Consider the following 1,153,433-nt stretch of genomic DNA (forward strand, 5'->3'; position numbering starts at 1 on the left):
GTCATTTTTTACAGAAATGGAATTAATCCAAAGAATTTTTACAAAAAGGTAATTGGCTTAATGGGTCAAATAAGAGAAAATGCGATATTTTAAAAGAAGTAAATACAAGAGGATGGGGAGAGGTAGAGACAGAGGAGGAAAGTTTCTCTGCTCATTAGGACACCGAATGTATTATTAAAATAATGTCATGCAGAGTTTTAAAAATAGGTCACGATGCTTTCACCTTTTTAAAACTTATTAGGACATTAATTTGGATACAGTACATTGACAGAAACAAAATGAAGTCAAACACTGACACAGAATGTAACATAATTGAATAAGTATTGATTTATTTACTATGGCAAATTTGAAATTTAGTTTTTCAATGTATTGTTAAAACCCATAGGGAGGGTGCATAGTAGCTACACACTGCCTCATTAATATGTTGATATAGTCTACTCACTTTTCAGATTTCTATTAAAGGTAAACTTCCCAGTTATTAAATGAAAAGCACTCATATTGTCATACAAACTATTCAATTACTAACAATACCTCACCTCTTCCCTGTAAACTTTCTTCATTCTTTCTCCAAACATGAACCTACCCTGGACCAAAATATATTATTTCCAAGATTAAGAACACTAAGGTGGATGGACCTAGAGTCTGTCATACAGAGTGAACTAAGTCAGAAAGAGAAAAACAAATACTGTATGCTAGCACATATATATGGAATCTAAAAAAAAAAAAAAAAAAAAGGTCATGAAGAACCTAGGGGCAAGACGGGAATAAAGACGCAGACCTACTAGAGAATGGACTTGAGGACACGGGGAGGGGCAAGGGTAAGCTGGGACAAAGTGAGAGAGTGGTAGTGTATATATGGACATATATACACTACCAAATGTAAAATAGATAGCTAGTGAGAAGCAGTGGCATAGCACAGGGAGATCAGCTCGGTGCTTTGTGACCAGCTAGAAGGGTGGGATAGGGAGGGTGGGAGGGAGGGAGATGCAAGAGGGAAGAGATATGGGAATATATGTATATGTATAACTGATTCACTTCATTATAAAGCAGAAACTAACACACAATTGTAAAGCAATTATACTCCAATAAAAACGTTAAAAAAAAAACACTACGCCTAACATCTTTTTTCTTCATCCTGTACTCAGCTCGTATCACACTACTTATATTTAATTTTATGCTGTCTTAAAAACATTCAAAAGTTGTACATTTATCTAAGACCAAGAATCGTATCATCTTTCTAGAGGCTTCCTCAAACACCATGTAGTGCGCTGAATAATACTGAATAACTAAGTCCTGTACAATTGCCAGAAATTGTCCATACTAAATATACATCTCTAAGATTTCTTGGAATTTTTTCTTTTTTATTCCACTGTTTGCTTGTACCTTTAGTAAAACCCTAATATTATTCATTGGAAAATTTGTTCATAATAAATTATGAAATCATCCTTCAAATGAGGTGATGACCTCCTGACTGAAAATACAGGTGATTGAATAGGAAACAAGAGAAGAAAAATTTTATTACAGATACTAGTATTAAAATTAGGAAAATCTATCCTGCCTGTTCAAGCACTTTTGTATTTAATACGGAACTTTTACATAGGTGTGAATATTATGGAAAAGAAGCAAAACACAAATTATGAAATCTATTTCCTTTGAAGTGTGCTTTCATCTAAGAAAGTGGTTGAGAATAAAATACTTTTAAAGTTTGTATCCAGATATTTTTAAAATCAAAGTGCAAAAAGATGGAGAGTTGTTTGTGTTTTACTTGTCACCGCTGGTTGTATGCATTTTTTGTAAACGTCTTTACAAGACTGGTGATCCTACTCTAAGTCAATTTTTAAAAGCTCCAAAAATTTCCCATGAAATATGTTCCATAAGGCCAAAGAACACCAACACTTTAAGTCCCCCACACACCTCCACTTTATCCTCCCCATGGCACTCTGCTAGTTTTCTCCAAGGGCAAAACACCCTCAGTGCTTCACTGCAGCTATTAAATGACTTTCTGTAGCTCTAAAATGTCAGTTCCAGCAAAGCATTAACATCTAAAAGACGCTTCTTCAGTTTCTCAGTTGCTCACGCCTTTCATTCCTGATGCTCTCTAACCCAAAGATTTCTGAACTAACTACCTCTAAAGCACATATTTACTGAAAACAGTTGAAAAGTGAACGTTTAAAAAAAAACAAAAAAAGCCTGTCACCCTCCATAAGAATCTTTGTAGCTTCCCTTTGCTGTGCAGCCCTGACATTTCAGTAATTGCTTCAACCTTAGTGCCACCAGGCTTTGTGCCTTCCCTAGATGAAACATTTACTAGACTCCTTATTTTAGAAGTTCTCGCTTTGATTACTAAGGCACTGTTTCTCCTCTGCCCTGGCCAAGGCTGCTTTTAGCCTGTCAACATGTCTGAATCAAGTTTTTTTCTCAGTGAAAATGGAATACCCATGGTGAAAAGTGGTTTCTTCTTTTCCTGTCTTCTTTTAAGACTCAGTCTGGTGAGCTAAATTTACTTGTGGAAGTTTTTGTTTCTTCTTCTTCTGCTTTTTTCTTTTGTTTCTGTTTTTTTTTTTGGAAGAGGCTGACTGGCATTTTGTAATAACTGCAAAGCTGGTGGAAAAATGTTTATAATAAGTACCTCTGAAAGTTAGTAGCTTCTTTATAAGGTTTGTTGACAATCAAGATTGTTTCAAATTGAAATAAAACACTGTAAGGAATTATAAACACTTAGGGAGGAAATACATCAAAATTAAAGGAAAGAACAAGAAGTCACCCCTATCATCTTTCAGTGCACCAAACACTTTTCAGTGTTTCTGAGTGTTACCTGTTCCCGTGAGAGGTGGTGGCACAAGGAAGGGAGTGGAGAGGACTTAGATGCTGTACATTTCAAGAATAGTAGATTTTCTAGAGCAATCTAATGCAATCATCTAATAATTTTGAGGGTAATAAGAGATGAGATTGAGATACTAGTTAAGCAACTAGTTATCTGATTAAGAGCATGGTTACAAAACCTCTAATGGCAACAGTAATTTAGAAAATTTAAAATTTTGAAAATTACTTGAGTATTTTGTTCATACTCCTTCATACTACTTTATTTTTATTCATGACTATTTTCACATACAATCAGGTAAGCATTCTGCACCAGGCTTCAGGGAAGGAATAAGCACTGTAAAAGAAAGAGGAAACAAGAATAGAAGTCCATTCTTGGGTTTTGAATTTCACAACCTAGGCTACAGACAAATAAGAAGCATTCAAGCTATGAGCAATAGATTTCAGATATCATAAAGAATCTTGGCAAGGTTTCCCTGCCACAAACTCTACTTCTTATTCCTACCCTGTTCTTGACTGTAAGGGGAAGCAGATTGAGGGCTAGTGAGGGTGGAGAAAAGAGCTTAAACTCTAAACTTAGTGATTCAATTTATTTACCAAGCTTATATACTAAGGTGTGAGCCCAGAAATTACTACATGATACTTCTAAGCCAAAGGGGCTTGAGACAGCTTCTCAGAATTACTCCATACCCTGGCATTGCCCAGGATCGGTGGGTCTATTCTTGTGCACTTCAGGGTAGCAAGTGAGTAGTACAGCCATTTCTGCCCTCTTTTGTTACACTTGAGAGGAACAGAAGTGTAGGACAGAAAAGGAATAGATTCCAAGATGGCTTAAGGCCGAAAACAGAGACCACTCAGCTTATACTTTGTGAGTTCCATTGGTTGCCAGTGAGCACAGATAATAAGATAAACCAGGTGTGCCCACCCAAGTTTTGTGCTACCTAGCCCACCTCTTAACCTGAAATCCCAGGAATTAAAGATGAATAAATGGTCAAGGGTAATAATTCTAAAATGTCTTGACTGAGAATCCTCAATCCAGTGAGAGGTGGAGTGAGAAATCATACTAAAATGTAAGTGTTACCAGAAAATAAAGTTATATTTTCCTCTCTGAGTTAGTGAACTAAGACTACATCATCATTTGTTTATACAGTGGCAAGCAAAATTCCTTGGCGTATGTATAATATAGAACCATTACTTCAAATTATGTCTAAAACCAAAACTGAGAGACTGTTCTAAGAACAATCTTAATATCAGAAGAAAAAAACAAAATCTTTATATAATTTTCAGAAGCATAGAGGTAATATATTAGATTCACTGCTAGTCCTAGCCTAACCAAATAGAAGATAATAGCTATTTCCTTTTTTTTTGGCAGATATTTTGAGTTCACAATACATAAAGAAGTCAGAAGTGTTCTCCTTTGTACTAAATCTCCTATTTTTGTTTCCAACTCTATTACGCTGTGGACAAATGCGGCAATAAAGTATTATCGTCATGGTTTTCTATTTCCTCCCTTATCACTGCTTCCTTCTCTTCCTTATTTGTTTTTATTTCTATTGCATTTGTATGTATCATCTTTATTTTACTTCCTGCTCATTCAGTTTCTACATTTCTTTCTTCTCCCTCCTGTCTTCTCATAAATCAACAAGATAAATGTAAAAATATAGCACAGAACAAAATGGATTTAGATACAAGATCACTTATTTTTTGATAAGCTAAATAAACCTTCTCTACTTACATTAATTACTTTAAATAAATAACTACAAATTATTAAAAATTGTTGATAAAAATTTAAAATGAAAGCATGAAGAAATACTCAATCTCATTCATAATTTAAGGACAGCAAGTCAGTGAAAGATATTAATTTTTACATACCAGAATTGCAAAATTTTAACATCAGTGAAATTATTCACTTAAAATAACTTACAATTTTATTTGTAAATTATATATACCTCATTAAAACTGAAAGTTGGCAAGACCTAGTTCAGGTTAAGTAAGGGATGGAGAAATAGACATACACATATTCTTTGGTGGAAGAGTAAATTGATGCAACATTTTTTGGCAATATCTATCCAACTTATGAAAAATGCAGAAATTCCTAAATTCAGCAACTCCAGGTCTAGGAATTTACCTCAAAGATGTATTTTCAAATTAATGACAAGGTATATGAAAAAGGACATCTATTATTATATAGTATTTTATATATTGCAAAACTAAAAACTCCAGTGTCCTCCAGTTGAGCACTGACTGGTTGAATTAAATGCTTGGTGACTTTATAAAGGTGAGATATGTGCTGCTATGAAAAGCTTTCCATAGTTATTATTATGAGAAAAATAATCAAGGTATTATATTTGTATGATGTGATGCCTTTTCTATAAGTACAAAGAATATATGTATGTCTAGGATTGAATAAATAAAAACCTAAATGAAGATAGACATGGAGTTAGATGTTGTTATATAACAATAATTTTTCAGAAAGATATATGAGAATTGGTAATAGCAGTTAACTTTGGTGAAAAAGACAGAGGGCTGGGATGAAGGAGATCAGACTCTAATTTTGTGTTTTTATTAACTATTTGAGCATTCTGTGCATGTGTATGTATCCCTTTTTCCTGTCAAAAGTGGTTGTCTGAGCTGGGACATTAATGCACATTCATATTCATTTTAAACTTTTCTGTATTAAATAAAACCACATAAATGTCATTTTTAAAATGAAAAAATAACCAATTTGTACCTTATGTCTCTCATGCCGTTTGAAGTGTAAGTTTTTAAACAATAGAATCTTTAGTACAATCTCATTTGGGGCCCTGCACTGAAATTAACTTTTTATCGTTTTCAACACTCCTCTTTTTTATCATTCTTCTAGATTCTTTTAATATAAACCATTTTGTACATTCTTCCTGTCCTCATTCTGACCAGGAATTGCCCAGACACACCACATGCATGCCTAGTATTTACATGGAATTACTGTTAGCTAGAACTATTTGCTGTACACTAAAATGTTGGTAATTGATAAATTTTTATGTATCATTCTTCCAAAAGTATTTGCATTTTAAAGACAAAAATGATTAATAACTCATATTGTCTGTTTTGGTAGAATCTCAGATATGATTTATATGTTGAAAAGGTATGTGTGTTTTAGAGGGAATTCCTATTTTCCCTGAAATGGGGTCATATAAGAATGGCATAGTCAGTTTAGGAGTTTCAAACAGGGTCCTTACAGGTCAGAAAAGGGTAAGGTTTTGCTAAAGTACAATAACAAAATGCAAAAATGTCACTGGCTTAATACAATAAAGCTTGTCAAATGAACTCTCTTGACAGTGATGGCAGGAAAGAGTCAGCTGCAGAACTGAGCCAAGATAGTTCCTTGTGTCCATAGACATAACCAACACACTCCTCTCCCACTCACATTTCATTGGCTAACACAGTCACATGGCAAGCCTAACTCTAAAAGGCACGGGAGTGCAATTTTCCTTCCATAATGGGAAGAGAACAGGATATTGGAAACAGTAGAAATGTTTACTAAAATGGTCTTTTATTTAACCTACCAAATTCTATTTCCAAGTATTTGAAAACTAGTAGTAGAAGAAACTTAGCACAAAAATTATCATATTAAAAGACTTTTTAGGCCTATTTGCTTTGCTAAATTATTCCAACTCTTCTCAATCTCTATTACAAACTCTATTTCTAAACTTTTAATTGATTTTTCTTTTTTTCTGAACTCTTCTTTGAAAGCTAGAAGTTAATCCATATAGTAAAGCAAAGATGGAAAATAGAATAGTAATAGGATAGCAAGTATTCAAGGCAGATCCAGATTCAAATCTCAGCTCTAAAATTTATTAGCTGTGTGGTCTTGGACCCATTAATTAATCTCTCAGAATCTGGTTTCCTCAGCTAAAGTTTGGAATGACCTATTACTAGGGTTTTACAAAGGCCAGCTAATGTTTATGAGTTCTTAACCCAGCCTAGTACATAGTAAGTACTCATTAAATGAATTGACTTCAGAGATGGGCACATATATAGGGCAGTGACATTTTTTTTCCCCTTGTTTTCACTGTAAAGAATTCTATGCATAGAGGGGAAGAATGCAAGTTCATTTATGTTATTCATTGAAAATTCGACTTGAGCCCGTGAAGAGATGCTAATTAGTAGCTAAAGTGTTAGGAGTGTATTGTCTTTCTATTAAAAACTGAGCCAATGGCACACAATTTTTAAGTTATGGGTTTGATACAGTTACTACAAAGACAATTCTGATTCTCAGGTGTCTCTTTTTAAAAATTCACTGCTGTGGTTTAATTCTTCAGGTGCACACACCATATTATTAGTAATTGGATTTTAAAACTTCAGTAAAATGGAATATAAAATACAATTCATATAAAGCATCTTTTAACTTCATCTACCATGATATACAAGAAAGATTTTTAAAATAATACATTTATTATTTCAGTATATTCTTATGATCTCAATGTAAGTCCCAAATGCATTGCTATGTTCAATTTTTATATTATAAGATAATCTGGAAGGCAAAGCTAATCTGTATATCTCCAGGCTCACAGTAAAAAGAAAAGGTGTAATTTCTCATGAGTGATGGTTTTACTAGAGACTGCAGTTTTCGTAAAACATCTGGATTACAATAGCTAAAATGGTTTCGATTTTTCTTACATGTAAATATAATACCCATACGTAGCATAACAGGATTTTCAGCTTTTCTTTCTTTTTGTCAGCCCCTGTAGTCACTGAATAAGTCAAGAACTGTTTACATTTTGTTCACTGTTCAGCTTCATTTCCATCTAGTTTAACATGTGTGGTGAATGTAATGTATTCATTTTTCAAGAAAATTCTCTGTTCTTCTGACACCATGCATGATTCAGCAAAACACCCTCAGAGTCAATGATAGCTTTGGTGAACTGCCCTTCTATCTCAGTCTGAATACCATAATAGTCTTACAAAGTAGCTGGCATTTTTTTCTCTTCCATGCCAGTGATCCATTATATAATGTTTCCATACAGCTCATATCTTAAATCACATCTTCTTTTCTAGCATCATCTTCTTTTGGACAGACTTTTTTTTGTGTGTGTGGTACGCGGGCCTCCCACTGCTGTGGCCTCTCCCGTTGCGGAGCACAGGCTCTGGACGCGCAGGCTCAGCGGCCATGGCTCACGGGCCCAGCTGCTCTGCGGCATGTGGGATCCTCCCGGACCGGGCGGGGCACGAACCTGCGTCCCCTGCATCGGCAGGTGGACTCTCAACCACTGCGCCACCAGGGAAGCCCTGGACAGGCTTTTAACATTTACACGTTTGAAGCTCTCTTCCTGCACATTTGACCTTAATCTAATTCCTCTTAAACATCACTTTAACCTACTTCTCAAACAACCAAAGTCATTTAAATTATCAGTGTGGGCTACTGCTGATCCCTCAGTGCTATAAACTGTAATCACACTGGGCAGTGCTTGCTTATACCTAACCTCTTATTGCTACAAATCTTACCCAACTTCAAACTTTTTGTCCTGTGTTCCCAATTTTAATCATATTTCTGGCCTTAAGATTTAGTATAAATCTTTGCTTTTACTAACAGACTCTTATATAAAAGAATCTCTTGCTCTCTCTACTTACAATATCTTCTTGATGCTTACAGAGTCAAGCCCTAACACCAACCACTAGATAAAACCTTATAAGTTAGAGAAATAAGAGAAATAGTTCTGGGTGGGAGGACTACAGGACACACAATTAATGTTTCTTCAGATGTTTTCTTTTTTAATGATATGCCAAAAATATAGACTACTTTTCACCCAAGTTTGAGAGCAAAAAAATACTGTCTACTCATTTGTTGCAGTAGTTTGAGGTCCTATCATGTGCCAAGCAGTGAACTAGGTGCCAGGGATACAGTGATCACTGAGAGACATGATTTCTGCCTCCCAGAAGTTCATAGTTTAATGGGGAAAATGGGTAACTGAACGTAAGACTACAATTCAGTATGATAAAACATATTTGTTGGTGAATATACAAAATGGTCAGATGCATGTTTCCAAAGCACAATCATAGGACCTGAGAGATAATTAGCTGTTAGCTCAGTGAAGTGGCAGTGGTGTGAGCATTCTTGGCAGAGAAAACATCATGTGCAAAGGGACTGAGGATTTTTGTTCATTTGCTTTCAACAAATTGAAGTCTTGTTGCACAAAACATTAGAATCATCCAACAGCCTTAATATTACACTTTTCCATTTTGGAGGGCAGCATATTGGATTGAAAGCAATTGTAGTGTCAGAAACTATAAAGTTGTCACATTAGCTTTGTCACTGGGCAGGTTCAGGAGTGTGGCATGACTTTCTATTGCCACATTTTCCTGATCCTTACCCTGCCATCCCAAATTGTTACAAGAAAATGCACTTACAGACTTCTCAGTGTCACAGAATTAGAATGCACACTTCTGTAGAGAATTGATTAGTTTTCTTTCTAGTTAAGATGTACAGCATGCACTGGATAATGAAGCTTTGGCATGCATGCCAGACAAGAATAAGTAGGTAGTTACCACCCAGAGCGTGGATATCTCTTGGTGACGAGGAAAACTGCCATTTGAAAAGGAGGCTTTCGTTTAGCCAACATATGAAGTAGATATTCTTGATTGTCACAGATCTCAGAAAGAATAAAAATGGGGCACTTTTTTCCCTTGAAAAACCATCTTCAATTTTTTAAAAAAGCCAAAAAACTTAAATCTAAATGGAACAGGATATCAGATGTGACATTTTCTGTTGTCGCAGAATTAGTCAATAGGAGTCAAAGTTGAGACAAGAGGTGACAATTGCTCCAAATTCTACAGAGAATACAAACAATTGGGGTTAGACACTGCTTCTTAAGAATAGAATATGGTAAAAGCGATAGGGTGTCACATTTCCAAGATCCAGTTGCAGAAAGACTCTGGCTTCTGTTTTACTTATTCTCTCTCAATTTTTAGCTTGCTCACTACGAGGAAGGCCAGCTGCCTAGTTGCAAGTTGCCCATGGACAGGCCCTGAGGACAAGGATCTGATATGTGTGGGCAGCAGCCAGTGAGGACTTGAGTCCTGCTGTTATGGGCTGAATCGTGTCCCCTCACCAAATTCATATGTTTTAGCACTGTAACTCCCAAAACCTCAGAATGTGAAAGTATTTGGAGGCAGTGTTTCTCAGAGGTAATTAAGTGAGGTCATTAGCATGGGCTCGGATACAATATGAACCAAGTCCTTATAAAAAGAGGAAATTTGAACACAGCTACAGAGGGAAAAGGATGTGAAGACAAAAATATAAGATAGCCACCTATAAACCAAGGGGAGAGGCCTGGAACAGAGCCTTTCCTCAGAAGGAACCAACCCTACCAACACCCTGTTCTCAGACTTTTAGCCTCCAGAACTGTAAGAAAGTAAAATCTTTTGTTTAAGCCACCCAGTCTTTTATACCTAACAAACTAATACACCTGCCAACAACCATGTGTGTGAGCGTGTCAGTAGATATTTTGAAGCCTGTCAACAGTCAGATGAGTGAGTTTGGAAGAAGGTCCTCCCCCAGACTGAGACTTGAGAAATGGTTGCAGATGTACTGGAAATAGGCAAGCCAGGAAAGGGAATCCAGTGTGTGGTGAAAAATGATGGATGTATTTGGCTGTGGTGTAAAGGTGGAAGTGATTTCATCCAAAGGCATCACGGCTATTTGAGACTGGGGTTTAAGAGTGAGATGACTTCACATTGATAGAAACATCTTTGAATACATTACATACTTGATGCAGAAAATACATAGCAAGAATAAAACTTTGGAAAATAGCATAAACACGGAATAGAGGATTTGGCAGGAAAGCCCAGGAAGGACAAATTCTAGAAGTGAGATGGCTACAAATGTATCTTGAAACCAAGGGGAGATGACCTAATCTTGAGGTTAACAAGACAAAAGAAGAAATAATCCCTGGAGCAAAGGTTTCTGTTTCTTTTCCTAGTTGAGTATATATACCAGAAAAATCTTCTACAACCCTCATTTTCTCTACTTCCCTTCTTTCATCAGTCACCTTCAATGGCTCCTTATTGCTTTGAGGGTGCATTTTACTCACAACCTGGATTTCCACCCCTCCTTCTAGTTGGCCAGGACCAAGACTTATATCTGCCATGTGTACGTCATCTCTCTGCTCTATTTCATCATATCTCCTTATTACTGCCTCCTATATACAGTTTATTATTTCTAATTCCATAACTCAAAAAATTGACATAGGCTATATTTGAGTGTGTGCCATTTGTATTGTTTTCTGTACATTTCTGTGTATGAAATATTTCATTATTTATAAACTAAACCAATGAAAAAAATATTTGGGAGCCATGGGAAATAACTTTTTGTTAAATAGGAATTGTTCATAATTCTACTACCTGTTGGTAACCACTATAAAATGTTGGCCCATATCTTTTCAGTCTTTTTCTATATATATGTCTGTATGTCATTATTTTATTGAGTGTTTATTTATATTGGGATTATGCTTTATAGTGTACTGTAACTTACTGTTATCATGTAAAGTTCATGCTGAAAGTTTTACAAAGCTTTATTTTTCCTAGCATGATTTTTGAAGGCTACATGTTAAAGTTTTGTATGCCCAAGTTTATATAATCAGTCTGCTACTATTGGTTGTGAAAGTGATTTTCCTGTATCATAGAAATGCTTCTTTGAATCACACTCTATCTTTAAGATAAATTTCTAAAAGCGGATAAGCATGTTCTTAAGGAATTTGATTTGTATTGTCAAAGAGTTCTCCAGGAAAGTTGTATATTTAATTTGGGAAGAATTGGCATATTTACAATATACGTGCTTCCTGGCAGAAACATAGTAGATTTCTTCATTGATGTGACTTGGTGTTCTGAGGTAATATTTTACAGACTTTTTTATACAAGTTTTATACAATTTTCCTGTGCGTTTTAAATATTCTTCTTTGAGATAAAATTGTTCTTTCATTTTCTCTCTGCAATCAAAACCCAGGACATTCTTCAGAAAATGAGCACAATATTCTATAATCTATAACTCAGCTTCCTAACCCTTTAATTGTATAGTAGAATGTTTCTCAACTGATAGTTCCTCAAATGACAAAGAGAAGCTATACTACTTCCTACTGCTTGTTCACTCTGCTTTCTTACTTCTGGAATCAAAACTGTAAAACTGAAACCTATTTTGAAAATACTCTTCCAAGGTTAGACAATGGCATTGTTAGTTTTCTTTGTTCTTTTCCACACAAGAAAATTGCCTTCCTGTTTGACATGTTATATATCAAAGGACATTTCACATCTTTGGATATAAGGACTAATAATCTAACCTGGCAAGTGAAATGAAAGAGAGCATTTACTTATATTTTATCCCAACAGTATTTCATGCATCTCCATAAAACCTAAGATGCAAGCAAGATAGAAACACTAGTTAAACAGATGAGTGAATACTCTAGAAATTTGGCAGTTTCAGGATGTAATTTCCTATAGTGTACATAGATTTTCTCTTCTAAGGAAGTTGATCCTATTAATGCTATACTTATTGTGATACCTCTTAGCAGATTACTTTGGATTTTCAGAAGGTGACAGAAATGTCCTTTTTACTATGAAATGTCTGTTTTAGCAGTCAGTATCAAAGTGTTGAGTTCCATCTTGAAGACAGGAAACAAAGATGGGCAGCTTCAATCTTGGAATTTAAAATAACCCATCAAAAAGGACTTTTATTTCTCTTTCTTAAGATCTAAGTTAATAAACTTTTAAATTAAATCTCACCTAAAATTCAAAAAAAATGTTTCTTAAAAATCTTAACATAAAAATATTAGGTGATAATTTAGTGTCCTACCTTTATTTTTTTTAATTCAGAGCATTTCACTGGAATTTTCTTTAAAATTTCTCTCCTTTCAATTTTTTCTCTTTTAGAATTAATTTATCATCAGTTATTCAGAAAGATCTCTAGCACCATAAAAAATAATTTAATATAGCAACGTGCAGCTAAACAGATCTATGCCTAAAATTTTTTAAACCAATGAATGTTAGCTTAGGTTCTCAGAACATATTCTGTTAAGTATATTAGGAAAACTTCACATAAAAGCAATATATCAGAAATTTTTTGAAGCAGAGATAAGACAGATTTAAACAATGATAAGCATAGTAAAAAGATGTGTTATTTCTATTTCTGGTAAAGAAATCTTTCACTTATAGATAAAATAACGCTTTAGCACAGTTCGTTCCATTTTGTTCCTTACCATAGTTTCAAAACACAGGTGACACAAATGAAAAAGAAGGTAAGAAAAGGTTAAACAAGCCTAGCAAGTTTGACTTTTATCTGAGGGTGGCGGTGAGTGGCCTAAATTTGTTTGTTTGAAACTTTCCTCTCTGTGTCAGTTTGCATTCATTTCTCTTTTTAAGAGTCTCACTACTAATATCTTGCAATTGATTGATAGTCTGTTTATAATATTATAATTTATAGACAAAATAATCCTCTTGCATTATTTAAACTGGTTGGAAAATTGGCTGAAAATTGGGTCAACTTGGGGGCAATTATAGCACAGTAGCTAATTTTGTAGAAACCTTCCTCACAAAGGTAGTAGGAAATGCACTCCCTGTTTACCGCCATCAAAGCTGAAGGGATTATTCTCAGTGGAGGAAACAATGAGCCGAATTACCTGACCTTGGACTTGCTGCACACCTGCCAATGATCACAGGAACTACCTGATGAACTCCTGGACCCAAAACAAGAAATATATTCAGAAAAACAAATCCAGTTAGACATCTTTTTTGGCCCATTCATAAAAACCAATCTTTGGAAGTTTTCTTTATGACTTCTACAAAAAATACAATTTCCTCTTGGATTCCACCCAATTTAAGGTTACAACTGATTCCTCAAAGAGAGCCAGTTGTGGATATTCACTATTAGAAAAGATTATTTCACGTTTTTATCACTGGGTCTGTTTCTTTTTTCTAGTTAGTAAAAGGCTACTCTCAATGTCATAAGCTTCTTAAATTCACCTGCTATGTCAAGGATGAAAAACCATGCCCACAGGCAGTCAATTCACAATTATTTACTTAAAATAAACTATCTGTGGTCCATTTTATACCCATAATAGGGTATGTAGGTTGGAGTGCTCTCTTCTAAGCGTGTGCTCTTTCCTCCACCCTTGACTGGCATGCACTGCAGATAAAATTGTACCAGAGTGCAAGGAAGACGAAAGCCCTCTCTTACACTCCGTAGATCAGAGAGTACAAAATTCACTTGAATCCTTTCTTGCACACATGCAACTTTAGTAATGAGGGCATTTCTGTGCAGATGGGGAGTTTATATAGATGATGTGTTTCATGCAGGAAAGAACCCATTACAGTGCACAGCATCAATGTTTTCCACTGTGGCCCATGGTCAGGCAGATTCTGGGATGCCACAGATTAGGAGAATGTGAAGCCAGTTACTGTGGAATAGAGGAGAGAAGACAGGGTAGAGTGGGAAACGTTTTCTCCCAACTACAATGTTAATCTCAAAAAAAGTAATAAAGAAAAGAAAAGAAAAATGTATCTGTGCTGTGATCTGCACTATGCATTATTTAATAAAACACATTATATCTGTCATAACGAACTCCAATGTTTATATTCCGCAAGCAATCTAGTGACACTGAAATTGCTCATATGGAGTAACTAATTGAAGCCCTGGCTTATCAATTGCCGTGGCAAATGATCTTTTACAACAATAAAGATGATCAGTTAAGCATAACAGAAGTTATATCATGAATTTAGTACACTGAAATTTAAAGAAAACATCTTTGGTTGTATAAAATGTTTGAAATTAAATGTATGTTTCCAAATAAGCATAGAAGACATTGCTATAAAATACATTTTTTGGCCAAAATATTCTGTTTCCAATGTAATGAGGTGTCTATTTATAGAATTTTGTATAATATCTCATGAAGGTGAAAGTGGCCTTGTTGCCTCTCAATATTTTCTTTGGTGCCATAAACTTAAAAAAAAAGTTAATGTTGATTCTTTCTCTACTGCCTATTTGGTTACTGAGCCCTTCTATTGTGAACAAAAAATACATTTTATATTTTCAGCAAATAAATATAAATCATTAAAGGAAGTAAATTTCTCTTCCCTTACATGTTTGGTGCAATGAATTAAAAGGTTTATTTTTTACCATTAATTTCATTTTAGTCACATTTTTTCACAAATGGACAGAAATGTTTTAAGCTTTAGTTTTGTATGACCTGTATTATCAAAGGAAGAGTTAATAATGCATTTGATGATCATTAACATGAAAGCTAGCACACGGGCTACAATTAAAGCTTACCTAGTCAGCAGATACAGAAGAGAGGTGAATAGAAGAGAGCCTAATGGCAAGTCTGTTAAGTGTGCCATTGACAGAAGGCTTTAAAAATTTTTTTTAGACAGTAAAAGCATCTAGTATCCAGCTTCAGTCTGAGAGAGAAAAATGTCCAGAAGCATTGCCATTAGGCTATAAATCACTATTGGAAAGAGGTAAGCTGTGTTTCCATAAGTAGTTTAAAAAAAAAAAATGACTTGATGTTGCTCTTGGTCTTTTAAAAAGTGTTAGGTTGTCATCGGACCAAAGGCCGTTTTTGAACCACTCTCTGAACTGACAAAATAGCATTCACTTTACACAGGTTAGAGACGATCAAACTCTCCTAAGAATTAATCACATTGGCTAAACATGTTTAATCTCATGGGGTCCCTCTAGGATGCTTCTTATGACTCTGCTTCCTATTTCACCTCCAGTCGGCAGGGGTAGAGATCAGAGGCTTAATGTGTTTCCCTGAAGAGCCCGGCAACTACATTCTTTTTGGTCACTAGTAGTACATTATAAAAGAATTAAAAACTTCCCCTTACAATCAGAGGTAGAACTTCTGTGGGGTTCAGTTACACCTTTGAAATGAAGTAAAGATAAAATTACAACAAAGGCAAGCAGTGCATAGGCCTGCCGTCTGACCTTACTGAGACCCCTCTCATGTTATTGTTGGCCTATTGAAGTATTCTCGTAAGCATATTAGAAATACACTGATATTTGGCCTAAAAACCAGTGGAAGCACGTGGTGTAGAGTGCCTTCTATACTCTATTGTGTCTTTCTGGAGTAATTCTGACATAGGTTCTACCATCATCTAGCCCCCAGCTACTTGTGGGCCATACCACTGGAATTACCTGGAAGCTTGTTAGAAATGAAGGATCTCAGCCCCTTCCCAGAACTACTGAACCAGTATCTGCATTTTTAAAACATCCCCAGGATATTTGTGTGCACACTGAAATTTTAGAAGCCCTATTCTATGTTTTCCCTATTTGATTTAAATCAATACATAACTTGCTCTATGCTAACCAATAGTTTCTCTTAATCTTACAATTCATGGTTTCCTGTGCTTTTTCTCCTGTTGCCTTTTTACTTTTCACTGGATGCATAGAAAATCACTTAAACTTTTCAGTTTTCAATGAAATTTTGAACAAAGTTTACTGATAATAAATATAACAAGGAGTAGAATAATTAGAGGTAAAACAGAACGTATAAGTGAATTATATATTTTCTGAGTTATTCCTGAGTGTGTGTGTGTGTCACTGTTTAATCTTCTATGTTTTATGTGCACTTATCTCTTAAGATAGATTCAGTGTTTACTACTGATGATGCAGTGGTAGTAAATTGGATTCCAAAATCTTCAAAAATGAACTGGGACTTTAACACAACATAAAAATATCCTGTTAGATTTCATAAAGATATACTTGCAATCAATTAGCTCCTGTTTCCTAGTGAATAGGGAATAATTAAATTTCCAAAAAGACTCCTTTAAGAACCAGTTTTAAGGGGAAAATTCATTACAGTGTTGTTGCGTGGGGAAAGATTCTTTTACCTAAGTTATTATAACAGATGTATTAATTTTCAAATTGGACTTTTTTTTTTTTTTGCGGTACGCGGGCATCTCACTGTTGTGGCTTCTCCCGTTGCGGAGCACAGGCTCCGGACGCGCAGGCTCAGCGGCCATGGCTCACGGGCCCAGCCGCTCCGCAGAATGTGGGATATTCCCAGACCAGGGCAGGAACCCGTGTCCCCTGCATCGGCAGGTGGACTCTCAACCACTGCGCCACCAGGGAAGCCCTCAAATTGGACTCTTTAAAAAGTTATGTTTGGTATCTTTCCATGGTATAGTTAAACCAACAGTTATTTAGAGTTTGCTACCTTTTACTTAAAAAGAGTTAAACTGATTTTTCCACATTTCTATCTGTATAGCACTGAGTGCATTATTGCTGATGTTTTAAAGAGGATATTATAAATGTTTCTGAATAAGCATGTATGTGCATCTGAGAAGTACTGGTAGATTATTTTCACATCATACAGACACCAACTCTGTATTTGTTAACTAGTTCTAACAGGTTTTAATTTTCCAGAATGCAAAATGCCAGCTCATAAGTCTACCCCATCTATTGGATGACTTAAGTGTCCATATGGAGAAAAATGAGGATTATGAATGCCATAAGAAAAGTCAAACACAGTTATAAATAAAGTGAAATCTTGGTGGATATTTTCTGTTAAAAGTCAATATTTATTTTATCAAGTTGTATGTGTTCTTGTTAAATTTAAAACATCAATCTTGCTTCATTTCCCTGAAAGGATTAAAAGGGCAGCTGCGTAAGCCAGAGCTTCTTGGGGCTTCTTAACCTCTTATTTAGGTGGCTCCAGACTCTGCCTACCTCCCCCAGCCTCCCTGACCAGAAAGCCTCCTAGAGTTGCTGGAAATTCCATTCATTTCTCCACACTGAAACCCTGAAAACATTCATATGTGCTAATGAAACAGGGAGGGATGTAAAGGAACTGGACAGACACCCAGGAGTCTCAACAATCGCCAAGCCAAACCTCTTTAAAAACCAATAGTTGTCAAGTAGCTATCCATTGCTTCCTATTCTATTGCACTGCCATTAAGGTAACTGTCCTCAATCATGTTATTGTTCCAAATTACTTACTGTCTATTCCTATGAAGAACATATATTTCCCTATCCCATATCCCTATATCAGGCTTGATTGTATGATTTAGTTTGGCCAATGAAATGTGAGCAGAAGTTGACAAATGCTATTTCCAAACAGAAACCCTCTCTCTTTAGAGGAGATAAGTGCTATCTCTTTTTTCTTGGCCAGGAGAGTGGCGTGTACCTGAATCCTAGAGTGAAGAAATGGAAGAAAGCTACAGCTAACCTATGACTTATGTTGTACATAATGTGAAGGAGAAATAGTAATTTTTTGTTAGGCATTGAAAATTTCAGTTGTTTGTTATGGTAGCATGATCTTGACGAGGCTGACTGATAAAGTGATCAGCTATCCTCTGTCGCTGTCAACTAATTTCTCTTTCCTTTAGTGCTCTCCTCATTCTTCCTCTCGTGTGTTCTCTTTCTCTCTTTTATATATAACATTGTATATTTTTTCATTGTTTTTGCTTATTTATATAGTATCATGTCTTCTCGTATTGTGACTTTAGTTATTTTTAGACTTCTACGTCTTTCCTCTTCTGTTTCTAACATCTGCTACCAACCCTCTAAGACTCTCATTAAAATGCCCAAGAGCATAAGTCATTTTATCATCCTTGTTGAATGGAATTATCATGCCCAGCCGGTTAACTGGCCACTAGTCAGCCTTTATATTGGTATATATAAGGAATCTGTTCTCGCATGGCATTTGCTCTGTGGATATTATTTTGGTATCAATTTCCATGACTGAAAAAATATTGCATAGCTTTAAGTTTTCTTAGAAATAATGAATAGTTATTAGAGTCTCCCTCTTCAAGGCTTTTTAGAAACATTAGCATCTATGGAGGAACTGTATTATATTACCATGGAATTTATTAAGGAAATCCAGAAGTAACCAGAAGCTATAATAAAATTGCTGTGTTATGAGTCCATCTAATCCTTAAGACCACCTTTCAGGTTTACAATTCTTAAAACATCAGTGGATATGGATGCCAATTTCATGAAACATCCCTGAGAATAATACATCCTGAGTTATTTTTGTAACTTAGAGTGTTCATCCTGCAGAGGAGAAATAGCTTCAATGTTCTTTCATTTGTGTTCAATCAATTTTTCGCAAGTTAATATTCCTATGCAGGCCTGTTTCACTTAGTTACAGCAATGCAGAAACCAAAGGTTCAAATACCTCTAGGAAAAGCCCTCAGAAAAACTGTGAAGTTTTTAATGACAACAGAGGGAGAAAGAATGCATTAGAAATAGTACTGGGTCTTGGCCTTAAATGTTTCTGCTATTTTTTTGGGTGTGTGATCTTCACTTCTCTGAATTTCAGTGCTCAAAACCATAACACAAATTAGATTCAGTATTCAGTACAACTAATTGGAGACTCTCATTTTGATGACATCCTATATTCCCCTAATTCAATGTCTACAATTACAGGCTGCCTCTGTAAACTTAGTCTTCCTCAGGACCAATGTTAGCCTATTAGGCCAAACAGTGTCTCACACTTTCACCTTTCTCAAACTCATCTTTCCCCTGTTCCAAATCCAGATGAATATTTTCATTGTCTTATTTAAGAAATTAATTTATTTCATTGTACTAATGCTATGGACTGAACTGTGTCCCCATAAATTTTATACATTAAAGCCCTAACTCCCAGTGTGACAGTGTTTGGAGATAGGGCTTTCTGGAGGTAATCAGAGTTAAATGAGATCATAAAGGTGAGTTATAATATGATAGAATTGGTGGCCTTATAAGAAGAGGAGGAAAAAGAGATTTCTCTCTCCCCATACATACAAAGAAGAGGTCTTGTGAGCACAGCAAGATGGTAACCAATTACAAGCCAAAAAAAGAGGTCTCAGAATGAAACCTACTTTCCTGGCACCTTGATCTTTGGACTTCCCAGCCTCCAGAACTATGAGAAGTTTCTGTTATTTAAGCCACTCAATCTATGGTACTTTGTTACGGCACTCTGAGCTGACTTCGTAATTAATCACTATGTTACCTCCCATCCTCCTAACGCACAACCTGCTGGAATGGAAATGTCAGCTTTTGTCAAAAGCCTCTTTAGACATCCTTAAACCAGTGAAATGGCATAAATAGTAGGCATGGAACATCTGGCTTGGAACATGCAGCCGAATAAAATTAGTGTTAATGTGATGATAATAAAGTGCAGATAAAAGATTCTGCCAACAAGGGGAATGTGTCAGAGGTGACAAGAATTATGTGGAAAACCCTCAATCTGATGATCCTCCTGTTCTCCTTCCTTGGTTTTCAGAAAAGCTAGTGACTAGTTAGAATGGAAAAGGAAGAGTACAGTTATTTCTTTCTTAATTATTTAAAGAAAATGTTTAATTTTTTCCCTCTGGTCTGAAGAAGTTCTGAGTAAACGATGTAGAAATAACTAGAAGAAAAATGTAATTATTTCATGTTAAAATAGGTGACAGAAAAGTATAATGTCAAACCCCATACATTTTTATAATATAAAAGAATGGATCAGAATGACATCTACAGAGAATGAAGCAAATCAGAAAGATATAGTCAAATGAAATATGAACAATTTCACATTTTATTTCTAAGTGAATTGACAGACATAAAAATGTTATAAAATAAAAGAAATAACTTTAATAAGACTTAGAATGCTTGGAACATGAGTGACAGAATTTAAGAAAAAATTAGATATAAAAGAAAATATTATTAGAAACTAAACTAAATTAAACACAAGAACAAATGAACATAAATTTGGAATATAAGTATATATGTAATTATGTAGCATGTATAATATAGCATATGAAATATAATGTGTAATGTATGTGGAATGAAAGAGCAAAAGTAGAAAAATTAAAAATCAGAAAGAAAAGAGGGGTGGGATAGGGAAGGTGGGAGGGAGATGCAAGAGGGAGGAGATATGGGGATATATGTATATGTATAGCTGATTCACTTGGTTATAAAGCAGAGACTAACACACCATTCACTGTAAAGCAATTATACTCCAATAAAGATGTTTAAAAAAAAGAAATGGAAAAGGAAAAAAGGATTAAATTAGGAAGTGGGAGCTATTAATAGGTAAAGAAAAGCCAATATATGCATAACAGAAATCTCCGAAAAAAAAATCAAAGCAAGGGTATAGAATAAATATAGCAAGTAACTTATACTGAAAAGAAAAACTTATATTGTCATTAAACTTTATATCAAAAGAAAATTGAGCAATATAGTAGATACTCAAGAAATGAAAATGTGAGCCACAAATTTTACAGCAAGCACAACTTACTTTCTCACATAAAGGTGACAGACTGTTGTTGACATGTATAAACTCAGGGAAAATTGTTCCCTTTTCTGAGGAATCCATTAGAGGGCAGCCATTCAGAAAATCAAAATGACTAGGAAGACATTGACATAAGAACTAGTGATGAACTGTGAACAGTTATTTGTAGAATTAATTTTAAATGAGAGTTAAAAGGGAGAGACTATAATATCTTCAGACCATCTAGATATAGTACACCTATCCCAAAAATGAGGGGCGGGGAGTATGAATAATATATGCAAAAATATTTTTTGAGAATTATCAGTGGAAGTGGTGATATTAATATTGTTATTATAAAACTTCAGTATATGTAATATGTGGGAAAAATTAGTAATTGTGGAATTTTTCATTTCTAAAATCCCCTGTGTTCTTTAAAACCAAGATTCTGATTCATGGTGAGGAAGAAAACATATTTAGATGTAATACAAATGATTAATTTTAAAATCCTGTAGTACTAAATTTGAAATGGAAGTATGAAATCAAGAGTATTTATCCTGATACATATTATATGCATATATGTAGTATGTACATACATATGTGTATATATGTACATATATACACAAATAGTATGTGTATGTGTGTGTATATACATATGCATACATACATATAAGTATAAATGTATTCATAGCTTTAGCACCAAAAGTCTAGAAACAGTGACCAACTCAGGAATAATTAGAATCTTTAGCACCAAGTATGCAGGTGTAGTCTTGAAATATCTCTTACCATCAAAATACTATGCTTGGAAAAATATCTGATGGCAGATCTGGGGCAGCATATGTACCAGCTAAGCCTAGAACACTTCATTATACCAGTTGGTTATGAAGCTATCAAAGATTACTAGGGTAATGTTTAAAATGACTAAGGTTATGTCAAAAGGAGCAAATTTGAAGAAGCTCCCACTGGCCAAAGATGGACTAATTTCTACTTCAATAAGGATAATAATTGCAATTGATTTAAATTTATAGATAAGCTATCTTTAAAATAGTTAAATAAGGGGAAAGAAACAAGCACATATCTTGTACCACTGACTAACTAAATAATAGATGAAGAGTATCTCTTTTAGTAATACTTCAGCTAAAAAATAAGCAATAAATGATGGAATTGAAATACTATTAATTTGGCAGCTGTTGAATGGCTATACAGTATTTCTTAGAAGGATCATAAAATTATTTTAGTTGCTTTATCAAATACTATGTATTTACAAACATTTATAAAAATATGAAAGATATAAAGAATAGTGATACAGTGAAGACTTGTGTTCTATCCCTCAGTTGAAGAAATATGTTAGTGACTTTGAAATTCTCTATATGTCAGACCTCCCATTCTTTCTCATAGGTTATTTCATAAATCAACTTGGCTACTGTCAAAGTTTCTTGTTCTGTGCTCTTTCCAAGATATATTCCATTGCTTTACATATATTATGTACAGTTATTTTAAAGTCTGTCTAATAATTCCAATATCTAGTCTTGAGATCTTGAGATTATGCTGTCTAGAATTTCCATTTGACCATGGGATCTTGTCTTCTTGTACATTTTGTAATTTTTTTTCCATGGGTCCATAATTTTTGGATCTTTATTTATGAAAATGCAGTTGGAAGCTTAGATTAAAGGTGTCTTTTTTCCTAATGAAAATTTGCATATGCTTTTGATAGATGCCTGGCTAAACTATTAACCTGGAAGCATTTTCAAATGAACTCTCAATTTGAGATTTTTAAGGCTACCCTACAGAGGTGAATTTTCTTATCACTGGCTCTTCAATGTCTACTTAAGAGTACATGGAACAAAGTAAAAATCAATACAAACAGCCAAAAGAGCTATATTTAATATTGTGGGTGGCACTTTAAAATGTGAGTTATAGGGATATTACTATGTTTTTTGTCCTATAATACTGACAACCTTCTTGTGTTTTATATGATATCTCATTTTATCCTCAAACTACTCTAGACAGTTAATATTAGCCACATTCTATAGTTAAAGAAACTAAAGTTCATAGAATTTAGCTAACTTTTTCCCACAACATTATCAGTTTGTGCCTGGTTTTTCTGTCACATTCCATTACTGTAGGACTTGGAGGTGGAATAATTTTTCTCTTTAATTCTCATTACCAATTTCAGCCCATTTCTCTTTTCTGCTCCCTTTTCTTAAAGACAGTCCTTTGGAGTGCCTGATTTCAGACTAGATTTCCTATTAGTTCTCCATTTTGCTGTCATCCAAAGTTTTGAAAGTTCTTCTCTTAATCGTTAAATATCTTAGTACCTAGCCCATTCACTTTCCAACTTTATGCCTATCATTTCCCATGATTTTACCCTCCATTTTATTGATGTGTTCAGTACTTAGCCTCTCCAAAATGTCATATATAAGCACCCTCCTCTGACCACCTCCATGCTCTTTTGAATTCACTTTAGCTTCTTCTCTCCAGCAATTCTTCTGGCTTCACTGAAGCATCCAATCTTTTGACCCAACCTATTATTCACCATCATCTGCCTTATCTTATTCTCAATTTTCTCTTTAACCATGCTAGCTTCCATGATTAGTCACTTTAATCACTCCCTTGTAGAAGCCCTCAACTCCTTTGCCTTTCTCCAATGCTTTCAAAACTTGCCTGGCAAAATGCCAAACCTGATTATGCACATCACTCTCCTTACTCTGTACATGCACCTGAATATCTGAACATGCCTGGAGAGAAAACAGAACCATACTGACCGTTTTGCACTTTAGATTTCTAGTCACTAATCTTCAGTGGGCACTCAGGAGTGCTAAGCAATTCTCTAATTCCCTAGTAAATTTGCTGGTCTACTCATCAAGATGATTCTTTCCTATTTCCCCTCTCTCAAACATCTTAAACCCTCTCATTTTCCTCGAGGACAGTCAGTAACATCTATTCTTGCTTCACTGATAACATAGAAGCCACCGGGAGACAATTCCCTTGTCTTTTTATCATCAAATCTTTCAAACTCCATGCACATGAATCCAATGCTCATTGAACCAGTTAGGATGCTTTTGCTACCAAGCATCAAAATACAGTATTAAAACTGTTTTTTGGGTTTTTTTTAAACATCTTCATTGGAGTATAATTGCTTTACAATGGTGTGTTAGTTTCTACAGTGTAACAAAGAGAATCAGCTAGACATAGATATTATATCCCCATATCTCCTCCCTCTTACATCTCTCTCCCAATCTCCCTATCCCATCCCTCTAGGGAGTCTCAAAGCACCCAGCTGACCTCCCTGTGTTATGCAGTTGCTTCCCACTAGCTATCTATTTTACATTTGGTAGTGTATATATGTCCATGCCACTCTCTCACTTCGTCCCTGCTTACCCTTCCCACTCCCCGTGTCCTCAAGTCCATTCTCTACGTCTGCGTCTTTTTTCGTGTCCTGGCCCTAGGTTCTTCAGGACCTTTTTTTTTTTTTTTTTTTTTTAAGATTCCATCTGTATGTGTTAGCATACGGTATTCATTTTTCTCTTTCTGACTTACTTCACTCTGTATGACAGACTCTGGGTCCATCCACTGAACTACAAATAACTCAATTTCATTTCTTTTTATGGCTGAATAATATTACATTGTATATATGTGCCACATCTTCTTTATCCATTCATCTGTTGATGGACACATAGGTTGCTTCCATGTCCTGGCTATTGTAAATAGTGCTGCAATGAACACTGTGGTACATGACTCTCTCAATTATAGTTTTCTCAGGGTATATGCCCAGTAGTGGTATTGCTGGGTCATATGGTATTCTATTTTTGGTTTATTAAGGAACCTCCATACTGTTCTCCACAGTGGCTGTATCAATTGACATTCCCACCAACAGTGCAAGAGTGTTCCCTTTTCTCCACACCCTCTCCAGCATTTATTGTATGTAGATTTTTTAAAAATTAAAAAAAAAATTTTAACATCTTTATTGGAGTAAAATTGCTTTACACTCGTGTGTTAGTTTCTGCTGTATGACAAAGTGAGCCAGCTATACATATAGATTTTTTGATGATGGTCATTCTGACTGGTGTGAGGTGATACCTCATTGTAGTTTTGATTTGCATTTCTCTAATGATTAATGATGTTGAGCATTCTTTCATGTGTTTGTTGGCAATCTGTATATCCTCTTTAGAGAAGTGTCTATTTAGGTCTTCTGCCCATTTTTGGATTGGGTTGTTTTTTTTTTTTTGATATTGAGCTTCATGAGTGGCTTGTAAATTTTGGAGATTAATCCTTTGTCAGTGCTTCATTTGCAAATATTTTCTCCTATTCTGAGGGTTGTCTTTTCATCTTCTTTATGGTTTCCTTTGCTGTTCAAAAGCTTTTAAGTTTCATTAGGTCCCATTTGTTTATTTTTGTTTTTATTTCCATTTCTCTAGGAGGTGGCTCAAAAAGGATCTTGCTATAATTTATGTCAAAGAGTGTTCTGCCTATGTTTTCCTCTAAGAGTTTGATAGTTTCTGGACTTACATTTAGGTCTTTAATCCATTTTGAGCTTATTTTTGTGTATGGTGTTAGGGAGTGTTCTAGTTTTATTCTTTTACATGTAGCTGTCCAGTTTTCCCAGCATCACTTATTGAAGAGGCTGTATTTTCTCCATTATATATTCTAGCCTCCTTTATCAAAGATAAAGTGATGATATGTGTGTGGATATATCTCTGAGCTTTCTATCCTGTTCCATTGATCTATATTTCTATTTTTGTGCCAGTACCATACTGTCTTGATTACTGTACCTTTGTAGTACAGTCTGAAGTCAGGGAGCCTGAGTCCTCCAGCTCCGTTTTTCGTTCTCAAGATTGCTTTGGCTATTCAGGATCTTTTGTGTTTCCATACAAATTGTTGAAATTTTTTGTTCTAGTTCTGTGAAAAGTGACATTGGTAGTTTGATAGGGATTGCATTGAATCTGTAGATTGCTTTGGGAAGCATAGTCATTTTCACAATGTTGATTCTTCAAATCCAAGGACATGGTATATCTCTCCATCTATTTGTATCCTCTTTAATTTCTTTCATCAGTTTCTTATAGTTTTCTGCATACAAATCTTTTGTCTCTTTAGGTATATTTATTCCTAGGTATTTTATTCGTTTTGTTACAATGGTAAATGGGAGTATTTCCTACATTTCTCTTTCAGATTTTTCATCATTAGTGTATAGGAATGAAAGAGATTTCTGTGCATTAATTTTGTGTCCTGCTACTTTACCAAATTCATTGATTAGCTCTAGAAGTTTCCTGGTAGCATATTTAGATTCTCTATGTTATAGTATCATGACATCTACAAACAGTGACAGTTTTACTTCTCCTTTTCCCATTTGGATTCCTTTTATTTCTTTTTCTTCTCTGATTGCTGTGGCTAAAACTTCCAAAATATGTTGAATTGTAGTGGTGAGAGTGGGCAACCTTGTCTTCTTCCTGATCTTAGTGGAAATGGTTTCTGTTTTTCACTATCAAGAACGATGTTGGCTGTGGGTTTGTCATATATGGCCTTTATTATGTTGAGGTAACTTCCCTCTATGCCAACTTTCTGGAGGGTTTTTATCATAAATCGGGGTTGAATTTTGTCAAAGGCTTTTTCTGCATCAATTGTGATTATCATATGGTTTTTATCCTTTGATTTGTTAATATGGTGTATCACAATAAGTGATTTGCATATATTGAAAAATCCTTGCATTCTTGAGATAAACCCGACTTGATCATGGTGTATGATCCTTTTAATGTGCTGTTAAATTCTGTTTGCTTGCCCTATTTACAATAGCCCGGAGATGGAAACAACCTAAGTGTCCATCATCGGATGAATGGGTAAAGAAGATGTGGCACATATATACAATGGAATATTACTCAGCCATAAAAAGAAACGAAATTGAGCTATTTGTAATGAGGTGGATGGACCTAGAGCCTGTCATACAGAGTGAAGTAAGTCAGAAAGAGAAAGACAAATACTCTATGCTGAAACATATATATGGAATTTAAGGGAAAAAAATGTCATGAAGAACATAGGGGTAAGACAGGAATAAAGACACAGACCTACTAGAGAATGGACTTGAGGATATGGGGAGGGGGAAGGGTAAGCTGTGACAAAGTGAAAGAGAGGCATGGACATATATACACTACCAAACGTAAGGTAGATAGCTAGTGGGAAGCAGCCGCATAGCACAGGGAGATCAGCTCGGTGCTTTGTGACTGCCTGGAGGGGTGGGATAGGGAGGGTGGGAGGGAGACGCAAAAGGGAGGGGATATGGGAACATATGTATATGTATAACTGATTAAATTTGTTATAAAGCAAAATAAATAAATAAATAAATAAAAATAAAAAAAGTTCTGTTTGCTTGTATTTTGTTGAGGATTTTTGCTTCGATGTTCATCAGTGATATTGGCCTGTAGTTTTATTTTTTTGTGACATCCTTGTCTGGTTTTGTTATCAGGGTGATGGTGACCTCGTAGAACGAGTTTAGGAGTGTTCCTCTCTCTGCTATATTTTGGAAGAGTTTGAGAAGGATAGGTGTTAGCTCTTCTCTAAATGTTTGGTAGAATTCGCCCGTGAAGCCATCTGGTTCTGGGCTTGTGTTGTTGGAAGATTTTTAATCACAGTCTCAATTTCATTGCCTGTGATTGGTTTGTTCATATTTTCTATTTCTTCCTGTTTCAGTCTTGGAAGGTTGTGCTTTTCTAAGAATTTGTCCATTTCTTCCAGGTTGTCCAGTTTATTGGCATAGAGTTGCTTGTCGTATTCTCTCATGATCCTCTGTATTTCTGCAGTGTCAGTTGTTACTTATCCTTTTTCATTTCTAATTCTGTTGATTTGAGTCTTCTCCCTTTTTTTCTTGATGAGTGTGGCTAATGGTTTATCAATTTTGTTTATCTTCTCAAAGAACCAGCTTTTAGTTTTATTGATCTTTGCTATCGTTTCCTTCATTTCTTTTTCATTTATTTCTGATCTTTTTGATTTCTTTCCTTCTGCTAACCTTGGGTTTTTTCTGTTCTTCTTTCTCTAATTGCTTTAGGTGTAAGGTTAGGTTGTTTATTTGAGATTTATCTTGTTTCTTGAGGTAGGATTTTATTGCTATAAACTTCCCTCTTAGAACTGGTTTTGCTGAATCCCATAGGTTTTGTGTTAGTGTGTTTTCACTGTCATTTGTTTCTAGTTTTTTTTTTTATTTCCTCTTTGAGTTCTTCAGTGATCTGTTGGTTACTTAGTTGCATAATGTTTAGCCTCCATGTGTTTGTATTTCTTACAGGTGTTTTCCTGTAATTGATATCTAGTCTCATAGTGTTGTGGTCGGAAAAGATACTTGATATGATTTCTATTTTCTTAAATTTACCAAGGCTTGATTTGTGACCCAAGATGTGATCTATCCTGGAGAATGTTCCATGAGCACTTGAGAAGAAAGTGTATTCTGTTGTTTTTGGATGGAATGTCCTATAAATATCAGTTAAGTCCGTCTTGTTTAATGTGTCATTTAAAGTTTGTGTTTCCTTATTTATCTTCATTTTGGACAATCTGTCCATTGGTGAAAGTGGGGTGTTAAAGTCCCCTACTATGATTGTGTTACTGTCGATTTCCCCTTTTATTGCTGTTAGCATTTGCCTTATATATTGAGGTGATCCTATGTTAGGTGCAGAAATATTTACAATTATTATATCTTCTTCTTGGATTGACCCCTTGATCATTATGTAGTGTCCTTCTTTGTCTCTCGTAATAGTGTATTTTAAAGTCTATTTTGTCTGATATGAGAATTGCTACTCCAGTTTTCTTTTGATTTCCATTTGCATGGAATATCTTTTTCCATCCCCTCACTTTCAGTCTGTATGTGTCCCTAAGGCTGAAGTGGGTCTCTTGTAGACATCACGTATATGGGTCTTGTTTTTGTATCCATTCAGCCAGTCTATGTCTTTTGTTTGGAGCCTTTTATCCATTTACATTTAAGGTAATTATCGATATGTATATTCCTCTTACCATTTTCTTAACTGTTTTGAGTGTGTTATTGTGGTCTTTTCCTTCTCTTGTGTTTCATGCTTAGAGAAGTTCCTTTAGCATTTCTGATGAAGCTGGTTTGGTGGTGCTGAATTCTCTTAGCTTTTTCTTGTCTGTAAAAGTTTTAATTTCTCTGTCGAATCTGAATGAGATCTTTGCTGGGTAGAGTAATCTTGGTTGTAGGTTTTTCCCTTTCATCACTTTAAATATGTCCTGCCACCTAAAACTGGTATTAAGGTAGGGTTTTTGATATTTCCTTAAGGAAAACCAGAGATACGTGGTTTCAGGAATGGTTAGTTAAACATCCACCCCTCTACTTATCTACTGGGTCCCATTGCCTCTTGCTTGCTCAAGGATTTTATCCCTCAAATAACCCCCGTTTCTTTTGCATCAGCAATTTCTCCCTTCTAATTAATTATTCCCCTTATCATACAAATATGCTTTAATATTGCTTCGTTGAAAAATTCTTCGTTTTAACCTGAAGATCCCCACCAATTACACCAAAGAAACAAAAATTTTTGAAAGTTGTGTATGATTACAGTCTTCACTTTCTCTTTATTCCCTCTAATGAGATTAAATTATTGGCAATGTACAGTACATTTTATGAACTTTTATCTAATTAAAATTTTTGTATTATTATGGGTTACTCTCATCACAAGTGTTCCGAATGTGTTTCACTAAGTTCCATTGACTTTGTCTTCTTACTTATACCTTTGTTATTTTATAATAGCATCCATTATTTCAATTAATACCAAATAGAAAAGAAAGAGAGCTGGGAAAAGAGAATTGAAGAATAAGGAGAGGATAATGAGTGTATGGAAAAGATCAGCAAAATTCTTGGAAAAGTATAGGAAAGGATGGAGTGAAGGGAAGACATTTTTATATGAGGGACTGTCATGGCCCTGGTCTTTAGAGTCGTGACCTTTTATTAAATCAACGCAGAGTACCATTTACATCTTTGTGGACTGCAGTTTGTCTAGTAAAATGCCTTGCTTATAAATAGGTACAAAGTAGTTATTTGTCCATTTAAAAATTTCAAATTATAGAGTATTTTCAGAAAGACTAAACAAACATCACATGTAATTTGCACAATCACTTGGTGAGGAAAACTGAATAAGAATGACTATCTTTGTTTTATTGTATCTGTGACTTGGGACCAGTCATTTTACCTCTCTGAGCCCTAATTTCATTATCAATAAAATGAGTATAAAAGCCCATATTAATAGAGCTTTAGTGAGGATAGAATTAATTTAGCACCCAGAACATAGCAAGGGTATTTGTGTTATCTGTTAATATTATTATCATTATTATTTTAAAGAAAGGATAACTGATATTCATAAAGGTTAGAATTACCCAACTGGAGAATGATGAATTCTTGATCGTAGTCCAGGTATTTTCATTTTTAAATGATCTTCTGCTTTACCATATCATTGGATTCAGTGGGTATCACTTAGCATGGATTTAAACATATATTTATTTCCAGGCAAATTTTTATTTCCTTTTGGAGATTGATATTTGTCTTCTTTCCAGATAATGAGAATTTAAAAACTGATTAGTTTTGCCTCTGTTCACTGGCTGCTGAGAAGCTGAATCAAATTTAAAATGTAATCATAGCAAATTATCTGTCTTTATTGCCTTTATCTTCATTGCTTTTATCTATGTCTTATCAGTATTCTGATTTTCCCTGGTAATTATTTTTTATATATATTTTCTTATTAGCTGTCCTTCTGAATTTCTTAGAAGAATTACTCACCACTGTTGAACAAATAAATCTCTGCTACTACCATTGTTGGAAATTGCAACGTAACGTTGCCCATGTGAGAAGTAGGTAAATTGCAAGCCAAAGCCTACAATTTGAAACTTCCACCCTTGTGGCTCTTTATTTAGGGCTCATAATTGAAACCATTATTTGTTTTCTCTGTCTGTGATGTCTTAATATGTGCGGAATAGTTCTTCCAATTGTCAGTTACACAAGCCTTTTTTGTTTCTCAGGCTCAGCTGCTCTGGGGGACGACAGTCTTTCTTTTGAAGTGCTCACACCAGGGTTCTTCAAAATTAACACATTTGCCACAGAACCTCTACCTTTTTTCAGTCTCTATCTCTTTCTAAATTGAGATATAATATAAATAGTAAAGTGTATAAAGTACAGTACTCTTAATTATGCAGTTTAAGAATTATTTGCATGTTTACACCTTTTAACCACCACCCAGACAAAGATATAAAGCATTTCCAGCACTCCATGTGATTCCCTTGTGCCTGTCTTGTCTATACCACTTCCCCCAAGAGGTAACCACTATTCTGACATCTATCATCATCAGTTAGTTTTGCCTGTTCTTGAACTTTCTGTATGTGAAGTCATACATACAGTATTAACCTTTTTGTACATCTGGCTTTTTTCTTCCCACTTCACATGTCTATGAGATTCATCCATATTTTTCTTGTGCCTGGTATTTGGCTGGTGTTATTTGTTTGCTTGCTTGCTACACCTAAAAGGCTCTATTTAGCTAATACAACAGATTATTCTATTTTATTGTTATGTCCTATTCCATTGTATGAATATACCTCAATGTATATTTCAATTCTCCTTTTGATAGACATTTGGGTTGTCTCCAGTGTGGGAGTATTATGAGTAAAGCCACTTTGAACACTATATATTGGCTGTAAAACCATCTCCATCTAGGTATTTATATGATGTAGAAGAGGCAAAATTATAGAAACATACATTATTTTACTTTCCTTCATTCCTGGGTTTTTGTTGTGAAACTCTTCGATTCTTTGTAAAAATATGATAAAGATGGAAGTCTTGCAAAGGAAGAGGAAAGGAAACTAAAGGACATAAAATACCAGTTAGAAGCATAGAATGGGAGAACTTCTTTTACTATAAAAAATATTTCTCTACGCAATTTCTTCAGAATCACAAAACTAATAGAAATTTTAGTTTTCTTCACACCATGTTTTACCTTATTACTTTGCACCCACAGCATAATAGAGGGAAGAAAAGGCTTGTTTAGCTGTGGCCATCTCCTACGATTATTTTCCTCCCCAGTCCTAAGTTATATTCCTTTCTCTTTAACGTTGCCCCCTGACTCCTTTGCTTATCTGAGGTAGAGGCAGAGAATACCCAATGGTTTTCCTAATCTGATCTTATCTGGCAAACACTGGCAATTTCTCTATACTGTTTGTACTGCTTTCTCTATGCACAGAAATTGTTCCCTTTCTTGTCTTATATAAATGATGATATCTTATAAGAATGTGACTTTAAAAGATCCTCCAGGTTTTCTTCATCCTTACAAAATTATCTGAACCATTTTACATGCAGACATATAGTTATTGTGTTATCTTATTCAATGATATTGCTGATAGATTAAAATATATTAAAAATTCAAAATGGTTTTCCCCTTCATCTTACCTTTTCTCTTTTTATCTATGTTTCATTTCTTATCAACTTTTTACAGAGATCTGATTTCTTGTTGAGTTCATCATCACATTATCATTCTTTACATACATTAGAGTCTGTATATGAGTTTTGTATTCTTATCTATTTTCTTTACAGGGATTCAAAATCTAAGTTTACAGTTCTCTATTGCAAACCAGTGGAATAATATTACCAAACTGGAGTTAGAAAGAGAGTGAACAAGTGTAACGCTGTTTTTCAGGATTTGGGGGGACTGAAGTATTTATATATTGATAAAACAAACTTAGTATCATGTAATACTGTTACTTAAAATATATTTTAAATATTTATTGGCTATCAAGAAAACTAGAAAAGTGTTCTCAATTTTCCTAAGTCTTAAACCTAAGCAACTTTGAGTAAATTTTGGAATCAGAAAGTAAGAGATCACCCAGACCAATTCCCCTGCCTTAGTCAGCTCAGGCTGCTATAAAAAAATACCAAAGATTGGGTGGATTAAACATAAGAAATTTATTTCTCACTGTTCTGTAAAATGGGAAGTCCAAGATCAAGGTTCCAGTCAGCCAATTCAGTTCCTGGTGAGAGCTCTCTTCTTGGCTTGCAGACAGCTGACTTCTAGCTGTATTCTTACTTGGTCTTTCCTTAGTATATGCACGCAGAAAGAAAGAAAGAGACAGAGACAGAGAGACAGACAGAGGCAAAGAGATGATTTGTTATAAAATCACTAATCCCATCTTGAAAACCCCACAGATTAGGGTTGTTGCTCTAACTTCATATTGTCAATGGGGTCATTCACTTGGTTGCATTCATCTGGAAGCCAGGCTGGGCCTGAAGATTCAAAAAGGCAATTTGGTACTTCTGCACATCATCTCTCTTTCCTTGTGGTGTCTCATCCTTTAGTCTCTACATGGTTCTCTCCCCAGCAAGCTAATCTGTAACTCCCTGTAGCATGGCATCTGCCTTCCAGGAGAGAAGACAGAGCTGCCGGGCATCTTAGAGTCCAGATCCAGAACAGGCACATCATCACTTCTTCCACATTCTATTTATTGAAACAAGTCCCAAGCAGTCTAAATCAAGGAGTGGAGTGGGGGACAATAAAAATAGACTCCATTTCTTGATTAGAGGAGCCACAGTATCTCATCACCAAGGTTGCAAGATAGGATATAATTGTAGCCACCTTTGGAAACATTCAGCCACATCCAGAATGTAATAAAATGGGCCAGGACTACCTCTTCTCCCTTACCCTCTGCCAATCAATGTTCCTGATTGTTTTCACTCCCATGTTCTCTCCACCCAGTTTCAAAGACCTTCTGACTCAGGCTTTATGAATTCTAATCTTGAACACTAATTCTGACCCAACTGAATTTTTTATAATATGTTAATAGACTTTAGTTTTTAGAATGATTTAGGTTCTTGACAAAATTGAGTGGATGGTACAGTGATTTCGCCTGCTCCCATTCATGCATAATCTTCCCCATCAGAGTGATACATTTGTTACAACTGATGAACTTACATTGACACATCATTATGTTTGGACCCAAAGTCTATAGTTCACATTAGGGTTCACTCTTGTTGTTGTACATTCATTGAGTTTGGACAAGTTTATAATGATGTATGTCTACCATTATAGTATCAATTGGTAATCACTTGTATTCTTCTGAAATATAGTTTTGCTCATTCTTTTAACTGCCTGAGGTTGAAAATCCCACCTCACTGAGGGGAGGTAGGGAAGAATTGATCAGTGTTGAAACACCTCTGCTTGTCAGAAAGATTCTCCACAGACTGAACTACAATTCAGTGCCTTATAAATATTATTAATTGTTCTTAGTTTTATATGTAAGCTCTATTTAAGTACTAAAGACCATTACCACACTCCCATCTAAGCTTTTGCTTGCTCTTTGCTAAACACCCCTATCCTCTGTCATTGTTTCCAAACCCTTCACTAGCCTGACCATTGTCTTACCTATAGGCTTCATTTGGCTGATATATCTCTTAATGGGAACACAGTTCATTTGGAGAGTCTGGGCAGTGCAAAATAGAGAGTGTCATCTATGGCCTAGTTCTGGACACTATAAATCTATTGACACTCTTGTCTTTGAGCTTGCGAACAAACAAAAATTCTTAGGTTTTGGTCACAATTTCTGTCCAGTCATCTCTTCCTCATCCTAGAGATAATACATCCATTTTTCTGTGTATAAACTTAAGTGAAGTGTCTGGGGACATTTGAAGAAACTATTGAAAATTTACATTCACCTCACTCAGGTAGAGCCCAACAAAAAATTGAGGTATATACATCTTCAAATAAAACTTCTAAATGAGAAACTCATAATTTTTAATACTGTTAAGATTTACTCCTTCAGACTCATTAATCTCCAAATATACACATTTTGATACTGTTAAGTAATAGCTATAAGCTACTTCATAATGGGGGCAATGCAGATCTGTTTAAGTAAGGTCATTAACTCTGCATGTCTTAAAATAAGAATGGTTCCATTCTTAATAAGTTTTTGCTAAACACAATGGAGCATTTAGAAAAAAATGTTCTCAAATAGTTACTTGTCATAAAATCCTAAGGTAAGGTTTGGTTATAGGTCTCAACTCCTATTATTGTGTTCCATTAAAATGTGCTGAAGGTTTATTCTTTTGTATTAAGAAAAGTATTCACACCTGAGATTCTTTATTCTAATACCCATCCAAGTTTTTAATCCTACACCCTGATATACATTTATTTATTCAGTTAAAATGTCAGTTTCTTCTTTCTATAAAATGACTGTCCATGATAATCCCTCTATTTTCTTCATTCCCTCATTCAACACCTGTGCTAGATGGAAGGCATATACCAGTGGTCCAGGCAGGCAAGTTCCATGCTTCTGTGGAGCTTACATTCTTATGGGAAAAAATAAATAACTAAAAATATGTTATAATTTTAGATATAAGTTCTATAAAGAAATGAAAGAGGGGATGAGAATGAAAAGTAATGCAAAGCAAGGAGAAGTGAATGGAAGGAAGAACTACTTTACAGGCAGTCTGGGAAGGGCTCTCTGAATCTGTGGTGGTATTTGAACAGAGACCTGACTTCTGAGAAGGAGACAGTCTGAGGAGATGTACAGGCGTTCAGGTCAGAGGCACAGAACGTGTGAAGGCCAGAAGTTGGATCAAATTTTGTAAGAAAAGGGGGAGTGATAGGAGCTGAGGTCGGGGAAGTGCGGAAGGACAGTTCATGAAGTGATTTGCATGCCATGCACATATTGTTCAGCTTTTAGTTTTGAATACAGTGGAAACTGTAGGAAAAACTGCTGGTGCCACACTTAGAAGTATTCTTAGATCCATTTATCAGGCTACTTAAAAGGCTGCCATTTTTTAGTAGGATCTACAGCAAGAGACAATTTTGTGATACATTCAGATTGTGGTGCAAGCAGTCTTGCCACTTGATGCACAAGGTCTGGCAAATTCCAGAGTTCTTTAAGTATTTGTGGTAAATAATGGCAACATGTTGAGTCTCAGGCAACCCCCAATAAGAGATTTCAAAGCAGATTCTTCAGGTTCTAGAGCAAGATCAGATATTATACAGAAGAGAAACCTACATTGTTCAAAAAGCATTTCCTGCCATGGTATTGGGCCCTGGTAGAGAAAGTAACTGACCACAGAATATCACCCACCAAGTTATAAGGTCTGGCAGGAACAGCAACAATCCACCATATAAGAGGAGTGCTACATTTGTGATCAGCACTGAGCAGCTGGCTCAGAACCCAGTGACATTGCTTGCACCAGTGACTCTCCCTCAGTATAATTACATACAGAATTTAATAAGGTGTTTATTAAGTCTGTCTGATAGAGGAGGAAAAATCCTGGCTGGATTCAAAGGTGTATTGACCCACACAAAAATTTGTACATGAATGTTCATAGCAGCATTATTTATAGAAGCCAAAAAGTGGGAACAACACAAATGTCATCAACTGATGAATAGAGAAAAACATGTGGTATATCCATAAATGGAATATTATTCAACCATATAAAGAAAGTAGTACTGATACATGATACAATATAGATTAATCTTGAAAATATTATGCCAAGTGAAAGAAGTCAGTTACAAAGGACCACATATTATATGATTCCACTTATATGAAATGTCCAGAGTAGGCAAATCTACAGAGACAGAAAACAGATTAGTGATTGCCCATGGCTGGGGTAGATGGAAGGTTTGGTGGATGATGGGTAGCACTTTTTTGGAAGGAAGGTCATGAAAATGTTCTAAAATAGCAACATTGTGATGATGAATGCACAATTTTGTGCGTATACTAAAAGTCATTGCATTGTATACTTTAAATGGGTGGGTGAATTGTATGGTGCATGCTTTATATCTCAATAAAGCTGTTTTAAAAGAAGATGGATTGGCTTGTTAGCATGCTAAAAGCTTAAAATTGGTTACTGATACATTATAGCTATAGGTAGCGTGGTCCTGAAAGACAGTGATGAGGGGGTAATCCTCCCAATTGGCAGAACTTTGAGCAGGACTCCATCAATTCCGAGGGGAGAGAGAAGTGGTTGAAATTAAGGATATACACAGACTCTTCATCAGTGGCAAATAGTTTGGTTGATTGGTCAGGGACGTGGAAGGAGCAGGCCTTGAAGATACAATGCAGTAAGGTCTGGGAAAGGAGCATGTGGCTAGATCTATAGGAAGGAGCACAAAATGTGTGGATCTTTTTGTGTCACATTAATGACTAGCAGAAACATCCACCGTACTGAAAATCAGTGGATAGAGTGATCATCCCACAGAGATCAGCCAATTTCTGCCCTCAACCACTTCACTGCTTGCACAATGGGCCCAAATTGGAGAGGCTCTGGGAGCAAGGATGGGGAATATATATAGGTCCAAGGCTGACCTAGCTACCGTTGTTGCCAAACATCTAACCAGTCTCAGAAAAAACTCTGAGACCCCATTCTTCCAGGAGATTAACAAGTAACTTGGAACAAGTTGATCACATCAGACCTCTTCCATCTTTAGAGGGGCATCAATTCAACATTATTTAGATGGATACATATTATGAATATGGGTTTACATTTCATGCCAACAGTGCCTCAGCTAGCACCACTCTTCAAGGGTTCCGAGTGTTTGATTTATCAAGATGGGTCTCAGCATAATACAGCCTTGGACCAAGAAATCCACTCTTTTTGAAGGAGGTGTGATAATGGGCATATGACCATGGACCCCACTGCTTCTGCCTTATACCATATCATGGTGAAGCTGAGAGACTGATAGAACACTGGGATGGTGCGATAGGCAGAATTCTAAGATGGGTCCCCAAGAGTTCCATCCCTTGGTGTATACAACACATTTTCTCCCACTTATTCAATCAAGCACTAATCTAGCTTTTCTGTAAAGGGATTTGCTTATGTGATTAATATTCCAAATCAGTTGATCTTAAGATAGCGTGATTATCTGGATGGATCTAGTCACATGAGCCCTTAAATGCACACAGTTTTCTCTGGCTGATGACAGAAGGGGAAGTTAGAGATTCAAAACACCAGAATGATTTGGTGTACTGTTGCTGACTTGAAGATGGAAGGGGCCACTTGGCAAGGAATTCAAACACCCTTGATGAGCTGAATGTAACACCCTGATGGCATCTAGCAAGGACTTTACAGGGGACTTTAGTCCTAAAACCACCAGGAACTGGATTCTGCCAATAACCTGAATGAGCTTGGGAGTGGATTTTTTGTCCCTGAGCCTCCAGATTAGAACTAAGCACAACCAACTCTTCGATTTCAGCCTTGTGATACCCTGAATCCAGCCAAGCTGTACTGAACTTCTGACCTACAGAAGTGAGCTAATAAATGGGAGTTATTTTCAGCCACCAAGTTTGTGGTAATTTGTTACATAGCTATAGAAAACTAATACAGATGGCGTCCTAAAGGTATACCTAGAATGCCAATCTTACGGAGTTGGGACATTTTCTTTCAAGCTGCAGCATATACTTTGAATTATCAGCTATTATATGACGTTGTGTCCCAATAGGTAGAATCATGAGGTCTGGGAACAGAGAGGTGGAATTAAGAGTGGACTATCTAATTGTCACTTTGTACTTTTCATCTCTACAACTTTAGGCTCGTTTGGACTAGAGATCTTGGTTCCAGGCATGACGTGATATGGCCTTCCACCAGGAGATGCAGGTAAGGTTCCAATAAACCTAAAGCTATGGTGGCCACCTGGTCATTTATCGATCCTCACACCAGTAAGTACAGATAAAGAATGGAATCGCTTTACTGGCATGAAGTATTGAGCCTGATTTTCATGAAGAAATATTGATGATCCTATATAATGGAGGCAGACATGATTATGCTCGGAACTCAGGGAACTTATTAGGGCTTCTCTTGTTTTATTTTTGCCCAGTAATAGCCATGATTAGGCAATTACAACAGCTACAGCCTGCCAGATTCAGCCTGACAATTGTACAGTAATGAGAGGTTCAAACTCCTAAAGGTAGAAGGTAATGATGACCCAAAAGGCTGTTCACCTAGTGATTCTCAGCTTGGAGAAGGGGAAAATTTTGTCCTCTTGGGGACATTTGGAAATATCTGGAGACTTTTATGATCACAACTTGGGGGAAGGTGTACTACTGGTATCTGTGGGTTGAGGTCAGGGATGATACCTGACATCCTACGATGTCCAGGGCATTTCCCATAACAAAGAATTATTTGTCCCAAAATGTTAATAGTGCTGAGGTTGAAGTACTCTAACTTAATTCAACATAAATGCTGACCAACGTTAAATGGAATGTAGAAGCAGTGATAGAGGAAGATGATAGATATTAATCTCCACCTTGAGATCAATTTCAGGAATGAACTCGTACCGTTGTATGTCTATATGTATGTAAAGAATACAAGCCATTTTCCTGAGATTAAGTAAGTCATGCATGGATCAGAGTGGTACAAAAGGTGCAGTATCATTTAGCTCTCAGGGTTCCATCCTTGATGGAACTTAACTTTTCTAGGCCCTCAGCCCTGCCTTCCAGTTGTCAGTGTCTATGACTCTTTGCTTGAGTGCTCTCTCTCTCTGTCTCGGTCTCTCCCTCTTGGTCCATGGAGGCTGTTCCACATGAATGAGTGGCAGGCCAGAAATGCTGAGGAATCGATGCCTACGGTCCCCAACCACCATCCCTTGTAGGAACAACCTCAACAAATGTCTAACAGGAACTGACTTCTTTGCTCAGCCAAGTGGGATTACATGAGGCACATGTTCTATGCTGGCTTTTAGAATTCCCTACAGGATTCATCTTCACTTGCTCACAGTGGCAGTTTGCTTAGTAATGCACTGTTTATGGCTTCTTCCCTTTTTCTGTCTTATGTCCCCAGTCTGACTGGTATTCCTTGGGATCAGCTGTCAAATAAATTCTTTGTACTTCATCCCTTACCAAGGTCTGCTTCTGGGGAAACCCAAATTAAGACAAACTTTTGGAGATTTTTAAGCCAGAGAATGATGTCATCTGACTGATATTTTTAAATAGCTACTGTAGCTGTTTCATAACAAATGGGCAATTGGGAGGGTGAGCAATAGTGTAATCAAGAAAAGCAGATAGAAGGCTGTTTCAGTAGTTCAAGAAAAATGATGGGGGCTTGGACCCAGATAGTAGCATTGGATTAGGTTACAGCTGGGTAGATTAGGGAGAGAGCTGGAGACTGAGAAAAATGTGAAAATTTTGGCATGAATAATTAGATGTGTTCTTAAGAAAATGAGGAAAAGGAAGCTGCTGACGCATGGGTGCTGAGGATATAGAACATGGGAGAGGGAATAAAAATTTATTTTTTTTACACATGGTCATTTGGTGAACTTTAACTTCTAAGGTTAGGTGCTGAGTAGACAGTTAAATGTGTGAATCTGGAGCTCTGAGAAGAAGTCAAACAATTAAACTTGAAATAATAAACATATGACTGGCATTTAACCTATTAGTTAACCTAGAAAATAGAATTTGATAGTTGATATCTGACAAATGCTCAGAAAAATGCTTGTATACTACTGAACTTTAGAGAACTAGCAGTTGAAGTCTGAATTTAGAGAAGTCTGAATTCTTTTATTTTGCTATTGTAGAAGAAGTCTCAAGTCTCTCCAAATTTAGTTTTGGGGGTAATGAGGAAACCTATTGGCTCTAAGAATGATGTTCAAGTTCTGAGTAAATATTTCCTTCTTATATGAAAAGAACAGCTATACTTTAGCAGTCAGATTTTATAAATGGCAACTTTAAAAAAATATTTTAAGAAGTAAAACAATCACTAATCATTTCACCATACTGAGATAATAGCTATTAATTTTTTGTATATTATCTAACATCATACCTGAAACATTATTTTGTATTTTGCTTTTAATTTATACTTTGCATGTTTTGAAAGGTTTCCGAGTTTATCAAATGTTTATTTTTAGAACACTAAAACATATCAGTGCAACATATTTCATCACATAGCTCTACTACAATTTACTTATTGTTAGACATTGAGTTTATTTACAATTTTCTATTACTATAATAGAATATACCCTTACCAAGCCTTTGAATACACCTCTGTTCATTTTCTCTGGTTAGATACCTAGAAATGAGAAAGTTATTTAGGGTTGTAGGCACGTCTTGTTATGTATTTTAAGCAGGCTGTGCCAATTTAATACTGCCAGCTGAGTGTGGGAATGTCCTTATTATCGCCTTGGCAATTTCATACAAAATATATATATAAATTTTTCATTTTATCTGCATTTCTCCAATTGCTAAAGAGAATTAATTTTTCATATATTTTTGCCATTTTTATTTCTTCTTTCTCATTACATGTTCAGACACTTTGCTCATTTTTCTAAGGAGAAATGTTTGTATCTATCATTTATTTGTAAAATTTTTCATGACAAGAACTGTGTCTCTTTTTCTGTACAAATTTGCAAAATTGTCCCTATGTACCATCACCCTTTCATTTTTGCATGTAATGACTTTGTTTACAAAATTTGCACATTATATGTAGTCAGTTGAACTCTTCCTTTGAAGATGTCCTTTCTTTGTATATTATTTCCATACTCCAAACAAGTAAATGGTAACCATTATTTTCTTCTATTTTTTAGTGTCCTTATTTTACCTACTTGAAATTTCAATTCAACTGAAAATAAATTTGGTTTCAAGTTTGATATATACAATATAGATATCTTAGATTTCTTCCTAACACCATGTATTGATTAATCATTACAAATTTGAAGATATAACAGAGTCTGTTTCTCAACAGTTTGTTTTATTTAATTAATTTCACTATTTATATTGCGGAGTATTGTTTGGAGTATTGTTTATCATGAATTTTCATGTTCATAATATAAAGTCACTTTTATTATGTTTGTTGATTATCTTTGCCAATTTTTTTAAATTACAGTTGAACTCTAAAATATTTAAGTTACCATGATTCTGCCACCCAAACCATTTATATCTATAAAGGTACTTGGGGAAAATGGACATCTGTTGTACCATTTACTATGTTATTGTCTCTCAAACCCAAACCCACCCTTCTACACCTTGCTTTGTAATGCTGGAGCTCGGGCTCTACAAGCCACATTTCTTCTTTGTGTCAGCTTCTTGGAGGGAGGCTATAAGGCAAGAGAAGGGTCAAGGAACTAGCTCCTTCTTATCTGCTTCCTGTGGGCTCCAGGTATACTTCTGTTCCTGTGAGCATCTCCCTAGCAACACTTCTCGCCTTTGGCAGCAGCAACTGTATTCATTTTGCAGATTTTCCCACCTTCACAGAATCAGCCCAACTATGTCCCCTCAGAGACCTCAGCACCAACTGCCAGTGCCCCCTCCTCAGAGGTCTTTCAGTTCTGTGAGACCTCCACAAACTTCAAAGTATTAATAAATCCAACTTCTTTCCTTTGTTTCCTCAGCCCTAGAAGTGGTATCCTTGTGAATTATAGAGTTCTCTTTTTACCTGAGTGATCTAGTTAGGGGCTTTATACCTTTCTCTTTTAATTGGGTTGATTATTTTCCTGACTGGGCTCTAATAACTGGAACAAAGTATTTCTCCTCTGTATTCGTCAGGGTTTTCCAGAGAAACAGTACCAATAGGATGTATACTTATATATGATTATATACAGTTATGAGATGGGCGAGCCCCGAGATCTGTAGGGTGAGTCAGCAAGCTGAAGACTGAGCAGAGCTGCTGATTTAGTTCCTGTGTGCAGGCTGGCAAGCTCGAGACTCAGGAAGAGCCAGTGTTTCAGTTCAAGTCAATCAGTCAGGAAGAATTCTCTCTTACTCGGGGGAGTATCAGCTTTTCTATTCAGCCCTTCACTGGTTGGACGAGCAGCACGCACGTTAGGGGGGCAATTTGCTTTACTTAGTCTATTTAAATGTTAATCTCATGCAAAGACACCCTCACAAAAACACCCAGAGTAATGTTTGACCAACTATCTGGGCAACCCAATGCCCAGTGAAGTTGACACATAAAATTAACCATCACATACACGTTTATTGACTTAACTTTTAAGTCGTTCAACAGAATTTCATAGTTATATCTATACATTCTATATTATGCATTTCTAGTTAATTATGAAGTATTTTATACTTTGTTGTTTGTATGCAGGGAGTAGCTTTCCAATATACTTTCTAGCAGATTACTGCTGGGAAAAAGAAAAACTTTATTTCCATTTTCATTTTAAGTTTTTTTTTTTTTTCTGAAAAAAGAGAACTATACATTGAGAGGATAATTATGTTTCTAACAGTATATATTAAAAGCCTATGCTAGCATAAATTGAAACTACCTGTTTCATCAATGCTTGAACAACCTGACTGTCTAGGTGAAGGTCTATATCATAATACACATTCACTGGTAAAAAAATGGGGGAGGTTTAGTGGAGACTAGTAAAGGCAGGAAATGTCACAGGAGGCATTACTAAAACACAATTATTTCCAAAAGAAATTCTATTTATAGTGAATTACAAATGTTATTGGTGGATGTGAATTAGGATTAGAATTAGAATTGGTTGTTTGCTAACAGAGTTCAATATGAATAAATGTCATTGTTGATATTGTGTTATAGTTCTTCATTTCAACCAAAGTCAAAATGAGGGGATTAAATTAAACTGAGCCAGAATTTAGATTAAGTAGAAGGACCATTCTCCTACCTAATTGCATTAGAAGGGCCATTTTGTAATATATTTATATAACATATTTGTAATATATTTATTTAGTATGTCTTTCTCTAGAATAGGGATAGGCAAGCTTTCTCTGTGAAGTGTCCCACAGTAAACATTTTAGGCTCTGTGAGCCAGTCAGTCTGTCACAGTTACTCAACCCTGACTCTGTAGTGTGAAAGCAGCCACAGACCATAATAAACAAATAGGCAGAGCTGTGTTCCAACAAAACTTTGTTTACAAAACAGGCAGCAGGCCAGATTTGGGCCCTGGGTTGTAGTGTGCCAACCCCTGCTTTAGAATATTAGAAGAGAGAATGTAAAATCTACTTGCCAGGAAGAAACATTTTGGTTTTTAGCAGCTCTCAAAATATGGTGAGAGTTCAGGGCTTTGTACCACCAAGCTTTCTTTTCCATGTGATACCTTTCTGAGGCTACTACTGGGTATCTGCACCCTGCAGTCTTCCGACTTATCACCCTGAAAAGTGTTGTATGATTTCTAAGTCATGTTACTGATAAAAGTTGTTGAATCTTCCTCCAATGGAATTTTTCTTTTGTTATTTAAACATACTAAAGTTTGTTTGCATTATGATAAATCAGCTATGTTAATATATTGGCCTGCCTATCCTTACTCTCTTGCAAGGGAAATTGCATCACCTGTAGCTTCTTTTAGTTAGGTAGCTATATTTTCGGCTCTAAAGCAGCCCTCACTTTCTGGATCAGGGGCCTGTGGTTTCTTCTAGAGAAGCTCAGTTACGCGCTGGCCACTGTGTTGCGATGTACCTAGTGTGCCAAGATGAGATAAACCAGGAGATGCAAACTGGAAAGCTCCCAGAGGCCAGGCAGATAATATAAAAGACTGAAGGAGGCCAGGGTAACAAGTAGTTCCCTTTCTGCTGCTTAGAGGTTCTCCTCTAAAATAAGTCAGTGCATAAAGACAAAGGTAAAAGGCAAAAGAATTTCAGCTTAGTGTGGGACACAACTGGGAGAAGTGGCACCCTGGACACACAAGCTCTGTCTAGAGGGCTGTAGCTAATCAGCCCCAAGTCATTGGTACTTTGAAAAGAATGTCTAGTGTTGCCAGAATTCTCCCCGCCCCCTTCCTCCAAGGGATAGCAGAAATTAAATTATTTTTCTGGAAGAAGTTTTCAACTTGTAAATGTCGGGATAAAACCCTGTTATGGGGCCAATAATGTGTCAGTTTTAAACAAAACAGATCTGGATGTCTTGAAATAACCCTTGAGCCACAATTTACACCTTCTGTAGTAGAGAGCAAGTTTCTTTTTGGAGAATTTAAATTTGGAAACATAAAGAAGCAGGTAATAGGCTTGTGTAAGAGGCATAAGAGGAGGAAAGAAACTGACAGAAAATGAGACAGAGTTGGAGTCATGGCAAAATGAAATCATCTGTACCTAGAAGACAGGTTGTGCTTAGTAAATATTTGCTTTTCAAATTGAGTAAACAAATCTTCAAGTTAAATATTTGAGCTACCATAAAGTATGAGTAAGCAGAGTAAGTCAATTGGCAATAAGTCAATTGAGAAAAGAGCAGAAAAGACATGCAAAGGAAAATAGAAACTCAAAAGGTGATCATTTACTCTATGAGAGAAAAAGGAAGAGAATGGGGTCACTGGAGTTGCCTCTTTTCATGATGCTTATTCATTCTAGTTCTGGACCTTTACCACGCGTAAGCTTATAATAAAGTCTTCTTACCCTGGGCTAACTTCAGTGGATTTCTTTTCTTTGCAGTTAAAGAATCTTAACCAAGCATATAACATTACTGAGTATACCTGGTTGTTGTAAAATCAGTGAATATAGGATCATGGTGGTTCATCTTATCTGTGGGGTCCAAAGAAAGCCCACAGGCAAAATATGTTCAACTCCTAAACATAGGAATTATTCATCATCCAATGATGTACATTGTTGTCAGTTAATTTAAGATTATAAAAGTCGTTACCTGTCATTCATAGACTCTGATGCAATCTTTGGTGCAAAAATTTCAAAACACATGAATGCTTTGTTATCCAATAAGTGTATACTTCATAATATAAAAGAGAGTATCCAACTATCATATATATTTATATCATTATTTTACTGCTATCATTTCATGTCATATTAAAATATTTTAAATATACATTTCAAAAACAGATTTTAGATTTATGGAAACTGATGCCAAAAACTCAGCCTCTGTACACCAGTGCTGAATCGAATCTGGCAGACAGAATTTTGGGTGAAGTAGAAAAGAATAGCTTTATTGCTTTGACAGGCAAAGGGGGACACAGTGGGCTCCTGCCCTCGAAAACTGTGTGTCCCCACCCGGGGGATTTGGTGAGGAGTTTTATAGCAATAGTTCAAGTGTGGGGTTGCTGTTAAGATTAGGTTGTGTGCAGGGCCTTCACTCCTTTAATTTGCCTTCAGGTAATATCTTGATGAGCTTCTCTTGTTACTTTAATCTGGCCTCAAGTGGTCTTCTCTGGAATGAAGAATGCTGCATCTTCCATTTAGGGGTTTTAGTTCTATAAAGAGCTCAAAAGATATTATTATGTGTATCCCTTGAAGGGGAACCAGGGCCTTGCTCCAAGGCTGCACTATTGTTTCTTGGCTGCTCCTCTCTTATCTCTGCATCCCCTCCCTTCCCTGATTAGCAACTATTTGAATCTGCCCTCTGGAATTCAGGGAAGGTCATGGAGGCTGGAGTCTATTCCCTATAAGAAATGGAGGACATATAAAATCTTCTGTGCCCAGGAGCCCCACAGGGTCCTGCTTGGTTTCAAAACTAACAGATTAGCTCAGATTTTGATGGGTAATGAGGCCACTTGTTCCACGTGACTTGAGGCAATTTGGCTACTCTAAGATTGAATATCAGATTATACTAAGTCCATTTTAGTCGTGCCACTTTTGGAATAGTGAACTTAGCAAGAGCACTAAATTCGCCTTAATGTGCTGAATAAAATAAAGCAATATGGGTTGATTTTTTTCTACCAATCCATGCTTAAGATAATATAATTTTAAAGACTTTAATTTTAGACTTCCATTTCCAGTTGAAAAATTATCAAAAAAATCTGGAGAAAACATGCAGCTTTAGCTATGGCTTTAAAATCTGAATGCAATGAAGGTGAGATAACACAAGAAGAATTTATTGATGTTATAAGAAAAAAAGTATTATAAATTTTTATTTTAATTATGAAACCATCTCATGGTACTTTTGAACTTCAAATCCATGTACCTAACAAATTACTCATAATTTGTAGCTTCATTCGATGCTGACCTTTTCCTGAACTGTTTTGAAATGTACATCTTTATTATTTTTTAAAATTAATAATACAATTAGAAACTGGAAAATCTGGGCCCATGTTAGATGGATTTTCTCTTCTGAATCACCATGAAGACTTTGCATTTTCATGAACTAAAATAAAACTTCAAGACAGGGAGTAAGGAGTAAATAAAACACAATTTTAAAGTTAGTAAATGTACTGAAACAATCATGAAAATCTGGCTCTATAAAGAGTTTAATTTGCCATTAGAAGATGTCTTAGTAATGGTGAGAACATAAAACATTTTTTTCAAAAAGTGGTGGGATAGGAGATGGGGTGAAATGTACTCTTGGTAAGTGACTATGCTTATTTTTCTCTACTGCCAATTAATGTGGTTGGCACGTATAGCTATTGCATGTTCATTTACTTGCATTTTTCTATGTAAATTTGCCTCAATGCACTGAAGAACTTTAATTACAAAAAAGTATATACAAATAAAGTAACAAATAATATAAATCCATTGGCAAGAACATTTCACTGGACTGTTTTGGATACATTGTTTTTCTCAGGGTTTTGAAAATGTTTGGGATTATGTAATTATTATCCTAAAATATCTATTTACATAAATTTACTTTCACAATTAAAACTACATGTTAAGAAACAAAATGGGAATATGTGACATAATGCAATAGTGATTGGCCTTATGAACATACTTGAGGATCAGAACATTCTATGTAATCTGTGTAGTAAATCAATAACTTTTCAGGAAGCAACAATCTGATCGTATTGAGAAGCATAAAACATTTAGTAAAGAACCACAAAGTTCTGAGCTTCCAGTTAAAGACTTTCTGTGTGTATCAAGGTCCAAACAGAAAGAAGATGGAGAATGCAACTGGGTAATTTGAAAAGAGCTTAATAAAGGGAAGAACAGAGGTAAACCACAGGGATAGTCCAATACCCTGAGGCTTGTAGCAGCAGGTTTTAACAGCTATGTTGTGAGGACTGCCTGGCAAACAATATATAAATAAAATATAACCTTAAGCAAACAATAGGGTCAGCCCAGAGTGACCATAGAGGGAGGCGATACAAGGATTATATACATTGACCTCACTCTCTTGCCTCCCTCTAATCTCCTGATAATGTTGCCCATTGGGTGAAGTCAACCAGAAGCCTTTCAGACCACAGTTCAGATTACACAAGAATAGAGAGTGCAACTGAAGAGGTAGATCAAAGGTATTCAACACAGATTCCAATTTCTTATATCTCAGCCTTTGTATGTGTGTAACCTTGGAAAGTTACTTAACCTTTCTAGGTCTGATAATCTTTTAAATACCATCTTTTAAATACCACCCCTTACAGTTCTAAGCTATCATGATTCTCTGAACACAACATTAGAATCAGTTTTGCTTTAATTTGCAAGGTTTTACACTACTTAAAATCTATTTTTAAAATATACTTTAAAATCTCATAACAATTTAAAGGTTTACTTTCAACTACTCCTAATTTTTATATGCCTTTATGACCCTATTACTTACTCTTGTCAATTAACCTAACCTTAAGTACAAAGGGTCTCTAGTAAGAACTTTAGCTATTTAATATTTTTCCTTCCTATAAAGGAATTCTTTTGAGCCTCAAATCATTTCTCCTCTATAATTTATTTTGTTTTATATGTAAAAATTTTCATCACCTTTAAAAAAAAGTAGATATTTAACCTAAAATAATCTATTCCCTTATGATTTTAAAACCCAGAATTCTAGTGTAATTCTAATTTATTGCTAGATACTTTTACTTAGCATGAAAAATTATTTTCAAAGAATATGAATAAGTGACTAATATTGATTAAGCAGTTTGAGTCAAGCAAATATTGTTACACATTTTATACCTATTTTTTCATTTAAACTTACAAAATCCTTATATTATATATGTTATTACATACGTTACTACACATGTTACATATGTTATTACATGTGTTACATATGTTACCACCTATGTAACATATGTTGTTGCACATGTTACATATGTTGCTGCGCATGTTACATATGTTGTTACATATGTTATTACATATGTTGCATATGTTGTTACATATGTATTAATGACTGGTTTAACAGAAGAGGAAATTAGGAGTAAGGATTTTAAATCCTAGGTCACATAAGTAATAAGTGATCAAGCCAGGATTTGAGCGCATATCCATCTTATCCATCTCACTTCCTGAAATACACAACATAGTATTTATACTCTTCTCCAGCTTTCTCTAATAATTTTTACTATACAAGATATGCCTATGTTTCAAGGAAATCACATGAACATCTGTGTTATGGTTAGATTTAAAGTTTAAAGCGGAGCATCTGTAAGTACAGAATTATATTGAGGTCCTTTTTTAGTAAGTGATCTGTGTCTATAACAATGTATTTTTGAGATCTAGAGAGTTCAACACTCAAAGTACACAAAAGATGGTGTTTACAATTTTAACTTTTTTTTTTTTTTTTTTTTTGCGGTATGTGGGCCTCTCCCTGTTGTGGCCTCTCCCGCTGCGGAGCACAGGCTCCGGACACGCAGGCTCAACAGCCACGGCTCACAGGCCACGCCGCTCCGCGGCACGCGGGACCCTCCCAGACCGGGGCACGAACCCGCGTCCCCTGCATCGGCAGGCGGAACCCCAACCACTACGCCACCAGGGAAGCCCCCAATTTTAACTTTTATTGTTGACATATTTCAGGTTTAAGATTTAAGCTTGTTGATCTAAGGGAAAACAAATGAGGCAAGTACAAAAGTCTTAGGGAATGTGTTTTCCTGTACAAAAGAAAGTACAATGCATGTAGAGGAGGAGGGTAGAAGTTTAGAGTGATTATATTTCCAATAATGGTAAAATAGCTTGTTGGTGAGCAACTATACCACTGAGAACAGCGAGAAAAGATGAGAAAACAAAAACAAAACAAAATCTGACTAGCAAGGTAACCAGAATGTGAAGAAAGGGAAATAAATTGAAATGAGCCCGATATTTAATCCCGTTTTCTTTTAAAATTATTTGCCAATTCATGTCATACAGAGGTGAGAGCCCAAGAAGTTAAACAAAAAGAGGCATTTAATGGATAAGTAACTGCACAGATTTTCAGACGTCTCATAACCTGATGAGACAAATATTGAAGAACATAGAGTATCGAAGAGAAGAGGTCCTGGGTAGTACATTTGGGAACCTGAAAATGTCACAACTTGAGAGCAAGAGTGACCTGGAAATACACCAGCTTTCACAAAGGACTGAAAAAAATCTTCAAACTAGCTCAGTCCCCAACTGGATGAAGGTCATCTTTTCTTGCTCAAACTGCTTGCAATAAATCAGAAGTATGTATTTTTTTCTTATGGAAAGAGACTATATCAGTTAGAACATGATTAATTTTTTATTTTTTATGCACAAGGACTGGCATATAATAAAAAATAAAAATATCAACACTGCCAAAAGAAAGGCAAATTATAAAATAAAAATCAGAGGAAAAGGAAAACAAATTACTCCACCACATAATCCAAATATTGGAGTAATCATACATGGACTTTAAAATAACTGAGATTAAAGTGCCCTGGAAAATGTATCACAAAATTGAAAATGTCACCAAGAAACTGGAATATATAAAATGGAATATATTGGACATTCTAGAACTGAAAAATATACAATAGATTTTATTAAGAATTTAATTCATATATAAATATATAATATAAATATATAAATATATAATAGCAAATTAAACACAGCAAAAAAGAAGATAAGTGAACTGGAAAATATGTCAATAGGAACTATCTATACTGAAGCACAGAGAATAAAAAGAATGCAGAGTACGTAAAAAGAGCTTATGAGACATGATAAAAAGATAAAGCATTGGTATTTTGTAGGTTCCAGAATGAGAGAAAGGAGAATGGGCAGAAGCAATATTTGAAGACATAGTGGTGAATATTTTCCAAAATTGGCAATAGATATCATGATGGTTAATTTTATGTGTCAACTTGACTGGGCCATGGAGTGCCGACATTTGGTCAGTCGTTATTCTGGATATGTCTGTGAGGGTTTTCCACCTTTGAATTGGTGGACTGAGTAAAGCAGATTGCTCCCCCTAATATGAGAAGACCTCATCTAATCAACTGAAGGCCTGAATAGAGCAAAAAGTCTTAGTAAGAGGGATCTCCTCCTGCCTAATGGCTTGAGTTGGAGCACTGGTACTTTTTTGGCCTTCAGACTCAGAATGAAACATGAGTTCTTCTTGGTTCTTGAGTTTGCCAGCTTTCAGACTGGAACTTATCCCATCAGCACTCCTGGTTCTCAGGCCTTGAGACTCAGACTGGAACTACACATTGTCTCTCCTGGGTGTTTAGCTTGCCAACTATAACAGATCTTGGGAATTCTCAGCCTCCATAATCACAGCATGAACCAAATTTGTTTTACACACATACGCAATCCTATTTGTCCTGGAGAACACCGACTAATATAGATATTAAGCTATTCAAGAATTTCTTTGAAACTCAAGCAGGATAAATATAAATTATCACACTTCAGTGTACCACTGTCAAACTTTTATAAACCAAACACAAATCTTAAATGCAGCCAGGGTAAAAGTATTATTTTCCAAGAATAAACAACAAGCGAGCTGATTTCTCAACAGAAATAAAGGAGAAAATAAGACAGTAAAATTACACCTTTAGGTGCTGAGAGAAACTGACAGCCTCATAAAATATCCTTCAAGAATAAAAGCAAAGTAAAGGAAAGGCTTTTCCAGACTAACAACAATTTAGAGACTTCTGTATCAGTATATAGGTACTAAAAAATTACTAAAGAAAGTTCTTCAGGCAGAAGCAAAATGATTCAATATAAGAATAAAGAAATAAAGGAAGATGCATGAAAAATGATAAATAAATGGGGAAATCCAAATAGATGTTTTGTAAAACACTGATAATTATTATTTCAGGGGTTTAAATATACATAGAATTCAAATAGAGGATTAGAATACATACAAGGTGGGAGGGAGGTAAAGAGAGAGAAAGTTATCAAAACACTACCATTGTCAGAGAAGAAACAAAAATAGAATGTGTGTTGTAATATATACAGATATTCATCAAGAAAAAAATAAATGCATACTTAAAAAGTGAATGAGATCACAGCAAGATCTTTTCTGACCCACCTCATAGAGTAATGGAAATAAAAACAAAAATAAACAAATGGGACCTAGTGAAACTTAAAAGCTTTTGCACAGCAAAGGCAACCATAAACAAGACAAAAAGACAACACTCAGAATGGGAGAAAATATTTGCAAAAAAATCAATGGACAAAGGATTAATCTCCAAAATATATAAACAGCTCATGCAGCTCAATATCAAAAAAACAAACAACCCGATCAAAAATTGGGCAGAAGACCTAAATAGACATTTCTCCAAAGAAGACATATAGCTGGCCAAGAGTCACATGAAAAGATGCTCACATCACTAGTTATTAGAGAAATGCAAGTCAAAACTACCATGAGGTATCACCCCACACCAGTTAGAATGGGCACCATCAGAAAATCTACAAACAATAAATTCTGGAGAGGGGGTGGAGAAAAGGGAACCCTCTTGCACTGTTGGTGGGAATGTAAATTGATACAGCCACTATGGAGAACAGTATGGAGGTTCTTAAAAACTAAAAATAGAATTACCATATGACCCAGCAATCCCACTACTGGGCATATACCCAGAGAAAACCATAATTCAGGAAGACACATGCACCCCAATGTTCACTGCAGCACTATTTACAATAGCCAGGACATGGAAGCAACTCAAATGTCCATCAACAGAGAGATGGATAAAGAAGATGTGGTACATATATACAATGGAATATTACTCAGCCATAAAAAGGAGTGAAATTGGGTCATTTGTAGAGACGTGGATGGCCCTAGACTATCATACAGAGTGAAGTAAGTAGGAAAGAGAAAAACAAATACCATGTATTAAGGCATATATGTGGAATCTAGAAAAATGGTACAGATGAACCGATTTGCAAGGCAGAAATAGAAACACAGATATAGAGAACAAATGTATGGGCACCAAGGGGGGAAAGGGGGAGGGAGAGGGTGGGGGGTGGGATGAATTGGGAGATTGGGATTGACATATATACACTAATATTTATACAATAGATAACTAATAAGAACATGCTGTATAGGACAGGGAACTCCTGTGCTATACAGCATGGGAGTACACTTCACTGTACAGTAGAAACTAACACAACATTGTAAAACTGTACCCCAATTAAAAGAAAAGTGAATGAGGATTTTCAAAGTGCTGAAAACAGCAATTAATTAAAAAAAAAAGGAAAATGGGGGGAGAAATAGAAAACATTTGTAAGATAGTAGATTTAAGCTTAAGTAGAAATCACATTAATTGCAAATGGTCTAAATAATTTAATGTGAAGATGATAATAGATAATTCTCATAGCAAATTAATTCATGAGTCTAATATAGAAATAAAAATAAACACTTATTATTAAAGAGTTTAACTCAGATTCATGAGTAAACTTGGCATATGTTATAACCAGTTCAAAAGAGAATTCTAAGAACAGGCATATTTATAAATCAGGAATAATAAAATAAATATGTATATACTGGTAAACTTTTTTCCTCAGTATGGGAGGAAAGATAAATCTCCACCAAACCAGACATCATTTGCATATATACACATTTACCAATTTACAAAATAGCTCAAAGATAATGAAAGGCTAGAATTAGATAACCTGGAGAGATGTCCACATTAAAACAATTTTTTTCCAGTAAAGATTTCTAAAATAAATATAGAAACAAAATATAAGTCATGCTGTTTATAAGAGAAACAAATATAAGGATACACGAAAATTGAAAGTAAAAGCATGAAAAAATATATTGCATGTAAAAACTAACCAAAAACCCAGTGTAGTCAAATGATTATCAAAGAATTTAAGAAAACAAGTATTAATATAAATAACATATTTCACAGTGATAAAGGGATCTGTCTACCAGGATAGATTATTTATATTGCAGTTGTAAATTTTAATGCATCTAATACTAACCTCCCTCAAATTATATAGAAAGAATTGACAGATTTGAATAAATAGACAAATCTACAAGCATAACCAAGGATTCTGAATACAAGTCTCTCAGTAACTCATAGAAGCAGACAAAAAAAAAATTATAGAAGATTGGAATAGCATGATTAACAAATATATGTGCTCATTAACACACATACCCAACACACATAATATTGCACCCCAAACCAAAAAAGAGTGATGTAGATATGGAACATATACCAAAGTCCTAAAAAAAATTGAAAAAAATGAAATCATACAGAATGTTTTCTCTGATCATACTGGAAATAAACTAGGAATCAGTAATAGAGATATCATGAAAATTTCCACATATTTAGAAATTAGGCAACATAATTCTAAATAATCCTGGGGTAAAAATGTAATTATAATGAAAATTTGAAAACATTTTGAGCTAAGTGATAATAAAATTAAGATATATATCAAATTAGTGTTATCCAGCTAAAGCAGCGCTTAGAGGAAAATGTGCAGTATGTATTAGGTTTGATTTTCCCAGAAGCTCTCCCTAAGTCAAGGATGTATTGGGAAATGCTCCAGAGAGAAACTGATAAAGGAGTGAGTGAGAAAGCAGGTTGCTGAAATATAAAAAGCCACAAAATATGTGATTTCCTCTAAAAACTCAACCTCAGTCTGATCCTGTGAAGAACTCTAGAGAGAAAATTTCGTCTCAGTGTGAGTCTCCTCTGGAAGCCAGAGAGAAGGCTTCTGGACCTCTGAATCAGTTAGCAATTGACTAGTCTGTTCCAGGAAGGTGTAAACTTCTAGGCACTTCAACCTCTCCAAATAGTCAAGGTGGCTTAAGTATTCCAAAGGGAATTCTTTGAGTATGGTCTCAACTGCAAGCCAGAAACTGAGAGATTTAAAGGCACTGGTAAAAGGTATTTGAGGGAATCTATGTACCATACAAGAGGGATTTAAGCTCCTGGGCACTTATGGATCTTCATGGATGAGGTAGTTTCAGTATCCTGAGGGTAATACTCAGAGAAAGATTATAGCTATCCACGGTCAGCAACAAAGAAGATAGAAACTAGGAGATGGGTATATAACACCGGTAAAATGAATACAAGAGGATTTGAGCAAGGCATTGATGGTGTCCACCAGATACACTTAGGCTGAAAATTAGTCTCTAAGATTCCATCTCAAGAAGTCAGAAAAGTATAAGTAAATTAAATGTGAACAATGTAGGAAGACAAAAATAGTAAATATGAGAATAGAAATTAATGACTAGAAAGCAAATATGAAATAGAGAAAAACAACTAAGCCAAATGTTGTTTCTTGGAAAACACTAGTGAAATTAATCTGGTAATATTACCTATCAAGAAATCTAAAGAAATACAATTTACCAATAACAGGAATTTTAGAAAAGATGAGTATCATTAGAGACCTTACAGGTAATAAAAACATAATATGAGGAAATAATGAAAAACAAAAACCCCTATGCCATAAAAATAAAAATTTAGAGAAATACACAAATTCTTAGGCTAAAAATAAAGTTACCCCAAATGGAAACAATATGAAATAGATAATCTGAAGTTTTCATAGCTATTAAAGTAATCAAATCTATATTTGAAAATCTTCCCAAAGAAATTAATGGCTCAGATGGTTTTATTTGTGACTTCTACAATATATCAAAGAAAGATATTGTACTAATATTATGAAAATTCTTTCAGAGAATAGAAAAATTTATTTTCCAAGGCCAGCAAAATCTTTCTCTCAAAATCTGACAAGGACATTAGAAGAAAGAAAATTACAGGTCACTCTCTCTCATTTATTTAGCTGTAAAAGTATTTAGGGGCTTCCCTGGTGGTGCAGTGGTTGAGAGTCCACCTGCCGATGCAGGGGACACAGGTTCGTGCCCTGGTCCGGGAGATCCCACATGCCGCAGAGCAGCTGGGCCCATGAGCCATGGCCGCTGAGCCTGCGTGTCCGGAGCCTGTGCTCCACAACAGGAGAGGCCACAACAGTGAGAGGCCCACATATCACACACACACACAAAAAAGTATTTAAATACAGTATTAGCAATCAAAACCAATGAAATATGGAAAAATACTATATCAAGATCATGTTGGATATATTCCAGGAGTGTAAGATTGTTTTAATATTCAATTCACTGCACTAAATGAATAAGGTTGTAAAAACTATTGTTATCTCAATGGAAGCAGAAAAAGCACATGAGAAAAGTTAAAATATTCAGGATGAAACTAGGAATAGAAAAAACTACCTTAGCTGAAAAAGAACATCACAAAATTCTACAACAAAAATCATACTAAATAGTGGACTATCTAGAGCTTTCTCTTAGAGAATAGAACAAGACAACAATGTCTGCTCTGAAGTCTCTTACATCAATAATGAACTGAATCCAATATTGTATTCTTGCTTAGCAGTGAAATGAGGCAGGAAAGGGAATAATGATAAAAAGGATTCGAATTCTGCTTCCAGCAAAACGTATGAAAAAACAGTTTTCAGACAGCAATGATTGGGCAATGGAAGATACCGCTCTATCAGAAAGGGGAAAACAACAAGGTGAGTTCTACAATTACCACAGTTTGTGACCTTGAGAATGTAGGGAGGGAAAACCAAGATAGGTCTCAGCAGTCTCCCTGAGTTGAGAGGACAGAACTGGGAGGACAGGGAGGGCAGAGAGGCCAGGCTTGTAGAGTTTGCAAAGCACAAGTCTGGCTAGCTGCACAGAGAACTCCAGAAATCTGTAATGTGCTCTTTAAATAGTCAGCTGAGTACTAATAAGCATATATGTGTAGAACCTACCTGGGGCTGCAAAAGCAGAAAGAACAATCCTTGGAGTTCACACAGGTCTGGGAATGGATTCTGTTCCTATTACTAGGACGCTGGATAGAGGCATCAGAATGGTTTCATCTCTGTAATGGGGAAAAAGCCTAGAATAAAAGCTGTTCTGGTCCTGTCTAACAAATCTCAAAATCTAGCCTCGAAAAATATCAATCTATCGCCAGACAAATTAGCTGTGTTTCAGAACAAAACCCAAGGAAATGTATAGAAATACAAAAATTTCAGCATTCAGTGTCTGTCATCCAAGCAAAAATTACCAGGAAAGAAGCTGGAAAATCTGATACATAATGTGGTGAAAAATCAATCAGTAGAAACAGAAAGAGAGGAGACATGTATGGTAAATAATAGACATGGACGTTAAAAAAAATTTTATAACTATATTCCATATATTTAGATGATGGGGAAAGATTGTGCATGATTAGGAAATGTGAATATGTATTTAAAAAAATAACCAAATCAAATGCCTAGAGGTGAAAAATAAAATTTCTGAGATGAGAAATGCACAGGATAAGAGTAAATGCAGATAAGACATTGTAGAAGAAAATGTAGAACAGTAACAGAAACTAAAATGATACAGGAGATAAAAGACTAAAAAAAACAGTGGAAGAGTATCAGGATCTATGGGACATCTTCAAGTAACCTTGGTGTAACTAGAGATCCCATTGAGGGTGGAAGGAGGTGATAGAGGAAATATTAAGAAATATTTACAGCTTCCCAGTGCCCCAATCCCTCTCAGCACCACCAGATGTGGACGTGCCCCCAGAAAGACAAGATCCAGCCTCATCCACCAGAACATAGACACTAATCCCCTCCACCAGGAAGCCTACACAAGCCACTGAACAAACCTTAGCCACTGGGGGCAGACACTAAAAACAGCAGGAACTACAAACCTGCAGCCTGCAAAAAGGAGACCACAAACACAGTAAGTTAAGCAAAATGGGAAAACAGAGAAACACACAGCAGATAAAGGAGCAAGGTAAAGACCCACCAGACCTAAGAAATGAAGAGGAAATAAGTAGTCTACCTGAAAAAAAATTCAGAATAATGATAGTAAAGATGATCCAAAATCTTGGAAATAGAATAGAGAAAACAAAAGAAACGTTTAACAAGGACCTAGAAGAACTAAAGAGCAGACAAACAATGATGAACAACACAATAAAAGAAATTAAAAATGCTCTAGAAGGAACCAATAGCAGAATAATTGAGGCAGAAGAACAGATAAGTGACCGAGAAGATAAAATAGTGGAAATAACTACTGCAGAGCAGAATAAAGAAAAAAGAGTGAAAAGAATTGAGAACAGTGTCAGAGACCTCTGAGACAATATTAAACACACCAATATTTGAATTATAGGGGTCCCAAAAGAAGAAGAGAAAAAGAAAGGGTCTGAGAAAATATTTGAAGAGATTATAGTTGAAAACTTCCCTAATATCAGTAAGGAAATAGTTAATCAAGTCCAAAAAGCACAGAGAGTCCCATACAGGATAAATGCAAGGAGAAACACTCCAAGACACATATTAATCAAACTATCAAAAATTACATACAAAGAAAAAATATTAAAAGCAGCAAGGGAAAAGCAACAAATAACATACAAGGGAATCCCAATAAGGTTAACAGCTGATCTTTCAGAAGAAACTCTGCAAGCCACAAGGGAGTGACATGACATATTTAAAGTAATGAAGGAGAAAAACCTACAACCAAGATTACTCTACCCAGCAAGGATCTCATTCACATTTGACGGAGAAATTAAAAACTTTACAAACAAGCAAAAGCTAAGAGAATTCAGCACCACCAAACCACCTTCACCAGAAATGCTAAAGGAACTTCTCTAGGCAGGAAACACAAGAGAAGGAAAAGACCTACAATAAAAAACCCAAAACAATTAAGAAAATGGTAATAGGAACATACATATTGATAATTACCTTAAATGTATATGGATTAAATGCTCCAACCAAAAGACATAGACTGGCTGAATACATACAAAAACTATACCCGTATATATGCTGTCTACAAGAGACCCAATACAGACCTAGGGACACATACAGACTGAAAGTGAGGGGATGGGAAAAGATATTCCACACAAATGGAAATCAAAAGAAAACTGGAGTAGCAATTCTCATATCAGACAAAACAGACATTAAAACAAAGACTGTTACCAGAGACAAAGAAGGACACTACATAATGATCAATAAATCAATCCAAGAAGAAGCTATAACAGTTGTAAATATTTATGCACCCAACATAGGAGCACCTCAATACATAAGGCAAATACTAACAGCCATAAAAGGGGAAATCGACAGTAACACAATCATAGTAGGGGACTTTAACACCCCACTTTCACCAATGGACACATCATCCAAAATGAAAATAAATAAGGAAACACAGCTTTAAATGATACATTAAACAAGATGGACTTAATTGATATTTATAGGACATTCCATCCAAAAACAACAGAATACACTTTCTTCTCAAGTGCTCATGGAACATACTCCAGGATACATCATATCTTGGGTCACAAATCAAGCCTTGGTAAATTTAAGAAAATTGAAATTCTATCAAGTATCTTTTCCGACCACAACTCTATGAGACTAGATATCAATTACAGGAAAAAAAATTGTAAAAAATAAAAACACATAGAGGCTAAACAATACATTACTTAATAACCAAGAGATCACTGAAGAAATCAAAGAGGAAATAAAAAAATACCTAGAAACAAATGACAATGAAAACACAATGAACCAAAGCCTATGGGATGCAGCAAAAGCAGTTCTAAGAGGGAAGTTTGTAGCAGTACAATCCCACCTTAAGAAACAAGAAACATCTCAAATAAAAAACCTAACCTTACACCTAGAGCAATTAGAGAAAGAAGAACAAAAAAAACCCCGAAGTTAGCAGAAGAAAGAAATCATAAATATCAGATAAGAAATAAATGAAAAAGAAATGAAGGAAACAATAGCAAAGATCAATAAAACTAAAAGCTGGTTCTTTGAGAATATAAACAAAATTGATAAACCATTAGCCAGACTGATCAAGAAAAAAAGGGAGAAGACTCAAATCAACAGAATTAGAAATGAAAAAGAAGAAGTAACAGCTGACACTGCAGAAATACAAAGGATCATGAGAGATTACTACAAGAAACTCTATGCCAATAAAATGGACAACCTGGAAGATATGGACCAATTCTTAGAAAAGCACAACCTTCTGAGACTGCAGGAGGAAGAAATAGAAAATATAAACAGACCAATTACAAGCACTGAAATTGAAACTGTGATTAAAAAGCTTCCAACAAACAAAAGTCCAGGACCAGATGGCTTCACAAGTGAATGCTATAAAACATTTAGAGAAGAGCTAACAACTATCCTTCTCAAACCTTCCAAAATATAGCAGAGGGAGGAATACTCCCAAACTCATTCTACAAGGCCATCATCACCCTGATACCAAAACCAGACAAGATATCACAAAGAAAGAAAACTACAGGCCAATATCACTGATGAACATAGATGCAAAAATCCTCAACAAACTACTAGCAAACAGAATCCAACACACATTAAAAGGATCATACACCATGATGAAGTGGGAATTATCCCAGGAATGCAAGGACTCTTCAGTATACACAAATCAATCAATGTGATACACCATATTAACAAATTGAAGAATAAAAACCATATGATCATCTCAGTAGATGCAGAAAAAGCTTTCAACAAAATTCAACACTCATTATTGTAAAAACCCTCGAGAGGGCTTCCCTGGTGGCGCAGTGGTTGAGTCCGCCTGCTGATGCAGGGGACATGGGTTTGTGCCCGGTCCAGGAAGATCCCACATGCCGCAGAGCGGCTGGGCCTGTCAGCCATAGCTGCTGACCCTGTACCTCCGGAGCCTGTGCTCCGCAACGGGAGAGGCCACAACAGTGAGAGGCCCGCATACCGCAAAAAACAAACAAACAAACAAACAAAACCCTCGAGAAAGTAGGCATAGAGGGAACTTACCTTGACATAATAAAGGCCATATATGACAAACTCACTGCCAACATCATCCTCAGTGGTGAAAAACTGAAACCATTTCCACTAAGATCGGGAAGAAGGTAAGGTTGCCCACTCTCCCCACAAGTATTCAGCATTGTTTTGGAAATCTCAGCCACAGCAATTAGAGAAGAAAAGGAAATAAAAGGAATCTAAATTGGAAAAGAAGAAGTAAAGCTGTCACTCTTCGCAGATGACATGATACTATACATAGAGAATCCTAAAGATGCTACCAGAAAACTACTAGAGCTAATCAGTGAATTTGGTAAAGTAGCACGATACAAAATTAATGCACAGAAATCTCTTGCATTCCTATACATTAATGATGAAAAATCTGAAAGTGAAATTAAGAAAACACTCCCATTTACCATTGCAACAAAAAGAATAACATACCTAGGAATAAACCTACCTAAGGAGACAAAAGACCTGTATGCAGAAAACTATAAGACACTGATGAAAGAAATTAAAGATGATGCAAACAGATGGAGAGATATACCATGCTCCTGGATTGGAAGAATCAACATTGTGAAAATGACTTTACTACCCAAAGCAATCTACAGATTCAATGCAATCCGTATCAAACTACCACTGGCATTTTTCAAAGAAATAGAACAAAAAATTTCACAATTTGTATGGAAAAACAAAAGACCCCAAATAGCCAAAGCAATCTTGAGGAAAAAAAAAAACAGAGCTGGAGGAATCAGGGTCCCTGACTTCAGACTATACTACAAAGGTACAATAATCAAGACAGTATGGTACTGGCACAAAAACAGAAATATAGATCAATGGAAGAGGATAGGAAGCCCAGAGATAAAACCACACACCTATGGTCACCTTATCTTTGGTAAAGGAGGCAAGAATATACAATGGAGAAAAGACAGCTTCTTCAATAAGTGGTGCTGGGAAAACTGGACAGCTACATGTAAAAGAATGAAATTAGAACACTCCCTAACACCATACACAAGAATAAACTCAAAATGAATTAGAGGGCTTCCCTGGTGGCGCAGTGGTTGAGAGTCTGCCTGCCGATGCAGGGGACGCGGGTTCGTGCCCCGGTCTGGGAGGATCCCACGTGCCGCGGAGCGGCTGGGCCCGTGAGCCATGGCCGCTGAGCCTGCGCGTCCGGAGCCTGTGCTCCGGAACGGGAGAGGCTGCAGCGGTGAGAGGCCCGCGTACCGCAAAAAAAAAAAAAAAAAAAAAACAAACAAACAAAAAAATGAATTAGAGACCTAAATGTAAGGCCAGACACTGTCAAACTCTTAGAGGAAAACATAGGCAGAACACTCTATGACATAAATCATGGCAAGGTCCTTTTTGAGCCACCTCCTAGAGAAATGGAAATAAAAACAAAAGTAAACAAATGGGACCCAATGAAACTTAAAGCTTTTGCACAGCAAAGGAAACCATAAACAAGACAAAAAGACAACCCTCAGAATGGGAGAAAATATTTGCAAATGAAGCCACTGACAAAGGATTAATTTCCAAAATTTACCAGCAGCTCATGCGGCTCAATATCAAAAAAACAAACAACCCAATCCAAAAATGGGCAGAAGACCTAAATAGACATTTCTCCAAAGAAGATATACAGATTGCCAACAAACACGTGTAAGAATGCTCAACATCATTAATCATTAGAGAAATGCAAATCAAAACTACAATGAGATATTATCTCACACTGGTCAGCATGGCCATCATCAAAAGATCTACAAACAATAAATGCTGGAGAGGCTGTGGAGAAAAGGGAAACCTCTTACACTGTTGGTGGGAATGTGCTTTGATACAGCCACTATGGAGAACAGTATGGAGGTTCCTTAAAAAACTACAAATAGAACTACCATATGACCCAGCAATCCCACTACTGGGCATATACCCTGAGAAAACCATAATTCAAAAAGAGTCATGTACCAAAATGTTCATTGCAGCTCTATTTACAATAGCCAGGACATGGAAACAACCTAAGTGTCCATCGACAGGTCAATGGATAAATAAGATGTGGCATATATATACAATGGAATATTACTCAGCCATAAAAAGAAACGAAATTGATTTATTTGTAATGAGGTGGATGAACCTAGAGTCTGTCATACAGAATGTAGTAAGTCAGAAAGGGAAAAAGAAATACTGTATGCTAACACATATATATGGATTCTAAAAAAAAAAAAAAAGGTTCTGAAGAACCTAAGGCTAGGGCAGGAATAAAGACACAGACACAGAGAATGGACTTGAGGACACGGGGAGGGGGAAGGGTAAGGTGTGATGAAGTGAGAGAGTGGCATGGACATATATACACTACCAAATGTAAAACAGATGGCTAGTGGGAAGCAGCTGCATAGCACAGGGAGATTAGCTCTGTGTTTTGTGACCACCTAGATGGGTGGGATAGGGAGGGTGGGAGGGGAGGAGATGTAAGAGGGAAGAGATATGGGGATATATGTATATGTATAGCTGATTCACTTTGTTATAAAGCCGAAACTAACACACCATTGTAAAGCAATTATACTCCAATAAAGATGTTTAAATAATAATAATAAAAGAAAAGAAAAGAAAGAAATATTTACAGATTTACCACCTTTGATGGAAACTCTAAACCTCTAGTTTTAAGAATCTCCACAAGAAAGAAGAAAACTGCACTGTAACTTATCATAGTCAAATTGCTTAAAATAAGTAATAAAATCTCAGAATTACCAAGAGAAAAAAAAAGACACACTACATTTAGAGGGACAAAGAAAAAATTTCAGTGTAATTCTTGTTGAAAATAATTCAAGTCTAAGGTAATGAAGCAATACTTTTGAAATGCTGAGAAAAATGAAACCCCACAATCAGTCTTGAATTCTATATCCTTATCCTCTGTAAGGGAAAATATGTTTTTAAAAATGTAACCAATTAAAGACTTTTAGAGAGAAAGAAAAGCTGACAGAATTAGTTGCCAGCAGATCTCCACTATAGCAAATTATAATGAAACCTCTTTAGGCAGAAGAAAAATGATGCCAGATAAAACCATGTATCTACACAAATGAACGAAGGCACCAAATATGTAACTATATAGATAAATATAAAAGACCATGTTTCTTAGTTTTAATATATTTTTTAAGATGAATAATTTAAAGCAAAAGTGATAACAATGTATTATAAAATTTTCAACATATGAAGAAATAAGATGTATAACATGAATAGCACAAAGGTTGGAAGAAAGAAATAAAGTATACTATTGTAAGGTCTATACTATATGTGACATATAATATTACTTGAAGGCAGACTTTGGTAAGTTAAAGATGTATACTATTAATCTTAAATCATTTGTCAAAATAACAAAGAATTACAGCTAACAATCCAAAAAAGGAGATATAATGTTGTCATAAAATTACTCAATCTAAAAGGAGGCAGAAATAGAAGAAAAAGGAAACAAGTAATTAATACATGCAATAAATAGAAAACAAAGAGCAAGATGATAGATTTAAATCCAACTGTATTAATAGTCACATTAAATGTAAATGATCTAAACACAAAAATTAAAAGGCAGAAATTGCCAGACTGGATAAATTAATTTAAAAAATGACTTAACTATACACTGTTTACAAGAAAGATACTTTAAATATATATCAATACTATGCAAACATTCACGCTGCAGTGGTTATGGTAATATTAGATGAAGTAGGTTACCTAGTCAACAAGGTTTTTGGAATTTCAAAATACATAAAACAAAAATGCAAAGCAATGAAAGGAGAAATAGACATATTTATAAATATTTAAATATATCAACAGTGCTCTTTCTATAAATGATATAAGCAGGACATGGAAAATCAGTACTTATATAAAAAACTTGAAAAACACTATCAACTGAATTGACTTAATTAAAATTTATTGAACAACCCATGCAACAACAGTGGAACACACACTGTAAAATGGTATAAGTACTGAAAAAAAAACTATGGTGATTTTTAAAAACTTTAAACATATAACAGCCATGTAACAGCCATCTAATTCTCAGGTATTTAGTCAAAATAAATAAAAGCATATATCCACAGAAAGACTTGTACACAAATGTTCATAGCAACTTTATTTGTAAGAACCCAAATCTGGGAACAACCAAGTATCCATAAACAGAGAAATGGATAAACAAATTGTGATATATATATGGAATACCCCTCAGCAATGAAAAAGAATGAACTACTGATACATGCAACAACATGGATTAATACCAAAATAATGAGACAAAAAATAATATAAACTGTGTAATTCATTTATATAAAATTCTAGAAAATGCAAACTAATCTATGGTGACATAAAGCAAAATAATGGTTGCCTTAGAAAAGGGAAGGGAGTTGGTGTGAAACTCACGAGGGAGCAATTACAAAAACACATGCAGAAATTTTGTGGGCTGATGGATATGTTCATTATTCATTGTAGTGATAGTTTTAAGGGTGTACACATATGTCAGAATTCATCAAATTGTACACTCTAAGTCTCTGAAGTTCATTATATGTTAATTATACCTCAACAAATCTATAAATGAATACATATTGGAAAGAAAGAAATACAATGGTCATTATTATAAGTAACAGTTAAGGACCTAGAAAATCCAAAAATAACCACAGATAAACTGTTAGAAATATGTTGCTAGATATAAAATTAATATATAAAAAGCAATTGTTTCTAAATTTCAGAAATAATTTTAAAATAAATATAAAAATACAAATTATATTATCAAATAAAGTCAAATTCCTCAGGATGTAATAAAAAATGCACAAAATATTTGCAAAGACAACTACAAATATTATTGAAAGTAAACAAAGGAAACAATAAATGGGAACATATAGCATATTAACAAATAGGAAGAGTCAATATTTTAAAGATTCCTTTTTTTTTTGGCCGTGCCACACAGCATGTGGGATCTTAGTTCCTCAACCAGGGATCAAACCCATGCCCCCCTGCATTGGAAGTGTGGAGTCTTAACCACTGGACTGCCAGGGAAGTCCCTTTTTTTTTTTTTTTAAAGACTCAATTCTTCACAAATTAATATTTGGTTTCAGTATAACTCAAACAAAACCAAGCAGATTTGGAGGGAAAATGGACAGAATCATTCTAAAATGTATGCAGAAATGCAAAGGGCTAAGAATAATCAGGTCAATCCTGAAGAAGAGGAAGAAAAATGGACAACTTCAGGTACAGAAATCAAAACATTATCCTACTACATTAATTCTGACAACGTGATATTACTATGAAATATATCTTGCAATGATATAGACTCTGGAAACAGTTCTACTGTATAAACACTATATTTGTGACAAAGTTAGAGTTTAAGAATGGTGAGAAATAGATTGTTTTCCCAATAAATGGTATTGAATCAATTAAATATCCACATAGGAAGGGTTAATCTTGACCTATATCATATATTAAAAATTAATTCCAGGGGCTTCCCTTGTGGCACAGTGGTTGAGAGTCTGCCTGCCGATGCAGGGGACGTGGGTTCATGCCCTGGTCCAGGAAGATCCCACATGCCGTGGAGCGGCTGGGCCCGTGAGCCATGGCCGCTGAGCCTGCGCTCTGCAACGGGAGAGGCCACAGCAGTGAGAGGCCCGCGTACCGCAAAAAAAAAAAAAAAAAAAATTAATTCCAACATAATATAAATCCAAATGTCAAAGATGAATCAGTAATGCTTCTAGAAATTAACATCAGAGATATCTTCATGATCTAGGAGTGGGGAAAGGATTCTTGAAAAAGACATCTAATGCATTAATCATAAAAAAGATTGAGAGCCCTTAGAACTCAATAATAATAAGAAAAATAATCTGATTAAAAAGTGGGCAAAGGAAAAACAAACAAAAGATGGGCAAAGGACCTGAATAAACATTTCTCCAAAGAAGATTACAAATGCCAATAAACACATGAAAAAATATTCAACATCATTAGCCATCAGAAAAATGAATATCAAGGCCACAGTGAGATACCAGTTCACACCCACTAGGATGGCTATAATCAAAAAGACATAATAACTAGTATTGTCAACGATATGGAGAAATTGTAACCTTCACACACTGCTGGTGGGATTTTAAAATGTTGCAGCTGCTTTGGAAGAGGGTCTGGCAAATCCTCAAAATGTGAAACACAGAGTTACTCTAAGACCCAGCACTTCTACTCCTAGGTATATACTCAAGAAAAATGAAATCCTATGTCCACCCAAAACTCATATATGAGTATTCATAGCGGTATAATTCATAATAGGAAAAAAAATGAAAACAAATTCAAATGTTGAATGAATTAATAAAATGTAATGTATCTATGCAACTGAATACTATTCAGCTTAAAAAAAAATAAAGTACCAATCTGATCTCAGCAGTCATTAGGGAAATCAATTGAAATCCAAATGAGATATATCATGCCAGAATGCATAAAATTTTAAAAGACTAAAAATTTCTTGCCTAGATAAAAATGTGAAGAAACTGGAATTCCCACATACTCTAGTCGGTAGTGTAAATTCATGCAATTACTTTGGAACCATTTTTGGCCGTTTCAAATAAATCTGATATATCCTCTGATTTATCAATTCTTCTCTAAGGAAGAAAGTGTGGCGAATATCAGCCTCCAGAAATGAGTGTATGTGTTTACCAAAGGACATCCATCAGAATTTTCATAGCAATATTATTTGTAATAACCAATGACTAGAATCAAACTAAATGTTTGCCAACTCTAAAGAACAGTATAAATCATAGCATCATACAGAATACTATACTGCATTGATAATTAATGATCTACCAGTACTTTCAACACATGGGCACATTTCATAAACACAAAAATAAGAGAAAGAAACCCTATGTGAAAGAGTGTGTATGATTACTTTATATTAAGGTTAAAAAATAGGTGTTAGAAATCAGGATACTGGATACCTTTGGGAAAGAGGGAAGTAGTGATTCGAGGAGAAACATGATAGAGCTTCTTGGGTTTTAGTGATATGTTGCAACTGTGTTGCATCAAGTTGCAAGAATTGATTGTTAAATTTTTTAATTTTGCAAGCTGGTTGGCATCAATTTGGTACCTTGAAACTGGCCATGCTGGGAGTATTCACATTATGGATGTCGTGTTTTTTCAATGTGCTTTTGTTTTTTGTTTTGTTTTGTTTTGAGGTGGGGCGACTAGTTGTTATATATTTACCAGCATAATACTGGTCCCAGATGTGCTCACTTTGTGAAATTCACAGAGCTATGCACATGTGATTTGTGAACTTTTCTTTATTTATGTTCTACTTCAAAAGATAATTCATATTTCAAATGAGAAAAAAGTGTAAGTCACTATAATTTCAAACAAATATCCTTAGTATAGGTTAATCCTAATCCAGAGAAAGTGGAGCAGGAGAGCTAGGTAGGCAGCTGTGAGAAGCAATGGGGCCAAAGCACTAATATAATCATTGATTTATTCATTTTCACTGCTTAAGTCAAAGATCATGACCTTTTATTTTTATATGTCAGACTGGTGACATAAAAGAATGAAGATAAAGTTTGCATATTTATGCACATAGGAATATTCTGTACCTCCACACAGAAATGTTTTTCTTTTCTATTTTCCTTGAAAATCACATACTTCTTGATATATTTGTAACCTGATTATTAGGATATTGAGCCCTTATATCAGACTGACAAGGTTTGAATATAGCTTTTATATTTTTTAGTTATGTGATCTTGGACAAATTATATAACTCTAGCTTCTAGTTTCCTCATTAGCAAAGTAGTGAAAATAATCATACCCCATCACTTATTCTTTCAAAGAAACTTGTGGAGCAAGGGCTATGGGCCAGGGATGATTCTCAGAGAATGGGATGTAGCAACAAGTAAAATATACAAAGATTCATTATCTAAAATTGTTTCTATTATAAGATGGACACAAAATAAATAAGGTACATAAGTAAAATCTGTATGTAGTGATAGCCATGAAGGAACGTCAACTAGGGAAGGGAAATAGGGGTGTTAGTGGCTTAATATTCAATTACCTGGTTAGTTTTCACAGAGAAGATGACATTTAAGTCAAAACTTAAGATACAACTCTTTGGGGGAAAGGTGTTATAGGCAGAGGGGACAGGACATGCACATTCATGCCTGAATTATTTGAGAAATAGCAAGGAGGCCAGTATGACTGGAGTAGTGAGAAAGTGTCAGAGATATAGGCCACCATAAGGATTCTGAGATGCGGGTGTGTGCAGAGTTTTGAGCAGAATAGTAATGTGACCTAACTTGTGTTTAATGGGATCAGTTCAGCTGCTTTGTTGACAATAGATTCAAGGAAGGCAAGGATGGAAAAAGGAGGCTGTTATAATAATCCACATGAGCAATGACAGCTGCTTAGTCCAGTGAAGTAGCTCCATTTTGCATTTAGCAAAGTAGGTTCAATTTTTCTAGATCTTCTAATTTTTAAGACAAGCCACATATCAAGATTTTTAGTGAAAAATATCCTAATTTTCTAATATTGAATTAATTTGTTTTGTTTTTTTAACACATGAAGACACACAAAACCTATATTGACAGATGTTTTATTAGAATCATTGTGTCGCTGGAATACTGCTTCTAGTCCTCCTCATGACTGCTCTTTGTAGCTAGGTCTATCCTTCATAAACAGGTGAGTCTCCAATCAGGTTCTGGCTTGATGTTTCTCCTTACTTATTCCCTACTTTTTGGTATTGGCTTTCATTTCCAGTACTGAATCTTGAAATATGACACATTATTAGAGAAATATATCCCTTACTAGAAGAAACAAATAGGAAACTTACTAATGTTCTTTTAGCGCCGGAGAGCTATTTTTGGCAATGTTTTTTCTTTGATATTTATCTCAAAATATGAGAGGTTAATAACTGACAGAGGAAGTAGATGAGTAAAACACTATCCAACTATTAATATTAGAAGAAAAAAAGCAACAACATAGATTGGTTCTGAACCACAGATAGTGACTATAAAGTGCAGATTGGGGAACACTTTCTAATGTTATTGACATACCCATCTAAATTTCTATTTAAAAGTGAATATTTATTTTAACATTTAAAAATCATCATTTCAGGGACTTCCCTTGTGGTCCAGTTGTTAAGACTCTGTGTTCCCACTGCAGGGAACACGGGTTCAATTCCTGGTTGGGGGACTAAGATCCTACATGACACACGGTGCGGTCAAAAAAAAAAAATCATTTCAGAAATTTCTAATGGGAGACTTTGCAAAACCTTGTAGTAAATTCTGCAATATTATTCAGTATTAATAGAATAATTGGCTTAAAATTCAGATAGTTCTGTAGCATGGTTTATCATAGTGAAGTTTATAATTTATATGTATAAAATTGGCTCTTCTTTCCTTTGGCACCAATAACAAAAAGTCAGTAGTTAAAAGGTAGATTTAAAAAGTGGGAAAAAGAAGTCCTAGATATCTACTTCTCAATAATGGGTAAATAAATCACACGCAAATACATGAATTTATTCAGGGATTTTCTACTTTCTTCTGAAACTCTGGAAATGGGCTGTCAAAAGGCAAAATATTGTGCTAAAATGAAAGTTATCTTCCATAATTCTTGGTAAAGAAAAGTTCTGAATTTGCAAAATGTTGCAGTTATTATTATCAAAGTGCTTTGAGTCCTGAAAAACAGATCCTACCTCTGTTCTTGTTCCTTCTTAAAAGCTTCCTACATTTTCACACCTTCGCAGTTTTGGACATCTTTGTACTTGCTACAGTTAGCTATACAAACTTCAGGCCAAACTAGGAATATGAGAGAGAGTTACTTGCTTATTTACTTGGTCCTAAATTGGTTGGATTGTATCCTCTTCTTTTATGTGCAAAGTTACAGAGGATTCAGCAGATGGTTGTTGGCAAGATGTTCTTCACAGAGGAGCATTCATTGCCTAATTAGGGGCCATTAAAAAGGTTGATCATGAAGAGACTGTTGGATAAAAAGCCAGTTTTCTCCTGGTATGCAGTGGTTATTGAGGAGAGACAAATATAGGCCTATGTGATGATACATGCTACTTATTGGGCCCTTATTAAGTGGCAGGCACCCAGTTCTGTCTACTAGGACATTTTTATGACCAATGCAGACAAAGCCCGTGGAACTTACATTTTAAAGTGGAATCTGTATGAATATGTCTGCTCAAGTAGAGTTGTGTGTGTGATGCTTGCACATGTGCACTTGTGCAAATGATAGGGGTAGCAATTAAGACTCGGCACTCTTCATAGTACAAATGTTTATTCTGATTCTGGGTTAGAACCATTACTGAGTTTAGAGATTTGAGGAGGGGGGAAAGCAGTGAGAGAATTTCTGATATGTACTCAGTTTTGATCACCTTAGCTCCTATCCCAACATTGTTCCCAAAGCAGGGAGCATGAGATCTAAGATTCACCTTAAGAACCCATTATATTTGAAAATTAATAACAAGAGCATTTAAAATACAGGAAACTTAGAAATAGTATCGCTTCTTGGGTACCTAATATGAGCCAGGTATATATACTGCATCATTTAATTCTTAAAACATCTACTTTGTTATATAGTGCATACTTATTTTACAAAAAAGTGACTACTTCTCAGAAAGGTACATGCCCAAGGTCACATTGTTGCTAAGTGTCAGAACATTTACTCCATGTCTGTTTTGCTTTAAAGTCTACAAACTGATTGTGGCCCTCTGAGCTTGAGAAGAAAGATGATGTATATATGAAAACACATACACATGCAATTTTATATAGGTTGATGAGTAAATATGAGTGTGATTTTTTCATTTACTAATTTCTGTGCTTTGTTTATGATGGAAATGGAAGTGGAAGCACCCCTTTTGAAAAGCTGTTTCTAATATAGTTAACTTTTGCTGTGCTTTCCTTTCTTCAATGGGTTTCTAGAGGCCATGACACTAAGTTTTATATCAATTTTTAAAATCTAGCTACTAGCAGCTCACATGGCTTGTGGATTTGGGGAGAAGGAAGTATTAATTTCAGTTTTTTACTCTGAAAAATTTCATCATTGAGTACTGAAGTATCCTTGAAAATCAATATAACACCTACATGTTACATGGTGTACTTAGTCCCATTCTGTGTTTAATGAGAGGTAACTCTAAAAGCTGATTTTCACATTCAAGAATCTTAGAGGAATTGCACACTTAGAAAGATAACTCTGGGCATTCATAAAATTAAAATTTATAAAAGTTAATTGTACTATAATTCATAGATTCACACACACAGACACACATGTACACACATACATACATACATATATAATGAACGTTTTATTCAGAGAAGCAGCAAAAATATGTCAATCAAATTTATATAGCTGAAAATATGGAAAGATTTTGAGAACTGTTTTGTATATTCTTGGAGCAAAGATACACTTAAAATCTATTTTCTTTACAAACTTGAGTAATTGTTAATGTCTTAGTATATAAATCGTTAAAGGTCAACTCCCTTGTTTATGAAGTTCTTCTTGGAGTCTATTATTATTCTCTTTATGGCTAATAAAATTGATTGCTTTTATATGATACTAGTGATTGTTCCAAGACAACAGTACCTTAAAACATCATTGCAAAGCAGCTGCATAGCACAGGGAGATCAGCTCGGTGCTTTGTGACCACCTAGAAGGGTGGGATAGGGAGGGTGGCAGGGAGACCCAAGAGGGAGGGTATATGGGGATATATGTATACGTATAGCTGATTCACTTTGTTATACAGCAGAAATTAACACAACATTGTAAAGCAATTATACTTTAATAAAGATGTTAAAAAACAAAAAATGAAAAACATCACTGCATACTCTACCCTAACATGTCTTCCTTAATATTGTCTATTAAGTTTAAAATCACGGGGCCTATTGTTTAAATGTTTCATAATTTTTCTTAATCTGTTAAGTTTTAATTCTATACTTGTTATTACAATACCTTACATTTGTAAAATGCTTTCTATTTTTCAAGGAAATATATATATATATACATATATACACATATATATTTCCTCTTTCTATATCATAATATAACTATTACATATTTCTGACTTAATGGATTATTCTGCATTTCAGGCTAATTAATGAAAAATCATAATAACATGTTCACTTTTTATATTAACCTGTAGTATAATATGAACTACTAATCTTTCAAAATAAAGTGAAATATATCTTTATTTAAATTTCATAAATTCTTCACAGTTAATTGTAGTCACCTTTCTTACTAAATGATAGTCATTTTTCTGTCACTTAATGTTGAGACAGTTGCCTCTTCACATAAATTTGGCAACACAAATGGATTTAAAGCGAAACAGATTCTCTCCTTTTATCCAGACTCTAACTGGATATTTAGGCAGATTTCAAGACAAAAAATTTGTGGCACTCTACTGAATACTTTCTACTTCCTGTTCCCTGTTAAACAGTGAATAATTTATGAACTTGACTATTTAAAATTTTCCTGTCCAGTACACATAATTTTTGTTCTGTACATTGTGTAGCAACATAAATAGTTTGCTTTGAATAGGATAGCTGAAGAAAAATGAGGCGAAAAAGAAAACCTCATATGATTCTGGGAATCATTTTTTAATATTTAAAATTAAAAATAGTGGCTTTGATACTTTTCTTTGTTCCTTATATCTGACTTGCACTCTGTAAGATGATAGCTTTTACCTTTGTGCATTGATGGAGTAGAGAGCTATTTTTTGGCTAAAATATTCTGTGGTTGTTACATTAATATGCTGGAGTTATGAGTAAAGCTTCAAATAACTAATTAAAGCACACTGGAAAATTCTTCATTACAAGAGGGTGATGTTTTAAATATAGCTTTAAAATACAGAAATCAATAAAGTTTACCTGCCATGTAGTTGTTTCCAATAAGCATTCATATTCAAATTTTAAATAGAGAGTACTGGATTCTTAGATGTGAAAATAGCTTTGTCAATATAATGGATTATTCCTGACCTTTAACAAGCAAGTGAAATATTATTGAAAGGATGATATAATTTAGTACATATATTTAATGAATACATGGCTAATATATTTAATGAATACATGGCTAATATGTGCCAGGCATTGTACTCAGTGATACAGTCCCTACTTTCCAGGGATTTATCTTCTAAGAAGGGTTACGTCCATATGGTATATATATAAGTGAAAAACTCTGAGGTTTTGGATATGTGATTCCTTCATGTTTTGAACTCTGATGGTACTTAACATTTTACTTCATATTTGCCTTTTGATTTAATGGAGATACAGAGGTTATATGATAGCAAACCCACATTCCCTTAAGTGAATGCCAGTGGTTTTCCACATTGTCCTGCTTTCCGTCTACTTATTTATCTCTATTTATGAATGCTGAATAGTGGCTTAGTTTCTTCCACATTGGCCTACTTACTATCTACTTACTATCCCTGTCAATGTATGTTAAATAATAGCATGGTCAGGCTGGTGTGACTCCTAAGTTAGTTGGGAGACACTCATTTGTCGCTCTCCGTAGTGCTGAAAGATTTTAGTGGGCTAAACATTAGTTGTTTCCACTAATTCTTTGGCACTAATGATTACTGCCCAATCAAGAATTCAAAACAAGGAGAGAAAAAGTCTAGGAAAGGGAAGGAAAGATAAGATAGCATGATAAAGGAAAGGGAAGGAAAAAAGAGAGAAAGGTTTACAGGAAAGGCATAGCTGTTGATTAATAGGTGGTTGGATTGATTTATTCATTAACAACAGAAGTTTACTGTACAACAGGCACCCTGCTTGGAGTGAAGCTACAACAACTCCCTCCACCCCCGCTGCCACCTTATAAACCTATACTTTACCCTGCTGTATCCTACTGTATATTGGAGGAAATAGACATTAATCACACAAATATGGAAAACTAAATTTGCAACTGTGTTAGATGCTAAGAAGGACACAGGTCTTTGTGGATCATGAGATAAACTAGAGCAAATATTAGTGTATCAATATGGAGCTTGGTTAAAAATTAGTTACATTTTCTTCACATTATTAAATTATTATTATAAAAATAATATATCAAGGAAGATAAGATCTACTGAATTGTTTGACTTCCAAATAAAATCTTTAAAAAATACTTTAATGAGGTCTTGCCTCCATGGACTCAACTTTATATTTATGCTTGAAATAGCTATAATATTTCCTAATCATGACATTTTCAATGATGATATAATAGTTGGTCAACATCAAAGGTGAGAAAATTTGTTTGGACAAGTAGGTAAAAAGGAGTTTAAACATTTACTTTTATGACCAAATATTTATATATGTTAAAATAGTATTTAAAATATATCAGCTCTACTTTTATTTCATTAATAGTTGTGATTTTGAATTTTTGTGGCTATAAATGGATTTCAAATATATTCAAAATGATTATCAGAAAAATAAAAATAATTATAAAGCTTGAATTTGAAGAATACCTAAGCATTATTAAAATAGCCAATCTGCAGTTGACATGGCTACCACAAAAAATAGCAAATCAGCTGCATACAGAATAGGATTATCTGTTATTTATGTTGCTGGAGCTTTGGGTCATTAACTGGACCTATGCTCACTAGAAGTTCCTGCCCAACCTCTTTGCTCCCCCATCTGCAGTGGGTCACATTTTGAACTTCATGTGATGTTCCTTTGCTCCTGAAAAAAAAAATCCTCAAACCATTCCGTGAGCCCTTGTCAGTTGTTTGCAGCTGAATGCTGAAGCAGATGTCCAGAAGTAAACACCTCTTTATCTGTGCCACAGGAAGAATTAAACACACGCTTAGATACTGCTTGCTTAGGCCATTATCCAAAGAGCTCTGAACAAGTTTCTTATCATCAGAGGCTGCCTGGCTGTGGACTCTGGCACCTTGAGGCCACCCTACTTGGCAACTCCTGATGGGTGAGGTGATCAATGTATCATGTGATATCTAAAAATCATTTGTGGCAAACTAGTTTGAAAGCTCAGCTCTTGGCCTGTTTCAATTTTCTTCTGAGAATTTGTTACCACCTGCCATAGTTACATACTTGCTTATTTGTTTAGAACATAGCACAACAAAATGTAGCATTCGTGAAAGCAGAGTCATTGTCTTTTTGCTCACTGTTGTAGTCAAGTTGCATGGTCTAAGTATTCCATAGATATTCATTGGATGAAGGACTAGACTCTAAGTTCAATGGGGCTGTCTTTATTCTTTATCTTCAGTACCCACCCCAGTGCTTAGCTCATCGTAGGTACTAAGGATGTAAGTAGGGCCCAGATTATAAAGGTTTTGTAGGACATGGTAGGAATTTTAGACTATTTCTTAAAAGCAATGAAAAGCCACTGAAGTATTATAATTAAGAAGAAGCATTATTAGATTTTCACTTTAGAAAATAAAATTCTTGCTTTCTGGTTCTCTTAATAGAGAAATGTGAGGCATCTCCTTTCTCCTACTCATCCAATCTTAAATTCTCTGAGTTATATAATACATTTTTCCTTCTCCTTCACTGCTAATAATTTGCCCAAACCTGACAATTTAATTTCAGCATATATATGTATGTATATGTAATTTGCCTTCTTGGTTAACCATAGGATGGGCAAGTGTACCTGATAAACTCATATTCATATCTTCAGTATATTCTCCATCTAAGTCACTCTGTGCCTTATAACTGATTAATTGTACAGTGTTGGTCATCCCATTTATGTAAACAAATTCTTGCAGTAACTCCTTATGGATTAAGTATAAATTTTTAGTGTCCTATTTGAAAAAAGTAAAATATAACTTTTTATTATATTTAACACTCATTTACATAAATTATTACATCTAACCTTCTTGTAAGATAAGCAGATGGTTTCTCCTCCCATTTTAAAGAAAAAGAAGGAAAGAAAGAAAGGAAGGAAGGGAGGAAGGAAGGAAGGGAGGGGAAGGGAAGAAGGGAGGAAGCAAAAGGGAAAGAAAATAGCAAATGTTGACAAGGATGTGGAGAAATAGAAACCTTTGTGCACTGTTGGTGGGAATGTGAAATGGTGCAGCTGCTGTGGAAAATGGTATGAAAAGTTAAAGTTAACATAGATAAAAGACCTAGAGATGAGATATTACAGAGTTTATTCACATTTTGCCAATTGTTCCAATGTCCTTTATAGTTATGTGTTTTTTTCCAGTTGAGTATTCAATTCACGTTGTATTACATGTTGCATTTAGTAGTCATGTCTCTTTAATATCCTTTAGTCTGTAACAGTTCTTCAGCCTTTTTTTTTTTAACTTTCATCACAGTGTCATATATGAAAAGTACAGCTGTTTTGTGGAGTTTCTCTCTGTTTAGGTTTGTCTTTTGCTTCCTCATGATTATAGTTGATTATGCTTTTATTTTTTGGTCTGGAATACTAAATAAATTATATTGTGTATTTCTTAGTGCATCACATCGTGAGGCTCATAATGTCACCTGATCCCATTATTGGTGATTTTAATCTTGATCACTTGGTTAAGATAATGTCTACCAGATTTATTGACTATAAGGAATATTTTTTCCTTATAAATTTCCATTGTAATTGAGAAGAAACTATGGATTACAAAAATGGCCTCAGGTACTTCCTTCCCCTTTGTGTGTACATTCTTCTTTGCAATATGATTTTGCAGTTTCTCCCATCAAGACATGGAGTATATTACTTCATCCTTTGAATCTGGGCTTGGCCATGTAACTTCCTTGGGTAAATGTGTGTCAGCAGAGCTATGAAAAATGCTCTACATTGGAGTTTGCACTCCTCTGTTGCTTTTTGGAACAATTCGGAAATTATAGATGTTTATTGTTTTAAGCCACTAAGTTTGGGAATGGTGTGCTATACAGCAAAAGATAATAATTCCCAGGGAGATACTTTGGGAGTACATAATTAACTGCATGTATAACTTTTACCAACTAGTTTTATGATTCTTGCCTTAGTTAAATATTACTACAAAGCTTGCAAAATGCTATTGCTATCTTTTTTAGAGGTGAAGAATGTAAGAATGGGGGCTTATATGTTTTTCAAGGACATATGTCTAATAAGTGGCTCTGCCAGCATTAGAAGCTCAATCTTTTACCTGCTGGTCCATAAGTTTTCTAAATATGCCATACAGAGGTGAGTGATGTGATGACAGAACTCACAAAAGCAAGCAACAGAGAAAAAGACCAGTGTCCTTGGTGTTATGAGTGGCACCCTGTGTCCTCACACATGCACAGAAACCCCTCTGGTAGATGCTCCCTAATTGATGAGAAGATGGGGGAGGGGGGTTGGGCAGGATGGACAGTGTAGGAGGAAACATTAAATATAGTAATTATCATACCAGTTTAGATAATAATTGATTCATGAAAGGATATAAAGATAACATCTCTAAAAATTGCCTTTCATGAATATAATCAAGAATGTCATTGACATACTAGATTAAAATTAATATATATTTGTACAATATGGCTCTTAATATTTTTGGAGTAGGTCTCATATCCTCCCCTACTTTTGCCACATAAACTAAAAAGAGGGAGCTAAGACAACATGAAGTAACCCTGTGAGAGGAGGAAAGGACCCCTATGTTAGCCCCTCTTACAAATAAGAACACTGAAACTATATTAAGTCAAGAACCAAAACTAACCAAGAGCCAAAAGTGAATAAATGGCAAAGCAGAGACTTGAACTCAGCAACCCCAATTTCCTAGAAGAGTCCCACCCACATGGCAGTGGGGGATAGGTCCCAAGTCTCAGAATGCTAATAATACCTCAGTCTTAAATTTGTGCCTTGTTCCATGCACTGTTCTAAAATCCTTACATGTAGTATGTAAGGATTTAGTATCATGGACTCCTCATTTAGTATCATGGACTTTCTATGACACTACACAGTAACTTTACTCTGAAATGCAAGCATTCAGGCGCCTGTGTGTATGTGTGTGTGTGTGGGTGTGTGGTGTCAAAGACCCTATCTTCCTGACTGAGAAAGGAATTCAAAGCCTCGCTTTTTTCTTTACCGCTCCCTAAAAAATTCAAGATCACAAGGAAGCGCTTTGCGTTTCCAAGTCTCTTACAGTGCTTTTGGTGGCAGCAGCTATCGCTAGCCAGAACACTAGGATCCTGGCAGGGTAAACGAACTGTAATGGACAAGAGGTCAAACTCTTGTCTGTCCTTTCTGCTTCAGGGCGCCTAAACCTCAAGTTCCCCGCAGCCTCTCTCCACTGGAGAGCCGACGTGGGGGTGAGGTTGCTAGAGCGTTCTCCGAGGGCCGTCTGCGAGCCCCTGCACCCCCCTCCCCCCGCCAGCACCCCTCTAAGAGGCGCTCTGGTGCACTGGGGCGACACAGTGCACGCAAGCCTGTTTTCTCACGGTGGGGCCCGGGGGCGGCCAGGGGTCGCCGGACGCTCTAGGCGGAAAGGAGCCGACCCCGCAGTTGCAGCTGGGGGCCGTGACTGCCAACTATCGCGGGACTTGTGCACATAGCAGGAGCGGCAGCTCCAGGAGCAGCTGAAGCGCGCTCTGTGCGCACCGCCCCAGCCCGGGGAGGAGCGGGAGCCGGGAGGGAGGAAGGCCGGGGGAGCTGGTTACGTAAATGATACTAGCCCAGTGAGAGGCCTTCAGGCTGGGGCTACGGGAGTGGGAGGAACCACGCGAGGAGGAGGGGCTGGGAGGGAGCGGGCCGGGGTGGGAGGGGGGCGAAGTGACCAGGCGGTGGCGGTGTCTCTGCCGAGGTGACAATGTGGTAGGAGCCCTCGCTTGGTCTCCTGCGCCTCCTTGGCCTCGGCGCCCGCTCTCGCGGAACCCCTCCAGCCAGCCGCAGCGCTATGAGGGCGCCTCTCCGGGGCTGGCCGAGGCCGGAGCCGGCTCGCTTTGCTCGCGGGGAAGTGTGAAGAGAGAGGCGCGGGCGGGAAGCGGGGCTGCGCGCGGCGCTCGCGGGCCGGCGCGGGTTCCAGGTGAGCGCGGGCTCCGCGCGCCCCGCACGCGGCGCGGCCGTCTGGCGCCTGCCGGTCTGGGTCGGAGGCTGAATTCCGTGCGTGGACCGCCGTTCCCTCTTCGCGGGATTCCTGGCCACGATAGCAGGTCTCCATCTCTCTCTTGCTTCCCCTCTCTTCCTCTGATTGTCTGGGGCGAGTCCTCTCTGGGCGGCGCGGAGTGCCCGGGTGGGCGCCGCAAAGTCCCGCAGCGGGTGGCAGGGCTCAGAGCCGAGCGCCCTGGGTCGGTCCCGGGGCGGGGGGGCGCCGGCGAACCCGGTAAGGCGGCCTCCCGGGCTCTCGAAGCGCGCTCTCCCGCTGCTGCAGGTGCCGAGGGAGGACCGCGAGGCGCGGAACTTTCTACCGCCGCCCGCCCTCTACCCTGTTTTCTCCGCTACCCGGCCGAGGTGGGGGAAGCTGGCCACCCTCTGCGCTCCGGTGGCGCTCGGCGCCGGGGCGGCTCGGCCTTCCCGCCCCGGCAACTTTCTCCCACTAGCTGCGGGCGGCCGGGGGCTGCGGTGCGCGGTCGCTTCTACACCGTCCGTCTGACACCGGGGACGCGCTGGGTCTCGGCTGTCTTCCTCGACGGTTGCCTTCCTCTCTCTTTCTGCCTTCCTTTGCCTCTCAGTCTCTCTGTCTGTTACTGATTCCGTTTCTTTCTCTGATTCTTTCTCTGGCTCACCGCACCTGCTCCGGGTCTCACTGTTCCTTTTTCATTCTCTTTCTCCCTGTTTTTCTTGGGATGTCCCCGTGTGCCTGTTATTCTGTCTCTTCCGTTGTCTCACCGTCTTGCCGTATTTTCTCTTTCTGTTTCTGCCTCTCGCTGCCTGTCTCTGTCTCCCTCTCTTATCTCTCCTGCCTGGTCCTCCCGAACACCACCAGCTCCCAGATCCCGAGGCTCCTTGTCCAGGAGAGCACACCCCGGCCCACCTTCTGGGCACCTCCAGGTACAGAGATCTCCAGGTACGGAGACCTCCCTTCTCGGGGCCGGAAGGGACGAGGGGATTGGAAACAGAGCTCTTGTCTGGGCTGTCGTAGAGTCGAGGGGCTGAATGAGGGTCGCGAGGGCCGCCTCCCCTCCCTGGGTCCGAGGGAGCTGCGCTGCCACGAACCCGGGCTCACGGAGGCTGCTGGTTTGGAGAGCGAAAGCTGCGGGCGCCCCTCCCCTTACCCCGTTCTTTGACTAGGATCAGTTGAATTTCCTGGTGGAGAGCCTACATCTCCAACCTTTACAGGCAGCCACAGGAGGAGACAGTGGGCAGATAAACACAGAAGCTTCGGGATCCAGGGAAAACTAACCTGGAAAGGGTGGGAGCTTTCCTGAGGCAAAGGTGTTGCTGACGGAGGAGAGGAGCCCTGGGGATTGCCTGCTTTCCACTGTCGTAACACTCAATCCTTGAGCGGTTTCCCTGGGAGAGAGCGCGGTCACTCCTCCCACAAATACAGCATGAAGATTTTATTTGCAGGGGTAAAGACACTTGGCTGCCCGAGCCCCCTGAAATTTCGAGTATCCTTGGGACCCCCAGATCTTCAGCTTTGTATGAAGGCTGCCTTTGCTCAGGGTTGCCCCCACCACCGTGTGTGTGTGTGTGTGTGTGTGTGTGTGTGTGTGTGTGTTTGCGTTTGCGTTTGCGTTCATGCCCTCTAGTGTTAGAGAAACCTGCTGGTTTGAGACTATTGCAAAGTGAGGTCAACCTATTGGTGACTTACTTTTGATCTCTCATCTTCCCAGATCATTCTCCTTGCCTTCACCCATCCTTTCCTTTTCTTCATCTTGACTTTTCTGTTTCATTACTAATCTTTCCTTTTCCCTGATCTCTGCAAACTCCTCCTCTCCTGCAGAATTAGAACCTGAATATTGAAACCGTTTGAGTGATTTCAGAGGTGGATAGATTTGGAGAATTTTCATTGCCTAAGGTGGGCTTTGAACATAAGAAACGTGCATTTCTCTGCACCATTCACCACAAACCAGGAGTTCACATCTCTTCCTTATGCCCCTGCCCACCTTCAACTCCATTGAGAATTTTCCCTGGCTGCTTTTGCTTGTTTAGTTAAAGGTTTTTAATTCACCATTTCTGTGATGCTCATCCCATTCTAGGGCTTAAGCTGCTTGCTTAAGTAGAGGCACTGTGTCTCAGATAAGATTTGGGGAAGAAGAAAAGAAAGCTTTTCCAAAGGAAACACAGTGCTGCTGGTATAGATTAATTCTGGATCCCAGTGTCCAGAGTGGGACAGGTGCTGTTTCAGATATGCAGACCCTAGCACAATGTAGGAAAACTAGTAAATGCTTGCTGGAAACTTGTTGGTTGATTGATTAGCATGGAGCTAATTATTGGCTTTGAAGTTACCTAGCTATGCTAATAAGCCTACATACAAGAACTTGAATTCTGCCTCTCTTTTTTGTTTCATTTAGTCTTTTATGAATGGGAATTGAAGACTAGTAGAAGGGATGTTGAAACGTGAGTCCTCTGTGTCGTTTTAACTCATTCGCTGCTTGAATTTGCCCCTCTGTGCAAGTGTTTAACTTGACTGATATTCTTTAACAGTCACTGCAGAACTAAAGAAATGAGTTTAAAGGCTCTGATGGGTGGCCTCTCTCAACCTTCTTACCTGAAAGTAAACTAGGGCATGACATCATTTGCGAGTGAATACTTTCCTGTGTTTTTATTTATTTATTTATTTAAATTAATTAATTAATTTATTTTTGGCTGTGTTGGGTCTTCGTTTCTGTGCGAGGGCTTTCTCTAGTTGCGCCAAGCGGGGGCCACTCTTCATCGCGGTGTGTGGGCCTCTCACTATCGCGGCCTCTCTTGTTGCGGAGCACAGACTCCAGACGCGCAGGCTCAGTAGTTGTGGCTCACGGGCCTAGTTGCTCCGCGGCATGTGGGATCTTCCCAGACCAGGACTCGAACCCGTGTCCCCTGCATTGGCTGGCAGATTCTCAACCACTGCACCACCAGGGAAGCCCTTTTCCTGTGGTTTTAACAAGTGAAAAGTTCTCTTTTTTAATATAAAGAACAGATGTATCAGGTTAAAATATTTGGGGGCTATAAACTGATCTTCAAACTGAATCACTTACCTTGAATAATTTATAAGTTTCCTTACTGCTTCAAATATATATGAGAGGTGTGATACTACATGTATATGAGAATTTGCCAAAGTACCTGGAAATGTAATGCCTCCTGATACAATGTACTAGTAGGAATCCCTGTGCTGCAATATTGCTGTTTTGATGATATGTTAGTTACTTCGTAAAATAGTTGGGGATTTACCATGAGTATTGTTCAGGAGCATGTTCAAGGAAATTTTGCTTTAAAAATATGACTTATAAATCAACTCATACTCTACGCAGTTTTTTTTGTATTTAAAAATAGCAAAGACATAGTGAAGGTGGACATGCTGATGTTGGTTCAGTTACGTTCTGATTTCTAACTGATAAGAATATTGAGACACATTTAACTTTCTAACTTAATGTACATAACTTTCAGGTTAAAGTTATGTCAGAGTGAAATACAGTGCTTCCATTTGCCACCTTGATTTTTAGAAGTGGTAGTTGTACTAGGAACATTTCCATGTAATAGAGATTTTGCAGCTTTTTAAAACTGGCATTTTAGGAAGAGGGTGAGAGAACATGAAATAAATGAATATTTTTATTCTTTCTGGTTAGGAAAATGAAGAGGATATTGGTGTTTCTGAATAACAAGAAAAGTATAGAAAATGGCTGAGAGTAAAGTATGAATAAAGTCCCACCATGTGAAATAAATAACAATACTACATCTCTCTGATAAGTGTTTATTGTGCTTTATGAAAATGAACAGATCCTATAGTTTTGTCCTTTAATTTGCCTTATTAAACATCCTATTTTCAAGAGGCACCTTTTGCAATAAACAACAAATTCTGGATTGAGACTTTTAATACATCACCTTTTTAGGCTTATGTCGCCATCAGTAGTAGGAACATGTAGACATCTTAAACCTATTGAGATCTAGCAGGATCACTACTTTGAAATCTGAGTGACCATATGCCTAATTATTCAAGAATTTTAATTAGGCTTTGGTTCTAAATGCTTCCTGTCATCAGAATAAACACATGTGAAACATCAAATCAAAACAAGTATATTTATACTCATATTGACTCTGAAGTCTATTTGATGACATTTCTTAATATCCCCCCTGCCGTCTCCACCAGATACATACTAAGCGGATGTTTGAACACATAAATCACATTTAAAGATCCTGTACCATCTGCTTTGATAAACCATTTACCATTTTAGCAGATTAGACTTCTATTTACAATTTCTATCTTAAAGCACATTGTTTAGTTAAGTATTTCTGCCATTCAGTTACAGGCATACATATTTTTTTTCAGGGTTTAGGTGGTGTTTTTATTTATTTTTTTAAATTAATTTTTATTGGAATATAGTTGCTTTACAACGTTGTGTTAGTTTCTACTGTACAGCAAAGTGAATCAGCTATATATATATACATATATTCCCTCTTTTTTGGATTTCCTTCCCATTTAGGTCACCACAGAGCATGGAATAGAGTTCCCTGTGCTATACAGTAGCTTCTCATTAGTTACCTATTTTATACATAGTATCAATAGTGTATATATGTCAATCCCAATCTCCCAATTCCTCTCACCACCACCCCTTACCCCCTTGGTATGGATACATTTGTTCTCTACGTCTGTGTCTCTACTTCTGCTTTGCAAATAAGATCATCTATACCATTTTTCTAGATTCCACATATATGCATTAATATACGATATTTGTTTCTCTCTTTCTGACTTACTTCACTCTGTATGACAGTCTCTAGGTCCAGCCACATCTCTAAAAATGACCCAATTTCATTCCTTTTTATGGCTGATTAATATTCTGTTGTAAACAGGCATATATATTTTTGAAGAGTCCAGCTTTCCATTGCGAAATTTAGTACTTAGAGAATTCAAAGAAATTTGTGAAAATGAATACACATATTAATTTAGTAGTAGTTGGTCATTCATTGAGGGCATTATAAGCAGTTATCTTTGGGAGCAAAGTATAATCAAATAGGTTTTATTCATTTGATACTTCTTCTTGATTCAGATTTATATCTATTTGTATGTTTTCAAGGTAGTTTATTTATAATAATATGTTTAATTGGTCCAAGATGATTACCAAGAAACAATTACAGGTGTCTAAAGACCTCTGTGTGATTAATATGTATTCTAATGTCCCTTTTAAATACAATAGCTAAAATTCATTTTTCGCTATGAGTTTTGCAATTTTATTTTTTAAAGTATATCTGGGACCTATTTATTTAAGCTGAAATTCTTAATTTTTAAAAGTTACTACTGCAGGTTATTAAGAGATTACTGGGGCCTAACTTTCCTCTGAGGGCCCAGCTTTACTCAACTGTCCACATAATTACAGACCTCATGAACTATCAGGTTCTCTCTTAATGTTTACTATAATTGTCCTCCCTTCCCAATAGACCTAAAGCAAGATGCAAAGTATCAGTTGTTAAAAATTGTTCCATATTAACGGTTAATCCTCCCAACATAGCTTGAGAGGGATGTAGGGAAAGTAGTGACTGTTACCATCATAGGTGTGAACATATTTGTGATTCTATTTTCTATTATGTGAGAAAATTAAACACACTGTCCATATTAAATACTCAGGCTTCTTTCCTGTTTTTTTTCAGGAGCACTTACTGTTAAGATATATGGGAACTGTCCAAGATATATCAGGATTTTTAACATGATGTATAATTAATTGGGACTCTGTTTAGTACATTAAACTACATTGAATTGTCACTTAAATCTTATTTAAGATCTTGTAGAACATTATAGGAAGAGTGTGATTAAATTCTTGGTTGGCACTTTGGTGAACATAATACATGTGCTAAGTAGCCACTGTAAATAGAAGAATTTAAAGCACAGCCTGCACATTCAAAATCATCTAAATTACACCTCAGAGACTCTAGTCAATGTCAACTTAGTCTCTTGCCTAATATTAATTGCCTTGATATTAGAAGCACAGTGCTTTTTTTGATTAAGAAATGAATTTTGACATATGGAGAGGATTATCTTATTGTACATCAGAAGAATAATAACTTAATTTCCTCTTGAGATTTTTGTTATATAATTAGTTTTAGATAGAGAGGATGAGATTTACATGACTATCAAGACCCTCATGCAGTACTGCCATTAGTCTAATGAAAGAAAATTGGGAGTAAATACTTGCAAATAAATATGTGTAAAGTTACAGCCATTTCAACTTGTTTATGAGGGAGTTAAAAATGAAGAGTTACAAACTGATAAAATGACTAAAATTTATTGGATACATACTTTGCACTTGTATTGTGAGTAAGTAAACATCTAATAGCTTGTACTACATTTTATCCTCATAATCGTATGAGCTGTAAGTAGTTATTACTATCCCCATTGTATAAATGAGGAGTCACTTGCTCAAAGTCACACAGCTAATATGTATCATTAGGGCCAGGGATCACATCAGTTCTGTCTCTGAAGCCAGTGCTCGAATAGTTCCCAGTCTGACATTTTCACCGACTAATAAAATTAAAAAACAAAATGAGCATCAACCTCCATGTGAACATTTTCTTTTGCATGGTAAGTATGATTTTCAAAAATCTATTACCACCATCATTTTATAAAAGACTGCACATTGTAACACCAACTAAGGTGGCAGTACTAAATCTCGAAATATAGTTCTTAAAATAGAATAAATTTAGCTTCCTGTGCATTTTTCTACATTGCATTTATTTTTCTAATTTAACAAAGACTGAAGAAAATTTCATCACAGTCTGGTAATTTATTTCACCACATTCTGTAGCCTGCGATTGGGAACACTTCCTCAGTCTGAACCACTAGATATACTGCCTAATCAGTGGATCCCGAGCACCCAAGCAACACAGGCCAGCATGGTTGTGATACTCATGACTTTGTCCTTATAGCTATTCCCTTCTCTTTCTACTTGGAAGTTTGGGCAGTAAGATTTGTACCTAGGAAGGATGATAGCAATTACACTAGCCTCAGTTTATTGCATCAGTGTTTATTGAAAGGATTAGAGAATTGGAGGCAAATTGCTCCTTCGCGGCACTTAACCAAAAATCACTGTCACTAAGATGGTGCCAATCTGTGTCCTTGAATAAAGAATGAATGCTGGGCAAAAGCAAAAGGAGCATGTCTTAAGAACTTATACTGTCCTTCCCTTTAACCAGTATGTTCCAGCCTTTAGGGATCAGTTTGCTCCTTTTTTACGTCTTTGTTTGCCTTGGTGAGGACAAAGCAGTTTTGCTTTAGGTAAGAAAGAAAATTCCAGAGCTTAACTTCTGCTTTTGGAAAACTGGCTGATGCTATTAAATCCCAGGTTGCTTTGGATAGTGACTATTGGGGTCATTGAAGAGGAAAAGGATGCTGATGGAGTGTGTGAGATGTAGTTAAACTGACCTGTGGCATCATATAATGTCACTACTGACAAACCAGTTTGGAAATTGAAATTACCTCAAGAGATTTTTGTTTGTTTGCTTGTTTTAATATAGGTTATCAGATCCTACTGATACAGATTCTCATTTGCCTGGGATGGATCCATAATGATCTATCTTCATAAACATTTTTCCAGATGAGTCTGTTGTACAATGAGGTTACAAGCAACCGAACTACATCTAGTACATTTTTCAGATTTATTTAATTTTTATTTCTTTAACAAAATATAGAAGCTACTATGTTCTGGACATTGTTCTGAGTGCTTTACAGATATTAATTCATTTAATTATAACAACCCTCCAAAGTAGGTTTTATTAGTACCTGTATTTTACAGGCAAGGAAATTGAGACCCATAAAGAGGTTAAGTAAGTTGTCCAGGGTAAGTTGATGAGTGACGGGGTACAGACTATGCTATTTTGATGAAATGATTAAAATGATCTGCTTTGGGCTTCCCTGGTGGCGCAGTGGTTGAGAGTCCGCCTGCCGATGCAGGGGACACGGGTTCGTGCCCCGGTCCGGGAAGATCCCACATGCCGCAGAGCGGCTGGGCCCGTGAGCCATGGCCGCTGGGCCTACGTGTCCTGAGCCTGTGCTCCGCAACGGTAGAGGCCACAACAGTGAGAGGCCCGCATTCCGCAAAAAAAAAAAAAAAAAAAAAAAAAAAATGATCTGCTTTAAGTCACAAAGTATGAAGCAACAGAATTGGAAATGGAACCCATGTTTCTATGTTTTGTTTCCTATTTGAATAAGTTTTGCCTTTGAAAGTGAAGAAGGAAAATCTGACCCAAAATATCAGATTTGTAGAGTTGGAAACAAAAAATATTTACCTTTTAGAAGTCATAGCACCAGATTAAGAAAGAAAACTAATTATGAAAGGGACAATAAAATAAATATGGAAAAATCAGAGTGATTTTCTTCAAGTAGATTCATTCTTGTCTCTTCATAGATGTAGGCCACCCTCCCCCCTCCCCGCCCCAGTCCCCAGTAAAAAAGAAAACAAAAAACAAGTTAACACACAGTGATGCAGACAAAAGAAAAAAAATTAAAATCTGTAAGTAGGATTTCTATATATAGACTTCAATCTATAACTAAGATCTACATCTGTAACTAACCTAATAAGAAATAGCTTATTTTCCTGCAGTACTATTCACAAATTGTTTAAATTACATTAAGAAATACTAATATTTTCATAAATATTAGTATTGGAAAAATCCTCCTGAAACTTCTGGATTTTTTTCTCAAATATGTTTTTTTGTAAGCTTTATACATTATAGAATATCTATATTAATTTTTTTTTTTTTTTTTTTTTTTTTTTTTTTGTGGTACGCGGGCCTCTCACTGTTGTGGCCTCTCCCGTTGCGGAGCACAGGCTCCGGACGCGCAGGCTCAGCAGCCATGGCTCACGGGCCCAGCCGCTCCGCGGCATATGGGATCCTCCCAGACCGGGGCACGAACCCGTATCCCCTGCATCGGCAGGCGGACTCTCAACCACTGCGCCACCAGGGAGGCCCTAGAATATCTATATTAATTTGTAATCACTGTTAATCTGTAAAGAACTAATGTATTAATCTTTGATGAGGTGCATTTTTCTCCTTACTTCTGGGCTTTGGTTGATTTTTAGCAACTTTCTGTTACTTATTTTTGTTTAATACACTCCTGCAGTGTTTAATGACTTTTCTTCAGTCTTAAAAAGATTATTTTAGACTGACTGATACTTGATTAGATTGTGTAAATTATTTGAATTAGATACCCTAGTAATGAGTCACTCTGTTTTTTTTAGAAAATAAAAATCTACTTAAAAACAATTCTGTTTTCAGATTCTATAAGTGAAGTGAGGGTTTATGAGATTACTGACTAGCTGAGTTTTAACACTTAGTACTACAGTCTTTTCTCTTTCTCTCATGGCAAATTCCACCTCTTTCTGAATCCTCAAGACTCATATTTCTTTGATTCTCTTGATAGTTAGTTCAGTCTCAAATGGGACTATACATTCCTCGTCCAGAAAAATATTAGAAACCAGCCTGTGTCTGTTCATGATTCAGATTTCACTCATATCCTATAGATTTTCAGTGGAGCTCTGCATTTTCTTCTCAAGTAAATACTGTGTTTCACCATTTCTCAATACACTTTTTCTTCCATATCTTTTTCCCACTCCTCTTTTCCTTTCTTCCTTCTTCATGATGCTCTCGACTTTCAATTGTCTTTCTTCTGTGGCTTAATACATCCTCATGTAGCAGGCCTGGACTATCTATTAGTCCTCTTGATTCTATATAAAAATATAAATAAAAAAGAGCTCCTGTTCATTTCATCATTTAGTCCCTGAGTAGGTAATAGACAGACTCTCTAGCTCTTGGATCTGCGTCATTTAACCCGAGGATGGGGATTCTAAATTTGCATTTCATTACCTTTGTCTACTTTTAGAATTGTGTACTTGGGCCCTGTGGTCAGTTGGCAGGCCCTGGCTCCAAGGGACCGCTGTATTATTTGAGGGGATGCCAATTTCAGTGGCCACACAGTTCTGACATTCCTTGGTCAGATTTTCCTTATAAAATTTCCAATATATTTCATTATTAACTCTAGACTATTGACTTCATGTCAGAAATTCATTGTGATATTAATTGATAGATTGTGATGGATAATTTTTATAATTTATGTTCCATGGCTCCTACTCCCTGACTTCAGGATAGTATTTTTCCTATGAGTTAAACCTAGAGCATATATTTTGTCACAGATTTTTAAAAGAATTTTATTGTTGTGCACTATGTTGAGATGAATCATAGGTAATTGGATGGTGCAGCTGAATTAACACATTGAATTGCTGGTTATGAGACACTTCATTTGCTGTTGCAGACAACAATAGGCCCATTTTGCTTCTACAATGCACAAATTCTTATTAACTATATAAAATTCTAATTCAAGTGGGATAATATGTATGCATCATTTCCATTCCTTTTGTAGGGAAAAATAACCTCCACAAATATAAGATATTTGCAACTATCTCATTAAATAATTTTGAACTTCAATACATCTTTTTGTTTGAGAACGTTAGTGAGTTATTGCCCACAAAAAGGACATTTCAGAAACACGAAATCAGTAGTCCTTTTTACCCTGTGTACCCTAAGATACATGCAGATGTGCAGTTTGCATTTATTTCAGTACAGAGCCTTGTCTGAATGGTTCTTAACAGCATTGTCACCATCACGACTGTGGTGATGTGCAACAGTATAATAATTACGTTTGTTCTTGGGTTTTCTTCATTTTAGGTGTTTTAAGGGCAGCTTCTCTAGGTCAGTGAAAAGACTTTTAAACAGGCGAGTATTCATTTTACAAGGAAGGATTGAGGCGTACCTTTATCCAAACTTCCTCCTGAAACCTTATTAATTTAAGCATTAAATTAAGTAGTTAAAAAGATATCAAACTGTTACAAATTGGATGGAATGAAGCAAGGCAGAGGAAACTGCCAAAGATGGGGTGAGGAGGGAGCCTTTTGCCCTAAACAAGCACCCAAAGGCTAAGGTTCAACAGTGCCAGGAAAAATAGAGGGCAGAAGTCAGATGCTGGGGCTGAAACAAAATAATCAACATGGATAGAGGGACTAGTCACCCTACTATTCACCAATTCTACTTCCTACGGAAATATCCGTGTAGCAAGATTTTTTCACTGCCTCTCCTGACCATCCCCCTTAATACAGACTAATGAAATTACATGGACTGCTGAGGGACAATAAGCGCAATTAGGAATGCATCTTACAACGGTAGAATAAATTCCCTTTTATTTTGATACTTAGGGTCTTTAAGCCTAATGATCAGCTCCTGGCTTACCCTAAAGCAAAGTCTTCTAAACAACAAGACCCACTGAAGTACAGAGGGCTCAGCCATTTCTGTTCCTTTATTCTTAAATATTAAACAGCAACCAAATATCACCAGACATTTAAGAAATAATTTAAGAAAAAAAATTAACAAAAATATGCAACATGAAAAAAAGACAGAGCCTTGGCTTCAAGATGGCGGAAGCGTAAGATGCGGAGATCACCTTCCTCTCCACAGATATATCAGAAATACATCTACATGTGGAACAACTCCTACAGAACACCTACTGAATGCTGGCAGAAGACTTCAGACTTCCCAAAAGGCAAGAAACTCCCCACGTACCTGGGTAGGGCAAAAGAAAAAAGAAAAAACAGGATGGAACTGGCACCAGTGGGAGGGAGCTGTGAAGGAGGAAAGGTTTCCACACACTAGAAGCCCCTTCGTGGGCAGAGACTGCGGGTGGCGGAAGGGGGGAAGCTTCGGAGCCACGGAGGAGAGTGCAGCAGCAAGGGTACGGAGGGCAAAGCGGAGAGATTCCTGCACGGAGGATCGGTGCCGAGCAGCACTCACCAGCCTGAGAGGCTTGTCTGCTCACCCGCTGGGGCGGGCGGGGAGTGGGAGCTGAGGCTCGGGCTTCAGAGGTCAGACCCGAGGGAGAGGACTGGGGTTGGCTGTGTGAACACAGCCTGAAGGGGTTAGTGCACCATGGCTATCTGGGAGGGAGTCCGGGAAAAGGTCTGGAGCTGCCGAAGAGGCAAGAGACTTTTTCTTCCCTCTTTGTTTCCTGGTGCGCGAGGAGAGGGGTTTAAGAGCACCGCGTAAAGGAGCTCCAGAGACGGGCGCGAGCTGCGACTATCAGCGCGGACCCCAGAGACGGGCGTGGGACGCTAAGGCTGCTGCTGCCGCCACCAAGAAGTCTGTGTGCGAGCACAGGTCACTCTCCACACCTCCCTTCCCGGGAGCCTGTGCAGCCTGCCACTGCCAGGGTCCTGTGATCCAGGGACAACTTCCGCGGGAGAATGCACGCTCGCCTCAGGCTGGTGCAATGTCATGCCGGCCTCTGCCGCCGCAGGCTCACCCCGCATCCATACCTCTCCCTCTCCCCGGCCTGAGTGAGCCAGAGTCCCCGAATCAGCTGCTTCTTTAACCCCGTCCTGCCTGAGCAAAGAACAGACGCCCTCAGGCGACCTACACGCAGAGGCAGGGCGAAATCCAAAGCTGAACCCCGGGACCTGTGTGAACAAAGAAGAGAAAGGGAAATCCCTCCCAGTAGCCTCAGGAGCAGCGGATTAAATCTCCACAATCAACTTGATGTACCCTGCATCTGTGGAATACCTGAGTAGACAACGAATCATCCCAAATTGAGAAGGTGGACTTTGGGAGCAAAGATATATATATATTTTTCCCCTTTTCTCTTTTTGTGAGTGTGCATGTGTATGCTTCTGTGTGATTTTGTCTGTATAGCTTTGCTTTTACCATTTGTCTTAGGGTTCTGTCTGTCCTTTTTTTTTTTTTTTTTACTTAAAAAATATTTTTCTTAATAACTTTTTTATTTTAATAACTTTATTTTATTTTACTTTATTTTAATTATCTTTCTTTCTTTCATTTTTTTCTCCCTTTTATTCTGAGCCGTGTGGATGAAAGGCTCTTGGTGCTCTAGCCAGGCGTCAGGGCTGTGCCTCTGAGGTGGGAGACCCAAGTTCAGGACAATGGTACACAACAGACCTCCCAGTTCAACGTAATATCAAACGGCAAGAATCTCCCAGAGATCTCCATCTCAACGCCAAGACCCAGCTTCAGTCAACTACCAGCAAACTACAATGCAGGACACCCTATGCCAAACAACTAGCAAGACAGGAACACAACCTCATCCATTAGCAGAGGCTGCCTAAAATCATAATAAGGCCACAGACCCCCCAAAACATACCACCAGATGTGGACCTGCCCAACAAAAGACAAGATCCAGCCTCATCCACCAGAACACAGGCACTAGTCCCCTCCACCAGGAAGCCTGCACAACCCAATGAACTAAGCCACTGGGGACAGACACCAAAAACAGTGGGAACTACGAACCTGTAGGCTGCAAAAAGAAGACCCAAAACACAATATGTTAAGCAAAATGAGAAAAAAGAAAAACACAGCAGATGAAGGAGAAAGGCAAACACCCAGCAGACCTAACAAATGAAGAGGAAATAGGCAGTCTACCTGAAAAAGAATTCAGAATAATGATAATAAAGGTGATCCAAAATCTTGGAAATAGACTGGAGAAAATACAAGAAACGTTTAACAAGGACCTAGAAGAACTAAAGAGGAAGCAAACAGTGATGAATAACACAATAAATGAAATTAAAAATTCTCTAGAAGATATCAGTAGCAGAATAACTGAGGCAGAAGAATGGATAAGTGACCTGGAAGATAAAATAGTAGAAATAATACTGCAGAGCAGAATAAAGAGAAAAAAAAATGAAAGAATTGAGGACAGTCTCAGAGACCTATGGGACAACATTAAACACACCAACATTCGAATTATAGGGGTCCCAGAAGAAGAAGAGAAAAAGAAGGGGACTGAGAAAATATTTGAAGAGATTATAGTTGAAAACTTCCCTAATATGGGAAAGGAAATAGTTAATCAAGTCCAGGAAGCACAGAGAGTCCCATACAGGATAAATCCAAGGAGAAACACGCCAAGACACATATTAATCAAACTATCAAAAACTAAATACAAAGAAAAAATATTGAAAGCAGCAAGGGAAAAACAACAAATAACACACAAGGGAATCCGCATAAGGTTAACAGCTGATCTTTCAGCAGAACCTCTGCAAGCCAGAAGGGAGAGGCAGGACATATTTAAAGTGATGAAGAAGAAAAACCCACAACCAAAATTTCTCTACCCAGCGAGGATCTCATTCACATTTGACAGAGAAATGAAAACCTTTACAGACAAGCAAAAGCTAAGAGAATTCAGCATCACCAAAACACAACAACCCAAAACGTATGGGATGCAGAAAAAGCAGTTCTAAGAGGGAAGTTTATAGCTATACAAGCCTACCTTAAGAAACAAGAAACATCTCAAATAAACAGCCTAACCTTACACCTAAAGCAATTAGAGAAAGAAGAACAAAAAAACCCCAAAGTTAGCAGAAGGAAAGAAATAATAAAGATCAGATCAGAAATAAATGAAAAAAAATTGAAGGAAACGATAGCAAAGATCAATAAAACTAAAAGCTGGTTCTTTGAGAAGATAAACAAAATTGATAAACCATTAGCCAGACTCATCAAGAAGAAAAGGGAGAAGACTGAAATCAATAGAATTAGAAATGAAAAAGAAGGAACAACTGACACTGCAGAAATACAAAGGATCATGAGAGATTACTGCAAGCAACTCTATGCCAATAAAATGGACAACCTGGAAGAAATGGACAAATACTGAGAAATGCACCACATTCCGAGACTGAACCAGGAAGAAATACAAAATATGAACAGACCAATTACAAGCACTGAAATTGAAACTGTGATTAAAAAGCTTCCAACAAACAAAAACCCAGGACCAGATGACTTCACAGAAGAATTCTATCAAACATTTAGAGAACAGCTTACACCTATCCTTCTCAAACTCTTCCAAAATATAGCAGAGCGAGGAGCACTCCCAAACTCATTCTATGAGGGCACCATCACCCTGATACCAAAACCAGACAAAGATGTCACAAAGAAAGAAAACTATAGGCCAATATCACTGATGAACGTAGATGCAAAAATCCTCAATGAAATCTAGCAAACAGAATCCAACAGCACACTAAGAGGATCATACACCATGATCAAGTGGGGTTTATCCCAGGAATGCAAGGATCCTTCAATATGTGCAAATCAATCAATGTGATACACCATATTAACAAATTGAAGGAGAAAAACCATATGATCATCTCAATAGATGCAGAGAAAGCTTTCGACAAAATTCAACACCCATTTATGATAAAAAGCCTCCAGAAAGTAGGCATAGAGGGAATGTTCCTGAACATAATAAAGGCCATATATGACAAACCAACAGCCAACATCGTCCTCAGTGGTGAAACACTGAAGCCATTTCCACTAAGATCAGGAAGAAGACAAGGTTGCCCACTCTCACCACTATTATTCAACAGAGTTTTGGAAGTTTTAGCCACAGCAATCAGGGAAGATAAAGATATAAAAGGAATCCAAATGGGAAAAGAAGAAGTAAAACTGTCACTGTTTGCAGATGACATGATATTATACATAGAGAATCCTAAAGATGCTACCAGAAAGCTACTAGAGCTAATCAATGAATTTGGTAATTAGCAGGATACAAAATTAATGCACAGAAATCTCTAGCATACCTACACAGTAATGATAAAAATCTGAAAGTGAAATTAAGAAAACACTCCCATTTACCATTGCAACAAAAATAATAAAATACCTAGGAATAAACCTACCTAAGGAGACAAAAGACCTGTATGCAGAAAATTACCAGACACTGATGAAAGAAATTACAGATGATACAAACAAATGGAGAGATATACCATGTTCTTGGATTGGAAGAATCAGCATTGTGAAAATGACTTTACTACCCAAAGCAATCTACAGATTCAGTGCAACCCCTATCGAACTACCACTGGCATTTTCCACAGAACTAGAACAAAAAATTTCACAAGTTGTATGGAAACACAAAAGACCCCAAATAGCCAAAGCAATCTTGAGAAAGAAAAACGGAGCTAGGGGAATTAGGCTCCCTGACTTCAGACTATACTAGAAAGCTACAGTAATCAAGACAGTATGTTACTGGCACAAAAACAGGAATATCGATTAATTGAACAGGATAGAAATCTCAGAGATAAACCCATGCACATATGGTCACCTTATCTTTGATAAAGGAGGCAAGAATATACAGTAGAGATAAGACAGTCTCTTCAATAAGTGGTGCTGGGAAAACTGGACAGCTACATGTAAAAGAATGAAATTAGAACACTCCCTAACACCATACACAAAAATAAACTCAAAATGGATTAAAGACCTAAATGTAAGGCCAGACACTGTCAAACTCTTAGAGGAAAACATAGGCAGAGCACTCTGTGACGTAAGTCACAGCAAGATCCTTTTTGATCCACCTCCTAGAGAAATGGAAATAAAAACAAAAATAAACACATGGGACCTAATGAAACTTAAAAGCTTTTGCACAGCAAAGGAAACCATAAACGAGACGAAAAGACAACCCTCAGAATGGGATAAAATATTTTCAAATGAAGCAACTGACAAAAGATTAATCTCCAAAATTTACAAGCAGCTCATGCAGGTCAATATCAAAAAAACAAACAACCCAATCCAAAATTGGGCAGAAGACCTAAATAGACATTTCTCCAAAGAAGATAAACAGGTTGCCAACAAACACATGAAAGAATGCTGAACATCATTAATCATTAGAGAAATGGAAATCAAAGCTACAATGTGATATCATCTCAGACCGGTCAGAATGGCCATCATGAAAAAATCTACGAACAATAAATGCTGGAGAGGTGTGGAGAAAAGGGAACCCTCTTGCACTGTTGGTGGGATTGTAAATTGATACAGCCACTATGGAGAACAGTATGGAGGTTCCTTAAAAAACTAAAAATAGAACTACCATACGACCCAGCAATTCCACTACTGGGCATATACCCTGAGAAAACCATAAGTCAAAAAGAGACATGTACCAAAATGTTCATTGCAGCTCTATTTACAACAGCCAGGACATGGAAGCAACCTAAGTGTCCATTGACAGATGAATGTATAAAGAAAATGTGGCACATATATACAATGGAATATTACTTAGCCATAAAAAGAAACAAAATTGAGTTATTTGTAGTGAGTTGGATGGATCTAGAGTCTGTCATACAGAGTGAAGTAAGTCAGAAAGAAAAAAAAATACCATATACTAACACATATATATGGAATCTAAGGAAAAAAAAAAGGTCAAGCAGAACCTAGGGGCAAGACGGGAATGAAGACACAGACCTACTAGAGGATGAACTTGAGGATATGGGGAGGGAGAAGCGTAAGCTGTGACAAAGTGAGAGAGTGGCATGGACATATATACACTACCAAATGTAAAATAGCTAGTGGGAAGCAGCCATATAGCACAGGGAGATCAGCTTGGTGCTTTGTGACCACCTAGAGGGGTGGGATAGGGTGGGTTTGAGGGAGGGAGATGCTAGAGGGAAGAGATATGAGGCTATATGTATATGTATAACTGATTCACTTTGTTATTAAGCAGAAACTAACACACCATTGTAAAGCAATTATACTCCAATAAAGATGTTTAAAAATAAGAAAAAAGAGTGACACCAAGGTAAATGAAAACCAATGACAAAAAATCACCTTGCATGGTACAGATAATTAAAAAAAAAAAATCATAAAAGAGACCAAAAAATTAAAAATTTTAAAGAAATTCAAGAAAATATTACATTCAGAAAACAAGAAGATGATAGGGAAGAGGCACAAAAACTAAACGAGAAAAACCGTTGGAAATTAAAAATTTTCAAATCAGTAGTTTTAAGGAACATTTGTAATTTCAAATAGAGAAAATCTCTCAACAGTGCAAAGAAAAGGAACAAAAAGATGAAGAAGATGAGTCTCTGAATCTCCCTGAAGTGTGACTTCCTGCTAATTGGAGTTCTGATTGTAAGAAAACAAATAAATAGTCAGAACATGTTTTAAAAATTAATAGAATAATTCTCAAATTTATGAAGGAAGATGATTTGCAACTCAAAATTCCAGAGAAAACTAAGAGAAGGAATAATTGACTATATTAATAGGAAGAGTATGGAGAAATGTGGAGTGTGGTATGTGAGGTAATTTAGATAATGTCTAAAATACTCTGGGTCTATTTGTTTGCTCAAAGTATGTTTTACCTTGATTTTTTTTTAAAAAATGTGGTTTCTTTAGGTGTGTCTATACTAAATCTGTACCAGATTTCCACAGATTGCAGTCACTCTCTGTTGAATACCCCTGGTCCATAAAGACATTTGAATTTAAGCTTTTTGTTGTGGAACTAATAAACAAAGGTGATTCCCTCTGAGGAAAGGAACAGGTTGGGGTTCGGGGAGGGGGCTCCACTGTATAAAGAAATATAAATCCTTGGAACTTCTGTTCTAAACACAGTAGCAGTCATCCCTTACAGTATGATAAAGATTATGGGACAATGAGGAGAGAATTGGATTCTAGTCCTAGTAAAACCATTACTAAATTCTGTAGCGTGTCATTTATGTTCTTTGGATCTCTTGTTTCCTCATCTTTGAAATGATGCAACTGGTAAAAAAAAAAAAAATACCTGGTATGACTCTATATTTTAGTGTTTGTTTATTTTGCAAATGTAGGCCTATCATTTTCTTTGAGAATGAAATGAGCTATAAATTTTCTAGGTCTTATTTTCTTATAATTAAAAAAATAACTTTTATTTTTGCTGATGTAAAAATGCAAAGCCTTACCGAATGATTCTCTAGAGGATTTTATCTCCATTCCACCTCTGTTTTCCTGAACATTTTAATAGTACTAAACAATAATTTTAAACAACATTTTGTAGTGGTTTTCAAATAGAGACGGTAAATTTTATAGTCCTCTGCATTATTAAATTATACCAGTTATTCTGATTACCTGATGTGTCTGCAGATTCACAGAGGAATTGATAGATGAAGGATGGCCATTTCAACATTGGACAGATGTGAGGATATTGCCATCTTAGATCGGCAGCTGCTCTGGAAGTTCTCACTGCTTCTTATTATTTGGACTAACACTTTAATTTTGTAGCTAATCAGAAATAGTTGCTTTAAAGATGTTAGCTATTCCTAATGAACGTGAGAACACAGATGGGTCCCATAAGAAATGTCTAACCTGCTGGTTGTTAGATTTCTCTGTGTGTTTTTGTGCATGCATTGTGCTTTAGCATCTTTTAACTATGAATATCAATTCAACAAGCCAAAAGAAAATTGTAATAGCTTTCTATAGATAGAAATAAAGAGATTGACAGAAAGAGAGAGGGACTGAGGCAGAGACAGAGTCAGACAGAGAGGGAGAGGAAGAGAGATAAGGAGGAATGAGGAAGTTTCCCAGTCTCTCCCCACCACCAACTTGGGGTTTGTATACCACAAAAAAGTATTGTGAAAATTGAGAACACAAATTACATATTAAATAATATGTTAAGATCTAGTATTTTTATGATTTGGAAGGGTAGGGGATTCAGAGATGAGAAAAAAGTTAACAATGAGGCATTCTTTAAAGCTGTGGATATCTGGTTTCTGTTGACAGGTTGTGATAATAATCCCTTGGGTCACCTCCTTTTACCATTTACTGAGTGATCTGGTTTTTGGACAGTGACTGGGGGCAGTGAAGACCTGCTCTGTCCTGTTATCTCACCTGGTTTGATGAATCGAGGGTCCATTAAATTTCCTTTTAAATGTGAAGTTCTTGGCAATTAATTAGAACCGTTAGCATATGAACCATCCCTTGATTCTAAGATAAGAAAAATGCCTGGACTCAAGTTTGGAAGAGGCAGTGGAACATGGTTGTGCTAAAGCTACAAGTTTAAGACTATGGTGCCTGCATAAATGCAGTTCAGAATTTCTGAATTATCCAATTACTTAGCAGAATGACAAAGCATAGTTAGATAGCCTCTGTGGGATTTAGTTACTTCATCTTTAAAGTGAGGGTAATAGTAATAGTGGCTAACACTAATACAACCCAGGTTTCTAACTGGTTTTGCGGGTCTCTTTTAAGTGCTTTACATAATATTAGCCCTTTTAATTCTCACAATTCTAAGAGCTAGATGTTTATTTTCATCTACCTAATAATTATAACTGCTTTAATGTGTTGAGGTGACAATGCATGTAATGTACTGATTATTGTGCTTGGCACTTAGCACGTGCTTAACAAATACTAGCTGTTATTAGTGTATCTCCTCTTCCAGGGTTCTCTATGGGCATTTAGTATGGCAGGTGCCTAGTAAATCTGGCCTGCTTAACTGATTTCTGAAATAAAATTCTCAGACCTGGAAGAGTTATTGTGAAGAGTAACTGCAAAATCCAATCCCAGGAGGCAATAAATAAATAACAGTCAAAGATAGGATTGAAGCCAACCAAAATAGAAATACAGTAAAACCATATTAGTGAAATATTTATAAATCTTGTTTAAGAGAGAGGTGAAGGTAAAAGAGGGAAGGCAAAGGAATATCATATCATGATAAATATATCATAGTATTGCACACATTGTACACGGTGCTAAACACTGAAATGCCACTTTGCAGAAAGTGCACCTAGCTTAAAAAAAAGGGTGGTAAGATTCTTCTATTTCCTTTAACTTATAGTTAAAAAATTCTAGTGTCACTGCTGATTTTTGTTAGGTGTTCTTGGCTATGTTGAGAGGTCATCCTCCCCTTTCCCCTTAGTTTTTTGATCAGCTTTTGACTGTTATTTTTTCTTGTCTGATTCTTAGAGAAATTGAAAAGTGAGTGCTTTTTGTGTGTGTGTGAGTATGAAAAATAGTAACAATTTAAAAATGTTTCCAATCCTAGCTTTAGTCCCTTGAGTGAAAAAGATGAAACATTATTATTTTTTGTTCTTTAGAGACACAGTCTTCATTTTTAGAATGTGATGTCTTGTTGTTTTTAGTGATTTTTATAAATGCTTAATTGGAGAAATTCTATTTTTTATGTAGAAGCACACATAATTTGAGATAACAAATTGTAATTGATTTCTCATTTAGAAATATTTGAATTCCAGTTCTCTTTTCTTGTCATATGAGGAGAATATGTTGTTTTGAACACTGATAGTTTGTCAGTTCCTTCACAATAATTTGTACAAATGATAATTGTACATAAATTCATAAACTGCTGGTGGGAATCTAATGATGCATCATGATGTTTTTGATTTATTTCTGAATCATTTGCAGTCTGTTGAAATGTACCAGGACTAATTGTTTAATGTAACCTGTAACTTCCTCAACTCCAAAAACATGTTCAGTAAAATAGAATATTTATTTTTAAAAAATGATGAAGGACTAGCTTATGTTTTGTGAGAGTTTATAAGAAGTGGTTGTATGGGTTATTAAATAGTTTATGTGTTTTATCTGTGTTTAAAAATCCTTTTCATATTAAAAATAATGAAATTAGTTAAATAACCTTTTACTACTTTTCTTATTGTGATCCAAACAGTTTTCTAGAGCTGCCTAAAATAACGTTGGGTCCTTAGCTTACATTTGCCTAGTACTCCAGTTGCCTCCCATTCTGAAGTTTTTTGTTTGAATATTTTTTAAAAGTGATTAAAAAGAAAAGTTTAACTTAAACTTCAACAACCTTTCAAGAAATTTCTACATGAGAAATAATTACAATCAAGTAATAACTCCTGCTGTGTCTGGGAACCATGTATGAGGTTAACCATTTTCAACCAAGGTTACATTAAGTCACAGACAGACAATTGATTTTTTTGTATTGTTGCATCTATCTGCCAAAATACTCCACTTGTAATTATTTTATAGTGTGATAGTCCACCGATAATTAACCTTGTAAACTCACTTTGTGAACAGTTTTCATTTTATTTAAAAGAGCTTTGGAAGTTAGTAGCTCACAAAAATATTCACCATCATTGTAAATATAAAACCAAGGTATAGAAAGATTTAGCATTATCATTGGTTTTGCAGTGTGTTTTTGACTAACACTAAATCAAAGATATATACTCTTTCCTGTCACAGGGCAGGGCTGATGCCCACTGTGTGTGTGTGTCTGTGTGTGCGTGCGTGTGTGTGTGTGTGTGTGTGTGTGCCCACATGCACACGAGCATGCGTGTTCCACAGAGAGCTTCTACTGAAAGTTGAGTTTTTCTTTTTATGGGTTTCCTGGGTATTTATTTATTTATTTTATGGAATATTGATTTACAATATTGTGCTTTAGGTATACAGAAAAGTGATTCAGTTATACATACATATATATACACATACAAAGTATTTTTCAGATTTTTATCCATTGTAGGTTATTATAAGATATTGAATATAGTTATATAGTTATATAAGATATTGAATATAGCTCACTGTGCTATACAGTAAGTCCTTGCTATTTATCTATTTTATATATAGTACTGTGTATCTGTTAATCCCATACTCCTAATTTATCCCCCCCCCACTTCCCCTTTGGTAACCATAAGTTTGTTTTCTATGTCTGTGAGTCTGTTTGTTTTATAAATAAGTTCATTTGTATCATTTTTTTAGATTCCACATATAAGTGATGTCATATAATATTTGTCTTTCTCCGTCTAACTGACTTCACTTAGTATATAATCTCTAGGTCCACGAATGTTGCAACAAATGGCAATATTTCATTCTTTTTTATGGCTGAGTAATATTCCATTGTATATATATATACCACATCGTCTTTATCCATTCCTCAGTTGATGGACACTTAGGTTGCTTCCATGTATTGGCTATTATTGTAAGTAGTGCTGCTGTGAACATTGAAGTGCATGTATCTTTTCCAATTAGAGTTTTCATCTTTTCCAGATATATGCCCAGAAGTGGGATTCCTGGATCATATGGTAGTTCTATTTTTAGTTTTTTAAGGAACCTCCATACTGTTCTCCATAGTGGCTGCACCAATTTACATTCCTGCCAATAGAGTAGGAGGGTTCCCTTTTCTCCACACCCTCTCCAGCATTTATTATTTGTAGACTTTTTGATGATGGCCATTCTGACTTGTGTAAGGTGATACCTCATTGTGGTTTTGATTTGCATTTCTCTAATAATTAGTGATGTTGAGCATCTTTTCATGTGCCTGTTATCTATATGTCTTCTTTGGAGAAATGTTTATTTAGGTCTTCTGCCCATTTTTTGATTGGGTTACTTGTTTTTTTGATATTAAGCATGTGTGAGTGGTTTGTGTATTTTGGAAATTAAGCCCTTGTCGGTAGCATCATTTGCAAATATTTTCTCCCATTCTGTAGGTTGTCTTTTCATTTTGTTTATGGTTTCCTTTGCTGTGCAAAAGCTTATAAGTTGGATTAGGTCCCATTTGTTTATTTTTGCTTTTATTTCTTTTGCCTTGGAAGACGGATCTAAGGAAATATTGCTACTATTTGTGTCAGAGAATGCTTTACCTATGTTCTATTCTAGGATGTTTATGTTGTCATGTCTTATATTTAAGTCTTTAAGCCATTTTGAGTTTATTTTTGTGTATGGTGTAAGGGAGTGTTCTAACTTTATTGGTTTATATGCGGCTGTCCAGCTTTCTCCTGGGTGTTTTTAAGTGTGGCTCTCCATGATCTCTTGGGCACCACTCAAGTTACTTATTTTATGATAATTCAGATTTATTCTTGACTGTTAGCTGTTTTATTAACTTTAGAGTTTGTTTTGACCTTTTGTTGGACCAAATTAAATTTTGGTCTAACTTTTTTAAACTTCCCTATCTAAAACCTTATCTTCATTATAACTTTATTTTCAGGTTTAATTCAATAGTTTTGAGTTTTTAGCCAATCTTCCAGGTTCACACCTTCAATTTATTAGAAAGTTCATGAATTCCTACCTTTTTGCTGATACCCATATATAGAGCTCCCTTTGCAGGGCCAGGTGTGTTTATTGAAATGGCCTGATGCCAACAACATTTCACCACCAACTCTTCATATACCCTTTTACTGTTCTCACTCCTCTTCACAATAACACACCCTAAAACTCCCCCATTTAGTCATTTTTTAGCTGATGTTATTTTCTGTCCATCTATTTTTTTATCATATATGTACTTAGTACTTGCCTAGGAAAAAAAATATGTGATTTTAATAAAGTTGTATGCATCTGTATTTTATTATAAATCTCTAAATACCCATGCATTTTTAATTGGCCAGAGGGCTACATCTCACAATAACTTGATATATAAAATTGTGGGCCAATAAAATGTTGCCACATTTTAATACAGAAGTGCACTTCATCGCTGCATGAAATGATTCCTGTTAAGCAGTCAGTATACATAATCAGTTAATAAATCTGGCTAGTGGTTTTGGGATCTACTTGGTTTAAGACACTATGTAAGCAAGATCAGTAGCTTCCAAAATTTCGTTAAGAGGCACATACTTACAGATGGGTTTTCAACAATGGTTCATGTGCACTGCGTGCAATTACTTAGTGCTTTTGCAATTCTAAAGCCCTGGGGGTCCACGTGGCAAAATCCTATTTTCTTTGGGTCTGCCCTTCTTTCTTTCTGTCAAGTCTCTGCCTTACTGAAGTCTCATACTATTAAAAAGATGACTTTCTCATTCCTGCTTCTGGGAGTATGTCCTCATTTGAGATGAACAACATTTGCAAAAACAGAGCTACATATTTTCATAAGGCCAAGCCATTCTGTCAAGAAAGGGTCTCTTATACCATAAAAAAAATAAATGTCAGGGCTTCCCTGGTGGCGCAGTGGTTGAGAGTCCGCCTGCCGATGCAGGGGACACGGGTTCGTGCCCCGGTCTGGGAGGATCCCACATGCCGCGGAGCGGCTGGGCCCGTGAGCCATGGCCACTGAGCCTGTGCTCCGGAGCCTGTGCTCCGCAAGGGGAGAGGCCACAACAGTGAGAGGCCCGCCTAACCGCAAAAAAAAAAAAAAAAAAAAAAAAAAAAAAAAAAAAAAAATGTCAAATCTTTCCATGTGAACAATATTACAAATTTATTAATAAGGGGCATTAATAAGAGACATATTGTTATCTTGTAGAATGTTTACTTTTTCCTCTCTGTGTTTTTCAGCAAAGGCATTCAGACTGTATTATTCTGGCTGTATTCTATAGGAAAATGTGTACCTTTACCACTGTGCGGGGGCTTCAAGGACAGTGAGCTTCTTCAGTAGCTAAAATTCTCATCTGATGATATGCTTGGCTGATTGCCATCAAGCAAGTCATTCAGAGTACTTTAAGAATTCTGATTTCACACACCGTGTGTCAGTCTCAGGGGTAAAATTCACATTGCACCCCAATTTCAAACTTTTTCATGTGTTACTTTCTCAATCCAGGTTCACACCTTCAAGTCATTAGGAATTTCATGAGTTCCCACCTCCTTGCTGACACCCATATATAGAGCTCCCTAGGCAGGGCCAAGTGGCCCAAGACTAACATCAACAACAACAAAAAGGAAGGAAGGGAAGAAAAGGAGCTTGTATCCCTAGAATGATTCCGTGCTGTGGTTGGCCTGTTCTCCCTCCCTTTAAGCAGCTGCAGTCCTGTGGCTTGTTGTGTGTGCCTCAGACCCCTTCACTGACCTTGGCTTACAGTGCTGTTAAATATGAATAAGGCAAAGCTTTCCTTTTTCCTTCCAGCAAGTCTCAGGAGTGAGATTGTGTCACTGGCATTTATCCTCTGACCCTCAGCTCTGTTTCTCCTTGAAATGGCACTAATCAAGTTATCCCGCTTATTGATGCTCATGAAGCATTTAACATAAGTACATACATGTTTCTTCCTGCAGTTTAATGAATCCTTCCTTTTATCTTCCTAAATTGTAGATGTATATCTACACCCATCTGTCTTTAATAGATTATGAAATGCGAGAAGGCAGTCAAACGTAGTTCTTTTTGTGCTGTACCTAGCAAAATGTCCTACACAATTAAGTCCTTCCTACATGCATTAATTAGATTGCACATGTACAGAGAGGTCCCCTAGGCCTTCCAGAGCTGTAGACGCTACTTTGGAAAATGATGCAGGCCCAAAAGGATTTAGGTCAGTCAAATTTTTATCTGGCTTTCCCAGAAGGATAGTTGAAAATGCCCTTCTACTGTGCTGTATTAATCTCTTCCTTGTGATTTTTTTCCCTCTCACGTTCCATTGTCAGCTCGTCAAAGATTGTGCACTTTCTGTACTTCTTGTCAAACTCATTAGGTATTTGAAATAGCAATGTCTTTGTGATTTTCACCAGAGTGGCCCAAGAGTTCTGCCACCTCTATCATTTTAAAGAATTTGTCTGCAACTTGTTTCCTTTGCAAGGGACATAAGTCACAGAGTTTAAGATTGAAAGGGATCTTGAGGGTGATCCTGTCACCCACCTTCCCTTAGTCAAAGTGGTGCCTAATCTACACCCAAGACTGACATCTTTCTTTAAAATAAAGTTACTCCACATCGTGTAGTCCATTACCTACTCCACACTGCCAATAGGGGGATCTCACTAAATATAATTCTGGGCATGTAACTCCTGGGTGTAAACACCTATGAAAGTTCTACAGGTTAAATTTCAATTTCTTTAGTGTTGATATATCATTCAAAACCCTTCATAGAAATTTATCCCAATGAGCTTTGCAGCCTCACTTCTTATTTGTTACCCTCTCCTAATCTATTTTAAGGATTCACTGAATTATCTCTTTGTTACCTGGACATGGCATAGATATCCATGACTGTTTCTTTGCTCACACTGCTTTGTAGCCTTGAATTACCTATCTTGTCCTTTCAAGGATCAGCTTAAATGCTAACTCTTTTTATAGGATTTCCCCAATCTCCAGGACAGAATTTTTTTCTGTTCCTTTTTCCAGTTCCCACAGTACTTTGTTCTTATTGCTGTTGCTAACTTATACCATGTTATCATGGTTGTGTCTTCCTCTGTCTCCGATTTTAAATTATAATCTTTTTCACAGTGGAGGCATCTCATTCCTCATTGTTCCCCCGAGGCCTACTATAAAGTCCGTAATATAGCTAGTTATTCAATAAATGTCTTGAAAACATTGATTCAGTAGGATAAAGGGCTGTGAATTTAATGATGCTCTATTGAATGAATCTTTGTGACACTCCTCATGTCTGTCTCTAGAATATGATGGGAATATAAAAATATTAGCATAATCTATTCCAAAGATAATCACCACAAATTTATCAAAATAGTGAGTTCAAGAGGGTATTTAAAAAACATTTAATTCCAGCAACAAGCCACAACTTGAAGTCCCTTTCAGCATTTCTGGACAGTGGACCTTCAACTTCTTGAACTCTTCATTTGGCCCTTTCTTAGGGAAGCCCATTGTATTTTGTCATTCTTTACAGTAAGAGGGCTTTTCCTTATGCTGAGCTTAAATACTGTTCCTTGTGACTTTTCTCATTGGTCTTATAGGTCTTAGTTCTGCTTTTTGGGAGCACAGAAAACAAATTTAAGCTATTTTCCACATTGTCAGTTCAGCATTCAGGTTTCTGCTATATTCTGTTTTACAGGCTGAATGGCCCCGAATTCCACTGTGTGTGTGTGTTTATATGTGTACATAAATACACACACACACACACACACATATATATATATATCTCCATGTTTTATACATATATATATATATATATAAAACTTATGTGTTAGTGCACGATCAGCCAGAAAGCAATTGGAAATCATTTTAACTGGATGTAAGATAACTTGCATAGGTAGAGGTGGAGACAGAGACAGAAAAACAGGTTACCATATAAACAATTCACATTCTGGTCAGTATATGTTCATGTATATAATTTTAGATTTTACATAAATAAAGGATGACAAATATTGTGTTATATTTCTAGATTTTAAATTCTAGGATGATCACATTTTCTGGTTATTTTATTGCTATGCAAGAAATTATCCATACATTTAGTGGCTTAAAAATAGCAATTTATTATAATCTCTCATCGTTCTGTGGGTTGACAGAGCTCAGCTGGGAGATCCTCATTTGGAGTCTCTCATGTAGTCGCCATCAGGTGGTGGCTGGGACCGGAGTCATCTAAAGGCCAGATGAACTGGACATCCAGTATGGTTTCTTTACTCACAAGTCTGATGCCTTCTGCTCTTCAAAATGGCCACTGTCTCCAGCAGAGTGACCTGAACTTCTTCCATGGCAGCTGAGGTCTCCAAGAGGCAGAAGACAGAAGATGCGAGTTAAGGGTTACTCCTGGACTGGTACAATGTTGCTTCTATCATATCCTCTTGGTCAAAGGAGTCCTAGGGTCTGCTCAGATTCCAGGAGGTAAAGAAATAGCTTCATCTTGTGATGGGCGAGTGTCAAGCTCACAATGCAGAAAACCATGTAGGATGGGACATGTTGTGGTCGTCTTTGGAAGATACAACCTGCCACACTCTATATTTGGATGGTGTAGTGGAGTTAAGGATGCACTTTCAATCAGTTTTAACTTATTCTCAGAAGAAGTAAGTACAAATGTGTACATTTAAACAGTGGTGTAAAACATGAAGAAAGCACCAAAATTGACCATAAAACATAATAGAAAACTAACTCACATCCTCTACCTAAAGTTCATCACATATTTACACTACATTTCTAATTGGATCTCATGATTTGAAAGGTCCCAGTTCTAAATTTAGGTTCAAAAGAAACTTCACTCAAAAAAAAAAGCTAATATCTAAATAATCTTTAGTTTCTGGAAATTCATTTTTAGTGTGTAATATAATCTCTCCTACTGTTAAAGCAATTTAATTACTTGGAGTCTAACTTTAAAAATAATCCTTCATACAATTAAATATAACTAAACTACTAGGTATTTCCTTTTATGAAATATAAATTTTTCTATTTGAGCCATTTTTAATGTATTGTAATTTCCTAAATGTTAATTATTTCCATTTCTCTCCTCTGAATTCCTTTGAATTTTTTTTCATTTTAAGTATTATTTGACATATGAACCCTAACATTTGCTAATATATTCTGGTCAAATAATCATTAAATCCTTGACAGAGAAACATTTTCTTTATTCTTACCTGCAAATTCTCAAGTAGTTGTATGTATCACTTAGAAATTGTGTCCAGTGTTTGCCCAGAGTGGCCTGAAGAAATTAATGCTTTATTTTTCCCTCACAAAGTATGAAGTCTTGATGTCAGCAGTCCAAGCCTGAGAAGCCTGGCTGTTTAATGTCACTAGGGATCTTGGATTCTTGTAGACATTTTAAGATCTGAAAATAGCTGCCAGAGTTCCAATCATATTGTACATGTTGGGCAGGCAAAGGCCAAAGAGCATAAAGTACATATAGCATCTAAGGCCAGAGAGAATAAATATTGGGGAGGCAACTGGTAGTTCCAGCCATATCACATCAAAAAAATCACATTTTATTAACTTTTTGAGAATTTACTCTTACTGCTTATTTATGCCCCAATTTTGTCTACACTAGTCTCCAGCTCTTTTAATGCTGAAGTTCTGCCTGATTTATAGCTCTGTATTTGGTTCTTACATATGCAGTGTGTTGCTTTTGTTTCCTCTGAGTTTTCAAACTAGTATTCTTTCTTTTTGAATTATAAGATTTTATATATATAAAATGACTGATGACCTTCAAGGACTGTTCGATAATCTTTTTTTTCCCTTTAATTGCTGAACACTTTTATTTGTGCATATCACTTTATTATTTAACTTTACATTGCTGAATTCACTGACTGTAATATTGTTTGTATGGTTTATTTAAAAACCCAAAGATAAATTCCATATTTACTTTCATTCTCCTTTATTTTATGAATTTAATATGCATATATAAATATGTTATTAAAAAGATATCTAATTTTTATATATGCATATTTAATATATGAATTATATATAATATATAAAATGCAGGAGAATGTGTATATATATCTGGATTTTTGTTATTTTAGTTGTCCAAAAACATTGAGCAATGATTCTGATTTGTTTTTTAACTTCTTAATTTTTTTCTTAATTTAAAAACACGTCATTGATTATCTCGTCGGCTATTTTTCTATGATCCCAAAATGTCTCAATGAAAGTAAGACATTTATTTATTTCTACCTGTTTCCTCTAACTTAAAATTTTGATATAGCTTCAAACGTACAGAAAATTGTAATTATTATACTTCAGAACCCTGAATACTCTCTATCCAGATTCGTTAGTTATTTACATTTTACCCCTTGTGCTTTATTATTTCTGCTTGCTCTTTCTCTCTCCATATATATGCATATATATAGATATAGATATGCATTGTATAATTACATAATTATATATACATATACGTATGTATATATGTACATATATTTAATGTTTCCCTGAATCCTTTGAGAATAAGTTACATGCAACATGCTTCTTTACTTGAAGTACTTTAGTGTGTATTTCCTAAGAATAAGGACATTTTCCTATATAACCACAGTACAGTTGTAAAAATTAAGAATATCATTTTTAACAAAATACTATTATGTAACTCACTGTGCATCTAGGATCACATGTACATTTGGTTGTCATGTCTCTTTAAAAATTCCTTCAACCTGGAACATTTCTTCAGTTTTTAATGACTTTGAAGAGTTCAGGCCAGATATTTTTAGACTTTCATCAATTTGGGTTTTCCTGATATTTCCTAATTATTGATTCAGTTTATACATTTTTGGCAGACATATCACAGAAGTGATGTTGTGTCCTTCTCAAGCGCATCATACTTGGAGACTTGTCATGTGTGTTTGTGCCGTTTTGATGATGTTGTCTTCGATCATTTAGTTAAGGTGATCTCTGCCAAGTTTCTCCATTGTTTTCTCCATTGTAATTAGTAAGTGATTTGGGGAAGATAGTTTAAGACTATGGACATATCTTGTTTGTCAACACACTTTCACCCATGAGTGCTGATCCGCAGGTGTTTTCTTGACTAAATCAGTTAACTATAATGTGTGCTTAGTGGTGATATTCTAACTCCAAGGTATATTCTACAGAAGGGAAAAGTTTTCCAATTCTTCCTTATATACTTTCTTTTATTTATATTTTATATTCTGTAATGAAGTTTAATTCTTTATAATTATTTATTCTGATTTTCCAATTGTCCCAGATTTGACTTTTGAGAATTTCTTGAAGCTGGGACCTAAGTCCTTTTGACTTAGCCCCATCATTTTAAAATGCCTTATTCCGTCCCAAGAAAAAACAAATTCAAGTCACCTTGAATTCCGTATACTTTTAAGTCTTCTCCCTGTGTTCACGTTATAATATGTCAGGATAATTTTTCAACATTTTCACAGTTTCAGTGGACTTTCTGAGAGTGAATTTTGTGTCACTCTTAGGACCTCTTTTTTTCTTCTTCTCTCTCCCTCAGTTTCTAGACCCTTTAGATAGATCACTGTAATACATATAGTGGGAGCTTGAAAGATAGCTCTGTTAGAAATTGGTGTTTAATTTTCTGTTTAAAGGTAATCTGACATTTTTATTATCCTCCAACTTCCAGTTATGCCGAAGGCCTAGGATTTGTGTGTTTTTATTTGTTTTTGTTGGCTGTATATTTTACAGTGTGTGTGAAGAGTTTCAGATTTAGGTGGCTGCTATTACCACAATTATCCCAAATTACAGGTCCATACTTTTTAAGCATTCTACAAAACATATTGATATTTAAGTTATTTGCAATATGCCATGATGTAACTAGAATGTGTGGGCTGCATTGCTTTACCTTTAGTGGTCACTGTTCTCTTAATCTAGTTTATTTAATTAAATTAAGGTTTTTTCTTTATCATTATAATTATTTTGTCGAATAGTACACCTATCAACCCAGGAGGTATCTCTCTGAAAGATGTGTCCATTGTAAACGAAAAATCATGATTTGAGATGATTAATGCTTATGACTATGTACCAGTCAACTGTGTTTTTGAGTTTCTCCTTTAGCTTTAAAAATTATCATGGGGCTTCCCTGGTGGCGCAGTGGTTGAGAGTCTGCCTGCAATGCAGGGGACGCGGGTTCCTGCCCCGGTCCGGGAGGATCCCACATGCCGTGGAGCGGCTGGGCCTGCGAGCCATGGCCGCTGAGCCTGCGTGTCTGGAGCCTGTGCTCCGCAGGGGGAGAGGCCACAGCAGTGAGAAGCCCGCATACCGCAAAAACAAAACAAAACAAAACAAAGCAAACAAACAAAAATTATCAAATATAGGGCTTCCCTGGTGGCGTAGTGGTTGAGAGTCTGCCTGCCAATGCAGGGGACACGGGTTCGTGCCCCGGTCCGGGAAGATCCCACATGCCATGGAGCGGCTAGGCCCGTGAGCCATGGCCACTGAGCCTGCACGTCCGGAGCCTGTGCTCCACAATGGGAGAGGCCACAACAGTGAGAGGCCCACGTACCGCAAAAAAAATAAAATAAATAAATCAAATATATATTTAAATACCTGGAAATTCAAGCCCATGAAATTTTAAAATGTATATGTAGGTTAAAATAAGGTAATCAATAACACCTGATTAGGAGAGTATAGTGAAATGTAGTTAGAAGCAGTCACTTCAACTAATGAAATATGCTCTTGGAGGATAATTAATATTATTCTTCCTGTTTCACAGCAAAGAGGTCTGGTTGTAGTTGGTAGGTAAAGGGGTTTTTTGGATCATGAGGAAAACTCCCTGGTGCTTGACTACTGCAGAGTAGAAGACAATTTGCAAAAGTAGGAATTAGATGAGTGCAGGAGGCATGTCCCATGTGAGACTGGCAACCATTTCTCTGCTCTCTGGAAGCTGCAAACCCAGCCTTAAGATATCTTTGCTCTTTCAAAAAAAAAAAAAAAAAAAAAAAAGAAAGAAATTAGAACTCTTATGAGAAATCTCTTGCTTTTGAGTATTTTTTTAACATGCCCCACTTTTGCAACTTCTGCCCTGCATGAGGTGTAGGGACTAGTAGGTGTTGTAGTGGAAGAAACTGGGGTGGAAAAGCTGGCTCTGAGTCCAGGATCACCCCTATTAGCTGTGTCAAATTGGGCAAGTCATGGAATTAGTGTTAACTTCAGTTCTCTTGCCTAAGAGGATGACTATGCTAAAGCATGAAGAAATACACAGATCTGCTAATTGTTATAACTTTATAATTCTACTGAAATTATATATGGACATGAGTTTGTATCTTCTATTAAGCTCTGAGTTTTAAACTTAGAAAAATGAAATTTATAAAAATTCATGATTTCTTAAAAACTTTTTGACTTACTTTTGACCTTTAACTCTAAATTCGCTAACTATCTCTAGTGTCCTCCTTTTGAGAAGCTCTCTGTTGAGGATTAGTAAAATCATTCATTCCTGTACCAGGTAGAGGCCAGTGCCATCCTGTTGTCTTTCACACACTAGAGGAAGATTAATCAATTAGACGTTCGACTCAGAATGCCTGTTCTGCTGTTGAACTGTTGATTTGGTAAGCTAGTATTTCTGCTTAGTCCTATAAACAACTAAATATCTGGGCGGAAATTCTGCTGGTTGCTGAAAACTAATGTCTCTCTAAAGATGCTTGCTACTTCATATTGGCCATAGTGTGTTTAATCTGTCTGAAACAACATGTTGTACTTTGAAGGGTTACTTTAATTATCATTAGGTTGTGTTTTGTTTTGTTTCATTTGAACAGTTCTTTTATAAAAGAGTATACCCAGAAGCATAAAATTCACTTAAACTGAAATATTTTGCACTTTGAAATTACTGTGCTTTCCCTAACACCTCTCCCCTACAACAAACACATTAATTAATGAAATCTGATTAAATAACTTTCTCCTTATAATTGGCCTTCTGAAAAAAAAAAGAAATGAATGTTTGTCTATTTTTGTGAGGTGTGCAAGTGGCATGCCTGCATTTTTCTCAGTACATGGTTTTCAGTTAGAATTGAAACACAGTTACAAAGTGAATTGGTGTAATTCTCTGGATAAATCAAGCAAAATTCTCCTCAGACTCAGTGATCTTCATATATTAGACAAAAGTACATTTGCAAAACTTGAATTATGTAATAACCACCTAAAATCTCCAACTAAAATTTACTTATAAATATCTCATTTTTGAATTGTTTTTATGTTATTCTGGCTTGTTCTGGGGGCCTATGTTTCTTGCATGTATTTTGGAAGCCAATGTGCAGATTCATCTTAAGAGTGTCCTCCTTGACTGATGTGTAGAATGTTTGCATATAGTTGGGAACATTTCTGTTCATCAGCCCATTATAATATACTAGATGTATAATCTATATTTTACAAAAACTCATTTCGGTATGTTAAAATATGTGGTGTCTAAGTGAGTGTTGTTTTGGATTAGTTTTTCTGTGACCTTGGCAAATTGCTTACTCTTTTGCATTTCTTTCTTTTCACAGATGCATTTTGTAGGAGTATTTTGAGGATGAATGTTTGCAAATCATTTTGAAATTGCCAAGTGCCACATACAGTAAGTAATATATATTTTTATTTTTCCACTCAATTGCAGTCATGCTGAATAAATTTGGCAGACAGTCATGAAAGAATACATTTCTATTTACAGTTCTTTATATTTGTGAATACTGAGGAAAAGTGTATATAAAAGATAAAGATTTGAGCTATTTGCTAGTCTGAATTAAGTTGTATAATTTCAAGATTTCTAATGACTGATTTTACATTTGTTCTATGTATATAACTGGTACATAATATTTATCACTTTTTATTTAAGTGAGTTTTCCTTTTAATCATAAGTTGACAAGCATGAAGAAAAATTAGTGTTATTAGCCAGTGTTGCTATGGAAATTTTAAATAGGAGTACAGAATTAAATATTTGGATTTGCTGAGGATTAAGATTTGCTGTGTATCAGGCATTTATATATTTTGTCCTAATTCTCCCCCAAATATTTTTTTTTTTTTTTTTTTTTTTTTGCGGTATGTGGGCCTCGCGCTGTCGTGGCCTCTCCCGTTGCGGAGCACAGGCTCTGGACGCGCAGGCTCAACGGCCATGGCTCACGGGCCCAGCCACTCCGCGGCATGTGGGATCCTCCCGGACCGGGGCACGAACCCGCGTCCCCTGCATCGGCAGGCGGGCTCCCAACCACTGCCCCACCAGGGAAGCCCTCCCCCAAATATTTTAAGATTACTATTTTTATTCCCACTTTTTAAATGAGAAAACTGAGATCCAAGAAGTTTTAATAACTTGCTCAATATCTATTCAAAGTGAAGACCTGGGCTTTGATCAAAACACACAACTTTTCAAAAAATATTACCTTCACCAACAAGTTAGAAAAAGTTAAATTAATTTTATTTACGAGCCTGAATATTTAAATATTTATTTAATATTTAATAAGAATACAAACATGTTCTAATTATTTCTTTGGATTTTTGTTTTGCTTAAGCAGTATCACGGAAATGTTGCAAGTTTTTTTTCTGTATCATCTGTCATGTCATTGCTTCCATTTCAAATGATGTTTTCAATTCCTGACGTTGATGGCTTTGAACTAGTAGGAAATAAGTGAAAATGTGGATTCTGAAAGAAAGTTAATGAATCACCTAAATTATTCTTTGATGAAAAGTGTTTAGAATTAGAGTTCTGAAATTCTCTAAAAGTCATCTTTCATTTATTAAAAAAAGCAAGGGCTCTTATATTATCATTTTAAAGTTGGAAGGAACCATAGAATCATAGAGTCCTAGCCTCCGCATGCTCACATTCTTTGTTTGATGAATTGGGATAATCTGGAAGACAATTCTAAATTAAAATTTCCAAAAAATGTAGGGGCAATGATGGCAGTATTGATGTTTGTACATTGTCTCCCAGTATAACTACTTCAAAAAAAAACAACAAAAAAAAACAGGTGGCATAGTGTAGTGTTTTAAGAATCTTGACTCTGGATTCAGACTTCCTGGGTTTAAATTCTGGATTTATCTCTTTTTAGCTGTGTGACTTTGAATGAATTACTTTAAAATGTCTCTTTAAAATGGGTATAAGATTAGGAACTACTGAATTTGTGGTGAGTTAATACATGTAAACTATAGCACAATTCCATCTACATAGTTAATGCTCGATAAATGTTCATGGTTATTAAATTGGAATTGATTCATTTGGATATTTCAATTCAAGTATGTTTGTTAATAAGCATCATAACTTCATCATCACGTCATATAAAATATACAACAAAGGTACTCAGTGAATACTGTTGATTGACATGCTCAAAAAGAAACTGAACTTCAGCTTTCTTTTTTTTTTTTTTTTTTGTGGTACGCGGGCCTCTCACTGTTGTGGCCTCTCCCGTTGCGGAGCACAGGCTCCGGACGCGCAGGCTCAGCAGCCATGGCTCACAGGCCCAGCCGCTGCGCGGCATGTGGGATCTTCCCGGACCGGGGAACGAACCCGTGTCCCCTGCATTGGCAGGTGGACTCTCAACCACTGCACCACCAGGGAAGCCCCTAAACTTCAGCTTTCTTCATACACAAATCAAGATGCTCTTAGTATACTTTTCCTCCTTTGAACTCTTAGTGGAGAAACAAACTAGTCAGACAATATGTATATCCTATTATGTGGTGATTGCAAATCTAGACGGAAAGTGTGTTTGTGTGCTTTTTGGAGGAAAGGGGGAAATTGTGTGCTTATGGAATCTGAAATGCTTGTTTGGAAGGAAGCCAGGCAAACTTATAGATACAGAATAAAGAGAATTGTTAAAATGATTGCCAAATAATTTGGAGGAAAAATCTCACCCAATGTTTTGTTAAACGATTCATGGAAATTGAAGGGATGTGGGCAAGAAAAAATATATATTAAGTATCGACTCTATTCCATGCACTTTGCATTCAACATCTAAGTTAATGTAAGCAATAATATCATGAGGTAGATATGATATTATCTCAATTTTCATGTGAGGAAAATGCACCACAGAAAGCTTAAATCTATCATTCATGGGAATGAAGCTTGAGGTTTATCTAACTTTCTATTGAAGCATAATTGACATAAACATTGTGTTAGTTTCAGGTGTACAACATGATTCAATATTTGTATATATTGCAAAATGATCAGCACAGTAAGTCTAGTTAACATCTATAACCACATATCCTTATACATTTTTCTTCTTGTGATAAGCACTTTTAACATCTACTCTCTTAGCAACCATCAAATATGCAATACAATATTATTAATTATAGTCACCATGCTGTATGTCACATCCCCATGACTTTTTATTTTATAACTGGAAGTTTGTACTTTTGACCCCCATCACCCATTTCACCCACCCTTCACCCTCTCCTTTGGCAACCACCAATCTGTTCTCTGCATCTGTGAGCTTGGGGTTTTTGTTTGTTTTTAAATTCCACATGTAAATGAGATCATATGGTATTTAGCTTTTTCTGTCTAACTTATTTCACTTAGCGTAATGCCCTCAAGGTCTGTTCATGTTGTTGCAAATGGCAAGCTTCCATTCTTTTTCACGGCTGAATAGTATTCCATTGTGCGTATATATACATCTTCTTTATCCATTTACCTATTAGTGGACATTTAGGTTGTTTCCATATCTTGATCATTGTAAATAATGCTGCAGTGAACATGGGGGCACGTATATCTTTTCAAGTTAGTGTTTTCATTTTCTTCTGATAAATACCTTGAAATGGAATTGCTGGAGCATGTGGTAGTTCTATTTGTAATTTTTTGAGGATCTTCCATACTATTTTCCATAGTGTTTGCACCAATTTATATTCCCACCAACCGTGCACAAAGGTTTCCTTTTCTCCAGATCCTCACCAACATTTGTTATTTCTTGTCTTTTTTGACAATAGCCATTCTAATATGTGTGAGGTAATATCTCATTGCCATTTTGATTTGCATTTCCCTGATGATTAGTGATGTTGAGCATCTTTTATGTGTTTGTTGACCATCTGTATGTCTTCTGTGGAAAAATGTCTAATTTGAATCTTCCACCCATTTTTTTAGAGGTTGATCTAATTCTAAAGCCTCTTTTCTTTATCCTCTTAACCTGATGTTGAGCACTGAAATTCAGTGACTGATCTTTCTTTTATTTGCCTAAAAACCTTACTCTCAAACCTCAGATCATAGATATTAATTCTTTAGTAAATAAGTAGTTGATAATTGAATTTCAACTAAATAAATGACAATTGCTTTATATTAAATGTTGGTAGGACCACTGAGCAACCCAAAACTTATTACCTTGAAAAAAGTGCTGCTTGAGTACAGAAAACTTGAAAAATACCAAAGTTTCTTCCCTAAGGCCAGAGATCATATCTTATGCTTCTATTAATCTTACTTCTTAGAATCTGAAGTGACTGAACACACCTTTTTCTTGCAGTTCTCCAGCCACTTCATGCAATGCTGAGAGGTTTGAAGAGTCCAGCTTGACTTAATCATTCTCCTCCCTAGTCATCATTTTCAGGTGTGTCCAAACTCAGGGACATCCTTAACAACACACCAGCCACACTGATACTTTCCCTTTCACTCTTTGGTGATCTTCATCTTCTTCCATTTCAGTCATCCATCAGTCCCAGTCCCTTTACACATCACTTCTTGAAACAAACCATTAGCAACATTTTACCTCAGGGATATTTTCAAACTTACTAGTATACAAAATATTATTGCTCTAGAAATGAATGGGTCAAGTTTTTGGTTGTTCTCACACTACTCTTGGATTTGAGCCTAAAGGACTTATGGAATTCTTCAACTTTCAATTTCCAGAGTTGATCTCTGAAAGACAAAGCTAGTGATTACATTTATTTCACTCAATTCAATAAATACTTATCACATGCTGCCATAATATGAGAGGCAGTGTGTTGGTTAAGTATGAGAGCAGGTGTGAGGGAGAGACAAAAATGACTTTCAAGAAAATTCTGTCTTAAATTTGAGGAAATAAGATATGCCCAGGCCTAAATAGAGCAGTGGTATTAGGTTATGATATCATCAAAATAGTCTAAACTAGTCAAATTAATAAAGTCATTTCAAATAATTTGAGAAATAATAAGGTTATATAAATGTATACATATATATGAAAAATAAAGCATTAAAAGAGATTTAAGAAAGGAGATACAATTCTAAACTGCATTCATTCAAGGTTTCACCATGGAGATTACATTTGTGCTAGATCTTTATGCAGGTGGAAAATATTAACAGAAAAATCAAGGAAATGACATATCCAGGGTTAGAGGTGAAAAGGTATACTTCACATTCAATGAATGGTCAGTTAATTAGTTTGACAACAATAAGTTTCTTGTCTTGGACTGAAAACAGAAAATGCTGGAAAATAAGGCTGGAGCTAGTTTGTAGGAAATACTGATCATCAGAATAAGAAATTTGAATTTACTAGGCAATTGACAAAACAAAGAGAATATTTTGTAAGGCCAATCCTGTGAATAAAAGTTTCTTATTTGAATATTAATCTGGTGTCTTCACGAAGGATTCCAGTCGTAGTCAACAAGGACAATTTATAGGAAAATGTAGCACTATAAGAATGAACGAATGAAGGTGAGACCTAGGTCATATCAGTGGGAATGGAGAGAAAGGAATAGATGTGGGTGAGATTTTGAAGGCAATAGGTCAGGGAGTAATAATAGTAATTAACACTTGTGTAGCATTTACTATGTACTTGGCTCTGTTTTAAATAATTTACATTTATTATTTAACTTAAGCTTGAAACAACCATGAGCAGTAGACGCTAATGTCATCCCCATTTGCACAATAGAAACTGAGGCAGAATTAACTAAGTAAGTTGTCCCAGGTCAAATAACTAGAAAATAGCAAGGCTGATACTTGAGCCCATTCAGTCAAACTCCAAAGAATCCATAGTTCACCACTACATATCATTCCTCTAAAAAATAACTGAGATTTTCAGGTTTACTGAACTGGAAAATGATGTTACCAATAATCAGAGAAACATATATATATATATATATATATATATATATTTTTTTTTTTTTTTTGAGAGTTTTCCCCTTGTTTAGTTAAGTCTTTGGTAGGGAGAAAACTCTTCTGACCTTTGGGGAAAAATATCCCTATGGTTGGGATGAATCTTCTATACATATTCACTTCTATGCTGGGCAACAGGAATAGTATAATTTATGATATTGATCAATTATAAATGAGGAAAGTAAATATGTCATCTTAATGTGATTTGTCTCCCTTCCTTAGCAGAGCTTACAATGAAATAAGGATAGAGTGCTAAATTAAAGATTTAATATCTTGTATCCATGAAAGATTAGTATTTCAGACTTAGTTTGCCTATTATACTAAACTGTAATTTTGACAAGAGAAGAAAACTAACACCTAGAATAGGGAGTATCTCTCTTTTTCTATATTGGAGACATAGTAGAATGCACTACTTAAGAACGTGGACTCCAGAACCATACTAATGCATGGGTTCAGATCTTAAAATGAGACCTCTGTAGCTGTGTAACATGTAAGCTGTCTCTGCCTCAGTCTCTTCACCTCTGAAATGTGACAGTAATAGTACTATGTCTTCTGAAAATTGTAAAGATCAAATGTACTTACAGTGGCTCCTAACACAGTAAATTCTCAGTAGATGTTAGTTATATTAATTGAACTTTGTCTCATATACAGTTGACCCCTGAACAACATGGGAGGGAAGTTAGGGATGCCCACTCCTGTGGAGTCAAAAGTATGCTTACTGCTATCTCTGCCTTAAAAATAAAGGAATTGATAAATGATTCAACCAAAGGCAGGAAGCTGAAACAGTTTGTATAGAATCAGGACTCAAACACTAGTTCTTTTGATTTTACATACTGTGATCTCTAATGAAACACAAACTCTTCCCCACACTTAGTTAAAGAAAATACAGATACTATATTTATTGAAAAAAATCCATGTATAAGTGGCCCCACATAGCTCAAACCCATGTTGGTTAAGGGTCAACTGTATCATAATTTTTAATTTGTAAAATTTAATTACAGAATTATTGCTATTTTAAACATTTTTTAATGTGAATTTTTATACATTAAGCACACAAAACAATAATTTTTATAAGCAAAGACCCATGCATCCATCATACAGATACAGAAGTAGAACATTTTCTGCATTCCAGAAATGTTGCTTTTTCTTCTCCTAAAGATTAACACCCCCTTCCATCAATTCCCTGACAGATAACATTTTTGTGACTTTTGCAGTAATCATTTCCTTACTTTTCATTATAGTTTTAACCTTTCATTATGTGTCGCTAAATACAAAATTTTAATTTAGCTTGATTTTTGAATTTACGTAGATAATAGTCATATAACATGTATTCTTTTGTGTTTGGTTTCCTTTCCTGAACATGTGTTTCTAAGTTTCATTAATTTTTTTTATGTAGTTCATTAATTCTCATTGCTGTATGGTATTCCATTGTATAAAAATACTACGTAGCATTTATCCACTGTGTTGTTGATGGACATTTGGGCTGTTTCTAGGTTTGGGCAATTATGAATAATGCTACTATGAACATTCTTTTAAATGTTTCTTGCTGTACATGTACATGCATGTCTATTGGATATATACTTGCCAGTGAAATTGCTGTTATATTTTATACAAATTTTCAATTTTAGTAGATACTGCCAGTTTTCCATAGTAGCTATACCACTTACACTCCAGTCAGTAGTATATGAGAATTCGTAACTGCTTCATCCTTACCAATACTTGATTTAATCAGTCCTTTTAATTTTAGCCATTCTGATGAAAGTGTAGTTTACATTTCCTTGTTGAATAAGGCGGTCATGCTATGTGGTTTCATTGCCATATATTTATTATTACTTATAAATTGTCTGTTCAGGTGCTTTTGCTTATTTTTCTATTGTGGTGATTTTTAAAATTGTTAATATACAGAAATTAGTTATATTTGGATTAAGAACCCCCTATAAATTAAATGTTGCAAATACCTTTTCCCTCTCTGTGACTTGCTTTTTCAATTTCTTATTGGAGTTTTTGATGAGGAAAAGTTTTTAAGTTTAATCTTGATTATATTTTTGCCTCTTTGCATTTAGATTATTCCAGTTCAATTGATTTTCATGAATGGTTTGAGGTAGAAGTGAAATCCTATTTTCCTTTCAAATGGGTATCTAGTTGTTACAGAATCATGCTGAAAATGCTTTCCTTTGCCTACTACTCTTTATTGCCAACATTATAAACTAAATGTCCATATGTCTATGTTTTGGGGGCAATTATTCTTTTTAATTGGTCTTTTAGTGTCTTCTTACTACTTATGACACTATTTTAACTATGGCCACTTTTTCATTATTCTTGATATCTATTAAAACACACTCTCTGTCTGACTTACTTCACTCAACATAATACCCTAAAGGTTCATCCATGTTGTCGAAATATATGTGGAATATAAAAAATAAATAGATAAATACATGAACAAACCGAACCAAAGCCAAACACGTGGTTACAGAGAGCAGAGTAGTGGTTACCAGAGGGGAAGAGGTAGAAGGTGAAATGGGGAAAGGGTGTCAGCAGTACGGTGACTTACGGAAACTAAACTTTTTTGGTGGTGAGCACACTGTAGTGTATACAGAAGTCAAAAAACACTACTGGGCACATGAAACATATAATTTTACATACCAATTAAAAAATATTTTCCCACAATATTTTTATTCAAGGAATCTTGACTTTGCCTTATTTCATATAAATTCTAGAATTACTATGTCAAATTTGACAAAAAAAAGTTAGGATTTTAGTTGGGATTACATTCAATCTATTGCTAAATAAATTCTTAAAGAATTGGCATAATTACAATGTTGACTCCTTTAATCTATGAACATATACAAAGTACAGACTTTATATATTTAGGTCTTTTTAATTTCTCTCAATTATATTTTCTGGCTTTCTGCATAGATGTCTTATTGATTGTGGTTAATTTGTTCCTAGAATTTTACACAGCTTAATATTATTATGTATTATGTATTTTTTAAAACTTTATTTTCTTTCTGTTCCTCATATAAAGAAATGTAATTTTTATATTGACCTTTCCTACAGCAGGTTGTAGACTCACTTATTAATTTTAATAGTTTTTGAGTGGATTATTTTGGATTTTCTACATAAAGAACTATGTTGTCAGTGATCAAAGATAATATTATTTAATAGTTTTCAAATTTTATACTTTTACTTTTTTTCATATCTTATTGAATTAGCTAGAATGTTCAGAACAAGGCTGAATGAAAGTGGGAAGAAGAGTGGAAATTCTGTTGTTATTTCCAAATCAAAGGGAATACTGTCACCATTTTGCTATTAAGCATGATGTTTATTGTAATGTATTTTGTAAATACCATACATTAGATTGAGAAATTTATTTTTATTCTGATTTTGTTGGGATTTTTAATCATAACTGGGTTTTGCATTTCATCAAATGCTTCCTCTGTATCTATTGAGATTATCGAATGATTTTTCTTTTTTTCTTTGTTCATCTAACAGTTTATACTGATGGGTGTTTTTTTAAAGCCTTCCAGTTCCAGCAGCAGTGCTGCTGCTTCCTTGTGCTTAGTGTGGGTCCTAGAGAGCCAGAGGATTTTTCTCGGCGTTTGTTCTCTACCCTCCTACACTTGCAAAATGCAGGAAGCCTCGTGTCATATCTTGTACCTCCCCAGGGTAGACTGCTGGTTACTTGGTACTGTGCTCCTGGTGAGAGCAGAAAAGTTCTGGGTTACTTTGCTCCAGTCTTAATCTTACAGTGTCCTGTGCATCTGGGCCTTAGTTGTGTGGCTTTTTCAGTATTCCTACCCATTCCTCTCATCATGCTCACATTCTTCCTTTATTCTGGGGTTATTTGGTGAGAGAAAGTGTCCTGCTCTTCCCCCAGTGGGAACAGATCTCTGCATTGTGTTAGGATGAGATTCTGGGCTCAAGAGAGTTACCTGCTCCTCCAGCAGGGTCTGATGACTTTTGCTTCTACCTCTTTCCAAGAGACTGTGCATCTTTTCCAGGGCCCTTGGGGGAATGAGGGTTTTCTGTCCTAAAAGGCTAAAGTTTGCTTTTTATTAGAGAAGGGTGTGGGGAAGCAGAAAGTGTTTTGTGCCTTTGTGACACCGAAGTGCTCTCTCTGGCTTTCTGCCCTGACCTTAATCTTGCTGCTGAGTTGCCAGGAGATGCCTTAAAAAAAAAAAAAGAGCTTATGAATGAGTGTGTACGCCTTTGTGTCTGCGAGATCCCAGGGTGTCTATACTATTCTGTCAGCCCATTCTGGCCTTTGAGTATTTGTTACCATCTTAGCTGTTTTCTTCTTACCCACTTTCAAAATGAGCACCCATCCCTCTCATGTTCTGCTAAAGGTGAAATCGTTCCTATGTCCTGTCTCTCCTCAGAATGGCTGTTACCCTTTGAAATTTAGGTAATCTCTTGGCCTTGTGACCCCAGCTCTCAGATGAGCTCAAGAAAAGTTATTGCATTATAGATTATCTGGCCCTTACTCATTGTTAGGATAAGAGTGATATTCTGTTGTGGCTTTTCACCTTCTAAGTGGTAGCAAAACTGCAAACTTTTTTTCGTATATATATTTTTTAACCCAGCTTTTTAAGTTTTCCAAAGCAAGATGAGTTTTTTTTTTCTCTATACATTACCTACTCTGCACTTACCAGAGCCAGAACTCTTGAGTCAATACTATTTTTAGTAGTCTTTCCACACAAAGTGAATTGTCGCTATCACAGTTCTGTGAGCAATTGAGGCTCAGTGGGTTATGTATAACAAAATTTCATTGGTTTAAACAAGGTAGAATTCAAGTTTTCTCCTGCATAAAGGAGTTTGGTCATTGGCATGTAGGGCCAATGTGGTACTTTGGTCATCAGGGAATCAAGTTTCTTTATCTAGTTCTGTTCCAACATTTTAGCAGTATGACTTCATCCTCAAGGGTTTTCCAGTGGCTAAGCTGACTCCTGGATCCCAGCCATCATATTTGGTTTCTATGCAGCAAGAATGAAAAAATAGGACACAAGAGGGAGGAGATATGGGGATATACATATATGTATAGCTGATTCACTTTGTTATAAAGCAGAAACTAACACACCATTGTAAAGAAATTTTACTCCAATAAAGATGTTAAAAAAAAAATGCAGTGGCAAAAGGGCATGCTACCAGCTGGTTTAGCCCCGCTCAAAAATATTCCCTGGAAACTTTACCCAGTATTTTCTGCCTGACCATCATTACTCTTTGCTGCAAACAAAGCTATTATGTATAGTGTTTTAGCTGCACACACGACTCCTCTGGATGTGTCCCTAGTAAGGAAGGGGAAGATTAGTATTGAGTAGGTGCTTAGCAGTCTTAGACACAATTAGAGAATGGGGACTACATTTAAGTAATCAGATTTCTGAGGCAGGATGGTGTGGATTAAAATACACAGGTTCTATCATCAAACAGAGGTGGGTTCTGATCTCAGCTTTGCAAATTACTAGCTATGTGACCTTGAGCAAGGTCCTTATCCTAACTGGTCCTACTTGCTCACCTGTAAGAGAGCATGATAGCAACTACTTGAAACATTTTTGTGGGGATTGAATATGATAATACATGCAAAGGGTCTATCACATAGGAGAGGATCAATAAGTGGTATGTTTTATTTCACCCACCTTATATTAACATAAATTCAGTTATTTAAGGGAGGACAGAGTCTATTCATGACTAATACTGATTGAGAGGGAAGAAAGGCAATTTGCATTGTTTCTCTTGCGTAAAGCTTTACCTTTTAGCTGGGATGGAGAGTCTCAATTTCTACCCTTTAAATAGATCAATTATATTCTTTGAACTATACTGAAATATTGCTCAAAATTTAGGTTTATGATAGTAATATGTATGTAATATCAAACCGAGAAACAGGTAAGAGGAGTTCTAGTTTGAATTCTACCACTAGAAGTTATGAAACTTGTGAAAGTCATCAGAACTCGCTGGACCTCAGTTTTGTCAGCTGACAATGAATTAGGTGGACGAGTGGACCTCCACTACCTATTCCACAGCTTTAAAGCACCACAATTCTATACATTTTTATTTGCCCCAGACAGATCTTCTTGTCAAAAGAAATATCCTAAAGACCAGGAAATAAGTGATAAAGACATATTTAGTCAAACTAAAGTTGAATTTTCACAGGAACTGGCTTGGTGGGGAGGTTTTGCCAGTTCTGAAAGAAACAGTAGGTGTTCGTTAAACAACATGGTGTATGTTGGAAAACTGGCTTCAAATTCTGGTTGGGAAGATGCTGGCTTAGATAAGTGTGTCATTTGGGGCAAGTCACTTAAATTCTCTGAACCTTAAATTACTCATTTATAAATTGGGCAATATTTATTAAAGCCATGATGAGCATAAAGAACAACATAAAAGTACTTTTAAAAGCTGTGCAACTTTAGTGCTAAGCTCTTTAGAAGGTCCAATGGGTAAAGTACAGAAAATACCCTCACTCTTTGGTATGGAGATTGTAAGATAAAATTTTATAAATAAACTACAGCAAAATAAAGCTACTAAGGACCAATGTTTTAAAGTTTGTGTTAGATTTTGCCAGTGTATTTTTCTGTCCATGTTATGTTGTAGGAAGTGGTACGTCTAGTTCACCCCAGAGAGGCCAGACCATCAAGGCATGTGTATGACTTGTGTATAAAGTCTCTCCTTGAGGTGAATTTCTAGATGTGATCTTTCTCTCCATCTGAGGCATTCAGCTTGCAATCCAGTGAGGCTGAAACAAAAAGCAAATCATCTGCAGTGTGTGGCTTTTAGGGCTGTCTACTCTCCTCAATTTGTCCAGTCGAAGTGACAGTTAAGGCTCCTTCTCTATAAATAGCAAGTTATTAGTAAAAGCATGGTTGCCATATGGCAAAATAGTCTCTGTTGTTAAACTGATTAAATGCAACAACAGTGTCTGGTCTTTAAGAAGATGTTATGTTCTGTGATAAAAGCCTAGAGATTATTTTTGTTTTAAAACTTATACCAAGTTTATATAGCTTCTGTTTCTATATGTGTATGTGTGTTTATTCATCTTGTCAGCACCTTATAAAACTCTAGAGGTATGCCATATGTATATTAAAGTGTGTAAAGGGCACTAATATTAAGTATACAGATTGATGAATTTTTACATAGTTATGTACTTGTGTTACTTCTACCCAGATCAAGACACAGAACATTTCCAATCCCCAAGAAGTTCCCTTTATATCTCTTCCCCATCAATAACCTTTTGGTTTTTAATATTCTTTAAAATTTTGGCTTTATGATAATGAGCGTATGAAAAGGTAGGAAGTCTTTTGAAGGGCAATCCAACCTCTTTAAAAATTTTGGAAGTATTAATAATAGTTTCAAAAAATAAAAACCTCTAAACAATGATGAATAATGCAATGAACTATAGTAATAATATTGTAAGCAATAAACTTCCTTACACATTCACTGGAATGAAACAGAATTGCAATGTGGAAACCTTATGAAATTCTATCCAAATCTCCCACCTGCGAACCAAAAAATAGAGCCACCACACAGGCTGGTGAGTGTTCCATCGGTCATGTTGCCAGGCAACCTCAGTCAGTATCAGAGACACCCAATTGAGCAGCAGAGAGTCAAACTAGAAGGTATCTTGGAAACAGTAGGGTCCAGGTGAAAAAGAGGGAGGGAGGAGGGAGAGAGAGAGAGAGAGAGAGAGAGAGAGAGAATAGAGTCAGTTGGGCATTTATCCATGTTAGTCACGACCACAATTTCCCCCCCACCCCCAGTAACATGCAGCTAGCTTAGAGCAAATTCTTTGGGTTTCTACTTACTTCACTGTGCTCTCCTCCTTTGCTGTGTCTGTAGGTATGAGTGCAAAAGTTTGGCAAGATGCATCATCATTAATTTTTAGGAAAGAAGGGTGTTACAAGTCATTTTCAGCCCATCCAAATCATGTTTACTAAGAGTTCATTGAGATTTGAATCATACAGTATTCTGTTTGCTTTAGCCATACTTAATTAATCTGATTTTGAAATTGATATACTTTGTTAAAAAAAAAAGAAAAGTACAAAATAAAATACCTACCGCCTGAAGTTAACCCCTTTCATGGAAGGCATAACAGAATAGTGAGGGAGGCATGCCTGAGTCCCTCTGGGCAGGCATCAGAGGTGATATACCCCAGGCCAACAGGGTGAGAATCTGGGATGACAACTTCAGCTGAGCCCTCTACTCTGAGATGCAACTTCTATGTATTTTTCTAGAGAGATATATCTTCCATTCTCCATAATTTGGAATAAAACATTTTCTACTGTCCTGTGCTCTAACCCCACACTGCTCTCCTTTTCTCCTTCTTAAAAGATGCCATACAGAGAAAATAGCATCTGTGAACTTCAAGGTTCCTGCTAATTTACTTCTATCCATAAATCCTTTCATTCTTCCCTTCTGATGTGTCTTCTTCTGTGAGCCAGTGCCATCATGCATGCTCTGGACCTTATACCTGTATGTGTCCTAAGAGCCCTATAACTCAAATGAATATTTTCTTCCTCTTCTGTATCTTCAGTCTTCTCCCTCTCTCCTGATTTCCTTCACATTGGCATTAAACATGTCAACGTATCTTTCTGCTTAAAAACAAATAAACATCTATGCACAAATCCTCCCTTCATTCCAAGTCCACCTTCAGCTATACAGTAACTCTTATCTCTACTCACAATTAAACATTTCCAAGAATTGTTTCCATTCTCTGTCCCAAATCCTCATCCTCCATTCACACCTCAACACACGGAGGCTTGCTTTCCCTGCTTGTCTGAAACTGTTTTTTTCTTACACCACTGAAGTTAGTCCTGGGACTACATATAGACTATACTTCTTTGATCTCTTAGCATGATTTTGTACCATTAATCATGCCCTCTGTTTTACAATATTCCTTCTATTGGAATCTTTAACACTACACTCTCATGATTTTCTCTTCCCTTGATAGACCTCGCCAAATTTCATTTGTGGGCTTAACTTTCTTTTACTTTTTTTTTTTTTTTTTTTTGCGGTACGCGGGCCTCTCACTGTTGTGTCCTCTCCCGTTGCGGAGCACAGGCGCCGGACGCGCAGGCTCAGCGCCCATGGCTCACGGGCCTAGCCGCTCCGCGGCATGTGGGATCTTCCCAGACCGGGGCACGAACTCGTGTCCCCTGCATCGGCAGGAGGACTCTCAACCACTGCATCACCAGGGAAGCCCTTAACTTTCTTTTAAATTGGACTCTATAGGACTCTTTGTGGAAATTTTCATGCCTTTAATTAACATTGGTTTGCTAACTCCCTTATCTTTATCTGTCCTAAAATTCAACTCCTATACTCACCTGCCTTCTGGGCAGTCCTACTTTATGTCTCATAGGTGCCTCAAAATCCTCAAAGTCTACCAGCAAATTTATGAATACCCCTAATTTTTTCTATAATAAACTTAATTAAGATATATAAAGTGATGGAATGCATAAACAACAAAGTAAAAATAATAAAATGGGTACTCTTAATAATGGACCTGCTCTTAGCAGGTCTTTGATTTTATCTGGAAATACTGTATTAAAAGCTCTGAGAGGAAAGATGTCCCAAGCATCTAGCGTAGGGTTGAGAGACTTTAGGTACTTAAATTTGCCAAATAAATGAAATAAATAGCTTATATTTGAAGGAATCTTAAATGCTTCTCTCTTTCTGAGTTGTATTAACAAAATTTTTTGCTCATCATAATATTGATCACAATAGTAGCAATGGCTAAAATGTACTGATTAGTTACTATGTGCCGGTTCCTGATTCTCATTTTATGTGCATACTCTTTCCCATGACCTTTTAAGTAGGGAGAGCTCTTATTGCTATTTTATAAATCTGGGAACAACTGGACTTAGCTGGGCAAATTAACCTCTCCAATATCCCCAAATTAAAGGATGGCAGAGATAGGACTTGAATCAAAGTCTGTCTAATACCCCTAACCATACTACATATGGCTGAATTTTTAGAAAAAACAACACTTTGTATGTTTCTGGCTCTTTCATACAAATATTCATTGTTCTGGTATTTTTTCTATTATTTAGCCTCTTCAGTGTCTTAGTAGTGGCACATGACTACAAGTACAGTCTTTCTTAGGGGGATCATCAGTTGTCATTTTGGTTTTGGTTGGAATAAAGAAAGAACTTAGAATATGCATTCAGGTGCTGGGTAAGAGAAAAGGAGCTTCTGTATAATGGCAAGTGGAGATCATGGAGAAATATTGGGATGGTCAAGAGATATGGTGTTTTCTCCATAGAAGAGGAAGAAAATACAAGAAAGCTGGAAATGAATGGGAAAAATAATTGACATGTGGAAAAAACAACTGACAAATATATCCTGCAAAGCCAATTATAAATTGAAATGAAAAACCCTTGTTCGGTGACTTTTATAACTGGAAAAAGAGGAGAATATGGCAAGGAAATGAGATGAATAAAAAAGGAATATACAAAATATGATGAAGAGTAACATGATTAAATCTGATCAAAGAGAAATGTAATTTAATACAATGAGAGAGTGTGAATAACCAGGAATTAAAATTGGTGTAAAGAAAAAAATCCCATACAACAGTTAATAGGTTTCATTGATTCAGATTGCTGCCTTTGTACCTATCTGCCAGAAATGTGAAGCAAAAAGAAAAATAAAATGTTGATTGCTGTTCTGCTGGGATGGAGCTGAATGGATGTGGGAAATCTGATAATTTTTATATTGATTATGGTTTTTTGCAAGAGAAGACTGATACCAGCATTTTCTTTCTCAGTTTGAACACTGTTTCATTTCACAGAAATTAATAGATAAGAGTTTTTTTTTTTTTTTTTTTTTTTTTGCGGTACGCGGGCCTCTCACTGTTGTGGCCTCTCCCGCTGCAGAGCACAGGCTCCGGACGCGCAGGCTCAGTGGCCATGGCTCACAGGCCCAGCCGCTCCGCAGCATGTGGGATCCTCCCTGATCGGGGCACGAACCCGTGTCCCCTGCATCGGCAGGCGGACTCTCAACCACTGCGCCACCAGGGAAGCCCTGTGAATAACTTTTGACAATCCTTTGGGTCTCTCTATTTGTTATAATTTATCATAACTGTGTATACCTATGTACTCTTTATAAATAATGCTGTCATAGCATTGTCCATGAAGCCTTTTCTTTAGTATGGGGTTTTAACAAGAGAGTTTTGCAGTAGGGAAATTTAGGATTATTTTTAAGAAAGCAGGTCAAAAATCATTTTTATTTTTAATAAACCACATTTCTCCCCAAAAAAGTTTTTACCAATTTACATTTCTACCTGTAAGGACCCATTTTATCCCATCTTTGAGAAAGTATAATTTTCTGAAAAATAATATTTAATTTACAGTTTTTTAATTGGCATAATCCCTAATTAAATGAATTAATAGTTTCCCCAGATGATAGGGGAAATGTAGCCTTGTTTCTCTTGCTTATTCATGTGCTTATATATCATGGTAATCTCTGCTCGATTTTTAAATTTTGTAGAGGCATATTTTTCTCTTTCTCATGTATTTTTGGCAAATATCCTACTTTATAATATTTCTGTGTTTTCTATTGGATTACATACTTCGTTATATTAGATTGCTTTGTATTGATTAACAAGTTACAGTTTTTAGCAATTTCCTATGACAATGTTGCTCTTTTAATAAGAATACGAATGTTAATTCTTGGGGGATATAATAATTTCACTTTACTTTTAATTAATTGGGGGCTAATTTTTCAATATCCTGATTTTTAACTCTTTATTTACTTCTTTCCTCTAATTGCCTGTCTTTTATGGCACTTAATTTATGGTTAATAACTTCACCAGGAAGGTTGCAGAAAAAACTCCGACAAAACTGAAGCTGCAAATCAGACTAATAAGTAAGGATATAGTGGCTTTAATAAAGTGTTTTTTGGTTTTGATTTTTGCTTCTTTTGAGTGGAAGAAGTTGAATATTTTACTTGTTAATAATTTTAAGATTAGTTTTAAGAAAGGTGTGCATTTCTCTCATGTATCAATTATGGTAAAAATTTTACTAAATTAAAATATTCAAGCCGACAAATAAAATTTTATTTACATTTGTGTAATTGTAGGATAGAATATCAGAAAGCAGCTTTATTTAGTCTATTTTACTTTAGGAGTTTTCTGTAACCAAGCCCCTTCTGTATATCCTTTCCTTTGTGCTGCTGGGATCCTTTTGTGCCCTAGAGTTCTGGGCTTTTGTTTGATGATACTTCATTCTCTTTTTATTTCGCACTAATTGCTTGTTGAAACAGAGTGGCTGTGATATAATTTTACAAGCTAATTTAATATTATTCTTCATTATTTTCTACAAATAAACACCCCTGTTTTGAAAAGAATATCTAGACTAGAAATAGCCACATTACCGTGACTATTTCAAAGAAGGAACACTTGTAATTCATTCCTTACATCTTTTGTCATGAAGAATTCAAAATCCTTAAGGCCAGCTAGGAAGTAGGAAGCTGAGGTTAAGATTTTCTAATGGTTTAATGTCTCAGTGGACTCATTTATTTTCTTTTTAATCATGTGATTTATGGCAGAAGATGGCCAGCTTGCTGGTGAACGTCTACTGGGAACTGTCTAAATGCTCTACTGTTGTCTTAAATCTCTGGGTTTTATATCCAGTTGAACACTTTGGATTTCTGTTTGCCTCTCTTGGCAACTATTAATGAACAGGCTTAAACCACTGGTATGTCATGTTATAAAATGAATACTGAGCAGTTATTAAATACCTTAAACAAATGAAAGATGAGCAGTTTTTAGGTTGATACAGTTTTTACAGTGCTTAATTTCATTATTTTTTGAGGGTCATGTATTGCTTTTTACAAGCTTTTTTTTAATGAAGACAATTTCATTATGTTTTAATGAGAATCTATTGCTTGTAGAGTCTCCTTAACATATATTTTAGGCTTTGACATTCACAGTATCTTCATAGAATGGATATTGCTATACCCAAGCATGACTGAAATGACCAGTGTGTAAAAACCTGCCTTGAAAAACGATGTCTGCTATATTCATATTCTCTATAAAGCTTCAGCTTTCTTTCACTCTCTCTATGCCCAATTATTCTATCTGTTGCTGTATTCTCTTAACATTAATAATTATACATTATAACTATCTGTTGTAAAGAGTTCCACATCTTGGAATCACTCCAAATGTTTCGCTTACCTCTTTTCTTATCCCTACTCTGATGCTCTTGTCTATCTCCCCTACTGGATCCTAAATAGGAAGGCAGAGATTGCATCTTTTTATCTGTTTTGTCTTTAGTGCCTAGCAGTAAAAGATTGCTCTTTGTCCGAGAGAAAGACCTCACCTCATTCTTTAAGTTGATCACTGTAAACACAGCCCTGAGAAGTGGCCTGTGTGAAGCATGTTTGGGGCCCTGCATATAGGCATACACAGCGAGAAGTGTAGGAGTGTGAGAGACCCTAAGGAGGAGGGTATCCCAACAATAGCTACCTTTGGGTCCTCCATCATTTTGGCTTCTGGTGAATTTTCACATGAGTCTGCCATTCCATTGAACATCTTGATTAATCTGATAGAGGCTGGGAACGATTCCATTCAATTTTTCTCATACTGTATTTACTTAAGGTTATTATGAGCAAAACTTTAAACAGCAGGATTAGGCAAACCTGCAGTTTTGACTTCAATCATGTCTCCCAGGGTCCTGGACTCAATGGCTGTAAATAAGTCTCAGAGGGCACCAGTAGGTCTTATTTTATGCAGCCCAGATGTAGTCTAAGGCCACCTTATTATCCAGGGGTCTACTGCAAGAGAATTTAGCCCCATTTGCTGATCCTTGGTTGTCATTGCAGTAGGCAATCAAGTACCTCAGTCCCCAGTGGCAAGATAGTCCATAGGCCATTCTGCCCCAGATCCAATCATAAAGTCCAAAGGGACAAGGGTCACTCTAGTTCAATATTTGTTGATAAACTTCATTTGGATCACCATTACATTGATATGGTTAAGCATGTGCCATGTCACTGAAGACTTATTTATAGCCTGGATTGCCATATAGAGCATAACCCAGAGCTTCTCAGACATCAGGAGAAGCAGAGAAAGGGTCTCTTTTTGGTAGCTGCCATTGAGGGCATCAGGCACAGCAGGCTAGTTCAGGTCTGGTCATGCCCATATGAGTGTTTCAGTTTATAGCATATGGATGAGGTGACAAAGAGATAGTAGTTCAGACTGCCAGCTGCGGAAGCTGCTTCACTCGGGCAGGCCATGTGATTATATTGCCAGGTTCTAATGTTGGGGTGACAAAGAGAGTATGAATTGACTGTCCCTCTCCCACCGCTTCCCTCCACCTCTTCGGATACAATTTGTTTTCTCCTCAGATATCAGGGTTGTTAAGCTCCCTCCATAGCCATGACATTTTGTTTGTCCTAGCCTAATAAATATAACATCATCTCTTTTTTTTCAACATCTTTTACTGTGACCCAGACCTTTCATATGGAAGGGTTAAATATGAGTGGGACAAGGGCATTTTTACAAAAATTATAGATACCACCTATGTTGGCTCACATTGTTCATTGTAGTTGGATTCCATTAGCAGTGTACACAACAAAGAGCTTATTATCCTCATGGTCTAGGGTCATGTCAGTCTAACACAAGAATCCAGGTGATGGAGTCAGAATTAAGTTTTAATGCTCCAGGCCTCTTTGTGGCTGCACTGCCCGTTAGAGGTATGCCAACTGGACTGACTTGAGGTTGTTGTTGGGGAGAGAAAAATGCACCATGTTCAGGAATGGACAGGGTGGAATCCATATTTTCAAAAATAATTTTATAAAATCCCCCACCCATTTCATCATGATCATTAATCAGTAGGTGGCCAAGAGAAGATGAACTTTCCTTTGGGAAGGCCAAACTTAGTAAGCCACTATCTTGCTCAGGTGGGTGGACCAGGAGTTGATTAGAAGTTTGGTCAGATATCTTTTTCAGTCAGTTTCTGAGGCGGTCATTCCAAAATTCAGCAAAAACTTTGGTAGAGTTTATGGAAAACCTAATACCTTTACTATTACTCCATCATTGAGTGGCCTTTGCAACAAAAGACACAGCATTGTCAGACTGTAGGCAGTCTGGAAATCAGAAAACCGACCCAGTTTAGTTTCATGGGCCACAGTACTGTTGCCAGAGGTGGCTGATTGGACGAGAACAGCAACAGTGTAACCTGAGACTGGGTAAGATGATGACTTGGGTGCCTGTACCAAACAGAGCCATACTCAAACAGAGCTGTAGGTGGAAATTCTACTCCCACCGTCCCCCCTTAACTTCTGAACCATATTTATACAGGTACATATGAACTTCAGTCTGCTCTGGTGACAACCTACCTCACCTTCACCCTTAATAATATTTTTGTCTTAAAGCAGTTGAAGTCAGGGTAGAGGGGAGCAGAGGTATCAGAAGGCATGGAGGAAGAGAGCAGCTTTATGCTGGTGAACAAGTTATTTTCAGTTTAGAGCACCATTCACCCACAGCTCAACCAAATAAATCTTTAATGTTTTCAGTTTTCATTATTATGATTGCCAAGTTTTGTTTAATTTTCCCCACAGTTTAACCAGACCTTTTACTTCTCGGTCCTTCTTGCATTCATTCATTTAACAGGTGTTTATCAAGCACCTATTTTTTGCCAGAAAATGTTTTTGGTGTCTTAAGTATAGCACAGAGAATAATAGACATAATTCCATAGGGGGAAGCAGGCAATAAATAAATTAACAAGTAATAGTGATATGTATTCCAAATAAACCACATAAGTATATTGCATAGATGGTGGAAGGGCATTATCTCAGATAAGTTGGCCCAGAAAAGAAGGCTCTGGGGATGTTTGACCAGAGATCTGAATAAAGGGTGAAGGGTTGTGCCATTGGATTACTTAGGCGAACAGCGTTCTAGAGGATACTTCAAGCACAAAGATTCTGGAGTGCATTAAGTAAAGGAGAGAGAGTTAGAAGATGAAATCTGAAAGGCAGTCAAGGTCCAGATTTGTTTGTGTTATAGCGAAGTTAGGGATTTGGAATTTACTTTAAATGTGATAAAAAAGCCATTTGTCAATAATGATCAGAACATAGAAGAGATCTGATCAAACTTAAGTTTTAGCATGATCAGACTGCCTTCTGTGTGTAGAATAGATTTCTATGGGGGTGTATTTAAGAAAATAATTGAGTGATCCCACTCCTATGTATATACTTGAGAAACAAATACATATGTCTGTATAAAAACTTGTACATGAATGTTCATCACCAAATTATTCATGATAGCCAAAAAGTGGGAACAACCCAAATAGGGATCAACTGCTACATGGATAAATAAAATGTGGTATATCCACACAATGAAATATTATTTGTCAAGAAAAAGAAATAAAGTACTGGTATATCCTACAACATGGATAAAGTCTTGAAAACATTATGCTAACTGAAGAAGACAGTCACAAAGGACCACATATTGTATGACTTCATTTATATGAAATGTTCAGAATGGGCAAATCTATAGAGACAGAAACTCAATTAGTGGTAACTTAGAGCTGGGGCAATGGGAGGGTTGGAGGGTTATAGCAAAGGGGAGTTGCTTTCTTTCAAGGTAATGAAAGTGTTCTAAAATTGATTGTGGTAATGGATGCACAACTCTGTGACTATACTACAAGCCATTGCATTGTACACCAAATGGGTGAATTTAATAGTATGTGAAATATATCTCAATAAAGATGTTTAAAAAAAAAGAAGTTGAAACAATATGTCAAGTTGGTGATGGTGGCTTGGTTTAGAATGGCAGCAGTGGAATTGGTGAGAAGTGTGTTAAATCTGAAGGTAGAGCCAACAGAATTTGCTGTAAGATCAAATAGGGGATGTGAAAGAAAAGAGTTGCCAGAAAAGAGTACAAAGTATTTTGGCTAAGTTACGTCAAATCCTGCCTAAGGGTTTTATAAGATGATTGAGAATTGACAATTGGACTTGGCCATGACTGTATCCAATATGTTTTCCATATAGTAGAAGGAGCTTAAGCCTGTTGAGTTTAAAAGAGAATGGGAGGATAAGGATATGGGATGTGTAGACAGTGGTTATACATAATTCTTTGCAGAATTTTGCATTACAGGTGAGCAGAGAGCTGGAAGGATCGCTGAAGAGGAATGTGGGTGGGGTCAAATTGGTTTAAGATGATTTTCCATATAGCATCTTTGTATTGATAGAAATGACTCATTCGAGAAGAAAAACTGGTGCAAAAGAGACAAGTGCATCAGTAAAATTCGTGAATGTGTGGGAGCGGAGGGTGTTGTACTCCTAAAAGGATAGTTCCTCCATTGTCACACTTGGACTTGCAGATTTAGGGGTGGCAGTAATAGGAACCAGCAAGTTGATACACTCCATGTGGCAGTATGCAAAATTCTCTTCTGATTGTTTATATCTTCTCTGCTAAATGAATACATGTAGTGATGAGCTGAGAGGAAATAGTATGGAGATGGCAGTCTGAAGGCAAACAAGGTGCAAATGTTATCTGAGGGACAGAGATTGATTTGACTAGAACTATTGCAGGATGGCTGCCAGGCACTGCAAGTCCAGTATGAATTCATAGATTTAAAATGAGAACAGGCAGCATATTTTTGGGGTTTCTTTCTAGTCATGTTCATCTGTTTGCATGTAGGAGTGGTGCAGGGGAAAGTTAAATTTAACCAGTGTATTGGTTTGCTAAGGCTGCCATAACAAAGTATGACAGACTGGGTGACTTAAACAACAGAAATTAATTTTCTCACAGATTTTAGAAGTCCAAAATCAATGTGTCAGTAGAGTTGGTTTCATTCTGAAGCCTCTCTGTGTTGTGTGTAGATGACCACCTTCTCTGTCTTCACATGGCCTTTCCTCTGTGTGTGTCTGTGACCTAATAACCTCTTCTTAGATAGATACCATATTGGATGAGAGCCCGTTTGTATGACCTTATTTTTACTTAATTACCTCTTTAAAGGATCTATCCCCAAAGTCACATTCTAAAATACTGGGGGTTAAGACTTCACTTATGAATCTTTTGGGGGGAGAGAGGAGTACAATTCTACACATAAAACACTGCTGGAGTTTTAAAATTTAAATATATGGAAGTGAGAGAGGGCATATGTAAGAGATATGAAACCTTGTTCTCATACAGCTTACTACTTAAGAAAAAGGGACAAATAATAAACGAATTACAAAAAACATTTTTTTAGTATGCTGGGAGGTGTTAATAGGTACCAAGAGAAAAATAAAGCGAGCTAAGGAAATATAGAGTGATTAAGTCGTGTGCTCTTTTATATAGGTTGGTAGCAAGGCTCTCCGTGTGCTAGAACCTAAGATTTGAAGGAAGTAAGAGCAGGGAGCTATGACCATATCAGTGGGCAGAGAAAACGGACTGGTCACTTGGTAAGAAATGAGATCAGAAAGGTCATAAGTAGAAGCACTCTTTTTTTTTTCTTTTTTTTTTTGCGGTACGCGGGCCTCTCACTGTTGCGGCCTCTCCCGTTGTGGAGCACAGGCTCTGGACGCGCAGGCTTAGCGGCCATGGCTCATGGGCCCAGCCACTCCGTGGCATGTGGGATCCTCCCGGACTGGGGCACGAACCCGTGTCCCCTGCATCGGCAGGCGGACTCTCAACCACTGCGCCACCAGGGAAGCCATAGAAGCACTCTTACCTGATGCAATTGGACTATAATTTCTTTAGTTAATCAAAATGTCATTAAATAAGGGAATCATATAATAGGTACATTAACATTTTGGTTTTGCCTTAAGAAAATGAGCTGTAATTTACATAGAGTGAAATGCACAGATCTTAAGTGTACAGTTCAATGAGTTTTGACAATTGTAAAATCCTGTGTAACCCATACTCCATCAGCAACTACATCTGTTAAATATATTTCTCATAATTAAATATAAAATATATTTGTAATGCTCAAATATTGAATATATTTAACGTTAAATACATTTTCAATTTAATATAAATATACTTTAAATACTGAATATATTTGTCATGCTCATCTTGTCTCCTGACCCCCTAAACATACATACTGAACATATACTGCTTCTAGAAGTATTGGGGAAGAGAATTCTCATTCTTTTTTTCTTGTTCTTTCTATGCTGTTCATGATGATAATATTAATATTGCTACTAATAATAATTAGTGTATATTGAACTCCTCCTATGTGTCAGGCACTGTTATAAGAGCTTTATGTGTATTAATTCATTAGATACTCAGAGTCTTATGAGGTAACATCTACTGTTCATATTTTGTGAATAGAAAAATGGAGGCATAGAATATCTAAGAAACTTGAATTAAGCCTTAAAATTAGTGAGTGTGGGAACCCCGATTCAGGTCATGGCATCGTAACCCTGCAATATATAGTCGTAGGTCTTATGCTTGGTTTCATCCTAATAGTCAAATTTATGAATATTTGAAATTTCCTTAGTTTAAATGCAAGTGAAGTAATTTTTTTTCTTTTTTTCACCATCTTTCCACATGAGGCATTCATTTAACATTATCACTGACTGCTTCTTTGTCTCTTAGTGTATCTTTCCTTGTGGCATGGGTTTTACGGTTTACAGTGGTTTTTATGGTGGACTCTGGTTTAGGCTGCAGATAGATTCCTCTAGCCCACCTGAATTTTAAATCTTCATTCATGTGAAGATCAGACTTTCTGTCAATAAGACCTGTAACTAATTCAGGGTATTTTTTCAAAGCTTACTCACTAGATTTATCAGTCCTTAAACCAAACTGCATAATTGTTCAGTCATCAGCTCTCAGAAGCTCCTGCTTAGCTATTTAAAACATTTAAAGTGCGTTGGGTCCCTGAAAGTTCTGGAAGCACTGCCCACACTCTTACACGAGCTTCATCCTTTGGCAGCCTCAAGTATAGCCTCATAAAACAGATTTAATAAATTTGCACCTATTATGCAGTTTTCTACAAAAGAAAATATTTGGCTACAGATAAAAATATGTCTAATAGCAACTAGAGTATATTCCCCGGGTAAGTGATAACTTCCTAATTAAAAACAAAAATTTCTTTCTTATTTTAAAAACATAGTTACCAAACTCCTAAGCTTTATTTAGATCTTATTTTTTTATATTTGAAATACATTTTTTATAGAATAGTAAAAATGGTGTATATTTTCAAACAAAAATTCTGTAATATCTCAGAATTTCTGGCTAACACCATTATCTAGTGGGCAAGAAGAAAAGGAAAGGCAATATGACTAGCAAGATGGCACTTGAGGACTTCTCTGGTGGTGCAGTGGTTAAGAATACACCTGCCAATGCAGGGGACACGGGTTTGAGCCCTTGTCCGGGAAGATCCCACATGCCGCAGAGCAACTAATCCCGTGCACCACAACTACTGAGCCTGTGCTCTAGATTCCGTGAGCCACAACTACTGAGCCCGTGCTCTAGAGCCCGCGAGCCACAACTAGAGAAAGCCCACGTGCAGCAACGAAGACCCAACGCAGCCAAAAATAAATATAAATAAATAAATTAATTAAAAAAGTAAAAAGATGGCACTTGATAGCTTTCTAACTTCTGTTTCCTATCTAGAGAAATATTTTTAAAGAGGGGAATAACTGTGCTCAAAAGATTTTGAAATGATTAGAAAAGGGGTCGTATTTTTGGATAGAAGAGCCTATAGTTTATGCAAAGTTAGTCATGCCCCACATTGATTTGGCAAGCCAGGGATATTGCAGAACTTGGATTTGGCTTGAGAAACAGAGTAGTGTTTGCAAATAAATAGGGACTTACTGGAATAAAAACATAATACAGATGCTGATTCTCTTAAATAAACCTGGGCCACCAACTGTGCTTATGTTGGTTAGTGTTACTTTGTATATTGTACCATCCTTCTGCTCAATCAGTTTTGTTCTTATGAAGAAGAGTATTGAAACAGTGTACGAGATTACTATTGTACAAGTACCAGCAGATAAAGAATGATAAAATTTAGTATGTTTTAGGTAGAGGTGTTTTCACAGTAGATAGAATTAAAAACTTGAAATATATAAGGAAAGATTGTTTCATAAATAAACAAAAATGTATACAGCAGCTTAGTTTTATCACATAAAATAGTAAAGTCAGAGTTTTCTCAGTGTTAATATCTTGACCTATAGATGTACCAGGGTATGAAATTAGAATAATTTGAATGATGCTTGAAGTGGCAATAAGATGTGATTTTCACTTTCTATTATGGCTAAAGTTTAAATTAAATTCTCAATAAACTCTACTGTTAGGCTCTTATTAGGAAATGACTTATCTTAGACATTTTAATATTTAATATTAAGTGATTTCAGATTTTCTATTATAATAAGATTCTTTATATTTCTTTTTAAAAATGTTCTCATTCTTTATTTTGTTTAAGCCTTACAATTTTGTGAGGTGGATGGGGAAGGAAATATAAGTAAAGAAAATGAAGCACAGAGAGGAAAAATGCCTACCTAAATTCATGTTTCCATTTTATGACAGAGCCAGGGATGGTTCTTTTTATGTCTTTTATTATAGATCTTTATGATAAAAAGATCCTGTAATATATAGATCTTATATAATATATAGATTTTTATTATAGGATATTTTATTTTAAGGTATTCCTTCTAAATCTGGGAATGGCCATCTAGTTACCATCAGTGTTATATATGCTTTTCCATAAGACTTTTTTCTACAACAAACTGAAGGCACCTGTTCCATCTTAGGACCAAAGAAAGACAGAAAATTTAATAGCTTGAATTGTTTCAAATATCATATTCAGTGAAATATACATAAAGTAACAGGAAATATATATATGGGAATCCATCCCTTGTCATCAGGTTTAGAGGTTGAGTTCCAGTGTTTAGTTATAATTTTTACAGAAAAATGAAGTTGAAATGAAATAAAATAATTAGCATGCCATTTTTTCAAGAAAAATAACAAATAAACCTCAAATATCATGCATTCCTTAGATTTGTACATTTTGTATCTTTCTGTTTTAAATATGAGTTGAATAAATGTAAATTTTATGTAGATATTGAAAGTAGAGTCTTTGTTATAATAATTTTTTAAATTGTCACTTCATGTAAACTTTGTTACTAGTCTGGTTAGATTTGTAACAGGCAACAGCATTCGTGTTGCTTTATGATGCAAAGTCAGCTGCCATTAATTTAAAGAACTTCTGCCTCAGCAAATTGTACTTTGATGTTTTTATTTTGAGACAAGTGTTTCTGAAATAGTCCAAGTATCTTTGTATTTAATAGCTGTTCTCCTCAAATATCTGTCAAAACTGTTACTTATCTTATTCACATCAATAAATATATACTTCAGTTTCTATTATTTTAATGTAGCAAATTATATGAGACTTTTATTTTGATATAGTTGCTGTAGAGATAGAAATGAATTAACCAGGTAGTTATTGTTCTATGTAGTGTAAATAAAACAAATATATGTATGGTATTGAATATCTCTCAATAATTGCACACATGTCTTTGTTATGCCTTTAGAATTCTTGCTCTGGTTATTTTAAGTCACTTTATATTAATGTATTATCCTCTGAAATTATTCTCTGATAATTTCTTTGAATGTGTACTGCCCATTCTCAAATGCACATTTGTAGTGGATACTTTCTATGCAGAGCAGATGGACTTTTTAAGTCTAAATAACTGGTGACTTATTCTACGTAATTGCCCTTTTTGAGAATCTGAGAATTTTTTGTGTGTGTTTGTTTTATATCTTAACGTTAATAACTATGTGTTCTGCAGGACAGTTTACAAGTGTTATCGTATTTGGTCCTCATAGCAAATCTTTAAGTTTGGCATTATTATTTTCATTTTATAGATGAGAAAACTGAGGCTTAGGAAGTCTCCCCTACATAGGAAGTAAATAGGCCCAGGCCTATCTATGCATCAAGTCCAGCTCTTAGCCACTGCAATATATAGTAGTCCAGGATGATTTCTAGTTCAGCAGTATTGGCTCCTTGAAAGTGCTGAATCACAGTAAATTTAGAATTGCACTATTTTACAACCTGGTGCTTTACAGAATACCATGAAAGGACTTTAAGAAAAAGGCAATACAACTTGAAGAAATCAAGTAGTTGTCAAGGGCCCAGCAGAGTAGTGGCAGATCTAGGATTAGCTGTTAGAATTTTAGTCACCTGTCTTACAACTTTCATTAATTGGTGTTTTTTTTGTTTGTTTGTTTGTTTTGCGGTACATGGGCCTCTCACTGTTGTGACCTCTCCCGTTGCGGAGCACAGGCTCCGGACGCGCAGGCTCAGCGGCCATGGCTCACGGGCCCAGCCGCTCCGCGGCATATGGGATCTTCCCGGACTGGGGCACGAACCCACGTCCCCTGCATCGGCAGGCAGACTCTCAACCACTGGGCCACCAGGGAAGCCCTATTTGGGCTTTTAATTCTGAACTTGAAGGCCAAGTGCCGATATATATGGGAGCATTAAATAAGTTATATATTTCATGTTATAGCACATTTATGCAAAATAAACTTTTCAATAATTAATTTTTCTTCTTCTTCTTTTTTTTAATACAGTGGGATGCATCCTGCTTTTATCCTGGAGTTCACCCCTGTGGCTTGGATTTATCACAGTTGTATCTGTCTTCGATCTCTGTGTTAACTAGAAATCAAGGAAAGACATGAGGAGGTTTGTTTACTGCAAGGTGGTTCTAGCCACTTCACTGATGTGGGTTCTTGTTGATGTCTTCTTACTCCTGTACTTCAGTGAATGTAACAAATGTGATGACAAGAAGGAGAGGTCCCTGCTACCTGCCCTCAGGGGTAAGTGCTTATGAAGCAAATGTTTCTTTCATAGTGATGAAAATGGTGATGACTCATGACAAAACATGAAATTTCAAAATAGAAGTTTATTGACTCAGAAGTGCATTTGGGCAGAACTATTAATGTACATTTAACCATGGGAAAGCTACTTTACGTTTCTTGGCCTCAGGTGTCTTGTCAGAAGAAGTGAGTTAGCTAACCTCTAAGTTACCTTCTAATTCTAATAATTCCAATGTTTTGTGACTGTAGTGAACATTCAAATTGGACAGAATTTTAAATTTAGGCTTCCAGAAGTATAAGCCTTTAGAGTCCAAGCACATAACATAAAAGAGGAAAACTACTAAAGTGAGATGGTGAGGATTGTAGCAAAATGAGACTACACATGACAGCCCTTGAAACTTCCAAAAGCAATTAAAAAAAAAAAGGCGCAGTGTATTTTTAACAAAACACATGTTGGTGGCCAGATTTAACCTGTGGGCTACCAGGTTGTTGCCCTATGTTAAAGGCAAAAGATAATTTCAAGTGTATTATAAAGTCACTTTAACTCAGTATTCCCTATTTAGGACCCAGTTTCAATGACTAGATAAGAGTGAATGCTAAAGAAACATAATAATTTTTATAAATGGTGATTTATTAAGTAAAGTCATAGAGATTCATTTCCTGAAGTTATACCAAGTAATTTTTCTATGCTTTCTGTTGACTTAAATACCTATTAATATACTTCTAAAATATTCTTAGTAAATGAGTGCTTCTAAAGTACTTAAGCATGCTTGAAATTAGTTTTATTATCATTGAATTAAACATTAAAAAAATCTAGTTTACATTAATTCTCTACTTAGCAAAATGTTTCTTTATAAACATGACAAAAGGTAAACTTTGAGTCCCTGTTGATATGTTCGTACTTTTTGGAAAAGTGATTCTAAATTACTGACTTGAGATTTGCATTTATTTAATGAATGTAATCTGCTTTTAATGTTACAGATATTTTTGAGGTTATTTATTAATCAAACTATGCTAATAAAACGAATTTCATTGATACTATCAGTTGTGTGAGGTTTAGGGAAACAGAGAAAAGCATTTCCAAAAATTAATTTTTGTCGAAAGAGTTTGTTGGACATCTTTAGTTTGCTTTGCAATAATGCTCTGGCCCAATTGGAGAAATTCTGATTCCTCTTTTCAAAATGAGTCTAATTCTCTCACTACAGTTTTTGACTAGTACAAAGAATTGAGAGAAAGTACTTTGGAACTGACAGAACCTAGACCCATTTAGGTAGTTTATATACAATTTTTATGCCTTTAATTAGAATTATTCAAAGAGGAGAACTTTATGAGTCCATCAGTTTTTGATAAATGAATATGGGGATTAATTTGCTGATCTTTGGTTAGGATCCCAGAATAAATCAACCTTTTTTGTTTTTTTGTTAGAACCAGTTGAGCTGCTGCTTGGCTGAAAGTGGAAATGTGTTTTGATGGATCACATCAGTTTAGAATGATCACTTTGTCATTTGTTGAATGGAGACTTCTAGATTGGTCACAAAAAATGTTATAATCTGATTCAGCAAAACTATGACAGCCTTTTCCGGAAGTACCAAAAAAGCAGTTTTGCTGATTTAAGTGCTTAATGCTCAGTTTCAAATCTCAAAATGTAAAATTTAATGATGCAAGGCAAAAATAGTAATTTTTCCATGTACTTAAAATGTAAAATTAAACAATACTCTCTTTATTTTTAAGGGTTATTTAATGTTATACAATAATATTTGTCTTGAAAAAATGAAAATTAGGCTTTATGGTTTTTAATTTCATCTTCTACTGTTACTTATTATTTTAGAATATTACTTTATTTAGGAATTTGTGCCATGTATTTCAAATAATATTTTATTTACAGGTAGGTGATGTTGTGCAAAGTGCACTTAACTGAACTTTTCATGTTCTAGATATGTTAAAAACAGGCTTTTTTGACAAAAAAGTTGATCTTTCCAGACCTTTGTGTCTCCATTATTAAAACAAAGGGCTTGGACTAGGTGTTTTCTAAGATCCCTTCTAGTTCTAAATTTTAAGCAGTTTGTAAATACCCAATATTAGCATCCACTCTGAATTAATTTTTGAGATATGTTCATTCATTCACCAAATCATCAATTATTTAAGTGCCTCTCAAGTTAACAGGTTGTACATCTTAAACTTACACAAAGTTGCATGTCAATTATATCTCAATTAAAAAAAAAAAAGAAGAAGAACATAGTCCAGTAATGGGCAAAGAAAAAAATCCCAAGCATCAGGACCTCTGGCTTCATAGGCGGTATAACAAGATTACCCCACAGTTAAAAGCCCAGCTTTGTTGACCAACCTGGTCCTCACCTCCTCCGCCTTGAATTAGTTGTGTGACTTTTGGCAAATTCCTTAACAAAATCTTGGTGATCAAGACTGTAGAAATTGGCACAAAGGGTAGACAAACTGCACAATGCAACAGAATAGAGACCCTAGAAGTACACACACACAAGTTTGGAACATTCAGTATATGACTGAGGAAGCACTACAGATCAACGGGGGAAAGAAGAGCTCTTTCAATTAATATAGCTGAAAATAAAATGGTAATCCGGGTGGAAAACAGATGAAGCTGGGTGCTTAACTCATGTCATAAACCAAGATGTACTTTGGAAATATTAATGGCACAAGAAAACTTAACTTTTAGCAGAAAAAAAAATAAGCATTTATAAGACCATGAATTAAGGAACAATTCTAAAATACTATACAAAATCATTGACCATAAAAGAAAATATTGATAAATTTGACTATATTAAAATTAAGAAAGTTGATTCACTTAAATATACCTTAAAAAAAGTAAAAAGGGAAGTTACAAACTGTAGAAGATGTTCAAAGAACATGTAACTGAGAGGTTATTGTCAGGTATATATAAATAGCTCCCGTTATTAGTAAGAGAAGCCCACATAGGCCAACAGGAAAAAATGGGCAATAAACATGAATAGATACTTCTTGGAAAGAAAACAAATATAACAAAACAAAAAAAGAACCTTATGAAAAAATATTTAACATTAATTGTGATGAGGGAAATGCAGACCAAGACTATAATGATGTATTTATATTCATTCAATTGGCAAAAATTAAAAAGGCTGATAATACCAGTTGTTAGAGGTGATGCATCTCCACATTTTTATAGTAACTTCAGATAACGGTTTGGCATCATCTCTGAAATCTAAAAAATTCATGGATGACTCAGCACTCCTAGTGGTATGTTTTTCCATATAAACAAATATTTCATAGTGCTACTGTTCATAAAAATGAAAGCTGAAAATAATCCATAGGTCAAAGGAAAAGCTGATGTATGAATAGTGATATAAAATGAAAGAGAATAGTATATTTTAGTCAAAATGAATGAACTACAGCAACCTGTACCAGTATGAATTAATCCTCATGATACAATAGTAAGTACAGAAGTTATATTGATATCTTTCAGAGATGATATATGGCACGGTACAGTTTGAAAAGCTAAAACTAACTAAAAATTTAAAATATACACTTTAGGACTCTACAGAGACATGACAAGACTTTTTTTTTTTTTTTTTTTTTTTTTTTTTTTTTTTTTTGTGCGGTACGCGGCCCTCTCACTGTTGTGGCCTCTCCCGTTGCAGAGCACAGGCTCCGGACGCGCAGGCCCAGCAGCCATGGCTCACGGGCCCAGCTGCTCCGCGGCACGTGGGATCCTCCCGGACCGGGGCACGAACCCGCGTCCCCTGCATCGGCAGGCGGACTCTCAACCACTGCGCCACCAGGGAAGCCCCGACAAGACTTTTTATAAAGCAATAAAGCTAATTATGAACATAGGATTTAGGATGTCGTTTGCATGTGTAGGGGGCAACAGTGGCATGGGGGGTGTGTGAGTACTTTGACTGAATGTGGAGTGTTACTAGGGTCCTAGGTTTGTTTTGGATGTGGGTTTGATGTATCTATTACATAATACAGATAACTAAGCGAGTGAATAAGAGCCACTGAATGGATTTGAAAAAAATGGGAAGCCACTGAAGAGGTTTAAAAGGCAGCAGACATGATCACCTCTGTGTTGTGGAAAGATCACATGTGGAGACTAGATTGGGGAAGAGCCATCTCTTCACGGAGGCAGGGTAGGAAGTTGTGGTAGCCTTTCATGAATTCTGTGTGGGAAGTGAGGCCTGCTTAGAGCAGAGCAGTGCCAGTGAGTTGTGAGAGAAGTGAGTAAAATGAAGAGGCATTTGAGATATTGGGAGCTTGCTTGACTGGCTCTGGCAGGTGGAGGAGATGGAAATGTCAAGGACAGATCTCAGGTTTCTTGCAGGGCATTATTTGATCCAGTTTCCTGAGAGCGGAGATGGAGGAGGAGACATTTTGAGGGTGGATATTGAGTTTATTTTGGACATGTTTAGTTTGAGACACATGTTGGGCAACTGAATGGAACTGTTCAGTAGGAAGTTGACTACATTATTAAACTCTAAGTATCAAACTTAAAAGCCTTCATTATTCTTTCTAAAATGGATTACATTCTTCTCTTCCTTATTAAATGGAGTATATGGGATATAATTAAATCTTTGCTTCTGAGTCAGCATTATCATTTCACACATCAATTATTGAACGATGCTGTAAAAAATGATTATTTTAGGGACTTTCATGGGAGCACAAAGACTTGTTCCAATATTAGATACAGACCCATGAATCCTTTTCCTTTTCCTATTTTCTAGAGGATTGCTTTTGGGTAACATAAGTTCTTGTCAGGGGAGCATGTTAACTCTTTTATGCCACTCTGGGGCCACTTAGAGCTAAAATGCACTGAAGGATATTTCTAACTCCTAACTGGTATGGAGTAGTAAGTGGTGCTGCTCCCAAGTTGGAAGAGTTAGAATAGCTATTTGAGAGAACAGGTATTTAAAAAGACCAGTGCTGCTGCAGTGCACCGACAAACGCTTTGGGGAAATCTGAGGTCATGTGGCCAGTCTGCATGAGCACCATGCATAATGAGTCCTCCTCCACCACCTCCACCCAGGGCCACACGTCCTCAGGCAAGTTAATTTGTCTCTCTGGGCCTCAGTCACCATCTGTAAAACGAAATGGATATGAGTCATGGTTTTAAGTCACGCTCATCTCCAAATGAAGAATTATGTTTCTAGCTATTTTTTCCAATAAAACTATGGAAAATGAACTATTTTCGTATCTGGCTTTTGGTCAGTCCATAGACAATGTGTAGTCTGCTGTGAGAACCGGTGATGTGGAAGTGACATGGGGAGAGGTCTGCTTAGAAACCCCAGAAGAGCCTTCTCATCATCACAGAAGACAAAAGGGATATAAAGTTACGATATTCGAGAAGGGAAGGAACCTGCAATTCTTTAACTGATCTTGAATCTTGAACATATTACACATACTTGGGAAATGAAATAAAATTTACCTTCAAGAAAAGGGGAGGGAGAGGAATATCTAAGAAAGAGTTGTTGCTTGTATATAGACAAAGATAAGTACATTAGCCAATGGTAACAAAAATAATTATAAGCTATGATTGTTCTAAATTATTTATACATGTTAACTTAATTTTCACAAAAAATATGTGAAGTAGACATTCTTATTCTTTTACATATAAAGAAACTGAGGCAGAGTGAGCATATGGGGAAATCACTTCTGTGTTTCTCTTTTGCTCACACACGTAATACTTCTAACACCAGATGTGTGGACTTTTCCCCCACACCAAGCAATTCTCTGCGACGTCAGCTGAGTGTCCTACAATTCTGACACTGCCTATCTGGAGTGAGCATCAGACCCCACAAGTTAAGGGCTCAGTCCCACAAGGATGCCCCCACTTCATACACAGATCGCCGGTCCCAGGTTGTCACCAGTACTTCTGATCAACCAGCTATGACTTGGCGTTTCCTTGACCTCTTCTTGAGTTTGATAATTTGCCAGAATGCTTCACGGAACTCAGGGTAACATTTATTTACATTTACCAGTTTATTATAAAGGATATAATAAAGGATATGTGTGAACAGCCAGATGAAGAGTTACATAGGTTGAGGTCCAGAAAGGTCCCAAGTATAGGAGCTTCTGTGCCCATGGAGTTGGGGTGTATGACCCTCCTGTCATGTAGATGTGTTGACCAACCCAGAAATTCTCTGAACCCTATACTTTTGGGATTTTTATGGAGGTTTCATATAGATATGATCGATCACCAACTCAGTCTCCAGCCCCTCTCCCATTACTGGAGGATGGGAGGTGGAGCTGAATATTCCAAGCATCTAATCATGGCCTGGTCTTTCTGGTGACCAGTCCCATGCAGGAGCTATCCAGGAGCCCACCCAGAGTCACCTCATTAAAACAAAAGATGCTCCTATTAGATGCTCTAATCCCAGGAAATTCCAAGGGATGTAGGAGCTCTGTGTCAGGAACCAGGGTCATGGACCAAACATTAGAACAAAAGATGCTTCTGGTGCTCTTATAACGTAGGACATTACAAGGGTTAGAGTAGCTCTGTGCCAGGAGCTGGATCCAGAGACCAGTACCTCCTATGATTTCACGGTGTGGTTAAGAGGGAGTGCCAGAATTTTAACAACCAATGGAACAGGAGTTGGGTATTACAATGCAAGTTCAGTAAAGGGCTTTGTTATCACTTAATGCCAGTTTGCACTGGAGTTTAAGTGCCATGCTTTCATTCAAATACCAGTATGGAGTACACAGTCGGAAAATGTGAATTGAGTGTCTTGTCTTCATTCTCAGAGACACTAGAGAGACTCAGCCAAAACTCCCTGTCTAGTAGGATGTATAAATCCCAGTCAGGAAAATATTTCCTAGGGACCATTCTGGTTTCAGATCATTTATAAAACAGTATCACCTTATCTGGTATTTTAAGGTTTTGCAAAGTTACTTTCATCCACTTGTATCCCTTAAGACCTCTTCACTGCTGCTATGAATTGGGGGAAATCAAGAAGATGAGTGGAATTGTTGACTGGAATCTCAATGCCATACCTCCATGTTTCCCTTGGTCCTGCCTGGGACACTCCCTGCTTTCTTCTCATAAATATGGGGACACAGGTAGCCTTGCAGGATCTTAGTTTCCCAGCCAGGGATCGAACCTAGGCCCTGGCAGGGAAAGAGCAGAGTCCTAATCACTGGATTGCCAGGGAATTCCCTCTTTTGTTTCTTCTAAATGATCTCCTCGTAACATTAACGCCTAGCCATGTACTTACTTATTAAACAGTAAATGTTTATTGATTTTGTTTGATTAATCTTTAGTGCTTCAGGGGAGAGTTCCTGTGACTAGGTGTGAGAGGAAACCGTAAACTTGTGAATTAAAGTGTTAAAACTAACACCACATTTGGAACTTCCCTGGTGGTGCAGTGGTTAAGAATCCGCCTGCCAACTCAGGGGACACGGGTTTGAGCCCTTGTTTGTGAAGATCCCACATGCCGCGGAGCAAATAAGCCCGTGCACCACAATTACTGACCCTGCACTCTAGAGTTCATGAGCCACAACTACTGTGCCTGCATGCCACAACTACTGAAGCCCACGTGCCTAGAGCCTGTGCTCCACAACAAGAGAAGCCACTGCAATGAGAAGCCCATGCACCACAACGAAGAGTAGCCCCCGCGCGCCGCAACTAGAGAAAGCCCGTGCACAGCAACGAAGACCCAGCACAGCCATTAAATAAATTAATTAATTAATTAAAAAGAAAAAAAAACTAACACCACATTTTTCTTGTTTTTTACAAATATGGCTTTACCTTTTGGGGGGAGGGTAGAAGAGTGTGATTGGTTAAAGTGCACTGTCAGTACTGGAATTGCCCCGCATAAATTATGATGACCACTGGAATTTTCGGTGATAATATTTATAGTCATACAAAAAGTGGGACATATGGACAGTCACCTGGGATTAAAGGCATATATGTCCCAGATAATTTTCAATCAAGTTTATAAATAGTTTTCAAAAGTTAATAGACTTTTTAAAATTTTGACCTTTGATTTTGCTTTTGCCTTTCATAGTTTTATTTACAATTCACTCTGAGCCCTTCTCCAGTCCACATGGACATAGCAATGTCAGGAAGAAAAATAAATTGTAATAATGAACAATTATGAGGTTTACTGTGCCAAGTGCTTTTTATAGATACACTGTTTCGATTAGTTCTCACAGTGGCATTGAGGGTAGGTACTATTATTATTCTCATTTACATATAAGAAACTGAGATCTGAAAAGGTTAATTAAGTTCCCCAATGTTGCAAAACTAAGAAGAGGGAAGAAAGGGCTCACAGCCTAGTTTGTCAGACTTTTGAGCCCACACTTTGAACCACAGTGTTATGCTGTGTCCCTAACTCAGGTGCCTAGACTCCTTTAAGGCAAAATAATCATAACATTTATATAGTATTTATAAAATACGCATATAGGAATATTTCTGGAGGACAAAGAAGGAGGTGGCCACCGATCTTGGATTAAAAAAATGTCTTATTTAATTAGGAGAAAAGTACTCTGGCAGGCTTACCTGTCTGAAAGGTAGGCTTTCAGACTTTAGCAATTTTACATTTATTGAGTTTCTACAGTATACTAATTAATTTAGGTTGCAATTTTCCTCAGCAGTTTCCTTTGGGGCCAAGCCTCTGAAGTCTTACAAAGAATGATTAAAAGCTCTGAACAGTAGTGAAGCACTGTTTTTTCCCAAAACTTTAATAAAAACGATTGATACAATTTTTGCATCCATTTATTCAATGGTACTAGGCTAGGTACTATGAAATATCCAAAGTTTAATCAAATAGAACATCTGTCTTCAGGAATCACACAGTCTACTGGAGACATGACATGTACATTACAAAACAGAAAGTGGTGGCTGCTATAAGAGAGATACCAAGTAAACTGCTGTGAGAGGCCCTGACATATATAAATTATGTGGACATTTGAAAATTGGGAGGAAGCAAGTACCAGGAGGGAATAAATTATCAGGGGAAAGCTATTGGCTTTCCCAAAATGAGGATGTTGGAAATCAGTGAATCAGTTGATTGGGGCAGAGTCAGACTCAAAGGGGATTTCTAGATTTTAGGTTGAAAGTTGGGATAAAGACAGATTTTAACGGACTTTGAGTACTGGGGAAATGAATTTTTAACTTTGTTCTTTAGGAAATGGGGAACCATTGAAGGTTTCTGTTAAAGAAAAGATGTGTTTATCGTCAGATAATGTTTGGAAGGGTAATGCAGGGCTGTTTATTAAATATGCAAGAGAGTAGCACTAATACATTTTTATCTTTATTCAGATAGAGACTCAGATGCTTGAGTTTTATTTATTAATTAAAACCACTTGAATTAGATGGTAACTAAATGGAATATTAATTCATTTAAATTCTTTGCTCTGTAAATTAACTGGTAGAACAAGAAAGTTTTCTGTTTTGTAAAATCAAGTTTAGATAGTGTATAAAAAAGTAACTATTCAAAACCTTTACTTATTTAGTATGAAATAAAATGAGACAGTCCATTCAACAAACATTTGAGTGCTTGATTGTGTCAGAGCTGGGGTTAGAAAAAGAAAGAATCACTCTTACTTTCACATTTAGAGGGGGAGAAAGGAATTCAGAATTGTATGAATGAAATGTCAGCATATCAACGCTGTGCTGTCAGGAGGAGTGAGAATATATGAAATAAAGAGAAAAAACATCAATAAGCCAATATCTGCCTTTTGAGGACAAGATCTAATTGTCAATTCCATAAAGACTAGAGTAGACTGAGCAGAGAATGGAGGACAAAACGTATTACCAAATAGTCCACCAGTAAAATGGAAATGGACAAATTTTATCTCTACCCACTGGAAATCATGGTCACTAAAGGGCTGTGTTGCAGCAGAGACAGCTACTCATCCTGGGTGCTCAATTAATAATTGTTGAATGAATGAAGAATGAATGTACAAGCAGCGTGGCACTTTCTGAGTGTTCTCATGATAATAGAGTATCCAGTATAGATGGATGATTAAGCAACTTGAAATAACTCAGTTATCATGGCAAACAATTTTGTTGTTGTTACTGTTTTCACACATAGTCCAAACGTTTTCTTTTACTTTTCATTGGCTCATGTAGTTTGATTTACAGCCCCAACTGGCAAATGTATAGCCAAGGGACTCTCTTTTTTTCCTTCAGAATGTGTCTTGCATTGCACTGTTATACACTGTCTCTGTGATGCAGGGTGTCTAAGAACACTGCATATTGACACATGGTAGTGCTGTCATTGAAGAGAGCTCTAATGGAGCAGAGCAGGCAGATCAGGTAGGATGTGTGGAATGAACTAATACATAGAAGACCCAGAGGAACATTTACGAAAGTTCGACTGAGGAGTATTGAAAAAGATGTAAGTGTGTGGTAGATTTTATTCATCTGTAAAAAGAAGATGGGAAAATGGAGATGATGGAAAATGAATAAAAGAAAGTAATACTGGACAGGTTTAAAAGTGAAAAAAATCCAATAAAAAAGGAAAATTACCGAGAATAAAGTGATGGAGTTGTAGAACAGGACCCATGGTTAGTCAATAAGTAAGGTTCTATGTAAATATAGCTTTGGGAATGATTGAGGATAGTAGCTAGATAAGAAATACTATTTTTAAATAAGTTTTATTGAGGTATAACATAAGGCTCCCTTTTAAGTGTGCAATTTGATGAGTTTGACAAGTGAATCCCAGGGTTCAACCTCACAAGGATGATCCCCCACTAAAATGTTCCCACATATCCCAAGCAGTCAATCCCTCCACTCTAGCCCCAGACAACCACTGATAGGTCTTTTGTGACTATTTGTTAGTTTTGCCTATTCTAGAAAATCTGACGATGACTATGAATTCTTGTGTGTCTGGTTATTTTTGCTCAGCATATGGGTTTTGAGATTAATCTATGGTGTTGAGTTATCAGAGGTTCTATTGCTGCGCAGTATTCTGTTGTATGTATATATTACAATTTGTTTATCCTTTCACCTGTTGATGGACATTTCCATTCTTTCCATGGCTGTTGTGAATAAAGTTGCTACATTTGTACACAAATCTTTGTTTACATATGTGGACATATGTTTTTACAACTCTTCGGTAAATATCAAGGAGTGGTAGTGCTCAGTCATATGCTAAATATATTTTAATTTTGTAAGATACTGCCAGTCTGTTTTCCCAAGTTGTTAGACTTTGCTATTCCCATCAGCAACATAGGAGGGATTTAGTTACTCACAACCTGGCCAACACTTCCTAGTCAGTGTTTGTAATTTTAACCATTTTTGTGAGTTTGTAATGATATATCATGGTGGTTTTAATTTGCGTGTCATGATAACTAGTGATATTGATTTTTTTTCATGTTTTTTTTTGGCCAGTTTTCTTTTATGAAGTGTTGGTCAGATTATTTTGGCCATTTTGTAATTGGGTTGTTTATGGCTTGCCTTTTAAAAATTTTTAAAAGGTATCTTTCAAAGAGCAGAGATTTTTTATCTTGATGAAGTCCAGTGTATCTTTTTTTCTTCTTTTATTGTTCTTTTGGTATCCTATTTAAGAAATCTCTGCTTACGCCGAGGCCACTCTGTATTTCTTCTAGAAGATTTATGGTTGTAGTTTATAAGATTTGAGTTAATTTCTGTGTATGATGTGAAGAGAGTCAAGGTTATATTTTTCCAAAATAAAAACTCAGCTGTACCAGAAGCATTTGTTTCTTGAAGATAAGAAAGGAAGGGATTTTAGAAATAAGAACAACACTTCACTGTAATATTTCTCAGCATGCATCTATAAGTTTTTCTATTGCTTATATGTATGACTTAGTTATAAATATTTGAGTTTAGTTTCTAGAATTCATTGCATATTATACAGAATTGACATAAAATTTGTTATATAACTTGAAAAGTATCCAACTGTTACTAACCAAATCTTCTTTAGATATTTTAACTTGAAGACAAATGAAAAATCTAATCTAATTTATTATATTAACATAAAAAATACTATTTATTTCTCTGATAATAAAATTAATAAATAATTATTGTAGTAAAATATAAAATACAAATAAAGAGAAGAAAAATAATGTGGAATGCCACCCAGAAATTTCCACATACTAAAATAAAATTTAATATTTAAACTTTTTTGATCAATATAGCATGAACATTTTGTCCTGCATGAGATAGCTTTCAAAACATAGTTTTAATGGGTAATATTTTATCATGTGTATTTATCATAACTTCCAGAATTAACTACCTTTCATTAATTTTCATGTGTACTGCTCCTAATTTTTTTACCACTAAATAATGTTATGAACATTTTTAGGAAGTTGTTTTTAAACAGTTTTAAACATATTGCTGATTATATTCTTAGGCTGTATTCTTGGTTATGGGATTTATTTTTTAAAGGTGTACATATTTTTTAAAGTTTCTTGATAGACATTTTTAGTGACTTCCTGGAAAGGCCACTAATATTCACATCTCATTATCAATATATGAGAATACTTATCTCACCATGTTATTTGTAATTTAATTTAAAACACATTTACTAATTAGAGTACTTTCTAATCACAATTTTAAAAATCATTTTTATGTTTTATTATACTTACATTTTTATGTTTTATTGTATTTACATTAAAATTTTACTATTAAATACTGAACATAAATATATGCTGTCCTCATGTTCAGAGTTTTGAAATGTAAAGATAAATGGGCGAAGGCTTAAAAGATATGGTATATTAGACATTGTAGAATATATTAAGCAATTACAGAATCTGGGTGTTGGTAAAATTCTGCTTCTAACTATGACACATTTGGTGGTACCAGTAAACTCCATAGGGAAAGGAAGATAAATATAAAACTTTGGGCTGTAATTGGAGGAGAGACCTATTCAGGACTAAACTGAGAGGTTCTTGTCTTCACAAATTCTTTGAGTTTTTCTGTGTTTAATTTTTTTCACATTAAATGATTTGATCTGTATGTATTTTATTTTTGTGTAATAATGAGGATATATTTTTTTCAATAATTACTTGTAACATCTTTCCTATCATTTCTGATTTGTAATGTTAAAATTGACATATAGAAAACCTTTATATCTAGCAAGGTCTATATATGGTCTATTTATTTGATTCCGTTGATTCCTTTCCATATGACTAAAAGTGATACGATTTTAAATTGTATTCCAGATTTAAACTATTTTAATTATTTAGCTTTATATTATCTGATGAAACACTTGACAAGTTGCAAACTGCTGTAGTCAGGAAAATGAGTACATTATAGTTCTAATCTTGGCTTTGCTACTTTTTGGGTGTCTCCCTCTCCCTGTATCACTGTGCCTTGATCTATAAAATGAGAGGCTTGGAGCAGACCTACTCTTCTCTGTATCTACACTTTATGATTTTTTTTTTCATGATAAATGAATGGAAAGTATTGTGTTATCACTGAATCTCACCATATTTCTAAATAGCATCAGGCTGTGGAAATGTGCTAGAATATTCATCTAAAAATTATATTTGGCATTACTAGAACCAGTATCCTTAATCTTTTTTGTTTCATACTTTTTGGAAGTACTTTCACATGAGTTTTCTTATAGGTCTGTCTCACTGATTCTATTGAGTTGGTATAATGAGTGGGGATATTGGATATAAAATAGTATAGTGGCAAGAACACCCATCCTGTGGTTGGAAGATTGGACTTTATCATGGCTCTGGCCTTAACTAGAAGTCTTATCCAAACAGAATCTCACTTCCTCCATCTTTTGAGGATAAAATAGATGCACTAAAAAAATGCTTTAGGAATCATAGAAAACTCTACGAAAAGAAATTAGTGCAAAAGACCTCTAATTTACCTGAAGTTAATAGTTCTCAAAACAAAACCTTATTCCTTTAAATAAAAATACTTTACAAATATTGTTATTATTAAAAATCCCTTAGGACTTCCCTGGTGGAGCAGTGGTTAAGAATCCGCCTGCCAATGCAGGGGACACGGGTTCAATCCCTGTTCCAGGAAGATCCCACATGCTGTGGAGCAACTAAGTCCGCGTGCCACAGCTACTGAAGCCGGCATGCCCTAAAGCCCATGCTTCACAACAAGAGAAGCCACCGCAATGAGAAACCTGGGCACCGCAACGAGGAGTAGCCTCCACTCTCTGGAACTAGACAAAGCCCGCACACCGCAACAGAGACCCAACGCAACCAAAAAAAAAAAAAAAAAAATCCCTTAAATATAATACATGACTCCCTCTTTGGGAGATTAATTCTTCTTTCAAGTTACAGTAACACACAATCTTTATTTAAAAAGTGTTTTTTCAATGTAGAAAAATAAGAAAGGATATAAATATACCTATAAGCAAACCACATATAGATTATTATAATTAAAGGTTTGGTTTTTTCTTTATATTTCTAATAGGGATCCTACTTTATTTCATTTTTATATTCTGCTTAAGTCTTTGAATTTATATTTTGGACATTTTCCTGCATCATCAAATATTCCTTAAAACAATTTTACTGGCTGTACAATATTGTATCGCATACATCATAATTTATTTCCCTCTAGCTTTTAAAGGGAGGATAAAAAGTATCAAAGATCTTTATTAGCTCCTCACTTATAACTGTCTTCATTGTTTGCTGCTGTGTAGTATGTTTCTATTATAGTTTTCTCTTTTTCTTTAGTGTAATTGATGAGTTGTAATTTATTTCATTATTAATGTAATAAATTACCCATTTTGGGCATGCCTAATTTACTCATTATTATATGAGATATAAACTGGATCTCAAAAGATAGATTCCTGGAGGTGAGAAATTGTTGTTGAGGAGATTAGCACTCCTATAGAATTAGAAGTTTTGTGTACATAATTAACGTCTTTACCATCATTAGAGCTACTGCTTATTGTCTACTGTATGCCGAGCCTTCCACTCAACGATGTGCTGTATCATTTAGTCTTCAGACATCTTCATGAAGAAGTTAAGAAAAAATTATCTTAATAGAATTTTTTGAACTCACTGTTTTGAATTATTGCTTTTAAATATAAACTACTCCAATCAGTTTCTTGCCACTATGACTTCACCAAAAAGACTTTTTATGAAGACAACTTACTTCCTCCCTCTTACTAAATCCAATGGCCAATTCTCAACTCGTATCTTACTTGACTATGAATAACATCCGAAACACCTTAATCATTCCTATCACCTTGTAATACTTTTGTTACTTGTCTTAGAGGGTATCACACTCTCCTGATTTTCTACCTCATTGACTCTACTTCTCAATCTCCTTTGCAGGTTTCCTCCCTTCATGTCACCTTTTAATGTTGAGGTAGCTCAGAAAATGGGATTGGATTTATCTGTTCTTTATCTATACTCACTTCTTTAGTGATCTCATCCAAACTGATCTCTTTGCTTTATATGCCATCTTATAATTTTACAACTTGAAAATTGATAAATCCAGCTCACACCTTTATCTTAATTTTTAGATATTAACAACCAAGGCTTACTAGATATATTCTTTTGGATTCTGAGACCTCTCAAACTTACTGTGTTTTAAATTGAATTATGAATCTTCCACCAAAGACTTCCCTACTTGCAGTCCTCTCTACCTCAGTTTTTAGCAGTTCTGGCACTCCAGTTGCTTAAGCCAAAAATCTTAGTCATTCTTAACTCTTCTCCTTCTCTCACATTTTATATTAGCACATCCTATTTATTCTTCCTTCAGAATATATTCAGAATTCAAGCACTTCTCACCATTTCATTGGCCTCCCTGTTTCTACCCTTGCTCACCTATAACCTATTCTCAACAGTCCAGCCAGAATGATTCTTTTAAAACTTAAGTCAGATAATGCCTTTCCTCTGCTCAAACCACTTCGTTGTCTGTCACTCACTCAGCTGAAAGTATCAATGATTATTTTCCTTTTTCATATAACTTTATAACATTAATAAAAATTTGTGCCTTGATATATATGCTAATTTTATATAAATTGCTAGAATATTTCATAACTGCTTTAATAGGTTGAATAATGTCTGAAAAAAATTCATGTTCACCTGGAACCTTAGAATGTTACCTTGTTTGGAAATAGGATCTTTGCCGATGTAAGTAGTTAAGATGAGAGTTACTGCCTTAGGGTGGACCCTAAAGGCAATGAACCATGCCCTTCAAAGAGAAAGAGTAGACAGAGAGAGACACAGAGGAAGAAGAACACCACGTGTAAATGGAGGCAGAGATTGGAGTTATGCTGCCGCAAGCCAAGAAATGCATTCCAAAAGCTGGAAGAGTCAAGGAAGGATTCTTCCCTAGAGCTTTTGAAAGGCTCATGGCCCTGCTGACAACCTGATTTTGAACTTCTAGCCTCCAGAACTGTGAGAGAATAAATCTCTGTTGTCTCAAGCCACCAGGCTTGTGGTAATTTGTTAATGGCAACCCTAGAAAATGAATACAACCACTAAGAACCATTTTAAAAATATTCCATAGTCTTGAAAGCATAGAAAGAGTGAAGATATGGAGTACTATCGCAAATACAATTCTCCATCTTTCTAACTTTAATATAAAGATAAAAATAAAATATTTTAGAGTTATGTAGGAATACATATTTCAGAAAGTCACCTCTGCTAGAAAAAAATAGTTAAGAAATATTGAGACTATATGAACTTTTACCAACTTATATAAGCAGATTACTGGAGTGATTGTCTTATTTCATAATTTGAAGTTCTCATTTCTCATGACAAAAGGAGCTACAATGAATTGGAAGCTATGTCATAATATGTGCATGTAACTCTTTATAGTAGGTACGCAGAGTAAATCTCACTAGTACGGATCACTCAGGGTTATCTATAAAGTGACGTATTGATAGAATTTATATCATATAGTATTTTAGAATTGATACCCATTTGACAAAGAGCAAATGAAAAGCGGTTACTGGTTCATATACTTTTTTTTTCTAACAAAGAAATGAAGATCCAAGGAGGTTATATCAACTATCAAACTTAGACAAGTAGTAGAGGCCAAGGTAAACCTACTGAGAGTCTTGAGGATTCCAACCTAGAACCCTACTTAAAAATTATAGTGACCATGAAAGGGCCTGTACAATTGGCAGTCTTGCTTTTGGCCTCATGAGTTTTACAATGTCTCTTCCAGAAATGCATGACGATCATTATATTTTTCCCAGTGTCATTAAAAGTTATTTATGTTTACCAAGAATTACATACAAAATCCACTAATGCAGTATTTTGGATGTACTTTGGTGGAATATATTTTATAGCTCAGTTACTAGCAATTCACTGAAGATTTCTGCAATCCCAAGGTTAAGGTTTTCTGTTTCTCCTCTCAGTTCACATAGTACTTTTTCTAAACTTCTTCCATCATAATCTCTTTATTTTCAGGCTATTTATGTGCATTTTGTTGTTGTTGGTATTGTGCTTACTAAGGGCACTTCGTACTCGGGGATTAAGATCCATTTCTGACTCAGGAAATAATTTGAGTGTCTTTCATAGAGCAAGTACAGAACCAACATTTGGTGAATGAATAAACTTTTTTCTACTTTGGGTATCCTTTTCTACTTTCACTTTTATTTTTACTGTGGTTCTTTGAAGATCTTTCAGTTATCTATGCTATTCACATGCCCACTAAGTGGAATGAAATGGGCATGACCATGTACAGATGATCTTGTCTTATTACGTGACATAAAATGTTTGATAGAACCTGTTGATGACTGTTATGAACATTGTGTGCCCTCAATAAATTTGTTGAATGAACATTTATAACAGGTCTGCATTTCACAGGTGAAGAATAATCTGATGTTACCAGTGATTTATAGACTTTATTTTGACTAGCTCCTGAAATTATCTGGACGTCGTGCTTTTTTCTTTGAACTATCTTGCTGCCTTGTTGTTCTTCTCCTTCCCATCTATTCTCCACAATGATGGCAGATAAATCTTCTTGAAACACTACTTTGATGCTGTTACTTTCCTGCTCAGTGTCCTTCAATAACTTCCAACTAATGACAGCTCAAAGTCATAACTCCTTACTCTGGTACTAGAGTCTGTCTGCAGTCTGACCACAGCACAGAATTCTAGTCTCAGCTTTAAATGCTTTACTAAAGATTAGTGTGTAGTGGTTAACACATGGACTTTAGGGTGAGAAAGATGTGCATTTTAATCCTAAATTTGTTATTTCCTAAAGATGTGACCTTATACACTTCATTTGCCATTTTGAGCCTTAGTTTCTTCATCTGAAAAATAAGAATAATGACCACATGTACTTTCATTCCATTCTTCAATAAATATTCATTTATTGGATCACGAGCTATGTGCTAGGCACTTCTCTAGATGTTGGGATAAATCAATAAACAAATTTGACAAAAGTATTATGAAGCTTGAATGCCAGTGGGGAGGATAGACAAGAAATGGAATAAATGAATGAATAACCTAAATAAAAAATAAGAAATCTTATTTCAGAAGGTATAAGTGCTATGAAAAAATGTGGGTAAGGAATTTTAAGAATTGGGAAGTGGTGGCAATGAAGAGGGAGGATGGAAATCAGTTGTGGAACTACTGAGACATTTTTCCTGCCTTGCTTTCCAGAAGTCACGGAGCTACCAGAAGAATTCAGATTTTAGAGATAAAACTGATTCAAGTTTCCTATTGCTTGTTGGTCAGAGGGTCCTAGGACACTGGAGTTATGTGTCAGGAAAAGAAGTTGGTTTTGGCACTTTAATCTTCCTGAGTCTTTGTAACGTAAAATAGTCTAGATGAAGAAAAAAATGAATGTTTTTTTTCTTATGTGATGAGAAACTTTCAGAATTCTTGATCAGTGTATTATATGGGTATCACCATTAGAAAGAATAGAAACTGTTTTTATACCATTCTTTGCTTGCACGTGACCATCTTTGTTTTCTCTGTGTTTGTGTATGAATACACAAATTAGGTAGAAGGAAAAACATATGAAGAATATGGGCAAAGTATTTATTCTGAATCTTAATTCAAGGCTGTATACATCTTCATGACATTATTGATTTCCCCCTGATAACCCTGACAAGGCATTCATTGACTAAAACCAAAATTCTTATTGTGCCTTCAAGTCTGTGGATCATTGGTTCTTAACCTGGAGGACTTAAAAACAAATGCTTCTGTTTGAATACCATTTCTCCCTCCCCCTGCTGATGGGGCTTCTGGTGGGGCATAGGCACTGGTGCTTTGTAAAATTCCTCAGGTGACTTAACGTGCAACCTGGCCTGAGAACTAATGATTTAACTGATCTAGATTTTGCCTCTCTTCAACCTCATCTCCTACCATTCTCTCCATTAATTACCTTTCTCTGCACATAGGCCTTTTTTCCATCCCCCGAAAACTGCAAGTTACGCTCATCTCAGGATCTTTGCATTTTCTACTTTACTGAAAATGCTTTCCCACAGATGCATTCACTTAACATTTCAACAAATGTTTATTGATCACCTTCTCTCCCTACTGTGGATAAAACTGAAAAAAAAAATCCCTCTTAGCTTGGCTGCCTCTTTCTCATCATCAAATGATTCAATTTAAATATCAAATCCTGATGCAACTTCCCTAACCATTTTAGTGGAAATAGCCAGTTCTAAACTATTCTCTATCTCCTTACTCTTTTAAATTTATAGCCCTTATCTTTTTATGTATTCTGGATTTGTCTAATCTATTTATGTATTATTGTGTCTCTCACCTTTAGAACATATGCTCTAGGAAGATGAAAATTTTGTATGTTTCATTCAACATTTCATTCTCGGTGCCTAGAATAGTATTGGTTATTCTGTAATATTGGAACATACTATTGGAACACAGTAGGTACCCAATAATTAATTAATTAATCAACAATTATATAATATTGTACAACAAAATTTGGGCTCTAGAGTTCCTAAACTGAATCTTACTGACAATAAACCTATTGAAGCGTAAGCTTTAGGGTCCATATGATCAGGAACCATTTTTAATTTTATATTCTTTGTAAAGACGTCCTCCAAAATTAATATATTTCAAGCTTTGTAAAACCTGGATGTCACATGTATCTCAACGAAATTTTCTTCCAAGCTAATCAGATATTAATCTATCAGAATAATATTTGTATTACCTTAATTACACAAGTAAAATAATTCTCCTGTAAAGAACAGGCTGTGTTGGAATCATGTGAGGTGAGTGAATAAAACATTTGGAACCAAAAATAAATGTCTGCGGTAATAGCTCTCTTTGGAAAACAAGAGGAGTTCATTTTAGCTTTTATTTCAGAAACAGGTTTTTCTGTCAGTCTTCTATGTTGGGCTATTTACAATAACTTTCTTAGTAAATATATCTAATTCCATACTGTTAAGTAATTAATTGCTGCAGAGCATTTGCTATTTGTATATTTACTAGAACATTTTCGGTAAAAAATGAATGACATGGAAATATGTGAATTGGCAGTCTTCAATGCTTGGTTGAGAGTGGTGTGGTACTCATACGCATGTTAAAATTACAGAAGTAAGGTTCAATTTTTGAAATTCTAACTTTTTTCAAGATCACACTCACATCCATACCTGTTGAAGTCTTCCCTGAATCCTCTAGAGAAATATAATGTCTCAAACCTAGGAATTATTGTATTTTTAAAATATTGCCTTTAATTACTATTATTTGTATACAGGCTTCTTCCTTGAGGATACTCTTTATGAATAAATCATCCTGTAGCAAAATAGATTTCATAGATTTCCTAAAAATGTTCTGTCAGTAATGTCTATGCTTCCCAGAACTTTGCAAATGGAATACTGAATTTAATGCAAACTAAATTTCTCTGAGGTAAGAAGACAGAGTATTGTCTATAAACTCCATAAGCTATTGATTAATTACTGGCATTGCTGGTTCTGAGTCAGAAACTTTCCACTTTCTCCCTCCCTAAGATGGAAAGAAAAGTTGAGGAAAGAAAAGCTGAAGAAGTTCTCTACATTTTCATTATGGCTGAGACCCTATAGAGTTATGCTTGTATCATCATCTCTACTTACAGTGAGGCAGCCTGGGTGTGAATTCTTGCTTTGTGTGATTTGGGGCAAGTTTATTAGCTTTCTAAGTCTTAGTTTCCTCATCTATTAGATAGGGATAATAACAATACATTAATATACTATCTACTTCATAGGGTTATTATTAGGATTAAATTATGTAATATCTGCAGAAAATTTTGCATAGTCCTTAGAACATTCTGAAATGACTATTATTATCATTATTTATTATTTTTTTTTGCGGTATGCGGGCCTCTCACTGTTGTGGCCCCTCCCGTTGCGGAGCATAGGCTCCAGACGCTCAGGCTCAGCGGCCATGGCTCACGGGCCCATCCACTCCGCGGCATGTGGGATCTTCCCGGACCGGGGCACGAACCCACGTCCCCTGCATCGGCAGGCGGACTCTCAACCACTGCGCCACCAGGGAAGCCCGAAATGACTATTATTAATTAAATTAGTAGTAGTAGTATTTTGTTATTTTAAATCTAGGTTACTTTAGTGTAGCTATCCAGGGAAAGCTCATGCAAAATTTCTTAAAATTAATTTATATTTACCTTTAATAAAATTACACAAAATCAATGGTTTTGAACTTTAAATATGGATAGTTTCATGAATCTTATCAGTAATTCAGTTAGCCACACTTATTTAAATAATTGCCAGGTTGTTGAGGGGCAGAGGATCAAAAACTTAATGTGGTAATAAAGGCTTCCTTGCTTTTGAACAGATCAATTTCTGTAAGTGAACTAGAGGCACTTACAGCTACATATTTAGGAATGAAATAAAAATAGATTCACTGTTGTTGGATGGAGCTAGGGATCTAAGATTATGGTCTCTGCCAAAACTTAATGGCCTGAATACATATTCCTCTTCTACCATCCTCCCTTTCTGTAATTCTTGTTAATATCAGTAGGTATTGATATGCTTGGATGCTTAAAAGATATTAAAGAGTCAAGCTCTTTAATCAGTAAAAGCCTTGAAAATACAAATGCAAATCATAATCATTCTCTAGTAGAATCTTTGTACATAACATCATATGTACAAATAAAACATTTGTATGTATGATTCTAGACATTCTTCAGCCTCATTAAATATAAGATAGCAGAAATAAAATAGAGAAGAGCAATTTCAGAATCTAAAATGAGGCTGATCTGCTTCTTGAAAAGAGACTGAAAGGATTTAAAACTTTAAATGTTATCAAAAGTCTACAAAAATCAAATGAAAGATAGGTCATACTCTTCTCCAGATCCCAGATTATCACTTACTAATTCAGCCGATAGACTCATGAAGCTCTATTATGTGCAAGGCGTTATGCTATGTGCTGGGATATGAGTGTAAGCCAGACAGTCCAGCAAATATGAACAAAAACTTTAAAAACAGAATTGCATGTTGATTTACAGTTGAGATAAATGCTTCTAATCCAAAGTGATATGACAGCATTTAAATAAATCACCAGATCTTATCTGCATCAAGGTCCTGCAGCAAACAGGAACTGACAGATTTTCAAGACTGAGAGAATGGTAATATTGCTGGAGGACAGAGCCCAAGGAAGCTAGTGGTGTGATCAAGTCATTCTAGGTTATATTAAGAAGTTTGCTTTTAATTTTAAAAGCAGTGGGGCACCACTGAAGGATTTTAAACAGGGAAGACCTAAGGTCATAACTAACTGCTGTGTGAAAAAATAAATTAGAAAGCCTGAAGAGTGTGTGGGAAGGAAGACCTGTTGCGAAGCAATTGCTGAAGGATACATAATGGTAGTTTGAACCTTTTAGTAGCAGTAGAGATGGAGAGTGGGAAAAATAGATGGACTTGAGAAAGAAACATCTAAGAAGAGTAATGGGCATAGCTTATAGACAGCTGGAAATTGAGGATGAGTGAGAGGGAGGTGATGAGGACAATACCAGGTTTCTTCTTGATCGTGATCTTTGCTAAGAAAATGAGTTTAGTCTTGGATATGTTACACTGGAGGTGCCCTTGAGAGATTCATGGAAGAGTGTTGAGTAGGCAGTTGGATATGTGTTTCTGAGGCTTAAAGAACTAAGAGGCAACTTTAAAATTTGAAAACTATCATTTTAAGGTAAATGAAAGGAAATACTTCTGTACTCATCCTATGAACCGAGGAAACTTGTCATCTTACTTTTCTTGAAATGTGAGTAGGAAATAGTAGCCTTGCAAAGGATTTAGAAGCATGCAGTGGTTTGCAAGCTTTTTTCTTTTTCTTCTTTTCTCAGAGCTCTAAGGTATTGTGAAGGAGCCTCAGAGCATCCTGTGTACTAAGGTGGTGTCTGGGCATAGGAAGCTAGGCCCTTAAACTCCTTTTCAAGGAAAGGAGTTCTCTTATCTAAAATGTGAGCTACAATTTCAAATATTATACTTTTAAAAGGATTCATTTTTTAAATTAAAAAATACTTACATTCCTGGATGGAAGTGCTCTGATCCATTATTAAAGATGAGTGAGGGGTCTCAGTTCACATCCATAACCCATGAAGATGAAGTCATGAAGGACAACTACTCATAATTATCTCCCAGATTATTTCTTTAGAAACTAAATATTGAATTGGAAGTACTGTTTGTTGGTCTCATGCAAATTTATTTTCATCATTGTGATAGTTTTGAAAGATAATTTTCAGAAATGATAGAGCAAAAATAGCTTTAACTTGCAGGTTCATATTGTGAGTTTTGACTTGTCACCTGAGATTAGCAATTCACTGAACCAGATTATCGCCTTTCAGTTTACAGATTTTTTCTAGTTGCATGGATTATAGACTAGTGATCCATATCCAGTATTCCTTTTCTTGAGATGGAATGGCCTATTTTGTCTTGCCTAATTACTTTTTTCTAAAGTCTTATTATCAATATACTATACATTTTATCATGTCTATTAATGTAATGTCATCTGCAGGATTCGTGAGTAGTCTTGCCCTTTTTCTTGCTATGAAGGACAATTACCACACACAGAATGCCCCTCTACTACAGTACCTGTAAAGGTATAATTTCAGGTTTCTGATGTTCTTTTTTTTTTTTTTTTTTTTTTTTTTTTTTTTTGCTGTAGGTGGGCCTCTCACTGTTGTGGCCTCTCCCCTTGCGGAGCACAGGCTCCGGACGCGCAGGCTCAGCGGCCATGGCTCACGGGCCTAGCCGCTCCGCGGCATGTGGGATCCTCCCAGACCGGGGCACGAACCCGTGTCCCCTGCATCGGCAGGCGGACTCTCAACCACTGCGCCACCAGGGAAGCCCTCTGATGTTCTTTTAAACTAACACTCAACTCTAACAAATCTATGCTGGGAGAAATTAACATTTTTTTCTCTCATATTTCACTACAATCCACAAGAACAAACACAGTTTCAACGTTGATCATTTTAGCGCCAGTGAAACATTAAGAATCAAAGTGACAGGCTCAAAGAGAAGTTATACTGTGGAATTAAACTTTATGATCCATTTGCAAGGATGAAAATGTACGTGGCTCATCTGCTAAATACTGCTAAATTTATTTAAATATTGATCTGCTTTCAGTAGAAGGATTAAATGAATTTCAAAATGGGGAAGTTATAAATAAATATATGCAAAACATTTTCTACTGTATTCAAATCCTGTGAGGTTTCCCTTTACAGGTCTGTAAATAGATTGCTGATAACTGCAAATTCTGTTGTAAGTTGTAACCATCATCTGTCACCAAGTTTATATGTTGAAGTCAGTGTTCCTAAGAAAAGATAGTGACAGGGACAGATTAGTTTCTTCATAGCATCTGTCAGTATAGATAGCTACCTCATTTTATAGGTGAAAAGCTTAACTATCTTTAGCAGGTAATATAGGGCTGACTCTAAGATCCACTCTATTTCCTTTAACAGGTAGCATGATGAAGGTATAACTTCTAACTTGACTTTCAGAGATAAGTTGAATGATCTTAACCACACATGATGTTTTGTTTAGCAAGATGATGTATAGATGATCACATAAGTATAACTTTATACAAAAATGAAACAAAACAAAACAAACACCACACAGACAACAGCAGCAAAAGCCCCCCAAAACAGATAACAGTAGTTCTTAATCTGCCTGGAGAAAAAAAAAATGTATTCGATAAAAAGTTTTAGTGTTTTCTGTACCAAGGTGCTGAGAGTATTTAAGGTACTGGGTGTATTTAAGACGCTGAGAATTTTTGTTAACACTTGGAAAGAAAAAAAACAAGAAGACTAAATTTACTTAAATTATTGAAAGGTGAGCTATTTCTATCTGGAAATAATTTAGGTAAAAATAAGATGTATTTTCTAGAGTTAATTTTTCAGAAACAAAAAGAAAATTTGATATGTCTATTCTATCTATAAACTGTCTAATTTTCTCTATTATGTACAGAGTGAAATTGGTATCAGTAGTGTGTAGTGGGATGTGCTATAGTTTTCTTCAACTTTTACTCTTTTTTAAAGAAATACAAATGTTACTTTAATCTTTATCAATTCTGAGCTGGGGTAGAACGTCCAAAGAAATTTGATACAGGTTATTACATTAGCTTAAAAATATAATTATTTATGGCATTGAAATGTTATCATCTCCACATTATATAATTTTAAGTAAGAAAATTACTTTCTTTTTCTTTCTTTTAAATATATATCTCAGTTATTTCTACCTAAAAACTAAGGTATGTTAATCAGGCTAATATATATATTTATAAACTTTGTAATTATTAGAAACTATAACTTAGATTATAAATTTAAAATAATGTAATTTAGTTCCTTTCACCCTCTTTCCTCCATTTAATTTTTGCTTTGGTTAAGATTATTTGGTAAAGTTAGTCTGTGATCATACACTGAAGTGTCCATTAGATGGTTTATGTTCATAGTAATGAAAGGTTTAGGCTTTAAACATTCTCTCAAACTGATTTCCAAATATGACAAACTGAAATTCATTTGCATAATGAAGTAATAAGAAAGATTTTGAGGGATTTATTTCATTGCAACCCTTTATGTCCTTGGCATTCTATTTTAACTTTTAATGCCCATTTAACATGTGGCAGTGTGTATGATCTAAATTAAATAAACATATTTCATTCTGTGCCCTTTGTAGTGTGACATACTGGCAATTTCAAGAAAGGTGGTGTCACTTACCTTGTTCCCTTTAGAGAAAATATTGTGCTGCATCCTAAAAGGAAGGAAAGATAACATGAGAATAGAAATAGGTAACTGTTTAATGGTATCACAGAACTGCAATAAATTTTACTGTTTACCTTAAGGAAAGATCTATCATATTTGATTATACCTGCCATCTTTAATTTTAAAGTTTTATTTTTTACAATAAAATGCTTCTTTAAGGAAATACATTGAATGCTAATTTTTTATTTATAGGGACTGCAGCTTTAAAAATTTAATGACGTACCTAATTCTTACATTGTATTGTGGTCAGGGATGATTTCCAATAATATAATACTTTCTTTGAGTTCTTATGTCTTACGATTTATGTGGAATTTGAAATTAAATAAAATAGAGGCCATGTTTATGGAAACCTTATTTTTGTGATTGACTACTTAGATCACTGACAATAGTTCTGATGTAGAACACAACCACTGTGTTTGTAGTTTCATCCTAGATACTTAAAAGTATATTTGGAGGCTAGTATAATAAAAGGTACTGTACTAGCTCCAGAAGACTTTGATGTACTGAAGGCAGCAAGAGAAGTTAACATTCACATGTATGTATATCAAAAGTGCAATTTAGAGAAACAAGTGCCTTTAATATTATCTAAATACTACTAGTAATATTATTAATATTAACATTAATATTAGCAATGTTTTAGTGATATTGTTTAGTATTACTATTACCTTTTTTTTTTTTTTTTTTTTTTTTTTTGCGGTACGCGGGCTTCTCACTGCTGTGGCCTCTCCCGTTGCGGAGCACAGGCTCCGGATGCGCAGGCTCAGCGGCCATGGCTCACGGGCCCAGCCGCTCCGCGGCATGTGGGATCTTCCCAGACCGGGGCACGAACCCACATCCCCTGCATCGGCAGGCGGACTCGCAACCACTGCGCCACCAGGGAAGCCCTAGTATTACTATTACCTTTAATAATATTTAACTCTTACTAATTGAATTACATCAATTCCAACTTTTAATTTCCATGAGATGTATCACAGTCTTTTTTTAAGCCAAATGGTAAGTTACTCCCTTTCAGTTTTTTCTTTAATCAGCTTACTGAAGTATACTTTATAAACAATTACATTCACCAATTTTAAGGGTGCACCATGATGAGTTTTGACGAACATACACAGCTGTGTAGTCACCAACATGGTCCTCTCCCCTCACCCCTGGAAATCACTGACCTTATTTTTGTAACTATAGTTTATGTCTAACATGTCACTGATGATTCTGTTTACTTCTTAAGGTGTTTTCTTTTCCTCTCTTTGTTTCATTTTGGATAGTTTTCATCACTATCAGTTTCACTGCTCTTATCTTCTGTTAATTCTACCCAGTTCATTGTTCATTTCTATTACTGTATTTTCCATCTCTATAGGGACTTCAATAATAAAATATTCATAATTTTTCAAATGACTATGCAGTATCAAATCCTATCTCTGATGTTTGAACATGGGGACTTTCATTTGTAAAATGAAAAAAAAATTATATGTGCCTCATAGTATTAAATGCAATTATTTATTTATGTATAGCCCTGAACAGTAAATAGTAAACTCTCCGTGGGTACTCTCCATGTTCTTTTTATTATTACTTAGTATTCACAACTTATTAAATGACGATTCTTGGATAACTAAATATGTTCATTATTTCTAGTTGTCAGGTCAGAGCATCACTTTCCTAAGAAAAGGCCCCTTGCTTCCTGGTTAATTCCTCTTCCTTCCAAAGTTCGAATGTCAATTTCTTTTGAAGTCCTCTTGACAGCATTCTGCTCAGATTCCTCTCCTCACCTCCACACATACAACATAACTTCTCTACTGGTAGTTGAGTTTTGTGAAGAATTCCTTTCCTAGTCACTTGGTATTCTTTTTTATATCAATTTTTATATTAAACGTAGATTTATTTATGAATTCCTCTCCTTTGGACTGGGAACTCCTGGAGAAATTGGGTTTTCATCTTATTTGTTGTATTTTCAGTACCAAACATAATATCTGGCTTAATAGTTATATAATATTGAAGGGCAATAGGTAAAATAAATTCTGGAAAAAACAATTAACTTTCACATGTGTCATTTTAACAGTTTTGATGGAATACATCAGCTTCACACATTAATGGCCTTCCTTCTTACCTATGTTGGCAAATTGCAGAATATGAAGAATTCACCCCAACAACTCCTTGACAATACATGAAAACATGTCCTGACCAGATGTCTCCAGAAGCATTCCAGGCCTGTTTGCCCAATGCATTTCTCTGTTTCATTATTTGTAAAAAAGCTCTTCAGGAGGCCAGATTTGGTGATGGTTTGCAAAACTGTGTTTTTATTGGAAATCTTTGGCTGTATTTAGTTTCTTTGGTATAACTTGTTATGTGATCTCAGCAGAGTTGGACAGGTTAGAGCACTTTTCTACTCTTGTGGTAGTTCTAAAGCTGGCCCTCAGCCAGATTATCAGGCATGGTCTACAAGTAATGTGAAGTTGCTAGATAGCATTTCCAATGATGAGGTACTGAAACACTGAGCAGCAGCCCCTGGGACCTAGCTTTCTCCTACTCTTTGATTCTGGCAATAAAAAGACAACTATATCTCTGTGACTTTGCCTCCTTTCCAAATCATTACCTTACATTTGCTTTTTAGAGTAAATAGTTGGCTTCCAAATATTGAATGCTACAACCATTGATATGGAGGTTGGTTTATTCTTGGAAGAGTGTCACTTAGAGATTACAATATTTTCTTTTTGACTCTGGGCTTTCAAATCAGAGGAGAAACATGGCATTCTCAAATAATGTATATATATCTTATTCAAGCAAAAGGGAAAGATTGCTACTGTTCCAAAGGAGATGTTCCAGTTTTAATTAGCTGTAATATGATTAATGGGTACTGGAACTACAACAGTATATTTGATCATATAACAACCATCAGCTATATAAATATCAGGATTTAGTAATCACACATTTGAAAATCACTAAGATGGAGACATAATCTTGGCATCCCAATTTGAATTTATGGACATTTGCGATTGTAAAATTGCCTTGGTGTTTATTTTTAACCCCTCAACCCTGAAAACCTTTTATCTCAAGTTTATCCCAATCACTTGTGGCTAGATTTTCATGTCAGAGTGGAAGACTCAGTGTTCTGTACTAGTGTTTTGAAAAGTAAAACACCCTCTAATTGTAGAAACCCTCTACAAAGAGCCCAGCCTGCCCCCCAAATTAAGGCCATATTGGGTTTAGCCCAGTGGATGAAGGGGGGAAAGTGAAAACTGTAGAAGGTTAGGCCGGAGGCAGCTAATGCAGGATCTTCTAGGTCCTGATAAAAGTTTGGATTTTGTCTGAAGTGTAGTGGAAGCCATTGAAGAATATTGACAATAGAGGAGGGGCATGAGAGGGAAATGACATAATTAGCTTTACATTGAAAAAAATCTCATTGCAGATAGTATTTTGTAAAGGGTTGGAGAGAAATAAGAGGAGAAGCATGAGGACCAATAACTAGTCTATTAGAGTAATCCAAGGGAAGAGAAGAAGGGGGTTTGAATTTAGGAGGAAGAAATGAAGATGGAGAGAAATGAGTGAAGTTGAGATACATTTATACACAAATGTGTCTTGTTAATAGATTGGATCTGAAAGATGAATGAGTGGGAAGAATCAGGATGAGATTCAGAACTCTGGCCTAAGCAATGTATAAATGCTGAAGTCATTTAAATAAAATTGAACAACTTTGTGGGGGGAGGAATTGATTGGGAGTGAGGGGAAGGAGGGTTCTTGTGAAACCCCAGTTTGGTGTTGGCTATTAGATTTGAGAGGCTCATAATCCATCTGAGTGGAGTTGTTAGGTAAGTGGTAGAAAAATTAGTCTGGGCTTAGGTAAGAGGACTTTGCTGCTTCTACCTTGGAAACAAAATAAATACTTCACAAGAAAATAGGTACATATCCAAACATTAAAGGAGATCAATATTATTAGACACAATCTTTGTGTTTAAAGATCTTACATTTTAATTGGAGAGATCAAATGTATATATACACGTTTAAAGAGTCCCAGGATAGAGCCTATGTTGTGCATATTGTAAGGAATTCGGGCATGTTAACTCATGCCAGAGCAAAACATAGGGATTATATTAGTGTGAGGTGTCTTTGGAGAAATTATACTACAAAAGTAAGTGCTGAAAGATGACCTCAAAGTCTTGGCCTCATAGAAAAATCATAGAAATAAGATTTTCCCCTTAATTTCCTAGGCATAGTACCAGATGGAATGGAACTCATCCTGAGTTTGGGGATAACTGACTTTAAGCCAATGGAAATATATTTTTTGCAGAGAAGGATGTTATAGAATCATTCATTTGTTTTTCTAACTCTGTCACATTTTTTGCAATAGAATTAAATGGAAAAGATTTGGTCAAATAAAAGAATTGTAATATTAAGGGTTCTTCGGCAATCTGCAAAGTAAGCAATAAGCTCTATAAGAACATGGTGGGAAAGAACACTGTGAATCAGGAATTAAAAATATGGGCAATGTTGGAATAAAGCACTGGCAGTGATGTCTAAGTCAGTTGACATCATGTGGTTGTGAGAAGCAAGGACATTAGTGGCCCTCTGAGTAGTATGTGTCTACCTCCACTCTTGAGGAAATTGTAAAATTTGAGAGGACAGTGAGGACCTAAAGTCTTAATATGTAGTAAAGTCTATAGATATATGTTTTTAAGCCTTTGAATTATTTATTAACTTTTTTTTTTTTAAACTGAACTCAGGTGATGAAGTGAGAAGGGTGGTTTATTCATAAATCAGGAAATATATTGAGTCTATGAAAGAGTAAATGCCAGAGATGGTAGTGAAAAAGGATGATCCCCTCTCCCTGAGAGAGTTATCATGTTGGATTTAAATTGAATCCTACAAGATGGGGTAATTTATGTCAAATTTGATTAATCCTGGCCATGGTACATGCTTGCAATGATAGAGGTGCGATTATGGAGCAACTATTAGATATTATTGTTAAAATAGCTTGACCAATGTATCCGGAATCCCTGAATCCTCTCTTAGTCAAACTTTCCCAGAAATTTTCTAGGGAATTAATGCATAATAATTCAAACCAAGGCAAAGCAATGCTTCATGAAGATAGATTTGGTTCTGTTGAAAACTCCATTACCTGACTTGTGGCCTTAATAATCTAGATCAAATTACAATGATAGGTCTGCATTGTACATTTCAAGGTCTAAGTATAAAGCTAAGTCTCAAATCATACCCCCCTATTGCTTGAAAAGGCCACATCCTTTAGGGCCAGAAGGAAAGAAGCAGAGAGTGGAGAGTTCTTAGTCTTTGCCTGATTATTTATATGCCTTCCTCTAAGCCATCAGTGGCCCAGTTATGATACTAAAAATCCATTTAATTTTCCCCTCTGGGGTGGTGCACAAGGAAGCATGGAGATGAAGTGAACTTTGAAGCAGACTGATGGGTAGAATTTGGATATCTGTAAAGATGTGGAAAGGTCTTGGCCAGTTGGATTGTGTGAGGAAATGTATATGAATGTAGAAAGCCCAGGACAATTTCAGGGAGAGAATGAATATCACAGTTAACTCTCTGCTGAGCATTTTCCATATCTATTCACACTATAAAATACTGCAGCAGTAATAAGATGCACATCCTTTTTCCTGCTCTTATATGCCTTAGGAATTTAGTTAGAAATGTTAGGTAGTAAAAGATACTGATTGAAGTGATATATTAAGGCATGTTGATAGGATCTCATGAAGTTTGGGACAAAGAAAAGTCTAGAGGTAAATAAACTTGTCAGAATACAGGTAAATACACTTGTCAGAAGACAATAGTATTAGTTCCTTTATGAGAAGGATGATACCAGTAGAGATAAAACAAAAAAGATCAACAGTGTATCAAAATATGCTCATTTAAATGGAGCAACACGTAAGAGTTTAATCTTTCTTGGGTCTAGAGCAGGTATACTATTGATAGCAAAATGACTAGCATTTATCAAAGGCTTCCAATGAACGGTTCTATATAGCACAAGTATTATTTTATTTACTCTATCTATAGGTTGGTGCTTCATTCACCCCTCCTCTATTTTTTAGATATAAAAAAATTAAGTCACACAGAGCTTCAATAACTTGCTCAAGATTATACAATTAGTAAATGTTGGAGCTGGCATTCTAAATGAGTCAGCTATCATTTAAGAAAAGATGAAAAATATGTAAAAAGGTGGCAAGCTGTTGCAGAGGAGCAAGAGAGAAGATATATTTACCAACAGTGTGTTCTTGTATCATAATTTGTATTTAGAAGACTTTCCACACTTAATTATATGGATTGCCAATGTTAGAATCCTAAATCTCTGTGGTATACAGCATACTTGGAATAAATAAATGAGTAACTAATATGTGCTTTCAGTTTCTTAGAATAAAGTCTTCCCACGTTTAATGTAGAAATGAAAATGAGTCACTGGAGGATGATAAATTTTAGAGATCCTTACAAGGGAATTAGCTTCACTTGATCATATTTTAAAAATATGTTTCAGAGTCTGGCGTGACATTCATTACATAGAGTGGTGCTCTGTTACTTTGGAAAGTAAAACAAAAGAGTAGGCTTGAGAATATGGAATGATAATTGATAAATAAACTGTGCTGGAAACCAGTTTAAATGAATAATCTAATGTGCACTTTTCTAGTCATACAGTTTACAAAGCAGAACTTAAAGCTTTCTTCTGAAACTTTGAGCTGGTTCAGACTAACATTTTAGAAAATTGTTGTGCAAATGATGATAGCTGTTGTCTCAACATTTGTTGAGCAGACTGAAACACAAAATTGGCTATTAGCCTAAAGCTTAAATACTTTTTAGGAGGGGGAAAACAACTGAGACTACAAATTGACTTCTATTTGGGGTCGGTGCCCAGAGTTCTGCCTCAACTCACTTGTGGTAACTTTCAAATCTCTGGAGACATGTGCTCAACTGACCTTTAGGAAATGGAACAAAGAGAAGCAGGGCAGATTTATAGAAAACCACACTGGGAGTTTCACTCAGCAAAACCTTCTCCGGGATAGTCAACCAGAACAAATCATCACGTACATTTCATAGAAATTGAAGCCTAACTGGGAGAAGAACAGAATCATTCTTCTCTTGGGAATAGTGTACAGCTCATTCCAATAAACCATTTGGCTGGGGCTGGATTGTGGTGGGATAGAGAATGTGAGGAGCTGACTCCTGGCTGAGAGGAAGGCTGGGGGTGGAGAGGACTGAGGCTGAGCCTGAATAAGGTAGCAGAGAGAGAGACCAAGAGTACAGAGGGTCAATCCAAATCAGAGAGATATGAGACCTGTGACTGCACTGCAGGACGTGGCAAGATTCAGAAGAGAAAGGGTGAACTTTTTCCCAAGGTGCAAGTCAGGGAGGAGTCTATGGGCAGGGGAGTGTAAAAAGTGTTTTCTCCCTCAGAGACTGGTCTTCACTCTTCAAAGAATGAACTATCATTCAAGCACTGTTGAGTTATGTTACAAGAAAAGAATGAATTTGGGGGACTTCCCTGGTGGCACAGTAGTTAAGAATCTGCCTGCTAATGCAGGGCACATGGGTTTGAGCCCTGCTCCAGGAAGATCCCACATGATGCAGAGCAACTAGGCCCATGTGCTACAATTATTGAGCCTGTGCTGTACAGCCCATGAGCCACAACTACTGAAGCCTGCGTACCTAGAGCCTGTGCTCCACAACAAGAGAAGCCACCGCAATGGGAAGCCTGTGCACCACAAGGAAGAGCAGCCCCCGCTCGCCACAACTAGAGAAAGCCCACACGTAGCAATGAAGACCCAATAAAACCAAAAATAAATTAATTAATTATTAAAAAAAAAAGAATGGATTTGGTATAGTTCATTCTATTGAAGGGTTTAGAAGCTAGTGGTGAATATAGACCTATAAACATAATTACCATATAATGTATTAAACAGAGACATTATCATGTAGTGGTCAAGGGAATGGGCTTGTCCCACATTTGATTCTTATTTCTGCCACTCCTGGACAAGTTAACCTTGAGAGATTATTTAGTTTTTAAACTTCTATTTCCACTTCTTTAAAAGGGGTTAATAACATTACTGATGTTATTGGGCTGTTGTTGTGGATCAGTGTTTTGAAGATTATCAAACCCTTCCACTTTACTAGGGTCAAGATTAGACTTAATGCCAAAGATAGAAGTAAACTTTGTGGAAGGCTGATGGCATCAATAATGTTTGAAATAATGCGAGAGTGAAGTCACACTACTGAAATATTAATTTCATAATTGTTACACTACTTGGGAAAACTAAACCTTTTACAGAAATAATATTATTTTTTCCTAAAATTTGAAGAATGAGTCAATTATCATTGCTATATTTTTATGCTATGCTTTCAATCCATGGGTTTTTTGAAATAACGACAATCAACCACTATGTTTATTTAAATATTTGAATATCATGAGGTAGAAGAACTCAAAATGAAGTGATAAGTAATAGTTGAGTGTATTTTAATATCTCATATGCATGTTTGCAATTAGTGTGGTAAGATAACATATACTTGTTCATTTGACTAATTTCTAAAGGAAAAGTTCTGGCACAAACCATGCTTTGATGAAAATAAAATAACTGTGAATATCAGGAATATTTAAAGCTATTTAGAATGCATGTTGCAAACTACCTCAGTCTGTAGAAACATATCTGGAACTAAAATAGAATAAGACCAAGTAATATAACACTAAATTATCCATTTTATATATAATTCATTGAAAAAAACATGTATGGACAAAGTTGGATTCAACTTGAACACTGAATGACCTGATTTTACAACTTGCTTCTGGGCTTCTATGGTCACAGAACTGTTTTCTTAGTAATAATGGTGATTCTGGAATAAGTGTATCTGTTTCTAGTAACTTCCCTAAAATACAAAGTGCATTTGTAATATAATGTCCTGGATTATCATTTTAGTTTGGGAAAATATGACAGTACTCATAGTTTTTTCTATTTTAGAAAAGAAGGTGGAATAAAAACTCCTGGCAGCACTAAGAGCAAAAAAGTCAATGTGTTCTAACTGCTGCTTCATCACCCATGCCTATTAGTCAAGTTAATTATTATCCTCGAAGCCCACAGAAGTAAACTAATTTTCATGATTGTTTTTCTTGCACACCTTGTATCTTTCCCTAATTCTCAATTTTCTCCCATCATTAAAACTTTAAAACCTTACAAATGTCTACTTTATAAGAAAATATACTGTGAAATCAGACATTAGATAGTTTGGAGAAGCATTTACTTGATTAGGAAAGGTTAGTCCAAGCTTTTCTTTACAGGGTAATTTTGAGAAATTCAGAAGTCCTCTATTAGGACTAATATATTTTATATTCTTACCAAGTGTGTAAAGTCAATTTTTAAACACACACCAAAGAGTTTAGATAATTCAAACACCAAAGTGTTACAACAATTAAATATTTTAAGTTGCTATATTTAGCAACTATAGATTTTTGCAATAAATTAAATATCCAATTCATGCTGAATAGATGGATAAATTTTTTTAATGTCTGTAAATTCACTAAATAAAACAGATTAAAATGTTAATATTATTTAATATACTGAATTGATAACAGCTATACTAGAAAAATTAACAAATGATTTTTTCCAAAATTCACTGTAGAAGCCAGCATTAATATGGTTAAATTCTACTAACATTTTAGAAGAAATGCTGTAAAAATGCAAACATTTTGTGGTAATGATTTTTATCCTCTTGCTTTTCAAAAAATGTGCGTAAGCCCACTGTGCATCCATGATCATACTTTAATTACTTAGAATAAAAGAAAAATTTTCTTATTATTTAACTCATGTATTTAAAAAAACATTTTAAATAGTATAAAATATCAAATAATTTAAGAAAGTTGAAGTCTAGTGGAATGAACCCATATATATCTAATTAAGATAAAGAATATTGTCATTGATACCTCTTAGGATAGTATAGACGCTTTTGAATTATTTGCACATGCAAAAATTATTTATCAACTTTTAAATAGATTAGTTATAAACATTTGCTTATCTGTTTGAATCTTTTCATTTTTTAAAGTTCATTTATATATTTAACAATTTTAAAACACACATTGGTAACTTGTGTAAAATAAGTAAATCAACTCTTGAGTTGCTTAAGTGGTAAAAAAAAAAACCAAACTTTAAAGAACTTTAAATTCATTTTAATTAAAACATATTTCACTTTATTTTACTCCTCCGAACTTAGTGCCATGTCAGATATACGAATAAACACCAACTGCATATTAATTTTGGAACCAATAAAGCGTTTTTTTAATAAACTAATAAGATAAGACATTGCTGTTGCTCTCAACCTAGAGGCAACTTAGACATATTTTCAGTTATTTCATAACTGACATTTAATTTTATTTTAATCATGTTGAATACATAGTATTCTTATCTATGTTTGATTTTTTTTTCCCCACAGGATTACTCCTAATTGTTACTAGTTTACTATAGAGTATCCAAATAAATTATTCAATTCCCCTGAAATTCTAAACTATTCACTATGGACCTGACTTCATAAAATGGAGTTAAATACAGTACATTGAAAATGAGATTAGTTTCTAACAGAACATGGAATTAAAATAAATATGGGTCAACTTTTCTTACTATGTATTGTAACTTGGTCTTTCAAAAGTTTTTTTATTTGCCACTACCATCTCAGTGGGTCCAAAGATTAGTACTTACCTTTAATGGTACCAGTGCCACAAAAATTGATCTACTTTCTCTCAGTTAGCTCATTGATGGCATGGGATGAGCAGGTATTACAACTTTTCCATTGGTGAGAATACTTTTAGCATAATTATCTGTCAAATGCGTATCCTTGATTGTGAAGAGAATAAATCTTTACAAAATTCTAATAAGCAAATAAACATACCAGGTGGATAGTGACTCAGTAATATCTGGATTTTACATATTATTTTATTGCTTGTAGTCGCAGGAAAATATTTAGTCACTAAAGAGTTATATTTCAAGTTAGGGAAAAACGGAATGGCAAATTTAGTCATTTTAAATTTAGGATTTACATACTATGTAGCTTTAGAATTCAGTCACTGTGAGGAAAGATGATCATATTCTGTGTGTGTTTCATTTTTGACCTTAGGTTTTACCGCTTTTAACTTCTGTGACTACTACATATTTTTGAATTTTGTCTTTTTAGGTCATTTTAAATAATTAAACTTTAAATTTATATCATGGTTTTATTGAAAATGATTTAAGTTGTTGGTTGGTGTAATGACTGTCATATTGATATTGATATACAAGCAGTAATTAACTAACCTTTCAGAGGAATTCCAAGCAAGATACTACTATATTATAGTTTTGGAAGCTTGATTACTTATATCACTTTTTTTATTGATTGTGAATTTTATTTTCAGGGTTATGCTTTTACTTGTGAGATTCTTGGTGTGTTGGAAACTTGTACCCACTATTATATTTTTTAAAATCCACTTTAAACTCTTCACTACATAATCTGCGAGACTGAAATGCTAGTATCTCTGATTTATCGTTCAGTTGTTTGCACTGTGACAGAATTTATGGCCCCAAACCGTCATGTGGAAATGAGAAATAACACTGGAATCTACATTCAGTCTGGGGTCCTTTGCCCTGTGTCCCAGAGGTGTATCCAAGCATAGGGTGGATTTATTATCCTCTTCTTGATGGGACAGCTTATGGACTAATTCAAAGATGGGTACAAATATAAGGGGGAAATTTCACACATACGCTTTGATCTCTTCATTTTGTGGTTGTTAAAAATTCCTGCTGCTATCAAGATGAGCTAGATTAATGCTTCTCAAACTTTAGCATGCTACAGAATCACCTGGAGAGACTGTTAAGACACGGATACTTAGTTCTAAGCCCCAGAGATTCAAATTCAGTAGGTGTAGGGTTAGTGGCCTTAAGCTCCCAGGTGTTGCTGATGCTGCCTGTTCATGGACCACTTGATGAGTAGCACTGAGGTGGATAATGTTAACCAAGCAGAGATATCAACCAAATGTTTAAACCTTTGAGGAGAATGAGTACATTTATGTTTTATTTTTTTTGGCGGTATGCGGGCCACTCACTGTTTTGGCCTCTCCCGTTGTGGAGCACAGGCTCCGGACTCGCAGGCTCAGCAGCCATGGCTCACGGGCCCAGCCGCTCTGCGGCATGTGGGATCTTCCCGGACCAGGGCACGAACCCACGCTCCCTGCATCGGCAGGCGGACTCTCAACCACTGCGCCACTAGGGAAGCACGAGTACATTTATTAATTAGGCACACAAAAACATCTTCCACATGTTTGAAAGTTAATAATTAACAGAACTTTAAGGGCCCAAATTTGGTGGTAACTTTGCTGAACATCTATTTTGTTTCATAAAAATTTTAAATTAGAATAATCCTGTGAGATTCTTAATTCCCAAAACTCACTGAACTAGTTTAAGCCTCAAAATAAAAGCTGTTTCTATTAATGATCACTTATCAAAGAAAAATAATAACATGCAAATTATTTATTATTTTAAAGAATATTTTTTGTCTGATGCATAAAATAAAATTTTTTGTTTTGTTTGTTTGTTTGCGGTACACGGGCCTCTCACTGTTGTGGCCTCTCCCGTTGCGGAGCACAGGCTCCGGACGCGCAGGCTCAGCGGCTATGGCTCACGGGCCCAGCAGCTCCGTGGCACGTGGGATCTTCCCGGACCGGGGCACGAACCCGTATGCCCTGCATCGGCAGGCGGATTCTCAACCACTGCGCCACCAGGGAAGCCCTAAAATTTTTGTTTAATGTCCTTGGTGGTGTGAATTACACTTAAGTAGAACGCTTAACATTAAAAGCAGATTGGTTTTTTTTTTTTTTTTTTTGCAGTACTGGGGCCTCTCACTGTTGTGGCCTCTCCCGTTGCGGAGCACAGGCTCCAGACGTGCAGGCTCAGCGGCCATGACCCACGGGCCCAACTGCTCCGCGGCATGTGGGATCTTCCCGGAACGGGGCACAAACCCATGTCCCCTGCATTGGCAGGCGGACTCTCAACCACTGTGCCACCAGGGAAGCTCTAAAAGCGGATTTTAAAAATCTGTTTTCTAATTAATTTATCACAGCTGTTACTGATTTAAAAAGCAGCTTTTTTTTCAAACTTTACAACTTGCTAGCTTATTATTGTTATGCTACATCTTGTAAATTCACCTTTTGCAAATAAAATCTCATAAGATAGCCGAATAAACAAATTCGGGGTCCAGTGATGGCAGACCATCTTGTTGCAGATTAGCATTCCTAATAAGAACAACCAGGAAACCTGGATGTTATTTTTTTTTAATAAGTAAATTTAGCTAACGTGTTTGAAAATCAAGCCAAGGCAGGGAGCACACGAGGGGCCAAGGATCCTGGAAAGCAGGGAAGCTGAGATGGGAGCCCAGCATTCAGATTTATTTTTCCTTTAATTGCTAATTTGCAAGTGATAGTTACTAGACTAGGAAGTCAAGCAGAGCTTCTGATAGTTTTCCAGGGCTATGGAGTATACCAAGCATCCCAATGAGGAGCTGTGATAAATATGCAAGCTTTCCACTTGAAACACTGAAGGGTACATCTTGGATATAAGGGTTGTGCTAGGCAGAGTTCTAAGATGACTCCCCAAGACTGAGGTCAGCAGAATTCTAAGCTGGCCTGAATGATCCACATCCTTGTATCATCCCCTCCTCTTGAGAACCTCTCAGTGTGATAGGAGATCATCCTGTGGTTCGATTTAACTGTGTGACAAAGGTGAAGAGAATTTGCAGATGATTTTGAGTTAATCACAAAGGAGATTCTCCTGGGTAAACCCAACCTATTTACATAATTGCTTAAAAGAGTGACTAGGCACTTTCTAGTGAGAGAGATTCTCCTACTGGCCTTGAAGTATGAAGCAGCCATGTTGTGAGAGGGCCCTGTGGCCTCTAGAAGTTGAGAACCGCGAGAAAACTGGGACCTTACTCTTGTAACTGCAAGGAACTAGATTTAGTCAACAGTCATGTGAGCTTAGAGGAGGTTTCTAAACTCCAGAAAGGCACATGGCCTGGCTAACAACTTAATTTCAGCCTTAGTAAGACCCTGAGCATATGGCATAGCTCAGCTTTGCCTGGAATACTGACCCGTGGAAACTGTGAGAATCTTCAAAGGTAAGATGAAAGGTTTTGATTAAGTAATTTGTATAGTGCCTTTCATTTCTAAGTGTTATATTCCCTAATTGTGTTAATATTACATCCTGAATTGAGTTTTTTAGAATGGACGCTGTGTGAAGAGATTTGTTCTTTGTTTCATTGAAAAGGATTTTATTTACCTAGGAAAAGCCCTATGAGAAAATTTGCCAAATCCTTAACATTTGATGTCATTTTGGCTGCATTAGGCGTAGGATTAGAAAGTGCTGGTTGGGAGAAAGAGAGGAAAACTCTTAACATTTTCTTTATACACTTCTATACTTTTGACTTTTTTTTTTTTTTTCGGTATGCGGGCCTCTCACTGTTGTGGCCTCTCCCGCTGCGGAGCACAGGCTCCGGATGCGCAGGCTCAGCAGCCATGGCTGACGGGCCTAGCCGCTCTGCGGCATGTGGGATCGTCCCAGACCAGGGCACGAACCCACGTCCCCTGCATCGGCAGGCAGACTCTCAACCACTGCACCACCAGGGAAGCCCTATACTTTTGTTTTTTTGGTAGGAGTGTTTACTCTTCAGCCTCTTGCACCCTGATATCAACTTTGATATCCACACTCCGGCCAAAAATTATTTTCATGTGCAGTCCTAAGGGAGTCCATTACCAACTACAGCCTAACCTAGATTTAATGCTAGTGAGGCATCCATTCTGTATTCAGTGAAAAGGAAGAGCCCTCATGTTGCACTTCTTCCCCATATCCACTCCTTCGGTGCTTCCCAACTACAACCATAACTATCAAATTTTGGTCTCTGGCTGTCCAACCTCAGTTTATAATTTACTTCATTATTCTTTATTAGAATCTTATTATAGTTGGTAGAGTGATCCAAAATCTTTCTCTCAAGATACAGGGAATCAAGTCTGCTTACTCACTCCCTGCTCCGTTATGGACATTTGGGTTACCCATTATCTTGCAACATAATGCCATATTCTCTTCCTATCTGACCTTAGTGTATTACCACTTGTGCTAATGATTTATTCCTTTTTGGGCTCAATTTTCTAGTTGTTTTTTCTGCAACTTTTTACCTGTATGACAGTTACCTGTATTTACCCGACTAAATGTACCAATAGAAAATATATATAGTTTCCTTTTATTGACATATATATGAAATAGAAAAACAAAACAACATGTGCATACTATGTACAGAAAAATATCCAATCTTTACGCCAGGAAGCAAGCATACATATATGTCAGCACAGGAAATTTAAAAAGATAATAGATACTGCTTTTCCAACATCAGGGTTTGAAGTGCTTCAATTTTTACATAACTTTAAGATTTGCCATAATAACTTAATATATAAAATCACCATCAAAAGAAATCTAATTTAGCAGATTTAAGCATCTTATTTTGAAGTTGTGAGTGGAGAGTATGAGAAAAAAAAATTAACAAAATTACTTATTTCCTGATACTGGATAAGACCCAAGGCATGGCATCACTGATTAATTTTTTAGGAAATCCCTTTGCTGAAGTAGGGGTTTGCAGTTAATAGGTGGGATTCTGCCATTTATATCAATAAGGGGTATCTGTGAACCATGGCTGGTGACATCGCCATGTTGTCTTCTCCTTAACGATATCTCCATGGTTTCTTAATTCCTCTATGAGAAAAGCCATCTCTTGGTGAACAACGTTATTTATTCCAGATTTTAAAAGCTAATTTTTTAAAATTTCACTTGGAAACATGTTACTCACCACATTGCCTTCTTCTACACTAGTTGCCCTGAGGCTTGGAGGAAATGAACAAAAGCTTAAATTTAAAAAAGATAATGTCTACAGGGAGGATTTTACTCCCAGATATTTTGAATGTTCCTAATTGCAATCATGTTTTTTTCCCTCCGGTATTTAGCTTGTTAGTGCCATAATTTTGTAATCTTCTACCTGAAAAATAAATCCTATGTTCTTTCTTTAAACTTTTAAATCTTTGTAGTCCCCGTAACATCTTACATAACAAAAAGCAAGTACCTGTAACTATGTGAATTCTGATGTGAAAATGTGAGAGTTTTAGGTACAGCTTCAGGTGCCAGCCACAATGAAACTAATTACTATCTATTTGTTCTAGGCAGTTACCAACCCATATGTAGCAAATTGTTATTCTTTGTCTTAAGATACATTGTTGGCCTGAAATAAATAGACTGCCAGATATTTCCCCAGCATAGATGAGTTTATTTGGGATCAGCAGAGAATTGCAGTTGGGGATCTGCAACTATGGTGAGCCACGTGCAAGTCCCCTCACTATAAGGGAAGGAGAACTCTTCTACAGAGAGGAAAAGGAAGTTGGGAGGGCTATAGTAATCAGAGTCCCAAATTATATGTGTCCCACTCTGGAGAAATACCTGACAGACTGACATGGACCACTTGAGAAGCATGTGCCTTTGATTAATAGTGGAATGGGAATATTGAATATTAGAACTATAAATTAGCTTAATACAGTCTAAATAATTTTAGATGGCTCCCTCTCAATTTTCCATGAACAATTGATCTCAGTTTCCAAGATTGGAAGCTGGGACAAAGCGAATGAAACAGAAATTAAGTTGTGTATAAGATTATAATATTGGATTGTTTGTTCATGAACGTGGAGGCAATTTTTACAGTTTTAGTTTTGTTTTTTGTGTGTGTGGTATGCGGGCCTCTCACTGATGTGGCCTCTCCCGTTGCGGAGCACAGGCTCCGGACGTGCAGGCTCAGCGGCCATGGCTCACGGGCCCAGCCACTCTGCGGCATGTGGGATCTTCCCCAGGCTCAGCGGCCACAACTCACGGGCCCAGCCGCTCCGCAGCATGTGGGATCTTCCCGGACCGGGGCATGAACCCGTGTCCCCTGCATCGGCAGGTGGACTCTCAACCACTGCGCCATCCGGGAAGCCCACGGTTTTAGTTTTTGAAATTTAAGTTTTTATTGTTAGCCTCCTCAGAAGAGATTGGGCAGATTATCATTGTGCCAGACCCTTAAATCAACAAATCAAGCCAACCAGATGATTTGAATAACTTATACAAAACAGCTAGGAAACTGAATAACAGCAATAATTTCTACTTTTAAATGAGATAAAAAATCAATAACTGAATGCTAACGGGTGTGATGTAGATGATCATTATTGAAAGGACAAAGTGGTAAGTCAAGGGGAGGTTTTTCTTAATGTGCTGGAGCTTAAGAATGAAGAAAATGGAGTTAATAAGAATTTCCTGAGAGTGTGGGTAGGAAAGTACAAGTAGAGACATGGAGGAGTTGTATAATGTATCTGGCAGGATTATCACACAGATAATAGAAGATTGATGAGGAACCCATGATCTTGGGGAGAACGGTGTATCCATAGGCAGTGTGGTATCCCATAAAAAGCACACTAGGAATTCAGAGACCTCTTTTTTTATTCATAAAGTGGGAATTGTTGATTCTGTTTATTCTAATATGGATTTTTGAGTGTATTTTTAAAACTAAGTTATGTGAATATTATAATTGTTATTATTAAATGTAAATGAACTTATATCTGCATATACTCTTAACTTACCGGTATAAGTGGGAATGGGAAGTGTGGAAGTACTAGCTTTGGAACCATAATATGCTCACTGGTTTAAAAAACCATCAAAAGCCATTCTCTTCTTAAATAATTGCTATGATATTACAGTGTAAACTGAAGAACACTATCTCTGGAAATAACAAACACACTACTTTAGGTCTTATTCAAAGCTTTGTTATTTATAAATTACTAAGGTGTTAGTTACAGTAACATTTGGAAATCTACATAGTTTACAAGTAATTTGGCATGGATGTAATGACTAGTATTTTTTATTGCCTAGATGCACAAAAATTAACTTCCTATATATGACTGAAAAAGTATTTAGATTTCCTGCCAACCATGAGCAAAACCAGCACTTTTCTGAAATACAGGGTTAACTTTTCATCTCTAAATAACCATTTTTAATATTTTTGAAACTTATTGTGTTTGTATCTTGCCACTGCGACTTGACGTGCACAGTGTGGACTTTATTTTGATTCTTCATATGGGCAGTATTTGGCATTGCATTATAACTGCCTTCTGAAATGCTGAAATGAGCTTTATGACATGTACTGTCTTCAAATTCTAACTTGTATCTGTAGTACATACAGGTGGAAATGAGGTTATTTGCTGACACTTGTCATTGTGCATTGCTCTTTTATGCCTCCCAAAGTTGTTCTTTTTAATCAGTGTACCTTTATTCCACTTCAGTTTTCATAGCAATGTAAAGATGTAATCATGTCAGATTTCATTCTCTCCCTTTTGCAACTGAGGAAACTGCTAATTAGAGAAATTATTGGATTTTATCATTGTCACATATATTCTAAATGGGAAAACTGGTTTAGACTCAAGTTCTTATCTCATGTCTTGTGGTCTTTATTATATATCTCTCTAATTTGTTATAAAATTTGAGTGATTTTTAGAGGATTAGGTAGTTGTAGTCAAACAGAAGAACAAACAATGTATACTGACATATAACTATTTTTGTTAGCAATATTTGTTCTATTGTTTCTAATTGTTTTTTTTCTTTTTTTTTTTTAAATTGAAGTATAGTTGATTTACATTGTGTTAGTTTCTGGTGTACAGCAAAGTGATTTTATATATATATAAACATATATATATATGCTGTTTTATATATATATATATATATATGCTTTTCCATTATACTTATTACAAGGTATTGAATATAGTTCCCTGTTCTGTATAGTAGGACCTTGTTGTTTATCTATTTTATATATAGTAGTGTGTGTCTCTTAATCCCATACTCCTAATTTATCCCTCCCCCTGCCTTTTCCCTTGGTAACCACAGTTTGTTTTCTGTGTCTGGGTGTCTGTTTCTGTTTTGTAAATAAGTTCATTTGTATCATTTTTTTTTAGATTCTACATATAAGTGATATCATGATATTTTTCTTTCTCTGATTTACTTCACTTAGTATGATTATCTCTAAGTCCATCCGTGTTGCTGCAGATGGCATTTTGTTCTTGTTTATGGCTGAGTAATATCGTGTGTGTGTGTGTGTGTGTGTGTGTGTGTGTGTGTGTATGTGTATCAAATCTTCTTTATCCATTCATCTGTCGGTGTACACTTAGGTTACTTCCATGTCTTGGCTATTGTGAATAGTGCTGCTATGAACACTGGGGTGCATGTATCTTTTCCAATTAGAGTTTTCATCTTTTCTGGATATATGCCCAGGAGTGGGATTGCGGGATCATATGGTGACTCTTTTTTAGTTTTTTAAGGAACCTCCATACTATTCTCCATAGTGGCTGCACCAATTTACATTCCCACCAACAATGTGGGAGGGTTCCCTTTTCTCAACAGCCTCTTCGGCATTTATTATTTGTAGACTTTTTGATGATGGTTATTCTGACTGGTGTGAGGTGACACCTCATTGTAGTTTTGATTTGCATTTCTCTAATAATTAACGATGTTGAGCATCTTTTCATGTACCTATTGGTCATCTGGATATCTTCTTTGGAGAAATGTCTATTTAAGTCTTCTGCCCATTTTTTGATTGGGTTGTTTTTTCTTTGATATTGAGCTGTTTGAGCTGTTTGTATATTTTGGAGATTAAATCCTTGTCAGTCGCATCATTTGCAAATATTTTCTCCCATTCTGTAGGTTGTTTTTTTGTTTCTATTTTTATATGTAAATATTCAAGGGTGATAGCAACCTGAGAATTATCCTTTTGGAAATCTCAGATGGTATATTCCCAGCTGTAAATTCAAAATCCTAGTAAATGTGTGAGTGAAAAACAATTTTTATATTTTCATTGGTGTTGCTATTATTGCATTGTTATTTATTGATTAGGGTTTATTCTCTCCTATAAACTGTCATTCACAACTCTAGGAGGAAAAAAAAATGTATTTGTAAAATGTAATCTGTTAGCCCCTCCCCAGCAACCTAGACACAGCTGATTGGCCACACATTATCCAAGCTGAGCCAGTCAGATTCTTTCAGAAGTTTAGAATTGGGATTCATTGATGTTAGTCTCTATGGTCACTCAAACTAAAGTAATATGAACTCAAAATGGAAGGGTTCAGCCTTGCTTAGTCTATGTGTACAGAAAAGCACAGAAAGCCAACCCAGAGAGGGAGTGAGGAGAGGGGGATATTCTAAGAAAAAAACCAAACCAGATGTATGGAGAACAGCATGATCAAGAGATTAGGTATCCTCAGAGAAATAAAGATTCAGGTTGCAGACATCTTTTTATTCCCTCATTCTTGTTCCCAGCATCTTGACTGAACAACTTGCTCTTGGCTTCCTTGAATTGAACTTGTATTGTTTGTTCATTTATTTTGCTTCATTCTTACAACCCTAAGAGCCTTAACTAAGGCATAAATTAAATCAAAGCTTTACCAGTCTCATATTTTGAAAATACACACATGTTTAACAAAAATAAAATTTGCCTCTAATCCCACCATCTGGAAGTAGCTTCTGTTAATGTTTGGTATATTTTGTTGTAATCTTCTTTGTATGCCAGCATGCACTTGAGCACACACACACAAATATTAGTTCTAACTGAATCATGATCAACAGCATTATAGTTTTTTGTTTTACTATTTTTATTTAACAAAATTATTTTTGGAGATGGTTTTTATTTATGTAACACCATTTAATGAGCCATTTTCCTGTTTATGATCATTCTGATTTTTAACTTAAAGGATATTAACTGTAGCCTCATTGGTTCTTTGATTTTTTTAAAATTTCTTTTTTATTCAACAAATCTTGTGTCCACTGTGTACCAAATAGTTTGATACAGCCAGCTAATAAGATATGTTTGCTTACCTTGTGGGGATTAGAGCCTTAATGTAAAAGAGCAATATGTTCATCAAATTTAGATCAGTCATTTCTTTGAGGGAAAAGAGGTGAAGAAGTGCTTCTTAGGGGGAAACTGGGTCTTGAACTGAATATTGACATATGAATAAATGACTGGAGAGGAGGGTACATGTGGAGCAGCAAGAGATAAATTAGAAAGGTAAGCAGGGCCCAAATCATGGCCATTATATAAGCAATGGATAAAACTGACAGTTTCAAGGAGGAGGGGGGCTTGGGAGATTTGCATTTTCAATTGATTATGTGACAGCAGAAGATGGATTGCTCAGGTGTAAAACTTATGTAAGGAAGCTACTTGAAGCGAGAAATCTGCTTAAATAGTCCATGTTAAAAAAAAAATGAGATCCAATATCACCACATTAGGAGTGGAGAGAGATTAAGTTATGGATATATTGAAAAGATAATTTATGGTAGTTGATGACTGTCAGAAGATGAAGGGTAAGGAGAATCCCAGATTGTTCTCAGTCTTCTGGCTTGCTGCTATTACATGTTACATAAAATAGAAGAGAAGGGGCAGGTTTAGTGAAAGATGATGAGTATTGATTTAGATGTGTTTGGCTTGAGTTACTTGTTGACATCCAGGTAGAGATGATCAGTAGTCAGCTGTGTACTCATCATTTCAGGCTGATTATAAAATTACCATAGACTTGTGGCTTAAACAACAGAAATGTATTTTCTCATAGTTCTAGGGGCTGGAAGTCCAAGATCAGGGTGCCAACATGGTCAGGTTCCGGTGAGAGCTCTTCTCCTGGCTTGCAGTGCCCACCTTCTCTCTGTGTCCTCACATGGTGGAGAGAGAGCGAGCAAGCTCCTTCACTCCCTCTTCTTCTAAGGCCACAGTCCTATCAGATTAGGGCCCAGCCCTTACTACCTCATTTAACCTTAATTATCTCCTAAAGATCCTATCCCCATATACTGTTACCTTGGGGCTTAAGGCTTCAGCATATTAATTTAGGGGAGACACAATGTAGTCCATAGAAGCTAGATATAAACCTAGAATTTAAGTGACATTTTGGAACTGGAGATATAGTTGAGTATGCCTGATGAGAACAGATGAGTATGCCCAGGTTGGACATCAGAGTAAGAAAGGAAATGGGTCAAGAACTCAAAGATTCATGTTGCGCTCTATGATTCTATGTTACATTTTTTGTAATGAACATTGCTAATGGCACAGCGTTTAGACTTGCCAACTATATAGAAACGTTGTTTGATGTCTACTCTTCCATAGACAGAAGATTACAATTTTTTAATGTTTGATCTTTTAAAAAATGGTCATTGATGAAAGTTTGCATGGGATTAGTAGGGACAGATTGTCGAATAGGCAGACAATATCCAATTGGAGAAAATCTGTCACAGATGTCCCCCTTCAGATGCCAAACCATAGTGGTTCTCTATTTGGAGTCATTTGAATGATACACGAGGTATATAACTCAGAGGACATGAGCTTAGAACTGTTCAAGCATGAACTTTCCTGAAAGAAAAAAAAATTTTTTTAAGAGTTCGTTTTCAGAAGGAAAGATATCTAGAGTTAGTGTTAAGAGAACTTAACATTTTTAGTGTTAAGAAAAGAATGTTAGGAAAAGATTTACAAAATAAATTCTGTATAATATATAGAAATATAATGAAGGAATGTATAAGTAGGAACTGGAAGTCTGTCTCCAGATATTCCACAGAACAGTTTGATGACAAAGGCATTTCCATAAGCTTAAATTTAACATTATGTTGAATTTAAAAAAAGAAATTAAACAATATTTGTTAAAATTCATCTCATATGTTATTAAATATTACATATCAAAAGTATATGTGAATGACATGAATATTATATATCTTCTTTTTTGGTAAACTTTGCCTATAAAATTTTGGTTTTTGCCATCAAACATGAACCTTGGTTATCACATGGTAATAGCCGTATCTCTAGAGCATTGTGGCCAAAGAAGTATGGCAAACTATTAGTTAATGCTGAACCTCCTAGCATGTAAGGATATTTGGTATTTAGACAATGATATGAACTGAAGGAATATTGACTTTGTCTTAAACATTACTTTCTGGATTTTTAAAAGTATTTAATTGAGGCCCAAATCAGAAGCTATGTAAGGTCACAGTATATTACAGCTTATTATTTTGCCTATAATATTTTGCTATGGAAACAAATTTGATCGTTTGATAAATTTATTCTTCACAAGGGCATGATGATTTTTTTTCTTCATTAGCCTGTTATTTTATTATAGCTTGCAAATTGATTTTTTGTTTTATGATTTGCACCAGTATATTTGCAGGTGTGAAACTTTAGTATCCCTATCAATTGGGGTGTTATTCCTTCATTTACTTTCTACATAAACATATGGTTTTAGGAAATGCAACATAATTGCCCATTTCCAGTCTTCTAACATCTTAATAATATTCCATGAGTTCTAATAAATAATAGGTAACTTTTCTGTAGTTATTTTTACCAGTTCTTTCAGGTAATTGGAGCCTTGCCCAGAGTACATAAAATTTATTTATAATTTAACCTGACATGTGTTTATGAGAATTTGCTTATACTTTAGTTACGGCTTTTAATTCTGCATTTTAAGGGACATGATCATGCCTTTATAAAGACATATGATACAATGTATGGATCAGTAAGTAAACAAGAGACTTCTAGTTTCTGCTTGGGATATAGAAATCTGGATGGAGCATTACTCTAACCTTTAAACAGCAATAATAATAAAAGCTGGACAATCTGCAAATTCACAGTTTCTCTTGGACACATCAGAGAGCTGAGGTGATAGGGCAACCAACTAACTTGAAACTTAAGACAGGACACAAACACTTGTTTGCTTGGGTCAGATGCCATCAGTCAGCAGTCATGTATGAAATCAGTTATATGTGGAATCTAAAGCAGCTAACTCATAAAAACTGAGTAAAATTGTGCTTACTGGGGGTTGGGGGGATAGGAGAGATGTTTAAGTGTACAAACTTGCATCATGTAGAAAGTAAATCCTAGAGATCTAATGCACAGTATATTGAATATAGAGAACAATATTGTATTATTATCAAACTTGCTAAGAGACTGATCTTAATTATTCTAACCACTAAGAAGAGATGGTAGTTATTTGATGTGAGAGGTGCTAATTATTGCTGTAATAACAATCAAATTAAAAATATAAATGTGACAAATCGATGTTATATACCTTAAATTTACATGAAGTAATATGTCAAGTATTTTTCAGTAAAAACAAATTTAAAAATGAATTTAACTGAACTCTTTAATTAGTAAAGGCAATGCAGGTTGGAAAGAGAATATAGTATACCCAGAGGCCGCAGATTTAAGGGGAATTTTTGTTCACTTGTATGCTTTTCTCCATGGACCTTAATGGATACTCATTAAGAAAAATAAAGATTGGCTAGAGTCCTCAGAAAGCATGTATTCTAGCACAGGCTTAGTGTAGGATGCAGCAGCCACTCTGGGAAGGGCAGGAAACACCACCTGGATTTTTTCATTCCTCCTTCTTTATAGAAGAATAGCCTCAAGCTGCTAGGGGAAGGACAAACCATGACTCATAGCATCCCAGCTGAAAACCCACTGAAGCAGGGGAAAGACAGCAGAAAAATACCCTCTTTCCCTAGAGAAAAGGCAAGACTATGCCTAGTTTCAGATCTACAGCTAGAGGAAGAAATTGAAGTGCTGAGAGGACCACAACCTCTAGGCCCAGAGCCACAGAATCTAGTTAAGACTGAGGGTTAATCAGAACAAAAGAGAATACCCATCATCCCGGTCTGCCACCCACCAGGCTAACAAGCTTCAAATAAAAGTAGCAGTGGAACACTGCTGGGTGAGTAAAAGAACACGCAGAGACTTTCTCAGAGGCACAGAGCAAAGGGAAGACTAAAGTTGAGGGTTGAGAAGCTATTGAGAAAAATCCCTCTATCCAACTAGTCCCTACCCTAAACAAAGATAATACTTGAAGAATATGAATCCTGTGATGCAGACAGTAAACTTGGTAACAATAAATCCCAAATCTGGCTCAACTCCTGATGTAAAAAAAAAAAAACAAAAAAACACAAAAAACTCCTGAGTATATTGATCCAAACCCTAGCACTAACAGAAGGACAGTCACTCTCATTTAAAAACATAAAAACTATTTACTCAGTCTCTAACGTCCAGCTTTAATAAAAATTTATGAGGCACACAAAATGAGACAATAAAATGGACACACTGCCAAGAAAAAAAATTCAACAAACCAGACATAGGATCCAGATAATAGAACTATCAGACACATTTTAAGTAACTCTTATTAATACTTTAAAGACCCTAATGTAAAAGGCAGATAATATGCATATCACATAGGCAATTTTAGCAAAGCTGGAACCATAAGAAAGAATCAAAGAGAAATGTTAGTAATGAAAAACACAGTAATGGAATTGAAGAATGCCTTTATAGGCTCATCAGTATGCTTGGTACAGCTGAGCAAAGACTTATTGTACTTGAATAGTAGGTTCACAGAAATTACTCCGACTGAAAAACCAAGAGGAAAAAAAATTTTAAACATAGAAAAATCAGAAAAAAACAAGAGTTGTAATATCAAGTAGTGCATTTGTAATACCAGAAGTAGTTTTACATATGTGTAATTGTAATCCAAGATGGAGAAGAAAGAGAACAGAGCCAAATAAAATTTGAAGAAATAATGGCAAATAATTTTTTTAATTAATAAGAAAAACATTGAGAAACTAATGAGATAAAAAAAAACAAGAGACACCAAAGCACAGATTGAAGAAGCTCAAAGGAGAAATTACAACCAAATGACAAATTAAGACAAACAGAAAATGTTGAGGACATCAGGAGGAAAAGATATATTATACACAGCTGACTTCTCATCAGAAATAAATCCAGAAGACAAAGGAGTTGGAAGTCAAACATCAGGATTTAGTATAATCTAGAACTTTAAATTGGCCTCAGAACTAGGTTATATTTCACCTACACTGGTTAATGTCACTGCAAATTGTCTCTCCATCACTGAACTATATATATAGCAAAAAAATTAGCAGATGTCTAGCGTGCTGTGATTGAACAGTTATTTTTTTTTTTAAGTAGGAAAACTATTTCAAAGTGGAGTCGTTTAAACTACTAATTGATTTTAGTTTAAACAGTATGTTTGATCCATGGAGGCAGACATATTTTGATCACTGTGTTATTTATTAGTGCCTACATCAGTGATTGGAACATAGTAGATATCTGATGCATATTCGTTGAAAATTTTGTTAAATGAATCCATTATGAGAACACATCATAACTAAATATAACAAAACCATTTTTCTAAGTCATGCTTTAGTAAAATCTAGAATACACACACACACACCCCTTGAACATGTTTTAGGATTTTAGTATTATTGTGCTACAAATATTGATTGACCCTTACTCATAGTTGGGGGACAGAAGAGTGAAAAATAATTCGCTTTTAGATGAAGACCTTCCATGCCTAATATTGTAGGTACCCAATAATCTTCGCTGTTGATAGACTTATAAACCTGGCTTTCTATTATGTACTTACTTTTTGATGATTTCTTGGTGTTTCTAATTTGTCCCTAATAAGAGCTGAATGGTTATTTCTCCTAAATATATATATATATATATATATATATATATATTACACACACATATATATAAATGTATCTATTTTGAAGAATTATTTATTAAGAAACATTTTTGTCCCATTTATTGATGCAGTTTCCCAACTCCTAGTGTCCAACTTAAATACTGCTATAGCAGCAGTGACTACTCTAGAGACCTTCTTCAATCTTAAAGTCAGAATACTTAATATTACAGCTCCTTTGTTTACATTTATCTCTACTGAAAATAGCAAAATTGATCCCTCGATATATTCTAATTGCCTAGAATGTGACCACAAATTCTGCATTGCAGTTACCGTCATGGTAAATGCTGTTTACCTTATGCAAAATTTATAGAATGATGACAAAACAAAAGCTTCTGAGAGAATAATTGTTTCACCACAAGGTAGTTTATACATCTCAGACTCCATTCCTAAAGTGGAAATCAGCCTTGACTTATCATTGACTCATTTGATGCACACAAGTAATGGCAAGAAAATATACAGTATTAAAGGGACATTCTATTCTTCAAGTCCCATGTGTGTGTGTCTGTGTGTGTACACACACACATATATATATGTATATTTTTTTCACATAAACTTTCTTCTTTTAACTATTTTTTTTTTCATTTTTCTTTACACCATCATTGTTGTTGCTTTTACCTCTACAACCTAACACAGATCTGCCCTCTAATCCAATAAGGGGAGAAAGACAACAAAGCCAGAGTTTTGAAAACTCAGAAGTCCACAAACTTGGCTGCACATTGGAAACACGTGGGGTTTTAAAGAAATATTGATGCCTTGGACACAGCCCCAGGGGTTCTAATTTAAAATTTCTGGTGCATAGATGGATATTAGGATTCTAAAAATATCAACTCCCCAGATGTTCCTAATGTGCAGTAAAGTTTGAAAACCACTGCTCTAGGAAACGTAGTATATATAAGTACCTAATGAGCAAAGCTTCTTGTGTATTTTAAAACAAGAAGCAACCATTTTATTAACGTTTTATGGTTTACAAATGTGTTGAAGTTATTTTTATCAGGAATTTAATGTGATTTGATGTACCATAGCAATCTTCAAGAAGGGGTATGAATTAAAGTGTAACTTGTTCTTTTTGTGGAGTGTATGTAAGGGAAGATGACCTGCATTAAAAGTCAGAAAACATGGGTTTGAGTGGTGATTTTACCAGTTCCTAAGTATATTGCTTTGGCTGGGCTGCTTATGAAACTTCCTTATGTATAAATACAGGTAGTATTGTAGTCCTTATGGTATTTTGAAAATTCAGTGGAGTATGTGAAGGAAATTCTTAATCTTATAAGTACTGCACAGATTTTAGATGTAATTATTCACTGTTATCTCTAGCCTTTTTGTATACTGTGTATGTTTTTGAGATCATTTTACTGACTAATGTATTTACTGTTAACTCATTCATGTATGTTTTCATTAAGTAATCCTTTATTCAAATGCCTGCTATGTGTTTTTCAGACCCTTGCTAGGTATTGTAGATACAGAGCCACACCTGGTTCCTGTCTTAGTTGAATCACTGTCTAATGCAGAAGAAAGATACACACACACACACATACACATTTGTATTTTTGATGGTGAGAGAAAGCTAAAAGTCCAGGATATGCATCACTAAAATATGAAAATGCCAAATCCATTTTGGAGTCCTTTAAAGCCTAAACCAAATGTATTCAAATATAAGACGTTTTTCTGATGTCTCTTGGGCATTGACATTTTGGTCCATTGAGTGGAATACACTGTGATTAAAAAAACGTTTTTGTTGGGAACGTTTATATAAACTACTAATGGATAAAGGTGTAGGCTCTGAAATCATATTGTCTTGCTTCAAATCTTTGCTCTTCTGGAAGTCAGCCACACAACCTCGGACAGATTTTTAAATTCTGTTTTACTCTCCTCATCTGTAAAATAACAATACCTACCCCTCAGAATTGTGAGAATCAATGAGGTAATACCTTTAAATTTCTTTGAATGATGTGTGACACAGAGGGAATGGGCAATAGTCACAATTTATTGTAAAATTGCTCTGATGATATTGCTTAGTCAGGGAGAATATCCTTTCTGCTTTTGTATGTGTCAAAATATTTAAGTGGAACTATATTACTCTTAAGGTAGGTGTGAGCCATTACTGAACTAGAGAAAAAATGATTTCATTAGCAAGATAAAGTTGGCAAATGTGAAATACTTTGATTTTAAATAATCGTATCAGTATTTTCTTTTTCTGCTTTCTGACTCAAACCTATTTATTATTCATAAGACACCCGTATCCTTTATAATACCATGTGGTAATTTTAAAGAGAACATCTGTTTTTGTAGAAAGTGCTGCTATGAAACTTCATCAGTAGAAAAATAATAAACCTCCTATAAAAAGTTTAGGACTACTGCTAAGGCATGGGATTTATATTGATTTGATTTGACTGTTTATTATGTGTAGGACACAGTTATAAGCTAAACTGCCCATTTCAGATGGATTGGTATTGTCAATTCAGTGGTTATCTTGTTCTTTGATAAAAATCTTTATTTTATAGATTTCAGGGCTTCTGAAGGGTCTTATGAAATGTGGCTTCCTCTTCCCTGGCTGAACGTGTTTTTTTGTAAAAATTACTCAAGCTAACTTAAATGGGGAACTCTCTGGACATTTTTTAGACTACGGTATTTTGCTTGTTTTTCCCAATAAGTACATAGTTACTTTTAGGCATTACACTCTTGATTCTTTTATATATATATATATATATATATATATATATATATATATATATAACGAAGGAGTCTCTTGATAGATTCAAAAAATGGAAAATTTTCATTGCCTTTTTAAAAAAATTTTTATTGGGGTATAATTCATTTGCAATGTGTTAGTTTCAGGAGTACAGCAAAGTGAATCTGTTACACAAATACATATATTCTCATTGCCTTTTAATTGTAATTTTTATCTTAGAAAATGTGCTGTGGTTTTCTTTCTGGGCTAGCATTATGATAGAATTGAACAAAACCAATGTAAACACAGTATTAACTTTACACATGAGAAAAGTAGTATACCATGAATTAATTTACATAAATCATCAAGATGGGCATAAAACCTATTGAAAAGTGAGAAGTTCAGAATTCCTTCAGCCTGGCTTATCCTGTTGAGAGTATTTATTTTTAAACTGATGTAAGGATTTATACAGATACTTCAGAAAACTTCTCTTACAATATAAAATATAATGTGTATATAGTTACTGCTGATATAGGAAGCCTCTAATGTCTTCCAAAATCATCATGATGTTGGAGATGAGCTTTATAATACATATCTAATTCAGATATAGATTTTACTACTTTTTTTCTTTGTTTCTACACAAGCTGCTACACCAACCAAAAATAAAATTGAACTAAGGTATGATTTTTTTTCCTCATCACAAGGCTATGTCTAAGACTTAATATTAAATCACCATAATATGTGTACAGCCACAAATCAACTGCTAATTTTATTTTTTTCCTGACATTTAGAAATAAAGACAGAGAAAAAGAAAAATTCAGAATATGTGAAACAACTTTATCAACAAGAAACATCTAATTTATTTAGTTAAACAGTTTATTGGTGCATTTCCCCCTTGGATTGTAAGCTTCAATAAGCCTTTTAGGGCTAAAGCTTGTGTGTTTTCTTTTGTTCTGTACCAAATGTTCTTTGAACATTCGGGTGCTACTTCTGCTATGTTTCCATCAAACTTCATACCTTATAGTGTTTATAGTTAGTTTTTCTCATGTTTGTCTTTCTGACTAGTTTTTAAATCTCACGACAATAAAATAATATTTCTTTCTTTCCATGGCATTGTATAAACTAGCTGTTTGGTGAATTTATGGAACAGATTCAAACCAAAAACTTTAAACTGCAATGTTTTCTAATTGATTTAAACAAATCACAATGCAAGTGGTATTCTTTCTATACAATAACTGTACTCCATCTACTACAAATATATCAACTCTGTGACTTGATATGGAAGACTTACTGGCAGTATATCATAGCTTTTAAAAGGAGGAGCAAGATCAAGATTTTGATGGGTAAAAAGATTGGAGAAGCAACTCAGGCAGAACTTGGGTTCTACTCTGAATATCCATCATGATTTAACTTCTTTGGATCTCTTACCTTGCACAGAAATTGGAAATGATCACATTTGCCCCATTTAATCAGTTTTTTTTTTCCAGCCACCTTAAAAATAGGTACTGAGTACTATTATGTGCTACTCATTCTTCAAAGTACTGAAGGTTTAATCCCTACCTTCAAAGAAGTATTTTACAGTCAGTGGGGTAGACAAACTAGCAGACTCTTTTATTACAGGGTTACATGTTACAGCATTATAATTTGAGTTTTATTTCTTGGTCACAGCTTAAATGACACATCTTCAGAGAGGAGATCCCTGACCACCCAGTGTAAAGCAGTCTCCCTGACAATATCATAATCATTTTTAAAGTGTACAACACTCTCTAAATATTCCTTCCTTCCTATCATTCGTCTGTCTATATCTATCTATCTATCTATCATCTATCTATCTATCTAATCATCTGTTTTGTTTCTCCCAAATGAAATGTCAGTCCTGTGACAGCAGATGCTTTTTTATTCACTTTTTTCCCAGTTTTATCAAAAAATAAGTGACATACATCACTGCATAAGTTTAAGTTGTACGGCATAATGGTTTGATTTACATATATTGTGAAATGATTACTATAATACATTCATCTAACATCCACCTTCTCATACAGGTACAATAAAAAAGAAAAGAAAGATGAAAAGGAAAAAAAACTTCTTATCATGATGAGAAAAATTAGAATTTACTGTCTTAAAACTTCCCTATATATTACACAGCAGCATTAGCTACAGTCGTCATGTTGTACTTTACATTCTAGTACTCACTTATCTTATAATTGGAAATTTGTATCTTTTGACTTCCTGCATTTCTCCTTCCCTCACATTCACTTCTGGTAACCACAAGCCTAATCTCTTTTTCTCTGAGTTTTTTATTTTAAGTGAGATCATAACAGTATTAGTCTTTCTCTGTCAGACTTATCTCACTTAGCATAATGCCCTCAAGATCTACCCGTGTTGTCACAAATGGTAGGATTTCCTCATTTTTAATGGCTGAATAATATTCCACAAATACTTATACAACAACTTCTTTATCCATTTATCCATTGATGGACACCTAGGCTATTTTGATGTCTTACCTATGTCTTGCCTAAATAATGCTGCTATGACCATGGGAGTGCAGATATTTTTTCCAGTTAGTATTTTTGTTTCCTTTGGATATAATCCCAGAAGTGGAATTGCTGGATTATATGGCAGTTCCATTTTTAATTTTTTGAGGAACTTTCATACTGTTTTCCATAGTGACTCTACCAATTTACAATCCCACCAACAGTGCACAAGTATTCCCTTTCCTCCACATCCATTCTAGTGTTTGTTATCTCTTGTCTTTTTGATGATGGCCATTTTAACAGATATGAGTTGATATTTCATTGTGGTTTTAATTTGCATTTCCCTAGTGACTAGTGATGTAGAGCATCTTTTCATGTACCTGTTGTCCTTTTGTATATCTTTTTGGAGAAATGTCTATTCAGGTCCTTTGCCCATTTTTAATTGGGTTATTGTTTTTATTGCTGTTGAGTTGTATGAGTTCCTTATATATTGTGGGTATTAACCCCTTATCAGATATATGGTTTGCAAATATATTTTTCTATTGCGTAGGCAGTCTTTCACTTTGTTGATCGTTTCTTTTGCTGTGCAGAAGCTTTCTAGTTGTATGTAGTCCCACTTGTGTATTTTTTATTTTGTTGCTTATGTTTTACATGTCATATTGAAAAAATCATTACCAAGACCCATGTCAAGAAGCTTTATTTTTATGTTTTCTTCTATGATTTCATTGTTTTGGGTCTTACATTTAAGTCTTTAATCCATTGCAAGCTAATTTTTGTGAGTGGTATAAGATATAAGTCAAGTTTCTTTCTTTTACATGTGAATATCCAATTATCCCAGTACCATTTATTGAGGAGACTATCTTTCTCAATTGAGTATTCTTGGCTTGCTTGTGAAATATTAATTGACTGTATATGCTTGGGTTTATTTCCAGGCTCTCAATTCTGTTCTGTTTGTCTATTTGTCTGTTTTTATGCCAGTACCTGTATGTTTTTAAGACTACTGCTGTATAGTTTAGTGTGAAATCGGGAAGTTTCTCCTCCTTTGTTCTTGTTTCTTAGGATTTCTTTGTCTCTTGTGATTCCATATAAATTTTAGGAGTGTTTTTTCTACTTCTGTAAAAAAAAAAAAAAAAAAAAAAAAAAAGAAAAGAAAAAAGAAAAGAAAATGCCATTGGAATCTTAATTGAGATTACATTGACTCTATGGATGACTTTTGTTAATATTGGCATTTAAACAATATTAATTCTTCCAATCCATGAACATGGCATACCTTTTCATTCTTCAATTTCTTTCATCAGTGTCTTGTAGCTTTTGGCATAGACATCTTTCATCTCCTTAATTTATTCCTAAGTATTTTATTGCTTTTGGTGCTATTGTAAATGAGATTTTGTTTATTTCTTTTTCAGGTAACTATTGTTAGTGTATAGAAACACTACTGATTTTTGTATGTTAATTTTTTTATTCTGCAACATTATGGTATTTATTGATTAGATCTGGAATTCATTGATTGGATATGGCAGTTTTGGCTGAATCTTTAAAATTTTCTGTATATAAAATCATATCACCTGCAAAGAGACAATTTTATTTCTTCCTTTCCAATTCTGATAACTTTTATTTATTTTTCTTGCCTGATTGCTCTAGCTAAGACATCCACTACTTTGTTGAATAAGAGTGGTGAGAGTGGGCACTTTTGTCTTATTCCTGGTCTTTGAGGAAAAGCTTTCAACCTTTCACCATTAAGTACGATGTTAGCTGTGAGCTTGTCATATACGACCTTTATTCTGTTGAGATATGTTCGTTCTTTCTATGCCTAATTTGTTGAGAGTTTTTATCATGAATGGATATTGAGTTTTGTCAAATGCTTTTCTGCATCTATTGAGGTGATCATATGATACTTTCATTCTATTAATGTGATGTTTCATATTGATAATTGTATAGTGACCTTCTTTTTCTCTTTTTACTATTTTTAGTTTAAAGTCTATTTTGTCTGATATAAGGATAGCTATTCCTGCTTTTTTTGGTTACCATTTGCTTGAAATGTCTTTTCCCATCCTTTTGGTTTCAGTCTTTGTGTGTCTTTAAGCCTAATATAAGTCTCTTGTAGACAGCATATTGTTGGATCTTGTTTCTTCATCCATTTAAGCCATTCTGTGTCTTTTGATTACTTTCAGTCATTAACATTCAAAACAATTATTGATAGGTGAAGACTTACTACTGCCCTTTTGTTAAATTTTTCTGTTTTTTTTGTACATCCATTGTTCCTTATTTCTTATCTAGCTGTCTCTTTTTGTGTTTTGATGTCTTTTGGTACCAGTATGCTTTGACTCTTTACCATGTTCTGTTGTATAATTACTACAGGATTTTTCCATAGTTACCATTAAGCTTACATAAGATATCTTAAACAAATGAAGCCCTATTTTAAACTGAGAAGAACTTAACTTCATTAGAATTCATAAACTTTACACTTTTACTTCTCCTTCCCTTCACATTTTAGGTATTGCTGTTACAATTTATATGTTTTTTATGTAGTGCAGCTAATAACAAATTATTTTAATTATGGTTATTTTTACTACTTAAATGTTTAAGCTAGAGTTTTGACTTATGTACTGCTTTTACCATATTGCAGAATTTAACCATGACTGTGTATTTACCATTACTAATGAGACTTATGCTGCCTTTTTATATTTTTATGATGTTAATTAACATTCTTTTACTTCCACTCAAAGAATTCCCTTTAGCATTTCTTGTAAAGCAAGTCTGGTGTTAATGAACTCCCTCAGCTTTTGATTGTTTTGGGGATGTCTTTATCTCTCCTTTGTTTCTGAATGACAACTTCACTGGATATAGAACTCTTGGTTGGCATTTATTTTCTTTCAATATTTTGAATATGTCGTCTGATTTCCTGGCCTGAAAAGTTTTTGTTGAGAAATCTTCCCCTAGTCTTATGGGGTTTCCCTTGTATGTAACTTCTCTCTTTTCTCCTGCTGCTCTTAAAATTTTTTCTTTGTCTTTGACATTTGCTAATTTAATTATAATGTATCTTGGTATAGCTCTATTCAGGTTCTACCTATTTGGAGTATTTATGGATCTGGATGTCCATTTTTCTCCCCAGGTTTGGCAAGTTTTTAGCCATAGTGCTTTACATATACTTGCTGTCCCTCTCTCTTTCTCTTCTTCTGGAATTCCCATAATGTGATTTGTTTTCCATTGTGTTTCATAATTCCCATAGGCTTTTATCACTCTTTTTTATTCTTTCTTTTGCTCCTCTGACTGGGTAATTTCTAACGTCCTATCTTTCAGGTCACTGATGCTTTCTTCTGCTTTGTTGAATCTACTTTTGAAACTTTATTGAATTCTTCAGTGCGGTGACTGTATTTTTCAACTCCATGATTTCTGTTTTTTTTTTTTATGGTTCCTAGTTCATGGTTGAACTCATGCATTGTTTTCCTAATTTTGTTTATTTGTCTGTTTGTGTTTGCTTGTAGTTCACTAAACCTCCTTAAGAGTATTATCCTGAATTATTTGCCTGACAGTTCATAGATCTCCATTTCTTTAGGGTCAGTTATTGGAGCTTTCTTAGTTTCCTTTGGTGTCATATTTACCTGACTTTTCATGATCCTTGATTTCATATGCTGGTATCTGCACATTTGAGTAATGGGGCTCCTCTTCCAGACTTTACAAGTTTGATTTGGCTGAGACAGTTCTTCATCAGTCAGCTCAATTTGGATTTCTGGGTGTGTCTGCTGTAATGTCCTTGGTCAGGTGGGGCTTGCTATTATGGTCTATTTTGGTGTGAGGCAACTGTTTGAGCTCTGTGGACAGAGAAGGGGAGTTGTGGCATTGGCTGAGAAAGTTAGATAGGACTGCTGGCTTGGTTCCCTGCCCAAGTGAGGCTCTAGGATGAATTCTGGGGTTGCCTGGAATATCTAGTCAGACGTACTAGATGGTCAGGACTGGATACTATATTCAGTAGTAGATGGGACTATGAATTAGTTTCCCTGCTCTGGCAGGACAGCAGGCCAGGTCCCAGGGCCTGTACAGCTCATTGTTTGGGGACGTGAATCAGGTCCTGAGTGTTCAGTGAATTCCCTGATTAGGTGAGGCCATCAGTTTTACTCTGCAGATGGGAGAAACTACAGGATATTCTCTGTTCAAGTGTCACTGTATGTAGGGCTGGTGAATGGGCTTTGTAGCTTCCTGTGTGCTCTGTTTAGGTTGCCTAGTCAGGTCCACTGAAAGCTGTATTTAGCAATGAGTAGGGGTATGGATTAGATTCCCTGCCTGGATGCAGTAAGAGAAGCAGCTCTAGAACCAGTAAAGCACTTTGTTGTCTTAACTCAAGCTGACCTGTACCCCAAGTTCCTGGCTAAACAGGGCTACTGGCTTTGCTCTGCAAAACTATTGGATCTGCTTTCCTTTCTCTGTTTGAGCACTGCTGGGTCACACTGCTTTCAGGTGTATTCACCAGCCCTTCTGGCAAATAAATAAGCACAGATAAAGCAACTTCATTCATTGAATGGGTATTTATAATGGGTATTTATGTTTACTGTGTTTCAGAGGCATAGTACTTGCTCCTGGGAATACTGTGTGAATCTTAGCTTGCTGGGGAGACAGATGTCAACCAACTATATAGTTACAAATAATTGTAAATACAGTGAATGAATAGTCCAGGGTGGCATACAACCATGTAACAAAATATAACCTAATATGAGAGATCAGAAGCCTTTTGAGGAAGTTTCATTTGGCCTAAAACTTGAGTGACTTGAGTTAACCATGCAAAGGTAGTGATACTGTCATACACAAAGGGACTGTGGTGGTGGTAGCCAGGGTCTTTTAAGAAAGTGAAAGAAGTATGGATGAACTCTAGGGAGCCCATGGTACAGTAGGAGAGATGTGACCAAGATCTTGAACCCAGAACATGTAGAGCATTTTGCTCCATATTAACAGTTAATATCAAAAAGCAAAATATATAGAGAGGAAATAATATAAGCAAAGGAAAAGAGAAAAAAGTCAATGATACATATAGTCCTGAGCTATAAATGGGTTATTTTGAAAGATCAACATTTTCAAAATCTCTTCTCCTACTTCTACTGTAAGGATTTAAATGTTACACACACACACACACACACACACACACACACACGCATGCACAGGCACACACACCCATTGCACACAGAAATAAGATATCTATGAAACAGTTGTCAACAGTTATTTGGTAGTTACTTATATTTAGATGGGTAAATCTTTGAGAAAGTAAAAAGCTATCTGTCCAACTGAAGTAAAAACAATAGAGAATGGAAAATTGCAAATACATTTATAAATAAGTTAAACTATTTATTTAATATCTACTTGGCATAGAAGGAGATAAAACAGCTAGTTCTACTTTCAAAAAATCAACTGAGAGCTAAAACTTATATATGTAAAAAGTATCGTAGCAAACACAAGGATGATACATAATTTAAAAGGGGAAGAGATGAGTAAGATCTGGGCTTAGTTAAGTATTTAAAGCTCTGCAGGGGATCAGATTTGAATTCGATTTTGAAAAAAGTGTATATTAATGAATAAGTGGGGAGAATGGGAAAAATGTTAATAACAAAGGCACAAGGTCCAAGTCAAAGAAATAAGAATTAGCTAGATGTGTAAAGTTAACGTAGATTGATTTTTATGAAAAGACTAAGTTCAAGAGTATAAAAACCAAGACCTTAGTTGAACGTACCTTGACAAAATATTATAATGAAGTAGATCTTGCACTATGAATTACAAAGGGAAAATAATTCAACATCTAGTTAAAATTCTAGAGAAACTGGCTAAAATGCTTTCTAAAGCATAATATTATCATTTATGTATGAGTTGAAACTTTGAATTATCTTCAAATATAATATAAATTGATCTCTCTTAAAAATATTGCCTTCAAAGTAATTTTCCTATTTTTGAGAGAAACACCTTTCTTGTTTCATGGAATTCCTTCTTAACATCCTAAATTTTTATTTTCAAAAATATTGAGCCTAAGTAACAATTTTTGCTAAAACATGTACAAATACTTCTTCACAAGGCCCTTTAAAATAGCAAAATACTGCTTTTCTTTTTGTTAAATTGGTTAAAGCTAGTTATTTACTGATGTAATGGATACTTTTGCTATGGATATTACTTTGTATCAATTTTATATCTCATGTAATGGTAAGGTATTCTAGAATTTCTGTAGAATATTTCATAAGATATCATGTCACATGTAGTAACATTGTTTTTTGTTTAAAATATTGTTAGAGTATCATTAATATACTCCTACACATTTTAATATAAAAACACACCAAGGCTTACCATTTTCTTAAAACTCTGAAGTTAAGTAATGCTTTAGGTTTTTAAACATCAGAATTACTCTTACATCTATAAAAGTTGTTTATGGATTATCTGTTTTTATAATGCTTCCAACTAATATGCTACTATACATATATTAGATGATTAATCCTTGTTGTTTTTTTTGTGTTTTTTTGGTTTTTGGGGGGTTTTTGTGTGTGTGTGTGTGTGGTACACGGGCCTCTCCCTGTTGTGGCCTCTCTCGTTGCGGAGCACAGGCTCCTGACGCGCAGGCTCAGCGGCCATGGCTCACGTGCCCAGCTGCTCCGTGGCATGTGGGATCTTCCCGGACTGGGGCACGAACCCGTGTCCCCTGCATCGGCAGGTGGACTCTCACCCACTGCGCCACCAGGGAAGCCCTAATCCTTGTTTTGTCAATCAGTTATCATGCATCTATTTGGAATCTTCTGTGGAATAATTACTCTGATATATTCTGGGAATATATAAATAAATAAAAAACCTGCACGATCCAAACCTTCAGATTGCTCACAGGCTACTTGCTGGGATAATGTACAAGGAATATGTTATAAGATTATCAGTGTATAAACAGATTTTGTACAAAATAGAATTTTGGAGAAGATGTGACCAAGTCTGCCTGGTGAAGTCAGAGAAGACTTCATCAAATAGGTGCAATTGAAATGCTTTAACACATGTATAAGAATTTATGTGAAGGATAACAGAAGAAAAGGCATCTTAGATCAAATCTCCCAGTGTAATAACTTGGAGACATTCACCATCAGTCATGTGCCAGGATGATATTGCTGGCTTGGGGATGTCACAGTGGTAGAAGTTGACCACTACTCCAGGTGCTAGATCAAGATGGGCCTTGGTTCCCCTGCTTAGAGCTATAGTTTGGTGCATTAAAAAAGGATGGAGTGACAAAGAAGAGAGTTAGGATGCTAACACACTGGGCTAGGTGGGGGATGATGAATAACATGGTGAAGAACACGAAGAGGCAGTACTAGATGTGAGAGGCTTTTAAGGAGTCAGTTCAGTAGTATTTAATGAATGACTGGATGTGGAGGAGGGTAAAGGGGAGGGATAGTGAAGGTTGATTCTTGGGTCTGTCTTGGCTGAGTATGTAAAGGGAACCCTGGGACAAGAGCAGCTATTTTTGGAGGAGATAATGAATTAACTGTTATGTTTAACCTGAGGTAATTGTGGGAGATACAGGGTAAGATATCCAGAGGGTAGATGGATTGTTAGGTTCAGCTCTGGTATTATCCATTTGGAAGGCATCAAGTGGAAATGGACGGGCTATTAGCTGGGCTTCAGAAGATGAGATGTCTATGGTCAGTACAGGGGAAAAGGGAAGACATTCTGGGCTGACTGGTGACATGATCTTAGAATAATGGGGAGACAGGCATTACTAAACTGAGTGTGTTTTGGAGTAATGAGTAATAAGGATGGATCGTGGACCTACAGGGAGAGGCCAAATTATGCAGAGAAGTAATAGAATGATTGAGTCCTTTTTAATTGGAGAGACTTTTAGAAAAGAGGAATGAAATCACATGATGAAAGAGCTGTTTAAGGATAAGTAATCAAGTTGGGGTTGAAGGGGGAGAGCTTATTACAGTCAAATCCATGTGAGTTTTGGTTCCTGTGGTTAGAAGAGATAGAGGAACATTACAGACATGATACAGGAAACTAAGAAAAATAATGAAATGGAAATTTATATTAAAATGACACAAGATTGATAATTATATTAGTGATTTGCTTATACTTAACAAATGTTCTTTGTTGCTATCATGCTTCTTCTTATCTTGCTCCAATTAGCCATTTTTCTAAGAAAACATTATGACGCTTGCTTCAGTCATCTCTCCATTTGGTCTTTTCCTTCTGTTCTGCTTGACTCTCACTCATCTTTTCCTCTTTGTTTTTGCTGTCCTGCTGAGTAGGCAGACAGCTCTGGAGGCAAGTTGTGTTGCTTCAAGAGTATGGGGAAGAAAAACATGTCCTGCAGTTATGATCTTGCTTTCTTGGCAGGCACAGAGAAGCAGGCTTTAAATTCTAGTGAAAACAACTCCCTTAGTTTCAAGGCAGCAGTTCTGAGGTTCCTGTGAGTTTAGGGAAATAAAAAAAAAAAAAAAAAAGCAAGAACAGACAAACAAAAAAGAAACCTATCTGAAAGCAGAGGGACTCCAGATTGCATTTATCTCTTCCTCACTGACACAAAGATCCAATACACTTTGACTGTTAGTGCATTTTTGCCATTAAGGTCTTTCATTTATTAATTTATTTTTCTGTCTAGTAAATGTGGGGAAAACATTACAGGGCTATTGATGAGACCATGATTGCCATTTGTAGACACAAATTTCAACATGGGTCTGGAAAAAGTTGAATCTTGGCCATCTCCCTTTAGGTTTAGTGCCTGTGGTGCCACCTTGGAATGACACTGTGCTATTTATTCTCATAACTGTTTTATAGATTTTTCCTAATATCTGACAAACTGTTCTTTTAATCTTCCATGAAAGAGTTCTGGACAGGTGAAACCCCATGTGTTCTCAGAAATTGTCCTTAGTAGTTTGGCAGAATTATGTACCCCCCAAATCTAATGTTGAAGTCCCAACCCCCAGTACCTTTAGAATGTACCATATTTGGAAATAAAGCCTTTAAATAAGTAAAAATGAGGCTGTTAGGGTGGGGCCCTAATCCAATGTGACTGGTATCCTTATAAGAAGAGGAAGTGAAACAAGTGTTGTGCACACAGAGGAAAGGCCATGTGAAGATATAGCCATCTGCAAACTAAGGAGAGAAGCCTCAGGAGAAACCAAACCTGCCAGCACCTTGATCTTGGACTTCTAGCCTCTAGAACTGTGAGAAATAAATTTGTTGTTTAAGCCACCAAGTCTATGGTATTTTGTTCTGGCAATCCTAGAAAATGAGTACACTGTATTTTCCAGTTAGTAAGTTTGTATTTTTCCTGAGAGAACTTTAGATAGCCTATAACTTATCTCTGCTTTACTGAAAATATGAGACCTCCTGATGATTTGATGAGGCTTTCTCTTATCCTAACTTGCTTTTACACTTGTAGTATTATACCAGAGCTAAGTGTTTTCTGTTCTCATTTTCTTGTTAGTGTGATGTGTTTCACTTAGTTGCGTCTTTCGTTCTTCTAGATATTGTGAGTACATTTGCTAAAGCTGAAATGAGAATCTAGTAAATGAATAAATAATGATTTAGTGACATCTGCAGTGTCTTAAACTTCTATTGATCTTCAAGAATGGGATTTTCTAGTAGATAATAATACATCAGGGTTTCTATAGATTTTATTAAATATGATGCATTTTCAAAAACCTGTGTCAGAAAGCATGTTCTCTGATCAACACGAAGACTATACAGTTGACCCTAGAACAACGTGAGGGATGGTCTGTGCAGTCAAAACTCTGAGTATAACTTCACAGTGGGTCCTCCGTATCCACAGTTCTGCATCTGCAGATTCAACCAACTGCAGGTGGTAGTACTCTAGTATATGTTTAGGGAAAAAAATCCACGTACAAGTGGACCTGTGCAGTTCAAACCTGTGTTGTTCAAGAGTCAACTATATAGTGATGTAGTTGAGAGTATATGATCTAGAGTTAGCAGGCTGTGGTTGAAATCTTGGCTCAGCTTCTTGGAAGGTGGGTAACACTGAGCAAGATAATTAAGTTAAAGTCTCCTTTTTGTCATCCATAGAAGAAGGTTGATAATAATGGTGCCTAACACATAGGACTGTGGTTAACACTGATAAGAGAATTAATAAAACAGCACTGGCTCATGATAAATACTCCCTACATCTAAGCTATTATTATTATTTTCCTGAATCCTATTGCTTGCTGGTCTGAAAAATCATTTTGTATTAATATTCCTATTAGAACCTTATTGTGATATTAATTTAAGGCAGGGTTTCTCCCCCTTGGTTCTGTTGACATTTTGGACTCAATGATTCTTTATTGTGAGGGCTATCCTGTGCATGCAGAATGTTTAGTAGCATCCATGATCTCTATGTATCAGATTCCATTAGCCAATGCCAATGGCCCCTAGTTATGGCAACTAAAAGCACCTGCTTGACATTGCCAAATGTTCCCTGCTGCACAAAATTATCTCCAGTTGAGAATCACTGGAAAATATTTGATTGACAAATAAAAACCTGATTTGGAAAATATTACATCTATTGCCTGCTGCTTAAGTAAGCTAACCTGATGCTTGATTTATTTTAAGTGTTACTATTGGGATTTTGTAAGACAGTTTTTCTTTTAAAATACAATTAAACTAGGTCAGCTGAAATGTAACACATAATTTCCTTTATTGTGGCATAAGGTCAAAATATCTTGGTATGTCTTTTTATTTAAATAATAATGTATAGTAATGAAAAAATATAATTGACTTAAAAATTGATCAGATTCATTGTCATGAAGATCTCTATTTGGATAAAATAAGTTATACCCACATCTTATCAGAGTAAACTCAAATATTATCAGCAATGGAAGTAACTACTGTCTGATGTTTCTCATGTACTGTAGAAAAGTTAGACTAAAGTAGTATTGGGTGTAGGAGAGAGAAATTTAAATATTCATCAAAGTGTGCTGCCATATTTCGTGGTCAAAGTGTAGAAAGATGAAGTATGTGGGGAATTTTAGAAAGTCCCATAGATGTATATTTTGTTAGAGAAATAAAATACATGGTGGTTATATGGATATGAATAATTCCATCCTGCTACATTACAGTATTAACGTCATGTTCTTGTGTTTTAAAGAATAGAACCAATAAAACAATAGAAAGTTTTTTTTTTTAAGTCCAATGTATTTGTGTAAATCCCAAAGTATAATATATCAAATCTTATCTCTGACATTTCTTTGGGATCAGTCAAAATGATTAGCACCTGTCAATTACCACCCATTCCTCCTTTGCTCCTTGGAAGTTGGGGTGCATCATTACCGATATTCTGGTCCATGGAATAGTAATATATGTGTGTGTGTATATATATATGTATATATATATATATATACATATTTCTTTAATACATGTATCATACAGTTTTTGTCATTCTCAGAATTTTAAACTTCTTTTGTTTTCATTTTCTTGGACATTTTCTCTTGGACCAATTGCAGCAAGCCTTTCCAAAAGAATATACCTCTATCTAAACATATCTTCATTCCTCAGTTATTTTAAATGTTTATTATTCATTTGGGTTTTTTCTCAATGTTATTCTAATTGTGCTATCAAAAATTTAGATGCAAAATCTTTTTCAATCCTACTTCCTTTCTCCTTCTTTACGTCTTATAGAGTCAACACTGAAATCAATAATAGAAAGAGAAACAAGGGATTTTAAATGTAATGGTAATTAACATTTGTATAATTTCCCATACATGACTTTTTAAAAAATTTCATAACAGTACGGTGATGCAGATGTAATTGCTTGTGGTGGGAAAACTTGAGCCTGTGGGTTGAACAGGGCTTGGTAGGTGGAGCAGTAAGAGGCAGAATTGGTATTTGATCCTCGTTTCTCCAACTCCATAGCTGGTGCTCTTTTGTTACACCACAGTGTCTGCTGGATAAACTTCTCTCACATTTGTTGCTGAGAAAATGAACTTGGATTCCTTATTGTAATGTGTAATTCCTTTTGGTGGAGTCTTTGAAAGACCCATAAAGAGAGCCACAAGGTTTTGGAGGATGATGAAGTACTGCTCCCCCCCTGCTTTTCTTCATTTTACAAAGCCTTGAGAATCTCTCCTCATGCTGAAAAACACAGCAGCCAGTTTAGAAGGGAAATAATATTGAAATATAAATATGCATTTTAACAGTTAAGTGTCAGATATGGTGGAGTGCTCAAAGAGGGAATATGCGAATAGATTGCTGCTTTATTTTCAAGGCTTAACAATATTAGGAGATATACATGTAAATATATATATTACATATATACATACTATATATGATATTTATACTATATATATACTATACTATCATACTATATGATATTTATTATATGTATATATGATATATATTATGTATACTATATATGATATTAGAGAGGTATATAGTTTATATACTATATATATAGTAGAGAGAAAAGTGAGTTGTTTTACTTCATGGGATCCAGCATAGTGAAATATTTTAATGCTTAATATTTTTGTTATGGCATTTTCCTATATACTCATCATCTTCAAAATCAATTAATCATCATTTTAGAAATACTGTGTCTTTATATTGTACTATACTGGAAAAGCCCTGAATACATCATTGAAAAGTTTAAAAGAAATCACATGTTATTTATTTCAATAACCAAAGCCGAGTATTTTCTGTTTCATAGCACAGACACTATTTGACCCCCACCGTGAGGACATAGGACATTATAAACTCCAGAATAGAATTTCTCTCGGAAACTTTGGGAGCATTGTGTCAGACTGAGGGGTGGTACTCAGATAAGAGCCAGCAGTAGTTCTCACTCTCAGTAACAATATCTGTCTGATCATCTCATGAATCGGGCATTGTCTGAGTGGAAATCAGATGATAACGCCAAGGAGACATCAAATGTGCAGAATGTTCTGTAGAGTAAAACTTGTTAAATTTCACTCCTGTTTAAATCTCAATTACTGAAAGAAGCAGGTGGTGAAAAATTATCCCCTTCCTTGAAGTTAAGCCTTTAACAATTAAATATTAATTGGGGTTTGAATCTAGTTAAAGAATCTATTTAATTTAGCTTTTCTCCTCTAAATAGTGTACATACTCATTGGTACAAGTATTATTAGGTGGATGGAAGTCATTAAGGTGTTTCGATACAAGTTACTTTTCTTTCTAGATTAACATATTATAAATTCCACTCCACTATATGAACTTTATGCTCTATATGTAAACCTGCTTTATTTTCAAGGTTTAACAATATTAGGAGATATACATGTAAATATATATATTACATATATACATACTATATATGATATTTATACTATATATACTATCAAACTATATGATATTTATTATATGTATATATGATATATATTATGTATACTATGATATATGTATACTATATATGTATATATGATATATATTATGTATACTACATATGATATATATGATATGTATATTTGATATATATTATATATACTATATATGATATATATTATATACTATATATAATATATATTATGTATACTATATATGATATATAGAGAGATATATAGTTTATATACTATATATATATGGTACTCAGATAAGAGCTAGCAGTAGTTCTCACTCTCAGTAACAGTATCTGTCTGATCATCTCATGAATCGGGCATTGTCTGAGTGGATATCAGAAGATAATGCCAAGAGACATCAAATGTGCAGAATATTGCACATTATAATGTGATTCTCCTATGTAGCAAAACATTTTATTCAGTGTACTGTCCCATCCATACTCTAAACGTTCAAAAGTCTATTTAGAAATGATTTTCATTTATAAAACACTATATATTTCTCATTGTTCACACTTTTTAGCAAAATCAAAGTTAGGATGCAAAATAAAATAGTTTGAATATTTTTACTCATTTTCCTGGTTATACTAATATTCCTCTACCATCCCACCTCCCAAAACCAGCCTGACTGCTTGAAAATCTTCATTAAGGGCCATTGCTTTTTTTTTTTTTTTTTGTCCCAGCTTACCCTTCCCCCTCCCCATGCCCTGAAGTCCATTCTCTACGTATGAATCTTTATTTTTTATTTTATTTTTTTTTTTTTGCATTGAAGAAAGCTGTTTAATTTTGTTAAATCTAGTATTTACTGAATTTTTTTAACATCTTCATTGGAGTATAATTGCTTTACAATGGTGTGTTAGTTTCTGCTGTATAACGAAGTGAACCAGCTATACATATACATATATCCCTATATCCTCTCCCTCTTGCATCTGCCTCCCACCCCCCTATCCCACCCGTCTAGGTGGTCACAAAGCACCGAACTGATCTCCCTGTGCTATGCAAGAGCCATTGCTTCTTGAATAAAGTCCAAACTCCTGAGCCTCTAGACTTTGCCTTCATGAGGGCAGGCACCTTGTGTGTCTTGTTTGTGGCTAATATTGTCAGTGCCTGCTGTTGTGCCTGTCTTTGGGTAGGCATTCAGGAAATATTTGTCATAGGAAGAATAAATGTCATAGCAAGGCATGCATTATCTGACCTCAGTCTACTGTCCCAAGGTTATCTCCCATAACTTATCTCCACATATTCTATGTTTTAACCCAGTGAGCTTATTCTTTCTGTTCCCTGCACATACCCCCACTTTCTCCATGCATTTTAAGTGCTTTTTCTCCTTAACATGGCGTGTCATCATATCTGCCTTGTTCTAAGAACCACCAGCTGAAGTGTAGTCTGTTCCTACGATTTCTCTAATCTTCTCATTTAGATTTTTTTCTTTATGTCTTCTTAAAACTACCTCAGCATTTTGTTTGCATTTCTTTTACTAAATATTTTTCTCTTTTCTTTCAAATCACAGTTACTGGATATATCTTTTCTCGCCTCCTTGAGGTGCCTGAGTCTAAGAGGTTGGAGTGTGTCTTAACTCCTCTTGCTTCAGTGGTACCCAGCATAGGCCCTTCAGTGTGCTGATGCTCAATGATTGTTGAATGAATGGACACACGGCTTCCTTGTCCACACTTCGCTACAGAATTGATTATCTTTTAGTTTGTCACTTTTTTCCTGGATATCTTATAAACTTCCCACACTTCATGTGATTCATTAGGAATTCAACAGAATACGGCTCTTAAAGTTATCTGAAGAATAACTTTTGATTTGAGATACATAACAGGATTGAACATTGAACTGGGTGGAAGAATCTTGACTTCTACGATTGCCTTCTCTACAAACTGGTTGAATAAAGTGGTATCGGAAACAATGATTCAAAATGACTAACATCACATGAAAAAACACCTAATATGGTGTATGGTAATAATAGGTGCTCAGTAAATGCCCTCCCCCTTTTTTTTTTCATTTTCTATTATTCTTTCCCTTCACTTTCCTATTCTCCTTTCCTTTCCTTTTCTGTCATCCCATTTAAAAATAGTAATTTTCTTAAATAAATTTTAATCCTTTTAAACTTTTAACTCTTTGAAAACTTCTATGATCTGGATTTTATATCAATTCATCTTTTTTTCTTTTAGAGCCTTAAAATTAGTCCAGTTTTTGCATATGGGAAATCAATTTGTTTTAAGTTGACTATATAAAACAGAAGACTAGTGAAACAATACTGCCTTAAGCTCCTAGGATGAAGTATATGAATACAACTATTTTAAAAAACATTATTGGTTGGCAATACCTAGATATGCTTCTGACATCTACTTCCTAATTCTCCTTCAGAATGAATTGCTTAAATAGAGAGGGCAGATGTAGACTCACACATGTATGGTCAATTGATTTTCAAAAAAGGTGAAAAGGCAATTTAAAAATTACATTAGAATAATTGAACATCCATATGCTGAATAAATGAACATTGATCCTTATTTTGTACCATATATAAAAATTAACTAAAAAATGGGTCATAGGCCTATATCTAAAAGCTAAAACTATAAAACTTTCAGAAAAAAATGTTGTAGAAAGTTTTTGTGACCTTGTGTTAGGCAAAAAGATTTTCTAAATAAAACTCCAAAGCATAGCCCATAAAATGAAAATACTGATAAATTGATCTTCATCAAAATAAAAAAATCTGCTATTCAAAGACTTGAGAAAATGAATATACAATCAACCTACTTGTAAGTTATCATACACCTGATAAGGTTCTTTTATCCAGATTATATAAAGAGTTCTCAAAACTCAATAATAAAAAAAAATCCAAACAACCCAATTATTAAAAGGTCAAAATATTTGAATAGATATTCAGCAAAAAGGTATATACCAAGTAAGCACATGAAAACATGCTCAGCATCTTTAGTCTTTAGGGGAATGCAAATTAAAACCACACTGTGATACCATCTTATGCCTATTGGAATGGTTAGCAACAACAAAATTGATAATACCTTGGAGAGCAAATTGGACTTTTAAATCCATACATTGCTAGTGGGAATGCAATATAGTATGATCACTTAGGAAGACTGGCTGTTTCTTATGAGGTAAAGTCACAGTTACTGTGCAACCCACCAATTCCATTGCTAGGTATTTACCCAAGGGAAGTAAAAATTTAGGTTTACCCAAACACCTGTATACAAATACTTAGAGCAACTCTGTTCCTAATCATTTGCAGACAACACAAGTGTCCTTCAACGAGTGACTGGATAAACAAACTGTGGTACATCCATTTAACGCTATACTTCTTGGCAATTGAACTAACTACTGATAAATGCAACAACTTGAATAAATTTCACATTCTTTATGCTAAGTGGAAAACTGGACTCAAGAGGCTATAAACTGTATGATTTTTTTTATATGACATTCTGGAAAAAAGATGATTATAGAGACAGAAAACAGATCTATAGTTGCCAAGGAAAGGGGACAGAGGGTGAAATTTTCTACAGAAGGGCACAAGAGAGTCTTGTGGGGATGGAACTGTTTTATGTCTTGATTGTTATAGTAGTTACACAACTGTGTGTGTTTTCCAGGAGTGATAGAACTATACGCCAAAAAGGGTGAATTTGGGAGTGGTGGAACTACTATTTTATAACTCAGTTTTGGTGGTGATTACATGGCTGTAACTCTTAGAACTGTACATAAAAAAATGGTAGGTTTTTCTGAAGGTAAATTATCCTTTAGTTTAAAAAATTAGTTATTTCATAATCATTTGGAGAGAGTTCACTTCTGGTTACCTTGGAACCAAAATTACGTAAGTCAGTGCTAAGTAAACTCTGGTTTAAATAGAAGATCGGAGGCTAAGGACTGGTGTTGCCACAGCGGATGCGATTTCTGGGTCCTAATATGGGTATTTCTACCTCTACTAAGATATCTGGGAGGTTAAGAGTTATTGGGTGTGGGGTCGGTGTTTCTGGTTTGATGCAAAGAGTGAGTAGGCAGAGGAACTCTGGCTGGAGGACCCTGCAGGAGGTACATTCTCCTTGGCCAATTAAAATGACACTCATAAATTTTGTGGGTTCCTTAGTGAAGAAACAGAGTCAAGTCTTGCATGGCTTCTTTCTTTATACTCATGGATTCAGGAAGAGAAATATTGTTCTTTCCTATCCTCAGAGACAAGTACATGTGAATAAATATGAAGAAGAAAGAAAAAGTATGTTTTTTAAGGGAAAAGATCTGTTATATCATCATATTGCCTCATAGGATGACTCACTCAATGATGGTGCTTAATTCAAATTGTTTTTATTTGAAAACTAGAGAATTTAGTTATTGTGAAAAACATTTAAAGTGACTTTACAATTAAAGAAAATTGAGTCATGGCAAAAAGCCTAAATAATTTGCCTGTGGTTGCATAGCTAGTTAGTTGCCAGGTCAGCCCTTTAACATAGGATGCTTCATGAATAAAAGTTCATCCGTATGGGTTTACCCACATCAGGTTTATATTCTTCTCACCTCCCCCAACTACAGGACTTAAATCCTTGGACAAATTACTTAACTTTTTGTACCACAGTTTTTCAAAGTAATTGTAATGATAGCGCTTATCCCATAGGATCATTGTGAAATAATACATGTAAATAACAGTGTTTGACACATAATAAGTGTTCAATAAACTTAGCTTGTTTTTATTTAAAACAAGTTCTCTTTCTATAGGGCTATCTTGTCTCCCTGCCTGAGACAAGTATCATTTCTAACATTGAGTTCTCTTTGTGTTAAGGTATTTAGATCCTGTGTCAAACAGTAGAGTGAATGTTTTTAGATATTATTCGTAAAGGAGTTTTTGCAGTTTTATGACTTAGCTTTTAAAGAAATAGGGTTTAAAGAAACTTGTAGTTTGAATTTGGGCTAACAGTGGATGAAAGGCCAGTGTTGAGAGTCACTTTTGAGGTAAATGCTCTTTTTTGGTTTCTTTTTCTACTTTCCTTTTCTTATAAAATCAAAGAGTATATCTGTTCTACTATGTTTTGGGTGATGATAAACATTTAACAGAATGGGTAGATTTTCCTATTAGTGTACCTACAGGTAAAACACTGGGTTCTTGACACTTCTCTTTCTCCTTATACCACCTTCTTGCATGAGGAATTGATTATTTCCCTTTATTTTATAATCACAGTAGTTTTCTTCTCTGCTTTTGAATATGAATGAATATGAATACAATGAATACAATGCATTGTTTTTGCATGAAACTTTTCTTTTGCATTCACTTTTAATATTTTATCATTTGAATCTCTCTTATACTGATGGGAAGTTTTCTATGTATGATTGTTTCCTTTTTATAGTGCAGGTTCAGTGTCTATAAATGTAATATATATATATATAAGTTTCAGGTGTATAGCATAGCATTATAATTTGGCATCTGTATACACTACAAAGTGATCAGCACAAACCTAGTTACCATCCTTCACCATATAGCTGACCTCCTTCCCCATTTCACCCACTGTCCAACCCCCTTCCCCTTTGGAAACCACAAATCTATTTTCTGTATCTATGAGTTTGTTTGGTTTTTTTCTTTTTTAGGTTCCACATATGAATGAAATCATATGGTACTTGTCTTTCTCTGTCTGACATATTTGACTTAGTGTTATATCTTCAGGGTCTGTCCAGGTTGTTGCAAGTGGCAGGATGTCATTCTCTTTTTTTAATGGCTGAGTAGCGCATGTATAAATATACTACACCTTCTTTATCCATTCATCTTTCCATGGACACTTAGGTTACTTCCATATCTTGATTATTATAAATAATGCTGCAATGAATATTGAACATAAAGGTGCATATATCTTTTTGAATTAGTGTTTTCATGTTCTTTATATAAATACCCAGAAGTGGAATAGCTGGATCATATAGTATTTCTACTCCTAGTTTTTTGAAGAATCTCCATACTGTTTTCAATAGTGGATGCACCATTATACAGCCCCCATCAACTGTGCATGAGGGTTTTCTTTTCTCCACATCTAATATTTGTTATTTCTTATCTTTTTTTTTTTTTTTTTTTTTTTTTTTTTTGGTACGCGGGCTTCTCACTGTTGTGGCCTCTCCCGTTGCAGAGCACGGGCTCCGGACATGCAGGCTCAGCGGCCATGGCTCACAGGTCCAACCGCTCTGCAGCATGTGGGAACTTCCCAGACTGGGGCACGAACCCGTGTCCCCTGCATCGGCAGGCGGATTCTCAACCACTGCGCCACCAGGGAAGCCCTCTTATCTTTTTGATAATAGCCATTCTAACAGTTGTGAGGTGATATCCAGTTGCGGTTTGATTTGCATTTCCTTAATAAGTAGTGATGTTAAATCTTTTCATATGCCTGTTGACCATCTGTATGTCTTCTTTGGAAAAATGCATATTCCAATCCTCTGACCATTTTTTAATTGTTCATTTGTTGTTGTTGTTGTTGAATTTTATGGGTTCTTCTATATTTTTGTTATTAACCCTTATCTGATATGAATTGCCAATATCTTCTCCCATTCAGTAGGTTGCATTTTCATTTTGATGTTAATTTCCTTCTCTGTGCAGAAGCTTTCTGCTTTGATGTAATCCCATTAGTTTATTTTTGCTTTTGTTTCCCTTGCCTTTGGATTCAGATCCACAAAATCATTGCTAAGTCTAATGTCAGTAAAGTTACTGTCTGTGTTTTCTTCTAGGAATTTTATGGTTTCAGGTTTTACATTCAAGTCTTTAATCCATTTTGAGTTAATTTTTGTGTATGGTATAAGATAGTGGCCTAGTTTTATTCATTTGTATATGGCTGTTCAGTTTTCTCAGCACCGTTTATTGAAGAGACTATCCTTTCTCCATTGTATGTTCTTTGCTCCTTTGTTGTAAATGTATTGTCCACATATGTGTGGGTTTATTTCTGAGCTCTTAGTTCTGTTCCATTGATTTGTGTGTCTGTTTTTGTGCCAGTACCATACTGTTTTGATTATGGTAGCTTTGTAGTATAGCTTGAAATTATGGAGCATGATACATTCAGCTTTGTTCTTTCTCAAGATTGTTTTGACTATTCAACATCTTTTTCTTGGTTTTCTTTTTGGTGCCCCCCCCCACACTGTGAATGTTTTCCATGCTACTTTTTTCTTATTTTTTTTTCCAGAATGCTTTCTGAACAATTGTGCTGTGAATTTCAAATAATATACTTTTATTTTCATGCTCTGAAGTAACATTCTCTGTCTCTGCTACTATCCATATGAGGAACAAAGATGGAAAAGTGATAAAAGAAACATAAACTCAACTATCAAAGTTGCTGCCAGTTGATTACTTATTCTAGTATTTAAGAGATTTATTCATGAAATATTTTGCATTTCACTTAAAAACCCATGATAAATAGGGAAAAATTCTTAATATTCATTTAAAAAATTAAGGTATAAATCATGTATGCAAGCATATGTACAATTCCTTGAAATTATATTTGTGTACAAATATTCACAAGAATAATTTCCCCATTCTTTATTGACTCCCTTCTTGGCCTTATTCTTCCATTTATAATATCCCTAAGTGCCTTATCTCCATTTATAACATCCTTGAGGAATGTATTCTGGTAGCCAACAGAGCAACTTCTGTGTAGCAGGAAAAAAGCAATCAGGCTGATCAAGTTGACAATAAAAATATTGGTAGAAGTTTCTTTACAGGAAGCTTTATGAAGTGAAAACTGTATCCATGATAAAATATCTAAGCAATTAGAAATTATGAGAATACCTTAAGGTGGTCTTTAAATGCTCTGTATAATTTCAGTGGGCTGTATGACATGTTCAGTGCCTAATTATATTGCTAAAATGTGATGTGGGACAAATTTTGTTAAAAGTAAAAGAATCCCTATTGTAACCCTTTGCATATGTATGCCAAATTACTCTCCTCAAGCAAAGTTAAGTGGAGGTTTGATCAAGGATCTAGACTTTCTGGGTCACTAAATCCCACATAAGTATTTCTCTACTCATAAGATTTCCCTTGTAAGTAGTGATTTTTGCCATACAATATTTTACTTTGCTACTTATGTAGATACAGCTATCACTGTGAAGCAGCAGTTCTCCCTATGAGAAGGCAAGATACTATCTTTGATAGGTTTATCCACAGCAGGAATCCTTCTTCTTGAGCCACATTTTCTAGCCTGTAACCTGTAGATCTTTTTTTTCTTTTTGTTTAAACCCAGTATTGTTCAGGAAATACAGACTGAAGTAAATACAATGCCTTTCTTATGGGACTGTGATCAGTCCATTAGTCATCTAGTATTTATTATCTGACCACAGCATTCACAGCAATTCAAACATATCCCTTCCTCTGCAACCTGTACAGAGTTTTAGAAACAAAACAAATGTGTAATCATTAAAACAGGGATTAGCACATAATTACAAGATTACATTGAGTTTCAGCTATAAGAATGGGAGTGACTATTTAGCGGAAGTATCCTAGGTACAATTTTAGGGAAGAAAGCTCTATGTATAGGAGGAAGGATGCTGTTCTATGGAATTAAAACAGTCTGAGTAGAGTAGAGGAGGTTCACTTTTAAAAATAAGCAGCTGGGCTTCCCTGGTGGTGCAGTGGTTGGGAGTTCGCCTGCCAATGCAGGGGACACAGGTTCGTGCCCCGGTCCAGGAGGATCCCACATGCCGTGGAGTGGCTGGGCCCATGAGCCATGGCTGCTGAGCCTGCGTGTCCGGAGCCTGTGCTCCACAACTGGAGAGGCCACGACAGTGAGAGGCCCGCGTACCACAAAAAAATTTAAAGAAAAAAGGCAGCTAACTACAAAGAGAGCACAAAGGCAAGTTAGTGTCTGTATTCATAAATATATGCTTGTTAAATTTCCAGTTTCAGACTCATTCTCATTAAGAATATTACATTTCAAATAGGCTTTTAGAGGCTTGTGACCTAACCAGAACAAAGGCAATAGGGTATGATCTAATGGTCATTCTCCAACTTTAATGCATAATATATCTGTCTACTGGATCAAGCACTGGCTATTCTGTCAGGCAAAGGAGATTAACTAAAATCTATATTTTATTGTTAAATAAACCAATAAGAAGTTTTATCTTTGTAGTTATAATTCTGTGATAGGCTTTTCCTCATGACAGAATTACTGATCCCCCATAAAGACAAAAGCTTAGGTAAGAAAAATGTGTTAAGCTGATTTTATCCCTATTTCTTAGAGCTGTGCATCTTTTTATATTGTCAAGTTGAAAAGAAAAATAAAACCAATGAGTTATTTTTCTGGATAAGATAATTGGAAAACATGTTGGCTAAAATCAATACAACTCTGAGTTTTTCTCCGAAAATGCTCTCCAATTTGAAAATAAATAAATAAATAAGTTCCTGAGTTGATGATACATTTTATTTGCCTATAATAATTTAAGTGTTACTGGAGAGTTAGGTTTATCTTATTCATCATAGAAATATCTTAGCATCCTTACATTTTAAATCTAAAGCAAGATATTGATCAGCCTATCCTAGGATGTAGTTAATACATTAGCTGATCAATTTAACTGTTCTGATAGCTTCAGATTCATAGATCAAGTGCTTTTTATAGTGCTTAGAAAATCTTGAGTTCTTTATTCTTGTGCTTGAATTAATTTTCAGTCTTCTTACTGTACTTCAAGTTATTGTTGGTAGAGCCATCATTAAATAAATGGGAATTTGAAATCAAACCCATAGCTGATACTGAAGAATTGCTCAAATGTTAGTTAAGCTCTTAAATATGCCTTTGCTTAAAGTACCATGACCCAGGATCCCTGAATTTGTTACAAACACTAATAAAATTTTCATGGTACTCTAGGGGTGATAAAGAGTGTTAAAACAATAAAAATGTTAGCATGTTTCTGTGACATTTTGAAAACAGTCAATTACCTACATGTAGTAAAACTAAAACATTAGAAAAATTAATTCATTTTAGTCTTAGGTTGAGTTTTCATTCTTTTGTCTGGGCTTTTATATAGGCTTCTTTTATCTGACTACTTACAACTGAAGAAAACTTTAAGAAAAAGGCAAGAAGGAAACTTCTTTTTCTCAATTTTGAAACAATTAATACATTGACAAGTTGCAAAAAAATATATACAGGGAGGTCTGTGTGCTTTCGTATTCTTTTCTTTTTCTCCTTTTTATTCATTAAACATTTATGCAGTACCGACTTTAAGTGCTGGGAAAACTAAGGTGAATGCAATAGACATAGCCCTGGAAAATTTCTTAATCAATTATGGGATAGAGATACATTAAGAGATAACCCCAATCAAATATATTAAGTGCCATGGTAGTACAAAGAGAAGTAGAACCACATAATCCAGCTTTGGAGCTGAGATGGGAGTGGAGAGCAAATATAAAGGGGAGTAATGACAAGATAAATCTTTCTGTTTTGGTATGTTTGAAATATATATACAGAAATATTTGAGTAGGATTTACTCAGAAATTAGAAATTCCTTTTTTGTGATAAAATTGTATTATGATTTTAATATTTAGATATTCAATATCATTAGCCTACAGAATATATGTTTATTAGAAAAAAAAAAAACTTTTAGAGTACCTAACAATTTTGGAGGCATTCAATACATACTTTTTGCATGTATTAATTCATCAGTTCATTCAACAAGTTTTTATTGAACGCTTGCTTAGTGCCAGTCATTGCACTTGAGTCACAGGAGGCCATAGATAATAAATGGAATATATAAATGATATAGAAAATTATAAGACAATAATTCTTGTGAAACAAATAAAATAGAAAAGAGTGGGGGATAGGATGTTGGGAATGAGGGACATCTTAGAAATATTAAGTATGAGCTCTTAGTAGACCCCTTGAAAAGGTGACTTTTAAGAAAATACATGAAGTTTATCTTGTGGATCTTTGGAAGTTGAGCATTCCAGGCAGTGAGCATAGCTAGTATAAAGGTGGCAATCATGCCTGCTGCATTTGTGGGGCAACAGGGAGGCCAGTTTGGCTAGAGGAGAGAGAACGTGTTGAAAATTAGTAGGCAGTGAGTTTTGAGAGGTAATGGGAAAAAGATCACATAGGGCCTTTTAAGCAGGTGTAGACTTTGGGTTTTACTTTGAGTGAAACGAGGAACCATTGTAGAGTTTTGAGGAAAAGTGTGACATAGTCTGTCTTCCTTTTAAAGGGATTGTTCTGGCCACTGTGTTAAGAAGAGATATTAAGAGAGGCAATTGGAAGGATATTATAGTAACCTAAGTGAGAGGAGAAGGTAGTTCAGATGAGGGTGGAGCAGTGGAGAAAGTGATGAGTAGTCAGATTTTATATTTTGAAGTCAGAACCAATAGTTTTTGCTGATGGATAGGATTTGAGGTACAAGACAGAGATAGGAATCCAGGATGACTCCAAAATTTTGAGACTGAGCAACTAGAACATGGAGTTAACATAAACTGAATGAAAGAAAATGTCCCCTTTTACCTAACCTGCTGATATTAATATTCAGTGATAGAATTCAGGTGGATTTTTTTTAAAGAATATGAACAGAATATTTTGAGAAAAATGGAGGGAAGATAAAGAAAAATTAGGGAAAATAGCCATCTTTTGTATTTAAATTGCTTTTAGTTCCTTTGACCTTGAATGGTCTTTAGGATGTTAACCATGGCTGCAAGGAGAGTGATAAAATTTAAGTGATAATAATTTATAATGTAAATGATCAGAAATAGCATGGGCTTCATTTCGTGTTTAAGGTATTGCTTCTGGTATCCATATATAAATATTTAATCCCTACCAAACTATATATGAACCATTATATTAAGCTACTCTGTAGAAATCTTTTGAGAAAACATATGATGCTTTCTTAACACAATTAGTTTCATCCTTTTTTCATCTGTGAAACAGTCCATATAGATATTTCAAAATTATTAATGTTGTGTACTATTTCACTGCTTCTACTAATAATAGCATTTTTTGTAATATACAGTTTTCAGAAATTTTCAGCATTTAAGTACATTCCATTTTTTTGTAGGTTTTTTTTTTTTTTTCCCATTAGTATTATGTACCAGACAAGAACCCTGCAAGAAAGATACAACACTCTCAGGAAAGAGTGACTGTGGAAAAGCTTAATAAAATGTGGGCAGGGTTGGAGGAAACTAACAAGGGACAGTGAAGCTTGGGCAGTAGGCTCACAGACTAAGGTTGCTGTTACATCCCTTAAGCAAGGGAAAGAAACAGTTTTGCAGGTTCCTGAAGATAGAGTTGTAGCTTTAAGTACAGTTGTGTCTGTTCAAAAGGACCACTCAAAAGAAATAGTAAACTTTAGTAGAGGAACAAAGCCTTGAACAAAGCAAACTTGACCAAACTTATTTCACACATGGTGATCCTACTTGCATATCTCATTGGATAAACACAAGAGAATACCTTAGGAAAAGGGAGCCAGTTCGTTCAGTCCATAAATGTCAGCATCCAGAGGGACACAGCAAACTGTAGAGAGCCAGAGACCAGATTTGGAGGAACAGAGAAATCCAGCCAATGTGAAATTATATTTTGTAAGGGAGGAATTGATTTATATTGAGATCCACAAAGACATCAAATGTTATGACCCCTCATTATACTCCCCAGTAAATACATTTTGCAAATAATTTTACTTTTTTACTTTATACATATTTTTGAATTTTTATTAAAAGATATTTTCAACATAGAAAAGTTGCAAAAATAAGAGTATTATGAAGAATATCTGTATATCCTTTAACCAAATTTATTCTTTGTAAACATTTTACTGCTTTTGCCTTACCATATGCTCTTTACCTCTTTCTCTAATATATTTTATGTTATACTATTCTGTTCTAAGAACATGGCCAGCCAGTAGGACCTGGGTCCTTGACTAACAACTTCCTCAGAGACTGCAATGCGCTGGCATCCACCAAGTCTGGTGTGGGCTGCTTTCCTCCATGAGGCCCGAAAGATCACACACCCAAACATTGGACTTTGGCCAGGAGCCAGACTCTTTAAACTTTGTCATAAATTATAATTTCATGAATATTATTATTCTACCTGTGATTCCACCTTTGTTTTAGTCTTAATTCTAAAAGTAAACATATGGAATGCTCACCATCACAGCCTTTGCAAGTTTTTCCAGTCCTCTCTTGGTTAGATGAAGCTCATCCTCAAGTAGACTCCTCAGGAAGTGTACATGTGTACAATATTCCCTGAGTCCTTCACATTTAAATCTGTTTTCTATAGCCTTGATACTTAAAAAAAGTTTTGACCAAAGATAATGCCTTTGGCTCATGCTTTTATTCTTTAACTTTCTTGAAAATACCACTCTACTTGTGCCTTGCTTTGTATTTGTTTTTGAGAAGTCTATTAACATTCTAATTCTGTTGAATTTGCATCCCTTTGTTTGAAGGTTCTGAGGACTTTGTCTTTAAACTTTAATAGCTTTGCTAGATATGTGCCAGAGTTTACTGTTCGGAGTAAATTCAATATGTGGAGTCAGGTATTCTTTTGTTTTCAGAATGTTTTTTGATTATCATTATAAATATTGAAATATTAGTTTTTATTCTTTTGATTTTCCTTTTTATAGACTATAATTATACATGCCTTGGACTATTGGTTTTTTTAAAATTTTATTTATTTTTTTTATAGAGCACATTCTTATTAGTTATCTATTTTATACATATTAGTGTATATATGTCAACCCTTATCACCCAATTCATCCCTCCCCCACCTCCACCTTGGACTATTTTTTATTGTCTTCCAATTCAGACACTTTCTCTCTGCCCCTTTTTACTTTTTTTAAATATAATTTTTTATTCTCCTGGGGATTTTACTTCTTTTATACAATGGCCTTCATTAAATTTTCATTTGAACCTCTTTTCCCTTGGAAATATTTTCCTTTAGTCTTTATTTTATATGTTACTCTTTTTCTTTTATTTCTTTTGTGAGTTCATTCAGTTCTCTTCTAATTTGTCCATTTCTGGTATTAGTTTTTGTATTTATAATTCAAGGTGTTTTTTTCATGACCCCAAATACATGTTTTAGGATGTTTAATTCAACTTGGAATGTTTTTGTTATTTCTTTTAGCTTCATGTTTGTTTCTTAGGAGATAGTTTTCATCAGTAGAATTGCTTTAGTCACAATTTAAAAATTTTAAGTCATTTTATATTGACATTATCTGCTTTCTTCTATTGTTTATTCTATGAATAGCATTCTTAATTCAAAAGTACAGTTTGTCATTTTTGCTCTTTTATGTTCAGTTTTTAAAAGAATGTTGTTGATTGGTGTTGGAGAGTTGGTGTTTTGTCACCTTTTTCTGCAAGAAGAATTAATTTTACCCTGTTATTTTCTCATTTTCCTTCATGCCTCATTCCAGCCTCTTTATATTTCTTTCTCTTCAAGAAGCAATGCTTCTTCCAGGCTGCCACTGCTGATCCTGTATACTACCAAGCCCCTTCTCTATAGCTAGTGTTATAATCAACCACATTTTACCTGAATTTATTATTTTGGAATGTAATGCTGAAGTTTGTTTTTAGGGGAATGATTTGGTCTGTGTTTCATCTATGTCCTCTGCTTCCTTCACATATTTTCTTGGAGTCTCTTATGCCTTTTCTCTCTCCCTCTCCATACCTACAGGCTTAACATCAGGTGGAAACTCTGCTGGAATTTTCTTTTCTCTGTTTTTAAAGATTGTTGTATTCTCTGTCTCTTAGTGATGTTGAAGTCATGGGTTATTTTTGGATTTATTTGTCATTATTGTCATTTTTTTGATTTACTTGGAAGGGTGTGTGGGGGAGATTCAGTGTCAGTTGGCCATCATTGTTATCCAAGCCTGGCAATATTCATTTATCTTTATTTTAAACAACATCAACAGCAGCAGCAAACTTCAAAAACTTTAGTTATTTTGTTTAAATAATCACAAAGTTTTACTATTAAAATGTTGATTATGAAATGAGAGATCTTGTTTCAAAAGCAAGGGAATTTTTGCAGAAATATATATTCTATAAAAGAACAATATATAAAGTTTCTTATTAGCATAAGACAAGTAAAAAGAGACATACTTTTTTAGAATTTTGATACTCTAATGACATTAAAATATTTGTGACACAAAGCTAATCTGCCGTTTAGTAGTGATATAATTAATCATGAATAACATTAAGAAAAATGTTTAGTAACCAGCACGTATTTGCAAGTTTCTGAGAAAATGTTAAGTATTCTAATTTATCTCTGATTTTTTTCTAAAACAGTTGGCATACTTACTGTTTTGACTAAATTGACAGGGAAATTTAGTCATTCTACCAGTTTGATAGACATTTTAATGTAATTAGCCACTTCTTTTAATAACATCATTATAATTTAGAGTATTTAGAAGTCAGTAAGGTCTAACTTTAATGACTGTCAAAAACTGAACAAGAGTTTAGGTGGGATATTCCTACCTTGAAAAAATGAGATGAATTTTCAGATAAATTTCCACTGTTTGGTAGAATGAAGTTGATGGTAACATGCCATTGTTGTCACTGATAGAATTTGGGGGAAAAAATGACAGATATATTACAGATTCCTATTTTTAAAGGATGGCAGAAAGCTGTGAAAACAAAGAGTAGTTGAATTAAAGTTTCAGATAGGGAAGAACCTTTCCCAGGTGTCCTAAAATTACGTCATTGGCTTTTCTTCTCTTTTTCTCTTCTTCAATCTCTGTCTCTCTCAATCTTTCTCTCCTCCTCCCACCCACCCTGGACATAGGGTGGGTTTAGGTTAGACAGAATTAGTCTCGTGGAGGAATGAAATATCAGAGCTTTTCATATTTTGTCATGTCACAGATCGAAAACTAAAGGAGAGCCAAATGGCAGCTCTTCCTATCCCATCCCTCATGGGCATGTGCTGATGTGCTGAGCTCTGGGATCATAAAGGAGAATAGGTTCTTAGTTAGGAAAGTCAGAATCAACTTCCCTTCTTATTATGGTGCTTGGGAAACAAAGTCCCACTGGAGGGAGGAGCCTAAAATAACCACAAAACAGATTTCATCCTTTTGATAATTGAAAATAGAGGTTGAACTAAGTGTAAGTAAAGTTCCAACCCAGCCTCGACTCAGCTTCTCAGTCTACCTGCCTAGTGGAAGAAATGCAGCCCACTTGGGGAATTGTAGGAATTTTATCTCAAAGTTATTTTTAGTGTCTACATAAACTAATAAGAGAAAAATACTAGACATGCTAAGAGGCAAGAAAATGTCACCAGTAAGAGAAAAGGCAGATAATAGAAGCAGAACCACAGGTGATCCAAACAAGGACTCACACATGACTATTATAAATATGTTAAAGAAAATAGAAGGAAGAATGGAAAAAAATCAATGACAAGAGATCTCAAACAATATCTGAATATATATATATGTGTGTATATATATATATATATATAAAATATAAAATCAAATGGACATTTTAGAACTGAAAAATACAATATATGAAATTAAAATTTCATTGGATGAGGATTAACTGCAATCTTGACAGAATTAATTAGCTCAAGTCAGGCCAATGGAAAACATACAAAGTGAAGCTCAAGATGAAAAACTGAAGAAAAAGAAAATTATATTATAGGAGAGATGTATTATATAGTCAAAAGTGTAAAAAATATGAATGATTAAAATCTCAGAAAGAGAAGAGAGAGACAGAATGGGACAGAAACAATATTAGAAAAAAATAATACATGAGACACTTCTAAATCTACAGATTTAAGAAATTTAGTAATCCCTAAAAGGTATAAATGTGAAGAAAACACCACCAAGGCATAACAGGGCCAGATATTTGATGCCAAAGGTAAAAAGAAAATCTTGAAAATAACCAGAGTAAAAAATATACATTACCTTTGTAAGAGCAACAATTAAGACTGGTAACTGACTTTTCCCTGTTGCAGCAAGAAAACATGAAATGATGTATTTAAAGGGCTAAAAGAAGAAAAAAAGTCAACATAGAATTCTATACTTGACAAATATTCTTCAAAAATGAGTACAAAAAAAATACTTTTTAAACAAAACAATGTGTCTATAGCAACTTTCACTACAAGAAATACTAAAGAAAGTTCTTTGGCTTGAAGGAAAATAATTCCAAATGGAAGCACACACTGCAAAAATAGTAAAACAGCTCCAGAGTGGTCAATTATAGATACAGGTCAGTATATAAAAATCACTTCATTTTTATATACTAGTAACAAACACTTACAAAATGAAATTTTAAAAATACCAGCTATGATAGCATAAAACCACAAAATACCCAGGAGAGAACTTCACAGATGTGTGAGATCTCTATACTGAAAGCCTGAAAACATTGCTTAGAGAATTTAATGAAGAGCTAAATAAATGAGGAATATAATTGCTCTACAGATTTATTACTATTCCAACTATAAGTATAGTTTTTCATTTTGGTGGATATTAATTAGATAATTTTCATGTTTATATGGAAATTCAAAGGATATAGCATAGCTAGTACAATCCTTAAGAAGAATACATGCTACCAGATTTCAGGACTCATCATAAAGTTTGAGAATTTAATAGAGTATGGGATTAATGCAGGGATCAACAGGTCAACCAGTAGGACAGACTGAAGTATAGAAATAGACCAACACATATACATTGGGGAAAGGATGACCTTCTAATGAAAATAGTGATTTTTTCCATACATAAAATTAACTTGAAAAATGGCAATTGACAGAAATATACAGTATCATTAATTTTCTATCCCAGGTGACTCACACAGTTCAAGGTGTATATTAAATAAATAGTTCATAAATCAATGACACTTAACATAAACCTCGTTACTGAGAAAATTTTATTAGAATGCATAGTTAAGACTAGCAATATGACTGACCCAGAGTTTAGCCTCCTAGAACCTTCCCTATTGAGGGTTAGAGGAATATAAATGAGGGCTGTTCCTACAGGTGCTTGATATATGACCCCAGGTTTAACTTAAAGAATTCATAACTGAGCTGTCATCCAAGGATTTATAGTTTTGTATTAACTGAGCCTATCACAAAGCAGAGTTCTTTACTTGGTTTTGAAGTTGACAGAGCAAAGAAGAAGTGGAAGGGTAGTCTTTCATGTTGCTTCTCTGTCACTAAATAAGGGAAACTTCATCATATAAGATGATTTCTTAAATTTCTGAGATTTTAACATTATACTATCTTATAGTTCCACATATTGATAACTCCATACAAATTAGTTGACTCAAGAAGGTTTAATCTAACTTACCATGAAAACCAGATATAGAAGAGACTAATAAGGATAAAATAACTTGGGGCTGGTATATTTTAATGAATATGAGAGGACTTGGAAAAAGAAACAAAGAAAAACTGTTAAGTCACCAAAAAAAGAAAAAAACTACTACTTTTTCCTCTTCATATTGTGATAAAGCATGATTCAAGTTTGAGATAAGAAAAGTTATAGCATTTAGCCATTATTAAGGAGATCTTAAAATACTTATGGATGATTTAAAATGGATAATAATGAGGTTTTTCTATAAATTGTGTTTCTACATTTGGTTGCCTTCTCTAAAACTTCTGGAATTAATCCTAGTCAGGGAAATTGTAATTTTCTAAAAATGAATTTTTGGAATAAAATTGAATGCTTCATAAATGTTTTCTGATTTATTACTTTTTTATTCAAGTTGGCACTTTTTCTTAATTCAAGCATCATAGCTTTTCTACCAATATTCCATTCAATACTAAAAACTAATAACTGAAATGTATTTTCTTTCATTGGACTTATACTGGGAATTGATGCATTTGGATGAAGAGCTCATAATTAAAATTGTTCAGAATTTCTGGGTTTTTAATATTACACCATATATAACAAGCTAATTTAATATCCTTAATAGTAATACAGTGTCATCTCTAAACATTAGAAATTTATAGGTGAACGCTTTCATTACCAAAAGCAAAAAAAAAAAAAAAAAAAAAAAATGCACTTGCAGTTTCATCTTTCTGTTCTTGATTATATCTTTTTTATAATTCCAAATACCTTTGAACTTTAAATTCTGTGTAAGTACGGTAAACCCTCATTATTTGTGGATTTTGTGTTTGTGAATTCACCTACTCACGAAAATATACTTGTAACCACAAAATCAATACTTATCATGGTGCTTTTATACTTATTCTTGCACATATGCAGAGCAGCAGAAATTTTTAGTTGCCCAATATACACATTCCCAGCTGAGAAGGTAATGCCTGCCTTTTTGTTTTAGCTCTTATGCTGTAAAAAAGCATCCTTTTAGCAGTCTATTTAGTGCCACGTTCTTTACTTTTTTTTTTTTCTTGGTGCTTTTGCTGCTGAAAATAGCCCTCAAACATAGTGCTGAAGTGCTGTCTAGTGTTCCTAAGTGCAAAAGGCTGTGATGTGCCTTATGGAGAAAGTACATGTGTTAGATAAGCTTTGTTCCACCGCGAGTTATGGTGCTGTTGGCCGTGAGTTTAATGTTAATGAATCAACAATATAGTCCATCCAGAAAAAGGAAGAGAAAGTTCACTGATCTGTACATGAGGACACTGTACAAAGTGCTAAACTAACGTGTAGTGCATGATAAAGCTGTGGATAAGACGAGTAAGTGGCTAAATTTGTACATTCATCAGATGATGACCAATAGAAAGCATAGTGGGCAGCATTGTTATGAGGGTGATAGCCAAAGAAATATACCATCACGTTACCCAGGGTTAGGAAAACGCTAAACACTTCTCGGCTACTGCTAGCTGGCTTGCTCATTTCAAAGGGTAATACAGCAAGAAAATGTTAAACTTGCAAGTGAGGCAGGTTCTGCAGATAGGAGGCTATAGAACAATTTAAAAAAAAAAAAAAACCCTGCGAAAAGGGTTATGTAGAAGAGTGGATTTTCAAGGCAGATATGTCTACCTTATTTTATAAGGAATTTAGCAAACAAACCTATATGACTCAAATAGTGTTTTGAATGACAAAAATGCTGTGACCACAGGCTTGCAGGAACCGAACTCTGTATTACCCCTGAGAGCAATAGTTCAGTATTGATTAATTCAGTATTCACAGAAACTCTATAGAACATAACTTCTGAAAATAATGAGAATCAACTGTACTTTATCTATTACATATGTGCATAGTCATCATGCTTGAGCATCAGACTTCTGTATGGGACTGTTGTCCATATCTAGGGTGGAAAACAAAACATTGACATATAGCTTACAGTCTGTTGTTCACTGTCAAAGACACTAAAGCTAATTGCAACTTTTTCTCTTTTCATTACCATGTATTCAAGACTTGGCTAAAAAATCACAACCTAACCCTACAGCTCATAACTGTTAGTAGTTTGTCAGAGCCCATACCTATACTTTCTTGTTTAATGCTCCCTCATCTACAGCATTTCACCCAAGAGAGATTATGCAATGCTTTAACAGAGTCAGTTGAACACTGTTGCCTTTTCATAAGTAAGCTTCATAAGTCTGAAGCTACCCATCTGTCTACCCCTGGGAAACCTTAGGACAGGTAGAGGTGGGTCTGCAGCTTCAGCATGTAGATAAAGTTGATATGATGAGACTGAAATCTGCTAACAAATTTTTTACTGGAAAATTATTCACTGGCTATCAGGAAAGTGAAAAGTTAAATGATGACAGGAGAAATTTCTCCTAGAAGGATAAAGCAAAGTGTAACAAATTCCTCCCTACCTTGGAGAAGTAAGAGTATGTAAATATTTGTATGACTCCAGGACTTGTATATGTTCTATGTTGATCGAAAATTGAGGTCTGTGGACCTCTGGAGATCCCTGAGACCTTTCCAGAGGGTCCATGAGATCAATATTTTTTTTTTCATGATAATACCAAAATATTCTTTGCCCTTTCATTTTGTTAAATTTGCTCTCATGGAGATAATAAATAGTGAGTTGAGTAGAACTGCTGATACCTTCATAAGAATGAAGTCAGTGAGTATATATCATTTATGATAAAATGGGAAGTAAACATAAAGCACTTATACCTTATACTGTCTATGCAGTGGCTGTCTAGAGTAAAAGCTCTTGTGCAATTGTTTGAGTTGTAAGCTAAACTAACTACTCTTTTCATAGTATCATTTTAAACTGGAAGAATGACAGAGAAACTATGGGGATTCAAAGTTGGTTATTTGGTAGACATTTTCCTTGAAAGATAAAGTGAGTCGTTCACCTCAGGGAAAACAATTAACAGTATTTATTGCCAATGATAAAAGTCAAGCTTTCAAATAGAAATTAGAATTTTGGAAAACTTGTATGTCTTCACTGTGAAGTTTGTAGTTCCCTAATACTTACAGGCTTTTCAGAGGAGATCAGTGATGATATAAGCAGATGTGATTTTTTTATATTCTATATGAAATGTCCCAACATTTGGAAGATCTGCATAACTCAAACCAGTATTTCCTATGCATAATGTTACAGTGCATGATGTTACAAAATTATTCATAGATTTAAAAAGCCAGTTCAAAGTGCAACGTGGACTAGCAAATTTAATCTACTCTAGTATCAAATATTCATTGTATGGCTTCCATTTCCTCATTTCAAGTAACCTTTAAGAAACTATTACTTACACCATTGTAAAGCAATTATACTCCAATAAAGATGTTAAAAAAAAAAAGAAACTATTACTTGTTGAATTTTGATGTAGTATCAAAGAAGCGTATCCACAATTATTGGAAAAATGCTACAAAAATACTTCTGTTTTCTAACTGAATATATGTGTGCAGCAAAACAGTGTAACCAAAATAACATATTGAAACAAATTGAATTCAAAGGCAGATATGAGGATTCAGCTGTCTTTTCTTAAAGATAGATACTATAGAGATTTTTTTTAATGTATAAAAATGTTACTCTTCTCACCAGTTTTTGGAAAATATTATTTTACTTTAAAATATTTTATGTGTTAACATGTATTAGGTTTATTATTATTTTACATTAAAAATAATTTTTGAAATAGGTAGTCTTAATTTGTAATACAGTAATTGTTGATAGCTATGGCCAAAACAAACAAATGCTCTTTGGGTCCTTAATCATTTGTAAGAAAGTAAAGAAGTCCTAAAAGCAAAGTTTGAGAGCTGCTACACTACATGTTGAAGATATCTCAATATGCGTATAAATTTCCATTACTAAGTTATGCTTAAAAGTAAAGATGGCAGTTATACAGAGTAATCAAAAGGAAGGTCTCGGGACTTAGCTATTTTATTACCAATTGAGGTAGTACTGTTTGACACAGTCCCTGGAGTAAGTACATGGGAAAAGAATGACAGCAAAATCTTATTCAGTTGTTATGTGATGAAAGGATGTAGATAAACCACAAGAACAGAAGTATTTTGCTTGCTTGAGGTTTGGAGAATCAGTCAACTGGTATAGCGTAACACCTCTTCTTATTCATGAGTGGGCAGTAAAATGCTAACATTTATTGAGAACAGTTTTTACATATATGATTTTGTTTCCTTTCCACACAACCAGTTGAGGTGGATACTACTATCATCATTTGGTAGATGTGGAAAATGTGGCTCATTGACTAAGCTGAAATCACACAGAAAGTGAGTTAAGCCTCAGACTAGGTATTCTCAACACCACAGTCCTTGCTATTTCTGTTGCACCACTTTTCAATGAGACCGATTTCTGTTTTTTTCCTTTTTCGGTTTTGAGCCATATACATACAATAAATAAAACCTGGTATGTTTTAATTTTAACGGATTTTTATTATAAAACTAATGCATGTAAAAATTGAAAATATAAAAGGCAAGAAAGTTACCCATGTTTCTGAAATGGAGTTACTGTATACTCCATTTAATATATGTCTATAATATCTTTATAAATATATATATATATTTAACATTCTTATGTATCATTGATATTCCTCTATATTCCTCCATAACAGTTTAATTTCCTATGAAGAATTTAACTGTATGGCTATACCAGAATTTATTTAATGGATTCCTCTTATTAAGGATCAATATGCTTCCAGTATTTTGCAACTGTAAATAATGTAGCAGTAGATACTCTTCAATTAAAATTTAGAATATATCCATCATTCCTTCCCCAGAAAAATATTGAATCTGGAATTACTGATATATACCTCTGAATTGTACTGTAGAATACATTAATATAAATATATTCTGATATCTATTGTTAGGTTACTACTGGAATAAATATTTTTGTTTTAGTGTTAATTTTTTATTTTTATCGCTAATATCACAATGAGCTTTACATTGTTTCATATGATCATAAGCTATTTACAATTAAAAATATTTATTAAGATATTACTAGAAGTAAGCAACATCAATTATATATTAATTACTGTGTGCCATGCACTGTTCTAAATGTCATATATATATGTATGTATATACACAAATATATATACATATATATATTATACTGATGTAACAAACAACCCAAGATCTCAGGAGCATACAACAGCAACCGTGTTTTATTTCTTGCTCACATTACATATCTGTTGTTGATCAATAGCAGCTCTGCTCTACCTTTTCTTCATTATAGAACCCAGGCTGAAGAATTAGTCTCTATTGGGATTTTGTCAATTTTATGACAAATGGGAAAGAGAAAAGGCTTAACCATACAATGACTCTTAAAATTTCTGTGTATAAGTCACTTTTGTTCACATGGCTTGACCAAAAGAATTAAATGGCTAAACGTATCTTAATGGGGTGAGAATGTATAATCCTTTCATGTGGAGGGGCAACACAAATCACAGATCAGTCATACTTTCAATGGGGAATGGAAAATATTACCTTCTTCATAAGGATGGGTCGCAAATATTTAGGAACAAAAATATCTGTCACATTAGATACTATCACTTTCCACATTTTATGGTTGAGAAAACAGAGTTCTAATGTTTCTAATATTGAAAAACAGCAAGTTTAAGTAACTTGCCCATACTCAGAGATTTAGTAAATGTTGGAGCCAGGATACAAGCCCAGGCACTCTGGTTTTAGAGACTATGCTCTGGTCCAGTGATACAAAATAAATTACATCCAGTAAAAATCAACTAGCACCTGATAGTATTTTATAATTATGACAGATCTATAATTTATTGTCCAAACCTGGGCCCCTTTTCTGATAATGCTTAACTGAATGGGCTATATGGACCAGTTTTAACCTAGGGCTATCCCAAGGAAACCAAGAGACTGGTTAAACTAGAGACAATTTTTATAAAACATTGTACTATTTGTCAGTAATTAAGGGCTTTGGCAAGTTTGGATAAGGAATATTAATCATGTAAACACAGAGGCTTCCCTGCAAAATACATGAAGTAATACCATTCAAGGCATAGTAAATTTCTAAGTTGGCTTTGCTTGTTTGCTGTACACTGTAAGTGAAACTTATTAATCTTTGTAGTGTTTTCCAAGATGATCTCTAAAACTGGCTCTATTTTAGTTTATTTTAACTATTCTGAAGTAGTGAATGTCCCTAAAGGATGCTAAATAATAGTTCCAAAGTTTTAATATTTAGAGTAGAATAAATAATAAAACTTAAACTAGGAATTGATTAGTGTAACAATGAAAAGGACCAAGATTTTCTGACCTGAGATTCTGTACCTATTGTTATGTGTGCTTAATGAAGGGATTTATAAATGTAGCTGAGTATACAAACTATAAAAGCTTATTAATTTTAACATTGCTTATTCATGTACTAGAAACCTTTAGGGGAGTTTTGGTTTACAAGCATTTATAAGCTTACCAGACTCATTAATTGCCCTGGTACAACTTTCATTTACAAGGCTTCTGTTGGCTTCTAACGTTCGAAATTGGAAAATACAGGATCTGAAATAAGCAGAATATTCCCAAAAGAAATATAAAATAATAGTAAACAAAAATATATTCCATATCACTTGTGACGTTATTTATGAATACCCCCTTTAAATTAAAATAAGACACCATTTTCATCTACGAAACTGGAAAAAAATTTTAAAAATATAACATTCAGTGTTGGTGAGGGTGTGGTTAGATGAGCATTCTCATATACTGCCAGTGAGAGTTTAAATTGACACAACTTCTGCGGAAAAAAATCTGAAACAGTAGAGCAAGCTTTTATAAATATTTTTACACATTGACAGCAAGGAATTTATCCTTTGGAAATACTCATAAATTTGATGAAAATGTATCTACCAGTATTATTTATAATATTGAAAAACTGGAAATAATAATGGTTAAGCAAATCATTCATGGTCTGTTCATATGATATGTCTTGTTGTGAGTGTCTTTATGTTCATCTTATTTGGGATTCTGTGTTTCCTGTGCCTGTAGATAAGTTTTCTTCTTCAGGCTCAGAAAGTTTTCAGCCATAATTTTATCAAACACACTTTTGACCCTTTTCTCTCTGTCTTCTCCTTCTGGAACCGACCCCACCCCGACCTCGCCCAATGCAAAAGTTAGTATGCTTGTTGTTCCAGAGGTTCCTTAAACTGTTCTCATTTATAAAATTTGTTTTTCTTTTTGCTGCTCTGATTGGGTGATTTCCATTATTCTGTCTTCCAGGTCATTTATACCTTCTTCTGTGTCACCTAGTCTGCTCTTCATTCCTTCCAGTGTGTTTTTCATTTCAATTATTGTATTCGTCAGCTCTGATTGGTTCTTTCTTTATATTTTCTAGTTCCTTGTTAAAATATTCAGGTAACAGCTTTATTACTGATGCTTTGAACTCTTTATCTGCTTAATTATTTATCTCTGTTTCATTAGTTGTTTTTTTCAGGGTTTTTGTCTTGTTCTTTCATTTGAAACAAATGCCTCTGTCTTTTCATTTTGTTTAACTTTCTCTGTCTCTATGAAATTAGGTGAAACAGTTACCTATCCTGGCCTGGAAGGAGTGTCCTTGTGTGGGAACATCCCTATGCAGTCTGTGTGTGCCCAGTGGCTTTGGTGGGAGAGCTAGATCTGAAGTGAGCACTGGCTGTGTCTTCCCGCAGGGTGTGCTGGCAGCTATCATGTTGGTGGGAGGTGGGGCTGGATATGGAGGGGCTAGAGCCAGAGCCAGGTGTGAGCTGGGGCTTCTTTTATATTCAGTGGCCATCACCACCTTATCAGTGGTGGGTTGGGTCCCAAAGTGCTGGAGCAGAAACCATGAATGTAGGGTCTTAGCAGGGTCTGCCGTTCCCTCTAAGTGTGCACTCTCCCCCTCCCAGCAATGGCAGCTTTGTCCCAGAGGGAAGCAGTGCTGAAGCAAGAGGAGCTGGAAGGGGCACCTTGTGCAGGTTAGGGCATGCCCTGGGCCAGTCCCTTCACAGCAGTCAGAGTTCCAGACAGCTCCAGATCCACTGCCTCTGTGAGAGCCAGTAATGGCTGCACTCACCCCATTCGGATGCAGTGCCAGATCGAGCTGGCTCCGTCCCTTCCAAGTGTGCACTTTCCTGGGCAAAAGCAGCCTTTAACCTAGTGGAGAGCTATGCTGGAGATAGAGGGGCCAGAGTCCCAGGCAGTGTCAGTCTGCTTCCACTGCCTTGTTTCCAGGAGTAAACAAGCATGTGTGTGCTCTTCGCAGGCTGAGTCTAGGTTTCTTACAGCCCTCCTGTAAGTCCCACTGATTTCCAAAACAGCTAAGGGGACTCGTCTTCCTGGTGTCAGACCCCAGGGCTTGTGTACCCACCATGTGGCTCAAACCCCTCACTCCCCAAGGAGGGTCTTCAAGCCCTTGATATCCTTCTCCTCCTCTGTGACTCCTCCTAGGAGGGTGGGTTCTTAGCTGACTGCTTTCCTCCCTTCCTACCCGACTCTGTGTGGACTTTTCTTTACAGCCTTGGTTATAGAAAAGCAGTTCTACCAGTCTCTGGTTTGTTTTCAGTGAGAGCTGCTCCACATGTAGATGTATTTTTGATGTGTTCATGAGGGAGGTGAGCTCAGTGTCCTCCTACTCTGCCATCTTGATCTCTTCCCTTTCTGTATCTTTCCAAACTACCAAATACATTGCACATGTGAGATAAATGATCGAGACTAAATTACTAACACATGTTTGCATTCACAGAGACAGGCAGTATACAATGCTTGAAAGAGCAAACTCTGGACCCAAATCACTTGTGTTTGAATCCCAGTATGTATTACTACGTGACCTAAGGAAAATTACTTAACTTCCTGTGCCTCAGTTATCTCAAGTATACTTATATGGGGAAAACAATGCTACCCATCTCCAGAATTGTGAGAATTGCTTGAGTTAATGCTTACAAAGCACTTAGAATAGTTCCTGGCACATAGCACGTTTAGTTATAATTATTGGAAGATAATTTCCTTTCTCAATGACTACAATGATTGCAGTATAAACATAAACATAGGCAAACCTGGGAATAATTTGTTGGGAGCTCTACTGTTATATGTAGGGATGTTGGAGATAATCGACATGTAGGCTAATCATGGAATGTGTGATAACCTGATTGCTTATTGATTAATTTATAATTAGATGAGACTTTTTAATGATATCCCATAACATTCATGAGCTTTTAAAGGAGGATACTCTTACGGTATGTTGATAAATATTCGTGGAGCAGGATAAAAGCAAGTCTTTAATCTCGATAGAAGACATTATGCAAATAGTTTTCCTTAATTGAAATTTTCTTTTTTAAACTTAGATAATTGATAAATAAGAATACTTTGAAATACAGAAAATAACCTTTTAAGTAATTTACAAATGTAAGGTGTTACTACTTCTCTTATTAATAACTATCATTATCAAACAAAAAATTACTACAAAAAAATCAAATAACTTTGAACCCTCTTTAATAACATTGAAAATATTGAGAAAGAATATTGAGCTAAATGAACATTACATTTTACCCTTTTGTTTATTTTTAAATAGTTTTTTTTTTTAAGTAATCCATATTATGGACTTGAGAATGTTTGAATATAATGTGCCCCCAAAATACTTTGGACTCCTTCCATCCCTTTGTTTTCTTAACAACCATTAGTTAATAGAGTTGATCTGTGCAAGTATTATTTCAACAAAGCATGCTAGGAAGGAAGTATACTGTGGCAATCTTTAACTGGCAACTTGGCTGCTTTACTTGGCATCATTTATTTATTTTATAAAAATTCACTGGGTATGGACTAGAATATGGGTGACTCTCATCCAGTCCTCCCCACTGATGACTGAATGAAACTAAAGGGGGAAAAGAAGAAGAAGGAGAAGGAAGAAGGAAGAAGGAAAAGAAGAAAGAAGAAGAAAGAAGAAGGATTAGGGATTATCTTTATGACCAAGGTATTGAAATGGTTGCTTTAGCATTTTATGAATAAACTGAGAACAGAGAGTTAAATAGCAATAAGGTAAAGTTAAAATGCCCCTGGACTAGGATATCAATCTGTAAATATGATTAAATTCTAGACCCAGCAATCAGTAGAAGGAAATTTTAGGATTTTTTTTTTCCCTTAGGGTTCTTAAAAAACATGGTTTTCCTATAAGGAGGTGGCAAGGGGAGGAGTGTTTACTTGATTTCTAACTTGGCACCCTCTATAGATTCTCCTGACATATTACATTGCCAAAGTCCTGGCTATCCACAGCCCAAAGCACCCTTCCATACTCCAGAGGCACCTGTATATTCACTTTCTCCCTAATCCTTAGGCTCTTCTAATGATGTTATCAAAGCATGATGATTTCAGCTATTTGTCTCTGTGCATTGGGAGCCTACATCAGCAAAACTATACTTCTCTTCATGCTAGTGTTAGAAATTTTGCAGTTCCTTGGGTAAATTCAGAGATCAGGCTCTCTAAGCAGAGCATCACATTTATTCTCTGAAAGAGAGAGCAGAAAGTGTTGGATTTTGAAGAAAGTTTATTTTTTCATTCTTTCCATGGCCTCTAATATATGTCACCATGTTATGTGGTCACACTGAAACATTTGATATTATATTTTATGTTGCTGTGCATACAGGATTCCCTGATACTTCTCATACATCCTGAGTTTTATGCCCTCGCTGTCTGGATGTACCTGGGGAACCTCTATAATCCAGTTGATTTTAGTATAAACTGCACGAAGAAGTTATGAAGCCTGCAGACTCATCCTCTATCTAAATCTCTCCTTCATTTCTGGATACTGATCTCCACCCTAGCACCCTTCTCTTGACTTTTTCATTTTTAATTTCCTTCTACATTCTTTTCATATTTGATACCACCTCAATATTAGCATACACACTTCTTTTTGAGACAGAAGCAGGCATTCTCTTAGCCTTCTATGTCTGCTCCCTGCTCCACGACTGCCTCTGTTCAGGACTCACCTTCTTATAATGACTTGCATCAGTTTTAATTAAGTAGTGCCTTTGTGTCCTCTTACCAGAAAATCCACATCACTGCCCATGCATTCCTTTTATGTAGCAGTACCAGCAGCTCTATTTTAGTCCTTGCTATGAATGAATGATAGTAGAAAAATGGACTCTGATGGACCAAACTCAGGTCATAGACCCTGAACACACCCTGAATTACTTGCTACTGCTATTCCACACCCAGATTATACCCCTTTACCCCACATTGCAATGATTTTTCCCATTCTACTGAGTGACTTCCCATGGATATGAATGCTATCAGAAACCGAATACAGTTTGCTTTGAAAATAGACCATTGTCAAATGACTATTGATTTATCTTATTCATGTTTGGATAATATGTCTGGTGTTTAACAATATGAAGTAACCTCAACCTTAAATGGACACTTGTGGTCGAACCACAATAAAGCAGTGTGCTTGAGCCTTTGGTTCTCTTAGTCTCTGGGCTCTAATTCAAGCAATTTCTTGTCTCTACAACCAAAAGATTCTTTAAACATTTTATAAATGAGACAGATTTCTTCTCAAATAACATAGGTTATTAGTACCTGGCTCCAGGGTAAAATCCAGAAATCAGTATACTATTCCGTGTCCAAACAGATTCTCTGGGTACAGCCTTGTTCTTAACTATTAGGAGTGCCTTATATCCATGAGTGTAAAGAAAAAGAACACGATCCTGGTTTTATGAGCTGACATTTGGCCAAGTGCTGTGTGTCTTCAAAGCAAGAAGCTTCTCTACCATGTTTCAGAGCAATTGAAATTTCTATATGACATTAAAAATCTCTTCATATTTATTTCATAAACTTTGAAAATTAATTTGATTATCGATTCTATTAATTTATTTGTACCTCTGTTTCCTCACTTCTTAATTTGGGTTGTTGAACACAGTGGTGTCTAAAGTTCTTTAATGCTCTCATTTTCTGAATTAGCAGTAATGGTTGTGTGTTTTTTGCTTGTTTGTTTGTTTTGTGGCATGCGGGCCTCTCACTGTTGTGGCCTCTCCCATTGCGGAGCACAGGCTCCGGACGCGCAGGCTCAGCGGCCATGGCTCACGGGCCCAGCCGCTCCGCGGCATGTGGAATCTTCCCGGACCGGGGCACCAACCCGTGTCCCCTGCATTGGCAGGCGGACTCTCAACCACCGCGCCGCCAGGGAAGCCCAATGGTTGTGTTTGAACATACCTTATCTGCACCTCTGTTATGATGAATATCATGAAATGTAGCAAATAATTCCTTCCCTCAAAGGAAGAAATGATAAATATCAAATGATTGGTAAAAGAAAAAAGTGGTGTTCAGCTCTCTAAGCTGGAGAAAGAATAGGCTTCCTTGAGGGGTGAAAGGTGAGAAAGACATCTTCCTTCTGTCCTCTGCTCTCTGATGTATGGATACCTCTTTTTGGGACTCACCTTTTTATAATCACTTGCACACTGATAATTAAGCAGTGTCTGTGTCCTCTCATCTGATAGTCACATTCTGTGTGCCATTTCCCTTTCTGTGGGAGCAACGGTTCTAGTTTAGTCTCTGCTGAAGTGAAAAAGGCAGCAAAGTAATGGTGTGCGGGGTACGGGTGACAATGACGGGCTTTAGTATCAAGAGGAGATGGCCAGGACAGGGGAGTCCTGGAAAATAAGTGTTAAATGTCCTGAAGAATAACTCAACCTTGATGTTTTCATGGATAATAGGAAGGGAGAAAGGGCTGTATTCTGAACCCAAGGGCTGAAGGGGCAGCTATTTTGAGACTGTCCATCTGGTGGAAGTGGAGAGCAGATTGAAGGGGTCTGAGACAGTTACCGTGTATATGCAAATGGCTGCCTCAGGAATACTAAAAATATGTGCTTTTCAGTTTTTACTATAGGAGAGATTTAATTTAAATGCTATCTGTTGTTGGCTATTTTTAGAGGCCCAAGCAGTAATGGTCCATAAGTAATATTTTAACTATAAATGTCCCTTTTTATTGTCGTAGATTAAAGGATATGACAAAATCATTTTTATTAAGTCCCTTATATTTGTTTTCCTGGGATTCTCTCTATAATCTAATTATGAATTTATTACAGGAAATTTGTTACTGAACTGGTTAACAAGATTCTTGGTTGATATAGTTTCTACTATACAAATCTGACTTGGATTTTATTTTTAAAAATTGGTTGATAAAATATTTGAGTATGAAAAGGACTGTTTAAAACTAAGTTATATCCATAAAACAGTATTACAACTCTAAGGTAAGCTCACTAAATTTCAGGAAATTAATTTTAAGTATAACGTAATCCCTAAATTATTTAAATATTCTTAGAAAGGTCATATTTTATTTAAAACTGTTTACTATAATACTAATGTTTTCACTTACCTCTATCACAAATGCTGAAAAACCCATGTATGAAAACAAATTCATCTTTCGTGCCAACTAAAACAAAGGTATTTTTAGCTAAAATAATAGGGAAGCTTGCTCTTAATGTTCAGATAAGATTTCATGCTATGAGTACTAAGATAAACTAAGATAAACTTAAGTACTAAGATATTATGAATATTTCCTTCGCCATTCTGAATGTTATTCTTTCATTTTTACTCCTCTTCATAGACCAATGATTAGTCACGTTTTATTTAAAATTGTTCAGAAATCTTTTATATTTTGAGTAATTTACCACAAGCATCAATTTTGAACATTGACATCAAATTTTGTGGCTAAGAATGAAATTCCTATATTCTCTGTCACGGTTCAATTTTTTTTTTTTTTTCCTCTCTCTGAGGCAGTTTAATTGCTTTCAAGCAATTTCAAGGTCATGCTTAATTATTGGTCCTGTGCCTGGTCCTACAGAAGATTTTCCGGAATGAAAATGCCAGAGAACCCAATTCCACACAATTGATTTGTATTTATATTCCTGCTGAGCTGTGTTAGTCCCCCTTCACCCACCTCTCCCCTTGCTCAGGAAATAGAACTAGTTGGTAGGACTAATACTCAGAAGATAAAAATACTCTAATGGAAGAAAAGTGCCAATTTAGATAATTTCTTTGAAGAAGAAAAATGTTCCTTATTTTCTTGCTTAGGTTTGAAATAGTGGGAACTGAAAATTGTGGATTGGGACTCACTGTTATGACAATGAACAATTATGATTTTAATATAAGCTGAAAGTGCGATATATGAATGACTGTTTCTGTAAATCTGTGTTGTTTTCAGGTGCAGCTTAGGCTCACAGAGCTAGTTGTAGTAATAATTACATCCAAAGGAACAAATGGGAGAAACCGCACTTAGAGGTTTCATTCAGAATTCCTTGACTTTGTGAGAGACAGGAAGGTGTGCTAAGAGTCTGTGTGCCCTAACTGATGAGCTACAAAGAAGGCACTAAAGCCTGGAGAGTTCCAGAGTCTTGGGTTTGATTTCTGCTTCCATCATTTCATTGAAGTAAACTTCAGGCAAATTACCTAAACTCTGAGCCCCACTTTCTCATTGATCAAATAACAGAGTTTCTATGAGGATTACATGTGATAATACATTTTAAGCTTTAGGCATAAATAGGGTTCATCTCCCACCTTCTGATTTTTTCAAATGAAGATTAATTCATGAAAATTTTATTTTCTTAAGTCCTTTGTAATTTGGTTTGATTTTACAGTGTCATTATTAGTCTATGTTAAAAAGTTATTATACTGTGTTTGTTGCCCATTGTCAGTAGACAAACTTTCAGCAAGCTGTAGTATGAAACTGACCAACCCTTTTTCCCTTTGCCTTTAGTGAGATATGTACTTCTCTCTTTGCACAGAAAAATCTTTTTATATATACTTTTAAGGTTTTGTCTCAGCTAAAGATATGAGTACTTGTAAATTTATAATCAGTATTCTACATACTCATCTACTTAAACTTTTGATTGTACGCATCTTTATTCAGAGCACTAATTTTTTTTTTTCACCCAATAAATGTAACTCTGTCCACAGAAGATTTACCTTTGAATTTGTTTTTGGTGATACCTTAAAGCATGAGTTAACTTTTAGAAAACTACTGTTTAAATTACAACTTGGGAACTGAATATTTACTAAAGCAAGGTATACCTATTTATATTTCTAAATGTTATCAACATAACATAGAGGGAACTGGCAGATTTATAACCTCAAGAAAGTGACTTGGGCTTCCCTGGTGGCGCAGTGGTTGAGAGTCTGCCTGCCGATGCAGGAGACACGGGTTCGTGCCCCGGTCCAGGAAGATCCCACATGCCAGGGAGCGGCTGGGCCTGTGAGCCATGGCCGCTGAGCCTGCGCGTCCGGAGCCTGTGCTCCGCAATGGGAGAGGCCACAACAGTGAGAGGCCCGCGTACCACAAAAAAAAAAAAAAAAAAAAAAAACCAAAAAAAAAAAAAAAAAGAAAGTGACTTTATTAAAGAAGATGGAATTAATTTACAGGTGTACTATTAAACACAACTAAAACAGCTTTCTGGATGAAAAAAACAAATCTAGCTTGTGATGAAATAGGTGGAATTAGTTCACTACATGCACTCTGTCATTGTCATTTGTTTTTTATGAAAGAATTTAGTTATCTGTATAGAAACCTTAACTGTTTGTCCAAAAAACTGCTCTTCTATAGTGTTACCTATACCATTGGCTCATAGGCTAATTTTTCAGAAGTTGTACAGATTAGTGGAGCCTTAGATAAACACTATGGTACATGATTTTTTAAAAAAAGTCTCTGAATCATTAAGTATCAAAATATGTTGCACGTTAACTGAAGGCACATTGTGTGTGGAATTCATAGCACTTATATTCCGATTATACAGAGACCTTTTTTTTATTTTTTACAGGGTCCTTTTTTACTTTAACATTCATAAGTCTGCCTTGGAGTTTCTTCAGATTCATTTTATTTTAATGAGGCTATGATTTGATATCATAATCTATTATAAGTTTACTTGTCTATGTCTTGCTGTCAATTTGTTTGTTTGTTCTTGACTCCAAACAGTTGAAAGACTTTATTCTTCTAAAATGTGACTATGTTTGCTTGACTAGTAGTCTTCAAATATATTTATTCATGGACCCCCGAAAATAAATGAAAAAAATTGTGTAAATTCAATAATATTTTCAGATTTGATAAATTCAATTTAGGATACTACTATATTTATGGTGCACTTTCCTGTCATTACTCAATATTCCCAGAATGAGGACTTGGACATGTTTCTGTCAGACCTCAGTGCTGGGATAGGCTGACCTTCAGAGCAACAGTATAATTTTCTTGGAATAAAAATGTGTAACTGAAACTCTTCATGTTTTTCTCTTTTCTTTGTCAAAAAAAGAGTCAGAACTAAATCTGTATCTTGACTTCATAGTTACTTTGAATCTTATAACATTTTTGCAGGAATTATTCATGGCTTTATGCTACTGATTGTTTTCCACTTTCCATTAAAGCTTTTGTTTTGGAGAATTTTCAGAGTGTTTCTGTAAATTGTCGTATCCTTTTTGAATGAAGTAGATTATAAATAAAAAATAAATAGAACTATAATACAGGGTGAAAAGTTCTACCATTTGGTGAAAATGTATTAACAGAAGTGGTCACAGGCTGTGTCCTTTATACTTGATTCTTTACAGTAGACTTGAGGCTCTAATTTTGTAAAAGTAACCCCTGCCTTCATCTCTTCTGTTCTATCCTATTATTCTTTTTTCTTGTTTAATCTTTAGTAGATATGAAGAAGAAACTATTCTGTACTTTCATTGAACTAGATTCAGATCCTATTTCCTTTGCCTGTTAATCTTACTTTAATCATATATATTCTATGTATTTTAAAAATATTTGTCCACCTTTTCTATGAGTGTTCTGTATATAGTTAGTCATTTCTTTATACAGCAAAAAGTAGAGGTAACCATGCTTGTTTTAAAATAAATATCAGGACAACTTTGGGAAGCATTTTGCACAAAGTATTAGAGCTATGTTTGTTGTTCAACACCAATTGCCAACTGATTGCTATTGTTTTTAAAAATGCCTGGGAGTATAAATTTCTGCAGAGTCTGATCCAATTACATTGACTCCTTTGCAGAGGTAATGTTAGAGACGAGTCTTTGAGATTTGTTCTGAATCCAGGAGGACTCTTCTTGCCTGTTTCTTTATCTGTTTACCTGCCCCCTCCAGTTCTCACTTCCCAATAATTCTCATTATAGAGAATGCCTTCAGGCTTGATCTTCTCTGCACTCTGTTCTAAACAAAGCTTGTTCCTTTGGGAAGAACTTTGGAGCTCTCTGTTTTTATGGCCTGCCTTCCCCCTGGCCAAAATCTCTGTGCCTGTCTGCTCTGAAGCTGAGGGTGGAACAGTGGTCTACTTTTCTTAGGAGTGACACTCCTATTTCATAAGAAGGATACTGATGGAGGTGGTAGCTTCTGGTCTTCTTGGTTTGCCTCTCCTAGCATAGAACTTTTGGCCTATGGGTGTGTGTTGGGGCAAATGTGATTAGGCCCCCACTATTCTTGGCCTGCCAGGTGTTTTTTCACCCCTGCCATACCTGGGGTATGGGGTATGGCATACCCAGGCCACTCAGCCATTATTGTCTGGAATAGAGCTTCTGCAACACAGACCTTTGGTGGGGGAGGGGTGATGAGAATGCTGTCTGTCTACAATTTAAAATTTATTTTATTAATTCAAGCCCCAAATGTAAACCCATTAAAAACAGCAAACTTGTTTTACTCATTGTATCCTTTTGAAAACTCAGATTTCCTATGCTGCAAAATGTACCTTCAGCACTTTTCCCAGTCTATTTTAAAATAACCTCCATGTTTGAGCTTATTCCACAGTCTCAGGAAGCTGTTCCATAATTCATTTTATTGTTCGTAGTCAGGAAGTTGCTCTGGATATTCAACTCAAATTTCCTTTACTGTTATAAAAATAAGTTTTCTCAATTAGGATAATTTATATTTATCCTACTCCCTTTTATGCCCCTATTTCTTTCCCCATTTTGCATAAACATGTGTGTTACAGTTATCCAACAGAAATATCTATACATCAGCACCCTTTAAAATTTTAAAAATCTAAAATGCATCATTAAAGAATGTAATGCACCATATTAGATTTCTTTGATATAGGAAGAAAACAACAAATGTTCTCATTAGAATCTTTTGCATAATGGTTTAGGTTCTTAATTTGATGGACCAGACTAAATATTAAATATAGAATTATCAAAATTATTAACAGGGATGAAAAAGTTTAATTCAGTAAGAGCCAACTGTTATAAAAATTGCTTAAAATGATTTAGACTACATAAATAAATTATAATATTGTAATGATATACAATAAATAATCTTTTCCCCGTTTTATTGCTAAGACTTTGAAGTCTAGGGCTCAAGTTATTTGAAGTCTCTGATAATACTCTTGTTGAGAAGATTTCACTTTAGAATGGAGACAATGCAGTATATGCTGAATGACATATTTATATAGGTTTATTCACCTATTTCTATATAGTTTTATTAACTTATTTAACTGATAGTTTTATTTTTAATATTTATATAACTTTATGTACTTTTATAAATGTATAAATAAATTTGATTTGTATTCAGTTTTTAATCTTCTACTCTTATTATTGATTAGAATGATGATAAAAGGGCATGCTTATTACATGTTAAAAGATGGTCAACTTGGGGAAGATATTATGTGGCTCAAAAACTCAAGAGTCTCAAAATAATCTTCACAAGCTGAAGAAAATGATCATATCAGTATATACATATAGTCTGTATTAAGCATTAAAATATGCTAAATAAAAGGGATGACATTACCATTTATCATTTTTATAGCATACATCATATTTTCTGGTTGCATGTTATTAAACTTGTGCTTTTAACAGTTTTAAATAGAAGAATTGAAGATCATTGATTAAGAAATTTGCCATTGTCAGTATCTTTTGTAATAGGGGATTATTATATTAAATCATTTTAAATAGTCTAATTTATATATAAAAGTGTTCATAAACCCTTTCCTCAGAATTATAAGCGTTTCTGTCAGACAATGACACATAATGGTTAAACTGAAAGTTTTTATTTTTCACTCTATTGGGGTAATTATAAATATTTATTTAGATGTTAATTAATGGCTTAATGAGTTCAAGTGACCAGTGTAAGGCTTTATAGTCAATAACTAAATGGATCAGTTAGATTACAGAACTGATTTGAACTAATCAGGTATTTAATGGTATCCTGAGTGTTTATTATCAAAATTTAGATAGGCAGAAGCCCTGCCTGGCAATGCTGTTATCACAAGCTAAGTATAGAGAATCTTGCTGTCAGCGGAGGCATTTTATGCTTCATGTCCGCAAAAAATGCTGTAATTTAGTTGTGTACGGTTGTTCAGATTGTTTCACGTCAGTGCTTTGACAGTCTAAGTTCCAGCTGCTCAGGCCTGTGAGTCCTCCTGTGAAAAATTGTAAACTCCCAGCCAAGTTAACTGCAGTAATTTTTGACAGATCTCATTTATATTGGTAGGGATTACTCTACACTGCTGTCTTCAAAACTAATTTTGTTCTAAAATAAGAGCCAATTAAACTTATTAAGAAGAAAATTGAGGCAACGTTTGACGTTTTGTATGCATTAGAAGACCCTATCTTTTCTGTGAAGGTGTTTTGCTAGACTAAATGAGATATGCAAAGTGTCTGTTATAATGTGGATCTTTTGGAGTTTAAAAGCAGCTACCCAATTTGAAATTCCTGCTCCATGTAGGCTATATCTCCTGGAATGCTGAAAATATCTCCTCCAATTAACTTAATTAACTGAAAACTGTCCCTGTTGGAATTGCGCTGGCATAGTCAAATACTTAAAATGTACAGTTATTCTTTCTAGAACAAGAAGTTGCTTTAAGAGGACCTAGGACTGTACTTAACATCAAGACCAAGAGAAATTTATGGTTGTACAGAAGCATCATTTACTCTATAATCAGCGCTACCAATGGTAACTGAGGCGAGGTTAGGTTAGCACCTAATTTTCAATAAGAAAAATAAACTGTGTGTACTCGGTAAGAGGCATGAAACATGAGTACAGGGAACATTGTGGGATGTAGGCAGCTGAAGGTACTTCTTTACTTTAAAGGACTCCTTGCAGAGAAAAATGACTTGTTTCTGTGCTGTGCCCAAGTAAGTATCTGGATTGTGTCCCACTGCTTGTTCAAAAAATATAGAATATTCAACACATCTACTTTTATAGCACTAAGTAGAAAAATTTAAAATATAAATTCAAGTACTTAAAGGCTCAAAAGATTTCATGTCCCATAAATGAAAATAATATAGTCCTACTTATGTCTCAATAGAATCTCAATTGTAGAAGAAATAAAATAATATGAATAAAGAAAATGAGATGTGAAATAGGTAGTAAATGCTGAATATTTCTTTTAAACTGTATTTTTATCAACTATTTGAGGATAGGGGATTCTCTTTTATCTTTTTCTTTGGTGCCTTTTTTTTTTTTTTTTTTTTTTTTGCGGTACGCGGGCCGCCTCTCACTGTTGTGGCGTCTCCCGTTGCGGAGCACAGGCTCCGGACGCGCAGGCTCAGCGGCCATGGCTCACAGGACCAGCCGCTCGGCGGCATGTGGGATCCTCCCGGACCGGGGCACGAACCCGCGTCCCCTGCATCGGCAGGCGGACTCTCAACCACTGCGCCACCAGGGAAGCCCCGGTGCCTTTTCTTTAAATGATATTTGTAACCAAAATACTAGTGATTGCGGAGATTAAGAGAAACCCAAAATACAATTAATGCTTATCTGTAGTCAACACTAATCCCCTTAAGCATTTAAAAAACATTAATTTTAGCGTAATGCAGTTCATCAGTATTTGTTTAGCATCTGTAATATACTATGCTGTGCCAATACAAAAATGAATAGTACATACTTGCTGTGGGTTTGGTGAGGAAGATTAATTAGTTACTCATTTGCACTAGCTTCAAAAAAAAAGTCCAAACTGAAAGTTTAGGGGAGACTTCTTGGAAGAGTTGCCACAATAAAGGTAAAACAGTTAAATAAAAATAAATACAGGAAACCATTTACAAAATATCCTGTTAACATTTAAATTATTTTGCCAGACTTTGTTTCATTTGAATCTCATGGAGATTCCAGACATTTCACAGGATAGTTTCCTCATTTTACAAATGAGACAATTTCTCATAATATGGTAAATATCCTTGCTCAATATCCATATACTTCAGTATACAATTAGTATATCATAAAACTTAACTCTAACCCAGGAAATCTTGTTCTAAATACTTCCCCCCGACCCCCAAACTACATCAAGCTGTTTGTTAAACTGAATAAAAGTAGTATATAAATACGACCACATAAGGCAATAAATGGAACTGCCTGTTGACTTATTTTAAAAGTAATATCTTTTGATGTGGTGGTTTTGTGCCCATTTGCTACATGTAGAGTCTGTCACTGTTTAGAGGTTGGCATTTAATTTTCCTAAGATGTTGCATAGAGTTATCTCTGAGTTCATAAATATAAAGTGTCTTTAAAACTGGGCACATAGATAAGTTATTATTATTGTTTTTCTCAAACTTGTTTCTTCTGTATAAAACTCAATGCTATTGAGCAGCCTGTTAAAGCCAGCTGGACAAGTTCCTATAAAACTAGGCCACCAGGCAGTTTCCAGGGTAGCAAAGTAGAGTAGCTTCCTAGTGAGACCAGCAAAATGTGCAGTCACGAAAGGAAATATTTGGGCAATGAGGTTCCCTTCTGTGAGATGGCTTGCTGGGCTCAAAGCCTTGATGTAATGCTGTGCAGCTTCAGCATGTACTCTTATCCTTTATTACACTAGTCACCTATGATTAATAAGGCATTGACTTTAAGACACAGGATAACAAATGTGTAAAAATTATTTGCCAGCAGTAACTCTTGTCTTAAAATTGCCACTTCAGATAAACTCTAAAGACCTATTTGGTTGAAGAATAAAAGTATCTTTTAAAATAAAAAGTAAGATATTTCGTTTTAATTGGTACATATCATAATCTTGTATTCAATCAATTTTTCTTTCTCTGTGTCTCTGCCTCCTTTTCTCCCTCCCTCCCTTCCTCTCTCTTTTTCTCTCTCTCTCTCTGTTTCTCCCCAAATACATTTCAATATTTAACTTGGCACTGAGTAGTTAGGTACAATACTTAATTGGCTTGCTGATTTCACTTCCGAAGGAAAATATTTATTTAACACATTCTCTTGGTTTACACATTAACTATTTCTCTCCCAGTTAATTATCTTGCTTGCCCTTATCTTCAGTATTTCTATTTTCAGAGCTCTCAGTCTTAAATAAACTAATTTATTTGCTGAATTAAGGAGAAAAGATGAATAAAATAATTTTATGTTCAATATAATATAAGGCATATTACTATCTTTGTTACTATACAATGCTTTCTGTCAGTTAATTTCCCAATACATACACTTATTTCATTGACTCCAGGTCTAGTTTAAAAAGCTGAATATTTTTGGAAAATAATATGAAAAAGAATATGTATATGTGTGCGTGTGTGTGTGTATATATATATATATATATATATATATATAAATATAAGTGAATCACTTTGCTGTACACCAGAAGCTAACACAACATTGTAAATCAACTATACTTCAGTTTTTTTAAAAAGCTGAATATTTTTTTGTTTCAATAGAAAAAATACTTATTTACAGAGGATGAATGTCTATCAGCTCTACCTGATGCAAAATTGACTGATGTGAGCGATGTTTTCGAAGTGCAAATTCCTATCGCAAACGTCTAGTGCTTAATAAATCTGACCTGTGTTGTTCAGATATAGCCAATTTAATGTTCCACTGACAATTTTAGTGGCTAGATCTTTTTTGTGATTCTTTGAGCTGTTATTTTATTGTCCAGATGTTCTGATATCTTTAAGTATCATTTAGTCTAATCACTACTTCAAAATTATTGGAGATAGTAGATTTGGTACTTCGTCATGTTATATGATGAGTTAGCAGAGAAGAATTTATATTACTGTATCATAAATTTGCTTTTTAATATTTTTATAACTGTATTTCAATAGAATTAATGCCTATTATAACCCTATACGTTTTATTTTATATATTTAAAACACTAATCTGAAAAGAGCTATAAGAGCTTCACTGGAATGCCAAAGGGATGTATGGAACAAATGAAGGGTGATGATGACTCCTATTTTTAAAGGTTTAATTTAATATTTACTTTCAAATCATTGCCAAAAACAGGCTAATTTTTTCACTCCACTCCCAATTCGTTTTTGTCCTCAAATCTCTTTCTTTATGCATAATGCATATGGTCTCTCTGCAAGAAGAGTAAAGGAAGAGAACAGCTTTTTCTTTATATCTGAATAGAATTCAGTTCTATTTATTTAGTTCTATTTATTCATGGGTTGTGCCCAAAAGTGTTCTATTTATTAAAACGTAGAAAAGAAGTGAATAATATGGATTACTTATGGGATTATTTAGAATTTGCATGTTTTTATCTGAATAAATATTAGGAAATTAAATAGATCATATTTTATCATATTTTAAGAGGCCCTGGCTTTAATATTTATAATATTGAATACATTGATTTTGTACCTTATGAAAGATTTCAGTGTTAATTATGAACCCCTATAAGTTGAATGCTATCTTTTTTCAAAGTATGCTCATAAACCATAAAATATGTACATTCAATAATTGGTTTTATTCTCTCCAGATACCACATCTGTTGATAATGTTTATTTTCTCATTAGCAATGTGCTAGACCCAATAATGATTTGAAGTTTCTCTCGTATCTGAGAACAGGTATTCTATTCTATATATTATTAGTGTATATATAGTAAGGAAAATTATATTTATCCTTAAGATATCACTTTTATTAAAATAAATATTTTGTAGACAAGCAAATTGAAACGGGATTTGAAGTCTTCCAGTGAAATTTATGTAACATATTGAAAGAAAATCACAAGAAAATAAAATCACAAAATATTGTTTTTCACCCTCATTCCTGATCCCATTCTTGGCACTAGGTACATACCTACTCTTCTTCTGGCTTCTGGCTCTAGAGAAAACTCAACTAGCATAATGAGTAGAGTGGAGAAAAGAGACAAATACTTTCGTTATGACTCAGAAGAAGTTCATAAGAGACATGCCATCTTTCCAACTAGCTCTGGGCAATGACAATGAAATGGCTATAGTAATCTCAAACTGAGTTAAAAATAACAAATATGTCTCAACACTAAAATGGTTCTCAAACCTTCTTATTGCATATATATACAGTGGCTCAGAGACTTGGATACACAGAAATGTTTATCATCACTTACAGTATTTTCTCCAGTGATACTCTTGCTTTTCATTTTTATCATAAACAACCATTCCCTTTGCTAACACTGATTAGTTATAAAATACTATATTTACACCATGTAGTTCAAATATGATTAATAACTTCTTCTTGCTTCCAGGATAAATCCAAAATTAGTAGCATAGTTATCAAGTTCTTGTGGGCAATGACTATGAGGAATACCAATAAGTAGCAGCCCTCTTGCCTGCATGGGTTCTAAAAAACTGAAAAATAGAAAAAAGTGTTAGTATTTGCAGGTTAAAATAGGACTTCTAATGATAAAGATTAAATTGCAAGACAGAGCTTCGTATGAGAACCAAATGGTCCTATTAAATGAATCAGAGAATCAAGCACACCTGTCCAGTGTGACCCAGGGTACTTTGGGAATACATATCTTGTACCATCAACATAAGTAAGTAAATAAATAAATAATTTTTAAAGCCTTGAAACACACAACAGATCACATCCAGAGTGATCTTGTTTCTTGTGATTGTAAGTCTTTAACAGGGGATTTGCTGTACATTTACAGTTTTTTCTTTCAAATTAGTGCTACATTATTGTTTTATTGAAATTTTATTTTGAGCTTACTCTGTTGAAAGCATCGTACTAGGTTTAATGGGGAAATAGAGACTAGGAAAGTCTTTGTGCTCCCGTAGTTCATAAACTAGTGGGTAAGATGGATGCACAAATAAAAACAATAACACAAAACCTCTGGGGTGACACTAAATATGGGAAATGCTATTACATGTGAATGATGTGCTATGACAGTAGGAAGGAAGAAAGTTAAATTTATGTCCAACAAGAGATCCTACTTAAAAGGAAAATGTTCTAAATAAATCAGAATTAAGAAAAAGCTTGTTTCTATATTTACCTTGATAAACCTAACATGGAAAATAATATACACTATTCATTAAAATAATCATTGAAACATCTCTCCAGAAATATTCTGAAATTTGAAACTTTAATACCTGTTCCATTGTGACACTTCATCAAATACTGCAGTACTCATTATCTCCGTTAAATATGCCTAATACAATAACTGTTAGGTTGTGAAAGGTCCTTCAGATTTAGATTTTGCTTAGGAAAAAAATAAGAAGCTTAACAACATCTTATTTTTTCATATTATAAAGAACTTGGACAGGATTTTTAAAAGTTTATTTGGACCAGTCCAGAGAATCTAGATAGTGCTGTCCCATACAACTCTCTGCAACGCTACAAATTTTTAAAATTCTCACTGTCCAGTAAAGTACCTACTAGCCCCATGTGAATCTTGAGTACTTGAAATGTGACCACGGCAACTGAGGGACTGAATTTTTATTTTATTTCAATTAATTTAAGTTAAAACAGCTACATATGGTAAGTGACTACTATATTGCACAACACAGGTTGAGAGAGTATTTATGAAAACCATCTGGGGTATTCTTGGTTAATTGATGAGACAAGGAAGCCAGAATGACAAACCAAGGTAGAAACAGTTGAAGCCTCTCCTAGTCCCTGAAGGCCATTCAACCCTCACTCTTCTCTTTCAGTACATAACTAATGAGGTAGGTTTCCCACTTGATGTGCCACATCTTCTTTATCCATTCATCTGTCGATGGATACTTAGGTTGCTTCCATGTCCTGGCTATTGTAAATAGAACTGCAATAAACATTGTGGTACATGACTCTTTTTGAATTATGGTTTTCTCAGGGTATATGCCAAGTAGTGGGATTGCTGGGTAGTAGGTTAGTCCTATTTTTAGTTTTTAAGGGACCTCCATACTGTTCTCCATAGTGGCTGTATCAATTGACATTCCCACAAACAGTGCAAGAGGGTTCCCTTTTCTCCACACCTTCTCCAGCATTTATTGTTTGTAGATTTTTTGATGATGGCCATTCTGACTGTTATGTGGTGATACCTCACTGTAGTTTTGTTTTCCATTTCTCTAATGATTAGTGATGTTGAGCATCCTTGCATGTGTTTGTTGGCAATCTGTATATCTTCTTTGGAGAAATGTCTATTCAGATCTTCTGTCCATTTTTGGATTTGGTTGTTTGTTTTTTTGATATTGAACTGCATGAGCTGCTTGTAAATTTTGGAGTTTAATCCTTTGTCAGTTGCTTTGTTTGCAAATATTTTCTCCCATTCTGAGGGTTGTCTTTTCATCTTGTTTATGGTTTCCTTCAGTGTGCAAAAGCTTTTAAGTTTCATTAGGTCCCATTTGTTTATTTTTGTTTTATTTCCATTTCCCTAGGAGGTGGGTCAAAAAGGATCTTGCTGTGATTTATGTCATAGAGTGCTCTGCCTATATTTTCCTGTAAGAGTATTATAGTGTTTGGCCTTACATTTAGGTCTTCAATTTTTATGAGTTTATTTTTGTGTATGGTGTTAGGGAGTGTTCTAATTTCATTCTTTTACATGTAGCTGTCTAGTTTTCCCAGCACCACTTATTGAAGAGGCTGTCTTTTCTCCATTGTATATTCTTGCATCCTTTATCAAAAATAAGGTGACCATATGTGCATGGGTTTATCCCTGGGCTTTCTATCCTGTTCCATTGATCTATATTTCTGTTTTTGTGCCAGTACCATACTGTCTTGTTTACTGTAGCTTTGTAGTACAGTCTGAAGTCAGGGAGCCTGATTCCTCCAGCTCTGGTTTTCTTTATAAAGATTGCTTTGGCTAGTCGGGGTCTTTTGTGTTTCCATACAAATTGTTGAAATTTTTTGTTCTAGTTCTGTGAAAAATTCCATTGGTAGTTTGACAGGTATTGCATTGAATCAGTAGATTGCTTTGGGAATTAGAGTCATTTTCACAATGTTCATTCTTCCAATCCAAGAACATGGTATATCTCTCCATCTGTTTGTATCATCTTTGATTTCTTTCATCAGTGTCTTATAGTTTTCTGCATACAGGTCTTTTGTCTACGTATGTAGGTTTATTCCTAAGTATTTTATTCTTTTTGTGGCACTGGTAAATGGAAGTGTTCCCTTAATTTCTCTTTCAGATTTTTCATCATTACTGTATAGGAATGCAAGAGATTTCTGTGCTTTAATTTTGTATCCTGCAACTTTACCAAATTCATTGATTAGCTCTAGTAGTTTTCTGGTGGCATGTTTAGGATTCTCTATGTATAGTATGTCATCTGCAAACAGTGACAGCTTTACTTCTTTTCCGATTTGGATTCCTTTTATTTCTTCTTTAATTGCTGTGGCTAAAACTTCCAAAACTATGTTTAATAAGAGTGGTGAGAGTGGACAACCTTGTCTTGTTCCTGATCTTAGAGGAAATGGTTTCAGTTTTTCACTGTTGAGAACGATGTTGGCTGTGGGTTCGTCATATATGACCTTTAGTATATGGAGGTAAGTTCCCTCTATGCCTACTGTCTGGAGGGTTTTTATCATAAATTGGTGTTGAATTTTGTTAAAAGCTTTTTCTGCATCTATTGAGATGATCATATGGTTTTTCTTCTTCAATTTGTTAATATGGTGTATCATATTGATTTTGTGTATATTGAAGAATCCTTGCATTCCTGGGATAAACCCCACTTGAGCATGGTGTGTGATCCTTTTAATGTGCTGTTGGATTCTGTTTGCTAGTATTTTGTTGAGGATTTTTGCATCTATGTTCATCAGTGACATTGGCCTGTAGTTTTCTTTTTTTGTGACATCTTTGTCTGCTCTGGTATCAGGGTGATGGTGACCTCGTAGAATGCGTTTGGGAGTGTTCCTCCCTCTGCTATGTTTTGGAATAGTTTGAGAAGGATAGGTGTTAGCTCTTCTCTAAATGTTTGATAGAATTTGCCTGTGAAGCCATCTGGTCCTGGGCTTTTGTTTGTTGGAAGATTTTTAATTACAGTTTCAATTTCAGTGCTTGTGATTGGTCTGTTTATATTTTCTGTTTCTTCCTGGTTCAGTCTCGGAAGGTTATGCTTTTCTAAGATTTTGTCCATTTATTCCAGGTTGTTCATTTTATTGGCATAGAGTTTGGTTTATCAATTTTGTTTATCTTCTCAAAGAAACAACTTTTAGTTTTATTGATCTTTGGTATTGTTTCCTTCATTTCTTTTTTTTTTTCTGGTATGCGGGCCTGTCACTGTTATGGCCTCTCCCATTGTGGAGCACAGGCTCCAGACGCACAGGCTCAGTGGCCATAGCTCATGGGCCTAGCCGCTCTGTGGCATGTGGGATCTTCCTGGACCGGGGAATGAACCCGTGTCCCCTGCATCGGCAGGCGGACTCTCAACCACTGCGCCACCAGGAAAGCCCTATTTCCTTCATTTCTCTTTCATTTATTTCTGCTCTGATCTTTATGATTTCTTTCCTTCTGCTAACTTTGGGTTTTTTTCTTCTTTCTCTAATTGCTATAGGTGTAAGTTTAGGTTGTTTATTTGAGATATGTCTTGTTTCTTGAGGTAGGATTTTATTGCTATAAACTTCCCTCTTAGAACTGCTTTTGCTGCATCCCAAGGGTTTTGGGTTGTCATGTTTTCATTGTCATTTGTTTCTAGGTATTTTTTGATTTCCTCTTTGATTTCTTCAGTGATCTCTTGTTTATTTAGTAGTGTATTGTTTAGCCTCCATGTGTTTGTATTTTTTACAGATGTTTTCCTGTAATTGATATCTAGTCTCATAGCATTGTGGTTGGAAAAGAGACACTTGATACGATTTCAATTTTCTTAAATTTACCAAGTCTTGAATTGTGACTCAAGATATGATCTATCTTGGAGAATGTTCCATGAGCACTTGAGAAGAAAGTGTATTCTTTTGTTTTTGGATGGAATGTCTTGTAAATATCATTTAAGTTAATCTTTTTAATGTATCATTTAAAGCTTGTGTTTCCTTGTTTATTTTCAGTTTGGATGATCTGTTCGTTGGTGAGAGTGGCGTGTTCAAGTCCCCTACTATGATTGTGTTGCTGTCAATTTTCCTTTTTATTGCTGTTAGCATTTACCTTATGTATTGAGGTGCTCCTATTTTGGGTGCATAAATATTAACAATTAAAACATCAGTTTTCATAGGCAGAAGAATACATTAAAGATTCAAATGAGAACTTTGATTTATTGTTAATAGAGGATCAGCAAAGAAAATCAGTATCAGTTACATACATGAGTGGGATCATTTTCAAAACATTTAAGAGCTTTTCCCAAATATGTGTGTGTGTGTGTGTGTATAAAAATTATACTATGAACCTGTATATAGAAAAGTCTCAACACCTTTTCTTTTTTTGACATCTGACACCATATCATTTCATTTATTTATAGAAAACTGTAGGGGTGAAAAACCTTTCCTTTCTTCAAGGCTCTTTGGCTGATTTAATTATATTTTCATAAGCCAGATTAATGAGAAAAACTTAATTTCATATGTACAAGAGCCCCATTAAAAATATGATACTTAAAGAAGTGACCAAGGCCGACAACTTTTATATCCTTTAGTCAAAGAAACAATAAATTTGTGAAGAATTTACAAGACAAAGAAATTTGGGCTTGGTGTAGTAAATTAGTGAGGAAGTTGCAAGGTTAATTAATATGGCCTTCTTGCCCCTAAATTCCCTATCTCTGGTGATAAGGATGTCTCTGTTTTTCGTGGTACAGGACGGTACCTTTTACATGGGAGATTTATTTCCTGCTTTCACGGGCAGAAAGAAGGGTCAGAGTGTCCTTCTTGCACTGGCTGTTTCTCAAGCAACTTTGATTCAAATAATCCATATACCAAAGTAGCAACTTTGGGGCTACCATATTTTGCTCCCCTTCAAAAACAAAGGATAACAACTTTTCATGAACATAATATGCAAAAGAATGTAAGTCAGACTATCTTTAGTCATCTTAAGCTTTTTAAAATGATTTTGCTTTGTTAGCAGTGATCTCATTTTGGCTCAATGGAATTAATGGATATATTGAGATAGACTTGAAAAGGATGTTTGAGAGTATATTATATATATTTATTTCAGTTACGGTTGTATGATATGTTTATCAAATCAAATTGAATTGAGGCCTGTTAGTGTTGCTTTGGTCAGAGGTTATTTCATTGTTAACAAGGGATAAACTCTAGGACAAGGCAATGCTCAGATTTGAGTTGTTTAGCACTTATACTTCAGATAATAAGCTGAAGCTGTTTATATCACAGCACAGGAAGTACTATGAGAAGTGAAAAAATATATGGGTAGAAACAAATACTCAAAATTGGACTTCCCTGGTGGCGCAGTGGTTGAGAGTCTGCCTGCCGATGCAGGGGACATGGGTTTATGCCCCAGTCTGGGAGGACTCACATGCCATGGAGCGGCTGGGCCCATGAGCCATGGCCACTGAGCCGGCGCATCCGGAGCCTGTGCTCCACAACGGGAGAGGCCACAACAGTGAGAGGCCCGTGTACTGCAAAATAAATAAATAAATAAATAAATACTCAAAATTATGTGGAAACTAAAATCTGCTCTTCCCTAGCTGAATTTGTCTCTGGCAAAATACTTGGAGTCAGTAAAATATACAAAAGTAATATGAATTACTACTATGAAATATAGTGTCATGTAATTGCAAAAATGTTGCTCATAGATTTTGGTGACTATAAATAAATCTGCTGTAAACATTCACACACGGGTTTTTATGTGAACAAAAGTTCTCAGATAAGTGGCTAAATACCCATGAGTGTGATTGCTGGTTTTAAACATAGTGTTTAGTTTTGTAAGAACCATCTTACAGTCACTTGGAAGCCAAACTGTCTTCCAAAGTGACTGTACCTATCTGACATGTGAGCTTGAGAAGAATGTGTATTTTCCTGTTATTAGAGTATTCTATAAATAGCAATTAGATCAAACTGATTCATAGAACTATTCAGGTCATCTGTATCCTTACTGATTTTCGGCCTACCAGATCTATCAATTACTAAAAGAGGAGTGTTGACATCTTTAATCATACAGTGGATTTCTCTCTTTCTCCATACAGTTCTATCAGATTTTGACTAATTTATTTTGGTGTTCTTTTGTTAGATGCATATATGTTGAGGATTATTATCTCTTTTCAGACATTTGACCACTTTATCATTATGTAGCACCTTTTTACCCCTGATAATTTTCCTTGTTCTGAAGTCCACTTTGCCTGAAATTAACATAGCTAATTCAGCTTTCTCTGACTTGTGGTAGCATAGTCTGTCTTTCTTCATCCCTTTACTTTTAACCTAGTCTTTATATTTAAAGTGGTTTTTTGTAGACAGCAGAGATGTAGTTCCATTTTATTAATCCACTTTGACAATTTGCCTTTAGTTGGTGTATTTGGACCATTTACACTTAAAATATTTATTTGTAGTGTTGGATTAATATCTTCCATGTTTACAACTGTTTTCTATTTATTACAGTTGTGCCTTGCATCCTTTTTTCTCTACTACTTCTGCCTTCTCTTAATATAATTGAGGTTTTATATGATTCTATTCTATTTTCTCTTACTGTATATATACTTTTAAAAATTTGCATTTCTCTAATAATTAGTGATGTTGAGCAGCTTTTCATGTGCTTCTTGGCCATCTGTATGTCTTCTTTGGAGAAATGTCTATTTAGGTCTTCTGCTCATTTTTGGATTGGGTTGTTTGTTTCTTTAATATTGAGCTGCATGAGCTGTTTATATATTTTGGAGATTAATCTTTTGTCCGTTGATTCGTTTGCAAATATTTTCTCCTATTCTGAGGGTTGTCTTTTTGTCTTGTTTATGGTTTCCTTTGCTGTGCAAAAGCTTTGAAGTTTCATTAGGTCCCATTTGTTTATTTTTGTTTTTATTTCGATTACTCTAGGAGGTGGATCAAAAGAGATCTTGCTGTGATTTATGTCAAAGAGTGTTCTTCCTATGTTTTCCTCTAAGAGTTTTATAGTGTCTGGTCTTACATTTAGGTCTCAAATCCATTTTGAGTTTATTTTTGTGTATGGTGTTAGGGAGTGTTCTAATTTCATTCTTTTACATGTAGCTGTCCAGTTTTCCCAGCACCACTGTTGAAGAGACTATCTTTTCTCCATTGTATATCTTTGCCTCCTTTGTCATAGATTAGTTGACCATAGATGTGTGGGTTTATCTCTGGGCTTTCTATCTTGTTCCATTGATCTATGTTTCTGTTTTTGTGCCAGTACCTTATTGTCTTGATTACTGTAGCTTTGTAATATAGTCTGAAGTCAGGGAGTCTGATTCTCCAGCTCCGTTTTTTTCCCTCAAGACTGCTTTGGCTATTCGAGGTCTTTTGTGTCTTCATACAAATTTTAAGATGATTTGTTCTAGTTCCATAAAAAATGCCATTGGTAATTTGATAGGGATTGCATTGAATCTGTAGATTGCTTTGGGTAGTATAGTCATTTTCACAATATTGATTCTTCCAATCCAAGGACATGGTATATCTCTCCATCTGTTTGTATCATCTTTGATTTCTTTCATCAGTGTCTTATAGTTTTCTGCATACAGGTCTTTTGTCTCCCTAGGTAGGTTTATTCCTAGGTATTTTATTCTTTTTGTTGCAATGGTAAATGGGAGTGTTTCCATAATTTCTCTTTCAGATTTTTCATCATTAGTGTATAGGAATGCAAGAGATTTCTGTGCATTCATTTTGTATCCTACAACTTTACCAAATTCATTGATTAGCTCTAGTAGTTTTCTGGTGTCATTTTTAGGATTCTCTATGTATAGCATTATGTCATCTGCAAACAGTGACAGTTTTACTTCTTCTTTTCCAATACAATATATATTTTAAACTAATCTAAGTATATCTTCAAATGATGCTGTACCATTTCACATATAGTACAGGTAATTTTTTTTCCTTTTTAATTATGCATTTTAATAGACAGTTTAAACCTAACTACAATAGCTCATCTTACTATACTCTAAGACATTTATAGTATAGGTAATTTTTAACCTCCATCCTATGCCTCGTGACATTTCTTTCATGCACTGCTCTTATCTGTATGCTATCATCAACCAGTATCATATTACTTTTGATTTATAAATTGATTTATAAATCAATATCAAACTATCAAATAAAATATATTTTACCCTTAGAATAAAAGCTACAATGAGATGTAGCTGCATACTCATTTTTAGGCCCAAATCAGAAATGATAACAACATCTAGTAGTGGTGAGGATGTGGAACAACTGTAACTCTCACACATTGCTGGCAGGAATGTGATTTGGAGAAAGATTTGCAATTTCTTATAAATTTAAAAATACTCTTACCATACAATCCAACAATTTTATTCCTAGGTGATTACTCAAGAGAGATGACTACTGATACACTCAGTAGTCATCTCTTCAGACGCATCTTAACAATATGCTGAGGGAAAGAAATCAGACATGAAAGGCTACATACTGTATCATTTTATTTATACAGATGCTATACAAAACAAATCTGAACTCTAGTGACAGAAGACATAGGAGCAAGTTTGAGCATCTGTGTGGGCTTGACTGGAAGTGCACATGGGGACTTTGGGAATGATGGATATTCTGTGTTTTGGTTGGAGGGGTGGTTAAATAGATATATACATTTGTCATAATTCATTGAACTGTACACAAAATGAGTATTTTATTGTGTTTAAATAATATTTAAATAAAGTTAGTTTTGAAAAATATACCTTAACTATGAGGGCCAAGAATTAACCTTAAAACTAGTGGCATTTCTGGGTTTTCTTTTTTTTTTTCTTTTTCACCTGAAGATGGATATAACTAGAATCTACTTCATTATCTCAGGAGATATTTAATCATCCAAAAGAGGGCAATCTCATTTATATGGAAGTTCGAGAAACTATATTTGTATCTAATAAGTATATAGATGTGATAAAAAAGAAAGAGATATCCAGCATTCACAGGTTTCTAGCCAGGAGAAATATGCTAACAGGCTTGGAACAATGGATTTAGAATAAGAACCAGATACATTTGTCAGTAGTTATTAAATTGATTAACTTATTCTGACTCACTAAGGTTTGCTCTTTTATGTTTTATTATATGTCTGTGTCAAATTAACAATATGCAAATTAAGCTACTATCTAAAGGGACTTTATGTTTCCTGCAGAAATAATTATACAATCATTAGCATCATTTTGTAAGGATGAAATATTTGGTTGTATAGAGTGCCTATGCTTTGTCACAAGGCAGAAAACTCATGGCATTAAGGAGTAGTAAAATATATACACTATTCTCTTAATACAATATATCTCTCACTTGTAGAGAAAATTTAATTATTTTTAACTGAAGTGAATTCTCTGAGTTAACATGAAGAATATCAGTTCATTATTAAAGAGGGACATTTTAAATCAATGACCATGAGATTAAGTTAAACTGATTACAAAAAGGAAAAATACTGTGCTCTGAAAATTATTCAGTAGAATTTGATGCCTTTAGATTGATTTTTAATATACAACATAGTTTCAGCTAAATCAGAGATCCTGAATTGAGTTTTGGATTGCTTTGCTATCAAACAGATAATTAAAGTAACCACATTAAAAGGAATGCTATAAAAACCTTTCTGGAAAGATTTTGGGCAGATACGGGGTGTGTGTATGTGTGTGTGTGTGTTTACTGGTAAATAGCACAAGCTCTGAGGTTAAGCTGCCTGAATTTGATCAGGACTTCACTTATTAACTGGGCAAACTTGACATTATTTGTTTCCTCTATTTCTGTGTTTACTCTTCCATAAAATTGGGATTGTGATAACTAGTGCACATTCCATAAACTTGTTATGCAGATTGAGTTAATGTATATATCATGCTAAGAACAGTGCCTAGCACATGAACACAGCTAAAGTTTTGCATGTTTTGTTCTTGTTTATATTGGACAGTAACAAAACTTTCCAATGAAAATTTTCTAGTGGTACTGGTAAGAAAGATATCATAGAAGAAAATGAAAACTGTTGGTGGGTGAAGCAGAACTGTGGATGTATAAGATGTAAGAAACACTAGGGTAGAAGTTTTTTCTGTATTGTTTACTGACATAAGCCCAGCATCCCAAATAGACCTGGCATAGTGAAGTCAATAAATGCTTGTTGAATTAAATTGAATTGAATGTGAGGAGATGGTTCCATCATATCTTATAAGAGTTAAGTGTTCAGTTATATCTCAACAATTATAACTAAACATGCAATATACATAAAAACAGAACTTGAAACTGTTTAATGAAATACTACCCCACACATGGGGCTTCCCTGGTGGTGCAGTGGTTAAGAATCCACCTGCCAATGCAGGGGACTTGTGTTTGAGCCCTGGTCTGGGAAGATCCCACATGCCACGGAGCAACTAAGCCCATATGCCACAACTACTGAGCCTGTACTCTATAGAGCCCGCAAGCCACAACTACTGAAGCCCACCCAACTAGAGCCTGTGCTCCTCAACAAGAGAAGCCACTGAAGTGAGAAGCCTGCTCACCACAACTAAAGAAAGCCTGCGTGCAGCAATGAAGACCCAATGCAACCAAAAATAAATAAATGAAATAAATAAATTTATTAAAAAAATATATCCCACACTTGAAAAAGGAAATCTGCATGAACTGGATAATTTGTAGGCAGGAAAAAAGGCTACAGAATGTCTTGATAAGTTGTTGGGATCTGACAGGACAAAGAGAAGGTGACAATAATTCACATTAGATGAGAAAAATGGGAAGAAGAGGGAAAACTCTAAGAAGGAAAAATTTTATTAATCTATGAATTTCTGAGTTGTACTCTGTGGGGATATATATCCTGAACCTTGCACAGTTAAACTTGACAAAGTTTGGTTCTGTCTTCCCTGCTTCCTTTCTTCTAATCTGCATAGTTTAAAATGAAGATTACCTAAATAATTAGAGTTAAATAATTATAACTTCTGCCTTGCACCTCCTCTTAAGCTTGCTTTAAATTTATGGGAACATCTTTTAGCAAGAGCAGAATGCTTTCACATAATGATCCCATATTCTTCCTTACAAAGTAGATATCATACCATCTTTACCATCTCAAGCTGGGGATCCCTAAGTAGTTTTCAGTGAGTGAACATATGATGTCAGTTAATGCAAGGCAATAACAAGTTGCTACGATCATGTGATTCTGCTTAGTTGGATGTGATACCCAGTATGTAAAGAAACTTTACTGCATTAGTCTACCTGCTTTATTTTCCCATCAATCTATTTTTCCTGAGACACTTTTTTATTGTTAAGATCATAGAGATAAATTTGCAAAACATTTGCAAGCTAAATTCTGTTTTGTATTTCAGATAGCTGAGGTAAACTGGCTCTAAACAATTCTCTGTTGAAAACACTTGTGCATTCAGACAAAATACCTAAATTTCCAATCTTGAGATATTTTGAGTCTATAATTTTATAAGATATGTAGGTGTCTGCGTTTTGATGAATGCAAGTCAGTATGGCAAAACGTGATGCATATAACCTATCCAGATTAAGTCTTTTCATCCAATTGGTCTCCCATTTGAGACTGTATGAATTAGCAGAGTACATAGGAAAAAATAAGCCAGAATGAAGAAACAGAGCTGGAAGGAAACAATATCTAAAGGACAGTGATTTTTTTTTTGCTGTGCCACAGTGGACAAGGAACTAAAATATGGTCAATAAGCAATCTTAAAGTCCACTTATTAAAAAACTCATAACTGCACTTCAAAAAAAGGAAGCAAAACCACCTCATTTTGAAATCACTGGAGTACTTTTACCTTTTGAAATATAAAATAAGAAAGGTAATAATTCAAATCAGTTTATTAATGCAGAGGAATAAATATAAAATAACTGAAAATAAAACAATATAATGATACATATAAAATTAGCTGCCCCTTCCCAGTAGCATGAATAAAGAGCTATTAACCACAAACTGCAATGGAATTTACCTATTGGATGATATTAACTACTAATGCAAACAAATTTTAAAGTTGTTTCCTAAAGTGACTGCTATTAGTTATTCCTACAGAAAACTGGATCTATTACAAACGTTGGAAGACAGCTATGCCAGAGTAAACTGCTTTTCCTTCAGGTTAAAATAATTTCATGGGAAAAATTACTTAAAAGATTCATAGTTACCTTGAAACTCAAGTCCTAGGGCAGAATCTCCATAAATAAATTTTAACCTCAATAGGTTTTAAGTAGTAGAGGATTAAACTAGCAATGTGTATGTAATGAAAATTAAACACTTCTATAGGTAGTTATGAAAAGGTGACAATGAAATTATTAAATACAAAAGAAAAAAGTAGTATCAGTAAAGATATTTTAAAACATTACCATCCCCCAAAATCTGTGTATGTATGTATGTATGTGGGTATACATATATATTTTTGCACAAATATAAACATATGTGTGTGTATATGCATACATGTATATGATATACATATTATATATAGTCAGGTAGAATGTTAAGGATATATATATATTTTAATAATAGTTGGGTAACTTTATTTTTTTTTTTTTGCTTTATAACAAATTTAATCAGTTATACATATACATATGTTCCCATATCCCCTCCCTTTTGCGTCTCCCTCCCACCCTCCCTATCCCACCCCTCCAGGCGGTCACAAAGCACCGAGCTGATCTCCCTGTGCTATGTGGCTGCTTCCCACTATCTATCTACCTTACGTTTGGTAGTGTATATATGTCCATGCCTCTCTTTCGCTTTGTCACAGCTTACCCTTCCCCCTCCCCATATCCTCAAGTCCATTCTCTAGTAGGTCTGTGTCTTTATTCCTGTTTTACCCCTATGTTCTTCATGACATTTTTTTTCTTAAATTCCATATATTTGTGTCAGCATACAGTATTTGTCTTTCTCCTTCTGACTTACTTCACTCTGTATGACAGGCTCTAGGTCTATCCACCTCATTACAAATAGCTCAATTTCGTTTCTTTTTATGGCTGAGTAATATTCCATTGTATATATGTGCCACATCTTCTTTATCCATTCATCCGATGATGGACACTTAGGTTGTTTCCAGCTCCGGGCTATTGTGAATAGAGCTGCAATGAACATTTTGGTACATGTCTCTTTTTGACTTATGGTTTTCTCAGGGTATATGCCAAGTAGTGGGATTGCTGGGTCATATGGTAGTTCTATTTTTAGTTTTTTAAGGAACCTCCATACCGTTCTCCATAGTGGCTGTACCAATTCACATTCCCACCAACAGTGCAAGAGGGTTCCCTTTTCCCCACACCCTCTCCAGCATTTATTGTTTCTAGATTTTTTGATGATGGCCATTCTGACTGGTGTGAGATGATATCTCATTGTAGTTTTGATTTGCATTTCTCTAATGAGTAAAGATGTTGAGCATCCTTTCATGTGTTTGTTGGCAGTCTGTATATCTTCTTTGGAGAAATGTCTATTTAGGTCTTCTGCCCATTTCTGGATTGGGTTGTTTGTTTTTTTGTTATTGAGCTGCATGAGCTGCTTATAAATTTTGGAGATTAATTCTTTGTCAGTTGCTTCATTTGCAAATATTTTCTCCCATTCTGAGGGTTGTCTTTTCATCTTGTTTATGGTTTCCTTTGCTGTGCAAAAGCTTTTAAGTTTCATTAGGTCCCATGTGTTTATTTTTGTCTTTATTTCCATTTCTCTAGGAGGTGGGTCAAAAAGGATCTTGCTGTGATTTATGTCATAGAGTGTTCTGCCTATGTTTTCCTCTAAGAGTTTGATAGTGTCTGGCCTTACATTTAGGTCTTTAATCCATTTTGAGCTTATTTTTGTGTATGGTGTTAGGGAGTGATCTAATCTCCTACTTTTACATGTCCCTATCCAGTTTTCCCAGCACCACTTATTGAAGAGACTGTCCTTTCTCCACTGTACATTCCTTCCTCCTTTATCAAAGATAAGTTGACCATGTGTCCGTGGGTTTATCTCTGGGCTTTCTATCCTGTTCCATTGATCTATCTTTCTGTTTTTGTGCCAGTACCATACTGTATTGATTACTGTAGCTTTGTAGTATAGTCTGAAGTCAGGGAGCCTGATTCCTCCAGCTCCATTTTTCGTTCTCAAGATTGCTTTGGCTATTCGGGGTCTTTTGTGTTTCCATACAAATTGTGAAATTTTTTTGTTCTAGTTCTGTGGAAAATGCCAGTGGTAGTTTGATAGGGATTGCATTGAATCTGTAGATTGCTTTGGGTAGTAGAGTCATTTTCACAATGTTGATTCTTCCAATCCAAGAACATGGTACATCTCTCCATCTATTTGTATCATCTTTAATTACTTTCATCAGTGTCTTATAATTTTCTGCATACAGGTCTTTTGTCTCCTTAGGTAGGTTTATTCCTAGGTATTTTATTCTTTTTGTTGCAATGGTAAATGGGAGTGTTTCCTTGATTTCACTTTCAGATTTTTCATCATTAGTATATAGGAATGCCAGAGATTTCTGTGCATTAATTTTGTATCCTGCAACTTTACCAAATTCATTGATTAGCTCTTGTAGTTTTCTGGTATCATCTTTAGGATTCTCTATGTATAGTATCATGTCATCTGCAAACAGTGACAGCTTTACTTCTTCTTTTCCAATTTGGATTCCTTTTATTTCCTTTTCTTCTCTGACTGCTGTGGCTAAAACTTCCAAAACTATGTTGAATAAGAGTGGTGAGAGGGCTTCCCTGGTGGCGCAGTGGTTGAGAGTCCGCCTGCCGATGCAGGGGACGCGGGTTCGTGCCCCGGTCCGGGAAGATCCCACATGCTGCCGAGCAGCTGGGCCCGTGAGCCATGGCTGTTGAGCCTGTGCATCCGGAGCCTGTGCTCCGCAACGGGAGAGGCCACAGCGGTGAGAGGCCCGTGTACCGCAAAAAAAAAAAAAAAAAAAAGAGTGGTGAGAGTGGGCAACCTTGTCTTGTTCCTGATCTTAGTGGAAATGGTTTCAGTTTTTCACCATTGAGGACGATGCTGGCTGTGGGTTTGTCATATATGGCCTTTATTATGTTGAGGAAAGTTCCCTCTATGCCTACTTTCTGCAGGGTTTTTATCATAAATGGGTGTTGAATTTTGTCGAAAGCTTTCTCTGCATCTATTGAGATGATCATATGGTTTTTCTCCTTCAATTTGTTAATATGGTGTATCACGTTGATTGATGTGAAGAATCCTTGCATTCCTGGAATAAACCCCACTTGATCATGGTGTATGATCCTTTTAATGTGCTGTTGGATTCTGTTTGCTAGTATTTTGTTGAGGATTTTTGCATCTATGTTCATCAGTGATATTGGCCTGTAGTTTTCTTTCTTTGTGACATCCTTGTCTGGTTTTGGTATCAAGGTGATGGTGGCCTTGTAGAATGAGTTTGGGAGTGTTCCTCCCTCTGCTATATTTTGGAAGATTTTGAGAAGGATAGGTGTTAGCTCTTCTCTAAATGCTTGATAGAATTCGCCTGTGAAGCCATCTGGTCCTGGGCTTTTGTTTGTTGGAAGATTTTTATTCACAGTTTCAATTTCAGTGCTTGTGATTGGTCTGTTCATATTTTCCATTTCTTCCTGATTCAGTCTTGGCAGGTTGTGCATTTCTAAGAATTTGTCCATTTCTTCCAGGTTGTCCATTTTATTGGCATAGAGTTGCTTGTAGTAATCTCTCATGATCTTTTGTATTTCTGCAGTGTCAGTTGTTACTTCTCCTTTTTCATTTCTAATTCTATTGATTTGAGTCTTCTCCCTTTTTTTCTTGATGAGTCTGGCTAATGGTTTATCAATTTTGTTTATCTTCTCAAAGAACTAGCTTTTAGTTTTATTGATCTTTGCTATCATTTCCTTCATTTCTTTTTCATTTATTTCTGATCTGATTTTTATGATTTCTTTCCTTCTGCTAACTTTGGGATGTTTTTGTTCTTCTTTCTCTAATTGCTTTAGGTGCAAGGTTAGGTTGTTTATTCGAGATGTTTCCTGTTTCTTAAGGTGGGATTGTATTGCTATAAACTTCCCCCTTAGAACTGCTTTTGCTGCATCCCATAGGTTTTGGGTCGTCGTGTCTCCTTTGTCATTTGTTTCTAGGTATTTTTTAATTTCCTCTTTGATTTCTTCAGTGATCACTTCGTTATTAAGTAGTGTATTGTTTAGCCTCCATGTGTTTGTATTTTTTACAGATCTTTTCCTGTAATTGATATCTAGTCTCATAGCATTGTGGTCGGAAAAGATACTTGATACAATTTCAATTTTCTTAAATTTACCAAGGCTTGATTTGTGACCCAAGATATGATCTATCTTGGAGAATGTTCCATGAGCACTTGAGAAAAATGTGTATTCTGTTGTTTTTGGATGGAATGTCCTATAAATATCAATTAAGTCCATCTTGTTTAATGCATCATTTAAAGCTTGTGTTTCCTTATTTATTTTCATTTTGGATGATGTGTCCATTGGTGAAACTGGGGTGTTAAAGTCCCCTACTATGAGTGTGTTACTGTCGATTTCCCCTTTTATGGCTGTTAGTATTTGCCTTATGTATTGAGGTGCTCCTATGTTGGGTGCATAAATATTTACAATTGTTATATCTTCTTCTTGGATCGATCCCTTGATCATTATGTAGTGTCCTTCTTTGTCTCTTCTAATAGTCTTTATTTTAAAGTCTATTTTGTCTGATATGAGAATTGCTACTCCAGCTTTCTTTTGGTTTCCATTTGAATGGAATATCTTTTTCCATCCCCTTACTTTCAGTCTGTATGTGTCTCTAGGTCTGAAGTGGGTCTCTTGTAGACAGCATATATATGGGTCTTGTTTTTGTATCCATTCAGCCACACTGTGTCTTTTGGTCGGAGCATTTAGTCTATTTACATTTAAGGTAATTATTGATATGTATGTTCCTATTCCCATTTTGTTAATTGTTTTGGGTTCGTTATTGTAGGTCTTTTCCTTCTGTTGTGTTTCTTGCCTAGAGAAGTTCCTTTAGCATTTGTTGTAAAGCTGGTTTGGTGGTGCTGAACTCTCTCAGCTTTTGCTTGTCTGTAAACGTTTTAATTTCTCCATCAAATCTGAATGAGATCCTTGCTGGGTAGAGTAATCTTGGTTTTTCTCCTTCATCTCTTTAATTATGTCCTGCCACTCCCTTCTGGCTTGTAGAGTTTCTGCTGAGAGATCAGCTGTTACCCTGATGGGGATTCCCTTATGTGTTATTTGTTGTTTTTGCCTTGCTGCTTTTAATATGATTTCTTTGCATTTAATTTTTGACAGTTTGATTAATATGTGTCTTGGCGTATTTCTCCTTGGATTTATTCTGTATGGGACTCTCTGTGCCTCCTGGACTTGATTAACTATTTCCTTTCCCATATTAGGGAAGTTTTCAACTATAATCTCTTCAAATATTTTCTCAGTCCCTTTCTTTTTCTCTTCTTCTTCTGGAACCCCTATAATTCGAATGTTGGTGCGTTTAATGTTGTCCCAGAGGTCTCTGAGACTGTCCTCTGTTCTTTTCATTCTTTTTTCTTTATTTTGCTCTGCATCAGTTATTTCCACTATTTTATCTCCCACCTCACTTATCCGTTCTTCTGCCTCAGTTATTCTGCTATTGATCCCATCTAGAGTATTTTTCATTTCATTTATTGTGTTTTTAATCGATGCTTGATTCATCTTTAGTTCTTCTAGGTCCTTGTTAACTGTTTCTTGCATTTTGTCTATTCTATTTCCAAGATTTTGGATCTTGGAAATAGACTCTTGGATCATCTTTCCCATCATTATTCTGAATTCTTTTTCAGGTAGACTGCCTATTACCTCTTCATTTGTTAGGTCTGGTGGGTTTTTATCTTGCTCCTTCTCCTGTTGTGTGTTTTTCTGTCTTCTCATTTTGCGTATGTTACTGTGTTTGGGGTCTCCTTTTTGCAGGCTGCAGGTTCGTAGTTCCCGTTGTTTTTGGTGTCTGTCCCCAGTGGCTAAGGTTGGTTTAGTGGGTTGTGTAGGCTTCCTTGTGGAGGGGACTAGTGCCTGGGTTCTGGTGGATGAGGCTGGATCTTGTCTTTCTGGTGGGCAGGTCCACGTCTGGTGGTGTGTTTTGGGGTGTCTGCGGACTTTTTATGATTTTAGGCCACCTCTCTGCTAATGGGTGGCGTTGTGTTCCTGTCTTGGTAGTTGTTTGGCATAGGGTGTCCAGCACTGTAGCTTGCTGGTCGTTGAGTGAAGCTGGGTGCTGGTGTTGAGATGGAGATCTCTGGAAGATTTTCGCCTTTTGATATCATGTGGAGCTGGGAGGTCTCTTGTGGACCAGTGTCCTGAAGTTGGCTCTCCCACCTCAGAGGCACATCACTGACTCCTGGCTCCTCAATTTGGGATGATTTGTTGTCTATTCATGTATTCCACAGATGCAGGGTACATCAAGTTGATTGTGGAGCTTTAATCCGCTGCTTCTGAGGCTGCTGGGAGAGATTTCCCTTTCTCTTCTTTGTTCTCACAGCTCCTGGGTCTCAGCTTTGGATTTGGCCCCGCCTCTGCGTGTAGGTCGCCGGAGGGCGTCTGTTCTTCGCTCAGACAGGACAGGGTTAAAGGAGCAGCCTCTTCGGGGACTCTGGCTCACTCAGGCCGGGCGGGAGGGAGGGGCATGGAGTGCGGAGCGAGTCTGCAGCGGCAGAGGCCAGCGTGACGTTGCACCAGCCCGAGGCGCGCTGTGCGTTCTCCCAGGGAAGCCGCCCCTGGATCCCGGGACCCCGGCAGTGGCGGGCTGCACAGGCTCCCGGAAGGGGGGTGTGGACAGTGACCTGCGCTCGAACACAGGCTTCTTGGCCGCGGCAGCAGCAGCCCCAGCGTCCCACGCCCGTCACTGGGCTCCGCGCTTTCAGCCGCGACTCGCGCCCGTCTGTGGAGTTCCTTTAAGCAGCACTCTTAATCCCCTCTCCTCGCGCACCAGGAAACCAAGAGGGAAGAAAAAGTCTCTTGCCTCTTCGGCAGCTCCAGAGTTTTCCCGTACTCCCTCCCAGCTAGCTGTGGCACATTAGCCCCCTTCAGGCTGAGTTCTCGCCGCCAGCCCCAGTCCTCTCCCTGTGCTCTGACCGAAGCCCGAGCCTCAGCTTCCAGCGCCGCCCGCCCCGGCGGGCGAGCAGACAAGCCTCTCGGGCTGGTGAGTGCCGCTCGGCACCGATCCTCTGTGCGGGAATCTCTCCGCTTTGCCCTATCCAGGTATGTGGGGAGTTTCTTGCCTTTTGGGAGGTCTGGGGTCTTCTGCCAGCGTTCAGTAGGTGTTCTGTAGGAGTTGTTCCACGTGTAGCTGTATTTCTGGTGTATCCGTGGGGAGGAAGGTGATCTCCGCGTCTTACTCTTCCGCCATCTTACCCGGAAGTCGAATGTTAAGGATTTTAAGAGTAAACTATAGAGAAAGAAGAAGGAAGGGGTCATTGTTTCTCCTCAGGCTCAGAGCACCGTCTGTTGTTTTTTATTGGGTCACTAATTTAATCTGTAGCTTGTCTAGGTGAGTAAGCACCCACAATTTGCCCTTGACCTTATGAAGTAACCAAAGTTTCCTTTAATGAAAATGTTTTAGATAATAAAAGCCAGGGTATATTTGACAGTATTTCATATAGATCTGATGAGTTTTAAGAAAGAGTGTGTTCACTTAAATATGTACCTTACTGGTGGTTGAGCATTGTGTTGATTTTTATAACAGCATTTAAATTTTAAAATTATCATACTAAACTGGTCAAACCATAAACTTTGTCATGTAAGTGGGGAATCCACTACAGTTCCCACTTTCCTTTTTAAACTCTTATAAGCAGGAAACAGATGGCAGTTTCAAGCAAGTAGCCAAGGAGAGTATAATAACAAGGCTGTTTACAAAAGAATCAACAGACTTTAGAGAATGCAGCAAAAGATGGTTGTATGCTGGTACTAGTAATCAGGGGTTAAGTCATTACCACTCCTGGACTTTAAGTAGGAGGGGAGGAAGCAATTATATGAACACGTAAAAGATACCTCTATGGTGAGGGCTACCTGAGAGACTATGGCCTGTAGTTTGAGGACATAGTCAGTTTGTGGCTACTACACAAGAAAAACCCAAGGGAGTAAATGTCTTGATTTTATTTTGTCTTACTGTCCAACTTCATACTGGTTAGTCTCATTGGCCAAATCCAATCTGAAGCCAGAGAAGAAAGTCTAAAAAAGTCATCCTCTGGCTTCCCTGTTGGCACAGTGGTTAAGAATCTGCCTGCCAATGCAGGGGGACATGGGTTTGATCCCTGGCCCAGGAAGATCCCACATGCCGCGGAGCAACTAAGCCCGTGCACCACAACTACTGAGCCTGTGCTCAAGAGCCCATGCTCTGCAATGAGAGAAGCCACAACAATGAGAAGCCCATGCACCACAACATAGAGTAGCTCCCGCTTACCACAACTAGAGAAAGCACGTGTGCAGCAATGAAGAACCAACACAGCCTGAAATAAAAGCAAATAAATAAATAAATTTATTTAAAAAAAAAAAGTCAGCCTCCTGGGGCATAGTTTGAGAAAGGTTAAGAGTGGAATGTGGATCTGGAGGAACAAATGGAAAATTTTCTGCCTTCCGTTCCTCTTTTTCTTTTTCTTTTTTTTTTTTTTTTTTAGCATATGCTCTTTTCCAGATAAAAAATATGTGTCCCTAGTATAAGGGATATGTGACTCGTATCAACTACCATATTCTTATGAATTTATATCAGTTTTATCATATTCCCAAACAAAATCTAAAATGTTAGTAAACCTCAGTTCTCTTTGTATAAGGTAATCTAGGAAAAAAAAGTAAGGAAAAAAATTCTTAACATAAAATATAGCAGCTATAGTCTTATGACATGAAGCTGCTCATGAGGTCTTAGATGATAATTATACATTCTTTTAGCTACAGTTATTCTATGTGTATCCTAAGCTGTGTCAGTAACTAGTCTGTATGGTATGATCAGACTAGTTACTGGTGGTATGATCCTGTGTTATAAGCCTGATTGGTCTACCTTTATTGTGTTGCCTCATTATTCTCTTACCCAGCCTATCACATAAATAAGACACTCCAGAGAAACCTCTAGGTTCAGAAATAGTTCTCCTTGCCCGCATTATGTGGCGGCAATCTAATTTCCTACTGGTAAATAATATCAATCACCTCAACCACTATTGTTGTCCCTTTCTCTGTAGAGAAGGTTATACAGCTTAAGGAGTTCATAATGGCCAGAGGGCAGACTCAATTTCCAATTTTACAGATCCTTGATTGTGTTCTCTAGTGGAAGCATTTTTTCCCATGGAAACTAGTACCCTTCTCCCCATAAAGGCTAGGTTGTAGAGATAGAAATTTTCCTTCAGTGACTTTGCTGAAAAAGGCCACTCTTACATCCTCCCTTGGTTCCTGGACCTGTGCATTCTGTCTTAGGAGATATGACATTATGCATTGGATAGTGCTTTAAGGTACATAACATCCTGTGGGATGGCATCCCCAATCCACAAGATTTTTCTCCCCAAAGTTTCTATAGTAGTCTAGCAGATTATTCCATTCTATCAAGTCAATTGCTTCTAGATGTTGAGGGCTTGAGATTTTTTTTTTTTTTTGGTGAGCCTGTGGGTCATTTTCTTTTCCCCCCATAAATTATTTCCCCTGGTCTGTGGTAAGATTATGTCAAAACCCAAGTAAAATAAAGATTTTGTAAGTCTACAAATGGTGGTGCTGACAGAATTGTGGCCAGAGAAGACAGATCCCAGACATCTGTTTCTCCCCCCCCCTTTTTTTTTCACAATGATGAAAGGGGTCCCATAGAATTGACCTCATACAAGTTGGTTAAGAATGGTGCCATATGATTGGCTGTGTGTTGTCTTTTACTATTGGCAAGTCGGGTGGCCATAACCATGTCAACTGTGGTGAGGAGTTCATGTTGTCAAATCAGTGCATAGTGTGCATTTGTGCCATCCTGGCCTGTTAGTACTTCTCCCATTGAGCAAGCACTGGATTAATTGAAAAAAAAAAAAAAAGAGAATGACAGCTATAGGAAGGATAATTTTGTCCATGTGATTATTGAGAGGCTCCTCTGCCATGGAAGCCCTCTCTGGGAGATTACATGGGACCTGAATCTCCATCTTTTGTGCCCATTTCAAGGGAACCACTCATATACTCCTTCATCAGACCTCTTTGCCATCGATTTTCCAGTCTTGATGTTTTAAGTCCCCTATGAGTTGTCCAACCTGTTAGCCACTGCTCATGGATGAGTGTAGATCCCTAACTCAAGCCATCTCTCCTGTCACACAGTATTCAGCCAAATTTCCTCTCTGACTTTCTGCATGACGGGAGGATTTCCTTTCACCCACTGACTTTCAGGACCACCCCTAAGTAGGGCTGTAAAGTAGCAGCTTTTAACAAGGACTAGTAGATTCTTAGTTAATCCAACCTTGCACTGTTTCTTCCTTCATTAACTGGTCATAGGGCACTCACCCTGAAATAAATTATAGCTGTGAGTGAGAGAACCAACCGTCAGCAACCCCACAGAGAAGGAACCAGGGAAATAAATACCTCAACCTCTTTCATCTCCTATCCCCTAATATCTGTCAGTGCCTTCCCAGCCAGAAGTCAAAGGGCAAGGGAACCTGGATGATGTGAAATAGAGGTCAGCAACCCTTGACACAGCAGGCTGGAGATGGTGCAGAGGGAGACGTAGTGGACCAAATAAAGACATTCAGCACAACTGCCGTCAGAAAAGCACAATCTAGCAGTAAATTTAATTTTATGGCTTAAAATACTTTAGGGTATTTGAGATGAACCATTTTTCTGGTCACAGTATTATAATTTTTAATTGCAGACCTTTGTGAAGGATTTTGTTTTTTTACTTCTGACATGTGGAATCATAAGAACCTCCTGAATAATATTTGCTTCACATTTTCTGTGACTAATAGTAGCTAATAAATTTCGAGCTTTATTGGACATCTTATGCAGTTTCATAATAAGTAAAATGTTACATTCAGAAATTATTTTAAAAATATGTATCTACTACCTCAATTAGATGTACAGTCAATGAATGCAGTGCTTTTTTTTGGCTAAAGTGGGTATATTTTTGCAAACTTGATGAATCATATGTGTATTATATATCAAATGCTGAGAGTTTATTACTGTGTATTTTAGGAATAATTTGTAGTGTTGGGTTATGTTAGGGACTTTTTAAAAATGGCCATTGTTCCACTACGCTGTCTCCTTACAAAGGGCTTCCCAATGCATCTTGAAGACAAAATTCGTGTTTTGCTTCCAAAAAACAACTTTTTTTTTTTTTTTTTGGCAGTGTAGGCAGAAGTTGGGGGATGGGGAGATTTCCTATTTAAAGCTGAGACTAAGGTTATTACTAGAGCCATTGCAAGCTGAGGACCTTTTCAATACTTTCAATGAGGAATCTCATTCTTAATGCAGAAGGAAATAATTCCATGTTTCAGCATTATTATATTACCTTAGTGAACATTTTAAAAGTTGGGTCCATTGTTTCCAGGAAATATTTATGACTGTAACAGGTGCCAAACAACCTCTTAATGTACAGAAGAATAGCAGTGGCTTTAATAGACATGTAGAGGGTTTTGTAAGGACGATTGTGAAAGGAGAGTGAAAAAATTTTATACTAATATAGAAATTTGCTTTTTCATAAAAGAGGAACCAAGAACTTTGCTATCTGTCCTTACTTAAATAGTTTTCCTTATCTGTAAATTATAGTGAAACTCCTATAATTTCCTTATCTGTAAATTATAGTGAAGCTCCTATAATTTCCTTATCTGTAAATTATAGTGAAGCTCCTGTGAGAACTTTCCTGCTAAAACAAACCATAATTTTTTATGATACTCTTCTACCTGCTCGTCATCTTAGGTACATTAAGTAGCTTTCCTTCTTTCAGGAACTCCACTCAACACTGATCCCTTCTTTTTCATTCCCCCAACATCCACTAACTTCACCTTCTGTATCTATCACTGTAAAAGCCATGTTATATCCATCATCACTGAAACCAGAGTTTTGGTTAATATGCAGCTGAAATCCCCTTATTAAGTACAGTTGAACTGATTTAAACAATACAGATGATGCTAAAGAAAGAATGTAAAAGTTCTAATCTAAGAAACCACTGCAAGTCTCCATTGGTGACGTAAGTTTATACATCATATAACGTTTTTTTTAAGAAATGGGCTTATTTTTTAGTATTGTTTCATGACCTCTTTTTTCACTTAAGTATAATATGAACATCTACATAATTAAATATTTTTCTGTAGCATAATTTTAATTACTTTGTTTTCTGTATGTAGATATAACACGATTTATATTGTATTTAAAATGTAGTATATATAGTATTTAGTATAATATATATGTAGTATATAGTATCTACATGGAGAGGGAGAAAATATACATTTATTTTTTTCTTGCATGTAAGAACACATAATATTACTTTAATTATCTATGCCAGTAAAATTTGGGGCATATCCATATTTCCTTAGAATATATTTTTATAAAAGATTTCTGAGTCATAATTTATAAGCTATGTTTCATTTTCTTTTATAGAATATTACAGGAATGTGTGATATGGGCATCTACTGTAGTACATATATGCATTGGCATATAACTTCCAGTTATGTAACACTGTGAAGTTATTTAAATATTTTACAAAAGAAGAAATTATGGACAAGAAAGAAAAGTCCATTATTGTAAGGCTAATAGCTGCCAGTATTTAAGCAGCCATACTTTGTATTGAGTTATTATTGAGAACCATTTGTAATAGTTACACAAACTACTATTTTTATTAAAAATTACCATTGGGGTCTGAAATAGATTAATTGCATACTCCACTTTATTTAAATGGTTTCTTTAACTATCTGCTTAGGTTCTGATTTGTGATCTAATTAAAACCTCTTAAGGCCATAGTCTTCATACATTTTAATTGTGTGCCACTATCTGTAGAAATTTTTCAGCTTGTATTAACATATCTAAATTTATTTATTATGTGTACATATTTTATTCTCAACCTAAATATTAAATACTAATGAGGACTAATTTTTAATATAAAAAATAGGTATGAAGCAGAGATTTTACTTTTTTTTAAATACCACATGGATCATTTTATACATATTTGAGGTGGGAAAAACCTCTACTTTAATTGCTCTGTTCATCAGTCTCTCTATAGAACTAGATTGTCTCAAAGTTTCCTTCTACTTTTTTGAACTTATTCACTGATTGAATGAATGGTGTCAGGCACTGAGCTGAGTCTAAGTTGAGGCAGAATACATTGGTGAGTCTTCATAGACCAAAGGGGAAAGAAAAAAGTGCTCTAATAAAAATAACACTATCAGGTATAACAGATAGGTCTGCAGTCCCAATGGTTTAGCAAAATAAAGTGTTTTTGCTCTCATATAAAGTATGCAGTGGGCATACCTGATCAGCTGGTGGCTGTCCTCCAGGCGGTGATTCGGGCATCTATGTTACCGCCTCCTTGTGATGGCTCTGCTGTTTTCAACACGTGGCTTCCAAAGTTGCTAGAGCCAAGGAAAGAGCATGGAGAATTGCACATGGGAAATTGTTATTGGCCAGGCCCATAGCATTTCTAGTCTCAGTTACAAAACCACACTTAAATGTAGGGGAGGCTGAGGAATGTTGTATATCTGTGTATCCAGGAGGAAGTAAAATGGGACAGTTCACTAGTTAGACTCTCTGCCATTACATGTAAACAGATAGTGGTAATGGAGTATTATAAAAGGTGTAATGGAATAAAGTAAAAGAGCTCTAAAAACAGAGAAGAGAGAGAGTTTACCTTATCTGAAAGTTGAAATTGGTGAACGGGGATTATTTCAGTCATCAGACATAGGAGGAAATTCCTAGCCAGAGGAATATCAGAAGGAAAGTCAAAAAAGATGAGATAAACAATAATTATATTATAGCATGGTTAATCTGTAATTTCCTCATTAAATTTCCACTATATTTTCAAAACAAATTCTTAAACAAATTTTTAAAGATGTAGACTAGGGAAGAAAATTAATTGAATCATCATTTATAATAGAGATTATGGAAACAACATAAATGTTCAAAGACAAAGAATTAGTTAAATAAATCATGGTAGAGCCATGTTATGCTATATTTTGCAGCCATTATAAGGTAGGTATGGATTCACATATTTATTTGGGTAGATTTTCACAATTGCTTTTTAAACGATAAAAACAAATATGTATGATAATGATAAATGAAGTGATAAAATTCAGCATGCATGAATGATCATATTTTAAATACATAAGTATGTTTCTGAATAAATTAAAGTTGACCATTAAAGCAGAAGTTTAACTGATTTTTCACTTTTTTTTCATCGTGGCTACCTACCTGTCTCTTTCTCTCTGTCTCCCTTCCTTCCCCCCCCTTTCTCTCTTTCTTCATTCTTTCTTTTAAATGAGCATGTATTATTTTTATATATAATAAAAAGAATATATTTTTGATTTAAAAAATAAGTAAAAGACAGTTTTGGAAATTAGTGTTCCCTTGGTCCTGTGAATGATCTCTCACTTAGCTGGTGGAAAATGCTGCCTTATTAATATCTAAAAAGGGGTACCACCCTACTGGGAAATAGTAGCTAATATCTGCTGGACTTTATCCCATTGGAGCTCTCTATTTGCAACATTCTTGCTGCATAAAAATCTAGTTACTGAAATGTAATGGGCAGAAACCAGAACACCACATATGGCCATGTTAAAATTTTTAAAAAAGTATTATTGACAGATGTATCAGAGTTATAAAAATGCATAGTTTTTTTCAAAAGTGTAGCAAATGAATTGCCATTTATTCCCACATTAAATAGAATGAATTTTATATATATATATATATATATATATATATATAAAGCTCTGTATTATAATATTGATTGACATTTGAAGTCTATCATTGTTTCTAATAGAAATGGGCCAAAGTAAAGATATATGGAGTTCCTTTACTTTAACAAGAATTATTCTTTATAAACTCAGGGTCTGTAGATTTGCAAAAGAGCATGGCCCACGGAACACTGAGTGGAAGGCAAAATGGTTTGGATGGTGACCCAAGGGCTAGTGTGATTTCCTCATCTTCTAACTCCACTGCAGACTTGTTTATGATTGACAAGGCAAACAGCATTGTCTTAGGGAAACTGATTTATTAGCAATGAAGTATGAATATTCAAAGATGAGAGAAATTAAAAGTCAAGGTTTTGAATTTATTTAAATTGACGATTTGGAAGAGATGAAAATTAGAGAAGAGCTGCAGTATCATTGAAAAGAAAGATTTTAACGGCAAATACACAGAAATTAACAACTGAGTAGATCTGAAGATAGAAATATAATTTGAGGTAATTTTTTGGAAAGTATGGCAGATGGGATAACATTTAGATTTTGATCCAATGTCATGCTTTTACCAATATGCATCATATATTACTGTGTTCTTTAACATAATAAAATCTTTACTTTAAAATGACCTAAATTTTATTTTACTCTAGTTTGTTTTTAAATATAAACTGTCTTATCTCTCTTTTTTCAAATAGACAGTGCTTATTGTTAATGGGATATTTCTGCAACTGAAAAAGTGTTCATAATGTACATAAGCCAATAATGCAATTAATATGTAGTGTTTGTTTTGGCAGACTGATCAGTTGGTTTATTTATATTTTGGTGGCCATCATTTTATCAATGGGAATTCTATGATAAAAATAAATCTCATTTAATCTATACAGTATGCACTATGTTAAAGAAAATGAAAGATATATGTTATATATATGTACATATATATAATGATTCTGCTTTTATATTTCAACAAGTTTTATAATGTCATTTTGTCAAATTATCTATCATTTTAAATTATTTAACCATATAATTAGGAAGAAAATACCTTCCAGCATGGTATATTAATTTATTTTTACAGTCCAAACCAGATTTGGAATTGGGACATTTCCATCCATATTTAAATCAATAGTCAAGGTATAATGTAGATTTAGTTGCCTTCTTCATCATATTTGCCTATTAAGAGTGGAAAAGTAACACCAAAACTTCGATGACTTTTCTTTCTGTTTTTTTACTTTGGCTGTGGAGGAGCATGGTATCTTGTAGGTGTGTGGGTGGATTTTCTTTTTCTTTAAACTATGTAGAGGAGAGAAATAAACAGGTGAGAAAAAAATAAAAGTTGCTATTTAAAGATACTGGCAGTCAGAGATAAACTACATACTAAACTGCACAGTCTTTTCTATTTCCTATTTATATTATTTGAATAAAAAAAAAACAACCTGCTTCTTCTAGCAATATGTATTCTGCCAGGTAAGAGCCAGGAAAAGAAAAAGGCTGGTTCCGCGTTATAATCACTTAGCATTTTTTCCTTGAGCAAGGTGAAAAATACCAATAGGTCTGCTCATGTATAAGACAAAACGTTTTGTAAAATGTCAAATATGCATTCATTAGAGGCTATTATAGAAAAGTATATTTAACTTTGGGGAGGAGACACTTAACCTGATACACATTAAGTTGTCATCTATTCTTCACTAAGAAGCTGAGAATAATTAAGGAGAATGATTATATGTGCTTGCAAACTAGTTCTAAGTGTATGGATATTGTTTATGACAATTTTATTTTTGTTGATAACACTACAAAATGATATACTTAGTCTACCATACCACTGACAAAACTATAATTTTCAAAATGCTAAGCAAAGGAAATTGTCACAGATTTGAATATATTACAAAAAACAAATATTTCAATGTGCTATAACTTGATCTTCATTCTCTACAATGATGGAGTTGAGCTCCATGGTTTTTCTACATAGCGTAAAAGTCATTCCTATCTATTTCGTAGTCTTGGTAGCATTGCATTGATGCTAGTCCTTTCTCTGCAATGTAAGGTGTTTTTGTTGGAATTTATAGAGGACATTTTAAAGAACTGTGAATGGTGAATGAATTGCTTTCTTAATTTCTAAAAATTCTAATTATTTTAACCTCAAATTCTTTAAGCTCTCTTTAATGTATCAAAAATCAAAAATTCTTTTTCCCAGAAAAAAGTTAATCCTATATTTTCTGACATTAAGGTTACAGACCAGAATATGTAAAATATCTATCATCTACCTATCTATCTATCTCTACCAGTCTAGATTGAGAATCTATTTCCTTCTAGATAGATATAGATACAGACACATACATAAAATATCTATGGTCAGTGGGTAGTATTATATAGCCTGATCATGTCCTTTACTTCAGAATTAGAAAGACTCCTATGGAAACTATAAAAATTCTTTTTAACAATTTCTATGGAATCAAAACTTAAAGAAATCCTAGAAATGAAAAGTACTTTAGGCCCTATCTAAGTCCAGCATCTCACCAGCAGCACAAATTCACCCAAAGCCAACGCCAACAACTCCATCTGATTTCAGGGACAATAGGCTTACTAACTCCTGAGGGAACATATTACTGTTAGAATTCTAATTCATAAATTGAACAAAACATGCTTTTTCATAAAATTCCTGCCATCATTTCTATTTTTGCTTCTTAAAGTGAATGAGAGTCTTCATAAGCTTTAAGATAACTTTCTTTAATAGTTTGAGGTTGAATACATATATCTTTTCCATTTAAAAATTTCCTGGTTCTTACCATTTTTCTACATATAAGAGGATTTACAGGCTAATTACCTTCATGATACCCGTATCTGAAGTTCCCCAGAGATGCCTAAATCTCTTTTATAGTTTGACTCTTGCCATTCCAAAGTCAGAATAACCTTTCACAGAAAATAATCTACTGGAAGACCCATTGTATATTAGTACTGATAATATCAGTTTTGATGTTTTATAATTATGGTCAAATCAGAGGAAAGTCTCCTTATTGTGTTCTACCCTAATTTTGACCATATTCTTATATTACATTAGAATTTATATTCTATGAAATGCTGTAATTTATGGATTATTTTCACATGCTTTTTATCCTTTAATTTTGTATTGAAGTATAGTTGACTTACAAAATTGTGTTAGTTTCAGGTATCCAGCATAGTGATTCAGTTTTTTTTTTTTGCAGATTATATTCCATTTTAGGTTATTACAAGATATTGGGTATAATTCCCTGTGCTCTACAGTAAATCCTTTTTGCTTACCTATTTTATGCATAGTAGTTGGTATCTGTTAATCTCATACCCCTAATTTGTCTCTCTCCCCCTCCCTTTCCCTTTTGGTAACTCTAAATTTGTAGGGTAAGTAGTAAACATAGTAAGTAAACATAGTAAGTTTACTATGTCTATGAGTCTGTTTCTGTTTAGTATGTACACTCATTTGTATTATTTTTTAGATCCCACATATGAGTAATATCATATAGTATTCATCTTTTTCTGTCGGTCCTATTTCACTAAGCATACTATTCTCTAGGTCGATCCACATTGCTGCAAATGGCAATATTTCATTCTTTTTTATGGCTGAGTAATATTCTATACATATATATACACATATATATATGTGTGTGTATATATATATATGCTTGCCACATCTTCTTAATCCAGTCATCTGTTTATGGGCACTTGAGTTGCTTCCATATCTTGGCTCTTATACGTAGTGCTGCAATGAACATTGAGGTACAGCGCATGTATCTTTTCAAATTATTGTTTTAGTTTTTTCTGGATATATACCCAGGAGTGGAATTGCTGGATCATATGGTATTTCTAGTTTTAGTTTTTTAATATTCTTTAATTTTTAAATACATTTTAAAGTAATCTGGGTCCAAATATTTGCCCTTTAAAGTATATGGAAATTAAACTCAGTAAGATTAATGTGTTAGGTGCTATAATACAGCAAAACATTGGAAGAGTCAAGACTAGAACTATGTTTCTTTCATGGTAACCTAATTTAATATCATTATGAAAAGTAAGTTAAGGGAACATTAGGATTAACTGGAACCTTGTCTTATTACTCTGTGTTAACATACATAGAGACATATGCATGCATGTGTGTGCCTACACACACACACATTGAGCCATGTATGTTGTGTGTGTGTGTGTGTGTGGTATGCGGGCCTCTCAGTGTTGTGGCCTCTCCCCTTGCGGAGCACAGGCTCAGCGGCCATGGCTCACGGGCCCAGCTGCTCAGTGGCATGTGGGATCCTCCCAGACCGGGGCACAAACCCGTGTCCCCTGCATCGGCAGGCGGACTCTCAACCACTGCGCCACCAGAGAAGCCTCTGAACCATGTATTTTATAGCTAGAAGGGACATTTGTGTGGTGATAACTTGGAGGAAATGGCAAGAACATTAGCTTGTATAGAATCCTGAGTGCTCTTAATAAAAACAGTCCAGCCCAGAATATTGCTCTGAAATTCCAGTCATGGAACACATGGCCTCCAAATCCAACTTGACATTTAAAATTATATGTCACTGCTATGAAAGTTCTTTTCACTTCTTTGAAAATGATTTGACAAAGAAATCAAATTCTGATGGGGATAAAGCGTTGCCAACCTTACTTGCTTTTATAAAGATATAATGGCAGTAGATATTTGAAATACCAAAGTATTTAAGTGGATGTAAAAATAAATTAATCTTGGTAAATTTTTTAAATTTCTCTTTTATCATTTTGCACAACTTAGTCTGCCCAGAGCTCAACTTCATCCGTCTCTAATAAGTGTATTAAAAAACATGAAAGAGAAGTTTTAAGTTTTGGTGTTTTGTGTTGCTTAATTATTAAGTCTTAATGATTAGTCAGATCATATGATATGTGATAGACTTGAAGGACAACATGCAGCATTGAGTTAATGAATTAAAATAAGTTGTTTCTTTAGTGTAGTGCATGGTTTGTAAGTGGCAATAAAGATTTGATGATTTTATCATTAAGCCAGTTTATAAGTGATACCCTTTAGAATCTAATCCAACACATGAGTTTATATTTTCAGTTCATTATCTGTATGTTTTATGTATGTGTGTACCTGTGTGTGTCTTACAGCTGTTATTTCAAGAAACCAAGAAGGGCCAGGAGAAATGGGAAAGGCTGTGCTGATTCCTAAAGATGACCAGGAGAAAATGAAAGAACTGTTTAAAATCAATCAATTTAACCTTATGGCCAGCGATTTGATTGCCCTTAACAGAAGTTTGCCGGATGTAAGATTAGAAGGGTGAGTTTACATTTGTTTTATAATCTTATATATTAGCAATCCCCAAATTTCAGAATATCTCAGAACTTCATTAACTCAGATTATTTGAAATCTAGAGCTATATGGTTCTGAATACCTTTGCCATAGCAGGAATTAACCATGCTATGATGAGAGATATGAACTGTCTTTCTCTGGCAGAGCAAAATACGTTACTTGCAAAGACATTGCAGAATACACAAACCTAACAGGTTTTTTCCTTCATGAGACGTCTTTTTGTTTTGCTTTGCTTTATCTTGCTAAAAATAGAGCAAACATGATCTTTGATAAATTATTTTCTTGCCTGTATAAAAAGCCCTTATACTTTGCTTTGAAAAACTATACGCTTTGCTATTCCAGCATAAAAATAGCCAACTGCCTGTGTGATTCTTTGACCCTTTAAAATTATTATTGTGGGCTCTTTAGCAATTTATGATGCTATTTATTGATATAATTAGAAAGCTCAGTTATCAGCCATGGAGGAAATACTCACTTGGAAATAATAATACTGCATGAAAAATTATGTTGAAGAATTCAACACTTATGTGATTAACTGTAAGCCATGCTCTAGACAGTTGAACATATTTTAAATGGAGGTAATAAAAATCAGAATATTTAGTGGCAGTATTGTCATCTTGTATATAGTCCTTATAAAGAAAACTCTTGGCACTTAGAAAAGATATGTCCTCAGTTTTTAGAAAATCTCCAAGTTTACAAATATCCTCCAGAGCACACTTCTATTTAAAATGAAGTTGTTCTTTTAGACATGTAATGGCTTATACATAGTTGATACATACAAAGTTTGCTACATATAATGGGTTATATTACATTAGTGCAATGGTGACATTAACATATTTACTAAACATGATTTTTTTTCCTTTCTGAATTACTTCAAATAAGATCAAAATAAATTAATCCAAGCCTTGTTGAGATGCTGGCCTGGGTTGTCAGAAGGTTCATTTGATAGCTAAGTAACTGGTTTTGTATACCCCTGTATGCTTTTGAAATGTCTCTCTCAACAAAACCACAAGTAACTACATATTATGGATATTTTTGGTTCCTAGCAAATAGCTTAAGCATCAAATTTAATATTTTTGCATTCCAGAGGCCTAAATAATTTTACAGGTAGTTCTGTCCTTATTTGTATGTGTGTATTTCTATATGCGTAGATACATTTGAATTTTTAAAGATATACAGTGAGCATATTCTTCTACGTATTTTTGAGCATTTTATATGCTAAGTTCATAATGTTATAATGTTGCATTTATTACCTTGTTTTTTATGCTATGTTGTGATAAAATGGGAAAATGTGATACTTATGTGTTCAGGAAAACCATGTACACACTATTTCAAATTTTTTTAAATCGTCATTTTCAACTATCAGAACATATAACATTAAATTTTATATCAGATCTGGTATAAAATTAAGGTAAGAACTATTTTAATACAGAGCCATCACAAAAGAAAAAAAGAAGCAACATCATTATTGAGCTTCCATTTAAAATATTTGTGGCCAGTGGTATTACTTGTTTTAAGAATTACTGAGTGTATTAAGTACTTGAAGACTTAAGTCTTAAACTATGGAACAATTCAACATTTAAAAAATGTAGGATTCAAATCTCAGTATAAAAACTATAGGGCTTCCCTGGTGGCGCAGTGGTTGGGAGTCCGCCTGCCGATGCAGGGGACGCGGGTTCGTGCCCCGGTCTGGGAGGATCCCACATGCCGCGGAGCGGCTGGGCCCGTGAGCCATGGCTGCTGGGCCTGCGCATCCGGAGCCTGTGCTCCGCAATGGGAGAGGCCACAGCAGTGGGAGGCCTGCGTACCACAAAAAAAAAAAAAAAAAAAAAAAAAACTATAAAAAAATGCCATACCTACTGTAGATATTATTGTTTGAATTTTGAGATTTTGCAAATAATAGTAGTGAAATAAATCATTTTCTGTTTTATTTTTATGACATCACAGTGTATGCAATTAGAAAAAAGAAAGAAAGAAAGAAAGAAATACCATCTACAATTCCTAGACAAATCATAAAGTGTGTGAAGTTCACTGAGGACATTTGCAAGTCATCTTGAATGACTCAATTGTGTGACTGCCTGGGAACAACTAATGTTGAGAAACACACCATGAATCAGATATCCAAACTTATTTAAAAGATGTAAAAAGCTGTTAATACTCATTTGATGTAGAAAACTATATTTTTTCCAATTTTGGTATTACAGTTCAGTTTTTGGATAGGGACATCTCATGAGATGACACATAAAGCTAGCCTCAGTGATGACTGAAATATCAAGATATAAAAAGATGGGATTTATAAATAATTAGTTTAAAAAGATCTTATTTTAGTCAAAACTTGAATTGATATTTATTTAGAAAGGGTCTGAACTGCCCAAACTGTGAATTCATTAAAATATCTCAGCATATTTTTTTTATTAGTTTCTGCTTTATAACAAAGTGAATCAGTCATACATATATATCTGTTCCCACATCCCTTCCCTCTTGCGTCTCCCTCCCTCCCTATCCCACCCCTCCAGGCGGTCACAAAGCACCAAGCTGATCTCCCTGTTCTCAGCATATTTTATGACTGCATTCAGAAAATTGTCCAAATACTTTACTATTGTGTTTGGCTTTAATATCAATCTACAAATATTTGAAGATGTGTTCAGAGTGCTGACCTGAAACAAATAGACTGCCAGATATTTCTCCAGCAAAAATGGGTTTATCTAGGATCAGCAGAGAATTGCAGTTCAGGGTCTGCGACCATGGCAAGCCACATGCAAGTCCCCACACAGCAAGGGAAGGAGAAGTCTTTTATAGAGTGAAAGAGGAAGTTGGGAGGGCTGTAGTAAACAAAGAGTCCATGGCATTTCATTGGCTGAGTTCTTGCCAGGAAAGAAGTCTTTCTTTGTCCAGTTGGGCTCTGCTATTCTTGCAGGGTATGAGACTCCCCTTTCTGATGCCCAAGCTCTATTTAATTGAGGTTTCTGTTTATTAATTTTTTTACATATCCCTCTTTTGATCATGATCTTTCTCTAAAAGCATCGCTGATCAAGAGTCAGGTTTTCAGGCTTCAGTGGCTTTTTGTCCCTCAGTGTCAGGAAGGATCTATCCTGGGTGGTGTCTCATGTCGGAGGGAAATTGCTCAGATTAGAAACCTGTTAAAGTCATATTCAGGTAACAAGGAGGATTAGGAGGGAGGACTCTCCGGCATTATTATTTAAAGTCTCTATGTTGTCAAGATCATAGAAACTGGAGATTATCTGATGTGTTATATCATTATCAAAGGTTTAGCAACAAACTTCCAACAAACCTGTTCTGGATATCTTGGGTAAACTGTCTCATCAGATGTCCTCTCCTCCAATACTGGGAATTTTTTTTACTTTTAGGCCACCAAATTATGTGCAGGTCCAGTCAGTGCTTGGCGCTCTTTTTTAGGTGAGTCATGGAAATCCAAGAGTCTATTCCTTGGGGTTTGGTGGCACAAGGGTTGCTTAACAGTAACCTGATAGTGACCTTTCCAGCAAGGTTGAAGAGAGTACTTCTGGAAGTGTCTTTTTCAATAGAAAAAATCTGAGGTTGCAAGGTATGATGCTTGAGGTCTTTGTCTCACAAGGGTGCACTATGAACAGATTGCTTTACAAAAACTCATAGTGGTTTTTAATAAAATGAATTAGGTCTTTGCAATATTGGAGGTTCTTTCCTTCTAGCAGTTGTGGGTCAAAAGAAGCAAGAGCCAAGTGCACTGACGTTCTATCACTATCTCAAAGGGTGAGAGTTTATGAGTTCAAAAGGGGTGAATCTGAGATTTAGAAGGACCAACCACAGTGCTTCTGGCCAACCTATTTGGAGAGCCTCTACAAATTTTGCCAGTTGAGTCTTAATGATGCACTGAGTGTGTTCTTCTAAACCAGAGGATTGAGGCAACAATCCACACCAGTGACAGTGCTGTAAAACCATCCAAACAACAAAGACTTGGCAAAGCACCTGGCCAGTAAAATGGGTTACTCGAACACTATGAAACTCAAGAAGACTTCTTCCGGGAAGGAATAATCTTTCCCAACTTTAGCCACAGAATAGGCAGTAAATGGTCTGCAAGGGAAGGTTTCAGTCCATGGTGAAGGCATATAGACTGTGACTGAAACATATTTATATCCATTAGACAGAGGAAGTTGTATGAAATCCAGTTTCTAGACTTCAAATGGTCCATTTGGCAGTTTAAAATGTCTGGGAGCAGTAGGAACAGACTTCCCTGGGCTGCACTTTGGACAAGTGGGACAAGTGAGGCAGGCACTTTCTGTGGCCCTGTTAATGTTTCCCCACCAATATTGATTCATGAAGGTTATCACTTTTGTCACTAGATCAATGGTTTAATGCACGTGTAGTAGTGAGGAGTGAGCATTTTAGAGTCTCAGGTAGGACTGCATTGTTATTTGGTTCAAGCCAGAGCTTTCTCTTTTTATCAAACCAACAGTAATTGAATTTCCAATCTTGTTTTTCCTTTTCTGAGGCCAATTGTTGGACCTCTGTAGCCAGTTTTTCTAAATTATCATTTGGATAATTTGGAAATACCTTTTGGACCATGACAGAGGTTTGGATGCTGTTGGTCCCTTTAAGGACAACATTCCTTGCAGAAATATCAGCAAGGTAATTTCTCTTAGCGTCCAGAGATTTCAAGTTTAGAATATCCCAGAATCTTAATAATAGCTAAAATGGTAGGTAACATTATTGTGCACAATAATTCCTGAACATAAGGGCCATTTTTAATGTTATTTCCACTGGAAATAAGGATGTTGTGGCAATGTTGCTTCCACAACATTCCAAAATCATGAGCTACTTCAAAAGCCTATCTACTGTCGGTATAAACAGTTCTGTCCCTGGCTAAAGTTCAAGCCCAGGTAAGAGTGTGTAATTCAGCCTGTTGAGCTGAAGTAGCCACAGATAAAGATGCTGCCTCAACAACATCAAAACAAATTATGATAGCCTACTCAGAGCACTATTTGCCATTGTCACCTTTAAAATAAGAACCATTGGTGAACCTTCAGAAGGCAACATTACCTAATGGAATTTCTGATATATCATTATGAGGAGCCCAGGAGGTGGTCCATCAGTGTTATGCAGTCATGAGGAACTTTGTGGGTGATGGAGGGGAAAAGAGTAGCCAGCTTAAGGTTATTATAACAGAAAAGAGTTATGTGAGGGGCAGTTAACAGAAGGACTTCATAGGAGGTAAGACGGCTGGCAGAGAAATATTGAATGTGGTGAGAATTCAGGAGAGCTTCTAATGCCTCAGGTACAAAAATAGTTAAAGGGAATTCCACAACAATTTTCTTGGTGGCTTTAACCAAAAAGGCAGTGGTTGATATGGCACTAAGGCAAGACAGGTATCCCGGTGTCACAGGGTCTCGTTGCTGGCTATAATACCTTATGAGTCGATGGTGGTCTCCATATTTTTGGGTGAGTACCCCAAGGTCATTCCCTTCCTTTTCATATACAAAAAGGAGAAAGGAATTTGATAATTGGGATGCCCAAGGACAGGTTGCTTCATCAAACTCTCCTTTAGGGCCTTGAAAGCTGTGTCTTCCAGTCCTTTCCATAAAACTGGATAAAATTGGGTTGGGGTTGTTATTGTTGAGTAAAACATGCAGAGGTTTGGTCATGAGAGAGAAATTTCAAATCCGATTTTGGCAAGAATCAAGTAGCCCAAGGAAACCTCACAGTTGGTGCTTACTTTTGGTTTGGGGGAAACTTAGGATACCATGATGTCTCTGTGGATCTAGGTAGAGCCCTGTTTTTGATAGCATAGGCCCTAAATATCAAACCTGGGGGACTTCTCTGGTGACACAGTGGTTAAGAATCTGCCTGCCAATGCAGGGGACATGGGTTCAAGCCCTGGTCTGGGAAGATCGCACATGCCACGGAGCAACTAAACCTGTGTGCCACAACTACTGAGCCTGTGCACTAGAGCCTGTGAGCTGCTACTACTGAGCCTGCGTGCCACAACTACTGAAGCTTGCGCACCTAGAGCCTGTGCCCTGCAGCGAGAAGCCACTGCAGTGAGAAGCCCATGCACCACAACGAAGAGCAGCCCCCACTCGCCACAACTAAAGAAAGCCCGCGTGCAGCAACGAAGACCCAATGCAGCCAAAAATTAAAAAAAAAAAAAAGAAAAAGAAGAAAATATCAAACCTGGGTTTGGCCAAACTGCAATTTTCCTTTGGTGAACTTATGTCCCTTTAAGACCGAAGGCTTTAACAAGCGGATGCTGTCTTCCTGTGAGGGGACTTGAGAAAGAGAGTAAAGAAACAAATCATCCAGATATTGCAACAGAGTAGAACCTCTAGGGAACTTGATGTCATCCAGATCCGCCTTCAGGATTTGCAAGAAATAAAAAGGACTCTCAGTAAAACCTAAGGCATTACTGCCCAGGTGAATTGTTTTTTCTTCCCAAGTGAAGGCAATAAGTACTGGCTAGCTTCATCATCTGGAATACTAAAAATAAATTGCATAAATCAATTACATTAAAGAATTTACTTCCAGTGGGAATGGATGTTAGTAAGGTATGAGGGTTAGGAACAATAGGGTGTCCAGGGATAACAATGTTGTTTATTGCCCTGAGGTCCTGGACAAACCTCTACCCTCAGCCCTTAGGTGTTCTCACCAGTAAAATGGGAGTGTTACAGGGGCTAGTACAAGGGATAATGAGTCCTTGAGCCACGTAATCTTCTGTTATGGACTTTATGCCTTGAAGGGCTTCTTTACTTATAGGATATTGATTAATTCTGGGAAGAGGTTTTGAGGTATCTAATTGAATTTTGACTGGAGGTACGCTGTGAATTTTGTCACATCAGTAGGAGATTTTGCCCATATGGAAAGCGGTAGTTGATTCAGTAGGGACAAGTGACCAGTGTTCTCAGAATCTGCTTTAGTACCATCAGAGTAGGAACAAATAAAAGATGTCACAGGGCTATTTAATTCACCTGGGGATTACTTTGATGACTACTGTCAATTTCTAGAATTATTTCTGCTCTGGGAGAAATCAATTCTGGCATGATGCTTCTCTAAGCCTCAGCTTAATAAGTGAATAGGGGCAGAGGAACTAAGGATAAAAGAGTGGGCATCTCTCAAAGGACCTAAACAAAAGGGAACAGGTTCAGAGACAAGAACCTCTTGAGGTTCATTAGAAATCCCCACTATTTGAACTATTTTAGTACTCGGAGGGGTTGCTTTATAGTAGTGGGGTTGAGCACTAGGCATGTGGCTACAGTGTCATTTAGGATGGGAAGAGATTCATCCTCAATCAGAAGAAATGTTTCTCCAAGTCATTTAGGAGGGAGAACTGGGAAGAACCCCTGTAGATCCCCAGAACCCTGTCATTGAGAATAAGGACGTTGGGAAGGCTGGTTAGAGGGCTAAAGGTGCCTGAAGTGCTTAAATTTGTAATAGTCTCTTTTCCAGTGTCCTGGCTCTTTGCATTAATAGCAGAAACTAGAGGGTTTTGGTTTTGTGTAGGAGCTTCCATTTGCTGGAGTTGAAGATGAAGAATTTGGTGGCCTTCTCTGGAGGTTACTCATCTAGAGTAAGAGAGCTACTTTCCAGATTAAGTAAATGTGGAGTGGACATAGTTTCCCATTCCATCTGGGTCCTTTTTATTAGAAGGAAGAGGTCCCAGTTCAGCCCATTAATAAACTAGAGTTAAGAGCTACTTGGATGGAATCAACAGCTGAAGGAAGACCAGAATTTTCTTTAAAGAACAATCTGAATTCAATAATAAAAAATCACGAACAGGTTCAACATATTTTTATGTGCAAGCCTGAATTTTTTTCTAATCAATAGGCTTTGGAAAAACTCTAGGAATTGCTCAATGACATCATCTAGCAATTGCCTGAGACTGATCATGTAATAAGTTAGTGGGCTGTTCTCCTAGTTATAATTCTAGTGACCTTGAAGAACTTTCCCAATTAGTGTTTTTCATCTAATACTAGACCTGACCTTAATTGACAAGCATATGATCTAGCTGATATAAGTCAGAGAAACCAGGGTGATAAGTTTGAATGACTATAATAAATTTCTCCACCATCCGAGAGAATCTTTGGTTACTTTGGGAAAATCTTTGACTATGGCTCCTAGTTCAGCTTTAGTCAAGGGAAGATAAGAACCTAAGGGTTTAGCCTCTGGAACCTCAGAAAGCTTAATTTTAAAGGCACATGTTCTGACAACTTTAAGAGGAAAAGGGAGTGGGGGGAGTTTCAGAGAAAAGGGAAAGATTGGCAAGAAAATTAAGTATGGGGGAATTGAGGGTATATTGGAGGCAGCATAGAATGGATGGAGGAAGATGGCACCAAAGGTGGAGTCTGGACATGAGGAGAAGAGCAATCGAGACAAGATGGGACTAGAAGCAGAGCCTAATACAAAGAAGCCAAGGAAGGAGAGCCTGGGGCTTTGGGAGCCATTGTTTCTCTCTTTAATCATTCGTTTGCCTTAGTTAATCTGAAAATCATATTTTGCAGAGAGGCAATTTTAGATACCTGATAACATTGAGAAGCCTCAAAATACCAATTGAAATAAGTGTTCCAGTCAGTTTTGGAAATTTTTGAACCAGTTCAGTTTTAAGGAGATTAAGTTTAGGGATTTCAGAAGTTCCCCATCATGGCCATTGAGATTCTAAATTGCCTTTGGTCTAGTCAGTCCATTTATTTAGAAATTGTGCATGGGGAAGGACCTTGGTTTTAAAAATAAAATTAGCCAGAGTCCCTGTAGGGAAGGCACCCTCAAAAAAGCTAGATAACTGGGATCCCATTTCCTAGAGGTTTTTCCTTTAGAGCAAAGAAAAATTTCAAACAGTTTAAACAGTTTGTAGAACAAATGGCTTAATTCAAAAGCTTGCAAGCCAGTCCTAGCCAGTCCTTAGAAAACATTGGTCCTGGAGGAGCCAGGCTGAAGCCTTTTTTTGTTTTTTAGGCAGTCTTCAGAGGACATTCCTTCTAAAGGAATAAGCCAAAAGTTGAAAAACCAGAACAGTTTCATCTGAAGCAGCCCCTTCCTGAAAGAACTGAGCCAAAGGCATTTTTAGACAGGTTCAATTGAAATAGTCTGATCTCAAGATCACACCAAAGTGCCAAAGGAGTAGTTACACACAGAACAAAACCTTAACCAGAAAGACAAAGCCGTTAAATAGATCCTGAATAAAGCCTGCAGGGCTTCAAACACAAGAGGATGTGAGCTGAATCCAGGAAAAACTTCAAATTCCAGTGCTGGCGAGAAATGCAGTGAGAAACAATGGGCTCAACTGTGGGTACCTCCCCTGTTTGTTCCCCAGCCCTGGAGCCATAGGGAGTCTCCTCTGGTCCCTGAAAGAGCCACCAAAATTTTGACCTGAAGCAAATAGACTGCCATCTCCAACAAAGATGCGCTTATTCAGATCAGCAGAGAATTGCAATTCAGGGCCTACAAACATGGCAAACCACAGGCAACTCCCTGCACAGCAAGGAAAGGGAGACACTTTTATAGAGAGGAAAAGGAAGTTGGGAGAGTGGGGAGAAAAATTCCATGGCTTTTCATTGGCTGAGGTTTTGCTGGGAAAGAAGGGGAGTCTCTCTTCTTCCTGTTGGTCTCCACTGTCAATGCGGTGCATGAGAGCTCCCCATTCTGATATCCTGACCCTGTTTAATTGAGGTTTGTCTTTATTAATTGTTTTACAAGAGGAATAAATCTAAGCAAATATCCCATGTTTTCAAAGAGAAGAAACTAAATAAAAAATGTTTTTCCATGGAGGCAATTGTGATGAAACATCAGGACAAATTGGAGTTAAGTTCTAGAATGTCCATCCCCAGGGATGTTTAAATTTTTATATTAATTTGCTTCTTTACTTAATATATTTATTAAATTTTATATTACACTTATATATTATCTTTAATTATTTGAGAGACATAAAATGATAGTATCACAAATAATCATGGTACTTGGATATTTTAAGTACAGTCAAGGCTGAAGCACTTACCAAATTTCTTACTTTTTTGAAGGCCCTCAGTTTCTGGGATTCTTGTGGTTAAATCTATACAAATATAAATAGAATTCCAGACAGCTATAACCAGTCCTCTCTCCCCTTTGCCCATCCTCCATTAAAAAAAAAAAAAAGTACAATGTCATAAAATTCTATTCAGAACATTGAGAAAAATGATTAGCAACTTGCGTCGATGGATCAGCATTAGGGATTAGTTAGCATGTTTCTCATCTATTACAGGTCTAATATTGTGTAAATTGTTATAGTTTGAATTTAAGAAACTGGGCCTAAATATTTCTGTTTAAAAAAGCAAGTTAATAAGTGTCATTTTGTTTGGTTTTCAATGTAAGAGTTTTCAAGTAATATTTAAATAAGAGAGAGAGAATATATTACCAAACTAAAGAAAACCATTAAGTGATATTAAACACATTATTTTAGCACCTAATATGCTGGTATGTGCCAAATACTGTTCTGTGTGCTGGGGATATAGCAGTAAACAAAACTAGTAGTAAGTCTCTGCTTCATGGAATTTAGAACAAATAAAAGAATGAAGAATGGTAAGTGATAGAGAATAGAGCAGTAAGGGGAAGCCTCTTTAAGAAACTCTCATTTGAGTAACCTGAGTGGACCTTAAGCAGCTAAATGTTATAATATCCTTTTACTGATACACAGAGCTGTTACATATTTACTGGGCTCCTGAAACGGACAATGCTAGAAATATAGCAGACCTATGCATATATAAAACTCCATAAAGATACAAAAGCAATGGAACAAATGTTAAGCAAATGCATAGATGTATGTTTGTGCATGTGTGTGTATTTGTATCATTTTTGAAAAGAGTGTTTGAGCTATATTTCCATGAAATCCAGCAAAAATCACAATTTGGTTTGCAAAAGCTGTCTGTAGCCAATGTTATCCCATGCCTCTAGGCTTTTCTGAAGCAGAGAAAACAATATGACTATGATTATAATCAATGACGTACATGACTCTATTCCATTATATGCAAAACAAATAGGTGGAACAAAAAGCCTACAGTGGAGAACTTTTTTAAATAATTAGGGGGAAAATCTCTAGGTATGGAGCCAAAACACAGAGGTTTAAGATCTGGCTCTGTGGCTTCCTACTGAATCTTGGGTAAGCCATTAATTTTCTAAACCCCAGTTTGCTTTCACTGATGAAACCAAGTAATCAGTTAGTTAACCAACCAATCCCTGTCATTTACCTAATATAGGTTTAGCCTTGAGAACAAGAAAATGGATATAATAGCCCCTGACTGTGAAGAGTAAAAAGAATATATTTACATAAACAACAAATTATAGTATCGTATGAACACACCAAAAATGATGAAGGATAGAATTGTGCTGAGTTCCTAGTGAAATTTTTAGATTCCTTATCATTATTATTCTGTGGAATTCTTTTATGTCCTAGCCTTCTTTTTTTGGACTAAGCAAGGAAACTTTTTAAGCAATTGGCTTCTCCCTTTACTCTGCCATTCTTTTTGAATAAGAAATTAACAGTAATTATTGAGTGAATATTTATAAAATAGCTGTGGCCAATTAAAACAAAATGTTAAGGTTTTTTAGCATTTACTTGTATTCAGACATTTAATAGCACTTCAAGTTCTGGTATTGAGTTGTTTGAAGGTTATAATGCAGCTGGCATTTAAATATATTTCATCAGGGAAATAAATGAGGAAATAGGAAATTTATTTCAGCTATTTATATCCTAGACAAATAACTGCTTCTTACGTATTCACACTTGCAAGCTGATAAAGAGAAAAAGACTCTAGCGGTCTTGCGATATTAGTGGAAAGGAGCTGTAGCATACAAATTCTGAATAAGATGCTCTCAAAGGACAAAGAATTTATTTACTACATCAAACAGAAATAAGCCATAGTATATATTTTTTCTGTGCTCAATCTCATAAGTGTACCTTTAATGGATTGTCTTTCCTATGAATTAAAATACAATAAGTATAGCATTGATTGCACAAGGAGACATAGAAAATGAGACTATTAATTGGATTTCGGAACTCTGTTCCACATCTTTTCTTAATAATTTGAGAATTACTACAACTTTCATATGCTGGCAAAAATTTTGCCTCTGAAGATAATAATAATTTCTATAATACTTTGATTTATGTAATGTGCTCATGTGTAAAATTAATTTCACTTCCCCAATTAGAAGTGGTGTGTAAGAATCTCTGTGTGTTTGTGTATGCACATAAATATATACATTTATATATATTTATTTTAAGAAGATAGAGATGATAGGTATTATTATGTTTGAAATAATAATACTGTTTCACTATAACTTTCCTTTCAAACAAGAAAGTTGATTACAACATGTCTAGGTGTGTTTTCAGGGACACATTTATGTACCACTGTAGGCAGAAAGCATGCTGCATAACTCCATTTACACCTGAACTACCCCTCGACAATCTATTTAATTTTCTAACAACTATTACTTTGACTTTTTAAAAATTATAATAAGCTATACAAAACATAAAATTTACCATCTTCACTATTTTTAAATATATAGTTCAGTAGTGTTAAGTATGAAGGGGATCAGAATATGCCATCTTTAAATATACCACTTTGGCATGAAGATTATTTTGACTAAAGGCAATTTAGAAAAAACAGGCACAGGAAAAGCTGTCTTCCCTCCCTCGTCTGCCTAAAAGCAAGGCAAGTTTCCCTTGTGAAGATACCCCTGTGTCTTGAACAAGAAAAGGAACAATAACCTTTATCACTGGTGATGGACATGGCAGTGAGATGACTCTGCATAAACTCAACCTTACTAAATAACCCTTATCTTCTGTTAGTTTCCCCCATATATTTGCCATCCCGCATTTTACCACCCCTAAAAGCCCAGATAGCTTTTCCTTTGTCTTTTCCATGATTCATCACCATTTGTTAAAATGACATCTAAGACCCCCAACCCCAGCCCAAGTTTAACCACTTCTTTTGGGTCTTCCTCTATTTTCTAAAAGACCTCCATATACATAAAAACCAAAACATTAACATCAAAATAAAATTTATATGCATTTTCTCCTCTTTCTTTTGTCAGTTTAATTGGCTGGCCTCTGGTACTAACCCAAGGTGAATAACCCAAAGTTTTTTCACTACCCTACAAGTATATGCACACTGTTGTGGGACCAGTCTCCAGAACCTTTTATCTTGCAGAACTGAAACTCTATACCTATTAAACAACAACTCCATATTCTCCACTATCCCCAGACCCTGGTAACCACCATTTTAATCTCTGTCTGTATGAATTTGGATATTCTTGGTAACTCATATAATTGGAATCATACAGCATTTGTCTTTTTTTTTCTTTTTTTTTAATTGCTTAACAATGGTGTGTTAGTTTCTGCTTTATAACAAAATGAATCAGTTATACATATACATATGTTCCCATATCCCCTCCCTCTTGCGTCTCCCTCCCACCCTCCCTATTCCACCCCTCCAGGCGGTCACAAAGCACTTGTCTTTTTATGAGTAACTTATTTCACTTAGCATAATGTCCTCAAGGTTCATCCACGTTGCAGCATGTGTCAGAAATTCCTAACTTTTTAAGGTGAATAATATTCCATTATATGTGTATACCACTTTTGTTTATCCATTAATCTGTCAGTGGACACTTAGTTTCCTTCCACCTTTTGCCTACTGTGAATAATCCTACTATGAAGATAGCTGTATAAATATCTCTTTAAGATCGTATTTTCCGTTCTTTCGAGAAATGGAATTGCTGGATCATATGCTAATTCTATGTTTTGAGGAAGCACCATACTGCTTCCTGTAGCAGCTGTACCATTTTATTTTATTTTATTTTTTGATATGAAATAAGTCTATGACTTATTTTTTTTAGTTTTTTTTTTTTTTTGATGTGGACCATTTTTAAAGTGTTTATTGAATTTTTTACAATATTGCTTCTGTTTTCTTTAATGTTTTGGTTTTTTGGCCACGCGGAATGTGGGATCTTAGTTCCCCCACCAGGGATCAAACCTGCACCCCCCGCATTGGAAGGAGAAGTATTAACCACTGGACCACGAGGGAAGTCCCTATGGCTTATTTTTAAATGAGAAAAACAAATTACAGGGCAGTTAAAAAACAAAAACAACTGAGAAAAGTAAAATTATTGATCACTTCTACCTTAGAAACGAGGCCTTGCCTCATCACTGCTGTAATACTTGTTAAATGACCACCTCCAGCTGAACCTATATGCTGACCTTTTTTGTTACAACGGAACAAACATTTCATTATAGATATGTGGAAAAAGTTCTCCAAAAGTAGCTGAAATAGCTTGGTTGTGAGAGCCTTAGACTGAAGATCTAAAGGTCCCTAGTTTGATCCTGGGTTTTGGCAATGGTTTTATTATTTTTTTTTATTTATTTTTTATTGAAACATAGTCGATTTACAATATCATATTAGTTTCAGTTGTACAGCATAGTGATTCAGTATTTTTACATATTATACACCATTGAAATTTATTGCAAGATAATGGCTATAAATCCCTGTGCCTTGTTTCTTATCTATTTTATACATAGTAGTTTGTATCTCTTTATCTCATACCCCTAGTGTGCCCCTCTTCCCTCTCCCCACTAGTAACAACTAGTTTGTTTTCTATATCTGTGAGTCTATTTCTATTTTGCTATATATGTTTATTTCTATCATTTTCTAGATTCCCCATATAGGTGATATCATACAGTATTTATCTTTCTCTGACTTATTTCACTAAGTGTAATATTCTCTAGGTCCATTCATGTTGCTGCAAATGGCAGAATTTCATTCTTTTTTATATCGGGTTTTTTATATTGCTTGTTTCTGTATTATGGCTATTTTAAATAGCATTGGTATGAACATTGGGGTGCATGTATCTTTTCAAATTTGTGTTTTTACTTTTTCCAGCTATATATCCAGGAGTGGAATTATGGTAGCTCTAGTTTTAATTTTCTGAGGAACCGCCATACTGTTTTTGATAGTGACTGCACCAATTAACATTCCCACCAACCATGTTCAAGGTTTTCCTTTTCCCCACACCCTTTCCAACATTTGTTATTTGTCAATTTTTTGATGATAGTCATTCTGACAAATGTGAGGTGATACCTCATTGTTGTTTTGATTAGCATTTCACTAATGATTAGTGATGTTGAGCATCTTTCATGTGCTTGTCAGCCTTCTGCATGTCTTCTATGGAAAAACTTCTATTCGAGTTGTCTGACAATTTTTGATTGGATTGTTGTTTTGATATTAAGTTGTATGAGCTGTATATATATTTTGGATATTAACATTACAAATATTTTCTCCCATTCAGTGGGTTGTTTTTCATTTTGTCAACAGTTTCCTTTGCTGTGCAAAAGCTTTTAAGTTTAGTTAAGTCCCATTGGTTTATTTTTGTTTTATCTCCTTTGCTTAGGAGACAGAATACTACAATTTATGCCTAAGAGTGCTCTGTTAATGTTCTCTTCTAGGAGTTTCATGATTTCAGGTCTTACATTTAGGTCTTTAATCCATTTTTAGTTTATTTTTGTATATGGTGTGAGGAAATCTTCTAATCTCACTGCTTTACATGTGGCTGTCCAGTTTTCCCAGCACCACTTATTGAAAAGACTGTCTTTTCTTCATTGTATATTCTAGCCTCCTTTGCCATAGATTAATTGCCCAAAGGTGTGTGCGTTTATTTCTGGGATCTCTGTTCTGTTCCATTGATCTATGTGTCTGTTTTTATGCGAGTACTGTGCTGTTTTGAATCCTGTAGCTTTGTAGTATAGACTGAAGTCAAGGAGTGTGATACCTCCAGCTTTGTTCTTTTTTCTCAACATTGCTTTGGCAATTCAAGAGTCTTTTTTGGTTCCATATGAATTTTAGGATTATTTGTTCTAGTTCTGTGAAAAATTTCATGGATGTTTTTGATAGGGATTTCTGTAGATTACTTTGTGTACTATAGCCATTTTAATAGTAGTAATTCTTGTAATCCAAGAGCATGGGACATCCTTTTATTTCTTTGTATCATCTTCAATTTCCTTCATCAGTATTTTATAGTTTTCAGAGTATAGGTCTTTCACCTCCTTGGTTAAGTTTAGTCCTAGGTATTTTATTATTTTTGATGTGATTTTAAACGGGATTGTTTTTTTACTTTCTCTTTCTGATAGTTTATTATTAGTGTATAGAAAAGCAACAGATTTCTGTATATTAATCTTGTATCCTACAACTTTGCTGAATTCATTTATTCTAATTGTCCTCAGATGGAGACTTTAGGGTTTTCTATGTAAAATATCAAGTCTTCTGCAAATAATGACAGTTTTACTTCTTCGCTTCTAATTTGTATGCCTTTTATTTCTTTTTCTTGTCTGATTGCTGTGGCTAGGACTTTCAATACTATGTTAAACAGAAGTGGCAAGAGTGGTTATCCTTGTCTTGTTCCTGAATTTAGAGGGAAGGCTTTCAGCTTTTCATCATTGAGTATGAGATTAGCTAAGGTTTGTTATAAATGGCCTTTATTACATTGAGATATGGTCCCTTGAAATCCTTTTTGATGAGTGTTTTTATCATAAATGGATGTTGAATTTTTTCAAAAGCTTTTTGTGTATATGTTGAGATGATCATGTGATTTTTATCCTACCTTTTGTTAATGAGGTGTATCACATTCATTGATTTGCAAATATTGAACCATCCTTGAGTTCCAGGAATAAATCCAACTTGATCATGGTGTATGATCCTTTTACTATATTGTTGAATTTGGTTTGCTAATATTTTGTTGAGGATTTTTGTGTCTATATTCATAAAAGATATTGGCCTGTAACTTTATTTTTCTGTACTGTCTTTGATTGTGGTATCAGGGTAATGGTAGCCTTGTAAGATGAATTTTGGAGTGTCTCATTCTCTTTGGTTTTTTGGAATAGTTTGAGAAGGGTAGGTATCAATTCTTCATTGTATGTTTGGTAGATTTCCCCTAGCCTTTCTATGCTAGGCTTTTGTTTACTGGGAGAAATTTTTATTACAAATTCAATTTCACTACTAGTGATCGGTCTGTTCGAATTGTCTGTTTCTTCTTGATTCAGTCTTGGCAGGTTGTGTGTTTCTAGAAGTTTGTCCATTTCTTCTTGCTTGTCCTGTTTGTTGGCCTATAACTATTCTTATTCTCCTATTTTTTGGTATCTCTATGATATCAGTTGTTATTTCTCCTCTTTCATTTTTTTTTTATTTTTATTTTTTTGGTATTCTCTCTTTTCTTCTTGGTGAACCAGGCTAAAGGTTTATTGATTTTGTTTCTCTTTTCAAAAAACCAGCTCTGGGTTTCATTGATCTTTTCTATGGTTGTTTTTTAATCTCTATTTTATTTATTTCCTCCCTGAACTTTATAATTTCCTTCCTTTTTCTGACTTTGGACTTTGTTTGCTTTTCTTTTTCTAATTCCTTTAAGGTGGTAGGTTAGGTTGTTTATTTGAGTTTTTTTTTTAATTGAGGAAAGCCTGTATAGCTATAAACTTCCCTCTTAGAAACTTTTTTCTGCATCCCATAGATTTTGGAGTGTCGTGTTTCCATTTTCATATATCTTGAGTTAATTTCTTATTTCCTCTTTGATTTCTTCATTAACCATTGGTTTTTTTAGTAGCATGTTGTTAATCTTGTTGTTGTTTAGTGTTTGTTCTTCACCATTTTTCTTTCTGTAATTGATTTCTAGTTTCATACCATTGTAGTTAGAAAAAAATGCTTGATATAATTTCTGTTCTCTTAAATTTGTTGGAACTTGTTTTGTGGCTAGCATGTGACCTATACTAGGGAATGTTCCATGTGCACTTTAAAAGAATGTATATTCTGTTGTTTTTGAATGTAATTCTGTAGCTATCTATTAAGTCCAACTGGTTTATTGTGCCATTTAAAACCACCGTTGCCTTATTGATTTTCTGTCTGGATGATCTGTCCACTTATGTAAGTGGGCTGTTAAAAGTCCCCTATTATTAATGTAGTGTTGTCAATTTCTCCTTTTATGTCTGTTAGTATTTGCTTTATATATTTAGGTGCTTCTGTATTGGGTGCAGATATGTTAACAAATGTAATATCCTCTTCTTGTATTGATTCCTGCATCATTATATAATGCTCTTCTCTGTCTTTTGTTATAGCCTTTGTTGTAATGTCTATTTTGTCTGAAATGAGTATTGCTACCCCCACTTTCTTGCTGTTTCCATTTGCATGAAATATCTTTTTCCATCCTCTCCCTTTCAGTCTGTGTGTCTTTAGCTCTGAAGTGAGTCTTTTGTAGGCAGCATACATAAGGATCTTATTTTTTACCCAGTCAACCACCCTATGTCATTTGATCGGAGCATTTAGTCCATTGACATCTAAAGTACTGGGTTTGCCAAAAGGTTTGTTTGGTTTTTTCCATAAGATATCTCTAGTATCACTTAGTACTCTTTAACTTCATTCAAGACAATTTTGTTAGATTGTGTGTGACAGCTGTCGTATCAGTGTGCACCTAAAAAAAGACATCAAAATTGGTGCATTTTTGTGTAGCCATTTTAATATCAAAGATGGAAGATAAAAAGCAACATTTTTGGCATATTATGCTTTATTATTTACAGAAAGGTAAAAATGCAACTGAAACACACAAAAAGATTTGCACAGTGTATGGAGAAGGTGCTGTGACTGATTGAACATGTCAAGAGTGGTTTGCAAAGTTTTGTGCTGGAGATTTCTCGCTGGACAATGCTCCGTGGTCAGGTAGACCAGTTGAAGTTGATAGCAATCAAATAGAGACATTAATTGAGAACAATCAACATTATACCATGCGGCAGATAGCCGACATACTCAAAATATCCAAATCAAGCACTGAAAATCATTTGCACTGGCTCAGTTATTTTAATCTCCTTGATGTTTGGATTCCACATAAGTGAAAAAAACCTTGACCATATATCCCCGCATGCAATTCTCTACTTAAACGTAATGAAAACGTCTGTTTTTAAAACAAATTGTGATGGGCAATGAAAAGTGGACACTGTACAATAATGTGGAACAGAAGAGATAGTGGGGCAGGCAAAATATACCACCACCAACCACACCAAAGTCCAGTCTTCACCCAAAGAAGGTGATGTTGTGTATATGGTGGATGGAAGGGAGTCCTGTATTATGAGGTCCTTCTGGAAAAGCAAACAATTAATTCCAACAAGTACTGCTCCCAGTTAGACCAAGTGAAAGCAGCACTTGATGAAAAGCATCCAGAATTAGTCAACAGAAAATGCATAATCTTCCATCAAGATAACGCAAAACTGCATGTTTCTTTGATGACTAGGCAAAAACTGTTATAGCTTGGCTAGGAAGTTCTGATTCATCCGCCGTATTCACCAGACATTGCACCTTCAGATTTCCATTTATTTAGGTCCTTACAAAATTCTCTTAATAGAAAAAATTTTAATTCCATGGAAGATTGTAAAAGGCACCTGGAACAGTTCTTTGCTCAAAGATAAAAAGTTTGGGGAAGATGGAATTATGAAGTTGCCTGAAAAATGGCAGAAGGTAGTGGAACAAAAGGGTAAATACATTGTTCAATAAAGTTCTTGGTGAAGATGAAAAACATGTCTTTTATTTTTACTTAAAAACCGAAGGCACTTGTTGGCCAACCCAATAATTATTGATAGGTATGTAATTATTGCTGTTTTCTAGTTGTTGATGTAGTTCTTCTCTGTTCATTTCTTCTTTTTGTTTCTTCCCTTGCAGTTTGATGATTTTCTTTTGTAGTATGCTGTGTTCCTTTCTTTTTAGTTTCTGTGAATCTATTGTAGGTTTTTAAAAAAAATATCTTTATTGGTGTATAATTGTTTTACAGTGGTTTGTTAGTTTCTGCTTTATAAAAAAAAGTGAATCAGCTATACATATACATATATCCCCATATCTCCTCCCTCTTGCATCTCCCTCCCACCCTCCCTATCCCATGCCTCTAGGTGGTCACAGCTGTGGTTGCCATGGGGCTCATAGTTGTTGACCCATAATTATATCTACTTGTTTCACACTGGTAGTCATTTAATCTTGCTGGGTAGAATATCCTATATTACAGGTTTTTCCCCTTTCAGCACTTTGAGTATATTATGCCACTACCATCTGCCCTGCAAAGTTTCTGCAGATAAATCAGCTGATAGGCTTAGGGAGGTTCCCATGTATATAACTTTTTGCTTTTCTCTTGCTGTCTTTAGAATTCTCTCTTTAACTTTAACTTTTGCCATTTTAATTATGATATGTCTTGGTGTGGATTTGTTTGGGTTCATCTTGTTTGGAACCCTCTGTGCTTTCTGTATCTGGATATCTGTTTTTGTTTTTTTGTTTTTTCCTTCAGGTTTGAGAAGTTTTCAGCCATAACTTCCTCAATACATTTTTGATTTGCTTCTCTCTCCTTCTTCTGGAACCCCTATAATGTGAATGTTGGTATACTTAATATTATCCTAGAGACCTCTTAAATTCTTTTCATTTTTTATAAATTTACTTTTGCTTTTTGCTGTTATGATTAGGTGATTTCCATTATTCTATCTTCCAGATACCTTATGTGTTCTTCTATATCACTTAGTCTGCTATTCATTCCTTCTAGTGTGTTTTTATTTCAGCTCTTGACTTCTTCATTTTTGATTGGGTCTTTTAAAAATATTTTAAATATTTTTTTATATTTTCTAGTTCCTTGTTAAAGTGCTCACTGTATACATAATTTTCCCCCTAATCTTTTAACATTTTTATTACCAATGCTTTGAATTTTTTATCTGGTAAATTGTTTATTTCTGTTTCATTATTTATTTTTTCAAAGGTTTTTCTCTTCCTCTTTCAGTTGAGAGTAGTTCCTCTGCCTTTTCATTTTGCTTAACTTTCTCTGCCTCTTTTAATTTAGGTTAAACATTTACTGATTGTGGCTCTTGTGTGAGAGCATCCCTATGCAGTCTACATATGCCCAATGCCTCTGTGAGAGAGCTGGATTTGATGTGGGTCTGGAGGTAGAGGGGATAGAGCTGGCATCAGGTGTGAGTTGGGACTTCCTCTCAGTTCAGTGGCTATCACCACCCTATAGAGGGTGTGGTCTGATCCCAAGTTGCTGGAGCAGAAACTCTGAGGGATGAGTTCAAGCTTGCTCTGTTCCTTTTAAGTGTGTGTTTTCCCCTTTCCCTGTACTGGGACCCTTGCCTCAGAGGGTCAGTGTGCTGAAACAAGTGGAATCCATGTGGACTCTCAGCTCATGTTGGCTACAGACCAAAATCTTGTTCACTGCCTGTACAGGTGACCACGGCTCTGCTCAGATGCAGCCTTGGGTGCAAGTCCCTTTTGTGCTTCACAGCAGATAACTGTCCCCAGCCTCCGTTGTCCTCGCCCTATCGTGAACTGTTCTGCAGGGAAGGTTGGGCCCTTGTGGCCTCTCAGTGTGTATGGGACAGGTGAGCTGAAGTTTAGTGGCTGCCATCAAAGATCTGGGCCGCTTTTTTTGCACTGAGTAAGCTCCAACAATGCCACTCCCTCCCCATTGATGCTAAGCCCTGGGACCAGGTCGCATCTGCGTCCCACAGTCAAGTCTTCTCCCTGGTCATGGCTGTCCCAGATCCAGTGCTGCACTGTGATATGGAGTGAGTGGGGCCAGAATTTTTGCCCAACTTGGTCTGAGGTGTGCTGTGAGGCAGTCTCAAGAAACTCAGCAGCCAGTAGAGCAAACCTCTCTCCTCCCTGCCTCAGGGGCAAGCCAGTGTGTGTACTCCCTATGAGCAGAGTCCGGGCTTCCCACAGCCCTTCCGTTAGTCCCAAGGGTCCTCCAACCAGCCAAGGGGGCTTGTCTCTCCCTCATAGGATCCCAGGACTGGGGTGCCCAGTATGAGGCTCAAACTGCTCACTCCTCAGTGTGGGTGTCCCCCCCTTGTAATCTGCATTTTCCTCTGAGTCCCTTTCCAGGGGCACAGTTCCCAAACTAATTGCTTTTCTTCCCTTCCTATCCAATTATGTGTATGTCTTTCTTACAATCTTCATTGTATAGCAGTTCTTCTGCCAGTCTCCAGTTAGTTTTCAATGAGAATTTTTCCACATTTAGATGTATTTTTGATGTGTTCATGGTGGGAGATGAGCTTCATGCCCTCTTACTCCATCGTCTTGATCTGCACCTTGGGGCTATACCATTTTACATTCCAGTGTGCAAGGGTTCCAGTTTCTCCACATCCTTGCCAACATTTTTAAAAATTTTCTTTCTTTTTTTTTTTTTTAATAGTAGCCATCCTAATGGGTGTGAGGTGGTATCTCATTGTAGATTTGGTTTGCATGATTAGTGATGTTGAACTTCTTTTCATGTGTTTTTTGGCCATCTGTATGTCTTCTTTTGAGATATGTCTACTCAGGTTCTTTCCCCATGTTTTAATTGAGGTATTTGTTTTTTTGTTGTCATTGAGTTGTATGAATTCTTTATAAATTCTGGATATTAACCCCTTATCAGATATATGATTTGCTAATATTTCCCCCCTTCTACAGATTGCCTTTTCACTCTGTTGATTTTATCCTCTGATTAAAAACAGAAGTTATTAATTTTGATATAGTCCAGTTTATCTATTTTTTTTGCCTGCACTTTTGATGTCATATATAAGAAAATATTGCCAAATCTAATATCATGAAGCTTTTCCCCTATGCTTTGTTCTAAGAGTTTTAGCTCCTGTGATTAGGTCTTTCATCTACTTTAGTTAATTTTTCTATGTGTTATAAGGTAAGGGTCCAACTTCACTTTTCAGCATGTATATATACAGTTTTACCAAGATTTCTTGAAGAGCGTTCTGTCCCCATTGTGTAGTTTTGGTACTCTCATCAAAAACAATTTGACTGTATCTGTAAGGGGTTACTTCTGGACCCTCTTTTTATTCTGTCAGTCTATGTGTCTGTTTTTATGCCAGTGCTAGAGTTTTTTGATTACTGTAGCTTTGTAATAAGTTTTGAAATCTGGAAGTGTAAGACTTCCAACTTTGATCTTTGAACAGTTTTTTTAAAGGTAGACACTTTCTTCCCAGAATTGCAATTATAGTTTTCAGCTTTCATTCACAGCTTCATCTTTGTATAAAACAAAAATCTTTTATTATCTTATATATTTGCACTTATCAAGATCTAGTTGTGTAACCATGAAAACCAAATGATACAGTTCTCCATTAGAGAATGTTATGCATGCAAGACAGAAAATGTATTAAAAAATACGGTATATGGAAATATGAGTTTAGAAGTACCATTGTATGGAGGTGAGGTGAGGGAAAGCTTTATAAGAGGGTGTATTGGAGCCAGGCTTTATAGGGTGGATATGTGTGGAATCACATTAGATAGAAAGGGGATAACTTTTGGGGCAGGAAGAAAAGCGTATTGAGGAGAAAGCCAGTTCTAATTAGATCAAAGACAGTGAAACAACTTGTTAAGAACATGGATTAAAGGCAAACTGGGCTTTGTATCTGGCTATTATTTCATTTTTACTCTTAAAAGTTTATATATTCAAGCTGGCCAAATACATTTTTTCTTTTGTTTTGTAAATTGTGTTTGAGAAAGCAAAGAATTTAATTTTTATTTTCTAAATCTACCAAGGCAATTATATTTTTATTTACATGTTTCCTCACATAATTTAGGACTAAAAGTGTTTTTTATACTTACCCACTATTATGGCTGTTAATGTTTTCTTCTGTGTGTGTGTATATATATATTACATATATGTATACATGTACACACACACACATGTATATAGTTTTCTACATATGGATGCTCTGTAATTTGGGGCAGAATGTTTATTTTTTAATCTTCATTAAAAAATAGAGCTCATATAAATAAAATGAGATAGTTTTTGTTCTAAAAAAATAAAGAAAAATTTTAAAAGGTAATGAGAAAAGCAGTCTTTAAAATGCAGAAATTTTGGATGATTAAATGGAAAAATGTGATAGAGTCTAGACAGAAACTGTACGAGGCCTTGTTACACCTTGTGCAACTAGAATGGAAGTTGTAACCAGCCATTCTGGATCACAGGCCTAGAGAAGATGATGAAGAATCTTAAAAATAATACCTCTGCCTTTGTTTAGACATGTCATGGTAGGCAACTTGGAGGCGTTGGAGCAGAAATATTCCATGAACAAAATGATACTTAGGAAGAGATATATCTGAAGTTTTATATAGCAAATATTATAGATAGGAGAATCTTGAATTTAACAGGATTCCCTACTGGCTATTATATTCATGTAGATATGATTAGATAGGAATTTGTCTATAGCAGCTGCCGTAGAAATATAAAGCAATGTGTAGTAATATGCTAAAATGAAGGGAAATGGTAAAAACAAATTCAGGATAGCTTCAGGAGAGATGGGCATGTAATTGAATTTTCAGTTGTATGTGTGTGTGCACGTGTTTGTGTTTTGAACCTGAAGCAGATGAGGAGGGACAGGAACTATAAGTAGAGATGATTCCAAGTATATTTTGAAGTGATATGTCAGAACTGGTGACTGAATACAAGGCAAGAGAAAACAGAGGAGTCACAGATGACTCTAATGTTTCAAATATGAGTGACCAGGAGATGGGTGGTATTGCTGATTTCATACACACACATAATCCCACTCACACATATACTCTCTCACATATACAGAGGCATACTTTTAATCCGGGTAGTGAAATTAAAATGTACACATTAGATAAAACCAAGGGTTATAGAAACGATTGTTATCTATAGTTTCTATAAAAGCTCTTGCCAGCATATGAAAGTTGTAGTAATTCTCAAATTAAAAAGAAAAGATGTGGAACAAGGATTAGAAATCCAATTAATATTCTCATTTTCTGTTTCTTCTTTGTGAAATCATTACTATATTTATCTTTACAGTGTTAGCAAAATTGAGTAAAATATAAATTAAGAAAATTTTGAGATTCTAATATTTCTAAAACTGGCCCTTGCAAGTTGATTTTCTCATTAAAATGTGGAGTTTTTTCCTTACTATATGAAAAAAATCCGATTTCAAAAGTAAAGAAAGTTTCTTAAGAAACATTTGCATATTCATTCAACTTAAGAAAGTACGTAGTTCTGCTATTGCTACAAAAATCCTATGTGAAATGAATATATGACTTCTATATAAAAATCTTCCAATTTTTTTCCATGGACAGATGTTTTCTATACACATATTAGTGCCTTAAAGGAAGGCTAAATTGGTCTAATGCCAACTTGCAATGTTATTTTTCTGAGGAAGAAATTGATTTCATAGTTAATATAATTTAACCCATGAAAGTAAGACAGTTTCATTGACATGGAGATGTTGGCATGTCTAAAATTCTCATAATATATTGCAATTAATATTTTCATGACCTTGAAATGTCTTCTATAGAAGCCAATCCACTTTCTGAATGACAGTTGCTTTATAAATAAGACAGTTTGTGCTTAGGCTTTGAATTTATATGTTTAATATTTTAAATGCTATGTAATTTTGTATCAAAACATATTGAAAACAATGTCAAAAATAAATTTCACTATGCATAGTCCAAGTTCAACTTGAACTGTATGGAGCATATGTAATAGTTATAATTTTAGGACAGAAAATATATGTGTACAAATACATGTCCCACTATACCCTTATTTATTGCATTTACTGCATGTTGCTTTATTTTTCCCCTGAGGAAAGGCATTCTTTCTGTTCCTTTTTTGTCTTTTTCTTTCTTAGCAGTGAAAAAGTGTAGACATAGATACAGACATTTTCACTAAAATGTCATAGGAAGCTATCTGATTATACTTTATGAGATAATTTTCTAAGATGGTATTCTAAGAAATTCAAATAGAAAGATCCAGTATAAAGTAATTATTTTATCATCATACTAAGTAAGATAAAGTTAAATTTTACAATGTAACTTAATAAGTAAAATTCAATTTCATAAACACTCATCCAGTGCCTCCTTTCTGGTCAGTATTTTGTGAAATATTTTAAAGCAAATATAGCACACCATCCCTATCCTTAATGAGCTTGCATAACATAGTGGTTAGGGAAAGATTTTTTTCTCCCATGACTCAATTAATGTACATGAATTAATAAACTCTGTAATAATAGTAAATGTAGCTAATAGTCAATATTTGTTGAATTTTTACTACCTGACAGGCATTGCATTAAGTAGTTTACCTGCATTATCTCATCAAATTCTCAGTGAAATCCCCATGAAGTATATCCTATGTTTTATTGTGTTTGTTTTATGGATTTAGAATCATACTCAAGAGGTGAAGGAACTTCTCCAAGGTCATGCAGCTGACATTTGAATCGAGGCAGTATAACTCCCAGTGTGTGCTCTCAACCACCAGAGAACACCAATGAATGTAACAGGGGAAAAAACAAGATAGAGAGTTATGTTACAGAGAGCTTTGTAGAAAACCTGAGCCATGGGTTAGCCCTTGAATAATTATGTGGGATATACAGATATAAGAGAGCACAGAGTTTCCAAGGGAGGAAGAGATGAGGAGTGGACAAAATACGATTACTGTATGGTGTGCTGAAGAGAATGACCTAATACAATAGTGAGTTATTTTAAGGACTACTCGTGTAGTCATGCTGACTCATACAGTTATGATCACTACATTCAAGGAAGCCCCTGATGCTGTCCATCAATTACATGAAACTGCCCTTGTCTATTTTCCCTTCCACTTTGTGCATATTATTTCATAATTTCAGCACTCCCTTCACACTTTCAATATCTCTTCTCCAATCCTCACTCTCAGCTTATGATATTCCTTTCTTTTTTTTTTTTTTTTTTTTTTTTTTTTGTGGTATGCGGGCCTCTCACTGTTGTGGTCTCTCCCGTTGCGGAGCACAGGCTCCGGATGCGCAGGCTCAGCAGCCATGGCTCACGGGCCCAGCCGCTCCGCGGCATATGGGATCCTCCCAGACCGGGGCACGAACCCGTATCCCCTGCATCGGCAGGCGGACTCTCAACCACTGCGCCACCAGGGAGGCCCTCCTTTCTTTTTTATTGAGAAAAATAGAAGGAAATAGAAGAAAACCTCCACTAGTCCCACCATCACATTCACCCTCTTACTTGCATTTGCAGTCCTGTACTCTGCCTTCTGTCCTATTACTATGAATGCATTGTCCCTGCTTCTAATGACAGGCAGCCCATCTATTGCACACTGGATGCCCTCCCCTCTAAATTACGCAAGTGCATTGTTCCAACGACTCTTCCCACCTCTTCGACATCAATTGTTTTTTTCTCTCTTGGTTATTCCTAGCAGCATGGAAGCAAACTGTTTATTCTCCCTTAAAAGCAAACAAACATATAAATAAAATACCTCTTGAGACAACACTTCTCACAGGTACATCCACTTCTCTTCTTGTTCAAAATCTTGAAAGAATTGTCTACGTTCACTGTCTTCGACCACTCCCCACCTCCATTTTGTCCTAAACCCACTTCAGCTAACTTTATTCTTCACAATACCAGCACTACTGCTCTTGCCAAGGTTGTTGATGATCTCTCTGTTGCTCCATTTAATCATATATTCTCAGATTTCATAGTTCTTGAGCTAGCAGCATGGTTTGACACAGTTGATTTCTATCTCCTTTTTGAAACAAATTTTTCACTTGGCTTCCAAGTTACTAGGCTGTCCTAATTTTCTTATACCTCTATGGCCTTATATCTCCTTGTTATTTACTGGTGCTTTTTTGTTTTCTCTCCCTAACCTCTAAACATAGGTATGTCCCAAGAATAAGTCCTTGGAGAGGGCCTATTTTCTGTCAGTACTCACTCCCTTTCTGTAGTCTCTTCATTTTAAATATCCTCTTGACCTCCAATCTAGAGCTCTCCTCTGACATCCAGAATTGAACATCTAATGTTGATCTCTTTACTTGAATATGTAACACTCACCTGAAACTTAACATCTCCCAAACTCAGCACCAGATAATCCCATGAAACCCGCTCTTTTCTTGGAGTCCATTATCTTAGGAAATGGAAACGTCACTCTTCCAGTTGCTCATGCCAAACCTTGGAATCTCATTTGAGCCTGCTCTCTTGCAACCCACAGCCCTGCCACATCAGCAATTTCAAAATATTAGCTCTTTTCATCATCCCCACTGCTACCACATTAGTCAAAGCCACCAACAGTTTTCCCCTGAATTATTGTAGTAACCTACTAAGTGCTTTTGTTTTGTTTTGTTTTGATTTTTGCTTTTCCTTTGGTGTACCCTACAGTCTCTAATTCAATATAATGGTCAGAGTGGTCCTATTAAAATTTAAGCTAGTTTTTGCTACTACTTTGTTTAAATCCCTCCAATGCTTTGCATCTCCTTCAGTGAAAAAACCAAAGTCCTTTTAATATCCTACCAAACTCTACATGATCTAGCTTCCCATTACATCTCCCACATCCTGTGTTAGTACTTACCCACCTTCTCTCTCAGTTCCAGGTACAGTGAACACTGGAGCACACGGGGAACACTCCCACTTCAGGGCTTTAGAACTTTCTATTCCCTCTGTCTGGGATGTTTGTTCCCTGAATATTCTTATGGTTTGCTCCCTTACCTTCAAGGTGTTTGCTAAATGTCACTTTCTCTCTGGGGTCTTCCCTGGCCACATTATATAAAATTATACACCCATGACACCTTCTATCTCCTTTCTCTACTTTATTGTTCTCCTTTATACTACTGGCTACTTAACATAGAGCATGTTTTACTTATTTATCTTCTTTATTTTCTGCTTCCCACACTAGAGCATAAGTTCATTGAATGCAGAGATCTTTCTATGTTTTATTCACTGCTGTATCCCCAGCTTTTAGAAGTTTTTGCTGTATGATTGGCACACAATAAATATTTGTTGAGCAAGTTTATAAACTAATAAATGATAGTATATATTCTGATGGTATATAGGGGATGTGACAGGCGGAAAATCTTGACTTTGATTTTGTAATCAAAAGAGAGCTGTTACAGGTTTTCAGAGGGAAACTGACATGATGACAGAGGTATAGATCTGCATTGGGCTAAGCTGGCATTTTTGTCATCTTTTCTTTCAGCAGGACAGTTAGTCTGGAGCAGAATAAGAAAAAAATGAAAATTGGAAATAGTTCCATGTTGGGAATACTACAATGTGTTCTGTGAAAAAAGATCAGAAAAAAAATGAGTAGCTAGAATTTAGTGATAGCTAAGACAGTGCTAACAAATTGTTAAATTTTAAGTTGAAGTGTCCTCCCTTTTTTAGTTTCCATTTATTGAGAAATTACTGGGTGCAAATCACTCTGCTAGGTACTTATAAACCATCAACCTTTAGTTCTCCTCAATACTCAAATTGGGCTTTAAAAGTAAGTGGCATTATTCCCATTTTACAATTAAGGGAACTGAGGGGAGAAGAGACATTTTTGTTTAGGCTGAACTATTGGAAATGGCTTTTTTTCCATAATTTCTTCTAAACTTGCTAACAGAACTGTCTTCCCAGTCTTTGGATGATTGATTTAGTTGCATCTTCTGGCTATTTTCCACTAGTACAAAAGCCACATTTTCAAATAGTAATGGTGTAACCTAGTTTTTGGGTAAAAGTGAGTGGCCATCATATTCTCCAGTGTGGCAGGCATCCATGTTTTCGTTTTTAGTGAGGGGCATTTTGGAGACTTCTTCACTGAACAGTTGTCAGCATGGACCAAACACCTCAGCTGACATCTTTCTGTCTCCCGCCCCAGCCCAGGTTTCTTCTTCAGGCAATAAACTAGCCAAAGACTTGCTTCTCGGGCTCCCTGCCTCAGCAGACAGTCCCATAGTGCAGAGCCCAATCTAGAGGGCTTGAATCCAGCTACCTTTTACCCTGTCCAGTTGTTCTTAGAAACCCGTGGCTCCTTGCCACAAGAAAGTGTGGAAATGTACTTCTTCAACCACTGATACTTCTTTTCCCCACCCAGTCCTTCAGACTCCTCTAGAATATTTCCTGCCTCACATATCTCTAAACATCAAGGAAGTCTTGTCACAGTTCCCCAAGTGCTTTCTCATTGTATGAGACCAGCGCATTACTACAGGTTACAGTTTCACAGCCAATAAATATCTATGCAAGAGTGAGGTGCTGATCTCTAAAAAGCAGTCACAACCTCTGAAAATTAATATCTTGGGATCCTTGTCATTTGGCTTGAGAAGTGAAAAGTACCTTTCTTCCCTGCCCCAGAAGTAGGAAATACCACCACATATCCAATGCCTTTGAATTTCTTTACTTCATTGAACTATTCTTCAAATTCCTACTCTTCTCTCATAGAGTCTGTAGGAGGGTGATAGAGATTCAGAGTCACAGTATCTGCTCTGATATCTTTTCAGCAGTTTCTTTTAGAATTTGGGTTACCTATCACTTGCTGGCTTCAGTTTTGAGACTTGCTGAAATTCCAAAAAAGTATTTTTCTTATGCCATTATACCTATCTATATTTATCTTTTATCAGACAGCATACAAGTTGTAAAGCCAGAATTTGTACAAGGCTCTATGACTCCAAAGTTGTACCCTTCCTGATGTTCCTTACTTGAGTTCCTTGAGAGGGCAGAGGACAATGAAATATGTATAGAACAATGAGGAGGCAATGGTAAGAAGATTGAGATGATAAAGGGCAGCATACATATCTATGAAATGCTGCAGTGTATCTTGTTCAATGTAAACTTGAGGTCCAGTTAATGTGTACTGTACTATTAATGAGTACTCAGCTAGAGTGGATATGTCTGCATTTAAGGCATCTAGAAGTTCATGCCAAATGCATCTCAAGACCAGATGATTTAAGTGATCTCTGGAATAGAAAGGAAAATGAATGTGAGTCCTACAGTGGTACCATTTTAGGGAGTCCAGAATTGACATGCATTGTGGTGGGAGTGGGGATAAGAGGAACAACAGGACTGATTAAGTGGGTGTCTGAGACAGATGGTGTAGACTTCAAACAAAGAAATCCACAGGGTGGTGTGTAAATAATAATGAGGGTAGCATTGAGGAGTAATGAAAAACTGGCCATGGACAACCCCATTTCAAGAATTCAGGGAGGGGCTTCCCTGGTGGCGCAGTGGTTGGGAGTCTGCCTGCCGATGGAACAACAAAAACTGGCCCATAAACTTCAAGATGTCAAGGTCATACATGTCAAGGATAGCCTGAGTTTGAAGAGCCTAATGAGACATGACAGTCATATGCCACTCATGAATTTGAACTTGAGCCTTTTGCTATAAAGACTTTATTAGAACAGTTGGTGAAATTTGAATAGTGTCTGAGGATTAAATGGTAGTAATGGATCAATTCTAATTTCTTTATTTTAATTGTTATATTGTAGTTATATAAAAGAATATCCTTATTTGCAGAAAATTCTAAAGTATTGAAGTTGGTGGCTCATCATGCGAATAACTATCTCACATCATTTGTGCTACTCTGTGTTTTTCAAAATACAATTTTTTAAAGTCTTGACTTAATTGAAGATGGGTCATTTGTTCAAAATTATTTCAGAAGCTGAAAAAAATGTTTGTAGTATCTTAAGTATTATAGATTAGTTTCCTTAGGAAGATTATTTTACAGTAGGTTTATTAAGGAGTGCTCTTGGGATTAATGTCTTTGGGCAGGAAGAGCAGGAAGCAGGATTGTGCAGATGGAAAATTCCAGTGGTTTGCTGAAAACTGTTTAATATATGGTTCTCTGAAATAATAGTGATATTTTTAAAGCCCTGATTTATATTGTTTATACTTTCCCATAGTGTGAGTACTCTCACTGTGGCAGATTTTAAGGTGCTCACTTGACATCACTGGACGTGAAGTAGGGGAGCAGTTAGATGCACAAACCAGCTCTGGTGTGCTGGTACTAGCCAGTTCCAGCACATCACTGAGTTGAGCTGTGATGCAGTCTGAATGGAAGCTTCAGCCAGTCCTATGGGAAGAGTTTTGAAGATAGAACGCACTTTCAAAATCGTCCCAGATTGGCACAAGTGGGCCAGATCACTATACCCATGGATTGATCAACCATTGTATACAGGTGCCTTAGGAAGAGGGCATGCCATTGACAAAAATCAGCTCTCTTCCCCCCAGGCAGTCTTCAAAGCCAGCCTGGCAACTGGGGCTATTTGCCAGAAGCACTCAAGCATTTGGATATTTGTTTGTTTTCCCCTGTTTGAAGAATCTAGGCAGCACATCATAGCACCCATCATGTTCAGTGATGAATCCTCTTATTTGGGTCTTACTCAATTCATAAGAAGAAATCAGGGACCATATATATATATATATATGTATATATGTGTATATATATATATATATATACACACATATACACATATACACACATATATATATACATATACATATATATATATAGAGAGAGAGAGAGAGAGAGACAGACAGACTCTAAGAAACTCTTCTCACTCCCAACTCTGTATCTGCTCACACCTATCATGAGTTCCAATCAGTTTCACTTAAAACTCCTAACTTTAGTGCATTCAATGACATTTAAAACAAAAAAGTTATGAAAAGTGTGCATTTTTTTAATTCTGAAGAATCTTTATAAATAGAATGATAATCTGGGATATATAGAAAAAGCAATTTCTTTCCCTCTTTGGAGGTAGCTTTTTGCAATGATAGTCCATCTTTATTCCCCTAGTGTTTCATTAAGTTGCCACCTTTGGAGGCTGAATGGTGCCATTCCCCCCTCCCCCCGCCCCATATGTCTACAGCCAAATCCCTAGAACCTGTGAACATTATCTTATATAGCAAAAGGGACTCTGTGGATGTGACTAAGTATATTGAGATGGGGAGATTATCGTGGATTATGTGGGTGGGCCATGTAATCACAAGGGTCTTTAAGAGGCTGCAGGAGGCATCAGAGTCAGAGAGAAGGCCATGTAACAATGGAAGCAGAGACTGGAGTGACACACTTTGAAGAGGGAGAAAGGAGTTGCAAGGCAGACTGTAGGAGCCTGTCCAAGCTAGAAAAGGCAAGGCAGTGGGTTCTCCCCTCAGAGCCTGCAGAAGGAACCAGCCCTCCTGACGCCTTAGCTTTAGCCTAGTGAAACTAATTTCAGGCTTCTGGCCTCCAGAAGTATAAAAGAATAAATTTGTGGTGTTTTAAGCCACCATGTTTGTGGTAATTTGTTACAGTAGCCATAAGATATGAATACACCAACCTACCCAAAGGAGAGCCCCAGAGTTGAAGGTGTTCTTCTAGGTCTGGCATTCAAAATCTGCTTAAGGATTACAAGGACTTGAGATGCTGATTGTAGGTGTTGAGCAGCTTTCGTGTTATGTAAGGAGCCCTCTAGGTTGACCTTTGTACCAACTATTTTTCTTTGGTTTCAAGGATGAGAAGCCATTTCTAACTGAAACACAAACTAAATATATTTATAGTATATGAAGTAATACACAGAATCCAAGGGAAGAGGAAAAGTGAATGTCTAAATGCACAGAACCCCAAGCGTGTCCAGAGATCGGGGGAGCAGGGGCATAACTTCTGGAATGAATGAAGCTCACCTGGCTTTTGGGCAGGCCAAGATTCAGATTCCAAAAACAGGCTTTTTATTGTCCAACTTGGGTCACAGAAAAGGTGTACTTTTAACTGATAGGTCTACCAAGACTATGGTCAATGGCAGGGACGTAGGAGATATCATTCTTGACGGCTCTCCACTTTGTCTATGGTGACCATAAATCTGATTGACTCAGGTCTATACCTGCTGCCTGGAATAATTACTAATTATTAAGAGCCCAGTATGGACAATAAATCATATAGTTATTATAACTCTATTGCTTCTGCCAGAGAGGCAGCATAGCATCATGGCTAGTGTCACAGACTTCCTATTTCATCTGTAACCTGGAAATAATAATAATGCCTACCTTTAAGATTGTGGTGAGATTTAAGTGGGCTAAAATACGCAAAAATATGAATGCTAAAATGTTGGAACAGCATCTGAGTATTATTACATTTTCCTTGTGATGTCATTTTATATTCTCCCGAAATGATTAAATAATAAAATAACTCTATAATAAAATTCCAACATGAAAAGATCCAGCACTGGTGATTAAAGAAAGGTTTAACTTAACAAATGATGCCACCAGAACAACTTGTGTAATTTGCTGGGAAATCTTTGGATTCTGAAGGCCTTAGTCAACTCCAAAATTGAACAAGCAGTAGTCGTGCCTTGGGTATTTTACTTAAACTTTCTCAGCCTCGCTCTTCTCAACTGTTGGGTTGTTAATGATCAAAAATGATATCTTTAAATCACATAGTATCTGGCTGCCCTTATTAGACACTCAGCCATGTTGATTTCCTTCTCCTGGCTGAAAAAAACTGACTAAGCCTAGAAATATTATTTCAGACTGCACAACTACATAAAGGGCTTGGAAGGAGTCTTCTAAACAAACTTCCCCAGCCAGAGGAACCCCAACTGCTCTTTATCAAGTTACAAAATTCTCATTCACGGGGTGGGACGGGAAGGGGTTAACACTACCTGCCATTCTAGGAACTCCTCCTCAATCCCACTTGCTTCTCACCATTTCCCTATAACTTGAAACATAATAACCTATAATAACTATATTATAAATTTGCATGCTTTCAGTCTATAAAATGGTTTCACATACTACATTTCAAATGAATTTCGTAACAGCACATGAGTTGGCAAGTTAGATAATAATCCCATTTCACAGATGGGAAATACGAAATTCCAAGAGGTTAACTGACTTGACATAGCCAATATCGTTAATAATTGGAAGAGACATGCAGGATAGAAAGCTAGTTTTCTTGACTCCAAAGTGTCTGTCTACTTTGAACACTCTGAGGTCCTTGACTTTGAAATAGAAGCTCCTGGATGTCTTATCAAGGTGAGCACCAGTGAAGTATGAACACATAAGTGCTAAACTGTTTCTCAGCTTCACAACTTGTTTTATCAGCTATTTCAAAATTATTCCACTTGAGAGTTTTGTACTTCTGACCTGCTGTGAGTCACTAATGATATAATCCATTTGTGGAAGTGGTGGTAAATTGTGGGTTATGATAACTTTGCTAGGAGTTTCTTATTAATTACTTGCCCTCACTTTCCATCTGATACTTTGTTGTTTATTAGACATGGTATTTGTGCTCAATATAGAATGAAATACAGAAACACATACATATACACACACAATGTTAAGCTAAGCAAGTGAGGTTTTACTTTACTTGACCTTGAGTTTGAATATCAACTGTGAATCTGTATTCCTTAAAACTGAGTTTTAAATTACTTAAAAAGAATTTTGGGGCTTCCCTGGTGGCACAGTGGTGAGAGTCCGCCTGCCGATGCAGGGCACATGGGTTCATGCCCTGGTCCGGGAAGATCCCGCGTGCTGCGGAGCGGCTGGGCCCGTGAGCCATGGCCGCTGAGCCTGCGCATCCGGAGCCTGTGCTCCGCGGCGGGAGAGGCTACAACAGTGAGAGGCCCGCGTACCGCAAAAAGAAAAAAAAAAAAGAATTTTGAGGGTCAGTTTCCAATGGCCATTCCCAATAAAAATCTTCTTTGAACTTAAATTAGGCATAATTTAATTGCAACATGTTTACAGTGTATGATTTTCTTAGCTTGTTATCTTCAGGAAGGAGATTTAAGATTCCTTGAAATTGTGCAGGCTCAGTCTCTTCACTGATAGGTTGAATGGTCGAAGAGTAGCTAGACAGTGTCAGCAAACCTCTCATCAAATACCAGTGACCGTGTTAAGGGGACGTGGAGTGAGGCAGTTGCAGCCACTGTGTGAGCTAGGATACATAGCCCTAGCCTAGAGCACAGAATCTGTGGAGACACACAGAAAGCAGATACCAGTCTATAGAGTAAAAAAGGCTGAGAAATCAGGGAAATATGGGATATAGGGTGTATGATTAAATAAGAAATTCAGGGAAATAAATTTTAGGATTTTCTAAGCTTGCTTCCAGTTCTGTGAGCATGTTGGAAAGCATTTAATGGAGTAGACACACATAAAATTTGAAAATTTGTCTAAATAATTCTTTTTAGTCAAAGGAAGTTTTTAAGCAAGACTAATAGGAGTTTTTGACTTTTATTAGATTTACTTGAAGGTATAACATATATTTTAGCCTCTATGTAAGGATACACAGGAAATTTGACTTTTGCTTTACTCACTTTTTAGATTTGGCATTGAGAAATAAAGCTGAAGCTTTTTGAAAATTCTAAGCAATTGTGCAAGTGGGATTTTGTTTTTGCTCTCATTTTTTATTGTTGACTACAATAGATCATCACCACACTTTTCTGGCTGCATATCTATTATCATAAGGAAATGTTTTTAGTCTTAGGGAAATAAGGAAATTCTTCTTGTCAACATAACTACATTGCTGCCCATATGCTTGATTAAAAAGTCTCTGCATATTAAAAAGAGATTTATCATGAGTTCTTGTGAAAACTTGAGCTGATATTATTTCATTTCAATTAGGTTGTAATAACCATTATCTTTTTCCTAAGCAAATTGTGGTAATATTTCCTATCATTTTGTTAGTTTGATTAGATAAGTTGTAAATTCAGGTTTTCTAGTCTTTGAAAAGAGCCAGTGAGCCAAACATCTGCCTAGTCTTACCAGATAAATCTATGACATCATTAGGAATTTAAGTAATAATTTGAAAATTTTTACTTTTAGCTTTCTCTCCTCACTTTCTGAGGAAGCTTGGTTTATGCAACGAATATATCTGTGTGTGGCATAACTAATCTGTTCATTTCAGCTATTCTCCTGATCAGTACCCTGGTCAACTCAATTTATAGAGAACCACATTGATCATATCACTTTTGACATCCAGAGGTTCATTGAGAAAGACCTGAGTCTTCCTATTGCCTGAATAACCCCATTTCTAATGCACATACCAAATATAAAAATGTACATACCAAATATAAAAAGGACTCTCAACCACTGTGCCACCAGGGAAGCCCCAAAATTCTTTTTAAGTAATTTAAAACTCAGTTTTAAGGAATACAGATTCACAGTTGATATTCAAACTCAAGGTCAAGTAAAGTAAAACCTCACTTGCTTAGCTTAACATTGTGTGTGTATGTGTATGTGTTTCTGTATTTCATATAATCAAAGGGCAGGATTGAGAACTATTCTGGTTGGAATAATTCAAGCCAATGGGATCCTTAGGGCTAACTTGGGACAGGAAGAATATTTTTACCAAGTTCTGCAGGGTTCCTTAAACTTTAGGTGTCATGGACTCCTTGGGACATCTGGTTAAACCTATGGGCCCTTTCTCAGAATGTACAAAAATATGAAGAAAAGGAAAAAGAAGCCAATTATATAGAAATATATCCACTAAACTATTTTAAAATGAATTTTGTAACAGATAATATGGTCTGCCATGTTACTTCTATCTTGAGGTACTTCTAATAATTACCATAATTTCAAAACAGTGTCAAATATAGATGCAACTATGATATGCTTATGAAAATATCTATGATTACTATTAGAGTCAAAGTAACAGGTACTACAATATGTCCATAGTTTGTTGCCTACATTTATAATTAAAGTAAATGCCGTTTCTCATTTAGAAATATGTATTTTTTGCTATCCAAGTTTATGAAACCCTGATTTATATCCATGCACCCTCTTTGGGGTAATAGAAAGCCACAATAGGCAGCCTTGTGTCAATCGTTCCTCTGAGAGGTAGAAATTATAATAAAAGTCTTGGACTATGCTATTTAGCATAGTCCATACACACACACACACACCACTGTCCCATACATACGCAGGAAAAAAAAGAATGTTTCCCATTTTGTATTTGAATTTCTGTCCCTCTTTTATGAGGCTATGTGCCTCTTGGAAAGTCTGCGTGATCCAGAATATTTTTGTTGAAGTTCTAGTAGAGGAACATATAATTTAATTAATAAATAATCATCTTAAGTAACCCTGGTATCAAAAGAATGAAAAGCAGTTACTTTGGTTTAAGATACAAGTCTATTAGGAATACTGATATGAATGCTTTTATACAAAATGGAAAAGAGGAAACAATTCTGATGGAGATGTTTCTTTATCCTGTAGTGTTTCTGTTACGGTTATTGCTGTATTCATATTCCCCTAAAAATGTGGATGTTGAAAATAGTGTCCATTATGTCTCATTTAACATGTCAACTAAAGCTAAGGGAAAATTCTTCATGAGAATGCTATCAGTGACTTAATTTTATCCAAAAATTATACTTAGGCCATATTTATAGCTTGGATGATCTAGACCAGTGTTACCCAAACTGTGGGCCAGGGACCAGCAACATCTGCACTGGCTGGGAAAGTGTTAGGTATGCAAATTCATGAGCTCCCTTATGATCTGTGTTGAGTCATAATTTGGGGGAGTATGGCCAAGGGATCAGTCTTTTAACAGACACAGAGAATGGTAAACAACAGTAACAACAACCTGAATTAGTTGCCAATATTTAAACAATAAAAGAACTTCACATTATAAGAATCTGGAATTCTATTTTCATGAAAAAAAGGAAAAGGAAAAGGCCAATCTTCTGTGTTATATCCAGGCAATAGAGTATTATTTAGTGATAAAAAGAGTGTGCTTTCAAGCCACAAAAGGACATGGAGGAAACTTAAATGCGTAATGTGAAGTCAAAGAAGGCAGTCTGAAAAGGCTACATATTATATGATGCCAACTACATGACATTCTGTAAAAGGCAAAACTATGGAGACAGTAAAAAAAAAAAAAAAAAAAAAAAAAAAAAAAAAAAAATCAGTGGTTGCCAGGGCTTAGGGCCTAGGCAAGGAGGGATGAACAGGTGTAGCCCAGGATTTTAGGGCAATGAAACTATTCTGTATGACACTGTAACGGTGGATACATGTCATTATACATTTGTTAATAATGATGTCTCTATACTGGCTCAGCAATTGTAACTGAATATCCCACACTCATGCAGGTTGTTCATGACTGGAGACACTGTGATGTGCAGGTCGGGGGTGTAGAGGGAAAGGTGGTATAAGGGAAGTCTATATTTTCTGCTCATTTTTTCTGCAAACTTAAAACTACTTTAAAAAATAAAGTCTGTTAAATATGTATGTAGACACCAGACCAAAAAAAGGATCTGGCAACACTGGGCTAGATTTTTAGTATAATAATACCCTGAAGCTGAGTAGTAGCCATTCTCTTCTGAAGAGCCCAGACACATCCGTTTGCCTCATTGCCCAACTTGCCTTTTTAGTAACTTGATTTATATACTCCAAGCCCTCACACCTTAATCACTCAAATAATCCAAAAGTAAGTTTTAAGAGCAGAATTGTCATTACATTCTTTCCATAATTGAAGTCCTGTGCTCTTGAGGACTCTCGGTGAAATGACCTGCCGCCATATCTGCTACTCCTACACCTCGCTGTGATCATTCCTCGGATGGACCAGGAAATGCCTTGCTTATTCTGGCTGGTTTACTACTCTTAGGTTGACCTCTATGAGTTAGGTGCTAGAAGATAGAAGCTACTTGCTTGAGGTCATAGGAGCACTAAAAGGGAGAAGTGGTAGCACTTGTCTACCTGCCTACCAGCATACAAAGCCAGTGCTCAGAATCGCCGGCCTTGACCAAAATGTCCCTGACAACTTTTGCATTTGACAGGTTTGACAGGGGTTTTTCAAATGGGAAGTTGAATATAGAATGAGGAAATAATGTCTAAAACATGGGAACTGCTAAGTTTGAAAAATAACTCAAAACTTTGCATGTTTTCCCTCTCATATGACTATCTCATATTGATAGTCACTGTGTCCTTAATTCTATCAATGACATATTATTCCTCAAGTCTCTCTCCACTCTTCCAGTTGCACTGTCCTCATCATTTGCTGCCTGAGGGTTTGCAATAGCTTCTTAATTTACCTCCCTGCCATCAGCTTCGCGGTCAACTTCCTTCCCCATTCAGCCAGCTCCAATTTCTTTCACAAGTCTGCTAGAATTATCTTCTAAATGCAAATATGATCATATGGCTCCCTACCTAACATCTTTCACTGACATCCTAGTCGAAATGCCTTGGCATCATTTAAAACTCCTTCAGACAGCCTTTCTAAGTTCATCTGTGGCCACTGCTCCAAAGGTGCCTTAGGATCCAGACATACAGGATGCACTTGGCGTTTTTAAAGCACTCAGTTTTCTCTTACTGACATAACCTTTTTACTATGTTGTTCTCTTTTCTAGAATTTCCTTCCTCACCAAGTCTGCCTGATAATCTCCCAGTCATCCTTCACCACCCAACAAAATCATCTCCTTCCTCTAAAATCTTTTCTAATTCCTTTCACCCCTAATTCTACCCTAGGTCTGGTAAGAAGTACCCCTAGGGCTTCCCTGGTGGCGCAGTGGTTGAGAGTCCGCCTGCCGATGCAGGGGATATGGGTTCGTGCCCCGGTCTGGGATGATCCCACATGCCGCGGAGCGGCTGGGCCCGTGAGCCATGGCCGCTGGGCCTGCGCGTCCGGAGCCTGTGCTCCTCAATGGGAGAGGCCACAACAGTGAGAGCCCCACGTACCGGGAAAAAAAAAAAAAAAAAAGAAGTATCCCTAACCGGAGCACCCTCTTTACACCTTTTTTTTTTTTTTTTTTTTTTTTGGTGGGATCTTCCCAGACCGGGGCACGAACTTGTGTCCCCTGAATCGGCAGGCAGACTCTCAACCACTGCGCCACCAGGGAAGCCCATTTCCACCTTTTTAATAGCACTTATTATACAGTTTATTATGATTTTTTTTTTACATGTCTCTTTCCCTCTAAAGTACAAATCAGGGACTATGTTTCCTTTGTTTCTCTTTTCCTAACGTATAGTAAATATTTAGTAACTGTTCAGTCAGCAAACAGATACATGCATACATGGGTGAATTAATCTGCATGTGAAATCCATAATGTTATTTTTTTCAGCCTGATTTCATTACAGTTAAATTACAGAAAAGGAAATTTTGTGGCAAATTACACATATGATTTAACTTCTTGTAGGTTTTCTCATAGTCACTATAAAATTAGAAGTGTGCGTAGTTTTTCCAAAGTGAGAGAGGGTAGGGAGAAATTATATAAAATGTGGAAGATAATCCCTGAAACAGAGTGATTTTTCCAGGGTTGAAAGATTGAATGTCAAATGACTTTACTAACACACTTGTAATTTTTTTTTTTTTTTTACTCTGACATAAGCCCTGAGGATACGCTAAATGTTAATTTTTAAGCGCTGTTCCTTTCATCTGACATTTATAACTTAAAGAGGCTTCAGCAATACTTTCGTATCCAGGCTGAACAGCGTTTCAAGAAAAACATTTAACTGTCAGTGTTGTTGGGTTTGGGGCCCTCTTTCATGATGAAAAGTTTGAAGAGTGTTTTCAGCTAACTGACATAATTCTATTTGTTACTTGACTACTTGACTGCATATCCAATTAGATACTTTGGGAGGCAGATATTTTTGGACACGCATTTCTCTATAGCTGACTTAGAGTGCATTTTATTATGTGCTTGATTTGAAAACAAATATCACAGCAAAATTTACAGAAATATGCTGCTTAGTTTATAGTGTAATTCACATACTCAGCATGGATACCCGATTTATGAAGGTGTCATCAAGCTGCTTAAACCAACCCAAACACACATAATACAGATGGCATTGAAGGCATCAGTGCCTGAAAAATAATTTGTGACATCTGTAGCCTTCTCATAATCATTTCAGGTTTTTGTGATTTTTGTTCAGTGACTATTTTAAGCTATTTCAAATACATGGAGATTCATAGCAACATGGAAATTGTTTTCCTGAGCATTGAAAATTAAAAAAAAAAACTGTATATAATTATCCTGTAATCTTCTATTACTTTAACATAACTAGTGTGTTAAATATGTTTTGGTAGTTCATTTTATTTCCTGTGTGTGTGTGTGTGTGGTTTTATTTCTCAGTCAGTTCAACAAGCCATTTATTTTAAAAAATCAGTGTAAATATTCCTTCTGAATATCTACAGTTACAATTTCCTAATGAAGGTACACATTTTTATCATTATGTATTTGTTGAAGCAAGTAGATTTATTTCTGCTTATAAATGTAATAAATGCATTTGGGAATTTTTCTAAAAAATTTATAGCCACATAACAAAAAAATCTAAAAATTACCACTCAAAATAAGCATAGTTAAACATTTGCTATTCATGATTCCAAACTTATTTTTCTAAACTAATGCCTCATATAACTATCTCTATCTGTGCATATAACTAGGCAATTCATCTATGTATTACTTAGGCAGATTTTATGGATACTTTTTAAAAAATCTGCTCTGTGTGTTTAATTTCACGGCTATCTTTCAATATCAATTTACTGTAGATTGTCATAATTATGATAATGATAAAACAAGTATTCAATAGATATACTCTTATTTAATGACTCTTTCATTGTTGTATATTGAGTCATTTTTATGTTGTTATAGACCATATTGACAAGCATTTAATAGGAGAATAGGTTTTAGAAGTAAGATCAGAATCCAGAAGCACATTAAGAAAATGAGAATCTAGTCTTTAAAATAAAAATATTTTATCTTTGAAGAGAAAACATTTTAAGGCTTAATGACCAAAAAGGCATTTATTTAATACTCATATTTGTAGCATTTCTCCCATTTACATTAACATTTTCCTTTCTGGTAAGTACTTTAGTAAAATAACAATTTTAGGTTTTATTACATGATTTAAATTGAATATGTGCTATTCCCAAAAAGATAATTAAAACTTGAAGATGAAGCAATGCCATTTTGCTTTTTTAAAGCCAGTACTTTTGATAAACTTTCACAACATGAGATATCGCCTTTTTTTTTTTTTTTTTTTTGGCCCTGCGGCACATGGGATCTTAGTTCCCCAACCAGGAATGGAACCTGGGCCCTTGGCAGTGAAAGCATGGAGTCCTAACCACTGGAGAGCCAGGGAATCAAAGATATGTTCTTTTTTATATATATATAATTTCATTTATTTATTTTTGGCTGCATTGGGTCTTTGTTGCTGTGCGTGGGCTTTCTCTAGTTGCAGTGAGCAGGGGCTACTCTTCCTTATGGTGCGTGTGCTTCTCATTACAGTGGCTTCTCTAGTTGCAGAGCATGGGCTTTTGGTGCACGGTCTTCAGTAGTTGTGGCACAAGGGCTCAGTAGTTGTGGCACACAGGATTAGTTGCTCCACGGCAGGTGGAACCTTCCCGGACCAGGGCTCAAACCCATGTCCCCTGCACTGACAGGCATATTCTTAACCACTGCACCACTAGGGAAGTCCCAAAGATATGTTCTTTTTAAAAAATGGGGTATGGGGATATATGGACATGTGGGGGAGAAGGAATTCATTATAATTATTTTTACCACAGAGTTTTTAGAAATACACTTGGAAGCTTTTCTTAACAGTTCCAAAATTTTAATAGATGCAATGTACAATAGATAGTAAGAGAGAGAGAAAGAGGTAAGACACAGAGAGGGAGTACAGAGAGCGGCAGAGAGGGTGTAGACAGATTCAGAGTAGAGACGGAGACAAAGAGAGAATAGAGGCAAAATGTAGATGGGACAAAGCGTAGACAGAGGCGGAGACAGATAGACAGGGGCAGAAAGCGTGGCTGTATGTCATTCACCACTTCCAAAACCAGAAGGAGCCCCCTACCTACTATTTAGAAGGTTGAGATCTCAAACCACCTCAGAAGGTCCTGACACGCCCCACTCTGGGTGCCAGCCTTCCCCGTTTCCATTTCTGTCTCTCCGTTTTGAACTTATGATGTCACCCTCTCTTCTGTGAGAGGGTCCTTCCCTGCCCCAGCCCCCTCCAGGGACCACCCCTGCATCTTGAGGTGGAAACTTGTCCTTTTCTCTAAGTCTTGCCCCCCATCCGTAACTGCCTCTACATCTCCCTCCCCAGCCTGAGTGATCCCCCACCCTTCGCTTCCCTGTGAATCATCTTGGGCCCGCCATTCATTCATTCATCAGATATTCATAAGCAGCTCCCATGTGCCAGGCCCCTGCTCAGCAATGCCAGGGACCCCCTGACCTAGGCCCTGTCTTCCCCTGCCGCCATCTATCTAGGAGGGGTGGAGGATGGGAGGGCCAGGTAAGCAGTGATAACGGCATGCTCTGAGTTTGATGGGGGAACATAAGACACTGTCAGCCTCAGAGAAGATACCTAACCCGGCCTAGACGAGAGAACGGTACAGGCCTGATTCTCCGGTGTGACACCCGGACCACTCAAAGCCCCGCACTCAGTACAGGCTCAGAGAAGATGTGGTCCCTCAGCCTAAGGGATTTGTGACCACGCCCCTTCTCAGACCCAACCCATTAGCGAGAGATACCACCTTTTAAGTTTTCACTACAAAACACTTTTTGCAGTTCACTATAAACAGCTACTAGATTTCATAAGTAAAAATAGAAATCATTTATTTCCTTATTTGATCCAGGATAACTGCAAGTTACATTTACATGTCTCTTGGAGGTTGTCAACAATTTTTCTTACTTTAAAAAATACATTACAGATAAATACTTAATATTAACAGTATTTCATCATTTTAGTCATTCCCTTAATATCTAAGCCAATATTATGAATGTCAAAGTCCACTAATTAGTGTATTCTTTAATAACATTTTCAGACGTTCTCTTTTTTTACTCTTATATTATTAGTAAGTATCTTTCCTCGCTCAGAAAGTCTTTTAATCTGGAAACCTAATAAGAACAATAAATAAGAGTGATAACATAATTGAAATACTGACTAATACTTAGAGGATTCTTAGTGACTGTGAGATGCTACGCTAAATATTTTATATGCGTGTCTATTAAATCTTACGGCTTTTGAGGCTGGTAGTATCACAGCTCTCTTTGCTTATAAAGAAACAGACTTATTATATAGAGGTCAAGTAAATGGACCAGGCTGACCGAGCTAGTAAATTGAGAAACAGTTTCAAACTCAGGCTGTCTGGCTTCCAAAGTTGTGCCCATCATCTGACTACCAATTCATTCTATGACAGTGTTTTGTTTCTTCCATGCATGTCTAGTTACACCAGGGGCAAAAGCACAGAGTACTACAATTGTTTTGTGACTACAGTGGCAGTATTTCAGATATTGGAAAGTTGTCATCCTATTCTACATACCATGATCAGAACTAGTCTGAGCCTCAAGGGCTGCTCTGGTTTACAGTGATGTCGGTTCTGTTCTGGAGTCATTAAGGATACTTCTTTCCCACTATCAATGTGGAGAATAAACCAATAGTTCTCAAACTTTAATCTTAAAATTTGTTAAAGGACCCTCAAATGGTTTATATATGTCGATTATAACAAATGACATTTATTGTATTAAAAAATAAAACAGAAAATTTTAAATAAATATTTATTGATTCATTTAAAATAACAAACCCATTATATGTTAAATAAAATGTTTTTATGAAAAGTATTTTACAAATTTAGAAACAGAGTAGTATTAACCTCTTTAATAGCAGTCTTAGAAAACTACTGAAATCTTATATCTGCTTGTGCGTTCAATCTGTTGGAAATGTTGGTTTGGTTTAAGTATATGAGGAATATTAGACCTCACAGAGATGTGTAGTTGGAAAGGGGAGACGTATTTTAATAGTCCTTGAAGATAATTATGGATATTTAAAATTTAATACTCTACCAAAACTCAAAGATACTACACCAAAACTTCAAGATAGTTTCTTAAAGATCACCTGCAATGTAGCATCTGAAACAATATCAGTGAACTTTCTATACTCTGCTGTATTAAAGTCTTCTACTCATGCAATATTGGTAACATTATTTATTGTTCACTGGGGAAATATTTGTTCACTGAATTATGTTTGTTTTCCAAATTTAACCCATTTCCTATCACACAGTTTGACAGATTTACAGTAGCAAAAATCTCATTGGTAAATATCACAACCGATCTCATCATATAACTTTTATGTAGCTGTTAAGCTATTTATGAAGCTGTTGAGCTCAAAGAGATAGATCCAAGTTCTCCCAGATTGTAATTTTTGCTCTAAGTCTTGACTTTTTATCATTGGCAAAGATCTACTACTGTCATTTGTCTTCCTTGAAAAAAACAATGATTTTTGTTAATTTTCAAGAAAACATCTTGGCAAATTCCCAGTTGTTAAATGATAGCTTGTCTGTCAGTTGTTCCTTCAGGTAACAATAACATTCCATGAAACAAGCAGCTAGTTAATTTGCAACTCAGGTGGTCTCAAGAGTGCTTTTCTTTAGACATTATTTACCATTAAATTTAGGTATGTTGCAGGAGTGCTTTACGCATTGTATTAGTCTGGGTTCTCCAGAGAAATGGAACCATAGAAGGTGTGTGTGTGTGTGTGTGTGTGTGTGTGTGTGTGTGTGTGTGTGTGTGTGTGTGTGTGTGTGTGTGTGTGTGTGTGTGTGTGTGTGTGTGTGTGTGTGTGTGTGTGTGTGTGTTGTGGGTGGTGTAATTCAGTCTGAGTCTCAAACTTGAGAGTTGGAGTTGGGGGGTGGCGACAAAGGAGGCTGATGGTGTAAATCCCTGTCTGAGTCCAAAAGCTCAAGAACCAGGAGTGCTCATGTCCAAGGGCAGAAGAAGATGGATATCTTAGCTCAGACAGAGAGAGAGAGCAAATTCTCCCTTCCTCTGCTTTTTTGTTCTCTTCAGGCCCTCAACAGATTGGATGATACTCACCCATATTGGGGGGTGGGGCATCTGCTTTACTCAGTTCACCAGTTAAAATGCTAATCTCTCCTGGAAGCATCCTCACAGACACACCCAGGAATAATATTATACTAGCTATCTGGACATCCCTTCACCCAGTCAATTTGACACATAAAATTAACTATCAGAGGCATACTTTCCATTTCATTACACAGAATATTTAAAAGTATTTGTTATTGTTTTTATTGCATGTTTGCTGGGAGATGTGTTACTATTGCTTTTTACTGGGAGGTATATTGAAGGATTTAATGTTCTCTCATACAGTTTGGTGCTGAAGGAGCCAACAACTACTCACCATTGATTTTAAACCATCAGTGCAAATGTCAACTCTGAAATAAAGGCAAATAACATCTTAGTTTTGTTTGGAAGCTATTTGAGAAACACTGCAACAATCCATCCACGTTTCTTTACTTGATTCTCCTTGAAATTAGCTATGGATATTTGTGAGCTAAAGTTGTAAAATTGTTTTTCACAGTTTTAAGGAGATTTTCAAATTAAACCTATGACTTTGATCCTGAATGCACAGGAGGACTAATTTAGAATAATGGGTTGCATAAGAACCTGCTGTATTAAAAAAAAATTAATAAAAATTAATTAATTAATTAATTAAAATTCAAAAATAGAATAATGGGTTGCATTACTTGTAGCCCCTCTCTTTGTCTTCAAACTTAAGCTAAACCATATAGGAAGGCAGATGTCAAGGAAGTGTTCCAACATCTCTTCAAAATTTATATAAACAGGGCTTCCCTGGTGGCGCAGTGGTTGAGAATCCACCTGCCGATGCAGGGGACACGGGTTCGTGCCCCGGTCCGGGAAGATCCCACATGCTGCAGAGCGGCTGGGCCCGTGAGCCATGGCCGCTGAGCCTGTGCGTCCGGAGCCTGTGCTCCACAATGGGAGAGGCCACAACAGTGAGAGGCCTGCGTACCGCAAAAAAAAAAAAAAAAAAAAATTATGTAAACAAATTGTATATTAGGAGAGCACTTTTCTCATTAGCCACCATATTAGCCTGAGTAAATGTAAGAAGCATGATAAAATAAGAGAACCAAAAGAGACTGAGTCTATTATGAAAATGAAATGGCACCTAAGCAGTCTTGCGATATTTCTAGTTTTATACATTTTACAACAATGATCTGAATTGGTGAATTTATTGTGCTACAGAAAACTGTCATGGTTATATGAGGAACAGCAAATTCTGGACTACCAATCCATGTTGCTTGATCAAGACATAATAAAATCCTTGAACTTGATGCTTTGTGTCAAATATATATGATTTCAAGTTACTTTTAAACTGTCCACATAAATGTGGTTTTTATTATTTAAATATAATTTTAGTAATGTTTTTGTTTAATCATTCTTAGATACTTCTTGAAATAGATGAGTAAATGAATAAGGACAAGATAGAAAAAATTTTTTGAAACGTGTGTGGAAATCTCTGGTGGAATCAGTTCTGAGGGGCTTGAGCCAGAGCAAGCATCTAATATATCAGCACTCACCTCTTGGTGATTTTGGACATTTCCCTCTTTTGAAAATGCTGGTTGAGGCAAGTAAGTCCAGTGGTACATTTATAAATGTATAAGTATAGATAATCTATCCTTTATAATTACTACAGCACATGACTCAGTAATCATGCTAAAAGTTCTAGTAGAACAGGGATACATATGAGTTCAAAACTATTAGATTTGAAGCTTGAGCAACTACTTGAGATCACACTTAGAAATTAAAAACTGAAAATGGGGGAAAGAAGTACAACTAATTTGAAGTATATATTGAATATATTAAAGATGGAATTTTGTTTATATTACAGTTAAAAATAAAAATCTTTTCTGTTCCTATGGCATTTTTATTAGGGTTCTTTTGACTGTAAGTAACAAATACAACTCATATTAGTTCACCAATATGAGGTAAGTAATGTACATTGTCGTCCTCTATTAGTATTGATGAGAAGAATTTCCTTATTTTACAGAATAATTAAGCCAAGGAAAGAGTAGTGATGCAGCTGGGAATTGGGCATCTTTCTCTGTTTCTCATTTCCACTCTTTTCTCTGCACTAACTTCATGGGCTCACACTGTTGTACCACTTCCCCAAACAGTGGAAAACATGGCCTTCCAAATTTTTATCTTACATTAACTTGACTCCTCTGGATAGATGACCAAAAATTAACAGGGAAGGGACTCATTGGACCGCCTTTGGTCAGACAAACACTCTGGACCACACAGAATAATGACCAAGAACTAAAATCATGGAAGTCCCCATCTGTACTAAATGGATAGAGTATAGGGTGATGACAATACCCAGATAAAGAATAGCATTGTCCCTGAAGAAGGGAGTAGCTAGTAGGCAGAAAAATAAAGGTATACACTGCAGAGATTCATTGTTACAAGATTTTTTAAATTAGTCTATTAAAAGTTATTATAAATTATAGTCATAAAATGTATCCATTTTGAGTAAAAATAAAATCCATTACTAGGCTGACTATCAGCTGAGGAAAACAAAAACACAAAAAAATGCTATGATTATTAGCCCAGCTGAAGCTTTGCATGTAAGTTAATTAGTACTTATTAATGTTAAAGCAAGAAAAGATAAGCATATTAATCTTCTAATAGCAAAGAACATTTGATAAACAGCAGACTGTTTCTAAATTAGATTGGTGAATGTTTCACTTATATTTGCATATAACAAATGGAGTAAGATGTGACTTTTATTATTTTTGTTTACTTTTGAGTTGGAGACAAAAAGTCATCATAGGGAAAACAAGTATTTTATTTCATTCTTAAAATATAAAGCATTATCTCCCACTCAAAATATGGCCTTTCATTTTTCTGCTCCTTGCCTTAAATTGAAATTATTTTTAAGTCTCTGCTTTCTCCACTTACTAACTATAGTAGTCTTGAATCAATTATTTAAATGTAGTGTGCCTCAGTTTCCTAATATGAAAAACAGATCTAATAATCCTATCTCATAGGAGTGAAAGTTTTGAATGAGGTGATATAAAGGAAACACTTTGAACTGGGATGATTAAAGTGTTTCTCTTCATACATAATTCTTCTTCCTGACCTTTCTTTTTTTTTCTAACCTTTCTGATAATAGCACATATAGAGAAAATGGAGACATTCTCAGTCATAAATAGGACATATAAAACGAAGAAGTAGGATAAAAATTAGAAGTTAATTTAGAAAAAAATAGATTGAGACTAAATATGTATGACTGACAACACACATCACCTGCTGTTACTAAGGTGGAGTACAGGGAGAATGTTTTAGTGGTAAGTAAAGCTGTTTTACCAACATTAGTTAAAATTGCCTCACCACAGAGAAAAAAAATAGAGGAAGATGCACATTTTTATAACGACAATAGTGCTGCTTGAATTCTTCTATCATTAGCTTTAACTTGAAAAATGTAAGTGGTAATCAAAACCATAAAAAGTATGAAAATAAAAGTTTTAAGCCCGTGTCCAATCATAAAAGAAACTTTATTTGTTTTTCTTCTTGTGTGTTTGTGTTTTCAGTGTCTTATTCTCAGTGAAATTCTCTCAAATGCTCCTTAGAGGCAGGCTTGCTTGCAGCAGGTTCCGTGATGTGAGAGGACTGTAACGCAGTTTTCTGATTTAATAGTGCAGGGCTATTCAAGCATGAAATTAACACCTTCATGTAGTGCAATCCCCTTTGCCTGGCAAGTCAAGGCTCAAAAACTTGATGTCTACTGTGATTACAGTTGTTGACCCAACCAGTTGTTGCTGGAATCAGAGTTAAGCTTTTCTGTTTACCCTACTGAAGAAAATATGCCTCTTCAGACAGTTACAAGGTGAAGATAGATATGGGGCTTTTATTAGAATCTAAGCACTATGTGATTAACATGCTGGGTTAAAAAGAACCAGATAGGATTATAGCACAGATGGAAAATGTTGTATTTTTTAAATTGAATAGAAAATGTTTTCATTAGATATAAACAAATTTCTTTTAATAAAAATTCTCCCAGGTCTAAAAATTATAAAGGAGGCAAAGTCTAGCTCAGCTTTGTCTCTGACCATCTGCTATGCTGGAAACAGTCAATTTGTTTTTTCCTCATTAATTTAAACACCCTAAGTGCTGTTTTTTTGTTTTGTTTTTTCCACTGAGACCTGTGAAGTCTGAAAAAGGTAATAGTGTACAGAGCTGTTCAGTAGTAATCTAATTTGAACCACAAATGCGAGCTGAATATGTAATTTTATTTTTTCTAAGGGGTCACTTTTAAAAAGTAAAAAGAAACAGGTGAAACTCATTTCAGTAGCATATATTTTAATTCACCCAATATATATATATCAAATACATGATTATTTCAATGCAATCCGTAAAAACCATGTTTGATGAGAGATTTTATATTCTTTTTATGTACTAAGTCTTTGAAATGTGGGATTTAGTTTACACTTATTGTCATCTCAATGTGAAGCAGCCATATTTGAAATACTCAATAGCTACATGATCCTGTTATTGGGTGGTACAGGTCCATTATCCTTAAAATCCTAAAACAATCTGGACTCGAGTTCTTGGAACCCTTTAATAAGTGGCAAACACTGGAGATGTGCAATGGTTGAGAGGAAATGATGAGGATACTTACTTTAGTTGGGGCCTTTTTCAATATGATAAGGCTATAAAGGATGTTTTCTTTCATGTACAATGGAAACAATAGCAAATATTCACACACACACACACACACACACAGCACTATTTCCCTGGCTCACTTACTTTTCTGGTCTTGAGCAAAATATGGATTAAGAAGTTTAGATTTATTTAGATTTCAAAGGCTAGAAAACTACTGTTTCAGAAGAAAAGGTAGATCTGGAAAAGTTACAGTTGGAAGCAAGAAAAGTGTCATTGTTGGATGAGATTTAGGGAGAGTGATGGGAGAGGTTGAAGGAAGAGAACATTTCCTTGTGGGATAGGACTGTAATCACCCTGAATTATCCATTCCATTGCCTCTGGTAAAGACTTAAATCACTTTCAGCGTGGTGAGATGTTGAATTAATGGTTTTTAGAATGTGACATGATACCTAGATGGTTTATGAAGCTGGCTAGGTTTATTTGGGTTACGTTTGTATTCACAGGGGTTAAGTGATGGACAGAATAGCTTTATTTTTAACTGAGTGTGCCTGTCACCAGTTAAATAGTGTTCACAACTGTCTATACTTGACAGAAATACGAACTAAAATTGTGTTTTGCCTTTTTGATTTTGTAAGTGAACTTGGAAAAACACTACATTTATCTTTATAAAATTTGCTTTTTCATTATCCTTCTTAGCCAGAAATTAGGTTGATGTTCACAGAGGTTTCTAATAAATAATTTCCATTTGTTTATGTCAAATACATAACATTTTCAGAAACACCTTTTAAATTTTTTAAAGTCAGTATTTGGAAGACGAGGAATTTTCTCAGCAAATTCTAACAGTTTTAAGGTTGTTGTTTCGTGATTTACTTAAGACTTAGGTGTAGCTTGAGTAAAATGTTAAAATACCTTTGTTGCCAAGGGCTTGTTTCAGTATTTTAGAAACACATTAACTTAAAAATGACATTAATAATTCACATTCACAGCAACACAAATTGGAATTTGTCAAGTTCTTTAAATTGGCTCTAAGTTCCATTTCTTGCATAAAAGAGCCATTGACAAACATTAATTAAAGTAGTTAAAGAGTAAATATCACACATGTGTTTCTGAACAAAAAAATATAAGCATCATGCATGTGTTTTGCTTCAGATCACGATAAGAAATCAGATGTCTCTGGCTATTTCTGAACAACAATGGCAAATAATTTTGTTTGAAAATACCTGTAAAGAACTTATAATTCTTGCCCACAGAATCAGATAAGCATAAATATATGTATATACCTATATGATTCACCCCATCTTCTCTCCAACAAACTTAGATGGTACTGATATCTCTAGCTGGTTGTTTTTCATTATTACTAAATAGAACCCATGGACTCAGGCTGGAGGTATCCAAGTTTTTCTCCTTCAGTTGTCTCTCCAGAATTAGGGCGACCATCATTCTGGGACAGTTGCTGGCCTTCCTTAGAGCTGACCAGTCTGCTATAGGCAATTCGTTCCTGAAGAACCATGACTAAATATCACTTGAACGTTAGAAGTTTCCCTCCTTCTACAGCTTTCCTCAGGGGGCATGATTTCCTCCAGACCCCTGGTCTGTGATCAGTCACAGTCCTATCTTGACAGGGTCTGACAGAAACACACTGCTCTGTCCAAAGAAGCTCCCATTGTAGTGCTGCACAGAATTCCCCTTTGCCATAGAGATAGTAACTAACGATGATTTTCCTCACCTAATTTACCTCCACTAATTCCTTGAGGGTGAATGCCAAAAGTTTGCTTTGCTTTCTAATACTTCCAGGCAATAAGTGGCCTCTGGAGCCAGACTTCCTGGGTTTCAATCCCAACTCCACTTCTTACTAGCCATGCTGCTTTGGGCAAGTTAGTTAACCTCCCCATGCCTCAGTTTTCTCATCTGTGAAATGGAATAACAATAGTAGCCTACCTGAGGGTCAAATGAGTTAATTCATGTAAACCACACTGAATAGTGCCTGGCACTTGGTAAACGACCAATGGATATCAGTTACTATCATTACAGGTTAATAGTATTCTCACAGCAGTGATTTTAGATTGCACATCAGAAATACCCCCAAAATTTTTAAAAATCACAGTATTTTAGCCTCAACCTAGACTTACTGAATTAGCATCTTGAGAAGTAACCTCCATCATGGGTTCTTTTTTAAAAAAGTTCTACAAGTGTTTCTGATATGCAACCAAGTTGGAGACTGACTGCTTTAAGGAGACATTATCATTCTAATGGATGTCCAGTTTTTTTTTTTTTTTTATTAGTTTCTGCTTTATAACAAAGTGAATCAGTCATACATATACATCTGTTCCCACATCCCCTCCCTCATGCATCTCCCTCCCTCCCACCCTCCCCATCCCACCCCTCCAGGCGGTCACAAAGCACCGAGCTGATCTCCCTGTGCTCTGCGGCTGCTTCCCACTATCTATCTACCTTACGTTTGGTGGTGTATATATGTCCATGCCTCTCTTTCCCTTTGTCACAGCTTACCCTTCCCCTTCCCCATATCCTCAAGTCCATTCTCAAGTAGGTCTGTGTCTTTATTCCCGTTTTACCCCTAGGTTCTTCATGACATTTTTTTTTTTTTTTAATTCCATATATATGTGTTAGCATACGGTATTTGTCTTTCCCTTTCTGACTTACTTCACTCTGTATGACAGACTCTAGGTCTATCCACCTCATTACAAATAGCTCAGTTTCGTTTCTTTTTATGGCTGAGTAATATTCCATTGTATATATGTGCCACATCTTCTTTATCCATTCATCCGATGATGGACACTTAGGTTGTTTCCAGCTCCGGGCTATTGTGAATAGAGCTGCAATGAACATTTTGGTACATGTCTCTTTTTGAATTATGGTTTTCTCAGGGTATATGCCTAGTAGTGGGATTGCTGGGTCATATGGTAGTTCTATTTTTAGTTTTTTAAGGAACCTCCATACTGTTCTCCATAGTGGCTGTACCAATTCACATTCCCACCAGCAGTGCAAGAGTGTTCCCTTTTCTCCACACCCTCTCCAGCATTTATTGTTTCTAGATTTCTTGATGATGGCCATTCTGACTGGTGTGAGATGATATCTCATTGTAGTTTTGATTTGCATTTCTCTAATGATTAATGATGTTGAGCATTCTTTCATGTGTTTGTTGGCAGTCTGTATATCTTCTTTGGAGAAATGCCTATTTAAGTCTTCTGCCCATTTTTGGATTGGGTTGTTTGTTTTTTTGCTATTGAGCTGCATGAGCTGTTTATAAATTTTGGAGATTAATCCTTTGTCAGTTGCTTCATTTGCAAATATTTTCTCCCATTCTGAGGGTTGTCTTTTGGTCTTGTTTATGGTTTCCTTTGCTGTGCAAAAGCTTTGAAGTTTCATTAGGTCCCATTTGTTTATCTTTGTTTTTAGTTCCATTTCTCTAGGAGGTGGGTCCAAAAGGATCTTGCTGTGATTTATGTCATAGAGTGTTCTACCTATGTTTTCCTCTAAGAGTTTGATAGTTTCTGGCCTTACATTTAGGTCTTTAATCCATTTTGAGCTTATTTTTGTGTATGGTGTTAGGGAATGATCTAATCTCATACTTTTACATGTCCCTGTCCAGTTTTCCCAGCACCACTTATTGAAGAGGCTGTCCTTTCTCCACTGTACATTCCTGCCTCCTTTATCAAAGATAAGTTGGCCATATGTGCGTGGGTTTATCTCTGGGCTTTCTATCCTGATCCACTGATCTATCTTTCTGTTTTTATGCCAGTACCACACTGTCTTAATTACTGTAGCTTTGTAGTATAGTCTGAAGTCAGGGAGCCTGATTCCTCCAGCTCCGTTTTTCGTTCTCAAGATTGCTTTGGCTATTCGGGGTCTTTTGTTTTTCCAAACAAATTTTGAAATTTTTTGTTCTAGTTCTGTGAAAAATGCCAGTGGTAGTTTGATAGGGATTGCATTGAATCTGTAGATTGCTTTGGGTAGTAGAGTCATTTTCACAATATTGATTCTTCCAATCCAGAAGCATGGTATATCTCTCCATCTATTTATATCATCTTTAATTTCTTTCATCAGTGTCTTATAATTTTCTGCATACAGGTCTTTTGTCTCCTTAGGTAGGTTTATTCCTAGATATTTTATTCTTTTTGTTGCAATGGTAAATGGGAGTGTTTTCTTGATTTCATTTTCAGATTTTTCATCATTAGTGTACAGGAATGCCAGAGATTTCTGTGCATTAATTTTGTATCCTGCTACTTTACCAAATTCATTGATTAGCTCTAGTAGTTTTTCGGTAGCATCTTTAGGATTCTCTATGTATAGTATCATGTCATCTGCAAACAGTGACAGCTTTACTTCTTCTTTTCCAATTTGGATTCCTTTTATTTCCTTTTCTTCTCTGATTGCTGTGGCTAAAACTTCCAAAACTATGTTGAATAAGAGTGGTGAGAGTGGGCAGCCTTGTCTTGTTCCTGATCTTAGTGGAAATGGTTTCAGTTTTTCACCATTGAGGACAATGTTGGCTGTGGGTTTGTCATATATGGCCTTTATTATGTTGAGGAAAGTTCCCTCTATGCCTACTTTCTGCAGGGTTTTTATCATAAATGGGTGTTGAATTTTGTCGAAAGCTTTCTCTGCATCTATTGAGATGATCATATGGTTTTTCTCCTTCAACTTGTTAATATGATGTATCACATTGATTGATTTGCGTATATTGAAGAATCCTTGCATTCCTGGAATAAACCCCACTTGATCATGGTGTATGATCCTTTCAATGTGCTGTTGGATTCTGTTTGCTAGTATTTTGTTGAGGATTTTTGCATCTATGTTCATCAGTGATATTGGCCTGTAGTTTTCTTTCTTTGTGACATCCTTGCCTGGTTTTGGTATCAAGGTGATGGTGGCCTCGTACAATGAGTTTGGGAGTGTTCCTTCCTCTGATATTGTTTGGAAGAGTTTGAGAAGGATGGGTGTTAGCTCTTCTCTAAATGTTTGATAGAATTCGCCTGTGAAGCCATCTGGTCCTGGGCTTTTGTTTGTTGGAAGATTTTTAATCACAGTTTCAATTTCAGTGCTTGTGATTAGTCTATTCATATTTTCTATTTCTTCCTGAGTCAGTCTTGGTAGGTTGTGCATTTCTAAGAATTTGTCCATTTCTTCCAGGTTGTCCATTTTATTGGCATAGAGTTGCTTATAGTAATCTCTCATGATCTTTTGTATTTCTGCAGTGTCAGTTGTTACTTCTCCTTTTTCATTTCTAATTCTATTGATTTGAGTCTTCTCCCTTCTTTTCTTGATGAGTCTGGCTAATGGTTTGTCAATTTTGTTTATCTTCTCAAAGAACCAGCTTTTAGTTTGGTTGATCTTTGCTATCGTTTCCTTCATTTCTTTTTCATTTATTTCTGATCTGATCTTTATGATTTCTTTCCTTCTGCTAACTTTGGGGTTTTTTTGTTCTTCTTTCTCTAATTGCTTTAGGTGCAGGGTCAGGTTGTTTACTCGAAATGTTTCCTGTTTCTTAAGGTGGGATTGTATTGCTATAAACTTCCCCCTTAGAACTGCTTTTGCTGCGTCCCATAGGTTTTGGGTCGTCGTGTCTCCATTGTCATTTGTTTCTAAGTATTTCTTAATTTCCTCTTTGATTTCTTCAGTGATCACTTCATTATTGAGTAGTGTATTGTTTAGCCTCCATGTGTTTGTATTTTTTACAGATCTTTTCCTGTAATTGATGTCTAGTCTCATAGCATTGTGGTCGGAAAAGATACTTGATACAATTTCAATTTTCTTAAATTTACCAAGGCTTGATTTGTGACCCAAGATATGATCTATCCTGGAGAATGTTCCATGAGCACTTGAGAAAAATGTGTATTCTGTTGTTTTTGGGTGGAATGTCCTATAAATATCAATTAAGTCCATCTTGTTTAATGTATCATTTAAAGCTTGTGTTTCCTTATTTATTTTCATTTTGGATGATCTGTCCATTGGTGAAAGTGGGGTGTTAAAGTCCCCTACTATGATTGTGTTACTGTCGATTTCCCCTTTTATGGCTGTTAGTATTTGCCTTATGTATTGAGGTGCTCCTATGTTGGGTGCATAAATATTTACAATTGTTATATCTTCTTCTTGGATCGATCCCTTTATCGTTATGTAGTGTCCTTCTTTGTCTCTTCTAATAGTCTTTATTTTAAAGTCTATTTTGTCTGATATAAGAATTGCTACTCCAGCTTTCTTTTGATTTCCATTTGCATGGAATATCTTTTTCCATCCCCTTACTTTCAATCTGTATGTGTCTCTAGGTCTGAAGTGGGTCTCTTGTAGACAGCATATATATGGGTCTTGTTTTTGTATCCATTCAGCCACTCTGTGTCTTTTGGTGGGAGCATTTAGTCTATTTACATTTAAGGTAATTATTGATATGTATGTTCCTATTCCCATTTCCTTAATGGCTTTGGGTTCGTTATTGTAGGTATAGTCCTTCTGTTGTGTTTCTTGCCTAGAGAAGTTCCTTTAGCATTTGTTGTAAAGCTGGTTTGGTGGTGCTGAACTCTCTCAGCTTTTGCTTGTCTGTAAAGGTTTTAATTTCTCCATCAAATCTGAATGAGATCCTTGCTGGGTAGAGTAATCTTTGTTGCAGGTTTCTCTCCTTCATCACTTTAATTATGTCCTGCCACTCCCTTCTGCCTTGTAGAGTTTCTGCTGAGAGATCAGCTGTTAACCTGATGGGGATTCCCTTGTGTGTTATTTGTTGTTTTTCCCTTGCTGCTTTTAATATGATTTCTTTGTGTTTAATTTTTGACAGTTTGATTAATATGTGTCTTGGTGTATTTCTTCTTGGATTTATTCTGTATGGGACTCTCTGTGCCTCCTGGACTTGATTAACTATTTCCTTTCCCATATTAGGGAAGTTTTCAACTATAATCTCTTCAAATATTTTCTCAGTCCCTTTCTTTTTCTCTTCTTCTTCTGGAACCCCTATAATTCGAATGTTGGTGCGTTTAATGTTGTCCCAGAGGTCTCTGAGACTGTCCTCTGTTCTTTTCATTCTTTTTTCTTTATTTTGCTCTGCATCAGTTATTTCCACTATTTTATCTTCCACCTCACTTATCCGTTCTTCTGCCTCAGTTATTCTGCTATTGATCCCATCTAGAGTATTTTTCATTTCATTTATTGTGTTTTTAATCGATGCTTGATTCATCTTTAGTTCTTCTAGGTCCTTGTTAACTGTTTCTTGCATATTGTCTATTCTATTTCCAAGATTTTGGATCTGGGAAATAGAATCTTGGATCAGCTTTACTATCATTATTCTGAATTCTTTTTCAGGTAGACTGCCTAGTACCTCTTCATGTGTTAGGTCTGGTAGGTTTTTATCTTGCTCCTTCACCTGCTGTGTGTTTTTCTGCTTTCTCATTTTGCTTATGTTACTGTGTTTGGGGTCTCCTTTTTGCAGGCTGCAGATTCGTAGTTCCCGTTGTTTTTGGTGTCTGTCCCCCGTGGCTAAGGTTGTTTCAGTAGGTTGTGTAGGCTTCCTGGTGGGGGGGACTAATGCCTGTGTTCTGATGGTTGAAGCTCGATCTTGTCTTTCTGGTGGACAGGTCCATGTCTGGTGGTGTGTTTTGGGGTGCCTGTGGCCTTATTATGTTTTTAGGTATCCTCTCTGCTAATGGGTGGCGTTGTGTTCCTGCCTTGCTAGTTGCTTGGCATAGGGTGACCAGCACTGTAGCTTGCTGGTCGTTGACTGAAGCTGGGTGCTGGTGTTGAGATGGAGATCCCTGGGAGATTTTCGCTGCTTGATATTATGTGGGGCTGGGAGGTCTCTTGTGGACCCGTGTCCTGAAGTTGGCTCTCCCACTTCAGAGGCACAGCACTAACTCCTGGCTGCAGCACCAAGAGCCTTTCATCCACCCCGCTCAGAATAACAGTGAGAAAAAGTAGAAAGAAATAATTAGTAGAAGAAAGAAAGAGAGATTGAAAGAAAGGAAGAAGGGAAGTAAGGAAGGAAGGAAGAAAGAAAGAAAGGAGGGAGGGAGGAAGGATGGAAAGAAAGGAAAGAAAGGAGGGAGGGAGGGAGGAATGAAAGCAAAAGGAAGAGTGAATGGAAGAAGAGAGGGAGGGAGGGAGGAAGGAAAGAAAGAAAGAAAGACAGGAGGGAGGGAGGGAGGGAGGAAGGAAAGAAAAAGAAAGTGGAAAGAAGAAGGGTGGGAGGGAGGGAGGGAGGGAAGAAAGAAAAAGAAAGGAAAGGAGGAGCGGAGGGAGGGAGGGAGGAAGGGAAGGGAGAAAAAAAGAAAGAGCAGGTAATGTAAAATAGAATAAAGTATGAAATATAGTAGCGTTATTAAAATTAAAAAGTAATTATTGAAAAAAAACACGGACCGAAAGAACCCTGGGACATATGGTGGAAGCAAAGCTATACAGAGAGAATCTTACACAGAAGATTACACATACACATTCACAAAAAGAGAGCAGGGGGAAAAATCAAAAATCTTGCTCTCCAAGTCCACCTCCTCGATTTGGGATAATTCGTTGTAAAAAGAGGAAGAGGGCGAAAAGTCTGAAATCTTGCTAAGTCCACCTCCTTAATTTGAGATAATTCGTTGTAAAAAGAGGGGAAAAAAAGGGGGGGGGAGTCTTAAATCTTGTCCTCAAGGTCCACTTCCTCAATTTGGGATGATTCGCTGTCCATTCATGCACTCCACAGACGCAGGGCACATCAAATGGACCGTGGAGCTTTAATCTGCTGCCTCCGAGGCTGCTCAGAGAGATTTCCCTGTCTCTGCTCTCACAGCTCCCGGGTCTCAGCCTTGGACCTGGCCCCGCCTCTGCGCGTAGGTCGCCGGAGGGCGTCCGTTCTTCTCTCAGACAGGACGGGTTTAAAGGAGCCGCTGATTCGGGGGCTCTGGCTCACTCAGGCAGAGGGGAGGGAGGGGAATGCCCTCTCCTCGCGCACCAGGCAACAAAAGGGAAAAAAGTCTCTTGCCTCTCCGGTAGCTCCAGACCCTTTCCCCGGACTCCCTCCGGGCTAGCACTAACCCCTTCAGGCTCTCTTCCTGCCGCCAGCCCCAGACCTCTCCCTGCGCTCCGACTGAAAGCCGATACCCGAGCCTCAGCTCCCAGCCCCGCCCGCCCTGGCGGCCTAGCAGACAAGTCTCTCGGGCTGGTGTGTGCCTGAGGGCACCGATCCTCTGTGCCAAAATCTCTCTGCTTTGCCCTCCACACCCCTGTTGCTGTGCTCTCCTCCGCTACTCCGAAGCTTTCCCCCTCCGCCACCTGCAGTCTCCGCCCTCGAAGGGGCTTGTAGTGTGTAGAAACCTTCCCTCCTTCACGGCTCCCTCCCACTGGTGCAGGTCCCGTCCATATCCTATTGTCTCTGTTTATTCTTTTTTTCTTTTGACCTAACCAGGTATGTGGGGAGTTTCTTGCCTTTTGGGGGGTCTGAGGTCTTCTGTCAGCGTTCAGTAGGTGTTCTGTTGGAGTTGTTCCACGTGTAGATGAATTTCTGATGTATCTGTGGGGAGGAAGGTGATCTCCGCGTCTTACTCTTCCGCCATCTTCCTCCGGCCCTGGATGTCCAGTTTTGAGTGGTTATAAACTGATCATGTACTAACAGCATGCGCACTGTGTTTTGATTCTAGACTGCTATTTAATATCTATATTTACCTGGAGATCTCAAATGAGGGGATGAGACTAATTTTATCTATTCCATACACATGTAGTGAAAACAGTGGAATTAGAAAAAGGTGCACAAGCGGTCAAAGTTTAGCCATGAAAAGAAAATGTAGACAAAGAGAGAAATCAAGATTTCTGTTAAGCGTCTTGGAATGAACCATTCTTTCCTAGGGGATTGATGGTGAACTTGTTGGGTCTATTTGAACCAGATGGTGCATCAAAATCTTTTTATGTCTTTCTTTTCCCCTAGACTTCCACAGTTCCTTCCAGAGTATAACTGCACTCTACTCAGGATAAACTTCTTGGGTTATCCCCATATAATTATTGTTAGCTCAGATTTATTAAAGGCAGTCAAACACTATTTATTGGGAGTCAAACACTATATTTTTATGGGCTTTGCATGATTTTATCACAACAATGCAATGAACCAGGAACTAGTAATATCACTATTTTACCTGTAAGGTATGTGTGACCAAAGAGCTTAAGCAACTTGCCCAAAGCCATATAATTTAGAAGTGATACAGCCAGGATTTTAAGCATTTTAACCTTAAAGAGTCAACCCCAGAGCCACCTTTTTAGCCACTGCTCTGTGCTACTGCCTCCCCCAACTGCAGTTCCTCAGCAAGATCCTTCTGAGATAAATACATCCCTTTATATAGACTACTGTTTTTGAGAAATGAAAATATTCTTACTTAAGAATTTCTCTCTCCTGACTTTTGTCTTTAGCTCCCAGATTTGGCCAATACCATACCTCCTTAGCTGAAATGGCTGTTCTTAGCATTTCAAGTCTGAATGCTATTGAGAAGTGTTTTCCATTTTCTTCTAAAAACTTACCATGGGAGAAATACAGCCATTTCTCTGTCAGGGTTCTTTCCTTTAGACATAATTAAATACTCTATATCAATATATGTGCTCAACCAGGTGAAACAGGGAATTCTGAAAAAACCATAATTCTCATAAGTTTTAAAGCTGCTTCGCACTTCAAATTGTTCAGATAAAATACTTCACCTTAAATTCAACTTTAATCATATCATTCCTAATTTCTCTGCCCTTAGCACTTCTCAGAGTTTCAACACTTTGGTCTGACAAAGAAGGTTTCATATATCTCTCTTTGCTTAGTGCTTAAGGCCTTCCAACAGATGGGGAATATAGCACATAGCTTCTTAGTGGTAATTAAACATGAACTTCTTCAAATTTTGAAAAAGTCACAGCTATTAGACTTGAATTATTCTGTCTCAACTTTTAGACTAGTGGATAATTATATGTGCAAACCAACCCTGCACAACTAAGTTCTTACAGTGAAATGATTTTGCCACTGGCAAACATTCTTCCTGCTGCCCACACCCACTTCATGGTAACAGAACCCCAACTTCACTCTGAAGAACTATACTACTTCTATTCATAGAGCTATGATTTGGATAATATTGACCCAACCAGGCTAGAAGCTGAATTTATGAAGCCCACTCTCCTGCCCACATTCATTTCATCAGACCTGGGTCTGTGAGTCAGTTTGAACCAATAAGACATTGCAAATATTTGCTGGTGTCCTCTGAGTATGAAGCTTCCTCTTTCCTCTGAGGAAACATGGGGAAATATGGGCTCTTTTCTTTTGGACATTGGGATATAAGATGTAAAGAGACTGTTGCAGCTATTTACTATAGAAAGAGAAAAGCCAGTCCTAGAAATGATATGACATTAAGAAAAAAAAAATCTCTAGCAGCATTGCGAGAATTCAGATCAAACCATATGGGAAGTCAGAGAACCCTGAACTTTTCATGCTTACGGCTGTGTTGTCTGGGAATTTGATTACACACAACATAAAAAGTCCTAATGATACTTCAAGAGACAAAAAGAGGAGTTCATTCTTGAATTATAAATCTTTACAGTAGTTCTTTTATTTGTTTTTAATTTTTTTTAATCTACCAGTGTTAGTCACACCAAAGACACAGGGAAGTGAATTCCTTATCTAATCATAGAGTCAGAGGTAACAGTAAGACAGAAATATGTAATATAATATAATTCTATTCCTGTTTAAAGGCTTTGATTAAGTCAAACGATCAATGTGTATTTGAAAGCAATGGTGAAGCTAATAGGAGGCTACTACTGGTCACTGTTGGTAAGTTTACTTTTAATTATATCAACTGTGATAATTACAAATAAAACCATGTTTGAATAGTTACATTGTAATCATAGATATGGACTTTTCTGTTTTTTGATGGTCTTTGTATTCCAATTACAAATAATGAAGTTCTCTTAAAACCATCATTTCACAAACTTTCTTTTGAATACCTTTGGCAATGTAATTGCTAAAGGGTTATCAGCCTGTTTAAGCCCCATGAGTTCTAATTTTGACTGGTTCTGTTATTCTCCTGCTTTCTACATCAAAACATGAATTATTCCATTGCTATTCCATTCCCTTGGTGCCCAATAGCAATTCTATTTACACATGAAAGCCTTTTAGAAATTTAAAGATATATTTCATAACTCTTTCTTCCCCAATCTCTAACATCTTCTTCAGGGTAAATTCCTTCAACATTCTCAAATTTTTGATTACTTTTTCAGTGTGTTATAAATATAACAGGGTGCTTTCCCCTTAAGGATGTGACTACAATCTTGGGACAGGAAATTGGGATGGAGAAGGTAACTGAAAGAGATTGTAACTTCCTCCAATTTTATGGAATGCAACTTAGAGTTCTAAGGGATACTTTGAGCACATAGCCCTTTCAGCTGAGATTACAGAACAGAATATAAATGTTATTAACCTCAACAAAATAAGAAGTAAAATGACAGCAACAAGAAGACAGAATGGGGTAGAGTTCAAGGGTTGAGGCATTAATATACTCATCTTAAAAACTGGAAAATCAAGATATACTATTTGTGGTTTACAGAGCAAGAACTAGAGATTTAAATATGGTACTTACAAATATACAAATATCACTAATAGAGTAATTGACAATAGTATTAAAACTATATTGCAAAGAGGAGCATGATATAAATGAACTAAATATTAACCTATTATAGCTGAATTTCAATGGTTATTGTTAAATAACTAAATAAAAATAAGCATATATGTTCAAATTAAAAAAAATAATAGTTTATTGTTTGCAGCTATGGAAAAATAACAACAGAAAGGGGCTCCAAGTATATATATCTGAGGAGCTGGACACAGTGGGGAGGATAATTAGGAGATTATGGCTTATAATTGTAAGTTCCTCTATAATTTCTTTAACCATTTGCATGTATTGCTTTTATTAAAAAATTTTTTTTTCAATCATTTTTTTAAGTTCAGAAAACTGGTTCTGTTCTGCCACTAGTGACTCTCTGAGATATGTGTTATATACTAGTGACTCTCCTAAATGTGTGTTAGATCTAAATTTTAAATTTTTTTTTGTTAATGGAAGAGTATACCTATTATAGGATTACTGTAAAAAATGGAATGCAAGAGAAAAGGGAAAATATTTTCACTCTAAGAAGTAGAATAAAATACATTATAAATAAATGTTTTTAGGTTTAGTATATTTGAAATACCTTGATTTTAGGGAAGATTTTAAGCTGTATTATGCTTTCTTTATAATCAAACACAAGCACACAGTTTGTACATTAAACTTCAGGAAGCTTGAGATTTAATCACTTAACACTTTATCCAGTATCACAATGGTTTATTTAATTTGATTTTTAACTTTTATGCAATTTAAGACAAAGTAGTTAGTGAGATAGTTTTGCAACTATTTAACAGTAGAAGCTAAACAAGATATGTCTGAGTGGAGTCATTTTTGCTTATTTACATGTTAAAATATTTTATTCGTGCAAAAATAATCAATCTTATAATTTTGTCGTAAAATTTGATTAGGGACATAAAACCGGAGAGTGTAATACTATTAGAGTTCGGAGACTCTGCATTTTTTTTTTAAATCTAATTTTAAATGTGTCTCTTTTAGATTCCAAAACAAGATTTTTTGACCCCAGGGTAAGAAATCTTTTATCTGAACTCTGTCTTGAATTTTCTAAGACTTGTCATAATCAAGGCTTGGATTGAAAGCATAATACATTATTCAGACATGCAGTACGTCCTTCATCTTATAATTGCAGAGCAAGAATCCCAGAGACATGCACAGTTGCCATATTCCACGTAGACTCCTCAGAAATCATATCTTCAACATACGTAAAATTATTTCCACTAGCAAGGCAGTTTTTTTGGCTGAAGGTGGTGGAGGGATTAACTCAAAGAAACTTAAATATTAAGGCATTGAAGTTTCTATAAATTGTTATCCCTAAAGATTTTATTTTAGGAATCATAATGATATGTTGGGCAGTGAGCATAGAATTACATGTTGTCCTTGCATATTGAAGTCAATTCTCTAGGTATTAAACTTAGGCATGAAGAATACATTTTCTTGTCTCCTTTACTTCTAATTAAAAGCTCTTGCTACTTAAACCATGGCAGTGGGTGTGGCGAATAAGGAGAGGATCCCTCCAAAGATAGGAATGTGTGGTTTGGTGAGGGTGTGGCAGGAGGATGGAGGAATGCCACTACACTACTTGTAAATGCGTTTTCCCATGGAATCTATGCTATAAAGTTTGGCTAATGTATATGATGATACTGTTCATTTTTTAAACTATACTGTGAGCTAAAGAGGCTTTAGGGGCTTAGCCTAGAAAATTCAACACCTTATATAATTTTGTTTTTCTAAGAAAATGCAATCCAATTTTGCAACAACTAAATGAGCTTTAAAAAGATGTTTTGGAATATTATCAGTTCTTACATTTGAGGTCACTTTATATGTGTGCGTGTGTGTGTGTGTGTGTGTTATCATATTGGGTGGTATATGTGTAAATAATATGTTTTGTATTAGTTCCTGAGAGTTGTTATCAAGTTCAACTGCCTGATTGAAGGAATCATGGTCGGCCTATGAAGAGTTGTCATAGGTTTTAATAATTTAATCTGAATGACTGTGCAGTGATGAAATTATAATGACAGTAGTTAATAAAGACAATAGAAAGTCTGGCATGAATGTGTATCGATGACAGCCGTGGGAGAATAATTCTCTCTAGGTGCACTTTTGAAACCCTGGCATGTCATAGAGGCTTTGTCTGATTTGTTGATGTTGCTTTCTTGACAGAAATTCAATTTAAGAAGGAAGTTCTAAGACCAACGCATCTGTTACTTGCTTTGTGAAGCATGGCATTGAAAGCTGTCTCATACCTATTAGCAGTCATGACAGGAAGACATTCGTGATGACAGCACACATGTGTATTGTCACCCTCTAACTTTATTTAGGGTGACATGGGATTGGTCCCCTCAAATAACTATCCCAAATGGGCTTAGATGATTTTGCCACTTAAACACAGAGACAATCAAAATCATAAGCCATAAAATGTTGTTCTTTAGGTCACTTTTTTTTTTTTTTTTTTTGTGGTACGCGGGCCTCTCACTGTTGTGGCCTCTCCCATTGCAGAGCACAGGCTCCGGACGTGCAGGCCCAGAGGCCATGGCTCACGGGTCCAACCGCTCCGCAGCATGTGGGATCTTCCCGGACCGGGGCACGAACCCGCGTCCCCTGCATCAGCAGGCGGACTCTCAACCACTGCGCCACCAGGGAAGCCCTAGATCACATTTTTTTTAAGCATCCTTCATTATCTGCTCCTTTCACAGGCTTCCTTTATCTTCATTTGTGTTCTGATAATGGTTAAGAGTCAATGCTAGATGTTTTTTGCCACAAGCATGTGTTTTTGAGAATTCTTTGTTTTTCACTTACAAAACTGGCACCTAGTTGAGCAGGTATGTCCAAAAAGATTGATTTGTCTGTCAGTGGTTTCCTTTTACCTAAGTTCTTGTTCAGCTGGAGTGACTCATGTTGAAGGATACTGTGTGCCGTCTGTGATTCGTGCTTGACATCTCAAAGACTGAGAGATTTACCTAACTTTATTATTGCTGTTTACAATCTGTCTCTTGACAGTCACATTTTCACAACTAACCTGCATGGAGGAAAGTAACCTTCTGGCATTTATACTGCTGATACTGCTTACCCTGAGATTTAATTCAATCCAAAATGCTTTTATGAAACACTGACTCTATGTCTGGCTTCAGGAGAAGTTGCTCTATGTCTAGCAGGGAAGACAGATAGATAAATACATGACTGCAGAAGAATGCAGACATATATAAAGTGTTAAGGGAGTATCTGTAGTGGAGAAAATGAAAACTTTGCCTTTCAGTGGAAGAGGCTCAATTAGGGTAGTCAGAGAAACCCTAGTAAGGTAACATTTGAACTAGACTTTGAAGGATATATGTACTTAAACTGCATATAGCAAGTATGGTATGTTCCCTGATTAAGGATCTTTTTTTCAGGGAACACTGCATCTCTGAATGTCCTTGAGAACACAGTTCTGCTTTTGGATTAGTATAAAAATTAATGAAAGCAGCAATTTTTTTTTAATACAGATCCTTCAGGTGGACTCTTCACAGATTAGGACGATGGCTAACAGTATCCTCTTTCTTTGACCAGTGTCTAGGAAACCCAGAATAACTTAAAACCATATGGTGAAGTAATAGATTTTTAGCTTGAGAGAATTTAGGAGTTTTATTGGCAACCTGATGGCCAATACCAAGGTCCAAACTTCTGTCACTGAAATATTTACTAGTCTCATAATTTTATCCATCTTTCACCACCATGACATTCTATATAGAGAGATGCTTTGTTTATGTTTAGAATCTAGACCCTTGATATTCCAAATAGGCTAAGACCATATTCCTTAGCACTTCATGATATACATTAATAACCCCAATTGACCACTGTGAGTGATTTCAACCTAACTGGGCATCAGATTCACCGAGGGATATTAATAAAAAGGCAGAATCTGGAGGCTAGCATTGAAAGTTTTGCTGTAGTACGTCTGGGGAAGAAAAATAAAATAAGGACTTTGAATATGTAATTTAGGTGATTCTCACTGTTAGTCTGTGACCTGGGCCTGGAAACCATTGATTTAGATTTTGTATACCAGTTGGTGAAATATGCATTTCTTACATTTTCTAGTCTGTGCTTTTGTTCTCAGGGGCTGTGATTAGCCCCCAAACAAAAATATCCCAGCACTTAAAACTTACTGCAACCCAATTAGGGGAGATACTTCATAATGAAATTCATTGTGAGTACTCATAACCAGTCAGCCATTTTTGTCTTGAGCAGCCCTGGCAAAAGATGATGGGGGAATGAATGTGAGTGTTTTATATTCCTCCTTGTTCACTTCCAATTATGTTTTCCTGTTAACCATCTGGATGATTAATAACTTATTAATATTTTGCCTTAGGAAGCTCTTAATATCTCAAGGTTGAAAACCATGCTGTCAAGATCTCAGGATTGGCATCCCCAGTTGTAACTGAATTGTCTTTTCTGTGATATGTCTCATGTCACATTTCTACATATATGTATATTTTTAATGTCACTTTTTCCTTTTGCTTCAAAACCACCTCCTACTCTTGTAATTTCTTTCAGTCGTTCACACTAGAAGCCTGAGGCTTACCCTAACTTCTAAATCCTAGGGGACCCCCTTCATCTGTTCGACCTCCAGTCTTCCCTACATGAGTGAGTAACAACACCTTCCACCCAGTGCTTTGGAGAAAACTCCAGGAGTCTTTCTAGATATTTCTCTTTCAATTATACCCCACCCTCAATTTCAACTATCTGAAACACTTATTCATCTAACTCCGTAATGCATCCTGAGTCAGTCCACTTCTCTCTGACTGTTAAGCTGTCACCCTACATCACTGCCATTGCCCTTGTTGCCTATCTCCAATTCATTACCCACAGAGTAGCAAGTGGGGGGGACCTCATAAAAATCACGTGTGACAATATGACCACTCAGTAGCGACTTCCCAGTAGATTCTAAATACATTAAATGAAATGCAAAATCCTTACCTACTAGGTCATCAACAATATGGCTTCTGCCCACCTCTTTGACCATACTTATCACAGTCCCACAAGCTCACTGTGGTCAGACATACAGGACATAATACTGCTCTTTGGACATTGAAGCTCATACCCTCTGGACCACTGCCCTTTGTTATCCTCTGAGGCACTTCACTCCTGACTGACTCCTTGTTAATCAAGTCTAAGTTCAAACATCAACCACCTCAGATAGCCTTCTTTAAACAGCCTAACTATAGTGCTACCATTCCATTCTCTCTCTCAGTACTTTACCCCATCTAACTGTTTCATGGAATTTAACTTTTTAAAAATTGTATATTGACTTAATCAAAACTTGCTCCCCTTGAAATGTGAGATTTTCTCTGTCCTGTTATTACCATATCCCTCACCCTGGAAAAGTGCCTTATACATTGTAGGTACATAATAAATATTATTTGAATAAATGAATTAATACATTTCAGTGCATGGTAACTTGAATTCCTGACTTTTTTTTCCATTCTAAAATCTCCTGAATTATGAGAGGACTTTAGTATGTTTTCTTTTTTTAAACTCCCAATTATTAATATTCTAACAATTCTCCTTTCTCCAGTGTTGATTTCTCTGCAGTCTCTCTTCCACAGAGTTGCCAAAGTTAAATTTCTAAACCAATAGGATGATGGACTTTTACAGTTCCCCAAATCCATAAAATAAAGTCCAAAGTCCTGAGCATGGCCTAAAGGCATTTTGTAGGTTAGTCTCCATCTTTATTTCTACCTTCATTTTCCGCTACTTCCCCTTATGAACTCTACTAACCAATCACATAAAACTATGTATAGTCTCAGACATACCATAGTATTTTGTGATCCATGCCTTTGCCCATGTGAGTACATTATTTCTATGGACGTTCACCTCATTGTCAGTTCTCCCCTCTTCATGGGCAGTTAATGGCTTGTACAAGTCTCCATCTTAGCATTTATTATGCCAAATGGTCATTAACTCCTTATATGCTATTGTAGCTCTGGAGACTAACATAGTGATCAGCATATGTTCCAAATGTGCAAATTAAATGAGAGATGGATTGGTGGATGGAAGATGTCTTCCTAGTAATCCATGATTATCATGTGGACAGGATCCTTTCTAAATCATCTGAGGTTTGCCTTGACACAGGACTTTAAATGTGCTAAGGTCCTAACACTATTTATCAAACGACCGTATAAAATAACGAATTACTTACTGTTTTTTATAAGTTTTTTTAATTTAATTTATTTTTTTATACAGCAGGTTCCTATTAGTCATCAGTTTTATACACATCACTGTATACATGTCAATCCCAATCTCCCAATTCAGCACATGCCCACCCCCACCCCCCGCCACTTTCCCCCCTTGATGTTCATACGTTTGTTCTCTACATCTGTGTCTCAATTTCTGCCCTGCTAACCGGTTCATCTGTACCATTTTTCTAAATTCCACATATATGCGTTAATATACAATATTTGTTTTTCTCTTTCTGACTTACTTCACTCTGTATGACAGTCTCTGGATCTATCGACATCTCAACAAATGACCCAATTTCATTCCTTTTTATGGCTGAATAATATTCCATTGTATATATGTACCACATCTTCTTTATACATTCGTCTGTCAATGGGCATTTAGGTTGCTTCCATGACCTGGCTATTGTAAATAGTGCTGCAATGAATATGGGGTGCATGTGTCTTTTTGAATTATGGTTTTCTATGGGTATATGCCCAGTAGTGGGATTGCTGGATGATATGGTAATTCTATTTTTAGTTTTTTAAGGAACCTCCATACTGTTCTCCATAGTGGCTGTATCAATTTACATTCCCACCAACAGTGCGAGAGGGTTCCCTTATCTCCACACTCTCTCCAGCATTTGTTGTTTGTAGATTTTCTGATGATGCCCATTCTAACTGGTGTGAGGTGATACCTCATTGTAGTTTTGATTTGCATTTCTCTAATAATTAGTGACGTTGAACAGCTTTTCATGAGCTTCTTAGCCATCTGTATGTCTTCTTTGGAGAAATGTCTATTTAGGTCTTCTGCCCATTTTTGGATTGGGTTGTTTGTTTTTTTGTTATTAAGCTGCATGAGCTGCTTGTAAATTTTGGAGATTAATCCTTGTCAGTTGCTTCATTTGCAAATATTTTCTCCCATTCTGAGGGTTGTATTTTGGTCTTGTTTATGGTTTCCTTTGCTGTGCAAAATCTTTGAAGTTTCATTAGGTCCCATTTGTTTATTTTTCTTTTTATTTCCATTTCTCTAGGAGGTGGGTCAAAAGGATCTTGCTGTGATTTATGTCATAGAGTGTTCTGCCTATGTTTTCCTCTAAGAGTTTTATAGTCTCTGGCCTTATATTTAGGTCTTTAATCCATTTTGAGTTTATTTTTGTGTATGGTGTTAGGGAGTGTTCTAATTTCTTTCTTTTACATGTAGCTGTCCAGTTTTCCCAGCACCACTTATTGAAGAGACTGTCTTTTCTCCATTGTATATCCTTGCCTACTTTGTCATAGATTAGTTGACCATAGGTGTGTGGGTTTATCTCTGGGCTTTCTATCTTGTTCAAATGATCTATGTTTCTGTATTTGTGCCAGTACCATATTGTCTTGATTACTGTAGCTTTGTATTATAGTCTGAAGTCAGGGAGTCTGATTCCTCCAGCTCCTTTTTTTCCCATCAAGACTGCTTTGGCTATTGGGGGTCATTTGTGTCTCCATACAAATTTTAAGGTTTTTTGCTCTAGTTCTGTAAAAAATGCCATTGGTAATTTGATAGGGATTGCATTGAATCTGTAGATTGCTTTGGGTAGTATAGTCATTTTCACAATATTGATTCTTCCAATCCAAGAACATGATATATCTCTCCATCTGTTGGTATCATCTTTAATTTCTTTCACCAGTGTCTTATAGGTTTCTGCATACAGGTCTTTTGTCTCCCTAGGTAGGTTTATTCCTAGGTATTTTATTCTTTTTGTTACAGTGTTAAATGGGAGTGTTTCCTTAATTTCTCTTTCAGATTTTTCATCATTAGTGTATAGGAATGCAAGAGATTTCTATGCATTAATTTTGTATCCTGCAACTTTACCAAATTTATTGATTAGCTTTAGTAGTTTTCTGGTGGCATTTTTAGGATTCTCTATGTATAGTATCATGTCATCTGCAAACAGTGACAGTTTTACTTCTTTTCCAATTTGTGTTCCTTTTATTTCTCTTACTTCTCTGATTGTTGTGGCTAGGACTTCCAAAATTACATTGAATAACAGTGGTGAGAATGGACATCCTTGTCTTGTTCCTGATCTTAGAGGAAATGCTTTCAGTTTTTCACCATTGAGAATGAGGTTTGTTGTGGGTTTCGTGTTTATGGCCTTTATTATGTTGAAGTAGGTCCCCTCTATGCCCACTTTCTGGAGAGTTTTTATCATACCTGGTTGTTGAATTTTGTCAAAAGCTTCTTCTGCATCTATTAAGATGACCATATGGTTTTTATTCTTCAATTTGTTAATATGGTGTATCACATTGATTGATTTACGTATATTGACGAATCCTTGCATCCCTGGGATAAATCTCACTTGGTCATGGGGTATCATCCTTTTAATGTGTTGTCGGATTCTGTTTGCTAGTATTTTGTTGAGGATTTTTGCATCTATATTCATCAGTGACACTGGTCTGTAATTTTCTTTTTTTTGTAGTATCTTTGTCTGGTTTTGGTATCAGGATGATGTTGGCCTCATAGAATGAGTTTGGGAGTTTTCCTTCCTCTGCAATTTTTTGGAACAGTTTGAGAAGGATGGGTGTTAGCTCTTCTCTAAATATTTGATAGAATTCACCTGTGAATCCATCTGGTCCTGGACTTTTCTTTGTTGGAAGATTTTTAATCACAGTTTCAATTTCATTACTTGTGATTGGTCTGTTCAGATTTTCTGTTTCTTCCTGGTTCAGTCTTGGAAGGATATGCCTTTCTAAGAATTTGTCCATTTCTTCCCGGTTGTCCATTTTATTGGTATAGAGTTCCTTGTAGTAGTCTCTTAGGATGCTTTGTATATCTGCAGTGTCTGTTGTAACTTCTCCTTTTTCATTTCTAATTTTTTTTATTTGAGTCCTCTCTTTTTCTTGATGAGTCTGGCTAATGGCTTATCAATTTTGTTTATCTTCTTAAAGAACCAACTTTTAGTTTTATTGATCTTTGCTATTGTTTCCTTTGTTTCTATTTCATTTATTTCTGTTCTGATCTTTATGATTTCTTTTCTTCTGCTAACTTTGGGTTTTGTTTGTTCTTCTTTCTCTAGTTCCTTTAGGTGTAAGGTTAGATTGTTTATTTGAGATTTTTCTTGTTTCTTGAGGTAGGCTTGTATAACTATAAACTTCCCTCTTAGAACTGCTTTTGCTGCATCCCATAGGTTTTGGATCATCGTGTTTTCATTGTCATTTGTCTTTAGGTATTTTTTGATTTCCTCTTTGATTTCTTCAGTGATCTCTTGGATATTTAGTAACATATTATTTAGCCTCCATGTGTTTGTATTTTTTACGTTTTTTTCCCTTTAATTGAGTTCTAATCTCATAGCATTGTGGTCAGAAAAGATGCTTGATAGGATTTCAGTTTTCTTAAATTTGCTGAGGCTTGATTTGTGACCCAAGATGTGATCTATCCTGGAGAATATTCTGTGCACACTTGAGAAGAAAGTGTAATCTGCTGATTTTGGATGGAATGTCCTATAAATATCAACTAAATCTATCTGGTCTATTGTATCATTTAAAGCTTCTGTTTCCTTATTTATTTTCATTTTGGATGATCTGTCCATTGGTGTAAGTGAGGTGTTAAAGTCCCCCACTATTATTGTGTTACTATCGATTTCCTCTTTTATAGCTGTTAGCAGTTGACTTATGTATTGAGGTGCTCCTATGTTGGGTGCATATATATTTATAATTGTTATACCTTCTTCTTGGATTGATCCCTTGATCATTCTTTAGTGTCCTTCCTTTTCTGTTGTAACATTCTTTATTTGAAAGTCTATCTTATCTGATATGAGTATTGCTACTCCAGCTTTCTTTTGATTTCCATTTGCATGGATGGAATATCTTTTTCCATCCCCTCACTTTCAGTCTGTGTGTGTCCCTAGGTCTGAAATGGGTCTCTTGTAGACAGCATATATATGGGTCTTGTTTTTGTATCCATTCAGCAAGCCTGTGTCTTTTGGTTGGAGCATTTAATCAATTCACGTTTAAGGTAATTATCGATATGTATGTTCCTATGACAATTTTCTTAATTGTTTTGGGTTTGTTTTTGTAGGTCCTTTTCTTCTCTTGTGTTTCCCACTTAGAGAAGTTCCTTTAGCATTTGTTGTAGAGCTGGTTTGGTGGTGCTGAATTCTCTTAGCTTTTGCTTGTCTGTAAAGCATTTGGTTTCTCCATCGAATCTGAATGAGATCCTTGCCAGACAGAGTAATCTTGGTTGTATGTTCTTCCCTTTCATCACTTTAAGTATATCATGCCACTCCTTTCTGGCTTGTAGAGTTTCTGCTGAGAAATCAGCCATTAACCTAATGGGAGTTCCCTTGTATGTTATTTGTCGTTTTTCCCTTGTTGCTTTTAATAAGTTTTCTTTGCCTTTAATTTTTGTCAATTTGATTACTATGTATCTCAGCATTGTCAATTTGATTACTATGTGTCTCGGTGTGTTTCTCCTTGGGTTTATCCTGTATGGGACTCTCTGCACTTCCTAGACTTGCGTGGCTCCTAGACTCTCTGCACTTCCTAGACTTGCGTGACTCTCTGCACTTCCTAGACTTGCGAGTCCTGTATGGGACTCTCTGGACTTCCTAGACTTGCGTGTTTCTCCAGGATAAACCCAAGGAGAAACACGCCGAGACACATAGTAATAAAATTGACAATGCTGAGATACATAGTAATCAAATTGACAAATTTGTCCTTTATCTCTGTCTTCTCCTTCTGGGACCCCTATAATGCGAATGTTGCTGCATTTAATGTTGTCCCAGAGGTCTCTTAGGCTGTCTTCATTTCTTTTCATTCTTTTTTCTTTAGTGTGTTCTGCAGCAGTGAATTCCACCATTCTGTCTTCCAGGTCACTTATCTGTTCTTCTACCTCAGTTATTCTGTTATTGATTCCTTCTAGTGTAGGTTTCATTTCAGTTATTGTATTTTTTGTCTCTCTTTGTTTGTTCTTTAATTCTTCTAGGTCTTTGTTAAACATTTTTTGCATCTTCTCGATCTTTGCCTCCATTCTTTTTCCGAGGTCCTGGACCATCTTCAGTATCATTATTGTGAATTCTTTTTCTGGAAAGTCGTGTATCTCCACTTCATTTAGTTGTTTTTGGGTGGTTTTTATCTTGTTCCTTCACCTAGTACATGGCTCTCTGCCTTTTCATCTTTTCTATCTTTCTGTGAATGTGGTTTTTGTTCCACAGGCTGCAGGATTGTAATTCTTCTTGCTTCTGCTGTCTGCCTCTGGTGGATGAGGCTATCTAAGAGGCTTGTGCAAGTTTCTTGTTGGGAAGGGACTGCCTAATGACTTATTAAGTAGTTAAAATAATGGTATTCTAATATCTTTATCTGAAGGAGAATTATTTTCCTCTTAAAAGAGTATATTTTCCTATGTTTTACACCACTAGTCACTTGGTTCTACTGACTGCTTAGAATGTAGCTTGTCCAAACTGAAATGTGCTATAAGTATAAAATACTTGCATAGTCGTAGAAAAAAACAAAGATTGTAAATTGCCTAGGTAATAACTTTAAGTGGATTACATATTGAAATGTTAAAAGTTTGGATATATTGTGTTACATAAGCTAAATAATTTAATTCAATTCATGTTACTTTTTTCTTCTTTGATTTGGCAACTAGAAAATTTAGAGTTACATGTATGACTTGTGTTTTATTTTTATTTTATTACAACTGTAGTTGTCTTTTTCCAACATATCTCTTTTTGTTAACAGCAGTCATTTCTGATACATGCAGTATTTATGCCCATGATGCTATTCTGTTTCTAGGAGTTCCTCTTTTCATCATATTTTCTTTTTGTTGAGATTAAATAGTGAACTCAGATGAGTGTCTCTATCAGTAACCCTCCCATGTCATAATAACCAAATGACTCAGTTTCATTTTTACCTCCACTACCTGAAAAATCTAGAGATTATTTATTTCCAAAATTTTGGAATATGCCCAACTTTAGTATCAGAAAAAAATTTACGGCTTTAGTTTTCTTTATTTAAGTTTCATTCAGTTTTGTTTGCAAATGTTTTATTTTGCATTGTGTCTTATATATAAGATCTGCCTTACATGGTTTGAGACATTTATGATTTTTATGTTTACTTATAGTAAGGCAGGTTTGGTTTTTGAAATCTTTTATGTTTTTTTTTTTTCTTATTTGAGTGAAAGTCATGGTTCTGAAAAGGTCTACTTATTCAGGCACAGATATTTACCTACTAAACATCCTAAGCTTAGGGTTACATTTGTCTCGGAGTGAAAGAGGCGGTGGACTTTGGAGTTAAGTAGTAAGTATAAGGTCAATAGTAAAGAGTCTACTTCACCAGGTAGAATCAGCCATCAGGATGCATGCATCAAATTTGTTCATCCGCCTCACCTCTGATAGCATGTCCTATTCTAGGACTTTCTTATCTTTTACCTGGATGACTTCAGAAATCTCCTAACTGCTATCCAGTGCTCTCTTCATCAAATTTATTCTCCCTACACATGACTACCAGAGAGATGATTAAATATTTATAATCTGAAAATACCACTTTTCTAAGTAAGAGCCCCTATTAATCATTAACTATTAGCTCATTAAGTACAGAGATGAAGTCCAAACCCCTTGATAGAGTATTCATGGCTCCTGTGTAGTTGAATTTATGGCTGCTTCTCCAACATTGTATCTTGCTGCCTACTCTCTACTTCCTGACATTTTCTAGCAACACCAATAGCATCTTTCTCATCTCCACACTCTGCTCCTCTGTTTGCCATTATTCAGTTCTTCTGTTGCTCTCTCCTTAATAACCTGTTACTTTATCTATCATTTCCAAACCCATTTTATTATGTATCTGTTTATTACAAATCGCCCCACTTGACTTTACTATAAGGCTGAGATCTTGCCTTATTTTCTGTGGCTTAGTTTCCTCATAAGTGAGAATGACACATTACTTATTTTGTAGGAGGATGGAGTGAGTTAATACATGTACCTGGCAAATAGTCAGTGTTCATTGTTTTAGTTATATTGAGATTATATTGTCGTTATTATAATTATCAATAGCAGTAGTAGTGTCTTACTATCACTTTGTTGACACATAGTAGGCACTCAGTAAATGTATGTAGACTGAATAAAATTAGGTAATCAACTTCACTGAGGAACCCAGAATAAGGGACAGGAAGAGAACTGATTGCATTAAGAAAGACAGAACTGTGATAAGAAAGTTTGAGGCCAGAAAACCTCAGCTAAAACTAGTCATGCCTCCATCCTTGCCTGCACTTTGATCACTCAGTTTGACTGGCCCCTGAGGACTCATTTTTCACATAGTCATTATAAGTTCCCTCAGAGACCATAGTAAGTATTAGCTGATGTTGGATAGGATTAAGGGAGCATATGTAATGATGAAATGGGACTATTCAGTGTACCCTCTATAGCAATATCCTGATTTACTTCCTACAGTTCTATACTACTAATTTAACTCTTTTCTACTTAAACAATAAATAGGGTAATTTTTTAAGCAACAAGTAAAGCTGTTAGCAATTTTCAATTAGATGAAAGAGGAAATATATCATGTAATTTCTAAAAACAGCATTAATTACCAAAAGATCATCCCAGAAAAAGCTGTAAAAAGAATAATTCTATATTAATTTATTTTTAACACCTTTATTGGAGTATAATTGCTTTACAATGGTGTGTTATTTTCTGTTTTATAACACAGTGAATCAGTTATACATATACATATGTTCCCATATCTCTTCCACTTGCGTTGCCCTCGCTCCCACCCTCCCTATCCCACCCCTCTAGGTGGTAACAAACCACTGAGCTGATCTCCCTGTGCTATGCAACTGCTTCCCACTAGCTATTTTACGTTTGGTAGTGTATATATGTCCAGGCCACTCTCTCACTTTGTCACAGCTTACCCTTCCCCCTCCCCCATATCCTCAAGTCCATTCTCTGTAGGTCTGTGTCTTTATTCCCATCTTGCCCCTAGGTTCTTCATGACCTTTTTTTCTTTTTTTTAGATTCCATATATATGTGTTAGCATACGATATTTGTTTTTCTCTTTCTGACTTACTTCACTCTGTATGACAGACTCTAGGTCCATCCACCTCACTACAAATAACTGAATTTCTTTTCTTTTTATGGCTGAGTAATATTCCATTGTATATATGTGCCACATCTTCTTTATCCATTCATCTATCAATGGACACTTAGTTTGCTTCCATGTCCTGGCTATTGTAAATAGAACATTTTGGCACATGAACATTTGAAATGTTCATAAATGAATATTTTGGTACATGACTCCTTTTGAATTATGGTTTTCTCAGGGTATATTCCCAGTAGTGGGATTGCTGGATCGTATGGTAGTTTTCTTTTTAGTTTTTTTTTTTTTTTTTTTTTTCTGTACGTGGGCCTCTCACTGCTGTGGCCTCTCCCGTTGCGGAGCACAGGCTCCGGACACACACAGGCTCCGCGGCCATGGCTCGCGGGCCCAGCCGCTCCGCGGCATGTGGGATCTTCCGGGATCGGGGCACGAACCCGTGTCCCCTGCATCGGCAGGCGGACTCTCAACCACTGCGCCACCAGGGAAGCCCTCTTTTTAGTTTTTTAAGGAACCTCCATAATGTTCTCCATAGTGGTTGTATCAATTTACATTCCCACCAACAGTGCAAGAGGGTTCCCTTTTCTCCACACCCTCTCCAGCATTTATTGTTCCTAGATTTTTTGATAATGGCCATTCTGACTGGTGGAGATGATATCTCATTGTACTTTTGACTTGCATTTCTCTAATGATTAATGATATTGAGCATTTTTTCAAGTGTTTGTTGACAATCTGTATATCTTCTTTGGAGAAATGTCTGTTTACGTCTTCTGACCATTTTTGGATTAGGTTGTTTGTTTTTTGATATTGAGCTGCATAAGCTGCTTGTAAATTTTGGAGATTAACCCTTTGTCAGTTGCTTCATTTGCAAATATTTTCTCCCATTCTGAGTGTCGTCTTTTGGTCTTGTTTATGGTTTCCTTTGCTGTGCAAAAACTTTTAAGTTTCATTAGGTCCCACTTGTTTCTTTTCCTTTTTATCTCCATTTCTCTAGGAGGTGGGTCAAAAAGGATCTTGCTGTGATTTATGTCATTGAGTGTTCTGCCTATGTTTTCCTCTAAGAGTTTGATAGTGTCTGGCCTTACATTTAGGTCTTTAATCCATTTTGAGTTGATTTTTGTGTATGGTGAGGGGAGTGTTCTAATTTCATCCTTTTACATGTACCTGTCCAGTTTTCCCAACACCACTTATACAAGAGGCTACCTTTTCTCCACTGTATATTCTTGCTTCCTTTATCAAATGTAAGGTGACCATATGTGGGTGGGTTTATCTCTGGGCTTTCTATCCTGTTCCATTGATCTATATTTCTGCTTTTGTGCCAGTAGCATACTGTCTTGATTACTGTAGCTTTGTAGCTTTGTAGCATAGTCTGAAGTCAGGGAGCCTGATTCCTCCAGCTCTGTTTTTCTTTCTCAAGATTGCTTTGGCTCTTCGGGGTCTTTTGCATTTCCATAAAAATTGTGAAAGTTTTTGTTCTAATTCTGTGAAAAATGCCAGTGGCAGTTTGATAGGGATGGCATTGAATCTGTAGATTGCTTTGGGTAGTAATTTTCACAATGTTGATTCTTCCAATCCAAGAACATGGTATATCTCTCCATCTATTTGTATCATCTTTAATTTCTTCCATCATTGTCTTATAATTTTCTGCATACAGGTCTTTTGTCTACTTAGCTAGGTTTATTCCTAGATATTTTATTCTTTTTATTGCAGTGGTAAATGGGAGTGTTTTCTTGATTTCACTTTCAGATATTTCATCATTAGTGTTTAGGAATGCAAGAGATTTCTGTGCTTAATTTTGTATCCTGCTACTTTACCAAATGCATTAATTAGCTCTTGTAGTTTTCTGGTAGTATCTTTAGGATTCTCTATGTATAGTATCATGTCATCTGCAAACAGTGACAGCTTTACTTCTTCTTTTCCAATTTGGATTCCTTTTATTTCCTTTTCTTCTCTGATTGCTGTGGTGAAAACTTCCAAAACTATGTTGAATAATAGTGGTGAGAGTGGGCAACCTTGTCTTGTTCCCGATATAAGTGGAAATAATTTCAGTTTTTCACCATTGAGAACGATGTTGGCTGTGGGTTTGTCATATATGGCCTTTATTATGTTGAGGAAAGTTCCCTCTATGCCTACTGTCTGCAGGGGTTTTTTATCATAAATGGGTGTTGAATTTTGTTTAAAGATTTCTCTGCATTGATTGAGATGATCATATGGTTGCTTTCATTCAATTTGTTAATATGGTGTATCACATTGATTGATTTCCGTATATTGAAGAATCTTTGCATTCCTGGGATAAACCCTACTTGATCATGGTGTATGATCCTTTTAATGTGCTGTTGGATTCTGTTTGCTAGTATTTTGTTGAGGATTTCTGCATCTATGTTCATCAGTGATATTGTTCTGTAGTTTTCTTTTCTTGTAGTATCTTTGTCTGGTTTTGGTATCAGGGTGATGTTTGCCTTGTAGAATGAGTTTGGGAGTGTTCCTCCCTCTACTATATTTTAGAACAGTTTGAGAAGGGTAGCTGTTAGCTCTTCTCTAAATGTTTGATAGAATTCACCTGCGAAGCCATCTGGTCCTGGCCTTTTGTTTGTTGGAAGATTTTTATTCACAGTTTCAATTTTAGTGCTTGTGTTTGGTCTGTTCATATTTTCCATTTCTTCCTGGTTCAGTCTAGGAAGGCTGTGGTTTTCTAAGAATTTGTCCATTTCTTCCAGGTGGTCCATTTTATTGGCATAGAGTTGCTTGTAGTAATCTCTCATGATCCTTTGTATTTCTGCAGTGTCAGTTGTTACTTCTCGTTTTTCATTTCTAATTCTATTGATTTGAGTCTTCTCCCTTTTTTTCTTCATGAGTCTGGCTAATGGTTTATCAATTTTGGTTATCTTCTCAAAGAACCAGCTTTTAGTTTTATTGATCTTTGCTATCGTTTCCTTCATTTCTTTTTCATTTATTTCTGATCTGATCTTTATGATTTCTTTCCTTTTGCTTAATTTAGGGATTTTTTGTTCTTTCTCTAATTGCTTTAGGTGTAAGGTTAGGTTGTTTATTTGAGATATTGCTTGTTCCTTAAGGTAGGATTGTATAGCTATAAACTTCCCTCTTAGAACTGCTTTTGCTGCATCCCATAGGTTTTAGATCGTCGCGTTTTCATTGTCATTTGTTTCTAGGTATTTTTTGAATTCCTCTTTGATTTCTTCAGTGATCTCTTGGTTATTAAGTAGTGTATTGTTTAGCCTCCATGTGCTTGTATTTTTTACAGATTTTTTCTGTAATTGATATCTAGTCTCATAGCGTTGTGGTCATAAAAGATACTTGAAATGATTTCAGTTTTCTTAAATTTACCAAGGATTTATTTGTGACCCAAGATATGATCTATCCTGGAGAATGTTCCATGAGCACTAGAGAAGAATGAGTATTCTGTTGTTTTTGGATGGAACATCCTATAAATATCAATTAAGACCATCTTGTTTAATGTATCATTTAAAGCTTGTGTTTCCTTATTTATTTTCATTTTGGATGATCTGTCCATTGGTGAATGTGGGGTGTTAAAGTCCCCATCTACGAATGTGTTTCTGTCAATTTCCCCTTTTATGGCTGTTAGTATTTGCCTTATGTATTGAGGTGCTCCTTTGTTGGGTTCATAAATATTTACAATTGTTATATCTTCTTCTTGGATCGATCCCTTGATCTATATGTAATGTCCTTCTTTGTCTCTTCTAATAGTCTTTATTTTAAAGTCTATTTTGTCTGATGTGAGAATTGCTACTCCAGCTTTCTTTTGTTTTCCATTTGCATGGAATATCTTTTTCCATCCCCTCACTTTCAGTCTGTATGTGTCCCTAGGTCTGAAGTGGGTCTCTTGTAGACAGCATATATATGGGTCTTGTTTTGTATCCATTCAGCCAGTCTATGTCTTTCGCTTGGATCATTTAATCAATTCACATTTAAGGTAATTATCGACATATATGTTCCTACTCCCATTTTCTTAATTGTTTTGGGTTTCTTATTGTAGGTCTTTTCCTTCTCTTGTGTTTCCTGCCTAGAGAAGTTCCTTTAGCATTTCTGGTAAAGCTGGCTTGGTGGTGCTGAATTCTCTTAGCTTTTGCTTGTCTGTAAAGGTTTTGATTTCTCCCTTGAATCTGAATACGATCCTTTCTTGGTAGAGTAATCTTGGTTGTAGGTTTTTCTCCTTCATCACTTTTATTATGTCCTGCCAGTCCCTTGTGCCTTGCAGAGTTTCTGCTGAAAGATCTGCTGTTAACCTTATGGAGATTTGCTTGTATATTATTTGTTGTTTTTCCCTTGCTGCTTTTAATATTTTTTCTTTGTATTTATTTTTTGATAGTTTGATTAATATGTGTCTTGGCATGTTTCTCCTTGGATTTATCCTGTATGGGGCTCTCTGTGCTTCCTGGACTTGATTAACTATTTCCTTTCCCATATTAGGGAAGTTTTCAACTATAATCTCAGTCCCTTCTTCAAATATTTTCTCAGTCCCTTTCTTTTTCTCTTTTTCTTCTGGGACCCCTATAATTCGAATGTTGGTGCATTTAATGTTTTCCCGGAGGTCTCTGAGAGTGTCCTCAGTTCTTTTCATTCCTTTTTCTTCATTCTACTCTGCAGTAGTTATTTCCACTATTTTATCTTCCATGTCAGTTACCCATTCTTCTGCCTCAGTTATTCTGTTATTGATCCCTTCTAGAGAATTTTTAATTTCATTTCTTGTGTTGTCCACCATTGTTTGTTTGCTCTTTAGTTCTTCTAGGTCCTTGTTAAATGTTTCTTGTATTTTCTCTATTCTATTTCCAAGATTTTGGATCAGCTATACTATCATTATTCTGAATTCTTTTTCAGGTAGACTGCCTATTTCCTCTTCATTTTTTAGGTCTGGTGGGTTTTTGCTTTGCTCCTTCATCTTCTGTGTGTTTCTCTGTGTTCTCATTTTGCTTAACTTACTGTGTTTGGGGTCTCCTTTTCTCAGGCTGCAGCTTCGTAGTTCCCGTTGTTTTTGGTGTCTGTCCCCAGTGGCTAAGGTTGGTTCAGTGGGTTGTGTAGGCTTCCTGGTGGAGGGGCCTGGTGCCTGTATTCTGGTGGATGAGGGTGGATCTTTTCTTTCTGGTGGGCACGTCCATGTCTGCTGGTGTGTTTTGGGGTGTCTGTGGCCTTATTATGATTTTAGGCAGCCTCTGTACTAATGGGTGGGGTTGTGTTCCTGTCTTGCTAGTTGTTTGGCATAGGGTGTCCTACACTGTAGCTTGCTGGGCGTTGAGTGAAGCTAGGTCTTGGCATTGAGATTGAGATCTCTGGGAGATTTTCACCGTTTGATATTATGTTGAGCTGGGAGGTCTCTTGTGGACCAGTGTCCTGAACTTGGCTCTCCCACCTCAGAGGCACAGCCCTGACGCCTGGCTGGAGCATCTAGAGCCTTTCATCTACTCGGCTCAGGAGACAACATGAAAGAAAGAAAGAGAGAGAGAAAGAAAGAGAGAAAGAGAAAGAGGGAGAGAAGGAGGGAGGAAGGAAGAAAGAAAGAAGAAAGAAAGAGAAAGAAAGAAAGAAAAGAGAGAGAAAGAAAGAAGAAAGGAAGGAAGGAAGGAAATAAAATAAAGTAAAATAAAGTTATTAAAATAAAAAATAATTATTAAGAAAAAATTTTTTAAAAATTAAAAAAAAAAAGACAGACGTAACCCTAGGACAAATGTTGAAAGCAAAGCTATAGAGACAAAATCACACACAGAAATATACATATACACACTCACAAAAATAGAAAAAGGGAAAAAATATATTTGTTCCCAAATCCCACTGCCTCAATTTGTCATGATTCATTGTCTATTCAGGTATTCTGCAGATGCAGGGTACATCAACTATATTGTGGAGATTTAATCCGCTGCTCCTGAGGCTGCTGGGAGAGGTTTCCCTTTCTCTTCTTTGTTCGCACAGCTCCTGGGGTTCAGCTTTGGATCTGGCCCCGCCTCTGTGTGTAGGTCGCCTGAGGGTGTCTGTTCTTCACTCAGGCCGGGGGGAGGGAGGGGTACAGATGCGGGGGTGCCTGCGGTGGCAGAGGCCAACATGACGTTGCACCAGCCTGAGGTGTGCCGTGCATTCTCCGGGGGAAGTTGTCCCTGGATCACGGGACCGTGGTGGTGGCGGGCAGCACAGGATCCCAGGAGAGGAGGTGTGGAGAGTGAACTGTGCTTGCACACAGGCTTCTTGGTGGCTGCAGCCGCAGCCTTAGCGTCCCATGTCCGTCTCTGGGGACCGCGCTGATAGCCGCGGCTTGCGCCTGTCTCTGGAACTCCTTTAAGGAGCGCTTTTAATCCCCTCTCCTAGGGCACCAGGAAACAAAGAGGCAAGAAAAAGTCTCTTGCCTCTTCGGCAGTTCCAGACCTTTCCCCGGACTCCCTCCCGGCTAGCTGTGGCGCACTAGCCCCCTTCAGGCTGTGTTCACGCCGCCAACTCCAGTCCTCTCCCTGGGATCTGACCTCAGAAGCCTGAGCCTCAGCTCCCAGCCCCCGCCTGCCCCGGCGGGTGAGCGGACAAGCCTCTCGGGCTGGTGAGTGCTGGTCGACACCGATCCTCTGTGCAGGAATCTCTCTGCTTTGCCCTCCGCACCCCTGTTGCTGTACTCTCCTCCGCGGCTCCGAATCTTCCCCCTTCCGCCACCCGCAGTCTCCGCCCGCGAAGGGTCTTCCTAGTGTGTGGAAACATTTCCTCCTTCACAGCTCCCTCCCACTAGTGCAGGTCCCATCCTGTTTTTTCTTTTTTCTTTTGCCCTACGCAGGTACGTGGGGGAGTTTCTTGCCTTTTGGGAGGTCTGAGGTCTTCTGGCAGCGTTCAGTAGGTGTTCTATAGGAGCTGTTCCACATGTAGATGTATTTCTGATGTATTTGTGGAGAGGAAGGTGATCTCCACATCTTAGTCTTCTGCCATCTTGAAGCTCCTCCTATATTAATAGTTGGTTTTTTCTTTGTGACTGGCACTCATAATATTATTCAGTAAACATAATATGTTGACTTATAGGATAGGCCTAGTTCCTGGGCTTTTGAGTGTTTATTATGAGAAAAATAGAACTTAGAGTCAGAAAAAATGAATCTGTATATTGTATTTATGTAAAAATGAATATAGTAGTATTGAATATATATTGTTATCAATGTAATATATGAAATGGTATGTGAAATCTAATAATATTAGATCATTTTATTGATTATTATGTTTTCTTATTTAATCTTTACAATAAGATGAGGCTAAGGTTAAGTATGTTTCCTGGAGACATGCAGTCACAAAAGCACAAGGTCCAACCTAGATCTGTTTGACCCTGGAGTCTGGTATTTGAAGCACTGCACTATCTTCTTTTAGTCACTTATGTGTGTACATCTGTGTGTGTGTGTATGTAGCTTATTAAATATTTATGCCTAGAACAGTGCTAGTCATACTTTAGTTGAGTGTGATATGTTTTTACCACCACAAATGCCCTCAAGTGTCATAGCTTTTCATAATCACGTTATAATTTCCCTTTATGATCCTTTTGAATCTACATATATTTTATATCCCATCTGAATATTTTTTATAAGGAGACCATGACTGTGTTACTTGTATTGAAGTACAAAGAAGTAGAATTTCTTTTATTTCAACTAGGTCTCTGTTGTGCTGGAAGGGGTACCCATAATGATAGTATTTAAGAATTTGATGAGTAGGTCCATATATCCCCTTTATATTTTCTGTATGACTTTAGAAACAGTGATCAAGTCCCTATCAACCTGTCCTAATTCCAGATCAAAGAGTCAGAATTTTTGGTGTGTTGATGTATTAAAACAAAAACAGGAAGAATTAAAGGGGAAAAAAAGGAAAGGAAAAGAGTTTGTGAATGTTCAGGAAAAAGAAAATCAATAAAGGGACGTAAATAAGGTTTCTGATTGGATAAAATGAGAATACACAAATCCTTCATAAAAGCCAATTTAATTAAATCTCAGGATACATGGGGTTCTGCTGTTATGGTTGTTGTTGACCTATTTTTAGGTCACAAATCCTCAACGGAGGATTTAATGAAAGCTTAGATTCTTTTCTCCCAAGCAAAATGCATGCATTCAAGTAAATACAAAATTTTTTCATATAATTTCAGGGAATAGAACCCAAAGGATGGACTTTAGGTAAATAACTTCTGACCACATCTATAAATTAAGATTCACTTTACTGAAGGGCACTCAGCTTCCACTCTCTCCTGCTAAAGATGTTTTCCTTCTAAGCTATAACATTTTTTTTTTTTTACTGCTTTAGCACTCATCTCCTCCCATCATTTACATAATGCTGATATTAGAAGGTTTGTTCCAAGTAAAAAGTTTTAGGAAAAAATACAGTGTTTCAAATATTGTCCTACGTGCCTAGGACAATATTTGAACATCTGAGTGATCATTGCATGTTTCTTCAATTCTAGTCATATGTCTATATATCTCTCATGACAAAATCAGTAAATGTAAACTTCTTGAGGGATATTATGTCAACCTTCTATCCTAGTTTCTACACTAGAGTGATATACAGTCTTTTCGTATTTTAACGTTCTTACATGTTCATGTAAAAAATTTACATCTTTAAAATTCCTTGAATATTCAGGTCGTTTATCTTAACAATGGTGCTCATAGGTTTTTTTTCCTGATTTTTGTATTTTCCTCATATTTTATGAATATTTAGTGGAAAATGCTACCAACTTTTAGAGATAAGGTGTAAAGTGCATTTTAAATAACATTTTATTAATTTATGTACTTATGGAATATATGTACTCAGGAACTTGCTACATTACTGGAATACAATGTGACTGATCCAAAATAGACTCTGCCCCAGTGAGGCCTACAGTTTAGAAGAAGACAGCTGGTAAATCATTAAGCCACAAAAGGGACCTGTAATTATAATTTATAATAAGTGGAAATGAGGAAATGTCAGGGTATTATGAGATAAGATAATTTATGAAGGGACTTAGTTCACAAATATATCTGGGATAATATACATTTATAATATTTGGGGGAATATATATATTCAAGCTGAGGACAGTAGAATGACTAACATCTGGCCAGATGAAAATGGAGAATAAAATTTGCATTAAAGAGAAAAACCTGACTTGAAGCTGGAAAAATCTTGGCACATTTAAGGAAATAAGTGAAGGTCCATATGCCTACATATATAAGTTACTGGGAGAATGTCAGACAATGTGGTTTGAGAGACAGGCCTATTCCATATTATGCAGGGTGTTGAGGGTTATGTTGAAGAGTTTGTATTTCATTTAAATGTAATGAGGACCATTTAATGGTTTCACACTGGGGAATTATATGATCATAATTCCATTTTTAAAATATTGTTTGAATGGTTTCTGAAAAGTGGGTTGGAATTGGACAAATATGGTGGCAGGGGAAGCCTTTAGGAGGCTATTTTTCTACTATTGGTAAGGGAATTATGGTGGTTTGAACTAAGAAGGTATAGTGATGGTAGGAGTAGATAGATTCAAGATATATTTAGGAAATATAGTTGACAGAGTGAGAGTGGATGGGGCAGTATTAGAAATGACTCATAGTTTTCTAGTTTAAATAACTTAATGAATGTGGGTATCATTTATAGAGATGCTGAAAACTAGAAGCATGGTAGGTTTGATAGTTAAATTTTGAGATGTCTGTGGGACATCCAACAGGTACGTCCATTCTTTGCCCTTGTCCTAAGCTTATCTTGAATACAGCTCTAATTTTCCATCTCCTTAGTGTAAACCCTCATCATTTATTACATGGTTTACTAAAACCGTCTCACTAGTGATCCACCATATGGACCTAGCTTGTTGTGCTTTTGTTTTTCCTTCTCATCCTCACTCTCATCTTATTTAGATAACATTATCCCAGCTCATAATAAGGGGAACCATCCTTTCGCTAATATCAGTCTATGTTGATTAGAGTGGAATTGCTGCCAACTCTCTGCCTTGAGGGGTGGGCTTGTGATGGGTGTGCTGTTAAGAGCAGTGTGTTCCTCTAGCCACAGTGTTGGATTCAGGAATGGCACTTGACTAAAGATGATCTATGAGAACACTCACTCAATTTGAATTTGGGCTGCTTGGGGAAATGCCATATTTTTCAGAAGTATTGCTGAGCTGGGTGGTGCATATAAGTCAAAAGTTTCTGGTGGCTAATTCTGCAATCACATGTGGAAAAAGAAATCAACATAGAGGAAAATTGAACCTAGATGGAGGAGAGGGTTGCAACTTTCAACCCCTTCCCCTGACCTCCATGGAGGGACGAAGGGCTAGAGATTGAGTTCAGTCACTACTGGTCAATGATTTAACAAATCATGCCTATGTAATGAAGACTTCATGAAAACCATAAAAACCCAAAAGGAGAGAGAGCTTCTGTGTTAGTCAACACATGGAGATGTGGAGAGAGTGGCATACCTGGCGAGAGCATGGAAGCTCCATGCCCCTTCCTTCATACCTTGCCTTTGCATCACTTTTATCTGGCTGTTCCTAAGTTATATTCTTTTATGAAATACTAGTAATTCAACAAGTAAACTGTTTTCCTGAGTTCTGTGAGCTGCTCTAGAAAATTAACTAAACCCGAGGAGGGGGTTGTGAGAACATCTGATCTAGAACAAATCAGTCAGAAGCACAGGGAACAACCTGAACTTGTGATTGGCCTCTGAAGTTTGGGGGTAGGCAGTCTTGTGGAACTGAGCCCTTAATCTGTGAGATCTGACTCCCAATTCCAGGCAGCTAGTGTCAGAACTGAGTTAAACTGTAGGATATCCAGCTGTGTGCAAGGATTGCTTGATATTTGAAAAAACTATCCCACATTTGGTGATCAGAAGTGACAAAAGTGAAGCTGAATATTAAGAGTAGAGAAGACACCCTGGGTGAATGTTTTTCTTTTAAAATTGGATATTCAAGACTAGATTCAGAGTATGTCATCATTATAAACTGTGGCATCTGAAGGAGTGACTGAAGGCTCTTCATTCTTATAGACTAAAAACCTATTTATACTGCAAATACCGCATAACATTAGAGAGCTGTTTTCCTTATATATTTCCATATTCATCACTTTCCAGGTATAAAAACTGATTGGCTTTTGAGTATTTTTTCAATAATATTCAAGAAGTCAGTGAAATAGAGTACCACTGTCCACATGAGGTTATCAAGCAGTTGAAATATGGCTAGCCCTAATTGGGATGTTCTATAAGTGTAAAATATACACTGATTTTGAAAACAGTGCAAAAAAGGTATGTAAAAAACCTCAACAATTTTAATTTTGATTATGTGTTGAAATGATGATATTTTGGACATACTAGTTTAAATAAAATATATTAAAACTAAAAAAAAAGAACTATATGTTAACTATCATTGTTTTGGAGTGACAATATAATATATGCATAAGATTTTCTATATCATTTTCAGCATTTTCGACGTTTTCCACAATGGATCTCTAATGCTTTCACAATCAGAAATAACACACACACACGTGCACGCACGCAAAAGAAAGAGAATGTCCTCCAAGGAGTCTTTTTCTTCTTAGCTAATGGAAGCAAGAACAACACTTGCTTTGGTGGAGGGGAAGGAACAGCATTTGTTTTTTGTTTGTTTTTTTTTAATCTCTGTAGATTTTAAAGAGAAAATGAATGCTACAAAACACTCATTTCTTCTATGCTAGTTAAATTCTGCCCTCAGGGCAGAAGCTAAAGATCACATTGTTAATTTTGATTTTGATTTTTCTGAAGGGCAAGAGATCAAAAACCTTTTAAGGAATTAATGTCCATTCTCAATTTTGTTAAGAGGGTGATGACTTACTGGGTCAAGAATGCTGACTTTCTTCTCCTGTTCTTCTCTGTTTCCTCATCTGCACAATGAAGAGGTTGATGCAATGATCTCTAAGGTGCCTTTAAGGTCTCACTTACAGTAATTCTAAGATTCTTCCTGCAACTCATTTATTTACCATTTGAAAATGCATGCTCCAAAGTAAAAGATCCAATTCTTTAATTTGCTTTATACTGATATTCTACTAACTTGCACAGAAGCCCACATGGGCAGTTCTTTGAATATTGTTTTCTGGTTGTACAAATATTAATGTGTATAATAGAAATTTTAAAATATAGAGAAAAGAAAATAAAAATCACCTACAATCCCACCAGTGTAAGAAATCCCAACCTTTCACAGTGTTTCCAGTATTTTTTAAGTGCATGTGTAATTTATTTTTTAAAAATTGATCTAATTTTTAATTTTATCTATTGTGACATATCCCCATGCAATTAAGTTATCTTCTAAGTAAGCAGTTATCTGAAATGGCTAGATAAGATTTAATAATTAAACATTTTTGTTCATTAACTATAAAAAAAACTTTAAAAAAAGAACTTAGTAAGAATGTAGTTGTTTTATAGATCCTATTTCCTCCATATGAAAAAAATTATAATTGTTTTTCTGATTATTCATTATAACAAATTATGAATTTGAAATGTAAATGACTTCTTTTTCAAAAATACTCCAAAATTACCCTTTTGTTTATTAAATGAGACTAAACCAGGAAGATCCAAAATATTACAATATTATTTCACTTTTCTTTGTTTTTATTTTTTATAAATTAATTAATTAATTAATTTATTTATTTATTTTTGGCTGCATTGGGTGTTTGTTGCTGTGCGTGGGCTCTTCTCTAGTTGTGGAGAGCAGGGGCTACTCTTTGTTGCGGTGCACGGGCTTCTTGTGGTGGCTTCTCTTGTTGCGGAGCATGGGGTATAGGCACGCGGGCTTCAGTAGTTGTGGCACGTGGGCTCAGTAGTTGTGGTGCATGGGCTTAGTTGCTCCACAGCATGTGGAATCTTCCTGGACCAGGGCTCGAATCCATGTCCCCTGCATTGGCAGGTGGATTCTTAACCACTGCACCACCAGGGAAGTCCCACTTTTCTTTGTTTTTAAATCATTGCAATTTTGTATAGGTAGAATTTTCATGATAACCACTTTCCATAGATTTTTATCAATGTTTTTGCATGTATGTTTTAGGAAGAAAATACAATATTAATCTACTTCCCTTCTTCAAAGTGCTTTGTAAACAGCAGGTATATTAAATATCTTCCATTTATTTTTATTTCTGTTTTTTAAATTTATTCAGTTTGCTTCTATCTTCCTAAAAGACTTATATTTTGTACTATTGGGTAGGGTGGGAGATAGGAAACGTCTTTATCATTTGTCTTACCTCTGGTAAACACTACCTTGAAGAACATGTCAAATATCAAATAAAATTTAAAATTCAGTTTCTAGTGATGAAATTCTCACTATTTAGTACATAACTCACATTTAACCTCTTATTTTAAAACATAAAATTGAGCAAAGTACTATTTCTGGAGGGGATTATATCTGGCCATACACTTGGAAACCAGCCTGGTGTGTTTGAAGGGAAAATGTAATTGTATAAGTTAGTGGAAAGAAAGGTTATCAACATTTTAAAATGTATATGTTAATTTTGTATATTATATGTTTTATTCTAATTTATATACCTCTTGATTTCAGTGGCATCAAATGATATTATACACACGTTCTGGCAGTTGTTAGCTTCCCAAATTTTATAGCCCAAGCTGACTCTGATAATTCCCTTATGTACACAAAGCTTTGGAAATAGCTATCCAAAAAAATCCCTTGCTGAGGAATTAGCACTCCAGTAATATAAAAATTATGCAATGTTAAGATTAAAATAATTTCCATTTTCCATGATTCTAAGCAAAGTGAATGCTCATGGCTAAAAATAAAAAAGCAACAAATTAAAACTGCACAGTATTTAAAGTAGAAAGTAAACAGACAAACAAAAACCCTTTTCAGAAAAACATTTCAAGACTTATTTTCAAAAGAGTCTGTGTGAACAGAATTTGTTAGACTAAACATCTGGCCTTAGCTGACAGTGGAAAAATTATCTGAAAGAAGATCTCACTTAAGCAGTCGAGGAGGTATACACTGCAAGGCAAGACCAGGAATATTCACCAAAACAGGAAGCATCTGACAATGACATAGTATGGGGACATGAGGACATTTCAACTTCCAGGACACCAGAATGACAGCAGATATGGATCAGATACTAGATTCCAGGAAAAAATAGAAATCTAATGAAGGAGCTAGTCAGTAGAAGGTCAAATACATAGATCAGTGAACCCAAACAGAGAATGGTCTGACAGTAGAGTGTCAGTAGTCAGCCTGAGACACTGGCATTCAAGCAGGATTATATTTATATTTACTCAGTTTACTCAGAGACTGTGAAGAGATGATGCTATCTACATGTTCTGTTATCAGCCATAGACAGAGATGTGTCAGTAACCACAGTTCTTTCCTCATTCTTTGAACCCTCCTTTCCTACTGACTCTTTAGACAGCCTATAATCACTCTGACATCACTTCTATCATATAAACAACCAGGTAAATAAGCCTACATACAAGAAATATGCCCTCAACCCCCAATCCTCCATGTGTTGCACTATTTCTCACTGTTCCTTAACAGCCAAAATTTTAGAGAAAGTAGTCTTCACTGACTGTCCCTACTTACGTACCTCCAATTTATAACTCTATCCAGTGTAATCTTTCTGTCCCCAAGACTCTGTATTGAAATTTCTCTCACTAGGGTTACAGAGGGTCTCTGTGTTGAGACATCCAGCAGGGACCTTTCAGTCTTTGTCTCACTATGTGCTACTGACTGTGCCTTCCATGAAAGCACTTTATCTTGAATCTTATCTAAGTTCTCCGAGTTCTTCCAAGGCTCCTCCATGAATTCTTCTTTTGCCTCTCACATCTTGAGCATTAGAATCCATTCTTGACACATATTTTTTCATGCATTATTACCAATTTGTGAGCAATTATCTGTTGATAATTTCCCATTATCTGTCTGAACATTTGACTAACCCCAGAGCTTCAAGGTCAAATATTTTAGCTTTTGCTTGCCATATATTCTTGTATCTATCAAAATCAAAGTCAACAAATGACCTAAAATGATGCATGATCTCTCTCTTTGCCTCTTCCATACCAGTTCCTCTTAGGGTGTTGCTTATATCTGTTAGTGATACTTGAAAATCTGAGGTCATCTCAAACTCCTCCATATCTTTCCCCACACATCAAAATTAATCACCAAGACTCAAATATCTACTGTGTGTCTTTAATTTTTATCTTCTTCCTAGCCTATTTTAATAATGATTATAATAATAATAGCTAACATTATTAGCTATGTTCTCACTATGAAGCAGTCACTGTGCCAAGTGCTTTACATGTTTCAGTTCGCTTGATACAACATCTTTATGTGTTGTAATTAATTCCATTTTAAAAATGAGAAAAGATGAAAGATGATAAGATCACTCTAGCAATTCACCATCCCAAGTAAATGATGGAGTCAAGGTTTGAGTCTAGGCGTTCTGATTCCAAAGCCTCCTAATCTCCTTACTTGTCTCCATCTTTCAAATATTACCACTTCCCAAACTCAAATCTAAATCTATATTTAAATCTTGCTATGTATATTTTTAAGGCAATACCAGTTGGAAATCCACATTAATAGTATGTTTTACACCACTAGCATGCCTCAAGTTTGGCTTCACTCTTTCAAAAGTCTCTTACAAATAAACCCACTTCAGCTTCTACTTATGAAGCCACGCCTCACCTGATCCTGCTCCCTGTTTAGCTGTTTTGAGATGGCCTTGGCCCTGGGAGTGCTTTGGGAGCTAACAGAGTGCCAATACACCTCTATGGTCTCTGGCCCCAAATATGCCATGATCAGAGCCTGTTCCCTGATGAGGTAGAATAATGCCACTCTCCACTTGAGAATGATGGTTTTTAGCAGTTTGTGGCTTTCTAAGACATTTAGTGCTGAAATCTCAGTCTGTGGACACATATGACCTCTAGATGCCTGATGCACTGAGACAAAATTGTGTTCAGCAAGAAGAAAGCTAATTTCTGATAAGTGAGGAATGATGAAATATCCCATATACTTCATACTCAGCTTCCAGAGCAGATCTATGTTTGTGGGCTTGAAACAAACTATTTTGGGGTCTTCTTTAAGAGAAAAATAATAAAAAATGAGATTATGAAATTCGATAGTGTGCTGAATAGGCTGTACAATGGGCTCTGATGCTTGATCTTCTTTGGCTTTATGGTATGTCTGCCTCGATCCACTTCATTAAGTATCAGAATCATGTTGACTCAACAGTTCCCCCCATGAGTGAATATTCCATATGTTCCAAGAATAGATTTTATCCATGAGACATAAATGAGAAGTTTGAATGTATAGTAAAAAAAGACTTGAAGTGATTTTAGAGGTTACAAAGTAGAATAAGAAACTGAAAATAAATTTTAGGATTAGGAAAATCTTGAAGCTCAAAAAACTGACGAGAAGTTAAGTTACTCAATGACGTACCCAAAAACAAAAACAAAAAAGGAATCACCCACTTTCCAGTACTCACATTCTCTCAGAAATTATCAAATCATTTTCTTCTAGATCACAGGCTCTTAGGTTAATTTCCTTTATGTTTATTTCTTCACTTGAGATCTAAAAAATACATGTGCACATATGCATACATGTACATGTGCATATAAACAAACATATGTATTTCTGAAGAATCAAATGTTATTTTAACTTGGATATTTATATTATGACCTTGTGTTAGAAGTTCTTAAAATGTTAGTATTATACAAAATCCTACACTGGAAATTCTTATTATGAATTCTATTTTGGTGTTAATAACACTAAAAAGCAAGTTGTAACATCAGTAGTCAAGCATGAATCATCTTCATCACTATGTTCAAAGCCAGTATCTATTGTAATTAGGATTCTTATGAGAATAAATCCTTGACTTAGTACTTCACCTAATTGAATTGTTCTGTTTTGGGGGTAGGTAGTTCTTTTGACTGTTGGCTTGAGGTTAATTTTGTTTCCTAAAATTGGAATCCATAATGTACCATTTGAGATCTGAGATAGGAGTGACCTTGAGTATGTAACAATTTGACAATCACACTGCAGTAATTTCTCCTTGAAGTATGAAAGGCAGTAAATACTAGTTGAGGTTTCTAGTAACAGATTCTAATGATAACTCACTTATTCCTTCAGCATGTGGAAAAAGGAATTAGATCTGACCCTAACTCTACTCACTGCTCTTGAAACCTTTCTTACAGCATGGAGACATTCTCTTTTGGAACACAAAGATTGCTGTTAACATGAAGTTTGTTCTTGTCCTGGCTAAAAACACCTCTTATTTCTCTTATTATAGCGAATCATGTGTTTTACTTTTTATTAGTGTTTGAAGTGGGGCACAAAGTGGCCTTTCCTTTTTTCCAAGACGCTACACTACTGTAGTCCTCCAAGAGATGGGATCACCCCAACATTTCTCTGTAATAATTTACAGTTCCTCCATAGTTGTCTCGGTTCAAGCTGTGTTTGTTATATTGGGACAAATTTTAGATGCTAGGTATGACTGCCTTTTACTAACACTTCAGGAATATTTTTATCTTTCTCTTCACCATTTATTCTGTATATACCTTTGTTCTATTCCTGCCTGCTCCCTTTGTACAATTTACAGGTTGATCTCACTCTCCCTAGAGAAGAAAGCATTGAGTATTTACTCTATAAATCCTACACAGGAAGTCTTAATGAAATCAAGTATCTAACCTAGATAAAATTTAAATTCCTAAAATTTAAATTCCTAAAAGAATAAATTCTACAATGAATTATAAAAATTATTGGTCAATGAGAAAAGCTTTTGAAAACTTTCACTGCTTTTCCTAATCAGTACTATGTTGTTTCAATGAAAATATGTATTTTAAACAGCCAACATCATGAGAGATAAACAAAGTTTAATAATAAGAAAACCAGATAAGGATAGACTATACAAAAATGGAAGAAAAAGTACCTTATAGTAATCCCTAAAATTATTTTTGAAAGACCACTGAATGAACTTTGACCTGGCCTGTTCCTTTGGTTTTTAGTATGTTGCTATATGTTTCAAAGGAGGTGAAATATGTAAAGCACTCATATTTTATGGGGGAATTTCCCCCAGTAGCTCCTGGATATACTGAAGAGACAAGGTCACTGTTCAGGGATTTCAAAGACCTAGAATTTGATCACAGCACAGCCACCAACTATTTGAGAGATTTTGTCAGGTTGTTTTCTTTGTCTGTGATTCAGTCGCCCCATCCATAAAATTAAAGTTATTAGGTGAATAATTATTAAAAAATTAAAGGCACCTTCTTTGTCTGTGATTCTGTGAATACTATTACAAATATAATATAAAACAAGGGAATAGGAAATATACACTCACACATAGCTTTGCTCATGTGGCAAGAAGCATGGTTTCTTAAGGGTCTTGGTTCCTTAGTAAGACCCAGTCTTGATATCAGTCATTTCCCCCTCCTCTTTTGCTAGCTTCCACCTCTGCTCCCTACAACATGGGGCCAAATGTCTCTATGGATATAATTGTCCAGAAAGGAAATTGGGTTAACTGTCCCAGGGAGTAAATTCCATTGCTGGTACCAGGAGTCTAAGCCATCTGAAAACTAAATGAAACAGGGGTTGCAATGAGAAAATAGAAGCTAAACCTCCCCAATGTGGTTACCTCTCAGGAGGAGAAGTTAGGAAAAAGAGTCAGTGCACAAATGTTGTCTCTTCAAGTAGGGACTGATTGAGCAAATGTAAGTGTATGGAGTAGCTTTACGAGCAAGACAGCACCATTGATGGAGTAGGAAATACATATGTGAACAGAAGAGAGAGGCAGGTTTTTTTCTCCCTACTTTATTCCCAAAGGATTTAAGAACAAAGCAAAGGAGCATGTCAATTAAATAAATCATAAAGAAGACTAAATTATGAAAAATTTCCAGGCCTAGTCCAGAGCTCATGTGTGGCAGAGCAGAAATATTTATTTTAAGTATGTGATTTCTATTTTTTAAATATAAAACTGTAGCTCCTGGTTAATTTATTTGAACATAATATCTATAATTTCTTTAGCATATAAAATTAGAAAAGTATTCACTTTTAAGTATTTAATCAGGTGGTCTAAAGTCTTAAATATGATTTAAAAGAGAAACCCAATATACTGATACTCAATTTGTTTTATAGAATACAGATCTGAATTTTTTAAATACTGAAATTAAGTGAACACGTACATGTTTTAGATAGCTCAATACAACAGACATCAGCAACATGCAAAGGCTGCTGGACAGATAACAAACCTATTTGGCAGTAATTATAGTCACTATTTCTCTTCACTAAGTGATTGTAGATGAATAGTGGTCTACTTTGCTAGAATTCCTTACTTCATTTTTAATAAATCATTTGGAAATTATCTTATTACAGGTAAAACTATTTATCACCCAGGATTCTCATTCTTTAATAGTAATAGCTGCTCTTAACTAACATTACATTGAAATTAAGAATAGATGTATTTGACATTTTGATATTGCTTGCAGTCACTAAAGCATGATATTTTATGTCACATTTAGCAATACGATTGAGGCTCAGGACATTTATGAAGTGTAATGATGAGAAGGGAGTAATTGATATATGGAGATTGCTTTGACTTCAGTTATTCATTACAATTCAGGAAATGCTTGGTAATATGTTGTTCTTTGGATTTTTTAGGTAGAAAGAGAAGTTTACATTTTTTTTTATTGGGTGTGTGTGTGTGTGTGTGTGTGTAAAGAGAGAGACCGAGAGAGAATATAATGTCTTATACAAAAGAGCACATAAGATTTACATATTTCATTGTATTTAAATTTTATACTAAAAGAAAAAAAACTAAGAAAAAAGTAATTAAAAATTAAACTCTAATAATTGTGCTGCAAAATTTAGGGGGGAGTGCACTTATACTTTGAAATGCATTAACATAAGATGGATAGAGAGCCTCACACAGGGAATAAACATGCCAGAATAAACAATGCAAAAAAAAAAAAAAAAAAAAGCTGTAAGAGAGAACTTGGCTTACCATACAATAAAACATAGTATAAATCTCTATAGTTAAAACAGTGTGATAGTGGAACATAGAAAAACAGACAATGAAATAGGATGTATAGAGATAAATAATAAGAATAAATGGAAGTTTAATATAACAAAGTGACATCTCAAATCACTGTCCTTGCTAAAGAATAAGCACCATATCAATCAGCAATCTAAATTTTTTAAAAAAAGGTGAATTCCTCTATAACCTTGGTGAAGAGACATACTCTTCAATTTGTCATTATAATGCATGTGCATAAAAGAATATATTGATACATTTGAATACATGTAATAAGCCTTTCACATGGAAAAATATAAGTAAAATAAAAATATAACTATTAAACTGATAGAAAATATTGGCAGATATATCACAAATAAAGGGACCATTATTTCTATAATTGAAGATTTCTGAAGAATCCAAGGGCACAAAGCAAAACGAACAAGCAAAGAAACAAAAAACCTTCAATACAAAAATGGACAAAAAACTAGAAGAGATATTTACACACACCACACACACACAGATAGAAAGTTGACTTTTAAACATATTAAGCACATTGAAAGATGTTTGACTTCATTCCTCCTTAGAAAAATGCAAGTTAAAACTTCTTTGAGATATTTTTACTCACCTATCAGACTGGTAAAACATTTTAAAGTTTGATAACACTTCCTGTTTGCATAACTAGGGGAAAACAAAAGCTGTCAAGCATTGATGATGGAAAAACAAATTGGCACAGCCTTTATAGTCAGAGATTTGTCAATGTCTAATAAAATTGTATAAGCATTTACCTTTGAATCAGCAATTATACATCTAGATATTTACCCTGAGACAACCCCTTGAAATATATGAAAAATATACATGCACAAGACATATATTAGAGGCAATAATCATCAATGGATGGTATAACTAGTGAGTGAAATTTTGATAAAATAGAATATTTTATAAAATCTCAAGTTATCTCCTCACAAGATATTACAATGGGAAAATACATTGGGAAAACCTGGCAGACTCCGCCCTACTCAAGTGGTCAACATTAATGTTAGTAATAACACAAATCGACATCATGAGCCTCCTGTTATGATGCACTAAGGATGACCCAACATCACTTCTGTTGTACTCTTGCCCCCAGATGGTGACCTAATGATGTGGAAACAGCAGACAAAACTCCCTTCCCCCAAAATGATGTGCCTGTTGTTGCCATTGATAAGAATGGTTGTATTTAATGGGAAATAATGGGGACAGAAAAGAAATTATTTCTTATTTAAAACTAGGTGGGAGAAATATATAAAAAAAATTTTCATGATGCTTATAGTCTTTTAATTGATACTTAATTTAGCAGCAATTAAGCCTTGCAATTACTATTTGATATTTTTAAATTTTTATCTTAGTAGATAATGAAACTTAGTTTCTATTCTTTAATTTCTTCACTTGTTTCATACATGAGACTTTGATCTTAATTTTGTTCTCATTCATGGATTTAAAATATTTTTGTAAAAATATATAACATATGGTATTTATGTTCTGTGATAGGGGAACAAAGTACAGTTGTTCCCTGAATCATTCCTTCAGTGTCAGAAATCCATGATGTTCAATTTCATAGAGTACTATTGAGTATAACTTATATTGTTTTACTTATGTATTTTTATAAATAAATATAAATGTAGTTATAGATATAGATAGGTATATAGACATGTAGCGCATTATAGCAAACAAAGCTAGAAATAAGTGAAAACGCTAAGCCAAAGTGAAAAAAATAAGTTCTTACAAAGCCCACATACTTTACTCCATATAGATGGTCTTTGCACATTGACCCCATTCAAATAAAGTGCGATGACCTGCCTGATATTTTGCCCCACTATTCATTATATCCCCAATTCTTAATCTAAAGATACAACTGTGCATTTGAAAACAGAACTAATCATCTCTGTAGTCAGGGTAATTAAAGTATTTTAAAGCTTAGGGCACACCTGTAGAGTTGTCCAGTGTGTGCACTGCGCAAAGTCATCCAGCTGAAAGAGTGAGTGGTGCAGTCTTACGATGCTGTGGACCTTGGTGAGGGGCTGTGTCTCACTGGAAGGAAGAGTGCCTCTTTCTGGTTACAAAAGCCAAATTTGCTATTAAATCTGTAGTAGCAGGACTCCTCTGTCCAGAAGGCACACATTTTTCTAATCACACAGTGTAAGCTAGTTGTGGCCCTGATTCTAGTTCAACAAGCCCATTTCACATCTTCCCTCATCCTGTGTATCACTTTCAGTTACCACTTTGATCCTAAGACGTAGTTCCTATGTTATACCCTAATCCATGAACTGAGCGTGCTTCCTGTACTTGTGTGTCAATACATTTAGCCCAATAAAGCAGAACCCCAGTTTTTTCATGAGTGAATTCTTTACTTTCTCTGACCTTTCAGGGACTATGGTCTTCTATTTCTGAATATATCCCCTGGATTTGATCCTTGTTACTTGATACTATTCCCACAAATATCACCGATTTCTCTGTTAGTATCTTTCTTTTGCTTGTTGCTAGGCATCCCATGGCAGTGCTTTCACCCCTTGCCAACACTGCATTGTTCTTTTTTTTTAATCTTTTTTTTAATAACATCTTTATTGGAGTCTAATTGCTTTACAATGGTGTGTTAGTTTCTGCTTTATAACAAAGTGAATGAGTTTTACATATACATATATATCCCCACATATCCTCCCTCTTGCATGTCCCTCCCACCCTCCCTAACCCACCCTACAGGTGGTCACAAAGCACCGAGCTGATCTCCTTTGTGCTATGCGGTTGCTTCCCACTAGCAATCTATTTTACATTTGGTAGTATATATACGTCCATGCCACTCTCTCACTTTGTCCCAGCTTATCCTTCACCCTCCCCATGTCCTCCATTCCATTCTCTACGTGTGCCTCTTTATTCCTGTCCTGCTCCTAGATTCTTCATAACTATTTTCTTTTTTTTTATAAGATTCCATATATATGTGTTAGCATAAGATATTTGTCTTTCTCTTTCTGACTTACTTCACTCTGTATGACAGACTCTAGGTCCATCCACCTCATTACAAATAACTCAATTTCATTTCTTTTAATGGCTGAGTAATATTCCATTGTATATATGTGCCACATCTTTTTTATCCATTCATCTGTCAATGGACACTTAGGTTGATTCCATGTCCTGACTATTGTAAATAGAGCTACAATGAACATTGTGGTACATGACTCTTTTTGAATTATGGTTTTCTCAGGATATATGCCCAGTTGTGGGGTTGCTGGGTCATATGATAGTTCTATTTTTAGTTTTTTAAGGAACCTCCATGCTGTTCTCCATAGTAGCTGTATCAATTTACAATCCCACCAACAGTGCAAGAGGGTTCCCTTTTCTCCACACCCTCTCCAGCATTTATTGTTTCTAGATTTTTTAATGATGACCATTCTGACTGGTGTGAGGTGATATATCATTGTAGTTTTGATTTACACTTCTCTATTAATTAGTGATGTTGAGCATTTTTTCATGTGTTTGTTAGCCATATGTATATCTTCTTTGGAGAAATGTCTATTTGGGTCTTCTGCCCATATTTGCATTGGGTTGTTTGTTTTTTTGATATTGAGCTGCATGAGCTGCTTATAAATTTTGGAGATTAACCCTTTGTCAGTTGCTTCATTTGCAAATATTTTCTCCCATTCTGAGGGTTGTCTTTTCGTCTTGTTTATGGAATCCTTTGCTGTGCAAAAGCCTTTAAGTTTCATTAGGTCCCATTTGTTTATTTTTGTTTTTATTTCCATTTCCCTAGGAGGTGGGTCAAAAGGATCTTGCTGTGATTTATGTCATAGAGTGATCTGCCTATATTTTCCTCTAAGAGTTTTAAAGCATCTGGCCCTACATTTAGGTCTTTAATCCATTTTGAGTTTATTTTTATGTATGGTGTTAGAGAGTGTTGTAATTTCATTCTTTTACATGTAGCTATCCAGTTTTCCCAGCACCACTTATTGAAGAGGCTGTCTTTTCTCCATGGTATGTTCTTGCCTCCTTTTTAAAAATAAGGTGACCATATGTGTGTGGGTATATCTCTGGGCTTTCTATCCTGTTTCATTGATCTGTATTTCTGTGTTTGTCCCAGTAACATACTGTCTTGATTACTGTAGCTTTGTTGTATAGTCTGAAGTCAGGGAGCCCAATTCTTCCAGCTCCATTTTTCGTTCTCAAGATTGCTTTGGCTATTTGGGGTCTTTTGTATTTCCATACAAACTGTGAAATTTTTTGTTCTAGTTCTGAGAAAAGTGCCATTGGTAGTTTGATACGGATTGCATTGAATCTGTAGATTGCTTTGGGTAGTAGAGTCATTTTCACAATATTCATTCTCATTCTTCCAATCCAGGGGCATGGTATATTTCTCCATCTGTTTGTATCATCTTTAATTTCTTTCATCAGTATCTTATAATTTTCTGCATGCAGGTCTTTTGTCTCCTTGGGTAGGTTTATTCCTAGATATTTTATTCTTTTTCTTGCAATGGTAAATGGGAGTGTTTTCTTGATTTCTCTTTCAGATTTTTCATCATTAGTGTATAGGAATGCAAGAGATCTCTGTGCATTAATTTTGTATCCTGCTACTTTACCAAATTCATAGATTAGCTCTAGTAGTTTTATGGTAGCATCCTTAGGTTTCTCTATGTATAGTATCATGTCATCTGCAAACAGTGTTAGCTTTACTTCTTCTTTTCTGATTTGGATTCCTTTTGTTTCTTTTTCTTCCCTGATTGCTGTGCCTGAAACTTCCAAAACTATGTTGAATAACAGTGGTGAGAGTGGGCAACCTTGTCTTCTTCCTGATCTTAGTGGAAATGGTTTTAGTTTTTCATCATTGAGAACGATGTTGGCTCTGGGTTTGTCATTTATGGCCTTTATTTTGTTTGAGGTAAGTTCCCTCTATGCCTACTTTTTGGAGGATTTTTATCATAAAAGGTGTTGAATTTTGTCAAAAGCTTTTTCTGCATCTATTGAGATTATTGTATGGTTTTTATCCTTCAATTTGTTTATATGGTGTATCACATTGATAGATTTGTGTATATTGAGGAATCCTTTCATTCCTGTGATAAACCCTACTTGATCATGGAGGATGATCCTTTTAATATGCTGTTGGATTCTGTTTGCTAGTATTTTGTTGAGTATTTTTGCATCTGAGTTCATCAGTGACACTGGCCTGTAGTTTGCTTTTTGTGTGACGTCTTTGTCTGGTTTTGGTATCAGCATGCTTGTGGCCTCGTAGAATGAGTTTGGGAGTGATCCTCCCTCTGCTATATTTTGGAAGAGTTTGAGAAGGATAGGTGTTAGCTCTTCTCTAAATGTTTGATAGAATTTGCCTGTGAAGCCATCTAGTCCTGGGCTTTTGGTTTTGGAAGATTTTTTTTTTTTTTTTTTTTGCGTTACGCGGGCCTCTCACTGTTGTGGCCTCCCCCGTTGCGGAGCGCAGGCTCCGGACGCGCAGGCTCAGCAGCCATGGCTCACGGGCCCAGCCGCTCTGCGGCATGTGGGATCTTCCCAGACCGGGGCACGAACCCGTGTCCCCTGCATCGGCAGGCGGACTCTCAACCACTGCGCCACCTGGAAAGCCCTGGTTTTGGAAGATTTTTAATGATAGTCTCTATTTCAGTGCTTGTGATTGGTCTGTTTATATTTTTATTTCTTCCTGGTTCAGTCTCAGAATGTTGTGGTTTTCTAAGAATTTGTCCATTTCTTCCAGGTGGTCCATTTTATTGGCATAGAGTTGCTTGTAGTAATCTCTCATGATCCTTTGTATTTCTGCAGTGTCAGTTGTTACTTCTTTTTCATTTCTAATTCTATTGATCTTAGTCTTCCACCTCTTTTTCTTGATGAGTCTGGCTATTGGTTTATCAATTTTATCTTCTGAAATATCCTGCTTTTAGTTTTATTGATCTTTGCTATCGTTTCCTTCATTTCTTTTTCATTTATTTCTGATCTGATTTTTATGATTTGTTTCCTTCTGCTAGCCATGGGTTTTTTTTTTTTGTTCTTCTTTCTCTAATTGTTTTAGGTGTAAGGTTAGGTTGTTTATCTGAGATGTTCCTTGTCCCCTGAGGTAGGATTATATTGCTATAAACTTCCCTCTTAGAACTGCTTTTGCTGCATCCCATAGGTTTTGGGTCATCGTGTTTTCATTGTCATTTGTTTACAGGTATTTTTTGATTTCCTGTTTGATTCCTTCAGTGATCTCTTAGTTATTAAGTAGTGTATTGCTTAGCCTCCATGTTTTGTATTTTTTACAGATTTTTTCCTGTAATTCATATCAGTCTCATAGCATTGTGTTTGGAAAAGATACTTGATACGATTTCTTAAATTTCCCAAGGCTTGACTTGTGACCCAAGATATGATCTATCCTAGAAAATGTTCCATGAGCACTTGAGAAGAAAGTGTATTCTGTTGTGTTGGGATGGAATGTACTATAAATATCAATTAAGTCCACCTTGTTTAATGTATCATTTTAAGCTTGTGTTTCCTTATTTATTTTCATTTTGGATGATCTGTCCATTGGTGAAGGTGGGCTGTTAAAGTCCCCTACTATGATAGTGTTACTGTTGATTTCCCCTTTTATGGCTGTTAGCATTTGCCTTATGTATTGAGGTGCTCCTATATTGGTGCATAAATATTTACAATTGTTATATCTTCTTCTTGAATCCATCCCTTGATCATTATGTAGTGTCCTTCTTTGTCTCTTCTAATAGTCTTTATTTTAAAGACTATTTAGTCTGATATGAGAATTGCTACTCCAGCTTTCCTTTGATTTCCATTTGCATGGAATAGCTTTTTCCATCCCCTCACTTTCAGTCTGTATGTGTCTCTAGGTCTGAAGTGGCTCTCTTGTAGACAGCATATATATGAGTCTTGTTTTTGTATCCGTTTAGCTAGTCTGTGTCATTTGGTTGGAGCATTTAATACATTTACATTTAAGGTAGTTATCATTATGTATGTTCCTTTTACCATTTTCTTAATTGTTTTGGGTTTGTTATGGTAAATGTTTCCCTTCTCTCATGTTTCCATCCTAGAGAAGTTCCTGTAGCATTTGTTGTAAAGCTGGTTTGGTGGTGCTGAAGTTCCTTAGCTTTTGCTTGTCTGTAAAGGTTTTGATTTCTCTGTCGAATCTGAATGAGATCCTTGCTGGATAGAGTAATCTTGGTTGTAAGTTTTTCCCTTTTATCACTTTAAATATGTCCTGCCACTCCCTCTGGCTTGCACAGTTTCTGCTGTTAACCTTATCGGGATTCCCTTGTATGTTATTTGTTGTTTTTCCCTTGCTGTTTTTAATATTTTTCTTTGTATTTAATTTTTGATAGTTTGATTAATGTGTGTCTTGGCATGTTTCTCCTTGGATTTATCCTGTATGGGACTCTCTGCACTTCCTGGACTTGATTGACTCTTTCCTTTCCCATATTAGGGAAGTTTTCAACTATAATCTCTTCAAATATTTTCTCAGTCCCTTTCTTTTTCTCTTCTTCTTCTGGGACTCCTGCAGTTCAAATGTTGGTGAGTTTAATGTTGTCCAAGAGGTCTCTGAGACTGTCCTCAATTCTTTTCATTCTTTTTTCTTTATTTTGCTCTGCAGTAGTTATTTCCACTCTTTTATCTTCCAGGTGACTTATCCATTCTTCTGCCTCCATTATTCTGCTATTGAGTCCTTCTAGAGCATTTTTTATTTCATTTATTGTGCTGTTCATCATTGTTTGTTTGCTCTTTAGTTCTTCCAGGTCCTAGTTAAATGTTTCTTGTATTTTCTCCATTTTATATCCAAGGTTTTGGATCATCTTTACTATTATTACTCTGAATTCTTTTTCAGGAAGACTGCCTATTTTCTCTTCATTTGTTTGGTTGGTGGGTTTTTACCTTGCTCCTTCATCTTCTGTGTGTTCTCTGTATTCTCATTTTGCTTAACTTACTGTGTTTGGAGTCTCCTTTTTGCAGGCCTCAAGTTCATAGTTCCCGTTGTTTTCGGTGTCTGCCCCCAGTGGCTAAGGTTGGTTCAGTGGGTTGTGTAGGCTTCCTGGTGGAGGAGACTAGTGCCTGTGTTCTGATTGGTGGGGCTGGATCTTGTCTTTCTGGTGGGCAGGTCTGCATCCTGTGGTGTGTTTTGCAGTGTCTGTGACCTTATTATGATTTTAGGTAGCCTCTCTGCTAATAGGTGGGGTTGTGTTCCTGTCTTGCTAGTTGTTTGGCATAGGGTGTCCAGCACTGTAGCTTGCTGGTCGTTAAGTTGAGCTGTGTCTTAGCTTTGAGATGAAGATCTCTGGGAGAGCTTTCTCCATTTGATAGTACGTGGAGCCTGGAGGTGTGTGGTGGACTAGTGTCCTGATCTCAGCTCTTCCACGTCAGAGGCACAGAGGAAACCTTTCCTCCTTCACAGTTCCCTCCCAGAGTTGCAGGTCCTGTCCCTATTCTTTTGTCTCAGTTTTTTCTTTTTTTTTTGCCCTACCCAGGTACGTGGGGAGTTTCTTGCCTTTTGGGACGTCTGAGGTCTTCTGCCAGCGTTCAGTAGGTGTTCTGTAGGAGCTGTTCCACATGTTGATGTATTTCTGATGTATCTGTGGGGAGGAAGGTGATCTCCACATCTTACTCCTCCTCCATCTTGAAGGTCTACCCCACTGCATTGTTCTTGATACAGACTTGTACTCTGAAACACCATCCATCACAATTCACTCTGGATATAGAACTCCACTTGACCAATTGAACTTTCTTTCATTATCTATAACTCCATCTTTCCTCAAGAATGTATGGTTTATAATATATCTATGTATGTACTTGATACACAAATGAATATTTTATATTCAGAGAATCCTTTAGCTAGAAAGTCTCATTAGAAGAATACTGAGAAAAAAGGGATCTTTTCTGGGAACATTCCAGACCTTTTCTTGAAAACAATAGCTACAGTATGATAGGGAGTTTTCCACACACTTCAGAATGACTCCATTCTCGATAGTTAAGTAGATTACATTGAAACTGGAAAATGTTTGAGACAGTGAAAACCCAAATTTTGCAGTGTGGTCATAATCATGCAAAAGATGTAAATGCACAAGGACCAGAAAAAAAAAAAAACCTTGTGAAAATGAATAAAAAGAGAAGGAAAAGGGAATAAATACATTAAATGTTCTGGGCGTTTAGGAGAGTGAACAGTTGGATATCTGTGCAGGAAATACGGTTTCATTGAGGAAGTGTGACTTGAGTCCTACCATGAATAATGTGTGTGAGCACTTCAGGGAAGACAGCATTCCAAATACAAGGAATTCTAGAGATTGAGGAAGATAAAGGCATGAGAGAGCTTTGGTTACCGAAGGAACTTTGAGATGTTCAGTACTGCAGAAGAGTTAAATGCCATGGTGAGAGGAGAAGGTGACATGTGTGAGACTAAGCCAGGAAGAGCCTTTAGATTTTAACATTAGGCAACGAAGAGCCATCAAAACATTTGAATAAAGGAGTGGCTGCTTAGATCTGCATTCTGGCCTGCAATGAGAAGGATATACTTTGGGGGTCAAAATGTCCCCCACATGCACCATATTGATGCCATGCAATAACTTAGAGAAGGAATGATAGTCTATGTAGAGGACATAGTTCCAGCGAAGGATAAGAAAGATACTGAGGGAGGAATCATCAGGATTGGTGACTCATGATGTCAACATCACCACCATAATGTCAACATCAAAGCTTCTGCCTGTGAACCTGTGCGGTGGTTTCACTGTCTAAGAGAGGTGAAACCTATAAGGCTTAGGGTGGTCAGTTGACTTGGGTAAGGCCATGAATGAGGATAGAAGCAAAGCTTGTTCCAGATTCCAGGCCTTATTGAAATCAGTGTTATTTTCACTAACAAATGTGAGAGTTTAAACTTATGAATGACAATAGTGAGTAATTTTGTTGCAAAGTCACTTTAATTATAGTTACTGCATTCAATAAGCACATTCAGTTTAGACAACTCATTGTTAAGTACTTTCAATAGCATGAAAGAATTATATTCAGAGGTCATAGAAAGAGAACAGCCTTCTAAATTCATGTTCCAAAGCAACAAAGGCCACAACACTTACTTGAATGGTATTCTTTTACTTCTAGGTACAGGGTTGAATTATAGTTCATTTCCAAAAAGAGTTCTTCACAATAGAAAAAATATAAAACTTGCTTGTACAGTACTTATTTTTATGTGCTGGAAAAAAGAGATTGTTTAGCAACTGTTGACATGGAAGTAACTCCAGTGGGAGTATATGGTTGCCATTTATTTGGTAGAAATTAGATTTGTGATATTTTATTCTTTAATATAAAGCAGATGTCAACTTAGTGTACCCAGTCTGTTAAAGTCAAGATAAGCCAGCTTAAAGCCAAAAGAGTCGTCCTCCCAGGATTTACTCAGTTCCCTGGTAGACATTCTTTTATGATTGCTTTTGTGACTGCTTTCTCAGTTCCTCACAGTGCAATACAGATGCTACACCTGGCTTCTTTCTTAAATGAGAGACATACTTATGTAATCACCAATGCAGTACATTAATGAGTAGGGCAAATTTAATGGATAATAGGAAGGGAGGTGGGGTTGCATTATAACATTGTAGTCAAATATGAATTTTAGACATAACTCATCTTTAAAACAACTTGCAGTTGTCACATCACTGAGGAGAGTCCTCTGGCCACTTTAGCCTCTCATCATTTTACTTGCTCATCTCCTCTCCCTAGTCCCTTTTTACTCCTTTCCACCTCAAGTGCCCACCCGCCCTGGAGCAAAGCAAAATTTCCCCTCACCTCGTTCAAAGCAATTAATGTTTTCCTTTGTTTTCTGGGAATGCATACCTTCAGGCTCCCCAAGTACCTATTCTAAGAATTCTCCCTAACAAAGGCAGTTTCTTCTCTAAATGAGAAAGGGCCTTATCCTATCAGGAAAGAGGTTGAATAGCAGCTACTAAAGTCAGATTTCCAGGGTTTGAAACCCAGCTCTGTCACTTAAAAGCAAGTTACTTAACTGATCTGAACATTAAGTTATTATCACATGGGAGTAATTTAGAATATTATAAGGATTGTAATTATAATTATTATAAGAATAATTATATGATTATTATATAATATATAGTTATTAATGATTATTATAAGAATATTATAAGGACTCCATAAAAGATCACCAGAATAACCACCACCTTAACAGACAGTTCTGATGAGTTCTAGTAGTCTTGGAAAGAGAGGCCACATTAGAGATTTATCGAGATTGGGGGTCTGGGTTTAAGTGGCTTAAGACTGGTCTTTTAATGCAGGAATCTTATTGAGCCTGGTCAGTGTGTGATGTAATAGTTTAGGATTGGTGGACATATTGAGGAAAAAGTCTTGAGGTCAACTGATAGGCAAGCAGTTTGTTTAGTTAAGATATACATTGTCCTGAGAAGACAACCAAGCAACGTACTCTCCTTAAAAGGGGTTTGTTTGAGCAATACATTGTTTGAATAAATTTATTTTCTGGAAGTTCTTGGAGCATGCAGTGAAGCTATTTATGAGTTCATAGCCTTCTCTTAATTCTGATATTTAACCTGTGTGGTTGCAGGAGATTTCAGTTCTCAGGGTCAAATGAGATGATACATAGAAAACATATAGTACAGTGTCTGCTCCGTAACTAAGAGTTCAGTAAATGTTCGCCACTTAGTACTAGCTTTCTTTTTTTTTTTTTTTTTTTTTTTTTTGCGTTACGCAGGCCTCTCACTGTTGTGGCCTCTCCCGTTGCAGAGCACAGGCTCCGGACGTGCAGGCTCAGCGGCCATGGCTCACGGGCCCAGCCGCTCCGCGGCATGTGGGATCTTCCCAGACCGGGGCACGAACCCGTGTCCCCTGCATCGGCAGGCGGACTCTCAACCACTGCGCCACCAGGGAAGCCCAGTACTAGCTTTCTTATTATGATGTTTCTTAAATCAGAGCTTGACTACGGGAGGAGGTGGCCTAACCATAGCTGAGGAACGCAGGATTTGATAATCAGACCGACCTATAGGGTGGGGATCTATTCCAGCTTTGGTACCAGCTGATAGACTTAACTCATGGATATTCAAGAGCAGGCAAGAAGCAGAGATCTCAGCAGAAATTGACCCTTTTGAGATCTTCCAGCAGAAAATAATAAGCAGAGATTAAGGTAAGCAGGAAGATTTAATAGCAAGCAGCCACAGCCAGCAACAGAAATTTCAGATTACGGCAATAAATGATTTAAAAGAACCAAAAGGGAAAGAGGCGGGACCTTTATACCACACTGCTACACTGGACAGAGAAGTAAAGCAGTTCTCAAGCCAGGATGGTCTAGACACCAGACCTGTTCTTGAAAATGCCTTGGAAGTAAGGAATAAAATGGATGCTTGGCCACAGAAACTAAGAATAAAAGACAAGTTAATATGGCTATGGTCAGAATACTATCAGCAGCAAGGCTAAGCCAAATAATTATAAGACCTTATCTGTAATAGTTCATATAGTGCTTGATAATATAAGAATAGTATAATAATAAATTACATTCATATAATTCCTTAATCATTCCATTTGTTTCCTCAAAAGTCCTGTGATATAGATATGGCAAGCAGTTTTACTCTGTTTTAGGTGATGACAGAACTGAAGCTTCAAGAGTTTGCTCATAGATCCTAATGGCAGAGTGAGGAGATAAACATAGATTTTCCAGACACAGTGCCTTCTCCAGTATATCAAAATAGAATGATGTTACTTACGTTTGAGGGGAATGTGTTATAATAAAATGACTTGCAGACCAATTTTCTCATACTCCTCCCCTTTCCTCTCCCTAGCTCATTTATTTGCCCTGGCTCTAGAAGCTTGAAAACCAAAACCAACCGAAAATATAAAAAGATGTAGAAAAACGGGTATTTCTACACCTCTAGTTCAGATTATAATAGTGTAGAACTATGGCTGGCGGACTTCCCTGGTGGCACAGTGGTTAAGAATCCGCCTGCCAATGCAGGGGACACGGGTTCGAGACCTGGTCCAGTAAGATTCCACATGCCGCGGAGCATCTAAGCCCATGCGCCACAACTAATGAGCCTGCGCTCTAGAGCCCGTGAGCCACAACTACTGAGCCCTCGTGCCTAGAGCCCATGCTCCACAACAAGAGAAGCCACCTCAATGTGGTAGCCTGCGCACCGCAACGAAAAGTAGTCACCGCTCACCACAACTAGAGAAAGCCCATGCACAACAACGAAGACCCAACACAGCCAAAAATTAAGAAATAAATAAATAATTTATTTTTAAAAACTACAGTTGGGAAGTTAATCTGATAATTAATACAATAGCCTGCCTCTTGGTGAAGTTTTCATGCGTCAACCCCTTACTAAATATATTTTGTGACATGCAGAAGGCTAGTTTCTGGCGGCACAGAGATAAATAAGATTAACCTTCCCTCTTCTTTTTAAGAAGCCCCTAGGGGCTTCCCTGGTGGCACAGTGGTTGAGAGTCCGCCTGCCAATGCAGGGGACACGGGTTCGTGCCCCGGTCCAGGAAGATCCCACATGCCGCGGAGCGGCTGGGCCCGTGAGCCATGGCTGCTGAGCCTGCGCGTCCGGAGCCTGTGCTCCGCAACGGGAAAAGCCACAGCGGTGAGAGGCCCGCGTAACGCCAAAAAAAAAAAAAAAAAAAAGAAGCCCCTAGTCTACTGGATTAGATGTATTTGTTGTGAAAGAGTATAATAAGTAAAAGGATTGAGGCATATATGAAGTACAAGGTTGGGGGAGGGGCTGAGTAGTCTTCTCTGGGATTAGGGAAGTAGAGAGAAAGAAATTCCCTGGCTCCCTCTTCCTCCTTTCTGCTGCACAGCGCTCTCCACCCAAGGTCCTCGTGGCATATCGCAAAGAGAAACTGACAAGCAAGGGAGTCTTGGAAAAGCATCCTGCTCAAAAACCCTCCTGCTCCGCCCACCCCAATGCTTAGAAGAAAACATAAGGAGCAAAGAGTAGATCTGATAACAAATAGGCTAAGGATGAATACAGGGTCTACCTGGATGTTAAAATAAAGGTGATTGGGACAGGTGCATAACAATTTGATTTTGTAAAGAAAGAAAAAAAATTGAAATAGTCAAGTAATTATGACTTACAGGAACTTACTTTTGGAAGGTTTAACACAATGAAAGTACAAATCAACAAATAGAAACCCATGCAAAATTAAGTGCTTCATTTTACTGAGGCAGCAAGCTTTCAATTACGAAAGAAACACTTTCCTGTTGCCCAAGTTTTCTTTGCATGGGTGCATTGGAAAATGATGGAATTTCTCTCTGTGAATCTAAATGTTAATGATGGGGAAACATGGAAACCACACATAATGCTGCAAGGTTCAATGCAATTCCCACAGCTCTTAAAAATAAGAAGTATATAGAGGACTTGTAAGTATTTTAAATCACTGTTATTACTCTTCTTTGTTTGAGGCAGTTAAAGGTCGCCACTGATTCACTGAGCAGCAATCCAAAAAGTCATGCAGACTACAGTGTTGACAGCCTTTGTTTGGAGTCCAAAATGCACTGTGCCTAACTAAACCACTGTGTAATTATGGATCCTTTGTGATTTCCCATTCTCATCTTATAGTCAATTTTTCTTTGATATGGCATGTTGTGTTCCAGTAGCTTCTCTGAAATCATCAGTATGGTTTTGAAAAGGATAAAATCAAATTGTAACAGTCTATGTTCCCATAATGTGTGCATAGCCAAGGGAAAAGATGGTAAATAGGTACACTACCTCACTATTTCCATGTTCCAGACAGTGGAAAAGTGATTCTACCCCCGAATTCTCTCCAAAGAAGAGCAGTTACATTTATTTCACATATAGTTACAAATCAACAGCTGATACACAGAAAACTGGATGAACATTAGTATGTATCCAGATGACAGAAGAGCTTGTAAATGAAGTAGAGACTTTCTGACTCCAGTACTTATAATTAAAGGAAATAGTGCCTTATTTTAGTTCATACAAACACAAAAAGAGTTACTAACCTTATACATCCTATTTTAAAATGTTGATGTAAGCAAAAAGGTTTTATATATATATATGTATGTATATACATACATACATGTATGTATATACATATATATGCATGTATATCATATCAGTGTTTCTGTTAAATACATTTAGGTAACAGTTGTCAGCTTTGGCTGCACATTCAAATCCCCAGGAGACATTTCTTTTTAATCCCATTACCCATGGCCACACCCCAGACCCCTAAATCAGAATATCTGTGGCTGAAACCCACATATCAGTAATTTTTTTTCAAGCTCATGGGATGATTCCTATGTGCATCTAAGAATTAGAGCCAGAGATATATTATTACAGAATTAAAAGGAAATAAACTTTCATTTTCTTTCAACTATTATTGATTTAGAATGTCAAAATATAGTGCAAATATGAAATGCTGCTATGATAAAGCTTATGATCTTCTTGGAATACCAGATTTCAGGAGCTTAATTTGAGTATTGGGTATCAGATATTCCTTTCAAATTGATGAAAATTGCTGTTGCAGTCTGCCACTTTTACTCTCAAAGTTAATTACATACACATGGAGTTCCCACAATTATGTCAAATTTTCCAGTTCTATTTAGATGTTTACATAAAAGAGAAATAATGTCTTCGAAAGACAGGTTGCTAAGAATATTTGATCTATATGTACCTAATTTCAGTGAAATTTCTATGCTTAGTTTTAATAAAATGATCCTAGGAGAATCTACTTCTCTTTTTGACTTAAATATAAATATTTATAAAGATATAAATTATTTTAAAAGGCATAAAAATGCTTTTTTTCTAATTTTTCAGACACCAACAACATCATTTAAGACATCTAGCATATAATATGGAGCAGAAATCATTAGTATTACTAATATTATTAAATAATAAATTATTTTATTAGTGGTATTATTTATTACTTTATTATGCAGAGTATTGAACTAGCTCTGTGACTTGAGACTTGTATTCTGTGAAATAAATATTTGAATTAGTCACCTTTGAAAGTCCTTTGCAATTCCACCTTTTGGAGATTCTGAGCTTTACTCTGCTGTGTAGACCAAGCAATGTCTACCACACATTTCAGAGTACATACTTTAATCTTATTATGAGAGATGTAAAAGCTGAGGTGAACAGTGGTGAAATTCTTCCTGTAATACCACAGAGAAGGAGTTTGTCATGTGTGAGGGTGAAGAGATTATTAGAGAAGTCCAAACTATCTATTTATTTTAAGTACTTACCTCCACCTACATCATATAGGTTCCTTGTTTTGTTTTGTTTTTAATTATTTCTAGAAAAATCAGCCAGTTAAAAAAAACTCTGCCAGTTTAGATACTAAAGGCATTAAAAGAAAAAAAAACAACCTGAAAAAATCAAACAACACTTTAGTACTTTTCTGTGGCTAAAGAAAAAATTATTGTATTCACCTGTTTTAAGTGTATGCTTTATATCTTTTATATGTCTGAAATCAGGATGAGTTTTACAGTTAATGATTAGTTACAAACATTGTCTACCAGCTGGCAGTTGTCATGTAGGCAATATTCCTTAAGCTTGTGTGAATGTGGTCATTGCCGTTTACACAGTTAAACCTCAACTGAGTTATGTGCACTATTTGTACTGTATGTGTAGAGTTTGTCATTCAACATTTCTTGAGAAAGATTACAATATGATTCAGTATTAGAACAAAAAGTTATTGTCTGAACAGAAGGACAAGGAAACAGTGGCAAAAATTATATTTCATTTGTTGAAGCCAATATTTATGGTTGGAGCAATGACTGCAATTTCATATTTTCTTGTTAATCAACAGCTGACTGATTTATATAGCCTGTTGCTTATCATGTCAACCCAGGACCAGCACTGTCCACATCACCAGGCATCTTATTAGAAATTCAGAACCTTGGGTCCATCCCAGATCTACTGAATCAGAATCTGAATTTTATCAAGATCCCAAGATAATTCTTTTGCAGCTAAAAGTTTGCAAAGCACAGCTTTATAGTACCAAGGGGGATACTCACAAGATGAAGTTGTTTTGTATTTTGTTACTGAGGTATGTGCTAAACGCATGCCTCTCATTTAAGCAATACAACCTAAGGCTGGAGAAATCCCCTTAGAATAGATGAAAGAAACTTCAAAGAAACAAGAAACTAGTGTGACTGATTTATAAGCAAGCCTGAAAATATTGATAGGAATCTATGTCCAAATAAGTTTAAAAGCTTTTTCTACAGGCTTTACTTAGGTATTTAATAAAGCCTATTCAAGATAAGAAAGCATTATATTATAGTTTATTTGACAACATGTTTCTAGTGGAACATAAAATTTTTCCTAGTGAAACATTTTTCTTTTCTAGTGGAACATAAAATCATGATGTATCTAACCCTAGGTGAAACAATAGGTTTGATGAATTACAGACAATAATTCAAGTTCAGTGTGTCACAAATCCATTAAAAACCACGAAAATGGGCTTCCCTGGTGGCGCAGTGGTTGAGAGTCCGCCTGCCGATGCAGGGGACACGGGTTCGTGCCCCGGTCCAGGGAGATCCCACATGCCGCGGAGTGTCTGGGCCCGTGAGCCATGGCCGCTGGGCCTGCGCGTCCGGAGCCTGTGCTCCGCAACGGGAGAGGCCACAAAAGTGAGAGGCCCGCATACCGCAAAAAAAAAAAAAAAAAAACCACGAAAATAAAAACTTTTGTTCATATGTATCTATGCACTTAAGATAACTGGATAAACTGACATAGAAAATGATTAATTTGTGTAACAAGAATTATCCTGTAAATTATTTTATTATTATACAAAGTTTTCTTTGCTAAATAACTGTATACATAGGAGGAAGAGGAAGAATTAATAACATATTAGCCACATTTTATTTTTATGCTACATTAAACAATGACATGGTGGAAGTTTTCTCTAAGTAAGCAAAATAGCTACATTAATAGTAAATTAGTTCATTATAACTTCGTCACATATAATGAATATAAAATTAACATTTGTGAGTGGACTTTTTTTAACCACAAAAATAAAGCATGCTGGAAATAGTTTAAGAAGCTGGATCTAAATGTCTGCTTTTATTTTGATATTTTAAATGATTTATCTAAATATCTCATCATTTTTTTCTTTATTAGCACTTAGTGTAACATGTGAGAGATTCAATTTAAAAGAAATGATTTTTATCCAAATCATACTAAGTAGACTTTATAGACTGTTATCCTTGGGTTAAACCAGTATTTGTTGACTGTTGGACCGATTTCAGCCTGCTTTTCCAGCTTTACTTCTTTATTGATGATAATTATTATCTTTATGATACATTTTGTTCAGCATGCTGAAAGTGAGGGGGTGTTTTGCTGAGGAAGAAGAATGGAGGTTTGAGGAAAATCATGGCAAGAACCTTTCTGACTTAACAAGACAGCTTTCTAAGTTCATTTAGTGATGAACTGCCTGGAGGTACAAGTCAAATGATGATGAAACATATAGAAACCATTTGAATCTTGCTACCAGAATGGGAAGAGATGACTATGAATCAACCTACTTTTCACCCCCTACATTTTGATTTTTCTTATATACAGTGTCCTTTATAGTGTGGCTGCTTAATGAATGTTATTCAGATAAATATTTGCTGAAAAAATGTTATGGTTAGACACATGCACATTCTTATCTGGCTATATTGCAGAGCACTTCACTGAGTAGGTGATATTTTAGACTGTTTTAAAAGATTAAAATCTCAGCAGGCATGCAGTCACTATTTGTTTTATTACATGCCTTTGATGCCCACACTTTAGTGGATTTTTTTTTCACTCACCTATGAAGGAGACTAATTTTAACGATGCTAATTTTGTGTCATAGATTAGGTCATTTATTGGTGGCAGGGTGTATCTCGTTCATTTTACTTTATGGAATTATTTTAATTTTCTAGCTCTTTAGAATATTTTACAGGAAAAAATAACCTAAGGTGAATAAATTTCTATTCCTGTTCTGGATACCCAGTGACATTCTTTTTTTGAATATTCTGTAATCACAGTGATTTAACATTACATGACAGAAATGTCTAAATGTTGAAAGTTGATATGGGTGAGAGCCATCTGCATGTTAAATTTGGGACGACCACCTGGAACACGCTGCATGTTATTTATCAAAATGTACCTTTTTCAACTGATGGCTTGAAAAGTAAAATCTGGAGTTCTTTTAACTTATAAGCAAAATTAAAAGTTTTTCTCAAAATATCAAGTTGTAAAAGTAATAACAATTATGATGTAACCTCTTACTAAATACTGTGCTCCAGTGATCAGAAACACCTGGAAACTTTTTTTTTTTTTCGGTACGCAGGCCTCTCACTGTTGTGGCCTCTCCTGTTGCAGAGCACAGGCTCTGGACGCGCAGGCTCAGCAGCCATGGCTCACGGGCCCAGCCACTCCGCGGTGTGTGGGATCTTCCCGGACCAGGGACACAAACCCGCGTCCCCTGCATTGGCAGGCGGACTCTCAACCACTGCGCCACCAAGGAAGCCCTCACCTGGAAACTTTTTTAAAGCTGCATATTCTCAGGCTGCACCCCAGATCTTCGGAACCACAATCTGCATTTTAACAAATCCCTAGGCAATTCCTCTGCACATTAAAGTTTGAGATGTTCTGGTAGCCTATACCCTTTCAGAATCTCCGATTTTGATTGTATAGTACTCATTGAGAATCTGTAAAGTGTATCCTGGCCCCTAAATCTTTACCTCAAAGTAGACATGGATTATGGCATTCTCAAACAGAATAGAAAGTGTACGTGACTAGATTTTAGAACAGAAAAATCATTTCAGTTTTACAAGCTTCAAAATCCTGTGAACATATGCCTTTTTATGTTCTTAAGACTTTTTGAGTTATACAATAACTCTTTTTCTAATCAAAGAAGACAGTTATATCTACTAAGTGAATTCATCTGTCCCTGTTGTACCTGGTCTTCTATTGATAGACTCAGAATGCTATTTTAGCTTTCTTAGACTTGTGTAAATCATGCCTCTTTGTTCCCTGGAGTTAATGTAAAATTAGTCAAAAATAAAATCAGTTAAAATAATATTATTAAGTATGCATATTTAATTTTCAAAGTGCCAAGTGATTACTCACAGCAAATATTAAAAGGAAAATAATTTTAGATAATCATAAAGTGTTTCTGTAGTAAGGGGCTTTCAAGTCTAAAGTTGTGTCATAATGGATATTTTTATTACAATGATCAGAATGAAAAATGAACTTCTTAGCATGTCCCTCTTCTTTCCTGTCTTCCAGATGCAAGACAAAGGTCTACCCTGATGAACTTCCAAACACAAGTGTAGTCATTGTATTTCATAATGAAGCTTGGAGCACTCTCCTTAGAACTGTTTACAGTGTTATAAATCGTTCTCCACACTATCTACTCTCTGAGGTCATCTTGGTAGATGATGCCAGTGAAAGAGGTACAAATATTTTTTTGTATATTTTTTTTAATTAGAAAGCTTTACTGTGTTCAAAAAGATAAGTGGGCAATGATCTGTATTTTCCTTGTAATAGTACTAACTCTGTAACCACCTATCAAATTTTCATTAATATACCAACTCCAGAAACAAGTAACAAATTCTTTCAGTTTATCTCATGATTCCATGGTTCTTACTAACCTAAGAAATCAGCCAAAATGACTTTCATAAGTGTTTCTTGTTTTTCCAAACTCAGTTGATCTTATTACTGAGCATTTATATGACTTTGTGGATATTTGTCTTTTTATTTTTTTTAGTGTAGGTAAAAGAAAAATAACTTATATTTAAGGAGACTGCGTTCGCCAATGTGGCCCAGTTTCTAAATTAGATTCTGGTATATTAACTTCCTAGTATATCCTTATCCTTGTCAGCCAAGTGACAGAATCATAATGAACTGTATACTAATTCACTGATGAAATCTCTACCTCTTTATTTTGTACAATGCAAAAAATGTTGGTAGGAGTTTACCACCATTTCTGCGTGTTGAATTTCCACCTGGGTAGTAGTATCTCTTCTCTGTCTTAAAACAGTTTCAAAACTTTATAAATTCTTATTGCACGTTACAGATTTTCTCAAGTTGACATTAGATAATTATGTGAAAAATTTAGAAGTGCCGGTAAAAATTATTAGAATGGAAGAGCGCTCTGGGTTAATACGTGCCCGCCTTCGAGGAGCAGCTGCTTCAAAAGGACAGGTCATAACTTTTCTCGATGCACACTGTGAATGCACGTTAGGATGGTTGGAGCCCTTGCTGGCCAGAATAAAGGAAGACAGGTAAGAATTCATGTGTTATGTCTGTCTGGGTTTTGACTGAACCTGTTAGGACATTTTCAGCTGTCCATCAAAACTTTTCTTCCAAGTTGCTATTTTCAGAATGTTTATTTCCTAGCTTTTAAAAAAGTAGGCCCCCTACTCCTTGTTTAATAAAGACCTTGGCTTATTTATGCTGAACCTGAATATTTGATTAAGAAATAGTCAAACAATTCAAATAGTAAAGATGTGCTGAATATTCATTTTATAGGTGACGGAAATCAGTCCAATCAAAAATAGTATCATATTTTATAAAATACATTTTCAAAGCACCTTTGTCTTCACCATCACCCTGTGAGGTAGGTAATAAAGGTATTCTTGTCTGTATTTAATAATAGGGAGGAACAAATGAGTTAAATAGCTTGTCCCAGTTATTGGAAGTGATGGGAACAGCAATTTAGTTCTTCCCACTCCCAGAACAGTCTTCCCTTTTCTACGTCAGTGCCCTTATTCAAAGTCTAGTCCAAAGCCACCCTGAAGATCTTAAAAATAAACTCACACTCATGCACCCCACTGAAATGAAACCAGGATTTTTTTTTAAAAAAAGCATAGAAAGCACAGCTGTAAGAATGTTTAATTATTTAAATAATATTGTCCTTTTGTACAGACATATTATGAAATCTGAAAAGTTGAAGAATATAGAAATTAAGAACCCTCATAGTTAGCTGAAATTCTTTCTGATGATGATGCTGTGAAGTGGGTTTTTTGCAGATACTCATAAACATGGGTGGTAAGTGAGTATCATTCCTAAGCGCCTAATGAAGACAGCTATGTTGATTGCTGTCTGATATAGTAACAAAGCATTGCATAACACCTTGCTTGCGTAGTCATTTCACCTACGGTAGAAAGGTCTTTTTAGAATTGAAGTTTTTAATTAAGCTTTCAAGACAGGGGCTGCTTAGTGTGAGCTAGTGAAGCTATATCACATAAATGGCAGGATTTGGTACTTGCCAGGAAGATGGATAGAAGTTGTCAGTAAAATGAACCATAGCAGTTGAAGAAAGCAGTGGGAACCTTTTAGTCAACTGAGTGTAATATATGGCTAATAACATTTTTCCATTCTGTGTATTGTACAGTATGCACAGGAAGGTAAGGTTGGCAAAGTATAATGAACTTAGAACCTCTTAAATTCATTTCCTGGCAGCTTTTCATACATTATGCTGCTTTTTAAAACATGTGTTTCATATTCAACTTAGTGAGTTTTTAATAGTGTTGTTTCACTATGGTCATGAATGGATCATTTATTTTTTTCATCTAACAACATATTTAGATTGTATTTGCATATAATGAACTCTAATGCCTTGTCCTGCTTATATGTTGTAAAGTTGCCATAACTAGATAATAAAGTCCTATTCAAGGTTATTAGATCTAATTTCATCTCCCTATAATTTAAATTATTAAATGTAATGAAGAAAGAAAGAAAGATATTGCTTTTATAAGGACCAAAGTTACCAAGAAGCTTTTCCAAGGCTAAATTAAACCTATTAATTTCAGAGAACTCTACGTGTTGGCCAATTGTGTGGCATATAAGACCAAATAGAAAATGAGTGTTAGTGATGCTGGTGTTACAAAACCAGAATAAATAATGGACAGCATGTCCTTGCTTTCCACATCTATGGGTGATTCAATTGTATGTTTACATCTATGGGTGATTCAATTGTATGTTTACCTTCTATCTTATATGAAAAGCAAGCTCTACTCTTAGGAATTAGCTACAAACAAGGCACAGTTGTTTGAACATTTACTGTGGAGATGACAAAAGCTTGATCCCATAATAAAACATATAAGCCTGGAGTAGGGGAAGACTGGAGAAAGTACAACATGGATTAAAGGAGTACCTAATGATCTCCCGCAGTGAAAAGTTTCTTACCCTAAAAAGCCACCATCAAGAGTATCAAATCTATATATGTATAACTGAATCACTTTGCTGTACAGCAGAAATTAGCACATTGTAAATCAACTATATTTCAATTAATAAAAAAATCTCCTGGCTCTTCCTCTTACTTTAAGAAAAAATGGGTCATAAAACACCAGAAACTGAAGTTGCTTACCTTTTCCCATCTTAAAATATGTAGATTGTTAGTGTAAGCTTTTTTTTTTTTTTTAGTGTAAACTATAAGTCTAGGACAATTCACTCAGAAATTGTCATGACACTAATGTCATTCATAGGAAATATTTACTTATACTGATGATCATGATTTTTATTGTTGCTTCTTGGTTTTTCATTTGTTTGTTTTTCTATGAAGATTTTCTCTGAACTATCTCTTTAAACTTACCTATCGCCTTTGAGAGTCAAACTACCAGATCTAATTTGCTATCATTCATTCTTCACTCCCTGCATGCTGTTGATTTTCAGTGGTATATAGCTAAAATGATGCATAATATCAAAGCAGCTCTACTAATCATGCTGTGAGTGGAGGTTTTATGAAAAATAGACCATGTTCATCCCCCTGAATTAGTATTTAGAATGCATTTGGAAGTCAGCTTGAAGATCAATTAGTATATTTGATTAGATTATACATGATAGAATAAAAGTAGACTGAAGTAAGATGCAGTAAAAGGAAATAATTTTACAGAGAAAAAGGATAACATGAAAATAAAGGCAAATTAAAGTCACAAAATAATTAAATTTCAACATATCAGCTATATTAAGTTTAAAGAAGCTAAGGTAATATTTAAATTATCATTTATGTGTAAACTGATTTTAATTTTTCTGCAGGAAAACAGTTGTATGCCCCATCATTGATGTGATTAGTGATGATACCTTTGAATATATGGCTGGGTCAGACATGACTTATGGGGGTTTTAACTGGAAACTGAATTTCCGTTGGTATCCTGTTCCCCAAAGAGAAATGGATAGAAGGAAAGGAGACAGAACATTACCTGTTAGGTATGTAGAGCATATCTTCCAAAGCATAGCATGTGTATTCCTATAATAATTAAGGAATATTATCAATTTGTATGATCATTTTTTAGACTTTTGAAGACATATACTTTTTATTCATATGCATATATGTATTATCACGTTTTACATGATCATCTAAGAATCAATGACAATATTAAATCTACTTTAAATTGCACAGACAAATTTCAGTACTAGAAGAAGTGCCAATTTTTTTGAAACTGTGTATTCTTATACTCAAAATATATGTATTGTGAATTTTCTATGTGACAGGTATGTGTTAGCCTTGATACTTCAGGTAAATGTAATATAGTTTATAACAGAGGTATAACCAAAAGTGTCTTAGTAAATATTTTAAATTTACCAACCTTAAAGAGCTATCTTCCCTATAGATACAAAAGAAAGATCCATTTGGAAAATTTTAATATATGAACAATTATGAAGGATTTATTGTTTGTTCCAAATTATTTAAAAAGCTACTTAATTTGAAATATTTATATTTAAAATGTGTGTTTGCCCTTAATACAAAATAAGAACTATCATATAAATCTTTAGTTTTCTAGATAAGCATTATCTACTTTATTAATATAAAATTATCACCTTCTTATTTTAACATATTATTGTGTGCCTCTTGCCTGCAACCAAAAATTGATTTCCTGAACAATACTTGGGGAGGGAGTTCACTAGTTTAGCTCTTTAAAGATGAATTTGGTAAATCATCATTTGGTTGGAACAATAAAGAAGTACCCTAACATTCTAAAACAATATATATAACCCATTATCTAGAAAAAAAATCTCTCCTAGCCTACTGAGAGAATGACTTAGCCATTGGCAAGACTAATTATATAATGAATTAACTTAAAGTAGCTCAAAAAATTGGCTAATGGAAGTGAACAGCTCTCAATGCTTGTTATTGGACAATTAAATATTGGGACTGTTAACCCTCTTAAGGATATATTAACTACATCAAAAAGAAAATAACATGTAGTTCCAAACAGTTGCATAAGGATGTGAAATTATTATGTCAATATTTGGAGTGTAATTTAGCAGTCCTTAACTCTTGCTGTCATCTTCACATTCACCTTGTCTTATTGATCCTTGCCTCTAACAATTTGAGGAAATACAATGGCTCATATTACCATTGTTTGTTAGAAATCCTATTTTCTTAGATCATGGTTTCATTTAGTGTTAGATAATTTTTCAGCTTCAGATCCCAAGTGAAAATTATCAAAATACATGACCAATACCCTCAAATATAGACAATGTGTTATTTATTTGAAAAAGAGGTTTAAAAGATTGCATGTGCATACTTACTTTTTTTAACACATTGGCAAAAGACATATTTTTAAACTTTATCTTCTCACAGAGTCAAAAGGTAAATAATTAAGAGCTAGCCAACGTTCATAGTAAGAAATTGCTCATCTTATTCATAAAAGTAAAGATCTACATAGAAATCTACCATTATTTCTCATCTTTCATTAACTAAAGCAAAAGAGGAAACATCCAAATTGCTATATTTTCATCACAATTTATGTGATTTTATTGTAATAACATGGAGAGATGATGAAATCTGAGTATATTTTATTTGTTTGCCTTAGTAACTGGACAGTATTTCACTGTGAAGGAGCAGTATTTCAATGCTAAGAGAGCTGGAGCAAGAGAAAGAGAAAGCTCAGTCTTTGCTGAAGTTTCTAGATTCTTATGGCAAAAGGTTAATTAATTCACTGGCTGTGTTGTAACAGCCTGCAGGTAATTTTCATCAGCATAGCTGTAATGTGAACTTTCTTTGTACTTGTAATCTATTACTGGAGGATGTGATCATTTTTCTCACATTCATACAAACAGATAAATCATTCTAGGTGTTAAAGACAATTTTATTCCTACTTGATTAACAGAATTCTGAATAGCTAAAGTGATTAAAATTAGGTTGAAATTTTGGTTTTCTTTAAAATGCTTTATTTAAAATGTCAGTTATGACAGAACTTTCTAGTGACTATAATTGGCTAGTTAGTCATCATTTAGAAATACAATCATGCATTTGCATACATAGAGGAACAATTTGAACTTGTAACCTAACCTTAGTTATACCTCATTTAAAGTAAAGTTTATAATGGTTATACTTATTATTCTATTCTAAACCTCTGGGATTTGATATTTTCTTTTTGATAATAAATGGAGTTTGCGAAATGCTTGGCAATTGTGAAGTTATGAGTATGGAATAATAGCATAGCATACATAGTACAGCTTTGTTCTTCTTTCTATTTAGTTTTCTTTAATCAGTGAACTGTCCTTGATATTTTAGTAGTCAAATTATATGACTTTTCAGAAATATCTCAATTATATGTGCAACAATACAGTAATCAAATCATTAAACCAGAGGTCATAAACCAGGAGCCTGTGTGTCAAATATGCTCTGTTGATGTGTTTTCTTTTGCCTACATAATGTTTTACACTTATTAAAATTACCAACATTTTAAAAATGAGATATTTTAACTGGTAGCATAAGTTATCTGGTAGTGCAGATAATCTCCCAAATCATTTAATTAGTTTGGGGGTGTAGTATGCATTTTTTCTATATAATAAATATAACTGTTCAGTTGATTTGGTTCAGGCTATTGAAATGAGCAATAGTTTAGTTTTGCATGTTTTCCACATGCAAAAACACATACGCGAGCACTGTTGAGCACTGTGTTAGGTTCTACACATGCAAAGCTGAATAGAGCTATCTCTGCACTAAAGTTGCTCACTATCTGGCACCAGCTGTAAGTCTGCTGGATAAGGGGAAAAGGCCAGGACAACTGGCTAGAGAGTGGATGTACAGGAGTTAAATTGTGTCAACTGATAGAGTGGTGTGTGCTTCTGAAAAGAACCTGGCTCTTTAATCTTATTGATGGCGTTAGTCTCCTAATTATGCTCTGTACGTAACCCTAAATAAATAGTTATAAAAGTATTAGTTTCTACTTTAATTGCACACTGATTGAAATAGATTACTTAATTAAAAGCCTACGGGTTATTTATCAAGTCTATTTATCTTTCTTTACCCTTTGTGTCTTACCTTATGGACTTTTTTCACATTTAGTCATTATTAATATTCTCAGTATGACTCCCCTCTTTCTTACATTGAGTACCATGTTCAGTATTTTTCTAAAGTAAAACAAAAGAGTTTTAGATTTTCTTCTAATCCATGCTAGCATAATAAATGAAACATAGATGTATTGATAATTATGAATTTTTATTTCTGACACATTTGACTTTGATATCCATTTTTATTAACATTTGTCTGATCTCTTTTTTTTTTTTACATCTTTATTGGAGTATAATTGCTTTACAGTGGTGTGTTAGTTTCTGCTTTATAACAAAGTGAATCAGTTATACATATACATATGTTCTCATATCTCTTCCCTCTTGCGTCTCCCTCCCTCCCACCCTCCCTATCCCACCCCTCTAGGTGGTCATAAAGCACCGAGCTGATCTCCCTGTGCTATGTGGTTGCTTCCCACTACCTATCTATTTTACGTTTGGTAGTGTATATATGTCCATGCCTCTCTCTCGCTTTGTCACAGCTTACCTTTCCCCCTCTCCATATTCTCAAGTCCATTCTCTAGTAGGTCTGTGTCTTTATTCCTGTTTTACCCCTAGGTTCTTCATGACATTTTTTTTTCTTAAATTCCATAAATATGTGTTAGCATATGGTATTTGTCTTTCTCTTTCTGACTTACTTCACTCTGTATGACAGACTCTAGGTCCATCCACCTCATTACAAATAGCTCAATTTCGTTTCTTTTTATGGCTGAGTAATATTCCATTGTATATAGGTGCCACATCTTCTTTATCCATTCACCCGATGATGGACACTTAGGTTGTTTCCATCTCTGGCTATTGTAAATAGAGCTGCAATGAACATTTTCGTACATGACTCTTTTTGAATTATGTCTGATCTCATACATTTATTTTTCTCTCAATTGGAATTAGGAATTTATAAAGAAGATCAAATAAATTAAACAATGGTATTAATAACAACTTGGATTACAATCATTGTGAAAAACTCATAGAATATTCACATATATTATTTCCTGTATCCTTCTAGTATGATATCATAGGAGAAGCATTAAAGCTGGCTTTGGAGGATCTGGGTTTTATTTCAAGCTCCTCCTATTGGGAATTTACCCAATTCTTCTCAACTATAAAATGGAAAATTATTCTCCCTGCCTTGCTTAACTGGTGAAGTGCTATAAAATATTAAATGAAATTTGAAACTATTTGAAAATAGTTATTTTAAATTTATTTCTGGTAATATAAGTAACAGATATATGCATTGAAAAATAAATGTGACAAGTGTCTATAAGTTTAAAGAAGCAGAACACCAATGAACCGGCTCTTTTTAGTATTTTGTTATATTTACTTCCAGAACATTTCTTTCCAGATACATTTCCCCACAATTTAAAAATTGATATATCATTAGTATTTTTCTATGCCATTAACATTTTATCACAAATAAAAATTTTAATGGCTGTTAATATCTAAATTTTTTACTAAGCCCTGTCTCTGTTTTTAATAGTCTAAAGTCAACTAAGAGTTTTACACTTTATGTTTTTGCCATGTATGTCTGTGATCTACAGTTTTTGCAATAATATAGTGTCTTTAGAATTATGCAGTTAAGCAATATGAAATTTGTTTTAGTATTCTTGATACCTTTTGCCAATTTGATTTTCTCCCCCCAAATCATTACTGACTCCAATTTATAGTTCCTCTAGGAAGTATAATAAATGAAAAACACCTAGTTTATTCTGTAAAATCTTATACAAATATAAGACAATATTTGTAATTCTATAATAGCAACTAGTAATATATTTCTTAATTTTTATCTATCAGGTCTTCTTTATTGTATTTTCCACAGTCCAATGAAAATACACTTTTAAATTAGAGGAAAGAAAGCAGAAACAGATAAAGTCTGTGAGACACTGCTTTACAGTAGGCGATACTAAAGCAACAGCACAGGGAAAGGTCAAGGCTGTGCATAGAACAGACTTTGAAAGGACTTCAGAATGTTCAACAGTCCAACATTCAACCCTACTTGTGTTAAAATCTAATATATGTTGACTTTGAGAAAAAGAAAAATTCTACCTCAAGTGGAATCTTTAAATCTGTATTCCTTGGAGAAAATAGTACATTTACAGGATATTACTTCCTAATGGTTTAGGGGATAATTTACAAGACGTTCCTAGCAGTCTCTTGAGATGAGAAGAAAACAGGAGTGGTATAGAAAGATTATAGGGTGTTGAACTAAATATCACATTTATATACTGAATAATTGTATCACATTAACAAAAACATTTTAAAACATCTGGTCCCATTGTTATTTTGACCCCTCTGAAGCATTAAATGAAAGCAAAAGGAAAGATTAAAATTTGCACCATTTACTGTACATTCTCTTTGGAAGCTTAGAGTTTTATCAGGTGGTGAGGATTATGAAAAAGGATTAAGTAAAAAAGAAAAAATAACTACTTTTTTGGTAATATAGGTCTTTAAGCACAGGTTAAGGTATTTGGTTCCAATATTTCTTGGTAAATGGATTCTTTGGCAGAAAAACGAGCCATTTGCCCATACTAAGCAGAACTATCCTTTAAAAATAGCTTTGATTAGGCTTGGAAGAGGGACAGGAAAAAGTTGCTGCTGCAGGCAGCCTGGCTTTAGGAAGACCAGCTTTAACTGCACATTGAAAATTTTATCCCATAAAACAAAAACCTAGGTCTGAGGGGGCTAATGGCAGACTCTGGGAGGGCTCATGCCAAGGATTACTTCCCAGAACTTCTGCTGCCAGTGTCCTTGTCCCTGTGGTATGCCACAGCCAACACCCACTGCTGCAGGAGACCCTCCAACATTAGCAGCCGTGTGGCTGACAGAGTTTTGTTTCTCCGGCCGAGTGTCAGGCCTGTGCCTCTGAGGAGGGAGAGCCGAGTTCAGAACATTGGTCCACCACACACCCCCTGGCTCCACGTAATATCAAACAGCTAAAGTTCTCTGAGAGATCTCCATCTCAACGCTGAGACCCAGCTCCACTCAACAACCAACAAGCTACAGTGCTGGACATCCTATGCCAAACAACTAGCAAGACAGGAACACAACCCCACCCATTAGCAGAGAGGCTGCCTAAAATCATAATAAGGTCACAGACACCCCAAAACATACCACTGGACGCGGTCTGCCCACCAGAAAGACAAGATCCAGCCTCATCTACCAGAACACAGGTACCAGTCCCCTCCACCAGGAAGCCTACACAACCCATGGAACCAACCTTAGCCACTGGGGGCAGACACCAAAAATAATGGGAACTACGAACCTGCAGCCTGCAAAAAGGAGACCCCCAAAACAGTGAGTTAAACAAAATGAGAAGACAGAAAAACACACAGCACATGAAGGAGCAAGGAAAAAACCCACCAGACCAAACATATGAAGAGGAAATAGGCATCTACCTGAAAAAGAATTCAGAGTAATGATAGTAAAGATGATCCAAATCTGGGAAACAGAATAGAGAAAGTACAAGAAACGTTTAACAGGGCCTAGAAGAACTAAAGAGCAAACAAACAATGATGAACAACACAAAAAATGAAATTAAAAATTCTCTAGAAGGAAACAATAGCAGAATAACAGAGGCAGAAGAATGGATAAGTCACATGGAATATAAAACAGTGGAAATAACTACCACAGAGCAGAATAAACAAAAAAGAAGGAAAGGAATTGAGGACAGTTTCAGAGACTTTTGGGACAACATTAAACACACCAACATTCGAATTATAGGGGTTCCAGAAGAAGAAGAGAAAAAGAAAGGGTCTGAGAAAAAATGTGAAGAGATAATAGTTGAAAACTTCCCTAATATGGGAAACGAAATAGTCAATCAAGTACAGGAGGAGCAGAGAATCCCATACAGGATAAATCCAAGGAGAAACATGCCCAGACACATATTAATCAAACTATCAAAAATTAAATACAAAGAAAATACATTAAAAGCAGCAAGGAAACTCAAAAAAAAAAAAAAAAAGCAGCAAGGAAAAAACAACAAATAACATCCAAGGGAATCCTGATAAGGGTAACAGCTGATCTTTCAGCAGAAACTGTGCAAGCCAGAAGGAGTGGCAGGACATATTTAAAGTGATGAAAGGGAAGAACCTACAACCAAAATTACTCTACCCAGCAAGTATCTCATTCAGATTCGACGGTGAAATCAAAACCTTTACAGACAAGCAAAAGCTAAGAGAATTCACACCACCAAACCAGCTTTACAACAAATGCTAAAGGAATGTCTCTAGGCAGGAAACACAAGAGAAGGAAAAGACCTACAATAATAAACCCAAAACAATTCAGAAAATGGTAATAGGAACATACATATTGATAACTACTTTAAATGTTCCAACCAAAAGACATAGACTGGCTGAATCAATACAAAAACAAGACCCATATATATGCTGTCTAAAAGAGACCCATTTCAGACCTAGAGACACATACAGACGGAACATGAGGGGATGGAAAAAGATATTCCATGCAAATGGAAATCAAAAGAAACCTGGAGTAGCAATTCTCTTATCAGACAAAATAGTCTTTAAAATAAAGACTATTACAAGAGACTAAGAAGGAAACTACGTAATGATCAAGGGATCGATCCAAGAAGAAGATATAAAAATTGTAAATATTTATTATGCACCCAACATAGGAGCACCTCAATACATAAGGCAAATGCTAACGGCCATAAAAGGGGAAATCGACAGTAACACATCATAGTAGGGGACTTTAACACCCCACGTTCACCAATGGACATATCATCCTAAATGAAAACAAATAAGGAAACACAGGCTTTAAGTGATACATTAAAAAAGGTGGACTTAATTGATATTTAAAGGACATTCCATCCCAACACAACAGAATACACTTTCTTCTCAAGTTCTCATAAAATATTTTCCAGGATAGATCATATCTTGGGTCACAAAGCTTTGCTAAATTTAAGAAAATTGAAATAGTATCAAGGATCTTTTCCGACAACAATGCTATGAGACACGATATCAATTATGGGAAAAAATCTGTAACAAATACAAACACATGGAGACTAAACAAAACACTACTAAATAACCAACAGATTGCTGAAGAAATCAAAGAGCAAACTAAAAAATACCTGTAAACAAATGACAATGAAAACATGATGACCCTAAACCTATGGGATGCAGCAACAGCAGTTCTAAGAAGGAAGTTTATAGCAGTACAATCCTACCTCAAGAAATAAGAAACATCTCAAATAAACAACCTAACCTTACACCTAAAGCAATTAGAGAAAGAAGAACAAAAAACCTGCAAAATTAGTGGAAGAAAAGAAATCATAAAAATCAGATCAGAAATAAATGAAAAAGAAATGAAGGAAACAGTAGTAAAGATCAATAAAACTAAAGGCTGGTTCTTTGAGAAGATAAACAAAATCGATAAACCATTAACCAAACTCATCAAGAAAAAAGGGGAGAAAACTCAAATCAATAGAATTAGAAATGGAAAAGGAGAAGTAACAACTGACACTGAAGAAGTACAAAGGATCATGACAGATTACTACAAGCAACTCTATGCCAATAAATTGGACAACCTGGAAGAAATGGGCAAATTCTTAGAAAAGCATAACCTTCTAAGACTGAGCCAGGAAGAAATAGAAAATATAAACAGACCAATCATAAGCACTGAAATTGACACTGTGATTAAAAATCTTCCAACAAACAAAAGCCCAGGACCAGATGGCTTCACAGGCGAATTCTGTCAAACATTTAGAGAAGAGCTAACACCTATCCTTCTCAAATTCTTCCAAAATATAGCAGAGGGAGGATCACTCCCATACTCATTTTATGAGGCCACCATCACCCTGATACCAAAAGCAGACAAAGATGTCACAAAAAGAGAAAACTACAGGCCAATATCATTGATGAACATAAATGCAAAAATCCTCAACAAAATACTAGCAAACAGAATCCAACAGCACATTAAAATGATCATACACCATGATCAAGTAGGGTTTATCCCAGGAATGCAAGGATTCTTCAGTATACACAAATCAATCAATGTGATACACCTTATTAACAAATTGAAGGATAAAAACCATATGATCATCTCAGTAGATGCAGAAAAAGGTTTTGACAAAATTCAACGCCCATTTATGATAAAAACCCTCCAGAAAGTAGGCATAGAGGGAACTTACCTCAACATAATAAAGGCCATATATGACAAACCCATGGCCAACATCATTCTCAATGGTGAAAAACTGAAACCATTTCCTCTAATATATGAACAAGACAATGTTGCCCACTGTCACCACTATTATTCAACATAGTTTTGGAAGTTTTAGCCACAGCAGTCAGAGAAGAAAAAGAAATAAAAGGAATCCAAAAGGGAAAAGAAGAAATAATGTTGTCATTGTTGGCAGATGACATGATAGTATACATACAGAATCCTAAAGACGCTACCAGAAAACTAATAAAGCTAATCAATGAATTTGGTAAAGTAGCAGAATACAAAATTAATGCACAGAAATCTCTTGCATTCCTAGACAAATGATGGAATATCTGAAAGAGAAATTAAGGAAACACTCCCATGTACCATTGCAGCAAAAACGAATAGAATACCTAGGAATAAACCTACCTAAGGTTACAAAAGACCTGTATTCAGAAAACTATAAGACACTAATGAAAGAAATTAAAGATGATACAAACAGATGGAGAGATATACCATGTTCTTAGATTGGAAGAATCAACTGTGAAAATGACGCTACTACCCAAAACAATCTACTGATTCAATGCAATCCCTATCAAACTACCAATGGCATTTTTCACAAAACTAGAACAAAAAATTTCACAATTTGTTTGAAAACACAAAAAACCCGAATAGCCAAAGCAATCTTGAGAAAGAAAAACGGAGCTGGAGGAATCAGGCTCCCAGACTTCAGACTCTACTACTAAGCTACAGTAATCAAGACAGTATGGTACTGGCACAGAAACAGAAATATAGATCAATGGAACGGGATAGAAAGTCCAGAGATAAACCCACATACATATGGTCACCTTATTTTTGATAAAGGATGCAAGAATATACAATAGAGAAAAGACAGCATGCTCAATAATTGGTGCTGGGAAAACTGGACAGCTACAGGTAAAAGAATGAAATTAGAACACTCCCTAACACCATACACAAAAGTAAACTCAAAATGGATTAAAAACCTAAATTTAAGGCCAGACACTATAAAACTCTTAGAGGAAAACATAGGCAGACCACTCTATGACATAAATCACAGCAAGATCCTTTTTGACCCACCTTCTAGACAAATGGAAATAAAAACAAAAAAACATATGGACCTAATCAAACTTAAGAGCTTTTGCACAGCAAAGGAAACCATAATCAAGATGAAAAGACAACCATCAGAATGGGAGAAAATATTTGCAAATGAAGCCACTGACAAAGGATTAATCTCCAAAATTTACAAGCAACTTATGCAGCTGAATATCAAAAAAACAAACAACCCAGTCCAAAAATGGACAGAAGATCTATATAGACATTTCTCCAGAGAGGATACACAGATTGCCAACTAACACATGAAAGAATGCTCAACATCACTAATCATTAGAGAAATGCAGATCAGAACTACAGTGAGGTATCACCTCACACCGGTCAGAATAGCCATCATCAAAAAATCTTCAAAGAATAAATGCTGGAGAGGGTGTGGATAAAAGGGAACTCTCTTGCAGTGTTGGTGGGAATGTAAATTGATACAGCCACTATGGAGAACAGTATGGAGCTTCCTTAAAAAACTAAAACTAGAACTACCATATGACCCAGCAATCCCACTCCTGGGCATATACCCTGAGAAAACCATAATTCAAGAAGAGTTATGTACCACAATGTTCATTGCAGCTGTATTTACAATAGCCAGGACATGGACAACCTAAATGTCCATCAACAGAGAAATGGATAAAGAAGATGTGGCACATATATACAATGGAATATTACTCGGCCATAAAAAGAAACAAAATTGAATTATTTGTAATGAGGTGGATGCACCTAGAGACTGTCATACCGAGTGAAGTAAGTCAGAAAGAGAAAAACAAATATCGAGTGCTAACACATATATATGGAATCTGAAAAAGAAAAAGAAAATGGTTCTAATGAACCTAAGGGCAGGACAGGAATAAAGATGCAGATGTAGAGAATGGACACAGGGAGGGGGAAGGGTAAGCTTGAATGAAGTGAGAGAGTAGCAGTGACATGTATACACAAACAAATGTAAAATAGGTAGCTAGTGGGAAGCAGGTGCATAGCACAGGGAGATCACCTCGGTGCTCTGTGACCACCTAGAGGGGTGGGATAGGGAGCGTGGGAGGGGAGATGCAAGAGGGAGGAGATATGGGGAAATATGTGTATGTATAGCTGATTCACTTTGTTATAAAGCAGAAACTAACACACCATTCAAAAGCAATTATACTCCAATAAAGATATTAAAAATTAAAGAAAAAAAGTAGCTTTGATTTAAAAAAAAAAAAAAGCAAATCAAAAAATGGACAGAAGACCTAAATAGACACTTCTCCAAAGAAGACATGCAGGTGGCCAACAAACACATGAAAAAATGCTCAACATCACTAATTATTAGAGAAATGAAAATCAAAACTACAATGAGGTATCACCTCACACCAGTTAGAAAGGGCCTCATCAGAAAATCTCCAAACAACAAATGCTGGAGAGGATGTGGAGAAAAGGGAACCCACCTGCACTGTTGGTGGGAATGTACATTGATACAGCCACTGTGGAGAACGGTATGGAGCTTCCTTAAAAAACTAAAAATAGAGCCTCCATATGACCCAGTAATCCCACTACTAGGCATATACCCAGAGAAAACCATAATTCAAAATGACACGTTCACCCCAGTGTTCATTGGCCAGGACATGGACATGACCTAAATGTCCATCAACAGAGGAATGGATAAAGAAGATGTGGTACCCACATACCATGGAGTATTACTCAGCCATAAAAAGGAATGAAATTGTTTTTTTTGTAGAGACGTGGATGGACCTAGAGAATGTCATACAGAGTGAAGTAAGTTGGAAAGAGAAAAACAAATATTATATATTAACGCATATATGTGGAATCTAGAAAAATGTTACAGATGAACCGGTTTGCAAGGCAGAATTAGAGAAGCAGATGTAGAGAACAAATGTATGGATACCAAGGTGGGAAAGCGGGGTGGGGGATGGGTGCTGGTGGTGAGATAAATTGGGAGATTGGGGTTGACATATATACACTTATATGTATAAAATAGATAACTAATAAGAACCTGCTGTACAAAATAAAATAAAATTCAAAAAAAGTAAGTTAAACCTTGTCAAAACCTAAAAAAAATAAAATAAACAAATAAAGAAAAAATAAAAATAGCTTTGAAACTGTGTTCCATAAACTCTACAGGATTTGAGCAAGCTTCCCTTTCTCAGAGCCTAAGTCAGCATAAACTTTTAAAGTAACAGTTTCTTCTCTACCGAAATCTGCATCTCCTTACTCAACATATGTTCAAATGAGTGTTGTGGTGTGCAGTATTCCACTAAACTTCCCATTTTATTCTCTGAAAAAACCTTTAATTACATTCAACATGCAATTATTCATTACTCTAGTAAAAGGATGGTTATCCCTTTGATTCCTTTCCTCTGTTTTCTATATTGAGTATAGTTGACAGAATATGGAAGGACAGAGAGATACTCACAGCGTCTAATTTTCCTTTGGTTTCTAAACCTTCACAGAGGTTAACAAAATGAAGTCATTGTATTTTAAGATTTGAAGAAATCAAAATTATGGAAATATTTCAGCTATTTGCCTCACATTTGTGTAAATAATAAAATATTTATGCTTATCATTTTTCTTTATCATGGTTTATAATATATGAGAAATGTTATTATACAGAGCTAAACATTAACAGTCTAGATATTGTGTAGTTTGACCGTTTCAAATAACAGCCTAAAGCTGAGCTATGGTCTCACAAATCTTCTTTAAACTTTTTCTCCAGAGATCTTGGTTATTTGCCAAGTAAGGTTAAATAGAATCCTGATACATCAAAGGATTAGTGAGAAGAAATGATGTTTCAATAACTTTAAAAGAAATTGCTTTGAAGAGCAGTACTAACATTCACAGGAAAACATGGTATATAAATTTGGAGCTTGAAGTAAGAAAAAATGTATTTTGAATTAGCTACCTCAAACCCTTTGTTGTGTGAGTTATAAGGATAAATTGAGAGATGATGGATTGGCAGATGATTAGATAGATAGATAGATAATTTATATGTAGAAAGAAATTGTTTTCCTAACTGGACCACTAACTACCCGGGGGGGGTCCTTGAACAAGTCATTTAAATACATTGCAATTAAATTTGGTTGACCAAATCTGTAGGGCTTTTAAAGCTCTAAAATATTGCAATTCTATTAAAAATTGATTAGACTCTGAAAACAATAAGATAAAGCTGATTATAATCTTTTTTATTATTACTATTCAAAATATTACTTATTGATATTTTTATTCATGGCTCCATTAGCTTTTATTTTTATTATTTTTATTTATTTTTTTAACATCTTTATTGGAGTATAATTGCTTTACAGTGGTGTGTTAGTTTCTGCTTTATAACAAAGTGAATCGGTTATACATATACATATGTTCCCATATCTCTTCCCTCTTGAATCTCCCTCCCTCCCACCCTCCCTATCCCACCCCTCTAGGTGGTCACAAAGCACCGAACTGATCTCCCTGTGCTATGCGGCTGCTTCCCACTAGCTAGCTATTTTACGTTTGGTAGTGTATATATGTCCATGCCACTCTCTCACTTTGTCACAGCTTACCCTTCCCCCTCCCCATATCCTCAAGTCTATCCTCTAGTAGGTCTGTGTCTTTATTCCCGTCTTACCCCTAGGTTCTTCCTGACTTTTTTTTTCTTAGTTTCCATATATATGTGTTAGCATACAGTATTTGTCTTTCTTGATTATAATCTTGATAAACAGATATTTTCCTCTTCTTTATTAAAATTAGTATTTAAATGTGCAGTACTTGCTTTGTGTTTATACTATTCTAAGAGTATTACATTAAAACGTATTTCCCCATTTTATAGATGATCAAATTAAAGCATAGAGTTTAAGTGACTTGCTGAAGGTGACACTGTGGGACTGAGTTTTGAACCCAGTCAATCTAGATACAAAATCTATACTCCTAAAAACGAATTGGCTGCCTCTTAGAGTCTCTTTACTGTCTACCTGCTTTTCACACACATGGTGGTTATCCCAGTGTGAAGTATGGGATATATTGTCTTATTGGAGAAAATGCAGGCCTTGCATTTTAGCATTACTTAATAATCAAATGTATTATATCACAATTTCTTTGGACTTATCAAGTTCTGCTGAAAAGCTTCAGTATTTTTCCATGTCAGATGCTTACTTTTTGAGTTCTCTACTGCTATACATTGTTATAAAGCTTTATATCTGTAATTCTAAAATACTATCAAACTCAATCCCCAGAACTCTAAGTAGAGGATAAGGTCTTTAAACACCCTAGAATTAGTGAAGGCATCTTTATTATCAATTTAGCAGATGTAAGCAAAGAATGTTTTTGCAATTTCAGAAATAAAATTGCAGGTAATTTTGACTTTCAAATATGGAAGTCAAATACTCAATACTCATAATACTCAATAAGAAGTGACAATTGCCTTGAGAGAAACAGAGTGCTGTAGTACAAGGTAGAAGGGAAAGATTACAACCGAACTGGAGGGAAGAGGCTTGTACTAAGGCCAGCCTGTATGGAATATATCAACTTTGCATTGACTTAAGAATGGAGCAGGTATGAACATATAAGGGGAGTTTACAAAGGAAAATTCAAGTGGCAAATTGATGTGAACAAATGCACCAAGGTGGGAAAGTGTGAAACATTTACTGGTATAACTAAACACTTTAAGTACAGATAAATAGTTAAAAGGAATGGAGGAGCTCATTGGGTAGGTCCAGATCCCTGCTGCCAAGATAAAAAGCTGGAATTTATTAAAATAGGTTTTGAAATATCTGGTCAACAGTTTTAGAGGAATTCTGATTTACAGAAATTAATCTGGCTGTGATTTGTAGGATAAATTTTAGAAGTAGCAGACTCTAGAAGCAAGAGAGTTCCATTAACAAATGGTTAGAAATAAAAGGACTAAAATTGGAAAGTGACCCTGATAACAGAGATAAATGTCAAAAATACTTAAGGAAAAAAAAAGGAAGTATTTGGGAAATGACCGAATGAGGCAAAAAAGAAAAAGGTGCTGGAAAGTGGTTTGATGAAATAAGTTCTGATGAATAAAGTCTTAGGACGCTAGAAAAAAATAGAGGACTTTGAAAGAGAAACAGATGTGGTAGCACATTCTCAGTTCTATATTACATACACTGAGCAGAGTCAGAAGGAGTTTTTTAAGTAAACATCTAGTGAGTACTTAGAAAAGCACAACCAATGCAAAGGAGGGAAGAGAGAAAAGACAACAGAGATCAGGAGTCATCCTCATAGAGGTGATGGTTAAAGGCATATGACTGATGATCTGATACAGGTAAAGAGTTAGAAAGAGAAAAGTGCCACTGAGAGACCCTTGAGAAGACTACATTTTGGGGAAAATAAGATAATTATTAAGCACATATATCTGCAAAACAATATTGTAATGGTATATTATACTCATGTCACAGATGTGAAACTAAGAGCTTGACTGAGATCTGATAGCCAGCAAGGGAAAGGAAGAGGAAGGGGAATCAATAAGTATCATAAAATAAATATTTAAACTGATAGAAGGAAAAAGCTCTCTAGAACAATGCAATGGGAGTCAGAAATGAAAAGAATTTAAGCAAGGAGGTTGGTAAATTGTGTTAAATGCTTTCAAAGGAAGAAGGCAAGGAAAGGCTGTTGAAGTTCATCATCAATGGGCCCTTTCAGAAAGAGGTTATTATAGAGATGGGAGCAAGATCCAGATTCTAGTGAGAAGGTCAAGAGGAGTTGAGGGAGTATGTAGAAAGTATCCTTTCAATAAGGTCACCAGTGAAGGAAATAGAAAATATATGTCCCTGGTTTGAATGAGTAGTAGGATGGAGTGAAGATGTATTATGGTTTAGGGTAGAACTTAGTTGAACAGTTTTGTAAGCTCAAGGGGACAATCTAGAAATCAAAGACATAAGACACAAATGTAATAGTCAATGAACAAGTAGCTAAAAGAGTACAGGCATAGCTCAGAGATTGTGGGTTTGGTTCCAGACCACTGCAATAAAGCAGATATCACAATAAAGCAAGTCACACAAATTTTTGGTGTCCTGGTGCATTTAAAAGTTATGTTTACATTATGCTGTAGTCTTTTAAGTGTGCAATAGCATTGTGTCTAAAAAAATATACACACCTTAGGTAAAAAATACTTGCTAAAAAATGCTAACCATTATCTGAGTGTACAGTAAGTCATAATCTTTTGGTGGTGAAGGGTCTTGCCTCAGTGTTGATGCCTGCTGACTGTGGGAATTTCATAAAATAAGCGACAGTAAAATTTACCCCATCGATTGACTCTTCCTTTCACAAATTGTTTCTCTGTAGCATGCAATGTTGTTAGATAGTATTTTATCCATAGGACTTCTTTCAAAATTGGAGTCAATCCTCTCAAATCCTGCCACTGCTATATCAACTAAATTTATATAATATTCTAAATCCTTTGTTGTCATTTCCCAGTTTTCCCAGACTCTTCACCAGGAGTAGATTCCATCTCAATAAACTATTTCCTTTGCTCATTCATAAGAAGCAACTCCACATCTGTTAAAGGTTTGTTATGAGATTGCAGCAATTCAGTCACATCTTCAGGCTCTATCTCTAATTCTAGTTCTCTTGCTATTTCCACCACATCTGCAGTTACATCCTACACTGAAGTCTTGAACCCCCCAAAGTCATCCTTGAAGGTTGGAATCAACTTCTTCCAAATTCCTATTAATGTTGATATTATGACCTCTTCCCATAAATCATGAATGTTCTTAATCGCATCTAGAAGGGTGAATCCTTTCCAGAAAGTTTTCAATTAACTTTGCCCAGATCCATCAGAGGAATCACTATCTATGGCAGCTATAGCCTAATGAAATGGGTTTCTTAAAGAATAAGAATTGAAAGTCAAAATTACTCCTTGATCCATGGGCTGCAGAATGGATGTTGTGTTAGCAGGCATGAAAACAACATTAATCTTGTTGTACGTCTCTGTTAAAGCACTAAGGTGACCAGGTTCACCTTAGTAAGTCTCAACAGTGGGCTTAAAACATTCAGTAAACCATGTTGTAAACAGATTTGCTATCATCCAGGCTCTGTTTTTCCATTTACAGTGCACAGGTGGAGTAGATGTAGCACAATTCTTAAGGGCCCTGGGATTTTCAGAATAGTAAATTAGCATTGGCTTCAACTTAAAGTCACCGGGTTTCCTTAGCCCCTAACAGGAGAGTCAGCCTATCCTTTGAAGCTTTGAAAGTCAGGCATTGACTTCTCCTCTCTAACTATGAAAGTCTTAAGATGGCATTTTCTTCCAATATAAGGCTGTTTCATCTACATTGAAAATCTGTGTTTTAGTGTAGCCAACTTTAATAATTATCTTAGCTAGATTTCTGGATAATTTGCAGCTTGTACATCAGCACTTGCTGTTTCACCTTGCAGGTTTATGTTATGGAGACAACTTCTTTCCTTAAACCTAATAAACCAACCTCTTCTAGCTTTAGAAGCATTCTTCTGCAGCTTTCTCACCTCTCTCAGCCTTCATAGAATTGAAGAGAGTTAGGGCCTTGCACTAGATTAGGCTTGTGTTTAAGAGAATTTTGTAGCTGGTTTGATCTTCTATCCAGACCACTCAAATTTTCTCCATATCAGCAATAAGGCTGTTTTGCTTTCTTACCATTCATGTGTTCACTGGAGTAGCACTTTTAATTTCCTTCAAGAACTTTCCATTTGCATTCACAACTTGGCTGTTTGGCACAAGAGCCCTAGCTTTAGGCCTATCTCGATTTTCAACACGCCTTCCTCACTAAGCTTAATCATTTCTAGCTTTTGATTTAAAGTGAGAGATGTAGGACTTTTTCTTTCACTTGAACACTTAGAGATCATTGTAGGATTATTAATTGGTCTCAGGGAATAGGGAGGCCCAAGGAAAAGAAGAGAGACAGGGGGACAACTGGATGGTGTAGCAGTGAGGACACACACAACATTTATTGATTAGGTTCACTGTTTTATATGGGCGTGGTTCGTGGTGCACCTAACTACAATAGTTAACATCGAAGATCACTGATCACAGATCAGCACAACAAATATAATAATAATTTAAAAGTTTGAAATAGTGTGGAATTACCAAAATGACACAGAGACATGAAGTAAGCAAATGCTGTGGGAAAAATGATGCCGATAGACTTACTCAACTCAGAGTTGCCACAAACCTTCAATTTGTAAAATGCACAATATCTGCAAGTCTCAGTAAATCAAGGGGTAATGAAAACAAAAAAACTATGCTTATAGTCAGAAAAGAGCTGGCTGAGGGCAAAAGGGTGAATGCTATCCCACAGTGAGAGGAAAGGAGACATTCTTTTCTCTGAGACAAGAGGAAGGAAGAGGCCCTGAGAAACATACACATATTAACGTAGAGATTGAGGGACGTTAGAGTTCATGATTGAGAGAGTTTAGATTTTATGCATTGCCTCAATCTTCAACTTCTTGAGAATAGTCCAAAACTTTTGGAAAATATTCAGTTAAAAATGAGACAGGTGAACAAATAGAGGTAAAAGGATTGTTAGGTCTTTGTGGACTAGCAGAGGGTCAATAACATGGACTTGTAGCAGGACCAGATGACCTCAGCTTATTACTTTTTTTAGTGATTCTCTAGGTCTTAGGAGCAGAGGTAGATGAGAAGGGTGAGTTTACCCAGGAACTAATATTTATAAAAAGAGAATGGGGTCAGCCAGGCAAGGACAGAGAACCTAGGGTGCTCAGCTAGGTGTTCGCTGACATGACAGGGTCTTGGAGAGGGGGTGGGAGGAGGGAAACAAACAGTTTCTGCAGGGGGTTATTCTGTGAGAATATGGAGTAGCTAAGGAATGATAACCATCAATGAAGGATAAAAAGTGACTTCCATAGGATTGAAGTAGGAGGGGTTAAAAAATTAAAAGGTGTGTTCAGAGAGGCAGATTTCAGAGTTCAACCTCTTGGATCTGAAGTGTTTTTAAATGATTTTGAAATCCAAAATGACAACATGTATATGGGGAGGCAAAATTAATTGAAGAACCCTTAAGATTTTGATTGAATGATTAACATCAGCAACAACAAGAAAGATGTATTACCCAGCCTTATTAACTATTTATAATATACCAAGCACCGTGCCAAGTGCTTTAGTTCTATTAACTCAATTCATCTTCACCTACTTACTGTGTGGTAGGTAATATTTGCAGCCGTTGGGCTGATTATATTTTCCCCAATAAAATTGATGGAATTGGTTGGTCTGACATTGCAGAGACACAACCTTAAAAAGACAATTTTAGCTAACTCAACTATAATCAAGGTTTTTAATTTTCTAGGTACCCTGAACACTTAAGTTCTGCACAGGAATATGTAAATAGTTCATGGGGGGACATTACAGAGCAGTTAACTTAGAACAGAACATGCTACACAACACTGTCTGTGGCTGTACATATTATTTAAGGCACCATCCTCGGACTGTTTGAGAGAGCTAACTGACATTGCAAATACAAAAAAAAAAAAAATTCTCCCTAGGACCATCCATCTTCAGAAAATACAGGAATTTTTTGAGCAAATTTTTTTTTAGCTTTTGTTACTTTTCAACTAAAAATAAAACTTGAGTCATTTTTATGGTTAAGTATATAATTTATTGTAGCCATTTATAATATATTTCTCACATATTTGTAGGAATTATCACCAACTGTAAGATGAAAGTCAATACATATATTTAAGTTTAAATACACGTATTTAAATACATGTATTTAAGTTTAAATACATGTATTTAAATACGTGTATTTAAATGCATTAGTTCCCTATTAGTAAATAGATAAGTGAACAGGCACTCTGATCATTAAAAATGCATCCTTAACATTCTTAAGCACCTGGTTACATTATGATAGGATAATTGCAGCAATTTCTGTTCCTCATTTCATTAGACTGTTCAGCACTGTAATACCTTATACAGTTATTTCCATGGAGTTCCAAAACCCCAATCAGGTGAGGGTCATGGCTACTCCATAATTACCATGTGCTTAGCTTTGTTAGTGTTTCTCTTTATTACTTGGTAGGTCAATGATACTGTTCTTGATAGGAACCCAGCAAGACCAAAAGTAATAAAACAGCTCAGACCAAGTGAGGCTCTGCTACTCCAACTGATGGACAGTTAATTACCTGAGTATAAAACAGTGAGAGCACTGGGAGAAATAGAGAACTCTGTGATATGGTAGATATCCAAGTACAATATTATTTGGTAGTTTTTCAATGAACTATACTGTTCAGTTAGAGGACATGATCATATCCGGTGGCAGAAGAGGATATAATTTTGAGAAAAATAGAACATTTGGTTTTCTAACAATCTCAAACTACCCTTGAATAATTCAGGGGTTAATCTGAGTATAATTTATAGTCAGCCCTTGGTATCCAAGGTTTCTCCACATCAGAGGATTCAACCAACCATGGGTTGTGTAGTATTGTAGTAGTTACTGTTGAAAAATATCTGCATATAATTGGACCCGAGCAGTTCAAATCTATGTTGTTCAAGGGTCAACTGTACCTGGATGAACATTCCAAATCTAAGTTACTAGATCAGTTTCTCATATTTAGCAGCACAGTAGACTCATCTGGGAACTTTATGCAATATCAAAGGTCTGGCTGCACTCCTGGCCAATTAAATATAAATCTGCAGAGAGTGGCACCCAAGCATGGAAATGTATTTTATAAAGATGCTTCAGGTGCTGCTAATGTGCTACAAAGGTTGAAAACCTCTATTCAGAAATAATCATTGCTAGTATAGATTCATTTGTGAACAACTAGAACTTTCTTTTTCAGTTTCAATTCACACTGCTTATACAGAAAGACTTGTGTGGTTCACACATTAACCACTGATTTTAATGAAACTTTTCAGATTAAAAATTAAAAATTAATTATTCTTTTTGAAACTTAACACCTGACTTCTTAGTTTCTATAGAGAAAGTTTGAATATGAGAACCAAAAGCATTTATTACTAGTAAAAAGTTTTGGATCTTGGTCAAATGTCCTTCTAAAACTGTGAATAGCATACAGGATTTATGTTTATCCATAGGGTTATATGATTCACTCTATCATTTTAATTAGGTAAACAGCTGTAAACAATTAGATATAAAGTTCTATGGTACTTATTATACTTATGTGACTATCATTAGATACTTATTGCCTATCAACATTTTACAGCATTTAATATTTTTCATATTTAAATAGGCTATAGATCTTTTCATAGAGAAACCACTTCCATACGTTTCTAGAGTTCATATTAAAATAATTTATAATTAGGTGACAAAAGACAACTGGTAGTTTCATGACCAGTTCATCTCTTTAAGGATAGTGCTAAGAGCACTAACTTCTCTTCACTATGCCTTTCAGAAAGGATGTATATGCCTCTGTCTTAAATGGCCAGTGTTCCTTCCTTGTATCTGTTTGATCACCTGTAAGAAAAATAAAGACTAATCTAAATTTAGTTTTACAGAAAGTGTGAAATAAAATGCTATTTATTAATTTAAAAACCTCTAACAACTTGGCTTTATGTTTCCAGTTTGAGATTTTTGAGTACTATTTTTTTAATTTAAAATGTCTCAAAAATATTTGCTGTAGTCTCATTAAACTCCACACATTGTTTTCAAAAGATATTCTTTTCTTTTTGTTTTTTTTTCAACTAGGACCCCTACTATGGCTGGTGGCCTATTTTCTATTGACAGAAACTACTTTGAAGAGATAGGAACTTACGATGCAGGAATGGATATCTGGGGTGGAGAGAATCTTGAAATGTCTTTTAGGGTAATTGCATTTTACTTTATTTTTTGACTCTGAACATACTATGCTGTAGCATGCACATATAGACTCAGTAATTTACTGTCAAATCTTTTTTGTAAGATAGTAAGATACAAATTACTGTTCAGTTGGTCATTTTAATACCTGTTTAGAAACTCTGCTAGAGTGTTTTTGCATGCAATATTTACTGTTAAATGGGAAATTAGAGGTATTTTTTAAGTTTTCAAAATAATTCTTTTATACATAATTCAAAGACACTAGGGCTTTTCTAAAAAGATGGGCTTTATTTTTTAATAAAGCATTATCCTATGAAATCACTTTGTGTTTTTGAACTGAAACTTGGAAGTGTTTATGATATCTGAATTTGCAAGTGCTGCTTGAGGTTATTCTCAAATACCTTTAAGAATAACCTGTGGTCAAAGGAATTCTGGGTAATTCAAGTAACATGACTTTTCACAATCATAGACATTGTTGTTTGATAAATCAGTTTTAATAATGCAAATGCACTTATTAAATGGCCTTCCAAGTAAACAAAAATTAAGAATTAATCCCGCGTATAACCAATACTAGGAAGCATATGAATAATTTTAATATATTATTACATTCAAAAATTTTAAATACACATAAATATTCCTTCTTACTAAGAAACAATAAGGGCTAACATACTGTTTTTTTTCTTCAAACCACATTCAGTATCATCTTAAAAATGAGTTAAATTAATAATACTGTTGTTTTTTCTTTCCTATAATTTAACCTGAATGATTTGAAACACTCTATCGTTTTGCTGGCATTATTTGCACAACAAAATTATTAGAGTTTAGATATATTAATCTATGAAGTTCAAGAGTTATGCCTTTTAATTTCTTATTTAGAAAGTAAACTTTGTTTTTCACAAATACAAATATGTTTGATGTTGTGTAAGCAAATGTCAAAATTTGAGAATGAGAATTACTTTGAATTTATATAATGTGGAATTTAATGGATCTTGGATAATCTGAATTATTTTAGAAGGACTAGGATGTCCTTGTTATACAACTTTTTGCCTATAAATCTTCCTAATAGTCCAATGTCTGAGAAGATCATTAGTTAATGAAATTTTATTCTTCCCATATTTGCTTATATACTCATAGTTGGATGGAGCTTGCCCCACAAGACTTAGTAGCATACTCAGGAATGTCTTCTTGTTATGAAGTACAGAATACATCTTTGCACAATCTTTGGGACATTTGGGGACCCAATTTTTTTACTCAGTGTAGTTCTCAAAGTACAGAATATAAGAGCTGACAGTTTAAAAAAGAAGAAGAAAAAATAAAGAAGGAAAGGAGGGAGGGAGGGGGGAAGAAAGGAAAGATAGTATACTCAAGACCTTAAAAACAATTTCTCTTACCCTTAGATTTAATGAAGAGAGTATTTACACATTCATTAACCAATATTCCTTGGATGCTGTGCTGGAAATTCATAAGGAAAAAAAATCAACATAGCAATACTACTCTTACCTAGTGATCCTATTGCCCATCTTTTTTTCCTTCTTTCCTGACATTCTTATTCACCTCTTTTCTGCTCACCTGTTAAGCTTGATTCTCTGCCAGTAGGCTCCCCTTACTTTCCTCACAGAGCTTCCAGATTAGATGGATGCTCTTCATCTAACTGATTGAAAGATGTGTCAGGGAGAAATGTATTAGGAAGGAATTTAGTGGAATAATATGATATGCCAGGAGAACATGATCAGGAAATACAACAGAGATATTAAGGTATCAGAAAGGAAGATTTGAAAATATGGTATGTGATGCAGATACCAGGTGAACAGAGTGAATGCAACTAGTGGCCATAAGAATGATCAGATCACTAAATAATAACACAGGAGGTTTTCTGTGATTGGTTGTTTGAGATTATTAAGAGATAAAGTACTCCATTGGTTGTTTGAGATTATTAAGAGATAAAGTACTCCTAAGTGACTGGTCTTTGATTTAGTTTCCATATGCTATCAATAGAAACAAAATGTATATTTTGCTTTTTATTAGACTCTTGATTCATGTTTTACTTTACTTTTCTTTCTATGACATGCATATGTGTTAGCTTAATAGTTGGTACCCTGGCTGAGGAAGATAATGATGATGGTCTCTGAGAGATGGGAAACAAACAAGGAGGGACCTTGAGTTGCCTTGGTTTACTGCCTTGAGATAGTGTCTAGACTTCAGCAACATGAAGGGAGACTTAGCCAGATCCCAGTGGACTCCATGAGTTGAGGAAATGGGCCAGAGTGTCTGGAGAGCTCAAGGCAACTAGAATTTAGTGGACAGAGTAATGGAGAGGAGAGAGCTGCACACACAGAGAACTCATGAAATATGGAGTACTGAACAGTGCACATGTGTGAGAAGATGACCCAAGTTTGAGGAAAAAACTCATAAATCTTAGAGGTCTCACTGCCCCAGTGCACACTTAGGACCAGCAATAATGCCTGTACCCTCCAACCAGACTGATTTGTGGAGCATGGTGTAGAGTAAATATTGGGAAACTACATAATATGCTTTGACATAGGCCATGCAACAAAAAGAAGTCAAAAGTAAGAGTAATAATATTTTGGACTGAATGAAAATGAACATAAAGCATATCAAAGTTTGTGGTGCCACTGAAAACAATACTTAGGGGGAATTTAGGGCACTAAGCGTCTATATTAAAAGAAGAAAATATAAATGATCTAAAATCAATGACTTCAGCCTCTTCCTTTAGGGACTGGAAAAAAGGGAGGAGAATAAATCCAAAGTATGTAAGAAAGGAAATAATAAAGATCAAAATAGAAATTATGAAATATAAAAGAGGAAAAGTTTAGATAAAAGTGAGTAAACCAAAAGCTGTTACCTTGAGAAGATCAGTAAAACTGATAAATTTCTGACCACACTTAATAGGAAAAATAGAAGATACAAATTACCAACATTGGAAATGATAACAGTCACATCATTATGGATTCTACAGTTCTTTAAAGGGTTAGAAAATAATATTATTTACAGTGTTATGTCAAAAAACTTGGCAATTTTGATAAAATAGATAATTTCCTTAAACAACAAAAACTATCAGGAAGAAATAAATCAACCCAATAATCATATATTCAGCAAAAAATAAATAAATAAATAAATTTGTAGTTCAAAAATCCTTTTCACAAGGAAACTCCATTGCCAGATGACCACACTGGTGGATTCTACCACACGTTTTGGGTGGAAATAAGAGCAGTTCTATACAAAGTTTTAGAAAATTGAAGAGGAGATAATACCTCCTGACTCATTTTATGAGGTCAGCATTTTCAAAGAGCAAAACTTGACAGAGACATTATAAGAATTGAAAATGATACACCAATGTCCCTCATGAATATAGATCCAAAAATTCTAAATGAAACTTTAGTAAATCAATCTTCTCAATATGTAAAATGAATGTACATCATAACTAAGTGAAGTTCATCCCAGGAAAGCAAGGCTGGTTTAACATATAAAAATCAATCAACTTAATTCACCAAATTAACAAACCAAAAAAAAGAAAAATCAAACAACCATTGGAACAGATGCTGAAAACTATTTGATGAAACCCAAATTCTATTCCTGATTAAAAAATAAAAAGAAAGTAAGAAAAAGCCCTGAGCAAACTAATTATAAAAAGGAACTTCCTCAACCTAATAAAGGGCTTTTGTAAAAATCCTACATCATATTTCATGTTGAAAGACTGCATGTTTTCCCCATAAGATCAGGAAAAGATAAGGGCATTGGCGTTTACCTCTTCTACTTAACGTTATGGTGGAGGTTGTAGGCAGTGGAATAAGGCAAGTAGAATAAACAAAACATTAGAAAGGAGAAAGTAAGCTGGTCATACAGATGACATCATTGTCTAGAAAATTCAGTGGAATGTATTTTTAAAAAGCTACTAAAACAAACATGATCTTACCATGTCTGCAGGATACAGGAATACTACAGTTGTTGTATTTTTATATACTTGTAACAAACAATCAAAATTAAAATAAAAAGTCATTTAAAATAGAATGAAAAATATGAAATAGTGATAAATCTGACAAAAGATATGCAAAGACCTTTACTCTGAATACCACAATATATTGCTGAGGGAAATTAAAGAGGAACTACAAAAATGAAGAGATATATATACATTTATGATTTGGAAGACTCCATATGCTATTAAGATGTCACGTATATGGACAACTAATTTAAAAGAAACAGAAAGATAGATCAATGGAACAGGATAGAAAGCCCAGAGATAAACCCACGGACATATGGTCACCTTATCTTTGATAAAGGAAGCAGGAATGTACAGTGGAGAAAGGACAGTCTCTTCAATAAGTGGTGCTGGGAAAACTGGATAGGGACATGTAAAAGTATGAGATTAGATCACTCCCTAACACCATACACAAAAATAAACTCAAAATGGATTAAAGACCTAAATGTAAGGCCAGACACTATCAAACTCTTAGAGGAAAACATAGGCAGAACACTCTATGACATAAATCACAGCAAGATCCTTTTTGACCCACCTCCTAGAGAAATGGAAATAAAGACAAAAATAAACACATGGGACCTAATGAAACTTAAAAGCTTTTGCACAGCAAAGGAAACCATAAACAAGACCAAAAGACAACCCTCAGAATGGGAGAAAATATTTGCAAATGAAGCAACTGACAAAGGATTAATCTCCAAAATTTATAAGCAGCTCATGCAGCTCAATAACAAAAAAACAAACAGCCCAATCCAGAAATGGGCAGAAGACCTAAATAGACATTTCTCCAAAGAAGATATACAGACTGCCAACAAACACATGAAAGGATGCTCAACATCTTTACTCATTAGAGAAATGCAAATCAAAACTACAATGAGATATCATCTCACACCAGTCAGAATGGCCATCATCAAAAAATCTAGAAACAATAAATGCTGGAGAGGGTGTGGAAAAAAGGGAACACTCGTGCACTGCTGGCGGGAATGTGAATTGGTACAGCCACTATGGAGAACGGTATGGAGGTTCCTTAAAAAACTACAAATAGAACTACCATATGACCCAGCAATCCCACTACTGGGCATATACCCTGAGAAAACCATAATTCAAAAAGAGACATGTACCAAAATGTTCATAGCAGCACTATTTACAATAGCCCAGAGATGGAAACAACCTAAGTGTCCATCATCGGGTGAATGGGTAAAGAAGATGTGGCACATATATACAATGGAATATTACTCAACCATAAAAAGAAATGAAATTGAGCTATTTGTAATGAGGTGGATGGACCTAGAGTCTGTCATACAGAGTGAAGTAAGTCAGAAAGAGAAAGACAAATACTGTATGCTGACACATATATATGGAATTTAAGAAAAAAAAATGTCATGAAGAACATAGGGGTAAGACAGGAATAAAGACACAGACCTACTAGAGAACGGACTTGAGGATATGGGGAGGGGGAAGGGTAAGCTGTGACAAAGTGAAAGAGCGGCATGGACATATATACACTACCAAACGTAAGGTAGATAGCTAGTGGGAAGCAGCCGCATAGCACAGGGAGATCAGCTCGGTGCTTTGTGACCGCCTGGAGGGGTGGGATAGGGAGGGTGGAAGGGAGACGCAAAAGGGAGGGGATATGGGAACATATGTATATGTATAACTGATTAAATTTGTTATAAAGCAAAATAAAAAAAATAAAAATAATAATAAAAAAAAGAAATAGGCAAAGGCTATTAAGTGGAAACAGGATAGTATTTTTAATAGTACTGGAACAACTGGATATCCATGTGAAAAAAGTATCTAAAATGTATACCTCACACTATATAAAAAGTTAACTTAAAAATAAAACCTAAAATTATAAAATTCTAAAGAAAACATAGGAGAAAAATTTGTGTGACCTTTGCTTAGGCAACCCATAAAGGTAGAAATCAATAAACTGGACTTCATCAAAATGAAAAAAAAATTTGCTCTACAAAGCCACTGTTAAGAGATTGAAAGGACAAGTCACTGACAGGAAGAAATTGTAGTAAATAATATATCTGATAATGGACTTGTATCCAAAAAAAAAAAAAAAAAACCCCAAAAAACCCAAAGGTTCTCAAAACTCAGTAAAAAAACAACCCAAGGAAAAATAGCTCACAGATTTGAAGAGACACTTTACTAAGGAAGGCATATAGATGGCAAATAACCATGTGAGAAAGTCTTGAGCATACTGGATTGTCTATCAGTATATAAAACTTGACTGTTTTTGTTTTATTTGCCTGGTCATAGAAATCAGACTATACTAGAAATCTTTTAGTTAAGTTAACTTAATCTAACTAAGTTCATGTGTTATCCACAATTTTGGTGGAGATGGTTTTGTGAAATAGTTTGATTTAAATATAATGAAGTACTCTCTTAATATTAACATAGAGATTTCTTAGCCCCTTCCCCCCCCCCAGATTTATTGAGGTATAACTGACAAAAAATGTATATATTTGAGGTTTAAAACATGATGTTATACATATGTGACGTGAGAAATGATTACCACAGTCAAGCTAATTAACACATTCATTACCTCACATAGTTATCTTGAGATCTACTCTCAGCAAATTTCAGGTATATAATACAGCATTATTAACTATAGACACCATACTGTACATTAGATCTCAGAATTTATTCATCTTATAACTGAAAGTTTGTACCTTATTGGCCTCTTTTTAAAAAAAAGTCTAAGAGGTCGTAAACTTAGACATAAAAGTCCGAGAGATCATGTTCATGTACAGCATCCATAAAGAATATAAACCAATGTCAATGATTTAGTCCAGCAAACTACTCTAAGGTTACCTATCTGGTGCAGGATAAACCTTAAACACATTGCAGATGGCTTAAAATTTTTGCTTCTGTGCTTACAATTAGATTTTCTGGCATGTGGACCACCACTCTAACTTAAACAATTGTTTAAACATCTCTCTTTATTCAGTCTCCTTATCCTTTGTTTAATTGATATTATAGAATAAAATATTTCTAGATAAGGGATAGCTGAGACTGTTTCTAGGGACTATGTTACATCTATTATGTATATTTTAGGACATTGGGTCAGTAGGATCATATAATGGTATTTAGTTAAGGTGTCTATAGAGAACTCTATTTTACCAAAATAAATGGGTTAGAATTTTATTTTGAATGTTAAGTACAATACATACCTGATTTCCTGTGCTCCATTAGAAAGCACAAGTTAACGACAGGAAAATTAGATATTAACAAAACTTCAGGATAGTGTTAGAAAATGTTAGCAGAACTTGTTTTGCTTTTAAAATTATAATAGCCTAAGGCTTGGTAATTTTCATAACTATACCTCTTCATTTGAACTTTCTAGTTCACTGAAGCAGAATGTGAGAACAGACTTACACTGGATAGTCATCTATGTGATGTTTCACCTCATAAACATACACCACATGGAGTCATACTTAGTTTTAGAAATATAAGGCATTGTAGGAGATTTAGGTACACTAGGAATCTATGTGATGTTTCACCTCATAAACATACACCACATGGAGTCATACTTAGTTTTAGAAATATAAGGCATTGTAGGAGATTTAGGTACACTAGGACTTGGTATTAATCTCTAGTTCCCTTTTACGGTCACTTAGTTATCTCTTAAAGTGATTTTTTTGAAAAATATTCTTTGGGGTTGTTAGTACCATTCACGGTTTAGTACCTTCTTGAACCAATAACATTCATTTCTTCTTTTTCATGACCTCATAAAGTCTTATCATATGAGTGTTTCTCTAAAAGTGTAAACATATACTATATATATCAACCTGCAAATGTACTCATCTAATGTCCAACTTATTCTGTCTGCTCTCTGTTTATTTTATCCATTTATCTGTCTATTAATCATCTATCGATCTACCTATCTAAATTTATGTATATGTGAGTCTGAGTGCAAATAATTAAATATTCATGAAGACTCAGAATGCAAGTCTTGTAGTTATTGTAAAGGATATAATGTGAAAATAAATATATGGATTTTAAAGTTTACAGCTTAAATGACCTCTATTGCAAATGAGTGTTGAGATATACTCACCAAACATCCTGAAGGAGTTAGGACTCAGATAATTAGGAGAATTAGTGAACTATGAAGCTCTGAAGAGAGATAGAAATGAAATGCATAAAATGAGAAAGAAATGTAATGAAAATGATATAAAAATAGTTATCTGTAAAATCTACATTTTTATTTCCATTAATATATAAACCAGAGTTGAGTGATATTTTTACAGGGTTTATTCAGAAATACTCACTGGGAATAAATTTTACTGAAAGATCACTCTAAATTTTTCTTCTGCCTTCTTGAATTAAACCATTAAATGGAAATAAAGATACGGGAAAGAGAAACTATTGGTTTCTGAACTATGATAGAAACATTTTTGATGATGTTATTCTTTAACAAATGCAGGTACATTTTACAGATACTAAGAGGAATTTCCCTGTTTATAGCAATAGCAATAAGCCAGATGTACCTAGCTTTTTACTGAGTTTTAGCACATTAAGAAACCAACAATCTTTATTAGAGACAAATATCTGAAATGTCACTTTTGGGAAACACACTCCAATTCTGTGACTGTTTTCTGATCCTTCTCTGCCAATGTGCTGATATCCCATGTGTATTCATGTTAACTATAAAAATCTTTATGATCCTTCTGATCCTAAATATGAAGGACTTCAATTTAACTGTTTGAATTTATGGCAATAAAAAGAGCTTTTTGAAGAAGTTAATGTGCTCAGAATTATTGCAAAGAAAAATTTGACACTTTCTGCCATGGCCATATTTTACTAAAGCTTCCCATTAAGTGTGCTTAATCATACAAAATGGCGCTGAGAATTAAGTCAGTTATCCTGCTGATTTACATTTAAAGTGTGCCTAAAATATTCTGATAATGAAATGTTTAACTTTCTTTTTGTATCTAAATATGTGCTCAGTGAATTAACTTCGAACTATTTATTTTACAAATTAAGGTTCCATTTTTTTTTTCTTAATGGAACAGGAAAGTTAAAGCAAATAACTTCCAAAAATATTTCTAGTTTTGAAATTTTAAGGATCATTTATATATCTTGGGTTTGGTGAAATGAAATAAACCTGCCATTAAATTCAAACAAAGTTTGCAAGTAAATTTAGTTTGGAGAATTCACTAATTAACTCAGAAATATTTGTTAGCATTTGGACATACAGACATGTAGAAGATCAGTCCCTGGTCTGATAGAACTTGTGCTAGAGGAAGAGGATAGACAATAAATGAGTAAACAGAAAAATAGTCTGTTAAACTCAGATCAAGATGAGTGCCTTGAAGAAAGGAAAATGAGAGGTAGAACATTGCATTACCTTAGAGTGGTCAGGGAAGACCATTCTAAGGAAGCATTTTAGCTGAGACCAAACTGACAGGAAGAATCCAGCTGTGCAAGGCTTTGCAAAGAGAACATTCAATATAGAGCATAATGCAAGACAGAGTATTACAACTTTCATTCCAAGTCTGTAGGAGCACAAATATCCTAATGCTTTGGGGGAGGGAAATCTTTCTTATTCAACAGTTAAGAACAATTTATTCTCTCAGAACAATATTTGCTGAACAAACTAAACTCCTCTAAGAGTTTATTTTTTGATGAGGCTTTACATTTGAATAGCGCTTTATAGAATTCTTTTACACATATTATCGTAATGGATCTCAGTAGCTTTTCTCCCCCCATATATTTGGTTTTAACTTTAATGCATTTGTAATGTTTGCATTATACTTCAGATTACCTCTCTATAGCAGTCAGGTATCAATCTACCCTCATCTTATCCATCAATCAATATAAATAATTATATACCTAGACCTGCACTAGACACTTCGGATGGTATATCTGCAAGGTATACCATCTCCAAATTGATTGAGAGTTTAAAGAGTATAATGGCATCTAGGATCATTTCAAGTTGCAAACATAAAACTCATTAAGTTCAAAGAAGGGAGAGATTTCTGTAATCTAAGATAACCAGGGAAGAATTTATAAATGAAAAATTCAAGAGTCTTGCCTTATAGACAGCAGGACAGAAGAGGAGCAGGGGCCAGAAATCAGTGAAATCTCAGATCTTTACTCTTGTGATCCTGTTTTGTGCTTTGAGCCATACCTATGTTTAGGCTAGAATGTCTGGTTCCCCCACCTTTTGTTTTCTCTCTTGAGAATAAAATATCAGTAAGCCATTAAATATATATTTTGCCAAACTAGGCTTCACGTGACAGAGTTAATGAAGTATCCATTAAAACTCCAGAAATTGAACCTATTTTTTTTATATATACCTATATTTGACCCCTTGAAGATTTCTAGGACAAAATTCCAAAACTGTTGTTTCTATATATGTTCATTCAATTTGGAAACCTGGTGTACCTTGCTAACCAAAATGAACACTATCAAAATCAAATTCATGTACTTTTTATTAAAGAGTCAAATTTAAATCTCTATGGTAACTACTGCAGTAAATGTACATCTTAAGCTATGATTATACTGTCACTCTTAGTGATGTCTGTCTTAAGTACATGACTACCAGTCGTTTCACTGTTGTTCTAGTCAACCAGAAATGTAGTTTAAAAAGGAAACCTATTATGAGATTTATTTAAATAAGGCTGAATGATTTCAGCAATAACTGATTCTAGATGCCAGGAATGATTCTTTTGAGGGGGTGTGATAATGTGGAGGGAAGACTTTGATCCAACTGTTCAGAATTTGAGTATTATGTACCAATGAAATTGAATTTTAAGTGCCATTGAAAACGTAGTCAGAGATTTTTAAATAGATTTTTAAATTACCCTTAAAAATATATCTATGTTGAAAAATTTCACTATATCTGCAAAAATTCAAACTTGATGAATTAAAAATTCTTAAAATATTTTATTACCAAACTATCACTGGTTTACACTGCAAATACGCTAAAATTGAAATCAAAATTTGGTGTAGCATTTCTCTATTGCCACCATGATGTGCCTGGATACTAAAACTTGTTTCTACATGAGCTCCTCCATTGTCAAAGATTTGACTACACTTTTCTACTCATTTTATTATTTCATAGTTCAAAAATATGCAGTCTTGATCTTATATCTCTATTTTAATTGGTCAACCAAAATGTTATTTGTTTTATTTTAATATTTTTATTGAAGTATCGTTGATTTGCAATGTTTTGCCCATCTCTGCTGTACAGCAAAGTAACTCAGCTATACACATCAGACATTCTTTTTTTTATATTTTTTCCATTATGGTTTATCATAGGATATTGAATGTAGTTCTCTGTGCTATACAGTAGGACCTTGTTGTTTTATTTATATTTTTAAATTCTGTATTTTAATTGGTCAACCAACTTTATATTCTATATTTTTATTTGGGTTTGAGAAATCATCTTAACCTCTGGAATTCCTGAATTAAGATAGGAATCTATCAATAAATTGTTTAAGGGTAAAATGTCCCACACTAACCCTGTAATGATGAATGGTAATTAGACCTAATGAAAGACTAGTGCTCCTTGATCATTTCCCTGGCCCTGCAAGAGAAGACCCCAGGAACTACAAGCTTTCTTTTCATTTTGGGCGGACAGAATGGAAACTTGACACTTTAAGGTCCTGGAAAGTTAAAGGTGTACCTGAGGAAGTTGGAAATGTGTTACAGAGTGGAGGCAAAGTAAAAGGAAGGTGACAGATTTGAGAGTTAGCTTTACAGAGTTGATAGTTTAATGAGCATATGAGAATGGATATTTGCCAAGAAAGAAAATACAGAGGGTGGAATAGCAAGGCATGTCCTTAGGTAGCACCTACATTTACGGGTGGGAGAAAAAAGAGAAAGCAAACACTAGGACAAAGCTGTCAGGGAAGAACAAATATACATATCAGAAGAACTTAGAATGTTATGGTGATTGTCAACAGTGTCAAATGCTGTAGAGAAGTGAGAAAGAATAATGAAAGCTCATAAAAAGTTTCATGTGTAGTTTCAGATGATAGAATCGAGATACTAGAATATAAGATGTTAAGAAAATTGAATTGTAAAGATAATGTAGAGAAAAGCCAAACTTGTTAAGAAGTTTCTCAGCAAACAGGAAAGAAAATGCATGGTAACTTAAAGGGTAAATATGATCAAAGTAATTATTTTATGTTTGCTATCCTTTTATCATTGGAAAGTAAATGTAAGCTGATAGAAAGGATTTAAAAATCTAAAATGTACTGAAAAAGAAAGAGAAAGGAAAAACTGATGAGATAAATATCTACAGATGTTGGAAGAATATTCTAGATATAATAAAGTACACCCGTGTAATTCTTTTTAGTTTACAACACAGTTTTATGCTCACTATTTCACTACGTTCTTACCAGAGCACTGTGGATGAGTTGTTGTTATTGTCTTATTCTGTAATTAAAGGTTTTGAGTTGCAAAGAAACTAAGTCATGTGGCTGGAAGTTGTAAGGGCTGAGCATCAAACCCACACCTTCTGCTCCTACTCTAGAATTCCTCTATTTGAGTTTAAGGTCCTAAAGGCAGTATATTTAACTTTAGAGAGTTGCCTCTCTTAAAATGAAGAAGCTAAGGCTATATGAGATATTTCAAGGTGGAAATGAATAGAAAGTTGGATCAACTGTTTCTGAGCTCAAGAAAAGTGGAAAGCAGAAGATTATCTACAGAGAGGATGGGATTGATATTGGGAGCTTTATGAGAGGAGACAGTTTTGGATTAAAGGCAGCTTCTTCAGCAAGCATCTGAATGAGCAATGATGTTCTCTATGAAACAACCTTTAAATGTCCTAAGAATGACATCTTGCAATTTTAATGAAAAAGAAAAGAGGAAATTATCTTCCCTGTGCTTTAAGCATCATATTTGGAGAAATAAACCATGCACTGCCTTCTCCTGGTTTGTGACTGATAAGTGAGCAAAGTAACATTCTTCGTGTTGCTATCTCATGGTTCCTCCTTTACTCTTCTTCTAAAGTGTAATGTAACCTACATTGACTACTACCAATTTGTTTTTAAAAAATGAAAAACTGTCAAAGTAGAGTAGAACTTCGCTTCATAGTGGGTTTTGTGGGTATTTATAATGAGCACTTGAGGTGATATCAATATGGATATTTTTATGTATTTCACATTTATCTCACTAAACATTTTACAGCAGAAAAAAATACCTGTAAGATGATTTTTGGAAGGGAATCATAGTGTTCCATAGATGGCATTAGAGTTTTATAGGTGTTGCCAAGGGAAATTCTTTATCTGAAGCAAAACGTATAGCTTTGTATGAAAACGTCTCAGGTCCTTGATAAAAAAACAAAATGTCTCCAGCTGATTAAAAACCAGGAAAAGAAAATTCTGTCCATGAAGGGATTATGGTTGGAGTGAGTACTCTTAAGACAGTCCTTTTCTTGTAGGCATGAGAGACTGCTCTTCAACCGTCAAGTGCAAACTGATGACTAGACATTAATATGCTCAGTCCTAACACTCACAACACCTAGACTGGCCTGTGAGCTACTTGAATACAGAGAGCCGTGTTTTATTATCCTTTCTCTAAGCCCCAGAGCCCAGCATGGCGCTTGACACAAAGTCAATGGCTAGTAAATATTTGCTCGGTAGATGCCAGCCAAGTTCTGAGGGAAAATGCTTGAGAGGAGAGAGGTCATTCCATCTCCTCAAATTTATCATGGGCCTTCCATTTGAAAAGCACTTGACGGCTTTGCAAGTTATACAGGAAGTTTCATTTAAACTAAAATGTTATAGCTGCAATCAGGGGAGGTGGATGGTTTAAAGATGGAGAAATTGAGTAACTGAAGGATAACGGTTTTGGAGGTACCAGGTTTTCTTTTCCTACCCCATCCAAGTTCTTTTTAAGTATCTCTGGCATTCGTAAAGAGCAGGAGACGTTGTCACACACTGTACCTGGATACCCAGGTGGCCTACTGGTATTCAGAGGGGACTGTTCTGGCATGAATTCTAGGGCAGCATCACACAGCTGTCAGGCACTGCTCTGTGGCTGCAAGTGGCAGATGTTACTGATACCTGACAGGCAGTCAGATCGTCAGACACAGGAGGACACCAGTGTAAAATGCAAAATATCTGACCCAGATCCCATTTAATAATCACAGGCCCTTTCCATCTAGTTCTCAAAAATCTCATCTACATACAATTTTTCACCGTTTAAATATATTTGTAGGATTAATTATACAATGAGGAACGCACAAATTCCAATCATTCTAGATTTTTCTTAGTCACTAGTCCCCTTAAAAGCACTAACAGTATTCCAAAACTTCCAGTATTATCAAACTTTAAGATTATTGATTATTGAAAGATGAAAAAGTGTCACTGTATTTCATATTATCTGTGTTCTTTTTTCATGAATTATCTGCCTGTGACCATCTATGCTAATAAAAAAGCAATACTTTATTGTAAATATGAAAAACTAGGCCCTAATTTTCTTAAGCAGAGCATCTTATCTTACATCGGAGTTTCAATATCCGGTAGGCTACTCGATGGTCTTCATTTTCTCATGTCATTTAAGCAGCAGAAGGGAGATTTGCCATAACACAGTCAGGCAAATGTGTTGCTGTTGATGTGTTGCTCTGCTGATCTAAAGGGGAACTGGGAAATTCTGCAATACCAGCCGTCCTAATAAGATGTGGAATAACGACAGGTAACAATTCTCCTGATGCCAGGAAACACAGTGGCCATAATGTGTGGTAATTCTGAAGGTCAGAATGCTCCAAGGCTAAGAAAGTTGTTGAGAGGCAAAAAGTAATAGTGGAATTTATATATTAAAATGTTGGCCTGTTTACATTAAACGTATTTCCACTATTCATTTTAACTGCTGAGAATGGGTGTTTGTGTTTGAAAGGAGTGGGAGATGAGGTTAAAAGGACTCCATCTGTGACCACAACTACCTTACTATACTTGTGATGCACACTGATTCATACACAGACTGCCTCAGTTCCTTTTCAGAACAATTCCTCTGCTTCGTCACACCCAGTATGAGCACACCTTTTCGTGCTTCTGCTCTATGTTGTTCTCTCCCTTCCTTGTACCTCATCCCCTACACCTCAACCCCCAAGAATCACTTGCTAAGTCTTTGGCAAAGGAAAAAGATGAACTGGCTTGGGAGACTGCCCATAAACTCATTTCAGGATTAATTTGTTAAGTCCTTTATCAAATGAGTAGATATAAGAGGGTCCATTTTGAATTTGGGGCTTTCAGGAGGTTCAGTTCTAAGTTAAGAGGCAAAGTACTTTATAAGGGAAAACAGTTGATAACTGGATATTTTTAGAACCAAATTAATGGGATATATGAAATGGTACAGATTATAATAGCTTTTGTTCCACTTTATAATAGATACATTTTGTGTACACTCTGTAATTTTTCAGGTTTCTCTATATCAATATTAAGAGATCAATCAGTTAATATGTACTGAGCACCAATATTTCAAGCATTGTTTAAACTTTACACACACTTACGTAACAGTATATTTAAGTTGTGATTTTTTTCACTATGTGTGAATTATACCAGTTATGTAAAGTGAAACATGTGATGATGAAATTCAGTTTCATAAAGTGACTTTCAATTTCATGTGACGATGAAGTTCAGTTTCATAAAGTGAAATGTGTGATATTCTCAAAGAGATAATAATGTGGTCAGGGAGATAAGACTAATATATACAAATAATATATTTATGTCAATATACACACACATAAATATACATGCACACACATAAATATTTATCAAGATGGCATACTATATAGAACTGAGAGCTAAATGGGGTAGAGTGGGATGGATGTACAGTAGTAAATGCTATGAGTCAGTGAAAATTAAGATCAGTGAAAGATAGCATAGTTAAGAACTGGTTACTGGAAGAAAATGTATATGAAATGAGCTTATTAGAGAGGACAAAATAGATAAGGGAAAGCACATACATTAATTCTTAATTTTAATCCCCCAAATTATGTCAGGTTATTGAATTCCCTTCTATTTCCCTTGCCATCACTCTGGTCCCAGTCATTCTCATCTCTTTCCTAGATGATTACAATAACCCCTTAATAAATCGCCCCTATTTGCTTCATTCCAATTCTTTTTCACATAAAAGCTAAGTATTGTTATGTGCACTGCTTTGCCTCACTCCTCACAACAACCCCCTGAGGTAGCTTCTTCAAGTCATGTTATTACCTGAAACCTGAACCACAGAAAGATGAGTTCACCCAGCTGGTAAGTGGCAGAGCTGGGATATGGTCTCAGGAACTAGAGCCTACACACTCATAACCATTGTGCTTCATGCCCTCCGTGATATATTGTTGTGGTGGTTGCTATTAAAGCCATATTAAGCAGTGACTTTGTGCCAGTGACAGTGCATGTGTGGGCCAGGGGTGGGGGGTGAAAGTTAGTATAAAATCAAGCAGCTGCATGAGTTTGGTGTAACATCTGGACAGCTAGAAACAATCGTAGCACCAGAACTGAGATTGCAAAGTTGGAGCTTGTGAAGTTTATGAACCTTAATTAAAATGTCACTGATGGGAATAAAGATGCAGACGTAGAGGATGGACTTGAGGACACGGGGAGGGGGAAGGGGAAGTTGGGATGAAGTGAGAGTGGCATTGACATATATACACTACCAAACGTAAAATAGCTAGCTAGTGGGAAGCAGCTGCATAGCACAGGGAGATCAGCTCGGTGCTTTGTGTCCACCTAGAGGGGTGGGATAGGGAGGGTGGGAGGGAGATGCAAGAGGGAGGAGATATGGGCATATATGTATACGTATAGCTGATTCACTTTGTTACACAGCAGAAACTAATACAATACTGTAAAGCAATTATACTCCAAAAAAGATGTTAAAAAAAAATATCACTGATGTAGGTACCAAAAAACATGAAAAGGATAATGTATGTTAGTTAATTGTCTTCTTTCTAGGGTAAGAAAATCAAGTACATAATCAAATGAGCAATGGGCATTTTGAATTTTGATTAATAACCTTCTGCATCATCAAAAGACTCTCATAAAAATATCTGGGAACAAAGACAAGTAACCAGCTAGCTTCAATCCTCTGTGGATAAAAGGACAGTTTGTATGTTACACATGGTCAAATTTATTTGAGAGAAGTAATATACAAATATTAATCTTTTTGGAAGCCTAGAAAATAGCAATCAGATATGCTCAGTGATACAAAGTAATTCGGACATCACATGTTTATGTGGATGAGACATCATGTTTTATTCAGTTTATATTGTGTGTTTAAACATTGTAAATTAATTTCAGAGACAAAATGTAGTATTCTAATTGGGAACTAATTGGCAATTCTTTTAAACTCCTCACCTAAGTCCACAGACGTTGATATTGCAATTTCAAAAAGAGGCAAAACTCGGCAAAATGTAGCTAAATATTTTTTAAGAAGCAAGAATCAGCTAATAATCTACATATGTTGGTTTTCCTGAACAGCAGGAACTAATATAAAAATAACATTTTATTTCCTCCCATATGAGGTGTCAGGCATGGTGCTTGATACATACAATCTCATTATGGTCTTAGGAAGCAGTTATTATTATCCTTGTTTTCCAATGGGAACATCAAGGTCTTGGAGATGTAAATAATTTTCACCAGTGTACATAGATAGTAAGTGAGAGAGCCCCTAGAAAATTATGTTTGCTTATTTCCAAGCCCAAATTTTTAATGACTGTGTCATACTCTTCCTTCCTTTTTCTATTCTTTCTTTCCTTTCATCCATCCTTCCAAAATATTTATTAAAGATACACTAAGGGAAATTATCATGGTAGTCATTAGGGACTCCACTCAATTTGAATTCTCTCCACTTTAATATTTAATCATATATTTTTCTGGGAACTGTTTATTTTTTAATTATTTCACATTACCCCAATGTCTACTAAGTACATGGCAACTGTCTGGTCAATATTTGATCAATTAAATATTTTGTTTTTATATTAACTGGGTATTATGACCAGATATCAGCCTAATTAATGCATAATGTTATGCTTTTCTACCTTGATCTTTTTATTTTAGTGTAAATTTAGGGGAGATGCTTTACTTTGGAAATGCAATATGAGTATTTATTCACACATTCTATGAGCACAGATGACAATGGGAAAAGTACACATTTTATTCCAGGAGTCAGTAGAGTATGATCCACAAGCAAAACACAGGCCAGTATCCACTGAGTTATAGAACAGTTACCTCCACCTCTCCTAAATATACTAAAAAATCTGCCTCCATCTGTGAGAATCAACATCAGGGGCAGGTTTTCCTTCTGTCTTGTAAATCAACAGTCATTATTGAATTATGCCTTTACATGTACACACAAAGATCTCATTGCTTAGAGGATAACCAAAAATCAGCACTTTCGTATAAGGAGTGAGACCACTGGAACTCTACTTTTAAAGGATTTCAAACTAGATTTTTTTTTTTTTCTTTTCTGTGTGCAAGCTTGGGCCATAGAAGCCATAAGCATACAAAACCAGGGTGGGCCAAGAAGTGGCAGAGTAGAAATAAGGTGCCCTCACACAACCACAGTGCTAATCCATATTTGCAAAAAGGCAAATTGGGAACCCTGAGGACAGCTGTAAATCACTGGTTTGTTTGCAGTAGGGCTTATTGCATAGTCTGAATTTAGTAAGCATACACACTTAAAATAGTTTTACTTTTTCTCCAATCATTGCTTCATGCTCTGAAGAATAATTCCAATCTGACATCATTTAGCACAGATTCTGTAGCTTTCTGGTCACTTAGAGTTATTAAAAATACTAGTAATGTTCAGCTTACAGGCTTTGATTTTGTAAGCAATCACAGTTCACATTCTCTTCTCTCCCCAGGACAATGCTGATAGAAGCTCTTGGAATGGGGAAGGGCAGGGTTCCCTGGGTTGCCACTTCTACAGTGTATGGGGTCAAATAAGAGGGCGAGAGAAACAGCAGGTCTTATCTGATATATTTTATGATGTCTGCCTGTTGTTGGCTCAGTATGGTTCCACTTGCTACTAGTGGCCTCCATCTATATGATAGGCTTCTGTACATGGTTTCATTGTTTTCTTAAAAGTGTTCTGAACTTCACCTTTTACCGCATCTGTTATGCAAGGCCTATTTTTTTTTTTTTTTTTTTTTTTTTTTTTTTTGCTGTACGTGGGCCTTGCACTGTTGTGGCCTCTCCCATTGCAGAGCACAGGCTCCGGACGCACAGGCTCAGTGGCCATGGCTCACGGGCCCAGCCGCTCCGCGGCATGTGGGATCCTCCCAGACCGGGGCACGAACCCATGTCCCCTGCATCGGCAGGTGGACTCTCAACCACTGCGCCACCAGGGAAGCCCTACAAGGCCCTTATGAAGAGGGAAATCTTAGTCTCTATCTCTCACCCTGTAAGGTCCCCAGCTGCCTTTTTCAGTGGTACATCTCCTTGCTGATCTGCCATATTGCTAGTCCCACAGATCACTTTTTTTCTAGTCTATATTCCATGCTCTATAGAGTTTTGAAACCACTGAAGTCCTGTCCAGTTGTCTCCAAAGACCACTCCCTCCCAGGGTCACTGCATCACTGGACCTATCAATTTTGCTGGAACAAGCTGTTCAATAAACCCCAACCCACCTTCAGGATTCTCTAGACTAGAGGTGGTCCCCATTTTACTAGGGTCATGTTTGTCACCACACTTGAGGCTTTCCCATAGACTCACTCACCATATTCTGCTATGTTCTAATGGGAGCACCAGGGTAATCTGCTGATTTTGCTGCTCAGCAAGCATCCAGCCAGGAGTGAAATGCCAGTCTCTCCTTCATTCATTTAGTTCCCTTATATGACTTGGGTGAAGGAAGAAAGGAACTCTTTAGTCATACCTAATCCATAGAGGAGAAGGGAAAGCTCTACCACTAACACTGTGCTCCTCACAATAAGGAAAAGGTTTTCAATTACCCCTCAAGTATAACATCATATACTATTTCTTCTGAATTCAGGGCACCTTGCTGAATGGTGTGGTCACCGTCCAAACACCTGAGTACTTTACTAAATCATGTTTTTAAGAGATAGTATCAGTTGGACTAAATGGTTACTTTGAAAACACATTAAAAATTAAGAATGTGTTATTTAGCAACCTTGTTTGCCATAAACCATTTCTGATGTTTATTTGTTGTGTTGTGACCTCCAAAGACCTTCCTCAGTTCCCAAGACATGTGGAACAGCAGTTGAATATCATTTTACTAGACTACTCTGCCTAGTTTGGTACTAAAAATATTTCCTTAAAAAATGTAATTTAAAATCCCTCCAAAAATATGTCTGTTTAAATCTCATCATTCTGCCAGGGTTGCTTTTTTTTTTTTTTTTTTTTTTTTGCGGTACGTGGGCCTCTCACTGCTGTGGCCTCTCCCGCTGCGGAGCACAGGCTCTGGACACGCAGGCTCAGTGGCCATGGCTCACGGGCCCAGCTGCTCCGCGGCATGTGGGATCTTCCCGGACCGGGGCACGAACCCGTGTCCCCTGCATCGGCAGGCGGACTCTCAAACACTGCGCCACCAGGGAAGCCCCAGGGATGCTTTTTTAATGTTAGTCTTGGTAGTTACATTTGAGTTTCCATTCTTCCATTCAACCAACATACAGTGACACCTACCATGTAAAAAGCACTGGGCTGGGCTCTGGGGGTGCAACCATGAGTAAACCTCTCCGCTGCCCTTCTAGAGTCTACATTCTAGTTGGGGGGAAATGTGCATAGCCAAACAGTTAGAGAAATAAATTGCAGATTGTGATAAGGAATGAAGGAAACAAATAGGGTGCTATTAGAGAAAATAACTTGGGTGGGGCACTTTAAATATGGCAATTAGGGAAAATCTGATGAGGTGATATGTTAGCTGAGATGAGAAGTATGGGAAAGAGGCAGTCCAGTGAAGGGCTGACAGAATTGTTTTCCAGGTATAAGGAAAGCACGTGTTGAGGCTTTGGTGTGTGAAAAAAAATATGTGATTTGTTATTCTAGGAAATGGCAGAGGGCCAATATCACCATAGTTTATTGACAGAAGAGGAGAGTCATGTAGTTCTTAGAGGCCCTGATAAAGGATTTTATTTATATTCACAGTGCAGTGAAAAACCATTGAAGGATTTGAAACAGGGAAGTAAAATGACATGATAAAGAATTTTAAAGACCACTCTGATTTCTCAGCAGAAAACAAATTATAGAAGAGCAACAGTGAAAGTAGAAAAACAATTAAGAGCCTATTACAACTGACAGACAAGAGATGTTGATGATTAGGACAAGGATGGTGGCAGTAGAGACAGAGAGAGATGTATATACTGAGAATTGTTTTATAGATAGCACCACCAGGATTTGTTAATGGATGGAGTATAAGTGATGAAAGAAAAGAAAAAAATCAGCGATGACTTCTAGGGCTTTTTTGGCAGGGAGAAGGGAGTTCTGTTGTCATTTTTGTTTTGTTTTGTTTTCGGATTGACTGCCTGGGTGAATAGTGGCTCCATTTATTGATGGTTTAAAAAAAAGCTGAAAGAAAATAAGATCTGGATGACAAGGTGGAGATAAATTAACAATTCCACTTCAGACACGTTTATTTGGATGCCTCTGAGTCTTGCAAGAGGAGGTATCAAGTAGGTGTTTGGATACACAAGTCTGGATCCCAGAGGAAAAGTCTGGGCTGAGATGCTACTGCAGGGGTTTTGTGTATTCAGATCATGCATAAAATAATAAGAACAAATAAGACCACCTAGAGAATGAATAAAGAAGGAATAATGCCAACATTTAAATAAAAATTTAGAGTGAAAATGTATAAATAGTGAAGTAGTAGGATGGAAAGCAAGAGGATCCAAGAAAGGAGTCTGCTAGATATTCATCAAAGGAAAAATTTGTGATTTTCATCATGGCAGTATTGTGGGACTGTGGAAGTAAACAGCATTTCACAATGAGTAGAAAAACAGATGAAAATTGAGGAAGGCATATAATGTATATCAGTAAAAAAATTATATTAATTATAGTGAGGGGAAACAGAAAAAAAGAGATATGCTGGATGGGAATAGAGATCAAGGGATGAACTTTTTGTTGTGTTTTGTAATTTTAAAAATTTGTTTATCTCTATTTTAAATCTGTTTGAAAGATAGGAGGTTTAGGAGGTATTATGCAAAGATAGGCATAATCCAATTATGAGGGGAAATGATAGATGTTTCAGGAGAAACTCAAGGGGAGGACCAAATCAATGAAGTCATTAAGACAGACTTAAGTAATATGCTCTAGACTGACATACAAGTATTGATTTGTCTTTGGTAGGAGAAGGATCAACTTCCTCCATTTTAATAGGAAGGAGGAATGTAAAGAGTCGTGTAATTACAAGACAGTTTATAGACTTTATGCTAGAAAGATGAGAAAGTTACCAATCAATTAAGTAATTTGATTATTTAAGAATGAGCAGCTACCCATCTTTCTAGGGAAATGGTGAATTCCATTCCTCTTTTATATTGTCCATCATTTCAGTGTTGGATTGGAACATCTTTTCTATTAGCATCACACTGTTTAAACAATTAGAAAACGAGATAGAATAGATTGTACATGTAATGCACATTGTTCATGAGTATAACTTATTTATCATCTTTCATCTTCTAGAAAAGATATATCTTACTGCTACCCAAGACCAACAGCAGCCCTCTTCTCAGATGAATATTACTTGAGGGATCAACAGGAGAAACCCTTTTCTTCCAAAATAAGCAGCTCTTCTTAAAATAAGAATAATGTTATTTATGGTATAAAGACAAGTCCTTCCAATTACAGATGGCAATAATTATGACTTTCATTTACTGGGATGAATAAATGTAGTATATGTATGTATATATATATATCTATATATTTTATATATTTATATGTATAATATACATATATAACACACACATACACATACATGCTATTATTGTAACCTATGGCTATATAATATAATTTTATAGAAATAAATGTTTTATGGATACTTAATACCTATCCTCAACTGAACAGTAAATCTAGGATACCAAGAAATATATAGCATTTGTCTTTAAAGGGTTCATAATTTTAAGGGAGCAATAGTGAAGTAAACAATTTAAAATATTGACTTGGCCAAAAAGTTCATTTGGGTTTTTCCATACAATGTTACAGAAGAACCTGAATGAACATTTTGGCCAACCCAATACATTGTAATATATTCTTAATACAACTGTGTTTAAAGTACAAAAGTCACACAATACTAAATCTCCCCACAGAGCTGCCTAAAAGAAATGATCTTGGAAGTGGGCTTTAAAGGATGCATAGAAGTTGAATAGATGTAGAGGATACTTAGCATGCTTTAATAAGAATAATAGCATATTCAAAAGCCTAAGATACAGGAGATATGGAGAGGTGAAAATGAATGTTTACTTGAAGTTCCAGGTGGATGGGGTATAGCAGATTGATTTTCTCCAAATCAGATTTAGTTATTGACCATGGCATCCAACATGTACAAATTCATTTATTTATAGAAAATTTTGGATAGCAAATATCTATTAAATAGAAATTAGGTTAACTATTAGAAGTTGAAAATTAGGTAGTCTAATAAAGGCACATAAAAATAATTACATCTTCCACAATTCCAATACTACAATATTTAAATACATAAAATTCTTCCAAATTAGAATCCTTTGCCAAACCCAAGTATACCCATGCTAAATGTTGTGTTCATCTGATGTTGTTTGAACCATGTAAGATCTGAAGATTTGGTTTTAACTGAGTTAGCCTCAGTTGCTTCTCAGACAATATTACTGCATTATCTGCAATGATTGCTATACAACAATTGTTCTTTTTTCCAGATTTGGCAATGTGGAGGGTCATTGGAGATTGTGACTTGCTCCCACGTGGGTCACGTTTTTCGGAAGGCAACTCCATACACTTTCCCTGGTGGCACTGGTCATGTCATCAACAAGAACAACAGGAGACTGGCAGAAGTTTGGATGGATGAATTTAAAGATTTCTTTTATATCATATCGCCAGGTAAGCAATTCTGACATTTTCTTTCTCTGCAAGGGAAAATAAGATTTTAAACATGCTGAGTATGTGTTGCATTATTGCTCCTCTTCTACTAGTTTAAATAAGATATTGTTTATCACCATAATATTGTAGAAAATTGTGTTTGAGAAGTTGTCCTATGAAGTCAATTTTGACCTAAAATGAGAAAGACTATTCTTATCTCAAATGCCTAAATATTCTTTTTTCTTTCTGGGCACAAGTATTATGCTAAAAAAAAAAAAAATGAAGCAATCAATATATAAGGCGATCCAAATTTAACTGACATGTACCAGCTCAATTTAAGAAAAAAATTTTTAAGGGAAGTGAGTCTTTATTTCTATGTTACACACATAAGGCTGACTGAGTTGGTAAGGAATTTTTTTAATGTTTATAAAGAGATGTTTTCTACTGCCTTATTTTCTTAAATATCTGAGTAGAGAAAGATGAGATGATTTCCTACAGAAACAAGATGGAAAACTATGCAGATATAAAACTTTTTATTTTTAAAGAATATTAAATGACAGTAAATTACTCATCGATAATTATGTAAAAAAGCATAATATGGGACAATAAGATATTATCCTACTTTAGTTACAGAGAAGGATGGATATGGAAATAGAAGTAAATTTAGGCTATTGCTGGGTAGTGAGATTATGAGTAACTTCATTATTTTCCTTATACTTTTATATATTTTATAAATTTTCTTTATAAAGCAATTATTTTTCAAAATTCATTAAAAACAAATTTTAAAAGAAAATAAATAATTAAAAATTAAAAGAAAATTTTAAACATCATTAAAAAAGAGAAAATAAATAAATCATTGTGAGAAAATCCCATTACTGGACGGCATCATTATGAGTTATTGCATTCTTTAAAATTTTCTAGGATTTCTCCAACAGCCATATTAATTATTTAAAAAAACCTCTGAGATATTACATTTTTTAAGGAAAAAAAGAAACATGAGAAGATACAAATAAGAGGAAGACACAGGTTTGTCTTCAAGATCTCAAAGTCTAGGCAAAGAAACCAAAGCATAAATTAATATAACAGGAATTCAGCTGTATTTATAAAATAATTTGTAATGTTCTATTTTTGATAGTTTATGATAGGCCTTATGGTCATCAATGCCATTATTATGTAATCTATAAGAACAACAACAAAAGTCCATGCCCACATCCTCTTTTCTACATTATCACCTATCACAGGTTTAGAAAAGTCAGTGTGGGTTCTAATTGACATGCTCTGGTTCTGAAAGTATATATGAGGCTGTGAACATCCTTCTTTTATAGATGAAAAAGGGAATGAGCAGTATGAACTTTCTTATTAAGATCCAACATTACTCCACAGAAAAGAAAAATGGGGGCAATGCATGTGTAAATGTGTGATTAGGAGATGGATTTTTTTCACACATTTTAACCCTCCTCTATGTCAAGAAGCTATTGCCAGGAACACTATTTCGCATATAGATGTATTTCTCTTTACAATAGAAACCCAGTCCAGATGTTATATAACATTTTCATTTTCTTTTGATGATACTTTTTGAATTCGAATCATTACTTGTAGAAATATATAAGCTCAAATATGAAGAAAGAATTAATGCAAGAAAGAAATGTGTTATGTGTGATTATATACAGCGTACATTCGGGAATGTAAGCAATTGAGAATAATTGTAACCATATGTATCCTATTCACTCATGGTGAATATTATTTGTAAAAAGTCAGGTGTTAGTCTTTTGTATAATTCCCCATTGAGTGAAAAAGGCAGATAAGTGGTAGAACCATTTCTCAAAATGTAATGAAATGACAAGCTTTAGAGTTTAAAGGATGAAAAAGAATGCCTGCTATCTGGAACTAATGACTTGCTGCTCAGGAGGGACTGTTTGTATATTCTGGAAAATGTAGTTTTTACATTACAATAAATATCATTTGGAAGGTTATTATTCTTATAAAATGGGCTCATTTAAGCCCAGAAATTACTTTGGAAGGCAGTAAAAGGACATTTGGGGACTATGCTGAAAGTATCTGGGAATTTCCTAAGGGGCATTTATGCTTCTGGATGTCTCAGAGACAGCATCGCTGAGTGTGGAACCTGCCTGCTGTATGTGGGCAAAGAGGGAAAACCAAAAATGTGAAACAATAAATTGCTTCTCAGTGGAAAAGGAAGAAGGGAAGTAAACTGGAAACTAGAGTTGGATGCCTATAAACAATGCTAGCCCTAGGCAGGTTTCAAATCATCCAAAAATCAGATAAAGTAGGTTGTATTGGGGAAGTCAGGAATCTGTCATTTGTATGATGGCAAGCCTTTGTTGAGTGGATAACTATTTTTGTCATTACTGGCAGCTTCTGGTACTCTTAAAATCAAAATCATGGATTTCTTCGCTGTCATCTAAAATTATTGGGTTTCTGTTTTTCATCTAAGTTTGTAAGAAGAGAAGTTGGTATGGGGGAGATGGGAGGGACACATGCTTGCACATTTATGCTTAGAATTATATCTTTTTCTATAGTATACATAAACAAAAAAATCTAAAACTCTTTATATTGAGTTTTGTTTAAGTCTCCAGAACCTCCATAATAATCCGGCTAAGGAAAATGTTACAGTTCTTTCTAGAAGCACCTCCATGTATCTGTTCATTTGCCCAAGATGTTTTATAAGGAGACTCCCAATTTTTTTATACCAGGGCTTCTAGTACCACATCTTATTCTCCACTTATGCAGTTGTTCGAAATGTGATCTTTAAGCACTGAGTCTTTATGATTGAATTTTGACAACGATTTTGCTTCCTTCCAATATGCTCCTACCTACTTTATTTTTTGCTTTCAGGGATGCTTCAGTTCCGTCTTGAACTAACTGGGTATTCTTTCTCTCTCAAAGGTGTATTTCCTGCAGTTTTGATACCATGGCCAATCCATCATTGCTATGTACTATATTGTTTTATTTTTATTACCTATATCTATTGCCAAAGTAGTTCAGAGACTTGAATTTACCATGCTTAGCAACTTTCCTGTCACTTTGCAGTCCTTGAAAGAAAATATGTGTTGAATAATTAGAAGAATAAGTGAATGACTAAATGAATGAGTGAATTTTTGAAGGGAGCCACTTCTGTTTCTTCTTTTCTACTGAATTCTCCATGGATATCTCCTCTATACCAGGGAATCTCTTCATAAGAATTGCAGCTAATCGGAACCCTTTGTCCCACTTCTCTAATCCAACCTGAGAAAGGGCCCACTGATAAAAGAGAGGTGAAAGGTATTCTTCATATGCCTGCACTGTCATGCCTCTGAGTCTGCTATCAGAATAGAAGGTTCCACTGGCTTACCCGTGTGCTTTGGGTTCTGTGATTCCACCGTAATCACTGGCACACATAGTCATATAATCTTACCTTCCAGGACTAATATAAAAGTCTGATAGGGACAATTTAGAAGGACAATGACATTTTCTAATAGAGCAGCATAATACAAGAGCTCATAAACTTAAAATAAGATACTTTTAACATGTTGATTTGTATTTTTCTCATGACCCCCATTAATTTAAAGTTAAAAGGAGTCATATAAATAGCTACATGCCTGAATTACTTTTATCTGATTTTTTTCAATATATTTACTATATGTCCTAATTGTCTTGCCTTATGCCCATTAGCCATTGGCAATATTGATAGAGTTGCAGTGTCTAATTTTGTCTCCTAAATGGGTATATGAATGAAGAGTAGAAATACTTTGAAATAGTGTTGAAGAATGCATTTTCAACATTTGTTTAGTTTGCTTTTCGGCTGTATTTTTAAGGATGCAAATACTATAGCATCACGATTTTTAACGCTCTGTAGGCTCTTAAAGCCTGAGACAGTTTTTTCTAGTAATTGGGCTGTTTCAGCTTGAGCCAACCTGATTGTCCTAGCAAGTCCTTTGAAATGATGTGATGTAAGCAGAAACCACTCTGCACAAAACACCCCATTATAAATGGCAACATTTTTTTCCTATTGGTCACAGGTAAAAAGCTTAAGAATTTTAAAATAGAGTGTAGTCACAGCACTAACCATATATTTGAAATGCTGGCTGTTCTATAAATATTGATTTTCTTTCTTTGGGGAGGTAGATTTCTAACAGTGTATCAATTGACATGGTGATTAGATGCAGCTGTCCTTACATAACCTCTGGTTGTTCTTTTTCCTTTTCTTAATGGACAGCTGTGCTCTTGTTTTGAGCACAAATTGAAGGTAAAATGGTAAAGACTCCCCAAACATACCTTTAAAGGTATTTATATGTAACTGGGAAAACAGCTTATTTTCCTTGACATTATTGTAGTATTTTGATCTGTATTCCAAGTAAGCATTTAAAGAAGGATCCTTGAACTTATTTTGAAGGTTAACTCTCAATTGCTAACCTTTCAAAAATGCTTTCGAAAACTCAGCTCATCAAAGGTAGTCTTTGTTAATACCATCTTCGGATCATTATTAAAGTTTAAGGACTTTAGTCATTTCTATCTCTTGAAATTTGTATCTACAAAATATAAATGTTTTTCAACACGCTGATTTTTTTAAAGATACAATATTTAATAACCAGCCCTTTGTGTTTAGGGCCTAATTTCTTTTATGAGTCATAAAAATGTGGTTCCAGGCTTTCCTAAGCACAGGTTTTGATGTTTCCAGCAAACTGTGCAGCATGTAGATATATATATATATATTTAATAATCCAGGGATATCAGTTTTTGGTTGAGTTAACATGAATTCATCTGAAAAGAGTGTGGCACTTCTGAAAGTAAAGTATGTTTGTACCTATGAATTTTGGATTTTTATTACTTAATAAATGCTTTTTTAGCAGTATCAACCATGGTATCGCTGAGCGAATATGATATTATGAGGAGGAAATTCTAAATCATTTTGATATGCTATACTGTAATAACACAATTCATATACCTGTGTGATTCCCTTGAAAAGCTAAATGTTGAAGTTAATGATGACACCTACACTCAATATTGTTGTAGTGGACAGACAACTGCTTTTCCTTGCTGTAGTCGATCACTGGTCAATTTTTTTTTAATTAAAATAGTAATTTATTTACGAATGAAGAAGTTAAGATCTACAGTAAGTCCCCTACATAGAAACAAGTTCTGTTCTGAGAGGATGTTCATAGTCTAGTTTGTTCTTTTTTTTCCACACACACACACACTGTATTTTATTTTTACAACAGACAAATAAACTGACACCAAGCATTGTAAATGGATGACCACAACAAAAGCAACAATGATTGCAATTAGAAAACACGAAACACACTCATACTATGTCATAATATTGAAATTCAGTCCAGTAATCCTCCACTGTAACAGCTCCTTTACTTTGCAGTGAAAATTGATTTCTATGTTTTTTGCCTCTGAGTCCTTGTGGGATTTTTTTTCTTTTTATTCAAACAGAAAGTCACAAAAATTATAATCATCCTCATCAGTTCACTCAGTCTCATGTAATTATTTTTTTTTCATCTTGATCTTTTGTTAACACTTTTATGAATTCATCAGTTTTCCATTAGAGTTCTGAAAATGCTTATTCATTCAGTTCAGCAGTATAGTCAGTTACCAGAAACCTGTACTTGTCAGAGTCTTTTCCATGAATTCCTTGAAGATGAAACCCTTTTATAGGAACATTTTTGTAAAAGCATCAGAGTATACCCAGAACTGTCTGTAAATGACAAAAGACTTAAAAATGACCACGGTTAAAGATTTGATGAAAGTTCATAATGATGCAACTGACAAAGAAATTTAGTTATTTCTGAGATATACATTTCAAAGTAATAACTAGAATTATGACTTATAACATTATATCAGAACATATTAGATTTTTAGAAATTTCATGTAATGTCTGAAACATTTATATTAATATATTTCCATACAAATAACCCAAAGGAAGTTTAGTATTAGTTGTTTTTGTTTGTTTGTTTGTTTGTTTTTTTATACTGCAGGTTCTTATTAGTCATCAATTTTATACACATCAGTGTATACATGTCAATCCCAATCGCCCAATTCACCACACCACCATCCCCACCCCACCGCGGTTTTCTCCCCTTGGTGTCCATATGTTTGTTCTCTACGTCTGTGTCTCAACTTCTGCCCTGCAAACCGGTTCATCAGTACCATTTTTCTAAGTTCCACATACATGCGTTAATATACAATATTTGTTTTTCTCTTTCTGACTTACTTCACTCTGTGTGACAGTCTCTAGGTCCATCCACATCTCCACAATGACCCAGTTTCGTTCCTTTTTATGGTTGAGTAGTATTCCATTGTATATATGTACCACAACTTCTTTATCCATTCATCTGTTGATGGGCATTTAGGTTGCTTCCATGACCTGGCTATTGTAAATAGTGCTGCAATGAACATTGGGTTCATGTGTCTTTCTGAATTATGGTTTTCTCTGGATATATGCCCAGTAGTGGGATTGCTGGATCATATGGTAATTCTATTTTTAGTTTTTAAGGAACCTCCATATTGTTCTCCATAGTGACTATATCAATTTACATTCCCACCAACAGTGCAAGAGGGTTCCCTTTTCTCCACACCCTCTCCAGCATTTGTTGTTTGTAGATTTTCTGATGATGCCCACTCTAACTGGTGTGAGGTGATACCTCATTGTAGGTTTGATTTGCGTTTCTCTAATAATTAGTGATGTTGAGCAGATTTTCATGTGCTTCTTGGCCATCTGTATGTCTTCATTGGAGAAATGTCTGTTTAGGTCTTCTGCCCATTCTTGGATTGGGTTGTTTGTTTCTTTAATATTGAGCTGCATGAGCTGTTTATATATTTTGGAGACTAATCCTTTGTCTGTTGATTCGTTTGCAAATATTTTTTCCCATTCTGAGGGTTGTCTTTTGGTCTTGTTTATGGTTTCCTTTGCTGTGCAAAAGCTTTGAAGTTTCATTAGGTCCCATTTGTTTACTTTTGTTTTTATTTCCATTACTCTGAGAGGTGGATCAAAAAAGATCTTGCTGTGATTTATGTCAAAGAGTGTTCTTCCTATGTTTTCCTCTAAGAGTTTTATAGTGTCCGGTCTGACATTTAGGTCTCGAATCCATTTTGAGTTTATTTTTGTGTATGGTGTTAGGGAGTGTTCTAATTTCTTTCTTTTACATGTAGATGTCCAATTTTCCCAGCACCACTTATTGAAGAGACTGTCTTTTCTCCACTGTATATCTTTGCCTCCTTTCTCATAGATTAGTTGACCATAGGTGCGTGGGTTGATCTCTGGGCTTTCTATCTTGTTCCATTGATATATGTTTCTATTTTTGTGCCAGTACCATATTGTCTTGATTACTGTAGTTTTGTAATATAGTCTGAAGTCAGGGAGTGTGATTCCTCCAGCTCTGCTTTTTTCCCTCAAGACTGCTTTGGCTATTCGGGGTCTTTTGTGTCTCCATACAAATTTTAACATAATTTGTTCTAGTTGCATAAAAAATGCCATTGGTAATTTGATAGGGATTGCATTGAAAATGTAGATTGCTTTGTGGAGTACAGTCATTTTCACAATATTGATTCTTCCAATCCAGGAACATGGTATATCTCTCCATCTGTTGGTATCATCATCTAATTTCTTTCATCAGTGTCTTATAATTTTCTGCACACAGGTCTTTTGTCTCCTTAGGTAGGTTCATTCCTAGGTATTTTACTCTTATTGTTGCAATGCTAAATGGGAGTGTTTTCATAATTTCTCTTTCACATTTTTCATCATTAGTGTATAGGAATGCAAGAGATTTCTATGCATTAATTTTGTATCCTGCAACTTTACCAAATTCATTGATTAGCTCTAGTAGTTTTCTGATGGCATTTTTAGGATTCTCTATGTATAGTATCATGTCATCTGCAAACAGTGACAGTTTTACTTCTTCTTTTCCAATTTGTGTTCCTTTTATTTCTTTTACTTCTCTGATTGTTGTGACTAGGACTACCAAAACTATGTTGAATAATAGTGGTGAGAGTGGACTTCCTTGTCTCATTCCTGATCTTAGAGGAAATGCTTTCAGTTTTTTACCATTGAGAATGATTTTTGCTGTGGGTTTGTCATATATGGCCTTTATTATGTTGAGGTAGGTTCCCTCTTTGCCCACTTTCTGGAGAGTTTTTTATCATCAATCGGTGTTGAATTTTGACAAAAACTTTTTCTGCATCTATTGAGATGATCATATGGTTTTTATTCTTCAATTTGTTAATATGGTGTATCACATTGATTGATTTGCGTATATTGAAGAATCCTTGCATCCCTGGGATAAATCCCACTTGATCATGGTGTATGATCCTTTTAATGTGCTGTTGGATGCTGTTTGCTAGTATTTTGTTGAGGATTTTTGCATCTATATTCATCAGTGTTATTGGTCTGTAATTTTCTTTTTGTGTAGTGTCTTTGTCGGATTTTGGTATCAAGGTGATGGTGGCCACATAGAATGAGTTTGGGAGTTTTCCTTCATCTGCAATTTTTGGAAGAGTTTGAGAAGGATGGGTGTTAGCTCTTCTCTAAATGTTTGACAGAATTCACCTGTGAAGCCATCTGGTCCTGGACTTCTGTTTGTTGGAAGATTTTTTTTTTTTTTTTTGTGGTACGCAGCCTCTCACTGCTCTGGCCTCTCCCGCTGTGGAGCACAGGCTCCAGATGCGCAGGCCCAGTGGCCATGGCTCACGGGCCCAGCTGCTCCATGACATCTGGGATCCTCCTGGACCGGGGCACAAACCCGTGTCCCCTGCATCGGCAGGCGGACTCTCAACCACTGTGCCACCAGGGAAGCCCTGTTGGAAGATTTTTAATCACAGTTTCAATTTCAGTGCTTGTGATTGGTCTGTTCATATTTTCTGTTTCTGCCTGCTTCAGTCTTGAAAGTTTATACCTTTCTAAGAATTTGTCCATTTCTTCCACCTTGTCCATTTTATTAGCATAGAGTTGCTTGTAGTAGTCTCTTAGGATGCTTTGTATTTCTGAGGTGTCCATTGTCCTTTTTCATTTCTCATTTTATTGATTTGAGTCCTCTCCCTCTTTTTCTTGATGAGTCTGGCTAATGGTTTATCAATTTTGTTTATCTTCTCAAAGAACCAACTTTTAGTTTTACTGATCTTTGCTACTGTTTTCTTTGTTTCTATTTCATTTATTTCTGCTCTGATCTTTATGATTTCTTTCCTTCTGCTAACTTTGGGTTTTGTTTGTTCTTCTTTCTCTAGTTCCTTTAGGTGTAAGGTTAGATTGTTTACTTGAGATTTTTCTTGTTTCTTGAGGTAGGGTTGTATAGCTATAAACTCCCCTCTTAGGACTGCTTTTGCTGCATCCCATAGGTTTTGGATTGTCATGTTTTCATTGTCATTTGTCTTTAGGTATTTTTTGATTTCCTCTTTGATTTCTTCAGTGATCTCTTGGTTGTTTAGTAACGTTTTGTTTAGCCGCCATCTGTTTGTATTTTTTATGGTTTTTTCCCTGTAATTCATTTCTAATCTCATAGCGTTGTGGTCAGAAAAGATGCTTGTTAGGATTTCAATTTTCTTAAATTTGCTGAGGCTTGACTTGTGACCCAAGATGTGATCTATCCTGGAGAATGTTCCATGCGCACTTGAGAAGAAAGTGTAATCTGCTGTTTTTGGATAGAATGTCCTATAAATATTAACTAAATCTATCTGGTCTATTGTGTCATTTAAAGCGTCTGTTTCCTTATTTATTTTCATTTTGGATGATCTGTCCATTGGTGTAAGTGAGGTGTTAAGTCCCCAACTATTATTGTGTTACTGTCGATTTCTTCTTTTCGAGCTGTTAGCAGTTGCCTTATGTATTGAGGTGCTCCTATGTTGGGTGCATATATATTTATAATTGTTATATCTTCTTCTTGATTGATCCCTTGATCATTCTTTAGTGTCCTTCCTTGTCTCTTGTAACATTCTTTATTTTAAAGTCTACTTTATCTGATATGAGTATTGCTACTCCAGCTTTGTTTTGATTTCCATTTGCATGGATGGAAAATCTTTTTCCATCCCCTCACTTTCAGTCTGTATGTGTCCCTAGGTCTGAAGTAGGTCTCTTATAGACAGCATATATATGGGTCCTGTTTTTGTATCCATTCAGCAATACTGTGTCTTTTGGTTGGAGCATTTAATCCATTCACGTTTAAGGTAATTATCGATATGTATGTTCCTATGACAATTTTCTTAATTGTTTTGGGTTTGTTTTTGTAGGTCCTTTTCTTGTTTTTGTTTCCCACTTAGAGAAGTTCCTTTAGCATTTGTTGTAGAGCTGGTTTGGTGGTGCTGAATTCTCAGCTTTTGCTTGTCTGTAAAGCTTTTGATTTCTCCATCGAATCTGAATGAGATCCTTGTCAGGTAGAGTAATCTTGGTTGTAAGATCTTCCCTTTCATCACTTTAAGTATATCATGCCACTCCCTTCTGGCTTATAGAATTTCTGCTGAGAAATCAGCTTTTAACCTTATGGGAGTTCCCTTATATGTTATTTGTCGTTTTTCCCTCGCTGCTTTCAATAATTTTTCTTTGTCTTTAATTTTTGCCAATTTGATTACTATGTGTCTCGTTGTGTTTCTCCTCGGGTTTATCCTGTATGGGACTCTCTGCACTTCCTGGACTTGGGTGACTATTTCCTTTCCCATGTTAGGGAAGTTTTCAACTATAATCTCGTCAAGTATTTTCTCTGGTCCTTTCTCTCTCTTTTCTCCTTCTGGGACCCCTATAATGCAAATGTTCTTGCGTGTAATATTGTCCCAGAGGTCTCTTAGGCCGTCTTCATTTCTTTTCATTCTTTTTTCTTTAGTCTGTTCTGCAGCAGTGAATTCCACCATTCTGTCTTCCAGGTCACTTATCCGTTCTTCTGCCTCAGTTATTCTGCTATTGATTCCTTCTAGTGAAGTTTTCATTTCAGTTATTGTATTGTTCATCTCTGTTTTTTTGTTCTTTAATTCTTCTAGGTGTTTGTTAAACATTTCTTGCATCTTCTCCATCTTTGCCTCCATTCTTTTTCTGAGGTCCTCGATCAACTTCACTATCATTATTCTGAATTATTTTTCTGGAAGGTTGCCTATCTCCACTTCATTTAGCTGTTTTTCTGGGGTTTTATCTTGTTCCTTCATCTGCTACATAGCCCTGTGCCTTGTCATCTTGTCTATCTTTATGTGAATGTGGTTTTTGTTCCACAGGCTGCAGGATTGTAGTTCTTCTTGCTTCTGCTGTCTCCCCTCTACTGGTCAAGTTTTATTGTTGGTATTGTTATTAGTATTGCATGGGTATTTCTTTGTATTTTTATATTAATGATACTTCCTTGCTTCTGTCTTCATTTGATGAGAATTATTACGTTCTTGATTTGCACTGTGCCAGGCAAAGGGATACAAACACGCAAAAGACATTGCCTTTGCCTTTAAAGAGTGAACTGTCTACATCATCACAGTTAATTAGTTTAAGTGGAAAATAATATTAAGTGCATAGTATGTGAGGAACACACAGACAGCAATTAAAGGGGATACTTATATGAACTTGCTTACACTTTCCTAGTTTCCTCCTTCTCACTCACAAACTTCAAAGTCAAATGAATACTCAAGTTATTTCTATTCTACCTCCTAAGTTCTCTCAAATTTATCAGTTATCTTCATTCTCACACTCATCCTGCATCCTGATAACCTCCTAACTGTCCTGATGGCTCTCCCTGCCTCAAAGCTTGACCTCCCTTCACTCACCCTTACAGTGCTGCTGGAGGACCTTCCTAAATTTTAATCTCTCACTTACCTAAGGACCTCTTAACACAAAATCAGAAGTCTAGAACATAGCCAACAAGACTCTATGTGATCTGGTACTTGTCCAGCCCACCAGTCTTTCACCCTATACTTTCAACCCTAGCAGTCCACATACCAACCATGTAGAACTATATTCAGATCCAAAGTTCAACACGCTCCCTCCTGCTTTTAGGTTTTTGCATATGTCTAAAACAGTATTTGATGAGCTAATGAATGCTGCTACATCTGCATAAAGTACCATCATCATCCATCTGCATTCATCATTCATGTATAAAGTTTGGTATAATTTCCCCTCAGGAAATCCAGTGGCTCCCTGTACTTCCCCTGTTGTAGCATTTATGAATTTTTAAAGCATTTTTTCTCCTCTACTAAGCAATATGAATAAAGGAACTCTCTCTCTCTCTTTTTTTTTTTAATGTGTTTGTTTGGTTCCGTTTTTATTTTTATTTTTTTGAGTCAGTCAACAAATATTTATTGAATGCCTATGATTTTTGTTTTTTTTTAAGTTGGAGTAACAGTTGATTTACAATGTTGTGTTACTCTCTGCTGTACAGTACACTGAATCAGTTATATATTTACATATATCCACTCTTTTTTAGAATCTTTTCCCATATAGGTTATTACAGAGTATTCAGTAGAGTTCCCTATAGAGTAGGTCCTTATTAGGTATCTATTTTATATTTAGTAGTGCATATATGTCTATCCCAATCTCCCAATTTATCCCTCCCTTCTTTCTCACCTGGTTCCCATAAGATTGTTTTCTACATCTGTAACTCTATTTCTGTTTTGTTAATAAGTTCATTTGTACCATTTTTTTTAGATTCCCCATATAAGCAATATCATATGATATTCTTCTCTATCTGAGTTCATTCAGTATGACAATCTCTACATCCATCCATGTTGTTGCAAATGGCATTATTTTGTTCTTTTTTATGGCTGAGTAATATGGTTCTGTTTTTAGACACAGTTCATTAAGCTCAAAAATTTTTTAAATTTTATAACATGTCCAGAGGCAAATAAAATGTGTTTCCATCACCGCCCCTGTCACCCTTCCTTCAAATCCTTTTCCTATGCATTTGCATAACTATACATACATATACACACACATATATAAGTAAATAAGATCATACAATGAGTACTATTTTGATTTCCATTCTTTTAATTTAATAATATGTTCTGCAGTATTTTATACATAATTCACAAAGGATTGTATCATTTGACATTGCAGCTAAATAGTATTATACTATACAGATTTATCAAAACTTATCTAATCATACCAATATCAACAAGTGTTAGGTTTCAGTTTTCTGCTATTATAAAAAATTACAGAAACATTCCTTTTTTAACATTTTTATTGGAGTATAATTGCTTTACAATGATGTGTTAGTTTTTGCTTTATAAGAAAGTGAATCAGCTATACATACACATATATTCCCATATCTCCTCCCTCTTGCGTCTCCCTCCCAACCTCCCTATCCCACCCCGCTAGGTGGTCACAAAGCAATGAGCTGATCTCCCTGTGCTATGTGGCTGCTTCCTATTAGCTATCTATTTTACATTTGGTAGTATATAAAAGTCCATGCCACTCTCTTGCTTTGTCCCAGCTTACCCTTCCCACCTCCCCGTGTCCTCAAATCCATTCTCTACATCTGCATCTTTATTCCTGTCCTGCCCCTAGGTTCTTCATAACAATTTTTTCTTTTAGATTCCATATATATGTGTTAGCATATAATATTTGTTTTTCTCTTTCTGACTTACTTCACTCTGTATGACAGACTCTAGGTCCATCCACCTCACTACAAATAACTCAATTTTGTTTCTGTTTATATTTTATTGTATAAATGTGCCACATATTCCTTATCTGTTCATCTCTTGATGGACACTTAGGTGGCTTCCATGTCCTGGCTACTGTAAATAGAGCTGCAATGAACATTGTGGTACATGACTCTTCTTGAATTATGGTTTTCTCAGAATATATGCCCAGTAGTGGGGTTGCCGGGTCACATGGTAGTTCTATTTTTAGTTTTTTAAGGAACCTCCATACTGTTCTCCATAGTGGCTTTATCAATTTACATTCCCACCAACAGTGCAAGAGGGTTCCCTTTTCTCCACACCCTCTCCAACATTTATTGTTTCTAGATTTTTTGATGATGCCCATTCTGACTGATGTGAGGTGATACCTCATTGTAGTTTTGATTTGCATCTCTCTAATTATTAGTGATGTTGAGCGTCCTTTCATGTGTCTGTTGGCAATCTGTATATCTTCTTCAGAGAAATGTCTATTTAGGTCTTCTGCCCTTTTTTGAATTGAGTTCTTTGTTTTTTTGATATTAAGCTTCATGAGCTGCTTGTAAATTTTGGAAATTCCTTGTCAGTTGCTTCATTTGCAAATATTTTCTCCCATTCTCAGAGTTGTCTTTTCATCTTGTTTATGGTTTCCTTTGCTTTGAAAAGCTTTTAAATTTAAATAGGTCCCATTTGTTTATTTTTGTTTTTATTTCCATTTCTCTAGGATGTGGGTCAAAAAGGATCTTTCTGTGATTTATGTCATAATGTGTTCTGCCTATGTTTTCCTCTAATAGTTTTATAGTGTCTAGCCTTACATTTAGGTCTGTAATCCATTTTGAGCTTATTTTTGTGTATGGTGTTAGGGAGTGTTCTAATTTCATTCTTTTACATGTAGCTATCCAGTTTTCCCAGCACCACTTATTGAAAGGCTGTCTTTTCTCCATTGTATATTCTTTCCTCCTTTATCAAAGATAAGGTGAACATATTTGTGTGGGTTTATCTCTGGGCTTTCTATCCTGTTCCATTGATCTATATTTCTGTTTTTTTGCCAGTACCATACTATCTTGATTACTAAAACTTTGTAGTATAGTCTGAAATCCAGAAGCCTGATTCCTCCAGCTCCGTTTTTCTTTCTCAAGGTTGCTTTAGATATTCGGGGTCTTTTTTTTTTTCCATACAAATTGTGAAATTTTGTGTTCTAGTTCTGTGAAAAATGCCAGTGGTAGTTTGATAGGGATTTCATTTAATCTGTAGATTGCTTTGAGAAGTATAGTCATTTTCACAGTGTTGATTCTTCCAATTCAAAAACATGGTATATGTCTCCACTTGTTTGTATCATCTTTAATTTTTCTTCAGTGTCTTATAGTTTTCTGCATACAGGTCTTCTGTCTCCTTAGATAGGTTTATTCCAAGGTATTTTATTCTTTTTGTTGCAATGGTAAATAGGAGTGTTTCCTAATTTCTCTTTCAAATTTTTTTATCATTACTGTGTAGGAATGCAAGAGATTTCTGTGCATTCATTTTGTATCCTGCTACTTTACCAAATTCATTGATTAACTCTAGTAGTTTTCTGGTAGCGTCTTTAGGATTCTCTATGTATAGTATCATGTCATCTGCAAGCAGTGACAGCTTTACTTATTTTCCATTTTGGATTCTATTTATTTCTTTTTATCCTCTGATTGCTGTGGCTAAAACTTCCAAAACTGTGTTGAATAATAGTGGTGAGAGTGGACAACCTTGTATGTTCCTGATCTTAGAGGAAATCGTTTCAGTTTTTCACCACTGAGGACGATGTTTGCTGTGGGTTTGTCATATATGGCCTTTATTATGTTGAGATAGGTTCCCTCTATGCCCACTTTCTGGAGAGTTTTGATCAAAAATGGGTGTTGAATTTTGTCAAAAGCTTTTTCTGCATCTATTCAGATGATCATATGGTTTTTATCCTTCAGTTTGTTTACATGGTGTATCACATTGTTTGATTTGCATATATTGAAGAATGCTTTCATTCCTGGGATAAACCCCACATATTCGTGGTGTATGATCCTTTAAATGTGCTGTTGGATTCTGTTTGCTAGTACTTTGTTGAAGATTTTTGCATCTATGTTCTTCAGTGATATTGGCCTATAGTTTTCTTTGTTTGTGACATCTTTGTCTGGTTTTGGTATCAGGGTGATGGTGGCCTCATACAATGAGTTTGGGAGTGTTCCTCCCTCTGCTATATTTTGGAAGAGTTTGAGAAGGATAGGTGTTAGCTCTTGTCTAAATGTTTGACAGAATTCGCCTGTGAAGCCATCTGGTCCTGGGCTTTGTTTTTTGGAGGATTTTGAATCACTGTCTCAATTTCAGTGCTTGTGATTGGTCTGTTTATATTTTCTCTTTCTTCTTGGTTCAGCCTCAGAATGTTGTGCTTTTGTAAGAATTTGTCCGTTTCTTCCAGGTTGTCCATTTTATTGGCATAGAGTTGCTAGTAGTAGTGTCTCATGATCCTTTGTATTTCTGCAGTGTCAGTTGTTACTTCTCTGTTTTCATTTCTAATTCTATTGGTTTTAGTCTTCTACCTTTTTTTCTTGATGAGTCTGGCTAATAGTTTGTCCATTTTGTTTATCTTCTGAAAGAACCTTTAGTTTTATTATTTTAGTTTTATTGATCTTTGCTATTGTTTCCTTCATTTCTTTTTCATTTATTTCTGATCTGATCTTTGTGATTTCTTTCCTTCTGCTAACTTTGGGTTTCTTGTTGTTCTTCTTTCTCTAATTGCTTTAGGTGTAAGTTTAGGTTGTTTATTTGAGATGTTTCTTGTTTCTTTAAGTAGGATTGTATTGCTATAAACTTCCCTCTTAGAACTGCTTTTGCTGCATCCCATATGTTTTGGGTCATTGTGTTTTCATTGTCATTTGTTTCTATGTATTTTTTTATTTCTCTTTTGTTTCTTCAGTGATCTCTTGCTTTTTAAATAGTGTATTGTTTAGACTCCATGTGTTTGTATTTTTTACAGATTTTTTCGTGTAATTTATATCTAGTCTCATAGCGTTGTGGTCGGAAAGGATACTTCATACAATTTCAATTTTCTTAAATTTACCAAGGCTTGATTTGTGACCCAAGATATGATCTATCCTGGAGAATGTTCCATGCGCATTTGAGAGGAAAGTGTATTCTGTTGTTTTTGGATGGAAAGCCCTATAAATACCAATTAAGTCCATCTTGTTTAATGTATCATTTAAAGCTTGTGCTTCCTTATTTATTTTCATTTTGGATGATCTGTCCATTGGTGAAAGTGGGGTGTTAAAGTCCCCTACTATGATGGTGTTACTGTTGACTTCCCCTTTTAAGGCTGTTAGCCTTTGCCTTATGTATTGAGGTACTCCTATGTTGGGTTCATAAATATTTACAATTGTTATATCTTCTTCTTGGATTGATCCCTTGATCATTATATAGTGTCTTTCTTTGTCTCTTGTAATATTCTTTATTTTAAAGTCTATTTTGTCTGATGTGAGAATTGCTACTCCAGCTTTCTTTTGATTTCCATTTGCATGGAATATCTTTTTCCATCCCCTCACTTTCAGTCTGTATGTGTCCCTAGGTCTGAAGTGGGTCTCTTGTAGACAGCATATATATCGGTCTTGTTTTTGTATCCATTCAGCCAGTTTATGTCTTTTGGTTGGAGCATTTAATCCATTTACAATTAAGGTAGTTATCGATATGTATGTTCCTGTTACCATTTTCTTAATTGTTTTGGGTTTGTTATTGTAGGTCTTTTCCTTCTCTTGTGTTTCCTGCCTAGAGAAGTTCCTTTAGCATTTCTGGTAAAGCTGGCTTGGTGGTGCTGAATTCTCTTAGCTTTTGCTTGTCTGTAAAGGTTTTGATTTCTCCCTTGAATCTGAATGCGATCCTTTCTGGGTAGAGTAATCTTGGTTGTAGGTTTTTCTCCTTCATCACTTTTATTATGTCCTGCCAGTCCCTGGTGACTTGCAGAGTTTCTGCTGAAAGATCTGCTGTTAACCTTATGGAGATTTGCTTGTATATTATTTGTTGTTTTTCCCTTGCTGCTTTTAATATTTTTTCTTTGTATTTAATTTTTGATAGTTTGATTAATATGTGTCTTGGTGTGTTTCTTCTTGGATTTATCCTGTAAGGGACTCTCTGTGCTTCCTGGGCTTAACTATTTCCTTTCCCATATTATGGAAGTTTTCAAGTATAATCTCTTCAAATTTTTTCTCAGACCCTTTCTTTTTCTCTTCTTCTTCTGGAATGCCTATAATTCGAATGTTGGTGCATTTAATGTTGTCCCAGAGGTCTCTGACACTGTCCTCAATTCTTTTCATTCTTTTTTCTTTATTCTGCTCTTCTGTAGTTATTTACACTATTTTATCTTCCAGGTCACTTATTCATTCTTCTGGCTCAGTTATTCTGCTATTGAGTCCTTCTAGAGAATTTTTAATTTCATTTATTGTGTTGTTCATCACTGTTTGTTTCCTCTTTAGTTCTTCTAGGTCCTTGTTAAATTTTTCTTGTATTTTCTCCATTCTATTTCCAAGATTTTGGATCATCTTTACTAACATTACCCTGAATTCTTTTTCAGGTAGACTGCTTATTTCCTCTTCATTTATTTGCTCTGGTGGGTTTTTACCTTGCTCCTTCATCTGCTGTGTATTTCTCTGTTTTCTCATTGTAACTTTCTGTGTTTGGGGTCTCCTTTTTTCAGGCTGCATGTTCGTAGTTCCCACTGTTTTTGGTGTCTGCCCCCAGTGGCTAAGGTTGTTTCAGTGGATTGTGTAGGCTTCCTGGTGGAGGGGTCTGGTGCCTGTGTTCTGGTGGTTGAGGCTGGATCTTGTCTTTCTGGTGGGCAGGACCACATCCGGTGGTGTGTTTTGGGGTGTCTGTGACCTTATTATGATTTTAGGCAGCCTCTTTGCTAATGGGTGGGGTTGTGTTCCTGTCTTGCTAGTTGTTTTGCATAGGATGTCCAGCACTGTAGTTTGCCGGTTGTTGAGTGGAGCTGGGTGTTAGTGTTGAGATAGAGATCTCTGGGAGAGCTTTTGCTCTTTGATATTACATGGAGATGGGAGTTCTCTGGTGGACCAGTGTCCTGAAGTTGGCTCTCCCACCTCAGAGGCAGAGGCCTGAAACCTGGCCGGAGCACCAAGACCCTGTCAGCCACACGGCTCAACTTGGTATGAGGGATGCTTGCCGGTGAATTAAGGTGCAAAAAAGACACAAGGCATAAATACCTCAATCTTATACTTTAAGTTTTGAATAACTCTGGCAGATAGAAATCCAGACTTTAATGAGAAACAACACACACCTTATGTTACATGCACTTTGCTCTGCTTTGATTTCTTTGTCCTCGAGTAGCACACAGTCCACTAAAGTATTGTGTGCAGTGCCAACTGTCTGTGTCCAAGGACCAGAAACATTCTTGAAGCAACATTTTTGTGAACTTGAGAGATTAGTTCTGAAAAATGTAATAGCATTAAGAAAGAGAGTTCTAGCAGAAATATAGATCAATGGAACAGGATAGAAAGCCTATAGATAAACCCACACACCCATGGTCACCTAATCTATGACAAAGGACGCCAGAATATACAATGGAGCAGGCCAGAATATACAATGGAGCAAAGACAACCTCTTCAGTAAGTGGTGCTGGGAAAACTGGACAGCTACATGTAAAAGAATGAAATTAGAACATTTTCTCACACCATATATAAAAATAAACTCAAAATTGATTAAAGACTTAAATCTAAGGCCAGACACTATAAAACTCTTAGAGCAAAACATAGGCAGAACACGCTTTGACATAAATCTCAGCAAGATCTTTTTTGACCCACCTCCTAGAGTAATGAGAATAAAAACAAAAATAAACAAATGGGACCTAATTAAACTTAAAGGCTTTTGCATAGCAAAGAAAACCATAAACAATATGAAAAGACAGCCCTCATAATGGGAGAAAATATTTGGAAGCAAAGGAACTGACAAAGGATTACTCTCCAAAATATACAAACAGCTCATCAATATCTAAAAAACAAACAACCCAATCAAAAAATGGGTGGCAGACCTAAATAGACATTTCTCCAAAGAAGACATACAGATGGCCAACAAACACATGAATAAATGCTCAACATCACTAATTATTAGAGAAATGCAAATCAAAACTACAGTGAGGTGTCACCTCACACCGGGCAGAAAATGATCATCATCACAAAATCTACAAACAGTAAATGCTGGAGAGGGTGTGGAGAAAAGGGAACCCTTTTGCACTGTTGGTGGGAATGTAAACTGGTACAACCGTTATAGAGAACATTATGGCGATTCCTTAAAAAACTAAACATAGAACTACCATGTGACCCACCAATCCCACTACAGGGCATATACCCAGAGAAAACCATAATTCAAAAAGACACATTCACCCCAGTGTTCATTGCAGCACTATTTACAATAGCCGGGACATGGAAGCAACCTAAATGTCCATCAACAGAGGAGAGGATACAGCAGATGTGGTACATATATACAATGCAGTATTACTCAGCCATAAAAAGGAATGAAATTGGGTCATTTGTAGAGATGGATGGACATAAAGATTGTCATACAGAGTGAAGTAAGTCAGAAAGAGAAAAACATATCATATATTAACACATGTATGTGGAATCTGAAAATATTGATGTAGATGATCTTATCTACAAAGCAAAAATAGAGACATATGTAGAGAACAAACATATGGATACCAAGGGGGAAGGGGGGAGTGGGATGAATTGGGAGATTGGGATTGACATATATACACTATTGATACTATGTATAAAACAGATAACTAATAAGAACCTACTGTATAGCTCAGGTGCTCTGTGGTGACCTAAATGGGAAGGAAATCCAGAAAAGAGGGGATATATATATATGTATAGCTGGTTCACTTTGCTGTACAGTAGAAACTAACACAACTTTGTAGAGCAACGATACTCCATAAAAATTTTTAAAAAAAGAAGGAAGAAAGCTCTGGTGGCAGACTGCCTGGATTAATTCAAATCTTTCTTGCATATAACCCCTCTATATTTACTAAACCTCTCAGTATTTAGTTTCCTTACTGTCAAATGGAAATATTATAATAGGGCTTTCCACATAGTTTTTTGAGACTTAATTTTAAAAAGATACATAAAGCACTTAGAACAACGCCTTGCAAATATTAAACATTCAATTAGTGTTAGATATTTCTGTAGTTATTGACCAGATAGATTCATAGAAGTAGATTTATTGGATCAATGGATATGTACATTTATATTTTGGTAGACATTTTCAAAACTTCCATCCCAAAAGACTGCAACAGTGCTTGAGCACTTACACTATACTATTAATATTCCAGATTCTCAATCCTTATTTTTGCAAATATATTTGTGTGTGTACATATATGCATGCATTCATTTATATTTGCATATATTTACATGTATATACAGTTTCTCTTCTCACACTGCTGCTAGAAATGAATGTCTTTCACCACTTTTTTAATTTGGATTTTTTCTTTTCATTCATATCCTTTGTTCATTTTACTCTTGGATCTCTTTTGTTCTTTTATATATTCATAGATCTTTATGTATTCTGGGAATTCATCTTTTGTTTGTTATATACATTTCAAGGCTTTTCTCCCAGACTATTACACATGTTGTAACTCAATTGATATAGAAAAAGATATTTTAAAAAATAATTTGTTTATGTAAAATCTGTTTATCTTAGCCTTTATGGCATTTGGGATTATTTGTTTTTGTAAAAACAGTTTCCCCCAAGCCTAGTACATTTTATGTGCCCTGGAAGTATTTGTTGAATGATTTAGGTTTTATCGAGTAAAATGCACGCTTTTTTTTTTTTTTAAGTGGTCAGTGAGCTCTCTGGGCAATAAGCATGAGCAGAATGCCAGAATCAGATAACACTCCTTATACAAAATATTGTTATCTTTATCCGTGGAAAAAAAATAAAAGTATCAGCCATAAAAGTTATGATTTTAAATAAATCTATTAATATGATTATATCAGTTCCCATTATAGTAATTCTTTCCAAGTGTCTTGAATTGTATTCATGGTTCATAAAGTTAATAAACAGATGGTATAAACAATATTTATTGAATCTTACAAAAATATTGAATTGAACAGTAAGAGTGGATCATTGTATTGTCAAAGTCTTTGATTAGCAATTCAGCAACTATTTCTGATAATTAACCCCTTATATAATGTTACTATTATCAAATCTGGGCAAGTTCAAAGTATTTCTAGAGTGAATAAATATAACCTAAGTTCTAGTATAGATCTGTTCACAGAATAATCAGTACCTTCTAGGGTTTAGATACCAAAATCATTTATACATTTAGTTTTTGCACCCCCCTCAAACAAAGTGTGTATAACCCTAGTCTAATCAGTGTGTGTGTATATGTGTGTATGCAACCAATGCGGTACTCTGAAGTTTCCAATTTGTAAATTCTACCCCAGTTGGATCAGATGGATCATGATTAATTTTCATTTCCTTAAGGCTTGTTCAACTAGTCAAAGTAGAAAATGTCAGTGTTTTTTAAATTAGTACAAATGATCAAGAACACTTGTGTAAGATTCATGGGTTTTTGCTGTCAGAAGTTGGCTGAGAGTTTTTGTTTTATGTAAGAGCATTAAATATGAATCAAACATGACTCAGGTGCATACAGAGGTTTTATCATACCTATTTCCATCTTGGCGGCTTCAGAATACCCTAACTTCATTATTTAATTTTAGAATAACTAAAATTGAACAGCTTAAAAATTATATAGTCAGTACATTGCATTTCAATCCTAATTCTTAATTGAATTAAGTGGATCACTCAATACTCAGCAGTGGTCATTACATAAATTTACTGGTGGTCAGGTAGTTACACATTGCAGATTTCAGATTTCTAATACTATCAGTTTAAGTCCCCCTCATAAGGTGTTCTGGTGGACCATCTTTACCTAATTTCTATGTTATCATCATCCTTTAGCTATTTTAAAATAAAATAGGAAAATATGAGTTTCATTCTGGAATTACTTAGTTACATCAACTCATGAAAGTGAGCAGTGTCAAGGATAACTTTTAGAAAATTAGGAAACACAATCTTTTCTAGATCCAGTAATGATATATCAGGTAGTTTAAACTTTTCAGATGTGCTAAGTTAAGGCTCTTTAAATAGTACCCTGAAAAAATAAGAGAAAGCCAAAAAAAAAAACAAAAAACAAAAACCTACCCACATACTTGCTTACCAGACATTCAACTCTAATGAAAGACTACCTCAGCATCCTAATAATTTACAATCCATTGCCCTTGGGAGTAGCTCTTCTTTAGCATAATAACACAGATTCTCTAGAAAACAAAAATTTTATTTTTAGTAGTTGTCTTTATCTAGTGGGGTTATGAGTTGAAGAGAGCTTTGCATCAAGTCCTTGGTAGGAAGGAATCCTGAACAATGGATATAGACCAGGATGAAAAGGTACATTAGGGAGAAAAGGGGAGGGCTTTGCAAAGGGAAGGGGAGACAGTTTCTGAAAAGGTAGGATGCCTGTTTAACAAATAAGCTTTCTGCATAATTTTATCAGAAGCAGCAGTAATATGGAGTAGTTACGGTTGATGTGGATTGTCAATGCCTAAGAGCAGGTGGCTGCCATATCGATAACTGTCTGGCTCTGAGTCATTTGATGGAACGCTCTACTTTAGCATTTATTTGGCTCTATTTTATTTCACCCGGCTTTCCTGTGTTTAGAATCACTGTATTTTATCAACAAAGAAGTGAACAGGAAGGAAAGCGATGAGGTACGGGCTTCTTGGCAGGCTTCCAAGTGCATGTACCATAGGGATGTTGTCCAGAAATGTTTGTGTCACATGCCACAATGTGCACACATAAATCTTTTTCCTCGTGGCTGTCAGTGAAGAGCAGAAGAGGAGGTTGGTGGCTATGTGGTAAAAACTACAAATGCATGGTCTAACACAAACCATACCATAAAAGCTTTATTTGATTTGTAAATATACTAACGTTCCCCAATGACGAACCTTCTCCACATTCAGTCTCCACAGCTTTCTTAATTATCTTACAGCGGCCAGTCTAGCCTGTCCTAGGCATGGAACAGAGAGATTCAAGAAGGCTCTTTTTTTCTTCTACTTTCAGATGCCATCTCATTCTGGTACTGAAAGACGGATCTCTCTGCACAAACCTAGGTCATCCAAGATTCTAAATTTGATTGCTAACCTCATCCCAGGTTAGATTCCTGGGGACATTAACACTGAAAGGATGTTTTTTACCTGTAGAACCTTTTCCAGTAAGAGTTACTTGATGTTTTGGTTTCCCATTTTCTTCTGGTATTTATTGGCCTCACTTGGGAAAAGCCTCAAATCTAGGTGGGAAAGACAGTAAGTAGAAAACCAGCTCAGGGAAAATGTATTAGCTACTAGCATCATAGATGTGTTTTGCTTAAGAGTTGTCCAGGTAAATGGAAGATGAGAGGGGATGCCAGGATCTAGCATAAGCGATTATAGGCCAGGGAGGAGTAGAGATGGAAGAGGAGAAAGATACCCTAGGGTTGTAACCCAGGAGTCAGCTTGGCTACATCATGATGAAGGGCACTATGTCTGGATGAAGAAAGAGTTGGAACAAAAGTAGCTGTCTTTTACAGGTGGAGCTTTGGTGGTGTTTTCCATGATCAGCTTTTCTTCCTTTCTCCTAGTCCATGATCCTTGTCAAGTGACCCCTATTTTTCCATATCTGCTTCCAACTGCTTTTATTCTACCATCTTTTTAAACTCCTTAGTTAGTTGAATGTAATCAATAACTGCTATTTCTTCTCATCCTCTTGTCTTCTCTGCAAATTAAAACATTTATAGAGAAAATATTTCAACTTTTTTGATCAAACGTATTAATATAGAAGCAAAGTCATAATCCAGAATTAGCTATGTAACCTTGGACAAGTATGTAATCTCTTTATGCCTCAGTTTCTGCATCTATGAAGTGGGAATTTTATAATATTTATCTCACAGAATCTCTTGATATTTTGAGATTCTCGTTTATCTCACATTCCATTTTTGTGAGCAATAATGAGATAAATTATGTAAAGATATTGGAACTGTATCTGAAGCATACTAAGGACTTAATAAATTATAGATAATAATAAATATCTGAAGAAATAATAAAAGAAAGCACTGGGCAAGGGTCAACTATTTTATACATAAATATGTGTGTATTCTATTATTTTTGGAAAAGTTACTTAAAATATTGTTGATAAATAACATATATGTGGCAAAATATTTGTATAATAAAATGACATCTTCTTTGATATAAGAATACACTTCTGGCTTACTTTAAGGCAATGTTTGTCAACTTGGGGCAGAGATCACAAACTGCTTTGAAAATCTGTGAAGTATGTAATAAATTATTCCCAGTCAGATACATAAATATACAACCTTATTTATACAGATTTGGAATTCATGGAAGCTTTCATTCCTATTTATGTAATTTGAAGGTACCTAGAGCCCAGGACCCTGGGTCTAGGACTCTAGCTTTAAAGGCAAGAAGGTAAATTAGAAATCTTGTATTTGAATTTAAGATCTAAACATGTAGATTTTTTTTTATTATTTTGGGAAAGTGACAATCTCTGGGGTATTGAATATTTTCTTTAAATTAGCAGCTGAAAATTATGATCTCTAACTTTATTTCTAACTTTCTATATTCTTATGAAACAACTAGCTTCTCCACTCCTTTTGAAAGATGAGACCATTTTCAGCCACCTGATTATGTTGATATAAAGTGCTAATTCAGCAGCACTCACTAAGGAGGTATGCCTTCCTCCGACTCAGGTCTTTTAAATTGGGACAAGGCACAGGGGGCAAGAGCCAGAAACAGAGAGGATCAAAGCCTTGCTCTCAGAGACTAGGAAAACAATTAAATAGGAATATATCTGGATGTTGTGGCAGCCTTAGTTTGAAAGGCTCCAACTCAGGTTAGAAAGCAGTTTCAGAAGTTATAATACCATTTTGTTTATCTTTGTCTTTTAGTCCTTCATAATTTTATTCTTGATACCTAGACTTTAAAATTGGTGGTAGTCAGGTATTATTATTAGTTAGTGTTGATTCTTGTTTTCTATTACCACATAGCAAATTATCACAAAACTTAGTGGCTTAAAACAGAAGATTTGGGCTTCCCTGGTGGCCCAGTGGTTGAGAGTCCGCCTGCCGATGCAGGGGACACGGGTTCGTGCCCCGGTCCGGGAAGATCCCACGTGCCACGGAGCAGCTGGGCCCGTGAGCCATGGCCGCTGGGCCTGCACATCCGGAGCCTGTGCTCCGCAACGGGAGAGGCCACAACAGTGAGAGGCCCGCGTACCACAAAAAAGGAAACAAAAAAACAAAAAAAACCCAGAAGATTCATTATATCTCATGATTCTGTGGGTCAGGAATTGAGGCAGGGCTCAGCACAGTGGTTCCTCTGCTCCATATGGCATTGACTGAAGTTACTCAGTGGTATTCAGCCGGCACGTGGGATGACCTGGAGAGTCCACAATGGCTCCACTTGCATATCTGGCCCCTTGCTATGATGGCTGAAAGGCTGGACTGAGGGAGGATGGTCAGCTGAAGTGCTTATCAGTGGCCTTTCCAGCATAATGGTCTCAAGGTACTCAGATAACTGTCAAGGAAGCTGTCTTCCCCCAGAGTAAATGTTTCGAGGGGCCTGGGCAGAGCCACAAGTATTATAACTAAGAGCCTTGAGAATCCCAGAATGGCCGGTCAGCTACATTCTATTAGTTTAGGAAGTCATTAAGGCAGACAGAATCAAGGAGAGAGATTTTAGACCCTATGTCTGTCTCAAAGGAAGGAGTAACAAAGTATCTGTGACCATCTTTAATCTATCACAGATTTTCCCCCTAAACTTTGGGTAAAGAGGATTTAGTTAATCATACTTTTTGGTTCATGTCTATGGCTTTCTTTCTTCTTTTCTTTCTTTCCCTTCCTCTCTTCCTCCTTTCTTCTCTCTCCTTCTCCTCCTCTCCCTCCTCCTCCCTCTCCTCTTTCTTTTCTTCTCTTTTTCTTTCCTTCCTTTTTTTTTTTTTTTTTTTTTTTTGTGGTACACGGGCTTCTCACTGCTGTGGCCTCTCCCGTTGCGGAGCACAGGCTCAGCAGCCATGGCTCACGGGCCCAGCCGCTCCGCGGCATGTGGGATCTTCCCGGACCGGGGCACGAATCCGTGTCCCCTGCATCGGCAGGCGGACTCTCAACCACTGCACCACCAGGGAAGCCCAGTTGTATCTTTTTATATAACAGTTTTTCAGTTCCTTGCAGACAGAAATTGAAATCCTGGTCTCTGCCCTCTACTAAGCCAGCATCTATATGTCTTTGTATACCTACAAAAGATGTCATTGAACAGAGCCTTATTATCCTTATTATCCGTATTATCCTTATTATCTTAAACAGGAACTGGCCCTAAGATACAAAACACCCTATTTTCTAACATTTGTCAGAAGAAAGGACTTAAAATTAACTATGAAAAGCTAAAAAATTCTGTCTTGAAAATATTCTCCAACATAAAATATCAGTAGCAACTAACTCTCTGCAGTAAATTAAATCTTTCAGGTGCCAAGGGTACATTTCACAGCTAAGTCATTCTGGCATGCCCATCAGAAGTTCCTCTTGCTTTAAATGTGATACTCTCTCTGCTGGATCACTACTAAAGGTTCCTCTAGTCTTGGAGGATAACTGGTAACACCTGCTTTGAGTGGGTTTTTTAACGTCAAAATTGTCTCTGCTATAATCTGTGCTGGGAATTTGCAGTTGAATACAGGATTGGTGCTGGGGGGTAACTAAGATGCTTTCCTGAAGAAATCTTTTATTGGTTGTCCTTGGGCCCAACTCTGTGTGGAGATGAAGTGCACTTTTATTTGAATAAAAGTACTGGATGAGAGCACTCTTTAATTTCAATAATGTAAGTCTGTCCCTGCTCGCCAGGTTTCCAGAACTTAGATAAATGACCTTAATCAGCAATATTATTACTGCAATTTAAACTCTGACTACAGGAGTATTATTGATGTATAATTTGTAGTTTCTACCAAAAGTCTCATAGAAGATAATTTAAGGCATATGCTGCTAACAGTGCACTCCCCTGTATATTTAAAGTCTATTTTTGGATCAAATTAGAACATCAAAGTGCTATAAATGTAATCATATCACTGGTAGAATGGCCTCTTCTGAATTCTCTTTTTAGGTTTTGCCTTCAAATTTTATCAATTGTCATATAAGATATAGTTGCATGCATTTTTAAATTTTCACTTTTTAGTCTTGTTAACCTCATTTTCCCCTTTTATATTACATTTACATAATACTTATATTTATATTAGGGACCTAGTGTAGAAGATTTTGTGTTTTTATTATGCAAACATTCATGTGATAAAGTACAGTTGAAAGAATAATATGAAAATAAACATCTTTGTACACAAATGCTGTTTAAAAACTACTAACTGCACATTAAAAGCACTTGTGGGCCTCTTCTTAACTGCATCAAATTGACCATCCTGCTGCTAGAGTTGAGTGGTATCCTAAATTTTGTGATAAATATTCTCTTGCTTCCTTCCCTTACTGACTTTTACCACATACATGTTTATTTGCTTGCTTTTGATCTTTTACGTAACTGGAATTATTTTGTATGTATTCCTCTGAACCTTATTCTTTTGCTCAGTATTATATTTTTAATATTCCTCCACACTGATTCATTGTCACTGCTGCACAGTGTTCTATGGTCTGGCTATATCATAATGTGTTTATTCCTGCTACCAAACATGGCCACGTGGGTTGTCTCCAACTATTTCATTGTAAATGATGCTGCTCTGAACATTCTTTGACATGGCTCCTGGTGCACAGGTACAAGAGATTCTGCAGGGCTTGGTACCAAAAATGTGTGGCCCAAGGATTAGCTGCATTACCTGGAACTTGTTAAAAATTCCTTACCCTAGATCTACTGAATCAGAATCTGCATCTTACTGTATCTTCTATGGCTATTAAAGGTTGAAATGCACTAGTCTGTGGGATATATCTAGGGGTGAAATTGCTAAAGCCCAGCGTTTTTCCCAAGTTAATGTGCCAATTCTAATTGCTACCAGCAAAGTTCCCCTTGCCCTAACACTTTTACCAGCAACGGCACTGTCAGGCTTTAAAATAGTATAACATGGAAAATGTGAGAATTGTGTTATTTTTATATTTTTCTGATTATTGGTACTTTATATAAATGCAATTGATATTTACATATCAATCTTCTATTGAGTCTTCTTGTTAATGAGGTTGAACTTCAGTTATTTGTTGGCCACCAATATTTCTTCTCTTAAAATCTTGTTCATAATTTCATTCATTTATTTGTTTGCTTTTTATCGTTCCCTTATTGATTTTAAGGTATTCTTCATATATTCTGTTTATTATTCCTTTGTTGGCTAATAGGTGTTGAAAGTATTTTCATCCAGTTTGGGCCTTGTAATTTTAACCTCTTTATGAGGTTGTTGATTAACTGAAGTTCTTATTTTTAATAATAATGAAATTATCAATCGTTATAATGATCATCAGTGTGTGTGTGTGTGTGTGTGTGTGTGTGTGTGTGTGTGTGTGTGAGATTGTGTGCTTTGCCAGTTTGGTTCCTTTGGGCATCTAATTCTTTACATTTTTGGAAACAGAAGTCATAGTGAGGTTCCCATACCTGGACCTTCCACCCCGTTCATATCGTAGCTAATGAGTTCTTAGTGGTAGTAGTGTACAGAAAAGAAAAAAATAGCCATATGGGAAACAAAGATCACATCATAGCCAGGCAGATGATTTGCACCCATCTTCAAAGCAAGATTCCAGAGTAGACACAATCTTACTAGGAACCCAGTCAGAGGCAATTAAAACACACAAACACACACCTGGAGCAAATGCTGTTCTGTAGGAGAATGGGCAAGTGGTAAATGAGTGAACAAACGAACAAAAGTAGTATTTATTTTTTTGAATATATTTGAACACTATGTATTTATAATTTATGTCTAATCACCCAATATTGTCCAGCATGTAAGTTGCTTCAGACATTATGACCTCTGAGAAAAGCTGAAGGGTTTGATGGTATTAAAGAGAAAAGAATTGAGGTTGTCATTAAATGCATGTGAATATGCATGTTGTATATGTATATGAGTGTTGTGTAAAAGATAGAGATATTGTTTTCTACATCAGATGAATCTTGATAACATAAACCCAGACTTTTTAGCCAGATGATTCAAGGCCTGGTTTTATAAGACTTGCCTAGTTACAGTAAATCCTTGAATCTTAATGGGTCTCAGAAACCCATCTGGAAAATGGGAATAATAAATTCTGTCCTAGCTACCCCACAGAAAAACTGAGTATCTAACCAAGTGAGACATTAAAGGAAATGAAAAGTTGTCTATAAAGCCCTGTTTCATGGTTTGCAAAGGAGATCTCCTTTTTTTTTTTAAGTAATATTCTTTACTGGGCCCAATATTCTAGATGCTGAGAGTTCAAACAAACAAGTTGAGGAGACGCTTTACAATAACACACCTACCTATTCTAGTTGCTTGCCCAGCAACAGAGGTATCACCAGAAAAGTGAATGGGTCTCCCTGTGCTCAGACTTGTCAGTAGCTGCAGCCTATGCTTCCCCACTCCCAGAGCCAGATATCTGGTAAGGTATCTGTTGAGGTCCGGCAGAGTTATGAAAGTATACTCAAGCCTAAAATCAAATGAAGAAAATTCATTTGTTTTCTTATCTGACAGCAAAAGAAAATGAATGAAAAATAAGAACTCTATTTACCATATATCTGTTTTCTATTACTCAAATATTCTGTTGTAGGAAAATAAAAAGCACAGAGGTATGTGCTGCCTCCTTTGGAAACTTTTCTACATCTCACGTCTCCTTTTCCTAATTCTTCCTGAGCAGAATTAGGCATTTCATTCTCAATGCTTCTGTAGAATTGCTCAAACCTTGGATTGGAAATGTCGTACTGATTTGAAACGATCTCTTTATGAGTCTGCCTTTCCCAGCAACAGGGACGTATTTTAGGAAGCCAGTCTTTTCCTCTTTGTATGGCCAGGACCTGCATAGATCTGCACCTGGGATTCAGAAGGGCCTCAGGAAACACTGACTCTTGAAAAATAATGAAAGTTTTAAACTTTTCCTTCAGACCCTTTAGTATTAAGTATGTTCTGAAAGAGGCAAGGAGAGAAGAGAGCTTGAATATGTGGCAGAAAATGGAGAGGTTTGGGAAAAGTAAAAGCACATGACGTTATTTTTCAGAAAGCTTGGAATAATAGAAGGCTGTGTCGCTGCTTCAACTTAGCACTCAGCAGATGAGGATTTTTCACTTGTCGAAGCAGTGCTCTCTGTTCATGTGGATACATTTATAGAAGGGACATAGGAAAGAGAGAGCAACTCCAACAAAGGCCATTACAGAGAAGGGTCCTAGGAGTCTGTTATTAAGCTTAATATCCTCGGTGTTCTGGCACTGTAAGGACTCAGCTGTAGAACAAATAGGAAACATGCTTGTGAGAGAAAAATGGATTTTATTTCTGCAGAAAGCAGAAAATAACCCAGCCGTTGAAAGGGGAGAATAAAAAACATTGGAACAATATAAAAGAAGTGTGATGCCTTTGGAATGATATTATTTTAGACACAGGATAGGGCTAAGGAGTTTAAATCCCTGAGCTGGAAGAAAATTAGGTAGTTCTGTTTACGTAGCAACAAATTTGAGTTGTAATGAAACGTATATGAATAATTTTTGCTATGAAATCTTGAGTGCATTCATTGTTTTTCATGAAGAAATGTTGAATTAAAAATCATACTCCCCATTCTCATTAATTTTACCACATAGAGGTGAATGAAGGCAAGTAAATAAGGCATTAGGATGCAGTTTAAAAAGTAGGATGGGATGGGCTTCCCTGGTGGCACAGTGGTTGAGAGTCCGCCTGCCGATGCAGGGGACGCGGGTTCGTGCCCCGGTCCGGGAAGATCCCACAAGCTGCGGATCAGCTGGGCCCGTGAGCCATGGCCACTGAGCCTGCACGTCCGGAGCCTGTGCTCCGCAACGGGAGAGGCCACAACAGTGAGAAGCCCGCGTACCGCAAAAAAAGTAGGATGGGGGATGGAGAGATGTAGAACAGAATGCATAGAAAGTCTTCTGAAAATAGTTTTAGGAAGCCAGAGCAGTCTTTCTGAGTGAAGTGATTTCAAAGCCAAAACATAAATGATAAGCAGAAGTTAGCCAGGGACAAAGGAGACAGTGGGAAAAATAGAGTTTTCCTGACAGAAGGATCAAAGTTTGTCACTGCAGGGAATTAAGAGAGAGCATGATGCTTTCCAGGAACTGAAAGTGAGAACTTTAATATGTTTGGAAGAGTTAAGCAGCAGCATGGGAATTTATCTCAAAGGGCAACGGGGTGCAATTGAAGGGCATAAGTGAAAAGTGAATTATTTTGAGAGATCACTCTGACTGTTATATGGTAAAGGAATTGCAGTGGGGATGAGACTGAAGTTTGCAGGATGAATTCTAAACCAAGTGTAAAATGTTGACCGCCTAAATCTGTATAGTAGTGAGAATGGAGAGATGTACAAAAAGTCCAGGGATACTGTGAAGTAGAAATAACAAAAGGTAGTGAATGCTTGAAAGTTTTAAATTAAGAGAGAGAAGGAGTCAAAGGTGGTGGCAAGTCTTCTGAAGAAAGCAACTAGATGGATAGTTACTGCCTTTGTTTGAATGGGGACCCCAGGAAAAAGTTCTGGGGTAGTGGCTATAGGGTTTAGGTGACAAGGACTGAAAATCCACATCCATTACCCAACATTTTTTGCTGTGTTATATTTATAGCTCAAATTTATTAAGTGCTTAGAATACTTCTAGTTCTGATTCAGTTTAAAGATTGTTTATTGATTTCTTAGACATCAATGAGTTATCTTGGTGGATGTTATAGGAATCCATATTGAACTTATGCTGTGTCAAATACTATGATATCCTACAGTGTTTCAAAGTGCAGGCAAAACAAAAATCTCAAGATGACAGGGGAAGTGATTTTTAAAAATTTGAGATTAGCTTGAAGAATCATATCTTGAACACTAATGGAATGAATAAATGCCTTAGTTTTCTGTTATGGCAAAGAAAATCTTATGGGAATTTTCTAGAATGTCATTTGTAAGGAGATGGAATGGAATGCTTAAACATCTTATAAAAGAGAAGAGAAAAAACATGTCCATGAGGAAACATGACAGTGAGAGTTCAAAAGCTATATAAATGACTGGCTATGTGATTGGCACCTCCAACCTAATGAACTCAGCTGTCTTTGAAGCTTTGCAAGTTACTACAATTGTAGATAAAGGCCTGATATGATCTTTCATGATTAGTATCCAAGCAAAGGCACAGAATAAGTTTCATTTGTTAAAACAAAAGGCTAGTTTCTAACACAGCATCAGCTGCCACTTTCAGATTTGGTAAGAAAACAACTCACTTCTTCCTTTAACAGAGAGAAATATTCACCATTTTAATTTGTCTAGGAGAAGGGATAAGCTGCTAATTGCCTTTACAATAGCAAGAACTGTTCATTTATAACTTAGTCATTGCTCAACACTGATGTTTTGAACCATTTTTGGCATTTCTTTTGTAAATCAGAGATATAAAGAATTCATTGCTATTTTAAATGAATTCAAAATTAATATTATAATGAATAATAATGAAATAACAGAGGAAAGTAGGGCAGTGTTACAGAAAATAAATGCCTGCACAATTGAAGATTTGCAAAATTATTTGCTTCCTTCAATGACTTTGTTCAACAAATGGCAAATGCTAAACATCATTATTTTGAACCCAATAATATAATTATATTTCTTACTTTCAAAGAATAAAGCTTTATAGACAAAGCATTTTTTTTTAATGTTGAGCCTTCTTTTAATTTATTTATTTTTAGTTTTGGCTGTGTTGGGTCTTTGTTTCTGTGCAAGGGCTTTCTATAGTTGTGGCAAGTGAGGGCCACTCTTCATCGCAGTGCATGGGCCTCTCACTGTCGTGGCCTCTCTTGTTGCGGAGCACAGGCTCCAGATGCGCAGGCTCAGTAGTTGTGGCTCACGGGCCTAGTTGCTCCGCGGCATGTGGGATCTTCCCAGACCAGGGCTCGAACCTGTGTCCCCTGCATTAGCAGGCAGATTCTCAACCACTGCACCACCAGGGAAGCCCTGGATAAAGCATTTTCTTTAATGCAGCACTAGAGCAACTAGATAAAGAATCACTTTGATCATTAAACCACTTCATTTAATCATGTTTAATAATTTATATTTCTGTTATCATAAAAAGAATATGTCTGTGCAGGAAAAGTAGAAATAAAAAGATTTTTTTGAAAAATGCAATGATAAACAACTATAAATCTAATACCAGTGATAATCACTGTGAACATTTTTGTATATACTCTTGTAATCTCCAGATAGAAAACAAGAAAGAAAAACAAGTAATCTACATATCTTGAACATCTTCCAATTCAGAAATTATATTTACACTTCATTATGACTACATTATGTTATACTGTGTGGATTAATCAAAATTATTTATTCAAACCCTAATTACTGGGATTCTGGGTCATTTATTATAAATGGTATAGCCGTGAACTTTTTGGAATTAAATCTTTACCTAACCTTAGTATAAATTATTAGAAATTAAAATTTTGGGATATCTAGTAAAATAAAAGAATCAAGTTTCCTCATGATCTGACAGCTTCCTTTATCTCTCTTATCTCCTTTAAGTCTACATTTATGTCTTTTTGTGTCTATTCATTAAGTATCTACTTGGTACTTTAATTTGTTAGGAAACCTTAAGGATTCTAATATGAATAATGTATAGATAATGGCTATAAGTAAGCATATGTCTATCAGGATGAATGACAAATACACAATAATACCAAAGGGAAGAATAGCATGCATAGTGGGTCAGAGAAGGAACTGAGTGCTATCTGCATACAGAACTATTAAGCACACCTAGAATTTTGATTCAGTGAGCTCCTGCTATGTTTGGGATTAAAAGAACAGACTATGAGGCACAACTGGAATGGTTAGTGGTAAAAAAAATATTTTAAATTAGAGGTACAGTTTGCATAGTCAACAGCCATAGACTTCGCTTTTCTTTTAAAAGTGGCCCTCACCTGGCCAACACAAAGACCATCAGAGAAACCAGAAAGCTTTGCCAACCCAGGCAGTTAGAGACCGTGCACATGGGTGATAACTCCTGTGCTCTAATCAAGGATATTCTTGGCTCCTAGCTCACTTGTGAGACCACAGGGGTCAATTTCAATTTCAAATCATCAATTGAGGTTATTTCATTTGTAGAACTTCTCCTATTAAGCACCAAAGGAGTACAAAGTTATTCTGTAGGCAGAACATTTTATTTACAGTGTGGTTATATTTAAATGATGCTTTTAGAATTCAGAGATCATAGACAATTTCTTTTGTCTAAGCAAACTAATAAAACCACAATCTTTTAAATATATTTATAATATTAGTTTGAAAATGATCAAATTCATTTTCTGATTAAAAGCCCTTGTTTGTAATTATAACTTGGCATCTAGTTTAAAATTTTAACGTCCCAATATTTATTTGTAAGCGAAGCTACAGTGAAATTAACTGAGCACTCCTCTGCAGTGGGACTTCCTACTGCAAGAAACTTCTGGTACGCCTAACCGTGTAAATCCCTGGAGCAACAGTTCTAATTAGTTCAGAGTGTTAGAGTGCTTTCCTGGGGGATACGACCAAAATGGCAGAGTAGGAAGACCATGAGCTCACCTCCTCCCAAGGGCACAGCCAAATTACAACTATTTATAGACAAATATCTTAGAGAACAACCTGAAGACTAGAAGAAAAGATTTTCTACAACTAAAGGTATAAAGAAGGAACCACAAGAAGACAGGAAGGATGGGCAGAGACATAGTAGAGTCAAGACTCACACCCCCATTTGTAGGTGTCCCACAAACAGGAGGAAAATCACAGTTGCTGAGGTTCTCCCCAGAGTTATTGAAGCAAGCTAAGTGCTCATCAATAGACAAATGGATGCAGATGATGTGGTATATATATACAATAGAATATTACTCAGCCATTAAAAAAATGAACTCTTGTCATTTGCTACAACAGTGTGGATAGACCCATAGAATATTATGGTGAGTGAAATAAATCAGACAGAGAAAGGCAAACACCGCATTATCTCACTTATATGTGGAATCTAAAAAAACAAATAAAACAAAATGAAAACAGATTCACAGATACAGAAAACAAAAGAGTGGTTGCCAGAACAGAAGGGGTGGAGAGGTGGGTAAAATTGGTAAAGAGAATTAAGAATTACAAAACTCCAGTTATATAATAAATAAGTCACTGGGATGTAATATACAGCATAAGGAATATGCTCTATAATATTGTAATAACTTTGTATGGGGACAGGTGTTTATTAGACTTGTGATCATTTCACAATGTGTGCAAATGTCAAATCATTATATAGTACACATGAAACTAACATAATATTGTACATCAACTATATTTCAATAAGTAAATAAATAAATATAATGTTCTTTTCTGCTTCCATGCTCGAAATGTTATCTAAGCAAAAAAGTTATAATCAGTAACTTTACAAATATACTATCTCTAACTATTAATAAATGAATATAAATTTTAAATGGTTAAATATTTTACTATAATGACTTATGTATGTATTTCCATCAAAGAATCCCTGATATGCCTGGAAGCCTCTGGTGGAGTTTCATGTCCTATATGTTAAGCATTCCATGTTAGGGCCAAGGTTTAAGTGGAAATGCTACCATTTAAAATGTAAAATGGGGCTTCCCTGGTGGTGCAGTGGTTGAGAGTCCGCCTGCCGATGCAGGGGACGTGGGTTCGTGCCCCGGTCCGGGAGGATCCCACATGCCGCGGAGCAGCTAGGCCCGTGAGCCATGGCCGCTGAGCCTGCGCGTCCGGAGCCTGTGCTCCGCAACGGGAGAGGCCACAATAGTGAGAGGCCCGCGTACCGCAAAAAAAAAAAAAAAAAAAAAAAAATGTAAAATGGTGATGCAGATTAGTTCAGTATGAAGAGACATTAGAATGCCACACCAGATATATTTAATGCGATTTTCCTAATTACAAAGTAATATATATTCACTGAAGAAATTTTTTAAGTATAAATGGACGATAATGGCATTATAGGTAAATTATGGGGAGGCAGAAAAAGAAAAGGGATAAGTGGGGCGTTTAGCTGTGTAATATTTTGTTTTTTAAAAATAGATCGCAAGCTAACATGGTAAGCTATTTGCTTTTGTTACACCTAGATTTTGGGTACATGGTTTAACTTATCTATTTTTTAACATTTAAAAACCTAAAATAAAACATTTTAAAACACCTGTAAACTCACCACATAGTGTTACTCATTCAGCATTTTAGTGTTCAACCTTCCAGCCTTCATTATATGAGTAACCAAATACATATTTTGTTATAAATGTGGAATTGTAATTGTTTTATCTTTGTGTTTGAACAATGTGTTATGTGTTTCCATGTAAGATATATTACATATTATAGGTTATATATGTACATATATCTACATATCTAGATAGATAGATAGATAGATAGATAGATAGATAGAATTAACATCACTCTATTCCATTAGGCATTTTACTTAGTTGTAGGTTGTTTTTTTTTTTATCACAAATTGAGTTACTTGTTGCAGTATTGATTTAAGTACTTCCAAAATGACTTTTAGGACATTTGCATGAAACTATACTCAGAATGATCAGTTTAAAAATTTTGGCCAGCTTCATAGGTGAAAAATCTCTCATTGCTTTTATATGAAATTAATTTTTTTCCCAAATGTGGAGTTGTGTTTAATTTGCCCATAGTTTAAAGGGAAATACTGTCTCAAAGAAATTGTGTTTTAAGGATACCGGTATGTTTTAATCAGGTACAGTAAAACGTGGACATGGAAACGACTGTCATGAAATGTTTGTTATACTCACAGATCCCTAGAAACAGGAGGCATGGCATGCCATACAGGGGGGGCAACTTGGGAAAGTTCCAGAATCAGTCAGGAGGCAGAGGGAATGAGAAAAATGTGGACAGGAGCCTCAATTGTGGTTTCCATGGGAAGGCAGGGTGAGCAGGCTTAGGATTGGCTAATTTGAATATTTTCATTAGGCTCTAGTATTAATATATATGGACTGTCCCTTGTTGTCTGGTACCTGGGTGACTGTAGCAAGTGGTAGTAGTGGCCCCAGAGTTTGAGAGCCCTGTGGAAGAGGTCGTTGGGGTGTGAGCTCTGTACTGGTTGGCTTGCATTTGGCAGGCACACATCCTGCTAAGTTGTTTACCTCTAGAAAGTAACTGACCCTGGGAGGGTCAGTCCATCCAGGGTCAGCAAGGTCTCAGATGTCAATGCATCAGAATACAGAAAATAAGAAGGCATGGTTAATACAAATTAGTATAAAATGTGGTGCTTTTAAAGGATGAGCAGGTGTGTGTAATGCACTTGGTGGATAAGAGAACTAGACCAAAGATAAAGTGGTTGTGAAAAGTATTTACTCATTCATTAGGCAGTTATTTTCTGAGCACCTACTACATGTTAGGCATTCAGTCATGGGCAAAACCAGATGCAGGCCCTCCTGTCATATACTCTGAACTTCATTTTCAAACACGTTGTACTGGAGTAGCTTTCTCATAGTTTATATTAATTGAAGAAGTTTCAAAACCAAGTGTAACTAACATGTAGTTGGTACATCTACCATTATTTTCTATATCCTCTATCTATGATAGTTTTTCAAGTTTATCTTGCTCTTTAACAGAGATAATAGTTTATAATCTGTTGATCACAATTTGGAGGAATTTTAGATAATTGCAAGCTTTTTTTGCAGTGACTCCATAAACTAATAAACATATTTTAGGCTACTATTCCATTATACTTGGAATGAAACTGCAGGCATTTTTTCCCTAATATAGAAGTTTTTACACAGACATACTTGACTGGAAATAATGAATAATAAGGGTTAACATCTTCTTTGAGTTTTTAGGGAGAGTTTTAGCCTTGAATACTATTCAGTTCACATTCAGAAATGGATATCCACTTTAATGACATTGGGAATTAAATGATTAGGTTTTGCCAATTACTGATATAAATTCTGATTCCCTAAGAATGATTTCAACCCCATTTAGTAGTGAAAACTCTATTTTGATAATAAGTTTTGGTTCCTAAGCCGCCTCTCTCTGTATAAACCAGAGTTTCTCAGATTGATGGCATAATTCCCAATGACTAGAAGGGATTTTTATGTTCAATCTACTAGAAGTTTATTGGTAGATAAAATATACTTTCAGTTGTAATACATGTCTTATAAACATATGTTTCATGTTTGTTTATCACAGGAATATTTTGCAGGTACATTAATACCTTGATAGAATACAAACTGATTTTAAAAGCAGCTATCCTATTTCTGTTTTCAAATGATAGACAGGGAAAGAATTGGAATGTTGTATGTGACTTTGAAGTAATAGAACCTGTTGACACTTTCTAAGCCAGCCAGTGGAGTACTGTGTTATTCCCATTGCCTGTCTCCTAGCAGATCTCCATTGCCCCAACTTTCTAACGATTAGGAGACTATGGTTTCTTCATCCCCCATCTTCCGCTTACGACTCCATTAACTGTCCTTGAACCCCTTTATCCCTTCTCATCCTTCCTCATGTGCACAGTACATGTATATTCTTCAAATGCAGTACATGAAAAGCATTTAGCTCTTAATGCCACTCGACACAGTTTCCATAATGACTTCAATTTAATTTTTTTATTAATTTATATTGGAGTATAGTTGATTTACAAGGTTGTATAAGTTTCAGGTGTACAGCAAAGTGAATCAGTTATACACATACATATATCCACTCTTTTTTTAGACTCTTTTCCCACATAGGCCATTACAGAGTATTGAGTAGAGTTCCCTGTGCTATACAGTAGGTCCTTATAGTTATCCATTTTATATATAGTAGTGTGTATATGTCAATCCCAATCTTCCAATTTATCCCTCCCCCATTTACACCCTGGTAACCATAAGTTTGTTTTCTACATCTGTACCTCTCTTTCTGTTTTGTAGATAAGTTCATTTGTACGCTTTTTTTAGATTCCACATATAAGAGATATCACACGATATTTGTCTTTCTCTGTCTTACTTCACTCAGTATCACAATCTCTAGGTCCATCCATGTTGCTGCAAATGGCATTATTTTGTTCTTTTTTTTATGGCTGAGCAATATTCCATTGTGTATATGTACCACATCTTCTTTATGCATTCCTCTGTTGATAGACATTTAGGTTGCTTCCATGATCTGGCTGTTGTAAATAGTGCTGCAATGAACTTTGGGGTGCATGTATCTTTTCAAATTATGGTTTTCTCCGGGTATATGCCTAGGAGTGGGATTGCTGGATCATACAGTAGTTCTGTTTTTTTTTTTTAAGGAACGTCCATACTGTTATCCATAGTGGCTGTACCAGTTTACATTCCCACCAACAGTGTAGGAAGGCTCCCTTTTCTCCACACCCTCTCCAGCATTTATTGTTTGTAGATTTTTTGATGATGGCCATTCTGACTGGTGTGAGGTGATACCTCAGTGTAGTTTTGATTTGCATTTCTCTAATTATTAGTGATTTTCAGCATCTTTTCATGTGCTTTTTAGCCATTTATATGTCTTTTTAGGAGAAATGACAATTTAAATCTTCTGCCCATTTTTTGATTGGATTGTTTGTTTTTTTAAATATTGATTCATTTCTTATTTATTGTTCCTTGTGTCACCTGATGTACTATAGTGATGTTGATGGTGAAATTGAATTTTTTTAAGATTCTTCTTCCTTTGCTCCTTCCATATCTGGAGAAAACTCACTATGCCATCACCTTGAACTTAGGTTCAAAACTAGTCCTTCATTAAATTCAGATTGCAGAGGCCATGAGACAGAAATAAATATGTGAGTGTACTTGAGTCTATTGTTTATCGTAAAATGACTAGTAGAAAAATATATAGTAACTCTCTTTGTAATGATCTCATGTTGAGCAGCCTTTAATTTATAAAATATTTTCAAAAACATTTATCATATTTTATCATCACAATAATATACATATCTTAGGCAGTTATAGAATATCTTTTTGCTTTATCATATATATGTGTATATAGGTATATATGCATATATATGTATTTATATGTATACATGTGTGTGTATATATATAATAGATAACTTTTATCTTATTTTAGTCCTACAGATAAAAATTCAAGTTACAGACTTTTGAACTTACTGAAGTTCACACAGATGTAAAGTGACATATTCAAGACTAGAGCCCAATATGTGTGTCTCTTGATCTAAAGTCTGCCCTACTTTTTCTTCTTTTTAGTAGGAAATATAGGCATGCACAAAGAAAAGAAATAAAGGTTGCCCACAATTCCATCACCAAAAAGTGCTCAGTTATCCAACAAATACATTTTGAATTCTTACTATGCCAGGTACAATTCTACTCTACTAGGGTGAACTACAGTGAAAGAAGCAAATAAAAATGTATACTGTCATGGAGGTTACATTCTAGTAAGGTGATTTAAATAGTTAAAATGTGCAGTATTTGTCAAATGGTGACAATGTGATGGAGAGAAGCAGGAAAACAGGAACATACTGGGATTGGAGATATGGGATGTAGTACGAAATCGATCAATAATCAAGAAATACCTCATTGAGAAATTAACATTTGAGCAAAAACCTATGGTCCAAGCATTAGATACAGTATTCCAGACAGAGGTGTGACTGTCATGCTTCAAGCACCACAAGGAGACCAGTGTGGCTGCAGCAAGGTGAGCAGCAGCAAGAACTGAGGAAGATGAGGTCAGACAGGTTGGGAAGGGGGAATAGAGGACATGGGGAATATAGGGGAATTATGTAGGACACAGCAAGGACTCTGGCATTTTCTCTGAATGAAATAGAGCCATTAGAATGTTGTGAACCCATGAGTGACATGATCTAACTTAGATTGTAACAGATCACTCTGAATCTTGTATTGAGAATAAACTGTAGATGGCTGAGGGGAGGGGACATAGTGGCACCAATTGGGAGCCTACTGCAGTAATGGTAATGGTAAATGATAATGATGGTAACAGTAGAGACGACATGAAACGATTATATTCCGGGTATATTTTGAAGTTAGAGCCAAGAGTATTTGCAGGTGGAATAGATGTTGTGCTGTAAGAATAATAAAAGAATCAAGGGTAGACTCAGGTTTTGGCCTGAACAAATAGAAAGCAGAGTTGCCATAAATTGGGATAAAAGGACTATGAGAGAAGCAAGTTTAGGAGAAAGATCATGAGTTTAGTTTTGGACATGTCAAGTTTGAGATGAACTTTAGATATCCAGGTGGAGATATTAAGCAGGGTTTTTGAAATATGAGTCTAGGGTTCAGAAAAAAAGTTCAGGTTGAAGATATAAATTGGAAGCCATCAACTTGTAGTTGATTATCAGGTCAGAACACTGAATGAGCTCACCAAGAGAGTAGGTGTAGAGAAAATGAGATCTAATAAGGGATGAGTGCTAATGCAATTCAAAGACACTAATAATAGAGGAGTTAATTCACCTCTCTAAAGGTGATTGAGTTATTAAGTCAGCACATAAGGAAGAAAAACTGTATAGTAAGCATTAATCTTAAAAATTCCCTAAATCACCCATAAATTTCAGTATACATGGCTTGGTTTATGCCAGAGGTTGGCAAACTGTGGCCATGGGACAAATTCAGCCTGCTGTCTTTTTTTAAATGAGAGCTAAGAATGTTTTTTACATTTCTAAATGACTAGGAAAAATCAAAAGAAGAATAATATTTTATCACACGTGAAAATTCTGTAGAATTCATATTTCAGTGTCCATAAATAAAGTTTTATTACAACATAGTCATGTTCATTTTTTTATGCATTATTTAGGGCTGCTTTAACACTCCAAGAGAAGAGCTGAATAGTTGCAACAGAGACTGAATGTCCCACAAAACCTGAAATCTTTACTACCTGGCCCTTTACAGAAAAGGCCTGGCTCATACAATTCTATACAGTTGTATGTATGTATGTACAGTAAAGTGCATTATATAATTAAGAGTGTATATATATATATATATATATATATATATATATATATGCAAGATATAATTCTTCAGCGTTTTTAAAGACATTTAAAACATTTTTTTATTTTGTAATGAGCATACATTTAATTCACCTGAGCTAAGCTCACTGCACTTATTATCATGTCTTGAGCATCTGCTATGTGCCTAGTGCTTTGTAAGTTATCACATTTAGTATGAATTTGCTATCCCCGTTTTACAGACAAGAAAGTTGAGGATCAGAGAGATTGAATATATTATCAGAATACAAACTCAGGCTGATCTGGGTTTTAAGTGTGGGGTCTCTTTTATCCTACCACAACCCTGCCATGTGGAGCTAAGCATATGGGGCGTCAGCACCTGACATACTGTATGCAGATCCAGCAGGTCCTCACAAAGGAGATCCAGAGATTTGGAGAATATTCAGAAATTTGGAGAAAGGTGAGAGAAATGGTTTTTAAGGTGTCAATATTAAAGCACTGTTACCTGACTCAGAAGATTTATAACTATGTGTTTTAGTGGGGACTTGAGTACTATCAATAAGTGCATATATTTACTCATTCCTAAGTTCATTCATTTTAAGAAAATAGTTTTAATATATGGTATTAGGCAGTTTCCTGAGATCTGGAGATAAAAGAGGTAAATGACACATCCCTTGACTCCAAGAAATTTTCAAACCAGTGAGCAGATAAACAGGCAACTTTATTACGATTACGATACAAATAAAATGTGATCTCATAGGTCTGATGCATTAAAATATGAGACATTTCATTTTTTTAAGTGTATTTAGATATTCATTCCTAACCCTTGACATTTACAAGAAGTCAGTCAACAAACTACAGCCATACCCTTCCCAGCATGCCTTTTGTGGCATCTTTCAAATGGCATTCTGACTTGACTGAACCTTACATATGATGACATCCTGGAAGTTCTAGATAATCTTGAATGTGCTATCCCAAATTGTGGATACAACATCATGCTCAGTAAAATGCACTTATAATTACTGGTATAATTAGAAAGAGACGAGTCCTTCTACAGGTTTTTGGTTGCTTGAAATGAGATAGTAGATTATGAAAATATTTTGAAAAAAAAATTTCATGAGCTATTCAAGCTTGGGAAGTGGCTGTTCTTATTGATGTTACTGTACTTAATCCACCCCAGAGAAGAACATTTTTCATTTTGAGAAGACATGTGATTCTGTCACTTGTCTATTTATAGACGATATTTCAATTTTTTGAGTGGCACCTTAGTGGCTTGGAAATATGAATACAACTGCAAATATACACTCTTTTCTCTTCCTTTTGAGAGCCTTATGACCATTTACTTGATAAAATATGTTTCTAAAGAAAGGTTTTATGCTTCCTGTCTCCATGATCTTTACAAATTCTTTATTAGGCAGTGACAGTAAACTCACATCTAAAACTGTCTGCTTTTAAAACACAAAAGACTTTGTTTGCATACTCTATAATCACATGGTGTAAATTTATACAATTTAAAGTAAATTAACTCATACTACACAGCACCAAATAGAAGGGGTTCTTGCTTGCTGACTGGCCTGACAAAGACTTTTAACACGCCATTATGTTGCTGTTATTGTCATCCTTTGATCTTCGAACTAAAAAATAACATTCTGACAATGTTAAAGGACATCTGAATTTTTCTGCAGAAAGCAGCCCTGAGCCGACATCAGTGCTTTCACAAAGGCATAAAATAGCACTGGCAAAGATATTAGCTTGACATCATGGGGAAAAATTGTTAGGATGGATTTATATCGAAATCCATCATCCCATTTAATCTTCACAGAAACCATGTGTTGTAGGTATTATTGTCCCCATTTTTCATATGAAGAATTCAACTCAAGACAGTTAAATACTATGCCTGTAGCTACATAATTAAGAGATGGTGGAGGCAGAACCAAACTCAGGTTTTCTTATTCCATTTTTTTGTTCTTTCAATAATATAGTCTTGGGGAATTCCCTGGCGGTTCAGTGGTTAGGACTCCATGCTTCCACTAAGGGGGGCCTGGGTCAGGGAATTCAAAAAAAAAAAAAAAATATATATATATATATATATATATATATATATATTGTCTTGGAATACTACTCCCCACACCAGAAAATCCAAGTACTCTTATTTCTAAGGTGTTCTCATTATGCCATCACCATTAATCATTAACTACACAGACAAGAATTAGTTAATGCAATTAGCTGGAGAGAATAGAATTCTAGAAAGGTGTATTTTGTTGGCCAGTGGAGGGTAGAGGAGGCAGGATAAATTTTAAGCTTGGAAAGAGTTCACTAGGATCAGGTGATAGGCTTCAGGACCATGGGAGGATATTGTATGGGCTCCAAGCATATTGTGGTTAAAAATATGGAAAAATATATAGAGAGACTCAGAACAATAGGAGACTGTTGCTAAAAACAAACTCCACATTCTGTAGAATTTGCTCCAAATTGGAAATGCCTTGGGATCCACTATTTGGGGAAATAAGTCAACAAGGGTAGGATTTTCCCATGAGCAGCCTTTGTATATCTCCTGCGATAGGACTCTCCAAAGAACTCTTAGATAACTATGCACTTCACTCCTTATAGTACATATTATTGATTGAGAGTGATTCGTCTATCATTTGCTGTTCTTTCCTGACCCCTTAGTAGGTGGAAAGTGCATAAATCATTCCCAAACATCTGGAGCATGAGACAGATGATCCCCTGAGATCAAGAATAATCCCACAGAAAGAATCCAAGCTCACCAAATGGTTCAATAACTTCCCATGTTCCCTGAGGTGAAGGTTTTCCCCCAACAAAGAAGTAGCCAGTCTGTAGGAAATTTGTTGCTCAACAGCATAGTCTGCAAAGATGAAAATGCTGTATAATCCTGCACTGTTCCATAGGGTAACTACTAGCTATATGTGCCTATTGAGCACCTGAAATGTACCTAAGATGACTAAGGAACTGCATTTCTAATTTTATTTAATTTAAATTAATATAAATTTAATTATGTGGACAGCACAGCTCTAGAATAAAGACAGGATGATGCTTGACCCAAAGCATAGCCGTAAAATCAAGTCATTTTTGAGACCTAGAATGCTAGTGTCACAAACTTCCAATAATTATAGACGTTCAGTCTCTTCTGGGATCCTCACTGACTCTGGAATGGACATTCTCAGAGTCACTGTTGTAAAGACTTTCAAGTCAGCATTTACTGACAATGCTTCTAAGCTTCACTGCAGTCTAACTCCTTTAGCCATCAGTAGGACTTTTTGTCCCAATGTTGTCAAAATGGCAAGTTTGAGAAAATTTCATTTATATGTGTTCACTTTCTCTATTTACCCTCATCCTCTGTCCAAAATCTTTATGATAGTCTACAGTAACACTTGATTCTTTATCACTGAAGCTCATATAGTAATACTTTTTATATCCAGGTCAACATAGTGGGAAGCAGAGAACCTTCATTTGGGAGACTTAGGTCCAAACCCTAGCTGTAGTTCTACTGGTTTCTGAGCTTGGGGCAGGGAATTATTTAACCTCTTTGAAACTCAATGTCCTCGTCTGTAAAAATGAAATAATATATATTGTACAGAATCATTAGAGGGATTAAATTAGAGAAATATATATGACGGTGCTTTCCAAGAAATAAATAAATAGAATACTAGGAAAATATCAAGAATTATAATTACTTTGTCAGTCATCTTCTTTCTCACAGACTTCCCCCTTCTTCCCATTTCTAAAGTTGCATCCCTAATATCTTATATTCACAGCAGACATTATTTTTTCAACATACTTTTAAATAGAACACCATGTAATTACTGCCTAATGCATAGATTCTCTCTTAGACTCTGATTGAATGTGTGTGCAATTTAGAGTTTCCAGAAATATTTTTAAAAAATATGTAATACATAATCATTGTATACAGCAACCAGCTGTGCATTCCATGGTCTCATTCTGGTATGAAAATTGTCCACTACTCCTGCATCTGTTCATCTATTATCCAATTATTTATTATAAATTTACAGTTAAGAATAGTATAACCTCATTTAGAAAATTTGAAAGGGGAAATTCAGTGTTAGAAACATAGAGTTTTATTAGGCATCAACACCAGCAGTAATCATCATTAATTTAAATTTTAAAATAAACAGGTGATTAATCCTTTCTCAATATTTTAGTTTGTATCCTTGGATTAATAAAAATTCTGGATATTTTGTTTTATGTTTATTTAATAGTTGTATTTCCCCTTTTGTAAAGTCTGTCCTTTTGCCCATGTATTTATCGAGGCCTTAGTGCATTAATTATCATTTATGTGAGCACATACTATATAAAAGATAATAACCCTTGATCTCTCATGTTTGTTATAAATATAACAAACAAACAAAAGAGCTTTATTCCAAATTCCTTTTTTGTTCTTATTTTGGTAACAGATATTTTAAAGATCTGATTTTTAAATTTTTATGTATTCAAAACCTGCAATTATTTTTTTTAACATCTTTATTGGAGTATAATTGCTTTACAATGGTGTGTTGGTTTCTGCTTTACCTGCAATTATTTTTCTTCATTTTTTCTAGATCTTCTCAACTTTATAAATCATTCATCCTTCCATGGTTTAACCAATTACTGTGAAATCTAGTCTCTCCATACCAATCAGTCGCCTATACAGTATATTTTGTTTGTTCTTAACTTTGTTTTTGCTGCTAATATTAAAGCTAATAGAATTAAGAGGTTATATTGCCAGAAAAGAGTCATGGAAGAGAAATGTCTAGTCTTCTCATTTCTGCCCAACTGAAATGATGGACAAAGATTATAGCAATAGGTTTCCAATGAAGGCACAAGGGACTAGCAAAATACTACAGTAGGTACTTGGCATGTGTGACCTTATTTCGTGTTCACCACAGCTTTCAAAAGTAGGTATTATTCTATTTACAGAGGAAGCAACTGAGACTATGAGAGGCTAAGTACAGTGGTAAAATCATACAGCCAGAAATCAGAGGAGCTGGCTCCCTAAGCCAGATCCAGCTGACTCCAAGTCAGCATTCTGTTCACCAGACAGGTATTTCTGAAGTCTCTAACCTTACCAGAACTTTCTGTTTATCCAGTACCTTCATGTTAATAATAGTGATTCAGAAATAGCTAATAATTATTGACCCTTCCTAGGAAGCAGGCACTCTGCTCAAGATTTGTCATGCTTTATCTTATTTGATAATGACCACAGTAATGTAGAGTGGTATTATATGTCTATTTTTAAAATGAGGAAATGGAGACTGAAGGTAACACAGTTATGAAGTATTAGAGGCTTATTACCATGGTCTTGTTCCTAACTCTTGGCCCTTAACCACTCAATAATCCTGCCTCATACTTACTATGTACTTGACTCTTGTCTCATACTTGAAATGACTTCCCAGTCATTGAGAGTGGAAAAAACCTACTCTTATGAATCATTGCTCAAATAATTTTTTAGCACACTTCTTTGATTAGGCACTCAATATATTCACTACCAATTTAATAGTGTTAGTAGTGCTTAATAGTTTCACAGTGTTAAAATGTGCTTTCTTTGTTTGCTTGTTTAAGTGTATTTTTACCAGGCAGAATTTATAGTCAAGAGGGAAAAAACACCCACACCAGTGTTAGGTTTCCTAGCATGTCCTAGAGCTCCTTTGAAAAACAGCATTCATTCCCTCCACACGGGAGTGTTGACCCTGAAGTCAGTCATATTCATAACAAAGCCACAGTGTCTGTTTCATGTTTGGGCCTGGCCTGTCTCTGATGTGCTATGAGCTGACTCCTGACCGTGTGTCCCGTCAGGGGAATCTATTTGAGGAAGTCCCAATACTATTTTATACTAGAGAGTCGGAAAGCCTTCACAAAGCAGTCCCTGACACTTTTAAATCTGCAAGGTCTTAGAAATGCACTTGAATATCTGGCTCTCTGGAGTCTGCATGCTATTCAGAGGTGAGCATTAAGGATGAAAGAGCATAGTCAGAATCAAACAGAGCCTTTCCAGAACTTTTTAAAGGGTCATGGAAATGAAAAGACTAGTGGATTCATTCTAATAATTCTTCTTTTCTCCATTTTCCACTAAATTTTTAGAAACACATAGTGTGATTTCAAGATCACCACTGTTGCAGGTTCACTAAAATACTTTAGATACCAAATTATTTGAAATTATTATAGTATTTTAAAATATCATAATTGTTCTATTAATCAAATGCCATTCTAGAGAGTACCAAGAATGTCCCAAAGAATGTTCACATGAAAAATCATCAATAAACTGATTTGTATAATCCAAGGAAAGAGCCATAAAGTGGGAATCAAAGGACCTCCATTTAATTATCATCAATAATTAAACACATAAGTGAGGGAACAAGTCACTGGATTTATCCTGTTATAATTTCCTATCCATGAAATGTGGGTAAAATAACACTATCTTATCTTGCTTACAGAAACATTGCAAGGATCATGTAAAGTACCATGTAAAATAACTTAAAGCAGTTTTAACAAAAGGGACTGACTTCCAGGTCTTTCTCCTCCATGGCCAAAATATAGATGAATATGATAAAAGTTTTTAGTTATAAATATTTCCCTTAGAAGGTGGAAGAAATCAAAATGTTTTTTGCATAAAATCAAATTATTCGCAAACAACACTGTGTTAGATCCAACATTAAAATTGTCACAAGTCATGTTTTAGGATGTGGCTGCCCATGGCTCAGTTTACTGTAAAATCATTCAAATTGGTAAAGACCTGAGAACTGATATAAATCCAAACACTAGGGTGACACAGGTGCAGAAAAAGAAGCCAGGAGGGAAGGAGATGGGCATATCCAGAATCTGAAGCTAGGAAGTGTCAAATCTAACAGACAGACTTAATATCCTAAATCTATGGACTCTGATAATAGGTGGCCACCCAGGCCCAAAGTCAACATAAAATGGATCCAGCATTAAGTAACTCTGAGTCTTGCTCATGACTGAAGAGCATAATGAAACTAGATGAAAAGCAGGAGGAGGACCGTGCCAGTCGAGTCTGCTCAAAGTGTCAGGGCTCTGCTCATTAGACTGTGTGCAGATCAGAAATAGATGTCAGTTCTCTTAGGTGTTACTAAGAGCAAGAGAGAGGCTCAGTAACCTAGAGCCTCTGAGATTCAAGGACAAAAGAATAAAGCTGTATTAAAAATAGACTGTTAATTCAGAGTCAGAAGAGCAGTAAGAGTGACTTTTATTTGTTTGTTCATTCAAAAATATTCAGGAATTCCCTACTCTGGACAAATGAACATACTGGTTTCAGGAATGTAGCAATAAAAAGCACAATAGCCCTTATATGCTCACATTCTAGTTAGGAGATATGCAGGCAAACAGACAGGAAGTAGCATTGTGTGGCAGGGAGCACAGGCACGTGGGGTTGAGGCAATGGCTTCCCAGAGAACTTGACACTTGCATCATGTCTTAAATGACAAGTAGAAACTGGTAGTTACACTTCAAGAAGAATATGTAAGACAGAGGAAATTGTGTGTGTGTATGTGTGTGTGTGTGTGTGTGTAAAAGCTTGGTTTATTGGAGTATAGTAAGTACTTTGCTATTCCTGAAGATTAAGGTGCATGTATGGGAAAAGGGGTTTGAGGTGGGGGTGTGGATGCAGAATTTGAAGCTGAAGAAAAAGAATGTTTACAGTTTCATGAAGGTCCATGTATGCCACATAAAGAGCTCTAGTCTTTATCATGAAGAACATAGGGAGGCGTTGAAGGACTTTTAACCACAGGAATGACAGCACAGTTTTCATTCTGAGTCAGCCTAAGCATTAATGGCAAGGCCATGCAATATCTTTTGGAAATGATGTAAACATGACATTAGTTTTTGAAAGATCTCAGATTTAAGAAACCTGAAAAATTTCATTTGGAACCATGAGTTAGCATTATAATATTTTTTTCGTCTTGTTGTAGAAGTTTTCAGTTGTGAGCTTCTAGAGCTGAATTGAAAAAAAAAAAAATCAGTAAAGACCAGAGTTCTATTTCACAAGATCATTCAGTCCCCAGTACACAAATAAATCTGTTATAAAATCATATTTATCCATGCATCTCTATCACAAGGAAAATATAGGTTCTAAACACTTTGATCAATAAAACAAGTAGTTTTATATAAGCATATAAAAAAGGAAAAATAAAATGCACATTAATTAATCATAGAAACCATAAAAACTTCACCATAATGTCATTTTTCTTGAAACAAGCTATTTACTAAATGCACCATCTTTCGGGAAGTCTAATTATTTTATGTGAAATTTTTCTACATTTTAGTTCCACAAGGATATTTTTTTTCATACTTTTCCAGTGGTGGTTGACAATAATAATACAAAGTTAGATTACATATTATTTTAATTTAAGGAGTGTATTTACACAATTTTATTTGGTTGTCTTATAACATTCTGTGAAATAAGTATCACTACCCCTTTTAATAAATGAGTAAATTGAAGCCAAAGGAGGAAAAGAGACTCACCCAGTGTCACTCCACGTACATGCCTCAACCCCATGTAAGTCAGCCGGCCTTGCCTTTGCTCTAATAAATAAAGTGAACCACTGATGTGTCATTGTAACTGCCCTCCCATAGCTCTACCCAACCTGCTCCTCTTCTGGGCCAGTCTCTCTCTAACTTTGTACCAACTTTGGCTTCCTTAAAAGTTGTTTTCAATTCTCAGGTAAATGAAATAGGTGTTACCTTTACTTATTGAAAAGTAAACTGTGTTGCCTTCTAGTCAACAAATGCTACTATTTATTTAGTGTTTGTTAATACTGTCAGACATAGTTCTGTGCTCTGACCATGCCTTATCTCATTTAAGCCTCATAACCCATGAGGTAGGTCCTTTTAAATTTTTTTAATTAATTAATTTATTTATTTTTGGCTGCATTGGGTCTTCGTTGCTGCACGCGGGCTTTCTCTAGTTGTGTTGAGCGGGGGCTGCTCTTCTCTTCGTTGCGGTGCACAGGCTTCTCATTGCAGTGGCTTCTCTTGTTGTGGAGCATGGGCTCTAGGTGCACGGGCTTCATTAGTTGTGGCTCATGGGCTCCAGAGTGCAGGCTCAGTAGTTGCAGCGCTTGGGCTTAGTTGCTCTGCAGCATATGGGATCTTCCCAGACCACAGCTCAAACCTGTGTCCCCTGCATTGTCAGGCGGATTCTTAACCACTGCACCACCAGGGAAGTCCCAAGGTAGGTCCTTTTATTTTTCTCACTTTACAAATGAGAAATTTGAGGTTCAAAAATCTGGAAGAACTTCTGATGACGGTCTGCCACATAGGACGTGGTGGAGCAAAGCTTGAATTGAATCCAAGTCAGTCTGACTCCAGGGCTGGTGTCCTTGCCAATACCGCATTGCCCCTCTCTTCCATGGCCACCATTATAAGAAATGATTCTCAATCCTCCTACTTATGTTCATTCTGTGTACCTACTAGTGTAGTAATCTTCAGTATCCCTCCTCCTCCATGTCTCCACTTGCTCTTCTCCAGCTCTGCCTACTAAAGCTTATTTAGCTTCCCTAGGCACTCTGAGGACTTAACAAGTCCAGTGCAGAGTCTGAGAGCATCTTCTCTGGGCAGCATCCAATTAGTCTTACCAGTAGTATCTTTACTTATCTTGTTGCTCTGGTCCTCTGGCAACTAGAGACTAACTTTGAATGACAGCTACTCAGGAATGAGTGCTGGCCTTTTCTCTGGTGAATGGGTAATTTTCTTGTATAAAGTCATGGAAAGATTGTGAGTTTTGCATTACAGTGACCCGGTTTCAAACATCAACTCAGCCATTTACTAGGTGTGCAACTTTCATCAAGTGACTTAAACTCTTTGAGCTTAATTTTACTATCTGTATAATGGATATTACTATAAAATATAGCCCATTAGGCTTATTGTCAATTCAAATTAAATAATGGATATAAAGGACATTAGCATAGTGCCCCCTGTATACAATAGTTAGGCTTCAAAAAGCCCTTCTTATCATAATTCTTAACTCTAGGTTTTCACCAATTCTCTCCTCTCTACTCCAGCTCTTTCATGCCTGGGTTCCTGTACTTGAATATTAGTGTTTCTATGCCTGCGACGTCCCGTTTGTTTCTATGATACCAATTCTCTAGCTGTCTGGATCTCTGCTATAATCCTTCAAAGACAGAAATTAGACTGGAATTACTAGTTGGAATTTAATAATAATCATACAATTCCTAACTTCTGTGGACTGATTTTGAATTTATGAACAACTTTTAAGCTTTAGTCCCCACTCATCTGCCAACAGAATAATGCACCCCAGGCTTGCACCCACGCTGACTCCCATGTCTTGCCTCTTCCCAGGCTCAGGTTGTATTGCCTGTAGATATAGGTACTAAGTACTTTCGGATTTGCCATCTCATTTGATTCTTTCAATAAGTCAGTTGATGGCTTGTAAAGGGTCAGATGAAGAAATAGAGACCTGCCTTTTTAAAATAATATTTAATTGAACTGTATGAAATTGCCAATATTTGAACATTTTTGACCTACACAGTTTCTTATGATTCAATCTAATACCTTCTTAAACATGCAGGATGTGAGTTGTTTTTCTTGGTTCTTGAAGTGCATCAGCACATGTACCTGTAAATGTCACACTTCATCCTGACGTTATGGTATTTGCCACACTGAAATGAGAGAAGCTTTCTACTTTGGCACAAAACACGGGATTCCAAAAGACAGATGCTGTCTTGATGTTATCAACTGGCACAACATGAAACCCTCCTTGGCTTATTGCTTCTCTTCTAGAACTCAAGAAGCTAAATTCTTGGCCATACTTAAAAGGTTGTCTAGATGTTCTTACCTAGTCTTATATCCATTAACACTTCTTCTGTTAAGTGTTCGATATGAGAAGGACTGGTAACCTTTTGTGGAAACCTATAAAGCACAGTATTAACCAATATATCCTTCTTAGTACGGTTAAGTGACACATTGTAAACTGCTTAATAAATCTGCATTAACTGAATTGATAAATTAAATAAAATAACTTAATTGGGTACAACTTAATGAGTAGTGTAAGTGTATTAATATTTTATTATGTAAAATAGTTTCATATCTATTCTGTTAAAAATAGGAACCTGAAAGTAAATGATTTCTGAAATATATTCGTTCTGAGATATTCTCTTGTATGAAATTAGCTAAATCATGTTACCAAAAACATTCATTTTCTCAGAATAGATAAAATAACATACATCAATTAGACATTGTGCCTTGGGCGCTTTACTTAAAAGTGTTTGTGTTTTTACTGATTTATTTTATAAGCACTTCTTAGCACTACTAAACAAGGTTCTTGAGAGTCGCATAAGTTTTTTTCTAAATGCAAAGAATAATTATGATTATATTCTAATTAAATTCAAAGCTTATGTTTAAAATGAAAGAGAAAGGTAGTTTTTGTATGAACACCCTTTCACTAAAGTTGTGATCAAAGATACATGGACAAGTACTACAAAAATACTGTTTATGCTTTAGTTTACAAAAGCCACTGGGTGCCTCTAACCTTCTCATGAGGATGTTTTTACAGAATTTAAATGATTTTTAAAATCTTGTTGGTGAGTGTAGTGTTTAATGAGGAACACAGAAGTCTTTGTCATTATCAAGCCAACTTTAATGAATAATAGCACTGTCCTTATAGTCTCCATATTAAGCTAAAACACCCTAAATAATTTTGTTTTGTGGTGATATGTTATCCAATAAATTTTTTGTGTCCTAGCAGTGATTTTACCTGTCTACTATTCTATCTGTGGATAAAATAGTATATTTTTTCCTCAAAATTTTATGAAAATTTTCAAACACACAGCTAAGTTGACAGAACTTTACAGAGAACAACTGTATACCCAACCACCTACATTCTGCTATTAACATTTTACTATATAGTTCTTTTATCACGTACCTATCCATCTACCTAGCTTTCTATCTAATAATCCATCCTATTTTTAATCAACTTCAAAGCAAATTGAAGACATCAGTACACTGCCCATAAATGCTTAAATTTAATACTTTAAGTATGTAAATACTAAATGTTTAATATTAAATATTTAATACTTAAGTACTTTAAAAGCACTAAACACTTAAATAGCACCAACTAAAGTACATATTTGTTTAGAGGTTTTTTTGAGGTGAAAGTTACATACAATGAAATATAAATATCTTAAGTGCATATTTCTGAGTCTTGACAAATGTATACAATTGTGTAAACCAAGGCTCTATTCAAATTATAGCACATTAACATCACTGCAGAAAATCCCCCTGCGCCCTTTACTTGTCAGTCCATCCTCCCAAAGGCTGATGTTTTTGAACCATGGATTAGTTTTGCCTGGTCTAGAGCATCATATAAATGAAATCATATAGTAAGGCCTCATTTATTATGCAAGTTTTTTGAGACTTATCTATGATACTGCATGTCTCAGTGGTCTCTTTCTATTGCTGAGGAGAATGCCATTGTGCGAATACACCACAGTTTGTTTATCCATTCTCCTATTAATGAATGTCTGGGTAGTCTCCTGTTCTGTTTGGTCTTGTTTTGCCATTATGAATCATATTTATCAAATATGTTTTGCAAGTATTTTCTGTTTGTGGTTTGCATCTTCTTTTTTTTTTTTTTTTTTTTTTTTTGCGGCACTCAGGCCTCTCACTGTCGTGGCCTCTCCCGTTGCGGAGCACAGGCTCCGGACACGCAGGCTCAGCGGCCATGGCTCACGGGCCCAGCCGCTCCGCGGCATGTGGGATCTTCCCAGACCGGGGCACGAACCCGTGTTCCCTGCATCGGCAGGCGGACTCTCAGTCACTGCGCCACCAGGGGAGCCCTGCATCTTATTTTTTAATAATGTCTTTTGATGAGCAGAATTTTCAGAATTTTGGTGAAGCCTAATTTGTCAATGGTTATTTTATAATATCCTAAGGTTTTTTTCCCTACACCCATGTCACAAAGTTATTTTCACAGGTTTACTTCTAAAAGCTGTATGGGCTTAGCTTTTATATTTAAGTCTTATATCAATCTTAAATTATTTTTTATGTGTAGTGTGAGGTAGGGGTTGAGTGTTTTGTTTTGCCTGTAAAGTTACTCAGTTATTTCAGCACCATTTTTGAGAATATTTTCATTTCCTCATTGTGTTGGTTCGTCATTTTTGTTGAAAATCAAATGTCCATTTAAATATAAGACTATTTCTGGACTCCTCATTTTGTTCCACTGACCCGTGTGTCTATGCTTTTGCCTCCCACACTGCTTTGATTACTATAACTTTACAAGTCTTGAAATCAGGTAGTTTAAATCTTCTAAACTGGTTCTTTTTCAAGATTGTGTTGGGTACAGCAGGTCCCATCATTTTAATTGTCCATTTAAAAATAATAATTGGCTATTTTACACTGTTGGGAGGTACAGCAGGAACTGGCAAAAAATATTCACTTTATATGAATACTTTTCTAAAATAACTCGGTTTTTGTTTCTCTTCAGTGTCTATATATCTAAAAATTTAACTAGAGTTTTGTCATTAATGGATTGGTCATCTTAGGAAGATGTAATGTTTCAAAATATTTCCCTAGAAGGTAGGGATTCTTTAAAAGTTCCTAATAAGATACTCTTCAATTATTTAAACATAACTTAAAGTAGTAAAACATGTAAAACTTCTCAAACATTGAAAGTAACATGATTTCTGTATAAGAATGGTTACAAGAAACTTCTGATTACATAAGCGTAATGCTGATTCTTGTAATGTTCATGTGTGTCTGGGCTATTTCCTTTTTTTAATTTATTTATTTATTTATTTATTTATGGCTGCGTTGGGTCTTTGTTATTGCACACGGGCTTTCTCTAGCTGTAGCGAGCGGGGGCTACTCTGCGTTGCGGTGCACGGGCTTCTCATTGCGGTGGCTTCTCTTGTTGTGGAACACGGGCTCTAGGCGCACGGGCTCAATAGTTGTGGCTCATGGGCTCTAGAGCACAGGCTCAGTATTTGTGGTGCACAGGCTTAGTGGCTTTGCGGCATGTGGTATCTTCCCGGACCAGGGCTTGAACGTGTGTCCCCTGAAATGGCAGGCGGATTCTTAACAGCTACACCATCAGGGAAGTCCCTGGGCTATTTCTTATTCATCCCTGTACTATGGTAACTCTTAAGACGCCTAGCAACAAGTTGTCTATAGACCTAATTTATTGGCCTTGTTGGTTATTTTAACTATTGAGCCTAAAAGAAGATGCCATGTATTCCTAATGAAATTGATGGGACAACCCAGGGTTTTGAATAAGACATGTTTAATTCTAGGCACCTAATAGGTATTTGGGATATGTTCTTAGGTACAATTGATGAGAGCCCCAGTTCCTTGAACCATCATCACTACTGCAGATAATTCCAGATTGAATTTTCATTCTTATTTTAGATAATGTGATTATTGTCTCTCTTTAGGCAAATGTAGTTTTCCTTAAGCCATATGAGATGAATTGCAACTCTGTTTGGCATTGTTTAAAATTTGTCTTTAGGAAATACATTTCAGATTTTGGTGGATGATACCTCAGAATATATGTTACATAATACAGTGAAATCTGCCTTTTAAAATCATATGTGAAATCATATATATGAAACATAATCATAAAACATGTATGATATACTAAAAGTTTATTATACAACAGTGAAAAGTAAGTTGTTCATTTTCATTATTGCTGATATGCTTAACTGTAACCCCAGAGTTTATTTATAAATGTAATAATAAAATCTCACAGCATCCACAAGACAGCTTTCAGTTTGAGAGGCTGCATAAAATGAGTACTTTCCTCAAGCAAAATTATCTACTTAGTAATGTTCTAGAAAGTTAGACACTGTGTTCTGGGGTTAAATTGTTTTTGATAATGGACTGTGAGGTCACATTTTCTTCTTGCTGCCAGCGGACCAAAGAGAGGATTTAAGATTTTCCTGGTTAGGGCTTCCCTGGTGGTGCAGTGGTTGAGAATCCGCCTGCCGATGCAGGAGACGCGGGTTCGTGCCCCGGTCTGGGAAGATCCCACATGGGGCGGAGTGGCTGGGCCCGTGAGCCGTGGCCGCTGAGCCTGTGTGTCTGGAGCCTGTGCTCCGCAGCGGGAGAGGCCGCAACAGTGAGAGGCCCGCATACCGCAAAATAAATAAATAAATAAATAAAATTTTCCTGGTTAGAGGTAAGAGTCTCAGTCTCAGCATTCTGCCTTTCTTCCTGCCAGTATCTTTAATTGCCAGTTGTTCTTATTGAGAGCAGAATTTCTTGTCTGTCGTCACATTCCCCTTGAAATTAAAATGGTTTCAAACATCTCAAGTGGACTTCATTTAGGTCTGATATTGTTCACTAAATCTCTACTAAACACAATTTCTAGTGATTTCTCTTTGATCACCGTTCTATTATTATTTATGAGCAAAGCCTCTGAGTTGGTTGAAAACCTTTTTGCTTTATTTTCTACAAAGTTATCTACAGATTTTCCCCTTAGCTCTCTACTGTTAAGCAAGTAAATTTAAACCTAACTGCTATTAAGTAGATTTTTCTTAGCACTCTTTGGAAAAAAAAGAAAAATTTGAAGAAATGTGTCTCTGGTGTATTATTCTGATTTTCTAAACTCAGACTCTAAAATCCTGTGCTTTCACTTAAGAGCCTGAGAACTACCAGTTTTCAGTATGTTCAGATTAAATTTTAGTTGTGAGAAATCTAGATCCATGGAAAAAGTGCTTTTTAATCAGTTCTTGAAATCAATAATGCAATAAAGCAATACATGAGAAACAAATTATTTTAAAGAAATGTATAGGGTAGATATCATGGAGTATTCTAGGTCATTTCATATTTAAGTAAGTTATTTTGTCACTTACACTAAATTATTTTATTTAGGAAACCCCATCACTGGTACAACTTCTGGTAAATAAACACTCTTTTCAATTTTATTTAGCCAATATATTCTACTTTAGATCAGTATTCCCCGAACCTCTGTCCTTAATTTATCTCTTTCATTACTTTTGCCATATCATAATCTATATTTACATTTTTTAAAATTGATTTTAAATCTCCTTACAATTTAACTGAGCCTTAAACTATGAAACTGTAGGTTGATATGTGTTAAATAAATACTTAGATATCAAGATGTAAATTGATATCCATATACCACCTAGAAGTCATCATTTTTTCCACTAGTGGTACAGTTATCTCTGTTTAAGAAAAGCTTTCAGGTGTCTTATATGATCTGTTATATATAAATACATGCATTTGACAATACCTGTTTTTATTAACCTGGGGGTTGATTGAAAATAAAGATGTGGAGATTCAGGCAGAATGTTGAAAATAATATTGTATTGGAAATTAGATAAATTAGATCTACCTTCTAATTCCCTTTGTATCTTTTTTTTGTGATATAATTTTGAGTACATATTTTTCTGAGGCCAAATCAGTTGTTTCATCTCCACATTAAAAGTATACATTCACTTACATAATCTTTAAGATCCCTTCTAGCTTTTAACTCTCTAAGGGAGTCAAAAATGCTTTATAGCACTCTTGAAAGATGAGTGCTTAATATTTGGCAATGCATTTGTTTTTAAGTTGTATTACTATTACTATTTTTTTGGTTTTGTTTTTCTTGTCTTGTAGTACTGATAAGAGTGCTACCCTTTGTTTTAATAATCAATCTGAGTTCTTGTAACCTCATTAGAGTTCACTGTCTGCCTTGGGATCCCAAGTCGATTCGTGGTTTCTCATTTGGCTACATGTTCAGTTTAGGACATAGTGCTTCTGATGTTCAATGAATGCAAGTTCTTTAGTTGGCTGAGTTTAGTCACCACCAGGAGGCAATGATGAGGCACTGTGCTTCGGCAGAGAACAGGTGGAGAAAGGCTTGACCTTGATATTCTCTGTAACATTGGGAAAGCTACTCAAATACTCTGGTCTTCCACATTCTCCCCTGTAACAAAGCTACATTTATTAAAACTGCCATGAAAGTATTGGTCAAGGGATAGCTGATCATTCAGTGGGGTGCTCAGGACACTCTCTAACCCCCCGATATCAGTCATGTTTGACATTCAGCTAGAGTGATGGCAGGAGTAGGTAGATATCACTGGTCTTTTGGTGTGCGCCTTATAAAGGATAAAGAATGACTATGAACCTCTCTTATGTTCCAATGGGCCTTATAGAAGAGACTGCTAATTAAATGACTAACTAAGATAAATTACGAATATTTTAACTTTTCTCTTTTTATTTAAATTTACTAATTATTCTTTGGTCCTCTATACTGAGGTTCCAACTTACTCATATCAGTACATTTTGAGTATATGTGAGCTTTAAGTGGATTCTGCCCTTGCAAACTGTAGATATTTCTGTAAAATGTGACTGTTTTTGCATATTGCTTAAGGAATACTTGACTTATTAAAATCATCCACTGATTTGCTTTGCCCTGACACAAATTACATGGTGTTCTAAATATACATATTAAAAGCAAGAATGCTGCTCTTCTAAACAGCAAGTTTTGTTACCATAGAAGAGTGATCCAGTTATCTTTGATATTATTTTTCTTCCCTCTTATTTCCTTTAGAGAATTACTCAACTTAAAAAAAATCTGTCATATTTTTCATAATGTGATTTCTTTTAGGTGACCTGAGGGATCATTTATAATGCTAAGCCATTTCTATAAACATCCATAGAACTATGTTCACTTTTATGTAAAATTTTACATAAAAATGTCTAGGTTCAAAATCACTTAATTTGACATTTCCATGCAATACTCGAAACAATGGGAAAAGGTTACACAGGACTGAAAGTAAGAATCATAATTGGCACTGTCTTGGTTTTGTTTACTTGTTTGCTTTTTTTTTTAATCTTTTCAGAATTTAAAGAAATGAATCTTACTATTTTTCAAAATATTTCCTGACTTGCTGATTTGATCCACAAATTTGTATGATCTTTTAACAAAGGGCCTGCCCATTTTCTTTACATTGTTCCAATTTTCATACATCTAACTTTAGTACTTAGATACTTGCCAAGTGCAGTCTTCAGCATTTTTAAGTCTACAAGTAGCTACGATGAAAGAAATGCATGGCCTTCATTCACAGTACTATGAAGTTTTTTTTAACTCACTGAAATTCACTAAAAACAGAACGTATTTTCAGTCATTCCTTATTTCAATCTGCATTCCTTGCCTGAATAACTGTAATAAAATAGGACAAAACAAATTTTGATGGGCAATTTCACCACAGCCCATCTGTTTAGTTATGCTGTGAGGCAGAAACCTGGGCTTATCTGTCCCACTGCTTGTAGGGCTGCCTTACTAAAGTGTGGAGAATCAGAATGACAAGATATTCATTTATTTCTATCTCTGTGCTGTTGGTTGACTACCCTTCCCGTCCTTCACAGCAGCACTAAGGCAGCAATCAGGTAGCTGGGTGATACCAGAGATGAGAGCTCAGATGGAGTTGGAATAGACCAGGTATCCTGTTCAAGGCGGTCCCGACCAAAATGCATTAGTGGAATGAATCCAAACTATAATCTGCTAGGGAGAACTGAGGTTCAATCACTAGAGAGACCAACTATATAGTCCAAGTTCAGAAGACAAGAGGGATAATTAAAGTGAGGGTTCAGAGCCAACAGTGAGCAGGTGGGCAGAGACCAGATCGGCATCAGAGCTGATCATAATCCAGCAAAGAGGATTGTTGCCTGGAGCCATGGTGGCTGGAACTACTGTTTACCAACTGGAGGTTTCGTAGAATTAAAAGATCATGAAAATGTTGACAACTGCTTCAGTACTTGAGGACTAAAACTAGGCGAAGGTGAGAACAGGACTTTCTCCTTACTTTCCTGGTAAATTTCCTCAGATATTCTGCTTCATTTGACAGACTAAAGGAAGACAATCTGCTTGTGATTCATGGGTCACTTGTTCTTTCTCCAAAATGGCCTTGCACATTTTATTACATTTTATTTGAATGTAAACACAATTACTGAGCAATAAATAATGATTTTCCCTACCCACTGATTACTGAGTGCATGTTGATGGTAGAGATGCATTGATCTGTACAAGCCCAGCTAAAAATGGGGCAGATGGGTATGTAAAGGTTTACTCAAAATCAATGTGAATTTGATTGCTGCTCCCCAGTAAAATGGATTATAAGTTAGAACAGATTATAAGAAAATAGCTATTTTCTTAAACCTAATGTGATAGAATGCTGTCTAAGGCAATCTGTTAAGGTGGATTGACTCAAAATGTAGCCCTTGATCTTAAAAGTCAACATTGCAAAAGAAACATATGATTTAGTGAGCAGAGACATAAATATCAGATGAAGAGACCATATTGTGTCTCTGAAAGTGTAGTTAATGAATTTTAGCAAATCTCGGGGAAAAAAATGCTTGGCAATAAATCTTGTACAAAAGAAAGATAATCATGTTCTTTTGCGTTAAACGGTATTACATTGACTGCTTTTCTTCCTAGATTGGGTGTTTGCAAATATTCACATATATATATATCTCACAGTAGTTTAGTCATTGTACTTGTTCTGAATGCAAGAGTGCTGACTGGATGGCTTTGGTTAAAGGAAAGTCATTAACATTTATGTCCTTGTTTACTGCTATTGCTTACAATGTAAAGAAAAATGATAATCTGTGTACAGTCCATTGGCTCCCTATTCAGGCTACTTCCTTCCTTTCAAGCAAAAAGGTCTAGCCATTCAAGTCCCTAAGTATTAAAGGAATAGACTATTCTTTGTCCAGGTCTTTTCCTAGCTAGATCTTGGAGGTTTGGAAAGGCCAGGCAGGAGAGGAAGGTGCCAGAGTGGGTGCAGCCGACAGGGTTTTAGCCCAGTACAGTGTGCTGCTTTGGCAGAAAAGCGAAACGCATTCTAAAATGATTGTGGGCTTTTGGTTTCCTACCAGAGATGCTCATCAGATGGGTTGTGCTTTTGATCCCATGTCCATTTTTAGAGTGATTTGCAACAGTGTACCTATGTGTGGATAGATATCCCCCCAAAAGTCCATTTTCATAAATGAGACTGCTCAGTAAATCTTTATTGAGTATATATTTTGTACCAAGTAGTATACTGTGCACTCAGGATTTAAAGAAACATAAAGCAGAGCTCCTGCTTTCAAGGAACCCACAGTTTGTTGTGGCTCCATGATAACGATCAGGCAACATAAACCCTATGCAAGCTGCGTGAATACAGTGCTCCAAGAACTCAGAGGAGAGAGTGTGATATTAATCCAGCCAGGGAGGACTGTAGCATTTGAATTGGGTTAAAGATGAATCATACTTTGGAGGATTGGAATAGCAGGGAGAAGATGGGGTTAGTGAAAAAGCTAGGGAATTCAAAAAAGAGAAATGAAGATACAATGCAAAATTTGGAAGGGTGGGTTAAATAAGTAATTAGAACATAGAATGGTTGGTGGGAAAATAACCTAGAGGGATCTTGAATATACAGCCTGTTTTCCCTGTATATTTTTCAGACTAAAACCTAAAGGAAAATTATTTATTTTTGTCTGATTATTTAAGTTTGAGAAAGATTTTATTGAGCAGAATATGCTCACCACTGTGGGGTGTAATAAAGAGTGGACATATCTGTAGATCAATAGATTTAACAATGTATTTATATACAGTTTACATACATTTATAGTGTAAACATTCTTTTCAAGGTTGGTGTGTGTGTGGCCTTAATTAGATTATAGTTCCAGTTCTGACACTGGCCAGATAAGTAATTTTTGCTTAAGTTATTAACCCTTTTGGAATATAACTAGATGGTCTCTAATATTTATTTCAGCTATAACCTTCTTTGGAGTGACCATATAATTTTTTGGTTCAAAGCAGAATATTTGGAGTCAGACTGTCTTGGGTTCAAATCCTAGCTCTGATGCTTACCTGCTGTGTAAATGTTTTCATTTTGCTGTAATACGGGGTACTCTCTAATCCTCAAATTTCTCTTGTATAAAATAGGATTAAAAATAGTGCCTTGGGGCTTCCCTGGTGGCACAGTGGTTGAGAGTCCGCCTGCCGATGCAGGGGACACAGGTTCGTGCCCCGGTCCGGGAGGATCCCACGTGCCGCGGAGCGGCTGGGCCCGTGAGCCATGGCCGCTGAGCCTGCGCGTCCGAAGCCTGTGCTCCGCAACGGGAGAGGCCACAACAGTGAGAGGCCTGCGTACTGCAGGAAAAAAAAAAAAAAAAAATAGTGCCTACTTATAAGGTTGCCTTCAGGTTAAATGTAAAGTGATTGGGTTACTTTCTGCCACATACTGAGTACTTAACAAATGCTATCTATTATTATTATGATACTGGATTGGTTAGTAAGATAATAATGTCCACTTAATTTCTTAGCCTTTGAATGTAGAAAACCTGCCTTTTTATCAATATTACTCACCTCAGCCTTGGTCAGTGATTCCTCAGGCTTGCATTTTAGCTCTGGCTCTCCTAGGACTTCATAGTTTAGCTTCTGTTACTCCCCTAAGGTCTGATTTATTTTTGGAAAAACTAATTAGACCCATTTCTTTTTTTATTTTATTTTATTTTTTTTGTGGTACGTGGGCCTCTCAGGCCAGGGAAGCCCTAGACCCATTTCTTAAGGTAACTCTCTCTTGACTGCCAAACTTGATCTAGTTGTTCACACTTCTGGCTAAGAGGTACCACCACTGTTAACCTAGTTGCATGGAATTGACACTGACTAGGCTATCACTTCAGAAATAGAAAATAATCAGTAAAGTAGGCAGTGAGGATATGTAAAGAATTGAGGGACCATAGAGAAATGTGGCACCCTATTTTTTTCACAGAAACAAAAGAATGGGAGTGGTCCTTAGAAGTTTCTACTCTAACACGCATTGTGAGAGAGTGGCAAAAATGACCACAGATTCTTCCCCTCCCATCAAAAGTGAGTCTAGTTTTGCACCTCTTGAGTATGAACTTTGCCTTTGTGGCATAAGTGACATAGAGTAAGTTCTGAGCCTAGGACTGGAGAGGCCCATATGCTTCATCTCTCTCTTTTGAAAGGGAGAAGGCTTGCTGTGTGAGGAGACCACTTCTAACCCATTGGAGGCTCTGAGAGGCATATGGAGAGACACTCTGTTACATCCCTGCCTTCCTAGCCAAAGCCCTCATAAACTCACCAGCCCCCACCAACCTAGCAGCTCCTCACAAATGCAAAAGGAAGGAAAGAAAGAAAGAAAGAAAGGAGACAAAAAGCCCAGCTAAACCCAGCCAGATTACTTACTGACTTGAAGAATGGTGAGCTAAATAATTGGTTATTGTTTTAGGCACTAAGTTGGGGACGATTTGTGCTGTAGCAAAAGCTAACTGCTACACTTACCAATGCAGGAAGCACCTCTCAGACATCTTCCACAAGTGACCAACTAGCTTTTGCATTCAAGAAGAGATTCCATTCATTTTCCCCATATTCATTTTCATGACTGAGGAGACTGTACTGGCTCAATAATTAGTTTAGGTCAATCTTTAAAGTCCTTTAAAATTTTAAATACGTTCATTGAGTTTTCACTATAACAGATTTCTTTTCCCCCCAGGAAATTGCTGACTAGATGGCCACAGTTTGTTGGCCCAGTTTGGGAATATTGAGTTGGGAGCTCACTGAGCCAGCACGATTTAAACTCCACCTCCCCTCTGGGTTTCCTGCTACTTTCCTGCCAGGCTTCTCCCTCCACCCCTGTCATATTCCATCCCCAACCTCAGAATAAGAACTTTATTCTCCTTCCTTTGTACCACCTGTGGGGCTGGATGATGGACAGGAGCACTATAACAGATTTCAATCACAAAATTTGCAGTCTGTTTTTGAGGTACTAAATTCCATTGTGCAGCTTTTAAAGTGTCATTGTCTAGTATTCATTTTGATGCCCGATTTACTTTAACCCAGTAATATTTTCTAGGCTTAAATGCATTCAAGGCTTGTTTTTCTGTTTTGTTTGTTCGCTTTCTCGCCAAGCATTTCAGATCTCTGGGGTGCTAAAGTTTTCTGAATCCAGTTTATTTTTCTAACTCTCTCTAGTTGTGTCATACCTTAGTTGTGTCAAAAACCCAATAGGCTTAGTAGACTAGATGTGTGCCTGTCCGGCCAGCTCACCCCATTTTGAATCACTGCTCTTTCATTACCCATCTTCACATTATGGCTTAGATGTGCTCAAACTTTGGCTTGCTTCCAGCCTTTTCGGAGTGGCACTCTGAACTATGTCTATGGCATTTGCTTCATCTTTTTTTGGGTAAATGTCCTGATCATTTATTCTATGGATTTCTGTGATGGACTAGTGAGGATTCTGCCAGCCATAGTTATCTCTATCAATGCATCAGCTAATTGCACGACCTTTTCTTAAAAATGCAATTTCGCTGCCATCACTGTTCTGCACACTTTGACCCATTATAGTAATGAAAGAAAATTAAACCACGCTCCGAAATATGAAAAAAAGCTAAGAGCAGCATGTTGAAATGAAGCAGTTATATCTGTAGCCTAAAATTTAAACGTTGGGCAAATTCTTTGTCTGCAGAGAGTTTTTATGTGAAGCTCTTTTAGAATAAATATAAAAGATAAAGACTGGAGTTAAACGGAAGTGTTGAATTGACTCCCCAGGCCTGTGCCTTCCACATCATGTTTATGCAATCGTGTTTTTAAGTCAGTGTCTTTATTCATCTGAAAATATCACCCAAGTGCTTTATCCCATCTACAAAGGAATCACAGTTGAGCACTGCTCAGTGGGTTGGCGTAAAAGTTTTAATCCCTTTATAGCCATCAGATGAAACTAACTGATAGTCTAAAAAGTGAAACAGTCTAAATTATTTACCTTTCAATACTTATTTTTTGATGTAAAAAGCATTTAAAATTCACCATCCCTGAGCTGCAAATAACATAAAGTGAAAATCACACAGGTTATGTATTGAATGGAGTACAATGAAAAGTATCTTATATTGAGCAAATAGAGGTGAGATACTGTTTTCTATCTTTACAGAATTCAGATGATAACAGAATATCTATTTGTAAGCAAGCAATATTGCATTGAGAGGCAAAGAAATAATTTACAACTCTTATAATTATGAAAAGATCATTTCTAATTTCTAATTTTATCTCATGGAGTTAAAATAGAATTAATTAATTAATTAACCTCAGTTCTGGGAGCATTAATAATACAACCTTGTTGTTGGCAAGAAGACATTTAACCTAACCTAACTTTATGATGTATTAACATATTGTTCAATATTACTTCTCCTGTGGGAAATGAGCAAAATTTGATGGTTATGGAGGAGTGGGCTTAAAGGTTCAAGGGATAGCATAACATTTCCAGGAATTCCACCAAAGCTATGAGAATAGTGTGAAAGCAATTAGAAAGTACAGCAAAGTAATATCCTAGAAAGACTACTTTGGACCCAGTGAAATCAGATCTTACCTAAAATGCTTTGTTTTCTACTGATGTGTTTTAGAAATTAGATTTTAATCCATTTTCCTCTATGACTGTTAAGTATTGTTACCTTACCCTTTCTTTGCACATTTGCATTTTCTATTTTCTGCAAAAATATAACTGCCAATTTTGTACCTCATAGATAATCTAGTTCAACACCCCCTTACTTTACATATGAGAAATAGAATCCCATTTAGTTGCGGTGATTTTCCCATTCTGCTCTACTGCTTTCTTCTTCTTGAATGGGTAAAATCATTAACTTCATCGAGGCTCTATTTATCCATTCACTCCATTCACTAGACACCTTTGTCAAGTCTGTTACTACATTAGGTTCTGGGAATACAAGAATAGACATGTTCCTCTCATAATCCAATCAATTGTTGGGTGTAAATAAATAGTTTTTATATAAATCATTCCTGCAGTAACCTTCCATTTAAACAAACCAGAAAAACACAACTATACCATGATCAAAGAATAGAAAGAAAAATATAGTTGTTCTGTTTATAAGCTTAAAATATTTAGAAAAGAGAATAAAAAATGTTGAACTTATCTTAGATTGTGCCATTTATATTACACAAATCTCCTTCAGTCTCATTTGTGCACTATAATGACTCTCATACCAAAATTGCTTGAAAGGAGAAGTTTTCCTAATAAAGTTAAGGTTCAGTTTACAAAAAGCATATCAATTTCATAAAGTGACATGGGTTGCTATGACAAGATCATCCTATAAAGGGACCGAGACTTGCCATTCTCACTCGTTTTATTCAGAGCAAGTAGAAACAGCCATAGGCCTAGGATTCCATTGACTACATTATTTCCTGTTAAGTATTCAATACATGTAATTAGATTGATTGACTGACTAAACAGTCTTTACTGCACTGAAGGAACTATCTCTATAAAAGGAACCCCCTCTGTAGCCAAATCTTCTGAACGATGTCTTCAGTGCAAAGAAGAATGAGTATTTCCCTCCAGAGAAAACTGATCTAATATCTTGGTGAAGAGACCTAGACCTATGTCCATTATTCTAAAGTCAATTCTATTGACATCATCAAATGCTTTTATTCTTTCCACTAGAGTACTTGAGAAATAAATATCATTGATGAGAACTAAAGCCTGTTGATGTGTTCCTGTAATTAATCTTAATTAATAATACATTAAATATTTTCCTGATTGTGTGCACATACATCACTTAACATTGATTTATGCCAAAGCCATTAGGAAGGATTTTGTGGCATATCACAGCCAAGGTTATTCTTTTCTTTATTTTTTTTTCTTCCTTACCCATCAAATAATGTCCCAGTTACCAAGAATGAACTAATCTGATATTTTTATTTGAAATGAAAGTATGGATCCCGCCTCCTTTAAAAAAAAAAAAAGATTTCAAAAAGTTTGTCTTTGTCTAAAATATATAGCTTAGGAAGTATTATATGTATGTGTATACATATGTATACATACATATACACAATAATGCATATATATGTGTGTGTATGCACATTTCTCTATATGTATAAATATATATATACAAATTTTATACATTTGTCACATATGTATATATAACAGAGAGAATTTAGTCATGAACACCATGCCTGTCATACATGCACAGCTTCAGACAAAAGTCATGCTAGGTTCACCTACTAAAGAGGGGAATGTGGTACTGGCAACCAGAACCCAGTAGGAAGACTGGGTAAGCCAACAGACATCTCCTCTTTTGGGCTAATGGGATAACAAATGCAATGAGTTAAACTGTTAAAGCAAATTCAAATCTGCTCCAAATCAGCATCAATTTCCAAAATGTGTTATATCATATCAAGACTTCTGAGCACGGTTAATCAAGTGAAAATTATCAGGTGAAAATTAAGGTGATCTGTAAAGGGACAAAGGAGAAATACACGTACAATGGGAGGAACCCTGTCCGTAAGATGGATAGAGACTGGGGTGAACAATGACCAATGTGTTAAAAGAGGTCACCAGGGAGGAGAGAAGGAGAGAATAGTTACACAAGAAAAGCAAGGCCAAGTTTGAGGTCAGACAGTCATAAATGAGTCACTTCCAAGATGTCACTAAAGGTGCAGGAACCCTAACAAACTGGGTCAGATATTGAAAGTAAGCATATGGGGACTGATTAGTTTGGATTATGGGTGATGTAAATCAAGAAATACCATGGAGTACTCTTTCCTTGATGCCTGGTTGCATACTGTGAGAAGAAGGAATTTCACTGCAACTACCTTTTATCTTCAATTATTTAAATACCATAGGCACTGTGATATCTTTTTAAAATTTAGGCTATCCGTAACCAAGTTATGTATTATATTAATAATAGAGCCCAGGGCTTCCCTGGTGGCACAGTGGTTGAGAGTCTGCCTGCCGATGCAGGGGACATGGGTTCGTGCCTCAGTCCGGGAGGATCCCACATGCCGTGGAGCAACTAACCCCATGCACCACAACTACTGAGCCTGTGCTGTAGAGCCCGCAAGCCACAACTACTGAGCCAGAGTGCTACAACTACCGAAGCCTGCGCACCTGGAGCCTGTGCTCCCCCACAAGAAAAGCCACTGCAATGAGAAGCCCGTGCACCGCAATGAAGACCCAACGCAGCAAAAATTAATTAATTAATGAAAAGAAGAAAAAGAAAATGGGCTTTAAAAAAAAACAATTAAAGATTGAATCCTAAAAGAACAGGAGAAAACATGTGTTGCAAATCAAAGAGAAACATATCAATAAAAGATGGTGTTTGAAGGCAATAAAATGAAGAAATGAGCTTTGTTTTTTAATTAAAATTTCTGTAATGGGGTAGAAATAGAATTTACTTTATATAGTGTGGAAAGTTCCTGGTTTTGAGACAAGGGATGTTTAAACCGTGAATGAAGAGATAAAACACAAGTGATGCAAATCTAAGCAGGATCATTCGGCTTACTGACAAGGAACAAAGGAGTTCAAGACTTTAAGAACCTTCATATATGCAAGGAAAGGGAAGTTAACCATATCAACAACCTCCCAAATGGATGTTGTACCTGGAAATAGAAAAATAATCTTAAGAAATTAAAAGAAAATTAAGGGAAGGAAACGATAATATAGACAAAATGTCCAGAAATGAGTCAGACAACAGAAAGCATGATTTTGTTAGCCACCAGTTACATAGAGCTGGTTACCTTTGTCCCCAGCTGAGTAGTCAGAAAGTATTCCTGAAAACCCTAGCTGGTTACCAGTAAATTGTTAAGAAGATGGTTTACTCTCTGAAGCCAAAGGTCAGCATTGTTATTTTTTAACCTGATATACAATTTCATTGTTTACAATTTCAAGAGTAAAAAATAACAATGGAATTGGCTGTTTTCCCATCTGGATATTTTGGAAAATCACATGTTTTCCTGGTTTCTATTGCAAACATGAATAAGGATGGTCCTGACTATAAAATAATCAAGAGGCTATAATTTCTATCTTAATGAAAAAATAAGGCTAAATTTTTAGGACCTTGTCAATTTCTCTATTGATAAAGCAAGAGTAGGAAGGGAAGATATGATCCAGAAACATTTTTAAATGACAGGTATGGATAAAAAATTGTTCAAAGTAGAATAACTATGGAACAAAAGCATTTAAGGATGAAAACATTTGTCATAGCAAATGGAAATATTGGGAGATAAAAAGAAAGTTCCATAGTAAAGTGTGAAAATTTATGATAATAGAGTTTCACACAATATTTTCTGAAATGAGGTTGAATAAAAATAAGTAGTAGTAGATTGTAGCAGTCAATAAGCCAGTAATACAGATAGGAAAGATTGAGTTTTGGGAAAGAATGAATTTTAAAAGGTTGGTGTTTGTTTGTTTGTTTTTCCTTAGAATTAACTATTTGTATATGTCTCTAATGAATTCACTTTGATTAAAAGAAAATCCAATGGATAATAAGTTGGATAAAACATGTAACAAAATGTTTCTGGCTCTGATGAAAAATCTCACAGATTTGCTACCACAACATATTATTACTTCTTGATAATGAGAAGCCCACATGATTTTTTTTTTACTAATATTCTTAATAAGAGCTTGTTCCCATAGGAGATTAGACAACGAAAAGCCCCAGTACTGCTCAGGAAAAGCTGGCCACAACATAGAAATCCCTGCCAACATTGAGAAACTGGCAAAGCCCTCTCTGGGTGAGTGGCTGACCAGAGCAGACCAATCTTTCTTTTAAGGAACCATGGGTGCTGCTTACGTGGGGTGAAGAAAATTCTTCTGTGAAGGATATTCAGTCAGATGTTTCCCTAACATTACCTTGTTTATGTTTTCTTTGTGGAGTAAAAACCTCCTGGATTTTAACTTTGGAGGAATTGGCTAGAGTCAAGGAGATGGCTTCAGCTGGCCTAACTGTGGAGCTTAAGAGCCAGAGCTCTGAAGTCAGATTTGTCATCTTGAATCCTGTTTCTGTCATTGCCTTGCTGTCAGATGGCTCACAGTTAGTTGATTTCTCCGAGCCTCAGTTTTCTCATTACTAAAATAGAGATAACACTTGCATGATACGGCTATGGGAACGGGGCCTGGGACAGAGGAAATTCTCAATAAATGTTGACTATTGTCATTATTACCCCAGTGTAACATCCCAGAAAATTCTCCACCATTTTCTGGCAGCTCGTAAGAGATGAGGGCAACAAGATGTTACTGGGGTACCATTCTCTTTAACTTCCATCAAAGGTCAGATCTTGCTGGTTTTGTACCACAATTCATCAAGTGAATGTTCCATTGTGTTCTAGAATCATAGAGTATCTGGTGGAGACTTTAAGGGTCCACCAAATTTACTTTCTTGAGTGTTGTGCTTAATTTATCCAAGGCAAATGTTTCCCTGGCAAGCCCTAAAAGCCCGAGACAGAATTTCTCTCAGATGACATTGTGTCTAGTTGTATCTAAAAAGGACTTTGAGAGAGGCTGCATGGTGCTGTTGAGTGAGCACACACTTTTTTTTTTTTAAATTAACTTTTATTGGAGTATAGTTGCTTTACAATGTTATATTAGTTTCTACTGTACAGCAAAGCGAATCAGTTATATGTACACATATATCCCCTCTGTTTTGGATTTCCTTCCCATTTAGGCCACCACAGAGCATTGAGTAGAGTTCCCTGAGCTATACAGTAGGTTCTCATTAGTTATCTATTTTACATATAGTATTAACAATATATATATGTCAATCCCAATCTCCCAATTCATCCCACCTCCCCTTTCCCCCCTTGGTGTCCATATGTTTGTTCTCTATGTCTGTGTCTCTATTTCTGCTTTTCAAATAAGATCATCTATACCATTTTTCTAGATTCCAGATATATACGTTAATGTACGATATTTATTTTTCTCTTTCTGACTTACTTCACTCTGTATGACACTCTTTAGGTCCATCCACATCTGTACAAATGACCCAATTACATTCTTTTTTATTGCTGAGTAATATTCCATTGTATGTGTGTACCATATCTTCTTTATCCATTCCTCTCTTGATGGACATTTAGGTTGCTTCCATGTCCTGGCTATTGTAAATAGTGCTCCAATGAACATTGGGGTGCATGTATCTTTTCAAATTAAGGTTTTCTCCAGATATATGCCCAGTAGTGGGATTGCTGGATCATATGGTAGTTCTATTTTTAGTTTTTTAAGGAACCTCCATACTGTTCTCCATAGTGGCTTTATCAATTTACATTCCCACCAGCAGAGGGAATGTAAAGCAAGAGGGTTCCCTTTTCTCCACACCCTCTCCAGTATTTACTGTTTGTACATTTTTTAATCTTTTTTTTATTTTTTTTTTGCGGTATGCGGGCCTCTCACTGTTGTGGCCTCTCCCGTTGCGGAGCACAGGCTCCGGACGCGCAGGCTCAGCGGCCGTGGCTCACAGGCCCAGCCGCTCCGCGGCACGTGGGATCTTCCTGGACTGGGTCACGAACCCGTGACCCCTGCATCAGCAGGCAGACTCTCAACCACTGCGCCACCAGGAAGCCCTGTACATTTTTTAATGATGGCTATTCTGACTGGTGTGAGGTGATACCTCATTGTAGTTTTGATTTGCATTTCTCTAATAATTAGTGATGTTGAGCATCTTTTCATGTGTTTGTTGGCGATCTGTATGTTTTCTTTGGAGAAATGTCTGTTGAGGTCTTCTGCCCATTTTTTGATTGGATTGTTTGTTTTTTTGACATTGACCTGCATGAGCTGTTTGTATATTTTGGAGATTAATCTTTTGTCAGTTCCTTCATTGGCAAATATTTTCTCCCATTCTGAGGGTTGTCTTTTCATCTTGTTTATGGCTTCCTTTCCTGTGCACACACTTTTTAAACAGCCTGGGCTAAATCCTGCTCACTTACCTGTAACATTGGTTAAGGTTCACTTATATGAGCTTCAGTTTCCTTAAATGAAATGATATCATAATACACATGTGCCTGAGTTTTGTGAAAATTATTTAATAAACAGGTATATAAGAACTATACAAAATGTTTATCCAGTCAGCTCTTGGGAAAGGAGGGAAGTCGAAGACCTCTGTTTAATTATTGTGTGTTTGCCAACACTGTATCAATACCTCACATAGCTCTTTGAAATCACTTGAATGTTTTTCAGATCATGGAATTTGTCTCCTTTTACACAAGGCCTTTTGACTTTATTAAATTTTGGTTTGAGTTCCAGATATTTACTCATTCAACAAGCATCTGTTAAGCTACTACTACATACTAGGCATTGCTCTAAATGCTAGTGATGCCACAGTGAACAGGGTAGATACAGTTCCACCATTCATAGAGTTTAAATTTAGTGGAGTAGATGAATAATTTACGAGTAAGAAAATAAATATGACAGTTTCAAAGACAAAGCGCTGTTGAGAAAATAAAATAGTGTAAGAGCAACTGGAAGAGATGGCTGCTTTTGATTGAATGATTCAAGAAGGCCTCTCTGTGAAAGTGGCATTTAACCAATGAATAGGTGCAACCATATAGCAATCTGGAAGAGAATGTTTAAGGCAGAAGACAAAGTGCAAAACCCTTAGATAAGGATGAGCTTGATATTTCTGAGGAAAAGGAGGAAAATCTGTCTTAGTCTTCTCAGTCTGCCATAACAGAATACTGTAGACTGGGTGGCTTAAACACCAAAAATGTATATTCTCACAGTTCTGGAAGCTTAGTAGTCCAAGATAAAGGTGTCAGCAAGATAACTTTTATTCCCAGGCCTCTTCTCTTGGTTTGTAGGCAGCTGCCATCTCGCCGTGTGTTCCAAACCTCTTTGTGGGTGCACTATGAGATCTCTCCCTCTCTCTCTCTTCCTCTTCTTATAAAGTCTATAAGATTATAATCCCTATTGGAGTGGGCCCCACCCTTATGACCTATTTAACATTAATTACATTCTAAAGGCTCTATCTTCAGCTATAGTCATATTTGGGGTTAGAGTGTCAACATATGAATGGGGGGATAGGGGAGGGACATCAGCCTGTAGCAGCTAGTGAGGCATAATTAGTGAGGGAGGGATTGATACAAGATACAGGTGGAGAGGTAGAGAGGGACTAGGTCATGAAAAGTCTTCTAGATTATTCTAAGGAGTTTGATTTTATCCTAAGCGATGGGAACTCATTGGAGGATTTGTAAAGCATATTAAAATATGACCTACATTTTTGAAAAATTACTGTGGTGGCTCTGTAGAATATTGAACGTAAAGGGGAAAGAGAATAACTAAGAAAACCAGTTTGAAGGCTACTTTTACAGTCAAAAGGAGAACTGATGGCACCTTCAACTGGGACAGTAGTAAGAGGGAGGGCATAAGTGATCTGAATTAATATATGCCATAGAGATAGAGTCAACAGGGTTTGCTAATAGATTGGATGGAGAGGAATGTTAGGAGAAATAAGGTAAAAATCTTTAAGATTTTAGTTACTTATGAGCTACTGGGTGGTTGGAGGTGCCATTTGCTAAGATGGAGAGACTGGAGGAAGGGCAGTTTCAGGTTGGGTAGGGCTGAATCTGGAGTTTTGTTTTGGACTTGTTGAGGTGACCCCCCTAGATATTCAAGTGTAGATGTCAAATAGGCAGTTGGACTCAAATCTTGAGTTGTTAGGATTAATGTTAACAATTTGAGTGTCATCTGCTTATGGAAAACATTTAAACCCATTGAACTGAATGAGATTTCCTATGAAAAAGCTTAGATTAAAACAAAGAGAATCGAACCTCAGGGCATAGCAACACTTAGAAGGCTAGCATAGGAGGAGGCACCAGAGAGAATCTAGGGTAGCTGCTGAGATAGAAACAAAGCCAGAAGAGTTTGGTGTTGTGGACGCTAAGAAAAGATCAGCTGGCAGAAAGAGAATAATCACTTGCCTGGAGTGCTGCTGAGAATATAAAGTGAGGATAAAAAGTGACTACTATATCTGGTAGTGTGGAAGTGATTGGTGACCTTGCTGAGATTCAGTGGAGAGCTGTTGATGGAAGCCGTCTTAGAGTAGATTGAAGACCAAGTGAGAAGTGTGGAATTGGAAACAGAGAATACACACCCATGTTTTTCAACCCTGGATTCACCTTAGAATCACCTGTAGAACTTTGGAAATTTCCAATACCTAATCTCAGAGCAGGCTAATCTCAAATCAATCATAAAAGAGCTTCTGGGAGGGTGGGGGAGGACCTCAGAAGTATTTTCGGAGCTGTGAGTATTTTTAGAGTTCCCCAGATAAATCTAATCATGCTGCTGGCATTGAGAATCACTATAATCGACAAATATTTTCAGAAGTTATTTTGTGTGTGTGAAAGAGAGCAGGGAGGTGACTATGTAGCAAGAAAAGTGTTTGTTTTTGTTATTATTGTTGTAGTTTTGACGATTTTTTTTAATCAAAACTACTGGAGGATATTTATGTACCCATGAGAAGATCTAGTAAAGAGGGAAAAATTGATGATTCGGGGTAAAGGTAAACAATAGCAAGAGGAAAGTCCTTGAGGAGGCCAAAGGGGACAGAAATTGTATAATTTCAAGCATCTTATCTTCTGTTGGCAGGAGTAGACATTTTTATTTCCCACCACTGGAGGAATACATTTTGCCCAATTTGCAGCTATAGTCTGATCCTGAGTGGGGAAAAGGTATGAAACAAGTCCTTCGTTTAAAAAAAAAAAAAAAAAAGCTTTCCCCAAAACAATTTTAAAGGCTGTCTCTAATTTTTAATATCTTAAAAAAAAATAATTTTAAAAAGACAGTCCTCATACATGTTAGTGCTTTAGTTAAATATTAATTTCCCATAGAAACATTAGTCTTTTGGGGTCATTATGACCAAGAGCCTGGGCATAACATATAGAAATACTCATCTATCCCATATTTAGTTAATTAGGAATGAACAATTTATTCGATACAGATCTTTTCAAAGTTTAAGAGCACAAGCCTAAGACCTTATACCTCACTCAGACAAATACATAAACAAAATGAAAATCCATTACCTAAAATCAAATTTGATAAGTATTATAATGTATTAGAAAAGAAGAGATGCTTTCATCAAAATTGGCAGATATAGAAGGCTACTTTTTTGTGAATAGTCCAGACATCTTTGTGAAGATTCTAAAGCTTAATGGCTTTATAAAAAACAAATAAGCCTTTTTTTTTCAGTTTATAAGAAAATTACTTGGGTGTATACAAAATGGATGGTTTAATTCAAAACTTCCAGGAGTCATCAAATGGAGTGAGGCTTTATTGTCACACTAACTTGAAGCTTGTTTAGTTAGAGAGAATAGAATTTGCTCAGACTAATAATCCTAAAGGTCTCAAGATCTTAGGGTGTGGAATAATTCACTATTTCCTCTGCTTTGCTGATGTATTTGTGTGGTTGTACATTTTTCCTAGTAACTAGAAGCAATAGAAAACAGATTTTTTTTTTTTTTTTTGAAGTACGCGGGCCTCTCACTGTTGTGGCCTCTCCCGTTGCGGAGCACAGGCTCCGGACGTGCAGGCTCAGCAGCCACGGCTGATGGGTCCAGCCGCTCTGCGGCATGTGGGATCTTCCCGGACCGGGGCACGAACCCACGTCCCCTGCATTGGCAGGCAGACTCTCAACCACTGCGCCGCCAGGGAAGCCCTAGAAAACAGATTTTTGATCTCTGAAGCCCTATTAAGAAAGAGGTTATTACAGAATTCATGCAAATATTTATGCACAAATGCATTTATCACACTGTCATTTGTAATATTGTTCAGGGATAAGATCTGACAACAGTAGGGACATGAGTAACTAAATAATGGTACATTTAATAGATTCTCATGCAGCCATTAAAATATTTACAAAGTGTTTTTTATTAGGAAATTGCTTAGGAAACAAAGTAAAATAAAAAATGCAAAATACAGTAGGTTTTCAGCTAGATGAAAAATACATAGATGATAAATACTAAGAGGAAATGTCATAAAATGTTTCTTTTGCTCATTTCTGGGTAGTGGGATTATATGTGATTATTACTTTATTCTTCCTTTTCTGTATATTTTCTGTATATCCTTCCTTTCCATATATTCCACTGAAACTTTCCATGATGACTATACACTTCCCCATGTTAAAAAAAAGTCATGACTTTTATAGGTGAACTCAGATCATGAAAATGTTATAAACAACCACACTTACTTTTTATTCCTTTTCAGTATATGTTAAAATAAGTTAAAAGGTTGATTTCATCTTTCATATAAACATTAATATATGTCTACAAATATTTTAGAACATTTTTTAAGGACACTATTTCCAGGAACTAAGTTAAACTAAAATTGAATTTTGGTTTTATAAAGTCAAAACACTAATTTTTAAAACTATTTTAAAACCAAAGTCAGAGTCATGAAAACATTATGAAAAATGAATACTGTGCAAAAAGAATTCCTCAATTTATAATAAAGCTTCACCACCTGTAATTTATTACCAGATGCTAATGCTGAGATCAAGACATCTGGCATAATATATGAGAAAGTATACTAATTAAAAAGGGATAAGAACATTGAATTTAGCTGTTTTAGTAATCAAACTAAATACAGGAATGACATGACAAAATTGAAGTTGTATTATATGTAAGTTCTCACAATTTAAATTGAGACTTGAATCTGAAAAACACCAACATTTTTCTGTCCTTTCTTCTTTGATTCTGTCTGTTCACGTCTCTGTAATTCAAAGCCTTGAAGGTAATTTAAAGATCATTTAATCCAGTGCCCCTCCCCAATTTACTAAGAAAAAAAGCAGTGTCCCAAAAGTCATATTCCTTGTTGAAGATCACAAAGATAATAAGAGAGAGAACAGAGAGCTCCCTCAGCAGACTTTTATTCTTCAAAATCTTGTATAAAAACCATAACTATTTTGTTTTTATTTTATTTATTGAAGTACAGTTGACTTACAATATTATATTAATTTCAGGTGTACAATGTAGTGATTTGATATTTTTATAGACAACACCATACAAAGTTGTTATAAAATATTGACTATATTACCTGTATGGTATATTTCATCCTGTTACTTATTTATTTTATAACTGGTAGTTTTTACCTCTTAATCTCCTTCATTTATTTTGTGCCTCTCCCCACCTCTCTTCCCTTTGGTAACCACTAGTTTGTTCTTTGTATCTGTGAGTCTCTTTCTGTTTTATTATATTTTTTATTTGTTTTGTTTTTTAGATTCCATATGTTAGTGAAAACATATGGTATTTGCCTTTCTCTGTCTGACTTATTTCACTAGGCATAATACCCTTCAGTTCTATCCATGTTGTCACAAATGGCAAGATTTCATTCTTTTTTATGGCTGAGTAGTATTCCATTGTGTATATATATCACATCTTCTTTATATATTCATCCATCAGTGGGCACTTAGGTTTCTTCCATATCGTGGCTATTGTAAATAATGCTGCTGCTATGAACATGGGGGTGCAGATATCTTTTCGAGTTAGTGTTTCATTTTCTTCAAGATAAATACGCAGAAGTGGAATTGCTGGATCACATGGTAGTTCTATATTTAATTTTTTGAGGATCCTTCACACTGGTTTCCATAGTGGCTGCACCAATTTACATTCCCAGCAACAGTGTACTAGGGTTCAAGCTACAGTATTCGAAATAGTATCCTACAGGCACAAAAACAGACACAGACCGATGAAAACAAAATAGAGAGTCCAGAAATAAACCTACCCACATGGTTGATTAATCTATATGAAAGGAGGCAAGAATATACAATGGGGAAAAGACAGTCTCTTCAATAAGTAGTGTTGGGAAAACTGGACAGCTACATTTAAAAGAATGAAACTAGAACATTTTCTCATACCGTATACATACATAAACTCAAAATGGATAAAAGACCTAAGTGTTAGACTTGAAACCATAAAACACCTATAGGAGAAAACATAAGCAGTATGCTCTTTAACATCTGTCTTAGAGATATTTTTATGGTCTGTCTCCTCAGGCTAGGGCAACAAAAGCAAAAATAAACAAATGGGACCTAATCAAACTTAAAAGCTTTTGCACAGCAAAGGAAACCATAAACAAAACAAAAAGACAACCTACAGACTGGGAGAAAATATTTGCAAACAATGTGATGAACAAGGGCTTAACTTCCAAAGTATACAAACAGCTCATACAGCTCAATATCAAAAAAACAAACAACCCTATCAAAAAATGATCAGAAGACCTAGATAGACATTTTTCCAAAGAAGACATACAGATGGCCAACAGGCACATGGGAAGGTATTCAACATCACTAATGAGGGAAATGCAAATCAAAACCACAATGAGATTCCACCTCACACCTGTCAGAAAGGCCACCAACAAAAAGACAGGAAATAACATACCTGCTTTTAAAATAAGCATCCTATGTTTAATTTTTTTAATTTAATTTTTTTAAATTGCTTTGTCTTACAAAACGGCTGAGTCAAAGACACAAAATCAGTTTTGATCACAGAGTGGTAACAGCAAATGCTTTTCCATCTTAAGTATGAACCTCACCTTGACCTTGTAACAGTGGTTTACAAATGTGGCAGGAGTACTGCTTTGACAACTTTTAAGGATTTATAGAGTGTGAGTAATAACAAAGATATTCAGAGCTCTGTGTGGTTTATGGGTAAGTTGCTTTGTTTGTTTAAGGCAGATTTCATACATCTGAGCGCCAGTTTTGGTCTCTTAAGTTGCGAGACGACAGTTGAGTTCAGATATGCTATAACTTCCCAAAGACTTTTGTGAGTTCTTCCTCCAGACTTGTCAACTGAGACAGTTCACCATTTATAACAAAGTATTCTCTTTATTTCTGGCCTCCTCCCTTTTCCTCTTTCCTTCTTTCTTGGCTCTTGTGCAGTATAGAAATTGGGGCTCTGGGAGATGAAACCCTCCATTTTGCAAAATGGAACATTATTTCACTGTATTGCTATGAGCCATTTAGATACATGGCGAAGCTCCAGTAGTCAGTAAACAACATCCAAGTAGTTTATCCAGATCTCTTCCTGCTAAAGAAAGGACACTTACATACTGTTAACCTAGGGACGTTGTTGTAGTTGTTGCTTTTCACATCTGAATTCAGTATATTGCCTTTTTGACCTTAAAAGTATACAGGAGATGGTTAAATGAGTTTTCAATGAGATGTGACCTGATGACTCTTGCTTAGTACAAGGAAAAGTGATGAGCAGTTAGAAGCCATTACCAGAGATAAGGCTCTAAATTAAAGCTTAACTGTACACTTCAAAACTGAGCAATGAAAAGGGAGTGGGGGGCCCAATACCTAACTGTGATGCAGCTCAGTGGAAAGAGGCTGGTACTGATGTCAGGTGTCCTGGCTGCCCTTGCAGAGGTTGCCACCGTACATAATTGTTTCATTAGTTCGACTTATAAAAACGTGGAAAAACCATTCAGTGACACCTTTAGAATTAAAGAAAAGTGTGGTTTTTCTGTCAAAGTGTAAATTCCATATTGAGATTTGAACTGAAAAAATAAAAACACCCAGCTTAGAGTGTACATTGGAATGCCCCAAACCCAGACTTTTTTAACTACCCTGGTTTTTCATATCTTTCAAAGAGACAGAGAGCAACCTAATAGACTAATAGTGATTTAATTCATCTAATGATTAAATCTGATCAGTTATTCAGAATGCAATCATTCATTCCCTGGACAGTCAAGTGTAAGGATAATCTATGGATGTTCTCAGAGATAATGCTCAGGACTCTGGTAAGAAGGCAGAGGTGACCAGCCTAAGAAAGGCAGAAAGAGGCCATAAACAGGGACAAAGAGAGAACACTGTGTGGCCATGCCCACGAGCCTCACCCCTCAGGAGAAGCCTTTGCTCATCCCAGAAAGCCTAATTCAGAATGTCTTCCTCTGCTCATCTGAGGATTGCTCCAAAATAACTCTAACGTAAGGAAACAGATGTAACCACTAGCCTAAGGAATGTTTCACTGAGAAAGGGCAACAAGAATGTGGACACTAATGCAGGAAGACAAGCAAAATTGCAGCCAAGAGCCCGGCTTCAGGAGTCAACGATTTATTTATTCTTTCCTTTCTCGTTCAGCTCATAGGGGTCAAAACAACTTGACTTTGTTAATGAAATTTTCAAACCACTTACAAAGCAGGTAAATTGTGGTCTTTCTGATATGCTCTCAGGAGAGCAAGTGCTTTTTTCCCCCAGCTATTTCCATCTACTGTTTCAGCAGGAATAGGAAATCCAATTGCATGCTTTGGAAACAGTTTGAGTTTTAAAAGGAAAAGGCTTCCATCTACTGGATTCTTTGAGTAATAAAGAGTATGAGAGTCCACAGTAGATTTTCTTTTGGTGTTGGCCGTGCATAACCTGGCATGTCCACTTAGACGTTTCATAGTTCTTTTAAATTGCATTTTATTTGAATAATCTATCTGTTAATGAATACATTCAGCTTTTACAAAATATAAACCTCACTTTATGTCACACAAAGGAGTCAAAAGAAACATATAACTTGCCTCTCTTTTCACTTGGAAAAAGTGATATGGAGCAGTAATGTAATCAACAAAAGTTATATTTATTAAGAAAATTCATAATAAAAATAACCTTTCCTGCAATATCAAGATGATTGGAAAAAATGAGGTGTTTTATTTATACAGTCACTTCACTTTTTTTCATTTCTAAAAATTCTCTTTTCATGAACAAATCTCATCTTCATTAGAGTGCCCCTACTTTGAGTTCAGCTAATGCTACTTAATGACATACCACCTTGTTCATATGTTGCATCACGCAGTTAGATAATAGCAGGAATCTTTTGGGGACATACTTTGAAGTACACTAGAGGGTATATATACAGTTTAAGATAATTCATGTAATGTTTCTTTTCTGTAATCTTTCACTGAGTCAGTACGAAGAGGTAAAGATCATTTTTTCCTCAGTAGAGTTGGATTCTTAAAAAGAATGTAAGAGTTTGGAGCTTTTATTTAAAACAAATTACGTAACAGAATGAAGATGTGGGTGCAGCATAACTTTGGGGTGTCTGGTCTTACTGAACTCTCATGAACTTGTAATCCCAATTTATGTCAAAATCATACTGAATATCTTTAACACTGAATAAAGATAAGCAAGAATTGGCAGATTAATGTCCATTTATAACTATGGCCATTATATGAAAAATTAGACAAAATTTTAAAACCATGACAATTTTTTTTACTTCAAACTCATAGATATCGAAGACAGTATTATTTGTGGGTTTTCCATTGTCCCATGAGGCTAGATTGAAGAAATAAAGCAGAAAAATCTTAGTATCTGTCTCCTAAGTTACAACAAATATCTAAGGATTCCCAGATGGGTTCTCTATGGCTTTAACTAATTCCTTCCCTTCTAAAGTAGTGAATATAAATTTTATACCTAGAAAAGAATAAATCTTGGGAAAGTAGAATTCTGTTGGGGTTGCTATAGACTTCATTTTGAATACTCTTAGCACCAGAATCTGGAATATACTAGAATGTTAGAATTGACCCAGTCAAGATAGGACCTTAAGTGTACCTGCAGGATTTCCTAAAATAGTACTTTTGAAGACAGCGAAATGATTTGCTGAGAATAATAGGCAATGTAAATAGTTTATGTTTACATATATTAGCTTGGTAAGTATATGTAACATATTAAATTATAAAATGATGTAATAGTAGTTCCTCTTTAGTGAGGACCTATTTTACTCCTGTGGCTTCCTCTTTCTGAGTTTTCTGTGTTCTGTTGTCTTTTTTTGTGACCAACCTTTTCACATATCTGTGACTCATGTTGATTGGCACTGGGAATTTTTTTTTTTAACTTTGTAAGTATTTTAATAAAGATTAATTTTTTAAAATACAAAACCTATTGCTTTTTCATATGTAAAAAGATCAATTGAAATATAATTTTTAAAAACCAAACATATATATCTTATTTATATTAAGTCAAATATTTATATTAAACATGTGTTCCCAGACACCAAAATAATTTTTTTTTAATTCTACTATACTAATAGACCTATCTCATGTATGTCTTTTTTAAAAATAAATTTATTTATTTATTTTTGGCTGCTTTGGGTCTTTGTTACTGCACACAGGCTTTCTCTAGTTGTGGTGAGCGGGGGCTACTCTTAATTGTAGTGCACAGGCTTCTCTTTGCAGTGGCTTCTCTTGTTGTGGAGCACAGGCTCTAGGGTGCGCAGGCTTCAGTAGTTGTGGCTCATGGGCTCTAGAGCGCAGGCTCAGTAGTTGTGGCACACGGGCTTAGTTGCTCTGCGGCACGTGGGATCCTCCCGGACTGGGGCACGAACCCATGTCCCCTGCATCGGCCGGCGGACTCTCAACCACTGCGCCACCAGGGAAGCCCCGGCAGGTGGATTCTTAACTACTGTTCCACCAGGGAAGTCCCATCTCATGTATGTCTTAACTAATTTGTCCTTCTGTAGGTGTGTGGGTTTCGTGAGTTTCTCATGAATGATATATGTGTATGCATATGTTAATACATGCATGTAAATGTACATGTTCATGTGGGAGTTTGAGTGAACATGCTTATTAAGAAGAATTATTATTTTTTACATCTTTATTGGAGTATAATTGCTTTACAATGTTGTGTTAGTTTCTGCTGCATAACAAAGCAAATCAGCTGTATGTATACATATATCCCCATACCCCCTCCCTCTTGCATCTCCCTCCCACCCTCCCTATTCCACCCCTTTAGGTGGTCACAAAGCACCGAGCTGATCTCCCTGTGCTATGCAGCTGCTTCCCACTAGCTATCTGTTTTACATTTGGCAGTGTATACATGTCCATGCCACTCTCTCACTTCGTCCCAGCTTACCCGTCCCCCTCACCGTGTCCTCAAGTCCATTCCCTACATCTGTGTCTTTATTCCTGTCCTGCCCCTAGGTTCATCAGAACCATTTTTTTTCAGATTCCATATATATGTGTTAGCATACGATATTTGTTTTTCTCTTTCTGACTTACTTCACTCTGTATGACAGACTCTAGGTCCATCCACCTCACTACAAATAACTCAATTTCATTTCTTTTTATGGCTGAGTAATATTCCATTGTATATATATGCCACATCTTCTATATCCATTCATCTGTCGATGGACACTTAGGTTGCTTCCATGTCCTGGCTATTGTAAATAGAGTTGCAGTGAACGTTGTGGTACATGACTCTTTGTTTTTGTTTTTGTTTTTTTTGCGGTACGTGGGCCTCTCACTGTTGTGGCCTCTCCCGTTGCGGAGCACAGGCTCCAGACGTGCAGGCTCAGTGGCCATGGCTCACGGGCCCAGCCACTCCGCGTCATGTGGGATCTTCCCGGACCGGGGCACAAACCTGTGTCCCCTGCATTGGCAGGCGGATCCCCAACCACTGCACCACCAGGGAAGCCCTGGGAAGTTTTTTAATCTTATTTTTACATCAGATAATTTCTTGGCATTTGTGAGAGAGAGATTAGCCTTTTCTTTGCACTTGGTCCACTAACAAAATCAATCCTAGACCTTCTAAATTTAACAATAAAGGAAAAATCACTCTGTAGCTTTAGTCTATGCATTAACCTTAAATTATTTAAAAGAGGGCTTCCCTGGTGGCGCAGTGGTTGAGAGTACACCTGCCGATGCAGGGGACGTGGGTTTGTGCCCCGGTCCGGGAAGATCCCACATGCCGTGGAGCGGCTGGGCCCGTGAGCCATGGCCTTCTGAGTCTGCACGTCCGGAGTCTGTGCTCTGCAACGGGAGAGGCCACAACAGTGAGAGGCCAGCGTACCACAAAAGAAAAATTATTTAAAAGAGACTTTATAAAGGAAATAAAATGAAGTTATACAGACATAGTTCATCTGACTTAAAAGTAATAGTTCATTCACTCATTCACTTAACAAACATTCATTATTTAATATGTGCCAGGCATTCTTCTAGGTCCTGAGGATGTAGAAGCACAAGAAACAGACAAAGATATTATTTTTATGAGCTTACCTTGTAGCATGAAGACAGACAATAAAGGAGATAAGTAAATAGTATGTGTGATTATGATAGTAGCTAAGGAAATTAGTGGATAATGAAAGGGGACTAAGCGGAATGGCCATGCCATTTTAGATAGGGTGGTCAAGAAAGGCCTCATGGAAAAACTTTATTGATTTGAACATCCTGGCACAGTGGACTCCTGCTGGAATGAAGCTCAGGGGTCTCTAAGGACATGCCAGCCTTTTGAGGTGCATCCCATTTTAGCTGGGTTATTCTGACCTACCTCCCCATGGCCATAAGGGTAACCCCATCATCTGGGAGTACCCTTAAACCCAAGCAGACTACTCAAACTTCAGACCTCATGACCATTTCACCTCCAGTTTCTTGTCCAGGGAACTGACGCAGGGAACACCAATTCTCTGTAAGAGAATCCTATCCTTATATACCACACTTACATTCAACCCCCATTCAAGAAGCTCACAGGGATCATAGCAGGAGGTTGCTCTGCTATACTTGCTCAACGTTCAGATTAAAACTGATTATTTGTTCCAGATGTTACTGTGCCCTCCTGGCTGGCTATCTGACAAATGACCTGAAATGTGTTGCTTTCTGCCTCTTCTCTTGAGACAGTCTAGAAGTGTATTATAACTAATATGTTAGAGAGAATGTCTTCTTCATGAGCTTCCTTCTAATAAGAAAGCCTGAACTCTAGGAAAGTTACTTCAAAACAATTATTCAGCTTCTCTGTTGTAGGTGCCAAATCTAATGTAGTTTACACATGCATAAAAATTGCATTTCCTTTTTTCTGTGTTAAACAATGCAGAGGGCAGGTTGGTTGCAACAATTTCATGTATTACAAAGGCATGTATTTAAAGTCATGTATTACAATGTCAAAGAGTTTTTCTCTGATTAATCATAATTACTTTGTCTTACATAATTAGGAATCTTCTCTCTGCACTTAAAATTTGATAAACTGTGACTTAAAAAAAATGTTAAATGCCCAGTCTCATGAAGATTTCTTGTTATGCTATGTAAAATGGAACCATAATAACAGCAATAATTTCAGAGAACATATGTGGCTGGAAATACATAATGTGTGCTTAATAGATGATACCTAGCTCTTTTAAGCAGAAAACAAAACTACATCAGCAGCACTTGTTTTCAAAACCACCTAAATTTTAGTCATTTGCCCATCTTGGCAGGACAGTTGAAAAATTTGTATTTGTGTATGCTAATAAAACATATGTCATATTGGCTAAAGACTAACAGTATGTTCTAATAAAATAAACCCACCATCCAAAATGCTATGTAGTTTTCCTCCTTTTTAAGAAAGCTTTAAACTGGATTTTATTAACAAGGTTTGATCAAATGTTCTTAATCTTTTGTTAGTATTACTATTAACCATCTTTAAGAGTAGAGACCTTGGTTATGAAGCTATGAGTGAAAGTTAAAATATTGCTTTAGTGTAAATAATTTTAAAGGAATTCATCTTTGGTCTATTACCATTATCAATATTCTCCCACATTTTCAGTTCCTTAGAAGGCTGTTGGATTCTCATGTTGTATATCTAAAAGAAACTTTTAATAATCACCTAGAAACTATTTAAATGTAAAAGCATACTGATGTATTAATAATTACTGAAAATTACTTAATTACCTAGTATCACATAAGTCCCGTAGTGTCTGTATTCTGTAAATGTTGAAACAGCACTGGTTTATTGTCAAGCAGAAGTCTATAATTATACCATATAGTAAGTAACCATACAATTTTAATGTTCTTAAAAAATTGTGATGACTTTGGTAATACTGCCTCGCAGAGTATTTCTTAACTCAGTAAACACTGAATATTGGGAAGGAAAAAAAATACAAGATTGAAGACTACCTAAAAAAGATGAAAGGGATTAAGATTGGTGAGCCCTGTGAAAGTATTAATAACTAATAACTATTATCTGAAGTAGCAAATATCTTAATCCATGACTCAAATCACTGAAAATTGCTTTAAAATTTTTCCAAGCCAGCAGAAGGAATGCAATTATATTAAAAAAAATTCCCATTTGTATCTAAAAATTCAAAAAGTGGAATAAATAAGACTGTAATCTATTATTAGATTATGAAATATTTTACTGCAAAGTTTATATAACTGAACAAAAGGCATTTATAATTTTTTGACATAACAATAGTTAAAATATTTGAGCTCTCACTTTGTGCCAGAGTACTTTGTATACAGTATCTCATTTATTTTTTCACAATGATTCTATGAAGTAGTTACAATTATTACCTCTGTTGTACCTTATACAAGTAAAGTAGTTTATTCAAGGTCATATGGCTAGTATGTGGTGGATCTGGAATTCATAGTCAGGTGGATCATTCACACATGCAATACTGTAATTAGTCATCTAAGTTTCTGTTGCTCTAGTTTTCAGCCTAATCCTTTTTTTTTTTTTTTTTTTTTGTGGTACGCGGGCCTCTCACTGTTGTGGCCTCTCCCGTTGCGGAGCACAGGCTCCGGACGCGCAGGCTCAGCGGCCATGGCTCATGGGCCCAGCCGCTCCGCGGCACGTGGGATCCTCCCGGACCGGGGCAGGAACCCGTGTCCCCTGCATCGGCAGGCGGACTCCTAACGTGCGCCACCAGGGAAGCCCCAGCCTAATCCTTTTTAGACTCCAGTACGATATTTCAGAAAAATGGTGTTAGAATATCTTTCTTTATGTATTCTTAAATGGATCATGTATTAATACATACAGATGTTCAATTTTAAAAGACTTTTAAAATGTATATATTAAGAAGTAAATGATTATCTAAATAATTTCAAAATATTCTCCCCTAATTTTTATTTTTTTAGTTTTTCGTAGTTTTCTAGGAAGTTTTTTTTAAAACAATAGATAGGGCTTCCCTGGTGGCGCAGTGGTTAAGAGTCTGCCTGCCGATGCAGGGGACACGGGTTCGTGCCCCGGTCTGGGAAGATCCCACATGCCGCGGAGCGGCTGGGCCCGTGAGCCATGGCTGCTGAGCCTGCGTGTCCGGAGCCTGTGCTCCGCAATGGGAGAGGCCACAACAGTGAGAGGCCCATGTACCGCAAAAAAAAAATAAAATAAAAAAATAAAACAATAGATAAAGAAAACATTTCAGATACAGTCTAAAATGACACAAAAAGGCAATGGACTATCTACTGATGTGTAATAACTTACCACAAACCTAGTGGCTTAAAACCACACACATTTTATTGTCTCACATGTCCTGTGGGTCAGGAGTCCGGGCAAGGCCTGATGGGGTCCTCTGCTTCAGGGCCTCTCACATGGCTGCAATCAACATCTCAGCCAGGGCTGCTGTTTCACTCAAAGCCCAACTGGGGAAGGATCTGCTTCCAAGTTCACATGATTGTTTTCAGAATTTAGCTCCTTGCAGATTGTCAAAGTGAGGGGTTCAGTTCCTTGCTGGTTTTGCCAGCAGTTTCATGCCTCTCCTTTGAGAGAGTTGCATATTGCAGCTTACAACAAGGCAGCTTAATTCACCAAAGCCAATAAGGGAAACAGCAACAAAGCAGCTTAATTCACCAAAGCCAATAAGGGAGACAGCAGCTTAATTCACCAAAGCCAATAAGGGAGACATCTTGCCAGCAAGATGTAAGTTACGATCTTAATGTAACCTCATCACCTTAGTGACATCCCCTCACCTTTGTCATATTCTCTTTGTTAGAAGCAAGTCACAGGTTCTGCCCACACTCAAGGAAAAGGGACCACAACAGGGGCCTGAATTCCAGAAAGTGGGGACAATCAGGGCTGTTTTAGAGTCTGTCACAGAAAATAATACAGAAATAAAGAATGGTTAATCCTTGGTAATAGACAAAGAAAAATAGCTTTTATTTCCCTAAATATTCCTAAAAAATAAAACCAGATGGCATTTTGTGTAATGCCCATCCAATTCACTCTCCATCTCACCCCACCCATAGTTGATTAACATTTCAGCTCAATGATCACTTCCTTGGAGAAGCCTTCCTGACCTCTCCTCCCTAACCCAGCTAGGATCAGCTGCCTTTCTATGCTTTTATACTCTGAACATATCTCAGATACATTTGTAATTTTACATTTGGTAATTTTCATTTGTGTTGGTTATTTGATTAACTACTGACTAAGCTGTGAGGGAAGAAACTGTATGTAGTTTTTGTTCAACACTTTATTTCTATCACCCAGTACAGTATATAACACAGAGAGAGAAACAGTGAAAACATATTTTATGATGAAACACGTTAAAAGCACTGAACTGAAGTCGAGAGACCTAGGTTCCAATGCACGCTCTTTCACTTATCAGCTGTGCTACTTCATGCAGGTCCAATTACCTTTCTCAGCCTTAGGTTTTTTTTTTTTTATCTATGAAAGGTCAATTCTAACTCAGTTACAATTTTGATGCAATTTTGTGATTTTATACAGTTCTTAATCAGTAAATATTTACTGCATTGAAATTTTTTCCCCAAGTTTTCAGTAACTACCTCCTTTATTTTCTGACCAATGATGTTGAGGTTTTAACCTATTTGCAACAAGCAAAATCAAAGGACAGGAGAAATAATGTGAGACACTTAAATCAACATTTGCAAGTTTATTTATATTTTAAGAAACACTCTTGATATTCTTCAGAGTTTGTGCATTTGAATACCATAGCTATTGTACGATTCAAAATGCTTTCCTTTCCCTTAGACATATCAAACCTTCACCAGAAAACAAAGAACTACATTATACACATACTATCCCTTTCAAGATGTTGGCATCCTGCCTTCCCCTTCAGCTGCCCAACCCCCCAGAGGGTTTGTTGAATTAGATGGTAGCATAGACTTAGACCAGTGACATCCTAAGAAAAATACGAAGCTCTAAAAAAGAGAAGAGAGGCATGTTAGAATTCTCTGTGTAATGGAGTACTAGACTCTAATGTAGAAGAATATTTTGGCATCACAATAGTACAGCTGACACACTTGGCCTGTTTTCATCATTACTGAACGTTGCCCTTACTTGGTAACTGTGGAGAAGTTCTCATACCAAGCAGTGTTAAGTGTGGTTTGTGAACTGTATCTTTTGTATGCAGTAAATAAACTTTGCTTTGCTTTCACTATCAAGTCTTTGACATGACTGGTGCTAGAAGAAGATAAATACTGCATGGGAAACCCAGGAACAATATGTTACTCTACCTTTCCTCCCAATCATAAGTCAAACTCATGCTTATTGAAATTTTTGTCATGGGTTACTCCATAGTAAGAGTGCACAGTGTCCCTGGGGTGACTAATGACTCTTCTGTAGCCTTTTTCAGCTCACTCATTTGTAGTAGTTCAGAACAGAAGGGGGAAATTTGTTGTTCACTATGGAGGTTGAGAATATTTTTATAATTTTTATTTCAAAACAGAAATCAATATGTTCTCTTAGAACAGTTTTTTTTTTCTTTTAATCTGAATTCCTACTCTTTTTAGTAGTTTTCTTCTTAACTGAAAAACCATGATTATGGAATTTGTGTTCTTCTTGTGTGGTGTATGTGTCAAAATCACCATAATGCAAAAACATAGGTAGGGGAAATATAAAGTACAGAGATGTGTGGAGCTTCAGCTTCATTTTACTAGTACTTTGGGGTTAGTAAAATGCTTGGATTGAGACTTTAAATGATACCTGTAAGAGTGCAATTCTGAGAAGTCTTGAAAGTGAGGTATGCTGTGCTTCCCACTGAAAGGGCATCAGGGACAATGTTAAAGTTATTGATTTCCCACTCCATCTGATATACAACAGAAGTGCACAGGCTCAGAGAATTACTAGCCTACTCTTCTGTGATGGGATGATGTGCCCCTTGAGGTCCATATCCACATTAAAACAATCATCCACATTAAAACAATAGCAAACATAATAGGTAACATTTAGTGAACACTTACTATGTATCATGCACTGTTTAAGTGTTTTACTTGTTACCTCATTTAATAATCACAATAACACTCTAAGGAAGATGCTATTATTATGCCCATCTAATAGAGGAAAAAACTGAGGCCCTATGAGGTTATGTAAATTGCTCTATATCACACATCTAGTACATTGCAGAGCAGAATTCAAACCCAGGCAGTGAGAACCAGTCTCTCTCTAAGTGAACTGGTGTGTTCTTAATCTCCTTTAATCATATCTCCACATATTCAGATTTATTTTCCTTTGCTGAATAAACAAATATTTAAAAGATACAGAAGTCATTCATGTTGAAATACACACACACACACACACACACACACACACACTGTAGGTTTACATTTTGTTAGCCTAAATAATGAAGAACTATGTGTACTTAGTATTTCTTCTGTTTGAAACATGGTCCACAATATAATCTCAGGTATTGCTTTAGTTTATAAAATGTAATAACCAATTCACACTAGTCTTCCTGGGCCATATTAGTTTTTTTTTCCCCCTAATAACTCACAATCCAAAAACATAATTAGATTTACTTATTGGCTTTGCAGACAAGGCTGACAAAATATAGACTAGGAAAATGCACTCAAATATTTAAAATTGTTAATGATGTTCTTTGTTAATGAAAACAGGTAATGCTCTGGAGCCAAATTTTGTATACAATTATTTCTCCCCCCACCCCACCCCCTCTCTCAACACTTTCAGTAAGTGTTAAGTAGTAATTCTAAGTCATGAAAGCAAATAGAGGCATACTTCTTAAATAGAGATATACTTCTCTCTTTTTTTAAAGTTTTATTGGAGTATAGATGACTTACAATGTTGTGTTAGTTTCAGGTGTACAGCAAAGTGAATCAGTTATATATATATATATATATATATATGTACTCTATTTTTTTTTTTTAGATTCTTTTCCCACGTATGCCATTACAGAGTACTGAGTAGAGTTCCCTGTGCTATACAGCAGGTTCTTATTAGTTATCTATTTTGTATATAGTAGTGTATATATGTCAATCCCAATCTCCCAGTTTATCCCTCCCCCTCATCCCCTGGTAACCATAAGTTTGTTTTCTATATCTGTGACTCTACTTCTGTTTTATAAATAAGTTAATTTGTACCCTTTTTTTTAGATTCCACATATAAGCAGTATCATATGATATCTGTTTTTCTGTGTCTTACTTCACTTAGTATGACAATCTCTTGGTCCAACCATGTTGCTGCAAATGGCATTTTCATTCTTTTTTATGGCTGAATAATATTCCACTGTATATATGTACCATATCTTCTTTATCCATTCCTCTGTTGTTGGACATTTAGGTTGCTTCCATGTCCTGTCTATTGTGCTGCAATGAACATTGGGGTGCATGTATCTTTTCGAATTATGGTTTTCTCTGGGTATATGCCCAGGAGTGGGATTGCTGGATCATACAGTAGTTCTATTTTTAGTTTTTTAAGGAACCTCCATACTGTTCTCCATAGTATCTATACCAATTTACATTTCCACCAACAGTGTAGGAGGGTTCCCAAGACATACTTCTTACACACACATATATGGGAGAAAGTGAGAGAGAGAGAATGAGACGGAATGAAAAAGAGGGAAGAGAGAGCATGTGCCAGAGATTAGCACAACTAATATTTAAAGAATAACTATTGGCACCAGGTACTGTTCTAGGAACTGAACATAAATACACCCATCAATGAATATATGTGTTTGTATTTACTACCATTGTCTCGGTTTAATTAAAATCTTGCAGTGGAAACTTGCTAATGAAAAAATTTGAAAAGCATATAGAATTTTTCCCCCAACAAAGGTTTTTCTCTAACAGGATCAATTTATGTCCTGTGAAGGACTAATTTTTTTGCTTAGACATAGAAAATACAATAAAGTTTTACATAAATACAATACATAAACATAATACAACACATAAATACAATAAACAATACAATACATAAATACAATAAACGTTTCTCAAAACGTTTTCAATGGAGTATTATTGTCACAAAAATTTTCAGAAAGGACAGTTAAATTTGGGAAATATTACTTTCGATATTCAAAATGCACTGTAACAAAGTAAAGGTTATGAGAAGTCTTGTAGTAAAGATACTTATTTGACTTTAACTCATTGTTTCTATTATGACCAGCTAATAAATGTTTAAATACTATATTTCATCTAATTTAAGCTGTCACCAATTTAAAGATCACCATTTTCTTATTTGCTGCTAAGAAAAAGTCTCCACTTTAAGTATACTGTATCACTTCCTTTTCACTTAAAATTATTTTGTCCCTATTACGGGAACTCTTTCAGACATAAACTATTCAGATAGCTTTTTGATCATATGTCATTCTTGTACTATATAGAATTTGTTTTAAATAAGCAAAATAAATTGGTCAAGCAACTTCTTCATATTTGGAGGCTGACCCTTTTGAATCACTTTTCAATGCAGATTTACTGGTGTGTATGTGTTTTCCATCCACTGTCATTCTCAGTACCATCAAGATGATTGATAATGTGGGCTTTCTTAAAACATTGTTATTCCTGGGATTTTCTTTAAAGTCCCTAAAACCATTCACGAAATTTTCATCTTAGCACTTTCTTGATCTTACCAGAAGTGTCAAAGGACAGTTTTTCAGACAATAATCAGGATGTATTTAAATTCCTATTGATTTAAATTTACATTAATTAATTACTGAAACTGCAATTGGCTTGTTATTCTACGAAGAGGAAAACAAGTTTGCACATGTTCAAGCAGCATCAGTTACAATACAATGCGTTCTCCACTCGAGCAATTGTAAGATGCCATTGATTATAAAATATATCACTACTTCAGAGAAGATATAATAATATGTGTCACAAAACTGAAGAAACAGTTATCTCCAGCATCCTGCAGAACGAGGAATGGATAGTACAAAATTCGTGAAGCATTTTATGGAAATATTTTGGTTGATCATTCAATTGCACACTGGAACTTTCTGGCTTGTATTTAATTGTCAAATCAATAGAAAAACTCCCAATTATGTCATTACTGATCATTTATTTCTATGAATTGAAGTTTGTCCTGGATCTTGGATCACATTGATCTGTTAGGACTGGGAGAATTTGCCAAGTGGATCCTATCCTTCAAGGAATGATAATTACCATGTCGTGTACCACCATCCAGGGAAAGATATCTCTGTACAGGTTTTTCAAAGTTTCTCCAGTTTTTCGATGTTATTCTAGTAGAATGGGCAAGAGCTTGGACTGTGATAAATGGATGTGAATGACTTCTAATCCTCCTCTTGATATTTTCTAAGTAAGCTTGAGCATGTTATTTAAACTTTTAAAGTCTCAATTCTTTCATCCTTAAAAAAAAATAATAGGGATACTACAGAGATTTAATGAGAAAGTATGTATGAGAGTATCTATAGTGGACTTTAGGAAAAAACATGAAGTGAAAAAATTTAAGAATTACTTTACATTTAAAGTAATTACTGATAGGTATGCACATACTGCCATTTTGTTAATTGTTTTCTGGTTATTTTTGTAGTTTTTGTTCCTTTCTTCTTTTGCTCTCTTCCCTTGCAATTTGATGACTATGTTTAGTGTTATGTTTGAATTTCTTTCTGTTTTGGGTGTGTATCTATTCTAGGTTTTGGATTTGTGGTTAGTATGAAGTTCATATATAACAGCCTTCATATATAAATAGTTTAAGTTGATGATCTCTTAAGTTTTAATGCATTTTAAGAACCTGCATTTTTACTCCCCCTTCATGTTTGTTATTGACATATTTTACATTTTTTTGTTTCATGTATCCTTTAATTACTTATTGTGGATATAGATATTACTACTTTTGTCTTTTAACCTTCCTACTAGTTTTATAAGTGGTTGATTTACTTTTACTGTGTGCTTGCCTTTACCAATGAGATTTTTCCTTTTGTAATTTTCATATTTCTAGTTCCGGTATTCTCTTTAGCTTTTCCTTGTCTGTAAAACTCTTTATCTCTCCTTCAAGTCGAATGATAGCCTTTCCAGGTAGAATATTCTTTATTGCAGGTGTTTTCCTTTCATCACTTTGGATATAGTTTGGATATAGTGTGCCACTCCCTTCTGGCCTGCAATGTTTCTGCTAAAGTCAACTGATAGCCTTTATGGGAGTTTCCTTTAAAAATGTAACTAGTTGCTTTTCTCATGCTGCTTTTTTTTTTTTTTTAATTTTTTAAAATAGATATTTATTGGAGTATAGTTGATTCACAATACTGTGTTAGTTTCTGTTGTACAACAAAGTGAATCAGCCATATCTATACATATATCCCCATATCCCCTCCCTCTTTTATTTTATTTTATTTTATTTTATTTTATTTATTTATTTATTTTTTTAAATTAGTTTCTGCTTTATAACAAAGTGAATCAGTCATACATACACATCTGTTCCCACATCCCTTCCCTCATGCATCTCCCTCCCTCCCACCCTCCCCATCCCACCCCTCCAGGCGGTCACAAAGCACCTAGCTGATCTCCCTGTGCTCTGCGGCTGCTTCCCACTATCTATCTACCTTACGTTTGGTAGTGTATATATGTCCATGCCTCTCTTTCCCTTTGTCACAGCTTACCCTTCCCCCTCCCCATATCCTCAAGTCCATTCTCAAGTAGGTCTGTGTCTTTATTCCCGTTTTACCCCTAGGTTCTTCATGACATTTTTTTTTTTTTTTAATTCCATATGTATGTGTTAGCATACGGTATTTGTCTTTCTCTTTCTGACTTACTTCACTCTGTATGACAGACTCTAGGTCTATCCACCTCATTACAAATAGCTCAGTTTCGTTTCTTTTTATGGCTGAGTAATATTCCATTGTATATATGTGCCACATCTTCTTTATCCATTCATCCGATGATGGACACTTAGGTTGTTTCCAGCTCCGGGCTATTGTGAATAGAGCTGCAATGAACATTTTGGTACATGTCTCTTTTTGAATTATGGTTTTCTCAGGGTATATGCCTAGTAGTGGGATTGCTGGGTCATATGGTAGTTCTATTTTTAGTTTTTTAAGGAACCTCCATACTGTTCTCCATAGTGGCTGTACCAATTCACATTCCCACCAGCAGTGCAAGAGTGTTCCCTTTTCTTCACACCCTCTCCAGCATTTATTGTTTCTAGATTTCTTGATGATGGCCATTCTGACTGGTGTGAGATGATATCTCATTGTACTTTTGATTTGCATTTCTCTAATGATTAATGATGTTGAGCATTCTTTCATGTGTTTGTTGGCAGTCTGTATATCTTCTTTGGAGAAATGCCTATTTAAGTCTTCTGCCCATTTTTGGATTGGGTTGTTTGTTTTTTTGCTATTGAGCTGCATGAGCTGTTTATAAATTTTGGAGATTAATCCTTTGTCAGTTGCTTCATTTGCAAATATTTTCTCCCATTCTGAGGGTTGTCTTTTGGTCTTGTTTATGGTTTCCTTTGCTGTGCAAAAGCTTTGAAGTTTCATTAGGTCCCATTTGTTTATCTTTGTTTTTATTTCCATTTCTCTAGGAGGTGGGTCCAAAAGGATCTTGCTGTGATTTATGTCATAGAGTGTTCTACCCATGTTTTCCTCTAAGAGTTTGATAGTTTCTGGCCTTACATTTAGGTCTTTAATCCATTTTGAGCTTATTTTTGTGTGTGGTGTTAGGGAATGATCTAATCTCATACTTTTACATGTCCCTGTCCAGTTTTCCCAGCACCACTTATTGAAGAGGCTGTCCTTTCTCCACTGTACATTCCTGCCTCCTTTATCAAAGATAAGTTGGCCATATGTGCGTGGGTTTATCTCTGGGCTTTCTATCCTGATCCACTGATCTATCTTTCTGTTTTTATGCCAGTACCACACTGTCTTAATTACTGTAGCTTTGTAGTATAGTCTGAAGTCAGGGAGCCTGATTCCTCCAGCTCCGTTTTTCGTTCTCAAGATTGCTTTGGCTATTCGGGGTCTTTTGTTTTTCCAAACAAATTTTGAAATTTTTTGTTCTAGTTCTGTGAAAAATGCCAGTGGTAGTTTGATAGGGATTGCATTGAATCTGTAGATTGCTTTGGGTAGTAGAGTCATTTTCACAATATTGATTCTTCCAATCCAGGAGCATGGTATATCTCTCCATCTATTTATATCATCTTTAATTTCTTTCATCAGTCTCTTATAATTTTCTGCATACAGGTCTTTTGTCTCCTTAGGTAGGTTTATTCCTAGATATTTTATTCTTTTTGTTGCAATGGTAAATGGGAGTGTTTTCTTGATTTCACTTTCAGATTTTTCATCATTAGTGTACAGGAATGCCAGAGATTTCTGTGCATTAATTTTGTATCCTGCTACTTTACCAAATTCATTGATTAGCTCTAGTAGTTTCCTGGTAGCATCTTTAGGATTCTCTATGTATAGTATCATGTCATCTGCAAACAGTGACAGCTTTACTTCTTCTTTTCCAATTTGGATTCCTTTTATTTCCTTTTCTTCTCTGATTGCTGTGGCTAAAACTTCCAAAACTATGTTGAATAAGAGTGGTGAGAGTGGGCAGCCTTGTCTTGTTCCTGATCTTAGTGGAAATGGTTTCAGTTTTTCACCATTGAGGACAATGTTGGCTGTGGGTTTGTCATATATGGCCTTTATTATGTTGAGGAAAGTTCCCTCTATGCCTACTTTCTGCAGGGTTTTTATCATAAATGGGTGTTGAATTTTGTCGAAAGCTTTCTCTGCATCTATTGAGATGATCATATGGTTTTTCTCCTTCAACTTGTTAATATGGTGTATCACATTGATTGATTTGCGTATATTGAAGAATCCTTGCATTCCTGGAATAAACCCCACTTGATCATGGTGTATGACCCTTTTAATGTGCTGTTGCATTCTGTTTGCTAGTATTTTGTTGAGGATTTTTGCATCTATGTTCATCAGTGATATTGGCCTGTAGTTTTCTTTCTTTGTGACATCCTTACCTGGTTTTGGTATCAAGGTGATGGTGGCCTCGTAGAATGAGTTTGGGAGTGTTCCTTCCTCTGATATTGTTTGGAAGAGTTTGAGAAGGATGGGTGTTAGCTCTTCTCTAAATGTTTGATAGAATTCGCCTGTGAAGCCATCTGGTCCTGGGCTTTTGTTTGTTGGAAGATTTTTAATCACAGTTTCAATTTCAGTGCTTGTGATTGGTCTATTCATATTTTCTATTTCTTCCTGATTCAGTCTTGGCAGGTTGTGCATTTCTAAGAATTTGTCCATTTCTTCCAGGTTGTCCATTTTATTGGCATAGAGTTGCTTATAGTAATCTCTCATGATCTTTTCTATTTCTGCAGTGTCAGTTGTTACTTCTCCTTTTTCATTTCTAATTCTACTGATTTGAGTCTTCTCCCTTCTTTTCTTGATGAGTCTGGCTAATGGTTTGTCAATTTTGTTTATCTTCTCAAAGAACCAGCTTTTAGTTTGGTTGATCTTTGCTATCGTTTCCTTCATTTCTTTTTCATTTATTTCTGATCTGATCTTTATGATTTCCTTCCTTCTGCTAACTTTGGGGGTTTTTTGTTCTTCTTTCTCTAATTGCTTTAGGTGCAGGGTCAGGTTGTTTACTCGAAATGTTTCCTGTTTCTTAAGGTGGGATTGCATTGCTATAAACTTCCCCCTTAGAACTGCTTTGGCTGCATCCCATAGGTTTTGGGTCGTCGTGTCTCCATTGTCATTTGTTTCTAGGTATTTCTTAATTTCCTCTTTGATTTCTTCAGTGATCACTTCGTTATTGAGTAGTGTATTGTTTAGCCTCCATGTGTTTGTATTTTTTACAGATCTTTTCCTGTAATTGATGTCTAGTCTCATAGCATTGTGGTCGGAAAAGATACTTGATACAATTTCAATTTTCTTAAATTTACCAAGGCTTGATTTGTGACCCAAGATATGATCTATCCTGGAGAATGTTCCATGAGCACTTGAGAAAAATGTGTATTCTGTTGTTTTTGGATGGAATGTCCTATAAATATCAATTAAGTCCATCTTGTTTAATGTATCATTTAAAGCTTGTGTTTCCTTATTTATTTTCATTTTGGATGATCTGTCCATTGGTGAAAGTGGGGTGTTAAAGTCCCCTACTATGATTGTGTTACTGTCGATTTCCCCTTTTATGGCTGTTAGTATTTGCCTTATTTATTGAGGTGCTCCTATGTTGGGTGCATAAATATTTACAATTGTTATATCTTCTTCTTGGATCGATCCCTTTATCGTTATGTAGTGTCCTTCTTTGTCTCTTCTAATAGTCTTTATTTTAAAGTCTATTTTGTCTGATATAAGAATTGCTACTCCAGCTTTCTTTTGATTTCCATTTGCATGGAATATCTTTTTCCATCCCCTTACTTTCAATCTGTATGTGTCTCTAGGTCTGAAGTGGGTCTCTTGTAGACAGCATATATATGGGTCTTGTTTTTGTATCCATTCAGCCACTCTGTGTCTTTTGGTGGGAGCATTGAGTCCATTTACATTTAAGGTAATTATTGATATGTATGTTCCTATTCCCATTTCCTTAATTGCTTTGGGTTCGTTATTGTAGGTATAGTCCTTCTGTTGTGTTTCTTGCCTAGAGAAGTTCCTTTAGCATTTGTTGTAAAGCTGGTTTGGTGGTGCTGAACTCTCTCAGCTTTTGCTTGTCTGTAAAGGTTTTAATTTCTCCATCAAATCTGAATGAGATCCTTGCTGGGTAGAGTAATCTTGGTTGCAGGTTTCTCTCCTTCATCACTTTAATTATGTCCTGCCACTCCCTTCTGCCTTGTAGAGTTTCTGCTGAGAGATCAGCTGTTAACCTGATGGGGATTCCCTTGTGTGTTATTTGTTGTTTTTCCCTTGCTGCTTTTAATATGATTTCTTTGTGTTTAATTTTTGACAGTTTGATTAATATGTGTCTTGGCGTATTTCTCCTTGGATTTATTCTGTATGGGACTCTCTGTGCCTCCTGGACTTGATTAACTATTTCCTTTCCCATATTAGGGAAGTTTTCAACTATAATCTCTTCAAATATTTTCTCAGTCCCTTTCTTTTTCTCTTCTTCTTCTGGAACCCCTATAATTCGAATGTTGGTGCGTTTAATGTTGTCCCAGAGGTCTCTGAGAGTGTCCTCTGTTCTTTTCATTCTTTTTTCTTTATTTTGCTCTGCATCAGTTATTTCCACTATTTTATCTTCCACCTCACTTATCCGTTCTTCTGCCTCAGTTATTCTGCTATTGATCCCATCTAGAGTATTTTTCATTTCATTTATTGTGTTTTTAATCGATGCTTGATTCATCTTTAGTTCTTCTAGGTCCTTGTTAACTGTTTCATGCATATTGTCTATTCTATTTCCAAGATTTTGGATCTGGGAAATAGAATCTTGGATCAGCTTTACTATCATTATTCTGAATTCTTTTTCAGGTAGACTGCCTATTACCTCTTCATTTGTTAGGTCTGGTAGGTTTTTATCTTGCTCCTTCACCTGCTGTGTGTTTTTCTGCTTTCTCATTTTGCTTATGTTACTGTGTTTGGGGTCTCCTTTTTGTAGGCTGCAGATTCGTAGTTCCCGTTGTTTTTGGTGTCTGTCCCCCGTGGCTAAGGTTGTTTCAGTAGGTTGTGTAGGCTTCCTGGTGGGGGGGGACTAATGCCTGTGTTCTGGTGGTTGAGGCTCGATCTTGTCTTTCTGGTGGACAGGTCCACGTCTGGTGGTGTGTTTTGGGGTGCCTGTGGCCTTATTATGTTTTTAGGTAGCCTCTCTGCTAATGGGTGGGGTTGTGTTCCTGCCTTGCTAGTTGCTTGGCATAGGGTGACCAGCACTGTAGCTTGCTGGTCGTTGACTGAAGCTGGGTGCTGGTGTTGAGATGGAGATCCCTGGGAGATTTTCGCTGCTTGATATTATGTGGAGCTGGGAGGTCTCTTGTGGACCCGTGTCCTGAAGTTGGCTCTCCCACTTCAGAGGCACAGCACTAACTCCTGGCTGCAGCACCAAGAGCCTTTCATCCACCCGGCTCAGAATAACAGTGAGAAAAAGTAGAAAGAAAGAATTAGTAGAAGAAAGAAAGAGAGATTGAAAGAAAGGAAGAAGGGAAGAAAGGAAGGAAGGAAGGAAGAAAGAAAGAAAGGAGGGAGGGAGGGAGGAAGGATGGAAAGAAAGAAGGAAAGAAAGGAGGGAGGGAGGGAGGAATGAAAGCAAAAGGAAGAGTGAATGGAAGAAGGGAGGGAGGGAGGGAGGAAGGAAAGAAAGAACGAAAGACAGGAGGGCGGGAGGGAGGGAGGAAGGAAAGAAAAAGAAAGTGGAAAGAAGAAGGGTGGGAGGGAGGGAGGGATGGAGGAAAGGAAAAGAAAGAAGGAAAGGAGGAGCGGAGGGAGGAAGGGAAGGGAGGAAAAAAAGAAAGAGCAGGTAAAGTAAAATAGAATAAAGTATGAAATATAGTAGCGTTATTAAAATTAAAAAGTAATTATTGAAAAAAACACGGACCGATAGAACCCTGGGACATATGGTGGAAGCAAAGCTATACAGAGAGAATCTTACACAGAAGATTACACATACACATTCACAAAAAGAGAGCAGGGGGAAAAATCAAAAATCTTGCTCTCCAAGTCCACCTCCTCAATTTGGGATAATTCGTTGTAAAAAGAGGAAAAGGGCGAAAAGTCTGAAATCTTGCTAAGTCCACCTCCTTAATTTGAGATAATTCGTTGTAAAAAGAGGAAAAAAGGGGGGAAAGTCTTAAATCTTGTCCTCAAAGTCCACTTCCTCAATTTGGGATGATTCACTGTCCATTCATGCACTCCACAGACGCAGGGCACATCAAGTGGACCGTGGAGCTTTAATCCGCTGCCTCCGAGGCTGCACAGAGAGATTTCCCTGTCTCTGCTCTCACAGCTCCCGGGTCTCAGCCTTGGACCTGGCCCCGCCTCTGCGCGTAGGTCGCCGGAGGGCGTCCGTTCTTCGCTCAGACAGGACGGGTTTAAAGGAGCCGCTGATTCGGGGGCTCTGGCTCACTCAGGCAGAGGGGAGGGAGGGGAATGCCCTCTCCTCGCGCACCAGGCAACAAAAGGGAAAAAAGTCTCTTGCCTCTCCGGTAGCTCCAGACCCTTTCCCCGGACTCCCTCCGGGCTAGCACTAACCCCTTCAGGGTCTCTTCCTGCCGCCAGCCCCAGACCTCTCCCTGCGCTCCGACTGAAAGCCGATACCCGAGCCTCAGCTCCCAGCCCCGCCCGCCCTGGCGGCCGAGCAGACAAGCCTCTCGGGCTGGTGTGTGCCTGAGGGCACCGATCCTCTGTGCCAAAATCTCTCCGCTTTGCCCTCCGCACCCCTGTTGCTGTGCTCTCCTCCGCTACTCCGAAGCTTTCCCCCTCCGCCACCTGCAGTCTCCGCCCTCGAAGGGGCTTGTAGTGTGTAGAAACCTTCCCTCCTTCACGGCTCCCTCCCACTGGTGCAGGTCCCGTCCATATCCTATTGTCTCTGTTTATTCTTTTTTTCTTTTGACCTACCCAGGTATGTGGGGAGTTTCTTGCCTTTTGGGGGGTCTGAGGTCTTCTGTCAGCGTTCAGTAGGTGTTCTGTTGGAGTTGTTCCACGTGTAGATGAATTTCTGATGTATCTGTGGGGAGGAAGGTGATCTCCGCGTCTTACTCTTCCGCCATCTTCCTCCGGCTCCTCTCTCATGCTGCTTTTAAGAGGCTCTCTTTCTCTCTAATTTTTGCCATTTTAATTATAAATTGTCTTGCTGTGGACCTCTTTGGGTTCATCTTGTTTGGGACTCTCTGTGCTTCCTGGATCTAGATGTCTGTTTCCCACGTTAGGGAAGTTTTCTGCTATTATTTCTTCAGATAATTTCCCTTACCCTTTCTCCTATTGGGACTCCTATTATGCAAATGTTAGTATGCTTGATGTTTTCACAGAGGTGTCATAAACTATCAGCATTTAAAACTTTTTTTCTTTCTCTGTTCAGCTTCAGTGATTTCTATTACTCTTTCAGTCCACTGACCTTATCCTGTGTCATCTCTGTACTGTTGATTCCTTCAAGTGTTATATTTTTATTTGTTACTGTACTCTTCAGCTCATTTTGAGTCTTTATATTTTTTAACTCTTTGTTAAAATTCTAAGTTTATCTATTCTTTTCCCAAGTTTGTTGAACATCTTTATGATTATTACCATTAAGCCTTTGTCAGGTAGGCTATTTATCTTCACTTCATTTAGCTTTTTTCTATGGTTTTACCTTGTTCCTTCGTTTGGAATATATTCCTCTCTAGCCGCATCTTGCCTAACTTTTTGTGTTTATTTCTATGTATTAGGGAGGTTGTCTTCCAATATTTGAAATGTGGCCTTATTTAGGTGACTTCCTATGGGGCCCAGCAGCACACTCCCCTCTGGTCACTAGAGCTTTGTGTTCTTTATGCTCTGTGTGGGCAGCATGTTGCCTTCTGCTATGGCAGAGCTGACTACTGTTGGCTTGCTGATAGGCAGGGCTGGTCCCTGGCCAGGTTGATTGCCAGGCCTTGCCTGGTGTGGTGGCTGCTGGCCCCCTAGTGAGCAGAATTGGGTCCTGGAGTGGCTGGCTGCAGAGCCCAGTGGGGTTCAGGGCTGGTTTCTGCCTGCTGGTGGGCAGGGCCAGGTCTTAGAGTGACTGGTTGATGACCAGGGATGCCAGAGTTGGTGCTAGCAAACTGATGGTTCAGGCTGGGTCCAAGCATGGCTGACTGTGGGGCCTGGGGGTCATGGGACTGGTGCTGGCCTGCTGGTATGCATGGCCCAGTCCCCACTCAGCTATCTGCATACCATGGGGAATTGGGGCTGTTGCTGGCCCCTGGCACTTACAGGGTAGAGGGAGGATTTCAAAATGTCACTTGCCAGCAATAATGTTATAGGAGTAAAATGAGCCCCCCAAAATGTCTGCCTCCAGTGGCCATCTCCTTCTTCATCCCCAGAAGGAAACCCAGTTGTCTCCTGCCTCTCCAAGATCAGCAAATGGGTCTGACCCAGGTTCCTTTCAAACTACCGTCTCTAGGCTTTGATTTGGGTTATATGAGATTTTGCATGAGCCCTTTAACAGTGAAATCTCTGTTTCCTATAGCCTTCCCACTCTCCTGAACATAAGCCCTGCTGGTCTTCAAAGCCAGACATTCTAGGGGCTCATCTTCCTGGTGCAGGATCCCTGGGCTAGGTGGCTCAATATGGGGCTCAGACCCCTCATTCCTTGCAGAGAACCTGTATAATTGTGATAGCCCTCCCATTTGTGGGTTGCCAACCCCGAAGTTTTGGGTTCTGACTGTACTGTCTCCATCATTCCTACTAATCTTATTGTGGTTCCTTTTTTTTTTAATCAGAGCATAGTTGATTAACGATATTGTGTTAGTTTTAAGTGTACAGCAAAGTGATTCAGTGATACATATGTAACTATTCTTTTTCAAATTATTTTCCCATTTAGGTTATTACAGAATATTGAGAGAGTTCCCTGTGCTATAGAGTAGGTCCTTGTTGGTTATCTATTTTAAATATAGCAGTGTGTACATGTTAATCCCAAACTCTCAATCTATCCCTTCTCCCCACCCAGTAACCATGTTCGTTCTCTAAGTCTGTGACTCATATCATACTATGTGTTTCCTTCTTTATGTCTTCAGTTGGAGTAAATCTTCTGGTCATTTGCATAGATAGTTATTATGCAAATAGTTATAATTTTGGTTTGTCTCTGGGAGGTGAGTTCAGGGTCTTCCTACTCCACCATCTTTGCCACCTTCTGACCTGCCCACACTTTTGACTATAAAGATAAGATAGACTTAAATAGAGAAGTTGTCTGATATTTGATTCTTCTATGTGCTGTTGCTCTCAGCAGAAGCTGTGATCTTTGTACAATTCATTATCTCATTTTTATTCCATTAAAATAAAATTGAAGTAATAATAGTAAATGATAAATTTAACAGATAATCACTGTGTATTATTAGCTGGCATGGGTCATCAGCCTCTTAATATAGTTCTGTCCAGTGACTTCCTAATGAACAGTTATGAGCCTGGGTAACTTATATGCAAATTAAGAATGGGTAAAAATTAAAATGGCAGATTAAAAGAATATTTTTAAATTAAAAAAAGTATTCCAACTAATCTGCTAAACATCTGACACAATATAGTACTTAGATACTCTAGAATACAGTAATCCCTAGTTGGTTTAAAAATGATCTTTTTATTACACTTGAGAAGAAAGAAATGTAGATCCTTATTCAAAAAGATTTTGATGACAATTTTTCAAAGAAAATAACAAAATAAGGACGATTTTCTCTTTATAAGGAACTTGGAAAATATCAAAAAATTCTTAGCTGAAACTATGTATACTTATCTATCATAAGCAAGTATATTGTTAATATATCATTGTACATAAAAAACTTTGGCTGTACAGTTTTAACTTTTGTGCTTAAGGAAAAAAGATTTTTTAACGTTTTTTTCTTTCTCTTTTTTTAGTAGCAAAGGGAATTACTGTTTTTACTTTTCAGTTATTTTTGTTCCATATATTTTCATTCTACTCAGTTATAATGACAGTGTAATAAAAATTCTTTATATTTTATTTACACTTCCCATATTTTATACATTATTTCAATACAGCAATTATATTTTGTCAATTAGGCACACCATTGATTTACTTAAGAATTCCCTTATTGAAGGAAATTATTTCCCATTTCTCCACTTTAAGCTATGCTGCAATATGTATTCTTATGCACAAAACTCTAGTCTATAATCAGCCTATTCTGTCATCAGGTACTTTGATTATAGGTAACCAGAACTATTAGGCTTATTAGGTATCTACTTGGGAAGAACTTAACTGAGATTATTATGACCTTCTATTATCTATTTAAAGAATTAAAGCATAATTGTTCTATGTATCTAAATTCAATACTACCATGAAATAGATTTTAAAATGATGAATGACAGGTTATTAAATAAAATATAACTGCCCATAAATGTTATCATTTACCTATTAATCAAACCTGCAAATGTAGTTACTTAAAATACTTTTTATTCTAACTCAACATGAAACTCGGTCAGAGCTTCTCCAGCATTTGTGCAAGTCCCATTGAAAGACTTACCTTAAAAACTTGCAACTCTTGTAAGTTGCCTTTGAAAAAAATCATAATTGATTCCTTCTATTGCAACCTTCGTCCCTCACTATTCTATTTTTGTCATAGCACGTAGCACCTTCTAAAGAATTACTGTTTGCTTATGTTTCCTTACCCTAGAATGTAAACTCCATTGAGGAAGATAACTTTTATTTGTTCACCGATGTATCCCAAGTACTTAGAAAACTGTGCCCTGTATATAGTTGGAACATGATATCTGCTGACTTAATGTTGGCCTGGCTTATGCTATCTTTGCCTGCTTTTCTTTCCATCTGTTTATCTTACTCCTGTATTGGCTTCACGGTCTTAGGCATTCTCTATATGGTAGCCTCAGCAGCTCCAGGCTTTAATCATCTTTACAGCTAGCAATTCCAGAAGAAACAGAGCTTCAACTTCCTAACAGTCCTAGAAAGTTGTTGGAGTATACTTTTATTAGCCTGGATAGTTCACATGCCCATTCCTGAGCCAGTCATTATGATGGGTGTTGAGTAAGGCTGAGAAATGGACTGCTTTGATTGTCTTGGGTGTTATTCAGAATTTGGCCTGAGCAACAGCAGCATCCCCTGGGAACTTGTTAGGTATGTGGACTCTCAGGCTTACCTCTAGACCACCTGAATCAGAATGTGAATTTCAGCAAGATTCATTGGTGATAATGCCTTTATTCTATCATCCCAGTGGAGCTGGAAAGGCAGGAAGGGGAACGCGGTCACCAAGACACACAAAGTGAAAGTGGGGCTGTGATGGTTGCCCAAAGAAAACTTGAATGCTCTTACCAAAATGCAGAATGGATGTTGGGCAGGCAAAAACAACAAGTGTCCATTATAATACATAATATGTATTCAGTAATTATTATACACCACGCACTGTACTATGCCTTTTTCAGATATTATTTAGTATCCACATCGTACAAGATATCATCAGACAGAATACCTTAGGCTTCAAGAGATTAAATAATTTGTCCAAAGTTTTCTTTGGGGAGGCAATGAGAATTAACCTGTGATATGATATCAAGTACTAACAAGTGTGCTGGAGAACAATTAAGCAGGATAGAGGGATAGAGCATTACCAGGATGATAGGAAGGGTGATCAATTTAGATAGGAAGGTCAGGGTGAGCCTGAGGAAGTAAAGTTTGAGCAGAGATTTGGACAAAGTGAAGGACAACTCACCTACGTTCCAGGGTAATACCTTTCCAGACAGTGGGGAAAAAAAGAGAGAGAGAAAGAGAAAAACAGTGTTGCTACAATGAAGTGAATATAGGTGATTAATTCAGAGAGATAACCAAGAGTCATTTCATGAAGAAGCTCTGGCCATGGCTAGGATATTGTCAATTATTTTTAGCACAATGGAAAACTACTGGAAGCTCTGGAGCAGAGGAGCACATGGTTTTATTTATATTTCAAATATATTGCCTAGGCAGCAGGCAATAGTAACTAAAGGATAGATGGAGAAATATAAGATGTCAGGAGGACGAGTGAAGAGGCTATGGCAATGCTAGTCTAGGCAGGAGATGAGAGACTGGGACCAGGATAGTAATGGGGATGGTAGAGGGGCTGGGGATATACAGATAGTCCCTGACTCATGATGATTCAACTTAATTTTCTGACTCTACTATGGCATGAAAGCAATATGTATCCAACAGAAACTGTACTTCTCAAATTTCAGTTTTTGATATTTTTCCTGGCTAGCAACATGCAGCGTGATGCTCTCTTGAGAAGCTAGGCAGTCCCAGCTCCCAGTCAGTGTGCAATCAGGAGGGTTAACAACTGATATACTTAAAACCATTCCGTACCTACTCAATCATTTCCGTTTTTTTACTTTCAGCTATTCTGTATCCATTCAATCATTCTGTTTTTCACTTTCAGTACAATATTCAATAAAGTACGAGATATTCAATATTTTTTATAAAATTGGATTAATGTTAGATGATTTTGCCCACTTGCAGACTAATGTAAGTGTTCCGAGCACATTTAAGGTAGGCTCAGCTCAGCTATGATGTTTGGTAGGTTAGGTGTATTGAGTGCATTTTTGACTTACGATATTTTCAACTTATGATGGGTTTTTCAGGATGTTACCCTACAGTAAGTAGAAAGATCCATATTGTGAATTGCTAATGAATTGAATGTGTGTGTGAGATAAAAGGAATACTCCCGCGTTTTTGCCTTGAGAAAATGGGTGGATATTTGTGCTACTTACTGAAATGTAGAACCTTGAAGATGGATCATGTGGGAAATCAAGAGGACCTTTTCAGACATGTCAAATTTGAGGCACCTATTAGAAATCCCAGTAAAATTGCCGGGTAAACAATGGGATAAACTACTTTAGAGAGGTTTGGGTTGGCAATAAAGAGTTTGGGAAACAAGTGAGATAGTATTTTAAGCCATGGAAATGAATAATCTAATTCAAACTCTATTTCATAGTCACTCATTGACACAAACTAACAAAGGTCTCACCATCTTATAGCTGCACATACAGGAGTATGAGGCCTGTAGCAGAGGAAAAGAGAGATGACGGGTCTCATACAAGTCCTTCTATTCTTACAACCAGAGGGACATTGGTCAGAACCAGTCAGATGTCCTTGCCTAACTGCAGCGTTCTGAGAAATGTGGAGGAATTGATGAATGTTTGGTGAGCACTTCTGTGTCTTACCTAATACTGAATATCTTACCTCTAAGTAGGGAAATATCCATACAGAGGGGAAAAGCAATGCTTACCAAAATATTAAGTCCGTGGTATTTTTGTGCATTTCTAATGGTAATAAGCTCAATAAGCTCTATCATTCTCCACCAACCACCTTCTGAAAAATCTGATGTGGGCAATTAACATTTTCTCTTATCTCATGTAAAATATATGCAAATGAACCTTTAAACTTTCTTCCAATCAGGAAAGTGCTCATAAAAGCCTCCTAGGAAAAAATTCTGGAGCCAGGAATACTAAATCTTAACATGATGAAAAGGGAGCATACTGATATATAAATAAGCCACTGATTAAATTTGCCCACCTCGAAAATGAAACCAGAACCGTAAAACTAACTGTTGAACTAAGTCCTTTGAAGCAGCAGTGCCTTTTTTTTTCTGGGTCCAATAGCATCTTTTTATAAGATTTTCAAGACTATCTATTTGTGTAGCTCTTAACACAAAGAGAAATTCTTTTCGTGATCTATTTTGTAAATGTTTTTGAACCTCTTCTTTTGAAAGCTGCACTCCAGATTGGAAGTTCTGGATAGAATTATTTTGAAAGGAAGTATTTATCTGTCTAAAAAGCCCAAAGATCATGTTGTTTTCATCCAAACACTAGCTAGAAAAATCAATATTTTATTTTAGAAGGAAATGGTTTGGCTGCTTAAGCACAGCAGAATGCTTTCTAACAACAGTAAGACATTTAATTTTGAGAAAACAAAAATTCTGAAAGAAACAGGGGTGGTGGGGGGTGGGAAGGACTGGCAGGTGATTGAGCTTCAAGAGTATCGCCTCATTTGAAAATAGTGACCCAAATAATGGTATTAGTTACAGACATTTCAATTTCCTAAACAGTTGTTCCTTTCTTACAAAATGACTAATTGGCTTTGCTGCTTGGTTGGGATAGAATGTACTAAATACTGGGCCATTTTTTTCCTGTGCCGAAGTCTGGTTGCTTACTAGTCTTAAACATGTTAAACAGAGACCTTTTCAAAATAATCTAAGAAACAATTGTCATCCTATCACAGTTTAGTCATTTCTATTGTCATTTTAATATTAATGAGCAATTCATGTCACCATATCTTTTATATAAAAATTAGTGGCATTGTTATTTTTATTTCTCAACTAAAGAGCATTCTTTTATGGTCTTCAATGGAAATATTCATTTTAAATTCATATAGTCTATTATATGAAGTACAATTAAGCAATTTTAATATACACATGTAAGTATATTTCATTTACTTATGTTTATTTATGCTTATATATTTACTAACTTACTCAAGGATTTGAAGTGATTTATGCTAACTTGTAAAATAAGATAGGAAAAAAAAATCAGTAAAAAAAAATATTAGGTCTATGGTAAACCTACAAAGAATAAAAATTTAAGAAGGAAAATTTAGAACACATGTGCCGTCCACTGTGAGGATTATATTTATGTAAATTTCTCATGAAATCCACACGGTGAATAAATGACACTAAAGGGAAAATATGAGCAATAATAAAAATAGTGGAGCTACTGAAATTTTTATTAAAGAGAAATTATCACACAGCTCAATTAAGCTTTGATTGTGAGATACTAAATACCAAATTACACTTAGTTGATTAATTATTCAATCTAGGAAGTACAAGAACTTGGTGATAAATATTTGCATTTGAAAAGTCATAACCAATGGAAAAGCTTTTAATATCCATTTAATGTACTAATTGGATGATACTAAGAAAATCAGTGTAGTAGCAGCTGCATATGCAATTCAATTTGATGAAATTTTAATTATAGAGGAAAAAACTGATAGCAAAGTAAACAGAGTGAAACAGTGCTGAAATGAAAATAGCACAAACTGATTTGTGTGTTTCTCTGCAAAATTGCAGGTGTTGTCAAAGTGGATTATGGAGATGTGTCAGTCAGAAGAACACTAAGAGAAAATCTGAAGTGTAAGCCCTTTTCTTGGTACCTTGAAAACATCTATCCGGACTCCCAGATCCCAAGACGTTATTACTCACTTGGCGAGGTATGAATTATTTATTTTGGTTAAATTATAAATATATTTTGCAAAAGGAGCAATTTCTAAGGAGCTCAATATTTTTTTAACATCTTTATTGGAGTATAATTGCTTTACAATGGTGTGTTAGTTTTTGCTTTATAACAAAGTGAATCAGCTATACATATATACCCATATCTCCTCCCTCTTGCATCTCCCTCCCTCCCACCCACCCTCTTTATCCCATCCCTCTAGGTGGTCACAAAGCACCGAGTTGATATCCCTGTGCTATGTGGCTGCTTCCCACTAGCTATCTATTTTACATTTGGTAGTGTATATATGTCCATGTCACTCTCTCACTTCGTCCCAGCTTACCACTTCCCCCGCCCCATGTCCTCAAGTCCATTCTCTACGCCTGCGTCTTTATTCGTGTCCTACCCCTAGGTTCCTCAGAAACATTTTTTTTTTTAGATTCCATATAATATATATGTGTTAGCATATGGTATTTGTTTTTTCTTTCTGACTTACTTCACTCTGTATGACAGACTCTGGGTCCATCCACCTCACTACAAATAACTCAATTTCATTCCTTTTTATGGCTGAGTAATATTCTATTGTATATATGTGCCACATCTTCTATATACATTCATCTGTCAATCAATACTTTGGTTGCTTCCGTGTCCTGGCTATTGGAAATAGAGTTGCAATGAACATTGTGGTACATGACTCTTTTTGAATTATGGTTTTCTCAGGGTATATGCCCAGTAGTGGGATTGCTGGGTTGTATGGTAGTTTTATTTTTAAGTAACCTCCATACTGTTCTCCATAGTGGCTCTATCAATTTACATTCCCACCAGCAGTGCAAGAGGGTTCCCTTTTCTCCACACCCTCTCCAGCATTTATTGTTTCTAGATTTTTTGATGATGGCCATTATGACTGGTGTGAGGTGATACCTCATTGTAGTTTTGATTTGCATTTCTCTAATGATTAGTGATGTTGAGCATCCTTTCATGTGTTTGTTGGCAGTCTGTGTATCTTCTTTGTAGAAATGTCTCTTTAGGTCTTCTGACCATTTTTGGATTGGGGTCTTTGTTTTTTTGATATCGCACTGCATGAGCTGCTGGTAAATTTTGGAGATTAATCCTCTGTCAGTTGCTTCATTTGCAAATATTTTCTCCCATTCTGAGGGCTGTCTTTTCATCTTGTTTATGATATTTTCCTTTTCTGTGCAAAAGCTTTTATTTTTTATGTTATGAATAAAATGCTTTAAGGGTTTTTAAACAGATCTATTTTAAATGACTTCTCATAAATTACAAGAACCATAAAGGTGTATATCACTGGGATTTGTAAAAAGTAAGAACATAGTTTAAGATGGAATAAATAGTATTTTCTTGTTTCTTTAGAGAACTTTAAAAAGTTCTCAAACTTTTTAGTCATATGGAACTTACACTCTTAAAATTTATTGTAAACCATGAAGAGCTTTTATTTATGTGGGCTCTAATTATTAATATTTATTATGTTGAGACAAACTGGAAACTTTAAAATTTATTAATTTATTGAAGGTAATATATAATAATCCATTACACATTAAGTAACATATTTTTGAAAAAGAAATATATCTTATAAAGCAAAACCAGATTAGCATTATTTATTTTTTTTAATTGCATTAAAAAATGGCCAAAAAAAGATAGCTGGATTCTTATAAGTGCTTCTATATTGTCTATTATAACACACCATGTAGCCTACGGAAGACTCCTTGTACATTCATGAGAAGTAAGAGTGAAAAGTATTATCTTATTATTATCAAAATCATATAGACTTTGTGGACACACTGAGAACCCTTGATCTGCACCATCCTTTTTCAAAATATCTATTATCTTTTTTTATAAATATTTTCACTTCTTTAATAAAAGTTTTTCACTCACACTCATCTAGAAAGCTACTTTTTCTAATTACCAATTTCAGGTGTACAGCAAAGTGAATCATACATATACATAATATCCACTCTTTTTTAGATGCTTTTCCCATACAGACCATTACAGAGTATTGAGTACAGTTCCCTGTGCTATATAATAGGTCCTTATTAGTTACCTATTTTATATACAGTGTGTTAGATATCCCAATCTCCCAATTTATACCTCCCCCCCTTTTCCCCCTTGGTAACCATAAGTTTGCTTTCTACATCTGTGACTCTGTTTTGTAAATAAGTTCATTTGTACCTTTTCTCAGATCCCACATATAAGCGCTACCATATGATATCTTTTTCTTTCTGACTTCACTCAGGATGACAATCTCTAGGTCCATCCATGTTGCTACAAATGGCAGTATTTTCTTTTTTATGGCTGAGTAATATTCCATTGTATGTATGTACCACCTCTTTATCCATTCCTCTGCTGATGGACATTTAGATTGCTTCCATGTCCTGGCTATTGTAAATAGTGCCGCAATGAACATTGGGGTGCATGTATCTTTTCAAATTATGGTTTTCTCCAGATATATGCCCAGGAGTGGGATTGCTGGATCCTATGGTAGCTCTGTTTTTAGTTTTTTAAGGAACCTCCATCTATTCTCCACAGCAGGTACCAATTTACATTCTCACCAACAGCATAGGAGGGTTCCCTTTTCTCCACACCCTCTCCAGCATTGTTTGTAGATTTTTTGATGATGGCCATTCTGACTGGTATGAGGTGATACCTCATTGTAGTTTTGATATGCATTTCTCTCATCATTAGTGATGTTGGGCATCTTTTCATGTGCTTTTTGGCCATCTGTATGTCTTCTCTGGAGAAATGTCTATTTAGATCTTCTGCCCGTTTTTTGATTGGGTTGTTTGTTTTTTTTGATGTTGAGCTGCATGAGCTGTTTGTATATTTTGGAGATTAATCCCTTGTGGATATCTTTGTTTGCAAATATTTTCTCCCATTCTGAGGGTTGTCTTTTCATTTTGTTTATGGTTTCCTTTGCTGTGCAAAAGCTAAAAGTTTAATCGGGTCCCATTTGTTTGTTTTTATTTTCATTATTCCAGGAGGTAGATCAAAAAAGATCTTGCTATGATTTATGTCAGAGAGTGTTCTGCCTATATTTTCCTCTAAGACTTTTATAGTATCCGGCCTTACATTTAGGCCTTTAATCCATTTTATTTTTGTGTGTGATGTTAGGGAGTGTTCTAATTTCATTCTTTTACACATAGCTGTCCCATTTTCCCAGCACCACTTATTGAAGAGACTGTCTTTTCTCCATTGTATATTCTTGCCTCCTTCCTCATAGATTAGGTGACCATAGGTGCGTGGGTTTATCTCTGGACTTTCTGTCCTGTTCCATTGATCTATATTTCTGTATATGTGCCAGTACCATACTCTTTTGATGACTGAGCTTTGTAGTATATTCTGAAGTCAGGGAGCCTTATTCCTCCAGCTCCATCTTTCTTTCTCAAGATTGCTGGCTCTTCGGGGTCTGTGTTTCCAATTTTTTTGTTCAAATTCTGTGAAAAATGCCATTAGTAATTTGATAGGGATTGCATTGAATCTGTAGATGGGGTAATATAGTCACAAAATATCTATTATCTTTAGAAATTTAAAAATTGGCTTCATCATAACTATACAAGCATATGTTCCTAATACATATTCAATTGCTCAAAATAAGAATTATTCCTTTATGAATTATATGTTCCATACTGTTAACTTCCCACCTAATGGGGATTAGGTTTGAGAATCAAAACTAATTTAATATTGGTTGTAATTAAAGCATTTCAACAGCAATAATACATGCATTCCAAAAATATTTATTATGTTTGTTGAATCTGCCATTTTTATAGGTCGTAACAGTAGAATATCTGACAATTCAGTCTAATACTTTTTGGTGCATTTGCCAAGATATCTATGACTTTATCCACTCTATAACTATAAACATCACTTGTGATTAACTAGAAACTAATTAAAGAAAAAAATGCAATTTGTTCCTAGCTGAATCATTTTTACAGGCTGTTTTTCTGTGCCTTATCTTTGCACTGTTTGTGAAATCTCCACTTACTCATCAGCCAGGTAAATATCTCTCTATAGAATTTTTCAGTTTACATCTATTCAACATTAATTGAATACTGTAGTGCAAAGGTTCATGTGTAAGAACACTGAATATACTACTTTCTAGGTGTAACTTTAGTCACTAGTCCTGTGCCTCTGGTGTTTTTGGGTTTTTTTGTTTTCAGTGGGAGGGTGTCATTGCTGTTGTTTTCAAATATGCAGTATTCCCATGTTAGCACTAATATCACAGGGATTTATTTATATTCAGTACATAAAATATGAGAGTGTTTTTTAAACTGGAACACTGTTTGCATATGAGTTATTATAATCTAGTTCTACTGAAGATCCCCAATAAAATATCTAATAAACATTCATTTCTTTACTGAAAAGTTTGTTGGATCTGACTTTACCTTTAGAAGAAGGGAGGTTTTCTATTCTTGTAGTAGAGTATTTCTCCCACAGTAATCAATGGACCCAGCTGATGAGTAAACATTGATAACTCTTTCTAAAAGAAGGTATGACCAGGGCCTATATAACAAGACAGACATGAGTAAAGTGGGCTTTTGGAAATTCTCTGAGGCCACCGGGGTGACTCCCGAGAAAGATTCAGGACTCTGAAATGGAACCTAGATGTTTACTTCCATGTTAAAAATTCAGTTTTATGGTTCCCTGTACTACATCAAGAAACCTAATTAATTGACTTTCTGAAAAAGTGAAAATGAAGTGTGGGAAAATTCCTTTATACAACCTACTGATTTTAAAGTAACTATCTTCTGTAATGACTCTTATAGAAATCGTTTGAAAAACTTTTAAAGACAGAAATTATACCTTTCAGGGTTTTTGAAACATATCCAGAAGAGGCAGCACATTGTACTGAAAAAATTCCAGGCTTCGGAATCAAGCAGAGGAGGGTTTAAATACTGACCTCACAGTTTAGGACTCAAGTAGCACTAGGTCTTCTCTCTGGTACCTGTCAGCTGCAGGAAGGTAATCATACAAGGTTATAATGATGATTGAGGATATAGAGCATCTACAACACCACCTAGCAAGAATTAGTAGCAGCACCAGTAGTTACAGGTATTGTAATTATTATAGCTACTATTTATTGTTTTCTTACTATGTCAAACATTATGCTAGATGCTTAATAATAATTGTAGTATTTAAAAATCACAATTCCATTACTTAGGTTTTGTTATTATCCCCAATTAAATATGGAACCTATATGGAGAAAGTTCATGTGATTGACCTAATGGTCATAGAGCTAACTAAATATTGGAGTCAGGATTCAATACATTTTAGTCTGACACTAAAGCTCACTTTTTCTTATAACTAGAAGGAGAAAATAGATTATATTACTATATGTTATTCATTCAAAATGCTTATATTAAATAAGAGATTAAGCTAGAACCTGTGTTATATGCTAACGATGCAAAGTCAATAAGGAAAGACCTTTACTCTTAAGCCATTCTACTGAAATGGGGGTGGGGGATGGCAAAAGAGAATCAAACAAACAGATAAGAAATTAAGTAGACATAAACATGTGGTATATAGGCATGCTATAAGCTGCTGTTTCAAAAACCCAATAAATTCAAAAATCTATGAGATATATTAAGTTTTGAACTTTCTGGAATATTAATGTACTGCAGTTTTCCACTTTAAAACCATCCTTAAAGAGATGCAATTCTGCACCTGTTTCCTTGGAAACAGAAGGACAAATTCACCAAGCACTGCTTTCTAATTCAATTTTGCCTAGTCATGTATACATAATTTGATGGACACTCTGATAATGAGTTCGGGATGAACTGTTAATGGACAACAGTCATTTACTTAAATCTTTTTCTTTCTTACTACCTGTCATTAGCCATCAATTTAAAAATGTAAAAAACTACCTTTTCTTATATATGAAGGTACTATCTCTCAGTCTCAAAGTGATATCAGGTGTCCAAAGCTACTTATCTAGAGGACAAAGTTATTTCTTTGTAGTAATTCATATGTACTCCTCACTTAATTTCAAATGAAATTGTTAGGATTTAACAATTTACAATTTCCTTGAGTCTCAGTGTTTTTCAAAGCCTAGATATTTAATATTGCAGTGCATTGATGAATATAAATATTTTCATGTCAATTTCTTTATAACTTTCCTAGTTGTATTGCAAGATAGAGGCAAACATGGTATTCGGTTTCTATTATCGTGTATTGTCACCAAAATAATCATCAGTATTGATATCAGATAACTGTCTTAATTTCTTATGTTTGCCTTTTACTCAGGTAATTGAAATATTACTTTACCCAGCCCGTGAATTACATGCAGTTTCCAATGGGAAGTTAAAAGCTGTGCAATTGCTTTGAACTAAAACCTTTAATTAAGTAGCTTAATGAAGCATATGCCTTTTAAACTTAGTAAGCAGATCATAATGGAATAAGGAAGTAGAGCTTCTTGCAGCATTAAATTCTTAAGTAGCCCTTTAGCTTATGTATGTTTAGCAGCTTCTGATCTTGTAAATATAAAAGCTAATTCAAGTATAAGATTGAAAAATGGCTTTCTAAAGTAGTAAGGCTTCACCCTAAATTTTTGGCCTCAGACAGGCCAGCATTTTGGAAAAATGTGAGCTATGTAGAACACAAGAATAGAGAGGGCAAGAAGGGAGAGAAGAGGATTGCTGGAGCCAAGTGACTTTTAACTCTTGGGGCTTAATATTTGCATTTGCCTGTTGCTTGGAAGACGTTTTGACATTAGTCTCTGCATTTTGTACTGCCTGCTTGACCTCAGCACTTTCTTTTCCTCTTGTATTCTTTAACCTTATCAGCTAGTTAAGATCCTTGCACACATTGACACTGTATTCCTTAAATATTGTTAAAGAACAAATTTAAGTAACTAAAAATAGACATCTATTGAAGCTGCTAGGCTGCAGGGATTAAGGATAAAATCAGTTACTGCCAAATGCAGAGGCTAAAACCCTGAGAGTGTTACCCTTTCTGTTGGTAATCAGGAGATCTATTTATAAATTCACCATCTTCTTGACCCTTTAATAGGAAAACCAGTAACAAAGCCTCATTTTATACAACTTGGCACAAGTGGGGGCATTCTCTCTGCCCATGATGATATTTCCAAAACTCTTTGGGACCAGTAGCTGATTTTCATCCCAGTGTAACTAAATATGCACATATACAGGCAGAATACATTACTCTTCATCAGATGTTAACCTTAAAGAATGTTGGGCTGGGTAACCCACCTATGGACAAAATGAGCAAGTATCTTACTAGAAAAAAAAATTTTTTTTTTTACTTTACACTGCTGATAAATAAATTAGAATCTATTCTATCACTTAAATATGTATTGGTACAAACAACTGCAACAAACTATATTCCAGTTAGGCATATGAATTCTCCTAGGATTCTTGTTTGCTTTTGTTATCCACCAAAATAAGTGAAATTGTTCAGTTTTCTGTATTCTTTACTGTTTTGTTGAAGGAGGTTAAGATATCACATACTCATAATTTTTAAATCTCACGGGACATTCTAAACCCAGGTTTACATAAGAGAAGTCAGCTTGGGTTTGTTAATTAAATAGATTTTGCAAATCTGTGTAAAACCATCCTTCTGAGTTATTCATAATTTGGTAAAGAGAAAATAAATATACTTAAATGCATATTCACTGAAGCAATTAATTACATGCAAATATTAACATTAAACTCTGGAATTCACTGCAAATGTGCCTATTTCCTTCTTTACAAGGAAAGAGAAACCAAATGAGGTTGACATATTTAAAATAATGAGTAACATAATGTGCAGTTGAAAGATAAGCATGTGTTGGAGTAATTAAAGCCCAAAAAAGCTAGTTTAAGTTTAGACTCTTAATTTAGAATGAAGTTTACCTGTTAGTTTTGAAGTTCAAAGGTGGTGGGGGTGGGAGTTTATGACTCTTTTTTAGAATTGGAGTTCTCATTGTTGCTTGCTGTTACAATCCAGCAGAGGGAGCAAAAGCTAAAGAACAAACCATGCAAGTGGTAAGAACATTACCAATGATACTACCAATGAGTAGAAACATTTAGAAAAAGACTTGCTGATTTCAAACATCAAAACACAAGTGGGAAAAATACTCCCAAGTTTATGTCATGAAAGATTGTTCTCAGGCAATAAAAGATTATGTGTAAACAAAGAAATGTCAAAGCAGACAACAAAGTTAAAACTACATTGGCCCCACACCATATATTCAAAGCTATACCACAACATAAGGAATGAGTCACAAGAATTTCTCAGAATGCAGAACCACCCGTATGTTCTACTTATGTTGATACAGGTTGGATTCTGTAAGGAGTTTCTATGGATGAAGTTCCTCCATGTTTGTTTGCCTAGATTTTTCTCAGGATTAATGAATGGCATGATGAAGCAATTGGTGTTGTCAGGTAATATGACACCAGTGACAAGATCAGGATCTTTCCTGAAATTTCATTTCTTTGCTTAAATAACATTCTTTGGGAATATTATATATTTGCCTCAGTTCCAGGGTGTTCTTACAATGGTTCTGATTTTAAAATCACACAAAATCATCCTATATCTGATCATCCTTTGCATCTCAAAAGATGAGATGCATAGTTTGAACTTTCCTGTATGCCAGTATCTTATATTGTGCATTAAGATTTGCTTGTTGAGGACTGTCAGAAGACACTAGTGACTATTTTTATGTTTGAAGAAAATATTACAGATTCTCAATGTTAGGCTCATCGACTTCAGAATAACCTGATGTACATCAGGCTGCCTTCTAGGTGTACATATATTTTTTTTAAAAAATCTGGATATCATAGCACTACTCACAAAAACCTCTCAGAGACTGTCTCTATCCAGATGATATGTCCTTATCAATTTTTTAAGATGGGTATTGATAGCCCTGTTCCCTGACACTCCATATTTGTATCCAATGTCATGATAGCCAGAAGTCATTTTCATGACCAGGGCCCAACAGTCTGACAGACACTCAGCATGGAAACCACTTTGCTTCTAGCCTTTTTGACCTGGTTCCTCAGGTCTGATCCTAGGCCCCTTTCATGTTCCATGTGTCTTTGCCACTGTCTGGATGACCTGTCATTTACCTTTACCTTTATTCAACTAGAACTTAATCCTCCCTTCCTCATTATAGGCCTCCTTTCTGAACAACACTGCCTACCTGTCTGGATGGCAGGACTAGGCAGTTCCCAAACTCACTATAATAACTTTCAATAACTTATTTGGGCAAACTACTTAACCTCTTTGTATCTTAATGTTTTCATGTGTAAAATGGGGGTAATAGGTTGGTTTTGAATTAGTTATTACACATAAGTGCTTGGGACAGTTCATGGCACATACAATTACAACTATAAATAATAATTATTATTGTGGTGGTTGTGGTGCTTGCCATCCCTGTCTCATTCTGACAGCTTTCCTAAAACCACTGACTCCTAATTATTTCTAGTCTCCTAGAACCCATGTCCAGCCAGCCTCACCAGATTTGACTTGGGTTCCTATACTATATCCTCTTAGCACCTGCTGCATTCTAAGGGACAATTAATATTACATGTCTGGAAACCATCAAACCAATTTTTAGAAAAGTTAGAACATGTCATGAATAAAACAGGCTCCTTTTCATGAAGTCCCCAAAATGAGTCTACTCTGGAGTTCTGAAAAAACAGCAGCAGCAGTGACATACTGTTTGAATCTCCTTGAATTCCTCCATTGAGGCAGAGAGAGCATCCAGGTTAGCAAAACCAAACACTGATGGACAACTTTAACAGTAAAATTAGGTGACAAGGTATTCTCACCAATCCCAAAATATGACCTGTAAAATTCATGACCATATGATAATACAATCATTGCTGTAAGAAAAAAGGGAAGCAATGGGGTGTTTGACGGAAATGAGACCAGGATAACACCTGAGTTGCCAATAGATACTCATGAGAAATTGTTTTATGCCAATTTAATAATAGTAGTTGAAACTGGGAGAAGTGTTTTCATAAAATCCAATGTGCAAGTCAGTGAAAAGTCCCCTCTCTAAATGTTTGAAGGGTCTGAAAACTCTGCAGCCTGTGAATTCTTACAACTCAATAGCTGAAGCTCTTTCTCAGGAGAAACTTCAGGGAATAAAGCCCAACTTATGGAGGTAGGGACAACAGTGACAAAGTCCAGATAAAAATGGGAGAGGTCAGGGTGGGGCAGGGGGGTGGCGGTAGAGACAAGGTAGCATAGTAGAAGGACTTGAGCTTGCCTCCTCTCACACAAACACCAAAATCACAAATAACTGCTAAACAACCATTGGACTTGAAAAAAGACTGGAATGTACCAAAAAAGATAGATCTAAAAGACAAAGAAGAAGCCACATGAGACGGTAGGAGGGGGCCCATGTGCAGAACAATCAAATCCCATACCCACTGGGTGGGTGACCCACAAACTGGAAAATAATTACATCACAGAGGTTGTCCCACAGGAGTGAGAGTTCTGAACCCATCAGGCTCCCCAGTCTGGGGGTCTAACAGTGGGAGGAGGAGCCCCCCAGAGCATTGGGCTTTGAAATCCAGTGGGACTTGATCACAGAAACTCCACCCTTGGAGGGTACACACGAGGACTCATGGAAAAAGCAGGGACTCCATAGGAGCCTGGGCCAGACCTACCTGCTAGTCTTGGTCTCCTGGAAAGCAGGGGGGTGGCTATGGCTCACTGTGGAAAAGAGGACACTGGTGGCAGAGGTACAGGGGAGTACTCATTGGCATGAACTCTCCAGGAGGCTGCCATTTTGTCACCAAGTCCTGGCCCCACCCAACAGCCTGTAGGCTTCAGTGCTGAGATGCCTCAGGCCAAACAACCAACAGGGTGGGAACACAGCTCCACCCATCAGCAGACACGGCTGCCTAAAACCTTCCTGAACCCACAGCTGTCCATTAAACACACCCCTTGACACAGCCTGCCCACCAGAGGGACAAGACCCAGCTCCACCAACCAGTAGGCAGGCACCAGTCCCTCCTACCAGGAAGCCTGCACAAGCCTCTTAGACCAGCATCACCCACCAGGGAACAGACACTAGAAGCAAGAGGAAATACAATCCTGCAGCCTGTGAAACTGAGACTAGAAACAGAGGAAGTCAGACACAACGAGATGGAAAAGGAATATGCACCAGACAAATGGAAAAGATAAAACCCTGAAAGAACAACTGACTGAAGTGGAGATAGGCAATCTACCTGAAAAATATTTCAGAGTAATGATGGTAAAGATGATCCAAGATCTTGGAAAAAGAATGGAGGCACAAACCGAGAAGATACAAAACACAGTTTAACAAAGAGATAAAGAACAAACAGAGTTGAACAATACAATAACTGAAATGAAAAATACACTAGAAAGAATCAGTAGCAGAATAACTGAGGCATAATAACTGATAAGTGACCTGGAAGATAGAAATGGTGGAAATCACTGCTATAGAACAAAACAAAGAGAAAAGAATGCAAAGAAAAGAGGACAGTCTCAGAGACCTCTGGGACAACATTAAACACACCAACATTTGCATTATAAGAGTCCCAGGATGAGAAGAGACATAGAAAGGGCCCCGACAATATATTTGAAGAGATTATAGCCAAAAACCTCCCTAACATGGAAAAGGAAACACTCACTCAACTCCAGGAAGTGCAGAGTTCCATACAGGATAAACCCAAGGAGGAACATGCCAAGACACATATTAATCAAACTTACAAAAATTAAAGACAAAGAAAAAATATTAAAAGCAACAAAGGAAAAGCAACAAGTAACATGCAAGGGAATCCCTATAAGGTTATCAGCTGATTTTTCAGCATAAACTCTACAGGCCAGAAGGGAGTGTCACAATATATTTAAAGTGATGAAAGAAAAAAACCTACAACTAAGAATATTCTACCCAACAAGGCTTTCATTCAGATCTGACAGAGAAAACAAAAGCTTTACAGACAAGCAAAAAATAAGAGAATTCAGCACCGCCAAACCAGCTTTACAACAAATGCTAAAGGAGCTTCTATAGGTGACAAAGAAAAAGCCACAACTCTAAACAAGAAAATTAGGAATGGGAAAGCTCACTGGTAAAGGCAAACATTTAGTAAACATAGGAAACCATCAACACACAAATGATGTCAAAACCAGCAATCGTGAGAACAGGAGAATACAAATGCAGGATATTGGAAACACATTTGAAATTAAGAGAACAGCAACTTAAAACAATCTTGTGTGTACATATATATATATATATGTATATATATAGACTGCTATATCAAAACCTCATGTAACTGCAAACCAAAAATCTATGATAGATATATACACAAAGAAGAAAAAGGAATACAAACACAACACTAAAAGTCATCAAATCACAAGAGAAGATAATAAAAGAGGAAGGGAAGAAAAAGACCTACCAAAAGAAATATAAAACAATTAACAAAATGGCAAGAAGAACATACATATTGATAATTACATTAAATGTAAATGGATTAAATGCTCCAACCAAAAGATGCACACTGGCTGAACGGATACAAAAACAAGACCCGTATATAAGCTGTCTACAAAAGACCCACTTCAGAGCTAGGGACACATACAGACTGAAAGTGACAGGATGCAAAAAGGTATTCCATGCAAATGGAAATTAAAAAAAAAAAAAACTGGAGTAAGCAACACTCATATCAGACAAAACAGACTTTAAAATAAAGACTGTTAGAAGAGACAAAGAAGGATACTACACAATGACTGAGGGATCAATCCAAGAAGATATAACAATTCTAAATATTTATGCACCCAACATAGGAACACCTCAATACATAAGGCAAATGCTAACAGCCATAAAAGGGGAAATCAACAGTAACACAAGAATACTGGGGGACTTTAACACCCCACTTACACCAATGGACAGATCATCCAGACAGAAAATAAACAAGGAAACACAAGCTTTAAATGACACACACAACAACAGACCAGATGGGCTTGATATTTATAGGACATTCCACCCCAAAGTGGCAGAATACAATTCTTCTCAACTGCACACAGAACATTCTCCAGGTTAGAGAACATGCTGGGCAACAAAGAAAACCATAGTAAATTAAATAAAATTGAAATCATATAAAGCATCTTTTCCAACCACAACACTATGAGATTAGAAATTGCACACAAGAAAAAAAATGTAAAAAACACAAACATGTGCAGCTAAATAATATGCTACTAAGCAACCAATGGATTGCTGAAGAAATTAAAAAGTACCTAGAGACAAATGACAATGAAAAGACTATGATCCAAAACCTATGGGATGCAGCAAATGCAGTTCTAAGAGGGACGTTTATAGCAGTTGATTCTTACCTCAGGAAACATGAAAAACTACAAATAAACAACCTAACCTTACACATAAAGCAACTAGAAAGAAGAGTGAACAAAACCCAAACTTAGTGGAAGGAAAGAAATCAGAAAAATCAGAGCAGAAATAAGTGAAATTGAGATGAAGAAAACAATAGCAAAGATCAATGAAACTAAAACCTGGTTCTTTGAAAAGATAAAATTGATAAACTTTTAGCCAGACTCATCAAGAAAAAAAAGAGGGCCAAATCAGTAAAAATTAGAAATGGAAAAGGAGAAATTACAACAGACACCACAGAAATACACAGGATCATAATAGACTACAAGCAACTATATGCCAATAAAATGGACAACGTAGAAGAAATGGAAAAACCCTTAGAAAGGTGAAACCTTGCAAGACTGAACCAGGAAGAAACAGAAAATATGAACAGACCAATCACAAGTACTGAAATTGAAGCTGTGATGAAAAAACTCCCAAAAAACGAAGTCCAAGACCAGATGGTTTCACAGGCAAATTCTATCAAACATTTAAATAAAAGCTAACATCTATCCTTCTGAAACTATTCCAAAAAAACTGCAGAGGAAGGAACACTCCCAAACTCATTCTTTGAGGCCACCATCACCCTGATACCAAAATCAGACAAAGATATCACAAAAAAAGAAAATTACAGGCTAGTATCACTGATGAATGTAGATACAAAAAATCCACAACAAAATACTAGCAAACCTAATACATTAAAAGGATCATACACCATGTTCAAGTGGGATTTATCCCAGGTATGCAAGGATTCTTCCATATACACAAATCAATCAATGTGATACACCATATTAACAAACTGAAGAATAAAAACCATATGATCATCTCAATAGATGCAGAAAAAGCTTTTGACACAATTCAACACCCATTTATGATTTAAAAAACTCTCCAGAAAGTAAGCATAGAGGGAACACAGGCCATATATGACAAACCCATAGCTATCATCATTCTCAACTGAAAAGCTGAAAGCATTTCCTCTAAGATCAGGAACAAAACACGGATGTATAGTCTCGCCACTTTTATTCAACACAGCTTTAGAAGTCCTAACCACGTTAATCAGAGAAGAAAAAGAAATAAAAGGAATCCAAATTGGAAAAGAAGAAGCAAAACTGTTTCGGTTTGCAGATGACATGATACTATACATAGAAAATCCTAAAGAGCTACCAATAAACTACTAGAGCTCATCAACAAATTCGGTAAAGTTGCAAGATACAAAATGAATACACAGAAATCTCTTGCATTCCTATATACTAACAACAAAAGATCAGAAAGATAAATTAAGGAAACGATCCCATTTACCACTGCATCAAAAAGAAAAAAATACCCAGGAACAAACCTACCTAGGGAGACAAAAGACCTGTACTTGGAAAAGTATAAAATGCTGATGAAAGAAATCAAAGATGACACCAAGGGATGTAAAGATATACCATGTTTTTGGATTGGAAGAATCAATATTGTCAAAATAACTACACTACCCAAGGCAATTTACAGATTAAGTGAATTCCTATCAAATTACCAATGGCATTTTTCACAGAACTAGAACTTAAATTTTTTAAATTTGTATGTTAACACAAAAGACCATGAATAGCCAAAGCAATTCTGAGAGAGAAAAATGCAGCTGGAGGAATCAGACGCCCTGACTTCAGACTATACTACAAAGCTACAGTCATCAAAAGTGTGGTACTGGCATAAAAACAGAAATATAGATAAATGGAACAAGATAGAAAGCCCAGAAATAAACCCACACACTTATGGTCAATTAATCTACGACAAAGGAAGCAAGAATATACAATGAAGAAAAAAGAGTCTCTCCAACAAGTGGTGCTGGGAAAACTGGCCAATTACATATAAATGAATGAAGCATTCCCTAACACCATACACAAAAATAAACCCAAAGCGGATTAAATATCTAAATGTAAGACCAGAGACAATAAAACTCTTAGAGGAAAACATAGGTAGAACACTCTGACATAAAACTGTAGCAATATCTTTTTAGATTCACCTTCTAGAGCAATGAAAAAAAAAAAAAAACAAATGGGACCTAATTAAACTTAAAAGCTTTGCACAGCAAGGAAACCATAAACAAAACAACAACCCACAGAATGGAAGAAAATATTTGCAAACAATGCAACGGAAAGGGATTAGTCTCCACAATATACAAGAAGCTCATGCAGCTCAATCTCAAACAAACAACCCAATCAAAAAATGGGCAGAAGCTCTAAATAGCCATTACTCCAAAGAAGGCATACAGATGGCCAATAAGGACATGAAAAGATGCTCAATGTCACTAATTATGAGAGAAATGCAAATCAAAACTACAGTGACGTTTCACCTCACACTGGTCAGAATGTACATCATCAAAAAGTCTACAAGCAATAAATACTGGAGAGGGTGTAGAGACAAAGGGAACTCTCCTACACTGTTAGTGGGGATGTTAATTGGTATAACCACTATGGAGAACAGTATGAAGGTTTCTTTAAAAACTAAAAATAGAACAACCATATGTCCAGCAATCCCACTCCTGGGCACATATCTGGAGAAAACCATAATTCAAAAACAAACATGCACCCCAATGCTCATTGCAGCACTATTTACAATAGCTAAGACATGGAAGCAACCTGAATGTCCATCAACAGAGGAATGAATAAAAAAAGACGTGGTATATATTGATATATACAGGGAAATATTACTCAGCCATAAGAAAGAATGAAATAATGCCATTTGCAGCAACATGGACGGACACAGAGATTACCATACTAAGTGAAGTAAGTCAGACAGAGAAAGACAAATGTCATATGATATCACTTATATGTGGATCCTAAAAAATGATACAAATGAACTTATTTACAAAACAGAAACAGTCTCACAGACTTCAAAAACAAACTTACGGTTACCAAAGTGGAAATGTGGGGGGAAGGATAAATTATGAGTTTGCGATTAACATATATGCACTACTATATATAAAACAGAGAATCAACAAGGACCTACTGTACTGCACAGGGAACTCTACTCAATGCTCTGTAATAACTTATATGGGAAAGAATCTGAAAAAGAATATATATATATAATATATATTATATATATATAACTGGATCACTTTGCTGTACACCTGAAACAAACACAACATTGTAAATAAACTATATTTCAGTAAACATTTTTAAAAAATAAAAATGGCAGAGTTGAACAGAACCAAGAGATCTCAAAAAACAGAAGGCAGTTTTTTTCAACTCTTCAAAAATTACAGGAACAGATCTAGATTTGTGAAGTTAGAAATGGTCTCCAGTGTAAACATTTCCTGTAGGTACAGCTGGAAACATTTATTCTTAAACATACCCAGTGGGTAGCTGGGAAATCAGCTTTGCTATGAAAACCTCCTTACCTTTCCACCAGCACTCAGAGTTTTCAAAATGATTCACAAAATTAACAGGCTTCTAGTTACCAACTACTCTGTTGTGTTTTCCTGATAAGAGGAGTTTCAGCCCTGATTACACATTTGAATTATCTGGGGAGCTTTTAACTGTATTCTGGTCCTACTCTAGACCATTTGAATCAGAATCTATGAAGGTGAAGCAAAGTAGAAGTACATTCTAAAAGTTTTCCAGGTGAGTCTACAGGGCAGCCCAGGTGGAAACCACTGAAAAAGAAGTTACTCAAAAAAGGAAAAGTAACTGTAATGTCACCATTCAATATCAAGACATGCTATATCTTCCTCCAGAATGGTGTTTGCCAAACTCTGCACATTTTAATCACCTGGGGAGACTTTACAACACCTGATACCAATTTTTTTACAACACCCTATACCAATTAATGAGAATCATCTGGGCATAGATACCAGGCATCAGAATAGTTTAAAGATGTCAAGTGATTCCCCCCATCCAGGAAGGAAGTGAGGGAGAGACAGAAAAAGGGAAAGAAAGAAAGGAAGAGACAAAGAGAGAAAGGGAGGGAGGGAGGAAGGAAGGAGGAAAAATTACTTCCTAATCAAATTCTCCCTCTTAAAAGATCCAGAGAATTTGTTTCCTGAAAGAAAAACAAAAAAAGGAAAGGAAAATAGAAAAGGATCACTGCCATAAGAATAAAGATAATAAAGAGTAAAATGATAGCTCTACAAAAAATGAAAGCACACCAGAACTTTATGCTCATAAGACAGAGGAAAACTGTAAACTAATATTTCAAAACAAGCCAAGAGAAATTTTACAATGATAAAATAAGTAAAAGAACAATATAAATCAAATTTAGAAAAACCTCTGAAATGAGGACCTGAAATGCAGGAAAGAATTAGAAATGAATGAATCATTTCAGAAATGAAGGATAAACTTAAAGAACAGATGAGTCAATAATCCCAGGAGAAAATGCCATAGAGTTTTAGAGGGGGGAAAGGAGGAAACTTTTTAAAATAAAAAAGAAATAAAAGACAAAACTATTGAATAGAAAATGACATATAGAGAAGCAAGAAGGTCCAAAATAATAGGATTTCCTAATGAGAAAAAGCAATGAAACAAAATGAACACTAAAATTATAACTCAATATTTATTGAATTATATATAATTCAATTATATATAATACAATATTATTCAACATTTAGCCTTGAAAATAAATTTGGAACTACATATTGAAACAGAACACCATATACCTGGGCAAGTGATACAGAATGAATTTTAAGATATGTTGTGGTAAACCTATTGGACTTAGTTTGGCATTCAGGCAAACAGACATTTGTAAGAATAAGGGAAAGAAAATCAGACTATCATCAGACTTTTCAAAAGCAACTATTTATGCTGGAAGTGAATAAAGTAACATTTTAAAGATATTCAAGGAAATATATTGTAAGCCAAGGACTTCAGATCCACAAAATGGATTTTCAAGCATAAAGACCACAGATACAGTTATCAATGTGTAAGAACTCAGAATATTGTTCCCAGTAAATGGAAACATCATCTACCTATTTGCTCAGGCCAAAACCTTGTAATCCTTCTTGATGCCTTTTCTCTCCTAGCTCATTTCCAATTCAATTGCAAGTCGTACTGGCTCTACCTTAAAAACATCCTAAGTTTGACCTCCCCACCTCCACTGTTATCCTATTATTCGAAGTAACCATCATCTCCTGCTGGCATGACTCAATAGTCTCCTTATTTGTTTCTCTTCTTCCACTCTTGCCTCCCTCTAATCATTGGAACAGGGCTTGACCACACTGCTCAGTTCTGCCCAACCCCTTACCAAGTGTGAATTCTACTCCCCACTAATTTCAGTTGCTGATTGGGGTTTACTGCAAATGACAATACTTTTCCTAACTCTGGGAACCATTACCTGACCATAGGGTTCTGTACCATACAAAAAAGTTGAATTGTATAAACCTACTCCAGCCTCTACAGAAGTTTCTAATCATATTCATTTGCCAGTAGGGAGAAACATGTACCTAAAGCATAGATAACTATTATAAATAAATATATCCAAGTAATGTGTGAGTGAACAGTAATATGTGTCCAAATAAGAGTCAGAGGTAAGAACTTTTTGGAAGCAGAGTGGACAAGTACAAAACATACTACTTGGAGGTAAGACTAAGGAAAAAATTCTAAAACATTGCATCTACTAGAAAGGTTTTTCTTCTTTTCTACATTCACTTGTGCTTGATTTAGTAATCTGGGCATCTTTAAACTCAATAAATGGCTTTTGTAATTGCATCTGGCACAGATGTGTATTAATGTTATGCTAATTATGGGACTAATGCAGTGTTTGAGTGTAAACCATGAATCTTATGTTTACAGTTGGCAATTTAATCTTGGTTTTGAAGAATTTTCATGTGAAATCACCATTTAGCCTTGTAATAGCTTTTCTTAGGGTCAGCTGCTTTCCACTAAGTTTGGCACTGGGAATGAAAAAAGATGTGTCTATTTTAGTTAAAGAAATAAACAGTGTAATTAATCTTTATAAATGTACAGAATGGAGCATCTAGTAATGAAGCAACTAAAAATACATAAATTTGAATATTTGACCAATTTGTTTCTATTCCTTTCTCTATAGGACATCACAAATACATTATAGTTATCTGAGTGGAATTTGGAAACTGTCCTAATTTTAAAAGGATTTTGGGAAGAATTCCTAATTTATAATATGTAGAGGTTGTCTTCTTTTCTGATACTATGCTATAAACAAAGAGTGCCTCTTGATTGGATGCTAATGACAATGCTCATGCTATTCAAGTTTACTTGAATGAGAGTTTAGAATCTTATATAGATCTCAGAATGGACATAGAAAAATAAATATTTAAAGCAATGTGTTCTCCTTGGACAAATTTCCTTATAAACTCATATTATTTTGTTTCCAATTTGCAATTTGAAAATATCAGAAAGACCTTCTGACTTACATTTTTGTGTTTCCTTTAGATAAGAAATGTTGAAACAAATCAATGTTTAGACAACATGGGCCGCAAGGAAAATGAAAAAGTGGGTATATTCAACTGTCATGGTATGGGAGGAAATCAGGTAAACTCTCCCTTTTTTATCAGCTTCATATTTGGGGGGAAAAATGTTGTGTAAACTATTCAGGTAGACTATGGCTTAGTTTAGCAAATTAATGGGCATTCTAATCAAGAATTAATTTGCCTATGTTATTATCCCAAGTATTGTAAGAAACCACTGAAGAATTTAATAAAAAGAGCAACATCTTCAATGAGCCTATGGTGAATGAGGCCAGATGTTTGAGACTCATCTCGTATTACCATGTATGAGAAAACGAGGACTACATTTTATTCTGTTGTTAACTGAATCATATAAAATAACCCCTCAACAACTATGATGTTTTCCCGATGGGTGATTATCCTAAATTTCTTTTTCAAATGTTTATGTATGTCATGTTTTCTGTGACTTTTGGTGGTTTAATAAAATTTTAAAGTGCATAGATAAGCACATCTGTTACAACTTTGCTTTGGCCATCTGAAGACGCCCTTTGGACCAGGTTAAAATGTAGTCTTTAAACGAGATTTATACTTGACTGAAATTCTAGGACACCTTTTTCTGTGTGACAGTCCAATTAATTATCAGAAACTTATACTATAACAAGGATTCTTGTGCTCTCTGTAAGCACTGGAAAGTGGCATGGCAAGGTGGGCCACGTGGAGGCTACTTGGCTGTGAGTCTTGCTGCCATGCCTACTTTCAGAGGCCGAATTTGGAGTTCATGGGAACTTATAACAAAGCACAGTTAGAGATAACTGCTCCTCTGTACACAAATTGTCTAAAAGGGTCAAGATGAAGCACAGGAATGCGTTGTTTAGTGCTTTAGAGTGAGCTGAGGGAGCAAAAATTATTCTGATCAGCACAACATGATGGTTATGTTTGTAATGCAGCTGAATGTATCAAGAATTCATAGAGAGATCTTAGGGATCAAGATGGCAGAGGAGTAGGACGTGGAACTCACCTACTCCCACCAATACATCAAAAATACATCTGTAAGTGGAACGATTTGCACAGAACATCTACTGAACACTGGCAAAAGACCTCAGATTTCTGAAAGGGCAAGAAAACCTCCCCATAACTGGATAGGACAAAAGAAAAAAGGGAAAAAAATAAAGAAAGGAACTGGGATGGGAACTGCACCCCAGGGAGGGAACTACGAAGGAGGAAATTTTCCTGCACCCCAGAAAGTCCCCTCTACGGTGAGGAGATCAGCCAGGATGGAGGAGAAGCTTCAGAGACTCAGAGGAGAGCGCAGCAACCAGTTTGAGGAAGGCAAGACGGAGGGTGACCTGCACAGATGGTCACCTCCGCGCTGTGCTCCCCAGCCTGAGATGCTTTTCCACCACTATGGGCAGGGGCTGGGTGCTGAAGCTCAGGCTTCACAGGTCAGATCTAGGTAGAGGACTGGGATTGGCTGTGCAGAGACAGCCTGAAGAGGCTGGAGTGTGGCAACCAAGGGTGTACTCAGAAGAAGCTTGGGCACACCAGAGAGACAAGGTGCCATTATTGGGGAAACGTGCAAGGAGAGGGGTAGGACTGCCATAGGAGCTTCTTTCCCTGCACGCACTCTTAGGCAACAGGACACGACCTACATGAGCTCCGGTGGTGGGCGCGAGCCACCACTGCCACTAGGAGACCCACAAGCAGGTGCCAATCGCTGCACCCCTGCTGTCCCGGCAGTGCGCAGACTGCCACTGCTTTTGGGAGACCCAGGAGTGGGCACTGTTCACTGCCCCTGCCATCTGGGGAGCACGCACGAGCAGCGAGCAGTCGCCAATCACTGCCCCTGCTGCCCCAGTAGTGTGCGGGATGCCACTACCACTGCGAGACCCAGAAGCAGATGCAAGTATTCTTCAATATCTGCAAATCAGTGTGATACACCACATCAACAAACTAAAGAATTAAAACCACATGATCATCTCGATAGATGCAGAAAAAGCTTCTGACAAAATTCAACACCCATTTATGATAAAAACTCTCCAGAAACTCAGCACAGAGGAAACCTACCTCAACATAATAAAGGCCATATATGACAAACCGACAGCTAACATTATTCTCAACTGTGAAAAGCTGAAAGCATTTCCCCTAAGATCAGGAACAAGACAAGGATGTCCCCTCTTGCCACTTTTATTCAACAGAGTTTCGGAAGATGCTCAACATCACTAATTATTAGAGAAACGCAAATCGAAACTACAGTGACGCTTCACCTCACACTGGTCAGAATGACCATCATCAAAAAGTCTACAAGCAATAAATGCTGGAGAGGGTGTGGAGAAAAGGGAACTCTCCTACACTGTTGGTGGGGATGTAAATTGGTATAACCACTATGGAGAACAGTATGGAAGTTTCTTTAAAAACTAAAAATAGAACTACCATATGTCCAGCAATCCCACTCCTGGGCACATATCCAGAGAAAACCATAATTCGAAAAGATACGTGCACCCCAATGTTCACTGCAGCACTATTTACAACAGCCAAAACATGGAAGCAACCTGAATGTTCATGGACGGAGGAATGGAAAAAGAAGATGTGGTACATATATACAATGGAATGTTACTCAGCCATAAAAAAGAATGAAATAATGCCATTTGCAGCAACATGGATGGACCTAGAGAGTATCATACTAAGTGAAGTAAGTCAGACAGAGAAAGACAAATATCATATGATATCGCTTATGTGAGGAATCTAAGAAATGACACAAATGAACTTACTTACAAAACAGAAACAGTCTCACAGACTTCGGAAACAAACTTATGGTTACCAAATGGGGAATGTGGGGCAGAGGAATAAATTAGGAGTTTCGGATTAACATATACACACTACTATATATAAAATAGATAATCAACAAGGACCTACTGTATAGCACAGGGTACTCTACTCAATATTCTGTAATAACCTATATGGGAAAAGAATCTGAAAAAGAATGGATGTATGTATGTGTATAAATGAATCACTCTGCTGTACACGTGAAACTAACACAACGTTTTAACTCAACTATACTCTAATATAAAATTAAAAAAAAAAAAGGAACCATAGAGAAAAAGCCAGAAGGAAATGGCCCTGTTGAATTTTGGCACCATACTTCAAATCAGACTTTTGTATGATTCAATGGAGAACACTAAAATGAAGTTTCTCCCCAGAACCAAACAAACAAACAAATAGAAACAACTTAATTATTAAAATGTTAATTAGTGCTACACAGTTCGAATTTAAGCAAGAAAATATTTGAGTCAAACTTTCTAAATTGCAGCATGGGAAAACGACCATATGAAAGAAGACGATGGAAACAACAACATAAGCAGAACAATGACAGCATTCAAAAATGGTCCAGCTTACTATACCGATTCACGAGTGTGAGGCTTCTACTACCGAAACCCAATGCAGTCCTGATGAATTCAGCCTCAAATGGCAAAAGCTGTCAGAGGACTAAATATATAGGGGTTTAATTTTTTCACATAATAAGAAATCTGAAAGCAGTCAATTGTTGATAATTTGTTCCAGTCCTCAATAAGTCCACCAAAAAACCAGAAGCTTTCTATCTTTCCATTCTTCTTAAAGTTAACTTTTATCATCAGCTGATCACAGGACAGCTGCTGAAACTCGAGACATCATGTCCACATTCAAAGCAGGAAGAAGTGGGGGTAGAGAAGAGTTGAAATAGCCATGTCTGTCCTTTTATTAGGCAAAGCAAATGCCTTCCTAAAGGCTCAACACATCTCCATGTATGTCTCTTTGGCCAGAAATGTGTTACTTGGACACCTCATGGCACAAAAACACTAAATACTTCACCTCACACTCATCACAGCTTCTCCTCACAGTTTATTTACCATGGGTATTGGGTGGACATTTAGAAGTGTCTCCCATAATGTGTTTCAACAGCTTATTAAAAATATCCAGCTCAATTACCTGTGATTACCTGCAGAATTCAAAAAGGGAAACACTATTTATGAAATCACTCTGATTCTAATACAGATGAAAATGAGGGAGGAAGATCCTTCATGTGAATTATCCTCATGGAATCATTAAGGTGCCAAGGTTACTGTTAAAAAGGATAACCAGTCATATACTTAAATTTGTCTTAAAGACATGGAACACCTAGATCATAAATGTTTAAAATTACATTATTCATTTACATGAATAATAATCAGAAATAAGCTATCCTACTCTACTGTAAACTTCCTGTTGGCTGGGGCTATGTCTTACTCCTCTCTTCCTCCCCAGCACGTGGCACTTAGAATATGATAGGCACTTAATAAATACTAGTCAAGTAAATAGATGAAAGAATTCATGGTCAGAATAATGGATTTATACCTTAGTACTATGTAGACATTGCCAAAAATGCTGTTATTATCATAGAAACCAAAAGTATAGACAGACACCAATCTCAGGGATTCATAAATAAAGGGAACAAATAAACAGTAAGTAAAAAACCCATACCTACATATTTTCTAATGTCTCTGTTATCTACTTGATAAAATTAAAACCAATAATTTTTCATCTATATGAATACTTATTCGTGTCTACAAATGTTGAAAATGCTTATTGAAGCCTATTTTGTTACAACACAAATAATGGAAACAAGTATTTTCCAAGAGGAGAATGTTTAAATAAATCATGGTGTATCCACAGTTCAGATTACTACATAGCCACCAAAATGACTGAGAGGTCTAAATGTACTGTCATCAAACATTGAAAAGAGGGGAAAATAACACACAGTACAACTTACTTTGAATTTTGAATGATCTCATTTGTGGAAAATGTATGTGAACATTTTCCTCTAAATAGTATCTGTAATATATATATATGTAAATGCTATACAATTTATTAGAAATGTATACATATCTATTTGGAATACAGATGACATCTGGAGAGAAGATTAAGCCGGTATAGGAAATTTTACTTTTTACCCCATATTTTTCCATATATATGTACTACTTTCATAATTAAACAAATAAAAATGGAGAAATTGAACTGTTGAGAATAAAAGAACATCATTTTATAACACTATTCAGATCTGATTAATTGGGTAACTTATCATGATAAGTTACTTAGTATTTTTGAGCTTCAGTATTTTTATCTATAAAATGCATAAAAATTTTCCCTCAATTTTTCTCTCTAAAGATTAGTAAAAATTTATGAAACAACTAATACTAACATGGCATATACTAAATAGTACATTTTGGTCTATTGCTATTAATTATTCTCTTTATTATTTCCATTTGTGTTCTCAATTATCTCTGTTTTTACTTCTAAAAGTAAAAAATAAAATGTATATTCAGTGGCTAATGCCAGAGGCAAGATAAAAGCACAAGACACTTCATGGTATTGTTAAGCTCAATAAAATGCACTGCCTCTCTTGTTATTCTAACAAATATATATTATGAAAAAATTAAAACATCACATAAAACCCTATTATGCTATCTTTTTGATGGAACTGAATATTTCTAGCATGATTAATACTAGGGACATGTTTAAAATTTTGACTTACTTTTAAAAAGAACAGATCTTAGGATTTTATTGAGAATGAATACATTATTGAGAGCTACCTTCTCTGTCTTTTATTGCTATTCTTTTATGTTACCGTGGAAACAGCATCTATTTTTATGGTTATTTAGTTTTGAATTTTTAGAAGTAGCCCCAACTCCTAAAAATATTCAAATCTCGGACTTCCCTGGTGGCACAGTGGTTAAGACTCCGCCTGCCAATGCAGGGGACACAGGTTCGAGCCTTGGTCTGGGAAGATCCCACATGCCACGGAGCAACTAAGCCCGTGCACCACAACTACTGAGCCTGCGCTCTACAGCCTGAAAGCCACAGCTACTGAGCCCATGTGCCACAACTACTGAAGCCCACGTGCCTAGAGCCCGTGCTCCGCAACAAGAGAAGCCACTGCAATGAGAAGCCCATGCACCACAAGAAAGAGTAGCCCCGGCTCTCCGCAACTAGAGAAAAGCCCACGCACAGCAACAAAGACCCAATGCAGCCAAAAATAAATAAATAAATGTATTATTTTTTAAATTTAAATTTCTTTCTCCTGCTTTTACACAGAAGTCAAAACAAATGTTAATGCTTTTTTTTTAAAGCATGTTTTACTCAGTTACCTTTCTAAAAGAATGCACTTTATATTTCTAGACAATTATACCTTTAACCATTTCTCCTTGCAAGGGTGTTTTTGCAGTTTGGGTTTTTTAAATTTTGGAGATATCAGAAAGAAACTTACTTTTCAGTAGTTCTTGGAAATATTTTTCTTAAACATTCAGATAATCAAATATCCAGCATACTCTTCTCTCCTCATTCCTAGCACCTGGCGCAGTGCTTGGGATACTGTAGGCACCTAATAAAAATTAGTCAAGTAAATAGATGAAAGAATGCATGGATGTTTTTGTATCAGGAATACTGTAAAAACAGGGTAGCAAGTGGAGAATTATTATTAAATTCAACACTTGATCATCTTGAGGTGGTCTCTTTAAAACCTTAGTAATAAAAGTCTTCTACCTCAAAGAATAATGACAAAATTTGATACTCCATTCCTATCTGCTCTTGAAACGCTTTCTTTTCATTAGCAAGTAATATCATGATGATCACTAAACACATTCAAAAGAATGAAAATAAGAATATGATTAAAACTTGAACATAAATTTCTACAAGTGAAAGAAAGAACTTAACAATTTACTGGTAGAAAGTGTGTTACTAGAAGTTATGGGATTGTCTTCTTTATACTTCTGAAAAGATGATGTGGATTCCTGGAAGCAGTTTCATGTCCCCTACAGTACTAATGACTCAGATTTATATCTTCATCCCCAACCTCTCTCCTGAGCTCTGAAATCTATTGCAAATTAATAATTGGGATTCTTTACAGGCATCTCAAAATCAAAGCTTTCCAAACTGTACTCATTTTCTTCCCTTTCACACAACCATCCAAAATTAAAATCTGACATAGACACTTCACTTCTGAAATTTCACTGGCCACCAAATCCCCTATTTCTATGAAAATAATGTCCCTTGACTCCTACCTCTAAGTCCCTTTAAAACCAGGACCTCTGTCTTTGTCCTAGCCTATACCTTCTTTCACCTGTATGGTAAAAAAAAACCCAAAAAACAAAAAAACAACTCATTATTTCCATGTATCATATGAAATTCCATAAGTACATTTTATACATGGCATATTAGAATTAAAATCAGATTAAAATCTCCAGCAATTCTTCTCTGTCCAAAAATAAAGTACAAATTCCCCAGTTATGATATTCAAAGCCCCTCATAATTTCATCCCCATCTGGCTTTCCAGCTTAATCTCCCTTGATGTTATAGTTCCTGTGCTCTAGACATGTTTGATAATTCTTTATTCCCTGCATGCTCTGTGCACGTTCATGTCTCTACAGTTCACTAATACTGTTCTAATTGCACTATTGGCCAAATACTGCTCCACTCACAAACTTAAGACATGCTCACTGTTTAAAACCCAAATAATTTAGCTTCTTTTCTGCTACCTATTGGCTAACAACTTCTTACCCTAAACAGGGCATATTTTAATGGACAAACTATAATTTATTTCATCAATCCTGTACTGTTTAACACACAATGTTATTTATGGCTTTTTATTGTTATACCCCAGGCTCAACAATACCCTTGTAGCTAAAATCTGGTGAGCTTCCATCCATATTTACTTCTTTAGAAAGAATGTCTACAAGTAAGTTTGCTAGATCAAAGGTCATGCAATATTTCAAAGTTTTTAATATATAGTGACAAATTGTCCTCTTTAATGTTTCACCAATTTAATAGGACCAATAGATAAAATAGGAAGAGGTACTATGATATACATTTAACATGCATTATCCTCTTTGGTTTTTACAACAATCAATGAAGTACATGGTGTTATTATCCTGATTTTACTCATGAGTTTAATGGAAACCCTGAGATTAATAATGTGACTGAGGTGGTAAAGCCAGTTTGAACCTAAATCTCCGACTCCACACCAGTTTTATATTCACTGCATCTGTACTGATTCCCAGCCACACTCCCCCAGGACTGTGATCACAGTGGCTAACCCTAACTGGATACTGTATTTTTCTTGTTTCTCATCTTAGCCAATTTAGTATGGAAGAAACACGTTATCTTACTTTAAATCATATTTCTAACATTATCAATGCATATAAGCATTTTTAAAGTTGGCATTAGTACTTTATGAATTTCACAGTCATGTTTTTGCTTATGTTTTCATTGGAGTTTGAGGTGGTTCTTTATTCTCTTCACCACTTATAAAAATTTTATTAAGATTATTATCTTCTGTCATACACATTACAGATATTTTTCTGACTTGACATTTTGTTCACATTGTGTTTTCACATACAGACTTTTAAACAGATTATCCCAATGTTTGTCTTTATGTTTTCTCTTTTTGATGTCAAAATACCATTCTTTTCTAATGAGGTGCTTTTACATGACATTTAACATCATCTTAAAGGAGCCAATGGTAAATAGGTCTTAGCCTCATTGGGCATATACTAGATCTACTCAAATACTGACACTGATTTTTATTTAAAATTTATATAAATTTTACTTAAAATATATATAAATTTATATAAGTGGGTCAAGTTAGATTAATATACTATTTATAAAATAAACATTTTTCTTTGATAAAATGTAAATATATCATATACGTATACATAATATATAATGTATCAATATAAAATTTTTTTTAAACCAATGGTATTTCCCTTTGAACTGAAATATATCTTTGATCAAAAATAGGGAGAAAAGCAGCCTTTGTACATATTGTACTTATTCCTTCTAAAGGCCAAAAATATAAAGTGATGGAAAAACACTCACATTTTAGCAAATGCATTTATAATGTTTCTCTTTCTCCCTGTAGCCACTCATTTGGAGAGAGCTAGAAAGCACATGGAAACATTCCATGTAATTCATTGCAGTAAATGATTCACAGACATTTTTCAAGGTAGCAAGCCTTTAGGGAAGCTTGTGCTAGCCATTTATTAAAACCCCATTGTCTGTCAAGATAAAGAAGAGATCATTAGGTATTATCTATACTTTCATACAAATGTCTCCTCTTCCTCTAAAACGTGATTATTTATACTTAAGAAGAATCTAACCTTATGACAGGTACATTACAAATTCTGAAAGTAAACAAATACCTTCTCTCCTCATTACAGACCCTATCCTAGAGAAAATTATTTTAGTAATACATTCTAATATACTCATAGACTGTAATGGATATATTCATTTGAGAGATATGTATTCATTTTAAAGTTTACCTTTTTATACGTAAAGTTTACATCTTATAATTACTTATAAGCCATTTCTACACTAGTTTGGTCCCCTTTTAATAACTTGCACACTGGAATTAAAACTCACCAGAGATTTCACAAAGTAAAATCCCACAACGGCCTGTGAGGAAAAAAAAGAACATTTACCATTCATTAAATGTTTAAATGAGTTGGATACATGAGAGCTAGAAGAGAGCAGTTATTATAACCTCTATAGAAATAGGGATTATTCCAAGAGACTTTCAGTCTTATTAATGCTCGGCTGGGAGAACTTCTCTTGACTTTGGCTGGCTTATGCTCCTACCAGGAGACTAAAATATACTGAGGATGGAATGGTTAATTGTCTCAATCACTCATCCAACAAAACCTGGTTATGCTAGCCTATAATAGATACTCTAGATGAGGTTCGTAGATGATGTTAGTAGGAGAAAATATCTAAAGACATACATTTCACATTGACCTGGTTTTTCAGGGGGTCATGTGGTATCTGTTCATCAAGTCCATCAACACAAGAAGTTAGTTCCCTTCCAAGTAAGTCTCAGCAGGGCCTGCTATCATGGGATCAGCCTGGTATCAAAAAAACCTTTGGGATATATATACAAGTCAGTGAGACCATTATTTCTATGCTACTCTGTTTATTCTTGATTTTTTTCATTCTATTTTCCCAGGAAATTAAAGCTCCAAAATCATACTAATTCCTGGGCTTGCACCCATTGCTTCAAACTCACTAATGCACGTTTCTACTTGAATGACCAAGTGTAGCCTCAAATTCAGTGTGTCTATAATTAACTCATCTTTCATGAAAAGCCCTTTTTCTTCAATCTTTGTATTCATCTATCTTTTACATTTCCTTCTTTTATCTCTTATCACACACCCTCCTCTTCTTGAACTAGGCACTAAGGCTTGTGGATTCTTTCTACATGTCCTTTTTCCCTATTCCTTCTTTTCTTTTATTAATAATTCTACTTTCCAAATCCTGGCCTTGATTGCTTCATATTTGAGTCACCACAATAGTTTCAATATAGTTTCACCAGAGCTCCAGCCTGTCTTTACTCCACCCTCATTCAATAATGAAAACTCCTTTAAAAATACCATTCCCGGGGCTTCCCTGGTGGCACAGTGGTTGAGAATCTGCCTGCTAATGCAGGGGACACGGGTTCGAGCCCTGGTCTGGGAGGATCTCATATGCCGCGGAGCGACTAGGTCCGTGAGCCACAACTACTGAGCCTGCGCGTCTGTAGCCTGTGCTCTGCAACAAGAGAGGCCGCGATAGTGAGAGGCCCGCGCACCGCGATGAAGAGTGGCCCCCGCTTGCCACAACTAGAGAAAGCCCTCACACAGAAACAAAGACCCAACACGGCAAAAATAAATAAATAAATTAATAAACTCCTACCCCCAACATCTAAAAAAAAATAATACCATTCCCAACTGGAAAAACAAAAAACTTTAGAGCCCCCAGTTATTACAAGATAAAATTAACCGTCTTTACTAGTCAAAGCTCTATACAGTCTGACTCCTTCTTACCCTTGTAATTTTATCTCCTGTTGCTCACCCATACAAACTCTCAACTCTATCAACTCTATTGAGTATAGCCAGAAGAGACATTTTAAAAATTGTTACTGTAATCCATTTTTTAAAATCATATCCTTGCCTTTTCTTTTACCCACCTGATATCACCTTTCTCCACTTTTCTAACTACAAAAATTCTAGTTTACGTAATTCCATAGTTTACATTGTTCTAGTTCCACTTCAAAATTCACCGTCCTCCATATAATGTTTTTTTTCTGATTTTCAATATACATTGATACTTCCTTTTTCTGAACTCACAATACTTTAATTTTTCACCTTTGTTTTTTACCTACTCATATACCATATCTCCATGTTTCTCTTTTAACTCTCATATTTTCATTCAATTGTGTTTATTCAACTCATTTCCAGAAACAAACTGTAAACCTTTCTTGAAGCAAGCATTAGTTAATTTCCTTTTCTTAATCCTTCTACAGTAATAAGTGCTTATTGAAAGAATGAATGGGTAAACAAATTCATACAAAATTTTCAAAGTTACTCAAGGACCTGCTGTTAACACAGAAATAGCTTCAAAATTTTGGGGAAACCACATAAAGGAAAATCTTCCTGAAAGATGAAACTGTTCCTATGAAAATGCCTAGATTTGAGGCTGTAATAGGCTGAAAAATGACCCCCAAACGTATCTACATCCTAAGCCTTGGTACCTGTGAATGTTACCTTATATGGCAAAAAGGACAGTGCAAATGTGATTAAGGATCATGATATAGGAGATTGTCCTGGATTATCTGATTGGCACTAAAAGCAACCACATGTATCCTTGTAAGAGGAAAGCAGAGGGAGATGTGACACACACACACACAGACAAGGAGAAGGAAATGAGACCACAGAGGCAGAGATAGGAGTGATGTGGCCACAAGCATAGGAAATACAGTCTGTTGCCAGAAGCTAGAAGAGGCAAGGTACAGATTCTCCCCTAGAGCCTCCAGAGGGAACACTGCCATGCTAGTTCCTTGATTTCAACCTAGTGAAACTGACTTCAAATTTCTGGCCTCCATAACTGTGAGAGAATAAATCTCCATTGTTTTAAGTCATCAAGTTTGTGATAATTTGTTTCAGCAGCCACAGGAAACTATTGTAGGTCCTCACAAAGAAAACTCCAGCAAGTCTCTAGCTCAGTGTTCTTAAGCAATCCACCCCTTCGGAGGTTTAAGATATAAGATACGAAACCTTCCTCAAAGTTAAAAACATATATTACTTTATCTTGCCACTTCAAGAAATCAAGTAGTAGCTACAAAGAATGGCTCTAAATTATACTGGTCCTACAGAATATTTTAATTATAGAAAATTTCGTTTTGGATATTCCTTTTTTTTTGTATTGTATTTTATTTTTTTTTATGATATGCGGGCCTCTCACTGTTGTGGCCTCTCCCATTGCGGAGCACAGGCTCCGGACGTGCAGGCTCAGTGGCCATGGCTCACGGGCCCAGCCGCTCCGCGGCATGCAGGATCCTCCCAGACCAGGGCACGAACCCGTGTCCCCTGCATCGGCAGGCGGACTCTCAACCACTGCACCTCCAGGGAAGCCCTGGATATTCCATTTTAACTTGAGTTTTTGTATTCTATTTTAGTGCAATTGTAGTAGTAAATAAAATTGTCAATAGCTCTAAATCCTATATTAATAAAAATTTTAAAGTATAATATAACTAAAAGTGAATCCATAAATATTAAATGATGATGGCCTTTTCCATTAATAGTCAATAACTTCTGCACAGAAGTTTTAAAATTGCTTTTTCAAATCTTAATTCAAGAACTGAGTAAACAATCAACAGGTAACATTTTCTTAATTCAAACAAATTATATTATCTTTTGTATTAAAGAAACACGTATTAAGCTTGGAGTTGATGAAAACTTGCAGGAACTTAAACTAATGATCTTATTCTGCCTAGTTTTGCCTGGCCAGAGTGTTTCCTGGCATAGAAATAAATGGCAAATCTGTTGTGTTCAATCCTTTTCTTTCCCCTTGTAGGAGTTCCTCAGAGATTGTGAGATTGTTTTCTTAACACTTCCAAAAACTGAGCACTAGTATTGTCTATTTCTTAGATCTATCTTTTCTTCTAAGTGTTGTACAGTCCAATTTTATGTATTTCTGCTTAATGACAGTTAACATCTATCACATTTGACACTTTTTTAAAAAGCAATGGAAAAATTGGCAATGCAAGTCAACCTAGAAAGCACTTTTACTATTTTACTGTAAAGTGTTTAAAATTAATACCTGAAATCCTACATTCATTTAAATAAGCCACAACTTTGGCTCCAAGCTTTCTAGCTGTAAGTACAACACTGGTTATATGACTTATTGGGTCAATAATATAAAAACAAACCAGCTTCAAAAAGGTTCAATTATTTCTGGTGTTGAGATAATAAAAATGTCTACCCTGATTCCTGATAAGGAGAGAATTATATGGAAAAGGAAAGGCACTGGACCAAACTTGGAAGGGACAACAGTCTCTCCGAGGGCATCTAAGGAAATAGTGATATCAAAGTATGTGCACATAGTGGACAAAAGAAATACTTATTCTATTGATTAATCAATTAAAGTGTATCATCATATCAGCCCATGCTCTAAAAAGCTTAAATTTAAATTTCTATAAAGCTTAAATATTAAAATACTTTAAAATCTTTGGGAAAATTCACATAAATTTGTATTCATTTTATTAATGGAATTTCCAGAATATTTTGAAAACCCCTTTGAAAAGTGAAATATCACACACTTTCACAAAGCAGAAACTTTACTACTACTGTATTTTTACAAAATACACACACACACACACAGGCATATGTACTTCTCTTATTGCACACCATCAATAGAACTTTTCTTACTGACAAGAGTAGACTGTTAACCAAAAAACTTACTAAAAGAAAAATGTTTTGCTACTAGCAGTTTTGCTACTAGCTCTCTCAGCCCACCAGTTTATCTCTTCTGAAGCTTCTATTACTTAGAGATGGACTATAAGCTTTCTGCTAACTTCATCATGATAGGTTTGTCTCCACTGAACAATTCAGTCCCTGAAGAACCTTTCTCCTCTGTATTTTTTTCAATCTTCTGAACCTCATTCCTTTCTCTATTTTATCTTCAAATGCTTTCATCCTGTCTTAATACATAATTCTTTTTGTGTGTGTGTGTGTGTGTGGTACGCGGGCCTCTCACCATTGTGGCCTCTCCCGTTGTGGAGTACAGGCTCCGGACATGCAGGCTCAGCGGTCATGGCTCACGGGCCCAGCCGCTCCGTGGCATGTGGGATCTTCTGGGACCGGGGCACGAACCCACGTCCCCTGCATCGGCAGGCGAACTCTCAACCACTGCGCCACCAGGGAAGCCCCCTTAATGCATAATTCTTGTCGTAACACTCTGGTCTTAATCATTACCCTGAGCTGCTTGCTTGCTCAAGTCATCTTCCTACCAACATTTTAGTATATTTATAATATTAAAAAATTTAATGGATTGAATGCATGAATCTACTATATATGAAGAATATTAAGGTCCTTTGAAATGATCCCCTCTTCTCCCTTAGAGTGTGTGTGCCTAAATTTTACTGAGGACATAAATAATTATTTAATATTACCATTTGAAGCACTCTGTAATAGCTAAAATAATATCTTGGCTTACTCTAGTAGAAAAAGCCACTTTATTAGTTTCTAAGTAAGGTAAATAATGTCTATAGTTTCTAAGTTAACAGTGTTGGCTACCCCACTTTTATATTCACCAGAAGCCCACACTTATGATTATATGCTTTGCTATACCTAAGATTTTCTTCATCTTACTGTATTCCCAATTCTATCCTAGTTAATAAATTCTTACAGTATTGGAAGAAAGTAACAAGTAAGGGTATACCTAGGAGTTTTTTCTCTTCCAAATATGAAAACTTGCTTTGGGGGGAAAGAAAAGATAACACACGAAGCCTAGATAACAAAAAACTGGACAAGAAATTTATGTTCAAATATTTGACTAACCAATGCAAGGAAGAGAAAGTTTAGAAAAAGGAAAAAAGTCTAAGAATTCTGCAAGCCTGGGCTTCCCTGGTGGCACAGTGGTTGAGAGTCCGCCTGCCGATGCAGGGGACACGGGTTTGTGCCCCGGTCCGGGAAGATCCCACATGCCACGGAGCGGCTGGGCCCGTGAGCCATGGCCGCTGAGCCTGCGCGTCCAGAGCCTGTGCCCCGCAACAGGAGAGGCCACAACAGTGAGAGGCCTGCGTACCGCAAAAAAAAAAAAAAAAAAAAAAGAAATCTGCAAGCCAAATAAAATGTCAGGTATAATATTTTTATAGCACCAAGATTTTTAAGGCATTCTTTGCTTAAAACTCACCAATTTTTAAAAGATGTCATCATATACAAGATTTTATTGAGGAAATGAGGAGACTAATCAAATGCAAGCTTATACACTTACATGGCTGAAAACAAAATGTTTTAAATATTTCATTTGTTCCCAAATAACTATATATCCCATATATATTTTGCCTTGTTGTTAGAAATCTTGACGTAACAATAGTGACAAGATAACAAAATATCTTCCATATTTTAATGACCCTAATTATACATTCTTTGTATCAAATTAAAAAATTATACCTAAGATATCATGGAATTGTCATCATTTTTCTGTATAAACTATGAAGAACAAATCTTTCTAATTTTTATTAGGTATTTCTCCTAGTTAACAATCTAGCCTCATCTTTACAAACTATTGTTTTTATTTATATGGAAGTAAGCCAATATTTCTCCTTTGCATGAAACAATTTTTTCTATATTTTTCTAGGATTAATTGCATCCTACACTAAATTAAAGCATATATCAGCAGTATGAGTTGGTTTAGTTATTAATATCTTTTAAAAGTTCTTTATTGGTATATTATGAATGCTTCTTCCCAAAAGCCTATGGCAGTGATGGGGGTGGAAACTGTATTGAACACTACTCCTATAGTAAACATTTGCAGGTGTTTTAACTATGTATATATAATCTGAGTCTCACAATAACCCTGAGAGGAAGGTATCATAATTAGGTTATACACTCATATACCCTACTACACTACACCATACTTGATCTGAGTCAGCTTTGGTGAAAAGTTAACATCAGAGGACCTGAGTGTCAAAATCCCTCTGTGACTCTTAGTCTGCTTGGACTGCTAGAACACAATACCATAGACTGGGTGGATTAAACAACAGACATTTATTTTCTCACAGTTCTTGAGGCTGGAAGTCTTAGCTGAGGGTGCCAGCATGGTCATGTTCTGGGGAGGGCCCTCTTTCTGGCTTGCACACAGCCACCTTCTTGCTGTTTCTTCACATGACAGAGAGCAAGCAAGCTCTGATCTCTTCTTCTGCTTATAAAGGCACTAATCCCATCACAGGGCCCCACCCTCATGACCTCATCTGAACCTAATTACTTCCCAAATACACCACCTCCAAATACCATCACACTGGGAATTATATCTCAACATATGAATTGGGGTGGTGGGGTGGTGGGGTGACATTCAGTCCATAGCACAGGTGTTATGAAGTCCCTTTTCCTTTCTGGCCCTCAATTTCTAATCTGTAAATTGATATGGTTGAACTAGATGTTCATCAGTTAATATTCTTTATCTCTATTGCTAGATAGGCAAGAGATAAGTCCAGATGATTTGTGAAACCTGCAGTCCAGTGATGGGAACACGAATTTAGAAAGCTTGAATTTAGGGGAAAAAAATTTAGAGAACAAATGTTTTTAGAAGATAGAACAATGTGAAAATTTTGAGCAACCTGCCAGTCACAAAAAAGTAATGACCTAAAGAAAAAAGAATCTATTAATCAGTAATTCATTGAACACCATATATGTATATACCCAGTAATATATGGGCACCAAGAGGAAATAAATATACACTTAAAACTCAAACTTCTTTTTGTGTATAAGGAAGTAGGGAAGATGCTGTTACATGACATAGAGTCCTTTCCATGAGCAACCCTAAGAGAATTTCATGCTGCACTGAGTATTGGAAGAGTTGTTTGCCTCCTCAGAAGCAGGTTTTTCTTTCCTTTTTTACTCCAAATACATGGTTCACCCAGAGACAATAATTTTATAATATTAATTATAAAATTAATAATATTCTATGGACAAGTATTTATACTGGCATCATACTTGGATTCTTTTTATTATATTACCATTTTTGTAAATGGGCACACAATCTCTACCCTCAATCTGAATGGGAATACAAAACAATTATTCTTGAAACAAAGAATATTTGTACTATTATACAGAAGGCATTCAGAGAAAAGGTCTGATAAGGACAGGAGTGGGTCTAAAATGCTTCACAAAGCTGTCAGGGAGCACAGAGAATGGAGTGTGTGCAAGGACAGCGAGGACACTAGCGTAAATGGAGTGGAAGGCCTGGACTAGGGAGAGTGGAAAATTAAGTTTTATAAGTAGTGGAGCTAAGATTTTAATAGAATGTAAATGTCAAGCAAGGAAATTTTTACTTGAGGGGACAAAAGGAGCAATAATCTTTCAGAGTGCAAAGGTTGCCAAAGGATAGCTTGTAACCTATTTCTAATACAACCTCATGAAAATACTTGCACATGCACTTTTGTTATTAAAAATGGCATGGTGAATGTGGCCAAAATGAAAAGGGCTTTTTATTCTTGTTATTTAGTACCCAAGTGTAATTTCACCACAAGCAGGGACAGACTATAGAACTTTTTGTCAGTTCATTTCTTTTATTCTATTATCAAAGGACTTGATCCAATACTGAGCAGGAAGCTACATGTGGTATGTACAGAAATGGTACCTTTCCATTAAAGGAAAAAAAGGCTTCATTGGGTTACCATGGAAACAGCCTACCGTCCATTCCAATTTCTAGTAAATAATCTTAGTCTTCTAATGAAAACCTACCAGATAGATATACTTCTACTCCATCTCTCTAGCTGCTAACTTTCTAAACAGATTTTGCCATGTTCTTTTTATTTAAAAGAAGTAAAATGTGCTTATTTGGCTGGGATATACAGAAATTGTTTGTTTTAAGAGGCACTTCCCCCCCACCCCGCCACCGCCCCAAGAAAACAGCAGCTAGCAAATTCAGAGGTGCACTGTATGGTCCCTGTAACACCAAAGAATGATCAAAGTGGTCTCCCTAGGTCACGGTGGCCAGGGTTCAATCCCCATCTTACACACTGATGAGACCAAGTGCTATTTCTAGGTGGTGGAAATCATTACGTTACAATGTGCTCACTAAAGAGAACTTCTCTTCCTTCAGTGGCCCAAACAAGTGGTCCATGAGCTAGATTTATTTTTTACTATGAGAATCTTAATGTGTTACATATAAATCTGATATAAAGACATGGCCCCCAGTTTTAGACTGAAGTTTTTAGGACATGTTAATATTGATCTCTGAGATCTCCTATACAGAAGAATTCCAAATAATTTATGTAGACAAGTCCCCCTCCAGAAGATGGAATTTATCTCTCCTCCCGCTTGTGTGTGGGCTGTGCTTACTGACTTGGCTTTCTAAGAGTAGAATATGGAAGGGTGTGGTGGTGACTTTGCAGTGGAGAAACATGGCAAATGCTGCCTTGGGTGAGTGATCAAGGTTCTACGCTGTGAGTCATGTTAATACCATACACCCTTGATAAAATGTGAGGAGAATGGCACTTCACTTTTGTGATCTTCCCCCCAAAAATCTATAACCCCAATCTAACCATGAGGTGAACATTAGACAAACCCAAACTGAGGTACACTCCACAAAATACCTAACTAGTGCTCCTCAAAACTGTCAGTCATCAAAAAAGAGTAAAGTCTGAGCATCTATCAGAGTTGGCTAAGGAGATACGACGACTACATGTAATGTGGATGGGATCCACATTTCCTGGATGGGATCCTGGAAAAATGAACATAGAACCATATGGGAAATTTAAGGAAAAACCTGTTAAATCTGAATAAAGTTTGGAGTTTAATTTTTAAAATATCCCAGAGGCAAAATGTTAACTGTGTGAAAAGAGCATGGGATTTGGGGCCTGACAGACCACAGATCAAAGACAGGTTCTCCCACTTGCAAACTGAGTGACCTGGAATTTATCTAACCATTTTGAAGGTCACATTCCTTATTTGAAAAAAAGAAATTATAATACTAACCCTGAAAAGTTACTGAAGAAATGTATAATTTATGATATATGCTATATCATATTTAATATACTAATATTTAAAATGATTGCTATCTTGCCAAGCACATGGCAGGTTATCCCAAAATGTTGGCTTTCTCTCCTTCCACCTGTTTCCAGCCCAACATCCAAAAGGCCAGAATCTCTGTCCCTTTGCCTGCTGGTTTTCTCTGCCAGAGGCTGCTTTGCTCACCTTGTCACACCTGGGGAATTAATCAACTCTACTCCCTGGAAGCACACCTCAAGCAAAAGCTGAGGGCAAGTGGTATAATTATCCCAGGTCCTTCACCCTTCCAGGGAACTGAATCTGAGGCTTGTTCCATCTGGTTGCCAGTTTCCCAACAGGATAAGGCTCCGGTTATCTATAGTGTAACTAATTTGTAATATACCCTTTATTGGCTGCTTTGCCTTCCCTGCACTCCTATTGGTCTTTCTTGGGATCATCTACATAATAGAAACTACTTGCACTTGAATCCCTGTTCAATGTCAGCTTCTGGAGGAAGCCAAACTAAATTGATCTTAGTTGGCAGCAATGATGAATGACATAAGTAGGACTTCTTTAAGCTTGAAACCTTCTAGAAAAGTTCAGTATTATTTGATTCAGTGCCAATGTCGTGCTAATAATATGGAGGTGAATTTTTTAAATTATGTCTAATTTAAACGAAAGGGTAGTTTACCTTTACAGATAAGATGCCGTTACAACAGATACACAATAAGAGTTTACTTTACTTCCCTTGCAATTTATATGTGTGAAGGCCAGTTCTTCAGATAAAAAACGTTTAAGGAATAATTCAGTGGGGGAAAACATAGGAAAGAATATCATCAAGAGAAAGCTAATTTGTTACAGAAAATCAATACAATGAGAACATCAAGAACAGAGTTCAAGCAGGTTGGAATAGTGGAGGAAACTCTTACAGAAATGTTGGCACTCACTTGGATGTCTGCATATCAAAGTTTCATGAATGGCCTATATGGTTTAGATAAAGCCTGAAAACATTTAACATTCTCAAAAGTATCAATGAATAAATAGATGGATGAACCACTGAATGAATAGATAAATGACAGAGACACAGCATGGGAGAAGGTGTTCTACATGGTGAGAATAATTTAGTTTTTGCATGCATCTCCTTTAACCTGATGGTCACTGTATTAGTTTCCTACTGTTGTATAACAAATTACTACCAATTAAGTGGCTTAAAACAACACAAAATTATTAACTCACAGTGCTATAGGTCAGAAATTCAGGCACAACGTGGCTGGGTTCTCTGCTCAGGGTCTCACAGGACTGAAATGCAGGTGTTGGTCAGAGCTGTGATCTTACTGGAGGCTCTAAGATTCCTGATTATTGGCAGATTTCAGTTCCTTGAAGTTGGAGGACTGAGGGCCCATCTTTCTCAGTCTGCAAAGACACAGTCTTATGTAATATAATGTAATCATGAAGTAACTTTCCTGTCATGGTCACAGTCTCACCAACATTCAAGGGCAGGGTGTTAAACAGGGCGTGTACACCAGGGGACAAGAATCTTGGGGCCATCTGAGAATTCTACCACAGTCACATAAAAAACAGTATCTGCCATTCAAGTATTATCTCTTGAGGTATCTTTTGGAAGGAATTCCTACTAGGCTTATATTTGCAATTTATATTCTTCAATATTACAATAGTAGAATATGAGTAAATATTTGGAAAATATTTGAGTATAGACTCCTGAACTGCAGACTTCCTTTAAAACCTTTCAAGGTAGAGTAAGTTATTAAACATACATAAACTTTAACACCAGTAGTTTAAAATGGGAGGATTTAACAATGAAGTAGAAAGAAAATAGAAACAACAGTCACATTTTATTATATTAGTGCATCCTGCTTATTACCTTATTCTCTTGCTCTGTTTTCCATAAAGTGTACTAAAGAACTCCAAAGAGAAATTGCTTTCATTGAAATTCAGCAAGTAATTACTGGACACATACTCTTCTCCTAGAACTGTTTCCAAAGGTGTTCAAAATATATCTCTAGCATTATTACTGGGGCAGCGAGGTTTAAAAAATAAAACAAAAAGATGAGACAAACTGTAATCAAATGTAGATTATATGCCTGGATTTTGCACAGATAATTACTGATACTGAGATGTCACTTGGGCTAAGTACTGTGTTTACAGTTTAGATGAATTACCTCATTCAACCTCTGAAATAGCCCAGAAAACAGGAGGCATCTTTATCCCTTTTCCCAGATAAGAAAGGTAAGATTTGGTCAAAGTCTCACAGTAATTCTTTCTGAAGTGTGGAGGAAGGTCTCAAACCCAGGTCGTGTCATTTTCCAAAGCCCATTGTGTTAGCACTGTTCTGCTCCAAAGATATGCACAGATGATATCATACCTACAATAAAGTGCAGATAAGCTATCAGGGTAAGAGTAGTTACAAAAACCCTACATGAAGAAAGTGACAAATGTACTAAGACTTTAAGGAGATGGTCTTTTCCTGGGCAAAGTGGAATGGATAGTCCTAATGATATGATCAGCACATACCAGGTCAGGGATGGAAGAATGAGGTGACTTGCTGAGCATAAACAGGGAACTACCAGAGTGTTACATACAGTTATATTGAAGTGAAAGGGGAAAGAGTTAAGCCTTCATAGGTGATACTGAGGACAGACTGGGAATACTGAACTTGAGATACACACTCACATCCTGTTTTTAACAAGTCTTTTAGAGCATTAAAAGTGTAAAAGACCATAGATACCATGTAGGCATGTAAGGTAAGAGTACACAGCTAGAAGCTACCTACATCTCCTTACCCTCTTCTATATAAACCACTGGGCTAACAGGCTATAAACAGAATCTGAAATCAATTAAGACAGAAAAATCTTTTGTCTGAGATCAAAAGTCTCTTTGCTTGGCATCTCCATTGATGAATTCAATTCCATCTATGCATTCTCCATGCTAATATCAGGATGGTGTGACATAGTAAGAGAGAAGGTGTTAAAAAATAAATCACTGCTAAATGTTGAATTTTTATTGCTAAACAATTTTCTTTGTTATTTCAATACAAATGTTCCTGGGCTATTTTTACAGAATGAGGGAAAAACTATTATGATGTTTATTTTCTTATAATTTGTCCTTCTGGATGGTTGTTAACAGATTTCTCAAACTGACTGTATTTCAAATACCTAAAGGGATTCCCAGAGGGCCCAAAGCGCCAAAATGGGTATGTAAAGGGCAGTATGGTCAAGTGAAGGAACAGTGACAATGAGCCTGGGGTCCAGAGAGACCTCTTTCGCTAAGAGGCTCTGGCAAATTGGGTGAACCCTGTAACTTTACTGACCTCAGTTTCTTCATCTAGAAAGTGAAGCAGCTGGCATAGAGTAACATATAGAGTCTCTTCAAACTGTGAACTTTTATAGTAAATATTGTCCTGAGGAACTCAACAGGAAAAGTATTTTATAAATTCAGAACTAAATCTACGGAAATCACAACCTGTATAATTAACAAAGCTGAATCAAATACACATATGAGCCTTTTAAATACACACATATTTTTTGGCAAAATATTTCTTTATCTAAGGATAAAAGAAGGAAGGAAACCTTATGTTGAGACAGAGCCAGCAGACGGCGTTTAGTCCCCAAGCCTCTTGCTGAAGGAGGCGTGGTCCAGGCCCCAGTAACATAGAACAGTGTCCTTGGTTTGCAACTTGGGCTGCTCTACAAGGTTTTGTGAATGGCTGCTATGCTGCTCGCAATTATTCAAAGGGGTAAAGATATAAGAGTATTTTTAAAGAAATAGCTATACATTAGGATTTTAAGCAAGATACAATTTTTAAAAGAATGTATTGACACATTCTTTCATTGTGTGAAGTAAAGTACTAATTTACTGTAGAATATTTTAGATAATTCTCACACAGTCTTTAAAAAATGTTTAAATGTTGTTTCAATTTTAGATATTTGAAGAATCATAAAATACCTCTGGACACACTTCCCAAAAAGAAAAATCCAGAACAAACTGTATGCCTGTGTGATATAATGAAAAAGTTTACCTTCTCTGAAAAAATATTAAGATTAAAAGGAATTGAGACTGGGCTTGGCTATCATCTTTCATATGTTGGGAGTTACTCCTAAACTCATTTGAGTGCATCAGTTCAGAGACAGAAATCAATCTAACCTCAATAAAGTATACATAAAAGCAAGTAAATCATCTAGTCATAGTAAAGAACCACTTTACAAAGATACATTTAAATGGAAAAATGATTATGAAGATGATTGCTCTGATGCTTTTGGAAAGCATAACTGGATGGTACAATTTTAGGCCCAGATATTGAGATACAATAGATTTGAAAAATTTGCAGTGACATTTGGAAAACTAATCCCATTACTTTTAAAGGCTTCCACCAGCATTAGGAATAAAAGGAAGTGTATTAGTTTCCTCAAACTGCTATAACAAACCATCACAAACTGGATGGCTTAAAACAAAAGAAATTTATTGACTCACAATTCTTGAGGCTGGATGTCTGAAATCAAGGTGCCAGAAAGGGCATATTCTTTCTGAAACCTGTAAGGGAGAATCATTCTTTGCTGCTTCTAACTTCTGGTGTTTGCCAGCAATCGCCATGACTTGTAGATGCATCAGTTAATTTTTTTTCAATTGCAAAGTCCAAAGAAAGAAAGTTTCATATATAGGGTCAGAGAGTATTCTACAGATATCTTTCTTAAATGTGATGTAAATTACGTATCTATTAATTGACCCAAAGATGAATCAAAATTAGAAATTGAGGAACAAAGAATGCTTTGTGGACTTCTCTCTAGAATTTTCAATAGTTAAAGTTTCCAAACTATCATTAGAGACCTGAGGAGAATTGATGCTCAGACCATGATTATACTCATTATGCAAAATTAATGGTGAATATGGATGCTTTGGTGTCTCCATTTACATTGCCATCTGTATACAACTAAAATAAAGCAATTTCAAAGTGGAAAATTATCCTTCACATTGAAATAATCCTATAATGGGCAAAAGAAATTTCTCTAGAAACTACCCTCTCTCACATCAAGGTTTACTACCAGATTCATTTATTTAATTAAATATGCTTGTAATTGTATTAAAAAAAATACTAACCATGTTCAGGAAGGATACAAATACTTATCTTAGACGGGTGTTTCCTTTATTCTTCTTTTGGTTATTCTTTTTCCATGAAAAGTATATACATTGAAAAGTATAAAAAGTATACACATATACATGATACTTCAAAGATAGGAAAATCTTTTCTGAATTCAATACATGTAATCTATATTTTATGTTGTTTAAATAAATGAACTTTATGCACTTCCAAGTTTTTATATTGTTAAGTAAAATGTATAACCTTTGTGAAAATTTTCATTTTAAGATGTTGGCTTAAGAGGGTACTTGGGTTCCATCACTGACTTTGCATCTCCCTCTTACCACTACTTAGTGATCTTCCTAGTCTTCCTAGAAGCCCTGAGTAGCAGTGCTACAGAGGCAACCATTTCAAGACTAACTTAGTCAGCTTACAGGCTAGGACTCAAGAGTTTATAAGTGATTTGTAGAGCTGACTTCCTCAGATTTCATCAGGTTGCTTTGGGAAGTGAAAAGACCTTGAAATGACCTTCCTCATCATACTCCCTCTTGATATTGCAAAGAAAAAACAAATACCCACAGAATACTGAAGCATGCTTATCATAACTAACAGAAGAAAACAACTTTATAATTATGTACTTAATAATCCTTACAAAACTTTAATAATCAATGTTATAAATAAATTATTCACACTAGGAACAAAATAAGAGATTATTATAGCATCAGTTTGAATTAGCTAATAATGAGTCTACTATCTACCTTGACATTTCTTGGATATTTTGAGAAGAATTATAGTCAAGCCCAGCCAAAACCACATGAGAAAGGTAAATATAGAGCCTGCCTTTAAGGAGATCTCTAAAGGTAATTCTACAACCTTCAGAAACCCACTGACAATATTTAATAAAGTTTATGTAATGTAAAGGAAACTGATGAAAAACATCATTGTCTCTAGACTTAGGGAATTGGTCATATGGTGGTGGCAACAAGGATTGCCCTTTACAGAGCTCCATAAAGTTTACAAACTTTATTTTATTGAACCTGTTGTGTAAGTTTTATAAGGCAAATATAGTTCAGAAAATACAATGCCACCAAATATTAAGAATTTAATAATTTAGTTAACATCCTCTAACACCATACAGAAAAATAAACTCAAAATGGATTAAAGACCTAAATGGGAAACTGGATACTATAAAAATCCTAGAGGAAACATAGGCAGAACACATAAATCGCAGCAATACCTTTTTGGATCCATCTCCTAGAGTAATCGAAATAAAAACAAAAATAAACAAATGGGATCTAATTAAACTTAAAAGCTTTTGTACAGCAAAGGAAGTCATAAACAAAAAGACAACCTACAGAATGGGAGAAAATATTTGCATACAATGTGACCTACAAGAGATCAATCTCTAAAGTATACAAATAGCTCATACAGCTCAATATCAAAAAAAGAAACAACCCAATCAAAAAATAGGCACATCTAAACAGACATTTCTCCAAAGAAGACATACAGATGGCCAAAAGGCACACGAAAAGATGTACAACATCGCCAATTATAAGACAAATGCAAATCAAAACTACAATGAGCTATCACCTCACGCCAGTCAGAATGACCATCACCAAAAACTCTACAAACAATAAATGCTGGAGAGGGTGTGGAGAAAAAGGAACCATCCTACACTGTTGGTGAAAATGTAAATTGGTATAGCCACTATGGAAAACAGTATGAAGTTCCTTAAAAAGCTAAAAATAGAACTTCCATATGATCTGCAATCCCACTCCTAGGCATATATCCAGAGAAAACTGTAACTCGAAAAGATACATGCACCCTAATCTTCACTGCAGCACTATTTACAATAGCCAAGATATGGAAGCATCCTAAATGTCCATCGACAGAGGAATAGATAAAGAAGATGTGGTATATAAATACAGTGGAATTTTATTCAGCTATAAAAAAGAATGAAATAATGCCTTTGCAGCAACATGGATGGACCTAGAGATTAACATACTAAGTGAAGTAAGTCAAAGAAAGACAAATATATGATATTGCTTATATGTTGAATCTAAAAAACAATACAAATGAACTTACTTACAAAACAGTAACAGACTCACAGACATAGAAAACAAACTTGTAGTTACCAAAGGGGAAAGGGGTAGGGATGCAAAGGCATAAATCAGGAGTTTGGGATTAACATATACACACTACTATGTATAAAATAGATAACCAACACAGACCTACTGTATAGCCCAGGGAATAATACTCAATATTTTGGAATAACCTATAAGGGGAAAGAATCTGAAAAAGAACACATATACATCACTTTGCTCTACACCTGAAACTAAACATTGTAAATCAACTATTACTTCAATTTAAAAAAGGAAAAAAAAATGTTAGAATTACAAAAATAATAATTATTTAGTTTGTTAAACTGAGTCTTCACAAAAAGCACATGACACTGTACATATTTTGTAGTTGAAGAAAAGGACGCAGAGAGATGAACTAGCTTTCTCAAGATCACACAGCAGAGATCATTTGAAAACACAAGTTTATCTGATATGAAAGCTTCCACAGATAAATCTGCTATACTGCAACTTTTTTTAAAGAAGATATTATTTTATTGGCTGACTCTTATATTTTCAGGTATTTTCTTATACTGCTGACAAAGAAATCAGAACCGATGACTTGTGCTTGGATGTGTCTAGACTCAATGGACCTGTAATCATGTTAAAATGCCACCACATGAGAGGAAATCAGTTATGGGAGTATGATGCTGAGGTATAGTATTTTCTTAATTTATTTCTTATTTAATGCTTAGACTCAGTTATGTATTTCAAATAAATTTAAATTCTAAGCTATTTTTTCTCTGCATTGAAAGAATTGTATTTTCAAGCATGCACGCTCATAGCTGAAAACATTAGGATGGTATATCATATAAATAGGTTTTTGCCAAACTAGGCCATTAGTATAAAATATACATAAGGAAAATAAAGTCATTTTTATGTGCTTAAACTTTGTTATCACCATGTACATGCTCAACATAAATTAGGTAATGGGCAGGCCATGCCTATCTGAGAGGTGTGTGTGTCCTGTATGAAAATGTGCATACAGGACAATATCACTAATATTCTCATATTTTCAAGTTTTAAATTTTACATGGTTGTAATCTGTGATATTTATGCTTCTCAACTTAAAGGAAAAAAGAAAATAGCCATAAGAATTAGCATGAATTAGTGTTCTTTACATTAGTAAACACTTTGCAGAATTCAATGAATTAATTAGATACATAATCAGCTAAGGAGTATCTTCACAATATAGCACATTTTTCTGATAGAAGAGAGGGATAGAAAACAATGAAATTACTGTCGGGAATTTATAGCCAGGCAGTGTGTAAAAACCAGATCAACCATCAGATGGAGCTAATAAAAAAAGAAATATTTTCCTCTGCATAAGGAAGGTGCATTGAAACAGCTGCATTTCTTTCCATTCTCTTAGCTTAGCAAAATGAATTGGTCATCTTTGCTACATTTTCCACATCATTAAATGGTCGGTGACTTATTCAAAGATAAGTAAACTTTATTCTTACAAGATAAATAATATAATAGAGATAAAAGAATTTCACAGATGCAGTGTTCTATGCAAACCTATAATACTCTGCAAGAGTAACATTTTAAAAACCAACCTTCAGAGTTGTTGGTATTACTGATAGTTTAACAAGATCTTTTAAATGCTTTTTGAATGTCAATTTAATTTGCAAGATGTAGTTTCTTAAGTGGTATATCAAGAAAACACTGAATTCTAATGTGATCTGAAACTAGTTATGTAGAGTTAAAATTGGGCCCTAAAATTTATACAAAATTACCAAGCTCCTTAGACAACAAATATTTTTCTTCTGGGACATTATTAAAGACAAACACCCTGAATCCTTCCTATATTGATTGCACCAGTGTGTTCTATTCAGACTCTTGCCTTCCTAATACGTTGTTCATCTTCTCTGTCTAACCACCAAGTTTTCTCTTCAACTGTTATCATCCATCACCATCCTTTATGTTAAGACTGGGGATGGATGCTGTTTCCTCCAATAATATGTGTAGGTAATCCTGGACCCTGAGCTCCCTACCTCTTCAATGAGGAAAAGTACAGATAAATGTACAAATAAAGGAGAAACAATGCAAGTTTTAAAACAAAAACTTTTGTTGTTGTTGCTCTTTAGTTTTCACTAGGAAACAAGGACTTTACTGGGCTTGTGCTAAAAAACAAAGAAATCTAGCATATATTAAAAGGAAAGGGAAATGAGTATACCTATTTTTTATAAGATAAAGCAGAATTTCAGAATACCACATCTAATCTTTAAACTTTTCTATAATTTTTGAGTGACAACGGTTTCTATAGTCATAATTCAAATTCCTGCCTATTTGAAATAACTATTTTTGGTAATTCTGTATATTTGTTTATATTTTTATCAGCCAGTAGCAAGATTACTGAATATTAGGGGATTTTGAAAGAAAAGTGAAAAAAATTAGCTAGCTTCAGCTAAGATATAGTTTTTTGTAAATTTACTATTTTGGATAACTAGTAGTTATTCTGTTGCAGTATTTTAGAGCACTGTTATGTTCTGTGGCATGTAAACTTTATTTCTAAAACACACACGATAAAGCTGATGTCATAAATGTTGAGAAATGTTTATTTTTATAAAATAATCCAATCATCTTAATAATTATATAAGTTTAATTTACTTTCTTATATGCTTAGGTTTTCAGTATTAAATTATGATGTTCAACTTGTCTAAATTTAAAATTTTAAATCATAATGTAGATTTTTTTGCCAAATTAAAAAATGTAGAAATCATAATGTAGAGAAGACACATGAGAATAGATTATAAAAATAACGCACTGCCTTTCTGGACATTTCAACTTTGAAAGAAAACACTGATTTTATTTGTGAAGAAGTCAGCAGAAAGACATGATTTTTTTAATGAAATTGAAATACAATATTTATTTTTTATAATTACCTTTTCTTTAAGTTTTAGGTTTATGATCACTTTAAGTCTACAAAATAGTCTCAACAACTGCTACCCAAAGTGTAATTCTAGGACTAGTGCCATCACCTGGGAACTTGTTGGAAATAAGAAATCTGAGACCACCCTAGACACACTAAGTCAGAGTCTGTATTTTAGCAAAATCCCCAGGTCATTTACGTACATGTTAAGAGTTTAGGAAGGACAAGTCTAGACAGTGGCCGAACATCTGCTTATTTAGTCTTTTTATATGCACTACTGAAAAATATTGCAAAGTTAGGAAAAAGCATAAATATGTTTTAGAAAATGAGAAGGCTTCCAGGAGACAGAGAGGAGGGAAATGGAGCATAAGGGTGAGAGGTGCTGAGATGAGAAAGGGGAGTAATTGCCAAGCAGCTCTAGTTTCATATTACAACCAGTGGAAAGTAGAAATAGCACTTGCTATTTCTTTAATTCTTTATCTACGTCTATCAAGGGCAAATTAATTATTCTTTGAGAAACCTCTGAGGTGGCACACTTTCAAAGCAGAATAAGGAGTTTACAGAATTACAGAGCTGAAATTTACCTTTCAATTCTCTCCTTTTAGCCTTTATTAGGAGGAAGCTAAAGTACAAAGATTACACCACCCATGGCTGAGGCAGGATTTAGGTTCTAATAAAGTAACCAAAGAAAGCTAGTTATCAATACAATTGTGAATCTCACAGTGTGAACAACTGAAACATTCCACACCTTATCTCACGTAGTCCTTTCAATCTTAAAAAAGCAAGTCATAAATGGGAGAATTGTTCAAATATCCAGAGAAAAATTGAAACAGCATTGGTACAGGAAGGGGGACCCCTTCCAGGGCCCGAGGGTGGGCTCTCGTCTAACACTCGGAAATGAATTGTCTGAGGAGACACACATGCTGACAAAGCAAGAGACTTCACTGAGAAGGGGCACCTGGGTGGAGAGCAGGAGGGTTAGGGAACCCAGGAGGACTGCTCTACCATGTGGCTCGCAGTCTCGGGTTTTATAGTGATAGGATTCGTTTCTGGGTTGTCTCTGGCCAATCATTCTGACTCAGGGTCCTTCCTGGTGGCAAGTGAATTGCTCAGCCAAGATGGATTACAGCAAGAAGGACTCTGGGAGGACATATGGACTGGTGTCTCCTGTCTCCTTTTGACCTTTCCCGAATTCTTCCGGTTGGTGGTAGCTTGTTACTTCTATGTTCCTTACCAGGACCTCCTATTGTTAAGATAACTCACATAAGTGGTTACTATTGGGCCTGGCCAGGGTGGGTGGTTTCAGTCAGTGGTTCCCCTAATAACTCCCCCGGAGAGACTTCATACGCAAGATACTTCTTGGGAATTGGGGTAGAGGTCTCTTTCTTCTGTAACTACTTCCTGCTGAGAATGGGCATAGTCCTGCCTAGTAGAGTAGAAGTCTCTCTCCACCTGATCTGAATCAAGGTATTCTGTGCCCAAAACCAGCATTCACCCTCATGGTAACAACAATTTAGCCTGAAACTCTTGGAGCCTGTTGGAGATGAAACAGACAGGGGCCAAACAGGAGGTCTAACAGGATGGTCATCACCAGGCCTAGAAGAGGAAGGCAAAATCTGGGGTGAGAGCTGCAGGGTGTGTGACTTCCTTCTGATTGGTTGGTGGTGAGGTAACAGTGTGGTGGCTCCAGGAACCTTGTGCCCAGCCTGAAATTACCATCCTCTACCTGGGTGGGGGCCTTAGTTCCGGCAGAAGAACTCTAAGATGTTGTTATGCACACTCCTTAGGAGGAACCAGGACCCTGCCCCAAGGCTGTACCACCGTTTGACTGCTCCTCCCCTGTTTTTGCATCCCCTCCCTTCCCTGATTAACAACTGTTTGAATCTGCCCTTTGGAGCTCAGGGAAGGTCTGGGAGGCTGAATGAAGTCTGTATCCTATAAACAAGAAACAGGGGACACAGAAAGGATTTGTATTCCACAGCCCCACGCCCCACAGAGTCCTATCAGTTTTAATTCAGGAAATTGGGTGATGACAGCTCTGGCCACTTCCTGCTAAAATGGGGCATAGTCCTGCCTCAATTTGGAAAACAGACACTGAATTGGAAATATTTCTGAGTTCCAAGTCCTGGATCTGAGTCTTGTATGATTAAAATCTCAGTCCCTTGATCTGCCATTTTAGTGTAACAGACCAAATTAGAAGTAGTTGGAAGAGTGACAACTGGAATCTTAATAGGCAAAATAAATCTCATTTCTTTTCAGGAGAATAAGCCTGAAACCCAGTCTGGACCAGGCACTTTGGAGAGACTTGTAGCCACATAGCCAGTTGTCTAGTTTTATCTAAGTAGGTTTTAACTTTTAATGTGGTGTTAACACATAGATAACAGGTGCTACTGGTCACCATATATGTCTCTTTTTTTGTTGTTAATGTATGATCTAAAGCAATTCCATTGTCTAAAATGTAACAGTTACAAGAGGAGACCTTTAAAAAGTAAGGTTGCAGCTACCAGCTGCCAGCAGACATTGTTTTGAGAATGGCTGGTAGCATCCAATTCTGACACAGCTCAGAAAACTCAAGTTCTTAGCAATACAAGGACTTGTCTGAAATCACACCCATAGTGTCACCTAGTTATTTCATTGGATATCTGAACCACAGCTACTCCATTTTGACTTTTAATTGTAATACTATCCTTAATAAAGCAGATGTCACCATTAATGATGTTAATATTTCTCTAGATATGGTGAGATATAAGAATTTGGGCTCATAAAATCTCCTGAAAGTATTTAGCTATCTAAAGGCCTGTTCTGCCAGTTTTCCTCAGAGCACAGAGTGCCTCATTCCTGATCTCCACCCTGAATTCCTTTCAGGGGGTGTTGAAGGTCAGTGGCCACAGTGGCCATTGACTTAATCCTTGCAGAAGCAGATGGCAAGTGCCAGTTTCCAGTCAGCAGGGCCCCTTCATGGTCATAAATTTGGTAAATTCGACCATGGTTTCGGGGGGGCATTTCATGACCATTTCATCCCACAGTGCTGAGAATGCTCATTCCCAGGTCTGGAGAAGATTTCGCTGATAGGCCACTCAGTGTGCTATTACTGGACTAGGTCTTATTAACAGTGCCAAAAATCTCTGGACCACCTGTCTTACTAGCCTCTTACAATCCAGAAAAATATTCCCTCTTGTTGCTTCATCCCATATCTAGAGTTGCGCTATTACAATCACTGATCTCATATGGAACTACATATCATTTTATCAGAGGCTCAGTCACACATTTGGTAATACAAGAAACAACAATGTTGTAAAACAGGCAATATAAAAAACAATATAGCTAGCAGATTAGTGAGGTCATAAGTAGGAATATAAGTCAAGAACTTCCATTAGGTGAAGCCCAGTATATCACAGGTCATCTGACTTAGTCTGTTCTGTACCAATCCCTATCTTTAAGGGAAATTATATATTGGCATTGTCCATAAGGCACCCAGTGCAGTTTCCTAGTGTTACTAGACTGATTATCCTTAGAATGATTTATTTGTTCCCAACAGAGAGGAGCTTTTTACCTTAAATTACCGTAGCCTGGTGTTATCTACGTAAATCCATCCCATAATTGTGGGAGATTTTATTCCTTGGCTGAAACTTTGCTTGTTGCTCTGATTGAGCTTGAGTAATAGAAGAAAACTCGTATTTATGGCCAGGGTCAGAGCAGGCATTATTGACCAGGTGAGGGGATTCCATCTAGTAATATCAATAGTAACCTGAACATGACTGTAATTTTTTTTTGAAAGTAAATTTCCTCACAGCTAACCAATTAGAGCTCTGGAGTGGAGAAATCCACCAAGGTAACCCAGAAGTACTAGACACAGGTTAACTGGCCACAAGCCCAACAACTGGATTGATTTTTAAAACTAGCATAGGATCATGCCTATGATAGAAAGGCATCTGATTCATATGCAAATGTCCAAGAATCAAGAAAACATTATAAATGATCATACGAGTCAGGTCTTCATCCAAAGATAGATTACTGAGATAAGCTTCAGAAACAAACTTAGAGGGTCCTTCAATTAAACTTTACATTAATATACATAACAGCAAGGAACTATCTGGGAGGTGAGTCTTAGTAAATACAGACCGCCATTAACAAAACTGGAATTTAATATTCACTGAAACATAATCTTTTTCTCTCTAAAATTACCCTCATTTTTACCAAATATAACCAAATTAAGACTAGTCTGTTTGCAAAATAAGTCTGGTCTCAATGAACTTGGCCTGATGATTTATATAACTATAATTGATCATATGGGTTTTTTGCTTGCTGAAACTTTTATAAGGAGTCTTGGACTGAACTTTTAAAAGTCCTCTCAGGGCTAGGAAAGTCACGCCAAGGGCTTATCACAGATTTTGCCTAACAGATCTAGGTGAATGCCTTCCTTTTCAAGGTCCCCAAATACCTTGAGATTTCTGTACCTGTTACTGAGGTAGCCTTCCTAATTTATCTGATAAAGCTGCTGGGAACCTAAGGGCTTTCACTCTTGAAGGAGCAGATAGAGAGAAAAGATAAATGTTTCAATTCTGCTTACAAAGGTATAATTTACCAAATTACTGTAAGTCATAATTACTGTAAGGGGAAGGTTTTCCTTACACCTGGAAAACACAGGTTTAAACCAGTAATTTTTCAGATAGAAAACATGAAAATTACAACCATATTCACCAGTTCACTCAGTCCTGTGTAACTAATCCTTTTTGTTAACAGCTTTACGAAGCCATCAGGTTTCCCATTAGAATTCTTCAATTTCTTACCGAGTTCAGCATTATGATCTGAAAGTCAGAAACTTGTATTTATCCAAAAGTCCTTTCTATAAATCTTCTTGAAGAGGAAGCATTTTTGCAAAGGCATCAGAATGAAAATATGTCTGTCTATAATGACAAAAGACTTCAGGAGGTACGTTTAAATCTGTTTACAATGCAACTGACAAAGTAACTTGGTTACTGCTGTGACATACACTTTCAGATAATAACTAGAATTATCACTGATAACATTTTACCAGGACATATCAGATTTTCAGGAATTCCATATAATCTCTATATCTATATTAGTAACATGTACCACACAATATAACCTAAGAAGATTAAGTTCCCATGTAATTTAACGTACCAAATGAACCTAATTAGTTTACATCTCTCTTTGGGATGTTTCAGGGCCCTTTGAAGCATCCCAAAGTTAGCTAGAGGTCAAAAGGACTTCATTAGAATTTGATTTAGGAACTTTTGTCAAAAAAATTCAAAAGGGTTTAGAACAGTCAGATAATATCATAGGTCACTGTGAAACAATAATTATTCACTTAGCCAAAGTAACAATAAAAGATTTCAAAAGCAAATACAGAACAGATCACTCAAAAGGTAAAGAAATTTAAAATCTTTTATCAAAGGCAGTTCAACATTTTAAGAAAACTTGTCCTCTTAACAGAGAGAAAAGCCAAATTCAAGTTTTGCACCAGCTTACTTTTAAAATTCATTTACTCAATCAAATTTATTTCAAACTCAGTCAGTCCTGACCATGCACAAAATTCTTTTCTTGGGGTCCACTTTCCACAAAACTTTTTATCACTTTCTGTATCCATCACTTTATTTTTCCATTCAGAAACAGCCACCTGTAAGTCAGACCTACTTCCTTTTCCCTTAATAAAATGCAATTCCATGCCTCATACCTTTTTTTACTGAAAACACACATCCTACTTTCTTTAAGCAACCATGGACTGTCCTTTATATCAGCACTCTGTAGACTGGTAAACATAAACCCAAATAATTTCTTGGAAAATGTGCTTTCTTATAGAAAATATCTCAGTGTGGCACCAAACATATTTATTAACAGTCCTAAATACCTCCTGTTTCTCTGCAAAAGGAAGCCAATGTTCAGTAATTAATGTTTCAGTATCTTATTTGGGAATGACCTAGCTATTCAATAACCTTCCATCACTTAATTTAGCACAACTCTAGAATTTCAAGTTACCAGAATCTGGAGAGACTATTTCAGACAGACATTCCTAAAGCATAATTATTCTTAATAGAGTTTATCTAAAAGCTCTTATCTCATTTACATTTTCTTTCCTTAAAAGTTTCTTTACATTGGGTTTTGTTTTGTTTTGTTTTTTGCTGACAAATTTGTAACAGATTTGTAACAAGATTTTATTTAGCTTATATTAAACCTAGGTGCAATAAAAGTATTACACTTAATGTTGATAACTCTAAAGACATGTCTATATCAATTAGATTGACAAACTTATACATTAATACCAGATATTAATTTAATACTGAATATTTCCCAGTTCACGTGAACCCGAAATTCATTTACTTTTCTTTAAGTCAGTTAACAGAGCTCATTTACAAATTAATATCCAAAGACAAAGACACATACTGAGACATACAAATATCCAGACAGACACAATGAAAGATTTAGCTTCATTTTCTAAACTTAATCATAAATCAGGTACCACAATATAAAATTCACTAGTTTATAAATAACAGTTGGAATAAGTAAAATTTTTAAAGGCTTCTTCCCATTTTCCTCTCAGTTGCAGAAGTTAGAGATGGTCTAGATAAGAGTTCCTGAGAGCCCTGGTCTCAAGGCACAGGGAGAGAAAAATCATGTTCTCCTAGTAGGACTTGTTCTCTTAGGGTCAAAATTCTGAAAACACGTTTGATCAAGCTTGCTTTTAACTAACTGTATATGCAAAAAGAACCAGTTTTCAGGAGTTTTACCTAAACCAACTTTCTCTGGAGTCTAAACAATATGGTGGCCACACATATTCCCATTTCACAAGGCAAAATGGCCATCATAAATCACAACACAGAACACAAAGTATAAAACACACACAGGCCCGGCCATCCTAATCACACACTTGCTTAAGTACAAGATTGCAGTCTCTCAGAAAACCTCCTATAGAGACACAGAACTTCAGATCCAAGTACTAACAGAGTAAATGGAAATATCTCAGGTCTTCAAAAATCTCAAAGGAAGGAAAGGAGGCCAGGTTGAAGGAAGAGGGGAAGGAAGGGGGACAAAAGGGGTGGCCTTATGGATGTCTCCTGCCACCTGCAGACACCCAGGTGTCATGGGACCTTTCCCTGGGCTTCTGGAAGGGAGGATGGGAACTCAACCCTACCAGAAACAAGAGACCAGACCAGAACCAGAATTCGAGTTCTCTGCCCACCAGAGGTGATCAGGCTCTGACCCTCAGTTCAGGCTGAGGCCCTTCAAGCAGACTCCTACGTACAGGATCAGGACAGAAGAAAAAAGGGTAGGATAGGAGGGGTTGAAAAGAGGAAAGAGAGGGAAGGGGAAAGAGGTCAATACAATCTCTTGTTCCTTACCCAGTTGGGGCACTCTGGCCAGTCATCCGCGTCAGGAGACCAGGGAAAAAAGGGTCCCGGTTGCGGCCACTGGGTCTGGTCCGTCGGCAGGTGAGCTGTTCCCCGCGTACCTTGAGTGGTCAGGATGTCAGTCATAGCAAAGAAGAGGTCCCTCCAAAGTCGCCATTTGTTGCAGGAAGGGGGACCCCTTCCAGGGCCCGAGAGTGGGCTCTCGTCTAACACTCGGAAATGAATTGTCCGAGGAGACACATGTGCTGACAAAGCAAGAGACTTTATTGAGAAGGGGCACCTGGGTGGAGAGCAGGAGGGTAAGGGAACCCAGGACTGCTCTGCCATGTGGCTCACAGTCTCAGATTTTACAGTGATGGGATTAGTTTCTGGTTGTCTCTGGCCAATCATTCTGACTCAGGGTTCTTCCTGGTGGTATGCGCATCACTCAGCCAAGATGGATTCCAGTGAGAAGGATTCTGGGAGGACATATGGACTGGCATCTCCTGTCTCCATTTGGCCTTTCCTGAATTCTTCCGGTTGGTGGTGGCTTGTTAGTTCCATGTTCCTTATCAGGACCTCCTGTTGTTAAGATAACTCATGCAAGTAGTTACTATCTGGCCTGGCCAGGGTGCAGTTTCAGTCAGTGGTTCCCCTAACGGTATCATAAAGCCTCAAAACATGGAGTCTATCCAGCTGCTTTGGTTTGTTTACTTAAGTGAGTGGGGGGGGGGAAGAGAAGGAATAAAGTTTACTGAATGTCTTTAATTCTATCTGTTTTCTCGTGCAATTCTTACAACAGTTCTGTAAAATATTATTATTTGTATTTTTCACATCAATCAAGTAGAGATTAGTGTGTTTAAATTCCTTGTCTAGATCTGCACAGCCCAGGTTTCTGGCACTAACTCTAGCAATCTTTCCACTACACTACCTTGCTTCCTGAGGTCATTGAAAAACTAAATATAATTGGATGCTTTCAAATGATGATTGATGATCTTTAGACAGGCGGGACCTGGGACCCTTTGCTGCAGTGCTGCAATGCTTGCACCTGGACAAATGTCTCCTCAAGCTACAAATTACAAAGAAACTAAAAGGGACTAAAAATAACTGTGTGCATGCGCAGCTGGGGCAAATTATGGACAAAAAAAATACAAAAAGACCAAAAAACCCAACTGCCACTTCTAAAGAGCCAGGAGCAAAGACAGGGTACTGCCCATGCCCCCTGCACACACCAGCTCGCGCCCCCCCGACCTTGGAAAGGCCACAGGAGTGAAGTTTCCCTTGCTCGCTCCCCCACGGTGGAGGGTGGGGGGGTGCAAGCTTGTTCCTTATATGGGGTGAGGGTAGGGGTGTGTTCAGGGGTCAGGCCAGAGGGGTGGCTTAGGTGTTTTTCCCACCCCTTTGGTGGTGTTGTGCACAGGGGGCATGCACAGTACCCTGCTTTTGCTCCCAGCTCTTCAGAAGTGGCAGTTGGGTTTTTTTTTTGGTCTTTCTGTATCTTTTTGTCCATAATTTGCCCCACCTGTGCATGCACACAGTTATTTTTAGTCCTATATAGTTTCTTTGTAATTTGTAGCTCAGATGTTTGTCCAGGTGCAAGCATTGCAGCACTGCAGCACAGGGTCCCAGGTCCCAGCCTATCTCAATTTGATAAGATAAATGTACAGTAATACAAATGAAAGAAATGGTTAAATATTATCAATTATTTGTGGTACCAAACTGTATTCACACAGAATTTCTCCTTTCCTTAATAACTGGAAAGATGTACTGCAATAAATTTTGTCTACTTAGATAAACAGGCAGTCATAAAACTACTTTGTCAGTATGGTCTGATTGCTTATGAATTTTAGCCACACGTATTCATAATATAATTAATTAATATCTAATTGTTTCACCTTTCATTTGAATGAAACTAAGAACTTGTTGGTAATAAATACATGTCTTTGGCCAATTCTGATTTGAAATATGGAGTTTCCCACTTTCCTAACTAAATATTTCTTAAACAACACAACCATACATTTAATTCAGTATCACTTTATACCTGTTCATTTTGGGGGCAACCTGAGCATCATTAGCAAAACTGGAAAATCCCCACCCGGTCTAGAATCTCTTGAAAAAATTACTTGAACACTTTGGTGCTGTGAAAGTGCATTGCCACAAAGTTAAAACAAAAGGGAAAAAAAACCTATATTTCATTTCACTGAAATATTTTAAAGATTACTGTTATAAAGGTCTGTCATCCATCCGTTCTTTTTTATTCAAGTTGTCTTATATTATTCTATTTCATTGCAATTGGGTTCAATCCATTTGAAATCTGTATTTTCCTGCAATAAGTGCACATAATCACATTTCTTTTTGAACATTCAGGCGGCTACATACAGTGTGAGAATCTAATTTTAGAACAGAACACTTATGCTCAACAAACACTATGCAACAAAGAAAAAAGCAAAATATGATGCTAAAAATAAGTCTTGTTTTTCATGTGACTGAGCAAGTTGACTGAGAAAATGCTTGTTATGAATTTGATATCCATCTGTGTCAAATGTTTCTCAGAGACACAATATCAGGAATTTTTTTTCAGTAGGTAAAATATATGGGATTGATATTTACTGAAATCACAGAAGCTTATATTTAGATTTTACTTAATACTTCCTCTTTTATTTACCTTTATTAGAAAGCAGGTAAATGGGAATATAATTTCAAGGTAAGTTATCTATAATTGCCAACCCAGCCATTTCCCTGAGTAGGATTCCTAATAAAAATAGTTGCTTGATTTACCTTTTGAAGGCTGTGTATATCAGACAAGTATTATATTTCCATAGTCCCGCTGACCCAGAGCTGTGATTTCTTATGTAGAAACAATTAGTAAATAGGAATTTCAGTAGTTTAGTATTACGCTTTTAGTTCTTGTTTGTTAAATACCTACATTGGTACACTTACTTTTTTTAATACTCATATTCTATCCTAACAAGTGCACAGATCACCTTGTCAGGAGATCATACTTAAAACTTAAATAAGAACTTTATTATATTAAAATAATTGTTATTCTGTACTTGATCAATAGGAGAAATCCTACGGTTTTTGCTATTAAATTACCTATAACAGTCCAAATTCATTCTTTATCATTATATATAATAAAATTGACCAAGTTTCATTTTCAACGTTTCGTATGGCATCTTTTAAACTGAGACCTGTATGATTGGTTCTTCAATCAACCATACAGTCACTTCTATCTGTTCATTAAAATATCAATTTTTTTACTTAGTGCTTTTTTACCCAAAGGTATGACCTAATTTTATAATTTTATGATTCTTACTTTGTCACCAAAATTGTTTCCCTAGCCTGATTCCAGTTGGCTTTCCGTAGTAATTTTATCTTTAAAAGGGTAGATTTAGGGCTTCCCTGGTGGCGCAGTGGTTGAGAGTCCGCCTGCCGATGCAGGGGACACAGGTTCGTGCCCCGGTCTGGGAAGATCCCACATGCCGCGGAGCGGCTGGGCCCGTGAGCCATGGCCGCTGAGCCTGCGCATCCAGAGCCTGTGCTCCGCAACGGGAGAGGCCACAACAGTGAGAGGCCCACGTACCACAGAAAAAAAGGGTAGATTTAGAGATACTGCATGACACATCTTGTTTCAGATAGCAAAAATATGTTTAAAGGCAGGAAGTATTAACTTTTTCTTATGCGTCTTAAAATAGTATGATTGAAATTTTGTAAATCTCAGGAAATACTAATGCTTTATATTTCAATAGAGAACAATTAAGTAATGCTATGTTATAAAGAGAAACCAATACCAGCACAGGGTTCATATTATCCTGTTTTCTAGTCAATATTTTAAATAATGCTATAGGAAATGATATTTGGCAGTATGCTCCATGTCAGTCTGTATGTCACATTGCTTTCAAAACTGAGTTAGTATGACAGTTTCCTACAGTTGCGAGAGGCATTTGTAACAAATATGACAAATGGCTGGCATGCTTAAAAAAGAGCATTTAAAAGAAAAAATATAAATATACAATATATTTATTTACATTTATATATATATATATAAAATATCCAATATAAAAAAATCCAATATCCAATATAAAAATATCCAAGGTCTTGAATACAGCAAAGGAGAAATATAAATTAACCAATGAAAATGAAAAAAAGGTATTTAAATAACTATAAAAAGCCATTAAATAACTGTAAAAAAAGTCATTTCATATGTGTTCTTTTATCCATTTCTTTATTTATCCTGTCCATATGTCAAGAAATGTTTATAGTGGCAACACACAATACTGATGCAGATGCAGTGAAACTGACACAAATACAGTATTCTGGAATAGAGTAATCACAAGAAAACCGCTGTTGTTATTATTGCAAAAAAAATATTACAGATTTTTAAAAAAATTTACTAATATGTATTAAAATGTTCATACCTTTTGATCTTGTGATTTCACGTCTAAGAATCATCTCTAAAGAAATGATTATAGATGTGGAGAGAGATGTTCAGAGATGTTTATCACAGCATTATTTACAGTAGCTCCAAATTGGCTATCCCCCAACCCCAATGGAAAATTAAATGATTTTTGGCAAGTCTCCTTTGTAGAAATTGTTTATTTTTTAGGTTTTTAAAATATTTAATTATAAGAATGATGCCCACAATATAAAGTGAAGTTGGGCTTCCCTGGTGGCGCAGTGGTTGAGAGTCCACCTGCCGATGCAGGGGACACGGGTTCGTGCCCCGGTCCGGGAAGATCCCACATGCCGCGGAGCGGCTAGGCCCGTGAGCCATGGTCGCTAAGCCTGCACGTCTGGAGCCTGTGCTCCGCAACAGGAGAGGCCACCAGTGAGAGGCCCGCGTACCGCAAAAAAAAAAAAAAAAAATATATATATATATATATAAAGTGAAGTCTATTTAACTAGATGAGCTCAATTACATAAATTTGCATAAGGGATTAAAATTACTAGAAAACCAATAAAATATTAACAATTGGTATCTCTTCTAAACAGAACACTCAGGAAAAAAAAACTATACTTTTTTTTTTCAAACAAATGAAAGCACTAAATGTTTTTGTGGGTTTTTTTAAATAAAAAATAATTTTTTATCTCAAAGGGGTTGTTTCATATTTCTAATTTCTTCTGGTATATGGTTTTTCAGAAGTACCTAGAGTGAAATTTCTTTGAGTTTGTTTCATTGTCATTCATGTGATAAACATTTTGGGGGAAAATATTACAAATATATATTTTTTTCAACAAATATATTTTTTATGGAAAAGTTTATACCGTATTCATGTTCTGGAGGTACATTTCCTGAGTATAAGTAAAATCAAGTTTTTATTTTTGTTTTAAACCAAGGAAAACTTTATAATTCATTTTTCTTTTTAATAACACATGAAATTCATAATCACTAACACTGCGGTCTTTGACGTTAACATGACATTTACCAAAAAGATGTTCATTGCAAAAAGAAATCACTAAGGGTAGAGGATTATCACACCCAGAAATTTAAAACAGTATAGATAGGAAAGGCAAGCTTGATTTCATAAAAAGCCCCCAAAACTAGTCTTCTTAACCAATCAACTATATGGTGAACAGTATCATTTCACAAATAAAATTTATTATATATGTTAACGTTACCTTTCCTATCTTTGTAAATCATTTATCTACCATTTGACTGTAGAAAGTAAGTCCTTGAAATGGAAAAATCCAATGATTTGTATCCAGTAAGCTGCCCAAGAGATGTAGTTTAATTTTATCAGAATTTATTTTCTGCATTGGTCTTCCACTAAATATTTCAATCAACAAACTTATAGAGTACCTCGTGAGCAGGCACTGGACTTCATAATGTAGATAGTCATGTTCCCTGGCATTCCTGGAGCTTATGTTCCTGTGGAGGAAATAGATGGAAAACAAGAAACAGACAAATAAATTAATTACAAATTAATTAGGAGAATTATGTCAAATTAAGAGCCCAAATGGAGTTAATCATTTTCTTTTTCCTCCCTTCATTAACTTTCTAATTGACATTTAGATGAATGTACCAATGCATATGTGGAACACTTTTAATGCCACCAGGTTAGCCCTGTGAAAACACAGTGGAAATAACTTGAGTACCATACTGTACAAAGTAAAGCCAAGCCTTAAAGCTAAATTATCCCCTAGATTCTTCCCTGGCATCCACTCAAGTTTAGGGCAAAGGAATGAGGGAGCCAAAGACCATAATCAAAAACTCACTGGACTAATCAACGGTTTTGAATATGCACTCACAAAATAACTCATTTAATGCTAAGAGCATTTTATTGCTGGAATGAACACTAAGAATATAACCTTTTCTATCCAAAATAAACTTTTGCTCCAAATGTTTCATCATTTGATCTCAGGCTCTTCTCCATATTCTCAGTCTTATCTTCAGTTACTCCTACTGAATACAGTTGACATGAAAGTCAGCTAAAGGGATGTGGCTCACAGCTCCATAGATGCAATTATTGTGACGTGTGCTTTCAGTGCTTATCCAGTAGAAATTGTATGTTGCTGAGAATGATTGATTTATTACTGCTTTTGTACTAGATTTTGTCATTACTCATTATTTTCTTTGTCAAACAGACCCACACTCTTCTTCACATACTCACCCAGTCCTGTCTCTCAGTAAGCAAAGTAGCTGATGGCTCCCAACAGCCCACTGTGGAAATATGTAATGATAACCCTTTGCAAAAATGGCATCTAAGAAACTATACAAGAATGGAAATTTTTAGAAACATTTTTAAGAATTTTACTGATTACTTTCTCAAATAATTTTGGAGGTTTGTGCTGAAGACTTTATTAAATTTATTTTAGTGTTTTTATGTTTTGTTATTGAAATCTAAACTTATTTCTTTAAAATGTGGTTTAAAAAAATCATTATGTGCTATTTCTCTGTGGAGTTATTTTTCTTTTACTTCTTAGCTGCTCATTAATTTGGAGGCTGCATATATTAAGTGGTGTTTGTCTATTATTTATTAATAGGTATTTGTGTATTGTTTATTATTAATAGGTATTTTCTTTATTTCAAATATACATATGCATAAGTATAATTGATGGAATACATTATGACATATTAGCTCTTTCTAACTATAGCCATGTCTACATGACAATAGATTTTGTAACAGAGCTGAAAAAAACAATAAAAAAAAACTAACATAACCCAAAAATTGTTTTTGGAACACTGAAATTATTAAATTTTGTTAATTTTTATTCAGATACTTTGTGTGCAGATACAACATATCCTTTCTAAAATTTACTATTTTAACCTGAAACTTAAAGCAAATGCATTATTGAAGAGTAAGATGTAATTTTCAATAACTTTATGAAGTAAATTATTTCTGAGCATTTCTTTGTGGCTGGCTAAATGACATAATTATAATAATAAAAGCTTTTAAAAATTGTACTTTTCTGACTTGTATGATTTGTGAGTATCTTCTCAGTAGGCAGTAAAATGAATTATTATTCAGTTCAAGTCCAATAACTACCTGTCCTAGTTCTTGATCTTAAGGGGATTATTGTCCTGTAAATAAAAGCTATTATATTGTCCAATACCTTGCTATGAGAACACGTGGGAAGTTAGGGAGTTATTCTGGTTCAGATGTATCAGTTAAAGGTTGTTAGTAGAGGACACAATTGAGCTTGGGATACTTATGACAAGGCTGGGAATGGAAGTATGGAGAGGAGGGGGAAGAGGGATGTTGTTTAGATTAGACTTACATTTGAGACAGGGCATTCCAAACATACATTGGAAAGCTGAAAAAGTCTGGACCTTTTGCACAAAGCAATTTGCATGTATTATCTTAGTTTGTTATCAAAGAAACCAAACCTGGTAGGCGCAATGCCCACCAAGTGGTCATCTCAGATTTAACTATTTAGTCTCACAAAATTACAAGTCTTTTGCACTTAAAGAGGCCCACTATTTGCCTTCCTATCTGGTATTATAATGCCGTTTATCAGATGCAGATGCAGTTAATCAATCAGAGGTCATTTTTACTGTAAGTCATTGATGCCTATAAACATGGTTAACAATTTTACCCTTAGGTTGCAACGGATCACAGATAGCTGACTAAAGGTCAAATTTTTTAAGCAGTACGGGAAAGAGCATTTTTACATATTAGTAAGTATAATTAAGCATCTGACAAAGTATGTCCTCAGAATGATTTGGTAGCTTGCCCAAATTTTCATGGCTAGTAACTTGGGAAGCAGAAATTCACACTTATGGCTATCTAGCCCTAAAATGTCTGATCTTTCCACTCCACTACACTGAAAAGGAGAGTATTTTCCTTGGTTGGTTATCTTAACAGCAGTGGCTTTTGACTACTAATGAATTCCTTCAAAGAAAATATTTACGCATTTTTTAGAAAGAATACTTACTGATATTTTAAAAACTATCATCATATATGTAAATTGACAACACATATTCAATCTAATCCTTAAAGTCATATACGTGTTTTTGAAAAGGATCTAATAGAAGCAAACAAGGGTAAGTGGCTTTTTTGGAAAAGGACATATATACACAAAGGACCTCAGGTACGTAACAAAATGAACATTTTGATTTTTTAACTAGAACTTTCTAGAAAAAAATGCTTGTTTTCTTTTGTATTTTTTTCCAAGTTGGCTTTTGGTTCATAAATGAACAAAATAATTTCTGGCATCATAAGCATAAATCAACTATCTTCTTGCCTATCTTTGGCCATTTCTTCTTTTGTCCATTTTTCAGTATAAATGGCTTGATTCCATGTATTGAAAAGAGCAACAACAAAGGCCTAAATCTTCAAATCTTCTTCACATCTAATAGCCTTGCTCTTTTAATTTCCTGTTTGTTGTCTATTAAGCATCCTTTACCACAAGCCTATTTTCCAGTCTATCTTTTCTCAGGACAGCACAGTTCGGGGTGTTTGTAGTCCTAATCCAAAACAAATTATAAGTGTCTAGGCAGTGTTTCACCACCATTTTTTTGCATGCCCCCTGCATTTTTTATCTTCTGACTTTCAATATAATATCAAGAGCCCACCCCCCCAAAAAAAGTATTTGTCTACCTTTAATTTTGGTAATTTGCAACAAAAGTATAATATATGGATACTTTTTTCAAGATATATCTCCAAATCACCTCCCATATTCAAACACGTCTCTTCTGGCTGGGGAGTTTTTCATGTAGTATGGTTCTAGGCATTGCCCATGAAACTAAGCAGAACTGTATATGATAATGTATACAATTAGTGCATAAGTTAGTATATAAAACCATGTGGACTTAAAATGTATATCTGAAAAGTCCAAAGATATGACTTCAAAATGTAAATGTGAACTCAAAAGAGAAGACTGGTTAACCTGGTGCAATTATTGGAATTACATTTCAGCATTTGGGTACTGAGGGGATGCTTATTAATATTGTTGTTATGAAAATATATATAGGTACAATATTTTAAAATATATGTCCATCATATCTGTTTTTATTTGATGCTGGTATTTTTTTAAGATCCTTAAAAATGCAAACTAAATATGGTGAGCACACCATCAAGTAAGATAGATCTTTGTTGCTATGGTAATTACTCTTCTACAATGAATGTCTCACAGTCACAGATACTATGGCTTGTATAGTATTTTGAAAAGGGAACATCTCCAGCAGTTTTGTTCATCTGGGTCACAGCTGTGACATCTCTTTTCATATTTGCCAAATGGTTACTAAGTAACACATGCCTAAGAAAACTAAGATTCGGTAAAAGCTTGTTAATATTTGCACTCCTTAACTGAACTCTAAGCTCACAAATGGGCTTTTTGCAAAGGAGCCTGAATTCTTAGCAATGCATGATAAATGTCGGCCAATTTCTTCAACCATCTGCAAACAAAGGTGCATTAGACAATAATGAAACCATAACAGTGAAAGTTGTATAATAATTAATTCAGAGCCACCTGTGCACAGTTCCTTTTACAAACATATCACAATGTTTATACCAAAAAAAAAAAAAGGACTTTTTAAAGAGCAGATTTAATCTGATGTGCTAGTGAAGTTTAAGATAAAATATGTTGCACTGATTATTGGTTATCTTTTACAGAGACTCACCTTGAGACATGTTAACAGTAATCAATGTCTAGATGAACCTTCTGAAGAAGATAAAATGGTGCCTACCATGCAGGACTGTAGTGGAAGCAGATCTCAACAATGGCTGCTAAGGAACATGACTCTGGGGGCATGAAGACCATTTCCCCTAAGCCATGAAAGTGTCTACACTTATGCTTTTCCATTATTTCAATTAGGAAAAAATATTAACTTTGTTGAATTGAAAGTTTTAAAATCCTTTTAGTATTCTAAAACACAGTTGTTTATAATTCATTTTTAGGAATGTTTGCTTATTTCCCTACTAAAATTTGTATCTGATTAAAAAGCACATGGACAGAATAAATAACAGCAAACTGTTATTAAACATCAGAACAACTTGAAAAACAAATTGTGTTTGCTTTTTAAAAAAAATTATTGCCATCATGTCACAGGATTAAGTTTGGGAGGGGGGGCTATTTTTATTTTTTTCTTATAATGTGGAAAAAGGGACAATGTAAATGCCTTATAAAATAACTTCATTATGAAATATTATAAATTGTTTTATAACCTCTGTTTCTACTGGACCTTCATGGAAACATGTTGAATTTCTATGTCAACAGCAAGGCCATACATTGAATTACTTCTGAGCAATGAATTTGTTGCTCAAAAATCAGTTCCAAATTTTGTACCAGGAAAAAACTTAAATTGGATATTGACATCTCATAGAGTTCTTATAAAAACATCACATTTAAACAAAAAAGTGGAGGAGAATTTGAAAATTCAATTTAAAGTACATGAAATCAGGCTTCCCTGGTGGCGCAGTGGTTGAAAGTCCGCCTGCTGACGCAGGGGACACGGGTTCGTGCCCCGGTCTGGGAAGATCCCACGTGCCACAGAGTGGTTGGGCCCGTGAGCCGTGGCCGCTGAGCCTGCGCGTCCGGAGCCTGTGCTCTGCAACGGGAGAGGCCACAACAGTGAGAGGCCTGTGTACCGCAAAAAAATAAAATAAAATAAAATAAAATAAATAATAATAATAATAATGCATTACTATCAGAATTTCATTGCTATGCCAGAATATCTAAACTATTCATCACTGGGGGAATGAACTCAATATATATCCATTAAACTTTTATTTTAACTGAAATGCTAGATATCATTTGCCATAAATTATGACTCAAGGAACACAGTCATAATTAGGCTACCTTCACATGTTCTTTTTCCATCTTAAAACACTTTGTGTTCAAAATACGTAAGTAGAAAACATGAAAAAAAAAGAAAAATCTGTGACACCACTTGACACCATTTAAAATGCCCATAAACTTGCTCTACATATGTATTTTATTCACTGTAAATGCACTCAGCAGCTAAGAGAAATTTTAGGCAGAGGGTGGTGGGGGAATGGAAGATGTGACCTCTAGAGTAGAGAAGACATGAAAAGGAAGAAAAATCTATCCGTGAAATTTGTGCTGATATGTTTTAAATTTATTTAAATTTAAAATTATAAACAAAATTTTAATGTCGGGCATTTTTTTCTGACGAGAGAATCCATTGCTTACAGCAAATTTCTAAGGAAGCTGTGACTCCTAAGAGCTAGTAAACCACTGCCTTAAATTGACAGTGGCCTCACAAGTCAACTGAGGTCTGACTTGACAATCACAGTTTCCATTTTAACTCTCTTCTTCCCTCTTTTCCTCTTGTCCTGACTAAAATATGACAAAATGTCCCTGCAAGGCATTCTTCCTTAAATTTAAAAAGCTTAAACACTCAAGAACTCTTTTATACAATCTGTTTCACTTATTATGGATTTGTCAATCAAAATGCATATGTTATCTAGTGAAGAGTCAATGACAAGTTTTTAAAAATATAGCTACTTCACTGAAACGGAATTTGACACATTTTGGAAGCATTTTAAGTATTTGAAAGTTCATTATGGTCATAGCAAAAATACAGGAAATATGAAAACTGCCTGAGCTTGAATGCCAGAGAAGAATTTTCAAAGAATCCTCATATGGTTTCAGCAAATGCCGTTAGCGTCTAACAAACAAAAAAAAATAATACTAAATATTACAAACCACCAAAAACTAATGACTAATTAAATTTTCCTTTCAAAATTACTGTATTCAGGGCTTCCCTAGTGGCGCAGTGGTTGAGAGTCTGCCTGCCGATGCAGGGGACACGGGTTCGTGCCCCAGTCCAGGAAGATCCCACATGCCACGGAGCAGCTAGGCCCATGAGCCATGGCCGCTGAGCCTGTGCGTCCGGAGCCTGTGCTCCGCAACCGGAGAGGCCACAACAGTGAGAGGCCTGCTTACCGCAAAAAAAAAAAAAAAAAAAAAATGTATTCAATACAGAAAATTAAAATCATGAGTGGATTCACAATGCATTCATCTAATACACTCCTTGTCTATGGAGGTAGACTAATAAATATTTCAAATGACTTGAATCTTCCTCATCTGAGGTATTCCCCATTGAAGTTAATGCCAACTCCAGGCTTCCAGATGCTCAGATCAAAACTCTAGAGTCACTTTTGACTCTTCTCTTTCTCTCTCAACTTTAATTCATCAGCAAATTCCCTTGATTCGGTATATGAAATATAACCATGAACCAACGACTTGGCACCACATCCACTGTGTCACTACCTGTAACCTTTTAAATTGAAATATGCATATAATTTGGTTTCCTAATTTCCCAATCCTTGCCCCTAATTGTTTTTTTTTTTTCAATACAACAGCCAAAGTCATTCTGTTAAACATAAATGTGATTGTTTCACTTCTCTGATCACAGCCCTGTGACTTCATGTTTCTCCAACCAAACTTACAGTGGTCCTTAAGGTCCTTCATGAATGATATCCCTCTACACACACACACACACACACACACACACACACACACACTTCTGACTGCCCCTTATTCTACTGTGACTGCCAAGCAAATTTCTGTCTTAATGTTTTGTTCTCTTGCCCAACAAAACTCTCACTCATTTTCTTTAGGTCTCTGTTCAAATACCTCATCAGTAAGGCAAACCCTTCTCCCCGCTGCCCTCTCTATTCCTTGTACACTCTGACAAACTACAAATTTGCTTCTTTATATTTTGTCTATAATTCTACCTCCTCACTCCCCAATATCCCCATCTCATACCCTAGAATGTAAGCCTCCTAAAAACCTGCACTTTGTTAGTTTTATTCACTGTGATATTCCCGGTAGAGTTCTTGGCACATAGTAAATATTCTTTAAACATTTATTGAATTAATGAACTGAAAAATGTGTGTTAATTTGCTAAGTGCTACTGTATCATATTTTTGGCACATTATTTTATATTTTAAAGTAAAGTCTAGTAATATATTTAGACAGGATTTGCATAACTGTCGCCAAATATAATTTTCTTGCTAATATTCTTCACATTCATGTATGGACTATGTTTTGTTCTGTATGATAAAATATCCTGCCTTATGGAAGTGAAACAAGACATTTTATAAACATGCTGCTGTATTATATAAGTTGCTCTATTAAGATAAAATAGTTTTTATTTTTATTTTTTGGTTGAGCTCGGTGGCCATTTGAAGGCATAGATTTTTATTTCTAGAGGGGAGACATACCATTCTCTTAAGAATCATATGTATTTTCATGGTTTCACAGGAGCAATTAATTTATTTTCTATGAGCAAGTCTATGAAAAAAACACAACTGCAGAATCTTTGAAAGGACTTTACAGATGACCTAGTCTTAGTTTACCTGAGACCCAGATGTGTAATGTGGCCTGCCCAAAGATCATATAGCTGTAATCAGTGTTGCCAGGACTCATCATTGTTAATATAACCTAATATTGTCTTCAATTAAAAAGCACTCAAAAAAAAGGCACAATAATGAGAAAAATGTCTTTGTTAAACATTTTATGGTAAGTACATTGATTATTCAGAGATATATAAATTCTCACTACCTTTCATGCTTAAATAAGATTAGTTCTATAAAATACTGCTATAGACAATAAATAAAGACCTGCAGCAAAAAATAAAGAGATTAACAGGAAACAGCATGATTACAGAACATTCTAGTATTACTGGGCAATAGCCTCTTCCGCAGTCACTAACAGAGCATCCTCCCCCCTCACTTCTATTTTCCTTATAATTATGTTCAAAGTAAAAGTAAGATTGGCCTACAGCTTGCACAGAATTAGACCATCTATTACTGTGACCATTGGGTAGGTTCTAGGTTATGCAGCTTCAAAGACTGCAGGGTAATAGGCAGAGACTTAAAAGAGCCCCAGTGGAGCTCTGTAGACTATCATAGAAACAACCCACAATTTCAATTTTGCCATGGTGCTTAGAAACAGCCTAATAATAAAAAGGGAAAAAAACAGTAAAGAGAGAAAAGAATACAACAATAAAACAACAGGAAAGATTTTACCTTTTTAATTTTTTGGTGGGAGGTTAAGAATATAGTACAAATTGGTTCCATAAAACTTAAAATTTTGGCTACCCCCCTACATTGTTTTCACCACTTGTGAAATGATGATCTTATCTGATCACAACCATTTTATTGGCATATTATTTACAGATGCTAAAACTAGTTTCAGAAGAGGCAAAACTTGTATGCATTCTCAAGTTACAATGCATGCTGATTTAATAAATATGAAGAATTTAGGAAATTCAAGATCTTAATGGATGTGTCATCATTTACAATCTGTCTTTATGCACAGCTGATATCTACAAATCTTGAATAAATTTCCAGTCAGTTGGGCAGCAAAAATTTGGTTAAGTCTTAAGACAGTTTGTGTTTCAGGATTCAGCCACTACCATTTTTTCCCATTTTTCCTCAATATGCCAAAATATGGAATCAGTAAAATCAGCCACTCTTCTGTATAGCACACAAACACATCTGGTGTGACTTACACCACGTTCAAACTGCTATTAGGTATATTGTATGAATTTAAGGTACTGAATGAACACCAGTAATGTGTTTTAAATAGTTTGTATAAATTTGTGTCCAACTTTTGTTTTATATTGTTCAATAAATTCTAAAGGCAATTTTAATTGTATTTGTTTAAAAAAATCCTTCTGAAATACTAGTGATGCAGGGCAGCTTTTTGTTAATTATCTTTTAAGATAAAGACCACTTCTAGGATATTTATATCACCATTATAAAAAGTTATCATTTTGCTTTTGTTTTTAGCTAAGGAGAACAAATCACTTAATATTCTGTTTTTAATGAGTAAGAATGAGGACAGGAAAATAGATGATTAAGGCTATATCTATAATGGTTAAAAAATGAAATTTTCATCATGCTTTTAATTTAGGATAAAATGAATGTAAGCTGCTTCTTGGTTTCAGTTGTACTTTTAGCTAAAAATAGCACACGTGGGAAAAAAAAGGACATGATGATTTTATGATTTTTTTTTGAAGCTTTTGCTTTTTTGATCAGTATAGCCACAGCTAAGGAGAAACAATTTCAAAACTGTTTTAGGTTCATGCTTGGCACACAGTTCTTTAACATTTATAAAAGTAGACTGTGCATCAAGAATTACACATTTTAAATGTAAGCATTACTAAATAATTGTTCCTCTGCTATAAATTTCAATATTTATACATTTTTGTAGAATTAAAATATACCAATTTAGTCTTCCTTTATGTTGTCTTTTTTAAAAATGTTGTCAGCATTTCAAACAGACAAATAGTTTCAATATTTTATGCTGTTCCATTTTGTTGATTATTTAAATAAATAATAAGTGCCTATGGATATCTCTTGGCAGTAAGAAAATATTGTGGTCCCAGTACAATTTTGATACCAAAAATATATAAAATAGAAACATTAAAATATGCATATTTTAAATTTATCATTTTATTTATATAAAATTGTTTGATTTTTTTTCTTTTTCTGTTTATAAAAATGACTTGAAATAGAAAAGATAACGTTTGCTATTATATGATGAAAATTATCTTTCAGAATACCGTGCATGACACCCAATTCCTTGATTCGTGTGCTGGAATCCTGGAAGACAAGTCTTGTCAGAGTTTGGAGGAGCAGATGGAGGCTACCCACACTACAGTGAAGTGATTCCCCAGGATCAGCCCTACATTCCTAGACACACACAGAATCAAGGGATAAAACAATAAAATACCATTTCATCTGCTAAGCTAAAAGAAAGAAGGAAGGAGGAAGGAAGGGAGGGAGGGAGGGAGGGAGGGAGGATTCTAATATCTATTTTCATAATTCTGAAGAAAACTCAACTAAAATATTGCATTATGTTTGCATGATTGAGAAGCTCATTGATTTGAAAACATTATGAATAACACATTGGTTCCAAAACTTTTTCTATAATTGTAAGAGTAAAGGATATTGGGGCTTCCCTGGTGTTGCAGTGGTTGAGAGTCCGCCTGCCGATGCAGGGGACACGGGTTTGTGCCCCGGTCTGGAAAGATCCCACATGCCACGGAGCGGCTGGGCCTGTGAGCCATGGCCACTGAGCCTGCGCGTCCAGAGCCTTTGCTCCGCAACGGGAGAGGCCACAACAGTGAGAGGCCCACTTACTGCAAAAAAAAAAAAAAAAAAAAAAAAAAAAGAGTAAAGGATATTGTCTAGATTTTATATCTTACAGCCAAAAAGTCCCTTCTTGGCTTTCTGTAACCTGGTGGGACTCCAAGTTACACCTTTTTTTCTGCTACATTATTTTCTGTTACTCTTGTCCAAAAGCACAACCTTGTCTTTCAAGTGCACCCCAATGTTTATAGCAGCACTATTTACAACACCCAGGACATGGAAGCAACCTAAATGTCCATCAACAGAGGAATAAAGAAGATGTGGTGGTACATATATATTGAAACAACAGAATATTACTCAGCCATTAAGAAAAAAAAATAATGCCATTTGCATCAACATGGATGGACCTAGAGATTGTGATACTGAGTGAAGTAAGTCAGACAGAGAAAGACAAATATCTTATGATAGTACTCACATGTGGAATCTAAAAAAAAGTTACAAATGAACTTATTTACAAAACAGAAATAGAGTCACAGATGTAGAAAACAAACTTATGGTTACCGGGTGGGGGGGGAGGAGAGAGGGATAATTTGAGAGATTCGGATTGACATATAACACACTACTATATATAAAATAGATAACTAATAAGGACCTACTGTATAGCACAGAGAACTGTATTCAATACCTTCTAATGGCCTATATGGGAAAAGTATCTAAAAAAGAGTAGATATATGTGTATGTATAACTGATTCACTTTGCTGTACACCTGAAACTAACACAACACTGTAAATCAACTATATTCCAATAAAAATTTTAAAACAAGAATATAAAAAAATTTACTTACTGTTTTTAATGCTCACTTACTGCCTCCTTCTCTCCACCTTCCATGCCCACAAAGCACCCACCACTTGAATAAAAAATACCAAAGAGCAGGGATCTCAATTACATTGTGATAATGCATGTATCTAGAATAATGCATGGCACATACTATGCACCCGATAAATGTTTTTTGTGTGTCAAATGAATTCCATATTTTCTCCCTTCTACTGGTGTACTATATTCCATGCCTAGGGTGAGGCAGAAAGAAAAGGACTTTGATATTTTTCTTGTTCTTTTTATGTTGATACATTTTAACCTCCTCTTTACTTTTTAAATGTCCTCCTACTAAGATTACACTGTCTCTCTTCATTGAAAAACTATTAATTTTTAATGGAATGGATATATTTGGAACTTAAGACAACTCCATAATTATATGAGTATTAGAGTAATTAAATTTGGTATGACTCAGATGGGCACTTTCCCTCTAATAGAAGCATGGTATTTTGTGATAGGATAATGGAACGTTAGGATTACAAGGCAGCTGGAGATGTGATCAACCTCTGAATCATAAAATAACATTTGCTATCACAGACTAACTTTATTTGTACATATATATTATTTCTAAGGTTTATTTATTTGTAAACACTATATACATACTACTTCCACATTCCTAGGAATATACATTTAAAGTGAAGACATAAATTTATAAATTTCATCTGCTAAGCTAAAAGAAAGAAGGAAGGAGGAAGGGAGGGAGGGAGGGAGGGAGGATTTAAAAAATTTTAAAAATACTGATAATTAAATTCTCCCCACAGCACCCTTTATTAGGGTCAACATTTATGTGCACGAATCTCTGGAGTTGAGTAGGGAGATGGGCTTCTCCCTCTTATGTTTCTCAAACCTGAAGTGGTATCAGCTCTCCACCTTGACATTCTTTTCTATTCCACCTACCACCGACAGATCCAGGAGGCCCTAATACTGTATCATTTTTGGCAAGAGGTAGAAGTGCTGGTGGCAGACTCTGAAGACCTAAGGATAGTTGATTGCACCCAACAGAAATCTCTTTCATTACCAGTCAAGCAGTAGACTGGTACTCTTGCTTCGAAACTCTTGTGAAGTTAACTACTCAGGTCATTTTTTTTAACCTTGAAATAGATCCTGATATTTTTATCCTATAATTAGGGTGTAGTGGGAAGAGTAAGAATTTTAAAGCCTGGTGACTTACACTGCCATCTCTCTGTGGGCTGAGCTGGCAAGCTTCTTGGTCCTTATCAGCCAACATGCCCACAAAGGGTTTTCCTTGAAGGGCACTTGAATGGATTAACAATGACTCAGGTACAGTGTCTCTTGAAAAAAAATATGAGCTACCTAAGGGCAGGTTTATGGTATGTATGACATGTTGAGTGTTGATTCCTCCATCTAGAAGAAAAGCTGATATACAGGATGGCTTTGATGGATAAGAAATGTCCAGGCATTTTAAAACACAGGAGAAGAAGAGAACCTACAAAACAAACCCATAACAATTAAGAAAATGGTAATAGGAACATACTGATAGATAATTACCTTAAACGTGAATGGATTAAATGCTCCAAACAAAACACACAGGCTCACTGAAACAAGACCCATATATATGCTGTCTACAAGAGACCCACTTCAGACCTAGGGACACATACAGACTGAAAGTGAGGGGATGGAAAAAGATATTTTATGCAAATGGAAATCGAAAGAAAGCTGGAGGGCTTCCCTGGTGGCACAGTGGTTGAGAGTCTGCCTGCCGATGCAGGGGATATGGGTTCATGCCCTGGTCCGGGAAGATCCCACATGCTGCAGAGTGGCTAGGCCCGTGAGCCATGGCCGCTGACCCTGCGCATCCGGAGCCTGTTGCTCCTCAACGGAGGAGACCACAACAGTGAGAGGCCCACGTACCGCAAAAAAAAAAAAAAAAAAGAAAAAAAGAAAGAAAGCTGGAGTAGCAATACTCATATCAGATAAAATACATTTTAAAATAAAGAATGTTACAAGAGACAAGGAAGGACACTATGTAATGATCAAGGGATCAATCCAACAAGAAGATATAACAATTATAAACATATTTGCACCCAACATAGGAGCACCTCAATACATAAGGCAACTGCTAACAGCTATAAAAGAGGAAATCGACAGTAACACAATAGTACTGCGGGACTTTAACACCTCACTTACACCAATGGACAGATCATCCAAACAGAAAACTAATAAGGAAACACAAGCTTTAAATGACACAACAGACCAGAGAGATTTAACTGATTTAACTGATATTTACAGGACATTCCATCAAAAACCAGCAGATTACACTTTTTTCTCAACTGCACGGAGAACATTCTCCAGGATAGATCACATCTAGGATCACAGATCAAGCTTCAGTAAATCTTTTCCTGACCACAACACTATGAAATTAGAAATAAACTGCAGGGAAAAAACGTAAAACACATGGAGGCTAAACAATACGTTACTAAATAACCAAGAGACCACTGAAGAAATCAAAGAGGAAATCAAAAAATACCTAGAGACAAATGACAATGAAAACACGACGATCCAAAACCTATGGGATTCAGCAAAAGCAGTTCTAAGAGGGAAGTTTATAGCTATACAAGCCTACCTCAAGAAAAAAAAAAAAATCCGAAATAAACAACCTAAACTTACACCTAAAAGAACTAGAGAAAGAAGAACAAAAAAAACCCAGAGTTAGGAGAAGGAAAGAAATCATAAAGATCAGAGCAGAGATAAATGAAACAGAAACAAAGAAAACAATAGCAAAGATCAATAAAACTAAAAGCTGGCTCTTTGAGAAGATAAACAAAACTGATAAACCATTAGTCAGACTCATCAAGAAAAGGAGAGGACTCAAATCAATAAAATTAGAAATGAAAAAGGAGAAACCGCAGAAATACAAAGCATCCTAAGAGACTACTACAAGCAACTCTATGCCAATAAAATGGACAACATGGAAGAAATGGACAAATTCTTAGAAAGGTATAACCTTCCAAGACTGAACCAGGAAGAAACAGAAAATATGAACAGACCAATCACAAGTAAGGAAATTGAAACTGTGATTAAAAATCCTCCAACAAACAAAAGTCCAGGACCAGATGGCTTCACAGGTGAATTCTATCAAACATTTAGAGAAGAGCTAACACCCATCCTTCTCAAACTCTTCCAAAAAATTGCGGAGGAAGGAACACTCCCAAACTCAATCTATGAGGCCACCATCACCCTGATACCAAAACCAGACAAAGATACTACAAAAAAAGAAAATTACAGACTAATATCACAGATGAATATAGATACAAAAATCCTCAACAAAATTCTAGCAAACAGAATCCAGCAACACATTAAAAGGATCATATACCATGATCAAGTGGGATTTATCCCAGGGATGCAAGGATTCTTCAATATATGCAAATCAATCAATGTCATACACCATATTAACAAGTTGAAGAATATAAACCATATTATCATCACAATAGATGCAGAAAAAGCTTTTGACAAAATTCAACACCCATTTATGATAAAAACTCTCCAGAAAGTGGGCATAGAGGGAACCTACCTCAACATAATAAAGGCCATATACAACAAACCCACAGCAAACATCATTCTCAATGGAGAAAAACTGAAAGCATTTCCTCTAAGATCAGGAACAAGACAAGGATGTCCACTCTTGCCACTGTTATTCAACGTAGTTTTGGAAGTCCTAGCCAAGGCAATTGGAGAAGAAAAAGAAATAAAAGGAATCCAAACTGGAAAAGAAGTACAATGTCACTGTTTGCAGATAACATGATACTATTCATAGAGAATCCTAAAGATACCACCAGAAAACTACTAGGGCTAATCAATGAATTTGGTGAAGGAGCAAGATACCAAATTAATACACAGAAATCTCTTGCATTCCTATACATTAATGATGAAAAATCTGAAAGGGAAATTAAGGAAACACGCCCATTTACCACTGCAACAAAAAGAATAAAATACCTAGGAATAAACTTACCTAAGGAGACGAAAGACCTGTATGCAGAAAACTGTAAAACACTGATGAAAGAAATTAAAGATGATACAAACAGATGGAGAGATATACCATGTTCTTGGATTAGAAGAATCAATATTGTGAAAATGACTACACTACCCAAAGCAATCTACAGATTCAATGCAATCCTTATCAAATCACCAATGGCATTTTTTACAGAACTAGAACAAAAAATCTTAAAATTTTTATGGAGACACAAAAGACCCCGAATAGCCAAAGCAGTCTTGAAGGAAAAAAATGGAGCTGGAGGAATCAGCCTCCCTGACTTCAGACTATACTACAAAGCTACAGTAATCAAGACACTATGGTACTGGCACAAAAACAGAAACATAGATCAATGGAACAGGATAGAATGCCCAGAGATAAACCCACGCACCTATGGTCAACTAATCTATGACAAAGGAGGCAAGGATATACAATGGAGAAAAGACAGTCTCTTCAATAAGTGGTGCTGGGAAAACTGGACAGCTACATGTAAAAGAATGAGATTAGAATACTCCCTAACACCATAAACAAAGATAAACTCAAAATGGATTAGAGACCTAAATGTAAGACTGGTCCACACTATAAAACTCTTAGAGGAAAACACAGGAAGAACACTCTTTGACATAAATCACAGCAAGATCTTTTCTGACCCACCTCCTAGAGTAATGGAAATAAAAACCAAAATAAACAAACAGGACCTAATGAAACGTCAAAGCTTTTGCAAAGCAAAGGGAACTTCAAACAAGATGAAAAGACAACACTCAGAATGGGAGAAAATATTTGCAAATGAATCAACGGACAAAGGATTAATCTCCAAAATACATAAACAGTTTATCAGCTCAATCAGCTCAATATTATAAAAACAAACAACCCAATCCAAAAATGGGCAGACCTAAATAGACATTTCTCCAAAGAAGACATACACATGGCCAAGAAGCACATGAAAAGCTGCTCAACATCACTAATTATTAGGGAAATGCAAATCAAAGCTACAATGAGGTATCACCTCACACCAGTTAGAATGGGCAGCACCAGAAAATCTACAAACAACAAATGCTGAAGAGGGTGTGGAGAAAAGGGAACCCTCTTGCACTGTTGGTGGGAATGTAAATTGATACAGTCACTATGCAGAACAATCTGGAGGTTCCTTAAAAAAATTAAAAATAGAATTACCATATGACCCAGCAATCCCACTACTGGGCATATACCCAGAGTAAAGCATATTTCAATAAGACAGATGCACCCCAATGTTCATTGTGGCACTATTTACAATAGCCAGGTCATGGAAGCAACCTAAATGCCCATCAACAGACGAATGGATAAAGATGTGGTACATGTATACAATGCAATATTATTCAGCCATAAAAAGGAGTGAAATTGGGTCATTTGTAGAGATGTGGATGGATCTAGAGACTGTCACACAGAGTGAAGTAAGTCAGAAAGAGAAAAACAAATATCATATATTAAAACACGTATGTGGAACCTAGAAAAATGATACAGATGAACCCATTTGTAGGGCAGAAATAGAGACACAGATGTAGAGAACAAATATATGGACACAAAGGGGGGAGAGTGGTGGGGTGGGGGGGTGATAAATTGGGAGATTGGGATTGACATATATACACTAATATGTATAAAATGAATAACTAATAAGAACCTACTGTATAAAAAAAAAATTCAAAAAAAAAAAGAAAAGAAATGTCCAAGCATTTTGTATCTATCTTTTCCCTCATTTTCCCAGCACGTATGAAAATTGGCTTCTGTTTTGTACCATAAACGGAGTAAAAGCCCTGTGCTTACCCCTTGTGGGCCCCCAGTCAGTGCAGTAGGATTTAAACTAGAGCATCCTGGGGCAGTCACATTCTGGATTGTAGGCACTTTACATAAGAAACTCTTCACATCAGCTTCTCTGAAAATTATCACTTTATATTTGCAGAAGTAAGCCCAGAATGAAATCATTTTTGGCCATCTCTCAGTAGCTACTGTACTGAAATAAAAAACTCTGCTTATGATAAGCTCTATTGATCCTAAATTCCGGGTTTCACAGATGAATATTTTAAAATGATATCCAATGCTATTAGGGTTATCGCTGCATGGTTTGTCAAAAGACGCAATTAGCATCAAAGTTCATATTAATGTACATGTGCCTGTACACGAATCATTATATAAGTTATTTCTAACTTTAAGAACTGAAGTTGCCAACAGCATTGAACTTAAAAATATTAATTAGTATCAAGGATCAAAAATTAGACCATTAACTTTTCCCATGACTTATTAGCATATTTTCTAATATTTAATAAGTTCTAATACTAAGGTGAGCCTCAGTAAATTTTAAAAAGCTGAAATCATATCAAGTATCCTTTCCAACCACAACACTATGAGATTAGAAATCAACTACAACAAAAAAACTGTGAAAAACACAAACATGTGGAGGCTAAACAATACGCTACTAAACAACCAATGGATCTCTGAAGAAATCAAAGAGGAAATCAAAATATACCTAGAGACAAATGAAAATAAAAGCACAATGATTCAAAACCTATGAGATGCAGCAAAAGAAGTTCTAAGAGGGAAGTTCACAGCAATACAATCGTACCTCAGGAAACAAACAAAATCCCACCTAACCTTACACATACAGCAACTAGAGAAAGAAGAACAAACAAAACCTAAAGTTAGTAGAAGGAAAGAAATCATACAGATGAGAGAAGAAATAAATGAAACAAAGACGAAGAAGACAATAGCAAAGATCGATGAAACTAACAGCTGGTTCTTTGAAAAGATAAACAGAATTGATAAATACTTAGCCAGACTCATCAAGCAAAAAAGGGAGAGAATTCAAATCAATAAAATTAGAAATGAAAAAGGAGAAGTTACAACTGACATCACAGAAATACAAAGGATCATAAGAGACTACTACAACCAACTGTATGCCAACAAAATGGACAACCTGTTAGAAATGGAAATATTCTTAGAAAGGTACATGCTCCCAAGACTGAACCAGGAAGAAACAGAAAATACGAACAGATCACAAGTACTGAAAGTACTGAAATTGAAACTGTGCTTAAAAAAAAAAAACCCAACAACAGAAGTCCAGAACCAGATGGCTTCACAGGCAAATTCTATCAAACATTTAGAGAAGAGTTAACACCTACCCTTCTGAAACCATTCCAAAAAATCATAGAGGAAGGAACACTCTCAAACTCATACGGTGAGGCCCCCGTCACCCTGACACAAAAGCCAGACAAAGATACCACAAACACACACACACTAAATTATAGGCCAATATCACTGATGAACATAGATGCAAAAATCCTCAACAAAATACTAGCAATTCGAATCCAACAATCCATTAAAAGGATTATACACCATGATCAAGTGGGATTTATCCCAGGGATGCAAGGATTTTTCAATATCTGCAAACCAATCAGTGTGATACACATCAACAAACTGAAAAATAAAAGCCATATGATCATCTCAATAGAACAGAAAAACCTTTTTTTTTTTTTTTTTTTTGCGGTACGCGGGCCTATCACTGCTGTGGCCTCTCCCGTTGTGGAGCACAGGCTCCGGACACGCAGGCCCAGCGGCCACGGTTCACGGGCCCAGCCTCTCCGCGGCATGTGGGATACTCCCGGACCGGGGCACAAACCCACATCCCCTGCATCGGCAGGCGGACTCTCAACCACTGTGCCACCAGGGAAGCCCCCCAGAAAAACCTTTTGACGAAATTCAATACCCATTTAAGACAGAAACTCTCCAGAAAGTAAGTGGGCATAGAGGGAGCATACCTCAACATAATAAAGGCCAGATACGACAAACCTACAGTTCAAATCATACTCAATGGTGAAAAACTGAAAGCATTTCCTCTAAGATCAGGAAGAAGACAAAGATGACCACTCATGCCACTTTCATTCAACATAGTTTTACAAGTCCTAGCCACAGCAATCAGAGAAGAAGAAGAAATAAAAGGAATCCAAATAGGAAAAGAAGAAGTAAAACTGTCACTGTTTGCAGATGACATGATACTATACACAGGAAATCCTAAAGACGTTATCAGAAAACTACTAGAACTCATCAATAAATTTGGCAAAGCTGCAGTTACAAAATTAATACACAGAAATCTGTGGCATTTCTATACACTAAAAACAAATGATCAGAAAGAGAAATTCAAAAAACAATCCCACTACCAATGCATCAAAAAGAGTAAAATACTTCAGAACAAACCTACCTATGGAGACAAAAGACCTGTACTCCAAAAACTATAAGACGTGATCAAAGAAATCAAAGACGACACAAACAGATGGAGAGATATACCATGTTCTTGGATTGGAAGAACCAACATTGTCAAAATGACTATACTACCCAAAGCAATCTACAGATTCATTGCAATCCCTGTCAAATTACCAATGGCATTTTTCACAGAATTAGGACAAAAAAATCTTAAAATTCGTATGGAGACACAAAAGACCCCCAATAGCCAAAGCAATCTTGAGGAAGAAAAACGGAGCTGGAGGAATCAGGCTCCCTGACTTCACAATATACTACAAAGCTATAGTCCTCAAAACAGTATGGTACTGGCACAAAAACAGAAATATAGATCAATGAAACAGGATAGAAAGCCCAGAAATAAACCCACACACCTATGGTCAATTGATCTACAACAAAGCAGGGAAGAATATACAATGGAGAAAAGAGAGTCTCTTCAATTAGTAGTGCTAGAAAAACTGGAGAGTAATAAGTAAAAGAATGAAATTAGAATACTCTCTAACACCATATACAAAAATAAACTCAAAATAGATTAAAGACCTTAATATAAGACCAGATACTATGAAACTCCTAGAGGAAAACATAAGCAGAACTCTCTTTGACATAAATTGCAGCAGTATCTTTTTGGATCCACCTCCTAGTCATGAAAATAAAAACAAAAATAAACAAATGGGACCTGATTAAACTTAAAAGCTTTTGCATAGCAGAGGAAACCATAAACAAAACAAAAAGACAACCCGCAGAATGGAAGAAAATATTTGGAAACAAAGCCACCAACAAGGGATTAATCTCCAAAATATACAAACAGCTCATAAAACAACAACAAAAACAAACCCAATTGAAAAATGGGCAGAAGATCTAAACAGACATTTCTCCAAAGAAGGCATACAGATGGCCAAGAGGCACATGAAAAGATGCTCAACATCACTAATTATTAAAGAAGTGCATATCAAAACTACAGTGAGGTATCACCTCACACTGGTCAGAATGGCCATCATCAAAAAAAATCTACAAACAATAAATGCTGGAAAGGGTGTGAAGAAAAGGGAACCTTCCTACACTGTTGGTGGAAATGTAAATTGGTACAGCCACTATGGAGAACAGTATGGAGGTTCCTCAAAAAACTAAAAATAGAGCTACCATATGATTCAGCAATCCCACTCCTGGGCATATATCTAGAGAAAACCATAATTCAAAAAGACACATGCACCCTAATATTCATTGCAGCACTACTTTTAATAGCCAATACATGGAAGCAACATAAATGTCCATTGAAAGAAAACTGGATAAAGAAGATGTGGTACATGTCTACAATGGAATATTACTGAGCCATAAAAAAGAATGAAATAATGCCATTTGCAGCAACAAGGATGGACCTAGAGATTATCATAAGTGGAGTAAGACAAAGACAAATATCATATGATATCCCTTGCATGCAGAATCTAAAAAAAACTGCACAAATGAACTTATTTACAAACAGAAACAGACTAAGACTTTGAAAACAAATTCATGATTACCAAAGGGTAAAGGTGGGGATGAGGGATAAATTAGGAGTTTGGGATTAAATATACACACTGCTATATTTAAAATGGATAACCAACAAGGACCTACTGTATAGCACAGGGAACTCTACTCAATATTCTGTAATAATCTACATGAGAAAAAAATTTGAAAAAGAATGTATGTGTATAACTGAATCACTTTGTGGTACACCTGAAACTAACACAACATTGTAAATCAACTATACTCCAAAATAAAATAAAAATTAAACTAAAAAATTTTTAATGTTAACAATATCAGTAATAATGTGATTAACATGATTAATAATATGAATATTAAGTAACAGTCATCATTTAAACTACTTGTAAGCACCTATTTTCTCAGGACTAAAACTAAATATTTTTAAATGATTTTAATAGACCCACCACTCCCTATTTTTTATGAACTTATGAGTTAATATGATTGAATAATAATATTTTTGTAGTAATTTTTGAATTTTCATCAGTTTCAAAAGTTTCTGTTCAGCTTCCTTTCATATCAGCTTAAGATCCTTCTTCTTCAGTTATTGTGAACTTCTTAGATTGCTTAACACCTTAGAGTAACTTAGAGTGTCAAAAAAAAAAAAGCAAGGAAAATTATCAGTTTCAGTTTTTATAGCTGAGTTATATATACTATTTTTAAATGAAAAGTTCAATGAAATTGGTACTTGCAGACTTAGATTTAACAGGCTGAATCAGTTTTGTACTTGAAGCATAGGAAAATCTTCATTTCACAGAGGAAGATGTAGTGTGATGTTTAGGTGATCACCAGAGAATTAGTTGGACCCACTTTTAAATAGATCTGAAACACCATGGATCACTGTTTTCTGCAGTATCCCATGTAGTTAAAAATGTCATGCTGACTCCCAACAAATCAGTACTACTTTTTAAAAACTTTCTCTTTTTGTGGACTTGTTTGAGCAGCTAGAAGGATTAATCTTCTTTTTCATCAAGGTACAGATAACACAATACTGCATAATGAATATTTTAATACAGTTGCTTACTCAGTGATTGCTTCTTTGTTATGTAATATGAACTACAATTTCAAAATATGTCTGGGATATCATTCAATGTATATTATATAATGTTAATTAATAGCCAACAAATGCATTTCTCTAAGAATCTTTAAATAAAAGGGGCTCATCTCAAGGAAAGAACAGAATCTTTTGTTCCTTGAACTGTACCTGAATCAAAAAAGCAAAAGTAAAAAATTTACAGATGCACACCTTTTCAGGCTGAAGATACACACAAAAATAAAAACAAAAAAGAAATGACTACAAACAAGGCTAGGCATTACATCATTATTTGTATAAAAATATTTTTGTATAGCAAAACTGCTTTCTACACCAAAAAAATTAAAATATCCATCATTAGGGAGTAGGCTGAATGAGCTTTGGTATAATCACATAATGGGATATTATACACTATTGGAAAATAAGCAAGGGTTGTCTATATCAGGGGTCCCCAACCACTGGACTGCAGACCGCTATGGGTCCTCAGCCTGCTAGGAACCAGGCCGCACAGCAGGAGGTGAGTGATGGGTGAGCGAGCGAAGCTTCATCTGCCGCTCTCCATCACTCCCCATTGCTCACATTACTGCCTGAACCATCGTTCACGTTACCGCCTGAACTGTATCCCTCCCCCCCACCCCACCCATGGAAAAACTGTCTTCCATGAAACCGGTCCCTGGTCTATATGACTATGCAATGATCTCAGTTGAGATAAAAATTAAATAGATAAAAATATCAGGTTGCAGAAGAATAGCCGGTTATATTTTCCAGGAATTGTGCAACATATTTTTCATCAAACATCCAACATGTTCATCAGAACTCTGCTACTCCTCCTTCAAGATGTGGAATATACATATATTTATCCCTCCCTTTGAAAACTGGAGGACTTTTTGACTGTCTCAATTAATAGAGTATGGTGGAAGCGGCATTATGTCACTTCCAAGATGATTAACTTCTACAGCCACCAGGTTATTTTTGACCACATTCACCATGGATGGGGTGGCACTAATCCTGGATGTGGATTTGCCTTCCTTTCCACAATGCTTCTTCCAAAATTACCATCCTTGGATTCGTAACATGCTTTATTTGCCTTCATGATATTCCATACAGTATCACTTCTGATCAAGAAACTCATTTGCAGCAAGTGTACAATAGGTTCATGCTTATAGTTGGATTGGCCTTTTGAAAACTCAGTTATGGAGTCAACTGGCTTACAACACTTTGTGGGGTAGAGGTGTATATTTTCCAGGATGCAGTATGTATTCTAGATGAGTGTACGGTTTCTCCCATAGGTAGGATTTATGAGTCTGGGAATCAAGGGATGAAAATAGGAGTGGCTAGTCTCTCTGTAACCTCTGAGATATTTTAGTTGCTTCCTATATCTGTAACACTGGACTCTGCTGGTATAGAGGTCTTAGATTAAAAGGGAGAAATGTTTCCACCTTCAATGCATACAGCAATGAATAATTAAATTAGAATTAGCAGGCAAGAAAGGGATCAATGTATGGTACTTGCTGGACAGATTGATCCTGAATATCAAGGGAAATTTGGGTTGCTACTACACAATGGGGCTAAGAAAGAGGACAGCTGAATTCAGGAGATCCCCTAGGGTACTGCTGAGAACACCCATGTCTCCAATGAGGCACTGATTCTAGTAGCCCAGACATTCAGGAATAAAGATTTAGGTCCAGGCAAAGAACCACCATTCATCAAGGTGCTTGCCAAGGACAAGTGGAAATAGTAGATGTAGTGGAAGAGGGATATATACTGGATGACAAGTTGACAAAAGATGGACTGTGGTGGCTTTGTATTGTTTCAACTTAGCTTAGTTGGAACTAAGTTTCCCAGTATTCTCTTCCATGCACAGTTCTAGTTTAGAGTTGGCCACAAGCAAAACTGGCATAGGATTTGAAGACTGATCACAATCAGCTGCTAGGTTCACTCAGGTCAGTGTGAGATCAGACACTGTTGCAGCTCAAACAGTTTATGACATTGTGGTGGATGTGCATAGGGCAGCTGTTTGACAGACAGCTCCTCCAACTTCCCCTGGATCTCCTCTTTCAACTTCTCTGAACACATGCTGGGTGCTAATGTTGTGGCAAAGTTTCCTAGTTCTTTTGCAGGTTGCCCACACCATCAAAGTCAGGGGCCTGGAGATTCTGACACACCACTGCTGGTTCAACTTAAGAGATGGATGTGGATCTTAATAGGTTCTGGTTTGCCCTCCCCACCCATCCACCCCTGTTCTCTTAACTTTATGTGAATCATTCCTTCCTGACTGCTAGTCCTGCTGACTTCAAGCCCAGACCCGATCCAGGGGTACTGGGCTTACACAGACAGCTAAACCAGGTTGTGTAATATCTAGTCCTTACAATAAATCCTTTATATCACTCACAGTGGTTCTGCTTCATTGACCAAATCCTAATAGATTCAGGAAGAGCTTGTATAGTATGCTGAATTTATTTTTTTAAGAGAAAAAGTTGAAGGACACAGTGAGGGAAACTATCAACAAAACAAAAAGGCATCTTACTGAATGGGAGAAGATATTTGCAAATAATATATCTGACAAGGGGTTAATTTCCAATATATATAAAGAACTCATACAATTAAGTATCTAAAAAACAAACAATCCAGTTAAAAAACGGACAGAGGATCTGAATAGACATTTTTCCAAAGGAGATACACAGATGGCCAACAGGCACATAAAAAGATGCTTAATATCACTAATCATCAGAGAAATGCAAATCAAAACTACAGTGAGATACAGACATCAATTGAAACCTGTCAGAATGGCTATCAGCAAAAAGACAACAAATAACAAGTGTTAGGGAGGATGTATAGAAAAGGGAATCCTCATGCACTGTTGATGGGATTGTAAACTGGTGCACCCACTATGGAAAACAGTAAGAAGATTGCTCAAAAAATTAAAAATAGAAGCACCATATGATCCAGCAATTTCACTTCTGGGTATTTACCCAAAGAAAACAAAAACACTAATTTGAAAAGATATATACACCCCAATGTTCATTACAGCATTATGTACAATAGCCAAGATATGGAAGGAACCTAAGTGCCACCGAGAGAAGAATGCATAAAGATGTGGTATACATATACAACGTAATATAACTCAGCCATAAAGAACATGAAATCTTGCCATTTTTGACAACACAGATGGACCTAGAGGGTATCATGCTAAGTGAAGTGAGTCAGAGACAGACAAATACCACATGATCTCACTTATATGTAGAGTCTAAAAAACAGAACAACAGATACAGACAACAAACCTGTGGTTGCCAGAGGGGAGGGAGGTGGGGGTTTAAGAGTTACAAACTTCCAGTTATAAAATAAGTGTTATGGGGACATAATATACAGCATAGGGAATATGGTCAATAATATCTTAATAACTTTGCATGGGGACAGACTGTTACTAGACTCATTGTGGTGATCATTTTGTAATATATTTAAATATACTATATTTTGTACCTGAAACTAACATATTGTATTGTCAACTATATTTCAATTTTAAAAAGTGGAAGGATTATCTGGAAAGTAATAAAAAATGGTTACTCCATCGGAAGGAAAGAGTAAGAAGGGGAGAAGGTGAAGCTGGAAACCTAAAGTATTTTGGTTCATAGTTTTGACTTTGGAATTATGTCAATATTTTTCATGAATTAAAAGCTAAAATTAAATAAAAACAAACAGAAAACCAAAGCAATCCCTTAAAATGGAAATCAACAAAAATAAAATGAACAGTATATAAGGTTGGTGGAATAACCAGATATGGAAGGGTTATTTCAAATGATTTTTTAAAACACAATACTTTTTTTTTTTTTTGGCCACACCGCACAGCTTGTGAGATCTTAGTTCCTCCAACCAGGGATTGAACCCAGGCCATGGCAGTGAAAGTGCTGAGTGTTAACCACTGGATCGCCAGGGAACTCCCAAAAAACACAATACTTTAAATAAAAATTGTAGAATTACATATTCTAAGGTCTGAAAAGAACCACACAGATTTTAAAATGCTTTCAGCAGGCAGGTTTATTTTTTTTTTGCGGTAGGCGGGCCTCTCACTGTTGTGGCCTCTCCCGTTGCGGAGCACAGGCTCCGGACGCGCAGGCCCAGCGGCCATGGCTCACGGGCCCAGCCGCTCCACGGCATGTGGGATCCTCCCGGACCAGGGCACGAACCCGTATCCCCTGCATCGGCAGGCGGACTCTCAACCACTGCGCCACCAGGGAAGCCCCGGCAGGTTTATTTTTAATGACAATGCAGGTAACTATACTTCGTGTATACACAAACTATTTTATATACATATGTATTATTGTAAAATAAAGCAAATATAATTATGTTAATGTCTAAAATTTTCAGAAAGGGAAAAAATACACATATTTTAAAAGTCAAGTAAAGTTTTATTTATTAAGTAAAGCTCTGTAATGCCAATTCCAAATATTAGTATGAATTCAAGATTTATTGTTTTCCTAAAATTTGTATATTTTCTGACTCTGTGCCCTGAAAAGTCCTAGAAGCAAAAAGTATCTCTAATGCTCACACTGTCATTTCTTACTGCAACTTCCTATGAAAGGAAGCAGGACTCCTTGGACAAATGGCTGACTCAGAGTCTAGGGCAGGAAATGTAAAAGATGAACCTGAAATATCCATCTGTACCTAAAAAAGGAAGAAACCCATCAAAGAAAGAGGAGCCAAGAACCTCTGGCATTGACAGGACAGCTTGAACATCAAAAAGAATAATGGCTGCAATGGACTGAAATCATAAAATATGTTAAAATTCATGAGTTCTGAAAACAAAACAAAAATTAAAAATGACAAAGAAGAGCACAAATTATTGCTCTCCTTAAGAGTATACAAAGGCACCACATCATTATTTTGAGAACTGGCAAGGAGGAAGAATCAAGCATCTAGACTACCTGTCTTCAATAGAGTTTGAGTCATAAAATTGGACATAAAGATATTCTTTATGTAAGAATCACAGCTAATAAATGCAAGGATAATGATAAAACTACCAAGTCACTATTTTGCAATATCAAATATCTAGGCAATACCATTAATAGATGCTAAAATCCTTAGGTTAAAAATTTGATAGATATATGAGAGAGAGATGGCACTGTGGGAACCTATTGATGAATCTTTACAATAAATTTAGACAACCAGGTAAAACGTGTCTCTTGATGGCATGCAAGAGGATGCTTAACAAGTAGATCTAGCTACCTATTCACAGAAAATAAAATCATTGATGAAATAATCAGAGCAGAAAGTTTAGCATTGTTGAATCTTGGCTATAGGGACATGGAAGTTTGTTTTATTATTCTCTTTATTTCTATGTGTAACACTGGTAAACATCTCTCTATATTGGTGAAGAAACATTTTAAGGAGCAGCTTAATTTAAGGTCTTTTGAAAATCTGCAAATTGTATGATTCCATACTTTTCTTCCTTCTCATTTTACAAAGAATGGTATGTATATGTGTTACTCTATAATGAAAACAAAGTATTATAATAAGATGTTGCCCTTGAAGTGAGAAATTTGGCAATATTTCTAATATTTGTGCAATGTGTGACTTACTAAAAAGAAAATAAAACACTATTCTGGTTTTAAAATGTTGTTTTTAAATTCATGTTTTATAACAAAACTACAATAATGAAAGACTTCTGTTTTTTTAAACCGTAAAAAAATCTTACTGGAAACTACTGAATAGGTGTGTCACTACTATTAATTTTGTTTGGGTCCAAAGTTCAGATTTTGATTATTTCTTTTGAAAATTTCTTCTAGCAGTGAATTTATGAAAGTTCATGTCATTTTAAATCAATGAGTGAGTTTTATCTAATGAGCCCAGAATCACAGGCATATGATATAACAATGGCATAATATAATAAGCTTAATTGAGTTTGGGAAAATCTTCCCTAGAATTCCAAGTTCTCGGTTTCCTTGTAACAGGTAATGGGTGGGCGGGGGCGAGCTTCCTAACAGCAGTAATCAACAAAAGTCATTTGCAAACCCATTTTTCTCTAAAGAAACTGTATCTTGATGATTTTCTTTTAAGGACAGTAACTGTGCCTTTGTGGCTTGTCCTTTGTTCTCCAGTCCACCTGAAAATATTATGGTTAATGGGTGGACAATAAGGAATGAATGAAGTAGGAGAAATTAGAGATCAGAACGCCCAGACCAGCTCTAAGAGGTTAAGCAACTAACAGTTAAAGAGTTGCTGAAAAAGTGAAGAGCTGCTCACCAGAGCCCCATCAGGGAATGTTTCCCAAGGCAGCTGCACAAATAGACCCATCGAGTAGGGCAGCTTTCACCCTGCAAAGTTTGGAAAATATATCCTCTAGGCTTCTGCCTCCTGCTGTAGATCCATACGGTATATTAATGGCAGGCAAATAGTAGCGTGCTGTGTCCAAATGCTCAGGGCATTATTTATTTTCCCTAAAGTTTGCATCACGGAATAGCTTACAAAATGTTTCTAAAGGTCATTTGGAATCTTCTTGAAACTAAGAAACTAATGAGATGGCTGGAAATGTTGAGACACTTCCTTTCAAATTGATAGCTGAAAATACAATAAGCCTATATATATGTCATTATCAAGACAGCCTTCATTTTCCACAGAGATGGTCTCTCCCAAAGGAAGCAACATACCTTCCTTCAGTATAATCAGTGTTGAAGTTCTTAAGATATATGTTGTTAAACTCCTATCCCAAACCATTTTGCATATTTCCAAAAATACTGGGTTGGCCAAAAAGTTCCTTCGGTTTTTAAGTAAACATAAAGGACACATTTTTCATTTTCACCAAGAACTTTATTGAACAACCTGTTCTTTTGTTCCACTACCTTCTGCCATTTTTCAGGCAACTTCATAATTCCACCTTCCCAAAACTTTTTATCTTTTTGGGCAAAGAACTATTCCAGGTGCCTTTTACAGTCTTCCAAGGAACTGAAATTTTTTCCATTAAGAGAATTTTATAAAGAAATAAATGGAAATCCGAAGGTTCAATGTCTGGTGAATACAGTGGATGAAACAGAACTTCCCAGCCAAGCTGTAACAGTTTTTGCCTGGTCATCAAAGAAACATGTGGTCTTGTGTTATCCTGATGGAAGACTATGCGTTTTCTGTTTACTAATTCCGGGTGCTTTTCGGCGAGTGCTGCTTTCAGTTGGTCTAATTGGGAGCAGTATTTGTTGGATGGAATTAATCGTTTGGTTTTCTGGAAGGAGCTCATCATAGAGGACTCCCTTCCAATCCCACCATATACACAACATCACCTTCTTTGGACGAAGACTGGCCTTTGGTGTGGTTGTTGGTGGTTCATTTCGCTTGCCCCACAATCTGTTCCATTCCACATTATTGTACAGTATCCACTTTTCATCACCCAGCACAATTTGTTTTAAAAACGAAATGTTTTCGTTACATTAGAGAATCACATGTGGAAATATGGTCAAGAAGGTTTTTTTCACTTAACTTATGTGGAACCCAAACATCAAAGCAATTCACACATGACCAAGCTGGTGCAACTTATTTTCAACACTTGATTTGGATATTTTGAGTATGCTGGCTATCTCCCGCTTGGTATAATGTTGACTGCTCTCAAGATCTCGATTCGATCGCTATCAACTTCAACTGGTCTACCCAACTGTGATGCATCATCCAGAGAGAAATCTCCAACACAAAACTTCACAAACCACTTTTGACACGTTCAATCAGTCACAGCACCTTTTCCATATACTGCACAAATCTTTTTTTGCGTTTCAGTTGCGTTTTTATCTTTCTTGGAATAATAAAGCATAATATGCCAAAAACGTTACTTTTTTTCTTCCATCTTCAATCTTAAATGGCTACATAAAAATTCACCAATTTGGATAAGTTTTTTTAAATGCATGCTGATATGACAGCTGTCACAATACAATCTAACAAAATTGTTTTGAATGAAGTTAAAGACAACTAAACCACTACTAGAGCTATCGTATGTGAAAACGAACGAACTTTTTGGCCAACCCAATATAACTTCATTCGTGTCACAGGTCATTTCCAATAATTAGAAAAGAGTTACTAAAATGTAGAAAATCAAAATCCTCACAAATGTGCAGCTAAAGATTCACCCAATGTTAAGATTCTTAAACACAAGTCTCATTTTTCCCCAAATAGCAACACCATTTAATATAAAATCCTCTGCAACCAATTCTTTTCAATTCTAATAACATTAGTAATGATGTTGATTAAAATAATCATAATGGTCAGAATTAATATGCTTCCATTTAAGAAATATAGTTATTTACCTGTGAACAAGTTAGTGGTATTTACTGCTTATAAATTAAGACAAAATGTTTACTGTATAATATTGTAATTATTAGCAAAATAAAATTTTGCTTAATAATTTTGACATTCAGGAAAATCATGTCAAAGTATTCCATTCTGAGGAGTGTGTGAGAAGGGAGACTTATAAAATCATACAACTTTAGAGCTGAAATGAACTGAGATCATTTCATATAACTTCTTAACTTTTTCACAGAAGGAAACAAGAGGCTCAGGAAGGCAGGAAAGCAGTAAGGTCAGCAGGCATCACTACCTTCTTTAGGAGCATGAAAATTCTGGCCCTCCAACTTGGGCAGAGAGGTGTCCATTCCTGTCCTCTCTGATTTACATTCTTCCTTTTGTATACTTATTCTTCATGCCATTTCCAAGTATATGGTATAAAAACAATTTGGGGCAGTAGCATTTAGGTCTGGGATGACCAATTAATTTAAAGTGAACCTGCTCTCTCTCTCTACTCACAATAAACTCTGATTCCTCTATATCCAATTGGGAGGTTCACGGGCACCAGAGGCTACTCCATATCAGAATAAGATGAAATAAATATAATACAGGTAACAGCTTCCTAAGGATCAGACACTGTTCCAAAACCCTTTATATGAATAATCTCATTTAAGCTGCCTGCCTTCCATGAGCTGGTTATCACAGATGATGAAAGCAGAGCACATAACATTTCAAGTGATTAACACAAATTATATAAGCAATGTAAGTGTTGGATCCAGAATTTCAATCCAAGGCTTAGGAATCTAGACTCTGCTCCTGACAATTATTCTATGCTAAATATGAAAATTATGCCAAATCGACCATTGAACATTGCATTTGCAGTTATTTTTTTAAAGTTTCATTTTGGCTAAGTTCAACTTTAAGAAGCATGTGTTCTATCACAACTCATAAAAAGTAAATAACACTGATAGGATTTTTAGGTCCTTTGTCTTGGGGATGGGAGGTGATTCCTATGGAAATAGAAAACATCAATCTATTCAACAAATAGTATCTATTTTGCATATCAGGCATCAGGCATGGAGATACAGTGGGAAGCAAGAAAGACGTAAGGAACACAAGTTGTAGGACAAAGAAACAATGAAAAATAAAAATCCAATTAAATTTTAGATTTAAAAATTTTTTCATGAACTCTCTTTAAAAAGTAAAAGAGATGGCAACTTGATGATTAGAAAGAAGAAAACAAGATAGCTTCTAGAAGCAGAAACATGAAGACTGACTTTTAAAGAAATATTGAGCGCTGAAAACACTTGACGTCAAAGACCTTTTTTCTCCAATATTGATTAGCGTAGAGGAAAGACCAAATTCTCTTTTGAAGGAATAACCTTGAAAGAGATTTCACTGGAGCAGTGAGTGAGGAAAGAAAGAGCATCTCTTTCTTTAGCTCTCAAGAAAGCATCCATTTTTATTTCTTATTCTTCCCTGAACAAAGAAAAGGTCAAGGGAATTTTTCTTAAACCTCTGCTATACAACCAGTAAAAGAAGTTTCTTCCATATTTCTTAAGTATGGCAATGAGATTAACAGACAATAAGACCACCCAGAACATACAACGTGGAATGTGATTTAGTCTTTTTCCCCCAAGATAAATCAGAATATTAGAAGGGAAAAATGAAACTTATTAACACTACAATGGGAAACAGCAGTGAACTTGGCACTGATTTATTTTTATTTATCTCATTCTTCTAACACAGTGTACTTCCCCTTGATCAAAACTAGAAGCAAACAATCCATGTAATATTCATATAAATTTGACTGAAGACTTCTGGGCTATATTCTTACAAAATGATTGTGTATGTCCATATTAACACATTAGTCTTATATAGAAAAATCTGCTGGGTTAATTCTTTTCATGCTATTCTAGACAACACATGTAATTAGCTCTGAAACTAAAGCTTGCTGAAGAGGGTGACTCATATGCAAATATATCTTTGCTCCAGTGTGCAGCAGTAAGGAAAACCTCATCATCTCCAGTCTCTGCCAACTGCTTTAAATCTCAGCACCTAGATACTTGTTAGTCATTCTTCCCTGAGGTCAAGAGATCTTTTTTCTTCAGGACCAGCTGAGGAGGCACCACAGTGGCTTTCGGACAAGGGCTCGTGTGTGGCCACATCTGCAGGAAAAGAGTGCTCCTATCTGGGTCCCAATATCTAAGGAGGGGCTGTGCCAATTCTTATCCAGGACATTTGTTTCTTAAATAGCAGCACAGAGCCATCCTATTCTGATGCTCTCACATGGTTTACTCTCTACTTTCTCAGGGCTAGAATATTTTGTGAGTAAAAACTCAGAGAAATACAGGGCACCTGAGTTCTTGACAATGCAATCACAGAATTACAGGAGGGGAGAAACAAGATGGAGAAGTAGAAGTACCTGAGCTCACCTCCTCTCCCAAAAACACCAAAAGCACAACTAAATGCTGAACCAATGAAAAAAACATTGAAACCTACCAAAAAAGATATTCTACATTCAAAGACAAAGAAGAAGCCACAATGAGATGGTAGGAGGGGCACAAATGTGATAAAAATCAAATCCCATACCCACCGGAGGGGGAACCCATGAAGTGAAAAATAGCTATATCACAGAGGTTCTCCCACAGAAGTGAGAGGTCTAAGGCCCAAGTCAGGCCCCCTAGCCTGGGGGTCTGGCATCGGGAGGAGGGCAGGAGGAGCCCCCAGAGCATCTGGCTTTGAAGGCCTGCGGGGTTTGATCACAGGAACTCCACAGGACTGGGGGAAACAAACTCCACCCTTGGAGAGCACACGCAAGGTCTTGTGCGTACTGTGACCCAGGGGAAAAGCAGTGACTTCAAAAGGAGCCTAAGGGCTTCCCTGGTGGCGCAGTGGTTAAGAATCCACCTGCCAATGCAAGGGACACGGGTTCGAGCTCTGGTCCAGGCAGATCCCCCATGCAGTGGAGCAAGTAAGCCTGTACACAACTACTGAGCCTGCACTCTAGAGCCCGGGAGCCACAACTACTGAGCCCATGTGCCACAACTACTGAAGCCTGCACGCATAGAGCCTGTGCTCTGCAACAAGAGACACCACTGCAACGAGAAGCCCACACACCACAACGAAGAGTAGCCCCCACTCACCGCAACTAGAGAAAGCCCGAGCACAGCAACAAAGACCCAACACAGCCAAAAATATATAAATAAATTTATTTAAAAAAAAAAAAAAAAAAAAAAAAGGAGCCTAAGCCAGAACTACCTGCTGGTCTTGGAGGGTCTCGTGGCGAGGCGGGGGGCAGATGTGGCTCACTGTGGGGATGGAGACACTGATGGCAGTGGTTCTGGGGACTGCTCATTGGCATGAGTGCTCCTGGAGGCCACCATTTTCTCACCAATACCTGGCCCCACCAAAAAGCCTGTAGGCTCCAGTGCTGAGATACTGCAGGCCAAACAACCAACAGGGCAGGAACACAGCCCCACCTACCAGCAGACAGGCTGCCTAAATTCTTCCTGAGCCCACAGCTTCCCACTAAATCCACCCCTTGACATGGTCCTGCCAACCAGAGAGACAAGACCCAGCTCCACCAACCAATAGGCAAGCACCAGTCCCTCCTACCAGGAAGCCTGCACAAGCCTCTTAGACCAGCATCGCCCACCAGGGGACAGACACCAGAAGCAACAGGAAATACAATCTTGCAGCCTGTGGAACTGAGACTGCAAACAGAGAGACAAACAAAATGAGATGGCAAAGGAATATGTACCAGACGAATAGAAAAGATAAAACCCCAGAAGAACAACTAACTGAAGTGGAGATCGGCAATCTACACAAAAAAGAATTCAGAATAACAAAAGTAAAGATGATCCAAGATCTCAGAAAAAGAATGCAGGCACAAATGAGAAGATACAAGAAATCTTTAATTAAGACCTAAATAATCTAAAGAACAAACAAACAGATACGAACAATACAATAACTAAAATGAAAAATACACTAGAAGGAATGAGAAGAATAAATGAGGCAGAAAAATGGATAAGTGAGCTGAAAGACAGAATGGTGGAAATCACTGCCATGAAGCAGAATAAAGAAAAAAGAATGAAAAGAAATGAGGACAGTCAAAGAGATATCTGTGACAACATTAAACATACTAACATTCGTATTACATGGGGTCCCAGAAAAAGAAGACAGATAGAAAGGAACTGAGAAAATATTTGGAGAGAGTAACTGTAAAATTCCCAAACATGGGAAAGGCAACACTCACCCAAGTCAAGGAAGGGCAGAGAGTCCCAGGCAGGATAAACCCAAGGAGGAACATGCCAAGACATATAGTAATCAAACTGACAAAAATTAAAGACAAAGAAACAATATTAAAAACAACAAGGGAAAAGCAACAAATAATGTACAACGGATCGCCCATAAAGTTATCAGCTGCTTTCTCAGCAAAACTTCTGTGGGCCAGAAGGGAGTGGCAAGAAATATTTAGTGATGAAAGGGAAGAGCCCACAATAAAGAATACTCTACCCAGCAAGGTTATCATTCAGATTTGATGGAGAAATCAAAAGCTTTACAGACAAGCAAAGTTAAGAGATTCCAGTACCACATAAGCAGCTTTGCAACAAATGCTAAAGGAACTTCTCTAAGCAAAATAGAAAATACCACTACTAGGAAAAAAGAAAATTATGAATGGAAAACCTCACGGGTAAAGGCAAACATAAAGTAAAGGTAGGAAATCAACTGAACACAAAATCACATCAAAACCAGCAACTGTGAGAGGACAAGAGCACAAATGAAGGATATTGGAAATGAATTTGAAGTTAAAAAACCAGCAACTTAAAGCAATCTTGTTTTTATATAGACTGCTATATCAAATCCTCATGGTAACCACAAACCAAAAATCTACAAGAGACACACACACAAAAAGAAAGGGAGGGACTTCCCTAGTGGCACAGTGGTTAAGAATCTGCCTGCCAATGCAGGTGACACAGGTTCAAGTCCTGGTCCAGGAAAATCCCACATGCCGCAGAGCAATTAAGCCCATGTGCCACAACTACTGAGCCTGCTCTCTAGAGCCCATGAGCCACAACTACTGAGCCCTTGTGCTGCAACTACTGAAGACTGCATGCCTAAAGTCCATGGTCCACAACAAGAGAAGCCACCACAATGAGAAGCACATGCACCGCGACGAAGAGTAGCCCCTGCTCGCCGCAACTAGAGAAAGCCCGTGTGCAGCAACAAAGACCCAATGAAGCCAAAAATAAATTTTAAAAAGTTTTTTAAAAAGTAAAAAAATAAAAAAGAAAGGGAATCCAAACACAACACTAAAATTAGTCATCAAATCACAAGAATGAAACAGGAAGTCAAGAAAAAAGACCTACAAAAACAAATCCAAAAGAATTAAGAAAATCGCAGTAGGGACATAGATATCGATAATTACCTTAAATGTAAATGGATTAAATGTTCCAACCAAAGGACATACACTCGCTGAATAAATACAAAAACAAGACCCATATATATGCAGTCTACACGAGACCCACTTCAGATGTAGGGACACGTACAGACTGAAAGTGAGAGGATGGAAAAAGGTATTCCATGCAAATGGAAATCAAAAGAAAGCTGAAGTAGCAACACTCATACCAGACAAAATAGACTTTAAAATAAAGACTCTTACAAGAGACAAAGAAGGACACTACATAAGCATCAAGGGATCAATCCAATAAGAAAATATAACAATTGTAAATATATATGAACCCAACATAGAAGTACCCCAGTACATAAGGCAAATGCTAACAGCCATAAAGGGAGAAACCAGTAACACAATAATAGTGGGGGACTTTAACATCCCACTTTTATCAATGGACAGATCATCCAGACAGAAAATCAATAAAGAAACACAAGCCTAAAATGATACATTAGACCAGAAGGACTTAATTGATATCTACAGAGCATTCCATCCAAAAGCAGCAGAATACACATACTTCTCAAGTGCACATGGAACATTCTCCAGGATTCAGCACATGCCGGGCCACAAAGTAAGTCACAGTAAATTTAAGAAAACTGAAATCCTATCAAGCATCTTTTCTGACCACAATGCTATGAGATTAGAAATCAACTATAAGAAAAAAACTAAAAAACACAAACATCTGAAGACTAAACAATATGCTACTAAACAACTAAGGGATCACTGAAGAAATCAAAAAATGCCTAGAGACAAATGAAAATGAAAGTGCAATGGTCCAAAACCTATGAGATGCAGCAAAAGAAGTTCTCAGAGGGAAGTTTACACCAATACAACCTTACCTCAGGAAACAAACAAACAAAAAATCCCAAATAAACAACCTATCCTTACACCTAAAGCAACTAAAGAAAGAAGAAGAACAACAAAAACCTAAACTTACTAGAAGGAAAGAAATCATAAAGATCAGAACAGAAATAATTGAAACAGATGAAGAAAAGAATAGAAAAGATTAATGAAACTAAAAGCTGGTTCTTTGAAAAGATAAACATATTAATAAACTTTTAGCTAGACTCATCAAGAAAAAAAGGGAGAGTGCTCAAATCAATAAAATTAGAAATGAAAAAGGAGAAGTTACAATGGATACAACAGAACTACAAAGGATCATAAGAGACTACTAAAACCAACTATATTCCAATAAAATGAACAACCAGAAGAAATGGGCGAATTCTTAGAAAGGTACACTCTCCCAAGACTGAACCAGGAAGAAATAGAAAATATGAACAGAACAATCACAAGTAATGAAATTGAAACTGTGATAAAAAACTCCCAACAGACAAAAGTCCAGGATCAGATGGCTTCACAGGCAAATTCTATCAAACATTTAGAGAAGAGTTAACACCTATCCTTCTGAAACTGTTCCAAAAAATTGCAGAGGAAGGAGCACTCCCAAACTCATCCATGAGGCCTCCATCACCCTGATACCAAAACCCAACAAAAATACCAAAACCTGACAAAGATACCAAAAAAAAAAGAAAATTACAGGCCAATATCACTGATGAACATAGATGAAAAAATCCTCACCAAAATACTAGCAAACTGAATCCAACATCACAATGAAAGGATCATACAACATGATCCAGTGGGATTTATCCCAAGGATACAAGGATTTTTCAATAACCGCAAATCAAACAGTGTGATACACCACATCAATAAATTGAAGATAAAAACCATATGATCATCTCAATAGATGCAGCAAAAGCTTTTTACAAAATTCAACACCCATTTATGATAAAAACTCTCCAGAAAGTGGGCATAAAGGGGACATACCTCAACATAATTAAGGCCATATATGACAAACTTACAACTAAAATCACACTCGTTAAAAGCTGAAAGCATGTCCTCTAAGATAAGGAGCAAGACAAGGATGCCCACTCATGCCACTTTTATTCAACATAGTTTTGGAAGTCCTAACCTTGGTAATTACAGAAATAAAAGTAATTAAAGGAATCCAAACTGGAAAAGTAGAAGTAAAACTGTCACTGTTTGCAGATGACATGATACTATACATAGAAAATCCTAAAGATGCTACCAGAAAACTACTAGAGCTCATCTGAGAATTCAATAAATTTGTGGGATACAAAATTAATACACAGAAATCTGTTGCACTCTATACACTAACAACAAACGTCAGAAAGAGAAATTAAGGAAACAATCACATTTACCATCACATCAAAAAGATAAAATACCTAGGAATAAACCTCCCTAAGGAGGTAAAAGACCCCGTACTCCAAAAACTATAAGATATTGATGAAAGAAATCAAAGATGACACAAACAAATGGAAAGACATAACATATTCTTCGGCTGGAAGAACCAATATGTCAAAATGACTATGTTACCCAAAGCAGTCTACAGATTCAATGCAATCCCTATCAAATTACCAATGGCATTATTCACAGAACTACAACAAATTTTTTTTTAGTTTTTATGGAAATACAAAAGACTCCAAAGAGCCAAAGCAATCTTGAGAAAGAAAAACGGAGCTGGAGGAATTGGGCGACTATACTAAGACTACTTCTTCAGACTACACTACAAAGGTACAGTCATCAAAACAGTATGGTACTGGCACAAAAACAGAAATATAGATCCATGGAACAAGATAGAAAATCCAGAGATAAACCCAAGCGCCTATAGTCACCTAATCTATGACAAAGGATACAAGAATATATAATGGAGAAAAGACAGTCTCTTCAATAAGTGGTGCTGGGAAAACTGGACAGCTACTTGTAAAAGAATGAAATTAGAACACTCTCTAACACCATATACAAAAAATAAACTCAAAATGAATTAAAGGCCTAAATGTAATGCCAGACACTATAAAACTCTTAGAAGGAAACATAGGCAGAACACTCTTTGACATAAATCGCAGCAAGATCTTTTTTGATCCACCTCGAGTAATGAAAATAAAAACAAAAGTAAACAATTGGGACCCAATTAAACTTTGAAGCTTTTGCACAGCAAGGAATCCATAAACAAAAGAAAAAGAAAACCCTCAGAATGGGAGAAAATATTTGCAAACAAAGCCACCAACAAGGGATTTATCTCCAAAATATACAAACAGCTCATACAACTCAAAAACAAAAAAACAAACAACCCCACTGAAAAATGGGCAGAAGACCTAACTAGACATTTCTCCATACAGATGGCCAAGAGGCACATGAAAAGATGCTCAATGTCACTAATTACTTGAGAAATGCAAATCAGAACTATGAGATATCACCTCACACCAGTCAGAATAGACATCACCAAGAAATCTACAAACAATAAATGATGGAGAGGGTGTGGTGAAAAGGGAACCCTCCTACACTGCTGGTGGGAATGTAAATTGGTACAGCCACCATGGAGAACAGTATGGAGGTTCCCTAAAAATCTAAAAATAGAGCTACCATATGATCCAGTAATCCTACTCCTGGGCATACATCCAGAGAAAACTGTAATTCCAAAAGATACGTGGGGGCTTCCCTGGCGGTCCAGTGGTTAAGAATCTGTCCTTCCAATGCAGGGGGTGTGGATTTGATCCCAGGTCAGTGAACTAAGATCCCACATGCCACATGGTGTGGCCAAAAAATATATATTTTTTTAATTTAAAAAAAAAAAAAGAAAGATACATGCAGCCCAATTTCATTGCAGCACTATTTACAATAGCCAAAACATGGAAGCAACCTAAATGTCCATCAACAGAGGAATGGCTAAAGAAGACGTGGCATATATATACAATGGAATATTACTCAGTCATAAAAAAAGAATGAAATAATGCCATTTGCAGCAACATGGATGGACCTACAGATGATCATACTAAGTGAAGTAAGTCAGACAGAGAAAGACATATATGGTATCACTTATATGCGCAGTCTAAAAAACTGATTCAAATGAACTTATTTACAAAACAGAAACAGACTCACACTCACAGACTTAGAAAACAAATATATGGTTACCAAAGGGGAAAGGCAGTGGCAAGGGATAAATTAGGAGTTTGGGATTAACATATATACGCTACTGTATTTAAAATAGATAACTGACAAGGACCTACTGTATAGCACAGGGAACTCTGCTCAATATTCTGTAATAACCTAAATGGGAAAAGAATTTGAAAAAGAATCGATATATGTACATGTATCACTGAATCACTTTGCTGTACACCTGAAACTAACAGAACATTGTAAATCAACTATAATATAAAATAAAAATTTTTTAAAAAGAACAAAAAAAGTCTCAGCACCTAAATGATTGAGACACTTAAAAGTTCTCTGTTTCTTACAGCCCTTTTGGATTGATCCATTGTTATTTTAATCTTTATAAAATAAACAACTCTTAAGGGTGGTGGAATTATTTGCTATGATTTGATGGATACTGGAAGGGCCTTAATACCAAAAAAAAAAAAAAATTCTAACACAGCCTGGGTCATACATAATATTTTCACATTTAGCAACAATACATGGCAGGCATTGCAAGTGTTTGTTGAATGAACGGATGAATCCCTTTTGGTCCAAAAGTTCAGAAGAAACCTATCAAAATGAGATTAGAGCTAATTGAAATCAAGGCCCTTTTTAAGTGGAACAGCTTAGGCCTTTGAAGGGACAGAGAAAGGAGAGTGGAGCACCTGGAGGTCATTCACAGGCCATTAAATCCAGAGGAGAAGGTCTCAAAGACCAACTCTCCAATTAACTGCTTTGTATAGCACCTTGGATAGAAAGTCATAAAATCATAAATTTATGTGTGTAGACCTTATATATTGAAACTATCAGGTAACAACACTGATATTGCTATTATATAAATGGGAATTGTGTCAATTATGAATTATTGCTCTGGCACAATACTAACAATGAGTTATCAGAAATGAAGATTTAGGGACACCCCTGGTGGTACAGTGGTTAAGAATCTGCCTGCGAATGTAGGGGACACGGGTTCGAGCCCTGGTCTGGGAAGATTCCACATGCCGCAGAGCAACTAAGCCCATGCGCCACAACTACTGAGCCTGCGCTCTAGAGCCCGCAAGCCACAGCTACTGAAGCCCATGCGCCTAAAGCCCATGCTCCACAACAAGAGAAGCCACCGCAATGAGAAGCCTGCACACTGCAACGAAGAGTAGCCCCTGCCTACTGTAACTAGAGAAAGCCCGTGCGCAGCAACAAAGACCCAATTCAGCCAAAAATAAAATAGATAAATCTATTTTTAAAAAAAGAAATGAAGATTTAATAACCTTCAGAAAAAATTGTCAGTAAGCCTCTGTTATTTTAGGCATTGCAAAAGATCAAAGAAATATAGGGAGAGGGCTCCCACACTTTATGATGCACATTATTTAATGCTTATAACAATAAATGGGTATTATTTTCTATTATGTTACAGATGGGCAAATGAAGCTCAGATAGGTTAAATATTTTGTTTACTGTCACATAAATAGAAAGAAACTAAACTAGAAAATTTACCAGAAGCCCATTTCCTTTTTATTATTCTACTCTGAAAACCCACGGTAGAAAAAAAAAAAAATGCATAGTAAGCACCAACACTCTTGTAGAAATCAGAGGACAGAAAAATTATATTAGCAGTGTGCCTGGCTCATAATAGCTCACCTAATAAGTAAGGAGTTTGTTAGTGAATGAGTAACACATTTAACACATTGATCTTTAAAATATTTTTATTGGTTTGTATCACTGAGCTAGTACCATTAGAATATCCCCTCAGCCCTTACCACCCTTTTGCCTAAATTAGCTGCATGGTTGCTTCTAGTCTCTATTTTCATGTCAACTGAAAAGATATGGTGAACAGGGTCTTCTTTTTTCACTACAGAATCTGCAAGTCTAGCCACAGAGGAGTGACTTATTAAAGATTAAATTAGAAAAGTGTTTTCTCATCCTCTGTCCTTCAAACAATTTTGGGTTTGAATCTTCAGACTTAGAAACCAAGTTTTGCAAGTTCCAAAGTTACATGAGAACATGGAATGAAGTCTTTAAAAGACAAAAAAGGGAAGAGAATGCATCCTAATCTTCAGAACATTCTCATGGGTTTATTAATATTTCCCCCAACAAGCTGAAACTATGACTTCAAGTGCCCTTGAGGAAATTTGTTACAAAGCCAGGGATGTGGGTGTGGACTATGGTCTATTTTTATTCCTTCCTGAAAAGTCTCTTTGGTTTTCACAACAAAGAAGTGGTGGAAAGGATGGCATTACTAATTACTTTCTCCGTGGTTTATTTATGTCTTCATACCCAGAGGCTACTGGATTGAATTTCTAGGGAGAATGTGAAACATGTCAGAGTCCAAGAATGGTGTGAATACCCACCTGGAGATTCTAAGATAGTGAGCCTCCACAAAAAACCTATGGAGAGGGTATAGTGACTTGTTACCTGAATCACCTCACGATACCTGGAAGGTGAGGGCCTGGGAGAATGCTACCTGGGAAGTTTCCTGATGTAAACATTTGAGTTTATAAATAGAAAAGAGTACACTGAGAATTTACCTTCCAATTCAGCATGCTTTTTTTTTTTTTCTAATGCAGCTACAGATACAGAGTTATATAATTTGTGCTAGGTAAGGAGACAATTCAGAACCCAGGCTCAAGATAAAATAACGGCTCTAACACTTACTAAATATACCACCTTGAGAAGTTAGTCTCTTTTTAATCCTTAGCTTTTTTAATGTGTAAAATGGGGACAGTAATAATATCTACTTCATACAGTTGTCTGGATAGTTATATGAGATAATCTATATTTATTACTTAATAACAAGGTCAGGCACAGGAGTGCTCAAAAATTATTTTGTTGGTGATCATATTCTTACAGCACTCAAGTTGTTCTCACATTTATGATCTTAAGTTTCTTCAGATAGCTACAAAATAAGTAGTAGCCTCAAATTCCTGAAGAATAAGGTTTCATGAAACCCGCAAAGGAAACAAACACTTCATCAATTAATTAAAAAAACGATAAAAATTAGGAAGAACAGAGTAGAGAAGGAAGGTTTTCTTGCCTCCGTGCATTCAAGGTTGAGTTATTCTACACTTAAAAGGTATAGGAAGAGCAAAATAATAACCCCCTCCTGTTACTGTCAATGGGGATATTTAGTTGACTAGAATAAGTGACATTCTCAGGATCATAGAATGATTTAGTCGCAGATGGAAACCAAAAGCCTCGTGAGTGTTAAATCCCCATGGTCAAGGCTGGGTCTTTTCCAGGCTTTTCCGTTTTTACATCGTTCTTTCTACTGCTTGACAATTGTTCTTTCTACTACCTGACAATGGCACATTAAAAACACTAAGAAATTTTAAGACTAAGAATATTCAGGGAATTCTCTGGTGTTCCAGTGGCTAGGACTCTGTGCTTTCACTGCTGAGGGCCTGGGTTCAACCCCTGGTCGGGAAACTAAGATCCCACAAGCTGAGTAGTGCGGCCAAAAAAAAAATATATATATATATATATATATATATATATATATATATATTAAATTTTACTACATACTTATGAGGTAGTATCTGTCATCACACAGTGATGACAACACAAATGATAGATAACGGTAGTTACTGCTCTTCGGGAACCACGAGGAACATGAGCCAGACCAGGGCTCTATTCATGGAGCCCAAGCTTAGCCCATATACCTGATAGAACTTACCAGAGGGAATCAAGCATATTTAATGTAAAAATTTTGACTATAAGCTGTATTCTAAGATTGTGTCTGCCACTTTAACCACATTTTACTTCTTATCCTTGTAACAGTGATCGTTCATATTGTATGTGATTATAAAGATCAGATTGTGGCTGAGGCTGAACTGCATCTCTTTGCAGGGATATTTTTTTCAAACTGCAGAGGTTCTGGTGTGTTTCAATTAAAGTTGAGTTACTCTTACCTGGTTAACTTCTTTAATCCTTTGCTCTCTCCCATCCTGTCACTTCCCCAGGATGTTCTTGCCTGGGTGTCAGACAAAGCCAGGTAACTAGTTATAAGTGCAAGCTAGGGCTCTCTTGTCCTGCAGGGCACTTTTCTCTGTTAGTAATTCATGTTTGTTACTGAGCTTATTTCATTAATGCTCAACTACCTGCACTAAGCTATAGTTTCAGCTAAAGCAGAGACCGTGTTTCCTTTACTCAACAGTATCTCCCCAGTTCATTATAGTGCTGGGCACCAAATGACATCCAACAAATATTTGGTGACTGAATACCTGTTTTGAATTAGGTGGAGAAATGGTTCCCTGGACTGTCATAAAAAATTTACCCCCTGTTCATTTTTGGATAAAAGATTTATCTGAAAGTAGTATCAATAGTTCTAAATTTTAGTTTTCATGAAACTTCTGATCAATGACATTTTTAGGCTTTTATCCAAAAATAGATTTTTTTTAATTTTGGGTGGAAGGAGTCACTGAGTTTGTGTTTGTAGTGGATAAGCAGATAAATTCAAGTGTCAGGTTGGTGATTGGTTCTGAACTTTTAGAGAAGGGTGAAAACTTTCTGTCATACCTGAAGTCGCCACATGAGTTCTGTATGCAAGGCCAGCCCTAGACAGCCCGGTCCTTACCAAGATACTCTGCGGACAGCTCCACAGCAAACAGCTTGATGACTGGTCCAGGCATGGATATCTGAGAGGGAGTAGCAGCCAGCATAGGATCAACTGGCCTATGCCTTTCTTAAGAAAAATGAGCTCTTGAATGTTTTTGTTTTTGCTAGTTTATTTTGGTAATTCAATTACAGTTTTAACCCAGAAGTTTGCTGACTTATAACCCCTCACTCAGGACTTCGGGAACACAGCTAGGAGCTCCCCAGTTGTCTCTAGGCATTACAAAGGGGTGCCTCACCTGTACCGTCAAATTTTTTTGTTAGCTTCAGTACCACAGCAGTTTTTTCCCATCCTGCTTTGACTCCCTCTTGAGTCTTGTCTGACCCTGTTGGGAAAATTTTGCCATTTCCATGACATACATGGGAATGCCTATACCCAATGCCAAGAGATGCTCGCTCTCTCTTTCTACATACCAGTAGCTCAAGTGTGGAAACAGTGCTGAGTTCCATGTAGGAAGAGGAAGAAGGTTCTCTCCAACTTCTAGACGTGTCACTCATGCTATGCAGCCTAGGCTCCAGTTGCAGAAACTGTTTTTAATCATATAGACTGTTGGTGTTTTATCAACAGGATGCCACAAAGGCCTCCAATAAAACCAGACTGAACCTCCTAGATCCAAGATATCAGGGAAAGTAGGCTAAAGGTCACAACTTTCTTTGTCCTGATTTAACTCCGTGTTTGTTTCAAAATTACCTGGTGTTGGGCAGAGATGCTCTGCAGCTCTACGTTGAGAGATATACAGTGGTCAATGGCCCTAACTGGCTGACTTGACCACAGGAATGCACCTGTGCAGATGAAACCTAGAGGTGTCAGAAAGTCACCTTTGCTTCATTACCATGCTAAGATCTTTGCCCAAAGGAGGGATCTGCCCTCTGCTAGGCACAATATGTGCCTGAAGGACTGTGCAATGCACAGGCTATTCCTGGAAATCTCCACCCTTTCCCCCAGTTTCTGATCCTGCACGTGTCCCTTACCCCTTACAAGTCCCCCACTTTTCACCCTTCAGAGAGAAGGTGTCTTTAGAGCCTGAGCTCCCCTCCTCCATTCTCTGGCCATTGAATGAAAGTCTGTTTTGCTTGCACCAAACTCAGTTTCCTTACTGGCAGTGTGAACCTGAGCAGGAAAGAACTCCCTGACCAGGCAAGGGGGCTTTGGTTCAGCTAGGGCCCCAAGAGGAGGGCTTCATGTCTACTTTGGTAACAGACCTAACTTCCTACCTGAGAACTGAACTTTCACAAACCATCCAAGGAACTGTTCCTGCAGATCTGGCCTATAATTCCTATCCACAGATAACCAATTCTATGAAAATTATATGCTAGACACACTGCCCTAAACTGACACTGAAGGAGAGAGAACGATGCAGGTTCCCATCTCATCAGTTGTTTTCCTGCTCTCCATTCCTTCCTGCTACAAAGAGAGCAGGATTTGAATGTAGAAAACTGGGACTTAGCTTAGGGTGACTTAGCTAGTCTTAATGTCTTCTTACCTAGGCAGAAGTACTGATAAGAAGAATTTTCAGGGGCACCCTAAAAAATTAATATTATTTTTGCCACCCTCTCTTCTCCATCTCTTATCCCAACTTCTTCTCTGTGGAAATTAAGAGCTTCTTAGTGTTCAGTGTCTAAATATTGTCCCCGTTTCTTTCTGTCCATCCTAATAGTTTCATGTCATTTCTTACCCTTACAAAGCAAGAGGCTGGGAAAAGAATTACATACATTTCAAAGCAGCAGAGAAAAAATGTACAATCACAATTTTTCTAAACTAAATGCTTTAAGAAAAGGGAGGGCAGGGACCTATGATCATGAAGAAACTTGTTTAAGCTGAGGGGAATGTTAAGACTGCCTCGATCAGTTATAATTCAGAATTGTCACTGGAAATCTAAAACCAACCAACCAACCAACACCCAAACCAAAAAATCCCCAGACCCCAGCCGAGACCAATTAAATCTGTATCTTTAGTGACCTGGGCATCAATATATGCATTGTACTTTGGTAAAGAACGTACAGCGTGAAATCTACCTTCTTAACAAATTTTGAAGTGTAAATACAGTATTGTTAACTATATGCAAGTTACTGGACAGATTTCTACAATTTTTACATCTTGCATGGCTGAAACTCTAACCCACTAGAAAATATGCTTTATACATAAAATATTATTCAGTCTTAAAAGAGAAGGACATCCTGTCACCTGCTGCAACATGGATGAAGCTTGAGAACATTAGGTTAAGTGAAATAAGCCAGCCACAGAAAGATAAATACTGCATAATTCCACTTAAATGAAGTATCTAAAATGGGCATCAATATTTTTAAAAGCTTCTCAGGCAACTGTAATGTGGCTTGAGAATCACATGTATAGTGCTGTTCCCATAACACCCATACTCCAAAACCCCTTGACTGAGCTATGAGGATATTCCTCATCCTTCACTATTTTACCTTCCTTGCTCCATGATTTCTTTACTGGAAAGGATTATTTTAGATTTGGTGATGGTGCAGTCATTTCAGTCTTAGTGATGGTGTAAGTGTTAGGGAACCATTGACCAAAACCACCCACCCTGGCCAGGCATGATAAATGACTGCTTGCGGGAGTTATCTCACAACAGGAGGTCCCAGTAAGGAACACGGAACTAACAAGCTACCACCAGCCAGAAGAATTCAGGAGGGGCCAAAAGGAGGGAGAAGACGCCAGCCCATAGTATGTCCTGCGTACCTCCCAGAAACCTTCACACTGGAATCCATCTTGGCTGAGAGATGTGTGCACCACCAGGAAGGACCCTGAGTCAGACCAAATATGGGCACAAGCAAGATGACTGGCCAGAGACAACCCAGATATTAACCCCATTACCACAAAACCTGAGACTGCAAGCCACGTGGCAGAGCAGTTCTCCTGGGTTCCCTTGCCCCACTGCTCTCCGCCTGGGCACCCCTTCCCAATAGTCTTTTGTTGTCAGCACATGTGTCTCCTCAGACAATTCATTTCCCAGTGTTAGACGAGAGCCCAGTCTTGGGCCCTGGAAGGGGGTCCCCCTTCCAGTAACAACTGGTGACTCTGATGGAACCCCTTCTTTGCTACGACTGACATCCCAACCACTCAGGGTACTCAAGGACCAGCTCACCCGCTGACAGACTAGACCCAGCAGCCACAACCGGGACCCTTTTACCCCTGGTCTCCTCCAGACTCGAATGCCTGGCCAGAGTGCCCCAAATGGGTAAGGAACAAGAGACTTTGTTGACCTTTCTTCCCCTCCCTCTCCATTTCCTCTTTTCAACACCCACCTATCCTACCCTTCTTCCTTCTATCCTGGTCCTGGATGCAGGAGTCTGGTTGAAGGGCCTCAGTTATCTGAGGGCCAGAGCCTGATCACTTCCGGTGGGCAGAGAACTCGAATTATCTCATATCTAGTTTCTGACTGGCCCAAGTTCCCATCTTCCCTTCCTGGAAGCCCAGGGAAAAGTCCCGTAATGCCTGGGCATCTGCAGGTGGCAGGAGATGTCTGTAAGTCCACCCCTCTTGTCCCTCCTCCTTCCCCTCTTCCTTCAACCTGGCCCCCTTTCCTCCTTTTGAAATCTTTGAAGACCCAAGATATTTCCATTTACTCTGTTTGTCAGTACTCAGATCTGAAGTTCTAAGTCTTCATAAGAGATTTTCTGAGACACTACAATCTTTCCTCCCTGTCAATTGTGCTTTCTGGTCCTGGGGGTATAATTGGATGATAGAAGCCCTCCATCAGACACCCTGTTTCTATAAATTCAGTCATTTGGTTGTCCAACTGACCAAGTGCTTCCAAGTGGAAGTGGTTGACGGGGTTCCACACAGTCTCACCTGGTCTTGGATAAAAGTTAACACCTTAGACGTTATGTCTACAGGTTAACTTACCAATTGGGACCAGCCCTACAGTCCCTCTGACTGTGCTTACCACTGAGCATTTCCTTTGGCACATATTCAATCAGGCACTCTGGGACCAAGAAAGAACTTACAACCTCTCTAGAGGTTGCAGAAGGTGGCACTGGTCCTCTGGTGACAGGATACAAACTATACAGCTATCAAAATGGGAAACAAGCCTAGTTTCCCTTCGGACACATCACTGGGTTGTCTTTCAGTTTACCGAGAGGGATACCGGCTGGATGGACTAAAAAGGAAAAAAAACGTATCAGACGTTGCACCCAGGACTGGCCTACTTACTCCTTGGGGTAAGAGGAAAAATGGCCCCCCTTGGGGGTCACTAGGATTTAACACCATTTAACACGAGGGTAAGAACGATGAGGTTCCCTATGTCCAAGCCTTTATGGCCCTCTTCCAAGATCCCGAAAAAAGGAGAAAATGTAAGCTCAGAGACCCTGATAAATGCCCTTTCAAAGTCCTTTTGGCAAAGGTTGGGATGGAAGACACCCTCTACGTTCTCCTGATTCCCCCAAGGCAGACGGGGAGGGCAAGGGAAGGGAAATTCTGGCTGCGCTGCAGACCATAAGATCTGGGGAAAGTCTCCTAGCCTCAGCTCCGCCTCCTTATACCCCTTCCCCCATGAGATTACAATCAGGAAATAAGCTTTACCCTCCACATGAGGAAAGGTCCTCCTCAGGCAAAATTTGTCCATGAAGAGAAGTACCAGATGGGGAAGGGAGAACCATGCAGGTTCATGTTCCCTTTTCCATGCAAGACATCACCCAATGTAGGGAACAATGTAGGGAACAAAACGGAACAAAACATATTCTGAAAACCCCCAAAATTTAGTAATGAATTTGAGCGTCTTAGCCTTAACTTCTCTTTCACATGGAGGAATGTGATGGTCATTCTCACCTGGTATTGTAATGAAGAAAAAGCTAGAATCCTAGATCAGGCCAAGACAGTGGCTGATGAACTGCAGTGGATGGATGCCGACCTGGCCCCTGCAGAAGAGGCAATCCCTTCTGCAAAGCTGGATTGGGACCCCAACACAAATGCAGGGAGGGAATCCCTAAGACACCTCATTATTAGCCTACTGCAGGGAATGATCCAGGGGGTCCAGAAGGCCATTAATTATAATAAGATAAAAGAGGTTACCCAGAGAAACAGTAAAAATCTGGCCCTCTTTTTAAGAATCCTCGAGGAGGCCTTCAAAAGTTTTACCCAAATTGATCTACAAAGTGTTGAAGGTACAGCCCTGCTGGTCCATCCCTTCATAACCCAGGCAACCCTGGACATAAGGAGAAAATTACAAAAGCTAGAAAAAGGACCAGAGACCCTATCTCTGAACTAGTGGATCAGGTTAAAAAAAAAAAAAAAAAAAGGTGTTTCTAAATAGGGACCAAGAGGAGGAGGCCAAGAGGGAAGAAAGAGAAGCCTGAAAAGATAGGAGGATAGAGAAACAGACCTGATTCTTCGCCAATCTACAGGCTAAAGTCTTGACCTTGGTTCACCCTACCACTAGGTGAGGCCCATGAAGAGAGTGAGAAAAGGAAAAACACCTTAGGGGCCACTGTGGCTGAGACGAACCCAGTGTGCCTACTGCAAAGAGGACGGACATTAGAAAGGGGAGTATACACATCGCCCTAAGGGAAGGCATATGGAGACTCGTAAACCTGCCCTCTCTGTGTTAGTCCTGGGAGACCAGGACTGAAGATGCCCAGTGGCTCGACAAGCCCCCTCGAATAGTGAGATCCAAATCACACTTCTTAATCCTTGGGTGATTCTGCAAGTAGAAGGTAAGGATGTGAACTTCCTTTTGGATACAGGGGCCTTCTCTGTTTTTCCTTTCCAGCTAGAACCTTTAAACTCCCTGACTAAAACGGTGACAGGGGTACACGGAAAACCCCAAAACTCAAATTTTACTAAGCCCCTCCACTGTAAGGTGGGCAACTGGCAAGGGACCCTTCTTATATATCCCCAGTTGCCCTGCTCCCCTATTGGGGAGAGACCTCCTTTGCCACCTTCAGACCAGAGTGACTTGGGGAACGCTAGAAATCAATAACTTTCTTTGTCTGGTGTCTGAACACTTGCAGTCAGACACAGGAAAGAACTCCCTCCCTTTCTCGGATGAAATCAATCCCCAGGTGTGGGATGTCTCTAGACCGGGACTAGCTATAAATATTTCACTAGTAAAGATCCTCCTGAAGCCAAATGCTCCCTACACCTGGAAAAGACAATACCCCTTGAAACCAGAAGCTCTTGAGGGCCTTAGACTGCTAGTTAACAAATACTGGGATTTTGGAATCCTAATCACCTGTGAGTCTCCCTGCAACACCCCAATCCTGCCTGTTAAGAATCTGAATGGATCTTATCAATTCGTCTAGGATCTAAGAGTGGTCAACGAGCCTGTGGTTCCCATCCACCCCACAGTCCAGAAACCCATATACTCTTCTATCCCAAGTCCTGGGAACCTTTAAGTACTTTTCAGTGCGGGACCTTAAGGATGCTTTCTTTCGCATTCCCTCCATCCTCAGTCCCAAAAGCTCTTTGCCGTTTTGAGTGGCAAGATCCAGAAACAAGGTAAGCCACACAACTTTGCTGGGCGCAGCTACCACAGGATTTCAGAGACAGCCCCCATATATTCGGGACTTCCCTCGGGAGAGAACTAAGAGAATTAACCTTAACAAACAGTAACCTAATACAATATGCAGATGACTTGCTCATAGCAATCCCAGACTCTACTAGCTCTCAAATGGATACTATTAAAACCTTAAATTTTCTTTATGAAAGGGGATATCAAGTGTCCCCTAAGAAAGCTCAAATAAGCTTAATCCAAGTAAAATACCTTGGGTTCATAACTACAGAAGGGAAAAGTATGCCCGACCCTCAGAGGAAATCCCTTATCTTAAATACCTGCCGTCCCCAAACTAGAAAATAGCTTTTAGGGATAACTGGGGTTTGCGAGATCTGGATTCCCATTTATGGGAATCTGGCCCGACCCCTATATGAAAAACTAAAAGGGAAAGAAGGGCCACTTGACTGGGATAAGACCTGTAAGGTGGCCTTTAATACTCTGAAAGAGGCCGTCACTACAGCCCCAGCTTTAAGCCTCCTGAACCTAGAAAAGCCTTTTAGGTTGTATGTCTCTGAACCGGTGGGAACCGCTTTGGGAATGTTGGGACAAATGGTGGGGCCTGTATTACAGCCTGTGGCCTACCTCTTGAAACAACTAGATGAGGTGGCCAAAGGCTGGCCCGCTTGCCTCTGGGCAGTAGCAGCCACCGCTCTTATGGTTAAAGAGGCCTCTAAATGGGCCCTGGGTCAACCCACCACAGTGCACACGCCCCACCAGGTGCAAGCAGTCTTAGAGACTAAAGGGGATAGAGGAATGGTGGGAGGGTGGGGGAGGGATTACCCAATACCAGACCCTCCTCCTTGACACCCCAGAAATAAAACTAAGCAACTGTCAGACTTTAAATCCAGCCTCCTTAATACCAGATTCCCATACTTACCCCATAGACCACCAATGCATGCAAGTTATAGATGAATTATACTCTTCTCGTCCCAACCTGAGACACTAGTAACTGACCCAGAAGAAGAATGGCACAAGGATGTCAGCAGTTTCATGGAAAGAGAAGAGAAGAAAGTGGGATATGCCACAGTGAGCCTAGAAGAAACCAGAGAGAGGGGGTCTCCTCCCTCAGTCACCTCAGCCCAGAAGGCTGAACCTTTCACCCTGACAAGGTGAAAAGTTCACCACTGCTCTCCACCTGGCCACCCCTTCCCAATAAAGTCTTTTGCTTTGTCAGTATGTGTGTCTCATCTGACAATTCATTACGGAGTGTTAGACAAGAGCCCATTCTTGGGCCCTGGAAGGGGTTCCCCTTCCGGTAACATAAGCTCTGAGTGCTTAGATACGTGGATATGTTCTTGCAGATACTGCTGGTAACTAACTCTCCTTCTCCCTCCTTTGTGGCTTACATATTCTCAGTTGTGTTTGGTCAGTGACATGCGCAAGGAAAGCAGACCCCCACACCCACAGATTCAGGAAATGGGATATGATTGATCAAAGACAAGTAAGCTGAGTGCTACCCATCTGCTTAGGAGTAAACATGACCCAGTGCTGGCAAATACGATGTAAGAGAAATTGTCCTGGGTTGCTACTGGGCAGGACTTTTCTCCCTGATATAAAGAGTGAGAAATCTTGCCTTTCCTTCTTACTTTGGATGGACTGCATAGCAAGTGATGCTTAGAGCTGAAGCAGCCCTCTTGCAACCAGGAAGCAACAAGCTAAATGATGAAAAATCACTACTGAAGATGGCAGAGTAGAGAGTTAAAAAAGAGCCCAAGTTGTTAATGATACTATGTGACTGTACGTCGCTTAGAATCACCTACTTCCAGATTACTTTATGTGTATATAAGATTTTTTTCTCAGTAAGCCAATGTTAGTTAATTATTATTGTACTTGCAATTTCAAGTATTCTATCTGATGATATATCATAACATGATGAGCAAAAACAGACTTATGAAGAGGTTGCAGAAGTCATCAGTACAAGGAAGTGCTATTTTTACATCTTTGCACATAGCCATGATTCATCTCTCTTTCCACAGCACAGTAGAAACACTTAGCAGAGATTCCCTTGTCTTAAAATTATTGATGTGTGTGTCTCCCCTTCCCTACTAGACTGTGATCCCCTAGAAGGTAAAGGCTATGTTCTCTTTATCTTGGAATCCCCTCCAGCCCTAATTTAATGCTTTGCATGTGCTAGCTCAGTAAGTGTTGAACTGAGCGAATTGAAGTTTCAAGTCTGTAGCTGAGTGACTTATGAAGAATGGGATAATGTGTGAGTTGCATGAAGTTCTCATGGAGATAAAAACGTTGGGAAGATTAAACATGTCTTCAAAAAACACTTTATGAAATGAATGTCAAGAGATCTTTTTATAATAAGTTGGTCTTTGTACCATCACCATTTTCCCATAAACACTCGAATTATTAAGTTTAGGTAGAATAATCACACTAGAAAATCCTTGTAACTTTGCTTCAGTGATAATAAACATTTGGTATTCCTGATTAGTTCACTAAAATGGCTGTTTTATTTTATTTATTCTATTTGGATTGTGATTCTTTTTTCAATGCTGTCTACTACCTTAAAGGATCATGTGAAACTACTAGCTACCCTCCATCTCTCTCAACTCAGCAACAGAAACATCACATCAGTTTGGCTCACTTGCCCAGCAAGGACAGTCATGTGCACTGATAATGGAGTTAAAAATAACTCTCTCTGTTTCGAATTCAGGATGGGTAGGAGACCCATCAGCTGCCAAGGCCACAGCCTTTCAGAACTGTCAACTGCCACTCAAGCAACTTAACATAGCTGCGAGGCATTTCAATAGCAAATATGTTCCACACAGCCAGAATGATTCAAGAGTGTGCAAGAGAGAAGGAAATCCATTTAGGGTGGCATAAACTCAAAGGGTCTCCTTTGTTAAAGTTATGGGAACTCTCATTTAACATTATTATTTAATTGTACATAGAGCTCTAAGATGTCTTAGGAGGCTCTGTAGTCATGTAGCCCTTTGACTCTAGGCGGGTCAGTGTCTGCACCATCCACCACAGATTATTAGCTATTCAATTTCCAAAGGTTGCCAGACATGGGGATTTCACTGACATTCAACAGAACCTGACCTGGTGTTAATCAGCATTAGAGTAAAGCAGTTATTTCATTTGATCTGTTAATCACTGTGATATGAAATAAATGGTGTATCTATCTGAACTTGCCAAGGAGACATGAGGAGCCATTTTAGACCAGACTAAGAATAAAACTTTAAACTTCATCACTAGAAGAATTAACAAGTCTGTGCACAACAGATTCCTAGACTTTATTCTCTTTTGACCATCAGTCTCATTCTAAATCCTTCTCAAGAAGACTCATTCCGGGACTTCCCTGGTGGCTCAGTGGTTAAGAATCCGCCTGCCAATGCAGGGGACACACATTCGAGCCCTGGTCTGGGAAGATCCCACATGCCACAGAGCAACTAAGCCCGTGTGCCACAACTACTGAGCCTGTGCTCTACAGCCCGCGAGCCACAGCTACTGAGCCTGCGTGCTGCAACTACTGAAGCCCATGCACCTAGAGCCTGTGCTCTGCAACAAGAGAAGCCACCACAATAAGAAGCCTGCGCATAGCAATGAAGAGTAGCCCCCGCTCTCCACAACTAGAGAAGGCCCGCACGCAGCAACAAAGACCCAACACAGCCAAAAATAAATAAATTAATTAATTAAAAAAAAAAAAGAAGAAGACTCATTCCAACCCTAAGCCTGATGCCACCCATCCTTCCTACTCTTAGCAACTCTAGCAACATGAACCACAGTCATTTTTCAGGAGACTCTATTGTCTTATTTTGTATACAAATAGTTGTATGTGTGCTGAAGTATGGCTCCTTGCTTTTACTGCAAGGTAAAGTCTATAGTTCTCATGTCTCAGAAAACTTTTCACTTTCATGTGGTCTCTCAACCAGATAAGGATAAATCTGAAAAAATATGCAAGGTCTGTGCACACACTGCAATCTACAAAATATAGCTGGGAGAAATGTTAAAAGATCTTTAAAGATGGTCTTTTTTTTTTTTTTTTATTAGTCGAAAGCCTCAATACTGTTAAGATGTTAGTTCTCTCCGAGGGTATTCTCAGATTTAATGCAATCTCAATCTAAATCTAAGAAGGAATTTTTGTAGAAACTGACAAGTGGATTCTAATATTTTTAAGGAAATTCAAAGGACAAAACATCTTTAAAAATGAACAAAAAGTTCTGGAGCATTAACACTATCTGATTTTAAGACTTATTCTGAAATGACAGTAATTTTGGAGTGTGGTGTTGCTATCAGGACCAACAATACATCAATGAAACAGAGCAGGGAATCCAGAAATAAATCCAGATATATTTGGACAACTGATTTTTGACAAGGTGCAGAGATAATCCAGGGGAGAAGAATTTTTTTTTAATAGTGAGGCAACAAATGCAGCTCTAGATGAAGAAGATGAACACAAAGAAGAAAGAACTTCAATCCACAGTTCACATCTTTTACAAAAAATTATTCAAAAATTTAGTAAGTTTGAAAACTAAAGCAATGAAACTCCTAGAAGAAAACATAGGAGAAAAATCTTTGTGACCAGAGTTAGGCAAAGATTTCTTAGATGACACTAAGATGATACTTAGATGAACACATACAAGGGAACAGTTGTTTCTGCTGGAGTGGTCCTGTGCAAGAAAGGAAGGGAGCTGACTGCAGGATAAAGGGAGGAAAGGCTTCTAGCCAAAGGAGAAAGCAATGCAAAGTTAGGATGAGTGAGAGGGCATGAGTGCCCAGGGGTCAGACCAGAGTTTCGCACGTGTTGCTGAGAGAGAAGTCAGGAAAGGTTAGAGCAAGATTATGAATTCTCAGCTAAGAGACTGACTTTATTTGGTGGGCAGCGGTACATATAGAAGGATCTTAATCAGATGAGTGACATGATCAACTTTATGTTCTGGAGAGGGGACTTTGGTGGTGACAAGGTTAAAGACAGAATGTAAGGAAGAGACCAGTTAAGGGCAGTTTCCATGCTCCAGACCATGAGAGATGGCATGAGAGGTGGTGAGGGAGTGATCCAGGGCATTAACTAGAACAGAGCAAAGTTCACATCTGCCACACACATTTTGAAGGCAGAATGGAAGACTGACTGGTTGTGAGGAATAATGGGGTGGGGTGGGGGAGGGGAGCACCTACTAAGCAAGTAAAGAGAAAACTAAGGTGTTTTATTTGTTTGCTTTGATTTTTTGGTAACTATACTGTTGGAGATTGGAGATACCATTAATTAATTTAGGAACAAGGATAAAGCAGGGAATTCTTTGTTATTGAGTTTCGGGAGAACTGTAAAACCCCTGAGGTTGTTGGGTCAAATAAGGTATAACAGAACCAGGCTTTACAGAAACCTCTAGGCTTCTGATTTCTAAGACTACAGAATACTTAATTATATCACCAAAGTCAGCAGGGTCTAGTGTAAACGTGGTCCACTGTAGGAAAGGCACTCAAAGGGAAGAATCATCTAAGGCATCATTGAGAGAATGAAAGGCAAAATACAGACTGGAAGAAGAAATTTGCAATTCATCTGTCTGACCAAAGACTCACATCCAGGATAATCATGGAATCATGGAGAGGGGAAGCATTTTTGGAGAGAGATTTACTTTATACTCACTCTATTTCAGGGAAGCATTTTTGGAGAGGGATTTACTTTATAATCACTCTATTTCGGGGAAGCATTTTTGGAGAGGGATTTACTTTATACTCACTCTATTTTGGGGAAGCATCTTTGGAAGCATTTTCATGTTGGGTCCCTTTTCACCTTTGATGTTTGTAAACCCATCTTGGTGTCACTGGATCAACAACTGCCTTGTGGCAACCTGGCTCACACTACCTGTGGCACTGCTGGAGACCATGTTTGGTGAAAAAGTGATTATAACAGGTGATGCATTTGTTCCTGGAGAAAGAACTGTTATTATCATGAATCATCCAACAAGAATGGACTGAATATTTCTGTGGAATTGTCTGATGAGACATAACCACCTCAGATTAGAAAAAATTTGCCTCAAAGCCAGTCTCAAAAGTATTCCTGGATTTGGTTGGGCCATGCAGGCTGCTGCCTATATCTTCACTCACAGGAAATGGAAGGATGACTACAGTCATTTTGAAGACATGATTGATTATTTTTGTGATATGCATGAACCACTTCAACTCTCATATTCCCAGAAGGGACTGATCTCACAGAAAATTGCACGGCTCGAAGTAATGAATTTGCTAAAAAGAATGGACTTCAAAAATATGAAAATGTCTTACATCCAAGAACTACAGGCTTTACTTTTGTAGTAGACTAAGAGAAGGTAAGAACCTAGACGCTATCCATGACACCACGGTGGCATATCCTCATATCATTCCTCAGACAGAGAGGCAACTCCTCCTCAAGACCTTTCCCAAGGAAATCCACTTCCACGTCCACCGATACCCAGAGGACACCCTCCCCACGTCCAAGGAGGACCTCCAACTCTGGTACCACAAGTGGTGGGAGGAGAAAGAAGAGAGGCTGCACTCCTTCTACTGGGGGGAGAAGACTTTTTACTTTATGAGATAGACTGTAATTCCACCTTGCAAGTCTGAGCTCAGGATCCTTCTGGTCAAATTGCTCCCTATACTGTACTGGACCCTGTTCAGCCCTGCAGTGTGCCTGATCATCTGTTTGTACAGTCTTGTGCGGTGGTATTTTATAATCATCATTATCATTTTCGTGCCGCGGGAGAGAATATTTGGTGAACTGGAGATCACTAAACTTGCATGTTAACGTTTTTTAGACAAACAGCCACATTTAAATACAAAGAAAAATGAGTAAGATTGTAAGGGTCACAGTCTAAAAACCTAGGGGATATTCTTAAATGTTTACAAACGTCTAAGCCTTTGTAAAATGAGATTCATTTTTGCACGACTATGTCAAATATTTCTTACTACCATCATTTGTTAAAGATATTTTGCACTTAGTTTTGTGGAAAAATACTGCTACACACACAATTTTTTTTTTTAAATCTCTGAATGTAATTTCAACACTGTGTAGTAGGGAGCGACCCCTGTGAAATAACTTAGGCCAGAGTATTAGTAAACAATCATCAGTCTGTTAGCAGACAAGGTACACACAAGATTGTCTTCAAGGCCCAATCCTACTTCCTAACAAACTCCCCAGACTAGGGGCAGATTTGGGGCTCCTGGGCACTGGCCCAGATAAAGTGTTGGCACTTGCTGCGGAGGTGAGGGACCTTCCTCCCGGCTTCCTCTCGGCACTTTCCCCACACTCCTTTCTATGCCAATCAAACCCTTGCATTCTTCCTTAAGACCAGAAAACAGAAACCGTTTGTCCTTAAGCTGAACAAACATTTTGATAGGAAGCCCTTAATTATTCATAAAATCTTGGCATTTAGCCTTGTGCTGCCCTAGACGTCAGAAGACCACCAGTGCCCTCTACTCACCAGAAAATAAGACCTAGATGAGTCTCACAGAGCAACCACTGGCTCTCCACTCAGAAACCTTAGTTTGAATTTTTAATTCTAGGAATTCATACAGTTTAGTTCTTCCGCATCTGCATAACCTCGCATGTTTAGTGCTGGTTTCTTCACAGCTTATCGGCAGGTGTCGCTTTTCTGCACTAAAAACGGTGCTCATCAAGTTCATTTACCATTTTAAAGGAAAGCGTAGAAGAACGTTCTGGTACTGCCATCAGAAACTCTCTTTTGAAGTTGTCTTGGTTGACACAAAAAGGAAGGTTATTGTATTTTCTAAATGTCCATGGGTGTTTAATTTCTACCATTAAAACAATAACAACAATGCTTACACACAGGGCCCTATTGTTTAACCTAAATTATTCAACCGTTGTAGCTTTAGCCTAAATTATTCAACCGCTGTAGCTTTAACAAATTTTATTCTTTTTTTTTTTTTTGTGGTACGCAGGCCTCTCACTGTTGTGGCCTCTCCCATTGCGGAGCACAGGCTCCGGACGCGCAGGCTCAGCGGCCATGGCTCACGGGCCCAGCTACTCCGCGGCATGTGAGATCTTCCCAGGCCGGGGCACGAACCCGTGTCCCCCGCATCGGCAGGCGGACTCTCAACCACTGTGCCACCAGGGAAGCCTGACACAATTTTATTCTTAAAACCAAAATGGTCACGCAAAAGTGAATCCTTTTTTAATTATAGTGAGGGATCTCTCTCTTTTTTAGTCTCAGGTTTCCTCTTTCATTAGTAAAATTTAAACTCACTTTTGACCAATTGTTCACCTAAAAATTCCTATTTAGAGTCAATGGAAAATCCAACAAACCAATGGCACCAATCTCCTTCTGAGGCAAAGAAACGTGTGGTCATTGTTTCCACTCCACTGGAGCCCTACAACTACTTTTTTTGTCATTATGGGAAGGCTGGTCTGAGCAGCAGAAAATATGGGGCAGTTACAAGTCTTTAGCAAACAGCAGATTAAGCAAACCTGTCAGTTTATTTCTGCCTTGAACCAGACTAAAACGCTGTTTCTTGCTTTGTGTACCCTTTTGGTGAGAGTGCCTTCTCATTAATTACAACTCATTTTTGCTGGACAGTGATTTCCGTCCTTCAGTGGACACGGCTTCGCTGTGAGCTGGACTTACCGAGCAGACTTCCAGAAAGTCCTGGTTCCCGCAGCACTCTGTTGGCACACCACTTTTACTGGAAGAGTACTAACTGGCTCTACTGAAATGCACCAATCTATATTTAACTCCTCCCCCCAAAGCTGTTTTTAATCCTGCCAGGGGCTACTAATTAGTTATTATGCACATTTGCTCCAAACCCAGCTATTTAACTTCCCTGGGTTTTAAGGTGGTTATTTTTAAACATTTTTTTTCCTTAATAAAAGAGGTTTCTAATTTAGGTCTCTCTCAGACTTATTTTGGTTAGATTTGGAAACCAGAAATAGTTTAACAATCAGGATTGCATTTGTCCTGGGTCAGAGAGAAAAGCTGTGCGTTCTACCCCACAGGTGTTTGTAATGTAGCCCCTCCCCCCTCCCTCCAACTTCTCATGGCTTTTTCATTCAAGGTTTGACTTCACTGGCATGTCCTCTTTAACCCTCTTAAACCTGTAAAAGGAGAACTCTTTTTTCCTTTTTAAAACACATTTTCTTTTGATCGTAAAAAACAGGCTTAAGATAAAAGGCAAACTCTTTTTTACCTAACCAGAATTCATAAGCACTGAAACTAAGACATTGTACTTGCCCTAAGAGTTAGAAATAACTTCAAAAAGAGAAAATTTGCTTTTGTTTTTTGTTGTGGATTTATTTTTTTCGATAAGGCTTCTTTTAAAGTTGTAATTATTTGTGTTTTCCTACACAGCTTTTTCTTCTCTTATTTAAAAAAAATTTAAGAAATATAAAGTCTATGATTTGAAATCTAAAATTGATAACAAGGTGTCAAGTAGAGGTTAATGCAGCTTCAATACTATGCTTGGCCTTAGGAGTGATCCCCCTCCTCACCTCCCACTCTTGTCACTCTGGACTCAGCAGCTGCTTGTCCAGCTGCATCTTATTTTTTCCACTTTGGAAAACAGTTTGAAAGTTTCTAGAAAAAAAATACACCTACCATATTATCTAGCCATTCCACTCCTAAGTATTTATCAAAGAAAATTAAAGTACATATTCATACAAAGATTTGTGCAAAAATGTTCATAGAAGCCTTATTTGTAAAAACCCTAACCTAGATATAATCCAAATGCTCATCAACAGAATAAGCAATTTGTGGTATATCTATGCAATGAAATATTACTCAGCAATACACACTATTGATAAATACAAAATTGTGAATGAATATCCCAATTATGCCATGCATAAGGAAACAGAAAAAAGATTATATATTATATGATTCCATTTATATAAAATGCAAATTAATTTATACAGATTGAAAGGAGATTAGTGGTTGCTTGGGGAGAAGGTAAGGATGAGCAGAAGGGAGGGATGGGTCACTGGGAAACTTTTGGGGTTGATTGATATGTTAACTACCTTCATCCTCGTGATGATTCCTTGTGTATACATATGTCAAAATAGCAAATGGCATACGTGAATGTGTACAGTTTATTCTATGTAAATTAAACATTTACTATTATAATCAGTAAGATCATCACCAGTTTTATATGTGCAGTAAGTTAACTCTCCTAAGTTTCTACTCAAATATTTCAGTCAGCAGTGATGCACTTAGCTTAAAAAGAAATACATTAAAAATAAAATAAAAACATGAAGAGAAATAGAGTAGTTGGCAGTCATGAGTGAATAAATGAGTGAGTCCCAAATATCCTCCTTCCTGGTAGATTCCATTTGAGAGCAAAGAGCAGAGGGAAGAGTGCTAATGTAGAGTCTTGCCTTTGCAGGTACTAGTTATCCAGCTTTGGGAAAGACAACTGACATTTTTTAAGACCTAGCTTCTTCATCTCAGAAAGGACAGCAATGATATCTATTTTGGCATCTGCAGGTTTTTGGTGATGATCAAATTTGATAACTACATAAAAGCATGTTAGAAGCTGTGAAATACCACATAAACGTAAATAGTGAAAACCACAAAACCAATTTACCAGTGGATCAATGTAAGGAAATGCAGTATGGGCACATTAGAAAATGGATTTATTTTTTTCCATTACTACTTGCAAATAACTTTTGTCAAATACTTTTCCTCTTTTCTGCATGTCATCTCTCAGATGCCTTAGAAGTTTTTAGACAGTCTCAGGAATTAATTTTTCAAAGTATAAAAATATTAGTTCAATCTAAGTAAAATATTCACTCTCTCATTTGACTGAAAGCTTGCTCCTCCCTCACACCTCGGGCTTGGAGGCCTGCAGGGGAAGTGAAACCGAGCAGGACCCTGTGGGGTTCCTGGGCACAAAAGTCTTTGTGTGTCCCCCATTTTCTTGTTAGCAGGAAATAGGCTTTATTCAGCCTCCATGACCTTCCCTAAGTTCCAAAGGGCAGGTTCAAACAGTTGCTAATCAGGGAAGGGAGGGGATGTAGAAACAAGGGAGAAGCAATCAGGAAAAAAAATAAAAATAAAAATAGTGCAGCCTTGGGGCAGGGTCCTGGTTTTCCCCAAGGGATGTTCATAACAATATCTTTGAGCTGTTTTGCAGACACTGAACCACCCACCAGGTGGGAGAAGTTAACTGTATGCTGCCCACAAGCACGTAGACCCAGACCAGGTGTAACCAGAAGGTTGATGACGCTGACTCCCACTTACCTCACCCCCAACCAATCAGAAGAATGTCCCCCAGCTGATCATGCCCTCTTTGAACCATTACTATAACACTCCCCAACACCCCCTCCAAGTCGGGGACACACAGTTTTGAGGGCATTAGTCTGCTGTGGTCCCCTTTGCCAGACAAAGCGATAAAGCTGTTCTTTTCTACTTCACCCAAAACGCTGTCTCCGAGATCAATTTGGTACTGGGGTACAGAGGCCGGATTTCGCCTACAGAAGGACGGTGAAAGGTTAATGTTGCTCTGTATCATCTTTTCCACCTGCTGGTTCCCTGTCTCGTAACTCCACAATTGCAAGCACGGGTTGACCAATTCTAACTCGAATGGTGCTCTCTAAATTTGTCTTTGGCGTTCTCTGCGACATGCCCAAATGCTATTTTTTTCATGGAGTGATTCTGTGAATTCGTATAAGATCCACTCACCTGTGACATCCCACAGTCGACTTTGTCCTCATAGGTGACTCCTCCCTCAGCTCCTGGCTTTTACTGAGTTGACGTCCACCATCCCTTCAGGCCTTGCATATGGGGTTCCTTTTAGGAGGGCTCAGTTCTAGCTCAGTGCTGCAGGGGCCACGACTGACTTGAAAAACAAGCACCTCTGGCCGCCCGTGGTAGATGAGTGCCTCGTTCCTACTGCAGACTTCGTGTTTCTTTTTACACGAGCAGCTCCAGCCGGACTTTGACTTTTAGAAATTGTTTACATATGAGACACACAGTTGTTGTGGCCACCCAATTTCAAAGGACACATGTCAAGTTCTCCAAGGGGTTCTTTTTCTTTTTTTTTTTAAGAAATTTTTATGGCAGCCATCGCAAGAAGTCTCCGTGCTCTTCACCGGCTGCTTGAGTCCCACAGCTCGGATGCCAGGTGCCAGAGCGCTGCGAAGCGCCGCACAGACAGGCTTCTTTGCCTTCAAACATCGCTGCAGGAATGCAGGGCAAAAGACGCGACCGCAGGGCAACTGCACCGGCTGCTCAGACCCCTCTAACCACACGAGCCACGCGAAGCGGCCCAGGAGGCCCTCCACGCCACGGGAGGCCCGACGGCGGCATCGCCATCTTGCTGACTCAGAGCCGCAGCGCTAAAGCTGCCGGGAAGGAGGAGCCGGAAGGGGCGGGGCGAGGGCCTCCAAGGGGTTCTCGTGAGTGCCGTGCAACTTGATTAAGGGAGGTGAAAAACCTCTCCTTTCTCTGAACAGGTGGACAGGGAGAAAAAGACAGCCCTTTGACGGTCTCCACAAAGAAGTTTCCCCGTGCATTCTTCCTCCTGATGTTCCTTAGCCTTCCTTTCGGTAGTCTTGAGGTGGTAAGAGCGCTGGTCTCTCTCATTGCTTTGGAAAGTGAGGGTTCTTTGACAGAGCTTGTTCTTAGTTTAGCCAGAAATTTCCAAACAGGAAAAGGCTTTTTAACCTCCTATTAAAAAGACTAAAGTTTGATTAAAGAATGGAGAAGAAAAAAAAATGCAAGGAATGATCTGTTGAAAGTATGTTGATATAATTTTTAGGTCCTGGTAATGAAACAATACAACTATATGTCTTTTTATTATTTTTATTTTTGCATTTTTTGAAAAAGAAAGCATGTCTTTGCATACTCTGATCATTTGTAAGCCAGAATAGTTTGTAAGGACTATTGAGAATGTGATGGTTTTCTCATCAAGAATATAAAATGGAAGGAAAGTAATGATTATGGGAAGAGATGTACTCATATAATTGCTAATTTGACTGGTGTGATCGTCTTTAATAAAAAAAAAAAGGATAAATCCGTTGCTTTAATTTTCAGAATAAGCCTAGGCTGTGGAGTTCTTCTCTTCAAAGTTAAAATTATAATAATTTTGCTTACTCTGAGTATAGCTTTTCAAAAACCATGAAATTATGGGAGCAGATGTCAAAGTCGATAACCGTTATTGTAAATAAGACTATTCATCTTTCCTATCCTTTTCATGTGCTATGGCCAGAGAATTTCCATGTGAGGGAATGTACCTATGATTGGAAAAATTATTTATATCCAATATCTCAAAATCATTAGTATATATACATATTTAACAGTTTAATTAACAAAAAGAATAATCATTTAAAAATATTTATGTGTAAATACTTCAAAACGTAAGAGTTGTCCTGCCTTAATTATACATAGTAAAAACAATACTTAAAATCACTTTATATATAATAGTTAAAATTTTGTCTGCTATTCTTCAAATCTGTTAATGTGAAAACTGACTTGTTTACTTTCTTCGCTAGTCCTAGAAGAAATTTTTATAGCTTAATTACTGAGAAACTGTCATTCTGTATTCTTAGGAGGCCACTTGTTGTCAGACAAGCAATGCTAGGAGGATAAAACGTATGCTGAAAAAAACTACACACAAACAGGATATTTGTTTTATTTTACTTTTGACGAGTAAAGTTACATGGTATTAACATCTAATAGCTCTCACTCCATACAGGGAGTATTTTAATGTCTTCATATATAAAACAAAACAAAACTAAGAACCAAGCAGGATATTAAATACAAAGGGTGTTACATATGGTTGTAAATATTTTATATCTGGATTCAGAATTGAATCAAATACCCCAAAACTGCTTAGTCCACACATCCTAAAAATGTGTCAGTAGTTTATATATTATTTTGATTAACTTGGGCAATGAACGGTTAGGTAAAATTTGACTCAATCATTTAAAGTGCTTTCTAAAAAATTTAAAGAATTAGAAGCTTGAGAATTTATTTTATTTTTGGAAGGTTGTTAACAGTAATTAAACATGTATTTTAAAATAATTAGATTATTCATGTACGGACGTAATTCTTGACATTCCCCATGAAGAAGAATTGGGATTGCCTGCAATAGCTAAACCAAAATACTTAACCCTCTAGTTTTGATTCGTTCTATCTCCATCTTTTGCTTCTGCTTTGATTGTCCATCTCCTCTTCCCTTCTACATTTTATTATAGATGCTAAAGTGCTTTTGCTCTCTTCTTATCTCTTCATCCTTTCAAAACCAATGAGGCATTTAGGTAATCTTTTGAAACTTGCTGATTTATAAGCTGATGACCCATTCATTTTAAGGAGTTTTAGCCAGTGCCTTAACTCCACCAATGCTTGGTCTTTTAAGCCTTTCTAATTGGAAATGTTGACATCTTCAAGCATAATGCAGGTATTTTAAGGGGCTGGCAGATCCCTGAAATTATCCTAGAGCAATTAACAAGAATCGTTTTAAAGATCAGGATGACGGTGATGTAAGGATTGTCAAGGAGATATAAGGCAGAAAGGGCTTGTTCCCAGATAATCTCTTCAGAATTCAAAATTGAGACCAACTGCATCCAGACTTTAATTGCCAGGATTTGGACATGAGATCACATGCGTCAACTTGACTTAAGCACTTTTTCCAGGAAATTCTTACCCAGGAAAATAATGCTGTAAAATTACAAATAACTTCAGAAAATTCCTAAGAACCAGTTTGTCCAGGCAAATAATTGTCTCATCTAAGCAAACAGCTAATTTATCAAATAAAAATTTAATTAAACTACTGAGGCGAAACCCAAAGCCTTATAAATATCTTTATCTGATCTCGCTCTTCTGAGATCCTATTAAGACTGTCAAGATGTTGTTCACGCAGAAATAACTTTAATAAATTTTGCTTTGCTTGATCAAAATGTTATTTTGATGGTCTTTTCAAGGGAGTAGACAGTTGGCAAATCTTAAGTTCTGCTTCTGGAGGGGATTGTTGTTATTTTATTCTAAGCTGACCTGTTCTGCACAGATGACCCATACAATATATACTGTCCACTCTCTGCCATCCTCCCTATCCTCAGAGGGACCTGTGGGTCTCTTCTGTGCTCCAGTACCACAGGGGAGATATTCTGTTTGTAAAACTATGTACAATTTAGTTTTTATTATCGTACCTTCACCAGAAACTGTGATTTCTACCGTCTTGGAACACTTTCTTATCTCTGATTGCTACTTCTAGAAACTACATTTCTGATAGAATTGTCTAAATTTAGGTAATTTAATTAATTTTAGCACAAGACTTTGGGAATAGATAACAACTGAGGTGTCTGAATGCAAATATTCCAAGATACTCTGAATCTAGCTTGTTCTTGGATTGTGTTCTCTTTATGAGTAGGCTAGACAACAGGACTACAGTATCTGCCATTCCACTAATTATCATAGTTGATTTAGCAGATTTGCCTGGCACATCCTTTTTTCTTCTCAGAAGAGCTACATGGAATTTTACTGAATCTCAGAGTTTGTTTAAAAGTATAACCTTCGGGCTTCCCTGATGGCGCAGTGGTTGAGAGTCCGCCTGCCGATGCAGGGGACACGGGTTCGTGCCCCAGTCCAGGAAGATCCCACATGCCGCGGAGCGGCTAGGCCCGTGAGCCATGGCCACTGCGCCTGCGCGTCTGGAGCCTGTACTCTGCAATGGGAGAGGCCACAACAGTGAGAGGCCCGCGTACCGCAAAACAACAACAACAACAACAACAACAAAGTATAACCTTCTTTAGTAGTGATCTATCACAGTTATTGGAGTTCAAAGAGCAGAACAGTAAGTGTGAACTCCAGATTAGCAGTCTGTGAATACAGTGCATTTATTCATTTACTTTATACTCTGAGGTCTTAATAAGATTATGATGAGGAGACTTTCCATTCCAAATGACTTCCAATAAAAATAATTTAGAAAGTTATCGTTATTAATGTGACCTAAAAACCAGTAAAGAATGGACAGACTTAAATAAAAACTTTGTCAGCTGCACTCAGGATGACCCAAAATCTCATGAAGTCATTGGGCTTAATGTATTAAGTTCTGATTGTTGGTTGATAAACACATGTATGATACTTTCCAGAAATGAAAATGGATTGTAGAATATGGTAAATTGGGTTTTAAGACAGTAAAAGTAAAATATTTACAGATTTTATTTTCTAAAATTTAAAGTGTTTGTATAAAAGATACTTACATAATACTTAAACATTTAATAAAACTGATTAAATTACAAGCTAGGTCAGCATGTATAACTTATTTTAGGGAAAATAATTAACATCATGATATATAATAAATCCTACAGATAACAATACGAACATTCAAATGTAAAATAGGCAAAATAATTACATTTGAAACATACATAAAGTGAAATATAATGGTCAATAATGATATGAAAACATTCCATTTTGTTAACAGTCAAATAAATAAAAATTAAAATACCAATAAGATATAACTTTTCAGCTGTCACACTGGTAAGATCTTTTAAAAGTCTGATTGTAGCCAATATGAAGGCTCATACACAGCTAATAGAAGTCTCAACTGATGCCACTTTTTAAAAAAGAACAATTTGGCAATGTATATCAAGTATCCTTAAATGCATCCTTAAATATATATCAAGTAAGCTATCCTTAAAGATATTCACACTAACACATAAGTATGCAATGCTATAGAATCAGGATACTTTTTGAAGCACAGTAATTGCACAATAAAATGACACAAAATAAATATTTACCCATAGAAATTTGATTTTTTAAAAAATGGATCATCCATACAATGGGTTACCTGCAGCCATTAAAATAATGGCATAAATCTAAATCTACATATACTGGACACTAAGATATGTTCACAATTTATTGTAAATAAAAGTGCATGCTACAAAACAGTATATAATCTCAAATTGAGAAAATTAAAAGTATAAGGAGGTTAAGATATGGAGATAAGGGCTTCCCTGGTGGAGCAGTGGTTGAGAATCTGCCTGCCAATGCAGGGGACACAGGTTGGAGCCCTAGTCTGGGAAGATCCCACATGCCGCGGAGCAACTAGGCCCATGTGCCACAACTACTGAGCCTGCGCGTCTGGAGCTTGTGCTCCGCAATGAGAGAGGCCACGACAGTGAGAGGCCTGCGCACCGTGATAAAGAGTGGCCCCCACTTGCTGCAACTAGAGAAAGCCCTCGCACAGAAACGAAGACCCAACACAGCCAAAAATAAATAAATTTATTTATTTATTTATTTTAAAAAAAGAATAAACTAATTTTGGAATCCCTCTCTGGCTATTATCCAATTTATAGTGCTACTTCTATATGCTTTACCAGTTATTCTTTGTCTGAAAATTGCCATTCCTACCTACCCCAGTCATTCAGATATTTTTCCAGTACTGCTTCTTTGAAAAGGCAAGTAGGATTGCTTACCACTTTACCTGGAAATTTCTAATACCTGAACCTTTGCTGTTGAATCCCCCAAGATGGTAATGTAGAAAGCGGAAACAGGGCAATATCAACTCTCCAGGTACCTACTTTGCACAGTTAACAATGGTGCTGAGTTGACCCTGGAGAAAAAGTCTTTATAAAATACTATACACTATTGTATATCAGAGAAGCTCATGGATGCTTATCATTCCTTCTTAGATTTATGAGACTTTGAGCCTTGGTCACCCACTTTGGGTGGTTAAATGCTGTTCCTGGCAATTGCCACCTGACAATGCAACCACCACCAGTACTAGGTATAATGACCCACCAGGGTACTGTCCTTACCACTTCCATGTTTTACCAAGCAAGCGAAATGGCATAAGCCCTTCTGCATTTATAGAAGATGGTTGAGTTCTCATGGTCAGACATCCAACAGGTTTGAGTTCAATTCCCAACTCTTCCACGTAACAGCTCTGTGGATTGAGACAAGCTATGAAGCCTCTCAGGCTCTGCACCCAATCTGTAAAATTGTAGTAATAGTAGTACCTACGTCATAGAGTTATTGTAATAATTAAATAAGATAACACATGCAAAGTAGTTACCACAGTGCCTACACATAGAAACACTCAAAATATTGGATCTTACTGTTTATATACAGTAATAAGATATACATATTAGTATGATGGGGCTTAAAGTATGCTTATGAAATTTTAGTGTTCACATAAATCCATAAAAATCTTCTTAAAATTCAGATTATTATTCACCGGGTCTAGGAAGGACCTGAGAGTCACTGAGTATCGAAGCATTAAGGGACACTGACAACCAGCTAACTATAAAGACTAAAGTCTGAAAATAGTGTCTGAAATCCCACACATAAGTATTTCTTTAGGTTGATTAATTGGACCCAGGAAGGCTAAATTAGGTTTTACCAAAGATGGAGGACATTTTACCATGGAGTCTCATGAATGAATTAGCATTAGAGTTCATCAGATTAGCTAGTATTCACTTAAGAGAATGAGACACACAAAAAATGCATGTTTATATTGCAGTATGAAAAAAGAGGCAAAGATCTAGAACACAGAGATGTGTCTGGGTAGAGGGGTTAGCCGGGGTCTTTGTGGCAAATGACATCAGAGTCTGCAGAGTCTGTAAATGGGATTATCTAAAGGAGAGGGGAGCACTATTAGAAACTAGAAGGGTGTTGGAGATGAATTCCCATCCTTGACAGTTCAGCACAGAGACAGCCCTGAACATGTGAGTATTATATAAAAACTGGGAATTAAAAAGATAAATATCATTCTGGTGGCATTTGGTCTCAAAGACAATTGTACAATTTTGTTTCTTTTAAAAGGGTTTGGAATATGAAATTATTCTTTAAAAAAAAAAGAAATTAATTCTTTGGTTCAAAAATACTGAATTCAATAGAATTGTTCATTTATTTATTTCCATGCTGGAAATACCTAATTGCCTACACTAATGAACTAAACAATATAAGTAATTAATAGCACCATTCAAGTTGTTTAATAGTGTTTTATTTCTCAAAAGTCTTATGTCTACAGGCAACTTCAATCCAGTTTTTCAAAACCAAGTTTAGATCCATCATGTACTGTTACCCCCAAAAACCCAGTTTAGTAGATACTGTGATTCTCTGGAATATTCAGCATCAGCCCCAGTCAAGGGCAGTTCTACTCCGGTTGGTGTGGCATTCCAAGGAAAGTAAAAGGAGAAGAGCAATGTCCATTTTCTGGTTTTTGCCTGTGTTACATGCTTCTGATTAAGGGGGTATTGCACAGTAATTACAAAGACGTTAAACAATCTCATTGTCTTTCAGAGAAGGCCTGTCAATATTTGTTTGAAACAGAGCTATGCCTATGCCATGCAGTGTGGCCAAAAAAAAAAAGAAAAGAAAAGAAAAAAGAAACAGAACAATGAATTAAAAGCTAGCTGAGGGATAAAGAAAATGTTAGAGGTAATGATCATTTTTAATGAATAAAGGGGAGCTATCAAGTGGGATGCTAAAGAAATTGTGTGAGACCTCACAATAACCATCTCTCACATTAATCACCCAAAAGCAAAAGTAAACATACGTTAATTAAATCTGCAGATAATACTAAATAAAGTTCACTGTTAACTCTGATGGAGGACAGTGTTTTTGTAAAAAGGACTCTCTCAGTTGGAAATAAGGTAATAAAATGCCTGAGATATGATTCCCAAACAATCCATATTTATCAGGATATTAGCATCTTGCAATGTAAAAAACAACTACCTTTTCTTTTTTCTTTCTTCTGCTTTTTTTTCTCTCAATTTTTCATTATGCAGTGCTCATTATGGACAAAATTGAAAATATACATAATTAAAAAGAACAAAAATTAATAGCTACTATTAACATTTTGTTCTGTGTTTCCAGATAATTTTCCCTTATGTATATAACTCATTCACTACCATGTTTGCAAATGGATTGGTTTCTCTAATTTTTAATTTTTAATAGCAATCTATTTCTCCATTTTCAAGAATATGGAGCTGCCTGCTGCTTCAGCTGATCAAGCACAGGCTTTTACATGGAAACCGCTCATCATGGAAGCCGGATCTCTTATTTTGGTTATGTCCATAGCTATCCCAGTAGCTGGCTGAACTCTGAAAAAAGGCAGGCAGGTGGAGCAGAGAGAGTGCAAGGGAATTTTTAACCAGTAGAAGCAAGGTGACCACATTTTCAATTATGTTACTTTAGCTGTAAATACATATTACTATAACCAGAAAACTCAACAATCACATTTGAGTCATACAGGTACTTTATAAGAAAGAACAACTATTTTAAATCTTATTTCACAATTTTAAAAATTATTATTTATTAAGTGGTAAAATACACAAAATATTTTACCATTTTAATCATTTTCAAGTGTTCAGCTCAGTTCCTTTCAGTACATATACACTGTTGTGCAGCCATCACCACCATCCATCCCCGGAACTCAGTTTATCTTGCAAATCTGAAACTCTTTAAAATAACACCCCCATTCCCCTCCCTTCAGTCCCTGGCGACCACCATTTCATTTCTTGTCTCTATGAATCTGACTACTTTAGGTACCGCATGTAAGTGGAATCATATATTATTTGTCCTTTTGTGACTGGTTTATTTCACCTAGCATAATGTCTTCAAGGTTCATCCATGTTGTAGCATTTGTCAGAATTTCCTTCATTTTGGAGGCTGAATAATATTTCTTTGTATGTATAGACCACAGTTTGTTTATCCATTCATCTGTTCATGGACATCTAAGTTGCTTTCACCTTTCAGCTATTGTGACTAATGCTGCTTTGAATATGGGTCTAGTCCCTGCTTTCAATTCTTTTGAATATATGCCTAGAAGTAGAATTTCTGGATAATATGGTAATTCTGTTTTTAATTTTTTGATGGATGGCTATACCATTTTTCAAAGTAGATGTACCATTTTATATTCATGCTACCAGTGCTCAAGAGTTCCAATTTCCTTGCCCACACTTATTTTCTATTTTTATAGTAGCCATCTCAATGGGTAAAACTTTATTTCACTTACATTTGACAATGTATTTTAACTGAGTTATAATTAACATACAATATTATATTCGTTTCAGGTGTACAGCATAGTGATTTGATATATTGGTATATTATGAAATGATCAATGCAATAAAAACAGTTACCATCCATCACCATACAAAGCTGTTACAATACTATTGACTACATTCCCTATGTGTACATTACATCCCCTGATTTATGTATTTTAGAGCTGGAAGTTTGTACCTCTTAATCCACTTCACCTATTCATCCATTCCTCCATCCCCTTTCCTCTGGTAACCACCAGTCTCTGTATCTGTGAATCTGTTTCTCTTTTGTTTTCTTTGTTCCTTTGTTGTATCTTTTAGATACCACATATAAGTGAAATCATATGGTGTATGCTTTTCTCTCTCTAACTTATTTCAGTTAGCATAATACCCTTTAGCTCATCTATGTTGCCTCAAATGGCAAGATTTCATTCTTTTTTCTGGTTGAGTAATATTCTGTTGGTGAGCATCCTTATGACCATTTCTTTGAACTCTATCAGGTAAATTACTTATCTCTGTTTCTTTAGGGTTTTTCCCCCCTTGGGGATTAATTTTTTCCTTTCATCTGGAACATATTCCTCTGTCTTCTTATTTTGTTTGACTTTCATTTTTTGTTTCTATCAATTAGGCAAATCAGCTGTCTCTCCTGGTCTTGAAAGAGTTGTCTTGTGTGGGAGTGTTGCCTGTGTAGATTGCTTGTGCCTGGGGCTTTGGCAGGCCAGCTGGAGCCAGAACAAGCATGGTCCAGGAGGAGTCCCTGCAGGACTCAAACAATGGCGCTTGCCAGCACCCCTGACTCCCGAGACAGCTCCAGCAGTTCCCTGCCTGTTTGGCAGGAGCTCTAAGGTTAGTAAATGGATTTCCTTCCCTTAGAGTCTAGGTGCCCTTTAAACTGCTGGGTTTTTGTTTTTTATTTTTTCTGCTGTGTCCCAGAGTAGGAGACTCTGCCCTTGGGACCCTCAGTAATATCCCTCCCTATTGCAATTTACTGCATTGGGGGTGGAGTTCCCCTGGATACTGTGTCTCCATCTTCCTTACCCATTTCTCTTCATCTTTCATGTGCAGTAGCTGTTCAATCAACCCTCAAGTCTTCAAGAGAAATTGCTCTATATGTAGGTATAGATTCAGTGTGTCCATGGTAGGAAGTAAGCTCAGAGTCTTCCTACTCCGCCATCTTAGACCACTCTTGACAGTGTTTTTAATTTAAGCTTGAAAAAGCATGGCTATTAGACATGTTAGTTTTTGATTCCATTTCAGGGAAGGACAACTGTTATTGATAAAATAATAATTTGGTAGATTATTTTTGTTAATTGAAGTTACTAATTACTATTCATTGAAAGAGAGAAGTAGATTTCCATTTCTGTACAAATATATTATGGAAAGCTTTCTTCCTAATTCTTTATACCGTCCATTAGAATACTATATTTGATTTAGAAGGACACTACATTTTTTCAGAGACAAAAAGGAATTTGTAAATGATAAAGTAGTGCAAATGTGACATATGTCAACTCACCATTGCTTCCATACTGACCTGGTGTTCTCTACTTTCGAGTTGGCCAAATATATCCTAGATATTTCTGTTAGCAATTAGAAGCATGAAATTTTATGATTAAATATTTTGTCTTTAAATAAAAATAATTCATAGAAAATTTTAAATACAGGAAATAACCTTTATTTGTTACATGTCCTACTTCTACTCTGCCAAACAGAAGCAAACAGAATGTAAGCAAAAGAAGTAAATAATACACCAAAAAATAAAACAACAATAAGCTTGATGAAATCTATTTTGTTTCTCTCTATTATTGTATAACAATACATAAGCACAACTGTCTCCCAATCACTCGAGCATCCCTTTCTCTTCAAGGCCCTTCATAATAAGCCTATATGCTAGTGCAGGTATTGACTGCATACTATAGAACAAAGGAATAAAGAGAATGCTGATCTCATACATTTACCTAGTATACATATCATTCAAAATTATATCAATTCTTAGGGAGAAGTAGTACAGTGTGACATTATTAGATTGCCAAACACATAAAATCTCTCACTTATTTCAGTGATTGTGAGCCATTTCAACAGACACCTGTGATTGCTGACAGCAGAGTACAAAGGAAAAGAGTAAGAATCCAATGGGAAGCTTCAAACAGAACTGTGGTCAATGAACACATCAGTAAAGTGAAAATATCTAATTCTCCAGTTGCTGCCCACAATTAAAGAGATTTTAAGATCTTGACTTTTGCTCCTTACCTAAAATTGATGTTTGGCTTGATTTACTTAACTTACTAGTCTTTAATTCTAAGCTCTCAAAGTCTCATAGTCTCCTAGTTCTTTCTGAAATGGAACCAACATATGTGGAGCATGTGGGATTTGTGAATAATGCACTTCGTTGGGCCAACAGCCTCAATGCCAGCCTAATTGTTCCAAGTAGTTGTTTGTTCCTTAATGAAGATTCCACAATGCAATTGTTGTAGAAAAATAATCATTACTTTAGGACAGATGGCAAAGTGGCAAGATGGGGAAATGGTCCATATAATTCTGACTCTCAATCCTGAGTCTGATGAAGGATAAGAGTTTGAGTACTCCAGGAGGTGTATTTATACAGTTCTGAATCACCCACTTACTGCTCAGCAACTCATTCTCTCTTCCTTAAATAATGCAAACTTTGCCTGTGGGGCTGAAAAAGTAAATGACAATGTTTATCCTTTAACTAATTAAATACTTTGAGTAATGCCAAAGCATGGTTATGTTTTTCCCTCTGTGTGTGTGTGTTCTAAATTCTGAAGTACAAGGGGAAGAAATAAAACTGGAAGTCCAGATAAGTATATTTTTAAAATTAAAACATAAATGACTCAACCATCTGTATTTTTTTGATTAAATGTGAATAGCTCTGTTTTCTGACTTTCGCATTTGTTGCTGTAGCTGTAGATCTATATGCAAATATCATGTATGTATCTACTTCCACAATATGCCTCTCTGGGACTATGAGCATATGGACACATATCTTAATTGAATAATGAAAATCTTTGGTACATTGCATCAATAAAACTAACACTTAATTGACCTATTATTCTATTACTTATTATTATCAATCATTTTTTGGTTCAATCATCTACTAGAATATATAATACTATTGAAATTTTTCTTGACATAACATTTAAACCTCACCTAACCAAGCATTAGCGAAATTAATGATTGATTATATCAGGAATTTTTAAGCCAAGCTCAGTAAAGCCTTGTGAAGATTTTACATAAAAATTTGTGAATGTGAATACACTTTTCTTCTAAGTGATGTTATTTGAATAAAGCACCTAAATGCTATATGGCTATGAGACTTTACATTGCCTAGCCCCTACATAACTCTTTATCCTCAACTTGTACAAGCTCTCCCCCTCCCCACCCACATTTATTGTTCCTTAAACTTGTCTTCCTGGCCTGCAAATATAAAGTCCACTCCTATGCCCCAAATTTATAATTATTTACCCTTAGTTCACAATTCAAAATCAACTGTCATTCTCTATGGATTTTTCCGTAACCCTAAAAATGTGCTTTGTTTCCCCTGTTTGATATTCCCATGACATTATGTGACTTCCCTTCAAAGCACTTATTATAGTTAAAATTAGACTCATGGTTGGTTATTTGATTAATAGCTCTTCCCTCCTTTGGACCCAGAGTTCCACGAGGACAGAGAAGACAGTTTTTTCTTGCCCATCATATAGTCCCCAATACCTTTCAAGGAGGCAATAAATATTCTTTCAATAAATGAGTGAATAAGTGAACCAGTGTTGATAAATGTTATGAGGAGAATCAGTATTTTCTATAATATTTAAAATAATATAATAACAACACTAATAATTTTTATAGAGTAATTAAATCCCAACTCTCAGGATTTTCTTTTCTCTATCCAAGGTGTCAGGTTGTATTTTACAAACCTGCATAAAAGAAAAAAAAAGGCCTACTGGAGAATATGCTATATGTACATGTAAATAGGAAATTAATCTCAATTTGTTGAGGGCTATTTAACTACTAGGAATGATCATTTAATGAACTGGGGGGGGTTCATTAAATAGCACTTTCTTTTTTCTGTGCTTTCTATAATGAACCAGAAAAAGTCTGCAAGGGAAAGTAGGTGACTCTTGCAAACCCAGCTGTAATCTGGACCATCCTGATGGCAGTGAATTATTCTCTTGCTAAAGCATTTTATCACCACTGCTGAAAATACGTTTCTGGCTAGGATGAACTATCTCCTTTTGCTCCAGTTTCCCCCAAAATGCTCAAATTAAACTGAGTACATATTTCCAATTACAAGTAAATTCTAGTGTTATAATTTGCCTGCTACGCTAAAGGATCTTAGTAACTAAAATTAATGAGCTGGAAATGCTGCTGCAGCTTGGCCTGTGAACGGGATGTTGAGGGGCTATGGATACAGGTGCTGGTAGCGAACAGCAGCCTGGCCCATTTCTAGGTGGGAAATATTTGTGAACACATGAGTTAGCTGCTCAGCATGAAAATTTCCTGAAAAGTATCGGTTTCATGCTATAATAGTTTCCTACTGTGGGCTTCAAACTTTCAATACCTAGAAAACTTATGAAAAATGATGATTCTCAGCCATATTCAAATATTCTGATTTGGTTGCCTTCACAAACATCTCAGATCATTCTGATACCAATCAGTGTTCTATGGACTACAGTTCTGGGCACACTGGCCTCCTCAGCAACCTGTGATTGACTCCTGTTGGACTCTCTAGTCGTGTTGACGCTAGTCACTCACGCTGCTTCGCTTCCAACCTACTTTCTAGTTCCAGAGAGTGCTAACCTTAACACTGAGGCTGTTTGATAACTTTTGCCTTTTTCATACATTTCCCTCTTCTTTTTCTTTTATATTTATTTATTTGCTTTTGGCTGCGTCTGGTCTTAGTTGCAGCATGCAGGATCTTTCATTGTGGCACGTGAGCTCCAGAGCACATGGACTCTGTAGTTGTGGCACACAGTCTCTCTAGTTGTGGCATGCAGGCTCAGTAGTTGTGGCACACGGGCTTAGTTGCCACACGGCATGTGGGATCTTAGTTCCCCAACCAGGGATCAAACACGTGTCCCCTGCATTGGAAGGCAGATTCTTAACCACTAGACCACCAGGGAAGTCCCCATTTCCCCCTTCTTTGACTGACCTTAACCACCTTCGCCATATTGAGGTCCAATTTTCAACTCTCTTACAGATGTCAACTCTTCTCTAAACCTCAGGTCACTACCCTTCTCTGTGTACAGCTATTGTACCACACAGCAGAGACAGCAAATAGACAACATGCAGATGGACCTTCTCCATCCCATATCTATGGTAATCATCACTAATTGATCATGCTTTTGACTCAGTTCCAAACCCTTCTAAACCATGTTCCAGAAGCTACAACCTACCTATGAGGTTTGGCGGCTGAAATGAAACCTGTTGGTCATTCTGGCTGTTAGTTTTTTAAATTATTATTATTATTATTATTGCTATACTATTCTTTAACATTAATTTGTTTATATGTTTGTCTCCTACTAGACAGAAACAGGGATCATGCTTTATCTTTATACACCATCAGCTCCTATCCTAGTACCTGGCACAAAGTAGGCCCACAGACTTCCCTGGTAGTGCAGTCATTAAGAATCCACCTGGCAATGAAGGGGACATGGATTTGAGCCCAAGTCCTGGAAGATCCCACATGCTGCGGAGCAACTAAGCCCGTGCACCACTACTGAGCCTGCACTCTAGAGCCCGTGAGCCACAACTACTGAGCCCACATGCTGCAACTACTGAAGCCCGCGCGCCTAGAGCCCATGCTCCACAACAAGAAAAGCCACCACAATGAGAAGCCTTCACACCACAATGAAGAGTAGCCCCCGCTCTCCACAACTAGAGAAAGCCCACACGCAGCAACGAAGACCCAATGCAGCCAAAATAAATTAATTAATTAATCTTAAAAAAAAAAAGTAGGCCTACAATAAATGTTTGAATAATGAGTTCATAACTGAATGCTACTGCTTTCTTGGGGAAGGTAAAGATTTTCTGTGTTCACCTACTCTTCAGAAAGAACTTCTGCTCTTTTAGCCTTAAAATCATAGCTTCACTCAGTAAGGTCTTTATAATCATTCAATTGAGGGCAAAAGCTAGATGTAAATTAGTCTGACAGAAATATTTTAATTATATCATTTGTATTATGCTCTGAAGATCTCTAAACCCAGACATATAACCATGAACCTTTTCTTACTGATACTTTGAGTGAAGAATCGGCTACTGCTCTACCTCTGATCATCAGGAATTAACAGGTGATGAGAAATCTAAGGCTAAAGTCTCCTCTGTCAATTCTTGGGCAAATGTCATTTTATCATCATAGCAATAGCATTTGTTGAATATCCTCTAAGCTTCTGACTTTAATATACAAGAGTTTCACTCTACTGACCTGCCCTTAAAGAGCTTCAATAAAGCTTATTCCTCTTAATGGTGTGTGATAAGATTGCACTGGAAAGGAATTGGCATAATCAGAAAGAAGAAACCAAGAGGAACAAATGTTCAGAGCAGAATAGATACAATTAATAAATATCTTCAAAATAGAAACATTAAAATTTCTAAAGTCCTTGTTATTAATAAGAATACTATCATTCATAACATTACTGTTGGTTTATATAACAAGTATCCTCCAAAGAGCTCAAAATAAAGTAAATGTACTGAAGATAGCTGTTCAGTTTTGTGAATTGACTCTCCAAATAAGTTATTAATATGGGTGAGAAAAAAATAACCCATAGGCCTAATTAGTCTAGCTTCCAGAGCTCTTTAAAATATGTCTAGGCATCATGCAAATGTTTGGTGAGGGAATTAGCTGGCAATATACATGCAGTATATTAGCTGGTATATACATTTATGGGAGGTCAGTTTCAAAGAATAGCACTGATGTTTTTCCTGAAACATCAGGAGATTCATTATTTTAAAAAGATCTCTTTATGGCTGTTCTTGATTGTCACCCTTGAGAAAACTCTGTTCACCCTTTTTTTCTTTTTTAAACATCGTCCACATTCATTCTATTGGTTTAACAAATGCTCTGAACTGAGCATTTATGTTTAACCTCCTTGCCTAATAGGAAATACAACAGTGAGAGATTGGCATATCTCAAAACGCTCTTACTTAAAAAAAAAAAAAAAAATCTCAGAGTTGTAATTGCCAATAAGGATGATGTGGGTCCCTCAGAGAGGCAGCATGGTATAAGAATAAGACTGAGGGGCTTGGGAGAAATGCAAGATGAAGTACAAGGTTGTTAATTATAGCAATGGTTGTAATAGCAATGACTGGGAACAATCTAAATGCCTAATAACAGTGGACTGGCTAACAAATTATGATACATCCATGTAAAAGAAGACTAGGTAGCCATAATAAAAAAACAAGTTTTTTTCCTAAGCTGATATTGAAAATTAATAACTTTTTTTTTTTTTCCAGTACGCGGGCCACTCACTGTTATGGCCTCTCCCGTTGTGGAGCACAGGCTCCGGACACACAGGCTCAGCGGCCGTGGCTCACGGGCCCAGCCGCTCCGCGACATGTGGGATCTTCCCGGACTGGGGCACGAACCCGCGTCCCCTGCATCGGCAGGCAGACTCTCAACCACTGTGCCACCAGGGAAGCCCGAAAATTAATAACTTTTAAAAAAACAAGTTGTAGAGGAGCATATATTACGTGATAGTTTGTGTTTTAAAAGAAACAATTATGTATGCACATATGTATGTTTTTGCTTATTAATGCTTATAATTTTTCTTTTAGGACACATCCGAAACTGTTAACATTGATTACTAATATTTAGAAATTGAACAATGTGATTATAAAACATTTTCAAAAAATAAGCAAATACAGTTTTAAATCATTAGTTACGTTATAAAGGACATGGACACCAGACTTTTTCCTGGGTTTGAAGCTTGGCTCCACTGCTTGTAGGCTATGTGAATTTGAGTAGTTTCACTTTGTGGATCAGAGTCCTTGACTACACAGTGGGACTAAAATAGTGCTTATTCCACATCCTCTGGGAAGGACTAAATGAGATAGTACCTTGAAAGCACTGTCTGACACATAACACCACTCAGTAAATGATGCCACTATTGTTAAAGTATAATACCTCACTGAGCTCATTTGCCTGGTTTAATAGTCCTTTCTCTTTCAAAAGTGGCCCAGAGTTAAAGAATTTTTTCACTTCCCATCAGCTAAGAATTAGAAGGAAAATAAAGAAAAAAATCTATAAATTTTAAAGTCTTGATTTTTTAAAAAGCTTTATTGTGGTTTCTTGGTTACATACTCATTGAAATGGGATTTCTCACTCTATGAATTTGCAATTTTTAAGGTTTCAAATGACCTACTTGCTAAATGTAATTCCTTTCTCCGTTTTCTTTCTTCCTAGCTTTTGCAGCTTCAAATTTCCTTTCTCATTCTCTGAATTCCAACAAATGACCATATTTACACAAACGAGAAGTGATACGAAATCCTTGCTGTACCATGTACAGATTCCTGATGTTCCAGTTTCTCAAGCTTTCCCACCATTAAGTTCCCTGTAGTGGATATTCTCTACTTTGCCGATATTTTCTGAGGATCAAATTAGGCTGTCAGTGTGAAAAGGCCTGGCTTACATTAAATATCCTATTTCCTTTCCATGAACAATTCTATTCTTACTGAGTCTGTAATTAGTTATTTTTTGTTTTTATTTTGCCTTCTTTCCTGGTTTTTTATCTTCCTTTATATGCCACTCTTTCTACAAACCCTAGCCAAATGCAGACTTTCCCAGGCTTAACACCTGGTCAGTCTGTTCCCATAATGAGCAGGGGAAGATGGTAGAGTTAATATCATGCTATATCATTGGTTATATTTGTAAAGAGTTGTATATGCATTTTCTCCATTGTAAAATACACACTTCTTGAAGATACAATCGTCCTATCAATTTGTTTTCTTCAGGGCTATTTTACCTCTCAGACAGCTGGCACTCAGAAATGATTTGTTGATTGTTCATTGTAAGCAGGTGAAATCTGAAGACTTTATATTTTTATGAGAATGTGGTATTTTTTTCAAAACACTTCATACTATTAAAAAAAAAAGACACTGAGCTTGAACAAAGGATATTTTTCTCTAATTTGTGATTTATATAAAAAGCTCATAAACGAATAACCATTCAAAACTGAGCATTTGTAAAAATATCTTTATTGCATCTAATTACATGACATGAAGTCTGTCTGAGACAAGTATGGAAGAATGGTCAACTGTTTCAGTGATTTATTTCTCTATAACAAACTGGTTATATTGATTCGGGTCTTCCAAGAAGCAGATACCAAGATGGGATTAGATGCACAAGATGTTTCTTGGGAGAAACACCTATGAAGTAAACAGAAAGGAAGCCATGGAGGGTTTGCCCCTGTGAAGGACAACAAAGGAAGGAGGATTGGGTAAAAGGAATTTTAGATTGTAGCACAGTTCTCATAATGTTTTCACTCAGCTGATAAGGAATCCTCAAGCCGAAGTCATAAGCTAAAGCATTCCTACGCCTCTGCATTAGCGCCCCTGCCAAGGAAGATAGTTTCCACCTACTGATGGTGAAGGAATAAATAATTTGTGGCAATCTTTAACTCACCACTCTTCGCCCTCAGTCTGATGACTCTCACTTAACTTCCCTTGATTTGACAGGCCCACTCTTCAAATCCCCTTCTTTGTATGGTTCTGGATTACGTTGACCAACAGGAAAATATGTGTGAGATTTGGAAAGTGGAAGTGAAGTAGGACTCCCTCTCTGAAAGTCTGGAATATTAGGTGCCGTGACAACACAGACCTATGGGTGGTAAGAGGTTCCAGCTTCTCCTTGCTCTCCCCCACTCCATGTCCAGCTTCCACCCAACTGCTGAACTTATTGACCAACAGTGGTCCAGAGCTCATCACCAGCCTGTGGGCTGAAGACCAGAGAGGCAGCAGTTTCCCTTAGACTTCTCCACTAGCTCACCCTTCAGAGTTCTACCTCAGTGGCTGCACTTGCTGGCTTCTCACATTGATTGGTATGCATCTCACATTGACTGGTAGGCATCTCCTCTGATCCTCCTACTCTCACGTTCAAACCTTTCCTTGCCCAGTGTTTCCCCTAATTGCGTAAAGTCTGATTTTTTACAATAAATCCTTTATCACATAACTTCTAGGAGTTCTGCTTCTCTGAATAATTCCTGACAGATATACCATGTAACTCTCTTCCTTACAAAACTTTTTAATTGAGCTTTTAAATCTCTGAAATGCAACACTTTAATTTTTATGAGGAAGAATTTTAGATCATTATTGATTTTATTATTATTGCATTATATTTTCTGGGACCAATTATGCTTATGAAAAAGTACACAAAACAATAAAAGGCATGTAGTCAAAAGTATTTATTGACAACATTTGTGTAGAAGTCTATACAGTATACTGTGGAGAGAACCATAAAATCAATTAAAGAAACGGTCCCTTACCGAAAGTCATTTGACTAAAATTGAAGACTGTATTCTTTAGGTACAAACAGTAGAATCTCAGTGGCTTAACACACAAAGGTTTGTTTTTGCTCTCACTATATGTCTGGCTTAGGCCACTAGGGAGATTTGCCCTATAGCATCAGTAGGGAACCCAGGCCAATGGAGATGTCACCATTTGACACCTGCATTCTTCTAGTGGAAGAGACAGTTGGAAGGTTGAACTCTTCTATGCTTTTCTCAGAAGTGACATATCACTTATTCTTCAGCCCATTAGCCAGACTATTTACATGTCCTTACCTAACTGCAAAGAGGCTGGAAAATATGAGGGAAAAGATGGAGTGTTTCATGAGGACCACTCACTCGGCCACAAGTGGCAAATGATCTGCTGACCAAGGATGAGTGGTTGTAGATAGGTCAGACTTCCCAGTAAAGGAAGAAAATGAGAGATTGTTGATTAAATACTGACAATTAAGTTGAAATCTCATGAGTGAGAAAAGTGAATAGAAGGGAAGATAGTGAAAGAGAAGAGAAAACTTAAAAATCAGCTGAGAGGATGGTTAGTAAATAATAAAGAAACACGAATAGATAAAAGAAGATAAAGATAGATAAAGGTAAAGAAGATATGGAAGAGAGTACTATTATGAAGTTATGCATGATGGGTAAATTTACAGAAATAAAATTAAAGACTTCAATGCTTGGCTATAATCTAGAACAAATTTTATTTGTTCTGTAGATGAGAGAACTGAGATCCAAAAAAGGTTGGGACTTATGCAAGGTCTTACAAGCATTTTCCTGCAAAGATATAGGATATAAGATATGTCCCCTTGATTGGCCTCCATGATACACTGGCTGACCATTGGCCTTTAATGCAAATGAGACATCAACACAAATAAGCATTTAGTGTTAACTATACCCTGGAGGAAAGTAACCAGTGAGTATCAACCTAATACTTGCAGTGAAGTAATGACAAAATAGATCTGTTAGTGGAGCCAGGAGGAGTGGAACTGGTTAAGAGAGGGAGAGACAGCAGACAAAGACTATCTATTTGCATGGTTTAGAGAGTATTAAATATCAAAATAAGAGATATTGGTACTTAGGACATCTGAGCTGAATTGTGGCTTAAGCTTTTTTAAAATTACAATTTGTGCTTCATAATTTTAGAACTTTGCAGTTTTATTTCTTCCAGGTTTTCTTTTGGTGTAGCCTGTCACAAAATTCAATTTTAAAAAGGTCAAATCTATTAAATAGAAAAAGTGCTTGAGCTATTTTCTTGCTCTTCCTTTATACATTTTTCCTTAATTTTGAATGGTTAATTGGAAACCAGCTTCAACTTAAAATGCCCAGTTGTAGTTGAAGACAGCTACCCTTGTAACTGTTGCTAGCTGACTGTCAGACCTCCTCTAGAGACCTGTCCTTACTGATTTGGGAAAACTTGAGAGCTGAATTAACCAATTGTACCCAGTGTAAGGGAGAACAGCAGGGCTTTTAGCTTTGATGTCAGCAGGGCAAGTAGGAAGTGATCCTTTAACAGTTCCCTCTTGATAATGTTAGAAATTCCTTTGATCTCATGTGTCTGGTTCTTCTTGTAATTAGGAAGGCTCACTTCTTCTTGTCAGCCCCCAAATAACCTTGAAATCCATTTTACTATCAGGTAAAAGGCTAGGTGGGTATACAACCAATGTGTTGTCTTTCTGTATGTTTAATACGCCTCTCTCTGGGTAAGACCAGAGCTCTGGCTCTCAATAAGGGAAATCCTGGCCCCTCTAGTTACCAGCTTCTATCCTTAAGTAGACTATCCAGGCTTTACTTCCTTTAGTCTTAAAATTGAGCTAATAATAGAAGCTGTCATGCAAGGTTGTGTTGAACATTAAATGAGATAGCACTTGTGAAGTCTTTAATACACTGTCTTAGAAATACTAAGTAATTTGATGAAAGCTAATAAATGATGGAGTTTGGATTTGAACTGGATCCTATATCTTTCCTCCACAATAAATATAATGGTGGGCCCATAAATGTTTCTGGTTATCATCACTATTATTATTGTCTTCGAGAAAATCAGTTAGTTCCTGTGGAATTACGAAAGTTATGTGAAGCCTTTTACTTTCCTCTCTATTGCCTTAGTGCAATATGGTTAAAGGGAAAGAACCTTCATACAAGTGACAAATACTATTCAGTAGCCCATAATATGTGCCAAGTGAACAGTAAGTTTTAGGTATATTAAGATTTGGGTTGAGGGAGAAATTTCTTAAAACTGATGTGAACAGGCAAACTTCGTGAAGAAGGGACTTGACTAAACTTTGAGGGATTAATCAAGTGTGGATAAACATAATAAGAAATAGAGTGTATTGCAAGGAGAAATTAAATGAACAAAGACAGAGAAGCTGGTATGGATGGGGGATAATTAACATATTTGGCTGCTGGAATGATTTGTATAGAGAAATAATAGAAAATGTATTGAAAGAGAGAGACAATGATGAATGAGAGAGCACTTCGAATGCCAAGCTAGAGTTTATGGACAATGGTAAATTGATAAAAGGCTTAGGACCTTTGAAGAAATATTTTATATTCTGACCAAATTTGCTTAAAAATGCTGTCTGAAATTGTGCCATGTTTTCCGCTAACATTGGCTCAAATTTCATTAGTTAGATAAGAATCTCCCATTTTTCTCAGTTTAGTAAAATCTATCTTTCCATCTTTTTTTACAATGAAAGAAGAAATCAGAATGGATATTTGAAGCTCCTTAGGAAATATTAAAATAAACAACAAAAACATAAAACTTAAAAACAAAAAAATTCCTGACAGAAAATTTTTCAGTAGAAAAAATAAGACAAAACTTTATGTATAGAATAATTAGAAAATAATTTATGTCTAATATTATCTTTACTATTATGAACATAATAAGACTACATCAAATCTAAAGCCTGGAAATATGCTATTGTTTTCATGGCCACAGAGGATGCTATATTATTGATGTAGGAATTGACATTCTGTAGGCTGTGGAATGGAACTGTGGGCTATATAGCTTTCCTCTCCTAGTCTTCTACAGACTCTGCCTTTGTTAACCTGGTAAGTGATTCATAAAACTAATTATAGATATTACTCGATCAAAAAACCCCAAATACTACCTCTAAACTTATACACTCACACCCTCTCTACCATCATTCTTTTCTAGCATTCTCTATTTTAACAAATAGGACAGTCACCTATGATTTTTAAAGTCTGATCAGTGTTTGTAGGAACATAATCCAGCTCAGTAGTTAATGCTTACCAACATTTCTTTTTTATAAATCTCTGTTTTTAGAGGTTTACCAGTTAGCTTTAAAAATTCTGTTATGGTTTAGAACTTGGTGTACATGAACTCTGTCAAGACAAGGTGGTTTGACCTCTTTTTGTTTCTCTTTAAAACAAGCTATTTTGACTACTTCTTAGTTTCAGAATAGCTGGGCTAAAATGAGATTGTAATTTTTATACTTACTCTCTCACAGCTACAAAAATGGCTTCATTAAATGAGTAAAACCGTTTTAGGTCATCACACTCTTATGTGAAGGGAAATATATTTAGTAGCATAACAAGAATTTGACATTTTAAATGTAGTCAAATTCTAAAAAGTATTAAGTTGCTGACTGACTGCCAATTATACATATATTAGGAGTGTTTAAACAAAAGTTAACATTTCGTTCCAGATTTAGAGAATATTTTTTTGACAGTCTCAGACTCAACTCTTTTTCAAGATTTGCTTACAGCCACTCATTCTTGGATAAACTTTTTAACTCATTTCTATTTTTTTTACTCACAGAGTCTTAAATTTATTGAAAACTATTAGAAGGGTATTGTTTGAATCTCAGATATAGGGTAAATCTTTTTTGTTATTAAAGGAGACATGACAGTATTAAAAAAATTATGACAAAAAGTAGCTTATCAATAAATTGCAGGTATTTGCTCATTTAAATTTTAGTAATAAGAAATGTTACTTTGGGCTTCCCTGGTGGCGCAGTGGTTGAGAGTCCGCCTGCCGATGCAGGGGACACGGGTTCGTGCCCCGGTCTGGGAAGATCCCACATGCCGCGGAGCGGCTGGGCCCGTGAGCCATGGCCGCTGGGCCTGTGCGTCCGGAGCCTGTGCTCCGCAACGGGAGAGGCCACAACAGTGAGAGGCCCACATAACGCAAAAAAAAAAAAAAAAAAAAAAAAAAGAAATGTTACTTACATTTTATAAAGCTTAATAGCATTTAAATCACTTTCTAAGAAGATTATGTAACTTTATACTCACAGTGATAAGAAAGGGAGGAGAAATGTTATCTCCATTTTACAGCAAGTAAAAATAAAAGCTTCGGAATTTGTAGTTCTTTTGATTCAATCGCTCTCACCTCTCCCAGTAATCTTAACTGTGAAATCGGGGTGCATTTCTGGGGATATATATTCAATGCTCTGTCTGGCATCAATACTTAGCTCTCCCTATTTCACTCACAGCTCCAAAATGAATTGGAGAGAGAGTTTGCAACCTAGCTTCTCTGAGTAACTCTAGCACTGTCATCTTGCCATCCAGCCAAGAACAGCATGGCCTGAGCAGGAGGTGGGAGCTGCCCTAGCTTTTGGGTCAGTTTCTTCTGTCCTCTATTTTGCTTAAACTTGCTTTTTTGGATTAATATCAAATTTCAAATCCCCTTTGTTTTCACTCTTTCTTACTGCATTCCCATCCATTTTTAAATTACCTGATAATATTGTGAATACAGACATATTCATCAGTTTGTGGGTTTTGTTTTTGAGTGTGTGGTTAGTAATACTGCCGCAGTGGTTGTTATAGTAACCAGTTCTCTTCAGCAGAGGAAGGAATATGGGCATTTGACAATGCCTAAGATTTAATAGAAGGAGATGAAGTTCCTAAATTTCATATTTCACTAGTAGATGATTCCAGGGCAACAGCTATCTTTTAAAATCTCTCTTTTTAAGTAAAGGATAAAGTAGATGCAGGTGCCAACTTCTCTTTTTCCTGAATTAACTTGGATAAATTGTCTCCATCAGGTAGTTTGTTTTGTTTATGTAGTTATTCATCTAATGTGTGTCCAGAGATGTTAGGCAAAAGCGCCCAAGTTACCAGGAAAAATGAGCACATTACATAAAGCTGCAAAGTTAGTTTTATATGACATGGCCACTCACAGCAGGCAATTTGCAAAGAACAACAACATTCTCAGTGGGCTCTTCCCTCTTGCTTCTTGGTTTGATTTAGCTCATTTATTTTAATTATTCTTTATTTCATCTGTTGGTTTGAAGCACATTACTTCTTTACTCTCCATTCTCAGTTGTTTCCCAGAAGCAGTGTCACTAACAGATTTATTTTTGTGCAATAAAATCAATGCTTAAATCAATGTTCATACACTTATATATACACATATATAAGATTTAAAAATATTTTATCATAGAGTATTGGAATTACTTTTATTCATTTAATGTACTATGGAATACTTTCCAAATTAATACATGACAATATACCTTATTAAAATTAAAGAGTGCATAGTCTGTTTGCCTACTAATGAGAAGTTAGGTGCCTGCCAACTTATTTCCCTGAGTAACCAGTGTTGTAATGAGTGTTCTCATCCGCAGAGTAAGCATTGATGGAAGAGAAATGGCTGCATCATGAAACAGGACCATGTCATGTTTTATAAATATTGCTAAACTGCCATCCAAAGGATGTCACCACTTACAATTCTATGAATGACATATCAATATAAATGTGCCAATGTCTTTATATCCTCATCAGTGACAGATATTATTTCTCTTTCAAAAGTGTGTTGCCAATCTGATAGGCAAAAAATGGTATTACGTGGGTGGTTTATTTTGGAGGAAATAGGGGAGTGAAGACCTCTTTATAATTATAAGTATGGATGCCAACACTTGAACAGGTTTATCATACATATTGAATACGTATATATATATAAATTACAAGAAATTTTCCTGTAATTTTTATACAATATCCTTCATTACACAAAACTACATTTTTGTGCAGTCAGATCTGTCTGACCTTTACTCGGGAGCTTCTCTGTTTCCATATGTTTTAATACCAGTATTTTATTTTGTTGTATCATTTTAAACTTTACATCTTTAATGGAACTTGAGTAAATTTTCATATATAGTATGACATACACATATAATTTTTCCTCAAATTGAAAGCTAAATTTATCAACACATTGAATAATTGATCCTTTTCAAATGGCTAGGAAAACACTTTACTATTTACTAATTTCTACATATAAAAGCATCTACTGTTAACTTTATTTTCATTGATTGATTCAATTCCTGTAACGGTACCATTATACACACACATACACACACACACAATTTATAGAGTAATATGATATATCTTTACAATATTGTGTCTTCCCATGCAGAAATATATTATTTTTCTCTAGTTTTACAGAAAGTCTCTTATGTTCTTAAATAAAATAGTATATATTCTATTAGGTAAGCCTAGCATATTTTGGGTTACATTAACTTTCAGTAGGTTATAGATTTTGTTGCTACTATGATAGGGATAGTCTTAAAAGTATGTCCCAATTTGTCTTATCTGTGTGTAGAAAAGTTTAGATTTTTATTGTTTATTTATCCAAATAACTTTCTAAATTACCATGTTAGCTGTATTTGTATTTTACAGGGTATTCTTTAATGAGAACGCTTCTCATGTTTTACCATTTAAATACAGATACTATAAGTTTCTAGATGATACATTTTATCAGGTAAAGTAAGTTGTTTTTGTTGTTTGGTGTTAAGTATTGAATTATGTAAACTTTACAAAATGTATCAAATGCTTCTGGACAAATTTAATGCAAGATGTGAAAAATCTACATACTGAAAATTATAAAATATTTCAGAGAAAATAAAGAACCAAACAAATAGAGATATACACTATGTTTATAAACTGGAAGATCTAATAGTGTTACAATGTCAATTTTTCACAGTCTAAAGATTTAAAGCAATGTCAGTGAAAACCGTAACAGGCCTTTTTTTCTAGAAATGACATGGTAATATAAAAAAGTATTTGAAAAGAACTAAAATAGCAAACCAAATTTTTTTTTTTTTTTTTTTTTTTGCAGTACGCAGGCCTCTCACTGTTGTGGCCTCTCCCGTTGCGGACCACAGGCTCCGGACGCACAGGCTCAGCGGCCATGGCTCACAGGCCCAGCCGTTCTGCGGCATGTGGGATCTTCCAGGACCAGGAGCACGAACCCGTGTCCCCTGCATTGGCAGGCGGACTCTCAACCACTGCGCCACCAGGGAAGCCCCAAACCAAATTTTTAAAAAGAACCATTGGAGATTTTGCCTTACATGAAATCAAGACAGAATTTTTAAATATAGTAAGAAAGACAGTATGATATGGGGAAAAAATAGATCGATTACTGGGACTTAATATAGAAACCAGAAATAGACACAAAGCATATATGGTCAAATGATTTTTTTTCCAACAGTGAAAAGCAATTTCTTTCAATTAAAAAAAATCTCTGTAATAAGTGGTACTGATATATTTATGGAAAAAAAAGAAATCACTTTTATTCTTATCTCAGACAATTTAGAAAAATCAGTTTGAGAAGGATCATAGGCCTAAACATAAAGTCTAAAATACAGAAAAAATAGATTATTTTCATGATCTTGGCAAAGATTTTCTCCTTCCTTCCTTTCTTTCTTTTTTTCTTCTGTTCTTTCATTTTTCATTTTTTTAAGCAAGACATCACAAAATATGAAACATCATATTTACAAATTAGACTACATCAAAATTATAAAAATAACTGCTATGGAAGTCCCATTAACAATATGAGAGTAAAGCTACAGATTTGGAAGGATTTCTATATAGACTATATATTTGAAAAAAAAATTCCAGCAACTCAATAATAAAAAGTCACCCAAGAAAAAAATGGGCAGAAGACACACCCAGACACTTCCTCAAAATTAACATACAAAATGAAACATGAATGGCCAATAAGTACATGAAAAACTATTAAATATCGATAATGTAAATGAAAACTTCCAGGGGATACTACAACACACCCATAGGAATTCATAAAATAAAAAAATGATTGACAAAATCCAAATATTATAGAGGGAGTGGAACAACCAAAACTCTCATCCATGGGTGATGAGAGTGTCAAATTATACAACCACTTTGGAAAACTGTTTGTCAGTTTCTTAGAAAGTTAAAATATAACTTACCAATACCACTCATAGGTATTTATCATAGCTACATATCTACAAAAAGCCTTACACTAAAATGTTCATAGTAGTATCATTATCATAGCAATATAATAGACAAATACAAGAAAAGATCCAGATTTCTATCAATGGATGGACAAAAGTGGAAGCTAAGCAGCAATATAATAAACAAGTGATAATGCAATAGAAAGGAAAGAAATATTGCTACATTCAAGACCATAGATAATTTTAGAAGTATTAAGCTAATTGAAAGAAAATGTATGAGTCCATTCATATGAAATTTTTGAATATGCAAAACAAATTTATGATAGAAATCAGATCAGTCGTTGCTTCTGTTGGGAAGGGTTTGAGGTTGACTAGGAAATAGACATTAGGGCACGGGGAAATTTCCTGGGGAGATGGAAACGTTTTATATTTTGATCTGAGTATATCACTATATGTAAATACCTCAATTAAACATACATTCTTCTCATCAAGAGGCACTATCAAGAAAGTAAATAGACATGCTAAACCATGGGAGAAATTATTCTCATTACCTTTTATCTGACAAAGTAACTTTTATCCAGAATATATAGTAAGCTCATTCAAATCAATTTTAAAAATAAAGACAACTGAATTTAAAAATGGGCAAGAAACTTGAATGGATATGTCACAAAAAAGATGTATGAATAGCCAATTATCACAAGAAAAATTTCTGCATATCATTAGTGATCAGGGATTGCAATTAAAATCACAATGAAATATCACTATGTACACATTAGAATGACTAACCCTAAAAATACTGAAAACGTCAAAAGTTGGTGAGCATGCAGTGCAATTGAACCCTTACATTGTTGAAGGTATTGGAAAATGGTACAATCACTTTGGAAAACTTTGGCACTTCCTGATAAAGTTAACTATGCATCTACCTTAATCCAGCAGTTCTACTCCTGGGTATTTACCTGAGAGAGATGAAAATCTCTGCCCACAAAAAGGCTTGCACAGGAATATTTATAGTGGCTTTAGTCATAACAATCCAAAACTCAAAGCAGCGCATATGTCAATCAACAGGAGAATGTGAAAACAAAGAGTGCACTGTTGATACAGAAAAACAACATAGATGAACCTCAAAAGCATATGTTGAGTAAAAGGCCAACACAGAAGAGACCCTACTGCATGATTCCTTTTATACAATGATAAAGAATAAGAAAAAAGAATCAGGTACTTCCCCGGTGGCACAGTGGTTAAGAATCCACCTGCCAATGCAGGGGACATGGGTTCAATCCCTGGTCCAGGAAGATCCCACATGCCATGGAGCAATGAAGCCTCTGCACCACAACTACTGAGCCTGTGCTCTAGAGCCCACAAGCCACAACTTCTGAGCCCACATGGCTACAGCTCATGCTCCGCAACAAGAGAAGCCACTGCAATGAGAAGTCTGTGCACCACAATGAAGAGTAGTCCCTGCTCACCACAACTAGAGAAAGCCCACTCACAGCAACGAAGACCCAACACAGCCAAAAATAAATAAATAAATAGATAAATAAATTTATGAAAAAAAAAAGAATCAGAACAGTGGTTGGCTATTGAGTGGTAGTATTTGAAAGGGGCATGAAGAAACTTGGTGGGGTGATAGAAATGTTCTATATCTTGATGGGTTGGTAATTATATGAGTGATTACACCAATCAAGAGTTATTAAATGTTTGGGGGCTTCCCTGGTGGTGCAGTGGTTGAGATTCCACCTGCCAATGCGGGGGACACGGGTTCGTGCCCCGGTCTGGGAAGATCCCACATGCCGTGGAGCGGCTGGGCCCGTGAGCCATGGCCACTGAGCCTGCATATCTGGAGCCTGTGCTCCACAACGGGAGAGGCCACAACAGTGAGAGGCCCGTGTACCGCAGGAAAAAAAAAAAAAAAAAGTTATTAAATGTTTATTTAAGGTCTGTGCTCTTCACTATATGTAAATATTACCTCAGTTAAAAAATATATGTAAATATTTATTGCTCTGCTACATTCGATGTTAATATTTTGAACAAAATTTATTGTTAAAAATTAAGTGGTGTACCAAGCTTATAAAATATTATTCTGACCAAGCATGCCGAGGGAAGGATGAGTGATAAGCAGGACAGATTATTCTTTTGTGACTATTAAAAGCACTAAAGTGAGAAATCTGAAGCTTAAAATAGAAAACAAACAAATGTAATCAGTGTTTTCATAGCAACAAATGCTGGAACCATTGTGTTCTCCCGTGAACTGTCACAGAGTGGTTTTGTGTTTCTGGGGTAATACTAGTGGCAGTAAGTGGTAACTACTCTTGTTTAGTTAGAAACACCCTTCTGTAGTTAACCATTTTCTCCCTCTTTCAACCTTGTCTGAATATAATGTATTCTTTCCATATCAGTGCATTTTTTTTTTTAAAGAAGATGTTGGTAGGAGTTTATTAATTAATTAATTTATTTTTGCTGTGTTGGGTCTTCGCTTCTGTGCGAGGGCTTTCTCTAGCTGTGGCAAGTGGGGGCCACTCTTCATCGCGGTGCGCAGGCCTCTCACCATTGCGGCCTCTCTTGCTGCAGGAGCACAGGCTCCAGACGCGCAGGCTCAGTAGTTGTGGCTCACGGGCCCAGTTGCTCCGCGGCATGTGGGATCCTCCCAGACCAGGGCTTGAACCCGTGTCCCCTGCATTAGCAGGCAGACTCTCAACCACTGCGCCACCAGGGAAGCCCCATATCAGTGCATTTTAGTTTTCAAAAACAATTTTTTAACCCTAATAGTTCTATCCAATAACATTGCTACATTTGCTATGGATTTTTGCATTTTGTTGGGGATTGAGAGGAGCGAGAATTTGGAATCGATAAATACTTCAATCTTGGCTAAACAAGTTAACTCTGGGGGTCTTAGGAAATTAAATGAATATACCGGCGCTATAGTAAGACTGAATTGCTTTAATGTACAGTTACAAAATATATACATAAAGTACCTTGGTTTTGGTAAAGGCACAATAAATGTTGGTTACCTTTTATTCCATTTCTACACATATATATGAGGTACCAAATCATTCTGCTTTATTCATTCATTTATTAAACAATTTACTTAAATACCAATTATCACACCTATTCAGTACTGCAGACAAAATTAGTAGTAATATCAGAGAGGAATATAGAAAAATGAGAGAAAACAGGAAGAAATAAAGGTCAAATTCTAAAAGCAGGTAACATGCCTTTATAAAGGTTTTCGTAAACTAACATAAAATAACATACTAACACATTCACAATTGTTTGTGAACTCCATAAAACATTTAAAAATAAATAAAAGGATGCTTTTGAAATAAATTCTGGGACTCCAATGTAAACAAAGTTGACAGACCCTGTATACTTACTTCCAGTCATTTCACAAATCTCATTGAAACGACAGAAAAGAATATGAATATGAGAATAAATTCATAATAGTACCAGCAAGAAAAGGTGCCACCCACAAGCCAGAATAGATAGGAATTCAGAAAGTTACAAAGCAAATGCTATCAGTTTGAGAAAGAAACCCAAGAGAACTAAGGATTCTGCAACTTCAAAGTGGAAATCTCTCCAAAAGCTGAATTTCCTTGGTACAACCACCATAATCCCACCGTCAGAGGCGGCGGTGCAAGCTGACCAAAAGAAAAGGCCATGTGGAAGGACTTATCTGTTTGTTACATGATTTTCAGATTAAATCTGTGCATATAATTCTCCAAAAAAGAAGGATGTGATTACCAAGGGGTCTTCCAGACTTGGCAAGAGAGGCAGAACAGTGTCACAGCTACTGAGGCCACCAGAAGGTAAGCCATCCTTCCTAGAATAAAAGGCAAGTTACCTTCAACACTAGAGGGAAGGCTCCCCAGGGGCAGACCTTCCTCTCCCTTGTGCAGCCCCTGGCTTTGGGCTTCTTGTGAGTCTCCGTCTACCCCACATACAACCAGCTCTTCTCATGGTGAGCTCTTCTCTAATTTGATGTCCCAGATAGCATCATCTTTTCAGGGAAGACTTCCATGACCAACCTACCTCGAGTAGACCCCCCACACACACACTTTGTTAGTCTCTATCTCAGCCCTCATTTTTTTTTTAATCAGAGCATTTATTACGACTATGAATTGGAATTATTTTATTCGACTGCTTACTTCCATTTGTCTCCTTCAATTCAAATGTAAGCTCCATCCGTGTGACACTGTTTCTGGTTCATGGTGCTATTACCTACCTTTTCCAGAGCCTGGCAAAAACAAATAGTTGCTCAACAAAAGTTTGTTGAATGAATGAGTGAATTAGAAAGGTACCCATGGAGCAATTAAAAATAAGCCATAGTGGGGCTTCCCTGGTGGCGCAGTGGTTGAGAGTCCGCCTGACGATGCAGGGGACATGGGTTCGTGCCCCGGTCCGGGAGGATCCCACATGCCGTGGAGCAGCTAGGCCCGTGAGCCATGGCCGCTGAGACTGCGTGTCCGGAGCCTGTGCTCCACAATGGGAGGGACCACAACAGTGAGAGGCCCGCATACCGCAAAAAAAAAAAAAAAAAAAAAAAAAAAGCCATAGTTTTATCTACAAGGAAAAATTATCCTTAGAAATAATATAGGATATGTTCTTTGAAAGCAATGCAATACTCTAGAAATTAGTCACCAAATGATAGCAAGAAATGAAGCACAGAAAATCTATCTCTATGTAACTAAACCCCTTATAAGTAACTCAGAGTAAAAAAAAAAAAAAACCCACTGAAATTACAGATATTAGAAATGGATGGAGAGCAAAAACTACACAGATAAAGGTTGTTTATATGCTTTAGAAACTATCTTATTACTGAATAAAGCATGGGATCAAAAGAAAAAAGCAGCTATTTCCAAGACCTTGTTCTAAAAGAAGACCTTAATAGGATTGACCATCTGACCATCCATAGTTTGTATCATAGGTTCTATTTGCTGCCTGTAGCAACTTCAAACCTAATAGTGGTGAGATATTTAAAACTCAGTTGAATGCTAATTATTGGACACACATTTGCTCATACAATCCTTTGCTGTTTTTAATAAGTAAGTTATTCCAGTGCAGAATAAAAGCTGTTGAAATGGTCTGAGGGTTTATCAATAGCAACCCAACCCTACAGATACTCATGTTAGAACCCTGCTTCTGATGACCACACCAACACAACCCACACTTCCTATATGATATGCTGGTCCTTCCAAAATAACTCAATTTTATTTTAATAATTGCTCAATGTCTCTCTAGGAATGTTGCATAAATAACGTGACTAATATTTATCAGAGTTCAGTCTCACACTTAACTTGTGCTATGGGCTGGAAACTTAAAATTACATTTCTTAGATTCCTTTGCCAGCTGTTCACTGGTTAGCTTCTGCCAAAGTGAGGCACTTGTGCTAGACTGGAATTTAAAAAGAGAAGTCATTATTATTTCTGCTGTGGCTTCTGCATAGCAGGCTATTGGTGATGCTCTGGCAGTAGGGAAGGCTAGCACTTCAGACGGAGAAAGGACTCCAAGCTCTTGCACTATCGGTGCATGGCCTCCTAGCCGCCTGCCTGTCTAACTTAGTGGCGTTTGCACTGCACTCCCTGCGGGCATGGCAGCCCACTTTAGAGATGGGCTTTGAGTAAAACTCATTTCTCTTTCACTCCCTGACCCTTCTAACACTTTTAGAAACAGTTCCTCTATTAAGTACTATTTCAAATAACTAGGGTGGTTTTGGTTTCTCAGCCTGGATGGATACAATATAAGATATAGAGGAATTTGAAGACTTAAAAGGGTTATAGAATATAGATATTATTGGACTGTGCCCCACAGTCTCGCAATCCTTGTCATTGCCCAGCCACTAGACCAAAGAAAGAACCCAGAGTCAGCGACACAGACATCAGTGATTTATTGGATGGGGAAACTTACAAGTCAGAGGCAAAGGTCCTGGAGCAACAGCCCACCAGGTACAGCCTGCAGCAGGCAGGACTCAGAAGCAATATTGGCTACACAAGGGAGGAGGAGGCTATCAGTTATAGGGGGCATAGCATCAGAAGGGCTCCTTGGTTGCTAGGGTGACTTCTGGACAACGTGTTCCCACAGCTCTTTGGGTTAGCAAACTTTGCGAGGGCTGCTGTTTCCTGTTGATGACCAAACGTACTGGAGGGCTAGGAAAATCATTAGCTGGGGGTCTGGCTAATCATGCAGGTGGTTACTGATTAAACTTTCAACTTAGGAGGGGAAGGTGATCACGCCCTTAAGGTAAGGATGAGGCAAGACCAGGTTGGGCAGGCATTGTACAGAGAACAAGAGAGCAGCCATCTTATTGGGCCTGATCATACGGATATGAAATCTGAATAAACTATGAAATATTGTGTTGTAGTTAAGAGCCTGGGCAAATAAGAGCTAAATAAATAGTAGTGGCTATTATTTATTCTGTTTACTGAACAATAGTAACATTTAAAAATTACTCTCAACTAGTATTAACTATGGGGATTTGTTAGCTTTAGGAGGAATAAAACTTGGAATGTCTAACTATATATGGGCTCTTCTGTTTCTTTCATTATCTAACTAATTGGATTAGGACAGCTCTGGTAATCTACCACATAGTTTCTGCATATAGCCCTTACTGCTCTATTAGGAAACTAGGTTTCCCTTTGGCATGTAAAATTTTTGCAGGTTAGGATTTTAAGAACACCATCCTAAAATTAGCTCTTAAAAGAAAAATATTCCTGGAAATATATTTACCAAGAATACATGACTCAGGATAAATATTTCAGTGATGTTATTTTTGTAACCATATCAACTCATATCAAAGCATACTCCTTGGAGAGCTTCAGACATCACCTTATTCACTGCCAGAGGGTCCATTAATTCTGAAGAGGTTTAACTTTCGCCAAAAATTAACATTTCCTAGCTTTGTCTTTACCATTTGTAGATTACACCAGAAACCAAAAGATGCCATGATTACTGGGCAGGAGGTTGGGAGTGAGTGTGGAGTGAGGTGGGGAAGATTTTTTAACAAGAGGTTAAATAGAAGAATTACAACATGGAGCTTTATGTGAAATGAATGCCATAAAAGTGATAAAATGCATAGGTTTTTGCAAGTAAAAAGCTTACTTATTATTTGAAATTGTGTATTATTTTTTAAAGTATGTAATTCATATATACAGATCTATTTCAGATCCCTAGTGTTTGTAAGATAAGTACAGAAATATAATACTATACACATTACCCAAAGAACCATACACTTCAACCTAAAGTGTAAGAATTGTCCTACTGAGCAAATGATTCCTGGCAGATGAAATAATGTTATATGAGCTATTTTAAAAGTGGTTAGATGTATCACAAAGCTTTTCAAGAAATATATACTTTAAAATCTAAAGTTAAAAAAGTGTGTGCTGTTCCTCTAAATAGAATGTCTAATACAGAAAATAGAAACAAGTTAATTTCAGTTCTCAAAATTTCATATAACAAGTCTGCTGGAAATTTTTGTAGAGTTTAGTGATAAAAGCTTGGCACAGGGATTGGGAATTTATATTCTAAAGATGTCTTGCATTCTTTCTTATGGACCAAACCAATTGTGGTGAGGGGAAAAAAAGAATCAGCCTTCTATTTTCTGGATGCGGATTTGAAAGCTAAAACAAACTCTCTTATTAATGATTAATTCTTAATTTTTAAATTGATAAAAACACACACAAGTAATGCTATAAAAATAAAACTTGATTGAACTATGAGAAATCTAAATTTATAGTCCCCAAACAGCTCATAACTGGGGTTAATATCTTAATCCATTCAGAGTCTTTATTCTGGATTATAGGAGACACAAGCAGTAAGAAACCTCTGTTAATAGAGTACCCCTACTCTTGTCATGAGCAAGTAAAATCTGCAGAAGCCTTTAAGGCCTTCTGGCTTAAAACATCTCTGGCCTTGTTCAACAGCAGAAAGAGACACTGGAAAATGGCCTTTTTCTCATGGGGAGAACTACTTCTCCCTTGGCTTTTCAACCATTAATGAAACCTAAATAATACACAGAACTCTAGCTAAAATGCATATGGGGAGTAGAAGCATATAAAAGGTGTGGGAATGAAGATACTGAATGATCACACACAGCACATGTGTAGGACAAGAAGAATGTAAATATAAATCACAAGGAGTTGAAATATACACTCTAAATTCTCTGTCATTTTTCATAGTTGATTTGTTTGTTTGTCTGCTTTTTCAGCTAATAGGAGATTTGTTATGGAGTGCTTTTGGGGAAAACACCTGTGGGAGGTAAGGAAAAGGAGCAAGATTGGGCAAAATGAAATAGTCTTAAGGAAAGTATCAACTGACTTTACTGGGAATCTCAAAATGGGATAACCTTCAGAGCTGTCCCAAAAGTTGGGTCAGAAAGGCCACGTCTTTACTCATGTCAATTAAGCACTGCTTGTACTCTGCCTTAAGAGGGAAGAATGGCCTTGGGTGAGGCAGATCTCAGCTAAAGCAATCCTCAAAGGGGACTGCTAGGTGAGGGATGTCTGCTGGCAACATTTTCAACAGTTGAGGTAATAAGACCTTTAATTCTGAAGAGAGTCTGGTGATAGAGCCAGCCTCCCCTACAGGCCACTCTCTGTGTGGCTCAGATCCATTTCTTCAAATAAAGTCTGAGACACCTCTTATGGGATTCTAATGGACCTGTCTTCCTGATGTCTTGAACTTCATTTCTGAGGGTTCTGGACCTCTGGTCACCATGGCTTTCTCAGTCTATTTACTGTTAAAATTGACAAAGGGAGCAAAGAGTGGCCCCCAAGTTGGTCACTTAAGCACTACCCATATTCTCAAATGCTCCCGCTGTGTAGTAGCAGCCCAACTCTTCTTGCCTGCTAGTCCCTTGACACAAGGAGCTTAAGCACTCAGGTGGCAATTATAATTATAGTTTAATGGGACTCTTGCCAAGTCCCTGACAGAAGTATTCCCTAGCAGAAGCATTTATTATTTTATTAGAAATTAAAAATATTTTTGCAAGAATTTTCCAACCCAGAATCTTTTAAGAGTGAAAGGGAATAATAGTAGGCAAAATGTGCTATATGTTTACTGCAATCACATATGACTCAGTGAAAACAATTGTGCAACTGTTGCTAGGGAAGAAAATCTTACTTAACATAATAACACACAGAGTTTTATTTTAATGGAGTGGTTGACTCTTTCTGTACTGTTTTATTGTTATGGATGATTATGAAGGGCACATTAACATGGGGTAAAGATATCTTTCTTTTATGTGTATATGTATGTATATATTTTAGAACAACTATGCAAATGAACCTTTTGGTAGGTAGATGAGCATTCAGGATTTCTCAACTTTCACCATAATTTAAAAAAAAAACTTTAGAGAAAGATTAATGTCATTATCTCTAACTTGTAGAAGAGCAAAATAACAGAAATTATGAATGCATTATAAATAATCTAAGAAATTCCTGCTCTGTGCATGTGCTCTGAATGACTACTAAAAATAAGATATTTTTCATTGGTCAGAATATTTTTTTATATTGCTCATCCAAGATCAATAGGGCTAATGATTTGGAATATCCTGGAATGTTGAATGGGTCAAATTTTGTCTTTTGGACAATGAGGGAAAAAGGAAGAAAACTAAAAGACTACAATATTAAAAATTAGGTATGACTTGTTGACATTTATGTATTTATGAATGCTGTGTAACCATCCATGTTTATATGTAAAGAGAAATTGACTTTTTCTGAAAAGGTGGATGTACCTTGTTTTATTCACTGTAGACTGGGTATCTAGGAGAAACCAATGAGTAATATTTTCTGTGTATTCTCAAGGGTCAATTGCACTGAAATAAAATCTCTTACACTTTAAGGAGTAAAGGTTTAGAATATTTGACTACTGAGTTATCTTTATAATTTTCATATTTTCTCATATTTTCACTACATCTTTCCAGTGGATTTATTTTCATTCTTCCATTCTATTCAATTACCACATCAAGTTAACTATCCAGTTCTTTCAGTTTTTTGTACAAATAAGAAAGCTTCCCCACAAAGTTTATTTAGAGTCATGGCTGCAGAATATTAGCAATTTGCCAGCATTTAGGTGCTAAATATGACTGTTGCACTCTCCCAGCATTTCTTACAAATGCTTTGTATGTAACTATAGAAAAATAATGTATTTGTGCAATTAGATATTCTATATTTTGCACCCTTAACTTTTGGGAGTGAACATTCCTATAAAGCCAAAAAAACACAACTTGGAATTTTCTTAGCACATGGAACTTTAAAAGTCTTTTTATTTACCCTTACAGATGGGTGAATTAAGTGATTGTAACTAAAAAGAAGTAACCCAACACCACTTACAACTTGTTTTAGATTTCAAATTTTATCACAGAAAAGAGATATCATCTCTATTACTTTTAGGGGTTCTCTATTGTTCTAATTCTTTCCTGTTTTTTCTTATCCTTATTTTGATATAATTTTCTAAAACTTTTTCAATAATTGGATCTCTAACTCTAGTATAGTTATAAGGAAATTTTCATTAAGGAGTCTCACTAGAAAATTCTCAGCATTTAAACAATTTTTCCTATTTAGAGTTCAGTCATTGAGTCTTAACAACAAGGTGCTTATAACAAGTAGCTTATGAAAAGCATTATAAAAAAAACTGTCTGTCATTCCTGTTAGGTGAGAATGCATGAGGTAGTTTCACATGAAAAAACTAAGGCAGAGTCAGAGGTATAAACAAGGCAGCATTTCTTCACAAGCTTAGATTACAAGTACTTATAGATGGAAAGATGCATCTGTTGGAGCAGTAGGTCTGGGATGCTCTTGAAAATTATGATTCATTGCTGTAACATGATGATTTGTGAATAAAAGAATCTATCCTGGGATGTTTGGATTCCACTAAATGTTTTAAAATCAACAGTAACAGTCTATTTCCATCATTGGTGATCTAATCACAGGAAATGACATCAATTGAATATTTACTATGGAATAATTCTTCCATGACTTGTATAATATATTTTCTTTTTCAAAGCAGCAGAAAACTTAGCTTTTCCACACACTATGCATTATTTAGGCCTCGACTCAACCATCAATAACTCAGAAAACATTTACTAACCTTAGTGATCAATTCAACTATGTAAATGTTATGTTATTATAGCTTCATTGATATCCACTTCTTAATACTTACCACAGCTATAATTTTACATTTTATCAAATTATTTGATGGCTACACTCCTACTAGATTGTGAGCTACATGACAGGAATTTTGTTCTTTGGTTTTATTTTCTTTCTTTTTGGGGATGGTAAGATGGTGCTTTCATCATTCTACAACCAGTGACTAGTAGAATGCATGGCAAATAGAAGGCAAATAAAATGTATTTAGTACCTCAGGGAATGAATAAGAGAAGAATTGAAAATCATTACTGATTTTAATGATCTAGGTAGTTGTCAGGTTAAAAAATGAAGAGGGCTTCCCTGGTGGCGCAGTGGTTGAGAGTCCGCCTGCCGATGCAGGGGACACGGGTTCGTGCCCCGGTCTGGGAAGATCCCACATGCCACGGAGCAGCTGGGCCCATGAGCCATGGCCGCTGAGCCTGCGCATCCGGAGCCTGTGCTCCGCAATGGGAGAGGCCACAACAGTGAGAGGCCCGCGTACTGCAAAAAAAAAAAAAAAAAAAAAAAATGAAGAGAACCAGGTCAACATGGCCTTATGTAGGTTAATTTTAGCATCTCCTCTCAAAACAACAGAAAAAAATACCAGTGAAACATAAAGCATATAAACGATATTTTAAAAGGATTAACTGTGCTAAATAAAACCAATAACCAACAAAATGTTAAACACCTCTGTACACCAAAAATGGGGAAAAAAAATAATGGGTGACCTGGGCAGATGCTTCACTGAAAGCTGAAAAAATGATGGTTGTGGGTGGGATAATGGAGATCAAAAGCACCATACAGGTGACAAGGTCCAAAGCTAAGGGGGAAATTATGAAAATAGGGGAGTAATGGCCTGTGCATGACAAATAAAAAGATTTTAATCATCATATGAGATCAATAGCTTAGGCATAGATATTTTTAAAGCTTCCCAGGTGATTCTATTGTATAATCAAAGTTGAGAACCACTGACTAAGAAAAGTTATTTTCATATATAGACATACCTTGTTTATAATGCGCTTTGCAGACAGTGCATCATTTATAAATTGAAGGTTTGGGCAACCTTCCACCAAACAAGACTATTGGCATCATTTTTCCAATAACATTTGCTCATTTTGCGTCTCTGTGTCATATTTTGGTAATTCTCACATTATTTCAAAGTTTTTCATTATTATTATATTTGTTATGGTGATATGTGATCAGTTATTTTTTTTATGTTTTACTTATTTTATTTTATTTATTTATTTTGGGCTGTGCTGGGTCTTCATTGCTGCATGCAGGCTTTCTTCTAGTTGCTGCGAGCGGGAGCTACTCTTCGTTGCGGTGCATGGGCTTCTCATTGATGTGGCTTCTCTTGTTGCGGAGCACAGGCTCTAGGTGCATGGGCTTCAGTAGTTGTGGCATGCAGGCTCAGTAGTTGTGGCTGGGAGGCGCTAGAGTACAGGCTCAGTAGTCGTGGTGCAAGGGCTTAGTTGCTCAATGGCATGTGGGATCTTCCCAGACCAGGGCTCGAACTCGTGTGCCCAGCATTGGCAGGCAGATTCTTAACCACTGCGCCACCAGGGAAGCCCTGATCAGTGATTTTTGATGTTACTATTGGAAAAAGATTATGACTTGCTGAGGGCTCAGATGATGGTTAGAATTTTTTAGCAATAAAATATTTTAAAATTAAGGTATATGCATTTTTTAGACATAATGCTTTTGCACACTTAATATACAACAGTATAGTGTAAATGTAATTTTTATATGCACTGGAAAACCAAAAAATTTGTGTGACTAACTTTATTGCAGTGGTTTGAAACAGAACCCACAATATCTTTGAGATTTTCCTGTGCTTAACAAAGTATGCACAATCTCTGTGAAATACCTGCTACAAATAGAAAAATGGACTCTACATGCTCATAATTCAGAGAATAGGAAATAGGGATGGCCATACAGTGAAATAATTGTGTAAAAATGTATTCCAGTTAAGTAGTTTTCAGAGAAATGAAAATTAAAGCATTGTTGAAAATTATTCCATATTCAGATATTCATAAGTGTGAAAAAAAGAACCTTAAATGTTAGAGAGGATTTGGAGAGATAGAAACATTTATAGATTACTAATGTCAATGTGATAATAAAATGACTGAAGAACGCTCTGAGTTAGTACTAAAGGCTTGAATAGTTTTTAAATAAACTTTTGGCAAGAATATTTCATTGATAATGCTCTATATTTTATACTGGATCATAACAGAAAGCATTTGATTTTAGGTGGTACCATTATTAGTGGTTTTAGTTTTGATCACTTGGATGTGGTAGTGACAGCCAGATATTTTCTTTGGAAAGGATTTTCCGTTACGTTTAAAAGTAATCTAAGAGGTAATGTGCAAATATTTGCTTCTGATCAGCCTTTCGTCTCATGGTTTATCATTTATTAATGATATTTGTATGAATCAGTTATTTCATTGGGGGTGGCAAAATTGTGATTTTTCTAATTCTGTCACTTTTTCTTTATTAGCTGGCATTATAACCTAATGATAAGACTTTGATCATCCACTATAGTGAACTCCAGTGCCTTATAAAAGTGCACGGTAAATGGTTAATTTTTTATTTTTAATTCCAATTTTGGAGTATTGTGTGTGGGCAGACTACACTTTTGAGAAGCTTCATGGTTTATAAAAAAGTGAAGAAAAGGATATAATTACTTTTTTAAATAGAAATATAACTTTTATTTATTTATTTTTAACATCTTTATTGGAGTATAATTGTTTTACAATGGTGTGTCAGTTTCTGCTTTATAACAAAGTGAATCAACTATACATATACATATATCCCCATATCTCCTCACTCTTGTGTCTCCCTCCCAACCTCCCTATACCACCCCTCTAAGCACCGAGATGATCTCCCCGTGCTATGCGGCTGCTTCCCACTAGCTATCTACCTTACGCTTGGTACTGTATATATGTCCATGCCTCTCTTTGTCACAGCTTACCCTTCCCCCTCCCCATATCCTCAAGTCCATTCTCTAGTAGGTCTGTGTCTTTATTCCTGTTTTACCCCTAGGTTCTTCATGACATTTTTTTTTCTTAAATTCCATATATATGTGTTAGCATACGGTATTTGTCTTTCTCTTTCTGACTTACTTCACTCTGTATGACAGACTCTAGGTCTGTCCACCTCACTACAAATAACTCAATTTCATTTCTTTTTATGGCTGAATAATATCCCATTGTATATATGTGCCACATCTTCTTTATCCATTCATCTGTCGATGAACACTGAGGTTGCTTCCATGTCCTGGCTATTGTAAATAGAACTGCAATGAACATTGTGGTACATGACTCTTTTTGAATTATGGGTTTCTCAGGGTACATGCCCAGTAGTGGGATTTCTGGGTCATATAGTAGTTCTATTTTTAGTTTTTTAAGGAAACTCCATACTGTTCTCCATAGTGGCTCTATCAATTTACATTCCCACCAACAGTGCAAGAGGGTTCCCTTTTCTGCACACCCTCTCCAGCATTTATTGTTTCTAGATTTTTTTGATGATGGCCATTCTGACCGGTGTGAGGTGATACCTCATTGTAGTTTTGATTTGCATTTCTCTAGTGATTAGTGATTAACATCCTTTCATGTATTTGTTGGCAATCTGTATATCTTCTTTGGAGAAATGTCCGTTTAGGTCTTCTGCCCATTTTTGGATTGGGTTGTTTGTTTCTTTGATATTGAGCTGCTTGTATATTTTGGAGATTAATCCTTTGTCAATTGCTTCATTTGCAAATATTTTCTCCCATTCTGAGGGTTGTCTTTTCATCTTGTTTATGCTTTCCTTTGCTGTGCAAAAGCTTTTAAGTTTCATTAGGTCACATTTGTTTATTTTTGTTTTTATTTCCATTTCTCTAGGAGGTGGGTCAAAAAGGATCTTGCTGTGATTAATGTCATAGAGTGTTTTGCCTATGTTTTCCTCTAAGAGTTTTATAGTGTCTGGCCTTACATTTAGGTCTTTAATCCATTTTGAGTTTATTTTTTTGCATGGTGTTAGGGAGTGTTCTAATTTCATTCTTTTATATGTAGCTGTCCAGTTTTCCCAGCACCACTTATTGAAGAGGCTGTCTTTTCTCCACTGTATATTCTTGCCTCCTTTATCAAAGATAAGGTGACCATATTAGTGTGGGTTTATCTCTGGGCTTTCTATCCTCTTCCATTGATCTATATTTCTGTTTTTTTGCCAGTACCATACTGTCTTGATTACTGTAGCTTTGTAGTATAGTCTGAAGTCCAGAAGACTGATTCCTCGAAATATAACTTTTAAAAGAATACCTTCATATCCTATGAATACACAATAAATGTCCTATGTGTTTAACTTACATAGTGAAAACCTTATATCTTGTATACCAAATGCACTTTGCTAGTCACTTAGCTATGTTAGATTGTAATACACTAAAATTTTGACTCCAGTAATTAATTTCATAGTTTTTCCATTTGTATTGCTCAAGTAAAGTAGCACATGGAACAAAATTCAATGATAGTGTCCAAAAAAATCTCTTTAGGTATGTTGCTTATTTCAGGAGCTTCTTTTAATAAGCAATTTCAGAATCAAGATTAGATTCTTATCAGTTATGCTGTAATTTCCTTTTTCAAACAACATTGTAGTTTGAGTTAATTATTTCTGAAACCTTGGACTTTATTAGAAGTTGTTTTCTAAAAACAAATGTAAATGAATGTATTAATTATTGCTCTTACTTTTATTGCATTAACTCAGAGTAGGTAAATTTACAGTATTTATGATTCTGATTTTATCTTCATCATTACCTTCAAAATGTTTTCTACACTTTAACTCATCTTGCCACCCCACTGTCAAAATATGGTTTTCCATTATTCAGTGCATATGTGTGAGAAATGCCCTGTTTTAAATAATTAGACATCTTATTTACCTTTCAGCAACCAATGTCTTAATAGGCTCTTTGGGGACTAACTGACTTCATTAAAATTTAAGCAAGAGCCTTTAAAAAATTCTATAAAAGTAGCACTGATTAGTCAAAACAAGAAAAAGAAAATTAACCTTACTCTGTTAAACATTAGCATCGAGAAAATTGCTTAATAAAGCTACATTAAAATTTTAATTTAATAGTCAAAACATGGCAGCATTCCATGCACACTTCATTTACATTTTTATCTCTCAAACACATCATGGGAATTAAATAAAATTGATATGATAGTCTACTTTATCTGCAGTCTAATTTTAAAAATTAAAAAACACATTACTTTTCAATTTTAAAAAATTAGGTCTTTAAAGAAATCACAGTTCTTTTACCAGTTAAGGAAGCACAAGGACCCAGGTATAATGGATATATTTTCAAAAATTTTCCATTTTTTTCTATTTTATAAAATTTTGTATGCAGGTTATTTCTATAATAAATTTAATTTGCCTAATCCATTTTTTTTTGTATTTGATAATTAATTGATATTCAGAACTAGGTACAATTTTGTCATAGAGGAAATAAAGACCAAACAATCATAAGCTTAATTATAAATATGAATTTATAAATTAAATAGAAATCATTGCTAATTTTGCAAAAATTTTTCCAAATAATATTTGCAAAATGTACATTTCTTATTATTTTGCTATATATTTTGCAATTCTGTTGCAAGCACTCGTCTTTCAATTCATATAACACAATGATCCGTATGGTGTCTGAACACAGAAACCAAATTGGGAGTTTCTAAACTTTTTACCCTTCCTCACAGTGTGAAAATGGCCTGAATTTTTCTCACAAAGAAATGTGATTGAGAGATATATTACCACTTTACTTCAAAATTCTAAACCTGGGGCTCTAAGAAAGACATAAGCAAAGTTAGTATTTTAGGTTAAAGAGAAGATGGAAAGGGCTTGAATATATATAACACGGGTGTAATGTAATACTTATGGCATATAACATAAATAATATGCTAATATTACATATTAAAATGTGCTTTCCACAATTCTATAATAGAATAGAAAGAGCTAAGATCTGGAAGATATGAAAGCCAGAAAAAGTATGCTCCAAATCCTGCCATATTTCTCACTTGGGCAAATTTCTTAACTTTTTCCACTTTCTTTTCTGTAAAATGGGGCAGAAAGATACCTAATTTACAGAGCTTTTTAGGATGGTCTGAGATAATACTTGCAAATAAAAAATACTTGACATCTTTGTGCTAGGATAGCAATATGTACTTTCCATATACCAAATCTCCAAAATCCTTTATGGCAGATTGTATTATTATCCTAAATTTACAAAGGACGGGAGAGAAAAAGACCGAGGCTCTGTGAGAGTAAACACGTGGTCTGAAGTCACCCAGCTTGTGTAAACAAGGATCCAAATCCAACTGAGCTTGGCTTGCCACGTACTTCCTTTAATACACATCAGCTTTCACAGAGCTAGGTATACAGTAGGTGCTCAAGAAATGCTGACTCCTTTCCTCACTCTTTCCTAACGTTATATATCCTGAGGAAGTAAATTCATTTAGACTTTTGCTAGATGTGTTGTATTTGCTATGGAACTGAGATACAGACAAACAGTGAGTGATATAAAACTTCACTATCAGTGTTAAAAAATAGGAACACAATTGTGGAAAACAGACAATATAAGGGCAATTTTTGCACTCACCCCAGTGCTTTATGATACACCTGGGACAAAAGTTTAGTGGGCAATAAAGTTCTCTGACCAATGTTATTACCCACAGCACAATCTATGATCATTTTCTGTCTGTAGTTTGTCATTTGAGTTGAATTTACTACTAAAGAAAAAGACATATTGTCAAGCCAGGAGCGTAAGTCGTTTGTTGGTCTTTCCAGCAGACATGGTAATATGTGGTGGGATCCCCACTTGGTTTCATCAGCCCCTAACAGGAGCATTCTCTGTCACAGAGGTGATTTAAATTTCTGAACTAGTTAACTTTTTTGAGAAATCATGTACTTGGTTGTTTATTTTGACGAGTCTTATTTGTTATCCTTCATTTTCTTATGCTCACTTATTCATTCTCATCTCAGAGTCTTTTAGCTTCTGTCACTGAGTGAGGATGATTTAAAAACACAGAACCCATGTCTCCCATCCATCGGTATTCTGTTTGGATCCTCAGTTTACTCACTCTTAACATGCGTGTGTCCTGAGGCTGTGCTTTCTTTAAACCAGAGTTAGAAACTCTCTGCCCCCTTTAAAACCTACACTTGGGAGAATGTGCATGAGAGTTATTAACAAGGATATTACTTTCCTACATTTCTGTAGTTCTTTGTAATGCAAATTTAAAGATTTTACATGCCTTTTATGCTCTTAACTATACCTTAAATTAGAACAGTAAGTAACATTATCCAAATTCACAAACTGAGAAATTTAGGAGTCAGTTATTTGTAAGGATACCCAGCTGGTAATTAATAATCAATACTCAAAATTGAGTCAGGATTTCTAATCCACTCCTTTTTTCAGCAGATAACAAAAGAAAGAAATTATCATAGTTTCATGTCATTTATTTCTTAGCTGCTTTAAATAATGTTGAATAACTAAAATAATTTCTTGGCACTTTCATAAAAAAACTGAGATAATATTTTTATATCTTTTTATCTTACATTTTAAAGCAAAATAAAAGTACATGGTACTGTGTGAATGAACTGCCTGTCATCTCACTCCTAGGCTGAGCAAAATTTTCTATAAAAAGAAACTTCTCAGTGTAATTCCATTGAATCTGGAAGCTACTGCGAATATGTTAAGCTTGGCATGAAACTAAAGTCAGCAAAACAATCAAAAATTGGTTGGAGACATCTGGTTTCAATCCTGACATGTAATGAGGTTAGAAGTCATCACTTCCTTCCTTACAACAAGAAAAAGCTGAACAGATTGAAAATCAATAACTTTTCTTGGACCCATCAGAGAACTGTGGCTGTAAGGAAAATTGCCACCCTGAAATCTGGAGAGACAACTAAATCCATGGAGCTACAGGTTGAGATTTGCTTACCTGGAGCAGAAGTCTCTGGAGCCAGGCATCACCCATGCCTTCTGATTCCTAGAGATGATGAGCCACCTGCCAGCAACTGTGCTTTTCAAATGCAAACCAACCAATTCAGAGCACACACACAACCACCTGCTTTCCTAGGCTCTTATATCTATTAAAGAAATTGAACTAGATATTAATATACAGTTGACCCTTGAACAACATGGGGGTTAGGGGTGCGACCCCCATGCAGTAAAAAATTTACATATAACTTTACAGTCGATCCTTCATATCGATGGATCCACATCCAAGGTTCCATATCCTTAGATTCAACCAACTACAGATCATGTGGTACTGTAGTACGTATTTATTGAAAAGATTCCCTGTATAAGTGGACCTGCACAGTTCAAACCCATGTTGTTGAAGGGTCAACTATATTCCAAAAAAGAAAGCAAGAGGCTCAGATTTTTTTACTGCTGAATTTTACCTTACATTTAAGGAATAAATGACATCAATTCTCTACAATCTCTTCCCGTAAATAGAAGCAGAGGAAACCCATTCTAACTCATTTCATGTGGCCAACATTACCCCAATACCAAAACCAGGTAAAGACATTACTAGCAAACTACAGATCAGTATCTCTCATGAACATAGATGTAAAAATCTTCAAAATATTAGCAAATCAAATCCAATAATGTATAAATTATACACCATATACCACACACCACTACCAAGTAGGGTTTTTTTCAGGTGTGCAAGGCTGATTAAATATTTGAAACTAATCAGCCGATATAATCTATTATATCAGCAGGTTAAAAAGGAAAATCATATGATCATATCAATCGAGGCAGAAAAATATTTGACAAAATCCAATAACCATTTATGATTTTTAAAAAGTCACAGCAAATTAGGAATAGAGGGGAATTTGCTTAAGTTGATAAAGAACACCTAGAAAAATTCCTATAGTCATTTTGGTGGTATGGATCCTTGATGTGTGATACAAATGGCACTTTACTTCTGTGTTTTTCCTTTCAAAACCTATAACCTCAGACTAATTATGAATAAAACATCAGACAAATCTCAGGTGAGGGACATTCTACAATCTATCTGATCAATATTCCTCAAAATTGTCAAGGTCATTAAAAACACTAAAGTCCGAGAAACTCTTAACAGCCTAAAGGAACCTAAGGAGACATGATGACTAAATGCCATGTGCTGTCCTAGAAGGGATTTTGGAACTGAAAAGGACATTAGGTAAAATTTAAGGAACTCTGAATAAAGTATGGGCTTTAGTTAATATGTATCAATATTGGTCTTTAATTATTCCAAATATATATGCTAAGATAAGATGTTAAGGATAGGGAAACTAAATGTAGGCTTATGGAAACTCTCCGTATTATCCTTTTAATTTTTCTGTAAACCAAAAACTACTCTAAAAATAGTTTATTTTTAAAAAGATATCAAACGTATCCGATATCAATCTCAACATTTTCCAAACAGCTATGTTTACAAGTCTTTGTTGTAGACTGTGCCTTAGCTTGCTATTAAATGTATATAAACTTTGCTCTGTACTCAGATGTTCTCTTTACCTTTATTTTTCTGTGTTTCCTTGTTTGTCACTTGGATAGAGAGGACTGAACAATTTGGAAAACTCTCTTAGTACTTGTCTCCTATTGAAAGCATGTCTTGTTTTATCAGAAAAATCATTTAATGATATAATTCCCATCCATTCTCAAAAAGGAAAGAACATTTTTTTTTAAATAGCGATAAAGCACATTTTCAAAAATATTGAAATGAAATGTTTCTTTCTGTGACTTTCTTCCATATTATGCCTTGCCTACTCTAGCCCTTTTCAGCCATAGGCACTGAGGTTGTTAAGTGCCAGATTTAGTCCTGCCTTCTTTCTGAGCTAACCGTTATGTATTAGTCTTTTGGTCTGGACAAGGTGAAATGCAAGTTATTCATCCTTGGTCATAGCTAGACAACAAGTCAAGTCCTGTAGATTTGATTCTCACATGCACTGGCTTCCTCCTCTTTTCAAACTGGCCCAGGTAACCCAAGTGCCATGATGTCTTCAGGCTTAGCCTGAAGTGGAAGTTATAATACTAATACAGCACAGAATATTCTGTCACAAATAATAATCCAATCCCAGTCTCCCATGAGGGTTATTCAATATTTGAAAACAGTCATCAAGTCACCCAGAAATGTCCTGATGAATATATACATTTTCTCCAGATGAAGTATATACACTTCTGGATCCTCCAACACCTTGATTATCCTTTCAGAAAGAGATCTTCCATTTGGATGTGGCCCCCAAAGACAGGACCATTAACTAACTCAGTGCTAAACCCAATTACCAGCCCAGTAAATGAATCTTCGGCAGGTGATCTACTGAAACTTTTTTAGCACAGCGTGAGTGAGATCAAAACACTATTTGGAAAAGATGACTTTGGCAGTGGTGAGACGTGAATTGGAGGGAGGAAGACTAAAAATCAGAGGTGTGGTTGGAAAGTTAAGTGCGTGAACCAGGAAGACTACAGAAGAAATGCCATCCAAGGGTCCATGGAGAAAGAATCAACAGAATTTAATAATCAGATGTGATAGAAATCCTTGCTACATAAAGTGTGAAGACTGAGCCAGCAATATTGGCATCTTGGAAGCTTGTTAGAAATGTAGACTCAGACCTACTTGAGAATGGACTTGAGGATATGGGGAGGGGGAAGGGTAAGCTGTGACAAAGCGAAAGAGAGGCATGGACATATATACACTACCAAACGTAAGGTAGATAGATAGTGGGAAGCAGCCGCAGAGCACAGGGAGATCAGCTCGGTGCTTTGTGACCGCCTGGAGGGGTGGGATGGGGAGGGTGGGAGGGAGGGAGATGCATGAGGGAAGGGATGTGGGAACAGATATATATGTATGACTGATTCACTTTGTTATAAAGCAGAAACTAATAAAAAATAAAAAAAAATAAAAAAAAAAAGAAATGTAGACTCACAGGCCCCAGGGGAGACCCAGTGAATCAAAATCTGCATTTGGACAAATTCCCCAGGTGATTTGTATGCCCATTCAAGTTTGAAAAGCACTGGTCAAAGAGGAAGGAAGAATAAAAGATGACAGGCTTCATTCTTTTGTTTCCTAGTCAAAGGATGTCTCAGTATTTTCTTCTTTTACAGATCTCTTTACAGATTCCTATGAAGTGACACTAGGCCAGGAACAGGTGAAACATATTGGTTGTCTCAAAGATCCAGAGAAACAATTGAAAATTTTTTTTGTGGAAAATAAAGCCCCGCTATCCACAGAAGGTATGTATACCTTTAGAAAACTCATAATGAAACATGAAGCAATGAGGTTTGTTTTCTATTGCATTTTTGTGGCAAATGCTTCTTAATATCTTAGAGAATGCAAGGTCCATAAGTAACCTTAATTCTCAGTACCCCAGTGAGGCCCTCAACTCAAGTTTATCTTCCCCATAGGAACTTAAAAAAATCTTATTTATATATTTTATTTCTAATAGTCTTGTTCTTCAAGACCATTCCTGAAGCTAAATTCTAATCAGTTAATCCAGTAGATTATTTGTAGTGTGACAATAGGTTAATGGTAAGAGTACATAACATACTAATACTTATAATATGCCAGGCACTGTTCTAAGCACTTTATCTATATCAACTCATTAAATCTTCATAACAACACTATGATGTAAGTAGTATTAACATAGCCTTCTTCATTTTACAGGCGTCACACTTGGAGAGTCATTTCATTATGTGATTTCAAACTACCTCTCTGTGTTTGCTAATTTTTAGCATACATAATTATGTTTTAAAATTGTTTTTTGTAGGAACAAAAAAACCTAGACCCTTATGAATTGTCTGAATTGAGAATCCTCAGATGGTTTGAAAATAGCATTTTTGAATTAAGTGAAAACTCTTTTGGAATGCCTCATACCAAATCAATTAACACTTTTCCATTAATTCTGTTCAGACAATTTTGTTGACAATTTTTTATTATCCCAGAAAAAATAATTTTCTAAATGTTTCACTTCTGAAAGATATTAAATCTTGGTCCCAAAATAAGAGATATAAAAAATTTCAGAACTTTTATAGTAGTGGTAGGATACCCATGAAACCAAGTTCCCCTAAAACTGAGTTCCCCTGCCAAGTTTATGATTGACCCCTCCCTATTCAAAGCTTTATTCTTTTGTGTTGTTCTCTTTCTTGTCCCCCTCTGACTTTAATCCTGTGCTAACTAAACAATAATCAACCAGAGTCAGATGTCTAAAATTGCTGTTGTCTATAACATCGTTAACGTATAAACTCAGGTTGCTTCTCCAAAGCAGGATGAGCTTACACACCCCTGGGTCAGGGACAACCAGACTAGAGACTTGTAAGCCATAGACATTCTTCTTTTTTTAAATTATTTTTAATTTTATTATTTATTTATCTTTGACTGTGTTGGGCCTTTGTTGCTGTGCGCTGGCTTTCTCTAGTTGCAACGAGTGGGGGGCTACTCTTCGTTGTGGTGCACGGGTTTCTCATTGTGGTGGCTTCTCTTGTTGCGGAGCACAGGCTCTAAGCATGCAGGCTTCAGTAGTTGCAGCATGCAGGCTCAGTATTTGTGACACGTGGGCTTAGTTGCTTCGCTGCATGTGGGATCTTCCCAGACCAGGGATCAAACCCATGTCCCCTGCATTGGCAGGCAGATTCTTAACCACTGTGCCACCAGGGAAGTCCAGCCAGAGACATTCTGACTCCCAAAACTATTATCAAGAAATGTCACATGACCATGATTAACCTCAGCTTCTTTGTTCTTCCCTTTTAAAAGACCCCTAAGTCAAAGACCAAGTTGGGGTGGATCTGAAACTTGTCTCCCACTCCCTTGCTTGGTGTTCTGCAATAAACACTTCGTTACAAACACCCACTGTCAGAGTATGGCTTTCTGTGATGCTGGCGCAGGAGCCCATTGCTCGGTTTCATCTAGATACACTACTTGTTTCTGCTTAGTCATTAATTACCTGCCTGCCCTCTGACTCATCACATGACCTCTATTGCTTCATCTGTAAAAGGAGAGTCTTGGACTACGTGTAATTGTTTCCTTTGTCCTAATCCTGTGGATGGACAATTCAAGATGGAGCGCCAACAACAACCCATCAGAGACCAGATTAGAGGCCCTACTGCTAAGCCACTTTATGATGTTGCAAAGATGCCTGTGGCTTTCTTGTTACTAAAAAGGAGGAAATAAAAGAGAACTCTGCCAGCAGTCTACTCATCATGAATCTATGCAATGGTGACAGTTAATCTCCTCTTCCTATTAATAGATGCAGATGCCTAGGGGCTTAACATTTTCCTACTAGCTTAATAAGGAGAAAAATATTGAAGGGGAGGCAGACAGAGATGCCTAATTGCATAGCCAGCAGCTATTGCAGTGCTGCTCAAAGGGACAGACTCAAAAAGAAGAGAAAAAGGAAAAAGAGGCAAAATGGTAATTCAACATTGCCCACGCCAGCAACTTGCCCAAAGGAAATTAAAAGCAAGTCATTCTGATCTGTTTTGGTGCATCTCTAGGAATACATTCAATTAAAAACCCAGATGAACTTTCAGTTACCATCATGACTGCCCAGCTATATAAAACAAAGCTAAAGCTATATTGATCTCCCTGAATAGGCCATGGAATACTTACTTCAAGAATACAAAAGAAAAAAAAAGCTAAGTCCCCCTGGTTTTGCAAAATCATTGTGTTTTTCCAGTTCAGGAAGTTAACAGGTCTCATTATGCTCATATGTTTCATGGACATTTGATCACAGGAAGCTTGTGATAGGGAAAGGGTCATATATGTTTGTAAAGTGGAAAACCATTTCATATATATGTGAATTATTGCATTTTTTCTAGTTAAATAGACACATCTAAATTACAACACCCTAAGAGTTACTTTGGGTTCTTCAAATAATTTGTTCCTGGAAGAGAAAAATAGTACCTTGAAAATAAAATGTAAATTGAGAAGAAATTAAGGGTTATATAAAATAGGCCAAATCTTGCACACTGAGTGAATTTATCTTTGAGGAGCTTTCTTTGAATGATGTTTATTAAGCTGCTATTCTGATATTACAAATAATGTCTTCATAAACCACATTGCAAAGAATCTAATTTGTACCTGGGAACTACTCAGTACTTTGAAATTGATCACTCTTGTTTGAATGCTTACTATGAGCCAGGTCTTCTACTAGAGGCTGAGCACACAAGTATGAAAAGATCATTGCTTTAACCTGAGTACATTAATGAGGAATCGAGGCTGTTGCTTACAAATAACAAAACCTCTGGTTAACGTCTTGTATTTCCCCAAAGAGGGTAAGTGTGTTTGGATTCTGGGAAGCCCTGAGGTAACTAATGTCTGCTGTAATTCTAATGAAAGTTCATGTAATTTAGCACAAATACGAGATTTGCCTCAGACTGTTTGGAGAGTCTGCAGACAGAGCATGGAGACTGTTTGGAAAGTCTGCAGACAGAAATATGTCTCCCACATATTAGTTTTGTCAGTGTATTTGTTTGTTGTCTCCTTCAAAGGTGAATTCATTTTGACTGAGCCGCTGCTCCTAACAGGCAATAGGTTCACATATTGTTTTAGGTTCTGCTTCATAAAGCAGCTGTACATTTTACTTACTGCTGATTCATATTTTATACTCATGAATTTAGTTATCTTCCATCCGCTTCAATTATTCCAATCTAAAGAAGGTATGGAGTTGCAATTCTATACCAGTACTATAAATTGGCTACTACATAAAATTAAGATGTGCTCAGCTACAAACAACAAAAACTCAACACAGCTATTTTTTAAAAGGAGAGATATTTATCTCAGAAATCCAAAATGTAGAGCAACTACTAGGTTGATTGAGAGGCTAAACATCAAGAATACAGTTTCTTTCAATCTTTTTGCACTGCCATTCTCATCATACTGAGTTGTCTTTTTAGACTGGCTACACTCATGGCCTCAAGAAGATTCTCAGTTCCAGACATCCAGAAAAACTGGTGGTTCTAGTATTGTGTTCCTTTATAAGAGTTGAGAAACTTTATTAGGTGCTACCAGCCAGACTTCCTGTCACATCTCGTTGGCCAGAACTGAAACACTTGCTCTGTCTAAGCCAATCGAGTATAATGGCAAAAGTGATGAGACCACCATGATTGGCTTAGACTTATCTTCCTCAAAAACACATGACCTTGTCTTCCTCAGAAACACAGAACCCTGAACAAAATCAGGGTTCTGTCTGCAAGGATGGAGGAGCGTGAAGGAAGGTCTTACAGGTAGGCAACCAACAGTATTCACCACTGCAGCATTCCTGAAGGATGTTTCTTCTGGAGTATTTTGACATTTGTTAATTACATAGTATGGTCTCTGGGTAGATAACACTCCCTTAATACCTGCCTGAACCTTGGAGCTTCCAGTATCTATTGGTCACTCATTTGGAGAAAATGGAGAGGACCAGATATCAAGGTTGCTACCTATTGGAACATAGTCTCAGGAATTTGAACTGAACATTGGAAAATTTTAATATTGGTCCTTGCTCAACGCCTTTTTCAGTGCCATCCTTTTTGCTATTAGAATTTGTTGAATTCATGCTGTTCTGTGACTGCTCAGATATTTTTATTCCTCATCTAAGTATTTTCTCCAATTAGTAGATTTATTTTTCAAGCTTCTCTTTCATCAAAGTGTACCTGTCATATCTTCTGAACCATTTCTGATTAATCTAAGAAACTAAACTTTATCTTTGTATCCACTGGAACTAGTAGATTTTTTTAGAGGAATCTCTCAAGCAACAGAAATGTATTTTGACAAAGGTATGGAGATTCTAAAGATTATTCCGAAGAGGACACTCGTTGGAAAAGAATCTTCTAGTCTGCTGCCTACTTGGCATTTGATATTTGACCATGCACTTGTTATACCACATCTCAAAATTAAACATTCCTACCTCCTTCTCTTTAAGCACCAGGTAAAACAATATGTTTAAAAAGGTGCTGTCATTGTGAGGTGCTGCCTCATCTGCCACTAAGGAATTCTTCTTGGGACCTGGGGCAAAAGGTACAATCTGAGAGCCCAGGACCATGATGAATGGTGCTCCAGGAAGCAGTAGTTTCAGTTTCAGTTTTCAACAGAAGCAAAGTGTGGAAACTCTGACAGGTAATGGTGTCAAAAATCTCTGGGAAAGCAAGGAGTAACTACTTTACAAGCTATTAATGTTTGATGTCCAGCTACCTAAGAAAAAATCTCTTTAATTTCTATAATTGATGAGCAGCTATGGTATAGTGACACCAGTCAGAAAATAAATATTATAATGATTATGCCAGATGTCAACTCTTTATACAGAAACATAGCATTGAAACAACTAGAGATCACCAGCTCTGTATATATGTAGAGGCATAAGGAAATTCTGATGAATCTCACACTGGTGTAATAAATGTATGGCTTTACAATCTACATACAGAAAGTGGGTCTTCAATGTCCTGAGTATTTAAAATAACAAGAAAACTTTATTTGAAAGGTTTTGATGATAGAAGAGGGGAGTTAAAGACTTCCATTTCTTTAATCTTTTTTTCCTCCTTCAGTTTTTCCAGATTTCATATCTATCTTTCTTCTCTGAATGCCAAAAATAATTTAACTTAATAGGGTCTTGAAAAATGATTTAAATTATTAAAATATAGCTCCTGCAGGTATAAAACGTTCATCCAGGCATTTTATTCTTCCCTATTTCAGAATGGCTTTCTGCTCTTCTCCCTTCGTGGGCTTCTCCACTTGCCTGAACACAAGTGACATCTTTTATGTGTAAAGACTCAAGTGAAGTACCGTAAACCATTTCCTTTTTAATGTTTTCCATTAAGCATTGCCTCTCGCTGTCAAATAGAAACCCACATTATTCTCTTTTATGCTTAAGCCTGATAAGTTGTTTTTTGCTTGGAGTACTTTTCTATTTTACTTTGCTTCTGCATTGCTTCTTACATCAGGCTTTTTGACTCCATTAGCCCACAACACTTCTTTGTATTTTGGCCTTGTTATCCAGTGTAATAGGACATTCCAAAGCCCTAAGCATCTGAAAACATGACGATTTATTAACAGACAGTGTAGAGAGTCTAATAAAAATATGATTGTGAATTATAAAGTGTAAAATTTAACAAATGTAGTTTGAGAAGGAAACATTATAATGACCAAGAACTGACCAAGAACAAAATAAAAGTTTCATTTCTTTGTCAATCATAGGTAGAGTGTGATAGGACAAACACTAGCTCAGGAGTCAGAAAAGATCACTAACAACCTTTCTCATCTAATTTTTTTTTTCTAGAAAATAAAACACAATAATTTTTAATTCATTTAATGGCAACTGGTAATCATCAAATTAGCAATGGTTATCTTCAAAAGTTATTACACTAACAGTGCTGTCATTTCTCAAGGTTGATCGGATACCTAGAGTCACAGATATTTCCCACATAAGATGCATCATATAAATCAGACTTTGTTTATCACCAGCATTTATACAACCAGACCTAAGAAAAGAACTAAGTCTGGGGACACATGCATGATCTTAATATAGTGAATGTTTAGCCTGCCCTGAACCTCTATCATCTTACACAAGTCACTTTATCCTCCTGACCCTCTGTTTCCACATTTATAAATATGGAATTTTGAGCTAGATGGTCACTACAATCCCTTTCAGGTCAAAACAATCTCTGATTGTTAATATAATAGATATCTCCTTTAGGTTATATTATTTTATCTTAATATGTAGGAAATAAAATTTTGATGTTCTTCTTTCCTGAAAACAACTTCTAAAGCACAATTTGTAATTATAGTTCAGGAGAGTCTTATCAGAGGGTACAGATACTTTAGGCAGTTTTCCATAATGAATCAGAAAATTTCCCAGGAGAGTTTAGGGCAGGGGCAGCTGCGTACAATGTTTATTAGAGAATATTGATTACATCTTAAAGAAAGGAAATCTGTTTGAAAGGATATTGCCCTATATTTCCACTCCATTTTTCAGTCTTTAATTCTACAATTGCAGTCTGAGTCTTAATATAAGATTTTTCCTCCTCATACAGAAAATGTATTTGGTAACTGTCCATTTGCTACCCAATCTGGTTAATGCTGTAGAACAGGTTCATTGCCCGTAATGTATCCCTTTCTATCCAAATCAATTTGTTTTTTTATTTTAAATAACAACCATTTAGATAAACAATTTCGATAGAAAGAGATATCATTAATTTTATTTGGTTCTAGGATTTTGGATATCAAGAGTTCAGACAGCAAGATTTGAATGTGAAGGATGTGGAAGTTACTATGTATACTTGGGGAAGCAGAATTACTTACTGAAAAGGGTATGAGAATTCAAGTAAGGAGAGTCAGTTTCACTCAAGTTGTTTTTTGGCCATTTACTATTTGGGTGACCTGGAACAAAAGAACAGACAAGATATATATGTTAGGATTCATGGTTGTAAGTAACAGAAAGCAGCAACTCTAGCTAATTAAGTGAAATATGATTTATTGCAAGGATCTGGGTAAGGCTTGGGGACTGAAAAGAATAGGCTGGAACTAATACCTGTTCTAAAGGGTTAGAAAACAAGAAAAACAGAAACTGTTTCAAATCTGGGACAGCTGCAGGTATAAGACAAAAGACATAAGCAGCTACTGCCCCTTTGTCCCACTGGGATAAATCACCTCTAAATATTCTCCCACTCTTGCCTCAGATGCTCAAGACTCAACGCCTTTGAAGGGAGACCAGGATTGTGACATATGTGGAGCCCAGGTGTTGTTGGCCAACATAAGGGAAGATGTGGCACCTTTGACAGCCACAATGTCAATTGTTCACTCCCTGCAAGATGACCAAAATGGGGCAGAAGTAATTCCTTAACAGAAAATTTAGGTGCTATGAGGAAGGAGGCAAGGATCCTCACAGACAAAAATTAATTATTTTTTAATTGACAGGATTGTCGCTTAATTTTTAAGTGACAGGATTGGCCATCCAGGAAACCACAGTTGAAGGATATGGTCTATTCATAACCATGTTAATCAGTTGGCAGAATTTTCTTGTTAGTCTTCTGATAAACCAGTCAGAAAAATGACCAAAACCCTCTTTGGTATAAAGAGAGGCAAGGCTAACTTGTTAAAAGCTATTTGTTAAAATATTAGCTCTAGCTTGAAAAATGTAGAGGTTTAGTCATTATATTCTCTAAAATGTTTGTAATAATTTTAAAAATTATTCTGTAATTATCACTTTGATGTGAACTGCTTGAATTCTTCTATTTTAAATATGAAAATAAAAGAGAATTAGCTTATGGTCTGAGATTTGGACTTCAGAATTTTTCAAATTTTTGACTACCTAAAATGAAAATGAAGCATTCATTATACACAATCCTTATCATTGTGACAATTTTACTTGATGATAAATAATAAGGAAAAAGTCACTTTTTCCCATCAAACTGTAGTAGGCATATTGATATATAACTAGAGGAAATAGTAGTCAACTTCAATATTAATATATTTGATTTCCTTGTTATAAATGCAGATTTCTGATTTGTCACTTCCAGAGATTCTGATTTGTTAGATTAAAAAAAAACAACATTAGGACATTCTGGTGCAGAAACTCAAGCACCAAACTGGAGAACAGTGCCTATATCAGACATTTTTTTTTGTTTTTTTACAACTCCATTGGTAATTATAATTGGGTGGGTGACCCTTACCTGAGATGTAGTTCTCACTTCAGCCTCACTCTTGGCAAAAATCCACCTTGTTAACAAGGTTTTGACCGTAATAGCAGGTAGCATTCTCCTCAGGCATCTTTGCCTAAACAATGACAGCCAAGTACTTTAAGTGATGCTTCTTTGCACTACCCATGACCTGTGAAACCGCTATTACTGTCAGTGAAAAGATGGAGGAAATCAAGTGAACATAGAAAGGAGAAACCCCTTACTTTTAGCCACCAGCATTTTTTTATGATGAGATAATCTGTCAATGGCTGTACTTGTTATCTCAGCATAAATGACAATGTACTGATTCACTCACATCAGATGTACAAATTAGAGAAGACCAAAAGCTAGCATCATTTTACACTCAAGTTTCAGAGGAGAGATATATTGACACTATTTCTTACATGGCTAATTTTCTGAGACCACTTAATATTAACATTGTGTATGTTTTATTGTCATCCAGCTTTCTGCCTTGAGTTCTGCCAGCAGATTCAGTTCAGTTACCCTCCTCCTCAGGTATCTCAGCCTTGCTATTGGAGCCATCACCTTTTTCCATAAAAAATAGACATGCACAGGTTTAATGATGCACCAATACATGGCTTTTAAAAAGCTCTGTAGAAATGTATAAACTATTCTTTAAAAACACAAAAGAATAAAATGTCATATGACAAAACTAGTCAGTGATGTGATGCAATTAATGATCTGTGCTAGAACTACCATAGCAAGGCTTTTCATACTCTTATAGCCATCAGGCATTGAATAGATATTAACGCAATACATCTATTTCCTTCTTTACATATTATTATCTGTATAGTTGGAAGGTATAAGTCAAAATAAAGTGTTTTGGTAGAAAGGACATTCTAAATTCAAACAGACCTATGTTTGAATCTTGACCCCTTCTGTTACTAGCAAGTTTACTTAGCCTGTATGAATTGAGGTTATACCTTATGGGATTTTTCTGAAACCGTGACACATTAATAATCTTAAAGTGACAAATTGAATCTCACTAAATCTGGGTCCCTTTTCTAGGTGTGTAGATGGGGAAAATGTACTATTTTGTGATGCTCTAATGCAGATATATTTATGGTGTAGACTCCCTGTAGACTGAAATCACATCAGCATAAAAAGACGTGATGCAAAGACAGAGCCGTGATTTTGATGGCCTGGGGTTAACATAAATAAGATTAGTGGCTTTATTCTATATATAGTCCTGTGCCCTTTGCATAATCATATTTTGTGATTTTTAAAAAAATTACATAGCTCCCAAAATTATTTTCACTCTAAAATTTATTTATACTTACTTTTCTATAATGAGACTTTCGGCCACATACACAAAAATCCCAATGAAAATGATAATAAAAATAGAGTTAGAAAATCATAACTGAATAATACAGCAAATGGCCAATATGGTAAATGCAAAAAAAAAATAATAATAATTCAGGCCTCATGTTTGTTTCCAAGTTCCTTTTAGCCAGGGTAATATTTGTAAAACAAGTTACAGCATTTTATCATCATAGGATAGGATACATATCATTTCTTCAGTTGAAGTAAGAAAAATTTTCAGATGGGCCTTCAAAACAGACATTTGATGATAAAATGGGCAATATTATTGATAAATTCTTGACAAATATAGAAGGAAATTTTCTATGACTATTTCAGATCTTTAACGATCTTAAGATACGATAAGTATTCATAATTTAGTGAAAGTTATCCAAAGAAGCCCTAAGAAACTGTGATCCACACATGCATTTTTCTAGCGGTCTAAATAATACTTATAGAAGTGGATAAAGAATGGAAAGCATTTTGCTTAAACAACTTCCCATGAATATTACTTCCATAAGTTGAGATTTTAAGACTGGGTGATTTGATGTGGGTTAGTAATATCAGTGTTCTCAGTGCTGACTGATAGTAAAATCAGATTCTTTAGAGATCAGCTGAGCATAAGACAAAACTGATAGGACATTAGGAAAGGCACAAAGTGCATCCATGATTTTCTCTTCATTAAATATCTCCCTACTTTTGGAGTCCGAGAGACTCCAAAACTTATGTTTGGCGATGAAAATATTTATAAATTGCTTTTCTGTTCTCTTCTATCTTTTGACCTTATGTATGATTAAAGCATAATGTCCTTGATTGTCTCCTTTTCCAATTCCCTGAACATCTCTCACTGAACTCTCTCTCCTTCGACTCTTGGGGATTATCTACACCCTACTTAATCAGAAGATGAGGCCTTGATTCTTTAATTCATCAACAGCTTCCACTTCTAATGACAAATTTATCTATTTCTCAACTTTATCTCCTTGCCTCTAATCACAAATGATACAAGATGTTGTTTTTTTCTCAGGTCAGTCCAAAGGTTAACCCAGATCAACCCCATGTATGCCTGACCTCCATGTCTTATTATGAGCTCTTCACAGCACTTCATACAACTTTGGTGTTCTGTAGCAGACTTATAGGTGGCCTGCCCATGTCCCCTGGGCCTTACTATTTCAATACACTGACCCCTACATCTCTTTGCCTGGGTTTTCTCCATTGGCAGTGCTGCTCTGCTCACACGCACCTCATATGGAGGTCCTAGAGAATTAATCACCCCTTTCCCTGACCTGGCTTCAGCCCTCAACTGATGACTTAAGAAAGCTAGTATATAAATAGTCCAGCCCTCTTGCCCCACAGGTGGGAAAGATATTAGGCACATGCTCTACACTGCCTTCCAGAGTTTGCCAGCAGGATTAAATTCTAGCGACCCAGAGTAGTAACTCACTTAATTATACACCCTTCATCGGCTGCTGTCCCTTCTGTCTTACTTTGTTCCTGCCTGACCCAGGTGCTTCCTGAGATCGCTTCCCAAAGAAACAACTTAAAGCCTAACCTTAGTCTCAGAACTTGCTTTTTGGGGGAGAATAAAAAAATTTTCCTTGCGTCTAACTCTGAGTCCATCACATAGTAAGAACTTTATAAGTGACTCTTGAATGAATAAATAAGTAAGGTTAATGAACCATGAATCTTGCCATGTTATTGGATTTATTTTTAAGGTTTGGAATGACTCAATGACTGCTCTGCTCATATTTTTGCACTACATGGAATTCAGAATCATGTGTAGAATGTAGTAAACTTAGATTGTCTTTGTTAAAATTGCTTCACCTTCTCGGTGCATATTTTTCCATATTGATATTTTTCTAGATTGTAAAATATTTCCAGAAGGATAAAGCATGTGTAGTCTACACACTATAGTTCTCAAATAGAAATTTAGGATAACAATGCCAGCTCTATCTTTAAAACAGATCACGATGACAATTGTAAGCTTCTCCTGTTGGTGTGAAAAACATCTTTGCTGTGCCTCCTAAATAAAAAATAAAACCTAGTCACAGAAGGCACAGCTGTGCTAGGGACAAGCTTCATTGGAATCCCTTATTATTTCTCAGCTTTGTGGGACCATCACGCCCCTGAGTTTTTTTTTTTTTTTTGGGGGGTGGGGTACGTGGGCCTCTCACTGTTGTGGCCTCTCCTGTTGTGGACCACAGGCTCCGGACGCGCAGGCTCAGCGGTCATGGTTCACGGGCCCAGCCGCTCTGCGGCTTGTGGGATCTTCCCGGACCAGGGCACGAACCCGTGTCCCCTGCATCGGCAGGAGGACTCTCAACCACTGCGCCACCAGGAAAGCCCAGAATTTTGTCATTTTTTGAGATCTTAATTTTCTCTCCTCTCCTACCTGTATCACTTCTAGATTTCTATCTTCAAGTTTGCTAATTCTCTCTTCCATATGGTCTGCTCTTTTTAAAATGCTTTTTGGCACATTCTTTATCTCATTTATTGAATTCTTTAGCTCCATAATTTCTGTTTGGTTCTTTTCTAGAGTTTAAATCTCTGGTCAAGTATTCCTCCTGTTCATGAATTTTATTCCAAATCTCATTGAACTGCCTTTTTGAGTTTTCTTGTAGCTCATTGAGGTTCTTCATGATAGTGATTTTGAATTCTCGTTAGACTGACTTTAAGTTTAGTTTCTAGAGAATTGCCATTTTATTTTTGTGATACTGTGTTATAGTGATTCTTCATAGTGTTTGATGAGTTGCTCTTCTGCCAGTGCATTTGAAGTAGCAAACATCTTCTCAGGTAAAGACCTTTATCTTTCTTTTTTCTTTTTTCCCACTTCATTCTATTCAGCGGGTTAGAATTAAAGGGCTTTCTATTGGTTTCCAGTAGGTGGCGCTACAGTACAAGTTTTTGGTTTCTCTTACCTGAGCTACCCCTGTTTATATTCGAGAGTTGGCACTTTCCACCCTCTACCATCTCTCTCAGAGGTGTTGCCTGGTGCCCTTGTTGTCCCTGCTTGTGCCTCTGGGGTCATTGGTACCTTTCTGCTGCTAGTGTCAGTGACATCCCTGCCTGGGGCCCAAGGATGGCAAGCCCTTCTGCCACATCTGGGGTCTCTTGTGTTGCAAGCTCTGCTGCCATGGGAGAAGGGTGAAGGTGAGGGAGGAGCCAGGGTAGTGGGTGCCTCTGTCATGTCTGGGATTGTTGGATTTGTGGGTGCCACTGCTGTGGACAAGAAGAGTGGTAAGAGTCATGAGCACCTCCATCACTGGAGGGACAGGGTCACCGGCCCCACTGCCACTGCTGCTTCATGCCTTGTGGCCACAGACATCACTATGGCCGAGAGGCTGGAATTGTGTGCTGCCTACCCTGATGCCACTGTGTTCTTTGGAGCAGTAGGTTCAGCCACCACAGCTAAGGATCTGGGATTGCAACATCACTGGTTCCCCTGTCCCCTGGTTCTACTCTCTCTATGTGTTTCAGTCTACCCACCTTTAGATGGACAGATGTGTGGAATTATCCAGTGTCCTGGTGTATTGAGTAGAGGCACGTTTGTTAAGTTGTGGATGTTTCACTGGTTGCAGATTGAAGGGGAGAGACAAAGGGAGTGTCTCATTCTACCATGATACTGACATTACTCCCTGCAGATATCTTTTAATGCATTTGATCTATACAAGTCTAATACAGAAGTGGTTATGAGGAAATGGATTTTTATTGCCGCAAGCTGCTACACTTAGAAGTAAGAGAATTGAATTATTTAATTCATCATATGAAAGGTAAGTCTATATATGACAATAGAACTCTAAACTACAACGTCATCAGCAACAGGCCTGGGAAGCCAAAGCACAACCTCTGAAGACCTCAGCTTAGAATGGTCAAGTCTTGGTCAATGACTTCCAGCTTCTCTAATTTTTGCCTTCAGAGGAAGCCAAATATATTCCCCTGATCAAGCACATAAGATACCCCACTTGTAGTTAGCCCACCTTCTCATGCCAACAACTTCCAATCAATGCATGCCTGAAGCATTCTTCTTATTCTTTTATTTTTAATTTTTTTTCACTATAAAATTTTCCCACTTTCTTGCCTGCCTTTAGGTCTCTGGCTAATACTAGTGGTGGTGGCTGACTCCCTTGCTATAGTAAGCTCTGAATAAATAGGGTCTTTGTTCTCACTTTGGTAGTCTATTTATTTCCAAAGTGACATGTTTTTGAGCCTGGATACATTGTGCATTTTTGTTTCTACCTTTGAAATTAAAATAATATAAAATTATTATAATAGTCCAGTTGTAGATTGGTCTTTCTTGTTAGTTTTGTGTAGAATTCTGTGGTTACTATTACTAAGTACATTCAGTCATTTTTACATTGCCAGATATTTTTTCCATATTGTATAATATATTGTTACTTCTCTTTCTGTTTTTGTATTTCTCACTTAGAAGTAGATGTCATTCTTATTTAGGTCTCAGTTCTCAGAATTCCATATCTTTTATCTTCTCTGTCATGGTTCCCACAATATATCTTTTATTTTCTTATTCTGTTCTGTTTTTTCCCCCTTTGCTTTTAGTCTACCCTTATTAATGTAGGTTTGATTCTACCACTGTCTTTTGGGATTTGTCACATTCTTTTATTTCTTCACCTATCCTTTCTGTGTCTCTATTCCTATTTAACTTTGTTTACATCTTACAAACATCTGCACCATGTACTTTGCAATGTTTCTATAGACTTCAGCCAGAATTCTTCCAATTTTTTTCTGTTTACTTATGAAAATAGTTTTCAAACTACTAATCTTAACACTGGGGAAAGAGTATATATATCAATGAGTATGAAAGAGATAGTCTTCAATTAGCACATTAACTTTGATTCTTCCTGATTGTGCTGAGTTAGTCAGATCTCTTAACTCCTGTTTCTTAATTTTCTCACCTGAGAGTGGGAATAATAATATTTACTTGTTTTGAGCCATTGCAAATTCTTCTTTTGGAGTTAGTTCGTAGTGGTTCTTAAATTTCAGTAGGTATGAAAATCATCTGGAGAGCTTGGTAGACCACAGATTCTTGGGCCCACCCACAGAGTTTTCACAGGTTGGGGCCTGTGAATATGCTGTATTTGTGTTTCTAAAAAATTCCCAGGTGATGCTGATTCTGGTCCATGGTCCCAGGACCACACTCTGAGAACCTCTGGAGTATGTTTTTTTTTTTTTTCTGTATTTTGTTTTTGTTTGTTTCCCAAAGGTAAAACACATGGTGTATAACTCAAGCCTCTGCTTCTCAATGAATTACCATCAATAATAAAGTCCATGAACTTTTCTCTGCTTATGGTTTTAATCTTATTTTTGGCTCCAGTGTTACTGTTTGTTTTTGGTTTCTTGGATGTATTCATAGACATTTTAACAGAAAGTGTAGAGGACAAGTATTAAAGCTAGAAAATCTTGTAACCAAATTAATCCAGGAGTCCTATATTTCTATATACAATTTCACCATATGTAGCCAGTTAATTTGTCTCTTCTAATTGTAAGTTCAGTGTTACAAAATCCATGCTTTAGATTCAGAAAATAATGAATTATAACTTAATCCTGACAAATGATAACCAAGAATAATTTTTACTATTATTAGTACTATTTGCCTAGCACTTTATTGTTTACAATATAGTAACAAGTATGGTTACAAGTTGGTTTCACACATGCAATCTCACTTAACCTTCATCATAAACAGGCTATTTGGTTTTATTTTCCCTGTTTTAGAAGTGAAATTACGATTGCTAAGTGATAGCACATGGCAAGGCCAAGCTTCGGCCCATGTTTTCTGATTCTAATTCCAGTGCTCTCTCAAATACAGGACAGGTAGTGTGTGAGAAGAATGGATGAACAGACGGGACCTTCAAGATGGTGGAGGAGTAAGACGTGGAGATCACCCTCCTCCCCACAAATACATCTAAATGTGGAACAACTCCTACAGAACACCTACTGAATGCTGGCAGAAGACCTCAGACTTCCCAAAAGGCAAGAAACTCCTCACATGCCTGGGTAGGACAAAAGAAAAAATAAAAAACAGAGATAAAAGAATAGGGACGGGACCTGCACCAGTGGGAGGGAGCTGTGAAGGAGGAAAAGTTTCCACACATTAGGAAGCCACTTCATTGGTAGAGACTGGGGATGGGTGGGAGGGGAAGTTTTGGAGCCATGGAGGAGAGCACAGCAACAGGGGTGCAGAGGGCAAAGCAGAGAGATTCCCACACAGAGGATCAGTGTCGACCAGCACTCACCAATCTGAGAGGCTTGTCTGGTCACCTGGCGGGGTGGGTGGGGGCTGGGAGCTGAGGCTCTGGCTTCAGAGTTCAGATCCCAGGGAGAGGACTGGGGTTGGCTGTGTGAACACAGCCTGAAGGGGGCTAGTGTGCCACAGCTAGCCAGGAGTCCAGGAAAAAGTCTGGAACTGCCTAAGAGGCAAGAGGCCATTGTTTCAGGATGCGCGAGGAGAGGGGATTCAGAGCATGGCCTAAACAAGCTCCAGATGGGCGTGAGCCACAGCTATCATTCCGAACACAAGAGGCCAGCATGAAATGCTAAGGCTGCTGCTGCAGCCACCAAGAAGCCTATGTGCAAACACAGGTCACTATCCACACCTCCCCTTCCGGGAACCTGTGCAGCCCGCCACTGCCAGGGTCCTGTGATCCAGGGACAACTTCCCCAGGAGAACATGGGGTGTGCCTCAGGCTGTTGCAATGTCATGCTGGCCTCTGCCGCTGCAGGCTCGCCCCACATTCTGTAACCCTCCCTCCCCCCGGCCTGAGTGAGCCAGAGTCCCCTAATCAGCCACTCCTTTAACCCTGTCCAAGCTGGGCGAGGAAGATACGTCCTCAGGCCACCTACATGCAGAGGCAGGGCCAAATCCAAAGCTGAACCCCAGGAGCTGTGCGAACAAAGGAGAGAAAGGGAAATCTCTCTCAGTAGCCTCAGGAGCAGTGGATTAAATCTCCACAATCAACTTGATGTACCCTGTACCTGTGGAATACCTGAATAGACAATGAATCATCCCAAAATTGAGGCAATGGACTTTGGGAGCAGCTATAGACTTGGGGTGTGCTTTCTGCATCGAATTTGTTTCTGGTTTTATGTTTATATTAGTTTAGTATTTAGAGCTTATTATCAATGGTAGATTTGTTTATTGATTTGGTTGCTCACTTCCCTTTTTAAAATATATATATACATTTTTTTCCTTTTTCTCTTTTTGTGAGTGTGTATGTGTATGCTTCTTTATGTGATTTTATATGTATAGCTTTGCTTTTACCATTTGTTCTAGTGTTCTGTCTGTCCATGTTTTAATTTTTTTTATTTTTTAGTATAGTTTTTAGGGCTTGCTATAATTGGTGGATTTGTCTTCTGGTTTGGTTGCTCTATTCTTTCTTTCATTCTTTCTATTTTCTTTAAATTATGTTTTAATTCTTTTTTATTTTTAATATTTTTTTGTATTTTTTATTTTAATAACTTTATTTTATTCTTTCTTTCTTTCTTCCTTCCTTCCTTCCTTTCTTCATTCCTTTCCTCCTTCCCTTCTTCCTTTCTTTTCTTTCTTTCTTTCTTTCTTTCTTTCTTTCTTTCTTTCTTTCTTTCTTTCACACTTTTCTTCTGAGCCGAGTGGCTGACATGGTCTTGGCACTCCAGCCAGGTGTCAGGCCTGTGCCTCTGAGGTGGGAGAGTCGAGTTCAGGGCATTGGTCCATCAGAGACCTCACAGCTCCATGTAATATCAAATGGCAAAAGCTCTCCCAGAGATCTCCATCTCAACACTAAAACCCACCTCTGCTCAATGACCAGCAGCTATAGTGCTGGACACGCCATGCCAAACAACTAGCAAGACAGGGACAAAACAACATCCATTAGCAGAGAGGCTGCCTAAAATCATAATAAGGTCACAGACACCCCAAAACACACCACCAGTTGCTGGCCTGACAACCAGAAAGACAAGATCCAATGTCATCTACCAGAACACAGGCACCAATCCCCTCCACCAGGAAGCCTACACAAGCCACTGAACCAAACTTAGCCACTGGGGGAAGACACTAAAAACAATGGGAACTACAAACCTGCAGCCTGCAAAAAAGGAGACCCCAAACACAGTAAGTTAAGCAAAATAAGAAGACAGAGAAACACACAGCAGATGAAGGAGCAAGGTAAAAACCCACCAGACCAAACAAATGAAGAGGAAATAGGCAGTCTACCTGAAAAAGAATTCAGAGTAATGATAGTAAAGATGATCCAAAATCTTGGAAATAGAATGGAGAAAATACAAGAAAGTTTTAACAAGGACCCAGAAGAACTAAAGAGCAAACAAACAATGCTGAACAACACAATAAATGAAATTAAAAATTCTCTAGAAAGAATCAATAGCAGAATAACTGAGGCAGAAGGATGGATAAGTGACCTGGAAGATAAAATAGTGGAAATAACTACCACAGAGCAGAATAAAGAAAAAAGAATGAAAAGAATTGAGGACAGTCTCAGAGACCTCTGGGACAACATTAAACCCAGCAACATTCAAATTATAGGGGTCCCAGAAGAAGAAGAGAAAAAAAAGGGGGGGACTGAGAAAATATTTGAAGAGATTATAGTTGAAAACTTCCATAATATGGAAAGGAAATAATCAAGTCCAGGAAGCACAGAGAGTCCCGTACAGGATAAATCCAAGCAGAAACATGACAAGACACATATTAACCAAACTATCAAAAATTAAATACAAAGAAAAAATATTAAAGGCAGGAAGGGAGAAGCAACAAATAACATACAAGGGAATCCCCATAAGGTTAGCAGTTGATCTTTCGGCAGAACCTCTGCAAGCCAGAAGGGAGTGGCAGGACATCTTTAAAGTGATGAAAGGGAAAAACCTGCACCCAAGATTACTCTACCCAGCAAGGATCTCATTCAGATTCAACAGAGAAATAAAAAGCTTTTCAGACAAGCAAAAGCTGGGAGAATTCAGCACCACCAAACCAGCTTTACAATGAATGGTAAAGGAACTTCTCTAGACAGGAAACACAAGAGAAGAAAAGACCTACAATAACAAACCAAAAACAATTTAGAAAATGGTAGTAGCAACATAAATATCAATAACTACCTTAAATGTAAATGTATTAAATACTCCAACCAAAAGACATAGACTGGCTTAAGGGATACAAAAACAAGACCCATATGTATGCTCTTTACAAGAGACCCACTTCAGACCTAGGGACACATACAGATTGAAAGTGTGGATGGAAAAGGTATTCCATGCAAAAGGAAATCAAAAGAAAGCTAGAGTAGCAATTCTCATATCAGACAAAATAGACTTTAAAAAAAAGAATGTTACCAGAGACAAAGAAGGACACTACATAATTATCAAGGGATCAATCCAAGAAGAAGAAAGAATAATTATAAATATTTATGCACCTAACATAACAGCACCCCAATACATAAGGCAAATGCTAACAGCCATAAAAGGGGAAATTGACAGTAACACAATAATAGTAGGGACTTTAACACCTCACTTTACCAATGGACAGATCATCCAAAATGAAAATAAATAAGGAAACACAGGCTTTAAATGATACATTAAGCAAGATGGACTTAACTGATATTCATAGGACATTCCATCCCAAAACAACAGAACACACTTTCTTCTCAAGTACTCATAGAACATTCTCCAGGATAGATCATGTCTTGGGTCACAAATCAAGCCTTGGTAAATTTAAGAAAATTGAAATTATATCAAGTATATTTTCCAACCACAGTGCTATGAGACTAGGTATCATTACAGAAAAAAATCTGTAAAAAATACAAACACATGGGGGCTAAACAATATGCCACTAAATAACCAAGAGATCATTGAAGAAATCAGAGAGGAAATCAAAAAATACCTAGAAACAAATGACAATGAAAACACAATGACTCAAAACCTATGGGATGCAGCACAAGCAGTTCTAAGATGGAAGTTGATAGCAATACAATCTTACCTCAAGAAATAAGAAACAACTCAAATAAACAGCATAATCTTACACCTAAAGCAATTAGAGAAAGAAGAACAAAAAAACCCCAAAGTTAGCAGAAGGAAAGAAATCATAAAGATGAGATGACAAATAAATGAAAAAGAAATGAAGGAAATGATATCAAAGATCAATAAAACTAAAAGCTGCTTCTTTGAGCAGATAAACAAAATTGATAAACCATTAGCCAGACTCATGAAGAAAAAAAGGGAGAACACTCAAATCAATAGAATTAGAAATGAAAAAGGAGAAGTAACAACTGACACTGCAGAAATACAAAGGATCATGAGAGATTACTACAAGCAACCATATGCCAATAAAATGGACAACCTGGAAGAAATGGACAAATTCTTAGAAAAGCTCAACCTACCTAGACTGAACCAGAAAGAAACAGAAAATATAAACAGACCAATCACAAGCACTGAAATGAAACTGTGATTAAAAATCTTCCAACAAACAAAAGGCCAGGACCAGATGGCTTCACAGGCGAATTCTATCAAACATTTAGAGAAGAGCTAACACCTATCCTTCTCAAACTCTTCCAAAATATAGCAGGGGGAGGAGCACTCCCAAACTCATTCTACGAGGCCACCATCACCCTGATACCAAAACCAGACAAAGCTGTCACAAAAAAGGAAAACAACAGACCAATATCACTGATGAATGTAGGTGCAAAAATCCTCAACAAAGTACTAGCAAGCAGAATCCAACAGCATATTAAAAGGATCATGCACCATGATCAAGTGGGATTTATCCCAGGAATGCAAGGGTTCTTCAATATATGCAAATCAATCAATTTGATAAACCATATTAACAAATTGAAGGAGAAAAACCATATGATCATCTCAATAGATGCAGAAAAAGCTTTCAACACAATTCAACACTGATTTATGATAAAAAACCCACCCGGAAGTAGGTATAGAGGGAACTTACCTCACCATTATGAGGGCCACATATGAGAAACCCACAGCCAACATCGTTCTCAATGGTGAAAAACTGAAAGCATTTCCACTAAGATCAGGAACAAGACAAGCTTGCCCACTCTCACCACTGTTATTTAACAGAGCTTTGGAAGTTTTAGCCACAGCAATCAGAGAAGAAAAAGAAATAAAAGGAATCCAAATCAAAAAAGAATAAGTAAAACTGTCACTGTTTGCAGATGACATGATATTATACATAGAGAATCCTAAAGATGCCACCAGAAAACTACTAGGAGTAATCAGTGAATTTGGTAAAGTAGCAGGATACAAAATTAATTTACAGCAATCTCTTGCATTCCTATACACGAACGATGAAAAATCTCAAAGAGAAATTAAAGAAACACTCCCATTTACCATTGCAACAAAAAGAATAAAATACCTAAAAATAAACCTATCTAAGGAGACAAAAGACCTGTATGCAGAAAACTATAAAACACTGATGAAAAAAGTTAAAGATGATACAAACAGATGGAGAGATATACCATACCATATTCTTGCATTGGAAGAATCAACATTGTGAAAATGACTATACTACCCAAAGCAATCTACAGTTTCAATGCAATCCCTATCAAACTACCACTGGCATTTTTCACAGAACTAGAACAAAAAATTTCACAATTTGTATGGAAACACAAAAGACCCTGAAGAGCCAAAGCAATCTTGAGAAAGGAAAACAGCTGGAGGAATCAGGCTCCCGGACTTCAGACTATACTACAAAGCTACAGTAATCAGGACAGTATGATACCGGCACAAACACAGAAATATAGATCAATGGAACAGGAGAGAAAGCCCAGAGATATACCCGCACACATATGGTCACCTTATCTTTGATAAAGGAGGCAAGAATATACAATGGAGAAAAGACAGCCTCTTCAATAAGTGGTGCTGGGCGAACTGGACAGCTACATGTAAAAGAATGAAATTAGAATACCCCCTAACACCAAACATGAAAATAAACTCTAAATGGATTAAAGACCTAATGTAAGGCCAGGCACTATAAAACTCTTAGAGGAAAACATAGGCAGCACACTCTATGACGTAAATCACAGCAAGATCCTTTTTGACTCACCTCCTAGAGAAATGGAAATAAAAACAAAAATAAACAAATGGGACCTAATGAAACTTAAAAGCTTTTGCATAGCAAAGGAAACCATAAACAAGATGGAAAGAAAACCTTCAGAATGGGAGAAAATATTTGCTAATGAAGCAACTGACAAAGGATTAATCTCCAAAATATACAAGCAGCTCATGCAGCTCAATATCAAAAAACAAACAACCCAATCCAAAAAAGGGCAGAAGACCTAAATAGACATTTCTCTAAAGAAGATATACTGATGGCCAACAAACACATGAAAGGATGCTCAACATCACTAGTCATTAGAGAAATGCAAATCAAAACTTCAATGAGATATCACCTCACACTGGTCAGAATGGCCATCATCAAAAAATCTACAAACAATAAATGCTGGAGAGGGTTTGGAGAAAAGGGAATCTTTTCTCACTGTTGGTGGGAATGTAAACTGATACAGCCACTATGGAGAATAATATGGAGGATCCTTAAAGTACTAAAAATAGGACTACCATATGACCCAGCAATCCCACTACTAGGCATGTACCCTGAGAAAACCATAATTCAAAAAAGAGCCATGCACCACAGTGTTCATTGTAGCACTATTTACAATAGCCAGGACATGGAAGAAACCTAAGTGTCCATCGACAGGTGAATGGATAAAGAAGATGTGGCACATATATACAATGGAATATTACTCAGCCATGAAAAGAAATGAAATTGAATTATTTGTAGTGAGGTGGATGGACCTTGAGTCTGTCAGTGAAGTAAGTCAGAAAGAGAAAAACAAATACCATATGCTAACACATATATAAGAATCAAAAAAAAAAAAAAGGTTCTGAAGAACCTAGGGGCAGGACAAGAATAAAGATGTAGAAGTAGAGAATGGACTTGAGGACATGGGGAAAGGGAAGCATAAGCTGGAAGAAAGTGAGAGAGTGCCATGGACATATATACACTACCAAATATAAAATAGATAGCTAGTTGGAAGCAGCCTCATAGCACAGGGAGACCAGCTCGGCGCTTTGTGTCCACGTAGAGAGGTTGGATAGGGAGAGTGGGAGGGAGATGCAAGAGGGAGGATATATGGTGATATATGTGTATGTATAGCTGATTCACTTTGTTATACAGCAGAAACTAACATACCATTGTAAAGCAATTTTACTCCAATAAAGAGGTTAAAAAAAAAAGAAATTGATGAACAATGCCATTGAAAAATTGATTAACAACATAATCAAACCTCTAAGACATCAGGGCACAGAACTTCTGTTTAGTACGTCACCCTTGACTCCTACCCTCTGAAAGCTATCACAGGGGAGAGCGTTCTACTGCCTTCTCTTATTGTGTAAATGTATTTAACATTGAATTTTGCATTTATGATAATGGAGCTATAAAATTTGAAAATGATTGCTGAAGAATTTGGCAGTCTTTACATGAAATCCAAAATGCCAGTTAAGACTCTATACATGTGTATTTATGTTTATCTTGTACACATTATTTATATTATGTATATATACTGTGTACCTGTATACTATCAATATCTATATCTATCTATCTATATTTTTTTCTTTCCCTTTTCTCTCCTTTGGAGGAAGGCCAGATTGCTTCCTTTGGTGGTTTAGCTAAAGCAAAGGGAGAGAATTAGGTCTGAAATTTGTCTCTATTTCCTTCAGTCTTCTCTGGAACTAGCTGAGTTTCCATGCCAAAGTGCCTTCTCCCCTTCCACGCAGTGTTGACATGGAAATTCCATTTCTAACCTCTCCTCCTTGCATTGAGACTTCTACTCTATAAACATTTCATTTTCCTCCTCAGCGTGACTCATACAAAGAGCTTTTGCCTACCCAATGTATTAACCGAAGGTGGAAATTGTACTTGATAAATTATGAAAGGATAGCATTAAAGCTAAGCTTGTTTTTACTGGTAAATGGGATTTTCAAGCTTTAATGGTATGTTTTCTATCTTAAGCTCCTGGGATTTTTACCATTTAGCTTTTGAGATTTGATGAGGATACATGGTTTTTATTTGCTAACGAAAGATTAATTTGGTTGCTACGATAGCTATTTCAGTCTACTTTCTGAACATATTTTACTTCTCAGCTCGTGTAGGACGTTGAAAATTGGATAGCATTTCTTCTCATAGTGAGTCGGCAAGGGTCTCTCAACTTGACATGAATATATTCTAGCAGTGTTTTAATTCATATCTTCTAAGCTGAAAATCTATTTTTCAGAGTTCTTTTTTCACAGCTTGTAATAATAGGGTCAAGTTGGTCATTGCAATCCATTAAATGTAATTTTATTTTTTTTTATTTTTTTTATTTTTTTTTTTTGTGGTACGCGGGCCTCTCACTGTTGTGGCCTCTCCCGTTGCGGAGCACAGGCTCCGGATGCGCAGGCTCAGCAGCCATGGCTCACGGGCCCAGCCGCTCCGCGGCATATGGGATCCTCCCAGACCGGGGCACGAACCCGTATCCCCTGCATCGGCAGGCGGACTCTCAACCACTGCGCCACCAGGGAGGCCCCATTAAATGTAATTTTAATTGGATGACTTTATTGCACCTAAGAGGTTGCAGACTCGATTTTGGGGTGACTGTATAGCCCACTCCTCTCTCTTCTGAAAGTTACTCCTTGCAGTTTCATTTGTACCTTGAAATATTGTCCACCTGACCATGACATTGATTAAGTTGGCTTTTTGTTGGATTTCAAAATAACCTTAAACAACTTGTTTATTATTTTATGGAAGTATTCAAATTAGCTATTTGAAACTTCCAGGCTATGTTTGCTTTTGTGTATTTTCTGGATTACTTTCAAAAACACAATTCAGAGATTAAATCATGTTAAATTAACAAAAGTTAGGTAAAGGTAATTTACATGTAATTGACTCTTGAGTATTCAAGACTAGGTCATGCACAAGTGCTAATGGTTTGATCAAAGGGTAAAATAAAGTAAATTTTATAATTGGCACTATATCTTGACCTCAGAGATGTGTAAGTCCGATTTTCACCTTTTTCAGAAGGTCAATTGTTCTCTTTGGATAATACTAAAACAGAGAGGCAATTTGCATAGTGATAAAATATGTAGGCTGTGAAGACAATCTGGATTCCATTTCTAATTCTGCTACTTCCTGCCAGTGCACGCCTGGAAAAGTTACTTTTATACCTGTTTGAGGAAGAAACCTGGAGGATGTGACCACCAGTTGACCCTCGAGCTGGATCTGGGCAGGGCAGTTGGAGGCTACTTATCCCTGTCCCTGTCTTTGGGATGTATGCTTTGCCCACAATTTCCACAGTAGGAGCCATTTTCAAGGACGCAGCCTTGAGAGAATAAGATGTTGGTGAGACCATCTGGATGATACACATGACAGCCCAGTTAAGATCTCTATATAAACTTTTAAGATTCTGGTGGGCAGGTGCAGAGATCTACTTGTTTTATGGCTGCCCAAAACAAGACTTGTATGTAAGTTCCTTTGCTAATTAAACCTGCCACCTACCAATCTGGAGTGGTCTGCCTCTTTCTTTGGTGTCTCCTGGCCCTCTGTGTACACCAAGACTCCATAATTCAATTTCTCTAAAATGAGTGTATAGCAGTGCCTTGCTTCATAAGATTCTTGGGATATTTAAATGCACTAATACCTTCAAACACATAGGAAGCACTCAAGAAATGATGATGATGATGATGATTATGAGCCCAGATTTTCTTAATTGATTTTCTCACTAAACAAGTTTAAAATGTGATTACAATACAGAAATATGCCACACATAAACTGTTGTTTTACAGCTTTATTCCAGCATAGATTCATCAGGGAACATGTGTTTTATTCAGAATTGTCTCATGATGACAATTGGATTCCATTTCAATCTAATTAATTTCATCATATTCATGAATGTGCCAGACCTCCATGAAACTCAGAAATTACATTCTCATAAACCCTGCAAAGCCTCCTGATTCATGTGCCAAGACCTTCATACAAGAAAGGGCAAAGCAACACTTTAAAAGAATGTAGCACCATTGCAAAGCTACTTGGAAATACAGCACATAATACTTGGCCGCAGGCCATCATCTGTGTTAGGAAGCTTGGAAACAGAGTACCACTGTGTCCCACAAGGTGTTACAGCACATATAGTGAACTGCTCTTTATGAAGGCTCCTGAGTGGTGATCCGTGGTTGGGTCGAAATAAGTTTGGCTCTGCATTCTCTGCCCTGCTCTGACAAAACACTCCCTTTACCTTAAAACAAACGCTTTACTCTGGGCAAAAAAACCCCCAATACAGCTGTAACAGATGACATAAAAATCATTATATCAATTTATGCCTCTCTATTGATTTTATTCAAACCTCATTGCATTTTGTAGATGTGGATATCATGAATTTTTCACTTCTAAGAGCTTTAGGATGTGATGGGTTGTTTATTAGAAATGAATTCATGATTATCTTTATTCTTCCACTTAGATCTAGGACATGAGCTATGTATTTTTCAGCTTTTGGCTGAAAGAGGAGTTTCCAAGTTATTTGTCCTTGAGGATGACCTGGAAAGTGAAGCAGAATTGCCAGGTGATAGATGACAGAGTATGAGTGTAGTTAGCACAAACACAACTGATACAAAAGCTAACCTTTCCTGAGAAAACATGCATTTTCCATTGAGTGGTGTCCTGAGAGATCCTGCTGTTTTTCCTTTCATAGACTTTTATTAAAACATTATTATATGCCAGACACTGTGTTAACTAGTCTGAGAGGTTCCCAGGTGAATCATGCACTCTCTCTTTATTAAAGTGCTAATGGTTTAAGAGCAGATCTAGACTCACAAGCTACAAATAATACCATGATGTGGAGAATGCTATATGAGAAGTTCTGTATACCATGCTTTGAATACAGGGCAAGGAGAGATTAATTCGGGCTGAGAGCTTAGGTTGCTGCTAAGGATAAATATTTAGGAGATTACTGAGCTGAATGTTAGAGAATAAATAATAGTTTTCCAGGCAGAGAAATGAGGTCAGGACATTTGAAGCAGAGGAAGAAACACTTATAGCTATGCAGTATCAAGAGGAAACATGGAATGCTTGGAGAAAAGTGAGACATCCTCATCAGACATTTCTAGGTTAGAGCCTGGAAATGTGTGAAAGAAAGACTAGAAGAAAGTCAGCCCAGAGAGGTGGAGTGGTGTCTGGTCATGAAGAGCTGTGGAAGATATGCTGAACAGTTTGATTTTCCTGTAGGAAAAAAGGAGGAAATCACTTTTTGATTTAGAAACATAATACTTTGTATCGCAAGGATAGATGGAAGGAGGAGAAATTCATGGCTGGGAGTTCAAACAAGAGGAGATTGCAACACCCCATATGAGAGATGAGGGAGAACTTTGCCTACAGAGTTACATGATGAAGGCAAAGAGGAAATAAATTCAGGGCTACTTTCAGAAGTAGAAAAGACAAATATGCACTGCTGATGGGATAGGTGCTAGAAAGAGAAGATGAGAATGAAGTCTTGAAGTTTCAAGTTAAGTGGATGACAATTCAACAAATGATGAGAATATGGGTAGAGGAAGAGGTCATACTAACATAGATGAGAATTATAAGATTAGGATGGTAATTTGGAGAAACTTGTGGGTGACTCAGGAAGAGATAAATAATGACATTTGGAAATATGATTTTGGTGCTCAGTGGTGAGTTCTGACTTGAATATATCAATGCGTAGAGGGTCATTAGAACCATTGGCAATGGATGAAATCAACCAAGGAAGCATGGAGATCACAAAAGAAAAATGACTGTGATCAGAATGATCTGATCTGATCAGATCTGCTCAAATGATTAGAAAAGAAAAAAAAAGAAATGCAGAGAATGGTTTTTGTCAGTTGAGATGCTTTTGGATGCAGTGAATGAATAAACCTTATTTGGGCTGGCTTAATAAGGAGAAGAATTATCTCAAATGGGAGAATTCCATTTCCTGGACTTTACAAATATGGTCAGATGATTTTTCAACTTTAAACTCTTCCTCAGGCTGGCTTCACTCATCAGCACCAAATGGCTGCTAGAAGCAGTTTAGGTTATATGCTTGGGAAGAGAGAGAGAATAAAAATACTCTCTTAACCACAGAACGAAAACCTGTTCCCTTCAGATTGATAGAACCAAGTAAAGCCTGTGCCCGTCTCTGGTCAAATAACAATCACTCAGGAAAGGCCATTTTGGCTCACCCACATGAGGTATAGGATACTATAATTGGCTGGGAATAATTAAGACCTACTGAATATGACCCCCTCTGGAGCTGAACATGCTGTCAACTTCCCTTGAGTGAGTTGGGAGGGGTCTGAACAAAATGGTGGTTATATGAGGAAGGAGAAATAAAGAGAATGGTTTCTAGGTAAACAAACAACAGTCTCTACCACACTGGTATTCAAAAAGACAAAATGTGGCAATTTACACTTACTGACAATTACTAAAATTCAGGCATGTTGGTGTGCACTTTATATATGTGATCAGATATGTTTCCTAAGGAATGATTATTTTTATTGCTGTTTTAGGACAGAAAGGAAATAGGACAATCTGTGGGGCAACAGCATCATAGCACTGGGTTAGTTTTCTGAGAGTAGAATCTCAGGCAGCACTTGATGTCTAACATTTGCTAAATACTTAAAAAAAAATTTTTATTGAAGCATGGTTGATTCACAATGTTGTGTTAATTTCTGCTGTACATCAAAGCAATTCAGTTACTTGTTAATCCTAGGTAGTTTGCTGGATTCTTTTTTTTTTTTTTTTGCGGTACGCGGGCCTCTCACTGTTGTGGCCTCTCCCGTTGCGGAGCACAGGCTCTGGACGCGCAGGCTCAGCGGCCATGGCTCACGGGCCCAGCCGCTCCGCGGCATGTGGGATCTTCCCGGACCGGGGCATGAACCCGTGTGCCCTGCATCGGCAGGCGGACTCTCAACCACTGCGCCACCAGGGAAGCCCCTTGCTGGATTCTTTGTATGGGTTGTCTCAATTAACCCTATCAATACTTCAATGAAATAGTCAACCCTGCACAAGATCACATCAGTAGCATACGGTGGAATCAGTGCTCAAACTCAGTCCTTAAAATTCCACAGATCAAAACATCAGGGTCTATTTCCACCTCTGACACTCCTGTCATCACACACCACCCCCATCCGTCAAGGGCAAATGAGACAGGGGTTTGAAAGCTATGGGAGTTGTCAGGTGCTCTAACGACTGAGTTGGAGTTCAGATAGTTTGGACTGAACTCTAGCTGACAAAACAGGAAGAAGCCGAGAAGGCTGAGGTTAGGAGAAGGATATTGCTTGTTAGGCACAAAGGTCCCATGGCTTAGCCCCTTATTTGAGACCAGTGGCTGCCGAGACTAATGCTAAATCTTCTGTCGAGGGATAAAAGTTCCTGTTGGAGTTGGATTGGCTTAAAGACTTGTACAGAATTTTTGTGTAAAGAACATAAATGCCTGTGGTTGAGAAGGTGTAGGAAAGGTGGGTTTTGGTAATACTGTTCATTTGCCAGCTGCTAAGCATCTCCAACACTGGCTAATTGACAGTCATCAGCATTCACCCTCTCCTATAGAGGAAGTTTGCTAAAACCTCACCAAACAGGCTTGAACTCTTACCAGTTCCCAAACCAAATCTTTTAAAGCACGAATTGTTTATGATTTCTTAGCCTCTTAACTCTCTTGCTTTTGGTAAGACTTTAATATTTCATCTACCAGCATTATCTCTATGGCATAGTGTATGTAAGACAGGTTTCATTTTGATGAAGTTCTCACTTGGAGTTTCATATTCTAATGCCCTCTGTGAAGTCTCACAATTCCTGAGCTCCACTACCTTCAGAGAGAGCCTCTTCTGATATTTTGTTGCCAGCCCCTCATGTTCCTGAGCCTGAATTTTCCTGCATATAGGGTTCAGACCCCATTTTGAGATTCTGTTCCCAAAACTTGCAGTGTTCCTCAATCTGCCTTTCAGAGCAGAATTCTTCCTGGTCTCACTAATTATTCTCCTCAGGAACTTGAACCCTGACTCCTACTAGTGCCCTGGGTCTGAATAGTGAATGGAGTTACCAAACAGCTCACCTCTGTGTTGAATATTTCAGGTAGCCATCCTACCCCAGCGGGCAATTGACCCAGAGATATCTGACAATAAATAAACTGCCCTGCCTCACAGATGGACACTGGGTGAGAACATGTACCACTCTCAACTCCACTTCTTCTGTAGTTTTCAGTGGAAACTAAAAAAATATAATTCAAAAAGTTTATATATCACCAATTAAAAAACATATTATTTGATATGTATTAATGGATTCATATCTTATTTATTTATTAGCATAAAATGTAATTGACTTTTCAATCAAATCCAGAAAATATACTGTGATAATTCTGGAAAGGAATTCCGACCTTGCACTCAGCCTATAATTTATGTGATTGAAAATGAACTACTTATGCAATTTGCAGTTAATACAAATTCAGCCTAGCTTGTACTATTGAAAAATCGTGACTATTGACAACTATCAGTTAAGAAATCTTAAAACCAAGGCAAGCTACAAACTCTAGAATGCCTCTATGGGTTATAAAGAAAAAGATACGTTTCCCCAAATTATTTTTATATTTTCAATCTGTCAATCTGAATTGATGTCACTAATTTGGTAACAAATTCATCTGTATTACTTCTGGCTTGATAGGAGCTCAGGTTGCAATAACCAGCTCTTCTGGGATTCTGACACTATCAGGAGGCCAATTTTGTGAAACATTTTAGAGAAATAGTACTTATATAAAATGGGGACATTGTTCATGCAATTGATTGTACTTGGTTTATGTTCCTCTCTTTTAAACCAGGTAAATGTCTGAAACTGAATACTTTTAATGCTTTTCCTCTCCCAGCTCCCCATTATATATAAGGTGGTTGAAAAAGAAATCAAACACTTTAAAAAATATATTACTCAGTAAGTTAGATATAAGAATATGTTGTCAAAACAATCTGAGAAGAGGAAACGTGAATATCATTAAACATGTTCAATAGGACTCCTTCATTTCACAAGGCACACATCAATTTTGTGGTCTAATTCTTCCAAGATCCTTCTTCTGCATGTTGTCTTCCATGATTGACATGGGTTTTTACCATGTGTTCCTTCTTTTCCTTAAAGCTGTGAGAAAGAAGTCTTACAACATCAAGGTTATTAATTTATCCCTCTCAGAGTCTTATAATTTGCTACCTGGGGATCTGGGCATCGACTCTTCAATTATTCATTATATATATGGAGTGTGTGTGTATATATATATATATATATATATATATATATATATATATATATACGTGTATATTTTTGCTTTTCAGATATTTATTATAATTAATAATGATTATATCATGTTAAAATAAAATAAAAGTGAAAGTTGTTACATTTCTTGACCACTGTTAGAAGATATTAAACAAATGTTTATCTTTCTGATTTGGCAGACAAGGTAGGTTAATTACAGCATTATTTTATTCTAATTCTGAATATGTTACAAATGGCAAGAATAAAGAAAATAGGGAAGCTATAAAAAGTAATACATACTTTTTGAGATGTTCTCAGAAATTAGCATGTTTTTACCCTATGTAGATAGATCTAGGAGGTCTTAAATATGACATTTCTCAATAAAAGTTCTGATGCAAAAGGTGTATTTTAACATGGATTTAAATAATAGAAAACAGGAAAATTGCATTATTTCATATCACATAGATCATTAGTTTGTCCACTGCAGACATAATGTAGATGAAAAATGTTAAAAGTTAGCAATGCAAAGATAACTGAGGAAAATCAAATTTGTTATTAAAATGCGGAAGAGAAGTATATACAATGTACCATGATTCATAAAGAAGGCTTGATTAATAAGCATGTCTCAAAATTACTAATTTTCATACAAGTTATTTCATATAACTAAGTGATGCACTGGATTTCAGAAATCAGTGTTTTGGTATAGTAGTTAAAACACACGGATAATAGTATGAGAGGCAAGAGAGAAGATGTTTTTGAATCGACTTCAACATTACAATATAACTCCAGTTATCATATATGCTTTATTCTTTTTTTTCTTTCTTTTTTTTTTTTTTTTTTTTGCGGTACACGGGCCTCTCACTGTTGTGGCCTCTCCCGTTGTGGAGCACAGGCTCCGGACGCACAGGCTCAGTGGCCATGGCTCACGGTCCCAGCTGCTCCGCGGCATGTGGGATCTTCCCGGACCGGGGCATAAACCCGTGTCCCCTGCATCGGCAGGCGGACTCTCAACCACTGCGCCACCAGGGAAGCCCATATGCTTTATTCTTTGATGAGTTCCTTAAAAGAAAACTAATATCTAGATTTAGTCTTTGAATGACCCAATGTCTCAGCATTGAATATCTTAAAATTATTTTACCTAATGTTTACATTCATGTAATAACATACATGTAGTTACAAAATATGGTTGATATCTGTTCTATATCAGGATACAGTATCCCTAAGAAGAACATTTTTAAAAGTCACAATGTATACATCAGAAGAGACTAACTCTAGATGTCAGAATAATATCTAAAGGCCAAATTAATGAATTTAGCTTTTCATCATGTTTCATGAAAGATGCACATTTCTTTTTCTTTTTTTTAACATTTATTGGAGTATAATTGCTTTACAATGGTGTGTTAGTTTCTGCTTTATAACAAAGTGAATCAGCTATACATATATACATATCCCCATATCTCCTCCCTCATGTGTCTCCTTCCCAACCTTCCTGTCTCACCCCTCTAGGTAGATACAAAGCACCGAGCTGAGCTCCCTGTGCTATGCGGCTGCTTCCCACTAGCTATCTATTTTACATTTGGTAGTATATGTGTCCATGCCACTCTCTCACTTCCTCCCAGCTTACCTGTGCCCCTCCCTGTGTCCTCAAGTCTATTCTCTAAGTCTGTGTCTTTATTCCTGTCCTGCCCCTAGGTTCTTCAGAACCTTTTTTTCCCTTTAGATTCCTTATATATGTGTTAGCATACGGTATTTGTTTTCCTCTTTCTGACATACTTCATTCTGTATGACAGACTCTAGGCCCATCCACCTCACTACAAATAACTCAATTGTGTTTTTTTATGGCTGAGTAATATTCCATTGTATATATGTGCCACATCTTCTTTATCCATTCATCTGTCAATGAACACTGAGGTTGCTTCCATGTCCTGGCTATTGTAAATAGTGCTGCAATGAACATTGTGGTACATGACTCTTTTTAAATTATGGTTTTCTCAGGGTATATGCCCAGTAGTGGGTTTGCTGAGTCATATGGTAGTTCTATTTTTAGTTTTTTAAGGAACCTCCATACTGTTCTCCATAGTGGCTCTATCAATTTACATTCCCACCAACAGTGCAAGAGGGTTCCCTTTTCTCCACACCCTCTCCAGCATTTATTGTTTGTAAATTTTTTTTTTTTTTTTTTTTTTTTTTTTGTGGTACGTGGGCGTCTCACCACTGTGGCCTCTCCTGTTGCGGAGCCCAGGCTCTGGACACGCAGGCTCAGCGGCCATGGCCCACTGGCCCAGCCGCTCTGCAGCATGTGGGATCTTCCCGGTCCGGAACACGAACCTATGTCCCCTGCATCGGCAGGTGGACTCTCAACCGATGCACCACCAGGGAAGCCCGGTTTGTAGATTTTTTGATGATGGCCATTCTGACTGGTGTGAGGTGATACCTCATTGTAGTTTTGATTTGCATTTCTCTAATGATTAGTGATGTTGAGCATCCTTTCATGTGTTTGTTGGCAATCTGTATATCTTCTTTGCAGAAATGTCTATTTAGGTCTTCTGCCCATTTTTGTATTGAGTTGTTTGTTTTTTGATATTGAGCTGCCTGAGCTGCTTGTAAATTTTGCAGATTAATCCTTTGTCAGTTGCTTCATTTGCAAATATTTTCTCCCATTCTGAGGGCTGTCTTTTCATCTTGTTTATGGTTTCCTTTGCTGTGCAAAAGCTTTTAAGTTTCATTAGTTCCCATTTGTTTATTTTTGTTTTTATTTCCATTTCTCTAGGAGGTGCGTCAAAAAGGATCTTGCTGTGATTTATGTCATAGAGTGTTCTGCTATGTTTTCCTCTAAGAGTTTTATAGTGTCTGGCCTTACATTTAGGTTTTAATCCATTTTCAGTTTATTTTTGTGTATGGTGTTAAGGAGTGTTCTAATTTCATTCTTTTCCATGTAGCTGTCCAGTTATCCCAGCACCACTTATTGAAGAGGCTGTCTTTTCTCCATTGTATAGTCTTGCCTCCTTTATCAAAAATAAGGTAACCATATGTGTGTGGGTTTATCTCTGGGCTTTCTATCTTGTTCATTTATCTATATTTCTGTTTTTGTGCCAGTACCATACTGTCTTGATTACTGTAGTTTTGTAGTATAGTCTGAAGTCTGGAAGCCTGATTCCTCTAGCTCTGTTTTTCTTTCTCAAGATTGCTTTAGCTATTCAGGGTCTTTTGTGTTTCCATACAAATGTGAAATTTTTGTTCTAGTTCTGTGAAAAATGCCATTGGTAGTTTGATAGGGATTGCATTGAGTCTGTAGATTGCTTTGGGTAGTAGAGTCATTTTCATAATGTTGATTCTTCTGATCCAAGAACATGGTATATCTCTCCATTTATTTGTATCATCTTTAATTTCTTTCATCAGCATCTTATAGATTTCTGCATACAGGTCTTTTGTCTCCTTAGGTAGGTTTACTCCTAAGTATTTTATTCTTTTTGTTGCAATGGTAAATGGGAGGGTTTCCTTAATTTCTCTTTCAGATTTTTCATCATTATTGTATAAGAACGCAAGAGATTTCTGTGCATTAATTTTGTATCCTGCTACTTTACCAAATTCATTGATTAGCTCTAGTAGTTTTCTGGTAGCATCTTTATGAAGATGCACATTTCTAAAAGTTCTTTTCTAGAGTATTAAATTTAGTTCAGCTATTAACAGAAGGGAAGGGGCACACTAACACCTAGAAATGGATTTTAAACACACGGGAGGTAATTGTGATGAGCGAAATCTACCCAAGTTGGCAAATGTGGAAAATCTAAAATGGTCTCTAGAAGATGAGAATAAATGGATGGTTACTGAAGTATAATGGTGGAAAATGAAAATATAATTTTAGTATGGCAGAAGTGTAATAATGAGAAAAATTAGAGTTATTGAAATGGAAACCAGTACAACATATCTGTAGAATGTACATTTTTGTCATTTCTTGTCTCATAGGGAGAGATGCCATGTCATACAGGGTTATCATAAAATTGTCATGTAAATCAGGACACATTTGAGTATGAGTAGGAGTGCTAGTAGTAATGATCAGTACTACAGGTAAACTGGGACATACGTTTACCCTAGGTGGCAAAGGTATTTTCAAAGAATTCCTTGGCCAAAATTCTACTCCAACTCATATCAGTGCTAAAATCACTCTGAATATGTTGCTTAGTTTCTGTATGCCTGTTTCCTTCCCAGTATAACAGGAATAATATTAGTATTTAGGGTTGTTGTATGGAAGTCTTCTAAAATTACTATATAGGTTTCTAATATTGCTGCATAGTATTCCATTAATAACTGCACACAAATTATTTAAGAAATTAGGTTATTTCAAATATTTTACTATTATAGATAATGCATCAAGTCATTTCACATATATGTGAGAATATATGTATATTTCTGTAAATTCGCAGGTTTGGTATTGGTGGGTCAAAGGGTATATGCATTCAATGTGTTTCTGAACTCTGAAAAGTTTGTTTTAGAACACATGGAGGTATACATTTAATAATATCAGAGATAATCAATATAAAGAGCAATGTCACTCATATACAAATTTCTGAAATTTCCCTCTTATAATGATTATTTAGTTACTTACATCCAGAGAATTTCTCTGTGGCTTTAACATTTCATTGGTAAATGATAGTGTCCCATTACATTTTTCTCCTAAATTTTTGTCACTTTCTAGACTTCCATTTTAAGTTTTTATTTTAAAGAGGCATCTGATAGAATTTTGTGTTTGCAGAGGAGAATAAGGAATAGGAAAGAAAGGTAAAAGAACATGGCAAATTGGTGTTAGTAGAGGGAAGATGATTTGATGATAATGTTCACTGCCTTTTAAATTCAGTTGAAACACAGAAGCAATTCCTTTTCCTGATGCTTAACAGAATCATTTACATTTATTACGTGATTACTTGAGCCTTGCTTGTATCACTCCTATTTTGGTACTCTCATCCCAACGGTGTACTCTTCAACTAAGTACTAATTTCCAGCAGATCATGGTAATTAATGCTAGTTAATTATTTAAAATGAAGCAAACATGCTGAGAGAAAAATCAATATGTCATTATTATTACCCAAGTAAACTTTAAAATGCTGGAGCAAGCCCTGGAAGGACCTGAGTCCAGTCACATATATGGCCTTCCTGATTGGATTTCTTCTTATTGTTTTTTTTTTTTTTTTTTTTTTTTTTTTTTTTTTTTTTTTTTTTTTTGCGGTACGCGGGCCTCTCACTGTTGTGGCCTCTCCCGTTGTGGAGCACAGGCTCCGGACGCTCAGGCCCAGCAGCCATGGCTCACGGGCCCAGCCGCTCTGCGGCATGTGGGATCTTCCCGGACCAGGGCACAAACCCGTGTCCCCTGCATCGGCAGGCGGACTCTCAACCACTGCGCCACCAGGGAAGCCCTCTTCTTATTGTTTTAAGGCTTGCTTTTAAGCTTTTAAAATGGAGTCTGGAATAGCCCTTACTCTAAGGCTTGTTTCAATCCACAATCGAGGTGTGACCTGCATTGGATCTCTACTGAATGTCCCTTATGTTCAACATATGTCTCTATTCTGACTTCTGGGGACTCAATGACTCCTGACTATATGATCTCTTGAAATTATTTGACAAAATGTAGCATGATAATTTTCCATTCTTTTAAAGTTTACTCTGCTTTGTGAGCTTTCACTCTATACATGTGCAAATTAATGTTTATTCATATACTCTAGAACATGCTGTGGCCCCCTTGATCTCTACCACTTGGTGGTATGCCGTATATAATTCCCTCTCCTTGAGTGTGGGCAGGATATGTGACCTGCTTTTAGCCCCAGTAGAATATGGTAAAGATGATGGGGTTTCACTTCTATAAATTTTACATTATACAAGATACCTCTGAGCAGACTACAGGAGAAACTCACTCTTCTACTGGTCTTAAAGTGGGAAAAGCCACGCTGTGAATTGCTTTTAAAAAATGCCATGTGGCAGGAAGTTGAAGGTGGCTTCTAGGACAAAGGGCAACCTCTAATCAATGTCCATTAAGAAGCTAGGGCCCTCAGTTCTATAGCCAAAAGGAGAGAAATTCGACAAGCTGAGGAAGATTTAAAGCAGATCTTTCGCCAGTTGAGACTCTGGATTTTGCCAGTAGACATCTGGATTGCAGCTGGTGACTGAATGAAGCAGAGAACCTGGCTAAGTTTTGTTTGAGCGTCCTATGTACAGAAGCTGTGAGAAAATTATTGCATATAGTTTTAACCCAGTAGTTTTGTGGTAATGTATTATGTAGCATAGAAACCAAATACCCTAATGTAAATTTCTGGAGCTCTTTGCATAGCTACCTCCTTTCCGGTATTCTGACCTGCAAATTCTAGCTACCTCAGGTACTCCAAACTCCAATATATGTCCTTGCAAGACATCAAGCTAAGATTGCTTAGCTATATTTTGGCTCTCCTTGCCTATTCTGCATTCTAGAAGTTGCCTCCGTATAGATAGCTGAACCAAATATAGGGCTCACTATGTTTGTTTTCCTTACAGCAGGGATAACATTTCCACACTGCTTGTTGTCCAATGTTTGAACATAGTTGTTTATGTATTTGCCCTTTTTGTTTGTTTGTTTGTTTGTTTTTGGTTTACAGCAGGGTTGTAAATTCTAGTTCCGTTACTCCCTTATGGAGAATTTATCTTCATTTTTGAAGGATACATATTCTGAATGCAGAATTTCAGGTTGAAAGTTCTTTCCTATCAGTGTTTTAAGAAAATCCATATATCCTAGATTCCATTTTATCTGCTGACAATTCAGCTGTCACTTTTGTGGTTGCTCCTTTGAAGACAATGTCTCTTTTTTATTCAGTTGTTTTTAAGATTCTCTCTTTGGATTTGTTTTCAGTGATTTTACTATTATCTTACTATTTTGATTTTCTTTGTATTTATTGTACTTCTGGTTTTCATTGCTTTTTAAGTCTATTGGCTTCATGTCTTTCATCAGTTTGAAGAAATTATAAGCTTTATCATTTTAAAAAAATTTCTCCAGCCTTGTGTTATGTCTCCTCTCTGTCTAAAACTCTAGTTACATTTAGACATTTTCATTGAGTCTCATAGCTTATATATTTTTTCTGCATTCTCCATTCTTTCGTTACATCAGTTATCAATATGGATATATCCTTCTGACCTACATTTGAGTCCACTAAATCTCTTTTCAGCTGTGTCTAATTTTGTATTAAACCAATACTCTGAGATTGTTCAGCTATGTGTTTTTCAGGTAGTTGTGGACTTTGCATTTGGTTATGTTTTATGGTCACTTTTCTGCCAGGCCTCTAAGCCTTGTCTTTTGTTTCCTCAAGCATATTAAATAGTTATATTTAAATCCACTGGTCTGTTAACACCAATATATGTGCTTCTTAGGTAACAAATGCTGTTAGTACCCTGCCCATATGTCCTAGGCATTTATCTCTTCAGGTCCAAGCACTCTTTTGCCAATATTTCTTCCTCCCTGCCTTTTCAGTTTAATTTTGCTTATGGGAGCATGCTTGGCCTAAGCAAAGTGCAAGCTGGAAAAGTTGAAGAGATAACATCTGCAGAAGTAGCATTCATGTAATGATTGTTTAGAAGTTGATGGATAAAAACTCCAGCTTCCTCATCCTTTGCTTGGGATAACTCTCAGACATGTTTTATAATATCTCCTTAATTTCTCTAGGGGGATTGAACTTCAGTTATCCTCAGAGGTAATTAGCTCAATAATGCATCCTTTATTAGTTTTCTTCTTTTCCCTTTCTTATATCTCCACTCCTCTGAAAAAGTTATCTGGAGTCATATCCCTTCAAAAATATTTTTACTCAACTTTCTTTCTCAGAGTCCACTTCTAGGAAGAACTCATTTCACATAGCTTTTTTTCTCCCTTTGTATTTTCTTCATTTTGATTGAGAGTTAGTTGTGTTTTAAAAATTATAGGAAAAAGTTAAAAGTGAGAATGATGTTATATTCCTCTAAAGAGGATTTCAGTTATTTCCTGGCATGAAACCTGTATCTAGAGCAGGGATTGGCAAATTTTTTTCTGTACAGATACAGATAGTAAATATTTTAAGCTTTGAGGGCCATGTGGCCTCTGTTACAACTACTCCACTCTGTCACTGGAGCAAGAAAACAGCCATTGACAATATAAAAACAAATGAATGTGCTGTTTTCTAATGAAAGTAACTTTAATCAATTTACAAAAACAGGTAGCAGGCCAGATCTGACCCATAGGCTATAGTTTCCTGACCTCTGGTCTATAGAAACATGCAATCCCAGCTCCTCTTTGGTTTTCCTGCCTATCTCTGGTCATGGCTCAAAAATCTCCACTCCTTTGGTAGTTCTCTAGTATTTCTAAATACTTTTTACAAAATATATTGAACAGCTCTTCTAGATCTTCTCAGTGGGAGAGTTTGTCCATATTATCTACTCTTCTGTTACTGAAACTGTTACTCCTATACTTTACTTGTAGTTGTCTGTGGTCAGTTTCTCTCATTCTTTGATAATTTCCTAGCTTATTGTCATTAATTCTTGTACTTCAAAATTCATATACATGGTTCTTCATTTACACTGCCCTCCTAGACACTTGATCTTGTTCCCACTAGTGGTCATGTCCATTATGAATCCACTGCTTACTCTCATGGCTATATCTCATCTAGATCTTGTCATTATTAATAAATGTTTTAACCTGAGACCAATATCTCCTTTATTTCTCTAGAACCTCTTCTTGACTTTTAACAGTCTGCTTTGCTCCTTCCTCATCTCCCAGACCAAGACTCTACTGTATAAGAGTTCGGCAGCCTCTCTTCTATCTACACTCACTCTCTTCATGACTTCTTCCAGTCTTGTGCTTTCTTCTCAAAGCAAGGCAGGAATCCACAGGAGTGTGGGTCAGAACAAGTCAAACGGTTTGTCCACAACCCAGAAGCTGAGAATAAATTTTGGAGTTGTGGATTTAATTCACGGCCAGTTGTGAGGTCAAATGCTATGAAAGGAGATAGTAAAGAAAAGAAACCTTGAAACTGGAGGAATTCTGGCCTCAGAAAGAAAGCTTTCCAGACACTTTCTTTTTCAGTGGAAGCAAATTACGGAAATCTTCCAGGCATTATTCCAGGATATGAATAGTTTAAATGCATTAGGAAGATAATGAACAGACTTAAGTAAAATTATAATGGTCTTAATTGTTTGCAAACAAATTTCCTTTTTCTTTCTTACTCTTTTAACAAGCCAACTAATTAGGAAGAATCCTCTTCTGTACTTTTGGTCCATGGAATTCCAAGTATATCCCATTGAAGATAAAGAAAAACATTGCAGATATTATCTCCAAGAAGCTTGACAGCTACCTTGGAGAAAGTGCTGAGACTTCTGTACGTTCTGAAAAATTTTTCCATTGCAACATCTGGAAACTGTTGTTCTAGTTTAGTTCCTTTTCGCTATCATAATAATAAAACAAAACCAGCCTGTAACTTGTAATTTGTATCATCTGGAGACAAATAAGAACTAAGCTCTCCATTGCACCTCATTTTGCCCCTTCAGGGATATTTACCCTTGCAGTTTTCAGTACAGAATCTTGCCATATTCTTGTGAAATTTTAAAATTTTATGACACGTAATACTATTCCTTCCACTCTGGGAAAGTTCTAGGTCCATTTAGGCACTCTTAGAACTTGGCTCTAGAGGTTTTACTAGGAATACCAAACTACTAATTCCTACATGTCAAGTTGAAGATCAAAAGAGAATGAAGATTACTGTCTTTTACTTCTATTTGAAAGAGTATAGGGGTATATAGAAATGTCTACATTCCTATTCTTACACAAAAATGTCTACATTCAGATTCAAATGGATAATTGCCTCTATTAGGTCTCTATAGTTAAGTTATCATTATTTGGAAAATTACTGTATAACAGCCGGTAAGACCTGGTTACATCACATAATAGCTCTGTGCTTGAGCAAATATTTAAACTCTCTTTGCCTAAATAACCCTGTAAATGGGTTGTGAGGATTAAATAAGATAACTACCCTATAAGGCTTCCAATAGTGCCTGACATATAAGAAGAACTCAACTGATAGATTCACTCATCCTCCCCATCTTCATGATACTTTTTTATTTTCATTGCATATCAACTTTTGTAAAGAGTAGATAAAATCTTACAAATATATTTGTAATACATTAACTGAGAAAATCAAAATAAAGTATACTTAATACAACTCTATAAAATGTTAGCAGGTAGGAAAGGATTATACAGCTATTTGCAATATCCAAAATAGTTGCATTTTCATGAATTTTTTCCTAATAATATTATTTTTGATAGATTATTGTTTTAATTAAAAAGTCTCTTATTGCTTTTAAACTAATCTTCCTCTCCTGACAATTAGTCTAGCCCAAATTTGTTTTCAGTTTGTTCAGTGAAAATGTGCACAGAAAAATCCTCTTAAAGGACTGGCATTATTACCTACACTGATCTCAATTGATCATCCTTAAAAGATAGTTCAGTCTCCTGGTGAATTCTCCCAAGTCACTACATCCTAGGGCAGAGAGTTCTAATTGTTAGAAACTGTCTCCTACTGAGCTTAAAGCTGTCTCCCAGTTATGAATACCAGTTGATTCTCGTTCTGCCTTCTGAAGCTCAACCTGTAATTCTAACATATTTTCAGGAAAATATCCCTTCATTCTTGTGAGAGGGGATTTAAAACAAGCCTAATCAAACAACACGTTTATGAATGTACACATCTGATTTATTCTGAGCTAAATCTTGAGTAAATAATAGAGCATTTACATAAATTTTATGGCTACTTTTTATTTTAGTATTCTAATTTTAATGTGATTTATAATATTAATTACATAAATTAGTTATTTCAACGATTGCTATTGGTAAAGTACATTGCTCTGTTTTAAAACTGAATTTAAATTCAAAACTGAACTTAGATATACAGGTGAAATATTTTAAAAGCATTTCCTATTATTAACTATGTATGATGTTCATATTAGGATATATATTACAAGCTTACAATTTATAGGCAATGAGGTTTTTTATTATCTTTATTTTTTGGATTTGTAAAATATATATATATCTGTTTTTTTGAGCTTTTGAAAGGAGAAATGCTTTTGAGTACAGTAACCGTGCAAATGTCATTCCAGCAGGAGAATTTTGGAGAGCTCTGAATAATAGAAAACACAGCTTAGTAATCATAGTTATCTTTCTGGTAGGGTTTTCTTTCCCAAACACTGTTATACAGAGTTCCAAAGATTACTAAATTACAAAAAGTGGTCACAAATGTGGATCTGAAGTAATTCACTTCTAATTTTTGGTAGTTTATCTTTAACCTGATTTTTATTTTGGAGTATCGTAAAATACAACACTATTTGAACTTAAAATACTTATTCTATAAATACAGTGTTTTATAGCTTTTAAAATTTAGAGTTTTTTAGTGTGTTGATCATTTAAAAAAGAGGGCCCTTTATTTAGTTACTCATTTTTATAGTTTTTAAAATTTAGAGTTAATTAACTGGAGTATATACAAAATGGTACTCAACATGGTGATTTTACTTCTTGCCAAGATTCTATGATCCTTAAGTCATATTTAGAGATTTAAGATTATTTTTCCTTCCTCAAACATGTGAAGATAAAACAGATTGGAGAAAAGGTAGAGTTCTAAAACTATATTCCCTAACAGTTAGTATTTTAAGGTATAAGCCTTTATTTCACAGTTGAGGTGACAGAATAAAAGGCCATTATTTTCAACTTCATGTTAGAATTATCAGGTGTGAAGTGTTTATATTCTCTAAGTTTTTCTTTTTCCAATTTGCTTCCCTATTTAGAATTTGGAAGCAGAATGAGCCAATTAGCCAAGAAAGAGAATTTTATGTGTTTTCACCAAGTAACTAAGGCTTTATTCAATAGATAATTGGATACAACCAGTATTTATTAGCAACAGCTTTGCGGTAAACTAGGCATTTCCTTAAGTATATTTAACCCTATGGGTGAATGCTGTTATTTCTATTATTTGGGTAAAGAAACTAAGGCTAAAGAACTATATAATTTGCCTGGAGTCATATAATGCATTGAAGTTGCAATTTTAAAATAAGTAAGTCTTAATTCTTCTATAGTTGTGGAATTTCCCATGTTACTGTGCTGCTGCTACAATAACAAGATACCAGATGATCAACTTAGTTATGTACGAAACCAGAATTCATATGAGACATTCCTGATGTAAAACCTTTGGAAACTTTATATACTCAACCTAACACTCTTTTAAACAGTTATAGTATGACGTAATATTGAATGTATTATATTGACACAAAATACTTTTGCACATAAATTGATTACTGCAATAATTCAGTGAATTAAGTGGGATGATTATGTACTGACCACATAATTAATAGATAAGGAAGTGGATTCAAAGAAGGCTTAGAGTTATAGGTATAGAAAGAAAAGTGTAAGAAACTCTCAAATCTTCCCTCCCCTGTCCCTTTCCCTGTTTAAAGGCCCTAGACCATTCTTCATAACCACCATTCGCCCTCACAAATTCAGACTGAGAATTTCTCTCACACACACACAGTTTTCTGTTTTTTTGTTTTTTTGACTTTGTAACTTGAATTAGGACATGGTACCAGACTTGGTACTCAATAAATTTTGTGGTAAGCCTCTATAGGAGATTCGTAGAATTTCTTCCTCAGAAGTTATAATTTAAACTAGGAAGGAATAGAAGCAAATTTAATGTGCTTATTTTTTTTAGTTGATATTTCAATCTTCAATTTGTATAACTTTGAAAAATTCATTATGATTTTTCTAAAGCAATTAAAGAGGAAGTAATTCGCCATTGATTAATTTTTTTAAATAAAAGTACAAAAAAATTGCTGAGAGCTATTGTAGCTTGAGTAGTTATAACATTGTTTGATTGTTCTTTTTTTTTTTCAATATTGTTCTGCATTTGGCCACTTTTGCCACAATGTGATGCTGACATAATATTTGACAGCGAAGCGTTTTTAGGCCAACAGGTCCAAGGGCCATGAAAAAAAACTGATAGCACTTAAAAAGTTTTCTTTCACCTTCACAAGAAAACTGGAATGCAAAATGATAACTGTGCCTTAGGCATAATTTTTGAAATTTCACTTTCTTCCTCTAAGGACTATTTTTCTGAATATGATTTATCATCAAATAGCCTCCCCTTGTAGACATGATTGAGCAATCCAACCTTTTACTTGATTCAGTCCTTCCCTAAAATGCCTCTGTATTCCAAATGTAAGTTTTAGTGTGGCTTACCTCTGTGCTAGTGAACCTCAGGTTTTCATCCAGGAAGGTATAGAACTTAGATTATTCTGATACACTGAGCCCATCATGTAATTATAGCAGACATAAAAAATTCAGATTGCCTTATTGACTTTTAAAATTATATACAAGCAAGCACTTGCAACTCACTGTTGTTCCCTTACCTATTCTTAATATTCTGGGAGCAGAATATTCTTTTGAGATTAAAAAGTGAGGCAAACGCTGTCTTTTGGTGTCAAGAAGTGCAAGTAAAAAGACTGTCCGAAGACAGTGTTCAAACTACAACTATGCACAGAAATTTTTCTTGGTACTTGGTCCTTTTTTAATGTTGGAATAAAAATAAAAGAATGACATCTTACATGTGGATGTTAAATGGCATTATAAATATGGATTTTTCAATAGAGAAATTCTGTCTGTCTATTTATCTATCCATGTATCATCTACCTATCTAGAGAAATGAACAGGGATAGGTACAGAGAGACACTTTTTATTTTACAAATAGGTAAAATAAAACCATTTACTACAGCTGCAGATAACATTAAAAGGATACCAGCTGAACAGTGGTCTCACAGAAGGTAAAAGACAAGCTAGTAAATGATTAATAAATAATAGTTTTAATAGTTAATATGTAGATTATGCCAAAATGTATGGAGATGATACATAGTTTATATACATTATCTTATTTAATATAAAAGTCATATGATATTTACTACCATTGTCCTGATTTTCAGATAAGACAACTAAAACATAGAAAGATTAACTACGCTGCTCAAGTTTTATTATGAACTGAATGATTGTGTACCCCCAAAACAATATGTTAAAACTCTAATCCCCAAAGTGATGGTATTAGAGGTGGGACCTTTGGGGGGTAGTTAGGCTTAAATAAAATTTGAGGGTGGGAAGCTCATGATGAGATTAGTGTCCTTATAAGAAGAGGAAGAGACACAAGATCTCTCTCTCCAGGAGCACACACTGGGGAGAAATCATGTGAGGACACTGTGAGAAGGCAGCCACCTGCAATCCAGGGAAAGAGCCCTACCTGACTCCAAATCTTCTGACACCTTGACCTTGGACTTCCAGTCTCCAGAGCTGTGAGAACTATAACTCTGTTATTTAAGCCACCCCTTCTGTGGTATTTTGTTATAGACCAAACAAGTTTACATGCTAGTAAGTAGCAGATCTAGGACTCCAAATTCCTCTCTGCCATATTCCAGAGCATATGCACTTAACCATTAAAATATAAACTTGGATAAATAATGTTTTATCTTCCTACCACTCTGGCTAACATGGCTTTGTTCCAGTTCCCAAGATAAAAAAAGAGTGGATGGGATGAATCAGGGAATCTGTTCAATAATCTACCTTATTTCTGGGTCATTCCTAGAAGATCCTTAAGCATTTGCTACTTTTGTATTTACTTCAGAGATTTTTGAGGGTTCTAAGGCTTTGCCTCCTGGCTGCCATAGAATTAAGGTTTTATCAAACCACTAATCTTCCAGATACAAACTCTTTGTTGCTAGGATGTATAGTATTCCCCATTTTAAATGCTACATATTAAATTTAAATGAGTGTAACATGGTGGTTGTTATTGACTGCATGTTTATATCCTCCCACCAAAATTATTATGTTGAAATCTTAACTCCCAAGGTGATAGTATTAGGAGGTAGAACTTTGGGAGGTAATCAGGTCATGAGAGCAGAGTCCTCATGATTGGAATTAGTTTCATTATGAAAGAGGCCCTAGAGAGCTTCTTCACCCCTTCTACCATGTCAGTACATGGTGAGAAGACTTCTAGGAAGCAGGCTGTCACCAGACACTGAATCAGCAGGTACCTTGATATTGGACTTCCTAGCCCCCAGAACAGCAAGAATAAAGTTCTATTGTGTATAATCTATCCAGTTTATGGTATTTTGTTATTGCAGCCCAAATGCACTGAGACGGTGGTCTTGGATAAAACAGTGGCTATAAAGTTTGTCAGAGAGGATAAAACAGATATTAAATCAGAGGCAATTATTTTCAATTAGAGTCATCCTAAGTGAATTAACCAGTTAGTATTTTAGAATGTTGGTAGACTTGTAGTCTTGTTCTGAGGCAGATTCAATTTGAATACACATTCATTTGTCACTCATTAGATTAACAAATATTTAGTGGGCTCCTACTACATTCAGTACATTGCATTCATTGTAATGAGAATGCAAATATGAAGACTAATGAGTTTAAGAGAAAAACTTAGCAAATATTAATGTCATGAGCTTTACATTTGAATATCTTTGGTAAAATGGGACAAAATTATAACAAATGACAAAATACACTCTGGAAATCCAATGCCTTTATTTCAGTCATGTAAAAACCTTCTTTTATGCATAAACTTTACTAGCTCTGCTACAATGAGACACATATATTTGATCTGAATTTCAAATTCCATGCACCTTCTCATGAATATTAATATAAATAATGCTAAGAAATTACCAAGATGGGCGAGAGTAGGAAAAAAGGAAAAAAATTACTGGCTTGAATAAACCTTAGATTTACTAACAGAGTGAATCAAATCGAGGAGCAGAAGTCAGACTCTGATTTGTGCTATAGGATTTTAAGGTTTCAAGCTCAACAACAAATGGAAGAAGACAAAGGAAATTATCTAAAAATGTTTTTACAGTGAAATGATACTTTAGAATTTTGGGGAGACCTTTAGTCTCAAAGGTCTAATAGGCTAATTGGGAGAAAAAGAATAGCAATATCTTAAGCAGACAATAAGGATATCAATTGTGTGAGTGGAGTAGGAATTTTGGGCTTGCTAACCAGATACCCCTCTGAATTTGGCCCCATCTTCTCTGAAGATTTCTACAGTGAGGAAGAACTAGTGGAAGGCAAATCCAAGATCAGGGTACTGACAATGCATTCTAATACTTATAAATGAAAAACACAATTACACAACATGGTACCACTCCCACTAAAAACAAGCTCTGAGGATCACAGATCTGTTTATTGCTGAAGTCCCTTTGCTTTACTTCTGCCTTTGTCCTATTCTTATGTGTAATTGAATACTGAATCTGAGACTTTGTCTCCTGTCCTTTATTCTTTGCCCATGTTCACCCTAAGAACATTTTTCCTCTTTTGATCTATTAAACACTGTATCTGTGATAATGTTTCTGGTCCCATTGTATTTTTTTTTTCTGATAACCCCATGTAACCAAAGTTAGAGGATAAAAAACCACTCTTGTGTCAAATCCTACTTGTTTGTCATTCTCAGCAACCCACGGCTCTTCCCAACCTCAGCAGCCTACCACCTCCCTCTTCCACTTTCATTCTCTCCTCCTAAAAGTGATCATATATACAACTCAGTGATATCTCTGAATATTCCAGCATTCCCAAAAAAGGATGAAAAAGATTGTGGTGGGAGATAAATATTTTTGGGAAGGTAAACAAAAAATGATGAGTCTTGAAGGCAGCAGGTAGGATTGATTTCATTTGAGAGGTGATTGGGAAAGTTCAGCAGAGTAAAGATTTCCAGGTATATACGTGTGCATATATTTAGGGACATTTAGCAGGAACTACATTCACATGAGAGGCCAGGCTATTACAGTAGATGATGTTTGAAGTGATTAGGAATAAGACTAAATATGTGACTGAAGAATTCAAGAAACTTATCTAAATAACTTGAACTCTGAAACAGTTTTCATGTTTTTTTCTAGCTACCGATTTCTTTTCTCCCTTTCTGAGAGAATAGAATCATTTACATCTAATCCTAAACTGCTTTGGCAAAGTACATCCTAGGCAGACTTTGATAGTCAACCTAATTCCACACTTGGAATGTAAGGATTTTATTTTTATTGCAATTAAGTTAAATAAATAATTAATTAATTTTACAACATCACATGTCTTTTTTTTTTTTTTTTTCTTTCCCTGTGGGACAGATTTACTCTGCTCCCCAGTCGGGAGGCTGGAAATTCAACTTCTTCACCTCCTGTGCTTGTTTCCGTCCCTCTATGATCACCCAGGACTTCTGGGCCTCTGTGAGGCAGAAATCAAAGATATTTGCTGGGTCCCTGCTCCATTTTCTTTTTACCTATAATGTCACTTCTTTGCCACTTCATGCTGAGGTTCAGCCCTGCAATCTACCCTTGCTTCTTGGACACTTTCCTATAGAAGGGTTAGAAACACCCCTGACAGCAGCCCTCCTTGCCAATAAGGACTGTGGGACTGCAGCCATTCCATTTGCTTTTCTGCCCAGTCTTGGGGAAGTGCTCATTCTCTCCATGATCTACCTTGTCCATCTCCCCTAATCAAAGCATTTCCCTCCCTCCACATTCCTTGCAAGACCTTTGTACAAAATCCCACTCAGGGGACTTTTAGAAGCTCAATGCTAGCTTCTTCTAGAGTTGGGTGGAAATTCTAAAATTAATATGGAAATCCAAAAGTCAAGAATAGCTAATGCAATTCTGAAAAAAACAACAAAACTGGAAGACTTATACAACTAGGATGAAAGACGTACTATAAAGTTATAGTAATTAAGTAAATGTGGTTTTGGTGCAAGTGTGTGTGTGTGTAGGGGGAGGGGGGCAAATGGTCAATGGATCAAAATAGAATCTAAAAAGACACCCTCATGTGCAATTACCTGATTTATGAAAATGCAGTGTTCTTGATGTGTTAAATCATTGGATATTCACATGAGAACATATACTCACTCTCCACACCTTCATCAAAACTTATCAACATTTTTTTCTATTTCTTTATGCCATATTATTTTTGCTTTAATTTGCATCTCCGTGCACATGCTGAGTAGCTTGTCATTTGTTTGTTGGCCTTCTGATTTCAAGACTGGGGTCTTCTACAAGTTACATCTTATAAGAACCTGCTGTGTAGCACAGGGAACCCTACTTCGCCTCGCTGTACAGTAGAAACTAACACAGCATTGTAAAACAACTCTACCCCAATAAAAAAAAATGATAGAAAAGAATATAAATATTTAGAGAGCTGATCTAGAAGACAAGAAAGGAAATAGCAGACAGATAGATGAGAAATCCCAACCAGAATTAATCCTTTCTATTCATTGTTTTTCTTCAATAACATTGCTTGAGCCTATAATGGCATCAACTTCATTCTTGTTACTAGAGTTGGACAGTTTTACATCTATCTGCTCCCATTAGTTAGTAAGAAGGACATCGAAACCATGTTGTTGTTTTTATCTGGATCTATCAAATATACAATAGAGTTCTGCCCATTTTAGACATGTAATAAATATGTGTTGAATAATGTAACATTGAGATTGAGGAGAAATCTTTCAAACAGAATATACTGGTTTTACAGGTCTGTGAATGAACTTCCCAAAGCCTATTCATTTGTTTTAATTCAAAAACAAAGTTAGTATTCTCCAAGAGACTGTACAAAGTCATAATCTTTTGCTCCATAGTATTAAAATAATATATTTCTGAGTGGATAATCCACAGAAAAAGGAAAACACAATTTAAAAAAATACCTCTGTTTCAAATAATCCTGTAAATTCATTTTTTACAAGCAAAATTTGCTGATAGGATTTGAATGTCCAATTTGTGATGTTAGGCTATGGTAGGAATACCTGGACAGCTTCTAGAGAACCCCTGTACTGTAGACTTTTCCAATAACTATTTTCTCAAAATATCCATAAATATGCACACCACAACTGAGAGAGGATGAGGAAGACAAGGTGACTAATTAGATAAAGATACATGTTTAAGAATCATCATTGAATATTTAAGTTGCTATTTTGGTCTCTAAATTGTGACCTAAAAGTAAATTGCTTATTTATCAATAATAGTCTATTTAAAACATATTTAATAAAGTTGCCCCAAAGGGCTTATTAACATATCACACAAGATGTGGTTTATTTTAGAAGTTATTTTAAAAGCATGAAAGGACAGAAAAGGAAGTTTCTAGTCCAAAGAAACATTATATTTTCAGCTCCATAATTATTGTCATTTACAGTGCTGTAAAGCTTTAATCCAGGGGAAACTCATCAGTGGAATATGACTCAGTTTGATCTGAAAGTCCTTGAGAGGAGGAGAAATATCTGCAGATGGTGGTTCATCTGCATCGTGTAATTACAGTATATGTTCACACTCTAATAAACCTAAAAATATATGAATACCAATATAGCCAATCCTCTGAATAAGCAATAACTAACGAACATCTGGGAATGGCTGCATGACATAATTGAGTAGATAATTTCCAAATCAGTCAATGAAGTGGTGGCTGTTAATTTCTTAGTGTAAGTACATACTCCAGTGCCACCTAGGCATTTAACAAGCACTAGACCCATTTGAAACATTTATTTGTGCAAGTTATAATATTATATAATTTTAAATAAGTATGTGTGCGAAAATATACTTCTTGGAGATAAACCATCACACGGTTGGGTGAAAAACTGGGAACATTGATAAAATGATTCTAGGAAAAGCAGAAAAGTGGGAAAATAAATAAGCTCTGTTAATATACTTACTATAACCATAGCTGAGCCATAGGGAAAAAAAAAGCATTCTCAGGAAAAAAGATTCAGAAAGGGCCAATTAGTACTAGCCTCAGTTCCAAAGACATCTCATTTTCTGTTGCCTTTCTAATTCAGCTACACTTAGCATTTTTGTAACCTTTGCAGAAAATGAATTGCTGTGAACTTATTCACTGGAAAACATTACATTCTTTAAGACAATAGTATTCTAAATTTGCTATTTTAGCTTAGTGTTCTGGGCTCCTCATTCCCTGAGGCTGCTTCAACAAGCGTAGCTCTGTTTTTACTTTTGTATTCCAAATGCCATTAATGCTTGTTTTAATAATGCACTGGGCTACCAAAGAGAAAGGTTTGAAACCTACTTTTGTAAGAATATTTTATTGTAAAAAAGCTAGATCAGAGAAGACCTTCAAGATGGTGGAGGAGTAGGACGTGGCCATCACCTTCTTCCCCACAGATACATCAGAAATACATCTATATGTGGAACAACTCCTACAGAGCACCTACTGAACGCTGGCAGAAGACCTCAGACTTCCCAAAAGGCAAGAAACTCCCCATGTACCTGGGTAGGGCAAAAGAAAAAAGAAAAAACAGAGACAAAAGAATAGGGATGGGACCTGCACATTGGGAAGGGAGCTGTGAAGGAGGAAAAGTTTCCACACACTAGAAGTCTCTTTGCGGGCGGAGACTGCAGGTGGCAGAAGGGGGAAGCTTCAGAGCCATGGAGGAGAGCGCAGCAAAAGGGGTGCAGAGGGCAAAGTGAAGAGATTCCTGCACAGAGGGTCGGTGCTGACCAGCACTCACCAGCCCGAGAGGCTTGTTTGCTCACCCGCTGGGACGGGTGGGAGCTGGGAGCTGAGGCTCGGGCTTCGGAGGTCAGATCCCAGGGAGAGGACTGGGGTTGGCGGCGTGAACACAGCCTGAAGGGGCTAGTGCACCACAGCTACCCGGGAAGGAGTCCGGGGAAAAGTGTGGAACTGCCTAAGAGTCAAGAGACCATTGTTTCAGGGTGCGCGAGGAGAGGGGATTCAGAGCACTGACTAAACGAGCTCCAGAGATGGGCGCGAGCCGCGGCTATCAGCGCGGACCCTAGAGACGGGCATGAGACGCCAAGGCTGCTGCTGCCGCCACCAAGAAGCCTGTGTGCAAGCACCGGTCACTATCCACATTTACTTCCCGGGAGCCTGTGCAGCCTGCCACTGCCAAGGTCCCGTGATCCAGGGACATCTTCCCCAGGAGAACACACGGCGCGCCTCAGGCTGTTGCAATGTCATGCTAGCCTCTGCCGCCCCGCACTCCGTACCCCTCCCTCCCCCTGGCCTGAGTGAGCCATAGCCCCCTAAGCAGCTGCTCCTTTAACCCTGTCCTATGGGAGCGAAGAACAGATGCCCTCAGTTGACCTACACTCAGAGGCGGGGCCAAATCCAAAGCTGAAAACCAGGAGCTGTGCGAACAAAGAAGAGAAAGGGAAATCTCTCCCAGCAGCCTCAGGAGCAGCGGATTAAATCTCCACAATCAACGTGATGTACCCTGCATCTCTGGGATACCTGAATAGATAAGGAATCATCCCAAAATTGAGGCAGTGGATTTATATGATTTTGTCTGTATAGCGTTTATTTTACCATTTGTCCTAGGGCTCTGTCTGTCCGTTTTTTTTTGTTTGTTTTTTGTGTTTTTTTTTTTGTGTAGTTTTTAGTGCTTGTTATCATTGGTGGATTTGTTTTTGGTTTGGTTGCTCTCTTCTTTCTTTTTTTTATTACTTTTAAATTTTTAATATTTTTTTTATTTTTTATTTTTAATACATTTATTTTATTTTATTCTTTCTCTCTTCCTTTCTTTCTCCCTTTACTTCTGAGCCATGTGGCTGACAGGGTCTTGGTGCTCCAGCCGGGTGTCAGCCCTGTGCTTCAGAGGTGGAAGAGCAGAGTTCAGGACACTAGTCCACCAGAGGCCTCCCAGTGGACCAGTAATATCAAATTAGTAATATCAAACTAAATATTTATTACTTAAAAATTAGTAATAGTGATATTACTAAAAAATTTAGTGATATTACTAAAAAAATCAGTAATATCAAATGTAATATTAAATGGTGAAAGGGCTCCCAGAGGTCTCCATCTCAACACTAAGACCCAGCTCCACTCAATGACCAGCACACTACAGTGCTGGACACCCCATACCAAACAACTAACAAGAGAGGAACATAACCCCACCCATTAGCAGAGACGCTGCCTAAAATCATAATAAGGTCACAGACACCCCAAAACACACCACTAGACGCAGTCCTGCCCACCAGAAAGACAAGATCCAGCCTCATCCACCAGAACACAGGCACCAGTCCCCTCCAACAGGAAGCCCACAAAAGCCACTGAATCAACCTTAGCCACTGGGTGCAGACACCAAAAACCATGGGAACTACAAACCTGCAGCCTGCAAAAAGGAGACCCCAAACACAGTAAGTTAAGCAAAATAAGAAGACAGAGAAACACACAGCAGATGAAGGAGCAAGGTAAAAACCCACTAGAACAAACAAATGAAGAGGAAATAGGCAGTCTACCTGAAAAAGAATTCAGAGTATGATAGTAACGATGATCCAAAATCTTGGAAATAGAATGAAGAAAATATAAGAAACGTTTAACAAGGACCTAGAAGGCCTAAAGAGCAAACAAAAAATGATGAACAACATAATAAATGAAATTAAAAATTCTCTAGAAGGAATCAATAACAGAATAAATGAGGCAGAAGAATTTATCCCCTGGTGGCGCAGTGGTTGAGAGTCTGCCTGCTGATGCAGGGGACGCGGGTTCGTGTCCCGGTCCGGGAAGATCCCATACACCGGGGATTAATATGTGTCTTGGCAGACACCAGTCAGAATGGCCATCATCAAAAAATCTACAAACAATAAATGCTGGAGAGGGTGTGGAGAAAATGGAACCCTCTTGCACTGTTGGTGAGAATGTAAATTGATAGAGCCACTAAGGAGAACAGTATGGAAGTTCCTTAAAAAACTAAAAATAGAGCTACCATACGACTCAGCATTCCCACTACTGGACATATACCCTGAGAAAACCATAATTCAAAAAGAGTCATGTACCACAATGTTCATTGCAGCACTATTTACAATAGCCAGGACATGGAAGCAACCTCAGTGTCCATCAACAGATGAATGGATAAAGAAGATGTGGCACATATATACAATGGAATATTACTCAGCCATAAAAAGAAACAAAATTGAGTTATTTGTAGTGAGGTGGATGGACCTACAGTCTGTCATACAGAATGAAGTATGTCAGAAAGTGAAAAACAAATACTGTATGCTAACACATATATATGGAATCTTAAAAAAAAAACTGGTTCTAAAAACCTAGGGGCAGGACAGGAATAAAGACACAGACATAGAGAATAGACTTGAGGACATGGGGAGGAGGAAGGGTAAGCTGGGACGAAATGAGAGAGTGGCATGGGCATATACACACTACCAAATGTAAAATAGATAGCTAGTGTGAAGCAGCCGCATAGCACAGGGAGATCAGCTAGGTGCTTTGTGACCACCAAGAGGGAGGGTGGAAGGGAGATGCAAGAGAGAGGAGATATAGGGATATAAGTATACATACAGGTGATTCACTTTTTTGTACAGCAGAAACTAACAGAACAATATAAAGCAATTATACTCCAATAATGATGTTAGAAAAAAAAAAGCTAGATCAATACTTGACATCAACAGGTGAATCTTTTAATGTGAAAATTTCAGGAAAATAACAAAACAGGATTGAAGAATAGATATTTTTTGAAAGAGGACTTTTCTGCTACTTATCTATAAATGTTGCAATGAGGACAATCTTTTTAACCTATAGGAAACATTGGGACTGTTCTTACATAAAGGAAAGGCACACGAACCAAAAGAATAAAAATAATACTTTTGGATTTTGGTATGACTTCATCATTCCTGGTTTCCAAAGTTCCAATACTACCCTTTCCTTAGTTTTTGGATTAAAAAAAGAGAATGTGAATAAAAGAAGGAGCCAGCGTCCTTTCTCTTATTCAGTTGTAAGCATTAAGCTAAGCACTTAAGCATTATCTTATTTAATCTTTAAAACAATTTGTCTAAAGTAGGTACTATTTTTATTCCAATTTTATAGAGCAACTAGGCCTGGACAACTAGATCCTTAAAAATCTGTGCTCAACACCATTCTTGTTCCAAAGTCACTTCCTTTTCTTTCTTCATCTCTACAAGGAAATGATACTTTGAGACAACTAAGGGTGTGGCATTGTGTAACTAAACTAGCCCTACTCTCTCTTCTGTTCATATTTTTCTTGGGAATGTGAATAGCAGCAAAAATAAATGCTGTGTATTTCAGTAAACTCAAAACAGAAGTACCTATTATTTAGATATACATGCATGATTAAGCAGAATTTTTTCAACTTAGTGGTCAACGATTATTTTTCCCCCAAGTAGACGCTGCATCATTTATTTTGGTGTAACAGATGATGCCAAAGCCCTTTTCCTTCAAACAGTATAAATTAGGTTATTATGAATTTGAATGTATGCATTGCTATTAACTTATTTTCTAATCTCTCAACTAGTTTCTAAGAAATAAAAATGATTGGCTCTATGTCTTCAGAAAGAATTTTTTTTTTTTTTTTTTGCCTTCACAAGGTGTCATCATTTGGTGCTTTACAACAGACTTTAGTCCTAAATCTGATAAATTTATTTTGGTTGTTATTTTAAAGTGACTTTTCTACCTGACAAAAAAGATTTTAATATCTTTCATCTGATATTTTGTACTTGGTAGTCAAAAAATCATATGAGTTGCTATGACAGTAGACATTTTTTTAATGAAATAAATTTTGAGACAACATTGGCTTATAACATTATATAAATTTCATATGTACAACATTCTATTTCTACTTCTGTTTACACTACAACATGCTCACTACCAAAAATTTCATTTCCCTCTGTCACCGTACAGTTGATTCCCTTTAGCATTTTGCCCTCCCGCCCCCAACCCTTTCCTTTCTAGTAACCACTACTCTCTCCTTATTATCTATGTGTTTATTTTTGTTTAGTGTGGTTTGTTCATTTATTTATTTATTTAGTTAGTTTATTTTTTATATTTCACATATTAGTGAAATCATAGGTAACAAGGATGTGGAGAAAAGGGAATCCTTGTACGTTGTTGGAGGGAATGTAAGTTGGTACAGCTGCTGTGGAGAACAGTATGGAGATTCCTCAAAAAATTAAAAATAAACCTAGTGTATGATCCAGCTATTCCACTTCTGGATATTTAAACATAGAATACAGAAACACTAATTTGAAAAGATACATGCACTCCTGTGTTCATCGTAGCATTATTTACAATAGTCAAGATATGGAAACAACGTAAGTGTCCATCAACAAATGAATGGATAAAGAAGATGTGGTATTTACATGTTGTGGAATACTACTCAGCCACACAAAAGATGAAATCTTGACATTTGTAAGAACACGGACAGACCTTGAGGGTATTATGCTGAATGAAATAAATCAGATGAAGAAAAAGACAGCAGATCTTAAATATTCTCCTTGCAGAACAAATTACAATTATGTGATGGATGAATTAGCTAACCTTAAGTGGTAATCAGGTTGCAATATACATGTGTATCAAATGACCATGTTGTACACCTTAAACTTACATAATGTTGTATGTCAATTATATTTCAGTAAAGCTGAGAAAAAATAAAAATTAAAAAAAATAGAAATAGTATGTTTGGTTTCTGTAATTACGTATGTTCTCCTGGCCATGTGATACTTCTTTGTAAGTTATTTGCCTTGATTTCAGGAAACTGAAATAAATAATGAACACCTCTTACAATTCATAATTCATACAATTTATTAGAATGGTTATTGTTAAAGTCTGAATTCTAAACCCCCAAAATTCATATGTTGAAGCCCTAACCATTAGTATCTTATGATGTGACTGTATTTGGAGATTCCAGGGATGCGTGCTGGCACAGAGGAAAGTTTATTTTATTTATTTTTAATATCTTTATTTGAGTATAATTGCTTTACAATGTTGTGTTACTTTCTGCTGTACAGAGGAAAGTTTATATAAGACACAGGAGGAAGGCAGCCACCTGCGAGCCAAGGAGAGAGTTCTCAAGAGAAACCAAACTCGTTGACATCTTGATCTTGGATTTCTAGCGTCTAGAACTGTGAGAAAAAAATGTTGTTTAAGCCACCCAGTCTGTGGTAATTTGTTATTGTGGCCCTAGAAAACTAATATAGGGTTTATTAAGATTCTTTATTGTATAAATATGTCTGGACATGGGAGAAGAACAGAATTCATTTGGACAGAGCAAATTGACAGCTTACCTCTTCTTTTCCTCACTCAGTCACTTACAACTGTTTAAGCACTATGGAAAGATAGCCAATTAAAAAAGTGCTCTGAATATATGAAATGAATATTTTATTATTTTTTTTCTGTCCAATTTTAGAGAGGGTAATCATCATAATCACTATACTCAATTACTTATTATCTAAATGATATGACATTAGTTAGATTCCAAACTCTAATCATGACAAATCATCAAACATTAGAAAACAATTACCTGATAATGAGTCAATCTAAATAGTTTGGATCATAAAACCTTCTATCTCACCCCCTCTCTGCTCCTATATTTCCTCGAATACATTATTCTCACTCAAAAGAGTGACCTTTCCAAAACGCATTTGATCGTGGCACTTTTGGGAAGACATTTTTGAACTGTTCTCCCATCCATTCAAGATAAATTTCAATCTCTTGAGCATGGCACAAGGGTCTATAGTAACTTGATGACTGCTGCCTTTTCAACCTCCCTCCCATCGCCCTCAACTAATGCTCTGCAGTCCAGCTCCCCAACCTGCTGTGTTCCTACTTCATTTCACCTGCTTCTCTCTTTGTTTATTCTTTCTTAACCACACCATGTTTGACAAATGAGTGTAGTGGCTAAGATGAGGGACTCTGATGTTAGACTTTGTATGTTCAAATCCCAGTTCTGTCACTAATTACCTGTATGACCTGTCTCTGCTTTAGTTTTCTCATCTGTATGTATCTGCATGATAAAATTCATATCAAAATTAACATCCTAGGATTGTTATACTTAATAAGTTAATATATGAAAAGAGAACATTATTTGACTCATAATAAGCATTCAATAAGTTTTAGTTATCAAGATTTAGCATAGGGTCTCCTCCTCTGGGGAACTGTCCCTGACTGGGGTAGCTGCCCTCCATGTTTTTCCATGTTATCAAGTCCATACTACACTCTATTTTAATTGATTATTACAGTAGCATCTGTGATACAAACTAGAAACATCTTGAGGATAAGAATAAGGTCTAGTTTTCATTGCATTCCCGGAGCACATCTTTGCACCAGATATACAGTAAGTGCTCTATAAATATTCAGTGGATAAGTGAATAAAAAAATGAAAGAGCTGTGTTTGACTCAAAGATTAAAAATGCTTCAAATAAATATCTGAGAGTGATGTTGTTCTTATACATAAATCGATTTGTCTATAGTGACAATTTCCATTTCTTCTACCAACAAGTGTTTTTAAATACTGAATCAATCAGAAGCAATTTTTCATTATGAAGCCATCAATTTATTAATAAAAATTTTGAAAATATGAAAAAGGAAAAATAAACGTTAAAAACACCCATAATTATATTATCCAAAGACCAGTGTTATTAATATTTTAGTATATTTTTTGTCCTTTTACTCAACAATAAAACTAATGTAAATATTTTCTATGTCATTCCAATATTTTAGTGAACATAGTCCATCCAATAGATACACCATTTTTTACTTAGATATTTCTTATTGTAGGTCACTGGGTTTGACCAGTTTTGTTAGGTTGTAAGCAATGTAAGCAACGAACATGTTTGTATATGAACCTTGTTTCTGCCGTAGAATTACTCCTTGGAATGTTATCTGAGTAACTGAACTTCCAGTATAAAGTCTGCAGACACCCTTAAGATACTTGAAATCTACTCATAGATTGGTTTTCAAAAGATTTATATTAACATGTTTTGTGAATTTTTCTAGTATTTCAAGTTACTGTTATAACTGTGGAAATTTTTACTTATCAAATAAATATCTTCCTTTGAATTATTATCTGCACTTTCCCAGTCTCCTTTTCTGTTTACTCACATCTTGCTAGAAAATAATAATTTTCTTATAGTTATTGTGAATTTGCAAATATGACAAAATCATCCTTAATGATCATTTTTCCTTTGGTAGATGGGAGGGAAGAGTAAAGAAAGTCAGAAAACCAAAGGCACAGAGGAAGAGAATGGGATGCTCCTTGGGAAGGATGTCTTGATGCTAGATGGGTCTCCTCATTGCAAGGTCTGTTCCTCCTTCTCTCAGGATTAGAAATTAAATTAAATTTAGAGATAACAGGATTGTGGGGGACAGTTTCCTGTTAAATACGCTAAAAGGAACTGACGCATAAAAACCTGAATGTCAAATGACTAATAATCAATGATAATAATAATTTTATTTACTGCTCAAGAAATTTTACATGAGAAGCCAAATTATTATAAAAAATTACTGGGTGACCATGAAGTTAGAAAACAGAGAGTTAGTTGCAATATCTATGGCCAGTGTTGTCAAGCCAGGAATAGAATACAGCCTTCCCTCCTCTTGGATGTATCTGTTATATAGAACCTGTGATCCTATTATGGAGCATTACTGGCATGTCAACAGTTGCCCATTTGGCTTATTTTTCCTCTACCTTCACAGCAGAGAAATCTACCTCTTAATAACATTGTCTCACATTAGGTATGTTAATATTTACAAGTTACAGAATCTAGTTCAGCTGTCTGATAGTCATTTTGTCTTTTTTTTTTTTTTTTTGCGGTACGCGGGCCTCTCACTGTTGTGGCCTCTCCAGTTGCGGAGCACAGGCTCCGGACGTGCAGGCTCAGCGGCCATGGCTCATGGGCCCAGCTGCTCCGCGGCATGTGGGATCTTCCCTGACCGGGGCACGACCCCGTGTCCCCTGCATCGGCAGGCGGACTCTCAACCACTGCGCCACCAGGGAAGCCCTCATTTTGTCTTTTGATGATGACAGTGATGATCATGATAATGATGATGATCTAGAAACTAAAATGATGACGTAAAACTGCTTTGTGGTTTTCTGCTTTAGTCCTCTATAAATTGTATCTATAGTTTAAGTCAATAATCACAATCTTTTGTGTTTTTTTTTTTATTTATAAATTCATGGCTAGGATGAAGAGGGAGATACCTCATTCCCACGTACTAAAAAAACCCCCGTGAATATTATACAATTTCTTTGTCAATATACAATTGACATGATAGTATATAATATGGTGTAATAAGTTCCTTTTTTTTTTTAAATTATAGGAAGTCAGGACAGTGTAGGTAAGACCATTTATTCTCTTGCTTAGTTATAGAGTAAGCACAACTTCTTTCTTTAGAACTCTTTCATACCCAGCACCAATTTCGGATTTGTTCATGACTGTCCTTGAAATCTCTCAGATTCTGCTGAATTTCAGAATTCATTTGATAACTCAGTCTTATATGTCTGCCACTGAAGTCACCCAAATCGCCTGAAACATCACTGAACTTTGTCTTTCTGTCTTTCTCTTTGGCTGCTGTGGCTGCGATGGATTTATCTTTCTATTGTGTCATAATTCCTGTTTCCCGGTTGCTGTCAAGGATGAGCCTGTCAATGGGACCCACACATCTCAGCAGAATGCACAGTGCTCGGCGTAAGCCATTACTCTGGCAGCATGTGTGAGCACTTTTAGGAACAGCCTCGCTGCAGTTGTTCTGACTACAAGGCAAGGCTAATGAAGCAGCTCCAAGAATTTTTTGTAGTGAAAGCAATTACCTCGATGTGGGCTCTGAACAACAGCAACACGACCTTCCATCATGACACTCTCTTTATTAACATTTTAATTACTTCTATGCAGATACCCAGTAATATTGGCAACATTTTATCTGGTGAATTTGTCTTTCTGCAACCCCTGGATCATAGGTCAAAGAAACTGTTGTAGCAAAATTCGGAAGGAAAGATTCATTATATATTTATACTTACCATCATATTCCAAAAAAACGACAGCATTTTTTTTCACTTCATTAACTTTGCTGACTGCTGAATTCTTTTTGCCCTTGGTTCTAACATATACAAGAAAATGGTTATTACTTAAATAATATAACAAAAGAAATACCTATAAAGGACATAAGACTCTTCTGAATATTTCAAAATATTGACAATAATGGCATGCCATTTTGAGTAATATGATTATATAAAGATAAGTCTAATTTATGGCATTTGATTTATTTTCATTCATTGATAATACCGTTTGTGGCTATCTTTCTTCTAATCTAAATTTGTATACTTCTTTGTACAAAAAGGTTTAATTTACCTCTGACTAAAGCACAAAAGCTTAAGTTACTAGAACTTTTGAGGCTGGAATATCCCAATATTTGAGATATTTCCGCTTTCATACAGGCTGTTCTTCCAGGATCAAGTGAATCTTAACTCATAACATAGACGTTACTTTTGTCTTCTTGTCATGTATTCTGTGAAAATATACAGCTCAACTGAGTTAAAATATAGCAGATAACATAGATTGGTGGCATGTGTGTGTGTGTTTGTGCTTGTGTGGAGAGAGAAGTGAGTGTGTGTATTGACTTGTGATTATCTGTGGTGGAATTCTGCTTTATATTCATTGGCAACATTTATATTTTAACATAATTGACAGTTCCTAATCAGCTTAATTACCTGTTTGTTGACTTACTGTTTTAATTAGAAGGCCTGGAATTGCAAATAACAGAAAACTCCACTTTAATTGGCTTAAGAAATAGAGGAACATTTTAGTTGAGTAGATTTATTGCTGGAAGGGGAAGGGCAGGCTCAGGATTGGCTTTATCCTGAGGTTTGTAATATCATGAGGGATCCAGCTCTGTCTTTCAGCTCTGTCCATCTTTATATATTGGTTTTTCCTCATGATGACTTTATTAAAATGACTGCAGGAGATTTAGGCCTCACATCTATACAGGAAATCATCTAAGGAAGGGAGCCCGGTTGCAACACTTCAACAATCCTGAGGTTTACCATTATTGTGTCAGTTTAGAATGAATATTCATGTCTGAACCCCATGACTGTGGCAAAGAGAATGGGATGTACTGTGTCAAGGTCACATTCCTGCACCTGAAGCTTGGAGGATGCCCAGGTCTCATTATCATACCTGAAACTGGGAGGGGAGCCAATTTTCCTGGAAACACTGGGATCTCTAAATAAAAACCAGAGACTGTTGGAAAGAATTAGGATAAAAAGAAAATGCATACTGAAGACATAATCCACAAATATAGTTATTTTTTTAAAAATCTGCATTACCTGCTGCAAAAAAAAGTCTGTGATACTCACACGCTCATCTCTCCTTTCTATATGGACTGACATGATTCTAATCGACATTTGAGCTATTCCTTGTGGTGTCAGAGAGTGGGAGTCAAAGAGGAATTCATCAGGGAAGCAGAATGAAGAGAAAGCTGGACCATTTCCCGGCTCTCCTGAGTCAGGTCTTCACAGTATGGCTTCATTAATCTCTTTGAAGTCATTTCTCAGAACATCAGACACACATTCAAATGTTAGTACAAAAATACATTTCAAAGCCAAATAGGAATGCTTTTCACACCACATATCATTTTGGATTAACCACGTCTCTTTGATTAGGTGTAACTACTCCTCCAGGTTTTAGCAAATAGTGGCTTCAGGTAGGCCCAGGAGAGATAGTCAAAATATTTAACAAATGCTATGTCATGGGCCTCTGCCAATCACTGCACCCCCAGCCGAGAAGATGGGCTGCCACCTACTGTCCCTAACCTGTGAGTCCTGGTTAAATGACAGCCTGATTAGCTTCTTCCGCGGGGAAACCTTGAGTAGTTGCAGTGGATTTTTAAGATTTAAGAAAGATTTATTATTTAAACCATGCAACTCTAGCGGTAAAAACGGATGTCAAACGGCTTGATATTTGTGAGTGTGAGGTCTCTTCCATCTCTTTCACTGCTGGTCTTTCACTATTGGTCTGAACTTTTCTACTACAATCAGTAAGTATAAGTTGCTGTTTTTTAAATAGATGGTTTATCAAACACACTTAAGCTTTATCATCACGAAGAACAAATAAATCCACCTACTAATTATAAATTATTTCTCCTATACCTATATAACCAACTTATCGTTTTATTTTTCATCTGTTGCTTCAATGTCAATGATCTGTCAATTATCTTTTATTTTATCTTTTGTGAGTATGTTTGCTGAAAAAAAGCCATCATGTCTTTGACTGCCATCCACCAATTGTTTGTCTGCATTCACAGCTCTGCCAGTTTTAGAGATGAGTAATTACAGGGCCCACACTTGAGATCTGCCAAGCCTTAAGAGAAGGATCATTTTGTTAGAAAACTCAATTTTTCTCAGAGAGGCATTGCTGGTAACTTCTGGAAAAATTTTAGTAAGTACTTTTCTCTAGTTACCTATAGTTTCCTGAGGCCATAGTCACTGTTTTCAGATTCACCATGGAAGTAAAACCCTGGAGCCAAGAAAATCAATCCCCTTCGTAGGTCAGACAACATTTAGACATATTTCTCTAACATCAAGAATAAATAATATTGGCATGTGTAGATCTGTTAATAGCTAAAATAAAAATCAAAGAAACTTTTATTGAAATGATTAGAACTGGATTTCCATTGACTTTAACTGCTACTAGAAACTGCTTCTTGAGTCTTCCCTTAAGTTCTAAGCCAAAGAACAGAAAAGTAAAACTGCTTTAAAAGATCATTTGGAAACTATTGATCTCTTTTTTTTTTCTCCTTCTCAGAACAGGCAATGCAGTATCTTAAGCATAGTTAAAAGAAGCACATATTGACCATACTTTAAATAAGTTAAAAAAATTCTTACTGCAATATTTTATACTTTCTTTTTAATTCAGCCCCTTTCTCATCTCTGTAATAATTCATAGTCCCTAGAACCAATGTGTTGTCAAAGAAGAGAGAGTACTGAGCTTGTCAGCATGACAATTATTCCCAAATTTATTTCTGTATTCTAGATATACATACTCAACTTTTTGCATTTAAAGCTCAAATGCCCAAGATGGAATTAAAAACTTGATCCTCTTACGTTGTTTCCTATTTAGTAAATGGCAGAATCTTGTTGCCATCTATTGCTTGTAGAAACCCAGGAGTCACCCCTCACTCCCTCACTCTTCATCCACACCCAGACAATCAATTGATAATTTCCTGTCAGTTTTATCTCTTAATGTACCTTGAATCCATCAACTTTTTATTCTTCACTGGTATTTTCCTCACCCAAGTCACTTAATCTTCTTATATTCACACTTTTCCCTCCCTACCTAATTCATTCTGTCCCAGCTGTCAGCATGAGTGTATTAAAAAAACACGCTCAAACCTGATAGGGACACCCTCTTATTTAAAAGCATTGAGTGGCTTCCATGACTCCTAGAATGAAAAACAAACAAAACCACTGGCCTTGACATTGCACATAAGACTTATATCAGTGGTTCTCAGTCCTGGCTTCATATTATAAATATCTGGGATGGATTCTTTTAGAATATTTCAGGTACCCCTAGGGAGATTGATTTCACTCTCTCAATTTTATTTCTGATGTTCTAGGGACAGAGTTCGGTTGGTTTAACCAGACATGCAGGCTGGAGTAGACAGGTAGAGGAATAAGTGGAATGGAAGTTCCCAGAAGATTACAGAGTTCTGGCAAACCAATCAACAGGGATTCTATCACCCAGCTTGGGAAATGTTGGGAGTAGAGTTATTGGACAAATGCTGACATGGTTTCCCCTGTGTATTAGTCAGAGTTCTTCTGAAAAACAGAACCAATATGATTGGATCTATCTATCTATTTATCTATCTATCTATCTATCGGAGCTATCTCCTGTAATTGTGGAGACTTAAGTCCAAAATTTGATGGGAGAGGCTAGCAGGTTAGAGACTAAGGAGACCTGTAGTTCAAGTCCAAAGGCAGCCTTCCAGTGACCCAGGAAGAGGTGTTGTTGCAGATGAAGTCTGAAGGCAGTGTGCTGGAGAATTTCCTCCTGCTCAGTTGGGAGTAGGGAGGTCAGACTTTTGTTCTAGGCAAGTCATCAACTGACTGGATAAGGTCACCCACATTATAACAGGCAATCTGCTTTACTTAGAGTCCACAGAGTCCACTGATTTAAATGTAAATCTCAGTCAGAAACATCCTCACAGAAACATTCAGAATAATGTTGGACCAACTATCTGGGCACCATGGCCCAGCCAATTTGACACATAAAACTAACCATCACACCCTGTTTGTTCACTTTCTTTTGTGTAGCCTTTTAATAGATTGTTATAAGTGAAGGCAGGGTATTTAAAATGTTATCTGTAAATTCTGGACTATTTGCATGAGAATTACGAGGAAAACTTGTTAAAGGACAGATTCCTGAGTGCCAGTATGGGTTGATGGAGTCAGAACTTGCCTCTTTTACTAACTCAGCAAATCATTTTCTTCCTAGTAAAATTTGAGAATAATTTGTGTTTCTTCTGTAATACCCTAATCAAAAAGTATTTATTATTATTTCCTTGGATTGTTTGCTTTGCTATGTACACAGTAATGATCAATGTGCTTGCTTTCCATTGTCAGCATTACCCTGAGTTATCAAGGGCCTGAGTCAACAATTTTGTGAAGGATATGGATACAATCCAAGAAAAAAATATGACTTTATTACCGTTGTTGTTGTCAGGAATAGGAAATCATACATAATATTTGCTTGGAATGGCATTGGAAAAGTAACCTTGCCCTAAGTTGCTTTTACCTGCCTTGCATAATAGTTTAAATTTAAAGAAAACTGTATAACCTTTGGGTCATACTATATATTCTTCTGATGAATAAAGATGTACATGAGATGAACCTGTCTTTATTATATTCTTACAATGAATTAGTGAACCTGCATATGAAAGCATTTTCAAAATAATTTCTTTAGAATGCAACTCATTTCAAAAATTGGTTTGGTAGCAAAAAGTTCAGTGAATATTTTTATACTACATTGCTTTTTAAGATTTATTATGTACATTAAAGAATATTAGTGATTGTGAGAACCAGTCCAGTTAAAAAATTATTTCATTTGTTTTTCTAAAATGTCCCAAACTGGTTTATCTACAAAAGCATATTTTTATATAACAGTATTTAACATACTTCTGAAACATATTTTGGAAGATGCTAATTAGGCAGTTCCTGTCTTTAAGTATTCATTCAATAATAACCATTTTTGAGATCCTCCTCTGTTCTAGGCAATAGCTTATGCTCTGGGGCATACAAATATGAATGATATAGAGTTCTTATTCTGAGGGAAGGCACATTTTAGAATTTCCAGAAACATAAATGGATAAATTGCAAAACTATGATGTAGATGTTTAATAGATGCCTAAACAGTGAGGTACAAGGAGTTGAGGATTATATATTTGTCTTCTAGGTAAACGAGGTTAAAAATATTGTTTAAAAAAACAATAATCCTTCTGTGAGAAGTGGGAACAAGGGAGGTTTTAAAACAGGATAGGGACATGATCAATTAAAAATGCTTTTAGGAAGATCACTTGGCAAGAATTTGGTGGAGGGACTATAGTAAGAGAGCCTAGTGAGAGAAAGAACAGATGGGAAGCTATGCAATATTTCAGATGAGTGATTCTAAATTTCTGAATTAAGGCAGTTGCAGTGGAATTAGACAAGACAAGCCAGACCCAAGAGACATTCTGAGAAAGAACTGACAAGAGAAGCTGATGTGGGGAGAAAGGAGTCAATGATGACTCTAAGATTTCCATCTTAGGGCATGGCAGGGATGGTACTCAAAACAGAAGAAGGAGCACTGATGCATCCTGGGAAAGGGGTACTGATTTCAGATTTGAACCCACAAAGTTTGATGTGCTTGTAAAGCAACAATGTGGCAGAAATATTTATATGGAACTCAAAAGATATCAGGGTTGACAAAGCAGATCTGGAAGTCATCGACATACAGATAATTGCATTTGAGAATGTCGACAAGAATATTCAGAGAGCACAGTGAGGGGGAAACAGAAACAAGACAGGGATCTGGCAAACCTAACATGTATAGTACAAACTAATGGGTGAAAGCTCTCGGAGAAGACCAAGAGAATGCAATTCAATGACACTGAAGGAGAACAAGGAAAGGGTAGTGTTTTGAATTACAGGGAAGGAAAGAGCTTCAAAAAATACATCAATGCATCCCTCAGTGCTGCACAGAATTTGGACTTCCCTTAACATTTTTGTTTTCTCTGCAGCCTCCTCCATTCCCAGTGTGCTAAGAAGCTCTTCTTTTTTTTTTTTAAAAGAAGCTCTTCTTTAGAGATGAATATGCATCAACATCACCTTTTATTTGATATTTTCATTTTCTATATTCTTCAATCTACTGGCATTTATTTTGGGGTAAAATGTGGCATATGGGTGTAAGTTGTTACCTGCCTTCCACAAAAAGTAATTTTTTTTTGGTTTCAGGTATGCACTACATCAAAATAGTTCTGCCTCAACCTTTCTGTCTCACTGTTTCACTTGTTCCAACCCCAGTATCTATAGCCAGGACTAACTGGGGGTAGACTATGACCAACTTCACAACACAGGCCTCCTGCCTCCTGCCCTAAGACTTCCTTATTGAAGAGTAGTGATGTAGAGGCATTTTCTATTTGATGTCAAAATATGTGTAAACAGGCTGTGTGTGTACGCGCATGCACGCGTACACATGTGGGCATGTTGGGGGAATAGGAGTAATTAATCTCTTTGGGGCACATCCTTGACTAACCAATAATGGATGGGAGGAGGGGGCAGCTAGAGATCAATTTTTCTGCCTCATGAGAAGCCGTTGTCCATACTGCCTCTTAGAAAATGGGCTTTAAAGGTGGAGCAGTCAGTCAACTCAATCCTTGCATCCTCCGTTGGCTTTCCCCCTTCCTGGTCTCATTCTCCTTTCCTTCACCCTTGCTATCTGGGATTAGATTCCCTTATGTAGGGGTATCGCATAAGCCTTTGCCTCTGAATCTACTTTTCACTGACCCTGAGCTAAGACGTTCCTCTACAGTAACAACAACAACAACAACATTTACTAAGAACCTGTTGCTGCTTCACTGGTTTGGAATTCTTTTATGATATAATAGATTTTTAGGTGGCTTCTGGGTATATAATGTATCCAGTTGGTATCTCTTTAGCTTATTTATTATAGTTATGTAGCATATTTTGGTATGAGATTTACCAATTATCTTCACAGTATCCTTTATTTTCCAAATGTTCTTATTTCTTTCCATTGATGCATAATGTTATCAATGTATAATGTGATCACTGTGCCATGTGATCCGTGTGTAATGTTATCAAAGTTACAGCTGTGCCTCATTTGTCAGGAGCCTGGAAAGTCATGAACAACGCAGTAGTTACCAAGTCCCTACATTTCTGAAATAAAGTGCCAGACCTCTTTGAGACATGCTCAGAGATTATGAAACTGGTTCAGTCAACATTATTTCACCTGCCGTTTAAAAGGCTGTAGCGAGACAGCTTTTTAAAGAGTTGACAGATTATTGTGTGTCCTCCTCACAATTTCCCATGAGGGAAAAAATAAAAGATAAAGCCAGATGGTAGGATTTTCAAGAGAATATTTTGTAAAGCTTGACATAGATTCCCTGGAGCTTGAGGGACCCTGGAACAAGAACCTGAGTCACATCTGGAAAGTGGAACGAACAGCTTTGCTTGGATAAGGCAGCTGAGGCAACGAGGTAAGAGGTCTCTCCCTGGGAGCAAGCTGCAAAGTATCTGTGGGGAGTGGAACTGGCTGTGGACCATTTTGAAAAGTCTCCCAAGGGTGCTCCTGCTTGGAAAGCAAAAGAGAAAAGAGATGTACTCCCGAGGCAGGAAGCTGAGGAAGGAACTCAAGGCAGCCAGCACAGTCCATCTGCAATCATGGGGGCAGCAGTAGGGAAATTCTGAGGATTCTCAAAAAGAACACTCAGAACATCTTTAAAAGAGGAACTCTTCAATCAAAGAGGCTAATGGCCTGAGGTTCAAGTCCTTTTAGTTCTCTGTCACTTCATGAACAAGACATTGAGGCTCGGACTATGGTGGATGCCAGTAGTAGGGCACATTAGAGCTGCTGAGGGGGACCAAGGTAGCTCAAGGTGAGGCACTGCCTGCCTGAACCAGCACCTGAGAGTTGTCTCTGGAGCACACCTAGGAGACTGTTTTCGCTACCCAAGGTTCCAGTTCTGGTGACTAAGATTTTCCAATCCTATATCTGGCTACCTCTGAGGAAGACAAATCTAGTCCCATGAGCACTGGATCAGGGTAGAAATCAGCTTCCTGACACCTCGTGGACACAGAACACGTGGCTTCTGTTGCATTATCTCTCAACCACATGGGACCACAATCTTTACCAAGCTAAGGCTATGGCCCCCTCTGTGCATAAGGAAAGCAATTCCCAGTGATTCCAAGATGGGTTACCTTTCCCAGCAATGTTATCCTCAGAGATTCCACAGTAACTTCCTGTCTTGTAATGTAGCACTGGCTTTTCACACTAAAGAAGAAAGAAGGGAAATCCACACATCTAATCTCTTGTAATGCAATCAGACTGAAATGTACCTATTACATGTGAGCTCCAGAGGGCCGCTGAGCTCTACTTAGCACAATGATTGGAATATTCCAATCAGAATGATTGTAGTATTCCAGGAGGGGCAAAGACAGAGTGTATAAATGAGTAGAGAAAGAATTTGACCAATTATTTTCTTAAAACTTGAAAGAGTAAAGGTTATGCAATCTCCTTGTCTGTAGATAACCTCTTTTTTGTTGCTACTTGATCCTAGCATTTTCTTTTCCAACTAATGCAACTTCCACCATCCATCACATTTTTGATGGGACTCTTCTGGTGGTCACTTGCTGTTGTGGAGGTATAAGTCTAGGTCTGCTCAGGTAACATAGGCTTATTTTTGTTTTATTTTTCCTGCTCTGTCTCCTCTCAGGAAATGGAAGCTTCCATACAGAGGAGGAACCTGTGTGTGCTATCAGCTTGTCACTTCTTGGGTCCCGCCTGAGGAATGGCACATGGAGCTGCCTCTATTGGGCATTTTACTCGCCAGCTGTGACAACCTCTATTCTGAAACTGGGATCAAGATTACTCCATCTCACAACAGCCAGGCTAGGCATTTTTTGTATACCCTAATGTTCAGAAACCAAGCTTTTTCATATTAGCTCTCTCCTGCAGTGTTAATATTGTTCCACAAGGGCACCAAAGCATGCTGTTTATACTCAACATTTTTTTTTCCCACAGAGTTCTTAATGAAACAGCTTATTCTTTTCAATTTAGAATCCCATCAATCCTTCCCCACACCTGCATATTTGTAAGACTCATGCATTATATTAGACCATTAGTGCCTGGATAAGAGATATTTTGTGTGACAGATAACCCACAGCAGAATTGCTCATCCCACTATGACTAAGGCTTTGTTACAGTACTAGCTTCTCAGTCTCATTCCTTCTTCCCTTGGAAGGAAAGGATTTCCTTTCATGAGGCTTTTAAGTCCTTCAAGGAATTCACTTTCATCAGCTCAGCCTCCTCATTCCAAAAATATCAGAGAATCCCAGAAGTGGACACAGTTTAGGGTGAAGCTGGCATCTCTCCTTCACCTTGCCTCCCTTCCATTTCGTCTATTAAACTCCAGAGTCAAGGAGGATGGACTACACCTCTCAGAGTGCTATAGTTTCTCAGCTTTCCTGCGGACCACCATGAGAAAGGAGGAAAGGTCTGTGTTGATGAGGTTCTGTGCCCCGACCCAGCTTCAACAGGAGTAGCTCTGCTTTTACCTCTTTTATTTTTCCTTCCTCATAAGTTTTCTTTTAAGAAGGAGTTCTAAGACTTTTATTTTTCCCCACCTTCAATTACAGTTCTAGACGGTACATAGGGTCATGAGTTATTTAGCATTAGAAACTATTCAAAGTAACCCTGGTGTTAGTGCAGCCAATCATACTTTATTGCAAATAGATGATGAATACTATGCAATTCTAGAAAACAATATAAATTTTTCTTCTTTCCACAAACTCATTGTGACAGTTTCATGAAACTAATTTATTACTTATAGGTGTCCTGGCTTTTGAAAATAAAATTCCCTTGCATTATAAGGTCTGTATTAAGATGTTTCTTAGGAAATTGTATATATATTTTTAATCACTGCTACAAGTTTTTGCTTTTATTTGGGGTAAACCCTGAAGTTACAGCTTTTCATACTATTTGAAAGACATGTAGAATTGAAGTATCAGTGTCACTTTTTATAGTACAGCTATTTTGCCTTTAAATAGCACCAATTTGTTCATTCTTATGTTGGGTGGGTTTACTTTCTAAAAGTCATTATTTGAAATACTCTGCTAGCGTTTCTAGATATTTGCAGTTATTTTATTTACTTATTTATTTTTTAAGGATTTATTTATTTATTTATTTTTGGCTGCGTTGGGTCTTCGTTGCTGCGCGTGGGTTTTCTCTAATTGCGGCAAGGGGAGGCTACTCTTCCTTAAGGTGCGTGGGCTTCTCATTGCGGTGGCTTCTCCTGTTGCAGAGCACGGGCTCTAGGTGCATGGACTTCAGTAGTTGTGGCACGCGAACTCAGTAGTTGTGGCTTGCGGGCTTAGCTGCTCCATGGCATGTGGGATCTTCCCGGACCAGGGCTCGAATCTGTGTCCCCTTCATTGGCAGGAGGATTCTTAACCACTGCACCACCAGGGAAGCCCCTGCACAATTATTTTAATAGCCTAGCCCCCCCATCCCCACCCCGATCTCTGAATTTCAAAATGCTCTCTTCTCACTTGTGTCATTTTGTAACCCACACAGAATACAATGAAAGGTTAATGGTGATAAAGCTGATTTGGTGCAGCCGCCGATCTCTTTGACTTAGTGAGGAAAATGTTTTCAATAAACCTGAAAAACAAAATCAGGATTATAAACCGAGGGTCATTTTGGAACCTCGTTACCCTTCACAGAACTGTTCCAACTTTATTTGAACCTTATGGTTTTACCCAATCCAAATCCCTCAAAGAGATTTCTCTGATTTTAGGGGTTATTTCTTCCTTCATTTTTTACCTTTCAGCTCTTGCAACTGCAAGGACCCCCTTGGTTTTGCCTTATATCAAGGGGAGTATGAATTCCAGGCACTTCATTGGCTTCAAAAACTATCATCATACCGGTGAACTTTGTGAATTTTGAAGACTGTCATGGGGAAGAATGATACCTCCTAGAGTGACAGGTCCCCCATCCCAGTGCTGAGGCCTCTCTCAACTCTTTCTTTCTTCCTCTTGTCCTCCTTCCTGCCTCTCAGGACTAACAACCACCTCTTGAGGCCTGACCTTGAAACAGTTCCATCTACTTTCACATGTCTCAGAGGCCGCTCAAACACTTTCACTTCACAAAAAGTGTTCTGGTGAATAATTCCTTCACCATTTCGTTACAGGAAAAATTTAAGGAAGGTTTTCATTTGCTTTGCTTCCAGCAGGAGTTCTGTTGTTGTGGAGAGTGAGTGGGGGCTATATTTTTGTTGGATTATTAAGAAGCCAATTCTTTTCTTATATAAGAAAAGGTGGTGGTGGTGGTGGTGGAATGAGATGGTCGGTGGATTTTTCCTCCCATCAATAGGCAAAGGTATCCTGAATAAGAGTGAATGAAAGCACCTATTAGAACACAAATAGCAGAGCCAGTGTAGGGTAACTTCAGATACAGCCAACATTGACAGAGAAGCAAGAAAATGGGAGCAAGTAGGGAATGAAAGTAGGCACACTCATTTTTGTTGAGTTGAGAAAACAGAGTTTGTAACTTGTGACCCACAATGTTATTATAAAGGAGGGTCAATATATTAGAAATCTTTTGAGTTTAGTTATTGCTTTAATTTCATAATATTTCTGTTGTGGCACGCGGCCTCAGTGGTGGCTGGCGGGCTCTAGAGCACAGGTTCAGTAGTTGTGGTGCACGGGCTTAGTTGCTCCGCAGCATGTGGTATCTTCCCGGACCAGGGCTTGAACCCATGTCCCCTACATTGGCAAGCAGATTCTTAACCACTGAGCCACCAGGGAAGGGCTATAAAATCATCTGTAAGCTAATAGCAAATTAGAAGTTCTCTATGTCGATTTTTTTTTTCATTTAAAGACAATCTTTGAATTTGTTTTTCACTGAATTTGAAAATATTTTGTGCCAGAAATTAGACTCTTTGCTTTATGTAGATTGTCATTTAATTCTCACATCACAGTACCTCAGTGAGGTAGAAGCTATATCTATTTCATTTTAACAATGAGAAAAGCCAAGAACAGGGAGGTTAGTAACTTGCCAAGGTCACAAAGCCAGAAATTTCAAAGTGAGGATTCATATTCCAACAGTTAGGGGCAAGGGCAGAAGTCTTAGTCAAGACCCTGAAAAGCCTAGCGATTTAGGTAACTTTGAATTGTCTTTTGATCATCCAATGTATCAGTAAGTATCAGGATGATTAATAGAGGGAAATGTTAGTAGTTTGTTATCCCTAATAAAACAATGCCTTTTAATTATTTTTTAATATTTAAAACGTATGATGACAGATTTATAATCACCTACTGATTGATTTAATAAAATATTTTCACAGTATATGTTTTTGTCCCACTGATCTACCTTTTATCTCGCTGAGTAGAGTTGGAACAGGAGACAATATGGGGATTCAGGAACAAAGGGGCTGGATATCTTGGTCACTTTGTGTATGTATTGCAAAGACTTTATCACTGTGTCATTTGGGTTTGTTTTGTGTTATCCAACTTCATTAGTGATTGCAGTCTCCTCTAAATATGTGGATTTCATATTCAATTTCAGCAGAAGAAACATTTTGAAACAATGTGCAAATAAAGGAGAAAAATAAATGACACTTCTCTTTCAGTATGACTATCTAATTGATAGCAGGGATTCAGAAAGGCATTTTAATTATTAAATGCTTTGCATTAAGATGTTTAGTCGATATTTTTCTTTCAGGAGAATCACAGTAGTGTGTGCTGTGTTGGCCACTGGTAACATAGCTAATTTAATGGCACAGTTTAAATGAATTCTGCTGACTACATTGTCCATCATCTATGTTACCTCTAACAATTGGTATGCAAACAGCTATAGAGGCAGCCTTGTCATTCATTGGTATTGTCAAGAAGCATAAATAATCACTATGTGACATTTTGACACAAGGGTTTATTTAGTGATGTTTGCGTACTGACATTGACAGAATATGTGAGGACATTTCATCAGCAACAACTTTAGCCTAACAGAATGCAAAAAATAATATGCACTTTACTGATGGCTAGAACTGGGCTGTGACCTCCCTCTTCCATCTTCTCTTTCTCCCCTTCTCTAATTGTTAATCCTTATTATTTGATTTTGCTAAAAACTACTGCTGGAAGAACTTTATTTCTATGTACATGGAAAGTTAATTCATTATTTGGTCATTTCACAGCATGTTTAATTTCTTTCTTTGATTTTTCACCTTGATGCAAACCAAAAACAATACAGAGATGTAACTGTTGAACAGCAGGCATCTTCTTTATATTATATGCACAATAGATTGTTAATACCCATCCACTCTCCCTATAGAGAAATCTACTAATTAAAAAATTTTATCAATCACCTAAGCTCTTTTTTGGAGAAGAGACTTTCCAATTAGCAACTAGGGATGAGAGAGGGGAAAAAGAGTAGCTTTGGTGAATCATTACATTTAATTATTACTTCAATGCCAAGATGTTTCTAGAGCCACAGTATAATCTGTGAGTTCACAATAAATAGGTAGTAGCTCTCTATGAGTAAATTAGATACAATTTTTACTTTCAGATCAGTTTTGAACAATAATTGTTAACTTAACCGGAAATTTGAATTGCTGAAGCACCCACTTTGTAAGTTGAAGGAGGAACCACATAACAGGGAAATGGAGAGTTTTAGTGCAACCCCAATCTACCCCTGGACTTTACTAATCCCCAGGGCCTCTTCTGTTATCTTACGGAGAATATGAAGATGATCTCTGCAAGACTGGGTCATCACTAACATGGGTGAGTTTACGCTGTCATTTTATTGAGTGAACGCAAAGCTAAATGAAAAGTATTGAGAGTTTTCCCTGCGTAAAAACTGGGAGGGATTCTAGAAATAAGTGTGTATAAAAAGGACATCCTAGTTTCTAGCGGTTATTGTCTTTATTTCTGTAATTCTTCTTCACTCGCTCCTCTCCAAATAATCACGTAATATAAAGCAGATGTCCAACTCTGCTGATCCCAGCTTGGCTGTCAGCCGACGTGGCCACGCAGGTTCATGGGTGATGTGCTCTGCCACTGGTTAATCAGTAATCTTTGTGAGAATTTTAATTTTTGTGCTCTTTCTTCTTTCCTTTCTTCTTCCCTCCTTTTCTTTCTTCCTCCCTCCCTCCCTTTCCTAGTTTCATTTTTAATTCATGAAAGTATGATAAATCGTGGCGAAGGAAGATTTTAAAGACAGAATTTTTACATTCACACCCACATTCGCAGAAAGCTGTAGAAACATTATTAATGAAAAAACTTAAAACATTAATGGGCTTAAGAATTCAGTGGCCCCAGATCCTTCCATTCATGTTCATTATTTATGAGTGTGAGTGGTAGGATTGGATGAAACCGCAGTCAACCCACACTGCCTCCTGCTTTGCCCAGGTGCTTTTCCAAGGATGGCAAGATCCTCCTGTCTGCTTGCATTCAAATCCACATGTGTTGGGCTCTGGCGATTTGTGAGAGTACAGGGGACAAGGGGGTCCTAATCCCAACTGTCTCTCTTTGGTGCCAAAGAATGGGGCCTCTGAGTGGGGGAGAAAGATTGATGATACTTACATGTGTGACATTTCCCAGGGACGCTCCTGCATTAATAGGTATGCAGTTCCCAAAATTAGTGTTTCCCAATCCTAGCTGTGTTGTCAGAACCACCAAGGGAGGTTTTGAAAAATACTGATGGCTGGGCTCTATGCCCAGAGAATCTGATAAAATTTTTGGGGTGGAGTCCCAAGGTGATTCTAATGCACAGCTAAAAACTATAAACAGGACAATCAGAGTTCAGAAAATTCTGTATGTTGTTCTACTCTTCTTTCTAACCTGGGATTCCTGCTGTGAAAAGTTGCTTGATTTCTGTTCTCAATCTCTTTATCATCTAGGATCTTTCATAACTTCTCTTTTACTCTCTTCTCCTGTCCTATGCCCAACTGTTCCATGACTCCTGTCTCTCTCTCTCTGTCAAGCCGCCTCAGTCTTGGAAGATGCTAAAAGAAGTTATATATATATAACTTAACTTATATATATATTTCTACCCTCTAGAAGACTATAAATGAAGCCAAGATCAACATGGCCATGGGCTATTACTACCCACCCCCCGCCCCCACAAAAAAAAGAGATTCGTGTCATTGTACCAGGACAAAACTGAAGATTTACACACACAGTCATAAACAGTTGGTTAGATTATACTAGTATTTCTGGATATTTGTAACAAAACTTCTGAAAAGACCCTGATAAACTCCACTTCTCTGACTGGCAGCCTTGGATGTTTGCCATTTGATCTGCCTTCAAGAAAAACCTGCCTTCAGCTGGAAAGAGTGCATGGCATGGGTTGGCCTCCAGCTACAGCACCTTTCCCAGTCTGATACAGGTTTCAGCCAAAGTCATGTTTTCCTGAGGGCAGCCCCCAGCCAATGACAGCTCAGCAAGCCCAGGAGGACACAGCCACCTATGCTCAACATTGTACTCTTCCAATGGCCAACTATTGCTCCCGGTTGGCAAATTTGCATAATAGTCTGAGTGTCTCTCTATTCAATTCTGTTTTCTCTCTTTTCTTTTCATTAGTGTCAGATCAGCATCACAGCCTAAAGTCTCCTTCTGCTTCATCCTGTCCCTTCCCCTTTTATCTTAGGTGTTACCCCTAAGAAACCTTCTGCCTTCCTAGCTTTGTCTTGGTATCTGCGTCCCAGATAAACTGTACTGGCACAATCTGTCATTCTAACATTTTAATGAAAATTACAAAAGTTGCATTTTTATTTTCCAGTAGTGAAAAATAATTACAATTTTTTTTTGTATACACTAGTGCAGAAGGTTCGTGTGAAAAATTTACTCTACCACCTTCAGAATGCTACTATTTGTATTTTTTCTTACAATATTTTAATGTTTGTAACTTTCTATGAATATAATTTATTTCTTATCTTATTCCAATTATGTAGAAATGTTACCTCCTAGAAATCTTGTTATTAAAATTCTATCATCAGATTTCTAAAATAAAGTCATTTGGACAGAGGGAATTTAATGCTTAAAAAATGTAAGTGATTCCAGTTTGATAGGTTTGGAAAATTCACCTTTGCTGGAACAGTATTTCTTAAAGAGACTTGTTCTTCTGAACGTTAATAAAACAATCTTCTTCCTTTAGATGCTTAACACATTGTATTACTTATTATTACTGTTGTTGTTAACATATTTTGTTGGCATTATGTTGCCATCATTTCTGACCTGCACAACCCTTGGCATGGCACTAGGCACATGGTTTATGCACATTAAATGTGTATTGTATTGAACTAAGTAGGATTCTTGTACATATTTTGACATCTGGGACTTCATCTGTATTCTCAGGGGAGAAATGCTCAGAAGTATTGATATAACTTCAACTGACACAATAAAGAAAGCAAATTATTTTTTCCTTCACACCCTTCCAATAAACCTTTGAGTCTGATAAAACAATTATTTCTTTTCTAACAGACCTCGAGTTCTGGAAGACTTTTTTAAAGTCCTTATTCTTTCATAAACCAGAGTATTCCCATGTATAGCTTTGGAGTAAAGAGAGGGTTTAAGTCAGGGAAACCTTGCTAAATAAATGGTCTCCAAGTGACAATGGCATTTTGCCTTTCTCTGAATCGTCGGGCGGAGGCCAGAGTTTGGAGCCAAGATGAAGGGCTGGATGAGTCATCTGCTATGGTATGGCAGTGCCTCTGTTCTCAAATCTGCGCAATCAAATCTCAAACTGATTTCTCCCTTTCATTTCTTTTCCTTCTTTTTTTGGCAAGAGAGAAAATAACTTCGGTATCTTTTTTTAGGAGGGTTGAAAAAAAAAAAGGAACACCATTCTATTGCCCAAAATTGCATACAGAATTTCAAAGAGTGACCTCTTCCCAGATATAGCAGAGCTTATGGTGGTAATGGGAATGTGTCACCTTTTGAAGCGTAAGACCTTCAGATCCCAAGCCTGCCCATCTCTTCACCGGACTTTGGAGAATGGTAGGATTAGGAGTAAAGGAGTATTGAATATAATACCATTTTCACCCGGGGGTAATTAATATTTCTGGCCATGTGGACTATTTCATGGTGGGAGTCACTGTGGCAATAAGTGAATGACGAGGAGATGGACTCCAGGTATGCTGAGATGTTCAAAGCTTTGCTTTTTTCGCTGTTGGCAGATTAAGTCATTTTTAGAATTTGGACTTCTCAGGGGCAGAGGTTTTTTTCTTTTACATTAAATCTACTCTTTTCTCCACACTGTTCTGTTATATAATAGGGTGAGTGTATGTGCAAAGTCATGCTTTTTCAGTATTAAAACACAGAATCATATCCTTCATTTTTAAAGTTACAGTTATTTGTGTTATTACTAATTTTGGACACAACAAATAAGCCATTGCCAGAAACATTTCTGGGAAGAATAAATATGCAGCTTGTTTAGAACTGAGTTTGTTGTTAAATATAGCTTTGATCTCCCCTCCACCCTGCCACAGCCCCGGCCAAGAACTGCACGGTAGTTTGTTTACAATCTACCACCCTATCTTTAAATGTTGGGCTCCAAATGTGTATTGTGTATTCTGTAGTTCTATTTTCCAGGTTGTTCTGGCTTTGTGGCTTTGGCTGAAATTGTGTGCCTCTCCTTCCTTTGACCCATTCTCTTCACAGTGTTTCACTTCAGTTCATCAGACAGCACCTGATTAGGTGGCCTTCTGTCATCCATTCCCTACACATCCTGCCTGGCCTCAGCACCGTGGGGCTGGCTGCCATCCAGAACCTCATCATGGAAGCAGCTGTCCTGACAGAGGAAGATGCGTTTGGTTCATCTTTAAACATTTTCAAGCAGTTGGACTCAAGGTCACAAATAGGCCAAAGGTTTAGTCACGTTTAAAGTGTGACATGATGGCATCCTGAAAAATCTTTAACTTCTCAGGCAATACTCTTTCTCTCAAAGAAGAGAGACCTTGAAAATGGGCAGACATGTTTTGGAATCCTTGCTCAACCATCTTGCTAGCTATGTCGTGGAAATACTAACTGTAAAGCTCCAAGTGAGTTGCCTGGCACGTTAAAGTAGGCTCAGCAAATTTTAGTTTTCTCTAAAAACGTATTAAATATTTATCATGTGCAAGGCAAGGTTGGGTAGCTGGAGTGCTAGATGGTATCAAAATAGTAATAGGTGGATGCTCAGGGTGCTTACTATTTTATAGGGGAAATCTTGGTAAATTCTGAGCTCAAATACAGGCTAGAAAGTAAAAACCACATTGCAAATCTAGGGGAATGAGAATTCAGAGAAGGGATGGATTACGGCTAGTGGGAGGATAAGGTAAGTGTGGGGGAGATAGCACTTGAAGTAAAAGCTGAAGGAATTTTTCCCTTCTCTTGTGTGTACATTAGAGATGGTAATTTGGACTTTGTAGGGATAGAGAAAGAATACTTAAGTGACAGGACTGCAGTTGAGCAAATGCAGTTAATGTTTGGGGAATTGCTAACAATCAAAGTTGGCTGGATCAGGGCCCACATTAAAGGGAAGATAGGGGATAAGTTTGGAAAGATAGGTTAGGCTATATTCTGGTGGACCTTAGATCTCAACCTGTATGAGAAACGTGGTGGAGTGGAGGGAGACCCTGGCTACAGAGCAAGAATCCTAGACTCCTTTCTAGGCATCTGGGAAGAGATAGCAGAAAAACTAGGTTCTGGAGATTCATTATTTTGGGTTCAAACCTCAAAGTTTCCACTTATTAAGTCTGTGACAGTCAGCAAGTTATTTCCCCCTTCTAGCCTCTAGACCAGACCATGTCTCTTGAAGTATAAACTTATTTGTTTATAAATTTAGTTGTTGGAAAATGGCAAAGGTTTTTCATAGAAAAGTGTTTTTTAAAAAGTGGGAATGTTTAAAATCTTGGAAATGAAATAATTAAATGAAACTATCAGAGAGCTCTTTAGTTTCCATGCCACTGCTAAACATACTATTCTAAGGAGACAGATCTAGTAATACTACCTAGGACAGTTTGAAGGAGTAAAAGACTAAACGCAAGAACATCATCTGACTTTGGGTCTAAAATGAAATGGGGATTTGAAGAAAGTTAGTACCATTTTTAAAAGAGGGATATTGCAGTGCGGCAATCAAAAGGATTTGGCAACTGATAGAATATCAGTTCTAAAGCTAACAAGCACAGGAAGGATTACTTTGTTTTAATTTACATGCTCTTTTATATTAAATTATTTAAGTGACCTGATTTAGTGATGACTTTTAATTCTGTGTTACTCAATGCATGTGGAGTTTCTAGTGACGTATGTATATGGGTATATGTTATTGATCCAGCAAATACCTATTGTGGACCTGGTATGTGACAGATAGTGTTCTAGGTGTTGGAGACAAGGTCCTTGCTCTTATATTCCAGGACTCTGTTGGAGGGGAAGAGAAACAACAAACAAATGAAGAAAATAGTGGCTAGAAAAAGATGTGTCATGAAGATGAACTAAGATGATATGGTAGGGGGTACCTGGAAAGCTAGTGAAGGGGCTCTTTTAGGAGGACACATTCAGGCTGAGCTAAATGACTGAAGAAGCCAGCAACATGGAGTGCCAGGGCAAGAACGTTCCAGAAAGAGAACACAGATAGGCAAAGGTCCAAGGATGGCGATTATGCCTCAGTGGGTTTCAGGAATTAAAAGAAGCCAGCCTGACAAAGTCATCATGATTAGGGGGAGAGTAGTCAGAGATAAGAGGAGAATATGTGTTAGTTCCCAACTTGGGGCCAACTCCAAACACTCATTCCTCATCTCTTGGCCTTGTTGCAATTTTACAGCCCGGTCTATGACATCCTTCGCAGCAAAAGGAGTTAATAAAACCACATTCATTCTCTTTTTCAGGCACCAACTTTGGGAAAATGTTCAAACTCCCAATTTTTCAGAGGAGAAAGCTGGGGGTCAAAGATGTTTAGCAACTTGCTCAGGGTCACACAGTTTGTTAATGGCAGGGCCAGAACTCAACCAGGTCTTATGAGCCAGGCCCAGAGCAGTTTCTGCTTCCCACAGTGTCACTTTCCCTTCTTATGTAATCCTAAAGAATCACAGTCACTGACCTCTTATCAGAGAGCCCGCAGGAGATGTCTGTAACCCTGGATAGGCGTTTTAACCAAAGGACAGTGAAAGAGTCCTCTATTTATGGCTGACAAGGTGCAGGGCTTACCTGCACTAAGGTTTAGAGATAGAGAATTAGAAGGGAGCACCTATTGGCAGAGAATTGGCAGAATGATTATGTACTTATTTTCCTTTGCCTGGGAGTCTTACAGCAGCCCCTTGCTTTCATAACACCATGATTTGATAATTTTCCAGCAAATTCAATTTTATGTGTTTGGACGGAATGGAATATTCCATAAGAGACCATAGCATCTTAGAACAAACATGAAATGTGGTTAAAAAAAAAACCTGATGTTTACGCATGGGCACTATATTAGCTGTTTCTGCACTTTGCCCCTCCATTAAGTTAACTGCCAGGCCTGGGCCATTACAATCCAGCCGTGTTCCCTCAATTACAGCCACACATTAACTCCGGACATTCCAAGTCTTTCTAATAGCCATTTTCAGGGAGGACCGTGAGTTTTCCTAGGAGTGCCTCCCCTCCTTTCTGTTCCCATCTTGAGCCCCCTCTGCTACTTGCAACTCTGAGTTCTGAACAGGCTTATCTCGAAGCCAGTCGGGATCCCTGTTTATGATGCATTCTCAAACCCAGGCATCCGTTTACACGAGAGCCCTAGTTAGGCATATTGTACTTCTCTCCTTTCAAAGAGCACATTTGCTGCTTGCTGGGGGCTTTCTGCCTGATGCAGGGGGGCGAGGAAGGAGAGTTCCTTTGGGAGCAAATTTAGAGTCGCTTCTCATTGGAGGGGCTCGCTTCTTCCTGAGCTGCCAGACACTGCAGGCTCAACTGAGGCGCGGAGGTGCAATTCAGGCTGGTGAAACAGTGGAGGAAGGCAGGGACAGGCGGGGCTAGCGCGGCTCTGCAGCGGATCACAAGCACCAACACACACACCGCTCTCCCGCCGCCCCCTGCTCGAGCCTCGCTTCATCTAACCGGGGCCACAGAGACGCGGACAGGGAGTGGGGGACCGAGGAGGGGAGAGGACAAGGCAGGAACCGTGAAGCAGAGGAAAAGCTGGAGCGGAGCTGGTATTTCACCTGAGAGTCTGACCCGCATCCCGAGGCTCAAACCCCCTACAGCTGCACCGTTGTCGCCTGCTGGGAGAGCACGGCGCCAAGGAACCCTCGAGTCCCGCTCCCAAGTCGTTCTGTGCCCGGCGCGCCAGGATCCTTCTGGTGGGGGGCAGCGCGGTGCCCTCAGGAAGGTGCGGAGCTTGGGGGACCGGCGTTGGCGCCCGTCGTGGTGCCCCAGGAAAAGTAGGGGCGAGGAAAACCGCCTTCAGGGCAGAGTGCGAGGCCAGGCTGCCGCTGCCGCCGGCCGCGCCGCCTCCTGCGCTCTCGCTTTGGGTGAGTGCTCGGCTTTAGCGCACCGCCGCGTCTCTGCAGCGCTCGGGGGCGGCCTGAGGGCCCCGGTGGCGCCCGCGGAAACTCAGCGGCCCGCGGACGGCAGGCGGGCGCGTTTCCGGAGTCCGGAGCGGGGACTCTGAGCCCAGAGGGCGTGGGTAGGGTCTGCTGTACCCGTGCCCGGCAGACATGCCTTTGGGCGGGATTTGGGCCAAAAGATAGGAGGCGGGAGCGCCGGAGGGAGCCGGGAGCCGTCCCGCGGGGCGGGCGATCGGGGAGCGGCGGGGAGGGGGGAGGGTCTGGTCCGAGCAGGTAGCGCCGCTTCGGCAGCCCGGCGAGTTGGCCATCAATCTTAAAACAGTCAGTTTGGGAGCGCTGCAGGATAGTCAGGAGGGCTGTGGGAAGGCAAGAGGGGGCCCCCGGGATGCCGGTGGTGAGGGAAGAAAAGAGAGGCCTCGAAAAGCTTGGGGGCACATTTGCGCTCGGGTTCCTGGTCCTTGCAGTCCTCCTGCCTTGAGTGTGGGAGAACACTTTTTTTGTTTTAAGACTCAGCGTGGAGAGAAAGCCTCCGTCCCAGGGGAGGAGAGGCGTCTGCGGGGGGCAGAGACCGCAGCTACCTGCCGGGTGCGCCCCCCACCCCGGGCACGCCGGCGTTCGTCCCCGCTCTCTCCCGCTCCCACCTCCTCATTGGTGCTGGTTTGCAGCGCTTGGCTCCTGCGCCTTCGCTTCGCGTTTGAATCTGGCTCGCCCCTCCGTATTATGTCTGCACTCCGAAGGAAATTTGGGGACGATTACCAGGTAGTGACCACTTCGTCCAGCGGCTCGGGCTTGCAGCCCCAGGGGCCGGGCCAGGGCCCGCAGCAGCAGCTTGTGCCCAAGAAGAAGCGACAGCGGTTCGTGGACAAGAACGGCCGGTGCAATGTCCAGCACGGCAACCTGGGCAGTGAGACGAGCCGCTACCTCTCGGACCTCTTCACCACCCTGGTGGACCTCAAGTGGCGCTGGAACCTCTTCATCTTCATTCTCACCTACACCGTGGCCTGGCTCTTCATGGCGTCCATGTGGTGGGTGATTGCCTACACTCGGGGCGACCTGAACAAAGCCCACGTCGGCAACTACACGCCCTGCGTGGCCAACGTCTATAACTTCCCTTCGGCCTTCCTCTTCTTCATCGAGACCGAGGCCACCATCGGCTATGGCTACCGCTACATCACCGACAAGTGCCCCGAGGGCATCATCCTCTTCCTCTTCCAGTCCATTCTCGGCTCCATCGTGGACGCCTTCCTCATAGGCTGCATGTTCATCAAGATGTCCCAGCCCAAGAAGCGCGCGGAGACCCTGATGTTTAGCGAGCACGCGGTGATCTCTATGAGGGACGGAAAACTCACGCTCATGTTCCGAGTGGGCAACCTGCGCAACAGCCATATGGTCTCCGCGCAGATCCGCTGTAAGCTGCTCAAAGTAAGTGCTACCCGCCCCCTCTCCACCTGGCGACCGCCAGCCCTCAAACCTGGGAATTAACTCACCTGAGAGCCACCCTCAGGCTCCTAGTCTTGCCTAACACCACAGGTAAACTTCCTTGTTTGGGAGCTGGGGAGGGCGTGGAGGACTGGGAAAAGAGAGTACAACGGACAGTTCTGTTCTTTTCCCACCCACTCCCGTGCTCTTATTTATTTTATTTTATTTTTATTTATATTCATCGGATGTATTTGTGTCACTTTCTGGACTAGTAACGCCAACGGAGTGGTGTTGGCTCCTGGACCTCTGAGGTACACGAGTGCCCCATTCTCCTTCCTACACCCTTGCTGCTTTGCTCTTTAGAGAGCTTTTGAGTTGTTGTCAACAGGCTACTCCAGTAAACTTGAAGTATTAAAACTGAACAGCTTTTAGTTTGAAGAAAAAAGTGCTGAAATTGCTTTAATTTTCACTTAGGGCTTTTCTTTCTTTCTTTTTTTAAATTTCTTCTTTTCCCCCCTAGTAGTATTTAGCAGGTGGATTATTCCTTCAGTCCCAAGAACATTTATTCTAACTCTATCTGTGGTCATCTTTTTTAACAAGTACACAAACCAGAGAAGCAGTTTATAAAGTGGAAAAACAACACCTGGTTGTTTTCAAGTTTTATTTTTACCAAATATTTTCCTAGAGAAATATTCTGTGAAAGCGTGAGTGCTTTTCCTGTAGAGTCTCTTATTAATTTTATTCTTAATTGCCTGTTTCTATGAAGCCTTTGTCAATTACAGATTTCACTTGAAGCTTTTCAGCATCCATTAAAGAAGATTGCTTCCTACCATCAGCAGTGTAAATGCTAAAAGAAATTGCTCATGGAGTGATTATTAAAGCAAGGCCCATCTAGTCGTTAGAGGGCACCACTACAAACAAGAAGAGAAGCCCACTCTAATCATTCACCCCATTAGAGTCTGGGAATGAGGGATACAAGCCCAGTTCTCTATGTGTTATTTACAATCCATCTTTTTGAGGGATTTGCCTTAGATAGTTTTCAAATGTTCATAAATTGAAAAGATGACCTCAATACAGTCTTAAAAATTTATCTGAGATTGCATGGAAAAACCATAGCCCCATCTAGAACTTAGCATTAATAAAATGAAAATCTGAAATATTTAAGTTGAGGTTTTTGCCTTTGAGATTTCAATTTTACTCTACAGGTCTCTATCGTTTTACACAGCCTCAGTTTATATGGTAGTTAAAAGTGGTCCAGTGTGCTTTAAAAAAAATTTGGCTCTTGTGTCATTTTCATTACTCATTTACAAGGTCTTACCCTAAATATTCTTGACCATCTTGCTCAGTATAGTGTCGGACTTAAAGCAGCTCAGTTGTCCTGTCACTCCACATCATATGCATATTTACTATGCTACAGACAGTAAACAAACTAATTGTGTATAGCTTACTGGAAAATTTTCAACCTGGTTCTGCTGTATATGTTAAGATAATGGTGAATAAATAATTTGAGTAGATCATATTCTTTATAATTAACTCCAATGGGCTGCATGTAATTTTTTTTTTAATTTAACTTAGTATATCATGCTATGGACCACATTTGAACTGAGTTGTTTGGATCAGGCTAAACATGTTGTAGACATGTTTGTTGCAGGGGTGTTTGTTGTATGTGCCTATTTCTATGAATAGAACAAGATATATAACCTCTCTTTTTAGGTTAGGCCTACCAGCAACACTTTATAAATGTAGTGCAAAAGTCTCTGTCGTAGAATCCATGTTCATGTGTCACTTTGAGATTTTTACTGAAGAGTAGTTTATCATCTTGATTGGTGTATTGGAAACTTAAAATTAGACTTTAAAGGTCAGTTATTGCTGTTCTCTGGTTTTTCAAACATATAAATACATTTATTAAAACAAATATCTTTTTGAGGAAACATATTTAGATGTTTTTAGACTATCAAATTTTATTTTAACAAAATCAGAAATAATTAGAATTAATCTACATAGTAGATTTTGTTTTTTGTTTTTGTTTTTTTACAAAGTTGTAGTGAATCTGAAGCACCCAGTGTCTACAGTGGTTCAGGACACTGATAGTGATTTTTATGCAAGTACCACATATACCACAAGGAGTGTCCTGATCAAACAAACAAAAAAAGATTCCTACTGTTGGCAAACTTGGAGCAAGGTGCTATATTAACACAAGGTGATAAAAACATCTAATTAAAACAATATGTATAATGTTCTTATAAAATTCTTTACTTTTGACTTGTTGGGAAGATGTCAGTGCTAAAAGTAAAAATAATTGGCATGTGGAGTCAATTTGTATTTAAACAAAATTATGGTGAAATTCTGTCCTGCTTTTTTTGTGAGGGGAGAGGGTTGATCAGTGGCAGCTCTTCATCCAACCAGTTACTGTAGTTTGCTTGAAGTTGATTTGTCCTGTAGCCATGGTGATTAAAATGAATTCTCATAGCTCTTGTCATTTCCTTAGACTTCATTTAAAAGGAGCCATGTTTTATTAGGAAACTAATAACATTCGGCAAATCAGAGGGAAGATTTGCCTTTAATAAGTGACTCTCATTTTCTTTTAGGGACTGAGATGAAGTGATCCAAAACAGCCAACTATATTTTTAAAGAGAAGCTATACCAAGATCTTAAAGCAGTAATATTTTGGTATTGGTCTTATACATCCTTACTAAATATTATTACACATATGCAGTTTCTCCTCTAACCCATGTTTGACATTTTACATGTAAAATTTATGTATCTTTAATACAGAGAAATGCATAGAATTTTGAGGCAACAAAACCATAATATTTAATAATAGTAATTACAGTCTATATGAGTTCTTCCTATTACTTAATTTAATTTCATTTATATTTTTCAATTGCTGTTTTCTTATTTGCCGAATAAAAGCTTATTTATCAGTATTACCATAAGAATTATATTTGATGATTTAAAGTACTTCTATTCTTGTAAAGAATAGAAAAGTAAGAACATGCATATGGCTTTCTAATCCTTGCTACTGTGAAGTTTTCTGTGCCTTTTTTTTGTTTTGAATTGTGTCTTGATGGAAGTTTTTCTCTTATAACTTCTCTAATTTTTAATTGTTGTTAACTTATATGAAAGCAAATTTTATTTCAACTCTATTCCCATCTTCCAAGCTTGCAAATACTAAAATTTATTTCAATATTTAATTATAGATCTTCCAACATTATGCCTGAAGTGATCAGTCCTTTTTTGACTTAGAAAAAAAGAAAGCAGATTAAATAAAAATTTAAGAATATAATTGGAAGTTATTCTTTAAAATTTATAGTGTTATTATGAATACAGCTATAGAAAGCTCTTTTAAGATGAATGTTCTTTCTCTTTTCCTCTTTCATCCCCATGTTGATGTTTTATTTGAATTTTCAATTTATTTTAGTTGTCTTTTTTTTAACCTAAAATATAGGAACTAATGAATAGCACGGTCATGTTAAGTTAATATGACATCCAGTTTAAAATTTTAATAAAAATGCCTGGATTAAGGAGTTGAGACTAATAGATGATACATTGGACCCTGTAATTCAGTGTTGGGTTTAAAGGATTTGGAAATCTCACTCCTACAAATCTAATACTAATGGTTGACTGGCCTAGACTTCCATCTTATTAGGGAAAGATTTAAACTTTTTGATACATTGTTCAAGAATTTGCACACTTATTATCCAAAAACCATCACAGTTACGTGTATACATATGTGTGTGTATATATATATGTAGACAGTCAAACCTTATTTACATAAAGTAAACATAAAATCAATTATTGTTAGATCCATATTTTGAAATTAAGAGGTAAGGATAAATTTTTCTCATGGAAGTATAATTTTATATCTTCATATTTTTATTCATGGCATATAGTCATCATCTTCCTTTCCTAGGATGTCAGCTATGCAACCCCATAACTTTCACCTAATGAAAGGTAATGATGCCCAGTTATCTTCTAATATATCACATACATTATTTTTATACTCATCTTTTCTATTCTCCATTTATATGGATACTCAGAATTGGATGCTATCTAGTTTCCTCATATGAATGTGATCCCATGCAGATGCAATAAAAAACAAAATTGCATCTGCAAAACTAACAAGCTCATCATTCTCTTCATATATCTTAATATTTTGTTACTCTTTTAACCACAGTGATTCCTGGACCACTTGATTCCTGATTTTTTTCATATATTTATTAGTTTGTCTTCATTCCATACCTTGCACTTTAATGCGATTATTGTTATGACTCTATATGACCCTATTTTGTATGACTGACTCTTTTCTCCAATTGGTCTTGGTCAATTTGCACTTTAGTTTTAATCTTGAGATCATTAGTTATCTCCTTTAAAAAATTAATTCACAAGTGAATATCTATTAAAAAACTCTTCTTCTGAACATCATACAAGTGGTTAGTAAAAAGATTCAAGATGTCTAAGACTGAGTACCCCAGAACTCTTGGGGCTAGATCTTATAATGATCAGTGAGTTTTTTTAGGTGGATTTATTATGTCTTTAAAAAAAAAAGTACAGTTTCTATGTAGTCTAGCTTTGCTTTCTCTGACACAAGTACAGTAGTTTGTAATAGGTATAGAACTTGGGTTCTTTTTAAAGACTATAATTACTATTCTTCTTTTAAATAGTAGTAATATGTTGTTTTGTTTGTTTTGTTTTTTATTTTTAATATGGTTCCTGAAAAGGACAGGGTGGCTTGTGCTCAGGGGAATACAGTGTGAACAGAAATAGGGACATAAAGACCCCAAAATAAACAGTAGTAGGTAAGAACAAATGATGAAGAGAAGCAGGAAAAAGCACTTGATGGATTTGAGGGTGTTTGTTTGCTGAGTAGGAGGGGAATGTGCAAGTAGGGTTACAAATCCTGTCCACAGTTATTATTATAAATTCCATAAAAAGTCCTCAAGGAATTATAAAGCTGTTCTTTCATTTAAATAGTATAGAAGCCTCACAAAATTTATTACAAGATAAATTACATTCCATCTATAAGTTACTTTCTTTTCATAAAAGTGAACATATTTTTATGGGATAATTGGCTTAGCATTAAAAATCTTTATTTTAGGCTTGATGTTGGTCATATTTTTTTCCACTTGTGTATTGATGGAATTTCAAACTTAAGGAGTCAAAAGAGGGGAGTTCTCTGGTGGTGCGGTGGTTAAGAATCCTCCTGCCAATGTAGGGGACACAGGTTCGAGCCCTGGTCCAGGAAGATCCCACGTGCTGAGGAGCAACTAAGCCCATGCACCACAACTACTGAGCCTGCGCTCTAGAGCCCATGAGCCACAATTACTGAGCCCGCGTGCCACAACTACTGAAGCCTGCGTGTCTAGAGCCTGTGCTCTGCAACAAGAGAAGCCACCACAATGAGAAGCCCGTGCACCGCACTGAGGAGTAGCCCCCTCTTGCCGCAACTAGAGAAAGCCCGCGCACAGCAGCGAAGACCCAAAGCAGCCAAAAATAAATAAATAAAATAAATACATTTATAAGAAGTCAAAAGAAATGTACAACTGTAGATAGTCCAGATGAAATTCTAGGTCCACACTTTCTTCTACCTGACTTTAATTTTGGTCTGAGTCCCAAAATCATTGCCAGAAATGCTTTGAGTCACAAGGCATTGTTGTTCTTTATCCTGGTACCTGCTTTTGGCTCATTTCCAAATTTTAGATTCCACATAGTACTCTGACCTCATTGCATGTAATTTTATTTCTGACTTCAGCATATATTCAACACACACACACACACACATACATTGCACATTTAAAGAGGAGAAGTGACATTACAGATAAAATGGTGGGGAGGTGGTAGGCAAGAAGGGCTGCCCTCTCTGTCTTCAACTACGTTTTCCTTCTTTTCCTTTCTGGACCACTGGCCCTCATTACCTTTTCCAGTAGATACGTGTGAAAGTGGTGGGGAGGGGTGGATCAAGCCTTAGAATATTATAGAAGTACATCTCAAGAGTCAGATGTTAGAGATTAAATTTTTTTTCTTTCAAAATTCCCCTAGCTTCCCTCTGAGCTAGGAAAGAGCACAATGGCTATAATTAGAACACAATAATGGGTTGGAGAGATGGGAGAAAGGCAGCAAAGAGATTGATTGTATTGGTGAAGTGTGTCCCTGCTGAATGAATGTGGACAACTGATCACAAATCTCCCAGAAGGAGGATGGCGACCTGTGGATCTAGTTATGCCAAGGGCAGTTCTAAATGTGTATCCCAGAGCGGGGTGCGTGTGTGTGTGTGTGTGTGTGTGTATGTGTCTTTGTCTTTGGATACATATGCTACAGTCCTTTATCTGTAATAAGAAAGCTATTTGTCTGTAAAGTACCTGATGATAATAATCCCTTCCAGGCATCTGTGACTTTTGATTCCTTTTCCACCTGTAGTCAGAAGTTGTAATTTATTATCTTGCAGGCCTTTCTGGACTCTAAGGGAGTTCAAAGTCATTTGACATTAGCTGCTTCTTTGAAATTAGTACATGTGGCTATAAAATGAGGCACAAACCTTAAGTTCTAGACATATATCCATGTGGCATATAATTAAAGTGTGTGTAATAGAAATACTACATTTCAATAGCAATATTTTTATTATGAAGAATAACTTAGAAATTATTGCCAAAATCTAAATTGCACACAATCATTTCAAAAAATCCAGGAGGTTCTACTTATAATGTTTTTGGACAATAAATTTAAACAAACTTTATGCCTTAGAGTTCCTTGATTTTTGTCTTAACTCTCAGAATTTACTATAATGCAACCAACCAGAAAGTCTTTAAAATGGCAGAAAAATCTTTATTTCCTTCCCCAAAATATTTCATGCAATTGATAATAAAAGTTGTATGTTAAGTTATTCTCAAGTGCTAGTGTTTTCAAATTATGTTCTAAATTTTTAAGAATTACCAATTTTCCATGAACTGTTTTCCCTTCCACCTTTTCCCCACTTATTTATTCAATAGTTTCAAGATTTTAAATGATTATTTCATCAAGTAAAGTCAACCTTAGAAATTTTAATAATTTATTGTATCACTCTTCACCTTAAGCAATTGTTTAGAATTGTTGTTGATCTCGACTGTATCTATTTACATATTATCCAGGAAAAGATAATGGTTCTGTGTTTCCTTTTGGAATTAGGAGGCTTATAGAACCAGAAGAGATAATGTAGACCAGGGGCAAACTGCTCTACTAATGAAAGATTTCTTCTTTTATCATAATTCTTAAGATGACATAATAAATAAAGGTTAAATTGGTTTTTACCTACATTTGTTTATGCCTATTATCAAAATTTCTGGGTGAAATATGGTAATTGGTATCTAAATAAGAGAACTAGAAATGGAAGAAATATCATTGCTACTGATTTATTACATACTCAAGGTACAGATCACAGTTTAATTTTATAAAGGCACATCCATAACTCCTCTTTTTCTTTTGTATCTTTTATGTATGTGTTACAGTTCCTTGAACAAAAGTTCTCTAACTCCACTTACACAAGTTGAGAGACTATAACTAACATAGCCTTCTTTTCCTCCCTTGCTCCAGAAAAATCTCTGGAATTGCCCCAGAATTAGAAAAGCCTAGATTAGAATTCCTTGTAAACCTACAGTAGAATGTGCATGCTTCTGCAAATGTATTTGGTAGATATATGTTAGGTTCTGGAACATCGTATTTGGCTGAGTATTGATAAGATAACCTTGCTCTGTCCAGGAGCTCAGACTTCAAACAATTCCAGTGCTCCAGGCACCCGCCAAACACCCTTCCCTCCTCTAAACAGAAAAGCTTTCTCTTTAATTCACAGTGAGTAATAGGCTTCCCAGTCTATTACAGAGTCAGAGAAGCAAACAAAAATCAGGGAGGTAAGCATATTGATAGTTGAAATATCTGTTGGCCTAACAAAAAGGAAGAAGATGTGAAAGATAAAATTGTGGATATATGTAGTACCTCAGTGTCATTTAAAGTAAGATTAAATTTATCCACTGGAAAATAATTTTTAGTGAATATGTAGAGAATTTCACTTATCGGAAAAAGATGTAAGTGTGGAAAACATCTTTCAAAGAAATGAAGTATTGTTTTCCCCATAGTATCACAAAATAGGTGCAGTTGTCAACTTTGTTTCTGCCAAGACTTGGATAGGCTATAAAGCATTTGGGAAGGGGTATAGGCATAATTTTGAGTATATGGGACACATTTTTAAAATCGGAAGATAACGTGGAGTCTGGAACGTTATGGACGTTAATGGAACAGATTCATGCATATTAAGTCTAAATTACCTACATATGAATTAACTGCTTTGCTAAAAATAAAATATTTCTTATTCTAGGTTGGCATTCTCCTGATAGCCTATCTGTTTCTAGGCCACTTCTTTTTCATGGGTTATTGAATGAGCAGAGAATATAGAAGCTAACGGCTACTCTAAGAATGAGGTGCAAGTATAAATAACAAATATATAAGTAAGGGAGACGAATTTTAGCCTTGGTGTACGTATATAAAAATTAGAAAAATATATCTTCTTTGGGGGAAATTATTTTAAAATAAATGGGAAACTGAGTTTAAAAATTATGTTTGTGAATATTTTTATTTCATGCAGAAAAAGCAGAGCTTAGAATAGTTGGTAAAATGACCCAAATTCTGATCATTAATTATAAATGTCAGAATACCACCTTGTGTTTATATAGCACCTGTTTCTTAGTAGGTGAGAAAACAATGACCCAGGATTTTTGTTTTTATTTTTGTTTTGTGTTTGACTTTTATTTTGTTACATTAATCAATACATGTTATACAACTGTGTATTTGCAAAGATGCTGGTCTCATCTGTATTCTACCAATTTGAGAATATATATAGAAAGATAAATGAATTCTACTGGCTTAGAAATGACTAGTTTTCTCCAACATTGGTTGTTAGAGCTGCTATTTTTATTTTTGAACCATCAGGTTTTTCCATGTTTTTCTTTTCTTGTCAGTAATCATTTTCTTCTTCTTTTTAAATTTTTAATCAACTAGTCATAAGGCAGAGAAGAAAAATAGTCTCAATATTTTCACTGGACTTTTTTTCTACACAAATAAAACTCCTGAGTGTCACTAGTTACAAAGTAGCCTCTCTAATTGACTAGTTCTGCTTTTGAGACTCTGCAATTTCTGCGGTAACAATTTGCCACCAACTTGGAACTCTTGGTTTTGTTTTGCTGTGGAGACAGCTTACTAAACCATAATTTTCAGTGTTTTCAGGCTCGTTTACAAAGCCAGTGTCTTTCTGGGAACTCTGAAAGTAAGGATTTTGTCTTCAGTCTACCAGTTCATTGGACAGATCAGTGTTGCAGAGTCTGTTTTGTTTATTAAATTTGCTTTGGAAAGAGTCTCTTAAAGTATATTGGATTCTTCCAAACCCCATTCAACCAGCAACAAGCCTCCTTCCACCCTGATTTTCTTAACCCAGCTTTTATTTTACCAGCATCATCATATAAATATTTGCTTACCGTGATCCTTATAAGTAATATATAAGAAAAATGAATAGAAAAGAAAGATAAGTTTATTTTCATGGTTTGCTAATTGTTAATAATCGTATTTAATTTTTTTTAACATGCAAGCAGTTTGTTGAATTAAGCTTTACAGTGATTTATACTGATAGTGAGTGCCACTGCCATATGAAAGTTTTAGTAAACTACAAGTTTGTCTAATACAGATTTTTTAAACTGCATTTTGATTTAAAGAAATTCAGTTGAGCACAAATTTTGACTAATTTTACAATTTATAAAATAAATAGAGAAATAACTAATGCAGTTTATTACTAGTAGTTCAAAAGCCACTAGTTAACAGCATCTGCCTTTATTTTTATTATGTGAGCTGTTGTGTACATAACATTATTCAATATGATAACATCTTCACTATTCTATTCTGGTTTCTATCTACTTGTTACTTTTCAAAGGTCCTGGAAAAATAAGTTATTATGTTTGCTTTGTAATAATGCAATAAATCTGTTTTTAAATTATGATCAACCTTTTTTAGCTTTAACAAACTCCATAAGAATTGCCTACTTATTTGCTTTGGGAGGAAAAAACATCTGGCGTGTAGTGCATTATCATTTAGTGATTTATGTCAAGCAGTATCACATATACACTTAGTTCCACAGTTTGTGTTAACAGCCATTGTTGGACCAGGCATTTTTCCAAAGCTCATGAGTTAGGGACTGGTAATTATAGTAAGTCGTGTATTATAAATAATGCATGTATGTTCCACATGAGCTATGTGGGATTTTGGCCCATTTGCTAGAACATAGCTGCATAATGATTTGTTTGGATTTTGTTGCAGATGATTGATAGTGCAGAATGTTGGCAATGATGTAAATTACTGTTGGGCTGCCTTGCAAATTTCAGTACAAGTGGTGATTTCTTCTCTTTTTCTGTGTGCTTGTCTAGTCTCGGCAGACACCTGAGGGTGAGTTCCTTCCCCTTGATCAACTTGAACTGGATGTAGGTTTTAGTACAGGGGCAGATCAACTTTTTCTTGTTTCCCCCCTCACGATTTGCCACGTGATTGATGCCAAAAGCCCCTTTTATGACCTATCCCAGCGAAGCATGCAAAGTGAACAGTTCGAGATTGTCGTCATCCTAGAAGGCATTGTGGAAACAACTGGTGAGTAAAAACATAGATATGTCATGAAGTTTCTTTATTCCATAATAACATTATATTATATGCACAATACCTATCATGGTTGGGCTAAATATCTCAGCTCGCAATAATGAAAGTAATGACTTGTCTGTTATTTCTTTGTAACATTAAGTTGATACTGCTTTGAAAATGAAGATCTACTGTTGTGATGATTGCATTTGTAATGTTAACTCAGAAATACTTACTGAAAAAAAAAAAAAAAAGAAAAGGAAACTGAGATGACTCCTAGAAATGATTATGATGTTCTAGTTTAACTGCAGACTTGGATTTCCTATAATCATATATTTTTTAAAAGATTTAAGGTTAAAATAAATTCAGGGTAATTAGTGAGCAACCTGAACTCAGCATGCGTATTCTTGCCTTAGGGATGGTGATTCGGGTGTCATTGATAGAGCTTTGATATGCTACTATATGCAACCTCAGTGGAAAATTCCCTGTATGTGTGTATGTGTGTGTGTGTGTGTGTGTGCGTGCGTGCGCGCGGGCGCGAACCACACTAAAGTAGCATTTTAATTTCAAAGTGGGTCAGTAGATTTCCCCAGCTGAACCTTGACCAAAAATTTTTTGAAAAGAAATTTTCTTCCTTTTCGGCTTTGGTATAGCTATGTGCTGTATGTTACTTCTTAAGATGTGATATAGCGTTGCTATACTGCAATACCCACAGCTTGCTACTCTCTGAGGAGAATAAGGTTGGCAAAGGAAAGAAACAATAAATCAGAGTATATTATTTGGGGCCTAAGCATTGCCAGTTGGTTTGGAACCTGCTGGATGCTTGAGACTAATAATGGAATATTTACATAATTATATCTATCTATCTTGAGTTTTACCCTTGCTACAAGTAGTGAGAAAGCAAGAAATACTTTAGCTTTTAACTTTTTTTCTACCAATATCATTCTAATAATCTTAAAGTGCTAGTTATTATGTATAAACTATAGCATTGACAGTAACATCGGCAATAGCATAGATACATTCGAGCCTTATATCACGGTGGGAGACGTTACATAATGAAAGAATCTCCCATCTTGATATAAAGCTTTGTTTAAGGGGCAGGGGGAGGAAAGTCACTGTAATCTTATACATCTGTTACATAACACCGATTTGAAATTTGGGCAAGATACTTAATCTCCGTAAACTTTTTTTCCCATCTCTCTAAAAGGAGAATGATATAATAACCACCTTGAAGCTACCTGTTGTATTACTATTATTTTATTATCATTAGCGCTTCACTTTAAAATTTAAGGTTTTTGAGAACAGTGAGTAAAGACTTAATTCATCAATCTATATCTGGGATTTGATTTCTGTGGCCAATTTCATGGTTTAAATTCTCCAGTTTTTTAACTTAAAATTGAATTGATGTCATAGTATATTTCTAAAATATCATATATTGATAAATAGTGAAACCAATTTATAAAGGCTTCTAGTTCAAGAAATATTTACATTTAAATTTTAGTTTTTATTTGTCTCGTTTATTGAAGTAATAATACATTGTTAGAGCTTAAACAGCAGATGTTTTTACTGATTTATTTTTAAAGCATATGGTTCTATCTTTGACACAGCTGGTTATAGTTTATTAATTGCTTATTATTATTCTAATCACTGCCACGAGTGAAGTTTGTTTCACTTGACAGTCTTAGAAATCTTCCACTAGTTCTATCTATCTATCTACCTATTTATCTATCTATCTATCTATCTATCTATCTATCCATCCATCCATCCATCCAACCATTTTTCCTACCTATCTCTGGTTAGTGTGTATTTCTTAAGAATGAGAAAATTTTTCTACAAAATCACAGTGCAATTAAGAAAAAAACAGGATATTAAACAATGATACAGTGCTATTATTTAGCTCATAGTCTACCTTCACATTTTATCAGTTGTCCTAGTAGTTTCCATCATAGCCCTTTTTTCCTGGTTCATCAATTTAAGGATTATGCCCTCATTTGTTTACTTGTCTTCTCAGTAATTTCCATCATAGCCCTTTTTTTCCTGGTTCAGCATCAATTTTAGGATTATGCCCTCATTTGTTTACTTGTCTTCTCAGTCTCATGATGAAATAGTTCCTCAACCTTACTTTGTGTTCTTGACCTTGATGTACTTGAAGAGTACAGGCCAGGTATTTTGTAGAATGTCTCTCAATTTGGATTTGTCTGAGGCTTCCTTATTCATTATATATTTTTTTGATTTTTGACTTCTACATAGGCATCTTAAGGGAATATTGAATCAGGTTGTTTTTAAAATACACCTATGTATTCTTGACTTAACTGATGTGTCTTCATCAGATTTCAGAGGATCATGGTTAGTAAATGATATTCTACATAAAGTCATTTGGAGTTTCATAACATTAAATTATCCATTAGGACTGTAGATTTATTTTACCATTTTCTGCCCTCTCCCCCTTTTTTTCTTTTTTTTAAATTATGAACTGGTAGAGACTACTTTCCACAGAAAATGTGAAAACTTGACTGGAGACTAAATTTCTTATTTAGAGATTGCCTTTTATGGAGAAAAGATTAAAGCCTTCCTCCTCTTAACCTCTTAACTAAGCCTGTTCTCTAGATTTAATATAGCAAGAATAACAGAAAAAACATTATGAATAATTTTTAGAATTTATTTTGTGGAAAATTTATCTGACATTTTGTTTGTGTATATGCCCTAACTGATTAAATCACACATTTTTCAAACTCTGAAAAATCTGTCTATATTTTCAGACCGCCCTGAGTCTGGTAAAAATAACATAAACATTCTTATGTCCATATGATCATTTAAAGTTATACTGAGATTTATTTAGATTCATTTTTCAGGATGTTTCCTCCTTTATCCTCCCATTCACAATACTTTCTCATAATATTTATTGCTTGGAATAAGACAAATATGATCTTTTGTGATGTTTTGAGACATCAATAATACCATTTTAGCTCCAGTGTTTTTTGTTATACAGGCTTGTGACTAAATGTTTACTCAACAATGTAACTTTCCATCATATTTAACATTAAAACACCAAGTTTTTTAAATCATTAATTCATTCACTAGACAAATAACTGAATGTATACTGTGTGCTTGGAAATATTTGAAATACTGACAATATAGTGGTGACCAAGACAGGCAGAATCCCTTTCCTTATGAAAGTTATATTCTAACTGGAGGAGGAAGACTGCAAAACAAAACAAAAAAATAAATAAGCAAGGTATTATCACATAATAATGTGTCAGGAATAAAAATCAAAACAAAACAAGGTTATGGAACAAAGAGTGCATCCCAGGCTTAGGTTGACGGTTAGGAAAGGTCTCCCTGAGAAGGTGACACCTAAGCGGAGACCTGCCTGTCAAGAAGGACCTCCTGGGCCTGTCTGGAGGGAGAACACAGCAGAGGCTGAGAAACAGCTGGTACAAGGGTCCTGAGTCGGGAACCAGCCTGATTGATTCCAGGAACTAAAAGAAAGTGGTGGTGGTTAGAGCAGAGTGAACAATGTGGAGAGTGGGGTGAGGAGAAGTCTGAGTGGTCGGGGGTGGGGGGTGTGGGTGCACCTCTGCACTACAGATGATTGCATCGCATCAACAGCGAGTGCTAGGATTCGATTCAAAAGCAAAGCCTGCATTTAAATGCTAGAGTAATAATTTAGTAATCTCAAACTCTATATAACAAAATAAAACACACATTTTTTTCCCCTAGTGGATTGCATGTAGTTTATTTAAAACCCAGTGACCCCAATGCCTAGGGAATGCGTAAAACTTTAGAGCGTTACCACTTTACCGTATTAACAGTACTACCTACACAGTCCCCAGCCCCCAAGACAGGCACATAATTGCTCACTTTGCCGCGATCCTCTGATGAGAATCTTCTGATGTCATTTAGTTTTTGCTTCTTCCCTTCCTGTAGTCTCAGCGGGAGTGGTAGTGGTGGTGAGGAGGGGGATGAAAAATTAGAAGCTTTCTCATTTCCTTGAAAGTTTCAGCTTCCAGCTCAGGACTCACAATAATTACTTTCCCCACTTCCTTGGAAATACTCCTCAGTGATCAGGTTCAGGAATTGTTGCCTTCTTTGCTTCCAATGAGTTGGACTTTCACTTCCAACAAGGAACACAACATTTGCCTCTTCATGTATAACCTTTGCTTCTTGCTCACGTAGCAAATTTCTAAACATAGGTTACCTCTAACTGTTGCTCTCTTTGCTGATTCTCCCAGGAGGGAGAGCACTGCTAGAGGCAAACAGCATTGCAGATTTGGCTCATTAGAACTCCATGCTTTCAAACTTCAATCTGCTCTCTGCTGCTATTTGGCAGTCTTCTTAATTATCTTTTCTGCACTCCCAGGCTCTCTCCGCATGGGATCTATTTTAGACCTTTTCTCTCCTTCCATGCCCCCAGTCCCAGCTGTCCTGTCCCTTCCTAGACCTACTACTCTCCACCTAGTTTATCGAAAAGAATGTGACACTTCAAGTTGTATACTTTTTTTTTACTCTCCTTATCCTTTTCTCATGGTTATCTCCCCTTTTTCTTTGCTAGTGTCTGTGAGGAAAATGTCTTTATTCTTCTCCAAAAGCACCTGCTTTATTGTCATGTTTATTACCTGTGACTCAAGCGCCAATACTTAATATACCTAATACCTAAAATTCCTTTGACTCTCTTTGTTCTCAAACATGTCCAGGTCTTTCTTCATGAAAAACGTAATCCGGTTATTTATTCCTTTATACTCAAGGCTCTTTCTGGGATTCAGAGACACCACATTTTCCCTCTCCCTCTTTTTCTGTTTCTTCTCATTTTTATTTTCCAGGTGTTCCTTATACCCTGCATGGCTCCCTCTTCTTATAAAGTTTTCCTGGATCTCTGCCCTTGACTTCTTTCTTCTTGAATCTAGATACTCGATTTTTAAAAATGAACCCACAAATAAGCACAAGTCCATTATTTCTGTTATCTCCAGCTATGAAATCTCTCACCTGCTGTGGCTTTATATATGCCATTGATTTCCAGGACATTTGTCCACTCGGATATCACTATTTTAATTCAGAGTCAACTTGTGTAAATACCAAGTAGTCATCTTACCCTCAAATTACATCCTCATCTGGAATGTTTGTCCTTATTAATCATGGCTCTTTTGTTGAAGGCCTCCTCCCCTTTTCTTTCTTTTTTATACTCAATTAAGTTGTTCATTCCACAATATTTGTTGAGCACCTATTACAGGCTAAACAGTATTCTAGACCCTGGGGACACATTAGTTAACAAGACACAATTCTTGCTCTTGTGGGTATTTATAATCATATATGGAAATCAGACAGTAAAATGATGAAGTGCCTCATTTAGAATGTTAGAAAATAAGTGCTATGGAAAAAAAGTAAAGCAAGGCAAAAGGGTTTGGGAGTGTAGGGAAGTCAGAGTAGGCTGCAATGAGAAGGTGACATTTAAGCCCAAACACAGTATCTTGAGTAAAACAAATCCCTTTGCTTTGAAGGGGGTTTCAGGTAGATGTTGAGCAGTTGTAAATGCTCCAAGGGAGCAGTTACCTGGCTTCTGCTCTCTGTTAGTGGTGTCTCTGTAATTCAACTCTTCTTCTGAAAGTTCACATAATAGTACTTCTAAATCACAGTAGTTGTCTCAGGAATGGATTTAGTATCTGCTTACATGCAGATTGTGCACTATTGAATGTTTGCCTGATGAATGTGCTTACAACACTACTATCATGATATACCTGTGCTCAAAAATCCCTAATGACTGCCAGTCAAAATGCATGTGTTGGGCTTCCCTTGTGGCACAGTGGTTGGGAGTCCACCTGCCAATGCAGGGGATACGGGTTCGTGCCCCGGTCCGGGAAGATCCCACATGCCGTGGAGTGGCTGGCCCCGTGAGCCATGGCCGCTGAGTCTACGCGTCCAGAGCCTGTGCTCCACAACAGGAGAAGCCACAGCAGTGAGAGGCCTGCGTACCACAAAAAAAAAAAAAAAAAAAAGCATGTGTTCCTTCCTGAGACAATTAGGCTGCCCTGCTTACTCTAACGTCCATACACTGGTGCTCACTGTTGATTCCCATGTCTGTGATAATACCATTTTCACAACCTAGGATAGCATTTCTGTCTTCTCTTACATGGCATAAGAACTGCCATATTTGTTCAGTCTTCCCTGGGCACTTTAGTCCATGTGCTTTCCTTTAAACACTTATTTAAAATACTTTTTTTTTTTTTTTTTTTTTTACTGTGAAGGGGCTATTAAATACATGTTCATTATAGAAAAAATTTTAAAAATACAAATATGCAAAATAAAAACCTTACTCTTATTTTCAGCTACTATACAGTTAATGTATTGGTCATTAACCTTTCAGGTGTCTGTATTCAGATATATTGTTATATTATGCTCTATGTACTGTTTTATAACTTGCTTTATTGTATAATATGATTTTAACATCTTTCATGTCAAATTACAGTTCTATACCATTCATCTTAATGGTTTTATTGTATGCCAATTATGTATCTATCTTAATTTTTATTACCTATCTCTTGTCTGGAATTTTTAGGCATTTCCTTTTTAATGAGATAAATACTCTATAGTCCATAGTTTTAATTTATTTACCACCAACTTTACTATTTTATATAAATTCCTAAAGATGGAATTCCTAGGTAAAGGGACATATACATCTGCTGGTTTTTAATATCTATTTCAGGGTTGCTATACAGAAAGTTGGTACCAATTTACAGCTGGCTATGAAGGTGCCTATTTCCTCATACCCTTGCCAACAATGGATATTATAATTGGTTTCATTTTTGTCTATTTGACATTATTTTATTCTTTTTGATTACTAGCAAGGTTGAAATTATGGTATCTATTGGCTATGAATTTTATTTCATGAGTTCTCAGTCACTATTTCTCATTTTGCTTCCAATTTATTGCTTGAATAAATTGCTTGTATAATTAGCACATTATTTTGCAAAACCCTGTCCCTAGTAGTCTGTCTACTATTATTAAAATATTTTCTTTATATATACATGTATAATTTTTTCACATTCATCTCTTATGTGCTTTATTACATCTCCAGATAAACTGTAAACTGCCAAGATTGACTAAGGACTTTGTTTTGAGGCTGTATTTTTTTTTAAATGTATATCATAGGTTGCAGAAAGTAGTAGATACCAGTAAACACTTCTGATCTGTTTGTTGTTATTTTTAACTGATTTTAATAGAGTTGCTCTCTTTTTATAAGCTTGCTTTCTGAGTCATAAATTGTTTTCTTATAGGAAATTGATCAACAAATGCTTGTTGATTATCCATATTATAGTAGGTGTAAGATAGTACAAAGATGATTAAGGAGGAAGCCCACAGTCCAAAGGGAGAAAGAAGTTGAGCTAAATTGAGTGTTAGCAATATGTGCTCAAACAGATGTTATGTCACGCTACAGTATAGGTCTAGAGTAGTGGTCCCGGATGGATTTGTTCTTTTTTTTTTTTTTTTTTCGGTACGCGGGCTACTCTCACTGCTGTGGCCTCTCCCGTTGCGGAGCACAGGCTCCGGACGCGCAGGCTCAGCGGCCGTGGCGCACGGGCCCAGCTGCTCCACGGCATGTGGGATCTTCCCGGACCGGGGCACGACCCCGTGTCTCCTGCGTCGGCAGGCGGACTCTCAACCACTGCGCCACCAGGGAAGCCCAGGATTTGTTCTTAAGGAGTCTGAGAAAGCCCCCTGCCCCCCGGCAGAGGACACAGCATGAGGTGAGACAAGAAGGTGAAGTAGAAGGTCTTACAGAGGGTAAGGAGAGCTGGGCATTCTGGCCCAAGGAACAGCAAATGAGAATTCATTTTGTTAGAGGAGTAAATTTGGTATGGTCTGAGTAGAGGACAGGCAGAGGGGAGTTGGCTGGAGATGAGCCTATCCTTGAGGCATGGTTTGAACCTAATCCTATAAGCGATAAAGCCCTTGAAGGACTTGAAGCAGGAGAATGCCATGGTCATATTTGTAAGATTCAAAGATCCCTCTGGCTGCAGGTGGAGGATGGATTGAGTGGGGCTGAGAGTGGAGACAGACCAGGTGTTAGCTGTTACAGTAGGCCAGACCAGAGATAATTGGGTCCTGCATGAAATTGTCTGACTCAGGCAACTATGTGACTGTTGAAAGTAATGAAAAAGGCCTCTGGTTCCAAAGTAGTTACTTATAATTAAACAAGAATGGGAAAAAGTGCTCCAGGATCCTTCCCATTGAATTTCCCCATGGCTACTTAGAAGAAGCTGAGACACCCAGAGAAACAAAAAGATAAATTGAGATAAAGAAATAAAACAGCACGAACAAGCCACTGACTCTTCTCCTGACTAGTGAAAAAACAGTTGGAAATTTCCTAATGAGTAAATCACAGAGCAGAAGCTCAGCTTGTGAATAATTGAGATGTGCCTACAATTTTCCTCTATGAATGATTCTACAATATTTAGCTTTATGAGCTGTAATTAATCGTTACACTTTAATGATCCTTCAGAAGATAGTGATAGCAAACCCCTAGTGTTACTGCAAATGAGCTAGCTCTCTCCTGACCATTGGAAATTTTATTCATCCTTCCTTATTGCAGGTTCTGAATCATTAGCCTGTGAGCTCCTTGTATCTGTTGTAGTCAGGACCTACATCAGGGATGTCTTGTTTACCTCTCTGGTTTCCCTATTCCTGCCCAGATTGCTATTACCTTTTAAAGTAATTGCTGGTGTTTCAGAAGACTTACCTTATCAAGTAAAAGTCCATGACCCGTGGATCGTTATATATTGGAAATCAAACTACCCTCCTCTAAGTAACTTCTATGATTATATATATATTTTAATATTTATTATTCCTTAATTGTGTTTTTTTCTCTTTTAGAGATACCTTTTCAATAATTTGAGTCAAAATAAAACTCAAATTTTTGAGAAACATAGTCTTTTTTAATATAAGGCAATTTTTTATGAACAATTCCTAAATAAAATCCTAGTTTATCATTTTCTTTTGATAGGCTGTTATAGACGTTTTCCCAGGGACTTTAAAAAAGTAATGCCTAAATATTGAGGCATGAAGTAGGATGATGAACTATCTCCATTGGCCTGAAACTGAAAGGTTTTCTGGGGCATGAGTCTTTCAGTGTTAAACCAGGAACTCTGAGCAAACTGGGATGGTTAGTCACCCAACTTAGCAGTCAGAAATGTTGGTTAGTCACCCAATCTAGCAGTCAGGAATGTTAGTTAAGCCTTCCTAGATGTCTGCTTCAATTTAATGGAGAAGTTTGCTTCATTGGTAATGGAATAGGTCTTTTCAAACTTATGATTGGAGTTACTCCACTGTTTTCCACATTCCACATTCAACACTGAAGCCTCAAAAATACATAAAAAGAATATTTTCACATGTCATTTTCTCTATTATTTTCACTGCTATCTTGTATAGAATATTTAATTAATACAATCCTTAGCATTTTAGAATGAAGTTTCTCATTTGTTGTGCCGGAGGGTGGTATGGGTAAATTACTGGGGATGAGGTGAGTTGGGGAGGGTTGACACTGTATTTGTCACAATCTTGCCTATAGCACATATGATAAAAGAATTCAGCAAGCCTTGTAGATAATCAAGCTAATTGTTAAATGTAAGCAAGGGGGATTGTAATTGGGGAAAGCAGTTTTGGTTAAGATGTGGCGTAGTCCAGTGACAAGGAACTTCATAGTTTAAGCATTAACTAAGTAATTTTCAGAGATTTTCAAGATAAAGTCCTGGTACTACCTGCATTGGAATCCCATGGGAAGCTTATTAAAATGCTGACTTTGGAGCCTTTGCCTAGACTTAGTGTTCAAATATCTGATGTTTGTGAATCAGGAAATTTGCATTTGTGATAGGCACCCAGGTGATTCTTATTAAGAACATTAAAGTTTGAGAACTACTCAATTTCAGCTAGTAAAGCCACTAATATTTATTGAACTAACTACTCAGCTGAAATATTTTGGACTAATTTAGCATATTGGCATGTGGTAAAAATGAAAGAGAACATAGCTCTTTAAATTTCTGAAGTCTTCAGAGATGAAGCTTTTTTTTTTTAGAATGTGTATATATGTATTATAAATAATTGGCTTATACAATTATGGAGGCTGGTGAGTCCAAAATCTGTAGTGTGGGCCAGCAGGCTTGATATGCAGGAGAGCTGATGGTGCAGATGAAGTCCGAAAGCATTCTTATGGAGAATTCTCTGTTGTTCAGCAAGAACACTCTTTTGTTCTATTCAGGCTTCAAATGAGTGGATGAGGCCCACCCACATTATGGAGAGCAATCTGCTTTACCCCAAATTCACTGATTTAACTGTTAAAGAGATGAAGCTTTGTGTCGATTCAGACTGTGCTGATCAATGTAGCCAAATGCAAATTAATGTGGGTGGAAAACGGTGAAAATCAGGAGTATGAATTAAAATGCCTTGCTATTCATCATCATAAGGAAGAACAAGATGTGATAGCTATTGTGGAACATTGTGTGAAGATGTAATATAAATACCAAACAAGGACGTTAGTGCCACTCACTCCTGGAGAGAATTCTGATCATTGAAATCACTACACATGGATTTGACCAGAACACTGCATGCAAGTATTTACCGTTTCATAGAGGGATTATCATTATGCTTACTGCAAAGTTCAAAAGGACAATTTTTTCATAACTTTACACTAAGACTAATGCTGACTATTAGTCATTAAAGCTAAACTATTTGAGGGCTTTGTTTTCTGGGGTAAATATTGTGGAGATTGCAGAGATTAAAGAGAAATATGCTTTTAATAGGAAATGGATAATGAGTGAGTAAAATTTGAGATCCAGATAGAGTGAGTTTATCTTGCAAATAAGGATTCTAGACCCACTTTGCATTGCTTCACTTTGATTAGTTACTACTTTGTTCTAGGCTCTATTTGAAAAAGAGCTAGGATCAATGACCCATTCAGCTCATAGAGGAGAGCTCAGAACTGCAATTCAAGTGGGAAGTCATGGCTGCCATTGTTATTGTTGCAGTTGAAAATGAATGTTGAATAAAATAAAAATATATGAAGTTATTTTATAAGCTGTGGCATTTTAATATTTATTAATGATGGTAACAAAGTGCCATTACAACATTGAGAAGCTCTCAGCATGGGGCAGGGGAGGAAGGAAGATGATTAATTCTTTGTTGTCCAAGGATGACTTACCTTTGTAACCTACATTGTGTTCGTTATAGGTGGGGTGTATTTGCTGAATGTCTTGTGCCAAAAATAGATTTATGAGCCTGAAAGTAGCTCTAGTTATGATCATTCCTGCTGCCTAGTTCAAAGAAGAGTGATGTCTAGACTATTTCAGAGGGATGCTTAGATCTTAAAGGCTTTTGACGAAAGAGCATCTTAGTCTTCCTAAATTACTGTCAAGCAAACTTTTCGTACACCTGTAAATAATTTTTAATTTAATTTAGGCCTTTTATTTTATTTCATTTAATTTTATTTTAGATTTCTTGTCATTTAAGTTGGAAAATGTCCTGACATTAGTTTTCAAAGCCCTATTTAGGCACATGTAGTACCAACTCTGTAACATATCTCAACATTTAGATACAGGTAAAATCCGAGTCCATGAGAGGAAAACTTTCTTCCAAATACACATAATATGAGGGGATAACTCTGGGAAGTGAAGAGCACAGGGTGCATTGATGATTATAGAACGTTTCAACCTTAGGAACTGAGTGTATGTCTGTGTATAAGCTCCCAGCACTTTTTTTTAGTACTTTTTCGGTGCTAAGGGTTTACTTTCTGACTCATGCTCCTGATTCAGCAGTTCCCCAGAAATGGCTCCAATCCTTCCGTATTTGGCAGCACTACTTAGAGAATACAGAGAGAAAATGATGTAGCCTCTTTGTATGTGTGTATTTATTCAGATTAGCATTATCGGTTCCAAAAATGTTTTAACATGTGTTATCTGTTTCTTTCTGGTTTTGCTTTGCACTACATTTCTTCCAGTGGCTTTTTTCAAATATGCTTCATTACCCTCCATTTTAATTTGTATACATTAAATGCAAAGTTTTGTTAAGCTTATATGGATTATTCTCTTCATTTAGTTAAGGTTTTAACATTTTATAGCCTGTAAATTACAAAATGGTAGCAACTCACCATAATCCCTTATCAAAGCGTTTCAGAGCCTTAAGTTTTTAAGGCCAATTTGCTAAAATCGAGGACAGACTTTGGTCTTGAACTTTCAATGTCTCTCTTATGCAATACACTGATGGTCTATTGTTTTTTATTCAGTTATTTACTATTGTTTAAATTCAGTCTAACAAGCTGAATTTTGCTTATCTTTTAAATGTGTCTAAAACCTTACTAAAGAAGGGACCTAACCTTTACAGAGTGCCCTCCTATACTCCAGGTTCTACTAGACCAGTACTACAGATATCAGTTAAAATATTGTACCTTATTTGAACTGATCATTTAATCATATCTGCCCAATATGATGTCTTCCCTGGCTTGGATATGCTTGGTTAAATCTAATATGCTATTTTCAGCTTCAAATAAACATATTTCTTCCTTTTCTTTACACAAGAAGCCATAATATTATTGGAACCAGAGAAAGTTGAGAGGAAGAAAAAAAAGGCACATTTATGATTTTTAAAACTTAGCTGTCACCTAATTGAATAGTAGAATTGGAATGATAGTATTATAAAGATAAAGTGCACCTTAGTGATAATCTAGTTAAATTGGAAATGGAAACTCTGATTCAGTGAGGTAAAACAACTTGCCCATCTTTTCAGAACCAGTTGGTGGAAGAGTCTGGAATATATTTTTGCACTTTGACTCTTACTGTGGCATTCTTCTCATCACCAACAATGATTCACTTATCTAAATGCAATTCTTGCTTACCTTCTTCAAAATAATTTATAATGATGGAGATTACATTTTTTTTGAGACATGTCAAGGATTTTCTCACTATTACTAGAGTTTAAATTTTAGATCAGATCAGCTAGTTGCCTAGCTGAGTAGAGGGGAAGGCCAGGCAAAAGATATATGCCTTATAAATAGGCCTGGTCTTGAACAACATTGCAAAGTCCTTTTTTTGGGTAAATACAATACAACTGGTAGTTATTGAGATCATCATATTTTTTGATAACTATGTATTAAGCAACCTCTGTATTTCAAGCACTGTTCCAGGCACTGGGTACACAGTGATGAATAAGAAAGTCTGAGGTCCACAGCCAGCAAAACTCATGATCCAGTGAGAGATAACACTTACCCAGGCAGTGAGGGTAATGTAAATTGGGAAATAAACCATGTTAGTGGGAGATGTGTAAAGGCCACAACCTATGCTTAGAAAGGATAAGGGAGTTAGCTAGGCCAAGAGGGGTGGAAAGAGTATTATTGGAAGAGTGAACAAAGTTGGAAGAGACCCCAAGTGTAACAGAAACAGAAAACTTGCTTTGTTTAAGGTACTGAATGATATTTACATGGTTAGAGATAGAGTATATATAGGGTAATGGAGAAATAAAGGCGTTTCAGGAGATAGTGGTGCAAGAATCAAGGCTGGAAAATGTAGCACTTTTAGTCATTTATGCTTTTGCACTTAATTGTTTCGAGTAATGAGGAGCCACAGATGACTTTTAAGCAGAAGGATGACATGATCATAACTGCATTTTAAGGAAAAAAAATCACTCTGGCTGACCTTATAAAAAATATTAAACAGGAAAAACTAGAGACGGGTTGATCAATTAGGGTGTTAGAGCAGTAATTTAGATGAAAAGTTGTTGCTAGGGGAAGTTTGAAGAAGCATCCACTTTTGGCTAGGATGTTGGAAAAGATTTGTTGAAAACTTGAAGTATGTAAAATTTCATGTTGCCCTTGATGAAATTTGATGCCTGAAGATGAAGGAAAAGACACAAGATGAAGCAGCTGCATACCTGGGGGTGTGGAATGCAGGGACTATATAGCAGAAGAGTTTCTAAATTCAGATTTTGACTAAAGAGTGAGATGTACCAAGTGGAATAAGCCCAAAAGGTAAGGCTGGATATGTATTGGGAGATCATGGATAGGCCTGAGGGCCAGAGCTTCAATTTATTGGGCAAAAAAGAAGGTATAACAGGTTTTAGAGCAGGAGAGTGCGATGATCAGATTTGTACGTAAGGTCTCTGGATAATAGCGTGTAAAATAAGTAACATTAGTGTATATAACATTGTCTTTCTCATTTCATTGTTTTCTATGTTCATTTTGTACCTCCTGGGAGAAGAAAGATAAGTAAAATGGATATGGTTTGGATTTCTTTAGCTTTTGAAAAATGCTTTACATCAATATGATATGTAAATTTTGTAAATCAGATGAGATATGCTCAATACTTTAGTTAAAATAAATGGTCCTAAATTATTATTTTCAATCAAAATTTGTTGCAAAAATTTATTCTTTAAAAAAATTTAGATACATAGAATGAGTTTGTCTTCAACATGATCTTTTAAAGATCCACTACAGTGTGGTATAAAAAATAAAGTGTCAAATTAGAATTGGAATTTAAAAAAATTTTTTAGAAGAAATCTGTGAAGATATTGAATTCATTCAGTTATATATTTGTACTCTATAATTTAAAATTAAGTTCTAGAGAGCACTTTTGAATAACACCCCAACTGTCTTTCAGAATTCTTTAAGAAATAAAATTATGACTCTGTGAAGAAAAACAAAATCTCAGAAATTTGATATATGTTAAAATTAGATGAATGCTTTGTGTGAAGATAAAAATGACAATTTTTGTAGTCATGGAGATTAGTCTATTAGTGACAATATCTAACTAAGAAGATACTATGAGTATCTGAACTTACAAATTGTTGATGTGTGTGTTCGTATAAATGTGCTTTCTTATGAGAACACTTAAGATTAACCAAAAGCTGCTATTATTATTATTATATTTTGATCTTTGCTATTATAAGGATAACTTAGTTCAGTGAGTGCTAAATATAGATAAATTCTGCCCTATTTTTTGAGTAAAATACATTTTAAATTGATCTAAGGGAAAATAAGTATAGATAAGTCCATTTTTCCTTGGGGTCAAGGATTTTCTTTCATTGTGTTGCCACATTGAACTTCAAGTTGTTATACATTTCCTGCTCATGCGGTGGTTTTTACTCTGCAAGCAAAAGTGAGAGTAGAAAATAACCTGTTGAAAAATGCTTTCCTTGACACCTTTCATTTCTTGGAATTGTACCAGCAGTCATGTGCCCTAGGAATGGGTTTTTGCCTGTACGTGGTAATTTTGCCATGCCTCAATACAGTGTAGTTTCAAATTGGAAAATGATCTTAACTGGCTGGGCAAATAAAGTCTGATGTAATGGGTGAAAGTAAATTCTATTCTAGTGTTATAAATGTAATGTTTCACTTTACATTATTTATAAAGTAAAATGTTACATTTTATTTTTATCCTACATATCTACCTTTAATGCAGAGCTGAGATGTGAAGAAATATTACCTAACTCTGAAAGAGTTTTTATGACTCATCTGGATTTTTAGTGTTTCCCTTGGGAGATTCTCCTGCAACTTAATGGTTCATATTTCAAAAATAATTTTTTTAGACATTCAAAAAATCTCCTTCAAAAAATAAAACTTCACTGATAATATCAACTAGAGCCTTTTGATTTTTTAAAAATGAAATCTTTAAGATTTTTACTGTGTTTTTTTTGAATTTTATTTAATTAATTTTTTTATACAACAGGTTCTTATTAGTCATCAATTTTATACACATCAGTGTATACATGTCAATCCCAATCTCCCAATTCATCACACCGCCACCCCCACCCCACGCCACTGTTCCCCCTTGGTGTCCATACGTTTGTTCTCTTCATCTGTGTCTCAATTTCTGCCCTGCAAACCGGTTCGTCTGTACTATTTTTCTAAGTTCCACGTATATGCGTTAATATACAATTTTGTTTTTCTCTTTATGACTTACTTCACTCTGTATGACAGACTCTAGGTCCATGCATGTCTCAACAAATGACCCAATTTTGTTCCTTTTTATGGTTGAGTAATATTCCATTGTATGTATGTACCATATCTTCTTTATCCATTCATCTGTCAATGGACATTTAGGTTGCTTCCATGACATGGCTATTGTAAATAGTGCTGCAATGAACATTGGGGTACATGTGTCTTTTTGAATTATGTTTTTTTTTTCTGGATATATGCCCAGTAGTGGGATTGCTGGATCATATGATAATTCTATTTTTAGCTTTTTAAAGAACCTCCATACTGTTCTCCATAGTGGCTGTATCAATTTACATTCTCACCAAAAGTACAAGAGGGTTCCCTTTTCTCCACACCCTCTCCAGCATTTGTTGTTTGTAGATTTTCTGATGACGCCCATTCTGACTGGTGTGAGGTGATACCTTATGGTAGTTTTGATTTGCATTTCTCTAATAATTAGTGATGTTGAGCAGCTTCTCATGTGCTTCTTGGCCATCTGTATGTCTTCCTTGGAGAAATGTCTATTTAGGTCTTCTGCCCATTTTTGGATTGGGTTGTTTGTTTTTTTAATATTGAGCTGCATGGGCTGTTTATATATTTTGGAGATTAATTCTTTGTCCACTGATTAGTTTGCAAATATTTTCTCCCATTCTGAGGGTTGTGTTTTCATCTTGTTTATGGTTTCCTTTGCTGTGCAAAAGCTTTGAAGTTTCATTAGGTCCTATTTGTTTATTTTTGTTTTTATTTCCATTACTCTAGGAGGTGGATCAAAAAATACCTTGCTGTGATTTATGTCAAAGAATGTTCTCCCTATGTTTTCCTCTAAGAGCTTTATAGTGTCCAGTCTTACATTTAGGTCTCTAATCCATTTTGAGTTTACTTTTGTGTATGGTGTTAGGGAGTGTTTCATTTTTTTACATGTAGCTGTCCAGTTTTCCCAGCACCACTTATTGAAGAGACTGTCTTTTCTCCATTGTATATCCTTGCCTCCTTTGTCATAGATTACCTGACCATAGGTGAGTGGGTTTATCTCTGGGCTTTCTATCTTGTTCCATTAATCTACATTTCTGTTCTTGTGCCAGTACCATATTGTCTTGATTACTGTAGCTTTGTAGTATAGTCTGAAGTCAGGGAGCCTGATTCCTCCAGCTCCGCTTTATTCCCTCAAGACTGCTTTGGCTATTCGGGATCCTTTGTGTCTCCATAAAAATTTTAAGACTTTTTGTTCTAGTACTGTAAAAACTGCCATTGGTAATTTGATAGGGATTGCACTGAAGCTGTAGATTGCTTTGGGTAGTAAAGTCATTTTCACAATATTGATTCTTCCAATCCAAGAACATCGTATATCTCTCCTTCTGTTAGTATCATCTTTAACTTCTTTCACTGGTGTCTTATAGTTTTCTGCACACAGGTCTTTTTTCTCCCTAGGTAGGTTTATTCCTAGGTAATTTATTCTATTTGTTGCAATGATAAACGGGAGTGTTTCCTTAATTTCTCTTCCAGATTTTTCATCATTAGTGTATAGGAATGCAAGAGATTTCTGTGCATTAATTTTGTATCCTGCAACTTTACCGAATTCATTGATTAGCGCTAGTAGTTGTCTGGTGGCATCTTTAGGATTCTCTATGTATAGTATCACGTCATCTGCAAACAGTGACAGTTTTACTTCTTCTTTTCCAATTTGTATTCCTTTTATTTCTTTTTCTTCTCTGATTGCCACGGCTAGGACTTCTAAAACTCTGTTGAATAATAGAGTGAGAGTGGACATCCTTGTCTTGTTCCTGATCTTAGAGGAAATGCTTTCAGTTTTTCACCATTGAGAATGATGTTTGTTGAGGGTTTGTCATATATGGGCTTTATTACGTTGAGGTAGGTTCCCTCTATGCCCACTCTCCAGAGAGTTTTTATCATAAATGGGTGTTGAATTTTGTCAAAAGCTTTTTCTGCATCTATTGAGATGATCATATGGTTTTTCTTCTTCAATTTGTTAATATGGTGTATTACATTGATTGATTTGCATATATTGAAGAATCCTTGCATTCCTGGAATAAATCCCACTTGATCATGGTGTATGATCCTTTTAATGTGTTGTTGGATTCTGTTTGCTAGTGTTTTGTTGAGGATTTTTGCATCTGTATTCATCAGTGATATTGGTCTGTAATTGTCTTTTTTTGTAGTATCTTTGTCTGGCTTTGGTATCAGGGTGATGGTGGCCTCATAGATTAAGTTTAGGAGTGTTCCTTCATCCTCAATATTTTGGAAGAGTTTGAGAAGGATGGGTGTTAGCTCTTCTCTAAATGTTTGATAGAATTCAAACATTCAAACATGTGAAGCCATCTGGTCCTGGACTTTTGTTTGTTGGAGGATTTTTAATCATAGTTTCAATTTTATTACTTGTGAATGGTCTGTTCATATTTTCTATTTCCTCCTGGTTCAGTCTTGGAAGGTAATATTTTTCTAAGAATTTGTCCATTTCTTCCAGGTTGTCCATTTTATTGGCATAGAATTGCTTGTAGTAGTCTCTTAGGATGCTTTGTATTTCTGAAATGTCCATTGTCCTTTTTATTTCTAATTTTATTGATTTGAGTCCTCTCCCTCTTTTTCTTGATGAGACTGGCTAATGGTTTATCAATTTCATTTATCTTCTCAAAGAACCAGCTTTTAGTTTTATTGATCTTTGCTATTGCTTTCTTTGTTTCTATTTCATTTATCTCTGCTCTGATCTTTATGATTTCTTTCCTTCTGTTAACTTTGGGTTTTGTTTGTTCTTCTTCCTCTAGTTCCTTTATGTTTAAGGTTAGATTGTTTATTTGAGATTTTTCTTGTTTCTTGAGGTAGGCTTGTATACCTATAAACTTCCCTCTTAGAACTGCTTTGGCTGCATCCTATAGCTTTTGGATTGTCGTGTTTTCATTGTCATTTGTCTCTAGGTATGTTTTGATTTCCTCTTTGATTTCTTCAGTGATCCTTTCGTTTTTTAGTAATGTATTGTTTAGCCTCCATGTGTTTGTGTTTTTTATGTTTTTTCCCCCCTGTAATTGATTTCTAATCTCCTAGTGTTGTGGTCAAAAAAGATGCTTGATATGATTTTAATTTTCTTAAATTTACTGAGGCTTGACTTGTGACCCAAGATATGATCTATCCTGAAGAATGTTCCATGCACATTTGAGAAGAAAGTGTAATCTGCTGTTTTTGGATAGAATGTCCTATAAATATCAATTAAATCTATCTGGTCTATTGTGTCATTTAAAGCTTGTGTTTCCTTATTTATTTTCATTTTGGATCATCTGTCCATTGGTGTAAGTGAGGTGTTAACGTCCCTCACTATTACTGTGTTACTGTCGATTTCCTCTTTTATAGCTGTTAGCAGTTGCCTTATGCATTGTGGTGCTCCTATGTTGGGTGCATATATACTTATAATTGGTATAACTTCTTTGTGGATTGATCCCTTGATCATTCTGTAATGTCCTTCCTTGTCTCTTGTAACATTCTTTATTTTAAATCTATTTTATCTGATATGAGTATTGCTCCTCTAGCTTTCTTTTGATTTCCATTTGCATGGAATATCTTTTTCCACCCCCTCACATTCTGTCTGTATGTGTCCCTAAGTCTGAAGTGGGTTTCTTGTAGACAGCATATATATGGGTCTTGTTTTTGTATCCATTCAATGAGCCTGTATCTTTTGGTTGGAGCATATAATCCATTCACGTTTAAGGTAATTATCGGTATGTATGTTCCTGTGACCATTTTCTTAATTGTTTTGGGTTTGTTTTTGTAGGTCCTTTTCTTCTCTTGTGTTTCCTACTTAGAGAAGTTTCTTTAGCATTTGTTGTAGAGTTGGTTTGGTGGTGTTGAATTCTCTTAGCTTTTGCTTGTCTGTAAAGCTTTTGATTTGTCCACCAAATCTGAATGAGATCCCTGCCAGGTAGAGTAATCTTGGTTGTAAGTTCTTCCTTTTCATCACTTTAAGTATATCATGTCACTCCCTTCTGGGTTGCAGAGTTTCTGCTGAGAAATCATTTGTTAACCTTATGGGAGTTCTCTTGTATGTTATTTGTCATTTTTCCCTTGCTGCTTTCAATAATTTTTCTTTGTCTTTAATATTTGTCAGTTTGATTACTATGTGTCTTGGCATGTTTCTCCTTGGGTTTATCCTGCCTGGGACTCTCTGATTTCCTGGACTTGGGTAGCTATTTCCTTTCCCATGTTAGGGAAGTTCTTGAGTATAATCTCTTCAGATATTTTCTCAGGTCCTTTTTCTCTCTCTTCTCCTTCTGGGACCCCTATAATGTGAGTATTGGTGCATTTAATGTTGTCACAGAGGTCTCTTAGGTTATCTTCATTTCTTTTCATTCTTTTTTCTTTATTCTGTTTTGCGGCAGTGAATTTCACCATTCTGTGTTCCAGGTCACTTATCCGTTCTTCTGCCTAAGTTATTCTGCTATTGATTCCTTCTAGTGTATTTTTCATTTCAGTTATTGTATTGTTCATCTCTGTTTGTTTGTCCTGTAATTCTTCTAGGTTTTATTCTTTAATTCTTCTAGGTCTTTGTTAAACATTTCTTGCATCTTCTCAATCTTTGCCTCCATTCTTTTTCTGAGGTCCTGGATCATCTTCACTCTCATTATTCTGAATTCTTTTTCTGGAAGGTTGCCTATCTCCACTTCATTTAGTTGTTTTTCTGGGGTTTTATCTTTTTCCTTCAGCTGGTACATAGTCCTCTGCCTTTTCATTTTGTTTGTCTTTCTGTGAATGTGGTTTTTGTTCCATGCGCTGCAGGATTGTAGTTCTTCTTGCTTCTGATGTCTGCCCTCTGGTGGATGAGGCTTTCTAAGAGGCTTGTGCAAGTTTTCTGATGGGAGAGACTGAGGGTAGTTAGAGCTGCGTGTTGCTCTGGTGGGCAGAGCTCAGTAACACTTTAATCCGCTTGTCTGCTGATGGGTGGGGCTGAATTCCCTCCCTGTTGGTTGTTTGGCCTGAGGCAACTCAGCACTGGAGGCCACAGGCTCCCTGGTGGGGCCAATGGCAGACTCTGGAAGGGATCAACCAGAGAATCAAAAGACTACTCTCCAGAACCCCCGCTGCCAGTGTTCCTGTCCCTGCAGTGAGCCACAGCCACCCCCTGCCTCTGCAGGAGGCCCCCCATCACTAGCAGGTAGGTCTGGTTCAGTCTCCTATGGGGTCACTGCTCCTTCCCCCTGGGTTCTGATGCACACACTACTTTGTGTGTGCCCTCTAAGAGTGTAGTCTCTATTTCCCCCAGTCCTGTCGAAGTCCTGCAGTCAAATCCCACTAGGCTTCAAAGTCTGATTCTCTGGGAATTCCTCCTCCCATTGCCAGATCGCCAGGTTGGGAAGCCTGACGTGGGGTTCAGAACCTTCACTCCAGTGGGTGGACTTCTGTTGTATAAGTATTCTCCAGTTTGTGAGCCACCCACCCAGAGCTTATGGGATTTGATTTTATTGCGATTGCGCCCCTCCTACCATCTCACTGAGGCTTCTCCTTTGTCTTTGCATGTGGGGTATATTTTCTGGTGTGTTCCAGTGTCTTCCTGTCAATGATTGTTCGGCAGTTAGTTGTGATTCTGTTGCTCTCGCAAGAGGGAGTGAGCCCACGTCCTTCTACTCTGCCATCTTGAACCAATCTCCTGGCTGCCTCATTTTTTAGACATTATTTCAGAGTTAAAAGCAGAAAGAGGAGGGAAGAGGAAAGGATAACAGAGCTTTCTCCTAGAGAGACTTTTACATTTTTTGTAGGAAAATACTTTTCCTAGGAGATTCTCTCTCCATTGCATTGGTCAAAACCTCCTCTAGCTCTCTTGCCCCAACTGGAAGAGTTTTAGAAATTGAATATTTTGAGCAGTGCACAATTTCTTAGATGAAATAAATTTTTAAAAATTAGAATGAAAATCTTGCCCTTTATATGTCAAAGTCTCCACTTAAACCCTGTGAGGTAAGCCAAGATACCTACTTAATAGGTTAAAAGGTGCTAGTACTCACTTTGTCTTTATTTTTTTTTCCTATCATTATGAGACTGCTTGTAGAGAAAAAGCTTGGTAGAAAGTGAATTTTTCTGCCATGTCTTATTCTGCATTTGCTTGTATTTGAAAATTAGAAATGTCCTAGATATCCCAGGACAATTTTGTTGCTATGGAATTTGTCATTGTTTCCTAATTAACAGTATTTATGGACTTTCTCTTTCTCAACCCTTACTTCCTTTTCTTCATGGCAGGCCATACTTTTCTTAGCCACTGGTGTTTAGATAAATGAAAGACAATTGCAGACTTCAGTGGACTCTTTAGAGACATAAAAACATCTTACAGGGTCATATTTTGGAACAGGATTCTAAAAGATTTGTGGCTTTAATAATTTTTTTCCCCTTTTGTATCACCACTTGGTTTGAAGTTTTTCTTGGACGCAGTGCCAGTCTGGCAACTCAAGTAGCTCATTAGCTGTTCATTTCTGCCTCCTTTGCATTATTTCACTAACTCCCATCAAAATTCAGTGTGTAGCTCGGAGCCTGCTAAGAACAATCTGGCCAGATATCATTGAAAAACATGTATTATTTACAGATCACTTGAAAGTACCAGGGATTAATCAAGGATGGAAAGTACAAAATCACGTTTAGCTTTTATCAGTGATTTATTTTAAAAGTGGAAAATAATTCAGATGTTTAATGCACTTCTAGGAAACAGAGGCTAAGTCTGCCTGCCACAGCATTAGAAAAAACAAACAAATAAAAGCTTTAGTATTGATTTTTGGTTTAACCTATTGATATGTAGACATTTTATTTCTCAAAATCTACTTTCCTTATACAGACTTAGAGACTAAACCATCCAGTTAACCTATGGTAAGAACCCACTGAGTATTGAAACAGATTCTGACCCTAGCAGATTCCATTTTTTTAACCTTTTTTAAAGTTACTGTAGTATAACTGTCACTGAATTGGCTATGTATGCTTAAACCTAATTCTCAAATGATTCTTTCTTACTCTATATTAATTATACATTTAAATTTAAAAAACATAGATTCTTACCTTCTATAAAATTAATCTTCAGTATTCTGCTTTTCATTGAGATATGATAAACATTTCAGTGAAGGGTCAGCTTTCTTTCCATTTTCCCTTACAGAGAAAAATTGTCATCACCCCCAGGAAAATAAAATAAAATAGAAACTAAATGTGTCCTCCTGAATATTTTCATCAGTTTTAAGTTGAGGCTGTCTTTTGGATGACAGAAACAGCCTGAGTAAGGGTGGCAATGCAAGCCTGCATTGTCTCAGGTACATGCTTACAATAATAGAGAATTACATGAAAATTTCCTTATTGCCTTGCCTTTTAAGGCCAAAGTTCCAAAACTGAAATTCCTAAGTGATAAGTGCCTTACATCATAAGGTAGTGCTAGATATGCTTATGTAGGACTTTTAAAAAGATAGCAAAATTAGTGACTATTAACCCTTATTGCCAACTTTCATTTGGTAGGCTATTGTTGAAATGTATTAATGTAGAGTATGTCAGTCTACTGGGGAGTTTTTTGTCCTAGGGTGCATCTTCATCCCTACGGCATAGAAGATTAGAGGAGAGATCCTAGTGAGAGTTCCTATTAGAAGCGGACATGAGTTTGTCTTCAAGTTTGGTGAGCATAAGTGAACACAGAGAGTGCTTGGAGAAGATCAAAATTTTGTGCAAATTTACTTTTGCAAATTTTACAAACTATTTGACTACATGACTATATTGCTAAAACCCTTTTCAGAGGTTTGGAAGGATCCCATCCAAAGGGCCCTGAGCTTAAACTACGTTATGTTTATGATAAATAAACTTATATAAACTAATATTTGCTTTCCATTTTCTAAGTTCATGGAAATTCATGAAAATTTACTGGTGATGCTTGAGATGACAGAGTTCTGCATGACTGAAAAAGGCTAATGTATCTTGAATTTTGCCTGGCAAGCATGCCTTAGTTTGCCAAAAGCTCACTGCATACCAAAGGAAGTGGCTGGGCTTCATCTCCCCTGAGGGAATCCTGCCCAAGAGGGCTTTTTGCTGGAGGGAGTTAAGAAAATCTGGGATGATTGATTCCCCATGTTCTGGAATTACAGTCCCCTTCACCGCCCCCCACCCCACACAAAGGCAGTGAATTAGTGAAACACCAATTATAAGAAATTGTGAAGTGCCTACACACACACACACACACACACACACCCCTCCTATGAAAGAACCAGCAACTAATGATTGCTAGAATGGAGAACAGGACAACCAGCTTGTGTTAAACCAGATGGAGCTAGAGAGGTGTCAGTGTTTCAGTCCTCTGCTTCTAATCACTACTCCCACTGGCCTTTCCAATTTTGCAGAACCAGCGGATGGAAAGAGGGTGAGGGAGGCGATGGAGAGAGTGAAGGACCAGACCACATGCCCCTGCTGATTTGGAGTAACAAAAAATTAAATTTGACATTGAAGTTTGATTTTAGACAAGACTGAGCCATTTCGTAGTAAAAGTGAATTGTAATGATCAGTAAAGGGACTGTTCTATCCCTGAAAGTTGGGAGGTTGTCATTCTTTGAAGAATCAGGATCCAACAGAGTGAACTCAAAGGCAGAAAATAGAGAAAAAGGAAGCTTTTTTCTCCTGTTCACATCAAATTCAGGTTGTTCAATAAGCAGGTTCCGTTTATGTTCAGTCAAGTACTAGCATTGGCTTTAGCTCGCCAGACTTTGCACCCCATTGTGGGCCTGTCTCCAGGTCACGGGAATGAATATCTTAATCTGTGTTCCTATTGACACAACACAAACCACCAGAGACTGTAAGGCAATCAGCCTTACAGGGTAAGAGGAAACATAATTATGTGGCAGCTTTTCTCCAAGCATGAAGGGAAACCCTGGAAATATGCTTAGTAAAATCCTACATTATTTTGTTTCCATCGGGGATGTAGTTAATTAAATTTGCTTGAATTATTGATGTAAATACAAAATATCTTTGAATATTAAGAAATCCATTTTAAAAGTGGAACTTGGCATATATAGACACATTGCCAATTGCTCTGAGAATTTAGTTTTTCTTTATATATTATCATAGATGGCTTCATTTATTTATCATTCTAATATTTATTTCCTTCAGCATAGTCAAACTTTCTGAAGAAAGTCACTGTTTGTGTATCTTTCACATTTTCCTCCATAATATCTTTTAAGGGAAGCAAAAGAAAACTGAGAAATTTTGATTTTGAGTGACAGTTCCTGGACTGTTTCATAGAAAGGTATTCTGGTTAGAATTTTAGCTCTGTCCTTTTAATTTGATACAATAAAATATATAATAAGCTCAATTTTGAATTTTAAGTTATAATTCTTGACTGTTAGGAGAAGGCTACTGTGTCCCCATAAATGTCCTAGGGCAGTGTGTACAATGTAAGTGGCATTACTTTTTGGAAATTTGCAGTGTCTTCTGAATCATTCTTGCAGTTTCTCTTTCCTATGTGCCTTTCTCTTTCTCTCTTGTTGCTGTAAACTATATAGAGTTTTCCTGAACTTGTCATTCATTGGTTGGTATAATAACTCATAAAGTTAATTACTGCAGCTCTTGATGCAGGTCATTTTAATGTCTAGAACCAGAGCCTGTTTCAAAACTAAGAGACACTCAAAGCCATAAGAAGCATCTTACCTTCCTGCCAGCGTATCTTGCCTTTTTAGAGTGGGAGAAAGTGGCAGGGAGTCACTGGTCCTAAGTAAAAAGCAACAAAACAAAACAGAAAGACCTAACATTGGATTCTGCTTGTAGTCATGCTTGTTTAACTTATTCTAGTACCACTTACTAATTCTGAGGGTTTACAATGTGTGTATTTAACAAGGCAATAGAAACTGTAAAGAGTAATGAATGTGGGGAGGAAAGATCAGACTGTTACTCTTAAAATTATATATATTAAAGAAAAAAAACCCCAAATTTCTATGCAAACAGAGTGACAGAGACAAAGTATACTATCCTGCCTGAAACATCTAAAAAAGGAATGCACTATATTAGACAACAGTTTTCAGGACATTGGATATCAGACAAGGAAAGGCAGTGATCCCCGAGAGACAAAAAACAAATGAGGTGAGCCCACGACTGCCCCTGCTTACTGCCTGCATAGCTTCCAGACTGCAGTGCAGGGAGAGGGCACCAGGTGGGGCCTGGGGTTTTCCCTGAGGGAAGGGAAAGAGCTGGGAGCCCAGACAGATGAAAGTGGTAGAATATTCCAGAGGAGAGAGCTGCACAGAGACAGACCTTTGGAGATCTGCTGAGGTCTACAGTCTTCAGGCTCATGTGCATGGGGAAACTACCCCAGGCTAGGGAAAGAACCACTGAAAAAGATTAGGGGGACCAGTAACCAGAAATCACACACCGCCAGGGAGAGTTCTTGTTCTCACCGGCCAGAGTGGAAAACCTCTTAATTCACGGGACCTGGTATTTCAGTCTTAGGGGAGAATGTGCATAAAAATATACTGAAGAGTACTCAGGCTAATACTTCAAGATATAATCTTCAAGGTATCCTTTGACAAATATTTTATTCTGCCTTTATTTTGACATTGGGGAAATAATTCAGTATTTTCATTTGCGTTTGGCAGCTGACTAATATGATATTGTGTCTTATAGGCATGTATGTGAGTTTTCTTCTCTGTAAATAGAAATGAGAAGCAGTGAAGTGTAGAAATGGAAAGACTGGCTGATGGGAAGAAAATCTCCTTATCAATTTGCCTTAGAATGAAATGAAACAAAAGTGGATAATAAGGGTTTCCTGGAGTGAAGTAAAATTTGAAGTTGACAAAATGTTCACCTATGGTACTTCTTTCATTAACTCTTTTCTTTGGATTATTTTTATTGGTGGTGTTTGTTTTTACTCATATATTTAAAGAGAAAAGAGGATTTATTTATTTGAGTCTTTTATGGAGCTGTCTTTAGTAGCTCTTATCTCTTTAAAACACAGTCCTTATTATTTTATTTTCCTCTGAAACACTGAATAAGCTAATAACCAGTCTGGGTTACTTTAGTGCTTCTTGTCACCTAAAACACAAGTAGAAATTTATATTGTTCTTTTACCTTTTAGAAATAAAGAAAATAAAAGCTAGATTTTTCTAATTTTTCCTTTCATTTCTTGAGAATCTAGAATTACTTCTGATATTGGGGTGCTGAATAAAGCTTTATAATCCAGTTTTTCTTACCCAGTTTAGATCTTTTACTTACAAAAACTGAACAGATGCAAATCACAGGGCTTTATCTTCATGTAAAAAGTCATATGATTTTCAGCTTGCATGGCTATATCGTCATACTTTCCAAACAAAGCAAAACAAACAAAACAGCTTTCTTTACATTTATGAGGTTTACTTAAAATGGAGACTTTTCTAGAGATTACCATCTGGCAACCTGTGTGCTGGATTTAGTTTATTGATGTATATGATGCCCATAGTTTTAAAATAATGCTTTATATTTCTTTCTTTCTTTTTTTAAACCAACACTTATGTAACTTGGAGATTCAAATAGAAGTATGGATTTTCAAAATTTTTCTTGAAAAATGAAATTCAACAATACCAGGCTTGCTTTATTGTGCCAAGCTGAATAGCAGCCATTCTCTGTCCCTGGGCCACTCTCTCTCCCGTTTCCCACAGTCCTCCGACTGTTGGCCTCACTCATTCATGTTACCTGCTTGACACTCTTTGAGTTTGCGAGGTCTGCTTTAGAAACTAAAGCCCCAGTCAGCAAGTACAGTTTCAGATTCAGCCTGGTTGTCAAACAGCTGAGGATTATGAAATCTTAAAAGCCAAATTCCTCCTCTGATAGAAGTGAAAATCTAAAGGGAGTAAAAATCCAAGTTCAACAATACTTGAGTAAGCATGAAATAGGTTTTACTGAAGGCTTTCTGTGTTTCTGGATCATAAATTCCCCATGTAATGGTACTAATTATAGATTGTTTTTCATTTTTAATGCTGACTGCTATCTTTGAGTTATCAGTTCTCATTATCAGGTCTCTGTCTCTGTATTGTTAAAGCAGCAGGAGAGATTTCTTTATTGTTTTTCTTCAACTCTGCACTGTCACTGGAAACTATTTTTAGCAATGGCTTCTGCTATTATTATGTTCCTTATTGATCATATGTTCCCTGTTGTTGCCAATGATTAAAAAAATACCTCCTGGTCTCTTGGAAACTAGTTCAATACAGATTTTACTTCCCATCCCACAAACCAATATGTTCATTTTTGTTAATAGAATTTTAGTAGTATAACTATTTAATGGAAGCCATTCTTCATTAGGGAGGGTGCTTTTGTTTTCTCCTTAATACTTTGTTGCCGTTGTGGTTACTGATGCTTTTTTAGAGAGAAATTGTAGAGCTCTGATGTCATGTCCTAGATGAGACTTTCCAATTTTAGCATCTGTCCCTTGGCGTAATTCCTGGTGTTGACAGTTGGGTAAGAAGACACCCCTGGGTTTTAAGAAGTCCTCCTGCTACAGATGGTGAGTTTTTGCTTGAGTCTGCTTTAGCACTGACTCTTTAATCTCCTTCATAGTTTTTTTTTTTTTTTTTTTTTGGTGAAAGTTTTATGTAATCAAAAACTGAGAAGTTTCTCATATAAAATCCGTATAAAATCATTTTACTGTGGCATAGGATATGAAATCAACAACAAATTTTGAACTGACAAAATCTACCAGTTCTGGCTCTGCTTTCTACCAGACAGAAAGTAAGACCAATTGCAAATAAGACCAAGACAAAGAGTTCAGTCATTTTTCTTGAGCTTTTATACTGAGTACCTAATAACTGAATATTTTACTCACTATGACATAGATTTCCAGAGAATCTTATAACTGGAATAATTAAAGTTGAGAGGATATATGGTCTGTATTTCTGGTCAGTGCTACCTCTATACTTTCTGAGAAACATATTTTAATAATCTTAAGAAATATTTATCGAGCACTTATTATAGACTAGTTCTTATTTTAAGTGTTTTCATATATTATTTAAACCTCTTATCTTATTAGGGAGACACTGTTATCACATTTTACAGATGATGAAACTAATTGTCAGAGAGGTTAACCCTAAAGCCACACAGCTAACCAATGGTGCCTTTGAGATAGGAGCCCTTGCAGTCTGCCTCTAGACCATGTGCTGGTGACCAGTATGCTGCACTGCTTAATTTATCTCCAGGTTACTCTATAAACCCCTTTTGTGCCACATTTGTTTGATAAGTTTAATTCAAACTATCTTGTATAGAAATAAAAATATATTCTGTTTAGCTTTGCTATAACATTTTTCAGTATTTTATTTTAACAGAAAGTTTTGCTCACCTCCAACCTTAGGCTTTTTTTTTTTTTTTTTTTGGTCTTCTTTAAATGGGTGACAAGGAATTGATTGTGTTAAAAATTATAAGAATTGTTTTATTGTTATTGGGACATGCTCATTTCTTCAGTCAAATCTGTGGAAGCAGGTAGGACTGGATGAAAATTTGAGCAAAAAATATTCCCAATATCTATGTGGAAAATCATAGCTGGAAACAGAACTTAGAGTATTGACTTGAGGTTACAGATGGCAGGTTTAAACATGAGTTTTAGCCCAAATTTCATGGAAATGACAGAAAAAATGTATGTGCAAAAAAAGTGAGTCCCATATAAGAAATCCTGGGGAAGCAGGAAAGAATACAATCAGTAAATAAGCCATTCTGATGTATTTTCTAAAGTGCGTAAAACAAAATGAAAATGGAGTAAGGGAGAAATCAGAGGAGAGAAATTCAAAACAGAAATATTGAAAACTGAAAATTTGTTTTCAGAGCAAAGAGACATCACTGCCTATGGACCTCACAAAAAATCTTCCCCTTAGGGAGGCCTGATAGACAGTGATACTTGAAGGACAATGTGCTGAAGAGGTGGTCCATGTGGGGCCCTCTGACCCCTCTGCTTGGCTTCAGTGTTTGTAACCTCGATAAATCTGGGAGAACAGTTGTTTAGGTTAAGTGAGAATTTTTCCCCTGTGGGGGCTGAGGGAAAGATGATATGGGTATGGACTGAGAGAAGAGCCAGAACAAAGCCCATCGAAGCCTCAGGACTCCCACACTGCTAAAACCAGAGGTGTTTCCCTGTTTGAAAGGGGCCTCTTTAATTTAGATGACACAGCTCTGTGATGCTTAAAATGACAAAGAGAAGTCAGTTAGGGAGATGAAGCTATTATAGCAAATGAATAGACAAGATTTACCAGGCAAAAATGAAACTCAATGATTTTTTAAAAATCAAGTAATATATTATTTAGAGACTAATGCACCAAATAGAAAAACAATTGTTAAACGTTGCAGTCTATCAGAAGATAGGGCTTAAACCTTTCGGGTAATAAATATAAGAGACTCAAAAACAAATACCAAACATTAAAAATGAATTATAAAATACAAGGGCAATTTGACAAATCTACAATAATACCATATTTCTGTCAAAAGTAATATATCAAACAACAGCAAAACTAAGTAAAGATATAGAGGATATTATTCAAGAAGATTAGCAAATTCAGTTTATTATATGTATTGTAAAGTGACCGTGGTACCCTACTGAGAATAACTTTTATAGATTTATAGAATATTTAAAAACATTAAATATACATTAAGCTATGGAGAAAGTTGCAAAATATTTCCAAAACTGATGCTCATTTGGCCACATTTCTTACTACCATGAAATAAAAATAGAAATTCATAGCAAAAGATATATTCTTTACCTGACTAACCCCAATCTATAGCTCAGGAAATTTAAAAAGTTTAGAAAATGTAAAAATCAAACAAGCAACAATTTACTTTATGAAATTTGAGTTCAAATAATTCAAGCTAAATTTACAGACTATTTGATTCAAAATGACCAAGAATTCCACAAATTAAATCCTGTGTGGTGTGCAAATCGTACCTATTAGCAAATAAAAAAGGCATAATGAACTCAACTTAAAATAGAAAAGAACAATTAAATAAAACTACAGAGGTAAATCAGATGGTTAGAGAGTAAAACAGAAATTTGTTAATTAAACCTCTCCAGTCCCAAAGTAGAAGAGAACACTGAACCCCCAACCTGATTGTTTAAATGGGCAAGAAAATTGACAAATAATTGGCACAGTAGAGAGACAGAGAGAGACAGAGTGAGGGATGGGAGGGAGAGAACATGCTATGCAAATGACTCTTTGAGAATAAAGGTGAATAGCAATCTTGATATCAACAACAAATAAAATAAAGATGAATACGTAATACAATTGTGGAATTGCGATTTGCTACTCATAAGACATGCTGCATCTATGTCACCTGTGGGTTCTATTTAACTTACTTTAAAGTTTTTTAAAATTAAAATCACAAAAGGCTGGTTTTGAATTACTGATTTCAGATTATGTAGGTTTCTAAGGAAAAAATAAAGACATCTACGTATATATTGCCAGATAGTGTATTTAGATGCCTTATGTTTTCTAAAATAACCTTGCTTTGATGAAAAGTATCTGATTATATTCACATTACAGATTGGAATATTTTATTTGTATTGTTTTGTCATGAAACAAACTTTCTGTGAGCACTAAATATTTATAATTATACCTTACAGTTTTTTTAAACTTTTTATTTTATATTGGAGTATAGCCAATTAACGATGTTGTTATAGTTTCAGGTGCACAGCAAAGAGGTTCAGCCATATATATGCATGTATCCATTCTGCCCCAGACTCCCCTCCCATCCAGGTTGCCACTTAACAGTTATTTATATATATATTTTTAGAATAGTTTCACTTTTGCTAAAGTGATCTATAAAATGTATATATCTACAAATATAGGCTTTTGTATATGACAATAAAAGTATCTTGACTTTTTAACAATGAATTTAAATACCATAACTAAATATATAATAGAGTAAGTATGCCAATAAAAGGGCTTAGAAATTAACATGACTACCTCTTTGGTTCTTTATAGTATTGCGCTTAGAGTTAGGAAAAATCAAGGACTCAGTCAATTGCCCTACAATTATGACTATGCCTCATAAGGATCATTTTCTCCATAAATTTCTTGTTCAAATTTGTAATGGAGCTCTATTTGATATTTCCATTAGGAAGTCCAATATATATTTCAGGTTCAATCAGGCTGAGTCTAAAAGATGTGGATCTGGGCAAACTCCGGCCTTTCATAGGTACAGAAAAAAAAGAAAGCATATTTACTGTTTTCAAAAAGCACACCATTATATTTTTAGATGGAAATATGATGAATGTAGTTATTTATTTTTTAAGATTGTAAGGCAATTTAAATTGCAGAATACAAGAAGATAAGCTTTAGTCAAGTATCTTCTAAGCTGATGATCTTTTCCTTCTATAATGTAGACTTGGGACATGAGATTTACATGTAGACTTGATTTTTATTTACTTTTGTACAAGTAATCAATGTCTGTCACCTCATTTGATCCTTATAAAACCACTGTATATTTAAAATATTCTAATTTTATTAATGGAGAAGCTGAGAACCTCAAAGAAGTTCAAAAGTTTGTGCAAAGGTACATAGCTCATAAGTGGTGGAACAACTCAATGTGCTATCCTGAAAACCTATTTACTGTTGAACTTAATGTTCATTAATGGTATTACTTATAGTAAACTATTTTGCACTTGTATTGTTATTACATTTTTAAATCCTTCAGGACAGATTTTATGCAATGACTTTCCCAAGTACTAAATATTTCTGGTAGGCTCTGCATAAATGTTCATTAATTGATTTTTTCTAGAATTATCATTTTATTTATTTTTTTTATTTATTTTTGGCTATGCTGGGTCTTCGATGCTGCCTGCAGCCTTTCTCTAGTTGTGGTGAGTGGGGGGTTACTCTTTGTTGCAGTGTGTGGGCTTCTCATTATGGTGGCTTCTCTTTTTTATGGAGCATGGGCTTTGGGCACGCAGGCTTTTGTAGTTGTGGCTTGCAGACTCTAGAGCACAGGCTCAGTGGTTGTGGCACATGGGCTTAGTTGCTCTGCGGCATGTGGGATCTTCTTGGATCAAGGCTCAAACCCATGTCCCCTGAATTGGCAGGCGGATTCTTAACCACTGCATCACCAGGGAAGTCCCTCATTAATTGATTTCTGAACCAGACTGGTCCCTGGAGGGAGAGAGGTAGTTGTTATGTAGGAATTAACATTTGAACCAGTGAAAAGTGAAGTAAGTTATGTACCATCAAGAGCAAGATAGCCAAGTATTTGAAACTCCCAGGCAATTTTCTGTTTCCAAATGTTCTGCTTTCTGCCTTTCCCATAGTCTAGGCAGAAAACAACATTTTGCTTTTACTTTTTGACTGAGATCTCCTATTCTTGATCTTGCTTCTGACTTGACTTTTTCTCTTGATTGATCTGTCGGTTTTAGAACCATCAGCACTTCTTCCTGATTACTTCTCTCATTTCAAGCTTTTGTTTAGGTTCTGTGCCATACAGTTGGCCCACCATATCCACAGGTTCCACATCTACAGATTCAACCAACCAGGGGTTGAAAATATTTAAAAAAAATTCCAGAAAGTTCCAAAAAGCAAAATGTTGCCACTCACTGGCAACTATTTCCATAGCATTTACATTGTATTTATAACTATTTACATAACATTTACACTGTATCAGGTATTATAGGTACTCTAGAGATGATTTAAAGTATATGGGAAGATGTAGGTAAGTTATATGCAAATACTACCCATTTTATAAAAGAGAATTGAGAAACCTCTCAGATTTTGGTATCTACAGAGGTCCTGGAACCAATTCCCTGTGGATACCGAGGAACGACTATATTCTAAGTCTGATTAACTCAGGCAGAGTGACTCAGAAGAAACAACTAGGGAATCTTTCTTGCCAATTTCAGAACCAGTTAACATTTTTGAGCCTTAATTTTTTAAATTAAACTTTTTACTTTGAGATAATTGTAGATTCACATGTACTTGTTAAGAAGTAACACAGATCGCATGTACCCTTTTACCTCATTTCCCCTAATGGTAACCTCTTGTAAAACTACAGTACAGTATCACAACCAAGATAGTGACATTGGAACAGTCAAGATACAGAATATTTCCATCACTACTACATGGATTGCTCATGTTGAATTTTGAAAGTTCTTTATATATTCTAGACTCTAGTCTTTTGTTGATTATGTGGTTTGCAAAAATTCTCACCCAGTCTGTAGGCTTTCTTTTTATCATCTTCACAGGATCTTTCAGAGGGCAAAATTTTTAAATTGAATGAGGTCCAATTTATCAACTTTCCCCTTTATGAACTGTGCTTTTGGAGTGAAGTAAAAGAACTCTTTCCCCGGCCCTAGACCCCAAAGAATGTCTCCTATTTTTTTCTAATAGTTTTTTAATTTTACATTTTACATGTACGTCTGTGATCAATTTTGAGTTAATTTTTATATAAGGTGTAAGATCAAGGTTCATTTTTCCATGTATGCCAATGAATGTTGAATTGCTCTAGCACTATTTGTTGAAAGTGCCATCTTTCCTCCATTTAATTGCTTTTGTACCTTTATCAAAAATCTAGAGGGGTAGGATAGGGAGGTTGGGAGGGAGACACAAGAGGGAGGAGATATGGGGATATATGTATACATATACCTGATTCACTTTGTTATAAAGCAGAAACTAACACAGCATTGTAAAGCAATTATAGTCCAATAAAGATGTTAAAAAAATCAGTTAGGCATACTTGTGTGGATCTGTTTTTGGATTCTCTAATCAGTTCCATTGATATATGTGTCTATTCCTTTGATAAAACCAAATAATCTTATTTCTATAGCTTTATAATAAGTCACAAAATCAGGTAGATAGAGTCTTCCCACCCTATTCTTTTTCAAAGTTGCTTAGCTATTCTAGTTCCTTTGCCTTTTCATATAAATTTTAGAGTAATCTTATGTCTATAAAACATCTTGCTGAGATTTTGATACAAATTGCTTTAAACCTATAGATCAATTTGGGGAGAATTGGCCTCTTTACTATCTGCCAACTCAGGAACAATGTATGTCTTCCCATTTATGTAGATATTCTTTGATTTATACACTCAGCATTTTATAGCTTTTCAGGACACAAATCCTGTATGTGTTTTGTTAGATTTACTCCTAAGTATTTCCTTTTTTGTTGATTGTGAATGGCATTATACTTTTTAAATTGTGTCTATGTGCTCATTTCTAGTATATAGAAATAAAATAGATTTTTAAAATATTTATATTCTACCTTGATATAGACTGAATATTTGATGTCCTCCCCCTCCCCCTCAACTCATATATCAAAATCTAATCCCCAGTGTGATGGTATTTGGAGGGAGAGCCTTTGATTTGATTCAGTCATGAAGGTGGAACCTTCATGAACAGAAATCATGTTCATATAAAAGGGACCCTAGAGAGTTCCCTTGCTCCTTTTACCTTGTGAGGACACAGGTAAAATGGCCATCTTTGAGCCAGGAAGAAGACACTCACCAGACAACAAATTTGCTGGTGCCTTAATCTTGGACTTCCCAGCTTCTAGAACTGTTTGTTCATAAGCCACCCATTCTAAGATAATTCTGTTATAGCAGCCTGAATGGACTAAGACATACCTATAACCTTGCTGAACTCACTTATTAATTCTAGGAGGATTTTTATTGATAAGTTTTTTGTAGAGTTGCTGAAATTTTCTACATAGAAAATCATGTCATCTATGAAAAAGCACAGTTTTATTTATAAATTTCTTTCTCATGTGAATGCCATTTATTTTATTTTCTTGTATAATTGCACAGGCTTGAACTGACAGTGCTATGTTGATTATGAGTTATTGATATGGACATTCTTGCCATATTCTCTATTTTAAAGAGCAACATTCAGTTATTTAACATTAAGTATAGTATTACCTATAATTTTTGCAGATATTCTTTATAAAGTTGAAGAATTTCCCCCTTTATTCCTATTTTCTGAGTGTTTTTATTATGAATGAGTGTTAAATTTTGTCATCTATTTTTCAGCATCAATTGATATGATGCAGTGATTTTTCTCTTTTAATGGGCTAATGTGGTAGATTATATTAACTGATTTTTAAATATTGAACCAGCTATGCATCGCTGGAATAAACCTCACTTGGTCATGGTTTATAATTATTTTTATATGTTGCTGAACTCTATTTGCTTATATTTGTTAGAGATTTTGGCATCTATGTTCATGAGGGATATTGACCTGTGGCTTTTATTTTTTGTACTGTTTTTGTTTTGGTATAGAGTAATACTTGCCTCATAAAATGAATTTGAGAGTCCTTCCTTCCTCTTCTACTTTTTTGGAAGGGATTATGTAGAATTGGTAATTCCTCTTAAATGTTTGGTAGAATTCTCCAGTGAAACCAGCCTGAAGATTTCTATTTTGAGAATTTTTAATTAGGAATTAAATTCTTCATAGTTACAAAGTTATTCATATTTTCCATTTCATACTGTATTTTGCTAGTTTGTGTTTTTTTAAGGAATTAGTTCATTTTATCCAAGTTGTCAAACTTCTGTGTGTAGAATTGTTCATAACATTTTCTTATTAAACTTCTAATGTCTACAGGGTCTGTAGTGATAGCACTTGTTTCATTACTGATGTTTGTTATGTTTCTTTTTAATGTTTCTTTTATGTTTAATGTTTAATGTTTCTTTTATGTTTCTTTTCTTCCTTCTTTTTTTGTTAGACCTTTGATAAAGGTTTGTTGATTGTTTCAAAAAACCAGCTGTTTGCAACACTGATTTTTTTTTAGCTGTTTTTCTGTTTTTAATTTCATTGTTTATGCTCTTATCTTTATTATTGCCTTCCTTTTGGCTTCTTTGGGCTTACTTTGCTTTTCTTTTCCTAGCTTCTTGAGGTAAGGTTTTAGAGTATTTATTTGAGGCCTTTCCTCTATGCTAATGTATGCATTTAGTGCTATACATTTCCCTCTAGTGTTGCTTTGTCTGTATTGAGCTAATTTAGATATGTTGTATTTTCGTTTTCATGCAGTTCAGTGTGCTTTTTTGATTTCCCCTGAGATTTCTTCTTGACCCGTGAATTATTTAGAAGTGTGTTTTTTGGTTGTCAAGTGTTTGGATATATCTTGTTACAGGTTCAGTGAGTACTGGAAATGAATGAATATTCTGTTGTTCATTAGTGGAATATTTTATAAATGTTGATTAGCTCCTGTTGGTGGCTGATGTCTCAACTTGTTCTATATCCTTTCTAATTTTCTGTGTAACTGTTCTATCAATGGTACAAAAAGGGACTTCTGAGTTTTCAACTATAGTTGTCAATTTGTGTACTTCTCCTTTCATTTCTATCAAATTTTGTTTCACATATTTTTCATCTATGCTGTTTGGGTACATACACATTTAGGGTTGTTATAACTTCTTGGTGGATTGGTTCTTTTATCATTATTTAATGTCCTTCTCTGTCCCTGGTTATTTTCATTTCAGTTATTATGTTTTATACTTCTAAAATTTCCATTTTGTTCATCTTTATGTCTTCTACTTGTTTGCTGAGACTGTCTTTTAAATTTGTTTCAAATGTCTTTACACTGGCTCATTAAAGCATTTTTAGGATGTCTGCTCTCAATGTTTTCTCAGATAATTCCAACATCTGTGTCATCTTGGTTTGATATCTATTGGTTGCCTTTTGTCATTCAGTTTGAGACCTTTCTGTTTCTTGCAGTGACTAATAGACATTTTACGGGTCTCTGAACCTTATTTAACCCTTCCAGTCTAGGTGGCTTCCTCTGACACTGCTTGGATGGGGGAAGGTAAAGTATGAGTAGAAATCTAGGTTCTCACTAAGCCTCCATTGACATTGGAGTCTCCTCCTTACTGATGGGCAGGGGTGGGGATTCTGGCCCCCTACTAGGCCTCCACTGATACCTCGCAGGCTGGGAGGTGCAGTCTCCACCTTACTTCTCCCCAGGTGGCCTCCACTGACTGTATAGGTGGAGGGATGTGACATGGTTACTGGTGAAAGTTCTGTCTGTCTAGTAGGCCTCCTCTTACACTACCATAACAGCATGGGGGTGAGAGGGATACCTTGTTACTGCCAGCTGGGTTTAGAAGTCCAGGCTCCCATGTGGTCTCCACTGACAGAACAGGGGTGAAGGTAGGAGGCCCCTACACAGTCTTCTCTGAGACCCCTCCAGTAGGAGAAATGGGCTACCTTGTTACAGTCAAGTGAGGGTAGAAGTCTAGGTTTCCCACTTGACACTTGCTAGTGTGGGTGGGGTAGTGCTAAAGTTTTTCTGTGGTGTTTGACTGGAGTAAGATTATCGCCTAACAGCTTTCCATCTTGCTGGGCTGTCCTTTTTCTTTTCCTTTGGCTAGAGGGAGCAAGCTTTGGTTGGGGATTTTCATATCTGTGTCCATTGGTGTTTCTTGGTTGTGAGTTCTTTTGTTCCAAGTCTGGGATATATATGAGGTAAAAAGGAAACCCAGTGAATTAATTACCTTGTCTTTCCTTGGGCCCTGAGATCCACTGCCGTTTTGCCTTTTTCTCTTTCAGTTGTCTTGTATTTGCTTTAGATATAATGTCCATGGAGTTTACTTGTACTTAACTGGAGAAACAGGGATAAGTATATTCACTATATCTTCCCAGAAGTGGAAGTCCCTCTGAACTTTAATTACTTTATTTATAAAATGTATATCATATAATCTATTAGCTGGTTCCCTCCTAGAGAAATTTATGAAATTTTTGATTCTTAGACAAACATATACTAAAATTATAAAGACATGTAATGATATTATCCTCATTATCACTGCTGGTGGTAAGGATATACATACACACATATAATATATATTTATTTGAAATTTATTTATTTTGAAAAGGAATGACAGCAAGCACAAAAAGTTCATAAAGATGGCTGAAGTGACATAGGAAATTAATAATTAACTCTTCTCTCAGATATTTCTTGTTATAACTCCCTGGAAAATCATTTGTGAAATGTATTTCCTAACTTATTACATCATAATTATATGGACAGTGTTTTTATCTAAATGAGCAATAACAGCACACTTCTCAGATCATAGAAATAAAATCTAGTCTGCCTGTTGTAAAATGACAGTAAGAGCTTCTAGCAAGCAAACTACTTCCGGCTGTTGCTATTGAAAGATCAGGGAAGCCCCAGAACATTACTCTTGTGCAGCAGGCGGTACATACCAAACTTGCATTACTTTTTCATTGCATAAACCACTTTAGAGTTGTACTTTATAGTCTATTAAGTAAGAAGTGAATTGAAAATAACACCTCTCTTGGGCTTCCCTGGTGGCACAGTGGTTAAGAATCTGCCTGCCAACACAGGGGACACGGGTTTGAGCCCTGATCCGGGAAGATCCCACATGCTGTAGAGCAACTAAGCCCGTGCACCACAACTACTGAGCCTGCACTCTAGAGCCCGCAAGCCACAGCTACCGAGTTCACGTGCCTAGAGTCCGTGTTCTGCAACAGGAGAAGCCACCGCAGTGAGAAGCCCACACACTGCAACGAAGAGTAGCCCCCACTCGCTGCAACTAGAGAAAGCCCGCACACAGCAATGGAGACCCAATGCAGCCAAAAATAAATTAATTAAATAAATAAATTAAAAAAAATAATGCCTCTCTTGAGAAGTCAGTATTACACTTGTCATAAAATGTATACCTTTTGAGCTGTTAACAATTATTCCTTTTACTCATCAGTGTGATTAAGGCTATATTCCCTAGTTCTTTTAGAATTACTTGCAAAATAGAAGAGTTGTAAGACATAAGGCTAAAGAATTATTGAGGGGGAAATTAAGAAAATTCAATTAGTGTTCTACTTCACTTTTTATCTTTTTGATTTTTTTAAAATAAAATTTATGCAACAAGGTATATTCCTAAGAAGAAAACTAGTGTCAAGGATTTTTTAATTGTTGTTGCTGTGGTCCCATTAGGGAAGAATGAATCTAATCTGTTTTCTATCCCTATTGTGGAAAAGTGGGGGGTGAAGTAGGGGGGTAAAGTGGGGTGGTAAGTCACCACATTAATGTTCTTAAAAGTCTGAGCTCTCCTTACACTACCCCCCATCTACCCTCACTACAAGTAAACAGTCTTGCAATCTCATGCCTGTTCCAGATAAAAGATAAAAGAGACTGTTGCTTGAATTTGAAAAGGACAGATAATCCAACATGAAGGTAATTTCTCAAGAGAAATGGGCTTAGTGCTATAGGTCTTAGAAATGGTAAAACTTTGATTGAGCCCAGAACCCTATGGAACCTCAGAGGAAGGCCAGATGTTTGATGGAGTGATATTTGGCTACTGGGAGCCAAATGCCAAGGACTGTGACTTTGGGAAATAAGGTGACAGGCACTTCCCTGCCAGTGCCCAAGGCAGGAAAGCAGCTCATCTTCAATGAACACACAGGCGTGGTCAGGGAACATCCCCACAGTGACGAGTTCTCACTAAACTTAAAGTTCTTCTTCAAGTTTTCTGGATAAAATATGCCTCCCTGGGACTCTAGTAAATCCCTAGAGATCATTAAGGGTCCTTGCCTCTACCACGTCCCACCCCAAAATATAATACATAAGTAAGTTAGAATTTTCTGTCACCCTTTTGTGACAAGAAGAAATAAATCATATAAGATTGTTTTGATTAAAAAAATAATATCTTGACTTTTCTTCCACTTGAGTTCATGAAGCAAATTCACACCTATTGCACATATGCCTATTTAAACAATATTTTTTAAAAAGTGACTCCTATTTTAAAATCAAATTAAAATTGATTGATTGCTTGTTTTCTTTTTTCTCTTTCATGTGCTAGAGATACAGTAGCCTTTCAAATAAAACTTCTGTAAAAAATAAAAATGTGTTGGCATCTTAGAGGTGCGATAGCTTACCTTGATTGTCCTCTTTAAGAACTGAAAAGTTGAAAGTTATACGTGGGTTCTATGGTAAAGGCTGGCTTTTCCTTCCCACTTGTTGAGGTGTATGATATTATCCAGTGAGAGCAAGTGAGGAAGCAATTCTATGTGACATTTCTAGGATGACTGGTGCCCTTTGTCTTATATCTTGGAACAAAACTCATTCAGTTGTAAGATCTAGTTTAGAAGAAATATGAGTAAATTGAAAACTACATTGATTAACAAATTTATTAGAAACCTATACTTTTCTTTATTCAGATGAAAATAGAATAAGTAATGATTTACGTGCTCAGGAAGCAGTGATAAAATTCAAATTTTTCTTTTACCTATAACTTTCAGTGAGAAGACTCATATACTGGGAAACACAAATTGTTTCATATGATTTTAGGAGATTAGACATTTGGTAAGCATACTACAGATATGGACATATATATATATATATATATATATAAATATATATATATATATTACTTCTTTATTGGAGTATAATTGATTTACAATGGTGTGTTAGTTTCTGAGTTATAACAAAGTGAATCAGTTATACATATACATATGTTCCCATATCTCTTCCCTCTTGCATCTCCCTCCCTCCCACCCTCCCTATCCCACCCCTCTAGGTGGTCACAAAGCACCGAGTTGATCTCCCTGTGCTATGCGGCTGCTTCCCACTAGTTATCTATTTTACGCTTGGTAGTGTATATATGTCCATGCCACTCTCTCACTTTGTCACAGCTTACCCTTCCCCCTCCCCATATCCTCAAGTCCATTCTCTAGTAGGTCTGTGTCTTTATTCCTGTCTTACCCCTGGGTTCTTCATGACATTTTTTTTTTTTCTTATTAACAATTCTCTGTTAGCTGCTTGGCTTTTCCCTAGCTCAGTGTTGAAAAATGAAGTAGCTTGCAAAGCACTGTACAGGTTTCAGCTGACCGGACTCATTGCAAAGAGAACTATTAATATTTTCATTATTCAACATTAGCAGGAATCATTCTCATTTCATTTTTAAAAGTTACCAGATACAGGGCCTCCCTGGTGGCGCAGTGGTTGGGAGTCCGCCTGCCGATGCAGGGGATGCGGGTTCGTGCCCCGGTCTGGGAGGATCCCATGTGCCGCGGAGCGGCTGGGCCCGTGAGCCATGGCTGCTGAGCCTGCGCATCCGGAGCCTGTGCTCCGCAACGGGAGAGGCCACAACAGTGAGAGGCCCGCATACCACAAAAAAAAAAAAAAAAAAAAAAAAAAAAAAAAAAAAAAAAAAAAAAAAAGTTACCAGATACACTACATAAAGGGAATCACTGCTTTTATTTTGGGTTGGAATGGGCAATGGTGGGATGAATTCGTTTCAACATACAAGTCAATCTGTTCTTATAGAAGCTATTAATTTTGTGTAAATTATCGTTTAGGAATTTAGCCACTCACCACTAAATAACAGATTCACCAACAAGTAAAAGACCTTTTAAATGCTTTTAGTTGATACCAAATGACCCCCCAAAATTAAAGTTTTCTCAGATATCTACATTTGTAGCAGGCTCATCTGTACATCCATGGAAAAGTTGGATCTGCTCAAAAGTTTCAGGAGATCTGCTTTATCATGGTTCATGAAGGTAGTTAGCTTGTCAACCCTCAGGATGGTACCCCAGTTTTCTGTCAATCTCAATGTTCTGCGAGTATGCTGTGGACAAATAAGTAAAATAATCTTTGGTTGCATCTGATTGTCATAATGTTGCATAGACATAACCCCAAACTGTTGAACTCTACAAGAATGTAACTCATCTCAGAGGGTTGTAACACAAGATATTTTATCATTTGCTTTTCTGTATTTTAAACTGATGTTGAATACTGTTTTTGTTTGTTTGTTTTTGTTCTTGTTTTTTTTTTTGCTTAGTGTTATGATCGTGGTAAAGAAACATGACTTCTCTAATACTTATTTCTCTCATCTAAAATAGGAACAGATTATTTCTGAGAGTACAGTGATGAGTATATGTTAGCCACTAAATAAATATTCACTCAACTATCTTTTTATAGACTCAAAACTCTTTTTTTTTTTTTTTTTTTTTTTGCTGTACGCGGGCCTCTGACTGTTGTGGCCTCTCCCGTTGCAGAGCACAGGCTCCGGACGCGCAGGCTCAGCGGCCATGGCTCACGGGCCCCTCCGCGGCCTGTGGGATCTTCCCGGACCGGGGCATGAACCCATGTCCCCTGCATCGGCAGGTGGACTCTCAACCACTGCGCCACCAGGGAAGCCCTAAACTCTTAACATCTAATTAAGATGCTACAGTTTCAGAAGTTATCTTTTTCTCATATTTCTCCCTTTGAACAATGTTTAACAGTAGACCTATATAAATATTATGTGCAGCATATAAATGGAAAATAGCCAAGTAAAGACCTTCTTTATATTTTATTTGAGCAAAATTATATTATGCTGCTATAATTAATCAGGTGATTAATTAACAAAGCCTCTTAGCTTCAATATCTATAGGGTTTGGTTATAAGCTTTGCTAATTCATAATAGTATTGTAATACTAATTATTGCTAATATAATTAAAATATCTATACTGAACAAACTTTCAGAAAAAACAAATGTGTAAATTATGGAACTTTAAAAAACTTAACCTTTTGTCTTCACTTAATACAATGGTGACATATTCCAAAACTGATTAGAATTCCTTATATGTGACTTTCTGGGAATTCTTACCTTGAAATTATACCATTTATTGGAATAGGTTCTGAACTGTGGTCTAATTCCATTGTTTCATATCAGCCTGGCATAAATAAATAGACAAACAAACACGTAAGCAACAATGGTGAAAACACTACATTATCAATTTATCCTCAATCCCGTGGATGCTTCTTCCTCTTATACAACTTTATCACAAGATAAAACTAACTAAAGACATGGTTTTGATTTACCTTTGTGGATTTATTATTAGTCATAGGCCTTTGCTAGTTTCCTCTTCATTGCAACTCTTCATAGATCATGAGTAGAATGCTAAGATATATAAGCTGTGTAGCTAGAATGACAAAAAATCTTCATAATTGCCTATATTTTCTAGCGAGAAATGAATATTTTTCACTTTTGCCTTCAGTGATAAGGAATTATTTTTCTTCAAATAAACTTTGAAAATTTGTATTTGGAACTTGGCAAATTGAGCTTCATATACAATCATTATAATGGCACAAACTCTTTACTATCCATATTGCTTTAAAATTATAAGGCTCTGATGAATTTTTATTTTTCTATTTTTTTGAGATAGAAGTTTAACCTGCTGACTTCCAGTCAATTTTCTTTTCAGATATATGTTACACATTTCCCTCTAAGATACAAATAACTCTCTAAGGAAAGCTTTAGCTTTATTTCACAAATTTGGAAATGTAATTTTTCATTAAATATAAAAATATTTTCTATTTTCTAACCATTTTTAAGCTAGGGTATTTAGAATTTATTTCATAATTTTCCCAAATATGTGGCATTTCAATTTAAACTTTGTTATTAATATCTATCTTAATTGCTTTCCATACAAAGAACATACCTTATGTGATTTGCATCCACTGAGCTACAGTGTACAGTAAGTCCCCTACATACGAACCTTCAAGTTGCTAACTTTCAAAGATATGAACCTGTGTTCACATGTCCAATCACGTAAGTTAGTTCAGGTGTCTGGCATACATTGTTATGTGCAGCTTGCCCTCCGGTCTCTTATTGCTGATGATACTTCAGCTCTACTGTCTCCCACCTCCTTTCCCTCCTCCAGTCAGTAATTCTTCTTGCCTGTTCACTCGATGCCAGCCCCTGTATGCCAGCTGTTGTACTGTCCTACTGTACTTTTCAAGGTACTGTACAGTAAGATTAAAAATGTTTTCTTTATTTTTGGGTTTGTTTTTTATGTATTATTTGTGTGAAAAGTATTATAAACCTATTACAGTAGAGTACTACATAATCGATTGTGTTAGTTGGGTACCTAGGCTAACTTTGTTGGACTTACGAACAAATTGGACTTACGAGTGTGCTCTCAGATTGGGACTCGTTTGTATGTAGGGAACTTACTGTACATCTTTATTGTGTACTCCTTTCTATGTATTTGTTACATTTCACTGTAAAAGGTTGAAAGACTAAAATGAGTTCTCATAATATGTAATAAAATCATAGAATTATATTTTCCAGAAAAAAATAAAAGACTTAATTGTTTGCTTCTATTTTGTTAGTTTGCTAGAGCTGCCTCAGAAAGTACCACAGACTGGGTGGCTGAAACAACAGAAATTTATTTTCTCATAGTTCTAGTGGCTAGAAGACCAAGATCAAGGTCTCAGCTGGGTTAGACCTTGGCTTGTAGATGGGCATCTTCTCCCTGTGTCTTTACATGGTTTCCTTCCATGTCTGCCTCTAGTATCTCTTCTTTCTATGACATAAGTCATATTGGAGCAGGGTCCATATGTGATCTCTTTTCAATGTAATTACTCATTTAAAAGCTATCTGCAAATATAGTCACATTCTGAAGTGTTGGGAGTTAATTAGGGCTTCAGCATATGAATTTTGGGGGGACACAGTTCAGCCTGTAACATCTATTAAAATTGCTTTTAATACATTTAAAGAAATATAGTTTCATTTCAATTAATTCCTTCTTATCACTATTCATGCAAACGAAATTGTTGCCTGGTGTTATCTTGAGTGCAGAATAAAATATAATCTTGAATACAGAAACAACATATTGGTGTACTCAAATTGAGATTACTTTTCTTTTAAAATATACTATTATCATTAAAAAATTAATACAACAAAAAATGTAGTTTTCCTTTACAACACCAATGACCAATTAAGAAATGTGATGGAGAATCAAATCCATTCATAATAACAACATTAACTACCACACACACTACAAAATACATATGAATAAATTTAAGAAAGGTGGAAGATACACAAAAAGTATGAAGCTTTATAGAAAGATATAAAAAACTTAAAGAAATGGAGAGAGATGTTTCTAGTTAAAACTAAACTCTATGACGTAAAATATTGGTTTACTAAAAATTATCTATTTGGTGCATCCTTAACTGCAGGAATAGGAAATATTATGAAACTTCATTTGATGATAATAATGGTGATCATGGTAATGGCTAACCAGTAGCCTTTCCTGAATACTTACTATTTGTAAGTTCCTAAAGTTCTTCAAACACGTATTGCTTGTTAGGTCCAAACATTTCTGAAATAGTTACTCTTTGTAAGATCCTGTATAAACCTTTGTACCTCTAAATACCTTGGTCTCCTCAACTGTACAATTGGGATAATAAGTGTTCTAGTAAGACATGAAGTGTTAGGAAGTTTGGGATTCTATTGAAACTATTGGATGTAAGGATATAGAACTGTAATCAGTAAAGGAAGTTGTTGTAAATGTGACTAGATGCATATTAAAACTTTTGAAACAAAAAACATGAATAGAGTTAAAAGATGATTGGCAGTCATAAAGAAAACATACATGAAATATGACAAATTATAATGTCTAAAACATTTAATAGATGTAACCAATCAGTATATGAGACAGTTTAATAGAAGTAATATTGAACAGTTCTTATGTACCAGTTATTGTCCTAAAACAGCAATCCTATTTGATTAGTATTATTATTGACCTCAGATGAAGTCCTTAATCCTCTCTTATTGCACACAAATTTTGTCTAGTGAATTATAATATAATGACCATTGTTTTTGTAGCAAGCCTTTTTGAGCTATTGAAATATTGTTTGTAATGGTCTGCTAAAACTATAATTATGAGGTCAAAGGCCAATAATATGACAGCTCCCCATGCTTTCAATACAGGTTATACTAGTTATACTGCCTCATAAATGTTTATTTATGTAATGTTTATTAATAGCAGAATTTCTGATTGACTTGAAGCCACTTAGAAATAGCATGCTGGCTTATTAAAATTTTGTTGACACTAACATTAATGAAAATGTCTCCTTTATTTCATTTGTTATTTCTTTATTTATTGTTGCCTTTACTTGGATTTAGGATGGTAAGATATCATCTTCATTGTAGTATTAGTTCTGGATCTGAGCACTGGAGCATAAATACCTTGTCCTCCACCCAAATTTTAATTTCCAGGGAGACATTTTTTTTTCTCTTTGTTTTGTTTTAACCATGTGAATGCCTTTACTCACAATTTTAAAATGGCATTTTGAAAACATAGTGTATCTGAAAACTTTGAAAAAATGGAGGTGGAAAAGGCTTCCAGAGGCTACTGAAAGGGTGCGGGGGGGAGAGGAAAATTTTTGGCATTAATATATTGACAGATTTTAAACATCGTTCAGATGATATTTTGAAAAAATTTTAATATATTTATGTCAATACTATGATACATAGATGCTTATTTATCCATGAAATTTGTTTTATCCTTTCTTTTAAGAAACATTATTTTGAGATAATTTTATATTTACAGAAAAGTTACATAAATAATATAGGGAATTCCCACTTACACATCATCTAGCTTCTCTTTATGTTAATATCTTTTATAACTATAGTATAATTGTGAGAACCAGAAAAAAACATTAACTCAGTAATTCTTTACTGCATGCCTAATTTGAATTTTACTAGTCTTTCCACTAATATATTTTTAAAACAACTTTTTATTTTAGAATAGTGTTAGATTAATAGAAAATCGCAAAGTTTCCTTCTATTTCTAGTTTGTGTCAAGAATAAGTGTTGACTTCTATCAAATACTATTTCTGCATCTACTGAATAGTCATTGTTTTCATTTACTCCATTGATGTCTAAGTCACATTGATTATTGGGTGTTTAATCAACCTAGCATTTCTTCAGTAAACCTTGAATAAAACTTTCCTTCAATAAATACTTCAATATGTGATATACTATCCTTTTTATATAATGACGAATTTGATTTAGAATTTACTTAGGACTTTTCATGTATATATATAGTATATATATATATATGTATTTAATATCCATCCATCCCTTGGCAAGTTGGTTATGAGGTTATACTAGCTTTATGAAACCAGTTAGGAGGGCCTTTTCTCTATCTGAAAGAATTTGTTTAGCATTGATATTATTTCTGCCTTAAATGTTCAATATAATTCACTAGTGAAGTTATCTGGGTCTGGAGTTTTTACTGAAGCAGTGTTGCTATCTTAATCTTTTGAGGAATAATTCACAAATATAATTGGATGTATTTAAATTGTACACTGTGTTGATTTGTTATATGTATACATTGTAGAATGTTTACCAGGACCAAGATAATTAACACACCCATCACCTCACACAGTTAACATAGTTATTAACCTTTTTTTCATGGTTGGAATGCTTAAGATCTACTCTCAGAAACTCTCAGGTGTACAATACCATATTATTAGCTATGGTCACCATGCTATACATTATATCCTCAGGATTTATTCCTCTTGTAATTAAAAATGTATACCCTTTGACCTATATCACCCTATTTCCTCCTTCTCCAACCCCTGGCAACCACTGTTCTATTCTCTGTTTCTGTGAAATCAGCTTATTTCATTCAGCATAATGCCCTCCAGGTTCATTCATGTTGTTGCAAATGGCAGGGTTTTCTTCTTTTTTAAAGCTGACTAGTATTCCATTATATCTTTTTTTCCTTTTCTTTTTTAATTTATTTTTTATTGAAGTATTATTGATTTAAAATATTGTGTTAATTTTTTCTGTACAGTAAACTGACTCAGTTTTACACATATATACATTTTAAAAATATTCTTTTCCATTATGGTTTATCCCAGGATATTGAATATATTCAATAGTTCCCTGTGCTATACAGTAGGACTTTGTTGTTTATCCATTCTATATGTAATAGTTTGCATCTACCAACCCCAAACTCCCAGTCCATCCTTCCCCACCTCTCCTCCCTCTTGGCAACCATAAGTCTTGTCCTCTATGTCTGTGAGTCTGTTTCTGCTTTGTAGATAGGTTCATTTGTGCCATATTTTAGATTCCACATATAAGTGATATCATACGGTATTTGTCTTTCTCTTTCTGACTAACTTCACTTAGTATGATAATCTCTAGTTGTATCTATGTTGCTGCAAATGGCATTATTTCATTTTTTATGACTGAGTAGTATTCCATTGTATATATGTGCCACATCTTCTTTATCCATTCATCTGTCAGTGGACATTTAGGTTGTTTCCATGTCTTGGCTATTGTGAATAGTGCTGCTATGAATATAGTGGTGCATGTATCTTCTTGAATTATAGTTTTGTCTGGATATATGTCTAGGAGTGGGATTGCTGAATCATATGGTAATTCTATTTTTAGTTTTCTGAGGAACCTCCCTACTGTTTTCCATAGCGGCTGCACCAACTTATGTTTCCACCAACAGTGTAGGAGTGTTCCCTTTTCTCCACACCCTCTCCAGCATTTGTTATTTGTAGATTTTTTAATGATGGCCATTCTGACTGGTGAGAGGTGGTACCTCATTGTAGTTTTGATTTGCATTTCTCTAATAGTTAGCGATGTTGAGCATCTTTTCATGTGCTTTTTGGCCATCTGTATGTCTTCTTTGGAAGAAGTTCTATTTAGATCTTCTGCCCATTTTTCGATCAGGTTGCTTGTTTTTTTTGTTGTTGAGTTGTATGAGCTGTTTGTATATTTTGGAAATTAAGCCCTTGTTGGTTGCATCATTTCTTTCTTTCTCTCTCTCTCTCTCTCTCTCTCTCTCTCTCCCACATTTTCTTAATCCCTTTATCCATTGAAGGAAACTTAGGTTGCAAGTGTAATTTCTTTATCAGGTATAGCACTATTCAGACTTTCTACTTTTTCTTGTATCAGTTTTGTCAATTATTTGTTTATTTATTCTAAGTTGTCAAATGTATTGATGCAAGTATTACAAGCATTATCTTTGTAATATCTGCATGATCTATAATGATGCCTCTCTTTTCATTCCTATAACTGGTAATATGTATTTTCTACATTTTTAATTCATCAGTCTTGCATGAGATTTATCAACACTTTAAAAGATATTCAAAAGATAAACTTTTGACTTTATTGAGGTTCCCTGTTGTATGTCTGCCACTTTTGTCATTGACTTCTTATTAACATTCTTTTTTCCTTTTTTCTATTTCTTGTTGAGTTGGGTTACCATATTTTCCTAGCTTTTTGAGATGAAAGCTTAGATTATTGATTCTGGATTTTTCATTTAATTCAAAATGTTACCTAGTTTTCATATGACAAATTTTGTCACATACGTTTTCTTTTTAGAGTTTTGATGCTAAATATTATTTGAATGTTTTATTTAATCTAATATTTTATGCATTTACAAACATTATTCTGCCTAAGCAATTCATACCAATAAAGATTAAGACTCCCTGTGAATATTTTTGGCCACAAAAATTACTCAAATTCAAATAATTTTGATTTTTGGTGGAGTATATTAGATTGTTTCTCTCCATAGTCAACATTTTATGCTCATAAAACCTGAGGGCAGAGGTAGACATTTCATCCTAATGTTCTCACTTGTGCTTTTTTTTCCACAGAAAACTGCTTTTCCTTATAGTTTGGTATTGAATCCAGACTAACATGTTCTTTATTGCATTTAAGTTTACATAGAAATGAAATTACACAAAAGAAATGTAAAACATATAACATAATTTCATCTAAAGGTTAGTGAGATAGATTGGACAGTTTGGGTTTGGAGTTTGCCTCTGGCTTCTACTAGCTTTTTGATATCAGGTAAGTTAATTAAACTTTCCTAGAGTTTCTTCATCTGTAAATTGGGGATAATTAATATAGCTATAGATATCTGGAAGATTCTGTCACCAATTCTGTTATGTTTTAAGTGTGCTATTGTTCTTCTATACCATCTGCCTCTAAAGATGTCACTTTGAGGATCTTCACTTTTTACTTTTATTCTGATGGTCTTCAGCATTTTTACATTATGGTTCCTGGATTTCCAGACAGATTATATCTTTATATAAATAGCATACATGGTACATGCCTCCTTATTATTAGTATTTGATCAGTCCTAGAATCTAATCTCTGTCTTCCTCACTTCAGGTCAATAAGAATTTCATGTTTAGATAAAGATGGTGCCTCTGTTCTACAAGTTTCTTATATTCTTCATTTTGTACATACAATGGGACTTGATACCAGTACCAAAGGGAGTTAGCTATTATCTATGAATATAAATAATAATGATGGTGATTGTAGCAATGATCATATATATTAATCACCTCCTATATTTAAAGTTCTATCTTAAGCATCTTATATTCATGTTATTTTATTTGTCAAAACAACACTGTACTGTGTACTCAAGAGCTGATATCCTCTAGTGTAGTTGTGACTCATGTTTGATAATTCAGTGAATATTAAATAAATTCATATTTTTATGTATTAGAAATCCATACATTAGATTTCTATAAAACTGCTTCTATAGAAGGTTCTATGTTCACAGTGCCATTTTTTATTAAATATGCTATGTGGTATAAGAGAACAAATACCTTTATTTTCAGTTTAATTTAATATTTAGGACAAAAGAATTTGTTAAAATTTGTAAATTCTAAGAAATTTATAGTAGAAAGAGCCCAAAATATATGTGAGAGGATTTTCTCTGAGATTTACTGGGGAACTATATGATCTTGGAAAAGTTATAAAACTTAACAATTCTAGGCTTCTCTATCCTTGAAAATTAAATAAGTAAAAAGAAAAATGATGATGACTTCATTGGCCATTAGAAACACATTAATAATGAATTTAAAAGGTACTTTTAAATGACAAGGCATTATATAAATATTTTCACAGCAAGTATGAGTTTTTTAGAGTGAAATACAACATATTAATAGATAAAATATTACAAATGAAGAATATAAGTCAACATATTTGAATGCAACAGAATGTTCTTTCCATTCCTCATTTTTTTTTTTCTTTTTGGCTCTTTCTTTCTGGATGAGCAACTAAGGAAAACTGCTGATTTTGTATTTGTGAGCAGCAGAGCGGTATAATAAGTGAAGTGAATATTTTGAGGGAAGAAAGTTTAGTATTGCGACATCTGGCTCAGGCTGTTCCTTTATCAGAAATAGTGCCTCTAAACTATCAAAAGTAGGAATAGGAACTTAAAATACAATTTTCACTCAACCAAGTAAACTCTGCCCTTTTTCTCTTCTTATATTCATCTCTGTATCTCCCAACTTACAAATGTGCACATTTTGGCTTTTTTTCCCCCTTCACATGAGATCTTATAAAGTAGTATGAAATAGAAGAAAGATTTGGATACGTCACTCTATTTTGCAAGCTTAGTTTTAATCTCCAATTTTGATGGTATCCTTAAAAATTCTCCCCTTAAATTTGGAGAAATGCTCAGCATTTCAAGCTTATTGAATATAATCTTGACTAAGTAAGTTTCCTTAATTTGAGGCATTTTTGTAAATCTCTTGACAATAGAGAATCTTTTGACAATTATTCCCTACATCTAAGTTGAGTGCTTTTGCAGTGATGTTGGTGGGGAATCCTTCAGAATTTCAGAAAAAGGATTATTTTAGTGTGGGGAGGATGGCACTTGGTCAGCAACATTGTTCAGAATTTATATCGAGTTTGACTTCCAGAGAAGTGGTAGTATTTGAAATGCAATTGAATACAAATTAAAGACATAAAGCACACAAGGTAGTGATGTCCGAGCTATTGCTAACCAAGTACGTTTGCTTAGTACTGTTGGGTGTCCCTGGAGGGATTGCAATCTTGGACAACAGGTGAGATGTGACAAAGGGAAAAGCTTCTTTTTTGCCATGAAACAAATGCTGATTCTCTTAATTGGATTAAATAATAAGCCGAATATATAAGAGGACAGTTTAACTACTCAAAAATCCAGTTTTGAAGAAAAGGGTACTTCTAGATTGTCTTGACAGCTCTTTTTTTAGCCTTTTCTTCAGGGCATTATGCTAAGTGATTTTAAATTTGCAGCTTACACTGTTGATTGGACTCGAGTTTGTCTAGAGGCCTCTGACAGCAGTAAAACAAGGCTCATAAGCAAAGAATTAAAATAGATGATGGAAATTCCCTGGTTTTGCTGACTCACGAACAGATGGTGCTCCTCATCCTTCCATTAAATGCTCTTTTATAACATTCTTGTCTGTACCCAACCCAGAGTGAGTCTCATGGCTGTAAAGCCCAGGTTTATGTGGAATTGGGCTGAATTTTGGAACAAATTCACAGTGCTGGGACACTAATGTCAATTCTTAGTCCTTTGTACAGTTGAACTGCACCCCAGTCTAGTGTTTGGACTAAGATGACTGACTTTCAGATGTACCAGAAGGATGTTGCACTTTTGATATCAATATGGTTCTAGAAGTCCATTGATTTGCCATTTGAGCTGGTTCCTTTTGCAATATATTTTAAGGGCCTTCTTCATATTGATTCTATTTCAATTTAATTTTATTTATAAAATATTTCAAACATATGGGTAAGAAGAAACATTTGTGTGTCCACTATCCAATCTTAACAATTGTTTACATTTTGAAATGTTGGTTTGAAATTTTGTGTTTTAAAAACACAAATCACTAAGACCTAACTACATTTTTCTTTCCACATTCTCCTTTCCCCAAGGAAATTACTATTCTGAAATGACCTATATCAATACCATGCACAGTTTTTTATTTTCATCATATCTGTATGCATCCATAAAAACAAATTTTGATGATTCTGTTGATATTTAAAATGCAAGTAAATTACATAATTTGCTACTTGCTTTTTTTTTTTTTTAAGTTCACTGTATGTGTTGAAAACTTACATCAGCTTATCAGTTTCTGGAAAAATACTCTCTGGAATGCTGATGGAATTTCATTGAACTTTTAGATTTATTTGGGGAGATTTGAAATTTTCATCATATTTATTTGGAGAGGCTCATAATCTTCATAATATTCCTATCCTTATATGTTTTCAATATTTTTTCTTGTTTTATTATGCTTTTTAGGACACTCATGTGTACTGAATAAAACAGATGATATTCTTTGACTTTATTACTATTCTGTACTTTGAAAGGAGTGCTTCTAGATTTTACCATTAAATATGAATCAGATTAGGTTTTTTTAAACTTCTTAAGATCACTGCCTCAGAGCTTGTGAGAATTATGTAAAATGTGGTTACTTATTATACTTGCTTTTTAAAATTTACCTTTTGTGGTAGGCAGAAAAGTGGCCCCTCAAATATGTCCGTGTCATAATCCCCCAAACATGTGAATATATTACCTTACACATCAAAAGGGGCTTTGCAGATGTGTAAATTAAGGATTTTGAGATGGGGAGATGATAGTGGATTAGCCAGATGGACCCAATGTCACTTCAAGGGTTCTTATAGTTTAAAGAGGAAGGTAGGAGGTAGAGAAAGAGTTGTACTGATGGAAGGAGACTAGGTTGATGTGGTCACAAACCAAGGCATGTGGGCAGCTTCTGGAGGCTGGAAAAGGCAAAGAATGGGTTCTCTCCTAGAGCCTCTAGAAGGAACTCAGTCCTACCAATTCCTTGGTTTTATATTTCTGACCTCCAGACATGTAACATAATAAATTTGTGTTTAAACCACTAAGTTAGTGGTAATTTGTTATAGCAGAAGTAGGAAACAAACATGCCTTCTGAAGAAATTGCTTTGTAAGGCTCTGATCTGATTCAGTGAGGAAGAAAATACCTTTAATATTATGTATCAAATAACAAATGCTGTATCTACTTTTAAAAGATTTTTATTTTGGTGAGATTGATCTAGAGGTTCATTCAGTCTTACCAAGTGTATATAGGTGATGTATCCACATGCCCCCCAGAGAGTGGGCCAGAATTTTAAGGCTGGTTGAAGATGAGGGAAGTAGTTACTTGTTGTAAGTGACATCCAGACTAGATGTTTGAAGACCTGACAGTTACTTACTTACAAAAGTGTCCCCAGCAAAACCAGTTCACCTCCTGAGAACTTGGTTTCCATTTTTTGTGCAGCAGGATTGATAATATTTCCTATTTCCAAGGGTTGTTGGCAGAAACGAATAGGATTTTGTATATAAACAGTCAAGACATAACACAGAGGGATATGGTAAGAGGGTCTCTAATCCTGGAGGCCTGCACATTGGGAAATAGTATCAAAAAGAGAAAACAAATTGAAAATCAAAATGGATGAGATCCTTTCTAACTGTGGCTGTCTTATTAAACTGCATATTGACTTGAAAAATATTGTAGGTAACCTCCACTGGTTATTGAGATGGCTGGGAAGCTTTGGAGGAAATGGGTTGGGGAGGGGTGGGAAAGGGTTCCCTGCAGGTGGTCTGCTGATAGTGCAGAGAATTCCACATTCTACCTTGAATTATCTGCCCAGGCAGGTTATTTAATTCTCCAAGCCTCAGTTTCTTCATCTGTAACACGAGGACAATTCCAAAGCTTTCCAGAACTGTTGTGTTGATAAAATAAAGTAATGAAAATACCTAGTCCAGTACACTTATATTAGTAACTTTGGGATTTACACTTCTGGCAATCAATTTTGTGAGATTTTCACCTGGTTATTAAAAGGTTAAATATGTTATACAGTGCCTTTCTAATTTCTTTTTTATGCCATGACCAGAATGAATCTAGTCTGATTTGGACAGGTGACTTCTTTTTTCTTTTTTTTTTTTTTTTTGTGGTACGCGGGCCTCTCACTGTTGTGTCCTCTCCCACTGCGGAGCACAGGCTCCGGACGCACAGGCCCAGCGGCCATGGCTCACGGGCCTAGCCGCTCCGCGGCATGTGGGACCTTCCCGGACCGGGGCACGAACCCGTGTCCCCTGTATCGGCAGGCGGACTCTCAACCACTGCGCCACCAGGGAAACCCCAGGTGACTTCTTGTATGGCCTAAGTTTTCTCTGCCTTAACATGAGGATATTTGAGAGGTTGAATATAAACAAGTGAGAAGATTTAGCTCTAAACCTATCACATACAAACTAGATGTTTAATAGAAAACCACATCCTTTCTCTTTCTCTTCACTGTGTGCAGCTGCTCATATTAGGAGGACTTTTTAAAGAGTGTATTCTGCTTATTATAGCCTCTGTCTGACGGTTTATAGCTGTTGTATGGGGATCCCACCTGGATTATCCAAAGCTGTCGTTTAAACGAGTCTCTCTGTACTCAGTTGTGGCATCAGTTTCTGTTGTCAGCTTACTACATCACCAAATTAAGTATGAAAATACTGTAACTATATCAGTTATATTCTGGGATAAAAGAAATACCAATGTTAAAAGTAATGAAAGTAATCATTAAAAATGGAAGCTAAAGGGTGAAAGTATTTCTGATCATAAAATGCCCCCCTTTCTTTGTCCCTTTAGGTTTTTTGGTTTGACCAAGTTATGCTTGATCAACTGTAGAATCTCACAGCTGCTCAGAGACCAACACAAGCCGTGATACACCCATTTAATCACTGTGTAGGCCTTTGTGTAGATAACTTATTTTCCTCTCTGTGTCATATTTTACAGCAGAAGGAAAAGTTGAATACTACATACAGCCTGGCATTTCCTTTAATAATTAAAATTACAGCCACTAATCTCTTCATCCTTTTACCCTAAGGATTATTCAGACACAATAGCCTTTTTGATTACATTTTCCCCTACATTTCTTGAGTGAATTTTGAGAATTTACAATTGTCCACACTAGCCTCCATCTATACGAGCCCTCTCTTGGTTCAGTGGATGCACTATATTCTTACTATTTAGGCGTCTGCACGTGCTGTTCCCTTTTCCTGAGATGCCCACTGATCCCCACCGACCCCAAACACACACCCACATACATACCTATTTAAAAGCTTTTCAACATCATGAACATTTTGGGTCAGATAATTCTTTGTCAGGGTGGTGGTGCATGCAGGCTGTGCATATAGGATGTTTGCAGCATCCCTGGCATCTACCCACTGGAGCGCCTGCAGCATCCCTCCCAGTCATGACAACCAAAATGTTTACAAGCTTTGCCAGATGTCCCATGGGGAGCAAACTCACCTTCTGTTGAGACTCACTGCTTTAGTGCTTACTGCAACTGTTACTTCTTTTATGGAGGACTTCTTGGATCCCTTAAAGTAACATGACTCCCTCCACCCTTATCTATTCTCAAATCAGCCTATGCTATTTGTCAGTTTCTTTTGTAGCACTTACCACAAATAAAATGACATCATGTATATTTATTTAGATATTTTGCATTAGTTGTTTTTGCTAGAATGTGAACTCCAGGAAGGAAGTGACTTTTTCTGCCTGGTTCTGCACCATATTCCTAGTGCCTCCTGCTGCTGCCCACATATGGCAGGCACTCAATATGCATTTGTCACCTTAATGATCTTTGATTTGGGTTCTGTTCATTTCTTACTGCATAAAATTAATAGTTTTTAAATGAGTGATTCTTTTTTTGTTGTTTTCGTTTTTTTTTTTTTGTTTTTTTTTTTTGGCCGCATGGCTTGTAGGATCTTAGTTCCCCAACCGGGGATCGAACCCCGGGCCCATGGCAGTGAAAGTGCCAAATCTTAACCACTGGACTGCCAGGGAATCCCCTGAAATGAATGATTCTTTGTGATCCTTAGAGTGTCAACACTGAGTTTTGTTATTGTGATTATATTCATCTGTAGCCCTGTGGTTCCCAAACCATGTGCCAAGGTACTCCACTGAACTCCCAGGGGCTGTGGAATATTTTACACTTTCAAGGAAATACAGTAACATTTGCCATACACCCTGCAACCCACTAGCTCAGCTTAGTTCAGTTTCAACGTTAGACTGCATTACATTACTTTTGGTGATGTCATATCTTTGTGAAGGGTAGGTTTTCGACAGTGCTGTGATATAAAGCTATTACCAGAAGGAAGATTAGTGTGGAACAGAAAATGGAGGTAGTGATGTTCAAAGTGATTACAGGATTTGAGATATGGCACCAAATAGGTGTGCACGTGCCAAGAGTAAGTACTTGTGGTTATTTAGGAATGAAATAAAATGCTATTTTTCTTTTGATTTATGTTACTAGTTTTTAAAATGCCTACCAAGTTATTAAGGACATAAATAATGAGTAAGTTGTTTGTATTTAACTATTTAATGAACAGAATAAGTAGATATTTCTTTTGGATAAAAGGGTAGTGAAAAAATTACTGAAGCAGGAAGGGAGCAATGACGAAAGAAAGTGTGGAAATCTCTGCATGTGCCAATTTAACCATTTTCATTCTAAACACTTTTTTTTTAAAATTGACACCAGTTTCTAATTCCTTATATAAACAGTAACGTATTTTAAAGGGTCAGACTATAATATATTTCTGACTTGATACATCATTATGACTTGTAAAAGAATATGTGGTAAGAAAATTAAATGGATATGAGCTGCAAATTTTCTTCTGCCATTATGCTAAAGCTCAATCCTCAAAGAAAATGAGATTGGTTTTAGAGGATTTTCTAAGTTACTCAAAGTAGAAAGAAGAAATTTTAGTGAAAATAATCCATTCTTATTTATAGTTTTCATTTTCATAGGGACTGTCTGTTAATGCTGAAACTGAGCTATTATCTTAAGTATATGTTAGACCTTATCACTATATCTACCAGAGGGTTACTAAGCTACTCATAGGTTATTAATATCTTGGCTGTACTAGGTAAGGTTCTTGTAGGAAGTTATTTGGAATGGGCCTTAACTGTCACTTTTAATTAAACTCCAAATCTCCTTGCTTTTGCTTTTTCAATAACTTTTACTAAATTGTGCCATAGATTGCATAAATGCCATTATAATTAAAGCAAATTTATTTTAGCTGAAAATCCAAATCCTATTTAATTGCTTGGACATTCTTTCCATTTGTAATGGATTCTATATACCAATCCCAACATTCTGTGGTTATATGAATTACTGCAGATATGGGTGGAAGGGAAGATTTATGAATCCTGAAACTATTAATAAACTTTGCTTAGTCATATTATTCCTCTATTGGTAGTTTTAATGCCAATAGAGGAATAATATGAAATAATAATATATAAATTTTCAGTAGTAAATTGAAGTCTTTTAAAAGAAATTTTTAATTGTGATTATGTCTACAGACTTGTATTATCACTAGCTCTGGAAAAGTACTACAATGAGAGATGAAATTTTGAATTGAGTTCCATACTTTGAGGAAATTAAATAATTTACAATTCTCAGTATTAAACATATTTACAAAAATATAATATTAAAAAAAATATATATATATATATTTACACTTTCTCATGCCCTCTCCATTAGTTCATATCTTTGCATTTCACAGCTGTCTCAACAGTCTTCTTTGAAATTCTAGATATTGTGCACCAAACAAATTAATTAAGAATTTGTGTCACTGAGACTTCTTGGAAAGATGAGTAGAATTCATGTTGGTGAAATCTTCCTAGTCCTATATTCTGCTCCAGCACAGCTCTTGGAAACTGGAAGCAGCATATTTGGCAGATTGAAGGAACTGAGAAATAGGATTTTTTTGCCTCTGTTTTTTTTTTTTTTCTTTATCTCTTTCTTGCCTGCAGTGTTTTAAGGATGAATTATTGTATAGTGATTATTTTGTACCATTTCTAATTAGACGATTTTCTGATTTAAGGGGGTTGTGTTTTGTTACTTTATTCATTTCACGACTGATTAATTTTAAAATATTGTTCTTGTTATTGTTTTGAAATATTAGGGAGGTGGTTAATTAGGGTTAGGTTAGGAATCATAAGGATCCATAAAGATCCTGTAATTTTCATTAACTAGTTTATTAGAAGGAGTTTTGCTTTTCCCTACTCTAGTCTCTGGATGACACCTCCCTTAGAGCAAAATACTGAAACCATACTTTTGAAGGTGTCGGCAGAATTTGATTGATGTGATAAATTTGTGATAAAATAAATGTTAAATTTCCTTTCATAAACAATAAGCCTCATGAAGATAAATTTTAAAGGTTATTCATTAAAAGTAATTTGTTCAGAAGATGAAAAAAGAAAAAAAACGTTTAGTCTATTACACACACACATGCACACACACACACACAAACAGGGCTTTTTAATAAATGATACAGGGCTTTTGATAAATGATGCTGGGACAAGTAAACGGTCATCTGGAAAAAAAATAAATTTGAATCTATAGCTCACATACATGAGGTAAATTGCAAACATATCAAATATAAGAAATGAAGTTATGAAAGTACTAGAAAAAAATATTGGGAGATTGCTTGATGAACATGGAGTGATGCTGTGGAAAGCTAGCCTGATAGCAATAAGAAGGAATCTATATGAAAGTTTAAAGTTACTGGGGTCAGATAGCTGCAAAGATAAAGGCAAGGAGGCAGAATAGGACAGACCCAACTCTGGGAATTGAGAGGTAGTGTATTCCAAAAGGTAGAACCCGTTATACCTTGGGCCATTTATCAAGCCGTTGTTCTCCATTACAGTTGGTGTCAGCTGTATCCAACATGGTCACAGTGTTCTGAGAGTCCAGTGGAAAAGAAACACTTTTCAAAAGGAAAGTAGATTCTAGGTACTAGACAATGTCATTGATTGATGGCAAGACCATAGCCTTACACTGAGGTCAGGTGGTGGATTCCTCTAATCATTACGGGATAAATTGATACTAGCAAGGTGGGTTATACAAGTTATGAAATAAAGAACTTAGAGCACAAAATTAGTGGTGGCTTCACACAAAGTGTGACTTGTTACAAAGTATCAGGAATAATATACTAGTTTGAATGACTCTTGTTTATGTTTGGGATTAATAAGAGAAACCACATAGGGTCATGGACATTTAGCCCATGTGTGCTGGGAAACAGATGCCAACATAGAAATGAAAGAAAATCTGTGTCAGGATGCTGGAAATACATAAACTGACACTGAGAAAGATGACTGGTTTTGAGTGAGGTCATAAGCCAACATTGACATTAACCAATCATCTGTAATGAAAATTTGAATTTAGGGAGAAATCTAAACAGAGATAAAGGATTTTAAAATTGTTTACAAAGATGCAGGAATGTTCTTGTATTTTATATACCAAATAATATACTCAGTGGATCAGTCTCATTTCTCTATCCCCATCTCCTTACATTTATTTTCTCCCTGGGATAGTACATTGAAAAAAGAGAGAGAACAGAGATAAAAGCTGAGAATGACTATGGTGACAATTTCTTTCTTACCTCAGTTGTTTTTTAATTTGTTGCATACTCCTGGAATAAAGAAAACTCTAATGTACAATTCATGCGTATTAAAAAGGCATCATGGGGGCCTCCCTGGTGGCGCAGTGGTTGAGAGTCCGCCTGCCGATGCAGGGGATACGGGTTCGTGCCCCGGTCCGGGAGGATCCCATATGCCGTGGAGCGGCTGGGCTCGTGAGCCATGGCCGCTGAGCCTGTGCATCCGGAGCCTGTGCTCCGCAACGGGAGAGGCCACAACAGTGAGAGGCCCGCATACCGCAAAAAAAACCAAACCAAAACAAACAAACAAAAAAAACGCATCATGGAATTTGGAATGGTTGAAACACGGTAATATAAAATCTACATTAACGGTTGCTTTTGTTCTTGAAATATGGTTTTTGAAGGTATGATGATGAATGGTAATCTTAACCGTTTACTTTCCTTGTTACTTTCCCTTAATTGGTGGAAAAGAAAATGTACTTTGGCAAGTAAAAACATGTCTAAACTATTTGATTGATTTTAAACTTTACCTCAGAAAATCAGAGCAATGCGAAAGCTGAGAATCATTCTGAATTATTATCCTTAAATTTCTGTTTTCAGAGGCCATTTCTTGTAGTTCGGATCAGAAATGGCAATGGCAGTCTTTTCAAGCCTTCTTTCCTTTACCAATCTCGGTGTCTAAAAAAGCTCAGAAAGTTATAATTATTCGACTGTGCAGTTAACCAAATGTGTTGAAATTTCTTTTTCGAAAACACTTATACTAACTCAGTATTGTGTTAAAATAATATTTCCAAGTTTAAATTTACTTTATTATCATTCCTGTGAAAATCATTGGATAGTTAGTGCTTTTTGATGTACAGATCATCGGCCTTTAGGAAGTCCGGTGGCAAATTCCAGTGAACAGATTGGGACAAAGCAGTAAAGTGAAGTAAACATGGGAACTAAGAGGTTCTGGGTTCAAAGTTATCATATTCAATATGGGGTAAATGACATATTTTAACAATTGAAATTAACTTTTAATTTATACTAATTGATTTATACTTATTTTAATGTAGTCTTTGCTTTCAATACATAAACACCTCCTTGAATAATTTACTGAATTTCTTCTAAGCATGACAACATGGGATTTCTTTCTGTTTTGATAACTGCTGAGATTAGCACCAAAAGATGAATTTTAACAGTGTGTCTGAGCAATGGTTGTTAAATCTGGCATATTTTTGGACCATGGGCCATTGTACTAGGTAGTTAGCCTAAGTGTGATTCTTAAAATAGGAATTCGGGAGTAGTCTAATGGAAACATTAGAATATTAGGTACCTAGAGTTTGGGGAGAGATTTTGTGATCCAGAGTTTCTTTGGAATACTTTTTGGTTTTGAGTAGATCCGTGGTTCTGCCAAATTCATTTCCCTCCCACATGTCAAGAACCATTGAGCTAAGAGTTATGTGAAGTTGTGTTTCAATTAACACCTTTTGTTTCTGATGTGGTATCACTAGTATTTTCATGTTATTTTAATAATTCAGACCTTTCCCTTTTGGGGCTGCATATTTTTCTTTTATGCACTTTTAAAAGTTTTAAAGGGTTATTAAAGTGACTGAATGTCTAATATTCATACTTGAGAGCATATCTTAATATGTAAATTATACCTGCTAAAAACGTTTGTGTAGTCGTTATGAGATGTTACATTATTTCTTTAATACTTTGTCAGAGAATAATTTTTTAGATACAAATTCATTAGTCTTCAGCTATTTTTTTTCTTTTTTCTTTTTTCTTTTGCTGTATGCGGGCCTGCCACTGTTGTAGCCTCTCCTGCTGTGGAGCACAGGCTCCGGACGTGCAGGCTCAGCGGCCATGGCTCACGGGCCCAGCCGCTCCGTGGCATGTGGGATCTTCCTGGACAGGGGCACGAACCCGTGTCCCCTGCATCGGTAGGCGGACTCGCAACCACTGCACCACCAGGGAAGCCCTTCAGCTATTTTTATACTTACTATACAATTGTTAATACCATAATTGCTGGAGGGTTTTCTTTAACTCTGTCCTTTCCTAAGAGTTCATATTTCCAATTATGGCATCCCAGTGAGCTGCAAAAAACGTCATCAAATGTAGTTTTGTCACATTAAGTTGGCCAAGGATGAATATTGGTCTCTGATTTTATTAAAGTAAAAAATTTTGGACAGTAAACTTTAATATTTTAATTATTTCCAAGTATACCTTCTATCATTTGCCAATCATAATTTGCTTTCAAGCACATAATTTCTGGAATGACACATATCTTCAAAAAAAAAAAAAAAAAAACTCACTGGTCCAGGACAAACGCTTTAAAGGAAATGTTTTAGAGTAGAACTAGTTCCCTCAGATGGAAACTAATATCCATGTCTGTAAACTTTGCTTCATTTCATCTCCAACACTGACTTAACAGCACTTGGATAAAGAAGGCTATACTTATCCACTTGCATTTCTTCAGTGTTTTAACTTGAAGTAGTTTATGGTCAGATGAGTAAATTTAATATTTTGTATCAAATATTTATATACAGTACAATCTTTATTATACCCCAATAATACAAACATTCAAAGTAAGAGAATTGATTGGTTTAGAGTTTTATATTCACAAATGACTAATATTATAACTCCCTGCAACATCTTTGACTTATTTTAGGATTTAATTATTTAAATTAATCATTCATGGAGAAGTATTTATTTTTTAAAGCATTATGTGCTTCCATTATTATAAAAAACTAACTGTAGTAATAAAGGGGCAAATATTTTGATGAAATGGTGAAATCAGGTGGGAACATTATAATTAACAGTTGATGGAAACCAAGTACCCTGCTTAAAATTACCAATTTTATAAGTAATATGTTGAAGCAATTCTGTAATACATGGAAAGAACTTAGAATTCTAAACATGTTAGCAAAAGCAAATGCAAAGTAATTTTTCTAAACCATGATTAGCTTTTAAGGATGTCACTTATTTTTAGCATTTATAATGACAATGTAATAATTGGGCACTTTTTTGTTATTAAATTCAAATGAATATCCCATGCAGCTATTACTCTTTTTTAACCTCTCTCATTGAATTTTATTTTTGCTAAATTTAATTTCTTCTAAGATAAAAGAATTGCCTTCTTTATAATACTTATTGAATATCACAGAACAGTGTCTTTCCTGTTGGGTAAAATTTTAAAAAATAATTTCAAAAAAACTTGGTCAGTTTATTTTGTTATTCAGGAACCAGTATTTTGTGGAAGAGTTTTTGCTAAACCACTCATCTATGTTATTTGTATCATATTCCTGTATTACAGGGCTGTTTGCTTCACAGAATTGGGTGTCTATCTTTTTCTATGTTGGATGTTTCCTCAATACATAAATTCTTCATTTTTTTTCTTTCCTAAAAGTCACTACTGCTAAAAAATACAAGATTGAATTTATAGCATATTTTATAATTAAACATTAAAAATAATCAAATAATAAGATTTTATTAAATATACTAATTGAATTAAAATACATTTTATTAATGTCATTATGTAACACAACATTTATTTTAGAATCAAGGGAATTCAGTATGTGTCCCTTTGGAATTGTATAGAACTTTTCTGCTAAATGACTGGGCATAAGTAATTGCATAGAACATTGAAAGGACAAGACTTTAAACCAAGGCAACCTGAGGAAGTGGGAAAAGTACCAGGAGGGAGGGAGACAATGGAGTTTAGGTACACTTGACTTGTCTATGAGACAGATGAAAATTCCCTTCAAAATGCTGAGCTTGCTTTTTTTCTTATTTTGTTTTGCAGTTCATAGCAAACTGCAAACTGAAAAAAAATTTTATGAGCATTTCTAAAAGGAATTCAGGAGAAAGGAATTCTTAGGCCTTCTGCCCTGCAACTCTCTCATGTTTTTCTTTCTCATCCTCCCTCTCTGCCTGGAAGTTTAGAGAATAGATGGGGAAGGAACTTGAATAAAACTTGAATTTCACTATTGGTCATGAGAAAGAAGTGCACAGAATATATTGACATACATATAATTAATGAATTAATTTATAAACTATTTAATTAAATTTAGTGTATTTGAAACTGAAGATTTCAGACATTTCATGGTAATTTTCAACCATAATATTTAGTACAACATGTTTTTTCTGTACCTAATACAGGAAACATTCTTTCAATTACATGATCATATCTCTAAAATATGATTCAGTAAGGACAGATAAGTACTTTACAAAATTATTCTTGATTATATTGAATTAATATCCTAGTCTCACTGAAGATATAGTTCAATGCTGATAATACTGGAAAGAGATGACAGTACTAAATGTTTAGCAATGTTCCACAAGATTATTAAACTTCTATTATTTTTTGTCTTGTATATTTTTTTGGTAGTAATCCATTGGCGATAAATAGGAAAAAATCCTTCCACATTAAAAAAATTAGATTTTCAGAAGAGTGGGATTATATTCTGATGTTTTATTTTAAAATGACATCACACATACCAATCACTCAGTTTCTAAATGTTCCAAAGAAATTTTTTCAGAAGTCTTTTCAACCAGTTTGCACACACACACACACACACACACACACACACACACAAGCACCATCATCATCATCAAATTGGAAAGATGCAGTTGGGGCATGAGTTGACTTTGTCTGCCGTCAAAAATTACTGACCCAGTGCAAGCCAGACAACTATCAACAATCCTGTGAAAGTCACAATTTATCTTCCTCTTTTCTGTCACTTTGACAAATTCTCTTTATCTTTCGTTTCTATTTCACTATGTCCCCCTTTCCCATTCACTGCCAGTGACCTGATACTTTTTATAGCTCTGCATGGTGAAGGATGTTGGAAAGCGATAGTTATTATTATAATGTTACTTTTATTTCATCAATATTTATTAAGTGCCACCAAAATCTCCAGTTCCATGTTGAATAAATTGAAAAATGAGAGTTGTACCATTCTTGCTCTTGAAGGGATCAAATTCCAGAGAGGAAGAGAAATGAGAGAGAGGGGAAGAGAGAAGAGGCAAGAGGAGTGCGTGTGTGTGTGCGTGTGTGTGTGTGTGTGTGAGAGAGAGAGAGAGAGAAAGGGAGAGAGAGAAGTGTGGGAACACATATTCCAGAGTAATGTGATAATCTCACTAATAGAGTAATATATGCTGTTATATAAGGGGATACATAGAAGGAAAATCCTACCTTGGAAAGGCCAGGGAGGAATTTACTCACGAGGAAATAATTAGAGGTCCTGGGAGTCATGTGAAAATCTTTGCAGGGGGCTATGATTCTGCCTACCAAAAGGGACCATTCTTTCCTGGATTTTTATAAATTATTCATACTAATCTTTCTATTCAAGGAAAGAGGAAATCCTGAGGGATAGCTTCTAAATAGATGTGCATAACATATATGAATAATACATATGGATAAAACAAGAACATCACAACTACAAACCTCCTGTAGCCCACACCTGAGAGACTGTGCAAGCTGGAATTCAGGTGTCTCTCACTGGATGCATCCTCTCTCCCTCCAGCTAACCCACTTCAGCAATAATCAGGTTCTTCTACCCCGTCCCCACTTCTGTTGCCTTGATCTGAAGCCCGTCTTCTTTTTGCTCTCCCTGTTCACTACTACCAGTCTCTTCCTCTTCTAACATCCTTCCCGCCGATGACAGTCAGTTTCTATGATGTTAATCCTATTACGTCCCCTCTGACTAAAATAGTTCTCCATCACCTACGGGATAAAACTAAGTCATTTGAGAAAGTAATCTGTCTCAGTGTCCAGCAGTCAAATCACTTGACACACAACCCTCTCTCTCACAACATATACACATATACATGTGCACATGCGCACACACACACGCGCACACATGCACACACCTCCCCATATTGAAATACTTATTGTGCACATTTGCCAGACCGTCTCCTACCTTTGTACCTTTTTTCCCCTTCATAAAAATCCCTTCTTTGTGTGCCTCAAGAACTCCTTTTAGTAATTCGGTTCAAATATTTCCTCGTGAGTAAATTCCTCCCTGGCCTTTCCAAGGTAGGATTTTCCTTCTATGTATCCCCTTATATAACAGCATATATTACTCTATTAGTGAGATTATCACATTACTCTGGAATATGTGTTCCCACACTTCTCTCTCTCCCTTTCTCTCTCTCTCTCTCTCTCTCTCACACACACAAACACACACACACACACACACACACACACACGCACTCCTCTTGCCTCTTCTCTCTTCCCCTCTCTCTCATTTCTCTTCCTCTCTGGAATTTGATCCCTTCAAGAGCAAGAATGGTACAACTCTCATTTTTCAATTTATTCAACATGGAACTGGAGATTTTGGTGGCACTTAATAAATATTGATGAAATAAAAGTAACATTATAATAATAACTATCGCTTTCCAACATCCTTCACCATGCAGAGCTATAAAAAGTATCAGGTCACTGGCAGTGAATGGGAAAGGGGGACATAGTGAAATAGAAACGAAAGATAAAGAGAATTTGTCAAAGTGACAGAAAAGAGGAAGATAAATTGTGACTTTCACAGAATTGTTGATAGTTTGCCCTTTTATTTAACTTTGACAAAAAGCAACTATTGACAGAGGAAATAAAGAGGTAGATGGAGCTATATAAAACTCCAAAGAGGAACTTTTTTTTTTTTTTTTTTTTTTTTTTGGCGGTACGCGGGCCTCTCAGATTTGCATTGCCCTCTTGCTTGCTTGGCCAAAAAGGGCGTATGCATTTTTTCCTGAATATATTCAGAAGAAAACGCATATGGGCTTTTTGCCAAGTGCATCATTGTTGAAGTTGTGCCCCTCTTCCTGTGCTTTAAAGGTGATTCCAATGTACCTCTTGAAATATATTTCCTGCTATTCTGCCTCACATTCAAGTCCGCCTCCTTGCCTTCCCTCAACAGAATTTTGCAAGATAGTTGTCCTTTATTACTCTGGCAGTTTGGGAATTGCTGTGCCCCTGAGCTCCATTTTTCAACTCGTTTTTTGTGAGCTGACCGCAAGTCCAAAATTTTGGTTCAGGACGTATACTGGTTCCCGGTGGGTGGCTGAGACTTTGCTTAATTCTTCTTCCTGCAGGGAAATTAGAGTGACATGTTCCCGTCCAAATGCCTAACAGCTGCTCTCTCATTGGTTCTCCCTCTTCCCTTTCATCCTCTGCCAAATTGGCAACCTGTGTGAACCAGGAGGTTAAAGGGGCTGTCTCTCCAAGTTTGGAGATTGATAGTAAAGCAGTTGGAAAGTCAAACCTGAGCACCAGGAGAGGGACAATTCGTTGAGTTTTAGAAACCTTTCGTATTCACAGTGTTTCGTATTCCACTGTTGTGGCCTCTCCCGTTATGGAGCACAGGCTCCGGACGCGCAGGCTCAGCGCCCATGGCTCACGGGCCCAGCCGCTCCACGGCATGTGGGATCTTCCCAGACCGGGGCACGAACACGTGTCCCCTGCATCGGCAGGTGGACTCTCAACCACTGCGCCACCAGGGAAGCCCCTTTGTGCCTTTTAAGCTGTTCTTGTGATTATTTGGCCTGTCAGTGAAATTGAATTAAGCAAATTATTGTTTAATTTGTGATATCTTAGGAGCTTCTTCTTGCTCATGTGCATAGTGATTATTGGTTAGTGTTATTTGATGAGGCAGTTTAAAGAAGCACCATAGTGCTTGAGAAGAAGAACTATGGGGCCAGAATACCTGGTTAAATGTGGTTCTGCTACCTGCTTACCATGTAATTCTGGGAAAGTTCCTTATCCTTTCTATGCCTAAGTTTCCTTATGTGTAAAATAGCGATAATAACAGTGCCTATCTGAGAAGGATGTTGAAAGGATTAAATGAATTAATATATTTAAGATACTCAGGACAGTGATTGGCTCATGGTAAGTGCTAGACAAATGTTAGCCATAATTATTTACTCTATATGCGATCAAAAATGGGTGAAACATCCATTTTAAACTGTTGTGAAACATAGCATAAGTATTCATATGTCTACAAAGCCCATGCGCACACACACACACACACACACACACACACACACACACTTTCACCTCCAGCATGCATTTTACAGATCTGAAAATAGAGGCAAAATGATATGATAAACTACCTGCTAATAAAACTATGTCCCCAACTGCCTGTATGGTGCCATGCATGAGAACTAATAAAATGTTCCCTTGCAATCTGCCTCAGTGAAAGATTTGGAAGAGAAATCGTTTCTTACAGTCTTCTACTCAGATCAGTCATCTACAAGGTATTCCCGTTTATTTTGTTTACTTTCTCAGTTGACCAGGGTGTGTGAAGATACAAAATGAGAATAAGGGTTAAACTTACATTACTTCAGCCAAAATTTCATATGCCTTTTGAATGAAGAGCTCCACATTTAAATCATGAAAGAGTACTTTTAGCATGTTTTGGTGAAGAAACACTCAGAGGCGACTTTGGAGCAACAAAAATGGCTTGGATTTCAAGAGCGTTGGAATAGGCACAGACGTTAAAAGATTTTTATCTGCACCCCCCAGTGCATTTTGCATGATTCCAGGATTTTTTTTTAAATGAGCTTAAGTAATGTTCACAGATCTATTCCTTGTTCTTTGGATTTTTTGTTTCACTTGGAATCAGACAGAGACAAGGAAACATGGGAAAATTGTTTTTCATGACACAGTAAGAGAACAGCTCCTCAGTACATGTGTTTCTGCCACCATAACTTCCTGGATTAACCACAAAATTATAATATTTCTATGTCTTTAAAAAACATATAGAAGATACCATGACTAAATCACAGTTTTAAGTGACTTATAAATGTTAACTTGTTAAATCCTCATAAAAACTCTGTAGACACTAGATTATCCCTATAGAGTGGAGGAAAATGTGGCACAAAGAGGTTAAATAACTTGCCCAAGATCTCACAGCTACAAAGTGGTGGAGTCATATTTGAACTCAGGTAAGCTTATACTCTAGGTTTCTGAACTATAAGACACAGTGTTTCTTTTCCATACAAGAAACTGATTAGTAACTATTTCCATTATTCTATTTTTTCTTTTCTTTTCTTTTTTTTTTGCGGTACGTGGGCCTCTCACTGTTGTGGCCTCTCCCTTTGCGGAGCACAGGCTCTGGACGCTCAGGCTCAGCGGCCATGCCTCACGGACCCAGCCGCTCCGCAACATGTGGGATCTTCCCGGACTGGGGCACAAACCCGTGTCCCCTGCATGGCAGGCGGACTCTCAACCACCGCGCCACCAGGGAAGCCCTCATTATTCAATTTTTTAAATGCCTAGTTTAAATTCTATGTATGCTACAGCCTTCGAATGTATTTGCATTACTACTCTTTTATTGGATTTGGTGCAGTAAACTATTTCTCAAACACATATCATAATGAAATTCAACTTGGATTTATGAACAAATGATGGAAGAGTTTGGTACTCTTTCCATTTTATAAACTTTAAATTAAAATCCATTTTTAAAAATTTTTTCTTGATGGGAGATATAGTTGGAAGTTCATAATATACCTCATTAAATTTTAACATATTACTTTAATGATATAGCCATAACTGTGGCAAGGGTAATTTGGTTTTCCAATTGGTAATCTTACCAAGGATTTTCAAACAATGTTTAATATTTACAAGTTCTCACTTATCACAGAAATATTATTTATGACCATTTCTAAACTGGACAAAATTTATATTTAGCTTATCTATCTGAACCAAAAAGTTATTGACATTATATAAAAGAAAAAGAAAGAACTTTTGAGTGGAAAACAGATATGACTTTTATAAAAGATTTGGCTTTTATAATAAAGCCAAAATGGAAGACAACTTCACTTTCTAAAAGGCAGAGGACTATTTTTAAACCCTATGGTGTCAAAAATAGTCCCAGTTGGGCTGCCTGGATTTGTGCCTTTGGCCAAGTTACCTACCTCCCTGTGTCTATTTCCCAGTTAATAAAATGATCACAGTAACTGTGGAACCACAAGAATGAAGTGATTCAGTATGTAAAGCATTTAGAATAGTGCCTACAACATACTAGTGAGATTTTGTTGTGGTTGGAATAATTGATGGTGGTGGAGAGGAGGCAGAAAAGGAGGACTAGGTGTGGGAGAGCTTTCCTGGACTGTGATCCAAGTGTGCTAATAGCAGATAATACAAGTCAACGTTATGTAAGTGAAACCTACTCCAAGTGTTGCTATCAACTGTTCTCTCATAGAGAATATTTGATGATTAAATAAAATGTGCAATTTCATGTAAATGGTAAAGATGTGTGGTAAAATCATTGTATTAGTTTACTGCGGCTGCCATAACAAAATACCACAGACTGGGTAGCTTAAACAAAAGGAATTTATTTTCTAACCGTTCTGTAGACTAGACGTCCAAGATCCAGCTGTTGGCAGGTTTAGTTTCTTCTGAGGTCTTTCTCCTTGGTTTTCAGATGGCCACTTTCTCACTGTGTCTTCACATAGTATTTCATCTGTCTGTGTTCATCCTTGGTCTCTGTGTCCGAATTTCCTCTTCAGTCGGATTGGAGTAGGGCCCACCCTAATGACCTCATTTTACTTAATTACATATTTAAAGTGCCTATCTCCATATGTAGTCACATTCTGAGGTACTGGGAGTTAGGACTTCAGCACGTGAATTATTTATATAAAAGAATGCAATTCAGCCTGTAAGAGTCATATTTAGGGCAAATGAATTTAAGACTAATGACTAAATGTCTGGACCAACTTTGAAATGTCACCATCTCCTTTCAAAGTTTCAATCTTGAAATTGATGGGTGTCTGTCTTTTAGGATTACTTGTTGTGATATGAATGTCATCTTCTAAGGAAATGGATTGACTATAATATAATTGCTGTGCTCACTCAGAATGAACCTATTTTAAAAATCTGATGGAAACTTTTGAAATAGCGTGTTGACCCCATATATTTAGAACTGAAATGACCACTAGTTAGAAAATTGTGTTTACTTTTTATCCCCTCACTTTAAGAACTGATGTGAGAAAGTTATAAAATTTTCCTTCTATAGACCCTTGGGAACTTAGGGACACTAAAGGCCCTTTCTGAAAAAAAAAATTACTCAAAGTTATAAATATTTTACTCATTTATGGGGTATTAGACAATAGACATGAGAAGTGTTTTTTGGATCAATGGTATTATCCACCAAAACTACAAAACTAACAATTGGTTATTGGACACCATTTATATGAGGAATGAAATGTCATTCCCCATGTTCCAGTCAGTCAAATCGTTTTTAGTACTCAATGCTATTGTATTTTGTACCATTGAGGTGCAGATATATTTTCAAGATTCCTCTGTTATTTATTACACCAGCCCAAACAAAACAAATCAAAACCTTTTCTGATGGCATCAAGATTGTAGTGCATCATTAATAAAGGTATTATCATAAAAAGAGTTTCATTTTAGTCAAGTGAATAAAACAGGAAAATATATATACTCCTTTGTTTAGCACAGTATTTTCTAAAAGCTGAATTATAAAATGTATTATTTTTAATGAAGAGCAAACCAAGGATGAATTAGCCATGGTATATCAGTATAATGCACATGTTACAAGGGAAGCAGAAGATTTAATAGTTATGTTTGCAAATATAAACCAGAGAATATTCATTTGTTATTTTCAAATTTAGTTTACTATACAACTTAGAAGACTCGAGATATCAAGTGGGAACAACTGGTGATATTGCTTGGCTTTTTTTTTTTTTTTGAGTCTTCAAATAAATGTCTTTTCTGCCACTCTAGAGAATGTGTGTCAATTTAAAAACAGTTAAAAAATATATTGAGATGAAAAAGATTTCCATACTTGGAACACGAAGGAAACATTTTTTTATATTCTGTTTTGGAATTAAGGTTCCATTTCATTCTCCTTGCATCTTCTGTAACATGAAATATTACAGACATTGCATTGTCTTCCTCTTGTTGTTTTTCCAGCTCCTCCATTCACTAATGGCTCTTTCTCCTAGCATTCTTTCTGAAAAAAAAATGATTTTCAGAATTATTTTTTCTCTTATTTGCCCTTTTCACTGTCTTTTTGAATAAAACTTCAGTAGAATTTCAACATATCTTTATGGAACTGCTCCACACCAGGGATTGAGTCAACCTTGTTTGTTCTTCCCTCCTTTTGCCTTTCCCTTTTCCCCACCACCTCAACCCTTGGATGCTGCTTAGAAACCCTAGGGAACTAGGAGCAAGGTATGAATGTGACTGCTCCAAGCATTACAGAGGTGTTTATTTACCTCTTCTTTTTTTAATATATAAATTTATTTGTTTTATTTTATTTATTTTTGGCTGCGTTGGGTCTTCGTTTCTGTGTGCAGGCTTTCTCTAGTTGTGGTGAGCGGGGACTACTCTCCCTTGAGGTGCACGGGCTTCTCATTGCAGTGGCTTCTCTTGTTGCATAGCACAGGGTCTAGGCACTCAGGCTTCAGTAGTTGTGGCATGCGGGCTCAGTAGTTGTGGCTCAGGGGCTCTAGAGCACCAGCCCAGCTCAGTAGTTGCAGCACATGAGCTTAGTTGCTCCGAGGCACGTGGGATCTTCCCGGACCAGGGATCGAACCCGTGTTCCCTGCATTGGCAGGCTGATTCTTAACCATTGTGCCACCAGGGAAGTCCCTATTTACCTTTTCTTATTCTTTCAGTTTTCCCAAACTTCCCCAAGTCCAATTCTCATGACAAGCAATTTAATAAATACAAAAGCCATATCCGGGTGGATTTAGGTGTAGATATGTGTGACATACTTTCCCCACTATTCAACCTGTATTTCTCAGGTTCCTTGAATTTACACTGTGTCCTTCTGCATTCATGTATTTTTTTCCCCATGATTTTCCCTCTAAGTGGAAAACAACTTCTTCTATCTGCCTTTTGAGAAGCCATATATCCTTTGGTGGTCATCTCAAGTATTCCAACTATCATTCCATGGTGCTTTCCAACTAAATGAGATTCAAAGATGTTCATGACTGTAATCTTACCCTTCCTTGTAATATAATCCAAAGTATACTTGTGTTAATTGGTCAAAAAACTCCTTGAGTGGAGGGAGAAGACTTAGGCATTTGTCCATACCATTTCTTCAGTTTGGAAAGTTAAGAAATTTAAAAAAGAGAGTGGCTGATATTGCCTTGAAATGCATGAAAAGTGAGATGAGAAGAGCCTTGAAGATAATCAACATTTAAGATACAGTAAAGGACGCCAATCAGAGAGAGTAAAAAGAAACGCACACATATCACATATCTATATTCTTTACTGATAAATAATGTAAGTACAATCTACATGAATATAGTTCATACAAAATGTGTACCAGGCAGAACAGAAATATTGAGAAGATATAATAAAGAAACTACAAATTGTTGCAAATTATTGTATTCAGTTGCTTTTGGGTAGATAGGGGTTACTTAAATATGAACTCATGAGTGGTCCTGGTGTACACCAGAGACTGCTGGTATTCTAGAATTTGAATTGTGGTGCTGTACTGCTACAATTGAGAAAAATGGCAGTCTTTTCTCATTTTACAGAAGAAACAATGTACTGTATAAATTTTTCTTGCATCTAAATGGATGTTTTGCCATTTTCTTTTATTCCTTTGATACCACAGCTTGTCTGCTAGCAAACATAGTCTTTTATATAAATATTGATGGGAAAATTTGAGAAGGCTGGTGACATTTATAATAGACAAGTGTTTTGCATGGCTACATGTTCTTATTTTTAAAATATTAATTTAAAATATATTTATGTTTTCTGATATTAATATTGCTATAGTTTTTAAGATTGAGGAAAAGATATCTCTAGGTGAGTTTGAGATATTTTTTAACTCAAGTAGGAGAGCAACTAGTTAAACATATTTGAAAGGATAATTTTCAAAAAGTGAGATGGCATGCTCCATGAAAAATGGGGAAATCCTGGAGAAAAAGTGTTATCCAAAATTTGCCTTGGTGAGAATAAGAGGGTTTTAAACAAAACTATGTTATCTTCTCTTGATTTAGAGTGATTCGTGATTCTCACTCTGAAATTCAGCTTTAGGGCTTGAGAAACCTTTGCCACATGGTCAAATGTTTGTTGAGGTGAATGTTAACTTTTGCTATTATTGGCTGTCCTGTGTTATATTGTTTTCATAACCCTTAATTAGCTGAAGTCTCAGAGATTATTTTACATTTTGTAAAATATATTACTTATGTGGAAAATAGTACATTTTTGCCTTTGGTTTCAATTCAATTTTTTAAATGTTTATTAAGTACCCATTATGTGAAAAGTACTGTGTTTGCAGCTCTAGGAAATGCAAAGATAGAATTTCAGACTATCTCCTGGAGTAGATACATTCAAATACCATTAACTCTGATAAAATCAGACTGAGAAGTGTACTCTATATGAGTAAAAACAGCAAGTTAAGACATGCGAGGAGCATTCTTCAGTTGAAGTGATTCTCTCAAGTGTGAAAGTGATAAATAATTTTGGAGAAGGTAACCTGCTATATTCTTGAAATCTTTATACTTTAAGCACATCATTCATTTCAACATTGTTAGAGAATAAGTATTTGTTCGTACATAAATTTTCCAGACAACTGTTGCTTACCTCCTCAAACACCAATTCTATTTTCAAGCATGATTTTTAAAATTTACTTAAAAACTAAAATAGAATAATATAAAAAATGAAAACAAAATTGTTAAAATCTCACTGCTGGGACTTCTAGCTTTAGCTTTGACATAAAGAGCTTGAGACCTTTTCTTAGTTGTATAGTATTGCAATAAGAAAAAGCACAAGGATTTCTGAGTATTAGATTTCTTTCTAACCAGCAAGCCCAGAAGTTACCCTGTACCTAGGGCCTAATAGTAATCAGGCTAAAGTGAAGAAGTCATTGGCCCCAGGGGAAATTAAACCCAATATTTCTTTGAATTTACTTTGTTTGTTGGAATATCATGGGGCTTTTATATGAGGAAAACCGTAAGGATACATATTTACTTTATCTAGGAATCTGAATTGTGTGAGTTTGCTTTATGAAAGGCTTTATTGGAAAAGAGGAGCAAAGGGATCTTGGAAACTAGAATTACTTTCTTTGGAAAATACTAACTCTACGTGTTATGATCTTAATAGACTTAAAGAATAGGGATAGAAGTCTGCTCTGATTGTTGAGAAAATGCATTCAAAACTGCCTTGAAATATACAAAACACCATTCAAATGTTAGATATCATTATTTTATTAAAACATAAACTCTTCCTGACAAAATGAAGAATTAGCCATAAAAGATACATAGAGAAAATAATTTTCTTTATCCTCTGTTCTCAGCATTATGGATATGTATATTTACCCAGGTATTCCACATTGTCCTCTAGAATCTAAAATCTTTGTTGACATTCTGTGGAGAAGTGTGTAATTTTGACACTGAAGAGCCCAAACAGGAAAGGCTTTGGATATTCAAAAATAAATAGGTAGATAGAAGAAAAAAAATTTAAAGGCAGTGTGATGGAGAGAATAAAGATTTGTGACAGAGAGCATTTGAAGCAATATTTAAGTAAGTAAAATGAATACTAATGTGATCAGAGTTCTCTAGTAAGAATATTATTAATAATACATCCTAATATTTTAGAAATTCACAGAAATCAAGTTCCATCCAGTCCGTTCAATAACAAGCAGCTGTTTTACTACATGTAGGAAAAGGGGAAGGCAACTGATCTGTTTCATAAATACCACTGTAATCATGGGGCATGATCTTGGCTTCCTTTCATGAACAGATAGATACCAGATAGTATTCTGACAAAAGTCCAAAAAATAGCACAACTTTCAAGACAGGTTGACCAAATAACACAAAGTAATACAAAGAACTAAAAAGATATCCTATTTTGCCTTCACAGGTAATACAGTCATGTATGGAACAAACCTGAACTTTAGTGACTCTTACTTTGACAACCAAATTACTAGGGAAATAGAGCAACAGACACCAAACATAACTTGTACCTTCTTCTGTCACTTTTGATGCTTTCCTGATTATATTGTTGCATGAACTTCAATTATCTCCTCCACTTGCTTTCATTATTCCTCTTAATACTTGTCCTGAAATGGACACTCTTAAATTACTCTGAGGCTTCCCAAATGAATGATTAGCGAGGCAGGATGATAGATACACTAACAGTTAGCTATTTCGTTTGTCTTTCATTTCTCACTGTAATTTTGTTGTGAGGTTATGTGCTTTGCAGAAAGTTGCCCCCCCTTCAAAAAACTCAAACAGCTTTATAAGGGTAATCATAAAATTTAAGAGTGTTTCCTTATTTTTGATTACTAAGATTCTGGGGTTTGAGTTTCCAATTAGAAGGCATATGTTTTCAAATCTATATCCCTCCAAAGGTGGCGATCCTAGCAGAGAAAAGCTCTCTGGAATGTACAGCAGGAGTTGAGTAAGAGTCCAGAGGGTTCTGCTAGGGAGTTTTTGCTCCTTCTGCCTCGGAGTGGGATAGTGGGAGGACCCCAGCAAGGTAAGAGGGTGATCTTTGAATAAATCAGAAAAGTACCCCAATAGAGATGACTAGTATTTGGATTTCGACAGCCTTAGTTAAATAAGACTTTGAACTTATCCTCATGTTTCTCCTCACTTTCTTCAGTCTGGGGAGTCAGAAGATGTCTAGTGATAAGAAGCTAGGAGGAGGAGGTGGAACTTAAAGGAGGAGGGGAAAACACAGGGAAGAATACCAGAAAAAAAGGGAAGTCCCGCCTCCACTGTCGGCCTTTGGAAATTATTAGTTGTGCCTGATCTAGGGCAGTATTGCAGTTTTAATTGGTTAAGATTAAAGTTTTAGTAGCTTAAAATACATAATATAAGAACTGCCTGTTAATTAACATCTGACAGTGGTTAAAAATCAAAAGTATGTGCCCCCAATTCTGTCCATGGTAGAGGAGGGAGGGGGCACACAAAGTTAATTTTGGAAAGCTATAATGTTAAAAAAATAAAGTTTCATATTGCTCATTGAACTTTCTGAGTCCATCCTGTTCAGTGAACTGTTTACACATGCTTTACCTCATTTAATTTTCATGAGGTGGATTATATTATTATTATCATTTTAAATAATGTGAGTCAAGAGAGATTACAAGACCTGTCTGAGTTCATACAGCTAGTGATTAACTAAATCAGACTTTGAAACTAGACTCTGACCAAGAAATCTGCTCTTTTAACCAATATGGACAGGTGTCAGAGCTGGTAGAATAGGAAGTAAGGAAGTACAACTGTAGAGAACAGAAATAAACTATTGATCTAAAAGCTCTGAGGGAGATAAAGGCAGGAGAGTTAAAGCAGGGGTCTGGGAACCAGGGCATCCAAGCAGAGACCAGAAAGCCTTTAGTATTATTTGACAAGAACAAGTCACATTTTTTCACAGCCAAGGATGGTGATTCAAGCAGAAAGTACACCAGATCCAAATGGTTAATCAGCAAGATGCCTAATAGAATGGGACAAATGCACTGGCAAACAGAATTTATTTATTCATTCGAGAAAAATACATTAAAAATATCTAAACCTGCAATTAGGGGCCAGGTTCTGTGTTACTCCCTGAGATTAAATTAATCTAAAAAGCAAATAAAAGCTCCAGTCCTCATGCAGCTTCTTCAGAAGGCAAAGTGGAAGTAGAAGTGAACAGTTTTTTCTTGAACATCTTTTTTTGGTATTGGCTTATTATGTATTTTAGGTTTCTCAATCTAAAATATTTTCTTTCTTTTTCCTCTATTTTATTGAGATGTAATTGACATTCGGCACTCTATAAGTTTAAGGTGTGCAGCATAATGATTTGATTTACAAAACTTCATGAAATGATGTTTTACAGTGAGTTTAGAGAATATCATCTTGTATAGATACAAAATAAAAAAATAGAAACCCTTTTTTCCTTGTGATGAGAACTCTTAGGATTTCCTCTCTTCACAACTTTCATATAAAACATACAATGGTGTTAATAATATTTACCATGTTACACATTACATCCCTAGTACTTATTTACCTTATAGCTAGAAGTTTGTATCTTTTGATTACCTTTCTCCACTTCCCCTCCCTTCACCTCCCACCTTTCATAACCTTTTTTTCTATGAGTTTGTTTGTTTGTTCTTCATTTTTAGTTTATAGGGCTTCCCAACTGTAGGTGCATACAAATCAATTTTCAGATCTGTTGCACAGCAGTCCACCGTGGTCCACTTGATGTCTTACATGTCTTGCAGAATGTGCCAAACCATCCTTTACCTATGCCCCTTCTCAGGATTGTTTATGCAGCTGCTGATTCTGAAAAGTAGGGAAATGCATCCTAGGAGTGCATCACTTAGTCCTGAACTAGACTTGGTCTCCCTCTGGGCAGAACAGAAGCTCACCTCCTGCTTGCCTGTAAGAGCAGAGGATTCCCTGAGCTCAGGGTTCCTCTCTGATGGCATGTCCCACTGCACTTACAACTCCACGTAGACCTTTCGGTTACCTTGTGGAATTTAGGGCTCAGGGAACTAGAGCACCGATGCTCAAACTTTTGCTGCTGATTTTGCTGTGAGTAATAAAGTTAATTGTCCTCGATCCAGGAGTCCTGTGTCTTCTGTGAGAATCCATGGAGCTGTGACAGGCTAACTTATGAGCTCATATAGTTATTTCAGTGTGAATTCTCCTGCTTCTAGCACTTAATCACACTTATTTAAGTAGTGTAAAATTCTAAGAAAATTCTATTTGGAGCAATGCAGATTTTGTTTAAATCAGTCTATCACAGATAAGTGATTGTATTGGCCTGGAGAACCATTCTGTATTTTGATCATAGCCGAGGGCAAAGATAGAGGTCTTGTGGCCTCACAGAATGATTGACCGTGTTTATTTATTTCTCCTTTAGTTATTTGTGTGTTTTTAGACATGACAGTTCTATCTTAAAATATTAACTTAGTTTATCATGCTGTCAACCATACTTCAACCCACTTGAATAGAGAAAGGTCTTCTGAACAAAGTTGCCGTTTATGATTTTAAACAAAATCATGGAATAGGAAAAAGATAAAGGAACTCTTTATCACAAACTCCTAGCATAAATTTTCAGAAGGGAATTAAAAATAAAATGAAATTTTATTGGAAATGAAAACACAGAGTTGTACTAAATAGAGCATTGGAAAGTGCTTCTTAAAATGGTCAGTTTAAACTTAGGCACCAGGCTGACTCAATTTTTTCTTTCCTCAGAATATAATATAGTTTCTAAGGATTCATATCATGGCCGTTGAAAGTAAAAGACTGCAAGTTCTTGGGGAAATAAGTGAGCTAATGAAAAATGCAAGTCACATCATAAGAATTATATTGGTGAGTTTGCATTGCGTTTTCCCCTCTCTTTGAGGCAGTTCAATACCTGCAGTCTGCTTTTCAACACTTCTTTTTGCTCCGTGGAAAACATCAACGGATGACATTGAATCATTTTGAGTAATCAAAGGCAACTGCATAAAATCCATCAGGATTGTGCCTTCCAGGCACACACTCATCAATTTATGGTGAAAGCTGGAAACTGTACGCATATATCTGAGCAGATGAAAAAGAGGAACACTGTGGTGCTCGAATGCTCTGCCTTTTCACATCTTTTTAAAATCATGATTTCTAGGGCTATACTATACCACAAAAATTCAGAAAAATGTGATTGCGTGACTTTACCATGACTACATGATCCTCAATCTTTATTATATTCCTTACATGCATAAAGTTTTCTAAAGTTATTTCAAAAAGCAATATCTGTCATTTAAAACCTATAAACAGAAATCTTCTGAATGAGAGCATTGCATCATACAATATTTATCATCTTAAGCTTCTCAAATTTTAGGTTTGCCAAGTATTGGCTATTGGCTAGTTCTTTTAAACACACACACACACACACACACACACACACACACACACACACACACACACACACATACACACACAGAAGCTGGGCTGGGATTTAAGTTTCCAGAAACTGGCGACTAACCTTTAGTACATATGTCTGTAAGCTCAGCAGCTAGTACAAGGAGGCTGGCATTTAACAAATATTTGTTGGTTGAATGAATAAATAAGTGAATAGTACCACAAGAAATGGCCATGATTTGAACATAGGTAATTAGATTTCATGCCTCTAGGCACTCATACTGCAGATTCTGAGCCTAGACATTATGGTAATTCTTTTTTTTTTCATGAAGCAAATGTCTTGCTATTTTTAGGGACTGTTGTGTGTTCTCTTCCAGCAGTGTAAGGTGGAGGTGTCTGGAAATGCTTCCAAGCTTATCTATGAGGAAAGTTTGGTTTTGCTGAATTGGGAGCTGACAGTTCAAATCTAGTTGGGAGAATCAGATTATATATAAATTTATATCTTGGGCCACTAAGTAAGAACTTCTGTTGCTTTATTGATAGGAAGCTATTGTTCAGATTGAGTTGTTTTTGTCAGATAGGAGAGAATATATATTTTGTTGTCATTTCTCTTTGATGTTTTTATTTCCTTTAAGAGAACTGATTTTACTTTAGAAACTTTTGTTCTTACTCAGTATTTCCTTTCAATGTTCTTTAAAACATATCTGCCAAGAAAAATAATTCACCTTCTTGCAAAATGTTAACATTTTCAATTTTAAGTAAAAGCCACCTTGCCAACAGTGTTATTTCAAAACGTTTGATTTGTCATGATATGTTCAGTCTATTTTTAAGGTTCTCCAAATTGAATTTTGAAGTTGGTGCTTGTTCCAATTTAAAGCAGTGTGCAATATGTTGCAGTACAACTGAGTGGAGGAAAAAAAGTGATCCAGGAATAAATATATCTAGAAGAGCACTCACAGCTACATTCTCTTTTTTCATTTCCCCAGCAAAGGGGATTAACCTGCCAAGTGGCAGCTTGCCCTCAAAGTCATACTGGATCTCATTTATGAACAAGTGTAATCATTACTTTTGATGAATACTTCCACTTATGTGAAGCACTAAATATTGTTGAATAATAAATAAATCTTCTGAATTCTCATTCTTTTCAATCAAAGGTAATTTTGTGCCTAGTTCTGTTGACATAAATAGGTACACAATACTCAGCATGTAGTAGGTGTTCAGTAAATATAAATGAATGATGAAGTGTTGATATCCATTAAAAAAAGGCTAGTACTTTCCCTATCAAAGAAAAATTGCAATGTATTGTTTTCTTTCCTAATTCCCAAACTGTATGCCAGCCACTGTGTAATGGGATATAAAAATGAGTATAAAACAATGTTGCAGCCATCAGGAAACTCACAGTAAGCCAGGGATACAGGTCTGTAATACTAAGGGAGAAATGTTACACAGGACACTTCATCAAGGAAGGCTATCATTTTAGTAACATGTGCAAGTATTTGGGAATAATCTGATTGCAACTACCATTTTGAAGAATCTACTTTTTGAGCAACCATAATTTTCTTTTCTCTATGAAGCCTATATTTTAACTTTAGCAAATGAGTATGCATAGTTGAACAGAAACATGCATGTCCGTTGTCACAAATCAATGCTCTACAGTAAGTAACTTTGGTTGACATCGTGTAACTTTACTAGATTATATTCAGATTTATAATATTGAAAAATATATGCTGATTTCATCTATGCAGAACCTGTTTCAATTTCGTTAATTTTTTTCTTCATATGTTCTATGCCTAAGAAAGCCTATTATGTTGACTTTCTCATTCCTCCTTTAATTGGCTTGGTGTACAATTATATATTTTCTACAGTTTTAGAGGAAAATGAGTGTTTTATAAAATTGGAGATCATAAATCTATAATCTCAAACTAGGAAAATAAAAATCAAGTCAAACTGTCTCTTTGAAGCTGAAATTATATTTTACTGCCTATTGCATGTATGAATATTATATACTATGTGTTCATATATACATGTATGTGTATAGTGAGTGTGCGTATAGTGAGTGTGTGTATAGTGAGTGTGTGTATAGTGAGTGTGTGTATGTGTGTGTATATATATATATATATATATATATATATATATATATATATATATACACACACACACATATATATATATAGCTTCTCATTTAGTGGGCAATCAACACTTAAAATTAATTCCCTATGGCTATTTCACTATTCTAATATAATAATATTCTTTATTATACTTCTTTTTATAAATGTTTCAGAAACTTTAAATGCCAAAACTCAATTTGTTTCTTTTTTTATTATCTTCATGTATAACTTTTTTCCTATTTAAAAATTTTCAAGTCTTTTAGCTTCTTAAGGGCATTTTTATTTAGTATTCCAGAGCCAATCTAGTAGGCTAAAAATCTTTCTTTTAAGTGTTTTATAATATTGATTTGCTACCTGTCTAGATGAAATAGATTATGATTGGTATTTTTGTTCTTTAGACTCTTGAAAAGCAGACCTTTTTTGGAGTAATAAAAGAAACACTGGTGTTTTACTTTTGCATTTCTTTGTGAGGTGATTTTCTTTTTATCCTCCCTGTTAAATCAGTGTGGAGCCCAAAGCATCATTACAGAGTAAGGAAAGACTTAAATAATTGGATTTCTACCTGGAAAATTGGATTTTGAGGAATTGGATTTCCCCATTGGAGTGTGAATGTCAGTAACTCAAATTCTAGGGGAAAGGCATTCTTTGGAATATCCTTTCAGACTAATTCACAAAACCCTGGACCATTTTTATTTTCTACTAAACTGCAGAATTTTTCATTGGCATTTCTCCTATTATCACTTGCATAACATGGATTATGGATTAAACAACAAACTATGCTGAGTGTCTGAACAAAGATTGTGACGTAGTGCTGAATTACATAATCGTGTGAGGTTAGCTGAAGTAATTGAAGTCTATCTTCAAGGTAGAAGATTTACAAAAAAGAGACTCATTTTAGGAATGGCACTTAGGATATACAGTAAGAAAAGAAAAGATGCCAAACCAGATAGATACTCAATAGAACTTCTGTGGATTTCTGTGGATATAAAATATCCTGTAGAGTATCTTCATGCAAAAGGGAAAAAATGCAATTTTTCCAATTATGTTGTCTAGACAATGTTTAAGTATCCCAGTTAGCTGCCTTTATTATTTTCTCCCATTGATTCACTGATACGTTGACAACAACAACTGATACGTTGTTTTGTGTCTTTTAAACAGTAGCCACCTTGTTCAGTGAAGTGACACCTTTTGGTCCTTACTCAGTTGCTGTTCCTGGGTCATGTTTTTCCATCAAATGCCGGCAAAGTATTTAATATTTGAAAAGCTAATATGGAAGTCTGTGTTGTTCACTTATTTTCGAGTCACTGAATTCAAATTATGTGTTAAAAGATTATAATAATAATTATGAAATAATAATTTGTGATAGTAATTATGAAAAAAGATACTATATAGCAGAGTTGAATGGCTCTGTGCAGACACCATTTAAAGTAGGTTACCTGTGTTATCAACTGAATACTTTGTTAGTTTTTTTGCTGTTACTACTTAAAATTTGGAAGGGTACTTAAGAGTCATCAAATATATTTATTAGGAGAAGCAATAAATTCAATTATGTAAACTATTCCTTTAAAGATAGAAAAGTCTTTTCAGAATACTTGCTTCAGGATCTGTGGCTATAGCTGGCTGAGTCTACTCTATTCTAGACCCATTCTCAAACCAGATTTATACTGATGACCAAAAGGCACATAGCCTGTTCTGGAGTGTCTAGAAAGGGCTCACCTGCTCAGGGTGTAGGAGAAGGAAAAGCGTCAAACTAGATGTTTAGACTACTGGCCTATAGATATAATCTCTCTCTTATTTCTGTCATTGAGCACCTACTGAGACATAATATTCATCACCTAATGTTCTAGCTCCTTGGCATATAAAGGCAACTGTCACCTTTCCAGTGCCTAAGCATTCCCATTACATCCTATGGAGCATATTTTGACTTCTTCACTCATTTTGTAAAATTGAATATTAACATGTGTGATTGTGTTTCACAAAGTTGATGTGAGTCTTAAATTAGATAATGGATATTCTTCAAAAAAACCTGAAATTTGATACCATGTTACATGTACAGATATACATTTAATTACAAAAGTAAAACATGAAATATGTCTTTTGTTTAAAATTTCCAATAACACAGAACTCTGTAAAATAAAAAGTGAAGTCCCTCTTTCCCAAACCTCACTGTTCACAGTTTAGTGTGTTCTCTGATGTTTTTAGCCATGTCCATGCATACGATGCAAATATATTTATTTTTGTTATTGTTTCTGTTTTAGTGTTACTATTTTATAAAAATGGGAGCATATCTTACGTGTATGTATCTATGTATATATACATGTGCATGCATACATATATACATGTCCATTAATATCATACTATAACTTGCTTTTTTTCCTGAAAGATATATTGTGGACATTCTTCCCTATATACCATATTTTATGGTATGTATGATGGTTTATTTAACCATCTCCCTTAGGTTGAACATTTAGGTTGTCTCTACTATTTTTTAACATTAAATGAAGTTGCAACAAGTGTCATAGTTCATTTATCTTAATGCTCAGCTTCCAATATTCATGGACTTTATTCTTTTTCATTGACTTATTTCTGCACTGAAACCACACTATATTAGTCACTGCAACCTTTTTTATGTTTTGATATCAAGAAAGGTTAGCCTTCCTTATTACTCTACTTTTTCCAGAAATATCTTGGCTGTTCTTACACGGTTTTTTCTTCCAGATGGACTTTAGAATCAACTTGAAAAGTTCTACAAAAAAACCCCCCCAAAAACCCACAAAAACAAAAAAATCCTTGTTGAGATTTTGATTGAGATTGCCTTGAATTTTAGATGTATTTGGGAAGAGTTCACATAATTAAAGTGTTGGAACTTTTGTCTAGGAACCTTCAAAGTTTAACCATGTGTCTTACATTTGTTGTGTGGTGAGCAGGATTGCTGTGGCTGAGAAACAGACTGTGTGTGTGGTGGATGCGTGTGTGCATGCATAAGTGTACACTGGGCTGGGAAAAAAAGAGGGCTGAATACATAAGATTGGCGTCTTTGAGAATTCTATGTATGATTTTACAAATTTGTGGGAGGGTGGCATAGAAGAAGGGGATGGATAGAGAAGCCAATAATGTGGTCAGGTCCTAGATGTTTCCCAGGCTCTGCTTGTTGGATTCAAACACCCACTCTTCTTCTACCTTAGACAACTCAACATGTAAATCCTATTGTCTCTAGAACTGTCTCCAGAATTCTTAGAATAAAATTCTCTTCCTCATTATTTGACTCCCATCTACCATGCCAACCACTTTTCTGGTTCTTCTCCAAGTGTAGGCTCTTGGGACCTGATACTTCTGTGTATGTATCCTGCCCTCTGACCCCTTCCTGGGCATTTTACTCCTTAATAAAGCTAACACTTAATTGATACATAATATGTGTCAGTCACTGTTCTCTGTTCTTGGGACTTATCACTGAATAGCACAAAAAATTCCAATCCCTCATGAAGCCTATATTCTAGTCATAATATATAAGAAATTATATTGTACATTAGTTTGTGCTAAGCACTAAGCATAAATAAAAACAGAGCAGAGTGGGACTGTGTAGGAAGTAGGTTGTAATTTTCAATAGGATAGTCAAGACAGAGTCAACAAAAAGGTGACATTTGTACCAAGTCTTGAAAGTGGCAGGGGGATTGGCAGTGCAAATATCTGGGCTCTACAGTAAAAAGCTTGCTTTCAATGAAACTCAAAAACAGGTCAAGAAAATATATACATATTCCTTCATTTGTGTTATGTTTGTCTAGTCTTCAGTGGCTTATTTTGATCTATAGGTTCAGGTGCTCCCCATCCCAAGCTCTGGAAAGGTTACTGTCCATAACTTTGAATACAACTTAGTTTGTTCTAGGTTTTTCTACAGGAATCCTTGGAATTCCACTAAAATTCAAACAAAATGAGGGCAAGAGGTCAACTCCTTTCAACTTATGAATTCTATAAAAATATGGACACAATTTTAGAGGCAAGAGGTTTTAGGTTTTGTGCAGTCCTAGGAAAAAAATAAATATTTGTTGAATGAAGGAATGGGAATGGATGTGTAGGTTTGCCCATCCCCCCCCCACCCTTCTATTTCCCTCATATCTATTATATTTACTGTAGCTTTTCTTTCAGTGACTTTCTTCTTTATGTTCAGCGTACTTATGTTTTTCCTCTACATCACTAATTTTCAGTTTTTATTTCTGCTCTTTTTTAAAATTTAGTTTTATTTTTTTAATTTGTTTTTATTTTTTAAATTAATTTTTTTAACATCTTTATTGGAGTATAATTGCTTTACAATGTTGTGTTATTTTCTGCTGTATATGAAAGTGAATCAACTATACATATACATATATCCCCTCTTTTTTGGATTTCCTTCCCATTTAGGTCACCACAGAGCACTGAGTAGAGTTCCCTGTGCTATACAGTAGGTTCTCCTAATTCCTTTCTATTGCCTTCGATATGGATTTTAATTGAGCTTTAGTATTTAGGATATTTTGCATTTTCCCCTTATTTCTGCCAACTTCTTTAATAATATCTTGCTCAACTTAGCTTTTCTTCTCCTTGTGGCCCATTTTCTTGTTTCATAGAGCTTGATGTTCTTTGATAATACCAAACAATTATTTTCAAAAGTATATTTGAATCCTATTTAAAAACTATTTTTTTTTTTTTTACTGTAGTGCTTTTCCATAGTGCCTTTAGAGGAAGTTTTGGCTTGTTGTATAGACTAAGTTTTAAGTTTAAAAAAAATATAAAAGCCTAATTGAAAGATGGCTGTGCAAAGCAGGACACTTGGTATCATCCCCATCAGAGGAGCAAGCTCCCATGACCTTCCTGTCCCCAAGAGCCTCCTGCCTATCTGTATTCCACATGACTTGGAGGAGGCAGCCAGTAGTGTTTTTAGAATCCGTTGTAGACATTCTCACATTCTTTAAAACCTCAGATGTAGAAGATAAAGTGAATGTTAGGCCTGTGTACTCTGGAGCCACATGCCTGAGTTTAAATCCCACTTTTGCCCACTTGTGTTCACTGCATGACCAAGGACAAGTCACTTACCTTAACTTGGTAACTTACTTGGCTTCATTATCCTGATCTATAAGATAGAAATAAAATGCCACTGACTATAGAGGGTTGTCGTTAAGATTAAATGGTGGATATATGTTAAATATTTTAAAGAATAATTAGCAAATAGTGAGAATTTTGTAAGAGGAACACTAACTCACTCTAAGTGTTAGCAAATTTATTCTTAATTTTAATGATTATATATAGATAACAGAGTTTTTATTTATTGTTTCTGTTTACTCAACTTTAAAAGAGAACAACACATATATCAGTTGTTAGCTTTTGTGTTTACCTATCTCAGTTTTCCCAGGCTCCGGCAATATCCCCCTTTCGTATTATACCTAGAATTAAAACAAAGCAGAACCTCGAAAATTAAACTTAGCCCCATCTTCTTAGTATGTATGAATGTAGTTTGGATCTGTATGCTGCTGCTTTGGAATTTTATCCTGCTCTGGCTATTTGGTTCTGACTGTAGTTCAGTCAGGGCCAATGTATAAATGTTTATATGTGTCTTTGATGAAAGAAACTGCTACCCATTATGTGATGTTATCAGGGTTTTAAAAGGGGTTTTGTTTTTTGTTTTTGACAACAACTCTTCAGCTGTACTGTGCCTGTAGTCTTTTTGTCTATAAAAAGTGCTGGTGGGAACAGAAGAAGAGTGGCCATGTGGGGAGACATGATTCAGTATGGCTGGGGGGAGGGAGCAGAGCTGTGCTGCCTGGTGTTCTGGTCCCTGCTGTGACTTGGTTCTGTTATCTCATACATACTTTCAGTTACTATTGCCAGTTTTGCAGCTGTGTATCTCCAAAGTGTTTTTGAGCAGAGAACTTCAGAGAAAAACTTAGAAAATCTGGATCACAGGTTCTTAATCATGATTTTATCCTTCATTCTTGAACTAAATTTTTGTATCTCCTTAATCATAACTTCAAAAACCTAGGATTTAAATTCTGGCTACTAAAATGTGTACTTTCACATGGGGGTGTGCTGACTTTTTTTATCCTCTGTCATGTATTTGAAATCAGAGTGAAAATAGTTAATTAGAGCATCTCATTAACAAGATGCCTATAGAAATAGATGTATTGTGGCATGAAAAGGAAATGTAGTCAAATTAATAGTGACATTTGAGCTGAAGTATAATACAAAATGAGTAAATAATGCTGATTACATTGTAGATGAATAATAATATTGTTCTTACTATGAAAATTATTCTATTTTAAATATTATTTTTGAATTGCAGGAAAAATTAAAAAGAACACAAGAAAGATTACAAAATCTAAGAGTTGTGATAGTATCTTAGTATTTCAATGCATCCTATATTAAAGTATTTTTTAAAGCTTTTATATTTCTAAGAAAGATTTATTTCAGGGTTATTAGGGCTATTTAAAAATTTAGAGGGCTAGAATTTTATTAGCTAGGATTTTTCTCAAAACATTTAAGTTTTTGAACATTGGTTTTATTTATAAAATAATGAAAATAATACCTACTCCAAAGAGTAGTTTTTCAGACGCAGTGAACGATGATACATGAAAAATAGCACAACGCATCATGTGGCACTAAAGATAGTTAGTGAACATTAAATTTGATTCTGACTATATACAGACTTGTGGGATACCTTTAAGAAAATAGTTATAAGGGTTTCAACTTAACAGACAAGTGCAAGTTTTAGCTAAAAATCTAATCAGTAAATTTACTGCAGAGCTATTTCTGATATCATGTCATGTGCTTTGCTCATCAGTCACACAGGCTTTTCTTTATTTCCTCCATTGTCCTTATTTGCAAAAATTCTGTATTTCCAGATTTTCTAGCAGATATTTCACATTATTGTAACGTAGAGAAGTGGTCAAGTAACTGAGGATGAAGGAGAAATCATATCCCACCATATTCTCATGATAAATTTTCTGCTGAATTTCTCATGAGATAATAATAGCTCAAATATACTCCGCTGTGACGAGTAAGTGCCAGGTACCATGCAAGGTGCTATTTATGTAGCATCCAACCCTGTAAAGTAGATGTTATGCACACTTTACTGATGAATAATTCCAGAGGGAAGGAATGGAAGAGTTTATCCACATGCACATACTAAACAACAATGGTGTTGAGGTTGAAATCTGTATTAGTTACAATCAAAACCATGTTCCCAATTGGAGGAATGCTTGCCAACGTTTGACATGTACTTAAAGTTTTTTTTTTTTTTTATTGGAGTATAGTTGATTTATAATGGTGTGTTAGTTTCAGGTGTACAGCAAGGTGAATCAGTTATACGTACACATATATCCACTCTTTTTGTAGATTATTTTCCCATATAGGCCATTACAGAGTATTGAGTAGAGTTCCCTGTGCTATACAGTAGGTTCTTTTTTTTTTTTTTTGCTGTACGAGGGCCTCTCACCATTGTGGCCCCTCCCGTTGCAGAGCACAGGCTCCAGACACACAGGCCCAGCGGCCAAGGCCCACGGGCCCAGCCGCTCCACAGCATGTGGGATCCTCCCGGACCGGGGCACGAACCCGCGTCCCTTGCATTGGCAGGCGGACTCCCAACCACTTGCGCCACCGGGGAAGCCCTACAGTAGATTCTTATTAGTTATATACTTTATATATAGTAGTGTATATATATCAATCCCAATCTCCCAATTTATCCCTCCCCCCCTCCTTATTCCCTGGTAACCATAAGTTTGTTTTCTACATCTGTGACTCTATTTCTGTTTTGTAAACAAGTTCATTTGTACCCTTTTTGTAGATTCCACATATAAGCGATATCATGATATTTGCCTTTCTGTGTCTGACTTACTTCACTCAGTATGACAATCCCTAAGTCCATCCATGTTGCTATAAATGGCATTATTTTGTTCTTTCTTATGGCTGAATAATATTCCATTGTATATATGTACCACATCTTCTTTGCCCATTCCTCTGTTGATGGATATTTAGGTTGCTTCCATGTCCTGGGTATTTTAAATAGTGCTGAAATGAATATTGGGGTTCATGTATCTTTTCAAATTTTGGTTTTGTCCAGGTATATGCCAAGGAGTGGGATTGCTAGGTCATATGGTAGCTCTATTTTTAACTTTTTAAAGAATGCTCCATACTGTTCTCCATAGCGGCGGTACCAATTTACATGTTTGAGGTTCCCTTTTCTCCACTCCCTCTCCAGCATTTATGGTTTCTAGATTTTTTGATGATGGCCATTTTGACTAGTGTGAGGTGATACCTTACTGTAGTTTTGATTGCATTTCTCTAATAATTAGTGATGTTGAGCATATTTTCATGTGCCTCTTGGCCATCTGTATGTCTTCTTTGGAGAAATGTCTATTTAGGTCTTCTGCCCATTTTTTGATTGGGTTGTTTGTTTTTTTGATATTGAGCTGCATGAGCTGCTTGTATATTTTGGAGATTAATCCCTTGTCAGTTGCTTCATTTGCAAATATTTTCTCCCATTCTGAGGGTTGTCTTTTTGTTTTGTTTATGGTTTCCTTTGCCATGTGAAAGATTTTAAGTTTAGTTAATCCCATTTGTTTATTTTTGTTTTTATTTTCATTACTCTAAGAGGTGGATCAAAAAAGATCCTGCTGTGATTTATGTTATAGAGTGTTCTGCCTATGTTTTCCTCTAACAATTTTATAACATCTAGCCTTACATTTAGGTCTTTAATCCATTTTGAGTTTGTTTTTGTGTATGGTGTTAGAGAGTGTTCTAATTTCATTCTTTTACATGTAGCTGTCCAGTTTCCCTAGCACCATATATTGAAGAGACTGTCTTTTCTCCATTGTGTATTCTTGCCTCCTTTGTCATAGATTAGGTGAGCACAGGTGCATGGGTTTATCTCTGAACTTTCTATCCTGTTCCATTGATCTATAGTTCTGTTTTTGTGCCAGTACCATACTGTTTGATGACTGTACCTTTGTAGTATAGTCTGAAGTCAGGGAGCCTGATTCCTCCAGCTCTGTTTTTCTTTCTTAAGATTGCTTTGGCTATTCAGGGTCTTTTGTGTTTCCATAAAAATTGTAAATTTTTTTATTCTAGTTCTGTGAAAAATGACATTGGTAATTTGATAAGGATTGCATTGAATATGTAGATTGCCTTGGGCAGTATAGTCATTTTCACAATATTGATTCTTCCAATCCAAGAACATGCTATATCTCTCCATATGTTTGTGTCATCTTTCAGTTCTTTCATCAGTATCATAGTTTTCTGAGTACAGGTCTTTTGCCTCCTTAGGTAGGTTTATTTCTAGGTATTTTATTCTTTTTGTTGTGATGGTAAATGGGATTGTTTCCTTAATTTCTCTTATGGATCTTTCATTGCTAGTGTATAAGAATACAAGAGATTTCTGTGCATTAACTTTGTATCCTGCAACTTTACCAAATTCTTTGATGAGCTCTAGAGTTTTCTGGTAACATCTTTAGGATTTTTTATGTATAGTATCATGTCACATGCAAACAGTGACATTTTACTTCTTTTCCAATTTAGATTCCTTTTATTTCTTTTTCTTCTCCAATTGCCTTGGCTAGGACTTCCAAAGCTATGTTGGATAATTGTGGCAAGAGGGGACAACCTTGTCTTGTTCCTGATCTTAGAGGAAATGGTTTCAGTTTTTCACCATTGAGAATGATGTTTGCTGTGGGTTTGTCATATATGGTCTTTATCCTGTTGAGGTAGGTTCCCTCTATGCCCACTTTCTGGAGAGTTTTTATCATAAGTGGGTGTTGAATTTCATCAAAACACTTTTTCTGTATCTATTGAGATGATCATATGAGTTTTATTCTTCAATGTGTTAATGTGGTGTATCACATTGATTGATTTGCATATATTGAAGAATCCTTGCATTCCTGGGATAAACCCCACTTGATCATGGTGTATGATCCTTTTAATGTGTTGTTGGATCCTATTTGCTAGTATTTTGTTTAGGATTTTTGCATCTATATTCATCAGTGATATTGGCCTGTAATTTTTTGTGATATCTTTGTCTGGTTTTGGTATCAGGGTGATGGTGGCCTTGTAGAATGAAATTGGTAGTGTTCCTTCCTCTACAATTTTTTGGAAGAGTTTGAGAAGGATAGGTGTTAGCTCTTCTTTAAATGTTTGATCTAATTTACCTGTGAAGCCATCTGGTCCTGGCCTAACCTGTTTTAACATTAAGCATAAATAGGCTATAATAAAAAATAATTACACATTATCAGTTTTCCATTATTACATCATTTGAGTTTTTCTATATTTTAATATAAAATTTTAGGCAGTTCCCAAGTTGCAAATGGATTCTCTTCCAAAAGTTCATTTCCAAATCAGACTTCAAAACATGTGGATAAGAAATAACTTTTATTTAAATTTGACAAAAAGCAACTATTGACAGAGGAAATAAAGAGGTAGATGGAGCTATATAAAACTCCAAAGAGGAACTTTTTTTTTTTTTTTTTTTTGTGGTACGTGGGCCTCTCACTGTTGTGGCCTCTCCCGTTGCAGAGCACAGGCTCTGGACGCACAGGCTCAGCGGCCATGGCTCACGGGCCCAGCTGCTCCGCAACATGTGGGATCTTCCCAGACCAGGGCATGAACCCACGTCCCCTGCATCAGCAGGCAGACTCTCAACCACTGCGCCACCAGGGAAGCCCCAAAGAGGGACCTTTTCTGAAGTACTAATGAAAGGAATCCTGAGAAGAATGAACAATTTTCCTAGGTAGTCCCTTCAGCAATTGGAATATGCATGCATGTGAAAAGTCATAATCTATAGGTATGTGCACAAAAGAGGTGGATTTAATAACTGGGAAAAGACTTAAAAATAGGGCTGAATGTGCAGTATTTTGTACAAACCCTGACATAACAGACTAAAGTGAGGACTGAAAGGAAGTGATGGACATTTGGGGCAAAATAATTTCCTCCTGTGTTCATGAGGTGGTGCCATCAGTCTGTGGTGGCTCTGTTGTTGAAATGGTATAAGTGGTTGGATAGGAGCAAAAACCTGTAAGGATTAGAAGAACCTTGGGCTAAGATGAAGTAGAAGTCTTATGAAGATGACATTTTGTACTCAAAATAGGGTATCTGTAAGTATCTGTATTTTTTTCTTTTTCTGCTTCAGAAAATATATCAATAATACTTTGAAATGATTTTAAATTTGTCTTTTTCTCTTCTTGATTAATTAATCAATGGTAGTACAGGGCTAATTTCAAAGTGACCTCATCCTATGAAGTACAAATTGTAAAAAGTAACTAAAAGAGTGTATTTTTACTTTGTAAACTCTTGGTATCTAGATTTCTGGAGCTTTGCAATGAAAGGACTGTAATATAGATATTTTTAATAGTGAATCAAACTCCTTTTAGCTGTTTGCTTTATTCAAATGACAGAATGTGATATGAAACATGGGCATGTTGCAGTTACATAGTTTGTTTTAAAAAAGTTTATATATCATATACAAATTAAAGAGAATGATGATAATATTTGTCAAATTTAAATAAAGTGATTACCAGTTTAGAAAATAGGACTTTGAAAAAGTTGATACTTAATGAGTTATAAACAGGATTACATAATACAGACATGGGAAATTTACTAAATAAAATTCAAAATATTCCAATGTTTTTAAACTACATTAACATACAAGGAAATACAGGAAAGTAGTTAAAAATATGTTCTGTGTCCATATCTGTGGGTCAAATTCTAGTCCAGCTACCTTATAGCTAGTGTGCCTTTTATGAATTATAAGGACATATTCAGGTTATTTTTTTGGAAGACAATGAAGAGATGTTTAAATAGAATACAGTTATATCCCATTCAAAATAATGTTGTTTCTCTCAAGAACTGTGAAGTTTCTGAAGCTTGATTTTACCCTATTTGCAAGCTAACAAGCCAGCTGACCACCATTACATGCATGCTGGCAGAAGACACAAGACTCCTCAATTGGAGACAATGGACCTTATTACACATGGCACAGAAAGCAGCATGAGCATCAGTATATTTATCTGTCCCCCATGCCTCCCATGTCCCATAAGGCCATGCAGTGGGCCCAGAGAGAGGCTGCACATGCAGTGGGTTTGTTTCACAGCTGAGGAACACAGGGACAAGTACTTTTTGAGCAAGCAGAAAATATCACAGCACATGGAAGAAAAGCAGATCCCTCTTCCACTGGAGAGCAAGCAGCTACGTGATTGTCACACTCTGGTGGACTTGGCCTACTTAGTTGCTTCTGTGACTAACTAGAAAAACTGCTCAGTATCAGGAGATGGATAAACTCTGCATTTGGCACATCAGCAAGAACATGCAGGGATGCTCAGAGTCCAGACAGACTGCCTCTCCCCTCAAAATACCCTTTAACCCTACACTTTCTTATCTGTATTCAAATTTTTACATGAATATTCCACCCTGTGGACCACTCTGATTAATCTGATCAAGAGACTAGACCTATATTAGTTCAATTTGTCTCATAGAACATTTAATTAAAGCCAGGACTCCAAGCAGCGGCATGGAGCCAACCTGCAATATCGACCTCAAACATGACCCCAAGGGTCCCAGACTCAGCCAGCTGAACAAATTCCATAAAAACCAGGGTATATACTTTAGAAAGGCACACGACTTTTTCTTTAAGTCTCTGCATTAACCTTTCTTTTTTTCAGAGGAATTACCCCAGGTACAGAGATGTATTAAGGATTTCACCCATTCCACCTTGGTCCAAAAGAAGGATTTGTGGGAAAATCTTCCATAACAGTCTTGGCCAGTGAGTTGAAACTGACCTAAATACCTTCTGTGTTCAAAGTAGTATCATTGATGACTTCATCTAAAGTTAGGGACACATTTCTTACCACTTTTCCTAATTGGATGGCTCCTATTGTAGAGATAACCACCCAATGAGAAATATACCAGAAGTCAGTCATTCATCCCTCCTGGGAGCTTCCCATGTAACTAAGGGTGTCCCATTCCCAAGAAATCTCCACAGTCATCTGAGAACTACATGATCCACTGGTAGTGTTTCTTTAAACACTTGAAGGGCTCTTACGACCACTCCTAAGGTACAAGTCAAAGCAAATTACAGACAAGTTAATGTCTGGCTTCCACAGAACTAGTACAGTCCCAGAGGCAAACATGGTGCCCCTGGAAGGAAGGCATTAATTGCAATGCTTGTTCACCCCAAGTATGATCTACGTCAGTCAGGGGACACAGGGTAACAGTATTTCCAACGTGGCCTCCTGGCCAGCTGGTAAATCTTAAGTTCCCCAATTCTAGTTCAGCCTATGTCTTCAGAAGGATTGTCTGAGGTCAGTCAGTCTGACCTATAGTATTTTTCTAAACCACCTACCAGGTGGCACTCAACCATCCCATGGAATAACCTAGTAAGAGAGATGGGAATGGAGGTGGGGAGACACTTAGAGGTGCTGAAAGGCATTTTGCATGGGAGCTGCAGGAGCTGGGACCACCTTCTCATGCTTCTGATTGACTTCTCTCTAAAGTTATAGAACCTAGAGATCAAGTCAGGGTCATCACCATTTCATGGGGAATGGCAGATCTAGGAGTCATTTAAATGTAAGCAGTTTACTACCCTTTGGGAGAGTGTACCTGGCTGTTTTTCTTTTTTTGTAAAGAAGGCTCCAGAATGGCTTATAAAGGTGAAAGATCATTAATGTCCCTCCCTGCTCTGAACCTCCTGAGTTCTAACGTAGTCCCTCCGCAGATGTTGGCATTGTTACTCTCCCTGTACTCCTATAAAATCAGCATATCCTGTTCCAGTTACTATAAATTCACCTTTCCCCTAACCATCCTCTCCATGCATCCAGACCTTTCATCCAGAGTGTCAGATGGAAGAGGGATGAGGGCACTTTGACAAAATTTTTTCAGATGCATTAATAAATCCCCCCCCCCACTTGCCTCACACGGGTCTCTGTCATGGACTTAGACATCAGTGTATTCAACCTAGTGATTATTATCTTTATGACCTCAGGACCATAGCAACCCAACAATAGAATTCAGGTGGCTGAACCAGAATTAAGTTTGAATTCCATAGGCCACATTTTGGCCAAGCTGCCACTCAGAAATTACCTGCCAAGCTGGCCTGAGGCTGTTATTAGAGAAAAAGAAGCACTGTGGGCAGGAATGGTACGACGGGATCTGAAAGTTTCAAAAAGAAGTCTATATAACTCCTCAACCTGTGGTCCTGATCATTACCCAAGAGATGACCAAGAAAAGATGAACTATTTGGGAAAACTGCCATATTTAGTAAACTGCCCTTACTAAGGTGTGTGGATCAGACGAAGGTGAGAGAGGTGCAATCAAAAATCTTTTTCAGGGTTTCCCTGGTGGCGCAGTGGTTGAGAGTCTGCCTGCCGATGCAGGGGACACGGGTTTGTGCTCCGGTCCGGGAAGATCCCACATGCCGTGGAACGGGTAGGCCCGTGAGCCATGGCCGCTGAGCCTGCGCATCTGGAGCCTGTGCTCTGCAACGGGAGAGGCCACAACAGTGAGAGGCCCGTGTACTGCAAAAAAAAAAAAAAAAAAAAAAAAAAATCTTTTTCAGAGTAGTTTTTCAAAATCCATGCCACTTCTTAATGACACTAGCATTTAAGGATGAGGAGAAGCGTGAAATGTCCACCAAATACCTGGACTGCTGGCTTAATGCTGGGCAGTTTCTGTGGCAAATGTTGTATCATTGTCAGAAGTAGGTAGATAAGTTGTCTGGAAAGCTAAACACACGACACAATTTAGTTTCATAGGTCGCAGTGATGTAGCTGGGGTTGGCTAAGCAGATTGGAATAGCAGTTGCTTCATGCTCCCCCATCAGCTTATTTCACCAGCTCAGGCAGTGCAGGCAACCCTGCCCAGAGTGGGCATCTTACCACATAGCAGAGGAAGGGCAGCAGGACGAACACCTTCAACTCCTGATAAGTCACCCTGTTCTTTCTACTGATCTTCCTGGTCAGATAAGTCAGACCGGATGAGAGGGATTTCCCCAATATCTCAGATCGATGAGAACTTCATTTCAATAGGCAGAAAACTGGGAAAAGGAGGGAATGATATCACCTAAACAACGCTAGACTACACAGTAAGCTAATTACATAAGATAATCAGGTTAATTGCCAAACTGAGAGGCAAAGTGAATTGTCTACAAAAGCAATTATCAGAAACATGCATACAAGGCTGAGAATAAGTAACATTGGATTGACAGAGTAGTCAGGTTTTTGTTTCAGCAACATCTACCATAGAAAGCTTTGGCTTGGGGTTTTTCTTTTATTTACCCTTTTCTATCAGAAGCAGACAGGTCGATGGTGTCTTTTTTTTTTTTTAAATCTTCATTGGAGTATAATTGCTTTACAATACTGTGTTAATTTCTGCTGTATAACAAACTGAATCAGCTATATGTATACATACATCCCCATATCTCCTCCCTCTTGCATCTCCCTCCCTCCCACCCTCCCTATCCCACCCCTCTAGGTGGACACAGAGCACTGAGCTGATCTCCCTGTGCTATGCAGGTGCTTCCCACTAGCTGTCTATTTTACATTTGGTAGTGTATATATGTCAAGCCACTCTCTCACTTTGTCCCAGCTTACCCTTCCCCCTCCCCGTGTCCTCAAGTTCACTCACTACCTCTGTGTGTTTATTCCAGTCCTGCCCCCAGGTTCTTCAGAACCCTTTTTTTTTTTTTAGATTCCATATATATGTGTTAGCATAAAATATTTGTTTTTCTCTTTCTGACTTACTTCACTCTGTATGACAGATTCTAGGTCCATCCACCTCACTACAAATAACTCAATTTCATTTCTTTTTATCGCTGAGTAATATTCCATTGTATATATGTGCCACAACTTCTTTATCCATTCATCTGTCGATGGACACTTAGGTTGCTTCCATGTCCTGGCTACTGTAAATAGAGCTGCAATGAATATTGTGGTACATGACTCTTTTTGAATTATGGCTTTCTCAGGGTATATGTTCAGTAGTGGAATTGCTGGGTCATATGGTAGTTCTATTTTTAGTTTTTAAGGAACCTCCATACTGTTCTCCATAGTGGCTGTATCAATTTATATTCCCACCAACAGTGCAAGAAGGTTCCCTTTTCTCCACACCCTTTGCAGCATTTATTGTTTGTAGATTTTTTTTTTTTTTTTTTTTTTTTTTTTTTCGTTACGCGGGCTTCTCACTGCTGTGGCCTCTCCCATTGTGGAGCACAGGCTCCTGGATGCGCAGGCTCAGCGGCCATGGCGCATGGACCCAGCCGCTCCGCGGCATGTGGGATCTTCCCAGACCGGGGCACGAACCCGCATCCCCTGCATCGGCAGGCGGACTCTCAACCACTGCGCCACCAGGGAAGCCCTGTTTGTAGATTTTTTGATGATGGCCATTCTGACCTGTGTGAGGTGATACCTCATTGCAGTTTTGATTTGCATTTCCCTAATATTAGTGATGTTGAGCATCCTTTCATGTGTTTCTTGGCAATCTGTGTATCTTCTTTGGGGAAATGTCTATTTAGGTCTTCTGCCCATTTTAGGATTGAGTTGTTTGTTCTTGTGATATTGAACTCCATGAGCTGCTTGTATATTTTGGAGATAATCCTTTATCAGTTGCTTCGTTTGCAAATATTTTCTCCCATTCTGAGGGTTGGCTTTTCATCTTGTTTATGGTTTCTTTTGCTGTGCAAAACTTTTAAGTTTCTTTAGGTCCCATTTGTTTATTTTTGTTTTTATTTCCATTTCTCTAGGAGGTGGGTCAAAAAGGATCTTGCTGTAATTTATGTCATAGAGTGTTCTGCCTATATAGTGCCTGGCCTTACATTTAGGTCTTTAATCCGTTTTGAGTTTTTTTATTTGCATGGTGTTAGGGAGTGTTCAAATTTCATTCTTCTACAGTAGCTGTCCAGTTTTCCCAGCACCACTTATTGAAGAGGCTGTCTTTTCTCCATTGTATATTCTTGCCTCCTTTATCAAAGATAAGGTGACCAGATGTGTGTGGGTTTATCTGTGGGCTTCCTATCCTGTTCCATTGATCTACATTTCTGTTTTTGTGCCAGTGCCAAACTGTCTTGATTACTGTAGCTTTACTATAGTCTGAAATCAGGGAGCCTGATTCCGCCAGCTCTGTTTTTCTTTCTCATGATGGCTTTGGCTCTTTGGAGTCTTTTGTGTTTCCATACAAATTGTGAAATTTTTTGTTGTAGTTCTGCGAAATATGTCATTGGTAGTTTGATAGGGATTGAATTGAACCTGTAGATTGCATTGGGTAGTATAGTCATTTTCACAATGTTGATTCTTCCAATCCAAGAACATGGTATATCTCTCCATCTGTTTGTATCATCTTTAATTTCTTTCATCAGTGTCATAGTTTTCTGCATACAGGTCTTTTGTCTCCTTAGGTAGGTTTATTTCTAAGTATTTTATTATTTTTGTTGCAATGGTAAATGGGAGTGCTTCCTTAATTTCTATTACAGATTTTTCATAATTAGTGTATAAGAATGCAAGATTTATGTGCATTTACTTTGTATTCTGCTACTTTATCAAATTCATTGATTAGTCCTAGTAGTTTTCTGGTAACATCTTTAGGATTCTCTATGTATAGTATCATGTCATCTACAAACACTGACAGTTTTACTTCTTCTTTTCCAATTTGGATTCCTTTTATTTCTTTTTCTTCTCTGATTGCTGTGGCTAAAACTTCCAAAACTATGTTGAATAATAGTGGTGAGAGTTGGCAACCTTGTCTTGTTTTGGGTATTAGTGGAAATGGTTTCAGTTTTTCACCGTTGAGAATGATGTTGGCTGTGGGCTTGTCATATATGGCCTTTATTATGTTGAGGTAGGTTCCCTCTATGCCTACTTTCTGGGGAGTTTTTATCATAAATGGGTGTTGAATTTTGTTGAAAGCTTTTTCTGATTCTATTGAGATGATCATATGGTTTTTCTCCTTCAATTTGTTAATATGGTGTATCACATTGATGAATTTGGATAGCTTGAAGAATCCTTGCATTCCTGGGATAAACCCCACTTGATCATGTTGTATGCTCCTTTTAATGTGCTGTTGGATTCTCTTTGCTAGTATTTTGTTGAGGATTTTTGCATCTATGTTCATCAGTGACATTGGACTGTATTTTTCTTTTTTTTTGACATGTCTGTCTGGTTTTGGTATCAGGGTGATGGTGGTCTCATAGAATGAGTTTGGGAGTGTTCCTCCCTCTGCTATATTTTCGAAGAGTTTGAGAAGGATAGGTGTTAGCTCTTCTCTAAATGTTTGAGAGAATTTGCCTATGAAACCATCTGCCTAGGCTTTTGTTTTTTGGAAGATTTTTAAATACAGTTTCAATTTCAGTGCTTGTGATTGGTCTGTTCAAATTTTCTATTTCTTCCTGGTTCAGTCTTGGAAGGTTATGCTTTTCTAAGAATTTCTCCATTTTTTCCAGGTTGTCAATGTTATTGGCATATAGTTGCTTGTAGTAATCTCTCATGATCCTTTGTATTGCTGCAGTGTCAGTTGTTACTTCTCCTTTTTCATTTCTAAATCTATTGATTTGAGTTTTCTCCCTTTTTTTCATGATGAGTCTGGATTATGGTTTATCACATTTGTTTACCTTCTCAAAGAGCTAACTTTTTTTTTTTTTTTTTTTTTTTTTTTTTTTTTTTTTTTTTTTTTTTGGTTGTACGCGGGCCTCTCACTGTTGTGGCCTCTCCAGTTGTGGAGCACAGGCTCAGCGGCCATGGCTCACGGGCCCAGCCGCTCCACGGCATGTGGGATCCTCCTGGACCGGGGCACGAACCCATGTCCCCTGCATCGGCAGGCGGACTCTCAACCACTGCGCCACCAGGGAAGCCCTCAAAGAGCTAACTTTTAATTTTATTGATCTTTACTATCATTTTCTTCATGTCTTTGTCATTTATTCCTGATCTGATCTTTATGATTTCTTTACTTCTGTTAACTTGGGTTTTTTTTTTTTTTCTTCTTTCTCTAATTGCTTTAGGTGTAAGATTAGGTTGCTTTTTTGAGGTGTTTCTTGTTTCTTGAGGTAGGATTGTATTGCTATAACTTCCCTCTTAGACCGGCTTTTGCTGCATCCCATAGGTTTTGGGTTGTCATGTTTTCATTGCCATTTGTTTTGGTTGTCATGTTTTCATTGCCATTTGCTCTAGGTGTTTTTTGATTTTCCTTTTGATTTCTACAGTAACCTCTTGGTTATTTAGTAACATATTGTTTAGCCTCCATGTATTTGTGTTTTTTCCGATTTTTTTCTTCCTGAAATTGATATCTAGTCTCATAATGTTGTAGTTGGAAAAGACACTTGATATGATTTCAATTTTCTTAAATTTACCAAGGTTTGTTTCATGACTGAAGATATGTTCTATCCTGGAGAATGTTCCATGAGCACTTGAGAAGAAAGTGTATTCTGTTGTTTTTTGATGGAATGTCCTATAAAAATCAATTAAGTTCATCGTGTTTAATGTGTCATTTAAAGCTCATGTTTCCTTATTTATTTTCATTTTGGATGATATATCCATTGGTGAAAGTGGGGTGTTAAAGTCTCCTACTATTATTGTGTTACTGTCGATTTCCCCTTTTATGGCTGTTAGCATTTGCCTTATGTATCGAGGTGCTCCTATGTTGGGTGCATAAGTATTTACAGTTGTTATATCTTCTTCTTGAATTGATCCCTTGATCATTATGTAGTGTCCTTCTTTGTCTCTTTAATAGTGCATTTTAAAGTCTATTTTATCTGATATGAGAATTGCTACTCCAGGTTTCTTTTGATTTCCATTTGCATGGAATATCTTTTTCCATCCCCTCACTTTCAGTCTGTATGTGTCCCTAAGTCTGAAGTGGGTCTCTTGTAGACATCATATATATGGATCTTGTTTTTGTATCCATTCAGCCAGTCTATGTCTTTTGTTTGGAGCATTTAATCCATTTACATTTAAGGTAATTATTGATATGTATGTTCCTATTATCATTTTCTTAATTGTTTTGGGTTTGTTATTGTAGGTCTTTTCCTTCTCTTATGTTTCCTACCTAGAGAATTTCCTTTAGCATTGGTTGTAAAGCTGGTTTGGTGGTTCTGAATTCTCTTAGCTTTCGCTTATCTGTAAAGATTTTAATTTCTCTGTCAAATCTGAATGAGATCCTTGTTGGGTAGAGTAACTTTGGTTGCAGGTTTTTCCCTTTCATCACTTTAAATATGTCCTGCCACTTCCTTCTAGCTTGCAGAGTTTCTTCTGAAAGATCAGCTCTTATTCTTATGGGGATTCCCCTGTGTGTTATTTGTTGTTTTTCCCTTTTTGCTTTCAATATTTTTTCTTTGTATTTAATTTTTGATAGTTTGTTTAATATATGTCTTGGCATGTTCCTCCTTGGATTTATCCTGTATTGGACTCTCTCGCTTCCTGGACTTGACTATTTCCTTTCCCATTATAGGGAAGTTTTCCACTATAATCTCTTCAAATATTTTCTCAGACCCTTTCTTTTTCTCTTCTTCTGGGACCCCTATAATTCGAATGTTCATGCATTTAATGTTTTCCCAGAGCTCTCTGAGAATGTCCTCAAGTCTTTTCATTCTTTTTTCTTTGTTCTGCTCTGTGGTAGTTATTTCTACTATTTTATCTTCCAGGTCACTTATCTGTTCTTCTGCCTCAGTTATTCTGCAATTGATTCCTTCTAGAGAAATTTACATTTCATTTATTTTGTTGTTCATCATTGTTTGTTTGCTCTCTAGTTCTTTCAGGTCCTTATTAAACATTTCTTGTATTTTCCCCATTCTATTTCCAAGATTTTGGATCATGTTTCCTATCATTACTCTGAATTCTTTTTCAGGTAGACTGCCTATTTCCTCTTCATTTGTTTTGTCTGGTGGGTTTTTACCTTGCTCCTTCATTTGCAGTGTATTTCTCTGTCTTCTCATTTTGCTTAACTTACTGTGTTTGGAATTTCCTTTTCGCAGGCTGCAGGTTCATATTCCCATTGTTTTTGGTGTCTGTCCCCAGTGGGTAAGGTTGGTTCAGTGGGTTGTGTAGGCTTCCTGATGGAGGGGACTAGTGCCTGTGTTCTGGTGGATGAGGCTGGATCTTGTCTTTCTTATTGCAGGACCATATCTTGTGGTGTGTTTTGCAGTGTCTGTAAACTTATTATGATTTTAGGCAGCCCCTCTGCTAATTGGTGTGGCTGTGTTCCTGTCTTGCTAGTTGTTTGGCATGGGTTGTCCAGCACTGGAGCCCACTGGTCATCAAATGTAGCTGGGTCTTAACGTTGAGACAGAGATCTCTGGGATAACTCTCACCGATTGATATTATGTAGGGCCAGGAGGTCTCTGGTGGTCCAATGTCCTGAACTCAGCTCTCCCACCTCAGAGGCTCAGGCCTCACACCTGGCTGGAGCACCAAGACCCTGTCAGCCACATGGCTCAGAAGAAAAGGGAGAAAAAGAAAGAAAGAAAAAATAAAATAAAATAAAGTTTTTAAATGAAAAATTAAAAAAACTATTAAAATTAAAAAAAGTAATAAAAAAGAAAGGAAATAAGAGAGCAAGGAAACCAATAAACAAATCCAGCAATAATATCAAGTGCTAAAAACTATACTAAGAAAATAAAATAAAATAAAATAAAATAAAAACAGACAGACAGAAACATAGGACAAGTGATAAAAGCAAACCTATACAGACAAAATCACACAAAGAAGCATACACATACACACTCACAAAATGAGAAAAAGAAAAAAAATTATATATATATATATATTAAAAATAAAGGAAGAGAGCAACCAAATCAAACAAATCAACCAATGACAATAAGCTCTAAATACTAAACTATGATAAACATAATACCAGAAACAAATTAGATACAGAAAGCAAACCCCAATTCTACAGTTGCTCCCAAAGTCCACCGCCTCATTTTTGGGATGATTTGTTGTATATTCAGGTATTCCACAGATGCAGGGTACATCAAGTTGATTGTGGAGATTTAATCTGCTGCTCCTGAGGCTGCTGGGAGAAATATTGCTTTCTTTCTTTGTTTGCACAGCTCCTGGGGTTCTGCTTTGTTGTTAGCCCTGCCGCTACATGTAGGTCGCCTTCTGGCGTCTGATGTTCGCTCAGACAGGAGGGGTTTAAAGAAGTGGCTGATTAGGGGTCTCTGGCTCACTCAGGTGGGGGGGAGTGATGGGTAAGGAATGTGGGGCGAGCCTGCAGAGGCAGAGGCCGGTGTGACGTTGAAACAGCCTGAGGTGTGCCATGTGTTCTCCCAGGGAAGTTGTCCCTGGATCACGGGACACTGGCAATGGCGGGCTGCACAGATTCCTGGGTGAGGAGGTGTAAAGAGTGACCTGTACTTGCACACAGGCCTCTTGGTGGCTGCAGCAGCAGTCTTAGTGTTTCATGCCCCTCTCTGGTCTCCCGCATCTCCCTCTCTGATAGCTGCAGATTGTGCACGTCTCTGGAACTCGTTTAGGTGGTGCTCTGAATCCCCTCTCCTCGTGAAAAAAATGGTCTCTTGCCTCTTTGGCAGGTCCAGAATTTTTCCCGGACTCCCTCCCAGTTAGCTCTGGTGCATTAGCCCCTTCAGGCTCTGTTCACGCAGCCAACCCCAGTCCTCTCCCTGGGGTCTGACCTACAAAGCCCTAGCCTCAGCTCCCAGCCCCAGGTGAGCAGAGAAGCATCTTGGGCTGGTGAGTGCTGGTCGGCACCAATCCTCTGTATGGGAATCTCTCCACTTTGCCATCCGCACCCCTGTTGCTGTGCTCTCCTCCATGGCTCTGAAGCTTCCCCCCACCCCCATCTCCACCAGTGAAGGGGCTTCTAGTGTGTGGAAACTTTTCCTCCTTCACAGCTCCCTCCCAGAGGTGCAGGTCCCGTCCCTATTCTTTTGTCTCTGTTTTTTCTTTTTTCTTTTGCCCTACCCAGGGGAGTTTCTTGCCTTTTGGGAAGTCTGAGGTCTTCTGCCAGTATTCAGTAGGTGTTCTGTAGGAGTTGTTCCACAGGTAGATGTAGTTTTGATGTATTTGTGGGGAGGAAGGTGATCTCCACCTCTTACTCCTTCGCCATCTTGAACGTCCCCCACTGTCTTTTTTTAAAATTAACTTTAAACTGAAACCCATAGCCTTCTTGACTGTGTGCTAATATAGATCAATAATAAACATACTTCCTAGAATAAAATATTTTATCTTTACCTGATACTTAAAGAACTAGTATTATATACCTAGTTTATACAAGTTTTTATACCTTTGTATGAATCTTCATAAAGAAATAACATTACCTATTTCACATAATGAATATGAAATTTCACATCATTGAAAAAATGTGTATTATATATATGCATATTTATTTAACTTACATTTTTATGTTATTTACTGATATTTTTCCAAAATTTAGTTCCGTACCACATATATATGTGCAGGGCACTAAATATGGTTAAAGTGATTAAGACTTGTTCTCTACATTAAGGTTAAAGAGTAAGAAAAACTGGCAAGACAAGGGCACATTTAAAAACATGTCCTACTGAATAGGCTAAATTAAGGGCTAATTATTAAAGCAATTTATGAAATTAAGAGATTATATTCTTAAAATAATACTATCATAGGAACAGAAAGAAAAGTTAATCAGAGCAGAAGACCCAGAAATAGATTCAGCATATCTTAAACTTGGCATTTCAAATCAATATTCATTTTTAAAAAATCATTAAATGGTACTGTAACAGTTGGTTTACTATTTGAAAAATGTTCAAAAATATAAAGTTCACATGAAGAAAAAAATAAAAATCAAACCAAAATTAACTAGATGGAAATGTAATTTAAATATTAATTTGAGCTCAGTTGTGAGTAAGCTATTAATTAGATCTGTAAAAAGAAACTATAATAGATAAATACATAAAACTTACTTTCCTGGCAAGTGCTCTGGTCCTCACTCTCATAAAATTTTATCAGAATAAAGGCATTTTATTTGCCAGTTGTCATGTGTGGTCCTTCTGCTATTCCAAGTTAAAGCTTATTTTAGAGCTTATTATTATGATGTCTCTTGCATTCTCTTATCCAGAGCAGAAATAGGATGACTAGGTTTTTTTCCTTTGTGGAATAAAGCCTGGATAACTTTCTTTCAACCTTTATGTATTTATTAATTTAACTGTATATTTACTATGTTCCAAGCAATACTCTAAGCACAGTGTAAAAGACTCACTTAAACCCAGGTATACTCTGATTGACATCTGGTTTCAAGTGAGGGACCCGAGTGGGGAAAGGCCGTTAAGAGTCTTTTGGGGACACCTAAATCTGAAACACATTGTCAAAAGAAAGATAGGAGACATGGCAGGTGTTAAATGATAGGTTGTGGACTTTTTGACAATGGACATTCTGACCGGTGTGAGGTGATACCTCATTGTAGTTTTGATTTGAATTTCTCTTATAATTAGCGATGTTGAGCATTTTTTCATGTGCCTTTTGGCCAACTGTATGTCTTCTTTGGAGAAATGTCTACTTAGATCTTCTGCCCAGTTTTTTGATTGGGCTGGCTTTTTTCTTTCTTTCTTTCTTTCTTTTTTGTTTGATATTGAGCTGTATGAGCTATTTGTATATATTTGTACATATATTTTGGAGATTAATCCCTTGTCAGTCACATTGTTTGCAAATATTTTCTCCCATTCTGTAGGTTGTCTTTTTGTTTTGTTTACAGTTTCTTTTACTGTGCAAAAGCTTTTAAATTTATTAGGTCCCTAATACAACATTGTAAATCAACTATACTTCTATTAAAAATATATTAAATTAAAACAAGAAAATATCAAATGAATCTGAAAAAAAAAGACTGGTTGTATGAAATGTGATAGGGATGAGGGAGTGATGCCTCTAAAGTGGTTCCTTATGCTTTTATGCTTTGGAAGCCTCTGCTAATGAAGTTGTTCCTCAGGAAAGATAGGAGTGTTTGGGAATAGTTTTCAACATTGTTTCAAGCCTCAGCATCATTTCCTTGGAGAGCAGCAGCTTGGTCTCCCTTTGGCCCCTATCAGCTAACCATCACACCCCCCCCCCACATACATTTTGTCCCTTCTTGTCCCATCACCATGAGTTGCTCCAGCAAGACTTCAGGTTTCAGAAATGTCCAAGAAAGAAGCAATTTTCAGTGTGCTTTGAGCTGTCAGTGAAAAAGGATAGGAGAAGGAGAATTGCAGGTGTGCAACAGAAACTGGTGATATTTCATCCAATTCTGCCCCACTTCATAAACCTGGAGGAAGGGTTTGGTCCCTGTTGCTTGAAGTTCTTTTTAAAATAAAAATTAAAAAAATACTAAAAACCTCCTTGGATTTTAGATTGTTCCCTAGGTGTCAATTGATGGGCAAAGGAAAATGTCTCTCTTAGCAGCATTTCCTGCTGGTGACAACTAGATAGAACATTCTGTAAGAGGAAAACGATTTATTCTACGAAAAATACAAAATACCTTGAATCAACTTGAAAAGAAATTTTAGGACCTATTCTAAGAGCATCACAAAAATAATTAAGTGGAATTTATTTATTCCTTAGACTATTATACAAAAGAAAATTTGAATGTCATCACCCTCGATGAGAAGAATCAATATTAGAATTTAAGTAAAACTTTACTTAAATTGATCTCTAAAATGAATGCAGTTGTAATCAAAAGCTCAGTAGAACCCAACAGGCACTTATATAATCAAGGAGATTTTGACAGACTGCCTTGTCACAGTGTGGAGGATAATGAAAGTATCCTATTTCTTGGTTGAAAAAGAAGCATAAGGACAAAAATTAATATATATATACATATATATGTATTTATATATATGCATATGTATTTTTTTTAATTTTAAAGAAATCTTAAAAAAAAATCTTGATCCAAGCTTTCCTAGTGTATTATGACCACTCTATTGTAAAAACTGCAGAATATTTTGAGTTCTGTTAAGGCAAATTAGAAACTTTCTAAAGTTGTTTCATATTTCTTGTAGGATATTGGTTTCATGGTAAGACAGTGATTCTGAATCTCCAGGGTAACCTCCTTTTTTCAGACTAAAGAATCTTTTTAAACATTGACAGATCTTTCTCTTTTCTCGTTCTTATAGGCACAGTACAATTCTGGGAGTTGATGTGGGCTCTACAAAAGTTTGTTTTGATTAATTTGGTTCTCCCAAACCCAGGTGAAGAGACTTAGCTTGTCTACACTTTCTTTTACTATGTCATATGTCAGATTGCCTAACATATGACATAGTCAGTGAATGAAGCTAGAAAAGGGGCAATAAAAGCTTCATTACACATATTATGGACATTATCAATAATAATGGTCAAAACTAACATTTATTGAGCACTTCCTGTGTATCTCATATATGTTACTGCTTTTCACTCAATATCTCCATTAATCCAGACAGTATCCACAAGCTAAGTATCATTACTGACATTCCTGTTTTTCAGATCCAGGAATTGACGTTAGTAAGGAATTGAAGTTAACTTATTAACCCAGGTTACACAGAGAGTAAGTAGCTGGATTTCACACCCCTAAGCATTGTTCCAGATGGCTAGAGTTTCCTTCGTATACTTAGTCATCAGCTGGGGCTGCTGTCCCACGTTTTTTGTTCTGTTTTTTCACTAGCCTATGTACCCTCATTAGTAACCAGCTTTCAGCCATGCCCCACTTTCTCTCTGCCTGGCACAGCGGTCTTTTCCAAGTGCAAACCACAAGTCTTACTTGAAGAGTAGCTGACAGGAACCCACTGCCCATGAAGTTTCTTCTTGGAGAGCATGATATTCATGGTCCTCTAAGAGCGGCTCCACTTGTTTCTGGAATCATGAATCAGAGTCACCTTTCCATTGTCTGATTCTTTCCACATTCTATTTGGCAGAATTTACTTCTATTAGGATCTGAATTTAAGTCATCTTTTTCCCCTTTTTCTTACATGTTTTTGCTTACTTTGGTGAATTCTGATAAAGCATAACTTTAGATAGATATAGTAATATGCCAGTGTTCAAGATACATTTGTTATTATTTGGGGTCAGTTTTATAATTTTCTCAGCAAAATATGAAATAACATGTATTAGATGTTGACATCATCCAGTAAGTTGAAACAAATTTCACTATAGAAATTGAAATGCGTAACTCTTGTGATTGATCTTATAAATGCAACCTTTTTGCCCTAAGGACAAAATGTTAAGAGTGGAGGAGATTTTGAGTTACAAACTCTGATGGTGTCAACTGGCATCTTCCTCACATATAAAGAACTATGCATTATACCCCAACTGTGTCAGAGATAAATGCATTATCCTTATAATAGTGTGTTTCAAAATTGGGTTTATATGCCCCAGATAAACAGTCACAACTTGTAGCTTTAAAAATGTATATACTGATCAACTGGTTGTGCTGTCTACACAGTTGCCACTCACTGTGCAGTTACTACATTTCTCTTTAACTAAATGGTGTCACTGATTCCAGTCTTCACACATTCTCTTCTATCCTGTCATTACTTGCTCAAAACATCTGCCAAGATTATTACCTGATGTACACGTTTTTTAAAGAGGTAGCTTTTCTTTTAAACTAAATTGAGTGATTTCTCTTGGTTTTTACTTAATTGTGTGACTTTTGACATAGATGACATAGTTCCATTCCTAGGGGACAAATGTCATTTTATGAATTACAAAGCTTTCGAATATATCATGCTTAATATAATGTACAGCGGTAATAATAGTATAAGTCATGGTGATTTGTAGAATATAAAAATAAAATATGTTAAAGGAGGAAATCAATATAATAAGCTGATAAAATTATTTTTGCTCACTTTTTGGACTTTTTCTTTTATAATTATCTCAGTAGAAATGCCTTACAGGGCCTTCGGGTGAAAATATACAATCAGTGATGTTAGGTGCATTATTGTGAAAGGTGACCACCCAGGACCATTTTAAGATCTTTGTAAATCCTAAGAATACAGTGGTAACAAAAGGATTTATTGTAAGCTGGCAATTTAACAAAATACTTTTAGAGCCAGAAAGCAATTCTGGAAAAGATCACAGCCATAAATAGGTAAGGCAGTTGAAGTAGGCACCATGACTTCCACAGAAGCAAGGCTGGTGTATTTACGGCATGTTGAAAGTGCAGGAATAGCTGCTGTGGCCCCCAGGAGTTAGGCAGATAGGAGAGTAGAGTTTCTTAATTCGTTTGACTTGTATTCAATATAAACATTTCCTTTAAAGCTATATTTCAATATAATTAGTTTTCTGTATCTTTTTTTTTCTCCTTAAGGAAGAAGTTCTTCTTAGCTTCTTCAATATATGTTTTGAATTAAACTCAGTCCTAAAAAGGTAAACATATATGGTTATTAATTTTGCTATAGAGAGTACTCAGGAATTTAAAAAATATCAACAGCTAATTTTGTTCCAAAGATCTGTATTAATAATTGGTAATAGCAAATAGGTTCTCCTGCATTTTATTCAGTTCTTTACCTCCTCTTTTTGTTTTCTAAAACTGCATTAGACATTAATATTGATTGTAGAGTCAGCTTTCAACAGTGTCCTTCTTTGTAATTGATTTATTGGTTTATTACACATGCTTTTGTTCACCAGAAAGAGTCAATGCTGAATAGGTGGAAAATGGATAAGAACCCAGTTTTGACCTTATGTGTACTTATGTGTAGGCATATTTGAAACACTCATGTGATTTGACTGGGGACAGATCCCCTTCTTGTCTTCCTCATATCCTGGTCTCCTCCCTTCATTCTACAAGGTCCACATGAGCAGACTCCCTGACTTCACTCTTAACATTCATAGCCTCACACTCTGCCCTTCAGTCATACAGGACCCCTTACTGTTGTTTATACTTGCTAACTTTACACCCACCCAGGGCCTTTGCATTTGCTGTCCTTTTGTTGAACCCCTGTTCTGCCAGATATTTTCCTGGTTCCCTTTGCTCACTTTATTTATACATCTGCCCATCAGGGAAGGCGTTTCTTGACACCCGACATATGGATGCATACTCTACCACACTGCTTTATTATTCCTCAAAGAGCTTATCATTGCCTAGCATGATGTTATTCAATTATTTATCTTTTGTCTCTCTTCCCATTAGAATATGTATTTCATGAGGGTGCTCCTTTGCCTGTCACATAGTAGATTCTTGAAGTTGTTTATAATTGAAATAATTAAGGAATCCTTTAGGAGAAATATAGAATATTTTTAATGTAAGGGAGTAAATTAGTTAACGTAATCAAACAAAAATATATAAAAGCTACAGTAAATGAGAAAAAAATTGCTGTACATAATGCTATGCAAAAGGGACTCTTGATTGTGGGACTTAATCAAAGGTTTTAAATCAAAGGTTTTAATCAAAGGTTTTAAAAAGTTGCACATTAAAAAAATTTTTCACACTACAGTATGATTATCACTGACTCAAAAAAAATTTTAGTTGTTTTTAGTTTTGAATCGTTTTTAACCTTTCATGTGTGTTACATTTTGAAGCCTGCTATATATATGTAGATATAGATACAACTATAGATACATACTTACATACACATATATCTATGCTTCTATACCTCTATATCAGTCTGTCTGTCTACCTATCTATCTACCTAATCACACAAGGTGATGTTTGGATAAATGAGATTCCTAAGCCAAAGGAAGTCATATTCGAGTTGGGGAAAAAAAGCACATCCACAAATATTATTAAAGATATGTGAACTGTTGAGAATATAAAAGAACTAAAAATTGACTGTAATAAGTTATATGTGGCTATTTAATAAATGTAAATAGGTACATAGTGATTGACCATCAGCAGTATTCTTTATAACTTTGGGTTATAAAGTAATAGAAAATTACGAATACATCAGCAAATTTATAGTAAATAACTTACCATTAAACTTTCAGTTTATGGAAGTCTTGGAAAAACAAATTTCCATGGGATGACGTTTTCATATGTGTGGATAATTATTCTATAGATATATTCTGAAATGTGGACTTAAAGTGCAGTTCAGAGTTAGTCCTTTATCCTTAGTGCAATTTCTCATTGACTTTTACTTTCGTCACTAATAATAGTTTCATATCTAAAAGACAAAGCCTTGTGGGAGGTTTTAAACAGCTCAGGACTTTGTTTTTGTTCCCCTGGCAAGTCATTTGGCCCTGAGGCATTATGTCATATCCATGCAGGTCCTCAGTTATAAAAGTGACTAATGTGAGGAAACAAGAGGTTGCCACAATCATTTTAGTGCATTAATTGCATTCAAGATACAATCTTTTTCTTCCCCCAGATAATAAGAACCCACATTTGTTTTCCTTCCCATTTATTTCATATTCCTTTTTCATCCTAATAATAACCTGCCATCTGCAGCCTTAATCATGATAAGCAGTCTCAAGTCACTTTATCTCATCACAGTGTTGGATAAACACTTCTGATTTAAATTCCAATAATTCTACATTAACAGTGCTGATATGAGCCTTAGATGTCTGATGGAAATTCTGCACAGGGATTACTTAGTAATTATTGGTTTCATTGAGGTTTATGTTAGAGCTGTAGTTATTGCAGTGCCAGAAGTCCAAGCCCCAGAGAGCAAGCCGAGGCAAGCTTTCATGATCACTGCAGTTCACCTATTAAATATGCCATAAAAAATGTAATTAAAGTCTCTACTGGGTGATCAAACTGTCTAAAAATCATATAGAATTTTAGAATCATGGACATTTAAAGATGTGACAGCTCTATTACATTATCTAATCAACCTCCCACACCTATCTTTCTCTTGAGGGACTGTTCTCTTAATGCCATTTTTGATTATCTTGTCTAGTCTATTTGAAATGACTTGGACCATAAGACTTCTATACTTCCCCCAGGAGAACTTTCCCTGCTCTAATAGATTTCATTGTTAGAAGTGCTTCTTAATTGCTAAATCTTTCCCCTTTAATTTCATGCTATTGTCTTATTTTAACCTTTGTTTTATTGTCTGGTTGTTTCTGTACTTTATATACAGACCACAACTCAAATAAGTGTTACATTTATCCAATTGGAATTCAGAACACGGGCAACAAGAAAACTTATGAAAGGTAAAACTCGGTCAACCAAAGTCATATTTATTCATCAACTAAGTAGTTCTATTATTTAATATGTCTGTTAGGTACTGAAATAATCATTTTTATGTAATTGTCTCTTCCTCCATGTCCGTATATTAAAATACTGAGCCATGCTTGGTCATACAGAGATGTTCGTCCCCTCACCCTTGGTGGTGGAGGGAGAGTTAGAACAAATATTCCATTGACATGTGCTGTGGACTGAATTGCGGCCCCTAAATTCATTTGTTGAAGCCCTAAACCCCAAGATGACTATATTTGGAGATAGGACCTTTAAGAGGTAATTAAGCTTAAATGAAGTCATGAGGGATGGACCCTAATCCAGTAGGACTGTTGGCTTCATAAGAAGAGGAAGAGAGACACCTTTCTCCCTCCCTCCCCCCATCTCCCTCTCTCTCTCTCTCCACCACCCCCACCACGTACACTCAGAGGAAAGGACACAAGAGCCCTTATTGAGAAGGTATCTGTTTGCAAGCCAGGAAGAGATCTCTCCCCAGGAACTGAATTGTCTGGTGCCTTGATCTAGGACATCCAGTCTCCAGAATTTTGAGAAAATAAATTTCTGTTGTTTAAGTCACCCAGTATGAGGTATTTTGTTGTGTCAGCCCAACCGACATGATGGATGCATCTGATATTTTGTTTGTCAGTAGTGTGCTGATATAATAAAAATCCCATAGCACTTGCATTTTAGTTGCAAAAGCTTTTTTTTTATTACCTTGTGAGATTCTCCTGCAGTCCTCATAGTGGGCACAGAGACTGCCAGGCAGCCCTCACTGGTCATGAAGCAGTTGGGGCACTCAACAACATACAGCCAGGGAATGATGCTGAGAACGGGGACCGGGGCTGAGAATGAGCCCAGAAATCTGTTCTGGTTTTATGACCAAGCAAAAGTTAAAGAACATAAACTTTTAAAAAACAAACACAGATGTGGAAAGGATGTTATAATGAACTCCCATATACCCATCCCCAGATTCAACCAATATCAGTGAAACATAATCGGTGCTAATTTTCCTTCCTGTAGAATTTTAAAGTCAAATCCTTGACATAATATCATTTATCTCTAAATACTTCTGTATTTTTTTTTTTGTTGTTTTTTATTTATTTTTAGCTGCGTTGGGTCTTCTTTACTGAGCGCAGGCTTTCTCTAGTTGTGGTGAGCAGGGGCTACTCTTCGTTGCGGTGCGAGGGCTTCTCATTGCGGTGGCTTCTCTTGTTGCAGAGCACGGGCTCTAGGTGCACAGGCTTCAGTAATTGCAGCACGCAGGCCCTAGAGCGCTCAGGTTTAAGTAGTTGTGGCACATGGGCTTAATTGCTCTGTGGCATCTTCCTGGACCAGGGATCGAACCCATGTCCCTTGCATTGGCAGGCGGATTCTTAACCACTGAGCCACCATGGAATTCCCCTTTATATTATTATTATTTAATTAATTTATTTGTTTTTGGGGCACACCATGTGGCATGTGGAACTTCCCTGACTAGGGATCAAACCCGTGCACCCTGCAGTGGAAGCGTGGAGTCTTAACCACTGGACCACCAGGGAAGTCCCTTATATTTGTTTTTTTTCCCCAAAATAATTTTTTCTTCTACATTCATAATACCATTATCATACCTAAAAAATTAAGTATATCTAATACTGAATTCATATTTGAATTTCCCAGATTGTCTCTAAAAATGTCCCTTTGCAGGTGATATGTTCAAATCAGGAGCTGAATACACTGTGCACTTTGCGTTTATTGTGTCTCTCTCTTTTTTTTTTCACTTTCAAATTTGAAATAATTTTAGCTATTGAAACATTGCAAAATATTACAGAAAGTTGCAGAATAGCCTTCACTCACCTTCCTCTAATGTTACCATCTTACTAACCATAGTTTAATGATCCAAGGGAAGAAGTTAGTATTGGTACAAACTATATACTTCATTTGAATTTTACCAGTTTTTCACTGATGTCTTTCCCCTCAACCCCAGAATCCAAAGGGTCCCTTATATATACAGCCCAATCTCCCACTCCCTTACCCCCAGTCAACTAAGTAAAACAACCAAAACAATTGATGGGCAGAATGTCCTACATTCTGAGCTTGTCTGAATGCTCCCTCATGGTCTTACTGAATATAGACCTGCATCTAGTGTATTTTCTGAGAACTGGAAATGAAAGCCAAAAACATAATTCAACTTAGGTTTACTTTTTGACAAAAATATTTCAAAGCTACTGCTGTGTACTTAATGTCATATCACATCAGGGCACACATAATGTCTGCTTGTTCCACTTTAGTGATGGAGATAGGTTGAGGGATGCAGGTGGTCCCAGTCAGCTTATTCTATTGTAAATTTCCCCATCAACTTTTCTCATGACTTTAGCATCCACTGATGATCATTTCCTAAATCATTATTTCACCGGGGTTGCAAAATCATGGTAATTTTCTAATTTTGAAGTTTCTTTTATAATTTGATATCTGGAATGATACTGTAAAGACGAATTTGCCTTTAAGGACTAGAGTTTTTTAGTTACCTCGTGTATTAGTTGACTAGAACTGCCATAACAAATTATTACCATGCACTCAGTGGCTTAAAAACTCTCTTAAATTTTTTTTTTTTTTGGTCACAGTTCTGGAGGTTGCAAGTCCAAGATCTAGATGTCAGCAGGTTTGGTTTCTCCTGAGCACTCTCTCCCTGGCTTGCAAATGGCAGTCTTCTCACCATGTCCTCACATGGCCTTTTCTTTGTGCTCTTGCACATCTGGTTTCTCTTTCTCTTCTTATAAGAACACTAGTCCTATTGGCTTAGAGCCCCACACTGATGACTTCATTGAACCTTCTTTACCTCTTTAAAAGCCCTGTCTTGTAATACAGTCACATTCTAAGGTATGGGGGCCTAGGGCTTCAATTTATGAATTTTGAGGGAACACAATTCATTCCAAAACACCCTGAATTTTAATTTTTCCATTTAATTGCCAATTTTTTATAGTAAAGTGTTGGTGCTTCAGCTACCTCCAATAAAAATGAGAAATTTTATTTTTTCTCTTTTATTTTGTTTGTTTGAACACTTTGTCTCTCTTTATATCTGTGTCTGTCTATATCTATTTATATAGATAGATATGTTTTTAAGTATTATTATGAGTTCATGGATTTTTGTACATTCAGTGTTTCTATTAATTATACTAATTATTCTTTTTCACGCTGAAATTACCCATCTCTTATCAGTACTAACCCTGCCAACCTCGTTCCAGTGGTCTTTTTACACACTTCCATTAGATTTAAAAAAAAAAAATCTTTATTGGAGTATAATTGCTTTACATTGTTCTGTTAGTTTCTGCTATAGAACAAAGTGAATCAGCTATACGTATACTTATATCCCCATATCCCCTCCCTCTTGCATCTCCCTTCCACCCTCCCTCTTGGTGGTCACAAATCACTGAGCTGATCTCCCTGTGCTATGCGGCTGCTTCCCATTAGCTATCTATTTTACATGTGGTAGTGTGTATATGTCAATGCCACTCTCTCACTTCATCCCAGCTTACTCTTCCTCCTCCCCGTGTCCTCAAGTCCATTCTCTACATCTGCGTCTTTATTCCTGTCCTGCCCCAGGGCTCTTCAGAGCCAGTTTTTTTTTAGATTCCATATATATGTGTTAGCATACAGTATTTGTTTTTCTCACTCTGACTACTTCACTGTGTATGACACATTGTAGGTCCATCCACCTCACTACAAATAACTCAATTTCATTTCTTTTTATGGCTGAGTAATATCCCATTGTATATATGTGCCACATCTTCTTTATCCATTCATCTGTCGATGGACACTTAGGTTGCTTCCATGTCCTGGCTATTGTAAATAGTGCTGCAATGAATATTGTGGAACATGACTATTTTGAGTTATGGTTTTCTTAGGGTATAGGCCCAGTAGTGAGATTGCTAGATCATATGGTAGTTCTATTTTTAGCTTTTAAAGGAACATCCATACTGTTCTCCATAGTGGCTGTATCAATTTACATGCCTACCAACAGTGTAGGAGGGTTCCCTTTTCACCATACCCTCTCCAGCATTTACTGTTTGTAGATTTTCTGATGATGGCCATTCTGACTGGTGTGAGGTGATACCTCATTGTAGTTTTGATTTGCAATTCTCTAATGATTAGTGATGTTGAGCATCCTTTCATGTGTTTGTTGGCAATCTGTATATCTTCTTTGGAGAAATGTCTATTTAGAATTCAGCCCATTTTTGGATTAGGTTGTTTGTTGTTTTGATATTGAGCTGCATGTGCTGCTTGTATAATTTGAAGATTAATCCTTTGTCAGTTGCTTCATTTGCAAATATTTTCTCCCATTCTGAGGGTTGTCTTTCATCTTGTTTATGGTTTCCCTTGCTGTGCAAAAGCTTTTAGGTTTCCTTAGGTCCCATTTGTTTATTTTTGTTTTTATTTCCATTTCTCTAGGAGGTGGGTCAAAAAGGATCTTGTGTGATTTATGTCATAGAATGTTCCGCCTATGTTTTCCTCTAAGAATTTTATAGTGTCTGGCCTTACATTTAGGTCTTTAATCCATCTTGAGTTTATTTTTGTGTATGGTATTAGGGAGTGTTCTAATTTCATTCTTTTAAATGTAGCTGTCCAGTTTTCCCAACACCGCTTATTGAAGAGGCTGTCTTTTCTTCATTGTATATTCTTGCTTCCTTTATCAAAGATAAGGTGACCATATGTGCATAGCTTTGTCTCTGGGCTTTCTATGCTGTTCGATTGATCTATATTTCTGTTTTTGTGCCCGTACCATACTGTCCTGATTACTGTAGCTTTGTAGTATAGTCTGAAGTCAGGGAGCATGATTCCTCCAGCTCCTTTTTCAAGATTGCTTTGGTTATTTGGGGTCTTTTGTGTTTCCATACAAATTGTGAAAATTTTTTGTTCTAGTTCGTGAAAAATGCCCTTGGTAGTTTTTAGGCATTGCACATTGAATTTGTAGATCACTTTGGATAGTATAGTCATTTTCACAGTGTTGATTCTTCCAATCCAAGAACATGGTATATCTCTCCATCTGTTTGTATCATCTTTAATTTCTTTCATCAGTGTCTTATAGTTTTCTGCCGACAGGTTTTTTGTCTCCTTAGGTAGGCTTATTCCTAGGTATTTTGTTCTTTTTGCTGCAGAGGTAAATTGGAGTGCTTTCTTAATTTCTCTTTCAGATTTTTCATCATTAGTGTATAGGAATGCAAGAGATTTCTGGGCATTAATTTTGTATCCTGCTACTTTACCAAATTCATTGATTAGCTCTAGTAGTTTTCTGGTAGCCTATTTAGGATTCTGTATGTATAGTATCATGACATCTACAAACAGTGACAGTTTTACTTCTTCTTTTCCCATTTGGATTCTTTTTATTTCTTTTTCTTCTCTGATTGCTATGGCTACAACTTCCAAAACTATGTTGAATATTAGTGGTCTTGTTTCTGATCTTAGTGGAAATGTTTTCAGTTTTTCACCATTAAGAATGATGTTGGCTGTGGGTTTGTCATATATGGCCTTTATTATGTTGAGGTAGGTTCCCTCTGTGCCTACCTTCTGGAAAGTTTTTTTTATCATAAATGGGTGTTGAATTTTGTCAAAAGGTTTTTCTGCATCTATTAAGATGATTGTTTGATTTTTCTCCTTCAATTTGTTAATATGGTGTATCACATTGTTTGATTTGCATAGATTGAAGAATCCTTGCACTCCTGGGATAAACCCCACTTGATCATGGTGCATGATCCCTTTAATGTGCTGTTGGATTCTGTGTGCTAGTGTTTTGTTGAGGATTTTTGCATCTATGTTCATCAGTGATATTGGCCTGTAGTTTTCTTTCTTTTTGACATCTTTTTCTGGTTTTGGTATCATGGTGATGGTGACCTCGTAGACTGACTTTGGGAGTGTTTCTCCCTGTGCTATATTTTGGAAGAGTTTGAGAAGGATAGGTGTTAGCTCTTCTCTAAATGTTGGATAGAATTCACCTGTGAAGCCATCTGGTCCTTGGCTTTTGTTTGTTGGAAGATTTTTAATCACAGTTTCAATTTCAGTGCTTGTCTGAAATTGGTCTGTTTATATTTTCTATTTCTTCCTGGTACAGTCTTGTAAGGTTGTACTTTTCTAAGAATCTGTCCATTTCTTCCAGGTTGTCCATTTTATTGGCATATAGTTGCTTGTAGTAATCTCTCATGATCCTTTGTGTTTCTGCAGTGTCATTTGTTACTGTTTATTTGAGTCTTCTCCCTTTTTTTCGTGATGAGTCTTGCTAATGGTTTATCAATTTTGTTTAGCTTCTCAAAGAACCAGCTTTTAGTTTTATTGATCTTTGCTGTTGTTTCCTTCATTTCTTTTTCATTATTTCTATTCTGATCTTTATGATTTCTTTCCTTCTGCTAACTTTGGGGGTTTTTTGTTCGTCTTTCTCTAATTGCTTTAGGTGTAAGGTTAGGTTGTTTACTTGAGATGTTTCTTGTTTCTTGAGGTAGCATTCTATTGCTATAAACTTCCCTCTTAGAACTGCTTTTTCTGCATCCCATAGATTCTGCGTTGTCATGTTTTCATTGTCATTTGTTTCTAAGTATTTTTTGATTTCCTCTTTGATTTCTTCAGTGATCTCTTGGTTATTTAGTAGTGTATTGTTTAGCCTCCATATGTTTGTATTTTTTACAGATTTTTTTCCTGTAATTGGTATCTAGTCTCATAACGTTGTGGTTGGAAAAGATACTTAATGCAATTTCAATTTTCCTTAATTTACCAAGGCTGGATTTTGACCCAAGATATCTATCTTGGAGAATGTTCCATGAGCACTTGAGAAGAAAGTGTATTCTGTTGTTTTTGGATGTAATGTCCTATAAATATCAATTAAATCCATCTTGTTTAATGTATCATTTAGAGCTTTTGTCTCCTTATTTATTTTTATTTTGGCTGATCTGTCCATTGGTGAAAGGGGGGTGTTAAAATCCCCTACTATTATTGTGTTACTTTCGATTTCCCCTTTTTTGCTGTTAGCATTTGCCTTATGTATTGAGGTGCTCCTATGTTGGGTGTAGAAATATTTACAATTGTTATACCTTCTTAGGTTGATCATTATGTAGTGTCCTTATTTGTCTGTAGTAGTAGTTTTTGTTTTAAAGTCTATTTTGTCTGATATGAGAATTGCTACTCCAGTTTTCTTTTGATTTCCATTTGCATGGAATATCTTTTTCCATCCCCTCACTTTCAGTCTGTTTGTTTCCCTAGGTGTGAAGTGGTCTCTTGTAGACAGCATATATATGGGTCTTGTTTTTCTATCCATTCAGCCAATCTATGTCTTTTGGTTGGAGCATTTAATCCATTTACATTTAAGATAATTATCGATATGTATGTTTCTATTACCATTTTCTTAATTGTTTTGGGTTTGTTATTGTAGGTGTTTTCCTTCTCTTGGGTTTCCTGCTTAGAGAAGTTCCTTTAGCATTTGTTATAAAGCTGTTTTGGTGGTGTTGAGTTCTCTTAGCTTTTGCTTGTCTGTAAAAATTTTAATTTGTCAGTCTAATCTGAATGAGATTCTTGTTGGGTAGAGTAATCTTGGTTGCAGGTTTTTCCCTTTCATCATGTTAATTATGTCCTGCCACTCCTTTCTGGCCTGCAGAGTTTCTGCTGAAAGATCAGCTGTTAACCTTATGGGGATTCCCTTGTATGTTATTTTTGCTTTTCCCTTTCTTCTTTCAGTATTTTTTCTTTGTATTTAATTTTTGTTACTTCAATTAATATATGTCTTGGCATGTTCTCCTTGGATTTATTCTGTATGTGACTCTCTGCACTTCCTGGACTTGATTGACTATTTCCTTTCCCATAATAGGGAAGTTTTCAACTATAATCAATTCAAATATTTCCTCAGACCCTTTCTTTTTCTCATTTTCTTCTGGGACCCCTGTAATTTGAATGTTGGTGTGTTTAATACTCTCCTAGTGGTCTTGGAGACTGTCCTCAATTCTTTTCATTCTTTTTTCTTTATGCTGTTTGGTAGCTATTTCCATTATTTTATTTTCCAGGTCACTTATCTGTTCTTCTGACTCAATTATTCTGCTTTTGATTGCTTCTAGGGAATTTTTAATTTCATTTATTGTGTTGTTCATCATTGTTTGTTTTCTCTTTAATTCTTCTAGGTCCTTATTAATTATTTCTTGTATTTTCTCCATTTTATTTCAAAGATATTGGATCATCTTTACTATCATTACTCTGAATTCTTTTTCAAGTAGACTGACTATTTCCTCTTTATTTTTTTGGTCTGGTGGGTTTTTCTTTGATCCTTCATCTACTGGCTATTACTCTGTCCTTTCATTTTGCTTAACTTACTGTGTTTGGTGTCTCCGTTTTGCAGGCTGCAAGTTTGTAGTTCCCGTTGTTTTTCGTGTCTGCTCCCAGTTGGTTCAGTGGGTTGTGTAGGCTACCTGGTGGAGGGGACTGGTGCCTGTGTTCTGGAGATGAAGCTGGATCTTTTCTTTCTGGTGGGCAGGATCACGTCCAGTGTTGTGTTTTGGGGTGTCTGTGAACTTATTATGATTTTATGCTGCCTCTCTGCTTATGGGTGGGGTTGTGTTCCTGTCTTGCTAGTTGCTTGGCATGGGGTGTCCAGCACTGTAGCTTGCTGGTCGTTGAGTGGAGCTAGGTTTTAGTGTTGAGATGGAGATCTCTGGGAGCGCTCTCACTGATTGATATTATGTGGGGCCGGGAGGTCTCTGGTGGTCCAGTGTCCTGAACTCTGCTCTCCCACCTCGGAGTCTTAGGCCTGACATGCACCAGAGCACCAGGACCCCAACTACATGGGGAGTTTCTTGCCTTTTGGGAAGTCTGAGGTCTTCTTCCAGCATTCAGCAGGTGTTCTGTAGGAATTGTTCTACATGTAGATGTATTTTTGATGTATTTGTTGGTAGGAAGGTGATCTCAACATCTTACTCCTCTGCCATCTTGATGGTCCTCCTTCCATTAGAGTTTGACAGTTTTCTTGTTTTTCAGTGCAAGAAGTCAGAGTCTCATCTTGTGCATTTCTTTTCCAAGACCTGGAATGTGAAAATTCTTCAAAATACCCAAATTCTTTGTGGGTTAAAATGATATTGAGAATCATAGCCTGGACACATGAGTCAAAAACATGGACACTATCCCCTTGAAGTGCACTATTTTCATGGGCCATTGACTATTGTACAGTTACTGAGCAATTGACTATTAGAAAGTAATCTAGGACTTCCCTGGTGGTGCAGTGGTTGAGAGTCTGCCTGCTGATGCAGGGGACATGGGTTCGTGCCCCGGTCTGGGAAGGTCCCACATGCTGTGGAGCAGCTGGGCCAGTGAGCCATGGCCGTTGAGCCTGCACGTCCAGAGCCTATGCTTCTTAACGGGAGAGGCCACAACAGTGAGAGGCCCGCGTACTGAAAAAAAAAAAAAAAAGGAAGTAATCTACTGTAATGGTTTAAATGTTGAACATATTTAGAAGAAATATTTTCCTGTATCCTTTCAAAATCAAGTTATCTACAAATCATTGTCTACAGAGTACTTTAAACAAAGTTCCATTAGTTTTATATTCCTCCTTTCTAGGGATGGCTTTCTGATTTCAAGAAAGGAAAACCAGCCTCAGAATGTTACAGTCATTGGATGGAAACACTTGCACCAAAACCTTTCCAAGAAAGAAAATAAGAAAGCACTAATTTTTTTGAAATAAATGTGTGTCTCTCTGGCAGAACTACACCAAAGACTGCCGTCGTGCTACTTTTTAGTTTATGGACTTAGAACACCTCAGCATGCCACTGTTACTGCTCACTACCTACAGTCCACTTGTCAAAGTTAATGATGTTGTTCTCCACAAAAACATTAAAAACCAAGTGCAGTGTAATATTTTTCTGACTCCAGTATTTAAGTTTGGAGCATGATCTCCGTGGATGTTTACAAATGAAATTGAGCAGGTTTTTAAATATCTGAGGTGGAGTAAGTCTGTTACTTTTTTTTACTATGTGAAATTAACACTACAATACTAAAGAAGGTATCCATACTACTTTCATCTCCAATCTCTATATCTTATAATTATCTTGAACCACTGGGACAATTCAGCAGCTCTAACTGATCTAGGACAACATTTAAATATGTTTTATTCAATTTCTGTCATTGACAAAATGAAATAGTGAGTGTGACATACACTAGAAGAATTGGACCTAAGACAATCTGTCGGTTTATTGTTATCCAGAAAACCAGTCTCTTTCCATTTATCTTTGCTTCGTTGAAAAGATGAACTGTAACCAGTTAACCACTGTAGTTGAAACTCCATGTAGCACAGTTTCTGAACATTGTATTGTAATGATGGATACTATGTTTCCATGGGAACAGAATATACCTATTAGATTACAAAAGTAAGGTTCTAATTGCCACAAGTAAAGGAATCATTATTTTAATTAATATGCTAATAAGGTATTGTTAAAACTATATTTTAATTGCTCAAATTAGTATAGCAAAAATATCTTTTGTAAAAACATCAGCATTTGAGTGTACAGCATACCAATAACGAGTAGGATAAAAAAATCTGGTGTAGTAGAAAAACAGTTCATAGTATTTTATTATAAATGCTTTTAGCTTGACTAAGTAGTAGCTGAGTCTATAAGTTAAATTTAGCATTGAATATTTTGTGAAAATATTGAAGTTTTTGATTTTTTCTAACATGAAGGATATTATTTTAATGAAGTACATGATACTATTATATCCATTTTTTGGATAGCTTGGAACTTTAACAGATGATTCTTCACAATTTATATTGCAAAATAATATTAATACAGCACTAATAGAAAGTATGCCATATAAATCATGCATATGCAACATTGAGTTTTCTTTTATCCATTTACTACTGTATGCTAATGTAATTTTATGAATGATAATTGAAAGATAAAAAGACAGTGATACAACAAGGAACAGTTAATGTTGATATAGAATTAGAACATTGAAGGGGAATAAAAAACAAAGGCCAGGGTGAAGTAAAGAGGACTGAGATACCATAGAGACTTCCCATATCTAGTCAGTGAATGAAGTCCAGTGATAATTCATGATTTTATTTATTCAACCTTTTCTTTTTTCCCTCAATCAACAAATATTTTTCAAGGACCTAACATATGGTAATCTCATAGATCCTAATGCCTCTGTCTCTTGCATGTAATCAGCTGTCTCTAATTTTACTGCTTTCATTAAACTTTGAATATATCCTATCCATTCCTTGTCTTATATTGTCCCTCTCAATCGTATAAGTTTTCCATATATTTTAAGCTCAGTTCATATGTCTCTCTCTCTCCTTTTTTTTTGGCCACGTTGCATGGCATGAGGGATCTTAGTTCCTTGACCAGGGATCAAACCCACCCCCTCATCAGTGAAAGCATGGAGTCCTAACCACTGGACCACCAGGGAATTCCTATATGTCTCTCTTCTTGAATGGTGTTTCTGGTCTCACCCACAAAGACCAATATTAATTACTTTCTTTTCTGTTATCTCAATATGTGTATATATATTTCTTACTTTATTCATATTGCTTTTTTGTGAGCTATTTGTTTATAATTTTGCTTCTATATAAGGCTGTGATTTCCATTGAATTAGGGGTTTTGTGTTATTTATTTATCTCTGGTCTGATGACCTTTAGTATTTGGCACAAAGGAAGCACTCACGTAATTATTGAATGAATGAGTGGATTTTTGGTGTGCAGCATTTGACCTCTTTGCTTTGGTTTTAAAGGAATGTGAATTTGAGAAAAGTTTATTTGGACTTAAGTTACCTTATATTAATTATTAATATATTAATTAATTAAATATAAAGGCTGAATATATTAATTAATAAAATTAATATTTATTTCTTGAAATACTCATGCCAGTCTCCTTAAATATTAAATATCAGCCTTCATTTTTAACAAAGATTTGAATGCCTAATGTAATAGATATCAAAGTCACACTGCACCGGATTTTAGTCCTTTCAAAACTATTTAAAAGTCAAGGTTCATTGTGGGTCTATCACTGAAATAAAACCAGTGAACAATCTATAAGGAATTTAAGATATACCTCTTGCTTACAGTGGTATTCCTTCTATTTAGAAATATTTAAATGCATTTTAAAATATAGGGAAACTGTATATATATATATATATTTAATTAATTAATTAACTTATTTATTTTTGGCTGTGTTGGGTCTTCATTTCTGTGAGAGGGCTTTCTCTAGTTGTGGCAAGTGGGGGCCACTCATCATTGCGGTGCGCGGGTCTCTCACTGTCGTGGCCTCTCTTGTTGCGGAGCACAGGCTCCAGACGCACAGGCTCAGTAGTTGTGGCTTATGGGCCAAGTTGCTCAGCGGCATGTTGGATCCTCTCAGATCAGGGCTCGAACCCATGTCCCCTGCATTGGCAGGCAGACTCTCAATGACTGTGCCACAAGAAAGTCCGGGAAACTCTATATTTTTAAATTTTATGACACAGATCATAAATATGCATTTTCATGTATAGAAATCAGAAAGCAGAATCCAGCCACAAGAAAACTGGATGAGGAATTGTGAACTAGAAAATGACTTATATCAGAAACATGTTTATAGTTAACCTTCCAGGGGATGCAGGCCAAAGCAACTACTGTAAACTAATGCCTGTAATAGAATCTTCTTGAAAGGGCTGTAGTAAACCACATGTGAAACCCCTTTAAGGGAAAATAGTCATGTGGATTATTTATTTAGCAGTCCTGTGCAATCTACTTAAGGGAGACTTTTTTTTTTTTTTTTTTTTTTTTCGGTATGCGGGCCTCTCGCTGTTGTGGCCTCTCCCATTGCGGAGCACAGGCTCCGGACGCACAGGCTCAGCGGCCATGGCTCACGGGCCTAGCTGCTCCACGGCATGTGGGATCTTCCTGGACCGGGGAACGAACCTGTGTCCCCTGCATCAGCAGGCAGACTCTCAACCACTGCGCCACCAGGGAAGCCCTAAGGGAGACTTTTGAAAGGGAAATCAAACAATTCTGAAAGGGAAGTGATCACCTGCTAGGTATGTGACACATTTAAAATTCTTCAGTGCTTCAGTGCTTATGTGTTTCCCTTAAAGTTCAATCTGCTTAGTATGGCTTCATGGCTATGACCTGGTTACTATCTACTTATTTGGTATGTCATCATTACTTCCTTATTTTTAATAGTCTGTGTTTGTCCGTAATTGTTTTTCTTCAATATATTCGATGTGTTTTCTGGCTTCCCCTTTGGGCATTCTAGTTTTTCTATCACTTGGCTTGGCATAATCTTCCTCCCAATTTACCTTTTCATTATCATCCCTCTGTGTACTGTCTACCACTGGAGACCTTCTTACTTTCCCTGACCTGGGTGGATGCCTCAGCTTTGTGTTCTAGAATTTCCTAGAGGGAAATTATCACATTTTATTGAAATGTTGTATTTAGAAATATATTCTTTGCTATACTCTTATGTCAACTAGAGTGGGGAATCAAACCTCTTTTATTGATCGATTTGTATTCAGTGCCTAGTACAATGGTCAATACCTAAATGTTTGAATAAGTGTATTAATGACATAACTAAAATATCTAGAGAAATGTTAAGTAGCAAGTTGCAATTTTGAGGAGTTAGTCATGGGAATGAAGACTCGGGGCCCCAAGGACCCTGCAAGATTTTTCATTAGCCATCATCTATCACAAACGAGCTTAATTGTACATTCACACTCAACCAAGAATACAGGGCTGGAACAGAGATTTTAATAGTTAAAGATCAGTGGTAAAATGACCTAACATGAACTCACTCACCATTTGTTTTGTTGAAAACATTCTCAGTAATACTTCTCTCTTATTTTTTGGCCTTATAGGGAAGGCATGGTACATATTTAAATTAGAGGGGAGAGTAAGAGAGAAAGAGAGACTGACTGAGGTTCTGACTCACTTCCCCATATCATCCTTGGTCACTTGAGTACTCAAGATCCATGAATTGTGTTTTGAGGGCCAAAAATGCAACTAGACTCACCTGATCATTAGAAAGGGCACAGACAAATAAGGAAAAGTTTTTGTCCAATGAGGTATGTAAAGAGTAGTTCAGAGGACATAGCATTTGACCAACAGATTTTTTTCCTAAAATGTTAGTAGCATCTGAAAAGTTTCTGATACTTATAAAATATTTATAGAGTTTTTAGCCCTATGTTATTTTATTTTTATTTATATAAAGGGGAATTTGATGAAGATATTCATTTACAATGTCAGTTCATAGAGGTTTGCTAATTTAACTTAATGTGGATACAACTTTCCCACATAGATAAAAAACTGTTTCCACACATATAATTTAAGGATTGTCACTAACCTTTGCTTTTCAGAGATAAGAGATGTTAAAGCTAATTTTGTATTGAACTAGAAATAGATACATGTAAATACTTTTTTTTTTTTTTTTTTTTTTTTTTGCGTTACGCGGGCCTCTCACTGTTGTGGCCTCTCCTGTTGTGGAGCACAGGCTGCGGACGCGCAGGCTCGGTGGCCATGGCTCACGGGCCCAGCTGCTCCGCAGCATGTGGGATCTTCCTGGACTGGGGCACGAACCCGTGTCCCCTGCATCAGCAGGCGGACTCTCAACCACTGCGCCACCAGGGAAGCCCCACGTAGATACTTTTGAACAGTTTTTTTCTCTTTGACAAGAGCACTTCAATAATCAGGGTATTTAGATTAGGTATTATGGGTTCCGGCGACATGACTTGCTCTGAAAATGTTGCACACTGAGTCCTGAGAGTACTAATTCTGTTATGCATATTTTGACTGGACATTTTATTTTGCAGATAATCCTACCAGTACATGTAGTTGTATATGTGTAAATGTGTGTTTGTTTAGGGGGATATTTTCTGCAATTTCATTTTAATGTAAAGCAGATACACTTCATGCAACAGAATAACTTACTAAATTTGCATACATTTGTAATTACTGCTCAAAAACAGCATACGTGGTTTAGGGGCCCCTGGTCATCTTGTACAGTTTCGTTTTCAAGAACAGGTTAGAATGTATAAATCTCCATTCCTTTTATGTGTGTGTATCTGAGCCTCCAAGATCCCCATTTCCCTTTATTACTGGTACGTTCTGTTCTCTAAGATGATAACCTTTTGCCAAATCAAATCCTTCACTCCTTCCAACTTAATAAATCTGCCTTTATTCCACATTCTGATCGTGTAATGTAAGCATATCTTTTAATTAATTTATATCCTCCTTGATTTACTGAGAAAACCTAACTCCTCCAAGCAAAGTGTTCTAGACATGAGCTGCTTTTTGGCTTAGATTTTTGGCAAGCGATATACATTTCTTTTATACTTCAATTAAAGAAGTTCTCAAAAGAGCCCCTCATTCCTGTTGACTTGTGCGTTGATAAAATCTATCACTTTTCTGTGGCTCAGTGCTCTAACTGAGGAATTTCCCTTAAGACTTTTGAAAGGTGATATTTTTCCTAAGTCAGCTTAACAGATATTTCTACTAAATAGGCTGTTCATGTTGATGATTCTCTCTGCTTGTCAAGTATAAAGAGACCATTGCCTCTTTCCAGTGATGACTCCTACTTGAAATACAATTTATAGCAGGCGCTAAACCTCTAGGTGTCTCACAGGATAATGATATTTTGAGGACAGAGGATCAACGGGGAGGAGTAAACAAATTGAAGATGGAAATGTATAGCTGCTTTCATATGTTCAGAAAATTATCAATTTTATTTAAACAGGTACATTTGAAAGATTTCATGCATAATTAGGTTTTTAATATAGATGCTCTATCCAGTGTAATATATTCCAATCTAGTAGATTTTAATAGACATTTATAAATATAAATGCATTTTATAAGGCATACAGTTCATGATAAACATAATAAGCAGTCTTGTTCTCTGATGTCACTATTAATGATTCTAATAATCAGATTCTGGAGAGGACAATATTTTTTTCTGTAATTTATATTTTAGAAAATATAAGCAGACTGTCGGAAGACTAATAGTATATTAGTATGTTATGTATACCATATCCATATTATATATATAATATTCTGTTATATATATAACAAAACATATGTGTATATATATATATGCACACTAACATGTAATATGTTAGTACAGTCTAACAATATGTTAGATTCAAGAACACATTTTTGAGTGCATTTCTATACTCTGTTAACCTTCATATGAAATAGATGACATGAGTTTGACATTTGCATTCTAGTTGTGTTAAAATTAAGCCCCAGAAGATTAAATAAATGGCCAGAACAGAATGACTGCATTTTCAAAATTTCTACTACTTATCTGTTAGCATATGCATTTCAAAATTTTAAAGCATGCTTTTCACATGATCACTGGGTATGTAGGTTTCACTGACAAGAGCCACCCTCTGAAAACCTCATGCACCTGAACCTTGGGAAACCTACCCAAATGTTTTAATAGATATCAAAATCTTTATGTAGCCTAGTAGAACTCCCAGTGACTTCAGCCCTGCCCACTTCCCACATGAAAGAACAACCAAGGTAGAGTAGGGTAGATTCTCAAATGCTGAAAGAAAGAAAGTTTGAGTTAAAAGTTTCCAGTATGTTTAAGATCATCAGTTTGCTGGATGAGGGAGGAGTGCTGGCATTTCTGGGTATTGATTTGGGAAGACTGTTCGAAGAATTTGAAGTAATCGGTAGCTTTAGTACCGTCAGGTTTGAGTAATGTCAACATGGAATGACAATGAGAACAGCAATTCAGATGGACTCTTGGTTCAGTTAAAACAGAGCTATTCTATTCTAGCTTGAAGCACAAGTTTAGGACATAGGCTTCACTCCCAAGCTGCTCCCTTGAATGGTGCTGCCTCTAGCAGAGGTGGGAAATCTCTTATTGCTCTTTCTTTTTGTCCATGTCTTTGGATATGTAAAATCTTATATCCTTTCAAGATCAGGAACTTTTGCTCTATATTGCTAGATAGATAGATTTAGGGATAAAATATTTAGTATGAATTTTTCAAACAAAAGACAGTGGAAAGTAGAATTTACTTAACCAATTCATGGTATTAAAAAATGTGTCATGCCAACTATGCTGTCTTAGATATAATAGATTTTATGTAGTATCTAGGTCTAAAGTAATAAACTTTTAAAAACCCTCTATACCACCCACCATACCATCCTGGTTCTGTTATTTGCCTCCTTGCCCTAGTTGAAAGTAGCTGATGGGACCTCGGAAGAGGTATACCAAGTTTTAAACACAAACATTATTTTAAGATGGCAGTAAAGAGAGAGACAGATGGCTGTTCCCTTCACATATTCTATTAACAACCAGAACTGTTAATTAAAATAAGAGGTAACTCAGAATGTAATTAAACCTATACTGAGAATGAAATTAATCTGGATGACGCAGACAAGATCACAGCTCTCTTCATTTTAAAGCAAGGCTTTAGATTGTGTTCAAGTTAGTTGGTCATTGAACTCACATTCCCATTTCACTTTTCTAGTGTTGAAATCATCTATAAATTGAATTATGTTATAAATGAAAATAGGTGAGGCTGGCACTTGTATAGGAAGTTGCTCCTGTTCCTCAATTTTCATCTTTGACATAAGGTAGTGTTTTAGATTATGTTTCCTATGGCCTGTCTTACTCAAATTATTCTGAGTTTCTTTAATTGTGCTATTCAGGCTAATAAGATTGTTCAGCTTACTGTAGACATAATTCTTTGTCAGAGTTCTTAATAAAGTACATTTTTCTTTGCCTATTTTTTTCTCATATTCCTGGAAAAGAAGCAGTGAATCATGGCTGTATTCCCACAAATTTCTATTGATTACAGGAAAGCTAATGGCTTCCATCAAAACTATATTTTAACATCACCAAATCACTGTAAGATTATTGATACCTGTTTGTTCAGAAAGGAGCCTTGGAAAAACAATTGCATTGAGATGCACTTCGTGTATTTCAAACTCAATGTATTTAATCTGATTAGTTGGCTGAGACCCAGCTGGTGCTTTGTCAGCAGATCAGGAGTAAAACAAAGAAGCTATAATTAATGAAATTAATGCTAGATATAGAAACTTGAGATTTGAGGAGACATTTCAGTCATAACATTTCCTTTGAGCTTAGCAGAATGGAGAGACAGTTTAGTTGGAAGTAATTGTTCTTAGTTTAATGGCACATGGTTAGATGAGGATGATTATTTTTCTCATGCTACTGGCTGCTAGGACTCTAAGTTGGCAGGCATGATGGCACAAAACTGTCAGACAAATTTAATCAGAAAGTTCAGAAAATAAAAGGGTATGATTTAATTTACTATTTTTATCTTCGATTTCCTATGAGAAGTACAAGTAAAATTTCATGGTATGTCCTTCCATCTTTGTCATTCTAACAATATGAAATTCTTGGTCTCCAGTCTTTCTCATCTTCTAAATCCAATCAGTTTTCAAGTCTTGTTAAATTTGCCTCGTAAATACCTTTTCAATCTATCTCCACAGCCATTGTCTTTTAACACAGCTTCCCAACTGGTCTACTTGTTTTAGCCTTGCCCTGATCAGATATTTTCTCCATGGAGCAGTCAAGGTGATTTCTACAAAACGCTGTCAGACAGTGTCACAGCCTCTGATAATACACATCAATTACCCCCCACTGAGTGGAGCAACGCATTTTTTTTCAGGTGATATGTACAAATTTCCCTCAATATAAAACACCAGATACTTCTTATCAGATAGAGGTTTTTCAGCATTCCAAGGAAATGAAAGAGTTTAGCCTTTCACCTTAAAAATAGTTTTGTATAATAAGATCTTGGTTCTTGAAAATTAATATTAAAATCTTGATAATAATAGTAGTACTAATAACAAACATCTATTGAGTTCTCCATGAAATCAAAGAATGGAAATTGTGAGGAAGAGACCTCAGGCTAATTGCCAGGAGCTGTGGAAGGCTGTTTTCTGCACTAGCTTTGTGTTGGGGAAACATGATGTCAGATGAAGAACAGTGTTCAGTGGGCAATTTGTACAGATAAGATGTGTACTCGAGGTGAAGTAGGGAATGCCTATAAAAGGTATGCATGTGTAATTTCCTTCCAAAGTTAATAAATATTAAGAACAGATAAATTATAAAACAATTGCACCAAAGTAATGGCAAATCTTTTTAATTATGCATGCAGTCTACGTCACTGAGCCTTGCTTTGATTTCATGTTATAGCACTTTGTGGGTGCAAATCTAGGCAGGGATGGATGCTTGCATAATTTGGGGGGGTCTTTTTAAAGAAAAAAGAATACAAAGTTATGAAACCAAGTATATGAAAGTGAAAAGGACATGTGCTAGTGAAAGTCCTTGATGCTTAAGCTTCATAAGTATCATCTTAAATCCACCTCTGGCAGATTGAGGTTTTGAATGTTTACTTTCTGTTTCTCTTGAAAAATAGTCTATGTACATTTTTCTCTCTCTTATGGTGATAGGAACATTTCTTCATTAAGATCCTAGAATATTTTCATAACAGTCCTAGACTTAGAATGTATATGATAAATACTTTATAATAAACTCTACTTCTTCCACTGTTTATTAGATATTATATGCACTTAAAGAATTCATGTCTGAAGGAAGATTAAGAAAAGAGTATGTATTGATTAAGGGAAGAAGTAGATTAAAAAGAGCATGAGAACAGCCTAAAATAACTAGGAGCTGTCAGTATCAGAGGGAATGGAGCCCCTGTAGATGGTATAAGCAATAATGATGGTTTAAAATTACAGAGGGGAAATTTTGTTTATATATTTTTTAAAGAATGATTACATAACTATATCTTTGAGGAAACTTTGACATTAAACTTAGGTTTTGAAAATTAGCTTAGGCTACATAGAAGACATACCTATTTCTTGCATCCATTCATTTTGTGGAGATAAAATACAGGCGCAGTAAGAGAGATGTGCCCCGTTACACTTATGTGAATAGGCTAGGTATTGCCTAATGTGGTGAGCAGGGTGTTTAGAATATACAAATTTAAGGACAACAAAATAGGGTGTTTAATTATGTGATTTTTCATTCCACCCTTAAAAGTAATGTTTTAAACATTTTTTAAGTGTTTAAGACCACTTTATGGATTCTAATAATCAAAATTTAGAAATTGTTAAAGAAAACAGACTTGGTAGTACATCTCTGTCAATAGTTTTTTTTTTTTTCCCACCATATGCATCATGGTACCTAGGTTCATCTTTAAGGCATACTGAAATGGTTGAAATGTAACATATAAGCATAGATAAGGGCTCCTGAGGTGTGAAAAAGTTAATTCCTAAAACAGAAGTAATCTGGCTTCATCACTTACAGTCAATTTACTGACATTGACACATCCTTGTCAGTCTACGTCCATAGTTTACATTAGGGTTCACCTTTTGTGTTGTGCATTCTAAGTTTTGACAAGTATATAAAGACATCATACAGAATAGTTTTACTGCCCTAAAAATCCCTGGTGTATCAGCTGTTCATCCCAAAACGCTGTATTGATTAATCTTTTCACTCTCTCCATCATTACCTTTTCCATAATGTCATATAGTTGGAATCATACAGTATGTAGCCTTTTCAGATTTGCTTATTTTCACTTAGTAATATGCATTTAAGGTTATTCCATGTCTTTTTGTGGCTTGATAGTTCATTTATTTTATCACTGAATAGTATTCCTTTGTGTAGATACACACCAGTTTGTTTATCCATTTACCTACTGAAGGACATTTAGGTTGCTTCCAAGCCTTGGCAATTATGAATAAGGTTGCTATAAGCATTTGTGTGCAGATTTTTTGTGGACATAAATTTTCAACTAATTTGGGTAAATACCAAATAACCCGATTGCTGGATCATATGGTAAGAGTGTGTTTAGTTTTGTAAGAAGCTACCAAACTGACTTCCAAAGTGGCTGTACCATTTGCATTGCCATCAGCAGTGACTGAGACTTCCGGTTGCTCCACATCCTCACCAGCATTTGCTGTTGTCAGTGTTCCAGATTTTGGCCATTCTAATAGGTGTGTAGTGGTATCTCTTTGTTATTTTACTTTTCAGTTCCCTAACAGCATACAATGTGGAGTATCTTTTCATATGATTAATTGCCATCTGTATATCTTCTTTGATGAAGTGTTTATTCAGATCTTTTGCCACCCCCCCTTTTTTTAGGTATAGGTTTATTAGCTGAAAATGAGATAGTAACTGCTTCACAGGGATTTTGAAAATAAAATAATTCATTTAAATATTTTAGCCTAGACTCTAGAATATATGTACATAAATTTTAGAGGATATTGTTATAGACTACATTACATCATAATAACATGTCTGAAACAAAATTTACTGCCCACACCTCATCCCACCAATCAGCTTCCTTTCCCATTTTTTAAAATCAATAGCTCCAATATTCTTCCTTTTGATTTTGTTTAAAAGATTTCTATTATTCTTGACTCATCCCCTAAATGCAGACAAATTTATATCATTTTTCCTATGGAAGTTTTGTTAGATAAAGACATAAATTAGTGAATAAAAGTCTTAGAATAATTTTGGATACCTTTATGTCAATATCATACACATTTCATGTATTTTTCAGGTCAATCGAATGAAATATAACCTTGTTTAACTTCGAGAATGTTTATCAGGAAGAATAAAATATTACTTGAAATAAAATAACTGCATGACATTATTTTCTAATCCTTGTTTTTGTTGTTCAAAAAGTGATGTATCTAAGGATGAACATCAGTAGCTGCAAGTCTATTAAAATAGGTAGAATATATAAGAAAGTAGTTTCTAATTATGACTGATACAAAAATTGATACCTGTGGGTATGTACGGTCACAAGATGAACCTCTTCTTTGCCAATTATTAATTCTATCTTATGATTCCTAAGTGGGCCTCTGGCCAGAGAGCTTGAGTCTTAATATTCCAAGTGGATTAATTCACTTGCCTTCTCTCCTTTCTCTTTCCCTTCCTTATTTAGACCTTGGTTATTACATCCTAATTTAGACCCTTGTAATATTAATAAGCCTTTGAATATAAGACAGTTTTATGTAGTATATATCTTAGCATCTTTTATATGATATAAATAATTCCATTCATAAATGTCAAAACTTTCTGCAAACATATATACGATAAAATTTCCCCACAAAGTCACCAGGCCAGTTGAGAATTTTGCCTCCACATCTTGGATACCTTAACAGAATGCTGTAGACAGATCATTTTTTACTTAAAACCTGGGGAAAAAAATCTAGGCTGTCTTAGGAGTTGAACTATATGTTAGCATAAACTTACAGAGTTTTGTTATCACTTCCTTTCTGAAATGTCAATTTTAAGGAAGTTACTATTTGCATCTCATATGCTATTTTCCTCAACGTTTTTATATCTTTGACTTTTACCTTAAGTGATTTTATTTTGTTTCATTCAAATAATTTAAAGTACTATCCAAGGAGAACAGAAACTATGTAGTTTAGGGAAACATTTTTTGTTTGTTTTCATTTTTATTGGAGTATAGTTGCTTTACAATGTTGTGTTAGTTTCTATCATACAGTAAAGTGAATCAGTTATATGTATACATATATCCACTCTTTTTTAGATTTCCTTCCCATTTAGGTCACAACAGATCACTGAGTAGAGTTCCCTGTGCTAAACAGTAGGTTCTCATTAGTTATCTATTTTATACATAGTAGTATATATATGTCAATCCTAATCTCCCAATTCATCCTCCCCTGCTACTTCCCCCACTGGTATCCATATGTTTGTTCTCTACAACTGTGACTCTATTTCTGCTTTGCCAGTAAGTTCGTCTGTATCATTTTTCTAGATTCCACTTATAAGTGATAATATACGATATTTATTTTTCTCTTTCTGACTTACTTCATGCCGTATGACAGTCTCTAGGTCCATCCATGTCTCGCAAATGAGAAACTATTTTGTTCCTTTCTATGGCTGAGTAATATGTCATTGTATATATGTACCACATCTTCTTTATCCATTCCTCTGTCGATGGACATTTAGGTTGCTTCCATGTCCTAGCTGTTGTAAACAGTGCTGCAGTGAACAGCACTGGGGTCCATTAATCTTTTTGAATTATGGTTTTCTCCAGATATATGCCTAGGAGTGGGATTGCTGGGTCATATGATAGTTCTATTTTTAGTTTTTAAGGAACCTCCATACTCTTCTCCATAATGGCTGTACCAATTTACATTCCCAACAACAGTGCAAGGGGGTTTCCTTTTCTCCACACCCTCTCCAGCATTTATTGTTTGTAGATTTTGTGATGATGACCATTCTGACCTGTGCGAGGTGATATCTCATTGTTTTGAAACTTTTAATATTTTGACTTTGAAATACCTGTTTATGTCATGGCAGAAAAATTAATTCTTTCAGAAGACTTGTACATACATGTTCAAACCAATCATTTTCCTTTAAAATACATCTGCTAAAATATCATATATTTTGTGAATATTACTGTGATGTGGCATTTTTCATACCTAAAATAAAAGCCACTCAGTAATAGTTCCCATAAAATTATAGGGACTTTATTTTTCATTTAGTCTTTGGAAATAATGTAACAGCAAAATTACAAGCAAAATTCTCTGACCTTTTACTGCAAAGCATAGAACCAGAACAACTGCTAAATTGCAAATATTTATTCAGGCTCTGTTCTAAGCCTGCAAGCAGACAAAATGTATTTGAATTTCTGCCAAAGAAGATGTTAAAAAAATAGATATAGTTTGTGATTGAAAAAGATATAGCAACCTATATAAAAAGTCAGTCTCATGAATTAAGGGGAAAATAAGTTTTCAATTGTCAGGTAAAAATGGATTTCTCCATTTTCTAAGGTGATCAGTTATAGTTGCATAAGGGATAGTTTTCTCAAAACTTTAGATTTAACTAGAGGTCAGGTATTCAAGTGTATCAAAATATTCAAGTAATTTAATTATCATATGGTTTAATCATTAAATGCAGATAAATCTAACTTCTAGTAGATATATCTGGTTGTACATCTGTCAGTGTATAATTTCACAAAAAGTGTAAGGAGAAAACAGTGGTTTCAGTGGATAACAAACTGGTTATCACTGAGTGTGATTTATTATTAACAAGCGTGTCCTGCTTCTTTGTGCAAGAATCATTCATATTCTATATAGTGATTATATATTTTAATATTCTTCCCTCCCTACTTTACTAATCAAAATAAGAAGTTCTTAGTGTAGATGTTTCAAAGTCAATTTTTGAGTTCATGTGTTGAACTAATTAATAGATCATCACCTTAAAAACAAAGAAAATAATCAAGATTGACATATTACATATATCTATTTCATTAATAATTATATCCCTTCTTTTTTTGTTGGTGACAATCTCTACTGGTGGTGAATAAATTACTAATGGGTATGGGAGCTCTGATTCATTCAAAAAGTTGACTTTTCCTGCACTTCCATTTTAACCTTCCCATTTTTCCTCTTCCTCCATTCCTTCTACTGTCTCTCCCCAAGAAAGCATTGAGCATCTAATACCTGGCACAATGTTGGATACTAGTGATGCCAAGGTGGATAAGATTTCTCCTAAGAAGCTTATTCTAATGTGATATTTGTCTGTAACCATAATGAATGAACAAACAGGAACTGTATCCTAAATTCAAGTACAACTGGCTGTGCCCTTACACAACCGGATGTGTGCACAAGTCTTTCCCCACCACAGAATGTGTTTTTCTCACATGGTGGATGTGGACTATGTGGTAAACTACTACTCATTTTTCAAGACTAGGTTTAAACATGGAGGTCGAGAGGTTTGGTTGATCCTTCAGTCCATTGCCATAGCACCTGGTAATTCAGCACCTAGAAAAGTGCCTGGCAGAAAGGAGATGTTTAACATGTTAATAAATGTTAAGTATTATCACTGATTGAAGTCAATTATGTATGTCATTGAGATATTTACACCACCTAGTGGTCAGGGAATATTGATGTGTGTGCCTGAGCTTACGTGCATGACAATAAGACACATTTAAAAGACAATAAATTAAAATAGAAAAATCGGGAAAAACTTCATAGAATTAAGACACTTGATCTGAGCTTTGAATATGAGGAATTATGTCAACAGGTAGAGAGATGGAAGAGGACATTTTAAGCAGTTGAAATAGCATAAACCAAGTAATATATATGGAAAACAGTACTTACTAATAGGAAAGTCATCCATTTAAGAAAATTGGAGCAGAATAGCATAGCGGTTAAAAAAACTGGCTCTGGATTTACCATCCTTTGTCATGTGACATTGGAGAAGCTACTTCCCCCTCCTGATACCTCAGTATCGTTGTCTGTCATATGAAAAAAGAATAGTACACACTTCATAGAGTGGTGGGGAGAATTATACAATAATACATATAGAAAACACTTAGGATCTGGCATATATATTTTACTATGTGTTGTAGTTATTGTTGTTAAGGTTTCTAAAGAGCTAAAACTATAGTGGTAACTTAGAGCTAGGTTTTGAAGGAACTAGGAAGACATGCTAGTAACTGTGGGGTTTGTTTTTTATTGCTTGATTAAATTTTATTTATTTAGTTTAAATATCACATATTCAAAAGTTACTGAGCCCCACCGCCTAATATCATCACATTAGGGATTAGGGTAAAAATTCAACCTATGAAGTTTAAGGGAACACAAACAATTCAGTCCCATACATTATAGAAAATGGTTCTGAATGACATTTTAAAGCAAAGTTTTAAGAATATCTTTTTTTTTTTTTTTTTTTTTTTTTTTTTTGCTGTACGCGGGCCTCTCACTGCTGTGGCCTCTCCCATTGCAGAGCACAGGCTCCGGACGCACAGGCTCAGCGGCCATGGCTCATGGGCCCAGCCGCTCCGCGGCATGTGGGATCTTCCCGGACCGGGGCACGGACCCGTGTCCCCTGCATCGGCAGGTGGACTCTCAACCACTGTGCCACCAGGGAAGCCCAAGAATATCTTTTAAAATGGATTAATCTAAGCATTTAATTGCTGTAATTTGTGTGCAATATTTTTTAAAAGTTGACAAGTGGTATTGCTTCAGATAATATATCAAAAATTTTTCTTCCCAATGACTAGGGATAATGTTCACCAAAATGATTAAATTCCAGCGTTATCTGAAAGATGTTCTGTTTTCTTTTAAGCTAGAAATTTATTACATTTTCCCTTTGAAAAATACCTTTTATGATGTCAGTCTCATAATATAGGATATTTCCCAACAGTAATTAGGTTACATTATACCTATGCCTTTAAGATGCTTTGGAAGCTAAAAATCATATCTTAACAGGAGAAAACAATAGCATCAATGGATTTCGGTAGCTTTGTTTTGTTTCTGTAATTGTCAATTCAAGAAAGTATTTTTTAATAGGTACCATGAAGGAAGAGAGGAAAAGATGAGCAAGAATGGAACACTTCTACAGTTAGGGTAAGGGAGTTATAATCATTTGAAAGTGTACTGGGTAAATTCTGCAATGCTTCTGTATGAAGTGAGAGTGGAGAGCTGAAGATAGTGCCTTTTCAACAAAGTAGAGAAGTTAATTGTATTTTGAGGGAAATAGTTGCTACTGTAAAGTTAGTCACACTTGTGCAGGGCAGGCCAGGTTGACAGTGTGAGACTTGACTCAGTTCATTATGTGTGTAATATAGGCCTTTCCTCATACTCCAGATAAATATAGACAACATGGTCTATATCAAGTTAATAGAAACTAACAAGATGAAAATTATTTCATTTGCCTTGAGTTGATTCTAAGAAAGAAAATGATCACTAAAGAATTGAAATATATCTAAAATGACCTTCTAACTAGCTGAAACCCCAATAATAATAATAATTGATAATAGCTACCACTTATTGAACCTTTATTATTTTAGATATATGGTAGACCCATTAAGTAGGTATTATTTATAATCATGATAGCCTTATAACTATGTTATTATCCCTTATTGCTATTGATATTTTTTAGTAAACAAAGTTCAGATCATTGAAATAATATGCCTAAGGTCTTATTAATAATGTATGGTTAAAACAGCAACAATCTCATTTATATTCAAAACCCATGTTCTTTTGCTTAATATTACCTTGATTCTCTTAAATATATTTTCAGCAGTATGATAATGAATTCCCTGTCATATTGTCCATCTCCCATTGACCCTTAGCACCTGCACTTATATTCCTTTCTGGGAATCTAACATTTTGTTCTGTTGGTCATGGTTAAAAGTCTATTTTCTTTTCTTTTGTTCTTCTGGGAACTTAGAAACCTAAAGTAGTACATTTGAAACATTTATTGCTAAATTTCTTATTGACACTTTATTTTCTAACAAATATAATTGGCTTTTCTTCTTGTTTTTATTTTTATTTTTTAAATTTCTTTGACCTAGCTTAGGGAATAATGGCAAACTAATGTCTGAGAACACATTGTAAGACCAAATGCTTGTAAATAATAGAGGATAATATTGAGTTGAATGTATGCCAGAAACTTCTACTCCTCACTAAAAGTCTGTCTGAGCAAAATACGTTGAACTTTAAAAGTAAAGAGATTCCATTTCTTTGAAAACTGCAGTTTCTGGTAGCCACTTATGTATTCTTAGTTAGCTTTTCAACCAATATCCCAGAAGAGCCTGACGCCATGACGTTAGTATTATTGAACAGCAGTGTACATGGAGTCTTTGTATTTTGTAAACTAGATAAAAAAGTCCCAAACATCATGTGCTTCCTCAGAAAGTTTATAGTTTAAATTTGGGCTCAGCTCAGTGCAACACAATAGAGAGCATGCAGAGAATGCCAAGTGAGCCATATAGTTATTACATCTAGGGGGATGGGTGAAACTTTGGAAGTGCTTTAGGGAAGACACAGCTACAGATCTTATTCAGTAATCCTCAGAGCAGTGCATAGGGTGGACTAGGAAATTACTTTGTAATATAGCACATGCTATGCATGTTAAGCTATTAGTCAATTCAGTTATAAAAACCACTGCCAATTTAAAGAAAAAAATAGACAAAGGGGACAGTTTTAAGATATTATTACTTGGTTAAATATTTCAGTTGTGTGTACGTATGTGTATAAATGAAATTTGTAGAGTTATGTAGCCTGTATTTAGGGATTATGGATGAAAATGACCAATTTTTATTGTACAAGCAATGTGTATATATATGTATATATATATAAATTACATATGTAAGTTACATATATAACTTAATTATATATATATATATATTAAATAATTTCACTTAATTCTCAGAATATTCAGGTGAAATCAGTAGGGGAGCCTTAATTTTACAGATGATGAAATTGAAGATTAAGAGATTTGGTAGTTTTTTTAAAGATCATGTATTAATTAGTAGTGGAGCTGGGGTTCACATGTCTTCCTCAAACGGTTGTGAAGATTCCAAAAAGTGCTTAGAAAGACAGTTGGCACATAGTAAACCCTATAGCGATGTTACCTATTATTATTATTATGACATGGCTCGTTTGAAGGAGATTTGCTTTTATTTTCCTTTTTGTTTAGTGCACACATGATAAAGCGAAGCTACAGCCACCATGTTATTGGAGAACTTCCAACCCCCCCACCCCCTCAACAACTTCCATACTGAGTAAGCTTTAGATAAAGCCTCTGCTGTGCAGAAGTTATTGATTGCTTGGTATTTTCTGTGTCACAGCATCCAGACATTCCCCCTGGCCTGTGGTTATACTGCATTTAACCGTCTTGTACTCCTCTCATGTAGGTGACATATGCACCATCTCTGTTCAGAAGAAACAATAGAAAACAACTGAGTTAGAGGTATTCTGAAAGTTTAATTAAGGACTTGTCAAAATAACAACTCAGTTTGCCATTTTCACTCAAAAAGCTTTCAGACTTCTTATTTGAATGAACGTTCAATTTAGTTAGGGAGATGAACTTAATGATGTAAAGGCAGAATCAGGAAAGAGAAAAGTCAAAAATAAAGAGATTAGACTACATTGCCTCTATCATTTTAAATTGAAACACTACTTTGGAATAAATTAAACAACAACATATAGTTTCTTTGTCCATGAATCAAGGCACAGGATAAGTCATTTTTTCACAAAATGTTTTTCATCTAAGGATTCAAAAGTCCCAGCTATTTCCAGTTAAAGCAGCATCTGTTGCTTTGCCAGTTTCCACAGAGATGAGCTCGTGTTGATTTTCATCACATTTGTTCAAGCCTGGAATCTGGTTAAAACATGCAAACAGTCGCATTGCCAGTTAAGAGGTGCAATCATATAGTATCTTTTTACCTGCATATATTTTGATTCAAATGGCATTTGTAATTATGAATCTAAGCATGGATTATTTTTTAATAATTTGGCTTAGAGTAAGTAGTATCATAAGATAAAGCATTCTAGAAGGAAGAATACTGTGATATATTCATGTTCTTAGAAAACTATTATATTTACTTTAAATCTTCTCAATTGAAATCTGTATTCTATATTTTCAACACCATTTTGGGTGTTACTTTCTTGGGATAACTTGTAAAAAGAAGTAGTTTCTCAATTACATCTTATTTTAGCACATTGTCTAAACTGCAGATTGACCATCATAAAGATTTTCCTGTTATCCAATTAATAATGCTTCCATATCATTATCCATATGTTGATTGAACATTAACATTCTGAGGTGAAATCAGATTTTAAAACGATGATGTTGTTGAATTGAAATGTCTGCTATTTGTGTACCTACTTTTAATGAAAGTGTAAAAGGAACAGTAGAAGAACAAACAAAGGTTAAAGTGCTGGTGAATGTTCTTCATTACCAAAGTATTATAGTGGACTGTAGTCACTCACCTTGCCAAGGTCTTTTTAATACACCGCAAGTTTCCATACTTAGTCTTCCCAGCTATTCTAGATAATTAGGTGGAAAAAGTTGAGAAACCCTAAAAATTGAGAAGATAAGTAATGTATCTTCTTCTGTAGTTTTGAAATATTTTGAATGTTTAGTTGACCATTTCAAAAGAAAATTGCTATGTGATACCTAGCAATTTTTAAGTTTAATATTCTATATTACTATTATGGGACAAATTACTAATATGTCAAAATTCTCTGCTTATATGAATGCATTATCACTAATTTCCAGGAAAAACAGGAAATGCAAATGATCACCCACAGAATGATAAAAAGAAAAGCAGTTATGATGGAGCATTGCCTGATACCAAACACTGTTCTGTACACTTCACTTATCTCAAACCCTCAACAGCTTTATAAGAGGATATTGTTATCCTTACTATGTAGAAGAGTAAACTGAGACTCAGAGAGCTTTAAGTGATTTTTACAAGCTGTTTAGTAGTGTAATAGGAAGCCTAATTTATATATTTTTCAATTATATAAAAATGTTGCCTCACCAGTATTAGTTAGCTATGAAAGGAATTAAAGTCAATTTCATGTAGTAGAATAAAAACCCTACCTTCCTTTTCAGTCAGAATTATCCACTGGCATTTTAGTAATAATGCTTACAGGTATTTTTACATGAACAAACATTTGAAATACCTGTTTCCATTGTAGATGTCATAGTACCTTAATTATCAATATCCTGTTTCCTCAAAGTAAAAATTTTACAAGATTTTATTTCCCCCGTTTTTTTCTCTCCATTTAAGGTTCTCTAGATCTTCTCTATGACTTCTGATAACTACATATGAAACAACTCAGGGTAGGCATTGGAGATCAGCAACACAGTACATTATAATGATAAATAATGGGGACAGAATTTTTATTTTTAATTTCATAGTCCTTTCTTAATGTAAAGAAAAAAGTCACTAAATATGGGCTAAGAATGTGATAGGAATCAAATTTTGTTTCAATATGTAATCTATTGTTGTTAGAAATAATTGAACAAAGTTCATAATCTTAATTTACTTCAGCTCTTAATATATACATGCATTTATAGTGATCGTTTTTCATAAATATATATAAATTAATACCCTGAACTGGCAAGTATACATAAAGAGTTCATGAGAGTGATTGCTCTTGGAGAGAAATTAAAGGGCACTTCTTCAATTAAACAATAAAGGATACTTACTCATTTTATTGTTTCATATACTAATGGATAAAAACATCAATATTTCTTTTTTATTCCAGGTAGTTTGCTTAATATTTAAGCATCTCAAAATAAAACCAAGTAAATATATTGGGAAATATACTTTTTATCTTCTCTAAATAAGTGATGTTCTAGAATTTTTTCTCATGAAATAGTGTCAGAAACTAGAAATCTGTTTGAAAATACACAATGATACTTACTGTGTGCATGTCTATAAAATGTACAAATCACTTTTTAGTCTAATTTTGTTATCTTCACATATAAATATTTCTGGGTGCTACTCCGGATATGATAATGATTATGAAGACTAGTATTGGGACACTGTCAGATTTCCACCATGACCGTGAGATTGATAAGTTGTTTAGAATCAGGTTCCCAACTAAAATAATAGAGACATCATGGCAAAGTAAAAACAACAACAAAAACAGAAGTTAGAATAATACCAACTTTTCTCTACAACTTCCTAGATCTGTGTGCCAGGAAGGGCAAGAGATTTAAACTCTCTGAGCATTATATTCTTTATCTTTAAAATAGACATAAAAATATTTTATCAAGATGATATTGATGATTAGAAATAATATGGAGAGAGAGCACCTAACATAGTGCCTGAGATGGGCATTTATTTTCTACATAAAATTCTTTAAAAGCTGTCTGGAAAAAGACAATATATATGTCATAACAACTGATTCCCTGGTAATATAGAACTGATAATAATTATAAGGTAAGATTTTGGAAGGAGTCAGTGAAGGATTTAATTTATCTTCAATATGGTTTTTGAATTATGCAGTTTATTTCTAATTCTAAGTATTGCATGTGTGGTTGCTAGTCAGAGGAAAAAATACAGAATATCTCTTTATCCAAACTATACCAGGCTTAAACACAGTAGAAATTATTTATAAAGTGACAAAGGGAGAATAGAAATGAAAGTAGAAAGACTGTCATTACTTGTTTAAATTATACTTAACTATTGGAAAGATGCATTTTTAAAATTCATCTATTATTTTACACTTTAATAGCCTTTAATAGAGGTCTGATAATAAAGGTAGAGGACAGTAATGACTTTTGCAACTTATAGAAAATTGTACCTTTTGACTAATATAAAACTGAAATGTAATATATGGCTTTAATTTATACATATATTTCCAGTCTTTGCAAAGGAATATTCAGAGGTTGACTGATTTAAGAGTAACTTAGTCTTAACATATGATTAATGAGAACAGAATTGAGTTAATCAGAGTAGCATAAGGTAAATTATATCCAAGCAACATAATATATAAATAGTAGCATTTCACATCTTATATCCAGCATCCAGTTCCAGAAATTTGTATAGCAGGAATAGAACTTGCAACATCACAGTGACCCAGATTACTGATTTTAGCATAAGGATTTCTGAAACTTGAACAAAAGTTCATTCTGGCCCTAAAGGTCCAGAAGAAGGGAATCTCTACAATGACTTTACATTATACAACATAGAAATATTTTCAACTTTTATTCATTTAACAAATACTTGGGATGGTTATCTTTGCTTTCATTTATAAAAGCCAACTATTTTTTAGACATTACATGGCTCGTTTTACATTTCTGTATGTATAATTTTATTTCATGCTCACAGCAGTCCTGTAAGACAGGTGTTGCTTTTTATATTTTACTCTACAGAAGAGGAAAGTGATACGCAGTTAAGTATTCTTCTTAAGTTAACAAGCAAAATGAATTCCTTAGTTCAAAATGCCTTAACATGTGCTTCTACTATGAGTAATTTATCAAGGACTTCCTTTTTGCTTTCAGGGATGACTTGTCAAGCTCGAACATCATACACTGAAGATGAAGTTCTTTGGGGCCACCGTTTTTTCCCTGTAATTTCCTTAGAAGAAGGATTCTTTAAAGTTGATTACTCCCAGTTCCATGCAACATTTGAAGTCCCCACGCCACCTTACAGTGTGAAAGAACAGGAGGAAATGCTTCTTATATCATCCCCTTTAATAGCACCAGCCATAACTAACAGCAAAGAAAGACATAATTCTGTGGAATGCTTAGATGGACTAGATGACATTAGTACCAAACTTCCATCTAAGCTGCAGAAAATTACTGGAAGAGAAGACTTTCCCAGAAAACTCTTGAGAATGAGTTCTACAACTTCGGAAAAAGCCTACAGCTTGGGCGATTTGCCCATGAAACTTCAACGAATAAGTTCAGTACCTGGCAACTCAGAAGAAAAACTGGTATCTAAAACCACCAAAATGTTGTCTGATCCCATGAGCCAGTCGGTGGCTGATTTGCCACCAAAGCTTCAAAAGATGGCCGGAGGAGCAGCCAGGATGGAAAGGAATCTTCCAGCAAAACTAAGAAAAATGAACTCTGATAGATTCACATAACAAAACACCCCTTCAGGCATTATTTACTGTTTGATTTGGTAATAGTCCAATATTTGGCTGATGAGGTAATCCTCTCTAAGGAATCTGAAAGGTACATTTTTCCCCCAGTCATATATACATATTTGAGAACCCTTCCTTTTCAAGTATTGCTAATGTGCAAAAGAAAAATTTGTAAAGGGAGGACATCAGAAGGAAGTTCTTATTAACGGGCATGTATTATCACATCAAGCATGCAATAATGTGCAAATTTTACATTTAGTTTTATGGCATGATTTATATATGGTATATTTATATTGTATATTATGGAAAATGTATATATATATATTTAAAGGGGTAGTACCCTGCACAACATTTCTAACATACGTATTAAGCCAAACATGAATTGATAGCTTTCAGGGTGATAAAACTATATATATATATATGTGTGTGTGTGTGTACACATAGTTTTATATATACACACACATATATGTACATATATATACATACACATACACACACACGTACCTACATATATCTGATAAAATTGTGATGTTTTGTTCAAAGTTGTAGTTCTTGTGCATGTTTACTTTATTAGGCTAGGAAGGCTTCTGGCATTAATTATTAATACCAAATATTTTAGCCTTAAATTATTTGTCATTTTAAAATCTGATTTAATGTTTTCTGCTGTTTAAGGTCCTGGAAGGTTTTCAGTTGTTCTTTATACGAGGGAGTCACACAAGTCTGTGCTACTTATGGCCCTGCAAAAATATAACCGTTATATGTTTAACTTGTAAATTTTGAAGCATACTAATACGCTGACAATTTCTTATGATTTTTAAAAGTTGCTAGTACTGGGGAAAAATAAATATTGCCATTTTGAGAGTTGGTCCTTTCCTGGACTGGTTAAAGTCTGGAAATCTCTTTTACATATGCTCTAATACAAATATGAGCTCTGAACAAATGTTGAATCACTGTAATAATCAGTAGCGAAGTTATATTGAGTATATTGGAATCTGTGTGAAATTACATAATTAATGGTCCCTGTTTCAAACTGCGTCAATTGGTAACATTTTCACTCCTTTTCTCAAACTCTTGTCATTTTAAAAACCAGTAATTTATCTTTGAGGAGATAAAACAATACAATGAAACAGATGATAGGTATTTATGTGTAAAATATGTATGTCTCATTGAGTCTCTTTTTATGCCATTCTTCTGTTTGTGGCGCTTGTTATAGCAGGACAGACTCTTTTCCTCACTTGGGGAACCTATTTCATTCCTTGCCTGTCACTCAATTCAGAATGAATGTTTTGTATATACCTGAGAGAATTTAAAATCAGATAACTTGAAGATATTTTACCCATGTGAGTTTTTTGTTTTGTTTTGTTTCGGTAAACACTCAATTTATTGGTGTCTTGGATCTCTGGCCCACCAAAATAATTTTAGCAGTACTATTTTTTGAACCCAAAGGTTTGATATTTATGACTCATTAGTAGGAATCAAAACTATTCCTCAGAAAAACACATGAAAAATAAAGATTTGGAATGCAGAGATTTGAATGAAAATTTACAAGAGCTCCTTATCAGAATATCATGGATTTTCCTATAAAACTTTTTGGGGCATGGCAAACTAAGTCTGTCCAGAATTAATCTATTTCTCCTTATAAATTATAAATCCTTAATAGCTGGTTTGAGCTCCCACCATTTCCCATTGTTTTTAGCAATCCTGTGATGATTTTCGTATTGGAAAATTATTACATCAACAATTCTATCATTGACTATAATAATACCTTCTGGCTACCTCTGTATCAATCAAATTCTGCAGGTGCAAACATATACCAGGGAATTGTTACTGGCAAAATGATCAGCCTTGAGCATCCAACCACTGTGAATAGAGCTGGTTGCCCTAACCCTTACCCCCAAACTTTCTTATTTGCTGGATATAGGAAATGAAATAGTAGCAGAGAGAGAAGGGGACCCAGGGGCCACAGTATATTTATTATCAGTGGAAGAAACAGCACAGATCATTTAGTCCAACCACTTAAAACTAAACAGAGCCATAATTTAGTTTAGAGAGTCATTTTAATTTGTTTTTGGCACCAAGAGGAATATGAGACCCAAAATAAACTCTCCAAATATATTCATTCATTCATTCAACAAAATTTTTGCATGTCTTTAATGTTCTAGGCATTTTTAGCTCCTGTAGATTTGGATATGACTAAGTCAGAGGAGGTCACTGCCCATTCAAACACTGCATATCAGTAGGAGGGGGGGAGGAGAGACAAAAAACAAATGACACAATTTCAGAGTCAAAATATCAGTTAAGGGAAGGAAAGCAAGGTAACATGATGGAAAATGACTGGTTGAAATAAGAATTGATTATTTTAGAAGAGGTGACTGGCTTAGGGAGGGGGTGATATTTGAACAAAGACCTGAATGATGAGAAAGAACCACCGTTGTCAAATTTTTCTTAGTGAATGTGATTCCTTTAACTTTCCCACATATGTATGGGAAAGGTATGATTTCTGCATGTAATTGCAGTTTAACCCATATTACTAAGTTGATCATAGGTCCCGGTTTACCCAGGAGAGTTCCAGTTTATACGTGTTGTACCTGTGTAATTATTAATAATACTCCCTTTCACTCTTATAATGTCCTGGTTTGGATGATATATGGTGACTCTACGTTTTTGTTGAAACTAAATTATGAAGTCTGATATATTTGGATAAAAATAAAGAATTGCTTTTTCTTCTCATTTTGCTTATTTTTTTGACACTGGTCATTCCAAGCAAAGTCATCTCAGTTTCATATATTTTAGCCTGTAGGACTTCTCATCAAAGTGATTTCCTGTAACATTTGTTCAATCTGTACATGACATGTTTTTCTAGCAGTGAAAAGTTATGCATTTTATTGACTGAATAAGAAATAAACCTCTGGTATTTCCATTTCAGGAATTTGTAAGAGCTCAAATCAAAGGGAGTAAAAGTCAACTTAAGTCAAGATAATTTTCAGCCCACCAGTGTGGTGATTAAAAAAAAAAGCAAAATCTAATGTGTTCATTGAACTGAATAATTCAACTTAACTAGAAACTAGTCCCTTTTAATGGGATTTTCATGGTATAGCTCCTATCATGGTAAAATATTTCATTCTATTTATCAAAATGATGTAAATAAAAAAACACAATTATTTTGATAATGCCTATTTTTAATTTAAATATCCTTCTCAGAAATATGTGAATATGCTTTTGTAAATATATATTAAACTAAAAATAAGGATATTTTATCATTGATTATTTCTGAAAAAATTTTTATGCTGTTTTAAATTCATCCATATATGGCATTAAATATTCTGAAAAGTATTTAGTTGTCTCAGTACTCAAGAGCCACTTTGTGGAAATAGAATGGAACCATAACGGATGATTTCTCTGGGACGAAAAGTGAGATTCTGGGGAAGGTGGCTTACGTTCTATTTGAATGAAAGTTTCTACCATTTCATACCATGAAGAGAGTTCAGCGTGACTGCACAGCACATCTGTGAGCTCTATTCCGAGTATGTGCTTGAGTTCTGTTGTACATATTCAGATTAGCATCAAACTAATTGCATCGTCTAGCATGCAGTTTATTATTATTTAAATGTACAAGGTCATTTAGGTTACAAAAACAGAAACTTATGTAATCAATACTGCAAGTTCAGTTTTATAAAAACTGTATTAAACTTTCAAAATATGATTGGGTTAAATTTCTATAGCGTGTTCATCATTTTTCTACTTCCCAAGAGTTAATTACTCACATTACTTGATTTGGTTTATCATAAGATTTTAACTCCTAAAAATCAATGATTAAATGATCGAAAACTTATAATTCAATAATTATAAGTCATTCCTTGAGGGTTACTTTTATTTTGGCTCCTTATTGGTGAGATGCTTCAGCAATATGGAACCTGAATTTAATAATACAGATTATTTGAGACCTGCATTTCTTGGAGGAAGCTTCTTGACCATCTTATCCTTTGCTGAACCTGAGTCTCAAAAGCCACAGTAAGTAAAGCAGACAAATACACAGTTTTCCTGATTTTGTTTAAATATCAAATCACCGTTTTAGAAAAGCGCTCAGTTACTTTTTCTGACAGTGTTTCAAAGAAAAAGTCTTTTCCTAATTTTAGATCAGATGAGTTCAATAAGTCACATGTCCAACTCTCTGACACCTCACAGAATTAATCTGCAAAGGCAAGTTCCTGTAGCTTCTGACCTAGAGGAGTTCAAAAAGGATGATCCTCCTCATCCAGTAGAATTTTTTTCCAAATCATGATTTTTTTTACCTGAAAAGTTTTCTTGAAATCATGGCTGTTTCTGAATATTCAGGCTGTGTAGGATCAATGAACAAAATATATGGTAGGGCCCATTATCTCTTCTCATTGCTTACTAAGATCAGCATTCAATTTTTTTTTTTTTAAGATATTGGGGGTAGGAGTATATTAATTTATTTTTGCTGTGTTGGGTCTTCGTTTCTGTGCGAGGGCTTTCTCTAGTTGTGGCAAGCGGGGGCCACTCTTCATCGCGGTGTGCGGGCCTCTCACTATCGCGGCCTCTCTTGTTGCGGAGCACAGGCTCCAGACGCACAGGCACAGCAGCCGTGGCCCACGGGCTCAGCCGCTCCGCGGCACGTGGGATCCCCCCATACCAGGGCCTGAACCCGTGTCCCCTGCATCAGCAGGCAGACTCTCAACCACTGAGCCACCAGGGAAGCCCCCAAAAATCAGCATCCAATTTAACTTTTGCTTATCCTTTCCCAGCTCCACGAGTCAATCACTTGCGTGCTGATTTGCACATAGTATTTGGATCTTCACAACAGCTCTACATGGTAGAGATTATCCCCATTTTACACTTGAAGAAACTGATTCTCAGACAGGTTATTTAGAGAATCCACAAACCTGAGTAGTCTCTGCCCTCTTTGGTGGTTCTACTGATATGCAATTGCTTCTTTTGGATTTTCCATTTGGGGGCATTTTCTGCTTACACTGTGGTAGATGAAGATCTAGTTCTATTTCTAAAACTTGCTGTCCACCACACCTCTACTACATACACCCTACCCTAAATTCCCAATATTGTTATATTGTTTTCATATTTTTAATTAGATTAATTATCAGTGTTTTAAGTTCTACTGCATTTGAGCCCATATGTTTTGATCATTTTACTCACCCTCACAGCCTTTTCCTCCCTAGAGTTGATAGTCATTTTTTCTTTGCTTATTTATACATGTACTTATCACTAATTTAGCCACAGTGTCCTTTCCAATTATAAATACTTTCCTGTTAATTCTTCAAACACATAAAATATTGGAACAGTTTTCTCTTCTTGACGAAATCCCTTCCAGAGTATCCTGATCTGCTCAATTTTGTAAATTTCTCTCAATTTATAGCTGTTGTCTTGGGATCTCCCTTTATCATCATCATGGGGTTTCCATTAATCTCTTTCTAGGTATAGAAACCCTGTTTCATGGAAAATATGCAGTTTTCTTGGTTTACTCCTTGGTTTTTCTTTTTCTTTTCTTTTCTTTTTTTTTTTTTTTTGGCCATGCTGCACGTCATGTGGGATCTTAGTTCACTACCAGGTATCGAACCCGTGCCCTCTGCAGTGGTAGCACGGAGTCTTAACCACTGGACCACCAGGGAAGTCCCTAATCCTTGGTTTTGATAAAGCATATTTTCCAGGAGTTTCTCAGGGGGAAAAAAAAAAAACCTGCTAGTAAACTTTTTGAAACCTTAATTTCTTTAAATAAATAATTCTTGCCTAATAATTAATATTAAGAGTCTGGTCTAGTGTAGAAATGGCATTCCTTCTGAATTTCAGCAACATTGTTCCTTTTTCTCCTATTTTCCAGTGTTGCTATTGAGATGTCTGATGCCATTAAGTTTTAATCCCTTATATAAAACAGATTTCTCCCCTTAAAGCTTATAGGATATTCTAATCTTCCGTGGTCTAAAATTTCAAAATTTCTGCCCAGGTGTGCATCCATTTTAATCTCTTTTTTTTTATTTAAAACAGTTTATTCTGGAACTGTAAAGTCATTTTTTTCAAATCTAAGCCCTGTGAAGATTTGGTGGGGTTTTTTTTTTTCAGTATTTACATCTTTATTGGAGTATAATTGCTTAACGATGGTGTATTAGTTTCTGCTTTATAACAAAGTGAATCAGTTATACATATACATATGCTCCCATATCCCCTCCCTCTTGTGTCTCCCTCCCACCCTCCCTGTCCCACCCCTCCAGGCGGTCACAAAGCACCAAGCTGATCTCCCAGTGCTATGCGGCTGCTTCCCACTAGCTATTTACCTTAAGTTTGGCAGTGTATATATGTCCATGCCTCTCTTTCGCTTTGGCACAGCTTGCCCTTCCCCCTCCCCATATCCTCAAGTCCATTCTCTAGTAGGTCTGTGTCTTTATTCCTGTCTTACCCCTATGTTCTTCATGACATTTTTTTTTTCTTCTTAAATTCCATATATATGTGTTAGCATACGGTATTTGTCTTTCTCTTTCGGACTTACTTCACTCTGTATGACAGACTCTAGGTCCATCCACCTCACTACAGATAACTCAATTTCGCTTCTTTTTACGGCTGAGTAATATTCCATTGTATATATGTGCCACATCTTCTTTACCCATTCATCTGATGATGGACACTTAGGTTGTTTCCATCTCCGGGCTATTGTAAATAAGGCTGCAATGAACATTTTGGTACATGACTCTTTTTGAATTATGGTTTTCTCAGGGTATATGCCCAGTAGTGGGATTGCTGGGTCATATGGTAGTTCTATTTGTAGTTTTTTAAGGAACCTCCATACTGTTCTCCATAGTGGCTGTACCAATTCACATTCCCACCAGCAGTGCAAGAGTGTTCCCTTTTCTCCAGACCCTCTCCAGCATTTATTGTTTCTAGATTTCTTGATGATGGCCATTCTGACTGCTGTGAGATGATATCTCGTTGTAGTTTTGATTTGCATTTCTCTAATGATTAAAGATGTTGAGCATTCTTTCATGTGTATGTTGGCAGTCTGTATATCTTGTGTGGAGAAATGTCTATTTAGGTCTTCTGCCCATTTTTGGATTGGATTGTTTGTTTTTTTGATATTGAGCTGCATGAGCTGTTTATAAATTTTGGAGATTAGTCCTTTGTCAGTTGCTTCATTTGCAAATATTTTCTCCCATTCTGAGGGTTGTCTTTTAGTCTTGTTTATGGTTTCCTTTGCTGTGCAAAAGCTTTTAAGTTTCATTAGGTCCCATGTGTTTATTTTTGTCTTTATTTCCATTTCTCTAGGAGGTGGGTCAAAAAGGATCTTGCTGTGATTTAGGTCATAGAGTGTTATGCCTATGTTTTCCTCTAAGAGTTTGATAGTTTCTGGCCTACATTTAGGTCTTTAATCCATTTTGAGCTTATTTTTGTGTATGGTGTTAGGGAGTGATCTAATCTCATACTTTTACATGTCCCTGTCCAGTTTTCCCAGCACCAATTATTGAAGAGGCTGTCCTTTCTCCACTGTACATTCCTGCCTCCTTTATCAAAGATAAGGTGACCATATGTGCGTAGCTTTGTCTCTGGGCTTTCTATGCTGTTCAATTGAGCTATCTTTCTGTTTTTGTGCCAGTACCACACTGTCTTGATTACTGTAGCTTTGTAGTATAGTCTGAAGTCAGGGAGCCTGGTTCCTCCTGCTCCATTTTTCGTTCTCAAGATTGCTTGGCTATTCAGGGTCTTTTGTGTTTCCATACAAATTGTGAAATTTTTTGTTCTAGTTCTGTGGAAAATGCCAGTGGTAGTTTGATATGGATTGCATTGTATCTGTAGATTGCTTTGGATAGTATAGTCATTTTCACAGTGTTGATTCTTCCAATCCAAGAACATGGTATATCTCTCCATCTATTTGTATCATCTTTAATTTCTTTCATCAGTGTCTTATACTTTTCTGCATACATGTCTTTTGTCTCCTTAGGTAGGTTTATTCCTAGATATTTTATTCTTTTTGTTGCAGTGGTAAATGGTAGTGTTTTCCTGATTTCACTTTCAGATTTTTCATCATTAGTATATAGGAATGCCAGAGATTTCTGTGCATTAATTTTGTGTCCTGCTACTTTACCAAATTCATTGATGAGCTCTAGTAGTTTTCTGGTAGCATCCTTAGGATTCTCTATGTATAGTACCATGTCATCTGCAAACAGTGACAGCTTTACTTCTTCTTTTCCAATTTGGATGCCGTTTATTTCCTTTTCTTCTCTGATTGCTGTGGCTAAAACTTCCAAAACTATGTTGAATAAGAGTGGTGAGAGTGGGCAAACTTGTCTTGTTCCTGATCTTAGTGGAAATGGTTTCAGTTTTTCACCATCGAGGATGATGTTGGCTGTGGGTTTTTTCATATATGGCCTTTATTATGTTGAGGAAAGTTCCCTCTATGCCTACTTTCTGCAGGGTTTTTATCATAAATGGGCGTTGAATTTTGTCAAAAGCTTTCTCTGCATCTATTGAGATGATCATATGGTTTTTCTCCTTCAGTTTGTTAATATGGTGTATCACGTTGATTGATTTGCATATATTGAAAAATCCTTGCATTCCTGGAATAAACCCCACTTGATCATGGTGTATGATCCTTTTAATGTGCTGTTGGATTCGTTTGCTAGTATTTTGTTGAGGATTTTTGCATCTATGTTCATCAGTGATATTGGCCTGTAATTTTCTTTCTTTGTGACATCCTTGTCTGGTTTTGGTATCAAGGTGATGGTGGCCTCGTAGAATGAGTTTGGGAGTGGTCCTCCCCCTGCTATATTTTGGAAGAGTTTGAGAAGGATAGGTGTTAGCTCTTCTCTAAATGTTTGATAGAATTCGCCTGTGAAGCCATCTGGTCCTGGGCTTTTGTTTGTTGGAAGATTTTTTTTTATCACAGTTTCAATTTCAGTGCTTGTGATTCGTCTGTTCATATTTTCTGTTTCTTCCTGATTCAGTCTTGGTGGGTTGTGCATTTCTAAGAATTTGTCCATTTCTTCCAGGGTGTCCATTTTATTGACATAGAGTTCCTTGTAGTAATCTCTCATGATCCTTTGTATTTCTGCAGTGTCAGTTGCTACTTCTCCTATTTCATTTCTAATTCTATTGATTTGAGTCTTCTCCTTTTTTTTCTTGATGAGTCTGGCTAATGGTTTATCAATTTTCTTTATTTTCTCAAAGAACCAGCTTTTAGTTTTATTGGTCTTTGCTATCATATCCTTCATTTCTTTTTCATTTATTTCTCATCTGATTTTTATGATTCCTTTCCTTCTGCTAACTTTGGGGGTGTTTTTGTTCTTCTTTCTCTAATTGCTTTAGGTGCAAGGTTAGGTTGTGTATATGAGATGTTCCCTGTTTCTTAAGGTGGGATTGTATTGCTATAAACTTCCCTCTTAGAACTGCTTTTGCTGCATCCCATAGGTTTTGGGTCATCTTGTCTCCATTGTCATTTGTTTCTAGGTATTTTTTGATGTTGTCTTTGATTCCTTCAGTGATCACTTCGTTATTAAGTAGTGTATTGTTTAGCCTCCATGTGTTTGTATTTTTTACAGCTCTTTTCCTGTAATTGATATCTAGTCTCATAGCGTTGTGGTTGGAAAAGATATTTGATACAATTTCAATTTTCTTAAATTTACCAAGGCTTGATTTGTGACCCAATATATGATCTGTCCTTGATAATGTTCCATGAGCACTTGAGAAAAACGTGTATTCTGTTGTTTTTGGATGGAATGTCCTATAAATATCAATTAAGTCCACTTTGTTTAATGTATCATTTAAAACTTGTGTTTCCTTATTTATTTTCATTTTGGATGATCTGTCCATTGGTGAAAGTGGGGTGTTAAAGTCCCCTACTATGAATGTGTTACTGTCGATTTCCCCTTTTATGGCTGTTAGTATTTGCCTTATGTATTGAGGTGCTCCTATGTTGGGTGCATAAATATTTAGAATTGTTATATCTTCTTCTTGGATTGATCCCTTGATCATTATGTAGTGTCCTTCTTTGTCTCTTCTAGTAGTCTTTATTTATTTATTTATTTATTTATTTATTTATTTTTGCGGTACGCGGGCCTCTCACTGCTGTGGCCTCTCCCGTTTTGGAGCACAGGCTCTGGACGCGCAGGCTCAGCGGCCATGGCTCACGGGCCCAGCCGCTCCACGGCATGTGGGATCTTCCCGGACCGGGGCACGAACCCGTGTCCCCTGCATCGGCAGGCAGATTCTCAACCACTGCGCCACCAGGGAAGCCCTAGTAGTCTTTATTTTAAAGACTATTTTGTCTGATATGAGAATTGCTACTCCAGCTTTCTTTTGGTTCCTATTTGCATGGAATATCTTTTTCCATCCCTTTACTTTTAGTCCATATGTGTCTCTAGGTCTGAAGTGGCTCTCTTGTAGACAGCATATATATGGGTCTTGTTTTTGTATCCATTCAGCCAATCTGTGTCTTTTGGTGGGAGCATTTAGTCCATTTACATTTAAGGTAATTATCGATATGTATGTTCCTATTCCCATTTTCTTAATTGTTTTTGGCTTATTATTGTAGGTCTTTTCCTTCTGTTGTGTTTCTTGCCTAGAGAAGTTCCTTTAACATTTGTTGTAAAGCTGGTTTGGTGGTGCTGAACTCTCTCAGCTTTTGCTTGTCTGTCAACGTTTTAATTTCTCCATCAAATCTGAATGAGATCCTTGCTGGGTAGAGTAATCTTGGTTGCAGGTTTTGCTCCTTCATCACTTTAATATGTCCTACCGGTCCCTTCTGGCTTGCAGAGTTTCTGCCTAAATATCAGCTGTTAACCTTATGGGGATTCCCTTGTGTCTTATTTGTTGTTTTTCCCTTGCTGCTTTTAATATATTTTCTTTGTATTTAATTTTTTATAGTTTGATTAATATGTGTCTTGGCATATTTCTCCTTGGATTTATCCTGTATGGGACTCTCTGTGCCTCCTGGACTTGATTAACTATTTCCTTTCCCATATTAGGGAAGTTTTCAACTATAATTTCTTCAAATATTTTTTAATTCCCCTTCTTTTTCTCTTCTTCTGGAACACCTATAATTCGAATGTTGGTGTGTTTAATGTTGTCCCAGAGTTCTCTGAGACTCTCCTCAGTTCTTTTCATTCTTTTTTCTTTCTTCTGCACTGCAGTAGTTATTTCCACTATTTTATCTTCCATGTCACTTATCCGTTCTTCTGCCTCAGTTATTCTGCTATTGATCCCATCTAGAGTATTTTTCATTTCATTTATTCTGTTGTTCATCATTGCTTGTTTCATCTTTAGTTCTTCTAGGTCCTTGTTAACTGTTTCTTGCATTTTGTCTATTCTATTTCCAAGATTTTGGATCATCTTTACTATCATTATTCTGAATTCTTTTTCAGGTAGACTGTCTATTTCCTCTTCATTTGTTAGGTCTGGTGGGTTTTTATCTTGCTCCTTCACCTGCTGTGTGTTTTTCTGTCTTCTCATTTTGCTTATCTTACTGTGTTTGGGGTCTCCTTTTCGCAGGCTGCAGGTTCACAGTTCCCGTTGTTTTCAGTGTCTGTCCCCAGTGGCTAAGGTTGTTTCAGTGCGTTGTGTAGGCTTCCTGGTGGAGGGGACTGGTGCCTGTGTTCTGGTGGATGAGGCTGGATCTTGTGTTTGGTGGGCAGTTCCACGTCTTGTGGTGTGTTTTGGGGTTTCTGTGGACTTATTATGATTTTAGGCAGCCTCTCTGCTAATGGGTGGCATTGTGTTCCTGTCTTGCTAGTTGTTTGGCATAGGGTGTCCAGCACTGTAGCTTGCTGGTCGTTGGGTGAAGCTGGGTGCTGGTGTTGCGAAGGAGATCTCTGGAAGATTTTCGTTGTTTGATATTATGTGGAGCTGGGAGGTCTCTTGTGGACCAGTGTCCTGAAGTTGGCTCTTCCACCTCAGAGGCACAGCACTCACTCCTGGCTGTAGCACCAAGAACCTTTCATCCACACGGCTCCTCAATTTGGGATGATTCGTTGTCTATTCATGTATTCCACAGATGCAGTGCACATCAAGTTGATTGCGGAGCTTTAATCCGCTGCTTCTGAGGCTTCTGGGAGAGATTTCCCTTTCTCTTCTTTGTTCTCACAGCTCCCGGGTCTCAGCTTATATTTGGCTCCACCTCCGCCTGTAGGCTTGCTCAGACAGGACAGGGTTAAAGGAGCAGCCGCTTCGGGGACTCTGGCTCACTTATGCCAGGGAGGAGGGAGGGGCATGGAGGCAGGGTGAGCCTGTGGCGGCAGAGGCTGGCGTGACGTTGCATCAGCCTGAGGCATGCCCTGTGCTCTCACGGGGAAGCCGTTCCTGGATCCCGGACCCCAGCAGTGGTGGGCTGCACAGCCTCCCCAGAAGTGGGGCATGGACAGCGACCTGTGCTCACACACAGGCCTCTTGGCGGTGGCAGTAGCAGCCCCAGCGTCCCACACCCGTCTCTGGGATCCGCGCTTTCAGCCGCGGCTCGTGCCCGTCTCTGGAGCTCCCTTAAGCAGTGCTCTTAATCCCCTCTCCTCGCGCACCAGGAAACAAAGAGGGAAGAAAAAGTCTCTTGCCTCTTCAGTAGGTCCAAACATTTTCCCGGACTCCCTCGCGGCTAGCTCTGGCGCATTAGGCCCTTCAGGCTGTGTTCACCCCGCCAGCCCCTGTCCTCTGCTTGTGCTCCGACCGAAGCCCGAGCCTCAGCTCCCAGCCCCGCTTGCCCCGGCGGGCGAGCAGACAAGCCTCGCGGGCTGGTGAGTGCCAGTTGGCACTGATCCTCTGTGCGGGAATCTCTCCACTTTGCCCTACTCAGGTATGTGGGGAGTTTCTTGCCTTTTGGGAGTTCTGAGGTCTTCTGCCAGCGTTCAGTAGGTGTTCTGTAGGAGTTGTTCCACTCCATTTTAATCTTTTGCCATGTGCTTTCAATCTGGAAACTCATGGCCATCAGGAAAATTTTCTTAAGTTTTTTTTTTTTTTTCCTTTATTTACTCCCTTCCATCTTCCTCTGTCCTTCTTTCTGGAATTTTCATTATTTGGATGTCAGAACTCTTGGAATGATTTTCTAATATTCTCATATTTCCTCTTTTATTTATCCCTTTGTATCTTTTCTCTATTTTCTTGGAGATTTTCTTAATTTTATTGCCTATGACTTTCATTTATATCCATCTATTTGATTTCATTTATCTTCCAAGATGTTCATTTCTTATAGAGTAGTCTTAATTTTCAAGAACTTTTTGTTGTTGTTGTTCTCTAATGGTTTCCTTTTTTAAAGGGTTTTTTCTTGTGTCATAAGTGAAGGATTTTAGCTCTCTCAAAGTTTTGATAGTGTGTTTTAAATGTTTCTTCTACCTTTATTATGTTTCTAATATCTTTTAATACATATGATTTTGAATTTATTTTCTATGGAAGCAACTAAAAAGATTATTGAGGCTCTGTGCAATTGTATGCAGTATGTCCAAGCATACATAGTCTTCACTTTTCAGTGACATGGTTGGACTATTTATGGAAGTTATTGATAGTATCTTTAGGCTACTTCTTTAAGGTCAATGACATTGCCCAGATAAGACTCTTTTAATCACCTTTCTACAGAGGAGGTACCTGGCTGCCATTGTTCTGAGGACCAGTTGAGTTGATTAAAACAAAGGAAAGTCTGCTTTTTAAACAGACTTTCAAGAGTGCTTCTTGCTACTGTCTCCTTTCCTGACCTTTTTGCCCCGCTATGTCTTTAAAATTCCTCTACTATTGTTTCAATAGTTTCAGGAAGTAGCAGTAGTAAATGCTTATATTTAATCTACCATTTTGAGAAGACAGGCCAGCTTAAGTGTATTAGTTTTCTATCACTGTTATAATCAATTACCATAAATTTGCAGCATACATAACATGAATGTATAATCTCACAGCCTGTAGATAGAAGATTGACATGGGTCTCACTGGGCTAAAAATCAATACATTACCAGGGCTGCAATTCTATCTGGAGGCTCTAGAAGAGAATTCATTTCCTTGATATTTTCAGTTTCTAAAGGTCATCCATATTCTTTGGCTCATTGCCCTCTCCTTGCATCATCAAAGCCGAGAAAGTTGCATCTCTTTGTTCCTTTCTTTCATAGTCATATCTTCTTCTGACTCTTCTACCTTCTGCCTCCACTTTTAAGGACCATTGTGATTACATTGGGCTCACATAAATAATCTAAAATAATCATCCCATATCTGTCCTTAACGTAATCACATATGCCAGTCCCTTTTGCCAAGCAATGTAACATATTCACAGGTTCCAGAGATTATGATGTGGATTTCATTGGGGACTGTTATTCTATCTCACTAATCTTTCTTACTTATCCCCTTTTATATAAAAAGAATGTAGTTTCAACAAAATATTTTTCCCCATATCTAAGTATATTTAAAAATAGGGGCAGTGTTTATTTTCATTAATGACGTCCTTCCTTGTGAAGAAACATATTTAACAAGACATTATTTAATTATTCTCTTAGGAATTTATTTTTGTCCTAGTTGTGAGCAAATGACTGACCAGGCTTTATTTTCCAGTTCTTCACAGAAGTGGAAAAAACAAACAAAATAAAACAAAACAAAGCAATGTTTCATTAAATAGATTGAAAATAACGTCCATAACTTCAATGTCCTGAATCTAAGCTTGTACATCAAGTCTACTTTTCTTGATTAGCGTCCTATGCTTTGGTCTTAAAAAATATCAAAGGTGGATTTAAATTTCAGTACATAACCTAAAAGCTAGTGTCAGTATTTGTTGGCAGAAAAATATGTGCCACATAGACACTTAAAATGTATGAAAGCTTGTGACCTAGAAATTAATTTTAGAAAATAAATTCCATTGTATTTAAACCAAAAGAACAATGAACTGTATGCAGAGACATTGGATGGGCCCATGGGAGTTGGTATTTTGATCAAGGTTTACATTTCAGTGGCTGACTGAATGACAAGGGGAAATCAGAAAATGTCACTTAGATGAAGTTTTATTTTTGTAAATCAAAGTTGATAACGTGTCTTCTACCCAGTATTCCATTATTATAATGATATGGACTTACAGTGATAAAGACTTGTAAAGTCTATGAGATATATGGTTTCCTTTTTTATTAAAGCTTCCTAAATAAATGATTGGTTTTTATAATCAACTTTTATCTCTTCTCCCTCTTACACTGATGAAGCGACTTCTTGGTTTCATAAGCTATTTGTATTGTAAGGAAAATTGTGCACAGAATTGTTGCAGGAAGGGGGACCCCTTCCAGGGCTCCAGAGTGGGCTCTTGTCTAACACTTGGAAATGAATTGTCCGAGGAGACACATGTGCTGACAAAGCAAGAAACATTATTGGGATGGAGCACCCAGGCGGAGAGCAGCAGGGTAAGGGAACTCAGGAGAACTGCTTTGCTGTGTGGCTTGCAGTCTCGGGTTTAATGGTGATGGGATTAGTTTCCGGGTTGTCTCTGGCTAATCATTCTGACTCAGGGTACCTTCTGGTGGCTCATGCAATCACTCAGCCAAGATGGATTCTAGCGAGGAGGATTCTGGGATGTTGGTAGGACATGTGGACTAGCGTATCCTTTCTCCTTTTGACCCTTCCTGTATTCTTCTGGTTGGTGGTGGCTTGTTAGTCCTTGTTAGTTCAATCTCTGTCATAACATAACTCATGCAAATTGTTACTGTCTTTGCCTGGCCAGGGCAGGCAGTTTCAGTCAGTGTTTCCCCTAACAGAATAAGACAATTAATTATATTATAGACTTCTATTTTTGTATAGGTTTGACTTCACTGGCTCTCACTTTCCCTGTATATAGAATTTATAGTATGAAACTATATTACATTACATTCTGAGATTTGTATTTCACATTATTCAGAATTTTACTTAAAATATCTAGATTTGGACATGTGAATGAACTCTCTCATCCACCTGTGTTTTTTTGACTAAGTTGACTCATGTTTAATGTCAGACACTTTCCATTCTTGATGACTTACAGAGTTGATATTTAACAGTAAAGAAAACATTAAGTGGCAGATATTTGGTAAATTGAGATCTATTCTGTGATAAAATATACAGTTTCTTAAAGAAAGTAAGATTAATGATAAATCTTAGGCTAGTTAGTGGATAAAATAATTATTGATGATTAAGTTGCAGGACAAAAAAAAGTTTGCATGGAGAAGTATACATTACAATTAGTCTTGAAGTGGGTAGTTTCCCTCTTGGATGAGAATCAAATGTTGGTACAGTTGGAATGGAGCACTAACTGCGAATGACCAGTATTTATACCAATAATATATCCTGAATCCATAAGTTATTTTTTAGTCACTGGTTATATATTTTATCTTGTTTCTTTTCCCAATACCCTATATTAATATTTTCCAAATTGTCAAGCATGCCTTTTATATAAGGGAGCTCTTCATTGAGGATGATGGAATCAATTTTACCATATGCAGAATCTGTACCACCTGTTGTCCATTGACATGAACTTTCTGGGCACTCGTCCAGTTTGATATTAACTGCAGGGTTGTCATGTCCACAGAGACCCATCATCTTAAAAGCTTCAAATCAATAAACACTTGCTTGGTCAATTTTGTGTGCCTACTATGTTGTAGGTGTTATGATATACACTAGAGTTATAGAAGGTAATAAAAGTTTTTCAAACTTGTTAGAAATGACTGTTAATGAAAATACAGTGTTCTGAATGTTTTGAAGCATAACTGCAAAGGATACTATGGGCACACTGAGGAAGAAAGTGATCCAACTCATATCAGGTGTGGGATTGGGGTGGGGTTAAAGAGGGTGGAAGGATATTGAAAAGCATGTTGCAGTAAGGGTTACTGGGATTGTGTTTTCAGAGATTTGGAGAAATTACATAGATAATGAAAAGGAGAAGTAAAGGAAGGAGTATTATAGATTCATAGAGTTTGGAAAACATATGTTGCAAATATAAGTAGCTCAGAAAGACTAGATCATGGGGTATGATGATGGGGTACATTAGGTCATGGGGTACATTAATATAGGAGATAATCAGAAAGGTAAGTAGGGACCCATTCATAAAGGATATTATAGCCCTCAAAAAATAGTTGGGTTTTATGTGGAAGACAACTTTTAAAGAATTTGAAAGGACAATGGAATCAGATATGTATTTTTAAAAGTTCATTCTTCCAATATACACAAGGGATAAATAAACTCCACAATTTTTATTTCATTGGAACCAATATATTTTTCATTATACTTTATTTACAGCTTACATCCCTCAGAATTTATGAGGCTTACAAAATGTTATAGGATAATATAAATAAGACTGAATACACAGAAAGATGAGAAAAAAAACAAAAAAAACATATTCTTACTGTAAAGTTAATTTAAATACTATAACTGAATGTAATATTTCACTCCTGGCAAGTAGGGGGAAAAAAAGAAAATCATTTTATGTGATTCCCCTTATCTGAAAAGGAAAACGCTAAAAATTCCCCAAAGAACAACCAACAATTTCAGATCTTTTTAACTCTCATTATACTTTCACAGCATTGTCTCTTTCCTCAACCATTGCAATCAAGCCCTCCAAATTACCTGAACTGGTACCCAAAGGAAAGTGTTATTTGAAAGTGTATTTTCTCTCTTTCGTTCACTAGATACATTTAAGAGCATTAACTTGATTTAAAGAAAGATGGTAAAATGCAAACTCTGAAGAAGCAAATATTAAAACAATATAACAGTTTTAATATTGGCAGCTTGCTAATCAAGAGGTCATTTTTGTATCAGCTATGTGTTTTAGAGGAAGAACTCCTTTCATCTCTAATCCAAGATGGAATTTCAAAAAAAGCAATATCTAGTGTTGGCACATAAGTTTGAGTCATCTGGAATAATATAGACTTTCCATTATTTAAAACTTAATAATTAAAGATTCACTGGTTAAATCACTAGAATTTAAAATTTATGCAACAAAATGTCTTTTTCCGATAATTATTTGCAGAGAAATAAAATCTTGATTGTTATTAGACATCACTCAAAGAAATAAATGTTCGTGCATTGACCCTTTCATTCAACCTTGGGATTCAGCATAGTGACTCACCAGTGTAGATCACATTCCTGGAACAGTGTGAGCTTTGATAAGATACAAAACAGAGTTGCTGCTTTACAATTTTAATTTATAGCTTTTACCACATCTAGGGAAAGAGAAATAAAAACAAAGCCAATCAATGGTATCTATCTTGGGGTCCCCCAAATCATATAGATCATTTGAAATTTCAATAAAATTGAATTGAATTGACCACCCTAATCAATATCTGGAATAATGGGCACAGATACAGTGTATTCTCTGAGTATCTTGGTTGGGTTAGACAAATGCCAACCTCCACTTTTGTTTCACCGTATAACCCTGGTTTAATTTATATCTAGTGAAAAGTGAAATAAGCATGGCAGACATTTTTTTTTTTGCCATACTAAGATAGCTTTAATTTTAATTAAAGGTTTAACTTTAATTTTCTTTCAGAATAATTCCTCAACTTAGTGTGCTTTATTGGAAGAAATTCATTCCTGAGCTATCTGAGTATTCAGTATGTTTACTGGCAGCTGACTTGGCAAAAACCGAAAGGGAAACAATAGTGAGAAGCCTGAAGATAAGAAAGCAATTCAGCCAAACTCCATCTCAAAGTAGTTTAAAAAATCTGAATCTCTGATTACTATTCCAAGTACTTGCTTTAATTAGTGTTAGAATTCATACCTATTCAGTGCATTAAAAATAACTAGATCGTAGTTTCAAAATAATAAATGACCTGATATATTTTGGTGTACATATATTTATACACATTCCCAGAAAGTTTGAAATGTAGAAATAATACTCTTTGTTTCAGAGGGAGGAAAGAGACTACAATACTTATTTTAGCTATTTGCATTCACATATATAAATGATTTCAAAATAAATACGCAAGTTGTAGGAGAATTATAAAATACTCATAATTTTTTAAGACAAGAGGAGGACTATTTTTGTATTTATCTGTGAATGAGACACTCAGGTCATAGAATAATTTTAGTTGAGTCTAGAAGAGGAAACTAGTTCTAATGCAGAAAATTCAGTGACTCTAGTCTGCCGCAGGCCTCCAAGTAAACAAACTGAATGGTTTGAATAGATTGCCCCACACTGTGACTTGATTGTCATTAATTCTTTTCAGGAAACAGGTGACCCCTTATTTGCCAAAGTGTAGAACCATTTTTTTTTCCATATTCATCTTCCAGATAGAAGTTACTCCTATGCCAGTGAGGACATATTGGTATTGAATTACATCACATTCTCTTCCAGAACTATGGTACTGGGTGTGCAATTACTGTTCCAACCATACTCAGAAAGTTTTAGATACATGCCCACTGAACTTTTTTTTTTAACATCTTTATTGGAATATAATTGTTTTACATTGTTGTGTTAGTTTCTGCTGTATAACAAAGTGAATCATCTATATGCATACTTATATCCCCATATCTTCTCCCTCTTGTGTCTCCCTCCCACCCTCCTTCCAGGTAGTCACAAAACACCGAGCTGATCTCCCTATGCTATGCAGCTACTTCCTACTAGCTATCTATTTTATATTTGGTAGTGTATATGTCCATGCCACTCTCTCACTTCGTCCTAGCTTACCCTTCCCCCTCCTCATATCTTCAAGTCCATTCTCTACCTCTACGTCTTTATTCCTGTCCTGCCCCTAGGTTCTTCAGAAATATTTTTTTTTTTTTAGATTCCATATATATGTGTTAGCATACAGTATTTCTTTTTCTCTTTCTGACTGACTTCACTCTGTATGACAGATTCTATGTCCATCCACCTCACTACAAATAACTTAATTTTGTTACTTTTTAATGGCTGAGTAATGTTCCATTGTATATATGTGCCACATCTTCTTTATCCACTCATCTGTCAATGGACACCTAGGTTGCTTCCATGTCCTGGCTATTGTAAATAGTACTGCAATAAACACTGTGGTACATTACTCTTTTTGAGTTATGGTTTTCTCAGGGTATATGCCCAGTAGTGGGATTGTTGGGTCATATGGTAATTCTATTTTTAGTTTTTTAAGGAACCTCCATACTGTTCTCCACAGTGGTTATATCAATTAACATTCCCACCAACAGTGCAAGAGGGTTCCCTTTTCTCCACACCCTCTCCAGCGTTTATGGTTTGTAGATTTTTTGATGATAGTCATTCTGACCGGTGTAAGGTGATACCTCATTGTAGTTTTGATTTGCATTTCTCTAATGATTAGTGACATTGAGCATCCTTTCATGGGTTTGTTTTCAATCTGTATATCTTCCTTGGGGACATGTTTATTTAGATATTCTGCCCATTTTTGCATTGGGTTGTTTGTTTTTTTGATATTGAGCTGCTTGAGCTGCTTGTATAATATGGAGATTAATCCTTTGTCAGCTGCTTTGTTTGCAAATATTTTCTCCCATTCTGAGGGTTCTCTTTTCGTTTTGTTTATGGCTTCCTTTGCTGTGCAAAACATTTAAGATTCATTAGGTCCCATTTGTTTATTTTTGTTTTTATTTCTATTTCTCTAGGAGGTTGGTCAAAAAGGATCTTGTTGTGATTTATGTCATAGAGTGTTCTGCCTATGTTTTCCTCTAAGCGTTTTATGGTGTCTGACCTTACATTTAGGTCTTTAATCCATTTTGAGTTTATTTTTCTGTATGGTGTTTGGAAGTGTCCAAATTTCATTCTTTTACAGGGAAGTGTCCAGTTTTCCTAGCACCATTTATTGAAGAGGCTATCTATTCTCCATGTATATTTTTGCCTCCTTTATCAAAGATAAGGTCACCATATGTGTGTGGGTTTATCTCTGGGCTTTCTATCCTGTTCCATTGATCTACATTTCTATTGTTGTGCCAGTATGATACTGTCTTGATTACAGTAGCTTTGTAATATAGTCTGAAGTCAGGGAGCCTGATTCTGCCAGCTCTGTTTTTCTTTCTCAAGATTGTTTTTGCTATTCGGGGTCTTTTTTGTTTCCATACAAATTGTGAAATTTTTTGTTCTAGTTCTGTGAAAAATATCATTGGTAGTTTGACAGGGAGTGCATTGAATCTGTAGATTGCTTTGGGTACTATAGTCATTTTCACACTGTTGATTCTTTCAATCCAAGAACATGGTATATTTCTCCATCTGTTTGTATCATCTTTAATTTCTTTCATCAGTCTCTTATAGTTTTCTGCATATGGTTTTTTGTCTCCCTTTCATCAGTCTCTTATAGTTTTCTGCATATGGTTTTTTGTCTCCTTAGGTAGATTTATTCCTAGGTATTTTATTCTTTATGTTACAATGGTAAATAGGAGTGTTTCCTTAATTTATCTTTCAGATTTTTCATCATTATTATATGGGAATGCAAGAGGTTTCTGTGCATTAATTTTGTATCCTGCTACTTTACCAAATTCATTGATTAGCTCTAGTAGTTTTCTCATGACATTTTAGGATTCTCTATGTATAGTAGCATCATGTCATCTGCAAACAATGACAGTTTTACTTCTTCTTTTCCTATTTGGAATGCTTTTATTTCTTTTCATCTCTGATTGCTGTGGCTAAAAGTTCCAAAACTATATTGAATTCTAGTGGTGAGATTGGGCAAACTTGTCTTGTTCCTGATCTTAATGGAAATGCTTTCAATTTTTCACCATTGAGAACGATGTTGGCTGTGGGTTTGTCATATATGGCCTTTATTATGTTGAAGTAAGTTCCCTCTGTGCCACTTTCTGGAGAGTTTTTATTATAAATTGGTGTTGAATTTTGTCGAAGGACTTTTCTGCATCTATTGAGATTATCATATATAAACCAGAAGTTTTATATGTTTAAAAATTAAGAAAACACTTCAAATTTTCCATGGTTCAAAGAAGAAATTGTAATGGGGATTAGATTATATTTAAGAATGCAGTTAAAGCAAAAGAGATTTTAATACCTTAAGTACATGAAAATATTAGAAGAGGAAAGTAATTAAAATTAATGAGCTAAGAATATCTCTCAAGAAGTTAGCTATTTAAAAAGAACAAAATAAAAGCAAAGAAAATAAGGTGAATAAAATAATCGAGACAATAGCAAAAATTAATGAATCATAAAGCAAATAAAAATTAGAGATTATTAGCAAATTAAAAAAAAATTTTTTTTTTTTGCTTTATAACAAATTTAATCAGTTATACATATACATATGTTCCCATATCCCTTCCCTTTTGCGTCTCCCTCTCCCCCTCCCTATCCCACCCCTCCAGACGGTCACAAAGCACCGAGCTGATCTCCCTGTGCTATGCGGCTGCTTCCCACTAGCTATCTACCTTACGTTTGGTAGTGTATATATGTCCATGCCGCTCTTTCACTTTGTCACAGCTTACCCTTCCCCCTCCCCATATCCTCAAGTCCATTCTCTAGTAGGTCTGTGTCTTTATTCCTGTCTTACCCCTAGGTTCTTCATGACATATATTTTTTCTTAAATTCCATATATATGTGTCAGCATACAGTATTTGTCTTTCTCTTTCTGACTTACTTCACTCTGTATGACAGACTCTAGGTCCATCCACCTCATTACAAATAGCTCAATTTCATTTCTTTTTATGGCTGAGTAATATTCCATTGTATATATGTGCCACATCTTCTTTACCCATTCATCCGATGATGGACACTTAGGTTGTTTCCATCTCTGGGCTATTGTAAATAGGGCTGCAATGAACATTTTGGTACATGTCTCTTTTTGAATTATGGTTTTCTCAGGGTATATGCCCAGTAGTGGGATTGCTGGGTCATATGGTAGTTCTATTTGTAGTTTTTTAAGGAACCTCCATACCGTTCTCCATAGTGGCTGTACCAATTCACATTCCCACCAGCAGTGCAAGAGTGTTCCCTTTTCTCCACACCCTCTCCAGCATTTATTGTTTGTAGATTTTTTGATGATGGCCATTCTGACTGGTGTGAGATGATATCTCATTGTAGTTTTGAAGCAAATTAAAAAATTTGACAACCTCTCACAAAATTGATCAAGAAGGAAAAGTTGGTACCAAAACAATATCAGGAATAAAGAGGTGAGTATCACTACAGATGCTGCAGTTAATAAAAAGATAAAAAAAGGAAATTATGAACCATTATTCTGATGCCTTTGAAGATTTAGAGGAAATGGAAATTTTTTCTAGAAAATATTTCAGTTGCCAAAATTGACATAGAAATATACAGAAATTATAAATCTATAATCATTATAGAAAATGAATCAGTAAATTAAAGTCTTTTTAATATTTATTTGAGTGGGCTGTGCTGGGTGTTAGTTTGGCACAAGGGATCTTCGTTGCAGCACATGGGATCTTTAGTTGCGTTATGCAGACTTCTTAGTTTTGGCATGTGGACTCTTAGTTGTGGCATGCAGACTCTTAGTTGTGGCATGTGAACTCATAGTTGCGGCATGCATGTGAGATCTAGTTCCCAGGCCCCCTGTATTGGGAGTGCAGAGTCTTACCAATTGGACCACCAGGGAAGTCCCAGTAAATTAAAGTCTTAAGACAAAGAAAACTCCATGGATGGATGATTTCTCTAATAAACTCTATCAAACTGTCTTGAAATAATTTATTTAAATGTTAAGCAATTTCAGAGAATACAGAATGAGACACTGCAGATTGCTTTAGTGATCAGCATAATCTTAATACTACATCTCAAACAACACTTTTAACTTTGCCACTATTTTAATAAAAGAAATTTCCCCTATCTTTCCCCAGAAGTGATATCCTTGTGATTAGGAGGGGACAGGCAAAAATCTTGCATTTTGTTTTAATAGACCCTTCCATTGATCCAAGCTACAATCTTTACGGTGTTTATTGCACAGATTGGATTTATAAGTGTATTTCAGCTTTGGACACCATAAAAGGAAGATGGGGGCTATCAAATTGTGGTCCCTTCAAGCTGATGCTGTCCTTTAAGTTTACTGTCTCTCTGTATCTTTAACTATGGCCTTCTGATAAACAAATACACTATTCAATGGTAAAGAGTTATTGCTTGCCAAAGACCAAATACTTTATGTAACACATATCTTTTTTAGTAGGACATTTTCTGTCAACACCAAGATCTTAAGGCAAAGCAATCACAATAATTAAAAAAAAACACACAAGTATATGTGGGTAGGCCTCTTGTTGTTCTAAAAGCACAGTATATAGATAGATAGGTAGGTAGATAGGGTTTATAGATAACTACCATTTATATGTAATATACCAAGTTGGAAAGGTGATACCTGGAAGATAAGACATCTAAGAACTGCCCCCTTAAAAAATATGCACAGAAGATAAAAGAAAGGGGGCTATAAATAATACTACCCATAATGGACAATTCTCTCTCTATTTTGATAACTCAGTTTAGTATGCATCAATTTTTTCCAGTATATTTCATTGGACCTTTATCTGATTTTTCAAAGCCAAAGTCTAAATCACCAAATAGATAACAATACATCTCTTGAGAAGATGCATCACTCTGAATGTACTAATGGGTATTCTAAAGAAGTCAGTCCAATGTCATACAGAAATACAAATGTATTTTATGTGGTATTTCCCAGATATACATATTATAAGCAGATCTTTCTTGGTAACTTCCAATAATTGTAATTTCTTTTTCTATGTCCTTCTAAATTATTACCTTAGAGATATATGATAGGAAGAAAAGGATACATAAAACTGATGTTCAATGAAAGAGTAGCTCTAGCAGTTAAAATTCTTTATAGACATATTAATTCAAATTCCTTTCCATGGTAACACAGTTCTCAGTGAACTGACTGTGGCCTATCTCCAAATTTTCAGTTTCTCCTTCCACTTCCGAATCCAACTTGCCAGGCCACCAAAATATATTTATTGAAATAAGCCTCAAGCGAGTATTAGTAAACATAGACAGAAAACAAAGTTTTAATAGGTACAGAATTTTTGGAGAGCAAAGTCATATACAGGTATTAACCTCTAAAAAGTACAGACATGCGTGATTCATTTAAGACATGCATGATTCATTTAAGACAGGCATGATTCATTTAAGTCATGCATAGTCATTATTATACTACAATCACTACCTCATGATATCACACAAAACACTTTGTGTTTCTGCACTGAATTCAATGATAATGGTTTGGGGTTCACATGAAATTTGGTTTTTAACCCTTTTGGTTTAAGTGCATTTTACATGAAATTCACTCATTCTGTACATTCAAGAAATGACTTTTAGTAAATCCACAAAGTTGTGCAAGAGTCACTTAATCCAACTTTAGAATCTTTCCATTATCCTCAAAGATCTCCCCTTTACAGTCACTATTTTTTCCAAACCCCGCCTGCAGGCGATCACTAATCTCCTTTCTGTCTCTTACAGATTTGCCTCTTTCTGAACATTTCATATATATAGAATCATAAAAAATATAGTCTTTTGTGTCTGAATTCACCCACTTAGCATAATATTTTAGAGGGTCATCCATGTTGTTGCATGGTACATCAGTAATTTCTTCTTTTCTATTGCTGATTAATAATATTCCATTGTACAGCTATATCATCTTGTGTTTTTACTATTGTGTTTTAATTATTTTCCCTCTTGTTTTTCATTTTCTTAATGGTGTCCTTAGAAATAAAGTTTTTAATTTTTATGAAGTCCAATTTATCGTATTTTTTATGGATCATGCTTTTAGCATCACATCTTAGAAATCTTTGACTAATCAAAGTCAAGAACATTTTCTTCTGTTTTCTTATGAAATATTTATAGTTTTAGCTCTTGCATTTAAATGTGTCACGCATTTTAAGCTAATGTTTGTGTGTGGTGTGAGATACATATAAATATCTGCACGTGTATATCTTATTGTCCCAGGACGTTTTGTTGAAAAGTTCATCTTTTCCCTTCCAAATGCTTTGACACCTTTGTGAAAAATCAATGTACCACAAATGTAAGGGTTTACTTTTGTATTATCAAACCCGTTCTATTGATCTACTTCTCTATTCTTATGATATGACCAGACTGTCTAGATTATTGTAACTTTAAAATTAGCAAGTTTTCAAAGTGAATGAATAATTTAACACAGGTATACAGGGTTATGTATCTGTGTTCATGTGATGAATTTACTAACTAAATCATCACATGAACACAGATAATCTTTCTACTATTGGAAGAAATGCAAATTAAAATAATTTTAAAATTGAAATAAATTCTTATTAAACTATAACAATGAATTAATGAGTTATAAAACCAAAAATCAACTTAGACTGTACATTTTTATGTTTGAGTCTACACCCTGGAAATATATACGAAGGAAAAAAAGCTTTTTTAAAATTCTTTTAGCAAGGAACACAATACAGTGTACTGCATGAAAGTAAAAAAACAAACAAGCAAAAAGACTGTCCCAAGCAACCAAAAAAATGAGGATAAACCATATGGAATACCACAATGTCAATAAACTGAGAAAAATGTGTACTCTGTCAGACATGAAAATACAGTATAAGAAATATATTAAGTTGCATAACCAGAACTGAAAATAAAACAGAAATAGTGATTAGAGCATTTTACTATATTGCTTTGGATAAATGACAAAGGTCAGATGTAAATTTGGTGTGATTAAATAGCTTTATTAACCTCATGTTTGTTTGCCTTGTAAATTTACTTAACTTTCATTGGATGTACATCTTCTGTATAATTGCCCAGGGTCATTTATTACATACAAACACATATTGTTCACTACACCTATTCTACATTACTTCCTGTCCTCATATCTCTTATTATCTCCAGACTATTATTGTTGACTCCATCTTTGAAATGAAAGATGTTACCATAGGTTAGGGTATCAGCACTACAGAGCATCTATTAGCAAGAAACCCAAGGGATAAATAGCAAATGATTAGTGTGTCTCATCTGTCCTCTGAGGCAAAGATAGCACTATTAGTGTTTTTTCCTACTGTGAAAAGAAAGCTAAAGACCAAGCTGAGATTTAGAACAAGAGATTCTGGTAAAGATCTCTGTTGCAGTGCAGTTTACTTTCCTGCATCCCAACACACAGAACACTGACATGCTCTGTGCAAAAATTTGATATCAGGAGATTGCAGAAATAGGCACTGAGATATAAAATCAGACAGTTTTTTCCTAACCATGGTGAATTTCTGTATTATTCTCCTAATATTGAATTACTGCTGTGAAAGGGGGAACAGAAACATTTTTTCCTGCTCATGAGATGGCCATTATTTAAACAGTTTCATACAAACACATGTGTTAATTGTGATTTGACACTGGCAAATTTGATATGTTTTTTAAAAAAATCTTCCTTTTCCCCTCCTATAATCATCCTATGGACTGACATGTTAGCATAGTCTTTTCCATTGTTCTAACAGCCAAAAGTAACCTGTATTCCTTTTCCATTTAGGTCATGGAGGTTAATTGGCACTGTGCCTACTGACTTATTAATAATGGCTAGCATGCAGAGGACTTTTTTTATTAAACCATTCTGCATTCAATTTATGATGCCTGTGACTCATTATGACGTTGTAATAATGCTGTAACTGTAAGAAGAGTATTTATGATTTTTGATTAGCAAAAGAAAGATTAGCTTCACCTTGTAATGTCAATAAAAAAGAAGAGAAGGGTTTCCCTGGTGGCACAGTGGTTGGGGGTCCGCCTGCCGGTGCAGGGGACACGGGTTCGTGCCCCGGTCCGGGAAGATCCCACATGCCGCGGAGCGGCTGGGCCCGTGAGCCATGGCTGCTGAGCCTGCGCGTCCGGAGCCTGTGCTCTGCAACGGGAGAGGCCACAACAGTGAGAGGTCCGTGTACCGCAAAAAAAAAAAAAAAAAAAAAAAAGCATGATGAGTCTTCCAAATATATAATTCACAACATAGTTGTAAACACTTTGGTCTGTAAATCAATGCTTCTGTCCAAGAGAAAACATAATTGCCTTCAACTACTAAATTTAGCAGTTACCAACAGTTTTAATTTTTGGTTGTTAGACCACAAAGTATGGTGAGATCCTTTAAGACACAATTCTGTAGTTATCTTAATGATTTGCATGTTGGCTTTTATGAACTAGTTTTAAGTTTTTAAAAGGTCTGGTTTTACTGATTGCTCTTGCTGATTACTTGGGAATGAATTCATTGCTTTTGGAAAAGCGTCATTCAATAGATTTTCACTTTTCTGCTCATTTATAAATTTTAATGTCGAATATAAAAGTCACTAAAATGATTTAATTATAGCTATATGAGATTATACAGAGGTATTCCCTGGATATATCTGAATGAGAAGATGACTGTTCTCCCTTCTTCTGCATATGTATACGAGTATATGGTTCTATTATATTTATGTTTCCATTCCATTCCAACGAATAATACCGGAAGACATTCATTAACAAGTAGGGTGAAAATAAGGGCTCAAATATAGGGTGAAGAAGAAGAATAAAGAGGAATAAAACAAAACTGAAGAAAAAAGAAAAATACTGTCTGAAAATAAAAATAATTTGGTATGTGGTTACATTATTTTATTCAAGTAAATTAAATATACGTGATAATTATATAAAAATATAATAATTATATTTTTTATTTAAAATGCTAAGATCAATCAATTAAAAAACAAATTAAACTGATTTTAAAGCCTTGGTGAGAGACAATTTCTTTGTAAATAATGAGAGCCAGCGGAATTCTTCTTTGCAAACCTTAGTGACACACATGGATTTGTACTATGCATACATTTGACAATTAATAAAGAATGCATATTCTTAATTATTTGGGTAAAAAATTTATTTTAACTATTGCCACAAGAGAATCCATGAAGAAGGAATTTTTAAAAATTTGCTTATTGTTTCTAATTTGGGAAGGGTACTTTGATTTTCTGCCCTGGGAGGGGAAGTCTAGGCCTTTGATGCCTTGTTCTGTACAAAAAAAAGTAATAACCATACTGTTATTCATAAAACACTAATAAGGAATTTGGAATTTGCTGTAAGCAGGGAGAAACTGGAGTGTGGGAAGGGAAATAGTCAGGCAACAAGACACATAAGGCTGGGTTTCTGGGGAAGGGTGGCCAGAGAAAAATGCCCACTTATGATGAGACCAAAGAACTTTTAAGGATAACAGGACATGCAAGCTTTTCTGACATATAAAAGTTTTTCACCACTCAAAATCTTCACTAAAATTTCCCATGCATTAAAATCTTTGGATGCAACAGTTGGGGAAAAAATGAGCAAAAGTGATTTAGTTGCCTGTCTAGGTTAGTGTTGTAAAGCAGAAAACAAGTGCTCATGGAGAGAGGGGTTCAAGTCAGGATTAGTTTATCAGAGGTCACAACTTGTAGTTCAAAATTGCCATGAAAATATAAACTGTCAAAATTTTACTTACGATTTAAGGACAACTTTCCACTTCCCACAGTTGTTTCTGAATAACACTGGAAGTCAAAATCAACTCAAAGACTCAAGCAGATAATTTGGGGTTTGTATATTGTTTTGCATGTTATTTTGTGAATAACCTTCCCTGTATGTTAACAATGCCACAGGTGTATCCAAGTGCATTAAAGTTTTAGAAGCCCAGTCCTATAGCACTACAGGCCAGATCCATGCTGTGCTCTATGCAGAAGTGAGATAAATGTTAATCCCACATGATTTCTCATCTGGAGATCTGAGAGCTCTTTATGCCTTGTGCCTGGTGTAAAAACAGTTTTTTTTATTTTCAGCCTAGAGTTTGTCTCTCCTTAAGCCCTCAGGCACAGGTTCTTTGCCCCTGCCAGGGAATTATTATCCAAGACAGCACTATGCTATCTTCAGCACAGAAATCTTTTCTCTAATTCTTTTTTTAGGTTAAAAAAAAATCTGTCTTGCAAATAACTCCTAGTGGACTCACCAAATGTTCATCAGACAGGCCTAGAAACAAGCTGACTCAAAATCTTGTGACACTACATCCAATTATAAAGTGATATAGTGACGTGGTTGGGATAGATCTCTAAAGCTACATTGCTTGGATTTGAATCCTTGCTTCTTCATTTACCTTCTGTAAGATCTCGGGCAAACTACAAAATATTCCCTCAAGTCCCCATCTATAAAATGGAGCTAATTATAGCACTTATAGATTAATTGAGTTAACCTATGTGAATGTAAATATTTTAGAAACTTTCCCAGAATAGAAAGCATTAGACAATATTAAATATTATAAATATTATATATTAGAAAATGTTGAATGATAAATATTAGATAATATTGTTTCTATAGTACAGCAATATGATTTAGTCACTAACAGTGACCATGTTTCTCTTTTTCTACTTTAACTTTTCCCTTGGATCCCTGGGTCTTGAAAAATATCATATGGGTTGATTAGGCAATGAGCTAGCCATTAGTACAGCAGTTAGGATGTGAGTGGTAGTCCAGGGCCTTCACGCACTCATATACTCAACAAATATTTATTGAGCTCCTAATACGTACTATGACTATACTAGTGTGTAGGAACACAGTGATGACAATAATTAATCCCCGTCCTCAAAAAAGTATGCAGTTTATTAGATAGGTATGCAAATTAAAAATTATAAAGACACTAATAATAATGAGAATAATGTATGAGAAGAGGTGGGAAAATAATCGAAGAAGATATTAGGTTGATTTGTAAGAGCAACATAGAGTGTCACAGAACAGGCAACAGTAACCTAAGACTTGAAAGAAGAGTAAGATTTTTTCCATAAGTAAGTCAGGTTGAGTCTTTCTGAGAAAAGAACAGCAAATGCAAAGGTGATGCTGCAAATGGGAATTGTGCTTTGGAGACCGCAAAGAATTATAAATTCCTGTAGCATAAAGCTTGGGGGTGGTAGTGGTGGGCAAGGGGGCCAAATGACAAAGGCCCTGCATGCCATGTAGCAAACATGAACATTTCTCTTTCAGGTGAAGAGAGCCATTGAAGAATTTTGAACAAGGGCATGAAAATGATGTGATTTACATGATGTCTCCCTGACAGACGTGATGACAGAAGGACTCAGGTACCAGGAACCAGTGAGGCAGCTATTGGGTGTTCAGGCAAAGTATGATGATGAGTTCCTTGGTTAGAGGGAAGCTGGTGGGATAGAAGACAAGGGATTTAAGAAATACATAAGTGGGAGAATGGTCTCAACTTCATGATTGCCTGGGTGCTGTGAATGTGGAAATATGAGGAAAGAACCGCTTCTGTGTTTCTGGTTAGATGCTGTTGAATAGATGGTGAAACTGACATGAGGTTCTAACTTCACTTGCCTTCTAGCCTGAAACGCTCGGCAATGTGGATGACCTTTACTCTACAAGGTCACTTCAAAACTGCATAGGAATGACGTACACAAGGGGGACTGTCACCTGCCATTTCTACCTAAGAACATATTAATACAGTTTATCACACTAATCATCGCATTGAAATATATCTTTATAGCAGAACCTTGGAAGTATAAACCATATGGCACATTTAGGATTTAGGTCTGTAAGACAGCACTGTGAGAGCCCTGTTTCATGAAGAGCAGCGACTTTACTGGAGGTGGAGAGCGGGGTCAGATAGGCTAGAGATTATACAAATAGGTACACACATATACTGTGAAAAGTTAGGAATAAAGTGATAGAAGAAGCGATGAGTAAATTAAAACTCATAAAAAAGTAAACGAGGGTCAGAAAGTTCTCAAAACTTTCATACTTTGTGGATCTGTGCTGATTATTTAGGCAAGTGAATAGTAGACAGTATACAATAGTAATGAGAAAAATGTATACTTAATTGACATTATATAAAATAGTTTAGTATTATATAATATTAATGCAACAAATAATGTATTATGTTATAACATGTACCATATATAATATAATAAATACATAATAAAAAATAGTAAGCAAAGAGACTCATAGCATTTAAGCATGTTCATATGAAGTAACTACAACTGGCATCAGTTCGCTAGTCAACAGTATTGCATCTACATTAGGTCATCATCAGAAAGAAATACAAGGAGGTCAAGGTTGATTTCTAACCTGTGATTCTCAATACTCAATCATTTTTCTCCGTTATCTTGTAATATAGAGAGTTTTAAAATATGTTCCTTTTACGATTTTTAATATACAGTTTAGCTTCTTCATGATACATTAAAAGTAGTTCAGGAAATTATTAAAGTGTTGGGGTAGAGTTGGCTACACATATGCAATTAAATTCGAAACATTTATCAAACCCTGGCTGTAAGGCTCCAAGATATTAATAATTACATATAAGAATGGGTGATAAAAATTGAACTTTGGTTTTTTTTTGGAAACATCGATTGGCTTTATAAAAATATTATACTAGTGGTAAATCGAATTACATAAAATTTATATGGGCTACCTTACGCATAGAAACATTTTATTCATGTCCTTAAATTGATTATGGTAATCCCTGTACCTGACATTAGGTGGTTTTAGGAATTTGAGGCATTTTCCCCTTGATCCCAGGAAACATTTACGGAGTAACAACCATGTGTTAGATAATAGGGCACAGAGATAAGACATGGTTTCTGTACTCAGGGAACTTACAGTTTAGTGGGCAGACACAGATAATGCAGTACATAATAATAATTCAGCTTGTTAAGTGATATCACCTGTAAGGACCAACTTTATGATAGACACTGTAAATAATAGTTATTGATTAGCTTTTTTGTGTCAGGCACTATATATAACATTATCTATAATTACCACAGAAACCCGGCAAGGCAGGTTTTCTTTTGACTTTTATAGATAAGGAAAAGAAAGATTAAAGGGGTGATAGATTGTTAATGTCATAGCTGCAAAAGGATGGTTTCAGTCAGGATTACATTCCAGGGCTACCTGACTGTGTTTACAACTTTGTGAGCTACATGTCACCCTCTATTCCATGAAACTATTTTTCGAAGCGTAATGATATAAAGGCAACTTCTATGTTTAAAATTTATTTTCTAGGATTATCTAAATAATTTGTATGTGATTGAGCCACTAAAACTGCTATATCCGTCCAAAATAAACAATAACAAACTCTAGATTGTTTATCAATAAGTTGTCTACTACATTTGAAGAATTAAAGCCTTTTTCTTGATGATATTTTTTGAAGCTAGTGAGCTTCTGTTGGTGTCTTTCTGTCTTCACTGGGATTTGCTGAGCTACAGTAAGTCTGTCCCTTTCAAAATCTCTTTGTTTTCAAAAAATACCTCGGATCTAATGTGGAGCAAAGCAGGACATAAGCCCCACGGCTACATGTAGATAGCTCTAGGAGGAATGAATTGGGAAATGGCCAACGTAAACTGGCGGCGGAATCACTTGGCACTAAAATTAAACTCATCAGAACTATGTTCCCCAAAACTATAGGCTGAAAATATGTAACACATTGCTAATTTGAGACAATAACACACAGATGATTTTTTTGTTATATTAACTTATCTGAAGCAATGTAATCATTTGTTGTTTGCAGAAAGCAACCCATCCATAAACTACATCAACTTTACACCATTTTGGCTTGAATTCCTTCTTAGGTGGTTAAGCAGTGCAACTTCCCTCTTTCCATCTTTCTGCTTCACTCTGTGTTATTCAAACTTGAAAAAGTTCTCACCACTTGAATACCCTTAGTCTCTATCACAATAATGGCTAGCAATTTTACACTGGGTTTGTCAAAGTGAGTTTCCTGGCTAGTGGCCATTCCTCAAGGTCTACTAATACTGGGTACATGGAAACATTCACATAGTTTTGATGGGAAGGTTCTATGACAAACTTTACTGGATGGCAATTTTGCAATATATTTCAAAAATTGGAACATACTTAGCCCCTAAGCAATTTTCCTGTGGGAATATAATCTCACAAAAAATATGGAAGAAAGCATGAATAAATATGGATAGGAATATTCATCAAAGAAACATTGATATTAGTAATAGTAGTTGGGAAAAATAAATGCAAAAACTGAATGGTTATTAGGAATATAATATAACATAGTAACATCTCTCTTTACAAAAACATTGTAAAAAACCCACGTGGCAAATGTCTTTGCAGATCAATAAGATTTACACTTGTTCAATTTATACTTGAAATATACATATATTGTTTCAATAAATGGATGTTACTACTGTATTTTCAAGTGCATAAGATAGATTTCATTGACATAGTTGAGATGCAGAACATTTCCATCACCACAAGGATCCCTCATGCTGACCTTTCAGAGCTACACCACATCCTTATATGTCCACTCTGTCCCTGACTCTTGGTGACTACTAATCTGTTCTCCAGTTCCATAATTTTGTTATCACAAAAAAGTTATAGCAATAGAAATATAGAATATGTAAACTTTGGGGATTGGGTTTCTCATCCAGAGTTGTTTGGAAATTTATTCAACTCACTGCATGTATCAAAAATTTGTTATTTTTTATTGTTAAATGATATTCCATGTGTGAATGTAACACAGTTACAGTAGTTGCATGTTTAGTTCTTAAGAAACTGCTAAACAGTGTTCCAGACTATCTGTATTCTTTTACATATCTATCAGTAGTGTATAAGTTATCTAGAATTTCCCACCAGCATTTGTTTTTGTCACCATGTATCCTTGCCAGCATTTGTTTTTCTCATTATTTTTAAAATTTTAGTCATCCTGATAGGTGTGTAGTGATATCTTATTGAGGGTTTCATTCCCTAATGGCTAATGATGTCAAACTTTTTTCATGTTCTTTTTGCCAACTTATAGTCTCTTCAGTGAAATATCTGTTCATATTTTTTTCATAATTTTGTCCTTCTATTTTCTTTATGACATTTAGATTTACAACTCTAGCATCCTCAATCAAAACAAAAGTATTAATAAAAACATAATCATAATCATATCTAAGTTTTCAGAACAGTTTAGGTAATTTTCTCATTTAGTTGAAAATAGTGTGGAGTCATATGGGCCAGAAAATAAAATTATAATACCCCCAGACCTCAGAAATATAGATTAGCCAAATGTTTATATTTAGATGGACAAAAAAATGTATATTGTAAAGGACCAAATATGTAATTAATGACACTAATATATAGTAGGATATTTCTACTGAACTCAATCTTTATTTTATGAGGCATTATTTTTATCTCTTTTTTTGTAACATATTTATTGGAGTATAATTGTTATACAATGGTGTGTTAGTTTCTGCTTTATAACAAAATCAATCAGCTATACATATACATATATCCCCATATCTCTTCCCTCTTGCATCTCCCTCCCTCCCACCCTCACTATCCCACCCCTCTAGGTGGTCACAAACCACCGAGCTGATCTCCCTGTGCTATGCGGCTGCTTCCCACTAACTATCTATTTTATATTTGGTAGTATATATATGTCCATGCCACGCTCTCACTTTGTCTCAGTTAAACCTTCCCACTCCCCATGTCCTCAAGTCCATTCTCTACCTCAACGTCTTTATTCCTGTTCTGCTCCTAGGTTCTTCAGAACTTTTTTTTTTTTTTAGATTCCATATATATTTGTTAGCATGTGGTAGTTGTTATTCTCTTTCTGACTTACTTCACCCTGTATGACAGACTCTAGGTCCATCCACCTCACTACAAATAACTCAATTTCATTTCTTTTCATGGCCGAGTAATATTCCATTGTATATATGTGCCACATCTTCTTTATCCATTCATCTGTTGATGGGTACTTAGGTTGCTTCCATGTCCTGACTATTGTAAATATAGCTTCAATGAACATTGTGGTACATGACTCTTTTGGAATTATGGTTTTCTCAGGAAATATGCCCAGTAGTGGGATTGCTGGGTCATATGGTAGTTCTAATTTAGTTTTTTAAGGAACCTCCACACTGTTCTCCATAGTGGTTGTATCAATTTACATTCCCACCAACAGTGCAAGAGGGTTCCCTTTTCTCCACACCCTCTCCAGCATTTATGGTTTGTGGATTTTTTGGTGATAGTCATTCTGACTGGTGTGAGGTGATATCTCATTGTAGTTTTGATTTGCAATTCTCTAATGATTAGTGATGTTGAGCATTCTTTCATGTGTTTGCTGGCAATCTGTATATCTTCTTTGGAGAAATGTCTGTTTAGGTCTTCTGCCTATTTTTGGATTGGGTTGTTTGTTTTTTTGATATTGAGCTGCATGAGCTGCTTGTTAATTTTGGAGATTAATCCCTTGTCAGTTGCTTCATTTGCAAATACTTTCTCCCATTCTGAGGGTTGTCTTTTCGTCTTATTTATGGTTTCCTTTGCTGTGCAAAAACTTTTAAGTTTCATTAGGTCCCACTTGTTTATTTTTGTTTTTATTTCCATTTCTCTAAGAGGTGGGTCAAAAAGGATCTTGCTGTGATTTATGTCATCATTCCAAAATGATCTATAGAATCAGTGCAATCTCAACCAATTTCCTGAATTTTTTTTGTAGAAACTGACCACTCAATTATAAAATTTATATGGAAAACACCAGAACGGCCAAAGCAAATTTAAAAACTAACAAATAAATTGGAGAACACAGAATATTAAATCCCAAGACTTGCTGTAAATGAAAACATTTCAGAAAAACAAAAGCTAAGAGAATTCAAGGCAGTGTTGTTTTAGAAAAGGAAAGACATATGTATCAGTGAAACATATAACAGAGTCCAGAAATATACTCACATATATGTTTATTGATTTTTGACAATGGGGTCAAATTAATTCAAAGGGATAAAGAATAGTCTTTTGAACAAAGGGTGCTGTAATAAATGAACTTCCATATGCAAAAAGTAAATTTTTACTTTTACATCACATTATATACAAAATTAACTTGAAGACATAGATCTAAAGGTAAAATATAAAACTGTAACAGTTTTTGTACCTTAGGTTAGGCAAATATTTCTTAGAACAAAAAGAACATGAACCATAAAGAAAAAGCTAATAAATTAAACTTTATCAAAATTTAAAATGTCTGCTCTTCAGAAAACACCGTAAAAAGTATTTTCTGCCAGTGGAATGGCAGAAAATACTTGCAAAACACATATCTGTTAAAGGACTTTTATCCAAACTATATGAAGCGCTCTTACAACTCAATAATAAAAATGAAAACACCCCCAACAAATTACAGAGCTAAAGATGTGAAAAAAAGAGCATATATGAATAGGAAATAAACTCATGAAAAGATGATCAGCATAATTAGTCATGAAGGAAATGCAAATTAAACTCATGATGAGATACTTCTACACATCTGCTGTAATGTTTAAATTTAGAAAAACTGATAATTCCAAATCCCGGTGAAGATGCAGAGCAACTGGAACTCTCCTACATTGTTTTGGGAAAACAGTATGGTACAGCACGTTGAAAAACAGTTTGGCAGTTTCTTATAAATTTAACTATACACAACATATGAACCAACAATGCCACTTCTAGGTATTTACCCAAGAGAAATGGAAACATATATCTACATTAAGACCTGTACACAAGTAGTTATAGCAGTTTCATTCATAATTGCCAAAACTGGCAACAATCCAAATGACTACCAACATGCAATGGATAAACAAATGTGGTTTTTCTATACAATGGAATACTTCTCAGTAATCAAAAGGAATGAATTACTGATATATGCAACAATATGGATGAATCACTAAAGCATTAGGCTCAGTGAAAGAAATCATTTATAAGGCTACATACTTTATGATGGCATTTATAAGATATTGTGGAAAAGACAGAACTATACAGACAGAAATTAGATCAGTGATTTCCAGGGATTTGGGATAGGTGGAGGGAATGAGTACAAAATTCATGATGGAAGTTTGAGGTGATGAAAATGTATCTTGACTATGATGTGGTTTCAGTAGTGTATTCATTTGGCAAAACTCATTGAACGACATGCTTAAAAAAAGGTGATATTTACTTTATGTAAATTATTCTCCAAGAAACATGACTTAAGATGCATTGAATTAAAATAACCATAGTGCTTATAAAATTTGGATAGGTGTTTCTGATTAATAGATTTTGTATAGCCTTCTTTGTTTCTTATGATTATGGCCAATCCCCAATAGCATTTCAGAGGGCAGATAATTCTAAAATGAGATAGTGTATTTTCCATCCTTTGGGAACTCACAATATGACAGATATCATTATAACTGAAGACGTTTGATTATTGTCAAGGCTTAAAATAATATGATGAAAAATCAGTGGTATAATAAATGCTTTGGAGGTGGTAATGCTCTCTCTCTATATATATTTAAAATTTATTTGTTTATTTATTTATTTATTTTTGACTGTGTTGGGTCTTCGTTTCTGTGCGAGGGCTTTCTCCAGTTGCGGCCAGCAGGGGCCACTCTTCATCGCGGTGCGCGGGCCTCTCACTGTCGCGGCCTCTCGTTGAGCACAGGCTCCAGACGCGCAGGCCCAGTAGTTGTAGCTCACGGGCTCAGTTGTTCCGTGGCATGTGGGATCCTCCCAGACCAGGGCTCGGACCCGTGTCCCCCTACATCGGCAGGCAGACTCTCAACCACTGCGCCACCAGGGAAGCCCAATGCTCTATATTTTTACTATTTAAATTTGTAAGTCAATATTTGCATTATTTCATTATTAGAATTCTTACAGTTAATTATGCAGTGCTTTCTAATTTTAGAATCCCTTTTCAATTAGTGCAACACAAAGAGTACAGAGCTTTCTAACAACTTTTACTCTAAAATTTAAGGAACAAAATGCTTATTTAAGAAATGGATATACTGAAACCAAATTTAATAAAAAATTACCTTTGCGTTAATCTGCAGGCATACTATACATAAATATTCAGATCAGGTTGAGCAAACAAATAAGAGGAGGTTAGAAATGTAAAAGAAATATCAGATGGAAAAACAGCAAACAGTTAATTATTCTGAGCACTTACCATGTGCCAGGCTCTATTATAAGTGCTTAGCAGGTATTAATTTACTTAATATTCAGAAAAAAAACCCTATGAGATAGATCTTTTATTATAATGAGGAAACTGAGAATCTAAGAATGTAGTAAATTGCCAGAGGTTGTATGGATACTAACAGAACCCATATTCCAACCCAGGCAGTCTGGTTTCAGAGTAAAAGCATCTATAACTGTCCTTGGAAGATATAGAGTCATAGTTATATGAAAAGAAAAAAATTCATTCCTAGTATAAACCAGCAAGAGTGTGGGGAGTGAGGGAATTAGGGAAGACTATGTGGGAGAACTTCTGAAGGCCTGGGGAATGTCCAAATCAGATATAAACTCATAAAAGTCCAGGGAAAAGGAAAGATCAGGAGGAAAACACTCTGACCAACTCAACCATGTTGTACTGTTTTGGAATAATCTCTGGCTCCTTTAATCAGGAAATTATTAAACTTCCACTGAGATACAGATCTGTATTTCTAATGGGAAACAGATTTGGGGAGTAGAAAGTTAGGCAGGATTTATATTATTAAAGGGTAGAAGCATCATCCTCGTTCTCATTGTGAACTAGCCTGTATCTGACGATGAAGCTGCTGGACAACAGTAAGTTGATACCAGAATTCAGCCTCTCTGGAACCACACCCGTTGTGGGACCAATCAAATAAAGTCTAATTATAAAGAGAGATTAAATTTCTTGAAACTAGGAAATATATACACATCAACTACTAATGTCTCTGACAAGTTTCAAGGCCCATGAACGTCTAATACCATCTTTTAAATCCCTAGTTATCTCTCACTTTGCTCCAGAATACAAAATCTGTTCCTTTTAAATGAAGCTGCTCGTTAAATAGACCCTAGTAATGTTCACTTTGCTGACTTATCTAGTTTCCTTTTCTTGTAATGCACTTGCTTGGTCTTTTCAAATTCTTTGATTTTTGAGGCTTATTTGAGATTACAAATTTGTGCACATTTATATTGCCTTCACTTGTGTCAGTTTCTTCTGCCCTATTACATTTATATTTCATATTCATATATCATTGCATTTCATGTCATACATTTATATTTCATAGTTCATGACATTTATCACTTATAATGATGTAGTATTGCTTGAAATTGAAGGTAATATTTTATATGTAATGCTTACTCTTTGCAAATAAAGTTGCACAGAATAGACCCTTTATATGTAGTTGTTGATTCAAATAGAAACTATCAAATTAAATAGGTAAAGGGACATCAATTATGAGATGCAGCCTGACAAAAAGTATTCTTATTTTGATACTTTGAAAATTAATAATACAATAGTAATAAAATACAGAATAAAATATAACTGAATCCATGTATGCCCCACTAATATTTGTCAAATGTTAATATATAATTTTGCTTCAATTTTTTCATGAAAGTAGAACATTATGCATAAATTTTAAATCTATTTTTTCCTCCACAGTTCTGTTGCCCTTTTGCTATGTATTTAGTAAGTATTCCTTTAGATCATGAGTATTATAAAAATCAGATTAGTTAATTCAAATAGTCTTACAGTTTATGGCTGTATCATAAATATATATATATCAATTAATATATATATGCATATGTATGTGTGTGTGTTTATCCTATATGTACTTCAACAAGTAGAATACATATACATGTGTATATATATATATATATATATATATATATATATATATATATATATATATATATATACATGTATACATATAAAAGCAAGAAAGATACCAAAGATATGGTCCAGGAAGCTGAGAAGTACAAAGCTAAAGATTAAAAGCAGCAGGAAAAATTGTTTTCCAAGAATTTGCTTGAATCTTATGCATGAAAGCAGCTGTTGAAGATGAAAAACTTCAAGACAAGATCAACAACGAGGACAAACAAAAATTCTTGATAAGTGTAATGAAATCATCAACTGGCTTGAAAAGAATCAGACTCCAGAGAAGGAAGAATCTGAACAGTTGCAGAAAGAGCTGGAAAGTCTGCAATTCCATCATTACCAAACTCCAGAGGACCGGAGGCAGGCCAGGGGACTTCCCCGGTGGTGGAGTTCTTCCATCTGGTGTGGCCTCCACTGGGCCCATCACTGAAGAGTTAAGTCAACCTTAGCATAGATTTAACACAATAAAACACTGAAGGACCCAAATTTGTAACAAATAACATTGCATCTTAAGCAGTCTATTTTAAGTGGAAAATGCAATGTCTTAAATAAAACTGTACTTAAAGTTGACACCATGAAAATGTATACATATGTGTACATACGTGTATATACACATATATGTATCAATATATATGTGTTTATATTATTTCCAAGTTTCACTTCTTTTCACTGTTTCAAACAATGCTGCACCTAACGTTCTTTACAGCTCTCCTTGTGTACATGTTGTGTTTCCACAAGGAGAATGACTACCAAAATTACATTAGTTATATGCATTGCAAATATTTTTCTCAGACTGTAGATTTCCTTTAACTTTATAGGGATAATTTTGTCCTCTTTTTTAAAAAAATCTTTCTGCATTGATGTCACAAAGATGCTTTTACTTATTTTCTTGTAAATGTTGCAATGTTTTGCTTTTTATGTATAGGTATTTAACCCATCTGGAACTTATTTTTGAGTATGGTATGAGGTAGGTATCTAATTTATCATTCTCCATATGGAGAACCAGTTGCCCTAGCATCATTTATAGGAAGAGTGTGTCCTTTCCTTGCTGATGCATAGCATTCTGCCAAAATCACCTTCCAAAATATTCAGAGGTGTGTTTATGCCGCATTGCCATGAATTTTTTGTGTGTCTTTTACTAGTCTCTCTATTTTGTAGCACAACTATATACTTGGCTAACACTACTCTGAAACCACATTGTTTTAATTAGTTGATAAATTTTGAAATATAATGAACAAGTTCCTGTTACTTATTACTTTTTAAAATTGTCTTGGCTACTCTTGCATTTCTTTATATGCCTTTTAGATAGCTTGGTAAGTTTTATGAAAAACCCTGCTGGTATTTTTTTGGAGCTACGTTAAATTTATGAGTAATTTGGGGAGAATTATTATCTCCAAAGTGTTGAATTTTTCCAGAAAATGTTGTATTTCTCATTCTTTACTTTCTTTCGTGCCTTTTAATAAAGCTTTATTAATTTATACATTTAGATGTTGGACATTTGATTTCCTTATTTATAGATATGTTATAGTAATTTAGGTATTTAGAGTAGGATTTTAAAAATTATGTTAACTTGTTCCTGGTATATGAAATGTATTAATTTTATATAAATTTTATAACTGATGATATTGCTGAATTTCTCATGAATTTTCATGATTTTTTTTGTTTTTGAATTTTTCTGTTTAAAAATCTAGCATCTATGAATAATGACAGCTTTTTTTTTCTTTCAATCCTTAAACCTCTTAAATTTCTTTTGTTAATTAATTGCATTGACAAAAATATCCTCTTGATTCAGATTTTAAAATGCACAATTTAGATTAAGGAAGTAATTCTTTATTTTTCAAATTTATTTTTGTAATGTAGTTTATAATACTTTCTTATAACTACGTATAACTATGTCTGTCTCAAGCATTACTTTTTAACTTTTTATTGAAGAATGACATATACACTAGTCATAAGTGTATGATAATAAATTTTTATCTATATATACACCCAATTTTCTAGTGTTTATATCAATTTAAACTCCTGCCAGAAATGTACAAGAGTTCTAGATGTTCTTTCTTGGCATACACCTGGTATCATTAGCCCTTTTAATTATAGCTTTTGTGATGGGGTATAATGATCTCCTGGTTTTACTTTGAACTTCCTTGATGACTAATGATGTTGCACATATTTTTCCATGCATGCTGGATAATTTTATGGATATATTTTATTCAAATATATAATTGCAAGTCTGATTTTCCTTCTTATTCTCTTATTATTATCATTTGATGAACAGAGGCTATTTAAAATTTTTTCTTTTATGGTTACTACTTCCTGTGTCTTGTTTAAAAAATCATTACTATCCCAAGGTTATTGCCCTAGGGTTTCTTCTAGCAAGCTACTGTTTTATTATCAACATTTAGGCCTAAGATACATCTCTAATTAAATTTTATGCATGGTTTGAGATAATGGTCAAAGTTTTGCTCTGTTTTCTTTTTTGAATAGATATATAATTGACTGAGCAGCATTTTTTCATAAAGAGTATTGTTTCTCCACTAAATTGTGGTACTTCTTTGGTCATAAAACATGTCACTGTATATGTTTGTGTCTATTTTTGACTCTATTGTGTGCTAATTATTTGTTTTTCTAAACTTATGCCCAAACCACCTTCTTAAATATAATAATTTTGAATAAATCTAGATATCTATTAGTCTAAGTTTTTAGCATTTTATTTTCATGTTTCTAAAGTTATGTAGGTTTCTTGTTTTCTAAGTCAGTCTCACTTTAATTTTTTCTCTTTCATGAGTGTTTTCAAAGAAGCTTGTTTTTCCATTTTTTGTTATTTCTTTTTTTTGCCCTTTCCTATTTTAATTATTCCTACAATTATCATTATTTCTCTTCTTTTTGCTTTACATGTTGAACTTGTTTTCTACTGTTGCTGTGACAAATTACCACAAACTTTGTGGCTTAAACACTCATGTTAGCTTATAGATGTGTAGGTTAGAAGCCTAGGTGAGCGTTACTGATTCCTCCGCTCTTGGCCACACAAGGAGAAAATCAAAGTGTTGGTTCCCTGGGCTCTTCTTGTCTGAGGGAGAATCTTCTAAGCTCATTCATGTCATTGGCACAGTTCAGTTTTTTGTGGCTGTAGGGCTGACATACTCGTTCCCTTGCCCTCTGACAGCTAGGGGCCTCTCTCAGCTCTTTAAAGCCATCTGCATTGATGTAATGTTGAGCCCCTCCATCCTCAGAACAGCAAGTCAAGTCCTTCTGGTACTTCAAATATCCCTGACTTCCCCTTCTGCCACATCTCTTCTTCTTCCAGAAAGTTCTCTACTTTTAGGAGCTCAAAACCAAACAGAACATGTTATACAATTTCATTTATGGTTATAAAAAGGAGATCAGTGGTTGCCAGGGCCACAGAAGGGGGTTAGAATTAATTGGGCAGGGTTGGGGAAAGATTTTGGGGGATAGAAATCTCCTATATCTTGCTTATGTTAGTGGTTAAAAGGGTATGCATTTGACAAAACTCTTGAACTGTCAACTCAAAATGGATTCAATTTGTATAATGTAATTTATACCTCAATAAAGTCAATTTCACAATTTCACAAAAACATGGTTCACTGTTGTTTAGATGAGCAAGTTTATAAGTTTGATCATTTGTTTTGAGAGATGTCATAATGTACTAGAAAAGAAAGGTAGCTTTGTTTTATCCAGATATATGTTAGAAAAGTTTTAAAATAAATGCTATATAGCAGAATAAATATTTTTTGATTATAAAACAGAGGAGTGTTCAGAAAGGAAAAAAAGTTTTAATGTCCTTCAGGGCCTCAGGCTGAATCCCAGCAGAGAGAAAAGATACAAACATTCATTCTAGAAATTTGGACTTCTGAGAGTTATAATTGTCTATACTAGATTATGCATTTGCTATGCCTTTCTATCTAAAATTTATTTTTTGGACTCCGCATTTGGAGTGTTTCTTCCACAGTTTTAATGACTTATATACCAATAAATGCACAACATTTAAAAATAAGAATAGCTTCTGAGAAAGTCAGTCTCAACTCCTTTTTGTATGTCATGCAACATATTTTCCATTTTGTGCGAACTACAATATTGATGAATGTTTTGACCAATAGCAAATCCCTCTCCATAATTAAAATGTCATATTTTAAGAAATAATCATCTCAGAAAAATTCCTTTGATTTGATACATGTTTAGATACCCTCTAAACAGGTTTTTCAATTTTTCATTTAATTTTTAAAATTATGGTAAATTAATTATGCATAAACATATATAACGTACAATATACCATTTTAAAATTTTAAGAGTATAATTCAGTGACATTAAGCACATTCACATTGTTGTGCAACTATCACCACCATCCATCTTCATTACGTTTCATCTTCCCAAACTGAAACTTCATAATCATTAAACAATAAAGTGTCACTCTCCTTTCCCCAGCCCCTAGCCATCATTGTTCTACTTGAATCATCTCTGTGAATTTGGCTATTCTAAGCACCTTATAAAGTGGAATCATATGATATTTGTCATTTTCTGAATGACTTATATCACTTAGTATAGTGTCTTACTATTTAATGTCAACAGGATTCATTCATGTTGTAGCATGTATCAGAATTTCCTTCCCTTTTCAGGCTGAAAATTTTCCAGTATATGTGTGCACCTTCACATATGACCCAGGCACTTTGCTATCTGCTGCTTCTGTACTGGGGGTTGGAGCAAGTGAGTTTTTGCATGTGAACTTCAAGGGCAAATTCATCATTTCCTACAGCCCTCCAGGTCTCCCAGATGTAAGCTCTGCTGGTTTTCAAAGTCAGACATATGGGGGTTCACCTCCGCAGTGCAGGTCCCCAAGCTGGGGAGCCTGATGTCAGATTCAGAGCCCTCACTGTCCAGGGAGGACCTTTGAGGCTATGCACCCCTCCTGCCTGTGGTTCATAGCACCAGGGGTGTGGGTCCCAGTGAGACCATGTTTCCACTGCTCCTAAACATCTCAATGTGGCTTTTTCTTTTTACTCTCAGTTTCAAAAAATCTTTTCTGCTAGTCTTCAGCTTATTCTCACAGATAATTGCTTTACATGTAGTTGTAATTTTGGTGTGTCTGTGGGAGGAGGCAAGCCTAGGATTTTCTTACTCCACCATCTTCTAGCATGAATTTCTTTTTTCTTCTTCACAATTTCACAGATAGATTTGTTCTTATCATAGATCTTAGCCACCTCAGCATATGATTATTTTCCTTTCCTTTTCAAGTAGAGAACTTTCATTTTTTCACTTAAAGGAAGCACTTTATTGCTTTCTTTAGCATATCTGAATTGCCAGCACTACTACTTTTGTGCTTTGGGGTCATTATTAAGGAAAATAAGGATTCCTTGAACACAAGCACTGAGATATCAGAATAGTTGACCTGATAACCGAGATGACTACTAAGTGACTAATGGGCAGGATGCACTGGGCAAAGGGATGATTCAGGTCCCAGGCAGAAGGAGCAGGACAGCATGAGATCTTATCATGCTATCCAGAAAGGCCTGGCCTTCAATTTAAAACTTACAAATTGTTTATTTCTGGAATTTTCCAATTGATATTTTCAGACCATAATTGACCACAGATAACTGAAACCATGAAAGCAAAACCACAGATAAGGGGGGCTACTCTATAAACATAACTCACATTTTATACACACATATATATATATATATAACTACCAAATAAAGATACACTACCTAATAAAGATACTAGTATTCTAAATCTGATTATTTAAAATATTAGATACATAACCTACAAATTACCAGTGAATAGTTATCATCATTCTTCAAGTGTGTATTTTTCTCTGAGTTGGTGATTCAGTGTATCTCATTATTATCCATCTGTTAAATTAGCCTTACTTATAATTAATGTCATCTCCAATCAAAACCTCCTACACTTAAATACAACAATGCATTAAAAAACCGGAAGTTCTTTTTTCTAATAAATGGAAAGCACTTCAAGTAAAAATTTGAAGCAGTATTGAAAATAGCATTTCCTGTTAGTAGGTTGCATAAAAATTATATTAAATGAATCAGAATGGCTTGAGTCCTCTCCATGCTTAACAAGTTAGACAGCAATGGAGGTGTGGTAACCCCTCACAACCACTGTGTTAATGCTTACTTCCAGCTCATATATCTGCCTAGGACAACTCAAAACTCTGTGATGGTGTCAATGATAGAGAGAGAAATCCAAGAACAGCCTGCTTATAGAGTAGAGTCGTGTAGATTCTTACACAAGTCTTACACAAGATAGCAGGAACTTTCCTGTTCTCAGGTTTCCAATATCTGGGATTTATTTCTAGTAGTGAGTTCTGGTTTACTAGTTATGATAATGTGAATATATAACCACATTGTTTATTACTTATTTTCTTCCTCTCTACCAACCACCCTGCCACCCAAGAAAATGAAAATGATGTTAATAAAGGGAAGAACCATATTAATGAAAAATGTTTTACTTTTTAGATAAGAGACATCATGCTAAGCAGCTTACCTTCATTATCTCATTTTGACCTGAGAAAACTGTGGCTTAGGAAGAATAAAAGTTAGAGTTAAACCTAAATTAGGAGTTAAATAAATCTTATTTTGTTAGTGTGTCATAATAAATGTAATGAATATCAACCAAATATTCTAGAAGAGTTTGTGGTTAAGATCATGTCTTTAAGACCACCTTTTCCAACTGCAGTGCACCTATCCTGAGACAACATTCTAATAGTCTTTGTGTTTTAGTTTCTTTCAGTGATTTCTTCCATATTTATAGATAATGTTGTTTTATGTTAATTTTTTTAATATCTTTATTGGAGTATAATTGCTTTACAATGGTGTGTTAGTTTCTGCTGTATAACAAAGTGAATCAGCTATACATATACATATATCCCCATATCTCCTCCCTCTTGTGTCTCCCCCTCACCCTCCCTATCCCACTTCTCTAGGTGGTCACAAAGCACTGAGCTGATCTCTCTGTGCTATGCGGCTGCTTCCCACTAGCTATCTATTTTCCATTTGGTAGTATATATATGTCCATGCCACTCTCTCACTTCATCCCAGCTTACCCTTCCCCCTCCCGGTGTCCTCAAGTCCATTCTCCATGTCTGCGTCTTTATTCCTGTCCTGCCCCTAGGTTCTTCAGAACCATTTTTATGTTAATTTTTTATTTCATCACTTCAGGCAATACTTCTTGACTGCATCTTATAAAGCTAATGATTTATCTCATTTTACCTCCTTTTTCTTTGCCCTCTCATCTTCTCAGTGTTTGATAGTTATATTATTATTTTATTGGTACTTATTGCTTACTTAACTTTAAATATTATAATTGCATTTTTATGTATTCTTTTAGTCACGTTAAAGTATTTATTGACATCTTTGTTTTGAATAGGAGAACGATAGTGTCTCTAAAATTCTTTCTCTTTTCTTCCCCCATTCCATATACTGTCTTTATTCTTTTTAAGCTTACATTGTCAAGGTAATTAATGTTACATTATAGCCTTGACCACAGTTAAATCTATGTCTATACTTTGGCTCTGAAATTTGAGGATAACTTTAATATTTTGATTAGGCAAATATTGTTCATCACTAGCATGCTCAAGTTCAATTTCATTCTAATGTCACTGTCCCTGAGTAATCCAGTTAATTCACAGACAGACCTTCATTTCACTGCATATACATGCTAATTTTAGAACCTCGATCCTCTGCTGTGTTCTCACCAACAGTCACATGGCCCCACCTCTTTAGCATCCATGCAGTAGCTTCTGGTTTATATTTTCTAGAAGTTTAAAAAAATCCTCTTCTATAATAGTCACTCCTATTCACTCTCTTTGCTGTTATGAACTTATTCCTCTGTGTACTTTTAAGAAGGTTTTTGTGGCTGAAAAGAGGGCAGAGCATTTGCACAGTCTGCCACCTACAAAAGAAATTCATGAAAATTGTAACTTTGCTCAGCTGTCTCTATGGTCCCATATTCTTCTAAATGAATATAGATACTATACACAGAAAATCCTAAAGAGGCCACCAGAAAACTACTAGGGCTAATCAATGAATTTGGTAAAGTTGCAGGATACAAAATTAATGCACAGAAATCTATTGCATTCCTATACACTAACAATGAAAGATCAGAAAGAGAAACTAAGAAAACAATTCCATTCACCATGGCAACAAAAAGAAAAAAAAATACCTAGGAATAAACCTAACTAAGGAGGAGAAAGAGCTGTATTGAGAAAATTATAAGATACTGATGAAAGAAATCAAAGATGACACAAAGAGATAGAAAGATATACCATGTTCTTGGATTGGAAGAATCAATATTGTGCAAATGACTACACTACCCAAAGCAATCTACAGATTCAAAGCAATCCCTAGCAAATTACCAAGGACATTTTTCACAGAATTAGAAAAAAAATTTTACAATTTGTATGGAAACACAAAGACCCAAAATAGCCAAAACAATCTTGAGAAAGAAAAATGGAGCTGGAGGAACAAGGCTCCCTGATTTCAGACTATACTATAAAGCTAGAGTAATCAAGTCAGTATGGTACTGGCACAAAAACAGAAATATAGATCAATGGAACACAACAGACAGCCCAGAGGTAAACTCACACACCTCTGGTCATCTAATCTGTGACAAAGGAGGCAAGAATATACAATGGAGAAAAGACAGTCTCTTCAATAAGTAGTGCTGGGAAAATTGGACAGCTACATGTATTAGAACACTCCTTAATACCATACACAAAAATAAACTCAAAATGGATTAAAGACCTAAATGTAAGGCTAGACACTATAAAACTCTTAGAGGAAAACATAGGCAAAACACTCTGACATAAATCGCAGCAAGATCTTTTTTGACCCACCTCCTAGAGTAATGAAAATAAAAACAAAAATAAAACAATAGGACCTAATTACTCTTAAAAACTTTTGCACAGCAAAAGAAGCCATAAACAAAACAAAAAGACAACCCTCAGAATGGGAGAAAATATTTGCAAACGAAGCAACTGACAAGGGATTAATCTCCAAAATATACAAACAGCTCATGCATCTCAATATCAAAAAAAGCAAACAATGCAATCCAAAAATGGGTGGAAGACCTAAATAGACAATTCTCCAAAGAAGACATACAGTGGTCAACAAACACATGAAAAGATGATCAACATCACTAATTATTAGAGAAATGCAAATCAAAACTACAATGAGGTATCACCTCACACTGGTCAGAATGGCCATCATCAAAAAATCTATAAACAATATATGCTGGCAATGGTGTGGAGAAAAGGGAACCCCCTACATTGTTGGTGAGAATGTAAATTGGTACAGTCACTATGGAGAACAATATGGAAGTTCCTTAAAAAACTAAAAATAGAACTGGCATATGACCCAGCAATCCCACTCTTGGGCATATACCTTTAGGAGACCATAATTCAAAGAGATACATGCACCCCAATGCTCACTGCAGTACTATTTACAATAGCCAAGACATGGAAGGAACATAAATGTCCATCAACAGAGGAATGCATAAAGAAGATGTGGTGTATACATATATATATATATATATATATATATATATATATATATACACAATGGAATATTACTCAGCCATAAAAAGGAACAAAATTGTGCCATTTGCAGAGGTGTGGATGGACCTAGACACTGTCATACAGAGTGAAGTAAGCCAGAAAGAGAAAAACAAATATTGTATAATATCACTTATATGTGGAATCTAGAAAAATGATACAGATGAACTTATTTGCAAAGTAGAAATAGGGACACAGATGTAGAGGACAAAGGTATGGCTGCCATACCTTTGGGAGGGTGGGAGGAATTGGGAGATTGGGATTGACATATATACACTACCATGTATAAAATAGATAACTAAATGAGAACCTACTGTATAGCACAAGGAACTCTACTCCATGATCTGTGGTGACCTAAATGGAAAGGAAATTTAAAAAATAGGGGATATATGTATATGTATAGCTGATTCACTTTGCTGTACAGCAGAAACTGTCACAACACTGTAAAGCAACTATACTCCAATAAAAATTTTAAAAAAATGAACATGGTAGTGTTGGATTCAACATCTGGACTCTTTCAATTATGTCTAGATGGCACTGGAAATTTTCCAATACCACTCTTCTAGGAAAAGTCAAAAAGGTTGGGTCAGGCCTCAAGGTATCGTGTAAACAGGTAATATATGTACTATGGTTAGTGTTCCTGGGATGGCAATCAGTAATTATACAATATTCTTTTCCCCTATTCCTTCTTACCAGCTTACCCCAGAGAGGGGACTTAATTCTCACTATTATCTTACACTTAAGAGTAGTGTTGGGTATCCAGTTATTGTTAGCTTACTACTTTATCTTGCTTAGGGAGACTAAGAATAAAAAAAAGCATACTATTTTATTCTTCATAAAGAACTGACCAGTAGAGGCTTGTTACTTTTTTATTGATGAGAAGGCACAAATGTAAGATCACTATTCTTTAATAACCTCCCAGGAAAAGAAAATAATCACAATAAGATTTCATAATTACTGTTTCTCACTGTAGGTAGGCTGGTGTCAGACACAGAGTGCTGAAAATCCACAGGGGAATGGTGGCTTGAGGGAAAAGTAAGCAAAAGGAAAAGGAGAAACACCAGAGTGGGGCAGGTGATCTCTTCTGTTCTGGAAGGAAACTAAGATCCAAAAGGATAAGAGAATCTAAAAACAAAAAAGAAACCAAAAATTCCAAACAGGTTGGCTTCAGGCATTTAGAGGAAGGACTTTTATAGGTAAGAGTTCAGGGTTGGGCAAAGGGAAAATGTTGTATCATTTCAGCATTTGGACAGCATTATTTAGAACCAAATTTAAGTTTGTGTTGATTACAGGATGTCCCAATAAAGATGAAAAATATCAGAATACGGTCCCACACAGAAATAAGGTAAATGACAAGAGAAAAAATGTGGAAGCACTCTTGTTCTTTGACCAGCATACAGATTATGATATTTGAACCAAGGAAATTTATACAGAATCTACTAACCTGAGGCCTATGCTTCCCATTGCATCTCGGTTCTGTTACGCTGTAGGATCTTTGTTCTAGAGCATAGGACGACAGACTGCTTCCAAACCCCACTTGTTCTTGGCAATAGATTTTCTAATACTCTGCAGTCCCATCTTCTTTTGGTTAGGCTGGGAGAGATGTGGATTAGTAATTTACCTTTCAGCTTTACAAAGTTAAAAACTTACTTAAATATGATTGCAAAATTCTTCTTTAAATTTTATCTAAGTGCCTCATGCTACCATTTTATTTCAATTCTTCCTTTTTAACCTCTTTACTGGAAATTCAAAAATCAATCCTTGAACACACAATGCTTTCCAGCAGGTATCCACAAGGACAAATCAGAAACCCCCTCATTTCATGCTCCGTGAACTCTATATAAATGTAGATATAAAGGTGAATTGACACAATTAATCCTCTTTCTCTGATTTTCTATTTCCTTACTTTTTTCCCCATATACTACATTAAGCACCCATCCAAAACTTTATCAGAAAATGTACAACATTAAAGAACAACCTGCTTCTTTAATGCTGTGAGAATCTATACCATATAGAAAGCTTATGTGGTAAATTCAGGATAATTTCAGTCTGATGAACATGCAAGACTCAATCTGACTTCAAGAACCAGATCAATCTAAAAGCTTATCAAAAATTACTTGGGTCCAATCTATTTATTATCTAGTGCTATCGCCCAACTTTTTAAGCATCTCTAAAACCAGACTTAATTATGGCAAAATGGGATTATCAAATGTAAGATACCAGATGTAAGCTAAAACTGAAAAATTGTATGAAGCTTGGATCGAACACATGCTGCAGGACAAAAGCACATAATTTAGTAACACGTTTTTTAAAAATATAATTTGTCTCCATTTAAATGCAGCAACATATGTTTATGAAAAAATGGAAAATATAGACAGGAAGAATATTAGAATGTTTAAACCAATAAGAGGGTTTTTTTCGTTGTTGTTGTTCCTATTTCTTTTGCTTGTTTGTTTTAAATCCATTGACATGCCCAGGGCAGAAACTTGCATTGTGAAATTTTGCAAAGAATTCCACTTCTAGAAAGCAACCTACATTAGGCCTAATGTTTAAGAATAGCTTGAGTTTTATAGGCAAAGGGTGGCAAAAGTACTTTAATGAAGCTCACCCATGCTGTTCTTGCTGATGGTACCTCCTGCAATGCATTAAACCTTCTCTGTGTGCCAAATAGCTGTGGTTTTAATCCATGATCATTAAAATACCGAGTTTTAAAAATCCTGGAGGCACGGAGCTTATAACTAAGAAATATGAAAAAAGAATAACAATGTTCCAAGGAGGAATCCAATTATCTCTAAGATCATCATGTAATTATTTCTAATTGGTTGGCTTGTGGACAAAAACAAAAACCTGGATTCTGTCAAAGAGTATCTAAAAAACAGATTTTTCTGAATTGAGTTTTAATTTTTTGTTTTTATAAACATTGGTGGTATGTACTTAAATTGCTATGAAATTCTCATATTTGTCCTATAGAAAACTGCCAGAAATTTAAAAAATGATAGAAGCTCTAATTTTCCCAGTTAGACAAAGAGTCAAAATTAGGGATAATATGGGTTGCAAAAGTGGATAGAGAATTCACATTTCATAGTCACCCCAGTATTTCAAATTTAATCATTCTCACCAGCATAGAATTTTTTCTTATATTTCAACTAATATGAATTTATTATTTATCACAGGTGACACTTTTTCTATTTGCACAGCCTCATTATAGACCAGTAAACACTATCAGTTTAAACACTTACAGGTGTATGACTGCCCCTTTTTAGAATTAGACGGATGTTGCATTTCAATATGATAAAAATACTATTGATTATCTAACACTTAAAATGGTTTGGTAACTGGACTTGTGGTGGTGATCATTTTGTAGTGCATACAGATGTTGAATTTTAATGCTGTAAACCTGAAACTTATATAATAAAACCATGGTTTTAAATGATGATGGATCACACGTAATCCTGTGCCGGTTGATGGGTCCAAATATAAATAAGCAATGCATCTTTACTTGATTTGATATTCACAGCTACTATATTTAGCACAAAGGCTCTTGAGTACAAAGTACAATTCTTTGGTAATTTTAACTAACAAATGGTAAATTCTCAACTTATTGGTCATTTGGAATTGTTTCTAGTTCTTCTGTTTTCCAAGGTATAGACAGGTTGCAATATTGTGGTATAGTGTAAGCTTTTATTTACCTAGAATACAATTTCTTTTAGTCTAAATCTAATTTAATTTCTCATCCAGGGATCCTATACTAATCAGAGATCAAAAAGCAGCTTGAGCTATTCTATCATCAGCTGCTCAAGGTGCTCTTAGCTCTCACTATAACTCTGTGCTAAGGTGGGGAAAAAGCAAACACGGGATGAATTAAGCAAAACTCCAAAAAATTTAAATATAGAATAAAGATATAAACTCAGATATTGCCTATGAATCTTGAATGGTTACATTCTGACAGGTATGGGGAAGCACTGCATTTCCATAATCAGTTTTCATTGCTTAAATATCTAATCACACACATCATAAGTGGGGCACTTAATTGAGACATAGAAGAGACAGTGTTATATAAATAATTTGTTTTGCTGAAATATCTGTATCATAATATTCTGCTTTCTTTTTTTTCCTTTTCTTAACATTATAATTTGAAGTTAAGCTATTATTTGCCTACAATTGGTTTTATAAAATTAAAGATAATTTGATATTTAACAAGAAGATGATGATAATACAGAAACATATTTTATTAAGTTCAGTAGATCTGTCTTTTGAACAGGGGTGGCTGACTACATTCTAGTGATTTCATTTGTGATATCAAGTTAACACTTAAGGAATACAAGTCTTAGCGATCATGTTTTGGTTCTGCTACTGAGTCTCTAAGAAAAAATTGGTAAGAGTCAGACATAAATAAAATTTTATTTAAATTAAGAATTTTTTAAAAAAAGGACAACTCATTAATTATTTGAAGGGAAAACTATTATAAAGTCAAAATCAATGAGTACAGATCAATATAAATGGAATTGGACCTTTGAACCAGGCTGCATGGGTTCTAATCCAATCCTGACTACACTACTTAATAGCTATGTGACCTGGGACCAATTACTCATCTGCTCTGTGCTCATCTCTAAAGTGGGGAGAAAAGAGTATCTACTTTGTAGGTTATTTTACAAATTGAATTTGTCAACATATAGAAAAGATCTTAGAGTAGTACTTGATATAAATTAGTATTATATGAGTGTTCCTTCTTATTGTTATTATTATTTATTTAAATGAACTATTTTTTCCATATTGCTATATAAAATGACCCCCTAGTTCATGTTCAGTGGGATGACTATGAATCTAAGTGCAGATAACAGATGTGAAAGTCTTTATGCAAAGGATTAGCACTTTGTATTACTTAATACCTAGCCTAATCCAAATGTTTTTGATACGCTGTATGGCCCTTGCAGTCATTTAATATTATGATGTGATACAATGGAGAGAAACTTCTACCCAAATCAATCTTCTAAAGTATTAGGATCAAAACTCTAATGTCTTTATAAAACATGAGAAATTTCAAATCTCATTCCTCCTTTCCTGCATGCCCTCTAATTTACCCATGCCTCTCCTTGTCAATAAACACTGAGACTCTGTTTATCTGATAACAGGCTTTTGTAGTACACTTCTCTGTTCTTTGATTGAATCCTATGTGTTCTCTGTGCCGTAGTGAACTAAAAAATACATTTATTGCTGGAGTTGTTATTTTATAACATATATTACACATTTTACTTCAGAAAGAGATACTTCAATGTATTAGAAGTTAATATCTTTCTCAGGTAGATTGCCTATCTCCACTTTGTGCCCATGCTGCTGGCTGCTGGTTAGCAGGGCCTGATCACAAGGCAGCTGTCTGCAGAACCCCAGGGGCCCCTGGAGCTGGTGCTGGCTCACTAGTGGGTGGAGTCAGGGTCCAGAAGACTCCGGGCCTCTTGCCCGCCCACAGGTGGGTGAAGCCAAGTCCTGAGGTTACTCCTGGCAGGCAGAGCAGGATCCTGGAGTCTGGCTGCAGAGCCCAAAGATCAAAAGCTGGTATCAGATTGCTGGTGGGGACACCAATTTCTGACAGTTGGGTTTGGGGTCCCAGGTGTCCTAACGCTTGCGTTGGCCTGCTAGTGGGCAAGGCCTGGGCCCAGCTGGTCCCAGGATAGGGCCTGATCTTCTGTGGCTAGATCTGCAGGCTGCAAGATTGTGGTTTCCTTGCATCTGGTGCCTGCCTCCTAGTGGCTGAGGCTGGTCTAGAGGCTCGTGCAGTCTACCTGTCCGGAAGGGCTGGTGTCTGCCCACTGGCGGGTGGAGCTGGGTCTTGGCTCTCTGGTGGGCAGGGCTGTGTCTAGGGGCGTGTCTAGAGGCAGCCGTGGGCTCAGGAAGTCTTTAGGCAGCCTGTCTGCTGATGGGTGGGGCTGTATTCCCACCCTACTGTTTATTCAGCCTGAGGCGTTTCGGCACTAGCCCTACAGGCTGTTGGACAGGGCTAGGTCTCGGTGCTAATGAGCGACGAGAAGGCGCCCAAGATGGCGGCTGCTCGAGTGTCTCAGCTGAAAGGAGCTCTCAAGTGAGGCAGCCGCCTGTGTGTATGTCCCCAACGCCAGCTGCAGCCAGCCCCTTGCCTCTCCAGGAGACCCTCCAAGACCCGCAGGTAGGTCTGACCCAGGCTCCTATCAAATTACTGCTTTTGCCCTGGGCCTCCATGCATGTGAGATTTTGTGTGCGTCCTTTAAGAGGGATGTCTTCGTTTCCCCCAGGCCCGTGGGGCTCCTGAAGGTAAGCTCTGCTGCCTTTGCCTCACACTTGTCAGAATGGCCATCATCAAAAACAACACAAATAAGAAATGGTGAGGATGTGGAGAAACGGGAAACCTTGTACACTGCTGGTTGGAATGTAATTTGTCTTTTCCAACCTCCACAGTATGGAGGTTTCTCAAAAAACTAAAAAGTAAACTGTGACCCAGCAATTCCACTCCTGGGTATATATCTGAAACAAAGAAACAAACAAAACCCACTGGGCTTCCCTGGTGGCGCAGTGGTTGAGAGTCCGCCTGCTGATGCAGGGGACACAGGTTCGTGCCCTGGTGCGGGAAAATTCCACATGCCGCGGAGCGGCTGGGACCGTGAGCCATGGCCGCTGAGCCTGCGCGTCTGGAGCCTGTGCTCCGCGACGGGAGAGGCCACAGCCGTGAGAGGCCCGCCAACCACACACACACACACAAAACCCCACTAATTTGAAAAGACACATGTATCTCAATGGCCATAGCAGCATGATTTGCCAAGATACAGATGCAACCTAAGTGCCCATCAATAGATGAATGGGTAAAGATGTGGTATATATATATATTATATAAATAATGGAATTCTATTCAGCCATTAAAAAGAATGAAATTCTGCCATTTGCAGCAACATGGATGGATTTGGAGGGCATTATGCTAAGTGAAATAAGTCAGAGGAGGACAAATACTGTATGATATCACTTATATGTGGAATCTAAAAAACATAGCAAACTAGTGAATATAACAAAAAAGAAGCAGACCCACAGATATAGAGAACAAACTAGTGGTTACCAGTGGAGAGAGGGAAGGGGGGAAGGTTAACAGAGGTGTAGGGGAGTAAGAGGTGCAAACTAATAGGTATAAAATAAGCTACAAGGATATGTTGTACAACACGGGGAATATAGCCAATATTTTATAACAACTATAAATGGAGTATAACCTTTAAAAATTGTGAATCACTATATTGTACACCAGTAACATATCATATTGTACAGCAACTATACTTCAATTTAAAAACAGTAATATTTTTAGAATATTGTTGTTTAGGAACTATGAAAACTATTAAAATGATTACTTTATATAAAACACAGTCTATTGTCTAAGTGCATTATTCCAAAGAGCAGTCTTAAGGAATAATAATAATTTTCTTACAATATATACAATAATAATTATTACTTTATTTTAAGTATATTATTGATAGAGAAAAGAATTTGTACTCTAACAATTATAATTTGTAAATGGATTGAAATGACCTTTGTGTGGTTTAAAATAACATTGGATGGAATCACATGAAAATTACAAGCCTTAAGGATATTTAATGTCCCCTCATCTTCGCCAGTACATCTTGGTTTGTTTTGTCTTTTCTGTTTCTATTCAATGAAGAAACAAGTGGTAACAGTGTACCTCGAGACTCTGTTCTCTATTTGTCTGGGACCTAAGGTCTGAGAACTATTGAGATGAAAATCTTATCAGGTTCCAACTGCATATAGAGTAAAGCAAGATGGACCTCTATTGAAGTTTAGTCTCAAAAAAACAAATCTTAGTGGCATCAAAATGTCTCTGCTCTTCCCATTCTTGTTTCCCTTTTCAGTAAAATGCCTCTGCTTAGGGCAAGAGTAAAGTGCTCCTCTCAGTTTCAAGATCTATTAGTCATCAGAGTAACAAATACCTCTATGACACCAGAGTTATTATTGCTTCAAAAATTTTTCCTATTTTCTTAGGAAATAATAACGAGGTAGAATTTTAAAAATAAAATAAAACAAAGAATTTTTAAGTATGGGGGCATTAAAAAAAGTCATCCTGAGACCTCAGTTTAAGTTAGAAAAAGCCCAAATTTCATTAGCCACAATATCCATACACTTTGCACATAGTCTGCACCTATGTATTTTGTCTTAAATTCTTAGTATTTATTTAAGACTTTTCTACATAATGGAGAAACTAAGGGCCTGAAAACTTTCATCAATATGCAAGCAATTTAGTCTACAGTAAGAATAGGAAAACTCAAGACTGTAGGCAACAGTGGGAAAGGCATGAAAATTAATGCCATGTATGGTCATATTTTAGATAAGCCTTATTATAACCAGAATGCAGCAGTTCAAATATTTACAACCCATGGTGTGTAGACTTGAGAACAAAAATAATTGGAGATAGACAATATTCCTTTAGCTGGTTATTTTACGAAAACCCAAATCAAGGAGCTTATCTAGAGAGAAAGTAGTCAATCACAAAATCATGTCACAGGCGGAAAAAAATCACAATTCATAAATTGATGGCTCAGCAGGTGGAATCCACATTAGAGTATGCGGGTTTGAATCCTTGATCTTCCACCTGCTAGTTGGATACCTCCAGGAAAGTCATTTCACACCTCTATGTTTCATTTTTCTCATCTATACCATGGTGATGATAATAGTAGCAGTACTTTCTTATAGGACCATTTGAAGATCAAATGAATTAAGATGTGTAAAGTGTTAAAATATCTGATCCTTGTAGGTATTCAATGGTTTATTGCTATTAATGAGTGAAGAAAAAAATGAAGAACTATCTAATGAGAAGAGGAATGAATATGTAAGGCATTGGCAAATTTTAAGTAACAACATGATCAGAGCATATCCATTGTTTTTGCTTCATTTAAAAAATCACATTTAGGGCTTCCCTGGTGGCTCAGTGGTTGAGAGTCCGCCTGCCGATGCGGGTTCGTGCCCCGGTCTGGGAAGACCTCACATGCCGCGGAGCGGCTGGGCCCGTGAGCCATGGTCGCTGGGCCTGCGCGTCCAGAGCCCCTGTGCCCCGCAACAGGAGAGGCCACAACAGTGAGAGTCCCACGTACCACAAAAAAAACCCCAAAAAATCACATTTAAAATAATAGATTCAGAACAATCTAAAAAATTTATGTAGGATAGATTAAAGGTGATATTTTTGTCAATCAGTATATTTAGTTCAATTCTTATAGCATGTACAGATCAGAGTTACAGGAAAATTTATTACAAACATATTTCAAGGTTTATCAAATTTTGGAAAGTTTATGAATATACCTTTCCTCTCCTGTATCCCTTAGCCTTTTTACTTGTCTTCTTTGCTTCTCAGTTTATTTTTTTGATTTTGAGCACCCTTTAATCTCCAAATTATTTCAACATCTCACACTAAAATGTTATTTTTCCCCAAAGACTGCCCTCAGATGTATTTTATATTATTTAACTACTGCCTAGGTTCATGGTTTTATTTTGGTCAATCATAGGTGATACCAAAAGTTAACTTTAGGTTATTATATAGCCTGCTCCAAAAGTATCTGGTAGATGGGACCTGCTGGGTTACAGTTCTTTGGTTTTTTTGTGGGAACTCTATTTGCATCAACATTCATTAGTTTTCATACAGAATTACAAATTCCCTGGAACAATTTTAATATAAATTTTTCCCCTATTTTCTTTTATAATTTCACATTATGATCTGCATCATTTAAACAAAGTATAAATAAAGCAACTGTTCTGAACAAAGCAGACAAAGGAAGCAGTCGCCTAGCAACAGAAATCACAGAACAGATCCTGAACTCCTACTCAGATGGAAGCTTCCTAACCCAGCTCTGTGGTGAAAGCATTTCTTAGTATCCATTCTCTCACCGTGCATGACCCTGACACTGGGAGAAGAGGCACCTTTTGATCATGCAATTAGATGGAATTGGAAATTAATAGGCTTCACTAGAGTTTGTACCACTTTCTTTGAGGTCCATGAATTACTATACTGAAGATGATGAATAAGTTACATGCCTGACATGTTCTTACTTTTGTTTTAGAGCTGAGTGACTGTGTACCTGAGAATTATTCTGAATGCTCAAGGGATGACCATATGGGCTGAGATGGAGATTAAAATGCATCTGAATCTGTGTGTGAACAAATCCAAAACAAGCACTGGGACAGCCTAGAAACCAAATCAGCTTGATGCACCCTTATTGAGAATGCTGTTGTTTACAGCTCTGGGAATTACACGTGAGGCTTTGTGAACCCATGCAAATTACAACTAACTTAGATTTTAATTCATATCATAATTCGCTGTGTTTGAACATAGCAATCTTCAAAAATGATGTCAGAGTTTGTCGTCTTGCCTTATGTGTGTGTGTTTTAAATTTCTCTCTGAAATTAGTATATTAAGAAAGACCAATATATTTTAAAATTATTTTAAAATTATTTTGAGATTGTAAGTTAAGCTTTTTTTTGTTATAGATGTCAGGTGCACATTTTTGAACTGGGTCAATCTTAATTTCTATTTCCTTGTATGATATCGTCACTGGTCCTTGCAAGGCCCCCTGCATTTAAAATATTTACTTAGCTAGCAATATTTTTTGAGTGCCAACTATATGTCTAGTTGCCTTGTGAATAATGCAAGCCTGGTCACTGATGCTAAATCTGTGGGCCAATTCATGTATAGTTTCAGGGTGGATGAAGATGGAATGCCCTCCCAAGTGGGCAAACTAAAACTAATTCAAATCATAAGTACCAACCTGAGTGGAAGATAATTGAAAAAGATCATTTTAAATGCAGTATGAAGTGTAAGGGGAGAGCATGTGAGACCACAGACAAAAGAGAAAGACGATAGAACAGGAGCCAAGTTGTTCATGGAAGCATGAAGAGAGTGTAAAGTGGAATGAGGGATGTGGTTGGGGACCCAGACCATGGATTTTTAGTGGGGACTGTCTATGTGGGTATGGGGAGGGGACAAGTTGGTGGCTGAAAGTACTATGTTCCAGTTGTGCCAGGCGTTGTGTTCCAGGTTTTGAAAATCAAGTGAATAAATAAATAAAATATGGTCATTGCTCTCAGGAGTTAATGGGAGAAGATTAGCACATAAATGAATGCTTCCTATAAAGTATGGCAAGCTCAAGAACAGAGATATTCCCAAGGTACATAGCAGAATAAAAGGGAGTTAAGGGGGAATAACACTGCAGAGGGGAGGTGTAGTCAGAGTATGATTTGCTTACATAGACAGCACTTTCTATCAGTTCCAGAATAGTTCAGTTCAGCATGATGGTAAGGGATTTCCAGGTATCTCTTCACAGAGATTCAGTATCCACTGCGCAGCGGTATCTACTTTCCAAAGACATGGCTTCCCACAGTTCCTAGAGTCCTATCAGTTTCTATCATTATGTACCTTTTCTCACCTGTCTAAATTAGGACTCCTCTAAGGCTTACCCTCTCAGAGCAGTTGGCTTTTCTCCCTCTTGAAGATAAATGCCTGTATTCTTTTCCAAAGTTCTCTTTCATTTTAATAAAGTAGGTTCTTTCTTTAAAGACTGCACAAAAGCTAACACAGAATGTGAACAGTCTATGGGCACTCAACTAAATGTTCTTTTTCATTCTATGATTGTTTTCATAGTTTCAAACTTGCTGTGAAATGAAAACAAGCATAAAGCTAGAAAAAACTACTGGAACTGGCCAAAGTGCTAATTATTTATTTCCCTCTCACCTCTTTAGTTTATTGTGGTGAAATGCATGTGATCAGCAAAGGGGTTCATGGCAGGTAGGTGGCTCCTCTGATTGTTCTGCCCACATCATTAAAATCTCCACATTTCATAGACTCATCCTGCTTGAACCTCCATCTTCCACATTGTTTAGGAATGCAAAGTTTCTTTGGATTGAACATTAGGGTATTTTCCTATTCCTAACGGTTTCTTCTTTCTGTATGGCATATAACATTAGAAGGCACCAGAGGCTTCTTGAATTGGGTGGAAGTTAAACTATGATCAGTGACATCAAGAATTATTCATTTATCTCTGAAGCAATATTCTTCCATGAGGGATAGCAGGGTGAGAAGAAAATGCACAGGAAATTGAAGATTTAAAATGGATGTTTTGACTCCATCATTTATTTATCATATGGCTTTGTTAGGTAGTTGAGGATCTAGGAGCTCAGTTTCCTTTGCTGAAAAATTAGAGTAACACCTAGTTCTCTGTGTTGGTATCAGAGGATGCATTTTTTTTGGCCGCCCGCAGCATGCGGGATCTTAGTTCCCCAACCAGGGATCAAACCCATGCCCCCTGCAGTGGAAGCACGGGGTCTTAACCACTGGACTGCCAGGGAATTCCCTCTGTTGGTATCAGGATTAATTGAGATAAGCAGAACAAAAGGTCTGTCACATAAGTGCTCAACAAATGCTGGACCCCCTTTCGTTAGTTTCCCTTTTGCTTTATTCTGATGCTATCAGTCTTTTTCCTGGACAAGACTTTGGTGGCATATCTATTAATTACTATTAATGTGTGAATTTAAGCACTGAATACTGTCACACCTCTGCCCTAGTGAAAAACTACCTGCTGAAAGATTTGCATCCCATCCTTCTAAATTTTGTGTCGACTAGTAGTTTTTTTTTTATTGTGAACCTGACATTCCAAGTGCATTCTCCTTATTTTTCAGGCCCCACTTGCATAGCTGGCAAGTGGAGTTTTTTCTGGAATTTACAAAAATCTTCAGCCTTTGCCATGATATTTACACATAGTGGTATCTATGACAATTAAACTTGGCCTTTGGAATTCTTCCTCCAGCTACATAGGGAGAGGCTCTTGACACCTGAGAAGAAATGTTTCATATACACTGATAGAGCATTGGTAGTTAGGGGTCTGTCCTCTCCCAAATTTTGGCAGAGTTGTTTCACTACATTTGTATTTGTTCATTTATTACTTACTTGTTCACCAGTTGTTTAATGAATGCTGATTATATTCCAAAAGGCCTTGCATTTGCCAGGCTTTATGTTGTAAGGCATAGACTGTGACTTCTGCTTTCCCATAGTAATGTACTTAGTAAAATGTCTTACACATTAATATCTCTCAATTATCCTGAATATGATTCTTGAGAAAGAATTGCTTTAGTAATTTACCATTATCTGGCTCCCTGTGATCTGATGGATAACACACGAAAGGAGATGTGTTAGTGGATTTTATTAACATAAAGGGAGTAACTTTTACATTTTCTGTGTTATGTGTACTGAACTTTCATTATTGGAAATTGGTCAGGTATACTGCATCATACTCATGCCACATCTTTGTCAATTCAGTATTCCACTGACATTTTTTAATAAATAGCAAAGTTTAGTAATTGACTGTAGAATAATGCAAAGGTCAGATTGCTTTGGGATCTGGAAATACCCTCGTATGAATTGTACAGATGATATCAGTAAATGCCAAAGGACAGAAAGATCAATAATTGACCATCTTAGGGCCAATATAATGTAATATAATGACTCTCTCTATCTCTGTCTGTCTCTCCTTCCTCTCTCTCTCTCTCTCTCTCTCTATTGAGAAAGAGGGAGATTTTCACTGTTAAGTGATATATTTTCAAAATATCAATTCCATTTCATTTTTTAAAAGAGATTTCCCTTTTTATTTTTTTAATTAACTAATTTATTTATTTATTTATGGCTGCATTCGGTCTTCGTTGCTGTGCATGGGCTTCTCATTGCAGTGGCTTCTCTTGTTGCGGAGCACGGGCTCTAGGCGCGCTGGCTTCAGTAGTTGTGGCTTGCAGGCTCTATGGTGCAGGCTCAGTAGTTGTGGCACACGGACTTAGTTGCACTGTGGCATGTGGGATCTTCTTGGACCAGGACTCGAACCCGTGTCCCCTGCATTGGCAGGCGGACTCTCAACCACTGCGCCACCAGGGAAGCCCCCATTTCGTTTTTTGAAAGGTGTCCTTATGTATAGTCTGAATATAGCCAGAGAACAAATATTGGAATGCTGATGGATGTTTAACTTAGACTGCATTTTTCTTCAAGCTACAGTGAAAGTTATATACTGGTTCTTACCAGATATTCATCCAATTAAATTATCATTGGTGTATAAAGTTTAAATATCAATCATTTATAACATATTTTACACACTTTATAGTGATGCAAGTAATTTGATTTCATTTTACAGATGATGAAATTGGAATTTAAGGAATTATAAAAGACTTGTCCTTTACAACAAATTCAGGGCTTCGAAACCTATGTATACAAAATCATTCCAACTCTGCTTAGTTTCTATTTCCTAACATGACTGATTTTTGTTGAGGCTATATAAATGTGTAGGTAGTCTTACAAAAAATACAGAAAAATAAGACCTGGATTTTGCTGACCAACATCAACACCATTTGTTGAGACATTTATATTCTTTCTTTCAAATGCACACATGGCCCTTTCTCTACAGAAGGGCTTCCCAAAGGGTAGTCTACAGGCTCTATTCATCAGAATCACCTGGGCAGTCTGAAAAAATGAATATCGCCTACCACCTAAACTACCTGGATCGAACTCAATGGGAGTAGGAACCTGGGAATTTATCATTTTAACAAGATTCCCTCATCATTGTTATGTATACTAAAGTGTGAGAACAGCAACTAAACTATTGTGCTGTTCCCCCAAGATGAGAATGTATTTCCAGACACCTTCGATTATCTGGAGAAGTTGTCCAGGCATGCAGATGATACTCGATAGTATAGCACAGTACAGTCCTTTCAGAGAAAAAAGAAATCCACACAGTGCACAGAATGTGATGTCTCTGCAGCTTGAAACAAGGAAGCATATTCTTGGGAAAAGTGAATTTCTTTCAAGTGTGATCAGCTTTATTGTATGGAAAAAGGAGTATATTTGTAAGTTTGAATCTGGAATCACAATCTGCTTTTTTAAAATGTGTTTAACTTCTCTTAGAAAGGCAGTAAGCAACTGAGAAATTGTCTATATGGTCTATCTAATACACCGTTGTCCAATACTAATATAACATGAGGCAAAATGTGAGCCACATATGGAATTTCAAATTTTTCTGGTAGCCACATCATAAAAAAGGAAAAGTAAACAGGTGATATAAATTTTAATACTATATTTTATTTAACCAGTATACAAAAAATTTAATTTCAACATGCAATATACAAATAATTAATGAGATAATTTACATCTTCTATTTCATCTCAAGTTTTCAAAATCTGATACGTATTTGGCACTTATATCACATTTCAATTCAAACTAGCAGTATATCAGGTGTTCCAGAGTCACATGTGGCTGGTGGCTATCATATCAGACTGTGCAGGTCTAAAAGAAAAAGAAGTGTTTTTTTCAAATCTTGTGATTACCACTTCTATACCTGGTGATGTCTGTCAAGTTACATAACTTTTAGAGCAGTAGTTTTCTCATCTGAACAAATGTAAATTGGGAACAATACGTAATATATATCTTACAAGACCTCCATGTCAGTTACTCTGTAAACACAAGGTACCAGTTATCTCTGTGCATGTATTGATATGTGCTGGTGTGATGGTATTATGAATGACTAAAAAAAGGAAATCTCCATCATCTTCAAGTTTAATAAAAAGATGAGGTTAAGATTGTCCAGGAAGTTAAGGGCACAGAAATGTTCTTTGGAGGGTACAGAGATAAAGGTTATGAGCATAATAACAGAATTACAATTTTGTTTTTTTGTTCATGAAGGTCCTTTATTCTCACAGAGATGGGGTATAGATGACAAAACCACAGTATCTGCTGCACAACAATATACCATCAACCTGTGCTTTTGTTCATGAAGGCAGATAAGGACAGCTAAGAACAACCTGATTTTAGTGACTTATTGGGCAGCTTAGTTATCCATCAACATCCCAGATCTATAAATTGAAATGGTTATATCTTAACAGATCACCTCATCAGGAAAAAACATTACCTAAAATGTCTTGTATTTGTGCTACATAACACTAAAAGAATTTCACCAAACTACTTTAGAGGTCTATAACAAGTATGGAAAAGTGTTGGCATTCTAAAAGACACATCTGAGGCTATTTCATTTTTTTTTTTTTTTTACTTTAAAAGATGAGGCTGTTTCTGAATACAGAGGTATTAGCTATGCTTCAGTGTGTTCTGGGATTATATGATTTATAACACAGTTTGTGTGTGAAATGAAATGACAAAGGGATAAAAGGGATACTTTTGTTTAGATAGTTCATGTAAGGAGAGAAGAATGGATTCTAATGTGTTTTATTTATTTATTTATAGGGAATAAATACAGTGAAGCAAAAATTTTACAAAATTAAATATTAAAGCAGGTTTAATAACTACTAATTTATTTATTTATTTGTAAGCTGTAAAGGGAAAGATGAGTGGGGAGAGACAGAGAGGCTTGGGTTTTCTTACTTTGATTAAGGTGAAAAATGTTGAAGCTAAAGCTATAAATGACAAGTTTTCTTATACTCAGTCTACTGAAATTCATGGCATTTTTGGCTTAAAAAATTCCCTATTATTTGTTGGTGCAGGCTAATGTTTCTGATTTTTTTTTTTTTGAGAGACAGGAGTTGGTATTCTCTAACCCTTTCTTTCTATGACCTGAACACACAGATGGCTAATAATTGAAATTATGTGTTCATGGCTCACCTTATTTTTCCTTGTTTATTCAGTCTGCAATGTTCTTTTTGGAGCTTTGCATGTCCAAAGTAGTAAAACAAATTAATGTATCTTTTGTTTTCAGCAGACCTGTCTCCAGAGGTAATTTCCTTTAAGTTAATGATTTAGGTTATTCTTCCCACATATGTCACATGCCATGGCTTGGCATGATTTAGTTTGCACTTCACAGAGTATGAGACCCAGACAGCATATACAATATTCACAACAAGGATTAGAGACACCTTGTTGAAAGCAAAACAAAAAGCTGAAAATAGCAAAGCCCACATCCCACTTTTTCTTTGCTTCTTTTTCTCATTAACACAGATTATTTTCCAGAAATGGCTCCTTACCAGATGATTCAATGGCAAACATCTTTTTAAAGTTCACTCTCTCTCTCATGAGCCAGTTCTAATTTAGGGTGGTTGGAAGTGTTGATTATTAACACCGTCCCATTCAGATACCTCAGCAAGCATCTTCTGAGAGTCAACAAAAATCTGATGCTATGGTGGGATTTGTGTGAACAAAACAGTACACCTTAAGGGACTGTCCTTCTTAAGAAGCTTATAAAAATAAGAAATCAAAATATAGGGATTCATAAGAGAGATCCAAAAAGTATTTGAAACAACATACATGATTAAGGGAAACTAGCTTTAAAAGCCATAACACAGTTGTCGCTTGGTATCTGTAGGGGATTTGTTCCAGGACCCCTGAAGATACCAAAATCCACAGATGCTTAAATCCCTTATATAAAATAGCATAGTAATTGCATATAACCTATGCTCATTCTTCCATATATTTTAAATCATCTCTAGATGATTTATAATACTGAATACAATATAAATGCTATGTAAATAGTTGCCATCATGTGGCAAATTCAAGTTATGCTTTTTGGAACTTTCTGGAATTTTATTTTTCAAATATATTTGATCAGTGTTTGGTTGAATCTGGCAACATAGAACCCACGAATAAGAAGGCTGACTGTATCTGCAAAAATACCTTAAGTTTGTACAGAGTTCAGATATTACTCTTAACAAGTGTAGTTATGGCATTCTTAATATCCAGGAAGACTGTGTCAAAACCCAAGAAGAGTAAGATGTAGTTCCTAAATTCATATAGCTCGAGTCTGGTGGAGAGAAATTCACATGTGAATAATTTTAGTACAGCAGTCCTCCCTGGTCCACATGGGATATTTTCTAAGACCCCCAGTAGATGCCTGAAACCATGGATAGCACCAAACCCTATATATACTTTTTTTTTTCCTGTACGTACATATCTATGATGAAGTTTAATTCATAAAGTACGCATACTAAGAGATTAATAACAATGACTAATAAAATAGAACACTTATAACAATATAATGTAATATAAGTTATGTGAATGTGGTCTCTGTCTCTCTCTTTCAAAACATCTTATTGTACTGTACTCACATTTCTTCTTGTGATAATGTACGACAATAAAATTCCTATGTGATGGGATGAAGTGAGATGAGTGACGTAGGCATTGTGATATAGTGTTAAGCTGTTTTGACAGTATGTCAGAAGGAGGATCATTTGCTTCGGGTGATCTTGAATCATTGAGCCATGATGACGGCAGTGGTTGGATGTCAGGAACAGACAATGGGTGGGGATCCCAAGTGGGATGGAGTAGGATGGTACAGGATTTCATCACACCACTCAGAACAGCAAGCAACTTAAAAGTTATAAGTTGGTTTTTTCTGGCATTTTCTATTTAATATTTTCAGACCTAGGTTTACTGTGGGTAACTGAAACTGAGAAAATTAAAACCATGGATAAGATTGGGGAGGCGGAGTGACTACTGAAATATATAAGAACTATTTAGTAGAATTATGTCTGTAATTCTTGGAAGGCCAAGATGTGGGGTCATTATTCCCTGATTGAGGACAAGGGTTCCAGTGGGGCTTGACTGAAGAAGTGATACCTGGATGAAGCTGGAAGGATGAGTATATGTTTGCTAAATTGACAAGAGGATGAAAAATATTCCAGGCAGAAGAGTCAGCAAAAGAGAACATGACTCATTTAGCAAAACGTGGGATGTTAAGACATACATGGGAATATGTAAGGATGTTTATAGGAAATAGGTACAAGCCAGATCCTGAAAAGACTAGGTTTGCTTGCTATATTTAAAATTGTTGCTTTGTGGCTCATTTAAAATAGGAGATTATTACAATTAACTTCTTTCCTTGAAAAAAACACTCTGCCTGAAGGTTCTATAGGCATAGGATGAGACTTGGAGGGGGGTCCAGGTAGAAAGCTATTATAATAATCTAAGTAATGGATGAGGTGGGCACAAACTAAGGAAGTGGAAGTGAAAATGAAAAAGAGCTATATTTTAGAGATATGTGGGAGTGGGAATTGACAAAACGGTGTCTGAATGGACATGGAAATTGAAAGAAGCCAAGAAATTAAAGATAATTCCTATATTTGAAGACTGGACAACTGGATGGATGTTCATTCCCCAAACCAAAAACCTAATTTATTGGAATAGAGGCAAGTTCAAGATGTGCAGTGGTTGCTATAGCTTATATTCTACTTGTTGTCTAAGGCTTATGGCATGAGGAAACTGAGGCCTGAGCTCGTAAGAATTCATAAAAGATTCTAGAACTAAAAACTTCTTAATTCTAGGAACAATCTATTCCTTTTATTCTCCTGTATTATTCTATGGTATTGCTGAGTGTACTTCTAAAGTAGTCTTGGTTCAAGGCTGCAGGTCCTTTCTTCCTCTGCTTATCTCCCATGATTTATCGCAGGTTCAAGCTCTTTTTGTTGGAATTACAAAACATTTGGACTGGAGTCAGATATCTCACTGAAGAAGTAGTGAGAAAAAATGCATAATAGAAAATTGGAATCCAGCAGGTGATTTGACAGAATTATAGGAGTCTGTGGGACAATGAACGTGATAGCAATTCATTCTAGAAACCCTCTATTATAGGCTTTCAAAATCTATTACACCATAGGCGACAAAGTACTAACTAGATTTTAAACTGCAATACTCAAAGACTCAATCAGAAATTGATAAAACCACTGAAACAGTAGATAGCCTAGTCATTGGGTCCAGTTGGTTTAGATGATATTTTCCATAGGTCTTCCTTCCTTCTGGGATGGGAATGAATGAATGCCGGTGCATTATGTCTCTCTGAGTAGGTGAGTAAATTGAATGGATTTACAATAGTATTGTAATCTCCAAATCTCTACAGACAGTCAAGATCAGAGAATTTTTGTAAGGAAATTGTGACCCTGGAAGCATACCATGTAACATGCATTTTTGTAAAACAGAGCCTAGAGACGGTTGAATTGAGGATCCCACAGTTTTCTAGGGTAAAGAGAAAAAACAAATGTAGGATGATAGAAATGTTTTTCTAACATTCTGTTAATGCATGGACCATGTGCCTTTTTTAGGCAATTTCTCAACTCAAGGTGATCAGATGTTTCATGTGCTCGGAATGAGGTTGTTTATTTCACTTTAGGCAAAATTAGATATAAGCCAAGTTTATCTTTGGCATTCAAATTTGCATTTTCTCTGCCTTTCTCCCCAGTCACACTGGCTGCCCTCCCACTCCAACCCCTCCAGACACTCTGCATTATACTCCTTTCTTATTTTCTCCATCTTCAGTCTGCCAAGTATTTCTTTCAAGAAGGCACTGGGTAAACTCCTTCACATTAGGGTTTATATTTTTGATGAGACTTAAAATGTTCATTCTTTTTTGGGGGGGAGATTAGCTTTTCCTTCAGTCACAGGAAGGAAATGTTGGTAAGTGAAACTGAAAGGTGCCAGCAAACAAAGTGAGTGATAGGAAGACCACTTTCATCATCTTTCTTGGGTCTGCCTACCATCACCATGCTCTTATTAACTGGCAGCATTGAAAGACAGATGCTCTCTTTGACTCTCTGCTTTTACACGTAGAAACAAAAGAAAGTATGCTAAAAGTGATTTGGATATCCAAACTGGTTTCCTGTCTCCCTGCTCTTTACCAGTGACATATGAGGATATTCCAGGAGAGCACTACTACTACTGTTAGATTAGTTCTCTCTCCTGTAGTTTTGTTTTGAACTTTTTTCTTTCTTCCTTTCTTTTTTTTTTTTTTTTTGCAGTTAGTCTAATGGCTAAAACATGTTCTCCTTTCTTCTCTGTATGTTCTACCACATTCTTTCACTTGGAATTCTTTTCCATTCTAGGTCTATTTCTTCCCCCCCAACCCCCTTCCATGTATTCCAGGTTTCCTTCATTAAAAAAGAAGAAAAAAATTTTTTTCTTTAATGCTCATCCCTATGGGGCAGCATGCAACTCATAAGAATAATAGCTAACGGGTAAGTTCTGAATAATAACCCCTTCGAAGCCTCATAAAGGGCCTTCCCAATGCTCCATATACCCACCTACAAACCATAGAATTGTCTTTTTCCCTGGTTCAGTAAAAAGATCTCAGGTACGCTGAAAGCTGTACGTGGAAATGCAAAATTATTATTATATTTTTAAACTAAGAAATAGAAAACAAAAAGAAAGTGAAATAGAAATATTTTAATTGGTAAATTTTTAAAGGAGGAAGTAATTAAAACCTCCATAAATAAACAAAATTAATACATATATAGTCTTTCATACCTACTTTTAAGAAATACATCAATTTAGCTTTACTGATTGATTAAGTTTCTAGACACAGAAGAGTCTAACTTTTTTCTGAAGACATCATCAGAGGAACATGAATATGGATAAGTATATATATATATTACTTAACCAAAAATAATACAAGCAATCATTAAACAGATGGATACTTTTATTCACTTTTTAGTTCCTAAAGATTTTTCATTACAAACCCACGTCATGTGGATATTTTAAAAATACAGAAATAGATATTTATTCAGAGTACATTAACTATCAGTGACAAAGTTTTATTCTTCTCTAGCTATTCCTCCTTAGAACGATTTTTTTTCCCTCAAAAAAACAGGTATGCAGGGAAGACAATGCACATGGTGAGTAGGAGGAACGGGACCAGTTCAGTCCAAACACAAACTGTCCTCACTTGGCCCCCTTTGAAGTTGAAGTTAGGATAGTTTGAGTGGTTATTTTCATCTTTAAAATGCATGCCCAGGAGCCCTAACATAATTTGTCAAGATAGAGGAATTTTAGAACCTTCCTAGGCCAAGTTATTTTTCCCCTATGATTGTCAACCCCAAATTCTCATTCAAAATTCCAAAGAAATGACTCCTGAGAATTAAGCAAAACCTAATCTCTTTCCTGAGATCATTAGCAGAACATTTTGAGGGGTTAATCAAGGAGATACCTCATTTGTAAAATGGCTCAGTGGGAATGACCATATTCCACCCACCCTCACTCCCCTTATAATAAATAATTATGAGAAACCTCAGGAAATGGGGGAGGGAGAAACCCCAACAAATAAAGATGGCTATGGATTAAACAGCAGAAACTGAATAGGCTTCTCCACTAGAGGGTCACTACCTTTGTGCAGTGAGGGCTGATGGTGGACACAGCTTAACTTTTGGATTTGGATTTTGGATGCTCCAGACATTTCATAAAACATAACATCTCCTGCAACATAATCACGACACAAAAACTTTTAACTGAAAGTTCCCTATTTTATAGTTTACTTAAAAAAATTGATCAACTCTATCTGTTAAGGTGGTTGTTTTGTAAGCTATGAGATGGGGATCTAACATCCTAAAAACAGCAGCAACAAGTATAACAAGTGGTTCAATTTTATGTGCTGAAGATTCTTTTGTTTCATTTTGCTCTTCTTGGATTTTGGGATCTGGCTTTAATTTCAGAATGTGATTTTTTTTCTTGACTCACTCCTGAAATATTCATTTTACTAATTTTAATATAGGCTTTTCTTCTATTAATTCTGTTCCTGTGGATTTAGTTTTTCAATTTGTTCATATTGATTAGTCACTTTGATTCGGTTGCAACATCTCTGAAAAGACGAGTGGTTGCCTTTGCCTGTACTTGCGGAGAGGGGAGTGAATCATAGACTTGGAAAATGAACTCTATTTCTTAAGCTCTAAGGATCACGCCCCCTCTTTTTTTTTTTTTTTTTTTTTTTTTTTTTTTTTTCGGTACTCGGCCTCTTACTGTTGTGGCCTCTCCTGTTGTGGAGCACAGGCTCCGGATGCTCAGGCTCAGCGGCCATGGCTCACTGGCCCAGCTGCTCCGTGGCATGTGGGATCTTCCCGGACCGGGGCACGAACCCGTGTCCCCTGCATCGGCAGGCGGACTCTCAACCACTGCACCACCAGGGAAGCCCGGAGTCACACTCTTTATCCCCAGTGGCTTTTGATTATAATAAAGCTCTCAGGTGATTATTTGAGAGAGGGTCGGATAGGAGACAGAGTATACTGGATTACTTATCACGGGCACTGCTCTGATTCTCGGGCGCCAGCTCCCATGCTTACTCTGAGAGTGTAGGTCAGAACTTCCACCTCAGAGAGCAGTGCTGACTCCTTTAGCTTGAGTCCCTGTTCTCCAGTCTGCTGCTATTGAGAGTAGGGAGAATCATATTCAATTAAGTTTATTTTGACCATATCTCATGTTTGCCAGCCTTTATTTCCTCTCTTCCTGGTTCTCTTGAGAGTTCTGTTAGGAGAGAAATGTGTTTCGTTACTATTTATGTTTTCTTTCTTTCTTTTGTTTCTTTCTTTTATTTAAATGCCTCTGGCTTCTAGTTTCTGTTTAGGGTAGTATGCTGTGTTCTGTTGAGTAGACTTTGCTCTCAGTCTACAGTCATCTGCTGTACTCCATCTAGAATACCCTCAACTCTCTTACTTTGATATTGGTATTATGTACTTCTGATTTTACTTTAAAAGCATATTTATTGTGTAATGTCCCATGGATTTGAGGAGGGAGGATAAGTTATTGGAACTTTTCTTTCTTGATTTCTGATACAATTTTTCTCCCTCTTTCTTCACCATCACATATTCTACCTGCCATTTATCTTCACCTATGATTTTGAAGGTGTGTAAAATGTATTAAGTTTGGTTTTATCTTTCTATCCAGTATTTGTTAACATACTTTGAAAGTTGATATCCAAATTGTTGTGATCACAACTTTTTCTATTACATTTCTTCTCTTCAAATATAATTGTTTACTTTTGTTTTCCATTGTAATCATATTTGCAAATTTACTGAAAAAGAAATATTTGATGGCTTTTGCATTTTTTTTTTACTTAAGTCTGAGAATTTTTTTGCTTTGATGAAGTGAAAATCCTGAGTTTCCTCTCCCCCCGACCCTGAGAGACATACGTTATTCTCTTAGAGAATATGTATTCCCTAAGTTCTTGCATTCCTGGAAATGTCCAAGTACTGCTTTCACACAAGAAAAGCAACTAGGAAGGATATAAAATTGTATGTACATAGAACAAATATTTCAACTGATATTTCTTCATTGTCTTCCAGCATTTCTTATTGATTTTTTGTGGCCTCACTCACTATCCATGCATGTACTAGTTAAATTCTCTTCCTAGAAATATAGCTGGGGGTGGTAGAAGGAAGGTTGATGTGCAGATCTCCCAGAAAAATTTTCAGGTCTCAGAAGGCATTTATCTAATTTCCCTCTGTTCCTCTGAGGTGCTTTTTCTGTACCTACAATTTTGTACTCCACCACTCTGAAATGCTGGAGCACTTAAAGAAATCAGAAGTCTACCTCCCAACATACACCTACATACCTACACATGTATGTGACCTGTCATCCCTCCCTCCCCGACCCTGGCCACCTCAGGTTTTAGAATCAATCAGTCTACAAACAGAAGTACTGAGTTCGGTTTGGAATCTGGAAATCAATGCTCTGATCACCTAAGGGTTATAATCCTTAGTGTCAAAGAATTGCTCTCCATTTTCATATCTGGTGGAGTTGTTTTTCTTAACTGAATCTGATATTTTTATAGTTAGTGGAAAAAACTTCTTGTACTTAGTAGCAGTTCTAAATTTCAGCAGGTATTCTTTTGCCATTTACCTTACAGGTTTTTCAGAGATAGTTGTGATATGTTTCATCATGGACGCTTGTGAGACACTACTTCCCTGTTGGTTCCAATACCAGTGCTTTTCTAATGTAGTCTCTTAAAGGGTGTACATTCCATTGATATTGTTCTTCATTCTACACTGCTGAATTACCTCTATATACTGTTAATGTCTCCTCAGTTCCAACTCACAAAGCAAAGTTCAAAGCTTGTCTCTGTGATTGTATTATTTCTTAAATTCTCTCAATATCATCTGTTATTTTAAAACTATGTTTAAGAAAAAAATTGCTGCCCTGGACATCCACAGGAGCTCTCACAGTGGAATTAAGCAATCTTAAATGCTTCAAAGAAACGTAGTGGTCAGTTCTCGTCAGAACCACAACATTTAAAAAATGATCCACTGTGTCTTCATTGATAATAAATTGTCTAATTCTATTCATACCAATTCAACCTGATGCAAAGAATAGTCTCTAAGAACTAATTTGCTTACCCCTTGTAAAGAACATAATGGCTTCTGCTACCTTAAATAAATGATTAAAATGATATAAATTTTAAAACTCAAGTTTTTATAATAACAGGATAAGAAAATAAGTTATAGATGAAAACATAATCAAGTCAAACACTATATGTATATTTTATATGGGCTTCTAAATTTATCAGAGATCCTTATAAGAATTTCAATTTAAAAAAACAAATATTGATTCAATAACATTAATATAAATTACTGTGCTACTGTTGTTTATGTAAGTATGGAAAGTTAATTTCCTTGAAAAATATATAAATAATATAGAAAGAAATATTATCTAATAACAATCACACAAAAACATCACAAACGACAACAGGGGCAACTAATTATTCATAAAAATTCCAACACTCAGAAAACTATATGAAACATTTGTAAACTCAATTCTCCCAAACAATATGCATTTTATTTTCCCCCCCTCATCAAGTAAATGTTTAAACTTTAAAAAATCAGTTTCAAAGTACACAGGTAATCTTTTTATAGTATAACAATTTGAGTGGACATTAGTTTTCAAAAAAGAAATGGATAAGAGCAACTTTTTCCAAGAAACATAGAGGCAAATACCCCAAGCAAAACAATCTACTTAGTCACTGTTGCATTGTTATTACAAGAGCACTAGAGAGTTCTGAGTGGTATAAAGGGAACTTCTGGACACAAAATTCTTTGAAGCCTCATTAGTAGCCAGTAGCATTATCTCTAAATACAAGAAGGCCAATCTAGTATCATGAAAAGACCATGGAATGCAGATTTCTGCAACCTCTCTAAGAAAATTATGGCGTTTCCTAATGTTGTAGAATCAAATACTGAAAAGCATGAATGGGCTTTACAAATTATAACACTGACCTAAAATCCGATAATAATATCTGTCATCCAAAGTTCTCTTTGTGTCACAAAAATCATAACTGCACGGTAAGGACTCAACCAAACAAAAATGTTTGAGATTGCTTAAACGGTTTGTAAAACATTTATAAATGTGTTGAAGAAGTCACTTTGGTATCTGGAATGTAACATTATTTCAAAGCCCACAGTAGATGCAATGATCTTCACCTTAACAAAAGCAAATTTGACTCAGTCTAATGTAAAAAAGAAAGTGGTTTTCAAATTGAGTCATGTTTAAAAATGAGCAGAAGACCTAAATAGACATTTCTCCAAAGAAGATATACAGATTGCTAACAAACACATGAAATGATGCTCAACATCGCTAATCATTAGAGAAATGCAAATCAAAACTACAATGAGGCATCACCTCACACCAGTCAGAATGGCCATCATCATAAAATCTACAAACAATAAATGCTGGAGAGGGTTTGGAGAAAAGGGAACCCTCTTGCACTGTTGGTGGGAATGTAAATTGATACAGCCACTATGGAGAACAGTATGGAGGTTCCTTAACAAACTAAAAATAGAATTACCATATGACCCAGCAATCCCAGTACTGGACATATACCCTGAGAAAACCATAGTTCCAAAAGAGTCATGTACCACAATGTTCATTGCAGCTCTATTTACAATAGCCAGGACATGGAAGCAAGTGCCCATCTACAGATGAATGGATAAAGAAGATGTGGCACATATATACAATGGAATATTACTCAGCCATACAAAGAAACGAAATTGAGTTATTTGTAGTGAGGTGGATGCACCTAGAGACTGTCATACAGAGTGAAGTAAGTCAGAAAGAAAAAAACAAATACCATATGCTAACATATATATATGGAACCTAAATATATATATATATATATATATATATATGGTTCTGAAGAACGTAGGGGCAGGACGGGAATAAAGACGCAGACATAGAGAATGGACTTGAGGACACCGGGAACGGGAATGGTAAGCTGGAACGAAGTGAGAGAGTGGCATGGACACATATATACTACCAAATGTAAAATAGATAGCTAGTGGGAAGCAGCTGCATAGCACAGGGAGATCAGCTCGGTGCTTTGTGACCACCTAGAGAGGTGGGATAAGGAGGGTGGGAGGCAGACGCAAGAGGGAGGAGATATGGGGATATATGTATATGTATAGCTGATTCACTTTGTTATAAAGCAGAAACTAACACACCATTGTAAAGCAATTATCCTCCAATAAAGATGTTAAAAAAAAATCTGTGGTAAATGTGCATGAAAATAAGCCAGTTTGAAGTTCAGAGAATTAAGAAATGCTTGCAAATTGAAAAAAAAATTGAGTCATGTTTAAGACATAGTGGAAAGTTTAACAACTCAAGGCAACATTTGAATCTATCTTTATAAGCTCAAATTCATATTCTGCACTAATTCTATTTGGAAATATGTTTTTCACGTATTTCCACATGATAATGGACATTATTATGGTAAGTGCATTCCAATGAACTGATTTTATGACTTTCTACATATAAATGTTTGGTTGCTAGGCATGCTTTTCCTAGGTGATACACCCCATTTTTTCACGGTGACAAGGAATCCTGGGCAGAGTAAGTAAAGGCAGCATGGTGTAAAGACAGCACTGATTCTGACCAATAGACCTTAAAAGCAAAACACAAAAGGTTTAAATTTATTCCAACAAACTTAATTTTGTCTCAAAAAGATCAAGAAGATTTATAGAAATACAAAAATATTCAAAACCCAACCAGGTAAGATTAACAGTTTCTGACATCCACTCAAAAATTACCAAAAATAAAAGGAAACAGGAAAATGCTAATCATAATGTGGATGAAAACTGACCCATAACTGACAAAGATGTTAGAATTAGCAGACAATGGCATTAAAACAACATTATAATGGCTATCCATTTCTTCCAAAACTTAAGGATCTATAGAAAAGATATTTTTTTAAAAACCCAAATTCAACTTTTAGAATTGAAAACTATACAGTGTGAGGTGAAAATAGTCTGCATGAATAGTAAATTATATAGTGTAGGAACGGTTAGAGGAATTGATGATATAGCAATAGAAATGATCCAAACTGGGAGAGAATGAGAGACAAAGAGAATAAAAACAAACAAAATGAATAGTGCCAGTGACATTTGGGACAACTTTAAGCTGCCTAACATAGGTGCATTTGAAGTCCTCAGAAGAACACAAAGGAAGGAGAAGAGAGAAGAAGGGTCAGGAAACAAAATATTTGGAAAAGTAGTAACCAAAATTTTCCCAAATTTGATGCCAACTATAAACCCACAGATCCAAAACTCTCAATGAATGCCAAGCACAAGAAATATGATAGAAACTAAATTAAGGTACATCATATTAAAATTGCACATACTCAGTAATTAATAAAGAGAAAATGTTAAAAGCAGTCATATGTAAATATGTTACATATAGAGGAACAAGAATAAGATTGACAGATTACTTGTTGAGAACAATGCAGTTACAAGTATATGTCACTACCAATACTTGTATGCATATATTCACAGAAACTTTACAGTATCCCCAAACTGGAAACAACTCAAAAGTCCTTAAAAAATTGAATATATACCAATCTGTGGTATATGCACACAGTGCAATACTACTCAGCAATGAAAAGGAACTGGCTTTTGATACATTGTACAACATAGATGAATCTCAAAATAATTATCCTGAGTGGAGAAGTCAGACCAAAATTAAGCATATCCTTTCTGCTTTTATTTATATAATTTCTAGAAATAGAAATACATCTATAGTGACAGAAAGGAATTTATTGGTTGCCTAGGGATAGAGTGGGGGGGTAGAGAGGAAGCCATTGAAAGGGACCCAAGGAAACTTTAAGGTGATGGATATTTCATTATCTTGATTGTGATAATTATTTCACAGATGTGTAGATTTGTAAATACATATCAAACTGTATAGTTTAAATATGCACAGTTCATTGCATGTCAACTGTAATGTAATAAAGTTGTTAAGGGAGGGGCGTGTGATTGAACTTCATAGTAGAAAAAATCAACTCAAAGCATTTTTCCCATATGTGTATACTACCAATGAAACTTCATCCAACTATCAGTAAATTTAACTATAGTTAAGAAAACTGGAGATTTTTTAAATTTCAAAACATGTAAAAATCTAGATGTATAGAAAATATAATTAATTATAGCTGGGAACAATCTTAGAGAGAACTTAGTTTGAAATCCACAATTCTTGAGTCATGGATTACAGAATTTAAGAAAGCTGAAACAAGCTATGTGGGATAGCATATCCACACTTATTATGATATAGATAAGGAATCAAAGTCCATGAAAGCTTACTGTTTTGTGAGAAAATATCTCCAGATTCTCAGTCTACAGCTTTTTCCATTTCTATCATCTTGTCTCAATTAATTTGTGTATCATTCTTTTGTGCATTCAATTATATTTTCCTCAGAACACAATAGTATACTTTGGCATTGTGTCTCCATTAATAAAAATTGTTGAATTACTGTCATTTGTCAACTGATGGGAAATTTAAATGCTTCATTTTGTGGGAACATAAAAATTTCATCAAAATTATGAAATTTGATCTTTACTTTTATTTGAACTTGAGCTTCACATTCCTAGTGAAAAATCTTTTTGGAGTTCTTCTGACTTAGACTTTTTGGACAACCACTATTTCTGGTTTAGCCATTCTAGTCTGGCCCTATTACTTAACTTCTTGACTATTGAAAATTTTCAATTCTCTGTTTCTGGTTGCTTCTCAGTTTAATTCATAGCTGTGGGGTCTATTTTGCTAAAGCTTTAATTGTTCCAATCTCTCGCTCAAAACGTAGCAGGGATCCATTTTTTTTTTTTAATTTTAAATGTCACTACTCAAAGTACCATTATGTCCTTCTTTATTCTTGCTCTTCTTTATATTTTAAATTGGATGTTGTATTTCCCCAAAGGAAAGCACAAGACATTTATTTCATGTGTTTAGAATATTCCTCATCTTGATATACACTTGTTGTGATCTCATGAGTCTTGACATTCCAGATTAAATATCACCATCCACCATTTCTAACAAGCATTGACTGTTCCTACAAACCACAAGTGATATCTCCTTTTCTTGGATTCAATTATGTTTCCTTGCCTTAAATTATGCATTTAATTTTGACTAAAAGATCTACATCTGCCAACATATAAATAGGAATAAAAATTTAAACACAATTTCCTGTATGCTCATCTAGGGATAGTGAATGGTGCCTGTGATTATAACAGAGGAAGTTACCCTGAAAGAGTGCAGCCTTTATTAATGTTGTAGTCCTGATCTGGTAAATTGTCCCCTGACCTCCGAAAACCAGAGTAGTTTATGTAATTTCCCTTTTTCTGCTACATAATGTAAAATAGAGAAAAATCCATTTCTGGTGCTAGCAGACAGCAGTAGCAGTTAATCTGCAGAAATAAAGGAGAGTTGAGATTCCTCAACTTGCAGCACTGGTATCAAACTGTATGATAGCTAACAGGAAAAACCATACTATGTGTATATATCTTTGATGGAGACTCAGTAATAAAGCCAAGACTTGAGCAATTGAAAAATTTCAATTTTTATATCTTTGTACTAGTATGAAATACACAAAAGTATCCAAAGCAGCCACCAAAGAAGATGATCCAGACAAGATCAGAATGGAAACATGTATGGTATTCATATCGGAATAGGAGTATAATAAGCCATTTCCAAAGTAGAAGAGATTGTAAGAAACCAGAATGAATTTCATTTGTGCATAAAAGCTCAGATTAACTGGTGTTTGTACTCTAGGTATTTTTTTCCCCTCTCTGAGTTATGAGAGCTCAAGGGGGATAAGCAATGGTGGTCAGTAGTCTTGCTTTGAATCCATGTCTCACTTCTCTTTCATCTCCCTACCTCTCATGTTAGGAAAGGTATTCCTAACATGATCCTGGTATTCTCCCGTGATTGCACATTGGAATATTAAGCCAAAGAGCAGAATTATAAAACACATTCATTTGTTGGTTCGGGCCCTAGATGCACTTTGTACCTCATAATGAGGGTGGTCAGTGGAGAGTAGGGTCGATATAACTAACGTCTTGAACCTAATTCCTCAAGATAATCATTGCACCCTAAATTTGTCTGTTTCTGTAAGTTTGAGAATCATTCTAACATAAAAAATCTCATTTGGTCGTCATAGCAATGTTTAATGGCAAATGTTCTGAGCCAGACCTTGTGATTAGTGTTGCGGATACAGTAGTGAAAAAAATGACTCATGGACATTATAGTCCCATAAGAAAACTAAAAAAATTATATACCATCAAAGTATAATAAGGCATGTAAAGAAAATAATAAGTTTCCATAAGAGAGAATAATACGAGGGAACAAATTTGTTTTGGAGAGTCATGGAAGCCCTCCCTGAGGTGATCATAAAGATGAAACTTGAAGAACAAGAAGGATCCGGACATAGGAAAAGTTTGGGAAACAGTTTCCAGATCTAGGCAATCACTTTAGGGATGTTTCAAAGTCACGCATCTAATTAGGTAGCAGAGCTGAAATTTAGCAGAAATTTCTGAAAATGATAATTAACATTTGTTTAGCACTTTTCAAAGTACTTTCAGGTTTATAATCTCATTGAATAAGCACACTATGAGGTGGGAAACTTGGGAAATGACTGACAGGTAGAAAACTTGCCATCCTCCTTTTGACTTAGTTTCTATTATTAATTGTGAAAGAAAAAAAATCTGAGATTAGGTTAAAGATATTCTGAGTGACATATGAATTGTTGGTAGGTAAAATATTCAGTAAGATACTTCCCATTTGAACAACGCTGAGAGTGAATGTGTCACCCAAATATTCAGAAGCATGTGATTAGCTGCTAATCATTTACCTTAATTGAGCCTACACTGTGTTTAGAGCTTTGTGTGAGGTATTTTAAGAAGAAAAAGACTGCATGGAGAAATAAGCGAAGTTTTAAAACATTCAAAAATCTTTCAGTATGGACTTGGTAGACACACAAGTATATTTAAATGTTTCTAAGCAATGAATCTGTGTGTGTATACCAATGTGTATACATGTATATATATAATAGATAATATATATGTATTTATGTATATATATATAGGCCATAAATATGTTTTAGCTCATATAGTCTGTATCAAATTATTCTCCTATTAAAAATGACAATACATATTAGCTTACCTAAAGTGTTGCTAATTAAATGAACAGATCTTAGTTGAAACTATGACAAAAAAACATTAAAAATACATTAATATGCTGGAACAACTGGATATTCACCAGCAAAAAAATGATCTCAAAAAGGATCATAGACCTAAAAGCAAAAATCAAAACTATAAAACTCTTAGAAGATAACATAGGAGAAACCCTAGATGATCTTGGGTATTGTGATGCCTTTTTAGATACAACATCAAAGACTTGATCCATGAAAAAAATAATTGGTAAGCTGAGCTTTATTAAAATTAAAAACTCCTGCTCTACAAAACACAGCGTCAAGAAAGTGAGAAAACAAGCCATAGACTGGACAAAAATATTTACAAAAGGTATCTGATAAAGGATGGTTATCCAAAATGTACAAAGAACTTTTAAAACTCAGCAATAAGAAAACAAACAACCTGGTTGAACAATGGGCTAAAGACCTTAAGGGATACCTCACCAAAGAAGATACACAGATAGCAAATAAGCATATGAAAAGATGCTTCACATCATATGTCATCAGGGAATTGTAAATTAAAACAACAAAGAGATACTACTACACACTTATCAGAATGACCGAATTGTGCATTGCTGAAAATAGCAAAAGCTTGTAAGGATGTGGAACAATAGAAACGCTCATTCATTGTTAGTGGGAATACAAAATGATTCAACCACTTTGGAAGATAGTTTAGCAGTCAAAATTAAACATACTCTTACCGTAGGATTCAGCAAACTGGCTCTTTGATATTTATTGGTATGAGTTGGAAACTTATGTCCACCCATAAACCTACACATGGATGATTGTAGCAGCTTTATTCATAATCTACAAGACTTGAAAACAACCAAGATGTCCTTCAATAGGGGAATGGATAAATAGACTGTGATATATCCAGGCAAAGGAATATTATTCAGTGTTAAAAAGAGGTTCTCTGTTTTAGCATGCAGATGATCCTTGTGGGCTCACAATTGTATCTCTTTTTTTTTATTAATAATTTTATTTGAAAACATCCTCGAACTTACCAAAAGGATCCAAGGACAGTAAAAGAAACTTTTTTTTTGCAGAACCATTCAAGGATAAGTTGCCAACGTGACGCTTCATCACCACAGAACATCTTAGTATATAAATCCCACAGGCAAGAACATTCTCACAGATAGCTGTAATACAACCATCAAATTCAGGAAGTTAACATCGAACTATTGTTTTTCTTTCTTTCTTTTTTATTGCTTCACATAGCTTTATTGGCTGAAAATAAGTAAAAGGAGCAAAAATAAGAGAGTTGTTAACAAGAATTTTTGCAAAATATTTAAAGCACACAGCTACTACATCAGTGAAAGTACTGAACAATTCATTTGGGATAATGTTGCAATCATGCTCATATAGTTATAATAAGAAAATAAATTCTGAAAGTTAAGAAAATAAACCTCATTTCATATTTCTTTCTTAAGTTCTAATAAGGGAATTGCTATTTTAATTCATATCTATAAATGCAAATGCATTACACAGAATAAATATATTTGTTGTAACTTATCAGCTTATCTTGATCTCATTTATAACAACTGCATGCTTGATTTTATTATTAAGATATTTTTAAATAAACTCCCTCACTAGAATATGTGAAAGAATTATGATAAGCCACTTTAGGAAGGCTTTTAACTATTTGGGGTTGTTATATAATAATCATCAAAATAATGTTTTAGAGATTCAAATTCTAAGGAAAAAAATAACTTGTGTGTGTAAGCAAAAGCTTCTTTTTTTTAATTTTTCAATTTTATTTTGTTAATTTTTTAATATAGCAGGTCCTTATTAGTCATCAATTTTATACACATCCGTGTATACATGTCAGTCCCAATCTCCCAATTCATCACACCACCATCCCCACCCCTCCCATGGATTTCCCCCCTTGGTGTCCATACATTTGTTCTCTACATCTGTGTCTTAATTTCTGCCCTGCAAACTGGTTCATCTGTACCGTTTTACTAGGTTCCACATATATGCATTAATACACGATATTTGTTTTTCTCTTTCTGACTAACTTCACTCTGTATGACAGTCTCTAGATCCATCCACGTCTCAACAAATGACCCAGTTTTGTTCCTCTTTATGGCTGAGTAATATTCCATTGTATATATGTACCACATCTTCTTTATCCCTTCATCTGTCGATGGGCATTTAGGTTGCTTCCATGACCTGGCTATTGTAAATAGTGCAGCAATGAATATCAGGGTGCACGTGTCTTTTTGAATTATGGTTTTCTCTGGGTATATGCCCAGTAGTGGGATTGCTGGATCATATGGTAATTCTATTTTTAGTTTTTTAAGGAATCTCCATACTGTTCTCCATAGTGGCTGTATCAATTTACATTCCCACCAACAGTGCAAGAAGGTTCCCTTTTCTCCACATCCTCTCCAGCATCTGTTGTTTGTAGATTTTCTGATGATGCCCATTCTAACTGGTGTGAGGTGATACCTCATTGTAGTTTTCATTTGCATTTCTCTAATAATTAATGATGTTGAACAGCTTTTCATGTGCTTCTTGGCCATCTGTATGTCTTCTTTGGAGAAATGTTTATTTAGGTCTTCTGCACAATTTTGGATTGGGTTGTTTGTTTTTTTAATATTGAGCTTCATGAGCTGTTTATATATTTTGGAGATTAACACTTGGCCATTGATTCATTTGCAAATATTTTCTCCCATTCTAAAGGTTGTCTTTTCATCTTGTTTATGGTTTCCATTGCTGTGCAAAAGCTTTGAAGTTTCATTAGGTCTCATTTGTTTATTTTTGTTTTTATTTACATTACTCCAGGAGGTGGATGAAAAAAGATCTTGCTGTGATTTTTGTCAAAGAGTGTTCTTCCTATGTTTTCCTCTAAGAGTTTTATAGTGTCTGGTCTTACATTTGGGTCTCTAATCCATTTTGAGTTTATTTTTGTGTATGGTGTTAAGGAGTGTTCTAATTTCATTCTTTTACATGTAGCTGTTCAGTTTTCCTAGCACCACTTATTGAAGAGACTGTCTTTTCTCCATTGTATATCCTTGCCTCCTTTGTCATAGATTAGTTGACCATAGGTGTGTGGGTTTATCTCTGGGCTTTCTATCTTGTTCCATTGATCTATGTGTCTGTTTTTGTGCCAGTACAATATTGTCATGATTACTGTAGCTTTGTAGTATAGTCTGAAGTCAGAGAGTCTGATTCCTCCAGCTCTGTTTTTTTCCCTCAAGACTGCTTTGGCTATTCGGGATCTTTTGTGTCTCCATAAAATTTTAAGAGTTTTGATCTAGTTCCATAAAAAATGCCATTGGTAATTTGATAGGGATTGCATTGAATCTGTAGATTGCTTTGGGTAGTATAGTCATTTTCACAATATTGATGCTTCCAATCCAAGAATATGGTATGTTTCTCCATCTGTTAGTATCATTTTTAATTTCTTTCATTAGGGTCTTATAGTTTTCTGCATACAGATCTTTTGTCTACGTAGGTAGGTTTATTCCTAGGTATTTTATTCTTTTTGTTGCAGTGGTAAATGGGAGTGTTTCCTTAATTTCTCTTTCAGATTTTTCATCATTAGTGTATAGAAATGCAAGAGATTTCTGTGCAGTAATTTTGTATCCTGCCACTTTACCCAATTCACTGATTAGCTCTAGTAGTTTTCTGGTAGCATCTTTAGGATTCTCTATGTATAGTATCATGTCATCTGCAAACAGTGACAGTTTTACTTCTTCTTTTCCAATTTGGATTCCTTTTATTTCTTTTTCTTCTCTGATTGCCGTGGCTAGGACTTCCAAAGCTATGTTGAATAATATTGGTGAGAGTGGACATCCTTGTCTTGTTCCTGATCTTAGAGGAAATGCTTCAGTTTTTCACCATTGAGAATGATGTTTGCTGTGGTTTTTTTGTTTATGGCCTTTATTATGTTGACGTAGGTTCCCTCTGTGCCCACTTTCTGCAGAGTTTTTTATCATTAATGGGTGTTGAATTTTGTCAAAAGCTTTTTCTGCATCTGTTCAGATGAGCATATGGTTTTTATTCTTCAATTTGTTAATATGGTATATCACATTGATTGATTTGCATATATTGAATAATCCTTGAATCCTTGGGATAAATCCCACTTGATCATGTTGTATGATCTTTTTAATGTGTTGTTGGATTCTGTTTGCTAGTATTTTGTTGAGGACTTTTGCATCTATATTCATCAGTAATATTGGTCTGTAATTTTCTTTTTTTGTAGTATCTTTGTCTGGTTTTGGTATCAGGGTGATGGTGGCCTCATTGAATGAGTTTGGGAGTGTTCCTTCCTCCGCAAGTTTTTGGAAGAGTTTGAGATGGATGGGTGTTAACTCTTCTCTAAATTTTGATAGAATTCACCTTTGAAGCCATCTGGTCCTGGGCTTTTGTTTGTTAGAAGATTTTTAATCATAGTTTCAATTTCATTACTTGTGATTGGTCTGTTCATATTTTCTGATTCTTCCTGATTCAGTCTTGGAAGGTCATACCTTTCTAACAATTTTTTTGGTTTCTTCCAGGTTGTCCATTTTGTTTGCATAGAGTTGCTTGTAGTAGTCTTTTAGGATGCTTTGTATTTCTGCGGTGTCTGTTGTAACTTCTCCTGTTTCATTTCTAGTTTTATTGATTTGAGTCTTCTCCCTCTTTTTCTTGATGAGTCTGGCTAATGGTTTATCAATTTTGTTTACCTTCTCAAAGAACCAGCTTTTAGTTTTATTGACCTTGGCTATTGTTTTCTTTGTTTGTATTTCATTTATTTCTGCTCTGATCTTTATGATTTCTTTCCTTCTGCTAACTTTGGGTTTTGTTTGTTCTTCTTTCTCTAGTTCCTTTAGGTGTAAGGTTAGATTGTTTGTTTGAGATTATTCTTATTTCTTGAGGTAGGCTTGTAGAGCAATAAACTTCCCTCTTAGAACTGCTTTTGCTGCATCCCATAGGTTTTGGATCATTGAATTTTCATTGTCATTTGTCTCCAGGTATTTTTTGATTTCCTCTTTGATTTCTTCAGTGATATCTTGGTTACTTAGTAAGGTATTGTTTAGCCTCCATGTGTTTGTGTATTTTACGTTTTTTCCTCCTGTAATTGATTTCTAATATCCTAGCATTGTGGTAAAAAAAGATGCTTTATATAATTTTAATTTTCTTAAATTTACTGAGGCTTGATTTGTGACCTAAGTTATGATCTATGCTGGAGAATTTTCCATGCGCACTTGGAGGAAAGTGTAATCTGCTGTTTTTTGATGGAATGTCCTATAAATATCAATTAAATCTATCTGGTGTATTGTGTCAGTTAAATCTTCTTTCTCCTTATTTATTTTCATTTTGGATGATCTGTCCATTGGTATAAGTGAGGTGTTAAAGTCCCCCACTATTATTGTGTTACTGTCGATTTCATCTTTTATAGCTGTTAGCAGTTGCCTTGTGTATTGTGGTGCTGCTATGTTGGGTGCATATATATTTATAATTGTTATATCTTCTTCTTGGATTGATCCTTTGATCATTATGTAATGTCCTTCCTTGTCTCTTTTTTTTTTTTTTTTTTTCACATTTTATTTTATTTTTTTATTTTTTTATTTTTTTTTATTTTTTGCTTTATCACAAATTTAATCAGTTATATGTATACATATGTTCCCATATCCCCTCCCTTTTGCGTCTCCCTCCCACCCTCCCTATCCCACCCCTCCAGGCGGTCACAAAGCACCGAGCTGATCTCCCTGTGCTATGCGGCTGCTTCCCACTAGCTATCTACCTTACGTTTGGTAGTGTATATATGTCCATGCCGCTCTTTCACTTTGTCACAGCTTACCCTTCCCCCTCCCCATATCCTCAAGTCCATTCTCTAGTAGGTCTGTGTCTTTATTCCTGTCTTACCCCTATGTTCTTCATGACCTTTTTTTTTCTTAAATTCCATATATATGTGTCAGCATACAGTATTTGTCTTTCTCTTTCTGACTTACTTCACTCTGTATGACAGACTCTAGGTCCATCCACCTCATTACAAATAGTTCAATTTCATTTCTTTTTATGGCTGAGTAATATTCCATTGTATGTATGTGCCACATCTTCTTTACCCATTCATCCGATGATGGACACTTAGGTTGTTTCCATCTCCGGGCTATTGTAAATAGGGCTGCTATGAACATTTTGGTACATGTCTCTTTTTGAATTATGGTTTTCTCAGGGTATATGCCCAGTAGTGGGATTGCAGGGTCATATGGTAGTTCTATTTGTAGTTTTTTAAGGAACCTCCATACCGTTCTCCATAGTGGCTGTACCAATTCACATTCCCACCAGCAGTGCAAGAGTGTTCCCTTTTTTCCACACCCTCTCCAGCATTTATTGTTTCTAGATTTTTTGATGATGGCCATTCTGACTGGTGTGAGATGATATCTCATTGTAGTTTTGATTTGCATTTCTCTAATTAGTAAAGATGTTGAGCATCCTTTCATGTGTTTGTTGGCAGTCTGTATATCTTCTGTGGAGAAATGTCTATTTAGGTCTTCTGCCCATTTTTGGATTGGGTTGTTTGTTTTTTTGTTATTGAGCTGCATGAGCTGCTTATAAATTTTGGAGATTAATCCTTTGTCAGTTGCTTCATTTGCAAATATTTTCTCCCATTCTGAGGGTTGTCTTTTGGTCTTGTTTATGGTTTCCTTTGCTGTGCAAAAGCTTTTAAGTTTCATTAGGTCCCATGTGTTTATTTTTGTCTTTATTTCCATTTCTCTAGGAGGTGGGTCAAAAAGGATCTTGCTGTGATTTATGTCATAGAGTGTTCTGCCTATGTTTTCCTCTAAGAGTTTGATAGTGTCTGGCCTTACATTTAGGTCTTTAATCCATTTTGAGCTTATTTTTGTGTATGGTGTTAGGGAGTGATCGAATCTCATACTTTTACATGTCCCTGTCCAGTTTTCCCAACACCACTTATTGAAGAGACTGTCCTTTCTCCACTGTACATTCCTGCCTCCTTTATCAAAGATAAGGTGACCATATGTCCGTGGGTTTATCTCTGGGCTTTCTATCCTGTTCCATTGATCTATCTTTCTGTTTCTGTGCCAGTACCATACTGTCTTGATTACTGCAGCTTTGTAGTATAGTCTGAAGTCAGGGAGCCTGATTCCTCCAGCTCCATTTTTCGTTCTCAAGATTGCTTTGGCTATTCGGGGTCTTTTGTGTTTCCATACAAATTGTGAAATTTTTTGTTCTAGTTCTGTGGAAAATGCCAGTGGTATTTTGAAAGGGATTGCATTGAATCTGTAGATTGCTTTGGGTAGTAGAGTCATTTTCACAATGTTGATTCTTCCAATCCAAGAACATGGTACATCTCTCCATCTATTTGTATCATCTTTAATTTCTTTCATCAGTGTCTTATAATTTTCTGCATACAGGTCTTTTGTCTCCTTAGGTAGGTTTATTCCTAGATATTTTATTCTTTTTGTTGCAATGGTAAATGGGAGTGTTTCCTTGATTTCACTTTCAGATTTTTCATCATTAGTATATAGGAATGCCAGAGATTTCTGTGCATTAATTTTGTATCCTGCAACTTTACCAAATTCATTGATTAGCTCTAGTAGTTTTCTGGTAGCATCTTTAGGATTCTCTATGTATAGTATCATGTCATCTGCAAACAGTGACAGCTTTACTTCTTCTTTTCCAATTTGGATTCCTTTTATTTGCTTTTCTTCTCTGATTGCTGTGGCTAAAACTTCCAAAACTATGTTGAATAAGAGTGGTGAGAGTGGGCAACCTTGTCTTGTTCCTGATCTTAGTGGAAATGGTTTCAGTTTTTCACCATTGAGGACGATGCTGGCCGTGGGTTTGTCATATATGGCCTTTATTATGTTGAGGAAAGTTCCCTCTATGCCTACTTTCTGCAGGGTTTTTATCATGAATGGGTGTTGAATTTTGTCGAAAGCTTTCTCTGCATCTATTGAGATGATCATATGGTTTTTCTCCTTCAATTTGTTAATATGGTGTATCACGTTGATTGATTTGCGTATATTGAAGAATCCTTGCATTCCTGGGATAAACCCCACTTGATCATGGTGTATGATCCGTTTAATGTGCTGTTGGATTCTGTTTGCTAGTATTTTGTTGAGGATTTTTGCATCTATGTTCATCAGTGATATTGGCCTGTAGTTTTCTTTCTTTGTGACATCCTTGTCTGGTTTTGGTATCAAGGTGATGGTGGCCTCGTAGAATGAGTTTGGGAGTGTTCCTCCCTCTGCTATATTTTGGAAGAGTTTGAGAAGGATAGGCGTTAGCTCTTCTCTAAATGCTTGATAGAATTCGCCTGTGAAGCCATCTGGTCCTGGGCTTTTGTTTGTTGGAAGATTTTTTATCACAGTTTCAATTTCAGTGCTTGTGATTGGTCTGTTCATATGTTCTATTTCTTCCTGATTCAGTCTTGGCAGGTTGTGCATTTCTAAGAATTTGTCCATTTCTTCCAGGTTGTCCATTTTATTGGCATAGAGTTGCTTATAGTAATCTCTCACGATCTTTTGTATTTCTGCAGTGTCAGTTGTTACTTCTCCTTTTTCATTTCTAATTCTATTGATTTGAGTCTTCTCCCTTTTTTTCTTGATGAGTCTGGCTAATGGTTTATCAATTTTGTTTATCTTCTCAAAGAACCAGCTTTTAGTTTTATTGATCTTTGCTATTGTTTCCTTCATTTCTTTTTCATTTATTTCTGATCTGATTTTTATGATTTCTTTCCTTCTGCTAACTTTGGGATGTTTTTGTTCTTCTTTCTCTAATTGCTTTAGGTGCAAGGTTAGGTTGTTTAGTCGAGATATTTCCTGTTTCTTAAGGTGGGATTGTATTGCTATAAACTTCCCTCTTAGAACTGCTTTTGCTGCATCCCATAGGTTTTGGGTCGTCGTGTCTCCATTGTCATTTGTTTCTAGGTATTTTTTTATTTCCTCTTTGATTTCTTCAGTGATCACTTCGTTATTAAGTAATGTATTGTTTAGCCTCCATGTGTTTGTATTTTTTATAGCTCTTTTCCTGTAATTGATATCTAGTCTCATAGCATTGTGGTCGGAAAAGATACTTGATACAATTTCAATTTTCTTAAATTTACCAAGGCTTGATTTGTGACCCAAGATATGATCTATCCTGGAGAATGTTCCATGAGCACTTGAGAAAAATGTGTATTCTGTTGTTTTTGGATGGAATGTCCTATAAATATCAATTAAGTCCATCTTGTTTAATGTATCATTTAAAGCTTGTGTTTCCTTATTTATTTTCATTTTGGATGATCTGTCCATTGGTGAAAGTGGGGTGTTAAAGTCCCCTACTATGATTGTGTTACTGTCGATTTCTCCTTTTATGGCTGTTAGTGTTTGCCTTATGTATTGAGGTGCTCCTATGTTGGGTGCATAAATATTTACAATTGTTATATCTTCTTCTTGGATCGATCCCTTGATCATTATGTAGTGTCCTTCTTTGTCTCTTCTAGTAGTCTTTATTTTAAAGACTATTTTGTCTGATATGAGAATTGCTACTCCAGCTTTCTTTTGGTTTCCATTTGCATGGAATATCTTTTTCCATCCCCTTACTTTCAGTCTGTATGTGTCTCTAGGTCTGAAGTGGGTCTCTTGTAGACAGCATATATATGGGTCTTGTTTTTGTATCCATTCAGCCAATCTGTGTCTTTTGGTGGGAGCGTTTAGTCCATTTACATTTAAGGTAATTATCGATATGTATGTTCCTATTCCCATTTTCTTAATTGTTTTGGGTTCGTTATTGTAGGTCTTTTCCTTCTGTTGTGTTTCTTGCCTAGAGAAGTTCCTTTAGCATTTGTTGTAAAGCTGGTTTGGTGGTGCTGAACTCTCTCAGCTTTTGCTTGTCTGTAAACGTTTTAATTTCTCCATCAAATCTGAATGAGATCCTTGCTGGGTAGAGTAATCTTGGTTGCAGGTTTCTCTCCTTCATCACTTTAATTATGTCCTGCCACTCCCTTCTGGCTTGTAGAGTTTCTGCTGAGAGATCAGCTGTTATCCTGATGGGGATTCCCTTGTGTGTTATTTGTTGTTTTTGCCTTGCTGCTTTTAATATGATTTCTTTGTGTTTAATTTTTGACAGTTTGATTAATATGTGTCTTGGCGTATTTCTCCTTGGATTTATTCTGTATGGGACTCTCTGTGCTTCTTGGACTTGATTAACTATTTCCTTTCCCATATTAGGGAAGTTTTCAACTATAATCTCTTCAAATATTTTCTCAGTCCCTTTCTTTTTCTCTTCTTCTTCTGGAACCCCTATAATTCGAATGTTGGTGCGTTTAATGTTGTCCCAGAGGTCTCTGAGACTGTCCTCTGTTCTTTTCATTCTTTTCTCTTTATTTTGCTCTGCATTAGTTATTTCCACTATTTTATCTTCCACCTCACTTATCCGTTCTTCTGCCTCAGTTATTCTGCTATTGATCCCATCTAGAGTATTTTTCATTTCATTTATTGTGTTTTTAATCGATGCTTGATTCATCTTTAGTTCTACTAGGTCCTTGTTAACTGTTTCTTGCATTTTGTCTATTCTATTTCCAAGATTTTGGATCATCTTTACTATCATTATTCTGAATTCTTTTTCAGATAGACTGCCTATTACCTCTTCATTTGTTAGGTCTGGTGGGTTTTTATCTTGCTCCTTCTCCTGCTGTGTGTTTTTCTGTCTTCTCATTTTGCTTATGTTACTGTGTTTGGGGTCTCCTTTTTGCCGGCTGCAGGTTCGTAGTTCCTGTTGTTTTTGGTGTCTGTCCCCAGTGGCTAAGGTTGGTTTAGTGGGTTGTGTAGGTTTCCTGGTCGAGGGGACTAGTGCCTGTGTTCTGGTGGATGAGGCTGGATCTTGTCTTTCTGGTGGGCAGGTCCACGTCTGGTGGTGTGTTTTGGGGTGTCTGCAGACTTTTTATGATTTTAGGCCACCTCTCTGCTAATGGGTGGCGTTGTGTTCCTGTCTTGCTAGTTGTTTGGCATAGGGTGTCCAGCACTGTAGCTTGCTGGTCGTTGAGTGAAGCTGGGTGCTGGTGTTGAGATGGAGATCTCTGGAAGATTTTCGCCGTTTGATATTATGTGGAGCTGGGAGGTCTCTTGTGGACCAGTGTCCTGAAGTTGGCTCTCCCACCTCAGAGGCACAGTACTGACTCCTGGCTCCTCAATTTGGGATGATTTGTTGTCTATTCATGTATTCCACAGATGCAGGGTACATCAAGTTGATTGTGGAGCTTTAATCCGCTGCTTCTGAGGCTGCTGGGAGAGGTTTCCCTTTCTCTTCTTTGTTCTCACAGCTCCCGGGTCTCAGCTTTGGATTTGGCCCCGCCTCTGCGTGTAGGTCGCCGGAGGGCGTCTGTTCTTCGCTCAGACAGGAAAGGGTTAAAGGAGCAGCCTCTTCGGGGACTCTGGCTCACTCAGGCCGGGCGGGAGGGAGGGGCACGGAGTGCGGGGCGAGCCTGCAGCGGCAGAGGTCGGCGTGACGTTGCACCAGCCCGAGGCGCGCCGTGCGTTCTCCCAGGGAAGCCGCCCCTGGATCCCGGGACCCCGGCAGTGGCGGGCTGCTCAGGCTCCCGGAAGGGCGGTGTGGACAGTGACCTGCGCTCGCACACGGGCTTCTTGGCGGCGGCAGCAGCAGCCCCAGCGTCCCACGCCCGTCACTGGGCTCCGCGCTTTCAGTCGCGACTCGCGCCCGTCTGTGGAGCCCCTTTAAGCAGCGCTCTTAATCCCCTCTCCTCGCGCAGCAGGAAACCAAGAGGGAAGAACAAGTCTCTTGCCTCTTCGGCAGCTCCAGAGTTTTCCCGGACTCCCTCCCGGCTAGCTGTGGCACATTAGCCCCCTTCAGGCTGAGATCTCGCCGCCAGCCCCAGTCCTCTCCCTGCGCTCTGACCGAAGCCCGAGCCTCAGCTTCCAGCGCCGCCCGCCCCGGCGGGCGAGCAGACAAGCCTCTCGGGCTGGTGAGTGCCGCTCGGCACCGATCCTCTGTGCGGGAATCTCTCCGCTTTGCCCTACCCAGGTATGTGGGGAGTTTCTTGCCTTTTGGGAAGTCTGGGGTTTTCTGCCAGCGTTCAGTAGGTGTTCTGTAGGAGTTGTTCCACGTGTAGCTGTATTTCTGGTGTATCCGTGAGGAGGAAGGTGATCTCCGCGTCTTACTCTTCCGCCATCTTCCTTCCTTGTCTCTTGTAACATTCTTTATTTTAAAATCTATTTTATCTGGTATGAGTATTGCTACTCCAGCTTTCTTTTGATTTCCAATTGCATGGAATAACTTTTTCCATCCCCTCACTTTCAGTCTGTATGTGTCCCTGGGTCTGAAGTGGGTCTCTTGTAGACATCATATAGATGGATCTTGTTTTTGTATCCATTCAGCAAGCCTGTGTCTTTTTGTTGGAGCATTTAATCCATTCATGTTTAAGGTAATTATCAGTATGTATATTCCTATGACCATTTTCTTAATTGTTTTGGGTTTGTTTTTGTAGGACCTTTTCTTCTCTTGTGTTTCCCACTTAGAGAGTTCCTTTAGCATTTTTTGTAGAGATGGTTTAGTGGTGCTGAATTCTCTTCGTTTTTGCTTTTCTGTAAAACTTTTGATTTCTCCATTGAATCTGAATGAGATCCTTGGCAGGTAGAGTAATCTTGGTTGTTGGTTTTTCCCTTTCATCACTTTAAGTATATCATGCCACTCCCTTCTGGCTTGTAGAATTTCTGCTGAGAAATCAGCTATTAACCTTATGGGAGTTCCCTTGTATGTTATTTGTCTTTTTTCCCTTGCTGCTTTCAATAATTTTTCTTTGTCTTTAATTTTTGCCTATTTGATTACTATGTGCCTCGGTGTGTTTGTCCTTGGGTTTATCCTGTATGGGACTCTCTGCTCTTCCTGGACTTGGGAGGCTATTTCCATTCCCATGTTAGGGAAATTTTCGACTATAATCTCTTCAAATATTTTCTCAGGTCGTTTCTGTCTTCTCCTTCTGTGACCCCTATAATGTGAATGTTGTTGTGTTTAATGTTTTCCCAGAGGTCTCTTAGGCTGTTTTCATTTTTTTTTCATTCTTTTTTCTTTATTCTGTTCTGCAGCAGTGAATTCCACCATTCTGTCTACTAGGTCACTTATCCATTCTTCTGCCTCAGTTATTCTGCTATTGATTCCTTCTCGTGTAGTTTTCATTGCAGTTATTGTTCATCTCTTTTTTTTGTTCTTTAATTCTTCTAGGTCTTGATAAACATTTCTTGCATCTTCTCGATCTTTGCCTCCATTCTTTTTCGAGGTCCTGGATCATCTTCACTATCATTATTCTGAATTCTTTTACTGGAATGTTGCCTATCTCCACTTCATTTAGTTGTTTATCTGGGGTTTTATCTTTTTCCTTCATCTGGTACATAGCCCTCTGTCTTTTCATCTTGTCTATCTTTCTGTGAATGTGGGTTTTTTTCCCACAGGCTATAGGATTGTAGTTCTTCTTGCTTCTGCTCTCTGCCTTCTGGTGGATGAGTCTATCTAAGAGGCTTGTGCAAGTTTCCTGATGGGAGGGACTGGTGGTAGGTAGAGCTGACTGTTGCTCTAGTGGGCAGAGCTCAGTAAAACTTTAATCCAGTTGACTGCTGATGGGTGGGGCTGGGTTCCCATCAGCCTGAGGCAACCCAACACTGGAGCCTACCTGGGCTCTTTTGTGGGGCTTATTGTGGACTCTGGGAGGGCTCAAGCCAAGGAGTACTTCCCAGAACTTCTGCTGCCAGTGTCCTTTTCCCCACAGTGAGCCACAGCCACCCACCACCTCTGCAGGAGACCCTCCAACACTAGCAGGTAGGTCTGTTTGTCTCCCCTGGGGTCACTGCTCCTTCCCCTGGGTCCCGATGCACACACTACTTTGTGTGTGCCCTCCAAGAGTGGAGTCTCTCTCCCCCATTTCTGTTGAAGTCCTGCAATCAAATCCAAGTAGCCTTCAGAGTCTGATTCTCTAGGAATTCCTCCTCCCATTGCCGGACCCCCAGGTTGGGAAGCCTGACGTGGGGCTCAGAACCTTCACTCCAGTTGGTGGACTTCTGTGGTATAAGTGTTCTCCAGTCTGTGAGTCACCCACCCACCAGTTATGGGATTTGATTTTACTGTGATTGTGCCCCTTCTACTGTCTCATTGTGGCTTCTCCTCTATCTTTGGATGTGGGGTATCTTTTTTGGTGAGTTCCAGTGTCTTCCTGTTGATGATTGTCCAGCAGCTAGTTGTGATTCTCACAATTGTATCTTTAAACAATGGGCTGCAAAGTCCTCCAGTTCTTCATCCCTGGAGGAAGTGATACAAAACTGTCACTTCCCAGGACTACAAATGAGGCTTCCCTCTGATGTCTTAAATGAATGTCAGCCTGGACAGTGAAGTATGTAAATACACACACACACACACACACATACATACCACATGTATGTATAGTATGTATACCAAATGGATCAAACTTCATGGTTAAATGTTTTGCAAAGCATGATGAGTACCGCTTATTGAAAATATATCAAAATTTGCAAATTTATTCAGTATGTGGGGAAAAATGTACATCAGAGATTGTGCTCCAGAATACCTGGAGCCATAGTTCTAGGAGCCACTTGCAAAATGAATCAAGATATTAGATGGAGAAATGTCTGAAGCATCATAGAATTTTTAAATAATTTCAATTAATCTGAATTATAAATACATAACACTGTAAAATAGGAGAACATTCACAAACCTTTGAAAAAGTGAATGAAAAGAGATCAAGTAATTTATTTGTAGGCACATTGATTCGTGCAGATAAACTGTGGAAAACAATTACATAGAAATCTGGAAAATACCATAGACATTACCAGAAGTTGACATTTTGGGATAGACCTACATTTTTTAAAGACTGACATTTGCTGCTAATTAGAACCATATATGAATGATTTAAATTTGATTTCAACAAAATTTTGGTGGCAAATAGGCTGAAAACTGAAGAAATAAATACCCTGTTAAATTCCGAACAAGATTGTTTTTTACTTAAAATTTTTATTTTATTTTATTTTATATTTTTTTACAGCTGAGAGTAGGAAGGAAAATTGTAGTTCACTCTTAATTATAGAGTTGCAAAAGGAATGCTGTAATTAGAGCTGTGAAAATTGTCTGGCGACAAATTTTCTTTGTAGTTTGAAGGAGTGAAACATCCTATTGATAGTATTTGATATGTGTTTCATCAAAGTACACTAAAGGAATACACTAATTTCTTAATATTTCTCCAACACTTTGAATGTGACAACTGCTAATTGTTATCATTTTAGCATGTGGTAGGTGTTTTAAAATATCCAGGTTTGCATTTATAAAAGTTTTACAGTTTTCTTTCATACCTAGAATTTTACATTTAGAAGATTAGAAAAGTGGACAAGATATGAATACAACTGGAGTCAAAGCTTTTAACCCCTAATTTTTATATTGCATCAAAAGTATTCTCTGCTTGTAGTAAACATCACATGATTTCTAACTAGTTATTATCTGATCCAGTTCCCTGATTTCAACAAAGGGTTTACATAAACTATGAAAGACAGTGGTCTAAAAACCTTCAAGAACTTGCATGTTAGCCTGTTCCAGGGTTACCACTTTTATTAAGAAGATGGTCGATTGTCTAATATATTATAATATTCACTGAGTCAACTAAAAAAATGTAGAAATAAAATGGATTTAATTTAATTTAAAATTTTGATTTTAAAATTAAATTTCTTGATTTGGTCCTTCTAGTTTTATTAAGTTTAAATGTATGGGAGACATAGTTTCTCAATATTTTCTCATAAAAACTAACACAACTCATGGGAGGAAAGATGGAAAAAATAAGGACTTGACTAAATAGATTGGTAGGATGACAGTAAAATGAATTTCTTCTTTGATTTTTGTTGTTACTTTATTATATAGTATGAGATAAATACAAAACTTTAAAGCAAAATTTAGAAAAAAAATACCTTGAATACACAGGTATGGAATCTAAGTGTATTTATGTGATCTTAAAGGGTATTTTATTAATTCCCACTTCAATTTCAGAATTGAAATTCAGAATTCATTCCAGGTGCAATTTATGGCAGTCTTTGGGAGTAACACTCTTCTACATTTAAGGGATATGAGGAACTATTGCCCAAAGCTCATGATGCAACCAGGAGGGTATAAATCCTGCTCTGGTCATGGTCACTCACTACAATTCCTGAAAATGAACAGGCTTGCTTTTTCACTTTTTCATTGTTGTTTACCAAGGAAGAATCAATTAAGACATAGTTGCTTCATATTAAATCAGATTAACTTATGATCTACTGGAAAGGATGCATATCTACAAATTCTATCTAACTGGTCTTATCCTAGTCAAAGAAATATATATATATATATATATATATATACACATATATGTTTGAAATATATATATATATATTTAAAAACATTGTTGTCTTTATATACAAAAAGGCAAACCAGAGAAGACTTTAACATACATATTAGAGGGAGGTGGCCAAGATGGTGGAGGAGAAAGACCCTGAGTGCAAAAAGACAAGTAACAAGTGTTGGTTAGGATGTAGAGAAAAGGGAACCCTCCTGCTCTGCTGGTGGGAATGTAAACTGGTGAAGCCACTATGGAAAACAGTATGGAGATTCCTCAAAAATTTAAAATTGAACTGCCATATAATCTAGCAATCCCATTTCTGGGTATTTACAAGAAGAAAACAAAAATACTAATTCAAGAAGATATATCCATCACTATGTTCATTTACAATAACCAAGATATAAAAACAACCTAAGTGTTCATCAACAGATGAATGGGTAAAGATGTGGTGTATACACACACACACACACACACACACACAATGGAATATTACTCAGCCATAAAAAAATGAAATCTTGCCACTTGCTACAACATGGATGGATCCAGAGGGTATTACACTAAGTGAAATAAGTCAGACAGAGAGAGACAACTGCCATATGATCTCACTTATATGTGGGATCTAAAGAAACTAAACAAATGAAGAATATGAAAGGAAAACAAACTTGTAGATACAAATAACAAATAGGTGGTGGTCAGAGAGGAGAGGGGTGGGGTTGAGAAATAGGTGAAGGGGATTAAGAGGTACAAACCTCCAGGTATAAAATAAATAAGCCATGGGAATGTAATATACAGCTAAGGAATATGGTCAAGAATATTGTAATAACTGCTGTGGGGCTAGACAGTTACTAGATTTATTGTGGTGATCATTTTATAAGGTATGCAAATGTCAAATCCCTATGTAGTACACCTGAAACTAACATAATATGGTAAGTCAACTATATTTCAATAAAAAAAAGAGAAAAAAGGATATGTATTAGAAAATAAATACAAAAACATATAAGTAACTCCATATTAAATTATTCTATTAAAAATGTCCCAAGATATATTTTATAATATTTATTTATTTTATTTATATAAATATGGTCATGGAGACTCTGATGGTGTAGGTAACATTTTGTTTCTTCCTCTGGGTGCTGGTTATACAGGAATTTTTTTTAACTTTGATAAAATTCATCAAGGTTACAATTATAATTTGTGCATTTTTTCTACATGTAGGTATATTGTAATAGTTTATTTTTTTAAATCTTAATAGTGTTCTACTTCTCTGCTTCTTACATATTTCTATGTGATTCTAGCCCTACATCTAGTTATTTTCTAGAGATAGTTCTTAAGCTTGCTTTATTTCTTTGTTTATTTTCTGCATTGCCTCTCTCTGTTTGCTTAATGGCACATACTTTGAAGCCATCTGAAACCATAGGACTGACAGGAAAGGATACACTTAAAATATATATATTTATTTTTTTTAATGGGGTATAGTTGCTTTACAATGTTGTGCTAACTCCTGCTGCACAGTAAAGTGAACCAGCCGTATGTATACACATATCCCCTCTCTTTTGGATTTCCCTCCCATCCAGGTTACCACAGAGCACTGAGTAGAGATCCCCGTGCTATACAGCAGGTCCTCACTAGATACCTATTCCATACCCAGTGGCGTATGTATGTCAGTCCCAATCTCCCAGTTCATCCCACCCCCTTCCCCCCTTGGTGTTCACACATTTGTTCTCTACATCTGTGTCTCTATTTTTGCTTTGCAAATAAGTTCATCTGTACCATTTTTCAAGATTCCACATATATGTGTTAATATACGATAATGCTTTTCTCTTTCTGGCTTACTTCACTCTGTATGACAGTCTCTAGGTCCATCCATATCTCTACAAATGACCCAACTTCATTCCTTTTCATGGCTGAGTAATATTCCATTGTATAAATGTACCACATCTCCTTTATCCACTCCAAAGACTTTTTCAGAGAATTAGAACAAAAAAATTTTACAATTTGTATGGAAACACAAAAGACCCCAAATAGCCAAAGAAATCTTGAGAAAGAAAAATGGAGCTGGAGGAACCAGGCTCCCTGACTTCAGACTATACTACAAAGCTACAGCTATCAAGATAGTATAGTACTGGCACAAAAACAGAAATATAGATCAGTGGAACAGGATAGAAAGCCCAGAGATAATCTCATGCACCTATGGTCACTTAATCTATGACAAAGTGAGGCAAGAATATACAATGGAGAAAAGACAGTCTCTTCAATAAGTGGTGCTGGGAAAACTAGACAGCTACATGTAAAGGAATGAAATTAGAACACTCCTTAACACCATACACAAAAATAAACTCAAAATGGATTAAAGACTTAAATGTGATGCTGGACACTATAAAACTCTTAGAGTAAAACATAGGCAGAACACTCTTTGACAAATCACAGCAAGACTTTTTTTGACCCACCTCCTAGAGTAATGAAAATAAAAACAAAAATAAACCAATAGGACCTAATTAAACTTAAAAGCTTTTGAACAGCAAATGAAAACATAAACAAGACAACACTTAGAATGGGAGAAAATATTTACAAATGAAGCAACTGACAAGGGATTAATCTCCAAAATATACAAACAACACATGCAGCTCAATATCAAATAAACAAACAACCCAATCAAAAAATGGGCAGAAGACCTAAATAGACATTTCTCCAAAGAAGACATACAGATGGCCAAGAGGCACATGAAAATATGCTCAACATCACTAATCATTAGAGAAATGAAAATCAAAACCACAATGAGGTATCACCGCACACTGGTCAGAATGGCCATCATCAAAAAATCTACAAAAAATAAATGCTGGAGAAGGTGTGGAGAAAAGGTGACCCTCTTGTACTGTTGCTGGGAATGTAAATTGATACAGCCACTATGGAGAAGAATATGGAGGTTCCTTAAAAAAACTAAAAATAGAGCTACCATAAGATCCAGCAATCCTAATACTGGGCATGTACCCTGAGAAAACCAGAATTCAAAAAGACACATGTACCTCAATGTTCATAGAAGCACTATTTACAATAGCCAGGACATGGAAGCAACCTAGAGGCTACCCTTCTGATTTTCTTTTTTTTTCTTGCCACAAAGCTGAGGGCCTTTCTTTAGTCTCATTTGACTGTCCCATAAGAGTGGTTATTTTTCAAAGTCTTTTTCAGTCTTTTTTTCTGCTGTTTGGGGTGCAGGAACGATTGGCTTTTCCAAACCTGGGAAGTGCTTAAGGTCTGCATCCTCTATGTTGTCCTCAATTTGTTTGCAGACCTGCTAGTTTATTGCATCACCTCACTGCTTTCTGAAATACCTTGTTAAAAGTAGCAAAGAGAAGCCAACATTCTCCAACAGATTGACTCTTTCTCCAACCACTTCTCCTAGAATTTCACACTCAGTAGAGACTTTGGAAACCTTTGATCTGTCTAAGTTGCTGTGTTTCCAAATGTTTTGCTGTGGTGTGCAAAGGCTTTTCAGCTTTCCTTTTGGCTAAATCTGTTTCATTGATGCCCAGTAACTGAGAGCTGAGCCAATGTCATGACTTTTATTTATTCATTTTATCCCTATAAGTTTAGTGATAAAATTATAGCATGGCTTATAGACTTAAATTTCTCATGTAAAAGAGCAAATATTTTTCCTTTTATTTTTTCCTAGCACTTACCATTAGAAGTTAAATAGAACATTTATTATTAAAGTATTTTTATATAATTGTTTGAAGAATGACATATAGCCCCTTTTCAAAGATTTTTTTTTTTCCTGTCTCAAGACTTAATGCTAATATCCTACCAGTCATAGTTTAGGAATGTGCAAGATGTTTAAAGATAACTTATTCTATTTTTAGACAGTGGTGAGCTTTTTGACATTTTTTCTTAAAAATTTTAATTGTAAAAGTACTCTTTATTTTCTTCCTTTGTGTTTAACAAAATTAAATTAGTCAAACATATTAGTTTATGTAAAACGAGTTCAGAAATTTTTTTAGATTTATCCACTTTGGAGACAAGGTGTATTTAGTCTGTTTAGAAGAAACTCTATGAGACATTTCTAGAGAAAATCAAAATAAGTCAATGAAGAAGATGATTTTGCAAAACTTATCCCACAGAGAAGCATTTTCAAGTAAATGTCAGGATTAGTTGACAGAACAAAAGATGTCACAAAGGTCATTTATTTTTCTTCTCTCCTATTATTACAAATAACCCACCTACAATTACTGGGTAAATTAAGCATGTACATAAAATTAAGTTCATTTTATAATTGAGAAACCAAACTCCATAAAGCTCCTTTAGAAATGTTTCAAAATCAATTTCAAGTACTCATTTTTCACGAAAAAAGAAAATTACAACTTGTAGGGCAGCTTTAGTAATGTGTTTAATGCAGAATTCCTGAAATTCAATGACTGTGGGTGCTGCTTAATATTAATGACAGACCTAAGGCACAGATAAGAAACAGAAATAACACTAAGAAAAGAGAAATAGAGAAATAGAGCCAAAAGGAGGAGAAAGAAGATTTTTTTTTCTCACTGCTGTGGCCTCTCCCATTGCGGAGCACAGGCTCCGGATGTGCAGGCTCAGCGGCCATGGCTTTTGGGCCCAGCCACTCCGCGGCATGTGGGATCTTCCCGGACCGGGGCACGAACCCGTGTCCCCTGCATCGGCAGGTGGACTCTCAACCACTGCACCACCAGGGAAGCCCAAAAAGAAAGTTTTTAAAAGAAGTTTAATGTTAACCACCAAAAGTTTCCAAAATTGTAGCAATATTTTGAGTTGAAGTTAATTTTTCAAAACCTAGCTTCACCTTCCTGAGTTCTATTGGTCCCTAGGAAGTACCTTACTTTTCAGTACCCAGAACTTTGCCTTTCACCTATGTGCCCATTTCCGAGTCTCTGTTCTCAAGAAAGCATTTTATAGAAGTCAAGTGTACCTTGTATGGATAAGGGTAAATGGGAATGCTCTAGGAATATCTGCATTTCATCTTTTGTCACTCATTTTGAATGAAAGTCTTCTACCAAAATAACCTTTCCAGTTTGGAAAGGAGAACAAAATCAGCCTTAGGGCTTTGCCGGGTGACAAGAAATTGCACCATTAAAGCCACTCTGACTACAAAGTATGTAAGAATTTTAGGTTAAATATCATATGGGAATCACATATCTCTTAGATGTACATGATCTTCAATAAAAAGTATTTCATGGAAAGTTATAAATGAGGAGAAGCTTTTTTAAAAATATAAAGTTATTCTATATGCTAAACAAAAGGGAAAGGAATTTCTAAAAATAAAGCAAGTATAGTTCAAAAAGTAACTTCTTTTTTAGTTTAAATAAATTGAGTTAAAAAAAGGCAACATTAACTAATTCTAAATAGGCAAGAAGAAAGTGAAATATCTCAAACCAAATAACTATCGTTAAGGAAAGAAATACACAATAAAATTTTTTAATTTTTTTATTATTTAAAAACATTTTCAAGGTCTAGATTTCAAAAAAGAGTCACCATTCTTATACATGCAAAGCTGAAAGAAAAGGCTTTTCTACTTGAGAGCAATAGTATTTAGCTTACTAAGGATCTTAAATCCAAATAGGCTTAATTTAAACAAGAGGCTGTTCCCACTGTCTGTCCTCTTCTGCTATATAATGCTTAGAGAAGATGTGCCAGGAGCCACAGCTAATGAGCTGTCCTACTACATGACTCAGAACGGCATGCTTGGACTTTGCCTTTGCTATCTTCTAACTATAACATTTTGGCAGTTGAATTCCCCAATCTTCACATTTTCTCATGAATATTTTAATGACTACATTACTGGGTGCTTCTGAGAACCAAATAAATAAGTATCACTATACCTAAAACATCCTAGCTATAACCAAACTCATAAACAAGTGAGACACATAAGATGAACAGAAAACAACTTTATTCTCTGTCCATGCTGACACAATATATCCTGATCCTTGGGTGGAATCTAGGGAAGACTCCTGTCTTTTCTGGTCACTCTCAGATAATGAAAAAAAAAAAAAAAATCCCCTTCAGAATTTCAAGATGAAAAGCTACTCTCATTTCCATAATTAAAATATATGTTCCACCTAATAATCAAACTTTCAAAGTTTATTTTACTGTAGCATCTTCTTTCTCTCCTAGCTCAGACTTACTTAAGGCAGGAACTTGAAATGGAAACAGGGGCTGCGGGTGGAGAAAGAGTACAAAAGGTTTCCTCTCTAATCTGCAAGCTCTTCTCTCACCTTCCATTAACTATTACTCTTCACTCCTCCATGGCCAAAGTGAAGGAAAGGCTCAGGAAAAGAGACATAAAATGTATTATTTGTTGTGGTTAGCTGAGATACACTCTGGGCATGACAGGCATTTATGGGACATGGTTCATGCTTTGAAAATGTCTCTCACTTTCTCCCTCCCTCTTTCCCTCCAGATATTCAGACACCTATTCCACATGAAACAAATATTTCACTTTCTGTTAATGGGATAGAATTACTTCCTTTTCACAGTCCTTCATGCTGCTGCTACAGGCCAACTTCAAACTTCTTGCCCTTTAGAATTTTTGCTCAGGATTGAGGTAGACACATATCCACTGTGACCTTCTTACTGCTCCCTGCAAACTCTTGAGAATACTTATAACGTCCTCTTCATGGCCTCTTGGGAATCTCCTTGATTAGGCCTGAGCTTAGGAAGAAGCCCACTGACAACTCTCTCTATTGAAATTCCCTCCCTTGTCCCTTACTTCTTAATCTTTCCAAGTTGTTTTATAGGCTGGAACTGGGTAGTTAGCTGCACATCACACAGTTAGTTGTACATATTTGAAAAGATAATCTAGTCCCAGTTTGGAGGAAGGGTGCATGTTCGAGTTCCCTAATACAGTTTAACAAAACTTAGTGGCAGAAACAATTTATTATTATCTCTTAGGATTCTGCGGTTTATTTAACTTAGCTAGAGGATTCTTTTTTGCAGTGTCTCACGGGTTTGTGTCAAGTAGCAGCTCAGGCCAGAGTTGTCTGAGGGCTCCAGTGGACAGGAAGCAGAAGGTGCCAGGGTTGTTAGGGACCATATCTGGAACTGGCACAGAATCTTGGGTGATATTTTACTGGTTATAGCAGTAATAGGGCCTGTTCAGACTTGATAAAGGTGGTGGAGAGAAGAACACCATCTCTTTTTTTTTTTTTTTCTTTTTTTTTTTTTTGCGGTACGCGGGCCTCTCACTGTTGTGGCCTCTCCTGTTGCGGAGCACAGGTTCCGGACGCACAGGCTCAGCGGCCATGGCTCACGGGCCCAGCCGCTCCGCGGCATATGGGATCTTCCCGGACCGGGACATGAACCCATGTCCCCTGCATCGGCAGGCGGACTCCCAACCACTGCACTACCAGGGAAGCCCCTCCATTTTTTAATAGTTGTTTATATTCTTCCCCTGGAGTTTTAAGTGCTTTATATATATACTAGGTACAAATTCTTTGTCAGATATGTAATTTGCAAATATTTTCTCCCAGTCTATGACTTATTCTTTTCTTTTCTATTTACATCATATTTAGCAAAGCAATTTTTTTTTTTTTACTTTGTCTTGTCGAAGAAGTCTTTGATCGAAGGGCATAAAGTTTCTTCTTTTACATATTGTTCTTTAGTTTTACATTTTAATTTAAGATTTATGATTTATTTTGAGTTAATTTTTGTATAAGGTAGGAGGTTTAGGTTGAGGTTATTTTTTTGGCATTTATCCAACTATAAGACTGTTCCAACATTATTTGTTGAAAAGACAATCTTTTTTCTATTTATTTGCCTTTGTAGTTAAAAAAAATATTGGCCATATTTGTTTAGGTATGTTTCTGGACTCTATTCTGCTCTATTCGTCTACATGTCTATCCCTTTACCAATTCCATACCTTCATATTTACTATAGTTTTACAGTAAGTACTAAATTCAGGTAGCATGATGTCTCCAACTTGATCTTCTTTTATTAAAATTGTTTTGTCCACTTGACATATTATTCTAGTTCATTTTTGTCCCATATAAATGTTCAAGTGAACCTATCTATATCTATCAAAATCCTGCTAGGAGGGAATTGATCATAACTGTGATAATCAGCTTGGAGAGAATTGACACGTTTACCATGCTGAGTCATTTGATCCATTTACATTTTTTTCATTGTCAGCATAAGGAAACATAATTTATGTGTGTTGACCTTGATTCCTGCAATCTTGCTTAAGTTACTTATTAGTTCTAGTAGCTTTTTTTTTTTTTATTTTTTAGCTATCTTTAAAGCAAATATGAGAATTTGGGGAATTGGTTAGTTTCAAGATCAATAAAAATAAACAAGTCTTCTTATTCACGAGCAAAACTCAAGTAAAAATTTATAACAGGAAAAATCATCACTTTCATGACCTCACAAAAATATATAAGAATAAATGAAGAAATATATACAATTTTGTGAAAAAGTTAAAATATGATTGAAAAACATAATATATCTGGATGACAAATATCAACATAGTAGAACACTCGGATCTTTAATGTAAGATAAAGATGTAATCTCAAGCAAAGCTCCAAAGTTCGTCTTGAGGAATAAAAATGCAATGATAACCACTACAATTTTGAAAATAGAAAACTATAGATTTTCTTATCTATATACTAGAACATTATAAATATACAAAAATTTAAGGTGTGTACTACTGGTGTATCAATATGCATATAGAAAGTCAGACTAGAAGAGAAAATGAGGGAAAAAACAGCTTATGTATCAATGGGAATTTTCTGTGTTCTTTAAGCAAGTGGGGAAACATCTTTTGACTGTGTGTGTGTTTTGTGTATGCACATTCATATGTGTAGTCATCATACATCTCTATCTCTATCTGTATCTATGTCTATATGTATATATAATTTTCTTCCAAAACTTGTTTATGATAGTGAATAATTAAAATAAAAGCAAAGTTATTCAGTACAGCAATAGTTAAATTAACGCTCTTAACTCTTTCATAAGAAATACTATACAGAGCTTTAACAAATATCATGTCTCTATGTGCTTATATTGTTGAATAAAAAGAGCAAGTTAAAGACAAATATATATAATACATCATTTGTATAAATACAAAATTATGTTTGTGTCTATTAATGCACAAATAAAATGCAATTCTATTTATGTGAGGGGAAATAACACGTGTACTTAAGCAAAAGTCTATGTATAGTATGTATTTTTATGTATACATAGATTATTTAAGGAGAGGGGTGAGGCTTGGATTTGTGTCATGTGACAGGGAAAGAAGGTACATATTTGCTTTTTCTCTGTGTAAATTTTTGCATTATTGCAATATTTTATAATAAGCATGGATTCACAGTATAAAAGTTTAAGAAAAATTAAACAGAATATCCTAAATGAAACAACTAGCAAGAAATTGCTAGTCCCTTCCTCCAGTTGTTTTAATCTTAAATATAGATAGATACATAGATAGACAGATAGAGATGAGATAACCAGACATGATTTCTTATTTTTAGGATCTTTGCGTCAAGGAGGATTATATGAGCATCATGTTTATTCATGTAAATTATAAAAGTAGATTCCCATGAAATTTTTGTTAAAATTAATGCACTGTCGTCTTGTCATAGCCTAATGATCAATGGGAACCTCTGGCCTCTGTAACCACTGCATCACTAAAAATTGTAGCCAGTAGAGTCAAAGCAGGCTTATCTGTCTTCATTTTAATTCTATTTCTGAACTTTTATCATTATATCTCATCATGTCAAGCAGGTGGAATGAATAACAGCTTCCATCTGTGGCATTCAGTGGCTTATAAAATTCTAAGGCTGATTTAGAGTGATGCTATTGGCCTACATCCCATATTTTATTGTGTGGCTCATAATAATAACACTGGCTTATCATTTTTCATCCCTATAGAAGATTTAATCTTATAAAATCATACTTCAGCTGTGCCATAAGGACAATATAATTATTCACATTTCCATTTTTAATTCCAATTTGCAACTATGAATATTCTAATTTATGTACCCTTTTAATCTGCATGTGGATCCCAAATATTAGTAAAACTATGTTTAAGGTATCCATAATAATGATAATGGACTCATATCTTTAGTGATGTTTTGCATGGGACTAATTGAATAAAGCTGGCATGGTTTTGTTTTAGAAAAACTAACAACCGTTAGTAAGTTGATTGATCAATTTCTGGCTCCTGACGTTTGGATCCATGATGTGAGCATGGAAGTCTTATCATGTTAATCTCCTGGAGACTAAGAACAGTACTCACCAATGCATCATTCTGGTGGGAAAGGAAAATGAAGCATCAGAGTAATAGAAAAAGTCAGTTAATTGTGGGCCCATGGAGAGGATTAAAGTCTAAATTCTTGGCAGGGAATTAATAAACAGAAAAACAACCATGTTATCTGTGTCCCTGATAACCATGTTCTGTTTACCTTGATTCAGATAATGCATAATTATGGATTTCTTCTCTTTTCACATACTCCCTACTAGAATGTGAGCACACATATGTAAATGGATGCATCTGTAAATTAAAATCATATGGAATTTTGGTGTACTTGGTTATGTCTAGTAACATATTGATTTAAGTAGGTCATATTAGGGTGAAGATCACAAGACCCAAGGTTTCTTCTTTTAGAATTTTAAAAATTAATTCTATCTTTGATCCCTACAGGTCATAAAGCCTATGAAAATTCTTTGGGTTTCACAGAGCTTGAAAAAGTAGTATCTTATACTTTTCCACTAGAGTTTTCTTTGATGGCTTTCATGTCTGGGTTCACAAAATATTCCTGTCCAATTTCTTGCTTTAAACAAGAAATTTTCAGATTTATCTCACAGCTGCATTGGTACTATCCTTTAGTGAGAGGAAAAGAAAAAGAATAAAAAGTTGCAGTGAAACATTTAAAAGTCCTTTATTTTTTTCTACTAAAATGTGTGTAATTTAAAACTTCCTAATTATTACTTTTTCTATTATAAATTGATCCATACTTTTCTTACTTTTTCTTTGATTTGAGTTCCATAATGCTACTGTCCTAATGCACTAAAATTGATTTTCATATTATCTAACCATTAGTCTCTATTTGTAATTAACTATCTGAAATTTAATTTTTACTTAATGCTACTGTTTTATGTGTGAAAGGGATATTACTTCTCTTTTTCACATACAAAAAAGTATGTATCAATTCCAATTTATGTCACTATTATCTATAAGCAGTGCTTTAATTTCTTAAGTATTTGTGTTTGTGTGGTTTAGAATTGATTGAATTCCAAGGAGACTTTGAGGACCCATATGTTAAAATACGTTTTGAGAAAAAAATTAAGAGTTTAACCAAAGTGGAATACATTTATAAAAAACAGGGACAGTAAATGTTTTGAAGCACTTGCAATAAAATGATAGCTACACGTGGCACTGAAATTTATTATTATTTTTCTTGAAAAAAAGGAAAAGAGAAAACATATTGGATTGTAACCTTTCATCTGAAAGCATATGTGTACATCCACCAAGACAAAATACACTGGGATCAAAATTCACACACACACACAAACACACACACACACATCATATATATATACCTTCAACAAGCATGTGATGAGACCCTGTTTTTTTTTCCACATCTTTATTGAAGTATAATTACTTTACAATGGTGTGTTAGTTTTTGCTTTATAACAAAGTGAATCAGCTATACATATACATATATCCCCATATCTCCCCCAGCTTACATCTCCCTCCCACCTTCCCTATCCCACCCCTCTAGGTGGTCACGAAGCACGGAGCTGATCTCCTTGTGCTATGCGGCTGCTTCCCACAAGCTATCTATTTTACATTTGGTAGTGTAAATATGTCCATGACACTCTCTCACTTTGTCCCAGCTTATACTTCCCCCTCCGCATATACTCAAGTCCATTCTCTATGTCTGTGTCTTTATTCCTGTCCTGCCCCTAGGTGCTTCAGAACCTTTTTTTTTTTTTTTAGATTCCATATATATGTGTTAGCCTACAGCATTTGTTTTTCTCCTTCTTACTTACTTCACTTGTATGACAGACTCTAGGTCCATCCACCACACTAGAAAAAAATGATTTTCGTTTCTTTTTATGGCTGAGTAATATTCTATTGTATATATGTGCCACATCTTCTTTATTCATTCATCTGTTGATGGACACTTAGGTTGTTTCCACGTCCTGGTAATTGTAAATAATGCTGCAATGAACATTGTGGTACATGACTATTTTTGAATTATGGTTTTCTCAGGGTATATGCCCAGTGGTGGGATTGCTGGATCATATGGTAGTTCTGTTCTTAGCTTTTTAAGGAACCTCCATACAGCTCTCCATAGTGGCTGTATCAATTTACATTCCCACTGACAGTACAAGGGGGTTCCCTTTTTTCCACACCCTCTCCAGCATTTAATTTGGGTAGATTTTGTGATGATGGCCATTCTGACTGGTGTGACATGATATCACATTTTAGTTTTTACTTGCATTTCTCTAATGATTAGTGATGTTGAGCCTCCTTTCATGTGTTTGTTAGCAATCTGTATATCTTCATTGGAGAAATGTCTATTTAGGTCTTCTGCCCATTTTTAGATTCAGTTTTTTCTTGGATATTGAGCTGCATGAGCTGCTTATAAATTTTGGAGATTAATCCTTTGTCAGTTGCTTCATTTGCAAATATTATCTCCTATTCTGAGAGTTGTCTTTTTGTCTTGTTTGTTGTTCCCTTTGCTGTGCAAAAGCTTTTAAGTTTCATTAGGTCCCATTTGTTTATTGTTGGTTTCTTTTCCATTTCTCTAGGAGGTGGGTCAAAAAGGATCTTGCTGTGATTTATGTCACACAGTGTTCTGCCTATATTTTCCTCTAAGAGTTTTATAGTGTCTGGCCTTACACTTAGGACTTTAATCTATTTTGAGTTAATTTTTGTGTATAGTGTTAGGGAGTGTTCTAATTTCATTCTTTTACATGTAGCTGTCCAGTTTTCCCAGCAGCACTTATTGAAGAGACTGTCTTTTCTCCATTGTATACCTTGCCTCATTTATCAAAAATAAGGTGACTGTATGTGTGTAGGTTTATCTCTGGGCTTCCTATCCTGTTCCATTAATCTATATTTCTGTTTTTGTGCACACACCATACTGTCTTTATTGCTGTAGCTTTGTAGTATAGTCTGAAGTCAGGTAGCCTGATTCCTCCAGCTCCATTTTCCTTTCTTAAGATTCCTTTGGCTATTCGGTGTCTTTTGTGTTTCTGTACACCTTGTGAAATTTTTTGTTCTAGTTCTGTGAAAAATGCCATTGGTAGTTTGATAGGGATTGCATTGAATCTGTAGATTGCTTTGGATAGTATAGTCATTTTCACAATGTTGATTCTTCCAATTCAAGAACATGGTATATCTGTACATCTGTTTGTATCATCTTTAATTTCTTTCATCAGTGTCTTATAGTTTTCTGCATACAGGTCTTTTGTGTCCTTGGGTATGTTTATTCCTAGATATTTTATTCTTTTTGTTGCAATGGTAAATGGGAGTGTTTCCTCAATTTCTTCTGAGACTGAACCAGGAAGAAATGGAAAATATGAACAGACCAATCACAAGCACTGATATTGAAACTGTGGTTAAAAATCTTCCAACAAACAAAAGCCCAGGACCGGACAGCTTCACAGGCAAATTCTATCAAACATTTAGAGAAGAGCTAACACCTATCCTTCTCAAACTCTTCCAAAATATAGCAGAGGGAGGAACACTACCAAACTCATTCTATGAGGCCACCATCACCCTGATATAAAAACCAGACAAAGATGTCAAAAAGAAAGAAAACTACAGGCCAATATCACTAATGAACATAGATGCAAAAATCCTCAGCAAAATCCTAGCAAACAGGGCTTCCCTGGTGGCGCAGTGGTTGAGATTCTGCCTGACAATGCAGGGGACACGGGTTCATGCCCCATTCTGGGAAGATCCCACATGCTGCGGAGCGGCTAGGTCCGTGAGCCATGGCCACTGGGCCTGCACGTCCGGAGCCTGTGCTCCTCAATGGGAGAGGCCACAACAGTGAGAGGCCCATGTACCGCAAAAAAAAAAAAAAAAAAAAAAAAAACCCAAAAAAATCCTAGCAAACAGAATCCAACATCACATTAAAAGGATCATACACCATGATCAAGTGGGGTTTATCCCAGGAATGCAAGGATTCTTCAATATATGCATCAATCAGTGTGATACACCATATTAACAAATTGAAGGAGAAAAATCATATGACCACCTCAATAGATGCAGAGAAATCTTTTGACAAAAGTCAACACCCATTTATGATAAAAACCCTCCAGAAAGTAGGCATAGAGGGAACTTACCTCAACATAATGAAGGCCCTTTATGAGAAGCCAACAGCCAACATCATTCTCAATGGTGAAAAACTGAAACCATTTCCACTAAGCTCAGGAACAAGACAAGGCTGTTCACTTTCACCATTATTATTCAACATAGTTTTGGAAGTTTTAGCCACAGCCGTCAGAGAAGAAAAAGAAATAAAAAGAATCCAAATTGGAAAAGAAGAAGTAAAGCTGTCACTGCAGATAACATGATATTTTACATATAGTATCCTAAAGATATTACCTGAAAACTACTACAGCCAATCAATGTATTTGGTAAAGTAACAGGATACAAAATTAATGCACAGAAATCTCTTGCATTCCTACACAATAATGATGAAAATTCTGAAAGCGAAATTAAGGAAACACTCCCATTTACCATTGTAACAAAAAGAATAAAATACTCAGGATTAACTTACCTAAGGAGACAAAAGACCTGTATGCAGAAAACTATAAGACACTGATGAAAGAAATTAAAGATGATACAAATAGATGGAGAGATATACCATGTTCTTGGATTGGAAGAGTCAACACTGTGAAAATGACTATACTACCCAAAGTAATCTACAGATTCAATACAATCCCTATGAAACTACGAATTGTACTTTTCACAGAACTAGAACAAAAATTTCACAATTTGTTTGGAAACACAAAAGACCTTGAATAGTCAAAGCAATCTTGAGAAGAGAAAACGGAGCTGGAGAAATCAGGCTCCTGACTTCAGACTATACTATAAAGCTACAGCAATCAAGACAGTATGGTATGGGCCCCAAAAAGAAATATAGATCAATGGAACAGAATAGGAAGCCCAGAGATAAACCCACGCACCTATGGTCACCTTATTTTCGATAAAGGAGGCAAGAATATACAATGGAGAAATGACAGCCTCTTCAATAACTGGTGCTGGGAAAACTAGACAGCTACATGTAAAAGAATGAAATTAAAACACTCCTTAACACCATAAACAAAAATGAACCTAAGATGGATTAAAGACCTAAATGTAAGGTCAGACACTATAAAACTCTTAGAGGTAAATATAGGCAGAACACTCTATGACATAAATCACAGCAAGATTTTTTTGACCCACCTCCTAGAGAAATGGAAATAAAAACAAAAATAAACAAATGGGACCTAATGAAACTTAAAAGCTTTTGCACAGCAAAGGAAACCATAAACAAGACAAAAAGACAACCCTCAGAATGGGAGAAAATATTTGCAAATGAAACAACTGACAAAGGATTAATCTCCAAAATTTATAAGCAGCTCATGCAGCTTAATATCAAAAAACAAAAAACCCAATCTAAAAATGGGCAGAAGACCTAAACAGACATTTCTCCAAAGAAGATATACAGATTGCCAGCAAACACATGAAAGGAAGCTCAACATCATTAATCATTAAAGAAATGCAAATCAAAACTACAATGAGGTATCACCTCACACCAGGCAGAATGTCCATCACCAAAATATCTACAGACAATAAATCATGGAAAGGGTGTGGAGAAAAGGGAACCCTCTTGCACTGTTGGTGGGAATGTAAATTGATGCAGTCACTATGGAGAACACTATGGATGTTCCTTAAAAAACTAAGAATAGAACTACCGTACGACCCAGTAATCCCACTACTCGGCATATACCCTGAGAAAACCATAATTCCAAAAGAGGCATGTACCACAATGTTCATTGCAGCTCTATTTACAATAGCCAGGACATGGAAGCAACCTCAGTGTCCATTGACAGATGAATGGATAAAGAAGATGTGGCACATATATACAATGGAATATTACTCAGCCATTAAAAAAAAATGAAATTGAGTTATTTGTAGTGAGGTGGATGGACCTAGAGTCTGTCATTCAGAGTGAAGTACGTCTGAAAGAAAAAAAACAAATACCATGTGCTAACACATATATATGGAATCTAAAAAAGTATGGTTCTGAAGAACCTAGGGGCAGGTCAGGAATGAAGACTCAGATGTGGAGAATGGACTTGAGGACACTGGGAGGGGGAAGGGTAATCTGGGACGAAGTGAGAGAGTGGCATGGACATATATACACTACCAAATGTATAATAGGTAGCTAGTGGGAAGCAGCCACATAGTACAGGGAGATCAGCTCGGTCCTTTGTGACCCTAAAGAGGGGTGAGATAGGGAGGGTGGGAGGGAGACACAAGAGGGAGGGGATATAGGATATATGTGTACATATAGCTGATTTACTTTGTTATACAGCAGAAACTAGCACAACATTGTAAAGCAATTATACTGTGATAAAGATGTCAAGAAAATAAAAATAATGCAAAGATGTTGAATAAATTTGAGATAAAGGTCAAAAGAAAACCAGAACTCAAGAATGACAAAATTAATTTCAAATTTGGAATAGGCACATAATTGCCTACTTTTGTGTATTTCTCATATGAATAATCTTAAATGACTGAATATAATTTTATGTTAATAATATTAGTATACATATATATCTCGCCATAGAAGAGAAATAAAAATTCTAGTGTTACAGGGAAGAACTAACCTGACTTCATATTGTGTCTATTTCTTTAAGCTCTAGACTTGTTCTCTATAGATAATTGCTTCCTGCCCAGTCTTGCTAACTCTGCATGTAGGTACATTAATCATAAATAAGATTGTGGCTTATAGCTCGAAGTACACATAATACATATACAAAAGGTGGTTCTTTAGGATGTTAGTCCACCACCTTTTTGGTCTGCTGGCTTTCCGAATAAAGTCACTATTCTTTGTCCCAACACCTTGTCTCTCAACTTACTAGCTTATCATGCAGAGAGCAGTACAAGCTTGGACTCAATAACACTTGCAAGATACAACTAAGATAAGAACTCAAATATGACCCCAGGAAACATATTGAGATGAAAAATTTAAACATCAGCCAGGAAACAGTATCAATATGGCCTTCTTTCTTAAAGTGCATACTTAAAATTCTATTAATTTGATGTTACTTTCCATAAACTTTATAGCATTTTATTTCTCTCTACATGGTAAAGGTGAAATGCATTTCACATTATTATCACTCAGTCTGAACTACTATTTTCTCCATTATTTTCTATTAGTTTTTCCTTTTTATTGCCAACGTTTCCATAAAGAAAGTAGAGTTGCATAAGATGAAGTGATATTGTTTGGATGAACACAGCAATCACAAGCTTCTTAAGGGTTCAACATTACTGCAGGGTCTCAGTGCAGAACTGCCTTAGAAACTATTTCTCATAAGAACCGATCTACGTTAATCTAACCATTCAGGAGGCTCTTCCTCGGGGATGCCATTTATTATTTGGCGTCCAGAAGTTGGCCTCCTGCAAACTGAACTAATCTTGAAAGATAATTTCTGTCTTATTAATGGCTTAGAAAAGTTTCTACATATCTTTCTTTTTATCCAGTTCACATCTAGGTCTGATCCAGAACTGCAACAGAACCCTCTGTTTTCCTAGAAAAGAATTCTACATTCTTGGACAGGGATTTAAGTAGTGTAGAAAGGCAAAAATAGAACTTCTTTAAAGTGTTAAATCAATAATTTCTATAAATTGATCACAAAATGAAAGGCACTGGTTGACATTTTTTCACAGTTTCTTAGTGTACATGTTGTCTAAAAGTACACACTTTCACTTATATCTCATTTACTCTTCACAACTTTCTCCACTCCCAGCATCGTCAGGGACAACTGGAAAACAAGGAGAACACATTTAGATTACCAACAACCATTGAAATGTTATACCATCATATTACCCACTATTCAGGAAACAACAATCCACAGTGCTCCTGTGGATACTTGTGTGTGATATGGACAGCATGAGGGGTGAAGGTGGAGAAGGGAATGAGGTATAAATCTTTGCTAAGTACATTTGAAAAGATTCAAACATCTCTTCCTTCAATTACTGATTTTTCCAGATTCCTAAACCAAATACAGGGAAACATAACCTCACTCTGATTTCTAACTTTCAATAATCTATTTTTGTGAGACTTGTTGCTCTATAAATATATAGTAATAAAAAGAAGGGAGAGAGAATTTTCTAAGTACATTGAAATTCCTTAAATAAGTGACTTCCTTAAATAGTTAGCCAAAATTAAAATTATCTTCCTCTGATTTCATTACTTGAAGTTGATAAATATATTTATTAATGGGCTCACACAGATATTCCCATGAAATTATTTTATCCTGTGTCCCCTTGACAATATTACACACATGCATACACGAACACATACACACAGTTGTTTGGTATTTGTGAGAAAATTGACGCAGGGAGCCCGAAGAGCCTGTTGTTGCTATTTTGGGTCTTTCCTTCTGTCCCAGTATTAGTGCCAACTCAAAACCTCTAGAGAATAATGCAATCTTTTGAAGGAGAGACTCTATTTTTGTTTTGATTTTCTCAGTACACCTTTCACTAATTGTGAAATATTTATAGCAGTACTTTGATTCAAATTAGCTGAGGGGGAAATATTTCTGCTAGGGACATTTTTGTATAGGCAGCATCACTTTTCATCAAAAACCTTCCTGGAAACTAAGTCATTATGTGAATTGCCATGAAAAGCTAGTGTTTTCTCTGAAAATGTACATGATTATATTTCTAACTAAGGAGTTTATATTCAATAAATGAACTTTGATATTGATTTTAAAATAATATGCACCAGTTCTATTAAATGAACCACACAGCTTAATGTAGGCTTCAATGTACTATAGACTACATGTCATTCACAAACATAAACCTCTATTACATAATATACATAACTAGACTAGTGTTATATTACTATAGGCACAATAACCACTCAATAAATATCTCTTAATAATATGAAGAGATTTAAAAATATTTTTGCCATCCTAAGATTTAGATAGAATTCTGAGATGCTTTTGGTGATAAACGCTTATTAAAATTCTTTCCAATTAAGTCAGAACTGATGGCTTCATTTTCTATAAGTACATTTCCTTATGTTCTTTGAACTTATATCCTACAGCCAACTGATCTGCTCATAGATTACACAGCCTGCACTCAATGGATGCAAGCACATAGCAGAAGATCATTTTCTTATCTGTTGTTTTTTAACTGGTATGTTTAAATAATTTATATTTAATATATTTATTGATAAGATTTAATTTAGTTTTATAATTTTATTATTTGTTTCCTTTTATTTTTGTTCCTTTTTTCCCCCTTCTCTTCCTCCTTTCAAGTTATTTGAACAATTTTGAGCATTCCATTTTAATTTAACTATTTTGCTTTTGACTACATCTCTTTGTATATTTTTAATGGTATCTCTATGGATTAAATTGTAAACACAACTTTTTACACTCCAATTAGAGTCAATATTTACCTCTTTAAGTATAATGTACCATCTGAACCACTGTACAGGTCCCTTTACCCTCTCTGATTACGTTATAGTTTCTTACATCTACAAACAGACAATATTATAAGTTATGGTTTTAACACCCAAACATATTTTGAAGAACTCAAGAGAAGAATAATCCATTATATTTACCCAGATATATATCATTTGGGTTATTTTTCCTTTGTTCTTAATTTCCAAGTTTCCTTCTGGAGCCATTTCCATTTTGTATGCAAAACTTTCTTATCAATTTAGGGCAGATCTGCTGGAAGAACCATTCCCTTAGTGCTCTTTTTTTCAGAGAATGTCTTTATGTCATTTCATTCATGAAATTTAATTACACTGCATGTAGAATTTTGTATCGAAATTTCTTTTTTTTCAGCAGTTTACAAATATTGCATCATTACTTTCAGGCCTCCATAGTTTTGCATGGGAAATCCACAATCACTCCAGTTACTGTTCCTGTGTGGCAGGCTTCTCAGTTTTGCACTTTTGACATTTTGGACCAGATATTTCTTTGTTGTGTACATGTTTATGTGTGTGGTGGGGAATGGGGGCCTGAGCATTGTAGGATGTTAAATGCCGTCTATGTCCTCTACCAAATAGGAGATTTTGAATTGTGGGAGGTGAATGATGTCCATCTTGCTTTACTGTAAAGAGGTTGGATTGTGTTTAAAATTGGAATCTAAAGAATCCCAGTTAAATATATATTTCATTTCCTCTCTTGGAACAAGTAGAGTCCACAAAAGGCTCTAGAAAACCATCCTGTCACCACTGATGATCCTTTAATCTGTCACAAGGTGCCTCAAAATAATTCACAGTTTTTTGAGAGAGGATGAGGAATCCATAAAATTTTCCAAATGCTTTATTTGGGCCATAAGAAAACCACATGAAGGTGCCAGGCTCTCTAAATGTTAGGATTACTGTTGCCTTCTTCTTAAGACAAATCCATAGGCGTTTTCCTGGAGTTGTCTCTGTCTCCACCCTGGTGCCTACTCCTGGGCTTGGGGGTCACGTGAACCCTTCAGTGTCTCAGTCTAATCAAATCAAGGTGAAATAATAAAAGCATTGGAAAAACCATCCATTCCAAAAAAATATTTACAAAAAAACCCCGTCTGTTAAATTTTCTATGTTCATTCAGTTAACTTCCTTTGGGGTAACACACCTGTATTATTAGATTGCATATTATTCAAGCAAATCTAACTTTAAACTTGCCTGATGTTTTCTAAGTATAGACAACATATGAGATGGACTTCAGTCACATTTATATTTTTCAGGTTCTCATTTATTAAATATTGATTCTAATTAGATCATGTTTAAGAGCAAAGAGAGATTTTCTCAAAGACAATGGGCTCCTTTTCTGTACATCTTACTGTAAGTGGAAAAAAATAAAACAAAAACAGATAGAAGACCAATGTCAGTATGAGCGTATTTTACAATATGAATTAAAATTTCAAAATAAATAATATTATATTAAGGCTAAATGTAATTCATAAAGTATATTAATGTTCATGTTTCTACCTATAGGATAATATTTATTATCAGTGTGTTCTAGAATTTTTTTCAATGTTTGCTACTGTTAATACATAGTGAGATTTTTAATTTCTTAACTTGTCCCCTAGGAATCACCAAGTAGGGATCAGGGGCAAGTAACACAGTGCCTGGCATATAATAGGCACTAAGTAAATGTCAAACATACATGAATCTGGATCAATTAAATGGGGGATTATACTGACATCAGCAAAAATAAGTTTAGAAATAACAGCTCATATACCTATAAGAAAGCATTCTCTCCTACCCATTGCTGTGTCACATTAGCCTTGATGGATACTGAGAGGAAAATTTGAGGTTATATGCACTATAGCTGAGTTGTTATATGAATTACTCTGTAATTTCTCTACCACTGATTTAGAAATTGATGTTCAGGAAATCAAGTTTATTTTCAGATAAGGACAGTTAGAATTACTTGTACCCAGTTCAGGTGGAGAATTCTTGCAGAAACAAATATGCTATAGTGAGTTAGCAGGGAGGCCTGTTTAATTTTTAATTAATTAATAAATCCATTTATTTGCCAAATGTGTCGAAAGTATTCCTATGTTTTAGGCAAATAGGATATAGCTTTCCCTAAAAAAGCCTAACAGCAGACAGATAATTAAACACATAACTGTAATTAATGTGCTAAATACTAAAGTAGAGAAACAATGAATAGAATGAGTCATTCTCATTTCAGAGGTCATGAAAAATCTTACAAACATAAACTTTCCAACAGGGTCTTAAGTGAGGTGTAGAAGTTTCCCAGGAATTATGATAAGGGAAGAAAATATGGAGGGCATTCCAGGTAATATCTTGAAGAAATATGACACATTTGGGTTATCACAAGTTGTTCAATGTGTTCAAAGGGTAAGTTGCAGGAGAGCAACAGAGAGAGAAACAGGCATGGACCAGATCACGAAAAGCCTTGATGATATGCCATACTTTAAAAACTACTCCTATAGCTTCATAAAGGTAACTCAAATATTTATGTCTAGGTTTGGGCTCTGTCTTGATTTTCAGGTACATATTTTCAACTACTTTCCAAGCATTTCTCATGTGCATGTTTCAAAGATAATATGTTCCAACTGGAACTCATTCTCTCTCTGTCTGTCTCTCTGTCTCTTCCTATCCCAGACTTTTCCAAAGAGAAACCATCCAACATGACTGCCATGGCAGATTTTAACAGATAAGTCTCTTATCCTAAACTTTCATGTGAATGTTTTTGTAAGTATTAGAAGCACGTTTTTTTTTTTTTGACCATGCCACCTGGCATATGGGATCTTAGTTCCCTGACCAGGGATCGAACCTGCACCCCCTGCATTGGAAATACAGAGTCTTAACTACTGGACCACCAGGGAAGTCCCTGTTACTGTTGTTTTAAAGTGTTCAAACTTCAAAGAAAAAAATACTTCTCTACATGGTTTTCACATAATTCTGGGTTGGAAAATTTGTGGGAGACAAATACTAGGGAAATTGTGATGATAGCATATTGGATCAGGGAGGCATTTTTCCCTGAGCAATGAGATTTATTCTAGCAATGAGTTTTAATTTTAGAAAAGGGAAACTGGTCAAATCCTTTCAAAGAAGCTTTGGTAGACTGTCCAAATCTATATATTTCCAAGTATCTGAATGTCTCTCCTTCTTTGACACATGAGCAAACGTCTCCAAAAAAAGCAAACAAGCTAACACAAACGAGGGGCAATTGCAAATTAGTTTGATTTACAATTGATTTAGGGCCATTTTAAGTATGTTCTGGACATAAATTATGAACCAGAAGAGTGTGTTGAAGTTCTGTTTATATTGGATGCTACCACTGTGATTCTAACATATTTTCCAACATAACAGTTTAGTCATAAAAGAGCTAGATAACGTTTATCCTTAGATAGATCAGAGAGAAGAGAATCTGCCTCATTTGGGGTAATCCATGCTGAGAGGAAAATAGACAAAATCACCATGTCTTGTGTGATAGAGTCATGAATTTTCACCCTTGCACTTTCAGGGTATAGTAGTGTAAATGTTTGTTGGAAATAATAACTCTATAAGAAAATTTGGTTTTTCTGAATATATTTTGAAGACATAAATCTAATTACATCCAAAAAGTTTAAAATGTTAAAATTGAAAAAATACATCTCAAGAAGTAGTTTTTAGTTGTATATGTTGCATTTTCTTACAGTTCAGTGTATCTTTAAAGTGATAAAAAATAGCTAAACTAAATGTTTTCAAATTTTTGAATGTTTGTCTCACTCCATAAAATGTTTAAAATTAATTGGTATGCTCTTTTATATACTAAACATCTATGAGAATATTCTGCATGCAACAGATACTTTATGCCATGGGATAAAGATTTTATAAAGTGAGCAAGAGATTTTCAATATTTAGGTTTTCTCTAGGTTTTGATTTTCATGAAGCCACAATATTATTTTTTGTATAAATTATAAGCATAGATTTTCTTTATGATTGGTGTATTATTGCTAATGATTTTAATTTAACATAAGTATTATTATTTTGATGAATTTTTCTCCTTCACATTAAATATAATTTGAGTTGAGTCATAAATCTTTATTTCAATTGTACTTAGTTTTGATTCCCAGCCTTTATTAAATAAATCATGGATGTAATTTATTTTGCTTTCCATTAAATCATTACTTTCTAGGTCATGAAGGCTATGGTCACCAAAGCCTCAACAGTGTCATTTTTATAAGATTTTTTCATCAATTCACATAAACTATATCCACTTAAACTATTATTAGGTGAAGAATTCCTTTTGCTCAGTCTTCCTACTAATACTCCTTGTGTATAACATTGATGTAGTTTAATTGTGATTTATTTATTCTTATTATTCCTGATTTATTGTTTTTATTATTTTGCAGTTATTCTATATCTTCAGTAAAACTGAATTATCAAATGCAATGATGGTATCAAGCTTGAATTGTTATCTTGATAATTATAAGGGCACATTTTAACGTTAGCTAGAAAGCACCAGGAATGGTCTTAATATGATATTTAGAAGATGTATTATTATATCTCTATCGATCTAACTTCAGTAAAATTAAAGTTATATAATATTTTGCATACCTTAACATGTTTGATACTCACAAATGGCCTTCTTATGAATTACATAACAATAACACTATTATTCCTGTGTTGATAATCAGCAAAAGAAGTAACAAGGAGACTGAGTGACTTGCTTAAGAATATCTAATAACGATCAAGTCAGAGAAAGAGTCAAAGTTTTAACAAAGCTAGGATAAGAGCTCATGGTGCTACACTGTTAAGGAAACTGAAAGAAATTTACAGTTTGAAAGAGAACTAGGCAGTGTAGGTCTTCTGAAAGCTAGAGAGCACCTAGTAACTCCCCTCTGAGAGATAGCACCTACTCAGCCCTGAAAATTATTGTCATGTCACTCCATTATTATTGGATATATCTGTTTTTCCTGAGAAGCTAGATATTTGGACTTTTGTATGAAATGCCCTGATTGTTAATTATTGGTTCAAATATACTGTTAAGACGTATGCAAGACACATGAACCATACTTACTGAGAGGTAAGGAATATCTGTAGACTCTGAGAAGTATTCCATATGGAGTAAGGATGATATGCTATCATCCTTGATATGAACTGGTCAGGCTTTCTAACCAGTCAGCAGACAGATTGTAGGTGTGGTTTCTCAGGAGAGGCAAAACTGAGTTGCATTTAAGGAATGAAGGGTAGTTTAACTAGGGGAAAAGAAAATGAAAGGTCATTCCTGATGAGAGAGAATTGCAATTGTAAAACCATAGAAGTAAGATTATGGTATTCAAAAACTGCTAGAACTTGTAGACTTAAAACATTGAGTGACGTTAGCAATGGCAAGAGATTATTGGTAACAAAGGCATTCTATTGCTTATACTGCAGTAGCTAGGCCTTAGCATAGCCCTGTGTCAAGGGAGCTGCCTGAAGCATTCCCGGTTTAATAGGAGGCCATATTCCATTCCCACAACCCTGACCCTGTCAGGCTGAGCATCTGAACAAAGGGATCTAATTTATAGAATTGGTGACCTTTGGGGATTTTTTAATATAGTCTTTCTGGATTTCTGGAAAATTAATATATCTTGTCTCCTTTTATTAAAATATTTGTTTAGAAATTATGACCATATAGATTTGCTAGAGAATTCTGAATATATTGGCCATAGACAGAAAAGCTGAGACTGAAAGTAAATAGCACAGTAAGAAGAATGTAAATGTGCATATAATGGAGAAGGTAAAGTGATCACTGTAAAAAAAAAGTGTATTATAAGTAATAAGCCAAAAGGAATATTTTCTACTGTGTAATAGTCCTGAAAAACTATAGATGTAATTTACTTTACACAGCTGCTATATTCATGAGATCTTGACAGCTAATTAAATTTTGATTAAGTCATATTATGAATAGACTTAGGTTAGTATTACAATACTTATGAGAGGGTCCACTTATAAAACAACTCCATTTGAAATTTCAATAGTCAATCCTTACTTTATTGGTTTAATTAGTTTGAATTAATTATTTAATTAGTGTATAATTACTAGGTGGATTTCAAAAAAATTCTTTTCAGAAGATTCATACATATTTTATTCAAGAATTAAGCTACTTGACTTTTAGTGGTGTATTTTTCTAATGAATAAAAAAGAAATAACACTCCAGGAGAGAACTGGTGTTCACAATGTACCTACTAAATTATTTCATTGTTACCTTAATTTTCAAGATGACTATAGGGCATTTTTCTAATTTATGAAGGAATAAATCAAGGTTTGGGGAAAGCAAGTAACTGATCAATATTAAACAACAGAGTGTTTCCATATTGGCCTGACTTAAAGAATATGCTTTTCAGATATTATTCTGTGGAGTATTTCATTGGTACAAATAGACATCTGTGCCTTTAAAAAGAAAAACAGTTTTAAAATTCCATGATTTTTCAACTTTTTTTGAAAGTATTTATCTTCACTCTGACTTATTTATGACAGAGCTGAACTCTTTCTTTCTGCTGAATCTGAGATGCTGAACCGATATCATAGCTAGCCATAGTTGGTAATAGCCTGTGGGAGTCTAAGAATAGTATGTATAGTAACTTCTTATATTACTAAAAATATGTTAAAAGTAAACACTAGCTGAGTTTTAAGGCAATGTTGCTCAACTCTGGCTATGTTTTATAATTATGGTGGTAACTTTATAAAAATATACCTTTGCTTAGGCTCTGCTCCAGATCATTTACACCCGAATCACTGAGAAAAGAACCCAGGCATCCGAAGTTTTAAAGTTATCTAGATGATTCAATGTATCAGCCAAAATTTAGAACTACTACTTTTACATTTGAGTCTGAGTAATATTGTCCAAAATCTTACATGAGATAATAAGGTCTGCTAGTTTCCTTTTTTTATTTTTTGGGAGCTCATCATGCTGTGCAACAGTAAACTGCAACGTGATGAAGTTGCCATTCGTTATAATCTATTGGGTTAACAGATTCCCCTACAGGAGAAAATGTTTCAGACTGTGTTACTAATCCATCCAGTATACGACTTTCCAAATGACATATGGAATTTTGTCATTTTAAGGTTACTTAAGTGACAGACAATTCATTTCATTATGATATAAAGAGAATATTTTCAATTGTTTAAATTATAAGTGTGCATAGTTAAATCAATTCTTTCTAGCTTTTGGTTTTAATAAATTTATAATATGTATTTGATGTAATGCAAATATATTTTTATTATATCATTTGCTATTTCAGAAACATTAGTTTTAATGGGTAGATGAGTGGTCTATTGTTGAAAACGCTTATGTACTTACAAACAGAATTTTAAAAAATGATATATGAGGAGCAAGCTCATTTTCTCCCTGAAGGGAAAATAATATCTTTATGTGAAAATACACAAATGGATTAGAAAAAAACAAACATAATTGAAAGAGAAAAACATGACTAAATCAGATCTGTAATAAATGGAGCTAAATAACATTTGAAACCAGAATGTGGGTAAAAAAAAAGAGAAAAATTTTGGAATCTTATTAGCTCACACACACAATTTCCACAAATGTAGATAAAGCATATTTGGAATTCACATAATAAACCATTTTGATTCTTATTTGTGCATTTAAAAAATTCCTAAATAGAGTTCAACTTCAATTTTATGATATAATATATAATATTTGTGTAGTTTACCATTAATAATATCCCAAGGTGCAGTAAGTAAGAAATAGAATTTAAAACTTAATGATTGGGTGAGCTTCAAGATGGCAGAAGAATAAGACGGAGAGATCACATTCCTCCCCACAAATACATCAGAAATACATCAACATGTGGAACAGCTCCTACAGAACACCTACTGAACGCTGGCAGAAGACCTCAGATCTCCCAAAAGGCAAGAAACTCCCCCCAAACCTGGGTAGGGCAAAAGAAAAAAGAAAAAACAGAGACAAAAGAATAGGGATGGGACCTGCACCAGTGGGAGGGAGCTGTGAAGAAGGAAAGGTTTCCACACACTAGAAGCCCCTTTGCGGGTGGAGACGGGGGTGGCAGAGGGGGGGAATCTTCGGAGCCTCGGAGGAGAGCGCAGCAACAGGAGTGCGGAGGGCAAAGCAGAGAGATTCCCACACAGAGGATCGGTGCCGACCAGCACTCACCACCCCGAGAGGCTTGTCTTCTCACGCGCTGGGGCGGGCGGGGCTGGGAGATGAGGCTCGGGCTTCGGTTGGAGCGCACGGAGAGGACTGGGGTTGGCGGCGTGAAGACAGCCTGCAAGGGGTTAGTGCACCACGTCTAGCCGGGAGGGAGTCCGGGGAAAAGCCTGGACCTGCTGAAGAGGCAAGAGACTTTTTCTTGCCTCTTCGTTTCCTGGTGCACGAGGAGAGGGTATTAAGAGCGCTGCTTAAAGGATCTCCAGAGATGGGAACGAGCCGTGGCTATCAGTGCGGACCCCAGAGACGGGCTTGAGACACTAAGGCTGCTGCTACCGCCACCAAGAAGCCTGTGAGTGAGCACAGGTCACTCTCCACACCTGCCCTCCCGGGAGGCTGTGCAGACCACCACTGCCAGGGTCCTGTGATCCAGGGACAACTTCCCTGGGAGAACGCACGGAGCTCCTCAGGCTGGTGCAACGTCCTGCCGGCCTCTGCCGCCGCAGGGACACCTAACATCCGTACCCCTCCCTCCCCCTGCCCTGAGTGAGCCAGAGCCCCCAACTCAGCTGCTCCTTTAACCCCACCCTGTCTGAGTGAAGAAAACATGCCCTCAGGCGACCTACACGCAAAGGCGGGTCCAAATACAAAGCTGAACCCCAAGACCTGTGCAAGCAAAGAAGAGAAAGGGAAATTTCTCCCAGCAGCCTCAGCAGCAATGGATTAATCTCCACAAACAACTTGATGTGCCCTGTATCTGTGGAATACCTGAATAAACAAAGAATCATCCTGAACTGAGGAGGTGAACTTTGGGAGCAATGATATATATATGTATATATATATATATTTTTTTTTTTCCCTTTTTCTCTTTTTGTGAGTGTGTATGTGTATGCTTCTGTGTGTGATTTTGTCTGTATGGCTTTGATTTTACCATTTGTCCTAGGGTTGTGTCTGTCCTTTTTTTTTTTTTTGGTATAGTTTTTTAGCACTTGTTATCATTGGTGGGTTTATTTTTTGGTTGGTTCCTCTCTTCTTTCTTTCTTCTTTTTTTTTTTTTACTACTTAAAAAAATTTTTTAATAATTATTTATTATTTTAATAACTTTATTTTATTTTATCTTCTTTCTTTTCTCTCTTTCTTTCTTTCCTCTCTTTCTTTCTTTCTTTCTTCCTTTCCTTTCTCTATTTCTCCCTTTTATTCTGAGCCATGTGGATGACAGGCTGTTCGTGCTCCAGCCAGGCATCAGGGTGGCACCTCCGAGGTGGGAGAGCCAAGTTCAGGACACTGGTCCACAAGAGACCTCCAAGCTCCATGTAATATCAAATGGTGAAAATCTCCCAGAGATCACCATCTCAACGCCAAGACCCAGAGCTCCACTCAACGACCAGCAAGCTACAGTGCTAGACACCCTACTCCAAACAACTAGCAAGACAGGAACACAACCACATTCATTAGCAGAGAGGCTGCCTAAAATCATAATAAGGCCACAGACACCCCAAAACACACCACCAGATGTGGGCCTCCCCACCAGAAAGACAAGATCCAGCCTCATCCAACAGAATACAGGCACTAGGCCACTCCACCAGGAATCCTACACAACCCACTGAACCAAAATTAGTGACTGGGGACAGACACCAAAACCAACAGGAACTATGAACCTGAAGCCTGTGAAAAGGAGACCCCAAACACAGTAAGTTAAGCAAAATGAGAAGACAGTGAAACTTACAGTAGATGAAGGAGCAAGGCAAAAACCCACCAGACCAAACAAATGAAGAGGAAATAGGCAGTTTACCCTGAAAAAGAATTCAAAATAATGATAGTAAAGATATCCAAAATCTTGGAAATAGACTGGAGAAAATACAAGAAACATTTAACAAGGACCTAGAAGAACTAAACAGCAAACAAATAGTGATGAACAACACAGTAAATTAAATTAAAAAATCTCTACAGGGATCAATAGCAGAATAACTTAGGCAGAAGAACGGATAAGTGACCTGGAAGATAAAATAGCAGAAATAAGTACTGCAGAGCAGAATAAAGAAAAAATAATGAAAAGAATTGAGGAGAGTCTCAGAGACCTCTGGGACAACATTAAATGCACCAACATCCAAAATATATGGGTCCCAGAAGAAGAAGAGAAAAAGGGACTGAGAAAATATTTGAACAGATTACTGTTGAAAACTTCCCTAATATGGTAAAGGAAATAGTTAATCAAGTCCAGAACGCACAAAGAGTCCAATACAGGATAAAGTCAAGGAGAAACATGCTGAAAAACATATTCATCAAACTATCACAAATTAAATACAAGGAAAATATATTAAAAGCAGCAAGGGAAAAACAAAAAATAACATACAAGGAAATCCCCATAAGGTTAACAGCTGATCTTTAAGCAGAAACTTTGCAAGCAAGAAGGGAGTGGCAGGGCATATTTAAAGTGATGAAGGAGAAAAACCTACAACTAAGGTTACTCTACCCAGCAAGGATCTCTTTCAGATTTGATGGAGAAATTATTACCTTAACAGACAAGCAAAAGCTAAGAGAATTCAACACCACCAAACCAGCTCTACAACAAATGCTAAAGGAATTTCTCTAGGGAGGAAAAGAGAAGGAAAAGACCTACAATAACAAAACCAAAACAAATAAGAAAGTGGTAATAGGAACATATATATTGATAATTACCTTAAGTGTAAATGGATTAAATGCTCCAACCAAAACACATAGACTGGCTGAAGGGATACAAAAATAAGACCCATATATCTGTTGTCTACAAGAGACCCACTTCAGACCTAGGGACACATACAGACTGAAAGTGAGGAAATGGAAAAAGATATTCCATGCAAATGGAAATCAGAAGAAAGGTGAAGTAGCAATTCTCTTATCAGACAAAATAGACTTTAAAACAAAGATTATTACAAGAGACACAGAAGGACGCTACATAATGATCAAGGGATCAATCCAAGAAGAATATCTAACAATTCTAAATATTTATGCACCAAACGTAGGAGCACCTCAACACATAAGGCAAATACTAACAGCCATAAAATGGGAAATCAACAGTAACACACTCATAGTAGGGGACTTTAACACCCCACTTTCACCAATGGACAGATCATCCAAAATGAAAATAAATAAGGAAACACAAGCTTTAAATGATACATTAAACAAGGTGGACTTAATTGATATTTATAGGACATTCCATCCAAAAACAACAGAATACACATTGTTCTCAAGTGCTCATGGAACATTCTTCAGGATAGATCATATATTGGGTCACAAATCAAGCCTTGGTAAATTTAAGAAAATTGAAGCCATATCAAGTATCTTTTCTGACTGCAACACTATGAGACTAGATATCAATTACAGGAAAAAATCTGTAAAAAATACAAAAACATGGAGACTAAACAATACACTACTTAATAACCAAGAGATCACTGAGGAAATCAAAGAGGAAGTCAAAAAATACCTAGAGACAAATGACAATGAAAGCATGATAACCCAAAATGTATGTGATGCAGCAAAAGCAGTTCTAAGAGGGAAGTGTATAGCAATACTATCCTACATTAAGAAACAAGCAACATCTCAAATAAACAACCTAACCTTACACCTAAAGCAATTAGAGAAAGAAGAACAAAAAACCCCCAAAGTTAGCAGGAGGAAAGAAATCATAAAGTTCAGATCAAAAATAAATGAAAAAGAACAGAAGGAAATGATAGCAAAGATCAATAAAACTGAAAGCTGGATCTTTGGAAGATAAACGAAATTGATAAAACATTAGCCAGACTCATCAAGAAAAAAAGGGAGAAGACTCAAATCAATAGAATTAGAAATGAAAAAGGAGAAGTAACAACTGACACTGCAGAAATACAAAGGATCATGAGAGTTTAATACAAGCAATTATATGCCAATAAAATGGACAACCTGGAAGAAATGGACAAATTCTTAGAAATGCACAACCTTCTGAGACTGAACCAGGAAGAAATGGAAAATATGGACAGACCAATCACAAGCACTGGAATTGAAACTGTGATTAAAAATCTTCCAACAAACAAAAGCCCAGGACCAGATAGCTTCACAGGCAAATTCTATCAAACATTTAGACAAGAGCTAACACCTCTCCTTCTCAAACTCTTCCAAAATATAGCAGAGGGAGAAACACCCCCAAAATCATTCTATGAGGCCACCATCACCCTGATACAAAAACCAGACAAAGATGTCAAAAAGAAAGAAAACTACAGACCAATATCACTGATGAACGTAGATGCAAAAATCCTCAACAAAATACCAGCAAACAGAATCCAACAGCACATTAAAAGGATCATACACCATGATCAAGTGGGATTTATCCCAGGGGTGCAAGTATTCTTCAATACACGCAAATTAATCAGTGTGATACACCATATTAACATATTGCAGGAGAAAAACCATATGACCACCTCAATAGATGCAGAGAAAGCTTTTGACAAAATTCAACACCGATTTATGATAAAAACCCTCCAGAAAGTAGGCACAGAGGGAACTTTCCTCAACATAATAAAGACCATATATGACAAACCCAAAGTCAACATCATCCTCAATGATGAAAAACTGAAACTATTTCCACTAGGATCAGGAACAATATGAGGTTGCCCACTCTCATCACTATTATTCAACATAGTTGTGGAAGTTTTAGCCACAGCAATCAGAGAAGAAAAAGAAATGAAAGGAATCCAAATCAGAAAAGAAGAAGTAAAGCTGTCACTGTTTGCAGATGACATGATACTATACATAGAGAATTCTAAAGATGCTACCAGAAAGCTACTAAAGCTAATCAAGTAATTTGGTAAAGTGGCAGGATACAAAATTAATGCACAGAAATCACTTGCATTCCTATACACTAATGATGAAAAATCTGAAAGTGAAATTAAGAAAACACTCCCATTTACCTTTGCAACAAAAAGAATAAAATATCTAGGAATAAACGTACCTAAGGAGACAAAAGACCTGTATGCAGAAAATTATAAGACACTGATTAAAGAAATTTAAGGTGATACAAATAGATGGAGAGATATACCATGTTCTTGGATTGGAAGAATCAAAGTTGTGAAAATTACTATGGTACCCAAAGCAATCTACAGATTCAATGCAATCCCTATTAAACTACCACTGGCATTTTCCACAGAACTAGAACAAAAAATTTCACAATTTGTATGGAAACACAAAAGACCCTGAAGAGCCAAAGCAATCTTGAGAAAGAAAAACGGGGCTGGAGGAATCAGGCTCCCTGACTTCAGACTATACTACAAAGCTACAGTAATAAACACAGTATATTACTGGCACAAAAACAGAAAAATACAGAAATGGAACAGGATAGAAAGCCTGGAGATAAACCCTCACATACATGGTCACCTTATCTTTGATAAAGGAGGCAAGAATATACAGTGGAGAAAAGACAGCCTCTTCAATAAGTGGTGCTGGGAAAACTGGACAGCTACATGTAAAAGAATGAAATTAGAACACTCCCTAACACCATACACAAAAGTAAACTCAAAATGGATTAAAGACCTACATGTAAGGCCAGAGACTCTAAAACTCTTAGAGGAAATATAGACAGAACACTCTATGACATAAATCACAGCAAGATCCTTCTTGACCCACTTCTTAGAGAAATGGAAATAAAAACAATAAACAAATGGGACCTAATGAAACTTAAAAGCTTTTGCACAGCGAAGGAAACCATATACAAGATGAAAAGACAATGCTTAGGATGGGAGAAAATATTTGCATATGAAGCAACTGACAAAGGATTAACCTCCAAAATTCACAAAAGCTCATGCAGCTCAATATCAAAAAAGCAAAAACCCAATCCAAAAATGGGCAGAAGACCTAAATAGACATTTCTTCAAAGAATATATACAGATTGCCAACAAACACATGAAAGGATGCTCAACATCACTAATCATTAGAGTAATGAGAGATTGACATCATCATGGCAGAATACAAGTTTTCTATCATCTTCACCTAAACAACATCCATTTAGACAATCCCCCATGGCCAAGAGAGCATTTGTCGAAGTCCAGGAGTCTAGCAGAGAAGTTCCTGCGCACCATTGGCTTAAAAAATACCCTAGATTGAATGCAAATTGAAGAGGGTAAGAGGAACTTTACTTTACCCTTGTCACCTCTCACCTACCTCACCATGCCACATGAGACCCTCTTGACCTGTGATTTCACTCGCAGGGAAAAGTAAGAAGTGTAAGTGAAAGGTGGCTTCTCCAGCTGTGTTGGGCACTGCCAAAGAAACCCACTTTTTTCTCATACCATCTAGACACATCCAGGTGTGCTACCGAAATGAGGTGCAGGGCACAGCTAGGGGAAGAGCAGAGCAGGCACTTCATGGGGATCAAAGGAATGCTAATACTACTTACTGGATAAAGGACTTCATCAGGAAGCCTGCCCACAAGCCACAAGGGACCCATGCCTATAGATTTCCCCCAACTGACCCATGGGCACCCCAAATATATCATGTGCCTAACTCACACACTCCACCACCTCATGGTCAGTTCCCCATATGTTCTCCCAACAGCAATGAGAGAGAGCCTTTACAGACAACTTGTGAGCATGTGCAGAAAGTTGGCCTGACTCTGTGGGATTAAGAAAAACCACACAAACTTGAGTATTTTGCACCTCCCAAGGGAAAGAAAAATGGAGGACATCAGCACCCAGGATGGCTTTGCAGAATTGAGAGAAGGCATACAATCTTATGAACTCCCATAAAGAAGGAACAAGAAATGTGGAGCAGGAGTATACATTAAAAAAAAGATTTGAGAAACTCTCAGTATCCTAACAGGGCTGATGGAAGGTATTTGTTTCACAAAGTCAGTCATTAAAGACTAAAGGTGGTGACTACTTCTTCACATGTAAAAAAAAAAAACAGTGAAAGATTTCAAGGAGCACAAAAAAATCAAAGAAACATGACATCACCAAAGGTCCACAATAATTTTCTATTAATTGACTCCAAAGAAGTGAAGATCCGTAACTTGCCCAAAATATAATTCAAAATAGGTGTTTTAAGGTAACTCAGTGAACTATAAAACACCACAGAAAACCATTCAATGAAATCAAGAAAGCAATACATGAACAAAATGAGAAGTTGAACAGAGAGATGGCAATCATGAAAAACAATCAAACAAAAATTCTGGAATTGAAAAATATAACTAATGAAATTTAAGAATACAATAGAAAAAAATACAATAGAAAGCACAAGCAACAGGTGAAATGAAGTAGTAGAAAAAAAATCTGTGAAGTAGAAGACAGGTCCTTTGAATTATCCAATTACAGGAGAACAAATGAAAAAAAGAATGAAAAATAATTAAGAAAACCTGTATGAAATATGGGATAACTTTAACAGAAACAGTCTATGCATTATTGGAGACCCAGAAGGAGAAGAGAAGAGAAAAGGATCAGAAAACTTATTTAAAGAAATAATGGCTGAGAATTTCCCAAAGCTGAGGAAAGACTCGGACATCTAAGTTCATGAAACTCATAGATCCACAAACAGCTTCAACACAAAGAAGTCTCCTCTAACGCACGTCATAATAAAACTGTCTAAAATCAGTGACAAAAAAAGAATTTTAAAAGCAGCAAAAGAAAAAGTATACACACAAAAGAGCCTCCATAAGGCTATCAGTGGATTTCTCAGCAGAAACGTGCAGGCCTGGAGAGAGAGAGGATGATATATTCAATGTGTTGAAAGAAAACAAACAAACAAACAAACAAAAAAAAACCCCTGTCAAACAAGAACAATTTACATGGCTAAGTTTTCCTTCAGAAATGAAGGATAAAGACTTTCTCAAACTAACAAAAGCCGAGGGAGTCCATCACCACTAGATCTTCCTTACAAGAAAAGCTGAAAGGAGTTTTTTGAGCTGAAATGAAAGGATGCCGCTTAGTAATATGAAAACATGTAAAAATATAAAACACACTGGTAAAACTAAGTATATAATCAAATTCAAAATACTCTAATACTGTAACATGGTGGTGTGTTAACCACTTAACTATATTATAAAGGTTACAGGATAAAAATATTAAACATAACTATAGTTACAACAACTTGTTAATGGATACACAGTATTAAAAGATATAAACATAAACATTGGAGGGGAGAGTGAAATGGTAAAGTTCCTGTATGTAATCTTAAGTCATTAGTATAAAATAGACTGCTGTATCTATAAGATGTTTTATTCAAACAACAAAGCAAAAACCTACAGTAGATAAACAAAAGACAATGTGAAGGGAATCAAAGCATACCACTACAGAAAATAATTATTTCACAAAAGAAGACAGCAAGAGAGGAAGAAAGGAACAAGGGAACTACAAAACAGCTAGAAATCATGTAATAAGATGGCATTATTAAGTCCTTACCTATCAATAATTGCTTTGAATGTAAACGGGTTAAAATCTCCAAAGGCAAAGAGTGACTGGATAGATTTTAAAAATCAAGACCTATCTGATGTTATCCAGGTAGCTGAAGATAATATTTTAACCACTAGATTAAGAGTAACTTGAGAACCACTGAAAGTTTTGAATCAGGACTACAAGTGAATTCTATAATATTGTTAAGTTTAAATATTATTAATTCTAGACTAATTTTAAGACCAGGCCTGCATTTAATTGAGTCAGGTAAACAAGTAGAGTTTACCAACATAAATAATTCTCTGCTTGTTACTAATATTTCAAAGGAAAAAAGCTATATAGGTCATTTTTTTTTTTTTTACCCAGAATGCCTGGCATAGAAAGAAATTTAACTGTAAATCTCACCAAAATTGAGTATTGCTCAATAAAATTAGTCAATAAACTATCCAGTAAATAGAACCTTCTCTGTATGTCAGTGCCCTTTGGCCAAATTTCACATGAACACACTTGAAGTTAAGAAAATTGAGTTTATTACTTGTTTCAGTGAGAGACATTGAAACCACGGGAAAACATGGGTATCTCAGTTAAAGGCCTTAGGCTAAAACTTTCATAGGATTTAGAAATTGTTAGGTGATTTGGGGGAGTGTCTAAAGAGACAAGGGTTTGTTCTCAATTGAATACTGTCATACATCAGGGACAATTCTCTGATTCAGCATTTCAACAAACTTTATCTATAAGGAAGGTAGACCAGAATGAAGATAAAATTGTAATTGGTACAGAAGTAGCAATCACTCATTTTAGCCAAGAGAGGGGATTGTTTAGCATTTTGAAGGTAGTACAGTGACCTTGATTTTTTCTGTGCTTAGACAAAATTGTGAAATGACCTTGTTTTATCTCATTAAGTCGTAGTTTCGGAGAACCCTCGTCTGAGTTTGGTATACTGCCAGATTGTTTATGTCCAAATGGAAAACAAAATGGCCAGCTTGTAATAATATTGACATCTAGCTGTGAACATCAGATCTGTTCCAGATACCAGATGCTAATTTTATCTTTCTCATTAATAACAAATCTTCATTTTCTTAACACCATGATGTGAGAGCAACTAAGAGGGTCATGTAACCGGCCGTCACAAGCTACCATTGTAGTTGCTGTCTTTTGGACTCAAGTCACCAGCGACGGACAATGGTACCCACTGGTTTCTATCCTTATATATATTACAGTGGGTTGTTATTTGCTTTTTGTTTATTGGTGATTATTTTTCTTTAAAAAAGTAATTTTCAGGGCTTCCCTGGTGGTGCACTGGTTGAGAGTCTGCCTGCTGATGCAGGTGACACGGGTTCGTGCCCCAGTCCGGGAAGATCCCACATGCCGCGGAGTGGCTGGGCCCGTGAGCCATAGCTGCTGAGCCTGCGCATCCGGAGCCTGTGCTCCGCAATGGGAGAAGCCACAACAGTGAGAGGCCCACGTACTGAAAAAAAAAAAAAAAAAAAAAAAGTAATTTTCATTCTCCCACTTCATAAGCAATTTATTTTGATTGTTAAACATCTGGAAACTATAAACAATGAATAATAAAAACCATCTCTTAATTCTACCATACAGAAATTTGTAAATATTTTCAGGTGCATAGTAACTCAAAAATTAGTGGTAACCCAACTATGGAGTTTTTAACTTGGTTTGAAAGGGGATCTGTCAGAAAAAACTCCTGCTCATGATGAAGTGGTAGGCAGGTTGCTTTTTTTTATGTTTATATGTATGTGTGTGTGTATGCATGTACACAAATTTTCATCAAGGTATAATCTATAGAGTTGAATAAACTTTCACCAAGTGTACACACACATGTACTCACCAGTTAGATCAAGACATAATACAGTACATCCCCAGGAATATTCTTTATGCCTCTTCCCAATCCTTCCATCACAACCTTTTATCTCTTCCACAGATGTAACCCTAATCTGGCTTCTAATGCTATAGACTTGTCTTTCCTGCTTTTAATTTCATATAAATGTATTGTCTCTGAATAATGACTGTTTTATTTCTCATGGGTCAATCATTAAACTTTAATTTTTAAAATCTTTTTGTCTTTTGTACTTAATAGGACTCTGGTCTTATCCTTAATTTCAGGGGAAGGAAGTATATTTTTAATCGTTCAGCATTAACTGCAGTGTTAATTGTGCTTTCATCTGTGGTCATTTCCTTTCTGACTTAATAACTTCCTTCAATATTTACATTCATGTCAGTCTTCTGGTGATAATTTCTTTCAGTCTGTATTTGCCTTCAGTTTTGAAGGATATTTTTGATGAGCATAGAACTCTAGTGTGTCATTTATTGGACTCATTGCTTTGAAGATGTCATTCTTCTGTCTTCTTTTTATCTGACTCTTTAAGTTTTTCTTTTTCTTTTGGCTGGTTCGTTTTTCCTTTCTTTTCTTTTGTTTTGGCTGCAGACTTGATTTTCTTCGTGCTTACCCTGCTTAAAGTTCATAGCAAATCTTAAAACTGTGGCTTAATATTTTTCATTAGTTTCAAAAAATGCCCTACTATTATTTCTTAATACGTTTTTTGTGCCTCGTTTGCGCTCTGCTCTCCTCCTTGGAGTCTAAGTTTATGTATTTTAGATATTTATGCTTTGTTCTGTATATACTGTGTTTTTTTAATATTTTGTTTCATTTTTGTTATTTTATTCCTCAGTGTGTATAATTTTCCATGACCTATTTTTAATTTTTGTAATGTAATCTTAGCACTGCAGAATTTTTAATTAAATCTACTGTGTTCTTTTTTTTTTTTTTTTTTTTTTTTTTTTGCGTTATGTGGGCCTCTCACTGTTGTGGCCTCTCCCGTTGCGGAGCACAGGCTCCGGACGCACAGGCCCAGCGGCCATGGCTCACGGGCCCAGCCGCTCCGCGGCATGTGGGATCTTCCCAGACCGGGGCACGAACCTGTGTCCCCTGCATCGGCAGGCGGACTCTCAACCACTGCGCCACCAGGGAAGCCCTCTACTGTGTTCTTAATTTTAATTTCTGTATTTTTAAGTTCTAGAGTTTCCATTTGATTGCTTTTTATGATTTCCATGTTTCTGCTGATAGTCTTCATCTTCATATTTAATTTCTTAACTATTAATTATAATTATTTTAATGCTCATTTTTGTTAACTCCAGTAACTGAGCCTCCAAGTAAATCTCTATTGTTGGGTTATTCTCCAAGATATTGACCCATTCTTGTATTTTTGAATGTTTGGTTATTATTTAATCACAGATATTGTGCTTTTCAAAGCATGCAGAGACAATTTGAAACTTTGCTGATGTTTATCTTCCTCTTTATTTTGTCAGACTTCAGGTTAAGGGCTGATTACTCTAATCCACTATGAAATCAGCTGTCTGATAAACCCATGACACAAGGAATGGGTCCCTCTTTCTTTGTGAGTTTTTGAGTCCCAGTTTGCCCTTCAGCCCCATCAACTGCCAGTTCAGCTTCTCAGCTGCTGCATTTTCTTTGGCTTCCCAGGCTCTGGACTAAGAGGTTGTGACTGCATTTTGAATCAGTACATGAGTCTTGAAGAGAGCAGTACCAATGTAGGGCTCACCTCTATGGGATACCTTTGTCTTTTGGAATTATTGTTTCTTCGCTATTTCTTTCATGATTTTGAAACTCTCTGATGCCTTGATTTTTTTTTTTTAATTTGTCATCTTTTTTAGTAATTTTCAATGAGAAGGTGGCTTGTAGCAAACTCTTCTACCATTGCCTTCAGCAATAATCTACTGGGTTCACACTTATTTTCTTCCTTCAGAATCTTCAGTTCAAATAGATTCCATATCTAGTAAAATTTGATATGTTAATCTATTATAATAACAACAGCAGAAGTCAGTCCCTTCTCAGAAATTCCACAAAGGCCACACCTCAAATTAGTTCTTTAATATACAGTGCTCAATGTGGTCCAGAGTTGTAGAAATGGTGAGACAGGGCTTCCCTGGTGGCACAGTGGTTGAGAGTCCACCTGCCGATGCAGGGGATGCGTGTTCATGTCCTGGTACGGGAAGATCCCACATGCTGGGCCCGTGAGCCATGGCCACTGAGCCTGCGCATCCAGAGCCTGTGCTCCATGACGGGAGAGGCCACAACAGTGAGAGTCCTGCGTACCGCAAAAAAAAAAAAAAAGAAAAAAGAAAAAAAAGAAATGGTGAGACACAGGAACAAATCATCAGTTGCTTACATCTGAGCTATTTTTGAACATCCAAGTGTCTCTGCCATAAGTCCAAAGACCTCTATAGAAACAGTGATATCAAGGACAATTCTTTCCTGGAAAGGAGAAGATTTACAAAGAACTTTAAAAACAGCTGACATTTATAAGCTGGTCCAGTCAGATCCTCAAGTACGATATAATTTTCTGTGTATGTGTGTATAGTGAAGGCTTGTAGATAATAAAAATTAATATAAATATATTTGTTCCTTCTAGAAGCTTATAATTTACTTGGTGGGCATAGAATAAAAGAAATGTTAATTACAAATATAAGACAATAAAAGAGAAAATAATTAAGAAAATATAAGAGCAAGAATGATTATTTAGAGATGGATTCATAAGAGAAGGCTTTAAGGATTTGGTAGGATTTAAGTTCAATTTTAAAAACTGGTAGGATTTAGCTTGAGATGAATAAAAGTGTCATTTAACCATTGCCTGAACTTTAATACTAGAGTCTATAAGATAGTGGAAGTAAATTCATATTCTGAGAATTTACTCTCAAATTGATCTAATTTTAGCTAAAAAGAAGTGATGGGGCTTCCCTGGTGGTGCAGTAGTTGAGAGTCCGCCTGCCGACGTAGGGGACACGGGTTCGTGCCCCAGTCCGGGAAGATCCCACATGCCATGGAACGTCTTGGCCCGTGAGCCATGGCCGCTGATCCTGTGCGTCCGGAGCCTGTGCTCCACAATGGCGGAGGCCACAACAGTGAGAGGCCCACATACCGCAGAAAAAATAAAAAATAATAAAATAAAGAAGTGATGGTCATTAAGGACTTCTGCCCCAGAAAATGTGTTATACATTTATTTCTCCCTGCTCCTCCCCACTAAGTACAACTATCCTCTCCGGAAATAATTCAAGAGCCAACCCAGGAGGAACTGTGAAAGGTGAAAGGCAGAAGCCTAAATGTTTAGGGCCCCTATGACTAGAGGAACAATATAGATGCAAGACACCTAATGATCCCCATCCAGCAGACAAAATGACCTAGGCCCACGTAATCTCAACCCCCAACCTAGTAAAAAAAAAAGGTGAACAAGGTAGACTCATTGTTTTTCTCCAGATTGAAAAAAGTTCCATCAACAACACTAAGTGATTCTAGCTTTACTGACAAGGAGAATACATCAGGAGTCCACTGAGAAACATCCAGAGATAGAGCTGTATTTTCCTGCTGAGCCTGAGACATCCCTCACACACTAAGAGATCATGACTGCCTGGGAGTGGGGCGCTGGCAAGGGGCAGTCTCACTAAACAAGCACATACTAGCTGGCTGAGCAGCATGGCCCAGGAACCCTCTTGGTCCCCTTGGGTCTGAAGCACCAGGAAACCAAGCCTTGGGAAACTCCTCAGCTTGCTCAGGCAGCACCAGCAGATGGCAGAGGGAGGCCTAGAGGCACCAGATAAAATAAGAAGAACAAAAAAGCTCTACATATATTTTAAAAATTAAATTGTCATAGGAACAGCAACTCAAAAAGGTAGGTAAAGCATGCTAAACCTATGGTACAGTCATCTGCTAAAATAAAAAATTTAGATAGGACCCAGAATCTTCTGTTAGCAAACATGTCTAGGGTACAACCAAAACGAATTCATCATATCAAGAATCAAGACGACACAAACTGGATGAGAAAGGGCAATCAGATGATGCAAACACAGGATACTTTATACGCTGAGATTATTGACAAGTATTTTTAAACTGTCATCATAAAATGCTTCAACAATCAATTATAAACAAAAATTTGAAATTTGAAAAATTTGAATTTGTTCCTTTGAAACAAAAAAAGTTAGGAAATTTCAGTGAAGAAATATGTTATAAGAAAGAATCAAATGGAAATTATAGAACTGAAAAATACAATAACCAAAATAAAAATGGGTGGATGAACTCAATAGTAGAACGGAGATGACAGAAGATGAAATGAGTAAAGTTAGGGATGGATTACTAGAATTAACCTAATCGGAACAACAGGAGAAAACAGACTATCAAGGACCTGTGGAACAAAATCAACAAAAAATCCAATATTCATATTAGTCCTAGAATCAGAAGAGAAAGTGAGGTTGAAAGAGTAATCAAAGAAATACATGCTGAATCCTTCCCCAAATTGATGAATGACATAAATGTACTGATTCAAGAAGCTGTGATAATCTCAAATATGATAAACCCAAAGAAATTTATTCCAAGACACATCATAATTAAACTCTGAAAACTGAAGATAAACCAAAAAACTCTTAAAAGCAGCCAGAGATAAATGACAAATTACCTATAGAGGATCCGAAATTCAAATTACATATTTCTCATCTGAAATCAGAAGAAAGGGGCACATCATATTTCAAGTGTGGAAAGAAAAGGACTCTATTTATCTATCTATCTATCTCAAATCCTGTATCTCGTGAAACTATCCTTCAGAAATGAAGGAGAAATAAAGACATTCTCAGATTAAGGAAAACAAATCTACCCTTAAAATAATTTCATCAAACAGAAATGAAATGATTAAAAAAGGAAATCTTGCAACATCAGAATGAGGAACAATGATAAGAGCAAAAATATAAGTATGTACAGTAGAACATATTTATGCTCATGAGTTTTATAAGTCAAATTTCATGACTGAAACAAAAATAATAATAGCATCTAATATTCAAGACAATGATATTAAAAAAGAGAGAGTAAAGGAGATTAAATGGCAGTCAAATTTCCACACTTCACTTGAAGTAGTAAAAAGGTTGACACTAGTAGACTGTGATGAATCATATATGTATTTTGTAATACTCAGAGAGATGAATAATAAACTAGAGAGAAAGAAGATGAATTATTTCAGATGAAATCCTTTAAAATGTTCACACAATCCACAGGAAGATAAAAGAGTAATAGAGAAATGAGAACATGAAAAACAAATAATACAAATAATAAAATGGCAAACTTTGTAATAGCCACAATCTGAAGATAACCCAGATATCCTTCAATGGATGAATGATTGATTAGACAAACTATGGTATATCCATACTATTTAACACTAATCAGCAAGTTTAAAAAAACAATAATTAATAAATGGAAGAACTTAGATGAATCTCAAGAGAAATGTATTAAATAAAGAAAAGTCTATCCCAAAGGATCACATACCATATGACACCATTTATGCAGAGTTATTGAAATGACAAAACAATAGAAAAAGAGAACTGGTTAATGCTCACTATAGGTTACAACTGGATAGGGTGGGGAGGGAGCTGGGTGTGGTTATAAAAGCAAGCACAAGGGATCATTGTGGTAATAGAGCTCTTCTCTCTCTTGGCGGTGGTGATGAATACATGACTTTACACATATGGAAAAACTTCATGGAAGTAAATATGCACAAATACAAATGAACACAAGTAGAACTAAGGAAATCTGAATCAGATTGGTGAATTATACCAATCTCAGTATCCTGGTTGTGATATTGTTCCATAGTTTTAAAAGAAGGTATCATTAAGGGAAACTGACTAAAAGGTACACAGCATTCCTTTAAATGATTTTTTACAGGTGCATATGAATATACAATTATCCCAAAATAAGTTTTTTTAAATATGATAAAAAATTATCAGTAATTTATTTCTATCTTTTAAGAATGTTAACTATGTAAATAATTACTTTGCTCCATACTTAAATGGGCATTTATACCTTATATTATATTTTCCTTTTGATCAGCAAAGAATAGTGCTTAGTGCTGGTTTCAAACTCAATCATTTCAAGCAGGGATCAAATAAAGCAAACAGAAAAGTCAGATTTTCTGCATAACAGATCCATGGCACTTTGATCTTATTTATTAACATCAAAATGATTAAAAGCTGGGTTGGGACTAAATTATTGGTTTTAATGCCTTGTATTTTAAAGTCCTTTGAAAATAATTCTAGAAAAGACAGGGAATAGTAAAATCTAAACTTTTGGGTAGATCGTATTATTTCTCAAAATATTCACTCTCTCTTTTTTGGATCTATAATGGAAATGAAAGCAAAAATCAACAAATGTGACCTAATTAAACTTAAAAGCTTCTACCCTGCAAAGGAAACCATAAACAAAATGAAAAGACAACCTACAGAATGGGAGAAAATATTTCCAAATGATGCAACAGACAAGGATTAATTTCTAAAATACTAAAATATACAAACAGTTCATACAGCTCAATATTAAAAAAAAAAAACAATCAAAAAAAGGGCAGAAGACCTAAACTGATATTTTTCTAAAGAAGACATACAGATGAGCAATAGGCATATGAAAAGATGCTCAACATCATTAATTATTAGAGAAATGCAAATCAAAACTACAATAAAGTATCACCTCACACCAGTCAGAATGGCCATCATAAAAAAATCTACAAATAAAAAATGCTGGAGAGGGTGTGTATAAAAGGGAACCCTCCTGCGCTGGTGGGGGGAATGTAAATTGGTGCAGCCACTATGGAGAACTGTATGGAGGCTCCTTAAAAAACTAAAAATAATTATCATATGATCTAGCAATCCCTCTCTTGGGTATATATCTGGAGAAAACTTTAATCTGAAAAGATACATGCAACCTGATGTTCATAGAAGCACTATTTACAATAGTCAAGACATGGAAGCAACTTAAATGCCCATCAACAGATGAATGGATAAAGAAGATGTGGTATATATATACAATGGAATACTACTCAGCCATAATAAAGAATGAAATAATGACATTTGCAGCAACATGGATGGACCTAGAGATTGTAATACTAAGTGAAGTCAGACAAAGAAAAATATCATATGATATCACTTATGTGTGGAATCTAAAATATGATATAAATGGACTTATTTACAGAACAGAATCAGACTCCCAGACATAGAAAAAAACTTACAGTTATCAAAGGGGAAAGGGAGGAGAGGAGGGATAAATTAGGAGTTTAGGATTAACAGATACACACTACTGTATATAAAATAGATAAATAACAAGGGCCTACTGTATAGCACAGGGAACTATATTCAGCATCTTGTAATAACCTAAAATAGGAAAGAATCTGAAAAATTATATATATATATACACACACATATATACATACATACATATAACTGAATCACTTTACTGTACACCTGAAACACAACATTCTAAATCAACTATACTTCAATTAAAAAATTACAAAAAACTTTAAAATATGTTCACTGTTTCTCTTTCTGAATCCCCTTGCTGCAGAAATATTATACATTTTAAATCATGGTATTGAGACTTGGTCATCTGAATTGCTTTGCCAAATGGAATGTGAGTATAAAGAACATGTAATGTCTGCCACTTAGGAACATTAAGAACCATCTCATGGTCTGCCACATTTGTCATTTCCTAGTGTTGTCACTCTGAGTTCCAGATGGAGAAGACATGCAGCTGATCCATGATAGAACTGCCACAGTAGAAACAAATAAATCTTTGTTGTTTTAAATTACTGGATCTTACAATTTTATTTAGCTAACATAACCTAAGCTGATTTATATTCCTCATCTTAATTGCTGAGTTCATTGTAGAAGCTAAGGATTGATTCAGGTTCATGAATTTAAGCACATGACTGGAAGGTGTTTGCTTCACACAAATACATTTTCCAATTATGTTGAACCTCCAGTTACAGTAAATGAAATGTTTTAATTTAAACTGTATTTGTTCTCAAAATAATTATAACCTATGTATTCATGGCCACCCCTTAATATTACACTTAGGTTCTCAGCTATGTTCCACAATTTTGAAATTACTCCAAATATCTGCAACATTACTATATCTCTTAGGAATTTACATGCAAACAATTAACATTTTATATGAATATAATTATAAGAACTTTTCTGATTAGTATCATTTATTTGAATACCTTCAGAAGTAGAAAATTCTGAATCTACGTATACAATCAAGGAATGTATTAAAAATCTTAGAATTTGAGATCAATCCCTTGAAGAGTGGGGTCTTTTTAAAATTTTTTATGTAAAATGTTCATGTTTCAGTATAAATGATCAATATTTAAGAATCGAATTCAAGAAAGGCAATCATATTAAGTATCACATTAGTGGAGGAATGTGTGTTAGGCTAAGCAAACTTGGCTCTTTTTGTGTGAACTTTTAAACTAAAAGATGAAATCAACTATGCACAATTAATCATCAAATCTGATTAGAGAAGTTAACTAAAAAGTCTGTTGACATCCTTTTTTGTTTCTTTATCTTAAATTCATTTATTTTCAATAAGCATTACATATATTCCTTTTTCAGTTACTTTCTCTCCCATTCATATTTTTCTAACTCAGACACACTTTACACAACCCTATGTGCTTCCTCTCAATTCGCTAACTATACCTTCCTCCAAAGCCCTGATGTCCGGTCATTCCTTAGTAACAATATTTGCTTTGCTGTGTATTTATGTGCATATTATTTAGCAAAGGCAAAGGGTCAGTTTGGGATTTGACACTGTCCTGATGACATCAATATGAGAAGATGAGATACAGAAAATTTGTTTCAAACTGCTGCAAGCTTTGAAAGGATGATGACTCTTTCAACCATTTAACAACCCTTAACTTAACAGCATATTAATGTTTTTAAACCTAAGTTGAAAGATAAGACTAAAACATTTGGGTAAAATTTCAGTAGAAAACAATGGCAAGCACATTGAGTCATGTATATGACAATACTCTGTAAAGTATACATGTTGCAAAAATGGAAGGTATTATTTGAATCTGTATATAAACCTTTGGCCAAAAACATACTTTCTTGATGAAAAAAAAAATACCATTGATGAAGGGAATAGAATACCATTTCAAACTGCTGAATTCTTTGAATTGTCTTCATTATAATAAATTCAGCTTCACAACTTGAACTTTCTAATCCTTCCTCTGCAATTCTCCTGCTCAGAAATACTTTTGCAATAATCAACCAGAATTACCCAATTTTTTCCCCCAAGATCTCATCAGTGTTTATTCATCCTTAAGATACAGGATAATAAAGAATTTCTGAGCTGTTAGAAATAGACTGAATGTGTTGGGTTGTAAATAATAGAAAAAAAAAACCTGTACTGGGACTGTCCCATGGAAGAGAGATTTGCAGAGCTGTGAAAACATATTTTCTTTTCAATACATTGAATTTTAAACTTGACACACTGCCTTGTTTTGTCTCATTTATATCTCTCTCTCTACCACATTTTTAAGTAAATCATTTCCACTCTTCAATTTTTTGATTTCTCTTTTAAGAAAATGGTATATCGTTATTAGAACTATAATCAGTATGTATGATGCTGGTGCCAAAATGTACATTTTTCCACAAGAGAAATAATTCAACTTGATTTCCCTTTCAATATGGATTATATTGATCTGTTCCCCTTCTCTACTCTTAACTAGCTCTACTTGGAATTAGAAATGTACATTCTGTGCCTTTAGTTTCAATGATCATCAGAGAACTGACCTTGCAGACCTATTACATTAAAGACATTACTTTAGTGAGAAGAGGAAAAGATAGCTGGCCATGGTGAGATTATAAGAACATTAATACTTGGTAAAACATGTGTCTTTATAGTGTAAATTTCCTGGGTAAGAAAAACTGCTACCTAAGTACAGCCTAAAACGTAAGTTTTAGATACTTCAAAATATAAGAAATACAGGTAGAAAACATGAGTTCATATAGAGCACTACATAGAGCTGGAAAACGAATAACTCCCCCTCTTGAGCAAAAATTGCAAATTCTTTATCCAAACTAATGAAAAATAATGAAAAATCAAAACTGTCAAAACCAGCTCAGCCATTTTGATAATTTATTACAAAAAGACGATTTTGATTCTACTTTTACATATTTCACAGGTAATCAAATAAGTAGTGAAAAGCACTACATGAAAATCAGTGTAAAACAACTGAATGTTATGAGTATACACATGTCGTGTCTGTGCTCAGGTCTATGTCTCTTGCATGTGTACAGATCTATGTCTCTTGCATGTGTACAGAGCCTGGATGGAAAGAATTGGACAAGGCTAATGCTGAGCATGAAGAACAGGCATCTAGTTAGAGTAAACATAATATTATTACATTTCATTGAAATTCCAATTTTTCTTTTTTAATATATACTATTTTACATATCTATCTTTTAAATCACAGTTGAAAAAATTATGAGTTTTGAAGACTAGTTAATTTTTAATTTTAGGATTTACATTTTTAAAAAGAAACCCAAGATACTGATTAATTAACAATAAGTTTTAAGTGAATATTTCATTTTATCTGCATATTTTGAAATATATATGTTTTTATATAATTTATAATATCATTCTTTTATTTCTTTGATGTAAACTTGAAAATAATATATAGAATAACTAAGGAATATAGAATCATTTTTTCTATTTTATTTAATGCATACATGCTATTAATCCCATTTAAGGAACAAATTTAAGGGCAAACATAAAAGTCAATTTCTATGTACTTCCCTAAGATTCATAAAATTATACTTCTAATTATTTTATATATTCCTTGCATAATGTTTCATTATGACTTAACTGAAGCAATATTCTTTTTCAAAATACTCGTTGAAAGTAATGATTCTTGAAAAATCCATAGAAAAGTTCAAAGATTTTCTTAAAGGTCCGCTTTTAAACTGGTTACAATGCATGTCTCTAGGGAGGGAAATTGAATGTCCCAGAGATAGTGAGGGTAGGAAAACTTTCTTTTCATTGTGTATCCTTTGGTACCTTTCTAGTTTTGTACCATGTGCATGCACTGCCCTTAAAATTTTTTTAAATAGTAATTAGGCTGACCAATCCTGCAAAAAATCGATTTTAACAGTAAAATAAACTAAGTAAAATGTTTAGTTTTACTAATGAGTCAGGGAAGAGGGGAGAGAGGGATTCCTAGAGAGGAAGTAGAACGTGATGAATTGTGAAAGAAGAAGGAGGAAAAAGCAAGATGGTGAGAAGCTAGAATGAAGGTTAAAAGATGATCTCTGAGATAGACATAGTAGTGGTGAGATGACATTTTATAAACAAGGATATTTACTCTATGCTAATTTGTTCACAGTATTCCCCTCTCCCTCTGCCTACATTGTATAAGATAGTCTTTTTCTAATTGCAGATGCTATGACTTTCTCTAAGAAGTAATGTCCACTTCAGACATGGCCTGGTTCAGACTGAAATAGTGCCTCCAGTATCTAATTTTCTGCCTTGTTACCTTTGACTTGATTGGTCTGACCAGCGTCAGGCACTCTGAGATGGAATGTTAAGCTTGTTAGCTGAGGCCACATAATTATCCATCAGATCTAGGCTGGAGTGATCTTTACTGAAGTATATTGCTTGAATATTGAAGATGCTTTATCTAGCTACGATTCCCCCAAAATGGGAAATGAAATTCTGGGCAAGCAAAATAGTGAAAATCTACTTTATTTAATGAATTTGTATTACAAATAGCTGACTTGTTATAAAATATATTTGGGGAAACTATAGGGAATATGGGTTTGTGCCACTTGAACTAATAGGCAGAAAAGAAAAGGGATACTTACATGTAAAATGAGAGAGGCTACCAATTCAGCAACAGTTAGATATCTGAACAAAAAAAATCCAGAGGAAGTCTTACTTCATAAGAAGAAACATGAGGATTTGGGCCACAAATTTATCCCATGTACACAAAGTTTTTCTAAAGTATGTGATATCACAGGACTGCGTATCTTCAGCAATCCAGGAGACAGAATTAAAAGAATTATGAAACCCACACCTATAATAAAATTAAGCTTAGGGATTCCACATTACATTTAATATTTTGGGGGAGGAATATTTGGATTTAACTCTGTTAGATATAGTTTGTTTTTTTTGGAAAATAGGGGGATATGTGCAAATAGCCTCAAGCAAACCCATCACAGTCCTGAACAGGAAAAAGAAAAAACACAGATCAAAGTGTGTATAACCTTTTCCCAAAACACAGTCTACCTAGGTGAATATCGTGATGAGCATCTTTTCTATTCATGTAAGGAGATCAGGTATATTAGGTCTAGAGTCTAAGACATGAACTTTAAATTTAGGATGATCCTCATATCTTTCACTATTCTTCTCAAAATGCTCACAAGTAGATTTGATTGACCTTGTTTTTTCATAAAATGAATTAACTGTAGTGAAACTACTTCAAATAGAAAAAATTAATTTCTGATCAAGAAAGCAAGAGTAGTATAGAAAGTTACAATCATTTTAATTAACACTGAAAACTAGTAGTAAGGAAGGATGATTAAACCATATCAATAAAAGGAATCATAGCATTTTGTATTTGCTGTCTGCAATGAGTGGTCAGACTGTCATTTCCTGGATTCAGCTTCTACAAATTTGCAGAGTCAAGATGCACAATGGGAAGCAATCAGGCCTAAGAGTGACTTCTGTGTTTAAGATCACCAGCATATTCTAGCTATGTGAACTTTGGTAAGTTCTTCCAATGTATTTTGAGTCTCTGTCTTTTTTCCTGTCAAATGGCAATTGCACTGATTTTAACCATTACAGAGGTTGTTGGGTGGTATTCCAGAGTCCTTTACATTTAAAAAAAAATTTTTAGAACAATTTTAGATTTATAAGAGAACTATGAAGATAATACAAAGTTCCCTTATATAACATGGACGGTGAATTTTCCTTTCATATTGAATCCTCTGGACCAGAAAGAGTTTAACAAATATCTTTGGCTGAGTCTACATTTCCGTGGTCAATCACCCTGTACTGAATGGTTTTGTAGACCCAATTTACAAGTGATTTATGCACATTGAGACTTCAACAGGGGAGACTATCACTTCTAGCTTCTCTGTCATTAGGAGAATCATGCAGACTCTTTGTAGCAAATTGGCTTCAAAATGATTCATAGATCATTTTAATTCATGCAGATTCATGCAGATTCATTTTGATTCAACTGCACACGTACAGGCTCAGCCTGAATCGGAAAGCTTTTTTTTTATTGGACCTAAATCCCTTTCTTGTCACTTTTGTGCCAGGAGAAACACAGTGGAAATTCTAGGGGTCCAGAGAGAATGAGACTCTAATTAAAAATGAGTTGAAAACCTAGCAAATCTATTAAGTTGCCATAGATCAGATGCAATTGAATATCTGAAAAAGATTTTTGTATTTGCATACTGTTACTTGAGCTTTGGGGCAAACTGTGTTCCCTAAAGATTTTAATGCAAGAATGTTTTCTTAACACCTTAATGTTATTTTATTTGTGGATTTAGTTATGTGAATAATATTTGTGGCATAGAATAATAATTTTGTATATGTTAAGAATATATTTCTAATGATTAAAAATTCTGGACAAACCCAATTTGGATGAATAATTCATCTGTACCAAGTCCACATAATGTGCAAATCAAAGTAGAGATACAGATAACCAGAAGTAGAGCATAGAATAGCATAAATGCTATGTAGAGAAAAAAGGAAAACAGTTTAAAATGAGTAAAAGGTTTTCACTAACTGAAGAATTAAGATAAAGTCTCATAGCACAGATAAATTAAGCTGGGTTTTGGGCCAGATGGTGGAGAGAACTGAATGCCAGACTAAGGAATCTGGAGGCTAACTTTTGTAAATTTGAAGCAGACTAGAGTCATGATAAATATGATGCTCTAGGAAGCAGACAGGATAGGTTAAGAGGCCAATGGTCTATTGTAGTAAAATCTCATGTAGACACTATAACTCCAAGAGGACATTATCCGAATTTGAAAGCCTTTTTTGTTTCAATGATAGAATGATGGTGCTAGCATTTGTGGGTAAGTGCAAAAGACACAAGACATTCAACTATGGATAGGACAACTTCAAACAAGAAATGATGGTTTCTTATCCCATACAACTTTCAAATGCTTTGGTGGATATTGATGTACTTTAAAAATCACCTTATCTTTGATAAAGGAGGCAAGAATATACAGTGGAGAAAAGACACCCTCTTCAATAAGTGGTGCTGGGAAAATTGGACAGCTACATGTAAAAGAATGAAATTAGAACACTCCTTAACACCATACACAAAAATCAACTCAAAATGGATTAAAGACCTAAATGTAATGCCAGACACTATAAGACTCTTAGAGGAAAACATAGGCAGAACACTCTATGACATAAATCACAGCAAGATCCTTTTTGACCCACCTCCTAGAGAAACGGAAATAAAAACAAAAATAAGCAAATGGAAGCTAATGAAACTTAAAAGCATTTGCCCAGCAAAGGAAACCATAAACAAGACCAAAAGACAACACTCAGAATGGGAGAAAATATTGGCAAATAAAGCAACTGACAAAGGATTAATCTACAAAATTTACAAGCAGCTCATGCAACTCAATATCAAAAAAACAAACAACCCAATCCAAAAATGGGCAGAAAACCTAAACAGACATTTCTCCAAAGAAGATATACAGATTACCAGCAAACACATGAAAGAATGCTCAACATCATTAATCATTAGAGAAATGCAAATCAAAACTACAATGAGATATCATCTCACACTGGTCAGAATGGCCAACATCAAAAAATCTACAAACAATAAATGCTGGTGTGGGTGTGGAGGAAAGGGAACCCTCTTGCACTGTTGGTGGGAATATAAATGGATATAGCCACTATGGAGAACAGTATGGAGGTTCCTTAAAAAACTAAAAATAGAACTACCATATGACCCAGCAATCCCACTACTGGGCATATACCCTGAGAAAACCATAATTCAAAAAGAGTCATGTACCAAAATGTTCATTGCAGCTCTATTTACAATAGCAAGGACATGGAAGCAACCTAAGTGTCCATCAACAGATAAATGGATAAAGAAGATGTGGCACATATATACAATAGAATATTACTCAGCCATTAAAAGGTACAAAATTGAGTTATTTGTAGTGAGGTGGATGGACCTAGAGTCTGTCATACAGAGTGAAGTAAGTCAGAAAGAGAAAAACAAATACCGTATGCTAACACATATATATGGAATCAAAAAAAAAAAAAGCCAATGCAAAAGACTATGAAATGTGAAGGGATCACCCCAGATTAAAGGAGTAAAGAGGTGTGACAATTAAATGTTTCATACATGGTCATGGACTAGGGAAAAAAAACAGCTATTGCGAACATTATTGGAACAACTGAGAAAATTTGAACACACACTATATACGGTGCATGAAAGTATTCTGTCAATATCAAATTTTCTGAAATTGTGCCATGGTTACATAAGCAAATTTCCATCTTCTTGGAAGATATATGAAGAATTCAAGAATTAAATAGCGTAACATCAGCCACTTGCACCTAATTCTCAAATGGTTCAGCAAGAATCATAATGTGTTTTTTGTATCCTGTGTCTATATGCTTACTGGTTCTCAATCCTACTTACACATTACAATAAACTGAAAGCTCTGAAACAACAACAACAACAAAATCACTTAAAACCTATCTTTTGAAATGTAAATCCACACAAAAATACTTTTGCCTGGCTTTAATGACATTGGATTTTCTACAAATAAATATAATAAGTAAATTGAGGAGTGATTAGTCACCTGACTTACATGACTCTATATTAACATTTGAAAATATTTATTACTTATAGATTTAGTACTTGGTCCAGCATATTAACTACAGATAATATATTTCAGCAATACTCAGTTGTATATTTCAGATTGGGTTTTAAATATATGCCATAAATAAAAGTTATCAACCTACCTAATCTGCCAACATTATTTTTATTCTAATGAAACAATGAAATGTTAAATAGAATATTTTACAATGAAATATGCTGGTAAGGTTGGCAAAATATACTTCCAAGATTTAGACAAAAGTGTTGAATATGCTATACTATCATTTTAATGTTAAAAGAAAAATAACCTTAACATGAAAGAAGAAAAAAGAGTCTGTTGTTTCTTTAAGTATAGCACAAATGACCGCAGAATATGCTAAGCTATATACTATTAAAAAAAAAAAATAAACTTGTCAGCTATGAAAGGTCATGAGAATAAAAGAAAGAAATCCAAATAATACATTTTCTCTTACTCCATTAAGAAATAGCTGTGTTTCAAGAAAGACTGCTGCAATGGCAAAATATGTGAAAAACCAGTTGAATGATAAACTGCAGTTGAGCACATTTTCATTACAATCGCATGAGAATATCATGTGTCAATATGATGCTTTACTGCTCACATATGTTGTTTCCACAAAATGAAAAGTATTAAAATGTTTTTTTTTAAATATTGAGAAAGGTCACTAAATGCCAGCCAATAGTTATGACTTATTTTATGGATAACATATTTGACTTTCCAAATGTCACTGCTTGTACAAACTGGTAGAGCACCAGCTGTGGCTAAGAACAGTCATAAAAAAGTCGCAACTGGTATTTTAACCATTTATTTACATATCTTAGAAACCAAGATTCTTATATCAAGACTGCAAATCACAAACGTTGTTACTGTTTTTATTAATAAAATTAAAAGTAATATATTAACAATAGATTAATTCATAAATAGTAAAAATAGCATGAAAAAGAATGTGTATGAAGATCTTTTTTACACAAAAGGCAGATGTCTATCCAAAGGAATTGTTTTAAAAAAATCATTTTGGTATTTGAGATGATAGTAATATATTCTGATATAATTAACACAAAATTAAAGATAAAAATTAGTATATTTTGATCTGATGCGATATGTCTTTCAGATATATTTTAAAATATGTTTCTAAAACTGCAAAATAATGAAATCAATATTAGAAAAGGGAATTATTATGGAATTAACATCATAATATCTAAAATTAATATTGCTTGCTTAGAATTATCACTATTTATTATCTTTGCAGCAATTAAAGATAGGCTTAAAAATATTGTTTTTCCATATTATTAAAATGTATGAAGACTGATTTTTAAGATGTGTATAAAATTTCAATACATTGTTACTACATTTGAAATATTGTATAACTAATGAACATTTTTAGGAAGATATAATTAAGTTGTCAAATAAACAAAATATTTTAAGGTCAAACACAATTGGACTCATCAAAGCACAAAATGTTTTAGGATCAATTAAGACAGAAGCACACTTCTTTGTAAATAAGGTAAATTACTTAATTTGAGCAAAAGCAGCAAAAATAATTTCAAACAGAAGACTCCCTTTTAGTTTGATAATATTTGATTCTCAGTTTGCTAAAAGGGAGATTCATCATCTCCCTTTGCTGTGTATATCAGTTTCTCATTACTTTTTATTTCTGAGTAGTATTTCACAGTATGGCTGTACCACAGTTACCACAGTTTTTTTTTTTTTTTTAATTCATTCTCACAGTAGAGGACAGTCAAGTTATTTCCAGTTTTTGGTGATAATGAACAAAGCAACTATAAATATTCTGACAGGCTTCTCTGTGATCATAAGTTTTTATTTTTCTTGGGTAAATAACTAAGAATGGGGGCTTCCCTGGTGGCGCAGTGGTTGAGAGTCCGCCTGCCGATGCAGGGGACACGGGTTCGTGCCCTGGTCCGGGAAGATCCCACATGCCGCGGAGCGGCTGGGCCCGTGAGCCATGGCCGCTGAACCTGCGCATCCGGAGCTTGTGCTCCACAATGGCAGAGGCCACAACAGTGAGAGACCCGTGTACCGCAAAAAAAAAAAGAAAAGAAAAGAATAACTAAGAATGGTATTAATGGGTCTTATAGTAAGTATATATTTAACTTCATAAGATATTGCCAAACGATTTTCCAAAGTGAGTATACCATTTTTGTTTTCACTAGCAGTGTATATAAATTCCACTTGGTCAGCATCCTCACAATATTTGAAATTGTTAAGGTTTTTATTTTTTTAATTTTAGCCATTCTAATGGAAATGCAGTGTTATTGCATTATGGTTTCCTTTGCATCTCCCTAATGATTAATGATGCTGAACATCTTTTCATGTGCATATATACATCTTTGATGAAGTATTTTTTTGTCCAAGCATTCTTTTTTTCATTTTTAAAATTAGGTTGCTTGTTTTCTTATTATTTGGAATTGATAGTTCTTTATACACTCTGGACCAATCTTTTGTTAGATACACACTTCGTCAACATTTTTCCTAATCTGTGGCTTGTCTTTTCATTCTCTCAACAGTGTCTTTTACTTAGCAAAAATATTATTTCAATGAACTTCAATGTATCAAGTTCTTTGTGCTTTGGTATTATACTTAGTTTCTTTCCCTAACCCAAAATCGTGAAAACGTTCTCTCCGGTTTTGTTCCAGAACTTTTATAATTTTAGGATTTATATTTAGACCTATGAACCATTTTAAGTTAATATGTATATATGGTGTGAGGTATAGGTTGAAATTAATTTGTTTAAATATAGATGTACAGTTGTTCCAGCACTATTTTTTGAGAAGACTTTCCATTCTCCAATTATTTGTCTTTACACTTTTCTCAAAAATCAAATGACCCTTAAATGTAGGTCTATTTTGGGACTCCATTCATTGATAGATGCATATTTTTGTCAATATCTACTGTCTCAATTATTTTAGTTTTATGGTGAGTCCTGAAATCAATTAGGGTGGGCCCTCTAAGTTTTTCTTTTTTGTAATTTTTGACTATGCTAGTTCCTATGGTCCTTAATGTAATTTTTAGACTCAGCTTTTCAACATCTACAAAACATCCTGCTGAGATTTTGATTTGAATTGTCTTAACAGTATAAATCACTTTGAAAAGCATTGGCATCTTAACTATACTGAGTAGTCTAATCCACGTACATAGTATATCTTTGAATTTATTTGGATGTTCTTTGATTTCCTTCATTACTATTTTCTAGTTTTAGCATACATATTTCACAAACGTATTTTTAGATTCGCATCTAAATATATGTTTGTTTTAAATTTTTGATTTTCAATTGCTCATCATTAGTAAACAGAAATACAGCTGAAATTTTAAATGTTGACCTTGCATAATATTAGCTTTAATTATAGTGTCCACTCACTCATATCTCTACCCATACATTTTTCTATTCTTCTTGTATAGGATGGGTTCTGAATTTTGTACTTCTCTTAAATATTTAATCATAAAAATAGAGGACAAATCATGCTCTTCCTTGGCACTGCCTATGGAGGTGATTTCTTAATTGTGTAGGGATTATGAGATACTGTATGTATTATAATATAAGGACATGAACTAGATCATTGGTGACAATTAGAAAAGAAAAAATAGAGTAGATATGTTTGAAAAAGAAATAGAGTAATAAAAATAGTAGGAAATATTTGAAAAGGAGAACAGAATTGTACATGGTAACTTACTGGATGTATAAAATGAAGGAGAGGTACAGTTTCAATTTCAGGATTACCATCTACAATGTTCTTTCCTAGAAATGCATTTTCTGTTCTTTTTTTTAATTCAATTGCTCTTTACTACCAGGTTTGCTAGTGCTATTTTCTCGACTAAATCCTATTGATGATTAGGCGTTGGTAAGAATTAAAAATTTTTACGTGAAAATGCTGATGTTTTTTCTGCCCAATCATTTTTACATTGATGCACCAGGAGGATTTTCTTCTATAAATGGAATGGGTCCCCCTTTTAAAATAATTAGCTCATATTAAGACTATTGAGTGCATATACCATATTTATAATTCTAGGTTGTTAATTACTTTTCTTTAGATGATTCCAAGCTTCATCTGAGGCTCTGAAAACCAATAATAGAAATTAGGTCTTTTTAAATATTAAGAAGTGCAGGTTTTCATTATCTGATTTTTCAAATAGGAAGGAATTATTTAGCTGAGATATAAGATTCAGCATCTGAACAAGCTGTTATGAATATTTCAGTGTACATTAGTAGGTATGTGCTAATACTAATTCTAAAACCAGATAAAGGAAACAATTATCGAAATAAAAAGAGGATGATAAATTACAAAACCACCTCAGATACTCCTTTTGTTTTTTAATGTAGACATGGTAAGAATTAATTAATAACAATTAGTTCAGCGAGAATTTTGTGAGCTCTGATGACTATTTCTCACATTATCAGTCCTATTTGAAACTGATAGATGTCATTTTGGGGGGTCTCTGAAGAGCTGGTCTCTGAAGAGCTCCATTCCTTTATGTCTTAGTGCAGAAAGAATTCAGAGAGAGGCAAAGTGATAGATAAGAAGTGATTTATTAGAATAGGACACTTATGAGGCTTACAAGTGGGCAGGTGAGAAGGTGCTGTGCCCCAAGAACTTAGTTGGCTTGTTTTATAATCAAAAGAAAAGTGGGGAGAAGGAAAAGACCACTTCCATCTTCACACTTTCATCACACTTTCATCATCAGCTCCCCCTCCAGGTTGGACAGGGGAGTTTTCTTGTCCCTACAGGTCAAGCTAGGACTGTCATGGCACTATGGAAAAATTATTTTAAGTCTCCATACAATGAGGGTCTTTCACTTTGAAATGTTACCTTTCCATAAATTATTGTTTTTTAAGTGTGTAGAGAGCATGTGCTAGGGGTCATTAACTTACTGAGCTCACTGAGCAGGATGTGGGTCTCATGCCACCATTGTTTTATTGTTTTGGGTCATGTCTCATGCTTCTGCTGCATGGATTTTGTTGCTAAGCAGGCCTGCTTGGTTTTGTGGTTAAGCAAACCTGCTTTCTTGAATGATCATTAACTTACAGGGGTCTCCCATACTTTCTTCTTTACTTACAATCCCCTAGTGGGATTAACTATTTAATTACCTAATTTGTCCCTTTACTCTGTCCCTATCATACTCATGGAAAGTATCTTCTTTTTTATTTACTTGTTTACAAAGTACATACTTCCAGCAGAATTTCCAGTATATAGGCCAATCAAGAGATCTATAATATTGCTGTGAATTCTTAAAATCTTGAAATTTGGTTTGACTTAAAAATTAGAATATATTTTTATGTCACAATCTCATTTTGATCAACTCTAAAAGCACCTAGCATCTCAAACAGTTGCAAAGGAGGTGATGAAACTTGATGATTTCTGTTACTTAGGAAACAATTCCATGGCAAGAGAGTCTCTCCAAAGGCATATGACTTTAGAAGCACAGAAGATAAGTGATGATTTTGCCTTCTCAGCAACTAAAAGAGAAATGGATGACCGTATAGGCTCATTTCCTCATCACCTTGAAAAGCTGAGCAGAAAGCTACCTCAATAAAGGAAGAGGTCATGTCTAGTGAACAAGCTCCAGAGTCTCTCCTTTTTGACAAGCCAGTCTACTAGCCTAAGAGCTTCCACTTTTACACAGTCATACACATCTTTTCTGTTCCTCCTCTTGGAATCTGTGCTAGAATTTGGTGGCAGACCATGAGGATGAACTAAGCTGTGGGAAAATAAAAGCTCAAGTGACTGTTTGCAAAGTAGTCCTTTGAATATACTCACATATTCTCTGTGCAAAAGATTTTATTTTATCACCCTAAATAAAGTAAAGCTGAGGCAGAGTATTTGATAAAATTTTATAAAGTTTTTATATGGACAATAGAGTTTTGTGATTATTGTGGATTCAAGTGACTATATAAAATGAAAGGAACCTAATAGTCATAATTTGGAGGGAATTTTGGAAGAAAAAAGAAGGGTGTTCCTATCATGGTTCACTCACTGTTAACACTGGAAATAAAAAGTTAAATCCTGAATTCCAAAGTCAGTTGAACCATGTTCACCAAGCTACTATTTTTATGGTTTTGTTTATCACATCATTTTTCTCAAAGTGTTAGTGTTTTCCCATTCAATGGAAAAGTTATAGAAATGATTATTTTGTCTTATTCACACCATTTGCTTTAGGCGTCTTGTTCTTTGGCTTAAAAGATTTCACAGTGATATTTTAAAGTTTCTCAATAGATCAAACAACAACAAGAACAGGGAAAAGAAATGATCCAACTGAAAGCAACCAGGCCATAGAAGGAAAGAAAAGTAAATAAAAATGAGGGAAGCTAGTAACTGTTCATATCATAGGTAAAGAAAAGGTGTATCTGGGCCTCCCTGGTGGCGCAGTGGTTGAGAGTCCGCCTGCCGATGCAGGGGATACGGGTTCGTGCCCCGGTCTGGGAGGATCCCATATGCCGCGGAGCGGCTGGGCCCGTGAGCCATGGCTGCTGAGCCTGCGCATCCGGAGCCTGTGCTCCGCAACGGGAGAGGCCACAACAGTGAGAGGCCCGCATACCACAAAAAAAAAAAAAAAAAAAAAAAAAAAAAAAAAAAAAAAAAAAAGAAAAGGTGTATCTGACATTTTTATCACAGCGCATGAATACTTCTTGCTAGGAAAAAATAAGTGTTGTATGCTAATTCACATGTTAAAATATTCTAGCAGTACTCCTTTGAATTTCTCATAATAACAGACTGAAGTTTAGTGTGAAATGGATACCCTTCAAAATAAATACAATTATAATTGCATGTGCTTCAGTGAGCTCTGAGCTCTTCTCATTCAGAGAAGTAGAAATACCACTTAAAAATGGAAATCCAGTTGCTTTCATTCTTATAATAAGGCAGCTTGTATGGATGTCTCAGAGTGATTTACAATTCAAAAAAAACAAAAAAACAAAAAACAAGAGCATAGCGCTTCAAACGAGGCTATCAACTTTTAAGATTATTTGAAATTCAGACAGTGAAGAGGGGAAGTAGTTCAAACACCCCAAGACTTGGAAGTACCACATACAAATATATTCAGTGTTTCCATTCTTAATCTCTAAAGATCCAAATAGACACTGTGGTTTTGGGAAAAGCTCATGACAGAAATAGCACATTATTAAAAGGCACTGCAACAAACCATGTAAAGAAACTCTTACAGGGCCTGTTCTCTTTGATTCTCTAAGTTACAAATATATAAACTGCTTCCTGTAGCTGGATTGCATATGCAGAGACATTAAAGATGATGTGAAATATCTTGATTTTCACCCTTTCCACTAAAGTCAGGAGTCTTTAACATGCTTTTAAACAATCAACACTAACCATAGCTTCTTTTTTTTAATTGAATTATACAATTATAGTATTTAATTTAAACGTTGTATTAGATTCTGGTGTATAGCATTATTTCATTTGTTATTATGGCTGAGTAGTGATCGATTATATATATACCACATCTTCTTTATCCATTCATCTGTTGATGGACATTTAGGTTGTTTTCATGTCTTGGCTATTGTAAATAGTGCTGCTATAAACATTGGGGTGCATGTATCTTTTTGAATTAGGGTTTTCTCCAGATATATGCCCAGGAGTGGGATTGCTAGATCATATGGTAACTCTATTTTTAGTTTTTAAGGAACCTCCAGACTGTTTTCCATAATGGCTACACCGATTTACATTCCCACCAACAGGGTAGGAGGGTTCCCTTTTCTCCACACCCTCTCCAGCATTTATTGTTTGTGGACTTTTTAATGATGGCCCTTCTGACCAGTGTGAGGTGATACCTCATTGTAGTTTTGATTTACATTTCTCTGATAATTAGAAATGTTGAGCATCTTTTCATGTGCCTGTTTTCCATCTCTATGTCTTCTTTAACACTAACCACAGCTTTTAATACCTTCATCCATCTTATCAACCTTATTTTTTCTGTTGTTGTTTGCCTGAAAAAAAGATACATAAACACATCTCAGTTTGGTGATCTTTTGAACATTTAAACCATTGATTGCTATAAAGAGGCTTGGTAGACATGTGTAGTTGCCTAAAATATAGGAAAATGTTCTGCTGTCTGCATCCTCCTCTAGAACAAATGCACAGATCAACACAGAGAAGGATCTCAGTAATCATCATATTGGTGATCCTTTAGACACCAAGGTGAAAACTGTCTTTAAAAAATACAGAATCCTTGGCACTACGTCCTAAGATTTCAACTTAATAGGCTTAGAATGAGGAGTCTGTTTTTCTGAAAGGCACCCATACAGCCAAATTTGGAAAATAGTGCTTTAGATTATTTTGAAACTAAATATTTTTCTATTGTTATTTAAATATAATTTTAACAAAGATTGTGCAATGGCTAAACACTTTTACTTTTTCTTCCAAATCCATTCCCAAACTATGGGAATTTAATTATTTTCATTATAAATAGATAACAAGATTGCCCTTTTAAATTTAACACTCAGAAACATTTTTAAGCAAAAGAAACCATTATAAATTACAAAGTATATGTGCAATGAATTCATGTGACTGAATTTTTATGTAAACACATATATATATATTTTCAGCATATAATAATAAATATGATACTTGGGAAAGTTCTTTATACAAGAAATGCCAGTATCTTATTTTATCTGTACAATGACATATATTTTTAAGGACGTTGAGTTCTGAGATGGAAACAAATAGTTAAGAATATCATTTTCTCATGACATTCATAAAGGGCTTTCTTTAACGATTCTGGCTCTAGCTAGTGATTCGTTTGGTTTTTGCTACTCAAGGGGAGGAAAAGATAATGAAGATGCTTAGTTTAAAAAGCTTTATTTTATTTTATTTTTATTTATTTTATTTATTTATTTATTTTTGCGGTTCGCAGGCCTCTCACTGCTGTGGCCTCTCCCGTTGCGGAGCACAGGCTCCGGACGCGCAGGCTCAGCGGCCATGGCTCACGGACCCAGCCGCTCCACGGCATGTGGGATCTTCCCAGACCGGGGCACGAACCCGTGTCTCCTGCATCGGCAGGCGGACTCTCAACCACTGCGCCACCAGGGAAGCCCGAAAAAAAAAAAAGCTTTATTTTATAACGTGAAAGAGTTTTGTTCCTGTAAATTCATCAAATGATCTTATATAACCCTTTTAAACAGCCACCTCTGGTATGAGTCTTTATTGCTTACAGTTCTTCACCAAACACTGGGGAAATAAATTTGAAAAATCCATTTAGTGTATGAAACTCTATGAATTTATTTGGGACCACTGCATTTGGGCCACCTCAATCTTTAAGCAACTTACTGTACTAATTCTTGGATTAACAAACAAAAAGTGACTTGTCTAGTTCTAAAAGCCTTTCATCAGTAATAGCTCTCAATATTTCATTATGAATTTTTAAATACTTGATATATGAACATAAGGGGATATGGTTACAAAATCACAGCAAGAATTAGGATAAGCATTTAGAGTCTGTTTAAATAGTAAAGGATTCATTATTATAATGATTAAATAGTAAGTGCTCATTCATAGTAAAGTATGCTAAAAATTTAGAACATGCTACCTGCTCTTTCAGTTAATTTTCGATGTTCAAGAAGAATAAAGGTGGATTCTTCACCGTCTTTTATTTATGTAATTTTTCTTATGATTTTCTATTTTAGAAATGTGATTTTGGTAGCAAGATAAATTGAAGCAATCAGGAGATTCATGTTGTAGTATTTGTTCTGCTACTAACTCCCTATAGGATTAATATGTGTGACTTTACTTCCCTCAGCTACAATTTTTTCATTGTAAAAAATGAGCTGTTGGACAGGATTTTATCTACTATTCCTTCCATCTCTAAGATTTTATGCTTCTGTGGCTGTATACTGTCTTGCTAGGCAAACCAGAGAATTATATAATATTCAGCAAGTGAGATGTGATAGCACATTGACATTTTCTTATTTCGCAGTTATTTTTACTGTTATGATTTTCATACTTCCTGATCATAGTATTCATCTCCAGACCATTCTTAAAAACAGAACTCTTACTAAAACAGAATTCTCAGGGGAGTTATCTGGAAATCTGCATTTTAAGGAATACTAACTGATTCTTATAATTATGCAAGTTTGAAAAACACTGAGTTATAATATTGGACACCAGAAAGAATTATATCATATATTAGGAAATTTTTGATTGCAAATGACAGAAAATCCACCTTAAATTGGTTTAAGCATCCTGTAATAAGAAACATTTATTGGCTCATTTAACAGAAAAGACCTGGAATAAAATATTCTTTAGTCTTTAGAAAATCTAGAGCTTATATGATGTCATCAGGGTCTGATTTATCTTTCTCTCTATGTGTATATACATATCACATATGATTCTAATTTCCTCTATGTTTTGTTCAATCTCATACATGCACTGCACTTGAGAGCCCTAGTTACAGTCTCACACATCTCCAGGCTTGCTTTTATACTGCTTTAGGAAACTAGAATAAACAAATATCTTTACTGGGTGGTTCCACAAAATCCCTAGATCACTTCTGATTGTCTTTGATTGATTCACATTCCTGTCTGGGTAAAGTCAAATGCAATTCTCTGCTGGCCAGCTGCATCACATACTCATCCCTGAAACATCTGCTCCACATAAATAAAACAGGATTAGATCGAAGAAGAGAATATTTCCTGAGGGAAAATCAGGTGTTAATAGAAGAATTGATCTTGGGCAAGAAGACATTAATGATTCACTACATGTGGATAGATTTTTCAGAGTAGTCTCAACTCATCTGGGAAAGTCATGGATCAAATCTTCTTCAACGAGGTAAACGGGAATATACCTTGTCCTATGTTAGATGCCATTCACCACTTCTCATCAATACACTGTTATTCAGTTAGGTCCAAGTTCAGTGAAAATTATTCCCAGTTTCCTGTTCCACCCCAGTGCTGCAGCTCTGATTTAAAAAAAAAAAAAGAAGAAGAAGAAGAAGAAGAAGATGTGAAAGGAAGCCCTTTTCTCAGTAAATCATTAGAAAAATTTATATTTTGCTCTTTGAAGATAAAAGGTAAAATGTAAAAACACATGCTACTGTCATTACATCCTAAAGAACAGGAGATTTAACTTCATTTTCAAGGTTTATTTCAAAGGAAAAAACAGTAAACATTTTTTTAAATTTAAAATTTTAGTCTATGTGTTTAATAATGGGAATTGAAAAAGATTATATTTTAAAATATTTATATTTCTGGACATATTTCTGTACTGTGATGTCTTCCTAACATTGAAAATATTCCTTTTTCTTTTGATTTCCAAATATAATACACTTCCTTAATAGAAACGTTTAAAAGTATTAATATTTATAAGCACATAAAGACAACTTATTTATTATGCTCACATGGCAAATAATCCATCTACATGTCTCATTTTAATTAATTTCATCATAATTTGATAGTATATTTCTGTTCATAAGAAATTCAATTTCTAGCTTGAAGAGGAACCTGTGCAAACAATTCTGTAAGGCACATCATAACTGCATGTTTGGAGACTTCTGGATCTGGCTAAGATGGAGTAAGCAATTCTACCCTATCTCTCCACAGACTGCAAGTTGAAATGCTGGGGACAACACAGGAAACAAATACCCGAGGGCCCTGAAAAGAAAATAAGAGCAGATGGATTAGGAAGGGTAATCAAAACTCAAGGAATGATCAAGACAGCTATGTTTTCTCTGTTACTTTTCTCCCTCCCATGCCCTACCTTAGACTTTATGGAAGCCTAAATTCCACAACTGTGTGAACATAGAAAGTTCCAAGAAGAACCTTCTGTTTCTGGCCAAAAAATCGAGAAGTTAGGGCTTTTGGGAAGGAGACTATGTGAGGAAATCCTTGATTTCTCTTCTTCTTCTTTTTCTTTTCTTTTTTCTTTTTTTACTTTTCTGATCCTGCTGCAAGCAACCTCTGTCAAAAGCTGCACTCTGGCAACTGTAGTCGTGACAGTACCAGCAGCACCTGATACATAAGGCATCCAAAATACTAGAGAAAATATGCCTCTCTGTTTGGAAGGACTGGGAAAAGGGACATCCTTTGTCTTAAAACTATGAAAAGAACCTCAGTTATTATTTTTTTCTCTCTTTTCTTTCAGCACTCTGCCCCAAGGTGGACTCAGTCCCAGAGAATACATGACAATGTTAGGAGACCTGATGCTATTCAGAGCATTAGGGAAGGGTGCTGTTAGTGAACTTGAAAGAGAAGACTGCAAATGGGTCACAGACAGTTTGGGGGGACCTTCTGAATGGCCATGGTTTACATGTGAACAGTAGGGCCACAACATTCAGTGGAGGAAGTGATGGTTCTGGAAATGTGCAATGCATGACCCCTGCAAACACCAGGGCAGCTCAGGAAGGACTGCTTTTATTTTTCACATGCCAAATAATTAAGGAAGATATAACACTGATTCTATATACTCTCCTCCAGAAAACTGAAGAGATGGGAAAACTTTCCTCACTTTATAAAGCCAGTATTACCCTGATTTGATTTTTTAAAAAGACAGAAGCATACAGTATAAGAAAAAATGAAAATAAAAACACTACAAGCCAATATCCTTCATGAAGACATATTTATAAATTTTTAACAAAATATTAACAAATCAAATCAAGGAATACAGAAAAAGGATAATACTTCATAACCAAGTGGGATTTATTTCAGGAATGCAGAGGTAGTTTAACATTCAAAAATTAATCAATATAATCCACGGTATTAACAATAAAGAAAAAAAGCACATGATCATAACAATTGACAAAGAGAAAGAATTTGACAATATTCTATATACATTTATGATTAAACTTCTTAGCCATCTAGGAATAGAAGGAAACTTCCTTAATCTAATAACATGCATCAACTAAAAAAGTACAGCTAATTTTATACTTAATAGTGAAAAACTGAATTCTTTCCTCCTAAAATAGGGAACAAGGCAAGACAGCCCACACTCACTAGTGTAATAAGTTAATAAAAATGATTAAAAAGCATATAAGGTTGGAAAGAAAGAAATACAACTGTCTATATTTAGAGATGAAATAATCTTCTACATGGAAAAATCCCAAAAATCATACCAAAAAAACTTTACCTAAAACTAAACTATTAAAAATTAATTATATTTCCATATTCTAAAAATAAATATTAGGAAACAAGTTTAAAAAAATAGAACCATCCAGAGAGAGGTTCCAAAAATGCAATTCTTATGTATATATCTTATATAATATATGTGTATATATGTGTATATATGTGTATGCTAAAATTGTTCATTGACAGGTGAAAGAATAAAGAAAATGTGATATATATAATGATAAAATATAATATTTTATATATATAGATATATACACGCTGGAATATTATCCAGCCTTAAAAAAGAAGGCAATCCTGTTATTTGAAACCACAGGGATGACCCTGGATGACATGATGCTAAGTGAAATAAGTAAGATACAGAAAGACAAATACTGCACAATATTATTTAAATGTGGAATCTAAAAATATTGAACTCATAAAAGCAGAGAGTAGGATGGTGTTTACCATGTGCTAGGGTAAAGAAAATAGGGAAATGTTAGTCAAAAGTTAGAAAGTTTCAGTTTTGCAAGATGAGTAAGTTCTGAAGATTCAATGTATAGCATGGTGACAGTAGTTAATTGTATTGTATACTTGAAATTTGCTAAGAGAGTAGATCTTAAGTGGATTTTTTTCCACACACAGAAAAAAGGATAACTATGTGAGATGCTGGATATATTTAACTTGATTGTGACAATGATTTCACAAAGTATACGTATATCAAAACATCTAATTTTACACCTAAATTATATATAATTCTTATTTGTCATTTATATCTCAATAGCTGGAAAAAAAGAAACGTTAAGAACTCTTGAAAGTCAACAGTTAGCAAGCAAACAACTTGCTCTTAAAAATAAGATTTGATGGGAAAAGAATTAAAAAAAATAGTGGATATATGTATATGTATAACTGATTCACTTTGCTGTACAGCAGAAACTAACACAACATTGTAAATCAACTATACTCCAATAAACATTTTAAAAATAAAATAAGATTTGAAGAAACACTTTCCCAAAGATGATTATAGATGGAAGAAAGTCACATGAAAAGAACACAACATCTTTAGTCATTGAGCAAATGCAAATTAAAACCATATGAGATTCCTCCCACATCTTTTAGAGTGGCTGAAATGAATGTGTAAAAATGAATGAATGAATGAAAAGATCTTAATACTACGTGCTGACAAGGATGCCGACCAGCCAGACATCTTATACATTGTGTGTGAGAGTACAGCTACTTTGGAAAATAGTTTGGTACTTTCTTATAAACTTAAATATACATTTATTATATGACCTCACAGTCCTGATTTTAGTATCTTATTAGAGAAAATAAAAATTTGTTCACTCAAAAATTTACACACAAATGTATATATCAGTGTTATTCATAACCACTAAATATTGGCAATAGTCCAATATCCTTAACAGGTGAATGGATAAACATACTAGTGCACTCATACTTTATAATAACTTTCAGAAATTAAATAGAATGAACAACTGAATGTCAAAACCATGACTAAATCTAAAATGGATTATACTACTGAAAGAAGCCAGGCAAAAATTATATGACATACTGGAAAACCTAACAATTATATGACATTCTGGAAAATTATATGACATTCTGAAAACTCTAACAAGGTCAGTACTTGCCAGGTTCTGGGGAAAAGGGCATTTGACTAAAAAGGGACAGTAGTAGGGAATTTTTTGTAGTAAGGAAATGGTTCTGTATACTGATTATAATGGAGGTTAAAAGACACTACATATTTGTAAAATGTACAAAACTGTACACTACAAAATTTAATATTTCTGTATATAAATTAAGATAAATATATTTCTTGACAGGTTTTCCTTGCTTGTTGCATCATAACCTCAGTAGATACATAGCATAGAGAAAAATAATATTATTTATTTGATGATGGTTGCTCATTTATTCAGGTAATATTACATGACATCAGTAACAGTTAAACTCATTCAAGAGCCCATTCATCCCCTTCTCTCCATCCCCACATGCAGAAAGGCTGGTTTTATTGACCTTTTACATAACACCCATTAGTAAACTCGCAGTTTCAATGTTTAGCACTATCAGTGATAACA

General features: G+C 36.1%; 2 protein-coding genes and 1 pseudogene across 4 annotated transcripts; all 3 read left to right on the top strand.

The window, feature by feature from the left end:
* Window positions 1-142,996: 142,996 nt before the first annotated feature.
* On the top strand, window positions 142,997-635,272 carry GALNT13 (polypeptide N-acetylgalactosaminyltransferase 13; the record flags this gene model as incomplete). Of its 2 annotated transcripts, none has more annotated exons than XM_079710390.1 (11): window positions 142,997-143,138; window positions 289,433-289,601; window positions 407,811-407,977; window positions 408,601-408,808; window positions 411,564-411,734; window positions 433,721-433,838; window positions 457,624-457,804; window positions 568,729-568,868; window positions 588,599-588,697; window positions 615,373-615,507; window positions 635,132-635,272. In XM_079710390.1, the coding sequence occupies 11 exons, from the start codon at window positions 142,997-142,999 to the stop codon at window positions 635,270-635,272; spliced, it is 1,671 nt and encodes a 556-aa protein (XP_079566516.1). The 2 variants fall into 2 exon arrangements, with proteins under 2 accessions (XP_079566516.1, XP_079566515.1); XM_079710389.1 differs by lacking the exon at window positions 635,132-635,272 and adding an exon at window positions 631,662-631,850.
* Window positions 635,273-688,116: 52,844 nt separating this feature from the next.
* Window positions 688,117-688,870, top strand: LOC307056924 (lysocardiolipin acyltransferase 1-like; annotated as a pseudogene). The gene has a single exon. The product of its transcript is annotated as a lysocardiolipin acyltransferase 1-like (transcript).
* A 138,486-nt stretch (window positions 688,871-827,356) lies between these two features.
* Window positions 827,357-985,809, top strand: KCNJ3 (potassium inwardly rectifying channel subfamily J member 3; the record flags this gene model as incomplete). The annotated part of the gene is made up of 3 exons (XM_079709844.1): window positions 827,357-828,058; window positions 838,492-838,708; window positions 985,223-985,809. 3 exons carry the CDS (start codon window positions 827,357-827,359, stop codon window positions 985,807-985,809), a joined length of 1,506 nt encoding a protein of 501 aa, XP_079565970.1.
* Between the last annotated feature and the right edge of the window lie 167,624 nt (window positions 985,810-1,153,433).

This window comes from Hyperoodon ampullatus (assembly GCF_949752795.1).
Source record: "Hyperoodon ampullatus genome assembly, chromosome: 8".
Lineage (NCBI taxonomy): Eukaryota > Metazoa > Chordata > Mammalia > Artiodactyla > Ziphiidae > Hyperoodon > Hyperoodon ampullatus.